The following is a 1079932-nucleotide window of genomic DNA, read 5'->3' on the forward strand; positions in this document are numbered from 1 at the left end:
GTCAAAGGTGCCAGACTTGAAAAATAATGCTGCACAACCTTACCTTCATTCCACTGCTATGCTTTCAGTTGCACTAGTTTAGGATGCAGCCTATTGCACACTGTTAGCAGACAGCTGTTGGAGGGCAAATGCACAGATGTAGGAGGGGAATTACAAAACTCACCTAATCATAGCCTTCTAGTTAGAGGACTCCAGAATATGGATGCTGTTTTAATCACAGACAAAGACATGCATTTGTCATCATCCTTCCAATTTCCCTGCCAGGTCCACTTTTTATGAATGACTGAAGTATAGAAATCAGCCAGAATCCTGCTTTCAAAAGGTCCAAAGCTGGAGGAATTCTTGTGAATCTCAAATCCTACCAGGTAAAATAATCCAAGGGACCACACAATGTGCACTGGATGGTGACTGAGGTTACTGTTAAATCAACAAGCTTCTGGGTAGGCAGAACTTTGTCAGTGACACAGTTCAGTGTTCATTTCTGGAAGCATTCTTTGAGTATTGAGCAGAAAGGACTATAATTTCTCTACAATGCAAAAGCAGCGCTTTCTTTGGGTACCAAAGTGCTAAATCACCTTGCAAATATCTGAAGCAGCATAGCACCTCCCAAGTGACTTACCATGACAGCAATGGTTTCTGTACAACTGCACAGCACGTGGGCAGGAACTAAAGATGCTTTAAGGTGGACCTCACTGTTCCAACCCTTTTTTCTAACACTAGAGCTCACAAGACACTACATACACCACTGTGCGAAACACATGGGTGTGGATTAGGGTGAACTAAAAGGGAATTGTTCTAAGGTGCTGAACAGTGAAATGGAGTGGCTGCGTTCTCCAACACCAATTCTGTTGCAGGAGGGCAACCTCTAGCAGAGGGATAAGAACAAATTACTGCAGGGCAGTGACATGGAAATTGCTGCAGCTGTTTGTTTGGGCACACAGAAGCCAAGGCAGTCAGCCTTGCTTCAGCAAACAGCAGCAGGTTTGATAAGACCTAGCAGTGGGCACTTCAGACCACAGAGAAGACTGAATCCAACCACTCCAAGAAAGAGAAGTATTAAACAAAATCAGAGAAGTTTAGGGTTTGAGAAGCAGCTTGGATGAGAAGAGGAGATTTACTTGAAGGCAGTAACCTGCAAGACTATCATTGGTAAAAGCACTAAACAGCTTCCAAGGTTGTGTTCCTAGAGATAGAATTGCTGCTGGAGACATACAGACCACTTCCCATGGTTATTTTCCACATCTTTTAGGAAAGTTTTCCTTCGTCTATCTGAATTCATTTTCACAAAGTACTTGACAGCTTGGCATAAGCTTGATATACTTAGTTTAGTCCCTACTAATTACATAGCACTTCAGCAAATGATAGTACACTAGCCAAATAAATTTAGAAAATAGTTATGTCAGTAAGACATTGTTTGCAGCAACCCAATGAATAAAACTTTAAATAGATGCTTTCAAATAATAAAATTATACTTTACTCAATGCTAGTGAAATTGCGGGCAACTTAATTAAGACTGTCTTGTTAAAGGTTGAGCAAAATTCTCTGCCAGAAAGGAATTCTCTGAAAAGATGGGTGGAAGAATGAACATGATATACAAGAAAGGCAGTACTCGTTTTTTGGCTATCTACAAAGAAATGTGGCTCTGTGGAGTAATACAAAATTCCTAGGAAAAAGAAATTGTCTTCTAAGGACAAAAATTTTCCCATGCCAGAAACATCCTCCCAGGAAGTCCCATTTAATAAAACTGAAAATGCAGTAAAATCCCCTACTGTCTTCCTGACAGGGCAGTGAAAGTCTCAAGTCTTGAGGACAGTCATCGAAAAACAGCCAGAGTGACTGTCAACTGTCAAGGCTTGAGTTAAAATAGCCCTCTATCTCAAAACTTGAGTCAATGTTGACAAAAGTTTAGCAAAAGACTCAAAAATACATATCCTCTCTGGAATAATGGGAATAAAACAAAACTAAACCAGCCAAAAGTCACCAGGCCAAGCCACAAGCCAATCACCACAAGAGAGGCCAAGCTAAGCATGATAAAGCCCAGCTTCAACCCTAACAATAGTCAGGCATGACCATTATCAATACTACACAGCTTCAACAATAACTGAAGCATTTGGCACCAACCCACCACACAAGGAGTCCACTGATCTTGTGTGAAAGATCCAGAAGCAGTGAAAATACAAGATGAAGAAACTCATTAAATGCTCAACTAAGTACAACAGTTTAAAATAAGCTAAAATTGTGGGATTACATGATTTGTTGTTTTTAAACACCCTTTTAAGAACATAGTAAATATTTATATTCACCAGTCACCATCAAATTTCTTTACAATTCTATATATTACACCTATATTTAGGCAAATCTCTCTCTTATATGTGGGATAATTTAGAAATAAGGTAGGCATATGCAATAAATTCTAATAGAAAATGCACCTTAACATGACTAAGAAATACACAAAATGTGGACCTGGCTGTACAACACACAGCTTCAGAATTCCTCACAAAGCCTGAATGAGCTCAATCACCAACCCTCCTGCACCATATTGCAGGATTGAGGCCCATTTAAAATTCTCTTAACAAAACAACCCGTAGCACAATCTTAACCAAAACCAAGATAAAAACCAAATTAATATTTGAAGAACACAAGTACTTTTTTAGGCAGAAAAAAGGCAAGGCTTAGTTACATATCACTACAAAATAATGGTGGAATGAAGTGAAATTATGATATCTATCACCCCTGAGCCATCCGAGCTGGTTTCAGAAATGGATACCAGCAGGAGAACAGCTAGTTCTCTGAACTGTTTAGCCACTGATAGCTAATCTCTTGTTTACTGTCCTTTCTCCCCCTCATTCACTTAAATCTGGACTTCAGAGAATGCACATTAAACAATTTAACAGACCTCAGTGCTGTTTTCTCCCACACCACTGTAAAATAGTAGCATATCAAGAACTTAAAAAGAAATGTTGTACAGTAAAAAAATTACATTTATTCTCTATTCTGAACTGGACAGAAACACTATTAATACAAGAGTTTCTGTCCAGTTCAGAATTACTTTTCAAATATTAAAATATTTGATACAGTATTAGAGATTATTTGAGAAAATAACATATGTTTATGAAGTGTTGCAGATTCAGCTGGTGTTTTGAAACAAAACCAGTAAGTGTTTTTAAGTAAAATATCATTTGTCTATAGTACTCAGTATGCAGAATTTCAGAGGGAATTTTTGAAACACCAAAGAGAAAACAGAGTGGCATTTACAGTTACTAAGCTCAATACCAAACAGCTTCCTTTTAAAGCAAACAAACCCCACCATATACAACACAAAAGCTTTAAGCTGTTTTCCCCTGCTTGGATATCCAAGTGTCTCTGACCACAGAGCAGTTCAAGGTTTTCAGGCTGAGGTGAAACCTTGTAACAGAGGCTGTTTCCTCAAACATCCACAACTACCGTGTAGGTAACCAAGTGCACTGGTACCAATTTGGCCTTTTGTTCAGCCTTACAAAAGAGGAAACTTATTCTTTATTCCTACGTCCTTATTCTGCTGTAAATGTTAATTCACATTCCACAGGCAACAGAAACCAAACAAGATAGTTCTGTAATATGCAACTCACCAAGGCTGCACATACTTTCAAAGCCACATTCTGAGAATATTATGGTTTTGATAGATTTAAAGATATCAACAGCCATTACACTTTTATTGCAAGAGAAGACAAATAAAGAAAAATAAAGCAAAACAGTTACTTACCAATACTAATGACTGCTTCAGCATTAACAAATTAATTACCTTTAGGACCAAGAAAGGGTATTAAGCAAGTTTGGGCATGTATCACCTGCATTGGTCAAATGGGAATTAGCAACACTTAGTCATCTACATCCAAAGTAGAATTCTTTTTTTTAAAAGGTAAAACCCACCACCTAAACAAACTATGGTCACATTTTAGGTAAGATTACTGCTGCTGCTATTTCTACTATGAGTTTTTAATCAGTTCTTAGCCCCTTTTAAATCACTGAGGAATCAATAAGATGATAGCAAGCAATGCTTTCCTAGACACGAAATTAACAAAGCCCTGGTCCATCTAAGTCACAAATACAGATTGTACAGAACATAATGTGTGTGAGAGAGAGGGAGAGAATTAATTATAAATGCATCTAATTTGGCTATAATACAAGCTGCACATGTGGACTGAGAAGAGTCCATGGCCCACAGTGTGTAAGCTGTCGCCAAATTGCATTTTGCTAATATTTCATATCTGTAGCCAGCAAATTAAGCCAGCCAAAGTGCTTCCTGCCCAGGTAGCTATGCTGACTGTGTTTAGATATCAGTTAGACAGCTACAGCTTGGTTTTGCTTAATCTGGTTTCTCTTAAAATTTCAACAGCTGGCTGAATGCTCTAGCAGCTTTTAGTCTAATTATACAAGGTTTCAATTTTCATCTTAAACCCTGCAGAAAGGAATGTAATCATATTATGCTAATAAATAACCAGAGCTTTCAAGGTCAACAGAGGAAAGAGGTCATAAAATTGTACAAATCAAAAATATAAAGAAAAGTCTTAAGCAGGCAAAAGTTCTAATTTATTTCACATTGATGCTTCACACTAGTGGTCAAATAAATGCTGTTTTGCTTTCATTTTTGCCATTCATTTTGATATCCTGAGGTATTGTAACCAGCAGGAGGAGAACATTAGCTGTGATGAAACATTTGCTTTCTGAGAGCTCTTAAATTCACCAAACATCCTCACTGCATATTTGGATTATATAATGGTAGAAATATACCTGAAACAGACAGAAATCTCAGAAAAATATCACAACCTTATAGTCTACTCAACCAAGCTAATTTCCTGAGAACAAAATATTTAAGAGTATCTAGCCATAACTGTTTTTATCTCAAACAAGGTATTATAGTAGTAAGTATCATTTACACACAGAGGTAAATTGCCAGATCCACAATGACCTAGCAACTTAAGTATTTTATTACTAAAGTAGATTATATTCCTTCAGAACTTAATACAAAATCAGCTGCAAACACACAGGACCTATCACTTCAGTTAGAGGCAGAATAATTACAAATGTTGATAAGCTCTGCTGCTGAATAATAGCCACTCCTCTTGCACCTGAGATTTGTCTGCATTTAGATATGACTCCAAAGCATCTTAATTTTTCTTGACAGTTCTTGAGATTAGGAGCCAGAAGGTCACCAGGATTTGGTTTGTAAAATTTTCTCTCATTCAATATTTTAATTATATTTCATTTTCAGTGCAACAAGAGAAAAATCAAGGTAAGGTACTCAAAAGTATGAATGATCTGATTATATTTTTTTTTTACCTGTACCTGTATGGATACAGTTATCATCAACGCTGGTATGGAACTAAGGACATACACTTATCCTTAAAAGTGTTAATGATAATTAAGTATCATTTGCACACCATATTTGCATGTACTCCAATAGGGAACACAGAATGAGGCAGCATGTGACAGAAGCAAGCTCTAGGGAGACAGGGTCACTCCATTAAATCCACATGGACTGCAACAGATGTCGTCTCCTGTCTCGGCCATTAGAAAACACTTGATCATTTGCTCCTGTTTTGTTTGCCATGTACAGCATAATCAAGGAAATGACTTCTCAAGTAACACTATTCTTTAGAACATTATGATTTTTTTACTCCTACACAGAACATTGACACTGTCCTTGTTTTAAAGGCTATAGATATGGGAGGAACTTGCTAAACTCATCCTGCCAGCACTAGCAGAGGCAGCAATGCGCATTTGTTTCTCACACTGCCCTCTTTGCTTTGCAGGGTCTCTGTTTCCAAACAGCTGTGAAGTATCCACCTGCAGACAGACAGACACACAGCATGGATCCATGCAGCACTTGTGGAATAAAACACACAAGGAAATGGTGATGAGCTACTGAAAGGCAAGGGAGAAACCAAACTGCTCAGGAGTAAACACAATAATACACATGTGCCTGGAGCAAACCCCAAGTGGCTGCCACACAGCACTGCTTCAGAGACTCACTTCCCACCATTCAACTGCCAAGTGAAGGCCACTAATAGCACAAACCCTAGAAATCACAGTGGACGTAGAACAGTCACAAAGAGCAGTAGGAATTAGTTTTCATCCCCCTCCAAGTTATCACAGATCTTCAATACAGAAAACTATTCCCATCTTATGAAAATCCAAGTACACTAATAACAGTTACAGAAAAAGTCACCATACACTGTTGCTTTAGCTGTTGGAAGTCTCTACTCCCACCCCTGGATTTTAAAGACATGCTTGGCATGACTGCTCAACCAGATCTGGCTGAAGATCTTAACAGGCTCATTCTGCGTGAGTACCAGCTGAACAGAAATTGCAGCCACAGCACTCAGCCAAGCATGTCGTGCCCATCACACAGAGCTTGCTACGTTAAACCAGACAAGATTGCAGTAACCTTGGGCTTTTAAGACAACAAATACTAATCACCAGCTGACACCAGCAAGTCCTGCTTTCTAGTGAAGAGTTTTCACTTTTGTACATGTCACCTCAAGAATCATAACATTTTTAATTGCTTCAAACACTGCAGTGATGGTGCCAAGGACTCTTATCTTGAACTTGTAAATCACTAGTCTTGCTATGAAATAGCATCACAAGGAAATATTGCTAACCATGGCTAAACACTACCCACAGTACACCTGTCAGACAGAAAAATAATTTCATTTTTTATATGAAGTAAGAACCAATTTATTGAGGGGAAAAAAGTAAACTGTAGAGCTTTATTGCTACCATAATCATTTTCTGTTATCTGATTCTTTCCTGACTGACTGCACACACAACTGCCTATAAACATCAGTGGAAGTACATAATGACAACTTGGGGAGGGGAGAAACAACCTTCACCAATCTTCCCAACAGCTTTTACAATTACCCTCTTCTCCCTCTGCTTTGGATAATACATGTGGACATAAGTTATCTGAAAAATAGCTGTAGCCTTTAAACTCTCAAGGTGTAAGCTGGTATATATTTCCTTATAGCAAATGATACTACCTCATTTATCTTGTTTTTAAACTAACACATATTGAAGCCAACAAATATTATGAAGAGGACAGGTGATGTAGCTGGTGACATTAATGGGCGTTAGGGAATTGCACAACAAATGCAAAATTGCTTTATTTTCAACAGTTTTTACCCAACCACAAACACCTGGATAAGAGAGTCTCTTAACTCTGGCAAAAAAAAAAAAAAAAAAAAAAAAAAAAAAAAAAAATCAACCAACCAAACACAAAAAAATCCCAGTATAAAAGAAATAAATAAGGCAACATCAAAAAAATGTGTAAAAACACAGAATTGAAAGAGAGTTTGGCCTCTGTTGCACAGATTCTCGGGGTGTTAGGCACTAGCTATGCAAGGTAAAAAACATGTATGGGACACTGATTCCAACAGCTCAGAGATAATACACAAGGGCAACCACATCACTCAAAAACTATTCCCCAGTAGATACCATTTCAGATTCATAACACAGCCACTACAAACCTCTTTCAGAATTAGATCTCTCTATTATTTCTCAATTCCAATACAAATAAAAATTACAGTTTTCTATCCCTATGGCTGATGCAGGTTTCACATGGGTCCAATGCTTCAAAGTGGGAAATGGCTGAAACACTTTATGAACATTTTGCATAGCTCAGCTTGACTGTTCGAGACAGATAGGTTTCTGTAGGCAAGGTCAAAGAGGGTTGTCGGAGGAATCTGACAGGAAAGAAAAACTATGAGCTAGAGAAGGAGCAACCCAACAAACATTCAAACCACGAGAGAGAAGCTATTAGCTGTGAAGAGACAATCTGCCTGCAGCCAGTAGTCACATGCTTTTCCCAGGGCTAAGGGAAGAGATACAAGATAAATAAGTAAACAAACACATTGTGTCCATTGAAGAAAGGGAGGAGCAGGGCTAATACACTGACACTTTCAGCTGTCAGCAACCAACCCAACCTGTCAGACCTGGAGTCAGCTGGCAAGAAACACCATAGAAAATGGTCAAAGCAGCAGTAAATGCAGAAAGGCCCTTCTTATTTACTATTGGGTGAAGAAATAAATTAACATTATAGGCTTTCCATAGAAAAATCCTACTGGGCAAAACTGCTCCTGCCACAAAAGGCAAAGCACCTAGGCAGATGAGAGAGACTGTTTGACACATGCAAGAGCATATCAGCACTACAGGCAGCATCATAACAGAACATCATCACCCAGGCCCGAGAGCCAGAGGCAGCCCAGCCATGCAGAGCAGAGCTCAGGTACAGCCCGCACATATGAAATATTGTCCTTATGCCAGCCCAAGCCATAGTACATCTCATGAGCTGGTCAGGAAACAAACCAGTGTCAGAGGCACACAGCTATGTAACTCTCTCCATTATGGCCCATCAGAAACATTAATCTCATTTCTCACTGATTTCCAAGGAGGTGAAAGAAGCATACAGGTGTAAACTACTCTCTTCCCTACCTGCTTGCCTTAAACAATGAAAATCACTTAATGTAATGACCACCGCATGCCTAACGTGGCACAGAAGCAACATGATGGCTTCTACCTTACCCACAGGATCAGCCAAACACATCCTAGAAACCCCTAGAGTTCTTCTCAGTGCAGTGCAGGTTGATGATGCTCAGGATGGACAAATATTTAGACAATTTTATTTGTATTCAAGCTTTCATAATACAAATTTTGTAAAATAAAGTGTTCTTTTTTCACTATATATATATAAAGTTCTATTGGAATTCACTTGCTTGCCATGTGCCTCACTTACCATGCTTTCTGCTGCTGGGCCAAATGCCAGAACAGTTCTGTTTTCCAGATTCCGATCTTGGTTTTTCCTGGATGAATACTGGAATGAGCAGACTAACAAGGGACAATGCAGTTAAACCTTCTTTAGGAGAAACAAAGGTCAAAACATGGCATGGCAGCAGGTTTCCTGCTCCACCAGCAGTAGTAGGAAGGCTATAGCATGTTTTGCATAGGTAACAGTTGCAGTTTACATTCACACACGTTTACAAGTGCTGTCCCAGTAATACGATGAACAGGACATGCAGTTCTTCTCAGAGAACCACGCTTTGAAAAGCTGTCTTCTCTGAACAGCTGGAGGAATGCTGCTCTCCCAGTCCTCAAACAGGCCATAAAACTAAAGACTTACTGACAGCCTGGAAGAAGCTCTGTTGCAGTACTTCACAACAGAGCCAGTTTCTTACAAGCCATTTCCAGTTCCATGTTGCAGGAGATTTTTATACTGTCAACTTAATAATGCAATAAAAGGCAGAGGAGAGCTTTAGTTATAAGTATCAAAATATAAAATTCTACCACAGAGAGTGCTGGGAAGATAAAGTCTCTTCTCACAGACTAGAAGTGACAGCTTTGCATTAGAAAGCAGCAGTGGATATTCAAAAGCTCCAGGAAAACCTGTAGTAAAGGCACCAAAAATCAAAGTGCAGCTGCTCTTTTTACAGTTTAAATCATTATATATTAGCAACAAATCTTGTTGTTGGCCAACACTCAGAAATGGCATATGGCCAATAAAAGGTTCAGTGGAGTTTTCCATCTGTCACTGGAATCAGCTATGGCTCCAGCTCATACATAGTAAGTTTAGTGTCATAATTATTTGTGTACTAGATGTCAACTACTCAGTCTAACATAATCATTTGACTACACAATTTGCTAAATATACTGCCCAAGCAAAACACGCCCTAACCATGGAACTGCAGCCCAAGAGAGGCATTTACAGGGTGTAAGATCAGCACTAACCAGAGATAAGCCTGCATGCAGAGGGGGCTGGCTTGCCACAATGGGCTATGCAAATCTAAACCAATGGATCCTCTTGCTGTGTATCAGAGACAGTAAGAGGCACCATTCTCTTACTAAAATCAAAAGTCAAACACCAGAAAGATACCAAGTCAGTGAGTGGATGAGTAAAAGTGGACACAACATGGTTTTTTTGTAGCTCTTCTTGCTCCTTACAGATTCTAAGCATATGGATTTACTTTGCTCTTTTCACAGTCCTGCCAGCACGAGAAGGCTGACAGACTAAGGTTTAAACTATTTTGTTTCAGTGTAGGTTCAGGAAATACCTTAGTAAGAGTATTGTCTGAGGTTTTTTGAATTCCTTCTACAGCATTTTCCATTCATTTTTAACAGCTATGGAATGACATTTTTTCTCCCTCCCCTCATAGCACTCCAATGCTATGGATCCTGCACTGATAGGTCTTTAGGGCTGTATTTAGATCTGGATTTTCCAGACACTGAGATTTGTATTTCCATCAGCCAAGAGTCACAGTCTGCTTGGTCCCAGATCTGAGTGCAGGCACCAGCAGATTTTTATTTTTTTAGTTCAGACAGAAAAATCTGTAGTACTCCCAAACGCAGACTTTAACAAAGTGGGGGACATGGGAGCAGGGAGAGAGGGGGAAGTGTTCTAAGTTGTGCTGGAAGACAAATGCAAGAACATTTTTGTTTGTGCAAGTTTGCAACTGTACTCTCTTCCCTAAGTTCTACATCTGCTGCAAGAGGACTGCCAAAGTACTTTAGAGCTACTGAATCTGACCTGTGGCTGGCTTTTAACATTTAGAACCTGGGAAGCAGGGAGCATGGTAAAGAGGGATGTAGGAATTCACTGAAACCTTTTAGAGTATTTAATAATCCCTTTGTGGTTTGGTCAGAATTGGCACAACTTCACAGCAGTAAGCTGATTTGCACAGAAATGGCCTCATGGCTCTAACAGATGCTCACAGCTCACAAAAACAATTTTCTGCTGCAAACAAGGTCTTATCCATAGTGTTGTTTTGCTTCGAACAGGGTTGAGAGTAGAAACAGATTATTTTTAAAAATATCAAAACACCTCAAATAATGAGAATAACTTAAGTGTTCAACTCAGTTGCTGAAACACTAGTTCTCTTCATGAGAATTGGAAACTTAGAGTAACCAAGACACTGTGAGGCTAGCAGCCATAGCAGGACCTATTTCAGAGCAGCAGGGGGAAATCTGAGGATACTCTTGAGCATCCAAAGGTCAAATACTCACAATTATGGAACCAGACTGGCGTTTAAAACATTTTTAAATTCTTGGACAGCAGAAAATCCCATTAAGCAGATTCAGTATTCAATATCTCAGGGATGGATAAATTGAATATTTTTAAAGTCTGTTTATGTTTGCATCATTTTCTTTATTGCTTCAACATTGAAAGAATATTTAAATTAGAAAGTGCTTGGAAAAAACTGTTTTCAGTAAGAGATTTTAAAAGCCTTAAATCCTCTATTGCCAATTGCTTGTCCCGTCTTAAAGTTTACAGATTGTGCTAGGTATCTTACCAAGAGCATCAACTCAATAGACAGGACATAAATACACCCCCCTGCCAGAGAATCAAAATAAGCATCATACAGAATTTGAAGAAAAAAAAAAAAATCTGTTTCCTCTAACTAGAAAATGACCAGTTCCAGTTCCAAGACAAGTTCACAGGAAAATCCAAGAACCCATCTAAAGCCATTCCTTGTCCCAAGTGATTTTGACTTGGCTTTAGCAGGTCTAAACACCAGAAAAGTACAATGAGAGGGTTCATACAGTCTTAACCCAGCCCAAGTTCATCAAACACTAAAATAATCAAGATGTATTTCCAGCTGAAAGTGTGGAGGCAGCTCACAAAGCTGAAGCTCTCATCACTGCTCCTCTTCAAAGAAGTGGAAAAAAATGGGGGAAAATGTTGGAGAAAAAACAGTCCATTTAACTACATATTTCTCAGAGTGGCAGGTGAAATCCAGCAGCAACAGACTTAAGAAAGTAAAATATTAGCTCAACACTCACAAAAACCTCTGAGCCAGCTGTTCTCATTAAAATTGAGAGTGAAGAGGGTCAAAGGTGGGCATAATGGACAAGAGCCAAAGCATCTGAAAGTAGGTCCACTGGATTCACCATTCTGCAGTTGTTACTAACAGAGTAACAACAGAGTATTCAATTTCCAGCTGATTTGCTTATATCCCCACTATTTTTTAATCCCAGCTGATGGCTTTCAGCCTGTTATGCTGAATCAGCTACCTATTCAGTCTAACTCTAGCTGAGAAATCTTTGGCAATGGATGGGAACATCCAAAAATCATCCAGGAAAAGGTAAGTCATAGATGTTTATAAAAATTTACTATGAGTAAACTAGTCAGTACTGAAACAGTTTTCTTGGACAGCAGAAAGAGAACACCAGCAGGAGACCTGGCTGCCATTTCCATCCCCTGCTTACAAGAAAAATGGTCCATGGAAGAAGTTATATAAACTTGCATATACTGCGCACATTGTTTCCATGGTCATTGATAATGCTTATCAGTGACAAATTACTACAATGAAATGATGTTTCTAGTGGCCAGGGAACAGATGCATAAGCTAGAAGCTTTTCGATTTCATGATATGTGAGAATATGAGATTTCCGCTTTAGCAACAGAAGGATATAATAATTGTTGTATCCTGAGGGAAAAAGTTTCAGCTCTATCACATCAGTTCTTCTGTCAGCAGAACATGATTCTTGTGAAAGATACAATATTATCTATATGTTCTGTGCTAGCAATTAAGGCATCAATATGTTCATTTTTTAAGGTCTGATAGAAACTTAAAAGTTGCCTTACAATATTGAAAACATTATGTTACAGCATATACAGCAATGACAGAATTACTGTTAAAGGCATGAGGTTTTAAATATTCTCCATTTCACAGTGGAGCTTTTTAAAGCTAGCATTGTAAAGGAATCAGTAGTAACTCCGCAGAAGTTTATGTCAGCTTTGGAGACGCTCAATCCTCTGACAAAACACAAACTGTATTTCTGGTGATATCTCATGAGGAAGCAGAGGGGGGCTGCACCAAAGCTCTCTAAAGAGACACACTCTCAAAGACTGCAATAATTCCATCTTTTAGTTGTCTGCACTGCTCAGTTTGAGCAGTAATAGCTCTGTCATCTCCTCTGCAGAAGCACAGAATTGATTTTGTTCCTTTGTCCTCATGTAAAGATTACAGTATTTCCAGAGGAAACACAGGCATCTGCACATATGCAGAACTTGTATATTAGTCGGGATATAGTTTGCATGAACTCTACACAAAATATAAACTGGGAGAACTGATTTACCAAGAAGTTCCAGCTGAATTTCAGCCAGTTTTCATAAACTCCAGGTTCACAGAGCTATCTATCAAGCTATCTATCTAGACCACCTTTTTGGCATACAGCTGTTCATTTATGTTTTACCAGAAGGTTGTTCTCTTTAGTTTGATGCCCCAAACACCCCCCCTTCACTGCAGAACAGGTTCATGCTCCACTGTCCAGCCAGGTTACAGCAAAGGCCTCTGCCCTGAGAAAATTCTGCACCCTTATTTTCTCCTCCTTAGCAAAAGCACATCCAAAAAGCAACCAAGCTGATTTTTTCCCTGTCAGCCTCACCCCTAAGGCTACATGGGAGTGAAGGGAGAAGGAAAGAATTTGCATGAATGTCTCACAACACGCACAAAGTAACAAAGGTTTAGCACCACAGATACTGCACCAAAAACTGAAGCTGCTTCAAAGTCAAAGAAGTGTCCTCTAGACTGATGCACAGTAACATAACCCAACACACGCAAGTAGAATTTTGCAACACACTGCCTTGTAGCAATACATTTCTGAAACAGAGAAACATCCTCAAATCAACAACATCTATTACATTGTAAATAATGTTAGTACATGTTGATGTTACCTGGTGAAACAACTTGGTAGCCTATACGATAGAATTGAATGTATCTATTTCCTAGTATGTCAATAATTATTATTTTTCTAAAGCTTGTTCAGTTATAGGAATACATGAAAAGAAGCAACTGCATTGCAGAAAACATGATTTGATGTTGTTTATACAGACACTTACATACTGAGAGTTTATTTTATCTCCTGAGATATCACTGAGACTACAGAACTTGCAGGCAATAACCATAAGAATAATATCTTTAATCATAAGAATCATAATTTCCATTTTATATACATAGAATGTAAATTCTCAAGTACTTGCAAATTCAAGGTCGGCTGAAAGTTGCCAGAGCTGCTGGATGCAATGAAAACCAGCAAAACTTCAACAAACCCAGTAGATGCATTGAGATCACAGAGGCTGTGAGACACAGCCATCAACACACATCTTGCTCTCCAAAATGCTTCAAGAGATTTACACTGAAAGGACAGCAGGTAGCAGATGAAGCCAAGCCAGAGCAAGAACTGAAATTAAAAAATTTCAGAGCAAACATAGGCTTCAAAGAGGAAAAAACAAACTTATACTCCAGTGTATCTACAAGCACAGCAATTGAAGGGTTTGTGTCAACAGGAAGAGGAAAGCAAGTAGAAGCAAAAGTCACTGAGAAACCTGAACTCCTTGTGCACAAAACTGGCAGAAAACAAAGCTTAGAAATTGCAGGCAAGGAAGAAGTTTTTTGCTCTGTTTTTCTTTAGTCCACAGAAACAAGACTTTGAATAGCTGAGGGAGAGCAGGAAAACAAAACACCAATCAAGAAAATGCCCACCCAAGGTGTTAGCCAAGTCCATGACTCACTCATTGTCAGTATCTACTCCCAATTATGTGTTGTGGTGTATTTACCTTACCCCACTGGCATAACAGTGTAGAAATAGAAGTGAATGTGTATTTAGGCTATTCATAAACCCCTGGAGGGATGAAACAGAGCAACCTGAAGTGATCATAGTACAATATTACTATTATCCATAGGATGCCCCTCACAAGCCTCATCATTTTTCTCCGTTCTTTGGCCATCCTGCATTCAAACACCTGACTTAGGTGCTTGAAGCAGGCTGGCTCTATTTGAAATCTTTTTACACTGTGTGCAATCTTTTGAGCTTCACAGCCTTAAGATGTTCTAAAGGCACTACCGAGACACAAAACAAGAGCTATATAAAGAAGCTTCTCTACAGCATTATTACTGGCTAGCAATAGCCCTACTCTCTTGGTATATGTAGGTATTTATATATAAGTGTAGCAAGTTTTTGTGGCAAGATTTTCTGTTGTGATCAAGCTAGTTAACCATCATCAGTTTCATGTTGAAACCATTTAGTTTCATGATAACACAAACACTGACATTCACAATAGATTTCAATTGTCTTAATGAGAAATTGTAACCAAAGGAAAGCAATTAATATGGAGGAGCACTCAAATAATACTGGAGAAGTTCTAACTTAAATCTCAAAAACATTGAAACATGTTTCACTTTCAGTTTGAGAGATTCCTTCTGTGTCCTAAATAGATGAACAAACCACCTGGTGGGCAAGCTAAGATCATGAGAACTGCTGTAGAAGTTTACCACATAGGCAGCAGATGAAGTGATGGAGATATTTGGGCCTCAAGATGGAAGGTGCAATTTTGTACACTTGAATTGCTGGGAAAATAGAAATCCCCAGGCGCCAAAATAAACAGATTCAGTTTTCTTCAACTAAAAATAGTACACCCTCCTTTAAGCAGGCATTCCCTTGAACTTGAATTCACTTGAGAACCACCAAGAAAAACCATTCTGCTAAGAAGTTTTTAGCTTTTTTGACATTGTGGGTACCGATAAGATACACCTTTATCTGACTATGAGCCAGACTGTCACAGGTGATGCCTGTACTCCACAGCATACACAAAAAATATTCCATAACTGCAATCCCCACAGAAGAGCAGTCTCAACAGCTCCCCACCCTCACCTACCTCCCCTTGATTATGTCATCTGAATGCTTCAATGGGCCATGTGCCAAAAATATCCATGTTGCTCAAATTCTTCTGAAAGTAGGCAGACAGCATTACTGAAAAGCTGGAAGATCCCTGCATTTAGCCCACATATAATTAACACAGTAGTCCGATTATGGACCACCTAAAAACATACCGTGTTCACAACTTCACAGCTTAGAATCAATAAAAACTATCTGTCACATGTGTAAGGTCAGAACACAAAGGCAAGGAGACCTAGAATAATTTTGACTCCCATCAGCCTGCACCAGCTACTACAAAACATTCCTTAGCTCGGCAGCTTCCCTGGCTATCACCAGGGGTTGCAGCTCAGCTGTATCTTCCAGTGGTCTTCAGAGATATTCCCAGCAAGAGCATTTGGATCTTGGAGCTAAGGGTCGGAAATCAAATCCTTCCCTTTGACATTGTGCTAAAACCATGAATGAACCTATCACCCATTTCTTAAGTCATGAGATTAGCTTGAAAATATTATTGTCATGTGCTTATTTGCCTCCAGCATTAGATGCTCAGATTCCCCTTTTCAAGCTTTCTTTACAATTATTTATTTAAAAAAAAGAGAAAGCAAGCTCTGATTCTTTTGTGGCTAATGTATATCAAGCTGATGCTTTAAGAAAAACAGCAGCCATCATGAGAGTTGGCAACTCTCAAATTGGTGGTTATGAAGGAAAGAATATTAAACAGCTATCATCAATCTATCTAGACTCAGGAAGTGAGCCATGAAATGCTGACAAAGGGGAATATCTGATCTGACAATGACGGTATATTTATCTTTTAAATGAAGAATAATGGAGTTACACTGGAGAGACTCATTTTAACTTTGCAACAGTATTTATCTCATCACCTCAGGGTGGTATCTGAGCACCTCGGGGTAAGAGAATTTATTCTATCAGCACTTTTAAAGGCTACTATTTTGCACTCCAGAGATGGCACAGGAGCTACACAAACAGAAGAAAGGAGTGTGGAAACTGACCTTCTGAACAGCCCTAGTGCAGCCTCCCATCACAGCAGTAGGCCAGGTAGTCAGTGCCCTGCTCATCCACAACTTCTTTTCTGCCAAACAGGGATACCATCAGATTCTCACAACAACATTGAGGTTTGGGGTATGTTTTGAGGATGAAAACATCTTCACTTATTTTGTTTCCCAGCACATTAGGCCTTGTGACTGAGAGCATAGGTGGTGTGTATATGCACAGGCTGTCACACAGAAAAGCACAGCTGTGCACAGGCTCTACATCCAGAAAATGGAGGGACAGCTAACACCAAGCTGCCTTGATATCAGCCCTGGGGCTGTCTGAGCAGCCTCATCCAAACTCAGACCAGAATATTTTTTATAGAGACCTCTACCACAAACAAATCCCCAAACAAATCCCCAAAACCAAAATCACAAGGCAAGAATGATGCAGACACTGATCTGTATAATCACTGTGATTAAAACAGTAGGTTGCAGCTTGAGTTATAAGATTGGAAGTGTGTTTATAATTAAGGAAGCCAGAGAAGCTCAGGATTCCTACACAAGTGTGATCACCTATATCAAAGTTAACCACAGATTCCTTACAGGGATCTATATCCCCTTTCCTTCTCCCAAAAAGACTGGACCCCCCACCACACAAGAATACTTTTTTGTTGTTATTTTAAGCTAGTCATGAATTCATCGTGCTATTCCCCATATCTCTTTTATCTAAGGACTGATCCTACCAACAAGGACTAATGCTTCCCTTAAATTCTGATAAACTCACTTACTTTTTTCCCCTCACTATCCATGGTCTGTCTGCTCAAATTGTGAAAAAAGCAGAGGAAAAAAAACTTTCAAATGATCCTGAGCAAACTCCGCGCTTATAGAAAAACTCCTTGGTCTTGTACTGAAGTGCCACTCTCCTCACAAGAAAATGAGTACCTGCTCTGTGGAGATACAACAGCTGATCCCAATTAACGTTTTCTCTCCCACCTGTGCCCTAAATTGCACCATAAGAATAACATTTGTGACTCAGCTGGAGTCACACCTCTAGACAGCCCAACCTCCTTGTGCTTTGTTGGGCAGCAAACCAACTCCCTGTCCTGAGCTGTGTGGGACATTCAGATGCATTGTAGCCAGTTCACACCAGATTATGATCACTGGGAAAGGAACTGCAGCTGCTGTAGTTTGATCCCTTACCCTTTCCGAGGACTGTGCTCAGGCAACCATAGCAGCCTTTTAGCACATCCCTGGTGGAGCATTAGTGTTAGCAATCTATCAAACAGTCATCCATCTTTCTCATTCAGAAGCTCTGAAAAATTTATTTATTCATTATTTTACTGCCAGAGAGTAGAAATTTACCTTAACATAGCCAAAAAATGCAAAAGCATGCATCAAATGTGCACTGATGTTTGACTGTCCTCAGCTTCACAGAATGCTCTCCCACACTGCAATAGCCCAGACCTGGCAGCCAGCAATGCTGAGGCCAAAGCCTGCTCTGGCTGCCCGTGTTTCCGTGCTAGGTTAAGCATGCAGACAGGCAGCACGTGGTTCCTCATGCTGGAACACTGGGGGTGTTCTGTTTCTTGCTCTCTCCAGGGGTGTTCTTGGCAAGGAGGGTTGCAAGTGCAGCATCCTCACTCAATAACTTCTCAGCAAACTAAGTGGACTTAAGCCTTCAGTAAAATCAAAGCTCTGGCTTTGCTTCAGCTATGCATGGAGAGGGGGTGCCTATAGAAAGGAATTAGAGCTTGAACGCAGAGTAAAAGCAAAGCAAAACCTCCAAATCCTGAAATCACATGACTGGGCTTTCCTAACCATGCAGCAAACACGTTACTGTACCAGAGAGCTTGTTCCCATCAGAAAGGCAGGCTTGTGAGTACTTTAAAGCAATTAAAAAAAAAAAAAAAAAGCACACCAGCAAAAAACAACTACTTTGAAATGAAGCATCTGATATTAAAAAAACTGTGCTGGAGTTTTAAGAGTAAGCCAATGGTATGTTTCAAGGAAGAGAAGCAGTGGCAAGGAAGCCACTTACCTTGATAGCAAAACCCTTTCTATTGGCTTGTGTAAGGAAAGAGCCACCGGTAATTTAGACAGGGAATTTTGCAGTGTTTTCTCTGGTTGGAAGTGGGATTCAGAAGAAAATCCTTAAATCTTCCCAGACCAAAATGATCTATTTTTTTCTGTAAAGCAGGAGAAGCAGCATCTTCTCTGCAGCAGTCTGGTTTTCAGAGAGCACACAGAATCATTTGTGAACATCCCTAAAAATCTTGACTATTAAAATCATTCTTGCTCTAGTAATAGGCATTCTGGACCACACAGGGATCAGATATGGGCAACAGCAATTGCTGCAGAGTTTGTTGTTCCAGGCAATTTTTTTCATTGTTCATGCTATAATGGTGGCTGTATGTATGTTTGATTCAGTATAAAAGGAAAATACCCAATTTGTCACTTTATTTCCTATATTGTAGAGTGGGGTTGATCACATATTAGCCAAACACCATGGATGCAAGGAACCTGAGGAGTTTAGAGGGATTAGATGCAATGAAGCAAAACAATCTGTTCCTGTTTGCACTTCTTGCTCACAAATGTGAGTATCAGCCCTGCACCTCACAAACAAGTAATAAAACAGACACCCCAAAACTCCATTTGGTATCACGGGGCTGCAAATATTTCTGGAGGCATGTCTGCATGTGATACAAGGGAAACTCCCTTCCTGAGAAACCAGTGACTGCAGAAGGGGCAGGGGTGATGACTTTACAAAGCTTAAAGACTGCATTTTACTCTTTAATCTTCGGTTATACACATGACTGCATTGTGGGAAGGTCACCAGACAAAGGAGTTCAGCGAACTGGGTCTGAAGGGAGGAACTCTGAGTGGGTCTCAGCTTTGCTCCTGCAAACCATTCACATAACTGGCATGGCCATCTGCCCCGCTGAAGGGTGAGCCTGGTGCTCCCACTGCCCAGCACAGAAATAATGGGAATAGGTGGGAATAAGCAGAAATTGTCACAGCAGAAAAAAGGTATTGAGGAGTAAGTTTAAATTCACCTTCTGCGTCCCGAGACATCACACAGCACCTGGGTATCGCGGTCAGCACCTCGCACCAAGGCCGAACACGCCATGGTCAAAACCTTCGCTCTCCCGCAAACACAGGGCAGGACGGGGCGAGGGCCGGAGTGCGGCTCCGTGTGGGACGCGGCTCGGGCTCGGAGACGCTGCCCGCGGACCCACGGGCCCCTCGCTGCCGGCGGCGAGCGGCGGAGCGCTGAGAGGGGCGGTGGGACCCCTGCGGGATGGGGCGAGCCCCTGAGGGGCGGTGGAATATGGGGGGCAGTGGGACCCCTGCGGGATGGGGCGAGCCCCTGAGGAGCGGTGGAATTTGGGGGGCAGTGGGACCCCTGCGGGATGGGGCGAGCCCCTGAGGAGCGGTGGAATTTGGGAGGGCGGTGGGACCCCTGCGGGATGGAGCGAGCCGCTGAGGGGCGGTGGAATCTGGAGGGGCGGTGGAATTTGGGAGGGCGGTGGGACCCCTGAGGGATGGGGCGAGCCGCTGAGGGGCGGGGGGGGGACGCGGCCCCACGTGACTCTCGCGCCCGGGCCGCAGCTCGCGCAGTTGCCGCTCGCGCCGTTGCCGCCCGCGCAGTCCGGGCGATGCGGGCGGGCGCGCGGCGGCGCGCGGCGCTGGTGCTGCTGGCGGCGCTGGCGGCCTGGGGAGCGCGGGCCCAGCGCCCCGGGGACCCCGCGGGTACGGGGGGACCGTGAGGGGACCGGGAACACCGGGAGGGCACCGGGGTCCGCTCGAGCGCTGCACAGCCCGTCCCGCGGTCCCGCGGGCGGCTCTGTCCCCCCCGCAGTTGTGCGGCGCTCTGGTGGCATCGCTGCAGCGGTCCTTGCTGTGCTCCACCGGAGCTCGAATCCGCAGACGTCCCGGGGCCTGAGGTGTCAGGATGTGTAACACTTTTGCGCTCAATTTTCAGGAAACGGGACGCGTTGCATCCTCTCGTCTTCATCGGAGTTTCCTGAAGGATTTTTCACACCACAGGAGAGGAAGGATGGAGGAATCGTTATCTACTTCATAATTATACTGTACATGTTTTTGGCCGTGTCCATTGTGTGTGATGATTACTTCCTACCTTCCCTAGAGATCATCAGTGAATGTAAGTGACATCCTGACTGTTTACCTGTAAAACTGAGAAGCTTGGCATAAAACTTTCTCTTTTAAAAAGCTTCAAAGTTAGAGTGCTCTGAAAGAAAACTGAACAAGTTTCACTTACCATGCACAGATGTGTCCATTCAACACTTAATTTGATACACAGGATCAATATTTTATTGAAAAAACCTAGTGATTACACTGCACATGTATTTATTTAATATTTGCTTTCTTTCTGCTTGGAGGAAAATCTTAAGATTCCTCAGTATTAACTAAACTGACAATTTAACTTTGAGTTGCACAGTACAATGTCCAGGTAACTGCTAGTAAAACAAAAAAAAAACAAAAAAAAAAAAAATAGGAGGGATGGTGATCTGTGAAACCAAAATTCTTTCTAGGGTTTGTTTTTCTTTAAAAGTAGTGATGAGCAACTGCTAACATATTAAAGGTATGACACAGGAGGGACAGGAATTCTATGGTTACCACGGTTCTAAGAAATCTAATCAACCTGCAACAATTCCCCTGGCTTCAGAAGTAAAGAGATGGTCTTGGCAGGGAGCTCAGATTTTCACTGCCAAGAACTAACAAAATTCCCTAGGGAAACTCATCCCTGAACTGGAAAACCCCCTCCAAATCAGAACACTTACAGCAAGTGTAAGCCTATACACTGCCATAAGAGCTACTGTTTTGTTCATTGATGATAAATAAGCATGTGTCAGACTTGTGCCATGGTCAGCTATGCGTCCCTGTTTTGTGTGCAGGATTTGATCCACTGAGTTACATCCCAGAAAGTCAATTTGCCAGAACAAAAATATCATTTCTCTGAAGCAACACACAGGCTCTTATACTGTCTATACAAAATGAAATTTTGATTTTAAGATCACAGCAGTGGCTTGAATTTAACTAATGTTTCTGGTATATGAAGATACAGAAGTACAAATTTCCCTGGAAGATAGATAGAATTGATATGGATCATGCAGCAATATCACACTACAGTCCATAGATTTTCCCCACAATTATTACCAATAGGAAACACAGTTAAATCCTGCATACAAATGCTGATTTTACAAGAGATTTAAACCTTACAAGAGAAATAAACTAGCCCAATGCATCAGGCTAATTTTCAACATTTTAATGAATCTCATATAAATGCATTGACTGTATGAAAATAAACTTTAATCTACTAAACTGTAGTTGTAACTATTATGTACTAGTGAACGTAAAGGGTACAGGCTACTGCAGTATCAGGTTTTTTTAAGCAACTCTTTTTGTTCTGTCCTCAGGCCTTGGCCTCTCACAAGATGTAGCTGGAGCAACTTTTATGGCTGCTGGAAGCTCTGCTCCAGAGCTTGTCACTGCTTTTCTAGGTAAGAGATGTGTTTTGACTCTTTATAACTGAGAATTCTTTTCCTTGCATGCCAAACTGAAACATACCAGAGAGTCAATTTCCTTACAGGAGCTTTTGTGACAAAGGGAGATATCGGCGTCAGCACCATCCTTGGATCAGCAATATATAATCTTCTCGGTATTTCTGCAGCTTGTGGGCTGTTTTCCAGTGTGGTACGTATCAACTTTGATAGTTCTGCTCCTAAGAGCCAAACAGTTATCCTTTCTCATTTGCCAACAAAAGCCAAGAGAGACTTACTATGACAACTGCCAAGTTTATTATTTAGTAGCAAAACCAGCATGTAATCAGTTTTAAGATAACTTGCTATGAAAGTTTTTAAAAACACTAACTTGTTAAATATCATACTTAAGTCATTCCTAAGAATCTTTAATTTTTACATAATATAGAAACAACATATTGATGCAGCATTTACAGCACTTAGTGAAAGTATTACAGAGAGTTTTAAGAAAAGTACATGACTGATCTGCAGGTTTCGAGGCTATCCTGTTGGCCGCTGTTCAGAGACTGTCTGGCATATACCATCAGTGCAGCAGCGGTCCTTGCGATGATATCTGACAGCAGAATTTACTGGTAAGAGCACAAGTAGTGTTGAATTCCTGTTGACTGGAGATTTGTGAGACAGTGTTTTGAAAAACAAATGAAAATCCCCAAGCCCCAAACTTCAAGTAGCCTGAACTGCCATTCACTAACAGAAATAAACATCCTGTTGGCTTTAAAAAACTTAAAAAGTCACAATGCTTGTAAAGATTATTACCTAAACATTCAAACTCTGCCTATTTATGAAGTTTGACCTGCACAGGTTTGTCTGTACAGATTTCACAATTTCTATCACAATTGTTCTGACATGGCAATTAGTGTTCAGCATTTACTCCTTTTAAGCCTTTCCTTTCATAGCAGCATTGTTCTGGAAAACTTTTGTCTGCCAGAAGGAGATAATGAGTTTCTGATGTTTTAACTCCTCCATCAACACTGAAACTCCTGTTACCTCAACAAGACAGTCAGGTCCAGCATTAAGTCTCTTGAAGTTTATAATTTAAGCATCACATGAAGACTCAATTTTGCAAACATCAGGAAAATGTTCAATCAGTAAGATCCCCTGAAAAAACATGCAGCTATACAATACACAAACAAGATTCTGCAGAGGGGAGTTAATCAAACTACTGAAAGACATGGGGACACTCACAAACTTCCATGACATTAGCCATACAATTGCAAATAGATGCTTTTGTGTGTTCTCCTTTTGCTATTCATGCAAATTTTCTCTCTTTCTTCTTATCCAACAATTGGGTTCTTTTATACTACACATTATATAAAACTTGATTTTCATTCTAGGTATGAAAGTGCATCCCTATTATTGATATATGGGTGTTATATTCTGGTACTATGTTTTGACATTAAAATCAACCAATACCTCATGAAAAAGTTCAGTCCCTGCTGCGCATGTTTTACAAAAGCCATGGAAGAGAGTGCAGAGCAGCAGCCACTGGTTGGATGGAGGGACGAGAGTGGACCTCTAATTCGTCAACAGTCAAGAACAGACAGTGGAATTTTTCAAGATGAGCTGGACTACTCTCAACTTTCAACAAGCTTACATGGGCTCGATGAAATCTCTGAAGGTACAGGTATTGTTACAGCTGTCTCTAGCACTCCGCAAGACTGTCTGCATCAATTCTGATCAAGAGCAGATTCTCACATAGTATTAACATTTTGCTCACAAAAGAACTCCAGCCTAGTATTTAAGTACATCGTTATTTTAACTTGGAATATAACATTGAGCAAAGTCAGAGTGATGGTTTTCATATAAAGCTAGTTGCTAGAGGAATGCAAGGATAGTTGCTCATTTGTGTTGTAGTAGAACTTCTGTCTTTGTTGTGTGTATTTGAAACTTCTCAGCAACACTGCTTGTAAAATGCACAATCAGCTGAAAGCCACATAAGTACTGTAGTAATATGCAGTGTTTCCTTATGACAGTGGCAGGTTCACAGCCCAAAATATGCATAATATCAAAAGTAAAGGGACAGCTGTGATGTGGCCACAGGTCACGTTTCCTCTTAGGCAAAAAAGAGCAGCTGGTGCTTACTCTTGGTAAATGCTATGGGCAAACCCTTACAAAGAAATTCATTTTTCATCCACCTTAGTTCTCTCCTGGTGATGTAATAAAAAACATTTTAATCATAGAATATTAGGTTGGAAAGAGATCTCAAGGATCATCTGGTCCAACCCTTCCTGGCAAAAACATGGTCCCAGATGGACCAGCACCTGTTCATCTGAATCTTAGAATTGTCCAACCACTTCCTGGGGAGATTATTTTACTGGTGATTATTCTCATTGTGAAAATATATATACAAGCAGAATCTCCCCAGAAGTAACTTGATTTCAGAATTTTGTCCAGACAGATGTAGGTACTGGGTAACACTACAGCTGAAACTTGAGAAAGAAGTATTTTTCACCTTTTTTCAGTATTCTCAAAAGTCGAGGACAGTAACATACTGTATGCTATGGGTTCAAGCTCAATGCTACAATTTAAAAGTTACTTTTTCCTCAACAGATCATCCAAATGTCTTTACCATGCCTGAAGCAGATATGAAGAGAATTTTGTGGGTGTTATCCCTTCCTATTATCACACTACTGTATTTAACTATACCAGATTGCAGAAGACAGTTTTGGAGGAACTGGTTCATGGTGACATTTTTAATTTCAGCAGCATGGATTTCTGCAATAACTTATGTTCTTGTATGGATGGTAACAATAGCAGGTGGGTACCTAAAGTGGTAGTCAGGAATCACTGAAAAAGTTGTGTGGTTTCCCTGTGAGGTTTCCCTTTAAAAGTCAGTTTAGCAACTCAGATTGTGCTGTAAAAAACACAACAAAGAAAAACAACAAACTTATGTTTGACTGCTTAGTTTGCCACCCTCTTCTATCCAATGATGGAACACTTTATAGAGTTTAGCTGCTTCACACTGCTTACCATCACATGAATGAGAACTTGATGTAGCTACAAAAAACCCGATCTATTTTTAAAAACAGAGTTTCACTAAACTGCTTCATTAAGCAAAGCAATTAGACACACAGCAATAAACTTGTCATGCTGAAGGCTGGCAAACATGAAATCCCCTAAGACTGGAATTAGAGGTCAAAGTTTTTGAAAAAATCCATAATTTCTATACCTGTGTTTTTCACAAACATTGCAGTAAGAGATTTGGCATTAAATTCACTGCCAAAAAACTTCTCAAATGTGTTTATTAAACATTCTCGGAGTGTGTATATGTGGACTTCTTACAGATCTGCATCATAAAGTGGGGCAGTAAAAGGATTGCATTAAAGTGAGAGAAGGAGTATGGACTTGTATGTAAAAACCATCTCCTGAAAGTACTTTGAGGTATTAAAGGTCTCCTCAATTCATTGTTTCTCCAGTCAGCTTGAAAGACATCCAGTTTTTATATTTCAGAACAAGCAGAAAATGAAACTGAAACTCTACAGAAATTTTTCAAAGCTTGCCATTTTCACATTATAGCTCACTAATCCTACTCAAGCATTCTGCTAGTTCAGATATGAATAACTCCTTGTTCAGTGCAGAAGCAGACCTACACATTCAGTAAACCTTGGAGAAATTACTAGCAGATCACTGAATGTTATACCCACCATGTTAACCCCTTGGTTAAATAATTTTCTACTTGTACCCAAAGAGCAAGGGTTCACTGTCTGGATGCTAGAAGCCTTTGAAACAGGATCCAAGTCAACATTATTGCTGTTCTACAAGACAAATCATTCATTCAAATGAAAGCAGGTACGCTGGAGATCCAGAGTGTATTAGTTCACTTTCCAGAGTCATCACAGGTAGTACTGGGGTCTTTGGCCCACTACTTCTAGGTAAATTGTATTCTATTTACATGTTAAAACACTACAAGTTAAACACACAATATATTCAAGTCCAGGCTCTCATGAAGGTTGAGAACTCAAAAGGTTCTATCATTGCATAATCAGTCTATCAGAATGTCACAAAAGTATAGCTGGGCACTAAACTGGGACGGTCAAGAACAAACCTAATTTAGTACATCTTTCTGTTGCTGGCAAAGAAAATTCGACTACTTATAGCAACACATTGCAACTGATACACGAAATTAACAAAAGCCTAGAAAAATAACACTTTTCTGTCTTAATGGTCAGTTGCTAGAAAATAAACCACTACACATTAAATAGAAGATAAATCTATCTAATAAAATGAAAAATTAGCTTCTCCTGAGTTTATATTCTGTCTTATAACCTTCAGAGGGCTAGAAACTAATGTTGGGTACATAAGGCTGGTTCATTCATATTTCACCTTGGTTTGGACCATGATTTTCCAGCCTGGATGATTTATATAAGCTGATTTGTTGGTCCCTCATCCTACAAATCTATCAGAAGTGATGGAAGGATAAAGAGAGTACAAATTCTGCAACAGGATCATGTTAGTACCTCTGAAATCAACAAACAGTTTCAAATATAAATTTACTGGGCTGCTCTAGACTAAGCTGGTGAGCAATAGACAAGCATTGCTGACCTAGCTTAGTGTACTGCCTCTTATTTAAATAAAATTGCTCTTATTAAATATGTCAAAATATTTCACGTAAGGACTCAGATTTCAACAATAAAAAATATTAAGATACTTCTTAGTGAACAAAAACGTTCAAGAAATATTAATTGCTTTGTTGCTTAACTAGAGGTATCAAATACTTCAGCATATTGATGCATCTGAATGGTACAACTGCTAAAACAGTTTTGAAGAATCCCTGTATTTAAGTTAGAAATTAATATGGTTACAGGACATTTGGGGGCTAAGAAAAATAGAGACTAGGGAAAAATAAGCTGCCCTCCTAATAACAGTTTAAAACTTTTCTTCAAATTTAAACGAGTATTTCCCTAAAGGAACTCACACTTCTAAGGGGTTACTTGTACTTACAAGTAATACAAAAATTCTGCACTTTGATTCTTTCAAATCACTTTCTAATTGGAATGAAATGGTAAAGGCATGTAGTTGAGACAGTATTCTCATAATATCTTAATGACTGTCCTCCCCAAGAAAATTCATGTGCTTTTTTCCCCTCCCCTGAGGGGATTAAAAAGAATGATAATAAGAGTTATTGCTTCATGAGACTTTTGAACACTAACAAGGAGATGCCGAAAACTGTAAGAGATTACAGTATTTTCTGGAAGTTGAAAAAAAAATAAAGGAGTAGTAATTTGTTAGATATTTAAACTTCTGCTTTATCTGCAAGAAAAAAATCATAAAAAAATCATACTGTCTTGACCACTGCAGACTTGAAGAACAAGGAAGGGATATTTGTTGTTACTCTTAGTTTTAACTGCTTTGTGGTTTCTGTCACCTCACATGTAGTTAAGTTAGCTGATACATTACATATGAAATTCCTGTATGATTATTGATTCTTTCTCCAGCAAATAAAGTCCAAAGCACTTTCTGTGAATGAGTCCTAACTAAAACCACACTTGCATTTTCTACCTTTATTTCTCAACTGCAGGTGAAACTCTGGGAATCCCAGAGTCAGTCATGGGTCTCACACTACTCGCAGCAGGAACAAGTGTACCAGATACAGTTGCAAGTGTGCTGGTGGCTCGAAAAGGTAAAAGATTTTAGTATTTAGGCTCATGCCAATGGATGTGTTTAAAAGATACTACAAAAAGAAAGAATGGTCAACATTTTGATAAATTCAAGGAGTAACCTCAAAATCCGTGTTCCAGATTCTAGAGCTTAAGTTTACTAAAAATAAATAAATAGCTTACCTGAAAAAGCTGTGGCTCAGACATTTAAAAACTTCTCAGAGTATCTCAGAGAAGTATTCTGGATTGGTTTATTTGTTGTTTAAGTATTACAGTTTTACTGCAGAACACAACTGTAGGTCTCAGTATTTTAAACATAACTGGACTTTTTAATAGCCTATCTTAATTATAAGTGCAACTGTGCAGATGCTGGTGATTTAGGGAGACTTTTAATGGTTGTGGTACCCATGTTCTGTAGAATCGTGACTACAGTTCTTCCAATGCAAAATCTGAAAAGGGTGCTCTGTGAGAAACTGAGGGCTGGCAGTCTGTTCCTCCAAAACAGTTTGGCAATTTCATGCAATACAATTAAGCCAACTTATTTGTATTTCTTCTCTTACAGGAAATGGAGATATGGCTATGTCTAACATTGTAGGATCCAATGTATTTGATATGCTGTGTTTGGGAATACCCTGGTTTATAAAAACTGCCTTCATAAATACATCAGGACCCATAGAAGTGAACAGCAGTGGTCTGACATACACAGCCATTTCTCTTATCTGTTCTGTTGGTTTTATTTTTCTGGCAGTTCACCTGAATGGCTGGAAAATAGATAAAAAATTGGGAACAATTTGTCTTGTCCTGTACTTAGTATTTACTGTATTATCAATTTTATATGAACTTGGCATCATAGGAAACAATCCTACAAGGGTCTGTGGTAACTAGTTATAATCAGTGATTATGCTGATGAAAAAAATAAAAGCAGGAGAAAAAGATCAGTTTCTTCATTTAGTCAAAATAAAATTTAAAAAAACAACTCCAAACTCCCATTGGGCTCTAAATCTTATATACAGAACTAAGTCATGTCAATAAAGTAATATTAAGTAGAACAAAAACATCACAGCCTAATTGGAGCCCTTTCTTTTAGAATCAAGAATTACAGTATGACTACAATGCACATATAAAACCAAAATTCTGAAAAAGACATCTACTTCTTACATTACCATGTCAATACACACATTTGGCGGGGAAAAAAAAGATCAGAAAACACTAAATAAATCCCACTATGCAATCTGGAGATTAACAGAGAAAATGGCTTATTTTATTAAAAACAGTATAACCATTCATTTAAACTGAATGACTAGAGACACTTGGCCTAATTTTCCAAAGGCACTGAGCATCCAAAGCATCCCCAGTCTATAGGGACCTGCAGGTGCTCAGTGCCTCTAAAAAAACAACAAAAATCAGGCGAATTGTCTTTAAAAACCAAACATAGTAAGATTCAGTTAACAAGTATCACAGTATATTAAACACTATACTGTTAAAGGCTGGTGGGATTTAAAAGTTCCTTTTTACAGCTTTTATAAGCATACAATGTTACTAAAAATGACTTACTAAGACAGAGAAGCTAAACAGACATAGGAATGTTCCTGAACACACAGTTTTAAATTATGCATTGCGATCCAAGCGGACATCAATTTCTCTGCCACTGATTTTTATGCCGTTCATTATCCTACAGGCCTTTTCAGCAGATTCTGGTGAGTCAAATCTGACTGTTCCACAGCCCTTTGATTTTCCATTCTCCATTTTTATTTCTGCAAACATTACATGACCTGAATAAATAAGTTAAACAGCAGTTATTTCAAGTCCTCAGTGTACTAACAACTTAAAGAACTCAGAAGCAATAAAAAAACATTTTAAAGTATAATCCAGGGGAACATATGAAATTGGCACTTTCAGACTGATGGTACATTCACTCATCAGGCAAGGTGACACGGGACAAAACAGCAGGAAGGAATCCAAATCCAGATCTGCTATCTCAAATCTTTCCCGAAGCATGTTTGTATTTGACCTCAAGTTTGAAACAAAGTGCCCTTTAAGACTCAGGCAAAGGTTTGTGTTGATAGAAGTGTGAGTATTGATAGGCATTAACTAAACTGTAGCTTAATCCGGTCCACCCTGCTCATCACAAAAACATACCAAGCAATTTTGGTAAGAAGCTGCAGAGCAAAATTAAAGCCTTTAAAACAATAAAGTTACCAGGCTGGGAGGGGTGGAAAAGTAGCATGCACTATCCAATTCCTGCTGAGCTTCCTTGAGGTCGGACACGCAACTCAAAAGGAAGTATTTTTATAAAGATGTACCTCTGAGAATGTTCAGTTCCCTGGAGCTAATGAGTTTTTGGTTATGGTATGTTGTAGCACACCCCTCCTGCACCCTTGAATCTCACTAGGATGAAAAATCTTTTCCCTGGAATACAAAGCCTTTTATTTTTAAATATCATGTAAGACTGTCCTTTCACTGAAAGAAATGGTACACTGGGAAACAGTCTTTGTATTTTTTATGATACTGACATGAACACAATCTGTTGCTTATAATTCTTAAAAGCAACTGAACATAATTACTACATCTATTAGGTGACAGAGATAATGAAAAAAAAAAATCTGAACTATCTGAAAGTTGCCCAGGAGGTTGTATGATTACTGTCTTAGGCATCAGTAGAATGTATTAGATTATTTATCTTTTCTGTCTATCCAAAAAAAGAAGTCATCCTGTAATTCAGTTAAAGTTCTCCATTCTGAAAATGTGTTTTCAAAACATGTCATGTATTTTGACAGTCAAGCTTTATTTTTCACTTATTTCTGTGAAAAGACCAACTTTTCTGAATTAGATAAAACCAATTATTGAGTATTTGTAGCAAACATTTATACCTTAAGATAAAGAGGAACATTATAGCCTGCAAATATGCTAATCAGGATCCTCTATATGGATAAAACCTGTTAACGATACACTGGCAAAATTACTAACTCTGATTTGATGCAGCACCATTTCTTAAGTAATGCATGACCTGGACAGATCCAGGCTCCTGCACACATTTAACTCATAGGAAACACTACATTATATACTTTTACTGGCCAGAGAATATGTCAAAAAAAAGAAAAAAATCAAGGACTAATTTTATTAAATGAATAGGTTAAAGCTTATAGCATATGAGCGCTCAGAGCCAACACAGCCCACGCTGTACCTCGGTCTTGTGTTCTGGCATGCCTAAAGATTATTTATATAACTCAAGAAAGCTGGGTAAAACAAGAAAAATTAAGCTAGCCAGACTCTTTTTCAGAGTCAAACAACAGTCTTCCTGTTGTTACCTAATAAACACCACGTAACACATGAAGTCCATGGAGATGAACAGGGGTAAGGTTCATATACATACCACATTGACTGAATTTCTCCTTTAGCTTCTGCCAGGTCAAGTCAAAAGGAAGCTAAAATAAGAAAGTATTATTGGTAACAAAATATTACAATGAGAATAAGAGCATGTAATCCAACATACACACAAAATAAACTTGTGGTTCCTATCTATTTCTTTGCTTACATTTCTCACAAATATCTGGTTGCCTTTAGAGCCTAATCTCTCTCTCATGCCACCTCCCATCGGGCCAGGCACAAATCCTCGATCGATGTCCATGTTCCTGTCCAGGCCTCCACCCATGGCAGGTCCCATTCGATCAAAACCGGAGCCCATCCGATCCATTCCCATTCCTCCAGCCATATTGTTCATACCACCCATTCCACCACCTACACAGAGAGAGAAATGGAGGATAAAATAAAATCTCCTTTTAGTAATAAACACACAAGTATTTGGTATAAAATAAAGTTCTTGTGTCTGAAGAAGAATAACTTTATTAAAAGTGCTGTAATATAAACCATAACTTTTATACATGCACAGTGATTTATTGAGGAGCATGGCTAGTATTTTAAGACAAAGTATTATACAAGATATAGAGTGTCAGTTCTAAAACAGTAAAACCAAACTGCATCAAGCTATTAGTCATACCATCTAATGTAGCAAAATGTTGAACGTAAGAATTCAAAGTCTGTCTTGTTTAAGTAAAAAAAATATGATACCCTTTACCAAAAAGATCAAATAAATAACTGCAGCAATACTTAGATACAGATAATTGGAGCAGATACACTATTGTTTATTTGGCTTCCATCATTTATATTCAGCTTAATTTAATGCACCTACACCTAATTACAAAATCTTCTAGAGAAGGCTTTTATTTGCCAAGGACAGAAGTTACTGCAAGTACTGTAAAGAGAATGAACTTTCCTATGTGTCACAGTTTAAACCCCAATAAAAAGTACATACATGGAATAAAATGTATTAATTAATTTATATAAGTAACTAAGAGCAATAGCATTCAAATACTATAATATTTCTGGATTCATAAGTAAAAATTAATGTACAGTAAAACGACCAAGATACCATTCATGAGGGACCCTCTCTTTAAGCCTTATGCCTTCTAAGATTGACACTAGCAAGATTTTAGCTTCTCATCTGCTCTAGCCTGAGGAACTCAGAGAGTTGCTGTAATACAAACTCAGTATTGGAACTTTGCACAAAATTAAACTGGGGGATAATCTGAAATTCAAGGCTGATTTTTTATTTCAATGATGACAGATTACTGAGGTTCGGCTTCATGAAGTTTACTCAAACAACTCTGCCTGTCTTTTTTTCTGAAACACAAGTTTACTTTAATCACTTCTCCCTCCAAACTAGAAGCTGAAAACATTCCAAATCTAAGATCTAGGGAAAGACTGTATTAGCTAGTTTTCCTCTGAACTTTTACCTCTACAGCTTTGAAAACTGTTAGACTTGTCACATGCAACCAAGCTCTACTTCCCTCAACAGCAAGACACTACACTACACTAAGTTCCTCTGATACAAGTAGGTGTACACGGTATTGTTACATTGCCTATGCATTTATGTTCTATTGAAACAAGTTAACCTACTCATTCCAGATCTTACTGGGCCCATGCTAGGTGCTCCCATTCCTCCTGCAAAAACACCAATCATTGCACCACCTAAACAGAGAAAAATAATGAAGTGACATACACTGAAACCACCAGTTAGTGAAAAAAACAAAGTACACGCTAACAAAGTGCACTGTTCTCAATGTTTCCTGGCAATATTTTTCTATAAGGGCACTTGAGCATGTGCCTGTACTATACAAACTAAATAGGAACACCTTGTTAGTATAGTTTCTTCTTTTCTACTACAGGATTTAAACTAGTCTAATTTCTCTCTAGCTTTTCTCCCCTCTGACAGCCTGCCAGCAGCACAAACATGGTAAAACTAAATGGGCCATTTCCCACATTGGGAAAAACAACCTCAAAATTCAAGGTTTCATCTTATATGATATTGATAGTATAAAAAGTCAACAATTCTGTTGCAAATCAAACATCCTCAATTCCACTCTGATACTACAGCCCAATAAAAGACACCTTCCTTGATTTCAAGTTTACTAAAACCAAATGCCTTGACAGTATTTCTTTTTAAGATACCATTAACCTAAATACTGTAACAGGAATACATCAGGGCCTTCCCTGATCAAACATAGTATCTATTAAAAGTCCCTACCATGGAATTTCCTTCCATTATTTAAGGTGAAGCTGGGAATCTCTAATCTTGGTTCTCAGGACACTATTCAAATGGGCAGATCACTGATAGTTTGTAAATTGAAGCTTGTTGGATGTACTAAATGAAAAACACCCCCATCAGTTTCTCACAGTGGCCATGTTCATGAATTTTTAAACCAACATGTTACCAGAAGACTCAGAAGCCTACTGCTTGCAGAAACATAAACTTAAGTGGCCTTGCATTTTCACTCAGGAAATAGATGCATATGCAGGTAGCCAGAGTGAAAGCATACACTTGATTTCTAGGACATTCATTCCGAGGCATTAGGACTAGCTCACAGGACAAGCTTATTATGTTCTTACCACTTCTAGACGATTATCAGTATTGAAGATAAGCACACAACAGTTACCCTTTACTATCACTTGCCATGACTAATAAAAGTAAAAAAAAAAAAAAAAATCAACTTTTAGACCAGATGAACGTTATGCTCTTAGCAGTTCTTCTCTTTCAAGGTGGTGAATTAAGGGAATGGAAAAGTACAAGAAACAGGGAAGAGAAAGAACAGCTGTCTCCTATAATGCATTTTGTGATCAGTTTTGGGCCCCTTACAACAAGAAAGACATAGAGGTGCTGGAGTGTGTCCAGAAAAGGGCAACACAACTGATCAAGGCTCTGGAGCACAAGCCTTGTGAAGAACGGCTGAGGGAGCTGGGGTGCTCAGCCTGGAGAGGAAGAGACTCAGGGAGGACCTTTCTGCTCTCTGTAACTATCTGAAAAGAGGTTGCAGAGACATGGTGTCGGTCTCTTCTACCAAGTACCAAGCAACAGAACAAAAGGAAACGGCCTCAAGTTAAACCAGGGAGATTCCGATTGGATATTGAAGAAATGCTTCACAGGAAGAGTTGTCAATCATAGGAACAGGCTGACCAATAAAGTGGTGGCGTCACCATCCCTGAAGGGATTTAAAAGACATGTACACGTGGCTCTTGGTAACCTGGTTTAGTGGTGGACTTGTCAGTGTTGGGTTAAATGCTGGACTCGGTGATCTTTTCCAACCTAAAAGATTCTGTGATTCATCCAGGTAACAGCATAGTAATAATGGGCAAGAAGGCTCTACTGTTGAGCTCTTCCACGCCTCTGAAGACACAGGAGTAACTCATTCGAGGGAACTCCACTGCCAACAAGACATCATCTATAAACAAAATAATCCTGGCTCAGTTACAGAAGAGGCCAATAAATACCATTCTGAGCTACAGGAGCTCAGAAGGCAGGACAAAAATTGAGGGCACCAAAATTCAATACTCCTGTCCAATGCTACCTGATCTGCAGTAGAAACAGTGTTACACAATGCATTTGCAAAACAGGCTCGTGGAAGTTACAAAGGCTGTACATGGACACCATGTTCAGGATTATCAGAAGTATATACTTCAACACCCCAACGATATAATACCTCACAAAATATACAGTATGAAGGTAAATGCTTTCCCCAAACAGCTATTCCATTTATATTTTAAAGAGGGGAAAAAAACCCCTCCACACCTGAACCCATGTCTTACGTGGTGTGAACATTCAGATTACATCCTTACAGTAAGACTGGGGGAGAAGAGACAGAAGATGACCAAATGAAACTAGGTCTCCTTCTAGCAAAATTCTTCCAATACTACGTCACAGAAAATTTAACAGTTACCATACCCATCCTTCCAAAAGACTCTCCAAAACCACGGTTCAATGCCATGTCACCACGACCAAATTCTCTTTCCATGTTTGCTCCCATTCCACCACGGAACATTTCTGTAAAGAACAATGTAAAATAAACAGGAATATTCTGTTATTTACATCTAAGTTGATGCTCCTACTACACTTGTTTCACAGCCGCTTGTTTAAACAGAAGCGAGTCTAATGCACAAGTCAGAGGCACCTATTACACACTCAACTCTCCTGCCAGTTCCTAGGCCTTCACTCATGCAACGACTTCCTTTGAACTCATCTATATTACCCACCCCCAAATGGAGAGCTTTTAATAAATAAATATTAGCAAACTAGTAAGTGTACAGGAACGGTGTTCAACTACCTCCCATTCGGTTGACTCCAAATCCTCCCATGTTGGGCATTCCTTCCATTCCACGAAATCCAGGAAGTCCTGCAAAATAAGGAAGAGTGTTTTCTATACAGTATTAAAGAAATATTTAATGCAAAAATCTTAATTGCACGTACCGCCTCCCATTCTACTCATTCCACCAAATCCTGGGCCGTCTATTCCCATACCTTTAAACCAAAAAGATAAACAACACTTAGTACACCCTAATGGATTTTAAAAAAGTCAGAGTTAAAATCTCAAAAGCACACTAGACAAGGCTTGCTTTGTCAAAAGTCCATCATTTTTGCAACACAGAAATGACAATTTTAAACTTTAAAATTTTTAAACTAGCTCTGTATAACTTAAAAATGAAGAATATGGAATTACCTCCTGGACCCATGCTCCCCATTCCACCACCCATGCTCAGCTGTGTTGCACTGATGGGCTGTCCACCTGGTCCAAGTCCCATACCAATGCCACCAAGACCACCTCAAAAACAAACAAAAATGTAAGTATGATCAGAAGAGAGACTTTCCTCTGTATCACAGAGACCAGTAAGCAAAAGTGTTACTAAACAACTGTGTGAAAACATGGATCACCATTTACTAAGTGCAAGGGGTAGAAAACAGAGCAGGCACTCACGAGGTAATTGTGAGCTTTTGCTGTCCACAACACGGAAGTCTTCATGAGGAACTGATTTGTCATCCTGACAAAAAACAAGGATGTTATGCTATGATCCTTTCAATGTTTTGGCAGAGACATATAAAGTAGAAAGAAATGAAAGCAACTTACCATTTTTACATGCATAGGTCTATCAAACAGGAATTGTCCATTGAACATAGCTGAAGAAATTCAAGTCAAGGAGTCTTAAGAAGGCAACTTAACTGTTTCTGAAGAATCAATGTCATAACTTATTATATATTTGTACAATTACTATGAGTCTTATCTTTCCCTACCTTATCTTTAGAAACCCAATTCAAGGGCCAGAAGCTGCAGTACAAGCTGTTAGGTACACTGAAGTTAGTTTCACAATTGTCCCACTGCCAGGTATTTTAATTTTGTTAAACATCATGAGGAACTTTCAGAATTTAGTAGTAAATTCAGGCATTACAAATGTAATCTGCACAGTATTGCACTCTAGTTCCTGTATCGTAGCCACAAGGCAAATAAGCACCATTTGCAAAACTACACTGCCAGAACCATTAAAGACTAATCAATACATGATCAATTATTTTTCAAAACCAAGGATACATATCGCTTGAACAGCTTCAATTGCTTGTTCAAAGGTAACTGTCCCCATTCCTCGACTCTTGCCATCTTTATCTTCTTTGATGTCTGCACGCTTCACAGTTCCAGCAATGCTGAATACCTCCTTCAGTTTCTTCCAGCCAACTTTGAAGTCAAGCTGAAACACAGAAATACATTAGTGATTTCAGTGCACATCTCTGTTCTGCTATTACATTTGGAAGAGATTTTCTGCATTGCTGTTAACTCTTCATTGACAAAATGGTTGAAAATTGTAAATAGGTGAGATTTTGTAATATACACACTCTGTGTCAAAGTCCAAAAAATCACCAATTGCACATGTATGTACAATATGTACATGTATTTTACTTTAATTAACATACTATCATTGGGTTGGTTCTTGAGAAGAGCAGCTGTAATTCTACAAGACCTCATATAAATACAGAAGTCTTTTGTGCTAATAAAGAACTTGAACCATTGTATTTGTTGGAACTTTGCTGTGTTAGTCTAAAGTAACTAGCAAGATAAACTTAAGTAAACTTACGTATATATTTAATAAAAAAGAAATGCAATTGTAAATAGTGAAAAGATGTATAAAATATTTTTCAATGAACAGATGACTGCAATAATAAGAAATGAATGTCAGTCTCAAGAGTTTAATGCATCTTTCCATGTCCAAAATGCGAATACATACCCAACATTTTCAATTCAATATACTAACTGTGAACTATTTCCAACCTCCTCTTTATATTAAATCTGAACTACACAGGTATAAGATGTCTTACAAAGATCAAACAATTAAGTTATAAAACACAGTTTTAAGCTTACATTGGCAACAAAAATCGTGGATCCAAGCCTGCCTGCTTGCAAATTACTGATAACCTCAGGAGGAATGTTTGGATTATTGAGAATAGAAGGTGGTAAATTCATCATTCCAGGTGCTGCATCAGGTCCATGTCCTCCTGGAAACTGCCCTCCTCCCCGCTGCAGTGCCCTACGAGCATGTTCCCCCTCAGGATCCTGAAATGTGGGCACAAACAAAGCCACTTAACCATCAACTGGACTGGCAACAAACAAAATGGTACCATTTGAAACTCTGCATAAACCCATCAAAATTATCAACTAATAAATACACTTGTCCATGTCAGAGGGTGAATTAGCATGGAGCCCTAATTCCCTCACCTCTAGAGGTGGGTCCTTTCAGCTGAGGGTTGAGGCATATTGGCAAAGCACTTGTTGAGGAAGCGTGCACTGCCACTTCACATGCTGTACCTAGCCTATGGACAAGTAGAAAAGATTTCAAGCTAAAGGACTGTCAGGCTAGCACTTTCTTCCAAGAATTGTATTAATTTAATTACGTGGTGGTTTTGTATTATTTATTAATACCATTATTCAAATTGTAACAGGACAGGAAGAACTGCATCAGATACCATCATACTACAGCACTACAATGGAAATGTTGACATTATTTCACTTTCCAGACAGTACAACTTCTCTATTTCCAGCCCCATTTTTGCACATATGTAGTGGTCTAATAATTAGCTATTCTGTGTCATATTTTGAAGCAGGTAAGCAATGTAAAAATAGATTACCTAGGTTGGAAAAACCCTAAGGTAAAATATGAAGTGAAGTTGTTTTAAGAAAAAACAGCATTAGATTATTTTGACTTTAGGACATGCTTTTTGTCAGTTTACTCGGCATAGTATCCAACCTTCTGCAAGCCAACAGGCAGTTCAGCCCATTAAGAAAACTTCACAAAAAATGAAACTGGAAATTGCACATCTAAGACTCTCAAAACCCTGTATGGTCATCTCAGTAGCATTAGTATCTTCACTATTTCAAATTCAAAACAGCAGCAATAAACATACCTCTTTAATATTCAGGGGTCTTCCACTAAGATCATATTTGTTCATAGTGTCTAATGCCTTCTTAACAAATTCTTCATCTTTGAATTCAACCACACTTAGAAAGAGATCAAAACATTTAGAGTATTAAAAATAAAGTTTCATGCCAAATCTAATAGAATGTTTGGATAGCAGTGTGTTTCTACACACATAAAAAAAGAAACTTACCCACAGCCCTATATCCATGAGATTTGTCATCATATGTAAAGAGAAAACAAGCAAGAAAAAAAAGAAGTCAGTCAGCACATATGACAGAGCAATGAAGATTCCAGTCAAAGATCCCAGCTCACTGTTAAGTAACTATACATGTTATTTTCAGCTTCAAAATCCATAATATATGCTCTTTAGTGGTAGCCAATCTGAATTTCTCCTACTTTCTCAGCATACATACCATTCAAAAGCAAGAGAATACACTGTCTCTTATGCTCTTTGAGTCAAACCAGAATTGGAAAAATGCCACACAGATCCATGTAAGGACAACTGGGAAGAGGAGGTGGGAGGGAAAGGGTAGAAAGAAAATAACCCCAAAACATAACCAAAAACCAATCAAGACACTCATCACGTCATTCAAGTTGTCCACTAACTACAAAATTAAAATCTACCTACATCAAGTACACCACTACAATGAAAAAGCAGTCTGCATACCTCTTCAGTACTACAACATAACTGAGAAACTACCTTATAAGAAAATAACCTTATTGACTGCACCAGCATCCTTCTAATCAAGCAAAGAGTTGAGGATTTCTTAAAGCATAGCAAAGCTGACAGCATGTTTTAGTTTTAACAAGTATTAAAGAAAGTAATTTACAACAATTGATACAACCACAGTTAAGACTCAAACCTGCATTTCTGACGTTCTTCACTGCAGGTTTGGAGCTGCTATTGGCCAAACTTTTGACTATTATTAAGAAGACAGAGGAGCTTTAACAATCTTCACTATTAGTGCTTCATTGCAGGCACTCTGTTGGCTACCAACCGTCTCTAACCATTTAGTTTTAAGAAAGTAAATACATTAAGCCAGTGTTTAAAAGTACCAATCCTGCAAAGCTGTGAAATCAGGCACTTCACCCAGTATATTCTTAGCTAACATTTTATACTTATTGGCCCCAAGAAGAGCATACTACACTATCAAAATTTAAATAAATGATTGGTTTATTGAACATCCTTTATATGAAACAGATTTGTACCAAAACAAAGGTGTTGGCTAAAAAGAAGAATTAAGTAAAAGCCATTTGTTAACATTTACAGAAGTACTTCGTCCCTTACAACCAACTAGTGTGAGTTGCATGAAGGTGTCAGACTACTTCTAATACAGAATCCTCAGAGCTACCTTAATGAAAATCAGTGTGAAAATGAAACTTACTTTCCAATAACTGGTACAGGTATTATACAAAAATAAAACTGCTGAGGAACTTTTAAACCTCTAGCAGATTGTTGCCCACGGCACTTACCCTTGATTTTCCTTCAGCATCCTTAAACAGCTCCACGTATGTAACCTCACCAACTACATAAGACATACAAAGGGAAAATACCAAGAGACAATGCATTTAAACACCAGTATCTTTCTTTACTGTGCCCCTGTGCACAAGTCTACAGAGAATCACCTATTATTCACCAACAATCAAAACCAGACCAACCATACCTCCTGTCAATGGCTATATAATTTAGCTAATTTTCAGAAATATGCAGCAGCCACATTCTCAAAAGCTAAAAACAAACAACTATATTTAACCTAATTCATACTACATATCATATTTTGGCCAGTATGATATAGTTGGTGAACAAATTCAGATATACACAGTCCCTTAACCTAACAAATGAAACGTCAACTTTCACTGAAAAGTGTTACATTTATTATCCTACTCACAACACCTGTTTTAAGGTGACTTTCTACCTGAATATCTCCAATCAAAAGTTTGCCTTCAATAATAACCAAATTTACACATCAAATATTTCACAGCAAGCGACTCACTTTCTAAAGTAGGAAGTTTAAGTAAATAAACCAATCAAATAGTCACGTCACCTTACAACAGATAAGCCAGCAGTTACAGAAGGGGGGTCTGGCATTTTTCACAGCCTAAAAGCCAAGTATGCTTTGCATTACTTTTGAAGAATCAATTTTTCAAGGAAAACACAGAACTAACTTTTTACAAAATCCATATATTATCATTATTTTACCCCAAATTTAAAATACAATTTTTGGGGTATTCAAGTTTCTCTATCAGAACTGCAACAATAGGAACAAGCTTTTAATACAAAGCTCCAGACAAACAGTCATGGCAGTAGTGACAATGCAGACAAAGTTAATGCCACAGCCAGATTCCACCAAAGAAATACAAAACAACTTTTGAAAGACATCCCTTATAATTCAGGTTAACACACTTCATGTGTTGCTTAAATACAAAAGCCCTTAGAGAAAAAAAAAAATCTACAAGAACTACAACTAGACAAAACACAATCTCTTTAAGAACTCATGAGGTCATGCATATACTCTCTACTATCACACCAGAATGGCAGAAGATTGTGAGCACTTCATTTACCCAGCCTACGCTGCAATGCAATTGTCTCGGATGAAAGAGGGGGAAGGGAGATAGATGTACCAAGTACTGCCCAAAACAAAAAATCAAATCAAATCTGTGTGGCTCAAAGGACACATGGTTGCATTTAAGCCCCACTGGTTTCTGTGTGAAGTGTATTACAAGGAGTAAGTTACCTTTCTCTCTCATCAGGTCTTTAATAGCTTGCCATTTCATGTCATACGGGATGTTGCTAATAAAAACTCTATTGCGATTAACAGCCTTCTTGTCTCCAGAGCCTGCATTCTTCTCCTTTGCATAGGGGTGGAATTTATTCTTGTTTCCAAGAGAAGGGATTGCCTTTGCTTTTGCAACGAACTTTTCTTTCACAGGTGCTTTCCCTTCTTTTGTTGTCTCATCATTATCCCTACATTAACAAACAAAAATCCAAACAAAAACACTGTTAGTCTTGAGTCAGATCATTGGACTATCTCACTTCCTACCTATATAACTGAGGATTTCCTACGCTATTGGAATTCCCAGGATGTCAAATGCTGCTTTTCAAATTAGGAAAAATAAATTCATGCTATCAGAGTAATTCCAAAATACACTGCTTTATCAAGAACAAAAAAATATTCCAATACTAAGTAAAGAAAGTACATCTTACTAATTCACTTACATTCCATTTCACAGAATGACAGAATCCTAGAATGGTTTGAGTTGGAAGGGACCTTAAAGATGATTTAATTCCAAGGCCCCTGCCATTGGCAGGGACACCTTTCACTACATCACCTTACTCAGCAGTCCATCCAACTTTTTACACTTCCAGGGCTGGGGCATCCACAACTCTGGGCAACCTGTGCACACATCCTGTCAGTCAAGACTCAGGAAGATGGAACTATGAAACTACTACAAAGACCAAAACAGAAAGAGTAAAAATGACCTATAGTACCCATGCCTTGGTGCTTTGGTAATTTTCACACCTCACTTGGACAAGTTACAGGATATTCACCACAGAAGTGGGAGTAGGAATGGAAAAATAATATATCAAAATCAACTCCAATAGGTTTTATATCAAATTATGTTTTATCTACCCCATAAATTATTTTTATTCACAGTTTGTGCCAGACTACTGTTAGACAGAAATTAAAATTTAACTAAGAACAACAAATATTTTTTCAGTTATACTGATATCACTACTAGATTTTCAAAACTTGTTAAATGCATAGAAAACAGCTGTATTAAGCCATGCTATGAATCTAAGACTAATTAAGTAACTAGGTATTGTCCACTAAAAACAACAAAGTAGACACCTGGCCCTCAGTCTTTCAAAACTTCACCAATAGCACCAAAATACTCCTTTTAAAATATTTTTATTTTTTAGATGAAAATACAAGAAAATTGGCTGCTTTTCTTTTACCACAGTCCAAATCTCAACTTCAGTAAGACCATACACTTTCAACAGAATTAGAAGAAGTATCTGTAACTCTTCAGCACTCCTGATATTGTTATTATCACAAGGTCATTTAGCATGCCAACAGAAGCTCAAGGAGCCTGAATTGTTACTTTTAAAATGCAGAACTGCGGGACTGAAAGAATCACTGAATAAAGCCACACAAATGTGATCCACTAAACAGATGCTACTTAGCATCTTTAACTATACACCACTGTCTACTTAAAGAGAAACTTTAAAAGTACTTTTACAGAAACATGTATTTTAAAAAGCCAGAATTAGCATCTTGATTTAGAACAATTAGAAGGTGATGTCCTACAGGACTGACAGAAGTGAATGATTGTGAACCCTCCTTCTTAAATTACATCACTATCTTTACTATATTTCCCACATTTCAGAAGGCTTAGTTTTTATCTCATTGAGACAGTTTGGAAGGTCTCAGGCATTTCAGTTTTACAACCAAAACATATGACAAAACCAGTGATTTTGATTAACTGACAAGTTTTCAGCTCTCTGCACAGTTAACAAAGCAGTGAGTAAGTGGCAGTCCTGCACTCAAAAGCACGTGCAAGGAGCTTTCCATGAAGCTAAATGTATTATCTACTCAAGCCTGGGCATTTTTCAGGGAGGAGTACAATCAAATACATCCATATTTCTCCCCTGACTTTTTCCCCAGTTTTGAAATACTCACATGGTATTAACTTCACAGTCCTTGTGTTTATATGTGGATTAAGAGTGGATTAGCAACTGGGAAATGCATGGATACTCCCCTGGGGCAAGTATTCGTAAAATTTAAAATATCTCAAGTCAACAACATGTTATCTGGTTCCAGGTTTCTCCAAGTCCCTCTGCATCATCCCTCCTCCACACCATCCTGTCTGTGTGACAACACAATTCTTGTGTGGCTGTGTAGTGAAGTGAAATGAAGGGAACAACTCAGGAACTGGAGGGATTCAAGGAGGAGGCAAAAAGTAGAGTATCAGAGCTTCAGTCAGATCAGTTCCTTCCAATCCAACCCTATTTGCAAATGCAAAATTCCTGCCCAATGAGACTCCTAGTAAAAATCTGAGTTCTTCCTTAAGTTTTAGGATTAGAGCATTGGATTCTCTTCAGCCTTTTAAGCTCTTTCTTGCTTAAGGGATTATGAAACAGCCCCTCGGTGCTCAGTGTAGTGCACAGGATAAGACAGGTCTCCAAATATGGAATCCAGAGGCTCTGCAAGACCTGGCTTTACAAATCAGTAGAGAGCACAGAAGATACAAGCCTGGCATAAACTCCTAAATCTGGGAAACAAAACCACACTGCACTTGGTCTGGGAATCACAGCCAGGCTGCTGAAAATAGAGGATTAATTAAAGAAACAATCCTTCTTGCAAAACTCATCTGCCAAAACCAACACAGGCCAGTGACCAGGCTGGAGGCAGAAATCCTTTTACAACTCCTATCCTCCTCCTTGAATATTAACAATAACTTCAATCATAAATACATTCAAAGCAATGTCACATTACTCACCTACAGACCACAGAAAAGACAGACTCAGAAATTCTAACTGACATTTTCATGGGGGAAAACAATAATACTTTCTAATCTTTACTTTCTGTATGAGCTACACATTTCATACATTAAATTAATATTTGCCTGTGAAATCACAGACCACCACTGCTCTTAGGATTGGAAAAAAGATGTCTACAATTAGTTCTCAAAAAAAAGTGCATATGCTCATTGATTTGAAAGACCAATTATAGATTTTGGGAAAAAAAAAGCTTTTGAACTTTCCATAAAGTTTTGAAGACAAAAGACAAGGTTTCCACATGCAAAACTAGAAGCCTATAAATAATAAGCACAAGATACATCAACATGAAAGCCTTAAAACTTGAATTTTTAAAAGAAACTTCTACTCCTCCTCACAAGCGTCCATAATAAGATAAGCAGACACAAATGGAAGAAGTTCACAACATGTGATTTCAAAGCACATGGATCACTTTAGCTTTGTTGTGCTGAACTGTTCCACTGCCTACTACAAAAAACTTAGGGAAGTGTGCAAACTGAGTCAGGATTTCTCTCCAATTTATTGAATGCTAAGCAAACCAGGTTAATAAAATCATTTTTCTTTTAAGTAATAAATTTCACCCACAGACTGACAGCTTAATCCTTTGTACACCCATTTGGGGGAAGATTAGAAACTGTATGTGAAAGAATAAGATTTGAATCTCTGTTACCAAGAACCCCCCATTACTTTCTAACTTCAAGTTGTGACTTCTACCAGGCAGAACGACTGGGATTTTTCATTTGTTTGTGAGGTTTTGGAGGGAAAAGAAGATACTGTTGACAGGAGGGATACATAGAAAATACCTCATTTCAAGGAGCAATCTCAAAATGCAATAAAATTTATACGCCTAAAAAGGTCAAAAAGGGTGACAATCATCCTGTGAAATTCAGTCCTAATACGTGCAGTTCGGAAGCTGAGGGCCAGACTAGGGAAAACGAAAACAAATCCACAAATTCCATTTTACAGTAAAGAGGAATTTATAGCTTGTAAAGCAAACTAAATTTTGCAGGGAGTCAAGTAAAGGCTTGAAGTACATATTTATTCCTCCAGCTTTATAATGAAGATGATCCCATATGCATTTTTTAAAACACAACAGTATCAGAGCAGGGCTGCTTAGAACATGTCAAAACTTCACAGACGCCAGCAGCTTTGATGTACTGTAACAGTAAGTCTACTGTAAATGTATTTTCCCTCCAAGATCTGAATGAGATTGCAAGAGAGATTGAAATTCTAATGATCTGAGGCCAAAATCTAGCTCATGTAAAGAGTGACAACCCTCCAAGCCTGACATCAAGAACAACCAAGCACAAAGTTACTCATGGTATTGTTCCAGAGAGCTGGTATTTCCAGCTCCCTTATTCTAAGTTCCTTTTAGACCTACTATACGAGGCACAATTTTACATACTCCGTGTATGAAAATGTTACAGTTTCCAAGAAAACTTCATGTATGCATGTCAGGGGTTTGTTTTCAGAAAGTAAATTACTATAGGGCTGTCTTACCATTCTCACGTAAACAAAGACTAGTTCAACGGCTTTACAAATAACACCGTTTCGGCAAGAAGTGGAAACGTAAACGGCACCAGAAGCGATGCCGAACACTCCTGGAAGGGTATCCCGTGGGAACCGGCGCGCCAGGTCCCAGAGCTCGGGGCTCGGAGCCCAGCCCTGCCCCGCGGGGCGGCCTCGCACGCCCAGCCCTCAGCGGCCGCTGCCCAAGAACCGCCACCTGCCCCGTGCCCAGGCCGCGGCCTCCCCGAGCTCCGGGAGCGGGAGGGCCCCCCCAGGCCCCAGCCCCGGCCCCGGCCTCGCGGAGGAGGAGCCATGGGGGCGGGGGGGGTCCGGCCACCGCCTCCCGCCGCCCCCCTGGCCGCGCTGCCCCCGCCGCCCTCCTGCCCCTGCTCTCACACACATTTTGACGCCATTTGCGCTGCCCGCGCCGCTACCGGGTGCCGCGGCCGCCGCCGCCTCCTCATCCTGCGGCGGCTGTTGCGGCGTCTGTTGTTGCGGTGCCGGCTGCTGCTGCTGCTGCTGCGGCGGCGGCTGTGGCGCCTGGCCGGCCGCCTCCTCGGCTCGGCGCGGCGGGGTCGCCTCCGCCCTGTCGCTCTCCGCCATCTCGTGCCGGGCCGCGGCCCAGCGACCGCCGGTTTGAAACGGGCCCCGACCGCCTCGGCCTCGCCGCGCCGCGCCGCGCCAAGTCTCGCGAGAGCGCCGCTCGCGGCCGGGGGAGGGCACGCGCGCCGAGGCTTTGTGCGTTGCCATGGCGACGCGGGGCCGGGCGTGGGCGGCACTGAGCCTCACAACAGCAGTCCTCACCGAGGCACTGAATCACTCAATCACAGAAACAACTCGATTGGGAAAGACCTTGAGATCTTCAAGTCCACCCTTTAATATAGCACTGCTAAGTACACCGCTAAGCCAAGTCCCCAAGTGCCACATCTTAACGTCTTTAAAATCCCTCCTGCAATGGTGACTTCGCTACTTCCCCGTGCAGCCTGTGCCAGTGATGGTCAACGCGTTCTGTGACGAATTTTTTCCTAATATCCAACCTAAACCTCCTCTGGTGCAAGTTCAGGCCATTTCCTATCACCCTATCACTTGGTTCATGGAAGAAGAGACCAACTCCCACCGGGCTACATCCTCCTTTCAGACAGTCAGAAGCGATAATGTCCCTCCTGAGCCTCCTTTTCTCCAGGCTGAACACTCCCTCAGATGCTCCTCACAAGACTTCTGATCCAGATGTGGCTGCAGCTCTCTCCACAGAGAGCAGCAGGCACAACTTTCCCAGGCATTGTCCTGGGGAAGGCTGTGAGATCAGAGAAAAAAGAATGATAAACAATTCTTATCTTCACTTCCTGCACCTGTTGTGATGAACATGTGGAAAGTTTTATGGAAATTTGTTTACCAAAGGGTGATTTCTTAATTGGCCAGTGGTGACGGTGTTTGGATTCGACTGACCAGTCTGGTCTGTCTGTATCAGACTATCTGTAAGGGGATGAGTTTCTTAATAAGTATAGTATAGTATAATAAAGCAATTGATCAGCCTTCTGGAATCATGAAATCAGTGCTAATTATTACCTGGCGGGGACCCATGCTATGATACCTCAGGCCCTTGATCAGCTGCCCTTCTCTGGACACACTTCTGTGCCTCAATGTCCTTCTTGCTGTGAAGGGCCCAAAACTGAACACAGGATTCATTGTGCAACCTCACCAGTGTGAGTAGAGGGGGATGATCACTGCTCTAGTCCTGCTGGCCATACCATTTCTGATTAAAAATATCTTGTATGGTCTTTTTCCAAACATTTCAGTACCCTTCTACATTAGTAAGATCCCCACATTCATAGTGAACTGAAGGCTCCTGAATTCTGAAGGATTTGGACACAAAATCAACCCTTAACTTGTGTTGAGACAGCTCAGGCCAAACATAGAATGACAGAATATGCTGAGTGGGAAGGGACTCATCAGGATCATCCAGCCCATCTCCTGGCCCTGTACAAAACACCCCAAGAGTCACACCATGTGCCCAAGAGCATTGTCCAAACACTTCTGGAACTCTCTCAGGCTTGGTGCTGTGACCACTTCCCCGGGGAGGCTGTTCCAGTGCCCAGCCACCCTCGGGATGAAAAACCTTCTCCTGCTTTAACCTAAACCTTTCCTGACTCAGCTTCATGTTGTTTCCTCAGGTCCTGTCACTGCTCACCAGAGAGAAGAGATTGGTACCTGCCCTTCCACTTCCCCTTGTGACAGTGTCGAAGATCCCAGTGAGGTCTCCCCTGTGTCTCCTCCAGGCTGACCAAGTGACCTCAGTTGCTTCTCATAAGGCCTCCAGACACTCCACCATCTTTGCTGCCTGCTTTGGACACTCTCTAATAAGTAATATTTTTAAAAGAAGAAATAAAGCATTTATCATTTGGACAAAGTTTAATCATTTTACTAACCACAAGTACAAAAGCATTTCTAAAGGGGTAACCAAATATTATATAAATATCTATGATATAAGGAAAGCCATTCACTTCTCTGCAATGAATTTAGATTGGTGGCTTTTGGAAGTAAGCTCATTATGAGCTGCTGGGACTATCTTTTGTCTGTCCTCATGACTGTCATAGCAGGTATTGGTAATGTGAGATTTTGGAGAAAGCACTCAAAGCTACTGCAAAACACCCCAGTAACCTCCATTCCAGATGAAGGTAGAAAGGCATGTCCAGAGGTCTGATAAGAGATGTAATTCTGTTCACATATTAACCATAATTAGATAAATATCTTAGTATTTGTGATAATAATCACTGCTGGAATAGTTAATGTTTACTTGATATTGCTGTCATTACATTTTACAGCTCTCACTTCTTTGGGATGAAGGGGAGAAATTCCCATGTTCAGGTTACCAGACCCTCCATTTGATTGTGCTTTGCACAGAGCATCTCAAGCATTGGAATCCTCCACTCCCTAAAGCAGTATTATGGCACCAAGCAGCTGACACTGAATTCCTGTGCTGATGAGCCTGTGGATAGAACAGGAGTTGCTGACTTTCTTACACACAGTTTGCCCACTTGTTCTGAATTATCTACTGGCTGTTTCAATTGCTGCCTCCCCACATTTGTATGCCTTTTGGGCCCGTGGGTCTGGCTGAGCTGAAGTCAATTTCCCCCACAGCAGCCCTGAGTGCTGCGCTCTGCACTGGTAGCTGGAAAGGAGTTGGTAACACGTTGGTGTTTGCTGGGACAGCATCACAGCTGTGTCTCCAATATTCCCCTCTCACCAGTGGGCTCAGGGTGGGTAAGATCTTGGGACAGGACATAGCCAGGACAGCTGACTCAAACTATCCAAAGGGATATTCCATACCGTATGACATCTGCACAGCAATAAAAGCCAAGAAAAAGGAGATGAAATGTTGGGGAGATAGGGCATTTTTAATGACATTTGTCTTGCAGAGCAACTGCTATGTGTACTGCTTCCCAGAAAGTGGCTGGACATTGTCTGCTGATGGGAAACAGAGAGTAAATCTGTTTTCCTTGGCTTCCATACACAGTTTTGCTTTATTCAACTGCCTTTCTGTTGATTCATGAGTTTTTTCCATCTTGTTTTTTCCCATCCCATTCTGCTGAAGAGTGCTAGACCAATTTGGCGGGCACCTGTTGGCCAGCCAAGATCGTCCCACCACAGCCCAGTGTGCATGGTTTTGTACCAGTAAATTGCTGTCACACATGGGTTTTGCAGTAAATACTCAGAACTGCACAATCCATACACATCCAAAGATGAGGAGGTGTTCTGTATTAAGGCTGCACTGGGCCATAGTCTGGCTAAAAGCCTGGAGGAGTTGTAGTGGCTTTGCTCTGTCTCCCTCACACCACAACTCCAATTTAGAGCATTCTGTTCAGCTCAGTTGCCTGTGTCAGGATTTTTATGGGAGTCTTGCCTCCTATTCTACAAGTCTCACACCTAACACTCAGTATTTCTGTCTTCAAAGAACAATAATAAAAATGGGAGAGTAATGCCACAAAGAGCTGTTAGGGACCTGACAGGGGTGAACTGGAATTAAAAAGTAGAATTTCTTTGGTCTACAAAACTGTGTTGAAAAATGTTTAAGGTTTTCCCTCGGAAGACTCTTGGGTATAAAATGATTGAATTTTTTTTTTTTTTTAATCTACTTACCATAAGTGAAAAAAAGGGAAACCATTTTCTTTCCATGCCATTTCCTGTGATGAGAAAGTCTCCTTTGTTACACACAACTGGTCCCTCCTGAGAATATTGTTAAATTATGTTTTGATTACTGGCTTCCAACATCTTTTCCGCCTCTGTTCATATTCTTACAGGAGAGAGACAAGATTTCTGAGGAATGTTCCTATTAAAAGGTGATCCTTCATTTAGTACAACACTGTTACAAGTGTTCTTGATCTGGTGTCCTAACAAATTCCTCTTGTCATTCTCTAATGAAAATAATGTTTCACAGTTAAAGGTAGGGTGTATGGCATAATGGCTGTACAGTCTTGGCAAGCACAGAGTTGAGGATAATGGAATATTATTAATGTTCTTGCATATATATGGAAATATAAGCAACTGTAAAGGAACTACTATCGAAAGTGTCTTGTACAAATAGTTACTGAGGTAAAATAATTATGTGTATTTTCAGTATCAGCATTCTTTTCAAAACAGTAACTCTCCAGTAAATTCAAGTCTCAAGTCCTCAGTGACAAACAAGGCATAGTTCCCAATATGCTAATGAACAAATATGTATCACCATCCTTTTAGAAAGGACCACTTTAATTCATCTTTTGCTTATCTGAATTTTTTAAAAAATTTTGTTTCTGGTTAAGTCATGATCAAAAGCAGTTCATCAATACTTTTATCAGGTGTAACTTGTGAAAAACGCTATGTTCCTAAAAGTCAGTTTGTACAGAAATTCATAAAATGGGAACTTTGAGTCTCCTAGCTTTTAAATCCATTTGACTTCTTTTTTGTAAATTACTATTTTCGTTCTCACCTATATGAGAGAGAGCAGAGCAACCTGCATGGCAAATATGTCACATATAATTTTTCTTCTTTTGTTTGCCATGATACCTAAATGTGCTTAGCATTTTATTAGAGCCTGTCCCTTCTCCAGGAAGCCCCAAGTACAGCTGGAGAAGGGTTCCTTTAGCAATATATTTGCTTTGTAAATATTTTTTACTTTCATGCCTTATTTAAAGACTCCTTTTTGCACAGACACAAGTATTTCCAGACCAGTCTGCACTGCCTAAGGCTGCACTCAACCTACAATGCTTTAGTTTGTGCTAAAAAAATAAAATTAAACCTACTCTGCAACTGACACCCTCTTTTGCATACTTATAGTGGACCTATAGTAAGCAAATACTATTTTCTCCAAAGGCTCTCTTTGCATTTAAGCATTATCTTTCTGGGCTGAGAAACAGCATGGTATCAGTCACACAGGAGACCTGCTCTACTAGATCTTCAGGGACCTAACTTCTTTGTCTTTGTCCCCCATGGCAGGCTTACATCTCCCTAAGTCTCATGAAATTTTTTCAGTGTTGTGCAACCCTTGACCACAGCTTGAGTCTCAATCTTAATCACCTATTTTTTACCCCTAAAAGGCTGTATAAGAGCAGATTTCGGTAGCACTTTTACTGTTCCTACATGGAAACAATTCACATTACCCCTCTTCCCCCAGACATTACTCTAGCTGCTGAATTACAAAAGCAAAATCTGAGCAACCTGCTTTTTTGTTGATCCTTCTTCCACTGTCACGCTGAGTGCCCCTAACATACCCACCACCTCTGCCTTCCAAGTGAGGCAGCAAACACCTCCCTCCTGCAGGTCTAAAGGGAACTCATCCTTCCCTTTGCCCTGTCCCTAGCTGGCCGGGGGCTCGCCCCATTGCCAGGGTGGAAGAGCTGGAGATGCACCGGGGGCCATTCCCCTCCTCATGGACGAACTCTCCCGTCCCACCCACACAAGGTGGCACTGTTGGTTTTCAGTGTATTCATGCAATCTTCCACTGTCCCCAACACTAGCACTAACTGCACTTAAAGGGGGTGATTTTCAACCTTCTTCTGAAACCCTACACTTTTCCTAATTGAAGAGTGGACCTAGTGAGACTTTTAATTTTGGGAGGCTGCTTTGTAGGACTTGTTTTTCAGCCCCATTCCCAGCAGTCACCAAAACAGTGCCCCACAGACCCACAGGGCTGTAGACTCTATGCTGCTGGTAAAGTCAGAGTCTAGTAAAGCATAGCCTTTGAACATGCACAAATAGAAATTCAGATCTTTTAAGACTATGTGAAAAAAACATGGTAGAATAGATATTTATTATTTTAAAACTGCGAAATACCTTGAATTAAATTACATTAAATAATTCCAAGTTGCAGCTGTGATCAATACATGAATTATTATATAATCCACCTGCTTTTGCTCTGCATCTCTATTACTGCTTTTATCTCCCCTATATACTATTGCTTTCTGATTATGCATACTCTCAAAAAACTTTCTTAAATTTGCTTGGGAGGGGAGTTTCAAATTGATCTGTTTCTTCTGTGCACAATATTCTTCACCGAATCTACCCACTTCAGCCCATTTAAAATTTCTAGCAATTGAAGGGAGAGTTTGCTTGCAAAAGAACATGCAAAGAGCTGTTTAAAGCTAAGCTGGAAAGCAAGATACAAGGGAGTTTGTTATCCCTCAAAACAGTTACATTTTCTTGACACCTACACCACTCAAGTGATCCTTAAACTTAAAAAGTATTGACCAGCTGATAGCTCAAAGACTTCCATGTTGCCTTTCCCTGACTGGCACCCACTTGGCTTGAAATGTCTTGCCCAACCTTAAATTAGGCCAACTGAATTCGCCAACTCAACATAACAAATTACTAGATCATTATAAAATCTCTATTTGTGATCAAGGGCTCTCCTTTGAGGAAACACAGCACTCCCTAAATAAGGATCAAATCAACAGCAAATATGATTGAAGTCAGATGAAAGTGATAATAACTGTCAGTTAAACACAAAAGATGGATCCTGATAAAGAAATTGAAAACAAAGAGTGAACACTCCCTTTGTCCATATATCCAGAATGATTCACCTACACTGCTACCATTTGCCTTACCAAAAAATCACTTCTCCCATGCAAAAGAAAAACTTGTGAATTTCAAGTGAAAAAGAAATGAAATGTAGAAAAAGATTGTTATTCCATCACTTTTCCATTTTAAAATATACCATCTTGAACATAAAAACAGTGCTACTTGTCTGCTGACAACTGGTAGATGAAGAGGGAGACTCATTCCCTATTGCTGGCTGCCAGTTTCTTTTCCGGTTTCAATTCCAGAAAAGTGGATCTTCAATATATAAAGTCAGAAGTCTTCAGAATAGAACATGAATGTCAGATTCCTAGAAATAAACACATGATTTCAGCAACTTCTGCCAAGACAGAGTACAAGAGGGACAACTATTTCAGTGTTAAAAAAAATTCTTTAAGTTCAACCCTCTTAAAAATAACAAGACAAAAGGATAATGTATCTCTAAGGAGTAATATCCCACAAGTAAACCTTTTCCAGGAAAATGATAGTGAAAGGCCCAGCATCCATGCCTAAATTCTGGCAGAAGAGGCAAGAAGCACCCCCTCAGAATGTGTTTCTATTATCAATGCTGTCCCTCATTCCCAGCCATAGCAGTCAGAGTGGTCCTGGCTACTCACCAAGTCATATCTCCAGTAAGGTTCTCCAAGTGTAGCAAAGCTCATCAATTACTAGGAATCCCTGGATTTCTGTCACTCTCCCTGAATTGAGGAAGCACTCTGAAATTCTCAGATCTTCTATATGCTCCTCCCAAATTTCAAACTACAGCTTTCAGTCTAGTGAGAGACCTTCATGAGGCCCCCAAGCAAATCAAGGACAGGGCTGAAAAAGAAAACTAGAGCTCCTTAGGAACAGTAGGGGCTCTATATACATACTCTGAAAGCACAATCTTATACTATTTAAAACTATCTATTTATAAAGTCTTTCATGGATCTTTAAATATGAAAGGCACTTCAAAAATTAGCTTGATTTACAGACATTGTTTATCACATGACTAATCATGCAGCATTAGAAAATCAAACCAATAACCATTAGCAAGTACATAGTTAACCATCAGTTTAACCATTAGTTTTAACAGCAGGAGAAAGCTGTATTTTGACTCAGTGCTTGGAAGTTCACTGCAGTCACAGCAGAGGAACCAGGCATTAAAACGGCAGGCAAGGCAAAACCCTTTTGTTCCCCAGATCATTTCAAGAAGAAGGTTTAACTTATCGTAGTGTTATTGCATGTAGAAGAAACACGAGGAGTTTTAAAATTATTTTCCATAGAACAAAATCTGTTAGCAGGTCTACAGCAATCCCATAAGTCTCATGATGCATGACAGTGTGATGCAGTCCTGTTCCACTGACCCACGTGCATCCCTGCAGGGGTGTATTCACCCTGATGATTTACAAATATGGAATCACCATCATTTGAAACAGATTTGTGATTTATTAATGCAATATATACAGATCCAGCTTTGGGAAAATGAATCTTCTTTCCTAATCCAACTTTAACACCTGCTGTTGTGGTAAATAGAAACCTCTCTAATATGCAACCAGCATCAGCTAAACGCGGCTAATGAAAGGATATAATGCGAGGTCTATGCTTTAATCGTTATTACTATTAGAGCTGCTGGGAGGACCGGAGGCCACACTGCGGGCACAGCCTAAGAGGCTTTCGGCTCAGCACGCTCCACTCAGACGAGCGAGTGAAACCCTGCCCGCTGTTTCACGGCGAGCAGCGGCCCCGCCGCACCCAGCGCGGCTCCACAGGTCCTGCTCGGCGCCGGCAGCGGGGCTGCGCCCCTCGGCGGTACCGGGCCCGGGAGGGTGCAGCCCCTCCTGCGGGTACCGCAGCCCCGTTCTCCATCACTGCAGAGACCACCCGGCCTTCGAGGCCCCGGTACCCGGCCTGGGCGGCGGTAGCTGAGCGGAGGAGGGAGGGCTGCTCCCGCCCCGCTCCGCAGCGGCCCCGGCCCGGCCCTTACCGATGCACCGCACGTAGTGTTTTGCAGGAAGTTTCCACGCTCCTGGGTTTAATCCGTGAAAAGCGGGGCTGGAGAGGAGCGCGGCAGAATAGCGATGGAAAGGGGCGGGCGAAGAGGTGGAGGAGGAGGCGGTAGCAGCAGCGGCCGTGTTTAATTTTTTAATTAGGGCGGTTTGAGCATCTCCCGGCGGGGTCGCATCGCCGGGCGGCGAGGGGAGCCCGGGCGAGCTGCCCCCGCCGCCCGGGACCACCCCGTGCCCCGAACCGTCGGGACTCCAGCCTGGACTTCGGCCAGCCGGCGCGGCGGCCGGAGGCGCGGAGAGCTCCGCGCTCCGCCACCATGGGCAGCGCGGGCGCGGAGGACACGGGTTCGTAGCGGGCGGCGCGGCGGGCGGGGCGCGGGGCTGACCTTGCGGCCCGGCTGCTCTCCGGCGGGGGCACGGAGGGACAGAGGGAGGCAGCCGGGGCGGCGGGGGGAGCAGGGCAGGGTAAGCGCCTAAATCTGCCGTCCCCGGGGTAGCGGGGCCGGTGAATGCGAAGGCTGGGCGCGCCATCCACCCTACAGCAACAATTGCTTTGCAGGTGCTCGGTCTCTCTCAGCCTCCATCCCCCAGGGCAGCAGGCAACACTTTTCCACATTCCCAAGTTAAGGATGATGCTAGTAAACGTTTTATTTTCCTACATGTCTATATTACTCAAATCTAGACCACGTATGTGAATTCACAGCACAGAAGCTCTCATCCAATGAAGACTCCAGGCTCATATATTTGCTACAGATAAAATCTTATTTTTGCAATTCATTCCCTGTTGGAAGGCTGGAAGTGTCACAGCTCAGCTGCTGCTTCTTTGCAGGGGAATGCTATTTATGTTGAAAAGTGTTGCTTGCACCCCGAGTTACCATGCTGCAAAAACAGTGTGGGGCTCTCTTTGCAGAGCTGTAAGCCATACCTTCATTTGCTGAGCATCCATGTCCTGGCCTTCCTACCTTCACCTCCCTGAATGTCTTAGAACCCATACCCTGAAGACACAGTGCTCTCCTCAGCAATTTAGAGAATGCAGGCATGCAGTGAGCACACGAGTATGACAAGTTGGCTCTGTGGTCACAGTGCTCCTTTTGCAGCATTTCTGGACGTGTGTTATTAACTCAGGTAGCTCAGACTCCTCAGAGAATTCCATATTCATGCTGATTTCTATTTCTAGTCTATTTTATAGGACTTCTCCATTGTTAATCTTTTTTTCTTACCACCTTCTATGACCAATTTCTGGAATACAGTTTTCTGGAATACAGTTTTGTTTCCCTGAACAGATAGTTGAGGGCAAACAAGGTGCTTCCAAAGCTCCCAGAGAATGCTTGTTTATATGTCCCTTTCCAAGTTAGGTTTGCTGTTACCCAAGCACAAGCTCAGGACTGAAGCTATTCAAAGTACTTTCAGAATAACCACATCCATGAACCAGCAGTTGGGCTGTAGACATCCAAGAAGAGAACAGATGGCCACTAATGTGGTCAATTTTGTTACAAACTGTCATTTAGGAAGTGAGTTTTTAGGCACCTGAGGCTTAGTCATGCCAAGAGGATGAATGCTCCCAGCTTGAGATCGTGTAAAGATACTAGTTTCCTGAGTACTGAGCCACTAGGAAAAAATCCTGTAGGGGGTTCTGTGAGAGAAGGACTGAAAGCCAGAACCCCAGGAAGATTATCCTGGTTATTTTCTTGATCTTCTTAAGTCTCTCTGTAAACCTGAGAGTAAAGGCTAGGTCCGAAAAAAATTACACCCTGTCACCCCAAACCACCAAATAGCTGAGGCTGGGATCTTCACACCAAACACAGGCAGAGTTGGGCTGGTGATTCTGCTAGAGAATAAGAATTTCAACATCTTCCTTCCAGTTGCCTCACAATACCTAGTGCCCATGGTGCTCCCCTTCATCCCCCCAGGTGCAGCCAGCACCCCCAGCTCATACCTCCATTTTTCTTAGCTTAGTATTAAGCTGTTTTCCTCACTGCTATTTTCTTGAGCACTCTGATTGTTTCTTCTGGCCTCAGAAGGACTTCCAGCAGCCTTTTATTTCACTGCAGGATGTTAAGGAGCCTTTCTTTTTGCCAGTGTTTATATGGGTAATGAATCAAAGGAGGAGAAGAATCCTGACCTGTAAAAAAAAAGATTGAGCTCTGTCTAGGGCTAGCCCCCACAGAATGGCTCTGCAGATTATAAATGATACAATGCCTGTCCCCATGATGCTGTCCTAAAGGCTATCTTTGAGGATTTTGGGATCCAGGCCAGGTTACTTAGCATTCAGAGTCTTCTGACTCAGGACTTTGACAGATACACTGCAGCAAATGAAAAGATATCTAACTGGAAGAGGGCATCTAACCTGTGTGCAGCACTAAAATGTGAAAGCAATAAAAGGTACTCAAGGTACCACGGGTTTGGGGATACATAATTTGAACAAAATTTCCTGTGAACTTTAGGTCTTCAATTACAGTTTTTGAAATTCAGGACAAGGAACAGAAGAATACAAAACTGCACATTAGTTTCCCAGAACCAATCCCCCCCAGGCAAAATATAGTTTTCTCATGCAGCTTTTTCAGGCAAACTTTGGTTAAATAAGACTAAGATATCAATTTCTCCACATTTCAGCATCAATCAAGCTTTGCACAGAGATTTGTCCTGTAATGTCTCCTGACAAGCACATAATGTACAAACAAATCTCATCTAATTCCAGTGTGTAAGCTGCAAAATTACTAAGACTGGAAGTCATATTCTTGGAAAATTACACTGTGGTGAAGAAATGTTATGTCAAACACAAACCTATTTGTCTGGACTCAGCTCAAATTCAGGGTTCTCCATGGCCAGCCTACCCCTGATGTTCTTCTCAACATCTTTCAAGAGAGCAACTGGGATTTTTGGGTCTGGCTTTTCCAGCTAGTGACTAGGTATAATTTTCCTGTATAAGCCTTGTTTTTAATTTTTATAACTCATTACCCTAGGACTTTTGGAAAGTATTTTTTTTCCTTGACTGGCTTTTGCTCAAATCAACTGACTTCTAACATAAATTTGTGATATTGAACTTTCTGTAATTTTTTTTCCCTGCAAAAGATCAAACTTAATAGAAAAATTGGAAGTATGCCCAATGAAAATCCATATAGCAAGTGGACTTTACCTATGATGTATTTTCAGAAAATAAATATTGGTTGTTGACATTATTTCTAAATCCTATAGGCTGTATCTGGATCTTTCTTCCAGCTTAACAGGAATTAAAACAAGACCCAAAGAGCAGGATATAATTCAAAATCAAGGAAAGATCTCCTATACAGGTCTATAGCTTATACAGAACATTGGTTGTTATGCTCTGGTAAATGTGTAAAGACTAACAGAAAACATTTAATATCTACTATATTGAGCTTATTTGGAAAAAAAAGACATACTTGTGTTTTGCCCTTTTGTACTTTGTTCTGAAATTTTTGTTCTTTAGGATAACAGTCAAAAAACCCACAAATTTTGAAGTGAAAAAGGAGACACCAAACAAGATAAAAGTTCTGTCCATTTCTGTCTGCTTGGGAATACCAAAAGTTATTTTTACTTTTTCTGTTGTTTTTACTTGTAGGCTGACTCAGAGTATGGCTCCTCTCAGCCATGGCTGCAGTACAGAGCACAGATACTGGAACTCCCTTTTACCTGGCTGAGCAGTGCAGGTACCTGAAGCAGTGTAGCCATGGCAGCACAGAGCCCTGAGTGGCCTAATTACTCTGCCAAGAAATAAATGGATACTGGCAATTCCCCGGGGAAAAAGAGGTGGAATTGTTAATAAAAAGAGTTTCCCCTGAGGCACATTCGTTAAATAGGTGTTAGCAAGAGCCAGAAAACCTCAAGTTCCAACCTTAGAATAAAAATGTCTTTGTCCTTTGGCACTTTTGATGTCCCAGCCTTCCAATTCTCCCACTGTCTATAGATACAAAAGAAAGATGTGATTGCAATATCTAATGGAAAACCTAAAATAAAGCAAATGATCCCCACCCCCAACTAAAATCTATAGGTAGGATCACTTTAAAAAGGCAAATACAAGAAGTTTCTCCTTTCTGGAAACATGCAGAGCTCTCCTGGTGGCAGCAGTGGGGTGGAGTTGCTTGAGCATCCTGCTTCCCTAAGACACGTGTCAGGGTCAGCCCCCGAGGAGCACGGGCACATCTCCTGTTTACTGTGCCTGTGAAAATGGCAGGGTATGTATGGGGAAGTCCAAGGAGAAGAAACAAATGAGAGCAAGATTTAGGGGAAGGGAATTTAATTCTTTTATCTCTTCTTCCACCAGTCTTTGCTCATACACAAGAGTGGACGTGTATAGAGAAAGGTGAAGGGATTTTAGCAATCTGCTCACTTTCTTACAAGCTCAAAATACACCCAGCATTTTTTTTTTCTGAAACTGGAGCCCAAGACTTCAGTAAAATTGCACACAGTCTTTTATTTTACAAGTTGGACTCTGAGCTAAATCAAATTAGTAAAATCCACAGTATTTAGCTGAAATTGCCTTTGAGGTCAATGCAAGTTTAACTAGTTTAAGCACAGAGATGCAAATCCATTTCAGGAAACATACTGGCTTTCTGCATGTGGAGACCTTAGAGAGTACTGCCAAATCACAATCTGTAGACTTGTGCCCAGTCTGATAAAATGCTGTTTGCAGCAACTGAAATTTCTGTTTTGAGGAGAGAGAAAGCAGGAAAATTGTGAGTCTGCTGTCTCAAAACAGAGGCCAGTAAGTGAATGGTGTGTTGGGCTAATAGTTGCAATTTTATCACATTAATTTGAACGTGAAAAAACAACAGGCCACTTCTAAAATCCAAGCTGGTTTTCATTTTCAAATGTTCATATGGTACAGCTCAGATACATGCACCCCATTTAGAGCTAACCACACTGATTTGACGTTTCTATGCAGGCAAAGAAGCAATAGAGGTGAAAATCCCACAGAGCCACCAGGATGTGATGCCCAATGATGAACAGTAATTACTGCAGCAACACTTCAGCCAGTATGAGTGTCAACGAAATGTCTGCCTTCCCTCTGACTTTAGAACAAAAAACTGGCTTTGCCTTTGTGGGGATTTTGTGTGTTTTCTTGGGACTTCTAATTATCAGATGCTTCAAAATCTTGCTAGACCCCTACAGCAGTATGCCTTCTTCCACATGGGAAGATGAAGTAGAGGGGTTGGATAAAGGAACATTTGAATATGCTCTTGCATGAAAACTCACAGAATATCCTGCCTTAAAGTTGATGTTGATTTCATTTTGGAAACCAACTGTTGTTACATTTGTTATACATACCTGCACTTTGGAGATATGTTGGTGGCATTCATTTTGTTAAATAAATATTTGTTGCAAACTCAAAAGGTACTTCATGTTGCTTTTATTTCATGAACAGTGGAATGGTAGATTAAAAAATGGCTAACAGCAAAAAAATACCAAAAAAAAAATCACTAGAAAGTTACCATGGCCAGTATTTTAAGGATCAGATGATATCTGGCTCTTCAGAGCAGGATCTCATGTCTACTGTGTCTCATGACAGGCTGAAGAAAAAGACAGGCTCATGAATGGTGCATGTTTAAGTGGTAGCCCCCTGCCTTCCTCATCCAACACAATTTTCTGAAACTCAGTGTCTGCACTTGTAAACACTGAGGATACAAAAGTGGAGGACAACAAATGGTTGTGGCTTAGAGGATGTGTCTGCAGGAGGTGTGTGTCTATATTTGTATTCCACTTGGTAACAGAAGATGATTCACTTTAAAGTGGAACTTAAACTGTCCGGTTAACAGCCCCCAGCAGTAATTACACCATCCTGGCAAGGCCAAAGCAGACACAATCATGCTGCTTACCCATTTTTACCCAGCCTCAAGGAGGGATGGGGTCCAGAGCTCTGTACATTCCAGCACTCTCCACTGGTTCTTCTGCTGGTTCTTCTGCTTGTGCTCCAGCAGTTGTACACAGTGTATGATCTGGATTATCAGTGATGAACCGGTCATGGGAGATCCTATCAAAGCAGAAGAGCAAAAGCAGAGATTCAAATCTGGATATTCAAGGTCACCCTCATACACACAGCTGTGTAGCAAGTGTGACAGTACTTGACAGAAATTCAATTCCGTTTTTAAGAAGGCTGGCATTAGAATTTTAGGCACTGTCACTTCTGCTAAACAGATCTGTTTGCAATGAGGAGCTAAGACAAGGAGATCAGTTACAGCAGTTGTTTTCTTTTTCCTGTATTCTGAAAAATACATGTTATTCCTTTTGCCCTATATACAAGGCAGAGGCAGACAGTGGAACAGCAGACCTCAAGTGCCATTTGGAACATAAAATACTCGATTGTACAGAGAAAGACATTAATCTCCTGTCTGAAAAACACAAGAGATGAACAGCCAATATTAATCTACACTGGTCCATTTAAATTATAAAACATAAACAATTTTTGAATGTAAGGGCTTTCAATTGCTTCAGATTATACACAAGAAAAAATTCCAGACCCTCAGAAATTCAGTATATTGCATTTATCCTAGTTAATTTAGCCATAAAATCCAAGGTAGATATCAGTACAATGATTCATGTGATCTGTTATTGCTGGATAGGATCATCCACTGCAGAGACCTGACACTGCCATTCTTTTTATGTACATCTAATCAGCACAGCTGAGCTCTTGGCTGTCAGGTTAGAGTACTGAAGGTACTTAAGTTATCTGGGTTAAATATAGTTATCTCTCAACTACACAGCAAACACTGCAAACATATTCGAAGAACCCCAATATTGTCTTATTATTTTTGTTCTTAACCCAATCTATTGTTGGAAGCAAATTATCTAATTCCCTTCTAATCGCAAAGTTTCATAATTTCCTGCTTGCTCTTTTCTTCATTCCAAAAAGACTAGGAAGTCAGCCTTCTCAGAAACAATACAGAGAACATAATTTTTCAAAGGCTTCTTAAACATACAGAGTAAAACTTTAAACAGGGTCAGGATTAAATGGTTTAAAACCACATGTAGGACAAGAGGACCCCCCAAAGAATTATCCCACTGACTTCACTGAATCTTCTGCATAAAATGAACTGAGCAGATCCTTTCCTGAACTCTTGTTATCTGCATGACTATATATGCAGAACTGAAAGATAGAGAGAGTATGATCTGTGCAGAATCAGGCATAGCAAGGAGGGAAATTGAGATAACAAAAGTATTTTCAGGCCCCCTTAGAAATTTCGCAATGCCATAAACCCAGTAATTGTAATGGATAGGTACATTTGCTGGTTAAAAGTTAACAAGGTAGAATGCCTTTCTAAATCACCATCTAGAAATGTTTTGAAAGAGAGGGATTGGATGGTCTACTCAGTATATTAAACAGGAGAAAAATCTGGCCAATAAGGCAGAGTCTGTAACACCTCAAAGAGAGAGTCACACTATATGCATGAATAAAAGAGGCAGATTGTCCTTCCCTAAAAGCACAGGATTGAATGGTAAGTTCAATTACCCTGAATAAGGTAGACTTGATTATATATGCATAATGCTGGAAAACTAAACACAAAGTTAATGGCAAATTACAGTTCAGAGATCTCTGGAAATACATTGTGAAAACCTAAGTATTATTTTCAAGAACAGCAGAAAGGTAAGAGATTTTACTTTTCCTAGCAAAACACTAATATGGAAATAAGACAGTGAAATGACAGAATCATTTTACTTGGTAGCAAACGTTTCATTGTCATCAAAGAATCAGGATTTCATTCAGTCATGGAGATAGAAACACAGTTTCACTGACCTCAATGATAGAAGATTTGTCTTTGCTCCTTCATGCCTGAAGATGAAACACTTCCTTGCAACTTTAAAAGGCTGAAGGAAGCAGAATACAATGATCATAAATGTGTAATAATAATAATAATAATAAAATAATAATAAAACAAAGCCAGTAGAAGTAAAATAAACTAAATAAATGTAATATGTTGCTGTGAGGCTTATACAACATTAAGCAGGAAAACTAACATAAATATGAGGAGTGACAAAGTGGTGTCTTAGCAGAGAGGTGACAGCAGATTACCTATAGCTGATGGAAGAAGTAAGAAAATATGCTTTAGCTTTCCATACTGAAGATGGAAGATATCTGATTATCAGCTCTTCAAATTCTAATTTGGATACGTGATTTTAGAGAAAATTTAGAGTGCTAAGCTATAAATATTGATGTTGTATTTTACCTTTCCGTGCCAAAGGGCCAGATCATTGAGAAATGTATATTGAAAAATTCTTAGGGGATCATGTAGTCCAACCTCTCGCAAAATTATGGAACTTTAAAAAAATGTCTATAATGGGCTTATTTTTCCAGATTTTCAGGTCATATAGTTGTTTATAAGACATATTTTGTTTCTAAAACTTTCTGCTTTTACAAATGCTTTCAAAGTTTCAATGTCTAAGCATGCTCTCGTTTTGAACAAAGTGGGCTCCTCCTGAATTATACAGGTCTATACAACTACACTCCCTAATCTTCTTAGAAATATGTTTCAAGACAAATGATTGCCATCATTCCAATAGCTCATTTCAGGGCTTTCTAAGCCATACTTTAAATTGCTGCAAAGGTACTTAACCCTCTAAAGGCCTTAAATATACATACCCCTTCTTCTCTTGGAGTTTTTGTTTGGTTCTGTGTTTTCTTTGAGGAGAACTGTGTGGGAAAAGAGGAGGTGAGAAGCAGATTATACAGCTGTGTGTTCACCTCCCCATGGGCTGCCACTCAGGGGGACCTAGACAGGCCAGAGGAATGGACCAGCAGGAATCTCATGACATTCAACAAGGACAAATGCAAATCCTGTACCTCAAAGAGATTTAACATCTGCACCATACAGGGAGCAACTCTCCTGGAAGGGATTGGGGGAGCAGACCACAGAGGAGTGAGCCCCATGCTATCCTGTGTTAATTGCAGGATCATGTTCCAAGCTTGTGTGCATGGATGCTCACCATGTCACCCTGCTCTTTTGTGGGTTTTCATAAAACAGATTGAAACTAGAGGAGTTCTTGGCTCATTTACAGCTCAGGCCTTTACCTCCTCTGGAGCTTGTACCAAAATACTGCTGGTTTGGTTAGAGGGTCAACTTCACCCATCACAGATGGAACATCTCCATAAGCTCTGTCTTGGCTTCAGCTATGTTTTCACTCAACAAGTCAGAGGATGGCAGTCTCATGGATACATGGTGAGGCAGGGGAGAGGGGAGAGCTTGTGGTGGAAAACTTATCTAACCACGCAAGATAATAGAAATAGCTTATTTGTATCTTTTATAGCAGTAAACCTGCAGCCAACATCAGGAAGACTGTTTGGAGATTCAAGAGAAAATTCTCAGCCCTTCATTATTTGAGAAGCAAAGGTCTGATATGCAACAGCACTAAACCCTTGGCTGTATCTGCAACTGTGTGGCTGCAGCCACAGAAGAGTGCACGGATCAGTGACCATCCCTGAAGATGTCGATGAACAATGCACCAAACGTATTCTTGGATCCAAACGCAAATCGGTTTCAAGTTAACATAATTAATGAAGACCATGACAACAATGAAATAACCCAAGAGGATGTGGGCTCTGACCCACCACATTATGAAGAAACATCTTTTACTGATGAAACACATAACAGACTAAGAATCAGTTACAGACCAGGAAAAAGAGAATTATATGACAATTTCCGTCAAAATGGGGAGAAAACAGAAGCTAGCTTACATCCCTCTGATACTCACAGCAAAATGTATTATCTACAAACTTTTGGCCATAACACAATGGACCCAGTTCCCAAAATTGATTATTATAGAAACACTGGCAGCGTCAGTGGGAATAAGCTCAACAGACCAAGCTTATTAGAAATTCATGAACAACTGGCAAAGGTAAGTGAAAAGGAAAGATATAATTTTTCTTTATTCCATTTCCAGACTGTTAATTCTGTTTATTAATAAGAGAAAGTCCTTAAATTCATGGACCTTGCCCAAGAGAAGAAGTACAAGTAACTAACCATATTTCCTTTGGTAGTTGCAGTTTGTTCTCTGCTCTGTACCCTGCTGAAAGAAAAGATTTTTATTAAAAGGTACTTGATAAGCAGAAAACCATACCTTAATCTTGTCTAAAAGTATGGATCTACCAAATCTCTTCTGTTTCACATAAGAGTTAGGATGGCAGACAGTGAATGTAAATTCATACTTTAACCAAGCTACACAATTCACACTTATTCTAAACTTGAATTTTACATCAATGCATACTAATTTTGACAGATTCCTCCATTTTACTAATTAACCAATATAAGCATTATTTTAAAAAATTATGTGAAACAAATGCAATTTCAGTTAATCTGCTATCCAGAGCATTACCTGCTCCTGTGACAAACCCAAACAGCAAGAAGGAATCAAGAACAAGGAATAGCAGACAACACTTCTCAGGTGCTGATTCAGTGAAAAAATTTGAGGTTTATGTGCACTTATCAGGGCAGGGCTGGAAAGAGAAACATCACTGCTATAGTTAAACTGAGACTAAAAGTGTCAATATGCAGCAAAACCTCCTGTTCTTTTTTTGAGTTAGACCATTGTGAAATGAGAGAACTTGAGAGAAAACAAGCTCTCATCCCCATTCTGCTCAGTTCTTCACACTTCTGAGGTCTGAATAATTTGGACAAGCTTCTGGTTTTTGAATGCTTGTCCAGATCTTGTTCAGACTTCTGTTCTCTGGCAATTCCTCTTTCCTATGGAAGGTTAATACAAAGTAATGAAATCAAGAAAAAATATAGCCATTAGTAAATTAGGACCTGATCTTTAGGATCCTATTAGGGGAGCTTCCTAGTTTTGGCCTGACTTACTCAAATTAAGTTGTCCATAGACCTGTGTAAAATGGCTTAAAAGGACAAAAATTTCCAAAGATGAAAACAAAGCAGATACAAAAAGAGAAACACAGTAATTTAGTATCCCTACTCATTTGCAGATGTACAAACTGCTACTGAAAGGACTTAACACATTTCCACGCTCAGAAGAAATATCCTCTTATAGAAATAATTTACTTCAATAGTGGCCAGATAGGAGTAAAACTTTATATTGGCTTTGAACATAATACTGAATGAACATGTCCTGAAAATCAGCACATTAAAGGATTTTCAGTTTTTATGGTAACCAAAAAATTTCTACTGTTGTATCTCTTAGTGGCTTATATATTTTAAACAAAAGATAAATTTTTGGGTTTTTTTTTTTAAGACTTTCACTTAAAGATGATTAAAAAGAAGGCAGATTACATCACAGAATAAAATGAAGAGAAAATTGTTTCACATCTTGGGACTGTTAAAAAAAAAGAGAAAGAAGAATAATCCAACTTAGAGATTTTCAGACTTTTTCCAGTATCCAGCATCCATCATACAGAAAGGTAATCTTATGCCTTTCAAAATAGGAAGGTGAATTTCATAGGTAATGGGATTTTTCTTACACTGGCAACCTGCTGTGCCCTTTTGTGGGTTGTGGCCCTGGTCTGGGAGCACAACCACAGCTCTGGAACAAACGATGCCCCATTAGCATGGCTGGAGCCCATTCCTGCCTGTCCCATGATCTCACTTGGTGACCTTGGACAAATCATTTCTGTCTGCAGAGCTTTTGCTGCAGAATAAACAAGCACGAGGTCACCAAAGAGGAGCTTAGTAGGAAAGGGAACTGAGATGTCTGAGAAGGCAGAGCTCCTCTCAGGAGGCACAGGCTGTGTGTACACTGGATGGGGCTCCAGTCCCCAGCAAGGAGGGAGGAGGTGCCACACTGAGCATGGACAGGAGTTACAGTAATAGCCCAAGGTGCACTTCTGAAGCAGATGCTTTATTCCTTTTTTATTCAACCACTAAAATCTGGGTTTACCACACCATACCCCAAGGCAATCCCACCCCCCTTGCCCTTGATTTGAAACTCAAGTTTTTGAAGACAACTGTTCTGTCAGAGCCCATTGCAAGATTCTGATAAGAAGTGGCATATGTTTGACTTCAGATTGCTAAACATCACATAAGCATTCCCATTGTGCTTTGATGATGGGCTTAACATCAGAAGATAAATATTAATATTTAATACATTTTTAATATGTAATTTTTCAAATGTCAGAATGTAAAACAGGCTGAAAGGAACTTCAAATATCTACTTTCCACACTGCTGGAGTCAAATGTGTGTCATTTTTGCAAGATGTGTCAGTTTTTGCACACATTAAACCAATTAAATCCCTAAAAAATAGTCTGAGTGCTATTTCACAGCTGATGGCTGGTGATAATTACTTGGGCTTAATATTTACCCTACATAAAAAATAATCTAACCTTTCTTCCTCTTGGCTATTCTCCACACTTGTTATGGAGATTTGATGAGCTCATCATCTTTAGCCCCAGGAGAGATGAAGACTAAGCCATTCTGAAACAAGGAAAGGAAAATGTTTGGGTTAGTTTTTTGGGGGTTTTTTAAGGCAGTAAACTTTTTATTTTAGTAGCTTTTCAAAATGTTCTGTCACTTTTATTCCACATCCTTAATGCATGAGTAGCACAGGTACAGCTGCTTGGTAAATAACCAATCATTCACTAAAGCACACCAATTTAAAATGCATTTATGGAAGGTTTAAGGCCATAATTTATGATAATGGCATAGAGAGCACAAATTAATTCAAACTACAGAGGAAACAACTTGTTTCAAGTACAAAGACCAAGTCCTTTTAATTTTTTTGTCTTTGAAATTCTAACCGCTGTAGCAAAAGCCTGTCCTATTATTCTGCTAATCTTCCTTCACTGATTTCAATCATTTACTGTATTTTGAGCAAACACAGACATTATTATTTCAGGGTAAGAATTGTCAAAATTATCTAAGTATCTCAAAGGAGCTCAAAGTCACAGGCTTTCAACAGATCTTGTATTCCCACTTTTCTTTGGGCCAGCAGGGCAATAGGCACCAAGCTTAGCCCTCATCAAAACATATTATCCAGTCACTTATTTTTCATTTGTGAGCACAGTCTGGGATTTACTATGTCAAAGGCATTCTAAAACCTTACATAATTTTGGCTGAAGCCCCCCTCCTTGAGGGGCAACTCCAAACATTAGTATAATAGGCATATACAGCTGGTCTTTATGTCTGTTTTGGGTTTGTGTATTTGGCTATTTTTAAATTTATGGACAAAATATAGAAACAACCTTAAAGTTAAACAAGATTTAAAATCTCATGTTTTACAGAATCACAAATGTCTTTTCTCCCTGACCTCCTAAGTTAATCTGGAAATATCTTCATCACCCTCCAAAGCCTAAAAGCATCTTGATTCCTCTCCAGGAGTGGTACCCACTCCTTATTCTCTGCCAGACTATGGCAACGTGCAGGGTCCTTCCTGAAGGCCTTTGAGGAGGACCCAGAAAAATCAGGCAATTGCTAACCTAATGCCAATTCCTCGCAGAAACGGTGGAAGCTTGGAATAAAAAAAAATCAAATTAAATTAAAAGACAATTACAATGAGTACAAATCTCAGCACCATGACTAACTCCTGTTCAAGCCACAAGAAACATATCATATAACATATCAAAGATTCTGGGGCAAGAGAGCTGAAGAGATAAAATACACATTTATGTCTGTAACTGATGTGAACAATGCTACTCACTCTGGCTGCACCATAAATATGGCAATTCCTAATCCTATTACTATGGTAGCACCAGTTGTGGCCAAGCCACAGAAAAGATCATTCAATTTCTACATTTCACTGGCATTTCTAATTGTTTTCAGGAATATGTTACCCACGTGCTGCTGCAGTTATGTTTGTAGTTCATTCACTAGGAAACACTAGACTTCATCACAGAACTTAACCAAGCTGCACTCAGTTAGGTCTCTTTTCACTTGCAATTATCCCCATTTCTACACATAGCATTATTCATCAATTGGTGCAAGAGCATGCAGAGGCCAACCACAAGACCCTCATTATGTAAGACACTCTACTAACATGTCAACACAACATAGATGTGGAATAGCTTGCAATAAAAACAGGTTAGTATCAGCTTATGCAGTAATGTATTTAGTATGCTTAAGTGATTCTTTCATCTCCTCCCCTCGTTAGCAAGCCCACCTGCTGATACCTGGTGTGAGCAGAACATTGCTCTCTACTCCAGTGACTGTAAAACACAATCTTTGGAATTCTTTTCTATTATGTCTCCCTCATGCAGCCAGGTGTCCTCTGCCTGGCCCAAAAAATGTATTTGTCTTCTGTGTGATCCTCCAGAACATTGCTGTGAGCACTGGCTCCGTCGAGAGAGTGGCGAATGGAGAAAGCAGCGCTGGAGATGAGACAGCAGACAGCAAGGAAGAAGAAAACAAAACAGGATTTGTCAAGTTCGGATGGGTGAAGGGTGTGCTGGTGAGAAATGTACCTGCATTTCTAAAAAAACAATTAAAAGAAAATATAATCAGTTCCGGTACACTTAAGTCTTTGAAGTATTAAGAGAGGGAGACAGAGTTCAGGGATGTTTGGGGTAAAATGCACTTTATCACCCTTCTGTTTAAACATTACTTTCAACCTTGAACTAATGCAGTAATTTTTCTTTAAAACCTAGGTAAGATGCATGCTTAATATTTGGGGTGTGATGCTCTTTATTCGACTTTCCTGGATTGTAGGTCAAGCAGGAATTGGTATGTATCTTATTTAATATCATTTTCAACAGTGAAAGGGATAAAGAGGATAAACTATACATGATCATGATTAATATATAATCTGAGATGTGCATTTGCATGTTGAACTAAATAATGTTTTCAAATGCTTGCCAGGGTAAAAGACATTAATCCTCCAAACTATTGGAATTTTCCAGACTCACAGCCAAATTACTGCTTAGAGGCATAGATCTGTTAACTATGCATATGATCATCACATTTGAATATTTCTGAGCTTTAGTGAAATTTGTATTTAGATCCTGTAACAGATGTAAACTTTATGACTCGGGCCAATTTCTAATATGTGCGTACAGAGTTAACCTTTAAGAGTTCACACTTTGCTTATCTGTGAAACCCAAACCTTGTCATCTACATATTATAAACAACACTTCTTCACATTTCTCTGCCAAGATGAAAACAGAACTAGAAGGAGGTCTCATCTCATCAGGATTTTGTTATTTTTAACTACAGAACAGCACTTGATACTAGTGTACTAGGAAAGACTGAATTTTAAAAACACTGCTACAGCTTTCATATAAATGCAATAAGTACATTTCATTGTGTGCTGTATCTTTGCTTCTTCATTGTGCAATTTAATTAATCCAAATTCCAGATCCCTGGGACACTGTGCCCCAAGGCCTCCATCCAGCATATTGCAGTGTCCAGCAAGAGAGGGAAGAGCTCCCAGCACTGCAAGAGCAGCTCAGCAAGGTGCAATGTCCCACAGCTGGGTACTACAGCCCCCTTTTCAGAGCTACTGCTCTGGGGAAGCACAGAAACCTGAGCTGCCATGGCCCTCTGTGATCCTGATCATAGAATTAGAGCAATGGGACCCTGATCTTTGACTGGCACCCAGGTGTTATAAAAAACAGCAAAGGCAGAATGTCAAGTAGTCCAGTTTGAAGGATCACAGAATGGAAATATTCAGTTATATTAAGGGGTGTCAGTTCTGCTGGACTTGGATAAAAGTCAGTGCTCAAAATCGGACTGACTATAACTATCATTTATGTCCTTGTCAATGGAAGTGAAATGAAACATCTCCAAAATTTTGCATGGTTCAAGTCTCATTTCCAATAAAAAGCAGTAACTTCATAGAAGTTTCACATGAGCAAGAGTGAGCTTTTAATAAAAAAATAACAATGAAATACCTATTAAGAAAAAAATCACGAACATACAGAGACACAAATAGGAAAAGAAAAAACAACCCAGCAATAAAAGATCCAGAAGTAAGCGGAAGAACTTTACTACTTCAGCCGTGCTCCATGCATGGCTCCAGCACTGTGCCTGACAAAAGGGTGCTTTCTGATTTTATGATGCATACCAAATGAGCACATACAGCCCAGGGCACTCATAACTATATGCCTTGCCATGAAAATTCTGCATCTTGATATTGCCAAGACTTTGCTCTAGGGTTTCATGCAAAATTAGTTTTTAAGGGCAGTTTAGTAACTTATTGAGATCATCAAGAAGTATTACTTTGTTTTGAGGTGTGAGAATAGCCATGGGCAAGAGTAATTCATTTTGGAACAACTTACTTAGGAGCCATATGCCTGATTTTCAATCTAAACTTTAATCAGATTTTAACATTAATTTGCACCAACATCAGTTACAACTTTCCTGCTTTCATTTTTAATTTTACCATTTTAACTCATTGATAAACAGGCTCTTCTTTCTTACGGTTTATTGCTCTGCTGTTGCTTTTTTAAATTGCATGTGTTATGCAAGGGGGTTACTTTTACTTTTGAAAATGAGATGTCAAATTCCATTTGAATAATTTCTCAATGCATTTTTGGAATGCCTTATAAGCAATAAGCTTTAAGTCCCCAGCCAAGCTGCTTAAGGAGAACAGTGATGGAAGCTCATCATCACCAAGGCTCAGGGATTTCACCGGGTACTGCTACTAACATGGAAATTAAATGAGACAGTTAAACCACCATCTGGGCACCATTTACATCCCCATCATTAGAGGGCCAAAGAGAGACAACCCAATTATTTCCATACCCTCATAGGCTGTCTTGGGTAAAAGCTCTTACAGGGGGAAAAAATGGGATGCTGCAAGGTTCTCTGGCTATCATCGCTAGGAGAAAAACAGGAAAGAATAGTTCTGACAAGATTCCAGGTCCAAAACTAGTCTGCTATTTCCACCTAATATCTGGGGATGCTCTGAAATCTGTATTTGTACCTGTACATCGAATGGTTAGACAAAGGCAGGGAAATGCCTTTAGGCTACCTGGAAATCTGGCTCCAAATACTAAAATTATGTTAGATTACATTATATTACAATGATGTTTTGGTTGAGTCACTTCATTTTATGCACTGTTCTTCTTAATGCTAAAATATTTTTTAAAGAATTATCATTAAAGCCTTCCCATGAAGATGTTACTATCAGATTAGCAAAATAGCTGACCCTATATATCACATACATGTTAACAACATGAATTGTGAAATGCAATAGAACATCCTTGAAAAGTATTCTTAGGATGCACATACATTTAGCAAATAATTTTAAAACTGCTTTGAGAATTATGTGTCTAACTTACTCAATTTAAGAGTTAGCAGCTCTTAAATTCAGTCCACTTCTCAGACACACAATTTGCACGGTTGAACAATATCCTTCAAAGCACATCCTGCTCAATGGTAGCTGACCAAAAGGAATGACCATTTGGAATTTTTTTATACAGACCTGCACATAAAACACTTGCATGACTAGTTATAGTAAGAGTTCAGAAATCAGTAAGATAAACATGATTTATTAGAGGCTCAAGTCACTTTAAATATCCTACACTATGTTATATATCATTTATGGCTCAGACATTACATTGCTTTATCCTAAAAGATTGTGATAACATGGCTGTAATTTAAGCAGCAAAGAACATTAATTCAGAGACTGGATATCTATAACCATCCAGTATGAACTGAACTCAGGAATCCGATCTGTAAGTCAGATGGTAGAAATACAGCAGATAAATCAATAAGTTTGTAGCACTTCTAACTCAATGTCAATTGCAGGATCTAAGTTTCAATTTGGATGAGCCCTGGCCAATAAATACAGGTACAAGCAATGTATATTCTCCAGTTCCACACTGAATGCCTATGTACCCTATGGAAACAAGACAGTTATTGCATAAGCCTTAGCAAGTTCAGATAAAACTAAGAACTGCTTCCATCCTTGGCACCAAACTCTAATTCTTTACTTTTTTCTCCTGGTTTTCTCCCTGCCTTCTCATAGACAGAAACAAGAATAAAAGCAATAAAGTTGAGAGAACAATATTGTATTATTTCTTCCCCTGTCTTGAAACAAAAAGGAGATCTGGAACTACAGAGACCAACTCCTCTAGGTAGTGCCAGAAATGTGACAGCAATGGCTGCAATTGTACCTTGGGAGGTGCAGTTTGTACAGGTTTTATTGGGCAGGTAGTCTAGCCCCAGAACACGTAATCCATAGAGGATCTTTTGTGGGATCTTTATCCATGGAGGTTTACAAGAGCCAGCTAGCCAAGGTCATCACTGATTTCATCCTGTGTTGGCAGTAGTTCTGCTGTAACTGGGAGGTTGAGCTACAGGCCTTCTGAAATCACTTCAAACCAAGGTTTCTATGTTTCTAAATTACACAAAGCACATCCTGCTCATAGTTTCTAGCAGTTTCACAAAGTTAGCAGAAACCTAGCCATATAGCCAAAGACTGGAAACATTATCAGATTTCAGTCTTACACTGAAACCCAGTTACCTATAACTAATCACCTATCACTGATATTTTGATATTTGATTATCATCATGCTATCAGCTAAAAAAAAGGATATTCTAAGTTCTTTATATGATTATACATTACAGGTCACCTATTAAAGTAAATGGCATCTAAAAAGCAGTATTTTCATTTTCAAGTGTTTGTTTTGTGTTAGAGTAAAACTACTTTTTGCAGGGAAAGAGGCAGAGAGCAGAGAGTGGAAAAGCCCAGCATTTGATAGCTTAGCAAGTGAGGATGTAGAAGGCTCCCACTCAGGTCTTGTCCCCTCTGCCTGACAGACTCCTTGTCCCCATGCACTGTGAATCTACACAGTCTTCCTCCGATTGATTCAACATTTCATTAACTGTTGAAAGACAACAGCATTGTCACAAGAGCTCTTGTTCATGTGCCTCTCTCTTAATTTAAACAGCCAGGATATGTGTTAAAGGTAGATATAAGCACCAATGTCAAGGGATGCCTGTTTGTTTCCTCCATCCTTTGGAAATCATAAGAATTCCTGGACAGGGTACTCCTATCAGAAAGAATCACTGCTGGAAGATGGATGGGAATAATTTACTATGGTGACACAGACTTCATGAAAATGTTCTGCAAGCTGCAAGTGGTCCACAAACCATCTTTTCAGTTTACTGCTCTGATTCTGGCCTGAAAATTCAATTTAAAGAAAGAATGATTTGTAGGAAACATGGAACATGAGTAAAATATTTTATCTTCTTATTACTGACAGGTCTTGGAGTAATCATAATTCTTCTCGCCACGATGGTAACCTCAATTACTGGGTTGTCAACTTCTGCAATAGCAACTAATGGGTTTGTCCGTGGAGGTAAAAATCTTAGGGTTACTGATGCTTTCAAGCCCCAGAAGGTATTTATGTATTATTTTTGTATGAGACAAACCAGAGGGACCATAAACCAAAGGGCACAGCTAGTGGAACTGGAAGGTAACCATTCTTGCCACCTCTTATCACAATTTCAGACGTGTTTGAGCTGTCACTTCTAATAAAGCACGGCTTTCAGTTCAGTCTGAGAAGTACATTTCAGATGTTCCTGCCAACTGCTGAGCAAGGGATGGTTCTGGCTTTTCATGGAATTCTTTCACCTTTCAGCCGGTCTTTCCTATTTAGAGCATTCCAGGTTGGACATTCTTCAACAAACTGAGCATGAGACATCTCTTCCTGTCATTTTGAAGACTGATGCAGATCAGTGGATATCTTCAGTTTAATGCCTTCTTTATAACACTCCTTAAATTTCAGCCCCTCCTTGGAAGATGGGTAAATAATTCGGCCATAAAAGTCCATGTCAGGTATTTTGTGAAACAAAGTTTTGGTGCATTTCAGAGCCTTTAAGTTTTAACTGGTCTGGTCTAAGCCTTGTGGAAAATGGAAAGTTCTTACTACGTCCCTAAAGCAGAACAGGTACTGGAATACATTTGCATATACTTTCTTTTTCGGATCTTTCAGGTCTTGGAATCATAGTTATTGCTCTGAGTGTAGTAGTAACAACATTGACAGGTATCTCCATGTCTGCCATTTGCACTAATGGAGTAGTAAGAGGAGGTAAGTGAATATGATCTCATGAATATGATCTTCTCTGCAGATTTGAATTAGAAGAATAAATGGAATTGAGATAACTGTGTTATAAGCAAAGAAAATATGTATATTTGCAGTGATTTCTCCCAGTGGATCAACAGCAAATGGAAATGTGCATAGACTTAATGCAAAAAACATTAAAGATTCACTGTATCACTATGATGCAAGAACTTAAACAATGTACCACAGAATGTCACCTCCCATGTTAACATTGGGATAGACCCGTGTAAGTTAGAACTTACTTAGTGAAGTTAGTTACCTTCACTTTTTGGAAGTGAAGTTCTCTCTCCTTTATGTTACTGTATCATGCATCATGAAAAATTATAACAAGGTCCAGTTTTGCATGCTAATATGCACTGAAAAGATTTCTGGAATAGAAAGGCATACTGAAAAGTCTGAAGGCAGAACCAGTAGAAGCACATTGCTTTTCTGCAGAGTCCCCTATTTACATAGGGCAAAGATTGATTATATTTGTGAGATAAAAAGCACAGATTTCTCCAGTAACAGTTATGTTAGGGGAGGAAAAAAGTGCAAAAGCTGAGTGTTCAGTTGTGCTGAAATAACAATCATTTCTGTCTGCAGGTGGAGCATACTATCTTATCTCAAGAAGTCTGGGCCCAGAGTTTGGTGGATCTATCGGCCTTATCTTTGCGTTTGCGAATGCAGTGGCAGTTGCCATGTATGTAGTTGGATTTGCTGAAACTGTTGTAGAACTTCTTAAGGTAAATATAGATGTTTCATGTACAAAACTGGCTCAGTTTTGTTTTCTGTGGCTTTTCTTTTTTTCCAGGTGGGTGGTGAGGGTGGTGTTTGTTTTACATAATGTATTTGCATAAGTAGTGATATGTTTTAGTTAAGGCTTGAGGGGCATCTTTAGCAGGGAAGAAGCTGGTCTGTCCAAATATGCCACAGAATGCTTCTTCACTAATTTCTACCTTTTGAATATATTTCATACATTTCTTGACAAGACTCTCAAAATCAGAATAGGAACAGACATCCCATTATCCAGAAAACCCCAACTGCAAAAAGCCAGCGGGAACATGACATACCAACACTCGGTCTCACAAAGCTCTGAAACTTCTGACAGCTCACTGCTTTCTATTTCACCTTGTTACTTGATCCCACCAGCTGGTTCTCATAACATTTCTAACCACTTTCAGGAGAGTGATACACTGATGGTAGATGAGTCCAACGACATCAGAATCATAGGGACCATCACTGTGGTGTGTCTTCTCGGCATCTCTGTTGCTGGAATGGAATGGGAAGCAAAGGTAAACTTTTAAAATAATATAAAAGCAAGTAGTATATTAACCTGCTGTACAGCATTAGTGTGTGAGGAATGCTATTCAACAGATGTAATTTTCAAAAGCACTCAGTTTCAGTTTATGCTTAATCTTTCTAAAAGCAATAGCAGTTTAATCATTACATTCAATGAAAGCACAATTACTCTAAACTCTTCCTTGAACATACATTTAAAAGCAAAGAGGAAGTTTGCATTTTGCAGACAACTTATTATATTCATTTTTATAATTCATGGCATCACTTAGAGCCTTGGCTATGTGCCCCTTTTGTCCGTATTTTTGATGCAGCTTGATAGAATAAACAGTAGCAAAAACAATATATGGTTTTATCACTGTACTCTCTCAAGCCCTGCTCAGCAGAAGAGCTCTATTTGTTACCCATTCTTTAATCTCTAATGATTTCTGCTATTCCTTCACCTGTGAAAAAGGTCAGAATGCAAATTCAAATGGAAATACTTGAGAGTGGAATACAGCTATTGAAATCAGGTTCAACAGTACCCTTGTTTTTGTTGTGATGGAGACTATAACAACTTGCAAAAGAGATAAGAAAACAATTTGATATTATAAGCTTTGAAGTGACAACCCCCTGCAACTATAAAAAATTATAACAATATAGAAATGCTTTATACTTGATAACTAATGCATTTGCTGTTCCATTTTGCCTTTTCTTGTAAGGAAGCTAACCTAAAATTAAATTATAACTCTATAATTCATTACCCCCTTAGTAAAAAGCATCTGCTGTTGTCATTAGCTGATTCAGCTATCTTGAGTCCTGGTATTTTCAAAAACTATAGAAATTAATAACCTGTATAGGAAACAGATACAGATAACTTACTATATAGCCATCTCCACAGCAACAAAGTTTAAACTACAGGAGAATCTCTTTGTTTCTATTAATAGGCTCAAGTTATTCTTCTAATTGTTCTCCTTGTTGCCATTGTAAATTTCTTTATTGGCACAGTCATTCCTACCAGCACTGAAAAGAAGGCAAGAGGCTTTTTTAATTACCAAGGTAAGCGACCTTGCTATCTGTCATAAAATTATGTTTGTATTCTTTTGACTTAATAGTAAGCTAAGGATTCCACTGAAAAATGTCACAAGATCAGAATCTTCTGCCCAGCTTTAAGTGAGCTTGCAAACAAAGAGAATGGATTTCATCTCTGATTTTGAGTCTGTCTCTGCTGCTGCAGCTGACAGCACAGTAAGATGCAGCTTGAGTCATTTATACAGCAGTAGAGCACAGACAAACTTTAACACAGAGCTAAGAGCAAGTGCTGCAGTGACACTTGTGTCACTTCAGCAAGGATCTGTAGCTCTGAGATGCAGACAAGCACATCCTTCTGGGGAGCAGACTAAGGAAATCAAATTCACTTTGCTTGTGATGTGAGACAGATTCAAACTGAGTTGAGCAGATGTGAAAGACTGGCTAACTTACCTCCTTCATTAAGTAACTTTGGAATCAAATCCTGTTGTTATATTTCATTTTCACTATATTTGCAGCATCAATATTTGCAGAAAACTTTGGACCAGATTTCAGAAGTGGAGAAGGATTTTTTTCGGTGTTTGCCATATTTTTCCCAGCTGCCACCGGCATTCTTGCAGGAGCCAATATCTCAGGAGATCTGAAAGTATGTATTTCATGAACTTCATAATACTACCCATAGGTTGAAAAAAATAACAAGAAAACCAATCATGAATCAACACTCTATTCAGTTTTAAATCATGCCTTAATCTGGAAAGCAAAGCTCTCTCTTTTAAGTACCTGCTTTATTATTTAAAAACATCAATTCACAAATTCTCTCATAATGCATTATGGGTATTTAGAGAAATTACTGTAGCTAGATTTGGGTTGCTATATAATTTAAAAACATATTTCAATAATCTGTAATAATATATCATTACTGGTCCATTAGCAGCACATGCTTTAAGAGAAATTACATGTGTATCTCCTTGAGCTCATCATTTGTAAAGATCAGTCCAAACATCATCCCGAAAAGCACACCTGGAAAGCTCATGTTTGTACTCACAAGACTCAGTGGAGACCAGCTTTTTGTATTCAGGGTCATAGCAAGGGCAGAGCAAACAGAGCAATTAAAGAAAGCAAGAATGTCCCAGTCCCAAGTCAGTATTGCTGCTCAAAGGAAAAGCTGCAAGCTTGCAGCTGTGACCAAAAACAGAGTCTGAAGAGAAAGGTAAAGGAGGTCCAAGGATGCCCAGTTGTCTTGCTGTGGCCATTCTCTTCTTTCAGTTTACCAGTTTTAGGAGATGGAATTTCTAGTATCTAAACATAAAGATAAATTAGAGACAGGAATTTAGTTTTGAGTGCTCTTCAGTTTTCCTGACAAAAACACTCAAAAAAACAACCAAAATAAATAAAGAAAAAAAGTCACCAACAAGATATGACTCACAGCTTGATAACCCCAGCATGTCAAATGAAGTTATTTGGCCTTATCCTATAAATCCATTGCCTGGCAGACCTTAAAGAATTCAACCAAAGGTCTTCTATTTCTGTACTGGTACAGCAGTCACAAGTGCACCAGATCCTACTACCCCTGAGAGCCAATTCTCTTTCCCTTCCCCATCCTGAGCTGCATGCCTCAGCTCCTTTGTTTTCAGAGGACTGCTTTTCAAGCCAAGCACAGAGAAAATACGTAGAACCTGAGCCACTGATAGCGTCAATGAGTTTCCATTTTTAATTAAAAAGCCAAAAATCATTGTACTTCAGCCCAGTGAGACTGCACCAGCCTCACACAATCTCCATCCTTTTATCAAACAAAAATAATGCTTTTGCCATATATGGTGTTCTGTCTGCATGGCAGACTCCCAAAGCAGCAGCACTTCTTTCATCAGCTGTTTGAAACAGTCTGAGCAGACCTAGGGAAGCAGTTCTCCCATTGGATCTCTGCAGTTGTTTCAGTCTCACAATAAGTGGACTTCTGTAACCAAGTCCTCCAGGCAGCAGATTCCCCACTGAGCATGTTTAGATGCATTAGACAAGTCTAATTAAATTAACCAGCCTCTCCAGAATCTAAAACACAAGTTAAGGGGTGTTTAAAAAGTGTAAAATTTACCAATCAAACTTTCTTTAGAATTTGCTGCAGCCACTACACACTCAAGTTGTGTCCTACTCCAGATCCTGCTTATAGGGACAGCTTCCTATTGACTTCATAAGATGTAATGTTAGAGTTTAGGACACCCACAAGATTCCACAAAAACTTACCTAAAAATTCCACAAAAAATTACCTAAAACATGCACAGCAGAACTGCATAAGGTCACCGTGCTCTGAGTGCAAAGGTTCTTATGCAGCAGAAGTGACTCCACAATTATTTTCCAGCTCAATAAATCCTTACCTCATTTAAAAATTATATTAAATACTAATCCAGTTAGACAATTCATGTATGCCTCCCAATAAACTCCAAATTTGTGTTTTGGTTTTTTACCCTGCAACAAGAATAGTTAAAGAGAGTCTGTGACTTCAAATGCATTCAACAAAGCTTTGATTTGAAAACACCATGCTAAACCAACTTAAGGAGAAAATTCATAAAAAATTCTTCCTACCATAAACAAACACCCTAAATTGTAAGGTTATCTAGCATTAAAAATCCCTTTAAAATGTACAGTGCAGATCTTTGGACTCTTACTTATGGTTGCATTATCAAAGCTGATGCTGTTGTGAGCCAGTCTGTAAGCATTATAACCCAGCCTCATTAAATTATCTAAATTAAGTCAATACAGTGAAAGAAAGTAGCTGTTTTGAAGACCCAACTAACAATTACTGGTTACAAAGCACAGAAGTACTGTATTCTGTACAGGGTGACTACATCTATCTTACCAATTAACCAAAAATGGTCCCATCTTGTCATCCACAAGGGTCTGATGGTTCAGTAACTATTTACCCACTACATCATTAAACATTAAGATAAAGCCAATTGCAATGTAAAGAGTTTGGAGCTCAAGAAATGCAGACCTCAGGACACTTCTGTTGCTATAAATGTGACCTCTGCTCCTGCAGAATGTCCTTCCTGTGTGCAGGGTAGGAGTGCTGCACCACAGGAGCACTGCTGTGTCCGCATGATGGGACCAGAAATGTTGGCTCAGGTCAGCGTGATAAAAATCTGCTCTCTGGGGTATCTTCACACCACAGTGTGGCAGAACTCCCAGCATGCAAATGCAATCAGGCTGCAGCACACAACTCACAGTGTTTCCTGTGTCACTGCTTTGTTTAAGGACCCACAAAGTGCCATACCCCAGGGAACAATGCTGGCCATTCTGATCACCACAATTGCTTACATTGCTGTTGCAATATGTGCAGGTAAGTACAGAAGCTCTGCTTCACTTGTTTAGTTAAGTTTGAAAGCTTGGCATGCAAATGAATGATTAGCCTCACTGCTTTTTCATGCCATGGATTTATTATTTAGAGAGACAGTAGTTTTGATTTTACCCTATGTCAAAACAATGGTTTAAAAAAAGCAGCAATCAGTGGAAACACAAGTCCCCATTCAGCAGCTGGACCTTCAGGTAGCTTGTATGGTTATTTTTGCATAAGTGACAAAGACCACCAGCATATAGTATCCATGAGCATAATAAAGATCAAAGGAACCTCTGATCAATCTGCTGATCTTTTGTTCCTGGTTGACATTGAAATTTCACATGGCTTCTGCTTGTCTTCTTACTGAACACTCATGATAATCACAGGAATGGGGTAACACACACATTTTGTACATTATATGTCAAAGACAGAAATCAGTTGCCAGTCTCAAAGGAACTACACAACTACATGTTCTACAGTAGTGAGGTAACAAAATGGGCAAGAGTGAAAAGGAGGCCTGTACTCAAAGCCATGACCTGTGTTGGAGGACTATGCAGTTAAATTCTCATTACAAGCATACAATAAATCTCTGACCAAGAAAAATAATTTTCCGTTTGTATTTAATACTATTTTAAGAAAGAGAGTTGTAAGCAACACTCTTTCTTATGAACAAATCCCTTAACATAACAAGAAAGCCATGCAGAGAACTCCCTTTTCTGGGAGATGACTCTCAAGTCTTCTAAACTTCTATGGTTCCTGGACTTCATGCATAAGGCAGAATACTTGACTCAAGCCTCAGCTCAGGTCTTTGCATTATTTGGATCAAATTTCCCCCTGTAATTAAAATTGAAGCTGTCGTTCTTCACTTCCTTTTATAAATTCACTTTATATTATAAATTGTTGTTGTTTATTTGAGAACATTGCTCTGCTCTCACAAGCAGTAGCTGTATTTCAGCTTCAGAGCTGTGCATATTTTTGTGTAATACTTCCTTTTTTATTTCTTTTTTCCATGTTTGCATGTTAGTTTCCTAAATAGCCAATGGGCATTTTGGGACTCTTTACGTTTTGGACAAATTTGAAGATATCATATGAACTTACATTTTGGACACTAAAGATATTGAGATGCACACTCCAACTTCACATGTTTCTTCTCATTTCTGGTGGTGTCCTGGTCTAGAGCAAATTTGGGAGGAAGCTTCCAAAGGAGTCCCTCCAGAAAGCTGATTTAAGCAGCCCCTCTTCCAACTGGTTCAGGAAAGGATTTCTCTGGAGAAAAGTGAAAAAAACCCTGCTTATTTAACAAGCAAAGTATTCACAAGCATAAAAACATGAATAATACATGGAGTGTATCTCAGCTCACTCAGTCTGCTATCAGTCCCTCCTGCACTGGAAATGCCATGCCCCAGGGCCTGGTGGGCCACAGGTGCAAGCTCCCGGTGTTTTTCTGGATTTTCAGTCCAGAGCAGGTTTGAACAGTTCCAAGAAAAAGAAAAGCCACAGTCTGGGGAACTTCTCTTCCTCAGCTAGCTAAGAGCTAACTAAAAGCAAAGGAGAGCTCTGTCCTGCTGTCCATGCTGCAGACAACACAAGTCTGTGAGAAGGAATGCAGTGAAGCAGATGCAGCTTCTGGAAACAAACTCTGCACTTCTCTCCCCCTTCACTCTCAGAGCCAGTCTTGAAGGTGCAGAACTTAATATCCAGCATAAACAGAACAGATGATTGGGGGTACAAGCATCATAAAGTCATCCTCGGACATAAGCAAAAAAACCCATAAATATCAAGAGACACAAAAAGAACATAGGTAATTCCTCCTCTTCGAAGTTTTTCTCATCATATTGGTATCAGTAGGGCTATGACAATCTAAACAGCTAAGGATCTGGATCTCTAAAGTAATTTGGTGCCCTTTTTACAGAGAAAAAAGGGTATGCCTAGACATAAAAGCCTCACTGATCTGTTTTCTCTGAATACTGGCACTTTTAAAAGTGGTAACAGGAAGACAAAAGACTTCTGAGTTAGTCAATTTATTGGTGACCACTGTCTGGGTCTCTAATCTTAGAAATAATTCTTATTAGTTAAGTGGCTGATTATTTTAAAGTAACAGAAGCAAATATTTGCTTACAGACACCATGAGAAACTCAGTCATAGTACATGAAAGTAAATCCCTGCCCAACAGAAAATGTTGCTCTTTGGGATGAATCTAAGGCTGTACAAAAAGCTTGCAGTTTAGGAGTCAAAGTGTGGCAAGAACATTCTTTCAACGTCACAAGGAAGCAAAATAACAATATATCATTTTTTCCACAGCCTCCTGTGTTGTAAGAGATGCTACTGGGAACGTCAATGATACAATTGTACCTGGAATGAGCTGCAATGGATCATCTGCCTGTGGCCTAGGCTATGATTTTTCCAGATGTGCAAGTCAGCCATGTGATTACGGGCTGATGAATAATTTTCAGGTTTTAGTGAGATAATATGTATTAGCATATAAGCATATATTAGCATCATAAGCAATACATGAATACATAAGTACAAACATGCAAAACTTATTTGCAGACAACTACAACAGGACAACCACTTTTATCTAAAAAAGTAAACTAGAGGAATGATGAAAGACAAAAATCCCCTGCATTGCATGTTTACCTTCACACTGCCCATCACTAGCCTTCCTAACACTCTGGTAAGGCCTTTATCTCCTCTTTTAACAAGTACCATGCAGCAGCATATGCTGTAACATCTTCAAACTGAAAGCCCAGACTTAACAGAGACCTCTGGAACTCCTGTTAGATGAGGAATTCACCTCACTGCTCTTGACACATGGATGTGATTTTACCTCAGGGGTGCTGTGGTCACAGTTAAAGGGTTGTGTCACAGTTCTGACAAAAACCAGAGTTCTGACTTCTTTTAAAAATGTATCCAAAAATAGAGCAAAAAATCAAGTGAGAAGTAATGGAGTCTTTCTCCTAGGCCAGAGACTGTCTGCCATTTTTATTCTTCAAAATAAAGCTTAGGCTAAGCATCAAAGTAAAGCAGTTCTGCAGCCTGACAACCACAGGTCCCAGATCTCTGTTCAGCCCCTGTGCTCCATGGCCAGTGAGAGGAATTCACCACCCACCTGCACATGCCTTTCAACAAGTCATTTGTAGCTTTTAAAGTCACTTGCTTTTTTCCCAGCTGGCTCTGCTAAATGACAGGGCTGGGTAACCACCTTGAAAGGGCTATGCTGTCTCTTTCATAGACTGCTTTCCCTTCCTTCCTTGATCATTTACCATCCTCACTCCCACCTCAGTTCAGCTGTCCACACTCAGGGCACCCCTTTAAAATCAGTAACCTCCCTACAGCCAGACAAATTTTCACTTCTTGCATTTATCCCTGCCAGACTAGAGCCATAAAATGGCTCTATGACTGCATCTGACAAGTCTTCAGTATGCACTGGTTTCTTCCCTGAAGTACTGCCCACACACCACCAATCACATCCATCCATCTTTTAGTTTCCTTGCCTGGTGCCTCTCAACAACCCTTTCACTGCAGTAGTCACCAAGGCCAGCCTAGCTCTCCTGGGAGGTCTGAGGGAGGCCTGACAGTGACCATCATTACTGTTTGCAGCACTGCAGCTCCATCAGGCATTTTCTCTCATTTTTAGCCATATTAAATAATCAAGGGAAAAAAAAAAACAAACAAAATAAAATAAAGTACCTCCAACCACATTTCATACACTGGGGCTTTTTCCTGCCATTTCCATTTTCTTGTCTGCTACAAGCTGACTATTTACTCATCAAGTAGAGGCTGTTACTTACAGCAATCAGTTAGTAAAGGCAGTGAGGAAATCTCAGAGTACTCATCTGCCCCAGCAGACAGCTGCATATTTGAATAAGAATTTGGCTTTGCCTCCATTGCTTTTAACTAAACCCAAAATAATAGTACAGTTTTTAGCAGATTAAATTTAGAACCATGAAAAGCAGAGACACATAGTGCAATTGAATGGGTTTTGTCATTAAAAAGTGCATCCAAATGTAAGCCTATTCTTTTTACCTTCATTTTTTTCCTAAAGGTGATGAGCATGGTGTCTGGCTTTGGTCCTCTCATCACAGCTGGCATCTTCTCAGCTACTCTGTCATCAGCTCTAGCATCTCTCGTCAGCGCACCCAAAGTTTTCCAGGTAAAATTAAACAATCCATTTCCTTATATCTGGTTTTACCTCAGAGACAAAGTTGAACTGTGTGCCAAATGTAATGTGTATTTAAGCAACATTGACACATGTGGCAGGAAGAGGCAGGGGAAACAATATGTAGAATGGTTTTCAGCAGAAAAAGACAAGTCTTATCATCATACAAGGGAGATAATGTTCCTTTGGTCAGAGCTCAGCTTTGCTGCAAGAGCACAGGATACTCATGTGCCTGTCATAAATAGCTTCAAGGGTACTTCCAGGACCACTTCTGTCTTCTTACAAAAAGCTACCCTGTAAGCTCAGGAGCCCTCAGATCCGTAAGATTCAGGTGCTGTCAGGTGTGCTCTTAACAGGCTGTCCAGAAGCTGTCTGGGCAGCAGCAACATGGACAGACAGAGCAGAGGGCATGTGAGAGATAAGCTGTACAAATCACATCAAGCCACTGATTTATGCTTCAACTTCTCCCAATTTAGACTCTATTTACTATTTAATTACCTTTTCATTTGAAGCACTGAATAAGCATTAAATGCCTGTGATTCTATTTCCCATGATATAATAACATAGTAGCACATTGTCTTATCACCTTATTTTAATGTTCACATGCCTCAGCAGTTGATGCACTTGAAGCATTGAAATTTAACTTCTGTTTAGCAAAAGCCTAGCAAGCTGCCACTCACAGACAGTGACTTCTGGTGCAAGAAAGTGCTGCTTAACAGAGTTATGTGCTGATTTTCTTACCAGGCTCTTTGCAAGGACAACGTCTACAAAGGGCTAGAATTCTTTGCCAAAGGATACGGAAAAAACAATGAGCCTATCAGGGGATATGTCCTCACTTTTGCAATCGCCATGGCCTTCATTTTGATTGGTTTGTATAATGTGACACAGCTGCTGTAGTGTCATGTTCTGAAACTACTCATACTATAATACAATCAGTGGCTGCCGTTTGGAAAATTTCCAGTGGGGTAAGCTCTGACATAAGCATACTCCACATCCTGGTGGCAGTTCCACTATTCCCAATGAAGGCAAAAAGAAAGCAGTAGGGATTCCAGTGACTTACCATCACCACCACAGCCTCATTCTCCTAGTGCAGAGTAGCTGCAACTCCTGTTCACTCTGCTGGAAGAGGGCAGTGCTCAGAACTGTATCACAAATAGCAAAGTCACAATCTTGAAAATGGTTTTCCAGTTTATATTGCACATGGCTCTGAGGTAATACTTGGGAAGCCTATTCTGCCTAAGTCTTTCCCACAGTCAGCTCCAAAGCAAATCCCAGTTTACCAGGACTGGTGAAAGAAAATCCCAGCTACTACACTTAGGGGTGCAGGGATTGTTATCAGTTTTTCTAAGATTTGAAATTCAAACTGTCTTATGCTAAGTAAATAGGATGGGTAGTAGAGAATTCAGATTCCCAATAAAACTGTAACTAAAAGTGTTTTTTTAAATGCAATTATGTATTTAAAATTCTGAACTTTACATCAGATCTACATCATTAAGAGACAGTATGCTGAATCCCAGTATCAAGTATAACACTGCATAGCACATAATGTTATTAAAATCAGGATTAGCAGACATAATTCATATGAATGAAGGTAGATCAAGGTGGCCTTAAATTTTTGCTACACAAAAATACCCAAGCTCTCCCTGGATGATAAAGGCAGACAATGTTCAGATTTAATGCATCATTAGGAAACAGCTAGCCAACAGTCCAGGAAACTGGTGCCTCTGTCTGACTTGTGTATGTGTCTTGCAGCTGAACTGAATACCATTGCTCCCATCATCTCCAATTTCTTCCTGGCTTCATATGCTTTGATTAATTTCTCCTGCTTTCATGCCTCATATGCAAAATCGCCAGGTGAGTCTGCATTCAGCAGTGATTTAAATATGGGCTTTATAGTCTGATCTCTGGAAGGTTTAGACTGTATGTCAGAGAAAATTGCAGTATGTGTGAAGTATCTAAGTTACTTGATCTGATGTCTTATTGAATATAATATTTTATTTATCTCCAAAATATAAAAATAATGGCCCTAAGTCTTTATAACATCCACAGTCGTACAGGATGAGAAAGGTGCACCTCACTGGAGGAAAAAAAATCTCCTCAGAGTGCTATTATTTTTCCCCTCACTATTAAAAAATGTGTGGGTAAAAGCTTATGCCAACTCTGGCCAATAAACCAAGCAAGGTACAGTGGGGAGTCATCACTCCCTTCTCCAAACCTACAGTGAAATGTACAGGGAGATTCCTAAGCACAGTAACAGTGCTACAAGTGATGCTGCCTGGAGGGGAACATGCAGAGCAAGAGCAGGTCCATCAAACAGCACCAACACAGCTCTGCAGTGCCTAGAAGCAGAATTGTAAAGCACAATTGTGAGGCACAATGAAGTCCTGTTCAGGGGTAACTTGAGATCCTCCCTCTACATTTGCAGCAAAGGAACATTCTGGCTGTCAGACTCATGCATTGCCACAGCAGAATGATTCTCACCATCTCATGAAGGAAGGGGTGACACCTTCAGGAATAAAGTCAATCAGCTGAGAAACACTGGTTTAGCACACAGGAAAGACAATTTCCTGTTTTATGAATTAGTTATTCAACTCAAGGAGTGAGGAATACATTTTTGATTTCCAGTGTGAAGAAACTGCAGTAGCGACATAAATGCCTGCATCAACTTCCTTCCTATAGATCTGCACAGTGCCATTTGTTTAGAGGGCAGAAAAGATGAGCACTTCTGCTAATTACCTGCACAGCTGAACAAATGCAGATCTGCTCCATGTGGCCTTGGCGCTGAGTGACAATTACCTCTACAGATTTCATCTGTGTACATCTGATTCTGCTCTGCCACTACTTAACATTTCAGACAGAACCGCAGCCATTTTTCTTTTCTCATTTCCTCCAGTTAATTTCTGCCAATTCACAATGACAGATTATAATAATTGCAAGGCTACAGGACAGAAAATTTCTTCCCAGCAGGTCCTTCCCTCATTATAAAGATGATCCAAGACAGGGTTGCTAAGCCTCTTGTATCTTCTGTGTTTTTCCTCTCCAAAGTCTGCTCTGTGGAACACCTGGCAGAGACCTGCAAACCATGAAGGCTCAGTGTTTGCCTCATCATTTTAATTGGTAGCAGGGGATGGAATCAGTACTGCAGCTGAAAAGCAGCAGGAATAATATCTTTTTAAAGTCAATTGCAGATGATTTTATTTTTCTGCCACAAGGCCAGGCAATTTCCAAGTTTAAGACAGTTGCACTTCCAGTATTGGGATAAACACTCCTCTCAGCAAGTGTTTAGCTACCAATAATAAGTTCTGTGTATATGCATCAAAAGTATACAATCATCAATTTCCTGGAGTTACAGGTAATCTCCTTCTGATGTTCTGAAATATTCTGAACCAATAAACTTTAATTTTGTGAAAATGCGTATAAACAGAATAGCTACTTCTGACAGAGCCTGAAACACACTGTACAGGGGATTTTATCCACAAAAATCATGGATCACCATTTTATCAATATATTTTATGCTCTTCCAATTTCCTCAATTCTCTTTAAACAGGTTGGAGACCTGCATTCAGATATTATAACATGTGGGTGTCACTTTTTGGAGCCCTGCTGTGCTGCGGGGTGATGTTTGTCATCAACTGGTGGGCAGCTCTCATCACTTATGCCATTGAGCTCTTCTTATATATTTATGTAACATACAAGAAGCCAGGTAAGGCCAAATCCCACTATTATGACATGTACATGTTGTGCTGCTAGACTGGCTTTTAAAGGAATTAATTCTGCTAAGAGAACTAGAAATTATTTTTCTGTGCTATCTTTATTTAGAGGGAAGTCTGAAGCATCCTGTTAAACTCCATATAATACAGATTAAGTTGATAGTCTGGTGACTGCCTGTTGAACAAGCAGCCTGAGTGTGGTTCAGGGTTTTCTGTAAACATTCCAGCAGACTGGTTTATTCCCACCACATCTTTATGACATTTGAGCTTTTACTTGAGTAGCACTCATAATTTTTTTCCACCCACGCACAAAACCTTACCTGAATTTTGCAGTGCTCTTAAGCTGACTCATGCAGGGTCCTCACTCAAAATGTAAACCTGCTGCCCATTATACAACAAAAATGCAAGCTGAATTACTTATGAACTGATCATCCTCCAGCACCTCCCTACAATTCCCCCATAAATCAAGACAGATGGGCCCACTTTACTGCTGGAAAATAACACTTAGCAGCTCAGCAAATCACAGAAGCTGTCCTCAAAAACCTGTGTGCTTTGCAAGCCAGACAGTCTGGCTATCCATATCCAGGACAAAACTAACACAGGTACAGATTTAGGTGCTAACCACCTGAATTACTTCTGCAACAGAAAACATAAAACAAAACCAACAAATAAAAGAGCCACGGTTCTCAGCAACAGATGTACTTTTATTGGACTTATCTTGGGACAGAAACACCTGGTCTGAGACTGTGTTATTGTTTTTCTTGCTGTTGCCTGTCCTCCCTATCTGTGCTCTCTCACATTCACTGGGATGGCCCGTGCTTCTCTCCCTGTAAATCTATCATCAGCTACAGGAAAGCACACCCATCTCCAGTCAAAAGCATTTCAGGATTCCTACCCTTTTCTTGGATATTGCCAGGGTGCCTAATGCAAATTAGCACCTTAAAGCTTGGTTAAATTAGCTGAAGCTGCTGTACAAAAGCCCTCTGTCTCCTGCTAAAAGAGTGACTTTTGTTCAGCAGTAATTTACCAGCAACTGGAGGGCTCAGAAAAAACTAATATTCCTGAGAAAAGGTGACTTTACACCAAACCTCCACTTAGTTGCACTTAATATTGCTTTGTATCTTGGCATACTAGGACTTGATCTGCATTCATGTAGCTCTTAAAGCATAGAAAGACATTTCTTGTAAGTCTGCACTGACCAAACAGCTGCACAATAATGAGAAAAGATGTATATGCCAAAATGGGCTTTGGAGACCAATTTTTGGCCTATACAGTAGAACAGAGCAAACTGCCACGAGCAATTTTCCTTCCTACTTTCATTTGCACCTCCTGAAATTTCACACCACATACATGACTCAGGGCTGTCCATTTTCTAAGGGGAGAAGGACACAAAGTTAACAAATAAGTAAACAGTTTTTAAGTAGGGGAAGAACATTCCCTACAACATTTAAATAAAGAATGAAACTATGTACTTGCATGGGGTTTTCTGCATCACACAAGCAAAACCAATTCCTTCTATTATGAAGCACAAAGAACAGATCTGTATCTATGAAGTACAAGAGAATATACTCTGCTTTCATAGAGAACACCATTGCTCATTTTTGCAACAGAATATAAGGAGAAGCTTGTGGTTTAATGTGCATTATTTATCTTTATCATATGCAGAAGTAAACTGGGGCTCCTCTACCCAGGCTCTGTACTTTGTTAATGCCTTAGACAGCGCTCTGGCTTTAACAACAGTGGAAGACCACGTTAAAAACTTCAGGTAAGATTTCTAGTGAACAGCATAATGGCTTGTCCTGAATCTATACATCAGCCAATTATACACCACCACTTTTTTCCCCCACCAGACCCCAGTGCCTAGCATTAACAGGAGCTCCTATGGTCAGGCCTGCTCTGCTGGACATCACCCACGCCTTCACGAAGAACAACGGGTTGTGTATCTGCTGTGAAGTGTACACGGTAAGGGAACTCCCCCCACCTGCACACCCAGCACCAGTGGGGGCTGCAGGTCTCTGTTACACATCCCACTCTCACCCAGCACACTGTGCTCCCACTGGGGCTGACTGGAAGCTGTGCACACCCCCAAAGATTTGCACTGAGAATGAATTTCGTCATAATTCTTGACATGAAAGCTATCAGCTGATACAAAGCCTGCTGGTAAATGCCTGAGACGTGTTTCAAAGTTCACAGTAGGTGAACCCAAAAATGGTTTGAAGGAAAAAAAAAAACAAACAAAAACATTACAAGGAAAGATTTTAGGCTTAGAAAACAGAAAACCCCCAAACCACACAAAACAGAAAATTTGAAAATTTGAAGGGTTATTGTGTAAGAGTCAAATTACCCAGGTTCTATTTTCAGCTTTGTCACGGATTTGCAGAGTTGGGGTTTTGGCAAGTAATTCAGCTCTCTTTGCAGAGGTTCCTCCAAAACTGTTACAATGCTAATTTTGAGGATAAACATGCTCTTCTGAGATCTAAAGAGAGGAGCAAAGTGTATTTCTAGATATAAATACACAGCAAATGATCTATCTTAGATGAAGATCTCTCTCTCTCATTAGGACAGAACAAAAATAGATAGGTTTGTAGTGAAGGGAGAAAATGCATTTTAAATATTACAGTGAGAGAGAGAGGAAAAGAAAAAACAGAACAGCTCATGGCACTAAATGGGGCTGCAGAATTTAGATAATAGAATCAGTCCAGCCAAGATAATGTATTCCTCTATAGCAGTAAAAGAATAATTCATTTGATGCTGCCACACTGCAGAAACAGAGTAAGGAAGATCCACATGTGATTCTTCCCAAATCAAATGAATCTATAAAGAATAAATGGTCCTAATTCTTCCCTACTATAATTATTGTTCGATTTCCCACTGAATTCACTAAGCATAGAACCAATCCTAACAAGATCCTGGACTATGCAGCTTCCTAAAGTTAAGTTTCAGCAAGTTTTCTGAATTCTTAGGCATGTTTCTCTAATATTAGTACTTTCTATGGAGAACTGAGATTTCATTCCTGTCGATACAAAAAACCCCAAAGACCATTTCATTAGTATAAGCTTTGTAATTGTTTAGGGGGGCTTTCTAATTATTTCTTCAGCAACTTAAGTGAAATTTAATTTCCTTGGTAATAGAAGTGTGACAAAATGAACCTTTATGAATTGCAAAACTGTGGTAAAACCAGATGATAAAATTCACAATCACATTGAAGAGCAGTCTGCAATAAATATCACAACAAATGCAGCAAGACTATTCAGCCATAAATGTAACACCCAGCACATTCTGCCTCAAAAGCTGACACGCTGTTAGCAATGCATAAAGTTTTGAAACACCATGCGAGAGAGAACATCTTCCATTCTTTCCTTCCAAAAGGCAGCAAGAAACTTTCCAGGAACATGGTGATACATAGCTCAGAAATGGACAAAATAAAGATCACAACAGAACAAAAAGATGATTTCAAGATTACTTGTCTCTGAGGTTATGGCTGCATGTTGGCTTGAACAGTCCAAGCTTCTAGTAAAAGGGACTCTTTCTGCTTTTACTCCCTGCCTTCATGTAAAATACTTTTTCAGAGTTAGTCCCCAGTCTGCAAATTCACTGGACTCCTTGTACAATTGCACAAACATTCCACAGGTGCAAAGGAGGAGCAGGGGAGGACACACACAGGCACCTGGGAGAGGGGTGGGTCTGGCCCCTTGGCCAGCAGAAACCTATTGTGCAAGCCAGTTACAAAACCACCTTCAGGTGCTTTCCTTTGAGAGACAGGGAAGAAGGGCAAAACTTGTTTGTTTCCCCTCCTTACTCACAATGAAACTTCAAGCTTATTGTTCAAGTTATTATTCCCAGCTCTTCATACATCCAGCATCAAATCCTTTTTAAGTTATATCGATGTTTTGTGACTTGGATATGCACATGGATTTTTTCCCATTAAACTACCAGATGATTACTGCAAGAAAACTGGCAACAAAGGCATTTGTATCTTTAATTGCATTGCATCAATTCTTTTCTCTTATGTCAGTAGACAGAAACTTCACCATGTATATTAGATCTGCTGAGACATTTTTACATAGTCAAGCCAGGGAGGGACTTTATTCACTCTGAGATGCTTTATCGTATCTTTGATGTTTTTTTAAGATGTTACAATCCATAGTACTCCTTCCTTCTGTCAGAATCACTGCATTTAAGTAGCTTTAACAGCCTCAGCCCTCTCAAACAGAATGTGAATAATGTTTGCAGCACAGATATTTTCAAAGGCCTGAATCTCTGTGGACCCTTTTTGGAAAGGTATTTTTCTGACTCTCTCCATTTGCTCCCACAGCAGACTAGGTAACTCCTTCAAAATCACTGTGTGATGTACAATACAAAGCCTTCATAATAATATTTTACTGTCTCACGCAGGGACCACGCAAGCTGTGTGTTAAGGAGATGAACAGTGGCATGGAAAAAAAGCAGGCCTGGCTCACAAAGAACAAAAGAAAAGCCTTTTATGCAGCAGTGGCAGCTGACAGCTTCAGAGATGGAGTCAAAAGTCTACTTCAAGTAAGCTTTTTGTTTACAGAACACACAGGAGAGTGTACATCAAAGCATCCCTTTATGTGAGACATTACTATTTGCTTGTGAAGAAGCTCTACATATATATGGGAAATGTTACAGACAGAAAGGGGGTACATGTATATTACATTACAGATTATTTCATAAAGATCTAGTTCTGGGCTATGGAGTTATGAGACAAGGCAGACTGATTCTCTCCTAAATGAACGAGACACTATTATGAAAAAAGAGAAGCTTCTACAGAGCAACATATCAATGTCTATGCAGCTGACACTTGATACACTTCAAAGCAATTCTATTGTTTGGTATTACACAGCATATTAAATATCTGAGAATGCTTTGGCAATAACTGAAAATTGAAAGTGTGTAATATACATTTTCTGCAAATAGCAAGAAGGTCATTTAAATAAAAGTCTGCAATATTTTTCTATTACTCTAAGAATGCAGGAGATAATTCCAACAGTCCATTTAAAATGGCCATAATGAAGGCACAGAGACACTGTCCTCATTTTCCCATCTCCTTCTCCCCTCTCACATATATGAATATTTTAACATATAGGTACTGAGGCAAAATATAGAGAAAATTCACATGATTTTCACAAAATACACTGCTGAAAAAACAACTGTGCCAAGTGAGACAGTGGGGAGCCAACTAAAATATTCTGGGTAAGTCACCCACTGGTGTCCTACCAGGGCTCTTTGTACACTTGCTGAATGGACAGTACAATTGAGATGAAATGCTATTAATAAAGATCCCTTTGTTCTGTAAAAGCCTCACAAAGACACTTCATCTTGTGCTTATACATTGTCTCAGTAGGAGATCTTTCTTATGGTTTTGAGAACTGCTGCAGTCTGATGATCTCTTCCTTTTCATTACTACATAAGCACTATTGACAAAGTCAACTGCTGGACCCCAAATAATTCCCTACCAGCAAACAGAATGATAACCATATCATCATTACTGCATCAGCAACAATTGCTGATTTCAACATAAACACCACTACTCAAAAAACCCACCAAGGTTCCAAGAGTTTTTACCTATTTTCTGTTTGCTAGTAGCAAAATGTTGGCAAGTGTAACAACTTTACAAGCTGGTGTTTTGTGTATCTCCACCTAAAGGTTCCCAATACACTGAATACTTAGATTTCTATAAACACTAGGCTAGCTGAATCTAGATCTGACTTCCCTTACTTGTCTAGGTTTTAGCACCCAGGACCACTTTTTCCTGTTTATAAACCATAATTTTATCTACAAAGCATGCTCAGCTGATTTTGGATCATCTTTTGAAAAGAACACATCAAATGAAACAACAAGAGTTTCCAAATTCAAGGCATAAAAATATTCTTAGGAGCCTATGTCTTCTCTGTGTATCTGAGATGTTTTAAGAGACTGCAGACCCACTTCATCTACTGAGTATTCCAAAGCTGATAAAAGCTTTATGACATTATATCAGAATGAACATACAAACAGTTCTTGAACTCCCTCTTGATTCCAAGTTATTGAACCATTTTAATGAGAGCATGTCAGAAGAAATGCAAATGAATGCTAATTTAGCAAAACTACACTTCTGTCATCTAAAATAATTTATAGCTGGAATGATTTAAAGCTAATCTTTCTGCTTTCTGCATGGGTATGAGCATGAAGGGCATTTACGAAATGTAATCTAGTTGTGTCTCCAGAACATTACTTCAGTTATCTTTTGCCATTACTTTTCATTTACAGTAAAAGCATGTATGTGTACCTCTCTCAAGCAGTGTTTTAATATTGGCAGGCTTCAGGCTTGGGTAGAATGAAACCAAACACCCTGGTGATTGGATTTAAGAAGGACTGGAGAAGTGCACCTGCCACTCAAGTTGAGAATTATGTGGGCATTATACAGTAAGTCATCTCAGTACCTCCTTTTTCACTCCTCTTAGAGTAGATTAATGTAGCCTTTCCATAGATAATTTCATGTGTAGAAACAATGCAAATAGGTACAAACCTGGGCTCACACATCCTAGCTCTGTGGCTGAAGTTACTGCCCACCAAAAAAGGCTCACTGGCTCCCACACCTCATAGGATCAGCTTAGCAAACACCTGGCACCATCAGAGCTGATGTGGCCTGGCAATGCTAAAGAAGCTGCACTGCTCTCAGCAGAACTTTTGCAGAACTGTATTTTTCCATTTTTAGTGGCCAGGAGCTCAGAGAAAAACAATGCTAATGTACATACTAAGGGAATAAGAGAACATCATGGAATTCCTCTTTTAAGCCTAAGAGACAGAGGAAGAGCTTTGCTTCAAATCTCATGTGTGCCCAAGGCTCAGTAGCTCTGTGGGTTGGGATTTAGCTAGGAAATAGTCATAATAGTCATTTTACAACAGGCTTTTCATAGATGCTTGCTCAAAATTCACTTGTAAAGCTGAAGAAAGTTACAGAGCAACAAAACCCACCTCAGCTTTGTTATTTCCTCAGAGAAGGGGAAAAAATTACCCTATAGCAACCTAGCTCCTAAAAAAGTGCAGTCTGAAAGACCCATTTCAGGAATAGCTGATCTGTCCCCATGCCCCATCAAACCTTTTTTTAAATGAGTGAAGAGGAGTACTACAAATTTATCTGGGACAATTCCTTCTGCAATTTTACCTAGTCTGTCCTCTCTGTGAACACTTTCACTGATCTTTTCAAAATAGCTTTCCTCATCAACATGCACAATGTAAAACCATGTTTATTCTTCCTTTTCTTTTTTTCCAGTGATGCCTTCGATTTTGAGCTCGGTGTAATTATCATCAGAATTAGCCAAGGATTTGATATATCGCAGGTCCTTCAGGTTCAAGGTATGCAGTGACTTGACAGCTGAATAGCTCTGCTGGTTAGATGCACAGCATAAGGAGGACTCTGACACTCAGAAGAGTCACCATCTGCTTTCTAGAATAGTTCCTGCATCACAACTTCCACAGTTTGTCCTTGCTTGTGCAGTTTAAACCCTACCTGAAATCCTTGTTGATCACTGGCAGTGATGGAGTCGAGGCCTCACACATTAAGGGGCTCTGCACACCAGAGAACTCAACTCCCAAAGCAGTTCCAGCACAGGCACAGACTAAAGCAAGAAAATCATATTGTGCCACAGCAGTTACCCTGCTGCATCTTTCCTTCCTGCTCGTGGTGTATCTTCCCCTATCTGCCTACCTGATACCTCTGGGACAGACAGGAAATGGGAAGCTGCACTTTTGGTATCCTTTCTGTGCAACTGAGTCCCACAGAGTTCCCACCCTTACAAAAATCTGAAATCCGCAGGAAAAATCAGTTCTCTCTCCCCCCTTTCTGTTCATTCTTCCCTATGTTAGCGGTGCACATCAGAGGGGGAAAGGGCCACCCTTCCGCCATGCCACCCCCATTTCGGGAGACATGCCTTTGGGAGGCAAGGGCGGAACGGTTCCCTAGGTTTCCGGCAGGGCAGCTCTCCCCCGGCCCAGTTTGGCCCAGAACTGCCGGGCCGAGCCAGGCCGGGCCCGGCGCTCCCGCTGCGGCCGAGCCGGGCCCGCGGCTCTCTGCTGCCGCCTGCTGCCCGCCCGCCGCCATCGCGGGATCGGGTGAAGGAGCGAACCCCCGAAGGGAATCAGCCCGCAGAGTGAAAAGGCACCAGAGACTCCTTTAAGGAACAAGGGTAGATGAGCACTCCCTCACGCCGGCAGCTTGATGTGCTTGGAGACCCACGGGGAAAAACTACAGGGACTCGGAAAAGATTCCAAAATAATCAACCGTGTCTTCAGCCCCGGTGATTTCTGAGCGGTATCTGCCTATCTCTGCCTGATGCGAGGCAGAAACTGAGTGCTCAAAATACAGTTATTGGAACACCTGTAAAAATACAGTGAAAACAACTCTGCAATTTTACAATGAGCAAATATTCTCCAAGTGGTGTGACACAAGGAGTAAGAAAGAATTAAGGGGAGGAACTCAAATACAAAGAAATATTTTCAAGCAGATACAGAGTCATTGTAGCGGAAAAGAATGATCATTTCCTCTTATACTTGGTACAGCATTCTGTTCAATAGAAAAACTGACATTTTAGTTTTGAGCAACCATTTAGTTTGTAGCTATCACCATGTTTAATAATCAGAAGTATGAGACTGTCATTGATTAAAAACTAAAAGAAAGTATAATCTTTCTGTTGGCAACTGAGTGTTAACAGAGTTAATAATGTCTAGCTAGCGAGGGTTTATTCTACTTTTTAATGCAATGTCTTAAATGAACTTACCTCATATTTAGTTAATTTATTACTCAAATAGAAGATCTCCTTATGAAATAAGTTTTCTGCAGGCAAATGCCTGAATCATATTAATTAGTGCCTCACCATAATATATTCCACAATAACACATGGTACCTTTTTCTCAGCAAAAGCATAATAATGCTAAGATTAAATTGTTCTTTTATATTACTAAGTTTACAGAATTGATTGGCTAAATCTTACATCTTTGCAACTAGTGCTTAAAAAAACCCCATGAAAAATATTTCTGCATGGAGAGTGATTGCATATTCAGGACCCTTATGTATTTCTGAGAATCTCAAAGTACAAACCAAGAGACTTTGTCTAAGAAAAGAGACCCACAGGCTAGAACTAAATACCTCAGCTTCCTCAGTGTAGGAAAACAGCTTTGCAATTTTTTTTTTTATCTTTGCAAATTCTTGGCTAAAGAAACCAACTAAACATCCACAAACATAACTCAATAAATAATATCTCATGTAAGTATAAAATGTCATAATACTGAATTGAATTTGGAAGAGACAACCTGAGAGCACCTGGCACACCACAGTGCTGTAGGCACAGGCATCCCAAGCTAGGGCTTCCAGAGGTGAATTTGGCTTACTCCTCCCTCCCTGGTTTGCAAAGAAAAAGCATTTTAAGAGAAATTTTCATACCAGGAGCTTTAGATTGGTGTGGTGGTACTTTGCAGACAATTACATCATCACCATGAGCTCAGTAAGGGATTTAATTTAAAAGACAGCAATGTCTTACCAGTTCTCCTACTTTTTCTAATATACAGAGGAATTAGAGAAGCTGGAGCAAGAGAGATTGGCACTCGAAGCCACCATTAAAGAAAATGATTTTGAAGAAGGAAAAAGGGGCATCTGTGGATTCTTCAAAAAAGCCAGCACACTGAATATCTCAAAACACGAAACAAAGAAGGGTGAGTTCCAAAATGACAACTTATCTCCAACCCTTCAATGCAACTTATCTCCACCCTTCAATGCACGCTTTTACCAAAATGCAAACTGGAATTTACCCCAAGCCAAAAACTCCTGAGCCACACAGAAGCCCCTGGAACAGAACCTCCCTTGTGCAAACTGTGGTGGCCAAACCCTGTAAAGCAGCACAGTGACACGCTCTGCTCACAGGACATGCTGTCTGCAGCACAACCATTTCCCCTCATTTGCTAGATAAACCTTTCAACTCAGCTTATCTTCACTGCTACTTGACAAAAACAGAACAGGGTTATTAAAGTTTGAGGAATTCAGAAGAAGTTGGTTGAGGGGGTTTTGGGGTAGTTTTTGTCTTTTTAATAGGGTGTTTTAAGCTTTTAAACAGAAAAAAAGCTTTTAAGCTTTTTTTCCCCTCCTCTAAAGAAAATAAGAACATATGCACAATATGCAGGGAACAAGCATTCTTACTTTACTTAATATACACACACACAAATTCAGTACACAGCTGAAAAACAGGTAAAAATAGCACAACTGCTCCATAGTCTAAGCACAATTTCATAAGAGTGCACAAGTGAAGGTGGTGAAAAGTACTGAAAGTACATACACAGCACACTGTCAAATAACTAACGCATTGATGTGCAGGTGATGAAGTCAATATTACATTTCAGATATAGTGAAATGATACAGACCCAATTTAAGGTCTCATTTCACAACTGCTAGTCTGTAATGATAATGACCCACCTGAAGCCATGCTTGTACACAGACATGTATTTTGAGAGTTTGCACCTGCAGAGACAATTACATCTGGCTGTGCATGCAACTCCCGCAGGTGCCAGGAGATCTACAGACTGGGAACATAAAATGCCATTTTTCTTCAGCTGGCAGGCTTCAGTTGATTTTGTTTCAGTAGAACATATTTTTATGACAATTCCCTGTTTCAACTTCCCTTTTTGATTTAGTTGAGAAATGCATAAAGTAAATACATATTACACATTTTGGCTCTCTGTATTAGATAGATTTTGTTAATAAATAGCCCCACCTCGCTGTTTTGTTTTTATGTTCATACTCCCCAGAGTTGTTCCATCTCCCAGCAGAGATGCTAGAAGTGTAGAGGAAAGCCAGTAACTTCTTTGGAACTATCCTGTACACACTCCAGAAACACAGGAAAACCAAAGTATTTTCAGAACCCAGCAGATCAGAGTAAAACCTCTAAAGAAGCCTGTTTGCTCGACTTAGAATACTGCTCTGACACCATCTCTTTCAAATCATTGAAAGAGAAGCAGTAATAAAGCCAGAGGCCTCAAAGGTGGAATGAGAGAAGGCACTGTTAGTACAGAGTCAGGACCGTATCTTTTCAAGCCAGCCAAGCAAACAGCAAGAACCAAAATTTGTTTCCAATTATCAGTGACCATGTCAGCATAGGGAAACATCCATATGTGCTTGTGTTTCCTAGCTTCCAGCTTCACCTATGCTGCCCCTGCACCCCATCAGCTCATTGCATCCACTCTGACTGTACCTTTCAGGGAGCTCTGTATTTTACAACACAGCTGAGCTTGTAAATGATGCAAAATGACACATTTACTTCTAAAATCTATCAGATATTTCCCAGTTGCTTTTTAAGGCCCCAGTGAATTTTACATTAACTAAAAAGAGAGAGAGAACAAATAATCAGGTAACCTTTTTCAAAATGTTATAGTCTAGCGACAAAGTGTTACACAAGCTTTGGTTTCTGTGTGTGTGAGAAAATTAAAAGTCCAAAGCATCTACTCTGTACCTTTTTTTCAGATTTAAAGGCTAGAAATTATGTCAGAAACAGTTCATTTTCCTGAAGCTTTCCCTCCATTTGGCTCCCTAAAGCTACTTATTGCCTCACTTATCAGATATCCTTCCACATTTTTTTCTTTCTCATTACAGAGAGCACCATTAACACCATACAGTCAATGCACGTGGGTGAATTCAATCAGAGGCTGCTAGAAGCCAGCACTCAATTTAAAAAGAAGCAAGGAAAAGGTACAATTGACATTTGGTGGCTGTTCGATGATGGAGGTAAGGAATTTGAGTAAGAATCACAGGGAGAGAGATTCCTCTGTTACCAAATATAAAAACAGACTTGGGAAGTTGCATAAAACTGGTTTTTATTAAGTTTACATAATCAATTTTCTGTCAGGCTTTAATGTTTTAAAATCAACTTACATCCAACACTGCTTAAGTGAAAGATGGAATTTCTACATACAATGCACTAATTTTACATTCCTCCAATTTTCTATGTTCTTCCAGGTCTAACAATCCTAATTCCTTACATTCTAACTATCAGGAAGAAGTGGAAGAATTGTAAATTAAGGATCTTCACTGGAGGAAAAGTCAATAGGATTGAAGAAGAAAAACTAGTGTAAATATAACTTTATTTGTTTCATTTGTTTAAAGAATTAGAATTGATGCTGAATATAATGCATATACAGCAGGAAGGCGGGAAATTTTCAGCACAACTGGTTTGTTGTACTGTGGGCAGCATGGAAAAAATAAAATGTACTTGATTGAAAGATGTTAAGCTTATGGCATAGCCCTTAAGGCTCAGCAAATGGTGATTACCAAAGGAAACTCACATTCAGCACTTCTTCCCATTAATAGTTCATATTCCCTTCTCTGAAAGAGCAGTCTGCACTCTGTAATGAGAATATAATTACTTTTATGGGATTTACATGAGATTGTCCAGGTAACAGGAAGTGAAATTGCAGATAAAGCTCTCACATGCAAATAGCATAGACAGATAACTCACATAAATGTGATTAACTGTGGTAAAATATAAAGAAGTTAAAGAGCAAGTTAATCAACTTTAAGGCCAAGTTGATTTTACTCAGTGTTTTAAAGAAAGTCTAGATTTCATAATCATCATTTCATAATCATTTGCCTTTGAGCAAATGAAAGGTACTAATACAAATTTATTTTTATCACCACTGCATGTAGGACCTTTCCTTCTTAAGCACTTCACACATTACAAGCACAGCCATTTCATCACCAGTGGAAGCAGCTCAGTTTGGTATGAAAGTCAGTGGCTGCTTAACAAAGAGCAGAAGCACCATGTAGAGACTTAAAAACATGTCCAGCCAAAACTCCAGTGGCAAACAAGTGAGAGGGATGCAAGGACAGGAGTTAGAATCACCAGCTTCACTAGCATTGCAACACAGTGCCTGGGAAAGGCAGCTGCCACAGGATGTTCCCTTAAAGGAAAAGGGAATACGTAGAGCAAACTTTATTCCACTGTGGTTCCATCAGTTTTAAACAGTACCCTAAAGTAAATGTACCTCTGCAGAAGAGATTCACAAGTTTGTACAAACTATCCTTATAATTGGGTTAAAATAGCCCTAGAGCTGTTCAAGGATCTGCTGGGAAGTGTTCTCTGCCCCCTGTCCAGAGTCTGCCCAGTCTTGGCTGCTCAAGCAAACAGGCTCCTGAACCGGAACCCTCTACTCACCTGATTTTGCTGGAAGTAGGAAGTTTTGACAGCAAATGGGATTTGTCAAAACATGACAGTTTCCACAGAGGCAGTTCTGACACCTGCATACACCACTTGTCCTACAAAGGCCAGAGTAAACAGCACCATCAGGACAACTGAAAAAGACCCAGCTTGTCCCCAAAAAAATATTATGTGTCTGTATTGCTACCTAAACATCAGCATTTCTCAAAACATAGCCTACCTGCTACATGCAAAAGCCTTCAAAGAGACTGGGTGATTCCTCCTAGGTAGATCTAATACTAAATCATCCAAGTACAATTTCAGCCACATATTTTGAATTCAGAAGTCAAATTTAACTGGACTTTTACTAGCATGTAATTCCCCAAATATTAAAACCTTTTCACAGAAGTCGAGATTTTGCTCTTTATCGTGTTCAAAACAGGGATTGCCACCAGGGACATCAAGATTTATACAAGTTGTATGTTCTTTTTATAAAAATACATGAAAAGAAAGAGTAAACTCTCAGGTCATAAACAAATATGTATTTCTACCACGGTTTGCTCCTGGGAGCTCTCCGACCTTTTCAAAATCCAAACCTTACATACCAAAAATAGAAACAAAAAAAAGGAGGTGGGAGAAGGAGGTGTGGGGAAGAACCACAAGATCCCAACCATGGTTCAAACAAGGGCAAAACTAACCTAATTAAACCTCTCCATCCTCAACACAAACACACAAAAAACTCTAAACTATTCCTTCTGCCAAGGAAGGGCAGAAAAACAAATTATTTTTTTATGAACGTGTAAAGACAACATGCAAGTAGATCAATATAAATTCATAAATTAAAAAAGATGAAGATTCTTTAAGTATTGGACCTTCTGGACCAAATTTTGACCAACACATGCACTACCAGTATTGTAAGAAAATCCACAGCATTCTGACAGTAACAGAGTAACAGAAGCCTTCTGTAAGTATTGGAGAATTCTGACCTACTGTATATTGAATATTCTTCCTTTATAACTCAAGCCCTTGGAAATACTTAGAGTACCATTGTTTTCCCAAAAATGTAAACACCCTGCCCTCTGTCTGCTACTAATTTCTTTTTATTTTGTGATTTTCACCAATCATCAGTTAAATGAATTATGGTACAGCAATCACACTAATCCAGTTCTGCAATTAGAAATTGAAACACTAAAGCATTTAAAGTAATTTGTCATATAGTTAAAGATAAGATATAAAATGCAGTTGTCTAACTCATTTACAAGTGTTCTTTGATATAAGGCACTCCAAAGTACAGTGATAAAACACTCTCTCATTTCTTTTCAGGATGGCTTCACTCCTAAGCAAATTCAGAATAAAATTTGCTGATATTAATATCATTTGTGATATCAATATAAAGCCCAACAAAGAGAGGTAAGAAGCATTACCAAATCCACTATTTAGCAGCCAGCCTTTATCTAGAGCTTATTACTTTTATGTTGAAAATTAAAAGGGAAAAAAAAAAAACAACAAAGCACAACACAAAATAACACTGTCACTTCATTGTAATAATTTTGTGATCAGACCAAGAGCAGGAAATAGAAAAGAACCTTTAAACAATCACAGCTTAAAGAATCAAAATCATGTGTAGTCTTTTTCTTTATGTTGTAAAGACTAATTAGACACCATACTTATGAGCCACTAAATTTGACATTTTATTATGACTTCTCATATTTATTTAGGTTGCAATAGACTCCAGTCAGTTACAACTCCCCTGTAAATTTTCCATCTTTGTCAACTCAGCCTTCTGGGTTTTACAATAAATTCATAACATTTTCCTGATCAAACACAAGTATACTTCCTCTTTCCCATGAGGTCAACATTACAATGTTCCCCTATCACTCAGATATAATGAAGGCTTAATAGTTTTAAAAATTAACTTATCTACAGAATTAATGCTCTTAAGCAGAGGTTAGGAAGTTGGGAAAACAATGCTCAAAAAGCTCCACCTCCAACTGTGTTAACTAAATTAAAAAAACAACCCAAAACTTTAAGTCCTTGCTTTCTCAAGCATATCTCCATAGAAATCATCTATTTGTTCTGCTGATGTAGAAAAAAGTACATAGGAGGCTGTTCATGGGATAACTGAATCCGAAATTCAATTCACAGCATTGCTCTTAGTCTTAAAACACCTCTGAAAATGTGCCCCCTTGCTATACTCTCTTCCATCCCATTCCTTACTCCAACCAAAGCCTTTCCTCTGGGTTCAAGTGCAATCCCAGGTTAGGCTCTTCATCATTCTGTGTCCCATTTCTACATACACACAAAACTTTGCAAAAACAACATAGGACTCACCAGAGTTTCTATGGACCATTGGAGATTTTGACTGAAGAAATGCAACTAAAGAATATAAAGGTTTTATAACTAGATACCTAAAGTCCCCTTTTAGTGCCCTCTTGATCTCTCAAGTAAAATCTTTTAATCACATAAAAAACTGTGCAATACATATCTTGTTTTTCCTCCAGTACAATGCAATGATTTTATATAAATAAAAGCTATCAAAAAGAATTAATATCTGGCATTAACATAAAAAGCCACATACATTTGCTGCATCAGCACTATCTGAACTGAAAAAAGTGAGTTATATGCCAGACACTTGCTAGACAGACCACTGTATCTCTCTTCCAGCTGGCACTCCATCTATTTAATGAATAATTAGAGGATTAGCACTATTTTACATAGTGAAACAGACAGTGAGGATGTTGACAAACACTGACAACTTAGCAACAGCAACACTAAATGCTGCATACCACAGCCTTTAACCCATCTCTTGGCTTCCTGGCCATACAGCCAAAGCCAGCCTGTGCCCAGTCTGCTTCACTTCACACAAGGCCTGTCAGCACCAAGTGCTCAGAGAAATACACTCACATCCATACAAAAGAAACTCCCTGAGGTCTCTGTGAATTTTCAAGAACGGACAAGCAAGGAAGTACTGAAGGACAATAAGTTCCTTCAGATGAAAACATTCAAAAGTTCAAGAAACAACTTGAAATTTAGAGAAAATCTGAACACAATTCTGAGTCCACATATAGCAAAAAAAACCCTACAGTGTTTCCTTCAGCCTCTTGTAACAGGCAATTTGTATCACCTGTTTATCCATTGCATTAAAACCATATCAGTGAGGTGATTGGTCCAGCCAGTGCTGAAACAATAATAAAATGTTCAGTATTCATGAGACCCATATTCATTGTTAATATTAGCAACCAACATACTGCAGTTTGCACTTACTGTAAAACTCATTTCAGCATTTTTGCTAGAACCAGGACAACACAGAAAATTCTCTGCTAAATGCAGTGTTTATTTATCCTCAAATAACCTTTTAATAATTCTCACATAACCCAAACATACAGAAGTGGCACAGATATAACTTGGGGCACAATGTAGCAAAGAATAGTTAAAGATTTTGCATGTTTTTCAGCTATAATTATTATCAGTGAGGCCCGTCATACACAGTGACTGTGAAATAAGTTAGTGAGTTCATACCCTGCAGCAAGGCCTCCTTTGTAATTCCCATTTCAGCTGGAAATTCTTTGAAGAGATGATTGAACCATATCGCCTCCATGAAAGCTGCAAAGATATGACAACTGCTGAGAAATTAAAGCGAGAGACTCCATGGAAAATTACAGATGCAGAGCTGGAAGCATTCAAGGAGAAGGTAAAGCCTCACCTACTTTTTAACATATGTACCTTTTCTTACCTTACAGATGTTTGAAGCGATTAGTAAGAAAAAGTGAAATAGCAGATAAGGCATTAAAAACACGACATGTACAAACCTGTATTTGATATTTACAGATTGGATTTATATTGTAAACATGCAGAGGTGTGTTATAATTGCATTATTGAGCTCTCTCAGACATTGGCATGTTTACACAGTATTTTCCAGGCTGATGAGAAGCTCTGCCCACATCAAAGCCAGCCAGATGAAAACCACCTCTGAACCAGAAGCCACACAGTTACTGCACCGAGCCTGAGCTAATTGGGTCTGCTGAGGTTTATTAAATGGCTCCACTGTTTTGGAGCTTGAATCTCTTACAGGGTGCAGTTCCAAACATTCACCACTTTGGGCAATTTAGAACTGAATCCAGACACTTCAACTAAGCTAGGAATTTCTCCAAAGGCTGGGCTGAGCATGAATTCTTACCTCAATGGCAGAGTGAAGACTAAACTAGTCTACCATGCAGAAGCTCTCCTGCAGTTCAGAGGAGCTTCAAGGCTAATGCTGGCTGATCCTCTGGGTTAATTACACCCAGTCTGTTCTTTACATTTGTTGGGAAAATATCTTTTTACCAATGAACCACCAGGATTCATCAGGCCAGTGACAGAGAGATGCAAACTCCTTCACCCTTAAGAGACAAGTTCTCCTGTAACTCACAGAGAATTAATCTAGCAATTTTAGTTATGGTTCTTGTGGAATTAACCTGAGTATGTTGGGAGTTTAGTTATCTCCACTTTATGGTGCTGGTAACTTCCTCAACAGAGCAAGGATTGCAACTCTGAGCTCAGAGCTGCCAGAAGTCACAGCCTGACATATTAACATAAGCAGAAATCAATGGTGATTTAAGATAACACACTACACTACTGACTGCTCACTGTGCTACCCTCGTCATGGAGCTGATAACCAGCATAAGGTTATATAGTCAGCTATGGGCAGACAACCTTAGAACTATTCTCACCTTAAATTATCAAAAAGTGAGAGTCAGTGCCCTTAAAACACCTCAGTATAAAAGATAACAGGAATATAATCACAGACACTTGTGTGCAGAACTACTGAGGATACAATAGAAAAAAAAATACATTATTAAGCTTGGTCTTGTCTAGGTCACTAATTAAGGAACCAGAAAAATTCCTCAAAAGTTGAAGAGAGTCAGCAATATGAAAATGCCAAATTACTCTGTAAAACAAGAACAGCAACAAAAAGTTTAGCTTACACATCTAGAAAGAAATGTCCCTTATCTGCAGAAGTAGGGCAGTTCTGGGAATTTTACAGAGGACATTAGAACATTTACAATTCAACAGATAAAAACCTGGCAGCACAGATAAGGGTGATGTTATAGGATGATTCTCATGAGGTAACAGCTGGCTACATTATGAGTGTTCTTACCTATATAGTATGTACAAGAACAGTGACATTTCTGTAAAGAAGGAAAATTTAGGAACTGAATGGAGAAAAATCTGCTTTTTACTTTCTCTAGGGAAAGAGAAAATTTACAAAATCAGTTAAGATACATCTATCTTACATAAACCTGCCCTGGTCTCTTGTTCACTGTGACTTGTGGTTAAGCCATAAAAATATTGAGGGCTTGAGCTTGATCATAAAGTAAGTTCAGTACAAAAGTAATCCCTATCCCCAGGAAACCTTACACAGGGGTGAACCATTAAAGTGGCCCCAATATAACTACACCAATCAAAAAGTGTGGCTTAGCCTCATATTTTGCCATGGCTGAGACTCTGGACCTCAGAGCAGACCTGGCTTCCAGTGCTGCCAAAGCAGCAGCAGAAAATCTTGCAGGCAAGGGGGAGTGTAGAAGTCCCTAAGACACCAGAGCTGAGGGTCACTGACCTAAGTGATATTTTTCTTTTCCTGTTGTGTTTGATCAGAGTTACCGCCAAGTCCGTCTGAATGAACTCTTACAGGAGCACTCGAGAGCAGCCAACCTCATTGTTCTGTGAGTTGCAACATTTTTGATTCTAAGAATAATGTGTAATGGGATTCTGGACTGGAGCTACAGAAACCCTTGTGTGAATTCACTGAGCACAAAAGTAATCTTTTAAGTACCTTCTGGAGGACTTGCATCTGGACTGATGCTTCTCTGGGACTGCACAGAGTATGAATCTTTCCTGGTGATGAAGCAATTGTATAAAGGAAAGGAGGCCACCAATAAAATTACCCAAAAAGGCCCTTTCCAGAATTGATTTTTATTTACAGACACTTTTTTTTTTTGTACACAGCTTCAATAAATAAGCTTGCACTTGTGATGCACAGATAAACCTCTAGAGTTCTATGAATTCAGTCTCAAAAATGGGGTGGTCATATAGCGCTTACCACAAATTGACCCATATTTTAAAACTCCCATCTCACAGTAACTGCAAATGAGCAAATAGACTGATGGAATGCAAAACTGAGCATATGTTGCCTTTTTAAAAAAAACATACTATGTGTGAGTTTTATAACTCCAAAAATAGTCTTTACCAGCTTAAGGCTACAATCAAAAGCAGCTAATAGCCAGTACAATCAGGTGAGCAGGGGTTTGAAAATTGAGGCCATATGATATGAAAATCTTTAAGAGTAATTATATCAGAGTTGTATATGAACAGTGATGTTTTCTGCTTAGTATTTAATGAGAAGCCTGGGCTACCCCTACCTTCATAATGATAATTTTATTTTTCCCTTTGCCCAAACAGGAGCCTGCCTGTGGCAAGAAAGGGAGCAGTGTCTGATTACCTGTACATGGCTTGGCTAGAAATTCTCTCCAAGAACCTTCCTCCAATCTTAATGGTCAGAGGCAACCACAAAAATGTACTGACTTTCTATTCTTAGAAAAACATTAGTGCCTGGAATATGCCTTGCTTGATTCCAACAGCTTCATTTTTAATGGCAATGGTTCATCAAAGACACACTCATTTAATAGAAATCTAAAATTTTCGTAATTGACAGGGGGTTTTTTTCATAAATCCAAAGCAAAGAATTAGGGGGAAAAAAAAAAAAAAGTAAATGGTCCCTGCTGGTGTTACACTCCAGTACAGGCAAAAGAATGAAAATCTACCTATATGTCATAGGAGACAGCAAATATTTTGAGCACACAAAGAAGAAATTCTTCTGATTTTATAAAGTATTGAAAAAGTTTTTGCTATTTTTCCTAGAAAGCAAAAATTAACAGTGATAAAACAGAAAGGATTAAATCTCTAACTTTTTTCAAACTGCACTATCATAGTTGCTAATGGACACACAGCAGGATTCAAATGAAATGCACCAACCTGTGATACAAAAACCTGTATGGCATCCATCAGGTGTAAGTCATGAACTGATATAATGCAAGTAGAATACATGCAATGATTTTTGATTGTAATATTGCCAAATTAGGACCTATGCCTACAGCAGATGCTTTTACTAAAATGTTGTGCTAATTTTAAAGAATTCAAACACTTCTAATTTAGTCACAAAAAAATTAGATGTATAAAAATATGGACTTTATTACAAGACTTGATAATGCATTTTCAAGCTCTGACATGCAATGGAATGTGTGATTGAAATAATTAAATATTGTAAGTAAATTTCACAAAAAAATTAGTAAAACATTAAATATTCTGACAATTTTGCTATGAATCTTAGGGTTAATACAATCTGACATTATACATTGGGATACTATGTACAGTGATTTATGTGATTAGAAAACAAAAACTCATTAGCTGAGTTTAATGCCTTACTTTTGATTTATATAAAAGATTTCTCTTTTTTGACTTTCTAAATAATATTAATTATGCACTAACTTCAAATAAAGGCAATTCATTAAGTTGTGTAATTTTTCTATTTTCTACTCTGCAATGTTATGGGTACTTTATAATTTCAGCTGTCAAGAAAAGCAGCTTCTCTTTTTAATGAGTAAAGCTATATCCTATGTGTAAGCACTATTTAAATTAAAGACCATCAAGGAACATTTATTTATTTTCTGTAGTCCTGCAACTCCTTTGCAGAGATCAACCAACATGAAAGCCTCATGAAAGCCAGGAAACCCTGAATTTCACTAATTGTATATTTTAAACCAGGCCTCAGCTTCCATCTTGCTTGAATTATTAGAATTTAACTTGTAGTAGATTTAGCACTCCATCTCCAAAACTGACAAATATTTAATATTTATATATTTTCTGAGTTCAAGAGCAGCAATTCAGCAGAACATGGTAATGTAGCCCAGTAATCCATGCTTTATTTTCTCTAGCTAGTAAAGGCAGGATATTAAATATTGATATTTTCTCATAATGTTCTTCCTTTGCTTCTCACACATTTACAATCAGGCTGAAGCATCATTTTACAATCTAACTGCATTACACAGAAGTTTCCTCCATATACCAGACTTTTGCACAACTCTGATCAAACCAAAGCTCACATTCTGCACCTGCAAAACAAGGAGATGATTCTCATCCTTCACAGTGATGTCAGCAGTGATACTGGAGCTTGTTACATGCTGCCTCGGTCCTTGCAGCTCCTTGTGGAATTGTAATGGTCACCATCCTCTCCACCTCATACAGACACAATCTGAATGGCACCCAGCCAAAGCCAAGCTTTTAGGGAGGCTTCACTTACGCTTTCTCCACCCTAAGAAATTTTAGGGTTTCTTATCACAACCTACACAAGGACCTGGAGGAATTCTACAACTCTGTTAAGCTCTTTAGTGATGCACATGACTGGGGATTGTTTCTTAAATATTCCCAAGTACTGTAATTCTCAACCTGTAGAGAACATTGACCCAAACTGTTCTGGGGGACCCTAAGCAGGTCCAAAGAGAGAACGAGCACAAAATGAACCAGGAATGGCACTTTCAATCCTACTCATGCTTCTCTCTCGCAAATGCACTGCTGTGGGCATTGCAAAACTAAATCTCAAGAGATACCTTTCTAAATAAATAGCCACCAAAAACTAAGTACTGGCATACACACTTCTATAAAATTTCTTGCTTGCACTACAGTGACTAATTAGAAGAGGTACCCACACAACAGCGCAATGGGATAAACTCAGGATGCAACAGCACTTAACTGCCTAAAGATGTTATTTCCACAAATTCACAAGTAATTTAAACAAAGTATTTTCCTAGCAGCTTCTACTGTCTGTTCCTCACCATGATTTCAGAATGTTTGTGGACCAATTTGGAGAGTGTATTAATCATGAACTATCTTAAATTGCAACTTAGATAGTAAAATTTTGTTAGTCTACCCATCTCATTTCCAAGTTTGTAAGAGACAGCTCTGTTACAGTTGACAGCCACAACACACATAGTAACACCAGACCACTTCAGAAAGCTTCAAGCCTCAGCCCTCCTTGTTCTTTAGCCACACCTTCCATCCCCCTCATGTTGCTGCACTGCCCCTGTGTGCCCTCTGTTCCCTTTGGTGGTTGGTCAGTGCCCCTGGGCACTCCATGGCTCATTGCTGTCAGTGCTGCTCACAGCTGTACCCACTGGGGATGAGGCTCAGCCCAGCCCCACTCCCAATCACCACAAACTCTGTGTCTACACAGTTCTTAATGGAAGTTATGCATAAAACTGCTGAATTTTAATCATTAAGTTAGTAACTAAACTAATTACATGTTTGACATCTCTAGGAAAAAATACAGCTCTAATGCTGTCTAGCACATTTTTAGCTTATATCACACTACCAATTCCACATGTTTATATAATTTAGGCTGGATTTGGTCACTCACAACAAAAGCAAGCATGGGTAAAGTGACCAGGGACATTTAAGTCTAAAAATACCATTGCTATGAAGCAAGGACAAAGAATATTTTGAATTTGGTTCAAAAGCCTAGGCATCCTGCACAGCTCAGCTTGTGCCTAAGGGCCTGTTAAAATGATCCGCTATTGTTCCTCTCATCAGTGAATCTTACCTTTCTCTCTTAATGTTAGTGGAGCTCCAACAGGTATCACAGAAGGCATTTCATCATAGTTCAGAGACTGCACTTTCCTTAAATCTTTTTACAACCACTGGCAAGCTGCCCATCTTGATCACACACCCCTAAAGCACAGTCCAGATTATGCTGTCAAGAACCATATTCTTCCAATGTGCTTCTCACTAGATCCCAACAGAGATTCTTTTTGAGGGGATTGTTTCTTTATTTTTAAATCAGCTACCCAACAGTACAAGTAGAAAAGCTACCTAACCAAAAAGGCAACGAATTGTGAGGATTAACAACTGTAACTACACTGCAAAAAGCATGTTGTTATCCTGCTTCACACTCGAAGGAGTTTCCACTCAATCTTCATCATCACAAAGTACAAAGCTCCAGCCGCCAGCATAGGAAATTTTACCAGTCTTAAACCTCAGCAATTTTCATTACATCTTTGAAAAGTCCTACCAAAAGCTTTCCTGACTGAGCAATACTAATCCTCAGAAAACCTAGACATTTCTCATTTCTCTAATTCCATGTGGGATTTCAAGATCTTTTTGGCAAAAGCAGTTTCAGCGCCTGATCAGTAGTTTACAAGCCAGAGACATCAACAGGTAACAGGAATCTGCACTACAGTTGAACATATGGGCCAAACAGCTACAAGCAGTCTTAGCTACTACTGACTCATTTAACTCCCCTTAGCTGTTTGGCACCTCCCCTCAGGCAGAGGTCAGCAAAGCTGTGGGGACAGAGTGTGAGTAACCCTCAGTATTGTCAGCTTGAATTTCATGGGTCTCCCTCAAACTTCTTGCTCTGGTGGTTTGGTGTCATTGGACTTCAAGGAAGTGAGTGTGGATCAATCTAAGATCCTGCTCTGTCTCCCTTGTAACCTCTCCAACTCTTGGCAGCAGAACAAAAACCTCCAGTGCTGCAGCTCTTTGCTAAATGAGTGACTCATCACTCAAGTTACAGATGAGGAAAGTCAAGGTTTTGCAAATGTTGTGCTTCATCAGAGGTCAGGCCACTGTTCAAACATCTCTTCCTGCTGGTACCTAGGGCACAGCCCCCTGGCAGCTGTGTAGGCCAGCGCTGCTGAGGGAACACCTCACACTGGCCTTGACTCTGCAAGGAAAAATGGCAACAAACAAATACAGCGACTTGCAGCTCACATTCTCCACAAACAAGTGCAATAAGCCACAATCATGCCATGGGCTGGAATTTCATCAGAGGAAATTAAGCTTCAAACAAAATCAAACACACTAAGGTTGTCTGGAACAGAGTAAAAAGCAACGGCAAAATTCCACAGCCCCCATGCTGCTGCAAACATGCAATCAAAAATAGTTTCATTATAAACAGACAGCATCCTAACAGCCTTTTTAAATTACAAACCTTCATCACTGGGAAAGAGACAGCTGTGCTAAGTAAGAATGGGGTGAGAAGTCGTTTTTTTTAAAGCCAGGGTTTTCTTCTAATAAAAATCCTCATTTTAACACCAAAACTTCAATGGGGAGAATTCTGTGGCTACTACCCCCAAAAGAAGCTCTGTTTCTTTCTGTGTACAACAAAGCAGCCTCCGCTCCTGCTCACAGTCCAGGAAAAAGGCAGATGATTTCAGTTTATCTCAGTATTGTTTTTCAAAGTCAGGAGGAAATGCCTGATGGAGAGCAGCACTAATCAGCCATCAGGAATGCAGGAAGGTTTACTGACTCTACAGAGCAAGCAACACATTCCCAGAACCAAGGTAAACTTGGTTTTAGACCTCCAGCATAAGGCTTGGGGGGGTGTTCCCCTTGTAAAGATCTGGGAAAAAAACAAGTGTCACTCAGCTGAGTCCTTTCTCCGTAATATTTTTGGATGAGTCCTCCTCTCTGTTAATCATGGGCTTCCAAGCTACCTCAAGCAGAGTTTAGAACCCAGCCTGCTTCCCCAAGTCTGGCCACTCATAAAATTGGTCCTTTTCTACAGTATAATGCAGGATGCAGTCATAAACTCCATAGAATCCTGCTTGTATAAATATTTACAATTAGATACTAGTCTGATACAACTTTAATTCCTATAAACTTCAAATTTTTGATAACTTACATCAGAAGCCATAAAATATTTTAAGTAGTTTTTTCACACAGGTATGTGTTACATATATATTCTCCTCCAAACAGTGAGGAGTTTCCTCTTTAGACTGAAAATACTGAACAGGAATAAAAGAAAGCCAAATTGGGGCATTCTTTTAAATACCTTTCCCAACTGAACTGCATGCAATGTGTAGTAAAGGTTTCACTGCCATCTGGCTGCATTTAGAAAACATAACATAGCAAGGAGACCATCACTTAAAGAGTTTAAAACAAAAATCACAGGGACTAGTTGTTTGATAAAATCTGGACCAGCAAAAAGAATCCTAAAGTCTGTAGGTATTACGCAGAGCCAGATACCTCCATTAGCCTCACCAGGGACAATTTTGAAACTATGAATCCAATGGATAGTCTTTTCAGCCCATAGCAGAGAGCCACGGGGGAATTCAGGAAATTCCCTATTCCTAGGGATATACACATGTCCTGTAGAATATATCTATATGTAGATAGAAACACATAAATATAGGAAAACCAGGAGAGAAATTACATCATAAATCGAATGGCAAGATGGCAGAGTGCCTTAAAGACAATGAAATAAGTCTTCTGCTCCAAGACAGAAGAACAGGGCAGGCCTAGCATTGACAGGTTTTCCCAACATCGTCAAGAACTGTTCTCTCGTCAGGCAAACGCTTCTGTCGTGGCCTGACCATTTCTGAAGGAGTCTCTTTCTGCCTCTACTCTGTGCAACGTGCTCTAAGAAGTTCTGCTTTAACAGGAGGATTACACTGGATGCTCTCCAGAGGTCCCTCTCAGCCTCAAGCACCCCTGACTGTGAAGAACAGCGGCTGTTTGCCGGCCACAGAGCAGCCCGTCTTGCTCAGCCACTCCGGCTGCGCGGTGCGAGGAGAGGGACAGCCCGGGGGCTCCTCTGAGCCTGTCCCGGCCCCGGCGCCGGCCCCGCCCGCCCGTGCAGCCGCAATCGCGTCCCCCGGCAACGCCGCGCGGCCCGCGGGGTCCGCCCGCCAGCCTTCGGCAGAGCCGCCGCCGCATCCCGAGGGGCGCCGCGGGCCGGGCTGCTACCCGAGGGGCTGCGCCGGCAGGTAGAGCCCGGACAGGGGGAGAAAGGGGCGCCGGCACCTCCACCCCCGCCCCATGAGCCGTGCGGACCGCGGCGGGGAGCGCCTGGCGAGCGGTCCATGGCGCGCTTCCCACACGGCGGCAGCGGCGCTATGTTGGCCCGATGCCTCCGGTGGCTCCGGCACCCCTGCGGGCGCTGTAAGGAGGGGAGGGGGAGTTGCGGAGCAGCATATACTGCCCAGCCCGCAGCCCTCGGGGGCTTTGGGGGATACACCCTCCCTAGCCGCACAGGGGGCCGGCCGCGGCTCCTCGGGGGCCGCCCTGCTGTGAGGCGGTGGCCGCGGTTTGGGGCTTTGGGGCCGAACCCCGCCTGACGCACGGGGCGGTATCCTCAGTGCGGGCGCGGGGTGCCCGGGAGGAGCTGGGCGAGGCCATTCTCACCGAGGGGGGAATAGGGTTGCGCCGCGCGCGGAGAGGCCGCAGACGGGCCGGTTTTCCCCCCCTGCCCCCTCCCCCATGGGCCGCGCCGGGTTTTGGCGGGCTTTTGGCCGGCGGATGGCCGTCCCTCATAGCGTCTGTCTCGATCCCTCAGCTATGCCCGCCTCCGAAGCCGTGCCACAGGCGTCCCCCAGCAAGAGGCAGAAGGGCTCGGGGCCTGGAGAAGCCTCCGCACGGCTGCGCTTCACCAAGCTGTCCGAGAATGCCTTCGCCCCATCCAGGGGCTCCGCGCGGGCTGCGGGTTACGATCTGTACAGGTGAGGGAGAGTGCGGCGGAAGCCCGCCCTCGATGCCGCCCTGCTCAGAGGGCCCTCGTGGCCTCTTGCCGAGCTGAGTCCCCGGACTGTCTCGCTGGCCATGCAGGAGAGGAGGCCAGAGCTGATCTAGTCGTAGCTCCTTTGCTCCTCCATCCTTCACCATGTTCGGATATCTGTGGTCCATCCCTGTTACAGCGTAGATTTCATCAGGCACAGATGTAGTAGTTGGCTAAAAGTCAGGCTTGACAGAGCATCCAGAATTGCTGTTGGTGGTCACATTGCGTTCCTCTTGATAGAAAAATATGGTCGTGCACGTGGGCCCTCTTTGCCAGCACTTGTGCTTTTCTGCTTTCCTCTTGGCTCCGGGGTTGCCGCCTGCCAAAGGGCCTTGTAGCAGTTTGATAGTGCTCCTAGCTGGAAACCACGTGGGTTCATGTACAGACTTAGGTTTTGGTTTGTTTGAATTAATTGTGGCCCTTATTCAATGGCTTTCACTGTGTTCAGGAATACTTGTAGCTAGACTTGTGGTTGTTAGCGTAGTGCTTCTGTGATCAAGTCACTAGTTTTGAACGAGTGAACTTTGCTGCTGCCACTTCTAACTTACCTTTTTTAGTATTACGTAGAATAACCAGCCTTTTTCTTCCTTCACCTCTCTGACTTCTTTCCTGAAGATTTACTGCACTACACCTTACCCTTTTTTCTTTTTATCCCTTTCATCCTACCAGGTTTGTTTTTGTTCTTGTTCCAGTGTTGCACTGTAGACCTGGAAAAAGTCTGTTTTATAGAAAACCTTTCAGTGCTTCCCATCATTTGAAAAACAGTTCTTCATCAAGGTCAAGACATGACAACTATTGTCACCACTGCTTTTCTTTAGGCCTCTAGTTGGGTAGCTTCAGCCAGTTCTTAAAATCTCTGTAGTTCAGAGTTTCCAGGAGAATCATGTGAATAATGAACTGTCAGACTGCTCAGAACAAAAACATTGTTGCCTAAAAGTTAACTTAATAGATTATTAATTTTGATTACAACTAGTTCATCTGCTGTAGAAAGCTTAATCAGACTGTATTAAAGTAAAGAAACTTGAAAACATATTCTGCATAAACTAGTGTTTCTTTCTTTAATGTAGTGCCTATGACTGTGTGATACCACCCATGGAAAAGGCTGTGGTGAAAACAGACATTCAAATAGCACTTCCTTCTGGGTGCTATGGCCGAGTAGGTGAGTACACAGCTGTCAGAAGGCTGCAGTGTCACTCTAGAACAGGTTTGACAGCATCTTCACATCTCTGCCTAAAGCTTTCAGAATTAGTCAGCACAAAAAAGGGATGCCACGTGGCTGTGTGCTTTACTTAATCTTGTAGTATTTTCCTGTTACCTGTTGTCAGACACATTTGAGGTTTGGTGTATGTCAGGTGGCCAAAAGATGATCAGCAAAAATGCCTGTGCTCTACATACAACTTTAACTTTATAGGCCCCACAGTAGTTCATTATTTGTATGCAGTTTCAGAATTCAAATCACAAAGACTAATAGGTAATAGACATACAGAAAATGCATCCCTGGTTGTTTAAAAATTAACCCCACAGCACCAGTGTAGTAGAATTTGATGACATACTGTGATTGAATAGTTGAGAGGACCTGTACAAAATATTCTGTTTATTTTGTGCATTCTTTGTCTGAATTATGTATGAATTCTTAATGTAAAAAAGCAATAGCAACTCCAGTGGAAGAACATGATCAGAGTTTGCCATGTCCTTTTATGTAAAAGAACACATGCGTTTCTCTTCTCCCAAAGAAAATTTTAAAGATCATATAATTTTTAGTTCCACATCCCAGTAGGCTAAGGTAAGTAAAAACCCTCACACATAATTTATCTGTGTATAACACTGCTTAGGAAATTCCTTGACAGGTATTGTTTTCCTTCATAACTTAAATGGATTGACCTAATATTCTTCTGAGATGATGCTGAACCAGTGGTAGTCACCAAAAATAAACCAAGGTTAGACAGTCTGTCTGCTCCAGTTGCTTTCCTTGGAAGAACCTACTCTGCAATTGCAGATCAAATAAAGATATGTTTCCATTACTTTAAGATTGCAGTTTTATTGTTGCCTGTTGCAGCTGTTATTCTGTTTGACATATATGTAAACTCTTAACATAATTCCTGTAATATATTTTAAAAAGACTGAAAACAATTGTCATTCCCAAGACTGTGCAAACACACTATATAACCTATAAATACTGTCTTTTTAAAGAAATAAATTGTAGTACTTAAAAAAAATTCTTTTCTAGCACCACGTTCTGGTTTAGCTGCAAAGCACTTCATAGATGTTGGAGGTAAGCTTTTTGTTCTTTTTATTAAGACTTGATAAGGACCGATCACAGAAGTGCCTTAATTTCACACTGTAATGTGCAAATAAATGATGGCTTCTTGGGGAGTCTGGCAAAAGGAGATACTTGGGTAACACCTGAGAGAGACAGGTCCTCATAATTATATTAAAACTTTCTTAATTATAAGAAGGATTACTGATTTTTTTTTTAATAATAACTGTATCATACTTCTGTAAACAGTGCCTGCCATAGAAGCTACTTTTTTGGCTTAGGCATTAAAGATGACTTCTTACATGCTGGTTTCTCCATTTTTTTAACCAGCAAATTAACTTGAGAATTGCATGTTTTTCTAAATTTTCAAAACTCAGGGGATACTCCCAGTGTTACTGGCACCTTAATTAGGAAGCTGTTCAAAAATGCCATTGGATTAACCCAAAACATTACATAAGAGAGCTGTGTAAATACCTTTTCTGCACTGCAACTAGAGATTGCATGGTAACTATGGATCATATGCACTACAATTTTTTCAAAAGCTGAAGGAACTACTTTAAAAAGTAGGTTTTTCTTCTTAAATGTGCATTTGGTGGTTGAACATTAAAACGTCAAGGTTCACTCATACTACAGTTTCCTCTGCTGTTAGTAATCTCTAGTGGTAGTACTTTGTATAAGCTGGGGAATGTCTTGGACTGGCATTTAATTTTAGTATTTAAATTATTTCTGCAAGCAGACTTCAAAATACATACTTAGGACCACAGGGAGGCCCAAACTCATATTTTCTACTGGAAATGCATTTCCTCTATCTGAGAGAAAAACTAAAGAAGCAGAATATAATTGTTTGATGGGCACTGGTAGCTAGTCTTCTGAACTATGTAGTTAATAGAGTCATACAAAATACAAGAGTAAGCTAGTTTTATAGTCCTGGTACTAGAATATAGCTGTATGACAGTCATTTCCTTACAGCTCTGATTCTGTTACCTTGCCAGAGGTACAGGATTTGGATCTGTGCAAATCCATAGCTCTCTAAAGTTAGAGTTAGTAACAGATTTTTGCTTGACACTGAACAAGCTGAAGCTAGCAGAACAAATGGGGCCTGAATTTAGTCCGGCTGTCTTGATTTCTGATAGGGTATTACTACTAAAATTAATAGTACAGTGGTAAATCACTTCTTGACATGTGATGGTGTTTTTCAGTTCCTTTTGCAAGAGTGATTAGCATTTTTAGATCTCATTATTTGCATATATATTGTTGTTAATTGTGCATCATAAATATAAAGGATGTCATTGTGAGATACTGTAATCATTTATTAATCTCAACCTTAATCTAATCTAGTTATCTCATACACTGACATTTACTAACTGGGTACCTCTCAAAATTTCTCCTGACAGCTGGTGTTATTGATGAGGATTACAGGGGAAATGTTGGTGTGGTACTGTTCAACTTTGGCAAGGAGACGTTTGAAGGTAAGTGTTAAGCCTGCCAGAGCCTATTTTCAGCCACCTGACTGGGAACAAGAAACTAATTTTTTCTTTAAAAGTTTATGCAGAGGTAGAACTAGCTGGGAAGATTTTTCTTCTCTCAGTTAACTTAATAATGTCCTGTGAAGGGAACATGTAAAGATTCTACTCATAGCAAATTAAGCAGCATGCAAAAAAACCTGACTCTAAAACATCCATACCACCACAAAAGCAAACCAAAACATCCCTACTTAGCTAAGCTTTAGATTCACAAACTGTACGGAAATGCAACTTTTATGAAGTTACTACCTTTCTCTGAAAAACAAAATTAGTTAAGTAGTATTTGAGAAAAACCTTCTCCAAAATCCTGGGAAACATAAGTAACAAAGACAGGAATTTCCCTTTATTACAGTCTTTCTGCAAAAAGTCAGTTTTAAGTTTCAGTGCCCAGATGCAAGATATGCTTTTGTGGCCTCTCCTGCATCTCCACATCACAAGCTGCTTAGGTAAGTTCTGTGAGCCAGATTGGTTATTAGTGAGAAACTCAGTTTTCCTTTTTAGTTCATAAAAAGAGCTACATTATCCACAGAGCTGTCTCTCCATCTCTGCAGTACTTGTACATAGTGAACTTAAGATGCCAGAGGATGGCATCAAGGATGAGTGGAAAGGCCTTGAGCTGGTACAGCTGCTGACATTGCCCATAGAAGGACCAAACAAAAGTTTATCTTAACCTGTATTTTTCTGGGTCTGTTAACATCTGTTTAGATAAGTTTCAAACAAGTGTTTTCACTTTTAGGATATTCTGATATTCTTGAAAGGAGATTGTCTGAAGTCTATATTCATTATTCACTTATTTGAAGGAACTAATAATATTTTAACTTCTCTGCAGTTAAAAAAGGGGATAGAATTGCCCAGCTCATCTGTGAACGCATTTATTATCCCGAGCTAGAAGAAGTTGAAGTAAGTTGGCAAAAGAAAATATTCCTGCTTTTTCAATAATTACTAGTTATATATATAAGAGGAAATTTATTATATAGATAAATACTTGACTAAAATTACTTTCAGTGGTAAAACTGCATAGCAGCAGTACTACCTGAATGAAAGTCTTGATTGTTTGTACATACTTGCATTGCTATTTTTTTCCTTTCTTTTTTGGTAAGTTTTCAGGGTTTTTGAGGAACAGCTCAGTATATACTAGAAATTGTTGTCTCACAAGCATTTGGTTAAGCTTGTGCAAAAGATATTGTAAAGTGTCTTGCATACGTTTTTTGTTTCTTAATTATAGCCCTTGTTACAAGTAAATGATAGACAATATCTTTTGTATAGAAACAAAAAAAAGGCACTAAACCAACTTATCGTAATTGATGTCTTTCAGGCTCTGGATGATACAGAACGTGGCGAAGGTGGCTTTGGCTCTACTGGAAAGAACTGAAAATTACTTGAATATACTTTCTATTTTTGTTTTTTGTTATACTATTCCTGAATTTTCATCTAAATTAGAAGTAGGATTTTTGGAGTGCATAAGAATATTTCAAGTTTTATTGAGACTTCTCCGTATCTATCCTCCATTGAATTTGTCTGCATAATGAGGAAGTATGCATGACTGGCTTGACTTACTAGTTAATGTATTATTTTCTCTTTCAAGAAGTTTGGTCTTCAGCACTAAGAACACATTGTTTATGTGGCAATTACACTGTAATAAATTAAAAAATATCTTAATGATATGTTTTATTTTACTCACCTAAACTACAACAGCCAATTGTTCCCTTGCCAGTTTTTGTTAGACTTCTGAACGCTATCTTCCACATGGGTCAGGATTTCATATGGAGAACCTATTTCATATAGCATCACTGACAGTATCAACAGGACTTCCCACTCTGACACCAAAATCAGAATAAGACAAAGATACTTAATATTGCATCCTCTACAACCTTTCCAAATACTTTTGTTTCTTTTCAAAGCCAAAGTTGTGACTTTGATACTTAGCTGATCTTCAAGTGGCCAATTTTTCAGCTCTCTTATATTAAAAGAAAAAGCAATACAGTTTGAGTTAAGTAACACAACTCACCTGGAAATAACTTCTATGTAGTAAATAAGAGCTATGAATTACACTTCTGGAATATTTGTTACAAATTTATCTATATGTTACTGTATGGAAGAAAAATTATGAATTATTGAAGCAGTGCACAGTTTGGGTTTTTAAATTCACTTTTGTCCAGTTAACAGAATGTCTTTTGAATCTGTCCTAAACCTGATCCAATAAGTGTGTGGAATTTCTTAAATGACTCTCTGACTTTCAGGTGAAAGAACATGCAGAGAAGAGAAGAAACAAAAAAGGAAAGGAAAGGAAAGAAAAGTGACTATTTTCCCACTTTACATGAAAGAATTAGAAAAGGCTCTGAAGCTCTCAAACACTTTTTTCCTGCAGCTGTCAGTACTTTAAGATTTTCTTATCTGGAAAATCACAGGTAGGAAATACTGTGCTTTAAGTTTTAGCAGTGGAAAGGACATCTTTGTAGGCTGATGTTCATACTGCTCTTCTGCTGGGTAGTTTCAGCTCAGGATAATCATGTTGGTATTAATTTCATGTTCTTGTCTAGGACTATTTTTAGTGAAGTAGGCCCAAAATACATTTTATCCGCCTGCCCTGCAAAGAGCTGGAAAATAAAAGCAGTGTGACAGCATTCAGATCCCTTCAGCCATGAGATAGGCATTACACTAGCTTGGCAGTGCTGAAATGTCGTTTTGCTCTTGGTCCTTACCCCTGTGCTTGGATCTGTACATCCAGCCAGGCCATCAGGAGCAGGCACACCCTGCAAAAGGCCACTGTAAGCAGGAGCACATCATACCAATGCAGTCTAAATGAACTGGGAAAGCTGAGCTTGACACTATTTTATTCAGTTCTATACCCTGCCAAAAAGGAACTTAAAAGGCTATTTAAAGGTCTGAAAATCTATAATCCTTTTGTGAAAAGCTGTTTCCTCCTCTGGACTGTAAGTCAAGAGAAAGTTTTGCTGTAATTTTCAGTTTCCACCTCCCAAAGCAAACTACCCAGTAGGGGTTCCACTGATGCAAGTCCTTTTTAAAAAAAGGTGCTACAAGAGGCCTCACTTGGAACAGCAACCTGCAAGGAAGAAGCTGGAGTTCAGGTGATACTCATTACTTGTTGTACCTGATGGAAACTGATCTGATTTCCATTTTTGAAAATAATGCTAATACTACAGATTCTGAGGTAAGTTTTTGCTTAAAAAAGCACAATCTCAGGAGCTATCTCAGACATGAGGAAAAAACGAATTTACATATGCATGCCTGCAGTAACTTGTCAACATTAGAACCATTATCTGTCATTACCAGGAAAGGTTCACTTGTTTTGAAAATCTGTATGATGGAGTTCCTTTCCATTGTTTCTCAGTACTTCTCTAGAGAAGTATGTCATTAGTTTTAGATTGCTGCAAGGTCCTTTCCAGTAAGGACTTTAGGAATGTTAATCTGAAATGAGAAATGCTTTCAAGCTTACCTCTGCACTGAGCTCCTCCATGAGCACCAAGCCATTGCACGTGGGTAAGGAATTCTGGTAATTCCTGTTAGTCTTGGGGTTTGCTTTTCTTCAATAGAAGTAGCAAATCTAAGAAAGACGAATACTTCTACCCCGGCAACGAGAGTTACTAATGTGCTGGAAGTTCTAAAGTTGAAACTGCTACTGCAGATCAAGGCCTGCATTTGAAACTTGTAGAAACTTTGTACTGGGACTGAACAGAGGCTTAAAACAGCATTTGCTACTCTATGGTTCAAACCAAGCTATCTACATCTCTTTTATTTATATTCCCACAATTTCTTTAATATGAAAAACAATACCCTCCCAATTATGTCATGTTCCTTTTTTCCTATAATATCTACATTAAAAAAGTATATTATCTTGGTATTTTGCAAGAGAGAGGGGACTGGGAAACAATCTCTTTCTTTACTTTATCTGAGACCTACCTCCATTACCTAGTTGTAAATTAGTTTTGTAATTCAGTGACAAACTGCCTAAGTGTTTGAGTCATTGAGTCCACATGCTTCAGCTGGGGCAAGTAACTTCAGGAGTTATCCAACAGTGTGCACAGGGCTCACTTCTGTGTACATAGATTCATGTCTCCAGAGCCTGCCACTGGGGTGTGATCCCCAGGGCTCACTGCAGGTACGAAACTGAAGAGATGCAAAGATATTTCCAAAGTAACAAAATGAAAATCACTTTGAGTAAAAATTACATTGGGCTGTTCTCCACTATCACTGACCAGATCCAGGCAAAGTTACTCTAATTCAACTACTCACATCTGCAAGAGGAGTTACCTAAAGCTTGAAGAACAATCTTGTGGAACATCCTCTGTGTAAATGAAACATAAAGCCTTTATAAATTAAAAGTAATTTGTTGGGAATTCTTACCCACAGCAGAAAAGAACATTTTCCTGCAAGGAAAGGAGAAGGACATTACTGACTAACAATCTACTTCAGGTTTTTTTATAAATGGATTTGACTTGTTACAAGGATAGAGAAAATCTGGCCTTTCACCCCAAGTGAATTTGGAAGAAAGTTGAGATGATTAACCCCACATTCACCTCCATGGTTTGAGTTGTATTATGAGATCTGAGAGGGTTCTGGTTTTTTATTTCAGCTGCAATATTTACAATAACCCCTATGTCCTTAGAAAGGCAGAGGATCATAAGCTGATAAGGGTTTTGAAGGAACATGGGATTCCTATACAATTCCTACCACTTGAACTCTCCACTTTTGGACAAAAACCTGAAAACAAAAATTATGGCAGTAATACCACTGCTACCATTGATCTTTAGTTCTTTCTTTCTCCCAGAGCGTTAACCTGGTGTTTAGTAGTTCAGAATTTAGGCACAGTTTCCTCAGCTCAGCTGTTAGATTACTCTGTGGCATGGTAGGAATTTTATCTATTGAATGTTTTCTAGATCAGCCACTAGATGGCACTTTAAGTTTGCTTTCTTTTCCACTTCTTTTTCAGAGGTATTTTTCAAAGATCTGTTCATCTATAATTAAGAGTTGATGACTCCCACTGGGACTATGTTGGTGGAAAGAAAGATGCAGCAATATTTGAGTGAAAGCAGGCAAAAGTATGACCATTAAAGGGGGAACAATGACAATAATTTAAATAAGATTTGGGTGGTTGCAGTGTTTGCATAATCCCTCCTGGCACGCAAGAGCAGTAGAGAAGCCTGTGGCTTTTCTCTCCTGCTGTGTTTCAACAAAAATGGAAAATTGTAATGAACAGCAACATTTTTCCTATCTTTCGTATTCACTGTGCTCTTACTCTCTCTTCCTCCATTCCTTTAAGTGGAATGCAGGCTACTTAAGGATTGCATTGTAATGAAAGTAATGTGTATCCTGGTAAACTCTGCATTGGATTTTCCAAATCAGATGCCTCTGGCTGCAAGTTCAGGGTATAAATTAAAACTTACTTAATACATGTTAACTCACTAAGGGTGAGTGATATATAGTAACCTAAATTATGTGAATTAAGGTTCTCTAGTTTCTGTATGGCTTGCTGCTCCTGTAATAACACAGTTTGGAGTGCTTGTATTTGTCTTCCTCCTAACCTTCTAATTTTTTTTTTTTTTTTTTTTTTTTTTTTTTTTTTTTTTTGTGTTAAATAACTGTCATTGTATTTTGGCTTAAAGATGGTTAAGTAAGTTTTGGTAAGTAAACTTCTATGACCCTGCCTATTTCCTGTCCTGTCAAACCTTTCCTTGTAAGAATAACAGTGTCCTTTTATTTGGTGGAGTGTAGCATGATGTTTTTGGCAGGCACGACATTTTTGACTTGCATAAATTTGTGACCTCAAGTGCAAGAAAAGTGAATGCTTGCTTCAGTACCTCATGGTTTTTGTCTAAAAAGAAAAGTGTTCACATGGCTAACCATTACAAATTCTGAAGGAAAATTATCAGCACACTTATTCCACCTGATTGCACATGACTGCACTTCCAAAGAAAAGAACCAGAAATAAAAATAAGTATTTTGCACCTAGTTATGTAAGTTACTGAAAGCCTGAAAATATAGGGCAGACTGTACTGCCTTACTGGTTTCTGGAATTGGCACACATGGCACTTCCCTCACTAACAGCTATTTGGCAGTCTCTACCTCAGTAAGGATGTGATTCTGCAAAGTGTTAATTCGGGTCTGCTGCTGGGCAAAGAATGTCATTGCATGGTTAAAGCTTGCAGGATCAGGTCTGAAGTGAATTTACGTAATTCTTTTCCTAAACCTTCCCTCCATTAACTGTGTGGTTATTTAGCTCTTTACCACTGAACTGATGCTTTACCCCTACTCAGAACACAGCAAGAAAGCCTTTTACCTTGCCAAGTCTGAAAGCCTGACAGATTAATTTTATAATTGGAGAGCTCTCATCCAGAAAGTAACTACCGTATTTTAACATGTAAAGTATGTTTAAACAAACACATGTGAGCTGTGTATGCCTACTTGTTTTCCCTTAGAATTTGATGGGGTTTTTTTCATTGTCACAAAAATATTATATTAACATTCTGCATATTAGAGAAAATTTGTATAGTATAATTCATAACAAGAGTTTTGTATCAATCAATACTGCTTTTAGCCTTGAACTGAAGAAAGTTATCTTTTGTCTACTATTGATTGTAGCAAAAGAATTAATTTGCTTTTGTTTTGTAAAAGGAAGAAGGAAAAACAGACATGAATGTAGAATCCTTGGCCAGATTCTTTTAACATGAGTATTTTTGTTTATGGATTCCTACTGTGAAAGGTTGTCTCCATGTGTCCAAGACAAAATAACTATGTGTCCTCATTGGGAGGAAACATCTTTTCTTTGCGGCTAAACTGATTGTGCCATGTCTGGCAAGCAGGGCAGTTATCCAGTGATGTTTTGCTAATACACCTCAATCCTGGTGACAGCCTTCCCACCTGCTTAGCTTACACTCTGTTAACTCCAAATTCCAGGGTCCCTTCCTTAGGGTGCAGGAGAGCATCAAGGAATCCCACTTGTCAAGTTTTCACAGCAGCAAACACAAAGACACCAGTGTCACTATTCCACATAGGAGTTACTGCAGACAGCAAGCCAAGCTGATCAGCATTACAGGTAATTCAGGCCATTTAAATTCTGCAAGAGTATTTTTCTTCATCCTATATATGATGCTGTATCTTAGCAACATGTATAGGCTAGAGCAGTCAAAGAAAAGGTGGTGTTTTGTTAGGGGAGAAAGTAAATTTCAGTCCTGTTCTTACCTTTCTTCTCAACTTGCATTTAAGTCATTAGTAACATGAGAAAACTGAAAAAGGAGCTGTGACAACAACAGGAAATCATGGATTCAGCAACACAGAACTCATTGCTCTCCCAGGACATGAAGAGGAGGTGACTGAGAGCTCCACTCATCTTGGTGAGGGTTATTTTGTTTGGGATGGGATTTTTTTGTCTGGTTAATTGGATTTTAGTACTAATCAAATCAATTAAGCTACTAAAAGTTCTCCAGGAAAAACTGGATAGAACTCACTGCCTGGAAGACTGCCACCAGCTGTATAGCCAAACTGCTGCACCAGGGAGGCAGCAAGGTACTGGGTTTTCTGTCAAAAATAATTTCTTATTGCACACTTTGTTATCAGTTTCTAGCCAAGAAAGGCTTTAAGAGTGGCTTTAAAGAGAGCCTCATATTTCTGGAAGCCTGACAGATGTTGTGTTCCACCCTAGGTCACCTGCAAAGAGCCCCCAGACTGCTGTTCATAACTTTCCCAAATGGCAGTTGAGTAAGACTGACTAATAGTCAAAACAGGCAAGCTTTCACTGTTGTATCTTGAGCAGGCTGGAGGTCTGCTGTGTGGGAGAAAGAAGCCTCTGTTTGCATTTACTTTTTATTTGGATGACCTTTGAGATGCTTAGCATTTATGGGACAGCCTGGACTGAGCAGAAAAACACTCAGGCACTTCCAGGTAGCTTGGATCCTACAACAGGATTTTTAATTTTTCAGTTCTGTCTGCTCCTGGCCACCTGCTTGCCAACAGAACCTGCCTATTTATGTTTGCATCATTATTTTCTGCTAATAAAGTTGATTTTAAAACTATAAGAACCTAAACTAATAACAATAACAACAAATGGGACTCTACCTCTGTCCCTCTCCTCCTGAAGTTTACTATTCAAATATACAAAACTAATGTCCAAAGCATGGCTGGATATTTATTACAGCATGCAAATGATCACTGATTCCAGAGCTGCATACATGCTAAATGAGAAATTATTACTCATTTGCAATTATTCCAGGAAATCTTGAGTAGCTGCCAAAATAATAAAACAGCTGGATGAGAAGAGGGATAGGATCAGTTTAAGCTGGCACTCAGGCTAAAGAAACTCCTTCAAAGTCACAGCCATGGGTGCCTGGAAGACTCAGATTTATCCCACTGTGGAGCTGGTGCACAACATTGTGCATTGTTACATGCTAACAGCATCTGCCCAGAAAATTAGTTACTTCTCCACTGGAGAACACCAAGTGCCTCTAGAGCCACAGATCAGCAAAAACAACACTGCATCAAAATCAGAACCATGATAGGTTTGTTAATCAAGACAGTGTTGTTGATACTAACCCAGGTTAGAAATTATATAAGTGGAGTTTATTACAAATACTGTGACTGCACAAAAAGAATAGATGTGGAGAAAGCTAAGGCTAGTCATATTTCATGATTCCTTAGGATCTCCCTGGATAAATCCTTTTTTCTTCATGCCACTGCTCATTGATCTCTACTGTCTGGACCACCAAACTTTCATCTCCAGGTGTGCTATCAGCTAGCAGGCAATGGTAGGAGTGATTAAATAGGAGGTTGGAAAACTCATGTGAAACTTGCTCTCTTCTAATGAACAATAGAGAAATAATTTGAACTGTATTTAACTGGTACAAAAGAAAAGTGCTTATAAGGTAGGCATTATAATAAAAAATTACACCTAAGAGCAAAGCTCCTGGCTTAGCACTATAAAGTACATGCCAATAATCCAGGGAAACTCTTTTCCTAAACTCCATCATAGGTCCATTAAAAGTTGCCTCTTCTGCTGGTAAAAGTGCATTCCATGGTCTCACTGGTCTGTGCATATTCCCAAAGTCTGATGCTGTTGCTGGCAAAGCTTTATTATATTCCTACATTACATAGAGCACTGTGCAAACTCTAAACAAAAGAAAACGACATCCAACTGCTAACAACAGTTACAAAGACTTGCCCTTTCCCACAGCCAAAGTAGGAGTCAGACAAAGGCTTCCTCTGAATCCTTGCTCATTGTGTGAAGCACAATTCAAGCAATCATCAAATGGTATTAATCATGGCCTTCCACAGCTCTATAACTAATATCCTTAAAGTTATACTGCATGGTAAATATAATTTTCAGCAGCTGAGAACTGTGAAACTGATACAGCCCTCATCGGAACGCTAAGGGTATTGGCATTGCTTTAAAACTATCTCCGTACTCAAACAGTTTCTATGCACAGATGTCTTCAAGAAAAGTCAGAGGATTGCATGTTTTAATAGCTATGGAAGCATTTTATTCCCTTTGAAAAAAATATTTGGGTTCATGTTTATTAATGCCCAATGCTCAAGGTCAAAAAGAACATTCATATATTTGGCCAGAAGTGTTGCTTTGCATGAGATCAAGATGCCAGAAGGTTATACTTGATCAACAGTAGGTGCCCAAGGGATTTGATTGAAAACATTTGGAAGTATTAAATCAATAGCTGTTAAGATTCCTCTATCTATAAATGCAGTAGGTTTTAGTAAACATGTGTTGAGTGGTTTTATTTTACCTAAGGAAAATGTGTTGGAATTATGGGGTTTTATGCGTTTCTGGGACATGAGCTCACAAATTGCCAAAGAACTTTGGCACAACTAAAGGGAGTGAGAGTCAGACAGACACTTCAAACACTAGTAAGGGCAAATTTTGAATGTTTGCCAAGTGAAATGCAATTAATCAGGATCTCTGCACTATTTACTACTGAGAGATGACAAAAATCTGTCTAAGGAATAATTATCAAAAGAGACAACTGTGGGGTGGGACACAGCACTGGCCTCATATGATCTGCATACGAGAAGTCATTAATATAGAATTACATCTGATATACAGTATAGTCACAAGACTGAGGGACCTTCTCTCAAAGTTCCTTTTCTCCATCAAAATGAAACATAGAATGCTTCTATTATTCCAGAGGCTCAAAGTTATTCCTAAGGGCAATAACTAGTCAGCTATGTCATACTGTCCCTAGGGATGCTGTGGAAACCCCTCTGGCTTGATGCAGACAGAGAAAGGAAAAAGCATAGCACCAAGAACAGCCCAGCATTGGCTGGTAAGTTGAGTAGATGACCTGACAGGTCTTTTCCATCTATAATTTTATTCTGTGTCTTCAGTACTGAAGGCCCTGTGGACATCCACAGTGTTCTTGCTTTCCTGGAAGCCTTAATAAAGATCTGGTTTGGAACTCTGAAATACAACTAATACCACTGAGCATATTATTCTAGTGTGGTGTGAGAGACAAAAAAAAATGCCAGTGAGAACATACCCCATCATGCTAGTTGGGTTTATTCTGGCTTTTAACAACAGGATCCCTGAAACACTTGTATCAATGAATTCTAGTTGCAATTGTTGTCGGCATGCTGCTTACTTCAGTGCAGAAAAACCCTGGTGCATACCCAGTTATTGTACTGTTTACCCAAGATAGTGTTTGGATTTACAAGCTCACATGTTTGACCTGGTCCTGAGACTTTGGTTCGTTAGGAGATGCAGAAACTAATCTAGATATCCTCACTCAGCAACAAGTATGTCAGTATTTCTTCTCTACTCTTCACCTAGTCTGTGCCTACCAGAAGCCTCTTCTCTGTAGCACATCCACTTGTAAAGTTGGTACAAGCTCACAAAAGCCTCTTTATCAGATTTATCCATCAGTCTGAAGACCAGATTTTCTACTGTACCCTGTTGCCACTGGGATTACTTAAGGGGAAAGACAATTCCAGTTCTACCTCAGAGTACAGCAGGAAGATTAACAATCTCTCTTGTCACCCAAAACTTGGTCACTTACTTCTCCACAGCAGATACACCAGAAGCCCCTAAGGCAGAACCAGTTTGTGAGCAGTTTCTGTTGGTCCCTGGAGCCAAGTTCCTCAGCCAGCAGTCAGATTTCCAATGGTTTGCAAAGCCAAAAGATATTTTGCCAATACCTTAACTAGATGAAATATGGTAGCATGTAGCCTACAGCAACCCAGATCTGAATCTAGAAATCTGGCCTTTGGAGGACTGGTGGAACCAAAGGAATATTCTGACTCAGCTGGAGCAACTTCTCAGATCTGAAGGAAACTTTGCCCAGTGGGAACTCACAGCAGGTCACAGCTCAGTTTCTCATGAGATTGGCCACATCTGTTCTCTTTTATGCAAGAGAAACACTTCATTAGAGCCCTATGTAACCTTCTGTTGGGCAATACTGGGCACTCCTGGTTTCATCAAAAGATGATTCAGTGGGTTCCATTATTGCTTCATACCTCAACAGTAAAGTTTTGGGTGGGTTCTTGGACAAGAATCTTGGCTCTGAGAGACATGTTTGATATGGTAGCCTTGGACACAACTATACAATAATTCAAGAACTTCTTACAAAACACATGTGTTTACTTACATCAATAAGCATAAAATGAAAGCCAACATTTTTGCTATTGTATAAAATAGAACACCTCAACGCTATTATATCTCTTGGAGTTCAGGGGGACCTACAGAGACAAATGTACCCCTGCTATGTGACTTAGGAAAATATCTTAAAATCCAAACCTTTCCACGTGCTGCAGAATGGCCCTGTGGCAAAACCTCTTCCAGAGTCGGAAGCTGCCTGTAAGGTCCACCACAGGCCAGTATCTCTGATATTCAGTGAATCATGCTGCACACATATGGAAGGCAGAAGAGAATCTGGCACTTAGTAACATTTAAGTTGCTCTTTTTAAAGGCCATGTTGGTATCTTTTTAAATGTTTCTTAAGAATTTAGCAGTTTCTTTCTTGACTCTATCACAATCCAGTTTACTCTCCAGAGTAAATTTGAAGTCTGAATGCAGCAGCATTCTATTACCAATCAGTTACCCTCTACAGAGAAAAGTTCTTGGTGCTGTAATAGTTTTGTTTTCCCATTCTTACCCTAATGTAATATTGCTGCTATATGTTGTGCTCCAGAAAGCACCAGAGACTGTGGCTTCGCAGCTCTCCCTTTCCGCTAAATGTCTCACACAGATGACACACCCTAGCAGGGCCTGAGCTTGGGAACATCTGCCTGTTCCAAAACCCAGAGTTCCCACATAATTTGCTGCTATCGAGTTACTGGGCTAGCCACAAATTGACTAATGCAATAGTCATCAAGGATCAGGAGGTTGGAGCATGAGTGCTTAAATTTCAGGGCAGGGTGATTTGTCCTTTAGCATCACAAACACTTTATCAACACACAAATGAGGAAAATTCTCCATCTGCCCACCATGAACAGTACAAAAAGAAAAGGGAATCTACGTATAGCCTTTAATTTCAAGTGATGTACCCTAGACAGGGCCTTTCAAAATCTCCACCTGTGGGGAGAGCGCCTGGGCCTTGGCACTGGAGAGCTTTGCTTGCCTTACTGTGACTGAGGAATATCATTCTCACAATGGATATCACTCCCTCTCCCTTAGTGTTTTCAGCATACAAACTAAACAGCAACAGCAGTCAAGAACAATTCCTTTTCCCCCACATACCTTACTGATAAAATAAAACTTTCCTGAAAAATCCTTTCAATCTTATCAAACCAAATTAGTCTTTTCTAAGCTAGAAGAATCTTCTGAGTTGCTCCTTAAACTTAAGCTTCACATGACTCTTTGATTATTTCTCATAGTCTTTTAGCAACCAAACCAGCCCATAACCCACAAAGAGAGACTGTGCTCCATCTATAACAACAGGTGAGATTAGGGGAAAACAACATACTGCTTCAGTAGTTTAAAATCCTGAACACACTGATCATGTTCTCTTCACCAAGCCAGCAATGCTACAAACACTAAGGAAGCAGGGCAGTGAGAAGGGCCTGTAATTATTGGCTGCAGCTGTTTGCACCAGCCAGTCTCCTGTCTTTAATTGCCAGTGTCACAGAATCATAGAATGCTTTGGGTTAGAAAAAACCTAATTACCTAGTTCAAACCCCCTACCATGGGCAAAGACACCTTCCACTAGACCAGGCTGTTCAGTGCCCCATCCAAAACTCCTCTGGGCAGTGGTATATACACCAGTATGAGTATCGGGTGATGATCCGCAAATGACTGCAGAATAAAAGACAGTCTGAATTCGTTGACAAGGAACTAGTAGGGAGAGTTCATTTCAAACTCTGCCTGTGCTCTACTAGAGCTGCTAATCTACTCTGTAGTATTCCGTTTTCTGAAAAGAGTTTTCTAAATGTTAAACCACAATATCTAAGCTAGCAAATTATTTTACAATATATCACCCTTCTCTGGATATCCCAATACCAGCAATCATTCATATTATATGATTTGCATAGTAATCAGTGAGGAATGTAGTCCTAGAACTTTTTTTCTCTGGCTAGCTGTTGCATTCACTACATAATTTTATCTTTTTCATATGAAAATGCTTATGATTTCATCTAGAATGAATTTATTGAGTCTGCAACCAAAACTCATCTTAGTGTCATACATAAAAAAAATTAATTTTGGAAGAGGCAATTATTTAACACCATTGAACTGCCACTCTCTGGGACAGAGAGGTTTTTATTGCTTGAGGTGAGCAAATAAACACATTAAGCTTCCCAAATCAGGCAACAGGACTACAAAGGTTTCATGTACTTCCTCTGGACTTCATCAAATATGTTTCTTTCTTTTTAATCCTTCACTGGGTTATAGTTTGCCATTACCTCTTCTGAGCTACTACCAAGACACATTTCATATGCATGTTTATAAACCATTTAGTTATTTGAGCTTCTCAAGCTCCCAGTGCCACAAGCACAGCTCACCTTTTCCCACCCACGTTAACTGGGTTAACCATGTTATTCACCGATGTTAACTGTTCTGTCTTAATGTCTTGAAGATAAGTTGAGACAAAAAAGTGAAACCAAGTCCAAGAACAGATAGTAGACACACAGTCTCCTGCCAGCTCTGCAAAAGAGAATAAGCAAGTGCTGCTTGTTTTTTGCTTATATCTGAACATGCAGTACAGAATTAATAGATCATTTTACATTCTTATAATTCCTGAAAAGAAATTTGTCTTCATGCCACCTGCTTCTTCTGACCTGAAGGGACCAGGTCCTGGAGAAAAGTGTGAAGGATTTCAGATGATAAGCTGATGGGCATAGTTTTGGGCGCTGTTTCATTCTTTAGAGCAGTGATTCTTATGCCATGTACTGTCAGCAATCACTGAAATGACTGTGAAAATCAGAAGGAAACTCTGTACAGTCAAAGGAGCAAAAGAGGAAATAAAAATAATGGACTGATTTTCAGAACCCAACTTGACATGTATTTGGCTCTAAGTAAAAACCTCTATGGTATCACACCAGGTTGAAGGATTTTTTAAAAAGAGACATTTACAGCACTTTAGAGGGGGAAAAAAGTAAGAAATAATTTTTCTAATTAGCTTCTATAATGAAAAAGAGGAATGGAAAGGAACCTCTTGTATAGTATTAAGATTGAAATTATGTCAAGTCGTCTTCTGTGGAACTTTTTCCACAGTGACTATAAGCCATGAGCTAACTTTAATACTGCTGCTTTCTCTGTATATGTACTTAACTGACTTCTAGTAAAAGTGCAAAGCCCAAAGCCACTGGTCATCCCCAGCCAGACTAAAGCAAGAGCTAAATGTCAACCAGCTGCTGAGCTCATAAATGCCTTTCAGGAAGGAAGGCAGACAAGGAGAGGCTGGATTTGTTGCCACCCAAATGAAAACAAGCAGGATGAGCTTCACCTGTATTAGACTGCAGCAAATAGGAAGGGGCTGCTACTGAATGTCCTTGTGGGGACTAGACCTGACAGAATCTTGACTCTTCCTAGACATAGAAGTCTTGCCTTTAGGGTACCAGACTGCTCTTATTTCAGATTTGAACTGCCACCCCAATATTAGTTTTGAAAGAGCTCCATATATCAGAAATTGCACAGCACAGTAGTTTAGAGATGGGCTCACCTGTGATCAGTGGGATGGTAACTCTAAAGTAGCTGTCAAAAAAAAGAATATTGTTTAAATAAAAAAAATGGGGAAACCTTTCAGTCAGCTTAGCAAAAAATAAGGTATGGAAGAGTTGGCAAAACCAGAAACCAGTGGAATAGTTCTTACATAACAGCAATTAACTTCTTTAGTTGATCTTGTTAATTTACTCAGATGGTAAAATGTTGTCACTAGAGGTTGTGTGCAGGGGTGATAGGAAAGTGTAAGAGGAGGAGGCAGTTAAATGGCTGTAAAAGGGGTGGGCAAAATATGACACAGTGCCAAGTAGTTATGGGTCATTTGAGTTCTCAAGTGACAGGTCAGATCTGTGGACTAGCAAGCACAGCATAATTATTGAAATAGGCATCAGCAAACTTGTCTGCCCTTAGGTTTAGTAACGTTCAATTTTATAAGCAGTTCTGGATCATAGCAAGCAGCTGTTCAATTGAATGCACACAAAGAAGTGACTGGAGGCTAGATTACTGGCACCAGGTCGAGGCATTATTGGGTGGGTGGGACATCTCTCCATCTCCATACATAAAAGTTTTTATTTGTGTGTTACTTATGCTCTGACCTCTGGGAGCTCAGAGCAAAATTCCAGTGACCTATAAAATTCTGCTTCTGAGCCAAAGTATCTGCACAGCACCTATCTCACACCCAGGCCTGTCAGTACTGCCAAAGTGATATTCTCGTATCTATCAGAGCACATCCATCTGAGCAGGACAGAGACTCAGCTAAGGAAGCACCAGGGCTCTTCTCTGCTCTTTGTTTTCCTTTCCTCTGCTGGAGCTGAGGATGGCTGTGTTGAACATGGGTGAGATCCCAGGGGCACTTTGAGGATTCAGGGTAAAATCTTGTTCCAGAGAAATCAATGTGAGTTTTGCCATTGACTTTGGTGGGGCTGGACTTCATTCATAAAGCGTTGACTGTTTTAATAGATTTACCAGCCCTGCAGGCAGCCCATGCAGAAGCGTAATAGATCTTGCACTCTTGCTTCTAGAAATGAATCCCCTGGCTCAGCCAAGGTCTGCAGAGAGCAGCTTCCCCATGCCAAGCCCTTCATCTGGGAAACCTACCAAGCCAGTATTGCACTGTAAGTTTGCAGCTTAGTGGGACTGACTTGTGCCTCTGCACAGGAATATAACTATACGTGCTGGAGGTGTAGCCCAGGTGGTTCTGCCTCACAGTGGGCTGGGCCCTCAAGCAATAGCAGCAAGGGTGGCTTTGCCAGTTTGCACCATGGCCAAGCTGGCCTCAGCAGCCGCAGCACAAAGCTGGCTGAAGCCACCATCCAAGCCAGCAGCTGCACAAGCAAAGGGATGGAGCCTGGCTTTTTATAGGGCCAGGCCCCTGCTGCAGTAGCCAGCAGTGACCCTGTGCTAAAGCTGCAGAGAGGACTGTGGTCTGAGTGTTGCCTGCCATTTGTACTGCCTTGGCACTATGGTACCTTTTTTAAAAAAGGAAAAAAGGAGAGAGGGAATCCTGCTCCATTGTCCTACTGCAAGTGGAAAAGGGCTGAACTAATTCAAACCAAACTCCGAACAGAAACTCCTCGCAGGCAGAGATATTTTTCTGTCAAATTTCAGCCCTGGGAGAATTTTTACAGCTGAGCAATAAACTCTTGAAACAGAGGTTAAGGCCCTCACTAGCTCCAGGCTTTTAATACAAGAAGCAGCACAGAGCAATGGGTACTCAGTGTAGGAATGTGTCAGACTGAAGGGAGGCTGGATGTACTGGGGAAAGGAGGGGGTTAATTACCATAATTGCCCAACAAACATTTCCTAATATTGTCACTTTTTTACCCAGAAGTTACAATTTCTGTTGCTATAGAAGCAAGATGTTGATACTGGATTCATTTTCTGGGTTTTATTCCTTTTTGTCATTTTTCCCATGAACTAATAAGCCACAGTGGATTTGAAAGTATGAGCAAATGTGAACACTATACAAAGCACTTTTATGTTCTATTGACATTTTCTTCCCACCCTAATAATTTAGAGCTGTTAACATAAAAAAAATTAAGATGATCATACTTCCCATCACTTTCATTTCCCATGTTTATGAAGGAAGAATTGTGAGTAATTTCCCATAGTTATTGTTTGCAGCACAACACATGGTCTCAATTACTGGGATAAGAAACATAGAGTATTGGTGAGGATAAATGATTTATCTGTGCATTTCATTCAAAATTCATTTTCCATGCCATAGTTTATATTACTTTGATCAACATCATCTTTCTTGTTTGAATCTACAAACATAATTCAACTGTTCTGAGCAGGACCCTGGGTCACAAGAGATCAGTTTGCTGACATATTTCTGGAGCAGTGAAGCATAAGCAGAGTGATCCTGCACCAAACCTACTTTCTGAAAAGGTATCTACCCAAGAAGGGCAGATCTGGACAAATCTAGAGTAATGGAACACAAAATAACCCCTGGATTTGACTTTTGTTCCCATTTCTAAGTAAATAAAAAGGGACAACAGCTACTGTCAGGATCCATCCCCACATAGAACATAATTCCATGCATTAATTTGTATTTTCTTTCTGGCACTTGGAGGTCCTTCACTCCTTGAAAATGCCTTTTCTGCATTAATGACCTGAGTGGTTGCAGGCCCATGGCTGATGTCTCTGCATGGGAGCTGTCTCCAGGCAGCTCTGACAGCCTTGGGGCACTTGGCTCCTGCTGCTCATGGAGAGACAGGTACCATTGGCATGTGACTGTGCTGAACCAGCACATGCTATAAAAAGGCAGCTTTAGCACAGATCACAGCAGCTCAGATGTGGCAGAATAAGTGGATTTATCATTCAGGGCCGGATTATTGCTGTAGATTTGAAGAGTGTGTCTGGTGGGGACAGGCTGGTGGCACTGCTGAGACTGGCAGCAAATGATGTTTGGTTAATTGCAGATTTTGCAGGGTGGGGGTTCAGCTGACACCAAAGACAGCATTACTTTCTTTTTTTTTTTACCCCGCCTTCCCAGCTGGTGCTCAAAGACAATGTTCAGCTGCTTCTCTTGTAGGACTGCTCTTTGTTAGACATCGTGCAGGACATGAGATATTTAATGCTTAGAGGGTGGATGGGGAGGTGCCCCTGCATAAATCCTTCATCAATTCTCTATTTTTTAAATAAATCCCAGGCTGGTCTGTGGGGAACTCGAGATTGTGCTGTTTGTTAGCACAAATGAGCCCAACACAAATAGTTGGTCTTTTTGACCAGAGAGTTGTGCAACTCCGGTGGACTTGGCCTTCAACCCAGGCCTGGCAGCCACATTGGGACCCACAATTTCCTCCCATGGTTTTATCTGTGCTGCAGAAAACACTTTTGTTCCCAGGATATTTTGGAATATAGGAGTGTGGAGTTTGCCTGTGTATGGGTCACAACATGATCTGTAGTAAATTCAGTCTCCTAAATGACATAATCATATTACAGGGCAAATGTATAACAGACAAATTCACACAGAATTTGTTGAAGAGTGAACTTTATGGCTTTGCTGAAGAGTGAACTTTCAAATTACAGTTCTGCTTCCTGGTTCCTTACCCTTGCTCTCAGCACATGTGTAGTGGATTTTCTCAGCCTTTTTTTTCTCTCTTCCATTTTTGGGTGCTGCTTTCAGTCTTAAACCATGAAACACACGTGGTTTAAAGATAAAGACCAGATCTCTTCAGGACCTCCAGCCATCCTGGGGAAGGCTTTGCATCAAGGCTGGCAGCCCTGTGCAGCTGAATAGCACAAAGGCAGAAGGCTGGTGATGCATGTCAGAAAGCCTTCTGAGCAGCTGCCCTGCAGAGCCAGTGCTACTGCACTGTTCATTCCCCTCCTCCTCTCTTCCAGTTCCCTGTTGTTTCAGCTTTGCACTGATGTGAACACAAACCGGTCCCTTCCTTGTCTGCTCTGCACTGCCACCTTCCTCCTCTCTTCCTGCCCATCCCTTCTATCACAGGTTTCTCAAAGCAGCAGCAACTTGTGCTATCACCTTCTTCTCTGGACCCACCACTTACATTCCCAGTTCATATTCTGCCTGATTTTTGACTCCAGATCCTCCTCAAATGTTTTCCATCTACAGTTTATATTTGATGCAAAATGAATCTTGTGATAAAGGGGTTTAATGATGATAATTTTTTTTAAATTTAAAAAGGCAACTTTGTATCAGAAGATTCCTTTAAAATAACAGAATAAATCTAAAGAAATCTGCATTGAAAAGTGTTTTTATCTCTTTTCCATCTTTAAGGTATCTGTGCTATGGCAGAACTGGCAGCACTGAGAAGCTGGGACCCACAATCATGTTGGGCACCTCTTGACCAAGAGAACTGGCACCACATCACTGTGAATCTCAGCATTTCAGGTAGGAAGTCCATTTTCCCACTATATGCCTGGATGTGAGCCATGTTTAAATGCAGTATCAGGATAAGGACCACTGGTCTCATCCCCTGAACTTACTTGTTAATTCCTTTGTTAGCTGGATTTATTCCTCAAAAGGCAAACATACATTATGGACTGGATCTTTTGTTGCATAAGCCAAACTCAAAGTCAGTGCACTCCAGGCTTGGAAACTGTACATACAGCTTAAAATTAAGAATCTGGGGAAGGCTTCATTATTTGGATGGTTTAGTGGAGCAGCACAATCCAAACCAGACCATGCACAGCATCACCTGCAATGGAGGAACAGGTCTCACTGCTGGCGCTCAGTGCAGTGCAGGGCTTTGGGCTGCCATACTGTAAACCAGTTTCTGCATGATTTGTCTTGAGACTCACCTCTTTGCTCTGGTTGTTTTGTTTTTCTGGTCTAAACTCAAAACCAAAGTGAAATTCAGCCAAAGTGCCCAAATTTCCTGGTTACAGGTTGAAACCAAGCAAAAAGTCCATCGTTGATATGGTTTCAACCTAAAACCATAAATCATTTTTTATTCACCTAAAGTTCATTCCAAATTTACTCAAAACTTGGCCTAGATTTGCCTGAAACTTGGCCTATAATGGCTTGAAACTGAGCCCAGCTTCAGAGAGGTTCATGAACCTCCACAAACCTGGCCCAAGTCTTGAGTTTGTAATGAAACCCAAAACCAGGGGAGTTTCACCTGATTTGGGTTGGGTTATAAACATTTCTCACGGCTCTAGTATTTATTATGATTATAATAACAACACATTTATACAGAGCTGCAAGCACACACAGAGAAGTCGAGACAGCTTTCCTACCTGTCCAAGCTCACCAGCTCAATCATGTGCTGGACTGGAGCTACAGTCAAACTCAGCCCCAGATGAGCAGATTAAAAAAAATAATTTCTCCTGGGTTGACAAAGACAAAAAAAAAAAAAAAAAATTACCCAGAAGAACTTCAGACAGAAATTATAGGGATAAAGAATCAATCTCCAAAGAAAACTAAGCAGTAACCCTGTTTTATGGCTGGTTCATCCAGCAGCCTGAGAGATAAGCCAGGCAGGCTGGCAGAGCCCAGGTCCTGCTCACCAGCAGTGTCAATTTTGATTATCTCCATGCAGCCTGCTGGCCCTACCAAAAATCTTTTTTTGCAGTAAATTATCAAGAACTGACACTGGTTTTGCTTAGGTTTTTTTTTAAACTAAGTGGCAGCATCCCGGGTGGGGTATCTATGGGAAGAGACTCTCCAGGGGCTCTGTGCTAGGGCATGGGGTCATGCTCCTGGCTTTCTGAAGAGTGTTGGGAATGGCCAGGGCTCCAGCAGGCTCCATGTGAGATGCATTTTAGTGAAGAGGGGCAGTTCCCATGGCTTTATGCCAGCTGGGGCTGTCATGGCTGAAGAGCCCCTGTGGCTTCTTGTCCTCCTCTCCAGGGACACCTCAGTATTTTGGAGTTACTCCTGGCAGAATGGCCATTGCTGTGAGCTCTCCCAGACCAAAACATCTGGTTCTCAGTTCTTGTCCTGTAAAACAAGGATGACAAACACATCCCAACCTCACAAGGGTGTAGCAAGGAACATCCTACAGCCCTGGGAGCCATAGAGAAGCTCATAAACAAACAAACCTGCAGATGTGAGAGCCAAGCCAGGGAGAGGCTGGGCCAAAACTGCTGCCAAGTGCATGGGAAAGGTCCAGCCCAAGAAAGGGGAAAAGCCCTTCCTTGTATTAACAAAGACTTACCACAGCATCACTTTGGCCTGGGAGCACCAAGGCACAGTATCTGACTAGACTCTTCAGACAAAACCACCTACGTTTCTATGTGCACATATGGGCACGTGTCTAAGCAGGCTGAGGACTCGGCTGCACACCAACAAGCAGCCATGGCACACGCTGAACTGGCTGGCACCAGCACAGGGCTGCAGCCCAGCTTTGCCAGCACACTCCCACTAGTCAGGCAGCCTGGGCCTCCACAGACACTTCCTGTCACATGGCACAGTAGAAATAGAAAGGAGAGCCCAAAATACAAAAAATAAACACTTTGATGACCTCTCTTCCCCCAAGGTTCCTCTCCTGAACTCAATGGGAAGCTCATAACTGAGAAGTTGGCTTGGGCGTGATATTCCTCAAAAGCATTTGTTATGAGGGTGTGAAATATTTGGCAAGTTTTAAGGACAACAGACGCAGATTGTTGGAATTTGTCAGAGCTGAAGTCATCAACGTCTTCAACATTTTTGCTGCACAGAAAGAGGGTCTCATCTTCAGGCAAACCAGAGCACACAGCCTGCTCCAGAGGGATCGGATTCCAAAGCCTCCAAGAGCAACATCAGCCTTCGTGAATAGGGACCACCTGCACCGGCCTGGCACCAGCAGTGCCTCTGCCTGCTCTGAGAGCAGCCTGGGCATGTCCTGCTCTGTGGGGACAGTGTCTGGTCCCTGCAGCACCTGCCTGGGGACCTGCAAGGGACAACTCAGAAGCACAACGCACCAGGGCTTGTGCAGGACCAGCACATGTGAGTGAAACAGAAGATGCATTGGAGCGCTTTGGGCCACTGAATTACTGCAACATTCCACCCTCTCCCTGTTTTTCCCCCTCTTGTTCCTACTGCAACCTCTACAATCATTAACATTTTCATTAGTGTAAATGATGGCATATTATGCCCCAAATCACACCTGTCTGCTTGCCCTGTCTTAAGTTTTCACAGCATCCCAAACCAGCATGATTCCGTTGGTTAATGTGACATCCCAGACCTGAGGTGCCGATGGGGTTTGCAAACAGAGCCCTCCAGGCAGCTCTGTGTAACCACAGGAGCTCACACAGGGGCTGCATAGGTCCCTGCAGGCATCCAACATGCTCAGGCCACAGGCAACAACTAGAAGCTCTGGGATTTTCTGAACACAAGGGTTTTAGCCAAGTGCTAGTCTGCCAAGATTGTGATAACATGAGGGCTTACTCTAGGCAACTACTCTGCTAGGACACTGCCAACCCAGATTTACTGGATTAATCTGGTGTACATCATATCTTGGCCTAAGCTCCCAGCCACTCCTGCAAGCAGAAAAGCTGCAAGATTTGCTCTGGGGAGAGACTGAAGTAGACAAGATCCTGGGTTCAGATATCCCAGTTTTTTGAAGCTGGTGTGTCCCATTAGTTCCTGTCCTACCTGGCACAGTGCAGCTGGGTGGCACTGAGAGGGGTGCCCAGCTCCTGCAGCTCCAGCCTCATCCAATGCTGAACTCTGGCTTCCCTTCTGTAACTGAAAAGACAAGATTTTCTCATCACAGTGAAGTGAGAAGCTCTTTCCTCTTCATCTGGTGCCTAGTCAGAAAGCAGCAGCACAATGTAGGCTGTTAACCTCGCCAATTTGGGCAGAGCCCATCAGGTCCACAAGAGTACTGTGAGGCTTTAATGGCTGAAGTGGTCATTCCTTCACAGCCAACATCAATTTTTAAAAGTGGTGAGAAAGCTTTTGCAATGCCAGCACCACACCTCCTCCTTGGCCTAGAGCAGCAGGTTTGGTGCCTTGTGATGCACTTACCTGTTATGGTGCTGCTGGCAGGGACTGGCAGTGCCCAGCTTGGGCCCAGGAAGGTACAGGCAGCTGCTGGACATGAACTGTAGCATCTTGCTCTCCAAACAGCTCAACAGCTCAGGCCCGTGTGTGCTGAGGAGTCTTGACCTGATTAGCTCTTCCAAAGCACAAAGCTGAACTTGAATCACAGCATAGAATATTTATCTTAGAGAAACCCTGAGTATGATCCTTCAAGACCTGCCCTAAGAAAGCAAATATTGGGGTTCTTTGAAAGTCAGCTTAAAAGAGAGACTGTGGAAACAGCAGTGTTCTGCCAAAATACACGTGGGCTGTCAAGTTTACAAGATACTGTTACAACACACAATAAAAGAATGATTTGCTGTGTACAGTAACAAGCCATCTTTGTTAAAATCCGTTAACCAAAAATTAGATTTATTATTCATGCAATCATCTATGCAGAGTCAAATGTACAATCACAGTGGAGGGCAGCCACTCTTATTTCAAACAATTAAGCATTTTGTGATTTCCTTGAATTTGAAAAGTATCCTTTAATTGCAAAAGGATATACATTTAGAAAGAGCTCTACTTCAGTCTGTCTAGTGCTTAGAGTCATTCTGGGATCCCACTGTCAAATGAAATACAGCAGATCATTTCAAAATCACACTGCAAGTTACAAACCACTTTTTAATTGCAAGTTGCATGCAATGTTATTGTGCAACCTTTGTGCTTCACTGAGATGCCAAGGAAGCTGCAAATATCCAAACTAATGGAAATGATCATACACATACAGCAACTAAAACCAAGAAACAAAAATTATATATCAGTTAAAGGACATTGCTGCAAAGAGACAGATGAATACTGTACAAAAAAAGTGGATTTTTTTATGTGCAGATTAGTACAGCACGTCTGGGTTTTCCATTTTAAAATGACTAAAAGAGCTACTGTCAAGATTTCTAGTTTCTGAAGCATAGCAAAGGCAATTTGCAGAACAGTGTGGGCAACACTGGGGCTGCTGGAACACAGTCAAAAAACCTTTGGCATCATAAGGTGTTACATGGAGCTTAAATGTAAACCAACTCTATGAGATAGACTCCTGACAGGTCTTTCTGAAATCGTCCTTCTCAGTTCCTCTCAGTGTTTAGGGGCTGAGAAAAAAAACTTAAATGGTAAACTTACCTATAAATGACACAATCATGCACACTGGCACTAAAAATCATTCCCAACCTGCTGATATAGGAGTGCCATTTACAACTGTAAAGTTCTGATTATATCTCACCACAGTTATGCAACATATGGAAAAAATACACTGTTCAACATTTTGGCACACTAATAAATAAAATCCAGACACGGTCTATTAAAAATATCAATGTAATCCTGTGCACAAGCTTACTTTTTATATAGTTATATTTGTTATGCAAAAGAAATCACAGAGAGCAATAATACAATTTGGGGTGAATTATAGGAGTACATTTCCCTTCCAAAGCTATTATAGCTCAATATATGTTCCCTCTATCAACTACAGTGCTGTCCCAGCAGCAGTTTCAGTGCTTCTTTCTTCCAGATTTTATAGCATCACACCTCAGTACAACGTTCTGGCACTGCTGCTAAAAGATACACCATGGCATTTGCATATACAAGTACACCCACATCACTGAATAATTCACTTGATATTAAAACCCATCTAAAGCTTGTGGTGGTTTCTGGTATTGGATCATTCCTCTGTTATCAGTCTTGGGTTATATGACAGTAACTGTTGAAGTGGGGGTAAAAGAAAGGAGTATCTTAAGGCAGTTTTAGCAAACAATAGTGGTTTTTTCACACCTGTGTTTTCTGTATAATGATTTAACATCCACTTCTGCATGTTCTGGCTATCAGATTACTTTTTGACCAGACTACTCAGGTCAAGTCATTGGAAATGGTCTCGCTTCCTTTCTGGAACCACACAGTAACTTGAGAGAGGTCCGCTGCTGTTTATATTTGTGAAGGGTTCTGTACTTCTTTCTTTGCATGAAGAATGAACAGCAGTAGCTCCCTCAAGGAGGAATCACCTGCACACACAGACAGATACAAAGACAACCCTACTGACAACGCCTGAAGTATAAGAATGCAGCTTCATCACAGTTTTAGCAAAAACACAAGGCCACAGAATAAACTAAAAAAAAAAACTGTTTTATTGTGACATTTATGACATTGAACCCTTGTTGATATGAATGGCTATGGGTACTCTTGACATGTTACAATATGTCATGGTGTAGGATGGCACTGATTGTCATCTGACTTTTGAGAATGTTTAATGGTCCCTACTGACCTCAGTGCATTTTGGCAAGTCACAGAAACTTTATCATCAGGTTTGTGTATACAGTTAACAAGTAGTTGGTCTTATAAGCACCATTACAAACCCTCACATTAAGGGTATTATTAATCTAGTTTACAAATGCTTCATTGATAAAAATAGCATGATTACAGTATACACACACTTAATTTACATGTAATGTATTATAGGCATAACTGAGATAAACTACTGAGCTAACTTTGGTTGATTGAAGTATTTAGACTGAATAATGGCAATTTTGGCTTCTAAGTTGTGTAAATATTACAGTGCATTTATAAATCTAGGTTGAAAATTTACTAGCACCAAATGGATATCATAAATGGCTGACCTAGTAAGTTGTAGTTGGAGAAGCGAAGTTTAAGAATTACAAAAATAGAGCTGTCCATCAGTTGAAAGCACATTCTTGTACCTCTGCTGAAATGATGATGTGTCTCAGCATCAGTGGCCAACTTCCAATGATAAAAGTCCCAGTTTTCAAGATTCAACATATCAAGGTAGCTCAGCTACACGTAAAAGCCTGAGAAAGTGGTAGTTTGGAGCTCATGTATTCATCCTGTACCTTGATTATGTAATATTATGATAGTGCTTGTTCATAAAAATGTACTCATGTAAGATTGTACCTATGATATGGAGAATCTGATTGGGAGGAATATTCAGTCCTACCTATCTATCTTTGGTTTAATTATTTGGTCTTTGGTTGATGAATTAATGAAGCAATATCTGAATTTTCATTTTCAGGTTATCTCCCAGCTCACCACTGAGGTAGTCTTTGTCATGTTTCGCTTCAAGCTGGTTAAGTTCCTTCTTTTTATAGAGTGGAATACTACTGATTTGTAATGAATAATTTCCAGGCACTGGCTTCTTCTTTGTGAAATGAAGGTAACTGATCCCGTCCTTCTTATTGATTCTAAAGAAACCATCTTCATTTCCGGAGTCAATTAAGTATCGGTTATGGTTTGTCAGTGTTGTGAGGGCAGGGAGCAGCTCCAGGATGCGATCTTTGTTACTGAGATCCGAGATGTTGATGGAGAAGACCGCTGCTTTCTCAATATCCCAGCTGGCGAGACTGATCGGCGGCTCCAGCTCTTGCTGATCCTGCACAAGAACAAAGGATGTCAGTTGGCTTTGTCAGAGAGCACTTCACACCTGCCTGTGTGTATTTCTTGCCCAGGTCATTCATTACTAATTAGACAATTTTTAAAAGGAGGTTCTGCAACATCCTCTGTCAAATCCACTCTTATGGGCCTAGGACTCCTCAGGATGAAGTACAGAGCTTGTCACCAGCTTGCTGTGTAGGTTAGAGGAGCCTGAGACACACAATGGAAGTTTCTGCGCACTTGCCTTGTTGCCTGACAGGTGAAGCCCCTGCATGCTGGGAGCCTGTGACCAGACTCCTGCAAAGAGACCAAACAAGGCACTCTCCTCCTCTCTGCCAGGGGAGCCACAGGCTGAGAGAACAACTGTGAAGGAGAGCAGGGTCTGTGAGGGAGGCACAGCACTTCAATGGGGATTTTCTGCTTTGCAAGAATCATTTGGGTTAAGTGTGGAGCCAGGGCAGGTGCACTAGAGTGCTGGAAAACCAGCCTCACCCTTCATCTCTGACTTGGTGGTTACATTTCAGACAGCAGCACAAGCTGTAACATTTTCATTTGGAAAGCAAGGCAAGCTCTGTATCACTTCTGAGACAAAAACACTACCTGACATCCAAAACCAACTTCGATCTACTTTAGGGTGTAGATTTTTTCCCGAGGGATTCTTTCTTGGCACACATCCTTCTGAGTCCAGCTTTCACAAGACAGCCACAAACTCTTTCCCCCCAGAAAGGGTCAATTACCTCTGCTTCACTTGCAGTTTCATTAGTGCTCCTGCGCTTCCTTCCTCTCTTGGGATAGCCATTGATTTTACATTCATAACAAGCTTCTGGAGAGAGGGAGTTGTCATCTACTTCTCCACTGAGTGAAAGCTCTTGTCCTTGACCTCTGCCTAGCCCCACTCCAGAAACACAGTGTCTGAGGAAGGAAGAAATTAAAAATTAACTCAAGTGAGACATAGATCTTATCAAAAGCTGCATTTGGGGGACTGTAAGTACAAATAATTAAGCAATCATGTTGCATTCATTTCCTAGGAAAAATTTCTGCTAAAGTCAACAGACAAAATTCTCACTGAATCACAATGGGGCCACTCTTTATTTCAAGAATCTGCCTTCATGGGTTTTCGCCCAAGAGGGACCTGCCAATATTTAACAGTCTTAAAAACACAGGCTTAAGCTCTGAGTTGTTGTTAGCAATTTCTGTTATCCAGCCTGGAACACATTTAAGGAGACCAATTTTCAACAACTGCTCAGAAGTCTGGAGAGTGAAGTCTTTCATAATGCATCCCAAAGCTTTTAGTCACTTACAAACTTTAAACCACAATCTTTCTGCTTTCCATTTGGGTTGCTTGGTCCTATTCAACGTACAGCCCTAACGCGCCCATTGGGGCAAGGGAAAATTTGTTTTATTGATAAAGCAGACATTTATTAAAAAAAAACTAATTTGAAACACAGAAGAATATGGACCATACAAGAACCTAAGAGCATGCAGAGCTATTATTCCAACCAGCAGGTGAAGCCTCATGTATAATGTAATTCCTTTTTGCAGCTGGTAGGGGGTGTTACTATTAATGTTTGTTTTGTTCTTCTTTAAGGAGACAAGTGAATCACAACAAGGAGTACAAGCTCCCAAGTGCCAAGCTCAGAGGACTTGGCAGACTGCTGGGGTGCGCAGGAGAGGTGAAAGCAGTAGTTTAAAATAGAGGATTGAACCTGACAGCCCTGACCGAATTTCAGTTTCAAGCATTAAACCCCTCCCTTTCCATGTTTACCTTTCCCCACCCTCCCCTCCCCCCTCAAATCTCCAAAATCAGTAGGTGCATCCAATTCTTGAGCACCTTCCCAATCCTATCCCTTGTTAATTGCTGACAATCCCCCTGGTTCTGCTGCTCCACACTGCTAAGAAAGGAGTGCACCATGTTCCCTTGATATCTGTTAGTTTAAAATCAGAATCCCTTACCCTTGTCCTATTCTGAAGTAACCAGGTGGACACCCACAGACGTAGCCACCTTCAGTGTTTGAACAACCATAACTGCATGGGGCTTGTGCAGAACCGCATTCATTGATATCTTGGCAACCTCCACTAAACTGCTCATACTGAAATCCAGTAGGGCACATACATTTATAGCTTCCCAAAGTATTGTGGCAGGATGCTCCTCCACAAATGTGTGCACTGAGACATTCGTTTTCATCTGGAAAAGAAGCAGATTATACCATGTTAACTTTTACCCAGGTACAGTCCAGCCTACCCCTTGTACAGGTCGTGCTTGGCTGAATGTGCTGCCACCTCAGATGGACACAGACAACTGGGCTTGTCCTTCCTCTTGGCTGGGGCAGTGGTCCCTGGGAGATGACTACAAGCACACAACAGCAGCACTGGGGCTGCTCTACAGAAGATATTTCATGCCATGTCAGGTCATGCTCTGGAGAGCAGCAGAACAGAGAAGATAGCTTTTTTTTCCCAGAAATAACTGAGAAGGATAAAACTTTGTACAGCCAACAATCTGGTCAAGTAACCCCTTGCTGATAGTGCTATTCGACATTAAAGGAAAAAGAGTAGGGAATCAAGCTCTGACACTTTTTCCAGGGATTGAAAATACCTCCCTACACACTTACATTTAAACATTAGACATAAGTAAGATGCGGGAAGTAGTAAAGTAAAAATAAAAGCAGCTATAGATACAAAAGACTGCTGTATTCTGAACCAGTCCTTTTCCAAACTTCCTAAGGGTGGCACTGTAGGAGTTTCAGGTCACTTAAGGCTTATTTACTGAAAATGGCTACTTTTTGAAATGAAGCTGGTCTGATTTTTGATGTCTGATGTGGCAAATTGCTTCAAAAAGTTCTGAATATTATTGTTCTCCATTTTCTGTGATAAATGTATAGGTACATTGTGGGGGTGTGCACACATAAGAAACTCCATTTGGGAAGTACAGAGCAGCATCTCTCTGACCTCAACATCCAGGTAATAAGTAATAAGTCAGAGCACAGCTGTCTTTTTCCAAATAATGTGGCTCTTTGCTCTTTGTTTAAAAGCAATGTCTTTGCTCCTTACAGCCTGATTCACAATGTGGTGTACTGTGGAAGTGCCTGGGAAGGGGATGCAGTCACAGACAGCACAAGACAGGGGAGGAACCAAAGCATTCTTCAGTGATTATCTAAATATGTTGCAGCAACATAAAAAATCCCTGAACGATTCATTAAATAGGCTAAAAAAGACACAAACTGTTTGCAGAGTTGGGATTGCCAAGGAATATGAAGGAATTGTCACGGAAAAACCTAGCACATGGATTCTTCCCCTGTGGTACACCCAAGAGACCCAGATAAGTATCTTAAGAATATACAGTTACAGACAGTACAACGTGAACATGTGGAGACCACAAGGTATTAAAACCTGGGGCTGAATCCTGTGTTCCCAAAGCTGGTAAGGGTTTGCCATTAACTCAAAGAGATGTTTCAGTGTTTCTCAAACCTCAGAGCAACTATACCAACATCATAAATGCTTGTTTGGGCCACAGGAAGTTACTGCACCAAGAGCAGATATGCTCACCTCACCACGCTCCACAGTGGCAAGAAAGGGGACACTAGTGAGATTAACTCCCACATTTTGGGTGAGTGTCGGAAGAAAAAAATATGAAGAAAAAGAAAAAATATTTGGGACCCTCAGACTGCACAAGCTGTGCTGTCAGGCACCAGCCTTGCTCTACTGTGCTCTGTAAGATGCATTTTAATGTAAGAATTTGCAAAAGTGACTTGCCAACACATTGGTTCCACTGGTAATGCTGGAGATATCCTTGTGGGCAGCTGCACCTGTATCCTCCAATTATATTTTGGCAGCCATGCTGACACCGGTGGTTACCATCACATTCATCAACATCTAAAAGGGTGAAACACACTCTGAGTTTTGGGAGAGAAGGTCAAATTATGCTGTATTTGGACAATATGTTACAAATAATCATATATATTCATTTTTCATGTATAAATATAATATATTTCATAATTTTCCAAAAAACCTTACCACTATGGGCCTTTTGGGTTTGGATTTGTGGCTCCACAGCAAGTAATATAGGGCTGAAAACCATAGAAACCATAGAAAGCTCTCACATTCAGCAAAAATTTTCAGTTTTTGCATTCTGCTGTGGAGCAGACAGGAGAAAGCCATTCGTATATGGGATCCCTAATGCCTTCCTTAAGGGTCCAACCTCCACAGCAGACAGACCCTTGCTTTTACCCAGACATCCAACCCAAAAATTTCAGGACACCTCTTTTCAAAACAACCCAAACTCTGTCCTAAGAGAAGGCTCTAAGGACCCAGAGGAATAAGTCTACAGCCCTTGAACTCTCTCTTTAGCAGGTCACCTTGGAGATGCAAGACTTCCTGTCCTTGAATCCCTCAGAAACCCAATGCAGGATTCAAGAGGTTCACTGAACTTATGACACTTAAACTAAAACATTCAAGGCTACATATCCTGAGAAAATATCTGTCCAGCTCTTTAGAATCCCACAATATATCAATTTTTTTCTGGCCCATGGAGAGAAATACTGCCTTGTTGCTAAATTTCTGTATTTCCCCCCTTGCTTCAACTCACACATGCTTGGCTTCTGCAGATTTTGGTGCTTACTCCTTGGGTGACAGTATGGGTGAAAGAAGATTAAGGAAGCAAGAGAAGGCCAAGTTAAATGCACTGTGTTGTACCCACCTTCACAGCTCTGCCCAGTTTGATCAAGTGAGAAGCCCCGTTGGCACTCACAAACAAAACTTCCTGGTGTATTCTGGCAAATGCCCTTTGCCCCACAAAGATTGATCTCAGTAGCACACTCGTTGTTGTCTGCGGGAAAGCAAAGCTCAGTGTTAGTTTGTAGTTGTCATTTCAAAGCTGATGTTTTGGCCACGCTATTGATGGGTTTGTGGCAGGAGGTAAAGGCACATTGGTAACACAAGTGTCCCACTGCCCTCCCAGGTTCCCTCTTCGCATTACAGGAAAGTTTACACTGCCTTCTTTTGAATTTGGAAATACAAAAGTAATTGGAAGGGAAGCTTTCTTTTCTTCACCAAAATATGAAGCGTGATGGTTTGGTCTTCAAACACCTGCAAATTCACACCAATACCATGGGATCATCAAACTGGCACAGAAACAGCATCCAGCTTGCAGAGCAGAAAGTGTGTTTTGCAGGAGGAAGCAGTTTAACATTTAGTTTAACATTTCCATGTACCCAATGGGTATGTGATCAGGGGACAACTCCAGAAATGTATATTTCATAGCTGCTTCAATGATCCCAATGCACTACAAAAAGAAAAATAGAACCAATTTTGCTCAATGCCTAAGAAAGGGTAAGGCAAGAATTGAAAAGTGATGCTTGTACTGGCTGGTTCTTGCAAGTGCAAAATTCAAAAACAGATTATGAAAGCAAGGGAAGGTAGGAGGAAGGTGCCTCTTTGCATCTCTGGTGGGATTAGAATCAGAATCTGGCTTATGTTTCCATTTGATTCCTCAGGAAGATGATTTTACCTCCTTGCTATTTTGCTTATGGAGTAAGGGTCAATAACAAATCCCAAATCTATGTCTACCTTCCCATGCCACCTACCAATGCAGGCTGTGTGGTGCTGGGTGAATCCAGGAGGACATTTGCAAGTGAATCCCCCAATAGTGTTGACACAAAGGAACTGGCAGTTGTGCTGCTTTGTTGCACATTCATCAAGATCTAAAAAAACCAAGAAAACATCTTTCAATTATATTCCCTGGACTCAGAAATAAGTGATTATAAATAAAAAACAGCAAATAAAGTCTTTTGAATCTACATCTCACTTTACACACTGGTTCCCAGTTCCTCTTACATGAAGCCCCACATTTAATGAATGGGACTTTGGAGCTACACAGTGTCCATGCTAACACTGAACTGCAGACACCACTCCCATTTGTCTGAAAGTTTCTGTGATGTAATAAATGTCTGCTCAGCCAATAAATGGGAAGTCACCATCTTCACGAGATCTGGCAGACTGGATAATGGCCTTGCACTGAAGCACACTATTACTCCAAAAGAAATATTGAAATGCTAACAACAAAGCACACTGTCATTCTGCATGCCAAATTTGGAATTGCTGCTCTAATTTGTGTGGTTTTAATCAAATCTTAGTTACCAAGACACATAAATGTATGGAATTCTAAACAATATTCCAAAATCTCTCCTGCACTTATCCAGAATGCTGCAAAAGCAGTAGGTAAAAATTCTGTTGATGCTGGGCAACGTACTGCAAACCACCTTTGCATCCAGTAAGATTCATTTATCATTGAATGATATGGCTTAAACCAACAAGCTTACCAAAATGAGAACAATCCTATATAATATTAATTACAAAATCTTTTGAAGATCAGCTGCCATCAACCTGCAAAAATTCCTGTCCATCTGTTGATCATCCAGATTAACAAGGAGTTAATTGAAATACCAGCTCCATCCTGTGCAGGCCATTTCCACTGTCTTTAATGGAAATACTCACATGAATCAAGGAGACAGATTTGCCTCATTTAAATGTCCTTGCAATTATTTTTGCCTGAGAAACACAGTTTCTGCAGTAAATTATTTTCTTGATTTTTACCTTTGCAGCTCCTCCCATCTTCTTGCAGGATGTATCCTTTTGGACATGAACACTGGTAGCTCCCCTCTGTGTTTTTGCAGATGAAATTGCAAGGTTTTGGAGACTCATTGCATTCATTCAGATCTACAAGAAGCAAAATCAGATACCTCAGCACTGGTAATCAAGATTTGTAATAATGTTTTACAAAATGTTCAGGATAGATCAGAAGGAAATCCAAATCCCTAAAGCATTAACAAGTAACATTTTATTTTTTCATTTTCCAAAATCTTTCAATTTCTCTCTTCAAGACCCCTCTTAGTAATAAACTTTATATACAAACACCACAATGTAAAACCTACCAATGCAAAGAGTGCCGGTGACATCTGTAGTATAGCCCAGATTGCAAAGACAATGGTAAGTTCCCCTCTCATTGATGCACTCCCCATTGCGGCAGACGTCGTGAATAACCTTGCACTCATCAATATCTGCAATTAAACGAGATTTAGTTCTCAATGGAACAGAACTGATTTTGTGCAGCTTCAATAGGTTCTTGTGACCTGACACTGAGAAACCCACACCATACATAGAATAACTACATAAAATAGTGAAATATTGCACAGATTTAAGGAGAAATAGTAAGTGGAAAAACATGGAATGGAGCATTACTCTAACTTTCTTATACAGTAAACAAACTGTAAATGGAAGGGAACAACTGAAGCTGATCATGTATCAGCCTTCACAAATCAAACAACCCTTTGCCTTCATGTACACAAATAGCTCTCAACATGTGCCTGCAACACACTCAAATGTGAGATGCAGATTCCCATCTGAGTGCATGTCAGTCAACCAGGACATAAAGCAAGTAACTGCCAAGATGGGATGGATGCCTCACCAACCAGGGCCTTTGGCTGTGCACCATCCTCCTAAAGGACTATACTCAGTCAACATGAAAAATCTCAGTATATTTCAGCTGATATCCAAAATATTTAGGACATTACAGTGTTCAAATATGCAAAAAGAGAGTTTATAATTTATCACCTAATTTGGCGTTGTCTAAGAGATCATTTAATGAAAAGTACCTGCTCCACTGGATGTGTATCCCCGGCCATGAGGGCAAAGCTTTTTGAAGGCCACGGTGCCTGGGAAGGGACAGACCTCACAGTTCTGTCCCCAGCCTCGGCCGCCGTCACAGCAGCATTCCGACTTGGTGACAGCGTTCCTGTTGCTCGATCCGATCTGGCACATACTTTGTAAGACTTCAGTGAAGCAGTAGCCCTCCCTGTTGTCTGGAAAACAAATTGTGCATCACAGAGAATTCTAATGGTGAATTCCAGAGGGTCAAGAGATGTTGGGAATTTAGTCAGAAGTGTAAGAGAAAGGGCATACTTCACCCTGAGATTGTGGAACTGAGAGTGAAAGACAACCAGCAGTAAGAACGAGAGAATGACATCTAAGGGAAACAAAGACAAGAATTTTAGCAAAAGGCGGAAGACAAGAAGTTACAATATGCTTAATAAAATGTATGTTTCTGTTTGAACCTAGAGAAAAAGGGACTGGCTGAAAATCAGGACCAAAGAAATGTCAGAGCAGCTCCTGGCTGACTGAAACCATGGAACAGTCAGCTTTCATAGCAAGTCACCCCAGCTGGACTGACTGAGGCAGGGATATGGTGAGCATGCCAAGAAGGAACTTGCAGGAGGACACCTACATAGAAGGGCCCCTTCCCAAAGGCATGTAAATTCAAGAGTGTGTTTTCTCACCATACATTTGTAAGTTTAATTTCAGCCCTCACTGCAGCTATTCAAGTGACAGCTCATCCAGGTGGAAACTGGCACTTACCAAGGCACTCGTCCTGGCTGTCGCTGACCGTGAATCCCTCGTTGCACTCACACCTGTAACTCCCCACTGTGTTCACACAACGGCCGTTCTCGCAGAGCCCAGGTTTGGTCTGACATTCATTCTCATCTGCATTTTTGAAATTTTATAACAAAAATCAAGTTCAGTCTTAGATTAATGTAGGTAAGAGATTGGTATGGAATTTTTATGCTGTGCATTCTGCCTGGTTCAACTTCAATTTTTTTCTTTTTCTTATATTTTAAAGTTTCTTTTATTCAATTTTCAGAGGAAAGATGGCCACCTAGCTCACAATTATTATATACCTGCAGTATAATATATATATTATATCTGCATTCCTCACTGGTTTTCAAAATTTTTCATAGCTACAGCTGCAGTTCTGAATGCCTTCCAAGGTTTAAAAGAAATTCAGATCTACTCTCATTCCTGCTAGCAGATAAACAAGCCTACAGCAACCAACCCAAATCCTCACCTTCTTCCCTCAGAGCATTCAGCAGCAGTAGTACAAACTGATTGACACTCACACCCAGTCTTTCTATTTACTGCTTGGTTTTGCTGGTCAGATGTGTACACCTGAACAGCAAAACCAAGTGTGTACAGCACCAATAGATCCATTACAGAAGTAGCTGTGCAATTCTGCCCCTGAGTTTAACACTTTGTTAAATCAAAAATTTTTAGTGCTGCTGAGGAACTGTGTATTTCAAGAGCTTCAACACTTCAGTGGCACTTACCTATACAGCCTTCCCCGTCCGGTCTGCGCTGATAACCAGGCCCACAGATACACATATAGGTGCCAATTAGGTTTTTGCATTCCATCTGTTTTGAGTCACAGTCATGGATTCCTTCTTCACACTCATTCTGATCTAAAACACAAGGTTTAGACTTTATTATATAGATACATGATCCTGAAAATTCACAATAGTAAATTTTGACTTTAGAATCTCTATTATAATCAAACCCTACACATCCATTTATTGTTCTAAACCAACCATAAAATATACTAGCCTTGAGCAAATTGATTTCTCCCAAACGCCCATTTTTAGGGCAAGACAAAACTGAATCATCTGATATGACCTCACTTTAGGCAGATGTATAAATTTACTGGCAGGACAGGCCTAGTACAATCAAGTGCATAATGCAAACCATAGAATTTCATCCCGAATTCTCTCTGACTCGGTTACTTCCTGGGATTAAAACTCTGGCCCAATAGTGCAGTGAGTCAGAGCCCTGCCCCTGCAGGAACTGAAATCATTATCTCACAACTGTGAGAGTCTGGTAGGAGCTTTACCTCTGCACATTCTCCGGTCCTCCCGCAGAACGTACCCCCCGGGGCACTTGCACTCGTAGGATCCAAAAGTGTTCACGCAGCGGAAAGCGCAGAGCAGGGGGTTCTGGATGCACTCATTCACATCTGGGTTTGGGGGGACAAAGACCACGGGGGGAGGGAAACACTTGTGTAAAACTCAGCAGTCTTGAGTGCACAGGCTTTAGGTACAGGCAATACCACAGATCCCAGTTTACTGATTTTAATAGCTGAGGACCCTTGGTTCTACTCCTCGAGGATTTCTGCAGAGAAGCAGGCACCAGACACACCAGGATGTTTGCACAGCTACCTGAAGTTTCAGTAAGTTCAACAGCAGGCAGCCAATGGAAACAATTTCCAAATCCGTGCTGCCAAAATACTTGCTCAGTTAAAACTATATCTTTTCCACACCTAGGTTCATTTTCTTTTTTGATTGGTTATTTAAATTCTACATGCAGTAATTCTGATTCTTCATAAACTGAATTCCATAAAACAATACCCTTACTTGAAACATTATTGTGAAGTGCATTTACATACAAAATGCCTGGACTACTTGAGTAATTACTGCTATATAGTGACGTTTATGGACTCAGCTAGCTCCTCCTCTGCAATTTGAGCTTTTACCCAAATTGCACAGAGAAGCGAATGAAGCTCTAACTGTACGTAAAAATACAGTTTGCATTTGCAATCTGATGCAAAAATAGATGCATTCTTTTGCATGGGCTTGCAAAGAAATAGATTGTGGCAGATAACTTAGGAACAGCTGTGTCAAGTCAGAGGACAGTGTCACAGCGTCCTAGGACATTCTCTATCCCTGGTGGTAACAGAAGGAGATGAATATTAAAAACCTCATACCATGTATGCAGAGATCTTTCCCCTGATACAGCCTCTCAGTTTAAGGACTTCCACAGCCAAAAGCCACAACCAAACTATCAAGCTTAATTTCTACTAATGGATTCCCCCACAAATTTGTAAAATCTCTTTCTGAGTGAATTTATACTTGTGGCCTTACTAATATTCTGCAGGAAAGGGTTCCACAACTTAAGTAAGTACCATGCATATAAAAATATTTGCTTTGGTTTGTCTAACACGGTCCCTCTATTTTTGGTACCTTTACCACTTGTGGCTTTATGAAATCATGTATCTCTTCAACCACATTTTCCACACTGAAAAATTCTAATTTATTTTTCTTCTATACCTCCGATCTTCCTTACTTCTCTTCATGCATTTTCAGATTTTCATTTTCGAAATGAGACACCAAAGCAGGAAAAATATTCAGCCTAGGGGCACCATGGTAATTGTTGAGTACTGTATTTGTATTTTCCTGTTTGTTCCCTGTTTCTTCCCTAACTCACTCAAGCAGCCCATTTCCTGTCCTCATCATGCACAGTGAGTCTCTTCACCCAAGGAGGTAGGCAAAAACCATACACGAGTAAGCAGCACTTCTGGGAACTGTTCAGAAGAGACTGCACCCCAACATGCTCCTCTCTGGGCAGTCCCTTAGCAGATACCACCTGAAAATCTGTCCATTCCAGCTCCCAGGTCCAGTCAGAAAAACATACTACAGTTCAAAGTGGATACAGGAAGGAGGAGCCCATTTTCCCATTTCAGATAAAGAGGTATTGTTCCAAGTGTCCATATTTTATTTTTAAAGCTGCTTCACTCCCCTCAGCTGTTTTCAAAATCAGGGAACACAATTACTACAACAGTCCTTAGCACACAGGAGTCTCACCTTCACAGGTCATCATTGGGCCAGGCTCAAATCCTTCTACACAGGTGCATTCAAAGCCTCCTATCACATTCCTGCAAGTTCCATTGCCACATGGGTTTCCAACAGCACATTCATCAGTATCTGCAAGTAGTTAGACCAAGGCAAGAATACATGATTATACACAACCAAAATGATAAAAAATCCATGTTGTTGATGTACAACCAGAAAAATAGAAAATCTCAAGAACTCACTTAAAGTACTGAATTAGAACCACAGACTCCTAAAATAATTTGGGATTGCTAGAGGCTACCTGGGTTACCAGAGCAGGGCCAACTTGGAGCAGATTGCTCAGGCCCTGCCCTGGCATGTTTTAAGCACTAGCAGGTATGAAGACTCCAAAATGTTAGAATAAAACAACCCCACTGCTCCTTAATATCATGCTTAGCAACTCAGGAGAATCTATAAAATGGAAGCTGGAACAGCTGTACTTACCCACACATTCTGCTCCTTGTAGGATGTAACCATAGGGACATTCACAGCGGAAAGACCCATCTGTGTTGATACACTGCCCAAATTTACAGTTATCAGGATCAAGGCACTCATCCACATCTTAACCAGAAATACAAACAACACAGTAAGTGCAACTGGCTTCATGTGCTTTTAGACTTCTCTCAAAGAAAAAGTGTTCTGGCAAAAAATATTTCTGAGATCACAAAAAATACTCGTGTAAATTCTGACATATTAGGATTAGGGCACGGAATTTGTTTTGCAGGCCAGCTTTCAGAATGCAGAAAAGAAACTGATTCTAAATGTCAGATATAAACCTCTCTGACTGGGGCTACAGGGAAAGCAGCAGATATGAAAAGCAGTAGTCATCCAGTGCTCCTTAAATGCAAACTTTTGCCAATAAGGCTGAAGTGCTGTTTGTCTTGGGAGAGAACAGAATGTACTGAAGGGATCTGGGAAACCGTGGTTTGCACTTCTGGAGGATTAAAACCATTTACTGTAAACAGGCTACACATATTGTATAAGAAAAGACAAATATGCTACGTGACATTAGATCCATTCTCTAGATCCTACCTAAGTTTCCAGCTCTATAACAAGTTTAATTTCTGATATTTGAGATATTCAAGCTGGAATTTGAAATCAGTATGAAAAATTGGGGAAGATAAAAGGTATAGAAGTTTCCAGAATTCATGGCTTTGGGAAATAGCTGCAGAGGTGTTATTCTCAATTGAAATGGAGAATGGCTTATGGATGGAAAAGGGACACTGATGTAAAAGTAGCACCGTGCAGTTCAGGCACTTACCCAGCCTTGCATCACCAGGTCCAACAAGGATGCCAATTCCAAATGGACAAATTTGTCTGAATGCCTCTGAAAAAAAATTCATAAAAATCAATCCATATGTTAAATTCTATCTTGGCAATCAGCATTCTGCACAAAACTACCTGGAACCACTGCTACCAGTTCATCCTCCTCATGTTCAGGTCCAGAAAAAAAGTATGTTAATACATAATCTTATCATCTTATATTCATGCAAAAACTGTATGTTTGCTTTACATTTCATCTATCTCCTGTATGCATAAGTACAAAATCCCATGAATAATTAGCAGTATTTAACTTCCTTAAGAAACAAACTAATGCAGCATTTATATTTTAGAAGTATCAGTAGTAGTGACTGCATTTTTTCTGTTGTAAAAGTAACATTTCTTATATTTTCTGAAGAAGGCATAATTTAATCCAGACTTGGCTATCCTAAAGCTATTTCTTTTTTAGAAGATGAGAAAAGGGGCTTTGATATCCTTTGGGAGAGTTTGGACTATGAAAAATACATATGCTGACACTTCAAGGAAATGCTGCAACATAAGCTGTGCCTTTCAATGGACTTTGGTTCACATGGTCCGTGTCAATGGAATGAAACATGCACAGGCAATAGGCCTAGGAGGAATATTGCAACTGGCACTTCTAATTCTCTTTTCTAACCTCAGCTTTTGTGAGGATTTTCTGCAAAAAATCTACATGACTAATGAATGAAATGAACTGCAATCGGGTATTGCTGAAACCAGTGACGCTGTTAACCTCATTTGTCAGCACGAATTACAGTCCATTCAGCAAACTGCACCACCATGCTACAGAGGCCTCTTGAGTTGCTTGATGTCGAGTTACTCAGTCTTAAAAAGGATCCTAACAAAGGAAAGTGTTTCTTTAGCAATGGTCCAGGCAGGCTTTCCTTCCTCAAGGCCTGTATTTTGTTATGCCTTGCTATTTTTGCAAGCCATTCACATTGATAAGATTGCAAATTTACATTTTCTTAATAACAAAATTCAGATGCAGATCCAGTTAAACTGTTTGGGTTTTTTTTTAAATTAGATTTCATGTTTATGACACCTCTTCCTATACCTATTTGCAATTAGAAGTATTCAATTTTTGTCTTGCAGGAATTGCTACTCAGAGCCTATCAAGGACCTACTTGCTGCTTTCCACTTCCTGTATGTGATATCTCCATAGCAAAACACCCAGCACCTCAACACTGCAACAAGTCTGTAAGCAAAGAAGGAATATGTTTGATATCTGACCTTCCAAGGGACATGGTTTTTTAGACTGCAATGGCATCTACTTTACAGAGACCTATGACAATTACAGGGGTTAAACACTTTTAGAAAACTAGTTTACAAAATTCCTTCTAATAAGAATCCCAATTTCCTTTCTGCTCAGAGAGGCCACATGGTAAGCTAGTCAATAACCCACCATCTGCTTCCTCTGGGCAGAGCTCACAGGGATCTCCCCATCCCTGCCCCTTTAGGGCACAGCAACACTCTTGTTTGGAGTGGTTTCGGGACTTCGGCACAGAACACTTCCCATCTTCAAACTTGGTAAAGCAGTAGCTCACTCTCAGATCTGCATAGAGAAAAAAATTTGTTATGAGCAGTTAGAGTAACCTTGGCACAATTTTCACTTGGAGGTGTTAACTGCAAAATTACAGGATACACACCACCAAAACACCCAACTTCCATCTAGCTCTGTTTATAGGGACCATCATTGTTTCTGACTGTGGAAGATCTGAATAAGGAGGGAAGGTCCCTACCTCAGTAAAGAAAAGCTATGGAACAGTTTCCTACTTCAGTATGTAAAAGCAAGGGGTTTTCTCTTTGGTCCAGCAGAAATGGAAAGGCTGTACTGTCCTCTTATCCTCACTCCTCTTTGAAAAAACAGAATATCGCCTCATGAATCTATATTCTATTACTAGTAAGAATCACTCAAGTCAAGAGATTTTAATCAACTTGCAATGACAATATTGTGTAGTGCTGAAATGAGAGGCAATTTTCAACAGCCCTTTCCTTCCTCATTCTTCCAGAAGTACACACAAACAAAGCAAACTCTTCCTGTGGCACCACATTTTATTCCCTGAAGCTGGGTTACCAGGACGCTGGACAGAACTGAGATCACAGACCACAAGAATCCAGCAGGAAGGGAGCTGGCAGCTCTCTGTGCTGGCAGGGGGACAGCAGCAGGGCAGTTCTGGAAGCAGCTGCTCATCCAGTTTTCCGGCTGCAGCATCAATGCTGGGCAATGTCCAGGTTTTAACAAAGTCCTAGGTAATGGGAAGTTTTAAACAAAACTTTGCTTGGCCTGAGATATTTGAAAAAAAGAACAGTCCTCTTTAGGGCATAGAAAGAAGCCCTTTTGAAATTCATACACAAGTGTGCACTTTCCTCTGACTTTGTGTAGAACAGTGGCCCATGTTAAAAAAGTAGAAGACTGGGGTGCATTCTTTTTTAGGATTTTGTTTCTCGGTGGGTTTTTGGGATATTTTTCTTCTTACCTGAAGAAAAGAAAACCCTCAGACTGAAGAAACTTCATTTATACAAGCTACATAAACACAGCTAAAACATGCTTTCTTGATGTTGAGTGAAGTAACTGTGCCAAACTGCATGGTGGTTTGAAGACTTGGATGAATGTTTACTGCAGGTTGGATTCATTTTTACCAAAACCACAATTTCATTTAGCCCACTGTGAAGGGAAGAACTCGCTATGGTGTCAACAAGCATCACTGCCCTGTGCCAAGCAAAACTACCGAGGTCCTCATAAAGGTCTTACTCATCAGTGGTTCCCACTGTGCCTAGTGTATAAGACATTTAATGCTGTATCTATTTAATCATTTCCAAAGCCTTTAAAGTAACTTACTCCCTAATTTGTTGTGCTTTTTGTTTATATAAAAAATAAACTAACCTGTGGCTTTAAATTACTGGATATTCAGCTTTTAGCATCTCATCTGTTAGTGCCCATATTTAGACTCTGAACTGTGTATGCAGTAATCTGGAAGCCAAATGACACTTCAGATTTCCCTAAGCAGATGGATACTTATTGTCCACACAACATTGTTTGCAAATTTTTTCCAATAATCTTTTTTTCCACCCACGTTTGCAGAGAGGATCAGCATATAATAGGTGTTATGGTGAATATGCTAAGTGCCAAGGAGAGTTTTAAAACTGGAAATGCCGTCCTGAGTCTCCTGCCTGTATTCATGCTCCATCTCTGTGTCTTGCTGCTGTCTACCAAGAGTCCACGCAGCCCCAACATTTTTCCCAGGGGTGCAAGAAAGGATTTCAGGACAACATAATTTCTTTGCTTAACCTGGTGCATTTAACATTAATTTCACCCCTTTTATTGCAGTGTTCTGTTTAATGAAAAGCAGATGTTAGGGCAAGAGAGAACCTGGCCCCAGCTACAGAATTATCATGTTTTCCCTATGAAAAACACTGTTTGAGTCCAGAGCTTTCTTGCTGTATTAGAAACAGCTCGCTAAACAGGCTTTTATGAAACAGCAAACAAATTCTGAAATGCCAGAAAACAGGAATGAACTTACCTTGGCATCGCCTTCCTGTGGAAGACAATACAAAGCCTTCTGGACACAGACATTTGAAACTGCCTGGAGTGTTGCTGCATGTGCCCAGGGCACAAATTTCTGGCTGTTCCACGCACTCATCAATGTCTGTAAGAAAAGTAATTAAAGAGATGAGAAACAATAATATTTCTACTGGCAGCTGTACTACATAAAGGGCAATCTTACATCATCACTGATATCTATCATATTTGACAAACAAAAAAGCCCAAAAAAAGAAAGAAAGAGGAAGTAGTAACCCAAGTGCAAAATCCACAGCTAGTTTTCAAATCCTCAGGCACGTACCACCAAGGAAATAGCCTGGGATTATATTTTTCTAGGGTTCAGAGCAAGTAGTTCTGGTTCAAACAAATGTTGGAGAGACCTTTTCTAGGAAGTGAGAGACTTACTAGTGGCTACAGTTCAGAACTGTACACTGCCAGAAAAGACTGAACATTACTCACATTTAAATGCAAAGGGAATAGGTAACAACTGTGAGCAGCTAAGAAATAGACAGAAGAAGGATTGCTCTGTACACACCTTCACATTTGTCATTCTGCAGGATGTAACCAGGAGGACAGATACATCTGAATGAGCCATCCAAGTTCTGGCATGTGCCTGGTGAGCATTTTCCAGGCTCCAGTGCACACTCATTGATATCTAGAAGAAAAGAAAGACAATTTATTTGAGGCAATTGCTGTTATCTCAATGAATCTCTGACTGAGGCCACTTTAATTTTGATTCCATGAAACTGAAGGTGGAACTTTTCAGGAATGGGAGGAGTCATCTTCTTGTCCTCTTGTCATTCTTTCCTTCTGCTAGGTACAATGACGGCAGTGTGACAGTTCTCTCTGTCCCTACTGTTTCACTAAGCATATCTGCTCAAGGTTTGCCACACTTCTTTTCAACCCTAAAAGAAAACACTCACCAACACAAGTCCTTCCATCCAGAGCCACCTCATAGCCATCATTGCAGAGACACTGGAAGGACCCAATGGTGTTCACACACTGACCATTTCTGCAGAGCATTCCATTTCCACTTGCACACTCATCCACGTCTAGGACAAATAACATTGAAAGATGTCAGAAACATCAGCAACAATGGAAATTGGGTAAGTGAGATTTCTGTTTCCACCATATCAACCAAGTAACTGATAACACAATCTCGTTTCAAAAGCAAGTGAGAAGAAATTACTGTATCATAAAATTGTCAGAGCAGGAGTGGAACCCAAATGTTCCTGTTCCTTGGGCCAACATTCTAGTGGCTCTAGAAAAGTGAGCAGTGCAAAATCAAAGAGGCCTTTTGAGACTGACACAATAGGGTTACTTATTGGTAGTTATGGCACTTTTATTAGAAGTAGAAAGCCTCAGGAGCACGTGCCTGTGCCCAGCACTCCTCACCTATGCAGTCATTGTTGTGGGAGAGGATGAAGCCCAGGTTGCAGCGGCAGTTGAAGGAGCCAATGGTGTTTCTGCAGGTTCCGTTGCCGCAGGCATCTCTCTCGCACTCGTTAATATCTGTGAAGGAAGAGGAGAGGAATAACCCACTGCCACCACACTGAACAGAAGGGAAAAGGATTGTCACAGCTCTCAAAAAGATTTTACATACATTTACACACTTGGTATTAACATATACAAAAATAATGAAGGGTCCAACAATCATTTACTTTACTTTGGCTCCTTTATCACCCTTCCCAAAGTAGTGTAAGCTATCTTTATTTGTAAGCATTCTGAAACTTCAATTTGTTCATACAACACACTACTGACAGCTGTGAATGGGTTTAATACAAAATCTCCTTGTTAATTAAGATGACTGTTCCTGAAAATGGTTTTTTTTCTGGCAAGAAATCTACCCTTCTTTCACTCTATTAACAAGTAGGCTGTATATAACTGCTGCATTGCAATATTATTCTATTAAATTTCTTGCCTAAAGGAATAAATGAGACAAGATGCTGCAGAAAATTCTAAAATGAATGAAATATTTTCTTCAAAAGTGAAAGCATTAGCAGTTCATTAGACAGGATATGTAATTTTAAAGGTTCACTCTACTTTAATGAGATGGTTTTCATTCAGTATCAGCTTTTTATCATCTCTAATGGCCAGTTTTGCACCTTTGTCTGGTGGTAAATGGCTCACAACCTCAGATATTGTAATGCAACTCCTTATTACAGAGAGGACAGGCTTAGTAACTATTTTAATGGGAGCGTAAGCTCAGTTTAATTTGATATACTTGCCTATACACATTGTCCTGTCATCATTGGTTTTGAATCCATTGTGACAAATACAGTAGAAACTTCCAACAGTGTCAATACACTGCCCATGGCTGCAGATATTGGGAATTTCTTGACATTCATTCCGATCTGAAAACAAAGAGGAGCAGTGAAAGTTAAGGCTTCTAAACTACAAGGCTGGAAAGATGCATTAGCAGCAGCCAAGACGGTATCCAGTGCATGGCCTAACTTAAAATAGTATTTTTAATTTATTAAGGACAAAAAGATTACCAAGTAAATCTCAGAAAAGGGGCTTATTTGCATGCAAATTACCTCTTCCAGTATTTGTGGACCTGAAAAAAATTGAGCATAAAAATCATATTTAGCAACCTCAAATTATTTCTGGAGGTAAAGCACATCATCATGGCTTTGAAAAGCAGAATTAATGACACAAGATTGGAAAGGGCCTGAGACTGAGGGCTCTAAATTGACTGCAGGAGATATGAAAGAGGCATATGAAATACAGCTTGCATTCTTCTCATGAAAGCAGCTACTTGCATTTAGCCACATTTGACTGCAGCACAAGCTGCCTGATCAACTCATGGAAATCAGCAGAACAGAAAGGGGAACGAAGACCACACTTTTCTCACTAGTCTTAGAGAGAGATAAAAGGCACTGGATTTATCAACTCATCATGCAGAGAGAAAACAGGCACACATTCATGTGTTGCAGCATCCATGAAACATGGTGAGCCTATAAACTGGACAGAGCTCAAAGAGCAAGAAGAGCTACTGCACTATGGATTCAGGGGATATTTTGTATAATTTTGCAGAGAAGGAGGAGAGCTCTCCTGCCAGCATGTGATTGCTGCCTTACAAAAGCAGGGCATCTCTTATACTTGCTCAATTGCCAACTGCTTCCTGCTACTCTTGTTAGAAATGCTTTCAGGCAGATCCCAGGATTTCATCCATAGTAAATGAAATGTTAACAAACAAAATGTTTGCTCTCTGGCATAGTTTTTTCCATGACAAATCAGAAACATCAAATGAGGTGTTTCTATTGACCTCATCACCACCAAGAGCTGTTTTGATTCAATATACTTCCTTCCTTCCTATGCTGCAGCTCCAAAATATGAGAACTGAGGTGCTGCCATGAGCTTGTACTAAAATTGATTAGACTCCAGTGCTCAGTAATTTTCCTTCCCATGCAATCTAAGCCAAGCAGATGCAGTTTCTCAGCAAACCATCCCCAGGTCGTTGCAAAAGTAAGAGTCAAGTTGTTCCTAATTGCAAAGAACTTAATGTATTAAAATTCATTTTCCTGCCTCTTGCTGCACTGTACTTGGCACAGGGACGATCATGGATGATCCTGACAGCCCCATCCCCAGGAGCTCTGTACATCCCACGGGGCTGTGAGTAACTGGATGGGTGTGCACTGAGGACCAAGCTCCCCCACTGCTATTGATGAGAGCACTGCTAATTACAGTTTAAAGAAGGCAGAAGGAAAGCCGATCTGTCTTAAGAACTCCTAATCTTCAGCTCAGGAGAGCAGAGACAAAGGAAAATCTATGACTCTCTGGTGCTTTGTGGGCAAATGAATAGTCATGTGAAAAACTAATTTATAAAAAAACTATTTAGTTTACCACAATAGAGAGCACCAGAGGAATGCTATCTTGAAGGTAAGATAAATGCAGGACTCCTAGTGCTAGTGGCTGTGATATATTGGGTTTGACACAATAGCACATAAACTACAGGGGTGTATGCAGTAGCATGGCTGATCCAATACTGCAAGGTGCTCACCCCACTCTGCTCCCAGCAGAGTGGCTGGGAATTTCCTTCCTCTGCTGGATCACATACTTTATCAACCACTTTTATTTTTACTCTAATTGTGTAACTTTATTTTCACCACATATAAAACAAGAGCTAAATACAGGGAAGTATTACTATTTGTGCCAATTCATCTTTGGAATTGTAACCCATATCAGAACCTCCCCTTGCTCTTCCTGTACTCTTGTAATGAACCCTTAACAACAACAATTACATTAGGAACATATTGAATATTTACATGTGCCACTGCATAGCTTAACAAAGCGAAGTTTTAGTTCTCATAGTAGTGTTCTGATTTCTACTACACCCTTTTCCCACAAGGGTCACATGAAACAATGAAAAACTGCACTGTAGGGAAAAGTGCACTTCCTAAAACTCAAGTACTGAGAAGCAAAAACCCAAGGATAATGTTACTAGCTTCCGTTTAATTCTTATTTTGTTCAGAAATCTATATAGTATATAATATTTACAGCAGCTTGTCCTGCTGCAGTCTTTAAAATCTCAGCAATTCTTCAAGTAAGATAACTTGAATGCCTCTCTGGACTAAGATATTGTAAGAAAAAGCAAATAGATTAGAAAAGTTCAGTCCCACTCAGTGAGTATTTAAAAATAATGTTATGGGCCCTGTTTAAATCTGTATCAAAGTTAGGAAATTCAACAATAAGCTTTTCAAGTTAGTTATTGCATACAGGCAAGCAGATAAGTCTACCTTACCAACAGAGGCTCCAGCAGCAAGCAGGGAATTGTTTGTAAAAATACAAGTGGAAAATAAATTGCTAAAACATATACAGAAAATCAGAATGAAAATCAGAAAATACAGAAAGGTAGTGCAACAAATGATCTTCCCTTCCTAGACGTGACAAGGGCTAAAGAAAAATGCTTGCATTTGGTGGGATAAAATGAAAGACAAAACTTAGTTAGGTTCTTAACTCTGACTTACACATTCATGGATGGGCCTGGAATTACCTCAGTGTTTATGGGATGCCCTAAAAGACTTTAAGAGAAGAGCTCTGGAAGCTCAGCTAATCTCCTGAAATACCAACTTTCTGGAGAGAAGTTTTCCCAAGCCCTTGAGAAGGCCCTCGTGCCTGCAGCCCTGCCAGCACTCACCAGTGCAGCGCCCCGTGGATGTGAACCTGTAGCCCGGCTTGCAGTCGCAGCGGTAGCTCCCAGCTGTGTTCACACACTCTGCGTTCTGCTGGCAAACTGGCCCATTCTGGCACTCATCAATATCTGTCCAGACAAAAGAGGAAGTTGAGTTTTATAGTAAGCTGGCAGCAGAAAGATGTCAAAAGCATATTTTTTTAGCATGCAGGTATTAATTAGTAGCTTTCAATGTAAACACCATCACAAAGCTTTAGGCAAAAATATTTTGATCAATTTTTTTTATGTCAGGTGCTGCAAAAGGAGAACTTTATCTTCCCAGAAACTTAATTGTTTTTCACTTAAAAGCAGCACACTTCTGTGTGAAGCTTTTAGTCAAAGCTCTCAATGCCTTGCCTGCAGCACCCATTGTTGTCAGCAGTCATAACACACAGCAGAGAATGACAGCAACTCATATGCTACCTTCAGTTTCTTCATTAAACTGACTAATACAATATTAGGAAATGTTTAAACTAGAAATAAACAACCATCTGTTTCTATTTTTTACAAAAATATTTGTTCCATTAGAAAAAAAACATTTTGGAATTAAAAAAAAATTGTGCTCATGATTGACTCAATACTACTATTTTCTTCTTGGCTTTACTGTCAAATGTGAAAAAAAAACCCATTACTTCCAATGACTGCTGACTCATGTGCCTTCAAGGCCTTAGATGTCTGACAGAAAATGTGGTATTTTCTATGCAAAAGAATTCAAAATGTCTGAATTAATACAGACTTATTACACTGATAGCAGTATTTTCCCCTCATTAAGGATGCCTTCAAGGCTCTGATTTGGCAGTGTCTGAGCTGCCACTGGTGAACCACCATTCCTCAGAATGAGAGGAGCACTCTACCTTCACAGATCAGGAGCTTGTCATTGTAGAAGAAGCCCACAGGACACTCGCACCGGAAGCTGCCAACCATGTTTATACAGATCCCATTTTCACACACTCCAGGAATCTCTCTGCATTCATCAATATCTGCAAGAATATTTTTTTTAATACTTGTACTGAGAACTTCATGGAATCATCTGTTAGAGAGTATGTCCTCATGCATTTACCTTTAAGATAATTATCAAACATAATGCAAGCATCAGAATGTTCCCAACTGAACAGTGAGTGAGTCACTCCAAACTGTGGAAATTTAGCTATTTTCTGTTTTCTCAGGTTCTGCCTCTTCTCTGTACTGAAGGTATATTCTGCTACAGAGGAATACAGAGGAAGACATGTCCTTCCTCACGTCTCCCACCCACAGCCCTGATGAACCTCATCACCTTCCCAAGTGCCACAGAGGAGTCGTTGGGAAGAGCCAAACAGAGAGACAATGGAACTGGTTTTGGTTTAACACAGGAGAGCATGACTGAATGCAAACTCTCATCAGAATTAGTTTTGCACTGTTTTACCCTAGTTAATCTGAAAAGACTTTCAGGGTCTTATGTAACAGTTTCAAAGTGCCAGTGACAGGTAACATCTGAAGTGCTGCCAACATGCTATTAATTAGATTGATTAAGCCAGGCAGCCAGGGTTTGCCAATGCCTTATATACACCCCAGTTAAGTAACTGATTCTGGCAGGGAAAAACCCAGCTGCTATTATAATTATATGTCTTGCCTATTGGGTCCTTACACATCTTAATATTCTGACATGAGAGAGTTTAGAGACTCCTCCAAAGCCTCTGCCTTCAGTAAATGTTGACATATGCACTGAGGTACACAGTCATAGAATATGGTGGGAAATTGTCAGCTGACAGCAGTTTCCATCAGATAATGTGGTTTTGGTTGTTTTGCTTTTTGGTGGGTTTTTTTGTTTGCTTTGTTTTTCTGCTGGATCCAACCCCTAATTTTCTACAGTAGATTCTGTAATTTTGAGTCCTCTCATATACAGGATGAATAAAAACAGAACTGTTTCTGTTTCTGAAACAAACACCTGGAGTAACTATATAGAACTTTAATCCAAACAGAGAGTAACATCATTGGACTGTAAGCAAATATTCGAGGGTACACAGAGCACTGCCCCTGCAGAGGGGGCTCTCTTGATGCTTGATCCTGCGCCTGCAGGTGTACAGGACACAAGTAAGCCCTGTGCAAAGCAGCAGGCTGAGTGCTTCAGCCTGGAGCCCAAAGCAGCAGGGAGAGCTGTGATTTGCACAGCTGTGAGAAGCTGTGTGTGCATCAGTCTCAGCACAGGCCTGCAGGCCCAGGCTGTGCTGGTGGGCTCTGTGGGACAGCCCTTGTGTTTCCATTGGCCCCTGCACAGCACAGCTTTGTGCTGCGGCAGTGCAGAGCAGCCTGCAACACCCCTGCACACATGTCAAACACTGCAGCTGCAGCTTCTACCTGTGCATGTCAGCAACATCCAAGGGCTCCCTGCTGACGCTGATGAAGGGCCCAATTAGCTGAGCAGACTCTGCAACAATCTGGACTAATGCTAATAGCTAGAAGGGGAAACTTTGCTTCCAAGCAGTGACCTCGTAAAATAATAAATATTGTGCATTTCTGTAACCTCTTCAAAAATTACATTCCCCACTTGACTAGAAATATTTTCATGGAACTAGCTAAACACTGCACCACAGCAACAGCTTCGTGCTAAAGCATCTGATTACTGCCTATATGCCATCTCTGTTTGTTACAGGGTACATTATCTGCTTTTCATTTGCATTTTAGTGTAAATGAAAACAAAAGGGAGTCCCATTAGGGATTTACTCAATTCCTTGTCCTAAAATTCCTCCTCTTTCTCTCTCTTTTTGTTTTGCAATTTGTTACTCACGATTCAAATGTAACACACAATAACATATGTGAGAAATATTCCAGCTGAGCAGAAAAAAGGATTTTTGTGTCAAACCAATACCCCGGGGGACTGATGTGAAATGTCAGACTAAATCTTGCTTTAGTTTGAAGGAAAGACTCCCAGTTCCTCTCAGACCAAATGCTGGTTGGCCTTACTCCCAGACCTCTCATTCCCAGTATCTGTGCCCTGCTCATGTAGCCCTGATTACAGCTGCTTTGGAGCTCTGTGTTGCCTTGATTACAAGCAGCAACTGTCACTGCTGCCAGCAAGGAATAGCCAGTTTGCACTTCAGTTTGACTTAAACAGAGGGTTGAACTCCACTACACTGTTTAATTGTTATTCCTCACACGAAAAAAAAGAAACAAAACTGGGAAAACAAACCTCCCCTCTTCCCTGGGCAGAGGTTGCATGGAATTTAGTTCAAAACATAAAATTACAGCTCACCAACTGGTAATCCTGTATAAATGTCAATGAAGAAGCCAGGCCTTTGACTTCCACAGAGTGTGGAGAATTCATCTGCAACAGGAAAGCAAAGCAGCAATTAAAGCATTTGGAATTAATCAACAGTCAAAAAGTCATCATATGCTCTGGCCAAGAAAGTTCTTCTACTCTTTCAGAACCTGCAGAGCATGCAGAGGTAGGCAGCCCCTTTTCCAAACTCACCATGTCAGCTCCCTTGGGTTCTCATTCAGTTGGGATCACGTGCTGATTTTGCTCTGCTTATGTCTATCTCTGTGCATTACAGTGTTTGCACACAATTTCAGACTCGTAAACACCTGAACTACAAGTTAGAAGTATCAAGTGTCTAGGAAGTTGCTCTTGAAGCAAAGCACCTCAAACCAGAGTGGGATGTCCTGCAGCCTCACCCAGTGTGGAAGAGTCCTGTGTGCCCATGCAGTTAGCAGAGACACTCCTACATCTTACATCTGCTCAACACAGATCACTCTCAGAGCACACCAAGGTATCTCTGCCAGCCCCTGGCCTGCACAAAGCCCTCATGGCAAACAGCAATCGAGGCAGAGCAGACCAGACCCTGTATTTGTTGGAGCAATACCAATAAAGTCTTGGTCAGTTCCTCAACAGTGAATCAACAAGCACTTGCAAAGAAATGGATTAACTGATATAAAGCATGAAGTCTCTGAGACAGTGAAACTGGCACAAGGTAGGCACGACCCAGCAGCACGGACACAAACCATTCCACATATGCCTTCATCATGACTAGGGCTGGTGATCTCCAGGACTAAGAGGTAAATAATCCCTTCATTTTAGACACAAAAGAGCAAAAAAAGACATAGCATCTCTAATGTTGTTACACTCACTAAGAGTAATTATGATATTCCAAGGCCTTCAGATAGCTTTGCAATGCAAAAATGTACCTGTGCTCGGGATAGGACACTGTTCACAAGGCTTATTCCAGGCACGTCCAATATTGTAGGAACAGCAGCACATTTTCTTGGTCATATTGAAGAGCAGCTCACCATCACAGGTTTGATTGTCAGCATAGTAATTTCTGTAACACAGACTTCTTCTCATATCTGTGAAATTAAGAAAACCTCAGGCCAATGTAGTAGGCAACTCTTAGGGGAGATGATCTCCCTGGCCCAATGCACTAAGATAAAGCTTTAGAGAAACCCCAGCACACACCCATGCAGTTGTTTCCTCCATTGACTTGCATGTAATCAGGAGGGCAGATGCAGGTGTAGTTCCCAACAGTATTGTAACATGTGCCAGGCCCACAGATGCCAGGTGTCTCACACTCATTCACATCTAGAAGAGAACAAACAGGCAGTGAGTGAGTGGCCACAGAAGCTTTCTTGTTGTGCTTTTGAGAACAAAAATGTCTCAATAATGCCTGAGGTAGGAAGGCACTGGTGGAAAAGAGCTGAAGGGGCTCTGAGGAAGGTCATGGTGGAGTGAAGCCACACAGAAAAGGAAGTGGCAGCACAGGTGGCCAAGGAAAGCCCAGCTGTGATGCAAAGATGGGAACTCTGATATGTGTGGAAAGCTCAGAAACAGTAATTTGACTTTTACATCTATTGCACAAAAATAGTATTTGAGAATCTCCTCCATTCTGGACTCTAAGATCTAGAAAAGAACCAAAGTGGCTCCCTTTGGAGTTCCTACTGAGCATTGCCTGAGTGGGGAAAGTGAGCCATGTTCTTAACACGAGATGTCATATTTACTTCATCAAAAGACTAAGTTTTGTTTAAAAAAATCTAACCAAAACCAAACACAACACCATCTCCGAAACACCTCAGTTCCCCAAAGTTCAAAAATATTTCCCCAGCCTTAAAATTTTAGAGTATCTTTGACACACCACTCAGCATCTGTCAGGCTACGTAAGCATAATGTGGATGAAGCACTTTAGTTCAGCCTTAATTTAGGGCCCAAATGTTTTGTACTTCTGCAGTGGTTTGCACCTCATAGGCACTACATTAACATTATTAACAATCTGGAAGAAAAAAACCAGCGTGGACAACAGGAAATTTTAGAACTTGATGGGTCACTTAAGATTTTATATCCAGTACACCTTGAGAGTGGCACATAATGTGGCACGTACTTCTGACTGTGCTGTGGAAAGGAACATGTTTTGCAGTACAACCAATATTTTCACTTGATGACTGGATCAGCAGGAGTGAAAAAAGCAGTGGAAAAATACATGGACACACCAGTCCAGCAGATTCATGGGGAAAGTTTGTTCTTTTATCTGACTGCCTATTTATTGTCCATTCCAAACAGCTATTTTTTATAGCCAGTTACCAAATTATGTCTTACTTATAGAAAACATTGTTGGGTTTTCAGGTTTTGATCAAAATATGATAATCAAAAAAAACCTTGCATCTATTTCAACATGGTCAAGAAGGAATTTTCACATCTTAATGCAATATTTCAATGTGTTCAATTTTCCCACCCTGTAGTTTTACACTGCTAAGTCTGGTTGTGCTCCTTTTCAAGGAAAGATTCATTCTCTCCATATTGATCTGTCCTTATTTTCAAAGAATAAAGCAGAAGACTAGTTAAGTGAAAGCTCCATACCATCACACACTCGAGTCTCTTCATTCAAGTAGTACCCTGATGGACACTGACACTGGAAGCTCCCAAATGTATTAATACATTTTCCTCCTTGGCAAAGTCCAGGCAGTTCTTGACATTCATCAATATCTGTCCAAACAAACACAAAAACATTTTATTAATGTATGCAATGGGAAAAAAAAAGACCCTCACTACAGAGTTTTACAATTTCAGACATGTAAATATAGGAAATTGCAAACATTACCTTCTAATATAACTGTAATAGGGTTTGGTCTGAATCCTTCCCCTCCAGGACAAAGAACCTTATATTCAGCTGAAAACAAAACAGATTTATGAGCATATGATAGTAGAAAGATTTTCAGCACAATTGTTTTTGAAAATGAATCAGATTATTACAGATAATTCAAACGTAAATTTACAAACTAACCAGCTAGAGACACTAGATTTTACTCTGTAACATTACCTGTTATTCCATTTCATAAGTAGTTAAGTAATTTTCAGTGTAATAGCAAACTTTCTCAAAAGAGATAATAATATTCTGACTAAATAATCTTTTTGAAAGACTAGTAAAATTTTTGGTGAAGACCAGTGGAAGCCAGTCCACAATCAATGCACACCAGTATTTGAGCTATCTGGCTAAATTAGGAAAAAACCCACCAAACACATTGCTGTGCTCAAGCCAGGAAATGCAGACTTACTTGTGTTCACCAGTGGGCAGTGCTCACAGGGAACTCCCCAGGCTTTGCCCAGGGAGCAGCAGCAGGAGGCTTTGGATACACCCACTCCAATCTCATTGCTGCAGAAGGTGCCACCGTTATCTCCCCGAGTTTTGATGTCCAGGTAACAGTTGCCAGATCGTGTATCTATTCACATTGCACATAATGACAAACACATCTTAGGAGAGAGCAAAACTCAGCACCTCCCAGGGTGAGGGACACCTACAGATGGTGGCTCCCATTTCTTGCAGAAACAAAAGCAATTAAGTTGTGTTGCCCAAGAGGCCCCAGAATTTCCTCTTAGGTAAGCTGCTGGTGTGCCATTTCTTGGCTTTATTGGACTTTTCAAAAAGTAGGAAATTTACTTATTGAGTCCAAGGGCACGTCAGCCAGGCTTTTTCTCATTTTCACTCACATTTTCCCTCACATTTGTACATCTTTCCAGTTCCAGATATCCACTGCTTTCTCCTCTACTCAAGGTTTACAAGCAGGAAAGCATCTACTAAATGTTAGGAATTTCAAACACATTAAAATTTGAGAAGCATCCCTACACCCTCTTAAACAAACAAAACCAAGGAAATATTAGGATTACTAAGCAGTTGGAGCCTAATACAAGAGCATTTCCATTGGTCATGAAGCTGCACCTAGCCAAGTGCACTCAGTGCTCCAAGAGCATGGGTGGCTTCATGCCACAGCTTCATTTGCCTGCCATCTTGGGGCCAGCTGGATGTAGACTTAAGTTTGTTGAATTTTAAAATTGTCTCCTGCTTGCTGTAAATTGTGGACAGCTCTAACAAGCCCCAAGGGGCTGCTTCTGGCAGCAGGGCACTGCTGGCATGCTGCATCAACTCTGGACAGGCTCCTGCTGCCCTATTACAGCTTCTAAGCCAAGGGCAGTGAGATGGGAATTGAAGAGCCTGATCAAGCCCTTTTCCATGACCCAGGACTTTATTCCTAAGCAGTCAGCTTGGAGCCCCTCAGTGGAACTTCCCTTGTAAACAGCACAGGGAGTGGTCCCTTACCAACACATCCAACGCGGGTGGGATTCAGCTCGAAATCAGGAGGGCACTCACAGGTGTAGCTGCCAGCAGTGTTGATACACGTGCCACTAATGCAGGTTGTGGGGTCTGCACATTCATTAACATCTGCAAGAAAAACACAGCATGTGCTAAGCAAATACTCAAGGACACTAAAAACTGTTGATACATCAGGTACCATATGCTGACCATCACAAATCCATTAGTTAGGAGATAACTGGTCTCCAGAAAGCTCTAAAAAATAAACAGGCATTTTAGAAGAAGAGAAGTCTGAGATGAACTCATCATTTCATAGGAAAAAGAAAAAAAGCATTTTTCCTTAGCATCAATCCATAGACTGATTTCAAAAATCAATCTATGAATAAGATTCACGTGAAGTACTAAAAAAGAACTTAAGGGAAAAATACAAGACAAGGCCCCAGCTTACCATCCAGTACTGTACAAGGCACAATACATCTCTGCCAGAGGGATTCTCTGATCTGTTTTTCCCCTTCTTAAGGGGACATCAGAGATGGACAACGAACAGTTAAGAGAAGCATAAAAAAGATATGGTGAATCCTGTGTTATATAGTAGGGAAGTCTGTATTTTCTATATCCAGTTTGATTTGTACAGCTTCTTAAAAGAATTTCCTGAGGAGCTGACTATGGCACTGACAGCAGATTAAAAGGTGTGCTGTTCAAAATTTTACCTGTGCAGTTACCACCACTTCTGTCCAACTCGTAGCCCACTTCACACTCGCATCGGAAGAGTCCAGGGAGGTTATGGCAAGTACCGTAGACACAGATGTTAGGAAGTGAGCACTCATCAATATCTGATTAAGGAACAGGAGGAGAAAAATATGAGGTTTCACGATCTTTTTGAGACATAAGGAACTGCAAACATTTTCAGCAGCATGGATCTGGAAGACAACAGGTTCTGCACATCGTGTAAGACAAGAAAATGCAACATGGAAGACTTATGTTGGAGCCTAAGGAATCTAATTCGTAATGATTTTTTGAGAAAAAGGCTCCTTCCAACATCTCTGGAAGCTATGCCAGAAACTATCTAGCTTATTAGTGGACTAATCTGACAAGTAGCAATATTAAACATAGCAGAAGATATGCCTTAATAAAATGAAGTTTATTATAAATCAGCAGTCATCTGCAGAAAGCTGGACACCAGCGAGAAAAAGCCTGTGCCTAAAGGTGAACCTCAAAGTTTGGCAAGCAGACACTTTAGTGTCTTTTCTTCAAATCACTGAGTCTGAACCAGCATTTACTGAATGCCATGTGCACTGTACAAAGAACAACTACTTTCATACAATAAAAAAGTATGTGTTTACAAAGGACCTTAAAATACTGCACTTAGTGTACACATCTGAGACATGAAGGCAAGTCTGTTTTAGCAACAGGAGCGAGCCTCTAAAACAGCTATTTAAACTTAGCTAAAAGGCTTGAAAGTAAATTGTTTCATGAAACATTATGAAACCTAAGAGTGGTTTCGTTTAAAGAAAAACTCACTCTCAAATTATTTGACTCAGTAGATTTCTAAAAAATATACAGAACACTTTTCAAGGGGAAAAATCCTATTTAAAGTGATGTACTTATGAACTCCATTAAATACCAGTGGTCACGGGTTATTACTATGCCAGATGATAGGGCTGCGTCTTCTAGACTGACTTAACTCACTTGTGTTATAACAAATGAGGATTTCAAATGTTCAAAACAAATATATGACCTTTTGATTATTTTGAATCTTTGCATATGCAAGGCTCTTATTAATGAGCTGTAAACTGTTAACTAACAGCTCACTTTTGAAATTGAACAAATAGTCATAAAGGATTTGTTTTTGGTGTAGTCATATAGACTTTCTGCAAGGCTTCAAACTCTAATTCTGCACCTCCCAGAAGCCCTCAAAGCATATGCATTGCACTGGTTACCAAATCACTGCTTTTCAGCTTCAGACACACCAATGCAAACTAACAACTTTTTCTGTTTAATTGTTTTGAATAAAATGAAGAACTGGACATCAACGATCAAGAAGAAATGGCAGCTATCAGTGCCATTTGGATCACCAATTGGACCCCAAAATAATATATCATAAGATAGGCTTTGAAAAGCTGTTCTCTTTACCTCAGCAGGTAGATGAACATCTAGAGGTCCATAATAAATGTAAGAAGTGCAAAAAAGCAAATACTATTAAAAAAATTCATGCAGTTCTCAATACAACCACAACAGCAAACAATTGTAAAAAATTGGAACATCAAATAGTATTAAGGCAGAATCTATTGAGTGTTGTTTAAAGCTTACAAAGAATTACCTTCACATGCTTTCCCATCTACACTTGGCAAAAATCCCATATCACATTCACAGCGATACCCTCCAGGGGCATTGAGGCACTGCCCATTTTCACAGAGATTCAAGTTTTCTGAGCATTCATCAAGGTCTGTAAAAGAAAGGGATATTGCAAGTTAGCAGTAAAGATGGTTTTCTCACCAACGTTTGAGCTGAAGCATTCAGTGTTCCAAGCATTTTAATTATTCTATCTGAACACATGTTGAAGAAACTGCAATCTAGTTATGTGTACGTGTAACAGCTCTGTATGTTCCTGACATGTTGCAAATACAGCTTCTAATCAAAAGGAAAATCTTTAGGAGACTCTTACAGTAGCTCCAGTTAATAAAAGTTGGAGGTAGTCACAGGGTCAAATTTAGACTCAAGAATATTATAGTTATTGTTTCTATTACAGCAAAGCCTAGAAGCAGTAATTGGAAAAAAAAAAGAGGTTTACTATGCAGTGAGCAAACATATGGTAATAGGCAGTTCTCCATGCCACATCAAAAAGTGGCATGAAAAGAACTTCGTCAAAACTAAACTGCAGGTTAACAGCTGACTAGAGAAACAGCCTTCCTACTGGACTCCACTCACCTTTGGATAGATCATGGCCCTTACTCTCGAGCTGAAATGTTACACATCACCAAAACACCTCCTTATTGCAACAGAGTTTGGCTGGCAGCATGAGTTTTGAAAAGTCCATGGCTGGTAAATCAAAAACCACCTACCAGGGAGAATGCTGCACACTTTGGCAGAGGGCTTACAGAGCATTTGAGTGCTCTAGTTTGAGTCCCAGACACCTCTTGAATTCACAAGCAATAAAGTATCCAAATGGAAAAAAGGTTCTACTGCATGCAGAAATTCTGTAAGCACTCCATCTGAAGGGGGTAGCTTACAGACTCCTGGAAATCATCATACAGGAAATTAACAAAGAGCACTGGTTAGGAAGGCCACTGAGGAAGCTGAATCAGATTCAAGATGAAATTATACTGAGAGAATTAAACTGAATTCCAAGGCCTCCTTAGAATTTAGAATTATTCAAATCCAGCCTTAAACCTGATAATCCAGATTCTCAGATGCTCTAAAAACCTTCTGCAGCTGATAGAGTGCAGCTGATTTGCACCAGCTGAAAAGCTGGCCCACCAGCTCTGTCACATGGCTCTGCTCCAAACAGCGAGCATCCCCAGCCACACTGCAATCCTCAGTGCAAGAGCAGGGCTCCTCTTGACTAAGCACACATGAGCTAATCTGCTCTTCAAAGCAGAAGACTGAAGTGTGGGTGGGAAACATCTCTCTAGCAAAGTTTTATAATCTCATTTACAGTTTATAAAATAAGGTTTCAGAAGCAGCTACTTCCTTCATTCTACATGCCAGCACTGCATCCTGACAGCAGCTCTCAGGATGATGGAGTAAAGCAGACAGACAACACACACTCACTTGTGGAAAGGACAAACATTTTTAGGCAATTTTGTGAAGTAATTTTGATGCATATGCCCTATTATTTAAGTATTAAGGAGAGTAGCCAATGGACTAGTTTACAAACTAGCCAAATTACATAATCAAGCATTGCTTTAATGATTTTGCCACTCATTTAAACTAACAAGAAAACCAGAATGAACAATTGCATTTTATCAAGGGACAAAAAGTGATTGAGTTAGACTATGTATAATGTGTATTTCTTTTAAGCTATGGCTACCTAGGTGAAGGAGAAGACAATTAATGATGACATATTAATGAAAATTTCAAATGTTTAAAGCTGGTTTTGTGTATTGGATCACAAACTAAGGTTGCACGGAGCTCATCCTTTGCTCTCCTCAGCCAGCTCACCTGTACAAGTGAAACCATCCCCAGTGTAACCCTCTTTGCACAGGCAGCGGTAAGAGCCCATCGTGTTCTTGCAGTCAGCATGTGGGCTGCACATGTGGGTTCCATTGGAGCACTCATCCAGATCTTTGAAACAATAAAAAAGGGAAAAAAATTAAGTTAAAAACCCATACATGAATACAAAGTTTAAATAGAGAATGGCACACAGAAGCTCTACTTTAAATAATCTTCCATAATAAAACCCATACAACGTGTGCCCATCTGACTGAAAAAGTGGGAACAGTTTATTTGCAGCCCATCAAAGAAGTTTGACGAGGTAACTGTGACTGAGGAAGCTCCAGGGCACTCAGTACTAAGGCCTGTACCTTGTTTTCAAGGAAAGCACCAGGTGGCCCCTCACTGCCTCCCATCAGCTGCCCACAAGCACAAAGCATCTCTCTCCATGGTTCAGTCTGTTCTCATCATTTCACAAGCCAAACATGAGATAATGCTGATTTCACAGATACCATGGTGAAGAATTAGTCCTCCAACAGATCATGTCAAAGCAACCTAACTAGTTCAATAACGATTTGCCTTCTCATTTTCTGGGTGTAGTATTACTTTTTTTCAGAATTGCTACAACTTCATTGTGGTCTGGCCTTACAAATGAATACAAATGCATAAGATTCTCACCTGTGCACTTGATACCATCTCCAATCCAGCCAGGGCTGCAGCTACATTTGAAGCTTCCTGCTGTGTTTGTACATATGGCGTGTCTGTCGCAGTTATGGGCTCCAATTTCACACTCATTGATATCTGTAAACAGAGATGTTTGAGGAGCTCATGGAACACACTTTCTCATATCCAGATAACTGACACTAGAATTTCTCAAGAAAGCAATGTGAATGAGAAAGCAAGTCTGCATTTTTTACAACATGACATCTAAAAAGGAAGCTGAAGACAAAATCACAAGAAAGGAAAGGAAAGCAAAGGAGCACACAGCACATTAGCACATTTCAAACATGCTGCCCCCATGACCTGTTCTTCTGATAGGCACATAAAGCAGTGCTGCAGCTCACTCCAAAGTATATTTGAGAAGGAAGTCAGTACCTCAGAAGACAGCCTTCCCAGAGTGCCTATCCTGCAGAGATGGGCAGAGTCTACAGAGAGGAACTACACTGGTGGCTCCACATTGCAAAGTTTGCTAAAAAGTGTCAAAGGAAACTCTCCTGCCCAGGGACTCCTGGAATGTAGCACTCCCACAGCCCCCCACATCTGCACAGATGCTGATGAACTCCAGCCAGGCACCACCAGCTAGCTGTCCCTAGGATTGTCCCCAGACAGGGAATGAAGCAGGTTCTGCTTGGCCTGAGGCTGTGTGCAAGGTTGGGGACAGGCTGTACCACTGTATTTACCAAGACAGCTGAGGAGCTGATCAGGCAGGCAGTTTATTAGGAAGTCAGAAAACCTAACACAGTGGGAGGAAGTCAGCATCCTTGGAGACACCAGGCAGCAAGTCATCTAACCTTCAACATACATGGTCATGCCAGCACATTCTATTTCAGTACTTGCTATTTCCACCTTATTTTCATTTTTGGGCATTCTCTGGCAATGTCAAAATGTATGGACTGCAAAATCCAAACTGAACTCCATTCTTCCTTCTCTTCTCACAAAATATTATTAATGCTCCATATAAGTAGTTGGAGAATGTATAAACTAAAAGGCGAAATTTCCAGAAATTACTACTGGTAACTGAAACAAAACTGGCAGAAATCCTCTTGCCTATCTGAGCTTTGGATTTTACAGTATTTTCTGTAACTGAGCTATTGAACTGCACTTTACCTCCATGCAGGATGTAACCTACCTAGAATCCACATCAAACCACTTAAAACTGATACCATTTTTTATTCCTCCCAGGTGTCCTTGATGTTGCTGTAAGCCAAATCATCTCCCTCTGTAAAACAGCTGATGGAAAGAGAAAACAAGCTCACAACTCTGTATGATTCCACAGACAAAAACCCAGCTCAGACCCTTCTCAAGAAAGGCATCAGCCATCTAATATGTAACAACCTTTGGGATTTCCAGCCCCAAAATCACAGACTTGAATTTTCCTATGATTTTACCTGCAAATAATTAGCTCTTTAAAGAAGGTGAGGTTGTGGAGTTAATGCAGAAAGTGTCCAGGTATCACCTAAACTATTTCCTTAACAACACTTTCTTTGGTTTTTCTGTCCACACTTCTCTAGACAAAAGGCTGTGTCCTTTCACTATACCTTGTACACATATTTTGCCTTTTCACAAAGGCAACACATGACTTCAAAAAGCAGACAACATCTGTCTATTATCCTAAAATTAAATACTCAAGGCCAGAAAACACCCAAAATGACTGCTGGTTGGGAGGGACAGGGTGTTTGTTTGGTGAGCTTTGTGCTTGATGGGGTTTTTTGTTGTTGAGATTTTGGGGCTTTTTTTCTGATAGGTTTTTGGGTTTTTTGTTTTGTTCTGTTTGTTTGGAGTTGGTTTTGTTTTGTTTTGTTTGATGGGCTGGCTTTTAATGTTTTGGAGTTTTTTTAGTCTGTTGAAGTGGAATTTAATCCAATCTTGCTTTTCTGAATCTCTTTCTAAGCGAGGCATTGCTTTGACTCAAAACCCCAGACATGAGCATTCCCATAATCTGAATGCTGACATCTAGATATGAATCTAAATCTGGCAGCTGGAATCTACCATTAATGAATGTTAACTCCAGGCCTGAAAACATGCAAATGGACACTTACTTCTTAAAACGTAAAAAAAGAGTCAGGAGCAAATAATCTCAGAGTAGTTTTGCCTTTAGCATGTGCAGAAACTCATGAAGATAACATCACACTAAACAGGAAACTCGTGTCTGTCAAAAAATCTTAAGGGTGGCCTGAAAAAAATGCAACTCTTTGGCTTGGGGAAAGACTGGAAGGAATTTAAAGAGGTCAGCTACAGTATACACTGACATAAAAAAGCTGAGGCAAACACACTATATTTAACCTTTACATGATTTTAAACCCCAAACTGTTAAACCACTGCTCACATTAAGACGACGCTGTATTTGATTATTTGGTGCTTTGAAACATACAATCACAAGCTTCCCTATACCCTGCAGAGCACAACAAAACACAAAAAAACCCCATCACCAGTAGAGAGGTTTCTGCCAAGAATTTTTTTAAACCACCAGCAAACACAAACAGAAACTTGCATGCAACAGCTACACCACAATGAAGTCATGCTCAGGCTCAGATTTAAGAAAAGTCAAGCCAAATTTTCCACTCTCCATAAAGTGACTGTGGGCTCCTTCCCACCACGCAGTGACCCACTGACACATTGTACCTGAGAACCCCCACTAACACCTCCCAGCAGAACAGCAGCACCGCAACACTGGGGCCCTTGCAGTGGACACTTGTTCCTCATCAGCTGTTTGACACACACTCCAAAAAAGCTTAGAATCTTCCTTGGAATGAAAGCTGCAAGTATAAATCTATACCCAAATACGGGTATTTAAAATGGGATCAACTTTCTCAGGCATCAGCCACTGAAATGTCATTCCACCTGCTTTGAATAAAAAAAAGCTTTTCTCCAGTAAAAATTTTCAACAGATTTCCATACTTTTTTGCCTGGGTAAAGATCAAATAGGGAAGGCAAACTGTATTCTCTAATAAGCATCTACCTTTAAAGGCACATTGCAGGGCTTATTTCCATGATGTATGGAAAGTTTTTTCAGATACTTAAATGAAAGCTGATTGAGGCATATAAAATACCATCACCGGCTTTATTTCTTTTCCCCCGTGCTTAACTCTGATGTTGTTTTGCTATAATCCCAATTCTTTCCTTTCATTGCACAGCTGAGTTGTAAGTCTACATTTATTACACTGCCATTATTTCCAAGGCAAAAGCGAACTCAGACCAAACATGGCTCTGTGTAAACAGTGCACTGAAATCACTGGAATTTATGTCTTCTTATACTGGAGCTTAATATGGATTTATGCTGCCATAAGTATTGAATTATGGCTTCACAGAATGAAACAGAAAGGAGAAGTTGAGCTCTGTAAGGGAAAAATTAACTCAATATCTTTAATAAAAGCATGAGTCCAGCCTGTTCTGTCTGCATGGCAGTACAAACAGTACTATACTCTTCAAATACTCCAGCTAGTTTCATTTAATTGTCTGAAGACAAAGGCATTACTCGGTCTGAGTAAAGGTATCATGACCCAAAGAGCACCCACGAGGACACTACTGAAGTCAGGGCTTCACACAATGATGGCCTATTCCCACTGACTTCATGGGGATTTTCACTAAAGAGTGAGTCACTGATTTATATCAACCTTCTCCTTCTGCCTCCAGCATGAGTCCATGACAAGCCAAGGAAAATAAAGACATTCCAGTCCGAGACTGACACTGCATCCTCAGCCGGTCCCACTGTGCCCCAGTGCTGCTGCACACATGTTCTCAGCTTTGCAATTGCACAACTCCCATTTATACTAAGAGAGTTGTCTGCCTACAACAGATGAGAATATGCACAATAAATAATATGCAGGTCTGACATCATAACAATCCTAAGCACTCTGGGGAAAAAAACCTGTCAGTCACCCTGTTTTGTTGGCTCCTTCAGTTCTCTTCTTTGGACAAATATTTTTTCTCTCGAGCCTTTGGCAATTAATATAGTGTCTTTCCCATTAATCACAGTGGCACACATTTTTAGGGCTCTCAATGTGTGTGCAGCAAAAATACACATCATACATACCTGTCACCCTTTGCACTATGCTTGCAAAATGAGGCAACCAAAGGAAAGAAACTGCTAGCCAATATCTGCACAACACACCCTTACCCACTCTGGAAGTGGATCACTGAAGCTGGCCAGAGAGGAGCATGGGAATAAGTCACTGTTTCCTCACCTATACTCTAGAAACATTCCTTTGCATTCAAACAGAATGAGGGAGTATGTTAACTGAAGAAAATTCACATGTTCATCACTGGGCATGAAATCCTCTAGGTACTCTGAGTACTGTTTTCTATTAGGTTTCATTGGGCTTCAAGGGTCTATAAGGATCCTTAGCAAACTGTAAATTTAATTCAGACTCCACCTATAAATCAGTACTGTTTGTCAGGAATTATGTAAATCCCTTAAGCATTTTCTGACTTTTACATTTTTTTGGCAGTCTCTGCATATCTGTGCATTTTATCGCACTGACATTTCACTGGCATTTCGAGCCGGGGTCCGGTTCCCCCAGGGCCAGTCGTCTGGTGGAAGTCACAAGGCATTTCCTCCTCCTGGGCTGCTGCCCATGTAATCACGTAGGAAAAACGAAGGCTTTTTAGAGGGAAAAGACTGTGAATTTCAATTTGGCGCTCATACCAGTAGAAAAATAAATGGAAAAAATTCCCCTATTCTGATCTTCCTGTATGTAAAATTGTTTTCTCTTTTGGAATCACTCTCAGATTTTATTCAACATACCGTATGCTTGGAGTTTCACATGGAACAGTTCAGCTCTTTCCTGCTATCCATCCTTACATCATCAACACACTGAGGCACAGCATGTTATTGCTGGACAGATGCCTACTGCCAGTACACTCCTCCTGTAATACCCCCCTTTGGTGGGCAGGATTTCATTATCATCTTTTGGTATTTGGCCTGACACAGCCAGCTCCCAGATTCATGATGGCAAACATATGCTTCACTGGTACCAGAACTCTCTTGTGCCATCAAGCCTGAAACACAATGTATTATTAATGGCCAAAAGCCACTAATAATGGAGAGGAGAGTACATTATACAAGTCACAAAATATTATGACTCTATTTCTGAGGGCAAATGACAGGCCCACCTCTTCCTTTCCCTGTCTCAGATGTCTGACCTCTCTAGACCCAAGTTCCTGTCAGCCATGCAGGTATGCAGCGTGCCCTCACTCTTCCCGTATCCACTACCACCGTCATCACTGAAGATGTTCCACACCAAACTCTCCAAGCTCACAGCCCACACCAAGGCTGCAGCTGAGTAACTTCCACTAGCCTTCCTCCATATGGCAACAGCATGGCCCTTGCAGAATCAGAGCCTGGTATCAGCCTTCAAACTCCCTGAGCCTGCTGTGGAGAAATCCAGCTGACTTGTAACATATTTATTTTTAATCTGTTGGCTATGTTGGGAAATTACTGCCCAAGTTCACCTCTTTCAGTTGGACTCTGAAGAGAACCCCAAGCATGTACAAGCCCCCCTCCACCAGGAACGACCAGTGGGGCTGCACACGCAGCCAAAACTGCAAGGATGGATGGGAGAGAGTCAGAGAGGAATTTGTTTCTCTACTTGAAAATATCAGAACAAGTTCAAGTCTCTACATCAGCAGTGAAATACTGCAGATTTACAGGCAGTAATTCAGAGTGGTGATGAATCACAAAATACAAACTCAAGTTCCAAAGCAGGACTTCATTTCTGCATAAGTACACGTACACTTTATTGACAGAAAAAGTGGAGACAAGATATTTGTCATAAAGCTGGGTGATCTAGAACTGGGATAGGGGAAAACACAGCAATCTTCTCTCTCGTGGCTGCATACCATTGCCTGCCTAGGAAAATCAAAAATGAACTGTTCTAAGCCTGTATTCTGACAGTTTGCCTTGTGAATGGAAATGAAACCATTCACAGCATTTGATGTTGGAAAGCTGCATCTACAACCTGTATTTTTGCATAGCATTTTAAAAATCATATTTTTGTTACTAAACTCTGTCTACATTCTTACTGAGAAACCAAGGAGAGGGGAGAACTAGGGCAACTAACATCTGTGTGGGATGGGAATGTAAGTCAGTGGGTGGATTCTGAATACTGCTAAATGATTGGGGGGGAAAAACAAGTTTATTTGTTAAAATGAAATCACTCAGTAATGACAAGGGAGCTGAAATATTTAGACAAAACTGGAATGGAACCCAAAGGACATGATTTAGTTGTTCTCAGAAACAGAGGATCTCCCATTCAAAGTGCTGGACATGTTTTTGTAACTTTTTTTTCCATGGGAATTCCTAAAAACTGTGGAAGCTTTTGATCTGTCTGTAAGACAAGAACTGAATTCTGGAGTCAAGATGCTGTTGGCAAGGTCCTTCCCAGGGAAATACTGAAGGAGGCTCTCATGGTCTGCAGTACCTGAGCCTGGGAACTTCAACTCTGCTCTAATACTGTGCAAACAAGAAATAGGGAATTCAAAGTTCTCCAGCAGCAAATCAGACATTTTAAAAAACAGAATGTGAGAACCTGCACAATGTAATCACTATGAGATCTGTATCCACAGTTTTTTCACTATGAAACCAATCTAGAAATTTTCTGCTCTGCTTCCTGCTTTCTTATTTAAATTTTAAAAAAAAAAATCATTATTTGAGTATGATTCCATCTCAGCTGTATCAGCATAACTGATACTTCACCTTTTAATCTTAAACCACGGGGCTGTTTCAAATTCCTGAGCTCCTCTATAATATCCGTTGGAATTAAGGTGTTCTGCTGTTTTTTTTTCATGAGTGACAGCCTCTCTGAAATACTGGCATGCAGACAAAAGCAGCAGGAAAGGTTAAAAATGTGGAAGGAGGTGGCAAGAACCCTCATGACAGCGTCCATCCACAGGTCAGGGCTTGGCTGGGGCCAGGACAGAGGGATTCCCTGGCGTCTCCTTTAACAAAAAAATATTGCTTGGGACATTTGCCACTACCTTGAATCACATGATGCCAAAATGGTGGCTACTTCCAGGCACTTCTCCAGAAACCATACCTCAGACTCCTCCCCTGCCTCCACGACCTTTCTCTGTCTTTTGCCTTCAACTCACTGCTTCATCTTCCCAGCCTGCTCCTTAGGCTGGGACTGATAGCTGCACCATGTGTAACTGATCAGCGTGAGGGTGTTCAGGTCCAGAGTTCTGAAAATCTTCATATAATTTAGCACAGAAACAAAGAACACTGAAATGTTGGTCTAAAGAGTACAATTAGGGATTTCTTGGATTTAGATCAGTTCATATGTAAGTCAAAGGCAGCTGTTACTAATGCACAATTATTCATCCATAGCCCAATATGCAAAATACAACTCCAGCTCTCAGACTTTTCGTTTTCTTCATATATTTGGGGCACTTAAAAATATATATTATTAAATCTGTACAATAAGGGCAGACTAAGAATAAAAGTGTGTCTCAAAGACATTGCCAGAAATGTGTTTACCCTAAGTCTACATTAAAAATTATATTAAACATATGTTTGCATTCATATTTGGGCGAAGTCTAAGACTCTCAACACCCTGGCTTGAGACACCAGCACTTGGATTATTAATATCATGCCCTCAGAGCCTGTATATTTGAATCTTATTTCTGTTTGCTGGCAATACATGAAATAAAGCAAATTCTGATTCAGCTGATAGAATGTAGTTGTGTAACTGTATTGTCGACACTTTGCAAAAACTGAAAATATATTTTAGCACATATTTGGAGCCAGCTGTGTTTGCCAAATAATACTTTGAACAGATACATGTTATTTGCTTGCATAGTATACAATTAACTAATCCAAATGCACTGAGGTCCTCAGGAGTTTGTCAAGTTACAGAGAATGGCATTTGCTGTTCTCTTAGATGAAGAACTGTGCAGTAACATGCCCAGTTTTGATCCCAATCCCTGCTCCACTCATTTTGGCAGAAGCAGCATCAGGCTGAATGCTGTACCACTGAAGTTTAGCAGAACACAAGCTCAGCAAATTTGGATGAGAGGTAAAGTAAGAACACAAGTAAGTGAAAAGAAGCACAGTGAGAGGAGGTTCTAAACACCAGAAAAGCAGATTCATGAGTTTAAGTAAAATTAATAATCAAGCTTTAAAACTTACCTGTGCAACCAGTTGTGCCTTTCTTGCCTGAATATCCCATATCACAGTGACAGATAAATGAGCCTTTTGTATTCTCACAGGTTCCACTCAGACAGATGTTTGGATGTAGATCACACTCATTAACATCTAAAACACCCCATGAATTTAAATTTATTAAATACAAATCTTAGATAGCAACTGGAAAAATCTCTTTAGATATTAATTCTGATACAAACACGGGTCTAGATATGCAAATCAAAAGCTGCTTATAGTAGTTATTCCTTACCTAGCATACAAGCATACATTTTGAGATCTGGGGTAACTTAATTACCATATCTGCATTAACATACCTTTAATGCCAGCTTTTTCTAAAAAAAGACAATAAGGTGCAGCATATTATCCAAAGAATGACTATGATTATTGATAATTCCTACATATATGCGTCAGTATACATTTATATATACATGCATGCATTGTCTAGTTTTGTCAGACATTTCTCTCAAAAGACACTCAAGGTTTTAAATTAAAATGTGAAAATGTGATTTTGCATATATGCTGTTTCACAACTCTGTTCTACCAAGGTACAGCACTTCCACAAAATTTTGTCTCAGAGACAAGTTTAAATCAGCACTCATGGTTTATCTTGCTAGAAATTTTCCACAGCATCATCTACTGCCTTTCTGCAGGCACTCTTTTATCTAAGTTGCATAAAAACTTCCCTGGAAGAGGACCCAAAGATGCAATGCTACAGATCATGTTTGCACCCCAATCTACAGGGATATACAGAAGATTACATTTGCACTTGTGCAATAGGGCCGGTTCTGTGGTCAGGTGACCAAAACTAGGAAACAAGAGCAATGCTCTTCACATATCATTGTCTGTCTACTTGGAAAGGGTGCTTTAATAAATATTTTTTTCAATGTTTAATCCAGATTGGAATATATGTACTTTCACTTACCTATGCAAGTCTTCATGTCTTCAGATGCCATGAATCCATCATAGCAAAGACACCTGTATTCTCCTGGGATGTTAGTACACTGGCCTCCATCACAGATGTTAGGATTGTCTTCACACTCATCAATATCTACAGGGGAAAATCAGATTAAAATATGTTACCTTTATCCAGTGCAATGAACCATCATCATGGCAAATAAGCACTTTAATGCTCTGATAAACACGGTGAAGATTGAATCCTCGTAAATAACTGAGCGGTACATTGCAAAATTGTCCTGATGAGTAAGCTCCTTGTCTCCAGCTAAAGTCAGTGGCAAAACATTCCCTTCTGACTCAAGTGGGAGGAACAGGAACCAATTTTTACTTCAGAGAAAAGAGCTCCAACAGAACCTTTGTCACACCACAAGGCCACATATAATTGGGCATTCTTGGATACAAGCCATCATTGTTGAAATCAATGGAAGCTCTGAAGTCAAATTCAGTGACAAAAATATCCAACTTTACAGATCTTAAAAAAGCCATCATACATGCAAAGTACCTCTACAGATCTCAAGGGTGGTGACAAACTGGAAACAGTTCAACTCATGATGAGAATAATTACAGTACATAAATTTATTTTACTAGAAGATTTTTATGGTCTTATTTAGTATTTCAGGTGACTGGCCAGGCCAGCCATATAGTTACATCCTCTAGGATGGAAAGTTGTTTTCTCAACTGATAACTGATAAAATTGTCATCACTGATTGGAGCCAAGCTGCAGAAGCAGATCCTTTATTATATTAAGGCAATCATGCTAAGTTCTGGAACCTTTCAGAGCTCCTGGGGTTATGCTAGTGTCCCTTGTAAAAATCCCTAGAATCTTCCTGTGTCAGCACCAACACAGACCAGCAAGAGCAAAAATCAGAATCTCTGCCTAGTGATACCATGGGAAAAAAATCAGCACAAAAAGGACAAGATTCAGGAATCTTCTCCAAGAGAAAGGGTGTAACTCATTATCAGAGCAGTCTTTTGTGGATTGCAGTAATTATGCAGCTGCAGAAAATGAACTCACATTAATTTAAAATATTATGTTCATTATTCTGCTGTATTTCTAGCAGCTAGTGCTTGTGTGGATATACAGCTTCTGCAAGGAGGGAGGCTGACCAGTCCCTGTTTATCTTAACAAGCAAATAATGTTGACATGGACATTAGCCTGAAAATGTTAATTTGGAAAGGAATTTGAATTAACATGCAAATTTAAGCTCTGGAAATGGGAATGATAATGACAGAAATAAAGAACTTTATTTACCAACCTGCCACTGTACCGATTTCACAGTTGGGGGAAAATCAGCTGACAAAGAACCTGTTGTTTCTCCTAATTGAGCTGATTATTTATGCATAACCTCACCAATTCAAACATGACCTACTACTGAACTGCAGAGCATTCTTACCAGGTCAATTATCAGCAAATAAATTCTGTGATGGCTTCCAGCTTTGTGTGATGTTAAAGATAAAAGACATGTTCACACACAGAGAAAACTGAAAATGTAAAATAGGTGTTTCACAATTGAAGGTCACAGTCCTATTTTATCTTGAAATCTAACAGTGTAAACCCAGACATTTAGTGCCATGAAAGCAAAGTCACAAATTATTTTTCTTCTTAGTTTGGGCAGAGGCAAAACTTTAGTATGTGGATTTTGAATACTCACCAAATGTTTACATATGTAAATAACATCTTTTCACAAGAAGGAAGCAGTGTTTTCAATACTAATAGAGTAGTGAAGGAGACCCCTCACATCTCTGGATATTTTCTTAGATTTGACTTGACATCCATAGTTGTCTGGTGTTTCTGCTATTTAAACCTTTTTATATGTGGCTATTGCACTCAAGTCCTTATTAGAAGAGAGTATGAAAATGAATAGCTAATAGTTATTACAGCTGGTCTGTGAAGGAAATGCTATTTTTCAGAGTCAAGGTAGGATATGTAGAAATAGATATGTAGAAATTCACAACTGAAGTAAGATCTGACTACAAACTTCAATAGATGTGTTCAGGGTCAGGTTAATGTGTGGACAAACCACAGAGAATCCATCCCCTCCCCACAGCAAAGGCAGATGCTTGCACTTTGGCTTTGAGAACAGAAAGATGATAGTTTCCTATTCCAAGGTTTTTAGTGTAATATGCAGGAAGGTGCTGTAAATGATCTGCTCTGGTTTTGGGTTTAGAGATGTGTTTGGGTGGCAAGGGATAAGGGGGAGTAAAGACAGAACTGTTTCTGGTCAGCAGACTTGAGATCCCAAAGACTGTGCAAGTGCACATTTGGGTCATTTGGTCCAAGTCAAATAAAGAAGATGAAAAAAGTAAAGTGGCTCAGAGACTCTGCTCCCCTCCCTCCTCCCTTCCCTCTCCTGTCACTCTAATCCTCTCACGGGGTTTAGATTCTGGCTGAGGCACAATTTTGATCAACTAGTTTTATTTTTGCATTTAAAAAGTGCCCCAAACACCAATGTTTGGGCAAGTTTTTGTAAAAGCTTGCCTTTTCTAGAAACTTGAGCTAAAGCAAACTACTTCTAATCTAAATATTTTAGGTTTTCAGGGTCAATCAAATCTGCACTTTTTCTAGTTGAATTCTTTCTTTGAATGAGGGTCTGATATTTGCTGAAGGCTGGCTACTTTACATCTTTCTGACAGAGCAAGCCACAATGTGGGGGAAAACTACATTTTGCTGGGCTTTAGGGCTCTTTTATCTTCTGGAATGGTAGTGAGTGGCCTCAGGGTAATTGAGACCCTGATTCAAGATCCATAAATATTTACAAATTCTAAATGTGAGTGCTCTAATAATCCAGTATAGAAAACTCTCCATTTGTTCAACTATAAAGGCAATTCTATTCCAAGGGATTAACCCTGTTGTAATTCTCATGCTCTTCAAGGAGCTCTTGGGTGGAATTGGCAAACAGCTGGCAAATATTCACATGCCTCATCAGGCCAGTGGCTGTGAGGCAAGAAGTAAGAGAAAATTATCTTTCCAGTAACCTATGTGGAAATCACCAAGTACAATTCACTTCCTGGGATTATGACTTCCAGACTCCCAAAGGAGAACAGCCGGCCATAAGAGAGCTCTGGACATTTTCTCACAAACTCTTCTAAGAGTGCAAAAGACCTGTTTCCTAAGAAAGATTATTCAGACTTCAATTTCTCTGCAAATCATTTAGCTCTGAATTAATGCAGCATACTTGCACTTGACTAAACAAAGAATTAAAAATAGGAATTTTCTTGCTTGTTTAACAGCAGATACCACAAAACAACAGAACAGAGCAATCAGCTTATTTTCTAGCATCTCTGTCTATACTCTCTCCAACATAACCATACAATAGACATGCACTGCATCTTGGCTTCTGTTCATGGTAATTTTTTTAATGGTCTTCATCCTGTTTTAGATTTGGATCTACTACCTTAAGGGGGAAAATTTATCTCCTACTGAAAAAATTAGAGATTTTTGTTATTAAAATCAGAATCAACTTGCACACTTTCTGAAATTATCAGCAATTAATTCTCTTCAAAGCACTTCTTTCTGCAGTTGCCAATTCTGATACTTTGGAGATATTTACTTCAGAAAAAGAACTTCACTTTCCATTTATTTTATTTTTTTAATAGTGCATTTGTTACAATGGGTTTAACCCTAAAAAGAAGGCTCATTTTTAAGCTATTGAAATAAGCCCTTTAAGCAGAAAAGTTCCCAAAATCTCCCTTACCAGTGCATGTCCTGTGGTCTGGCATGAGTGCAAAGCCTTGTTTACAGCTACATTCATAGCTGCCCTCTGAGTTTGTACAGAAGTCCTCACAGCCACCATTCATTATTTGGCACTCATCAATATCTAAAAAGGAGAAAATAACAGTCAAAACAGATTTTACTTTAAAGCACATTTCAAGGACACACTTAGAGTCAGCTTTCCAGTACATCATCAATCCAGAATCTACACTTGGTGTTTGCACATTGACATTCAAGTGTTTGCAAAGGTAGGTACTGGGAAGGATTCAGGCAAACCAGAGATGGAAAGACTGCATATACAAACACTTCTGTGCTTCTCCTCCGACATACAGAAATAGCACTGAGTTACCACAGAATCATGAGGGCAACAAAGTTTTTGTAAGATTCAAGGTAAAAAATTACTTGGCAGAATTAAAGCCAGTGGATTTTTCCATGGCACAGTAGAAGGAATGTATGCAACTGAACCTCATGATTTTATTTCATGGTCCAGCAGGAATGATGATTTTTAATTAAATATATAATTAATCTAACAAGTTACTCCCTCTTAATCATCAAAGTCTGAAGTCTTGGGGCACTAAAAATAGTATGTGATTTTATGCATCGTGATTGATTTACTTAAGAAAATAATCTGTTACTCAGCTGAGTGTAGCACTGCCATAATTTCATTCAATTTTCTCAAAACCAGATGTGCATGTTTTGGAGATTATGCATACTATTTTGACAAACTGTAATAGGTTTTTTTCATTCATAGTTAAAAATTACTTAATATATCTACTAAACTGAAACAACTCTGAGTGTTTTATCTTCCCTGTTTGCTGGAGCTCCCGTGCAGATTTTGTCCTTACCAATGCAATATAGCTTGTCTTGCGTGGACTGATACCCAGGGTTGCAAGCACACTGATACTTTCCAATCAAGTTGACACAACGGCCATTGCGGCACAGGTTGGTGCTCAGCTCACATTCATTGATGTCTGTTGCAAAAGAAAAAGAGGAACACATTTTCATCCTGAAAATGGTACTAGAGCAAACGCTGCAAATGCACAGCACAAGAGAGGTACAAAATGCCGTGCACAATCTTGATTTTGCTTGCATGTCTCACCTACACATGCAGAGATATTTGGTGATATCTGATGGCCTGGAGGGCAATCACACCGAAAACTTCCCTCTGTGTTGATGCAGGTGCCACCTCGGCAGAGAAGGGGATTGCGCTGACACTCGTCGATGTCTGTGGGGAGAAAGGAGGCACATCAGTGCAGGGCCAGCACATCCCTCACCACAGCCCCTCACCCATCACAGCCCTATCAGCCCTGCAGCCTGTCCTAGAGCCAGTCATCCCTTGCACCATAATGCAGTTAGAAAAAGAAAACAAATTCAAAAGACTTCTTCTAAATTTTAACGGCCTAAAATCCTGTCCCTTGCTCATAGGCTTTGGCAACTTGCAGAAGTAGCAAATTCACATTTAAAGTTAGCTTTAATAAGGCTCACTAAATGAGAGAGACCTAAACCCGAGCACAATCAAACCTTAAAAACAAAACCTCAAAGAAAGCATGCATAGCATACTAGCATACTATTGTACATCTAAAGTCTGTAAAAACATACCCATGCAGTTTTTCATCATCATAAATCCACTTTCATAGCCTTCAAAACATTCACACTCGAAGTCTCCAGGAGTATTGACACAGATGCCTTGGCCACAAAGATCAGGAGAGATGCGACATTCATCGATATCTGTAAGACAAAACACACTCACAGGGTTTTCAAAGGAGTTCAGTTTTCCCTTTTCAATTCACAGCTATGAGAGAGACATCCATGCAGTTTACCTGTGCAGTTCCTCTCTTCAGAATCAAGGGCAAATCCACTATCACATCTACACTTAAAACTGCCAATGGTATTTCTGCATTTTCCATGGGTACAAAGGCTGGGAAACATTTTGCATTCATTGATGTCTGAAAATGAGATAGTGTGGACATATATTACCATTGCATACAAAAACAGTGCACACAAGAGCAATGCTGACATCAGAGCTCACCATTTTTCATGGCAGTGACCCCTCCTTGTGGGAAACTTAGACCACAGTACATAAACTGATACTGACTTCCCCTTAACCAACAGTGTAGACAGATACTCTGTGCTGAAATTTCCAAGAACACTTTCTGCTACATAATAGTATTAGTCTCCCCTTTGTCCTGCAGCATCTGATCTGCAGCTCAGGAAGATTTCAGCAGACAGAGGATGAAGGCAAAGACAGCTTTCAAATGAAGCACTCTGTCTTCTAATTTCTGAGAAAAAAATGTGACTTCCATGAGTCACAGAAAACATAATGAGCATAAGTAAAAGCACATGTCACTTTCTTTATGGATAATTAATGGCTTAGTAACTGTTTATAAAACAAGGCTGAAACTAACAACAGCAATTGTCATTCATATATATCTATATTTCCCTCATGTCAGACTTCATAATGTTTAGTTGTTGGCTAACTTCTGACATTGTCCAGCTTAATCTCAGTGGTAATCCTGGAAAGACAGCTTTCAGCACATGATGCTGGGGTGTCACTGTGTGATTCCCATTTAATGTTGGAAGTTTACCAACAAGAGTCATAACACAACTAGGTTTACTGTAAATAAAATTTTCTGATTTGAGCCATCATCCTGGAAGCTATTTCCTCTACTTCTCCAAGTAGTTTCTCAAGAAATTCCTAAAATTATTCACCATTTCTTCATTGTTTCACATTAGAATTAAATTTATTGCACCCTTCACAAGTAAGGATTGTTCCTTTAATACATCCAAAGCTGACTGCCCAGTTTGTTCCAGTTCTTGTACTATGAGATGCCAGGAGGCAAAGTCAGGCATATTTTAACCTCTCTAGTGACACAAATTCTGTGTTTTGAGCCTGCAGTATTATATGGTATTTAATGGTCTCTAACACAAACTAAATTCTCTTGTATTTTATTTGGGCTTCAGCTGCCATGAAATCTAACTGGATTTTCAAACGTGCCTTAGGGTGAGTGAAGTGCCTATCACCAGAGTTTTCAAACCCAGAGGAGGTGTCTGAGAGAAGAGTAAAAGCAGAAGCCATCGGGATTTGCCAGCATTAAACACAAATGCACCACATACCTTTAGAGAAAGGCTTCCCACTTATTTCTATCTTTGTAGAGAAGCCAGGGCCCCTTGGGCAAAGAGCTTCAAACTCAGGAGTTCCCCTGAGAGGACACTCCTCGCACTCGTAGCCCCAGGCCGCCCCCACGGAGCAGCAGCAGGCGTCCATGCGGTGCCGGCCGGGGATCTGCGACGTGCACTGCTCGTCCTCGTGCTGCAGGTAGCAGCTCTCCAAGCGAATGTCTGTTGGGCAATTTAACAACATGTTGAGAAAGAAAGAGAAAATTTACTTCACTGCAGAGGAATTTTTTTTCAAAATCCCTTCACAGGACAGCTCGCTCCATGTTTTTGTGCACTCGGAGGAGCATACCAAGCTCTCATACACTGCATAATTCCTAACAGCAAAATATTAACACTAAACTCAGAAATTAACAGTTTAATTAAGTAAGTTTAAAGAATCACTCTGAAAAATGGTGTTCAACACTTGAAGATAATTTTGGATCAGAAAAGGATTTTGAACATTGCAGCTTGCCATACTTATATAAGGCCTTTAAATTATTACAAGCTATGCTTTGTTCAGAGGCAAATCTTTGGCATTATTGTCATAAATAGACAAAGGTGCTTTGGGTGGACAGCATACAAAACTTGGATATTCTGTTGCACACTGCATCAAGGTGCATGGTGTGGCCAAGTCCCAGTCCACAATGGTGTGATCTCCACTGTTCCAGCCTTTGTGGAAAGTGGTTTCAGTAGGGCTGCAGATGAAGAATGCTAAGAGCATGGATGATCTGTAGGGATTTGTCAGATGAGCAATCTGGAACTAATTCACCAGCCAGCAGATGGTGATAGGCTTTAGCTGCTACCATTGGAACCTGTTCCTATTCCAGGTGAACTAAGTTAAGGTCCCTGACTAATTCAATTTGAAAAATGGGCAAAAATAATTTTTCTTTCTTGTTAGAAAATAGGCAGTGCAACCACTGGTCACTGCAAAGATCTGCTCTTCACTAGTAGACCTGTACATGGAATTAACACCTACCAAGACAAGTCCGCCCAGAAGCATCTAAAGTCATTCCACTGGGGCATTGGCAAACAAATGATCCCAAGGTATTGACACACTGCCCATTTGTACAGACTCCAGGAAACACCTCACATTCATTAACATCTATTAAAGAAAAAAAGAAAGTGAGTAAGAGTAATCACTAGCATGCTAAACATGAACAAATTAGCAAAAATATTAAAAATAATACCATTGTAATGTTTTTAGGATAAAATAAAAAATGACGGCAGTCTACATGGCCTGAAAAAATGAAAAACATTTACAACTCCCAAAGTAAGTCAGTCAGATCCAATCAATTACAGAAAACGGCTGATGATCAGAAATAATACATGTTGCTATTAGCTATTCCTACATATACTGAAATTAAATTCAAAAGTAACAGAAAAGGGAGAGATGTTTAAAAACTATATCCATTTTCATACTCACTGTGGGCCAGATATTTGAAGCAAATGGACAAAAAAAGATCAAAATAAGTGCAAAATGACATTATGTATTATTCCAGCTAGATTCAGTATTTTTTAAAGATTTTTGAATATTTTCTCTAGCTGCATGTCTGGAAACTACAACACCATTTGAAATCTAGGTCTATGGCCTTGTCAGCAATTAGCAACTTTATATATATTAAAATATAGCCTCCTTACAACTACACATAGAGTTTAACTTTGTTAAGTAAAAACTGTATTTCTATATTTAAAAGGCAAATTTAGCACTTTTTGGTAAGGAAAAATTGATTATATGCATTAGCTTGGCTTGAGCTTAAATAAATGTTTAGTAATCTAAGTGTGAGGTCCTCCCACCCATGTCCTTTGTGGAAAGCATATGCTTCACAACTGCCTTTGGGAAAAAGCTTCCAGCATTAAACATGCTCCAAGATGAAGCGTGACAATTTTTAGGACAGGAGAGGATAAGAAAAAGAAATGGAAAAAGAATGACTAGCAATCTGTAGATGAATACTCATGTATAGAGTAACCAAAAAGCGGGAAGGTTGTGCTGGTTAGGCCTCCAGACCAAACTCCTGGTGCAGAGACTGCACCTCTCAAACCTCATGGAGCACGATGGAGGATAAACGCCAGGGGGGATATCAGTGGCCTCTGCCCTTGAACAGCTATTGTAAATTGACTGGAAGGTATGAAGTAAAGCCAGTGGATTATTAGAAACCACTGAAATACTGTTCACAGCCTGTGAGCAATAGTGCAGCTGACAACTCCAGGGCTCACCCGTAAACGAGAGGAATGCTGCCAATTTAGTTTGCTTATTTCCCTGCACAAGATCTATTACTTATTTTACATAGGCTGTGTATGGGAGAACTGACTATCACCTTTTGGGAACTAAACCTACTCCTGTCTCTAACTTGCCAGTAAATTTCCTAGAAACCTTTGCCTGTCTTAAAAAATGCTTACATTGGTTGAAAACCAAGTAAGGCTTCAGTAAGGTTACAAGGAAGGAAAACTACTCTGAAAAACCTGGGGCAATCCAGGTCCCATAGAAACGAGGAAGATTAAAGCATGCAATAGATGTAATCCGATGTTCTGGTAAAGGAAATGCTGAAAACAGTTCTGTTTGTATCTTGGAAGGATAAACTTTCCATCCCAGCAGTGTTGAAAATGTTCTAAGATTTTCCTTGTGAAGAGAGATAGGTGGGTCCACCTTTTTTTTTCTTTTCTTTCACTTACACACTCCACAAAGTGTTGCTGAGGTCAGATAAGTTATGTACAGTGGGTCTCCAGCACAGACGTGCCAAGGTATTCAGTCATCATTTGGAAAGCAAAGAGTATGTGTGAGGGTGTTCCTCTCTTGCCTTTTTTTTTTTTCAGGAGAAAAAACAATGTTTCTTTATGGAAGCTACATATGGGAGTAATTTTTAAAAAATATTTTAACTGCAGTGTCATGTCAGATGTTGTCAGTCAGGATGACCCACAGCAGTTTGAGACTCTCTGAGCTTCTGCATATTATGTAAATAGGCAGTACTTTTCCAGGGGTTCAAATCAATTCAGATAGAGATGAAATAGGGTGGGACCTTCAATTCTCACAGAATAGTATAGAGTCATCTCATACCAAGCAAAAAACTACACATTTAAAATATTAACCTTTTCTTTAACCAAAGTATAACTGTGTCCTGATGTTTTTTGTTCATTTGCTTGCTTTTACAGGACAGTGAAAAATATGTTTTGGAATGTGTAAGATTTCATATAATATCATATGGGAGAAAGCCAAGATTAGGGAAAAAAGAAAAAGAAAACTAAAGTGAACTACAGTCCTTGAACGTTCTTTTTCTAAAGCATAGTAATGGCTTATCATACCACTGTATTACTTATGCCATGTTTTGTAGTATATTTAAAACACATAGTTTATAAAAACAGGTTACTCAGTTAACAGTGTTTGAAGAGAGAGAGCCACCTCCTTATACTGGTTGACATGGTATTTGCAAGCGTGTACTTTGAGATAAAGTGTGAGTATGCAGGAATGTTAAACAAACTGAAACCAAATTCATCCCTGACATAACTCTAATGAAGTCAATGGAACAACACAAGGTAAGAACTTGGCATAGTGTTCCTCTATGATAAATTAACCATTTAAATCAAAACACTGGCAATTTTTATTCAAGCTCTGATTTATGTTAAGGCAACAATAAATACCTTCACACAATGTTCCTCTTATTCTTGAATATCCCTTTTGACATATTGGGTCTGTAAAACAAACAGAAGTGAAGTTTCAGAATACTACAGTCCAAAACTCACCATTAATTTATTGTGCAAAACTGATCATGTGAAACAGTATCTAGTTTATTGCTATGAGAAGTCTGAGCGCTTAGACAGTATCCCAGTATTTTCTGAAATAATAAAGAGATAAGATGGGGCAACTACATAAACTGTATAGAGTATCAGCCTTTATCCTCTTTTGCTTCCCATGTGTCTCAGCTAGCTAGCCTAAAAGTGGTTATGATTTCTGTTTCATTTGAACCAATTAATTCATTTCACTTGATCACAGCACATTACAACCCTATTTACCATGGATGAATGAGGATGAATTCTGTTAAGATACACAGAATGAAATTAACCAAAGATTTGAGCAAACTAGCAGCTTTCAGGATATAGAAATAACAACCCACACACATTTCTGCATTCATCAGCTCATCCCTGGGTTCCCAGCTCATCCCACAGTTCAGTAAAGTTATCAAATGAATATGCAGCGACCTCAACCCATTTTTTCACCAACTGTCTGATTCTCCAGGTCATCAGTTAATCTACAGAGTATAATAACAAGGGCTACTCCCTCTCCTCCCTTCATTACCACACCAAATATCCATTTGTTGCAAACATTTCCTTGGGATCTCTGGGGAACGTGCATTTATTGCTACATCATTAGGAACTCCAGATCACTAATTATGACCAACCATGCTAAAGTAAGGCTGCCAGTTACAGACTGTAGGTGTGGTCCCTTCCCTTCAGCACTTAAATCTGTAAAATATGTACTGTAAAATCCAGTTAGAACCTTCCATAGATACATGCTACCTCTCAAATATTAAGACTTCTCTTTTTTGGGACTGAATAAGGAATGACTGCTTGAAAACAGAACAAGTAAAGTTATTTGTCTAGCCTGTGCCCAGCTTCTACAATAATAATCTCGACCAACCTCAGAGGAGGAAAAGTCCTAGGTTCCTGAGGAAAATTAATGGCATTACCTCGTTCACATGGTGTACACGGGCTTCCCCAAGCAGCACCTAGTGAGGAACAGCACTGGGACTTGAGTGTTGCTCCATTGATATTTATTTCACACCTTCCATTGACTATGTTCTGCCAACAGGTACCCTTGACAGTTTCTGTTTGGAAAAAAACAATATATTTTCATGCAGATTCTCTAGCATTATGCATTACTGTATTCACAAACACATGTGCATTTAACCATGAAAAAGAATCATCCTTTCATTAAAATTTATCACATCAGAGCTAAATTTATTTAAAATCTCCTAATTTCACATTTTCTATGCTGGACTACAGCCTGAAATCATCCCATCACAAAGCTCTTGCAAACATCCTTGTTCATGCTTACTGTGCTTAACAGGGAGTATGTCAATACCATTCAAGATCTGAGCCCCTGTATTGATTATGACTCAGATTAGGAGCACATGCAGAAGAACCCTTGCTACATCTTTCATCATTTTACTAGATCCCCCAATCTGGATATCTTCCCATATAGGAGAGTGGCAGGAGTTAGTTAAGGATCAGACAGCTGTAGTCCTACGGTTTTCCTCACTGATTAGAAAAGAGATATAAATTACTGTCCCAACAAAACAGGCAAGAAAGGAAATTATGAGTCCACAGAGTATCTGAGTCACAGTATTGTCCATGGATGCTCTTGACATCTGGTTTGGACTGTGCATAACTGGTTCATGCTCCATCTCAAATACAAAATTTTTTCCAGAGAGCAGATCCTAATTAGAACATATTCACCTTATTAGAGAAGAAATTAAGGAGGTGATCACAGACCTGAAGTACTGGTCATAGGATTTCTCTGCTGGTTAAAAAAAAACTTCACCTCTCTTTCAAATTTGATATGGAAGCATACCGAGCTCTGAAGCGCACTTTATGTCCCCATAGTAATGGTGAAAAAAAGCACTTTCTAACATTGTTTTTGTTATGTTTCCCACTAAATTGATCAACACAAGTTTTATTTTAAAGTATTTTCTTAACCTGGTGTACAATGTTAGCATGTCACCAGATATTTTTAACCAGCAAACATAAAATCTTCAGAGGAATAAATACCTATGCAGATGGTTCTGGTTGGATCCAAAGTACTTTCAGGAGAACATTCACAAACAAATGAACCTGGTGTATTTTTGCACACTCCATTAACACAGGGGTTAGATTCACATTCATCAATATCTAGGAAAGAAACACACTGCTATTAGTGCCAGAAAACATTAACAAAAATACATATGGCTCTTTTCAGTTTAGGAAAAAGGGGACAAAGCTTTCCTCATAACCAATCTTGTTGATATTCCCCTTTTCTGTTATGAACCCCTCACAACAGACTAGTAATGCATGTGTCCCAAAGACACCCTAATGCATTAGAACTATCTGTGGCTCCAAAAGGGTTCAAACTAGGAGTCCTTTGGCTCTGTTCCTCACACAAGAGATTTGTAACGCTTGGTTCTTCTCACCCTTGGCACAGTGTGTGCCCACTGGTAGTAGTAAATAGGGAAAGTAAACACAGGCTATTCCATGACGTTATCTAATAATTTCATGTTGGCCTTGTTCTTCCCTCCTCATTCTCCTACCTTCCCACTGAATTTATTTATTGTGATTTCTTTTTTTTTAGCTTTACACATTATACCTTCATGAAAGTTCAGAGTATTTCTGGCAAAATCTGAGAACAATCCATATGAATAAAACTAGGATGAAATGCTGCATTACCACTTACCTTCACATGTTTTTAGATCAGGAGTGTATACAAATCCTTTTGGACAGGTGCAGGTGAAACTTCCAGGGGTATTTCTGCATTGCCCATTGTCACAAAGCAGCATGTTCAGTGCACATTCATCGATATCTACAATGAAAAAAAAGAATTTTTAAAAAAATAAAACATTTCTGGAATAGAAGTCAGGAAAGAATTTCGCTCCCAACTGCCACTTTTCAGAGAAGACAAATAGGGCAGGGGGATGTGGAATATGAACACTGGATTCTTTTTGTAGACAACAGGTTTGCACAAGAGCTTGTACTTTCTTTCCTCACATATTCATAGTATGTGACAGCAACATCACAGTTCAAAGTAAAGCTGGGATTCACACTTTCATCCTGCCTTTATTATGGATTAGGTCTATGCAGTCTCTGAGTCACTGCACAGCAGCACCCACAGTCGTGACAGAAACAAGGAGAGGATTGGTTTGAAAAGGTTTGCTGATCATCTTGGTCTTTAAATCACCATTTTTTCCAAGCTGGCTCTGAACTCAGATGTTATAGTTAACAAGGCTAATGTAAGTCTACACTTGCTTCAGAGATGAAAAATTTAAATAGAATTGCTAATGCTAAATTTAAGAACCCTGAGGAAATCTTTGGAAGAACTGTGGTCATTAGGGAGAAGTTGCAAGAAGGTGGCAATGGGCCATGAATAGCAGGTGAAGACCAGGAGAGACCCAGAGAGCAGACAGGAAGAATTGGCTAAGTCAGAGAGGCCTAGAAAGTGTTGAGAGAAGTTGGGAAGACTCAGAGGGTCAGTGCAGCAGCTGGGAACAGCAAAAGTGCTAGGAAAAGAAGGGAGACTAAAACCCACCATGTGGGAAGCTTCACAGGAGTTCAGAAAAATTGAGAGAGGGCCAGGTGGAACATTATGGGAGAATGGGAAACAGCTGTGATGGAGCATGGATGTGGGCTACAACAGGGTGGGCTGGGGAGCATCTGGAAAACTCACAGATGGATTGGGAGAAGAGAAGAGATGCCATCAGCTACAAGCAAACACTGGAATAGGACATGGATAATTAAAGCCAAAGAAGCAAAAGGGAAAATGGGATGAATTACAGTGTGATTTTTATCTAAGAAAGATTTTTTTTTTTTTTTTTTTTTTTTTTTTTTTTTTTTTAAGATAATGGATAGTTTAGACTGGGAAAACACCCATGACTTAAGCTATTTAGGTTTAAGTAGAGAATACAGAACCCAAATAAAATTATTATGTAAGCTGGAGATAATAGAAAGGAATTTAAGAATTTTAAGGTGGTTCCAGAGCTGGACGAAGGAGAGATTACAGTAGGATATATTAAAAAGGAGAATAATCATGATGAAGCGAGGATATCAGAAATGCTTTCAGGGATCAGACTTGGGACTGATCCTATAAAATATTCATTTTAATGCATAAGTAAAAAATTAATTGAACCAAAAATTGTGACAACTCTAAGCTGGAAGTTATTGCCAATACAGAGAATCAGGCAAGGCTAAATTAATCTTGACAACATGAACAAGAAAAATAAGATGAAATATAATCACCAACATTCAAAACTTTGCAATTAGGGACCAGCAACAATAACATGCTAGAAACCAGAACTCATCAGCTGAAGGCTAGTGAGCAAACTCTGGATGTAAGTCTCAATTAGAGGTTGACTTTGATCCCACAGTATAACATGTATTTGAGAAAAGACTAATGCACATTAGAATCAGTTTAGGCAGGATATTCCATGGGGAAATGGAGAATTTCTGGCACTACTATACAGGGCACCAGTCAGCCTTCATCAGAACACTGTACACTGATGAGATCAGTCACGTTCAAGAGAGGGCTGAAGCCTCCATTTGTATGAAAAGAATGGAAGTATAGATTTGGATAGTTTAGCCAACAGAGTTTGAGAAAGGATATGATGATTCTTTATAAATACTTTGAGGATAAGATATTTCATACCAATGCAGTTTTTCCCAGTTGAGTCTACTTCATATCCAGGATCACAATAACATTTGTATGTTCCATGCAGGTTCTCACACCTTCCATTTGGACAGAGATCAGGATCCAATAAGCACTCATTAATATCTACATAAAGGTAAAAAAACCCAAACATCAGAGCAGCAGTTGTTGAGGGCTTGTAGGGGTTAATTCTCCAAATTTGAAAAAGACATTTTCAATACCATTTAATGTTGGCAACTCCATATTTATAATTATGTAGTTCTGATTGCGAAATTCACACCTAAATAGTCACACTCAACAGAAAAAAGCTTCTCTTTATCACTGATTTATCTCTAGCCCATGGTCATTTAGGAAACTTTCAACTGTAGGGAAGAACTTGTATATTAAACTGGGGATCAGAGATTAGATTTAGAGAGGCCCATGTACTAATACTCCCCATATCTCCTGATTCATAGCATGTCCAGATGGCATCACTTGCCGAAGCATTAATATCCCTCCTTTCTGAGTGCTTTTCCCTATCTACTGCCAGCAAATCTACTAGTAAGCACTGGCTGATTTAAGAGTTTGCAGTTTCACAATTCTATGACTACAAAGCTTTCATTGTAATAATTTCCTTCTTCTCTACAGTTAAACAAATCCTGGCCTATTTTGACAGATGAAAACACAAGTAAGCCCAATGTTCAATATGGCTTTATTCTTCAGGATGATTTCACCTGAAATATGCAAATATGACTTGCATATAAAGTCATGTAGATAATGCCACTTCTCATAAATTTGTCATTATTTTATAATGACAGTTACATAGACTCCATGATGTAAACCAGAGAGGCCCCACTGGTGAAATGGCATGATCCTGAAACTCCATGCTCCATTCATTTCACCCTAAGCCTGTCTCCCATTCTCTTCTGTCACCATCCCCACCAGCACGGCTAACAAATTAAGGATATCAAGGTAACATTTTCAGACAAAAGTGCTATAAATTTGAATTACATTAGGTGATCTTACCATTTCCTCCTGCAGTCATGCCAGTTCCACTGCTACACAGAGCCTGATATTCAGCTGAAATAAATTATTAAAAAACTTATTGGAATATTCTTTCTTAGCTCATTGCTTTCAGCATCACCATTTACAGTGTGACAATTAATTATTTGAAAGAAGTAACATTCCTTCCAATTCTTCTGAAAACATTAATAGCCTCACAGTATTCTGAACCTGTGAAGCATTTTAGCAGATTCAGGATCTGAATCTGCTTATGAAGATGGATGAGTAAAAACTGCACATGATGAACTGTGGCATTTAAGAACAGACATAAACTTCATGCTGGTCCTCCTACACAAACGAACCATAACATATTCACAGCAAGATTCTCCAGAACTTTATGCCCAAGTCCTTGCCCAAGGTGCATGTTCAAAGAGACCAGGAAACAGAACATTTTTTCCTATAAATCTGCCCCATATTTAACTCCATTTAGCAGGAATGTCTCCATGAGTTCACAGTACATCAAGGATATCTTATCAAATGGTACACTTTGTTTACATGCAACAACTAATTTGCTGAGTAACAAGAAACACATAATAAATTGAGGTTTCAAACCAGCTCCCTACAGTCAGTCACCTCCATGAAACCAAGATCTCTTTAGTTTACTGGCTTCACAGCAAGGACTGCGTCAGCAGAGTCTTGTTGGAAGAATTTTCCTAAAACACTTCTGCCCATTGAAATGGTTAGGATTGCTTTCTTGCCAGAGAGAAGTTACGTCCCAGACAACTTCACTTGGTGAGGATTTCAGTGACAGACTCAAGTATTTGCAAGAAACTGAACTGGACATTTGTCTGCGCACTGACTACCTAAAGGCAAGGTACTGAATAGCTACTTCAGATAACTTGAAGGATATTGCAGTCATGCAGAAAACATGTGACTGGCAGGTGTACCTTATGGATTTGAACTTATGAATTAACCAAATTTTTTCCATTAATAACTTGGGTTAATATTTCTATTTTTTGTTATCTACATCTACCAAAACACAGTTTGTTGTCTGAAAATGTCCTGTTTGTTTTTAATGTGCATATCATATCTGGAGCCAGATATTGTAATTTACTGTTGCTTTAAAAAATTATCTCCTGTAGTCTTAAAACATATAAAAATAAAAGATTGCTCAAAACATGTAACATATTATACAACAATGTAATCTCTTGATTTAAGTTGCAATGTTAATATAAAACTTTCTTCTACCTTTCTAAAAATAGTGTATCAACAGAATTTGTAAATGAGAAGATTTACCCGTGAACATGCCGTACCTGAGTTTTGTGCTGGGCAGGGCTGGCAAGGCTCTCCAAAGGCATAGTCAGTGCTGGCACAGCAGCATTCTGACTTTGTAACTGCACCCGTTAATGGTCTCACACATTGTCCTCTCTTGTAGCCACCATAGCATGTGCTTCGCATATGTGTATCTGGGGGAAGAAATCTCTCTTAATCCTGCCATAGCCAACTATCCTGCCATAAATTATAGCAAGCATTAAATGTAGCTCGGGTGTCATAAACACCATAAAATAGCTGTCAAAACAAAGTCTCTTTCACTATTTCCCTCTGCTTTCCAGCCACCTGTAAGCACCCCTCTACTAAGGACAAGAAATTTTTCTTCCTCACGCTCCCAAGAATTAAGGCATACAAATAGTCACTGTATTTAATGACTTAACATGCATTGGTCAACGACTAGGCAAACAATCAGTTCTTAACCTTGAACTAGTGAGAAGCTGTGGGGAAAATGGACAAAGTCTTTACTCTTTCTTTGCTTGTAAAAAACCTAAGGAAAAGTCATTAATGCCATTCCAGTACGTAAGACTTGATATGTTTATGTTTTCAGGTCCAGGGGTGATTTTTCTCTTTCTTTAAGAACTGGCCCATAAATAGCTTTCATGCATATTAGTATTTTATAATCAACACTGAGCTTGTACAGAAATGGGCAGAAAACCATGTTAAAAAGACGTGACAGCGTAATTACATCTTTAAGCTTAGTGACAAATGAAGAATTTTACATAGACAGAAACAGGGCAAATTGTCACCTACTCGGAACTGATGCAGCAATAGTCACCTTGACTCTGTATAGTCTACCTGACCTTGTGATTTGACCCACACTTTTTTCCTCTTTAAATAAAAAGGAAATTAAAACAGAGCAAAATGGGCTATTACAGTAAACATTACAGAGCTATTATTATCCATTATAACTACTACTCACCATATTCCATGAAAAAATGGTAAATTCTACATTCAAACTTGATCTGTTCATCAGACTAGCACTAATATCTTCACTTTGGTTAACTGTGACTCCATTAAGTTTGTCTTACCAACACAGACACGTCCATCCAGTCCTACTGCAAGGCCAGGGAAGCATTCACATCTGAAAGAGCCATCAGTGTTCACACAGCGCCCGTTCATGCATATTCCATCTGTCTCACACTCATTGATGTCTGTTGGAGAACAGAATGAGCTTTATTAGAAGTTAAACTACACAGTGTTCGATGCCTGGCTGAAACTTGCATTTGTGCAGCTTATTTTCAATATATCCTATAGAAAAATATCAAGGGTAAATGGAAAGTAGTTCAAGTAAAGATTTTGTTAGGAATAATGATGAATTCGTTCTTTGAAATAGAATAGGAAAATGCCAAATTCAGGAGAAATAAGCAGAACAAAATTATTTTGCTCTCCTTGGAGAATAAAAGGGACTACATTTTCCTGACTTGTTCCCAAGAGGTACATGTTCCGATTTAAGGGTCATTCAGGCAAAATCATAATTGGAGGAAAGAGGAAACTGTGGCTTCTAAGACAAAGGACTTGTGCAGCATGTAACAGGACATTGCCTTCCCATATTAACAGCTCATGCTGTAAGAAATCAGTCCAAATAATAAATTGAATCTTTCACCCCCTGAAAAGGTGTCTTCACAGGGCCACCAAAGAATTTCCTTTCCTCCTGCAGCACATCTGAATCTCCCCAATCAGCCCCTGCCTGCAGTCCTTGTCTCTCTGGTGATCTGCATGACAACTGGGTTTTCCTATCAGATGCTCATTACAGCCCATTTTGAAAACTTTCAATGAACAGAGTGCACTCCAGCCTTGAAAGGAATTCATTAATGATTTGAGCCCTGCACAAGGCACCATGCTTGACCAAAAATGGCACAATGGACAATAAGGCCCATAGCAATGAAATACAGGAATTAAAATTTATAATATTAAACTATCACATAGAGATGGTAAATTATATATAGGCTGTGTATCCTGATAATAATAAGATCATTCTCTAGATACAGAGAGAATACTATCATTTTAGAAATTCTAAAGGAGTGTTATAAATATTGTTTGGAAGTATGTATAACCTTTATAAAATAATCACTTCATAAGAATTCTCCATACTATATACAAGAGACAGTGTGTGTGACAATTTCCTTTTTTCTGACCTTAAAAGGGCAAATTGAGAGTGAAACACCTCTGTGTTTTACTTAGTTTGTGTTGTTTGGCATAAAAAACGGCTTGTATGATCCAAGATTCCTTCTTCAAACTGCATTTTAAAATAAAAGCTATATTTAAGTACATGGGCTCAAATAATTTTTACTTCATCCTACAATCTTTTGTTCTGTTAAGACAAACCTTGGATGCTTTTCCCACTTGAAATTTAGTCCCTACTCAGTGCAGGTAAAAACGGTGTTGGGATTCAAAATGAGCCCATGCTATTTAATGGTGTAGACAGCTTTTGGTGAACAACACTGAACTCCTATAACAGATTCTCTGACACACAAAAAAAAAAAAAGCTTTCCTTTCTAAAGGTTATTTCTAGAAACAGAAAAGCAAAATTACTTCTTTCCCATTTCCTGTAGTTCATATTTTAAAAAAAGATTTTGTAACCTAGTAAAGGGAGAAATGTGTCATCTATTTTCTTTTGTACTGATTTACGAATGTGTCGGAAATACCACTATAGAATTTTTTAAAGGTAAAGTGGGTCACTTAAAATGGTGCAAGTCAGCTTAAAACCTGGTTCTTGTAAGATGGGTAAAAAGCCTCTGCTTTTACCAGGCCTGAGATTCCACAGAGTAAATCAACATCACCCACAGGAATAAAGTCCATCCAAATTTCTAACCTTGAGAATGCTCCACTGTCTTCTGTGGTAAAAGTCACCATTCGGATGACTTAAAATATATTCAACCTGGTTCTGGAAACCCAACTAATGGATTAATTCTCCATGTTCAGTAAGTTTTGCCTTTTCTGCTTAGCTTGCTTAGTAGTCCTAGCCGGGTACACAATGTCCTCTAATTTTAAGCAGGAAAAATTTATTCAGATGACTAAACTATCCTTTTCAATTGTCTTTCAACTACTTCTAATGTGAGGAATTCCTGCTGATCTATAGATTAAACAATGTATGGAAGAGAAATAATGCTTCAAACTTCTGTATGCCTGATATGTGTTTCTGAAAAATCAAGAAAATCATAATTTAAAGAAGCTAATGGTGAAAAAATTTAGCATGTCTTGTATTTCAGGGAATATAAAAGACTATGGTGTAACATTATTTTTTGGCATGTTATTTCAGAAAGTCTAAGTGGAATTTTTTACCAGACAGCCAAGCATATGCCCTGTACTTATACTTAAATTCCAGTGTTATGGAACTAAGTGTTAATTACATTATCCCCATCTTTGGGTTAGAAGACCTTCCTAACAGCTGAAAACTCAGCTTGGAGGACATCAAACCAGACAGTTATGGAAGCAATGTGTTGCACTCTTCCATTCCTTTGTCGATCCCTAGTTCTGCAAAAACACACATGCAATTCCCTATCAAAACTGCTCAGGCAGGAAATTAATTTGCTGCAGAAAGCTCCATTTGTACTTTACCATCACCCAGGGTCTACAATCACTGGAGAGCCCCATTTCACAGTGAGAACCTGAAGGACCTTTCCCAGGAAAGGTTTCCACGTTTACCTTGAAAAGGGGGTCCAGCTTTTATAAGGCCATATCAGCAAGTCAAAGTGACTTGATAACATTTTTAGTGCAGAAACACCTGGGTCTGTTGGCATACTTCCCGACCAGCCAGGACCAGGGCTTGGCCAGAGCCTAGGCCTTGACAGGAAGGGTTTGCCTAAAATATCTTTCAAGCAAACCTCTATCTATATCAGTTGGGAAAGTTTCTTAAAATTAGACATTTCTTGCAGACAAGTAGCTAAATAATCAATGGTAACATTAACAACCTACAAACAACCAAAGGAATGCATATACAAAATATCTAATAATTATCTTACAGCAAAATACCTTCACAAAACTCTATGTATTAACATTATGATATAAACAACACATTCAGAATCACTAATCATATTAACTGCTGAAGACCTGGGAATTGTTTCATGATACTTTGGGCAAGTGGAAGAAAGGAGACAAATATGATGAAGGTAAAAAGTGTAATTTGGGTGTCCAGGTTTCAAAATCGGGTTTGATTTTGACCAATAACAACTTTAATATGTAATAAATGTTTGCATGCTCATTCATAAAGAACAAGGCTTAGCTTAAGTGCAAAACGCAGTGGGAGAAATCCTTCTTTTTACTATAGGATTTGTTCCAACTTTCAGTAGGAATCAGTTGAGTTCTCTGCAATTTTGGATAATTGTCAAATATTCCTCCTTTGATGCAGAGAAGTAACATTTCTCTAGGTCCAGAAGCCCCTTTTTGACTGTATCCATACTCCTAAGTCAGGAGGCACATAACAGAGGCTGAAGATCATTGTGTTTTAAGTAGTCAGGTAGAGTTACCATCTTCTTGGGTGGCATTTCAGGGCACAGACTGATGTAATTTAAAAAAAAATTTAAAAAAAATACCAAAAGATACTCAAGGCAAAAATCAAGAGAAACATTTGGGCTTGGCTGAGCTTCCATCCATTAATTAAATCCCTGTTAATGACACAGATTAATGACAGAGAGCAGCCAGTGATCTCTGGGAACAAAACTAGCTGATGTGCCATGGCCTGATGGACACTAAGTCTCACTGACATCCCACACATAGACCAACTGGAAAACAAGTTTTGGCAAAGCACACACATTCCACATGGAAATCAGGTAAGAATTGAAATAAATGTCATTGCTCTAAGTCTGTGAAGGCTGCAGCCAACACAGCCAGCAGCTGTTAAGCTAAGGAGATACTTGTGTGATAATGCACAATAGTTCATTTGCACCCATGCAGCAAATGGAAAAGACAATCTTGCTGTGGTGCTCATGTCTGCATCTTGGTCACACCAAGTGCTGGGCACTCCTCAGAGATGCTCTACTGTCTAGGAGCACCCAGACAGGAACCAGAGAAAAGCCCAAAAAACACAACAAGCCAGGATGTTGGAGTAGTCAAAGGCAGAATACTCCCAAAGGCCAAACAAAAAATGTAAGATACACTGGAACCAATCTGCAGAAGACACCATAGGCAAAAAAACCCCCGAGTTTAACTAGGTCAGATCATGCAGCCCTTGTTCAAAGAATATTTCCCGCTGGCTGACTGGGGCAGTTGCTCAACAATGTGGAGAAGACTGAGTACTGTCTTGCACAATGACAAATAATTCCAGCTGATCAAAAAAGCATACCTGCTGAGAACTCTGCCCCATTCCTCTTGTTCCCAAGAATCACAAAAAAGGCTATTCTTGAAGCTACCCAGAGAGACAAGACTCACAAGTTTTGGGAACCCATAATTTATTGTGCTTACCTGTGCAATAGCGTCCGTCAGATGCTAACTGGAACCCTGGTTTACAAATGCATTTAAAACTACCATCTTCATTGATGCACATCCCATTGAGGCAAATGTTTCTGATGCTGCATTCATCCATATCTGAAAATGTAGACAAGAGACATAATGCTCATAATGTTTAAGCATAAGAACTGTTACTGGTTATATCCAAAAGATACACCTTAATTTTTTTCTTAGTTGTCAGAGCTATAATGATAATCAGAAACATAAGATGGGACATACTGCACTCTCCTAGAGGATGTGTCAAAACAATGACTCCATTTTTCATAACGAATCATTAACATAAAAAGGAATGAATCAAAAAAAAGCAAAGAGAACAAAAAACAGATGAAAAACTGGACAGCTTAAGAACTTCCAGTTGCTAAAAGTCATCAAAAAGTGAGAAGGGATGTAATTAAAGAGGGCTTGACATCTTAATCTAAATAGAAGCTAGGTTAGAAGCAGCCTCCTGTTTGGAATGTAAATAAAATTTTATGTTACTAAGAAGATCTGAAGGGAGAGGAACGAACATTTGGGTTTGGACTGAAAACTTTTATAACCTCCACCAGACAAATCTAAGATTTATGGTATAGGAGAATTCCCAGCACTGTGCCCAAGCATGAATTCTATGGGCACTGGTGTCCTCAACTTCCATTTAAAATAAAACTTGCCCCCTTCCTGCATTCAGCATGTCAGGCCACACAGAAGGGTACTTACTAATTACAGCTTCATGAAAGCATTATTCATCATCTGATCTAATAGGATATCATGGAGGACTCAAATAGGAAAAGGTGGAGGTCTCAGACACTTATTCCGAACCTTGCACAGTTACTCACAAAACGAGAAAGGGAAAAAAAAAAAGGCAAGTACAGAGAATTCTGTTCTTGATTTGAGTAAGCTTTTATATCCTCTCAGTCTTTACTTTGTCCTGGCGCAGATGAAATCAGTTTCGGATGTTACATCCAAAAAAAATCCGTAGTATTTACCAGTTTCATCTAAAGAACTACACACAGTTACATTAAAGTATGGCACAATGCCATGGTCTTTACTGATTAGTGTGTGTGCATACAACTCAATGCATTACAATGCCAGAGATGAAACTGTTTCATAAGTGGATGCAACAGACATTCTGGCAGCACATGCAATGGAATTAAAAATGTTTTACCAGACTGCCGATGTCCTGGTTTTTATTACTATTAGCACATGGTATTTGGTGGGAAAGGAAGAAATCAGAATAGAGAGTTTTTTCCTGAATAGTCTAATTTCCAAATATATTTAGTCAATTTACTTCCATAATAAGATATTTTAAAAGCAGCTTATGGTGCTAAACTGTATCTAAAAAAGAGACAGGAAAAATAGAGTCTTAAAATGTCTGTCTCTACCAAGGATTAACAGAATCACTACTAGCACATAAAATCACTGGATCATAATGACATTACAATATATTCAGAATCATGCTATTTTCCTTAATATTGCAGCTGTCTTGGACAGAAATTACACTTCTAGACATAGTGTGTTTTCTTTTTACTTACAGGCTAAGTCAGACAAAAATAATTTATGATTTAAAAAAAAAATCGTGTATCTATCCCAACCAGGAATTTTGGCATTAAGTCTTTGAGCTGAATCACTGAGATAATATTCTGCCAAAAATGTTTCTAAGAACAGTGCTTGAAATTCTTTTAACGTATGAATAGATCATTGGGAACCCTCCCAAAGACCTTGGGAAGCATGATAAAGAACATTCTTCTTTTCTTCCCCTTTACTAAAGGTCTGGGAGGTAGGAACACATCAATTATGTTTACAAATTTTTGTTAAAACAATTTTTATAGGTCAGACCAGCCTGCATCTACATAAACCACATTGCTAGTCACCCAGTAAGATCCCATAAAGCATGCTGTTAAGCACACAGTAAAATCAGGCAGCATGTGACTTGTGCTGTGTTTTAAAATGTACCACTCCCATCAAAGAAACTGCATTTTGTGATAGTGGTATGTGCTATTTCTCCTGCTGGACAGACATCCCGTTGAGGATTGCCAAGCCAAGGCTCCAGAACTGGCTGCAAAAGACATTCTACTTGCCCTCCCAGATACAGCAAAAGGGATTTGGATATATCCTTGTTCCTTCCCTTCCCCCCACCAGGGGTCCTTTTCTTTTTCATTGATGTGAATAACCTCTTGCAACTGTAATTACTGATATGGAATAACTTTAGAAAAGTCTTACCTTCACAGTTTTTCCCATCAACTGCCACTTGAAAGCCAGCATTACACACACAGTGAAAACTGCCCTCTGTGTTTATGCATCGTCCATTGTTACAGATACGACCATTCTGTAAGCATTCATCGATGTCTGAAAGTCAACCAGAAAGAAAAATAACATTTTGGGAGATTCTTTTTTATACTCAAGAGGAATTTTTCCCTTTTGCCCTTCCCCCAGGTTTTTAAACCTCCATGGAAATTGTATTACCTGAAAAATGATTTATTTTGATTTCCATCACTGAACATTATGGGAGTGGAAAATGTTTGTCAGCTTGAAATTTCAAGTTGCTGTGAAAGAATTTCAGTGAACACTACCCTGCAGCTTTCTCATACAAGAATCACAATTTTTGAAGTTTTTTTTTAATTTCTGCTCGTCATTAAAATATTTTTACTGAACTTTAATTTAATTTAACAGTACCTAACTACTTAAGGAAATAAGTGGGAAAGCTTGTCTTTTGCCGCTGCTTTGTAAGATAACAGGAAAGTTCAAGACTTTCCCACCTCAGAAGAATTTCTCCTGCTTACTTTGTATTTGAAACATCAGATTCTCTTTCCCCTCTCTCTGCAGGAGGTGCTTGGCAAGTGCTTTGGAGGACCTGAAGAGTGATATCACACGAGGCTGGCAGCTTTCCCTCTCCTCCAAAGGAGGGGAGAGGAGATGCTGAGACAGACTGTCTAGACATTTTTCAGATTGCTCAGTATTCTCCATCAAGGCCTGGACCATCTCCCAGAGATTCCTGCACACAGGGGACTCTACTCACAGAGCTCACAACCAGCCCATGCAGACCTGTCTATTATGCACCCACGCTTCCCGAATACCCTGGGGGTGCCCTTCCCAAGCCCTTTCTGTGGAAATGCATTGCTGCACTTCAGGAAAAAGTGGAGCACAGGGTGTCCTCCCAAATGCCCCTGCTCTCTGGACACTAAGGCCAGGGGAGCTGATGCCTCTTGAAATTGTGAATCTGTACTTGCTTTCTTGGCAGCAAGGCAGTTCTGTGAAGAGTCTAAGAAATCCCTGAAATTCACTGTTTTGCAAGCAAGCAACCATGCCAGCAGAGTCATGAGCTGCTCAGTGACCATTCACTGCAGCAGCAGCTTGCAGCCCTCCATCAAAAGTGTACAGGCTTGATAAACCTCATTTGATAAACAAGCATCATCAAGCCGCAAAGCATAAATGTGAGTTTCCTCTCTGCTCAGTCCCTTTTCACCCCACTTTTCCAGCCCTTGACTGAACCTGTCTCTGGCTTCAGCTACTCCACCAGCTGTCTTCCTTAGGACAGGCAGAAATGCTACAGCATCTCAAGGCCTTTTAATTTTTAGAGCTCTTTTAGTTTTGTATTTTTATGCACCTCATGCCATTTAAATGTGTTGAAAATTAATACTGAGCCTCATTGTTCTTTACTTACACACAGCTGAGCCCCACCACTAGTCCAACACAACATCACCATTTTTTTCTCCTCAGAGAAACTTGCAAAACATCAAAGTACCCTCTCTCAGTGAAATATCCAAATTTGCTGTCATCTCCCTGTAAAACCTGACCTCTACTCGTCAGAAATGTTGAGCAGATTATAGTAAGCACTTAGCTGTCAAAGCACACAATGATAGCTAATCATAATAAAATTTCACCTTTTATTGAGGTCCATTTCATATTGTCTCTTCTGCAACTGAGAAGCACTTTTTGTTCAGATCACTAATCACAATGTGACTTTATTCACCTATGTCTCCAATTAAGATATTAATCCAGCCAAGCTCATATTAGAATTATAAGGGATCCTAAGAAGGGATGAATCAGTAGCTTGCAATAAAGACTGCAATGTTTAGTCACAAATCAGTCATCATGCAGAAAAAATCCTGCCCTGGAAGCTCAGAGCAAGGAACAGATAAACATCTGGTCATTATGGAGACTTCGTTTTTCAAGAGCTTGAGAGACTTCATAAGGAACCCATTTCCAAAAGCACATCAGCACAGACACATTTGTGCATGCAAAAAAATAATATCTCTACAGCCAAAGTAGTCATGCAAAGTAATTCTACAGCAAATGCTGATTTGGCAGGCACCAGTGCTACATGTACACTTTGCCAAATGCACCCCACTAGCCTTTTTCTTTTCCCTACACTGGTCCTAAAAATTCCTTTAGAAAAACAAGATTCTGCACATCGCAGCATTTTCTGCTCTGGCTGTTAAGCAGGCACAGCTCCCATAGACTGCAAAGGAACTGCTAAGTGACCACACTTAAATGCCATTAAGCTACTGGGCTTCTGACAACCATGTGTTTGTGTAATGAATCAGTCAAATTAAAAGTGTGTGACAAAAATGACTCATGAGTAAATTCATCACAGCTGAGACTCCCCTTCAGCACTCCTTCACCACCAGTCAGCTGAACTATGAAGATGCTTCCGCAACACGGCTGCTTGGCAGCAATTAGGTCAAATACTCCCCAGCAACAGGCAGCAGTGGGGCTGGCTCTGCATGTCTTCCTGGACCAGAGAGCAAGCTTCTGTACCACAAACACCTTTCTGATTCACAAAAGGAAATAAATGCACACTTATACAGGTAACTTTCTTCTGGCTTTTTCAAACTTTCTGCTCCCGACCGAGTGCATGCTCTGCACCCTGCACCCAGTACAGGAAGCAAAATATGAAGACAAGCTGTGACTCTGAGCATTCAAACATCCTGTTTCATTTAGATGCTTCATTTCTGATGGAATACCAAAGCAGTCATTTATTCTTCTGCCAGAAATCTATCATCATGCCTTAATTATAAAGGACTGCATCCATCTACCTTTACAGCTGAATCCCTACCCCAATTTGGGAGTCACAAAACCCTGACAGAGGGTTGGTTGGCTGCTGCAGAGTTATGTAGTACCACTCCTATAGGAAGACAGGATGAAGAGCATCAGGACTACAGTAGAGTCAGATCTTCAGAATAACTACTATGAGGATTCTGAAGCTTCACCATCTAGACTTTCCCTACTTTTCTTTTTTTTTCCCCCACTACTTTTCCATATCTAAGTTTTCATTGCTGGAATTTATGTTTAGTTGTTTCTCTGGCAGTAAGCAGAGACAACACATGGGCAGTGTAACCTTATATTTACTCACTGGAAGTTTTATCTTTCTCCCCAACTTCCTTAGTCTTTTATACATAAAGTGTTTCTCCAGTGAAGGGATGCTTCATTGTCCTTGAGATCTTCAATGAGCAAAAGAAAATAAAGTCTCAATATTAAAAAAAAAAAAAAAAAAGCCCAAAAAACCAAGAAAATATGTCTCTTCTATTTCAAAGCCATAAATAGTGCCAAGATCCCTTTAGCACAAGACAAAATGCCTTTTCTCATAATCCAGTCAGTGAACAGCCAGCTCCAGCAGGTCAGTCATTTTTAGTGCCATACCTGAATTCTTTTTTTTTTCTTTTTAAACTCCCATATATGACCCATCTGGTAAATTTTGCTTGCAAACTATTTAGCCTCCTGCTAAGTAGACAATAGTAGATGTGGCTGTATGCCCATTACCTCGGCACTCCGTTCTGGTGGCCGTGCTCTGATACCCAACACGACACTGGCAGATGTAGGATCCTTGTGTGTTCACACAGTCTCCACCAACACATGGATTCCTTTCACATTCATCAATATCTATGGAACACAGACAATACAATTTTATTAGCGCACTGGTTGACAGTTATTTTTGCCTGCAGGGGTATTTTATCATTTTGTACTTGGAGAAATAGCACCCTTCAGTCCTAAGAAAAGGAACATCACTGAGATCCCAGAAAAAGATCCCATGTTTTAAGATAAACACGAACCAGGAAAAATGAATTTTCAGTAAAATATTGCACATGTAAGAGACTGAGGCCTTAATCCCACATCTCCACATTCCCGACTCCACTGAAGATTTGGACAGAACCAAAATCTTGCCTATAAAAGACAGCTAATCCTTGTTTCTGTTGTTGAGCTCTTGCTGAGTTCCAAGTCTAAAGGTCTCAAGAGCCCAACAAGATACTACTCATGAACATAAAAAGGACTTGTAAATCCTACTAAGCCTAAATTTATGAATTTTTTTTAACAATAGGTCATTGCATACTCAAAAAGCTGGTAGCATTTTAAAGAGACCATTTTCAATAACCAATAAACACATTATAGTAATGGGTTAGTAAAATAAGAAATCCTTGCTTCTGTGTAATTTTGTTACAAGATTTGTTAAATACTGTTTTAAAGGCAAAATATTTGTAAAAATAAGTTTACCACTGAAATCAATCAGTTTGTCAAAGTCTCTTTACTGGGGTTTTTTTTTGGAGGCGGGGCTCTTCTATTTAAGAACTCAGTTATTGCATTGTGTGGAAAAGAATGTTTTTTTCTCTAAAATGAAATTACCCTCTGTGTTTTACAGCAGAAAACCACATACCAAGGCATTCCTCTCTACCATGCAGTTGGAATCCTTTGTTGCACTCGCAGCGGTAGCTCCCAGGAGTGGGAATACAACGCCCATTTCGGCAGAGATGTCGGAATGTTTGGCAATAGTCAGTTAAGTTCACCGGCAAGATCGCTGAAATAACAACAGTTGGAAAAATATTTTAATAGTTCATCATAATAGCTTCTGATAATCTACAACTTGTGCAGGATTTTGCATTAAAAATTAACATTTACCTTCCATCGTAATGTAAATTACATAGTGAAACGGGAGAGAGAAAATGGCACTTTGACTCTTGGAGATTTCTTTGAAAACAGCTAACAACCACAGAAATTTTCATTGAGGCAAGTCTGGTTGTGTTTTCATCTTCTGTCCTGTCAAAGAGGACTCTATCTGCTCATACCTAGAGGTAAAGTGGATGTGTGGCACTGCAGGGACTCTACTAAAAGCCTGGAATAGCAAAGAGCAGGCAGACTGGTTCATTATTTTCATTTTCCCAGATAGCAGTGAGGAGGGCAGGGATAACCCTGGGAATATGCCTATACTGTCTTTGGCAGGCAAGCATGAGCTGGCTCTGTCCCTGCTACCAGCTGACCAGAAGCTGTGCAACTACGTCAGTGCAGTGTCAGCCTAAGCTCAAATACTTTGCCTCTTAGGCTTATTAGCTCAGCTTGGTGCTGAACCAAGACTAAATAGTTTCAGCTGATGCCAGTGCAAGCAGAGACTGCTTGCATCTGCACAGAGTATGGACAAAATCAGCTTATGTTTACTTGCAAAAGAGTATGTGGTTATGCCAAATGATTTCAGGCGGCACATGCTACTCCAGACTACATGGACATGTATTAAATTCTCTGAGCAAAGACAAAAAAAGGAGTATATTATATTGGTATGTTGCTCTATATTGGTAATCTGCTCTGCTTCCTTCTTACTTTAGGGAAAACTAACCCATCCCTGTGTATCACTAAAATAGTTCTTTCTCTGCACTGGGTCAGTCTCAGTGTCCAGCAGAGTACAGCAGAGTTTTGATCGGTACATTTCCTACCTAGCCAAGTGCAAGTGAGGAAAACAACCTGAAAGAAGTCGCTTTCTCTCAGACAAGCTCTTTAATGTAAATATCTTTCAGAACCTAGTCAAAGCGCTATTCATATTCTGCAGTGCTGACATGCAGCAAAGCTCACAAAAGCCTTAAAATAAGAGTAATGTAACTACTACAATACATGAGAAACAGTACAGACAATGAGAATGTAATTTTTGAAACCTATCTTTCAGGGAAAACACTACTAATGAGACAGGCATCTTGACAGAAGGTACATGGTAGGCAGGCTCTGATTAAAAGGACATCCAGAGCCTCCTTGTCCACATAAAGTAAGTAAAAGACACCAACAGCTAAAGGGTGCACACTGCTCCTGAGAAATGCATGTTTTGAAAGAAGCTAAATGCACATGGTGCAAGGAGAAGTTATTTCTGTCTCTCTTACGATGCACTGGTGAAGCCCGAGATGGATAGATGATCTCTGGATGTGGAGGAGGGTGAACACCAGGAAAGAGTGGCGGGGGGATGACGTCAGGACGGCCTGGAGGAAGGTCAGGTCTTGCTGGCAGCATAGCAGCTACTGTGCACAATTTACGATACTCGTCTGAAACATGAAAACATGAATGCTGTTTTAGACTCTTGCAGCCTGTTCCATTTAATCCAACACCCCCCCTTTTTGCAGTGTTTCAGATTAGCAATAACAAACCTTAAATAATCTGGAAAATGTGAGCCTGTATGTTTTTTTCACAGCAACAAGCTTTGCTCTCTGAATTGAGTCATTACTCCACAGAATCTCAACACTACTTGTCAGAAGACTGACAGTAAAAAGGTAACAGAACTGATATTCTGGACATGAAATTGAAGAGTGAGGCAGGGATCTGATCCTAATCTGCTTAGTCTTCTTTCAAGCAAAAATTTTTGGTGAACTCAGTGTGAAGTTTACCTAGAGAAGGACTTCTGGATTTGATCCCAAGTTAATTTACCAGAAAGCTTGCCACAGACTTAGAAAAATACTGAACAGGGAAAAAAGCCCAGTTTCAACTGGGTTTCTTAAAAGTTAACCTCCTAAAACAAAGAAATGCAAATATAAGCAATGAGGCAAAACCAATTAAGAGAATGAATACACTAACACTATTTCCCTGGGAAAATTAAGTTTGCCAATAAAAGCAGAAACCAAATAAGGTGCAGTCTAAGCAGTGTAGCTAAGGAGAAATGAAGTGAGATCCACATAAATTCATCCTTTTCCAGGTGATGGGAATGATCTATGACAAATGATCTATTTTGCTGTAAGAGCAGTCTATGGTGAGTGTGTTGCATTCTCCTATTCTTTATCTCTATTGGTGGCATCTGCCCTACTGCCCCACTTTTCCTCTTGCCCATGACTCTTTTGTCTTCAGGAAGTGTGGGTTTTGAACTTGCAATCCAAAAAATGCACACAAAGTATCACAATTAAAGACCACATTCCAGCTGACCTAATTCACGTTAACAATTTGTGTGCACACAAGTAATTATTTGTGCAGCCAACATCTTTGAACTTCAAAATTTAAAGTCTGTGGAACAACAGGGAAGAGGAATTATATAATGTGGAAAAAATCTAGAGATTAATGAATTCAATACTGAAACAATATGAAAAACAAGAACAGAAAAATAAAGTAAATGTTGGGAGAAGTAAGCTGGATATTTTAGCCTTCAAGACTTTCATCGTATCTGCTTCCACCTGTAAAACACATTAGAAGTTCTTCCTGAATCACAGGGACTTTGTTAAACAAACATCATTGCCTAAAGTTCTGCTTTTCCTGATTATGATGTTTGCATTTATTTAAAGCTGTTGGGTGATCAGTTTGTTTCATGTGTCACTGCATTTCACTCTATTGCTCCTTTTAGTCTTTAAATACTGTCAATGGTAAACCCTGTTATTCCACATAAACAATTACTGCCATATTATAAAAAATTACAGTGCAAGCCTTTTTTATTGCAACTTCAATTTCCATGTGTAATTCCTAGCAATTTTGTAGTTATCATTTTGTAGTAGCAACTGGGTCTGATGCCCACATTTAAAATGCAACTACTCGGTTACATTATGCAGCTAGTGCTCCCCTTTATATTGCAGTAAACTTCCATTTCAGAGTTAAAGATGCTTTGGGCCACTGACAACTCTAAATTCCTTGTCTTGCTTTCTCAGGATATACTATGTAAGGAATATCTGAACTTGATTACATAATGACAGCAATACCTTAAATGCATGTAAAGCTTTTCAAAGAGTTTCAAAGGACTTTTTAAAAGAGTAATTTATAGCCTCAATTTATGGCTCAGGTCAGAAGCAAAACCAAAAAAGAAGTGGCATGTAACCATGATCTGGAAGACCTTGCATGGATTTATGAGTCAGGAAGTCCTGGGTTCTAGCTCCTTCTCCATGACGTCTCAGTTGGCAGCTTTGGCCAAATTACTTTACTTTTCCACCCAGTTTACTCACCAGTTAGATATGAACAATTAGAAAGTATTTGAAGAAAGCAAGAACTGTGTTAAGACTGAAAAATTTCTCCTTGTCTTCCTATTTCAGAGGGTTATCAATAGAGTGCACAATGGTATGTTTTACCATTGTTCTAGCCAGTTTTGAACTTTTAACATGTTTAAATATTATTAATAAGACAGTGACAGAGAGTCTTCCAACCGTTCTAATTGCAAATTTCCGCTCCAGTATTATGCAGCTTCACTCAAAGGATTAAAACCAAGAATAATAAAAACTCCCATATATGAACTCTGACAATTTCTTCAGTTACACTGCTATAGTGTTACAATCCCATTCCTCCATAAACTCTGCACCTCCCTTAACCTCCCCTCCTATAAATTCCTAAATTTCTTGTATTCTCCTCTTCTAAAGGATTTTATTAGGTCTCCAGTCCTAAACAATCTCAAAATCAGTTTCCCTCCAGTCCCTCATACTTAGTTTAACAATCTTCACCATCACCATCTTCTCTCAATTCAAGTGATACATTATCTGAGGATCTCAATACACAAGGAGGCAATAAGGAATTTTGGTAGCAGAGAGAAATCATCTTCTGTGTCAAATTTCAGGAAATATATGGCACCTCAGAAAGCTTGTCATGAGGAAGGAAATCCCTGTTTCCCAATCAGAATGGAAATGCAGAGGGATTAGGGATATATTAAAAGGGTCTAGAGGAAGTAGCTTCAAGAGGATTTTGAAAACAAATTTGAAGCAGGTAAGGTCAGAATAACTTGACGACAAAACACTAATGAGCAACAAATAATTCTTTCTGTCTGCTTGCCCTCCTGGGGGTCCTGAGCACTCTTCCATGTAGGAGGCTTTGCTTGAGCAGGGCAGTTGGACTAAACAATCAGCCAAGGTGCCCTTCAGCCCCAACCATTCTGTGTAGCTCTTTAATGAAAACGTTACCGCTAAAAAGCCAACCAAAACGAAATCACTGCTAATTCAGTGTTGAGCCATGCTGACTGGAGCTCAAGGAGTGTTCATACCAGTGGATCTGATGGGGCACATCTCCGGAGCGGCAGCGGGGGCAGATGACCAGCAGCGGCCGCTGTCACAGCAGCACTGCATCTTGGACAGGGGCTGCGGCAGCTGGCTGCCACAGCGCCCGTTGCTCAGCGTGGAGTAGCAGAACCCAGGGCGCACGTCTGCCGAGAGAAGGAAATGGATGGGTGACCATCAGTTCAGCGAGAAACATGGCTTCCACAAAAGGGAAAGGTCCCACTTTTCTGGAGTGATTTGCATTGTCAGTGGCATAGCCCTTGCAACATTACAAGAATCAGAAAACCAAATAATCTAGAGAATATTTGGGATGCTTTGGACTCAAGAGTAACCTGTGAGAAAGCAGCAGTGAAATATGGAGCTGCAATGCATTAAAGGATGCAAAAAAGCAGTAAAAATATATATTCAGTATGTAACAACATATGCTTCCATGGCCCTAAAGAAAAATTGCAGTGTCATCTTTATTAAGGATAGTACCAGATCAATTAAGTCAACAAAGCATTAGTTCATTTCTCATTAGTCATGGCTTCCCCAGCTGAAGTATGTAGTGATTTGACAAGATATAGGCTTGCAGGCAAGAAAGAGCAACAGTTTTAACTGGTGCAATCACACTGTTTATGGAGATCTGTTGGCTTCCTGTCTGAAAGGGTAAGCATGTGCTGTACAAAGAATGTCCTGTACCCAGATTTTATATACTCAGCTCTGTGCAATGTTGTTAGAGATAGCTCGGCTTAGAGAAGGACAAGAAAATGTGGATGGGATTAAAAAAATCATAAAAAATAATCTTGTGATACCATCTGAAGCTTTGAGGAATTGTTTCACAATATGTCACATCATGTCAAACTCAATACAAGCTGTAATGTGATTTAACACTGCATGATAAACCAGACCAAGTTTGTTTCTAAAATATACAAATAGATGCTGTCAAAATGTAGTGGAAAAAGTTGCAGATCTAGTCTTACAACAGCAGACATCATTCCCTAAAGAAACAGTACCTCAATTAGCCAGAGTATTGTGGATTCATCTGTCTAGTACCAGTGCTTTCCAGAATTCACTAGCTACACAAGCAGATCTAAAAAAAGCAGGGATGTTTCTTACTATTTTGAGGAAATTGACATGTAGTGATATGTGTTGAGAATCTGTGATAGTTCTGTCTTTTATTAGTTGGAACCCTAAACATGGATATTACTGACAATACAGCTAAAAGAGTCAGTTGGCCTTTATTTCCCAACTTTATATGATGGAAACCTGAAACAGAGAACAAAAAATCAGGTTTCAGTTCTACTACTGATTCTCTATTTTCTCCTGGTGCCCAGATAAACTACCACACATATTTACTCCTTCATCTACCCTTTTAAAAATCAAATAGAACTCCTTGGAGTTGAAACTGTTCTCCACTACCCCTGGAGAGATATTCAGTGGTTTGGTGTGATGGTGGGGTGGATGGGAAGAAGGAAATAATCTAATAGACGTGATCATAATCTTGTAATTCATCCTTCTCCCTTTTGGTCAGTACCAAGTTTTGAAACATTTAAGAGCAGTAATGGAAAGTGAAAAAGGAATCTATATGGGATCTGTGCAAGTACACAATGTGCCATGGAGAGATAACCACACATCAAACACCTACCTCCAATTATAAAAGTGTGTCCAAAAGCTACATCATTTTCAGAAAAAAACTCAGCAAGTTTATGAGAAAAATACCAAATCTTTCCATATTCCTAATCAAAAGGCATTATTCTTACTTTTTCCCCTCCCCTTCCTTTTCTGTTCCATGATAAAACACACAAAGCAGGACAAGAACAGCAGGAAATTACCTTTATCTGTTTCAGTTGTCAGTATTTATTGTTTTTACTAAAAATTATAGTCTTCTGAAAAGGCAAAAAATCACCACGAGAATAAGTTTCAATAAAAACATGTCTCTCAAAAAGAAAAAATGTAAAAAGAGGCCATCAAAAAGTAACACAGAGCAAACAAATTTATGCTAGTTGGAAATATGGGCTAGCAACTTTTTTCACTGCACTCTTCATGCACTTGGAATGAGATGCCCTGCTCTTGTTTCTGCTCTGCAGCTCTAGGAGATAATACCTTTGCTTTAACTATTCTTATTTTTAAGATTCGTAATAATGGGGCTCCTGGTTCATCCTTTGGATATCTGGCTCCAGTGCTGCTGAGCTGGAGTCCCCTAAGGGATACATTTCTCAGAAGCATTTCCTCCTCTCTAACAGAACAGACACGTCCAGCTAACACTTTTCACTTAAGACAGGCATGTTGTAATTAAATCAAGATTACATGTTTTGCCCAGCACTAACACAGATCTGGGCTCTCTCCCTGTGAATATGGCAAGAATGTGTCTGCAAATTAGACAAGAATCCAAAATATCTGCAGGCAATTGATAGTGCTTCCCATTTAGCATATTTTGCCTTGAACACAAAGCCAAAATTTCAATGATGGCTCATGGTCTGACATATTATTTATCATACCTTGCCACCATTTAAAACTGCAATTCTTTAGCTGAAATACTTCACCCTACAAATACAGGGAGTAAAAATACTGAGAAACTGCAAGAATATGACACATGACTGAATGCTGGGCTTCCCTGACAGATTGGTGACAAAAAGTAAAAAGCAAATTCAAGTTGTTCATCTCTAGAAAATTTTTCTTATGGAAAGGTAAATCTTGCTCACAAATATTAAGTACAGGCAGCAACCAATGATTTAATGATTCATAGCAATTTAGAAGCTATTAATCTGAAGCAATAAAAGCAACTCCCATTGGCATTTAATTGTACAGTATGGATCAAATCTACAGGAAAGCTATTCTTGATGATGGAAGAAAAGCAGTTTATTTCTTACAGCCTGCAGAAATCAAATGGCACCATTCAAAATTAATCATAACCCAAACTACTTGCAGATCTCTTGGGAAAGTTAGTATTATTTGGTACTGATCTCTGAACTTTGGGATTCTTCCCAAAATTATTACCTACCAAAGGTACTAAACAGGATGTTGTATTGGTTCCTAGTGCTGGCACTGCGTAAGAACCATTAAATAAATATGCTAAAACTGAGGAAATAAACATTTCATTTGATTTTTGCTCAAAATTCAACACTGGCACTGAAAAAATAAATTACTGCACAAAATTTAGGAAAAAAACAATTAATTAACTCCTCGACCTGCCTCAGAGCAGGCTGTTAATGCTCCCCAGAAGCATTGACTGCTAACATTGTTCTTTCAGGGCTTTGGCACTGCAGTGGCACTCATTTCATTCACAAATCTCTGGTTTCCAGTCCAGCCTTTGGAAGATGGGTTCTGCTCTACCACAGTGGAAGCCAGAAAGAACAGCTCTGCCAAATCATCAACGTCATAAAAGCACATAAAAATATCCCATACTCAGTTTATCACATTACTTCCTTTAATGACAAAGGCCTGCATTAGGGTTATAACAGTTGGAATGCAAATTTGCTTTTCTAAATTAGTGCTGAATATAAAACAGACTAAATTAAAGACAAGCATGAGAGCAACAATACTAAGGAGACCTTTAAACAAGTTCTAAGGCAACACATATGACAGAAAAGCTGCAATAGAAAAATAAAAGAGGTCTCAAAGAAGATCAAAAAAAGAACTATTCTGCAAATGGAAAACTCATTTCAGAATAGATATACAGGCATGTGATGTACTTTTACATAAAAGAAGGATTTCAAGTTCATATGAAATCTGTTTCTGACACATTGTTACCCATTCTTGATATTAATGAATTGTTATAACACCTACTGTCCTGTTGTTCACAGGATTCTACTCACCTATGCATTTTAAGCCATCAGGAGCTGTATAAAACCCTGGAGGACACTTGCAGAAGTAACTGCTAACTGTGTTTGAACACTCTCCTCCATCACAAATTCCAGGAATGGTGCTGCATTCATCAATATCTTTAAGACAAAAAGAGATGCAGAGGCAGGTTAGCTAAATTAGTTTTGGCACAAGAAAAGGTTTTATAATTTTATAATTAGTAGTAATAATCTAATTCAGGGCATAATCAGTAGTTTTGAATTAGCATCTTTCATTAGGCATCTTATAAACAGAAATGAAACAGAATCTAAAAAAATATTGCATCTGCAAATTTAAAATACAGTACCTGTAAACTGCAAAAGTTTAACTGCCTAATATGGATGGATGAACATCTTAAAACTGCAGAAATTTACTAATTCTAACAAAACTGTAACTCATCCAGTCTGAATTCTGCATACCAGAATTAAGAAAACTGCATTGGGACCAGAGTGCGAGCTGCGTAATGACCACAGCGATGAGGAGCTTAACCGTTATCTCCAGCAGCACAGCTCTCCTGGTACCCCATTGAGGCACTGCTCCAGTACAGACTCACAGGGACATGTACCACCTACTGAACTACCCATCCCTCTTACTGCACTCGGGTTTGTCTTGGAAATACACCACACAAAAGCACTGACCAGCTAGGTATTGTTCAGCTAATGCAATCTGACAGGATTACAGCTCAGACCAAGATGACTGCAGGCAACAAAAATTATTTTCTCTGACTTTCTCCACTAAATCAATGTTCAGAAGTTTCAACAGGTTTCTAGAGTGTAACCAAAATATCTCCTGCAGAAGCCAGGCAGTGTCCATAATTCTCCCTACATTTTGTCAGTGATTTTATCATCATCAATCATGATTTTATATCATGATTGTCGCCACTAACAAATCTCAATCCATATACTAAATCATCATCATAGATACAATGTAGAAAAAATTTCAAATCTGCAGGGAAAAAACCTAACAAATTCTTACAACTCATCATAGCTGCACAGAAGGAACTTGAAGGGTTTCTTCCACAGCTAGTTTATATAAGCTACAGCTATGTGAATAATGACCTATGTCAGCCCCAAGTGTTCCTTAATTACCACAAGTAGCCTGCCTGGGATGTGTAGTTACATTCCCCTTGATTTCCAGTGACTGTCTTAACAATGCAGCTGTATCTAATTAGCACTGCCCTCATCTCCTAGGAACCTGGAGTTCTGCTCAGCTTAAAAACAGCTCACTCTTTCCCATGGTACCTACAAGAGGAATCAGCCAAACAGAGCAGAAAAGGAGGTACTGATCAATGACATCTGCTTGTCATGGCCATCTACAATCACCCAGTTGCTCTCCTGACAGGGAGCATCCAGCTAGAAATAATGGCATCAAGGACTCTACCCAACCTCTCCTCCAGAGATCTACGAAAATACAGACACATGACTGTAATAATGATTTCACCAACCACAAAAATTTCTGAGATGAAATACTTCAACACCACCCAACACACCAAGGCAAGGAGTGAATAATACTGTAGTCATTAAAAAGGACTGGAAGAGTTTAATGTAACGCATAAATTGGAACTTGGCCCCAACAGATGGGGGAACACCCAAAGTCTCACAGGACCATTAATGAGCATTTTAGCAAGTAGAAAGGATCTCAGCTCTACTTCTTCTGTGAAGACAGTAATATAAAAACTAACAACTCCTGGTCTCCTAGGTAAAGCATGGGATGCCGTAATATTTTTGTGGCCCCTTGCCTTTGCAGGAAAGTAGTGGAGGGACTGGGATGGCACACAGATAACTCAAGTTTGCAGACTCAGCCATCTTAAGTGGAGCAAGGCCCTGGGTCCCCTGTGCACACATTCTTCCCCAGCATCTTGCTAGTTGTCCTGATGTGGGTCACATTCCTCACTTGGGTGTGTGAGAGGGGTGTGACCTTTTTTTCACTGCTACTTCGAGGATGTTGCCAAAGACTCAAGTCCGAGTGCCCTGGGAGCACTGCTAAGAGACTTCTGGCTTCTGCTCCAAGATTATACACCACAGGAGTCCCACAAGTCTCAGTGACAAAAAATGTGGAAATTGAATTTTGGTCTGAATAAAGCCCTTAATTAACAGAGAAAAATGCAATCGTAAATGGATCAGATTCAAGCATTTTCTGACTCAAATTCACCAATGTTTATCTTAAAGTCAGTGTTGCCACAGTTTATATAGAGTCCGACCTTTTTAAAAGCAAAATCATCACTCTTTATTTTAGGATTGAGCCTAACCCAAACAGTATTTCACTATTTATATTAGTGTTGACGTCCATATAAGCAACATTGTCGTTGTTAAGTATGTGAGTTTTACCAAGGTAAGTATATCTGATTTACTTGCAGACTTAAATGTCACTCCAGGAAAAATTACTCCCCCGGTCACCACAAAAAATAGAATTTACCTCAGCAGTAGTGCAAATTTAAAAGAAATGGTTATATCAAACAGTGAAATAATGTAGCAGTTAAAATACAGATTTCCACCAGCTATGCTAACAAAGAGAACCTTGGCCAACCCCCCTCCTTTTCCATCTTGTTGATTCTCTACCTGTCCTTGACAATTGCTATTATGATCTTACTTTAGCGGAGACCCCCTAAAAAACCAGTAATGTAATTCAGCAGGTAGCTCCCAGTTGAACTAAATCAGTGACCAAGGGCATATTACAGCTGCTAGAAGTCCTACTTGCTAAATATGAAGCTAAACCAAGCAAACAATCAGGTGTTATTCATTATGTATCAGAATTAAATACAGCTAATTACTGTGAACCAAAAAACTTTCTTATATTGACCTACACAATTCAAAACATAATTTAGAAAGAACAGGATGAATGCATGATCATGCTTTTAAATGTTGTGTTCCTATCTTATTTCATGCCACTAGTATAAAGGTGGTGCTTCTAATTCTTTGAATTCTATTAATACCTACACAGCTTTAACTAAAATTGCTTGGTACATACAATATGCAGATGTACTGAAAGTAACTCTCTGTCTGCAGAGATTCAAAAATCAGTAGGTATGAATTTGAAGAAGGAAAAATTCATCTGATCTTTGCAGCCAGGTGATCACTGCAAAGGGACTTCACAAAACGGGGAGGAAATTTGTAGCAGGATTTGGGAACACAGCAACCTACACCTACAGGTTGCTGAGTCAGCTTCCTTAACTGTTAGCAACTGCAGGTTCTTAAGGTGGTCACTGTTTGGGGGTTTTTGTTATTTGGTTGTTGGTTGAGGTTTGTTTTTAAAATGATTCAGCAATTGAAAAACACCATCAAAATGTTTATGAGATGCAGCCTACAGCTCTCAGCTTTTCATATACTAATACTTAACAAGGCACATGCTCAGTCTCTCCTATTCACCACATTCTTGGTACTTCATCCACAGAAGGAAGCATTTGCAATGTTGCTCTATTCTAAATGTAGGTGACATTCTGCCAAAATCATTGGCAGGCAATATGTAAACCATGCTGTGTACAAGCTCTTCTGAAATTGTTCTCCCTAACCTGCAAATAAATTATAAAGTTTTGCCTAAAATAGCTGTTTTTCTTTTGAAAGAGTAATTCATAATTCTTCTAAAATAACTAAAAAGTTTTGAGTGCTTCTTAAAGGGAACTTGATGCAACAAATACTTTTATTATACTGAAAGTTGGCATTCCAAAATCACTATCCACTTATGAAGCTTGTCTACTCAAGTTAATTTTAGTCTAATGACTGAAAGTAGAATCAATTGCAAGAGTTTAAACATTATCTGGACTTCACTGTAAATACAAATCCATAATGTGCAACTAACACATTTTAGTACTATGTTCCTTATCTACTCAAAATTCTCTTAAAGCAAAGGTGACATCTATGCTTGATTATTATATTAGAAAGAAAAAAAATCCTATCAAATCACAGTAAAAAACCAGCACGATTCCATAATCACACACTGCAAATTTCCACACTAATATCTAGCACCTGCTGTACGCCCAAGTTAGGATGACTAGTAAGTGAAGATAAAATGTTTGTCCTTCTGTAACATATGCAACTGCAAGGCTGAGTTTAGAGCTCAATCCAGCAGTCTTCACACAGCAATGTCAAACTCTCAGTTATGTTAAACAGAGTTCATCTGAGTGGGTAGGAATGTGTTGAATCTTCCAGTCAAATACAGTTTTTGGTCAAGATCCACAAAGAAACATGTGCCTCAAGCATTTCTAAAGCAACATATCAGTTAGAAAGTATTTTAATGTTTTAATGTTTAATGGTAGATGTACCTTCAAGTCGGAAATGTTACGTGAATAAAAAGGCTTTACAAGTTGTAGGGCCAATATTTAACATTCTCTGGTTTGGGAGAGAGTACCCCTATTTGTATTTGTTGTAAATAATACCTGCATGCTCACAGCAGAAGAGACATTAAGTTTGTCACAAACTGTTACAAACCCCAAAAGAAGACACTCACCCTTCTACTTTCAGAATAAAGTTCTAGAAGTTCTTACCGTCACATTTTTGTGTTACTTCATTAAACTTGTGTCCAGCTGGGCATTTGCACTCAAAAGATCCAACAGTATTAATGCAATTTCCCCCTTGACAGATCCCAGGGATGGCTTGGCATTCATCCACATCTGTGATATAAAAAAGGAAAAAACACCCACTTTTATTTCATTTCTCAAGAACAGCCATAATAATTTGTCTACACAGAAATGAAATATGCCTAAATCCGTTCTTCACCCATCATAATATTATGATACTTGCTTGGGAAGACAGACACTAATTTTGTAATTACTCTATGCAAAGTATGATTAAGTACAGTACTCTAAATATTTTCTGCAAGAAATCACATGGTTATTATTGTTACAGACATTAAATATCTAACTGCTATTGCTTTGTTTTTCCAAAACATCTGGGGAATGGTGTGCAGAAAACACCGCCTGCCAGAACTCAAGTTTCTTTGAAGTGTCTAAAGCTGGTCACCCAAAATCACTTGCCCCCTTAGAAATCTTGGCAACTCCATACAGTGCTTAGGCCACCAGCATAGAGGAGCAGTTGCAGTGTGCATGGAGGGGGTCTCATGGAGAGAGGTACAGCAACTGCAGAGTCATTTCTGTTGGAAACTATTAACTTGACACTCCAGCGAGATCAGCACCAAAGACATTAGACTGTGGTTAGGATTTGACTCAAAAAGTTTCATAGGCATAATTAATGTTTCAGAAGGAATTATTAATGACCTGCTTAATGACCTCAAATTTATAAATTTGAGGGGTTTTTCCCTATTATTTTTTCTTTCTTTGCTTTTCATTTTTTCACCAAGGAAAATGAAACAACAAAGCTGATATCACAGGCTAGGTAGTAAGCTGAAGACAAACATTTTCAAGAGGCCCCAGTCTGTGGCCTCACAATTATTTTAGCACAACAACATGTGTGTCGTCACTTAGCTGCAGAAGTGTTGCTATGGCTTAATAACAGCCACAGAAACGAGGCTAAAGGAGGCGGAGAAGTGGCATTGCAATAGGACACTGAGGAAGTCTGGCTCGCAGTCCCCAGGGGCTGCCCTGTCTCTGCTGCTCATGAATTCCTTCAGAAGCACAGAGCACTCCACTCCCAGATTCCCCCATCTCCTCAGGAGAACTAGCTGCTGCTGCTAAAAGCTGATTGCTTGAGCTCTTGGGCTTCACACTGACATAGGTTTCAGTGTAGGGACACAAGCTGAAGGAGATGATGCCTTCAAATCTCTCTTTATAAATCCCAGAGACACTGCTATAATGTGTCTTGAAGTCTGAAAAGCGAAGTATTATGTCTGTACCAAAGGCTGAGGCAGTTTTCCTGGGAGCCACAAGTAGGAAGTCTCAGGAACACCAAGGAGCATATCTGCACCACATGGCAGAGTGTTCTGTAAAGGTCCCTGGGTGAAGGGATCCAGGGCAGGGGGCAGCAGCAGCAGCAAGAGCTGTCCCTGGGGGAACCGCTGTGCTGGGAGGTCACAGAATGAGCACAGCCTCAGCAGCCTCGACCCAGCCACAGAGCTGCTGTGACCTGAGCTACAGCAATGGGCTGTGCTTTAGCAACAGCAATCAGCCAGACTTCATGGCACTGTACTGAATTAAAAAACCTCAAAAACTAAAGAAACAGAAGTCATGCCTCTGAGTCATGATGTCTGTTTCAAAATCCCACCTTTTGGTTTTATTTTTCTTCTTTGCATCTTTAACAATCTCAGCTGTGATATTAATTTAACTTTCAGCCAAAGTCAAAATTTGGGCAGTGATATTCTATTTACTTTTGAAAATAACCTTGCCTGCCCTCACTATTTCTTTATTTTTTTTTACTTCCTCACACAATAATAACGATTTCTTTTTCTCTTCAGAGAACCTGGATTTTATTTAACCTGTTTTCCTTTATTTACATTGAAAATGGATGTGAAATCCCTGAAATGTCTTCAGTCTGAATGGATGTTATCTGATTTCAAAAGGACTTAATACAATTGCATGAAAAATAAAGCTAATACATGATTCCATAAAAGATCTGTTGAAATTACAAATGCAATACTTAAGAAGGGAAAACTGGAAAATACAAGTCAAACATATTGGGCCAAAACTGTGTTGGCACCACATACTGATCAGCATCAATGTAGCTGCTTGCTAAGAAATTTGCAGTAAGCAGAAGTATCCTTATTCCAAACTGCACAAAACCACTGGAGAGTTCACTGCAGCTTTCCCATGACACAAACAAAAGGGATATAACTAGGTGTGGCATAACTTCAGGGGTGTGGGCCACATATTTATGTACATAAGCTTTCAAAAGTGTCCAGAACCTCAGTTCACAGATTCCTGCACAATTTAGTCCTGACCTTTACAGTGAGAGGGGGAACAGAATCACTGAGGTCAAAATATGAGTACTTCATGCAGTGCACACGACCATATTGTCTATCTCGAAGTTCATCACGTCTGTCTGCAGGCACCAGCCATGACTTGGCCTGTGACAGAGGGTATCTACATCTTTAATGCAATGGAATGCCTTGAAGTCCCTTCATAGGAAATTCATGATTATATAAAATTACTCATAGATTTATAATCTTTATCTTCCCTATTTTCAAAAATATTGTAGCTTATTAGAAAATGTTAGACAGATTGAAATAAACTGGCCCCAAAGATATGGTGCTGGGAATGTATAATCCACATCAGTTTAATACATAGTTGCCCCTGTTAACTTTCTCCTGTTTCCTGTCAGACATCCAGACAATAAAAGAATTTATACAGCTGGAAGTATTAGAATAAAAGCCAAAAGCAGTGTAAGGACTTTCTACAGTAAGGCATGCTCTGAAAGAAGTAAGCAACATCTGGGTGGATTTTATGATTTGAAACAAATGCAAAGGCATTTCCAAAATTGTATAAAATATATAATAAGGCATTACAAATGGCACGAGAGGCACTTTTTTCCAGGTCAAAGCAATGGAGCTTGAGAGATAAGAAATCCAAGATGAATCCAAGTTACACAACTTTTAGCTAAAAAATCTCACACCAGGTAATTGGGGCATTATTGCCACAGATTGATGCTTGCATGTTCTGAGTGCTCTCTGAAAGAACAAATTCCTCCACAGAATGATCGAGTGGTACACTCAGAAAAACACCATTACAGAACCAAGGGAAAGCACTGCTGGCAGTAAGAAATTCATTAAGATGCTGGCTGCTCTCACATGACCTGAGTTACTAATGTACTCACTTGAACATCAGGCACTCACTGAATCATGAAGTAATGCATCTGACAGTGTTTTTCCATTCTTCACACATATAGCTGAGAATGGCTTAGGACAGGTTATTCACAGCAGTGTAACTCAATTAAGATTAATCCAGTAACAATTTCAGCAGCTTTTGGGGAAGCTTTGCTGGTAACTTACCTTGACAGGCCCCCGTTCGAATGTTTGGAATGAAGCCTCGGCGGCAGGGATGCGGCTGGGCAGGACACATTTCACAGGGGTGGCCCCACGCTCTCCCAACAGTTGCACAGCACAGGGTTTTTGTGCAGACAATTCCACTGAGCTGGCCCTGGCACATCTGGTTGGTTACCAAAGTGAAGCAAGGGCCGGTCCTGTAATCTGTGCCAAAAACAGGAAACCTGATCAGCTTCTCAACAGAAATACAGAGAACACTGCTAATAAAGCAAAACAACACATTTCGGCAGTTCATTTTCACACAAATTGCCCACCAACCCAACAATTTATGTTTGAAGTGTTCCACAGAGGATTTTTTTCTCTCTCTTTAATTCAAGTCCACTGAAAACAAACTGTGACTATTTTACCAGGAATGTTATATCTGTCGGTCCTCTTTGCTGCTTCCTTTAATCACTCATAATATTCTTCCAAGGATCTTTTCATCAGTTTCTTTTAGAAATATTATATTCAGTGCATTATTTAAAAGAATACTGATAAAAGAGTTAGGGTATGTTTATTTCCACAAGTTGGATGGCTGTTCTCAAATGAGGCTCATAGGAAGCAAATACAGACTACAGAAAGTTTTCTGAGGACAGTTTTCACTGCTATTCAGGCATATGCTGTACCAGATATGTGGGCAAGCTTTGCCTACAGCTGAATGGAGGGCATGTGGAACACATCTGCTTTGATTTGTTTATGGTAGGACAGGCCCCAGCCAACAGACAGAAACGAACTAAGACATTAACAAAGAACCAGTAAGCTTCATTTTGTTCCATCCTCCAAGGGCAAAAACCAAGCAGGGGTAGTGCCAGCTCCTGCTGTCTCCTGGACATCCAGGGCGAACACTCCAGTTAATTCTTTACAAACAACTAAAATGCTTTTATTGTTATGGTGCACCAGGACAGAGTCCAGCATACTGTAAGCACAGCCACCAAATTATGAACCTGTTGTTTCTTTGTACTGAAGTAGTTACCAGATCCCTCAGCCAAGGTCACTAAGCAATCCACACTGCCTTGGAGTCATGTCATTATAAATTCCTCCAATTTTCATCCACATCCAAACTTTGCTAACAGTAATAAGCTTTCACTAAACCATTGCTGAAAAGTGTTAAATAGGGATGAACTGAGAATGGATGTCTTTCCCATCTGCTCCATCTCCCCACACGAGATGCACCCTGAAGCCTATCATCTAATAAATCTTCATGCCAACCAGAGATGGTGTGTCCATATGCTGTAATTCTGATAATTCATCAAGCCATTCTGATACAATTAATAAAATGGCTTACAGAAATCCTGTAAGGCAAGCAATAATGCTATATTGCTACTGTTCTCTTCATCAATTAACATGATGGTATCAGAAAGGATATTGAGTTAGATTGAAGGACCTTTCTCTGATGAACTCATACTAAGTGACACTAAATACCATTTGTTCTTCATTAACTATGTATCACTCCAATAAGTGCCATTCTATCTTTTATCTGTTTAACACACCTATAATCACTCAGACAACCTCTCTTCCTTTTAAAATACTGGATCAACAAAAATTTTCTTTCAGCATCTGGAAATTTGTCTTGTGTTTCCAGTTCTATGGTAAATTAGCCTGTGAGAACCCACTAGCTATTTTCAGGCTCCCCGGTTAGCTGGACTAGCTGTATAAAAATATCTAAATCCAATTCCTGCTATTTAATTTCAGCCTTAAAGGCTATCAGATTTCAAGTACAAAATTCCTGTCCTATCCCCTCCAAACAGTACAGGTACATTTACCAAACACTTTTCCCACCCTTCTCTAGCAATTCCATCAGTCTCATAATGAAACGAGTCAGAATCTCAAATATCTCTCTTGCCCTTGATTAATTAATTCCTTATCATCATCTTAACTTTCTTTGGCTTGGTATTTCTTATTGTATCCCTTCAATTCCCATATCAATTTCCCACACTACAGCTTCTATTAAGTTTTTCCCTAAATTAATACAAATAAATAATGATCAATTATACTTATCAAATAAAAAAAACTATTTCCTAGATTGATTTTTCATCCTTGATCAAAATAAGAATATGTGCTTTACTCTATGCAAAACTCCCAATGTTGTAACTCCAAATATTAAAACAAGAGACAACAATTTCTTTAGAAATGCCAAAGTTTTGTGTTGGCAGCAGGAAATCTTCCGGGTGCCTCCCCAGAATGAAATCCCCCATTGTAGATTGTCCCTCTGCCGTTTATATATAGATGGGTTAGAAAGGAGTCATTTTGTTCTCTGTCGCAGTGGGAGCAGGCGTCAGACAGTAGTGAATAACTCATCTTGTGTTTTATGGTAGGATATGAATGGATCAGCATTTACAATTGTTTGCTTTCAAGCTATAAATGACTTAGCAGTGGCTAATATGGCTTAGAAACATGGTGAACCCAATGAAGTTAACTTCATAATCATGCAAATCTTTCCACCAGGTCTCAGTAACAAGATGTGGGTCGAATGTGCACTCAAAACCAAGCAAGTCCAGCTCCTATTTGTTATTAATCAAGTTCATAACACTTCAGTATGGAGAATTACAGACTTAATTTTCACCAAATAGTTTGCCTGGATAAATTTTACTCCTAATACTCAGTTTTCCTCTAAATACTGCTTTCCTTCTATTTTCTCAAATACAGTGTTCCACATTTTCACAACTAAGATTTTTTTCTTCTCTACTCTTAATGAAGAATTCTAAAGGTCAGAAAATCCATATGAAAAAGATCATTTGAATGTACATGCCAGCCTAAGGCCACAAAGAAATCCACACATCAATTCATTTTTCATACAGAGGCCAAATAATAAAAAAACTTTAAAATGGAAGTGTTTTAAATAGCGAGTTTTAGATTTTTTACTTATTGCAAGATGAAGGCCTACGAGAAGAAAATGAGATTCTACTAACACAGTAGCAAAATGAAAAGAGGATATGAGCTTAAAATACCAATCCTTATTTTGTAGCATCAAAGTTTCCTTATACATTCATGTAATTTGCAATTATTCAAACTACTTCAATAAGTAAAGCTCAAACACAAGGTACCAGTGACCAGTCAGGAGCTGGAAAGAGAGAAAGAAGGAAAATATATCCAGAAAAGCTATTACACAATTTGTATGGGTTGCCTTTTTTTTTTTTTCCTCAAGGATAACTTTAACTTAACTGAAGAATGTTGAGGCTTGAAATTATTTTAGTAAAATGATTTAATATGTGTGAATGGTAATTCAAATCTTTTGAGTCACTTCTAATGCAAATTTCAGCACGTGCAAGCAGCCCTCAGTAAGGCAGTAGCCATTATCTAACAATTTTATCTGCTTCTTTAAATACTTCTTAGCTATTTTGATAAGGAATAATTCCACAGGGAGCTTCAGACAACTCAGAAGATGGTAGACACAGTAGAACCACATTAAGTTAATATACTGTCAAGAAGAGCAAGAGGACAATGAAATGACACTGGTTTATACCACACAACAATTCAGCTTATTAATTCCACAGGAAAGAATCAAGTTGCATTTTGTTCTAGAGCTCATTCCTGTTTCAGTCAGAACCATCAAATATTTTTAGTGAACTTCTCAAAAGATCCTTCATATTCTTAAAAGCAGCAGAGAGGCTGCTGAAATATGTAGTCCTGGCAGGTTTTGATCAAAACCAAGCACAGCAATAAGTAATGATAATTGTTCCACGTAATTCTGGACAGCACCAAAGAGACTACAAGCACCAGGACAGTGCAAGACTTCTGGCACCAGGCACACATCTTAAGCTCCTAGTTCACAGTAACTTCTGCTTTGTTTCAAGCACAATATAGTTTTTAATGTAAAAATAAAGTTCAAAAATTTTGCCAACTAATGGAACCTGGATTAAGCAATTATGCTAGTGCAAGGAGGTTGGATAAAATTTGGTCCCTCTATCCTCTAGGATTCACTAAAAATATCCTAATAGAGTTCTTGATGTTTCAAGTTAACAGCCTGATTTTGCAAACTGATAACCATCTGTTAAGGGAAGTTGACAGACTCCTTCATCTCTCTTAAAAATAAATGAAAATTGAATGAGTGCAAAGGTCAAAGGATGAGACTGCAGCAAGCCAGCATTTATCTGATCAAGATCAAGACCTCATTACAGAAAACAGGAAAATGCCACCTCTTGCCATCACAGAAAAATGGCCAATGATAAACTAGTGGTGTTTTTCCAGCTCTCCACAGGTAGCATGCACAGTTCCCACAGTACCTCAGGCTGCAGCACTGCCTAAGTAGCAAACCCAGCTACTCCCAGCTGTTAGCACCTCACAGGGGAGAATTCAGCATGAACCCCCAAACACAGCCAAGACTGCTGTGCAACTGAAACTCCCCTTGGCAACACAAAGCAGCAATTTCCCTTTCTTGAGTACAGGGAGAAAGGGAAAGAAAGGAATATTCCATTATCATACAAATAATGAAAGAAAGGTCAGAAAGGGCTCTAAGGCAAGTGAAATACCTTAAAGCTGATCATTAGTACAACTTATTTTCCTGCCTGGCAGCAGTTTTGTTTCTGCTGTTTCAAGGCTTGTTTGGGTTTTTTTTACCAGCTGGGGATAAAAGAGGGACATTGGAAGAGAGACTGCACAGGGCAGAAACACCATCTCATCTCTGCACAGCGGCTCAGCGCTGCCCAGGTGCAACCCACTGCACCTGGCAGCCAGTTCCACTGCTCAGTCACATGTTAGAAAAGGGAGTCACAGTCCCTTGAACCTGAGAATGCTCCTTTGGAACCTGATCCCACACAGCCAAAGAATACAGAAACATGGAAAAACACAGTATCCATTACTGTACGTTTCACTGTATTTAAGTCATTTCACTCTCTTCAGAGAAGGTAGTAGAACACTTGAAGATGATGGGGAAAACTATAATGTGCCTCATTTCTGAAGGCAGGATGTGCTGTGTCTGAAATGAGAACTTTTGCAGTAAAATTCAAAGAATTGCATAGAGTCTTGGCACTGACAGAAAACAGCATGACCAAGCTGACTGTAGCAGTGAGCATCACCATAGCAGAGTTACAGAACACAAAGGTTTAGCACTTTAGGCTTAATTCCAAAACCAAAGTGATTCTAGGTATTTTCAGACATACTAAAATCTCCCGATTTTAGAGGACAGAGAGAACAAACAAAAGGCTCTACATACATGAACCTCATCAAAAGTTAATGCAAACCTCTGTGTGTCACCATACAAAGAAAACAGGGAAGAGCAACAAGCTTGTAACTCCATCTTCACTTGCAAAATTTTCCTGTCAGTTGCTTGTAGACTTGAAATTATACTGATCATGAAATAATATTTTGCATACAAAAGCTTACAACTTTTAACTTCTGATCAGAAAAGTGAATGACTATGCTCAGGGATGACCACGGGATAACTATCATTTACTTCCATCTTTTCTAATAGGGGACAGCCTCACATCTCAATTTACAGACCAAATCAAGACCAGACCCTGACACATTCCCAAGTTAGTTCAATAAACTGACTTCCAACTATTTAAAAACTCAGACACAATAATGCTCTGTCCACAGGTGACACTGAAAGGCCAGTTGATAAATGCATCCAATCACAACACACTTTTCTTTCCACACAGACCATTTCCTTAAATAATTACTCACTGTTAAGCACTCCCTGTCCTCTCCTCCCCCCAGCCAGACACCATTACTCACCCCAGTCAGATCCCAATGTGTCATCATTGGAAAGTACATGGCAAAGATATCAGAGGGTGTTCAGAAGGAAAGAAAACAAAACTCTGTAAATATTTAAAAACTTATTTCCTATGATGTCTGACACTTCTTACCAATGAGGTTTGGTAGGTTTGGATGTGGATGTGGTATGTGAAGAAATTATCACCATGCCACTTCTGTCTGCTCCCTTCCAGTGCCAGAGATGGTTTCACATATAAGCAAGACCATTTCGCAGCTGCTTCAGTGCACAGCACAGCACTGAGCTCAAATAGCTGAGATTTAACACTGGCTAGTGCTAAGATGTCACTGGAACTAGGGACTCAGAGAGCAACCATTCAGGCACTGTTTCTGGCAGGGATATAAACCTGGCAGAAGAAATGTCTCAAACTACTACAGCTGTGCTGCGGACAGATCACAGCTCCAAGTTGCTTCTCATTATTTTCACAAGAGGAAAAAAATATCCAAGGAAGCATATCTAACACTGGTACCATAACTCTTTATTCTGTATTAGGCAGCCAAAAAGTTAGTTACTGCCTCATATAACCCAACCCCAGGAATATTACCCTTTAATTCATGAATCTGATGACCCCATTTCTTCATGTCTTCCTCACCTTTGCTTGCAGCAAATTGTTCTCATATATTGACTTGCTGGCACACTTCAGCTTAAATTTATTTTCCATTCCGTAAGCTGCTTCACAAATACATTTCTGCACAGATGATCTGTTTAACATGTCTATCTAGCAAATATTATCTAGTCTTCCTAGGATACTGGCTAAAGAATAGGACTTTGAAATAATAGCTTACTAATAATATGAGACTAACATTATCACTTACATTTGATGCACAGAAAAATTCAGGCTGACTATTTTATGAAGTATGCTGGCAATCTATTTTCCAGAACAAATATACAACTATTTTTATGCCAATTTTGTTCTTGCAACTGACCCAGTTCTCAAAGTCTGTAGCTGAAAAGTAATAACATTACAGTAATAAAATAAAAAAATAGTGTTCAAAAATTATTATTACAGAATTGGAGTGATTTGTTGCACACATTTTAATCCAACATGCAGACTAAGCATTTCACCAAAATCAAAGCCTTAGTTCTGTTGTTCCCAATTATGTGCAGCAGCAATCCAAATACAGAAAATTGTTACCACATTTTATTCTTTTCCATGATGAAGAAAACAGTAAGCAATGCAGCTAAATGTAGAATAACTTCTCATTTCTGAAGTCAGTTACCTGACAAACCCTAGCCAACCCTACTTTGCTGTATAAGGACTGTGTCCTTGCAGATTTTAATTTTTCCAATATCTTTCACAGGCTAGCAACAATTAAATAAAATTCTGACTTTATTTTCATCTCCCTTTCTGCTAAAAAGTAACTAGCTTTGGTGACATATTTATTGTCAAGACCAGATGATTATTAAGGAGAATGGATTCCACTACAGAACTTTGCACGTTCCATTTAAAAAGAGTTGACTGAAGTTTATCACTATTTTTTCAAAAGCGTTCTTAGGAGTGCCACGTTATAGAAACTCTCTTACATACCACTAAGTATTAACCACTAACTAGCATGGTGAAGACAAACTAGTAGACAAGCTCTGGGTTGTTTGTGTTTTTTTCTCTTTGGCTTCAAAAGACACTGACTAAAGTAACTAAGACTATCCAAACGCAGTGCAAACTGTTTAAGAAAAATAGAACCTCATGACTTACAGAATATTACATAGAGAGGCATCCAAAGAGAGGGAAAATGCTTTCAGACAATGCAATGTACAATTTAAAGAGATACTGCTCACATTTACAAAGGAGATCGAGCGGTACAATACACTAGAACTAACCTTTTCTTTTCTAAAATCTAAATAGTCCTCTGCAGTGCCATGAAACAAAATGCAATTACAGAGCACTGGAATGGAACTCAATCCAGAACTGAAAACCAGTTATAAACAAAAAGGGGAGATGGGAGGGAGAGAGGGAACTGATTTTCAGTGCTGAAGCTCAGTGAAACACAGCAGGAGGAAACATACAGCAGGAATGGAGAGAAGTCAACTTGCTTTCAATGTAGGAAGGCATGAAGTGTAATAATGATGGTTTGAGTGCTGCAATGAAATGTTAACTTAATGATACATACACAAATAGCTTTTTTTGGTCCTAACAGAACGCTGAACTTCTGGCAGCTCTTTAACATGGTGATTAGAACAATCAATACCTTTTACTCCTTTATAACAGGAATCATCAAACTTGTCTGAAGCAAGCTCCCTCTTTCCCATAATCCAAAAAGACCAGCACTCCTGAGAAATTATAAAGGTGGAAACCTTCCACTGAGTGAAAGGAAGGGGCAAACAGATTGTATCCCTGTAAAGACTCTTCTCCACATGGCAGACAGCTCCCTGGCCAAATTTCTTCAACCAGATACTCACTCAGGTTTTTGTATTCTCATATCTATGTATTTCTGTGATATGATCTTAGTGATGACAGACTTGATATGATGTAAATATTTTTTTTTTTCCTAGCTGAAAGACTTTGGAAAAACTAATACTATTCTTCTTGTGTAAGGCTGTAACACAGAGTTTTATATTTTATACAGCCAGCTAAAAAGACATGAAAAATATTTGGAAAACAGTGACAACACAGAGTATTTGATTTTTACAGAAATATTTTAACAATTATTTCACCTCATGGTTGCACAATAACCCACCAAAAATCTCAGGAAGCATTAAAAATGTAAGTCAATGACATACGAGAATTGCTTCAGACACTAATACCTCACCTCTAACTCTATGGTGAAACACATCAACTACCTAATTGAAATACCATGCAAGCCCTCTGTGTTACAGGATCAGATTTCTTCCTCAATGAAACTGTGGCATCACTCTGTGTGTACACCAGGGTAATCATGACCAGAATCTGGATCATTTTGCATAACCACATATATGGGATTTGCATTAAGACTGTGGTCCAAAAATAAACACAGCAATAATGTGCACTGTTTCACTCTGAATAAGCCTGAGGTGTCTCTGTTGAAATGTTACAGAATATATACCAAAACTCTAGAATTATCACATGTATTCAATTTCTATTACTAGAAGTAAAAAACCAAGGAGGAAAATGATCCTATCTTGATTCACGAGTTTTCAACTAAGCAAGTGTAATTTTATTAAATATATATTATACCCACCAATATGAAGTACATGAGATGCGAATACATGTGCTTCATTACTGATATTATTGTTTAAGGCCTTCTGTCATTCCTGCCTTCACTGACCACTTGGTTGAAAGAGCCTTCTCTTTGCTTAGCACTAATGGGTGGATGTCCCCCAGCGTCAGTAAAGGACTGGCCTCAAGTGACTGATGACCCTCACATCTTTAATCTAAGATTATAGAAAATATTTATGACAATTGTCAATTAAACTCTTTGTAAAACCACATCAAAAGTCTGATGTTCCCAAGCAGTGAGAGAATACAGAATAATAATATCTTAAAATGGGAAGGATGGTGATAAGGAGGGATATTAATCCACAGACAATTCTCAAACTGAGGGTCCAGCTCTCTTCTTACTTGCATGCAGCAGGAGAGAAGAGCAAAAGGTCTTTACTGACTCCCATTAGTGATGTAATGAAGAGCACTTTTTGGTTCTTTAATTTAAGTTATTAAAGAACCAAAAAGTTCTAATTAGGTAATTAGTCGAGAAGAACCGCAAGTTTTTCTAAGAGACTTTGAATTACCATGAATACTCCAGAAAAATATTGGAAAGTTTTCATACATTTACTGAAAGTGTAAGCAACTCCACCTTCTTAGCATATTGTTTAACACTTTTTAAGTTTTTAATAGCAGCTGTGCTGATGCCTTTGGCCTTTTCTCACTCATCACACTTGCTCTGTATACACTATTTTAGTCTAACAGATATTGCAAATCTATTTTTACCTCAGCACTGGAAACTGGCATCTCTTCTATTTCTGAAGGGAATGTCAGGTCCTAAGTTTTCATTTGCCTCCACATGTAGGACAAATCATCAAAACCTGGAAACAGTCACCGGCTTGAATGCCTTCAACAGGAACATTCAAAAACTACGACTACAATCCTACAGTTTTTTCTTTCCTTTCTGTTAGATAGAACTGCTTGGTTTTGTGAGTGTCCAGCCATGACATGCAGCATGAAGCCCAGCTGCAGTTACAAGGGAAAGGTTAGACTCACTGACTTTGATGAGAGAACAATCCTTCAGTGGGGGAATCCCATTGTCTGTGACTGCATGGACACCCCCTAACACAGAAAACAGCCAGTGTTTGGGAGGGTGTTGGGGAAGAGAGACCCAGCCAGCTACAGAGGCCTCTTGGCAATAGCTGGGCCACAATGGTTCAGCCGAAAGTGACACACTCCAGTTGTAATTTACTAATTATGTGCTTACAAGGAATAGCATCAGAATCCTGGAAACTGCCATGTGTACTGAATGGTCCATTACACTGATCATCATTTTGAATAATTTCTCATTTATTTTAGAAAACAAGGCTTCTCTCACCTTCATGCTGCACACATCCCATCAAAGCTGATGGGTTTTTTTCCATGACAATCACTGAAATTTATCTGTGTAAATGCACACAACGTCTGGGATTAATGGTTTCAAATCATGGAGGTCGTGAAGTGGCCCAAAACATACATGAGAGCCAGTGAGAGCTAGATAAGTAATTTTTTTTGGGGGGGGTATATGGGAGAAAGGAATCAGGGGTTCAGCAAACAAGCCAGGTGTCTGTGAATAACTAACTAGTGTACTGAGGGGAACAAACAAGCCTGGCCTGTTCTTTGTAGACTATCACACACTAATGCTGATTTCAGGCCCAAAACGGGAGATCCCAGCTCAAGAAGGGGGATGGTTACATATGTACACATATTCACTCAAACTTGCACTTTTTTATCCTCCTCCATTCAGGGTACAGATTCAAGATGAAGTTTTGTTACACTCTGGCTACACAGAGATGCTCCAAAAGATAAGCAAATACTCAACACAATGGGAATCACTCAGATTTAGGTCAGCAAACTGCAAGCCTCACTAACTCTCAACACAGGAATACTTAACCTTTGCATAACACTGGAGCGTTAGCCTGTCATGCAACCCCAGCCTCCCTCTCTGAGCTTACAGCGCGTGGTGCAGCGCCCTGCACAGCCTGGCGGAGCCACGCATCACTGCTAATGAATCCTGATGGATGAGTAACATCAGAATCTAAAACATAAGAAAATCAGAGAGCCACAGACAACAGGAGTCCTCTAAACATATTTTCCATTCTTAAAAAATCATTAAAATGTGTTGAACTTAAGTACAGTCTTTATAAATTTAACTATGGTATTTATTGATAAAATAATAATTTATGTAAATTTTACAAAGCCCTTACAGGCTTTGCTTCTGTTTACAGATAAAAGTATCTGCAGAAACTGCTGCTGATCCAGATGCCTGTCTAATACATAATTCTTCACAGCCTTGCAAAATGCTGTATTAGAGGTTGGAAACTGCTTTTTGGCCTACTTTCTACACTGACATACTGAAAAGGAGGGAGAGTCTTGTGGTTGAGACATTTGGCTGGGACTGGGATGACCTGGGTTCAGTTTCAGACTCTGCTGCAGACTCCCAGTACATCCTTACACAAGTGACTTAATCTCCCTGTATATTAGCTCCCCACATGGAACGTGGGACTGCCAATATTTCTGGATGCTGGTGGGGCTTTTTCCTATTTAGACTACACAGGCTTTGGGATGCAGACTTGTGTGTTTTCTGAATGATAAAGGGAGTCTCAAGCTGAGTTAAGGCCTCTTGGCACTACTCTAATAAAATGAGAAAAGATCTTTAATGTAATATTTTTTGTGTTTTGATTCTTCGAGGTTTTATGGTTGGTAGGGTTTGGGTTTTTTTATTTTTTGGAGGAGGAATGGTTGTGGTGTTTTATGGGGGTTTTTAATGTTCAATTAATTGTCAGTTTCTAGTAAAAGACAAGAGGAATTTGCTCCTGAGATTTTCTGTACTGGGTGAATGCAACAGCAGCAGAATACATTCCACAGAGGAACTCATGCACAATCAATTAGGTCGTCTAATTAATTTTCCAACTCAATAGATGCTATGAGCTTTTTTTCTTCAGAAATGTATCTATACATATGTGTAAAAGCAACCCAAAAACTTTTAAAAGGAGAGAAGGACTGATCATATTCACATGAAGGGAATAGGCTGCTACATGGGAGTAATGTCATCTCACATGGAATTAATATTTCTGTCATGAAGGGAGAAAACACATATGGGGGGCATAAGACTATTTTCCCATTGACAAGGTTGTTTAGTTACCATTAGGGACTGACTTGTTAATCAGTATTTAGAGTAATTTATTATACTATTTTAAAAATAGGTTTGAATTAAATAGGGACAAAAAATGTAGATATTTATAGGGGGTTTAACCACATATTGCATCAGATGTGCTACAGCATCTAACAGGTATCTGTTTCTCTAGTCCTACCTCAGCTAAAACTTCAGTCAGCATCACTGTGTCTGAATAAGCACTCTGGATCAAAGACTGAAAGAACCAGGAGAAGAACGGCCAGGCCAATTTTTTGCCTTCTCTCACAGGGTTTTACAGCGGCAAATTTTCAACTGCCATGAATCTCCTCTGCACTTCCTTTCCCATCATTGTGATCACTCTAATTCCACACTAATATAATGAAGTGTTTGTGGGACCAGAGTTATAATTGTGATGTCTGGATTGAAACAGTGAGTTGTGACATTTCTAAGAGTCCTAAGGGAGATGACAGTGAATTATAGAGAATACACAGATACTTGATAGCCCACAATTATGGGGAAAAAAGGCACAGAAGCACAATAAAGTGCTTCAGTTGGGGTTTTACTATGGTTGTTTCTATGGAAGCATAGACTAGATTTATAAAGAACTTATAAAAATATCCAAAGCAAATAAAAAGTGATAAACATTACAGTTTCTCCAACCTGTAACCCAAATCAGTGTTGTGTTAGTAACTGTTTCAAACAATGTGGCTGCTAGATCAGATGAACAGACGGGGGGGGGGGGGGGGGGGGTTGGAACAGCAAGCTCTGGAAAAGATACATACTGCTTGTAGGTAAGGGAAAGCCAGAGCAAAAAGTCTTCAGGGAACAAGTGTGAAGAAAACAAGGATACAAAGAAGCAAATCAGCAAAAGAGCAGAGGGACGAAAAACAGGAAGGCAGCAAAGACGGGATGGATCAAAGCAAATCTAAGAAATGAGTGGGAGGCACAGAGACAAGGAGAGATAAACAGTGGGAGCCAGCAGACACCATGTGTGAGAAGAGGAGAAAAGGGAAGGGGAGGGAAGGAAAAGGCTGGCCAGCCCAAGAGCTTCACCAGCCCACCAGGAGAGGGAAGTTTTCCAGGACAGGCCAGCCAACTAACTGGGTAAAAATGAGGGCCAGAGGGCCAACTAGTAGAGAGCAGCCAGGCAGCAAAAGCCATCCAGGAGAGGAATCCGTGTGTAGAGCAGGGTGGGCACAATCCCAGCTGCCCCCAGGAGCTGGGTAAGCCCAGCAAGCACCACAAGGGGAACAGGGAGGAGCAGCACCCAGCCCTGTGCTCCAAGAACAGCAATGAGCCAGAAGCAAAAAGATTCCTGAGAACATCCCAGCAATAGAGTGAACATCTCACTGACACATCTGGCTATGCACTCTGAAATACTATCCACTAGGATCATTGGGTGGCCAAGTATGAATAAACAATGACTACACAAATTGCAACTATTAACCATCCCTTTTCCCAAAAGGCATTTTCCTCCCATTTGTAGGGCTGATATCCATATTTGTTTTCTACTCTGATACTTTCAAGATGACAAAGTACAAATTATGTACCCCAATATTATTTATATAGTTAAATGCCATAATCCTAAATCAAGAAAAACAAACACCAGGCCAGTGATAAATAAGAATATGAAATAAAAAAGGCGTTACAAACCACATGACGAATGGCCTAATCTAGCAGTGACAACATACTGCTTATCCCTTCAACTGGGCAGCTCCTATCCATCCATCTCAAAGAAATAAAATTAACTATACTGAATAAGAAAAACACCGGAAGCTGCTACTAAAGGATTTCTACTAGATACTAAAAAGTTGTGCTATCTTCTGAAATATTTTTTACATTAAAAGAACAATAATTGAACAATTGAGTGGATTGAAATAAACCATGACAAGGTCTAACTGTGTTCCTATCTTCAGAGCTAAAACTTATTTTTTTAAAAAAAAAGCAGTAAGGTGTGTGTGTATGTGTGTATATGTGTATATATATATTTAAATTATTTCTCAGAAGAACAAGCTTCATTTCACAGTCAAAACAGACTGTTGAGTGCATCCTGTCCATTTTTTTCTCCCCAAGTTTTCCTGGTGTAAACCAGCATAATAAAAAGCAGGTACTTAAATTAATGGGTGATCCTGTCAAGGAATCAGGACTCAGAGAAAGAAAAGAACAGGTGGAGGCAGTGTCTCAATGTTTACCTTACCTTTCTGGATATAGAACCTGCTCCACACCACCAAAACTCCTGAGTATGTTTTTCCTTTTAATTTCATTGGGCTTTGAATGAAGTATCAAGTCATCAGGAAGCCAGTGACCCATTAAACTCCCTTACCCTCAAACCAAAAGAGATTCACAGCTGAGACAGATGATATTCTAGTAGTTAAAAGTCAAATTCTGCTTGGGACAAGGTGCAAGAGAGCAGCACATGCCAGGCAGCACACTGGGGTTCCCACAGCTGGTAAGAGGAGGGAGGGGTAGGGAAGCAGGAGGGAAGAGGGAGCACCCTTCTACTGCTGGGGAGCAGGGAGGAGTTATGAGGGGGAAGCATGCATGAGAGTGCAGCATAATGCAGTTTAAAGTTCCTTTGAGGGAGCTCTGGTATCTGCCTAAGCTGCAAGGTTTAGCAATTGCAGTGCCAATATAAATTTGTACCTAAAAATACAGGAAATATTTTCTTTCAATTTTTAGTAGAATGGGTACATTTAACAGTCCAGGTGGTCATCAATACATATATGATTCACTTCCAGCAACGTTAGTGGAACAACAGACTGTTCTGTGGGGTGTCCAAAGTTTCAGCTGCTTGTAAACCAGCACTGTGGGAAAACTTTAGGTGGCTTTAAAAAAATTCTTGTAAAACAGCAGAAAGTTCATAATTTAGGACAGTTCAGTGGAAGAGAAAACTTCCTCCTGATTATCAGAAATATTTTGCACTACATCCAAAAGGCAAGTAGGACTTCCTCCAGGAATAATGTCTTTTACCCACACCATTCTTGTCAGGAAAGTGTCTGAATACCTGTTTTAATAATTAAGTTTCAGGTTTCAACTACACTTGTGATAAATAACATTCACAGGAGAAAAATGTTTTTAGAGTATCAAATAGTTTAGTCTTATAAAATAAAATAAGCTTGTGGTGGTTAACCTCCCTCACATAAGAACATTTTATTATTGTGTGAATACACTAGAAGCTTAACTTATAAAGATATTTAGCCCACACGTTTGAAATGAGATAACCACTGGATTGGAACTCTTGCCTGGCAGCATGCTGATTTCTTTCTTCCTCCTATTTCATTTAATTAGCAACTTGAAATTGGATCAGCAACTTTTAAACAGCTGATTAAAAGCCCTGTTTGCAGAAGTGATCTTGGTTATTTTTCACATGAGCATCAGGCTGCCCCTCTGCAGGGCAGTAATTCTGCTGTGACCTCATTCCACTTTGGAAAAGGTGTGGAGAATCACCTTGGATACTGCATCTGCATCAACATGACCCACTGCAAACCACACACAATACTGACTACTTGAATAAAAACAACAAACATTAAAAACAAGACACAAAGACATCGCCTCAGCAAAAAAGGAAAAGTCCAAAACTCTTCTACATCTGCTCAAATTTGAGCATAATCTAAATCCTACTTTAGATTTAAAAGAGCTACTTATGCTTCAACAGAGGCTATTGGAAGACACGTATACAAACTCGTCAAGGTGTTAATCAATGTTCATTAACATACTTGCATTCTAAAAGTGCTTTAGAAATGAAAATATCATGTGAAAGACACTGTATATGGCACATAAGCCCAAAAGGAAAAGAACAGTATATTATAAAACTGAAAGAGGCTGTACTGATTTTCTATGCTATTTACTCTACTAGAGTATTTCTCACTCATCATCTTAAAATCCCCAGTTGCAGTTAAATAAATACCATTCCATATAACAGTATCCACTATAACCACAATCTTCACTAAAACATATTCATATTTGTAGCTTATCCATTTAATCATTTTAACTTTTATCCAAAAATTACTGATTGATATTATTGTGTGGTAGCACAGCACAGATCTAATTACTTTCTCAATAACCTTACTGAAATCTGACTGACAAGATTGGACCAGGTCTTCCTGATTCAAAGCCCACTTAGGTCTTTGGGCATCCTTTTATTTTATGTGAATAGGTTTTGGATCACTTCAGGAGTGACTGTGAAGTTTCATTCTAGGCTTCACCTCTCTGAAAAATATCCAGACTCCTACCTTTAGGTTTAAAGTACTACCCGAATGTCTGAATATAAAACTAATACACAGGCACAAGGGTGGTTGGGTGAGTGAGTGAGTGTGTGTGTGTGTGAAATGCAGGTATAATCTACCCTCTGGACATAGCAAAACAGGCTGCAGAATAAACACAAGCCATTCCCTGCAGGGTTCTGGCAATAGTTTACACTAAGTGGCAAATCATTACTGCTTTAGACATTTCTTGAAATGCCAGTCATCTTGAACTCTTCTGGTATTTCCTGGGGTGCAATGGGCAGCTGCCTAGAAATTTTGTATGGGATATTTGATGCCAAATCACTGTGTAACATCTTATAAGATTACCTAAATATTTCTGAACAAAGAATAAAAGTTATATATGCATATGCACAAACCCCATCTAATTTGTTTAAATAATTTCAGACACTAAAAAAACTCAATTCTCATATCAAGAATTCCTTCAGCACACAAACATAAAGCAGTCTCTCAGTAGTGGGAGATGTTAAAAGGAGCTCCTGTAAGCTGCACTCCAGACAACTTCCACTGAAGTGTCAAAACTACCTTAAATCTTCTCAGTAAGTCTCTCCTCCATGATGCAAAATTCAAAGGAAGTGTATTTATTCATTCATTTATTTCAAAGAGGACCAGGATACCAGTCCTAATATGCCTGGGGGATAGTCGAATCATGGATGCAAAGGCTTGCTGCTGCTGCAGAGTAACAAAGAGAAATTCCTCCCAGCTTGAACTGAAACGGACATCAACAAGGCAGGCTGCAGGAAGTTGTTATTTCTACTCAAAATTCTAAACAGCTGTTTTCAAGGCAGATTAAAAGATTTTTCAATGTTTGGATTCAACTCAAGAGCTTTATCTAATGCATACTTTGTATTTGAGTATTTGTTGAATTAGAAATTTAATAGAGCAGCTGAGTATTTTAAAATCTTTTGGAAGATGTGAAAAAGGGATGTGAACTCTAGCACACCCTGTAAAACATAAATTTCTTACCAAAAGAATATGTTATTCATGTGCTCTGTACATTAGGTCAATTATTACTCACTTTCTTTGGAGAACCACCAAGTGCCTCCACCCTTTATAACAGAGCACTGTAATCAACTGTAGTAAGAATAGCAGAATTATTCTAATACACACCGGTGGCTCAGGCCTGAGCTCAAGAAGGCTAGAACAGTAAGAGACTAAGAAGGATTTGCCATCATCTTTCCTTTTTAAGAGGGAAAGAAATTAATGTTTCGCAAATAATTTCAATTGCACATAAATAGGGAACAATTTATAAAAAGGAATGCTTTAAATTTGGCCTCCAATTTAAACACTTCTGTTATTTAATGACAAATTCCATAAACAATCTGATACCAAAACTTCTTCCACAGCACGTCTTTCATTTCCGCTAACCCAATTTAACCTCTCATCTTCCTTGCACTCAGCAGCTGTACAAAGCACTTTTTTTGTACTGACATCAGCAAATGACTGAAGTGTTAGTGCTAGATTTAAAATGCCTTCTAAAACCACGACATTTTGTATTGAATTTGGAACCACGTTTGATACAACTTGTACTGTTATTTTAATATAGTATCACCTTTCATTAAACCATATCTTGTTGGGTTCCTGCTGGGACCTGAGAACTGAAATAGCACAAGGTTTAATGCATGGCACTTCATTTTGTGCAGCCTGGCTCAGGCCAAGAGAAGCATTTCAAATTATTTAGATAACCACACAGATTAAATACCCAGCAAGATAGCTTGCAAAGTCATTCATCATTTGCCATTCCTGGCTTGTGCTTGTGTCTAGCAATGTTTTCACTAGAAGAGCCATTCAGATGAATGGAATGCACATCTCCACTGAGTCTCCCCTGCCCAAGCAGCAGTCTAAAAACGTCTCAACCGGCCTCCAATGCTCTTTTCCCCAGATTTATGAAAACTGGCTAGATCCTCTATCATCATCTTCTTGCCTGTCTTCCCTTCTCACCTGTATCTCTTGCTTTTGCTTTATGAGCCCTGTAATTTTACCAAGTTTTAGTGTATTAAAACATCATTGTCTCCTTACTTCAATCCCTCAAAAAGTTCACAAATCATCCTCTGACTACTCTTTAACCCCTCAACTCAAGAACCAAATAGCTGGAATTAGTTCGCACCATGGGGTGTGATTCAATTTCAGACATAGTATCTGCATTATTAAGCTATATCTTACTTTAAAGGTTATTGGAGCCTAAGTAACTTAACATCAACTCTCCTTTCACAGAATCCTTTCACAGAGGTGGATCACTCACCTCTTTTCTCACTGCAGATCTTTTGGCCCTTGAAGCCTGTGGCTTGGAAGTAATTTTCGACCCTGTGGCTTCTTCTGAAGTCTGTATTAATCCAACTGTAAAGCTGCCACACTTGCATTTTACAAACCTCTCCAAGTTACCACCCATACTGTCCCACCAGGACATGGAGATTCTCATAAAGGCTTTCATGATATCCCAGCAGGACAATTATAGTTCACTGTTTGCTGGTTTTACTATTACTGCTTTCAGACATTTCAAGTCCAAGTAGTGTTCTGTCACTATTACTGCTCAACTGAGCTAAGACATCTGGACAATCCAGACAAGAGACCAGTCCAATGGCTCTTGAAGAAACAGTTCAAGGTGTGTTCCACTTTAAGAGTCACCTTAATTGCACTTTAAAGAAAGTGCACAGCATGCTTTTTCCACTGTATGTTTATCACTTTCCTCTCGCTGTAGTTCTCAGAAACATAAGCAAACAGGAGCTGATGAGGTCCTAAAACTTCCCATTACTGAGGTACTCAACTGCTTCCTAAATCAGGTGAAATTAGCAAGTACCTAATAGGTCTCCCCATCTTTCTGCATTAAGTGACAAGCAAGTAACAACAATTAGATTCAAGTGCAAATAGGAAAACTCTCCTGAGAGTGTGTCCGTAGTTATTAGTACTGCTCGGATTTAAAACCATTCCCTATTCTACACCCCATGAACCACTGTAGTTTTGTCGGCTTATTCTTCATTTTTAAACTAACTGCTCCATTTTTAAAATTTTATTAGGCAAGTACATTAGATGTCATCAGCATAACATGTGCTTTCATTTCACAGCACTCAATCAATCACTGCCACAGGAAAAACACTCTCTGGATAACAGAACAAATAAGAAAAAAATGCAGAAGATCCAGAATTATGAGCACTTGGACAATGTTAGCACTGGACCTTCATTAAATAGCTAATAGGTCTGAATGATACAGCTGGAGGTGTTACAAATCACAGACTAACACATATTTTAGCACATTTTCCACAGTCCTGGACAATCTGCTCCAATTGATCCTGTTTGAGCAGGAGAGTTGGACTAGGTGATCTAAAGAGGTCCCTTCCACCCTAAGCAATTCTGTAAGCTGAAATACAGTTAAAAATTACCCTCTCTCCCTTTAAATCTTACAGTTCTATTTTTAAAAGAACGTAAATGCATTGTTTGATAGGCAGGAGTTACCCCACTAACCAGCAGATACGTGTTTTGTTGTGCTGCCTGTTTTTGCCAGAGATAAACTGATTTTCCAAACCTTGCTGATAATTCAGCTATCAATAGATTCAATGGAGCAATTGTAAGTAATGGGACTGAGATAAAACGACCTAGAGCAAAAGCTGAGGGCCTAATCTTGAGACCAAAGAGTACTATGAGGTCCCTGTGCATACAGAAATAAGGAAAATGTTGCGTCTTGTAAAATATCACTGAACTTATGAATACTGCTGCAATGTCAGCAAGGACACCTGTGGCTTTGTCCCATGCTGTGTGCAGTAGTGCAGGATGAAGGTATCAGCCACCACCTCCCCAAGGAGGCAACAAGTGTGAGCATACAGGTTTCTCCTCAGCTCCTGCTTCCCTATGACTGTCAGCACCTCTGTGTCAGAAGAAAAAGCCCTAGAGAGTCACAGAAGACCATTCATTCTGAGGAGTAAGGAGCAAATGGGGACAGCACTGCACACCTGGCAATCACTGGGTAAACTTTGCAAAAAACATAAACATTGAGGAGAGGATCATTATAAAACATGACTGAGCTCACTTGGTAAGCCAGGCTTACTCGAGTAAATGCTTTTTAATAATTGAGGCACACACTAAGTTAAACATTCAGGGACAAGTAAAACAGCACAGAGACCACTCTTTTAGAATGGGAGACCTGTAATCTGAATGACACCACCACGGAAAGAAATGAAGGCTATGGCACAGCAGACTGAGTTCCATTACCTGCGCTAGTTTAGCTTGGGTAACGCCTGCAACAGATACAAAGTAAATGTATAAGACCACAATCAAAACTCAGGTGCTTTAAAAGGGTCATATTTCCTAAAATATAAACCCACATGTATATATGTGTAAACACACATGCACTTTTAATAACTTTCAGGCTTTTTTAAAATGACATATCCATGGCCTCTGCGCGCTTAGCTACAGGGAAGGGAAATACTGAATCTTGGTTTCTTTACGTAGCAAAATTCCACCTTTTTTTCCAAAAGAAGTTTCTTCTGGACAAGGAGTGCAAAGCCAAGCACTGTTTTACAGCATAGCAGAATTTGGAGAGTGGTATTTCTCTCAGGGCTCCTTTCTCTTCAGACCTTATTTAGGCCTCTTTTCTTTTCCTACAGCATTTCTCTAAAGTGCCAAACTGTACAAGCTATCATTAAAAAAAAAATATATAAAACCTACTCAGTCATTATTCATGAACCTCTCAAGGGCAACTGGAAGTGAGAATGTGCCTATCCTTACAGCTGCTCTTAGGTAGTTGTTTCCCACAATTTTTTGCAGCTTTTATGCTGATACAGGGTAGATCTCTTTTTAAATCTAACAGTTTACTTTAGAAAAGCCTTGTTTTTACAGAGATTTCAACAGCTCTGTTACAAATACATAGCAAAAAAACTTACATGTGTCAAAACAGTTATACTGACCACTTTGAGCACCTCTGTTTAAGATGCCTTTTCATTAGCATTTTGCAGCTGACCTACATAAAAGAATTGTTTTACTTGGAAATGCCTTCATCAGTTTATCCTTTCATTAGGTTAGATCTATGTTCTAAAAGAGGTTTCTTTTCTTTGTTAGAACTGGCCATCTAAAAATTTTTAGATCACTTGTAAAAACAAAGAAAAAAAATGTAAGTCACAAACTCAACTGAGGCATCCTGCATACTGATACTTGCTTCTGTGGCAACTCTAACAAAAATTCTCAGCTTACCAGCCCAAGAAGAAAAAAAAGCTATGAATAGGTGATTCACAAGGAAAACATTTGTTTTCACTGTAACAAATGAGAGGATTTCAGGTAGCCATGCTTTCTTATATCAAAATATATTGCAGCCAAGAGAAGGAGTAATTTTCTCCATGAACAGCTAAATAGGCATTGTTAGGTAAGTTCTCAGCTGCATTTACTTATTCCCTATATTAAGTCAGACTCTGGGAGTCACCATTTCAAAGGCACCTTTTCTTTGGAAAGTTCCAAGAGAAATCAGTTGTGGCCAGCTATTTTATTCTTTACAAGATTTGGCCAAAATTAGAAAAATGGGTCTGGTAAAATGGTACTAAGAGGGGAACATGAGCCCTAAGATAGACATCCTGGAGGCCTCAAATGTAACACCATGCTGCAATGACAACCAATATCAATAAAAGCTGATTCAATCTTTCAGCACACATACACACACAAAAAAATTATTCTCATGATACAACACATGAGAGGGATTCTTTCCAATTTTCCCTGGAACACTGCAGAGCACAGATCTAGCAGTAAAGGCCAGTCAGAGAAGCTACAGCTTTCAACTGCCTGCAATGTGTATATAGAAGTTATAGCTGTATGATCTGCATGCAACACCCCAAAATCACTCCGTGTAGGTAACTTCTACAAAGCTTCTCCTCCACTGGCCTCCACTCTTCATTTCTCAAGACACTACAAGGCAGACAGCAAGAACCACATGCAGGCAAAGCCAGCACAGGGTCCAGCCTGGCTGCAGTGAGAGCTGAACTCAATTTTTTTGCACAGCAAACAGGAGCCAGAAGCTGCCAGCAAAGCTGGAGGCAGGAGTCAGGTTCAACAACAATGCTGTTTGCAGTACCAGAAGAATGATCTAGTGACTCTCCTGTGAGTCCTTTCAATGTCCTACATACAAGAACCAAATCTTACAGATTAGAACAATGCAGCTATTTCATTCAAATGTTTTGGTGATAATTTATACCAAATAAAGAGTCTACAATTTGTGATTAAATTTATATGCATCTCCACTGCTACAACTAAAATCAAAACAAAGCAAAGTCCAAACAATACTTTACTGCACATATAAAGGTCAGTGTCCTTAGCAGCCAATCAAGAAAGCATGGAAATACAAAAAGGTCTGCCAAATAGCTGGATGAAAACTTTAGATTTGTTTGACTGAAACCAAAACTCAATTTGGAACAAAATGTAAATGTTCAGCTTCATGTACAAAAGTTGGAGCCCTCACATCTCACAAGAGACCTAAGCCATATGTATTTAATCATTTATGGATCTTGATTAAGCTTATAAGCATATATCTGAAGAAACATTTTAAAACTGGCTATATGATATTTTAAGACACACAAGCATAGAGCAAGCAACACAGGACCAGTTATTGGGTGAACATGCAAGGACCAGAACAATGGATATAAGCCTTCCTATATGTAAGATCCCTAAAAATGCTTTTTTGGCATCAAATAACAGACTGAGCTGAGTCCTGAGTTCTGATCCAGAGATCTATTGATTATATTGCTAAGTATTACAAACCACCTAAATCACGCACAATCGTTCTGTAGAGGCTGACTTCTCAACCATAAAGCTGCAGCTTCAATTTTAAAAATTAAAAAAACTCATTCAGTTATCTCAACCTCTTTTTTAGAAAAGATAACCCAATGGAATTTTTATTCTAAAACTGAAAGACATCAAAGGTGACAACATATACTGAAATTATTTTAAAGTCAGTAAAACATCACTCTGTGACTAAATATACTGATCTTCAGTCTGAAACCATTTTTCATAACTTTTCAGAGGGGGGAAAAATGTGTGCAGGAGTCCTTATTGCAGGCCTTCAAGTTTAGCCATCCTTCAGTTTGCTGCCATAACACTGTACATGCATGCATTCATGTTACAGAGCTGCAGAAACTACATGTCTATGTCAACAGATGTGTTTCTTGGAAGAAAGCAACAAAAATCGAGTTATTCAAATGTTTGCCAGCTACCATATGCTGCAATACTACTTTAAATGCAACATAAGGCTTTGGGAACATACTTTTACTGCTATCTACACTTTGTTATTTACTTTCCATTTAGACTAAATACCAGAGACGGGGCACACTAAGGGGTGCAGTGTCCTCTTTGTAAAAACATTCTACCCGTTGTAGTATTTAGAAAGGAAAAAAAATATACAGAGCCCTACATTACTCTTGACCACTTTCAGCGGCTGCACATTCATAGGAAGGCTCTGGGAAAGATATTTTTACATATGGCATTAATTCTGGGAACTTTTAATAATGGCCAAATATAATTAAAAATTATGCAAAAATTCCTGCCATGAAGAGAGCAGTACAGAAACGACTCTGTTTGAAGAAAAAGCAATCATTTGCTCATACTCTGAGTCCATAAAAAAACAAAACACACGTGGTACATTTTTAATATTTGAACTACATCAGGCCCAATTCTGCTCCTGTGCGAAGCGAGTGGCAAAACTCCAGAATGCAGCAGGATTGAGCCCCTGATGTTGTCACAAGCATTCAAATAAACAAACAGGTCTGTAACACATTCTAAGCTTCCACTGTGTTCCTCTAAATGAATCCAGACAGAAAAAGAAAAGCACATTTCATTGCATTTCTGCAATACAAGGATAACAACAATGTACAACCTTCTATTATATAGAACTCACCCTCTTAAAGTACTATCACCCGAATGTCTAAAGAGAAATAGTTTCAAAGAGTCAAGAAAACCTTTGTGCACAAATCTGGAGACAGCTCTAACAAATCTGGTGTTTGATCTTCCTGAGCTCCTAACATCAATTTTTCTCTGGACTTTCTCTGGACTTTCATAAAGTGCAAGATACAGGGATGTTTTCACATGACCCAAACGTGGGCATCTCCCACAGCCAGCTAAATCCCCTAGGCTCTTTTACAGACAATAGAAAGAGCTGTCAATGTTCTGATCATCCTCAGGGGAACATAAGCTAAGTCTCTGCTCTCAGTCTCTTCAGCAACTCTAAAAGAAACTGCAGAATTTGTAACTCAAGTTATTCAGCATTAACAGTAAAATGGCATAAGGATGGCATCTGGTTTTTAACCAGTTGAAGAAATTTTGCTTTGTCCACATCTTCACTTTCTGCTATCTGTGATTGCATAAATAATATGATTACTGATAAACTAAAAGCTGAGTGCATCTCTCAGATCTTAACTAACTCTGAAAGCCTGGGTCAAAATCCAGCAAGGCCCTTATGCACTTGCATAATTGTAAGCATATTGACATCTTGGTTTGAACTTAAAGGCATGTCAAAGCTCATCACTGGACCACCGCCAGAGAACTCAGCACCTTCCTAAAAGAAGTCCCTGAAGTTCAGTTTTTCACTGAGGCAATATCTGTGAAATATTTTCCTTCTTGGGCTGTGTATTTTAAATGCGTCTTAAATGGCTGTAGGAAGCATTCCCAACTCCAATACACTTTTACTGCTGAGTTTATGGCAAGTCCACCTTTTTGAACACCATTCCACAGAAAAGCCAGGTCTGTTGTTTTATGACACAGCTGCATATGCTTGACAATATGTCCAGGCAGCTTCTCCTGCTCTGGAAAAGAGCCAAACACCACACACAACAGCTCAGGAGTTAATGATACATGTGCACCAAGATAAAGTTATTGATCCAGCTTTGGTGAAGCCTGTCTCACCAGTGACCTAGCATACACTCCCAGGACATGAAGAGGAACTCCACTGATAAAAGTCAATCTCAGAATTCCTAATGCTCATGTTTATAGAGTAAAACACTAAGATTAACACTTCTAAATCATACGAAAAAGCAATTTGTGTGCCAAAATGGTAAAAGGCCAGCTGCAACCCTGTCAAAGAATGACTGAATAAATACATAGAAATACTCATGCCACAAATTTGATGGTGTTTGTTACATTTTGAAAGCAGTGGGTCCTTCACCAGATAAAGCCCCTGACCTACACAGAAGTCTTGTCTTCATTAACAATCACATGGTCGACATTTACTGAGGTAATGTATGGAAAAACTACTTAAAACAGTAGACACTTTTAGAACAGAACTACACAACTTGTCTCTGTAGCTAAGAAACTGGATCTAATTTTGTTCCAACCACCTGCAACATTTTAAATGTTTTCCCTATCGGATTATTAGAATAACCCCACGTGTTTGGTTGCCTCTACATCGTTTTATTCAAGTCAGTTCTAAGTTATGACATATGCAGCAACGGCTGGAATATTCTTTGGTGTGTGACATATGTGCCACAAACACTCTTTGACTGTTACTGTTAGTTGAAGCTTGCAGAGAAAAGCACTGGGTGATACACAGCAGTAAATTACTTCCATAACTGTTAGTTTGTGGGATGGCATAACCTAGAAGTCAAATCACAGCCAAACAGATGGAGAATGTGTATGCCACAAAACTGTATCGCTTCACATTACGTTTATATCCAGAAATGGTGTTTTCAAAACAATCTGCTTCTCCTGCTTCTGCCAGAAATGGCATAGTTTAAGACACCATTTCTCTTGAGTATTTTCCATCCCCCTCCACCTCCATGCACAGAGATGCTTTGGTTTTGTTTTGTTTCCTCCCCTCTTTCTTTTCTTTCTAATAAACACACCGTTTTACTCTACAAGGCATGAATCTTGTCAATTTACTGGCTAACATCCATTCACATGTACATCAGAAGCCCACCAGGGAGTGTCAAATCCACAGAACTTTCCAAAGCTAAATTCAAAATATGGACCTCTTACTTAGCTGACAGCTGTATAAAATCATATGCAGCCAGACAACTCCCCAATGACCACACAGGTGCATGTGCTGAACAAGGCAAGTTATTCTAAGACCAAGATTAGTTTATACTTGAAAAGTTATCTTCAGAAAAAGTTTTTCTCATGGCATAATGTGATTCTGAGACCAAAAACCACCACACCCTTTTTAGAGGAGGGGAACATATTAGCTCAGTGTCATGGTTTGAGGCTAGGTAGAGAGGCTGCAGAAAATCTGTGAAAGCAGCCAAATTTCAGAGGTTTTCTGGGAAGATATGACAATCATTTGGCCTCAACACAGCAAGCAAGCATTAACCAGGAATACTACAGCTCATTAATGTCTATTTTCTCTTTTATTGATAACTATAAAATCAAACAGGTGTTTTAAATACAGAACTGCCTATGGACAAGGCATATAAGTTAACAGATTTCCACCTCAATTGTGCTCAATAGCATGCACGTAATTTCAGGACAGCTTGACTTGGCTCAAATAGCTCTGTGCCACCAGTTTCTCACTCCACCCACCACCAAGAAGGAGTCCTTAGGGACAGGACTGAAGCTGTTACCAGGATTCAGCCTAGAAACTTGCCCTAATGATGTGGAGTCAAACTGGTCTCAGATCAGGCAACACAGAAGTAGCACTGAATCTTCTTCTAAACTTACACTTTACATTCCTCACCAGACTGAAGGCTAAAAAACTTCACCCATGAAGAACAAGCAGTAATTGCTTGCAATTCCAAGTCTTTGCAGTAATGTTCCGTGCATTCTCATCTATAAGCATTTATTCTCTTCAAAATTAGGAACTTGAACCCAGTTGCCCATTCCTCTTACTCCTCTCCAGAAGTGAGATCCCTTGATTCAGAACTGAGCTACTTTTCAATCCTTGGAAAAATCTCCCCATTGGTTTGAACTATTTTTATAACATCTGAGTGGACAACTGGTACGACTTCACACAGTGCCAACACAGCAATTTTATCTGTTGCAGGGAGTGTTGGAAATAACATGATTCATCAGTTTAAGCACAGGAAAAAAAAAAACCTTTGGTCCCCTCAGAGTTGTTCTGTATCACCCACCTATGCTGCCACATAAAAATGCCAACTGTTACTCCTCCAGGTGCAGCACTGACAGCAGAGATCATGTGACACACTCATTGACAGAAATTTCATGTGCTAAGCACATCCTCTACATGGAAGCCCAAAATCAGATTATTAATGTCTATTCTGCCCCAGGTTCATAGAGATGTAACACAACCTATTCTATGAATAGAATGTATGAATTTCCAACTACATAGACCAATTGCTCTGACAAATGAAAATATTTTATTTGCATTTTTATAAAACTCAACAGGATTATACCTAAACATTGTCCACTGCTCACAAATAAAATATTAAATTGGTTTAATAACCCTGAAAAAAATCCACACACCATATAAGGTATTTGGTATCTTTGTGTTCTCATTTGAAGATTATCACTATGGATATGCAACTAAAAAGCCAAATTAAAAACAATAAATCTGTACAAAACGGAAAAGAGAATTGAATAAACTCTGCAAAAGCAAACATAACAAAGAAAGAGACAAGATGCTACTTATCAGGTATATCAAATTCCAAGACCTTTTCTGATGACTTAGAAACTAAAGTTTGAGCAAAAGCACACAAACACTTTAATTTGCCACCTCTTCCACTGGAGTGTTTTCATCACAAACAAAGTAAACAGCTATGTCTGTGTCTCATCCTGACCTCTATCCTTATGAAGTTCACATACTTCTAAAAATGCTGCTCACAATTTATTTTCTGTCTTGAGACCAACAAAAACAAACACAGCTAATTCAGCTATAGAATACAATAGGTAATGGCCCAACAGCCCTACTGCTGGAGGTGCTGGAACATAATTACTGCCACTGATTTAGGGCACGTACCTCTCTCACACTGGGGTCCAGTAAAGCCATAGGTGCAGGCACAGCGGTTCGGGGCTACGCATCTCCCTCCATTTAGACATCCATTTTCACAGACAGCTGGATCAAAGGGAATGCAAGAGTAATCTTTATTGAGCTGTTTTCAGAAAGACATGAAGGCCAACTTAGGTAAACTGGTAAAAATGGTAAACATACCAAACTCTTTTCCTAGAATCTAATTCATGACCTTTTACTACTTCCTGGCCTCATCAGTACCATGAGCTCATCTTTTCAGTGGAGCATAACACAAATACAGGAACAATCACAGCTCTTCTGACCTCTCAGAGCCTTTCTTTTGGGATAGCTGGACAATCCCATATCTTTCAAAATATCTTTCAAACTTGTAACAAACAAGCACTGATAGAGATTGCAGATAGAAGATGGAGAGGAATATTTCATCTCTAAATCCTCAAATGTGTTTGTTCCTTCTGTAATAATCCAGTATTAAAAGGCTGTTTGCTGGTGTTAAACAAATAAGGCTATTAACTAGGATAGCAAAATTTAATCAATATCTATTCCATGTTAATTCGATACTCTTCCTCTGTATCATGCTGTCACTAGCTTCAGAAGTCAATTTTTTAATAATAAATTCCAAAAGAAATTCTTCTCAGATATAATTAGAAAATACAACACGCACATGAAAAAGGAGATTTTAAATACAATTTCATGTTCACTGAGTAATGTTATTCTTTGTTCTGTTCCACATTCACTCCAGTAGAAAGATTTCCATTTATCCTCTTTTATCCACTTGATATTTCACAGTGAAGGCAGAAATACAATTCTTAATCCTTTCAAAATGTGATCCTCCTCCAGATTATTAGGGTAAATTCCTGATCCCACTGAAGTTCACGTAAAGTGTGCCATTGATTTTGACAGAGCACAAAAGGTTTTCATTAAACGAGCTAAACACATTTTCTGTGTCAGACCAATATTTCACTAGATAGCAACGTGACAGCCTTGGTTAAAAGCAGTGTCCACATCCTTATTTGAGTTACTTCACAGCATTCCAGCCAAGAACAAGAGAGCACCAGAGTCAGTTTGGGAGAGATTTCAAGCAGCACATAAAGGATTGCTTTTGACTAAGGACTGATTGAGGAAATAAAATCTGTCAATCATCTCTAATAAGACAACATCAAAATTTCTAAAGCATACTAGCTAAGTCTGATGCAAACACTGAAATGAAAACAAGACTCTTTATTAAAAATACGAATTTTATCTATAAAATGAAAACTGAATCCCATGTAAAATTTAGACGTATGACCAACTGCTCTAGTGGGTAAGAAATCCTGGAGGTCAATGGGAATTATGGCAGTGTGAGAACTATAGGATCAATTTATATCCAATTATCATGAAGTCACATAGTGTTTTTAATAGTCTTGATCAATAAGAAATCACTCAGCATTCATTACAAAGTCATGTATTTTTCTGTAAAATTTCACTATACCTGATCAGAAACTAGCTCAACAGCAGCTGAAGGTCAGTGCTAAAGAGTGTCCAGTCCACACATCACAGAATCACATAAGAGTATCTACATTCCTAGGAGTGTACTTACGCTGTCCACAGTGAGTTCCTGTGTATCCCTTCTGACAGAGGCAATGGTCATCACTGCAGCTACCTCCATTCATGCATCGGATGTTACAGTGTTGGACTTGAAGGGAAAAAAGATTTTCCTCAGTTAAATCAAACCAGTCAGAAACACTTTACTGCTTGCTAAAGGTAAACATTTACTTTTACCTTTTTTTTAGGGATTGATTCTGTAAACCAGAAAGTTTTAGAAGTCAAGAATGTACATTTTAGGACAGATAGAATTTGATGCACCCTCTCACTCAAATGAAGTCAAAGGAATTTCACATGAGCATAAGTCCTCAACATTTCTTTCCTAGTTTGTAATTATGAGAAAAAGCCTCCAATAAGGGAAAAGTATTAAACTTCTGGCAGACAGCATCATTAGAAAGGGAGCCTTATCATCGGGGAAGCGGGAAGTATTGAAGGGAAGCATGTAAGGAAGCTCCTGAAGACAGCCCTGTTCTGCTAACACATGCAACACCAGAAGCTGACCTGGCCAAGCAGGATTTCTTGCATAAAAAGGAGAAATAACAGAGTGATTTCTTTCTGTATGCCAACTGTGGGCTCACCCCACCAGTAGAGCTGCTGTGTTGGGAGCCGCAGCGCTCACAGACAGCCTTTCCCCAGAGACAACAACCTTCCCCTCCCAAGGGCAGAGGAAGGGGAGCAGCAGCACTCTCTCCTCAGCTGCAGCCCCACCACTTATAATGGTTAACAGGCAGCTTAAGCCCCATGCCAGTAAAACATAATGTGTCTGAGTAATTTTTCTAGTAATAAGGGCAAATATTGTTCTTAACTAGATGTTGGGAGCCACTAAAAGTATGTCAGGCTCTTCATAAGGCACAGAGAAGTGGGCAGGTCTCCCAACAAAGTGAAGTCCTTACAGGTCCTGCTGTCCAACACAGCTGGGAACTGGGGCCTACACTCCAGCAAGCAGCTGGGAAATGGTTTTCCTCTTAACAGGAACCACATGAAAGGCTCCTCCCCAGATAGGATTACAGTCTGATCAGCTTTTCAGTAGATTGTGATGGAGCACTGGATACCTACATCATGCTGTCTGAAATGCTCAGGACTGAAAAATGGAAATTGCATGTCCTGTCAGAGCCTGCAGATAACAGGTGCCATGCCAAACACCAAATTTTTCATCTCACACAAAACCCTTGAGCATCATTTGGATTTTAACAGCTCAGAAGCATGTGAACAGAATTTTTTTTATTTTCAAGGAGAAATAATAATTTTAACCGTACTGCCTTCTATAACAATATGATTCCACAAAACAGAAGTAAAACATAAAACTGGAGAAAGAATTGAAAGCAATCTAGCATTTAAAACACTAGTAACCTTAATTCTTCAATTATAGAAGCAAAAACTGTGTATTACATTTCTTATGTGTCTAAGAGTTATTATACATTGTTGTTCTGCTTTGGATGTACTTCAGGACTTCAAGCAACAAAAATGTAATAACATTCCTCAATAAAAAGTAAAATTGTCTGCAAATACAGAGTGAATATCTGGTGAAGATTTTTGGACAATGTCCAAAGTAGGTCAGAAAAAGGTGTACAGTTACTTTAAAATGTGTAGTTCAACTAGCTTGAAGACTGTATAATCTTAGAAAAACAGAGGGGATTACAAAAAGCATAGGAAATGATATCATCTGTCAAGCAGGGAAGGAACTTCAAAACCACAAACTGATTTCAATTAAAGCAAACTATGCCAAGAGCTAATTTCCATTCCCACATGAAGACCAAAGCCATTTAAGTAGTTTGAACTACATTTGAGATTAAAAGGTTAACAGTAGCTTAAATGATGATTTTCATATTATCTGTTAATGTATAAATAAAGTATATTTCCTCATTCTGGGATACAAACACAAAGTTTCCATCACTTGTCTTACTGCTTCTTAAAATAACTTTTTCAAGGTAAAATACTTTGTCCTCCTTTTAAAACTAAAATCCTTATGGAAGACGGCTGGGACATCCAGTCATCCTTACTAAAATGAGCCCTTTAAAGCAGTGAGCTTTCTTGCCTATTACCAGGCAAGAGGATCACTGACATAGCAAACTAATTACTTATTTTCTGCCCTCTTTTGTGGGAATGTTGGAAAGAGTACTTCCAAAATCATACAGACTATTCTGTAATACTATCCTTCCAAAAGTTTACAGAAACACATTCAAAGGCTGTCTGGAGCTCAGATTATGATTTTTAAAATGCATTTTTGAAAACTAGCACATTGATGCAGGTCCAGGTTCTCTTTTCTCAGCTATATCAACAATTCCATTAATGTCAGTGGAGATATTCTGGTAAATGAAACAACCTGTTCCAAGATACCACATTGACAGAGACTCAAAGAAAAAGTAGAGGAATTACCATAAGGCTGGTAAATCAGTGCATATAGCTTTGCCTTATCTTGGCGTGCACAGGAAATGTTAACATCAATAAATGTCTGCTTTCAATCAATTATTGTTCTTTTTCACATCCAATTTGTAAACAGTCTGCACTGGAAATATCTGAAGTCAAAACAGGAATAACTGCAGGAACACAACTTTATAAACCTGCAAAAGAGCCAGCAAGACCCTACATATCCACACAGGCTTTGCGTGTGGGCGAAAGTTGTGTTCTTTATCAAAGTGCTGCCCTCTTAAGCATAACAATTCCTGACTTTTTAAATAAATACCCAGCAAAACTGAGCAAAGACTTCATCACACCCAGAGCACTGCCACAAGCACAACCGCTCATGAAACGTGCAGGAGCTCACCAAGCAGACGAGAGGTAGCACGCGTGCTGTCTACTCTGCCATCCCAAGCTCAGAAACGTGAGGTGGGAGGCTCTGCAGTCCTCAGGTGGGAAACCGGCGGCGCCGCTGGCCCGGCGCCTCAGGCTGAGGGCGGCAGCGCGGCCAGCGGGCACCGCAGGAGAGGCCGGCTCTGCCTCTGTGCCACTGCCGAGGAAACGCTCCCAGCCCCGGCCGTGCATGACGCAGGGCTTTGCCTGCCAGGAGCTGTAAACAAGGAATGACGGCCGCATCGCATCCCAGATGCTCAGCGTGCTTCCTCTGTCAAGTGACTGACTCAGGAGAGAGATGGCAGCTAGCGCCAAGGCGGGACGCGAGCCTGCTGCCCCACAGCCCTGCACAAGGCATAGACAAAATCCGCAGTACCCTCAACAACTCTGGGAACATTCGAAATTCAAGACCTTACCCCACCTCTGACAGTAGCAGAATATAAGGCAAGGGGCTGAGGTTTTACTGCCATTGAGCAGACGCCTCGCATAGCACCCGAAGAGTGGGGTCCCAGGGCACGGAGCCAAGGCCCGGGCTCAGCCCCACGCCACGGGCGTTCTCTGAGGAAGACTCCGGGCAGGAAGTCTCTGAGGAGGAGCTCAGTGCTCGGCTGTGCCTCTGATGCTGCTGGCAGGGGAGCAGAGCAGGCCCCGCTCTGGACACAGACACTTGTGTCCACAGTCGTCACCCCTAGCACCCACCACTGCTGCCTCTGTCACAGCTCCCTTCCTTCAGGAACAGCCCCATCGGCAAATGCCTTCCCTGTTTCAGCCAGCCAAAACCATTCTGACTACAGGAGCAAAACCAGGGGCTCAGCTCAGACAGACCTGACCCATAACCCTGGGGGCAGCCTGACATCATCCTCCTCGTTTGCCCCGTGCTCGCACAGGGGCAGAGCAGCAGCTCTAACACGCGGCAGGATCACAGAGCACGAATGGAGCACAAAGAAGGGTCGGGCTGCAGCAGCGACAGACACGGACACAGCAGCCTCAGCCATGACAGCACCCTGCAGCAGTGACAGACACGGACACAGCAGCCTCAGCCGTGACAGCACCCTGCAGCAGCGACAGACACGGACACAGCAGCCTCAGCCGTGACAGCACCCTGCAGCAGCGACAGACACGGACACAGCAGCCTCAGCCGCGACAGCACCCTGCAGCAGCGACAGACACGGACACAGCAGCCTCAGCCCGGGAGCTCTGGGGGCGGCAGTGAAGCCGCTGCCACCGCAGAGCTGGCAGAGCACGGAGCGCAGGACACAGCCCACAGCACGGAGCGCTGCACATCCACACACAGCTGCACCTGCAGAGTCAGAGCACCCACACAACACAGCCAGTGGCAGGGAGGCCTCCACACTTGGCACTCTTATCTCCAAGCCTGCTGTAAGCACACCCAAAAATTCACTAATTACACAGAAATAACCACTACTCAGGCAGTAAGTTTACTGATGTCACTAAAATCCCTGCTGAGAAAACCACCAGTTGATCTTTTCAACCACAAATCAGATTCCTAAAGCTGACTCTTAACCAGAAAAGCACCAGAAACTGACCTGCATGAGAATCAAACTTGGAGGCTTTGTTTTGCTCTCAAATCCACATGCTTTCCAATCCACATTAAATATTTTATTTCAACAGACAACCAGAGTATAAGAGTCACTGCAAATTCAGTTTCTATCTATGGCTGTACCTGCTAGAAAATCCATGCCCACTACTGTTTGTTTAAGTACAAAAGACACATAGCTTAAAATATCCAAAGGACATCTCAGACACATCTCGTGTATCAGAAGCTATACACTTAATTCTGAGAAATCATGGCATTTTCACTCATATTTGCTCTTTTTATTTTGCATGTAACAAGCACGTATCATTTACATTCGATTTTTAATTATTTAATTAGATTTTTTCTTATTTTAAAAACATGTAAAAAAATAAGGTTTAATGAATGCATATTCTGACAAAATATTAACTGTTACCAAAGGTAGTTGACAGTAAGCATTTGACGTCAAACAGTACTTTTTATGTTTACTTTGTTTTCTAATTGCAGATCTAAGTCATTGTGTTCTGTTGTGTAAATATGTATTCATGGGTTTTGTCTACAGTGCTAACAGTACAAATGATTTACATAAAGTATATTCTGTAAGTCCTAATGATGTGCTAAATCATAAAAATATTTCATGTGAGTGCACAGAAGCAGTGGAGTCTCTTTTCACTACAACTTACCACTTTTGCTTTTAGAATTGGTATGTTTTAATAAATAAAGGGAATGTAACCACATAAACAAAATGTATCTTACATTACTTCAGAAATTTAAGAACACCAATGAAAGCTAAAACTGTGGAGAAGAATGGTAGAGTATTTCAGAAGAGCTACAAGAAGAACCAAAAGCTTCACCCAATTTTTCTTTTGAGTCTTGACTCATAAAAGACTTCAGTGGGGCCAAAGAAAAACATGAGGCAAGGCCCACATGTTCCTGCCAAAGGTGCCAAAACGTAACAGATACAGGGATGTATCTCTCCTTCTGTGGCCCAAAGGGTATGGGGAGAAGGTCATACCTTCCTTTACTGGCTTTACAGGACTAAAGCATAAGCACCTGGTAAAAACAGTAGCTGCACCCAGGCAGGAGCACACCACCACACATATTTGTGCAGCATTTTGCTCCCTTCCCTCCCTCCAGTACTCTCTGGGAACTCCATAGTTCCACATCTTCCTCATGCTGTCCTCTCCCTAACATACATCACAGGAGCATGAGATGGGTTGAACTACAAAAAACAATATTTACCATTTTAGTACATGCCATTCCATTCCATTCTGCAGTTGTTAATGTTTTTCCACTGTTATTGCATAAAAAGGATGCTAAAACCACAAACTGAAATGGTCAGTTATGTGGGAAAACTCTTATCAACCAGGAAAGCAAAAAAATGGCAAAGTAAAAAATACAGAAGCAAAGCAGACCACACACTGAGTCTCAAAAAATATTCAGAACTAAAAGGATAACCACTTTGCATAATATTAGAGACCTCAGCTGAGTGCATCCCCCACTGATTTCTGTTAATATGTTGTTCAGATAGTTACAGGCATTTGTGGGAACGAGTCTCCCCCAAAATTTTTTCCAGAAACTTCACGTCATTAAAAAAATCTAAATCTTCTACATTCTAAGAGACAAGAACCACGTTCAAACGAGAATACAGAGTACTTTACAGCTGGCATCTCAGATATGAATCCTACTCAATATCAAACACAACTCATGTTTAGCCATTAAGTTCTCTATTCATTGAATGAATTTAATTTTACTTATTTTTCCCTGGCTCTGGGGAACCTTCCTTGAAAACTTGAAATACAAACATTTCTAGGAAAAGTCATCTCCCTGAAAAGCTTCATTTTCAAAGAATCTTTGTTTTTCTGATGAAAAGCTGTTCCACTTAAAACCTTGAGCAACTCTGTACCTCTAGTACCTACAAAGTGCCACCTGAAGAAAGTCAGCAGTATTAGATTCAGAAGATATGTACTGAACCTGGCAAGGAAATGCTTTAAAGCTTGTAGGCCTAGGTATTAGCATACAGCATACATAGTGTCTGGTTTATAATCCTTGAAATCTGAAGGAAGTTCCAAAGCATGTCAAGATCAGCCAATTGTCAAGAGCTGTCTCTCTATCACTACAACTTTTGTGTGTACATGCTCATGTCTACCAGTGAACAGAAATAAGGTATCTTCCAGAAAACAAGGAGGACTGGAATTACTGTTACAAAGTGGCAAATGAAAATAGCTTCCAATAAGACTGATTTGGGTTTGATTTGGCAAAAAAAAGAAGTGTCTCCAAAAGCCCATCTCTGAGTCATTCTTCAGTTTCATCATAGAACGCTACACTTCCCTTCCTGTTGTAAAAGTATGTCTGGTGACTCAGAGGTTATTTGTCTTAAATACTGACCACTGAACTATTTTACATACCTTAGTAGCTTCACAGACTCAAAAGAGCAATATCAGAGACACAGAAGAAATACTTACTTGATTTTGAACCACAGGAGGGGGCTATCTGACCATTTGGGCATGTGCACATGTTTGGTCTAGAGCAAAATCCATCCCCACAGGAATGTCTGCAGATTGCTATTAAGAAAACATAAATGCCTTTAAAATATGTCTCAAAAACCTCAAACACATAAAAAAAAAACACCTGACAGAAAATTCAGTACCGTAACATAAATACCCACAAACTCATTAAACTGCATACAACAGATCCCAAAACAGTTCCTCCTATTCATTTGCATCTTTATAGGGGGCAGCTAAGACCTAGACCTTCACCATCTGCTATGAAAAGGTCTGGGAACATGCCACAGGCACACTAGATACGGGGAGATTTCCTTGGAAAAGTGAAACTGTTTTCCATTTTACCAGACCTTCTAGGAGGAAGGATGGCACTGAGGCAGCAACATAATGCTTCCTTTATTTCTGCACCACACACGGACAAGAGCAGTCATTCCCATCTGACAGCACGCTGCTGCAGGATCTCTGTAGAGAGTCTTATCAGCCGTGGGCAAAATGCCTTTAGGAATTATTTCTGGTACACTGTTCTACTACACATGAATATGCATATAGCACCATGATGTATGCATATATTTATATCCCTACATACATATTTCAGGGTTATGGTCCAAAGAAGTGAAGAAAATGCTGGCCTGATGCTGTTGCCTCCTTCCCATTAACCTAAATAGATTAACATGTTCCACTCATTCCCAAGAGTTCACACACCCCTTGGAACCCTTTACTAGAGACTTAAACAGAACATGTGGACAAGATTAATCTTTTGTTAAATATTGGTATCACATCACTGTGTTGTACCCCATGAAGCTTTGTATATTAGCTTAATATATTTTAAATGGTAAAGCAATCATGCATAGCTGCTATTGAAAACATACAGAAACACTTTCAGTGCTGGTATACAATTAAAACCACCCTGAGACATAAAAGGACAAAGATAAACATCAGTCATAGCACATAACTAGATTAACTTACGGACTATGCATTGGTTTCCACCAGGTAACGTTTTCCATCCAGGGCAGCAGTAGGCATTGTAACGTGATCCACACACATTTGGTCTGGAAAAAAATAAAAAGGATAAGGATGAATTCTTATTTTTACTCAGAAATATGTTTTAGAAGTAGAGACATAAAATGGAAATGGTAAATCACTGCAATATATATTTCAATAATTAAATTTAGAAGTGCTGTACGTTTTTGGCCTGTAGTTGTTGGGGTTTTTAGACAACATACACTTCTATAAATTAAAGATTACATTACAAGCATAAAACCTTGTCACAACACTCTATTTCTGAAGAAGTAACCATCCAGGTTTATTGAGCAAAACTCACACTTAAATAAAAAATGAGCACCCAGCATCATTAATAACCACAAATTAAGTCTAGTGCTCTTTGGGTAGGAATTTTTAACCTTTCTGTTGCTTTCTTTTCTTCACTCTAAAGCTGTACTTACTATTACTGTTCCCTGTTTTGTCCATGAACAAAACTATGTATGCGTGAGTGAAACATGCCAACAAGAACATTAGCCAAATAAATGAGTCAAAATATGTCAATTTTTCATTAGGAAAAATGACTTACTACCAAAAATAATCAAGGATGTGGGTGTATGTAGTGATAGGGTGCTATGAAATTAGTATGAGGGGCCTACTGCCCTCCTTAAATGATATATCTACAGGAATTTTTCTTTCCAACCCATTCTTCTCATCCACATTGACCCTGTCAAATAACTTTATTACTAGAGTTTATGACAGTTGAAAGCTGACAGGACATGACACTATTCCTATCATAATTTTATTGATAAAAATAGAAAAGTTGAAATTATTCTATGTCCCTCATACATAGAAGGACAATAGATTTTTTTTTTTAAATCTAACTTGTCCTATTTATTTGATGCATCTATCCATGCAAATAAAGCTAGTAAGAACACTTTAAAAAATGGGAACATGTGCCTTCTTTTGTTTTATGCTTAATAATCTTAGCAGAGGGAAATTTTACAAACTCTGCTAATACTGTGAGCAATTACTCAATAGATGAATGCAGCTAGAACCAACTAGAAACTTCCTAGGAACTGCTACATTAAAATATTGTATACAGATTAGAGACAGATTGAAATGTTTACTGTTTTAAGAAGGGTTCTCTATTATTATTTTGTCCTTGGTCTTTCAGAAAGTTCTTCATTGCTAGTATTGCAATGTCTAAGTAAACAATAGTTACTTCATATGGTGAGGCCATCTAAGACAAACAATCTCAATATATACAAACATTTCTTTATGCATGTTTTCCAACTAACAAAAGTTATATACTCTGTTTATTTAGGGATATGCAGTACTAATGCAATTTCAAGTATTCTGATTACACCAATTTCAGTGACACCTATTCTTTCCAACCATGGCCAGAAACTAAAGTTAAAGCAAGCACTACCGTTACCTTCCACTGATTCTGGACAATTACAAAGTAGTAACAGAGGTGAATGTGAGCAACACAATTGGACTTGTTGCAGGATCCTTTTCCCTTCCTGCAACTGGTGTTAAAGACTCTAAGTCTTACTCATTTAATTCCAATGTATTCAGTTTTAGTAATGTCAGCCACTTCCCTGCAGGGCTATAACCATGTAACTTTCCTAGAGTTCCCTGTTCATCAATGCCAAATGTTGCTCCACACTCATCTGCCAAGTAAGACTGGCAAGCAGACAAGTGAGATTGCTTTTCACCTTCTCCAGTCAGAAGAAATAATGGAACTTATTAAGACAGATAGAATTGGTTTGTTGCTACCTGTTACAACCTATGGGCATAAACCACCCATTTCTGTTTCCAGCTGGTGAGGATCTATAGAAGGCTGACCCTAAAGTGATGTTTATGTACTCTGCCAAATTTCAGTCTCAGCAAGTATGTAGCTTTGGGGACCATCTGGTCCACGTTAGGAGTCAAAAGCAGATTTCTGTGTCACAGAGAAACCTGGTTTTAAAAATCTTTTTTCCAAAATGGGACTCTGGAAAACCTAGATGTGCCAGCAACTATGAAGTCAGAGACCCTGAGAGCCTTGAAGCTGTCCACAGGGTAGGCTAAGCCATACAACCAGGAGCGTCCAAGTCCGGTGCGGTGTGCTTAGCTTTGAAAGAAAAAAAAGAAAAGTCATCAAACTGTACTTCCATGGAACAGTTTGAGCCTGACAAGTGCATTTTCCAGTGGAACACTTTCTCGTCAGAAAGCTGCTGTCTAGCTTATAAAAGAAACCTATATTAAAGTCTAAATGTTGCTTCTTTGAGACAGAGGGAGTTTTCTTAAATTGTGCATATTTGTAAAATGACTTTGAAAATAATTAATTTTGAAAGTTAAATTAATTGATATTTATGAGGTGATCAGACACTATAGCTATAAATCCCCATAAATAAAGTATTCAAGGCAATAATAAATAATTTACCTCCTGTAAAATCATGGGAACCATCAATCAAATTGTAAAGGCTCTATCATGGCAGTTACTTTGAACAGTTACCCACTGTGTGTTGAATAGAGAGTATTTTCCTGCTGATATTATAACCTATGAATACTAAAGAAGTGTTTTATATTCTTATTAAACTGTTTTCCTGAACAGCACTAGAAACAGAATTGTTATAAAATCTGATTTGTAATGATAAAATAAGCAAAAACATTTCTATATACCCTGAAACTACCTACAGCACCTTCCTTTCACTCCAAAGCTCAGAGAAGGAACAGAGAATCTCAGAACAAAGCTGTTACCATTGAAATAAAAAAGTCTTATGTTTTATTTTAGAGACATTTAATGAACTTGAAAAGTATGAAAGGATTTCTGTAATGGTATGGTGCTGAGAGACAGGATGGCTGATGCCCAAATTTTCATCAAAGATGTCCAAATTAAACAAGATATTATGTCTTTGATTAATGATACGCAAGTAGAAATTCAGTAGCAAAGTGAGTTGAATTATCAAAAGACATTAGACATGAGTCATCAACTAGAAAATCTTGGAACAGCAGACAGAAAAAAGTTCATCTGGAAATTCTCATAACTAACACCTGAGAGTGATAGGTTTGCATAGATATTGACAGCACCTGCATGGACCAAACTAGAAGATATTCTTTGCAGAAACAGCCACTGGGGCCCTACACCCATTACCAAGTAAAGCCGTGTGGGTTCCTTCCCAGCGTGTGCAGAATGAGCCGGGCAGAGCTGCAGCATCGGCTCCTGGAGACGCATCACCACCTCCAGCTGGCACAGCCTCTCAAATAAAAGCTCTCCTTTCTCCACAGGGCAATACTGATGTCACCCACGGAAAGGACGGACTGGGGCTGTCCCTCCCATGCTTCCAGAGCCCTGACTCAGCAGGATGTGAGGCTGCCTGGCTCCCCCGACCTGCAAGCCAGTACCGAGGCACTGCAGCTGGATTGGCAGAGTGGGCACACAGAGGTGAAATAATGAGAAGCAAACCATGCTAAATTTGGCAGAGTCTTCTTATCAGCTACAAACAGGCAGTGAGAGTACATGACAGCCAGAGAAGTGAAGGAGACTTTCAAAAGCCCTGTGTGAAGCCGGCAGCAGTGAACACCCAGCCCAGGAATGGCAGGGACACCTCTGGCATTGGGACTGTCCTCTCCCGGGTCCCAGTAGAGGCACCGTCAGAGCCCTGTGCTGCAGCCTGCCAGGGGGAGGGCTAATTCTCTACATCCCCACTCTGCCCTGCCTGTGACCCTTCGAGGAAATTGCAGCCCTCTCCGGAAGAAAGCATTGCCCATCTGCAACTCCCATGGGAGGAAGAGTTTCTGGCACTGCTGTGAGCAAAGCTTCAGGCAGAAATTTTGTCAGCAGCACTGCCATGCACCGGCCAATGCTGGCGTAATCCGCGCTGAATCAAACCCAAAGCATGGGTCTCAAATAAATTACACAGAGACCAGACAGAGTGGGCAGAGAGCAGCTGAGAGAGCAAGAGAAACAGCTGACCACCAGTTAGAGAGCTGGGATGCAGGGATACTGAGAAGGGTTTCCCATCGCTCCCTCAACCCATTTTTCCTCTCCCTAGGAAAACACAGAGGGATTCTTCCTTGCAAGAGAATGTTTCATTAACAACTTCTATTAACTATTTGGCTGCAGTGGTTAGCATATGACCCAGTTTTCTGGCAGAAAAATACAATTTAAAGCAATATCATCAGCCAGCGGTTGTTTTTAGAGAAAGCTTTGCCTATTTTCCTTCTTATATGTGTAACTCTGGTAGCTGCTAAAACTGTACCCAGAACTATTTGCTGATCATGTCCACATAAAATTGGAGTGATGTTTCCATGCTTGCACTGGGCAGTTAAAAAGAATGACAAACTGCACCTGAAAAAATGGGAGGCTGGTCTTAAAAACATGCTTGTTAAGGCTCCAGAATGTGATGATGAATAGCTTTTACTAGTAGGTTTCAAGAGACGCAAAATCAGATGTATACTTTTTGCTGTAAACCAGCTTTATGTACCAACCTAAACTTCTCAGTGTCTCAGAATAAATACTAAATGCACAGACTGGAGCAGCTCTGCTGACTCCACTGGAGTTTTACTCAGCTTTCCTACAGAATCAAGAACTTCCATCGCCAGATATAGTCCAAACTTTAGTGGACACAGCAATGAGCAACCTGATTTAAGTTCACCCTGTGCTGAGTGGGGGTTGGATCACATGGCCTTACAAGATCCCTCCTCACTTAAGTGACACAAGCCAAGTATGCATAAATTAGAGGTCCGTATCTAAAGCACCTCCTTTAGCTGTGCTGGCACCTACCCCCTCCTCCAAGGAGCAGCAAGCAAAGCAGAACTGGGAAGGGAAGATCTGGTTCTTGAAGCTATTTATTTCAATCATATAAAAGGAAACCCTACAAAACTATGCTATACTCTGGAACAAACACAAAATTTAGCTTCTATAATACTATAAAGAATAAGCATGCACTTTTAAGCAAAATATGCATTTTTACATTTTTACATTGAAAATATTTCATCTTATGTACTCATTTTTACACTGCAATAAGCAAGCCTGTGCCATGCAGAGAGCCTAATATGATAACTATTTCTCACTCTGACAGTAAGGATACCGCTGTCCCAGAATCCTGGCTCAGTTCAACTAAAAAAATAACATGCTGAGCAGCTCTACGGGTATCTTCGGCTCTGGCCAAAAGTTCAAAATGACATGCAAGTTTCCTGCAGCAATACTGAACACTTTTCTAACCCTAACCTCCATCACACTGTGACAGCTAAATGCAGCAATCCAACAACAGCATTGACATTAAGAGAATTCTTCCGCAATTGCTCTGAAAATCCAACCCTGTCTCTTGCAGGGACACGCTCATCTAACCTGACAGCCAGGCATTGTTCTCATTCATAGCCAGGGACAGACGCGTTTCTGGCATGGATTCCTTCATTGTTCCACTTGAGAATGTCAACGGGTCCAGTTCAAAACCCATCTACATGGCTGTGTAAGACACATAAAGTACAAGTACATCACCACAAGAAACTATCTGCCAGGTGGAGAAGTAAGGGGATAAACAGGAAGGATCCTTCAGGTACTTTCTTAAACACACACCAAAAAAAACCCAAACTAAAAAGACATACTCAAAGGACAAGAAGTCTTTTCTATCTGGTAGCACTAAAAGCATCCCATGGAAAATGGACATAACTGTGGGCTAAGGCAATGCTTAGCAGTCCAGATGTCACTTCTGAGAGGAGAACAGGGAGAGATCATTTCACACCTCCAGGTCTACTTCCCACACTCACCATGTACCCACGAATGGTTCCTGAGGAGGCAAACCTCTAACAGTCTCCCAAGGGAAAGGACCCAGGGAGCTCAGGATTTCCACCAGCCCATGCCCAAACTGAGCAGCAGCACAAGGGCTGGTGTGGGGCACACTGGCCAGACAAACCCAAGGCCAGCCAGCCCCTTGTTGAGGCTTCCCTGGAAGCTGAAGGTTGTGCTGGTACCATCCACCATCCCAATGGAGGACACCCAATCCTTTAGGGAGTCTCCTATACCTGACACTTGCATCAGTACTGGCAGAGAATGCCCTTAGGTTTAAGCAATGCTATTAATTTGTGTAGTAAGTGCTCTCCCTTAGGCTACTAGGTTATCAGTATTTCTCCTCCCTTCACTACACAGTACTCTACCCTTTGTCTCTCTCCTTGCTGGGACAGTGACCTCACATTTTCAAAAGGTTAATTACCTGCACATCTGCCATAAGGAAACAGGAAAACCCTGTTTTAGTTCAGCTTGTCCCTAGGAGACACTGGTAATTTACTCTGTACACAGGGAAGAGAAAAAGATGGAATATTAAAGGGAAAAAGAAAGAAGAAAAGAAACAGGAAAATAATATTCCTGAAAGGAAACAAATTTTAGTTTGAAACCTCAGCTGAACATCACTGGATATTCTGATGTCCTCCAGCAAAATATGAGAGAGAGGAAAGCTTGAAAAAGAGGATGAAAATGATTAAGACTGTAGACAAAAGAACTGTGGCTTTCATTTGGTATTTCTGAGGCTATAATGGTCATGAATCATTTCATAAAATGAGAAGTAGAAAGGAAAACAACAGATTCTCCAGCAAGTCAACATTGAAAATATTTTTCCAGATAAAAGCTAGACCTCCTTCATACTTCAGTGAAGATCTATAAGCAAAACCAGAAGGCAGAGGTTTTAATTTAACAAGCTATATTTTACATCCCAATGTACCTTCCAAAGAAGAGCCCAACTTTACTGAACTGTCACAAAAAACCAAAATTATTGTCCTCATGCCTCTATCTGCACACCAGCCTTAGCATGAATGAGGCTGTTCAGTACGTCTGAAATCCTTTAAAAAAGATTAAACAAACAAAACTAGGAGGGAAGGTCAGAATGGATGAGAAAACAACCTAAGGAAAAATGTAATATTGAAAAGCTACAAATATATTTCCCAACACAATGCAATGGTTAATCAGAAACACTCCAGGCCACAATTGCTCCATTCTACAAAAATATTTACTGAGTCTGGGGAGCAAGACCAAAGTGACAGACATGCCTCAATATCCACTTCATCTTTAGGGTTCAGCAGGGAGATGAAGAAGAAGAATGAGATGGGAGTCATTCATTGCAAAACAAAAAAGTTAATGACTAATTTCTTACTATTTTCATATGTGCACATTCAAGGTCCTAAAATCTTATTTAAGTAGAGATGGCCTCCAATTACCCCGTGTTTACCACATTTCTACCAAGAGGAAATTTTCCTGGTGATCCATACAGCGAAACATTTGGGGTCTTTCATCTTGGGTAATACTATTCTAACAATCACAGGTTGCTCAGTCCATGAACATATTTAAAGTGACCCTTGTCAAAAACTGTATTGAAGTTCACACATTAAACATTCAAGTTTGCAGGATGGAAGAGGAATGACAAAGACTGTCCTAAGTGAGCAGCAATGCTGAGCAACACACCACAGGAAAGGAAAATAAACATAGAGGGAAACAGAAGCTGTAATCTTATTTGATAAGGACAACTGTAGTGAAGCTGACAGATGGACTGTTCCTGCCAAGCTCTGATCCAGAGATCCTCCCTTTGCTCCCATATCAACCGAGAGCAGCCCTATGCTTACTTCAAGTCTGCATCCTCAAGCCCATCACAGCCCCAAAGGTTCTGACACCGGTGTGAAGCTGCACATAGAGCAGAACTTATGCAGTGACCAAGGGAAACTGACCCAGGTGATACAGAATCTAATTAACAACTTATGGAACCACCACTGAACACAAAATGTATCCTGTGCTGGCTCACAACAGGGGAGAAGTCTACCTTCATAATACTCAAGTAGGCTCTTGACTGAACAAAGTGCAGCTATGCCAAGCCAGAGTTTCTTCTGTCTCCTCGAAGCAATTCTCTCAGGAAACCTGCAATGCAAACTGCAAATTACTGCACCCTGCTCCTACAAGACACACTCTCTGCCGGTGCTGTTCTTCCCCCAACTCTTTATGCCTCCAGTTTCTAAACACAGTACACCCCTGTCAATAAAAGTTCAATTAAACACTAACAAACTGAGATGAGAAAGTCTCCAGAAAGTCATCACCACAAATAAGATGAGATAACTGCACACCAAATCCACAGAAGAAAATTATTATCTGGAGCACAAAGAAAGAAAGTACTATCCATGACATCTCTTTTGTCTGAGTAAGGGCTATGGGATTAATCTGTTTCTAACCTGCCAAGCAATTATGTCATAGCAACAATCAGCCTTAAAGGACCCCTCAGGATGTACCTTCCTGCAATGGGACACAAAGTGACAACCCTGATGTGAAATACACAAATCCCACCGCAGGCCAGCTGTGACTGGTCCTGCAGCATCTGGGGCAGTGTATCAGACCAGCCTTGATACAGCCAAGAGCTAAGCAGACAAAAATGCATAAATAGATAAAGGAGGGAAAGAAAGGAAAAGAATTACATCCAGTCTTGCCTTCCTGCTGTTCAACATGTCAACTAGGCACAGTGGTGCTGGGTCATAGGAAACCTGCTTCATCTTAGTCTCCCAGGCTGATTTTCCAACATTTCCAAAACAACCTTGTTTCATAGTACAGTATCAAGAATGCTGCTACACTGTTGTTTGTAGCCTTTTTCCTCTGCTTCTCTATTTATGACCTACTACCATCATATGGCAAGAAAGTAATTATCTAATGTATTTTAGGAGAGGCACGTGGCTCTTCAAAACCATTTGTGTCCTGTTAGAATATAATATGAGAAAGATCACAAAGAGGAAGACTGGCTAAGCTGTCAGAAACAGAATCATGTGCCTCAGAGCCTCCCACTCAAAAGGAGAATACAATAGTATTCACCAAGAGTTTTAACCACAGGTTGCACTGGCATGCCCAAAATGAATAAAGTCCTAATTCTGCCCTACAAGTGTCCAAATAACAGAATTCAGACTACAAGGACCGCAAAGCCCTGAAGATGATTTACTTTTTACTGGTTTTCTCCTGCTCCACAAAGTCACACCTACACCAAATCACATCATACCAAAAGAGAGGAAACACATATATGAGGCACAGTGCCAATATCTATGAACTCATTTCACTCCAGAACTAGATTTCCAAGGATCTTGTAATAACAAAAGAACAGTACCATAACCATTGGCAAATATATTCAGAGAGGTGCAGAATATTAACACTATGTGTAATTGCCAAAGACTTCTGTTTCCACACTAGGATATGCTGGAATAAAAATTCTTCATCTTCCATGGAAGCTTCACCCCACAGGTGCAGGGGACTGGAAGGAGGCCAGCCATGCCACCTGGAAGCCAGGTGAGTGCTCCAGCACATGGGATATTACAGCAACCTGCATGTATTTTTAATTAAGTTTTTTATTTCCAAGTATTCAGGCTGCCTCCCGCTTGCAGAGTGGCATTGACAAGGTGTGGCACCAGCAGCTGTCCAGAGGTGTGCAGGCCACAAGTGGCAAGAAAAATCTTTGAGGTTTTTCAGTATAAACAAATATTTACCAGTACAGAAAGTCTGCTTTTCTTCAGCAGGCTTTTAGTGGTAAAGACTGGTTTAAAACGAAAACCAGAAGGCCTAATTATATAGCTGAACACTAGAATTAAGGTTTAGATTAATAAGATTATTCTATTTCAGGGAGCACTGATGCATAAAAAGGGTCAAATCCAACCAAGTTTACTCAGGGATGTGTATCAGTAAACCTGTGGTCTTCATTTCAGATATCCAAAAGAAATTGGCTCAAAAAGCTCAATCCCCTGTTGAATACCTTTAATCCAAGACTTTTATGAATCCTTTTGGAGCCAACTACTCTGTTCTCCAATATTCACTATCATTTCGACTTAATAAAAATAAAGAAATTAAATAACTCTTGCACAAGTACATTTAATTAGTCTCCTAATTAGAAACATGTCAGAATTCAGCTATCTTGAAGAAATTTCAGTTCTTTCAAAATTTCTGCTATTTGTTAAGCAAATCATTTCTTTTTTTGGTCATTGTACTGAGAAGAGACTGATAAACAAGGCAAACATTGCTTAAAATGTTATTAAGAACTGCCTGACACTCCTTAGTGTTTGAAGTCTTCTAGCATCATCAGAAAATGAGAAATCCTAATTAATTCTAAGACTTTGGGTACAATACTTCTTGTATTGAGACAAATACTAATCAAATCACCAGTAAATTATTTTTTGCTTTATATTCAAATGATTGAAACACATAGGAATGGTTGTCTTTAAGTATATATTGTTTAGAAAGAACTTCCTGTTCATGGCCACTTTTGCAGGGTTTATTTCTTACAGAAGCTGACACTGCACTCTTGGGTGCTCAGGGGTAGCAGGATAATGGATTGATGCCTTATAGCTCAATACAATAACAACTGTGATAATGTTCTGGGGATCTGGAGGAGAAGTGTCTCACCTAGCAACTTATTACTTTAACCTGCTGAATCACAATGGATTCCAGCAACATTTCCATGACCAGAGAGTTTAGTTATATTTTTTAGTAATTACTGCCTTTATTCTGATTGCTTTCTGATCACTTAGAGGCATCAGGCACCAGCACATAAATATACATTTATATTTGGAGTTGGGCCAAACACAGATGGCATTAAAAGGACTTCACCTTTAATGCCTCCAAAGCAGGATTGATTCAAACTATATGGGCGGCAAGTGTAACATCTTAACATGAGAACCTAAGAGGCACTTCCAAGTAACTTATAATTATTAAAATTAAAATATGCTTCTAGAATCACATTATACATTTGGACAGCTCATTGCCATAAACAATGAGGCAAAGGTCACACAGATGAAAGCACACATCTCCTGCAGTCAAGAGCTTGCAGTAAAAAATGTCTAGTAGGAAAAATCATGAGAACTGAAACAGATCTTAAGCTTCTTCATTTTAACATACAAGACCAGTATTCACACACAGAATAACCTCAATATTTTCAAATGCTGTAAGACTTCCAATAGTCATTATAATCAAACACACAAAATGACTGAAGTGTAAAAGAGTTTTCTTTAAAAATGTATCCCCATATGCCTTACCATCAGAACAAGAGTTCATTTCAAAATGAAAAGGAAGTCTTAGTCAACTGCAATAACATGGAAATAAAGTTTCCCAGCATCTGTTATGACTTGTATTACAATTAACAGATTCCCAAATGTATTTGTATTGATGAACAAGTTAAAAAAATACTATGTCTTCTTGTAAAATCATATTTTTAGTGCTTTAGTCCTCCAATTACAATGAATAATATATATACAGTTCCTATACATTCAAAATATGTTTTCCATCTGTCCTTCCAATTTGTTCCAACCTTGTCTGTTAGAATGACAATTCTTTTCATTCACATTGTACAGAACAATACCACACCTAAGAAAGTGCTCACAACTTCTAAACTGGAAATATCCAGCAGCATTCACCCAACAATGATCAAAATTACTGTCCTCCAAGCAATTAGAGAACTCTATATTCAGCTTCAAGTCAGGGTTACAAAAGAAGGTCAAACAAGAAACCAAGCTAATAATTTGTTTTGTCTTTTTCTCAGTTCATCTGGCAAATTATTACATCCTTGTTAAAAATCTGCTTCCCAGGGGCACTCATTCAGGTTGGTAATATTCCAAAAAACTGACCAAGATACAGAATAACTAAAATTTATGTTGACACTATCTCTAGATTTGCAGATTACTAAGCAGATATATAACTCATAGATAACATATAAAAGAAAGAATTATTGCAAAGGACATAAAAGATGGCAGGCTTCTGTTAAGTATAAGAATCAACTCATAAAATTAAATACTTACCCTAACCCATTTTAGATTCCAAAAATAATTAACACATGAAATATCATCCCTGGATGCACTATGTCCAAACAGCACAGTTTAGACTGACAGTTACACACACCAAAGAAATTTTATCCTCAGTTAACATACCTCTGACTTCCACCAAGTCAGCACAGTGTGCTAGATGGCATATTCTGTGCCACTGAGCAAAACATTGTATTTATCAGTTTGATATTATCTCAGAATCCTATAACAACAAAGGTTATTAAAACACCCTAAAGAATACAAGCACTTTCTAACAAATGTTTTTTATTATCATCTTTTATTGCTTGCAATTAGTCTTTCATCCTCCACACCTCCTAGATTTTGTCACATCTACTTTGGATCTGCTTTGACCAACTATTTCTTTTGTGACAAGCTATAAGAAAATGAAATAAGAGAGTCTGATCCTACAAAATCAGATCCATGAAAAATAATGCTGACAGCTTGCATCCGTTTTTGCAGCATGCACATTTAAAAACATAAACCCTTTTCAATCAGGCAAGCATTAAAAAAGTCAAGATTGTAAATCCAAATATAGGTAAAAAGTACTATAAAACTACGAGGAAGTTAGTAAGAAACTAAAGCACATTCATCAAGGCCTCCAACAATAAAGTTGTAATAGCTCCTTTTTGAGAAAATGAGGGCAAAAAAAGCAATAGCTTGCATCCCTTATAAAAGCCTAACTATTTTAATACAATTGTTTGTTACATTTCTCCTCTGTCTGACAATAGAAAAAAAATGGCTATGTGCTGAAAAGGCACATTGGATCACCTGAGAAAGGAAACTTCTTTTTTATTACTTTGTTACAAACTTTTCACCTTCAGTGAACTAGATTTTCAACTGCACATGCACGCAATGCCTTTCAGCTGACTTCACAACTATTTTTGCATTGGAAAGGTGTTCCATTAGAATGGGGAAAAGTTTGCTTGACGGAGATTTAGCCTTTAAAAAAAACCTCTCTGGTAGGCATGTACCACAATGTTTCCTAAGAAATGAAATTAAATAGAACTCTTGCATGCTTGGGCTCACTCCTACTAGTTAGACAGTCCATAAGAGAGCAAGATGGATATCACAAAAGGCTCAAGGTGGAGATGAGAGAGCATAGCTGATGGAAAGGGCATGCTGTGGGCTCCAGGCATCACCGTTATTCTGCTTTTATGCAAAGCAGAAGCGCGGGATGCGGGAGGAATGCACAAGCCCGCAGTGTGCCTTTATCTAAGGCCTTCCTAGAAGATAAATTAGCAACCTCTGCGCTTCATCCCCACGAAGCATCGCCCACCTAGAAGTGAAGTACGGCTGCAGGTCGCAGAGGACCCAGCACCCTGTCCGGCGGGGGGGCTGGGAGGGTGGCGGGGCTCCGCGCCCCGAGCCCTGGCGCTGCCCTGCCGGGCTGCAGGCGGCGTCCGGCGCCCCCCAGCTCAAACCGCTCCTCCGTATGGGCAGCCCCAAGGGGGCTCGGGGAGCTCTCGCACCCCCAGAGCACCGTCAAGGGGTTCTGGCTATGGACACACACACCCACACACACACAGAGGCAGATGTGCGCCGGCTGCCCGGCCCGCGCCGCGGCGCCCCGGGAGGGGCCGGGGCCGGCCCCGCACCTACCCTTTGAGCGCGTCGTGCCCGCCGCCGTGCCCTCGCCTCTTGGCCCGGCTGGACCGGCTCTCCTTGGCGCTCACCCCCTCCGTGTGCCCGGCGGCGGCGGCACCAGCCTGGGACGCCCACAGCACGGCAACTCCCAGGGCGATCCCCAGCAGCCGCCCCCGCCACATCGCGTCCCCTGAGCCCCCGGGCTGCGAGCGGCCGCTGCCTCCTCTCCGCCGCCGAAGACTGCCGGCTCCCGCCGCCCTGTCTCCGACCAGCCTCTCCAATGCGAGCTGCAAAGGGAGAAATGAGGAGGAAGGAGAGTTAGAGACCGAGGAAAAGCGGCCGCGGCCACCCCGCGCCCCCCGCCGCCTGCCCCCGCGCCCCGGCGCCGTCGGCCCCCGGCCAGCCCGGCGCTATCGCGCCCGCGAGAGGCGGCGGCCGCGGGGGACGGCGAGGGGCTGCCCGGGGCCGCGCGGGCTCTGCCTCCCCTTCAGCAGCATCCGCGGGGGCTCCCGCACCCGCCGCGGACGGACCGCGGCCGCCGCCACCGCTCCCGAAGCCGCTCCGGCGCTGGAAGCGTCCCCTTGGCACGAACCCTCCCGACTCCCGAGCCGGGCACCGCTGGAGCCGCAGCGGCCGGAGCGCCGCGGGCAGGAGCCCCGCGCCCAGCCCGCCCGCCCCGGGAGAAGCCGCTGCGAGGGGCGCGCACCCGCTGGAGCCGCCGCCGCCGGCTGCCGTTCCCGCTGCTGTTCCAGCTGCGGCCGCTGCACCCGCCGCTAATCCAGCTGCGGTTCCAGCTGCCCCCTCCCTCCTCCTCCTCCTTTTTCCCCTCCTCTCCCCCCCTCCCTCCTCTTCAAGTATCGCCCGCCCAACCCTTTCTCGCGAGAGGGAGGGGAATAAAAATGTTCCCCCCACCCCCGAACCGCAAAGCCGGGGGCTCCCGGCGGTGCCCGGCCGGCTCCGGGCCAGCCCCTGGCCAGCCCCACCGTGGGTCACCTGCGGCCAGCCCGGGGCTGGCGGGATGCTCGGCCCCGAAAATCTCCCCGGGAGCCGCGGGAAGCGTGCGGGGCTGCCCGGGAGGACGCTGCGCTGCCGCTCCCTGCGCTCCGGAGGCAGCTGCGGCCAGGCAGCGCTGCCAACTCGGGTTACCCCGCGGGTCCCCCGCTCACACGGCGGCAGAGGCATCAGCGCCTGGGGTAGCCTTAATGCTGAGCCAAGTGTGTCAGACGGGAGTGGGGAGAACCGAAGGTAGTGCACGCCTCTACCTCCATCTAAATGCCTATAGATACGTAAATGTAGAGGTATCTACTTCCTAGAGGTGCAGCATTTTGCATCTATAGCTTATGAAAAATAACATAAAGGTATCTGTTTCCCTTATAAGGAAAAACAGCATCGATGGTGGCTTTACCGGAGAGGCTGCTGCAGAATGAATAATGTGCTTTCTAGCAACTAACATGGCACAGACAGCAAGGCACCAAACTCTTCTGTACCTACTCCTAAATCTCCAGAGCCAGATCCAGAACAAATGCCTGCCTCATCCTTCTCAAGGCAAGAAAGCGCTGCAGTTTTTATTTATGGTTTAAATCAAAAAGAGCAAACCACTACCAACACCTGAAAGGTATTAAGGCTTTATACTGAAATAATTGAGCAGGGGACAACACAACACAGTTAACAGGGTTCAAGCCCAGATTCTATATGCTCCTATCAAGTAACTCTCTGTACTAGGATTATCCCATTTCAACATAGACAGGAAATACAAAAAACAAAACAAACAAACAAAAAAATTAAACTGAAAGTAAATTATGCAGTCTGCTGCTGCTCACATATAAATACTTTGGCAGAAACGTTGGATTTCCTAATTTTCAGGTATTTTCCCTTTTTGTTAGTTTCAGGTAGGTACTGATGGTTAGTGGTTCTGTATTATCACATTGATGTTGCAAATGCTCCGCTGCACAATTTCATAAGCAAGCAGCTGACCAGGCACAGCAGCTGCCAAACCACTCTGCCCAAAGATAAATGCATGGTGTATTCTGTCACTAAAACAGTATCAGAAAAAAAAGAAAGTAGTGTGTGAGATTTCCTACTACCAATCTGTTTACAGCTGAATTGTAATGGTGACACAAGATACGACAGATGCTAGTTGAAATATACAGTTTGAACCAGTTTCCAGTAGTTTTTATATGACATCTATAAATATGCATTTTGCTTCTAAACATACATAGAACTATTTATACTATGTACTAGCCACAGTAGCAGCTTTCTAGTCATCAAGTGATGATAAAAATCAGCAAATTACAAAACAGTCGTTTGATATTGACCATTTCAATGTCACTGTTTAACAGTGTAGTGTTAAAACATTCAGATAGAGTATAACATAAAATGTAGATGTGAAATACTATGAGATATGGGGTACAGAGTATGCCATCTCAGTGTGTCTGAACAAGGCTCAAGACATTAGCAGCCCACACTTTATATCAGTATTTTGTAACTTGTACAAAATGAACTAATTAATTTCAAATCTGCAAACAAAAGTATTACTGATTTGCAGTTTGCACCACAGAAGTAGAAGTTAGGGGTTGTGATTAATGAGAAACATTGATTTTTCTGTAACAATCTAGTTGGACAAATAGGAATCTGATTTTTCAAAGTTTTTGTTTATCTGACACATAAGCATACAAAGATTAAGATTTTTTTTTTAATGGCTATGCTTGTTGAAGAGACAATATAGCACTGCCTAAAGTATTTTGTATTTCTTTTGCAGTGTCAAATTAAATTTTGCTCAAAACCAAAAAGAGATGAGGATAAAGGTGGTAGTAATTATCCCTTGTATTAGGAAATTCAGGACAAGCATTACATTGATATACAGTTCTCTTCCTTCACTATCATCTATGCATACAGCAAAATCTAAGCATTTACTTAGTTAATATAGACGTTAAACTGAACCTGAAAAAATGCCACTAGATATTTACTAATTATGTTCACAATGTGAAGATAGAATTTACCAGTAAACAAAAGTGAGTTATGAAAGGAATTCTTGGTTGCTATTTACTCCAACATTCTTTTGGTTTCAACATTTTCTGTTTCAACCACTTTAATTTTGTGGATGAGCTACTAGAAAAATATCTAGTCTGTGTCACAGGCTCTCATATCTTCTAGCACATTTTATGATGTATTTTTTGGTATCTTGCATGATTGCAGAAATGTGGATTACACTATATGAAGTAATGCTACATGATATGTGTGCTGGAAGTTCATTAATCTAGTGAAACATGCAGCACATCATCAACTTTCTGGTGTGTCATTTTAAAAAATATGCTTATACATTAGAAGTATTTACATTGTTGACAACTTTAAAATGGTGCCCACCTGGGTTCTCAAACCACTAGAAAAATATACTGTCACAAGCCAAAGACTTAAAACAGCTTCAGCTCTCAGCTGCTGAACAGAGCAGACCCTACTAATAAGGGTCATCCACACACTTTCCCACAGCCACTTGAGTTTCTGCAAACATTTGGACTCTGAAGAACATCTAGACAAACAGATTTCTATATGGCCTCCAAAACACTTGTCAGCCACTTGAAGTTTCACTTAAAGGGAAAAAAAAACCAAGGCAACAAAGAAGCAATTCTGATGATCCAGTTGATCACCATTTCCTGTGACAAACAGAAAGATGAACTCTCTGATTAATCAAGATCCAGAACTCTGAGTGATATTTGAGTTCCTTGACCAAACCAGGGAATCAAATCCAAAAATAAAAGACATGAAGAACAAGACATATAACATCAGTGCAACATGAACAGCAGAATTTTCCGTAACATTCAAGCAACTCTTTTTTCACAATGCTCATACTTCCAGGTGATTTTGAGGATCTTATAGGTGTATTTTGAGGGATGTAGATGGCATGGATTGTGGAGGCAGGGCCAAAATTGGGGCAGGATAATTACAGGTAGATTGATTATAAGCAGGAATGATAGAAAAGACAAAAACCATGCTTTACAGTTGGCTATCACCTGGGAAACAGTGACCCTAAATATTTACATAACTTTATACACACTTTAAATCAAGTCCAGTATATTCCTCTAGTAAGACATCCTACTTGCTAACCATGCCTTAGTGTACCTCCCTGTGCTTATCACCATCATGTACATGAATCATTTTACACAGAGCCCAAATTATTAACATGGAACTGATCCTCAGAGACTTACTCGTCCTGCTGTTTGGTTTACATAAGAAACACTGAACTGAAATTTTCAGTGCTGGTGATCTTCATGCTCAGCAGCAGAGATGCAACGTACTGGTCTCCCTCCTTGCTGGCCTTTGGCTGGCCAGTCCTCTTCATCTTGCTCATACACTCCTTCCTCTCCTCCTGAAGGATGGTTAGCAGAATAGTCATATTTCAGGCAAACTGTTTTGAACTGTTGCAAATAAAAAAATCTTATCACTAGAAATACTATGATAAGTTGGGAGCTCATTTCAAAAAGTTTTTCTTTATTTCAATTTTTATGAACTTTTGAAATAATTGCATGGTTTTCATCTGTGAATTTAGTCTAACCCAAGTGAGCAAAAATAAGTATGTCCATCTTACATATTTCTTTATTAAGAGGGCCTTCATTATGCCAATGAAAACAAATAGTGTGGGAAAGTTTTAGTGTGTGTATTTTTTTTAAGTACATTAGAAGCACAAACAGTAATTACATCCAGACAACCAATTAACTGATTAAATCTAAAAAAATAAAATTAAAAATAATAGGTAGCTCAGAATAAAACACATTGACTTTCCTTAACGCTGTTTGATCAGACAAGCTGTGAGAAGTAGCTGTGGAATCCATTATTAATAGATATGGGGACATATTTCACTCCAGACTTTTACTTCATTTTTACAAATGGCTTAATTGAAGTTTTCATCTATCAGAAGAGTTTACAGTGATGTAGAAGGAAATCCAACCTACATTAAGAAATAATTCCATAATTTCTTCAAAGTGTTGTTGTAATATTTCTGTAATATAAGAAATATCCTGCAGAAATCACCATGTTTTATCTCAGTTGTATCCTAAGTGAGCATAAATCTATAACAACTTTTTACATTCAGAACACATCTATTTATGCCTCTATGGAACAGTTTAACACAGATCTTATGTGGTCCTAAACAAAATAACATCTTTAATTTACAAGAAGAAGGCAAATTTTTATATCATCCAAATTTTTATATCATCCCACCAAAACCCATACATTTCTCTTTACTAAGATCTGAATGAAACAGATGCTCTTTCTCCTCCAAAGCACCTGGATTCCTCAGTATCAGTGACAAAGTACAAGGAAACTCAATAGAGACCCTAATTCAGACATTCCCTTCTCAGTATTTTATTTTAGGAATGTTCTCTACCCCATTCATAGTTGGTTTTGTTTCTAAAGCTAGATCTCATCTTAAATCAACGCTTACCCAGAAAGGGTGAAACTTATCCCATGTCTCCATTTGCTGAAGGCAGATCCATTATCAGTTCTTCTTTAGGGGGTCCTAAGGAAAATAATTAAACCAGAAGAAATCCAGACTTTCATTCTATCTTCCAGGCAGGGGAAGCACAACCTATTTTTGTAATACTAGTGTTGAATAAAAATATAACTAAAATACAGAGGAATTTTATTTTTAATCCCAATCTAATATACATACAGTGATGTATTTAATTATATGTGTACTGCTAGAAAACTTATCTTAACAATAGCAATTGCTTCTTTGATTTAAAAATAAGAATTTTAATCCACCCTTAGTGCAAGAAAAGGAAATATATACTACTACTTTCTGTCTGCTAATAACCCTGTCAAATTTAATGGGAATTTTGCCACAGTAACAGTTGCAAGCCAAGCTTCCTCAGTCTTACATTTGTCCCCAATGACCTCTTAAATCCCACCTGTAAACTCAGAAGCAAAGTGAAACAGCTTTCATGGCTTAGCAAAAAATGCCAACTGTTGGGTGAATTTTCAGGCTAAAACACTGAGCAAAATGGATATAGCTTTTTATCCAAATTAATACATTCCAAGTGGGTGGAAATCAGCAACCAAGAGCCTCTTCTTTAAACTCTGATTTATGCAGAACTCCCTACTGACTCCAACAAAGACAGCTGAATCAGGCCCTACATTCCTTCAAACACTGTCAGCAAGGGATTGGGTGTCTCTGCCTCTGTTTTCCATCCTAGTGTTCCTCTGGCTATGTGATGTCTCGGTTGATAGGGAGTTGCCCCATGATGCAGTTAAAATAATAAAATAGGTAATAGGAGACCAGGGATTAGACACTGAACCCACCACATTCCATTTGCAAGGCCCTTCCTTTGAGAAATAGCACTATGAGAGCATTGCATACAGCTCTGATAGAATCAATGATGAGGTTAAATAGGAAGGGACTTGTGAAAGTCCTTCAGTCCAGTTCCCTGTTCAGAGCAGGACCACCTTGAGAATGGGCTCAGGCTCTGTCCACATGAGTTCTGAATATCTCCAAGGATGGACACCCCACTTTTCTGGAGTAACCTACTCCATTGTTTCACAACCCTTGCTGTGACAATTTTTTCTTAACACTTAGTAGGAATTTCCTTTCCCTAGAATGTGTGCCTGCTCTTCATCCTACCACCCTCCAGAGTCAGACTATCTCCTCTATACCCTGAAGACAGCAGGAAGATCCTCTCTAACCTGTGCTTCTTACGTTTGGATGAACCCTCAGCTCAGAGAGCATTGCTCTAGCCCCTCACCACTTTGTGTTTCCTGCCAGGCTTGCTCCAGGTGTCAGTGGCTTTTGGGTTTATGGTTTTGGGTCTGGTTTTTCTGTGCCAGGGTGCCCAGAGTTGGATACAGCACTGCAGATGCAGTTTGTAAAGCACCAAAAGGTAAAGAATCCCTTCCCTGCAGTCCCATAGCACAGCCCATGTGCAGTTGGCCACCTCCACTGCAAGAGCGCCGCTGACTCACGGAGCACAGGGATGAGTCTCTGGCCAGTAAAGAGTTCAGAACAGCTCTGATCTGCACTTTCCTTTATTCAGTAACTTTCAAAAGGCTGACTTCATTTCCTCAGGTTTTCTAGATACCAGTAAACTGAGACAACCTCATCTAGAGTCTGAGATTTCTTACTGGGTATAAAATCATTTGGGGATTTCCCTCCCACTTTGTCTGTTCAAAGTATTAAAATTTACTTACTGAGGATCACTGGGTGGGTTTTTATCAGGTTCACAAGTTTCAGCAGCCAGCATAATTGCCTCCCAATGTCTATCAGATGCAAGGTCTTTATACACCACACTGGATGGAACATGATCCACTTATTAATACATACATCTTTCATGTATTGCATTGCACACTTCAGTACAGTTACTTGGAGAAATTCAGCCCACAGACATCAATAGGAAACTTTCTATTAACTCACAGAGTATTCTGCTTCATTTTTAGCCCCTTCTCATTTATGCATTGGCTCAACTCCTGGCAAACTGACTGATTTGCTGTATATAGATGCTTGATGGCTATTTTTTCAGGATAAAATCAGGTTGCCTTTACTCATAAGGAAACAGAAAAAAAAAATTGCAGTTAATTAAAAAATATATTCATTTTACCAGTAGCCAAATTAAGTAAAAGAAGCTATTTGAAGATTAGATTCCACATACTGTTGCTTAAAGTGGGAATGAGAAGGGACAGGAAGAAAGCTCTGTATGCTTCTTGGAGGCTGAAAATCGTTTTTACTCTCCTACAGAAAATTAAGATATAGGGATAGAGTTAAAATCTATTCAAGAACACTTGAAATGAGAGTAATTTTTACTAGTTTCTAGTACAAATTATTCAGATTATGTTTAAATGAGGGAAGAAATTCCAACAATAAAAAAATCTTTTCAGCTTTTTTTAAAACACAGAATTACTGCCTCTAGAAGTCCCTAATGGTTTACAAATTACCAACACCGAGTCCACCCAAAATTGCTTTTACTGTGATGAATGGGGTGGAGTTCAGAAGAGATTGAGCTGCTACATTTCTTTTTTAAATAGTCAGGTTTTGACACTTGACAAATTTGAAATCAAGATGTAGAACACTTTTTCTAGCCTCATGAACTACTTTCAATACCAAGAAAAATACCACAGAACTTCGGACAAATAAGAATGAAGGTCAAACAGGCAGAGTCAGCAGAGGAAATGTCACTTGAAACACATGAGGGACAGCCAAGGAAAAATACTTGACAGGAGATGCTTGGGAAAAAGGACATCTATATCTATCTATCTATGGATATATATTAAGGCTGACTTTTCCAACTCCTGTTCATCAGTAAAAGGCAGGAAGTGTGATTTTATGGCTGAAAAGTGGATGATGTCAATAAGGAGATTCATGGTGCCTTTTTAAGATAAGGAAATCTTTCAGAGGCTCCAGTCTGGACACATTTTATGATAAACTATTGGGAAAACAGTTTCCCTACAATGACCTGGAGAAGCTTCCCTTGGCACTACAAGCCTAGTCCAAGCCCAAGATATTTTTTTTCCTCCACTTATTTCAGTGGAGTTCAGACCATGCCCTGACTTCAGTGTGGTGAATGCTATTCCATCAGTTAAGCTAAGCTAGAACAGTGACATTTCTAAAAAAAAGCCTATTACATAGATTTGAAAGCTTTATGGAGAGCTGGAAACAATTCCTTCCATACAGTTGGCTACAAAGTCTTTGCTCCTGTTCAAAGTATGCAATCCTCTGCATTCATTGGTATATGAGGCTCTTTACCTACTTGGGGTTTTGTCACAAACAGTGACCTAACAACAAAAAGCCTGTGCAGTCTTTCTGACTAAATATTCAGAGTCCTGCACAGTGAAAACACAAAGCAAAATTCCAAAGGTGTTCTCTAAACCAAGAAATAACTGCTTTTTGAATTTACTCAAACTTGTAAAAAAGAAGTCTTCAGAATTCACATATGTATCATGCTCTAATACACATGTTCAAGAGTGTCAAATTCAGAGCTAAATGTCTTATAAAAACAACTGTACCATTGTATCAGTGTTGCAGATCACTGATGTGTATGTGCCAACAACAGTCATTCCCCATGGAATTCTGAAGAAGTTGTTTCTTCTCAGGCAGCTCAGCATTTGAAATCTAACTACTATTTTTTGTGTTATTTATTTTTGTTTGGTTTCCACCTTTCCCCCTATCACAAGCTCCATTTTAAGAGCAGTTGACTTAGGCAACCCTGGTAGCTACTTACCCTGCTTGGACAGGTTTGTTTCACAAGCTGTCCTTCCCCTTCCTGCAGTCAAAAACTATATAATACCATTTGCAAGTAAAAAATAAAGTTTAAACATTTTAATTTCAGTATTACCAATTATGCAATTGGCTACAACCATAATATGGGAAATGTTAGTTCTGTGCTTATCCGAATCCCACGCTGGATAAGACAGCTCTTCTAAAACATTTGGAACTAAATTCTGTTTACTGTGATTGAAGGACCAGAGCAGAAGGAAAACGTGAGGAATTTCTTCCATTCATGCAGGTGGGACGCAGCCCAGGAAGATGCTGCAGAATACAACAGAGCGTTAATCTGCAAATCCCAGCTATAAACCCATTGGAATCTGCACTGTTCAGCCCTGCTCCTGAGCTACCAGCAGCCAGCTGTGTGTCAAGAACATCTGGCAGCTGCCAGGTGTAGAAGCTGCCGTTCTTCAGATGATCAACAAAATATGTTCCACAGTTACCAGCACTTCTGCAAGAAAGCATCCAGCAGACAGTGTGGTGATTTAATTTATAAGGTTGTTCATACTCCAGGAGCTCTCAGAAAGCCCGAGAAAGACTGGCCTTTTACAGTGGATGAACAGGACAGAAAGCAAGCTCCAGACAACTGGCCACTGCCTTTGACACCAGGTCTAGGCAAGGTGCAGCATTGGAAAGACATTTGAACAGCAAGGCAGAAACACATGCAGCAAGTAGCTCATCTCTTGGGTTACTCCAGAACTTCATTTGCCATAACAGGATCTCACAGCTTTTGGATAGGGCCTCTTACACAGTCATTTTAAAACCTGTTTTCCTTGTCAACAGCCTCATTCTTCTCAAACTACAAAAAGGGAAGAGAATAATTATAAGGGTGGCAGAATGCATCTCATTATTAGGGATTTTAGCAAGTATTTATCAGTTAGACTCAGATTTATGGAGGTGACTGAGCACTGGAACAGGTTGTGCCATAGGGGCTGTGGAGTCTCCATCACTGGAGATATTCCAAATCCTGGGCACCTGGCTCTAGGTGATTCAAAGGAATCTATTCAATCACTCCTCTCTGATACTTCTATGGGACACAGTGTTTCAACAGATATTCTGTTTCAGAAACCCACAATCGCTGAGTTTGAATCCATACTGGCCAATTTCCCTGTTCTCCTAAGCACAAGAACCCTGCAGTCCTATTTTGACTCACATGTTAAGCTGTGTTAAGCTCTTAAATAACTACATCTGCTCCTTGAGGAAGGTGCTGGAGCATATGCCTGGAATTGCAAGGTTATGGGACTACTACACAGACTGGATGCAGAGAGCTAACAAATGGAACCCACAAAGAATAACAGCAATACCACAAAGGAGGCCAGGAAACGTGTGTCAGCTCAGCCCCAGTGCCTGCACTGCAGTGCTGGAGCAGCAGTGCTGGGTTGGGCCCACCTGCAGAACTGCCAGGGGTCACACAGGGTGCCCAAGCAGCAGCAGACCCTGCTCTGCTCAGGCTCACACACCCCCAAGGCAGGGCCTGCCAGCTCATTGAGTAAAGCAACTTCTGTACCAGCTGCCTGCCTGTGTGCTTTTTACAGGTATACAGATAATTTTGTTTCAACATTGCATGTCTTACCTACATGTGTACACAGGGATGATTTTGATTTAGTTTGACTGTTGACACTGCTGTTCAAGAGAAGAGTTAAGAACAAGTTAAACTCCCTGGCTGATGAATTGGTCACAGCTTCCCACAGGGACTGCTCAGACATCCGCAGTGATAAATAGTCAAAGCCTCTGCTGGCTCAGCTCATGTTTATTAGAACTATCTGCTAATGACCTAAAGGGAACAATCTTGAGAAGTGTAGGAAGTAGTTTCCCCAGCTATTGGTTATTGTAGCATGCATCGCTGAGACAGGCAAATAATCTCTAGCAAGAGCACTGCAGGAAGACGGAGTTACATTTTATGAAGGATTTTACTTTTCACATTTGGTTTCCTTCCAGTTTGGAAGGAAACTGAGATACTTAAGTTTTCCACAAAAGAAAAATCACGTGGGGAAAAAAGGCCAGATTTGGATCTTCTAAACTGTTTTGTTTCAATTTTGACTTTTTAGAGCTGCAAAAGTTTACAAACCAAGGCTCATTTTAAAACAAAAGGTTCCAGTCAAAGAGTGTTAAAATGTTTTCATTCTTGGAATGTTTCCATTTTTCTCCAATAACTAAATATGAAGACAAACACAATTCTGTGAAGGATTTTAGAAGAACTGTATTTTTTCAAATGGAAAACTGTCAACATTTTCTTTATTGACCCTATACTCTCTTTATTCCCATTCATTTTCTTCTAAATATTAGTCCAAAGTATTCTAGAAGAAAATGAAAATGTTTCTAGTGGGAAGTTTGAAAAGAGCAACTAACTTCTGAAAAGTGAATCCTCTATCTACATTTTTTTTATATCCTCTGCCTAAGCAGAAACAGATGATGTCTCTTACTAGTCACCCTATCTTCTCCAAGGACATGACCAAGTCATTTATGTTTAAAATACAGATTCCAGGAAGCAAAGAAAAAGACGAGAACTTACCCATTAACTATTGCTAAATGTAGCTTGTGCTGCACACCTGGATTACAACCTCAGTAACTTGAGCAACGAACCAGGGAAATACAGGAAAAGAAAAAGTTTCCATTCTGATCCTGTAGGTTCTTGCCTGTTTTCCACCTCATGAAAGCTGCACAGCACACAAAATGGCCAACTGGCAAGTTTAAAGGAGGAACCCAGTCATCTGACAGGCTCCTTATGTCCCACAGCTTCCACAGGCCCAAACACTGTTAGACACGCTCCACAACATGGCACGTGCCACAGAACACACACAGAGCAGCACTGCAGTTAGGACTGGCTTCTGCTGGTGTTTCTACAGCCCTGGCTGCAGTTTAAGTCACTATGACATTGACACCAACACCCTGGTGAAGACCTTTGAGGGCACAGCAAATAAATGTTTGCTACACAGATTTGAGATTTTTCTTCATGTACAGATTTTAAAGCTGGGGGTACCATTTGGCCTTCAATTAAAGTCAACATATAAAGGAAATTTCACTTAGAGACCTTCATTGGCAAGAACCCCAATCCCTGAAAAGGTTTCTCTATAGAAAGAGAAGAGGAGCAGAAGGAAGGAGAAGTTACCAGAAGACTTTTGGTTTTTACAGAATACTAACACTGTCCTTAAACGTATGGTGATGAAGTGTTACATAAACGTACGTGTGGTGTAAGACCACTAGAGGGGAGTAAAGTAACTTACAAGTGAATGTTTCCTCTACTCGGTTTTGCTGTACAAATTTCATTTGCACATGGTAATTAACAGCTATAGTAAAGCCAGAGTATTAAAGAATTGCATTTGCTTAACATTCTAAGCAAAGTTGATTAGATAATTACAGTATTTCTGTACCATTGTCCTCTCTCACTAGGCTGCAGGCTGACAGGGAACATTCGTCATCTGGATGAAGCCAGAACACCAGGGAGGGCATTCAGCCAGAACATTTGGCAAAAGACATGTATTTCTTTACTTGTATTCAGATTTACAAAGAAGCAATGCTGCATGATGGAAACAGACTCATTTTACCAAGTGTGAAAAAGGCACTGGGCTCAAAAGCTTGCTTGGTAGGTAAGCATGTACAAGAAGGAAATGAAGAACCTTGGTTCTCACACGGGTCACCATCAAAGTCTACACAAGAGTAAAATATTTACCCAAGCAACGAGAACAGAGAGGCCCATGATTAATTTGCAAGTGCAAATTAAGTTCTGCATCAGAATGCTGGGTGAAATCTCACTACAGCTGCAAGTAATGTGCTCCTGTATCACTGCCAGGTTGCCATCGCCTCCATTGTAAGCCATCCACACTGTGGGAGACAGGACTGCACAGTGAATCTGCACAAAAGAGAAAAATAAATTTCAATGGGAAATCTTAGCAACTCCCACAGAACAAAGGGAAACATGAGAACAGAGTTCCAACAGAAGAAGAATAGCTTTGACAGCAAATTTTAAGGATGAATGACTGAAAAATATATATATATGTGACTGTGTATCTCAATACTTCTGAGAAGGGTACCCAGCTTGAGATTTTATGGGAAAGGGGACATGATACAGCAGTAAATAGATCTTCAAACCTCAGAGGAAAATTCCACCTATAAAGTAAAGTAAGAGATACAGGACAAACGCGATATGAAATTGCAAAGGTGGTAAGTAAAGCCTGGGAATGCAAGCAAGCCAGAGATCTCCTTAGTTGCATATCCACAGGTGATATGTAGGGAACTTGAATTTAATCATAGCAGTCTTGAAAGGCTTTCACAATCTGACAGAGCATTTTGCAAAGATTGCAGTAATTCTGCAGAATGGACAACTGGCTGAACCAGACTGAAAACTATCAAGAATGGTAGGACCAAGACTGTTGGGTCTAATTTTTTTTCTATTTATCATTTGCAAGATAAATCAGCCAAAGAAAAACTAGGGAGCACAAATACAGCACACAGAAGAATACCACTGCATTCTGCTATTTTGGGGATGTTGTTAAAAAAAGTTTAAGTTAAATAGTGCCAAACTGCAACACTACTAGAATAAAACTTGATCTGGCTCCTACAGCATAAACACAGTGCTGAAAAAGGAATCATCTGAATCAAAACCACGTAGCATCAGGTAATCAGTTGTTAAATAAAGCAGGTAAATTCTTTCAGCCATATAACCTAGTGGGTAAGAATACATGACAGGCTTATTTTAAGAGATTCATTTAGTGACTCCACTACAATCTTGGCTCAACTATCCAAATCCAAGCACACATATTGCAACATTACATCCCCCTTGCTGACTGGTGTCAGCTGTCCAATTTCAGGAGTTGCCACCCCCTATGCTACTCTTAATTGCTTCATTCTTTCCTACTGACATTGGAAGGAGGAGGGCTGAGGAACACTTTTGACTAGGAGCTGTTGATTCTTGGGCTAAGGATCATCTTACACCTTCAACTTTACTCACCAGGGAATGATTGCTGCTATTTCAAGGTAGATCTCCCCTCTTGGCCTCTACTACTGATTTTCATTAAGCAGAACATAAAATCTCCTTGGCAGCTCTGGGGCTCTCTGGAGTTATCACTGCAACAAGACACACAGTAAACATTAGGTGAGCAAGGATTTAACTGAATCATTACCTACCTTCACATTCTCCCACATATTTCAGTTTTGGTCTCTGAGGTTGCCCAATATGACACAACTGAAAGAGCAAGACAAGAGTAGTCAGTCAAGTGGAAGGTCCCTCCTCATGAGTGTGGCTCCAGCTTCAAAATTAATATGTAGGATCAGTAAATACCTCACTCTGCATTGAAACCACTGAGCTTTCAAACACAGGGAATTTGTTAAAAGCTGTGGAAATTCAAGTTAGAGTTACGTACACAACACTGAACAAAGCAACAGAAATGTGTTACAAAAAGTTACATTTTAGAATTTTAAAAGCAGTTTGCACATTGTCACTAACTGTGCCATTTAGGGGAGCAACTACAGAGAATCTTTTGAACCCACCTCAGATGGAGTATTTGGAAAAGTTCCATTTGGTCCACAGCAATGAGATGATGGGCCCTTAGCTGCTGTCTGAATGGCCAGGGATGTCCTGGATAGCTGGATGTTTACTTGTACAGATGAAATCTGTAAGCTGGGTCAGAGTCTCAACTTGCCCAATGATTGAATCAGTCTGATGTATTGGCTTAAACACTTAAACATCTTACATAGAACTAAATATGCTTCTTTTTTACCTTGTGGAATTTGGGAAAATGTTGAAGCTAACCAGAAACAGCCACTCATTGGAAAAAAAAAAAAGGAAAAAAGCCTCCACATGGAGTTTAGAGGACAACTAGTAAAAACTTTCCTTTGCAGACAAGGCCACAGCTATTTCCTCAGCTAAGAGCTCGGAATTTGGCCCTTGAACTTAACCACGGCCCGTGTTTGTTTAGGCACCAGCGGTCTCTCATGGCCTCAGTTTGCTCCCACTGATGATGACAAACCCCACCTCAACTCAAGAGGAAGTGGGGTTGGATTTATGGGCAACATGAAAGCCACCAAGAAATTCAGAAGTCTCTTGTTAGAGTGCCTGTGAGAGTCTCAAGTCACAACCCAGGCCTGCATACCAAGGGCCAAAATGCATTCTGCCTGGCCAGTTGTCCTGGAATATGAACATGCAGGACATATTTGTAAAGGAAGTTAAGCACATTTGTCTTCAGAGTCTGTACTATTTCCCCTTAAAACTCAAAAGATTCTCAGACTGAACTGTGATGTTCAACTCTAAAAGACCAAATAAGAAACCTTCACAAATAAGCAGTTAAATGTTACTTATGAAAGGCATACAGAAAGTCCTTGAGAGAACAGTCAGACTTTTTTCTTCAAATGTCACAGAACAATAGCAAGCAAAATCTTTTTGCTTAGAACTCCCATATTACTGTGGCTGTCAATTGCTGGCCTGTAATTATTAATTGCAACAAGTGTGATTTAATTACCCCCTGCATAACCAGCAGCAAAATCCTCTGCTCGTCACAGGATCACTGGAAATGAAATGCCATCCCAAGGAAAGGAAAAAAAGATACATTTTGCAATTCGCAATTCTCTTTAAAATGTGGGCAGGCCTTTAAAATAGGAGATTTCTAAGCATCAGGAGGGCAAAGTACCACATCTTCAGTTTACACTGATAACACAGTAATTAAGAAAGACCTACAGAAATATGGTCATTCTAACTTAAGATACCTTTCTTACGCCCAGTATCAGCTATTTTTTGCTGTATCAAAGGGAAGAATAATTGAAACGTGATTTGTTATGATAATTTAATGAAAAAATGCAAGCATATTTGCTTTTGTTGTGGGAACACAAACAGAGGGTTACAGGAGGTCCTTCAAAATGGAAAAGTCAATTAAAATACTAACTTCAAACATCTCTCACTACGCTCTGAAGGAATTTTGATAACCATTTGAAAAATGACCACAAGTTACAGTAGTTTGGTTTTAGACAAACACTGCACGCTAAATTCAATATAAAAATAGATTCTATTTCATAAATTTGTATCTCGTGCACTATAAACATTTATGAAAGTGTTATTACAAGGGTAAAGAAAAGTCTGCAGTAATATTTCAAGTAACTTGATAAAATATGTTTGTGCAACATTGATCACGAAATGGACACAGTAGGAAAGATTTTCCTCAATCATCATACTTTATTTAAACATCAAGGTAATTTTTTCCTTCAAACGAGGACTGCTGGTATTGGTTCAAGTTAGAGAGAGAGTGGGCTAATTAAAAAACACTATCTTGCTGAGACTGGGGATCCCACACCATTTTTCTCAAAGCACTTGTTGTAGCATTTTCCTACATTTGAATCTGATGTTGCATTGAGATGTGGGTCAGCTGAATTCGATTTGTCAAGAGTTGAAGAATGAAGTGTGCTCTGGGTTTGTTATCTGCTGGCCTCTACTGTAAACTTTTGTGCTCCTTTTTGTACTGAGAGTCTTGCCACTGCCACTACAAATGTCTCTCTGAGAAGTAACATTTTCATCTGCAGAAGAAAATGACCTGAGGTGAGGAAACTCTTCACAGTACACAGTCTGTGCTTGAACATTACTATTGGCTTTTTGTTGAGGATACAAGAGAGGCATTTCACCACAATCCAGATACATGCTTCCATTCCCAGAACTCCATTCACTACTGCTTCCTTCATCTCTTTCTGGAGGGTCTTTAAAATCAAATTCCTGACTTCTCTTAGACTTAGTTTTCCGTTTTCCACATGATTGGATATATTTATCCTCTTTCATGCCTGTTCTTCCATTCTTGCTCTTAAGCACATGATAAGTTGGCCCAGAGCTGCTGTGCCCATTTGTAGCCCTACATACTTGCATATTCTGTAGTGCCCCCTGACCAGCAAAGGGAAGAGCATCACCATTACTCACAGCACATGATGTTCCTTTGTCTATATTTGCAATGGGGTCATGTTTTTCTCTTCTTCCATCTTCATTTGGGTAACATTGTGGAAGAACACCTCTAGATGCACCATCCAGATTTTGAGAATTATTCCTGTTCTGAATATCTGAAGTCCCTGTTTCACAAAGCACATGTTGAGTTTTGGTCTGTGTTGCATCAAACTGCTGTCTCAAGTCACGTGGAACACACTTTTGGACAACTTTATCAGTGCCTTTGTCAGTACTGCTTTCACTACATGATTTGCTTTCCACACGGTGTGACCTGGTCCGAAGCACACAATCTCTTTTGGAGCACTCACCTCCAGGATCAGAATTTAAACGCAGAGCTAGGAGAGGAGGGAAAGAGATAGGTGATATTAAAGATGATGTTAATACTGGAAGAAAAGCATTTTCACTACCACATGCATTAAAATCAGTATGCTTAAGAAGAGCAGGACCACCAGAGAGAACCCAGCTCACCTGGGCAGGCAGATTTGCGCTGGGGAATGTGCCGAAGAGGGGTTTCCAGTCCTTTAGCCATCGTAGCAAGTTTACTGGCAGCATCCATTATTTTCTTCTCAGCTCTGTCAATAATTGCAGAACATGGGGGAAAAAAACAAAACCAAAACCAAGTTTAAGGGCAATTCAACTCTACATTTTACTTCAAGGCAATGCTATTGAGAGTCAGAGAATACTGACAGGACAGTGTGCCAGGCAGCTCAGCAGTGACCCAAAACCCACACGCACACCCTGGCAAGACTTCAGGACAGGCACTGTTTGCTCCGAGGTGGACAAACACCAAACTGAGATCTACACACCTCTTGCATAGCTAATAGTCATTTCAAAACATCCTCGAACTCACCCTTCATGCTTGCCATTATCAGTGAGCAGCTGTTGAAGGCACGTCAAGTAGTATTTGCGCATTTTCCGTGCTGTCTCTTGGCGCTCTCTTAAAACCTCCACTTTAATCATTTCAGCAGCTCGTTCCTTACTTTCACGGATATAACAAAGCATATCACCTACAAACACACTTCATTAGTACCAGTTTTCCCCCAGAGTGGGGAAGAAGCCAACACCACAAACTGGGATTGTCTAGCAGACCTGGAACAAATCAGCAAAGACATGGATTTACCTGCCAACATTGCACCAAGTCCTCGTGCCAGTTGTTGCCTACTGGATGAATGCCAGGACAAACCACAGCAGGTCAATATGAAGCATCAGAAAGGAATTCAGTTGTCTGATTCTGCATCTTAAGCAGGCACAGGGATTTGGGAGAAATGTTGGCTGGTAAAAATATGGGTCTAGAAACTTTTCAATGGCCATGCAGAAATTCAGGGACATGATGCTCTCAGGTAAGGATTAAGTGTAACACCAGGTCCTTCTCGTCAGAGAGAAGGTTGCTGACTAGGCCAGAAGACAGGCTACAGCACAAGAGAAAAGCAGATTCTCTCAGGAGAAGCTGCAATCTAGGTAGATTTTTGTTCTGGAGAAACAAGATCAGTACTCAAAAGACACTTTACCACTTTAAAAGACATATGACAGTACAACAAAGCAAGGATGGTAAAACAAGGCTTTGCCTGTCACAATTATATTTTGAATTTAGGGTGACAATTCCTTTTCTCACAGTCACTCTAGTAAGATGGAAAAATTTAGTTCTCATGTGATTTGGTTGTCAGATTCCTCTCCAAGCCAGCTGAAGGAAGAAGCAACAAAGAAATTTATTTTCCTCCACTAAATCTTTAACTAAAACTTTAGTACTTACTCTTAATCTTGCTCAAAGCTTTGATGTAGTGAGCACGCATTTCCTCCAGACCTTTCACAGAATCAGAGGATGCACAAGGTTTTGAGATGCCTTCACTTGACAGTGACCTGAAATGTATACATATCATACTGCACAAAAAAAGCAACTTGTATCTTCCCAAAATAAGATATCATCTTGTTTAATTTTTTAAATACCTTGGTGATGATCCCTGGTCTTTCAGTTTAGTCTTCATCTCAGAGTTTTGTGCAATTAGAGCTCCTGGAACCATTTCATTTTCTATTAAAATAAAGAGATGAACCATAAATCACTGCATTTCTCTAAATTCAAGTTCAAGAGATGCTTTTGTAATAACTGCTGCCTCTGGTACAAGACCTCAATGTCACAAAGCATCAATAGTTGCAGTACAGCTGTTGCAGTAACAAGCAGACACACTTCAATGAAGTCTGAATATAAAAATCATCTCAGAGTAATTAAATAAACTTAAAGCCTTCATATGCCATTACTAACACTAAACTGAGATATCAAGTATACTTGGAGAGGAAGGACAGGATAAAAAAAAAATAACAAGGGTGGTTTTGACAAACATTGAAAAAGAATTATTAATTTGTGCGCTAGCAACTGTGCATTTGAGATATAAAGATACAAGATAAAACTTAGTAGGTTTTGTCAGTTTATTGTGGTGAGGGGTTTTTTGTTTGCTTTCAGGTCAATAACCAAAACCCCAGTATCCACTGAAAATTAAAAGATCCTACAGATGCGAGAATCAAAGCTGTCTTTAGGAGACTATCAATCCTAACCTTGGATTTGCTCTGACTTAGCTTCATATTCTTTCACAGCAAGCTGAAGATGTTTGGGGGCCATCTCCAGCTCTTTTTTCAAGCTCCTGGCAGCAGTGTTTGCAGCACAAATCTTCCTGAGACCCAAGGTTCCTTTTTGTACATTTCTGACTTGCAACAGTAATTGCTAAAAGTTATACATCAACATGGGACCAAAAAAAAGAATCAAGCCCAACCTATTTTCAGTGTTCTACTTAGTCCTCTTCTCACAGGAAAGTGTGTAACATTTCAGCTCAATTAAACTAATCACAAGAAGCTGGTACCTTGTTGCAGAAGGTGCAGCAGCATCTAAACTCATACAACCCTCACAGCCTCAATGCACTTCCATCAGTGATGATCTGAGTTCTTCAGTCAGCAAAAAAACTTGCAGGTTAAATGCTTTTAAAATTTTTTTAGTTTTGTTGTTTTTTTTTTTTTTAAGAACAACAGCCAAGCAGAGTCTTTTGAAGTCAGCTGAAGGAAACTGTCCCAGCTGGAAAGCCTCACACACGTCTGAGCCTGGTTAAGGGATACACAAAGACTGGGCTCCTTCCAGGCCAGTGCTGGCTGCTCCCCACAGCCAGGCCAGGGCGCTCTAGAGACAGGAGCACCGCAGTGCTGGTATTGTTCTGTGTTAATAGACCACTCGTTATGTTGGTGCTGAAGGAATTCCAGCCACACTACAGGCACAGAGCCAAAAACTCTCTTGGGTTTTGTTGCTTTATGTTTCTCAGTTGTGCAAGATCTCAAACTAAACAGAAAGCCCCAGGGACATCTGTCCCTCCCATGAAGTTTTTCCCATTTACGCTGTCTCCAGTTTTGCCATAGTACACGTGACAGCCTTGGGAAGAGCTACAATGCCAAACTACATACTAGGCTCAGGGAGTGGGGGAAAAGGGAAGAAGGGGAAAAACAAAAAAAGGAGAGAAACACCACCCAGGGGTTCTCACTTTTTTCAACTACATTCTTGACCAAAAGAACCAGAGAAGACTACCATGCCAGGTCAAGCAAGTTCTTGACACAATAGTATCTTTTACATGAATGCAGAATTCCTTCTCATGTGTAATGCCAAGAGCAAGCAGTATAATTCAATCTTTGAAGCTCCAATCTAGTACTACCTATTTATAAAACATAGTTTAGACCATACCCTGCATATCATGGCTAACACTGCCTTGCAGTGTTATATACTCCAAAGGTTTTGCTGCTAACAACCCCCAAAGAATACACACACCTCTAGCAGATGAGACAGCTATTTCTTTCCTCCTGAAGAAAGGCTTTAAAAAGCAGAAAGCTACTAGCACTTGATAAAATGAAACCTCAAAGCCTAGCATTAAATCAGTAAACTGGAGACCAGTACCATTTGTTTCAGTTTGTGACTTTAACTCAGCTTATGCAGTATTAAACAACCTCACAGTCTGAAGAACTGTATCTTCCTCTATCACCCAAATATTTACTAATTAGCTAACTTTGCACTGCGGTCATCAATAGGACACTGAATATTAAAGACTGCTACTAACAAGCTCAATTTGATGATTTGCAATCTGCCAGATTAAAATCAAACCCCATACCTTTGTCTGTTCCAGCTTCCTGCAAGGGTGTCTGTCTTCTCAGTCTCCTTTGTGCTTCTGCTTGGTGTCCAACATTGCACACAGGGGGTCTTGCCACATCCACAGTGTTTCCTGCACCACCTTGTGGGTAAGATTCTTTATTTGCATTACTCACTAGCTCTTCATATTTCTGCAATTGAAAAACACTTCCTGAAAACACAACACAGCAAAAAAAAGTGCTCTGCACCACAACCAACCCTGGTCACCAAGTAGCTTCAGTAATTTTAACACAGGTACTTTAAACCTGCAGTAAAACCACAGATGACGAGTCAAATCATGAAGAAAACATCTATTTTATGATATAAAAGTTCTATTTAGCATAAATAATTGCAACAGCAGTGCCTGAATATCTTGAGTATTATTTGGAAATGTCAGTAGCCCTTAACATTGCAGAAGTATACTCCGTCTTTGAACAGCTGAAGGTAACTTGCTTTTTAAAGAGAAAAGACATTACTAGGAAATTAAAAAGGCTTCACTAGATAAGGTGGTTCAAGCCAACCAATATTTTGAGATTCAAAGGCATATTAAACAGTTTACCAAGAGACATTTCACTTCCACTGCAGAAGGTGCATAAGGCACAGGAAAAAATTATTCTTTATCATTGTGGATATGACTGGTGACATTAAAACCTTTCAGGCCCACTTGCTGAACAAAAATATATTAACATTAAAGAAATGGTAACATCCCATCTTCTCTTGAAAAACAAGATACTTTCTCTGTCTTATTCCCAGATAATTCTCCAGCAACTAACTGCTGGGTAGCAATGGCATTTCCGGTGGGATGCTCCCCACAACAAAAAATTTATTACAAGCATAAGCACTGCAAGAAAAGGAATCTGCTAAAACAACAGAAACAAGGGCTTTGGGACACAATTTGACTTAGCCCCTAACTCCTCCAGAAGAGGGTAAGACATCTTTTCTCATTTGGGCAGGCACACTGAAAAAGATTTCCTAGAGGCACAATAAAAGAGGCAAGACTCTTATTCCCAAAACAGAACTGACTGACAAACTGACCTACTGCAGGCAACTTGCAAAAAGGATTTTTAGTTCTGCAAGGTTTTCATCTTTATTTGTATAAAGAGAGGAAAAAAAAGCATAACATGATCCATAATCACTGTCCAATCACCACTGCAAACTGGATTTTGCAGCTATGCAAAAATCTGAGGTGGGTTCTGTCATTACAGCCCCCCAAAGAGATTACAAGGAGCCTTTAACAGGCTACCAACCTCAAGCAGGTGGATTAATCTCCCTAATTTACAAGTCTTTGCATAAATGACATTCCTAACCTGACCTTATCTTCTTTAAAGACTGAAGATGTCAAAGCTACATCCTTTTCCTTTTCACTTGTTAATGGTAAATTTAGTCTCCTTTTAGTTTTTGAGTATGCTCTTAAAATGAACGCAAATGTTGACTTTTCTATTTCTCACAACTACATGGATATTTCATGAGAGAAAAGAGGCCTGAGTGACTTCTCAAATCCATTTTCTGATTGGCAGTTATAACTTAGAGAAATATTACCTCTTTCCAATCTCGCTCTCTCTTTTCCAGAATTGTGCACACCGTGGTTCTATAAGCCTTTTGTAAACAAGTCTTCAGTTTGTCTTTGCCTTGACTGGTTAATTGAACATGAGAATCAAACCCCTTGTCCTTCCAAGAATGTTTACTCTGTGTGCACTTGACCAGTTCTTCATGAATTTCACTCAACAAATACTCCAGCTCAACCAGAGTCTTCTCCTCATACTGATTCATTTCATCCTGCAGTCTCTTGGCTTCCTGAGCCTCCCATTCTCGCTGCTTTTGCTCTAGTAACATCCTGATTTCTGCTTCTTTCTGAATGGAGAGATCATTCTTCTGCTTTGCGAGGTCCTCCTTTGCTGTTGCAAGGACCTCTTTAATTCTGTTTCTGTGATCATCTAAGAATGATTGGTAGTCTCTCTCATTTTGCTCTTGTATCTGCAGAATTTCTTCTTGCTTTTCTTTGTTCCACTGCACACGGGCTTTTGCTAGTTCTGCTTTGACAGCTGCAGGGATTTCCTCTTTCTTTAGCTCCAATTCCCTCCTCAAAGAAATTATCTTTTCTTCAAGTTCTTTAACTCTTAGTCCAGATGTCTCTGTACTTTCATATTCTTTCTTCCATTTCTCCTCAGCAGCTGAGAGAACCAGGGCTAACTGACAAATAAACAACACAGTCATTAGAAATATATACTCACATTCATAGAGACACAAAATGTAACTCTGAGTCATGAAAAATCTGTTGGAGATCTTTTGAATTTATTTAATAAAAACTAAACCTATATAGGCAAAAAAAAAAAGGGTGTGGAGCAGAGTACACAAGAAACATCTTTCCTTAGTGACGCCCTGTGCCTATGTCTACATTCACTCAGTAATATATGGGATTTGGAAGACTCAACTCTTTATCAGCACACATATAGCAGTATTTTGGGCTACCTGCTCTGCTGTAGTCTTTTGGTGCTCCTTTTCCCATTTTTCTTGTTCTGTCTTTAGATTTAGTTTGTACTCTTGCAGCCACTTGGCATGAGCTTGGGCTAAAGCTGCATCTACCTTTAAACAGATAAAAAACCTGCTTCAGTAGGTAGGTAGGTAGACTGAATACATTTTTATTATTACTTTCATGTAACAGGGCAAGAACAGACTTCAGTTTGGATTACCTATGTTTATAGAAATTAAAAGAATCAGACCAGCAGCACTTCATACATTTCTTGGTGCAAAAATTATGCCAAAATTAAAAATACTAAATTTATTTTAATCAAAATGGTATAAAATCTAAGTCAGTGTTGCTCAGTTCTGTTCAAAACTCCTGCAAAACTTGTTTAATGGTGTGAAAAATAAAACACATGCTACAGTTTTTGCAGAACTTTTTTAAGAACTCTATTTCTAATACAGCAAATATCAATACTAAACTTAAGAGGAAGTTAGTGGAGGAGTCCACTTTTTCTTTTTTTTAGGTGACTTAAGTGGACACAGCAGTTTCACAGATTCCAGGCAGCGAGAACAATTATTTGTTACCTGGCTGGCAAGATTTTTACAGTATTTATTTTCCAGTTCTAATTCAAATTCTTTTAAGGCCTCTTCAGAGGCTGTATTTTCTTTCAGAGCCTTCTGGATCTGCAGCCTCTGGTCTTCAACAGTCCCTTCTAACTCTTTAGTTGAAGCTTCATCCACAACTTGATCAGTTTGGCAGCAGCAGTCATTACATTCAACTACAGTTCTTCTCACTTCTTCCAACCTACTTTGCCATTCTCTTTCTAATTTGGCAAAGACTTGCTCCTTATTCTAAGGAAAAAAATATTTTTTAAGAAAATATCCCCAGTGTCTAAATAAACAGATTTCACTGGTGTTTAGCAAATGAAACACTGTTCACATCAATGATCCTCCTTAACAGGAGAACAACAAAACCATGCACAGAGAGAGCTTGGTGACTCATCAGAGCTTTCTTCTATGGGATAGGATACCCAGAGGATTTCTACATGACACCTGAGTGACACAACAGAAAGCATAACCTTCACTCAAGCACCAGGGTGGAAAACTCCAGCATATTACCAGCTGTGACATCCAGGATATTCTGTTTCTTACTTTGCAAGATCTAAGGTTTGGGTTTCTTTAAAAATATGAAACATGTATAATACCTAATGACTAGTTCAGAGGCTTTTAAAATGACAAATCCTTAACACCCACTTCCAATGGCAGAATAGCAGCACATAAATCTAAAGTTCTGTTTCTGAAAATAAACAGCAAAACAACAAGAACAAAAATTGAAATTCCCTGATCTAAGTTTCACACCTCCTTTTCTTCCTTTTCCCAGTGAACTTTTGCTAATGCAACTTCCTCTTGAACTTGCTGATTTTTCTCTTCCAGCCACTGCTTCTTTGCTGCTATCATGGACCTGATGTGCTCCTCTTCAAGCTCAGTCCTCAGAAGTTTAAGGGAGAGTTCTTTTTCTTCTAGTAGCTGTTTCTTGAGCTAGACCAAAAATAAATAAATTAAGTATTCTCCAAGGCACAACTGCTCTGGTACAAAACTATGAGAATGCATGAGACATGTGATTAACTCTCTAGAGGCTGTGCATGATCTCACAGATGACACCTAGACAAGAGATTTAACTCTCAAAAAAGGTGTTTTAAGATATTCTATCAGAGGTTACTATAGGCTATTGCTGTAAAGTAAGTTTTCACATCAAGCATCTTTACTCCCCTCATACTTTCAGCTGCACCTCTTTGCTGTACTTGCTTACCCAGACAGTTGATCTACTTCAGTCATTGCACACTGATATCTTCAGACAAGCAAAGTTTTTTAATCCGATCAGTCTAAATTCATTACTACTTAAAAAAACCACAGTATTTTCTAGATCAGTTTTTACAGGGAGAACTAAACTTGTATCATCATTTCGGGTTTTTTGAAAATTATTTATGAATGTAAAAGCTCATACTGCTGACTAAGCATCCTCAGAAGTCAGAATTATGGAAGTTCACTACATGAAAACAAACAGCTATTGGAAAGAGTTATCTGTACAGTATTTCAAAGCCCAGACCACAACACCAGCTTTGTTTAAAAACCACTAAACCATGTGTATGAGCTTTCTGATTCAGCTGCATCTCTTCCAAACAGGCTCTGCAAACATTTACAAAATTAAATACACTTACTAATATTGCATCTTGAAAACAATGTGAAATTATATGGTTTATAGGCATTTCCATTTGTACCTTCTCTTCCTTCAGCTGCTGCTCTTGTTGAAATTTCTGTCTTAAGGTAGTTTCCAAGGTGTCCTTCTCCCGACAAACTCCGATGTAACATTCCTTCACTGCAGTAATCTCTTTGTTCAGCTCCTCTATGTTATCCCTTCAAAGGGCAGATAACTTATTATCAATTGGCCTCAGAGGACAGCAAGCCAGCTTTAAAGTAAGTGTAACTAACAGTGAAGGTCAGACAGGAAACATCAAAGTTTCAGTAAAAATGGAAATAATGCTAAGTCTTACTTTAACTGTGAGATTGTCTCTTCAGAAGTCTGAAGAAGCAGCTGCTTTTCCACAGCAAACCTCTCCATCAGTTCCTTCTCAAAATGTGCTTTGGTGTCTTCATGATGTTGCTGATAAGTTCTTTCACACCTACAATTCCAAGAAAGGAAAAATAACTACCTGATTTCAACTACCTAGGTTCAAGTTTTCTGTAAGAAAATACCTTTCTAACATTGACCTCCTCTTGGACCTGATAGCTGGAACAAGATTGTGTGCAGGATGAAAATCCACAAATTAAACTAAACTAAGTTAACAGACTTACCTGTCAATGGCCTCTTGCTTATCATGATCAAACTCCTGAACCATCTTTCTCATCTGACAACAGAGGTCTTGATTTAAGCTTTTCAGTTTTTCCTCATTTTCCTTCAGTTCTTCAATAGTTGAAGTATGGGCCTAGACAAACAAGGGTCAAGCAATATGAGGTTGTAAGAATGTTTTCTAATCACAGATTTTTAGCACAGAGTGGGGTTTTTTTGTGATTTGTTTTTTTTTCTGCAGTGGTAAACAGCATCTCTTACCTCAATTTCCTGTAGCAAAGCCTCATTAGCCTTTCTGAGTCTCAGAACTTCTTCCTTTAGATTATCAGAAGCATCCTTCAAATTTGTAACAGGCTAAAATAAAATAAAATTAAGATTATATCTTTCAAGATATAAATGATTTAGCAGTTAATGCTTAAAAAGTTCAGAGCTGTAGAATAAAAATTGTACTTAAAAATAAAAAACACACTAAATTATTGCACTGCAAGATCACAAAACACTGCTATTCTAGATGAATTCTTAAAACTCAGTATGATGAAGCTTTGCAGAAGCACACACTCAGTATAGTGTTTGCAAGCTAAATGACAACAGTATTCCAACAGAGAGCACACTTCCCACATACACTGGATTCCTATCCTACATCCAGGTCTCCATGTACAGATACTGCAACTTTGATCCATCTATAGAGGGAAGGCAATAATGGGGTGAAGAGAGATGCAATATCAAGGAGATTCCTTATTGGTCAAACTACCTGTGAAGGCAATCTGTTAAATGTTCTGATTGTATAATCTAATGGTACTGTCAGCCCTCTTGCAGAAATTACAAGGTCCTTTTGGCTAAAGAAAACCATCTTTTTCCAATGAAATTTACTTCTAACATAAGTAGGGCAGACACCAGACACTCTCAAGCATATAAGGCATCGTTTTAGGACTCAATAATGCATAGGCTGCCCAGGCTCTGCTTCAGTTGTTTTCTTTTCAAACAAAGATACAAAACCAGAGTTGCTATGAATACTCAGCTATGCATAAATTTTTGATCTCATAAGAAGCTTTGGTTTTGTTCACCAAAAAGCAGGAATACTTGACTTTTAAAGAAGTGTAAAAGAACAAACCTCTGAATCTCTTGATGCTTTTTCTGCTTTCAACTGCTTGTATTCCTCTAGTGTCTTCTGGCAATCCTTAAGACTATTTTGTAGTTGAGTAATCTGGTTTCTCTTCATTTTATTACTGCTCAATAAACGTTCCAGCTCAGCTTTTAATTCCACAATAATTTCATCTTTAGAGAGTTCTTTATCCATGTCTCTCTTCTGTATTTCACTATCAGGAAAGACATAACCAGTTCAGTATTTAAAAGACAAAACACATTTAGCTGAAAGCAGTGGTAGCACAGAGAGGAGTAACTAATGCTACCAAAAATACCAGGATGTAGAAGATGTAATAGTAAAAAGCATAAGAGGACATGTATATCAAAGCTTTTCCCTCAAGTTGAAATTAATTTACAGAGAACTTGTTAATTCAGCTGTTTCCTCAAAAGATTCATTCTCACACCATGTGAAGAGTTTTGAAGCAGCTCCACTGGTTGATGTAAGACAGCTTTAGCTTTAAGCAACTATGTGGAGTCTTTGAGCAAGAAAAGTATCCATCAATATAATTCAAGAATTAAAGGAACAGCAATATAGTCCCTTTAAATCTGAAGACTTATTAAATAGCAACCAAGACTTATTAATTGGGCAACCAATTTATGGTATTAGTACAGTTTGTCTTTCTCAGATTACCTGGCAATACAAGCAGTATTTCAAATATCTATCAAAAACCTATGTGTTGATCCAGTAGAATCCTCTTTTTACAAATAACTTGCATGATTTCTAGAGGATTTAAAATTTTTCTTTCAACAAGAATTAGTCAATACCTGCAGAATTTTGGCTTCTTCCCTGTGATTTTTTTAATTCCCAGTTCTACATAGGAATCACCCAGGCTCACAGGTCGCTCTCCACCTGCATCATTCAAAAATACTCCAAGCTTGGCAGCAGATTCATACAAAGCTATTTCTTCTTTCAGTTCCATTAATTCTTCCTGAAAGGAAGAGAGAAAAAAAATTACACTGGCCAGAAAGACTCCAAGCCAACATATCAGGCCCATGATAACTCTACCAAAGAAAATACACACATGGAGCTCTTCCTTCTAAATATAGTTATATTGAGCTGCATTTAGTTGAATTGTCTAGCATTAACTTACTTCTACTTTCATTTTTCATTTCTGATACCTCTAGCAAAGCATATGTTAAACTAAAAATTTGTTACAATATACAAGAAATACTCCCTATTGTTTTTGTTACAGTCCATCTATGAAGTATTATTTCTTTTGCTCTTCTGCATTCCTACTGTCCTTGCACAGCAAAATGGATGACAACAGAAAAGTACATACCTGAAGAAACAGCTATTACTCTAGTACTTAGTAGGATTCACAGTTTCCAAGACAACAGATTTAAATCAAATATATGAATTGGAAACACAGACTTCCACTGCTGCTTTACAGAGGACTTTGTAGCATTCCCTTTTGCTGACAAAAGATAAATTTCAGAACATGGTATCTCCTCATTAAATTACAAGACTTCAAGCACACGGAATTTACATTGAATTTTTTTTCCAAAAGCAGGCTGGACAGAAGTATGAGATCAGATTTGTGCCAATACAATTGCCCAACTCTGTTTTAATTGGTGGGGAGGGAGAAAATCCAACATGCAACACTGGGAGAGGAAGTAGTCAAAGATGATGTACTTGTTTCCTCCAAAAATTCAAAGTGTTTCAACCACCAAGCTCTTAGTTATAATGCCTCTCCCCCCTCCAGCAAATGAAAATATTTTATTCTAACATAAAATATTCAATAAAATTAACCTGCAAAGCCTTGTTCATGTTGTTGCTGATAATCTGTGCAGACTGAGCTTGTTGCAATTGAAACCGCAACTGATTTGTCTCCTGCATTGAGCCTATTGTAGGAAAGAAAAGGGAGAAAAAGAGCAAGTCATAAATATGTAAGAAAGTCTGTGCAATCTGAAGAAAGATCTCTGTTAAAAATAGCAATGTTGATTCTGGCAATAGACATTACTGTTTCTATTTCCTTGGGCTCGCTAACAGCTACTAAATACATTACTATGAAAAGACTTCAATGTGTGAAGGTAGGCAAAAGTCAAACACAAAAACTGCAAAACATTTCACAATCTATTTCTATGACACAAGTTTCCAAGAATCAGCCTCCAGCTCCCAAAACAATTCTTCTCACTAGGACCTGAATTTAGAATGGCAATTCAAGTCAAGCACCTTAATACAAAATTAAGTAACTTGCATCCAAACCCAGTTGTTTAGTATGGAACAAGGTTTACAAAATACATATGAAAACACTTTAATCACTGTTGTTTGGGGTTTGGAGATGATGTTTACTTTTATTTCTATTTGGTTTTTACATCTTAGTCTAGAATGAACTTTAAATCTGACTAATCCAGTCTAGAACACAATTAGCTTGATTCCACTTACATAGAAACATCAATATGCAATTTCATATTCAGAAAAAATGAAGATATTTCTCCAAGGAAAGGTATGAGTAGAAGTATGAGTAAAAGGCTGACCTGTTTGCAGTAAATTTGCACATTGCTTTTGGCTTTCTTCTAGGCTTCTTGTCAGTCGATTTATTATTTCTGTTTTTTCGCATTTGGTTTCTTCTAACAATTTTTCAAGTTGCTTAACATGTTCTCCTAGATTTTTGCAAAGCTCTTTCTAGGAAGAGAGTATTTTTACTCATTTTATGAACACTTAACCATCTAGAACTGTTTCAGATACAGAAAAATTCAATATATACAGGATAAAGAAGAATAATCAATCTGATACCTAAAGGGGTAGAAAACAGTTAAATCAACCACAGATCAAAAACTGTCCTTGGCTGACAAGTGACCTCCTACAGCATCAAAGTTCAGTTTTCACTGGGAGGCAGTAATTATACTCCTATATAAACATACACAGATGAGAATCATTTAATATTTCCTAGAGCAGTTACTTTTCAGCACATCAGATTATCTCCTGTAATTAATCACATACACTTAGTCTATTGCAAGAAAAAAAAAAAAAAAAAAAAAAAATCAAGCCTCCACATGATATCAAGCCAGTCAGTTTATTTTAACTGAGCTTAAGCCAAGCTAGCAAGTGCCAATACTCTGTAAAAGAGGTACTGTAGTTTCTTTTTCACAGGATATATAAAATAGACACTTATATGGCATTACTTAGTTACCTACACAGACCTGGGAGGCACAGCGCTTTGTATCTACACCTTTTATCTTTTCTATCTTCTCTCAAAAAACAGATCTCCCTCTTTGAATACCCCAAAAATGCTACCATATATTTTACAGCAGAGACAAAGTTGTATAAGCTTTGTTGTGGTACTAACAGATAAAAATTTAGCAGTGCATTTTGTTTAGAAGCAAGTACCTTTGCAAGTATACAACCCATCTGTTTCTATATGTTGAGACAAGAATTAGAGAAATTTAATTTTATTTCCTTTATATGAAATAAGAGGAAAATTTATTAAGACCTGCTTGGAATACATGGCTTGAATATTTCTAATAGTGGAATGGATTCTTATGAAATATCAAGTGGAATAATTTCAATAAGCTCTACAACCATGTAACACAATCTATATCAAACTCCATCTTAAACACAGCCTTTTACCCCTCCTCTACTTTTAAATCCTTACTACTAAAATAAAGTCACTATTGAATAGTTAGTCTTCCTTCATGTCTTCAGTACAGTACTCAGCATCCTAAAATAATTTCTCACCTGCTCTCTGAGTGCAGATTGTGTAGTATCAAGTTTCTGCTCTAATGACAATACTTGCTGTTCATACTTCTGCTTGAGTGCAGAAATAATGGCCTCATGCTGCTCTCTGGCTCGCTGGAGGGCATCTGATCTCTGAAGTTCTAACAGCTGCTTTTGCATGCTTTCCATGGCCACCTCTGCCACTTTGGATTGCTTCAGTATCTGTGGGAACAGTATGACAGCAGTTCCTAGTTACATACATTTCACTGTTGCTCCAATGTTCTGTACATCAGTTCATTTTTGTTTTGTGCAAAAGTTGCCTCAAGTCCTCGGATGATGCCTGTATTTTCATTCACAGTATTTTCAACCAATAAATCCTATACATCCATCATGCATTTAGCTTTTGCAATGATCATGACCAGCATTTCAAGAGACTAGCACTTCTGTTTAACGAAAATGTACCACACATTGAACTGTAGAGGTCTTCCACAGTAAACAGACTAAAAATATTTACAGTACCTGCTCCTCATTGGTAGTAAGAGTCTGAATTTGAGTTTCAAGGGCCTTGATTTGGCCTTCAAGATGCATTTCCCGTTCCTTTCCATTCTGATAGAGTTTCTGAGACTCATGAAGACTAAGAGCCAAACCATCCTTTTCATCTGAAGGAAGAGACATAACTGTGTAAGAACCATGGCCAGCCACCCAAGAGCTTCATGCAACACAGCTGTTCAGTACCTCCTCTACCAAACCATTCACTCCGCCTCGTACTGTGGACAACAACAGAAGACTGAACAAAAACATTCAGTCTCCATCCAGCACCCACTGTGTCCTCCTGGCAGGAGGGAGCACTACAATACACTGTTTCTAGTAGGGTCCTGAAGGTACAAGCCCCATCCTGGCAGCAGGAAGACCTCACATTGTGGCATTCACCTTCTCTGAAAAATCCCTTTGCCCAGGACTTTTCTCCTGGGAAGCTGAGAAGCTTAAGAAAAAAGGGAAACAATTATCATCTCATTTGATACTCCTGTGTTTTGCTTGTCTGGAATGTGTTTGGAGATTGTTTACCACAGGTGATTGCTTCACTGGATTCCAGTGTGAGTTGTTTTCACTCATTGGCCAATCAGGGTCAAGCTGTGTTGGTCATGAGTTTTCATTATTATCTTTTTAGCCTTCTGTAAGTATCCTTTCTGTATTCTTTAGTACAGTTTAGTATAGTATCCTTTAATATAATATAGTATCTTAAGATAATAAATTAGCCTTTTGAGAACATGGAGTCAGATTCATCATTCCTTCCTGCCACGAGGGTCCCCAAATAAAATATCACATCCTCCCTTACACCAGTTAAAGGGAGACTCCTCTGGAGGAACAGCCAAGACACAGCCAAATGGTTGACAGTTGAACTTTTTTCTCTCCTTTGCTTCTTCTGCTTTCCAAAAACTATATTCTTAATTCTCTACGTTTAGTATTTTTTTGTGTGTATGTTCGTATAAAAAATGGGAAACTAAGACAACGAGACTTGGTAATTTTTGAAAGAGATTTTTCTCTACATACAGTCTATGAAATGTCCTGTTAAACCAGACACCACCAAAAAAAATCTTTTTTTCATGATGTCCATTTCTCCTATTGGGGTTTGGGTGTTTTGGTGTCAACTTTTTTTTCCCCCCTCCCCCCAGCTTTGAAAAGACTACTTTGGCAGACTTCTCACTTTTCTGTACATTTGTGATACCTGACAATGGGGACTCCGGAAAACAACAGCGGTCTTGAAAATACAGTAAAAGTTAAGACAGTTATGCAGTCTGGCACCAATCCAGAGATTTTTACTTAGAACAATGTTTGGGAGAAGAGGTTTAGTCACATATAGTCCCAAATTAATAAATACTTTCAAAGAGACTTTCTAAATCAATCAATCAATCTCACAATTTAAAAGTTGCTGGATGTTAATAAAATCTAAGAATTAGCACAAAACATTTTACCTTTGACCATTGAAAGCTGATGATTCAAATACCTAATCTGCTGTGCACTCTTTTCTAGCTTTTCATTAAGTTCTTCCAGTTGTCTTTCCCTTGCTTTATTCAGAACTTGAAGTTGAAGAATCTGCATGTTTTCTGAAGAATCTGCCAAATTTCAAACAGAATGCAGACAAGTCAGCACAGATACCAAGAAAGTCATCGCTGTAATTCCTGCTCTAAAATTATTTTTTTATAGTGCTAAGTTCATTGCTGGTGCACAAAATCTTTTTTTAATCCACATTTGATTTGCATCACACAAATTGCTCTGGCAGCAATGGCTGAAGGATTGTGCAAACTACAATTCCAACCTTACAGCAGGCCCAGATAAAAGTTTACATGCTATGAACTCACAGACTTGAGGCCACTACCAGTTTACAACACGTCTGACAAAGCAGTTCAGTCATTTGAAGTGCACCTAACAGAAAAGCCCAATGTGGCATCACTCAGAGTGCACTTCCTAAGGTACAGTGAGTCGTATTATTATTCCAATACTTTGGAAGAAGGTGAAGTGTCAACAAGGTTTGACATCAAGCCACCAAAAATAATTTTTCAGTTTCATCAATCAAAACTAAATTTTCAATGCCCAAAACTCATATACTCTGAGCAAAAAAAGATTATTTCTAGATATAAAAGATGCTATACTTCAACACACTTTTAGATGTCCTCTTACTGAAAAACTACTAAAATCAACATGTTCACTGATTTCCAGTGAACTTTTTACACAAGTTTATTTAAATTCTAATCACCTAACACTTACTTTCATCATTACCCAAGAATTCATGTTGCAAACCTTCAAACACTTCATTTCTTCTGTTTCCTTCTTGGATTCCTGGAATATTTTGATGAATGCCATTTTGGTATGGTTTATAAGTCACTTTGTAAGAGTCTGGTGACTGGCCATTGACAACATCAGAAGCAACAAATTGCTGTTGTGACAATACATACATAAGAGAAAACACATTAAAACTACAACTGTAGTCTTGCACAGTAAAAATACTTTTCATTTTACAGGTTGACATTGGGAAGAGTTCTAGTAGCCTTTCATTTTCAGGCTCCAATCAGCACACAATTCTTCATGGAAGCTTCCAGCTTAGAAAAGCAGTGAAGTGTTAATTTAAACAGAATAAGCACACACTTAAGTGAACCACATTCATTCTACCTCATGGAATTCTACCAAGGCAACAGGAGAAAGAACAAAAATCATAACATGAACATACGAAAATTTAGTTACTAATGTCTCATTTTCTAAAATAGGCTACAGAAGCCTCTCATCACTGTTTGAACTGATTGTAAGAGACTGAAGGCATGTAGAAATATTACTACCAATAGCTAAAGTCCTGTTAAAATATTCCAAGAGATAGAAAAATGTGTCAGCTTCTAAAATACCTTAAGATGTTCCTTTGGATCATCTGAAAAATTTAATACTTTATTTTGCTGATTGTCAAATTCTGGTTTATGGCCATTCGTATAAGGCCTGAAGTTTTCAGGAAGATGATACACATTGTTCTCTTGGTAGCAACTTGGAGAGTTAAACCCATCTCTACCAAGATACACATGATCTGGATCATCTTGGCCATCCTGGCCACAGTAATCTTCTTTAACATCATATAAATGTTTCTTCTCTTCATCATTATGTAGGCCATTCCAATTCTTCCCACGTTTTTCAACATGAACAGTTTGCTGGTCACACAAGAATTGTTCAGGGTACAGATTTTGTCCTTGTTCATAGCCCTATGAATGGATATGAGGTTTAGAATTGCTCTCTCAAAATTCTGATCTCACCCCACCCTCTTTTTCCCGAGGTTACCAGCCCTCAAGTCAGAAATACTTCAAATGAACACCAAAACACATCACCTACATGTATTTCTCTAATTAATTTAAACAATATTTAGCATCTTATTATGAGCAAGCAGTAATTACACCCCTGCTCATACAAACTTACATTTGGAGGATCACTGATCAATGGATGATCCTTCCACCTTCCATCAAGTTTCCCAGGCTCATGTGACCTAGAAAGACACAAGCAGCTTAACTATGTACTAATAACTTCAGGGAAAAAACACACCTTCTTGTCTTAAATTAAATCAAGGCACATCTAATTTACTGCAAATTGCACTACAACTCCCCTCTTACTTGGATTACTTTTACACACCTCATCATCTCAAACTTTGCTCTACTCTTAAAAGCACAACATAAATAACAAAAAGATGGTGCCAAATGCCTTACTGCTCCTCAATCTCCTGAATGCTACAGTCTGAGTAACTGGAGAGTTGGTCTCCACTGTCCTCCAGCATATCATGGGGAAGGTCTGTCAACAATTGTTGCAACTGAAATAGAACAAACAACATTCATTATATGCTGTTCAGGATAATTGATACAAGTTCAGCCCAAAAATATTGGCAAAGTAGATCACTTTACACAAAATCCTGGTTTTCTTCCTCCGAGGAGGAATTCACAACCCTGGAATTCACAAAGAGACTTTTACCACAGAATGCTTACTAGACTAGAGTACCAACCAAAGCATTTTTCTGCCAAACTCTTGTTAAGAAAAGAGCAGCACCAGAAAGAGGTAAGGAAAATCTAGTAGACATGTCCCAGGACAGAATAATTTCAAAGAATCATCTCCAAACTGATGATGCCAGGATTTCTTCTCTCTAATCTCCAGGCTAGAGAGGTAGTGGACATTCAAAATATGCTCTGAGAAGTCTGGATGGAAATCCAGATAAGAACTTGCCAGTTAGTATCACTACATTCAACAAGTCATCAACTGCAATGATTAGTGCTCTGCTCTGGACCAAGCAACTGGACTCAAACAGAGAAAAACACCACAACTAAAACACACCCAAACTTCACTTGTTATGCTTTTCAAGAGTGGCACAGTCTGCACCCTCTTTTGCTCTTACCACACTCCAAAAACCTTTTTCTTTCTTTTTATGCACTTAAAAGATAGGAAGAAGCTAAATTCACAAGCCTTCAGATTAAGTTACTTAATTATTTTTCACCTCTTGTTCTCTTGCATAATCTTCTTGGTCATAGTCTTCATCTTCATGTTGAGTTTGTAGAGCTCCACTATCAAAGTCAAGGGACATTGTTTTCTAATATTGATTTTGTGTATCCAGCAAAATCTAACACAGGACAAGAAAACATCAAACAGAAGTAAAATACATGAGGAATCAAAAAGCACCACCCTCATCACCTAAATTACTCAGCATGGAAACTGTAATTCTTGAAACACTCATTGCACATTATTTGTTTCTCATATATCCAAGCCTACTCACTTCCAAGAATTTAGCATTTAAAACAAGGCTGACATAATATAATTTCTTAAGTTCACTTACAACCAGACATTATTTTCTGCAAGTTCTAGTACTGTACAGTATACATATGATGTGATACATGATGACAGTAATGTCCACTCTTGAATTTTGCTTCATAGTCTTCTACAGAATAACTACATTTTGTATTAAAAACTGAAAGTATGCTGTTCCTTGTTCATCTGGATAACAGCTCCAAAAGGAAAAATAGGAAAAGTATCACAGAAATCTGAAAAGCACCACGTGAGTTGCAGATTTCACCGCTTAAGAACAGTCTTGACTCCCCAGGGCCTGTGTACACTGAGCAGTGTGCTCCCAGAAAGCTACTGTGTACAAGTGCTGATCCAGGTTTGGTTACAAGATAAGTTACTTCCCGTTCAAGGGACACTTGTTTGGGCACACAGGTGTAGCACATACTGAAGTCTTCACTTGGCATAATGTAACATTACAGAAGCATTATTTCCAAGTTAAAAATCACTTCATCACGTTTAAAGGACCTTCTTGCCCACTGCTGTTCAAGGAAACTCTCCAAAAGACCTGGCAGGAGGCCTCACAGCGCAGCCCCTGTTTCTGTGCGCCCCCCGTGACCCCTCTCACAGGAGGCTCTGAGGCTCACGCTGCCCCTACACCGCACCAGCTGAACCACCGGCCCTGTCCCCATTCCTTAGGGCCCTCCTCAGTCCCGGGAGCGAAGTCAGCCGGTCGAGAGTGCACAGCCGCCAGAGCCGCGACCAGCCCCGGACAGCCGCACCTGGACGGGCCGGGGGCACCTCCAGGGGCGCGGGGCGAGCTCCGCCGCCGCCACCTCAGTCCGCTCAGACGGCGGCGCGGAGCGATGCTGCCGTTTTATTCAGCGCACCTCCCGCGGGGCCCCCAGGGCCGCAGACGGCGGCAAAGCAAGGCCCGAGCAGCGGAACCCACCTGATCCGCCGTGGCCACCCGCCCTCCACAGCCACCGGCGGAGTGGGCCCGCCGCGCTTCCTCATCAAACCCGGCCCGCGCCCGCCGCGCTGATTGACAGCCCCATGCACCAACCCGTGGCCAGAACCGCCCCGAGCCGCGCTGATTGACAGACTCGGGCACCAACCCGCAGCCAGAGCCCTCCCGGCCGCGCAGGAGGGCGGGCCCACCCCCGCTGATTGTTTGAAAGCAGGCGCGGATGGTCGCGGGAACGCGCCTGGCTAGCTGATTGGCTGAGCAGGCAACCAATGGCAGTGTGATTTTTGTGGAAGGGCGGGGTCTCCGCGGGCGGGCAGCGGCGCCATCTCGCAGCGGGACGTGGCGGTCGCCTGGCAACGCGCGGCCGCGGGGTGACGTCACGTACCTGCGAGCCGCGCCTCACGACCGTGTCGCGATAGCATTGAGGGGACGCGGGGTCCCCGCTCCTGTCCGAGCCCCTTCCCCAGGCAGCCTTCGCTTGCCTGCTCGGGAACCCGCTCTGCTTCCAGAGCTCATTCTGTTTAAAAAAATTAAAACCTCCTCAGAAGGAGCAGATTTATTGCGCAGAGTCGCAGGAAGCAATTCTGCCGGGGGGTTGGTTCCGTTTGTAAGAGCCCCACCTGGTGCCTCGCCCTCAGCCCGGACAGCGGGAAAGGACCCCGGGGCAGAGAGCTTTGTGTCATTTGTTAGAGGATTTTTATTGATGGGAGCAAACAGTTCATGTGTTTCAGTGAAATTTATAGAATCATGAAGAGGAACGAACAGGCTGTGTCTAGTAAACGTGTGACATTACAGGCGAAATCAGCCATTTTCCCCAGAGGATTCTAGTGACCATTCGAACAGAGATTAACCAATTCTCATAATTTTTACAGGCATTAAATAACTCAAACAAGAACAAAAAGGGCTTAAATGTGTCTGACAATTCATATTGAGTTTCTCAAGAACAATATTTTGGAAACTTTCCAAAATTCAGACAACTATTTTTCTTCTTAGCATGATTATTTCTAAGACTTCCACAGAGGAGCTGACAGTGTATTTTACATGAGACAGCTGGGCCACAGAGCAGCATTAATAGCTTAAATGAAGGCATGGAAATGCTGGAAACCAAAAACTGAGAATGAATGTAGCTTGTTCGAGGAAAATGCATGGATGCATTGTGTTTGATTTTTATCTGTAATTAGTTGGATTATCTGCTTTCTCCCGCATCAAAAGATTTTTATATACTTCTATATTGCTCTAGCACCCAATTATCTCCCTTTCCTTCCTTTTTACTTCACAGTTCTGCTTCAGACATCTAAAAATATGCAGGAGCATTCAGAACGAAGATCCAGGTCTTTTAAACGTTTTACATTGGTGATATTCAAAGAGAGAGACACACTGCATTGTCCTGTGACATACATCACACACTGGCTCTGGCTGTCCTTATTCACTGGTTAAATGAAAACTGTTGAAGTGAAAAAAGTCCCTGAGTCAGCATCTTGACTGGCAAAGTCAAGAAACTTTGCTCTCGTACTGTCACAGCTCCAAATGCTCTTAAGTCCTGAGTAACTCTGATTTGTACTAAAAATAGAGGTGGAGTTCTGCACATTTTCACTCTATGACCTGTCATAAAACTCAGCTTTGATGCAAAAATCAAAACAGATCTTTCTCTCCACTTGACATGCCACAGAAGTACCTGGGTTTGCTTCATTGCTTGCTCCATAGTCATATCAAGCACATTCTGAAGTTTGACACGATGTGAGATTAGAAAGGACATTATGCAGGGGGTTAATATCCCAGTTACAGTTACTTGATATGGTACAAAGCTCCAGCATGAACTCTTGCTGGAGGCCTTCACAGGTAAGCACCTTGCATAGGATAGAAAGGGCAGAATAGGCTGCTAGCCCTGAAGGCTCAGGGTATCAAAAATGCCAAACTATTAGCAAGGAAATCAACTACTAATGTTTCAAACCTTCTTACTGCTTCAGTATATGTAATTGAGTAGTTTAATTGTATTATTATCAAAGAATGAAATGTATCTTTATGGCTATTAGCTGAGATAAAAAACAAAACATGTTTTCTATGATGTTTTCTAATAGGCTCTAAGTGTGGCTCTTTACATTATATTTTCCCCTCCAAGGAAGCTTGTCTTCCATAATTTTATAAGACCTCTCCTCTTGTTTTCTGGAGGAAAGAGCTCATATTACAGTGTTCCATTTACCACAAACACTGGCAAACAAACAATGTATTTTTTATGGTCAAGATTTCCAGCAACTGCTGGACTCCACAATTGTCTGCCTTAGGAACTGAGCTGGTGGGCTGGGAGACAGAGAGAATTGTATCTGTTCATGCCAGAGGATATTGCTTGTCTTAAATGCACCATTTCCCTCAGGCCATCACCTGGACTACCAGTTCATTCCCCAAATCTCCCCTGCCTTTCTTCAGTCACTTATTAAATCACTGTTTCTTCAACAAGAAGCCAAATAAATCACTGTTCACTCTGAATATAGGATTGTTCATGTTTAGAGTATTTATTGTGGCAAAACAATTAATAGATTTCTTTTAAAAGATTTTTTCCATGTTTAGGAACAAACGGACTCTATGTGAAGAGGGGAAAACTATCTTGTTTTGGAAAGAACACTGACTAAGGACACATGCAAAGTTCAAACATCCTTTAAATAGTATTCTCCCAAAATGTATCATTAGTTTTGTTCAGCTTTTCTAGTTTGTAAACAACTATGTAGTCAGTGAAAATATATTTAGCCTACCTTTAAAAAGATGCTTCCAGTATTAAGTGATAATAATAGTAAAATCATATGCAAGACAAAAATATGAAGATCTAGCATGCTTGTCCCTTAACAAGTTCTATTCCAAAATTATATTACATATATTAATTTCAACTTTGTAAATGTTTGTAATCTCAAATCTTTGAGTAGTCAGACAGTGACAAAAAATTATTAAGAAACTGGACAACTTTTCTGTATTGTGAATGCCATTCATTTCAAATGCTACTTGCTAGTAAAGTGCTGTTACAAGCAAAATGAAATTGTTAGTGTCTATCGAAAGAAGATGACATTTTAGTAATATTCAAATCATACTTGTTTTTGGCAAATAGTTAAAAGCATAGACATGTTTGTTTAACCACCCAAAATTAATTCAGTATAAATAATATTGGTTTCAATAATTCTATTCTAAAAGGCACATACTAATGTTCCAGCAGTTCTTTCAAGTGAGCTTTTGTATGTAGAGTTTTAATTGTGCTTTTAAATAGTTACTGATTCAGTATGATCTTGAAAGTGACATTTGTGCATGTCTAAAATACCTTCTCACAAATGAATCTCACACTCTGAAGGTGTACTTTTGTTAAGATTAAGATTATATGTATCTATATAACTATGCTTGTTGATCTCTATAGATCTACATAGATATACATATATTCATACATACACACACAAAAGGGCTTCTTCTGGAACAGCAGCAGAAAGTGCAGTCTATACTTTTTTGACTTGTCTTCATAATAGAAAGTTCAGGTATGAATTGTCTTGGGATTTGTGAGATCCAAGGGGTTATTTGTGGTACTGTGTATGTCCCATATTACTCTCTTTCCTTACAGGCTGTTTCAAGCTCACTTCACTTCCAGAAGAGATGATTGGCAAATTATTTTCCATGTGGTACTGAATAAGATGACCCACACTATCAAATATATGATCTTTGGTTCTCACCTAGAGGAAGAAGCAAAAGAATATATTTAAGGTTAGACTGTGCTTATAACCGGTTGGACATAAGGCTAACACATTAAAATCAAAAGGCACTTAAGCCACTGAACTCACTTGAGCAGGATCATTAGGCTGTAGACAGCAATTCAGATCTATCCTTTGGCCCACCATTAGCTCACAAGAAAAGTAGTGGTAAAGTAAAAAGATTGTATGTCAGACTGGGCTGATTATGCACAGGGGAATGAAATAACCTTTTTTTTCCTCCACAGAAGAGAGATATTTTCCCCTAAATCCCATTGAGGATTACTTTCTTGATTTACTGTCTCCTCAGAAATGTCACTCAAGACTGCTCTTCTGAGCAGAAGAAAGTAGAATTGAAGTGACAGAAAACATTTTTTGTATCCAGAAATTCATAATTAAGGATAGGATTTTTTTTTTTTAGCAGTAATGGTTTGCAGGATGTGTTAAGTATATACACTAATTATCAGCACCTGGACTAACAATATTTAAATTCCTCACTGCTACTTCCATGGTACTTCAGTGCTTTTAAGTTTTTGAACTTTCAAACCTACTGCAGCCACTGGCTATGTTTGAATTAACCTGGATGGAATCAAATTACTTCCACTTCATGGAATGCACCCATGCATTTTGATTGAAATATCTAAGCAGCACTGAAATTTCATTATATGAAATATTCATACCTTGCCCTCAGGATCCACCAAGAGTAGATGCTTTGCCTGCCCTCCCTGAAGTCCACTGAGGACATATTGACCAGGTGACGTTGTGCTTTCTCGTACCAGAAAATCCCCGTCGTTGACTAAGAGGCTCTCTGCTGCTTTCCTGTTCAATTTGCCATGGTAACAATCTTCATTCTTTAGCTGTTGCTTTATTTGTGGCAGAGCACAGAGACCAGCTGTGTTGCTTGTGGCACTCTGCTGAACAGGTTCCGGTAACTCTAAAATTAAATGAAAGGGAATGTATTGGACACTTCACCTAAAACTTCATCCTAAAAGGATGCAAGCCAATATCTTTAATAGCCTTTAAAAAATTCACACAATTCAGTCTTGAAGCAAACCAACCTTACAGACTGTAAGAATATGCACACATGAATGCTCATGACCCTCCAGTGCATTAGGCAAAATTATCACACCACCTCTTCCCCTACCTTAGATGGGAAAGCCTTTGGTCGCTAGGCAACAGGGATTAGAAAGAGGAATTTTTCTGATGCTGGACTGGTTTGGGGTTATATTTCTTTGTATGAAAAAGTCAAATTTTCCCTGTAAAAACAAGATTTTTGTTGGCTTTTTAGCTTTATTTTTTTCCCCTTAAGATCTTGTTTTTCCTTCTTCCTTAACAAGCTCTGAAGTGATTGTTACAGATCATTGGGAGAGTCATGTTGAATGGTTCCAGCTATGTGCAGGAATGTAAGACAACACAGCCAATGTAGCCAGAAGGGAAGGATTACAGCATGATGCATTTGCTGTTAAAAAACGAACAATTACCAAATGTACTAGAAAAACTGGGTGGTTTGGGATATAGCCAGTCAGACTGCAAATGATTCACAGGCAGGATTCTTCTAAGGAAAATATGAGGATACAACTTCTTCAATGGAATTGTGCAACCTACGGCTCCTCAGGATATAGGCAGTTCCTTTTAGAGCATGATGCAGTCCCAAGCTGGAAATGTCTCAATGGTCACAGATTTTTTTATGGGGTTTCCTTTATTGTCCAGTCCTTTTTCCACTTTCTTGTGTGGAGCCAACTCTGACAGAGAAAACACTCAGTGGGAAACCATAAAAGGCAAAGCTAATAAAGTATATTCAATAATGAGGACAATCAGTAGCAACTATATAATCATTTAATGGATATCCACCACTTTGAGTCCATAAATCAAGTTTGGAGATATATTTAGTTGATACCACAGATCAAACAGTTTGATTTAGAAATTATTGGATGAGATTGAATGGTCACTTATGGAAGAACTGTTATGAAAGAAAAGACAGTCACAATAATCCCACTTTAACCTTGCATGCTACTGCCTGTGAAGCAAAGGCATCTGAGGTCATTTCCACCTTAGAGTGGTTCAGACTTTGAACATACAGGAGAAGCCTTTTCCTTGAGGCAATGTGCATTCCCAAGCTCCTATCATCCTAAAGCCTTGCTTTTTAATACCTATGGCACTCCATTCATTGTCATCAATAAACTACAGAAGATTAAAGGTTATGCTGCTTTTTTACCATCACTATTTCTGCTCTTTAATCCCTTTTCTCTTGACTCTAACAAGGAAAAAGAACAACCAGGATAAATTTCTTCCCCCCATCTTTTCTATATTTCTTATGGGAAAGCCAAATCTTTCTGCATGCAGAGAAATGAGAAGCCCCCCTCCTTCCAGCGCTTAGACAGGTATGGCATCACAATGGGAACCTACTGGCCTGGCGCAGAGGGCTCCCAGGGATCTGTGCTGGTGCTGGATATCGGGCTGCACATGCTGAATGCAGGGACTGGGTGTTGATGTAACATGGATCATCAAAGAGATCTGCTTTGTAGGCAGGTTTCAATGAGGCTGTCTCTTTTATTGTCTTCTGTGACCTCTCATCGCAATTACCTGCAATTAGTATATAGTATGCACAGATTTCCTTCTTTTTCTTTTTTTTTTTACTCAGCTTTAAGTAACTGTAAAAGCTGAAATAGGAATGCTGTTCTTCTTTATAGCCCACTAAAGTAATTCAGAAGGAAAATAAAAATGCAAATGAACTTATTTTTCCTGATATCTAGAAGGCACCAGCTCCAAAAGTAATTAGAATGAAGTTTTCAGAAATGTTCTGCACTGGTCCAGTTCTGCTTCAATCCATGTCAGCAGTGAACCCCTCACAGACTGGAAAGGAATTAATATATATGCCTCTACAGAAACACAAACCATACACGTTATTTGTTGCAAAACCATTTCCTTCCCCTCTGCACCACAAAAAGAGCTTGTGGGAAGCTGAGCAATTCTCTCACTTGCTATTCTGGTGGAAAAGGGAGAGATGGAGGAGTTTGATGCTTTGAGGCTCTGCCTGGAGAGCCCAAACCACATCTGTCAGGTTAGGATCCAAGCCTAGTAACAGGCTAACAGAACATCCCCTGCAGAGTATGAAAATAATAGCACTTCAGCTAGCCAAATAGCAGGCATATTTTTGCTCTTCAACAAACGTTTTATTCATAGATCTATTCATTCATTCTTTTATTTGTTCTCCCTCTCTTTGTAGAAACCATTTGATTCTCCTTTCCTTGAATTGGAAATAACACAAGAAACTGAAGTATCCCCTACAGACAGTGTAATGGATCACTTCAGAGCCATGCAGGTGGGAATTCAGAAAGGACCTCATTGTGCAGTGAAAGAGAAGAGCTGAGGAAATGTGCTCAGGGCATAACTGTGGCAAAGGAAGCCCAGAAGGGGATGGAGGCTAGGGTCCCTGGGAGCAGATTTTGCTAAAGGCAAATTGATCTGGGGCACAAAGCTGCCTAAGGCAGGGGAAGGGCAGAGTCACACTGAGAAACCAGGGATGCTGGAACCAAGGGGCCAGGCTCTGTTGGAAAAAACCAGTGCTGATACTCTGGATCTCATTGAGCATTTGTAGGAGAAGGCAATATATTCAGAGACTGATAAGTAATGAAGTATCTTCCTTTTTCAAATGGTATGAACAAAGGGAACAACAAAGGAACAACAAAGAGTATGAAAGAGAATTAAAAAAAACAAAGAGCTACTGTACAGTATCATGAGAAGTAAAATGAGTAAGTCTGCCAGCAGACATGAAGATAGATTAGTGGCCTTTAGAAAAGCTGTAAGGCTTTTTTGTCTGCCCTCCATCTAGGGAACTAAAAATGACCCACTAAGTAGACACTTTTCACCATTGTATTGAAAGCCAAGGGACAGCTCTTCCAGGCAGCCTGCCCTGGTTAATTCTGCATATGCATGAGAAGGAAAAGAGAGTACATACCCACAGTTTTGTTTTCTTCTGGACAATTTTCATATATATTGATAAAGGTTGGGCTGACTGTCTGTAGAAAAATTTTAAAATCAGTCACATAAAGTAGTCCCCTAGAAAAACTCAGGTAACTTCAAAACATCCATGCATTAGTTAATAGATATACAGGTAATTAAACATGTTCTTCACCAAAAAATTCCCATCTCCTCAAATATTTCACACTGATACTCTTCTTTCTTTAGATGTCACATCTGGACTCCAATGTGAGTCTCATAACTGCCCAGTTATGTACCTAATGTTTAGTATATATATATATATAGTATAACTCCTAGGTAAGAAAGCTCAGATTTTCTATTAAGTGTCCCTCATCATAAAATCAACTACAGGTATCATGGTTTGAAAGTGAAATGGTGAAATGGTTACTAAATTGTCTGAGCAGCACTGAAAGAGAAAGGAAAACCAAAAAGTAACACCCCATGGGAAAAAGGCATTTGCATTTACATGCAGTGTAGCTCCTTTCAACAGTACTGGTAAGCATCAGGTGCAAACTCCAGGTATAGTGAAACATTTTTAGAATTAGAGAACTGTTGGGGAGGTGGGGTCCTGATATGCAGAGTATGGTTCATGTCAGCAAAAAATAGATGCTGAAGTAGCACTGGAACACACAGCAGCCTGGAAGCAGTTGCTACCAAACACAAATAACACCTGGGAGTAGCAAGCTTTTAGACAGAACCACCTGGATTCCAGCAAGCACATCTGAGTGTGCTCCCTCTGAGCAAAGTGGTGGTGCCTTCTTCCGTGCATGCCTTCCCAAGGCCCCACACAGCAGACTCTGAAATCTGTGCAGCCATCTGAACTTGGCTTGTTTTACTCCCTGATTAGTTTTTATTTCCCACTATGCCAGACAAGAGCCACAGATATCTTTTGCTGATTTAACAGAGCTTCTTGAAACAATCCAAGAGTAATGAATATTGTATATATATTGCAATCAGTCAATGTTGTATGTATAAGTTGTAGAGCATAATGGACAGGATGAAATATTTATTAGATCGCAGAATAGGGAGCCAGGAGGTCCCAGATTTTGCAGATGTTCTCTCCAACAAGCCATTTAAATTGGTATCTATTTTCTTCTCAGAGCTAATGAGTGAACAAGGGAATATTACTTGGTCTCCTGAAAGTACTCTAAGGACAAACCAGTTAATATTCAGAAAGTGCTTTGGGATTCAATTATGTACTAAGCATCATTAAATCTAGCCTAAAAAAAACTTTTCCCAGGATAATCAGGACCTGGTTCTGATGTTAATGCCATGCTTTAACACCACGGAAACATTTTATTATTCATTCCCATAATAGGCAGTGAGTATTTATCCCAGCAGATGCTGTACTTACTGAGCAATAGTGCTTTTTGCACTGGACAGGACACTTAGCCCTTGGGTCTGTCTGCACTTTCATTCGCATGTCTAACACTCCACCGGTGGGAGGCTCCTTCCCTGGAATTTCGTTGTAATATTCATGATGATCCTCCCTCTCCTGTGAATTCCCAGCTGATCCATTAGCATTTGCTGCCTCACTGAAAAAAATATAAAATATGGGGGGCGGGGGGGGGAATGAAGCTTCTGATGTAATCAATTGCTTTCTAGTGTAGGCAAACATCCCCAGTGTCTGCACAACACTCAATACACAGATCCGCCATATGGAGGCTGTAAAGGGCTTTGGGCCGGAACTTTCAGAGCTGTTTATTTTTCCAGTTACTTCTTCCTGAATTAAAAATAGTCATGACAGTTTGGGGTAAAGGGAGGTACAGTCATTTCATTAGCACCAGGCAGCCCAGGTATATTTTTAAGTCAAAAAAAAGGTAAGAGGAATCCACTGAAACTTTAAGAATTCCAATGCATTCTTCATTAGGGTATCCAAAATGCTGACCATAATACTAATTCTTACGGCTTCTTGACTGAACTCTGTAAATCTAGAGATTGCTGGGGGAAAGCCAGACTTCAAGAGAAAAATTAAAACCTCATGGCATTTACTCAGACAAGCCTGTAACTGTCTTAGAAAATCAAATATTACTACCAAAAAAAAAAAGAAAAAGTAGCTGTTCTTAGAGGCATTTACCCTGATTTTAATAAGCACAATCAAGCTGAGCCAGAATATTGAAGGGAACACTGAATGACATGAAGGAGAGCACACAAAGGTTTTTTTGAGCTAAACCAGAATGATGATAGTTTAAATGTACAGCTGATACACTGCAAAACGACTAGGTGCTTCCTGTACTGTCTCCGGTCCCAGAATAAAAAAAACTCATCTCAAATCTTACTTCTCTGATTAACAAGAGTATAATTGGATAAAAGGCCATGAGCAGGAAAGAGATAAAGTTCAAGTAGTTGATTATGTGATATGCAGTGCAAGTATTTGATTATGTGATTCATAGTAGTTTGGAAGGGAGTGACTCATTCACACAGCAATATCCGACTCCTCTGCCTGAGGACCATTCTTGGAGGCTGGCTGTGGGTTATGCTCAAGGAGGAAATCTAATTACCCTCTTCCATTTCTCCCTGCTCCTATGCTGCTTGTGACATAACCTAGCAGGATTTCTTAGGAATAAAAGGCTTTTCCTCTGGTTATTTTCCCCAGGAAAAACAGACCAGTTTTAGCAGTCTGGAATGGCAAGAACCACCATATACATTGAAATAAATATAAACTGGAGTTGCATATATGCAATAAAACCAGCTCTGCTGTGATGCATTAGGCCCTGTTCCACTGACACTGCCTGCTCAGGACTCCTGTGCTCAGGGTGCAGGTAAGCAGTGCCACAGCTTTACCTACTCATGGGAAGTAGCAGACAATCAAATTTGGTGTTACAGTAAAAAGAAGCCTGAGAAAAATAGGCATGGCTAATCTGTGAGGAGAGCCACAAATTAGAGCAAGAACTGTGTCCCCAGTGCAATGGAAGAAGGGTAATTGAAATGGGGAATTGTGGTCCAGAAACTAATCTAGGCCCTGTATTTCAGGCAATGTGCAGAGGACAGGGCTTCACACTTTAACATGCCAGGTGGTGGCTGTGTTTATTTCAGTTCATGAGGCTGATGTAAGTCATGCCAGGTGAAAACTGAGGCTGCTGCCAGGACGTGAGCAGAATAGCAGAAAGGTGAATTAAAATGGCTTTTTTCCCCACCACACACTTTCCACAGCTGCAGCAAGCTTAAACTTGGCACAGGTCAGGACTGAGCTCAGTCTGTGTGTGTGTGTATCTGCTATTTATAGAGCTGAACTTACTTGGGCAGAGTAATTTGAACATTTGTTCAACTTGCATGACTTAAAATAAAGCTGCTTTATCTAAGGAACAATACAGCTTAATTCTGTGTTCTGCACCTGTACAAATGTCACAAAAATCAATGGAGTTCACTGGAATAAGCTAATTTTGGTATCTTATATGCTGCACGTACAGGCATACCCTTGAATTATCCTATGTCCAGAAAGCATATTCAAAGCATCTTACTTATGGATCACTCTTTGTAGTGTATTGTTTTCCTGAAAAGTACTAAAGAGAAGGAAACTTCCAGTTAAGTGACTGAGAATGTGCTGACCTTTCATTAGATGTAACCAGGCTAGATGGGTTCTTCAGGTACTGTCTGAACCGGAGCTCAAAAGCCTGCCCTATGGTGTTGATCACTTCCTGTGCCATCCCATTGGGACATTCCAGGATGTGGCATGCTGAAAAGAGACACCTTACTTTAATTAAGTAAATGCAGTTTACACCAGAAAGTAAAGACTCAAGCTATATTGCTTATAGCAAGGCTCCTATCCCTTCGTGGAGCCAGCAGCTAGTACAGCTTTAGTCTGACCTGCAGATTCCCACTTCATTGCACAAAGAACATGACATTTAAAGCCATAGCCTGCATACTATTACCCCTATACATAGAGCAAAGCCAGAAATTGTACAGAGTATTGAGCTGAGTTCAGTAGCTTCCTTATTTTAAAACTCAAACAATTCCTTGTTATGTACAAATAAAGCAATCATATAAACACATATAACAATTGGAAACTTGTTTCAATACCTCTCTGATTAACAGGGTCTTTTGCTACATATGCCACGTAGTCTGTTGTATCCTACAGGAAAGAAGACAACAAATGTCTTGAACATTGTAATTATGAACAACCCTCCACCACAGCACAGCAATTGCATATAGACAGGTACATTTTTAGCTTTAAAATGCACACTTCTCTCAGGGAAAAACAACCAGAGGTACTAGCAAAGTGAGCCAAGGAAAATATCAATGACACACTGGTGGCTATCAGCACAGTAATTGTCCCATATTCTTTTTCTTCTAAAAAATGGACTAGACCATTTGTCATTCTTTGGATGCTAGGTATTCAGTTCCAGCTCTGCAATAGGAGTAGAAACACAACTGGTGCCTCATCAGCAGACAGTGCTGCTCCTTCCACTGCTCCCATGGAGCTCACAGCCTTTCCCATGTAACATATCAGGGCTGTGTGACTGCTGCTCACAGCTTTTGGCTGGGACAGTCCTTACCAGAATCACTGGAAGATAAAATAGTGCTAGCATACTGCAAAGGACAAGTTTGCAGTGTTCCCAATTTGGAGCAATAAGACTGAGTTTTGAAGTATCTTAGAGAAAAGATAAACTTTAAAATCATGCAGAATAAAATGGGTATCTGATCTTAATTACTCCTGCCCAATTTTAGTCTGGCTACAATCAGGTTAAATTACCCTGGATCTCAAAGCTGCTGCTGAGATCAGGCAACCTCAGTATAATCAGTTTTCTGTTTCTGATTCTCTTTCTAGCCAGCATGGAAATAATCCTCTTTTTCTAATCAAATTGAAAAGGGAACTGGAATAGAAAAATTAACATTTCTAATGATACCGCAAAAGCAGAGTGGCTTGATAATTCAGCGTTATAGTCAAATTGGTGAGGTAATGAATAACATTCTTTTAATTATTAAAGATGCATTTTGTTATTTTGGATCTTTAAGGTGGGACAGGGAAAATGTAATTCACAGCTTAAAGGCATGGTTCTCTTGAGGGAAGAGGCAATCAGCTGGCAGGAAACGAGGCCCCATTTGCAATATGCACAAGAACAATCATTTAATAATTCACAATGAATGACACAAGAGGCAAGTCTTAGGGCCAGCAGAACTTGTCCTAGATTTTTTTTTTAAATCTCTAAAGTTAATATCACTAAAGCAAAGCAAGCTAAATATTTCTTATGTGTCTAGTGAACTCAATTTCCTTCCTTTTCCTTTCAAGTTTTTCTTAAAAGTTCATAAATATTTCAGGATAGATATTTTAAAATAAATCAGATCTAGGGAGTGACTAGAAACTAAAGTAACTGGAGCAGCACCTGCTATTTTTTGTGTCTTTTTAATGTTTATGTAGATGCCTGGATGATTTTGCTTTAAAATAAAGCCAGAGTAGGCTTAATTATCAGGCAGAATGGTGCTACTCCTTCACAGCCCAGAACAACACTGAACTTCACTTAGACCTTGAATGTGGGGCAGGTGGAAGGACAGGTCCTGTGGAAGCTATCTTCTGTTTTAAATGTAAACAGAACTTTGAAAACATTACCTGAACAAGACAACAAAATTGCCCCTTATATGAAGGGCCACTAGATTTATAGTTACCACTGATGAGCAAGACCTCTATTTTACATTATCCTCCCAGTAAGAAGTGTCAGCAGCTGCTCCACCAAGCCCATTTCCTGCAGCACATCTGTGCACACACATCTCTTGCTGGCCCTGCCATTAAGCACTGACCAAACCCAGCCCTGTGTAGCCTCTGAAATCTGAAGTCACTGTGCAAGACCAGTGCAGGATAATAATATAAAAAACACTAAAAAAGGTAAACAAGTCCTAAGGAATTACTTATCCAACCCAGATAGATGCATTTCCTGCTTACAATCATTACAGTAAAGAGTCTGAAATAGAATAAAAACTTGAAAACATCCATGACCACATGGCAGTGACACTAGGAAGAACAGCCCTATCTGCAGGAAGAATGTGGTTATGCCACATCTGTCTCATAGGAGCTGTTGGCTTGAGTCAAAATTAATCTAAAAATTTAGAGGTGCCAGTGCTGACAGGTTTTATGACAGATATTGGATCACAGGGACCACTGAACTGATCAATTCCTATGTTCACATTCTTATTTTTAGATTGCCCTAGTCAAAGGGCTTTTGAATGGACTGACACTCACTGATGGGCAACAGGAAAGTTAACTATGTATCTATTAAATATACACTGAGACACTATTCCACCTTTCCTTTTCAATGTCAGTACCCCAGTTTTCTTGTATTACTGCTCATGATCCAGAAGTGCAGTGTACTCTGTTAGTGCTTGTGGAAGGAAAGGATGAAGCAAAGTATTTGCAGGTAACAATTATTACATGAGTTCATTATACCTGCAGAAGTATATTTTATAAATCAATACTTACTGGGTCACCTCCAGAAGCAAATGAGATAGACTGCATATGATGGTTGGCAATAATCTGAAAAGCATAACACACTAATTAAACATGCTCTTGGGCCACACAGTAGAAAACATCAGAACATATGTCTTTATAGAACAGGCAAGTAAATTCATAACAAACCCATTTATTAATTTATGCATGTATCATTTAGGAAGGAAAGAGATAAAAATAGGAATATTTTTGAGACTACCCATTCATGTTTACCAATGTCTAGATCCCTCAGTAATCTTCCTTCAAGGGTTTTCAGAATTAATTCAACCATCAACTTCTAACTGTACCCAAAAGGAAGGAAGAGAAACCTGGTGTCCTAATCCCCTCCCAGGATGTGCAATGGACAAGGGACCTCTGCACTACAGACAAACCCCTAAGTGCTCCTTGATGCTCAGCATGGCACCTGCTCAGTGCAGCATTCCTCAGAACCAGAGAGCCAAAATGACCTCCCTGATGTTTCCCTGCTCCAGCTTGGAGCAACACCTCCTGCTGGCCCAGGGTGAGATTACCCAGGGAGCAATATCAACAGCTGAGGGAGGAATTAGGTGGGCAGGACAAAGATCCTTGTCATATTTGCCAAGAAGGAAGGGAGCACAGCCCAGTTCCAGGCAAACTCAGGCCCTCAGGAACACACCTCAAAAGAGCCTAGAGACTTTACACAGTATAACTGATTGTACACACCTATTATCCAGCTGTAAAATAGCTTTGAATGATACCAAAGCCAAGCTCTGACTTAATACCTATATCAATTTTTTTCCCCTCCTATGACTTGTCAAAAACTACAGTCAGAACTAGTGCCTTGCTTATTGGCACTTTACTGGCAATCACATCCAGAGAAACAGTTTGCCAAGAGCTCAAGGGTCCCTCTCTGTGGAACACACCATCATGAACAAAAAGGACCTGTGCTGTATGTCAATTCCTCCAAAGCGCTTTCATTTTTAAATTCAGAGGCATCAGCTTCACCAGGCATGCACAGGTCTGCTAAAGGGTGCTGCATTCCCTTTGCAGGGCACAGCCTTCCCTCAGAAGCCACAAAAAAGGACAAAACTGTAGCATGGAGAAAAGGACACTGATTACACGTATCCTACCTGCTGCGTGTCAGCATTAATCAAAGTCAGGCTGCTCGTTGAAATGGTCAGCTTTATATTCATGCCAGAAAACTGAAGGTTACTTTTGCCAAGTACAGAAGACAGAAACTTCACTGGAGGCTTTGAACAAAGAAAGAAAAGAAAGAGGCTGTCAGCCCAGTCTGTGAGGGGCAGAAACATAAGAAAGTCAAGGAGGTTTTATGGTATCTTATTGAGACTTTCAATGGAGCAAGGATAATGGCTTGATCAAATGCAAATAGATCTTCTAACAAACATCAGCTCTGAATGGAATACTGGTAGGAATGGGTTTTATGTCAATAATGGGGAAAAAAATCCCAGTGAGCTAAATGTTATAGCTGGCTCGGTAATTCAGAATGTGCAGTTTTCTTTCTGAACTCTTCTTTGTTTCTGGAGGATGAAGTGTTTCTGGGTAAAGTAAGAAATTCTCTCATGTATTCCTCTTTCAGAAGCAAGTTCATTCCTCCTGAGCTCCACAGTTACAGAAGGAAATCTGTAAGTTCTGCTGGACACAACCCAACAGTAACCACTGACGTTGCCCCTTACAGCATCCCAGTTACTTAATAAAATCCATTAAACACTGCCATTTTAGTTTAATGTGTTTAATTTTTTTAATATATAAATAAGCAGCAGATAACATTCCAGTGAATTAGCTCCCTCTTGCAAACAAAAAAAAACCCTCCAATTCCAACATTTTAGCAGCCAAAGCCTAAAACTTGTAAAGCACCATACACTGCAAGGGCTGGTAGAAGCAGGAACTCTGGGCAAAGCATTAATCCTGAGAAAAATAAAGTAGGGCAGAGCCTCAGCCTCAAACCAAACTGGCTAAACACCCTGCTACCAGCACTTCCATGTTATCCAGGCTGAGTTCAGATGGATTAAAATGCACTAATTCCAGCATGGACTGAAGCCTGTTAGAGAACCATGTATCCAGCTTATCAAAGCAGGTATAGAAAAATAATTGCTGAGCTAAAACAGGATTTACCTTCCGCTTTTTTATAGCTCCATTTGTACCCGACACAGCTTCACACAGTCGGCTTATTGCTTCCCTGCAAATAAAAAAATACAGCACAAACCATTGGATCATTTCACATGCACCATCTGTAACAGAGCCAGCAACTCTGCAATTTATTGTTATCGGCCCACTTATAAACTCTTAAATCTTCTGGAAGGTCTTTCACAGTTGTTTTTCTTTCTTCTTTCCTCCCACTGTTAAAAAAAAAAACCCAGCCAGAAGAACTATTTAACAAAACACAGTGATTCAGCAGCCTGGTTTAGATTCTTTTTCTTCATCAAACCCATCCATTTCACCTTATGAAAATTTGTTTAATAAAAAAACCTCAAACATAATTAACCAGAAGACAAGCAACCTAATACCTTCAAAGCTTTTTTTTCAGAATGGTTGATAGGTCCCTTGCATGGCAGAAGGGGACCCTCCCCTTAATCCTTCCTATTTAGTACAGCAGGTGCATACTGAGTGAGCCCAGCTGGGTTCTCTGATTGACGTTCTGGGTTTTGGGATTTCTTTTAAAAAAAAAAAAAAAAAAAAAACCACAGGAAAAAAATCCCAAAACAACACTCCCCCTCAAAAAAAAACAAACAAACAAACAAAAAAAAAACCCCAAAAAAACCAGAATCAAACAAAAAATCACAATAACCTGAACAACAGTGGAGGGGTGGGGATGTATAATCAGCTTCTCCAGTTCCTTTTCAGAGCTATCAATCCATATCTTTCCATCTCTGGTAGGAATTTCCCAAACTAGACCTTCTCTCTAGCCACCCATTCTCCTCTGCAGGTTCCTCTCAGTTCAGGGAGCAGAAGGGTAAGGTATAAAGCACGCACAGAACTCATTTCTGGATGAAAGATAAATCACACACAGGATAACACAGTGCTGTGCTGTGCTTGTTTTCCAACTTGAGCAAGGAACATTCTGGCCTCTGCTCAGGCAAGTGACTGGTTTGAACATATACAGCACAGCACTGAGGGCCCTGGTCAAGGTTAGCACAGCAGCTGGGACAAAACCTTTCTGCTGGCAGTTACAGGCTTTTCCTCACTGATAGCTGCTGCTTTGAGCCAACAGGAGAACAGTGCCTTACTGGGCTGGGATGTGCTCAGCAAGTTTCCATAGCCTTGCCTGCACAACCCAGTTGGAGCTGCAGCCCCGGTGTCTCCAGCTGCCCTGGCCCTGTCCCACAGGGGCTGAGGTCTTCTCAGGCTTAAGCTCCCATGTTGGGCACTTGATGCCTCAGCCTTTCTCTTGGGGCTGAATTCAGATTTACCTTCCAAGGCTGGGGTTTTGTTTGGTTCTAAAGGGGAAGGGAGTTTGTTTAATTGTTTGTTTGTATTATTGAATTATTTTCCAAGTAGCTAATTAGGAAACGAGATTGTTGGGAAAGCTTGTCTGTTTCCAGATCCCGGCGTGTGTGTGGGAGGAAAACACCACTGGCCTTCACCTCCTGAGAAATATTTAGTCCAGAAGGGCTGAAAAGTAACAGGAGACCACACAATGACAAGAGGCTCCAGCCAGGTATGTCCCATGAAGCAGAGATGCCCAGTGAGGAGTGTGGCCCCCCCAGGACCCTGCAGATGAGAGAGAAAGTACAGCCAGGCCAGCATGGATGAACCCCAGTCACTGCTGTCCCTGCTCAGCGCCCCCAGGGCTGCCACACCAGCCGGCTGAGTGCTGGAAGCACTGAAGATCAGTGATATACACTGAGGGAACATCCTGAGAAATTCAACCTGGATGCTGTCAAATGAATGGAGACCTCACCCACAGCAATATATAATTAATATTTTCTGAGTGAAAACATCAGGGAAGGAAAGGGGCCTCACTGAGGGCTACACAAGATCAGAAAGCCAGCCTTTTAAACACTGACCCTTCCTAGCATTTAAAAGCAAAGTACTTCCCCCTACACAATTGAAAATATGTTTTTTAAGCAAATTCCTGATACTCTTCTTGGTTAGCTCCTGTTTTATTTAGCTGTTATCAGGAGGAAGGCCAAACATGACCAAAAAACAAAAAAAAAAAAAAAAAAACAAAAACACAAACAAACAAAAAAAAAACACAAAAAAAAAAAACAAAAAAAAAAAAAAAAAAGAAAAAAGAGGAAGGCATCCTGCAGGATGATCTTGCAGATTCCAATAATCTGCTTGGAAAATGAGAACTCATCTTCTCATTCAATATTAAAGGAAATTAAAATCAGAGCCAAGACATTAAGGCTACTTGGAGCCTTCAAGTCTAGCCTTACCTAGAAAGAAAACCAGATACAGAACAAATTGGAAAAACAGGGAAGTTGTCTCTTTTGGTGAAAAATGAGTTATTGAACATGTCAGGCAACCCATGTGAAATCAAGAGTTGCAGGCAGAGTTGCCAGGCACAGAGCCTGTTCTTGTACAAGCCACTGTGGTGGCTGCCCACTTCACCATGCTCTGAATCAACTGTCCAGTAAAAAGGAACCAAAAAGAAGCAAACCATTTCCACTTAATAGTTTCTATTACCTCTCTTTGGTAGAGGAAATGGTTGTACAGACATTTCTTGCTGCATACCTCTCTGGGTGATTTTCTAAGTGATCTAACAAAACTTTACAAATATTATTTGAAAGGTGTGAAAAGCAGGAGTTTGGTAACACCTGCTGCTACAACTGAACACTTCCTACATGAAGTCATTTCCACAAACTAGAAACTGCACCACACACTAGGAAGAAAAGAAACTCTGGATGCACCCAATGATAAACCGAAATGCATGACACATTTTTGGCATCCATAAGCCTTTAAACCAGATTTTTGGGGGTTTTTTCAGGTCCACTCAGAAGTACAGTCCACAGTTTTCCTTTGGGTCTGCAGCCCTGGAGTGAAACCTGGGGCAGACCCAGCTCCTGCAGCTCCCAGAGCGTGCCCGTGAGGGAGAGCGCCTGTGGGCAGTAACACTGAGCCACTTTGTTCATTGTTCCCCCAAAACGAGAATAAAAGACGAAAGATGGGCTGATGTAAGCAAGCAAGCATGCTGTTGAGGATTTGCTTTTAAGCATCTAGGGCCCTGCCTACACCATGTAACAGAAAGGGATTATGTGGCTCAACAAAGTTGAAATTAATCTTCCAAACAAAGTCAGCCTTCTTCCAGAAGCCCTCCCTGGCTGCACATTTCAGACACCCTTCACCCCTCACTGCCTGACCATTTTCGAGTTTATAAGTTAATGCCCCAATCCAAGATACAGAACCTCTTTTCCCAGAAATGCCCAAATTTGATGACTAATAACCAACTTGATTTAACAGAATTGGGAAATGTGTGAGAGGAAAAGAGCTGAATGGCTGGACAAGAGAAGCACACATTAGGGTCCAGCAAAGGCAGGACCTGCCACAGCACAAGGGTGACAACCCAAGCACATCTTGTATCCAGAGCAGCAAGCACAGGCTAACCATTAAAAAAAAAAAAATACAAAGACCCCCAAGCAGAAGAATCTGTTATGCTTACTGTTATTTTTTGGTATTACTTTTGTCATCTACATGGAGTTTGAGATCACAGATTTCTGCAAAATGGGAGGAATGTCCCTAAGAACAAGTGGGGTCATGGGCAGGCAACAGCAGAGAGCTGGAAAACTTGCAGTGGAATCTCCTGTGCCAACCTCCTCACCCCCCAGCCGCTGAGGGTAAAAGCACATCAGTGCCCAGCCCTTCTCCTGCTGTGCTCTGGTCATTTGGCCACACAGCACCTCTGCATCCCATGGTCATTCACAGCACCAGAGAAGCCACTTTCTGCCTTCCCTGACCATGAGCCTGCCAAGCAACTGAAAATGCAAGTCCAGCAAGAAAGCAGAAGGTAAATTCTCCATGTTCACTCCTTTGGACTCCTCACTGCACTTTGGCAAACATGAGTTTGTTGATCTTTTCAACATTCATGAGAAAGGTAACTAATATCTTCAGTTTTAGATACCATGAGGTAACTAAGCATTCACATACACATAAATCAAGGCAGGGTGAAGACAAAACCAGAGACTCTTTCCACATCACTTTAAAACAGAAGATGCCTCTTTGTTTAGTGAAATGCCATCAAAGTAAAAATATTTTTTACCCCAATTCAAATAACAGGCATGGTTAAAATGGGGTGATTTCCAGCAGCTCTTTGGTTGGTGCATTGTGCATGTGTCTATAAACTTACTCCCCCGACAGAACAATAGGGGAATAATCAATGTTATCTTTGCTCCAGTCAGCTTGTCATCGATCGAACTTTAAAGTCTGCATGTGTGAGCTCAGCACTTCAGCATTTGGTTTGCAAACAGTTTAAGTTTTGAATTTCTCATGCACAAAAGAGCCCGTTAAGGTCAGCAGTGGCATTTTTTTTAGGTGATGGAAATATTTCCATTGTTAAGTTTTGACTCAGTTCTGCTCAACAAAATCTTACTATCTAGCCCAAATTTAAGTTGGCAAGCTCTTGTCACGCAGTAATTCATATTCATTATTTTCCTGACAAACCAGCCAAAGCTCTGTTCTGTTACCACAGCACACACACACCTCTTGCAAACAGGAGATAACCTCGCCCTCTGGCTGAGCTGTGAAGAACACAGTGGCCTGGGCTGGGTGTATTACATGGCTCTTCTTGGCCTGTAAAGGACCTGCCTGAGGGAAGTATATTGGTATCTGAGGCACTTCTTCATACACACATGGAGGAACTGGGTGTGTACTTATACCAGTTGTACATGTCAAGAATTGCTGGTTTTGAATATAAAACAAATGGGACAGCTTTCAAGTGAAGTCTGTAGGCATTGAAGGACTCATGTTTTTCAGGTCCTTTCAGCTGCTAACTCTGGGAGCCAACAGGTATAAATGTAACACTAATCCCTTCACGTTGCTTTCCTTTCTCCATGAATTTTTGGATACAAACTTGAGGAAGGAAAACAGCATCTGAAAATCTCCCTCCAGCAGGAAGGAAGAGCTGGGCAGGTACAGGAAGCCTCAACCACACTCCTGGCATCCTCAGCACGAACTATGCCAGAAAAGCAGCTGAGAGGAAAAGGGAACATGTCTAAGGCCAGGTGAAGATAACCTGCAGCCGCCTATCTCCCCAAAAGGCTGGGTGGCTGCTGGGGCTGCCTGGCACTAGTCCTGACTGGTGGACCATGAGCATATCACAGAACCATGCAGCAAACTCAAACACTCCCGCACTGCCAGACTTATAAGAATAAATAGAAAAAAAAAATTGTGCTTTTCTATTTCTGACAGGAAATTTCAGCCACCCCACAGGTAGGGGTACTAACAATCTAGACCCAGAAACTGGCAGTAACCTGCAACAGAAGTTGCAAAGTTCAAAAAGGACAATAAAATATTTCACGTTTTAACCGCATCCCCAGTTGTATCTGAGAATGAAACATTAATCTTTTTCTGATTTGCAGCCTGAAAACTTAGGCTTACAGTACAGACGGAAACAGCTCTATTTCAACATGTTTTCCTTGTGACTCCACTTCCAGCTGAGGCTGGTCTTGGTGAAGATGGGGGTCAAGCAGTGTCATACATCTGATAAATATTCCTTAGATGACCTTGCTGGATTGAGGGACTGATGGCACTTTCTGCATCAGTTAGGAAGCAGTGTGACAGAGAGACCCATGAGGGTCCTGGCTCTCCACCCTGGCCATGGCACCCACAGGCACAGCAGCACCAGTGGATTTCCCCTGTGCCTTGGGAGCGCTGTGCAGGAAGCGCTGAGCCACGTGCACAGCCCAGCTGCTGCCGGTCCCCAGCTGGCTGGGGATGTCTGCTCTGTGCTGCCACTGCAGGGGGAGGCTCTCTGAGCAAGAACTGGGAGAGAAATTATGCCTGTGCCTGAAACAATTCATTTTCCAATGCAAATAGCCTATTGTAATGATGAAATAATTCAAATCATCACTTAGGAAAAGACAAAACAAAACATGCAAACTCCTGTTCAGAATTGTCTCAGAGGTTGGCACGCACCCTCGGTTTTATAAAAAAATTTGCACTCAGGCTTTTCATTCTTGGGCTGAATCTCAGTTTTACACCACCTACCTGGTGACTTGTGTTCGTGTGCCAAAGTCCAGGGATCTCATTGACTGCAGCACCTCAATACAGCCCATGTACTATGGAAAACAGACAGAGGAAAGGGAGAACTGTTAGTACACAAGGAAGAGGAGGATCACAGGAGGAAGCAAATCTGATTATTGTCCACTAAGTTTATGCAGAACAGCAGTCTAAATGGAAAATCAAATCAGCCATCCTAAAGCTGCTTCCTAAATAGATCTTGTTTTACTAAAAGTGTAGAGAAGAGCAATAAAGATACCAATGGCTTAAACACCATAGTACCAAAAAAAAGAAGGCAAAGCACTCTGGGGACACAAAATCCAATTATTCCTTTTTTTCCATTTCTGCTTATTCTCACTTATTAGCCTGTGACACTGAGCTGGGAGGAATACATGAGGAAATACTGGAAAGAACAGAGTCCTCAGAGCAGAGAGGCTCTGGAAGCCCCTTGAGACCAATGCACTCAGAGCCCCCATGCAGAAGAGCTGACTTTCCCTTCAGAGAGTAGGAGGCATTATAGGCCACAAGGAAAACCACTGGCTCCACACTGCTACGTGTCTGATGACAAATAACCTCTGCAGAAGATGAAGGATGTGAAGTTGCAATTCCAGCTCATAGCAACAGCTCTTAAGAGCCTACACTATAAACTGACCTGCTTTAAATTAAAGGCTGACTGCCACACTTCTGTTGTATGGGACAGAGCTGGGGCTCTTTCTATACTCATTTGGGATTTGTATAAGACTAATTCTTGGAAATATCAAGGATGTGTTGGTATATCCCTAACCATATCTTACTAATCTTTCAGCATTTCTATGGATGTCAATCTCTCTGTTGTTGAAGCAGTCTGACCTCTTCATTTCAACAGGCTGGCACAGGTCTGGGTCTCTCATTTTTCCTCTTGGGACCATCATGCAGTGCTCACACAGTGCCCAAGGGCTGCAGTCACAGCATGCCTGTGCAGACCTCTCCTGTAGGAAGTCAAAGCCTCTGGGACAGAGACAACTTGGAAAACCCAGGCAGGGTCATGCATACTCTGTCCCTTGTCTGAATGGATGGAGGAGGCATTCTGTGTCAGAGAAAGGTACCATATTTAGTTCCTCTGCCTCACTTTGCCTGTAAATCAATTTTTCTGCTGGGCCTTTCAGAGAGAGTTGGATTTAGGTGTCTGTTTCAGCTTTGGAGACTTTCAGAAATAAGCGTGTGAAAAAGAGAATGTTATATGTGCAGTCAGGGATTCCACAATTGTATTATCCCTATTTTGCTTTCTTTCCAGATAGCAATGTAACCCTTGGGAGAACTCCAGAATTAGGTCAGAGACCTGGAAGGACATCAATAAGAATCTGAAAGGTTGGCAGAACTGCTTCCCTAATGAACATTTAATGACTTTGAGAGCTATCTGCCTTGTTAAATATATTCCTGCTTAACAGGAACAAAGCAAATGTGGAAAATATGTCTAGAGCCTCAGCTTGTAGCACAGTAACGACCTCTGATCCTACAGTATAAGGTCAAGCATCCTGTAAGCTGGTTGGCTGCTCCTCTATCCTTGAAAAAAAAATAATTTAGAGAAGTAGGTGAGTCATATGCTGACAAGTGAGTCCCCATTGCATCCTGAACAGATGCGTGGGAAGCTACTCTAAGCAAAGATGAAAAATCAATATTAGGCTTTTGCATAAGTGACCCTGAGTGAAGCTGAACTTATCAATGATTCACAAAAGACCTTTTTTTTTTTCCTTTTAAAAGCTTGAGTAGGGAAGTGCATTAACATGGCACCTCACTGCATCTCTCATTTATTTTAGCTGTCGTTGGTTATCTGAACTGGCACAGTTAGAAATGGCTGAACCCTCACATTGCAGTATGAGGGTACAGAGAACCAGCAGAGCCTTGGGCAGGGGGACAATGTGAGGCTGGGGCAGAACAAGTCAGGGTCACAGAGCCTGGGAGAAGCGCATGGAGCACACAAAAGGACAATGAAATACCAGAAGCCTATTCAAGAGAACAAAAGATGCTCTCCGAGGAAGAAAAAAAATTAACAATAAACAAAAATATTAACCCCTCCATAGCAAAATATGAGAAGCAGCACAACCAATGCATGAGAAGAAAGGGGAAAGCAGTGGAGAAGGACAATGTTTGTCTCAGAGACTTATGAACCCAAACTCCAGTTCAGCTGGTGTTCCCACTTCCTGTCCTGTACACCCCAAACAGCACATCCCAGGAAAACAAAAATGGGCTTCTCTGGTGGTGCAGGGTCAAGGCCAGCTCCATCTTTCCTGCTGCCGGGAAGGTTAAACTAAAGCCTGAGCGGGGCAGAAACCACAGGTGCCTGCGAGAGGAAGCCACAGCAGCCCACAGCTCTTGCTCCAGTGCAAGCTGTTCACCTGGTGCTCTTGTGAAAACTGGGTCCAAAGGTGGTGTACAGGGAGGGGTGTTCATCTTCTGAAGCCCACAGAGGCAAGGCCCAGTTCACTGAGCTGCAAGGAAGCTGGGGGAAGCTGGACACAGGCCCAAGGGTGCACTAACCAGCCTGGGCAGCAAGCACATATGTAACTGCAGAATTCAGCCACCTACAGAAAAATAGAACAGCAACAGTGAAAGTGCTAAAGATCTGACATGGCCAATGAAAGAGGATGCTGAACCCACTGTTCTGTCCGCAGCAGAATGGAGAGCTCCTGCCAAGACAAGCAGGAGCTCTTAGGAAGGAAAGACTCACTGGCCCCTGCTGGAAAGGGAAAGGCTCCACTAATGGCAATGTGTGCAGAGATATCCTATCTCCTGCAAAGGGCTGTGAGAGCACTGGCACCAGGGACTGCTTTGTCCCTTGGTGTTTGAGTACAGAGGGTGATCTGGGGCTGGCTTGCGTTTTCCCACACCACCAGGAGAGAACAGCAGTTATTGAAGATGCACACATCTTTTCACATCTATTTACATGAGATGACAGAAAGTGGCTGCAAACAGGATGAGGAACTGCGTGGGAGGAGATGAGAAGGCACCAGGCAGGGCCCATGTGAATAAGCAGCACATGGCAGGACAATGCAGAGTGCCACGCTCAGGAACCTGTTGTGAGATTTCTCTGCTTTCACCCTAGCAGGAAGGTAAAGTGTTGTCTTCCTTCCATGGACAACAGAAGCCAGCCAGGGCTGTGGGGAAGGAGTGAAGCATGATTACTGTAGTTTTGGTAGGGAAGTTTTCTCAGCCCTTTCTTAGATGCTGCCTGTGGTAGCCTTGGGGTTAGAAAATCCCTGTGTCCACTGGAAAGCAGAGACCACCAGAGCTCCCCTGGCAGTGGCACTGCTCCTGCCAGCACACAGACTGCACTGTGCCAGTCAGCTCAGCTGCTCATCCTGCCTCACACTTCAGGGTTTACTGGGCTGGGGTAAGTGCTCCGTAACTCTGTAAGCAGCCACTAGTCAGGCAGCTAATGAAGAGCTCTGGCCCAGGTTTGCACCCTGCAGGACATTCAACTGGCTCATTCCTCAGCCTGAACCACACTGGTTTCCTCCAGCAAACGCCAGCCTCATCCAGATCCAAAAGCAAAGCCAGCAGAACCTCTGCCATCCCCACCACAGGAAGCAGAGAGGCCAAGGCAGCCCACGACAGCACTGCACACCACTGCAGACGTGGGTGGTACCCCCAGGGCACCTGTGAGACAGCACAAAATCCAGGCAGAACCAGCTGGAAAACAGACTAGATACCTTCAAGGATTAAAAGAGCCCATTAAAGATCATTAAGCACAAACCCACGCCCTCCGAGTAGTTTGTCAGTGCTAGCCTAACTCTCCTCATGTGCTTGTCCTGCTCTTGTCTTCCCCCCTGCAGCAGCAGCGGTGCAGACAGACAGACCCTTGGTCTGTCCCACTCCTCATGCCCACGCAGCACAGCCTCTTCCCTGAGGGCAGCAAGCCAGGGCTTTTTGTGAAGAAGAATAGCTTTTGATAAATGAATTTTTTTTTCTGGGAAAGTCTGAGCCTTTCATTCACAGATTTTCAATTTTTAAATATATCCCGAGGGAGGGAAAAAAAAACCAAACAGGGAAAAATGATAAATACAGACATATAGAAATATTTCAGTTCTGTTTTCTGAAAAACCACTTTCTGCAGCACTGCACTCGGGCCAGGTCTCCAACAGAATTGTTCCCAATCCACTCTGTCCCCGTTCTCCGGCTGTGATAAAGCAAATGGCCTGAAAACACGCCGGTTCCCGAGAGAATCGATTCCCCAGAGAGGCGCGAGTGCCCCGCAGGCGATGCCGGGTGCCGGGGCGCATTCCCTTGGGACGAGGCGCGCACGGACGGGCGCTGCAGGGCTGCCCAAACCCCAAACCCCGAGCCCAGCACAGCCACCGCCCCAGCACCCCCGGCTCATGATTCACAGCTGCGGCTCTGAAGCCATGAATCACCGGAGCCCATCTCCTTCCAGCGAGAGCCCCGGCTGTGCAGACGAGTGTAGTTATTCATTTATGACGGGCGATGCAGAGCAGCTCTCCGGGTGCAGTGTCAGGGTGCTGCGCGCCACGGAAGCACCTCAAATACCAGAGTATTTCCCTGCCCTGAAGATGGAAGAGGCACTGGTGGCAATCTAGGACCAGGAAAGGGCTGTGCTGGACCTCCTTCCCCACACAGAGGCAAGGAGCAACTGCTCCAGGCCGACCTGTCGCATCCTCCGTGGACAGCAGCGGGACTGTGCAGGGCACTGGTGCCCACGCGTGCTTTCAGGGTGCCGCTCATGTAATTCTGAACGACCATGCTAGAAATGGTCAGGCTCCTTTTAATCTAGAGACATGTGGCTGATTTTAGACATATATGATGGCGTATATCTGTATGCATTCACCATCAAACCACTAGCAGAGGATCAACCTGTACATTGCTAAAACCTCTTTGAGACAAAGGATGCTGCAAACAACCTTTACCATATTATTATAAATTATAATGGTATTGTAATGAAATACCTGGCAATAATACTTCCTTTTCATATTTTAGTTAAATAATTCTTAAAACCAATCATCTTTCAAAGACTCATGCTTTGATTTCAGCTCAGGTACAGAGCCTTACTCCATGTTAGGTCCAGTAAACACGATCCTTGCTATTCTCAGAGAAACCACTGATGCAGGACAGTGCTGAGAGACAGATCTTATCCTCCTTCTCAGCAGCAGCCACATCCCTGGCAGTCCCCAACGAGCAAGAGAAAGGATGGCAAGTGCCTCTTGGAATATCCCTCAGGTTCATCACAGCCATAACAAACACCAGCAGGAAAGACAAGTGCCATGGCCACTATGGGTACCATTCAGAGACAACCTCAGCTCCAGATGGGCAGCATTGTGGGAAGGTTTTTAAAGGTAGAACATGAACAAGGACATGGTAAATATCCCCCTTATAAAGCCTGCAGCTATCTGCCTACAAAGCATGTTTTGAAAGACAACAGTATGAGAATCAGAGTTGTCCAGATGGGATATTAGTATTTGGGCTCTTTGTTATTTGCACGAGCATTTGGGAGGACCAGGTGCTATTATGGGTCTCAGCTTCCTCACCAAGCCCGGGTGACATGCAGCTGTGACACAGGAGCCCTGTCACCACCAGTCACACCCGGCCACAGCTGCCTCCCCAGGGGATGCAATGAGCCCAGCATGGCCCCTCGTTAAAACAACACCAAGAAAATTTCTGCCTCACTCCAGTCTGCAGGGGACAGCTTCTGAATTAAAGAAATTAAACATTTCTTTAATTCACCACATTATTGCCTTTCTAAAATAACTGTAGATCCTCTCCATGTAATTGCTGAATCCTCCTCTCTGATTAAGCTGCTAAGGCCAAAGATCTCTGGCAGCAGCAGTCCCAATAACATAGACTTGACCTGCCTCCTAAAAGGGTCTCTGTGGAGATCCCAGCAATTCCATATCCCAACAGGGCACAAGAAGCTGCATGGGGAGAGTGAGTGCCTCCAAACACACAGGAGGGAGGGCAAGGGCCAGGAATAGAGGGTAAAGATTGGAAGCAGCTCCAAATGCCCAGCCCTTGGTCTCTTGGTCCCGCTTTGCCTTCAGGTGAGACCATCCCTCTGCACCAGAGTCCTGCCATGCTGCAGCCCTGGCCACTTCCCAGCCCATCTGAGGCTTCATCACCAGCTGCTGAATAAGTCTAGTGGTCTATGGGGAACTCATGCTCTCACCTTGCACATCCTCTGATGCTGAAATGCCCAAACCCCCATGTTACTTATTTACAGTCTGCTTGTTACTATTGAAAGGGCTAGTTGAAAAAACCACCAAGATTTTGGCCATGACATGTCATCGATGTCCCTGCAGCTCTCCTTGGCGGGTTCCTGCATGGCCCACAGCCATGGGAGCAACATAACCAGGAAGATGAAGGGAAAAAAATCTCCCTGTTGCATTGTAAGGCTGCTGCCAGTGATCCCCCTTCTGAGATATTGCCCACAAAAGGAAGACCAGCTGAAAACCATACTGGAAATATAACCTGGTCAGTGCCTGTCCCACAGCCTCTCTGACAAATGTCAGCAGCGTGGGCCAGAATGCACCTAATGCCTGGTGTTGCTTTCTGTGAGGGATGGAAAGGCCTCTCATGGGCCTCTTTTTCCCCTCCAACATGCAGAGTAACTCGTTTCAGTCACGGTTCAGCAGCACTCCTCAGAGAGTCTACAGATAGTCCTTTGGAAGTGGATGTTGGGTTACCTCTGGAAGCAGCTGGTGCTTTTAGCTCCCCCAGCTCAATGCCACAGCCCTATGTCCACCAGAAGACAGGAACTACATGGGAGAACACAGTGGTTGGGGCACGGACTCTAGAGGCAGGAAAATGGAGGTCACCCAGCAGCCAGCTGAGCTCTTTGCTTTGTCAGAGGATGGAAGCCCAGAGAGAAGTACTCACCCGCACACTGTAGGTGGTTCCTGGCTCCTGGCTGTACGTGCTGTCATTGCTCTGGGCCAGGCCCCTGTCCTGCCTGCCCACAGCAGCGACGTCCTCAGCACAGTCACCCGCTGCCTTTGGGGTCAGGACCAGCTTGTCCAGGTCGGGCTGGGGGTAGGAGGCTGACAGGCAGCTGATCTCAGGTGAGGTCGGGCTGCTCGGGATGGTAACGCACTCCGTGAGTTTGATTCGTGGCACCTCTTTGGTTCCCAGGCAGAAGCTTTTCAGGCCCGGCAGATTGGACGGGTTGGCAAGTTTAATGTTGGCCATCCGGGGGATCAGCGTGCACAGTGTGGTGCAGGTGTCCTGCGGCCCCAAGGAGACATCTTCTGTCAGTAAATTGGGTGTTGAAGAATGGGAAGAGGAGGAAGAACCTTTGATATTTAAAGACGTATTTTGTGTGCCTTCATCTAGGGAGGTTATGGAATCATTCCTGAATCGGCTGTACTTAGCCCTGTGCAGCATTCCTGGATGTCTGAATAACCCTACATACAGGACGTGTCCACCGAGGCTCTGCTGGCTGCGTTCTCTCATAGCCTTGGCAGGTCTGTAACTGGATATTCTTGCATAAATTAGCTCTTGTAGATAAATTATATGGAAATCAAGCAAGTCAAACAATTTTCAAAACAGAAAGCTATTGGATATTTTTGCTGACTCCCTCTTGAATGGTTTATTTTCCTCAAAGAACAAGGCTTAAAACTGCATGGACATCTGGTATTTGGTAAGCAGAAATAAAAGCAGCATACAGGAAAGCACATCGGTGGTAGAGCAGCTTAAGCTGAAGAGCCACTATCCAAACCTGCCTTCATTGGTACCTCAAACCAGGCACTAAATCCCACCTAGCTCTGAAGATTCACAGCTGTAGCATCAATAATTGCAGAGTCCTGGCTGCAGCGAAAGCTCAAGCATATTCCACACAAAGCAGATCAAGACAGCTACAAGCCCAAACGTATTTTCAGACCGGCATGAACCCCGTAAGGTGCCCGGCTCTCTGCACTTCCACCGCCGCTGCCCCAGAGGCGAAGAGCATCCCTGCGCTGCAGCTCCTGCCCCGCCGTCAGGCACAAACCCAGGATTCTTTCCAAAAACACTGAGTAACGTCGGTCTCGCTAATTCCTGCTGGAAAGTCCTTCAGCACCATAATAATCCCGAAACAACGAAATACTCCTGCGGCTCCGGGGCCGTTTCCCGCAGCGCCCCGGCCGCCCCCGCCGCAGCCCGGCCGCTGCTGCCGGTTTTTATGAATGAAGTTTTTTTGTGAATGGGCTCGGCGCGTGCGAGCGGGCAGCGCCGTGAATGGCGCTCGGCGCGCGGCCGCGGCCCGGCGGCCCCCGGGGGGCGCCTCGCAGCCAATCGCCGCCCGCCGCCGGCTCACGCGCCCTCAGCGCGCGGGGAGCGCGGGGGGGCGGGGGGAGAGGGGCGCGAGGGGCCCTCGGGGTGGTGCCAAAAATCCCCCAAAATCCCCCCAAATCCAAATCCCCGTTCTGCGGCCATTCCTCCTCCGCGGCTGCACGGGCAGAGCCAAGCGCCGGGGCCCAGCCGGGGCTGCGATGCCTCCCTGGCTGCCCGGCCGGCGCCAAGGAAAGGGCAGGCTTGTCCCAGCGCTCCCTGCCCGGCAGCTCGGCTCCAGCCGGGGGGATCCCCCTCAGGCATCGCGGGTACCTCCGGCAGCCAAGGAAGCGAGACAGGTTTGTTTTACTCTCTGAAAATATCAGGGCCCTCGGCACGAGTTAGCTCGGCTCCGTGTGGGCTTCGACACCCGGGGCAGAGAAATTCAGCACCACGGGGGTCGAGCCAGGAGAGGGAACCCGGCAGGAGAGCCTCGCTCCCTCCCTTAGCTGAGGCGTTTTCTCTCGCTAGATTTGCCATGTTGAGTTCATCTTCCTCATGCTCGCAGTGGTGCGGCCTCTTCCTCTGCTGGCGTTCAGGGCTGTGCATCAGCTGCTGGTGCCTGAGGAGAGGCCGTGCTGCCCATTGCCCTGTGACAGGCGGAGAAAATGACAGCTTCTCTCTGTCACAGTGAGAAAGCTCATCACAGCCATTCCAGGTTTTTACCTCGTGTATGAGAGCAGGTGTTAATCCTAAAGATGCAATAGTTGCCACAGTAAGGTAGCGGGAAAAAAAACCAGTCCAAACTCTTTTAGTGAAATGTGGCTCAAAGAGGAAGTGGCTGCTTTGAATCAACCCATTTTGGTGAGGATGGCTCAGACTGCTCACAAAATCAAAGGCAAAACCTGGACCAGCCACAAGTTACAAAGAATGACTAATTTCTCATGAAGCTTTAATGATGGCTTTGAGCACAAAGGAATAGAAAATTTCAGAAGTGATTAGCTGCACTACTGATTGTACATAAAGCACAGAAACTCTCCTAGCATGAGCATTTTTCTTTCATTTCAATGCCATGCTGAACATGACATCAACATGGCTGGAAGGAAAACTGGGATGGAGAGGCCATGGGGCCCACGCTGGTGATGAGGAGGGCCTGGAGGGGAGGGCAAACTGTGCTTCCCATGGAGGGAACAATGAGGACCAGCATTCAGGGAGATGCTGATGCCCCAAGCTTCCATACTGGGGAACCTCCCAGATTTGTCTTCTTTTTACTGCCATGAAGAACATGCAAAGAGACAAGCCAAATTTCCTCTTTGTGCAAGATCAGCCTTACCATCCTTCCTACCTTGTCTTTGCCTTACAGCAGCCCCTTGGCATAGATGACAGCACCAGGAAAGTATGACTTGGTGACCAGGACACTCCCCTATGCCATTGGTCCTCATCTCCTGAGCCTGCCTGCTGATTCTTCCTCAGGAGGCGATTTGAGCCTTCTTTACTTGTGTGAGCAAGAAAATGGGCAGGTGGGTCCCTGCTGGGCCTGCAGGAGATGCAATCCCTTCCCCGTCCCACTGCAGCTAACAGGAGCTGGCAGGTGAAACAGGTTAATGGGGCAGCCTTTAAACCTGTGAGGTGAAAGGGGATGTTTTCAAGAAAAAGAAACAGTAATGCAACAAGCTGTCCTTCACTAATCACCCATGAGTTGTGTCTCGAGCCCTGCATGGCACCAGCATCTGCTGCCCCACGGCCAAAGCCTTGCTGCCCTCTCAAGGTGCCATGGGGGGCTCAGGGTGGCTTCTCCAGAGACAAGGGAGGCTGGTACTTTAATCAGCATTTCTCTTCTCACAGGCACCACCAAGTGTGATCACAATGTGGGAGGTGAAGAATAGCTGGTGTTTTACTGCAGGTTCCAGAGAAAAATGCAATTGTGACAAGCTCTGTTTTCAGCAGTGATCAAGAAATAAAAGCTCAAGAGCAGAACCCCCTTGGACAATGCTGCTCTTTGCAGCATTGTCCAAGCAATACCAGCCATTGTGGGGAGGGAGAAGAGGGAAAAGAAAAATGCCATGCCTTTATAAATTAAAAAGCTTTTTTTCTCAAGGCTAAAACAAGATTTCTGTTTAAGATACTGGGAAATCAGCCTCTAACCAGCACAGAGAACAAAGCTTCTTTAAGCACTGGTGAAACTGAGCCTACAGCCTTGTCTAAAAGGAGCCTGTGTTTCTTGCTCACAGCTCGAGTTCCCTGTTGCTCACTGTGCTCAGGGCTCCTCACCCTCTCAGCTCCCTGCCCTACCCTGCTGCTGTGCCAGCAGGAGACAATGAAAAACGATTTTCCTCCCCACATGGCTGCTGACCAAGGGCTGTGCCACACATGGGAATGCCCTAACAGTGCACAGTCATGAGCTGAAACCTCTCCCTCAGTCTCTGTTACCCATCACACCCTGTTTACAGCCCTAAGCAGCCTCTCAGCCTCAAACATGCTGCAGGAGAAACTGCTGTGAGCAGCCCCCAGTCAGGTATTGTCAGAGGGGACAGGAGCTTCGGCAGGTATAACCTCACTGGTGGGGCAGCACCGTTACTTAGGAGCAGCTAACCAGCTACAGCCACTTCTAACACCCCTGTCAAAGAGCTGCAGGGAAGGAGGCGAGGCAGCAGCAGCCACATCTCCAGCATCACCACGGGCATCCACTCTGGCTGGAAGCAGCAGTGTCAATCTGGAGCCTCAGGCACCCCTGGCAGTGGCCCCGTTTCAGCTCTGGGGCTGTGGGATCACGGCTCATTTTAGTGCCACCACCCCACCTTCTCTTTCCGTGCAGGGGCCGGGACAGGGGCACGCAGCACTCGCTGGGGATGGGAGAGTTCACGGCGATCTGGGGGCCAGTGGAGAGGAGAGGAGGGCAGGCAGCCCAGCAGTCTCACGGCGGGAGTGTGGGGGCAGCACACACGGGAGAAACGCTGCCACGCACCTGCAGAGCACGCCCGACCAGCAGCTGCCTCTTGCAGGAGCCCAGAGGAAGCCGTAACCTGCTGCTTGCAACCCGAACATCAGAGCCTGGCCTTTCTGTTAGAATATGCACTAACCAAGGGACTTTTTTCCCTTTATAAATAGCAACAGCAGAGTTAACTCATGCTGAGGTGCACCAAGCTGATCTGCCTTACTTCCTCATTGACATGCCTGGCTGATCCTGGCAGAAATCAGCAAATTGATACAGAGTGGCAGGAAAATCCCATGGCAGGTAACAACATAGTGGCAGCTACCTCTGGGAAGCCTGAAGTAGTTTATTTCCACTAGAGAAAGTCACACACACAAACTGGGTTTTATTTTGGTTTTTTGGGTTTTTTGGCAAACATCCTCACCTCTCTGGTGCTTACCTATTCCTCAAGACAGTCAATGGGACTGTCCCCCCTAATGGGACACTTACCATCACACCTGCAGGCAGGAAGTCCCCAAGACCTTGAAACACTCTGGGGCAGAGGAAGACTTTTGCTAAAATGTTTTCAAAAACTGTACAGAGCCCCCCAAATGTTTTGAGTGACAACATTTATTATTGCTTTATAACTCTGCAAGAAATGAGTAACCTACTACAGCATTACAAAGCTTTGTAGAGGCACAAAGTTGTTTTAAATTTGATGTGGACACTCATTAACTTTCCCTGTAAACACAGACTGAATTGCTGCGTGTGTGAGCAGTGCTGCTGCAGCCTCCAGAGTCTCCAGAGGAAGCCAAAGACAAACACAGCTCCACACAGATAACTAGGACATGCAGTTCATCCCATGCTCCCTCTCCCATTTCCCCTTGCAGGGAAACAAGTCTGTTATCAGCCTTACATGATGATTAAATTCCTCATTACTCACTGAGGCTGTATCCCTGGAGAACAGCACAGGAGAGAGCTGGGTGTTCTCATGGTGCCCAGACAGAGCCCCACGCATTTGCTTCGTGTGGGAGCTCCCCAGGCTCCACGGAAAACTCCTTTACCAGCTTGGAGCACACTGGGGCTGCAGCTGGGCCCAGGAAGTGCATTCCAGCTGAGCTTCCCCTGCATCTGCTAACTCATAAAAGAACCCCTGAGGTAAAGAGCCTGCAGCTGGCAGCAGCTCCTGTGGGGTGGGTTGGTTTTGCCCAGTAGCACTTAAAAAAAAAAAAAACAACAAACCCAAAACAATAAGCAAAAAATTATTAAAGCCCTGTGTTTATTCACAATGATCCTAAAAATCTAAAAGCAAGTCCAAGGAGCTGTCCTTTTTGCTTAGTGCAGTTTGACTGACTAAGGTTTTTCCACACATTGTGGACACACAGGTTCAGAAAATTCCAGCCCCCATCCCTATAAACCTGGTAGTGGAGAGCCCATGCTGCTGTGGCAGCACAGGTTGCCTGAAGGAATTTAGCAGGAGCAATTATTTTCTTGTGGTGACTCTTTTGGTATGTGCAGGAGTGCAAAGCATTTAAAAATTCACTGGAGGCAAAGAAATTTGCTCAACATTAGTGTTTCTAAAATGGTGAAGAAACTAAGAGGGAGGAAAAAAGCTCAGTTTGTAAAGGCCTAAAGGTAACTAATTTTTTGTCATTTCCATAGCACAGGTCACACTCTGCCACCCACTTTTTCTTGTACTTTCCAAAACTTGTATCAGGTTGAGAAGACAGAGACTGAACCCAGACAAGAGGAGTAATTGGTGGAGTAATTCTGACTGCAAGTCATAGAACCTCCAAAGTGAGGTTTGTAACAGAAGCACTTCCACCAGAAGACAACTGCAATAGCAGAACTGAAACATGAAGCTGAAGTACAGAAACTGCAGAATTACAGGACAAAGCTTCAACCTCTTCATGTGGGAGCTGCAAAACAGTTGACCCGGTTACAGGTGAGCAGTTAAAGAGGGGGCAACATTCAGGGTGTCATTTTCCAAAGGTGACTTCATCCATCACTCCAACAATTAGGGCAGGTCAACTGAAGTTCTCATCCAGTAGAATATGAGAGAAATCCCAGCTTTTGGAAGTCCCTGTGCTTATCCTTGCTCATTTCCTCTTAAGTAAAACATTATTTCCAACTCAAAATTCTGGACCTGCTTCAGTCCCAGGGTCTGAAGAAGGGTGGGTTTTTCTATCTAATATTTTTCTGGCCAGTGACATGGTGGGTGACAACAGAGGGCTGGGATCCATGTGAAAAGCCCTCTGCTAATCCTGCCTTTTACCTCAGCCACTCCCCTGCTGCGGTGAGGGGCTCAGCTCCCTGCACGGGCTGTCACCCCGAGTGCCGCGGGTGCCACCGCACGGCTCCTCCCCCCTGTGGCCGCAGTGTGACACACACCTGTCCCAGCGCCTGCAGCGCCACGGCAGCCCCTGCCAATCAATTCAGCATCAAAGAGTCCTGAACAAACACAGCACTGTAATAAAGCCATAAATTTCTACAATCAATTTTATTAGTTATGGAAGAATTCCCACTAGTATTTACATAGTGCAAAAAAGCTGTTATTACTCCAAAAAGTACGGTAGACAGAACAGTTATCCTTCATACAGCAAAAAAGAAATGGAACAAACCCCTTCATACTGTATTTTATAATGGTTTTTCTACTACTTTAACCTAAATATTACTATAAATTTTAAGACATTAAAGATTAAACAGCTTTCCTTATTAGAATCTATTTAAAAAGTAAATTATATAAACTATTGATGAACATTTAGAATGTGGGCTGTGCCAACTGGGTTTCTACTTTCAGCATTACCATTCATTGGTGAGAAGTTTGGGTTAGACATTCTCAAGTTTCCTTGTGTGTGGCAGGGTGAACCCCCCATTCCTGGTTTCTATGGCTTGTTTCTGCTGGGTTTTGTTCTGTTAACAAATTGCCATGTCTAATTTTTAAATGGCTGACACTGAAATCAACTGAACAGTTTCATTAGTTGGCACAACTTCACAAGAAATACTAAGTGACAGATTCAGCAACAGCAGCTTTTCAAACAATAATACTTTTTTACATACATATTCAAAGTAACATTATTAAAATTTAAGCTTGTGTTAAAGAACCGGACAGAACCACATTGTGTAAGCTCCCACCCACCCATAAAGACACGTCTTAGCTTTACCAGAAGAACACCAACAAGTGCATTACTGAACATTTTCTATAATGAATTTTTAAAACACAGGTCAATACTCTCTGTCACTGTTTCCAATCCTACAACAGCCTGCACACAACTTAAGCAGATAAACAGGCCACCAATTTAAGCCAGTGGCACTAACACTCTAAAGTATGTGTGAGCAGGATCAGGGCCTTTGCCTTAATCAGACATTGCTACTTGGTCCAACTAAGGACTGAAGTTCTTCAGAATTTTTCCCTTTTACAGATTTGTAATCCATGTTTTATTATTGACAGAGATACTTAAGAGTATTTATATAAATAGGCTGTATACATAGCCACCTCTATCAAAGATCCCTACCCCTACCACAGATACATTATTTTCGATTTTACCAGATAAAGTAAGTGGTGAAATCATTTCTATAAACAATGCCTTAAGAAAAGTAGATTTGTTTCCCGAATAATTATTTTCACAACAAAAATATCTATACACCTATAACTACAGAAACATCTTTTCATGGGGACAGTAACAACCTGTATAAACTGCACACTTTTACACTGAAATAGAAATTCAACTACTTTTTTAAAAAATCATGGTATTGTAGAACATTTGTATGCTTTCTTCTTAAATTCTGCTGATAATAGAACCAAAATTACCACAGTGAGATACTCTCCTTAAGTGCTTCAAGTGGCAAGGAACTTCCCTAATTTCTGATGCAAATGGATCACTTCCAAAGCAATTGCAATTTCATTCTTACAGTTATTGCTTATTCCCAGCTTATCAAAAAGGAAGCACTAAACCCAGTTTTCTTTACTCAGTTTCAGTTTGCTCCCCTAAGGGTGATCTGCCACATTTTAAAAAGAAACTAGTTCCTTATTTGCTGGCAAATTGAGAGATAATTATAAGTGCTGTACCACTTTCAAGAACTCTATTAAACTTGTAGCAAAATTGCAGTTAAAGAGCGGGCTGAATATTACAAGACTTCTTTGATATAAATGTCAGAAAACTTTAAAATGACAGTCCAAGTTCAGAAAGACATATAAAAAGATGCGCCTCTGTTGTTAATACTTCAAGATCAAAAGTTATTTGAATCACTGGCACTGAAAAAGCTAAAGGAGAAACTACAAACACCTTTGTTTTTTGATGTTCTGGCGAAGTTTTGCCCTCAGTGTATGCACTGATCTCACCTGTGCCAAGATGTGCTTACACATCCAAGGGCAAGTTTTGCTTGCAGCAGTTCAAACACTTGTCATGTCCTAAAGCAAAAACTCTTAAAACATACAGACAGTAGAAATCTGCCATGGGGACAGTAAAAGGTTTAACACTCAGGAGGCATCATTCCTCAGTCCTTGTTTTCCTATGAAACGCCTGTTCTAACACCTAGGAGGATTACACTAAGGAGCTAAGAACGTGACACAACAGCCAGTTGTCACAGCAGCTCTCTACACTGCTTATCTACATAGCATTTGCTATGCCTACAGCTATCAAAGCATTATTTACATAATACACAGTTTCTATTATTCTCATTAGCATCCAAAAACCCAGGGCTAGATGACTTCTAAACCTGGAGTCTTATTTTCCCAGTGCAACTTAAAACACCAGCATCACTACTGCTATAAACATTGGTCCCATGTTCCTAAGTGTGGACTGAACACCCAACTCAGCTAATTTCAGTTTCCTGTGGTTTTCAGCCTACCTAGAGGCTTTTCATGCATTTTGATACAAGAAATCAAAAAACCTAAGTGAAATGAAAAGAAACATGTTTGCTACAAAAGTGTTATTCACATGAGTTACTCTTTGGCTACCCCTGTGGTGAAGCTCCTGCTGCTGGCAGTTTCAGGATACCCCTTGCCAATACCAAAGTAGAAAACAGACTCCTGATGTGCAAGGTTTAGACACACACTCCATCCTCAGTCTGAAACAAATTCATCACCAGTTAATGCATTTCACTTCAGTATTCAGAACAGAACATGGAACAATTCTCTAGCAACAGGTATGTTTCAGAGAGGGCATATTTTTGTTTCTTTTACCTCTGCACCACTGAAATACTTCCCCAAACTACAGGGCACTTCCTCATTTCCTGGAATAACTACTTTCTTCTCTATCTAGAGGTCAACTCCTAAAGCTGTTTCAACAGCAAGAAGAGACAAAGAGGTCACATTTTCAGCAGTAGTTCTTAGGATACATCCTGGCCAGGATCACAGCATGCAGGTGAATGCAGAGATAGCCACCACATCAGTCACACTTGCTGTTAAAGGATTATTCTTGCTTTTTGCAGTGTTATGCAGAATACAAAATGCAAAACAGCATTCCTGAGGTAAGTGACAGGAGAGAGAGGAAGTCATCAGTTTACTAAAAGCCCTGAATAGGGATTATGGTTAATGAGTCACTTAGTGTGGTTTGGCAGACAGCAACTGCAGAGAGAATGGGGAATTTTTGTTTTCTTTCCTGTTTTTTTTTTGTTTTTTTTTTTAAATGCAATATTTCTACCTTGTAAAGAAAACCTGCAAAACATTAATTACATTCCTCTGGTTTAAAGTTTTTCTGGAATCAAAATTATTATAGCTTATTGTAATCATTTCTGCTATCAGCAGCTTTTTAATGATGCATTCACCAAGATCAACTAAAAAGCTGCATCTATCTTAGCATAAGAATCACACACAATTTCTCTACTATTTAATTCTCATTAAGATTGCAAATGGCTTTTTCTAGCTTTTCATGAAAGAGAATCAAAATTTTCTTTTTATTTCTAGATAGAATTAGAAAGTCATGGCCAAATACACTGACAGGCCTAGTATAACACCATACCGCCAACATGAACCGTTGGCAATTTGTCAGTGTTAATGTAGGTTACCTGTTTGAAAATAAGCTTAAGAGTCACAACTTCAAAGAATTTTTCTTCAAACTGGTCAATTACAAGATGGTTCCTTTTACAAAACATCAAATGAATGCTTACTGACAACTCTTCCACACAGTTTCGAATCTGGGAAATCAATACTGATTAAGAGCTAAGATAGTTTTTAAATCAAAAAAGTAACAGACAGCTACAAAAATATTGTTGTGAATTAAATACAAGTATTAAATGTTTAACAGTGCAAAATGTTGAGATGAAGCATATGGAATAATGGCTGCAACCTTTACAACAGTTAGTTTTACTATAGTTTCTAAAAAGTTCCTGAGTTCCTGCTTATTTTTACGGCATATAGATGGAATCTGTATGTTCTTTGTTCAAAGAACTGCAGATGGTGGGTTTATGTTGAGTGTTACTTGCGTGCTTCTCATTTGTCCATTCCTCGCCATCAGTGACGGGATCAGCCTGCTCTGAGGTCTCCATTTCTTCCTCTTCACTTTGATCAGCATTGTCTTCTTCAGCACCACTAAGGGTCTTCCCGAGCTGCAGCGTCTCCATAGTTCTCTGGGTCTCTGAAACCCAAGATTCAATTCTGCTATTAAGCTGAACTTCTACAGAAATTGGTTCATGGGCATAATCCTCATCATCGTCATCTTCCTCTTCCTCCTCCTCTTCCAGCATTCCCGGCACAAGAGTACTGGTGGTACTGGTCATGGAGGAATTCAAAAGGTCTCGGCAGCTGCCATCCAGGGATCCTGTTTCTGTACTCTGCTGTGAGGCCCATTCCAGATTGTCATCTGGTTTCACCTCATCTTTGTCACCTGGCATGGATTTTCCATGATTTGTTGCTGAGGTAGTGCCAGTTGTAGCCAGAGGTGGTTGTTTATTAAGAGTGGTTTTTTCCATTTGGCCATTGCCAGCTTTTTCTGGTACTGCAGCCTTGCACACAGATTCTCTCTCATTTTCAGAGGTCTCTAACCCATCAGATGTTTCCACCATATTTCTCCAGTTTGTTTCTACAAGTTTTGAAAAAAGTTGAAGTAGGAACCATTAATTCCTTGTACATAAAAATATTTCTCCTGAGCATGCAACAACAGCCTAAATAGCAAAATGAACTAATATTAATGTTATTCTATGCTTTCTAGAAAAATTTCTACTAGAAAAAAGAGGAAGAAGGGAAAAGGAGAGACAACAAAGAGCTGTGAATAACTTTGGGCTTTTACAGTACCCTAAAGCAGACATTACAAAGTTGAAAGTTTGTAAACACCAAATGTCCAAATGTAGTACTAAGAGTAGTCAAAGGTTACTCTCAAGTATAAATTAAAAGAAGAGAATTGCCACCATCATAAGTTATTATTTAAGGATTACTTATAAAACATTTAACCCCTGAAATGAATTTAAGATACCACAAAAAAGAATTCACTAAAAAGACAGCAATCTCTTTAATTCACTCATCTTTTCCTACCCCTGGATATTGCAGAGTACTGTAAATTCAGAAGAAGGATTGCATCTTTAGCTACATTTCACAAAAAAACAGCAACTGGAAAACCCCAGCTTCTACTTGCAAAGGTAAGCTTTAAGCTACTTACCATATTCTTTCTCATTGACCTCAGATATGGGTTCAGAAATAACACTACAGAATGAGATGGCACTTGCTGCAGAAGGGTTCCGAGAATGGCCCATGTGATGTGGGGCCTTCTTGACATTCTTCAAGGCTTCTTCTGCTTGTTCCTGTTCCATGGCAGCCACCATGTCCCTGTAGGCTTTCCTGGCCTCTTCAGTTAGGGATACCAGCTTATTAAACAGATCCTAAGTACAAAGGCAGTTTTATCAGCAGTAATTCTTACTAATAGTTTTCACTTTACATTACTCCTTTCAGTCCAAGGTATACCACATATGAACCTCAAGATTAGCACCAAATACCTCAGCTTTAACTAGGAATTAGTTCTTCTCTGTATTAAATAATAAAAAACACACTCCAGGTTTATGCAGCTTTGAGAAGATGGACATAACTTTAGGATATTCTTTTTCTTACATTCTTAATCCTTCCACAGAATTTCAGATTACAGTTTAAGTCTGTTTAAAATCTACAATAAGATGTTGTGTCCAAAGTGTTTTAGCACAGTCTCTCAGTACCATAAAACCTGAATTTCAAAGAAAAGACACCATAATATAGATGAGATCAGGGCTACTATCAAAGGTGTATGAGATGTGCTCCAATGCCAAACCAATTCTTTACTACATAATTGTTTACCCCAGCCACTTATGTGATTGGAATGACTCACCTCAGCACCTGAGTAGTTGAAGATACCCACAACACTAACAGGAACCAGCTTGTTCACACAGCGGCCAAGAGCCTTGCGGCCCAGAGCAAACACAAATGGAATTTCTTGTTCCCGTGCCATGGCTATTACATTATACAGAGCCTCATCTAGTCCACCTTGAAGAAAGCAATTTTAAATAGATATCTAGTCACTTGAAGTCATCGTATGGCATAATACAATTCTCTAATCCACTTTAACTGCAATTAGCCAGTAAAACTTCAATACACACATCAGCAGCTCCTATGTCCCAGAGGATAACACGTAATAGATTTCAAGGGTAGTGAATGAGTACATATGAAGGTGATATTCTGTATTCTCCATTAGTCCTGCACACAAACCAGAGTTTCATAGGTCTTTTCTTAAGCAGAGCTTTGTTATTCTCCTATCTCAGGAAGCCTCTGTTTATACTTCTGGTTGTGGCAAAATGCTTTGGTTTGGCTAACTAACAATTCACATTCCTCTTAAGGAATCCTCCTAAAAAGCACCCAGAGCTTAGGACTCTCTGCAAGGTGTATTGAACATAGAACAAAGTAACACACAGAGTAAATTTCAATTCTACAATATTTATCTTTCTTTAAGCTTTTAACTCTCATAAATGAGTTTCTTCCAGAATGGAAGAGAAAGGAATAAATGTGGAATGGCAATTACCCAGTTAGAGTCTGGGATGTTGCATCATGCATAATAACAAATGTTTCTAACCTTGCTAATTAATACATTTAATCAGCACAAGAAAACTGAAAAGAGCCAAGTGCACCACTTGTTTTGATCATTTATACCTTTTGACTGAATTTTTTCACAGTTGGGGGATATGATTACACACTTGATCTTGTTTAGTTTCATGTGTTTTGTAACCTCACGTAACCCCATGACGAGTCTCCTCCTTGCTTTAGCTCTCGTGGGATCCTTTTGGTAAATCCGTTCCTGGAAGCTGACAAGCTCTTGCAATAGCAGAGTCACGCACTCATCTATTTCTTTACTTAGAACTTGGTTACAGTATCTGTCAATTCAAAACAACATTGACAAGTGTCAGCATTGCTACTTCACCAATGTTAGCATAACCAATGTTTCACCCAGCCTTTTTGCAAATCAAAATAATTTTACTTCCTCAGAAGGGCTACTTAGCTTTTACTAAAGTCAGTAAAGGATTTAGAAATCAGACTGCAAACTGTAAGTTAAAAACACATCCATAAAACCTTTGTATTTGTACTAATATCCCTTGCGTCAAGAAGCCAATCAAAAATAATATTAAAAATACAAACAAATACTGCAATAAGTGCCGCAAGCAATTTTCTTCTACTTAAGACATTACAAAGATACATTAATAAAAAAGCCCTAACACATTAAGAGGTACTATTACAGTATTTTAAGCATTCCTAAGTATTTCTTCCTTTCCCATTCAAAGCATACATAGCCTTCCTTTAAAAAATATTTTGCAGAGAAGACTCCCACCTTGCTTATTTGCTGTGGCAACGAAAGTCTCAAGTGAGTGTTTGTTCATGTACACACACATTTGTGTGCAAACACAAGCGATCCATTCAGGGAAAAAAAAAAGAAAATACCTTCTATTTCTGAAAGGGAAGCTTATGTTCATTAAGCTCTTAAGTCTACTAAATCTACCCACACTTGAAACACAAGGGTGACTGAGGTGCAAGCCTTGAATTTTTATTAATAAAGCAAAACTCTTACTCTCTGAATCTCTTGCTGTGAATTTTGGTTATTGCAGAAGATGCCATTGGACTGCCTATTCCAGAACTGGCAGGTGAACCCTGTGACACTGGGGTCATGCAGTACGGAGAATTCTGACTTGCTGGAGAAAGTGAAGTATCACTGGGCATACTCAGACCAGTTTCTGAAAGGCAATTTTTAAACATTACAAAATACAAGTACATTTTTAATGTGAAAGAAATAGAACCACACTTCTTGTGTTATCGCTCCCTTACTTTGTCCAAATTCCATTTTGAAAACACTAAGCATTATTCTTCCCTCTCCTTCTGGAGGGGTAGGGGGAAGGGAAGAAAAACTGAACACACATCCACCATTCAGCAAGGATTGGATAAATAAGCAATATTTGAATATTCATTGAAAAATATCTTGAGATTACTTTGGGAACTTGATAAAACAGAAGAGAAAACCTTTGTGAATGTTATTACTTCTTCCAATAATTCCTTACTATTTATATATATATAATATACTCAACTAACTTATTCCTAGAATGTCTAGGATTTTCCCACTCTAGAGAGACAGGTCATTCACAAGAAAAAGTTACAAAGCAGTACATGCAGAATCCTGACAGACACCTCCTTCCCCCACTCCCACTGCCCCAAACATGTTGAAGACATTGAACATTCTCTGCAGTTTCTCAGTTGCTCAGGGCTGCTGCTGCAAACTGCCAATTCAGAAATTGCAGCTGACTGACATGTTCAACCAACTGGAAAACCCTATTTACAGTTTGCAACTTCTATATCTGGAAAACTTTCAGTATGTTCATCGTTAAAAAGTACTGTGATCAACATAGCATGGTTGACAAGAGTCACATTTTGCTTGCTTATCAAAAATACAATCAACTCTGACATGTGGTGGGAACATGCACTTGAGATGATAATGAAAATGCTGTATGGAGATCATGTACTGAGAACCCACAGTGTATTGAGCCTTCCACAACTGAGGGACAGACAAAGCATTTTAGAAGAGGGTTTCAATTGCTAGTATTTCATAAAGTCAAAAAAAGCTAAAAGGTAACATCTATAAATTGTGTGGCATAAGAAGAGAAACATAAAATATGAAAATAAGCAGATTAGTATAGCTGAGGGGGAGTGATGGGCATCTAGAGACAGAGACCAACCTTCCTGAGAGGCCAGCTCCTGAGACTGGTCAGCAGTCAAGTTTAAATGAGTCTCTTTCTGTTCATCAGAACCCAGAAGGCTGTGGTCAGCTGATAAACGGCCTTTCTTCTCTTCTCTCTCTTTCAAAATAATCTAGAAACAAAACCAACAGCTGTCAGCATCTGAAAATTAGATATTCCTGTAAATAAAAACATCCCTTTCACCGAACATAACAATGTTAAATGAGTTGTTTTGAACCTTCTTAATCATGCCAGGTTAGAAACCTTGGAAATCATTTCAGTTTCCTCTTTGATCACAAAGACTATTTCACTGCAGCATTTTACAGATGGTATACTCAATACTGACACACTTCTACATAAATAGTGCTTTCAATAGTTTAAGTATTTTCACAGCTTCCTTTCTGATACATAACATTCACTCATTAACAATTCCTCATCCCCATGCCTGTAAAAGAATACCTTATGCAGGCATACCAACCATCTTTATGAAGCACCTCAATAAAGATAACCCTTTCTATAAAAGAAAGGAAAGTGCAAAGGTGAGTAGCCATGGATATACTGCTATTACTATCATTTTTAATAGCAAAACCATAAAATCCTTGACAAAGTTTAGAAAACTTTTCTGAGCAGATGAATTCCTCTAACTCAGATCACGGGCAGGTCAGAAGAAGGCCTGCATTTTTAGGGCTCACTTTTTATACTTTACCTTCTGATCTCCATATATATACTCTATTCCTTCTGCACATACCTAATTTATGACTGCATGAATATAGATACATACAAGCAATTAATTATTTCTAAGCTTACTTAAAAATTGTGGGTTTGCTGCAAGTTCTTTACCCATCTCTATAAAAAGGAGTAAGAAAAACTAAGGTTACCATACTAAATTGCACTACAGACTAGTAATCAGCCACAGGAAAAACCTATGGAAGCTTTTCCATGTGTTCTAGTGCCTGCAGTTCAAAAATGAAAACACCCTTGCAATCTGTATTGAGATACATTTTTATTAACTTCAACTGATTAGGTGGATATAAAAGTTATGTTAAATGTCTAGATCCAAAGGAGAGGGCATCAGTTCAGCAGAACTGGAGGCAGAAGCTCATAATTCCCTTGCCCTGCACTCATGGCAACTAGTCCTCAACTAAGAAAATAACAGGGTTTTTTAAATATTATTTTTGAAGTTTGAGTGTGGGTCAAAATACTCCAAGGCTGGCACATTTACCTTTTTAAGTGCTGTAGGGCGTTTCAGTTTTGCAATCTCTCTCTCTTTTCCTCTTTTCACTTTTGGGGCAGTTGAATCCAAAGGATTAAGGCAACCCATAGAGGGCTGTCCCTTTGTTAAGGACTTTCTGCTGGCAGATTCTTTGGTATGAAAGGGAGCAGCACTGCCAACTAAATACAAGATAGATATTAGTTTCACCAAAAGCCATGTCAGCTTTATTTCAACACTGTTTTCAGAATTTCCACTGATGAATTCTCTAAGTAGATTTTCCTTCCTTGGAGAAAAAGCAGCTCATAATGACAGGAAAATTACATCATCAGATATTGTTGCTTCCAGATGGTTTTAAGCTTTCTACAACTTAGCCTCATGTTTTAGGAAACTGTGGATTCCAGGGATTATTTTAATAAATGGGAAGGGGTCTCTCTCAAATGACTACATGTAGCTTTATTAGTTAGATGATTATGGTAAGATAAATTGCAAATATTTATCCAAACGTTGATTTTCAGTTGTTAAAGACTTGAATAGTTGACAGGACAAAACAGATGAGAGTGCAGCATGTAGTTAAGTGGATCTTTTGCCAGAAAGAATAAAACAAGTGCTGTCTCCAATAGAAATGCCAACAGTTCTTTGCTGAGCTTTGTTTGATATAACCTTGCCAACTTGAATCCATGTTTGAACACGGCTGAAAGTCAAAGCAGGTAAAGGAACCAACACACCAGAAAGAAAATGGTAACTATGTGCATAATGATGGACTCCAGGCTACATTCAAGAGCTTAGGAATCAGGCAGGGTTATAAAAAGTAATTACAAAAATGTCAATTCTGCATTTGGCAGCAGGTATTAAAAAAGTTAATTTAATGTTGTGTTGACACAGACATAGCAAAAAAAAAAAGCATTATCAAGCCATTGTATACATTCATGATGGAACTATAACTTAATCTGTGAATGTCTGATCTTATTTTTAGAAGGATACAGTAAAACTACACAAAGGTACAGAAAAAGAAATATGGATTGTCAGAAAAGGTACTTCCAGAATTAAATAACTAAATAGACTAGGACTCTTCGGAGACCTGACAGACATCTAAGAATCAGAAGAGGAAAGAAGGGAATGACTGCTCAGTCTGTGTAAAACTAAGGCTGTGAAAGCTAACAAAATTTTGACTTAGAGCACAAAAAAACCCAATACTGAACTCCATCCCAAAAAAACACAGCAGAAGGAAATGTTTCTCCACACAGGATGTAGTAAGGTTACAATTCATTGCTACTGGACATTATGGATGGTAAAAGCATAAGGTAAAAACAATGGACAGTTTAAGAAACAAATTTGATTTGAGTAAGCCTTGGGTCAGGAGACCTTGAATTATAAACAGCAGAAATGGGAAGAATATCCTAATGACATATCCCTCCCTATCACAGTCAAAGGTATCCCCTCTTTCAAAGAGGATTTTATAACATCTTTAGTAGAGATGTTCCTTTCACATATTCATTTCAGCACTGAATTACTCTCAGGACACAAATGAGTTTTGAACAGCAGATCTTAAAAGACATTTGGCCTCAGCTCTAGATGGATTTTCACTACTGCATACTGCAGCTCAGAGGATGATAGCACAGGTAATTTATTGAGAAATGCATTTAAAATAATCTTCCCAGGTTTTTATCATGCTTATATTCAACAGCTAAAACTTGACAGAAAGAAAAACATTCAAGATATTCAGATCAATCACATTCATGTTGGCACAAAGTGTATTTAGGCATTGTCAGGCACATTAGAAATACCTGTGTATGAGAGAGGCCTGGTGTTGGTGATCTGACGAGCTTTCATTGCTTGCTGCTGCTTTTCAAGAGCTGCTAGCATGTCACCCAAATCTAACTGAACAGGGGTCTTGCTCTTCTTTCCAGCTGCTTTTGATAAAGCCTCCTACAACAGGAACATCACATACAATAAATACAAAGGAATGGTGCCTGCAACATTCTTTACAAACGATTACTGCTATTAGAGATTAAGAGGAGCAACAGATAACTAATCCTCCTCTTGACCAAGTGCTGGGGGTGGGCAGGGTGCTACACACTTGAAGTTTTTTCTGTTCCATGCTTATCTCTGAATACTCTTGAGCTGTTGCAAGTGCTGCAGCCAAGGCCTTCTTCTTCTGGCTTTTTGCACGCTTTGGTACAGAGGTTGTAATGGGAATTGGAGTTTGGACTATATTGATTGGAGAATTCTCTGGTAAGTCATCCAACTAGAATTTTAAACAAAATCCAAAAAACCCACAGTTAAAAGACCTTTCTCTACAGACCCCCAAATTTGGGGCATTTCAGAAATCAAATCACCCAAGGTTTTGATTACCAGTATGACATCCTAATTAATTACAGCTAGATGACAAGTTAATAAAACTACTTTATATTTCATTTTTGTATGGGAAAGCTATTCTATTTAGCTCCAATGATGGCTTTAGAAGGTTTTTCCAATCTGATTACTAAAACAATTTCCCCCTCCCCAAGATTTCACATAGGACTTGACTTTCCTGGAAAGCAGCCAAATAGATTAAGCAGTCTATAGGCACAGTTCTGCAACAAAATATTTAAGTAGATCACATACTAAAAAAAGTACCTTTCCAACAACTGTTCCCACAGCCTTAAAGCAGATGCAGATTGAAATTAAAGAAACTACACGAATTGTAATTATTTTGAAAAACTGACACCATTACTACATACTTGCAGATTTAACAATTTTAAGAGATGTCTGCATGAAAGCATCATGATGCAGCCTGGGACAGTCTGTGACACTGAGTGTCTGCAACATGTATCTTACAATCTCATTTAAAAAGAAAAATCCTGGAGTTTTGGGTTTCTTTAATATGGGTTCCCTGCAGAACTTATTTTAATTGGCATTTCTTTAGCATCCAAGGCTGGTAACACAAACACCCCAAAATCAACATAATTACTGCAATGTAAGTCATGTAGCAGAGATTCCTAAAAAAATTACACAAACTGAATAGTCTCAAAAGACAATGCTTTGCAAAAGAAAATAACTGCTTACTACTTTGGGTGAAATCTTCTGCTGGATGCTACTACTTTTGCTGCTGCCATTGTCACTATTTAGCTCTGGAAATTCATCTTCATCCTAAATAATACAGAAGTTAAGAATAAAAAGGATGGAACCAAAGTCACCTGAGAAGCATCAACTGAAACTGCCTAAGTTAAAAACCAAACTGAATCCCTAAGTCCCACAAAAGCTAGAAGGGATTATGTGACATGAATAGAAAATAATGAAAAATTAAGAAAGTATTTCTGTATCCAAATAGTATTTTTTTTAAGAAAAATTTTCTTTTTTACACCCAAATAAAAAATCCTATTACAATTAGGATTGCCAGCAAACACATCAATTTCTACTCACAAGTGAACAAAAAAAGTTACTTGAAGGCTGCTTATTTAATTTGTCAACCAGAGTGTTCCAAATTACCGCACTTTCCACAACACCCAAATACAAGTCACTTTCAGTACACAATGCAAGGATCATCTAATAAATTAGTATCCTTGACTGTACACCTCCTGGAGCCAGATGTTTGGTAACTTGCCATTGAGAACATCACACACTCCACACACAACTGGCATTGCTACTATGTGGAAAGGGTTTTCATCCAACAGTACCTCAAAATACAGAGGTTCAGGACTCGGCTCTGCTCTGCTTGCCTGGCTCGTAGCTAAAGGTTTTTCCTGTCGTTTCTGCAAACTCTGCATTCTTTCTGAAGATGTGCTGTGGTCTCTGCATCTGAAACCAGACTGAAAAACACAAGTGTGACTGGCATTTTGTAATTTCAATATTTCAAGGTATGTATGTGCATGCACATAAAGCTGTCTCATCCCTGCTAATCAGAAACTAGGTAGAGTTTTTAGAGGATAAATTGTGCTTTGGTGTTGGGGATTTTTTTTTGGTGAGGCTTTCTGGTGTGTTTTTTTTGGTTGTCTTTTTCTTTAAAGCCTGCACAAAAATTCTATAGACAGTACCAGATTATTCCTCCCCCTCAAGACAGTTAATCTTTAAATTTGTAACTTAAATAAAAAGGTTTCTTTTGGCCAAATATGAACAAACTCAGGAGCTGCTGGTGACTAACAGCCATGAACCCTGAGGAACTGTCTGTAACCATGATCACTCCAAAGAACTTCCTCCCACTACATAATTATTCTGCATGCAGTTACTGCTTTTTCAACACATTTTTTATGACAATGCCCATGCACACAATTCTCTAAAGGCCAGAGACAGCAGCATAGTGGTATAGGAATTCTTCTGTTTATTATGTGACAGGTTGGTGGAAACCCATGTGCGAGTGGTTGGCAAAAACCAGTGGATGACTTGAATTTCACATTTATACTTACCTGCTTCTCAAGAAAATTTCCTAGAGACCCCCTACCAATTTAGTTTCAACAGAAAATCGTTTCTAGGACAATTCTGCCTTGAGGTACAGTGAATTTGGCTGAGGCAACCTCATTTAAAACTTTTTGTGCCAGCTTTGTTTTTAAATATCTTAAATAACTGCCAGATTTAGAGTCTAAACTGTGACTGGATGAAAGAAAGTCTGGTTCTTCCTGCTCTCCCAATGCCATAAACTAACAATAGTGGCTTCCAAAGCCTCTGATTTGACAGCAAGTTATAAAAAGATTCAGAACTGCTACATTGCCAGATAGAAGCTTGTGGATGCTTGTATCTATAATAAACCTACAGTTACCAAACAGGAAGATTCAAGACAATTTAAGAATTCCATCTAAAAACCTTAACAGGCCAAGCTGGCTCACATATGTTTGCACAAACAGGCACGTTTATACAAAGCTGCCACTTGGAGCTCAGATTTCTTGTCTGCAATAGCAGAGTTCAAGCAAAACCTACGTTTAAACACAGGCAAATGTTTCAGCTTTCTTTGTACCCCTCTGGATCACCTGCCCCAATAAAATATCTCAAAATTAGGAAGACCACCTTCTCCTTTCTCCTCACATACAAATAACAGGAATCCTGTCCCAATTGAAGGAAGTCTCACGGAAAGATATTCAAGCTTCAGCATAAAAGAATTTTAAGCCATTTAGAAATAATAAAAACTGTTTAAAAAATGGTATGCTAATGTAAATTTTAAAAAGTTTTGAAGACAACAGGAGTGAGAACACAGATTCTGATGTGTTGGTGAACTAGAATCCTTTCTTTAGAAAGTTTGAGAATTTTTTTTCTTCTGAAGTGTGAATGGGTCAAAAACTGAACTAACTTTTCTACATTCACACTATCGTCATTTCACAGGTTGCATTATATATGCACTGTTCTTCCTAGGCAGACACAGATAAAGCACAGGCTATAGGCAGAGAACTGTCAAGGACATTAAATTTTCTATATCTATATATATATGATATAGAGCTAACTTACAAAACATACCAGTTAGAAATGTGCAAATGAGCAAATGTGCAACTAGACTTTAAGGTCAGCTTTCTTTACTGTTTTCATTAAATAGTTTCTGAATGTTAATTTTGTAATTCCCCCCAAATTCCTTATTTCCCCATATTTTAAAAAGCCCCAAATACTTCAGTTGAGAACTACTGGCAGCATACCTGTGGATTATTTCTTTGCTCAGCTTGTCTTCCACCTCTAGAAAAGGTCGGAGTTTTTTCAATCCAAGGTTTTTTTTGAGTTGCTTGGGAATTTACATTAGTCCAACCTATCCCAGCTGAAAGAGAAGTGCCATCTATGAAAAACTGAATTAGTATCCAGAACACATCATAATGATTCATATACCACCAGAGCCAGGAACACAATCCTGATACAAATAAAGTTCTGGGAGAAAGTGCTGTCACAGGAGAATTAGACTGACTTCCGTAGCTATTCTCAGATGTTGGCAGTTACCTTTATAGAACATTCAAGCTGCCAAGAATTGATCACCACAAAGCAGTGAGAAAGGAAATCTCAGGTTCACATCCATGCCAATTCCCATTCAGTCATAAACAGCAGTCCCTGGTATCACCTACTACTACCAGACTAATCAAACTATTTGTTCATGGTATATGTAATGCTTCTCAAAAGTATCAGTGCTTCTGAAACAGAGATTAAGAACTCCCTGGCGCTGTTACTACCCAGGTATGAACTGCAGCCCAAAAGGGTAAGGAAGCCTGAGGAGCACAGCTTTGTCTGAATGCTTCCACTGGAGTCTCTAGCATTTTTTTTTTTAACTCATTAAAGAAAGGCAGCTGTTAATAAACTATTAGTGATAGCTATATACTTGTTCATTCAGCAAGTAACAGGTGTCTTAGTGGAGGTGGTTGGAAATCACAGTAAAGATGCATCCTCAGAAGTATCTGATCAGTTAGAGCTGCAGCTAAAGCAGATGAAGAGGTATGTAAAGCAAAAATATAAATGCAACCCAGCCAAATTTTAAACAGCTCACCAGTCAAAGCAATGCTTACTTGTATTTATCGATGGTTCTACAACCTGAAAAGGAAAAAAACCAATTATTTTAGTAATTTTCATTAGTCTGTAGGCCACAAATATAGTTAGGTTACTCAGTTATGTTTACATACATTCATTGCACATGAATCTGTATTTCTTGAAGCCATAGCTGCAGCCTGGTTATTGCCATGCTTAGGACTACAGTAGCCACTGTCACTGTCAATGTCTGCCTCACTTGCGCCCTGTTCACTGGAGGACTCTGCAGCAGGGTGAGAGGTTCTCCTGCGCCTGCCTTTTGACTTCCAAAGCATCGTGGAGGCGCTCTCAGAAAGTGACTTATTGGCTATATCTGAAGGAAAGTCTTCAAGAAACAATAAAAATAGAATTACTTGTGCAGGAATTGATAAGAGACATGAAAAAGCTACACATCATAAAAACAAACATAAAAAGACAGTCTTTGCCTTAAACCAGCATTGAATTTAAATTATGTCTAGGTCCAACTGTTACAACGAACTCCAAGAGTTGGCAAAGTCTCTGCAGGAGTACCATGTCACTGCAACATTCTAAGGTGACATACTGAGAAGGTATCTGCAACCATCAGCACCTTTTCTTCATTATCCTTTTGAGCTGCAAAGACTTCTCTTAAAAGCTGCATCTGAATCAGGTCCACCCCCTTTTAGAAAAGATGACAACTGACACGTAGTTCTAGCTATTTCATACACCCAGAACTTAAAAATAAAATTACCTGTTTGCTGTGATGCATCAACCAACAAAACAATCTTTGATCTGTTCTCAGGACCTGATGAACTGGTCTCCTTCTGAGTGGCAACATTTTTCACTGGAGGACGTTTACTTTTTATGTGCATCTGTAGCTGCTGTTGCTGCTTTCAAACATTGCCACAAACACAAAAAAAAGTTGATAAAAAATGAGATATGTGCTTCCTCTGCAAAGATATTTTCTTTATACACTTCTACTTATCCTATTCAAAAGCAGACTTACTTTTTGAATGACTGGTCCCCTGTTACTGCTTCTGCTCCGTTGAGTGGACAATGGAAAGACTTGGCCTGAGGGGCTGGGACGCTCAGTGCATTCTGTAGTAACTGTACTTACAGCATTTGGTGCTTGAAAAGGTGCAGGATAGGGCGTAGGGAAAGGATGATAGAAACCCATGACCTGAGCACATGGTGCTGGCATCAGCTGATAGTAAGTATATTCTGTAGAAACAGGTGGCTGTGCAGATATTATAGGATAAGCAAGGTATGGTCCTGCAGGATTTGGGCTCGGTTGTTGCCACCTGATGTCATTGTTATATAATGGAAACTGCCTATTAAGAAAAAAATCCAAAAAGAAAAAGAAAATTCAGGCCTTGATCACCCCTTCAAAAATAACAGTTCTATTATAATAAAGTTCCTAAACTGAACATATTCTTCACTAATTATGTGAAGAAAACTGGATGCAGTTACACATAATACTGGATCAGCGACATGGCACCATGCCATGTTTTACCATGGCAGGACCCAAGCTGGACACCCAAAGCCTTGCCTCATTCAGAGATTCAGACAAAAAACCTCCTGACTGCCCTAGACAATCCAAGAGCACAGCAGGTGACTTTGGGAGGGATTTGTACCAGACCTTTGCAGCCAGGAAAAAAAAAAGGCAACAAAGAATATGATAGGAGAAAAGCAAAGGGAAGAAAATAGGTGAAAGACAGAAGACAGAGAAACTTCCTCCTCATACATGAAAGGTTAAATATGGTGAACAAAAACCCTAATATACACCCACAATCACTGACTCTTCTCAAGCCTACAAGTTTAAACTCATTTAAAACCAGATCATCTTCCATGAAGATCACAACCACTTATTACCTGTTGGATTGATTTTCCTGTACAAATGGATAGCAAGTGATCAGGTAGCTAGGGATTGGAGTTGGTTCCATGCTATTAATTCCTCCACTGTCATTAGGAAGCGCCATTGGGATCATTAGTGTTTCTGGACCCTTCTTCTGAGGAATAAATGGTTCTACTTCAGCTGACAGCTTGACATTCTTAAGAGAAAAGAAAGAACGTCTTCATTAATTACAATCATATATTGCTTGGGAAAATCTAGATTCATGAAGTTGTACGCAAAGAACCATGAACAGCAGGCAAACGGATGACAAGGCTACAGGATTTCTGCAGTAAACCAAGAGGTGGAAAAACAGTTGGCAAGAGCTTATTGCATCCTTCCAATCAAAGCAGGGTGTAATACAGATCACTAACGTTTAGCATTTGTGTTAACCTTTACAACGGCAATGCAAACACTAATTAATTTAAAAGGGACTGAAGCCCAGATCTTGCAGAGGATATACGAGTCGGAGCACAGAACGAAACCAAATTAGCACTGTATGTGGAGCACAGTTGTGTAGGCTTTCAGAAGTGAAACCAACATATGGAAGATGTAGTAATGCCTGGCCTGCTCTACAAAACTGACCATGTTTCTAGGCAATTATAAAAAAGACTTTTCAGCACTAAGCCATAGTTTAACTGCTAAGAGATGATGCACCACAGAAGAACCCTCCCCACACACTCTATCTGCCCAACTTGGACGTATTTTTAAAAGTGTTAAGATTATGATTAAAGGTTGTCATAAAGAAGGCTTAGAAATACTTTTCTTCGAAAGCACAGTTTAAAACTTATCTCCCTCAATCCTGAAGGTATCATTAGTTTAAGATGGTTTTGCTGACATTTTTGGTCTTGTACAACATAGCTGCATCTTACACTCAAACAACGAAAAATGTTGTATTCAATAGGACAACTGCAGAACCAAAGAACCCTTAAATTCTATATTCCACTATAACTTACATTCAGATGAAAATAATCTCTTTTTTGTACAAATATTTCAGCCTAATTATATGTGTCTCAAATTAGTACCTCATGGAGTACCAGATACTAAGAAGATTTATTCTAAAGCAGACAAGAACTCCAGACATTTTTCCTTCCATATGCCTACAAAATAATCTCAAAGGTAACACATAACCTGCAGGAGTACATGCTCTTAGAGTAGAAAGATGCAATACTGAATGTTTGCTGAGGACAGTCTTCTACCCTTGCTACTACCTCCAGACCATCCACATGAGCTGAAACAGTTAAATGGGAGCTCTGGAAGTATCATAGCAAGTAGTCCCCACCTACCATACACTTCTTACTCCATGCCTTTGCTCTGTGTCACATCCACAATCCATCCTGAGACAGCCTTCCCAACAAATACCAGAATCTCCAAATCCCCAAACTTCTTCTACTTAAATAAGATCCCATATTGGTTTAGCAGCATGGGAGTGGAAGAGGTGGGAAGGGCAAGTTTAAAAGTTTTTTTGAAAATACAGTTGTCCTGATGAAAAATGTCTTTTAAACTGACAAGATACACTGTTCTTGGCAGGAAAGTATTTTTTACTGACTGTTCTGAAAATGCTTATGGCTATAGTATGGAGATATATATATATATATGGAATATAACATATGAAAGGATGTCCCATCCCAAGAAGTGTTAAGGCCAGCTTGGATGGGGCTTTGAGCAACCTGGTGTAGTGGAAGGTGTCCCTGCCCATGGCAGGGGTTTGGAACCAAACAATTTTTAAGGTCCGTTCCAATGCAGGGCAGTCTGATTCTATAAGCACAGATACAGAACTATCACTCCTGCTGTACCAAGACCTGCATTACAACAGAACAATTACCTTCATATCAATTAAATGCATTTCTTTATCATTAGTAGAGGGTGAACATTCCTTTCTTCTACAGTAGCTCTTCTATTTCCTGAAGTTCCATTCAGAGGAAAAGCTGTGGGGCAGCTGCAGCAGCACCGAACTTGTGCAACACAAATCAAACCCAGCTCTACCCAGAGCTTCCTCTCTGGCCTCAGGCACATCCCTCAGCTGCCTCGTGACTCGCCTACCCCTCTGCAAAGCTCCAAGGCATTCTCCTCAACACAAGAGAAAAACTTCTCATTATTTTGTTTTTAAAGTGTTTATGAACAGTGAACACATAAGTACCAGAAATACCAATGCTGAAATCCCTCCCTGAAAGCTAAGAGAGTTTCTTCTATGCTATTTCAAGACTGTGAGGCAAAACCACTTGCTTAAGAATAAATTCACTTATGGGCTGGCCTACAAAACTAGATCAGAGATTATTCTGAGTTGGAAGAGACCCACAAGGGTCATTGAGCCCAGCTCTTTAATGAATGGCCCATAATGATTCATTCATAATCCTTAATGATTGAACCCACAACCTCAGCATCATTAGCACCCAGCTCTAACCACCTGAGCAATCAAAAAGTTAAAGGAACACACCAAGGGTGCTTCATCCCAGAACACGCAGGAGTAAAACTAGGATGAGTGTTCTATAAATGTGGCATTCCTAAGGAAACACTGAAAACTGCCGAACAACTATTCCTAACCTGCTGGTCACTATCCTACCGCAACATGCCAAGCGAACTTTAGCCAAGATACTAAAAATAAACTAGTACTGGCTCAGAAAATAGTCAAAACATTCTATTTGTCATTCATATTGGGACCAGATTTCCTGTTTTAAGGATCTCTCTTATGTGGCTGTCTGCTCTTTCCCTTATTTGGGAGATTAACCTGAAAACACAAAAATCATTCTTTATTGACAAGTCTCTTGCAGAACGGTCTCATGACAGTGATTTAGGTGATATTGTCCTATATCATCACTCGTTACTAGGACTGTGAGAGAACAGTCTTTCACATCAGATACTAGAAACAGAGCTGTAACTGATCCAAGCAGGAACCTGCAGGGCTGCCATAGCAAAATATTTCTTGTCAATTCTCAAAGACAATCCCTACCTTACTTTTACATCCAAGGTGGACTGGATAAAATTTGACTCATTTAAATCTGTCCAGCAAAAAACGGGTATGCTGGGGTTTTTGTTTGTTTGTTTTAAATTTATTAAAAACCTCCACAAGACTCAACACTCTTACAATGTAATTTCATGGTTTTTGAAAAATAATTCACATTCTTCTGCTTGGTTTTATCAGGCTCAAACAATTCAGAGATGCCCAGACTAGAAAGACAACTTTAATTCTTCCTTTCCTGTTGTCAAGTCCCTTATACAGGTTATGATTACTATTGCTATGACAGAGCAATTACCTGATATATTTAATTATCATTTTCTGTACAGCTCAAAACAAGTTGAGCTTACCTGTAGTGGTAAAATGAAGATACAGCAGATCTTGTAATCATAAACACATAAGGGTGCATTTGAAAGTTAAATCCTTTTTTTGCTTACAGAACTTGGGGAGTGTCTGTTATTTAAAGGAATCAGAACTGTATTTCACATACCTCTTACATGCATTATACCTTAAAGACTTCTCTTGCGCAGTTTAGTCTGCACCTACAGGTTTGGTTGGTTTATGCCAGTTGGGTTTTTTCAATCCATTCAAGAAACTTGTTTTGGCAAAGGATTTAGGGCAAACTTCTGTTTTCAGATTTTGCATTTTGTTCTGCAATGTACGCACACAACTCATCAAAACAGCAACTGAAAACTTAGAAACCTCAGTACAGGTGTTTCAAAATCATTCTGCAAGCATAATACAGCCAACTCTCACATAATTTATACATTTCATTAGACAACAAGGCCCCATTTTCACTTTGGGGTAGAAACAGAAAGGCAGCCCAAGTGTATTACCAACTAAACTAAATTAACTTCAACATATTGCTTCCTTAGAGCATTTTACCAGTCTTTCAAAAATACAAGAGTTCTGTGTTACACAGGCTGTGTGTTCAGATGAGGGCAGTAAACTTACCGAACTTGAAGAAAAAAGGGGAAACAAATGCACTAAGTCAGACAGACTGCAAACCAAACCAAAACATCAACAGAATCAACTCTGCAGGGTGATTCTCCAGACATCTCAGCACATTTCCCAGATGGCCAGTGGTTTCACTGGACAAGGGAGGGAAACAAAAAAGCAACGCTAAGTAATTTGCCCAAAGCTATCTTAGCAGATCTTTTTAGGACCATAGATTTCTCAGCTAGGAGGAAGTGTTGGTGAAGACAGACAGCAAAGTACCTCCTCTTTTTGATAAACAGCCTTCTTCCATCATAGTCTAAGGAGCAAAATTGAAACAAAAAAAAAAAACTAAAAAAAAAAGAACCATTACTCAATTTAGTCTCAAGTAAAGGTGCTGCTAATTTCTCATTGCACTGGACAAACAGAAGGTATCTCCTACTGAAACTTGTAATTTCTTCTAACAGGAAAGGCTCCTTTGGTGAGCTACAGAAACAACACCACCAAAGAAGCAGTTTGGTGGTGTGTTTGGTTTTTTAAATACTGATATGCATAAGACTCAGGGGAAAATGCAACCAATAACAAATGAAGTAAACTCCAGAACACAAGACAAGCTCCTTTTTGTTTCAGAAGCAAACAAGAAAATGCATAAAACAAAGTGCATGCAAATATATGTGAACACAATTCCTCAGAGATTGCACCCACACAGTACAAATGGAGTGCCAAGTGCACATGAACAGCACAAACAGGACTGATCATGTCACTGGTTCGTAACCACAGACAAGAAAGATCTGTCAAACACGAAAAGATTTGGGAGAAAGCTGCTACACTTTCCCTAATCCTTACAACAGAGCACTTGTGATACAAGCTTATGCTTTAATTGCTCTCACAGTACTGAGACTTATTCTAGTCTACATCCTCTAAAACAAGTTAGTGCTTTGCCACTGCCATCAGTAAATGCAAGGTCAGACCTTAACAGAAAATACTATGTGGTTTGATCACGCCATCTAAAAGCAAACACTGAAAATACTGCAAGACCGAACTTCTTTCTGACTGCAACTTTTTCATGTTTGTTCAACCTTTCACATCACAAAACCAAACAAAGCTTTATTGAAATCAACCTTTGATAAATTTATATTTGGAACTGAGTTTGCTTAAGTCATGCTGAACCATCAGATTTTCAATCAGCTGCCTATTAATGGAAACACACCCCTTCAAAAGAAACCAAGATTTAGACAGAAGCCTCTTGTGTAGATACCCCTAGTTTCAATTTACAAAACGTTTTGCAGTAGCTCATTACATATTTCAGTCCAACAATTACAAGTCTTTCAAGACAGCACATATACTGAAGAGCTCCTTTGTTTCCTATATAAAAGCTACTGTAGTCATCAACAGCTGCAAAGACAGAAGATGACACAAGCAGGAACAGACTGGTAAACTTTGTCCTATAGTTATAGCACTGTACATTTAATCTTAGAAAAGTTTTTGTTCATTGTAGCCTAATATCATTCAGTATTTTCCATTAAATAGGATCTCTGTCATCCTGCTCTCAGAGGAGAGCACTTAGATATCAATCTCACCATTTGCAGGGTGAGAAAATAGACACAGATGCCACATCTCAGAGGGCTATAATAAAATCAGCTGGTTTACTGTCTCAAAGTCTGGAAACAAGAAGTCTCATCCCAAAGTAAAATAAAAACATAGCTCAAACTTTTGGTGTTTTTTTTAAGAAAAACAATCCTGCTTCTGAATTCTGGATTTCATCATTTAAACGCCGTGTTAGTAGTAAGGCAAGTCATAGTTCATCTATTTTAAGATAAACTTTACAAATATGGAAGTCATTGTTTCTATAATTAGTTGCTTCTAAGTGGCAGATACCTCGGGAATGGTAAATATGCAGTCCAACTGGAAACACCAGCAGCAGGCCATTTAACAAAGCACAAAATTTAATCTTCCCTATTTACATTTAACATAGTCATTCCAACACAGCACTTAAAGCAAATACACTATGAAGTGACTCTTTCCCTTTTCCCTCAGCTCATAAAAAGGGGATCATGCATAATTCTCTTCCCTTTCACAGGATTAAGTATCATGTTCAGAACATAACAAAGCTAAATATTTAACATTTTTACCTATATATAGAAAATAACAAGTGGCACAACATGACAAGCTGGCATGTTTAAACTCAAAGCCAGACTAAGAAAAAAGGGAGGAAACTAAAATTGAATACTCACATAAAGCTTGTCCAAAGACACAAAAAAGCTACCAAAAGGATCCTCGTCACTTACCTACTTTACAGCATTTAATAATACAAACTTCTAAACTCATACTATCCAAATGAAGTACTAATATTTGAGTGCTTTGTAGACAGTGTACTAAAAGGATTAATCCAACCCATTTATGCAAATCAGTCTCCTGATCTCCACAAACTAGTCAATGATAAATAATGCTGTGCTCAAACAGTTAAGATATTCATATCAATAACACTTAAATTCACCAAAAAAACATATTCTAAAGTAAGACAACACAAAACTCAAAATCCAAAACTGTTCTGCACTTTCAAGATTCAAAAGAAAGCAACGTACAGGAAATCAGATGTTTTCCAGTTTTCCTCAGTTGAAAAAATTGCCATGGGTAAGAAACACGGAAGGAAACTGGACAGGATAAAAGAGCACAAATCATGGATCTAGACCTACTTCTATGACAATCATATTATCAAGCCACCTGTTGAGTGGTCACAAATAGCAGAGGTAAGCAGAACAGGCTGTCTTTAAGCAATACTAAAACAAAACACAGGTCACTGATTTTGCAACTTCACCTGATTTCTCAACTCTGCTAAAGGAACCAACTGTCTTAATCAGAGAGCAAGACACAAGTATAAGACTGAGAAAAATCAAAGCACAGCAGTACTTTGGAAAGGGGAAGTTGTTTCTCTTTAGTTTTCTGTCATATGCCTAAACAGAAAGAGCATCATCTGCTGAGTTTTCTCTCGTATAGGAAAATAACCTACACTAAACTGCTGAAACCCATTGACTTCTTAACGGGAAAAATTTTGTTCTGGTAGACAGAAGTAAACTTACACTACAAAAATTACAACTACTCCTATCACAAAATAATTGTGTTTAAGCAGTTTACTCAATTTTTATATATGTCAGCTGCCACAATATCACTGAGCATATCATAACAAGTCCTATCAAAAATCAGGCAACAGAATGCTTAAAGACAATCCAAAAGCAACATTTTTTTTATCAATTAGGTGTCCAAACGATCCTGCAACCAGAAATCTCATACTGATTCACTAAGCCAACGCCACAAAACTCTGTTTACCCATCAAAGGCATTTATGATCTTCCTTTACTCTTGAAATACCACACTAACACAGCACAATAGCTGCTCATACTCCAATTCCACAGCAGTTACTCCTAAAAGCACATAGAGTTACTATACTGTGCCTGAGAGAGCATTCTGAGGGAAAGGAAGGAGAGAATGAATACTGCTAACACACATTTATAGGCTTTAATACTCATTTATCAGATGTCATGCAGTACAGGCACAGAAAGGAGCCCAAATAAAGAAAAAATTAAATGGCTCCGAAAACTGATGCAACCTTACCAAACACTTACACTGGTAACAAATGATTACACTCAATTCTTACAGCACAAAAGGGTCAAACCCAAAGCATCAAGGAGCCTCCTAATCAAGATGCTACTGTATAATGAACAGACAAAAGCAACAAGATTGTTGAATCATTTTAGAAACTCATCACATATTAACTATTTGTCTGCCTAGAAGCCTTACTAGGGGATAAGGAACCAATAGGACCAGATATGCTGCAAACATAATAAACAAGATGACTCCTGCTTTAGAGCTTAACTACACCTTCAAGTTGAAATACTGCACTTAGTTAAAACAATCATTCCAAGTCAACACTTTATACTGTAAATAACATAACTCTCTGTTTTCATGAACTATTTGACAGATGAAAAGAGAGTGGTTTGATAAGGACACGTGTGTGAACCTCCAGTAGTGAAGAGCTCAAGCAAGAAGGAATAAATATTTCACAAGTGTACTGCAGTACTAATTGCAGATGAAACAAAGGGAAAAAAAAAACAAAAACACACCAAAATCCAAGATTTTAAAGCAAAAAGTACTACAGATTGGACTAATGTAAATTTTACAGAATAAGATCAGGTTTTCTACATGAGAGCAAATAAAAAGCATTAAAAGAATTAAAATCATTAAAACACCAGAAAGCCCAGGAAGAAAGCCACAGTGGGAGCCATACTGTAATAACACACACTGTTCACAAACTTCCTTAGATATATGTACAGAATGAAAAGCAGTGTATCTTTACAGAGTACATTATTAGTCATTATCTACTTTGCTACAGGAACCTCTGTTATTTTATACCTTTATCCTACTATTAGAACCCCTGGAGACACCAAAGCTGAAAACTATGAAACAAAGAGCTGTAAATCACCAATTTTCAACACATTCTGCTGAAACAGAAGCTCAGAAGTAATATCAGGCTCTAACAGATGACATCATTCATTTCAGCTACATCTTTTAGAACTACCTCCTGATGATGAAATGTTTTATTGCACATATGTAACAAATCATACAAATTCTTAAGTCCCTGCTTCTGTTTCTTCATACCTACATTAATAAAAGCTCATAAAAATAATGCAAACTGATTACCTCACAAAGCCAAGCTTAATATGGAAGAAAAAAAATACAGCGACCTGTAGAATTAGTGAGCTACACCCACTCAGCTATGAGGAGACCATCAGCTGTGTCCTATCACTGAAAACTTCAACCCAACCGTGACATTTACAGGAATCAACAAGAGTGACACCTCGATTGTGTGGCTGAGTTCTCAAAGAAACCTGTTTCTTTCCCAAGAAACCAAGTCTCTGCTACCGACCAGCCAGGCTTAACCTAAATGTCACTAACTGCAATACTTCCCTAAGCTTGAAACAAAGCCTGAAGGAACAGGGGGGCGAAGAACAGACCCGAGTTGTGAATTCCCCTGGAATTCTCAGGGCAGCCGCTCCCGGGTTCCCGGCTCCCCCGGACAGCCGGGCCGGGCGCGGCCTGACGCCTCCCGCCCAGGGAGGGGACGGCGGCGGCGGGCACACACCGAGCTCCCGCTTCCAGCCCGGAGAACGCCTTTTCTGCTCCTCCCGAGGGCCGCTCTCCTCCGGGGCGGGGCGGCGGCTCCTCAGGGCCGGTCCCGGTGCCCCTCACGGGCGGTCCTGGCGCCCCCCGCCCCGCAGGCCGCGAGCCGCGCCCCGCCCTGCCGTGCGCTGCCCGCCGCTCGGCCGCTGCCGGCGGCCCTGCCGGGGCTGACACGGCCGGGCCCGCTCCGCTCCCCGCCCTCACCGCCGCCCCTCCCGCCGCGGCCGCTCGCGGTGCCTTCGTACCTTGTCCGCTTTGTCCATGGCTCCAGCTGCGCCGGGCGGCGACTCTAATGAGGGCGGCGGAGGGCCCGGGCCGCCTCCTCCATGGCGCTGCTTCCCCCGCCGTGCTCCGCACACGCCCGGAGCGGCGCCGGCCCCGCTCGCGGTTATCACGGGAACCGGGACCGGCTACGCCACGGCCGGGGCGGGACGGGCAGCGGGGAGGGACCAGCTGAGACGGAAGCCGGGCGGGCTCAGGCTGGGAACGCCTTCGCTCCCCGCCACGGCGGGCGTTCCCTTCCCGCGCTCCGGCCGCCCGAAAACAAGTGAGGCTGTGACAGCGGCGTTGTGGAAACCCGCGGGAATAAGCGCGGGGAGCGCTGTTCCCCCCGCCCGAGCCGGTTCGCCTGCGGCGAGCGAGGGCGGCAGGTGCGCGGCGGGCCCGACTGCTCGCGGGCGGCGCCGGGGGAGGCTCAGGCCGACGGTGTCCTTGAAATTATCTGGAACACCGAGGGGAAAAAAAAAGAACCAAAAACCCCGTGATTTATTTAGAGGCAGAAATCTATAAATGTCGCACCAGCGTCTGGAGTGCAGGGCTGGGCTGTGGAGCGGGTCCCGTGTGTGCAGGGACTGGGGCGGCAGCAGAGCGGGGAGATTCTGAGACGCGAGATTCGGCACAGCTTGTGTGACGTTCCTTTATTTTGCTGCCCTGCTTTAACGTGTGGTGAATTATGAGTAACGCCAGCGAAATCCGTGAGACCGTGTTCACCCGAGCCAGGAGAATGGGAAACGCATATAAGAGCCTGTGCTGCACGTTATCCCGTAACATCACACGATCCTGTACGTGTGTTCTGCAGGGGATGTTCCCGCATTTCATTACTCTAATAGGTCTGCTGCCTTGGGTTTAATGGAAATGAGGGATGATTTTATTTACAACTTGGTTGATTCATGGCAAGGGAAAAAAAAAAAAAAAACAACAAACCCAGAACTAGACTAAGTACCTTTGTGGAAGAAATATACAACAGATATCCCAGATCAGACTCTTGAGCACTTCCAGGTGAAATGCATTATAAAAGTATTACATATTAATACATGAGTCAGGCTCCTGCTTGATAGAGGTTCTTTTTAGGAATAAATGGCTTGCTTTTTAAAGAAACAAGTAAGAAAGCCTGTGTCTGAATTTGACAGCAGTAGAAGCTATCAAGAATGTCTTTACAGACCAATCTTGCTATAGCTTCCTAGATTAAACCTTTATTTTATAACTAATCTTTCCAGATTTATGATACCACATAACAACTTTTCCTATAATTTTTTTTTTATTGGATAAACCAACATAATCTCTTTGTACTTTTCTTTGGAGTTGCTCTTCACCATTAAAACTTCATATGCAACATATGGGATTATGAAGAGGGCTATTGCATGGCAGAGCAAGATCTCATCTTGTGAACTGATGAGATGAACAGAGAATTGTGCAGACTGTCACTGCCTTCTGTGCCATTCCATCCACATCAGCAGGATCACCATTTAAGTGTAACTTTTGCCTAGATGTCTGCAACATTACGTATGTTCTGTGATTTAAGTTTGCATGAGGTCACAGTACACAAATCCATGGGTCCCATTGAGCATATGGGAAAGGGAGTGGGCCAGGTTGTAATCCCAATTAAACTGAATTTACAGGTTTCTACTAACTGCAGTGAGGACAGTGTTTTACTACCAGTGGAGAGAACAGGAGAGCTGCTGCAGTGTCCTAACTGATACAGAAACCTCATCTGAACTGGAGAGGCTCTAGCAGTTGTATGCTTTATATGCACTTCTGTAACCCAGCACTTTTCTAGCAAGATTAAATGGTCAGCAGAACTCACATAAGTGTTTATAATGCTGGGGAGCCATTTCAAGGTGGTAAGACAGACTAATTTGAGGTTATGAGGTTGTGTTCCCAGGGGCTTTTACACAATGAGATTTGTTATTTCAACACAAGTCATGAAAGTAAAACTGGGTATTAAGCTGGCTGTACACAGAGCTTTCAGCTGATGCAATGGAACAGCATTTCATCAGTAATTGATGAACTTAAATATGAGCTGGAAGTCTACAGATAAATAATTATGAAACATAAGCTAGCTTAACTTCATTTCACTTAAACAACAAATCTCTACTGAGAAAAATGTAGTAGTTGAGAAAAATTCCTAGTAGTTGAATGTTTTGCTTATTTTTGTGAAATTAGGTAGATTTATTTCAAACTTAATCACTTTTCATTTTCAAGTAATGTGGGAGAACTTGCCTGACTGGACAGAAAACAGTGAAAAAAACCCACTGAAACAACTAGAACAATCGTCTTCTTGTATTATCACACCAGTGTTTCAGTGTGGAATGCAGCTTAATTTGTTCAAATTGATGCTGACCATGGAATATATATTATGACATTTGCTTAAGATAGTTGCTGTGTTTTTAAAAAATAGTGACTCATTATGGCAAGGCTGTCCGTTATGAAATTCTTCTTTTGTTCCTAAGATACATACCAACAGAAAGGTCACACTTGAAAGGGCTGGTATGCACGCTCAAATAACAGGAATGTCTAAGATCTAAATTGGGCAGTGATTAAATAGACATCAGATCTACATAAATCTGTACAATGTACAGAATACAGAAAGTCATGTTGGCTGACCTGAGTGGCCACTCAGGTGAAAAAAACTCAACTCTCCCATAAAATTTTGCTGTGCTATCACCAAAAAGAAAAACAAACCAAAGCACTCAGAACCAGTTATGTTAGATCCTCTATCCACAGCTATCACAAATATGCCAGGGTATCTGGTTACAACATCATCTTGATCGAGTGTTGTGTAAGAGAACTCAACAGTGTCAAAATTCTTAAGGAAGGCATAAAAAAATTCTACAAACCCTGTTGAATTTTAAAACACTTGGTAGCAGCACATGGTTGAATTTGAACATCCTTGTCAGCTGATTTTTCATGCTCAGTCATAAGGGTCCAGTTCTCAAATCTGGCAGTTTGTAAACAATTATTGCTACTTCTTTGCTGCAACATGGAGTAAGTGAATAGTTCATAAGCAAAAATGATGGTCGAACTCAGCAAATGCTGACTGCAATTTTGCTACTAAATTTTTGACTCTATCGCTGCATCTACTGGGTAATGGAGATATCCTTCCTGAACACGATGGAGGAAACAAATCAAATTAAGAAAATCTAGGTGGACACAAAAATAAAAAATGGGAGACTAAACCGAAATATCTCAGTAAAATGGAAAGGCACTCAGTAATGACTGTATTCAGAATTCAAATCATAGGATTACAAGCAAATCTAACAGCACATGTGTGGCTACTCACACCCTTACTTATATGGGCTCTGTTTTGATCTACCGGGTACAAAGTCCTGCAAACACAAAGATGTGACTACACACATCTCACTGAAGTCAAGGCAGCTTCTTATATGGAAAGCTTGAACATTTGTATGTAGGATTAGTGGCACTGGCATGGAAGCATGAAATAAGGCTTGCTCAGTAACACCCTCCCCCTGATGTCCAGGCAGGCTCAGACTGAGCTCCACGGCAGCAGCAGCACCTGAACAGGGACTGCAGCAGCACTAGTGGGGCTGGAGGCTGCCATGGTGAGCAAGTGGAAAAGGCAGAAGGAAAAAAGCAGACTCCAAAATGACAGTTTTACTGGCCTGGGACTAAAATCTTCAGCATAATTACTGAAAAAGACAAGTCCACAAAGTGTAGCTTGGCACACAAAACCGTATGTGGCGATGGGACATGTGGTGTCCTGCACAGGCAGCCACAGCAGGGAACAGAACTGGAACCAAAGTGGGAAGGTGAGCTGGGAGCTGCTCCAGGAAGCTGAGAATCACGATTCAACAGTGATTACTGCCTGGCAGCAGGCAGAGAGAGCCCAGCACTCCCACCGAGAGCAGCTGCAGGGAGAGGCAGCAGAGCCAGCCGGGACAGAGCTGCCATGCAACTCCTCCTAACACGGCCAGGAAAGGATTAGCCTTCACTCTTGCTGTAATGCTAACACTATTACATCTAAAATTTAGCACTACATATGCAATTATTCTATCACAGATAGTTTGCAATCTACCTTGCCACACAGTTAGAGGCATTTAAGATGGTGATAATCCTTTCTTAATATCTTAATTAACATTTAAATAGCTGACTAGCTTGTAATGTAGTTTACCTATTTCACTAACCTGGTTCTAAAATACATTTTTAGGACTTTGAAAATAATAAAGTAACAGCAACAGTTTTGTATTTAGATTCCATATTATCATCTATATAAAGAAATTTAGTTCTGTATTTAAGCTGTATTTTTGAGAAAGCAAGGGGTACTGTCCCAAGTGATGTCATTTTACTCTACTCCACACATACACAGTTCCTACTCAAATTAATTCACTACCGCTCAAAGAAAAAAATATGAAAATACAATCTTCAATTACAGACATAATGTTTTAATGCTGACAACTCCTGAGTAATTATGAAATAGGGGTTTATTTACAGACTAAAATTCAAATAATTTCATTATATTATTCTGCTGGGTGCATTTCAGCTGCCTTGCCATTTTTCTGGCATTTGTTGTTGTTCAATGTACTTTCAGGCCTATTTAAAAGGAAAATGAAAAAAAATTGGTTTCAGATCTAATCCATTAGAATAGGACTTTGAGATGCACAAAGAATACATTCCTTCAAAGCATGTTTGGCTAAAAATAATAGTAAAAATCTAAAATGCAGACATAGCACCCACATCCTCCCAGATATGCCTGTTGTTCAGTTTTAATGCATCGGCTGCCAGCGACTCTAAAGAAGGGTTTATATATACACAGCTTAATCACTGTTGTAATCTTACATAAGATTACAACAGCCATTAAAATGTCCTTTTGCAAACAGTGTTATGGTAACTAGCTAAAATGCCAGTTTGTCTTGTACCAGCAGGAACAAGTGTATAAAATCACCCAAGAAGCTGTGACAAGTGTGGGTCTGACAATTAACAATTGCAGGAATTTAATGACTGGACCCAAGACTGAGAATGCAGTGAGGCTGCTTACCCCATCTCAACTAACCTGCAGTGCAGTGGTGTTTCTTGGGAAAAAAAAATCATTCACCCTCTTCCTTCAAGTGCTTGTTCACTTTTCCTGAGGAGACAGAAATGACATCAGAACCAGATCTACCAGGGACTATAGGTGGGCTTAGCACCTGTCAGTGTTTCTGCTGCAGTTCTATGACAACAGAGCTCCTCAATATTTCCCAAGAGAAAATCTTCACCTTCCAGGTTAAGAATTGTGAGAACTCAGAAAAGGGGCAGAATCCCTTAGGGATTATATAAATCTTCCTTATGTGCCTAGAGCACAGATGCTAAGGCACTGTACACATCAGTAAAACCTGAAGTATGCCAAAACACACAACCATTTCTTAGAGCTAGACTGACCCTTTTTCTATCTAAAAACATTGCTAGCCCTCACTGTTCAGACTGACAGCCCTTTACTACTTGGATTAGTCCTACAACAATTAGTCCTTCAGAAGAAAAAGATAAAACAAGGGGACTAGATGGGACAAGATGTACTGTGGTATTCCCATCTCCTTCTTGAAAAAAATCCAAGAATGCCAAAATGCCTCCCCAGCAGACATGGCTGGGATAGAAAAGGTTACATCAGGTACAACAGACAAAGTCAAGAAGACTTTTATTTTCAGTGATTTTAAGTTTATGGACAGTTCTCTTTCCCCCCTCTCCTCTAGAAGAGAGGAGTTGTTCCTTCCCACAGCAAGGGTGGTGGGAAATGGCACAGAAAGGAAACCTACTCAAACAAATACTCAAACAGTCTCCCCTGTCCCCAGGGAAGGAAAACCTTGACAGAGCTGTGACAATCTCCTGTCCCCATGGGAGGAAGAACCCTGCAAGATTTGCTATCCTATATAAAGGCTCTGGATCTGTAGGATCAAGGACTGTGCACTGCTGTTAAGCTCAACTTCACATCACCAGGTATTACTGGAATTTTCAAAGTAAAAACTACATTACACATCACAGCATTATAAGGAAACAAAATACAAGGTGCTTTAGTCAAATGTTATATACAGACTTTACGAAAGAAAAAAAACTTTGCTTAAAAATTTAAATTTTACTATTAAGTAAGTGGATAAATTAAAAACACCTATTGGTAAAAAAATACATGAGTGAAGAAGAAATTCTCACCCAAGATTCAATATCATGCTACTCATGGTACACATTAAGTTTTATGGTGTAAACACTAGGGAAAAAAAAATCACTTGCTTTGACAACTGCAGAACAAAATAATCTTCTAAGGGACGTAACTATTCCTCAGATTGAAGTTAATTTTATCCTATTTAATTATACCCTGTTACCAATTTAAATCCTGCCCTAGAACATTGAGTTTACCATGCTGCCTTGCATGTATGTGATGAACATTTGTAATTTATTAAACTTTTTCATTACTTTTGAGGTGTTGTTAATTACTCCACATACACATTTTTCCTTCTACTGTTACAATGTCTGTGTGCACTGCTTGTGTACCATCACCCACTACCCTCTGCTTTAAACTGGAATACTTGCATTTAGGGAAAATTTGACTCTTTTTACTACATTTCTGAGACCCGCAAGAGAATTTTTCTGGCAGCTCCAATCTGTTACAGGAATAAAACTGACTGTGGTCAACACTATTTATTTTAAAATGATCTGATGATCCCAAAATCTTAGGCCACAAAAGGCAGGTGGCTAAACTGTGGTAGGGAACAGCAGCTCTGAAGGGATTGCAATACATTCAAACATTTGGGACAGAACAGATTCCATTACCAGCAAGGTCACTGCACTTGGTCCCCACTCCATACACACAGTGTCATTTTGTGTACACTGAATCTGCTCAAAAAGACCACAGATTAGGCAAAGAGAGAGAACAACCAGGGTTTGCATCTCTATTCCCACCGAGCTGAGTGGAAAATCTCTATTCTTGAAGTGGCAAAATAAAAACCAAGCATATCCCTGAGAAATGTCAAATACCCACCAATATAACTAGACAGGACTGATAATAGTTTGGCATCTTGAAGCTAAAAGTTAGTTAGCAGGACTGCTAAATGTCAGCTCTTTAGTATTTATATTTCACTATTTCAAGGGGGAAAAATAAGAAAAATCAACAGCACACATACCAAGGGAGTCAGACTTAAAATCTCCATATTGTCCTTCACAAATGTGATGAGATCAAGTAATACCTATTTTCTTTTAAAAATAACACAAGTAAAATTCAAGTATAATGAAAGCACATCAAGAAACAAACTGTACAATTTCTGAACTGCACTGTTTATTTTGCTGCTTGAAACCTAAGTGACAGTATGCCACTATAATTATGGGGTTTCTTCTAAACCTTTACTACACTGCAGGTACAGAAATATATGGACACATTTTTGGAGAATTGACATTTTGCAAAATGCAGCAAACATTTCAATTTATACATGAGAAAAGGAAGTGTTCAAAAGGGTATGCATTTCAAGTTATTGCAGGTTATTTCTGTGAGAGAATTTCTGCAGGTAAAACATATTTAAATTTAACCAACAGTAACGTGTCAGTGTACTTAAAATCATGACAAAAATCTTCTCTCTGGTCATTAATTGCCCCTTGACAAATTACTAGGATGTTGTATGTTTAGGGCAAGATGTCAATACAGCATAAATCCCGTGGCATTTTGGTTTTCTTCTGGAGATTAAAGCTGTTTTTTTCTTGGGATAAATGCAGCAGCAAAACACAAACCAGCTGATCAAAAAAGCACTTCTGCCATAACTCCAATAATTTCAGGGCACACCAACCGACAGTAGTTTTGCCATTCCCAGTTCTTTTAAGGTTTACATCACTGCACTGTTGCCTTAAGTACGTTTGTAGAAGCTTGGTTTCTGTTAGGCCAGCTTGCTGACTACAGCCTGGTTGAGAGAATTTAGTTGGTTGGTCCATTTATCTAACGCAGTATAACGTGCACCACCTCTCTTCTGATGGTCCAGTTCTAGGAGCTGGTTGACTTGATCAATTCGGCCATGTATAGTGCTAGGAGTAAATAAATAAAAACTTTAAATTGCTAATGGACAGGGAAATAGGAGCTATCAATGAATCAGAGGTAAAATAAGAGGTCTTATACAAGAGAGGCACAAAGTCCATTTCAGAATTCAGCACTTTTATAATTATTGTCCTGGGCAGTACTGCCTATTAAGCTGTCATCATGACTGGAAAGCAAATGAACTAATTCATTGGGCAATGCATGTTTTATCTGCTTGGCTATGACCCCACACAAGTCTGAAGCAATATGACATAAACAGTTCTTGAAAGTCAAAGAATCATGAAAAATTGAGATTTATGTGAAGAGAACTCAAACAACACAAACCCATGTATGGATTATATCTTTGTAGTAGTTATAACAAGTTACTCTCCAGAAAAATAGGTTTTACAAATTTTAGTTAAATTTTTCTAGTTAAGAGAGCAGACTACCAATCTGTCAACTTAAAAATGCACTCAAAAATATACATGGGTGTAAGCAGCAATTACTAAGAATAATAACTTTCATAATAATTCACAGAATTTATTATGTAATTAAGAACTAAAGAAAGAAGATGCTACTCAATCTCCCTGTATAATTTTCTTGGTTCCCATCCTTCCAACATACTTTACTGCTCAGAAACCAAGCAAATACAAAGTCATCACCATTGCCTTTCACTTCTAGAATCAACCAGTTTTATCACAATGCCCCAAAATACTGTTTTGTTGCCTCTTCTACAGTTTGATTATTTTAAAGTAATCAAAGATCATTAATCAAGAATCAGGTACATACTTATCCAATATGCACTGCACAAGCAAGCTTTCCACATCAGCTACATCTATGTTTAACTCCTGAAACAAAAAGAATACTCATTATGCTGCTACTATGTTCCGCAACATTAAAACCCCCCAATCTTTATTTTCATATACAGAATTTAGTTTAACCTGTTTCTTACTGTTCATAAGTATCAATTCAGTAATAATCAATTAAGCAAAAGACCTCCACCCAAAGGACACATGGCCAAGAATCAAGCAACCAGTAACCTCTCAGAAAAAGCTGAAGAGGCAAAAGCAAAATTTTAGAAGCTCCAGAAATGAGTTCCTTTACTGACTTACTGAAAAAACAAACAGATAAAAAATATCCCAAACCAAATAACAACAAAATAAACCACAACCACAAAAACCCAGGAAATAAAATAAGACAATAATTATCAGAAAAGAATGGATCTGCACTCAAAACCATTTAGAGACATAATTGCATCTTCTGGCTCAAGCAAGTTCTACAAGTGTTAAGTCTAGCTAAAAAAAAAAAGTATATATAGTTCTAAAAGAAATTTAAGCATAAAAAACATGCATCCCTAATATTTCATGATGTATTTTGTAATGTTGTGAGTTCATGCAGGCAAAATCACAGAGATGGAAATAGACATATATTACGAGTGGGGTTTTTTTTCATTCTTTGCAGATTAGGCAGTGAAAGCAGGGAATCTATGGTAAGACTTGGTTTGTTCTACTACCACAGTTCTGTAACTCGTACAACACTAACATGTGAAGATAGCTTATGAGCAAAAGGGGTTAAAATCTTAATTTTTATGTTCATAATTACATTTTTTATCATACAAATTTCACTTTTCATGCTTTTCCTAAGAAATGTGATTTTTCTACACCAAGTAGAATATGGTAGTTGAGTATTTTAGAAGTATATCATAGAACATATTATAATAAGCAGTTGGATGACAGTTGAAATTTACATTTTTGCACTGCAAAGCTGCCAGCAGTGCATCATTAGTACTTTATGGTTTAGAGTGTATTTTAGATGTTCTATTTCTGGAAGCACTGTATTTATTTAAAAGCTTTTATTCATAGTTAATCATTTACTTAAGCAAATGCAAGGCTACCGACACATACCTTAGAAATAAAAGGAATATGTATTCTTGTGTAAGGCTTAATTAATTTTATAAGCACTTGTGTTCTGATGTTTCGCAAAAGCTCTGTAAGAGACAAAAACATAAACAGTGTAAAAACAACAGTATTGAAATAAAGCTGCAATACCACTCCAAACAGAAAGATGCTACTTTCAAAGATCATGGTGTTTAGTGTAATTCAATGGGTGCGGAAGCCCAGCAAAATAACAAGGACCCTCCTTTTCCAGGGATCCAAGCAATATGTAACTCTGAAGGCAGACAGAGCTGAACACAGTTCAAACATGGAGCAACATGTTCTCTGGTAAAAATTTTATTTATTCAACTGGATAGATCCTAGGAATCATTGCCTGGTATGTCTGCCCCCCGAATTTATGGCCAGAATGCTTGCCGTGTACAAAAGTGAAAAGGGGTATTCTTAAAGCAATGCAATTTCAAATGTCTGTGCATTTAGCTCCATGGGGAATATTCACATTTAAAGTTAGAAGTCAGGGCCTAATGGTGTAATTACAATGAGGAACTGAAGTCGTATAAAATGGTCTGCATGAAGAGGCTCATTTTGCTTAGATAAAAATGCAGTCCTTGTTTTATATATTTTTACATTATTAAAGACAGTTGGGATAAAATGAAAGCATAAATTACAATTATAAATTAACAGAGAAAAAATCCTAGGCTCATTTTTACCTGTTTGAACAAGGACTGTTTATATAATAATATACCACTGAATACCAGATTATGTGTCTCAATAAACTCTGGAGATTAAAACACAAGGCAAGGTATGTAAACATAACCACAAAGGTGTTGTGTATCACTGCAGAGTGAACATGGTGAGACATCAGTAGCACATAAGGAGTGACACTCAATTCCCTTCAATGCCTTGATTCAGCTTCCTGCTCTTGCTCTCCAGTTCTGTCACACCTTCCTCCATGAGCATCCAGCTCTAATCTTACCAAGACTTTGCAGCTCACCAGCAGTCCACATGGAACAGCAGCAGTGGGTTATATTTAGTTTCCCCTGCTGTTTGCCCTGTTCTCTTTTACAAACAAGTAGAAGAAAACCAGGTCTCTGGATTTAACCCTTTTCTTTCAATAACTATCCAGCTAAATGATCTTGCACTGCCACAGTCAGACCCACTCTTGAAAACAATAGTTAGCTGAAGAACTGAGCACTGTATTCAAGTGAAGAGACTCTTCAATTCTCAGATACATAAAAAATGGATGAGGTAACTGTATTTTGTCACATTAATGGAGCAGAAAGGCATGTGTTAATGTGCTCCCATTCTATTAAGTAGAGGTACTATAACTCCAACTATTGTTTACAAGATATAAATGAAAAGTACGGACCTTTTCACATATTATATTACAACATATTTATTAGTGCAACCTTCATTACATTGTCTATGTATTTTGTATTTTTTGTAATCTGAAGCAGTAAATTAACTTTATAAACTAGCAAACATCAAACTGGATGAGACTCATACGAACCATCTTTACAGGTGAGGGTTGCTGTCATTTCACTATTCCAAAAACAATACTCAAAGTATTCAAGTGTCTTAACACCACCATAGATATCTTAACAATATCCACTCCTCTAGAACTTTCTCCATCAATTTTGCAATCTTTGCAGTCATGCCACATGCCTGGATGCAAGTTAGCCCTGACCAACTTCTAAATAACTTGTAAAGGAATAATCCACAATTACAAGGAACTCTTTGTGCCAAAAAGAAAAATAAACCAAGGTGGGGAAAGAAAAAAAAAAGGAGCTTACTAAGCAATGAAGACAAAAATGATTATAATAGCCTTCAAAATACCTTCAATGTGCTCCCTTATGAAGGGATCGTCCATGATGTTGCTGTGATTTGTTTTCAGAATCTTCTCAAATTCAGTGATGTCATTATTCTGATAGGCACTTCAGGAAAAAACCAAGGGACTGAATTATTAATTTTAAAAGTAAAACAAACTCAGAAGATTATGTTCCACAATTTGTAAAAAAAACATCTATTAAGCACAGGTAGAAAAATTTATATTCAGAGCCTTTATATGCAAAAACTCGATTTGAAGAAGAAATGCAGCAGAAATTACCTTTCTCCTGTTTCAATTTTAGCAACATTTACTGAAGTTTGGTACATTTAGTTGTTCCACAAGAGGACTCGAGTTTCAAAACTTTTGTACTTTAAGAAGCTATTCTTAAATACCCTGTTTTGAAAAGTATCATTACATGAATTTTGGCTTCATGAAGTCATACTTTATGGAACAAATAAGAGCTAAAAAGAGTCTACAAGACTGTTGCTGTCTCTACAATGTCCAGCTTAAGCTGAATGCTAAATACTGAAAGATGAAAGAAATATGGACTTCAAGGATTATTCATCAGTAATTTTGGCATAATATTACTTTTTAGATTTTTATTTATAGCTTATTTGTGTATATATCTTTTCACGAGTCAATCCTGTCATCTGAGAAAGCATTGCAAAAAGAAGGTGCCACCACAGCATCATTTAAAGGTCAAGAGCTGCAACCTCTGAAGAAAGGCATTTTTTTTGAAAAACATTCTTTCAAAACAAAACTTTCAACTTTTGTTTAATACTAATATCAAACATTTTAATTAACATCTATTTGTCCTTCATTTGTGTACCTTTTTAAAATTATTTTTAAAATGGTCATAAAAGATTCATTTGTTATTAAAATGGCCAAGAGAAAGACCTGTTAAGTTTAAGGCAGAACTTGAGCAGCTTATAAATAGCTGTGTGAGTGGCATGGACTGTATCACATGAAACCACTAAATTTTACTTCATAATAAAAGAAATTTCAGTTCAGTATATTTTATTGTTTATTTCACAAGTCTTTTTATCCTATGTAAAGCATGCAAGTTCCCACTGCAGAGTACAGGAAGGATTAAAAACATAATTTTAGTGTTTGAAATTAATTTTATCTTTGCATATTTCTTATCAATACTGCTTTAACTACACTATTAATTTTAAAGAAGGAGTTATACTCAAATGTCAAGATAAAAGATAAAAATGAGAAACATGAATAAAATCAGATTGGGTAAGGCCATCTGGAGTTCCTTCTGCCTCAAATTCACATGAAACTATGACAGTGAATTGGAAAAAAACACATCTGAAGTGGAAGGAGTTACTAGAAATAGTCCCTTACTAAACTGCCAAATAATTTATTCAATCAACATGTCAATAATGGATGAATATCCTCCCTTTCAGAAACAATTTGTCTGTATACAATGGTAAAGCACAACAGCAGTATCACAGCAGTTTGTTCCAACACAGGATCAACTGTTTCAAAATGTGAGCAGACATTAGTTCTTATGTAGGGAAAAGATGGGAAAATTAGCAGAGGCAGGCCAGAGAGGATACAATAGGTGAGCTTCAAATCCCAGCATACAAAACCTGCCTCAGTTCATTGACCTAATGATCTTCATACACTAGAAATTCTCACAGTTGCCTGTGAGGCAGAGGTAATGAGATGCCTAAGAGATATTGAGACTTCCTTTTGATTTTCACTTGTTTGAAGGATGCAGGAGATCATTGAGAGTTAAGTTTCATACTCCTAACGTAGGAACTCGTGATATATCCATGCAGCAAATTATTCTACTGGCTTTGGTATGAGATGTCACTCAGCTCAATTTCTCCTATGTAATCAGCCAGAGCCTAAAAAGACCAGTTGCAGTATAAGATGGGACAACTTTAAGGGTGAGAAAAGAGGGTTTTGTCACACCATAAAGTGACAAAAGTACACAGCTTTGATACCCCTACATAGTGTGGCATCTATACTATGGTCACTCATAGTAAGTTCCTAAAGAAAAACAATCCTTGAATATTTCTCCAATATTTATGAATAACTGCGTTAACTGTGCAGAGAAAAGCCATTTCTAAAAATGTTCCCTTTCAAGGTTGGACAACATATCTTTTTTCTTTTTATCATTTTGTTCCCTTCTCCAGAAAAATGAAAATCTTACCTTACTAAATTCGTCATTGCTAGAATCTCTGGATCATTTTTGTATGGTTTAGCCTACACAGAACAGAAAGCATAATATGCAAATTCAGATTATTTTTTTTTTTCCATTTCCATCCTTTGGGTAATTTCTCTATATATTCAGAAAAGGGTGAGGGGATACTGTGGTGGGTGTGTGTGAAGGAAAAAGAAAAAAATACCTCCTGAGAATCAAATGGATTTATTCCAGACTTCATGAGCATGTTTGCTAAGACCAAATATTTTAAGCAAGTGGTTCTTCTGGGGCTCCCTGATTCATCGTAATTCTTGAATGCTTCAAAAAAATCAGTATGTGCCTTTTCAAACTCTCCTTCTCTTAAGTGCATTTTGCCTCCACATTCTGAAAAGAAAACACAGATGAAAAAGAACACTGTGTGCTTGTTGCTGACTACAATAATTGTACTCAAGTTCCATGCTATTTCTAAATAGATTACTGAAACATTTTCAGAAGTGATTCGGTTCTCAGAAATCACTAGGAAAAAAAAGCATTAAGGCCTTAACATACAGCACTGCCATTTGAATAAACCCATTCCAAAGAGGAAAAAACAAAACCCAACCTACACCATAGAACTTAAAGAACACTAATCCTCATAGCCAATAATTACGTCACCATTATGTTAAAATACTGCAAAAACTGCGATAGAATTTATCTCCATTTCAGTGGCAACAGACTTCGTATATTTATGGAATTTTCCCTATCTGTTGAGCAAAACTGCACAGAAAAAATGAGAAATACTTTCTATATCCTTTTATTTCTGAAGTATCCACTGCTGCCTGATTGTCTGTGCAGTAGCTACACCACGAAAGGAGGAAGGCATAAGAATGTTCTGAAAAAAGCTGGGTTTTTTTCAAGACACACAGCTTGTTTCCACTACAATTCATTATTGCAGATAATAAATAATATTTTCAAACACATCTTAAAGCCCAGTGGTTCCTGCTGAGTTTTAGCGAGGAGAGACAGAAATTTATAAAAGGGGATTGCAGGAACAGCAGTCCCTTCTGCCAGCAGTCCCTTCTGCCAGCAGTCCTGTCAAGCCTTTGTTTTTATGCCCTGCAGATGCCTTTGCATTCCTCTTTTGCTGCCTGCCATGGTGTCAAACAGCAAGTCTTCCTCTTGTCTTTCTACTGCTTCTCTCCTAACAGTTATTTAGCCAACTGTCCTGCCCTTCTGACCAGTGCCTCTGGTACCTGGGCAACAAAACTGCAGAGCTGAAGTCCTGCAAGAAGAAAATGATGAGACTGAATCTACAAGAAGCCTCTGTCTTTATAGGTGGATCTGGAAAAAAACACTGGTTATCAGATTTTCATGGAACAAATCTCTGCAACAGAAGACAAATGAAAAATTCAAGATGAACTTGCCTCTGATAACTCCCATGATCAGTGGATGAGGAATGGCTGACTTGATGTGCAATGACTGTTCATATAGTGCTTTAAGTTTTTTGTTATTTTTCTGTGCTGTATACATTTGAATTTCCAAAGCATAGATTTCCAATAGTTGAGTACCTTTTTTTAGATCATCTTCCCCATCATCAGTCTAGGACAGATTAAGTAATAAATACTGTGAAATTTTAAGAGAACAGCAATTTCAGTTTTATACTAGTAAAACACTGATAACCAAATACTCTCAGTAATTTCCTGTCAAAAACAAGGATAATCCTAAAACTCTGAAATTCTGATGTAACTACTAACAGAAAACATAGTACTCAAAGAACTTACCACAGGCTACATTTTGAAGCCCTTTATTTAAAACGTCATTATTTTCTATTAAATGCTTTTCTCAAAACTTTAATTCTTTTTCACTCTCCTTAAGCCACACTCTTAGTATATAAATACAATGACTGACACAAATGCATATATATATAACACATATGACTCTTCTGCTAGTTCTAACAGAACCATCTCCCAGATATTTGTAACCTGTTTCCATACTGAAGGAGGAAAAGTGTCAGAAACAAGCACAGCAGACTGCATGGCTAATTTATTTTTTCCCCTTCCAGACGGGAAAGTAACAACTTCACTTTCAGTTTTGAATAAAGCTCACTTGGAATCTTTGCTACATTTTAAAATGAATGTCCATGCATTATAGATTATTGATATGTGCTTCTCATCCTTGCACCTGAAGAGAAACCCAATCAGGAATCATGAATATTTTTTTCAAAATCATCTTTAAGGAAGAAATAAAGCACTTAGCATTTTTTGTTCATGTTATCAAGCACATAACAAATAAAATCAGGCACAGCATTTCTTCCCTCTCTACTAAAGCTCAGCAAAATGCCTCAAAGGCCAACGACAGATATATTAAAAAAAAAAAAAAGCATCAATGTTGTTTACTAAGCCACAGTGATTTAGAATATAAAGGTACCTGGCATGACTGATGCAGCTGACGCAAAATCTTTTGTAACTTTCCATATTCTTCTCGTTCTAAATATAATTTGCCAAGCTGTAATGAAAAGAAAGTTGAAGTACTGAGGTCTATTAAAATTTTACAATAATAATTTATAAGAATTAGCTGAGGGTGTCAAAGAAAAGCAAAAAATAGGAAGTTATATATTTTACCTTTGTGTTTGTCTTAAACCACAATCTATCATTCTTAGCATCTTTCAGAGCTTCAAGTGTTGTTTCATAGAATTCCTGAAGCAAATCCATCTGACATAAAAAATCAGAATTCTATAATTGTAAACAGCAAATTTGTACCTGTTAATAAAGTCAATCTGAACAAACTAAAAGTGCATGCTTGAACTTCAAAATAAGAAAGGTATCTGCATCTTACTTAATGTTTGCATTTAAACTCCAACAGCTTCTAAAATAAGCAAACTAACTACATTACCTTTTCTTATAGGAAACAGATATAATTAAAAAGTATTCACATTTTGAGATTTGTACCCATCTATGAAAAATGAAAGCCACCTTATAAAACCCATCTTATATAACCAAAGAACAGAACTCTGATGTTTTGTTACAAACACAGGCAATATTGTTCGCACTTAAAATAATAAAAATAATTTACATATCAAAAAGAAAATATGCTTTTCAAAAAAGAGGAATATAGTCAAAGGAAAAGATGCCTTCTTCTCTCTGGAGTAGCAATGCTGAGTGGAGGAAAGCTCTTGAGTGCATCAAACTATTTCTTTGCATAAAACCAAAAAAACCCCATCTGAAATGGAGATTAAAGTGCCAAGTGCTACCGTTTACAAGGGTTCTACAAAGAACACATTAGTATTGTTCATGGCCACTGCTCCTTTGGCAGTAACAAATCTGTGACTATATATCAAGTTAAGATTTCCAGACTGTCCCTCCAGGTCTGGCTCAACTACAAACCAGAGACACTGACCTCTGCCAAGAAGGGACAGACTAAGACAATCCTTTAGACCTTAAGAGGAACCCAGCATTCAACTTCCACCTTTAACAGTGGCAGGATTGTGATAATGACCAAGGACTCAGCACTGAAGACCATGATCCTCCATATGAAGGTGCTACTTTAGGTAGTCAGCAAGGGGAGCTTCCTACTCTTTGTAAAGCTTCTACAACAATACAAAAGGAGCTGAGCTGTGTATCTATGGACATGTACCTCACTAGCACAGTGCACTGGACAGGCAGTATTTCACAGCAACACTTCACTGCAAAGATTACACTCTCCCCCCAAAATAAATTTTAAAAAACCCACATTATTTAATTAAAAATTATATTTGAGAGGGCATTTCTATTGTGTAGCTGTGCTAAAAAAAATTCTTATTTATTAACATAGAAATTCCAGGTAAATGTTGCCAAAAACTGACAAGTTAATGAAGATTTATCTGTGTTAATAGAATCCACTACATGTGGGAAATATATTTTTACATATGACAGCAAATGAATACTCTAAATTCCTCTATTAAGACCAAAAAAGCCCAAACCAAACATAAAAAATGTCCACAGTTAAAAATGCAAAACTGAAACCTATGAAGATGGAAGAATTGATGATCCAACCTGCTTGGAAGTAGAGATATAATCAAGAATAGAATTGATGGATTTTTCAGAGTAATTCCTTGTAACTGCACTCCGTATGTAGGTCAATAGCTGTTTATACCTATTCATCATTTCAGGAAAGTTAGTCTAAAAGAAAAACAAAATCACATTATAATTTTTCTTTTAATTGTTGAAACTGAGATATCTTGCAAGTTTACATACAGGAAAAAAAAAGCTTAAAGAAAGACAATGCAGTAGTGGTTGCTATTAAAACTTTCAAAACACCACTTTATTCATAACCTGTAGAATCAGAAATCTCAGGACTGCACAGAACACAGATTTAAAATATTCATCTCAATGAAGAAAACAGAGCTGCCCATACAACTCTTTGGAATAGCTGCATACACAGCATATAAATTTTTCACTGTTTTTTCCTGGTGCAGTACACACAGAGAAACATGACCACTTTCAGTGGTGTGACACCTCAGCACATCAAGGTCTGAGCCTCACACTTTGATGGAGTACCAGCTGACTACAGCAGTTACTTTGCATCCATTTTGCCTTTGACTTGCAAACACCACATCATTTCCCTGCCATATCTGTAGTAGCCATCAAAGGCTGCAAAAGGCAAGTTCTGGTAGATTTAGTTGTCATAGCCATAAATTAGAACACTAACTTAAGATCTCTGGATCAAATACATATTTATGCTATTTACTCCCAAGTGATAGCTGTAATTCCTACCAATTTAAAGTTTATTTTAATCATCTGTTTCAGAGCTTTGAATCCCCATTCTCCCTTTTCGCCTTCAAGCTCCAAAACCTGAAAAAGAAGAATTTTTAAAACAATATTTATAAAAGCTTTATTCAAACTTGAATTGTTTAAAATACACATATCCCATACATGCCCTCCCCCCTCACTTTGCTCCTTACAAAGTAATGTTTGATTCTGCCCTGTTCTTCAATTTTATTCTTTCCTGGTATTATTGAAAAAGTGAGAGTGTATCTCCTCAGTTTTCACAATTTAGCTGATGTAGAGAGGGTGAACATGATTGTTGTTGCTGTTGTTGCTATCATCTAACAGCAAACACTTTAATGCCAAACACTAAATTTTAACACCACTCCATAAACATGTAAGCAAAAATAGTTGTAACACCTCCTGCAAAATTGAGTCAACTAAATTTTGACCAAATTAAGTTAAAAAGCCCTTCTGAATTACTATGAAGAAGATTCCTTCACAAAAGAGAAACACTTCTAGGTTTTAATGCAACATAGTTAAGGTTTTGTAAGTAAAAACTTTAGAAAAGTTTTTTTTTAAGTCATGTACATATAAATGAGCAAAGAGATGCAAAAACAAATCTATTTTTTCTTTTAAAAGTTGCATCTAACATACTGCTTTCTCATAGCAGTGTGCAAACATTAAAAATTTAAAACAGATGAAGAAACTGTGTTAGTAAGTATTTATACATTTAAAGCTTTGGAATCAGGTGGCAAAGCAAATATAATGTTACATAAGACACTGGGGAAAATACCATTTCATTTAAAAAACCCAAATGGATCTGGTTTCTATTGTTAATGCATAAAAACACATTTAGAACTGTTTAATTAACTTAGTAAATCCCAAAGATTAAAAAGTCAGATCTGTGATAAGACTATACCGTGTCCTATTTATTCTCCTTAAGAATGATCCTGAAAGGCAGTCAGCCAGGAGTTTAAGATACTCAATAATAAACTTAGCACATTAGTAATTTAAAAGATAAATCCTACTTTAAAATTGCAGAAAATAACTCAAATGGTACCAAATATTTTAAAATGTGAATTAATATAAAAAGAAGAGAGAGAATATAGAGACAGACAACCTTCTGAAAACTGCTTAATGCTGCTTTGGGGTCATCTTCCTTCAAAGCTTTGGAATTGTAGTATTGATTTTCCAGATCCACATTTGGTTCAGAATTGCTGTCCTCAGAATATTCCTACATTTCAAGAAAAAAAATAATAATCAGAGGAAAAAAAAAAGTTCAGAACATCTAATAATCTGCTGAAAAATAGTAAGACATATTTCTCCAACTGGCATGGAATGCTTGTGTATTAACAGGCCGTGTTTGGTTTCAGAGCACAAAACAGGTATGGACCCATATAATGATTTTCCCTCTCTCCCATTCCTAGGCCAGACTCACCACCCACCAACACTTGCCTGTCAGCAGGTTTCTTTCTGGATTAATGAACTCATAGCTCCACCAACTTCACCTTTATGACAAGTACAGATTGTATTACTGAAATGCTGCCAACGCTGGAGTTTAAGCACAGAGGCCCAAGAGCACACGTCATTTCTGGGAGGGGAGAGAACAAGCTGCCCACTGGTCCTCCTGAAGGCACTCAATGATCCAGCCTTTGCTAGCCACAGAAAAGGCTCTGGTTGAGCTGCCACACAAGGAATGACTCAGCCATGGAGGGTATCAAATGCTTCCATGAATCCCCCTATAATCTGCCTTTCTATGCCATAACGATTCATCCTTGTCTAAGGAAATTTAAAAAAAGAATAATGACAATAACACCAGCTGCTTCTGCCCTGAGAAGCAGGAGATGATTATGAAAATGCTAAAAATACTGCCAAAGACGTTGGGGCACAATAATTTAATCAAATAATTATCCATCATGTACACTAGTGCCAAAGAAACTGAAGTATTTACTTCTAAGAACTGCTACTTAATTTTTTTAAGAAGTACTCTGAGACTACTTCTGATGAAAAATCCCTACATATTTTATCTTCTTTTGCTAAAGGACAGAGCTGTATGTCCAAATTACAAAACACTAATAAAGCTCAAATAATAATTTCATTTGATGTTTACATTATTCAAAACCACTTCATACCTTTGCATTTTCAAGTTAACTTCTCTGCACAGGATTTTGGCTATGAGGAGATGAACTGCTTTAACAGAATCCGCTTCAATCTCAAAGTTACTGCTGTCAGAGTAACTTTCTCTTGCACCAACATAAGCAATGAACAATCAGGTTCCCTCATTTAGGGTGGATTTTACTCTTGCTGTACTTTGTCAGGCACATTTATTCTTTTGTTCATTTGACTATTCCTACTATTAATGGACTCCTCCAAAACCATTGGAAGGAACAAAAAAAGATGAGACAAAAGAAAAGTTTTAATTTAGCTCTCTCCTCCCTGCACTGCAAACAATCTCTCAAAGTTTAAGTTTGCTGAAGTTCTAAAGCAAAAATTAATTATGAGAGCCCACAGTCAAACCAAGTTTTAATAAACATGGTACTTGAACATTTGTCCTTCTACCTTTTAATGTTTCTATTTGTAACATGTAGGCAAGTTGCCCAGGCATGTATTTATTTTCACCCAACAAAGTACTATCATTAGTGAGAATGGATGTACTAAAAAGTTTTGTGAATTCCACAAACCTATTTTCCGAATTCCCACAGAACTATAAAAATGTGATACTGAAAACAGCAAAGAAAACAGGAAGCAAGTGTCTTATTAAGTGGGCAGTCTCTCATTTTGGTTGGCTTGTTTTTGTAAACTCCTTCTATCGACCCAACTCCAATGGAACAGCTATGGGTACACACCTGATGTCAACAGCTGTAACAGGCACCTTAATACACAGGCTGCCAAAAAATAAACAACAAAGCATTTAAGATATGTGTAATCAGCTGATGTCTTGTTTATGCTTAACTTGGACAATGGGGAATATTTTTGGCAGTAGTGTCTATTTGCAAAGATAAAAGGAAAGCAAACTAAATTAATTCCTTTTAGGAGACAACGTGCTCCGTTAGCCTCAAGCCAGAAACATCTGAACTTTCATCTTAGCTCTGGCAATGATTCTGGATGTGGATTCATGCAGCTGGCCTTTTTTCAGATAATTTTTCTCAATGCTACTTAAATATCCCATAAAGATAATTTCATAACATTAATACATAATAAAGAAGCGTTAAGTCTATTGATATTTTTTTCCCAGTGGAAATGCATTGAAATTCATAAAAGGTACTGGTTTATGTTTTCAAAGCTATATTTCTTCTTCACTTGATGCCTATGTGTATCAGACTTAGGTTGATGATATGGACTCAAAGCTGTAATGGAGATAAGGCTTTCCTACTTCCAGAAAATGTAAGGTGGTTTATTTTAAAAAAGACACATTTAGACTTAATGGCTGTGAAAACTAAAAACTCAAACTAAGTATGAGCTGATGCCATTAATCTTTAGACAATGTTAAAAAACCCAAAAATCAGCCACGTAGATACTGAATCTTATTTCAAGCACCGATGCTAATTATGCCAGTGCTGATATTCAGAAGGACAAGCACTCTGTCTTCTTTTGATGCAGAGATGGCTTAGTGCAGTAGGATACAAATGCAAGAACATTAAGCTTCTGCCAAAAGCAAAAAAGGAAGAAAGTATAAAGCTGTGTCTTCAAAGTTCCAATTAAAAAAAAGACGAATTTCCTTCTCAGTTCTGAAACCAGAAAAGTTCATTTAACAATAAATTCAGATAGCAAGAGCCTAGTCTTTCCTCACCCTCACTTTCAACACTCCTGGTTCCTGCCTGAACAACTTCCCCAGCTCAAACCTTCTAGGTAGAAGTTTGCTGCAAATTAGGTAGAAGTATATGGTTTACAAATAGGATTTCTACATAAGTCTAAAAACTTCCACTACAGCATCCAGACCTAACAATTTGCATAGTGACGAACATCCTTAATTAGAACTTTGAGATATAAAAGCAGCTGGATGATATAATTTATCTCTAGCTGATGTAGAAAAAGAAAAAGGCCTAGGAATTTTTAAAACTAAGGTCCTGTTGATATTTTGCAAATGGACATCAACATTATAAGTACAAATGAAAAAAAGAGCAGTCTGAGTACACAGAACTGCTCTTTGAAACCCATTGAATTCCTCCTTCCTCTGAGGATCATCAAAACAAACAACTGGGGTTTTTATCATCAGTCAAGAAATCAGAAAGCCCTGGTAAGGGCTTGGAAAAATGCATATGTTATTTTTTAAGCATTGCGATGTTGAAAATCTAAATGTAATCTAAATGTAATCTAAATCAGTTATATTCAATCCTAAGCCATCCCATTGCTTTTTGGAGGAAGAAAAATTACAACACTAGCTCAATTGTAACAGAGATAAAACCACTGATGGAGCTTACTCTGTCTGGAACATCGTTCTTTCAAATAGTTTCAATAAAAGTTAAATTAGTATCAAGAAACCAATTTATTTAAGAAGCCTTTATTATGTTACATTTTACATTTTCATAGAATTTTATCTAGTAAACAGCCTCAAAACACTGAGCCTCAGCTTCTAAAACGAGCACACACAGAAGTCAATTCACACGAGTCAGCTTTAGTCATCCTTTTTAGTGCACGGATCCATTTGCAGTCTGTCCAGCAGCAAAGGCACGTTAACAGCATCCAGCACCCCCAGCTCCTCCCCATCCCTGGCTGCTCCTAGCCTGCCCTTTCCCAGCCCTGCAGCAGGCCAGTGGCATGGGCTGTTTGGCTCCTTGCTGGTTTCTGAGAACTGCGGCAGGAGCCTTGTCAGTGTGGCCTCCAGAGATTACAGGTCCTGAAGCACGGCCCCTGTGCTCAGGGCCAGAATAGGGACAGGGACATGGGGGACCGTAACAGTGTATCAGTGACATTTAAATGCAGATGTGGGGCATTCTATCTGTTAGAGTGGTACACTGACCTGGTAAAGGTCTACATGAACAAAAACAAAGATACAAGCATTTTGTGAAAACTACTGTTCTTACCAATTTTCTGGTCTCCTCTCTTGTCTGAAGCACTTCCCTAACTTCTACATCTACTTCTTACCTAAACTTGTGTTCCTCTGTTTATCATTCACCACCACTACAGGAACTGAATTCCTACCTTGCAAACCTTTTTTAATAAAAGGAGTAGGGGGAAAGCAGCTATATACAGGCAACTTTCCAGAAAAAGACAATACAAAGAGTTCTACTTCTGTAAAAAATTATCTTTCAAGGACATTGTTGAAACACTTATTACTGTTAATTGTCAGTTACTGGTGATTTTACCAAAATTCATCTATTTGGCTGACTCAAACAATTAATTTTTTTATGAAGTGCAATTGTTTCTGAGAACGAGTCTGGTACAAATTTGATTTTACTTCAGCTAACTTTGTTTCATAACTGTGGCATTAGGAGGTCTACTAAGTACAACTTTCTTTGCATTTGCTCTTCCTCACCTGCAGGCACCAGGACAAGCAGCAACTACCAGGTTCTACATGCATTTGCCAGCTGGTATCCAGGCACATGAATTTAAAGAAAGCAATCAGACTGGAATGCAAAAGAGCAAAGAAGAAAAAACCAGGGGCAAACCCTGAGAGTAAAAACCAGAGTGTGATTTGTGTAAGAAGCCTGGAGCCGCTCAGCCATGCACTGGGAGTCCTGGTTTCCTTTTCTTCACATTCCAGGTCTTTGTTCTGCTGCTACTCCCTAACTCTGAGAGTCATCCAGTGCCTGCTGGCTCACACCAGGGCTGACACCAGGAATAGAAAAGAATGCATAAAAAAATATCACAACACATGCTGAATCTATATAAAAAATGAAACAATAACTAATTTAGAGAACAGTACATCCTATGTCCTCTGTGAAGTACACTTTTTTTTACATCACATACTACTGTAATTAAACATCGCTGAGAAACAGAAGAGGGCCAAGAGGACATGTTTGATTTGGTACTTCCCTAGATCTGAATACTTGGTTTTGCAGCAATACCACGTTATTGTTTGCAACATATATATGTATTTCATAAAACGATGATAATATGAAATATGAGCAATTGGGAAGAGGAGACAACATCCACATGAAATTTCAACTGTATCTACAAAATCCAGCAATACAAGACAGAATAATGTCTCTGTCTACTGATGAGATTGCTTATCAAGCTTGGTAACAAACAGAAATTCCTTTTGCAATGGACTGTATTTCACTCGGTTGGAAAGAAAGAGACAGCCAACTCATGTAGTTTGAAATAAGTAGTAAGGCTGCCTATGTCCTGATATCATCACATCCTGAAACGGGAAATCCTCCGTGATCTGAAGGGATGCTGCCCGTATTTGAGTTGTGCCAATCCTCATGAACCTGCAGCCATCTCACCAGGCTGCAAACTGGTGGCTGTTCATTGGAATTGTTACAGGTCTTCCACAAGTCACTGCAACAATACAAGTTCGTAAGGTAAAAAGACCAGTTGCTTAGAAATATATTTGTCCAATCTTTCCTCAGATTCATTTTAAAGTTGAATTTCAGAACATAGTAAGATGAGTCATTAAGAACACCACAGATTCCTTATTTATTTAAAACAAAACAAGTAAACCAGTAGAGGTACTACAACAACTGTCAATGTGTTGTCATTGTGCCTGGAAGAATCAATTTCTGGAGGAAGACTGAGTTTAGCCTCTAAGTCAATTCTAAATATAGTCTTTTGTCCCAGACTGAAAACAAAAATGGAATTTACAATGGCCCTTCCTTCTTTGTACTTCTCCACCCTCAAGCTGGATCTAGTAAAAATAACTTGTACTGAAATCATGAAAGGCACCTAGCAGCACCAAACTTAAAACTGAAATTGAGTGGCTTTCATAATGACCAGTAAACATTATTCTGTTCATTGAAGCATGAAGTGGAATAATTCATGTTATAATCAAAGCTGTCACAGCACATTACTAGCAAATTGTGAATCTAGGTTCATCCACCCACAAATATAAATGAAATTTCTTCCTGATACCAAGACTCCAGTGAATAAACTCCATTTCTGTAGGAGTGGCTGAGGTCATTCACATGTAAAACTGACTTTTTACCTACTGAAAAACTAAACAGAAACAATTCAGTACAATCTGGATAGTCTTCAACTGTTTAACACTGTAGTAATTAATTATAAAAAATTCCATTATGAAGTTGGGAAAGATCTGGGACTTTGGAATATCTGTTCACATTTCAGTTCAAGTGTGAAACATTTGCATACTTAAGGAAATTTAACTGACTGGCTCTACATAATCAGCAGGTCGAGTGCACATTAAAGAGGAACAGCCATAATCACTTCTAATAAAAGCTGACAAAATTAATTTTTTGGGGAGTCTTCACTGCAATTGTTATGACAGCAGCTACCCTGGGAGACCTGAAGCTAGCTTCACCATATTTTGACAATGCTACTTCTTTCATTGACTGTTTCTGTAATCATTGCCTTTCCTCTGGTTCTTTAAAAAAGTATTCACAGCACTCACACGTGCTCTTTTACTTTCCATTCTGCACTGATATGAGTATTATGTCTTGTACTCATTCTTTTGTTGCAAAGGCTCTTGCAGCAGCCGTGACGCTCAACTCTAGAATCATGCATCCCCTCAGAGTCTTCTCTTAATTTAACCTGCTACCAACATGAAAGGAAGAAATCAGGCCCTATCTTCAGGGCCCTTAACTTTTTTTCTGAAACAATCCTGTGGAACACTAAATTACAGTCTCAAGCATTTTTGAAAACAACACTCAATCATGGTTTGTTAATCCCAGAATGCTGAAACTAATCTAGCTGGAATGTTTTCACTCTTCAATTCTTGGGTTTTTTTCCCCATCAATTATGAACTGAAATGAAATTTTTAAAATCTGAAGCTTAGGTACTAGTTGATGCCTTACATGGGTGCCACACACTGAAAAGAAAAAAACTAACGTGTTCCTAATTATTATAAGCGGTATTTTAAAATTTTTGAAAGGTCTGAGCTAAGGGTAATTAATGAGAATGAAAACATTCCAGTAAAAGTAACTCCAGTCAGAAGTGGAAACCTGCCACAAGCAAGGTGTTTTAGGAAGGTTTTTCCAATGAGGAACAAAGTACTTCAGAAGAAACAAACACATGAAAAAGCACTATTCTGGGAGAAAACTGACATACAGCAGTGTAAGTTGGAACTGCACTTTTATTCATATCTGTATAGACTGGAAAATGCAATTCCAATGGTTTCTCTACATGCCCAGTTCTCATGTTATGGAAGGATATGGAACATGAATTCTGCTGTTTTTAATATTCCTCTGATTGTATCAAATGGAAAAAAAACCACCACAGTATTTCACATCAGGACACAAATTTCAGTGTTAATAAAAATGATGGAAATTAATTTTGGAACAAAATGTTTTTAATGATCTCTGTGTATTTCCTTCAGTAACCCCGTCTCTACAGTACGTTAATTCATTCACAGACTGAAAGGGGAACACAAACAGTTTCTGGAATAGTGACACGAGCAGCCCATAGGGTTTTGATAACAGTGCCTGTCAAACAAGCACTCTTACATAGATGGAAAAAACCCTCAAAACCAAAAGCAGATTCTTTTATTCTATATCTAATGTCATCCAACCATTCTAAGCAGTTCCTAACAAAAACTGCCCAGAAACTATTCCAAATAAAATTAGGTAAACATTTTAAGTGAATTCCTAAGTGGCAATGACTACCAAATAACGTGTCAGAAAGCAAGTCTTCCAGAAGCAAGTGTCTGGAGTTTCTCAGTGAAACTGCAATACTGTTAACACAGGTTTAGCTGAAATGAATTAAACAAACTCTCTAGCTTCTACCATACACAGCTTTAAAAAAAAAAAAAAAAAGTCTCATTCTCATAGTTCTAAAAACCTAATCAAAGAGTTCAGAACAGAAAAAAACCCAAACAAGCAAACCCTAAGCTCCAATATAACGTAAGGGCAATATAGTTATAATTAATCAAACAAGTAGCAATTTTTTAACTTTAAAAGTCTAGGACAAAACTTGACGTTAACATTTAACTAAATGTAACACGAAACCCCCCAAACCTAACAATTAAAGCCCAAAAGGGAGTGGTAGAAAGGTTACAAAGACTATAAAGACAAAAAGTTGGAAATAAGTGCTCCCTTCGGAGCGCTGGATCAGAAACCAGCCGTGAAGCCATTTCTCCTCACTCCCCTTTCTCTTCCCCCTACTTTTTCCCCAGTTTGTTGCTCACACGAGCACACGACCGGTATCTGCCCCCGAGGGCCTCTCGCAGTCGCGGGTGGGGAGAAGGGCGGGCAACTTTATCACTTCACTTCGTGCCCGACACTTGGGCCGGGGCAGGAGGAGGGAGGGAAGGAGGGAGCGCGCCCGAGTCCTCCCCTCAGCCTGAGCCCTGCGGGGACACAGGGGCCAGCCCGGGGCCGGGGCACCAGCCCGGGCCTATCCACCTGCCCGCCCAGAGCTGGCCTGCTCCTCCGAGGAAAGGCGGCCGAGCGGCTGCTCCGACAGCAGCACCCAACCCTCGCAGCCCCTGCCCGCATCCTCCTCCCCGGGAGGGAAACTCATCCTGGATGTCCGTGCTCCCTGCCGGGGCAGCACACGGCGGGGCGGCCGCTGCGGCGGGTGCGCCGCACCAGCAGCGGCCCGCAGCGCCGCCGGCACCCCCGGCTGTACCGCTAAGCCCCCGCGCCACCCCGCGCCCTACCAGATCGTAGTCCTCCTCATCATCGCACATGAAATCATCCTCCATGTCAGACATCTTGGCCGGAGGACGGGCGGGGGGCGGCGGCGGGGACGGCCCCTTCTCCCAGAACCCCGCGCGGCGCTGCCCAATGTGGCTCCGCTCCGCCCGGAACCCGCTGCCGCCCGCGCCTCTCCCGCCCCCGGCCCGGGGCGCTCGGAGCCCAATCTGCTCCGCCCCGTCGCCGGCTCCCTCCCTCTGGTAGCGACCGGCCCTTGGCAACGGCGGCCGGGCGGGGCCTGGGCACTGCGCGCCGGAACCTCCGGGGCCGGCGCTGCCGCTGCCCGGAGTGCGCCGTGCTGGCGCCGGGGCCGCCTGCCGTGGGTCCGGCTGGGCGCTGCCAGCCCAGATCCCCCACGGAGGGTGCGGGTCTGGTGACTGGCGCGTCTCTGGAAAGGCCGAGGGAAGTGATCCTGCCCCTCTACTCAGCCCCGCTGAGGCCGCATTTGGAGTACTGTGTGCAGTTATGACTTTCACAGTAGGAAAGAGATATGGAACTCCTAGAGCAGCTAATAAGTTGGCCAAGAGTCTGGCGATACCTCTCATGAGGAAGGGCTAAGGGAGTCGGGCCTGTTCAGCCTCAAGAAGAGGCAATTGAGAGGGGCTCCTGTGTAAAACGTGGGTGTCAAGAGGATGGAATTGGCCTCTTCTTTGTGGTGCCTTCCAATAGAACAAGGAAGAATGGGTGGAAAATGATGCACAGAAAGGCCAACCAGAGCATGAGGAAGAACTTCACTATGCAAGTGACCATGTACTGGAACAGATTGCTCAGAGAGGTTGTGGAGGCTCCCTGACTGGAGATACTCCAGAACCGTCTGAACACAATCCTGGTCCATGTGCTCTGGGATGACCCTTCCTGAGCAGAGAGGTTGGACCAGATGAGCCACGGTGGTCCCTTCCACCCTGACCCATTCTGTGAAAGCTCAGCCTGTTGCTGTGATCAGCATCACTGCTCAGCTCCATTTTGCTTTGCTCACTATTGCTGAGTTTACCTGGGCTGCGTTCTCCATAAACAAGTAATACCAGAGCAGCAGATTTAAAGGCCTGAACTCTTTAAATCCACAAGCCTTGTAAAGCAATGGTTTTATAAAGATTTTTACATGGTAATTTCTGCTGCTGCCTTCAACTGAGTGAGGCAAAACCCCCAAGTCACAAGCTCTGCCTCCCCATCTCCACAAGGCCTGGGGTTCTCACAGACACCCAGATGCATCTGCAATATTTACTAGGTCTCCAGGTTTTCCTGTTATTGGTCATTTTATACTGTTATGGTTTCTGACACTGGGTTTTTGGCTTATTTTTCCCCCCCTACAGCTACTGACAAGTCTTTTAAAAGCTGTGTTTATATTCAACGACTATGCTAAGGGAGAAATAAATATTTTACCTCGGAAAACCCGCAATGAGATTTGTTACTTGGAGCTCCCTAAATGGGATGAGAAACAGTAAGATAGATACCAAAATGGACAAAGATATACACCAAAATACTCAGTGAGTGAGCCTGCGAACACTTTTAAAATGCTCAGTTTCTTGCAAGTATCTGTAGCCATTAACCCGAGGGTAACAGGAGCCATGAGGCCACCTGTTGGGAGGGGAGATGGAGGAACCACACACCACAAAAAACACGGGGACATAGACACCCACTCCTCCACACCATGAGGGATGCGACTGTCCATTATTTTCATTGCACGTGCATTTTGCAGGAGCACCGGCAGGAATACCGGAAAACCCCAAACATTTCTTTCGCACGTCGCAGCAGCTTCCCCGTCCCATGTGGGCTGTGGCGGGCGCGGGGCCGAGAGCGGAGCGGCTCCACGGCCCGAGGGATGCCCAGGGCCGAGCACGGCCGGCGGGGCGGGACGGGGCCGGGCCGCCGGCGCTGCCGCCCGGAAGGACGCGGCGTTCGCCTGCCCCGTGACCGCGGCCCCGCCGGAGCCGCCTCAGCCGGGCCCGCCGTGCAGCCGCCATGGCGGGGGACAGCCCCTGCGCCCTCCCGGTGCAGCTGGTGGAGCAGCCCAGGTGGGTGGGTCGCTCCCCGACCCCGTCGCCGTTCATCCCGGGGCGGGTGGGCGGTCTGCGGGCGGCCGCGGGAGGTGGGAGGATGGTTGGGAAGGCTCGTCCTCATGCTCCGGGCTGAGGTGCGAAGAGGTGTGGACTCGTAGCGTCCACACGCCGTAGGTTTTTTCCTGACACGACCAAAAACTGCTCGGGAAGCTCCCGCTGCCCGGGGCGCGCCGGGCTCCGGCCCCTTCTCCCGCCCACAGCAACCCGGCCCGCCCTGACGCCCCTCGCAGGGTGGCGCTGGGGCAGCAGGAGGAATCGTTCATTCATTCATTCATTTGTTCATTCATCATTTCGCCTACATCATTTTTTCCCCAGAGTTTTTGGGGAATGCTGATTATTCTCTCGTCCTTTTTGCTGGAAAAGGCCCTGGAGCAGCGCTAGCCGGGCTCATCCTGGGAGTGGCTGCGGCACGTGCCAGCTCCCGCTCCTTGCCCGTGGAGCTGCGCTCGGTGGGTGCACTTAACGCGCACACAGACGAACCTTTCTGCTGCCTTAGCGCTGCACAAGGGGCGCTTCTTAAAATGCCGCGTACGATTGCACCGTAAATCCCACGGAAACGACGAGTCCAGCATTTCCAGACTTGGAAGTGTGAAGTTGTGAGGAGTGCCTTTGCTTTAAGGCTTCTGACAATTTTCTTCTTGATGGAGGTGCTTGAAATGCAGTGCGTGTCTTGCAACATCAAGGCCAAAGCCTGTAAATAGCCTTTCATCACGCCTGCTTGTAAAACCCACATTAAAAAAAGAGATCAGTCAGCACTTAGATAAACATGCCCTCATGACTGCTTTGTTTGTTGTCTCTTGGTACCAACACTACTATAAAAATATCTGTGAAACAAAGCAACATTCTAAATACTGACACAAAAAGGAATAAAGTTAACACCTAGAATTCTGCCAACAGATTCCCCCGTGGACAATAATATTATTAATGTGATCTAGAGGAGGGATTGAACAATGAAATGGCAGAAATTGCTTTTGCTAATTGGATGAGCGATATACCAGTCAATACTAGGGGAGATTATAAGAAGGGGAAATCATAGACCTAATACAGCTTTGTAACTGGGCACAAAGATAGGAAGGTACCGAAAGATCTGTTAAAAAATATCACAAAAAATAATATATTGTAGCTTTCTATTTATAAAAACCTTATGAAACATTTGCATACAGGTAGCTGAACAGTAACACGGCCTTTACAAAGATGTAGAAACAAAGTAATTGTGGAATTTTCTAACATCTGTTTCTCATTGCAGTCTTCTTACTTCCACTTTGCATTAACTAGGCTTCCAGTTCTAGATTTAGATTAAATGTAGAAACCTTATCAAGGTTCCTGTTACTAGATTTTTGTCAGTAGACTAAAATTTTGCTTTAAGGTAGTTTCAAAATGAATTGCTGTCAAGTTTCCTATGCTTCACTAAAATAAATGGCTTCATCTGTTCTCAGCCCTCGTTTTCCTACTGTTCTGCATGACACACTAAAGTATCCCAACTTTGCAAGCATGAGGCAGAAGGTTGGTACCTTTACAGTTGCAGGAAGTAAAGCAATAAATAAATAAAAAAAAATATTTGCTTTGAAATTTCAGTAGCACATCAGGCACCTCTAAATGGAAAACCTGAAGTACTTTTGCTGGAATCCTGTGGAGTAAATACTGTCATAAGCCAATCTGACGTTTGGAATTTTAGTTCTCTGTGTATGTATTTATACAAAGATGGGGTAGTGCCAAATATGAAAATTGATAAAAATCAAAATCTAAGTAGAGGCTTCACTGTTATGTGAAGAACAGAAATAACCAGCTTAATGTCACTCCTGATGCAGCAGAGAAAACTCCACATACTTCAGGAAGCTAAACTGAATTTGCTTCAAGAAGCATTGAAGCTTCCTGTCTTTTATGCAAATATAGTCCTTCTAAATATTTCTAACCTGCCTTTCAGATTGCAGAAACTGAAGGAGATGTTTATATCAAAGTTTGGATCAGCTCCCAAGTTTTATGCTCGAGCACCAGGACGAGTCAATTTAATAGGTAAAAGAGAAAAATTAACCTTATGTTGTTTTACTTCATATGTCATCATGGAAATGTAGTAGTTTAAAACACAGAATGAAAATGATGGTCTTAATTTTATTTTTTCAGAGAAGTTTCTTGTGATAAATGGAAAATCATATATAATTTAGTAGATTTTACTGTATCTTATTATAAAAAACTCTACATAGATATCAGTTTTGGAGAAAAACATTTATAGACAGTAGTGATGGTTTTGAAAATTGCAGTAACTTGCCAGCTTATTTTTTTAATCAATTAAAGTTACCAAATATAACCAGCCCCACAGCAATATACATGATAAAGCATGAAATGATTCTACCATCATCTCTTGTTTACTCTTCCATAGAGATGTATCCACAGAACCTAAAATAGTGGATGTGATTCACTGGCAGACTGGAGAGACACAATTATTTTGAGTTTAGGACTTACCTTTATTTCTATAGCAGCCTTGTTTTTCAGATTCTCTGTCCGTGTTAGGATTGTGTTCTCGCTGCAGCTGAGTTTACTGCATATGTTCATAAAATAATCCTACACATTTGAAGATGTAGTAAAAGGATCCTGAGAAACAGAGCAGTAAATCAGTTTATTATGCAGTTAATGTTAATTTTTATCTCAGTGTTGTGTGAACATCTCATATAGACTAAATAGACAGCATATGGTAGCTGGGAATTATTCCCAAGGGAGAGGATGTTTACTACATACATTTTCTATTTGATTGTTACTTTATGTGTTGTATGCAACTGTATTAATGATTATTTATATATAGTAGTTATCTTCTTGGGAAAAGGTCCAGAAATTGTATGACAGTTCTGATTCTTGAACAGTAATCTACATGGTGGGGGATTTTTAAAATTTTTGTAAGCCAGTGGTAAAATACAAACATTTATAAACAGGTGCAAAAATCACTAAAGAAAGAAAAACTTTGTGGAGTAATAAGAAACGGAGGAAATGTACCCCAAACTTTAGGTAATAAGAGTTGAAACTAAGTAAGAAATTGTCTCATCCAGTAAACAACGGTGAAGACCCATAGAAATTGTGTTACTTCTATTCTAGAAAGAATTATTACAAAGTATTTTCTTTGTTTCTTTGCTAGGAGAACACATAGACTACTGTGGTTATGCTGTGCTCCCCATGGCTATAGAACAAGATATCCTGATTGCCGTAGAACCTGCACAAACTCAAGTTTTGCAACTGGCAAATACCAATTCTTCGTACTTGTATGTAATTACTTTGTTTATTCATTATTTTTGATGAACCTCTTCATGCATTGCAATACAGTTTACCTTTTCAGAGATCTGACAGACTTCCATTGCAATACAGAGTCTGATTGTGTAAACAATTTATATCAGCAGATGGAATCCCACAGACTGACTCCATGCCATGTCTATCAGTTTAGAGCAATAGCTTTGCAGCTGCTGTCCCCCACCTATTTGTTCATATTACTCTGTAAGGCCTCTAATTTTTCAATCCTTCTAAAATTCTGCAATTCTGTCCTCCCTTCTTTTATCTCATCTTTCTTGATATAATCCCCATAACTGGCAGCAGCTCCATATCCCCTAGAGAAGGGAGTGAAATGTTTTGTAATCAATTACTGCAAAAGTAAGGTAACACTCCCCTGCTCTGGAGAACCTGGGCCTGTGTTTTCACAGCACAACAGCTTTAGCAACAATCCTGGCTCAAAAAATCTGTATTCCCTCGCTTCCACTTCCTCCACAGCTGTTGTTCACAGAATTACAGGGCAATTTAGGTTGGAAAGGACCTTTGAAGAGCCCTTGTAAATAATCTTGTTGACCTTCTGCTGAACTGCCTGCCAATGTCTTTCATGTATTGGGAAACCCCAAAACTGGATGCAATATTCCAGCTATGGTCTCACAAGTGCTGAACATAGGGAAATAATCCTGCCACTCTTTTCAACTTCTGGCACGTTTTTCTGCCTCTTTGTACCAGACTGATATTTGTGCAGTTGCATGGCAGTTCAGATCAGGTCACTCACCCGCATGAGCTTTTGTGGACATTTTGCAAAAATGAGAATCAGCAAAAGCTTAGTTTAAGCCATTTTTATTGAGCCGTTGGTTTAATTGGTAAATTAGTTCCTGAAAGCACAGTGTGTGGCAGCACAGGGACAGGAACATACTGTCAAAAGTGGGAAACACTTGAGCACATATTCCTGCTTAAAGCTGTTTGTTATAAACACATTCTGAACTGCTGCCTGTGACTAAGACAGTTCAAAGGAATTTCTACTTCCATGCTAAGTATAAATACTCAGAGATTTTTCACTTTGTGGAGTATGTTTTCACATTATAGCTGGGCTGAATTAAGAGTCTGCCACTGCCACTTGGCTTCTTTTACCTCTAGTCTCCCTGTACCTGCTTCTAAGATCAACTCAGCCTTTTAGCAGGTGCAGAGTACTTGTTTGATCTTAAGGTAAAGTGCACTATTCCCCCATTTTTTGCTTGGATAATTTTCTGTCATTTTAGTGAATTGCCATGCACTCAGCACTAAAGCTGACTTGGGGTAAACAGTGGGAACAAGCAGTGGTGAACAGGGAAGGGAAATGGAAGGTGTGTATGGGACCTTTCCCTTTCTTCAATAGCAACCTCCCACCAGGGCTTAAGCTGTGTTGCAAAACCATTCTGCAAGAGACAATAGCTTCAGAATTACAATAGTTTTGATTAGGACAAGTTGTTATAGTGAACACAAAATAAAGCAGTAATAAAAAGGTAAACATTTTCACTTGGTCTTCAAGCTTTGCTGCATTAAATTGCAATTGAAATGGCCTTCTCAGGACAGTTCCACAAAATGTAGAATTACAGCCTTTGAATTTAAAACATAGTGCACACACTGTCACTATATTTTTACATCTGCCCTGGTTTCAGTTTAAAATCATATGCTTTAAACCATAAACCAAGAAAAGATCTCAGAACTCAGCATTAAGCATCTTGGTTTTGTTGAGACACTGTTGCTTAAAAACAAAGCTAAAACATGTCCATAATTTCATAACAAAGAAATATTTTTCAACACTTTGAATGTTACACCACATAACAAAACTGATGACAGTATGTCTTTTTTTCCCAGCCTGTTACACTGGTAGATTTATTCCTGTGGTGAATGTGTATCTATAGGCCTTTGGTGACCAAAGACTAACCAGAATCCTCTGTAGAAATACTATTTCCTATTTCATTCTTATTTTGTGAACTGGTAAACTGTGGAACAGTTCTGTAGCACTCTTCCACCCTGATATTCATGTTACCTTTCAGTAGAAATAGAACAGAGAACAGCAAAACCACCTGTTTGTTTTTTATCATATATTATCTCAACTGATCTGATGTCTTTTATGTTATTGGGACTAAAAAGGTATTCAAAACTTACATTCTTCTGAAGTTCCTGATACCTTCCCTTCACACAACAACTTTGTAATTGAGAAGTATGTGTAGAGAGAATATCTGACATTATACTTCTCAAAGTGCCTTCAGAAGTACCAGAGGATGGTAATTACCAGTTTCCATCTCACATCAAAACCTGAAAGTTTTGTTTGTTTTTAAATCAGAGTATTTATACAGAAGACTCAAACAGATAAACTAATATATTGACAGGACAATAAGGTTCTGTGAGAAAGAGCCAAATTGATCTCCCAAAAATAAAGATTGTTTACTTTTCAAGCAGTAAAAACCACCTCAAACTTAAAAATCCTATCTCTTCTAATTATACAGAAAAATTGAAGTTTTTATGTCTGGTTATGGAGAACTGACATTTTTCCTCTAGCATTCTTTAAAACGGAAAGGCTGGAACAGACAATATCAGAATATTTTTATTTCATGGGTATGTTTTTCCCAATATTTTATTTTAGTTTGCTATAAAGTTCTTATATTAAACTGCCTAATTTTCAGTAGGAGGTTCAAAGGCAAGCCTGAAAATTTACTGATTTAAGATAAAGCTTGGATATTTAGGAACTGTTTTTTATAAAAAACTGAATGTGATAAAAAATAGACAAGGATTCTGGGGATTTTGACAGTACCACATTCTGTGTTTGTGTGAATTATGTCCATATAAAACCTGCCAAAATCAAAGCAATATTTTTTCTTCAATTTTCTATGTGAGAAGATTGCAGAAAATAGCAAAATGCATTTTAAGAAGTCATTATTTTAATTTGAGAACCAGCAAATATATAATCATAATATGTGTCTTCTTGTTCATTGAAATTTTACTCTGAGAGGGTAAAATGAATTATGAAGAAAAAATATTTTAGAATTCTTTGAGGCAAAGAAGACTTAAGATTCCTTTTCTCTTAATCACTTTCACACATTGCTTTCTACCAGCCTTGTTTTTTTCAACAATAATTTAGGATTATTGTAGGAAGCAAGCATAACCACAGATTTTTATAATCTTCTTTACATATGACAAGTATTTTCTATTTTACAAATACCTCATGGGGGGTTTATTTTATTCAAAAACCATAAGCACGTTGATGTTTTATTTTCTTGGAGATCATTCTAAATACACATGAATCTCAAGCTGGGAGAATTTACAGCCATTCTCAAACTTTCCTAGTACTCTTCTCTCAGTACTCCCTTTCATATCTTTTGTGTTCCTCAGCAAAACCTAGTAATTTCTTACTCTAGCTTTGTGCAATTCTTTGCTGCTGCACTGCTGATAAAAATCCTGTTTGTGGCACTAAGATAGCAGCTTACACATTAAACTGTACACCAACCTGATGGGTTTGCACTGTAATTAAGGTTAAATTTGAATGTCTAACTGGCAAAATGGGAATTCTAAGTTGATAATCCAAGTGCCAGATATGTTGTGTGCCATGGAGCTGGGAATAGGCTGTAGGCTGGCAGCACAAGTGGAGTTCCTCACTACAGCAGGGCAAGCAATAGACCAGATGAATGGTGGTGCCACTGCAACACTGCTTGTTGCTTTGGGGGTTACATGACACAAAAAATGCAGCCTTTAAGTGCACCAGAATAAAGTGAGCTTTTCAGACATTGCTGGAATACAATTATATCATAGTAAAGATGCTTTAGATTTGTATGACTTTTTCTCCATAGGTAACAGAATAATTAACTGATAAAAACATCTTTTCACTGGTATCCATTCCAAGTATTAATTAGTGATGTCCTTTTGGACAAAAATAAGCCCAGGAAATCAATAATCTATGTAGTTTACTAAGACCAGTGTAAGAAGGAAAATTTCCATCTTTTTAGGAGTTGCAGACTTCCCCCTGAAGTATTATTTCTTGAAACTGGTTTTATTCCTGTTAAATATTTCCAGGAATTCAGCTGCCTCTGTTCATATTTTTTAGCAGAACTTGCCTTGTAGAGCACATGTTAGTCTGGAACTTTTGAATATTTTAAATTTGATTTCTTGCTGTTCTCAGTGCCTTTGCTGTTTCTGTGTTGGGCACCTGCTGTCATACCATCAAGCAGATGAAGTTCCTGGGTGTTCAAGGGTACAGACTGCCAAAAAACTTGCATCTCCCTGAGGCCTCTGTGTGTCATCCATGCCCATTTTGACAGCTCCTGACTGTTCTTTAGAAACATTCAAGCTCAATATTTTTATTACTTTGAAAGAAAGGTGGAGTAGGAATTATCTGGGAGGAAACAGATAAAAGATTTAAACTAAATATTTTTGTCTTGTAACATACATAATATAAATCTGGAGCATTAGGCTTGTTTTAGTGAAGTGCCATTCAGAGCAAAGGTAATGAAGATGAAATCCTGAGCAGGAATTACCAGAGAGCCTGAAGTTTATCTGTCTCTAGACATAGTTTGACAGATATGATTATTTGAATTCCCTTCTAAGAAATCATGAAAGCATACGCATACATGATAGAAGGCATCCTGCCTTAATTAAGGATGTCAAAGGCAGCTTAATTTCTGCATTTATTTAATATATTCTTTATACTTTCTCAAGAATTCTCATGCTTTAATCTAAAATAACCATATAGAAACGATTAATGAAGATAAAAGAAATGTAAAAAGACCAAACAAGAAACCAAGCCAGAAAACATTGCACTGAAAACCATCAAACCAGTTTTGTCCGTCAGCAGGTGGCAGTAACAAGCCATGTTTTTTCGAACTAAATTTAATACAAATTAAAGCCTTAAGATTTTTCTGTTTTTGCAGGGATTTCAGTACTAGTGTTAATAACATTCAGATTAACAAAACCAAACCTCAGTGGCATAACTACTTCCTGTGTGGACTGAAGGGTATTCAGGTAAGCCAAATCGATTTAATTTATGAAATTAATGTAGAAGTAAAATACAACAAGAATACCTATTTAATGAAATGTTTCCCTGCATTCTACAGCTTTTTTTTAACATAAAGATAAATATCTTTATGTTAGAACTTAAAGAGGAGATATGAGTGGGTTTGCTTTAAAATATTGGCAGAGCACTATTTTCATCTCTATAAACCAAATTACAATAGCAAATAATTGCTTCAGAATGTTGTGATCAAACATTATCAGGATGACATTTCTGTATTTTGAAGTCAAAAGGATTGCTTTCCAATGGAATTAATTTAATTAAAATCTGCTTTGAAAAAGGTTGGGAAGTTTGTTTTTCAGGACATGAAGATCATATCTTAACCCTTTTCTTTCTATGGAAGCATTTAAAAAACATGGACTTCCATTAAAGCTGAAAACCTGTAATTTGTGCACAACAGCTGAGTGAAGCTGACTCATGCAGTAAGTAAAAGAAAATGCAAAAGCCAAGTGAACAGCATACAGAAGAAATAATCCATTAAGAACAATTACTCATCCTGGTTTTCAGGGTTTGGAACTTGAATGGGATTTTCAGAATGCCCTGAGTTAAAAGTGCAGCTGTGCAGGAGGGGGCACACTTACGGAAAAGGCAGGAGCCCAGCCTCCCAGATGCTTTCCTGTCTGCCCACTCAAGATTTATCTCCCTGGCCCTGAAGACCCAGCTGTTATGAAAACAAGTGCTGCTCCTCAGTGCTGCCCTGGGAGGCAGCCTTAACTCACCATCGAGGCTCCTGCAAGTCTCACCTGCTCTTTGCAGGTGAGGCACAGAATTCACAGAATTCATGGCCCTTTGAGGGGAAAGAAAAAGGTGTATTCTCTTCTTGATGTCAGTCTAATGATATTTCTGGAAGGGCAGATGGGATAAACAGTGATGGCAGGTCAGGAACAAGTCGCCACAGCCAGCCCAAATTATGGGTAAATGTGCTTTTTAAAGCACATGAAGTTTGCCTCAGGATAGGCCATCTGGGTCACCCCACAGGATGATCCAATAGATAAGGACTGCAGACTGCTGAAAAGCCTACCTCAGACCTGCCCCTGGAGTCTTCAAAATACAATATTCGGAACAATCAGGGCCACAAATTACTTTATTACAATTCACAGGTCCTAAACCACTCCCTGCTCCTATGCCTAGACCCAAATAAATTACTTATGTGTGCAGTAACATGAGTATTTTCAATTGTGTATTACTCAGTAATACAGGCATTTAAATTGCACTGAATGTAGAGATATAGATTAGGTTTCTTTACAATATATCCTTTCTTATACTAAGGCTTGCATGACCAATTGACTTTATTTATTTTGCAGTCTGCTACTGAGATCTGTTTCCTAAGGACAAGCTTTCATACTTGAAGGTTAATTTGCAAAGCAGGTTTGCAGACTCTGGTACTGGCAGAAAATAAGCATAAATGTTACAGACTTAAGAAACTCTGAAATACAAGTACTCAGAGGGTCCAGCGGGATAATCTGTTTATATTAAGTTGAACATGCTATCCTTTTGGGACAGAACTGTTGCAGAACTTGGCAAAGTCCATTTTCATTTTTGAAACTGAAGTACATTTTCTATTTAAACATCGCGTGATAAGTCTGCAAGCCTGATTCACATTCAAGACAATCCAGAAACTGTGGATCAGTTTCTGGTTACTCAAGCATTTTCTGTTTATGAACAAACCTGTCTAGTGTTCTTCATGAAGGGGCATGGGCAGCAATAGTATTCTAGATATGAATTTCCTTTATTTGTAAAACAGGAAATTCAAAATATAATCTGAAGTGATGGTAGAAGACTTTAAAGGAGGCTCTTTGTGTTTGCTGATCTCTACCATTGGTATTTATGGTTGAAGTTGTTTCAGGAGAAGTAGTAGAAATCTTTTCAAGGTGGACATTTCTTCAAGTAAATACTATTATTTTTCCTGATTATTGGCACTGTAACAGTTTATTGACGTATAAATTGCATCAGAAGTTAGCTATTTATATGCCCCCCCATATACAGTCAATGATTTTTTAATAAGTACTGCATGTTTGTTTCAAATTAATAGCAGAGAGAAATTTATATAGAAGTGATTATAAATAAAAAGAAAAAGCAACTAAAGAATATTTAAAAGAGAATGTACATGAGGATTTATGACTTCTGGATTAAATGTATCATCTGTATTATCTGTCATGAATGTTAGAATATTTTAAACTTCATTCAAAAAATAGCATGCCAGAGACCATCCCCACTGGTAGGTGTGTCTTTGTGACCCTAAAGCAAAGAGCTCCTTAAGCAGCATTGTGGTTTTCCCAGTGTCAGTCCTGTGGATGCTTCAGGACACAAGTATCTGCTTTGAAAACACTGCATGGCTACTGGTTCCCCTCAGTGTCATGTGGCTCCCTAATACCACGTGCCAGCATTGGAAGTGAAGCATAAATTGGACCTTGAGCTCTTTGTGGTGCCTAAATGAAGAGCTGTTGAGAAAAGGACAAAAGTAGGATATAAAAGGAGTGGTAACTTCGCACTGTCACCACAGCAGCTCAAAGCAGAGCCAGTTGCTGCAAAACCCACCCACGAAGCTTGGTAAATTCTTGGGCGTGCAGCCCATCCTGAGTTCTGCTTGGGGTAGTTATATGTTTGTGTACAGCCATTGCAGACATACCTTTGGCTGAAACCCCACCATTGGCTTTGTTCTTAAGGAATAGAATAAAGATTTTGCTTTTGCTTTATTTTGGAGATAACAGAAGCAGGTTCTTGCTTCCAGCAACTCAGCAGAAAGATTCTCTTTCTAAGTATCAGATAATTGCAAGCCTGAGCCTGTCTGTACTTGAAACTGAGATTGTTTATTTTTTCATTGTTAGGAACATTTTGGTCTCAATAACCCAACTGGAATGAATTGTCTGCTAGATGGAACCATCCCTCCAAGTTCTGGTCTCTCTAGCTCCAGTGCTTTGGTGTGCTGTGCAGGACTCGTGACACTCAGAGCTAATGGAAAAACCCTCTCTAAGGTAATTTACTGTAAAACACGAGAGTGTCAGCAGTAAAATTCTACTTTAAATTAAATATTGTTAATGCCTGTAAACATTAAAAACACGATACAATTGTTTTTGCAGAGAGTTGTTGGATATAAACTTAAGATATTGCACAATCGAGCAAACATCTTTGGCCAAATTTTGGCAGGATTTGAATTTGGCAAGAAAACAGGCTTACATTAAAGCTGAAAAAAGGAGCATTATTGTAAGCCTGTATTTTGGCCAACCATCAGGTCCATGCCTGGACCAGATGTGCTATCTGCAGGCCAGGGCTGAGGGTATATGTGCTGAAGCATGAGGACCACACCCCCGAGGCCTTCACTCTCTCCCTGAATGACTTTTCATGGCTTTAACAACAGAGCATCTGTTGGAGGCCTGTGGAACAATTTCTTGATAAATTATGTAATCAGCACAAAGTAGAGGTAAAATTCTTCCATCTGACTCTCCTTATTCTCTTCACAGTTTTTTTGGAACACATATTTACAATCCAAAATGTATTCCTCACTTTTAAACAAACATTAGTCTAAAAACAAACCCCAAGTATGTGACCTGTTAGCAGTACAACTGTTAGCACTGTTTGGCTTGCGTAATACAGATTTCTGGAGGAGTCATGGTCCTTGAAGGTGCCATATGGGAATGAAGTTCTCTCCATTAAAAATGTCTGGTTAAGTGAAACTAGGATCTTAAATTAGAACATTGTCAGGAAGAGAAAAGAACAGATCTAAATGTGACTGTTACACATATTTGTGCCTATTGTCTAAGACAGACATTCCCAAATGTGGTACAAAGCCAACTGAAAGTGGCACATGATGATGGCAGCTGTTAACTCTGCTTGTAACAAGCATTTCTCTGAGCCATGAGGTGAACAGATCCACACAGAAGGTTTTTGCTGATCTGCTGAAATTTACTTCTCTATGAGGCTGCAGTTGCAGGAATGCTCTCAGCAGTGAGTGCACAATCCCACATTGCCCAGCTCCCAGGGCTGGCTTGAGGAGTGTCAGGCAGGGCTCAGGCAGAAGGGAGCAGGGTTGGAGAGGGAGGGAAGCTTTTTAGGTAGGAGGATGTGGCTACAGTTACTGTCACCCTGACTGGTGTTGGTGTCTGATCAAAGGCCACCTTGTAAGGGACTGGACACCGTAAGAGAGGCTCTGGTTTGGGAGGTGAGAGGAGTGGTAGGTGAAAACACAGAACTGGGGATCCTTCTTGGATGAGTGAGTCTGTAATTAAAGGGTTGGAGGTGACTGAATACATACCTGGCCTGACAAGAAGCTTCTAGTTTTGCATAGATGGTCCTACCACAGGTCAGCACTGTCTCTGATGGTGGTCCCCTCAAGAGTGAAGCTTGGGAACAGCTGATCAAAATCACTGGAGTGCACATGTTCAGAAATTGGGTATCTGCACGAGCATAAAATTGACAGAGGTCAGAAAGCCCACATTTTACTAGATGGTAAAAATATGTATCTGGAAAACCAGAAGCCAGGTTTTCATTATTCCAATTCTGCACAGTGTTCTTCAGAGAACAAATGACACAGTGTGTATCTTGAGCTGAACTTACACATGGCTTGGGAGTACCAGCCGGCATTATGCCAGACTTGTTGCAAAGAAAGGTGCAAAACTTCTGTCATTTTCATAGAAAATTATGGAAGAAGAGAAGGAAGACAGAGACTCCACTGAGTGTCTTTTCTTCTCCTCATATGTCCTGTTCAATCCTCTTCTTGCTAGTTGAAAAATGTGCTGAAAGGTAAGCTTGTGTCTAAAATACAGTTGGACAAACACAAGAGACACAATTGCACATTTTTGTCAGGAAACCCTGCTGTCTGCAGCCAGATATTTTGCACTTACAATGAAAAATGAGCAATTAATGTACAGATGAGACTTCTCAATAGCCACCATAGGAGCAGGTAAAAACATATCCAAGGTTTTGTATGCTTGCATAAACCAAGGCACCTGGTTGTCATGGTTAGGAGAGAGGGTGACAGCTCTGAAGACTGATTGCTTTTGTCCAGGCTTTAAGTTTCCTCAAATCTTACAGGACAGTAAAAACTCATTCAGTGTTTTTTACTAATTTATGATTTACCATGAGAGACTTCTTATATGTAGCTAAATCCAGAGTCTCTGTTGCACTGGATTTATGCTTAGCTTAGCAGAACTGCCTTGTAAAAGGCAAGGCCAGTCAGAGTATAAATTAGAGCAATTTAGGCATGTGAGTCCTCAGAAGAATAAAACGTGCTCTGGCCACTTCTTGCCAGCTCCTAATGCATCCTGTGCTGGTGTCAAATGGGATCTGTGCAGGATCCAGTCCTGCTGGCTCTGTGTCAGCAGGGAGCTCCCCCGTGGCAGGGAAATTCTTAGCTGAGCACAAGAAGGGGCTTTCCAGATCCTTTCTACTAGAAAGCTAAGCAGGACCGTACATTTTTAAGGCTCTGGATATTTATGTGTTTGTTTATTTTAAATTAGAAATATCACTTTACCCCCCCATCCATCTTTTTTTTTTTTTCCAAATGCTTTATAATTGTGAAACTTGTAAATTGTGGTATTTATATGCAACAATATTTGGTTATGATGGTAATTTTATGAGAAAAGGTTGACTTTTTGCCCCTCACTAGTCTGATGGACTTTGCAAAATCTTAATATGATGGTTTGTAGCAGGAAGACAAGAAACTTTTGGCTTTGGAATCAAATTTGGCTGAATTGTAGGGCTTCTGTAGCCAAAGTTATGAAAAAATGACCTTTTACTGAATGGAACATTTATCTGTTTTGTTTCTGTGAAACTATTTTTATGAGAATATTTTAGTTATATGTTCTTTTTCCTGATAAATGTAAGTTTAAAATAGTTGCTGTAGAGTAAAAGTCATTGAAATTTAGAGCTTTTATGAGATAACACTTCCAGTGTGAGGTTCAGGCCTATGAGATTAAGAGCCAAAACCCCACAAAATTAAAAAACATTGTAAAAGCATGGCTAGAATTTCATGGTGGCTAACTTTAAAAATAGCACTTTTTTGACATTGAAAACAAAATCAGAAAAAAACATGCTCTCACTAATTGTGTGTAGCAGGCTGAAACAAGGCATTGTTTCAGTGTGCATACAATATTTTTTTTTAAAAAAAACCATCATACACATACACAATAGTTAGGGAAAATACCAGTTCAAGACAATTCAGCCAGATGTGCAGTGCTAACCATTTGCAGCAGTGCAATAGCATTCAAATAACAAGATGGAAAATGTAGAATGCGATCTTTAAAAGGAATCCATTTTTCTCCTCCAAACAGGATACCAGTCTAAGGCTCTGTTGGCATCACTCAAACAGCAGCAGTGCTCAGAAGCAGTAGTTCTTGATTTTTAAGTGATTTTTATTTTACTGCTACAAAATCAATCTTTTGTATAACTTTTCATCAGGAGATGATACTTTTGGTAAAGAAAATGTAATAATGCTCTAAACTGTCCCAGCTTTGTGTTTTGTGGTAGGAATTAATGAGTACAGAAAATCACTTAGGACTGAGTAACTAGATTTACTTCAAAGATGTGATAATAATATTGTTGTCCAAATGTTAGATCTTGTGAAAGTAAGGTCTGTTCAGCCACATTAACATTTTTTCTGTTACATCAAGGCTGGGTATCTGTGCACATACTTATTGGGAAGAAGGGATCAAAACTGAATAGGGTTTATCTAATTTATTGTGAAATGTTGAGTATAGGAAGGGGAAACATATTTGGCTTTATCTAGACTGAGAAGAAGCTAAGTCAGACAGAGTAAATAAAGGACTTAAACCTAACCTGTAATGGCACAGTGTCCATTGGTTTCACTTTTCCCAAACTATAGCTCAGAAGAATTTGAGTGTGGGTTTCAAACATTTTTAAACAGTATTTCAACAGTTACTATACCTGCTACTGTCACTGGTTTCAGTGAGAGAATAGATAGGCCATCTGGAATCCTTTCTACTTGGTTTCTGAAGCCTCTGTATAATAATGAAAGTGCTTGAGTTGAGCCCTTTACCACTCCTAATCCATAGCTGTCTGGCAAGAAAACCTGTGAGTATCCACACTGGTAGTATGACTTTGAAATGAGTAACTTGTGCTGATAATACTCTTAGGATTTGATTATAATTTATTTTATTTAAAAAATATTTCTTTTATAATTTATTTTATTGATCTATCAAAAATCTTTGATAGATGCATGCTCGGGATAATTATGTGAGCAACCAAATTGTTTACACAAAAACTAGATACTGTATTTTAAAGTACTGTTAATACAGAGAAATGCTAAAGTTCCTTTCTCTCAGTGGAACTGAAAAACAGGGTCCTTGTTAAGCTTGACTGTATGTTTGTAATCAAGGGGAAACAGAGTACTTTAGAGCAGTGGTAATCAAAGGCCATAATCTCTCATCAACCTAATTGATAACCTTCTATTTGAGCATGTTAGGGGGCAGACAAAGTCAAGCTAAGATTGCTGTGCTTATGAGGACAACCAGATACTATCTGACAAATATATTCCCATTCTGGAAAAAAGTAAGCATAATTACCTTGCAAAACATATATGAAGTTCAGCTAATTGGAATTTTATGTGCAAACTGGAAGCAGATGGTAACTTTCAGCAACCTTTGCCTAGTCAATATGAGATATTAAAAATAAAGGCATTCCTGGTGGTAAAAATAACATTAAAAATTTGAGCATCATTTTATACCCTTCCAAATGAAACTTAGTACCTTATATTTCAGAAATTATTTTTATACCTATATACATATATATAAAATGTGCACAGATTGGAAAAAATTACAGTCTAACTAGACTTGAAATATGTTATATGATGGAGGATGTTTCCTTCTTACTGTAAAACACTCATCTTTATAAATGTTTTTTCTGCATTTTCAGTCTTGTGTATTGTGAACCAAAGTCTGTAGAATTTAACAGAAAATCTACACTACATTTGCCATTAAATTACCAACATTATTAGTTGTAAAGGAAAGCAGCAGACTGAGTCTGACTTTTCAGATTAACTTGCTGAAATGTTAAGGAATGTTCTTTGGGGGACCATTACTCTATATCCATAGAGGAAGGAAATATATGCACAGCACTTTCGACTGAATAGATATTTAAATACTCCAGTTACTTAAATATGCATGATGAAGAGAATTCTGGAGCACTGGAAATGACAGTGCTAAAAATAACTTAGATTAACAAATTCATTTTCTTCATGGAGCTTCCATTTGCAAACAATAAAATTTAAAACAAGAAGAAAACTGGATTTTTTTTTTATTTTAAAGATTATTTACCATTACTACTGCACTATAGTGCATAAAAAATCTACCACACTTAACTTGGGCCAAAATGAACTACATTAAACCACTGAGGCAGATGTAATTTAATACTATCATTTTATGGAGAAGATTGCTTTATTTTGGCTGCTGTCGTTCTGGATTTGTGTATATCAAGTTTCTGTGTAATGTAGGGTGAGCTGTTCCAAAAAAATACTAAGCAACACTAATTCTGTTTTACTAACAAATATTTGCCTGTCTCCTACTCACTAATTGTCTTACTCTTTTAAGGGGTTTACTCTTACACAAGTTTACTTCTATGAAGGGCTGTGGGAGATTGAAAGGGATTGATCACTGATTTGGAACATATTAACAGTGACAGTTATATGGGGACAAATTCTGTCACAGTTTACACACTGTCCAGACCCATTATTGCATCAGTCAAAATCAGAGCAGTTGGCCCTTGGCCTCTTTGTAAGCAAGAGGACTACTAAAGGTGAAACTCCCTTATCTGTCTTCATTCTGATAATTCTTCAGGTTTCTATTTTTAGGATTTTTTTTTAATATAAGTAAGTGATCACTTATTTCACCTTCATTATTCCTAGGATATCTAAATACCTTTCTACATTTAGGTCTTTGTGCTCATTATCACTAACATTAAACTGATAGAAAGTAAAATAAATGATGGGGCAACAGAGAATCAAGTGAGCTGTATGGGGTGGGTTATAATTTATCAGTTCTTTGACTTGAAAGAGCAAAAAGACTCAGCTGTAAATCTAAACCTGAATTTGAGGTGTTTCATATTGAAATATAAGTAGAGAAAAGCACATATTAGTGAAAAGTATCATTTTACTGAAAGCTCACTTTTCCCATTAAAAATCCAAAACAAGGTAACATGATGCAGAGCTACTGATGAGTTCTTACTAGAAGAAATCTCTCCATCTAGAGTAACTACACGTAAGGCAACTAATAATAAAAAATCACAACCTTTCTTTGTCAGACTAAATTATATCTCCACTGATATATTTCCCAGATTAGACTTTCTGCATGCTGGATAGGAAATCTTGTGACTCAAGATAAAATGGATTTAAGTGGTAGTAATTTCTTTCTTCGTAACCCAAGACTGACTTGCTCCTTATCAGGGAGAACCTTAAATTGTTCAAACAAAAAGCAGGGGTAGTAGGCAGAGTCTTAGATCAAAAGCTAGCCTAGGTCTGCAAAGGGAGCCTGTTGCCTGCTAGGGTGTTACCTTCTGCAGTAGGATACATTCTGGACAGACTTTAGAATTAAGCATCTCAAACAAACAGCCTAAAAAATACATTTTGAAAACTGTTAGTTTTAGATATTTCCTAGTGCTCCAACTAACATTAAAACATGAAAGCAGCTTCCTTAAGTAATTAATTTACATAAATTTCCTAATGCTTAATTGTTTGTTAGTGAATTGTATGTACTGAAATTCTTCTCCTAGTGATGTGGCTTTATATTGTTTTAATTATGGATATTCAAATTTATTGTGTAGTATCTTTTTTGTTGGATAAACAGCAGAAAACCTGATGTTACTATATCATGAAACTCATTGATTCTAAACATCTCCCATGGAAGCACAGCCAACCTGGCATGTGTACTTGCCAACAGCTATAAAAGTAGTGTTTGTGTGGATGATATTTGGTCTGGCATTCAAAAGCTGCAATATTTAGTATTTCTTGATAGATCACCAGGGAGACTTCAAGGTTTTACTCACCTGCCAGCCACTGCTGCTGCCACGTTACGCTCATCCCTCCCCCGTGTTCAGAGCCAATGTGGGAAGCAGCTCGGGGTACTGCTAGAATAACTGCAGGTATTTTCAGTCTCCATCCCAGCTACCCCACTCACCGACCTCCCTACAGTCAGCAGAAGGGAACAGTTTGCTTCAGCCATGTCACTGCCAGGTTTAAATAAAGGGACTTTGCACAGGAGGGGCAGATGTGGTCACATAATCCTCCTGATGACTTTGGTACTCCAACCTCATGGAAAGGGGTGAAATAGTAGTGCTGAAGTGCTTGAGGTTGCATTACAATGTGCTTATGTTAACACTAATTAACAAACATTTTATGTGGCTCATTTGTCACATTAAAATTGCAAATGATACAGTGACATTTTCCCTAAGGTGTCTAGGAAGAGCTGTAAGTCTGCCTTTCTCCTTTCTTACCAACCAAGACAGTTAAACTGAAAAAGATTTAGGAAAAAGCCACATGGAACAAATAAAGGTACAGAATGACCACCATAAATGCATGTTAGGACTCTGGAAAAAATCACTGCAGAAACTGCAGTGCATCTTCTCTGCAGAAAATGCAGAACATCCAAGGAAGTTCCGTGCCCAGGTATTTTTCAGACAGACATTTGAGATGTTGCCAAGTTATGCAGTGAAATCTGGGATCCAAGAAGCTCTGTATTTTTACAGGTCAGACATACACTGAAAAGATATAAATAGCAGGTGATCCAAACAGTCCCTGCCCTAAAGAGCTTATGGGTCTTGCAAGTTGAATGGAAACAAGGCATTGCTCTGAGATAGGCAAAAGCTATTTCCTTTTATTACATGGTTCTCACAGACTTTTTTCCTTAGAGATATTTTCCATGGAAGCCTAAACTCCAAGAGCTTGTGTAGTAAAATGGGGATTTTTTCACTTTCTAGTAATGAAGTCACACATATTTACAGCATTATCATGTAAGAATCCCAAGTAGCAATTACTCATTAGAAAGAGGGGGAAGATACTCCTCATTTTACTGAGGAAATGGAGCCTTGATGAATGAAAGAGACTTTCCCTGACTCACAAGAAACTTAATGTGGAGCTAGAAATTGAGCCTAGACCTCCTGAAATTCAGTTCACTGTTTCAGTCATATGACCATCCTTTTCCAAGTATCAAATATGTACACAAGGCTCTCCAGTTTAGTCTTCACATTAGTTTCCAATGAAACTTTGCCCTTTCACTCATTTTAGCGAAAAGGCAAACACTTGCCCATTTGTCTCAATAGTAAGTAGAAACTGCTCTCTATACAGATGACAATTTCCTCTCCATTCACATGCTTCTCATCCTGGTATTAAAGCCAGCTTGTGTCAGCAAGGACCCGTTTAAATTAGAAACCAAATAATATTCCAGGGATGCCTTGGGCTGTCTTGTGGAGAGGGTTCTTTGCAACCCTTGCCAGTTACTACTTGGTGGTCCTGCCAATCCTTGCTAAATTTCAAAACAGAAGTTGCTCAAGCTGGAGCAGCGCTGCTTGCCCGGCATACGCAGCTGGACAGCTGGAGAGCCAGGACCCAATGAGGCATGGTGCTCAACCAGGCACAGTTCACCAGACCTTGTAAAGGGACAGGGGAGTGGCACTGTCCTAATTGTTAACATTCCTCCTCTGCAAGACTTCTCCTGATACTCATTTAATAAGCCTAGGCTCATAAAGTCTAAACAATTTAGGCAATCAAGTGGTAGCTGATGCATATGTGGAGATAGAGATGCAGCCAGACTAAGTGAAGAGTGAAATGCCTAATTTCTGACTTTGCCAAGCTTTATCTGGCAGCTGCAGATGAAGTAATAGCTCAGGCAGCTGTGCCCAAGAAGAGGATTTATGTTGGAAGTACCTCAGGCCAGGTTTGCACAGCCACGGCTCCTACTTGAGTGCACATGGCCCATCAGCCAGCGTGGTTCTTCTCACACAGTGAGTAATACTCATAAGCTCCAGTCTGAAAGCTCCTGCCAGTGGCAACAAAAATTAGGGATGTGGTATTGCTGTGTTCTCAGAGAGACAAAAGGCAGGTTCAGCAGAACTGACTGAAACACACAGGTATTTCCACAACAGTAACAGTTGTAAATAGGCACACCTTCATTTGTAGAAAGGAGTGAGCATCTAGAGACTGCTGTGTGTGGAGGTTTGTTATTTTCTGTGGAGCTCTTGCTGAGTATTTTAGCATTAAATGGGAAAAAGCACCATTGCCTTCATTTGCATTTAATTCAGAATTACTTTCAGCTCATAGTGGAGCAGGGAGATGAGGTAACTAGATGCTAAACTTGCATCAATGGGATGAAGAGATCTGAGATTCAGACTGGAAATGGGACCTGAGTGAACATGGGACAGGGAAGAAAAATGAATTTTCATGAACCTGGGAAATGGTTTTTGTTAAAGAGTGCCACAATGTTTCCATAGTTTCTATAGTTTCAAAGTTTCTATAGTTTCCCAAGAAAAATAAAAGAAACATTGTTTCAGCTCATCTTTACACAAAGGAAAGGCAGTGCCAAAAAGGAGAGTATTTTTGCTGATTGTACTTTCAATGTTCTCTCCTTAATGGTCCTTTTCTTGTCGTTTACCATGTTTGAGTCGTAGAGATCCACTCTGCATAGTTTTAGAGTAACTTTGTTAATGTTTTTTTGATAACTTCTGCTTATCAGCCTAAGGCTTATTGGCCATAACTGTACTGTGAGCTGAGTAAATTGGTTGTTAGTGCATTTGCAAAGAGTTCAGCCTGATTACATTCATCTAAGCACCAATTTTACAGCTGTGTCAGTGGGGCCATTAGAGGACTTGAGCAAGCAAGCAGGCAGGCACCCTGCACATACCTCTCTCAGCATTGTGATTTACTGCCTCTATCTGCTGCCTTTTACAGCTGTGTGCTGGCTAGTGTCCCTGTCTTGCTGCTTAGCTTTTTTCAGTCCAGTAATGCTGCATCCTTACTGTGGAATCTGAATCTGTCCTGTGGCTTTTCTGAACTTCTTTTCCCATCTTCTTTGTGGTTACCTTGTGCTTAGAAAAACAAATTGGTAGGGGTCATAACAGGTGGACACAATTACTTTCCTCTTAATCCACTTCTTTTTGACTACTCAGTGTTCTTTGACCATTTTCCAAAGTTTCTCTTGTGTTTTGTTTTGACTTAGCCCAACAGCTGAAAACTTTACTGTTAATTATTATTTTTGACAGTTATGACATTGATATTCCACTCTCCCATAGTATCCTCTGACCTGCAGGTATTAGAATGCACAAAGATATGCCTAAAATGTCACAAAGGAATGCACATCACATATAGTTGCGAATTAGTTCAGATAAGCAGAATACAGTATCTCAAAGAGACACAACAAGCATCACTGACTTGAATATCTGCAGTGAGAAACAGTTTTGGAGTAATTTCTGATTATGGAATCAGTACATTAAAACAATATGGAATAATAACTTGCAATTTTTTGCTAAGCTGAGATTCACATGTAGATGGATTCATCTAATTAAATCAACAAATCATTGGCTATTGGGATGGAAAGATTTGAAGTGCACGAGGAAGGTGGGAGGAGGACAGCTATGAGAGTTAAGTGTCTAAACAAGCTGATACTATGAAAAGCATTTGGTTATGATGGGTCCTGTGGAGGCTGAGTCGTTGATTCTTTTTTGCTTCAGAACAAAAGGGAAAAGGGGCCATGTGGCATCCTGGTTGATAGCAGCTTATGTTATTTGACTTGTAAGAGATAATAGTTTTGGAACTCTGACATTGTTTCCTTTGTTTTCTCACTAATTAATATGTAAACAGAATAAAACTATCATCCTTAACTGTGGCTGAAGGTTCACATGTTAATATTTTCCAGGTGGAACTTGCAGAAATTTGCACAAAGAGCGAACGTTACATTGGCACAGAAGGTGGAGGCATGGACCAGTCAATCTCTTTTCTGGCAGAAGAAGGAACTGTATGTGTACCTTTGTAATCTAAACTAACAATGTAATATTAATTTATGTAAGCAAAAAAATACCTTCATTAGTATCTAGAAGAAAGACAAGACTAGAAACTGGAATACCCTCATAAGCAGTATAAACACCACTGGTATACAAATTAATCAGGAATTAAACTTACAAACTTGGGTACAATGGAGTATGACAAGTTTGAATGGATATGATGAGGAAAATCAGAAATGGCAAGGAGAAAGGAAAAGATGTGGGGGAAAGATGTACTCTAGAAGAGCACCAGGTTCCACTATTTGGCTAATTCATGCTGAACTTAGAATGTTTCCCATATAATGAAATCTGAATGGTCGGCATGCCTTGTATTCAGTGCAAATGGGATAATTATTACAAAAATGCTTTCTTGAAACTTCTTATAACCAAACAGTTCCAGGAAGTTTTGCCAGGTTCAGTTGCAAAGACAATGGAGACTTTTTTTTTCACCAGTTTTGCTAATTCCAGACAATTCTGTGGCTGGATTTTGATGCAGAAGGCATTTAGCAGTCTTAAACGTGGTGACAGAAGGTGAACTAGCTGTGATATACAGGACCTGCCAAGTTATGCATGAGTGCTTGCAGTGGAATTTACAGCGAGGTTCATCTGCTGTCCCAGAAGGTGCACAAGACTGCAACTGTTCAAACCTCAGACCTGTCAAAATACTTTTATTGGAACTAATGTAATGTTTCATAACAACCTTTACTTTCCTTATGATTGCAGCTTTATATCTCTACAGCTTTTGTTCCTAATGACACGTCTTGGATGGGCTTACACAGAAAAAAACCTATTTCCTAGAATTACACCAAACATTTAATGCCATCATGAGACACATGTATTTTCAATTTCACATCACCTGTACCTACTCTACACCTTTCCTTCATGTTTTTACTGTTAGTAGTAAAACCACAGTGACATGAATAATGAAAGAAGGAAGTAGCATATTTTCCTGCCATACACAGAGATGATTATGTAAGTGGAAGCTTTTCTGATATATAGCAGTGGTGACCAAAAAGACAAAGAAAATGTTAGAACAGATGAGAAAAGAATAGTGAACAAAGCAGAGGAATATCCTTGCTTCAGTGTACTTGCAGCTGAATGCAGCTTTAGCCTCCCATCTTAAAAATAAGTACAGTAAAGGACACTGAGGTTTATCAAAGCTATTATTTTAAATATGAGCATTGACTGAACAATTTAAAACTTTTCAGCTTGGAAAAGAAGAAGCTTTAAGGGTGATACTTTGAAGTTTGCAAATTCCCTAAACAAGTAAAGAGAAGGTAAATGGAGAATTCAATGTTTTTCATAACTGAAGAACTAATATAAACACAATGACATTAGCAAGCAGCTTGAAAAAAAAAAAAACAAACAAGGAAGTTTGGGGTTTTTTCCAAAACGTTCATTGTTAAATTGAGAAATACCATACATTGTGGAAGGCAGAAGTTTTAAAAGGATTCAAAAAAGACCTCTGTGGATACACTAAGAAAGTGTTAAACTATATGTAGCTATCTAATTTAATAGATGTTTCTTCCAGTGTAAGTATAACCATTGTAATCTTTGTTTATGGGAATTTGGAAAAACATACCCCTAGAAAAGATTGCTTTGTATATGTTCTGTCTTTATATTCCCCCTAAATAGCCATTTATGGCTACTGTCAGAATCAGGACACTAGACCAGCTTAGTGGTACATTCTGGTCTAATGCAGCAGATCTTAAAGGGTATATTTAAATGTAAGCAAGTCTTGATAGGAATTCTGTGATGGGGTCCAGAATCTCAATGGCAGGGAGTAACACATATGCTGTACATAATGTACAAGCAGATTTGTCATTGTTTATTTAGCACTCTAGCTGCTCAAGGGACTCTCTGGGGGTGAACAATGCCAAAACCAGTAAGATGTCCCTGCTTGCACAGTTACAGTCTATTCTAAGAAGCCAAAACAGGGCACATGATTTACAACTAAACCCAATGAAAAACCAGATGTGAATTTAATCTCTTGATTACATTACATCCTGAATTATTTAATTAATGGATGCCTAACTTATTCCATGAAAAGGTCACAAATGTTGGGAACATCTTACGCAGCTTGTGTAAGCATGTGTGAGGCAAGGCAGTCTCTTATGTCAGAAAGGAGGAAACAGTAACTACATTCTTACACATAGTTTTAGTTTCTTGGTTTCATTGTCTGTATGTACCATGATCACTGGTCAAATCAGCCTGAAAATGCTGGTCCCATACTGTACCTCAGTGTACTAATCTTGCTGTAGTGCAAAACGAGAAGACTGAGTAGGAGATGGACATTGATGAAGGGGCAGGGAATGCAAAGCTCCTTGTTTCTAGTGGCATGCACATTAGCTTCAGCCAGGCCTGGTACTTCTCTGCAGATCAAAGTGAAACTGTTGTCTTAAACAGGCAAGAAAAATAGGTTGGGTGGGGTTCTGTAAAATGCTGAAAAAACCCAAAGACTTAATGGAAACATCTTAAAATCCAGCTACAGGGAAGGGTTTGAAGTGTATGTGTAACTTGACCAATGAGGTTAAATCTCTTTTCTTGCTGTTTCATGTCAGTTTTCTTTCCTTAACTGTGCCTGGATTTTCAAGAGAAAAAACATGCAAATTTGCATTTGATTTATAGAACTAAGTGCACTGTTAGCTAGTGGTAAATTAAAACTAACCATTCATTTTTCTTTCAATAGGCCAAGCTGATAGAGTTCAGTCCACTGAGGGCAACTGATGTTAGACTTCCAAGTGGAGCAACGTTTGTTATTGCTAACAGTTGTGTTGAAATGAATAAAGCAGCAACTTCTCATTACAATATTAGGGTAATGGAGTGTCGGCTCGCTACAAAGGTAACGCATGGCTTATGTCAAACTCTAATGAAACCTTCATCTAAATATGTGCTTTTTTCCACTTCTGACCACTTGTGTCTTTAACACCTGGCTAGGTGCTACTCTTAGTTTAATTTTTCTTTCCAGAACCAGACACTTCCATATGCAGGAACAGAACTCCTGCTGAGCTTAATGGAAGTGCTCAGCAGTCCTTCCATATAAGGACTTATATAGAAGGTTATGTGATTTAGTTCTAATAAATTTATTTTTTATTATATTTCAGTGGAGGAAATAAGTCTATTTTTCAGAAAAAAATATTCCCAGTATTCCCAGTTAATAAGATAGACTGTTTCTAATTAAAGCTGAATAAGCTGAATAATGACAAATAATGGAAAGCAACCAGTATGGTCACATGTTTATATGTATATATGGCAATAAATGTGTATTTTCTAGGATTTAGAGAGCATCCAAGCTAGTAGTTGAAGCTAGTAGTGGAAGTAATATTAGAAATGCTGAATAGCAGCATGTATTTCAGCATAAAGTTTAAAAACAGGCTTGAATGAAACCCCAACATTTAGGGCGTACTGCCAGTTTACAGCTTGAAATTAGCTACACAATGTATGAAAATGGAACAGGGGAAATCTAAGTTCTGCTTTAATTCTGGATTTTGTATGTTTAGGAGTATGTAGATGTAGGATTTGATTTGAGTTCTTTATGGGAAGACAGGACATTTTTCTTTGGTAAGAGTAAATGAGGAGTAAGCATAAAGATTCACTGCAGTTGTACCCAACATAGGGTGCTCTGGGAAGAAGAGAATGTGGGTCACAAAGTCTAGAAGAAAGCTTTGAAAAACGCAGTGTGGAATTCCTTGTTACAGAACATTAGACTAACATCTGATCAATATTCAAACGTACTTTGAACATTTGTTGGCATCATTATTCCATTAAAAAATAATCTTTTACAAGTTTTAGTTAGTGCTAAAAAATAGTCGAAGATCTGATCAGACACAAAATATATTATAAAATAATGTGCTGAGATTTTTTTGAGGAGGGAAGCTAGACTTCATATGACTTTTTAAATGGGCTTTAAACTCAAGTATCAAAGGAATAGTTGCATTTCAGTTGTATCTAAGACATGGTAAAACAAATAGCACCAATGACCACAGTTAAAGCTGTTGTCACTGAAGTTAATAAGAAGATTTTTAAGCCATTAAGAAAATGAAGATAAGGACCTGTCTATTTGTTAGTTCTGTTATAACTGATAAATCTCTAATTTGGAATTTGTAATGGACAAAATATCTGTTTTTAAGAGGAGCTTCTTTTGTAAATTCATTTTTTTTTGCCTGAGGAATAGAGAGCCTTCACAGATAATCTATTCTAAAAGGCACTGTACAATGAGTGCATTAAGCTGTGAGAGCTTTTGAAGTTATTGTTCCATATACCAGACTTTGTGAATTGAATCACAGTTTTCTAAATTGCTTTAAATTATTAGTCCTGTAGAGTATACTGAAGAGGTACTAAGGAAACATCTTTTCTTTTACATTCCTGTTAGCTATGATGCAATCTCTAAAAATGTACTTTTAGCAGATGCTCGATTGTAAGGAGACTAACAACATACACCTGTCTGTTTTTAAACATATGCTACCCAGATGGAAAGCTGCACACACTATAAAAATACATTGAGCCAGGAAAAGACTGTCTTTAGGAAGAGGTCACAGTGAGGTGAAGGAGGGCAGGTATGTAAGTGGAAACAGGGAAGTCTTTTAAGCACCATTAAGTTAATGGAACTATGAACTAACATGCTGCGCCTTGCAATAATGCTTTAAAAGAAATTCTCATTCTAAGTGCCTTAGGATAGGCTTTTTCTCCCCTTTTCTGCTTTAGGTAATTCTAGAATTTCATACTGCTTTACTGCATAGGTAAAGATGCCAACACAACATATCCCTGCTAGCATTAGTGTAGAACATTTTGCTATCAGTCTGACCTACAGCAAGTGAGTTCTTGATCGTCATGGTAAATTATCTTTCTTAGATTGTTTCTTTCCCTTCCCTCTAGAGAATCATTCTTTTGCCTTTCTCTTTCCCTTTCTCTGTTCTTGTAGCAGCCTCTGAGTGCTCTCTTGCACTCTGTCACAGTGAGTTTCCAGTTTAAAGACATTTCCTGTCCCTCACTGCTCCGAGCTCCCCCCGGCTGGCGAGAGCGGGGCTGGGGACGCTGCTCTCCCTGCTTTGCCCTCAGCGTGGTGTGGGGCCAGCAGTGTCTGCAGCTGCAGAGCCACCATCAGCTCCTGGGCACACTGCTCAGATGGCATTATAGAAATGTTATGTGTAAGGAAGTGATGCTGCTATAAAAGTATTCCTGGACTTACTCTTAGTCAGACTTTCTTGTATTTATATTTGCCAAGTATGTTTTCCTCTCAGTTACTTACAGTTTTCCAGTGTGCCTGTGTTGAACAATAAAGGACAATAAAGCCCAAAGATTCTATATCCTGGCAGTTAAGAGCTGCTTGATGTCCATATCTTTAATCAATCTAGTCAGACACCATCAAGAAAATATCGAGCTGTGGGAGAAGCACTTGGATTAGTTTTTGTACATTAAAAAGATGGGATTTTTTTTTCCCATTTCTGTTCCATGTCCATTACAATTTGAGCTGCTGCAGCTAGACTATTTTCAAAAACCATTTCTGTTTGCCCATAATGTTTTTCCCAGTGCTGTTAGAATCAAAACTTTGCTATAAGCAGGACAGACCTTTCAGCAAAGCCGTGCCCGCTGGCCCAACAGGGTCAGTTTCCATTTGGAACATTTGACCTGTAAAACCTCAGTGTAGTTGGCTTGCCTGAAATACAGCATCTCCTTTGAAGAAATGGGAACAGATGTGACAATGCATGTGGCATATTTCTGCAGGGGATTACTTATTAAAAAAGAAAGCAGAAAAAATTTTGTTGCCTTATAGAATATTATTGTTTGTAAATTCTATTTAACTTCCAATAATAAAGTCCAGGGGATGCTGAATATTGGGATTAAAGCATGAGGAAAATAATTTCCATTCATTTAGCACCTTGAAGAAGATGTGTATGCACCAGCATACAACATATTTAACAAAATAGAAGGAGTAATTTTTATTCTAACTTATCAGTAAGTAAGCTAAAATACAAATTACATAAAGGCTGTAGAGTTCTAGGTATTCAGAACCTTTAAAAAGGAGGCCAGAAGTGACTTAACCAGTCTTTTACAGAAAAAATTGTCTCACACTGATTTCTGCATTAGGCACTAAACAGTTCTGCTTCTTTCTCTACCACTGAACATGTAAAATTGTGTTTTAAATGCCAGCAAAGTTATATGATTAGGATTTTGTTTCTTTTGCTCTGCTAAGCCTCACATAAATCTCAGCAAGTCACTAGATGGCACTAAAAGTAGTTAATTTTTAGATACTGCAATAAAGCAAAACTGGAAGAGCCCCTGCAAAAAAAGCACTGTTGGGGGAGAGCAAGAATCTACACCAGATAGCTGGGCAGCAGATCTGCTTAAATTTCATGCTGTAACTTTGCACAAAACAAAGCAAACACTTTTCAGATATGTATCAAGTTAAATTATTTCAAACCAATCTTATTCTGAACCGGTGCTTATTGAAGAGAATAAAACACACTGGGTGAAATCTTGGCCTTGTTCATAAAAGATTTGAATGCTGATTTTTATAGAAAAATTATTTAATTCCCTGGTCTTTCTGTACTGTTTTAAACTCTTTCCAGACATACAGCTTGATTTGGAAGTTTTAAACTCAATTTAAATGGTGCAGCACTGGACATACACTATGTGCCTGTGAACACAGTAAAATGACATTCCTGTGTACCTGCTAATCTTTGTTTTACTTTGTAATCTGTTGAAATTACAGGTGCTAGGTCAATGACCACTAACTATTCTATAATTCATAGCGTCAAAATATTTCACCTTATGAGGAATGCTGCTTTAACATTTTCATTGGACACATGGGAGCATCAACACATATTTCAGCCTTCCAGAGAAAAGCCTGTTGGACATTCTGTCTTTCAGGATTCTGGTGTGTTGTAGTAACGACTGTCAACTGCCAAAACATCACAAAGATACACAAAGCATTGTATCATTGTCAGGAGTGGGGAAAGCAGATCCATCTATAACTAATAAATATCACAGCAACCATGTAGGAATGGAACAGATTCAGACCAACATTGTACCATTCCTGGCTCAAAAGTTCCTTTAGATTGGATGTTAAAGAAAGTAGTTAAATTTTACTTGAAACTCCTGAGTTTGAGAAAGGTTATGGTTATTGTCCCCACACATCTTATGACCACTTTCATATTTTTAAGGCTATTATAAGAAAAGGTTGTAATGACTACCTCAAATGTTCATCAGAAAATTCCAGGAGTGTATTGGAAATGTCAAACTGAAATGTTAGAGCAAATACTAATAGTATGGAAATAAACCTTTTAAGGACTTCTAGTGTTACAACATCATAGCACTTATATAAACAGTTGTCCAGATGGGATTGTAAAAGGTTAGTAAGTGTTTGAAGTAACAAAGTCCATGGAAGAGGATAAATCACTGATCTGATTTCACACATGTAATGCCAATAGGGCTTTTACGGACAGTATCTGATTTGAGGGAAGAATACCTGTCATTCACAGACCTTTAATAATAAATATAAGTATTGACTGCTTTGTACTGATAGAAAGTAGGTTCTGATGGTTCTCAGTGAACCATCAAACCACAAAAACTGAAAAGAGAAAATGGGCCTTAAAGATACTTATGGACAACTGAAAGATTTAAACAAGAAAGCACTATATCTTCTGTTTTCTTTTTTTTTTTTTTTTAATTTTAGCTTCTCTCAAAGTCAAAAGGCTTGGAGTGGAGAAAAATGTTGAGACTCCATGATGTGCAAACCAAGCTAGGAGTTAGCCTAGAGGAAATGCTGACCATTGTCGAGGAGGTATTACATCCTGAGCCTTACAGCGCAGAGGAAATTTGTAAATGCCTGGGAATTAGCCTGGAGGAGCTCCACTCTCAGATCCTTAGTCAAAACATGCAAGATGGTGAGCATATATGAAATGGTGGGGTTTACTGTACAATGTTTGTATTATATAAATGTTTTATGCATTAATAAGTAGTTCAAGTGGAAGTCTTGCCAGAATACTTGGCTGGAATCTTGGTTAGGAAGTGAAAGAATTGATACCATCATAATTGATATTTTCATTCTAACTTTTAACTTAAAATAGAGCAAACTTTGATTTTGATTGAACTGTTTCTAAAATGATGAAAATAGCAGATCGCTCAACTGGTGCTCAAGACCAGCATAGATGGGCTTGTGCTTCTGTTCTTAACTGATAAATACATGATCACTTCCTAAAACAGTCACCGGGGAGCAAGTCTCAGTCTTTCCTGAGAAAGTTTCTGTCACTATTACTATTTCTTTTTCTTCTAGGAAGATGTTGGTGCAGATGAACAATTTACTATCTGAAGTGTTTCCCATGTATCATTGTTTAGGATTATACCACACTGACACACATGAAATGAATCCTGGATTCATATAGTAGAGTTGCTAATAATACCAAATAACAGAGAATTTATGAAATCATTTGTTCACTTTCATAACAGGTTTCCAATTGAGATCAGAATCTTCCTGTAAGAACTACACAGAATCCTTCTTCCTTGTTTCCATTCTGTAGCATTAATACCTGCATTCTCTTGGAGCCAAATTACATCCTTATCAGTCCTTCCCAAGACTGCATTCAGGAATGTGTAATTGGATGTATATAAATCTGTAACATACCTATCTATACTGACACTTAAATAATCTGTTCATCTGGAGTGATTGTAAATTTTATATATTAACCAAGGACCAGGTCCTGAATCTTTAACCTGTTTTGCACCCCAGTGGTATCAGACAGTATGAGACTATCTTACTATCTAATTACACTGCCAGAAGATACCAGGATGGAATAAGATATCTTAAGCCAGCTCTTTATCTCCATCGAAAGAGTTTTGATAACTTTGGACTGTCTGTACATGAGGAATATATGAACCATGTACCTGCACTCTGCAGCATTTTCCTGGGAAACTGCAAGGTTGTAAATCTTACACTGTCCCTGCACTCCCCCCTTCATGAAGCAATGCAAGACTGTTAACTTACAGATGTTTATACTCCTTATACCTGATTATAAAACAAAAGTCTACAGTTCTGAAAAATTGAGTTGCTTATACAGGTTATCTTGATTTTTTTTTTTCAAAAAACAAAGTCTAGGTGAAAAATTTAGACATAAAAGCCATAGAAGAAACTCAAAGGAAATTTTATACTGTAGCTCTGAATACCATTTGCAGATGTTTGCTGAACAGAATCTCTTAACCTTGCATGACCATGATTTCATTTGATAAGACCAATTAAAAAGGATTATGCTGAAAGCCTTTTTGCATGTACAATATAAAATTAAATAACAGATTTCTGTAAAACATGCAGAAGAAACAAGACAGACATAGAAAGAATCTAAATCTGCTGGGTTTGTTACACCCTATACAGATTACACATTATGTTGGCTTTGGAACACCAGAGGCTGTTTGAAGAAAACATGTTTCTTACTTCCCCTCTACTTTCCCACTCCATTTTAACAAAAATGCCTGGCTTCTTCATGTGAGAGAATACTCTCAAATACTACTGTCAAATAAGTAACCTCTTCAGAGGATTTCAGAGTGTCATTGAATTTCTTTGTTCACCTTGAAAAATAACATTTAGGGGATATTTTCATGCCCAGGGATCGTTACAAATACTGTTTTGTCTCATGTTTAAGGATCTAAAAGTGCTCTGTACATACTAAATTAGCCTTAAGTCCAGCTTCCCCTCCTCTACTCCTCCAGTGACAGTACTGTATACTTACATAAAGTTTTATCAGTATGGAAGGGTGACCAGATAAAATCTCCATGTTTCAAAATAACATTCTATGGACTGGCTTTGGTCAAGTCCCAGGCCAGGTCTGGAAGCCCACAACAACTGTGAATCTCTTTTACAGCAAGTATTCAAGGATTTCTGCAGTTTCCTACTGTACAGCCCATTTGTTCCCCATTTTTGGAGAAGTACAGATGGTGTATAAAGCCTCTCTAAACTTCCTGCAGTTGTTTCTTGGTCAACTCAGAATCCTCAGTTTAAAGCTCCCTTGCAAATGTTTACACATGGATTGCACTTGTGGCTTCTGAACATCTCTAGAAAAATAATATTTATTACTTTCTAAGGTGCACTGTGCCATGATTTTGGCTTGGACTCGACTGCTTCACAGAACACATACTGTGTGGTGATTGTGGGACATTAAGTATTTATAAGCTTTGCCACAAAAGGATATTCTCCTGTAAAACATTGTATTCCTTTGACCGTGAAATGTTTTTTCTTCTTAAATGAGGTATTTTTAAAACCCATTTTTCCTCTTCATATAAAAAAAAAATTAATCTAATTCTGACATTTAAACCAGAGAATGAAAACACCATGGGAGGAGTAGGCATCCATTTGCTGTGTGGATTTGACTTTTAACTCCTATTTGTCCCCTGGAAAGAGAATTCTAAATCTGTGCTGCAAATTCCACTGGTGCTTGAACAGCCGTTCATGGGCGTTCGTGGTGATCTGAGTGCAGGAACAGTTTCCATCCACACTCCCTGCACTGATGGGTGTAGGTGAGGGGGTCTTGAGTGTTCTGTCAGGCAGCTCTGGGGTACAAAAAGCTCTCTCTGTGCATCAGATGTCCTGCAAGATGAGAAGTTACACCTCCACACTGACAGGCTTCAGAGCACTTTCCAGTTTAAGGGTCCAGGTGCCTAGTTCAGCCTCGTCCTGATCCATGTCATGGAGAAATTTTGGGACATACCACAGAAACAAAGATATGGCTGCTTGAGGCAGATCCCATACCTGGAGGATGGGGGCTTTTGGGGTGTGTCACAGGTTAGGCACAGGCACTGAATAGTCCAGGTTAATGGCAAAAGCCTTGTAAAGCCATCATTCCTCTGGAGGAAAAATCACTTTAAACCAGTAGTTATCATAATCTCAAAACAGGTGTCTGCTAAATGTGTCACCGAATCCAGCGATGACTCGTCCCCTGGTTTATTTTCAGAAAGCTGGATTGCAAACAGTTACTTGAGCAGTCCCAGTAGAGTAACTGTTCCCCACTTCAAGTAGGGGGTTCACAATCTGGCTCAAATTAAAGCCATCTGGCAGCATTTTCTTATATACATTATGAGCCAGAAACCTTCACCCTCATCATGTTCAATCAGCAGGATGCCTAACAGAGAAGGGTACAATTCCACGTGAGTAATGGTGCTAGAAACTGTCCCCTACACAACTGCGTGTCCGTGAGTTTTTCCGGTTGTAAATTTCTGACAGTCCCATCAGCCATGTGTAGCTCATTAATCTCCAGTGAAATGTATCTTTAGAAGCTGCCAAAGCAACTAGAAAAAAAATATATAGCCTGGAGAGGTTGGTCTTTAGCTAAAGGTCAGATAGAATTGTACAGGAAGCCTCTAAAGAAAGGAATCTGCTGAAGTTGAAGTTGTAACAAATAACAGGAGTTGCTGAGAAGCCACAACATTTACTTAAACAGAAAAAAAATTCCTTTAAATGGACTGGACAGGTTTGCACAATTTTTGTAAAGCTAAAATTAAAAATATGATCATCCAGTTGAAAATCCACAGTAAACATTTCTGTTATATTTTGCTAACCCACAATTATTTGGGTCTAATAGCCCAGATTTTTGTCTGTTAAGGGATTCTATATGGATTTTGGACAAGCTTTCATTAACATTAGTCTGCTGGGTCACAGCAACTTGGAAGGTTCTTACTGCAGTACTATCTATTAGTGCCCTGGAAAATGGCATCATTCTTTCAAGGGCAATTGGTGGTTTATAAGTGAACTGAATTTACCTGTTCATGGGTGACCTGACAGAAATCCTCTGTAGGAGCAAAGCTCAGAGAACTCGGAAGTTGAAGTGGGAGAAACCAGGCCTTTATAGTTGAGTGGATTAGGAAAGCATATTTACATTTTTGGTCTAATTAATTACTTAATTCCACACATTATAGTAGCCCTAAGGATCCACATGCTTTTAAGGATCTGACATTTGTTCCCTAGCCCTGCTTTTTATGCTCTCCTTTGAGCACCACAGAAGGTGAGACCATATAACCTAGTTCTGTGCAATCCTGCAAGGGTTTCTTTGAGGGCTTCAGTTTTTCCTCTTTCAGAGAACTCCAGCCTTGGCTCAGATATAAACTAATCAGATGTGGGCCCTCTGGTTTTGTTTCTTTTAACTGTGACTGGCTTAGGAAATCAGTGAGTATGGCTTAGGAAATCAGTGGAGCCAATATAGAAGCTGTGATGCAGCAAACAGATTCCAATACAGATGTGACTTTTAGAAATATAATCTGTACTCTATCTTCACTTAGGTAGAGAGGGTTTGTTTGGACTACCCATCCAAACAGAAGAGATAGAAGAAGGTTTCTGTATTATCAGAGGTATTTGGTGTTGAAAGCTGAAAATGTGTGAATCATTTCATTATTTTAGAATAAGGCTTAGAGAGTACCGAGCTGTTTGCTATCCTGAAGATAATTTTGCCTGAAAAGAAAACTGCCTGAGAAGAAAAGCAAGCTATAACAAAAATTTTTAAACACAAACATAGTTTTTTGGAAATAAAATGCTGTCTATAACAGACCAATAGCTAATGCCAGGATCCCAGCCTTTAACCAGTACTCATTTGGTACACGTCTGCAAAGGAGTCTGCAAATAACACACAGCCACTCTCTGCTGCCTGGAAGCAGCGTGTTCCCAGCCAGAGGAAGCTGTGTCAAGGTAGCAAATTCCCCCCTCCACTGAGAGGCTCTCCCAGAGCCAGCACTGCCCAGGACACAGCTCAGGTCCCCTGGCTGGCAGCCAGAGCCAAGAGCCCATTGTGGTTGCCAATTCTTAACATGACGAGCACAACAGAACCCCAGAGACTTTAAGGTAATCTGGCCAGTAGAGCATTGCTCTACCAAAGGGTGGTCTCCGAATCAATCACAGCCTTTGGCAAGTCTGTGGCCTGACAATTGAAACCAGACATGTTTTCAGTTCATTCTTTGGGTTACTACTGTTCGATGGTGATTTACAAGAGAGTGTGAGCTATGGCAATCTCTCACGCAACTTTAGATATTCCCTAAACGAATGCACATTTAGAAATCTCCTTGCTCTAAAACAATGCCTCATAAGAAAAGAATATTTAAAGAGAAACCATCCTTAAAAATAGGCCAAGCTGCCTTTCTTCAGCATTCAAAAATAGAGGCACCACTTTGCAAAACACAGTGCAACTAACTCCAGTAGCAACAAAATCAGAAAGTAAAATATGCTCTTCCTGTGCGATACTCTCAAGTCCATGGTTCTGGGGGCACTCGATTTTCTCATTTCTGTCCTAGTTTGAAATGCTTTCAGAAGGCCTGTTCACAAGACAAACAGCACAGGGTTTCTCAGTAGCAGGCTGTATTGAATTACAAAATAAATAGAAGCAATATCAGCAGTAGCAGAACATTGCTATGTTAAATGTTTCTGTCTCATTTTAAACTAGTTGTGTCTCAGCACTATTTTCAGCATTTACAGTTGTGAAATACTCTGGAGAAAAAAAAAAGGCATTATAGAGGTGCTGATGAAGTTTTAGTCTGTAAGGAGTGCTGCCTGGAGTGTACAACACAAGAAACTTCATACTGGACCTAATTTTATTTCCAGTCTTTCAAGGAAGATTTCTACATGTATTTGCAAATCTAGATTACCGAAAGTGTCAGAAGTGGTTCCAGAACTTGGCAGTCTCCACAGAACAGCTAAGTAGGAACTCTGTGGGACTAGGTCAGACAGCAAGTTCTATTTTAAATACAGGGCTGGTCTTGCTTCTCCTTTTACCTCTATTTGAGTGTTTTATCAGCCATAAAGTAAGAGAGACCAGTAGTTGAACTGAGAGAGAAATTTCACTCTAACAGAGAATTTACGTGTAGAAAAAAAAGAAGGATGTTCTGAAGTGCTCTAGCAAGGCTTTGCTGTGCTAAAATAAGGAAACAGTGCAGTAGGTGCTCCATATAGAGGTTAAATTCCATTAATATTTACCACCCAAACAGCTCACACAAACTAATTTAGTCATAAATTAAATTATGTCATGCATGCTTCTGGTGAACAATACTTCCTAAATGGTAGCCATGGTATTAAAGCAAACAGAACTATATTGGGAGAGGAAAACAATGAACTACAGCACAAGCTTGGGAACAGCAGATCAATTCTCAGCTATTAGCTGCAAACCAAACCTTCCTGTAAATATGGGTGGCTTGTGGTGTCTTTAACCACAGCCATCTCCTTCCTTTAATACCCCATTATTCAGGCTTGGTGGAGGTCTCCTTCCTTTAATACCCCATTATTCAGGCTTGGTGGAGGTCTCTATGCTGATGGCCACACAGGTTTGGAAACCCCCTGACCCTTCCTAGCAGAACTGCTTTTTTATGGCACAATAGAAAAAAATTAGCCAAAATACTTGCACTAGTCTTTGACCTTAGTAGGTCAGTACTAACCTGTCTGGGCTTGGCATCTCTTCACATCCACAGAGGCAGCACTAACAGATGCGTAAGTAACCTGTACCAAAAATAAACCCTGAAAACCAAAGTAAAGGTACCTTTTCTCTTCACTCTAATTCAGTATTAACTACAGTCACAGTGAGCGTGCATTGTTGAGAAAAGAAAAAAAAAAAAAGAAAAAAAAAGGGTGGTGTTTTTTGTGGTTTGGTGGTTGTATTTTTCCAAGCAAAGGTCCATCTGCACAGTTCCATAATTGCTGCAGATTTGGCCTGGAGCAGCCACACACAAGGCCCTGGGCCAGCAGGTGCTGGCTGATAGCTGCCTGCAGGGCACTGGGGACCCTCCAGGTGTTCAGCTGCTATTTGAAAACCTGAAAGCTTTAGATTAATGCTCTAATGTTGTCACTGCCAACCCTTAAGCTTCTGCCTTGCCTCTGCAAAGTAAGAGGAGAGACTGAGCCTGTTCAGTGGCACAGGAAATAACCAGAGCATGTGCATGAAGATGTCAAAATGAAAAAAGATGTGTACATTGCATTTTGATAACCTCTAAACATTATGTTTTATTAGGGCTTTTAAAGAAGATGTAGGAGAAGTTTTGCAGAAGACTTTCAGCCTAGAGAGTTCTCATATAAAGGATAAATTGCTAAAAAAACCCAATTCTGTTATGTTTTTGTATGTTGCTTTTGTAGCAAACAATAATGCAGTTTTCTTTTTGTGTAGTTTCCACCTTTAAGTTATACCAGCGTGCAAAGCACGTGTACAGTGAGGCTGCCAGAGTGCTGGAATTCCAGAAGATTTGCAGCGAAGCACCTGCCAACGCACTCCAGCTGCTGGGAGAATTAATGAAGCAGAGCCATATCAGCTGCAGGGAGATGTATGAGTGCAGCTGTCCTGAACTGGACCGCCTGGTCAACATCTGCCTGTAAGTTCTGACCACAAGGAAGAGTAATCGCCTGTGGAGAATACGGTTCGAATTGAGGAGAAAACATCACATCCTTGGCTATTGCAATCTTAAAATGAAAGTATACTTGTCTCTTCTTACAAAATTAATCTCCTGCAGGGACATTACACGGTCAATTGTTTCCCTGCTGACATCTGTGTAATACTTTCAGATGAAAGCTACGGTTTATGGCTTTATTACAGATTTTGCTTTTGGACTGACTCATCGTCACAAGTGTTACGTTAGACTGTTGGCTACTCTTTTTTAAGTTGCAAAAGAAGTCATAAGTAGTTTTCTTAAAACATCATTTTAATTGTTGTATCTGAACTGCTACTTTTTCTCCGTTTCTCAGAATTATAGCACCATAGAATGATTTGGGTCTGAAGGGACCTTAAAGATCATCATGTTCCAGCTCCCCTGCCACAGGCAGGGACACCTTGCACCAGACCAGCCTGCTCAGAGCCCCATCCAAACTGGCCTTGAACACGTCCAGGGATGGGTCACCCATAGTTTCTCTGGGCAACCTATTCCAGTGCCTCACAACTCTCATATGAAAGAATTTCCTTCCAATAGCTAATCTAAATCTAGCTTTTTCACGTTTCTTAACCATTTCAGTACTGCTGCCACAGGAGTTCCAGGGCATAAATGAGCTGTTCTACAATCCTAGGTTGTCTTGGAATTATAATGAAATGTAGTGAAATGCCATTTGCATTTTTTCAATTAAAAAATAAGTTGTCCAGGGTACCAGATAGGTTGGACAGCATTTCACTGTTTAAGAAGTAAGTGTGCTGTTACAGGCATTGACACTGTTTCTCTCTGTGCTGTCTGAGCTTTCCACATATAATTAAGTCCCCATCTCTGCCTCAGCATTAATCTTTCAGCTATGATCCCTTCCTAACTCAGTTTGGTCGTGAGGAAACAATCTCAATTCCAAAACACATTCTCTGAGTGCCATTTTGTCCCTTCTCTTCTCCCACACTCAGGTTCCTGTGGTATCAGGCTGTTGTTTCCATGGCTCAGCTGCAGGGGATGATGAGATCTGGTACAATCGTGTGTTAATCCACAAAGTAAAAACAAGCACTTTGTACTCACATCCTACACAGCATTTCATCCCTCCCACAGGGTCAGCATCAAACAATGACACATTTCAGTCCTTCCTTATTTCTCTTTTTCTGGTATATTTAATCACAGGACAGACACCTGATGCTACCTTTCATCTAAATCCAGTGCCTACAGAAGGAATTTAGTGGTTGGTGATCATTTCAACAGTGGCTGGGGGAAATAAACAGTTGCCCAGCTGGGCTATCCTATGTCTACTCCATCCCTGCCTCTGCCCCAGCCACCTGTCCCACCTGCTCCCACAGTCCCATAATGGCTCTCTGGTGATGCCACCCTCCTAACTTGTGCCCCTAATTGTTCCTTCTTCTTCTCGGAGAAGGGTGTGCCTAGCTTAGGAAACTGCCCTAAGCCAGAGCATTACTGCCCTGCCAGAAGGGAAATGTGGGGTGACACAAGTGTTTGCAGGCCTGGGTCAAGAAATGTTGTTTCACTATCTTTCAGAAGCAGATATCCCATCCTCTCTCTACGTCTTTTCAGTCTTGAAGAAAATAAACTGTTTCAATTTGAAGTTAAAAAAATTAAGTAATTAATACCTTACCACCTCTACCAGCTTTTTTTTTTTTTAAATTAACTGAAAAACTAGTCTGGCTTAGAATGAAAAAATGAATTTTACAAGCATGCAATTTACCATATGCTTTTTTCTTCTGCACTCATGGATTTTTTAAGTTGCAGTACCCATTTATCAGGTTTGTAAATCAATAGAGTACAAAACATTACTATTTAGGTGGGTCTGATTTGTTTTGCAGACAAGATGGAATGTCTGCAAAAGTCAAAATGTCTTTCTGAGGCAGAAAGCTACAAACCTAAAAACTGAACAGAAGACTTCTGGACATTGACAGATTATTTTGCATGTGGGATACACGTGCTCTTTTGTGCTAAAACACAAAGCAGTGTGATAGCCACTGGACAGACTGATAGCAACTGAGCAGAACAAGTTTTGAGTCTTCTCTTGGGACCCAGTCCAGGGTGTAACTCCCAGGCTGTGTTCAGTTTATTGTATCACATAGTGACCACATCATACAACAAGCTGTGACAGCCACTCAGCAGGGCAGTTCCACTGGAGTTATCCCAGCTGCTCAAAGGGAACTGCTGATCTGAGTGTGAGAGGGGAGAACCATCTCCAGGGCCAGCTGAAGACAGACTGAGCTCTACTGAATTAACAAAGATCTTGGGCAACAAAGTCTTGATCCCATGTAAGGCATTGGCACTGCCTGTTCTGAGGCACCCCTGGCAGGGCAGGAGCCTTAAATTAGCATCTGCATTGCTTTAGGTGCAGTAAGTGCCCAGAGCTGTGCCTCTCAGTCAGTGCCATCCAATGAATGCACCTGGCAGACCTGAGGAACCCATTCTGACAGGGCCTGTTCTCAGAAAAGCTGGAAGGAAACTGTCCTGCCCTGGGCAGGGGACAACAAGCAGCCTGGCCAGATGTGCTCTGCAGTGTGGAGTTACCTGTGCCACGTTCCAGTAACCACAGAGTTACCTGTGCATCATTCCATTACACACAGAGTTACCTGTGCCATGTAACAGTAAAGCAGTGAGCATGGCAGTGACAGCCTCTGGCAGCAGGAAGCTCAGCACAGGAATGGAAATTGTGTTCCTCATTTGTGCTGAGCTCTGTGCTTCCATGGTGACACAGCTCCAGCCAGCTCAGGCAGGGAGACACTGGCTGGCAGGCAGGAGCACAGCCACAGCACCAAAAGGAAAGCAGCAGTTAGGATTTTTTCTAAATTAAATTAAAATTCATCGAAGCATTTCAGTTCCAGGGAGAAAAATATAAATAGTAAAGGAAAAAAGTTATGTGTGTGCCAATGTTACATCAGATTTCTGATTTACCAGCAGAAGAGCCCATGGTATATGATGGGCAGAGTTAGTATCACAGTGGAGTGTCATTCACATGGAATGATTTCAAATTTATATATTAAAATTATTTCATCTAGGTTTTTTTATTGTATTCTTTGCACAAAAAAAGGTAAATTGTTCATTATTCTTTGCATCAAGAGTATTTCCTAAGAAATGCATCTTTCTTCTCTAGAAGTTTAGTATTAAATCTTTTTCTGATTCAGTAATTAGATTTCTAAAAGTGTATAGCTCTTCTGGATGAATTCAGCTTAAGCCATCATCTAGTTTTTGGAAAAAAGTCTTAACTTTTCTTAAGTTGTGCATTAAAAAACCTAATGAACATAAAATCATTAGTGACTCCAGGAAGACTTGGCTGATGTGATTATAGAAATGGTTAGGAACTACATAAATTACATTCTTTACTCACGATGATATACAGCCGCCCTGTAACTTTCAAAAGTTTTTCCAAAAATACATTCCACAGAATTGCCTGCATCTACTGCTGCTCTCTCCTTACAAGGTTTAAGTTGTGAAGAATAATCTGCATATCCAGATGTTTTCTCTTTTGCCTAGATCTTTATGTTTTAGTGTATAACCTCTGCCAAGAAAGAAAGGGATCCATACTTGCTGTGGTTTGTAGTGCTGAAGACTGTAACCACGAGTTGGTCAGTGTTTTTTTTCATTTTGCAAAGATTGAAGACTTGTGCTTTCTCTAACCCTCCTCATGCTCTTAGTAGCTGGTTTACCTGTTAGTCTTCTAAAGCAGGTAACACAGCAGATTACTGAACAATTAAGGGACAAAAAATTTGATGTGAGCTCCTGAGTAAGTTAGGTACTCTTGAAAATCTCTCAGTCCTTAGTGTTGCACATAACTTAGTTTCATTTTCTTATTCTCCATCTTTTGGTGCTATAAATCCTGATAATTTTTGTGTTCCCAGCCATGCTTCTTACATGACAGACAGATGAATCCTCTCTGACCACTTTTAAAAGACACAGATTGTACATTTCATCCAGCTGCATTATGCTAGCCAGCACAATTCTGCATTTTATCAAGACTCTTACCATTTCCACTGATGATTTTCTTAAAGCAGCAGAGCCTGCCATCATGGCAAATTTGAAATTTCAACAAAGCCAGAAACAGTTAAAGATGCTATCCAAATGCAAACTAAATTACAAAGCAGAATAAACACAATCCTCCCCATTTATATATTTAAATCTTACCATGTTAACTCCATGCTTCCTGAAAAGCTACGTCATAATTTTAAGTATTTCAAATTAACAATACTACTCTGGGGTTTTATTACCTCTTAAAAGCACAGTTATTTTTAAAAAGGACTACTACCATATCTCGCCTACTGTTTCATTTTTACTCCCTCCTTTTATTCTTTTATTCTTCTTTCCTTTGCTGCACTACTCATATTTTTACTCATTTACACCCCCATAAGCTAATTCTCTTTGTGTCCAGTGATGACTGGAACACGATAGATAAACATTTCCAGAAGCAAAGGCCAAACCTGGGAGTGGGAGCTGAGTGGCCCAGCCTGGACTCCAGACCCACGATCCTCCTCCCTGCCTTCCCTGGCCCCATGCTGCAGCACAGCCCAGCTGCACACGGGGCCTTTCCCACACATGAAACCCACACCTCCCACTGCGTGGGGCAGCTCCCCATCCACAACACTGTCTGCTCAGACTCCTCTCCAAAAAGATCCCAGTGCACAAGAAGAGCATCTGGCCAGGAATTCCACTTTACCAGAGGGGTCCAGCTTAGTACTGAACTGATTAAAACTTTAATGAGGCAGTTCCAGACCTGTTCCAAAGAGAACTTCCTTGTGTTTGATCTAGAAACCCCCCAGGCATCACATCTCCTGCAGACATAGAATTAGGTGCTCCCTCCTGGATCCATGTAGTACCAGGTACCTGGTTTTCAGATGGTGCAGCACTGCCCATCAGGTTTCTCAGCAGCCCCAGGTGGCTGCTATCACCACATTTGACACTGTTAAGCCACAGTATTTTGAAACACAGTGACTTCAGCTCTGCAACATGCATATTTTCTGTCTACTTTATGCTTTATTTCAACTAAGTATTCTAAAATGACTCAGTAAAAATGAGGCATGAGCATGACCACAGAGAATTATGAAATCAATAAAAGGTTCAGAACAATTCTGAAGGGATTTCGGTTGCCTACCAAAATAAAAGCCAGACACCATCTGAAATACGAAGTTCTGTCTGAGGTAACAGACGAAGTAAGTACAGACAGTTGATTTAACAGACTCTGAAAAGTGGATTGGGCCTTATAAAGTCAATGGGAATATCCTTATTGATTGCAGCTGATACTGGATTGGATCCTGCTCATTTTAGGAGGTTGCTCCACGGACTAGAAACTACCAAAATTGCATCAGAGAATGAGTGGCTTACAGGAATAACAATAAGTAAAATAAAACACCAACAGGAAATGCAGAATGAACACAAAATCGAGTCAGTATGAAGGGTGGCACCACACAGACACACTGAAGAAAGTGTTTCTGTTCAAGAAGAGATGTGTGTTTAGAATCAAACACATATGCAAGTACTTGCTTGAAATATGACCTAAACCTCTACTAACCCAGCACTACACCAGATTCATTTAACATAAAATGCACACATGAAGAATTACAACAGCCCACTCCAAATGAGCCGTCATTTTCCAATGCTATTCACATGATATTGTCTCTCTCTCTAACATACTCTAGGGCTGGTGAATCTCCCTAAGCATGGCTACTGGAAACACATCAAAAGTATTTGTTTGTAAATCAGATTAGATCTCCCACAAGAGTAAGATTTCAGATGAGTTTTCTAAATATGACTGGTTCTGTTCTCACTAAGTTAGAAAAACCCCAAAGTAACTTATTACATGGTCTTTTCCTACTTTTTCCAAGTAAAGATCAGGACCACAGGTAAGCAAACTATTGAAAACAGTCCAAATTCTAATGAGATGGCATCTGAGTCTTGCAGTGCTACAGCATGGGATTTGCTCTAGGACATTTCTAGCAGGCCAGTATCTTGAGGCTGGGAATGGTTTATATTTTACATGTCATTTATTTGTCATTGTTCTTTCTGTTCACACTCCTCATTAAGAGCATTTTTTTATTTTGGGACTACATTCATACTTTACCTCCACTGCTGTCAGTCTTGATGTTCCTCTAAAGAGAGATACCCAACTATGTCCATTCAGCATAAACAGCAGTTTATGTGAGTTTATTTATACAGAGTGCAGTGACTCTATGACTTTTTGAGAGTCTCTAAACTCTCCTTTCCTTGACTGGCAGGCTCAGCAGTCCTGCAGAAGCCTGTGAATCTTCAGCATGGTTTAGATCTGTCCTGGAAGAATAGAGCTATTTGTCTTTGCCACATTAGAAAATGGCTTGCATGCCTACATCCTGTGCAATTAGTTTATGAACCCTCTTTTGTTATTTTTGTCATGTATTTCTGTTTTCACTTCTGATGTCTTATGAATGTTGCTAACACAATTCCTTTCTTTTCCTGCTTTCTTCATCTCAGCTGTGCTGTGATCCTAAAAACAGCTGATGCTGAAGTGTTAGAAAACAGGGGGACTTTTGGAACTGACAGAAGTTACTATATTGCAGTTTAAAGCATCAGCACTTTTCTTTGGTCCAAAAGGGTAACTGGAAATTGCTGTAGAGTTACATATAAGCAAGTGAACATCAGAAAAGTCTATGACGTGGGAATACTCAAAACACATCTGAGTTTTCTATAAAAATTTTATATATGACAAAGTACGTCTTTTTGGTTTATTTTACATTATTTTTTTCCCCTGTTATTTTCTTTTAGGCAATTTGGGGCCATTGGGTCACGTCTGACTGGAGCTGGATGGGGTGGCTGCACTGTGTCAATGGTGCCTACTGACAAGCTGAACACTTTCCTAAAAAATGTAAAAAAAGCTTATTACCAAACGGATGGCCAAAGGTTAGCAGTGGAGAATAGCAGTCTGTTTGCTACCAAACCTGGAAGAGGAGCTTTGGTTTTTGTTGAGGCCTAAAGAACGTAAAAATTTTAAAGAAACTATGTAGAGCATGTAGAACTGGCAGTACTTCCCATGCCACAGTACATGAATGCTTTTTCTGGTTTGTATTGTAATGAGCAGTTGCTATTATCAAAATGTATTTCTGAAGAAGCAATTAAAAGAAAACTCGTTGATTATAAAAGTCTTTTTTCCCCCCCATATTAAATATATCTTTCAGTATAAATATTGATTTACTAAAACCTATTGGCAGGGAAAACTGAAATTGAAATAAAGATGATGATTTGTTACAGTGTCTCTTCTTTTCCCTTTACTCTAGTAAAAGAGAGATGAGGTGGGCAATGAGCTGCCTCAGTGGAGGGAGGGTACCTTGCAGTGTTTGCAGGGCTGTTCAGTGCTTTTCCTCTTCAGGTCCTGGACATTGTTTTGTTCGGAGTGTTCTGTAAAAAGGAAGATTAAACTGAAGCATTCAAAAAATTGGAAGGACCTTGCTAAACATTTGAAGTTTTCTATTCTTCACAAGTAGAACAATTACTGTTGTAATTAATAATAATATTGGAGGAGCACCTGCAGGCCAAGTAAAGCATTAGGAATACATTATGTTGAGTAGGACAACTTTTCTCCTAGTCATACTTGTTAGTATCATACCTCCTTTGTGAAGGTATGAAAGTTTCAACAAAAACTGATGTGACAACTTAAGTGAATGAGCAAATAATGAAGGAAATGGATTTTGAGTTATCCAAACACCATACTCTCATGCTTGAGTCCCAGCTGTGCATCTACATCACAGGACATTTTCATTTTATGCAAAACTATTAATAAAGGACTAAATATGATCTGCTGACCTTGTAAAAGAACAAGTAAAATGTAGAAGGAATAATTAATGAGAGAATTTACTGAGTTGTACTAAGCAAAAGTAAGTTCTAGGTAGGACCAAGGGAAAATGTCATTGACATTACTGACAAATTCTGACCTTGCTATCACTGTCTGCTCCTGCCATCTCCTATAACTGCTCTGGCAGTACAGACCCACAGTTCATAACCTGCCTCCTCAGCAGAAATAGTTGTGATTGCAGAAAGGGGACTGTACATCAGGATCCCCCAAAGATGTCCTAACCCTGCTCCCAAGGGGAAAGTCAGGCTCCTGTGGCCTCTCTCTTGCACAAACTTCCACTTCTCTGCTCTCTCCAAAAAAAACCAAAGAGAAGATTTGGTTGTGTCACAGCCCTTGCAGCCATAAAAGACACAGCAAGAGCTGGCTCTGGGAAGGTTTTTGTGATGCTAAGCACAAGTTAATGTCCAGAAGTCTGCATCAAATTAAAGATCTCTCAGATTTTCTGTACATTACCCATGCAAATTCAGGCCAAACCCAAATTCTCAGAAACTCCTAATTCTGTGAGAAGACTCTGCCAAATCTGAGCACAGCAGATGAATGACAGCCAATGCAAACTACCAGATCTTTTCAGGAACCTCAGAGGGGAATGCCATAGCAATAGTATCAGTAGAGAAGATCTCTTACTTCTGAAAACCAGGAAAAGTAGAACAGAGTGCTTGGGTCAAATAAATCAAACACTCAAGAGGAAAAGAATGGGCTCTGGGCACAAGGTGAGGATTTGGAGGCAAGACAGTTACAAGGATGCATGTGAGAAGAGGAAAGCAAGGGAGAGAGGAAACAGTCCTGAACAATTGGCAGAATTATAGAATGGGCTGATCATTAACATTCCTTATTGCCATCTTGGAAACGTAGAATCTTGTAACCCATTTGTAATGTCGTAGATATACTGTGCATTCAAATAAATCTGTAGTTATAGAACCCCCCAAAAGTAAAAAAAAAAAAAAAAAAAAAAGAGGGATCTTCAACAATGTTTAAGATAACCACAGGTATTTTGAAGAAAATATTGCTATTGCTTTGTTACCAACTGCCTAACAAAATACAATCCTGAGATTACTCCAGTGAGTTCCTATTTATTATCCTGTCATAAAAATGGAGTAGAATACAGTAAATACCAGTCCTTTCATTAAGATATTTGCATAGAACTTTAGTTCAACTGGATTCATGGAAAGGGTAAGCAGCATATAAGCAGGCTAAAAATATATTATGGGTTTTTTTTCTTCTTCTTTTTTAAGTTGAGCATGACACACAAGGTCATAGAATCTTCCTCACAACACGCAGGCTGCAGTACATTTCAAAATTTTTCTGACAATGAATCTTATAAATTATATTCTCATAAGAAAAGAAAAGGAAACCAGTACAAAAGGATAAACCACAAGTTCTAAACTTCTGGTGAATCTCTTTCCCAGTAAAATTTAGACCTAACTTCCATGGAAAAACATACAGAATTCAAAATATTTACATAAAAAGGGCACTCAGGCATTTTTATTTAGTGACTATATATAGGAAGTAAATGTTTCTTTTAAAACAAACAAAAAATGTGTTGGGGTTTTTTTTGCTTGCTTTTTAAACCTTTAAAGATATGTTTGTACATCATGGTGAAACTCCCCAATGATCAAAGCATGAGAATGACAAGGGGCAAAGATATTAGAAGTATCTCTAAACATAAAGCAAGAAGATTTTGATGAAAATGTCTAAGTCTAGAGCAGAAGCTCATGAGTATATTGCCTAAGCAAGACTTTCCAGGTCTGTATTTTTAGTAGCTTTTCCTGACTACCTTTTAAAAATCTCTTCTACAGCTAGAGTAATGCTGATTGGTAAATCAGATCATCGAATTATTTAGGTTGGAGAAGACCTCTAGGACCATTAAGTCCAACCATTAAGCTAGCAGTGACAAGTGCACCACAAACTGTGTCCCCAAGTGCCACATTCGACACATCTTTGAAATCCATCCAGGGATCACCCTGGGGAGGCTGTTCCAGTGCTTGACAATCCTTGCCATGAAGAACTTTTTCCAAATATCCAATCTAAACCTCCTCTGGTGAAACTGCTGATCAATGATGGAATGGCTCAGTGAGCACTGGCTCAGTGAGCACTTCCACCAGGTCTCTTGGTTCCCTTGGGTGGATTCATCCAGCCCCAGACACTTGTGAGTGTTGAAGTCAAGTGGCAGTGAAGTCACTGACAATCTCCCCTTGGATTACAGGTGCTTCATTCTGATCCCTGTCCCTCTCCTCCAGCTCAGGGGGTTTGGTACCCAGAGAACAACTGCTCTTACTATTAATGCCTTCTCTGCCTCAGTCTTTAAGTGCCTCAGGCGTTTCCTCATCCTTTGTCACTATGTTATTACCCCCTGCACCCAATAAAGGTTAACACAAGCTATGATTATCCACGGAGTGTAATTTTATCTTAAGGCCTGACTGTAATTCATTCAATCAGGAGTTTAATCTTAGCGTGCAGTAAATGGGCTCTAAACATTTCCAAAATGGATCTGAAATGGAGACGCTGTTAGACATCGGGGTGCAGCATCATTGCCTGGTGCCATATTAATACCCTGTATTAGGGTAATCCCACTGACATGTATGTCTTCATCACTGCACTTGCTGACTGTGTCTCTTGCTCAGGAACACACTCATCCTCTGAAATAGCACGGAAGCAATTTTACCATTCACTCGACGGGAGGGGATCACGACCGCGCATTTGACGTTTGCTGTCTTGGACACAGCACACACACAGACATATGGCAACCTAATATATAATAATTACTTACATAACATTTTCGGGAATATTGGTTTCTAGTTAATATGATCTGAATGCCAACTTTTATTTTAGCAACTGCTGAGTACTTAGTATAATCCTTCTGAAATTCCTCTCCGAGTCCATGTGTCTCTTTAATAACATCTTGATATGTTGGAGCAACTGCTGCACTACAGTTTCAGTCAAGTGAAAGATTTGTATTTTCAGCTAACTATGAAGCTTATTTGTGTGCTAAATCCTAACTAGATCTAGTTAAAGATACACAACATTCACAAGAGTATCCTGTTCTAAAAAAGTTACCTTGCTAATTATAGCTGTTCTGGGCAGGGCTGAAGTAATGCCCCCTGATTCTTGTCATTATAAGGTTCATCAAAAAAACCCCCAACCTTTATAAAAGAACTTATACTAAAAAGTACCAGTAGCATGAAAACTGGACTGGTAAGACAATGTAATGAAACCTGTGCTATGAATCATGCACCACATTAAATTGAGATTGAAGGCTAGGAATTGATAAGAGAGACTAGTTCACAGTGCAGAAAGGACTACAGTGAGGAATATAAAACTAACTGCAAATTACTCGCTGTGATACAGCCCTGTTTGAAAGATTTTCCCAGTGCACTGAGAACTGGCAGAGGAAGCACTGCCAAGGAATGCTGCCAACACATCCATCCTCCCTCAGCTCTGCAGTTCAGCCAGTTCTTTCATCAAATGCTCTTCTGAGATTCAATATCTCATAAAATAGAGACAAGAGAATAATTCTGGTAGTGATCTTATCTCTTGTACTCTGCCCTGTGCTTTTGGACTTGTGTCACAAGTAATTGAGATTCTCTGAGACACGACAGACCACAGCCTCCCGTGACAGCCCCGGGTTCACAGACAGCTGTCACTGTGCCAAGGGTGGGCAGTGCCCAGCCAGCTCCTCTACAGCCTCCCTGTGCCCCAGACTGCAGTGCTGCTCTGCCTTGGACAGCAGGGCAGAGCTGGGGCTGCTACACTGGCAACCACTGCTTCTTGAGCACGTGTTTTTCCTCTGGTCACCTACGATTGTTTGACCAGTGAAACCTGTGGGTGAACATTTTCTGGAGCTCCTGAAGCCTCTGCAGGTTTGGTCACTGATTTCAGCACAATGTGGATTCACCCAGCCCATACTCCCTGCAAACAGTTTGAGCAATACAAGGACAAATAGTGAGAGTTTGCACATAGAGCTAACATGCCCAAATTTCACGAGTCATTTAAGGCATGCAGACCAAATTCATCATAGGTGTCAGACCTAGCAATGGAAAAACTGTAGACAAGGAAAAAATGTTTAAGCTTCAGATGAGAAGACATTAAGGAGGTTTCAGAATTAATTGATCATTAAAATGCTTGAGATTGATTTCTAATAGTAGTGCTTCCTGTAGGAGCAACAAACTGAGGAGGATTCATACAAAAGCACTGGGTATACTTATTGGATTTTAAGTCCAATGAATTTTGAGAACAGCTATCATCTTCTAAACCTTTTTTTTGTTGGCCAAAATTACACATTATTATTAAAAGGAAAAAAAATTATTTTCCCACTAAAGCACAACTTTCTGCACTTGGCACATGAGAATCAAATAAATCAATAAAGATTAGATGTACTTCAGACTGAAACACAACTAGTGCCCAAGCAGCTGTCTTCTTTCCAGCCAAGCTGTGTGTGATTTGGGGTGGGAATAAAAATATATTTTATCAGCCAATGATCAAGCCAGATGTGTGGGGTTCTTTTTTTAAAATAGAAATTAATTTTTCAAGGGATACTGAAGCAGGTTTGTATGAAGCTCTTACAGCAAGTCCTCAGGAATATTAAATACCTTATTTTTTGCCAAATTCCATATGGTGGAAGGTTTTATTCATGTGGTTCTACATTCTCTGATTTCTTATCTGTCCCTCGTGTGACAAATACATGTATTTATTTCTGTTGGCTGAGCTGTTTTGACATTGAGCAGGATTTTTTAATTGTGTTCTACTGATCAATTATCAACAGAATGAAATTGTTCTGATTAAATGCTGAAGCACTTTCTACTGACTTTCTCCCTGGGAACATTCTTTCCTGTCTCCTTCCTTTTCAGGCTTCGATCTAGAAGAGAATTCAGACAAGACCCTGTACTTGAGGGGAAAAAATTTAAAAATCAGAGCAACACTTTTAAACATCTATAGCAGCTCCAAGAATAAGAAGTTTTTTATGAAGGGCTGAACCTAATTTTATTTAGGAACATAAAGCTCTAACTTTCATAGCTGAATTAAAAAGTCTAATTGAAACCAGAGGCTAAAATCAGAACCAAAAACACCTAGCAAGGATTTACAGAACTTCTGTCAGATTAAGTTAAAGCTCCACAGCTGAATCATAAACTTAGAGCCAAATACTATCTATGAATGAAAAAACTTGGGGACAAAGGGTTAAAGGTCAGGGAAAAAATACCTATTGGGCTTTTTTTCAAGTTGGTTATGGTCAGGCCTTGGCCTTACAAATATATCCAGTCAAATTCCTCTGCAATCTTTCCACAGCCAATCTGACTATGTCAGCAGCAAAATAGATGAGGATCTTTGAATAGCCTTGATTAAAAAAATTATTTTGTTTTTTTCATTTATTTTCAGAAGACCATTTGAGAGAGTGAGTGAAGGCCTGGGCAGCTTTTGTTTCTGAAGATCTATAACCCGATGATGGCCAGCAGGGAGAAAGGGGTCACTGGCTGCAAATGATTTTCAATACTTCCTCTAGAGGGAATAGGATGGTTTCTGGGAGCTGCTTCAGGAGCTGGACCTACAGGCCTCTTGCTATTGTTACTGAAAACCTTCAAAATTTATTGTCCTGCCTAAAAGTCATAAAATCTTTAACTTTCTCGATTATAAGATTGCAGTGGTATGCCTTCCTAAAGCTGATTTTTCATAAAACAAATTAAATGCTTAAATAGATAAAATTTTTCGGACGGAACAACACTGTCAGGATTTGTGGGATTTCTTAGTACCACCCTCAGCTATCAGCCCTTTGCACATGACTGCTCTGGGTGCCCTTTCTCCCTGCCTGAGCTGTGCTCATCCAGCAAGAACAATCAGCTTGGCTGCTCTGGAAGCAAGGGCACAGCCATGACAGGAAATGCACACCAGCCTCTGGAGCTGAGACAGGGGCACAGAGGGGCTTGCAGGGCTCTCCCCATCCCAAGGAAAATGGCAGTGACTTCACAAGCTCCTTCTGGCAAGCCTAAAGGTTTTGGTTAGCAGAGTTTGAATCTCAACTATCTGCTTTAGCTGCACTAATGAGATTTATTTTATTTCTATGTAGGTGGTCTTTTATTTCTTAAATGCAATTAGCATACAGTTGTTGCCTGATGGTTTTATTTATTTTTGAAAGTGCCGACTACTGGACTTGCTTTCACAGTTCTCGCGTTTCCAGAATTGACTTTTGTGCTCCACAAGCCTATTTTCAGGAAATATTTTGTAAGAGGGATGATATTTTGAACTCTACTTTTAAGGCTGCAAAGTCTTCTGCTTTTTTCATTCCTTTGTCTGTTCATTAGGGGCCATCTTTAATTCCTAGATGTGTTTCTTGGAGTCAAGTTCATTTCCTTTGAAACATAAAACATTAAGAATACTTCCAGACTTTAGGCAAAGTTATATGTTTATTTTATGAGATTCTATGCTATATAAGATTTCAGGTGGGGCACTGAAATTCACATATTTGTCCCTTTCTAGGCTTTCTCGAAACATTTCCTGACGTGTTCATTAGCTGCCTTTTGCTCATTACATAAATGCATAAAAAACTATCTGACCTGCTCAGCTTCAGCTGTACGATGAATAAAAGGTTTTAGGCTTTTATTCAAACTATGAAAAATTTCAACATTCCCATTTTTTTGAGGATGACATCGATGAGTGCTATGTAGTGTTTCCAACTCCTGAGTTGTATTACAGTCTTGATTTTTGTGATTCATGAATTTATAATTAATACTCTCAAAAAAGAAAATGGAACATTTTTGAAAATCAACATCATGCATATTGCAAGCTACAATAAACATGTCAGCAAAAGTGGATATACTAACAGTTTATGGTGGCCAATTTGCTACTTTATTCTTTTTTATAAATGGACAAATTATGACTGCCCATTGTGGTCACATTAAAGGGAGAATGGTGTGGAAATTTCTGTTCTCAATAAACCCATAAAAAAGTGGACAGAACTTATTTTTAGACAGAATTGTGCTCATAATGTGAATAGTCACCTAAAATCTGCTGAGAAAAACATAATCAGTTTCACAAGAAGTCTAAAATTTTCTTTTTATCCCATTAGTCAGACTAATAACAAGTTTTACAATTTGTCCTTGTGAAGTTCATAAAAACAATGACAAATATAAAAATGCCACACTGAAAGTTGAGAAAAAAAAAGTTTTCCACTCTTCTATATGATGTTGCGAAATTTGTTGAAGTCAGTGCAGTTAAAGTACCATAACACAAGCTGACCTCTGAATTCACTGAATAAGGGCTGGCCTGTTGTAACAGAAGCTGCTGAGGTTTTACAAGCGAGCTGAGGCGTCCCTATGCTGAATATGCTGAAAAGCAGTGGCCAAACTGGTTTTCCTTTAATGTGTTGAGTGCAAATTCTTCAATATACAGAAAACTGAAATGCTAAGAATCCCTTGAGAAAAGGTTTCAGAGAAACTCAAGCAAATCTTCATTAAATCCTCCAAAAACATAGTAATTAAAGAAGTTCTATGTGTGTCAGGGAATGAATTTAATTAATTAGCAAATCTTTGCTTGTGAAACCTCTTTGTTTTAAGATAAAAAGAACAAAGGGCTCTGAATATCTGTACCACACAAGAGATATGTCCTTTCTACATTCAGAAGGACACATGCCAGATAGAAATATGTCCAAATTCAGAAAATACTCTAAGTTTCCTCAAGATTTATAGATGTTTGGATCCAAAGAGTATAATTCAGGGCCATAATAGAACCAAGTCCATATACAAAGCTAGAATCCAGATATGAGAAGAGTTTCATTACATTCTGGGACGTTTGATTTATGTTTCTCATTCAGCCTTATTCCCCAAAATCTAACAGAAATAAAGTAACCAAGCTGAAGTGCAGTCTCACTTCAGACATTTTAAATCATATGTTAGGTTAAAGGATAACAAGATGAGGAACCAATCAAACCTTTTTTCTGTATTTTTAAGTTTCTGTCTTTTAGGCAAACCACTTGCTGAGATTGTCTGCATTACTGTGGTCTGTCTCAGTCTAGAAAAGAGAAAACTGTCCCAGCTATTGTGGATCATAGCAGAAAAAGGAAACAAAATAAATGGGTGAGACTTGAGTAATGCATTCTTCTCCTCCCTGCCCCAGCTGGTTTAAACCACCTTGGCAAAAACTTCTGAAGAAAGGTTTTTAAATACAATACAGGTTGGTTGGGAAGTCCAAAAGGATATTGTTGTTTATAAACCAGAGGACAATGTCTCTTCAAGTGCAGGGGTATGAGACAGCATTATCAGTATTGTGGGCATGAAGTAAGTAGGAGATAAAGGACTTTGGCCACGGAATTCTGAGGAGCACAGAGGTGCATTCAACTATGAGCTGATACAAGAGGGCTGTAAAAATGGGAGAAATGTCAGTAAAGGATATTATCAAACTGAGAAGACTAGCAGAGGGACTAAGAAATTCTACATTCATATTACAAAATATTTATACTGAGAATTTTTTTAAAGTAAGATTTTTGGTTTTCACCAAAATGAAGTACTATACTACTTAATTTCTGGCAAAGATTGATGGCACTGATCTAATATGCTACAGGAGACCATTCTCCATTTCAAGCAGAAAAACTGCAGGTGACAATAGACATGGAACATAAACACCTGCAAGCCTGAGTTGTTTTAAAAATTAATGCTGACTTTTGTGTACAGCTATTTATGAAGAATCAAGGTGTGTGATAAAGTTTTATCAAGAATTAAACTAGTGTATCACATTTTAAACTGCAGTTTACTACAATCATTACCCTTACCTTAATCTAATTGATTCTTATCTCTGGCAAAAGCATTTTCCTTTTGTGAACATTGAAAGCATTAAAATATGTTAGAAAGGAGAACTGGGAAAAAAAACCCCAAACCTGTAAAACATATTAAAAAAAACAAACCAGCACAAATACTAGTTATAAAAGGAAAAGTCCAACATAGATGCAGCACTGTTCAAAGCCTCTGATGATTTAACCTACACAACAAACTTTAAGATGATATTCACCTCTGGCTTCTCTGCCTAAATTTTTAAAAATATATCACACCTAATATTACTGCAACTGCCAGATCAGTAGAGAAAAGAAACACTTTGTTGTTGAGTTTTTCTTCAGTTACATGCATTGTTGTTTTTCCCCCACAATCCTCTGCATTCTGTCAAGCATTTTATAACTTGACAGAATATAACTATATAATTTATAGTTTATAAATATTGACAGAATCATGGCTTTTGTTAGCACATTACCCATGGTATGATCCTTTTAATATCAGAAGTATGTAAGGCAAACCTCTGTTATGGCTTTGGATTCCTTTGACACAGTATTTATATGTTCACAACGTTTGCTTATTTCTTCATCTGCCACATATTTCCTATCTTTAGGTAGATTTTTGCAAATTGAATCCTCTTCTAACAAAAATATAAAAATCATACATAGCATTTTCTTGGTACTTCAGGATGCACATCAGCCTTCCAGTGAACTGTTAACAGACTAGATTTCTCCTTAGTACTTTTTCCACACTTTTTTTTCTTCCCAGACAAAAGGCTATGCAAAGAGATTTCTCCACAGATAATGAACTGGTTAATGAAAAATGGTGCTAAGGAGGTTATTTGATCTACTAAAACATGAGCAATAAAGTACAGATACTTAGATCTGTCTCAGATGTTTTTTTAAGACTGTGTCTGGACAGACTGGCATTAATAATCCTGAATTTCTGTGGTGGTAAAGAGGAGTATTTATCCAGTCTTACAAGGTGGATGTCTTTCTGTCTGTCTGTCCCCACCCCACCCGCCCATGAAGGGAAAAATAACTGTAAAGCAGAGGTGTGTGCAAAGCCTTTCAGTATCCAAAGGGGCTCCAGGAGAGCTTGAGATTAACCTTTTAGAAAGAAACAAAGTCACAGGACAAGGGCAATGGCTTAAAACTGAGAGAGGGCAGGTTTAGATTACATAACAGGAATAAATTCCGTCCTGTGAGGGTGGTGAGGCACTGGAACAGGCTGCCCAGAGGTTGTGGATGCCCCATCCCAGAAGTGTTCAAGGCCAGGCTGGATGGGGCTTTGAGCAGGTGGGAGGTGTCCCTGCCCATGGCAGGGGGCTGGAACTTGATGACCTTTCAGGTTGCTTCCAACCCAAACCATCCTGTGACTGTGATTTGTCCTGTGCTCCACAAACAAACGTGGCACTTAGTGCAGTGCAAGCCTTATGCTTTAAATCTTCCCCTGGGATTCTTTTTACAGTAACAAAGGAATAAAATTATTACTGGAACTATGGTATGCAAGCACAACATGCTGATAATTTTATGTAGATCTTCAGTACCCTCATGTCCATTCAGAAAAACTGTTAAAGAAAAGCAGAGTTGTTCACTTCTTGAAGGTCTTGAAACAAGCAAGCAGGAGCTCTAACTTGCAGTTTTACAGTAAGTTGTCAGACATCCACAAAGACAAAGCCAGATCTTAAATGGGCAAATACATCTTAGCCACAGGTTATAAAGCAGATACAGATGTACAAAACTATCAAGACAGGAAAACAAAAGTTTGGAAGAACAGTGAGAAAAGCTTTACATTTTTGCATAACAGGAAATCCACTGAACAAAAAAGAATTACAAATAACCACTAACATGTCTCATTTGCCTTAAAGAAATACAAAAGCTCCTAAAATGAGAAATAACATCATTGAAAAAGAACCACAAAATGAAGAATTTTATTTCAAAAAATGTCTTTGAACACAGCAGCTCAGTGCACAGAGAAGATGATGGAGTGGAAGACAAAGAACTGCTAAAATAGAACTGAAATGAAAGCCAAGATGAAATAACCTCCTCAAGTTCTGATGCTGGCAGACAAACACCATTCAATAAAAGTTTTCCAGCAATGACAATTATCCCATAGGGCTTCAAAACAATTTATATACTCACAAGAAGAATACGTGTGAGAACAATGTTCCAGATTGCTGAAAATTAGCAAGAGGGGGAAGGAGGTACCAAGCACTTCCAAATCAGTTAATTTGAATTAAAAAGATCTTAGAAAAGGCCTGAGTTTCCAGATCTAGCCCAGGACTTTTTGAAACCAATAAGCATAGAAACTCTTTAGCTCCAAAATGAGAGTTTAGGAAAGAAAAGGGATAAAATAATGTCCCTATTTAAACTGAATTATAATCTAACCTTGTAATTTGGGGTTTGGAGACACACTATCTGCAATCTGTGTGCTCCATGCGAATCTCCCACTGCGTACAGAAGTGACACGCACCAAACACACAATTCCATGGAAAGGTGCAGCAGCAAGCAGGCAGACAAGGGCCTGAAAGGCTGATCAACAGGAGGAACAAGTGGAGAAGCCACAGGTGCAGGGAGGCTCAGGAGGAAACACCCTTGTACCAGAAACAATGAGGAGCCCCTTTGACAGAATACTGAGGACAGAAGTTTTACTGCCTCTTAACACCAGGAGTGATCTCAAACCCTTGCAGTGCTCTCCTGCTGTGCAGCAGTGTTGTCCCTGGAAAGAAGAAAGTGGACAGAATGGAACAGGACCAGTAACCAACAACATGAGGCTAAAGAAAAGCTACTGACATCAAAGAGTGCCAGATGATCTGACAGGAACAAAATGAGAAAAGTATGACAAAGAAGATGAACAGTTTCTCATCCTCCCTTGATCCTGAAAGAATTCCAGGGTACCAGGCTAAGAGAGACAGACAGAGGCAGAATCCAGCCCAGTTTGCCACTCTAGTGAGCAGAGCAGTGGAAAAGTCACATCTCAGAGCATGGTTGAGCCCTGCAGCCTGATAAGTCAGCAACAAGGTCTTTGTTGACAAGATTTGGGTACAATTTGGATCCCTGAATATCTGTCAGAGAGAGGAAGGAGTGCAAGATCACCACTAGTATCCCTTTTTTCCTTTACTATAACCACCAAGCTCAGTGGTGCTGCCACCAAAGCACCCTCAGAGGCCACACTTAAATGCACCCCAACATTTTCCAGATTGCTGGTTCTTTACCTGATAACATGATTTGTTTCATTCCAATTATGATTACTATGATTCCAATTGGATTTAAAGAAGGACCTACATGTCTGAAAGCTGACATTTTTCAAATTACATCATTTGATTTAATTAAAATACTGACTCTTCCCAGGAATTTCTCAATTGTGTTATATATGAGCACTAGATTCTCAAATCCCTGAGAAATTTAAACTTATCAAGATGGCAATGGGACTTAGTTTATAACTGCTATGACTTCACCCAACAATCCTTATGTGCAATGCAAAAATAATAGCTCTGAGGTTTATTTCTCTTCTTTTTACATTCCTTCACAGTACACAAGTCCAGAAACCAATACAACAGACATGTCTTTAAAAGGGGTAATAAGACTTAATTAAGACTAATCAGTACAAGACAATCCTGATTTTGATAAGCTTCTCATCAACAGCATTAACATTCACTTCAAGTACGGTGATGGACAGTTTAACTAAAGGCACAATATACCCTGAAGAACCTTTTTTTACTGACAGCAATACTTGGATTAAAATTAGCACAGCATGATTTTTAAATCCCAAATTGAGTCTGCAGTGAAGGCAGTTAAAAAAGGGTGAGTTTTTTTTTTATACTCACAAACTGAGCAAACTTGATCTGGAAGTCATTAACAGATAATAAACATAACCTTCCCCCACTCACTCCCAAGATGCCATCTCTACAGTCACTTTTCAGCATACAGTTGTATTTTTACAACTTGTCATCCTACAGAGAAAAGCCTCACAGGCTTTCATTTTATCCGATTTCTCCCTTACTGGTAAGGAATTACTGCCTTCTTTTCAACAGGACTCAGTTCCTAACAAGGAAAAAGAAGTGGAATGAAAGGAGAATCAAAATTTGGTTTGCTTAGTGAAAAGGTTACAAAGTTCTCTTTAGGATGACAAAAGCCATTCTGAAAAGAAAGTAAAAAATTAAAGCAGGTCAGCTTTAAAGTGAGCTGCAACAACTGCCTCACACAGACACCTCATTCACACAGCCCAGTATGGAACAGACTCAAGAGAACCAAAGGCAGCCACAAGTTCTCACAAGATCTTCCCTTACAAAAAAAAAAAAAAAAAAAAAGTCTGTAAAAACAGCGTTAGAAATTTTAAACTACTCTTTCACAGGAACTATCTGCACCCTTTTGGCATCCCAAACCAAATGGCTTCTTTTGCATTACAGCCCTGTAAATGAAATTCTAATCTGGTTTTCTGCATCACAACTGGCCATAGTTTACTGTCAGACTAGACTTGGAGATGCACCTTTTTTAACTCCTTACTTTCCCAACAGAAGAAGAATTAATCTGAAAACAGTAGCATTGATGGGCTAATTAAATAACTTACATAAATAAAATTAAAGAAGTGTTAAAGGTTCTATAGGTGAGAGCCTGTTTTACTACTTTAAGATCCACAATTCTGTCATCAAAAAAAGCTGAAGAGCTTATTTTCACTATGTAACAGTAACATACCTTTTCTCCCTGTGTAAGGGACACAAAATTCAATGTGATGCAAACATTGCTGTAGGTGCCCAGTTTGTGGTGACTGGGAGTGGGGCTGGCCCAGCCTCATCCCCAGTGGGCACAGCTGTGAGCAGCACTGACAGCAATGAGCCATAGAGCCCAGGGGCACTGACCAACCACAAAGGGAACAGAGGGCACACAGGGGCAGTGCATCAACAGGAGGGGGATGGAAGGTGTGGCTAAAGAACATGAAGGGGAGACACCTGAAGCCTTCTGAAGTGGTAGGGTGTTACTCTGGATGGGCTGAAACCTTCTGAAATTGTATGGTGGTACTCTGTGTATCATGGCCATCTCAACTTCATCATATGCTGCAACACATCCTATCACCTGTTTCTCCTATTTGAAATTGTTTACATTGTAGCTCCTATGAGTCCTGGAGAAACACTGATTTCTTGAAAGAAGTAAGAACTAGTGACCCAAGGAATATTAAAGGGAAAGATGTTCAGTACTGAAGGGAATAAGTGCAAGATAAGTAAACCACAAAGCATCAAACAGGGGCTGGGCATTCAAAATTTGATGTTCAAGAAGAGATCAGTGATAGGAGGAGGATATTTTGCAACATAACCAACACATCATTCTAACACAGTTCTAATGCAAAAGAACAACTTGGTCAACCATCAGATACCACTCAGTTCCTCTGAATCTCCTCAAAAAAGAAAAAAAAGAAGAGAGAAAGATGGCTTTCAAAACAAGCCTACAGAGCCAAATCATGCAGGCTCTGAGTAAGAGTAGAACTAGATAATTTAAAAATCAATAAAATTTGCTATCAGTTCCTTACTATTAAAATGTAGAATCTACAGATTAGTAAGTCTGCTTATCAGCAGATGAGAAGACATTAAAAATCAAAATTAACAAATTAACAATATGACTAAGTGTCATCTGACATCTTAATGCTGCATCTGCTTTACTTAAAACCTGACTTCTCTCAGCAGAACAAAAAACAAAACATATCTGGATTGTTTCCTGTTACAACAGAAGAATACAAGAATAGCTGTACTCGGTCAAACCAAAGGTACACAGAGCACAAGATCCAATTTCCAGCTCTGACCAACATCGGATGCCTCAGGAAGACTGAGAACATGGCAAGCACACACTGATATTTCCACAGAAATCTCTCATGGCCACAAGCATTTTGTGGCTCAGGAACCAGAGATAGTGACTCTATTTGACAGCTCTGTACAAGTTTCTTCAAACTACTTCAGTAATCCTTGGAACTTTTTAAAATTTAACATCTACAGTGTCCTTTGGTGCCTAATAATATTGCATAAAGAGCCATTTTTCTTTTATTTTAGTTTAATCTGATATTTTGGTAGTCTTGCTTGTTTGAAAATTAGGGAATAATCAGAGGACTTCTTGTAAGATATAAGATCTTGCTAAAGACAGCTGAAGACTTTTGTATATTAAGATGTCTTGCAAACAAAAGCTTGCTGTTCTCTCCTTACACACTCCTTTTCCTGATTCTGCTCATTTACTACTCCCAAACTAATAGAGAATAATTTCCATTTTCTGGAGTCAGTATTTCTGAGTTCTTATACTATAAACAAAACTTTTAATAGCACTTTTATTAAATATTTTGATGTTAGATGATACTTTTCTGAGAGATGATTTTACATCTTTTAGCCAGACAAAAATCACCCATTCTAGACAGGTCAATGTGTTACCTGGCATTCAGGTACATTCAATCCACAATAATCCAATACCGTTAGAGTGTTTTGTGCAAGCCAGCTACTGCACTTTAATATCTTCCTGCTGCTACCACTGCTGCCCAGACTTCTGCCTCTACAGACCCAATATTGTTGCTATCCACAGAAGGATTTATTCTCCCCTCAATTACTTTGTTTCTTTGAAGCCAATTTTTACTGTACAACACATAATAAGTAAAAAAACCACCTGGAGTTCAGTGATCACCTTGATCCTTGGAAAAAGAAATTCTGCCTCCCAGCAAGTATGGGAAATCTTTCAGACCAGGCTGCTTTAGGTATGCTTCATCTCAGTGGCACAGTTTCTGCACTGCCCTCAATTCCAGGGTGGTTTCAGGAACAGCATTCTTTAAGTCTGAAGTCTTCAGAAAGCACAGCAAATTATCTACTGCATATGAGCAAAAAAACCTCTTTATTTCATGATCAAATGTCTAAGCAGACACATATTAGTGGCTGCTGGTATTTTCATCCCACCAGAAATATCAGCAGTAACTAGAGGCTATCATCAAAAACTTTGAATTGGCTGCTTTCTGTGAACAAGCAATTGGGAGTTCTTGTGCTTTCAACATTGTTACTTATATATCACCCTTAGGGTTATCTCCCACACACAACTGGGAAACAGCACGGTAACTTGACCTACAGCAATATGACCTAACAAAATATGGCAGTAAGTGTAAAAACTTGAAACAAATCTGATGTTATTAACTCAGACAGCGTCTTTGTTGACATCTTACCCACATCTTATCTCACCAATATCCTAATGTGTAGTGGGAAAGAATGAAATGTGCTCCTATCTGAATGACCTGAAAGTGTCTTGAGTGATGTTCAGTCTAGATCAGCTGCAGAGGAGACGTGCAGGCCACCCAGACAGACCAGACCTTGTGACTGCCCTCCAGAAGATTTTGCCTCCTTTGCAGTGCAGGGTAATAACTGGATCAGAGTGTGGCTTTAACATCTGCTGCTGGTTGTTACCTCTGACTGGCCTTTGCAGCTTCAATCTGAGATACATTTTGAACATTATTAATTTCCATGACCTAGTGTCAAAGTCTGATAGAGAAAGTGATCTGGTTGTGTTATCTTCCAGTATTTAATATCAGTTCTGGATAGAAACAGCTGGAAATAATATCACTTTTGCTATAATAAATTTTCAGAGGAATTTGTTGAAAATATCTCATATGTATAAAGAGCTGATTTCAAAAACAGACTTATAAACTGAAGGAGGAGAGGAAAAGCCCCATGAGCAAACTGCTAGAGATGAGTACCTGATCCTGTTGTACAGGACATATTCAGAAGTAAATTCATACCTCAGAAAGTCATATGGAAGTCTAGGTACAATTTCACCCTAAATTCTGAACCAAAATTCTCTAATTAAAACAAAGTTGAGTCAGATTATCTCATACTTACTATTTATTTATCATTAAGCTGTGGATGGGTTCTGCAATATCTCTTCATGTGCAGCTGTCATTGATTTCAGTAGATGCTTAGCATGCAGAAACTTAGAATGAACTCTGAGTCTGCTCTAGTATCATGCACAAATTGTACTATATAAGCTTTTACTCTGCTGGGATTTTTCCAACTTAAATGAAAACATTTAACTCTTAAAAATGTTTTTGATTTAAAAATCAGAGTACCTAAGCTGTCATTAGTTATTGCAGCATGCCATGAAATAACCACAAATGAAAGTAAGAAATGAGGAATTATTAGCAACTGAAAGTGAGGCTTTATTTATAATTACCTAGTCAAAAAAGTATGACAATTTTGATGGGTCAAGTTCCCCTGCTCCTTTGATGAGATGAGGCAAACGAGCATTGCATGCCTATCTAGGAAATTCCACCAGCACTGTGTGCACTTCAGAGATTACACGGTGGATGAATGCTTCCAGAACCTCTCCAAGCAGCACTTGCATGCTGGCAGGAAAAAAAAGTCTCTCTTTGTTTTCAGCTTGGGAGTTACTAACAAAATATTTCAACCATCTAGAGCAGCAATTTTAGGGTACAGAAATGGGCTAAGTCCAAATAAAAAATTTAGAAAAAAAATTTGCTCTCTTATTGGCCATGAAGTAATCCATATAAAGTGCTTTGCATATTTTTGCATGAAAGAAGAATAAAAGGAATTGAAGATATGTGCATTGTCTATCTCTTTTTGATTAAATATTGCATGTCACCCTCTGCCTAACAGCAGGAACAGCACTGGCAAGAGAAAGCTGATGAATTTTTAACATGGTGGCAAAAGTTTTTACATGGGAGTCTTGTAAAATGGGGAGTGATATCTTGGTCATTCAAATATGCATACATAAAAAAAAAACCATACCTCAAAAAACAGGTACAGAAATTCTGTTCCCCATTACTGCCACTCAGATTTCAAGAGACTTTTGAGTGAAAGAGCAACTTCCAAGAGGCTTTAGGAATTCAGCTTGCTTCCATTTTTTCATTAAATTATGAAACACTCCAAGGCTTTTCTATTCTCTGAGGCTATTTGAGGCTTAGAAAAAGGAAGGAGCTAAAATTCTGTTTCTAATTATTACAGTAATTTTGAATGAACAACTATCAGGTGATGAGAACCTGGTAACACTTTAATACATTCTCTGATTTTTGAAGATGGAAGCAGAAAAGAACTGGTGCAGTAGCTGGAACTCAAATCTTTCTGAGATCAACTTTTCTTAAATACCTCAAACTACTTAATGTTTCTTTCCTGAAAGTGCCAACGTATAACACCAGATTTTCCACATTTCTGTATTTCTTGCACAGTAATGGGAAGTCTGCTTTTTTTCTCCCTATCTGCTTGAATGCCAGAAGATAAGTTATAGTTATTAATCCTTCATTAATAATTTTTGCCACTAATACAGCAGTCTGAGTCCTTTTAGAAGATCACCACCAGAAGAAGAACTTACTACATATATGTTCTCTTAGGAAGCATCCAAGTTGAACACAAATTTAATCATACTTGACTACATTATTTTGAGGATCTGACACTTTAGCTCACACACAATTATTTTCTGGATAGACTCAACATCTGAGCAAAGAGAGCATGTACTTCTGTAGATATATTACTGGCTCCCATTCTTAAATCTAGTATGAGGTGTCAAATAAAATATGGATTGTACTTGTCTTCAGTGTCAAGGTAAAAGGAAAACATTGTAATAAAGTAAATCAGCAAAGATTAACTATCTTAAAGATACTATCTTAAATCTTACCTACTATTTGCAGGGATAGTATCTTAAAGATACTATCCCTGCAAATGATAGTATCTTTAGCAGTGACAATTAGCAACTTCATTAGTGCAGTCATGCAGCTATTGCTGCTTCTAAGTGGAGGGGAAAGTTAGAACTGCAGTACTCCCCAAGATAGATAATAAAGCACAGACCCTCCTCTTTTTTATGTAAATCTGTATCTTGCTTTTGATCACCTGAAATGCAGGAAGCAGATTTTGGTTAACAGAAATCACTGTCTTGCATGAGGGTTATGAATAGAATATCATTTCAGCTTTGCTCCTTATCTCTAGTACTGCTCACTAAACAGTACCATCAATTTATAGATTAGAACATCCAAATTCCCAAAACCTTTTAGTCTAAGATTGCAGTAACATCAGAGGAAGGAAGGAAGAAAGAATCATTAACTTTTTTCCTTTAAAATGAATCATGACTAGGAAAGCATGATGCTATTGCAGTCTCTGAATACACTGGTTGCTGTTGCCCAGAGGCACCAGAAATCCATCTCCATTTAAAAAGCAGCTTCCTCGCCACACACACAAATGTATTCTCAGAATAGCAGAAAGCTGGAACAGGTGCAGAGGGCAGGGAATTGCATGTGTACACTGGCATGTGGCAGAGGATTGGGCCAGAGTCCAGCTCTGGGACAACAGGCACTCTCCTACAACTTGAAACTTTATCTCCAAATGTTTCATTTAAACATTTATCTGTTTGCAATCAAAAATAATAATTAAAAAGAAAGTCCAAGTTAAACTCCTAAAAATGGATTATTTCTTCAAGAAGATGCCAGAAAAATTTATACTATCAAGGAATACAACTGACTGAATCCGTACCAGCCCTAATTCCCTTGTCACTCTTGTGAATAGAGTAAAACAGCCATAAAAAATTAAATAGGAAAGCTGCATTATACAGCCTTTAAATGGTGAGGAAATGCAAAAGTAACATTTTAATTTAGGTTACAAAATATTTCCCTTGTTATGAAATATGGACTAAATATACAATGAATTCTGAATTACCATGAATTTCCTCGGACTAAGTATGAAAACAACACAGTGATTTTAGAAAGTCATTCTGTGATAGTGTTTAATTTTAAAACAAATCTAGCGTATTCCAAGAGTAGTTAATCAAAAGGGATTGATTTCTAACAGCTGTTATTGTTTGAAAAGTTAATATCTAGGAATTTGGTATTGGTTTTAAAAGGCATCTGTTTCTAGAACGTGTAAAGCTTTGATAGAGCAGAGATAGTTTATCTGCTTTCATTTTGTACAATAAAGCTGCTCCTAATATTCTTATCTTATAATATTGGATGTTAAATAGAATGACTTTATCACATCATCAGTTCTTAAGGAAAATCATTGAAGTCAGGTGGATTTTCTGTTTCTGAATAGAAGAATCAGTATTATGCCATTGATTTATAAATAGATTGCACTTTAAAAAAATTAGAAATTTTGCTTTATAAACTATCCCTAAATTTATATTTCATGGTATCTACTTGGAGAAAGTGAGCACACACCAAATACTTATTTTATGTTTTCTACTTATCATACAACTTATTTACTCATTTTTTCAGCAAAACTCCAAATTGGCACCACGCACAGAGGAAAAATTTTAGGAAACCAAACACTTCTTGAGCCAAAGGAAAAATTGAACTGGCTTCTGTAAACAAGACAGTAGCATCTTTCAAAATAGGTGAAGCTAATTATTTTCATGGGGAGAAAAGGAGGGGAAGTATTCTGAAAAAAATTGGCAAAAAGAACAACTGCTATGACAATGAAGTCAAGAAGGGAATTGTGAAAAATTACATGCTTGAGCTGCAACCAGCTGACCAATATATTGGGGGTGAGGTGGGACATAAAAGTAGTTCTTAGAAGTTGCAGAAGTTCCATGACTTCAACTTTCTGAGCCTTTATCCCATTCTAGAAATGTGTTCTATTTAACAATTTATATGCTGTTCTTAAGTATGTGTACATATGAAATTGAATAGATATCTTCTTCTATAAATACTACCACAAGAAAAGGAAAAATATGATGACAAGAGGGGAAAACCAGAAAGCAAAATGCACACTCGAGATACAGCCCAAGCATTTGATCTCATTCTAAAACCTCCTGCAGTGAGGCACTTAACTCCAAGATCTATGGCTACATCACTTCATGCCATGGAAAATGTACATCTCCTCCCTGTACCTCACTTTCCCCAGTCTTGATATCAAGTTACAAGTACCTTCTCTGTAATTTTTTCAGAATGCCTACTGCTTGCATATGCCTCTTGGTATGCAGTCAGGAAACACTTTTTTTCTGAAGAAAACCACTAAATATCAGAAATCATATATCTACATATAGGAAGCTTTATTTCCCTTTCATTATTTACAGTTATTCCTCAAGAATCCTGAAAGCAACCTTCGTCATTGAGAAACTCTGCTGAAGAGCCAAGGCAGAAGCAGGTGTATATCAACAAGACAGTTTCAATAAATCTTTGGAAGGCTGAATGAAATTTTTAGATAGCTCTGATAACAGAGGTTTCTTTCCCAACAAATAGAAGTAAGTTCTCCCCACCTCTCAAAGCTATTTTTGAAGGACAGCCTCTTTAGTTTATTCTGCTATCTTGTGGAATTCTAGTCTGGAGATGGCATCAGAATGATACACTTGAAAGTGCCAATGCCATTATGAACGTGACTGAGATCCACACTTCAACAAACACCTTGTCAGCAAAAGTTTTGGGGGTAGCTGCTTTGCTGGAGCATTCCTGTGGAAATCGCAAAGACACTAATTTCACTTTCACATAATTGCTAAATATGCATTCGTTAGAGAAACAGTAGAAGTCTCTCCTCTTTGTTGCTGGCTTAAACCAAGACAGAAAATAAAGAAAACAAGTCCTACCACTTGAAGGCAGTCTGGCAACCCATCTCAGTTTATCTGCTAGCACTCAGCTTTGTTATAAAACAACCACTGTCGCTTTCAGGTGGTCTTACCATATATGCTGAGTATTGAATCAACTAACCAGTGAAGAACAACAAGAGCAAGACCTCCAACTCTGTCACCTCTAGAGGCAGAACTATGTCAAATAAAAGGCAAAAGTAAAGACATCTAAACCAGCATTGAGGCTGTTGTACCCAACCTCTTTGTCAAGAGATTGCTTCAGTTTGCACAACTGTCAGTTTTGCATCTTCTATAAGTACTGAAATGCTCAGACACTTCAGGAATTGCTGACAGTTCAAAGGGTTCACCTACGTGGATGTCAGATATTCTCTGTCATGAGGATCCAGGGTGAGTTTAATCTACTAAGAGATCAGTTGGCCAACATCATTAACACACTTCTACAAACAGTGGATAAAACAGTTTTAAATTACCAGAAGTTGCATCATTACGGATTATTATTTTAGCATTGTTAGCCTTCTATAATATGATGTTGCTCCCACTGGAATACTGATTAAAATAGGAACCAGATGTGCTTTTCATGACCAGACTGAAAAAGATAAACAACCAGAAAATCAATTCAAATAAAAAGGATGCCCTGGGGGTGTTTCTCGAAACTGAAGAGGGAGAGTGTAAGTATCTTTTAGAAGGGTGGGGTAGGAACTGAAAAACACTCAAACCCAGGAATCTCCTCTTTCACAAAAAAATATCCCTATGAAACATGAAGCAATCTAGTTCTTTAGACACCTATTTTGATTATACTCCAATGCACCATTATCTTAAAACTGGGTGTACTGGCCAACACTAAAACAAAGAAAAATCTCTATTTTCAGTTTTGCTCATAAATCCACAAGAAATAAAGCTCACAGGAAAAAGACTAATTTACATTTAGACCTCGGCATTTTACAGGAATACCACTTTGGTTTACTGGACTGTAAGTAAGATAAATTTTTTGGAACCTACATATCAATCTTCAACTCCAGAGAGGCATGGAAATCTTTGTGCCAATCCTGATGGGAGCTCTTTTTCTGCTAAATGCAGGCCAGTATCTGCAATCTTGAAGATTAAGTATGACTTAATGGCACTGTTTTGCAGAGTAGACCATCTGTTTCTTTACACGGAATAGAAAAGAACAAAATTTCAAGTCACAAAGGAACAGGGATCACAAACCACAAAGGAAAATAAAGGACCACTCCTCAACATCACAGATTCTACTGCAGATTATGTGGCCCTAATGAAGCCATATTTTTTCCCTTGAACCTTTACATCTAGGCCAGGAACCAGAGACCAGTGAAGAGGGTGGAAGTGTCATTTGGCAAGCATGGAGAAGAAGGGATTTCTTCATTGGGTAGATAAAATAATAATTTCAAAAATAGGTTTAAAAAAATTCTCTTTCACATGTCTATCCTATTTTCAAAAGAACTAGAAGAGAGACTGGGTTAGCCCAGGGTCAGCACCAACTCTAATGAGCACTGTCCCAGTAGTGCCATGTCATTTTGCTGCACCTGAGTGTCACAATGGGAAAAGCACAAGCCACATAATCAGGCCTGCAAAAATTGAAACAGCACACCATATAAAGGTAGAAGGGATAATTTAGAAACAACTTATCTATTTTAGCTATCAGCATCTTATATTTTGGGTGAACAAAGCATCATCACCATGCGGTACAGCAATCATTCCGTCCCTAGAAGTCCTTCACTGCAGGTTACCAAAGCCAAAAAACTTTGAAATGAAAGATTTCATGCACTGCAGCCTAATACATATTTGATTTGCCAAATTATGTTATTTCTCTTAGATATATTTTGAAAAAGCAACCGACAGAAGAGAGGATTTGTATGAGAAATTCCTTGATCTCTTTCTCTATCTTCTTCAAGTGATTTCCAAGGTTCCCCTATTTCCTAGCTTCCATTTCTTCTGACATACTGCATACATTAGGACCTCCTTACTGTCCTCTGTTCTGTCTTGTATCTCTCTCCCTCTTCCTGAGAGTTCACCAATTTTTGCCCATTATTTCTTTTCCACTTTAATTTTTAATGCTCCTAATTTTCCTCTTGCCATGGCTGGTTCTCCATTCTCTTCCATGTGCCAGCACCTGCTCGTACATTAACAGCCCCTTGGGATACTTCAGGAAACCCATCACTGCCTTCATGCAGAGGTTTACAGAGTTTATGTACTCACACAATAACCTTCCTGAGAAGCAGCACTAGTGAATGTTGAAAAACTGGTACCGGAACAAAGTTCCCTTTTCTGAGACATCCCCTGCTACATCTGAGATGCTGGTGCCAACTGTGCAAATCAGCAATTACAACTATCAATTACTCCAATATCAGAAGAAAATTAAGATCATGAAGTCAAACACAGAATTTTGGAAACACCAGAATTAACATTTTTCATGAACTCTTACATCAACTCATGTGTACACAGCTGATCCTTCTTTGCAATAGCACATTTTTTTACACATCTGTACAATGTGAGTCTCCTATACCTTTCTTTGCTTTTGAAGTAATGGCTATCAAAATCATGTTGGTATTGGGGATTATTGATAAAACCTCACAATCCTCACAGAAGAGTCAGAATTGTAACAAGCCCCTAAATTTCAGGACACTTTGAGAAAGCTGTCTTTTCCTCCACAGGTTTCTCATTGATAAAAGATATAAAAAGGGTCAGTCACCATTAGGAATAATGAGGAAGGGCACAGCATACTTACTTGAGGAAAAAAATTGAATCTGTAATTTAAGATTATAGAACACATGTTCAATTTGATAACCCATTCATCAGAGACTTTTTAGAGACCAAGAATTCATACTAGACACTGCCAACTTATTGTTCATGTCTAACAATGCTATGAAACAAACAAACAAACAATGGCATGCTCTTCAGAGAGGAATTTTATTGAAATGTGGTTGACTAGCAAAAAACTGCATGTCAAATTTTTTTTTAAATAGCTTTTCAGTAACTTCCCTTTAATATTTTCATCTTCTTATTCTGGGGCTTTCAGTCAACTGGATTAAAAAACCCACAAAAACTTGTTCAGTTGATTCCAGTGTCAAGGGACTACCACTTTGTACCTCAGCATGGTAGAGTTTAGCAGAGTAACTTCAGCACTGGAGCCAATACACATAGTTAGCGTGAGAAAAGCTTTCACAAAGCCATGTCAATACAAGTTTTCTACTCCAGAAAAGGCCTCTGTTCCAATAACCTGCTGTCAAGCACAAGAGAGATAACAGAGATGCAAGAGGTACACTAACTAGACAGATGCTGCACTCAACCCAATATCATAAAAGGCTGATGAAGGGAATTTACCACTACACTAGACAAACTCCTATCAAACAATCAAGTTTTCCCTCCTCTTTTATAGGTGAGGAAGAATACACAGATTCTTCAGTCATAGCTCTTTATCCCACTCTTCCTATCACCTCCCAAATGTTCTGCATTCCAGCTTCACAGAACAGTAATATTTAGGTTTGTGGAGAATACTTTAGTTGCAATGGACAGTCTTTGTCAATGGTATGAAAAACTAGCAATTGGCATTACTGTTAAAAGGGCAGAAATTATTTTAGTAATGTAATAGCTATGACAAGCAAAGTAAGGCAGGAGTTGGGAGGCAGATCAGAACAACATCAACTCTGATAACAATCTGTTTCAATGCCTGACCCTCATCAGTCGCTGACAAAATTCAATCCTTGCTGATGCCACAAGCCAGGTAAATAATCATCTAACAGAGCAACAGCTGCACTGGCAGGCATTTCAACTCTTGCAAGCACAACTATTCCCAGAAAGAAGGGATCTCTCGAGCAATCTACAGAACTATATGTACAGAGGAGCAGGATGGTTCATATTGCAAATAAATAAGCAGCACTATCTGGTAACCCTCAGTTCAGGCATCTTTAAATTGCAACCAGTTTGTAATCAATAGTGTCCCTTCTTGCCTAACTCTCTCGAGGGAGCTCTGAAAAAAAATGCAGTTTTGACATAGCCTCTATTTGCCTTTTGAATGCAAAGGTATTTTGACACTTTCTTTTCTTCCTTTTGTAACTAGAAAAACTGGCTCACCAGTCCATGCCCACACCAGATGCCTCAGGAATGACGCTGACATGCTCATTCTAACCCTGCACTTGATATGCTGAACTGCACTCAGATCCTGGCACTTCACATCCTTCTTTCACACCCTTACCAAATTATGAAATGACTATTCTGGCCTGAATTTACATAGGAATTAGTAGGATATCATGGACTTCATTATCAGTAAGTGAGGGAATGGAAAAAGTGAGGGAATGTGGTGGAGTTCACTCTGTAAGCCAATTCCTAACACAGATTCCCTAGGAACGACACCCTTTTATTAGATTCCCTCAGTTTAAGCAAATGCTTATCTACCACTCAAATGGCAAACAGCTGGAAAACCTTACATTTTTGGGACTACGTGGTGTCACTGTCCCTGACAGATGAGTAATAAATTAAGCAATCATTACAGAGAATTGCTCTTACTCTGAGTCAACTGATGAGTCTTGAACTTTACAAGGACCACAGCTTTACAGGGGAATAGAGCAGTTTCCCTGTAGGTTATTTTGCTTTTAGAACACAAGTAACTATAGCCCATATAATTAGCTGAAAGTTAGGAAAGGTCTTACTCCAGCTTTTTCCCAACATAAGATAATAAATACACAGTAGCAATCCAGTAGCACTTCTGCCATACACAGTCCCACCATTAGTTATTTTGTATTTGTTGCATTGATTGTACCAACCTACTTTATTGCCTTGTACAGAGAAAGCCACTGAAAAAATGTCAAGGTAAATCTCAAGACTTGTAAATAATAGAGAACCATAAAGAATGAATTTACATTAAACCTTGGGTGAAATCCTGGACTCACTGAATTATACAGAGATGCCAAGAGCTTATTTTGATAAACACTGGTTTGGTTGAGTGTGTGAGTATGTACCATGATACAGACTAAGTTTTATCATTATTGTTCTCTTTACGATTTTTCACCCTGACAAATGCATGAGATGGATAGCAAGAATTTGTGCCTTTTGAGTATTTTATTTTACAGCATTAGGAATGTTTCAGTGTATGGTGTGTATATATGTGAGCCCAGGTTTTTAGAAATGAATCACAGGAGCATTTTGACACCTACAGTATGCAACAGAGGCAGCAGATATTGGATGTGTCACACCTATTTAACTGGAGACAGCTGTAGGAGGTGACTAAGCACACAGATTCCACAAATCCAGGTCTTAAAGCTGGTTCTTATCCAACCATCTGTGTATATAAAAAGATACTACAAGTTATTTATTTTGCAAAAAGAATATACTTAAAGTCAGGCAGAAGAAATCACTGAATGGTTAAGTATTCTGGTAAAAAAAAAATTACTAAAAATGTATGGACCACTCAAGAAAGAGAAGAGAGACCTCTGAACAACATACCTGGTAATAAACAAGATGAACCATATGGGTCTCCTCAGTATTTTCTCATATCAGGTCTCTATTTTTTATATCTCCACCAAAAATGAACTGCTACAACTCTGTATCAAGATCTGAGGTTATGATAAATATAGCCTGAGTGTCCTGACGTCATCATAAGTAGAATCTCCTGAGGTGAGGGTTATTGAGCTATGAATAACAAGAAGATCTAACATAACCATTCCATTCAGAAAGGAAGGACTCATCTGGCTGCTGTTGCATTCTGGTTTTATTCTATTTCCTTCAAAAGCCAGCATCATGATACTCCATTGTCCAAGTGAAAAGAGTCTGGATGGATTTACCTTTAAGTTGACTATCGACTGAGCTAAGGTATTCCCAGCCTTTGTTTTCCCTAAAATAAGCTATATAAAACAAATTTGCTGTAACTAATTAAAAGAAAAGGAATTAGTTATGCAGTAGTCAAACTATTTGATAGTTTGAGCAGGGGTTTTTTTCCAAGTATCTGCCGCATCCCATTCAATTCTTCCTGTAAATTTAAATCAGCTCAATATGATCTGGATGAATAGGAGGAAACAAAAAAAGGAATGATGTTGAAGAGATCTGTTGTGAAAATTGCTAGGAAAAAATAGCTGTTGTGTTTTCAATATGATTTTAATAACCCATACCAGTTACCAAAACCAAAAAGACATTCCTATAGTCAGGGAGACAAAGGATTCATAGTTACAGTTTTTAATCTCAGCCTTACATCCTGAAAAGATAAATCCAAACTGAAGTGCAATATTCCCTGTCTCTCTTGTTTTTACTGCCTCGTTATATGAGTTTATTTTCCACACATGTTGCTGTGTTTCTCAGATACCACAATGCTGACCAAAGATTTGCTCCAACTGTAGCACTTTCCTTGTATCTTTTGCATGTAGTAACAGTCAGCCTTGATCTGATGCTAATTTCTGAGGTCTGGAAGCTGTGGATAAGGATTTAACCACAAGAATATTTAGCACCTTCACTTCTACGGCATTTTTTCCCTGGGACCTTCCAATCCCAGTTTAGCTATTGCTGCCGGGCATTAAAACCCAAGATCTTTGGTTTAAAGTTAGATAGAAAGATTTTTATCTTCCTACTGTCCTAAACTCTGGAAATTCTGGAAGATCTTCTAAAGCAAATTCGAAATGCATCAGGATACAAGGAGGAAGAGAATGATAAGTTTCTTAGCAGTGATGTGTTGCCCTAAGGGCAAACTGGACAAAAGGAGGTTTTTTTAGTCACATTCATGACCCAGTGCCACAGATGGGCAGTAAATTTACAGCAGGCCAGGCTGCAGATGAAGAAAGCATGGGTCCTTGTGGTCATGTTTTCATCTGAAAGAACAAAAAATAATTTCCTATGTAAGGGAAATAAAAAGGGAATAACCTTTATTGAGCTCTGTTTTAACTGGAGACCAATGCACAATCTTTACAATCCGAAAAAAACTGCTTGCAATTAATTTCAACTTTTTGTTTTCAGTATATGTACTGTAACAATGCTGTGGAAAACTCTTATCAACAGGAAGAAGGAAGCAGGAATGCATGCATTAAGTATTAAAGGATGGCTTACAGGATGTGCATATTGCACATTTCCATGTTTCTTGTGGTCCTGAAACCTGAACACATCACCAAAGAAACAGAAAATCACAAGCATTTTAGGTAGAAAATTTTTATAAATTATTAAAGATTTGCTTGGAATTGTAATGCAAAGACCTAGGCATGGACTTTGTTAAACAGATAAGAGAACCAAATGTCAATTAGGATAAATCTTCTCTAAACCTAAACCAATTCAACTTGAGAGATATATTAGTTATGCTTGATTTATCTGATGCATGTTGGGCCATTCAGAGGCTTGGCAACACATGCAGAGAAGCCTGATGTACACATGCACAGCAAGAAGGCATCCCGCCATTAAAAGATACAGAATTGGACCTGTTGTATAGCAAGACATAAAAATGTGTAATTAAGAAAACTGCAGCTAAAGCACAGTGGAAAGATGTTATTCTATAATTACAAACTACAAGGATATCCTTGTATTTTGAATGTTAGCAGCAATAATTAAAGAGTAACTGCATTGTTCACCAACTAAAATTAGAGCTAGTGCCTTATCTAAGCCACTTTTAATTTATTCTTAACTACCAAAGTTTCCAGAGATCTGAAGTGAGGTGCCACTTAAGAAAAGTCAACTTACAGCAAGTGATTTATTTTTTCAGAGCCAAGAGAAATACATGCCTCTGCCTGGACCACGAATAGCTCCAGCTTTCTGGAACAGAAACCTCAGGTATGTATTTTTTCTCCTGGTACTAACTGTCAGAAACAATAAGTTTGCAAGGAAAAAGAAAAATTAAAGCCAGTAAGGATCTGAAAGTACAGGTTGCTTTTGGACATAAAAGACCCAGAATATTTACAAAAACATTTCTACTTGCATCCTATTTTGCTGAGTAAAACACAGATTACCTTTTATCCTTGATTGCTTTCTTTATAATACACAAGAGATAAGCCTTTTGAATACCACAAATTTTTTTCATTGCTATCATTCTGAATTCAGACTGTGGAATGGGTCAGAGAACATGCTGATATAAATCCAGCAAATGTACTGCAAAAGTCACAACTGGGATAAGTCACTTCAGTCCCCGCTCCTTGTCAGAACGGTGGCATGGGTTGACAAGACAGAAGTCAAACTGGAGATAGCTGTGATCCCAGTTTACAAGAGTTAACTAGTGACAGCCACTTCTTTGTGTATCAGCTGTAGGTGTGCACCCTTTGAAAGCCCTCAGCAGCACATCTTTCATATCAAAAAGGTACATATACTGAGTGTTTTGCAAAAGTAGGAAAATGAGCTACAGAACACAGAAAACAGCCCAGTATGCTGAAATAGAGATAACAACAAGAAAAATCTTTCAACTTTGGACTACGTGTGGAAAGGGTTAAAAAAGAATACAAAGCAAGTGACAAATGGGACTCATCCATGTGAGTGCTGACAAGAAGGCTGTTGATGTTAAGGAAGGAAATTACTCATTCTCTCTGTGTATAGGAGAGGCTGAGTACTACAAGTTTGCCTGGTGCACCTTTTTGTTAATTTTGGACCAGTCCAGCGAAACACCCTGTTTATTTACGTCCCCCTCACCACAAGGTGGCACATATGTACTCCCTGGGATTTTTTAACTGCCTCTACGGTTCACTTGATTTTTAATTAAGAGGGAGGAAGGGAGTGGGGATGGGATAAGAGCATGGATTATATTATCAGGCAGAAGCTATTAAACATAAGTAAACTATTCTTAATAACTGGATTAATTCCAAACTTCCCTTGTTGATATTACTTACTAAAGGGACTGAGGTGTGCTCACATCAACAGTGGGGCAGTTAAAAAGAATAAAGAGCTACTGAAAACTTTGCTGCAGTGTGTTTTACAAATATACTCACCAGAAACTCAACAGGATTTAGGGATGAAATGGAACATGGGCAGGCTGGTGTCAGAGAGGGAAGCTGGTACACAAAAGCAGAAAACCAGGAGTATCCACTCATTATTTTCATTCTCTAGATTTTTGCTTGGTGTGCAGTATTAGGGGTTTTCTTACATTGCTGCCAGTTTTCATCCTCCCTTTGCAAGTTTCCAGAACTAACTACATATGCTAAAAAAGGCTGTTCCCTAGTAGCAATTTTTCCTTTAAGCTGATAAAGGTTGTGTTTGAATGTCAGACTTCGAAACATACAAATATACTTTCTCATTTTCACCTAGTGGCTGATGAAATAAAACCTCAATGCAGTGGTCCCTCTTTTCAAATCCATGGTATAAAAACATATCTCATGATCTCTAAGGGCTACAGCACACCCTTCTCCACGGCATGCAACAGACACACGTTTCATATACCCTTCAGAAAGGCACTAAGCAGACTATGAATCCAAACTGCAGAAGAGATTTGAAAGCACACTGAGATAAGCATGTGAGTAAAAAAGAGAGGAGGAGGAATCTTTTAAGGACAGAAGAACACTGACCTAAACCAGAGCACAGAAACACTAACTAGCATGTGAAGCGATTCTATCCACGCAGCACAAAATATACATTTTTAGAAAGAAGATTCTTGGAGATTTAAACCATAAACTATGTACATAGCTCCCTCTGATGACCATTGGACACGATACAATGCAAGTCTCCTTTTACTTTTGTTCGTGCATTCAACTGACAGCTGACTGGTTAAATTCTAATTGCTTCCAAGTGAGGTCAGCAAAGGTATTTATCGAAAAGGACTGAACAGGCTCAACACACACATGCACGCGCACGCATAAGCACATACACACCATCTCTCCAGCCTCTTGATTTATGGAAACAATTATAATTCTGGTGGAGTCTTTCTGAGCTGAGAAAGTTTGTAGCTACAGTAGAGTGTCTCATGTTGCAAAAAGGAGACAACAGAAATGGAGTACTTGGGTATCCAGCTCTTATCAACAGAAACAAGTAAGTTATCTGTCCTTTTCAAGATTATTACACAGCTTCTAACTTATTTTTATTTCTATATGCTAGATGCTAAGAAAGAATTAAGAAAACTATTTCTACTAATAATCTGAAAAGGGTAGGAATAAAAACACAGGGCTAAAGCCATGAGGTCTGTTTTGAAATGTGAACTAGAGAAAAGTTGTATGATAGGTTGTGCTAATAGTAAATATATAGGTATGAAGTAATCAGGAGAATTTTATCATACATGAAAGTTGAAATGAATCAAGAGGAGATTTTTGGAAGGACTGAAAACTGAAGAGACTACTGTGTTTACAATCAGTGTAAATGTCTGGTTATGTAAAAGGTTGTATGAGAGATATCTATCGTATATGCATTAGCATGTTTTTAAAAATGAGCTCAGCATGTCATGTATTTCTGTGTAGTACTTTTAATTAGTATAATGTATCCTTGCACGTTTGTAACAATTGAGCATAAAGACTTACACATGCACCTTTTCTCACAGATCTTTTACTTTCAGTGCAAGCAGCAAATTCAAGTAGTAAAGAAGGTCACAACAACAAAGGTTTTTATAACTTGTGTCTTTAAAGGATATTCTGACTGAAGAGATATTTAAGAAGCTCTTCTATTTCGCCATTAACTATTAAGGAATAACGATCAGAATTCTAGAAGAGGGAGCAATCTCACTTAAATGAATCTGTAACTCGTAAAGACAGAAGGCAGGTCGGTGACCTAAGAGCAACAGTCTACTTGAGATTTAATTTTCATTATGTTGTTCATGAACACCCAGAACACTGCACTATAATGCACAAATGGATACTGACATGGATCCTGCCAATTTTGCTCTACAGATCATACTTTTACATTATCTTTCTAATGGGCACTATATCTTTAGCTTGCAATGACATGACTCCAGAGCAAATGGCTACAAATGTGAACTGTTCCAGCCCTGAGCGACATACCAGAAGCTATGATTATATGGAAGGGGGGGATGTAAGAGTGAGAAGACTTTTCTGTCGAACTCAGTGGTATATGAGGATTGATAAACGAGGCAAAGTGAAAGGGACAAGAGAAGCTAACAACAACTACAGTAAGTACTATTTTTGCTTTTCCTAAGTTTTTAGAAATTTACACATCATTGTTTCCTATTCCTTGATTTACCATAATTCCTAAAGAGTTTTGTATCATGTACTGACCATTGTGTAAACCAAGTTTTCCTATTAATCGTACAGCAGGACATTTGCTATTGATTTTGAAATGCGTCATTTTAAATGCTGCATTGTAGATCTGTTAATGTATTAGTTACAGCTGGGAACTATTAGCAAACAGAGGGCCTATTTTAACAAGTGAGCTAAGGTTGTATCTACGAAAATGTATAGCCACCAACTCTCCTCATAAAATACTCCTGAAACATTAAACCACATTTATACAGAGCACAAACTACCTAAAAGTTTGGTATGTTTGAGTTAACAATTAAAACAGAAATACTAGAAAGTTCAATGGAAAGAATTATGTAAACTCTCTTGCAAAATCTTTTAGATAGTTTGCCAAGCCAGGAACAAAATCTATTATAGTTTCTGCAGTTCATTATTACAATGATCATAATGCTGAAAAAATATTCTCCCCCCTTTCTTCCAAAACCATGACTCATCTAGAGAGAAGGGACATACAATATTTTATGAAGCTCTACCAAGTACAAATTCTGATCTGGAAAATTAATTGTTGTACTAATATGTATTTTCCACACAAATACCTATATAATATTTGATTAATATTTCAAGACATCAATTTTTACAGTCACTATTTTTGCCACTTTGTCTTTTGTGTTGCTACAAATGTACTGTTTATTTAGAGAAACATGACATCTACTTGAAAAGGCATAATTTTATTAAGATGTAATGGGAAAATACATAGGATTATACTGCACATTTCAAAAGTAAATTATAACAAAAAGGGGCCAGGGACATGCTGGTCTAGTGTTTAGAGACACATAAAAGGACAAATATATTTCCAAGAATGCTGCTTAAAAATGATTTAATTTGTTGTATATAACAGTGTGCTTTTTATAATAGCAGCAGCAAAAGAAATCCATAAATCAACCTTCAAGAACTGTTAGTGTGTCTCAGCCTTCAGCTGAAGCTGGGGGCTTGTTTTCTACCAGAGCAGCACTTTCGCGTGCTACGCGCCTGGCTAGTGGGCTTCATAATTTATTCCTTTGCTTCATGACTACATTAAGTGCTTGGCAACTTGTGTGGCTAAAACTGCATTGACTAATGTTAGTGTTTCTTTTAAAATTTGTTTCCATATGTCTCCTTTCTTCCTACACTATTACATAGTGAATAACCATATTCCTCTGAAAGACAACACATGGCCAGCAGCCAACTAAATTATTTGGTCCATGTTCAAGAAGACTCCCTTGGAGTTTCAGGAGGGCACTGCTACAATAGAGATCCATAGGACTAGTTTTGAAGTGAAATGTTGTTCCCATTAAAAAAATCACTGGAAAAAATGTTACTGATTGTTGAAACTGATTCTTCTGAATTAATGAAGATAAACGAATATTCACAATACCCAATTTTTTTCTGTTATTATTTACAAACACATTATGACAGCATCTAGAGCTAAGTAATTTATTACACAGAGTTGCTTTTTTAGTTCCATGGTTCTTAAGTAAAATTTTGTTAGTAGCTTAGCATTATTTCAAATTCAAGCAGAGGTTCTCAGTTCTCTGAATTATTCCATTCTGCTTAAGCACATTAATGACACCTTTAAACAGTTCTGTAGTGAGCCCATTAGAGAACACCACATCCTCTTGTGCCAATGGTGTAGTCTCTTGCAGTTTCCTGAGCACCTCATGATAATTTAGTCATGGTAACTAACCATTACAAATTATAGAAAGGCAAACTTGAGTCACTAAACCCATACATTTACATTGTAGTGGAAAAAAAAAACCCAATTCTTTTTCTGGAAAATGCAATGAGTATGATGAGAAAAGCCACATGGAATTGTAATGGTTATCTGGTAACTGATGTGCACTGTGATGAACTGTCTTTAAACTGGCAGAAGCATGTAGGAAGTTCCCACCCTCTTAACTTTAATACTCTAATTTATCTATTGTATCTTAAAGAATAACACCCAAAAGCTTTTGTTGCACAAGTAGATAGGCAAATATAGACAAAGAGGACTAGAAAAATGTGAACACTGATAATCTGGATTTTGTGAGAAACTACAGAAATTAGTACTGAAGCAATATTACAGGAACACATTGTCATGCCCTTTGTTCAACAAAAGATGTTAACAGCCTTTCTGAAGATGTGCCTATGGCTCTCTACTAAAATCAATAACCATAAAGAAAATTACACTATATGAGGGGCAAAAAGCAAAACAAACAAACAAAAAGCCCAGAAAAAATAATGCCCACCTGGACTAGTACACCTTCCCTAAGGAAAAAAAATTAACATTAGAAGTTTGAACAGGCTATTTTTATCCAGGTTCTCTGAAAAGCATTATTTTAAAACCATACAGATGAAAAGGATGTATTTCTGTATGTTCAAACATTCTTGTTCCATGATTTCTGAAACTTAGTAAAAGGTAAATCAAACCTGTTTCTTAGGATGGAATGTCAGAACTGCTGCAGTCAAACTAATCAGTAGACATGAAAAGTGTTGCTCCAAGAGGTTCCTTCTCATTTTACCCCAATTTTCCACTTACATAATAAAGGAGTTATTTTTCCTTTTTAATTTGCTAATTTGGGCTACTAAAATAAAATGAGAACAAAAACGTATTTTTACGTACCATAACTTAGCTTCATGAAGGAAGTTGACCTGACAGTTTTGTAGAGCAAGTGAGCTACTTCTTTTCAGCCCATGAGGTGTGAAGCTTGAATATTGTAAAGAACAATTTTCACACTGAGAAATGTCTGCAGAAGGATAACCTCATCACAACTTTGGCAAGTGCCAAAATTCACAGAGGTTCGCCTACCAATTGGGACTATAGCTATAAGAACGCCAAGATGGTGAGGAATTAAGGTCTTTGTATTTCAAACTTCTTAATTACAGAATAAATATATGTACACATACTATGAAATTAACAGCATAAATAGTGAAAGTGTTAAAATTTCTAAGGTTTTCAGTTAACAGCCATTGTATTAAATGTGTGTGGATTCATATTTCACATCAGAACTAAATACTGAACCAAATCTTAACTCACCAATTGTAAATAATCTGTATTTATCAGATTTTTATTTCTTAAAAACATTAGAATTTAATTGCTGAGTTACAGAAATATATGTGTGCTGTCTCAGTGCAAGCAAATTGCCAAATCCTGTTTACAACAGTGCTGACCTTGCTAGGTATCCAAAGAATATGGTTCTGTGCACATTTCAGAAAGCAGTAGAGCCTTCTGGTGGACATAAAGGTGATAACTCAACAGTGAACTAATCAAATCAGAGGACAGTGATCTCCACTAAGTAGGGGAAATCAATTTTCACCTGACACTTTGCTTTCAATCTGAAAACTAAATGGTAGAGGGAGAACTGAGAGACACCTACTGAAAAACTAAAGAAAGAATTAGGTAGCAGCCAAGTGGTTAGGTCACCCAGAAAAATCTGTCATTATTCATAAAAAAAATTTCTCTTTTACAAAAACTTACTATAACTTGCCAAAGTCTGAACCTTTTTAACAAAAAATAAATTCTGCATCTTGTTCAAGAAAAACAATCTCAGTGTGCACACAAAATGCACTTTTTGAATTCATGATTGTAAGATGTGAGATTGACTGAACAAATCTTGGAGGCAACAAGGCAATTTGCTAACTCTTAATCTTTGATAGAAAAATTAATCACTCCTTATCACTGTTTACTCCTGCCTTCATTTCAGTTTGCGTTTCAGAATTTTGCCAGATTTAGTTAGTTTTGTTCAGAAAAAAAGGCAGCAAAAATCAGAGTTTGTTTTGACTCTATCCAAGGGGATTTTAAACTATGACTGGATGATGCTTTAGGACTTTCCATGCTCTGTTGCCTTTGGAATTTCATTTTAAAGACTTCAAAGAGTCTCTTAGTTACTAGGAAAGCCTTCCCGGAACCTGAATCCTAACATGTCTGATCCTATCATATTCCATGTGTGCTCGAAACCCAGAAAGTGCCTATTTCCTCTTTTTTTTCAGTGGCTAAAGCCAACCAAAGAAGAAGTAGAGAAAGTAGTCTAGTGAGATCTTGACATAAAATGGCTGAAATCTTGATTAGAATTTCATCTTGGAAAACTATTTCTATTTTGACCAAAATCCAACAAGTCAAAGTTTTCGGCAGTTTTAAATGAACTTCAAGTCAGTTTTGCTCAAATGTAAACCCTAACTGATGACAAAATACACTTTATACACATCTTAGTGGTTAAATATTCTAACTTGCTTAGAAATCAGAATTACTTCCACTAGCATTTTATATAAGCTTCTTAGCATAAAGCAAAGTGTTATACAGTGTTGCTGTATAAATTTTATTTTTGTTGCTTAAATACATATTACATAGATGAGCCAAGAAGATTCAGCTCCTGAAAATCAGGTATTTCAACACAGGTATTGATGGACAAGATGCAGTTAAGGGTTATGCATGTCCCAGCAAACAGAAAGTCTGTCTCTGCAACTGCATTCTTGGTTTTTCAAGAGGTTGTGGTTCAACCAACACTTTGGTGCCAGGAGAACACAAACCTTCACTAACATGGAAGTGGTTTTGCGTCACATTAGTACTCTGCTAATCTTTCCAATTATAACAGAAAGATTTAATTCAAGTGGAAATGTATACGCATCCTCTCAAAACCTAACCCACAGCACCAAGGATGACTTTCTCTCCCACAGTAACTATTCAAACCTAATACACCAGATTCCCCTGCTGCCTCTCCAGTTCTTTGTCTGGCACTGGGAGTACCCTCAAGTGTCAGCCAGCAGAGAGATCTATGTCTATCCCTCAGTCTATGCCTTACCACAAATCCCAGGTTTTCACCCTCAACTGCTGATGAAGATGGGTTTTAGCAAAGATGCAGATCACAGCAGCAGCTGAGTTATACTTACAGCTTCTGTTGAGTTTTTTGGCGAGCATAGCCTTTGGGGAGGTGAGAAGAAAGCAGGGTGTGAAGCCTTGAATGATTGCAGCAAGATTCTTCAGTCTTACCTATCAACATCCAGATCACTGCTCAACTGGCATAGTATAAGAGGGGTGCCACTGAACACAATTAAAACTGTTTACAACTTCTGAATTTACCCCTTGAATCTTTATCACCTTGTCTATTCTTAGGCATTTGCCAGCTGAAAAATATGTGTAAAGCCAGACGGTAGCAGTTTACACTCACTTTCTTCTCACTCTCATGAACTAAAATGATTGCATAAGCTCTGTGGGGGAAAACTCAAACCTCTGGCCTCAGGCCCAGGCAGCAGCTCCACAAGTTAACATACACCAACAGGGCTATGCCTGCCTGGGGGAGCTTCAAAACTGAGCTACCATAAGTCTGAGCAGTGAAAAAATCTGAGTCTGTACACACTGCCCTTGCTGATTCCTTCGACCTTGATATACCCTTGTAGTTCAGCTGTGACTTGGCAGTTTTTCTGTATCTCTCAATACTGAAATTTATTAGAAATGAGAAATAGTGCACTTTTATAGAACAATCCATCAAATTTAGCAGCCAACTGCAGAAGCAGTCACAGGATACATATAAAGATAAATTGCAGCTCCTTTTCCACCACAGTTTTTCCCCCCCACACTGTTTACAATTTCTGAATCTTCAAAAAATTCAGTGTTGTATCATTAAATATGTTATTGCTCCATCCTGAAGAAAATGTGCTGAAGTGGCCATGACCTGAGACTCAAGAGACTTGAGGCTAATCCAAGCTTCTAAGCAATTTGCTTACAGACTTTGGGAAAACTCTTCAAACTCTCTATGCCTCTGTGAAAAAGAATTATTCAAATCTTTGTGAAGAACACTAAAAAGTCTTAGCAAAAACTTTCAAACCACAAAATAATTGTGTGTTAATATTATAAACTTTAAATAACTTGATAATAGGATATTAATTGACTAATTGAAAATTAACTAAAAGTCCTGAAGTCAATAGCCAGACAGAAAAACACAGAGCTCAGATGAATCTTAAAGAAGCAATTTCCCTACAGGCAAATAGAATTTGGTATAAAATTTAATTCCTTATACAGTCAGTCTTGCAAAACAAAGCCCAAATCCAGATATTCCCTTTCACAGCTTCCCACTTTCTGTATTGTTTGAGTATCCAAAATTGATTGTTTCAGATTTCTAAGATCCTGGAATACACAACAGAGTTGGCTTTCCTCCCCATCTTCCTTAAAGCTTAGGAAGACCAAGACATCCTAAACCATGTAATTACACTGTTCCACACTACAAGATCTATCAACTAGCAGTATATTTTGGAACACATTTCTCATCAAAACAGAGTAAGTTTAGGCAAATGTAGGCTGTTACTCTTCATGGGTGGCATACTGCTTTTGTTGCAAAATTGACTGTCTATGACTATATTTGGCAACAGTATTTCAATTGTCTTGTTTAACCTTTGACATTTTTTAAATCTGGATATGAAAGAAAGATCAAGTTAGCCTTCTGGTGCATGCAATTTAGAAACATTATTAATAAAATGTTAATAATGAAAATTTTTATGGCAGTAACATAATAGAGGTTAACAATCATAGCACTGAATTGTCACACTTTAAAACTTTCATAACACATGACATCATTTATTCAAGTGGAAAAATTCTTTGTAACAATTGGCGTTGAAAAGTTAGAAGTAGATATTCAAGATGTGGCCCACAACTTCATGAAAAGACACCAAAGAAGCAATAAAAATACCAATGCAATCAATAGGCTCTTTTGACTATTATTTAGCTTTTAAAACAAAGAACAAAACCAGGATGAAGTTATTAAAGGGTCTAGATACTCTATTCAAAACACTGAAATCTTCATTCTGCATCCAGTTTTTCAAAATTAAGCCGAGGCAGAATATGGATAGATCAACTCAAAACTATAAATGAAAACAGCAAACACGACCATTCCATGGCATTGATAAACACAGCGACTTCAACAGGGATCAAGACACACCACTCATGTCCACCTCCTCAATAATGACACGTTTTGAACACCCCTATGACCTGTGTGATTTTTCTTTTTAAGGTGTTTCTTAGCATTAGTACTTCCATTTTTGGTAAGCTGGCTTTCTTCCTTTTAAATTGTCAGCAGACACTGGGAGGTGCTATAGACTATAAAAAGAAGGTGATCAGACTTGTCCTTGGCTATTTTGATACCTTGCGTTTTTAATATTTGTCTAACTAGAAAGTATTGTATTTCAAAGCAGAAAAAATAGCCCCCAAAAAGAAGCATATTTTCCTTAATAGCCTAGCTCATTTTATATGCTTTATTATGACCTTTAAATATCACATGGGGTTTGATATTTCAATCAAAAGTAAATGTTTACCCAAAAAAAAAAAAAGAAAAAAGAGAGAACTTTATGACTGTTAAAACACAGAAATTCTTTTAGATTAACTTTCTTCATATTATCTTGAGCTGAAAAAATATTAGAGGGAAAAAATAACCACAATCAACATCAAATTTGGAAAAGGTTGTTTGAGAATCTGTGCTGCAGTCCCTGAGCTGCTCAGGTGAACTGGTGCCATTGTTCAGTGGCTGTGTGCACAGCTGGAATGCAGTGGCAAATGTGGAGTTTTACACGCCAGGTGTGTGAAAATGCTCATTGCAAGAGCTTGCTGGCTTCTTGTATAACACATTCACAACATTATATGGTGATGATAGACTTGCCCTTTGAGTGGAACTCTTAAGGGTGGCAATGTTCAGGCTCTCTAGCTAGTCACTAAGCAGATGGATTTGGGAGAGAATGCTGATCTAGTCAAGGGAAGAAGGCAACAAACAGTGGAGTGATTCCATCCAGTGTTTGTGTAGGTCCTTATGAAAAAAAGAGCTGTACTCCCTGAGAGAAACTCTGAAGTAAAGCAGAAAGGATAACTGAATCCTGGAGAGTGCAGTCAGTACTAACACAATAGGAAACTGCAACTTTCACCAGCTTTCAAAAGCAACTTTAACCCCACCAAGCTAATTTATTTCCTTTGGAATAGCCCAGGCAGCTTGGGGACTGCACATAATGTGCAAGATGATACACAGAAATCCAAGCGGTTTTTGAGTGCTTATTGGTGACACTTTACAAGGATTTAGGGAGCTAGCTATGTAAATCCAGCACAGAGTGATTCAAATAATGGAACTTGCTTGATAGAGCTGCCTTACAACAAGGGAGATTTATGCTGTGGGAAAGGCCAGCACAAGATCTCCCTCAGCAGCAGCCCTTTATGTTTGCTCACGGGAAAACTGCACCTGAGAAGTCCTGAAGTCATCACAGCCATGTTGCTTCCCGATGCCACAGCAAAAAACTGTAATAGTACCTTTACATAAGGACAGGGACAAATACCTGTGTTCAGTGACATTCATCCCTACTGAATTCCACACACAGCAGGAGCGCCTGCATTAGTTCAGCACCATCTTAGCAATACCATACTAGAATACTAAAAGAATTCTCTGCATTGTACATCTCTGACCACATCCGAACTGCGAATGTGACAGAACTCACACAGCACTCTGCCTACAAACATTGCAGATCAATGTATACAAGAACTTTCAAACTAACTGGTGACAAAAAGCCATTCTTCCCATTTAAGTAAGCTCCACTCTTCTAACCAAACTTCTTACGTCTTTTACTGAGCATGGAGATTCTACTTTATTTCCAACAAAGACTGAAAACAAAACCAAATAAAAAGGTAGATAATTCCCAGGGCAAGCAAGTTCATTAGAGCACTCTAAACGACTGCAAACCAGTCATAAAACAAAGAAAGAAATTAATTTATGCCCAAATGATGATTCTAAAAAGACAATTCATCCATTCAGGAAACAAAACACCACCTACCACACCAGGTAAGGGACAACACAAAAACTGTGGCAAAAACCCCAGCAGGAAATGGATGGAGAGCCTCTTCCCTGTAAGGAATCCTCTCCTAACTGCTGGCCAGCTACAAGGGCCTGGCTCTGCCCTCCTTCTTCTCATTAGTATGCAATCAGGTACACAGGTGCTTTGAGTCTCTTACTCTGTTTTGCATTCTGCCACCCCATCAGTTCTGGTACTGTTTCACAGAGCTGAGCATTTTCTCTGAGCATCTGCTTCAGCAACCAGAAAATCTTTCTTATTGAGGTTGCAAAAGACAGTGTGACATGTTCTTCTACCTTACTAACAGTGCCACAGACACATATTTGGGTGAATTTGTGTTGGACTTTGTAGTAGATATTTATTAGTTCAAAGGAAATCAAATGTTACATTGACTTTGAGAGTAGCCTTAGGAGTCTGCTCAAATTATAAAGTAAATGGCAAGAGTCCTAGGCCACTTAGACTCATCCCTTTAAATGCCTTTTAAATTGAGCAATGAAAATAGCACAGCTATTAATAAAACCAAGCTTTTAGATTATTATACACCAATTTCAATCAGAATGTTTATATTAGCAAACTGGCACTCAGCCTCCTTTACCAAATATCAAACTAAAATTACTTAGCATGCCTTCATTTCTGATTGCACCCTTATGTGACTTGGAAATTCAGTCTATATTACTGAAGAGAACTATCATGCAACAAAACTAAAGAAAAAAAAAGTTACCACATCTTTCTAGGAAACTATTACCACATATTTCACAGAAATCATGCTCTGTTGATTTTTTAGCTAAGTAATACAGTGTTTTGAATTTGAATTCCTCTAATTTAGTCATATTCTTCTAGGACACATTCTGGTGAAAACTTCTGAAATGGCACTTTCATCCAGAGGGAACACTGGAAGCAAAACCAATCTATACCAAAACTATAAAACTACCATTAGACCAAAAGGAGAATTTTCAAATTATTTATAACATGCAAGACAAACCCCGTTAATTTAGTTCAGTGATGAACAGCCTAACTCCGATCCAGGGAGATGATTTAAGAGAAACAAATGAGCAACAATGGCTATATCATTTAAGCAGATAATGATCTAGAGATAAAAGATATATTTATCATAATCATAGTGAGAAATTATTGGAGAATTATTCAGAACTGTTCAGCATTTGAAATGGAATACACTTCCATGTTTGTCAAAACAAGACTTTTTCTTCTTAGATAACAAAATATTCCTTTAACACAAGTAGATATTTGTACACTGCCCTTTTCACATAGGATCTGTAGACAACTCAGAGACAGTTCTCTAAACGGGCTGACAACTACTCAAGGGACACTTCAAACTACCTTAAAAAGGGGCAATAGTTAAGCCTAAACTCCACAGCATATATAGGCGCTTACATTTCTACATCACTTTAGGTGGTATCTACAAAAATGTGCAAGTTGCCACTGTTACACAACTGTGTGAGATAAAAAAACCAGAACCCATGTTTTCTGACTTTGTCCTAATCACTTGAAAGTGATAATCTTGTATATGTAAGATAAAGACATTTTTCTCCTGCTAGGGCTCAATTAAAATCATCACTGCCATTACGAGAATCTGTTTTCCCTTTCTTCCTCTTCACACTGTGGTTCACTGTTTTCTGTCCATGACATAATTTTGTTTAGGGCATCCTTATTCATGTATGAGAAAACAGAATAAATATTAGTTTTGTACAAACTATTTCCCCAGTAGACTACCCAGATTCCAAAAGTGGTCACCTCTTTTAAGGTGATTTAGGAAAATGAAGCATATTTCTGTCTGCATACAGCAGTGTAAATATTGAGGATTTTGGATCACAATTTATTATATTGTCTTGTTCATACTTCAACAATGCAGTTCTGGGTGTTTTCAGCTGAACTGAGCATAGCAAGGAGAATTGTTTGTTACAGTGCTCATTTCCCAAGTTTACTCTCCAATGCCAGACCCGTCACAGCAGGATGGTTCCTTTCTTTGTTTTCCTCTTAAGAACTATCTGGCAGCTGCACCCCAAACTAGCCTCTGTCAGTGGATTCCTAAAGGATTCTGCATACAGCGCCTCTGGTAATCACATGTGCTGCAATCTACATCACAGGTGGTATTGTACAAAAAAGTCGGATTTGAGCCCTGTCAGACCGTGCCATATTTGTTTCATTAATTTCGATTTCTATGTGAAAAAAACAATTCCCTCTTTGTTTGCATGGCATTTGATTGAAATAAATTCTCAACAACACAGAGATGTAATCAACATGAGAAAGTAACTGCCAAGAAGTACAGCATTAGCTCTTTCAAAAAAAAAATCAAAGTATGGCTTTTCTATTCATACTGACTTAGGGATGAACTATGGAAAACTATCACTGATGGTCTAAATAGCTGCTGTTGAAAGTAAAGAATATTGCACAGCTGTGGATGAGTTAAGTTACTGACTAGTGGAAAAGCTATCTAACCCTGTGATTCATTAGGAAAAGTTTGCTCAAGAGTTGAAAGACCCATATTAGGAAAGAGACAAATACATGCCATTTGTAAAAGTCTGGCTCTACTGAAATCAGTAAAAGTTTTGTTACTGATGCCTATCCATGGCTGAGGAGTTTATTTTAAAATATGGCAAATAATAACTATTGCTTCTCCAAATCCATGTGCTTTTACTTTAAGATACTGTTTCATAACATTGGTAATAAATACTGGGCATAAAGGAAAATGAAATTCCTGTTCCACTATTAATCTCTTCCTGACTTTCACATCAGAATGACTTCTTTATCTCACCAATATCAATGTAGGAGTAACACTGCTATCACTATTCTACTTAAGATATAGTCTGAAAAGCACAGTACATCAGAATATACCAATTTAGGATACTCAAAAAATAATTAGCTGTCACTTTTCAAATATATGTGCAAATTTCTATTTACATATGAAAGATATAACTGGAAGTTTATTCTACATTTTTCTGACCTATATTAAAATCACAGATTCACATTTCTATACTGACTAAAAACTGACAGCATTATTTATAGTGAATATATATTCAATAACAGAAGTATAATCTCATTTTGTGAGATTTTTTTCCCACTATAGAACATTTGTATTTACATATGAATCAAGAATATATTAATACTCATGGGGGAATTAAGGTGGCAGAAAAAGACGATTAAAAACAGCAGAATTACTTAAGTTTCATTTTGTGTGGTAAAAAACAACCCTCATCTCAGTAAACCTGGGTAGTGTTTCCCCTGCTCTTTGTTGCAATACGGCTGAAGTCACAGATATTTTATGCAAAGAAAGAAAAGGTTTCTTCACCACTTTAAGTGCTTGGAATAGCCATAATTGTTTCAGTCAGAGCAAAAAGCCTAGCAAATCCTTTACTAAGAACAGGTTTTCTTTATATATTTTAGAACATACCACTACGGGCACAGCCAAGCCCTGTGCTCTTTTAACTGTATACACTTCAAGGCAGTTCAAAAACTTCCAGCTAAGTTCATTGTTATGGAGTCACTATTCTTTTATGTTGCAAACATTAGGAGAGAATAGTACCATAAGGAGTAGAAATGATCATAAATACAATGCAGACTCTAAAAAGGCTGTCAAACTGAGTCTGCCAATCACAGAATAATGCAAGCTTAATGCAAATCCACCACAAAATAAAAATGTAAGAGCTGCAAACCCTTTATTTGCATATGCAGCATCTGCTACCCAGTCCAGATTCTTATATTAAAACCCCATTAACAATTACCTGAGTCATCTAATTTTACAAACCTATGGAAGAAATCTCATTTTACTCTTCTTCCTTAAAATGAACATTTTATCTTCCCTTCTTGAACAAGGTCCTTGTTCAAGCCCATTACTGAAATGTACGTTTTCAAATATCTACAACTCACAGACCAGCTGTTTCCCAGATTTTAAACGGGTCCATATATTCTGCTACAGGTTGCTTATGTAGTACTTCTGTGGAGCTCATCAAACTTCCATGAGAACACTACACATAAGAACAAACTGTAGCAGAAAAAATTGAAAAGTGGAACATTCCCAAAGGCTTCTGACAGAAGCTGTTCTCTAATGCTTGGATACTATGAAATCTGCCATTTGCTTCAAGGTCAAGAGAAAAGTATGTCTTTACACTTATGCCAATGCACAGCACTGTTGTCTATCAAACAGGTTGGTTGATTATCATTAGAGATGGAAATTTGGAATTCTACCAATATAACAATATGGATGCCAGAATAGACCTGAATTTAAGTTATTAAATCCTTTAACAGACTGGTCACAGATATCTCTATTACAAACAGTCACTGTATAGTGATACAGCAATACCCGTGTGCTTTTGAGAGCCGAGAAAATGAAGTACTGCAGTTTGCAGACACAGGAGAGCTCACATTCCTCCTTAGGCTGCTCAAGGCCATAAGAAACTTTCCTTAGTTAAAAGGAAAGGTAAAGGTAAAGGTAAAGGTAAAGGTAAAGGTAAAGGTAAAGGAAGTGAAGTGGTTTCTACCATATTTTACATGCTCTGGTTAATTGAGAGAATACTTCATGTGGGGTTCTTAGTGATAATGCAAAGGAACTCTGGGTAAGGCAACAGGGCAGCTTTCTAACTTCATAGTTGCCATTTTTTATGTTCTCTCTATATATCTTTAGCTAATATAAACTGATAATTAAATGAAAATAAATATAATTGTGCTGATTCACACATGGGGATATAAAAATTAGAACAAAAGCAATAAGAAACTGGATTATGTACAACCAACAATATACTAAAATGTGTTAAAGTTAATTAAAACATTTAAAGAAATATCACATAATTTGGCTTATCCTCTAATGCTCTAATAATTGTTAGGTACTTATTACTTATTCCATTACTTTTTTACATTAGCTATGACTGATAACTTCTTGTCATAATATAACATCATAGTGTTCTGTCACAACACAACTGGAATGTGAGTACTAGAGCTCTGATTTCTACTTTCAGGGTACAATTAACTGTCACTGAAAAATCAGGCCACTACTCCTATTTAATGCAAATAAAGCAAAGCACAGAAAGGTTATGGACTCTAGAAAATAGAATATGTTTACATTATTCTAGTTGAAATAGTTTTCTCACTGACTCCAGATATTATGCACATGAACAAAAGTAAGAGTGTGCATGGATACTTTTATCACCAGATTCAAGATGGTTACTCTGCATCCTGGCATTTGCAGTCAAAACTGAAAAGAAGTCCAGATTTTCCAGCTGGTCAATTGAGCTGAATTCAAAAAAGGCAGATAAAAAAGTCACATAAATACAGAATAAAAGAGAAGCTTAGCTGCAGCTCCTACAGTCTATTTGCTCTGGTAATAGAAACTGGTCCTGTAGCAGAAGAACAATTTTCTCTGCTGGTGCTGGTGCTGCTGTTTTTCTCAGTTTTGGTATAAAATTGTAAAGCAAGATAAAAACTAAGGGTAACAAGTGGATACCAATTACACCTTTACAAATATCTGGTCATGTAAACAGAGAGGTTTCAAAGCGCTGCCTGTGTGTAATGGCAAATACTCTACTGATTTCCCTAAAGTCAGGCTTCCAGTCAGGTTTAAATTTTAGATTGGTAAAAACAGGGTGTTTACTTGAAGGAAGGAAATTAATTACTTTAGGCAAAATTAAGACAAGGAATGACCTAAGCTATTTGAAAAAACAATAATAGTAGGATAATTGACACAAGTTTTGATCCATATAATGCGCAAGACAGGAGAAACATCTGCTACAAAATCCCAATTTATTTATCAGAATTGAATTAGATTATTAGATTGGTTTTGATTTTAAGGGGGTTTTAATTTTCTCCTTCTATTAGTTTATAATTTAGTCTCTGGTCTTATACAGATTTTGAACATTCAACTAAATCTAAATTATTTGTCAGCAGCAAACCAGAACAACTTGAGCAGCCATACTTATAAATATATGTCCAGTAGTGTTTTGAAGGCAGGAGTGAGCCAGCTGGTTTCTATCAATTCCCACTCTGCGAGGCAGCAAGGGGTTAGTACAATTTTCTTAGCAGCTTCTTGCATTTTGTACCTTGGAAGGAATTACGTAGTGCCTGCCTGTGTTCTTCTAGACATTGTAATTGATATATTTAGATATCCAGCTGCAGCTGTTCCTGCACAAAATAGCAGCTCTGGTCTGGAAATGGAACTAAAATCTATGCAGTTGGGTAGTGCTTGCCCTACATTTTACATAACTACTGAAAGTGTCTCTCTTCAAGATGTCTCTCTTCAAGAGGGAGTGCAGGGTTTATGACTGAAATGAGCTCTTAACTACGTGAAACAACTGTCTAAAATTTCAAACCATTTAAAACTCTTTGCTTCTACTCCATAGGCCACTCAGAATATCTTCAAGCTCTAGAATACTGCAGCCACCTCCTTTATTCTGCAACCACTTTCTGAGTTTTACTTATTTCAAATAATTTTGGTTATTAGCTACTTCTGGGACCATTTTTCACTATTAAAAAGTGTTGTACTATATATTTTAACTGATAACACATTGCAGAATGTCATTATGATCAATCTCCAGGAATTAATATTTGCTTTTAGTGATTTATCTCAATGATGTAAAATTTTAAGTTCTCCTCAAAGAACACAGGAAGGCACTTCTTCATTCAGTTTGTCCCCAGAATATGGCTCTGTTCTTCCTCTTGTCAAGCCTGTTTCAGGAACCAGAAAAAATGCCACAGGAGCAGCTGGAGACAATACACAGAACAAAACAGCAAGGCCTTGAGCTCAGGGAAAATTTCATATAAAAAGAGCAGATTTCATGCTGGATTTATTTTTGTCCCGTTTAGCTGAATAAATCCAGCACCCCTTGCCACGTTATATTAAGACTGATTTTGCAACTGCCTGCAGCCAGTTCATACAGGTGATATACAGGAAACGCACCTGGATTTTATGTTCCTCAGAACGCAATTCAGAGAATGAAATCCTTGTACACGGAAAAGGCATGTTAACATGCACTCCTTTTTTCCTTAGAAAAACAGAAGAAAAAATCTTCTACAGAAATGACATGAATAATTTTATGTCAGCTGTGATCACTAACTCAGGAAAGGAACAAACACAGCTCATTACAAGATGAAAACACAAAACAGCGTAATAACGAATTTTTTTTTAAAGACAAAGTAATCTATTTAAAGACTTTTGCATTATGGAAGAATTTGAAAAACAGGAGGCTGTGGTCTCATTGGAATTTTCCAAGTTCAGATAATCAAAATAGCTGTAGACACTGAAACTGAGTCTGGGAAGTTTTCTGCCTTTAGTTGGATATATCTTATTTTGCTTTGAAAAGGTTAATAAGCAACATTTTACATTTACTTTTGGTATTTTGAGTCTACATTCTGAAAGCCTGCAGAGCTCGAAAACATCATTTATTCTAGTAAAATTGGCACAAAATACTTAAATACTAGAAATAGCCTTCATCTGAGCTGTAGGGAAAGCATTTGTTGTACAAGTTCAACTCTAAAGTATTAAATCATTAATTTTATTACTGCTTGGAAACAATTACATTTTGTAAACAGTCATTCCACTCTTTTTTTTCATTTTTTGTATCAGTAAATTATTAATGTTCTAATAAGAGATCACTTTTTCAGACTGAGGATTAAGACTTGAATTTTACATGACAGTATTAATTCTAAAAAATAATATTTTTCTTCATTATAACCATATGTTTAGCTTCAGGGCAATTTTTATTGGAGGGAAATGTAGTTTCCTGCAAAAATGAGAAATGACTACATGCTGTCTAAGAGGCTGATCAAGAAAATATTTATATAAAGCAGTGGAGATCAGTGAAGTAAAGTCTTCTAATAAGTTTAATGGGAAATTCCCAAGAGAAAGACTGCCTGGGGCAGCATGTTATTCACTTGTTACCATGTACTGCTATCCACAAGTCACACCTCCAAATTGAAAAACTCCAAAACTTTGCCATCTACTTCGGTGAAAAATGTCACAGCCTTTGGTTCTAAAGATCACATCAATAGAAATATTGGAATTAGAGTGGTCTGAATAGCTAATGGTCAACAGCTATTGAAGGCACAGAAGGCATCAATTCAGAGTCAGAACATTCTACACCAACTCTTACTATGCCACCATTTTCCATGAAGAATAAAGCATTTGATTTATAAAACTATCTCCTAACTCAGCAAAATTACCAGAGAGTTAACACAAAACTGAGGCAAAACAGGTTGTACAATAAGGAAAAATACTTGAAAATTTTAAGGTATTTCTCTTTAGCAATTATTAATTGCAATAGGGTCAATGAAATTCTCACTACAGTAATTAGGAGAGGTAGACTTTACAGAGTGCTGTAAACTGATGAGCACTGCATTGCATTTATTCATTACTATATTTATTATTCATTGTTATTTGAAAAATGACTAAAAATAGGCATTATGGCTTTTAATATTTCCCACTGGAGAACAAATGTGTTAAGTTTAAAGTAAAAAGGAATGTCTATTTCCAAGCATAGTTCAAACCACACTCTTCACTTTACACTATAGTATCAGTCATCCATGGTTGGAAGGGCAGATTATATATCCGATGATGCATAAGAAACTGTGTAAATACTTTCAACAATGCAGACTTAAGAGTGGAACTTGGCTTACCCCTTCCTTTTCTGCAATAAAGGTAAACACCCACAAGCCCAAGTACGCATGCAAAGAACAGATCTTGTAAGTAAAATAACAGCATTTCTAAACAATCATTTTAGTTCCCTGTTATTTAGTTCCCTGTTATTATTATTCCCTGTATCTTCCCTCTTATTTTTGGTTCTTATCTTGCCTTTTTTATACTGCTTTCACAGAGCTATCAAGTTAGCAGTTTCTTTCATAAACCTTGACATGACTCATATTCCATAACTAACCTGTCAGCTGTTGAGTATCACCAGGATAATGGCTTATCATAAAGTTGTTTCACCTAGCAATGCATGTATCAGTTACCTTATGCATAAATGGAAAACAGGAGAGACATTTATGGATAAGGTAATGTCAAATAAAGAAAATTTAAAATGATAATGTAATGGAGTGCAAAAAAATACTTTAATAGACTTCTGTTTAGCACTTAGCTGATTTTAATAGAGTCTGCCTCCTTTTTGGGCCCAGTGAAACGCAAAAGGATAATTAAACATCAGCTACTTATGCTTAATCAAACATTCTGTACAACTAAATCTTGTAAGCAAATCCTGCTGCTCGAGGATGCTGAACCCTGAGCTGCAGCAAGTCCCCAAGGAACACCTCAGTATCATTTATCATGTGTCCTCAGACAACTACAATTTTTCCTGCTTGGAAATTACACACAAGACAAACCCAGGAGTTTTGAGTATTTCTCCATGATATCCAGATGTCTGGCATCTCACTGAAGCAGTAGTTTCAACTGTTCTCCTGAAAATCCTTGACAGATCCATTATTTCTGTTCAGATCATTTTTACAGCCATATTCATATTTAAAGTGCATCAGAGACTCTACACATGCACAGCAAATGCACACATGGATACAGCAAAAAGGCCCTGGAGATCCTTTTTAGCCTTCTATGCTGTAAATAACAACATATATGTATTTATGATATAAATCAAAATTCCGAGTATCACAAGGAGAAGGCAGAAGAAAGGGATAGTGAATGTATGTACCAACTTGTTTTCTGTTAATTAGTTCTTCATTAAAATCACATCCACAGACAGAAAACTCCCAGTGTAGCAGAATCTCCGGCTTTGTAACATACTGTAACATATTTTAACATATACCTGTACATTTATTTCTACTTAAAAAGCTTATGAACAGGAGTTCTGTGAGGTACCATCTAGGAAACTCCTTCATTCTCATGCTAAGCAGGTACTCAATACAAACACAAATTCAACTTTCTATCAATTTTAATTTAATAATAGGGAAAGGTAAAAAATTAAATCATATTACAAAATATCTTAAATCAAGACCTTTATTTGCAGTAATTTTTTTTTCCCTGTTAGTTTTTATATTTGAGAGAGAAAGTGCACACAAATTGTTTTACCTAAAAATGAACTTCACAATGCATCCATTTAAAAATATTAAGACTCAAAATAACTTAAATTGCACAAATACTTTAGAATATAGGCACTATATTAAAAAAAAAGACAGAAAAATATTTCCTGAAACAAATTACTTTCAAAACTATCCAGTAAAAGTATTCATTTCACTGATAAGATTCTTCTGGAAAAACATTTAAGTGTAATACACCAGCTATTTACTGTGCTGGCTTACCAAATGCACTCATGTACCAATAACATCATGGAAGTCTTCCAAGACTGACCATCATGATCCACATTCTCTGGATTTAACAGGCACAAAACTTAACTCATTAAGTGCCAGAACGAAAGAACAAATTACATTACCTATCATTAAACAGTGTCTTCTAAGCAAAGATGAGATAATTTTCCTTGGCCTTGAATCATTTGCAAAGGTCATTTGAATTCATAAATACGTGCTCCAAATTCAATTAATGAGAAACACAAGTTAGTGAAATTTAGAAGTTACATTTTGTTTTGACTCATTTTCCATCCAAGTCTTTTCTGCCCCTCTGTCCCCATTTATGATTTCACATACTTTATTTTTAAAGACAATTCTGCTGAGGAAAGAGTGTTTCACAAACACATTCCTCACAAGTGCTGAACAGTCAGTGCCAGCCTTCCTACCCCTAAAAATCAGCAACAGACTGCTTTTTTTCAACTTCATTGCACAGAGATCCACAAGAAATAAAGTGCTGTATGTATCATATGTGCTCCCACAACACATGTACCTGGCAGAAAAGTACTGGCATGAAATTGCTGTCAGCTTTCTGAAAAATGTAATGGATTCCAAAATGTCTCTTTGAATAAATGTCAACAGACACTGTGACTCTGGCAAACTGAGGAGCACTGACCAGAAACCTCATGTGATAGACACTGAGGGGATACCTGCAACATATGAACTGTCTGGAAACAGAGCCAGCTGACAGGGGACTGAACTCAATGTGTACTTCCCAGAATCTTCCTGAACAATCCTGGCATACTGGGGCAGTTCCCTAGGACACGAAAAAGAGATGTCCCTCTGTGGTTCTGCTGCCCCTCCTCTTCCAAAAGCCCCCTGAGAGGTTATACCTGCCTGTGGGATCTCCAGGCATGAGCAGCACTTACTGGATTCCTTACAGTTCTCAGGAGCCAGAGCTGCAATTGCCCTTTCAGCCTCTTAGCAGACAAATGAGTAAAGAGAAATGCCCCGATTTTGCTAAATCACAAGGCTCTTGCTACTTTGTTATAGATAAGATACTTTTATCGAAGGGTATTACGGGCAAACACAAAGAAACTGCCTATTCAACTATGCCTCCATAGTGATGGAAATTACTTTAATATAGTTTGCAAACAGATTTTGTAGCAATAAAAGCAAAGATTTGTTTTAACAAATAAAACATTAGTGCATTGTAAAAGCAAAAAGGAGTCTAACAAATAAAAGGAAGATGAAAATGCTGATTTGAAAATATTATTTGAATCAGAAAACACACTTAGTATCAGGAGATAAAATTATCAAATATTACTTGCCAGGAAAGAATTATCTCATGTGACAGTGGTCAATTTTATAGCAACTAAATGCCATTTTTCTGCATAAATTTCCAGCCTGAGGTACTGTCCCACCATTCAGGCTACGGTTATGGAGTAAGTCTACACAAAAGTGTCAGCTTCTAAGCACTGACGAACTGTCATTCTAGACCAGAATGCCAGGAAACTCACCTCATAAATGACATAAATTTTCTCCAAAACCTGATACATATTTTACCCACTGAAACTGTTCTGTCAGCCTAAATGCTTGTTTTGTTTATTTTTCTTTCTTTTTTTTTTTTTTCTTCCTACTGGAAATCAACTGTGTGTTATTTAATTTGTACCAAGTGCTTCCCAAGGCTGCTGCCACCATCCACAGGCATCTTTTCTGAATACAAACTATAGCCCATCTCTGCTGAGTGTCTTTTACATACATCAGAGGAATTTCAGCTCTGTAGGAAACTTCATTCACTAAAGGAATTTTAAGCTACATTTGATACACTGACCATACAACCATATAAAATTGTTTGGAATTTCATGCTGATTTTATAGGAAGTACAGTTGTTTTCAATTTTGAATGCCCATCTCTAAGTTGTTTTTTTTTTTTTTTCTTTTCCTGGCTTTAATCTGATTTCTTTCCCAGTTACTTTGAGGTATATTAAGTCTTCTCTTAAACCTCTTCCAAACTTCTCTGGGGATGCTTTAGATAAAGCAACTGAAGAACATAGTTTACATTTTAATTTTGAAATCAGGGATATTTAAGACCTTGTTGAAGCTTGGCCTTCTGAATTTCCCCTCATCAACATCTTACTAATTTAAGCATGCCTTTAAAGTAATTTTGGTTACTAGAGTATGAAAAGAGTATCTCAATGAAACAATCTATGTATAAGAATTTTCTCTTACCCATCCCAGCTTGGTGATTTTTTTCTTTTCATGAATAGATATTGAAAGGATTAAACAACTTTACTTGAAAAGGAAGCATGTAAGAATAGACCCTCTCATTTAATACAAGGAAAGACATTGACATCTCAACTGTGAATAAAGTAGAAAAACAAGTACCTCAAACCAAAATAAAGTAACTCCAACAAGTTAGTCACAATCTACTTCAGGCAAAAAGAAAAAACTAAAAAAATAATGTAAAAATTGCAACAATAATAAAATTGCTTTGGACAAAACCTTTTGGCATTTCCTTTTTTAAAGTAGTAAGATTTCTTACTACTGTAACTTCAGCCAACGTCAGCTTACTCAAGGAAATCTCAATTCCTATTAGCATGATTTGTTTTAAAAAGTAATTTTAAATCTTTCATTTTTTAAAATTCTGTATAAACAGAAAACTCAAATATAGACTTTTTTTAAAAACTCCCCTTAAGTTAATGGCCAGCAGAGGCAAAAGAACAAATGGATATAAGCTGTCACTGAAGAAATGCAGATTGCAAATTACTACGAAGTCTCCAGCCATTAAAATAAATCAAAATCTGGAACAGCCTTCGGCAGAAACACTAGGGGCAAAGAAATAACAACTCCAATTTAGTATTGGCAAAGTTTATGAAAAGAGAATTATCTGATGCAATTCCCAGGCTAGCAGAGCACTGGACTTGATGACCCAGAGATCCCTTCCACTGTTGTGTTCTTTGTTAGGCTAAAAGCAGATGTTCCTCTGTTTTTTAGCCTCACTGTGGTTTTTCTAAAGTGAAATTTAAATGATAGTTAATATAATTTTTGTAAGTTTCGGTTACAAATTACCCTTTGTTAGAACTATTGCTAGGCCTGCAGAAGAGTGGAACTTGTCAAAGAATTCTAAAGGCTTTACTTAAAAAAAAAGCTGGCTTAGCATTATAGGGGAGTACAGAAGTATAAACACTCTGAGCTGAATGTCCAGCAGTGCACACACCATGAGTAGAGGGAACTGATCTGCTAAAGAAAAAAGGATGAAAAATATACCCATATATTCTATGACTGATACATCAGTAATATCAAGGAGAAAAGCAAAACAACATGAAGGAAAGCAAAGGACAAGAGGAGATAAAAATGTACAGGGAAGGAGAAATATCACAGATATTTAATGCCTTTCTTACAAACTTGACTAACGAAAAACTATTACCATGAGGCTGTGAAAAGTCAATGCCAACTTGAAAGGGGAAAGAAGGAAATGTTTTGTTAAAGAGGAAATTCAGGTGATAATCTAACACATGCCTCTCTTCCTCCTCCATCACTTGTCTCCCCCATGCTTAGCTCTTGCAATTTGCCTCAAGTTGGCTGCCTTTGAAAGACCCCATTTTAGAGAAGGAGTCACAGTGCAGTTGCTATGGCAGAGTGACTCAGTTACTCAGTATTGAAAGAAATAGCTCAAACTCAGATATATAACTCTAAACTACTGCTTAAGAAAACACTAAAAATGTTTAAGCTTGAAAAAACCCCGGTGTTCCTTAACAACTTGCATAATCCCCCTGCCTTCACTTTTTTTTAATATTAACAAAAGAATCTTTTTTATGTTGCAGGCAACTTAAATGTATTATAGTGACTACAGAAAAGCATTGCTGATACGTATCAATGAGATGAAAATAAATCAGGTTACAGAAAACAACACTAAATGCTTTCTGGTTTTGAATAAATAAGCTCTCAAGGCAGCCTTTAATGATTTTCAAATACACGTATCTTTACAGCTCCGATCAGTCATAAAAGCACACAAAGGTCAAGGAAATACTTTATCTTATTTCAGACACTGTGGTCTGTTTTCTATCACTCACAAGTTCTAAGGTTTACACTCTTTCAAGGGGATGATACTGCTACACAAGACTTCAAAATAAAGGCTTTACACAAATTCTGTTAACCTTGATGGCTAGTCACATATTCCAAATGAAACCCTGATCCTGATAAACTCTAAACTACACAAATTCTCTGAAAATAGAGGAATTACTTATACTGACAACACAACTTCAGTATATACTTAAAAATTACCACCATACAATTTTAAAGTGATTCTATGCAGACATGATCACAGAGGGAATTTTTAAAGTCTAGCCCTTTCTTTACATGAATACACTTAAGTTTTCTATTTTCCAAGAATAAATTCAATAAACATGGAAATACTACAGAATACTAGTTCAAGGAAACCTTCTGAGTTAACTGGAGAACAACCAACCATTTTACAGCCCTTGCTGTGTACCTTTGCAGGTATTCTAGAAATCCGAACGGTGGCAGTTGGAATAGTGGCAATCAAAGGAGTGGAAAGTGAATACTTTCTGGCAATGAACAAGTCAGGGCGACTCTATGGAAAGGTACGGATGCAAACTTCTCTTACATGTACATCCCTACAATCTTAGAGGTATTTTGAGATGCAGCATTTGAATAGTTTTGTATAAAACAAATTCCTAGCTAAGTAAAATGTATTCTGGACTTATCCCATATTAGATTTTTATGTCCATTTAATGAATTCAATGATTAGGTCTTATATACCTCTTTAAAATGTGGAATACTAAAGGGAATATACAATGCTAGAATATTCAATACTCAGATTTCAGAGGCCAAATTCATTTATTAAAATATTCCTAATATGCAGGGTCTATAATGCCTATTCTTCCCCCATCTTCCCTAATCTAAGTATTAAAAAAACCAGTCGTACTTGCCTCACCCTATTTTATTATTTACTCTCAACAGAAAGTCTGCAACGAGGACTGCAACTTCATTGAACTGATTGAAGAAAACCATTACAACACATATGCTTCTGCAAAATGGACACACAAAGGGAAAGAGATGTTTGTTACACTAAACCACAAAGGGGTTCCAATGAAAGGTAAAAAAACAAAGAAAGAACACAGAGCATCCCACTTTCTTCCTCTGGCAATATCCTAATCACAAATGATCTATAAAGAACTAGTTCCAGCAGGAAGATTAATTTTAAGAAGACTGTTTGACAAGATACCAAGAGAGGCTGGAATACTACTGAGAAACTGAACAAGCTGGACTTGCGCATTTATGTTTATTTTTAAGAGACTACATGAAAAAGATTTGAAAATATACACAAAACCAGATTTACTAACTAAAAGTTGTAAAAAATTCTAAAGAGTTGTACAATCATTATCTTAGTCATTGTAACTGGGTAGTTTCTTAAATTAATTTACCCTGAAGAATAAGTCATTACTTGATTATCTGATAATATTTTATTTAAAAAACTATCTGCTTCTTAAATATGGCTGCTATAATAATAATAAGCAGATGATAATGTTGTGTAAAATATGTCAGACTTTAAGGCTGCTGGAATGAGTTGTCAGATTATCAAGTCAATAGAAAATGTGGAGGCTGAGCAGTATTTTAAATACTTCCCCCAAGAAACTCATATCCTATACATAAACTATATGATCAAAAAAATATAATCTTGTAAATTTTTATTGTTGTATTCAGATAAGAGAGTTAGTTTGGACAAAATAAGTTTACTCTAACACAAAATGTTCCTATCTATTAATGAAACAAATACCTAATGCTGCTCTAAAAGATGTTTCAAATAGTGTATGTAAAATAAAAATAGGAATAAATAATGTACTTCATCTCACTTTTCACAAATTAACATTTTATATAACAATGAAGCAAAAATTCAGACATATTAAGGTTTTTTATGTAACATATCCTATCTTTTGTATAATTCCTGTTAGGGCATACAGCTTTCAATACTGTTTTTCCATTCTTATACATGCTTTTTCTGTTGTTACAGCATTAAACTTTATTTTAAGTTGTATTTGAACTTTATTGTTTTAAGTTATTTAAATGTTATTTATAAAAAAAGATACTTATTAAGCTGCATCTGTTTCATATGCCTTTAATTCTAAAGGAATAACAAAATGGTCTGGCTGAGATGCATGAATTTTTTTCTGTGACCAGACACAAAGCCTAGTACACAACCTTCCTGCCAACATACATTGGATGGCAGACAAAAATGACAGCCTGCAGCAAATCACACAATGGACATCTCAAAAGAAACAATGCAAAAATTTTAAATATCTATGCCACATACTCTTGATAATTGAATTACTCGCATGCTCAGAGTTATGCCAGGTAAAAGAAGGTTACAGTTCCAGCAGGCAGGGTAAATAATCCTAAAATGGTAGAACCTCCACTCACAGATACAGAAATATGGGCAACCCTGCCTGACTAGTTTGAAACTACAGCTAAAGTCACTGCGACCTGATGAAGAAAAGACATCCTAATTTTCCAGCTATGAAAGTACTCAACTAAGCCGTACCTGACTTATGCCTCACATCATTTAATTCAGTTTCCCTACAGTTTTTCTTGGGTTGTGATAATTGCACATAGATAAGGATCACCAAAAACTAGCTAAAGCAGTGACATGACTGGGATAGAGTCATGTTAATTAAAAATGGTCTTAAATGTTTCAATGTTATGCACTGATTAACAAGTTTATAGAGTCAACCATTTCTTCGTTGAAACATTTTCATTTTAAGAGCACTCACAAAAAATGGCAGCAATTTCCTTTGGCAAATATTTACTTTTTTTTTAAAAAAATCTTGTTTAACAAATAGTGCCATTTGAAAATCAATTATGATATTTGCAAGTCAAAAATCAAAGAAGATATAAACATGCAAAAAAGTGTGTCAGTAAAGCTCTATCAGTAAACCTTCACTGTGCTTTTGCTACTTTATTTATTACTTGTTCACTGAACACAACAGACTGTACTATAAAGGAAGCTTTTTTGCTGGTACCTCCCTGCACTACTTTCTGTGAATATATAAGAGTGAAAAAAAGCTCACACTTATGATCAACAATAACATACTAGCAGAAGTTTCTATATCTAAACTAGGTTAGTATGAGCTTTGAAATAAAAAAAAAAAAAAAACCAAAACCCCATTAGGATTGTCTGTGCTTAAAAGCTTTACTGAAGTTTTAATTAAAATGTATGTATGCACGTTAATATACAAATATATATGTAAAAAATCTTAAAACCAGATGCAGACAGGCTCTTTTAAACAATCATTTGATTATGTAATTCAAGAACACAGAAATGCAGTCGAACAAATCCTGAACCCAAATTGTAATTAGCCCTTACTGCTAAATGCTTTATATAATGAATCACAATGTTACCACCATTTTCAGGTAAGCCAAGGCTGCTTTATCTTTTACAGCTGCCACAACTGAAATGTGTTCTGAGAGGGAAGTGTTCCCAGAAAGACACCTGACTGCAAATGCTGCAATTCATCAGTACCACACTCATATGTCCTTACAACTGAGCAATTGTCAATGAGACTTTATCTTAGAAAATCTATTCTCAAATACTGACTCAAAAAAATCAGTTTAGTACAAAAACCAGAGAATAATAATCAGAACATTTACTGTGATGATCTCCAGTAGCAAACTATTACAAGACAAGTATAATAAGAATCTATTAGATTTAAAAAGCAATTCAGAAAGATGCAAGAAATCTTCACAAAAGCCTCTTAGATCAATTACATCACAATCCAAAGCAATCTTAGCACCAACATACAATATACCATGTCGGAGGGAAATATGTTTACACATAAAGAAACTGATGCACATGTGTGGAAATGGCACATTACTAACAGGTATAATACTAAAAGTTCAAGAAAACCCAAGCAACAAGGGTTCTAAAAGCCAACCTCAAGTGTAATTTCTTTGCCTTCCCTTCAGAGGCATTGGCTTTGTTGGAGCTTTTTTCTCTGTTTCCCACTGACACTACACAGCGTGTCCAGACTGGGGCTCAGAAGGGAAACACAATTCCTGTGGTCAAAGCAGCACCTACAGCAGCCACTCCCATCTCACAGAAACTGCTCCATTACACAGCAGCTGAAACTTATTTAGTTATGTATTACTGCTGATAAACACTCTGGGACACAAATGAGCTAATCTCATCTGAGGAATCTCAGAGAAGACTGCAGATCCATTCTTGGAGGGTTTTAAATACAAAGCCTAGTACAAGCAGTGTGGGCCCTAATTTGAGCAGGAGATTGGACAAGAGACCTGCAGTACTACTCTTCCTATTTTAATGAGTCTAGGATTCCATAAGAAAGTTATTTTTCTTGAAACAATCCCTTCAAACAACTAGACAAAACACATCTCCTTGTTAGGGAGATACTTACACTTTTGTCTCATAACTTGTGAGTCTTTAAAGGTATGCAAAATGGTGTAAATACATTTCATACACAATAAAAATGACAATTGGACAATATCCATGACCTTTAAAATATATTATATGGTACAATACAGTCTCACTTTTAGTTCTGTTGCAGGTACCTTAAAACATGGCTCTGCATAGCATCTGTAATAATCACATTACTAAATGGTTGATCAACTGACTATTAAAATACACTTGTCTGTGTTTTAAATGACTTTTTGAAGAAAATATGTATATTCTCTTTTAATAAGCTGAAGCAAGATGTAAGTTGATTTTAAATCAATAAAGGAATAAAAACATCACTATTTCATTGCACTCAGTGACCAGTACCTGAGCAGTCTAAATATTTCAGAAATCTATGAAATCTATCTTCTCACTACTAATTTTTCAAATACCATAATGATTTCATAACATTTAATATGTAGAAAAAGGAAGTGACAGGCTAGATGATTTTCCACAAATTAGGAAAAGTCATCATCAGAGGTGAGATCTACACTTAGAAATAATATTTTTTTTAACATTTAATAGCCAAAAAAAAGGGAAGTACAATTGTTTACATCACTGGATGAGTTTTAAATGGTTACAGTTATTTAAATCACACATCTACTTAATACAGCAGAGAAGGGGAATTTACTAGCAGAAGAGGATGCTAAATTCTCTACGCTGATAATTTCGAAGATTAGGACTGCACTCAAAGCAGAAACTAGATGGGAAAAATATTCAAAGAGTTGCCCAAGGTTTTCAACATGGCATTTATACTAACTTTATAAATATTGCCCCAGCAAAATTTCTAAAAAAGCTTTTTAACAATGAAATGCATAAAACAGCAAAAATTAATTTTAAATATCTGGGGGTTGGGGGCTAAAAATAGTATTAAACTACCATGTGTTAAGTCTTGAGCTCTGTAAATAACTTCGCAATACCTGTCCGAGGAAAGCTAGCTTGTAAATCTTAAGCATTCCAGACACTGAAATTCCATAACTACTTACATTCCAGGCCTAAAAAGGGAGATTTTTCTCCATTCTGCCTGGAAGGCCAATCCTAGCTTACCAAGATTGGTTGTTTCATTAGGGAAACACTTTTATTTAGAGGCCTGGCGCTTGAAAAGATTGACCCAGTACAGAAGGAAAAACAAAATTACTCACTTCAGATGAAATTACTTTCTCACGAAAATAATTATTTTACTTCAGTGCTAACCAGAAAAGCAGAGGAATTAGAAATGAAGATGCATAAATTTGTCCCATAAGGGTTAGTGTCACAGAAGTTAGCCTGGCTCAGGTCTCTTTGCACCCCTCCCTTCAGGAATTTATACACAATGCTAAGTTTGCCCCTAAGCCTTCCATCCCCAGACTAAACAGTCCCAGCTCCCCATCCCTCCTCACAGGAGAGATGCACCAGCCGCCAATCACCTTAGCGCCACTTCCCTGAGCTCTCTTCTGTCCACGTCTCTCCTGTACTGAGCCCAGAACTGAACACAGGACTCCAGGTGTGGTGTCACCAGCACTGAGTAGAACAGAAGATTCACCTCCCTTTGCTTACAGCTGATCTAGTAATATCTTTACTGCCCCTAGAAATGTTCTTTATAATGTTATATCATATAATTTCAATCAGAATTCAGGACCAATTCCCTTTACAATTACAACTGGCTGTCCAAACATAAACACAAATCACTATTACCTTGGACAGCACCAGTTTTGATGGATAATAATTCAGTCCTCAGTTAGTGACTGCTGAGTTTTCAGGGTTCATCTATTGGCCTTTGAAACCTTGCTCTGCTACAGATTTCTTATATAACTTTCAGCAAGCCATTTTCAATGTCTTATTTGATAAGAAAGACAAACAAGTTTGAGTCTGGTATGCACTGCTAAAACATCAAACGTATATAAATTATCTGACTTATGAAATTACCTGACTAATCACACCAGAGCAGCAGAGGAGCTGCAGCTGTCTGTACCCACATTCAAGTGATCTCTGCTGCTACCAGGATACCCCTGTGCCACAGGCAGATCAGTGTCTCTGCTCACCCCAGCAAACAGGGTGAGCTTGTTTATACCTTCTTGAGTTACTCTGACATTACTGCACAGTACAGAAAAATGGAATGAGACTGTTAGAGGAAAGGGAGCATCTGAAAGCCATGGACACTCAATTGTTATGTAAGATACACTAATAGTTCAGCTAACTTGCCTATGCACTTTATTCCTATTGATTTCACCAAAACTCAGGCATAAAAGTGGATCTGAACAAGTAACTAACTTCTCAGTGGCCATGAAAGAGAAGAAGTGATTATTAAACTAATCTGTGAGCACCCCCAAAGCCTAAGGTAGATCACTACTGGAAGGGCTAAAATAGTAAGGCTTCTCCCTTTTATTTTAGTGTCATAGGAAAAAAAAAAGTCATTGTATCTTGGCAAAAAACATCAAGGTAACAGCTGCGGTGACTTCAAAATTATTGTCATTAAAACAGGCTCCTTGAGGTCAGAAGTGTTAATCAACAGCTGAGGTGATTTATTGACCCTGCTTCACAAATAATCACTTTCTACTTGTTTTCATATTCTTGTTTCTATATAGTAGTAAAGTACCAAGCTCTAAAAGGAAATATGATTATACTGGAATGGAACCACTAGATTTTATAAAAATCAGGCAAAAGTTTCCACTGAGTTTAGATTTTTGGGTTTAAAAAAATACCCAAACGTTCCTGCGTTCAAAAACACAGATACATTTCTGTTTCTAAACACTGTACTGCAAACTGAGCAACACACAAAAAAATGATTCTGTAAACAAGAATTTCCTTTCAAGACTGTAACTTGATGAGAGTAACACAGACTTTCAATTTTAAAGAAACCACTCTAATTGTACTTAAAGAAACATTAAAATAAAAAGGAAAATTATTCAGGAAAGTTAACAGGCAATACACAATGACAGTAAAATAGTTCACTTTATTAAGTGAACTGTGCATAGGCAATCTATACAAAGATTCTATAAAGCCATATCCATTTGTAGACACTAAATGCCTCCGCTAGGTATCAAGAGGAACTCTCCACTTTGCTTATATAGCATCACACAGCTCTTTCACATCCACATTACAAGAGAAAACTTTGTGGAAATCATGGCACATGACAGGACTCCTCCCATCCTCTGATGTGTCTGTAGTACCTCATTAATTCAGGGTTTCTGAGTACAGCATGTTCCAGACCTCCCCTCCTTAATGTTAACAGACACAAGAGACAGCCCACCATCTTTTCCTAAGCACTTAACCTAATTGTAGAGAAAACATGTCAGAGTGGTGTCACTGAAAACCGGGAATGCAAACTTACAAGTTTTTGCTCAGTTATTTTCCTCTGAATTATTCGCAACAAAAATAAGGTTTTCCTACCTTGATGAATGGGGAATGATCTAAATTCACAAAAAGCACATGAGCCCATGAAAACAAAACAAACGGCGGGGGGAAGAGGCAAGGATAGGAAAAGTTATGGTTATGGTTGGTACAGACTGACAAAAGGGATTAAGAGAACATTGGTTGCATAAAATTGTGGCAGTAGATGCTTGAAGGAAAACAGTAATTTCAGGAAGGGGGAAAAGAGAAGAAAATGGCTACCCTGAAGGAAAAAAATGCTGGATAACATTCAGAAAGGGAGCAAGTTAGAAGCAACATCAACACAAGAAGGCTGAAAAAAAAATGTTAAAATAGTGGCCACGAGGAAGAAGAGAAGGCTAGACTGAAAGAATAAAATCAAGGTCTGATCCATGGGGACAGCGAAAACAAGAGGGTAAAAGAGGCTGCAATGCAAAACACACTGAAAATGGGATCCAGATACCGGAGAAAGGAGTGGAAAAAGAGTGGCTGCCATTAGTATAAGAAAACTGAGAAATCAAACAAAGATGGATTTTCAGCAGCTTCTTTAAGTGCTTTTTAATACTGTTCACAGCTTAATCAAATTGACTTATCAATATATTGGCAGGATATATGCTTAGAATTGATCAAAATTCACATTTAATTTTTAATTGTTTTAACATTTTGGATTTGTGCAAAATAAACTGAAAGTATTAGTAACAACTTATGCTGACAATTAAGATTGTGCAGTGTACCATAAGTTTCATTCCAAAGTCTATGGTCACAGGGTTTATGTGTTTAAAATATTTACAAGACTGACTGGCTGCAGCACAACTGGCAGATGCAACAGCTTGTATTTTAGCAGTAGCATCTTTGCTAGTATGAATTACTGTGGCAGCCTTAAGGCTTTTGAGATTCCATTTATTCCACACACATTTCCTTGGTTTTAGACCCAAATTTTTTTTAAAAAATTAATTTAGAAAAACGTTTATGTGAATTTTGAAAAACGCCCTATGAATATCCCCAAATGAAATTAAAATTGCTTTATTTTCTGTCTCAAATGTGCAAGTTTTTATGCCACTGTCAACTTTAGGCATGAGATCCAAACCTGTTAACTGAAATTATTACATTCATATACTTAAACAGTTTTTGCTATCTCCCTTCTGCTTCTGCTTGGGTTTGCACATGGATGAATATCCTTACTTTGTGGTTGTTCCAGTTCTGGTAATTTAATACATTTGCATATGTTTTGTTGAGGTTGTGAATTACTCTCGCAGCAATACTTAATTTACTTTATTCAGTGGTTTTCAGTCTTCATTCCACTCAAATTTTACACTGCTCCCACACCGTAAGTTTCATGCAGACACAGACTCTGTGCCATAGCAGTGGTCTCCTAGAGTTCTGGGACTTTTTCTGCTCTGACTAAATTTCACTTAAATCCATCCATTATCCATTCATAGTGGTTACACATTGCAGAGAACGCTGTGGGCTTATCCAGCTCTTCCAAGTTAAAGGCCCTTTAGGAGTTTGGAGCATGTATAACTTTGATGTATATAAACCTTCTCTAAATTAAATTTTTCAGGGTGATCTTTTTCTACATACAATTTTCTCAGTCTGTAACTAAAAAGAAAATTCTGCCCAATGCACAGTGACTGACACAGAGAAAGGTTTTGAGAAAATATTTCTGTATTTTACATTTACTTCAAAAACATATTTCTTTTGCATTTGTCAATCAGTTTCAACATGTAAGATAATGAAATCCACATTGTCATGAAATCTAAATAAATGAGCACTAAAGATAGAAATCTGCTCTAAATCTAAGTTTTGGAATGGATATCAAATGACATATGCAATCTAAAACTCATAAACTTTTACTGTCAAAACATGCAGGTATTTAATGGTAATATAATACTACTTCCTTTAAAGGCAATGCAATACTACTTCCAATAGAAATTTCTAGGACTAGAAAATTTCTAGAAATTCAGTATAGTCTGAATTCTGTAAGAATATCTGTAAAAACTGTATCTCTCTTTTTTATAGAGAGATACCTTCAAGACAACCTACAAACAGCTGCTTTTGCAAAAAACAATTTGAGATGTTTGATCCAGTTTTGTTTTTCTTAAGGAGAAATAATGCCATGGATAGTTAGTTCAGACTCCTTTTCAGGGTACTGTTTTAAAATATTTATCCATATTTATATAGCTACAATCACTATTAAGAAATCATCATAATTATTATTACTGAGCAGAAAAAGCCAGCTTTGACATCAGTATTTCTAGTACTGCATTTTCTATGGATGTATACATGTATGGCATGACACACATAAGGCAACAGATAATAAAGGCAATAGAGTCTCACTGAAATGCACAACTGGTACTCTGGACAAAATATGCCTCAGGGAAAGGAAAAAAACTACCAGTACCTGATACCCACTAAAAAAATAAGTCTTTCAAGCCTTCCTGAAAGTCATCATCAAAATATTTAATAGATTCAGGAAATACTGCCCAAAAAGCAACACAAAGACTTGTGACAACCAATCAGGATAAACCTGACAAAACAACCATATCCAAAAAGTCTACTAAAAGGATTTCATATTGTAATTTTTTAAATTAATGCAAAAATATTGAAGTGAACTGTCAGAATTGCAATGAACTTCTGTTAGAGGAAAAAAATGGTTTTGAAAATCACACCACTTAATAATTTCATTTTACTATTCACATATTATATAAGCCAAAAAAAATTCCCTTTAATGAGTACCCATGATAATTTCCAGCTTTTCCTCACCAGTTCTGGTTGTTCTCTCTCTCAGGTACTTACATGCAAGTGCTTCCAGCTGTCTCCTGGAGCCAAAAGCTGTCAATCTGGATGCAGGTACATTGGTTTTTGTGTCACATTAATACTTTCATGTGCCAAAGGGCAGCAGCTATCCATGTATCATTGAAAATGCTACTGGTACTCTTACCTGAGAAAAAGCATCTTTAGCATGCCTGGGAACAAGAAGAAAATAAGCCACGAAACCTGCCATTCTGCCAAACAAGTACTCTTGGTTAAGCTTCAAAGGGGAATAAATCAGGGCAAAGATACCTAGATAAATGCAGATATGGCTGTGTGCAAATTAGTGATGCACAACATTGTCAAACTCACAGTTATCTGAGGTGAGGCACTGCCAACACAAAGGAACAGCACCAAAACACATACCCCTAAATTACTGCCCTCTCTTACTCCAACACGTCGTTCTTCTAAACATTTTAACAACTTCTAAGTGTTTAATCGGTTCTGAGTATATTGAAGTAGTTCCTGATTCAGAACAGCACTGAAAAATATGAATTATCTGAAGCATATGTTAAGTTTATCAGCCAACAATTAAGACAGAATCTAAGTGATGTCCTGAACCAAAGCCAGTGCACATAATCACAGCCTCCTGCCACAGGAATATTTTCCTCCTCTTCTTAATAAAGAACATTGTGATCATCTGAGGTAACAGAACTCACACACTTTTGATTTATGCTCTTAACCTAAATATTCCAAACTCATACCTTTCATAAATTTTAGCACCATTACACAAAGTAAGCAAAGTAAAATAATCAGTCAATTTCATCTAAAAGTTTATTTTAAGCTTCATGATAAAAACTTGCTAACTGAACTAATTTTTCATACACTCAACTACAGCTCCTTAAAGTTACTACAGCTGATGCAGCTGAGCTGTATGAGTTAAACACTTACATTTTTGTACTTGTGGGATATGCAGATTTTTTGTTTGATAATAACAGCCATAACAACACTTAAAATTAATTTAAATGTTAAACTTCTGGAGAAACCATGACCACAAAGAATCCTGAAGCACTGCAATAGATCATTTTGAGAGAAACAGACTTCTCCAGACTTTGAGAACAATTTTCTATCAAAACAACAAAAAAATATTCAGTACAGTGAACGCAGGGATTTAAAACTCCTAAATCCACAAAGCAAATCATAACTAGACAAAGGTAAAAAGTACAAGGATTTTAATTTGAAACATGATCCACAAGCACATAGGAACTTCTTTCAGCTTGCAGCAGTACTGAAGGGAAAAACTTGCAGGGGGAATGTTTAGCTTTTACTGAGAGAAACAAAAACAGCTTCTTTGGGTATCTCAACATTAGGTTGTCAAAACACAGGGACTGATTTGCATTTGCCAGATACCTGCAAGTCTCTCAGCCTGTTACTGATTTTTCTTTTCAATTTTCAGTAAACCTAAGACTAAAAGTCTAAACATTTAAAATTTAAACCACAAAAATGTTGTTTGATACAAAATTAGTACGGCATCCAGTCACACCTGCTGTATTAAATCTATAACATAATTTAAAAATATGTAAGACCAGAAATATTATAAATAACTACCATTAAAAAGCAGATTTAGACACTGGACTAACATGTTCTAGGAAGCAAGCAGTGATCCTAAGCTGTGCCAAAACTGTGTGCAGAAGTGCTCAAAGGATTTCCGTATTCCTTGCATCTTGCTTTTCTGGGTACATTTGCACATTTTTAAGCACAAATAAACAAAAATGTTACCAGTCCACCAAAGGAGGCATTTCAGAAAACATCATCAGCTTTTGTCAGTGCATTACAAATGTCTCTAAGAGGAATAGCTGTAGATTATAAACTCATATAAGACTTTTACCCAGTGCAAGCAGTAAGCTCTACAGCCATTCTTTGAATGCTAAGACATGAAGTTTTATGGGAAAAAAAAAAAAGACATTTAATATTTAGTAGGGCTAGTGATTACTTCTGTACATTGTCAACTTCAACCAGCATGCTTCTGGGTGTGCTTTTAACACTCTTCCTCAAAAATGTAGCATTTATCCACACATGTTTTGTGGCAAGTGCTATCAACAGTTCAGTGTTCAGACACAGAGTTTATTAGGGCAGCTCAACCACCTGAATTTTATATCTCTCCTGCACAACTTGTTTTTATCAGCTTGACAGTATTTGGACTTGGACAATGACAGGAATTAGGTTTCTTTCATTTATAAATGTGAAGCAGTCAAAATTCACTCAGAATATTTACAATATTCTTACATCTTATGGGCTAGTACCTATTTCAACACAGATGGTGAAATTCAGTCAGTGTAATAGTATTTGATGATAGGTTAATTTGCAAAATATAATAAAATAATTTTTATAATAATAACCACTTAATATGCATAAAAGGTGAAAAGTCAAAATTTCAAAGAGATTGTTTTATGTTGGTGGTAACAATCCGGTGAATATTGGGAATCTGTTCCTCTTTATATATATTTCTGTACGAATATAACGCTACTGATCCTACAGCAGGAAGGAATTATTTTTTGATAGCTAATTATAAAATTTAAAAATATTTTTATAGTGAGAATTCAAATTTGTTTGTAAAATATGGTTTAATGGTTTTATGGTTTACTTATGGTTTAATTTATACTCTAAGGAGGTACACTTATCTAGTCTGTATTTTATTACATCATGCATTTACATGTTAAAGATAAATATTAATGAAAGCATTACACATTTCAATTCAAGTTGAAATTATAAAATAATGTAGAGCCTTGGCCCTTCACAGAGCCTTGAATTCTGACTCAACCCCACAATGACCTTCCCAAGGAGAAAGCTCCCCTGACCTAGCAGTCACCAACCTGCTCAGGAACAGGGATCACTGCCTAAATCAGATCACAAAGACAGAAGAGACATAGCTCAAAATCACCCCTGGTGTTTTCAACTGTTATTTAAAATCCTGAATTCAAAGGAAAAGACGGTGACTTCTCATTTGTCTTTCCTAAAGTATTTAAAGCCACAGCTAATTCCCATTGAAGTTGAGTAAAAAGAACCACAGAATTCACACTTTTTATGGTGAAGTCAGTCATCATATTTACACAGTATTTGAAATTTCCATTACCCAATATATCTGAATTCATGTAATCTTACAAAAATTGAATTACTTAGTTAGCTGTCAGAGGTATTTTTTTGACTTCCAAGTCAAACCATATGCCTAAGACAGAATGCTGTGTACTTTTTTACATGCAAGCTAAAGAAACTCACCTCTACATGTCTACCATTTGACTCTTCAGCAACATATCTGGGAACCTGAAAAATTTATAAATACTTATTTCATAATTAATTCTATTTCACACATGAAATAAACATTATTTCCAGCGAAGACAATCCACACTATGAACTGTGAATATATTTCAGATAAGGAACAAAGGTGTAAAACAAATACTTTAGGTGACTATAAGATACTCTTAGAAATACAAAGAATCCAAAGTAGTTTTGCAAAATGGGCTTTTTTTACTTCCTAAAACACATACAGAGATAGGTGTAATTCCATTTCTATGTATGCAATGAAAAAAAAAAGAAAATTTTATTTTTCTTGTCTTATCCATAAAAAGAATTAAAAATATTTTATACTCCTTTGCTTTCCACACCTCACGTGTCTCAATCAGAGCTCCCTCTGTAGTAATCTGCTCAGTAACAATGTCTTAAAAATTTAGCCAGGTTTAGCAAGAAGTAGGGGCTAGATTGATGATTTTATTGATTAAAAGCTCCAAGTAGGAAAAGCCCTTACATATATCTGGATCTACACCTAAATATGTCTACACACAAGACTTAACACACTGTACAGGCCCCCTGCATCACTGGAATGATTGGAAGTCTTAAAAGTTACCATTTTAGGCTCATCTTTCCGTTATTAGCAACGCGATCTTTGGAGAACAGGGTTGCTTAGACTTTTGCCTGCACTTTGTTTAGACCTAAACAAAATGTTCCTAAAACCCAGGCAGACCTTAGTTTATTGGGTTTTTTCAAATTATGAACTTGACACTTCACACTCACAGACAGAGGGAAAGCTGTAAACACTCATCTAAGCCAATGCCTGTCGAGTGCTCTGTTCAAGGGCAGTAAGATGTTCCCCTGGATACACTGGGACACACTGGCATGAGAAGACCTTTTGAGCACATTTCTGTGTTTCAGTGACATGTGTTTATTCTCTTCTCCAAGTCTGAGTGTGGTCTGATGTTCATACAGATATTTACATACAACACTAAAGGAATAATCCTTTGTAACTTACCCACCAAAAAGTAAAGCTCGTCAACAGACGCAACTCAGCCACTCCTTCTGCGACCACTAAAACCAGCTTCTTCTGAAAATTATAGAAATGTAAATATTAAATTAGGTAATCTGTGAACTTTATTTTGCATAAGGAATTGCAATACAAGTATAAATGCATTTTACATCTAAGAATCTCTAATTCTGGCAACATTGCACAGACTGTGCTCTCCTCCTCTCTCATGCACTGCATTCAGAGAGGATTACATCATCTCAAAGAGCTAGAAAAACAGAAATAGACCAGGGAGGCCCATTACAGCAGACACAGAGTAATTAAAAAGACTATAACTTTTTAGTTAGAGGAGGAGATAACTCAAGAAAAAAGGGTCATTATGTTTCTAAAGAGACAAATAAAATCATGTGCAATTTAAGTTCTCGGAAAGGCCAGTAATGCCTTCCATCTGTTGAGAACAGCCTTGGAGCACAGGAGGAAACTGATCCTTGATCTAGCAAAGAATTTAAATTAGCAGCTCAAATATTTGAGCAAATTGTTGGAACCAAAGGTAGTTGTTTAGCCTTGATCATCAAATTGATCACTTCACTGAAATAACTCAGTAAGCATTAAAACAGAGTAATCAGTGTGGTTTTAAGCACCCTGGTATTGCTGAAGGATATACATGCTCAATTTTAATAGCAAGGCAGCAAGACAAATTATGTCTTTAAAAAAGTAAATCAGTGAAATGTTATTGACTGCACTGAAACTATTAACACAGATGCTCATTCTGTGATGCTGTGATTTCTGGGTAAAATGGTTAAGTAACACCAACTTTAAAATGTAAAAAATTCAATACCTTGTTTTGATATTATCCTAAATTTAAGTGCTTCAATTTTTATGTCAGGTTTCTCCTCCTAGATATCTACTATTAAAAATTTAATTTATAATTAAATGCTCCACATCTTTTCAAGCATTTTTTGTTTCTTTGCTCCAGTGTGGGAAAAAGTTCTGGTTCAAAGCTCAAAAGAGCCGATTTTCTGGTTTAAAAGATTTAAGCAAATTAATACTTGCAAATAATGTAGGCAGGTCAAAAGGAATGTCCTACTTCTTCTAAAAAGAACGTCATTCTGACAAATCACTGGTAACCACATTATACTGAATTCTTCAGCAAACCAGAAAGGCATATGTAGTCAAAGATCTCCCTAGCAGTCCTACTAGTGTAAGAAAAGAGAGAAAGGTAAAATCAGAACCAACTATTCCCCCTTTCATCCTCACCAGAACCTCCTGCCTCGGGTTCAGGACTTTCTCTTATTTTAGTAATGGCATGGCCTGATCAAATCTCTTAAACAAAGCTTGATTCAGGATCATCACTCAAGCAAGGTTCCAACCAAAGAAAATTGCTCTACAGCACACAGGCATTTTCCTCCATGGTGTAAGAAAGTTAACAGCAGAGAGTCTGCTCTCTTAAAGGTGTGCCATTTCTACAACACTCTTTGGCAGTGCCCAAGAGTCTTGGAAATACAACCTACACAAACTCAGTTCTCAATATTTACATTCCTAATGCACAAAATACTACTTCATATCCTTAGATGTTAAGAAACATACTAAATACATGAAAGATTTGTAAGGGCACGGAATCACAAAGACAGAACTTCCATTTCCATCTCACTACCTCCACAATATTATACTATTACTATTCATGCACTTCTAAAATGCACACTGAAGAAAAAATTACAAATCTGCCACTATTCTCATGTATTCAGTATTTTGTTTACAAGCTGGAAGCTCTGTGAAGGTTGCAGATTAGCCGAAATTCACCCTAAAGGCTGAATATTGGGTAAATGCTACAATGGAGCAGCATCCTCAACCAGGCCAAGGAATCCCACAGAAGAGATCCCACATTCCCTTTAGAGAGAGATGCAAAACAAGCAGAGAGGAATGCGGCAGCATAATTCCTCCAGCCAATAAATATGCTCTAAGGATACTACTGAGTGCGGGGAAAAATACAGAGTTTAAAAAAAAAAAAAAATCGGATCTATCTTTCCTGGAGTTCGGATGGAACTCAAAGCCGCAGCCTGACACCTCAGAGGCTTTCATGAGGTGCCGCCTCACGAGAGGGCAGCGCTGGGCAGTGGACGCAGGGCAGGAAACACCTGGCGTGGGCCCAGCTGGGAACGCCGGGATTCTCCCCCCTGCCTAAGTAGCTGGAAGTGGTTTCTGGCCAGTTTTTTGTGACCCAAAGCTCGGAACAGCCCATGCGGGGCGTGAGGCGCCCAGAGCAACACAAACCCCTCAGGCAGAGGCGGCCCGCGGGAGCCGCGCTCAGCCCCGGGCTGTTTCCGTTCCCCGCCTCCCCGCGGCGGCCGAGCCCGGCACTTTCGTTCCGGGGCCTGCGAGGGCCGCACGGGAGCCGCGCCGGTCGGCGGGTGAGGAGCGGGCGGTGCGGGGGGGCCGGAGCCGGGCGAGGAGCGGCTGAGAAGCTCCCGCCCCAGCGCGGTGGTGGCGGCAGGAGAGAGGAGGCAGCGCGGCTCGGGAGCGCCGAGGGGCCGCGCTGTGCGCGGGGCGGGCTCGGGCGGCCCGCGGTCGGAAGTGGCTTTGCGCCCACGGGGGCCGCGGTGCGCTGCGGCGGCGGGACGGGGCCGTTCAGACCCGCCCGAGCGGCAGAACCGCGCTGTCGTTCGGGGACAGAGGCAGCGGCCCAGGGCTGTGCCCGCCGAGCGCCCTGCGCTGTCCGCCCGGAGAAGCGGCGAGCGCTGCTCTCTGAGCCGGCCCCGGTGGGCTGATAGCGGCGATCAGCGGCATGGAGGGGGGCTGTGGCGCCCCATGAGCTGTACGCAGCCCCCCGAGATGCACCGGCCGACGTGCTGAGTTGTCCTAGAATTGCGGCTGGAGTGTGGAGAGTACCCTCCGCCGGCAGCGATTTAGCAGGGGTTTGGAGATGAGGTGCAGATGGAGTTGTTGTTTAGTCTTAAAAATATCTGTCTGAAAGGAGATTTGGATCTTAAAATTCTAGTCTGTCATTTTCTGAATTGTGCTGTACTGTAGGTATAGTACTGCAGCGTGGGCACAGCTATTTATTTTGAGGCCACAGCGTATCCCTTGTCAGCGTGGATAACAAAAGTGCTTCAGGGTGTCACCGTTGAGCGCCACAGAGTGTAAGACATTACACTGAAAAGAATCAGTTTGCAGGCTGGGAATGCATGTCCAATTCCAGGGCCTCTCGCCCTCTGCTTCTTGAGGAAACTTGATAATAGCACAGGTTATTCTGAGATGTAAAGTATACTGGCTTTATCTCAGAGAAACTTGAAAGCAAATTGCACTAGAAAATTTGTATGCATATTAGATTTTGTGTTTATTTGAGTGGACTTCCCTGACCTTTCAAAAGTTAGATCTTGGCAGAGGGAGAGGGGAAGGTATCATAGCATGCATGAGTGTTTAATTTTACCAGAAAATAACAATTTTTTCTGGGATTGATTTTAATTTGGTGTTGGAAACTTAGCTTAGTTTTTTTGGTTTTGTTACTTTCCAATTACATTACACTTGATTTTATTTAAACGCTTCATTTTGGATTACATTTCAGGACTTACTGTTTGTTTGTTTTTGTTAAACATGACTTTGCTACATGATTTCATAAGTGTGATCCTTGACATGAAAAAGTAAGTCTAAATTAGCTGAAAGTAAATTCTGAGAATAACTTCTTTCATTGCATGTGATGCAGCACAAAGTGCCAAAGGCAGTTTTTAACTACTGCAGGCTGTGCAGGCTCCTGGCTGGGGGTTGGTTTGGGGATGAGAGAGCAGCCCGAGGGATCAGTGAGAGGGGGCTGTGACAGCACAGCAGCACTAATTCTGTCTGCCCCGGGGGGCACATGGTCATGTTTCTCATGCCTTGCTACATGGTGAGAATTCCGTGCCAGCTGCAGAGCGTGAGACAACAGCTCTCCAGAAGAAAGCCTGACAAAAATCCATCGATGGTACTAAATAAACACAAAGTTGTGGAAATCTAGACTGGGTCAGTGCTTAGTATATGAAACATGGGGCACCAAAGCCCTCTTCTAGCTGTTACTTTGCAGCCTCAAGCTCTTCTCCTGGAGAATTTCTTCTGTTTCACAAAGTTCTGTCCAAGAGGAATTTCATTCAGGTTATTTGGTTGGCCCACACGCAATAAATTTTAGGATAGAGATCTAAATTAGCACAACAAACTTTTGCCTTACAAATTTCTATCCTGTAGGCATATAATTCCTTGTCAGTAGTCATGTTGGAGACTAATGGGATTGCTCATCCAGGTAAACACTGCTTACCAGTGTTTTCGTAAACTTTTAGGCACAGATCTTAACAACAGAGAAATAATAGACTTCTGCAGGACTTAAATGAGTGGATAGTGAATCCACATGTGTGCATTAAGGATGCAGATCTCAAGTTCTTTCCAGCTGTTTATCCCATGCTCTCCCTGAAATCTCTTGAATCAGATGATTTTATTATTCTTTCTGTTGTGGGAAATACCTTCTTTAATGAGATGGTTTTGTTAAATGGGATAATACAGAATATTTTCCAGTAGATTAGTTCATAGTAATTGGATTTTTGTTTAACAATATTTTGTCTGTTTCAGCTAACCATGTATTTAAATTCATCTACACTTTTAAATGAAGAAAAGGCTCAAGGAGCACAAAGAACTACTGAGTGTTTGGAAAGCCTACTGCAGACTCCATCATCGATTCAAGATAATCCACTTCAACAATTACAGTTAGCATCCCAGGAAGTACTGGAAAAGGCAAAAAAGAGTGGGAGATCAAAATGCCCCCGATGCAATAGTTCAAGGATGTTTTATTGTTATATATGCTTTGTTCCTGTTGAAACTGTCCCTACCAAAGAAATTCCAACTGTGAAAGTTAGTATTGGTTAATGATTTTTTATAATATCTTTGGGGTTTTAGTTACTGTGGACAGAGAATAGTCTGTCTGCAGCCATTTCTTTTTCTGACTCATTCTTTTCAGACATTCCTTTTGAACACAGCTATAAGTATGAATAAACTACAGTTAGATAAAATTACTGTTCTTACTTGAGGAATTACATGTACAAACACTGAAAATGTTCCAATCCTCACATAAACATTTATTTATCTTCTAGATGGGAATATAGGCTGAAGTCACTCAGCTTCTCATGCAACAGTGTTTCCACTTAGTTGCTGAAAGTTTCTTTACAGTGCTCTTGCACATTCTTCAGTTTCTAATAACTCTGGCCAGAAAATGTTATATTGTGAGCAAAACATTTGTCCAAAACCAAAGATGAATTTTACATAAAATATGACCTAAAAGACATTCCTATATGTCATGGTTCTATAATTCAGATAACTGCTGTTAAATGTAAATAGTGTAATGTCTTTCAGCTGAGTTACCTGGGGAAACTATCAGAGAGGACTGAGACATTTTGCAAAATCAGTTAGGATCTAAGATGCATTTTGAAGACAGTAGAGTTTGGAAGCATCATAAAAATACTGTGGAAGTACTTTTGAAATTTGACCTAGTAAACTGAGGTATATTTTCATTGAAATAGTCATTTTCACAGTTGGGTGACTACCTAATAGAGATAAGTATTCATATTTAGAACCATTATATTGCTCAAATTAAGTGCACATCCAGCTTACCTTATTGATTCTATTTCTGGAGATTTTACCACACTACTGCTGGCAGCATTCCAAAGTGCATCACTGCTTACTTAGCTATTTGCATAAATTGAATGTTGTAGGTGCTTCTTCTAACTTGTCTCTAGTTTAGTTCTAAACCTATTAAAAAAAAATCATCACATACATTTTAATTACACACCCATAGGAATTTCTTCCAAATTTTGAATCAGTTCTTGTTTGTGTCTAATAGATAAGTTTCTAAGTAAGTTCTAATAAGTTCTTGTAAGGTTCTAATAGATGTTTGTAAATATGATGATAAATACTGCTTTTTTCTTCTTTTACTGTAGTTACCTTTGAAGATTGACATTATTAAACACCCAAACGAAACCGATGGCAAAAGCACTGCTGTGCATGCTAAGCTCCTGGCACCTGATGATGTTACAATTTATAAATACCCTTGCATTCCAGAGTATGAAGAGAAGAGACACGAAGTAAGAGATTCTCTAGAGATATCCAGGCTTTATGCTGGGGAGGTACAGCTTCCTGCTGCAGTGGTAGTGCCCTGCAGGGAGGAAACCACTGTTCCATTAGTGCAGTCCATCCTGTGCTCTCTCAGAGATTAGCTCTGGAAACACACAGTTCTGGACTGTAACCTTTTCTCCAAAGCTGAGAAAGACTGCAGCACTATTTAACCACCTTGCATTTTCTATGTTCGTCTCCTCACATAATGGAGAATTGGATTTACTGTGTATCTGAAGAAATATTTTGCCTATAAATGAAAGTATTCAACTTGGAGCAAGTTAAACAGCAGTTGAATTTTGTGCTCATAGTAGTAGCTGCAATATTTAAACCTCCTTAAAATTATTAACACTCGCTTTGACAGAGGAAAACAACTAAAATTCAAGTCTTGTTTGTCATAGCATAGAGCACAAAAAAAGTGAATTATGAACTTGGATGTATATGTTCATTTAAATGGTAAGCTATCCTTTTTGGCCCTCCTGCCCCATATACTGCAGTGACAAGTGACATTTGAACTTCCTCATGGCTGACACCAGTGTCTTGGCTGAAAAAACTTTTTATACAGAAGTGTTAGAGGTGGTAGTAGAAGCATGGAAGTAACATTAATTAAAAATCTCTGTTAAGGATCTCAGTTCATTAACATGTTTTTAGCACGGATTTAACACTGTGTTGGACAATGTAATATTTTTAAGAGTTACTATTTCATCTTGTCCTAATTTAAATATTTCTGGACAGGGTAGAAAATGTCTGTTTAATGGAACAATTCCTGTTGGTTTATTAGATTTTATTGACACTCAGATCTCTTTGTTTTCCTCATTCAGATAGCACTTATATTTCCTGGCCCCAATTCAGTTTCAGTAAAAGATATTGCTTTCCATCTCCAAAAGTACACCAAGAAAGGTGTCTGTTCTAGTGACGATGACTGTTCCAGAGAGCCAGTTCTTAAACAAGCAAAAATAGAAGCAGAAAAAAATCCAAATGAATGCATCTCAAGCAGCAGGAGTGAAGGCACCGGACTGAAGAAAATAATATTTATTGACAGTACCTGGAATCAGACTAACAAGATAATAACTGATGAACGACTTCAAGGTAAAAAAGTACAAGTTGATACTGAGACATTATTGCTGCAGAAATGATTAAGGGACATATGTCTATAACAGACCTGAGCACAATGTAAGCTTGTTTGTACCCCTATCTCTGGGTGTGTATATGAAGGATTCAGCAGCCTGTTCCAGGGCTGTAAAATACTTCCTGAGCCAGACTCCATTACTTTTCATGTCATATAATTTATTTTGCAAAAAGATAATACTAGTACTAAGAAAGCATTGACATTTATTTGTCTCACTTCTCTATTGGAGCAAATTTCCTCAGTCTCAGAGAATGGGAGCTATCATGTTAGACAGTAGAACAGTAGTTAGAATGGCCTCTGAAGGAAGCCAGGAAGATTTTTTTGCAGGTGGCTGCCTGCTTTCCAGAGACCCACAGGACCATTTGTGTACATGTTTGTGGCAAACAGGCCCCAAGAAGGTAAATAAGGGATTTAGGAGGTTCAGCACAGGTTTGTCATGACTCGGGTTCTCTTTCTCCTCGCGTTGTTAATGGACATTTCCATGATCTCACTACTCCAGACAAAAAAGGAATGGCTGCTTGCCCTCCACACCCTTCTAACTCTGAGAGCAGAAATTGGTAATTCTGCAAAAAGTTTTTGTCTTAGGTTCATTACAAGAAGTTTACATTTAAGCATTCTAATTAAAACCACAAAAGACAAAACAATTTAGCAATAGCATTCCATTTCCTTTGAGATGAATATAAGTTTGAAAATACTTTCATTAGTGCAAAAAGTGCACTTAGCTGGGAGGCAGGTTGTCAAGTTTATATGCAATATACATATAAATACATACACATATACACTACTACTGCTTCACACTGGATCCTACAAGGAATTTCACAGACTTTCTTGCATAGAAGATGGATGTTGCCTTGCTGTCTAGTCAGTTTATTAAAGAATCCCACATGTTATTATGATGTATTGGCTAATTAAAATCCTGTTATAAGTATTTAGTTTAACACAAAACATACTCTATCAGCTACATTGAAGTATTACTGTAAAGATTAGAGGAATTGCATGTTGCACGTTAATGTAAGGCATTTGAAACTTATTTTAAGAGGACAAATTCAAGGAAAATAACAGGCAGCCAGGGGAACTGAAAATTTCCATGGAAGCCTATGCATATATTAGTCAAAAAGTCTTAATTGGTGGTACTTTGGAGCTCTTGAATGGTTTCCAGTTTCCCCATGACAATGCTGATTTGGTGTATTACTCTCTGGTTTCTAGAACCAATCTCAGTTCCAGCTGTTTTCCAGCTGTTTTGCAGCTCCCTGGGTTCCTGAGTTTCAGGATTGCTGTGAGGTTTAATAGTGTCATGCAAGTCAGTTTCTAGTATGGGAGAATTTTACCCATCCTCACATTGGGTGTAACAGTGTGCACAGCCTGTGCACGTATTGCTTTCCTTAGTGCTTGTCATAAAGAACATAAATTGCATTAATACCCCTTTTAGAGATTGCAGTTTTCACTTCTAAGATGAATGGGGCAGAGTTTCCTTAGGCATAAACTGATGACATTTTTATGTTGTACATACATGAAAAATAGAGAACTGTTTTCATTTTTCAGTTCAATTGCAAATGAAGTCATCATCCTACAAAATATCCATCATATGTTAAAGTTCAAAAAGGAATGTTCATAATTCCAAATAAAAAGTAATTGCCATACTTATTAAGTTACAAGAAATATTGAATGAAAACATTAATGAAGCCAAGAAAATGTAAAGAAAAGCCTTGTATTTTGTAAGCTTATATTTATATAGACAGTAAATCTAGTAAATTGTGCTGCAAGAGAAAGCAAATGAGTACATCAGTCTTAAGCTGAGAGAACTTGGACAAAAAATAGTTCTATATTTTGGAAAAGTGTTAACATACCTTTAGAAAACAAAACTAAATCAGTTAAAGACAAGAAATACATGAGAGTTGGTACTGTCTAGGATTGACTACTTCATTAAAAGTGATCCCTAGATCAGAAAACAAACAGTTGAATCTAATGTTAATGATGACTTTCTCATGTCGGTGATGGAGCTTATTGGCAACATCACCAGGATTGTTAAAAAAACTGATTGGGTTTTTTTCTCTGTAAGTTTGAACTGCTTTGTATCAGCCAAATATTTTATTAGCTTATTCATTAGCAGTGTGGGGTTTCATATGAACGGTGAGTATTTGTGAGCAAACATTGCCTTTGGCTGTATACAGATCCAGTACAGATGAAACGTGCTCAGTAAACTTTTATCCTTAACCCCCTCCGGTTTTGGTTTTGGTTTTTTTTTTTTTATGAAGGGTCCTAAAGTCTTTTGTTTGAAAGTAACTGATACTGCAGTTGTGGTAAGCTCAGTAGTGTCCGTGGTCCTGCCTTCAGTGAACTTTTGTTTGTATTCAAACCACAGCTACGTAGGAGTTTAATGTTGGAGGAATCATCCCTGAGATTTACTTCACTGCTTTTAGGGTGAAACCACTGTGGATTTGATGGAAGTTTTCATTTTGGTTAGGCCTGAGAATTCAAGTGTTGAAAACCCTTGAGGGCAACAAGCTTAATGCAGTTTCCTACTGCTATTTTAAGTTTCACGTGTGTAGGATTATTAGAGGTAATAATTAGACTGTGTATGATATTTTGAGGTTTTGGTTCTGAAATCTCAATAATAACATTTAAATTCAAGGACAGACTCTCCTGTTCAGGTTTTTTTTTAAATGCTGTAATTGAGATTTCTTCTACAGTGCAGGATACCATACTTTACTAACTGCAAAGCAAACAACTAAATCCCTCTTGCAATTACACTGGAAAGAATTAAACACAGTTTGTATGCTAAAAGTGTACAATTACAAGTGCTGGCCTCTAGCCTGAATTTGGACCTTTCTGAAACTTCCCTGTCTATAACTTCCAAGCAATTCTTAGACTATACTGGTTTTTGTACTGTTACCTGTATTAAATTATCCCATGAGACAGAGTATCAGATTGTGATAGAAAAAGACAACTTTACAATCTGCTTCTGATATTGTTGACAGGTGTGTACCCTGTTCTTCATGATCCAAGTGCCCATCCTGTTTACAAAGTGATAACACATTGAGTTGGTTTCAGTTTTGAATAGTTTGTGCATCTTAGGAAATATAAAAACTAAGATACCTGTTTAAAATTCATCCGAATAATAGAATAGTTACAGAGACTACAAGTAGATTAAAGATTGTTTTTGTGCCATACAGACACCAAATTCCTTCTTTCATCTTAAGTGGGAATGCTTTTAGTATCTAGTAAAGTTAATTACAAGATGCTGTCATACTTACTCCTGAGTAATTTCAGTGACATTTTAGTTACTTAACAAGCATAAATTAAAAGTTCCTGGCTCTTGCAAATAGTCCTCACTTCAGCAACACTAACAGTCTAAGGGATTCTGTTTTACACTTGGAAAGTATTACCTTGGCAAAAGATGAAATAATTTTCTGAACATTGATGAGTCTTGGCAGGTGTGGGTTTCACTCTTGCTGTGTGAAGCGACTCTGCAGTTTACTGAGGGCTATGTGGCTGTTTGAGTGAAAGGATAACTTGTAATTAACTGCAGATTTGAAGACTGTAACCGAGGATTTACAGCACTTCATCAAATTCCAAAGTGGTCCAAAAAGGATGGTAAAATTATTGTTTCAGTTTTACAGATGAAAAGTGTAGGTACAGGAAGAAAAATTATTTTCCTGCAGGCATTGAGCAGGTTAGCAGCAAAGTCAGAAAACAAAACTAAAGTCTTGGGTGACATTCTGGCCACAATCCACATTGTCTAATCTAGGTCATGTTTTTTCCTTGACAGGGTTACTGCAAATTGAGTTGAAGACAAGGAAAACTTGCTTTTGGCGTCATCAGAAGGGAAAACCAGATACATACCTTTCCACAATAGAAGCAATTTATTATTTCCTTGTGGACTATCATCAGGAGATTTTGAAGGAGAGCTACAAAGGACAATATGATAATCTGCTTTTTTTCTTTTCATTTATGTATACATTGATTAAAGATGCCAAGTGTTGTGCAGGAAAAGAGTAAGGTGTCTGGTGGTGCATGACACTACTTTTTTTTCTAATAATAAACTACACAAACAGAACTAGGATTTTTTTTTTTTTTGGAAATAGACTGTACTCTAAATAATGTCCAGAAGTGAGCTGCAGACCTCCTCCTGCACACTTGAGGTTGTAGAACTGCTCACATGAGCACTCTTATTAGAGTTACTTATTTGAAAACAGTTACATTTTCCTAAATATTGCTGTACTTCAATCTACAGGCCTGATGTGCTCAGTGTGATGAGCACATTTCCTGAGATGGGAGTGGAGGACCTGACCCCTGTTCCCGTAAGGAGTGATCTCTTTTAACTGTAAGAAGGAATTAGCATGCTGGCTTTTCATTGTTACTAATACTTATGTCAGATGTTTTCTTTGTGATTTACACAGCAATACTGATTTTGCCTTCGTGGCATCAAAGGCTTACTGAATGAGCAGATGGGGTTTAGTTGCCAGGGAGAGTGGCAGCAATAGAGAATGAAGGAGCACATTAATTCAATATGAATTATATAATTTCAAGTTTAATTCTGGAAAACTCTTCTAGTATTAAAAAAAGTGGTCTCTTTAAACACTGTTATACAATGTATGATTTCTGTAGTACCATTCATGTACTCTTATATTAGGATTATTCTCAACTTCTTGGGTAATTTTAGACTTCTTCAAACAAATTTAGTTACATGTTTATTACTGTTACATATTATCATTATTTGGGGGAGCACTAACCTAACAAATGTCACTATGGCATATTGTAGGCACCACAAATGGTGGTTCTGACCACAATACTTGTGACAAGGCTTCCTTAAACTAGGCAGGCTGTGAATCTGCTTTGTTTTTCCTTTTGCAGTGATGGGGCAGATTAGAGACTTGGTGCTGATGGGAGCTTTGTCATAGCTGTAGTGCTGCTGTCAGACTCATCATGTGTGAATGTAGTTTTGCCAGGCTACACCAGCTCAGCCAGTGCTGGCAGAGGTAATAGGCCTGAGCTTTAGAGCAGAGGTACATGAATGTATTTTAGATTATACATTGATAAAAGTTATATTCCTAAGGTAGAAAAAATGTTTCATTAGAGGTATAATATAAGATTGATAAATATTTCTGAATATTCTTAGAAATGTGTTACTTAAGATAAAATATATCTTGTCAAAGTGACAGACTGAAAAATTACAATAGATTATTTTTTAAACAAAACATCCAAGCTTTTGTTCTCACTTGTAGCATACTCTCTAGGAGGGCACTCACACACCCTGGTGAACATAGAAATAATGTCTTGGAAAATACTTCAAGAAAATATTTTTATACTTACACAGCAGTCCATACAGGCTCAAATAGATGGTTTGTACTGCATTTTTAACAGTGAAAAAACCCCTGCATTTCAAGGTGAAATCTTAGTATTGCTTCAAACACAAGATACAAATACACTCTCTTACATCATACCTCATATTGGTGCACAAGCACATATAAAAATGCATTTCAGTGGACAACAAAAATATATCCCCATTTGCAGAACAAAATGCTGGTTATGTTATGAAATTATGAAATGTGCATGAACTATAACAGCACCACAGGAAACACAGGCTTGAAGTCAGAATGAGAAAGATAATTTTTATATCTACCTATATATTGAGTTCATATGCCAAGCAATGAGAAAAATCAGCAGTCATGTCTCAGTGCTATTGAAACAACACTGACTACTCATTTCGTTCTTATTGCTATTGAGAGGTTATTTTGGCTTTTTAACATGATTAATATTATTTCCTTCGGTATGAATTTTGATAGTCTTTTGACATTTCCATCTGTTCTTGTATTTCTTAAACAAAGATTGTTGTAATTTATTTTTTTTTAAATCACAGAAGTATAATAGCTCGAGCAGGAAACTTTCACCCACTTTAAACAAGCAAAAATAAAATTAACCCACTGACCTAATGTTTTACAAGAACCAGAGAGAAAAATCTGGGGGGAGATGGGGAGTTACTTCCAAGACACATTTCCCTGAAAACATGTTTTTTATTTAAGAAGCAGAGGTCAGATAAAAGCTTGTATAAGCTGTTCTTCGTTACTTTTGGAAAATAGTTTCATAAGGTGAAAAATTGTTTCCAAATTTAAGTTTTGTGTATCTCACTTTATTTGAACAATGGGAATTAAGAACCTTTTCCAAAAGAAAATTAGTTTTACTTCTCAGAAATTAATGTACAGAAAGGATTTTACTTCTGGCATACTGTATCCAGGAACTGGGTTCAGATTCTTTTTCTTCCAGTGCAACCTCAGTGTAATGCAAGAGTCATTTGTTACACCAAAGGACAGAGGCACACCTAATATCTGTAATTCTTTACCGTCTGTTGCTGTTCCTCTGATAACCTTTTATGGGGGCAGGAAGGAGGTTTTTGTCACTCCTGCTGCAAATCTGTCCTGTCTGAGCAGTAGATGTAGTTGCCTTTTCTCTTATATATATAAAAATATTTACATCCTCTATTTAATTTTGATGTTGTTATAAGAAGCCAAACCAAGTCATCCATCTCACACTGAAAGCATCTTAGTACAACTGATACATTTCCCCAGCTTTGAGACTAAAGAAAAATTTTGCTGCACTAAATGAAAGCAATCAAGTGGTTAATCCTTTCAAGTGCAATTAGCAGCACTGACCTCCCTGTTCTTTAAGTTGAGGGTCATGGGGAGGTAAAGGCCAGTTCTGGGCCTTTTCTTTCATATCAGAATACCCCTTCACTATCTCTTCTGTTTCCAAAAACATCAGAGACCAAGAGAGAAAAACAGGCTTCTGCTTCCATTAGCAGTAACTTAAACAGCCATAAGTTAAAGGGGGAGGAAAAGGAAGAGCAGCTCTATCTCCTCTCACAACAGGAGACATCTGGCCTCCTGTGGGGAGGCCCCAGATAACAAAGAACCTGTCAGTGCAAACCTCCACGATGTGTTCAGAGAACCATTTTACCTGCAGTCTGGCTCATTCATTTCCTGCCACTGAAGCCATCTGCTTTTGCTTATTGTGGGTATTTTTGTTCTTTGTTTGGCCAGGAGCATGAAGTGGCTGCACTTCAGCATGCCTGTAAGCTTGGTCAGAGGGAGTATTTAATCCTTTTCTCAAAATGAATAAGAGATGGAGCTGCTGCAAAAAACAATTCCTTTCCTGGAAGGTAGCAGAAATGTCATCCAAGCCGAGGTTGAATAAAGGGTCATGACAGAGCATGGGGTAAAGATACATTGAGATTGAAAAGAGATGCCAACTTGGAATCTACAGCATAACCTCCCAAAGCACTTGTAATCTTACCTGATTTAAATCCTTTGCTACTGCTTCTTGCAATTTTTGAGTCCATCTGGTTTTCCACATAGTGTTCTTCAGGCTTAACTGCAGCATGATACAAGGATCTGTTCTTACCTTGCCCTTGCAGTGTGTTTCAGTACTTTGCCTGAATGCTCTAAAACTCAGTCTACATAAATGATGGTGGTTATAGCATGCTTGTACAAAGTGTAATGTGATATGAAAATCCATCCTACCTACCTCTACCTTCAAAAGTGCCAAAAGAAGATAGGAGGGAGGGAAAGTTCCTATTAGTTTCCCATCATGTACTATAACACAGTTAATACACCCCCACATGCCATTAACTTGTGTCTCAGAATATTCTGCCTTTAACAAAAGTTAATGGCAGTTGCAGTACATTTCCAACAGGAAAGCTTTCTCACTAAGATCAAAATGTGTGGCAGTTAAACTCTTGATCTACTGATACCAGAATGTGAGGTCAGCTACTAAGGTACTGAAGGACTCATCGTAGCTCCTAAACTTATTCCTTGTCTTGAGGGACACCATCTTAGTAAAATTCTAATTCTTTAAGAATGTTAGTTGTGACTGATCAAACTTAGTAATACCAACATTAAAAGGAAGTGTTTATATGAAAACTCTACCAGATTCTTCCTGTTTGCTTGTTGGGAAAGACAACACGTAGCTGCCATTTAACGGATTCAGAAGAGAAATGAGATGCTGTCGAATTTAGAAAGTAGTCTATCACATAAAACTACTCATAGAGATGTGATTTCTTCACTCTAGCTGCCAGAAATAAAATAAAATAATTCTGAAGTTCCAGAGTAAGAGGTGGGAACTAGTTCTCTAATGCAAAACAGACAGCAGACTGTATTTTCACCTCATGGAAAGTGGAAATTTTTGTCTAGCTTTAGCAATACTGGTGCGGTTGCCACATGATTTTACTGCTGACTTCTCAGACCACTGGTGTTGCAATAGGATGTTTAGAAACATACCACAGAAGAGTGAACAGAAGAGAATGTGCTCCACCAACATACCCCAGACTGACTCCTGCTCCTTCTCTGATCCTGTGCACTGTGCTTCCCTTACTTGTAAAAGTAATTTCTGCCTCTGAATAAAGTGTCTATCCATGAAACTGGGCCCATAAGCCAGTTTAACTGGCATGAAATCTAAAAGCTTTAGTACAATTTCTGAAATTATTTGCTTTGGAGATGGATACCAATGAACTGAAGAGAATCAAACTCCTTTAGATTTAAAAAAGCATCCTTTTGTCTTTTCTACAGAAGAATAATACTTTGGATTCCTGCAAAAGAAGCTTGTTCAAGCTGAAACTCAGCCTTCATTTAATTTCCTAATGTTAAATAAAAATTCTATATTTCAAGAACATCATAATGTTTTATTCCTTTCAAAAATAAGTTTTGAGTTTTCAGTTTCATGACTAAATTGTTTGCCAAATGCAGCGTGAATTTCAGCTGACCTGAAACTGCATTTTCTAGTGATTAGTCGATGTGGCTGAAACATGCAGTATAGTTTTTCTGTTTGCAGGTTTCCTTGGGGCAGAATTAATGCTACAGTCTTTTTTTTTTTTCATGTTTACAGCAGACAAGGAAGGAACTTGATACAGCTTCCATTGTCAGAAGCATCACATAACACACTTCAGTCTACTTGAGGCAGTTGTATCACGTTCCTCTTTTAACCTCACACGTATCTGAGTGTGGTGACGGTATTGGCTTTGCTCTGCATACCTGAGTTGGTTAAGAATACAAAAGTGCTTGGATTCTATTCTCTTGTGACTTTGTTGGCAAAAAAATACAATGTAGAAAGCTTTACATCACCAAAAGCTTCCTCTTTTTTTTTGAATCTGACTTACTTTTTCCAGAAAACTGTTTTAAAACCAATGCCTGAAGCAGCTGCCAGGGAATTGGCCAAAAAAATTATAGTGTCAAACTCCTGAATGCAGAATGCTCTCTAAGGTAGGCATGGCTGAGCTGATTTTGCTCTTTTTAAAAGAATTCATTGAAAAAAAATGGAGTAAGAAACAAAAAAAAAAAAAAAAAAGCTTGTATTTTTTGAAGCCCATGAAAACTAACACAGTAGATTCAAACAATCAAGGTAACATGCAATATGGATGGTCTGATGGCAATGGCCAGGATTTGGTTTTCTAGGCCTCTGCAAAGTTCTGCTCTTTCTATATAGGCAGTGGTCATTTTCAGCTAAACATGTGCCTATGTATATTCATCTTTGAGGCATTGATTTAGAAAATACATTTCTAGTTTATATTTCTATATGTTGGCACTTTTCTTGTAAGAAATTAATATATCATAACTAACTCTGTACTAAACTCTGCCGTTGTCTTTCAGTACCTTGTTTTGGTTTCCAAAGTTCCAGTATTGGCATGCTACCGGTAACAGAATTGGGATCTTCCTGTGCTGCTGAGTTTACTGTGTCATTTGCACCAGTGACCAGAGCCAAGTCTGTATCTCAGACAAAAAGGAAATATATTACAAAATGTGTTATTATAAAAGGAAAAGCCACTGCTTCAAGTTATCAAGACAACACCAAAGCACATTAATCAAGCATACAATAAATGATGACAGTTTGTTGTTTCATCTGAATGAAAAAATTAAATCCATCTGTTGGTGTTCAAACCTAGAATCCAGTCTTGGCAGTTCCATGTGCTAATGAAAACTATTGAAAAAATTTCATGCATTCTCTATGCAAGATATCATAAAAATAAATACTCCTAAGACTGAAGAGGCAGTGTTACGCAAGGCCGTGGTGAGGTCACTAAACAGAGCCCATGTGTGGGATCTGAGGATGACGTGCATTATGTTATACCACAGAGTATTTCAACACTGCTCACTTACAGGCCAAACCTCCAGTATCTGTTCTGATCAGCTTCTCAGTTCCATGGCTCTGCATGCAAGAAGCACTCCATTTACACCCAATCCATTGTAGCACCAGGAATGAAGTTTTAAATTATTCAAGAGATTCCACCACTTAAGATAGAACACAACTCTAAAAATTGCTTGTAATTCCTAAAACCTCTAACTATGCTGGTCATGAAATGTATATTTCTAGAGTAACACTATTGATAAAAATACAAGGCTTAGTTTAGAGCTTTAGCACCAGCAGTATCAAATAGATTTCCCTTGTCCTCCTCATGCTCATTGACTCCTTCAAGGAACTCTTAATAGGCTTGTGAAATATCTACATAAGCAGTGCTATTCTCTCTGCCCATGTGCCTACCAATTTTTTTTTTCCTAAAGTTGTTCACAGTTTGCCCAGTAAAGTCAAGCTTAACTGCCTGTACATTTGTTCAGTCTCCTAGAGTCTGTATTAAAATCAGTACCATGTTAAAACTTCCATTTCTCTTGACCTTTCTAACTTACAGGGGTGGCTCTGCTTCCCAGGAGCGTGGCAACCTGAGAAGAATGGGGGAAGAACGTTTGGCTGTACCCATTTCTCTATCTTCTGCAAGAGTCCTCCAAGTGACTGAGCAGCATGAGCCAAAGGAATTTAGTGTACTGTTACATGGAGAGCAACATGGTCTAGGGCAACCATAGGTCTACTTTGAGCATAGAAGGGAATAAAAGCAGTCTTATACAAAAATGTCTGATTTCCCTGCTGTTTCAAGTTTTTAAGTCCATGGAAATGTAATGTTAACAAACTTACAGCATCGAATACATCAACACAAGCAGATTATCCTCATTGACAGCAATGAAAATACACCTAATTCAGATGTTCATGAAACAGATAGATAATCTTGTCTTTCCAATCTGAGTTTATAGGATAAACAGTGAGTCAAACATTTTAAGATTGTCAGTGAAAGCATTTGAATTGAGCCTTCTAGAAACAGTAAATTCAAGATCTCACGGTACTAAACTTAGCTTGTAAATCTTCCTTTATTATCTACCCCTGCATAGTTGCTTAGAATAAAGTCATCTAGATTGACTCCCATCCATTAAAGCTGGGTCCAGCAGTGCAAAGCAGCTCTAAACCAGATAAACCAGTGAAGAATTTTGTGAGGGAAATACAGTGTGTGCAAGGTGATACAAAGATCTGAAAAAGTGCTGTTTAAATGACCACATCCCCACCTGTCAATGGCCTACATAGTCTTTAATTTAATAGTTGACCGCGTCAGAAGGAAGTGAAAGGCAGAGGTACTATAGAGCCATCTTTGTCTTTCCTCCTAATGCTGCAGCTCATATGCATCTCCAGAGACATTATCACAGCTCTTACAGCCTTCTTTACTTATGAAGTGTTAAATATATTAGGAAATATTTGCCCTCCTTACAAACTCAGGATTATACAAAAAAAAAAAATATCCAAAAGAGACCATTAAGTGAGTGAAAATTAAAACCACAAATCATTAACACCCTAAACACTGAAAATTTTATGTGCATATTTTTAACAATGCAGCATTCTACTTGGAATTCACAATTTTATTACAAGTAAAGCCCCCGACCCTTTTAAAAATAATTTCTTTAATCTTCAGGGGAAGAGTATATCAACATTTCTAAACATTTCTATTTTTATCAAAATTTCTAAGACTTTGAGTGTTTTCTGCTGGATTTTTTTCATGTGACTATACCAAATGAACTGCACTTAACATTACTTTCTCCAGCAGCCTGCTTTGCTGGGGGAGGCACTTTGGCAATTCTCATCCTTTTTTTCCATATCCCTCTCCTCTCAGAGGCCCCTCATTGTGGTGACCCATTCATTTGGCTACGGGCTGCGTGCAGCTGCCTCTGAAAGAAGCCAACTGTATTCTTGGGTCAGCTGGAGAAGTCAGCTTCATTCCAGCTGTAGGGATGCACAGCACCTCCAACGCCTGTGACTTAGGGCACAGAAGACCCAGGCTTCCCCTCGGGCTTCAGCAGAGGTGCAGAACATTTCAGCTGGCTACATAGCAGCTGCTCAATTGCTTCAGGCAATTCAGTGTACAAAAACTATTATATTTGAGGATTGTCTGCTACATATTTGGAACCATTGTCTTTTGTTCACATGCCTTCATAGGCATTTGTAATTTTTTATAATGAAAGAGGAACGATTAGCTGGCATATTTCAACTTAGTGGCTTATACTGTGCTGTAGATGGGATGCATGAAAACAGAATGTTTCCTGATTTCCATTCATATTTTCCATGTATATTTATGCTACAGAATAACTGTCCTGAAACGCCATGACACGAGCTTTTCTGTTATTGTTGCAATTGAAAATGGATGTTAGCCAAAGTTTGCCATTCTTGGAGAAATCTCAGACTGAGTAGCTGATTACCCTGCCTAAATCTTGGCAGTACTGGGTTACCCATTTTTAGGAAAAGCACGTTTGGGAGGGTTTTTTTAATGAGAATTAACACAATGAGGGAGGCCCAGTAAAGTAACGTCAGTGACCTCATCTCACATTTCTTTGTTATAAACCACTACTATTCAAAGGGTAAAAAACCAAAACCATTTAGGTTTGTGTCCAGTTCTTGCTATTTCCACTGTTCCCAGTCCTGCACTGAAAGCCTTCATTACTTTTAAAGATGAGGAAAACTTCCAGAAGAGTTCACAGACATCAAGTGAGTCATTATTGATTAAAGTCTAATCACAAAGAACAAGACTGACTTACATGGGAGGTGGAATACACATCAACTGCAAAACCTCAAAATTTCACAGTATGACAAATTGTGTGAACTTGATGAAAGTCTTAGGGGCTTGAGGAACCCTTTTGCCTAATGCTGTATTACAGAAGAATGAGCACTGTAGTAACTATCAAGATGTAGGCTCTGAAGCTAATAGTTGTAAAGGTCTGTATCTATGGGCAAAACCAAAAAAGGAACGACTGCTAACATCAGATGAGATACAGATGACATATAAGGAAAGAAGAGGTATTTAACAATTTTAATATTTGGATTATAAGTGTGAATAGGATAAATGCAAAGGAAGCGGGAACAAGATTTTAACATGATTAATGTGAAGTGAATAGTGAAATATTCAATGTTACTCAGGATGTGAGGTAGCTTGGAAAGCCTGTTGTGGAGTAATTTGAACAGCAAATATCTGAACTCTCACCCAGGGTAACGATAGAATCAGACTCCTTTATCTCTTCAATAACTTGGTCTAAGCCAGCGTCAGTGCAAGTTCCAACAATTTTCATAGGTTTCCTTCATGCTGTAGATGCTGTGCCATATCCACCCAAAACTGACATTTGGCAAAGATCAAGCCCAAATGTGAATATACTAAATGACTATATTGGTCAAAACAACAGTTCCAAGTCCATTAAAAGAATCCCAAAATAAATAGTTCATTTGTTCGTTTGCTCTAAGTTCCCATGTAGTTTGTTTGGGAAGTCAGACTGCATTATTTTTCAGCTCATTAAAGTTTACTTTAACAAGCTGTGAAGCTGATACAGAAATAGTTCAACAGTTTAATATTACATTGCCTTTTTTTTTTTTAAAGCCTCAAGATCCCACTTGGCATAACAATTACATTTCAAACAGATTTTCAGATATGCTTTGGAGAAAATTTTGTTTTTCAGACATTTTTAAATTATTTCTCTTCTCCTCCTTAAACTACCTTAACATTTTTCCCTAGTGAAACAAAGATGTTCTTTGTTTAAATAACATTTCCCATCTTGCACGTTATGAAACAGCACATTTCGCACTTCCTCAAGGCCAGTTGCTGGGTGAGATCTTTCAGTGAAGGCCATTCAGTGTTTTATAAAATATTAACTTGCATGGCTGGTTTCACAAGTAAATCACATTGCTGTTATTTTTCTAGTTGTTGTTAAAATTCAGTTGCCAGATTTAGTGTACTAGGAACTGTTTACATACAGCAGGGCTAGAACTTGTGCAAAAATGTCCAAGTTCTCTTATGGCATAAGAACACCACTTCAGCCAGAAGGAATCTACTCTCTCAAGGCCAGTGGTTTGTAATCCATGCCAACATGTGAGTGCCAGTCATGACCCAGGGTGTGACCAGCCAGAACTGAAGTGATGGCACATTCACACTGTTCAGTGAAGTGACATGCAGAAGTGCTGGAGCTCTGGGTAAAGGAGCTACTAAAAAGCAGGGTAAAAATGAAGAAGAGCTCTCCTAGAACATATATACTGCTTGCAACCCTTTATTTGGCTGGCTATCTCTACAGTGTTATACATCATGCAACCCAGACATACTTTGATTTCTTTGCTATCATTGGCATTTTAGGAGTTTTTTTGCCAAATTTTAATTCTAGAAAACTCACCAGACATATATATCCAGTTGTCGTAAATTCATTAGTTATACTACCAATATGAGCAAAATTCTGTCACAGAGCCAGTCCAGTCATCCAATCTCCTGCAACATCTTATTTGTAAAAGTTTCCTAAGTAGATGCCTTTGTCTTTTTTCACACAGAAAAGAGGACAAGCTAGTGGAATTTCCTTACCACACACACAATGCAAGCTAGTGGAATTTCCTTACCACACACAAGATAGCTCCATCGAGAGGAGCCAATCAAGACATCCACAATTGTCAAGACTGGTGTCAAAAAACCTTCTGCACACAAGGTTCAGCCAGAGTGACTGTTTGATATTTGAGTAACAGGCATAGCTGCTCCACCTACAGCTGTCAGCCCCTACAATCTAGTATGCACCACATAAGGGAAATAAAAATTGAACTAATATTTCAAGAAATGATATAATTCCTAAAATATTTACTAAGTGAAATAAAAGCAAATAAAAGTTCATTTAATCACCCAGTTAGCAGCAGATTGTTACCTATGACCTCTATTGGGTTTGGTCATGTAAGCAAATATGCCTTTAGAATTTTTGCTCAAAGATTTTACAGGCATAATAGGAGCTGAAATAATTTGTTACTTTGCAGGACAAGACCCTTACTCACTTATTCTTTCCAAAACCAGTCCAGAGTTAAAGCAATGGCTAGGATTACAGATACATCTGACTAGATAAACATCCACAGCTTGTTTTACAGCATTGCTGCTGGCTAGAAAGTTTTGGATCTCTGCAGTGTGGTTAGTGGGATACTACAAGGTCTTGCAGACTTTTTAAGGAATTTCCATAGGGCTAGATAAACATTCTGCAGAGTGCTTCATTGATTCCTCATAGTTTATGCCAATTTTTTCCGTTGACATGCAAGACTCCCTTGTGGAGAGTACTCAGCAAGTGCTGGATGTGCATGCAAAAAACGTGCATTTGCAATGAAATGGTTCAAGTATTGCCCTCTGGGGACCAGAATTGAAAAGAATCCTGTAACACCAAGAGAGGGTACTAATCCAGGGGTGCAGCTTGGACCCAATGCAAAAACTGATGATACTAGCCATGAATGCTGCCAGCAAGGCAGCTAGTGGTGCCCAGGGAAGAAATGGTGCCGAGTTCAGCAGCCCTGGAAGGGAGCGTGGCTGCTCTAATGCTGTATTGCCTTTAGCACTAAAATATTTTTAATGCTAAAGCACTGGAAATTAAGACAAGGTACAGTACAGAATAAAAATACCAAAAATATTGGTCTTCTTGGTAATTAGTTAAGCTGAAGAAAAGATCCACCAATTTCAGATAGAAGACAAAAATTTAGGACTTTTTTTGAAGGAATTCTCAGAAATGGAAATACTCCAGCTCCTTTTCTTGTCTGTGACTCCTTCTATCAGCCTTGTTAATTATGAGAAAACAAAAGCAGTTTGATATGATTTCTTTGTAATATCAAATGAGACATCAGTTACACAAAACGTGAAGTTTGAATAGCTGTATAACTTCACAGTAGGAAATAATTGCTACTTAGGGACCTAAAAGATCTCTTTCTACAATTCCTCTAGCCAACAATTGCTCACATGAGTCTCTTAGGAATAAAGCTCTATGGAATCTAAGTCAGAGTCTCAGTTAAACAAACACTGTTCAGCAAATCAAGAAAAAAAAAAATCCTTGAGACCAACATCAGCATCTCTCCTAATCAACACAAATCTCTTGTATTCCAGTCCTACCAAATTTGTTAAGCTAAATTGTATAAGACTGCTTCCCTTGTAAAGGGCCTTAGATAATTATGCCCTGGCTCCTCCTAGGAGCCAGCTGAATTTTGGGGAAAAGAAAAAAGGGCCTCTAATGAACAGCATTCTAAATTTCATATGACAGACTACAGTATAGTACCCAGCAATTTTACAAGAGTCACTAAAGAAGCACAGAAACTACACCCCAATACAGTGCCCAGGTATGCCACAATCTTGAGAACACTGGCAGAAGGGTGAACGTTCAATTCCACACTTGTCGGTTCATGTAAGAGTTGCGGCTGCCAAACCAACCAGACTGTGAAATGCAGCTACAGGCTGAGGAAGGTCAGAGATTTCAATTCATTTTGCAATGGTAAGACCTGCAAAATTAAATTATTTAGATCCAAAATAAAATATTACATTGTGTTTCATACTCCAAACATAAACAGACCATTGAGCAAGAAAGGACTGTTTACTTATGTTGTTTTCCTCTTCATACAATGAATTAGAAATATAATAGTTATAGGAAATTTTAACCTAATTTAAGTCTTTTCCAAAAATACACTGCTAGAACATTTTGGGATGACAGCTTGTAAGAAACAGAGCCAGAACAGCTCCTTTGAAGCCACTGTTTCTCATGGATGGGAGAGAGTTGTGTGGATGCACTCGCCAGAGTTTCCAAACACATTTTGCCTACAGAGAATCAAGGCAGGCAAAACAGCTCTGGATGCTTTAGAAGACTGTCACAATCTAAGTGACAAACTGGTAGACTAGTGCCTTCCCCTCTTCTCTCTTACCAAGTTTCAGACTCAACTTTTGAGAATTTCTATTGGCCTCCATAGTATTGGATACAAAGTCCTCCTTAACAAATCAGCATTAAAACTAGCTTAAAATTTTCAAGTGTTGCTTTTCCCATAAATTTATTTTAATTTAGATCAACTGAGGCAGCTGGCAAATTCATAACAAGAAAATCGTTTCATGTAAGAAAACAAATGGGAAGTTCCAAAAACATCTAACTAGATTGTTGCTTTTTTAAACACCAATTTTTCATTGGTGAACAATTAACAATCTTTGATTTGAACAAAACAAACTTTTTACCAGCAATTAAGATCTTTTGCCCCTTAGATACAAGTGCCACCTTTAGGAATTCATGTCTTCATACTATATATTTTCCTATCCTCTCAAAGAACAGTAATTAATCAATAACAAGGATGCTGTGGATTGAGCATGTGTACCTTACAAGAAGTGCACATGCTCATTGTGCCACCCAGAGCCATGCCCAGAACTTCTGCTGAAGATTTCAGTGCTTCTGCTGCTGCTTGCTGCTGAAGTTTTGACACCTCAATGGTACCAGGGGTATTCCCAGATCCAGAAGTGTTCTGAGTGGACAGCCCTGCCATCCCTCCTGCACAGCACACAACTGAGCTCAAATACATTAAGTAAAAAAGTCAAAGGAAAAAAAAAATCAACTATGTAGAATTTATATACTTTAAACTATTTTATAATTGCCAGGAGGACTGAGAACAAATAGTTTGTCTTTCAAGATGAAAGATTTCTTCTTTGATATTGTGAGTGAATATCCGTTTTTGATTATTAGACTTCTGCACACTACTCTCAACATTTTCTGGTTTCTGTATTTTTTTATGACACTAATTCAGCGAGCAACTATGAAACTAATTAGCATCCCAGCAATTCAGCTCCAGGATCCATTGACATATATTTGAGTACATGTTTTCAATTATCATCAACACTGATGTATTGTTTTCTAATATTAGTTTAAAATGCCTCAATTACTGCCTTAGTCTTTATGGTTTTCAGGCTTATTTCTCAATACTCTGCCCTTATAGAAAAATCCTTAGCACATTAGTTCAAGTTGAAAGATGAAAAAAATACCTTTGCTAGATTAGCCCTGCCCTGCACTGCATGCATTTAAAAATGTTTTAGCCATTATATTCTTCATGGGTAGAATTTTTATATTTGATCAAAGTAAATATGAAGTTCTGATTCTCTCACATTTTGATTTTAGATATTTTGATATAAAAAATTCTCTAAAATTCCTACATGACCTCATTTAGTAAACATGCAGTTATCCTTTTGATGTTTGAAGAGCACATGGTGAAAATTTTAAATAATAAACTGTCTTTTAACCTACATCACTGAAGGATTTGAAAGTATGATCCAAAACAATATAGTCAGAAAAATCCATGATGCTCAAATCATAACCATTCAACAACATTCTTGGAACATTTGCAAAGGCCAAAGACCATGTGTTGGCTGGTACATGCAAGAAATATTTGGGCTTAGACTCCTTTTCAGGAGTCTAAGCCCAAAGGCTTCAAGCTGAGAGAAGGGAAACTGTCACATAAGGATAGGAACAATCCTGAGATGGAGCAGGTTTGTAGATATTGTGCCCTGAGGAAATCTGGGCTTAAACAGAGTAGCTGTATGATTGCATCGTTGTGGCTTTTACTATGGCCTGTGGAAAGGATGCAACACAAGAAGCAACACAAATTTCCCAGAACACCTCTCAAGTATCATTTGTAAGACAACTGAAAAAAGTTAGCTTCAGTGATTTTACTCCTTATGTAACCTTCTGACAAGTCCCAGGACATCCATCAGATTTTTTTCCAGTGATGGTACCATTTGAAAAACTTTAAAGAATTAATGAAATTCAACACCTCATTTCTTCCAGAGTAAGTGCTGAACAATTTTCTAGGATGTTGGAAGCCTTAAGGGCAGGTAAAAACCAGTTCAGCTCTGATTACTATCAGGTTGTCGTCTTCCCAAAATACTTCCTTTCTCTGTATTAGTAAAGATGAATGCCAGTTATGTTCTACCTCTAATAAGAAATATCTCAGTTTTAATAAGTTTTGAACAACACATGCATCTGGATATGGATTTAAAAATAGCAAATAAAGGTAAATATGGTGTCCTGATAAACTCTAAAGTAGCTAGAGATCAGTACCTGAGCAAATTAAGTTCTTTGATGAGTACAGCTGCTTTTGTAACTGACTGAACATTGTAGAATTGGAAATGCAAAGCTGTTTTCTCTTGAATGAAACAGCACAGTCAAAGGAATATGCTCAAATAAGGACAGTAGAAAACAAAAAGGCTATAAAATTGTTTCCCTGGCCCTAGGGATACCAGATTCCATGGTCTAATGAAGAAGGATGAGAAATATTTGCCCATATAAGTGAATGGCTTTCCTAGAGGGCTGTTTTTCAAGAAGGCCTGATTCTGCACAAATGCCTTGTTCCTCACTGCTTGTAGCACTAATATTTCACTCAGGATCCAGCTCTTTACTTGCTCATATTACTCATTTTACTAGCCAAGACCACCCTCGTAGCTTTGGGTTACTTAGCTATTGAACAAATTCTACCTTGGTTTTATTTTGAGAGCTACAGATCTTCATGCTCAATTATGTTGTCTAATTTACCTGCTTTTCCCAGTCTTGTGTTTTGAAAACTACCCCATAATCTCTTTAATGTGTCAATAGTCTTCCATATTCTAATAAACAGAACCCATACTGCTGCTGTAAGCTCTATCTATTCCATAGGTTTCCCAACTCTTTCTTTTCTGTGGCTGCAGACTTTCTCCCTACATGCAGTTTTGGGGAGTATTTTAGAGAAATGCTAAAATGAAATTTCTTAACTTTAATCACTGAACATATTAAATTGTGATTCAGGGTCTCTTTTTTCACCACAAATTATGACTCAGAAACCAGCTAGTTAGTTTATAAAAATCTGTTGCATCTGCTCAAATAACAGACAGGTAAGTGTGGAGTGCTAATCAGCATGACAAACCCATGCCCAGATGTAAGATTTAACCTAGTAGCTTCATCAACTGATGAAACACTCTCCCTTATTTGGGAGGTGTACGCTTTTTTGGACTAATCAGGCAGAAAGAAGCTCATCCTATGCAGAGGGAAAAGCAAAGGATACAGACAGACATACCTGAGGTTGCCCCAAAATTTATCATCAATCATCACTATTCCATTAATTCTATTAAACTTTTTCTTCTTTTGCCATCACTCACAAAATTATGTATATTTGCTGTAGAGACAATGGGTATAAACATGAAGTTGATGCTTATGTTGGCATTCCTATATGATTACTATACAATCCTTTGTGCATGAATATGCATCACAAATTTAAAGTAAATCTGAAAAAAAAAATCAGTTAGTGCCAGAAGTAAAAGTTTTGAGGCAGGACCTAAAATTGTAATCTCATTTGTAATTCATTTTGGGGAAGTTATTAACCTAGTTTTGATTTCCTGTAGGTCCCTTTTAATGAAATGGAACTCAAATCTGTCATAGTGAAGCATATGAGAGAAGAAGGCAGCAGACAATACACTTGGGAATAATAAATACAATTTCTGGTATTAGAGGCAAAGGAAGGCCAGGTGTGACTCCCTGGGTAGTGTGATAACAACTATTCCAAGCAAGAATAAATCTGCCAACTATTTGATTTTAAAAAGGATTGGGAGAAAGAAGCATCAGTCCTAAAATACCTGCCAAACCTATAAAGAAAAAAAACATGCACTTAGAGTAAAAAACCACTTTTCTTTATTAATCTTAAAATAAAAACAGACGTAGAACCCAAACCCTTCTTCCACAGAAGTTGTCACAGACACCCATGATAGCAGAAGGCATTTCCCGCTCATGCTTTTGCATGCATAACTTGTGTACATTGTTTTTGCCAGAAAACTAATTTTGGAATAAAAGACTCTTGGCCAATGTGACAAAAAACGTGTACCCCAGGATTCAGCAGATGCACATGGGACTGCCAAACTAAATTTATGAAATAAAAAATATTCCACTTGGGCAAATATGGAGAAATTGTCCACCAAAAAAAACTCCAAAATCAAATATGTCATAAATTCCCCAGTGGCTTTTCAAAACCTTTACTGCATTAGTAGAAATAAAGACCACAGTGTAGCATCTGAACGTTGTTAAAAGATGCAGACCACACAAACAGTTCAACAACACTTCGTTGGAAGAAAATATTATTGCTTCCAGTACTAGTCTCTTTGACCATATGTGTTAGTGGTTTAAGGAAATGTTTTTCCCTCTTTAGGAAAAGACCAGATCATTTCATTAATCCAAGATAATGTGATATTCTACTTGGAGCCATATTTTGTCATCACTCGCACAAGGTTTTGTTAAATATACCCAAGTAAGCTCTGAGCAAGTCATTGTACAGAATTAAATTCTCTGATCAAGACAAAGCCTAAAATAGCAAGATATTCCAATCTCACTCTTAGAAATGACAGTTTAATTTTCAGTTGTACTGTCATTTAAGTTTTTAACAAAAACTTTAAAACATATACACAAAATTGCCCATTGTTAATCTAAGAGAAAAGATCTTCAAACAAGGTTGATACTTTGGACAAAACATGGTAGGTCCATGACCCTTAGAGAAGACGGTAAGGGAGGACTTTCAGCTGCTGTACAAAGTTTGGTTAAGGACTGAGTGAAACAGACTTTCTTCTCTGCTTTCCTCCTTTAAAATCAACTTTTCACACTTCCAGAATTTGCCTTCCTTGAACTAATAGCTATTTCTACTGTTACTCATTCAACTTGAACAGGAGTCTTGAAGGTATTGAACCCTTGAAAGGCTGGGCTATACATATCCTTTTCTGTTATCATTTGCATTATTCTTTCATTCCATCATTATTTTTAATGTAAAGTGCATAACAATCTTGTTTACGAGAAGAATACTCTTGAACATAATCAAAACCTTGCTATATGATTCATTTATCCATTCCATACATATATTTCAGCACAGATAATGACATCTGGAGTTATGCAGTATCCACAGGCCCTGATCCAAAAGCTTTTGAGAACAGCCTATGTTCATTTCAATTGGCCCTGGGTTGGGTTCCTAACCTATACTATACTGGCTCTTTACTTCATACATAATTAATATCAGAGTAAATTTATTGGTAACACAAGGCATATGGTGATTCACCAAGGACCCTAAAAAGTGAATTTTTAGCCTTTAATTTAATTGGAAAGCAACAGGACACATTAGCAAACGTGACTTACCACTGTCTGTGGCTTTTCAAGGTTAGTCCACACTACCTTTCAGAAGCTCACTTGATTTTTACATAATTATTCCTAGCATGGCTCACCATCAAAATGCCAACTGATAACAAGAAATATAGATAAGTTCTTTTGTACCTCTTACATAAATTCCAATTGTGTTCATTATTTTCCTAGATTATAAGGATATGACTCTTCCTGATCTTGTGCTAATATATTTTTTTTTTTAATAGAAAAGAGTGCTGCCCCTGGCAAAGGTGATTGAAATAATGTTTTACACCTTCCTGTTGCAGAGAAATCATCATTATGAGGGATTCCTATTGTATCTTACCTTTCTTTATATGATGGGCTGGCTGTTTCAGCAAAGTTCTGTCATGATGACTTATTTGTCCTTCTGAAAACAGTGCATGAGTAAATAGAACGGGATTTGGCCTTTACCTTTTATTGATTACATAACCCTTGATCTGCAAAATACTACCAACCACTAAATGCAGACAGTTGTTAAAAACAATTTGGTGTTTCTACTGATCCAGTTTTGGCCTGATATATATTTCAGATGTAATACACTTACCACTGAAGGGGGAAGAACAAAAATCAAACAAAAAATTCAAGAAAAACTCAAAGCAAACACAAAAGAAAGCACAGAAAAACATTAAGAAAGACAACATACCTAAATCCTAGACTGTGTTCCTTAAAAACTTAACGTGAATATGCTTCTCTTTGCAAACACTTCCTTAGCTGAAAAGTACTTCCAGTCTGCCAATACCTAGATGTTTTGCATGTCTGTACTTTGGTTTAATGCTACCTGCAGGCAAATATGGATTTCTGTCAATCTTCAATTCACCACGACTACAGAAATTAACTTTTCTTCTTGACTACATCCAAAATAAACTCGACTGAAAAAGAATCAGTTTATCTCAAGAAACATCTTGCATACAAAAAAAGTGCAGTCAGCCCACAAGTAATATCAGTTTTTACAGCCCTTAAGGCTATCTCCTAATTTAACTGTATATGTAGTTCCTTTTCTCCTCCAAAAGAAGGGGCTGAAGGCTATAGGAAGGCATGAGGGCTGCTGTGACTATAATGCACAGGGTATAGCTTAATGATGTCATATTAGGGTCGAAACATGTTGGATATTCTCAGGCTAAACCCCTGGTTGTTTCAGCAGAAAACCACTGTGTCTTTAGCAATGCTCCACCTCTGCTGACCTTGGGGCAATGATGTAGTAAGTGTCACCAGACCATTTGGCCTTTGAAGTACTTGCACTACTTGAAGTCCTTTGTGCATCACACACAGCTCACCTATTGCTATTTATCAGCTCCTGTGTTCAAATATGTGCTCATTTGGGTCCATAAACTCTAGGAAGCACTTGAAGTTCAATTGCTAAGGCAGAGCTCAGTAGCCCAGGAGATGGGCTGATTCTCAAAACACATCCTTTTAAAACACAAGTTCAAAGGACAGAAGTAATTTTAGAGTATCGACATTTTTATAAGTATTTTGCCCCATATTTTATTGCTTGAAACCAGCAAGAAATTCCCTTCCCAACATTATCATGTAGACATTGAATGATAACATTTCCTCAGAATGACTAACTCCCTAACAAAATCACTGCTTTCAGACAACACATTTTATATGTTTTTTATCAAAAATGTTTTAGTGTTGAAACTTACCTTTATTACCCAAATTCCTCTAATGACATGATCAATAGCTTTATAATCTAAATCGTCCTTTTGTTCAAAGTAAAAATATTCTTTCTCAGGAGAAACAGCTTTAATAATTTCAAGATGTTGTTGGAAAAAAGGCTACTGGCTTGAGTAGCCATTCTACTTGGCAAGTCCTTGTAACCAGTGTTCACCACACCCTGATGAGAAAGCAAAATAAATAGTTGTCAAAGCTTTCATGTGTTGGAAACTTTTCACATGTTCTCCACAGATCTGATGCTTGCTTTATACATGCTAGTAAATCAAATTTGCATATTACTACAGACATGAGTTACTAAAGCTTTCTTTTACAAGTTAAGTTTTCTGTATAAAACTAATAGCTTACTCTGATGCATGACCAAAGAAATTCAGCAATTTTGTCAGGAAGCCAGAGATTAAATGAGCTGAGAGGCCAGTCAGGGAACTGGTTACAAAACCATATGGTGCTTATTTTTGAGAATAAGAAATCAAGTACTTCTTCAAATGAAAAAAACACCTCATGATTGTCTGATAAGAATCACATTGCACAATGTGTTTCACAGATTAACTGCACTCTAGACAATCCCAAGGAGGAAGATAGTGATACCTTCAAAACTTAAATTCCTTGCAAGTACGTCTCTAATATCCCTTAGTATTATTATGAAAGCAGAACATTAAAAAAAACCCAAACAAATCCTAATGCCATGCCCTGAAAACAATTTACATTGAATTCTGACCTTGGACACTGTACCCTGAGTTTTTGTTTCTTTCTTTCATTACACCATTCCAGGATAGCCATCTGGACACTAAACTCGCCGGTTTATCTCATATGAGGTCACACATGCTGGCTTCCATACACATCCTGGAGTAAATCAACATCATAATGAAGTATGGCAGCCCCAGAAGTCATCAATACAAGGCAGAATTGAAATACTGTAGCTGGCTCTCCAGAACAGGCCATTGCAGGGATCTCCTACCTGGGGGACAGTGGAAGCAAGAATTCTGCTTCACAGCTCACAGCCCAGGTTGGTTCCTGGTGACACTTATCCTTCTTGGGTGAATTCACAAATACTGAAATAACAACATTTTAAACTGCCTCAGCTAATGAGTCTTCACAAACATATAGTTGCACTTTTATATCATCATACCATTATACACTGCCCGACTTTGCTTTTCCATATCACACTGGAATTTAGTCCTCATCTGAAAATTATATTAATTTTAGTGGTAATCCCATTAAATCTACCATTAATATTAAAAACTGTTCTATACCCCTACTTTAAATTTGTGAAAATAGGCAAATCTCTGAATTGGTTTTTCTTTTCCTATATCTCAAATTGAACACTCAAAATTTTTGTTAATGAAGGAATTAGTTTAAAAGTATTTATGGATGTCATTGTTTAAAAGGATGTTCCCATGCTTATAAAAGTCACAGTGCATAAAACAGAATTATCTCTGACTAATATTCCAATTTGTGGTTTTATTGCTTATGAAAGACTTTGCTTTATTACCCCATAACACTTTTGTAAGGACTCCCTGACAGACTTGCAGTGACTTCAGGGAAAGAATCTTTCCTACTGCAATGTTGACTACTTTTTAATTTGTTAGAGCAAAATTGATGTTATTTGTATTTTCCCTGTACATCAGTTATTTCTAAATACTAGTGTGTAATCTACACCTGAAAAATGTCAAATTCTGCAGGATGAGTAATGTCTACCTTATTCCTAAACCTCAGCTCCATTTAATTACTGATCATTATTTCACTGACTCCATCATACTCCTACTGCTTAGAATTGAAGATTTCTTCTCCAATTTCACATTTAAGAAAGCAAACCAAACAAGTTTAATAACTCTTATTAGAAATGGTAACTCTTACTACTAGAGAGGGTAAATAGGGAGGTATGTCATATACATGGGTGCTTTCAGAAGTAAATATAACAAATTAATTACTTTGAGTCTGAATTGAAAATTACTATGAAATCATTAGCAAAGCAAATACTCTAAATCACTGATTAAAAAGAGGTAAAACAATCATGAAGCCATTACTTACTAATAGTGTTTAGTAAATACCTAGATACATGCATATTTCACTAAGCATTTTATGCTAATGGGGACATATGTTTGAGCTCTCCAATGCCATAAGCAGAATCTTACCTGGAATAAGACCTGAACTAATACAAGTACCACTTTAAAACACTGTACCAGGCAAATCATCCCCTGAGGATGATTTGCCTGGTACAGTGAGGCAAATCTGGTACGTGAGGGCTTAATCTGTTCATGTGTGAGCAGTGCCTGTGCCATCCAGCTGGCTCCAAAACCCACAGAAACAGCCTCTCACCCTCCAAAAGCTGCCAGCGCAGCACAGGGCACCCCTGCTCACACATGTCAGCTCCTGAGGCAGGAGATGGGAAGAGATACAGAGGGACATATGTGGAGTGCTGAGGAGACAGGCAGCTGGTGAGGCGCTCCTGGAAGCCTGCACTGCTACCCAAGGGAGTTCTCCAGGTGAGGAACAGGAGCCCAGGGGTGACCCCTGCTGGGGTAGGGACAGCCATGACGGGTGGGGTCAAACAGCTGCACACAACCCCATATTCAAAGGGACTGGGATGGACTGGGTCTAATATGCAGGGAAAACAGAGGAAAGTTGAGTCTAGGAAGGAAGGGGGAAGATAATGCTTTTCTTAAATTGGACCTGGGAGGCAGCATATTTTAAACTATGTTCTCTTTTTCTGAATATTTAAATCGATAATTTGAATTTTGTGTTATTTAGCAATTAATTAACTACAATTTCTGGTAACCTGAAGACAGAAAGAAATCTTCCAGATTGTTTTGAATGACAATGTTTTGCTTCAGTGCACAGCAAAGCAGAACTTTAACCAGAATGTTTTATAAAGTGTCAACAGTGGTCTAGATTCTAAGCCATATTTTCTTACTCCACCTGGTATCAAATCCCCTGACAGCAATTTCCATTGCTTTGGCAGCTACTGCTGCAGTCAGCCCCACAATGACACCACCAATTATCAGCATCTAGAGAGATCAAACAGAGACTAAAGTGCATTCTATGTTCACTTATTCCATCACATGCTGTGTCTGCAATATGCCTTATCTTCAAAAGCACTTGAACCTTAAAGAGCATCAGAGGCTAAAAATTGTTAAGTACTTCAGAGAAATAAAAAAGAAAAAATCTTATCCCAACAATACAACATTGTTAAACAGCTGGTTTGGTCTATAAGAGCAGGTGGTCAGCTGTACAAAAGGTACCAGATGTAGAAAATAAGAGAAAAAAATTAGAAAAAATAAGTTAAACAAGACATGAGTAAAAGCACTTTTTCTGTTCCACAGGACATAGACCTTAACTCAAACTTCAATAGCAAAGGATGCTGACATTATTTGTCCAGTTATGCAAGGGCTTTCCTTTACTCAGCTCTTCTCAGCTATGAATTCTGACAGGTGTGCTGCAACAGAAATCACAGGGCAGGGCTCAGTCTCAGAATGAAGAAATAGAGTGGTATAAGGTCCTTTAATAAACAGAACATCCTTCTGATGCAGGATGAGACAGTGCATTTTTTAAACTGAAAATAACTGATCAAGCATTTGCCAAAAATAAATAATGCAAGGCTGAACATAAATTTACACAATACATTCACTACAAATTTCAATTGCCCTTGGCTGCACTGTATTAAGGCAGGTGAGAGCAAACAGAAGTCCTTGATGTTGGTGTCCTGCCTAGGCAGAAGCAGGTCTTGAGACTGGAGTATTTGAATTATTTTTTACCTCTGTGGATCAGCTGTACTTCACTGCCAGCCCACTTGCACGTAACATGGACAGTGCAGAGGGCTGCTCATAGCTATTTCAGGAATTTACAGCACAGATCCCCTTGGTAAAGTACTGATGAGCATATACTTAACATGAACTGGAAAATAGGTCCAACATTTCTGCTCCCTTCAAAAGAAAATATGTTTGAAACAGAGACTCCCTGCATTGTTAAATTGTACAAGAATACTTAAGCAGCATGTATCTCTCCCACTAAGTTACTGCTCAAAAATATTTTCAATTTATTGCTCTTCATTCAAAGAAGTAGAGGTAGCCCCAAAAATATTCACTAAAAGGATGTTTGTGTGAGCTTTGTGTTCACCTGGACCCTACTAGAATATACCTTTATTACAGGCTTTTTTTGTTTCCAACATCTAATACTTGTAGGATGTTTCTTTGCAGTTTTTGTTGGGTTTTCTTACTCACTGGGGAATTAAGAAAATAAGTACTGATTTCTTCAAAAGAGTTATGTAGGTATGTAGTAATTTGAACAAGAGCTGCAGCTGTTTTGTGCTTGTTCTGTCAACAAAAGATTTTCAAACCAGATAACTATGGGTTTCTCAGTCCTTTATGGTATTTGGCCTAAAGGCCAAGCAACTGCAAGACTTCACTTAAGAAAATGGAACCATTTGGAAATCCAGTTTATACTTTGGAAATCCATCTTTATACTATTCTTTCTTTAAACCCTTTTCTCCTTTCAAAGCTTAAAAATCAAACTAAAGTGGGCAAGGGAATAAAATCTCTTTATCCCAAAGGAGTAACAGATACAAAACCAATTTAATATCAATGATCTAAATGCTGAAGCAAGGTGCATCCAGGGCAACTCTCCCGACTCCTTGGTTACAGACAGCAGAGAATTCAGTATTCTTCAGGAGAAGATAGGCAGTCATTCTGGGAATTCCTATACAACTCTAGAAAATTAGTATTTTGTAGCTAAAGGTATGTAGTAATTTTTTCCTTACTGAACTTAATAACAAAATTTTTACTAGCTTTCCTGAAGTGAAATTTCACGCAGTGGAAGTAAATGAAAGACTGGCAAAAACAAGAGTTGCTAATATCCAAGCTGAGCCAGAGCAAGACAGCCATTGTATACACATGCTTTCTGTACTAGAGAAAAAACTGTTTTTCTTCTGTGGGTACCATCTGATTCAGTGTCATAGCCATATAACTGAGATAATAGTTTATTTTGGTCGCAGGCAAATAAAAGGATAAATGTTAAAACCAAATATTTTAAGAGAAGTCGGTATTAAAAAAAAAAGTCAACATTGTTTAAGGCCTTGTGTTAGAACATTGGAGGGAAATCAGAGAGTTTGACACTAGGTTAATTAGATTTAAATAGTTTCAGGGAGAGAGAGAGAATGTGCAACAGGAAAATACTATTCATCTTTGTAGCCAGATTGCTTAAATTTACCAGAGCTGTCATCGAGACCTTTTAGAGACTAGTTGCATGATTTTGTTTATGATTCTGTAAAGAGAAACAATATTGACTGCTGACATTTATCATGGCTTGTAATTTTTCCTCCCCTTAACTTCACTGTGGTTTACTACATGGAAAGTGATTTGTTTTGCTTCATCTTCATCAAGAAAAAAGAAGGATGCCCCTTTTAATAAGATAAGATGCAACTGAAGACCCCAACTTAGATCATGAGGTCCTACAATTGCAAACACCCCACAATCTCCCTTCAAGATGGAAAAAATAATGGCAGATAGTTTCCTATGATTTACTGAAAGTGAGGAGGGCCAAACCAGGGAGGACACATAATAGACACCTCCTTCCATCCACCTGCAAGCAGACGGGTCACAGAAAACAGCTTTGCACCATTGTGCTGATCTGGCCAGGGTCAGAGTTGGTGCTTAGACAAAGGGGTCACTGCCACCATTTGCACAGAGCTGGCTCCATCTGAACCCAAGTGAAGTTTCTCTTTGGGATGATGTGAGGAAAACCAGAAAACCAAAACCAGACCAGGCATAACTTATTCTTAAAGGTCATCAAAATCTAAGGAAAGTTTTTCATAGAAGTATAGATGTTTAACAATTTAACACTAAAAGTTAAGCTCATTGTTTATGGATTCTCAAGCCACTCAGAGTATCCAAGTCCTGGACAGTTTTTTGTGTCAATAAAAACACTGGGAAACAGTTGGTTTTTTACATATACACACACAGTTAGCAGAGTGGCCCAGGGAAGAGCTCCAACATCCTCCTTGCTATGAAATAGCACTTAAAAATTTTTCCTTTATACAGAGAGCAGAAGAGAAATGCATAAAATTACTTTGCTACAGCCTGTTATGCATGATGTGGAACACAGAGGACTACATTCACTCTTACCTCCACAGTGGAATGCTGTATCATACACGGTGATATGAAAAAGTCTTTTCAGATGATTTATGGATACTACAGTGGCAAGGCAGCAAGTGGCAGGGAAAATGCCTTGTTTAATGAAGCAGTTATGTGCTGGATACCTTTACCAAATTGATTCTGCTTCAGATGAACTGGTTCAAATTTAAAACCATCTCAATATGCAGCCTATGTATACAAATAATTGGTTCAGCATTCAAACTAGTTGTTTGTGTCTGGCAGTTTTTTAAATGAATTCCTTATAGAAATCTAACTGCCTTTGAAATCAGTTCCAAATCTGAATTATTTCAAAATGTGTCTTATATTGAATGACAACTGCTCTTGACTATTGTTTGGCCATTAATGCAATGTGATACTACATGGGGAGCCAGAATTCAGAACCAGCAGGGAGAATTTTGCACCTTTAGTTGTCAGAAGCAGCCTTTTGGGAAGGTAACAAATTCTTTTACCAAATTCATACAGTCCCTGGGGCAAGGCCTCAAAGTAAACACAGTAGCTTCAAAGACAGTATTACTGTCAGCTCCAGGCTGCAGACAGTCCTGTTTGCATGTTGTGATCAATTCACACTTCCCATTGCAAACAATCTTAGATTACAGCCCTACTTATGCGAGAGATTATTTTGGAAAAATAATAAAAAGTGGTATGTTAAAGCTATGCCAAATATAAGACACATTCATCATGCTGTCAATGGAATTTTTTACCATATGTCTCAATGGATTTACTAAAATTAGTTTTGTTTTATACCTATAATAGCTATAGGTCTTAGGCCATATATAACATATTTCACAAAAAGAAAGACTGTTGTTCAAGCAGCAGGAAAAAACCCAAAACACATGACATATGTGCCCTAAAAAAAAGAAAGCTCAACTTTTTGGGAAAGGAGTCAAAACCACTTCTCTAGATCTGCTTGTGTAAAGGTGAAGCTAGAAAATGAGGGAGTATCCCTAAAGTTCAAATTGCTATAGATTCTAAACTGATGATCATATTTAGTTGACACAAATTAGTCTTCAGAATAAATATGGTTACATTACTCACAAATTACAAACTTATCTTGAATTATATATAATTTTCAAACATTAATTGTTACCTTGGCTTGTCTGCCTTGTTCAGCAAAGAGTTTTGCTTTTTGTCAACATATGTTCCACTTTCCATTTTAGTTGACATTTTACCAAGGACTAGACACCAGGAGGACAGTGCAACCCACTTCCTACAATGACATTTCTTTGGTAAATCCCACACTACAGGTGTTCAATATTAAGTTCTTCTAGTGAACACCTCTAAAACAGAATATATGACTAAATAGAAAGGCTTTTTTCCAGTCCAGATCATATAAATTTAGTTTTATTTACTTTCAAAGGCACAAATTTCAACATCCAAAGGATGTCTGCAGACTCAATTTCTCTGAAGTTTGAAAATTCCATCCATATATCCAATCCAGTAAAGTTTTATGCACTTAGATTATTCTTAAAGAGGTGTAATCACTGGTTGACCTCAGTGGGATGGTTAGCGTGAGAGAAGGTGGCAGGATTGGGCCCCAAGTTTTCATAAATAACACAGAACATCTCCAGATGAACATTCCACTGTTAGTTTTTATAGTGCCTTCCACAGCCAGCCCACATGGTCTCTCACACACATTCCTACATGCCAGAACAATAACAAATTAAAGTTTGGTTTATAAAAGGCCTTGGCTCAGATGCTGCTTATACAAGTTTGCATGCTGTTTACTCTGAAAAAGGTGTGGAACTGACCACAATGAGGTGACAACCTCAATTCCACTCACACATGAGGTGAGAAAACCAATAACAAAACTGCAGGATTAGGAAAGGACACTTTGTTTCTTCTGGCTTGCATGTGAATAAAGTGCATTTTACTAAGAAAGAAATGAAGCCTTTCTCTGAAGCAGACGAAGGAACATCTCTTCCTCCTTAGTACACAGATGCATACAAACTTTTATATTTGTATATATGTAAATATACGTGTCTGACTGTACACACATATCCCTACTACACATGATGATCCACAGAAGGAGAAGTCCTAGATTACCATTGGCCTACCTTGAAGTCAGTATGAATTTGGTAAAAGAATTTGTTACCTTCAGGGAAACTGGACTTCAAAGCATTACAGTCCCCCTCAGCTGAGCATTGGTTCAAGGACATTGTTACACCCAAAACCTGCCTGTGCTTTCAAAACTGTTAGAGTGATTGAAGGGTTACATTCTGCTTTCCTGAACTATTTCAATTTACCTGCATGCCTTGATACTCAAGAATACCCTTAAAATCCAATGTTGTCTGTTAAAATAGTAGGCACAGAGAATAAGGGAAATACCTTGGAAGCTGACTCTGTTTCATCTAAGTACTATTTCTGTCCAATTCAACATGAATGTTCTCATAAATATCAAGGGACCTGACATTTAGCCCCAATTAGAACAATTTTAAAAAGGGAAACAAATATTTCACCACACCCACATAACTTCAAAGGGTTTTCTTTTCAAAGGGTAATGCTTTTTTTAAATATTATATACAACCAAATGCATGATTGCAGACATCATAAAATTTGGTTGTCCCCATAATTAACTGGGGATACCCCAAGCTACATTAATTACTAGCAGAGATGCAAAAACTGAAGTATGTTTGCTTAAACATACAGTCAGTTCAATGCCAGAAAACATTCTACAAGAGATTACACAGACCAAGCAGATACATGTGGCAGGGACATTTCCATTAGAAACACTCTAAACAAAGCCATTTAGTACAGAGTACAATTTGCTTAAAAGATATACACATGGCATTAGAGCAAAGCTGGGAACAACTTTAAGAATTTTAATTGACTGAAAAAAATAACTGCCAGTATTTATAATTCTACAAAGAAAAGTGTCATAATGAGTTCACTGGAAAAAAAAAATCTCAGTTCTATCTTGCACGTGTGCACATGATATTTTCAGGCCATTAAGGCAGAAAAAATTAGAAGAAAATATTCTTTTTTTTACAGTACTTTTTTTGTGAAGTATTACAGAAAACCGGAAGGTTTTTTTTTTTTACAATTCTGAGAAGATACATAATCAACATAATAATTAAAGAAAGAAAAAGTGCTTCAGATACACAATTAATAACTGTCTCCTGTCTTTGGGGAGACAGGCAATAACTCCTCACTATCAGCAATTACAATGTACTTGCAGTATCTCAGCTGCTTGGTTAATGAGTAGCAGGTAAAGTAAAGCAAAATCTCCCTCTAATCCCTACCCATTTGCTGTGGGAAGGAAAGAAATAAACACAGAATACCTCTGATGTGAGTTCTAAGTAACCCAATGGAGAAGCAAAAAGATTCTGGAAGTGCTTAACCTATATCCTGTTCTACCCCTTAGGGTTAATGGAATTATACAAGTCTAAGAAACAAAAGATTTAACTCACAGTAATTTTTGTATTCTAGATTCTTCTAAGGTCAGACAGAAAGGCACTGTTCTCATTTTATTTATTAATCCCAAAGAACATTCTAATATTTTGCACACTGGTTGCACAATATAGGAAGAATTGGTTTTCAGCACTAGCCTTCAATCTGTAGTCACTTCTATACGTTATCTCTATCAGCTTCCATTCTTTGATGTTATGAGAGCATTACAGACCAGCATCTGGTCTTTGAATTTAGATTCCAGTTTTATATTGGAAATGGTATTTTCATTTATATACCAAATTTTAAAAGGCTTAATCCTCAGATCTCTTGTACAACCTATCACAGCTTCAATACCGTGAAAGTCACAAACACTATAGCCCAAAAGTGAAATGTTATTTTAAAAATTTGTGCAGAATAGACCACATTGATTAAAAAAAACACCTTAAACCTACTATTTCTGTTAATACAATCCTTTCCATAGCCATTTTGGGGGGAAAGAAAAGGTCATTTTTTTTATTATCTCTATATATGCAAAAGCAGTAAAAGTTCTGGCAGACCTAGAATCAGCAGGATCCAAATCTCCATAAGAATTTTTCGAAAATTGGCAGACTGTAGCTTGAGACCAAGCCTGTGAAACATATTTTCAGACTCATACTTCTCCCCTCAAGTAAACTTGTCATTGTAACACCTTTATTCAGAGCCTAAACCTGTGTACATTTCTAAGCTCATAATGTAGCTACTCGCAAAAGAAAAAAAAAAAAATTCTTAGATTCTTCAGAACCATGAATCAACAACCTAAAACCTAAACAACTCATTCTAAGCCTAAAGACAGGACGTAATCAAGCCAGAATGTTACTGCTCTCTCTTATATTCTCTTTGTTTCCATTACTAAGCTAGAGATCATTTCAAGTTTTTGCTAATGAATCACAGCATTGTCTAAATTTGGAGCTTCATAAGCTCCCATGAGAACCTTTCACTTGCAAACTTACCTATTTGAGGCCTGACCCTCCTTTGAGCACATTTACCAGATGGTCCAAGTTACATTGGGTATTCTTAGGTACAATACAATAGACTACAGTCACTACATCAAGTTAATGAGCTGATAAAAAATAACACTTAAATTTTGAATGCTTGCCCAAGATAATTAACATTAGCATAGGGTAAACTCAATTCCTCCATTTGTAGAGCAGAAAGAATAATTACAGGAAACTTTGCTACAGCATTTCTTCATTCTATGGTTTTAACTAGGATGTGAAATAGGTTAATTAATTACATTATTTTGGGTGCGATAAGCAAAACCACAGGAATACTTCTGAATTTTATGGTCTTGGAAAGTTCTAGTTATATAAATAATTTTGAATAATCATGCTTTTTGTCTTAAAACAAATTTAAAAGTCATTAAGAAGGTGAGTCAGTAAACACTTTAGTGTACATGGCTAAGGTTTGTTACAATCATGCTCCTTCCTGCAGGCCAGTAAACTCATTAGTTGCATGTATTTTCTGAATACAAGTGCTATGTCCATTAAGAAAGGACAGATAACTGTAAATTACTGAAAATCATTTGTACATTCTTTTGGTTTAAAAGCTTCTTTAGCTGCCTCCCATGCAGTATGCATCCCATATAATTCACCATATTGCTGAACTTGAACATTTGGTTTTAGGAGATTTTGCTTTCTGCATCTACATTCATTCTCCTAGTAATAACAGCACTAGTTTTATTGTTTCATTCCACACAGATCATGGACTGTGCATTCAACCTAACAATTTATAGTGCTTTCTTTCTGACACAGTATCTGTTGGACACTTAAACATTTAAAATCCCCTTGTAACTAGTATCTGGTGCATCCAAGTCTAACCATCTCCAGAAAATTAAGGTTTTTCCACAGCTCTTCTTAGACTCAGTATAGTTGGCACCAATTTAAACTACATCCTTATGTCTTCTTATATTCTCAAGGAACTCCAACAGCTTTGTTTGGGACAAAAAATATTTATAAAATACACACATAGACCACTCCAGGTCAAAGTTTCCAGGATAAAGCAATATATTTTGCAATAAGACATTAGACCTTTTTAAAAATAGCAGCTATTCAGTGTTAGCAGCAATTCAGTTAACACAACACTTGTGTTACTTGTCCATAGCTGTTCACAGAATATACCAACAGTTTTCCAGGAATGCAGGAAAAGATAGCCCTTCATTGAGAGTTAACAGCAAAAAACAGCAAAGCACAAAAAGACTTGTGAGGGAAGATGGGGGCAAGGCATTTTTAAAGAATTTCTAGTTGAACAGTGGCATTCAACAATTTACCAAGATAACCTTCAGGGGCTTGCCATTGCTCTCAGGGGAAAGGCAAACGTATTTGAGGAATATGATGAGGCACAGAACATTTTTAACTCATTTCCATACAGGTGGAGTATACAGCAAGAAAAGGCACCATCTTTTCAATCACAACAATCGATGAAGTCTACTCTAAACATGGAAGCATTACTAGAATGAAATGCTTTTGCAGTCTGCTCTAGAGAAGAGATAGCATCTCTTGCTGTTTGTTGGGTTTTGGGGGTTTTTTAATTTGTTTGCAGGGGTGTCACTATCTGTAAAGCAAGGTATATAAAAGCCTCATTTAAGAGCAGAAATTAATGTGATCGACTTATAAAAAGTGTTTAGAATTACAGGTACTCACACAATTAGCTTTCTAGTGACTACCTCAGAACCAGCTAGTAGTGGATATCTGTCTGTGGCAGCAAGCCTGGCTGCAGGCTCTTGTTAGTGTATTTACACTGCCTTTCACAAGTCTGCTATGGATAACAGTGCAGAACACTGCTAATCTAGTTTAACTATGCCTATAATAGTCTGAATAAAAAAAAGTGTCATACACACACGTATACAAAAGCACAAACACTTTACACCACAGTGTTGTAGAGGTCTAACTCATTCAGTTCTAAGAACAGGAATTGCCCTTGAATTATATTCCTCATGTGATTCATTACACTTTTGTCTCAAAGGCTTCCCCACCACAAGAAATCTTTTAGCTTTTTCATTTTATTTAATTCTTTAATATTCCCTAAGGACTTCAAATGAAAAGAAGTGATCAAATATGCCTTTATGGCAACACAATTCCCATATTCTATTGATTTTTCTTTGTTTTCTCTAATTTTTCATTGAACTCTTCAAAGAAAGTCCCTAAGGAAGCACTGGCTTATTAATTATTGTTTGGCTTATTCTTACAAGAACAGTAATTTAGATTATTTTATTATGTTCCAGACAATGATTGCCTAACCAGATAATGTAAGCAAAGTAAAGTAAACTGGAAACTGAGTTTAATTACAAAAACAATTGCTTGGATTGCATTTGTGGTTGAGAAATACCAATTAATTCAGTTCACAGTGCAGGGGTGATTATTGCAATATCACAGTGATAAACAAATAATGCAGAAAAAAGCTTTCACCAAGGAGTAAATTGTGCAATTGAAAAGAGTTTGTAAATAGGTGCTGTAGCATCTCTGCAGAGACTCCTAATCTTGGGTTTATTTGCCACAAGACTGTGGCAGATAAAAATATTACAGTGGCCAAATAAGTGTTTTAAGTTATAGCAGATACATTATTCACCAGGAAATAGTACAGCATTTGGAAAAGACAGACATACATACTCTTATCCTGCTCTTATTGGCATCACAGTGATAAAACTGTGACAGAGCCATTATTTCAGCCCAACATACCTGAAAGATGATCTTCTGGAACCACATAGACGAGTCCTAAGGCAGCATGAATCACACTTGGTATAGAAAGCAGGCACTTTAGAACTCATAGCCTGTGTTCATAGAAGTAGATGCAGATTAATCAGTTTCATATTATTTGGGAAAATGCATTCCAGGAGCTATAAACTGTTGAGCATCATGAAGTATATTTGGTAGATTGTAGGTAGATTTTAAGAGATTGTGTGGGGTTGTTTACTTTACAAATTTCCAGTACAGTACATTTATTGATGATCCTGAAAGACTCATCAATAACTCAATCATTCAACCTGAAACCAAGAGGAAGGCAAGATTGGGACAGACAGACAGTCTGAGAAGGAACATTCTCTAAAATGTTTGTTCTGTTTTCAACTCCATTAATGACCATACATTTCAATTAATTCCACTGACAGCTTAATTACATAAACAAGTCTACCGGACCTGATGAGATGCATCCCAAGGTCATGAAAGAATTGGCTGATGTAGTTGAGAAGAAATTCTCCATCATATTTGAAGTCAAGGCCATCAGGAAAAGTCCCTGTAAAAGTGGGACTATCTCACCCATTTTAAAAAAGGATAATAAGGATCACCATAGGAGCTACCAGCCAGTCAGCCTCATCTCAGTGCCCAGCCACAATTGTTGGTACTATTGGCTTTTAACATCAATGCTGTTCTTGCCCTTTTACACCTAACCCCAGGTATTCTACTGCTGGATTGGCATGTCCTGTCAAATTGTCTTACTGCCATGTTAGTACTGCTGCTGAAGTTCTTGGACCTATTTGTAAATCTGCATCATAAGTAAGGAGGCAAATTATCTCCAATATTGTTAATATGAAATAATTTACTTATATTAAGAGGGGAAAATAATTACTTGCCCACAATATTTATGTTTCTCATGTTCTAGGTGCCCAGCCTGAGCCACCAATTACTAGCATTCATTTTAACTAATTCTCATCATCTTTTAGATGCAGATTCTGAACTATGTTCAAGTACTTTCATCAGAAGGAAAAACATTTTCACAATGTGTTTCAGCTCTCACATGTCAGGCTTTCTTCAGGAGAAGAATTTTCTTCTAGGGAGACACAGTCATGGTCAACATTTTTCTGCAAAACAAAAAATCAAGTGCACTCTGAGCAATTATAGGAGAAAAAACAGTATTCAATGAGCATTGTTCATTGGAAAGAACAGCAATATGCAAATATGACTGTTACAACACAAACATCCTGACAGTAACTATGTCATACCAAACTTTTGGAAATATTAACATTTAATGCATCCCTTGTGTCTCCCCTCCAAAAAGGATGTCTAATATCCGAGTACACCAACAGTATTGTGAAAGCAACTTCTTCTGGGAATAATCTTTCCAGGAGGACTATCCCAAACACATGGATAGACTGATTCTGAGAGGAAATCCTTAAGCATTCACTTTTATAGAAGATTATTCAGCCACTTAAAAATGAAATCTACTGAAATCATTCTGCTTCACAGTAAAAAATGGAACTAATGAACAACGAAGGAAAGAGAAAGAGAGATGTTTTGGGCTTTGGGATTTTTGGTTGTTCAGTGTTTTTAAAAAATTATTCTTATATTGGGCAAGATTTGTTCTCAATTTCTCCCAAGACAAATGAATAAGACCTTCTTACAACATCACCACATCCTGTATATTATTGTAAAACCTAACTTCAGAGTTGCCATTGATGTATGTAATAAAATAGGTAGAGAAAGTAAAATTTTGTTTATTCCAAAAAAAATTTAGCCTTTTTAAATGGTCTAACTCTACAGATTCCATGTACAATGACTAGATTTCATAGGTAGTGATAAAGTTATTGTCATCTTTCAGTTGGTATTGGAATGAAATTATGCTAAAACAAAAAAAAAAACTTGCTATCTTTTTCATTACAAATTCAATGGAAGATAAGAGAAAGCAAAATAGGGAGTGGGATTAATTTTCTTCCAATGCATTATTTTATTCAAGGTGCAAAGGACACAGATTACATCGTTTTTAAAGTTACATGCCTTGCTGAAAACACCTTTTGGCTAAAGGAGCTGACACCCAGAAGCAGCTTGAGACATAGCAAGATTACAGGATTATGAACAATAAAACACCAAGAAGCTCTGCTTCCTCTCCGTGTTCCTACAAGTAACAATGTTTTTTCTCCATTCTCAATTTGCACTACTTCCATCTTTCAATGTAAATATTTTACTTTCTGGAAGTAGTGATCAACATGAGAGTTCATCTTTATTTCATGTTAGCAGGGACTCCAGATCTTATCCAGGGTTGCATCAATACGCGTGTGTACACCCCTCCAATTTAAATGTACTTTCACTGACCTGGTGAGCTAATTTGCCTATAAATCATCATTAGTAGAGGTGTTCCTTTCCCCAAGAATCAAACAACTCATATGAAACAGCTTTTCCAACAAAAATCATACAAGATTAAGACCAATAACATCAGTACATAAATAAAAATATTTTCATCAAGTCTTAGGACTTAAAAGCACTCAAGACAATCTAGACCATTTTCTGCCCCAAGATATTATCAAGTCTATGTATGAAATTGCTGGAAATGTCAAGAACTATGGACTTGAGGAAATATCTTAGGAAATGTATTCCATTTCCCTCTATCTTAATTTGCGAAGAATCTAGTTGAATTTATCTGCATTTATACATCTTCACAAGAGACATCCATCTATTTTTGGTTTGCAACAGCCTTTCACATGTCAAAGAACTGATAAAAAAGTTTCAGTGAAGAAAGCCCAGTTCCACTTGTCTTTCCTTGTAAGTCATATTTCCTAAGCACTTATTCTTCTCCTTCATCTTGGTGAATAATTCTCTTCATCTGGTCCACACCTTCCCTTAAATGTGACAACCAAGCCTGGTCATACTAGTGGTAGGACACCATAAGGTGGCTCCCTTCCCTGTAACTTCACAGCACTGTCAAGTGACATTGAATCTCAGTGTAACATCAAGATCTTTTTCTACAGAACTGTTACTTACTCAGTTGCTGCTATCATGGCGTTAAGGCAGCAGCTATCTCCTAAATTCTATGAGTGGGAGTTTGCCATCATGCCAGTTACTTGTATTCTTTTTCCCTTCTCAGAGCACCTCAAAACTTGCATAAGTAACTTTCAATTTAAATCTTATTCTAGAATAAAACTTCTGTGCTCTTCAACTTCATCTCAAATGCAAATTCAGTGATTGAGTCTTTATTTCATCATCCAGATCATTAATGAAAACATTAAGCAGCACCTAACCCAGGATTAACTCCTGCCAATCCTCTCTCAGTACTTAAGTTTCCAGTTAAAGACACCTACCTCCAAATACTCCTACAAAGCACACTAGTAACCACCTGACAGAAGATGCATCAAGACTAAGTTTTACCAGCCTGATTATAAGAACCTCAGAGTTGAGATGTATGTCCCACTGCTTCTCTTCTAGTCACAGAGGAGAAGGGCTAATGCCATAGCAGACAGAAATTAAACCAAATTAAACCAGGTTGGTATAATTTCCGCAAGAAAAAATTGCTCTGATTGCTAATCACCTTGGTTTGGGTTTTCGTTTTGGTTTTTTTACAAATATTCCTTTTTATAGGAACTAAATAAGTGAGCTCAAGTTCACTAATAGATAACGCTGTATCTGCTTTCTCTCCCCTCCCAAAGACAGAAGCTGACTTTTTACCCTTCCATTCTTCCACATCATGACTAGTCTTCAAAAGAAATTCCAATGGATAGTCCTGAATATTCCATTAACTGGCAGTAATAAAACCCCACCATAGCTACATTAGGCATATTACTTTACTATCAAATGGACTGCTTGCATGTCTCTTGTATATGGCAACACAGAGTAAGAAAACAGTGTCAATGAGCCAGATTAGATGTCAGAAAGTGCTCAGCATGTAAAGTAGATGATGATCAATCCTTGCTATTGCAATCAGTTCCTAGTCAGTTAATGTTAATGTGCCATTAAGAAAAGATATTCTTCTGTATATATAAAAAACTTTTTTAAAAAAAGAGAAGCCACTGGTAAAGCAATAGTGCTCAAGTCACTGGTTTTCTTCTTCACCTAACCTGACAGCTGTTTTGACCACTTGCAAAAGTCTTCTGTTGTAAAAATAAAGAGCTTACTGACATTTGAGGTTTTAGCTTTACTCATCCATCCTCTTCCTGCAGCCTGAGACGTTGACGTGACATTAATCCTGCGCAGCTGCTTCATACCACAAAAGGAATTTGTTATGGAATTATTTAAAAAGTGCAAGTAGCCAATTAATAACCAAATGTATAATTTCAGAAAAACTTTACCAAACAATTGAATTTTTTCCTTATATAGTCACATTAATTTTGATGAAAATTTTCATCTGCAGAAAGGGCCAAGTGATTTATCTGACTTTATTTCTTACATGTGAAGATACTTTAGAAAATAAACAGCTGAAAAAAATTGGGTTTTTTCCTGTCAAAGTCAATGTTTCAGATTTCTGTCACCACTAGAACAACTCAGTGTCTCTATTGTTCCCTTAAGTAAATTATCAATACACTAGTGGTGTTCTGCATGGTCCTCAATAACCCTGAGGATAAATGTGACTTACTGACATACATATTCTTTCCATATGTTGTTTCCCATAATACTCTTGATAAGAAAAAGCGTAAGAGATCTTACTCAGCTGGATTTTACCGATGTCTTTAAATATGAACAAAGAGGGGGAAAAAATCATTAACTATGTCTTCTTTACAGTAAATTGTGTTTAACACTAGCAGATAAGATGCTTTTCACCCCCTACATCTCATACAGGCCAAAAATGTCTCCAGTAATGTTTGTACTGCATCCATTTATCACAGAATGGGAGAAAACAGGGTAATAAAGTTATACTGTCATCAAAAAACTTTAAGAACAATTGTCCATAACTGAATTAAGTGTCGAAGCAAGGAGATCCGAACACGAGCAGCAGTTTCTTCTCTTGCACAGACCTTCAGAACAATGTGCAGCTACAATCATCAGCTAGCAGCAGAGCTTACAGAATGGTCAGTGTATTCAGTGACCCCATTTAAGCAGTTATGGGGGCTCTCTCTCACTCCAGTTGATATTGCAGAGTCTTGTCCACAGCAATTATCTCTAAGTCTCTGCAAAGAGCCCTAGCCCAAGCTAGCTGTGTGATGTGAAACAGACTGAACCAAAGACGTAAAACTAATCCCCCAAGTGCCCAAAGCTGATGTAACAACATATCTGCTGGCCTCAAATATTCACTCAAACAGAAGTTGCAGGTTTTCACAGATTCAAAGTCCTTAATGTTTCCTGAATAAAAATGCTTAAAGAGCAAGCATAAAAAAAAAGTAAGAAACCTAGGTAGTCTCTAAAAAAGCACGAGATATCAAGACAGCTCTTTAGTAGAATTACAGAATTACTTACTGGATATCTTCTGTGGTAGATGTAGTTTAGATAGGGGCAGTAATTTTATCATGGCTTATCTACACACCCCTAGCAACCACACAGACAATCCCTGGGATTTACCATTAAAGCACAACATATGGTTCTCTTTTCTTTCTAAGCATGAGGCAGAAGTGTATAACACATGAAAACAGTATGTCTCAACAAACTGGGAAAATGAAGGAGATCATTAAGTGTAGTAACTGCAGTCAGATACATTTACGTTTTCAAAACAGAAAAAGAAACAATAACTATTTTATTTAACTTCCAAAACACTTGTACTCAAATATTTAGATTGCCTAACTCATTCTTCAGACTTCAGTAACATCTAGGTATCTAAAGAGTACAAGTCACTGTTTTGCTCACTTATAGACTTAAAACCAGAAACAAACCTGAGTAGAGAAGTCGCAGATAACAGAGCAGGAACATAGCAGTATAAAAGCAAAAATTTTGTGGAAGAAAACATAAGAAGAACTTGCATATTTTCAAACAGGAATGCCTGCCAGGAATCTCCAAGAGCCTCTGGAGGTATTTGAACTGGGCTGTCAGTCACTGGCCAAGGCTGCTTCCATTCCTTCCTAGCCACTGATGCCAACTCCTATGTGTACACCTGCAAGCCAAGAGAGGAAACTTACTTCTGCTGAACAGCTGAAAACCAGATGTCAGGGTATTAAGCTACTGCATAGACAGTTTCAGACAATAGATATAATTACTGTCAATGGAAAGCATTATCTTAGATTTCAGGAAATTTGAAATAAGCACCAGAAATGTTCATCAAAGTTCACATTAACACTTGCCTTTGTGACTCAGTTCGTACAGTCCCTCTCATCCCCCAAAGGATGGTTAAGAAGCAACCTATGCAAAATAATTTATTGCTGTGATTACTTTTTATCTAAGCCAGTGTCTCTTCCTTTCCTTACACATCCTGTTTAAATCCCCTTTGCATTGTTTCTTCTTCCCTCCAAAACAGATAAGAAAATGCAACCTAACTTGATACTAATTATAACCCTTTCAAGACCTAGGTGGCCATAGCAAAACATAAAATACAACTGGTACAGAACAATCCATTCCTTGAATATTTTGTGGAGGCCTATTGTGCTATTTCTCTTGCTTTAACAATATGCTGCTGGAATTTAAGGTTCTGACAAGTTTATAGGGCAAAGCTAGTAGGAGCAAGATGAAATAATGTAAGCAAACAACTCAGGCCATTTTTCATCATGAAGTCATCTTATATCATTTTAAGAATGCCCATCAATTAATTAGACAGTTACACTTTACTGTATAGTTTTATGCAGCTATTGTTCTATAAAAAGGATCTGACAGTAAAATAACCAACAGTTACAAATATTAACTGAGTGTAAATCATTTCTATGCTTAATAGTGTCTGATATTCTAATCCCACCACACTGTGCTCTTAGTATGAACATCAGTCAGCTGGGAAATTTTACAGGCTATCAAAACATAATGACTAATACAATAGTCCCCTGCTTTCTTGAAGCATTAATTCTGAGCTGCTTGCATGCAATTGAGCCCTAATACAGATATCTTGTACTACATTCTGAGGGTCATGTTGCCCTGAACAGTAGAAGTTCCATCAGGTCCAGCATTGAGGTTCAACTCACAGTGGGTAAAATCCAAGCAACAAGCTTGGATTATTTTTTTATTCCTAAGACACAGGCATGAGTAAAATAAAGCCATGAAAGAAACTCCAGCTATTAGCAAAAGATGGACCATTTCTGACCCCAAAAAAAATCTCCCTAAAGAACAAGAAAAGCTAAGCTTTTAGGATGGCAGTTGGAAGGACTCAATGCAGTATTCAATCAATGAATTAAAAGGATATCCAGGATAGCAGGCAAGAACGCTGCTTATATTCTCTGTTGCTACACGGGCTGTATCCTACACTAAAACAATGGGTGGTAAATAAAATGGGCAACAGCAACAGTTGTCAGCCCCTCCATTCGAGAAACACAGCAACATGTTCAAGTCAGTCATAGTCCATTATTTATGTTTAATGCAAACATTTGTAACAGTAACCATACATTTTAGGAAAAAAAATAACCATTTCATAGATTTTGTGGGAGCTATAATTTACCTTGTTTTTAAAATGTGACCAAAATTAAAAGAAAAACAAAACAGCATCAAGAAAAAAAAAACACCCCATCAAGAGCTAGTAAACAAATAAACATATCTTTCTGAGACACAGAGACTGGAGGAAGTTGCACAAGGAATTTGGAATGATTGTCCTGTTCCTTTGCTCTTTCCTAAGCACCTGCTCTTGGTCACTGCCAAAGAGAGGACCTTGGGTTAGACATTGGTTTGACTCAGTTTAAGTTCACCCCACACAAACTAATTAATTTCTTTGTCAAAGCTCCTTTCAAGAGCCAAATATAAAGGTCAATCTGAGTAGTAGTACTCTTCCATAAAAGGAAGAATAATTCTTTAAATTAAGATGCAATAGGTCTGTTATAAATACAAATTCATTAATAAATCACAATTTGTATTGACAGTTTAAATCCTAAATTTGCCCTTACTTTTGATCATGCTGATGTCATTAGCTCTATCTCTTGTTGCCAAAGTAATTTCTTTCCTGTTTCCTAATCAGCTGTTTTTAAAGGATTGACTCAACAGCCAGGATCAGTTTTAGACAGACAGTCAAGTTCAAAGAATCAGCCTCGATAGCAAGAGCCTGAAAACTTTTGGTAAGTCAGTTGGTTTTGTAACTATTACAAAACAATACGATGTTGATCACTCCTGGAATTTAACACGTAGGGTGTCTTTTTTTTTTGTGAAAAAATCAAACTTAAAGCGACAGAATCCTATTTAACATTATAAATTGTCCTCTTGTGTGTACATCGACATATATAGCATATATTATCTCAACACAAGCAAGATTATAAAACACGTTTTCTTCAGTGGTAACTGATTTCACTTTTACCTACTAAATGCCAAAAAGAAAACAACTCCCTTAACTTGGCTACTAGAGAAAAACATTCTGTTTTCCAGCTGACACTGAGGATTAAAGAGTAAACAGAGACTTACTAAATTGAACTATCAACTCAATAGGCATTTAGTACAAGAATGTGTTTCTCTGACACAGTATTTGGAAGAATGTCCTGTTGTAACTTCTGAAGTTATCATTACATAACCTCCAGCAATCCTCTGCAGGATTTGTATCTAATGCTACAGCTAAACACAGAGAACGTGGCCAGGAACACAAGTTCTGTAGCCCTGCATATATATCACGTGACTTAATTTATCCTAAAAAGGATTACATCAAAATATCAAGAGCAAATTTTCTGAAAGGAAAAAATAGGAAGATCAGAAGTTCTGAAACACTGTAAATCACAGGATATGGCAGTGAAACATGAAGAAAAACACTCAGAAATGAGGAAAGCATGCGTTGCAGAGTCAAGAGTCAGAACAGGCCAGGAGCAAAACTCCTATCTGTATCTTCTAATGCAGCTACATCCTCATGAATGAAGCCCAGAGCCCTATCAAATTAAAAAAAAAAAAAAAAAAGATTTTTTGTTAGAGTTCAAACATAAAAGGAACAGAGACTTGTTCTTACAAGAGGAACCAAACTTTCCAATCAAATCAAATTGCTTTGGCACTCCCATAAAATGCTGGTGTTTAGAAAATCCACTAAGGAGGTACCAGTGACATTAATCTGACATAGTAATGATTTTAAGCACAAGATCTGTTCTTAAGAAAAATGAGGGGAAAAGTTGTACTACACGTGCTTACTTCAACTCCAGTTAATTGGCCTTGGTCCTGTGTGGCTACTCCCACACAAGCACTGAATAGCAGCAATGGCACATTTTAATAGGAATGGAAAGAATTGTGTGAAACATTTTTGATTACAAGACCCTCTGCAGTAAAATGCATTTTAAAAAGCTGTACAGAACACTATTTTGTTTCTTTTCATTAAAAATTTAAGATTAAAGCAGCTCTGAGGCAAAAAAAAAAAAAAACAAAAAAAAAAAAAAAAAAAAAACAAAAAAAAAAAAAACAAAAAATACAAACCCTGTCTTTCCAGAACCAGAACACACACAATGGCAGTGGGAATGGAAGTACAAGGCAGGACAAACCTACTCACCAGACCACAATCATTAACTGCTAAGGGATTTATTAAATACCAATGACAGACTTGTAACAAAATGAGTCCTGGTTTCACTTTTGCATTTTTAATTCTCAGTCACTTAGTGGAAAAGTTCTTAATTTTGTCAAAATGGATATTTATTTTTTTTTCTTGAAAGGAAGCAAAAGAAGAAGGCAAGGATGGAACATGGCCACTTGACAATAACTATTAGGTGCCATCACAAAGTCTGTAAGCAGATTCTTCTTGCTTTCAACTTTTTTCCTTTTTTAAATTTTAGTATTAGAAATTTTTTTTGGCCTGGAATGTCTCTGGTTTTGCTTTCTAAATGTTTTGTGCAAGTTTAAATTTATGTCTGAGATAAAGCTGTTCAGAAGAAATTTATTAAAACTAAAAGCTAATCTCATTGTTAGGGTGTTTGTTGTATGAATATCCTTTAATGCTCTCTAAGAAGAAAAGGAAAAAATTAGAAGTAGAAATAAGGACTGTAAAACAAGCACTGTGTAACATGAGCTTACTTGATAATCTTTTCAGCCTATTGCACTCATTTTTGCCCAGGAAGTTCTCTCTCAACACCAAGGAAACACTGCTAAGTTATTAAACCACCCACCAAAGCCATACTGGCACTACTCCAAATTAAAGTGTTACTTAGAAGCCCTTCTTGGATGGAACACTATTACAGACGGGACATGCATACAGAGGGATTTTAAATAAGTGCTTTCTAAATGTCATAATTCCTATGGCATGACAGTAGCTTACAAGTGTTTTGGCATGGCACCTTTGGCAAACTACTCTGTAGGCAATAAAGTAGATTACAGCTGTAGGGCACATCTGAGTGTGCTCATGTCTCCCGAGGGAGATCATCAAATTAAATCGGTATCTTTTTACCCTCCTTTGCACCTTTAGTAACTGTAATACTGAAATAATTAACCGGTGTTACCAGTACCCATTATTGGATTTTAGCTGGCTTTATTCTAGAAATTATTTCTGCTTACTTCCTTAAATCTTGATACAGATTAAAAGGAAACTACTGTCAGACTATCCAATTTATAAAATGGCCACAACACATGGCAGATGCTATCTCAATTGATGATTTCTTGATGCTTTGTTCCAAAAATTTATACATTTTTTCAGAAGGCTGTTCAGGCAACAATGAAAGAATAATCTTGCCCAAAAGCAGGCAGTAGCACCAAGGCTGAACGGAGGCAGCAGCAGTGGCCAGGATTCCAGAGGAGCAGGCTGCGCGCTCCCGCCCCGCGGGGCCGGCGCTCCGGGAGCCCCCAGAGGAGCAGGCTGCGCGCTCCCGCCCCGCGGGGCCGGGCCCTGCAGCGCTCCGGGAGCCCCCAGAGGAGCAGGCTGCGCGCTCCCGCCCCGCGGGGCCGGGCCCTGCAGCGCTCGGGGGCTCCGCAGCGCGGGCGCGCCCAAGGCCCGGCGCTGCCGCTCCCGCGCGCCCCCTGCGGGCCGAGCCGGGCACTGCAGAGCGCGGGGACCGGGCCACCCGTGCGTGCGAAGGACAAGTCGGACACGCCTCGAGCCACAACGGGCACCAAAGGAGGAAAACACATTAAAGAATGTTCACGTATTTCCAGTCCTGAATACGAGAGCTGATAAGATTGTAGTAATAGTTACTTCAGTAATCTCACAACCTAGGAAGATGCAATTTCACCAAGATGCAGCATTCACTAATAACAAGTTTGAGATGGATATTTCCACATGTAGAATCAATTTTTGTGGTAACTCTAACAGTGGAATATACTTTCAAGAGAAAAAGAATAATTTTATATTGTTCTTACCTAGTTCTGAACATCTTTTTCAAAAGTGTTAAAATAGTTCAAAAGCTCCTCACAGCCAAGAGCGAGTGCTTGACACTCAGAATCTACAGTAGATGCTGCAGCACCAGTCTGTACAAATCAGCCAAGACTGCCCTCCTGCACCCACAATCAGACTGGCTAGCACCAGGGCAGCAGGCAGGGCATGACGAGACAGCAGGCACAGCAACCACACAGGGTGAGTGCTCCTACCACTGATAAACACAGCACCTCAGCACCACTGCTGTTAGGGAAGCTGGATTCACACAAACCCCAAAATAAGGCTTCATCACCCCTCACATTTCAATTTTCTTTTGCAATAAGTGAGGTGGACTCCTAGAGATACAAGCTTATAAAAAAAAAAAAAAGCCACAATTCACTTCTGGAAAAAGCCACAGCCTTGTGGAATTGTCCTATCTTTCAAAATTCATACTTCAAGCATATTGCAAACAAAACTTGTATACAAGTAATTACATACTGTATTCAGAAAGAGGTAGAACACAAACTTATTTAAGCAATGACAAAGGCTTGCAGAATAATCTGCAATTACAACACTTCACATTGCTGTTTCATGGCCAAGTTCATTATGTTTTCCTTGCCATAAGCCCCCAAGATAATTTTGAGCTTTAGTTAACACCTAGAAAAATAAGGATATAATTAGATAAAAATTGGCCAGTACACATATACATATAATTTACTGCCAAATTACAAGACTTCCAAACATATTAATAAACAGATGTGACTGTGATTTTCATTTTTTGTGAAATCCTAAAAATCTATGCCCATTCAGCTGCACTGGGTAAAGTCCTAAGAAAGACTACTAGACTCAAAAACTTCAAGTAACTTATTTCTTGAGTATCAATCTTAGTATCCATGGTGGCATTCAAATTTTGTGCTTTCACTGTACTTCAGTACATGAGGCATTTTTATTAAGAAAAACATACTTCTGTACTTATAACTTGAAATTTACGTGAGTAAATGGCTTTGAAGTGCAAAGATCATGAGGAATTTCATTGCTAAAAGGGAAAAAATATTTTTGTAGAAATGATTTTCATCTTAAAGACACATCAATAGAACAGGCTCCTGTATGCTTTACCACTAACAAAGTATTTTGATTTTTCCATAAATTCTGGTATACGATATTACAATGAAAATAACATTAAAAATCAAAAATTAATGAACTACAAAAAGTTTTGTAACTGAATGAATTAAGCATTAAGGAAAAACTCTACTTGTTTGGGGAAAAGATGTGCAGAAGTGTGAGGGGGACAAGCAGAATGAAGGGAGAGGAGAAGAGAGAAAAAGGAGAGACACTGACTCTGAAGTCACAGGTGCAACCTGACAGAAAGAGGTTGAAGGAACACAACTTGCCAGCATCATCATCTAATTCAGTGCGTGAGTGCTGCACTGCACACTGGAGTTTCAGCCACACCAATGGCTTGTTCCCTTACCCAGACAACAGCTCTACCCTGGCCACACACAAAAACTTAACCTCGCAGAGGAAGAATGAAAAGTCAAGGTTTTATCATCTAAGGCAATGTTAAAAAAAAAAATCAGATGCTCATGATTCCAACTTTGTTTTCATATAAAACATGTTGGCCTTCTGGAAAAGATTAGAAGAAAGCCAAGAAAGCTCTATTACAGAGAGGAAAACAATAGTTATGTTCGTAACCCATATTGAATATATGTTATGATGGTTTTGTTATGTCAGACATATTTTAAAAATCGTGGAATGGTTTGTATTAGGCATGGACACTTACAGAGAACATGAATTCTTAAAGCAAGAAAGGAAAACTAGGTAAAATTCTTATTTAAGTTCACATTAGGGTAGACCCCTGAAAACAAGCAGAGAGCATACTTATTTTAAAATAACATGAAACTGTATTTGTATGCACATTCATAGACTTTCACAGATTTCAAGCTAGAAATTCTGAGCTATGGATTACTTGCACAATGTAGATATTTTAAGTGTTTTAAATATTAGCATAAAACCTCAGAACCCATATTATTTCAGTAGATTTAGCTCTAATCAGAATTTGGATTTGCCTACCTTCACAGCAAAACATTCTAGTTCTGATTCAACAAGTCCTCCTGCATTTATGCATATCTTGACATTAAGAAGAACATTCAAAACACATGATATTTTAAAGCTCTATTTCAAGTTGAATATGCTGACTGGTTAATGAGTTGTTGAATCAGTATCCCTAGGAGAAGCACTTACACCAAAGCAGTTGGATGCACCCCATTGCTGGATGAAGCTGTTCAAACACAGGGCTATCTGTCCCTTTACAACAAAACTTTATCTGATCATTGGGATTTCTAGACAAAAAAGATAAGAATTTTAAACAAAACCCCCTGTTAGCCATTGTTATTGGGTTTTTTAAAGGTTGTTTCATCTCCCAGGTCTAATTGCATTTTTATTGGACATACCAATTTTAAAAACAGCCATTACACAGAAATAGCCCAAGTGTATTTTTTAACTCCACTGACTTTGGGGCGTCCTAGCTCAGTTTTAAATTATTACATCAGGTGCCAAATTTGACTCCTGGGAGTACTTCCTAGACTCCTTGCATTGGTTGGCTCAGAGAAGATACCCCTGGCACCACAAAAACAACTCTAATTAAATGCACAGACAAATGCTAATAAACAAAAATTTAATAAAGATTACACATAGCAAAGAACAAATCTCATTTTTCAGAGTTCAGTTTCCAGATTCACCTGATGATGGTTTAATCCCTCGAGAAACATCACTGCTCATCTCTCACAATAACTAAACCTGCTGCTCTCAGAATAACGAAAACCTGCTGCTTAAGCTCCTCTTGGGATTAAATGGACAGCATTTAGACTGAAATTATACTACCAGTCCTTTGAGATATCTACTTATCAAGCATTTCTCTAAAACCTTTTCAGAGTGAAATATTCTTATTTTCAAGAAAAGAGAAGGAAAGAAATTTTTTAAAACTTCACATTTCTAGTATTCTCCCTCTGATCAAGCTCCAAATTGTGTGGTGTTAGGAAGTCATGCTGCATTTTCAGAGCCTAAATAGTAGAACAGTTCTTATTTCTCTAAGTGTTTTGGCAAAAATAGATATCATCCCCTAGATAAATGCTGTATACTGCAGACAAAACTAAGGCTCAAAATAAGTTCAGTGCATGAAACAGCTTGTGTTTATTTAAAGAATATTGGAATGCCAGTGATTCTTTTCAGCTGTCCCATTACATTTTCCCTCCTCAACTTTTAATTTTTTCCATGGTCCTAATTAGTTAACACTCAGATTTGGAAAAACTAGCAAACCTATAGTCCTGTGCAGCAGATAACAAGATATTCTAAAGACACACAACAAACAGTAACTTGGACATCCTTTGATGCAAGACAAAAGCAAACACTTGCAGCAGCCAACTGGAATCAATTCTTTACAGTGACAGAGATGGCTTCCTACAGCTTGTCGGAGGAACAGAGAACTGAGTGTGAAATCACTGGCCACCCACATATATAGAGGTGACATAAATTAAGTACCTCAAACTTGGTCACTGGTTCCAAATTAACAAAACCTTTGTCCTTAATTCACACAACCTAAATTTTGAGAGTGTAAGGCAATACAAAGTGTCAAAATTCAACTGCACTGGTTAACACCAGTTAACCAATTGCTAAAGTTCATAGCTCAATTCAATGTGCAATAATTTCCTGTTACACAATACCAAGCACATTTGGTTTCACACATCCCTCAAAGTATGTGTTTAACTTTGATAGATAGAAATAATTTTATATTAAAAATCACTGGCAGATTTTGTTTTCACTTTTTATGTTTTCTACAGTCAAAACTCCTCTATCATGAACTACACATTTTGTGTTATAGGTACATCACTGCTTACTTATTTTCCTTATTACTACTGTCCATGTTTTAAAGCTGATACTTCGATTAATAAATAGAAAATTCACATAACTGTTTATTAAATATGAGTGAAACTTAAAAGATCACATCATCTTGCTAAAAGTTCGAATTCTATGTATACCACACTTATCACACTCAAATCTGAATATAAAACACAAGCTTTAGAATTTTAGTTTCAGGCTTTATCCAACATAATTCAGTTTTAGACATCTGCATTGACTGGCTTAATCAGATTTTAAAGATAGAGGAGTTACAGGCTCTTTCTTCACAACCAATGTAATTCCTCTGGAGAAATACATTCAGAGATGGTGTTTAAGCTGTGTGCACTGAACAGCTTTTTGGAAGAGTCAATTTTTTTAACCAGAAGAACAATCTATGGAGACAAAGGGAAGTCTGAAAAACATGAACATGCTGCTCTGACTATCATTTCCCTATTTGCCTGTACTAAGTAAACCTGTTCATATATGACTATTTCTCTCATCTAATTAAATTTACACTGGCTAATTACCATAAAGATAAAGCCCAATGGTTATAAAAGTTTACTGAGCTACTGCTGGACAAGACTGAGCAGCTGACTCCTCAGCAAGGCTAATTTCAGTAGTCACACTAAAATTTCAGTTTTGTCCCACTAAAAAAAGAACCTTAAGTAAATGCTATTTAGTATACAAAAGTCTCAGCTATTCAGAGGTTCTTTTTACACCAGCATTAAGTCAAAACAAGTAATTTGAGGTCTCAACTCTAGAAGACTGTACAGTACAGCAGAATAAATGTAATGGAGTTGCTCACAGCTATGATGGGCTGACTGCAAGCTAGAATTCCTGGATTGCATCCTTGTTCCTTTGAAGTGTTACACAAATAACTTACCATACTTTTTTTCACTCTAAATTATTCACTTATAAAATTGGGGTTTTTAGCTATAGCCCAAAAGACATTGCTTATAAGCTAAATGCTTCCACCATGGGAAAGCAAAGAATTACCTATGAACTCTTGCAGGTTAGGGAACATGACAGTAACAAAGTGTAACTTATCCAATCTCATCCTTGTCGCTTAAAAGAGCACAAAACTCCCCAGTGACTGGTGATAATAGGCAGGGATGATGACACAATAGTGGGATTCACAAGTAATATCTTGCTGAAGTCCCACTTGAGTTTGCCTTCCCTATGGTTTCTTTTTTAAAAACAAGGATTTGAGTCTGAAGTTTATGTCAGTTCTTCATTTTGCAAACTTCTTTAAACGAAGAAAAACATAAATACACTTCCAGCCATGTATGGTATCAGGAGAATTAAGTACTAAACCATGGATATTTCACTAGGCAGATTACAGAATCACAAGGTGCTCAGTTGGAAGGGACCCACAAGGATCATCAAGTCCAACTCCTGGCCCTGCACAACACCATTCCCAAGCGTCACACCATGTGCCCAAGGGTATTGCTCAAACACTTCTTGAATTCTGTCAGGCTTGGTGCTGTTTATTTTTCTCCTTTTCCATTTCATAAATTGTCAAAATTACCACATGGTATTGGATGTTTCCTTGTAAAGGACTCCTAAACCTTTTGCTAGTATAGAATTTAGTATTAACAGTCATGAAAATATGTAAACTTGCCATAAGTTACATAAAACAGATCACAACAACAGTCAAAAATCAGACTGCTAGACAAGACTGTATTAAATGCACAATGGCATATACTGTACTTTCATACAGAAATAATACCCAAGTATGTGAAGCTTCTGATATTTTTAGATTTCCCTTACTTGGTAACTTGTAATGCCTATAAAATTCTAATAAGAGACTAAAGAAATTAACTCCAGTTCAGTATAAATATTTGTTCCAGTGTTAAAAGTATCTGCACAAGCTTAACAATTGTATGTTATTTCAGAAAAATTACACTTTTTCTAGATCAACAAGTGAGATTTATTCAATATAGCCATCTCATATTTTCATTATTATTAAAAGGTTGTAAATATGCCATTACAAAAACCCTTTGTACTGGCCTACATTGACTTAGATCAGTAAATTCTAAAAACAAACCTTAAAAGTTTGGGGACTAATAATTTAATATTCTTCCCACAAAATTTGTTTGTGAACTCATTCATGAGTTTATAAGTCAAGCACTTATTTCACTGGCATCCTTATCTACCTAGCCAAAAAATACACTTGCAACTTTCTGACCCCTTCCTTAGGAAATTCCAGGATAACTTTTCATTTGCCAGCAACTAATAAAAAACAGTATTTCAGAGGGTGACAGACAGAAAAATTACATTTCTGAGTGAATCTTATGATAATCTGTTGTACTGGGATCGCAGTCTTGGTCTCTTTAAAATGTATTTCACAAGTTAAAGAAACTTCAGTGCAGCCAAAGTGTAAAAAAACAGGAAAATTAACAGGAGTACTAGAAAGAGACTCATAGGAAATTACCAGCCAATAAAAACTATCACTAAAGTCTACCTTTTGCATTTCATAGTTACAAGCAAACATGTTCTTTAGAACGATTGCAGTAGGGCCTAGCAAATAATTGCCATGGTCAGAGTAGTGGTGCAAAGGCTGTAAACAGAACTAGGAACATATTACAGTTAAAACTGAACAGTTAGCTTCCTATTTCTTGTCAGAGCCAGAGAGCTAAAGCTCAAGATGGTTTTGAGTCAAGGAAAGGTTGCTTTAGATCATTAATGAAAAACAAATGGGGGGATTAAGGCAGAGGACATTAGAAAGGAATAAAATGTGTAAAAACTCCTCATTTTTATTATCCTCCAGTGTTAATGTTGAAAGCAATCCCTTCTTTGGGTGAACCTACTTGAGAATATTGCCCAAAAGCAAAAAAAAAAAAAAAAAAAAAGGCTTTTACTATCTCAAATCATTTATCCCTTCACTGAGACCAATAAAAAAACAACAAAGAAGGAAAACCAAAAGGAAAGCAAAGAAAAATAAGGTGAAAATGCTGTCAGTAAACGAATACTTGCCTAGAGTAAAGACGTGGCCAAAACGTCGCATCATTGATGCCAATTTATCAAGACACCCTGATTTTGTGACAAATATGACTGCTACATTTGTGAGCAGACCTGCAGTCTCTCTCACCTGCTTGTGGTAGATCAGCACAAAATAGCAAGTTCTCTACACATTTCTACACATCCATGTAACACTTTCAAGACTTGAAAATACCTACATCATACTGGTGTTTGTTTTTTTTTTTTGAAAAAGCACTACTTCATATACCGCTGTTTAAAGATGTCACCCTTACTTTCCTCCTTTTTCATTCTGTAATTATGTAAAAGAAAGCCCTTTCAATTACTGTGTTTGAAGTCACAGATAGTTATTTAAACTTACAGTAGTACAGAAATCTAGTGCTAAAGTACCAAATGGGTGCTTAAGATCCTCTACAGACATCAGCACTGTGCTCATTTATTAACAGCCTTCTTTAAAAAAAGTATGACATTTCATGTTATTTTATTGGTGGCATAAGTGTTTAACTTCTTCCACAAGATTATTCAGTGATTCAGACAGACTAAAACAGTCTTTGACAAACCACTGCATGCATGAGCACAGAGCAAAAATAGTGGTTGACAGAGAAAGGAAATTAAAACAAGCAAAGCAATGTGAAAGATGTAGATAAATGAAATGAAAGCAGAAATGAGACAACAGTCTTTTTCACTTCCTTGAAAAATATTTCCTGTTGCCAGTATTTGCAATGATCTTCTTATTGGTATTTGTTATAATGGAGGAAAGACCTGCTCATTGCTAAATATCACTTTAAGAACTGAAAAAAAGTGGAAGTCTATTGACATTTTTACCTAAAGGCACAATGAGTGTAACAATGCAGCTTTGAGGGGCTCTTTAATGTCAAATAGAGGAGCGTGTCACATACCTTGTTTCCTGGAATCATTCAGTTAGTAGCATGCTTCCCTCTAACAATAATATGGCAGCTACTGGAGTCAATTTCAGAACAAAAATACTTAAGGCAGACAGTTTTCTTTTACTTTTAGCCTAAATTCTAATTGACTTGTTTTATAGACTGAAAAAAAAAAACAGTTTAGGTATTTATAGAACTGTGAAATATGCTCTGCACTATCAATGCACTAGGTCATTTGGCTTAGACATACACAATACTTCCCTTTAATACTGATCCAAGTACATGTTGTTCTGGAAACAGTTCAACAGCAGCATTTTCATCGAGAGCCAGAATGCACTCATTTTCCATTTCTATTGTTTTCTGCACTTTATCTTAAGTGGGGAAATGTATATTAGTGGCAGCATATTTAACTTAATTTTATTTAGTTTTACAGGTGCTCTAATGCATTTGGATAATCTTTAAAGAAACAGCTGTAGGAAATGTAATTATCTTCAGTATTATTTCTTCAGATAATTTGTAGAACAAAGCTCAGTCAAGAGAAGTTTCAAGATGGAAGTTTTAATCTTTACTAGTGATCTAAATGGGATCTCAGATCCAGAGCCTTCAGTTTTATATCCCGAACAAATGCTATATATCTTAGCTCACTCAGATCTAGATGACACTGCCTTGACAATCTACTATTCATCTATTACGTATGAAATCAACAATTAAAACAAGTGTTTGGCTACCAAATTGTGCTCAATACAGAAATTAAGCACAAACCTATTGCAGTCCTGTAGGGAGACACTGAATTGTGGACTGCCTTCCTTCGAAGAAACAAGTCACCATGAAACCTGACAGACAACATTCAGAAAGAATCAATAAGCACAATAAAACCCCAGCTCTCCCCTAGCAACAGGTATCCATTAGACCTTGTAAAACAGAGCCAGAGAACTCAAAGTCACAGATGGTTAATTTGGTACTCAAATTATTTTCTTATTTTCCAGATGGAAAAGGAGAGACCTTTTAAGCAGTGAAACAGTGTCTGGCTTCACAAAAAATTACTTGTAAACAGTAACACGTCACAGTGGTTTACAAAGCCTTGCATTTAGTTTATAAAGACTCTAGCTTGAGGAAGACAAAAAAATTAATGTACTAGCAAGCCAGACTCTTCTGCAGATAAACACAATGCTAAAACTTCTTACTGTGACTTGCCACCTGTGAAAGAGCTTTTTCCTTCAAGGCCTTTTACACTAACAGTGGAAGAAGTCAAGACAAAGCCTTTACATGCACAGGTTCAGATTAACAACTGTAAGGGGCAAATGTTCATGCGCATTCAAAAAGAAGTCCAACTCTGAAATTTACTAAGAAAAACATTTCATAGTAAATTTGCCCTTTTTAACATAAAATTCCACAGGAGAGTCAGGCTAGACTGCGCTGCATCACTGAAACATCCACATTGACTGAGAAAAGTTAGACACAGCAGCTTAAGTAAGTAGAAAATCAGTATTCCTCCATGTGAAATACCAAATATTTTGAGTTTTTCCACATAGGAAATTATTAGGCTCCTGAATAAGACATTCATAGCTCAACACAAGCCATCCATTCCTTTTCGTGAGAGGCAGAACAAAACAGTGCTGAGCAGAGATATTCTAATGAACTGCTTCTGTACTGATCCATATTTAGAAGCAGTAAAGTTTAATTTCTGGAATGGCCTGCACAGGTTGCTTAGCCTATCCACAGTGCTGTATACAGGTACCCCTCATCACAGCATCTGAAGATTCATTTTCCTCATCTGGTATGATTTTCAAAGCTTCAAAAGATTCTTTACACCTCCCACCCCTGGAAACACTTTCTAAGCAGTTGTTTTTCAGTAAGCATTTTTTTAGACCATGTTCCTTTAAATCATTAAGAAATGTATTATATATGCTGGACATCTACAGATAACCTTTAGAAATTTACCTAAACAGTGAGACCTCTGACTATGAAAGCCTTTTATTCATAGTAAAACCACCAGTTTTCCCTTGGTTAGTTCTGCAAACTCATTGATAACCTTTTGCAACACAATATTTGGACTCCTTTGCACTCGTGATCCTGGGGCTCTAACTATATCCAAAAGACTTTTTTGTCATTCTGCTCCATTCCTAAATGGAATGGACCCAAAACTGACTAAAAGCACTTCCTCATCTACAGAACTTACAGTATATGCTCAAGTAAGTTCTATAAATCCTAATTCATTCCAATATTTTTATGGCTTTTAACTAGCTGTATACCTATTAAATATATGCAGCAGACCAGTTCTTAAATCTTTGATCTGTTTATAGCCCAAATGACACTCCTGTTTATTCCAGCCAAACTTCTACCAGAAAGTCACAATAAGCAAAATACAGTTTCATGAATGCTTATAAAATTATAATGTTCCAGCACGTAAAAGAAAATTAAAAGTATACAGAAACATCTTTCATTCCTTTTCTGGTAAAAATTATAAAAAGGCCACATGCACTTTAAATCAGTCTATTTTAATTTATGTTACAAATGCAATTCCTCCTATAGCTCTGAGCAAACCTACTTTAGTGCAGCAAGAGAGGATTCAAATTTACAAGAGAAGGCATCCCTTTCATATAATAAAACAGCTTTCTCCTAAGTTTCCAAGACAGGCTATATTTTCTGTGTTTTATTATTAATTCCCCAAAGATATCTGGGGCCCATCAACCTCCTACAAACCATTGAAATAGGTCCTCTATTCCAAAAGAAACAGGAAAAGCAGTAGGAGACAGTACCAGTGATATTCTGTCCATGATAAAGCTGTTATTTTCATTCCTCCTATAGCATAACCAGACAGTCTAAAGCTGTCAGGGAGTTGGAGTGAAAACATAACAGTTGATGTGAAAATGAAAAATAAGTGTTGATGTCTCATGAGCTAAGAATTTGGATCAAAGAAAACCCAAAAGTATCAGCAAAGCTGTCTGTATATCATCAAGATTCCAATGAGCAAATCCTCAGCTGGAGATCTGCCCCCTACACTTCATCCTGTGTACCAAGCACATTTGGACAAGGATTCTGTCTCTTTCCAAATCACAGTCTTCCATACAGCCACAGAGGAGAAAAAAGGCAACCCACTGACCTATGCAAACCCAAGCAAACTTTGGTCAAGTTAAATGCCTCACTATGTAAATGCCAGACAAAACAGCACTGGTGCTATCAGGCATCCCAGCCCTACTAACTCAAGAACGAGGAATTGAATGTTTCTGCAGAATGGGAATACTTAAGGGCAGCTGAACAACTTGGAGCTCTTAGCATGAAACAGGACAAGTGAGAAAGGTGTTGGCATCTGCTATTGGTATGAGAGAACCTATTCTGGGCACACTGAGTCCCAGAGTCCAGCACTCTGGAGATCTGGAACCAGTCATGTATGAGACATGAAAAAAATCTACAGTGATTACACAATAGAAGTGGAACAAAATACTTCAGTTTTAAACACAAAGTTTTACCAGTTCAGTATCCAATTACAGACTGAATCCTCTCACCTTTCCTCATTTCCTTTTGATGTCAGGTGCCTTTTCACAGGCATTGTACAAAGTTTCCAGCTTTGAGACATCAAGAGGACAGTACTTCAGCTTTCCATTTTTGACCATACTTTAGGAGTCAGAAGAGTGAGCCATAAGTTTTGAATATTTGCGGTTTAAGTCAAAATAAATTATGAATAGCCTATCAGAAGAGCAATGGGAGATGATTACAGGAATATACTCAAAACTGTCAATATTATTTGCCTTTTGGAGAAAAACTTTTAACCCATATACAAAGTAATCAAGGATGGCAACTTTCAGTTATGCTGTGTTTGTAAAAAAACCTCTCTTCAAGAACAAAAATTAAATTTAATGCTAGAAAAAGTATTCAAAAACTGCAACATAATCAAACCCTTTAATATTTTAGGGTTCTTAATTGAGAGAAAGCCATGACAAAAAAAAACAGTCTTCAAGGTATTTAAATTCTTTTTTGTGGTTTAATTCATTATTTAAAAAAAACCCACATTTTAAGAAATTAATATGAATAACACTTCATTCAACATATGCCCTCAGTATGAGGATTTTTAGGCAAGTCCAAAGGAGGCTTTGCCCAGTTACTTGAGTGAATTCTTTCCCCATGTTGAGCATATTAGGGTGAAGTGAACCAGGCACCACCTCAGGTCACTCTGCAAAGAAAATTTTGGAAACAAAAAGATCTGAGGAAGATTCTGAAAAGCTCTCAAGTGTAGCATATGTACATATGTACAAGATCTTGCAGTGAGACTAGTGAGTTTAAAACTAGTGATTTTAATTTTTATCTTTAAGTGGTTGTACACCACTACAGCCAAGAAATAAATCCCATGTAGTCAAAATTATTTTAGGTGGTATCGAGTCCTCCATGTGAACAGAAACTGCTGAACCACTCTTCCAAACACAAAGCTGTTTCTGTGCATCTCTTAAATTATGATGCCTTGTAAAAATGTGCATGACCTCCAGTAGACTCTTCTCCAATTGCAAAGTATGCATAATCTTTGGTATTGCCAGTGATGCAGTTTTATTTACTTAATTGCTTTCTGATTACAAAGGAGCTCAGTCTTACAACAGATATTGATGCAATCATTGAATGAGGCAGTATTGTACATAAAATACTGCAGCAGAAGAACAGTTTCATGTGAAATCTAATGTCCAAGTGAAGTGAAAGGATCTTGGTTCTCCAAAAAAGAGCATTTTTTTCTGGCACTGTTTCTAGGTCACTGTAAAATTAAAATTTCTTGGTTCTCCAAAAAAGAGCACTTTTTTCTGGCACTGTTTCTAGGTAACTGTAAAATTAAAATTTCTAAGACACTTAGATTAAAAACTAAAGATGATCTAAAACCAATAATACTGAACATCTGAAATCATAATCTTAAATCCATTCCCATTCTATAAAGAAAAAAATTGTATTTTGAACTTTAGTGTGCATATAAATTGAAGTACTATTTCTGAAAGTCCATGATCAGTCACCTTGTCGGCATGACACAAAACATTGGAAGACATCAGCAATTCTGCTTTGGTTCAACCTTTCTGAATCCCAGAGACTCCTTCACCAGTAAGGCACTAAAAACACATTGCCATGAATAAAGCTGCTCAAACCCCATGGAAGAACACAGACGGCCAGGACAACACAAAGAAATCTACTCATTGTAACAGCCAAGCATCAGTTCAGCTTTCACACAGATACATCTCCTCACTAGAGGAGAACCACTCACCAGAAAGGGAGCCAGTCTCAGGTAATCACACATCTGTCATAACTCTGAGATGGATACCAAAGTGATGAGAACAGTTAAAATTAATAAAATGAGAAACTATCATTATCTTAGTGCACTGAATAAGAGGAGAGTTAGATGGAAAAAATTCTGTCTTGACTGGGCAGATGCACTTACGCCACAAATGCATGTGGACAGATGTTCAAATACACTCACATACAAAGCTGCTTTTGAAGATTGAGAACTGCCCTCATCATTTGCTATATAAGGACAGTGGATCTAAGCTCTGTATTATTCAATTTTCGAACTATTTAATAAGAGAATCTGTTGCTAATGAAAAAGTGAGTATGTTGCTATTTCTGTCAAATCGGTTAGACAAGATGTTTGAGAAACACTCAAAAAGAAAGAAAAGCACAGGAATAGAAACTGCCCGTAATATTCATCCCAGTAAGGATCCTATTTATTCCAATTTCACTTGTATGATGCAAAGAATATAATTGCAATCATGACAGCATGCAAAATTCAAAATTGATTGGACTGCTTTTTATTACTGCTCAGTGTGTGACTTGCATGTGTCAATAATAACAGCAGCATGATTTTAATACAGTATGCTGGGCAAAATTTTTTAAGAGAAGATTTGAACAAGAACCACCAACATCTGTTTATAAGCAAAAGTTTTGCAAATAAAGCAGAGATGAAGTCAGGAATTTTGATCTCACTTATCTGGTTATGACTAACTGCATTGATGGATGCTTTGTCTGCTGCATGTGGTGCACAAGTGGTGAAAGATTAAGGGCAAGACATCAGAGAGACAAGAAAAATTGCTGCACATCAAGCAGTCCATCTGCTTTGGCCATACAACAGTTACTATCAAGTGACTAAGAGGCCAAATCTTAGTCTGCTTCTGAAACTGGGCCATCTCAAAACCAGCTTCAAATTCTACTCACTAATACACATTTAAGACTCCTGTGAATTCTCTGTGGATACATTGATTCACATAAATCACTGCCACACAAAAGCAGTAATTTTGGTTTATGTTTAAACTAAGGCTTCTTAAATATCATTTAAGATGGGGTATGTTGTTTTATTTTTATATCTGACTTAAGGAATAAAAATAAAGACTTCAATGACTACAAACTTAATACCATGGACTGTAATGCTGAGTGTTAACCTCCTCTATTTAAAAAAGTTTATATATAAAACCCACATAAATATGATTCACTATTACACATGTAAGGCACTAAAAATCAAGGACAGCCAAAAAAAGACTGGTCATACCTCTCTCACGAAGTTTGCTGCACAGCTTTTAGAAGTTCCCCCTATTCAAAGCACACTGAAATACCCAAGTTTCGTTAAACAAAAATTCCCAGATGTACATATAAAATGCCTGGTTAGATGAGGACTGTCACAAGAGCAGTAAGATGCAAATTAGCTGCCAAACTGCAATCCCATTTCTTTTTTACCATTGCACTGTACTTGCTAAGGTGGACATTGTACCACACACATCGTGTTTGTGACTCATTTTTGTAGGAATTGATTAACTGCCTTAAAAATTTATATAAAAGGAAAATTAAACATGGAAAGCCAAGTGCTACCAGCTACACTGCTGTATATATTGGAAAAAAAAATTTGGATGGTTTTATCTTTTGGAAGATAATACGGAATACGGCAGGGTTATACACAACACAGAAAAACACAGAAGCTCCACAGCACCACATAAATAATACACAATGATAATGAGAGGTGCCTTAAGCACTCTGCTCAAGAGTGGTAGCATCACAGAGACAACTGAAAAAAAATAAAATATCTTGTATTTTAATCACCTAAAGTTAGTTCTCAGCACAATTGTTTTCTAAACTTGTTCAAAATTCAAACTGAGAAAGTATCATTTGAAATTTCAAATGTATAAGTCAACAGTATAAAATGCAAATAAATAGTTATTAGACTTGTAAAATAAACTTACAGTTTAAAATTAAGTCATTAGCTGCAATATTGTCACCAATGAACACTTCAGATTTTTAGCTGTTCACTTGGTTATCAATTTATGGCAAAATTGCAACACTAATCATAAAGATAAGTGAGCACAAGCATAAGAAAAATATTTCACCAAGATGTAGCACTTCCATTAAAGACAAAATACCCCATCCTATGAGATGAAGAGCTCATTCTGAATGTAAACCTAAGGACATGAAGTATTCTACAAAATTACTTAGTATTTTTTAGATCATCAAAAGTACCTCTCATTTAATTAACCTACAACCAAGCGTTTGGAACACAACTTAGGTTTGATATGAAAAACACACCAAATACCACATTTGCCAAACTAGTTTACTACTATTATTTTAAAAAACCTTGACATTTCTCAGAAGCAGTTTTCCAATCATCATGCAGCCCAGTTACAGGTTAAAGGGCTACATTCTGTAATTACTCAGGCTATAAGCCCGTTTTTGAATAACTATACTGCTGCTTCTAAGTTTGAAGAAGCCTGTCCAGCATTCTTTGAACTTGGGCTACAGTAGGCTTTTTCCATTTTTAACATGCAGGTTGTCAATACTTTAATTTAAAAATAATAATTCTCAGCCCAACATCCAATAACCATTACATTTTTATTACTTTTATGAAGCTGGCACACACAACTTTTTTTTGAGAAACCATTTGCTAAAACAAGTTTTTCCTCCCAAAGTAATCTTCTGCTATCAGTCTCTCTACATTTCCATTACACATTAACAAAATGGAAAGCAACCCAGCTTTTCAAATCTGTTGTCTTCCTCTAAAAAAAAATACAAAGAAAATGGCTTTGTCTAATTTATTGAGTTTTTTCAATTAAATATCTCTATCAAAACCAATGGCTCAAATTCCCCTCAAATACTTTAAATGTGTTGTGTCAGAAAACTTGGTTTTGGCATGATTCTTACCAGAATGTTACTTTACAGTTCTCAGGTGAAACATTTTACTGTGATTTTAAACATAAGCCTTGACCTGGAAGTTCACCAGCTGCAGTATTTCTTTCAGGACACAGCATTCAGAAGGATGCTCTGTGGTAGGATTAGCATTTGTGGTGCTTTGCAGCACTAACACAGAATCTTCACAGATGGCAGAGACAGAGCCAGCTTCAGTATTTCCACGTGTGTATTTTTTCCTCCCTCCTGCACAAGAAACAATGCTGCTGTTTTCACCTATCCAGGGCATCCCAGCACGCACATTGAAAGGTCCTAAGGGAAGTTTACATTATAAATTCTATTCATTTTACATTATAAACCTATTCATATTTAGGTTTTGCACTGAAATAATCATGCTGGATTTATTAAACTCTATGATGGTGAGCTTCATAATGCAAGAGAAGTACACTAATAACTGATCCCACAGCAACTGCAGCTGTAACAAAGGGAGCTTGTTTGAGTTTCCTGTCAAATTAAATGTTCTAAGCCAACATAATTTTATTGAGTAGGCACTGTTAATGTAAAGCTCTGTTAATGTAGCTATGGGAGCCGAATTCCTAAAATGAACAATAAACTTTCTAAAAGAAGCTTGGCTGTGGAGACTAGGTGGCTTCTCATGAAATTCATGTGCACCTAAACTGCCTGTGTGTAGCAGCACAGAGAATTGTTTCCAGCTTTCATTTCATGCACAGGGCTCTATCCTGCCACAGCAAACCTGATATTTTTACATATTTTGTCTAAGATCAAAACTCATTTGTGCTGTTCACACTACACCTTTGAGACCCCAACTCCTAACTACCTGTCTTGCTGCCGAGAGCCATTACTTTGTCTCTCACCATGGGCACAACGGATTTTCCCACACTGAAGAGAAACAACAAATTCTCTATAACCAGGGAGGAATGGACAAAAGACTTTTTTCTTCCCCCTAATATCTTAAGTGTCTGATTTTTCTTACGTCTTGCTGGGTTTTGTTATGTATTTTATTGGTTTTCAGAGGCATTCACAAGAGAACATGGGGAAAATCAATCTCAGTTGTTAAAAATCTCAAGCACTTTTAAAAATTGGAGCAAGTTAGAGCTATCTGTTTATATAAAGTCCAGAAAGCTCCATTATGATCACATAATGTAGGCATGGCCAATTTGTGGTTCTTGAGCCACATGTAACCTTCAGGCAGTTCAAGTGAAGCTCTAATGGGGCTAAATCACGCAACAAACACATGTCTGCCCTGAGCTGCTGAACAATCCAGACCTGCAGTTCTGGGCTAGCATTCATGGTCATGCTCCTCATCTCTTTCATCACACAGAAATATCTGCAAAGCTCCAACAGCAGCAGATAAAAGCAGGCACATTCAAAGTATTTTCATAGTGTTACCTCATAGCATTCATAACTATTCTTCTGCAGCACTTCCCCCTTTAAAGTATCCATTTCCACTATTTAAAATACCACCATAATTGCATCAGGTTACTTGAAGACAGCACTCAAATTCTTGTCTCCATCTCAACACACTGCCTGCTTACCAAACATGGCATTTTTCACTTTTTCATTTCTGAAATTCTTCTTAAAAAAAAAAAAAAAAGAAAAGAAAAAGCAAAAATAAATTACTCAGATTTTTCCCTACTTGTCAAATAATTTGGGTGTTAATTTGGCACAGGTACCACCACATAACAGAAAGATTCAGAGTCTATTCAGTCATCTATAAACTACCTTTGAAAACCTACTTATACCTGAACACAAAAGATTTTTGTTTAAAGCACTGTGTTAAAGCTACAGATATAAAACAGTTCAAAAATTGATTAATTAAGAAATATCAAAACATTTTAGAAAAAAAAGGGGGTTATATCAACTGCAAATTTGAGGGGGGAAGCATTTCTTTGATACATACATGAGTATGGCAATTAAAATATTTTAAGTCGTAAGATTAGTTTTATGTGTATTTTATAATTATTCCTTAATATGTCAACTAATATATATGGCTGTATATAAGAAATCAAAAACTGCCACGAAAACTGATTTGAATTTCATTTAAAATTTAATATTGAAATTTTCCATATTACTTACATCTCTTCATGATACCAGATCCTTGCATAGGGAAATTGACACATGCTTGGAAAAAATATACTTACATTTTAATTCTGATTAACTCTCTTTCCAAACTGTTGTAATTACAATAATGGCTTCCTGCTTTTCCCAGCAGATGTCACTGCAAGGCAGGTGCAGAGAAGGCACACATGTAGAAAGAATTGCAAAGTGCAGCATAAACTGCACAGGTTCCCTTGCCCACACAAAAAGGCACTTTATGAATCATTTAAACTCATTCTAAATTTTTTGCAAGATAAATTTAGTTTAGCTGCTGCAACAGCTATAAATTCCAATTTTAAAGTTTTCTTTTCAGCTGTCTCATCCTTTCTATTCCTTTTTAGGACATTTAATTTATCTTACAATTCTACTATGCATTATCCTCTAATTTCAGACTACTGTAATTTCATTTTTTTCCAAGTGCCCTGTCAGGTGTCCAATGGGAATCTGAAGCTGAGAGGCTATTAATCCACTCACTTTATCAAACCTGGGTGTAAAAAAAAAATGAGCATATATCTGGGTAGGCAGTTCTGCAAAAGCTTTGTACCAACAATCTACTTACCCCCACTCCTACATTCAGTGTCATTCTAGAGAGAGATGTCAGATGACTGAGCAGGTCCTCAGATCCTCTTTAAAAACAAGTACATGAAAATACTTTAGTCACTTCAATTTCCCAGCTTGCACTTTTTTCGAGATTATTTTCTTTTGAAAAGACAAAGGCATTATTTCAGAAAAAAATAAACCAAAGCAAGAGAACACCTTTACAGAAATTTAAAAGGAAAATTGTGATTACTAGTGACTTCACAAGCTGGAAGCATTCTAGCTTTCAAATCTCAGACTAGAACAGAGCCTTCAGCAAGGCAAATAATTTAAAAAGCATTCTTAAAGTGAAAAAAAAATTCAGCAGAGGAGTAGATATTTGAGGAACAATTGCACACAGCCATTTTTACACAGATTCTCCCACAGAAGAACTCCACAAGCTTCACATGAATATACTTTGAACAGTTACATTCTGTTCTGTGCAAAGTACAGATTTTCTAAACTGGCTGTCAGGGCTCCATCCAACTCCCACAGTACCTAATGGGATTTTTCAAATGAACTCCCTAGGTGATAACTGATCCCCTATTGAGCTACTTCTAAGAAAAATGTTCTCTACACACAATGGAGAAACAGAATCCTACAAATTTGGACTTTGATTCCCGACCTCTTACCTCTGTAAAGGTAATACAGCCAATGCTTGGTTCCAATCTACAAGCAAGCTATTATTGAGCCTCTTATTTTCATTAAATTTGTAGGAAACAACTATGGCTTATGTAGCTTTGGGCTTCAACAAAGTGAATTTAGAGCTTTGACAAGATCCTGATCTCTAGCTTTCTTAAGTGAAAATGAAGATCATAAAAATGACACAATCTCTAACATCTCTGAAAAAAGGCTGACAAAATAAAAAAAGCTAAGAATCAAAGCACTGTGGGTAAAACAAACTGCAGGACTTGAGGAAAGGTGTTTCTACTGAGATGTTTCATTTCATAACAGATTGGAAAAACCAAAGTAGAATCTTCAGTTTTATGAAAGCATTTGTTCAAGAAGCAGATCTACACAAAACATTCAGAGTGAAAGAATTAATCTTAAATATCTTTCAGTCTTGTGGATCTACGGGAGAGAACTGTCACATGTGTCTCATGAGTTTAATTCCCTAGTCACAACACATGACTTAACATGCTCCAAGGATACTTCCTGGACATCTGCACTAGAAATTACTAAGTGTACTCAGCTATAAGTGATTACACCATCTTGCTTCATCAGATGATTCCTCTGGTCTCTAAAATGTGGTTCACATAAAAGCTAAGTTTAATTTCTAATTTATTTCGGAAGTATTGATTTCTTAGAATTCCCAAAATGAGAAAAATTTAAGTTTCCATAGAAACTATACAATACCTCAGTTATTATCTTTCTTCAAATTGTAGATCAACAAAAATTTCCTAACTAAAGAATCTAGCTTATTGAAGAAAGACAGCAAAGATGATTTAATTGATGCATTAGCAATTTCAGTAGTCCTGCTTTTCAGGCTGCACCATTATGAAAAATGAACTAAATTTTACCCAACTGCATTTTAGAAAGGAAAATATTCATATTCTGCTAATCATCAACTACAACAAGAGCATTTGAAGTCGTAATTCAATTTGCTGTGACTGGATGCAGCTCCACCAACCTCAACAGGTTAATTATTTCACTGATATTGCTTCACAGACCTACATTCACCACAATAACAAACAGCTGTTTACTATTAACAAGAGTCAATTTGACAAGTAGCTTTATTATTCTTTAATTATTCACTTTGATCTTTCACAAATTTTAATCATCATTTTCAATTACAATGAAGTTATACTTGACAAGAATCTCCTTTGGGAAAACATTCTGGAAAAACAACATTTCCTTCAGGCTACTGATTTTCATGGTGCTTTTCAAGCTACCCCATAATTTTGGGTGATGTAACAAACTATGCCTATGGTCACGTTGTTGGCTTGATAGATTGAAATACAAAAATCAGTCTCTATTTCTGTTTGCACAAGCAGTGCAGGTTTTCACTGTCAATGATCTACGTAACATGAATTTGGAAGAGCATTCTTAAGCTCTTTACCTGATATTTCAATGGGTCTACTCATTGCACAGTTTAAAAGGTTTAAACCTTTGCAGGATAAGGTATTTCTATTGCAAATACTTCCAGCCTTTCTCTTTTTCAGTTCTGCTAACTCCATGCCTACCTGAACACATAGGTTGAAATTTTAAAACAACATAAGTAATGGAATCAAATCATCCTTTGCACAGTTTTAGCCAGCCAGCTCCCTAAAGCACAAGGTCCCCAAACTGACGCCATCAGTAGAGCGTTGCTTAGTTACTTCAATGAAAAAAGCTACTTGAGTTGAGATCAAAGTCTAATTACAACATCTGCATCACAGCACAAAGTTGATCTCATTATAAACAGGACGAGCTTGTAATTCTTATAACAGGAAAAACTGAAGGAAAAGAATACTCCCTTATTAGGAAAAAGAAATCCTCATTGTAGTTTTTCAAAGTAATACATTGCTACAGTTCTTACAAAAGAACTGGGGTGGCCCTTGCTACCACCTGAACACTGATATAAATTCCAAGTAATTGCAAACTTCATGCCTTAAAATCATCAATGCCTTCAAGTTATTCATGTAGGCTATAGCTCATTTGTTCTTGAGAACATCCCTCTCCAGGGTCAGCTTCGCCCTCTTGAATGCCAGAAAAAACCTACACAGAATTCATGTTATTCCCAGTGCCTTAAATACATTTTCTGTATCCACTAACAATGTTGATTTACAAACCTAAACATTTGTTTCCATTTTTTTGGTAGCTAAGAAATTCAATTTCCACAACAATACCTAAGGTAAAAGGGAATTCATTTTAAGCAATATAACCAAAGTACTGAGGAACTTTGAAAGAGAAGAAATGGGAAAAAAGACCTTAAAGATGAAGCAGCATGAGCAATAATTGAACCCTTTTCCATTCAGGCCCACTCTAAGGAATTTTATATCACACCTAGGAATCTAGAAATATGACTTAGTCATTATTTCTGTGCGAATCTTCAATTTCTTCTTGTTAGAAGAAACATCTTCCAACTTCCAAAGTCAGAAGCTAAGGAAATCAGTCACTGAAAATTCTTGCTATGGTTTTCTTCCATTTTTGTTCATGACAGCATTTGGGTAACATTACTTAACCACCAGCCCCTGAAAGTCAGTATATTACAAGAGAAGATCTCATTCTCTGAAATATTTTGCATTGTAAAGTTTTCTGAGGTATGGAACTCCTCTAACAACATAAAAATCATTCCTATTCCCTTTGTCAAGTTGTAACAGTCTCACATCAGTGAGATTAGTCATAAAATATTGGAGTGTGAAGTACAAAGAGCAACTCATTCCAGTAGCCTTAAATATCTTAAAACCTTAATAGACAAGGCATCTTAAATATAGAAATGCAAAAATCCAGACAGTGAAGTGAAAATTCATACAAGTTTAGAATAAATATTCTAATTAAGGGATGATGACAAGGGAAGACATGTCACTATTTGGGCATGACTATGTTCCAAGATATTTGTTTTAGCAGAGAGGAATACTGAAGGCATAGGATGCCTCCCAAAGACAGAGACTAAAATTATTATACTCACAAACAAGTCCTCCTACCAACAATTGGACTGTCTCTCTAAAGTTTCAAAAATACCTCTCCAGCTAAAGTAGAAGAGATGTGCAGAAACATGGATAAACCACCCAGCTATTCCAATATATAACATCTCAAAAAATCTGTAGAATTATTTCACATTCCCAAAAGGAATACATGCATCCCTGTAAAGACAGAGAAATTGCAGGTTTCAGTTCTAAGAATGCCTGCTTTTCCCTTCATACTGTCTTTCCTACTTTTTTACTACCCTCATGGAGCCTATTCCAAGGTTCCCAAGTCACTGACCTTCTTTTTGCTGTCTTAGACCCTTTCTACTTTGTCATTTGCTCCTCTCAAAGAGCACAGATGACTTCTATAAATGCTGCAGCATATTTGATGCTTTAAAGACAATTTCTTTAGCAGAAAAAACAAATACGTTGCACTTAGTTGAGAACACAATGGTTTAACTAAAAGAATTCAAGACTTCCCACTGCATGGGCCACGACTGTATGAAATTACTGGTGCTAAGGTGAAGTCAGACTTTGCCAAATTCATCAGCATTTCTCAGATAATACCAAGACCTCAAATGTCTCAGAAAATTGAAGGTGCTCATATACCTTTCCACAGAAAGAGAACTGGCTAATAGGTAAAGAATAGTTCCATTCAGTTCAATCAAAGTTATAATCTAGATGCAACTGCTAATTATGACCCTTCCATAACAAAATTCCTTCCCACTAAAGAAATATCATACTAATCCTTTCTTGTACTCTCCTCACCCTTTGTATAAAAGCATAAATAAAAGACTAAAGAATTGCTATGACAAGTATTAACATGCTTCATAAGGACTCTACACTAGGGAAATGACACAAGCTTCAGGGTATCTCCAAAAATAGTAATAACATTTAATCACAAGTACTTCTTAGAATGTATTTGTTTCCTTATTTTTTAAATGGAATAAAATATTCAACATTCCACTAGATAATTAAACTGTGAATAAAAGTAGGCAAACAGGACTCCACAACAATAAGTTACAAGAGATGACAATATGAGGTAACTACTCAAATAGTTTCAGAAACCCACACCAACTGACAGTGGCTTATAGAGAACTTGGCCAGGATGCAAGTAAATCGTAAAACCTTACAAGGAAACAGTTCCCAAACAAGGAAGACCATCCGTGTAAAGAAAAGTTCTAATGTACACACTGCTACATACTATCAACATATCAGCAACGCTACAAAACAGATCTGAGAACAACAAGGAGCAGCAGCTCTGGAAGAGTTCAGAAACCAACAATCCAAATTGATAAGAAGGATAGGAAGGCACACCCAAAGAAGCCCAAGCCCAAACAATAGAGGCCTAGGAACAATGCCCAAAGCCCAGCCCACCAGACAAAACTGTACCAACAAGACCAGGTAAATGGGTCAGGGTAATTAAGGCCCATTGGACGCCTGAGAGGGCTTGGGAACAAAAACGGTGAAACAAAAGGAAGTGAAAACAAATGCATCAAATGCTTTCTAAAGTAATTAAGCACTGAGCTCCCCTCCTAAAAGCTGATTGTTTCCCATGATAACCCAGATGGATTAATTGCTAATGCATTTACCTAATTTTACAGTCTCCAAAGGGAAAGGATTTCAAATGTCACAAAAATACTTTAAATAAGGGCATTGAACCTAACCATAAAAAACAATTATTAGGAACCAAAGCCAAGTGGAGCAAGCAAAACAAGTACCTGAAAAAAATAATAACCTGAGTGCAGGTGATGCTGGCCAGGGTTATACAGATGTTTCACATACATGTTATTCCTAATTACTCTAATTAGCCACTGATTTAGTATTTAGTCTTTGTGTCACCTCTATATCAAAATATTTGTTCAGAGATCAATGCATTGAATTGACTCCTATCAATAGAAATTGTAAATTATCTGATCTTGCAGGAGTTTTTAAGTTAAGATTCAATGACATATACATTCCTACTCTAAAAATCAGTGTAAGCAATAGTCTAACATGAATACTCTGTGACTGTGCAAGGAAGTGATAACAGCTGTTCTGAAGAAAGTAACATGGCCTATGACAAATCCTGGAAAAGATATAAAAGAAAACCTACCTATCTGAATTGGAGGAAAGGAGAGAAAAAAGTACAACACATAGCTGTGGTGTGGAGGAAGGGAAGTGTAAAAAAAATGGTTAAACATTTTTCAAGCTAAGTTCTCGGTAGGAAAACAGATCTACTGAATAACCAGCTTCAGGCCTAAAGCCTTTAAGTTCTGCTCCTGCTCAAAAAGCTGGCACTGCAAGGATTCCTAGAGTGCCTGGGTAGAATCTTTAGACAGTTTTGGGTAGATTCTTGGAATGTAGGAATGTTCTGACAAAGTAGAGAGAATTCCTAGAAATTCATCTAGAAAGACTTCCTAGAAGGCACAGAGGGGATTCCTGGATGCACCTGGAAAATTCCTAGAAAACATGGGGCAAACACCAGACCAACTCCTAGGATACACTCAGAAAATACCTAGAGAGCAGAAGAGAAAAGAGAACATTTCTAGGAACCATTGGCAGAAACCTTCAGAAAGCACCATAAAAATTTCTATCAAGCCTAAGAACAAATTGTGAAAATTCTTCAATAGCACAAGGGAAATTCCTAGACACTACAGTGGGAATTCCTTGAAAGCTTTGGGAAAATACCTAAGAAGCACTGGGAAAAGTCCTAGAAAGCTGCAAATTTCTCAGGTTTTTATGGCCCTTCTCTAATTCTCAGCCAATCCACTCTCCTTCCCATACTGAACACTGCAGTGTACAGGGATCTCAATATTACATATCCAAAAGAAGATTTAGTGAACCCACTGGATTATTCATTTTGCTGAAACAGATAACCAAGCATCCCTAAGTAGTAATCAAAATGTGTTATAGACAAATACTGACAAATTGAAAAATGTATCCTGTTAAATTATCTGCAGCTGTCCTTCCTCCCTTCTTTGAAAAGCTTTCACCCCAAAGTTTCGAGAGAAGGCAATGTGCAGTTGGGACTCCAGTCACTCCCAAAGAAATGTAGAGCCTGAGCATAAAATCCTTTCCTTGGCAACTTAAGACAAGTGAGTTTCCACTGGCAGGCTCCAGGTGCAAGCACACGTTTTTCCTGATGCATCTGCCATGATGGCAATGGCTTCTGGTAGAGATGCAGCATCAATGGTACCCACCTAAGGTGCAGTGATTTCACCAAAACTTCTGCCAGCAGGCAGAGATTTTCCACACTGTAAGGCCTGGGCCTAACCCATCCCCTGGGCCTGACCCATCCAGAATTCCTAACTGCAATGGAACTTTTTCCATGTAAAGATACAAGACAGGATGCTCATTAGAAAATTAGGTAAACACGTTGAGGGGTGCCCTCCCAGAAAGACATGCAGACATACAAAAGGTCTTTCCATTCCATTGTTAAATATGTCTTTACTATTTATTTATGAACTTTTGTTAGAACAAAGCCTAGTGTTTGAAATGTGCAATATCTGGCCTAAGTGTAATAGAGCATTTATATTTAGTCAAAAAAACTCCACAAATACTAAAATCTTGCCCTAAAGCATATACATGCCAGCTACTCACTTTGGACTATCCTTATTTGCTTAATAAACAATCAGATCCCATCTTCAAATCCATCTCCACAAAAAAAGACTATGTTAAAAACATAGTTAATTTGTCAATTTAAAATGAAAATTTCCATTACAGTAATAGGGTAAACCCTACTAAAAAAAGAATCAGTTTAATATTTTATTAACTTTGTATGCAGGGAATTATTGTAATAAGATAAATATTTTATTTCTTGAGTTATAATTATTGGGAATTTTGAACATTAGCCCACCAAAACCCACTACATATATTAAGGGGGATAAATAGAACAATGAAATATTGTTCTTTCTTTTTAGAACCTTTAATAATTGTACTCCTTTAAAAGAAGTTAGTCTGGTGCAATAAATATGAAAAAAAAACCAAAAAAAGGAACATGATTCCCTAGAAATAGAGAGCAACAAGCCCAACAAGAAAAAGTAATGAAGCTGAAAAGTATCTGAACATTCACTGTGCCAGTTTTTCAGTTTCGTGTTAGAAATGAAGACAATGCTGGATAATATCTGATTTCTCCAAGAACTGATGACTACTCCCTCCAAATTACCAGATTTGAAAGGAGAAATACAGTCATTCTTGAAGATCAGCTGCCATCTAGTGAACAGTGAGAAAACTGTTTAAAGCATTACTCCCAGGTTTTTGTCAACTTAAACTAGATTCTTGGAGGAATATTGTTTGCCACTTTGTAAATTTTGGGGTCTGTAAATTATTCAGGAGCATAGCTACTAAAAGGTATGCATTTGACATGAGAGCAATGTCACTCAGCAAAGTTTTCTAAGAAAATATTTAAATAATATACATGTGATTCCACAATTTGTTCAAAATAAGCCAATCCTCTGCTCTTTCAACAGGACATATTAGTTTTTTGGGGGCTTCACTATACTAAAAAGAACTGAACTCTCATTGTCTTAAAGTAAAATGATCAGTATTACAGCAATAAAATACAGTAAAAACTTAAAGAATTTTAAGTAAAAACTTACTGAAGTGTGCTCATCAAACAACAATAGCAGAGTTTTTACATTGGACACTAATTTTTGTTTCTTTGGTATTTAAGATTAGATTTGCAGGTGTTTTCCTTCTCATAAGAAATCAGATTTTCCAGATGTTACAATAAATCCGTTAGAGGGAACCACTATATATGAATATAAACCACAGAGCTCATTGCAAATATTCAATTTTCCATACTTTCCTTTCCTAAACACAACTAAAACCAAGCCGAGGGTCTACCACTTACAGTTTGAAACTCTGAAACACAAATCTGCCATTTTAAACAGAGTGTGTTTTGTTTAATCGAGTACGTACTTGAGGGCACTCGTGTTTATGAGAACCTTTGATGGAAAGAAATAAAACAAGAGATTATAAAACATTGGCTTGAAAATACATTTGCCTTCTTGGAATGAAAGCTCCTTAGAATCTTTTGTCTGTACATTCTCTGGACAGACATTAGTATGTCCTTCACCAAATACCTGTTAAGTCTACATATTCCATATGAGCCTATTCTATATAAACATTTGCATATGTGTGCAGTACAGAACCGTGCCATGAAAAGAAAGATTAAGTAGATATCCAGGAGTAGAGGAATAGAAAATAAACACTGAAATGAGAAAATTTGGTCATGAATTGAAAGGAAATCTATTAAAGGTCCTTTTGCATATAATTAGGCTTAAAGAGAAGGCTTGCTGTTTTTCACACTATGCAGCCCTACAAAACTTTGTGAGTTCCTATTCAGCATTTAGAATTATTATGAACTGGTTCTTTTAACACCGCCTTTATTCATATGGCTTACTGAAATATTTTGTGTAGAGCCTTGGTTTAGTAAGGAATGTGATTAACCAGGACACCATCACAAAGGTTTTCTTACACTGCCCCTCCTGACACCTTCAGAATACAATGCAAGATATGTTGTAGTTGCGCTGTAAACCACCTTCTCTGGGTTTTCTGTGAATTTAACTGTGTCTGACTAGCATCAAGCATTTGAGATCCCTGTTCTTGTACGTCAAAGTGTGTGTGTATTCAGCACGTGTGACTTTATTTAAAACAAAGCTACTTTCAAGAATAAAAGTATGCACATACTAAATTTTATCTTGTAGCCCACAACACTGACAGACCTCCCGGAAAGCTTTTATAAAAGCACTGCACAATTCGTGGCACAATCTAGGAAAGTGGGGACCAAATCTTTTCTTAAATGCTGACTAAGCATTTGTCAGAGCATGTACTGCAACAGGTTTTCCAAATGTTGAATTAATATCTGTGTCTTCATTACTTGTATCAGGAGCTTCTCAAGCCAATTGTGTGGCCCCCCCACATTTTTTTAACCAGCGCCCACAGCTGAGTCAGTGGTGACCGCTGGTGACAAAGGAGCAGTGGGAAGCGCTGGCAGGGGCAGAGGAATGGGGACGCCCAACATTTGGGAACGTGTTTCAGAAGCACCGAACAAACGGGCAGTGCTGAGGAGACAAAAAGAGGGCAAAGAAATGAGGGTGGCAAACAAGCCCTGTTCTGACCAGCTCTGCGGAGAACAAGCCAGATGACAATTAGAAAAGGGGTCAGTGTATTTGTCTGTGGGATGAGAGTATAAGAAGTCTCCAGGGCACAGCACTCACCTCACAGGCATCTCTTTGACAGCCCTTCAAAAGGGAAGGCCCAGGGCAGCGGCTGAGGGAGGGCATGAGCGAGGTGGTGGACATCAAGTACTGTGGCCATTTCTGAGCCCCTCAGTTCAGGAAGGACATTGAGGGACCAGAGCAGGTCCAGAGAATGCCAAGGAAGATGGTGAAGGGCCTGGAGCACAAGTCGCGTGAGGAATGGCTGAGGGAGAACAGAGGGCTCAGCCTGGAGATCAAGAGGCTCAGGCAGGACCGTATTGGTCTCCACAACGTCCTGAAAGGAGGTTGTAGCCAGATGGGGCTTGGCCTCTTCTCCCAGACAGGACAAAAGGCCACAGTCTCAAGCTGCACCAGGAGAGGCTTAGGTTGAACATTAGGGAAAAATCCTTCGCAGGAAGGGCGACTAAATATGGAATGAACTGCCCAGGAATCACCGTCCCTGGCTATGTTTAAGGAGAGACTGGACATGGCACTGAGTGGCACGGTCAGCCTGACACGGTGGTGTTGTACACGGGCTGCATTCGACGACCTCCGAGCTCCATTCCCGCCGAATTCACGCCGTGTTTCTGAGGGGGCTGAGGCGGGGCGCAGTGCGCCTGCTCCACTGTGGCGCATGCGCGGGGCCGCCTGTCAGCGCGCGAGCGGCTCGGCTGCGCTCGGGCCCGCCCGCTCCCTGCCCGGCGGTCCCGTCCCGCCCGCCGCGGGTCGGCAGTGCCGGCGGCCGCGCTGCGCCGGGCGGCGGCGGAACGGGAGCCCCGCGGGAGGGCCAGACGCGGTGAGTAAGGAACCGACGGGCCCGCGCAGAGCAGGGGTGTTGCTGCTCTCCCTCTCGGAGGCAGCGATGGAGGCGGCAGTCTTAAAGCTGCTCCCGCTGGACCCGCGAGATGAGGGCACGCAGCGGTGCCGCTTGGGACCTGCCGCGCTCTCCTTCCTGGGAGCCAGGATCGGCGCCCCGCTGAGGATCTCCTTGCCCGGCGGCTGCTGTGTGTGCACGGCGTGGCCCCGGCACGACCTAGCGGACGGGTACCTGCAGGCCGACCTTTCGTGCAGCACGGCGGGGCTGCCGGCCCGGGACCTGCGGGGGCTCTCGCTGAGCGTGGGCCGGCTGCAGCTGCTGCCCTACGGACAGCTGCGAGCGGCGGCTGTCAGAGTGGTCCTCAAGAGCGCCGCGCTGAAAAAGTCGACTCCCCGAGCGGTGTTGCAGGAGACAATCCGAGAGCTGCTAAGAAATGTGTATGTTTCGCCTCGTTATGTTGTTACTGTTGCCCCAAGTCCCGAAAATCCCGTGGTGTATGTTGAAATACTGTCTGCGTCTCCTTTGGAGGAGGGAGCTGGATTGATAACTCCCCAAACAAGCATAAAAATTAAGGAGGTGGTCACTTTAGAATGGTACAGACATCTATCAGAAGACACTGCAAAAACTCCAATTGCAGGACTGGATGATGTGGGGAAGTCTTTGAAAGAAATGATTGATCTGCCTTTCCGCTTTCCAAAAACTTTCAAGAAGCTGAGTCTTTCTGTCCCGAATGGAGTGCTGTTAATTGGGCCCCCAGGTGTAGGGAAAACTCTAATGGTAAAGGCAGTAGCAAAAGAGCTGGGTGCGTATCTGTTTGGCATCAGTGGCCCAGCCCTCCATGGTTCAAGACCAGGAGAAGGTGAAGAGAATTTGCGAAGAGTCTTTGAAAAGGGCAGAGAGATGTCAAACGAGGGCCCAACCATTCTGTTTTTTGACGAGATTGATTCTCTATGCCCAAAGCGAGGCAGTTCAAACAATGCTCCTGAAGATCGTATTGTTGCTCAGTTGCTGACGCTGCTGGATGGTGTAGGGAGTGAGGGCAACATGGTCATTGTGGCAGCCACAAACAGGCCTGATGCCTTAGACCCTGCACTGAGGAGACCTGGCAGATTTGACAGAGAGGTAAATAAGCCCTGCTCATACTCTCGCATTTTTCTTTCCTTATTGAGGTGGAAGAGGGCTGATAATAGTTTTCTTTAATGTCTTTTAGTCATGTTTCATAGTGGGATTCTGCAGGTTGGGACAGATGTCTTGTTTCTGTGTGTAGTTTGCTGCAACTTGGGTATGGTTGTCTTGGGATTTTTTACTCAGAACACTGAGAGCTCCATATACTTGAAAATGGATGGGAGGAGTCTTTTTGTTTCTTTATCATAGAGACATTGACCTGATCGTCAGGTTTGTTTGCTTACAGATGCTTAGCTTTACAGGATTGGATTTTTTTGTATTTAAATTCTGGATTGAAGATTTGTGCATTTCTCCTTAAAAATTTATTGTGACAGAGAACTAGTAATCTATTGTGTCAAAACTTCTATTCAGGTTTCAGTAACAGAGGTTGGGTCCACTCTGGAAAACTTCCATTAGCCTAGTAGTCCAAAGAAGAAAAACACATGCAGTTATACAACACACAGTGCTTGTGCTTGTATTGTTTATTTTCCTGGCTAAACGCACTCCTAGGTCACCAGTTTAATCAAGTTCTTTAATTTTCTGGGATTTATAGATTGTTGAGATGTATTTTTATGATAATGTTTCCAATAATGTGTGAATGTTTATCTATTTTATTGTTTTCCTATCATATTAGTCTAATTTAGTGCTTGTGATGTAAGGAAATTATTATTTCAGTGTTACGGAACTTGATAAATGGTATCTGACAGTGTCTTGTCAAAAACTCTTTATGCAAACACTGTTCCCTTGGAGAGTAAATGGCATTTTAAATACTTGACATTTGTATAGTGCTGGCAATAGGTTTCCTGTAAAGCTCTTTAGTTGGGATATAAGTATATATAAATTTTATAAAGCGGAGACAAAATTGCTTGCTTAGGTCTGTGAAATAAATGAGTATGGCAAATTATCTACTTAAATTTTTTGTTAATTCCGTTTGGTTTAGGTTATTATTGGTACCCCAACAGTTACACAGAGAAGATCCATCCTGCAGTTGCTTACATCTGACATGCCCATTTCTGCAGAGGTTGATTTGGCTAAGCTGGCAGAAATGACGACTGGGTATGTTGGAGCAGACCTTACAGCACTCTGCAGAGAAGCTGCCATGCAGGCTGTGTCCCACAGCTCTTGGGTATGGTTGTAAATCAGTCAAGAACAATGTTAGTAATATTGGTACTACCCTTTCCTCATTAATACTTTACTTGAAAAAGCTCAAAAAGTTGAAGACTCACACCAAGCTAAATATAAATATAAATATAAATATAAATACGTTATTTTTGCTCATCCTTTCAGTTTTCACCTTAGTTCCGTTACTTCATCTGTGGTTTAATAGTGGCATTTTATAGCCTGTTTGAGATAAAATGTGTTACATTCTTCAGTGTGTGGTGAAAATGAATTTTGCAACTTTTCTATTTCTATTCATAAGATTGTAGGATATGATGTATGTTAACTCTGAAAGCAACTATTTGATTTAGCAGGTCACTGTCTAATGGAGCTATAATTTAGGGAATAGTAGTTTTCTCTGAAACATTAATTTCTGTTAAAATTGTTTTTTTCCTGTGTAAAAACTTGCTATTAAAAAGGTTATATTTTACTTTATGTTTCATTTGTGTTTCTGTAGTGTTTAGGCTCATTAGGTCAGGAATTTACTTCCTTATTAGTTGTATTTAGCCTTATGTGAAGCATTTTGCATATTAATGCAGCTTTTAAGTATTGCATTAAAATATTGTTAATATGCTCTATCTGGGCCTATTTTTCAGGATTCAGCTGAAAATGAAAACATGATCAACATGGGAGATTTCCAAGAAGCTTTTAAAACAATTCAGCCATCCTCTTTTCGAAGTGCAGTTGGACTAACAGAGTGTAAACCTGTGACTTGGGAGCAAATTGGTGGTCTTGAAGATGTGAAATTAAAGTTAAAACAGGTAATGCATTGAACTAATTTAGATAAACAGCTAATTTCTAATGGGTATTCAAAGGTATTCTGTACCCTGCATTATGAAAATTATTTCTTTTGCAAATTACCTGATTATAAATTGTATTTTAAACATTATTACAGTATTATCTTGTAATCTCAAGATACCTCCACCAAGCACAATAATATGGGAAAATAGGCATGTTTTTTGTAGCTGAAAAACTTGTAGCCAAATTATTTGTCCATTCCTGAATATTTATCCAGGGATGGCTCTTGGGTGTTATCTCTTCAGGTTTGCTTTTAGTTCTGTTTCAAAGAGAAAATTTAAGCAGGGGGCAATATATGAAGAAAGACTAAATCAGTATTCTCTGATTTCCAATTAAATTAATTAATTTCCTTGTACCAAGGAGAGGAAATTATGTACTTGGCAGTTTTATAGATTGCTTGTTACTAAGAATTTCATCTCTTTTTTATGTACTGGCAGAGTATTGAGTGGCCTATGAAATTTCCTGAGGCATTTGCCAGGATGGGCCTGTCTCATCCCAAGGGGATTCTTCTCTATGGGCCATCTGGGTGTGCCAAAACCACACTGGTGAAGGCTGTGGCCACGAGTTGTCACTGTTCCTTTCTCTCTGTAAGTGGTGCTGACCTGTTCTCACCTTACGTTGGAGATTCAGAGAAGATTTTGTCTCAGGTACGGTTTTTAATTTGTGTAAGGTTCTGTAGTCTATTTTTGCTTGATTTTTGTAAAGTATCATTTAGACCTAAATTTTGTTGTTGAGAAGATGATAGAGCTCTCATCTGATTATAAAATAGAAATGGCTTAGAGATTCATTCACATGTAGATAAAGTGAGAGTCTATCCCTAAAATTATACCAGTGTTAAACTTCAGATTTTTAGCCTTTTGTTTTCAGTTCATTTAGGAATATATAAAAAAGAAGCAGAATTTGCCAAAAGTAAATGTAAGCCAGAACAACTCTTAAGAATCATTACAAATGTACCTTTAAAGTTAAGTAAAAAACAAAGTATATGTAAATGGGATTCTTTTTTCAGGCATTAATGTTTTATTTTATTACCATTTGTTGAAAAGGTTTTCCGCCAAGCAAGAGCAAATACTCCAGCAATAATATTCCTAGATGAGATTGATTCTATCTTGGGATCTCGGGCACTCTGCAGAACTAGCCATGGTGTCTCAGAGCGGGTTCTCTCTGTTCTTCTCAATGAATTGGATGGGGTTGGGCTGAAAGTTACAGAAAGAAGAGGAGGCAAGCTACAGCTTGAGGCTCAGTGCCAAGAACAAAGTGATGAGGAAAGAAAGGTATTCATGCTCTCTTTTTTGTATAGAAAAATGAGAAGTGCTGTCCGGTTGTTTCAAAAATTTTAGTTGCTGGCATTTGCATTTTTATCTTCAAATCCTTGGACTTAAAAACATGCAAGAAGCTGTTTTACTCTGTCATAATTACTAGTTTTTAGAAGATACTGTGTATAGGCTCTTGATTGTTTTTACATACACTGTTCCTCAATGAGGCTTTGTTTGACCAAAATACCCACACAGGCTAATGAGCATTACTTGTTGAGTGTTCATATTCTGTCACAAAAATCCTTTTCTTGACACTAAAGTAAATTTTTAGATTGATTATGTGATTTCTACTCTTAAACAAGTTCCTCCCTGAGCTTACTTTTTCTAAGTACTTCCCCTACTTCATTTGAAGCTCTTTCTCACACATAATGCATACAAAAGCAGCACAGTTATGATCAGTTAGTTATTTAAACACAAACTTGTACTTTACTTGTCAGTGAATTGTTCACAACATTTAATATTTACCTTTATTGTATATAAATTTTTCTTATTATGATACTCGCTGGGGGAATAATAAAGAAAACAGTTCCAGAATTGTAGGATACTGGATTTTTTGCATATAAAAAGCTCTTCATTCCAATCTGGTCAAAGGAAAGTCTTTATTTGTTGCCAAGCAGATACGAACTATATTTCTTCTTTGTCATGTAATCTGCCCTGCACCAAGGCATTTTTTTACCTCAAGAAAAATAAAATACTAATATTGAAGGGAAAGTAACAACATGTAAAATTACGTTATCTTTTTGCCCTTCCCCTCTTCCCCTCTTCTCATTATATCTTTTGATAATATCTATCTCAACCATGTTGCACTAATTTGTTTACATGATCTCTTTCTCAGCTAGAGTTCCAGGAAACTTTGAACAAAGATTTCATGGTAGTTGCTGCAACAAATAGACCAGATATGTTGGATGATGCCTTGCTCCGTCCTGGGAGGCTGGACAAGATGATTTATATTCCACCTCCAGATCTGAAGGTATTACACATCCATACATGGCTTTAAAGGGAGAGATATTAATTGCCAGCATACTTTAAGAGCAAAGGGGGCATATTCCTGTAACATACTTAACAAGTGATGGGTATTTCACTGGCGATCACTCAACAAATTCAAGGTACAATGAAAAAATTTTTAAAGTAATAAAGATATTTATATTTTAAACACCAGTAACATTTTAACTGGTGTAGGTAGTTATCATATTGCATATGGAAAATAGAGAAAATGTGTATTTACAAAATCAATCTACAATTCAGGAAATATCAAAATAAGTTGTCTGTCCGTACTTCAAATAATTTTTGTGTACTGTTCCCAAGGCTAGTGTAGCTATTTGTCCTGAGCTTCACAAAAAAAAGTTGTCCCAAAGCATGCCAAATCAGGCCTGTTCAGCCTAAAATACTGTGTTTTCATGAAGCAAGCAGTGACTGTGAATAATAACCTTAAATACATGAGACAACCAGAAGTGCATTATCTCCATTAATAGCATTTTATTCTTCCACCAAAAGCAGGTAGTTTTGGTGTTTTTCTGGATTTTCCTTTGCTCTAATTTCAAGTTTGGTACTGCTTTGGAAAAAGATTAATTTTTGGTTTGTTTGGTTTTGTTTTCTTGCATAATATGCACCAATTTACAGGGAAGGCTTTCTATTTTGAAAATCTGCACCGAAAAAATTCCATTAGATACTCATGTGTCATTAGAAGATGTGGCAGTCCAAACAGACCTCTTTTCTGGAGCTGATATTGAAAACCTGTGCAAGGAGGTAAGAGATATTCCTGGCTCATCTGTGCAATTATCTCTAAATAACAACTTTGAATGAAAAAAAAGAGCTAACTCAAATAACTGTAAGTTATGCAATACTGTTTTCACATGCTTTAACTAATGCTTTTTTCCTTGTAAAATATTTTAGAATACTTACAGTATTCTTTACAATTTAAAATATGATAAGGACTAAGTTGTTGTTTTTTTTCTTTTAAAGGCTGCTTTGTTGGCATTGCAAGAGAATGGACTTGAAGCAACTGCTGTAAAACAGGAACATTTTGTGAAATCATTGCAGACTGTAAAACCGTCTTTAAACATAAAAGACTTGGAATTTTATGAAAAATTCTCTAATCAAGAATTAGCCTCTTGAATCTATAAAGGAGTGGCATAAGTATTTTTAAATATATTACCAAGATTTTGAAAAGGTTTGCATCTTTCCTGCTTTTTAAAGCTGTACTTACTGTAGTTTTCAGGGAGTGTGAAATACAGTAAAGTGTCACTTTTGAAAAGTTCTGTAATTTAAATAATGGATAATAAATTATAATCTTGTTTGCTTTGGGTAGGTTTACATCTGATGAAACTAATAATTGAAATACTTAGATGAAACACTATGGAACAGCTTAGTGTTACTGTAGATTTCCTACTTTTAAGTACAAAAATGACATAATAAGAAAATGTAAAATGTGTTGTGAAGTCTCCAAAAGACAGCAAATACATAAGAAATAGAAAAGCTTTCAGGAAATTATATAGGACGAAGTCCCACTCTGTATTTTATGTGTGCCTGTCTAGGCTTACACTCTTACAAGCAGATTCCAGAATAGAGTGGCAGTGAAAGGGTTGCCAGTGCTTAACTCCTTGGTGTGGGTTTGGAAGTCAGGGGTTTTGGGAGTAATTTTGGATTAGTTACTGCTTACTGTACAAACGTTCGGATTGAGTAAGCAGATACCAAGTATGTAATCAAGTCAAACTATAATTTCTTCTTTAGAAAAGGGAGTTTGCATAATGACAATTTCTGCAGAATTATTTTCCACACCCAGCCATTCCTTGTCAATGCATTTTTGTATGGTGCCTTCTAAAATACACAGACACTTCTAAGGAAATTGGTGTTACATGTATGTAAGTGTGTATTTTAACTTACTAGAGTAAGAAGGTTTTTATTCTTTTTTATTACCTTTTCTTTTTCCCAGTGAAAATGCCTGGGAACAAAATACACCACTCTCAAAGACAGTTCCTTATTTTAGCTGAAGTCTAGAAATTATAAGCCCATTAACAATTATTTCTCTCTCATAACAGGCACACTAGGGACTGCACTGAGTGTGGTTTATAGTGAGATGGATCACAAAAGGAAGTTCCAAGGCAGTTGGTGGCTGAGGAAGGCAAAAGGCAGTAGTAGAAGGTGTAACCTAGGAAAGGGCTCAGATACAAGCAACTGCCCTACAGCTTGGTGGCTTTCATCACCAATTTATGGAAAGAACCATCCTGTAGCTTTATTGGTAGCAACAAATGGACAGTGCTCATGACCTTCCCAAATACACAAAGGTTTCTCAGCATTAGTGCTGAGAAAAAGTATGAAAACTGTCTGTTTTGCTTTCCAGTGTTTGAGAGTTTCCATTGGAATTGTTGGATTTCAAAGTTGTTACAGTAAGATGCTGCCAGCTCCTCAAAGATGCTGCTGCTTCATTTCCACACTTGCTCCCTAGGAGGACCAGCTGAGCTGCTTGTGCCCTGTCATGTGTGTTCCTTGCTGCAGGGAGTAGCAGAACATGCAGTGCAGGCAGCCTCTCCTTCCTCTCACTGCTTTCCAGTGGGCAAGAGAGAAGGGGAGAAACCAATGGATGGGAGTCACCTGCTCTCACCTCCAGCCTGCTCCTGGTAGTTTTTCTCAGAGAAGGATAGTGGGAAGTGATAGGAGCTGTGGAACACAAGACAGTGATGAGAACCTGTGCCTGGACTGAGCTTTTGCTGCAGTGCAAGGGGACACGGTGACACCGGCTCCTTTTTTGGTCCCTAGAGGCACCTCTCTGAGCTCAGAAGAGGCAGGCCCTGTCATCACCGGGGCGTTTGCCTAGACACCCTGTTCTTTGGGCACTGCCTGGAGCAGGGGACAGACAGGAGGCCAAAGGAGAAGCGAAGAAGCGAGGCTGCAGTGCTGCAGTCACGGGGAGAGAAGGTTGGCGCAGGAAGGGCTCCGGCCGCATCCCGCTCTGTCCGGCCGCTCCCTCTGGCACCTGCAGGGGGCGCTGCCGGCCCGCTGGGGGGCGCGCTGTCCCCCTCCCTCAGGGCCCGCTCCTCGCTGGCCGCTGGGGGGTGCGCTGTCCCACTCCCTCAGGGCCCGCTCCTCGCCGGCCGCTGGGGGGCGCGCTGTCCCCCTCCCTCAGGGCCCGCTCCGCGCCGGCCGCTGGGGGGCGCGCTGTCCCGCCCCCTCAGGGCCTGCTCCGCGCCGGCCGCTGGGGGGCGCGCTGTCCCGCCCCCTCAGGGCGCGGGGCTCAAAAAGCGCGGGGCGGGTCCGGCCGGCGTCTCCTGCCGCAGCCGGGGAGCGCTGAGAGCCGCCGCCGGTGCCCTCCGCAGCCGCTGCCAGCATGAACAAGGGCATCTTGCACACACTTAGAACGAAGAGAGAAGTGAGTTTGCCTGAGGGGCCGGGGCTGTTACCCGCCCGCGGGGAGGGATGCGGGGGGCTCGGGCGGCTGCACCAGGATTGCCACTTGATGTCCCGAGGAAATGGGACCCGCGTAAAGTTCATGTGTTAAAAGTGAGCTGTGGAGAAGGGTAATGTAGAGGTAAAAGTGAAATTCACATATTAAAACTGAAGTGGTGTAAAGAGTAATGTAGAGGCAGTATACAGGAACAGGTAATCCCTGCCTAGTTCTGTGTATCCCTTGCTCCCCCTACTCGTGGGTCTGTAGCTGGGACTTCAGATCAGCTCTTTTCTCTATTTTATCTTTCAGCTCATTCCCCTGGCCGGAATATTGACCTTTGCAGCAGCTGGGGCGTTCTCTTTTTGTGTCTATTCCCTATTCCACAAATCTGATGTGATGTAAGCTAAAATTTTTTTCTTGGAGCTTCCCCTAACTTGTTTTATTCAACCAAATATTTGACCATCGTGTTTTACACACAGAAAAATTTTAAAAAATTGCGCCAGGCACATGTTCCAGAGTACTGGGAGGACTGATATTGACTAGAGTATCTGCAGTTTATAAATAGTGAGGAAATTTATTAATTTGGAGTGTAGTCCAAGTTATTTCCTAACTTTTGATTTAATAATTATGGGGGTTTTGCTTTAGGTAAAAGAAGTTTTAAATGTTATCATTAAGAATTTCATATAATCACACAGGTAGATGAGATGCACATATATTGCAACCAGGCCATCAACTTGTATATAAAGAACAGTGTTTGATAGTATTCCAATTGCTTGGCTGATAATTGGAAAGGTTTTGGGAATTTATTTATTTATTTTAAAGTTTTTAGAATAGGCATTTTAACTGTCAGGGTAAAAGTCCCCTTACTTAGTGTCTTTATTCAGTGTTGATTTTTCAGCTTGCTTCTCTCACAAAGATATGTGAACAATGCTGGCTTGCTTGGTGCTTTGGAAGCTGCAAATAAAGCAAGCTGTCATTGATTCCTGTCCAGATTTTAAAATACAGTGCCCAAACCTGTAAACTTGTGTTTTAGGGAACTCCTTACTAAAGTGATTAGCTCTACTGACAATAGGCTGCTCATATGAAAATGTGTTCAAGGACACACCTTAAAACATAATACCTGCTTTATCTTCTTTTAAAGCATTCACAAGATTGGCAGTTCAGAACCATGGGAAACTATTGATCCTGCCAAGCCTCAGAAGGTAATTTGTACATATAATATATGTATAAATAGCATAAATGTCCAACAAAGTGAATCACTTCTTTTAATGTGTAAGAACTAGCAAAATGTGAACAAGAGAAAAAGTGTGAAGTTGATGTGTATCTAGTTAAAAGTGGAAACAAATGCTTCTTTCATTACTTTATGTCTTCATCCTATTAGCTAATGATAGGGATTCAGCTCTTACACTGTAGGTCTGATCTTAAATTCATACTGTACTTCTGGTTGTTGTCCTATGTCTATTCCCGTCCCAAACATCCATTTACTCAATTGCATTGATAATAGTGGAAACTTGGAGTATAGAGGAAGTGCTGTTTACCCTCATCTTGTTCCTGAATTACAGAATTGAGTAAGAATGTTTGAGTACTGTAGCCTGAAGGAAAAATATCATAATTTATTAGAGCACTTAGGATAAGGAAAAATAAAATTATTTTGCATGATTAATTAATATCCAAGTGATTTTCTTCAACAAATTATTGTGTCATCCGTTCATATTTCTGAAAGGAAAATGTAAAGCCACTAGAACTTCTTCAGCAATAAGCTGATGTTTGATATGGGGAGGTGTGGGAGTGCAGTAAATGCTCACTGGGATTTTACTAACTTTCATATTTTCCATTTCTTCCAGCTGGTAACAATCAATCAGCAGTGGCAACCTATAAAAGAGCTGGAAGAGGTCAAAAAGCTGACGAAGTGAGAAGTTTCTGTTGCCTCAAAAAGGTACCCTATGAATCTAGTGGAATCACTTCTGCACAAACTTGACTACTGAAATCAGTGTGCGGAAATGCTTCTGCTACATTTTTAGGGTCTCCCTGCATTTTTTTTGGCCTCTGGATGAGGAGTTTCATGTTGCTTTAGAAGCTGGCATACAGCATCCACATAGTCCAAAAATCTGAATCAAAATACTCATTTTCAATAAGCTTTTGATGTAAATTTCTGAGTATTCAGATGGCAATTATGAACCAAAAAAGCCTTCATAGCTTTTGTAGAATTTCAGGATTTGTTTCAAAATACATTATTTTTGCCATTTTATTCATTTTAATAAAATAAATTCTAAATTTGTATATTTCATGTAAATTCAAAAGCCTCTCTAAATTGAAAATCCTGGTCTCCTTTCAGAGATACAGAACTTTCTGTTCTGTATTTCAATCTTGTTTAGAGACCAAAGTAATAGCCAAAGGATGTCTTTGTATGGCAGCATATGTGGTCATACAGTACACTTGCACTCCTTGTCTGTGTTAGATGTGGGGACAGATTAAGTCAAAACTAATGTTGTGCTGCAAATACTGAAACTTCCCCACTGAAGAGTCCAATAGGTTATTTAAGGGTGTATTTGAGACTCTAGATTTAGAACCTCAAAACCTAAGAGTTAAGCATGGCTAGAAGGGAAATGAAAATCAGATCATTTATTTTGTATTTAAATATGGTTCATGATTAATTTTTTTTAAGTTACTAGAACTACAAAATCTGCATCATCCAAGACTACAAAATGTTAATTCCTTCTTTTTGTGCAAGGTTGTTCAAGTGCAAGCTGCAATGTACTGCACAATTAAGAATATTTTTAAAGATTTCTACACACTACTAGGAGTATCTCTTTTATCAAATAGAAACTAGCTGATTAAAATTAGGATGAGTCTATGAAGAGACAGTTCCTCTTTAAGCTTCTGTGTGTTTAATTATGGGTTGGCCAGGGAAAGAATGTGATGGGCAGGGTCCCAGTAAAATCATGAGACAATAAGTGCATCCAATGGCAGAACAGTCTTTTTGTAGATATTTTCTGTATGTGCCCTCTTCCGAGCAGTTTCTCAATTTATTCCACAGTTTATTTTACAATGGATGGTCAGAATTCATAATCCTTTCTGTGATGAAGAAAGCAAAAGTAACACAGCTGCTAATTGGGAAAAGTCCCCTTAAATGAGTAATAGTCAAGTGCTTTAGGTTATTCAGCTGCAGCAAAGACAAACTTCATTTAGAAAAGCTGTCTCCTGAATTCCAAGGTAGCTTGGCTTCAGAAGCTGTTTTCTTCAGCTGAGAAAAAAAATAATCTAACTGTTGCATAAATATTTGTTTATCTAGTAAGGATGACTCAGCAGCATTTGTTTTAGAGTGAGAAGAACTACTACTCTTTAGAATAAGTCCTTAGCTTGCATTAAAGGAATGACATTACAAGAAGATTGACTATCATAGAACCACAAAAATACAGAGCTCTGAGGAATATAAGTTTTAAGTATTTTAAAGCAGAAAATATTTTAAAATCTTTCTCTGTATTTCCATATTTCTGCTGGACTGTAGCAAAAACAAAGTGCCATGCTCCAAGTTGGTGTATTAATTGTTCTTCAGTAAGTCACTTTTTTTGGCTGCAAATACTATAACCTAAGTATCTGTCAACATTGGGGAAAAAAGTGTAAGTAAATTTTAGTAATTTTTGTATTTAGCCACGTTTCAGTGATGTTTCTAGTGGCACATTAAGCAGTGTGACTGCTGTCACACTGTGTGACTGCTGTCAGTCATAGGTTATTGCTTATTTTATATGTCCTGAAGCATAACAGCTGTGGTAATAAATCTGTTTTCCTTTGTAAGCTGTTCTGTTTTTCTTTATTAATATGGATTTTTGGGGAGGGTTTTCACACAATATAAGAAATCTTTTTTTTTTTTTCACAGTTCAAAAAGATTATGAATATTGTTAAAGCTCTTAGGGTCTTGTTTTTTTTCTGACTGTCCCTGAAAATCTGTCTCCTGCATAGAAAATTTTTTTCTTATAAATAGCATACACCAAGAACAATTACTGTGTCTCCCCAATCAACTACTCAACATAAATCCATAAAGCAATGTACAAGTTATTTCCTTGTTCTACAAACAGTAAAGATTCAACTGGTTGAATTTTGTGAGCTGATGTTTAAGAGAACAGTAAAGCTTCCCTGATCTGTGTCATGCAAACCCATGAGTTTTAATTCCATAAACCATTTGAAGGCTATTGAAATAATTTAACAACTTTCTTATTTCTATTTCCTTTGCTGTCTTTAATCTCCTGCTCCATTCTGCTCTTGGTATTGGTTTGGTTGATGTTGGCTTTTTTTAACAATCACTATCTTTGCTCACCCTAGCTAGTACATTTACATGAAACTATATCACTTCCAAATTTCATATTAATTATGAAGTGCAATAAAAATGGTCACTAGTTTGTTAGAGTTTCCTGTATAAGTTGGAATCCATTAGAAATGTGTTTTAATAGTAATAATCACTATTAGAAATCCATCATTAGAATCTATGATCATGCTTCTCTAAATTTTTCTATGTAGTCTATATGTAAATAGCTTTCTGGAAGAACAGAAGAATAGAAGACTGCCTTTTGCAGTGTATATAAAATGAATTGATAATTTTTGTTATTACAGTAGTACTTCAAGGCCTTAAATCTGCAGATCTTGTGGCGGTGTGGCTATCAGAGAGCTGTGTTGGGGTTTTTTGTTTCTTTGCATGTGATAGCCCTAGTGTCAGCATTTCTCCTTCTGACCCCCTGCATTTCTGTGCCACAAGGTGCTATTAATGTAGTTCTGCACTGTCTGGTTACTTCAGTGGTGGCTTTCTGCAGAAAATAGTAACTTACAGAGGGGGCTGATGCAATTGTTGAAGGAAGTGGTTCATCCTGCAGTTGTTGTCTGCCTTAGTGCAAAGGGTGGCTGTCCCTAGGACTAGCTGTGGAAAACAAACAAGAATAATGGGAATGATTCACTGAATCCAGCCAATATTTGGTGTTGGACACTTCTGAAAAAGCTTTCAGGTTAAACAAACATGGCACAGTTTTCCTTTGCTGTCTGAAGCCGTTGCTGTCCGGCACATCCACATGCCAGATGGGAGCACACGGGCAATGAAAGCCCGTAAAAAGTGTAACTGCAATAGAAATAAAAGCTATACTGCTGGCTTGGCCTGGGACACTGGCGTTGGTGAGTGTTGCCCCTCAGGTGCTGATGTCAGGGAGCAGGCAGCTTGTCTGCCCAAAGCTCTCTCCATCAGGAAGCAGCCGTCGCTGTAATGGCCCCTGCGAAGCCGTGAGCTGACACCACATCCAAAGCACTTCTCCTGTGCGCCTTGCCCTGGCCAAAGATCACACACCCTCACCAAGGCTGTGCCAGCCCTATTTATGCTGGACCTTGTCCAGATGAACAAGGGGTTTTGTTTAATTAGTGTTTACTTTTAGATAATTTTGTTGTGCATACATTCTGGCCTGAGCCATTACTGGGGAGGTGTTGCCCTTCAGGGCTCACCCAGGAGGTGGGAGAGCCCCTCAGAGCGTGGGGACCCCGGGGCCTGGGGCAGATTTCACCCTCACAAGTGAGAGCTGTCCTGCAGCATCACCACAGTGCCTGTGTGGGGACTGAGGGCCATGTGAGCAAAGTGTAAGAGCGGGGGTGGCAGAGCACTGGTTGGGAGCCCTAGAGACAGTTTGTTTGGGTATCAGGATATAGACCAGTGCTGGCCTTCACTGCCAGGTTACCAAATTAGTTTAAATAAACCCTCATCTCTTAGCAACAGGGGCATGACAAAGGCTTTGGTTTGGTGTTGGTTTTCACATTTAAGACTTCCAAGGTTTGGCCTGGTGCGCCACACCGGCTCTGTGGCCTCTCTTCAGGGGTTGTGACACTGCATGGCTCTGTCCAGAGTCCCTGGGGGTGTCCGGGCTGGTGGCTCTGTGTGTGGAGCCCCATGAACAGGCTTGGATGTGCAGCAGCAGCAGTGGCAGCCAGGGCTGGGCTGGCAGATGTGCTCCTGTCCTGGCTGTCAATACCATTTCTGCTGTTCCTGGCCAAGATCTAAATGTGTGTAACATTCCCTAAAAGGTCTGTGTAAATAATTGACTTCATCATGCCACATTCTTAAGATAAAGCAAGTCACTTTTGTGACCATCTCTCTGTAAGGTTTAAAAAGTACTTGGGAACATCTGTTAAAATGCAGATAGATGTACTTCCAGTTTTACTGGCTGTCAAGCAGTAGAAAAATAACTCACTTCAACTTGAAATATTCGATATAGAGTATTTCTAGACTCTGGTATTACTTGCTTGCTGCCTTTCAGACCCTTCTCCCTATTGTCTGTTGAGACTTACTTCTTTTTTCACTTGTTGGCACATTTTCTTCTTGCCAGATCTCTGTCTCACCCATCAAAACAAACTCATCAGAAAAATTTTTCTTAGCCTAATTTATTTCTCTATTACTACTGTTTATTGGTAGTCCTGCACTGTGTTCTAGAGTAGATCAGAATATAGTTAGGCTGGTGGTTTAAACTAAGAAATTAAGCAGAAGAGGCCTTGTTTTTAAAGTTTGCCTTCCTTCTCCCTCTCTCCTCTTCTGCTTTGCTTTATTTATGCTGATGGATTGTAATAAATGCATCATGGGTGGAAAAAAGGCAAAGCCTTACTGATAACAGTAAGGACACATAGACTGTAAACATTTCATGAAGTCATTATATGCATAAATAACAAAAGTACTTAAAATTGTCTTCCCATTTTTAAAAAAAAGGAAACACAAATTTGAGCTGTAAACATAAGCATGCATTATCTTTCAACAGACTCACATAAAAACATTTGCAGTTTTTCTTTGAATTTATTAACAAATTAACATTATGTTGGTAGGTAGGGTTCATTCCACTGAAAGCTCTCTAAATTATGCTGCTGCATAAAAATAAGGGCCATATCTGCTAATAATATTATGGGAGGCTCTTACTCACCCACTTCTATCAGGATATCTTTTGTTTTGAGTGAGAGCTGTTCTGTTACTGAAATTCTGTTCATCTGGTTGTTTCTATGCAAGTAAATGGTAAAACAATTTGTTCATGCTCTGTGACTCCAAACTTGAAGTGGTCTGTCAGTTTTTAATCCTATGCACTATAAATCACAGTGATTCCTGTGGCCTGGCAGACTGTGATAATGCCAGTCCAGGAAGAAGCTGTGAAACAGCTTTTTTTCATTTGTGTATTTTTTTTAGTAATTAGAAGACATAATTTCTGTAAGTTCAAACTTCCTTAGCTCTCCCTCATCCAGATTTGCTGACTTCACTGATCCCAAGTGTTGCTGATGCAGGGGGAGGAGATGATAGCTCTTGAACTTGGGACTTCTATTAAAGACATTGATTTTATAATCAGATTTCCCTGCTGAAGCGCTTGGGAATTCTGCACAGACGTTGCTGTTACCAGATGATGGTAAACTGAGAATCTAGAGACTCTAGAGGATAAATCATTAGGATACAGCACCAAAAATAGACTCTGGGGACCAGAACTCTGTAGCAATCCTGTCAAAATCCTAAATCATTAAATCATGCAGTCCCAAGGCAGAGCCACCTGCATCCCACTTTGTGGTTCCGGTTCTGTAGAACTCTTTGGTTTTCTATCATTTTACTCATTTTTACAGACTTTGGCATGAGACCAGTCTGGTCTGGTACTCCAGAAGTAGACTCTGGGCTCAAGGACTGCATCAGCCTTCTGCACAGAACTATATTTTATCATCAGAAAGCACTGATGCTGTGTGAAGTGTAAATGAGGTACGCTCACCTCCCCACTAGATCATAACAGAGATTGTCAACAGCATAATGTTAGTGAAAAGCTGGAGTTCTTTCCCTTCCTGTTTCAGTATTGGACACTGTGAATTTTTCATTGCTAAGTTCTGTATTATCCAAGAGGTCAGAAAGCCACACAAGTCTGAAAAATTTCTTGCACATGAATAAATGTGTTTACGCTTTCAACTCAAGCAAAACTATCACGTTCTTCATCTCCTGTTGGTTATCACTTCTTTAATTGAATTAAATGTGTTTCCAATAGGCAGGTAACTAATAAACACCATCCTTTATATGATGCTGCTGCTGCACAAACAAGGAAGTAAATGCAGAAAGTCCTGATCCCTGGTAGTAACAGAAAAATCTTATCTGTTTGCCAAAGAAAAGCAGTCATCTACTGCTAATAAATCACCAACTCACTACATTAAAAGAAAGGGAAGCATGGCGTTTTTATTCAAGCTGTTAAAACTGTTTCGTTTAATGATGCATCTTTTCCTTCTGCAGTGACTTTTATAATTCAATAAAGCCTAAATGTTTTTGAAGACTGTTAGCACTATGCTGCCCATGCTTTTAGCATTATTAAATATGTTAGCATTATGCTGCCATTACTGCGTTTAGTTTTCCTCTTGGCAAATACTTTGAATGAAGCATGCTATGGTCAGAAAAAATTAATTCATCTTCAAGACTGGAGTATCCACCTTACTCCCTAAAGCAGAAATGCACAGCACAATCCCAGTCCCAATGACTTGCAGTTCTAGTCATTGCCTCATTGCCAAAACTCTTGCCCATATTTTCCATGTTACAATAGCATGTTTTACAAAGTAGATGAAAAAACATCAGTTTAAAGTTAGGTGAATGTTTTATACTCATTTCAGGGAGGCATGGAATTAATACAGTAAAGTTTGCAGTGGTTGTGTATTTGTACTAGTATGTGTTTTTTGAAAATTCTCTCTCAAGAAAAATTAAAGCATTTAAGAATTGGGCATGTCTGTGCTCAAGTTCCTGTATTTTTATTAGTTCACAGAGGAGGCGTTTCCACTACACAAAAGAGGGTGTTACAGGGAAGTTGGTGTTTGAGGATTTACTGTTGACAGTGTCACTTCTCAGTAAGTGTAAAGGGCACAGGTTTACACCCTCTGCAGTAAACAGAATCACCACCAAAGTCATAGATGGATTCCCTCAATAAAGAACCAAAGTGTTTGACCTTCCTATCTGCTTTTAGAAATCCCCACAGGTGTCTGGCTGGCAGTGCCACAGGTATAACCTGCATTCCTTAAGGAATAGTACAGCACAGGGTATTGCTGTAGCTACAGTACATTCATTGAAAGGAAGTGTAATCAGTTACAAAAAGCAAAAGCTAAGGGAAGTTCTTTATCTACTGGGCTTTCTTCTTCTTCACTAAACAGATAAAAGAAAGTATGGCAACCCAACAAAGAAGGGAGATGGGGGCAACACTCCAATATTCTTTTTTTCATACAGTAATGAAAGTTTTTGGTGTGGGCTAGGCAGGTAAAATGTACCTTGTTTAGGAGAAAAGTGACTATAAAACCATCAGATCAGTCTTAGTTGAACTGCACAACAGATCAATTTATGCTGCAGTCTGTAAAGGAAATTGGAATTGATTTAATTTCTGACCACCACAATTTGTTCCAGGTACAGTAGTATGTTCCATACTTGGTTGCATGGTAATGTTTCCCAGTTACTATCTGCACTATCCACATGACCTGGCTTTATATTTTCTTCCCTCCTTCCTTTTTTGTACACAAAAAAACCTTGTATCATAAACAAAATATGAACTCTTAAAAAATAAAAAGAAATTTTAAAAAGCCATGCAAACAACCCTGCAGTACTAATACCCCTACTTAGCTATAGCAGGGGGTGGGCTGATTAGTAGAGTTTAATTTTGTTATTACTCCAACTCCATGAGCAGCTTTCTTCTAGCTCTGACAGCTAAAATTATGAACTAGCTCTTCTCTTGGTCCTCCCCTTAGAGCAATCTCAGATGTAGTAAATCTGGGGAAGAAAAATATTCTGCTTTCATTGCTTCTTTACAAAGACAGTTAATAGAGTTAATGTAATGAGATATCCTGCATAGCTATTCACATCTAAAACATATCTTCATTTACAGCTAACTGCCCATGAACCTTTAACATTTGATAAGCAGGGAGTTGCTGTCCTTTGGTTTTTTCTATTGTATGACTTGAACTTTGCTCTGTTGCAAGTTGAGGAAGCTAAGTTGCTTGAAAACCATCCTCATTTATTCCATCTAGGTTCTGTTTCAAGCAAATAGAAAGAAACCAGTATGTAACTGATTGGGCAATTTCTGTTTCCAGTTTAAGGTGTGGCTCTTCTGCAGTAGCTTAGAAAATACAGAATTGCTTAATAGCTTCAAGAAATGAAAGAAGACTTTACTGGAAGGATGTTGTGGTCTGAGTTCATCAGCCTCCCTTATCTGTATTTTCTCTCTCTGAAGTCTGTTCCACTAAATCCAAAACCACCACTATACTAGCAATTTACTAGAATGTAAACACAACAATATTTGTAATTTATAATTGTACCTGCCTGGTTTGAAACAAAATTGTTTCCCTCAGTTTATGTTTTTGATTGAAAGTGTCCTCTGATTCTTCAGAAAAAAGCAGTCAGGAATGTTTCAGATAGAAGCATCTGTTGTCCTGGAAACATGAATTCAGCACCCCAAAGAAGGAATACTTATTTTCATAGAAACAAAGGGCTTGCATGATAAGTTACCTTGTTAAGTATTAATATTAATTAATATAATCTAATTACATTTCAGATATCTGTAGCCTCAACTAATTTCTACTCATATGATTTTTTTTTTTCTTAGATGTTTGTAACTGGAGGAAAGTACTGGAGCTTGCATTCCATGGTATTTACCTATATATCCCTGCAAGAAGTGTCTAAACTCCTTCCCAGTAATTGATTAGGCAGTCTGCCCTATGTTTCTGCTTTTCCTTATTGCATCCATTAAAAAGTTTAATCCCCTGTGGTTTTTAGGAAAAAATGAGAGTTTGGTGGGGTTTATTTTAGGGGGAGCGGGAGTGTTTTGGAGTTGTGTTGCTATTTCTTTACTAATATGACGTTTCTAGGACGTGTAATAGTATCTGTTCCCTTGGCAGCGGGAAGTGTCCGTGGCTCTCCGCAGCACGCAGCGCTTGGTGAGCGCTGGGAGCGCTGCGCCATCGTCTGGAAAAGCCGGGAGCGGCCTGCAAGGCTCCCGGTGAGGAGAACCTTGGTCCATACAATACAGGTGTGTCAGACTTGTTCTCACAGGGGAAACAGGAGCACGAGAAGTCTCTAAAAAAATTCAGAATACTTGTATGCTACTGAGCACCATCTTAACTATGAAAGTTTTTGTTTTTCTCAAAAATTCTGTTTTACAAAGGCCAGATACTAGACTTAGGTAACTGGTTTTCTAAGTTCATGTTTCATCAGTTCATTTAGGGATTTATTAAATAATTTCTTTGTGTGTGCTTTGGGAAAAGAAATAGAAAGATTACAGGGACTTGGGTGCTCTTAATGCACCTGGGATAAATGCAAGTTTTTAGTCTGCTTGCCATCTGGTTCTTTTGTTTATTCATCAGCTGAACTAAAAATCCCTGTGTGTCTCAGTACTTAGTTTACTATGTAAAACAATGCAGAACACACTCTATACAGACAACACTGACGATTTATGTGCCCTCATGTACTGGCTGATAATGGTCCTGGGGAAACAACTTATCTTTTTACCATGTATAATAATAAGGCAATCATGAAACAGTCATCTTAAGGATAAAATTGTACTTTTGCTTATGAAATGGCTTTTTTTTTCCCCTATATAAATTGATGCCATAAAAGGTGTAAATGCTTCATTGCTGTAATAAAAGCAGTTATTTTATCCTGCATATTTAGCACCAGTTGCTTTCAAACTGTGAAATACTGCAAGAAAACAGAGATAAAAGAGCAAAACTACTCAAAAGAGCAAATATAATGATAAGGATATCATCATGTTACAGCTTTACACACAGAAGGCAGCTACACGTGTGTTTTAAGAGCAGATTGCTGTGGTGGCTGCAAAACAGAAAATGGAAAGGATCCATATTTATTCTAGTAGCTTTCAAAGTTGTGTCAGGTATTTCAGAGAATGAAAGAGCATGTAGGGTCCTTCCTAAAGCATTCAGCTGTGGAAAATGGAATAAGAAGAGTAGACCAGTAGGTGATTTTCCAGCTCCAGAGCACAGACACTGTCAGTGCCCAGCATGCTTTGTTATAGAGGGGAGGAGAGGGTAAAACTGGAAAGGAAATTAGGGGGGGAATGTGGAGGACATTTATATTTTTTTTATGGTAGAAAGGAAATCTAGAGGCTTTCAGATTAAGTCTTTCCTGTGAATTAGCAACTTGGTTAGGAGGCTTTTTTTTTTTTTTTTTAATTGATGAAAGAAGAAATTATCTTTGGGCAAAGGCAGCCTGTATTTGAACAGCACAGTTCCTGGGGTGTGTTCCACCCCTGGTGAAGTGAGAGAAGCTCCTGGTGACCCTGTAAGCAGCAGGTGCCCAGAATGTGAGCTAGATATTATTAATGAAACTGTGGAGAGGACAGAATATGGCAAGAAAACAGAGAGGCTGAGAGCAGTGGCATAATGCAAAGAGCTGGTGAAACATGACATTTGAGATATGTGTGCTCATTCCTGGAAAAACTGAATGTGTTTGGAGCAGCCAGCAAGAAAAAAGACCTCGGCAGTGCCCTTTTGGATAGAGGGAAATGATCTGGATACTTCCAGGGGATTGTCCCCCTCTCTTGAGACCCCAAGGGAACTTCTTCTCTGGCAATGGATTAGTTTATTGGACTAGGAGGCTGCTGCAGAATGTATCATGTCTTTAACCCAACTACTCATCTTTGTTTGTTACACTTACAGTTATTTGTAGAGAGAAATAATGTTTAACAGCCCTGCCCTGTGCAGCGTCAGTGCAGTGTCCTCATGAGATCCACCAAAATACCTGAACAGAATCCTTGCCAGTCATGATTCGATGGGTTTCTTCTGGGGTTTTTGCTTCTATGTCAGAAAATTACTTTTAAATGCCAGCCTTCTGCTTTTCTGAGTCACTCTGCCACTTGGGAGTGATTCTGCAAGAAATAGATATGTACAGTAGTGAGATAATTGAAGACCAGATTCAAGTATGACATTTTAAATGGTAATTCTGCTGGTGAAGAAAGAAATGCTGCTGGTATTGAAAAGACAAAATGTCAACACAATTAAAAACAAAACCCAAACCACATAATTAAGCAAGGAAAACATTCAGAAACAAAATATGTTTCTGATAATTTTCTTCTTAGGATAAGAACACTTCAGAAGGGAAGAGTAGGATGTGAGGGTTTGCAGTCTACTCATATGGAAATGTTTTATTGACTCATATGAGTAGGTTGTCATCAAAACTGTATCTGTGCTTCAGAAAAGGATGTGTGACAATCACCAATTTAAAAAGGAAAAACCTTCTCCCAATGTGGACTTTCAGAAGTGGCAGAATTTTCTCAGGGTTTCATCTGTTCAGTCAGCAAGAGTATTCCAGCACAGCTCTGGAAACCAGGGACACTGGTTGTGGAAACCTGCTTGGATCTTGGAAGTTTTTTGTTTAGAAAGAAGTTCTGTCAAGTATATGCATTTTCATTTCAGGCAGATTTGTTAGAAGGAAAAGAATAGTGTAAGAGTGTGTAAACTATCTTAGCCACATTAAATAATCTGGCTTGGAAAAACATGAGACCTTATTTATATTAATGCCCCTTATTTATATTAATTTTCTCTGAGTTGATACTGAAAACAATCTTGAAGTATCTATAAAAACTTACTGATTCTTTTATTCTTTATTCTCATTCCATCTTCTGTTGCCTTTTCTCTGAATTTCTAGTCTACAGACCTTGGTAGCAAGGGCCCCTCAAGGGTGAATGTAGGGTTTCAGGAATATTGTGCCAGTTGCTTTATGATGATCCTTCACCATACTTTGTCAGCTTATACTTTCTGAAGTGCAATTATTGCATGTGAAATCACAAGTCTTAAATTGTTCTGAATAAGACAGACTTAATTAATTCTATGTAGAGCATCTGCAAACTGAGTTAAAGCTCAGAATGTTCAGACATTTCAAAACACAGCTGCCCTAAGAATCAGATTGCTGTAAGAATGCAAAGATTATGAGAGAGAGAAATACAAATTAATATTTTATAAGACAATGTGAAGTTTAATAATCGATTTAATAAAACCCACAATAAAACAACACACCTTTTTTCTTCAATTAAACAAATGTATAGTAAATTATTAAAAAACTGCAAATACAATACATGTCTACGGTACTTCAACATCTAATTACATCAACTGTAAACCCCAATTTAATTAAAACCCATTTGAGCATTAGTATGTGCAAAATACCTGTTGTTTGTGGGTTTTGCCAGTAAATTTGAAAGGATGGGATGCACATTTTTCATGAACTGTGATATGCCTTAATTAATGATAGTGTTTGTATTGCAGCATTACCTTCCCAAGCACAGTGCTGCTTTTCAGCTGCACACGCTCCCATGCTGTACATCAGTGTTCCTGTTTCTTGCCCAGATACAAACACAATCCGCTGTTATGTGCATTCTGTCCAGATTCCTAATGTGCTGTCAGCTTTCATCAATAAAAATTCATCATGTGATCCCTACCTCCAAAAAGGGAAGAAAAGAAGGCAAAATTGTTACCACCAAATCAGCCTTATGAAAATGTGAAACCCTAGCGAGTTTCAAAACAGAAAATAGATGAAGTATTCACAGCTGAATATCACAATAACCATAACTGGGCAAAAGCTTTCCTTTCTGATCCACACAGAGAACAACTTTTCATGTCAGTGGAAGTTCTGCATAAAGTGAAAGTACAGAATAAACAAAAATATTTGAAGCCAAGTTCTTGCCATCGTCTGAACTTTGTAGATCATGTTCTTGCTGCCCTTAGCTTCTTGAATGCCACTGACGTCAGAAGCAGGTTAAATCTGGGCTTGTAGGTGTATGGTAGCTTAGTGTAAAGATTTCTTATCCTGGGTACATTCAGAATACAGGGGTTCCACCATGAGGCCAAACAGTTCCACTTTGTGGACTCTGAGCTGTCCAGATGAATACAGTCTTTCCAGGTTGCCTCCTCTCTATAAATACAAAAGGGCCTTTCTGCCACTGTAGGTTGTTACGATATTGTAGTCCAACACCTTTAGGTTACAGAGCTTGCTTGGATTTTGCTTTATCCATAAGCTAAGTAGTGGGAACTGCTATCACACTGGCATTCCTGTCAGGATGCTGCCACGCTGTGCTTAAAGCAAAGATGAAAGGTCAGAGATTGTGATGGATGGAATTGTGCATGTCTAAAACTTCTGCTCCCCACTGTCCTGTTAGATGCACATATCTGTAGATTGCATTTGAGAGTATTTCCAAGTCAAATAGCACTTCTATCATTTGACTTTTCTTATAAAACAAAACAATCATGGAAAAAATTATCAATTACAGGACACTTATTAATTACAATTAGAATGCATGCTAATCAACTGGCCTTTTAATGTGAATCAAATGATAGTTTAGACATTCAAGATCATTAATAATAAATTCCTCTTACAAGTCAAAACTTTATAAAATAAATAACCTGTTTCTAATGTATAAATCCTATTCTAAAACACATTAAAGATAACTGATCACTTAAAACACTTTGGGTCCAGTGTTGGGTCTCTAGATAAATACCAGAAGTCTGGGCATGGATCTTCCTGCCTGGATCTCTGAATGCCCAGATTAAAGCTAACTTTCTGGTCTGGGTACAGGAAATTCTGTATTTTGCAATGTGTCTCCAAAGAGACAGTTTCCATGAGAATTCAACTTAATGAATGTGTTAATAGTTTGCGATACTGTCTGAAAATTACTATTGCTAAAATACTGAATAATGAATTTGGGGATCATGATACATTGTGCAACCCTGGTATGATCAGCTTTAGAGACTTTTGACTGAAATACTGAATACCTGATGCTCCTTTTGGAGTGCAGGTACTTTGTGGTACGTAATGTTTAAAGGACAATATTGGACTGTAATTCGTGAGGTATCTGCAGAGCCACGTTCCAGTTTGTAAACAATAATCCAAAACCAGCTTTGTCTAAAAACCATAATAAACTGAATGAACCAGTACAACAGAGAGAGTGAAATACATGTTCTGTAGGGCAACCACTGCACTTTTTGCAGCACCAGTTCTCCCTGCTGCATGTCCCATGGTACAAATCCACATATTAATGGTTACTATTGGATAATTTTCATTTTGCATTTATTGCTCTCAGTCTTTGACTACACAAGGTAAAGAATAAGGCAGCAGTTCCCAAAAGATATGAAATTAGGCACTGGAACTCTGACAATTCGCGCAGGTTTTGCTCATCTCCTGTTTGTAACTCTGAAGCTGGATAGAGCACTTGTACATTCCAAACGTGTTCAGCAGCAGCTGCCGGGCCTTGGACTGAACATCCTCCCATTTAGATGAACTACCAGGAACTGCAAAATTAAGAAAATTATTAATAAATTCACTCCTTAAGAAACCTGAGCAATGCATATGTTCTCAAACTTATCACCTTATCACCAATGAGAAGAATTTTTGCTCACACTTTATTAATTTAATATTGTTCTTGTGGTCACTGTGTACTCTTTTGTCATCATTTTATACCTCTCTTGACAGAACTCTGTGTGTGTCTGATACCTTCCCCCCAAAAACCTGAGCTTTCTTACTAAGAACTGATATTCATAGTATAGTTAGATGTCTGAATCAGCACATGTTTTGGCAAAACATTTATTTTTCATATGTTAGACTGTTCCACATTAGAACTTCGCCCTTTCTTTCCCTAAACATGTAAGAAAATTTCTGAGGAGAAATTCTGTGGTGTTTTTTTTTTCCCCTACCCAAAGAATCCGTATTGGACATTTTGGTATGAACATATTTTATTTGCACAGTTTTCATTTACACTATGAATTTCTTGGCCAAGGTGTTCTATTCCTTGCTGTACAAAACCAGAGTTAGTAGATTTTCCTTCCCCAGAATGATATTTCTTGGTTCAATTTAAATAACAATATGAAGAGGAAGTGGTGAGGTCTTTCCTAAACTTGGATTTAATTTAGAATTATGCTATCCAGGAGCTTACCTAGTTGCAAGTGGACTATGGCAGTTGTTTTTCCTGCAGTGAGAGACCAAACATTTAAATCTTCTATAGAATAAACATCCTCAATTTTCATCAAGTCTTCCTTGATGCGATCCACATTTAAGTGCCTTGGAACTCCTGTGATACCAAACATGAAATAAAATTAATTCTGTCTGCTGTAAAGTCTCAGTAGCCTTTAAAATGTCACAACAGATCTCAAGGTCAAAGAAATTAGAATTTGTGTTGTTGGAGGTGATTAGTAACTTCCATGTTATCAACAGAAAATAACGTGGAAATGGGCCTGTTAAGTCCAGTATGCATACAGAAGTTGTACAGGAATTGCAGAGCTGTCTCAATGGAATCTGTCCTGTCCAGAATCCACACTCTGGCAACAGCCAACATTTGATCCTTTGCAATTATGTACTTTTGTTGACAACTTCACTGTGGCTTCTAACCCTTAGTAACTGCTTAGGCTGGACTCTAGGGTCAAAATCTGTTTTTTTTTTTAAAAAAAAAAAAAAAAAAAGCAAGGGCTTGTCTCCTGAAACTGCTTTTCAGGTACCTGGAATCATGTCCACAGGCTACAGTAGTCCATGTGCAGTGGTCAACACAGAGGACTGTGTTTTACAGAGTGTCCTCTCTGCAAATCAGAGATCAAGTCCTTTGGGTATTTTCAGCAGCATATCTCTATCTTACCACCACATCCTTTTTCTGTACAAAGGGCAAAATCAAAATTTTAGATTATCAACTTGGGTCAAAAACTAATGCAAGCACTGAATAAAGTCTTTCTGAGTACTTTTGATGCTTCAGTAGCTTTTATTGCTTATCTGCTAGTTTTATGGAATTTCTTTCTGTATACTATGAGGAGTTCAGCCACTCACTTCTCAAATGTCTTCAGACTTTTTACATGACTTCTTTGAACCTGGTGTCTTACTGTCTCTTAAATTACATTATTTCCAGTATTATTTTGAAAGCTCAGTTTCTAGGACTGTCTCATATGAAACAAAATTTTCCTTCTAGTGGAGACCATCAAAAATTATTTAGCTGATAAATAACTAGCTAACTGTCTGGTATTTGTACAGCTTTCTTTTTCCCAGGAAAAATGGACTCAGATTCCCATATCTACATCATACTTGTGATGGGTTTCCATTCTGCCTTATACATCTATATATTAAAAGCTAGAATCTCATTGCTTGTTTTGGATAACTATTTAATTTTTTAATTTAGCATTCTTAGTATAATGAGGAAACTGAAGTTAATAGCCAAAGTTGATACAACTTCAAGGGTCTTGATGTTGCAGCAGCAGTTTCCACTATAAACACAAGTCCGTTCTCTGGAAATTCTGAATTTGAGTTGGAAAAGTACCCTAGTATGCATAAAGCCAACATACCATCACTTTTAATGACATCATTATTATGGAGATTTTTATGGCAACGGGGATACCTATGCAAAGAGCTACAACACAAAATATCTGGAATCTGATACTTCATTAGTTTGTCTTATCTGTTTTCTTCAGCATTAGTTTGTCTTATCTGTTTTCTTCAGCTAAATCTGTTGCCTTGGAGCTAATTGAGGATTCTGTAAATTTCATCATTTTTGCCTTTTCACTGAACTTCTACTTTGTTGGATTTTTTTTAATCTTATGCGACAGCAAAAGCACTTGACTGAAGATTCTGAGGTTTCTGATTTAACCTTGTAACATAATAAAAGTGAAGTTCATGGTAATTCACATGAGCTAGGAATGTGCAGCTAAAACCTAGGATTTTTCTCCCAGCACTAACATCTCCACTTTATAAAGTAATAGTACTAGATCAAGCAGTAATAGTTGCCATGTAAGCTGTGATAAAGCAAAGGATGTTGCTGGTATGCTTCCCTTTATGTCACATAAGATCCTTCAGCCCATGTTCAGATTTTTCTTCCCTTTTTTTTCCTGCATTTTACACCACTCTTGATTTGCAGCTTCCCCTATGGGAACAGTAGATACACACAAGTAATACAAAGGCACTTGTGGGAAAGGGGAAGACAGGACTGGCATGAACCACGTGTCCAGCCATTTGCCTATGCTTGGTACCTCCTTTTACCTGCATTCACACTCACTTTAACTGTACAAGTAATAAAAGTGAGAGTGTAGAACTGAGTCTGGGCAAATGTTCACTTGACTCAGCTGAGAGTCACTGCAGACACAAAAGAAAGTTCTGTACATTTCACATCTACATCTCCTGATGGTAAAGAGTGTGCAGATATAGGACTTGTGTTGTTCTGGCCACAGTCAAAGACACCTAAAAACTGCTGCAATTTAGAGGAGCCATAAAGAACCACCAAACTAGCAAGACAGACAGGTCTCCAGGTACAATCCACATGGAGATGAGGATCATAATGTCAAGAAAACTGGTATTTTCCATGTAAAGTACTGTAGATTTGGCACAGATCTTACCTTCCAGAATAATAACTCCCGTGTCACACAGAATTCGAATTGTTGTAAAAACCACCAGTATGGAAAATACGTATGTACATATAGGATCAGCAATCTTGTATTCTGGCTGCAAAGGGAAATTTCACAATGTCAAAGGATATATGAAAACAAGATCACTTACTATGAAAACAAGATCACTTACAGAAATGTGACTCAGAAGACATGCTTACTTCTAGTTCCAAGTTTCCATGTTTGAATAGTTACAATATATAGAGACAGTTTTGCTTATTTTGCATGATGTATGAAGCTTATCATAAAATATCATTAAAAAGCTATTTTCAATAACTTATAAAAACAGGCTTCTTTTGACTTTAATCACCAGAGCTGAACTGCCAAGATGCTCCATGCCTCCAGGAGAGGCCCTTCCTTACCTTAAATCGGATGATGTAGGCAGCTACGAGCACCCCGATGCTCTGTACCAGGTCGCCCAGGGCGTGCACAAACGCTGCTCTCACGGCCAGGCTGCTGTGCCCGTGGCTGCTGTGCCCGTGGCTGCTGTGCCCGTGGCTGCTGTGCCCGTGGCTGCTGTGCCCGTGGCTGCAGTGCCCGTGGCTGCTGCCCTGCGCTGCGCTCGGAGAGCTCGGCTGAGGTACGTGAGAGTGAGGGTGGGAATGGGAGTGGGAGTGAAGGTGGCCAGATTGATTCAGCAAAAACCCCATTCTGAAAGTGAAAGAAGAGAAATGCTTCAAGAAACGGGCTTTAGGGTTTGTTGGGTGGGGAGGATTTGTTAGGGTTTTTTCATTTTAAACCAAATAATTGAAAAATAATACTCGGTGTAATGTCTCGTCTTATTTGGGAAAATTAAGATGTCCAGCAAAAATACATCCCATGACAAAGTTAGAGGCCATGAATGAATTAGCAGCTTATTGAGCAATACATTGATGAGTGTTAATGGAGAGAAAGATCTTACATTAAGTTAACAGCAACACCGACGGCTGCTGTGATGAGCATGATATCACCATTTATTTCATAGTCCATATGGATAGTTCTCTGAACAGCCTCATACAACAGGAATGCCATAAGGATATAGACCAGCAGTACACTAATGATGGCTGACAGTACTTCTGCAAACAGAAAGGAAAAAACATTATAAAAATGTGTATCAGATCCATTTCTGTTTCCAAATTAGAATGTGGACAGGGCCTTGTTTTAACTACTTTATTCATATCATAGCTAATATAAACAAGTTGAGTGATAAATAAAACTTGTAAAATAGAATTAACCAACTGAGTTTGTTCTAATAAACTCCTTCACATGTCCCTGTCATCAGTATATACCTCAAATTATGTTTTCTCTGAAAACTTCTGCCCAAGTGATGATCCTGACTTCTTCAGATAACCAGAATATCTGACTGAGAATTCACAGGCAAAGGCCTTGTCCAGGGATGAGGAGCAGAGGTGATCTCAAACGTTACCAGCCTACCCACAAATAAGGGAAACCTTGATTTTAATTGTCCAGAGTTTTAAGTTGAGTTTAGAAATTATTGTTATATATCCTTTTTTATTTAGTAAGGAGAAGAAATTACAAAAAATTAAAGAAATCAAACAGCACAAACTTGTCACACATTATACTCTTAAGCTCCTTGACATATGTGTTCATAAATGTTATCTGAGGCAGATTTGAGCTACAAAGGCTTGCTTAATGTAAGTTTCTGTATTGCTGTGATATGCTGTTCTAACATTATCTAATATTTACCAAATATTATTATTTCACAAAAAGCAAAAGCATTATGACTATTATTTTGGCATAGGAATTTCATCTGATCAGCAGGGACTTTCAAAAGGAAACATATATCTAAATAAAGATAAAAATTAGAAAACTAATAAAAACTAGTATTGCATTGTCCTATGCTTTCTGCTGCCATTTACATCTGTGGAAAGTGGTTCCAGTTCTCTACAACGTTCCTGCTGTTCAGATGGGAGGTAAGCAGGGCTAAATATTTTATAGGTCGGGACTTTTGTGCTGCCCAAGTAGTCAAGTCATGAAATTGTGCTGGTACTAGCACACCAACCTGAGAGGGATGAGTCCACACTACAGTTTTAAGGTCCTACTATAAAGAAAAAAGGTATTTCCAAATGGGCCACTAGATTGCTTTTATCATAAATGTACTTTTACCCTCTAACTTCATATTCTGAAAACTATCGCCTGCAGCAGCTAAAACTTAAAAAAAAAGGCAACACAGCTGGCAGAGAAAACATTAGCCCAGTTAAAGACTGTCTCAGTTATAATCAAGTTAATACAGGGCTTTACAAAAAGCCCTGGGAAAACCTTAATGCTTGCTCCATTGTATTGCATATAAATCTGCAGCCATGCCTGAGTAATCTGTAATCATTATGCATAATGCTCATTACTGTCACTTGCCAGATGGATCACTGGGATCTCAGCCTTCCTCTGTGAACTCAAAGATCAGAGGTGGAATTAATTTACTTGGAATTGCAATGGTTGTTCTTCCCCCTAGTTCCACACACGTTGCCCTGATTTATTCCCCAGTAAGGGCAAAATTCTGCCCTTGGCTGTACCATAGCTCTAAGAATACTCATCTGAGAATTGCCTCTCTTCTTCCTCTGCTTTCCATCTGTCAGCCTGAAGTACAACTTGGGTTACTGCAGATGTCTTCTCTAACACAGAAGTGGTTTAATTTTATTTATTGAGTATTACAGCTATATCAGCATTTTAATGTCACCAAAATCAGTTGATCCATGCACTGAATTACTAACATCATTATGGGAGAAGAAACTCACACCAACACATTCAGCTGCTGGGTAGTGTGTCAATGCCTGGATGAGGAACAGCATTACCAGGCAATAACAAGGCTCTGAAAGTCAACTGCCATAATCTGAGATGATTTTAGAGCAACTTGAAAATCCTGGAAATATCCACAGAAATGGAAATTATCTTTACAAAGCTGGCAGATTATTCAGGGCAACAGTCCTAAAAATACACAATACATTGCTTAGAAGGTTTTCCAGAATGCTTTTTTAAAAACTTGTGAAGCCATAGCACATTAGCATTTACCAGAGAAATAATATAGTGTGCTTTTACAATCTAAACCCACGTTTTCTGCAATGGAAACCAGTGTTTTCCTTGCAGTTTCTTCCAGAGTCACTGTCATGTCAGCATTGGAGATCTGTGCTGAGATCTTTCCCTTCTTGTGAACTGTGCACGGTCTCAGTGGACTGGCTGATTCTGTCATTACTAACATTGTCTCTGCAGCAATGGATGAGTGCCAGGTTTCATATCTATGCTTAAATCTGCTCAGTGGTTTTGCTGAAAAGGAGGTATCTGCACTTGGTGGGGAAACTGAACTATTCTTGGCTTCAGGAATTTAATTCTTCTTTAACATTACTGCAGTTTGCATTATTTTGTCTTCACTTTTCTAACTTATTCCTGAATCTGTCAGCTTCCTTTTCACTACTGAAAAGGGAATAAAACTGAAGATGGAACTTATATATTATGTATTCAAAGAGAATTCAAAAAAATGAAAATTAGTGCTAAGTTCCTTCTGGAATTTGACTAGACAACTAACAGGTCTGTTGCTTTTACAAAGTGATATTTATGGGAATGATTGGAAATTCATCATTCTGCAAACAAAAATGGTAACAAGTACCAGAAACATTGTTCATTAGAATGTTTTCATGCCTACCGAATGTATGGATTATCTTAAAACTTAATGCAGAGCAGGTCAGTCATGAGACAGTTCTTGCACATATTCCCAGCTTTAAACAAATAATCCACATATTCTTCTGTGACAGATGTCCAATCTGTACCCTACTTTTAACATCCTGGCATGTTTTAACATCTCTCTTGTGAAGTTTAAACTACTGTTGAACTGATATTATTTGCTGACAAGCTTCTTACATATAGGTTACTTGAAAAAATGTGTTACAACAAGGATATACCCTAGAAACTGCTTTGTTCTATTGCCAGCACTCACTGATGTGTGAAACTGGGCCCTCAGGCCACAGCATTCAGACTGGGTGCCTAAAATCAGGCAAATAAATTTCACAAATGTGATTTTTAAAAATACTGTCTATAGTAATTTTGAACCATCCCATCTTCTGTACTTTGGGGGTCCCTGGCAAAGCTTTGACTCACTTCTTCTTCCTTCCTGCAGCACAGAAACTTCTCCCCAGCCCCAGACTCTCCTCCTGCTCATCCAGAGAGCTGCACTGCTGCTACTCATGCAGGATGGCTGAAGTAAAAAGGAACCCCTGGAAACTGTAGTCCTGCTCAAAGGACGGTCAGCCACAGTGGGTTGGTTGCTCAGGGCTGCTTCCAGGTGGGTTTCATATATTTCCACTCCACAACCTGCTGGCACTGGGAGCAGAAAAGGAGGAGCAATTGTTGCAGAAGTGAGAGGCTGCTCCCTGTAGCTGCTCCTAGAGAGAAGGGCAGTATAGATTAATTTTATGGGCCACATCTGGCCCATGGACCACCACTGGATCAGTCAGGCTAGTATATGACTAGTATTTTTCCTGACAGTAAACTGGAAAGAAAAAAATATACAGAAAATGAGGCGGCAGGAATCCTCAGGGATTTCTTCTTTCACATTAATTGAAAAGTCAATGAAAATTTACAGAACTTAATAATATTTTAATGATTAAGTAAGGTCCTTTAACTTTTTTTAAGATAAACCCCTGTTTTAAGCTAGGCACGTTCAAGGTATGTGCTATTTGATTTTAGAAAAGTTACAAAGACATGTAAACTACCCAAATTATTTTGAAATAGGGTTAAAGTATGTATAAATGCTAACATCCTTCTGGAGAGTATGAGCAAATGCCAGGGGCATACCTGCAAGGTCAGGTTTCAGTATGAGAGGAGCTCCTATCACAAAATTAAAACTTCATGAAAGAAAAGTTTGTAATGGGAAATGCTGGCATTGCTAATGCTTTCTTGCTAGAGCCCCAAAGAGCTTAGCTAGTGTACAGAGTTATGCATTCATGCACTAGTGACTAACTGATGACAAATGACAAGGAGTGATGGAGTTGTTGAATTCTACTGCTGTTCTAGCAGCCAAAATAAGAATTGCAAATAGTGACTACACAAGAATGAAATTCCTTGAAAAATGTATGCTGTAGAGTGTTATAGAAAACAGGTAGAAAACTGGGACACTAGAAATTATCTATTTCATGAAAAAGAAACTTTGAAGCTTTTGCTAAAATGTCTACAGACCTGCAGCTGTATATTATATCCAGTTAGCGACCACATGAAAACACTCTTTATCATCATTACATTTCCAAACATAAAGTAATAAATCCTGAAAATATTCTTCCAAGGGTTAGTCCATAATTCTGTTTATACTTCTTTTTAGAGACACCTAAACTGGACAGAGGTTAAGTAACTTGCTGTATTTTGCAAACCATGGGGCATTTTGACCTCGGCTTTCTGCGGTTTGGGGAATGCAAGAGGAATACTGATTTATACAAGTTCTGGCAGGGCAGAGCTCTCTAATAATATGTTCTACATAACTTCTTAGTTGTGGATTAAAATGTAATTTTTCACATTGAATAGGACCTTTTTCCAGTATCACAATTCTGCTGAAGTCAACAAGATTTTTTAACTCCAGGGCACTGGCAATAATCTGTTGTGAACAACCACGGGCTGACATGCACAGCTCCTGCACCAACAATGTCATCATGAATTCAATTCCCCAGTCTTCCTCTTCAAGAAGGAAGATGAATCAAGCATTCAGAATTTAACTCTGAATCTGCTAAGTGGCAGTTCCACAGAAATGGAGGGACTTGCCTTGCTCCCAGTGAATGAAATTCTGCTGTCAAACTTATGGTTGTTTGGTTTTTTTAATCTATTCACTTGTGGCAATACAACTAAACAGTGTATCCCCAATGGCCAGTGAAAGGACATTGAGAGTCAGTTAAAGCAACTCTTAGGTTTGTGCTACTTTCTTTCTAGCTACCTGTTCTTCTAGAATTAGGTGCTCTTTACAGTTTTTGCTTAAAATACTCTTTAATAGCAAAATCTGATAGCTACATACCTAAGCGATGAAATCCAAAAGTGAACCTCTTTGTTGGAGATTTTGCAGACAGCCAGAGAGCAAGGAGGGTCAAAATAATACCACTAAGGTCAGTTAGCATGTGAAGTGCATCTGTCATAATTGCTAGACTGTTAGCAACATAGCCACCTGAAAACATAATAGGAAAAGTCAGGACACATGAAATTTTTCATTATTTTACATAATAGCCTCTTGCACAGCTTACAGTTATTTCTTTTCAGAATAGTATATGAGAGCCCTTCTTATACCCACTAAACATCGATGGCTGTTTGCCTTTACAAGCAAAATGCCATGCTATAATTTAAAGCTATCGTTGTTAAAAGTGCAGTCAAGTGTGCTTTCTATTAAGAGTAACATAGAAAGGATTCACTCCTGTTATTCTAACAGAGACTACTTGCATCATAATGTTTGCAAGATCAGGTCCAAAACAGTTTTGTATCTTTTCTCTACACATTACTGCACATGTATTTAATCAACTGATTCTTTTGTTAAACTACATCTGTTAAACACTCTGACATAACAGAACAGGAACAGAACTCCACAGATTCAATGACCATGAAATTTACCCTGTCCTCTTTTTATTTTTATTACTTTATCACTTAACGTTAATTATTCCCCATCCTGGCAGAACTGTGTAAGTTCTTGCAATAACTATTGCAAACAATGACTTTCACTTGTACAGCATTTTTCTTTGTTATTGATTACCATAATTTTTTCTTGTAATATTGAGCTGCATTGAGACAACCTGAGATCAAAGGTTAATATCTTTGTTCCAATTCAATTGCTAGTGCTGCTACTGGATGAGTGAGAGATTTAAACAATGCACCTCTTGCTTAAGTATCGCTTATAGAGACGGGAATCAAGGACAGGCTGTGTTGTCTCCCATATGCTTGAAGGTAAGCCCATTATCTCAGAAAAGATCAAATCTTCAGTGTCAGCTCAGCTAGTATTTGGTTTCTCTTTTTACCTTGAGATTGTCATGCAGCCTGTAAATTGTTCTGAGCAAAGTGTGCAGCTGGTGTGCCATTTGGCAGGCTTCAGGCTCCAACTAACATTTCAAATAAAGAAATCTTCATATACAATTAAAATTGTCTTAGTGAAGAGGCTGACCAGAGGAAATAGCAAAGGGGAATTCACAACTGGCTGATAGCTTTTAAGACTGGTCATAAAACCTTTGTGTGTGTGTGGCTGTGAGTGCTCTTATGTACACACCTGCAGACAGAGCTACCCTCTCCTCGCCAGCCAAACACGGAGCACAGCTGTACTGCAGTACTCTTTGTGCTGTGGCCACCTACCAAATGCACTACATTTCAAACAGCTCCTTTCCTCCAGCCCCTTTCTTCAATTGTTCAGAACTTTCTATGTCAAATTCTTCTGAGGCTGAAATTCTCCAGAAGGCCATCGCAGCTCAAAAACAATGGCTTTTTAAGATTTAGCAATTCAGCAGCTTTTTGATTAAAATGAGTTATGCCTTTCCTTTCTGAATTAATTTATGTTTTCCCATAATTTAAAAAAAATATTTAGAAAGTGCAACTCAACCTCATTTATAGTCAACAGAAAAGAAACAATAATTTGTATGTAAGGACATTTAGTTCAGCACTTTACATATATCATTATTTACAGTATATATGTTGATTCATATGTATTATTTTGAGAATCACTTCATCCAAGAAGAGTCAATTCCACTTCAGCTAGCCTCTCACTTCTAAAGATTTTCAAAATAAAAGTATAAGGAAGGAATTCAGATACTGAAGCTAAACATAATGCAGCATGTGGATTAAGCAAACATAATTGCCATTTACGAAATCTGAAATCAAAGGTTCTCTGTTTCTAAAGTTATTGGTTCATCACGTGGTTAAAGGTACTGCCTAGGGGCTGTTTAGATACAATTGGCAACTTGGAAAAAAAGACACCTATAACCTTTAGAAATAGCTTGATGGCTCACCACTGTTTTCAGTGACCCATGAAAGATAGCAGTTCTCCTCATGGATGATCAATTAGAAATCTCTAAACATAGATGAAAACATCAAAACACTGTGAGAAAAGCTAATTAGGACTTGCAATATGTTTTTCATTTCTTGATGCACAATGGTTTCCCCAAAGTGTAAATTGTTATATAACTGGTCATCAAATGAAGCAACAAACACTGAGATAGGCTGAAGTAATGAGTTTGGAAAAAATATGCCAATCAAGATCTTACAAAAAAAGCTGCTGAAACAAGATTTGCTTCATCTTGACACTGGTAACAGACACCAGAAAGATTTTACTGAAAAAATTAGTTGTCTGATAGAATCTTCTGCCTCTCTTTTAGAAACTCAAATCTGTCAAAGATCACAGAAGGAAGTCAGTTAAAATATCCTACACAATCAGATCTTCCCAAATACCTGAGCTTCAGATCAATTCATAAAGTTTGGAAATTTGAAACCAGCCAAAGACAACACAGTACAGGGCTGTAGTGAAATAAATTAAACAGGTGGGACACTGACCCAGGACTTGGGGGCTGTATCTCTAATTACTCTTCTGCTGATTATTACTTGCCCTGTGACAAGTCATTCAGGTCAAGATCCACAGAATTACAGAGATATCCAAAGCCTCTATGCTCTGTGGAAGATGGATGCCTGAATATTTCATGGGTCTGATTCTGTGTCCAAAGAACGAAATATGGCTGGAAACAGCACACCCAGAGCTGAGGAGGATGAGTCCATAGTACAGCACTGACACTCTGTACGGACAAATCCAGCCTGCTCAAGCCCTGACTGTGCGGGAAGAACAAAGATGATGTGACAGTGATCAGAGTATTTTTACTCTCAACATCTATTATTTCTAGAGCTCTCCCTGCACTAGCTATGGACAGGTCTCCAACAGCATGAATTGGATCCACAGCCCCAAACAAAAATGCTCCCAGTGACTTGAGCATCAACCTGCCAGCAGCTCAGACATTATTCAGTAAGAGGCCCTTCAGATGAACTAAATTCAGTGTACATCAGAGCTCTGATACAATCAACTAACATCACTCTCCTGTTAAAGGATGTCTAAGCCTAAAATACAAGACTATTGCTTATCAAATTTACCTGAGTTCATGCTGAACCAAAATCTCAGCCAGAGAAAAAACATTGGAGCCAGGGGGCATATGGAGGCATTCAGCCAAATCCCCAGAGGTTTGACACATAGTGCCTTAGCCATAATCTGATGTATTGTGGCCTGTTATTAATGACCAGCCACACACTGAGACATGCTGAAAGGCAAAACCACTTTTTTCCATTAACCCACATTCCTGAAATAAGGCCCCAAATAAAAATGGTGCAGACACAGTCAATATTCTGGTCTCTCTCTGAAAAAATGGAACATTTCTTTTAGGGGTTTCCCCCCCCCCACATCTGTGGGACAAACTGCAATAGTTATCCTCTAGCAATTATTTTGTTCCCTATCCATCTTGCACAAGTTTGTCTTAAGAACACAGTTCACAGTAGTCCTAGCAAAAGCATCCAAGAGCATGAGCTCACTTCACACAAGTATTCAATTGACTCAATTTGCAGAAGTCAGGAGGAGGATGTAGATCCCATGCTGCTGATCTTCACTTCCAGAAAGTTATTATGATTTGATTTTTTGTGTGTGTTTGAATTATGGCAAGTAATTAATCTGATTAGCTCTGATTCAGACTTGAATGTTGAAATTTAAGAAATTTAAAAGCAATTAATTGCTATGGAGAGACCTGGCTCAACATACATATCAAGGTACTGGCACTGTGCAGTGCTCCCCACAACTCACAATCGGGACAGTGGGTGAGAACATTAAAGCATTTTTCAGGAGGCTGAGTCACACCCAAGAGACACTTGCACTGCATGGCATGGCTGTATCCAAAATACAGATAGCAACAGGACACAGTAAGTGAACAGAGATTAACAGATAAATACTGAACTTTGTAAAAATGATAAGACAATGGCAAAGGCATAACATTTAACAGCTAATCTATGCCTCTCAAGGACACTCACATTTTATTTCAAGTCTATGCTGCTAAAGCCTATTTGATAAAGCACAGTTGTATAATGTCAGTGTGTCATGCACAGGTTCTCCTCATCCTGCACAGCACAGCTGTTGGGAGGGAGCAATAAAAGCTGAACTTGAGCTATAGGGTCACTCTTCTGAACAACAATCAGGTGCTTATATGGGAACTCATTTTCAGGTAAAACCCAACTATACTTCTACAAGCACTAACAAAAACCACAAATAATTTAATGGAACTACTTGGTATTCTTATATGTTGTAGCAGGAAGTATTAAAATAACTGTCACTTTAAATGACTGTGCTCATATGATTTATGTCTGGATGGAGCACATGCTAGTCCAGAGCACAGTAGGACATGAAGAATCTCAAGGGAGTGATGTCTCCATTGAAATGCCGTTGATAGCTCAGGACTTGTCTCTTTAGTTCTAAGTAGCAGTGTGTATTGCTGTATCTGGTGAATAAAGACAAATACCCCGAGTATTAATTTCATTATTATGGTAAATGTCACATTTAAAACTATATTTTCCTCTTCTTCTCTTGCTGCATGCACAGCAAGATTTTATGGCCGTTGATTAAAAAATATTGCGATTGAAATTGCTCATGCCACTTCTCCTTTGTTAAAAACAACTTAAAAACTTGCAAGAAGAAATAAAAATCCATTAGACAAGGAAAAGTTAGTATATTTTATGCCATTTCTGGGAATTTATGAGAGATTCAGGTAGGGAAAGTTGCAAATTCTTTCAAGGAAAATACAGGTGGACTTTATTCCCTCTCACTCTCTTCAAGTGCAGCTCATCTCTCTGGTCTCTCTAAAGGACTGATGGTTCAAAGCCAAGGCCACAGCAGCCTAACAAGCAGGGAGGCACCGTGCCGGAGGGACGGCACAGAAGGCCCCCGACTCACCTATGAGCTCCCCCGTCATGAAGAGGAGGTAGAGGAGGGCAGCGAGCGTCAGCCGCTTCTTCACCTTCCTCTGCTTGGAGCGCTCCCGCCGGCTGCTGCAGCCGCTGCAGGGGTCCGGCCGGCCGGCCCGGGCGCTGCGCAGGGCGATGTCCCGGTCCAGCAGGGACTCATCGTCGGACGGTAGCCCCGGGGACGCCCCGTTCACCGGCGTCTCCGGGGCCGCCTCCGAGCCGTCGTCCGCCACCACCACGCGCAGCTTGTTAAACCTGGGGAAGTCCTCATCCCCCACCTCGTCCGAGAAGTCAAAGGCACTGGAGTCGTTCAGGAACAGAGGGTCCTCGCTCTTCCCTAGCAGGGACTTGATGCTCGCCCAGAGCCCGGCCCCAGCCATAGCGGCGGCGCTCGGGGGCCTCGCCGGGCGCGGCCGACCCGCCGCGGGCGGCTCCGCTGGCGCAGCTGTGCCCTCGCAGGCGGCGCCCCGATCGCTCGTCGTCCCGTCAGGGCATGTCCCCTACATCGCCCCGCCGGGGCCCGCGCAGGTTGGACGGAAAGAGGCGCGGGGCTCCGCCGCGGAGCGCTCCGGCACCGCCGGCCCACAGCGCCGCCTCCGCGCCGGGCACCGCACCGCGAGGCGCTGTCACCGCCCGCGCCCCGGTCACCCCGCGCAGCGCTCAGCCGGCGCAGCCCCGGTCACGCCGCGGCCGGGCAGGCGGCGCCCGGCGCGGGGCCGCCTCCCTGCCGGCGCAGGGGGAGCGCCGCCGCCGCCGCCATGCGCGTCACATCCCTCCGCTCCGCGCACCGCCGCGGGCGGCCAGCGCGCCGCCCTCGCAATCCCTGCGCGCTCCCGGGGCCGCCCCGCGTGCGGCGGCGGCAGCAGTTGGTGGGAGTCGCGTCCCCTGCGCGCCCGCGGACCCCGCCGGCACCGCGGCCTGCGCCGCCTGCGTGGGACGGCCGCGGTTCGAGTCCCGCTCTCGCCGGCTCGCCGCGCCCGCGCTGCCCGCGGAGCGGGGGAACCGCGCTGCGGGGTCGGGGGGCGCAGGGGCGGCATCCGCGTGTCCCTCGGGGTGGCCTGAGGGGCTGTTCCCTTCCCTCCGTACCTTTGTGTTCAGTGGGTAAATGCTATGCGAGGTAGAGGCTAAGAATTGCCCAAGCCATGCAGTGAAGGTATGGAGGTCTGTGATAGGCAGGAAGCTGTGTTCAGTACGCTGGAAGCCTGAACTGCATAGTTCCGTGCTCTGGCTTCAGATTTTGAACGGCAGAAGTTTGCATTGTATTGCTTTTCTCTTTCTCTTCTGTCACGGCACAGCTCTTTACATTGTTTCAGTAACTCTGTTAAAGTAGAGTTGTAGGAAGTTTCATACGGCTTTCTGAACATTCCTTAAAGGATGTAACGAGAAACAAACCTCAAGGACCCTGCTGTTGTATAATTCCTTTCATAGCTGTGCTCTAACACAAGACTAATTAGATTCTTGCCTTTATTAATTTTTCTGAGAGGCTATTTCTGCTCCTCATGGTCTGAGTACTTGAAATTTTCTTCTGAGTTCAGCCTGCACGTGTTCTGCATCAGTTTGTACCTATGGCCAAATTCTGTTACTGTTTTCAGTCAGTTTGCTAAGCCATAAACATTTCTGGGAAATCATGCCTGTCACAGAGAAGGTTCATATCTTGCTTTGTTACTGGGTTGAAGAAAGTTACCAAGGGAAGACTATAGAGTTGTATGGAAGTGCAGGATTTTGGAGAAGAGCACTCCTTTTCTGGTCAAAGGCTGATAGCAGATTTTGGTAGGCATCAGGGCAGTGCTGCAGGACAGGGAGTGAGCCCCCTCTTGGAACTGGTCCTGAGTGTAAATCTCAGGTTATTTTTCTTCAAGTGGCTAAGGTGGTGCCATCTCCTGCCCTTTTACCCACCTCATGGTTCCCCCAGCATTGTTACCAGCACAATTGTTCAGGGGCCAGACATGAACTGAGTCCCTGAAATGGGTCAGAATTAAACAATGCATATAGGGAGGGTTTTGGATATATTTGTATGTGTAACTGAGACTGCTTGCATGATCTCAACTAGCACAGACATCCATATGACAACGAGGGGGCAGTGAACAGTGTGGGAGTCAGAATGAGCAGCCAAGGACGGGAACCAGTTAAGCCAGCCTTGCTGTCCACAAAGTGCTCCCAGCTATGTTCCAGTTCACCCATTTTTGATGTTTTTGTTCTCTCTGCGTGATTTAACTCACTCTGTGTTTCAAGAGTTTCACCACTTGTACCAGCACAGAGTGAAGGACACACAGGCATGAGCAGCCAGAGGCACCAAAAGAACTGCATTTAAAACTGTCTTAAAATGTTGGGTTTTATGCTGGAGCCACTCCTACAGGAACAGAAACTTCCAGCACTGAGGAAGGGTATTTAGCCGGAGGGACTAACACACTAAACCAGGGCACCAAGGTTTGCCAGCTCACCTTTTACTGAATAACTGAGACCAGATGTGTTATCAAGTCAAGAACCAGCTCATGCATTGGAAAGATGAGCCTCTGTTCTCTGCTCAGATCTGTTTGTACCAGCTACACTCAATTTCTTCATTGTAACAGCCAAGGCTCTGCTCTTTCTATAGTCCCATTTACTTAATGAGGACAGAGAGTCTCTAAGAGGTTCCTATTAATGTGAAGTATTTCCTTTTCATGTTGTCATCCCTGAAGTCACGTGGCACTCCAACGCTGATGGTTTAAAACATCCTATTTTTTATACAATTCAAGCTAACTTAACTCCATTTTCACTCACATTTCTAGGGTGGGGCATGGTTACAATAGATGTAACTGCTTAAATCAGTAGCAAATAAAATCCAAAATGCCAGTGTGACAGTGTCCATTAAAGGTTTCTGAACACAGTTGCTACAACATAAAATGAAACACAATTATGTGGTGTTAACAGTATTACAAACATAGGCACTTGGGAAATAGTTCCTGTGAAACAGAGGACATTTTGCAGAAGAAAAGGAACAAGAAAAGTTTTCTGCCATTCTCTTTTTTGGAACATTTGGGTTAACAAAGAGTTAAATTTTAATTTGTCTAGAAAACCAGATCGCAGTTTTCTATTCCAATCCTTAGTCTATTTCTGCAAGACGTGGGAAGGCCTGGAACAGGCAAAGCAGGAGCACAAATCTGAAACTCCCACATCTCAAGTGAGACTATTTCAGAGTCATTATCTCACTTGTTCTTACTAGAAATTCCATCTGGAAACTGCAAAGTCTTTCCCAGTGAAACTTTCAACAAAAGTTGTGGGTTTTCCCCCCTACCAAAAGAAACTTTTAAGTAAAATTGCTAACTAGTCGGAATTAGGAATTTGAGTCTGTTTGAGATAACTAACAACTTCCTCTTGTTGCTCCTTTAAAAAAGCAGAAAAATGGGTCTTTAATCTGATGATGGAATAGTGACATAATTGTGAGCAAAAGTTAATTAGAATATGCGTAAGAAGAGAAATGCAAAAGGATTTGCAACAATCTTGCTGTTAGAAATGTTAGTTTTAAGGCTGACAGATCACGTCAAAAGCCCCTTTTTTTGCCTCAATCTATTTCTGAAAAGCATTAGGGGGACTGCCTGAATTGAATTTAATCTTTAAGGTGTGGAGATACATTAAAATACTGCATTAAAATAAACTTTCTGAGTGGTCCTTCATTAGTTTTTCTGTAGTTGCACCTGCATTTCCTGAAAAGACCTTTATAGGTAAAAGAGGGAAAAAACCCATAAGTCCTACCATACAAAACTGATTTTCATTAAAGAATATATCTACTTGCAAGTTGGTTAGGGCAGGGTGCTGATAACACCAGGGTGGCAGTTTGATCCCCATATGGGCCACTCACTAAAGAGCTGAACTTAATGATCCCTCTGGGCCCCTTCAAACTCAGAATATTCTAAGATTCTGGGTGAAGTTATTACTGCTCTTGCACACTGTTAGGGGAGACGGAGAGACAGACACATACACAAAAGCTACAAGTAAAGTCTGCACGGTTTCTGGAGAATCCAAAGCTATAAAATACAACAGCAAGGATGTCCCTAAGAAAGGGCACCTGCGGTGACTTTAGTTGTTTTCTGCGCGGCAGCAGAGCTCCCTGGGCTGCGCTGTGCTGCTCCCGCCCGGCGGCAGCTGTCCCCGGGCAGGCTGGGCCGGTGCCATCGCACCCCGCTTGCTCAGGGCCCTGCACCACGGCGGGGTCTCCGCGGGGCTGGAGCCCGCGCACGTCGAGGCCCCGGCCCCAGCGGCTGCTCCCGGGTCCAGGCGGCTCCCGACCGCTCCGGGCGAGTCAGGCACGCTCGGGGAGCGGGGGGGGAGCGGCGGCAAGGAGCGCCCGGCACCGCCACTGGCACCGCCCCAGCGGCCAGGCGCGGCCCCGCTGCCAGGCGCGGCCCCGCTGCCAGGCGCGGCCCCGCAGCCAGGCGCGGCCCCGCTGCCAGGCGCGGCCCCGCTGCCAGGCGCGGCCCTCAACGTCACCATCGTCCCTCGCGCGTCACTTCCGTGCCCGGCGCGCGGCCCAGGCCCGGAGCGCGGCGGCGGCGGCTCTATGGTGCGGCGGCGGCGGGGCGCGGGCCGGGGGGCGCCGGGCCGGCCCGCTCGGTGAGGGCAGCCGGACCCGCCTGCCGCGGGCTCGGGCGGCCCTGCCCTGCTCTGCCCTGCCGGAGGGCGCCGGGAGCGGCAGCGATGAGCGGCGCGGAGCGGCCGGAGGGGAGGGAGGCGGCAGCCGCGGGCGACCCCGGGCACTCGCTGGGTACGTGAGGGGAGCCCGGGCCGGGCGGGATGCGGGTGCGGGGAGAGCTGAGGAGAGGCTGGAGCCGCCGCCGGGCCCGATCAGAGCGGGGCGCCCGCCGGGATGCTCCGCCACAGCCGGTGTTACGGGCGGGCTCCCTCGGAGGCCAGGGGCTGCCTCCCGCATCGTTCTCCCCCGTGCGTGGGCCTGTGAAGGGTTTTATCTTCCAAGAGCAGACATAAAAATAATCCTAGCGTGCCCGTACGAAACTTAAAGGCTGTGAAGTTCAGTTCTTGGAGTTCAGCATGGACTCTTGGTGTTTTGAGTGACAGGCTTTCATAGCCTGGCTTGTTCTCAGACTTTGGAAGCAAAAGTTGGGGGCTGTTAATGTTTAGATACTCTTGATACATAGTCAGAAGACTGATGTCCATTTTTTTCTTTAGTAGACTGGAATACTTTTGTTTTTTTTTTTTAAGATAAATATGGAACAGTTATATTTCCCTCTTTCTATTCTGCTGCTGTTCACATAAAAAGGTTTACCAGGAAGCTTGTGATACAGGACTGAGAATAAGGGAGGAATAAAGAAGAGGAAGATGAAAGTCCAGTTTAGTTGAAAAAGTGCAGAGAATTTTAATGTGTTTTAATGCATTTAATTTTTTGAAAAGGAAAATATAGTTCCTCTAGGTGAAGCTTGAAGTGTGTACTGATCTGAACAGCCTTGCTGTTCTTTGGTGTAGGTCCCAGTGATGCATCTCCAGATGAAGGAGTTGTAGAAGATCTGCCTTTAATAGATGAGAAAGCTGTGGAGCAGCTGACTGAAGGATTGATTTCCCACTATCTGCCTGATCTTCAGCGATCCAAATCAGCACTGCAGGAACTTACGTAAGCAGATTTTTGGAACCAACTTCATACACGTGCATACTTGGTTTGCTGCTCTTTTCTGTATAATTTGCTGGCTCCCTTTAACTGGAATATGGTTTATCAGCATTTCTGTATCCTGACTCGAGCAGCCTGAATAATTTGGTGATCTGTGGGAGTACCATGGGGTGGATAAGCTGCAGTGCAGCCTGCGAGCACTATGGCTGAAGAATGTGTAACACTAGAAGAGTAAAATCCTCTAAGCCAGGCAGAACAGAAGACCTAGATTTCTTAAATGCTTACTCACTTCTGCAGTGGAAAAGTTGGATTTATTTTGCTTGGAAACGTGCAGTTTGTATTCAGGGCAGCTTGTACTGAGATATATTATTTATTGTTCAGTCTCTAAACCAAACACTTGAAAAACACAAGGAGCTAAACAGATAAGAGTTCTTTGTACACTTATACCTCACTAATAACCAAGAGTAGTTGATTTCAAGTGCAGATCAGATCTGCCATGGATACAGAGATACTGGAAAGAGCTTTACACAGATCCATCTCAGATTTTGCAGGGTACCTTAGTTTGGGTTTCACTATGCATGATGTGGTTATGCTCCTGCCAAGGACAGCCTTTGTGTGGAACGACTTGAGCTGATTTGTGTGGGATGGAGATCCTTAATAATCACCAGGAATCCACACGAGTTCCGTGCAGAAATAACTTAGTCCTGCATCATGATGCAGAGGCACCCAAGTGGAAAGTCAAGAGCTAATTGTTCTTCCTTTCAGTCAACTACTGCAACCTGGAGAGTGCCTCTTTAGGGGTTTTGGAATATTTATCCTGGATATCCATGTGCTTTATGATACCAGCTGAATTTGTGCAACAAATAGCAGCTTGGATTTTTCTAAAGTAATTTACTCACGTTTTTATTGAAATCATCTAGCAATGCATAAGAGGAGTCTGGTATTGAGAAGTGTGTATTGTTACTGTTTTGATTAAAAGTCTGTTTAAAGGGCTGGTTGAAAAGCATATGTGGTGCTTTACTTTGGGTTTATGCATCTTTTTTTGTTTTAGACAGAACCAAGTGGTACTGCTAGAAACATTAGAACAAGAAATTTCAAAATTCAAAGAGTGTAACTCCATTGTTGATATCAATGCTTTGGTAAGTATCAGTAATGCCTTTTAAATTCTAGATTTCTTAATGATGTACAGAAATAAAACCAGTTCAGATATTAGGGACAAACTGCTGGAGAGGGTGGGAACCAGCATGTTTCTGTTAAATAGGAAAGGCAGTGGGAAGAGAGTGCAGGCTCAGGCAGGCAGCATTGGTGGGACTGGCTGTTCAAAGCCAGCAGCCAAAGCAAGTGTACACGTTTTTTCAGTAGGATTGAGACTCCAGCATGGGCTCTGTGCACCTCCCCACACTAGCAGGAATGGTGCATTAAACACTCCTCTGTGGTGCATAAAGTTGGAATATTTTTGTTCTGTTTCATGAATCTTAACTCAGTAGATTACTGTGTGTAACTGTTGAGATGTAGTAGTTTTCTATATTGATATATGTGATATGTAAATTTTATACATAAACTTGAACATGTTTGTTCCATTATCAAACTGTTCTGGTAATCACTGTTTTTGATTGCTATTTTATTTGTACTTATGTGCAGCTTTATAAAACAGCTGTTCTAATTTGACAGGCGATGCTTTAACAGTTATGGTTTTTAAGTTTTCAGAAGCCAAACACTATCACAACAAGTTAGTGAATATTAGAAATGAAATGATGATGCTGCATGAAAAGACATCAAAGTTAAAAGTAAGTGGGATAAATATTTTTACTTTCCAATACAGATATTTACTTATGTATTATTGACTTCCAACTTTTATTTTGGATGCATGCTGAAAATTCTGACTAAAATAGAATTTTATCTTAAAATCATATTTTCAGTAGCTCCAAGCCATGTATGTTTTTAACCTTTCACGTGCTCCTAATGGTGCTCAAGCATCTGACACATCTAAATGACTCTTTCAGTGTAATCTTCATGTTTAGGTGGTGTAAGGATCATGCCTTATTCTGTTGCTTAGCCCACTCCATTCCAAGCAGTTCTCTTTGTTGTTTCAGTTTCATTTCAATGGAAACTAGATTGTCACAAATGTAAGAATTTCTCCTTCTGTTTAATGTACCATGAACAGTGGCATGAGTTTCACGGGTTTCATGCTATGTAGACAGCCTGGTTACATTCTGGCAAGATTAGTCAGTGTGTTCAACAAGAGAATTTTTTCTTGGAGGCAGTAAATTGCATGGTAAGAGCCTTGTCAGGTGTACCCAAAGGATGACTTTTAGTGAGACTGAAGAGGGTCCAGTTTGTGTTTTCCCAGTGTAGATCACAAACTTCCCATTTCTGAACAGTAAGCTGAAAGTGGGAGGGATGAAGCAAAAAGGAACAGTTTATGTTACATTCAGTCATAAGGAGGGTGTGTTAGAGGCAGAATGGGGGGGATTTTGTTGCTTAAATATATCTATTAAACTTAGACTTATTTTCTTGTCTTTTCTGTTTAGAAAAGAGCACTTAAGCTACAACAAAAGAGGCAGAAGGAAGAATTGGAACGAGAGCAGCAACGTGAGAAGGAACTTGAAAGAGAGAAACAGTTAACAGCAAAACCTGCAAAGAGGACCTGAAAACAGAGCATGCAACAACTTGTCTGAATTAATGATTTCTACATTCACTGGAATTAAGGCAGACTTTGCTGAAATTGGGCTATAGCTGTTGCTAGCAACAGTCTACTGTATGGTATTATAAATTCCAGAATGGTAATAATAGAGTTGGTAACATTCACATTTTTTAATTTCAGCCATTCAAGTTGCCTTCCTTTGTAATGCTATGCAGTTTGATATTATAATGTGAGTTAATTTTTATATATATGTATATAGGAGAACTAGGCATCGTAGTTTTATGTACCTATCCATTTTTGCTGTCTTCTGTTCTTTTGGTGTTTAGAATTCTGAGAGATGTGATGACTGACACAAGTTTTTTAGACAAAATGCAGAGAACTTTAAGCTTAAAGTTCAGTTTTCATCACCAGACCTCAGTGGCTGCATTTTCACTGAAACTGCTTTGTTTCTTGCAGTTGGGATCTGCCTTTGATCGGCAATACTGATTTCTTGTGCAGCCTTAGTTTGATCCATCTCTAAAGAACTGAAGAAAATAGCAGTGTATTTCTTAAAAGTTCATTGCAGCAATCTTTTTTTTTTTTTTTGTCATCAAGTAACTTAAGAACAGCTTTAAAGTAACTTCTGAATAAGTTTCCCAGCTGAAATGATTGGCAGGGGGAAAGCAGAACACTAAAGATTGTCAAAATTTATGTGTGCACAATGCAAAGATTAATGACTTTGTGTTTCCACAAACATTTAAGTCAAACCAGGAAACTGTTGCTTCTGTAATGGTTTATTAGGAAGACTTGTATGGTCTAAGCATATTTTTGTGGGATTAGAAGTTGTAATTTCTTTGTCTTATGTGACAAAATAAAACATAACCAAACTAAAATTTTCCACTTCATGTGAAATTCAGCCACTTGTGGGAAGACTACTGCATTTAGTGTTTTTTCCTTAACAAATGAATCATTTGCACTTCAGGGCTATCTAAGAGATTTTTTTTATAATGGAGTCCTCGCCCAGATTGATGATTATTAGTATGTATTGATGAAAAATTTGGAATGGAGGTTGATATCCATTTCTCTGAATGTAATTCCTATCTTGTAGCACTTGGTGTGAGCTCCCATTCAAATTAATGTACAAATTGTCTAGGCTAGTGAAAGAGCTTTAAATTATTTGTTCCTACAGTTAACAAACTTGTTATTTTATAACTGTGTTTCTTTTCAAGTATATCTGTGTTTCTTTTTAAGTAATAATGTAAATTATGTGTTTTGAAGTAAGATAAAGGGTAAGCTATATAAAGTTTTCTATAAAATATGTATAGGAATGTATCACAGGGGCACAGTCAATTTTACTTTTCCTTCTGTTTTAGATGACTCACACAGCGTGCACCCCCCTGGACTTTCTGTATTGTCATTTTCTAAACTCCTAATTTCCTCTTCTTAATATTTGTTATCTTCTTCTGTGAAAGACTTACTCTAACAAGTACCCAGGCATCATGCAAGGTAAACTGGGATAATGTTTTGGGACAAGGAGAACAAACTACTTAAAGCAGTCTGAAGGGACACTGAAATACTTTTAGTGAAGCAATATTAGATTAAAACTTTCCCCAGGTATTTTTCCCTGAAGTTGACTCATGGCTGTTAATTGCCAGTGGATTGTTGGCCTCTGCTGTGGTTTGTATGTATTTCTAAGAGAAATGTAAAGAATTTCCACAGTCCATTTTTTGGAGCAGAATGTACATAACTAAATGTTGTCTAAGTATTTTATTTTGTAATGTAATTTCACAATCAGATTCTGGGAATTAAAATCGTTCTCATTAAACTATAACATGAAACTGGATGCCTCACTATCCAAATCAGGATTGAATTCCTTTGATATTTCTTGATTTGTATGCCCTCATAGAATCCAGTTTACTGTATCAAGTCATATTCTCTCCCTGTGTCAAGAACTGTATGTTTTTTTCCAAAGAACTGTGGTTTTGTGGGATTTTGTTTTGTTTTGTTTAAAAAAAAATCATGGTTACTTTAATTAAAACTAGAGAATTCTAAGAAATTAATAGAAATAGATACTTTTGAAATTTGATACATTTCAGCATTTGGGATAATTTCCAGTCAAAGGAGCAAAAGCAGACAGTGCTTACTTGAGGAATCACATGCATGTACATAAAAATAAGATTGATTAACTTTTCCCATAAAAGCATGATCTGGGTTTTCTATGAATAAGGACCTAATTTTGTTAAATGACCTTTCTGTAATAAAGGGGGAAAATAAATAAAAATATATAGGATGAAGTTTGTTCCATTTACATAGATTCTATTAATGTGTTCTTAAATTACTTCAGTGAAAACTAAAATTCATTATCTCCATAGGGTGTTCTACCAAATACTCTTGTAAGTCTTAATGTATAAAAAGTAAATGCTGCATTGGATGAAATTAACAATACTGACATCTAAAAATATGTGCTTGCATCATCAAGCAGAGCTTGAGTGAGCAGTTCTGTTGCTGTGTACACTTAGTTGTGCTTGATTTTATAAAAAGTTATAATTTATGGAGTAGATAAATGTGGTAGTACAGGGTTAGGGTTAGGCAGTGTGTGCCAGCCCTCACACAGCAGCTCCCACCCTCTCACCCTGCCTGGACTTTGGAAAAGTTAAGGCAGTGCTCCCTTTGGCTTCTGTAGGCCTCTGTGCTGCAGGTGAGGAGTTTCTTCATGTTTGGTTTGTGAGTTTCTGAATTACGGAATACATGAGTAATTTTTTAAATTAAAACTGCAGGCTATCACTGTAACCAGTCTGTGGGGAAATATGCATGGGAGCTTAAAGAAAATACTTCAATGCTTAAAGGCAGTCCTAAAAATACATGTTTAAAAAAACAGCCCAACACTTTTTCATGAACAGAGATGAGGATCAACCTCTTAGAACAAAAAATGTGGAAAAAAGGCTGCACTCTGATTATACAACGGCAGCTGGAAACAGGAAGTTGAAAAACTCATAAAAATTATAAAAATGGGCAGTTTGGGTGTTTTAAAGAATATAACTATAAACCCTGGGGCTTTTTTCTCTTTAGAGAAGTCTCTGTATTAACAAAAAAGTCTGATCTCCATGACACACTTTAAAAAATACAGATTTGTGTCTTCTTTCAGTACATTTTCTGTCCAGTAAAACCCAGGAACTGTGGGTGTTCAGCAGCTTTGAAAAGAGAGCCTTTGCCTATTACTGGGGAATGCACTCCATCAGAGCTCATTTATTATTATTGATCTAGTAAGTGTTTTGGTAAAGTTATTAAGCTTACTTTATTAAGCTTAATAATTTTGCTGTTTTTCTGTCAATGGAAAAGGGCTCCTAGATTATAGTTTAGGGCTGGTGCTCACAGGTAACCGGAGAAAGTTCAAATATTGAGGTATCAGTGCTCCCTCCATGGCAGGTACTGCAGTGGTTGTGATTTCTGCTGTCGGTAACGGCGATGTGAGTGACACGTGCCGTGTGTGTCCAGGTGGGACTGGGCTGCTGCCTGGGTTGGAGGCCAATGCCGAATGCACGGCTGGCTTTCGACCAGGGATTGGCAGGGGGCCAGGTTTAGGACTGGAGTTTCAAAACTTTGGGAAGCACGGGACTGGGGCTGTGAGTGCCATCGGTACCTGCCCGGACGGACCATTCGGCTCAGCCCCTCGCGGGGGCTCCGCGACCACCGCCAGCTGCGCCACCCGGCCCGGCCCGGCCCGTCCCTTCCCGGCCGGACCGCGGCCTTTGCCCGCGGTCGGGCAGCACCCGGAACCCCGAGCTCCGCCCCGCCGCTCCCGGCACCGGCGCCGATCGCACACGGGCCAGCGGCACGGTCCTTGCCCGCCCTGCTCGACGCAAGGAGCGGTGAGTGCGGAGCGGGGAGGGGGCCCGGGGGCTCCGGGCTGCCGTGAGGGAGCGCGGGTGTCGGCTCGGGCCAAGCAGGGGGGCGGCGGGGGCCGTGCCGGCGGGGCAGCCTGCGGAGAGCCTGCGGGGAGCCTGCGGGCCGCAGCGGCCTCGCCGAGCGCGGACCGGGTCGTGCCCCGGCCCGGGGTCCGGGCCCTGCTCCCCCCGCCGGGCCGGGTGCCTCGGACTCGGGGGCGCGGAGCGGCGGTGCAGCGGCGGCCGCTGTGACGGCAGCTGAGGGGCTCGCAGGCTCTGGAGCCGTCCGGGGAGCTGGCCGCATGAGCACACGTGCATGGGTGGAGTGCTTCAACTGCTCATCTGAGATAGCTGTTACGGGAACAGTTGCAATGATCTGTACTTTTGCCAGTAGGACTTGTCTAAGTTTTATTTGTTCCAACTTCCTTCAATAAACTCTTCCGATAAAGTAGGCTGTCTGAGGAGCTTAGCATACGGTAGGTGTCCTGGAGAGGAAGAAACTGCAGTTGTCCTGCGCAAGAGCTCTGCAAGAACTGCCCTGCTTCACTTACGTGTTTGTTCTAGGCTCTAGTCGAGATACTGAGGTACTGAGCTCTCCTGCTCAGTCTTAACTATGATTTCTCTAAAGTGCATTTTCTTCAGTATTAAACAGACTTATTCTAAAAACATGCAAACAAATAGCCTTAGAGTGAAAGGGAAAAGAGATCTGTAAATGGAAGTGCACATTTTTAAATAGCTGCCTGCACAGATGATAAATGTTTGCATCATGTTTTGCATCTGCAAAACAGAATTATTAACATTTGTTTTACAGTGGATGCTTCTGAGATTTTTACCTCCCTGTCCTACATTTTAACTGTAAGGGTTAATAATGGGCCATATATTATAAAGAATTCATGGTACACAGACATGAGGGATGTCAAGATAGCACATAAAGGTGCAGAATGAGTTGCTTAACTACATCTAGTGTAGTGGAGCATTTTTGAAGCTGACAGTGGGAGATTTTCTTGAAAATATTTCAGGTTTCCGGTGTAATTTTGAAATTCTGTTCTGTCAGTAACATAAATGAGTAAGTAAATGAAAAGTGTAATTCTTGCCTGATGACTCAAGGAATTTAATATTATAATTTTTGCCTTGAAAACTAACCCAGGCATTTAAATAAATATAAATTCTGCCTTCTGTAATTGTTACTGGTGCCTTTCTTATCTCCTAGCTTCCCACTTAATGAAAGATGTCAGCAGTTGGAGCAGTGTTTTCCTGCTTCTGTCTCCGTTCTGGTGTGTGGTTGCTGAAACCAGGAATGCAGAAGATGAGCTCCTTCAGCTTACACACAGCAGCCAGGTGTGCTGCCAGGGATTATTATGAAGTACTTGTGTTGGGTGGAGGCGCTGGTGGAATCGCCATGAGTGCTCGGATGAAGAGGAGAGTGGGGGCAGAAAATGTGGCTGTTGTTGAGCCAAGTAAGGTGAGTGTCCCTCTGCTGTAAAGCACTGTAAAGGATAAGCATTTTACATGTGACCAGATGGGTCTGATTCTCATCCCTCTCCAGCCCCACACATTTTTAACTGTGGAAAGTAAGCCAACTAACCATCTTTCAAAAGGTTTTGTATGACACTTTTGTCTGTGAGATTTGTGCATTCCTGCAGCTTTGTCATGGAAAAATCTTGGTTGTTTATACAGCTTTTTTTGTTAAGAATAATACAATGTTTAGAGTACATTGCTCCTATTTGGAGTGATGTGCCTTTAAGTGCCTTTAAACAGTTTTGAAATGTCCACTTGAACTTTTATTTCAGACTCATTACTATCAGCCCCTGTGGACCCTGGTTGGTGCTGGTGCAAAGCATCTGGCAGCTTCTGCACGTCCAATGGGAAGTGTAATACCTTCAGGTGTTGCGTGGATCAAATCTCAAGTCGTAGCATTGGATCCAGACAACAACTCTGTCTGGCTGGAGAATGATACCAGGGTAATAATGTAAAAAAAAAAAAAAAAAAAAAAATTATTTTAAGTCATGAGTTCTGTCCTCTTCCTGCAGATTCCCTTAGAACTGCCTATTGAGCAAGGCCTCCAGCATCTAGGAGGCTGGGAAATTCCAAGTAGTCTTATGTAGTTGATCTTAAAATCTTTTTGTAATAAAAATTGTGGTAGATAACTAGGTTAGAATAACATCAACTTTAAATACTGTTATCTTAAGCCTTTGCCCTGTTTATAGTAAACTGAACAGAAAAGAGAATATTTTGCTCCAGTTCTCTGGGTCTGTGTATAACAGAGGCTGTGTGTGTAACTCATAATGCAGTTAGCATTTCAACTAGAATTCCTATAGCTGAATTTATGCTCTGATGCTCCCTGTATCTCCTTCCTTGCGACTGTTGCTGGCAGGTAACTGAAATTTACTTTGAGGTAATGCTTTGGTTTCTTTGTCTAAAATACTTTTTGTTCCTTACACAACAGGTATTTTACAAGTATCTGATAATTGCTCTTGGAATTAGTCTGCATTATGAAAAGGTATTTGTTTTACATTAATAATATATTTACTAATTTTAATAGCATCACGTACATTCATAAAAGTAAATGGCTAAGAGCTAGAAAACAGACTAATGACTTTACTTCTTCCACAGATCTCTGTGTAATAACCCAAATTAGCCTTGGGAAAGCCTTTTGTCACAACTTTGTTGCATGTCTGTGGCAGTATCAGTAGATGGGGCAGCAAGTTAAATCCAGAACTTTAAGGCAGCTGTAGTAATGAGATAGTAAGGTGTGCTGACTGGAGTCTGAGGCATCTCTAATGTTAGTAAATGGAACGAGGAACACAGAGCAGTCAGTAAAATCTGACCTGCAGAATTAATTTGAGTTATCCTCACCTTTCTTAAAAGATGCACTTCAGAAGGAGCCAGCTGAGTTATCATGCTTGTGTTTAAACAGGCCCTGGGGCCCTTCCCCTGTGAAACGTTTCCTGTACACTTCACACAACAGCACTCTGAGGAAAATGTTGGTGCAAGAATGACCACAGTGATATGTAGGAGGAGGAAAACACAAAAGCAAGATGTCTGAACAATTTGACTCTTGTGGTTTTACCCTGACCTGAATATGATGTAGTACCTGACAATATATTTAAGTATCTGTTTGAAAAGCTTTCAAGATATATGTCAAGCAAGAGCTGGTCTCAGTTAGCTACAATCACAAATAAGCCATGGTGATTAGGTCAGTGGAATGAGGAGTTGCAGCATGTTTAGTGACCCTCCTCTCAGTCTTCATATCTATTGCTTCAGAACAAGCTGATAAAAGTAAATTCAGTGTTCACTAGTAGAAGCCATGTAACTCAGTTAATCACACTCTGTAATGAAAACTCATAGTAACTTTGAAACAAAAGTGGACACTTGAAAAAAGGGGATGGTTTCTCTTTACCAGCAGTGTATTCTGGTGCAGACTGGAACATCCCAAACACATGGCAGTGCATGTAACATGACTCCATATTCTCACAGAATTTCTGCAATCCATTATTTTGAAATCGGTACCACTTCCTTTCTCACAAGCAGATGCTCAGGACATAGTAGGAGTAATAGGGAAATAATTACTGGATGCAGATTAGTTAAAACAGAATGATCCTAGGCAAATACAGGTATCCGCAACTGACTACAGAAAGGTTTCATCCACCTTATAAATATTCATAATTCTTTTTTTTTATATGATTTTTACTTGTGATCATGTTTATATATTCTTACTCTGCAGTGAAGACTTATGCTCAGATGTTGCACACCTAAGTAATTTCACTAAATGTACATCTACAAAATCACATACTAAATTCTAAAGGAAATACCTGTTTTATTGTTAGGACTATTTTTAAAAATACCAAGTAGCAAGTAAGTATGGACTGTCTTATTGATAGAAACTTCTTATGTAGTTATTTCTCAGTCTATATTTAATACTTGTTAATGATGACAAAACTTTTGCCATCTGTACTTGAAACATTAATTTCTCTTTTCCTAGATCAAAGGCTTGCCTGAAGGTTTTAATCACCCTAAAATAGGTTCCAATTATTCAGCCCAGACAGTAGAGAAAACATGGAGAGCTTTACAAGATTTTAAGGAAGGAAATGCTATCTTCACTTTTCCAAATACTCCAGTGAAGTGTGCAGGGGCTCCTCAGAAGATTATGTATTTATCAGATGCATACTTGAGAAAAGTAAGTCTTTTTTACCCTCTCTGACAGTGCTTTTTCTCACAGCTGGAAGAAAGACTTGTTATCAGGGTTTCATATTATCTTTAAAACAAATATGAAATACAGAAGAGTGCTGTGACTCAGGATTATTAAAGTGACTGAGTTGCTTTTTCATTTTTAATGTACAAGGAATGCAGGTAAGTGGATTGTATGTAAATATTTAGCATATATTGTACAATTCAGAAATTCAGTTCAGAATTTCATACTGAAATAATGGCTTGCCCTGCTTCTGGTGAGCTGTAGATACAACTGTTCTCAGCCTAATTTATTACTATACATGGTGCACCAAAATCATGCTGGCTGGAACTACATAATTCTTGTTATTTTAAGTACTTAATACCTGTTGCCATTTGTCTACTAGTCTGAAAAGTGGCTATGCTTGTTCCTTGGGGTGCATTGTCTCAGCATCAGGAGGAGCCTTAGCTAGGCTGTTAAAGCAAGCTTAGTGGAAGCAAAAGACAACTACAGGTGGAAGCATCAGGCTTCATATGTGTTTTAAGTTTCATGAGCTACCTGCTGGGTGAGTACCTGAATTATGCACAGAAGTGAAGATTTCCAAAAGCTTTTTAACACTAAACTGCTTCAAGAATTAACCTGCATACAGCAGCTCCTCAGTGCTTTGCAGCCACCTCTTCTCACGAGTTGTGTAAGGTGTCTTCAGTACCTCATGCTGAAAGGGTCTACCTTCTAACATGCTGTGAAATATTAATTAAACATTCATTAATAATTGAACTGCATGAATAGTTCTATTAGCTCCTTAGTAGTGCAGCACAGTTCTTTTGTCTCTTCTTGTCACAGTTTCTTAATAGAAAAGGCTAATTGGATCTCCTCCTGCAGACAGGAAAACGTTCCAAAGCAAACATCATGTTCAACACCTCACTTGGTGCGATTTTTGCTGTTAAGAAATATGCTGATGCATTGCTTGAAATAATAAAGGACAGGAACCTTGCTGTTAACTACAAGTGCAACCTCATAGAAGTTCGAGCAGACAAGCAAGAAGCTGTGTTTGAAAACTTGGACAAACCTGGAGTGACTGAAGTTTACCAGGTCAGGAGCTTTCAGACCCCTCATTTGGTTCTATTTATTTTCCTTGTGTACTGCAGAGTAACTTTTACATTGTTATAACACAGTCTGCTTCGTTGTGCATTGCTGTTCCCCTGAGAGTACTATCTCTAATTTTAGCAGAAAAAATGTCTCATAAATAATGCCTGGAGTCCTGTATGGCATGGGAATGTCTTAGGTGTGTATAGAGGAAGACAAATTGCTTCCAAATGGAATTGTTTGATAAGGTTCATGTTAATTAAAGGATGCACTTTAAATGTGAGAGCAGATTTTCATTCTATATACTTTTGTTTAAAAAACCAAAACAGACTCAAACCCAAGAAATCCTCTCTCCACACTGTGCTTATTGCCTTATACCAACAGATAGTTTGTTCTGATGAACTAACCATTGAGTGCTTTTTCTTTCTGTTCAGTATGAAATGCTTCATGTCACACCCCCAATGGGGCCACCTGCTGTACTCATTAACAGTCCTGTCTCAGATGCAAATGGCTGGGTGGATGTAGATAAGGAGACTCTGCAACATAAAACATATCCTAATGTCTTTGGTATTGGAGACTGCACCAACCTTCCAACATCTAAAACTGCTGCAGCTGTAGGTAAAGTTGCATATCTGTGTTTGTGTGTGTAAATGACAAAAGTGGAGTCACAGTAAGCTTTCTGTTTAGTTTGCTACTCCTGAGGTCATGACTTCAATTTTGAGCTTTCCAAAAGACCAGTCTCCTGGGCCAACTAGCTAGCTACAGACCATGTTGATGCCACTAACCCAAAAATTCTGTTGTTCCAGATGCCTCACAGATTAACTAATTCTCTTTTTTGTGTTCATAGAATGTCATATAATGAATGAAGTGTTCTTGTATTATATCATCCTTCAGTAATGAACCTTTCTGCTTTATAAGTCACTATCAAAAAATCATATGTTCTGGCCTTGTAGCCACAGCTTCCACAATTAAAACACTTTTAAGTGTATGGTCTCACATCTGATAAAAGGCAAATAAGAGTAGAAAAAAACCCAGGCTATACAGTATGTTATTGATGTAATGAAAGGGTGGGGTACTTAACTTCAGTAAATGGGTCTACAGTTACAGCACTCAAAACGAAACACAGCTTCAGTGTGCCAGAATGTCAGTGTTTGATAAGACTGAGCAAGTATAATTTATCATAGGAGAATTGGCATAGGCTAAAAATATCAGCTCAAGCTTCATTAAGCTTTAGCATGTTCGAAACAGCGAGGCCAAAGCATTAGTCCTTTTTCTTTTAATCTGGGTCAGTAAACTTACATGTAAGTTCAATTGCAGCTGCATTGACCAACAAAATGCCTGGCTACTACTGTTTGCTTGAGTAATGACAATAATTGTTGGCTGACACAGTCTTAGTACATTTCTATTTCTTTCTTATTTAGCTGCACAGTCTGGAGTCCTTGATAAAACCGTTTCTCTGATAATGAACAAGAAGTTTCCAGTTACAAAGGTACTTAGTTCTTAGAGAGAAATTTTCTTGAATGTTTTCTCTGTTCTTATGCAGTAAGTCTTGCAAGCAGCTGAGTGTGCAAACCAGAAGCCAGGAAAGGCTTTGCCTCTGCAGTTGTGGTGCTAATGGTTACTTGTTCCATGTCAGAGTACCTTGATGCCCTGACTTCTGAGTTGAGAGAATGTTAGAGGCTGATTAGTCAGGGTTTTTATCAGTGCTAATGATTTACTTACACTGTTAAGGTAATACCTCCTCCAGAAAAACTCTTGCAAACTTGCTTCTCCTGTTTAGGACATTATCTTTTAAGGAGTTAAACTGAAGCTTTTGTACTACAGCTGTTAAGCCTAAATTATGTTCAAATTTGTCCTTGAGCCTTTAATTTTACACATGGCTTCCTTGGGGGCACTAACCTGAATATCCTGCAATTCTCTGGAAATTCTCACTAAAGTTCCTGTTGGCTTGTTGAAACACAACACCAGCTTTCATCCAGGTCTGTTGGTCACCAGTTTCACTGGTTACAATGACCAGCCATTAATGACATTATGCCCTATTGTTCTAGGTTAGGTCTAATTTAAACAATGTTAAGCAGGTCTACATTTTAAAGAGTGGCTGAGTATTATGGTTAATAAACCAGAACTAGCTTAGCAGCCTTCCAGTTTCACTGATGTTTACACTGGAAATGCAGAAACCTCCTAGAAAGTTATTTTGAAATGTGCATGTTAAGCATGGCTTGTAAAACCTCAGCCTTTAGGCTTTGGTCAGAATAATGAGAACTGGGTATATTTCATTGCAGTATGATGGATACACATCCTGCCCACTAGTGACAGGCTATAACAAGGTGATTCTGGCAGAGTTTGACTACAATGCTCAGCCTTTGGAGACCTTTCCCATTGACCAGAGTAAGGAGAGAAGAACCATGTACCACATGAAAGCTGATATGATGCCTCTGCTCTATTGGAATGCACTACTTAAGTAAGTATTGAAGAAAAACAGTCAGGTGTAGACACCTGTTCTGGTTTAGTTCCTTGCTATAATAGAAGCAAAGTACATCCTCAGTAGTGATCAGAGTAACACTAATGCTCATCTCTTCACAGTACAGTATCTTATAAGAAAAAAAAACTTTTCCCCAAGCCCTACTTTGAACTTTCTGTGTTTCCAGGGGATACTGGGGAGGACCAGCTCCTGTCAGGAAGCTAATGCATCTGAGCTTGAAGTAAATGCTGGTTCTCAGCATTGGTTAAAACCTACCAAAGAAGTGGACTGGTTTCACTGGATCAGTACATATCTTCCCTCTTGGAATACCTGGCAAACATTTAAATTTTTTTTTAAATCAAGTTTTTGTCATTAATTCACTTTTCCTCCTACTATGGATTAAAGCCTTTTTAGTGCTCTTTCTGTGCTCTTTTATGTAAACTGAGGCCTTAAACTACTTCTGTATTTGCAAAGGAATCTGACCTTGCCTTACCATACAGATTACTACAGGAATTGCTAGAACAATAAATACTTTCAAAGCTATTGTGTATGTAAAATTTTCTTCCTGAACCCAAACTGATTTGTCTGCATCCAAAAATCAATGCATGCGCTGGATTTAAGTTATTCAATGCTAGTAAAATGGCCTGAAAGTCTCCAGGTCTCTCATTTTTGAAGAACATCTAATCTCTAAGCATACCTGCTGCCCAATTCTTAGAGGAATACATGCAGAGTTTTGATAGCAAAGTCAAAGCAGTGTGTGTATATAGATACACACTCTCCTAGGATAGTTGAGCCACTTCGCATCAGTTCCACTGTAATGGTTGAACCTATGACATTAAGGACATCATGAAAAGAGTCACCTGAGAATGCATACTAGACTGAAGCACAATTTAGGATCACAGACAAGGGGGAAGTGCTTTAATTATGCCCATATAGAACTCGGTTTTCAAGGGAAAGGTTGAACAAAGTTGAATTTGGGAGTTGAGTCTTCACAGAAGCTGGAACTTTAGAGGCAGTCAGGTAGACAGCATGGAGCAAACAGGAATTATCTTCACTCACAAGAATCAGCAGCAGCTTATTTCTAAACAGAAAAATAGATGTGAACATATTTTGAGTTACAGCTTCATACTTTGCCAACACAGGTTTTAAAAGGTTTGCCTTTGAATTGCAACATAACCTGGACATATACCTGGGTGTTAAGCAGTTCTTCAATCTTGTTCTGGATCTGTCCATACACATCATTAAACAGCTCCTCCTTTGATTTTGTCCCATTCAAATGCACTTTAAAAAAGTAAAATAAGAGAACTATAACAATGTCTCTGTAAGATTGCCAGCTCCTCATTTGAAAAGCATGCACCTTGCTGGTATCAGAGAAATATACTCCCTCCACCTGCTTCACCTCTCATGCATCTAACCAGTATGTATTGCACAGGTTTGAAAAGCAATCTAAAGACTTACCCACATCAACTCCAAGTTCTTCCATTATCTTCCTGTGCTTTATGTACATAGGCCAAACGTGGCCATCAAACAATCCAGGTGGATCCGGTACAGTGTAATTCCTTGAACTGGAAATGAAAGCATTGTTACTCACAAGTACTCTAATTAACAATTCAGGGAAATGACAGATCCTTCACTGGGCTTCTCTACACATTAGCCTAAGCCCGTTGACTCCAGTTTGGTTTCTGAGTTGATCAGAAGTTAGTAGTTAGCAAGAGCTGCAAGCATCAACTTATGCACATAAACTGAAATTTGATGTGCAGGTCGAAAATGATCAAAATGCAAAAAGAGTTCCCAAGATAGACTGATCTAAATATTGGTGAATAAACTCTTAAAAGCTTTAGCAGAACTTTGGGTAAATTAGCTGTCTGCTTATTCCTCTTGAAACGTAATCCAAGTTTTTATTTGCAGTAAGAGCAGTGTATGTGTGCAACAACACAGCCAAATGTAAAACCTCGGATAGTTTGAGACCTGGGAACTGTGTAACTGGAAAACCAGCACGGGAGAAAGCCTAGTGAAAAGTGTGTGCAGAAACTGAGCGTTACATACACAACGGTGTGGTGAAGGAAGCTACAGTATTCTAACTCAGCAGCTACATTTGCCTTTATACCTTTTCATCTAAAAGCTTCAGAGAAACAAAGTCTTGAATGGCTAATGCTAAAGTCTTTTAAAGTCTTTGAAAAAACTACTTGAATGAGTTAGGTGCTATTGGTCTAGCAAAGAACTCAGGCAAACTTACCTTCTTCTCCTTTTACACTCTTCATATGGAATGGAAAGAAAGTACCGATGGTGGAACACATCAATCAGTGGCCTGAAAAAGACACCTCCTTGGTTACACCTCGACTAATTAGTAGCAAAACCCAGAAAAGTAAAACTATATCCATTTCCTGTACTTAGAGCCACCTTTAGACTTGTGACACCAAAACTTGGCAGTAGTCAATGCCAGCTACTAACTCTTGGTTTAGAACAAGTCTTTTTATTCCCTTGGAGGTTTACCCATTACATATAATAATGTAAAAATCCCAATGTATGAAGGCACAATTGATTACCTGTAGGTGTAAAGTAAGAAGCCTTCGACAATAAGAATGTGGATTGTTTCATCTCCTCCTTCCTTATCTTCCAAGATCTGGGCATCCAGTGTGTTGTTGATCCCATGAGAACGTTCAAACTTGACTGGGTTTTTTATCCAAGCATTTATGGTACTCATCATAGCTTCCATATCTAATGCACTAATCACTAAGACAAAACAGACAACTATTATTAAGCAGTAATTAAATATAATCTATTGATACAGTCAGTACAAAACAGTGCGCATAAAGAATCAATATTCTCTAAGATGTTGAGTTATGCTTTGAAAACACTAACAAAGGCTTACCATCGTACTGTTTAAACCCATCTTCAACTTCTATTTCATCTTGGGGCTGAAACAGTAACAAGAAAAAAAAAAAAAACCTGCTTGGTCAGGACAACTACTGAGAAGTTCAATACCCGTTTCAAAGCAAGATTCAAGATCCAAACCCTGAAGCTACAAAGGGGAATCTTAACCCTCCACCAGGTCCCTTTGCATGCAGATAAAACGAGCAGTACGATAAAGCCGCCCGCTCCTCTATCTTCCCACGGACACGGGCACGGCGCTCCAGGGAAGTCGTGGGGACCCGCTATAGCGCAGCCTTATCCGGCCGCCGCACGGCCCCGCCAGGCAGCGCAGCAGCCGCGGGCAGGGCGGCGCAGGGCGGGCAGCGCGCCAGCAGCGCGGGCGGAAGCCCGCGGGGGTCACCCCGCGCCCTCCCGCGGCCTGCAGGGGCCGGCGGGCCCGCTCACCTTGAAGAAGTCATCCTGGTGCACCACGCTGCAGTTGGGCAGGGCTCGCATCAGCCGGCGGGTCAGCGTGGTCTTGCCGCCGTTGGTGACCCTGCGGCGAGAGCGCGGCCGTCGGGAAGCGCCACGTGGGGCCGCGTCCACTCCCCCCACCCCCACTGCGGCACCGGGAGGGGCCGGGACGAGAGAGCCGTGCCCGTCCCGCAGCCCGAGCCGCTGTCCCCGCCCGGTCCCGGCTCTCACCCGCCGATGCCGATGATGATGTTCATGGTGCGTCCGGCGGCCGCCCGGCCCGACTCCTACTGCCTGTTTCTGAGGGGCGGGGGGGACCCGGTGTCTCCGGTACCGGCCGTCTAGGTGCCTGAGCCGGGACCCGGGCAGAGGGAAGGAAGGGGCCGGAGAAAGAGGAGAAGGTGGAGAGGGGAGAAGCCAAACGTCAACTGCCGGGCAGCGCCATGGTCGCTCAGAGCAGCAGCAGGGCCGGTCCGCGCCGCGCCGCGCGCTCCGCAAAGGGGGGTGGTGCCCGCGCGCGAGCGCCTTCCCCTCGCGCTCCGTCGCGCCCATTGGGCGGCCGCCTCCGCCGTACAGCCAATAGAAAGCGGCCTGACGCGAACGGCTCGCGGCGATTGGCTGGGGCGCGCTCACTCACGTCCGGCCGTGTTACAGTGCGACCGTTAGGGGGCGCTCGACGGCCTCCGCGCCGGGGAAGGGCGGAGGCGGGAACGGTGGGTGCATGGCGCCCCCTGCTGGCTCCCGCGCAGGGCCGCGCACTCCCCTCCCGCGAGGGCGGAGTTGCGGCAGTACCGGCGCTCGGGCCTGCCGGCGACTCGGCTGAGCCCCGCTCCGGACACCGGCCCGGTTCTGCAGTGAGGAGCTGCGCTGGGGCCGAGACCGGCCGTGGCTCCCCGTGACGGCACGCGAGGCTCCTGAGGGAGCGGCGGGGCGGGAAGGCCGCGAGCGTGGGAGGCGAGCGAGGCGCCCCCTGGCGGTGTCCCGGGCGCGGCGCCGCAGCCCCGCGAGCATCGCTGCGGTCAAGGTCACGGCGTGTCGCCGGGCCGGGCCGGGCCGGAGCCTCGGGAGGCCCGGGGAACACCGACCCCGAAATCGACCGAGGGATTCTCTTCTGTAGCCCTCTCTAAATGAGCGCAATTCCTGCTTTTCCTGCTTCCCTCATATGCTTTTCTTGGGCCGTCTTTTTTGCTCCTCTGCTGTGCCTGAGGAACTCTACCTTTTCTCCTTAAGCCTTCTTTTCCCTTCTGTAAAGAAGGGAAATTTATGATCATAGCTTTTTTTTAGTAACAGTAAATTTCATAATTTACAAGGCACTTGATCCGTTCAACATGTTTACATTATTGGCAGTGGGTGTGTTGCCAACCATTTCCTTGTTTTTTATTATTTTTACTGTTTTTTTCTGGTAAGACTGCAAGCAAACCTTAGTTGATTTCTCTTGCAGTTGTTTCAACTTCCAAACAGAACATATACTTATTCTCAGCTTTCTGCAAAGCTCCAGGATGGTAGACCAATATATACATTTATGATCCATAGTAGCATTATTATTATATAGTTTGAGGAATGCATCCCTGTAATCTGTACATACACTGGTAAAATCAGGATGCTGCTTGCAAGCCCCTCAACTCACTCTACAGCAGATTTTAGCTATTTTAGCTCCAAGGTTCTTCTGAAGTCTTAATAACTGTTTTGTACTCTTCACCTTTTTACCAAGTGAGATGCACTCTCCAAGTTTCATGCTCAAAACTAATACAAGTTTTACTGTCTTTTGCCACACTTTGTCATTCAAATATGTAAACATACAAATGTTCGAGGATTTTAACACGATGCTGATGTCAAGTGAGCAAAGGAGGGATAATGTGCAAACTAGAAGCATGGTGGTTTTTAGAAAGGCACTTAGGCTGAAATACACTGCTCCTTACATGAACTCCGTACTGACAGAGCTGGAATGAAAATCACAGCAAGTGGGCCCAGCAGTAATCCCAGTTTAACACTGGATTGGGGCAGGGTGTGGCAGACTGTGACAATATTCACTTACTGTGCCCTCACTGTCCTGCACTAACAGCTCGAGGCAAGGATTTTGCATGATCTGACCTTGAATCTACAGGCCAGTTGGAAAGAATAAATATGTTTAGTGATGTTATTTATCAACATTGCCATGTGTCTCCCTTGTCTATGCAAAGATTCAGGTTTTTGGTTCTCTTGGGTTGATTCAATATTTTCCGTGGATATTTTACAAGTAAAATACAAGCAGACTTTGAACACTTCTTAATGCACAGCAGTGGTAGGAGAAATTGATTGTTACACTCGGGGAAGTTTATCTCAGCATTCCCAAAGCTCTGGGGCACTTTAAGGCCCCGGGCTCCAGCAGGGCTGTGTATCCTGCCAGCACATCCAGGGCCGTGTCTGCGCGTGCTAGCCATTCCCAGGCCCTTTGTCTCCTCGCCTGGATGATACTGCTGCCATGGTGAAAAACAGAGGGAAAGAACAACAGGATATTGTCCCGTTCTGGTCTGTGTGCCAACTGTGACAAAATGTTGTTTTCTCCTTGCTTCAGGGATTCTTGTTGGCTTTTACTTGTCTTGGAGGAACCTGAAAACATTAAGATGTTTTTAAAATTCTTCTAGTTAGTGTGGAAACCTTGAGTCTCTGGGAGCAAGGTGTCCCATGCCCTGGCACCAACGTTCCTGTCCTGGGGGGATGATTCTCTGAGTCATGCAGAGGAAAAGAAGCGTTCTGATGTAAAAGACAACAGGAAGGCGTTCAGCACGCCGTGTGCCAGCAGGACACCTGCAGAGCTGCCGCAGGGTGGAAGGGAGCCACAGGCTGCATGGGGAGTGCTGAGAAAACTGCACGGCTGCACAAATCTGACGCCAAAGCAGGGCTCTATTTTTGGTCTCCGCTCTGCGTTTCTGACACCTGTAGGGACGCGTGAAGTGCACAAGAGACTTGTGCAGCACCTCCCGGAGCGGAGGAGCCGCCGCAGGGCATGGGAGCGCAGCGGAGCGTTCTTGCTTAGCCAACAGGACTAATTATAACCCAGGAATATGAACTGTAAATGTGCTGAAGCTGCCAAGACGGGAGCTGGGTGTGTGCCAGCGCTTGAATGAGGACACACCATCCTGTCAGGACTCTCCGGGAGCAGCAGGCAGCACCGAGGTACGCGCGGAGCCACACGGAGGGAGATGGACACACCGGGGTACGGCAGGAGGACGGTAGGCGTTCCGCTGCTGCTTTGGGCTGGCCATGGGGTCCTGTCAGTCAGTCTGCTTTCCCCAGAGGTGATCTCTGTGCGGTGACACACTTCAGAAAACCTTAGCTTTGATGTGGTCTCATTAACATGCAACAAACCCCAAAAATCCACAATTAATGTGAAGCAATGGCAAAAGCTTTGACTTCTGCTTGTCTTTACGGTTGTGCGGACCACTGTCCCTCCCGGTGGTAATAAAGACCATTGTGAGGGCATGAGGTGAAAAATGATAATTGAGGCCGATAACGAATTGTATTAAAACCACCTAGGACAAACTGGAATAATATAAGACATTCTGCAGAAATGTATCATATAGAATACTAAAAGGGGCACACTTAGCATGCTTAGAAAGATAAATCACAGAAATTTTAAAAATCTGCTTGAAGTGAGACGTGATGAAATGTTAGAAAACCACAAAAGTGAAAGAAATAGATGTGGTAATTACATAATTGTGGGACTACATAAGAAATGCCTAAGAAGGAGGAAATGCCTATGAAGCTTATGCTGGTTTGCTGTGAAAGCTTTAGTGGGGGTTCAGAAAGACTGAATTGATGAAACTATACTGTTTAACTTCTGTTAAGCTGTAAGCTTCAAAAAATAACAAAACTTTCTTTAAATGAACATGTTGTGATACTGTTTTAATGATCTGGGGTATAAAAAATTTGACAGTGAAGGCTAGCCTGTAACCCAAGGCTTGCTTTGAACAAAGATACATTAAAAAAAAAAAAATCAGTAACTACTAAAAGTTGGGCTGTCTCCTGGCCTCACGGTACTTAGAGTCAGTGAGTTTCCTGGTTGTGTCTCCAGTTCAGGATTGCTGTGTTAATATTTTTATACATTCTGAGAAGCTCTAGGCTCTGATGCATGGTTTTCTTGCTGTATGCAAGGCTCTTCTTTTCTCTTTTAAGGGTTATTTGAATTGTAGAAGGCTCTTTGCTTTGAGCTTTTCCCTAAGTAGAGTAACCATATCATATGTAAGGCCTCAGTTTGTAAATGTTAGCAGGTCAATCTGTTCAAGGCTAGTTTCTTACAGAACAGTAAAGTTTCATAACTTAAATTACTTATAAAAATAGTTCATAAGTAATGGTTAGCTTTGTTTACAACCAGATCACAGACTGTTAAACAAGACTTGACTTAATTCTAGCACTGATTTAATCACATTTCTGTAAAGAACTTCCAATACTCTCTGTAAGTAAATATGCAGAATTCTTAACCCTAATTTCTGACATGAACATAGTAATTTTAAATTGATGCTCCTCTCCTCTACAAGAATGTTTAAGAATGCAACAGTCTTGGTTTAGTCTTATAAACTGCCTGTTGCTCAATAACTGTTACAAAACTTTGATATATTTTAATATAAATTTAAATATTAATCTCTTTGCAGGTATACTTATCAGATGCATTCTGTGATCTCTACAACTGAACCTGCACAAGCATTTCCTTTCTAAGTTCACTCTAGGAACTGCACTTGTCCTTTAACTGCTCGAACTCCCAGAGAATTACACCTAACAAGACCTTTTTACCTACTGAGAAATATAATGACTGAGTTCCTGGTTTGTTTTAATTGGTGCAATGGTGATCAGCCCCCACCGGTAGGTAGATGCACAACTGCCACCCTTTACTGAATTTGAAATTTTGTCTTCCAATTACATGGGAAACACTTTCCTTACTGTTGTTTTGATTCATTTGGTCAAAGTACTGCAAAAGCTAAAACCAGTCCTGTTGAGCTATGTTTGAACTGTGTGTTCTCTGCCAGTAACTTAGTGTGACTGTTTGCAGTTCTCAGGCCCTGACTTTCCAGCAGTAAAGAAAGCTTTTGCTAGAATTCAATTAGCAGGAATAAGAGTGACTTTCATAGTGTCCTACTGTGAACAGTCTGAAACTTCAGCCCCCTTGCCATGAGGTGTCATTTGGGGTCAGACCTGGCTATCTATTTTTATCTTGGCTACTTGTTTCTGGCTGAAAGCTGCTGATGTTTTCTGAATAGAGACCTAAGATATCTTATTTTCTCATAGAAGAGGCGCCGGAGACTGGACCGGAATATGATAGGAGAGCCCATGAACTTTGTGCACACCGCGCACGTCGGGGCCAGAGAGATGAGTAGTGACTATTCCTCTGTAAGTGTGCACCTCTGGGAGGGGAGAGACACACATCTCCCCTCAGTAACCTGTAGAGCAGGTAGCCAATAAAATACTAGGTAACTATAAAAGACAGAAAAATCTTGAGGGTTTTTTTTATCAATAGAGTAGCATCAGAACAGAACTGTCTTTTGGTTTGTAAACATGAGATACTGTGGGAGATACACTGAGAAGGAAATGCTCATTTCCTCAGTATCTTTACACGCTATAAGAACCTTTTGGATGCAGATTCTATGGATGCACTTGATTCTAGAACCAAATCACCTTGAAGTCAAAGCTGTGGAGGGTGAGGGATGTAAGAATAAGTGGATTTTGTATAGCAAAATGCATCTCAAACACTGACTTAAAATAGTATTTAACAGCTATTAAATAATGGCTTTAGTTATTATTTCTCCCTACTGTTGGGATTCAGCACTGCAAACATATGGCTCACCTGCCCTTTCAAATTGATGCCTTTAATAATTGCTCTGGCAACCAGAATTTATAAGATGTCTTCTAATAAGCTTTTTTTTTTCCCCTAGGCTATGTCAATTCAGGACCACATGAAGTCTAAAGGCGGCTACACGAATGGCACTTCTGCAACTGTTGAAATATAGGAAACTGAGAGAAGGCTGAAATCTGCTCTGTCTTATGAGAACCCCCTGGACTGTGCTTTCATATTCTCTAAAACCTTGTTATCATGGAGTAGGGAGAGTACCTGAATTAAAAATAGGTCAGTACAAGCTTTGGTGTTCTTTGCACAATATCATCTGAAGGAGTTATTGTAAGTTATCCTTAAAATGGTCTGTAATGGTAGTGTTGTAGTAACAACTGTAATTTGTGGATGACTTCCTAGCTTTGTCCCAAAAGCTTCTCAAAGCTGTCATATAAGGTGGGATTGGAAGTCAGTATGAACTCTCTGGGATTTTGGCATCTTTTTGTCCTCTCAGGAAATGCAGAGGATATTTTAATTGGAAGGTATTGCATGATTTCACTTCTTACATGGGCTAAACTGAGTTGCTAAGTATGACCTTGTAGCTGTCAGATAACTTTGGGCCTGTTTTTTAGATGCTTTACAACCTAATGCATAAATCTTTGGTATTTTTTAATGCCTTTTGATAGTGAATGAACTCTACTAATGTAGGATAGCTAGCTGAGTCTGCAAAACACAGTGAAACTACTGCCTCGCCGAGATAACACTTTTGTATCTAAAAATGGAGCTTTTGCAAACATTCTGACTCTCAAATGAGACTTAGAGCAAGAGATGTGTCCCTCAGTGACTGGGCTGCCTCCCATCCATGCACACACCCTGCTGTGACTGGCAGCTATTACTGCAACACAGCTAATTGTACCTCCCACTTAACTTCCAGTGGTGCTACAATATGCTCACAACTGTGTGTTAGTTGTGCTTGACTGCCACTGAATTTTAAACTAAAGATGTTTAAGATCCCTCTCTTTGTTACCTCTCTGTTACAGTAACCACACAGGACTTCAAGGGATATCTTGCTTGTCTTTCTGGCTCCTTAATTTCAAGACTGTCTGTTTTATATGAAATTAATCTTTTCTTGCATGTGATGTGATACGGCCATGTGAAGGAAACACATTTAAAGAAAATTGTGAAAAGTTGCAGGGGAGTATTAAATGGAAACAGCATTTTACAGAGTTCCAGCACTTCATAAATATTTAAATAAATATCCATAAATATTTAGACATACTCAAACTACAGTTTATTACTTAGTTCTTATTCATCTTTCTATTAAGTGACATGACAAAACTGCTGAAGCAGAACTGGGTTTTTCTCTTACCCAATCACTGACAATTGTTCCCCAGCTCAAAATTCTGTATGACTACCATTGTAGAAACAGGAAATCTGCTTGCTCTCATGGGATTAACTAATTATAAGTGTTTAAATTGCTGCCATATCAGCACAAGTTATGCTGGAAGTCAGCAAACTCTGCCCTTGCTCTCGGCAGAAGCTCAGTTACGAACTTTTTTCCATTTAAAAAAATTTATAGCTGGCAAATCTTTGAACTTGTATGATTCTGTTTGTAGTTGTGATATTTCTTAAATCTAGGCTACTGGCTTTGCTGAATTGTTAGGCTGCCTTTTCTGAGTATACTAGGGAACTTAAAACATGAATGGTAGCTCTGTGTTTCTGTATATATTCAAAGAAACAGCTTTTCCCCTCCCCCCTATTTTATCTTTTAGGTCCAAAAAGGAAGAGGGAGTATTGCTTTCTGTAACAGTCAACAGCTGAGCATGACATTCAGTAACCACATAAGAGAAATCTAATATCCATGTCTTGCTAGATCCTTATTCATGAATTAGAAGGCACACCAAATTTTAATATATTTTAAAATTAGCATAGTTAACTGTACATTTAGCTTTTCCAGGTCTTTTACATTTCTGTCTTTTAACTTGAGATATATTCTAACAGCCTAGTTAAGATACAGAGTTTAAGGAATCTAATTCCTGTGTAGTGTTGAGGAAGCAGAAAGCAGCCAACTTGTTTGAAAGATTAGATTCTAATTCATCTGCTATTATACAGAGTTAATGCATTCAGTCATCTATACCTGCCCAGAAAAAGTGGTGATAGGGCACTTGTCATGAAGAAAATGGGCTGTGTTTTGTTAACACTGTAAGAAAACATATTGAACAGGAGTTAGGGTTTCTTGAAGACCCATTCAGTAGATTTAAAATTAGTGGTATAACTAGAAATAAAGTTGGTGAATATTTAAGTTTTTCTCTCTAAAAATAAATCAATAGAAAATTTGTTATTAAACACTTATTGAGAGAAAAATCCTAGTTTTGATCATGTAAACCAAGCACTATCTGGTGTGAAAGTAACCTATTTTCATCAGACTACATAGTATTATATAGGACCATAATATAGTGCAACATCATTAAAAATAAATGTTTTGCTATTACATGAAAAGTGTCATTACTTTTAAAAATCTAACAAACATAACACATGTATTAGGCCTTAGGTATTTTTTGTTCTATATTTAGAAACATTATGTATCTGTAATCTCATGTAACTCAGTATGAACCTATCTTATGAGTTATAATAAATATGTTGATCTTGGCACTTGCACTCTTTTCATATTGTGGAAAATCTTTATACTTTCTCTGCACTGAAAACCTCTTGGTTAAGTGGATGGATCAGCATGGCTTGAATTTTTATTGCACAGAATGAAATTTCTCCACTAGAGAGCACAATTTTATATCAAGTCTTCCCTGTTCTATGCAAGCTCTTACTTCATTGTGGGGTTTGGTGGATTTTTGAGCTTGACTGAAATAAAATACAGAAATAATACCAATTGATCAAACTTTTTAATCTGCATTGTAGGCTGTGAAGACCTTACATCAAGACAATCAAGAAACACTGCAGCTCTGACATGATGCCATTTTATGGTTTCTTTTTTTAGTCAGAAGTAAAATAACTTGCAAGCAGAGCAGGATCAACTGGTTTTTATGTAGTCTAGCAGAGTCTTAGCACTGTTTGCTTCCTTGGGAAAAAGAATTTGGGGGAGGTATTTTCAATTCTTGCTGTCTTATCCCTTGATGTTCCTGCTAGGCTTTACTGACTGTTCCATAATATTGCATACACCTCTGGTCAGTATATAGAAAAGGTATTTGTCTTTTTTACAGCCTAGTATGTCTTTTTTATCTCCTGCAGAGCAGCTTTATACCATTACAGGGTGTCAGTGCTATGCTCCAAGTTGCCTGTGATATGATAACTTGCAACCCACACACGTGGCACTATTCCTTTGTATGCTCTTGCCATATTGGACTACCAGGTGCTGTTATAGCTTCCACTCTGTAGAGACAAAAAATGTTGAGAGATTAATAAATATCCTTAATCTAACTATGCCAGTAAGAATAAGCACAATTCAACAATGTTAAAATCCATGTTCATGAAATTCATTATATGTTACTAAATATAGTATCACTCGAAAAAGAAACTCCAATCTGTCAGTGAAAGATGATTAAATGGCTGCTCCTGACCATGTATGGATTTCCTTTGCTGCCAGTACTGTGACACTGCCTTGAAAAGCCAACAGTTGAAGATAAGAACAGTCTTGTCTGCCTTTCATAATTGCTGTGGAACTATAGGAAGAAAACAGTGCTGTTTTACAGTGGTGCTAAGATATTCCCTGGTGAGTGGGTTTCTGTAAGGCTTCCAGATACTTTGTGGTTAATGCTTGAAATTCAAAATTTTAGCTGCTTACCTATAAATGTGGAGTCCTGAATGCCTAAAGAGATGCTGGAAGTGCTTGGTGCCTGGATTTCTACAGATAAACTGTCCTTCTTTCCTACACAGAGATTTGTCTGACACAGAAGGCCCAAGGTACTTAGACCAGTAATTTTCCTGTTAATATTTATGTGGTTACACTGTACATGTAAAAGGTTTCTCATCCTGTACAGAATAGGTCCTCTCTAACAACTGGTCTGTTTGACAGTTGTTTCCTCAACAGAGCATTAAGCTGTGGAATTAAACCTTTCTTCACACACAGATCTAAGCCAGTTTTTCTTTGCTATGTGAAAGCATAAAATCCCCTTGTTACTGCTAAACTCTTCCTACTGCAGGGAAGGTGTTGAAGAGCTAACAGGCTGGTCAGGAGCTACAGAAAAAATGAGGTATGGAAGTGAGAGAGATTCAGCCACAGGGAGGCAATGTGGTGCACATTAATGAGGAAGGAGCAGAACATGCTCATGTTGACGTTTCTTATCTGCAATGCACAAGACAGCTTTGATATCAGTTGGAAAATACCCATAATATGTGCATAATTAGTATATGGAGGAAATTAGGCACTTAAATGCATGACTAAGCTGGGACTTTGAGACACAGATTGCCAATATAACTTTAATGAATGGTAGTATCCTCTTCCCGCAGTGGCTTACAATGATTTTTTCAGAAAGTACAGAGCCACTCACAAAGGTAGCTCTGGTTTCAGCAGTTGCAGACTGATGTCACATTTATGTTTGAAAGACGAGAGGGATTTTTCTCTTTTTTTTTTTGCTGTTTGTGAGGTTACAGATACTGTAAATGCCAAGGCTTGCTGCATCCACTGGAACACTAGCCAAATAAAAACTAACATTAATACAAAATAGCAGTCGTAAAAGAGTATCTGCCTTTGGTCCACTGCAGTGCCAAAACTTCAGGGAAATTAACGAGTTCTAGCTGATATTCAGATTCCAGGTATTGGGAAGATATGATCACGTTAGAGTGAAAGGTCATGAAGAATTCCTTGTGCCTGAGGAAGTTTGGGTGACAGTTTGGTGGATTGCAGACTGAGATGCCAGGTCACCATGGCTATACCAGATTTCCATTAATACTTTTTCTCCTGCTGTTGTGTAGAGAATGGAAAGATGAAACAAAATAGTGAAAGCGCTTTGAGTAGACAGGGATGTTACTGGTATGTGTTCTTGTGCCGAAAAAGCTCCCAGCTTGAGGTGCTTGATACTGAACCACAGCTTCACCTGGGAGCTCAGAGATGGACAAGCTCATAACTAAAAGCTGTGCCCTTTCAGGGAGGATGAGGTACAGAGCACCCATGGCATGCTCTGCTTTGGCCTCTGCACTGCCTAACCCAGCTTATCAAGCCCTGCACTATGGATACTGAACACCTTGTGGCTGTCACTTGTTCCATACATCCTGTTTATGTGCATCCCATTAGCATGACCAATATCCTAAAGTGATACCCAAAACCTTCGTTTCAATGGAAGTTCTCTTAACTTAATGTAAGAGAGTAGTAATGGCTGGACAAGAACCACAGATTTGAGGTGTCTGTTGAGACCTCAATGAATTACTCATGAAATTAAGGCTACAAAACTGTGTTGAAACTATTTTATTCAGTGAATATTTAAAATTTTTTTGCTGCTATTAAAACAATGTAAATGGGAAGAATATTCTAACAAATGTTAAGTTTCCTCTAATATTTGCATATAAATCCAAACTGAACAAAACCAAGGCTATTATTACTAAGGGCCCATCCTAATTCAGAGGCAAAAAAAAAGTTGAGTCATGTATTTTGGTGTTTTAATATATATGTATATATTTAGACCATCTTAAGTAATGTGTAAGGAAATAAGACATTCTTTTAAACTGAAATTAGTATGATTGCTCTGGCTTACTGAAAATTTAAAAAATGGACTTAAAATCTACATTTAAATCACTGGAAGAGAATTGAATGTGCTTTTAAAGCTGACATTGGCCTGTACAAGTGGATGACTAATTAATTTCGTATTTCTTCATCAAAGAGCTAGAAAAAGTGGTTACAGGATTCTTTTTATTTCATATATAATAGTGTATTTACATGCATCTGATCTTGCTGGTGCTTAAGAAATAGGTGTACATTTTACATAACTTACATGAGTCTAAAGGTGAATGAAGACTGCCCTACTAACCAGTAATTAGTGAGCTGTGTGTTATTAAGATTTCATGGATCTGACAAAACAATGGTATTTTTTCTAGTCAGAAATCTATTTTTAAAAAATTGATCCAATATATGCAAGTTTGAAAATCTGGACTCAACATGAGCTGAATCTGCAGATTAATGGTGAAAGAAATACCCTTTTAAATGCAGTTACCCACATTTACCCTTGCAGTTTCTGCCACCAGGGAATATTAAAACCTGACTCAATGCCTTTGAGGGTTTGACACAAGCTTAACAATGTAATTCAAAAGTAAGGTTTACAGTACTTCATTAATGCATGCTAATGGAGCCTTGCTGCATCATGGTGTATGAGTAAGGCTATCACTCATTTCTTTCATCTAGTTGAAACATTACCTTGAAAATACATTTCAATTGGTTATTCTCCCTGCTGCATAATATTCAGTGAACTAGGGTATCTCTTCCTTGCAGAAATTAATATTTACTGGTGTTCAGATAAAGTACATGGGGAAAAGTTGCTAAACATGTGTTTGTATTAATAAATAATTCTTAAATGCTGTCCTTTGTACATTTTGGATCAGTCTCTTGCCAGGAGACACAGGTCCCACGGGGCTGTTGCACATGTCCCTATCGCTGCCGTGTGTGCCTGTCTCACAGAGACAGCAGGCTACAGCAACAATGTTTCCTGTACCCATTTAATCAGGAGGTTTCACTGTGTTATTTTGCTGTTTTGTTCCAGACTCCAGCCAAAAAGCTGTGAAAATATGAGGCACTGAAAGAATTTATAGGATGGAGTAAAATGTTTTTTGGTTAAGCTATTTCCTTTTCCTCATCACATGCTTTATTCTGTCCTACTATTCTACTGCCTACTAAATTTCTTAGAAATATGTGTAGCATTTGGGTCAGTGTTGTTTCTCAGTTCTTAGAAATTAATACATGTTAAAAATTCCTTCATCCCTTTGAAGCTTGTGTATTGATCAATGAACCCCAAATCGCCTCTGACCTAATTCTTGAGTGACATAACTGTTTGATAAGCAGAGTCCAGTTGCTTTTGCAATCTTAATCCTCTAAAATTTATGCAATGTTTCTCTAAAACACCTAATGCTGATAGCCACACTTCCACATCTGCCTACCTAGCAAGGAACTATCTTATGTTTATGGCATTTTATGCAAAATTAACAGAATTAGACAATAATTCAAAGTTAAGCTATTGAAAGAGTGAATTTAATTGCAGAAGGAAATACAGGGAAAGGAACAGAAAAAAAGCAGATTGGTTGGGATAAGTTTACTGAAAAGCTAAGAGGCTGATCATTATGAAAAAACATAAATTAGCACTTAATGCAATGTTAGAATTAGGAGAACAGCCCTGGGAATGATAGTATTTTGGATTTCTTTCCTTGTGAATGAAATTACTAGTGTTTAGAAGTGTGTGTAGGTGGTGGAAAACTGCAGAGGGAAGGAAAGGATAATTTAATTATTCCCATGAAGAAGATTTCAATATATGCATAGTATTGTTCAAGCAGTTTATTTTCTGTATTAATTGTTATTTAGATTCAGTTTCTACTTTCTAACTAATATCCTCAATGCCTACATTAAGCATCTCCTTTCCTTAACACTTTCAGGAATGCCTTAATTGAGTAACAGATTTTATTCTGTGCTGATGCTTTGGTTGGGAAAGGGATTTTTCTGAGAGTGGTGCTGCTCTTCTCTCTGATGGGAAGAATTAGGGTAGTACAGAAAGGATATAATTCTTGGTACAGATCTTTAGTACCTTACACTGTTTATGCATAGGGTTATATTGTTCATTGCAAATAAGGGTCTTGAGGTTTAAAACTGGAGAAAAAGAGAGAAGGATCCTTTAGGCTTTGAAGTCATTCCTCAAGCTCTGAATGTTTTTACAGCCTAGATTTCTTCTGCCTGGCATTGGAAATCACATATATAAACAAAATCTAGTTTTCTCAGTGTTGAAATTTGAAAATAGATCATGTTTTTAGTTTTGGTTACATATTACAGCTAATGGTAAAGCCTGGGGACTACTGAAGTTGCCAGTAAAGATTACCTAAGAAGTACTCACTGATATCCTAAACCCTTCTGAAATATCTTAAGCTGATATTCTAACCCCCTGCCCCCCTCTACAGCTTTTCAATGCAGGTATTTCTAACCCACATAGTCCCACTGGACTGCAGAATACATGTTTAGGGTAAAAAATGTTTTCACAGTGTCTTTAAACAACCATCAAGGCAGGGGACATCAAATCAAGCATACACTTTTGAGAGAGCATTTCCTTTTATTCAGAGGAAATTGTATTCCTTTCTCCTTGGCCCATTTTTATTTCCATCTGCAGACAGAATAAAAACTGCTGTGTTTTCCTGGGGAACACAAGGGGAAGGATTAGTATGTGGCAGGACAGGACATGCTGCCATGGAATCTGATCCTGGGAGCAGCTACACACTTGCAATTCAAATTAAACACTTCTTCCATGCCCAAAATACAGTGTAATGTACATACCCAGAGCTCATTACAGATCACAGAATTGGCAGATTTACTGAAGTAAATCAGTATTCATTTGTCATCCAGATCTTGTTAGACTCAGAAGAAGAGATAGTAGTTGGCGTAAAGTGTCACGGTTACTCTGACAACAGCACCAGAATAGAAGCACACAGATGGACAACGTACTAGCCTGTTTTTTTAAACACCAGTTCTGCACAGAATATTAATTATTAGCTGTGTCCTAGTGTGCCATTATCTGTTTAACTGTTTAAGCACATAAAATTGTTAGATACACTTTTGCAAGTCAGCAATTCTACGAGATGCACAAGCCTGTTCTGTTGCTGATATAATGAAGAATTGCAGATTGTCACTAAGTGAAATAAAAAGCCTGTCTGTTACCATCAAAATATCAGTACTGATTATAACACTACTTATGTACAGGTATGTACATAATGTAAACATTACTCAGTTTTTACAGCAACAGAACAGCTTCTTGACAATTTGCCATAATGTAGTGGAGAATGTTCTCAGGAGATGTTCTATATGCTTTTGTTCTTAAATGCACAGAGAGGGAAAAACCATGCGTGCAGGAATCTCCTTCCTCAGTAGTAATAACTAATAAACACTTAGTTTGTGAGGAACTCAAACTAAGCGAGTTATCCACTTAAGGTTTTGATTTACTGATGCTGAGTTGGAGCTCAACTCTCACACTCTTGAGTCTCCCTTTCCCCCACACCTCCGCCGTTTCAGTCACAGCCACATTCCCTTCTTCCTACAACAATCTTTCTTATCTTCACCCCTTCCTCTTCCCTGTGCGGGCTCTTCGGCAGGCCCCGGGAAGGGGCAGGGGGCGGACGGCGGAACCAGTGCTGGAAAACCTCCAGTAAAAAAAGGGATGTTGAACAACTTCCTTTGCTGGTAAATCACGGAGCTCTTTCAGCCCATCCCCTTCCTGGAAATCCTTGCCGGTTCTTACATGTGATGCATCACAGCCCTTTGAATACTTTCGAAACCTGGAAGAAATCTCTGAAATGTGCTTGTTGGGTTGTTGGTTTTTTGTGTGTGTGTGTTTTTTTTTTTTTTTGTTTTTTTGTTTTTTGTTTTGTTTTGTTTTGTTTTAAAGCAAACCACGCAACTTCCTCAATCTTGTGCTACAGTTCACACTATTCTGTTTCTCGTACTTGTTGCTCTCACGTACGAGACCTTGCTATCCTCACCACACCTCTCCCCACGGCTCTGCGAGGGCTGGACCGAGACGAAAAACTCTGCTTGCTTTGCGTCGGGAGACATGAGGCAAACGCAGCCGTTTCCTCCTACTTGTAGGGGCTCTGAGGAGTTTTAGTGAGCCCCTCAGTGCCTACAACACTGGCACTGGTTGCTGGGTGGATACCGCGACCTCTGACAGCCGCGGATCCCCTGCGGATGGCAGCGAAAGAGCGCACTGTGGGTGCAGCGGCACACAGAGGGCCGGGGGCGGGGACGCGCAGCCCGTGCCCGCCCGGCTCCCCCAGCGCCGCCCCGCCGGCAGCGCCGCCCCCGCCCGCCATGCCCGCGGCGTCCCGGGACCGGCCGACAGCGGCGGCCAAGGACGGAAGAGGAAGTGGCGCCGCGCCGGGAGCCGGTGAAAGGCTCCGCGGGGGCGTGCGGAGCCCGAGCCCAGGGAGGCCCCTCCCCGAGCAGCCGGCGGAGGACGATGGGGGCGGCCGGGCTGCTGTGGGCCGCGCTGTGGGCCCTGCTGCTCCCGCTGGTAAGGACGCGGGGCCGCGCTGCCGCGCCGGCCGGGCCCGAGCGGCGCCGCTCGGGCCGGCGCTGGCGGATGGCGCTGCCTGTCGCTTCTGTTCGCTGCCGGCCCAGGGGCTCCCTCTGCCCGCCTTCTCCCCCGGGCCCGTTCCCGGGAGCTCGCCGGCCGCGGTGCGCAGGGCCCGCGCAGCTCCCATCTCCCGCGGCTCGGCTGGGCTGGGCTGGGCTCGGCTCCCCCTGCCGCCGAGCGCCTCGGGGTTGGGCTGGAGTGTGGGCCCGGGGCTTTGGGCCTCCTGTGCCCGCCTCGGGCGGGGCCTCTCGGTTCCCCCCACGGGCCCGGGGAGCTCAGCCCGGGCCAGCTCCGGTCACGCCTTGGGAGTTGAGATAAGAAGTCTTACGTGTGCCTTCGTGGATAAACATGGTGTTTAAATTTGGATGCGGGGAAGGGGGAAACTCCTAGTGTGTGTGTGTATCCTGACTTTTGTCTCCTCCATTTTCAGTTTTGGTTTCGGTGTGGCACACATTCTCAGCTTCTCCCTCTCCACAGGTGTACATTGCCGTGGAAATCTGGCTGACCACCTTCTGCCAAATGGGGTAGTGAAATGGGGAAGCCAGAAACATCCATAATCTTTTTAGGCAGTATAAAGGACATGTATGCATTAAATGCTGTTCCATAAAATTGTTTTGTTGTTTGTTTTTGGATTTTTTTTTTTTTTTACTTAATTTTAACAGAATTTATCTTGTTTTAGTAAGACAGGATGCAGAATACTTCTTTCCTGTGTAGGAAGTCACCATTGGATATGTTCAGCAACAGGTGCACAACACAGTCTCTTAGTACCTCGAGAATGCCTGTGGGGGTAGTAACTTGTCTCCCTGGCTTTTCCTGAGTCCCAGGTAGCTGTCACTGGCATGTTGGGGTTTTCTGAAGAGTGGCTTTGCCCTTTACCTCAGTGGTTTGCTGCTGCTGACAAGGGAAAGGGCTTCTGCCCTCTTATAAGACTTCAGGCCCTGTGTCCTGCCTCCTTCTTTGCTCTACAGATGCAGTTGTAGCAGTGGTGAGCATTAGACCAGGTCATTCTGCCTCAGGAGCAGTGCCTTGACATTAACAGTGTGGGGAGTTGGCTTTGGGGAAGGATCACTGCTGCTCTCTGGGCATGGGCTCCTGTCCTCCTGGGTCACAGTGCCTGGAGGGAGGGAGAAGGGCTGGTTTGTGTGTGTCACACGACCACTGGCAGAACAACAAAATGATGGTTGTTCTGTTCATGGCTATTTTTTTCCCCCTGCCTTTTTATGTTTCTGTGGGTTTTATGTTGTCACTTGCTACATACAGACTACCTTCTCCCTAGTCTGTACCTTTGAGATTCTCTATGTCTTATCTAGGTACTAATTGTGATGGATGTTGTAAACATGGGCTTGGTTTTGTCTCTGTGTCTCCTGGTTCATCTGATTTCCTGTATTCTGTGTGGTAGAGTTACTGGGATACTCCAAAGCTCAGCAGTCAGCCCAAGCTTACATCCCTGCAGTGACAGGAACACCTTTGGAAAATTAGGCATTAAGAGACAGAATGAGAGTTCTTCTCTATCAAAGATAAAGAATTATACAACAAAAATTTAAAGTGATAAGGGAAGGAAATATGATGAGAGAACTACCTGTTAGAAATAGAAAGGAATTTGTTTGGAGGTGAGGGGATATTGGGAATTGTCTGAACCTGAAGGGAAAGGAGATGGTGATGCCCCTTTAAAGTAAGGACAGCTGTCATGCCTCTTCTCCATGGGAATGCTTTTATGCCAGAACAAATCAGTCTAGGGAAGCAGGTTAATCTTTTCAAGAGATGTTACTGTGATCACACATTTAGTCTTGTTCTTAAGTAATAAAATTGAAAATGGGCTTGGTGAGAAATGTATGTGTACTGAGAGTAGGATTTGTTCGGTGGCACAGCTGACTGCAAGGCCACCTACCCAAACCTAGCCCTTGTCAGTTGTGAAAGGATACTGAAGCCATTAGAAAGTAACAGGACTTTAGCTGGTTGCAAGAGGATTTCCCTGGAGATGTTCCAAGTGAGGTGTATCATGTAGCGTTTCTTTTAATTTTTAACTTCTAAATGCAGTCTCTGGAGCTCAGCAGTGAATAGGTGTGGCTGCACGTCATGCTCAGGTCCTGCTTCCCTCCACCTGATGAGGATGAATTGTGTGCCCTGATTAATCCCCAGAGGAGGGAAGCTTGCCAAACAAAACATGCATATCATGTAAGCAAGTAATCACTCCTTCTAGGTAGATTTATCTTGTGTAGCGTTAACACTTGATTTCCTGGAACCCAGAAAACACTTCTTTCTCTGTTTGGTGAAGCAGAAGAAGCTTTTAATGGATGTAAACCTCTGGGGCTTGCACCTTTTAGAAGTCTTTACTGCTTTTAATTCACCATTAGCACGTACTTCTAGGTGAAAGCATTTGAGAGGGCAGCTTGATCATTTTTGTGCTGATCATAAATCATGGACCAATTTATTTCAGCTGACAGCTGAAGAACTGGTCTGTATTAAACAGTTAATGTGCTCAGGCCCTTTGACACAGTTCTCCCAGCAGATGTTCGTGCGCTGGGGCCAATATAATGGATTCCTCTGAAGAAGGTTTTTTGCTATTCAAACCAGGCAGACATAAACCTCTGAAACAATATCGTCACATGCTTTTATTTTCTCTCCAGTTCTCCCTTGCTGCAGAGTACAGATCTTCTAGCTTGAGGAGAAATGCCTCTCTAGCACTGTTAATGCTTAGCATTGTTTATCTGTTTGGGCTTCTCCCCCATACCCCTGCCTACTTCTAGCTTAATATGTTAGTGGTTTTTTTATACAAATCTGAATTTTACAGCAGGATTTTTTTTAAAAAAATTTTTTTACTTTGATGATGCTTCTTGCTATAAAGGTCAGTTTCAAGGCCAACAGTTGAAATAAGAACATCTTCCAGTTTTTTTGTGGGTATACTTCTTTGAGGTGCAAATAATGTTTATTTCTTTTCACTGCTTTACAGCTGTAGTTGCATCTAATCTTTAGTCTGTTCATTTATCCACTTAGATACCTGAGCTTTATTTACACTTGGGGAGAAGTATACATTCCTAACATTGTCACAAGTTTTACAATTCAGCTGTATTTGTAAATAAAAGGAATCATATTACTTGAGGGGCTCTAATCTTAAGAAACACCAGTATCTCCTTGATTACACAAATTCTTCTTAAGGTACTCTATGGTCTCTTTGTGTTTACAGATACTTGACAAAAAATATTTGGGGAATTGTCATATCATACATACATACATACGTGTGTGTATATATGTATATATATTTGTACGTGTATATATGTATATATATACATAATACATATACATATATATATATATGTAATACATATAACCCCCTACCTTTATTAGTAGGGAAAATTCTAGAGTCTGTGAGGAAGGAAGACTCTAGAACTTCACCTCTTTTCCATGTACTCTTCTAATTGCTTTCCATGTAAAATTTTACACTTTTTGGAAGGCACAAGATAGAGAATCTGAAGTCCTTTGCTTTGGTTTCTTGCTTTTGTTCTGCTTGGTGACATGAACTGTACATGTCATAAACACACTGTATTTGCAATGAGGATAAGCAGCGTTATACAGTTACTAGGTTCTCACTAGATTTTCAACCTGCTCTCAAGCTCTCCATCTCTCAGGGAATCAGTTATTTTGTAAAATAATGAGTTTAGTAAATCCCTTTTCTCCTAATAGATCTTTGTCATGCTAAGCTTTTCAGAAGAAAGTTTGCATAACTGATATTCTGAACCTGCTGTAACTCAGCACACTGTGATCTGTTGCAGGTTGCTGCTGATGAGGGGATCCTGCATGCCTCTGGAAGTGGGGTGCCTCCAGTAACTAAGGATTACTGCATCATTTACAACTCCAATTGGGTATCTCTTCCAAAAACCTTGGACAATGCTGTAAGTAGCTTGTAGTCATACTCACTAAGAAAACTAGAATGCAGTATGAATTTGAGTCAACTATAAATGGTCTTCAAAATTTTAAGTTAAATATGTGCTACACTGAATATTTGCTGTTTTGGTTCATGTTGTCCCCTTCACCCCAATCACCCAGAAAAAAAATCTGTAGTGAACATTTCTATCCTTGAAAGAGTTTACTTCTAGAGTTTACAAAGGGAATACTCTGTGCTTAGAACCAGTTTTTTTTATGTATTCATTTTATCCTGTTAATTTTTTTCCCTTTGGATGTTATCCTTCTGTCTGAGTTCTATATTTGGGAGTTAAATTTGTTTATTTCTTTACAAAAATTGGTAAACTTCTGAAGCTTTTTTCTATTGGCTCATCAGTTTGATGTACTGTTTAATTGTCTTGAAATAGGTGATTTTTCTGTGTAATCAGTTTCTTATATTTAAATTACCAACTACTGTGAAATTGCCCTTAGAAATAGCCAGATTATTTCAGCTCTGTGCTGCTCTAAATGTTCCTCACTATTGCAGGCTGCAGAAACTGCTGCTGTGATTTTATATTCCTGAATTATTCTTTTCTGTTACACCTCTTCCTGGCAAATTTCCAGTTAAAGAGCATAGTAATGTAGTCATCTGGATGAATTTGTTTGTAATATCAAATTTCCTACTTTAATCACATTCCTTTTCTCCTTCTTTCTCTGCAGACTTTCAGGGCTCTGGAAAACCTGACTTCTACAGTCCTCTGCAGTTCAGCTGAAGTTCCTCCTGGCTTAATGAAAGACAAAGCAGTTGTAGTGATGAGAGGAAACTGCACTTTCTTGGAGAAAGCAAGAATTGCACAAAGTTTGGGTGCTAAAATGCTTTTGATTGCCAGTAAATCTAGGCTGGTAAGTTACAACAAACAGTTTTCTTCTGTACTGAAATAGTGTCTTGTCTGTTTGGTCCCATGCAGTGTTGAGCAGGGTAAGCTGAGAGAAGCCCCAAATGCAGAGGACCCTGACCACAGGTGGAATTCCAGCATGAGTCATTTACCCTCCTCACAGAGCTGTGTGGGCTGTGCAATGCTGGCTTAAATCAGCTCAGAGGAGCTACAGAGCTGGATTTTTAAATGTTCCTTATATCTTCCAACATGTTTCTGAATGCAAATACTTGTCTTTATCAGTCCCTAATTTTAGTGCATTCTGAACTCCATGTAAACTTGGGTGATATTGTTTTATAGACATGTGTGATGAAAATAAGCTAGGGAAATGTAATCCAAAACTAGAAATCAAAAAAGGTCTTGTGAGATCTCGTTGCTTTTTTGTTCTCCATTGCAGCTGCAAAGTGTATGTACAAATATGTACAGTTCATTAATTTGTGTGTTTATCACCAAAAGTTCATCTTGTTTTAGAGGTGTAGAAATTAAAACCAGTTTTGATTATCCCTTGTAATACTATAAAAACACAACAGCAGTATGAATCCAGATGTGTTGGTATTATCACCTGGTTTGATTTAAGTACATCTGTCTTTTTTAATCTTTTGGAAAGGGTGATGAATGAGCTTTTTGGTTTTTGCCTTCCTACAAATACACTGAAATTGAAAGGATAATCTGCTTTTAGTGATCTAACCTACTTTGTAAATAGGCTCAACATACTTACCACTTAAAATTTCTCTTTTAGTCTGCTATTTCAGATAACAAGACTGATTTTGAAGATGTGACTCTTCCAATTGCTCTTATAAGATATAGTGACATAGTAGATATGCAGCTGGTAAGTAACAGAACTTCAGCACATTATGGTTGTAGAAACTTAGGTATTTGAACAAATATTTTAATTTCAGGTCAGGTCTGGATGTCTGTGTGATTTGAATGTGCTTATATACTGCTTTCATTCCTAGAGAGGATGGACATTTAGCTGTGAAAGTACTGGTCTTCCTAAGCAGGTGAACAAGAAAGAATAGTTGGTTGGTTGATTGATTAGAACACTGAGAATGGGAAACAGAATACCTGACTGGGGATGGGGAACCTTAAAAGTTTCCTGTTGAACAAGACAAGCTGTCTTGCAGTAGACTTGGATACAGCTGCAGGTGCCTGACACACATGAAGAGCTGTAGCCTGAGAGGGCTGTTCTTTAGTGCAGAAGCTACAACAGCTGAGCCTGTAGTTGCTGGCACCAGAGCTTTCAGGCAAGCAGCACCTGGGCAGGTTGGATCCTGAGGAAAGACTGAGAATTTTTTGCCTTTGCCAGATGCTGAGCTCCCTCTGTATAATGTGGCAGCATTAGCTGAGGAGTGGTTAGGCAGTGGAGTTTTTCTGCTGGTGAGTTGATGTGAGATGCCAAATGCATGTTATTAAAATACAGCAGTTGTACAGTTGTCCTACACTTTAGAGGCAGGGGAGTTTGTTTTGGGAGTATTTGTAGTTTCTTTTCCTTGGCCTGTAACATTAGGATAACAAAACATTGTACAGGGTTTTAAGGAAAACAGTTTATTTTCATCAGTGTGGCTTTTTCTGTTATTATGTTGTTGTTTCTGGTTTTTTATTTAGTGCTGCATAGTTTTGCTAAGCAGGAGTTGTGTTGCACATGTTTTTCTGGGGATAGCAGAGGCTAGCACTGTGTGGTCTTAGCTTCTTGAGTTGAATTTGCAAGCTCACTTCACCATTTCTGCTCTTAATCTTCAGAGCTGCCATGGGAGGTTGTCTTAGGTAAGTATGCAAGCTGAAACTGCCTGATTGGTAGGACTTTGGTTGTTTACTGTCCTCATTACAGATAGGCACTGGCATGACTGAAGGTTTGTGCTGTCTTCAGTCTGCCACAGCCTTGATAAGTACTCTAGTTGGGTTCTGCTTGTCCTCTTGTCTTCAGATTTGTTTCTTCAGTCAGATAAGTGTTGTTTGCTTGCTTGAGTGATTTTAGGATGCCCTACTAACATGAAAGGGAACTGGGGCAAGTTAGGTCTGGATCTTCTCTGCACTTCTTTATTGTCCAGTTATGCTTGGAGTGGTGTGATGTGGAATCACTTCTGTGCAGCTGGAGTAACTCATCAAAGCACCTCTCCTGTAGATGGTGTGCCAGGTGATGTCTCATACTGCTGCTGAATCAAATAATAAATTTTTGTCTTAGAATGAGACTACCTTCATAAAAGTAGTGAGGAACACAGCCTAGTCTACAAGTGATCTTTCCTGGTTCTGCTCTAGTTTTTTGCCAAAGCCTTCTGTCCTGTCACTGGCAGCTGTTATTTTGAATTATATGCACTGTTTGGAATCCAGCAGCCATTGTACACTTCCAACTACAGTTGCATTTCATGTTTAACTCTCTTTAAAGCTTCCAGCTTCCTCCTTTATTTAGAAAGAGAGAGACAGCACCAGTCTGAGGGAAGTAGTTTATATAAGCATTCTTTTTACTTGACAAGTAAATCAACTCTGTTAGCCTTCACCATTACAGCCAAGTCTGTTAAGAGTTTTGATAGCAATAGCAGAGTGTTACAAACCTTTTAGTCAGTGGATAGCTCTCTTGCAGATTTGTTACCTGATGCAGTCTGTTTCATTCTAGTGCTCCCTGTGGTGGGAGTTGAGACTTAGGAAGTTTTTAGTGAAGAGAGGAACAATAGGAACAAAAGGAAACAATTGCTCTGGATTTTAATGTGAATTATACTTTGTAAGATTTATGAAACGTCAAGGAAAAACTGGATTAAGATATGTTGGAACTGAATACTATAAATGTATAAGCCTCTTAGGATTTTTGGCTGTTTTTTGGTTCTTGGTAGTGTGTGTTTGGGTTTCTGTGCGTATGTGGTTTGGTTTTTTGTTTGGTTTTTTTTACATAAAGGATGCTGTAATTTGAGTAGGGTTTTTTTTCCCCTTTAATGTTATGTTCCACTTCATACAACTACAGTGTTTCACTAGAATTTAATTTTATTCCTTGTTTTCTGAACTTCCATAACTTCAGGCAAAAGGAATGATTCTGACTTTTTTAGCCTGCAGAAAGGTTATTATCTGTAATTTAGATGTTGAGATGATTCAGCTTTCTTCATCTGTGGCCACTGTATTCCATTCTACCACTGGTCTTCCCATTCAGTCTTTCTAGTGCCAGTTTGATCTTTCTGTAGCCAAACTTGTCTGGCATGTTCTTCTGTCTCTTGCTTTTATCTCACATGCAGACTGTAAACAAATCTGGGTTTTTTTCTGCGTCTCTGAAGTCTGTTCTCACTGCACAATTATTTTAGATGTCTGGACTTACTTTGATTGCAACAGCAAACTTGTCTTCCCTACTGCTTTCCATTTCCTGTCAAATTATCATCCTTTCTTTGTTTTTTAAATCTCACCTTTCAGTCAAATGGAAGCACCCTGGTTTTGCTTTCAAGATTTTTGTACAATACAGTACCAGTTACATCTCAGTGTTCTCTCCCGTTTCCTTCTGTGTACTTCAGCTGATTGTTTTTTTTCCTTAGGTCTTAAATTTTTAAAATAGTGTAAAATTGCTTTCATTTGAATCCATCTCAACACATGTTTGTCTTAAGCTGTTGGTAAATAACTTCCTGCCACCTTGAGCTGTCTGTGTGAAGCCTCGTGTCAGTCTCTGAACTGAGTTCTGTGGGTTTGAGAGCTAGGGGAAGATCTGCTGGTACCTCAGTGGAACTGTGAGTTGTATTTCAAGGTGATTGAGTTAGGTGTGCTTTCCTGCAGAGCAGATGTCTTTGATAGCACTTGGTGTATTTTGGGGAGGCATTTGGGCTAGAGGTACAACTTCTGAGAAGTGTGGAAAGAATGCAAAGAGGTACCATTTTCTCTTGTGGTATCTCTGTATTTGCACAGGAGTAGTAACAGATTTGTTTCCAAACCTGACCATCCTGAAAGGTAGCATGGGAAGCATTGCTTCTTGGCAAACATACGACATGTCTTGTGCAGTGAGTTGAAAGCTTCCTCTTAGCATTGTGTAGAGTAAGAGGAGGAAATCATGATGTACATCTTGTTGGAAAATAAGCAATATAATTTCTTTGTTTCCCTTATGAACCAACATGTATGTTATATTTCAGGTGCTTGGAAATGAAGTTAATGTGACTCTGTATTCACCACCTTTGCCAGAGTTTGACTACAGTATGGTTGTCATCTTCCTAATTGCTGTGTTTACAGTGGCACTGGGAGGCTACTGGAGCGGAGTAGCAGAACTGTAAGTTGGTTAAATGGAACTGCTTAAATTACATGGACTGCAAAGGCTGTGAAAACTCACTCTGATCAGTGAGAAATTGTTTTCTTTTAGGCTGGTAGTTAAATAATTAGAAGACCTAAGTGCAATTAGCTGCTTTGTCATTAAATTTTTGAGCACTGTAACCTCTGAAAAATCACCAGAGGTCTTTGAGGAACCTCAAGCATAGATTGTAAAAGTTCCTGAGGGATAATGGAGCTCTCAGGAGGAGGCATGAGTTAACATTTGGACAAATTACCAAACAGTCTGTAACTTGCATTATAATTCTCCAATATCCACAATAGAAATTAGGTATTTTAGTTGCACTTTAAAGTGCAGTGATTCAGGAGGTAAATACATATTGTATGTAGAGTCTGCATTGGTAGGGATCTGTAGAGCTGCTCCATCCCAGTTGGCTGTGCAGCACTCCTGTCACTAGGAGCAATGGGAAGCACAGTTTGGTTGTCTGGCTGGCTCTAGATAAAGTCCAGCCTGGCTTATCTGCTTCAGCTTTTTGTTTTATCTGCTGGAGCAGCAGAGCTGGGATGGCAGCAGCTGCTCTAGGACTGGACAAGGACAAGGAAGCAGCAGCAGTCCCTGTGCAGGGAAGAGGGAGTGGCAGTGCAGAATGTGGCAAAGACAGAAGAAACGGGGTACTGGGGGTTTCTGCTCTGTCCTTGTGGGGTGTGCAGCTCTAAGTGATGCACAGAATTGTTATTAGTCTGGGCTTAAACTGGCTGTAGCTGGCCTTTGAGAGCATGGTGTTATTCTGCAGTATTTCTTGGGTGGCTGTGTATGCTAAATGGGCCAGTGTGTGTTGCTACCTTCAGGGTCTCAGTGGTGTTCTGGTGCTTTGCTCCCCAGCACAACAAGGAGAGGATTGTATGTGATAACAACAGCTTCCTTTTTCCCACAGTTATGCAAATTAGCTATTTTAAAGAGATTAAAGAAGTAGAAGGAGGGGAGATGTGTATGTTTCTTTTTTTAAAGGTTGGATCTGATTATGCTGCTTTTTCACCTGCAGTGCTGCAGGGTGTGGCTGTACTGAATGCTAAAATAACAAAATGTGGTGCTGTCTCCCATATTAAAAATACCTAGATGTAATTTATTAAACTAGTTAAGGTGCTCTTTCATAAATCTAGGGCGAGCTTATTTCTTAAAAAAAGCTGCTTATTCAAAGCATGTCTTCTGAGAAGGTGATTCATCTAACAAGGTGCCTTGCTCCTGTGGGTTACTCTCTTTTGAATTCAGTGCTGAATTCAGCGTTTGGGAGGTAGGTGCTGGGATTCCTCAGGAACACACTATCTGATGGGCAATTTGCACCAGCTCTGTACTAAAGAGTAGAAGGGCTCTCTGTTCAAAGAACAAACACAGCAATTTAGGTCTCCTTATTTTGCATGGTGAGGTATAAATATGGAGTATGTATGCACAGGAATCTTACTCCCAGTGAAAAATCCCCAATTATACCACCTCTCTTTCACTTACTCTGTAATTATGAGGTGTAAGAGTAAAAGAACTAGTACTTAGCTAGTTTCATTCTCTAACATGAATGAAGATGAGAGACTCTTAATGTCTAGATGAAGTTTTAAGAGTGTGCAATACCTATGGTTTTGATTTATTGTAGACATATTTATCAGATTTTCTGCATTTAACCCAATAAATTTTCTAATCAGAGGTGATGCACTAATAGAGCTCAGTGATCCTGAAAAGCAGTTTAAGAGTGCTGTACTACTTTTCTTCACATGGATCAGGGTTTTGGTTGGGGATACTCCCCTCAAGTTGGCAATTATCACACCATAGAAAAGGAGCTCAGTTAAGAATCTTTTCCTTGTGATCTATGCTAGGTTGGAAGTGCTTATCTTCATTAAAAAAAGGAGGGAAATTCAAACAATAACTATACAGTTTTCTCTGGGTTTAAGTCTAATGATAGTATGAAGGACTAAACTGAAACCTTGTCAGGCTAAATGTTCTATAACCATCAATTCTGGTCATAGCAAAACATTTTCGTAATCTGTCATCGGAGGTAAATGTGTTGGTTGTTTTCTTAAAACAGTGAGAATCTGAAAGCAGTGGCAAGTCCTGGGGAGAGAGAAACCCGATGGAAAAAGGAAGAAAATGTTACTTTCACCCCTGTAACAGTTATCTTGTTTGTTGTCATCTGTTGTGTCATGCTGGTCTTACTTTATTTCTTCTACAAATGGTTAGGTAAGAAACAATGAATAATCTCATTTGACTTATTTTTCTACATGATATTATGAAGTGTTTAAGTCTAAAAAGCTAGATTTCTAAACCAAAATGAATATGACTTCTTAAATTATTCTCTCCATGCATGAGTTGAGGGTTGAAAGGATGCTACTTAAAGGAAAGGTTCTTTCAGCTGTCTTCCTAAGACTGCCTTGACAGTGCTTGTTCTAAATGAAGTTATGTGCAAGAGAGGTGACTAGTGGTGAGCGAAAAAAAAAAAAATTATGCCAACATTCTTGGGAGGATGGCAGTGACAACCTAGCAGTGTTTAGAGTTTGCTTGATGGGAGCATTTTTTTGATAGTTGGGGTTTGGTGTTTGGTTTTAGCTTTTTGGTGAGGATCTTGCTAGAAAGCAATTCTGACACCTCTGAGTCAAGTTTTTGCTAGATGAGAACTTTGTCATGGCAGAGACACTCAGAATTCAGCATTTTCTATACTATGGTCTCCAGTGACTATTGAGCACTGTTATAACTGTTAACAGTTTATATCATGGAATTATAGAATCCTCAAGCTTGAGGGAGACATTCAAGATCATCCAGTCCAATTGTCTACTCAGTACTGTTACTGTAACCCTTAGGCCACATCACCCAGTGCCAGTCAGACACCTCCTGAACACAAAATATCAAATGTATGTTATTGTGTTTATTTGCTGTTTTCTGGGTTTTTTTGGCACTGATTCCTGTCTTCATTGTTTTGATTTAGTTTATGTTATAATATCTGTCTTCTGCCTGGCATCTGCAATGAGCCTGTACAACTGTCTTGCAGCATTAATAGGAGAGATCCCATTTGGGCAGTGCAGGTATTGTGCACCTTTCACTTATTAAAAATGACTGGCTTCCTCTGGGTATTTTCTGGTTACTACTCAAGGCAGAAAGTACAAGAACAGTTTGACAAATTGTTTCCTGTATGGTTTTAGTGTGTGGGATAGTTACGAAAGAAAATTACAAGCTGCTTTAATAAATATTAAAGGTATCTGTAGCATAATCAGCAGTTAAAATAGTTGTAGATTTGCTGCATTACCTTTATTTGAAAGCATTCTGTAATAAAATTTGAAAGGCTCTGGTTGGCTGTTTGAACTTGGTTTTACGAAATTCTGGCTCTTCTGTCATGTGTGCTTATTTTGTTCATCAAGGAATTCTGTAAGGGGAGGATCCTCCACATTTGATCCTGTTTGGAGCAAGTACTGTGCTACAGGCAGCAGAGGTTGTTGGGTTGAGAACTCCTTGTCAGCTTAAGGATGTGTGATAGCACAGGCATGTGTCTTGGCTGCTGCAGGCCTTCTCTTTTAATTTAATTATTTTCTTTTAGGGTTACATGTTCCAACAAAACCATTGAAGTGAGGCTTATTTTTCTTGCTATATTCTGCATAGCAGCAGCTGTTGTCTGGGCAGTATTTCGAAATGAAGATAGGTAAGTGGTGCATTCTGGCTTAAGAGTAAGGTGAATAATTGGTGTTAATGAACTTCCCAGCATACAAAACTAATCCTGGAGTGCAGCATCCTTCTACACTCCAGTGCCAATTTCAAAAAAAGTCATGAAAGTATTTTGAAGCTTAACAAGTATGGGAGTAATAGAGAACAAAGCAATGCAAATGAGCTGTGTGGTAATTTGAAGTTATAAAAAACTATGAAGATGGGGAAGAACTAGCTTGATTGCTAATGATTGCCACAGAAGAAAAGAGGTGCAGAATAGCACAGGGAGTAGCTCTGCTCAGCAGTAGCTACAACATCCCTGTGTTATCAACACTGTTTCCAGCACAAATCCAAAACATAGCCCTTAGCAGCTATTGTGAAGGAAATGAACTCTATCCCAGCCATTACCAGCACAAACAGTTACCTATTTATGATCAGAGGCTGGTATAACCTGACCATCTTGAAACTAGGACTTTTGTGGGTTTGGTAGCAGTAATTCTGAAAAACTAATTTCTTGCTTTCTGAGAAATTTTCCTTGGTATTTCCAGAAAAATCTAGATTCCAGCAGCAGTTTGAACAACCTGTAAAAATGTTTTGGGGTTTTTTTCAGGTGGGCTTGGATTTTGCAAGATATTTTGGGAGTTGCTTTCTGCCTAAACTTCATTAAAACACTGAAAATGCCCAACTTTAAGGTACTGTAAGTTGCTTACCTTAAGATAATATTTTACTGCCATCAATCTGCACGTTTACTGTCAGGAAGTAGGTTTTCAATATGCAAGAAATATATATTAAAAAACATAATCCTTACAATTTTTAATAATTAATAAAAGAAACTAATCCTGTTCTAAATGTTATGCCAGATTAAAACACATCCGTGTGATACTTCAAAACCCACAGTAATATTTTCTTCTCTTTTTTTTTTTTTTTTTTTTTTTTGCCAGTCCTGTGTAATACTTCTAGGCCTCCTCCTTCTATATGATGTGTTTTTTGTCTTCATAACACCATTTATCACAAAGGTATGTCTGTGAATTTACTGTTAGAACAAAAATATCTGGTCCTTGGGAGAATATTTTTTGTTTAACAGGTCAGGTTTGCAGTGTTCTCAAGGTGGAAAAGCTGATTTCCATTTTTTTCCCTTGTAAGACAACAGTGGCCTCAATTTTTATGGCAATCACATGGTCAAAAGTAAACCATCCCCACTTAGTGTGATCATGAGAAATTACTGCCTTCCAATTTTTGTCCTTCTTTTGCTTTATACACCCATTTATTGGAATATGCTCTAGTACTTTTTGCAGTGTGGTATGAGCTGCGTGCAAGTGTTAAACTGCTTTTCTTTTGAAGCAGAAAGCTCATGGAAGAAAAAGCTGACATGCTTTTATCTAAAATTCCAGCTACATCTAGTGGACTTGTTGTTTGGGGTTTTTTTAACATTATTTTAGGCTGGACTAGATGTTTTTATTGTCAAACAATGCAGTATAATACTGTGCAATACCAGAGCATTCCCTTTGATATTCAGGATTTTTCCAAACCTGAATCGTAAGTGGAGGGACAAGCAGTTTTTGTAAATGTGGTATGAAAGTTTTGGTTCATCAAACCACTGACTTTTGAAAAATAACTTTAATTTCAGAATGGGGCAAGTATAATGGTTGAAGTTGCAGCTGGTCCCTTTGGAAACAGTGAAAAGGTATGAACAGTCATAGTAATATGTGCAGCATTAAAGTACTGACTCTGTGTAGCTAATTCATAGTGTGCTTTTCAGCATAACTTTCTCACAAAATATAGCCAGCTTCTGCTATTTTCTTATAAGTATTAAATGCCTGTTGACTTGGGTTTGATCCTAGAGTGATGGAAACTTGGTGGAAGTCCCTACTGAACGCTCAGCTCCCCATGAGAAAGTAAGGATTGTATTTCAGATACTGGATTTTTAAATTATTTCCTCTGAAAAGACTGTTCTTTTGGGGAAAACCTTACTGTCCAAATTTCTCTTTAGGGCCTGGATATCATTGATCAGTATTCTATAGTTAGGTTAATAATCAAGATTTGTTACTCCTGTTACATGGTTAAATACTGTTTTAACTTTTTTTTTGGTGTGTGCATATTATTTGTAAATCTGAAATTCCAGCTTACCAGTTGCCTTAAGCTTTATCTACTTTCTATGTTGGTTTCTGGTTTTTACTTCAGGTCCTACCTATTTTGAAGTCTGCATTAATGATAAATTAATTATATTTAAACTGTTTATTAATTCAAGCAACCAAAAATATCCAGAACACCAGAATGCTTTAGATGAGATTTATGTGGCTTCCGAAATAATGTTTTCCAGTTACCCGTGGTTATTAGAGTGCCTAGACTTGAACACTCTGCATCAACACTCTGTGACTTGCCCTTTTCATTGTTGGGTTTTGGAGACATCATTGTCCCAGGTGAGTAATTTTTTTTGGTAACTAACTTATGAATAAATATTTTGGGTTTTATTCTTAGCTGACTTGCAGTGTTTATTCACAGGGTAATTACTAAATCAAGTGCAGCAGTTTGCCTTGATCAGTCAGTGCAGAATACAACAAAAGCCATAGTAGAAGAAAGCTCACTGTGTTATAGAATAATTCAATAGTGAAAGGGTTTTTTTATTTTCTGTTGTACTGGATTGAGTAAATGCAAGTCCCATAGGTAAATCCAGTTGTCAGTATTAACTAAATATCATTAAAATCTCACAGAAAGCAAATATTCTGTGACTTTGTAGGATTTTCATATCCTAGACTATGTAATTAGAGATGGGGTAATGTAAAATGTTTTGCCAAGTTTTTCCATCTTTCTCAGAAGAACTGAGTTTGGCCATAATTGGAGTCTTGAGCAAATTACTTTAATCAAGAATGTGCAGGAAAAATTGCTGAATGTTAAGAGTGAGCATTAGAATCCTATTGAAGAAATTAAAAATAGGTTGTTACACTTCTGTATTAGAAAGCTGAAAATAGCACAATGTAATTAGAGGTTTGGGGTTTTCAAGAAACCTAATTCCAAGCTTGCTTGGCTCATATTTCCAGTATGGTTTTTTCTCCATTTACTGTAGGATTTCTTAGACTGGCTCTTGCCTTTACAGAAAAAAATATTGGAAGAAGATAAAATACCATAATGGGAAGACTTACTATAAATTCTTTTATGCTGCTTTCATTTGGAAAATTGGGGAGAAAAAAAGTCATGACTAAACATTTCATTATTCCTTTTCCTTTTTAATTTTTTTTTCCCTTCAAGGGCTTCTGGTTGCCTATTGTCGAAGATTTGATGTTCAAACAAGATCATCTTCTATATACTACATTTCCTGCACAATAGGTAAATTGTGATATTTCAGCATGGTTGATCTTCATGGTAGCTTTTTTTAAATGGCAGATCTAGATAGTTTTCTTCAGGTAAGATTCAATGTTGTCAAGAATCTCTGTAGAAACTGTTTTTAAAAGTGTGCCTGCTTCTACTGAAGGTGGCTATTCTTTATGGCAGTGAGTTGCTTTGAGAAATCTTGCAAATATAGAGCAGCCTATTGTGTCTCTTCTTCGGTTATATTAAGAAGGAAAATATTGCTAAAAAATAAATGGTCTTACTGAATGATTGACCTAATCTGAAAATTCTCCTGTTCTTGATTGTGTATGTATGAATGTCTTTTTATAGCTTATGCTGTTGGCATGGTGCTGACTTTCATTGTTCTGGCACTGATGAAGATGGGGCAGCCTGCCCTTCTCTATCTTGTACCGTGTACACTCATCACGAGCTCCCTTGTTGCCTGGAGGCGCAAAGAGATGAAGAAGTTTTGGAAAGGAAGCAGTTACCAGGTAGGCTGGAGGCCTGGAGTATTCTGTTGTTGATTCCTTTGAGTATGCTTCTCTGAGAACTTGGTGACATTACCTGCAACCCAGTTTTTGCAAGTTTTCCTGTGATCTTCTGGAACTAATAAGGAAAAGTAGTCTTTACTCTTAGAAAATCTTAGTCTAGTGGTTGACATGGCAGGACAAAGCTCAAGGGAGATGAAATAGCTGCTTCAGTACTCAGGGAGGAAACGTAATTTGTTCTATTTACTTTGAAATGTTTTCTTGTATTTTAACATTCCCCATCTATCTTCTTGATGTGGTATAACATGAGTCACTGAACTAAGCATGCAGACTCCAAACTGCACTAGTTCTGTATTAGAGACAGTTCCAAAAAATTGGTGATCAACTAGAACTTGAGAAACTTTCCATCCATCACTGGTGGCCTATGTTATCAGGATTGTATGGAGCATTCAGGAACAAAGTAGCTGGGCTGGGTAACTGTTTGCTATCACAGCACACACTGTGGGCACACTGCCTTGGTATTCTGTATTACCCCCTTGGCTATGTGTAACACAACCCAGGAATTGCAGTTCTTAAAATCTCACCTGTTGACATGTACACATTTTCCCTGATGTGACTTGCTGTAGTACCTGGGTGTGCCAGTAACCCTTGTGAGCTGGCATTTATCATCAGACAGGCAGTCTCAAGATTACTCTGTGTTTTACTTGAGACCTAAGTTCAGTATTGCTTGAATTTACCATCACCTCTATCTAGGTACAGTGAATAGAAAGGTTCCTCTGTAGGTCAGAATTAATTTGGTTTACTGTGTATTTATATATAAATTGGTGACTGTTTGCTCTTCTAAAATCAAGTCACATTTATGAAGCCCAGTGACTCTGGGTTTGTTGTGGGGGAAACACTTTGCAATTTGTTTTCCTCATTTGAGTTCTGAGTAAGATTGGCCTAAGTACATTTGGCAGGTCTCCGTAGCAACAAAAATTTCTTGCACTTCTTGTAGCAAAACTCATACTTGAAAGAATTATGTTGCCATAGTAGTTATTTCATGTCCTTTCAACTGGTTTCTTGAAGGATTAAAACTACTCTGAACTTCAGCTTGTTTTGAGTTAGATGACTTCATTTCTAGCACAACTTAAAATGTTGATTTCAACCCCCCACTCCACCGTGTCTGAGTTAGACTTGTCTGTAACTGAGCCTGCAGTTGAGCTCTGTGTAACTTTACGAAGTAACTTGTATTTTTCTATAACTTTCTGAAGAATATTTTTATGTTAATTTTTTTGTTCCCAGAGAGTGTTACTCAAGTGTCACTCTTGAAAAGCTGCAGGGTTGATCTTTCTCATATGTTGTCTTTCTTATCTAAAACTGTATTTTGAACTGTCCTTACTGAACTTACAAACATGCAAAAAAATCCAAGCAAACAAACAAAACCCCAGACAGCCCCAACCCACACAGCTCCAGGGTTGAAATCTCCAGCTTTCAGTGCTCAGTTTGAGGAGGAAAGATATGGAAGGGTGTCAGAAGACAATTTTTTTGCTACAGCAGTGATTGAGGCTTGGGCAGAGCTGTTCTGTTGACAAGAGTGGCCCGACTTGTGTAGAGGTTTGCTTTGCCCTCGTGGGAACAGAAAAACCTTGTGGAGTTGTTAGGGAAAAGTGTCCTAAAATAGGGGTAGAAGAGCATGTAGAGTGACTGAACTTCATAGTAATAGTCCATTAGTTACCTTTTTGGATTTTGGGGTTTTTCTGATTTTTTTTTTTTTGTTGGTTTTGTTATGTATGATTTTAATAATGGAATGAATTTTATTTAGGTATCGGACTCCTCCAGGACGCCTTTGCTACAAGGTGTGATTATGGCCTTCTTTTAATGCAACTTTATTAATTGTCTTACAGTTTCTTTTTTCTCCTTTTTCCCCTTCTGCTTCCTCTTTTCAGTCTTTTTTGCATCTATCTCTTAATTTTATATAAATTACTCAGTAGAAGAGGGTAGAACTGAAGACAAGATACAAATCTGTATTCAAACTTAGTTCTTCTGGGGTTTTTATTTTTTAAAGGAGTGCAGGAAAACATAATATTAAGTAGCAATGAAGCTGTGATTCCTAAGCCTGAAGGCAGGCTTTGTTTGCTTCTCTACTCTCCAGCTTCCCAAACCCTAGGACTGTCTTGAAATATTTGCAGTTGGTGTTAGTTCCTCTTCTGTTACCTGTATTGCAGTCCTTCACCTGATTTTTCTGTGTTACTTCATAGATGTGAAAACCTGCTTAGTGCTAAACAACAATTTTGTTGTCTTGTGTTACAACGCTGAGCATTATAAATTTGCCTTTAGTAATCATGTCTGCAGCCCTTGTGTCACCTTCCTGCTCCACAGTGTCCTTCTTGCTGTCCTGTCTGCCCTGCTTGCCCTGGGCTGGGGAGCAGGGGCTGGGGCTGGCTCTCAGGGCCTCCCTGCCGCAGCACTTCTGGGCTGCAGCGAGCTTTGACCTTTCTTGGCAGCAGCTCCTGACTGCTAACACTGATGGCATTTATTTTTGCTGTCCACACAGCTTGCAGAGAGCAGTGCAAGCTTTCAAATTTCAGCTTCTCGTGGAATTTAAGCATTTAAATATAATCTTGAATTATAGTTGCTGGAGTTATACATCTATTTATAAAGCGAAGGGTGTCTGCTCTGGAGACAGTTTGAGCTGGTGAATTCTGCCTGACTGTGTCTTAAATTCTCAAATAAAAAGTACTTTTCTCGTTAGCTCCTTTCTTCTAAGAAAGAGTACTTTAAGTCTCATTAAAAAGCTTTAATAATAAAGAAATTAGATATAAACCAAAGATGATATTAGGAAGTGGGAGGGGTTGAGTGCAAATTAAAAGCAGATGGCCAGACTATTTTTATAACTTAGAATTCTTCTGTCCTGCTGTGCACACTCGAGTTCTTGGATAGGTTTGTTAAAATCACTTTTTTAGTTTCTACTTTATACGTATGACAAATACTTGACTCCCCAAGATAGCTCTGAGGTCCCATAATTCATAGCTGAGGTAATTTCTGTTTCTGCATAATGATGCAGTCTTAAATTCTAGTTATGCTCAGTGTGGCTCTTTTATGGTGTAGTCCTGAGCTGTAAAGAGTTGCTGCACAGAAGACATTTTAACTATTCATTGAAGTGCAGAGATTTCTTGGAAGAGTAAGGTACTTACTTTCCTGCCATCTAACTGGCAGTATTGCTGCTGTGAAGTGTAAAATAAAGGTTTACCTAGGTTTCTGGATTGCTTATACTCCTCATGGATGCCTTCATGATAAATTAATTTCATACTTATTTTCCAGTTATTGATTTAATTTTAGAATACTGGTTTTTATATCAGTGCAATCGATGAAATAATTTTAGCAAAATCATGGAAAATCTAGTGGCCTAATGCAACTTTGAAGTCTTCTACATGGAGTAGTCTTGAAACTTGTTGGAGTTTGTAATTTTGAAGTGTTTAGCACTTCTTATCTCTCTTTGAAGTAATAAATCAACAGATTTGTCACTGGCATGTTATACAGCATGCACCTGCCATTCAGTAAGTTATATAATCACATTTTTAGGTACTTGCAAATTCATCTGTACTGGGAGTTGTTAAGAATTCCACGAATGCAGCATTATTGCCATGAATCTTGCAAGCAACTGTGTGCATAGGTACTGTATGCTGTTACAGGGAGAGATTTGTACTGTCATTTCTAGTTTGGCTCTGTGGAAGTGGTTTTTTTTTTGGGGGGGGGTGAGTTTGCTGGTTTTAGTTTTTAATGATTCACCATGTTAGTAGATAGGTTAAACAAAAATGGTTTTGTTACAAAGCTGTCTTAACACCTCCCCCTTGAAAACTGTCAGAAATTCAGATGTGAGAGTCTCTTCCACTTCAGAGGTGTTCATGAGCTCTCCACAACATAAAGTCAGATTGCTTTGCCTCATTCTTAGGTTAAAACAGCAGCTTTGCCCAGGATTGTAGCAAGGTGCCTTCATCTTGCAGCTGGTTATTGGAAAGAATCCTGCAGCTTCTGCTGAGGCTTTGAGGAAGAGGCTGTCCTGAGAGAATCCACAGTGGAGATAGCTGTGTGGACAAAGCTGCTTAAATGCCAGCTTGTACTTTCAGAGAGGCACCTGTTGTCCCCAGCTTGAAGTTGTGGGCTGTCCTTCTGTGTGGAGGAAAGATTAAAAGTGGGGTGGCTTTTTTAGCCTTAAAACATTTATATAAAATTCTGTTTCCCCCCCCCCCAACACCCTTAGACTTTTACAAGGCATTTGGTTGTAAGGTTAACTTCAGAATTTGATTACTAAGTGGAGACTTAAAAATTTACATACAGGTGCTATCGCCAGCATTTGTTAAAAAAAAAAAACAAAAACCAAAAGAACATCTTTACTGCTTATTGTTGTAGAATTACAAGAAGAATCTTTGACTTTGGAATATACTGAATTATTGCAAGTACTTTTAACTCTTATTTCTAGGAACATCTTGTCAATTGCATAGGAAAAGACTGTACAAAAATGGTTAGGAAAATCACTTTCTCTATGTCAGCCATTAGTTGATCCTCCCTAGGCTGAAGGAAGATGTATGGCACGACTTCATGTAATATGGTATGGTACTTTGGGGAGAGGTTGTTCTTGTTTTATCCTGGAAATGAATACTTTAATCCTTATTCAAAGGGATGGTTTGAGTTCTGTAATTGTAGGGAGTGTTTTGATTTTGGTGACTTTTGATGTGGGTTTTTGGTCAGTGTAGAGGAAAATTCTGGATATACTGAAATAAATGCAAGATTGTCATTAGCACAAGAGCTGGGCATTCACTGCTGGACTGAGTGCTGCTGCTCTAACCCAGTCCTTAAGTCTATTGGCAAGACTGGTGCCTGCCTTAGTTCTTACTGTCATGGTTGTGAAAGGCCTTTTCAGGTCTTAGATGGATATTGTGTCCACTGGGCTCTCCTAAACCTTACCCAAACCCCACTGGCTTGTTTTTTGGAACTGTCATCTTGGTTTACTGCACAGCATGCTGGTGTGGCTGGACTGTGAAACAGCTTGTTTAAGCAAAAGTGCTTTTGATAAGGTATGTTGGTGTACTTTCAATGAAACAATTCTGGTGGCATAAAAGAAGGAAGGGCACTGGGTCATAACTAGAGGAGAAAAGTTAATGGAACAAGTCTTTTTACCCTGTGCACAGAATTACACCACGCTAAAGTGTGTACAACACAGCAGTTTCAGAGCTGGCTTTGTCCTGGCAAGGATTCTGAGCAGGTGCTAGTAAGGCAGGAAAATAATTGTGTGGAAATCTGCCCACCTTAGATCAGAACCCACACAGTGAGCAGCTGTTGCACAGAAAGACAGAATATGCCGCTTTGGAAGACCATAAGTAGGGTTTTCTACCTTTTGATGCTTGAAACATTATCTCATCCTAATAATCCTGCCACTTCGGGCATATGAGCTCCTTGGCACATTTTGTATTTTCAGCCTTAGGGTACTACTTCTGTGTCTTCTGTCTCTGGCTGTCAGCTACCCAAACTACCCAGTTTTTGGCCCCTTGTTAATTATGCTCAATTCTGAAGCCCTCAAACCAATGCTCTCAGTTTGTCACACTAACAAAAGTGTGTATTACCTCTGTAATTCATTAAATGCCTTCTTCCAGGAGGAAAACCAGAACTTTTGTTGCCTCCAGCAATACAACAGTGGATAGGGAAACAGGCTGCTTTTTAGTCAGGGCAACTACAAATTTGTTTTGAATTATTCAGGCAATCCAATCAGTTACATCAATATAATAATCTAGTTTGGATTCTCTCCTGATGCAGGACTTTAGTTCCATTTCCTTTATCCTTTCTGAAATAAAAGGAAAATTTGCGAAGAGATGTGACCACTACAGTTAGTTTTGAGTAAGTGTAATATAGGTAGCCTTTACAGCCATGAAAAGAGAGACTTTGTATTTAATAACTGAGATACTTCTGACTCACAAGTTCATTTTCTTGTAGAGGACTTGGGTCCTTGGTTGGAGACTCGTTTTGTAGTAGAAAGCATTAGCTAATACAGCTTTGATTATTTGGCTTAAATACTTTTCTGATCTATAGAGGACCTCCTAAATGTATGCTGCTAAAATGCACTCTAACACATGTTTAATTATATTTCTCTTAGCTAACAAATACTTTAGATCAATGGGGTAAAGCAATATTTCTTTATAAAGAGCCATCTCTTTCCCTTTTTTTTTCTTTTTTAGATGATGGAACACCTGGATTACACAGGAAATGAAGAAAGCACAGCATCAGCCACTGAACAGCCTGGAGGACAATAATATGTGGGATATCCTGATTTAAAATAGCTTTTGAATTTTTGACAGCTGAATTACAGTAAATTTGGTGAAATTTCACAATAGAGTGTTTCCCACTCTGTATAAAAAGGTTTTTTATTCCTGCACCTATATTTTTATGGAAAATACTGTTAATAACATAAAAGTAATCAAAATAGAGTTGCATTTTTACAGCCAAACCATAGCTAGTAACACTGTGCCTTATTTCAATTTAAATAAAAGGATATTTTCTATGCAATTTTCCAACTGTGTTTCTATACACTATATTTTTATAAAAGTTGCTTGCCCATATTATCCTAAGTGAAATGTTCTGTTAAAGTTAAGACTAGTTAGGTTTTTTGAAAAAAAATAAAGTACCCTTCATATGTTTTCTTTCCAGATTTTGAATGCAAAGTTGGATAGTAATGTAACTATAGCAACTGAAGAATGAAACTATAGTTCCATTACTACAAGTAATTCAGTAAACAGTGTGTATGTTGATGTACATTGTGAGCCATAAAATAAATAACAGGGCAAATTGAGTGTGGGCTTGTGAACTTTCCTCCCCACTCCCCTCATTGTATCACTGGCTTATGCCTTAATTGTGAAAATTGTTGAGCTTTGATGCAAGTCTTTGGATTATATACATGTCCTAGCATTTAAAAATAATAAAGAGGGAAAGTACTTACACATAATCTTGAATACTTCTGTGCAGCTCCTGGAATAGTTGACAGACAAGATGGTGTGGAAGGCAAGAGGTTTTTTGGTCAGAAAGTGCTACTTTAAGGGATGGGATAAAATGTTAACACTGGCCTGGTTCTCTCACCTGTTGAGAGTAGGTGTGTATTCGTGGTCTTCATTTGGCTGTGCATCAGTTCAGAGGGATAGGGGAAGACAGGACAGGGGTTTTTTTGTTACCTTTTGCATCTGCACCATATTTTTTTTTAAGTATTTTTGAAAATTCTTTGCAATTGATAGACAAAACAGGTTTGAATAGTGCTAGTAGTACTTGTGTTAGCTAAGGCAAATGCATGTGTTTAACTTGTTTAATCTTAATTTGTTTTTGCTTTTGAAGACTTGGAAAAAGGATAAGTAGTTTAAATCATTAATTTGCATTTAGAAGAGTTTGAGTTTGTTTGACATCTGGTCTTTTTTCAGGAAACTGCAAATTGAGGGGATTAGGCATAGAAAATTTGTATAGCTGTAATGCTAACACTTGACACCAAAGAAGACTGGAGAAGGCAACAAGGGGAGACCACTGAGTTCACTTAGTGCTAATGTCAGGTAGTTGTTAAAACATTTTTCCTATTCTTTAAATGAATGTCATTCCTATAGCAAGTACAAGTTCAAAAACCCTGGAGAAAACAACTGAGTAAGCACATGCTGGGCAGTGGCAATGGAGGCTTTCCTGCAGTGCCTCGTGCAAGTGCCTCCTTTGAAGGTCACCTCTAGACATTTCTAGTCAGTTTGGGGCATGTCAGCTCTGGAAAATTGACCCTGATTAAATCTAGTTTACCCAGATTTACTTTGGAAGTGTGCTAATTAAGACAATTGAAAATCTGTATTGGCAGTTAACAAAGGCTAATTGCAAATTTACCTAATTTATATCAAGTTTAAACTTTTGTTTGCAAGAGTCAGAAGCAGACAAAGGACAGCCTGGATATCAGTTGTTGCCATTCACAGAGATTGAGCCAGTTGATACGGGTGAGATAACTCACCTTGTTTGCAGCTTCCCTAAGAAAATAGAAATTACAAGCAGTTTTTGCATGTCAGTAGTTCCCCCCCTTGACTCAAGCTTGAACTGACAGCCTCAGAATACAGTGGTCATCTGTTTTATTTAACTGGCATTTCATAATAAATTAAAGCATACCTCAGCGTTTTAATAGCAGACTGAAAATGTGTCTTCTGCTGTGCTATGCTCTTTGACAAGCCCAGTATCTGCCAAAGTTCCGTGGTTTTGAAGAAGTTTCTGGAAATTCCTGAAGGAGATAAAGAAGTCATAACTCATTCAAAATCATGTACAATTGAAAGTCCTCAGAAGCTTCACAAACCTATGTAAGATGACTTTTGTCTCTTGGAAATCTTCCACATGGAGGATTTATTAAATTTTCAGCTATAAGTGATAATGGAATTAGTATAAATAAAAAAGACCTTTGGCAACAAAAGGTCATTCAGCAGCTGGCTGTGGAAGTTCTGTCTTGTTCTGTGCCTAATAATACTCCATGCCTGATCATGCCTGAGGTTTCACACACGTGTTGCCATTTAGTGGGATGTAAACTAACTTTTTTTTCTTTCAAATGCTTAGGTGCTTTGTTTACAAAAATTGTGAATGGAGTTTAAAATTTTATATAAATAGTAGGTTAGTATTGACTACTGAAATGAGGTTTTTATAAGTTCAATAGAACTGATTGCAACACTTCTAGCAATTTTGAATGTTTTTAATATTAAATTTGGTTGAGCTAAACACTGTTAAAAGCCTTGTTAGTCGTAGTTTAATAGAAAAACTTACTACCTTTTCATTGTATGTTTACTGACAACTGCCCCCTTCCTTATGACTCTTAAGTTATCACCTTAAAAATGTTATTAATAAATGTTACTTGGAAAAAGAATAGTTGAGTAATTGCTTTGTTCTAACTCATCCTTTTCCTACTATGAATGTTCGTGGCAAAACAATTAACACTTCATAATACCAAGTTAAAGATCCATAATGCACCCCCATGGATATGTAGTTGCAGTTTTTCTTGATGTATCAAAGTTATGATTCCACTTGTAAGTACTTGTGTGATGGGTTTGGTACATTGCTTTTCTCTATTTTTTCCCCTTGGGTGAAGAGGGAGGAACTGAAGTGAATTGAGCTACATCAGTTTTCCTGGTGTGTCTCAGGAAATGTTTGTTGTGCAGCTCCCTGAGGCTCCCTGAAAGTGCACCTGAGAAACAGTGAGTTGGAAACTTCACAGCTGCAAAGTTCTTGATGGAAACAAGCTCCCTGCAGTCATCCAGGAAATGGTGCTGCAGAAGCATGGTTCAGCTGAAGGTGCTTAACCATGAGGCCAGGAAACAGCCAAGCCTCAAACTTTGAAACCCAGGCTGGGTTGGAAGAGTTAGCAAGGAAAAAATAAAAATCACTGAACCTGAGTGCACTTGGTATGTGATCCTGGAGCCATCCCTACAGCCCTGGGATACAGTGCTGTGGATGTAACATGTTCTTAGGTATTTTAAGTCTCTTTTGCTTGTACACTGGAGGTTCCAGTAGCTTTGAGTCAAAGTAATGGAGTGCTTAATGGAGAGAGAACCCTCCAAAATGCTCTTTGAATTTACTTATTTTAAAAAGTAGAAGTTAAGAAGAACAGACATAGCTGCAATCAGCAAACTTGTTTTTCACTGTCTGTTCCCCATGCAGTCCATTATTAAAGCTGCTCCATTTGACACACTGGCTAAACTGTAAATCTCAAAATTGCAAGTAGAAGAGGCAGTTTCTTCTGAACTTGACAGTTTAGATCAGTCCAATCTTTACAATACAATTCCATTTAGACACAAAAATAAACTTTCCCCTGTGAGTTTGGTCAAGCACTGGCACAGGATGCACACAGAGGTGGTAGAGTCTCCATCCTTGGAGACAGACAAAATAGTGCTCAAGGCAGACTGCCACAGGCCTGGCAGTCTGCCTTGAGCAGGAGGGCTGGAACTAGGCAACCTGCAGAGGAGCATTCCACCTCTACTGGTCTGGTTGTGAAAGTGGGGTTTTTTTGCTTGTTTTCCAGCTCCAATCATCTGCAATTTTTTTTTAATTTGCAGAAAAACTCAAATTTTATCACCCCAACATGAGTTTGAGGTTGGTTTTTTTTTTTTTTTTTTTCATTTGGAATAATTTATACTTAACTGTCAGATTGAAATATATTTAAAACTTTTCTTTGGATTTCTAATGCTTTCAGAAGCTAAAGCACTGTTTTGTTTTCAAGAAGCCCATACAGCACATTTTCTGGGTGAATGCTTTATCTCTACAGTTTTTGAGGAAAGAAGAAGGGCAACTCAGACTTATCCTTTTTGTCACTGGTGAGCAATCAAAGTTCAAGGTTTTGTGTTCTTGAGAGAGGTTGATGGTGGAAGCTCAGGTATCTCTGGAATTCCTCTTACTGATAAAGAATGTGCAAGATCCTGTTTCTCTGAATACTGAGGACATCAAATAGCTGAGGTTTTTGCTTGCAGCTCAAAGACCTTTTAACCAAGAAGGTGCTTAGATCAAAGGGCTTTCAGCTTTTTTTAGGGGTGTGCTCATGGGTATTCTGCTGTCTGGCTTCTGTTCTCTCTCCTTGCCCAGTAACATAGGACCTCCTTTCTTTCCTCTTTTCAATTTGGAGCAGTACCAGCATGATTTGAAGTGACTTTGCACACTATCATGGACCAATAATATGTTCCTCTGTTCCAGTATGGAGACCTTTAATGAGGAGGTTTAATCTTTTGGACGCTGTGAAAACAAACATGGCATCATGCCCACCAGTCAAGCCACCAATTACAGTAACTTAAAACAAGATGATCTTTTGCATGTCCTTGTCTGTGTGATAGTCCCACTGACTTTCTGGGGTTCCATTAATGGTGGTGTAACTGCCAGGCTTAGATTTGGAAACAAAAGAAAGGGGTTTTGCAGTTTCTTCAGAGGCTGAAATATGCTCATGCTGGTTCTCCCCATATTTTGTGAAAAGGCTGTCAGAATTTGTGAACTTGGGTATTGTACACACTTTGGAATACAAGGAAATTGAACAGGATTGGTACATTTAAAAGTTCAACAGTAGTTCTGTTAATTTCATTTCCACCTTTGTTGTTATCTGTCCCTGTCAAAGCTACAAGAAAAGTGGTCTCCTTTTAATTAAATATTTCTTTCAAAAGGTAGTGGAAACTAGTGGAAACTTATGCTGGAGAATTGATCCATCCTCATGGATTTAAAGCAACTGACTACAGAAAATTAGCAAACAGATATTTATCTAGTAGACAAGTATTTCTGTGGTAGCTGATTTAAAAACTGAATTTAAGTTTACATTATAGTAACAATGGAACCAAGAGCAAATGCGTGCCCACTGGTACCTCCTTCTCTAAGAAATGGAGGAGCAAGCTTCTGCAGGACAAAGTGACATTTTTGTCATGGTCACTTTCACATAAGAATTTCAAATTGTACAAGTAAGACCTGTCCCATATAAAGTCACCTAAAATTCTACATTGTGTATTATGAGTTACCTATCCCTGGATTTAAAAAAAAAAACCCAAAACATCAAGAAGCAAAGCTCTGAGAGCTTTCTCTTTTTGTTTTGGTAAAATTCAGGTACCTTCAGCTGCTGTTGCTTTCCCTGCTGGTTCAAGCAGCACAGTCCTGGAAGGAGATGCTGCACCTCTGTCTTGCACCTGGATCATCTCTGTGCAAAGGCCACCTCATTGCCTGACCATCTGCTCAGCTGCCAACAAATGATTGCAGCAGAAACAATTTTCACAGGGAAGCTTTTCTAAAAAGCTAAAGGGGGGAGAAGGTTCAGAGGGAACGAAACTGAGATAAAGTCATTTTAGTTATATTTTTAAAGGCAGACACTGATAAAATCTTGCAAAGGGTCACCATTATGTTGTAAATGCACCCATACAGTTCCTGGCAGCTACTGATTTTACACATCTAAATAGAGATGTGTGGAGGCACACCCTTGGCAGTTTAGTGCAAGGCTGTGGCCTGTGTTGGTTAAGCTCTCACTGTTTTCTGAGCAGGAAGTAACATATCATATTCCCAAATACAGGATATGCTTACATTCTACTTTAGATGATGGGTTGGGTAATGCATCTCTTTTTGTGCACTCATGGAGCATGTAAAAGAACATTCTGAATTGCCTGTGCTCAATAACCTCATTAATTTGATATCCCTTGCTATTACTATGGTATGTCTTTAGTGCAGATTTTTAAACTGAAAACCCACACTCTCTGTTGCCTTATTTGGATGTGAGGAGTCCTAGCGCAAAGTCGAACTGGAGTTACTGGTTTTGCACTCTGAGCTTGGTGTGTTTGGTCATCGAGCCCTTTGTGCTGCCATCAGAAAGCCACCCTGCAGTCCTTCCCTAGGTTAGTGGGGATTTGCCATTCCCAGCAAAGCGCTGAACAACTGAGAGGCCTCACATGCCATTCCCTGCATCGGTGTTCCCAAGTCAGTGGCTGACTTTGCCTTATGCTCTGGCCCTTAACAACTTCAATGCAGTTGTCAGAGAGGTGCTGAGCTGTACTGGTGGCCTCCAGGTGATAGCAGATCAGCTCTCTTATCTCCAAATCCAGGTCCCCCTCTCTGGGGCTGTGTGGTACAGAGGTGCCAGTGCTATTTCATCGATTTCAACACCTGAGCAGTTTTGTTACTTGAATGTAAAGACATCCATTGTCTGTGAGATTGGAGTCTAAATCAGGCACAGGGGGTAATTTTTTAAATGACTGTTAAATACACAAAATTAACTTTTTGGACATTATTCTCCTGGTGTATCTTGAATTTACCTCGGATTCTATGACCTATTTCTGTATGCTTGTTTCTTTTGAGGGAATACATCTCAGCTGTAATACATTGCTTAACCTAACTACTTTTTGCCTTTAAGGAACCTTAATATAATGCAAAAGATTATTAAAACTTTGGGACCTCTTCAGAAGATGTGTGACACTGAGGTGTACCACAAACCAACAAAGTAACCAAAATTCCTAAACCATTTAAAAGCTGTGAAGTTACAAATTTTCTAAGTTTTATTTTCCCTAGTTTCAATGGCAAGAAGCCTCCTCCTTGCTGTTTTTACTTCATCCCATTCTGAAACATTATATTTTGAATTGTTGCCAAGTTATGTGTTTGTAATGTTATTTGGTATGTTATATGAAAGGTACTGGACAAATGTTATCACAAAAAATCAGCAACATCAGCACTGAAAAATCTTCCACAAATAATGGAGGGGACTTACAGATCCCATTAATCTGAATCATTGTATGTTTTTTGCCTTACCTGAAAAATTTTCAACTTCCATGTGGGAAAAAAAAAAGCTATCTTCAGTTTTAGGAGTAGCACTCTGAATGTAAACTGTTGAGTTACCACTACAGCTATAGCTGGAGAAATAATTTACCTGGGTAAATCAGAAAAGGACAAACCTGTGGCCAAAGAAAAAATAAGGCATTTGGGAGACTTCACCCTTCTTTCAAAAATATGAAAAGTGAATAAATAATAACTCTTTTCTGCCACAGATTACTTCACTGTGGGACAAAAAAATGTTTTCTACAAAGAATCTGTTTGGCTTTGAGTGGGACATTAACTAGATCTCCTTATCAGTTAGCATTTGCAACTTATTTAACTGCTTGAACTCTAGCACTTATTTGAACCACTGCAGAATAACAGCACACATGTGGTATAACTTTTTATAGTGTCAAACAAACAAAACCAAAACCAGGTCACTTTCATTTAACGGTAACTCATTTAATTTCTCATCAATTGGAATGCTGTGGTTTTTTTTTTTTCCTAAGCATGAGTCAGTGTTTCACCCATGTGAGGGTGAGCAATTGAAGAACAGCATCCTGCCTACTGGGCATTGCAATATTGAGATAAGAGCTTCCTAAGAAAGGTTTCTTATCCTTTAGCTCTTACATTGAAATCGAGTTACAGTTGGTTTAATGGGATGTAAAACCTATTGGGGTTGACATCACAAACTTTACTAGGTCTAGTGATGATTACATAATAAATGTGCCAAGGACAGACTGATAGCTTGATTTGAGATGTAAAAATGAGATATGGGAACCACATAACAAAAGGAGTTTTTTTAAAAACCAGTTATATTCAATCTGAGATAGCAGAAACTTGCTTCAGGTTAATGGTCCTTAAGTGCCATAAGGTATAGAATAATGCTTCATTATTTCCTTGTCATTCACAGCTGACAGGTGTTGATTTGGAAGGAGATGGAAGAATTTTGAGTTGACTTTTGGTGTGAATGAAAGGTAACACTTAGCATGACAAGTCACAAATATTTATCCTACCTGCAGTAATTTACAAGATTTAACATCTGAACGTACAAGAATTCACTTTTTGGATGACTAACTGCTAGTTTAGGGTCAAGTCATGCCATGTTCTGCACGGGCTGATCTAGGTAGTAAGAGGATATAAGGTGACTTCCTTAGGCCGTGTGTCTCACTGCCAGGTCACAGGGATGTGTGTCACTCTGGTGCCATGTCCTTGCCTCCACAGCACTGAAGGCTCATGCTCCCCCAGACAGCACGAGGCAGAGAGGATGTAGGATGTTGATGACTCATTTTCCTTTCATTTTCATCCCAAGCTGTTCTTGAAACAATGTGCTCTTTCCAACTAAGCTTAGGACAGCTGAACTCTGAAACAGTTTGATGTTGAGCTCTACAGTTTTGCAGGATCAACAGGAAAACAAGGCATGGAAATTCCACACTTTACACACATTGTCCTAATCTAATAGCTTGTACCAGACTCATGCCTAGGTTGGCCTTCAGCTACTTTTTCCTAATTTCCTTGCTTCTTCTAGCTCTTGCATTTACATATATGAAACTTAGAGCCCAACATGATAATAATGGGAATCAAGTCAGTACAGCTCAAGTATTGCTGTGAGATGAGGTGAATTTAGTAATAGAAGAGCTGACTCATTAATCTAATGTGGGATGTGAGCTTTAGATCAATTAATTAGAAAGGGAAGAAGAGGGAGAGAGAAAGAAGGAATGAGGTTATTTCTCAGAAATGCTTTATGGTGTCAACAGAAAAATTCAAAAAATCCCCCATTTTCTCTACTTTGGAAGATTCTTGAACCATTAAAAAAAAAAATCTACTGGGCTTCCACTGCTCCTTCTGTTCCTGCTCCCTAAGCCAAGAACCAGCACATGGGAATCTGGGCAGGAACAAGTAGTGGCAGATCAGCAGGCTTGGGACTTCTACACAGTAAGAGAGTGAATGGAGCCTCTTTGTTGTGTGATCTTGTACGCAGAACTCGTTCAAATTTTTCCTGGAAAAGCCTAATTTTCCATTTCTATGGAAATTGAGAGTCCTAAGAGCCTAATTTTCATATCTATGTAAGATAGCAGGAATTCTTCTGAAGTTAACTTAAAACAAGCATTAGGTGCTCCCCTGCAGCTGAGGAACTCCCCGCAACACCCTAATTAGAGCTGGATGCCTCAGTTGCTGGGTCTTCCCAAATTTGCACCTATTGTCCACAGCAAAGATGTTCTGACACCAGAATTTACAACTGGACTTGCCCTGCTAAACAGCTGTTAATGCAAGAACGTTTTGTTTCTTGTTAGCTACAGTTCTGTTAGGGAAAAAAAAAGGCAAAAGTGGCTGCTGCAAGTTAATGCTTGGTTTGATTTCTGATTGTGCTCGTCTGGTCATCGGAGTGGACTCTGTTACCCTGTGATGCACAAGCCCGGGGTTCAGGTGCGAGCGCACAGTCAGCTCAGCCCCACACTGATGCTGGCATTTTGCAGCAAGGGGAGAGAGATAACTCACAACAGCTGACAAACGATCAAACCTGACTATGAAAAACCAAAGGTTTTAAATTACTTTGAATGTTTGAATTGAGTTTATAGATAATTACTCCTCTTGTATGGTCATGGTATTTCAAAAAGAGATGAGAGATTTTTCTAGGATCTCTTTAATTTTTTTAATTTAAGGAGCACAAATAATTTAAGCCAAATCCAATCTCTCATTCTTCCCTTACAAATGCTGTTTACTCTAGCACAGAGGTTGTTGCAAAAGATGTATGATGACATATAGAGTAAAAAATTCTTGTATGAGGCTTTTCATTTGTGGTACTGACTCTCCAAGTTTGCAGATTGCATACAGGGAAAAAGAAGACAAGGTTCCTCCCCTGGGCACTTCCTAATCTAAACTGGAAACTGAGTTGACTTAAGTGGAAGAAATGCATCCTCCTTTTTCCCTCCAAAACGGAATTTTCTCCAGCTTGACTCAGGCCTGTCAGAAGATGCCTCTGACGCGCTGCTAATGGCGGCACTACCATGTGCGAGCAGGGCTGGCAAGAAAAGCGTGAACTGCTCTGAGCAAAGGCTGCTCGCTGCCCTGGGGCTCTGACAGGGAGCAGGGCCGGGTCCCCCTCAGGGGGCAGCGCCGGCCGGGATGGAGCCGGGCCGAGGTGCCCCGTCCTGCCGGCTCCGTGCCCCCGGGGACGCCGCGCAGCCCCAGAGCGGAGCCGCTGCCTTGGCGGAGGTGCGGGGCCCCAGCCATGCAGGTTTCTCTCTCGGAAGCTCCAATTTTAACATCTCCGCCTTCACCTCACCGGCAGCACAGGGCAGCACGACCACCTGCCCGCCCGCAGCCGCTGACGCTTTCTCCGGGTATCTCGGGACCCCGCTGGGGGCTCACGGGTGCAGTGGAGGAGCCGAGAGAACCCCTCACAGCCCCGGCCGGCCCGCCCTGAGGGGACGCGGTCGGGCAGCACCGCCCCGCCAGCCCCCTCCTCCTGCCGGGGGCGGTGCGCGCTGACGCGGCAGCGCCGCGGCTCCTCCGCCAGCCGAGTCGCACAATTATGAGAAAGAGGCGCCGGGCCGAGACCGCCGCCAGCCCTGAGTCCCCGTGCGGAGCCGAACCAGCGCCGTCCTCCGCGTCCCGCGCCTCCCTTCGTCCCCGGAGCGTCGTCCTTGCCCGGCCGCTCCCCACCCAGCCCTCCGCTGCCGCCGAGCCCAGCCCCGATAGATGGAGACAGGCCCCGCCACCGCCGACGCCGAACCACGAGCAGGAGCTGCCCGGCGGGAGGAGAACCAGAGTCGGCGCCGAGACCCAGCCCGGCCCTGAGGAGAATGGTGAGAGCCGCGGGGGTGCCGGGGCCGGGCGCGCCCGGCGGGGAGGGGGCAGGGACGGGGCCGCCGGATCAGACCTGTCCCAGCCGGCTGCTGCGGGTCTCGGCCGCGCCGAGCCGCCGGGGCCGCCTCCCGCCGCCGCTGCCCGCCGCCGCTGCCCGCCGCCCGGGCCGGAGGGGACGTTCGGGCTCCGCGCTGCCGGCCCCCGCTCATCTCCCGCCTGCGGGCCCTGCCCTCCCGGAGCTGCCGGCCGGGAATGCCCCGCGCCGCCGGGCGAGGCTCCCGTCGCCGCCGCCGCCCTCCTCGCGAGGTGCCCGGGGCAGCCGCCGGTCCCGCCGCCGCTCCCGCGCACCCTCCGCGCCCCGAGCGGTGCCGGGATCGCGGCCGAGGCACCGCACCGCTTAGAAACGAGAGCTCCCCGTAATTGCTGCCTCCGTTCGTCGTGGTGGTTTGGTCTGAAACCGGAATTCACACGGTGTAGTTCTCTGGGCTGCAGCAGTCCTTCCCTTCTGATCTTTACACCTATTTGATTTTTGCAGTTTCAACATGCTGTGCATAAGGGAGCATTTATATACTTAGGGATGTATGAGTGTCTGCAAAGAAAGCAATTTCAAATCCAGCTCTATATTCTTTCTGTTAAACAGTTCTTCATCCCAATAAGTTTATTCCTGAATATTTAAAGAATATAGGGTGGCTTATCGCATCAAGTGCTTTCAAGTAATTTTGAAAATATAAGCGAAAAGTCTAATTATATGGATTTCTAGAGTCTGCTTGAAATTCTAGTAAGATGCTTTGTTTCATTTTAAATAAAGGTGTTTTATTTCATGGTGTTTTCTTAAAAACCACGGGGATTGGTGCCCATGAATCTTCTATTTCTGAGTATATCTGTGAACTGTGTGGAAATGTGGGCTGTGTTCTAGAAACTGCAAATCCAGCACTCCTCTAGGAAGAAGCTGAAAATGCAACCTTCCATTCTGACTTAAAAGAGTGCTTGGCATCTGCCACTTGCGTGGTACTTGCTCTTCTCACCTGAAGTGGTTTGGTGTTGGGTTTAGTTTTGAGGAGTGGAGGATTTGGGTTCTTTTATTTAATTTTTTAAATTTAGCTCTGGTGGGTGTTTGTTTTTAGGTGCTAACATAGCCTAGAAATGTACAGATTGGTTTTACCCATCATAATTCTGTAAATTTGAGACTCAGCAGCCTTTCTGGCACTGTAGTGTGTTTGCAGGGTTTAATATTTGCTGCGTGCTTACCAAATGTTTTGAAACCTATGTTAAACAGGTGTTTTGGTTGAGATGAATATAGGACATTTTATGCAAGCTCATTTTGCTAAAAATTTCCCTGCTGCTTCAGGACTATTTAGCAACTTTGAATAATTGCTGGACGGTGTCCAACATTAAATCAGGAATTATTCTAAGGAGTGAGTTGTTCAATGTGGCAATTCCGGCTGTTCAGTCTTTTTTTTAAATGTGTCTGTGTGGGTGAGATAAATGTCTGCTAGATCATCCTTCATACCTTCTGGTAGGAGGCCATTCTTGACTTTGCTATTTCAAGGCAGGAGGGGGGGGAACCTTTGTGCATGTGGAGCTATTTAGGCTGAGTTTGGACTGTTTGTACCTTAGTTTCCTGATGTTGTACTTTGATACTTTTTTGCTTGCTTGAGCTCAGCAGTGGAAGGGTAATGTTCACTTGTCATACAAAGGCACCTTGAAACATCACCTTGCATTTGACAGTTATCTCACACTATCTGTATCAGATCATCTATCTCCCCACGTGGATTATCTTGGAGAGAGTTACTCCATTGTGTTTTAAACTTTCATTTATTTTCTTGTCCCTTGAGGCTCTGCCTAACTAGTCTTGCTGCATTAACCATTTTGTCTTACCACATCAGCCCAGCTTTCTCTGCTCTGCTGGTGATAGACTGCAGCATTTGAAGTCCTCTCTTTTTCTCATCGTTATCTTTGCCGCTTGCTGTGCTTCCCTTTCCTGGAAACTTTGGACCAACACCCACATTTTTCATGCTTCTCTTTCATGGCCCATTCAGGAGGTGCATTTCTGTTAACTATTCAATCCTCGTGGACAGTCATGGCAGATGAACTTTTTCTAAACACAACAATATTGTTTTGAACTTCAATAACTGGCTCTGGCACAATAGAGTTTGGCTATACTGGTTTGCTCTTTGGCATCAGAAATGTTGGAAATAAATCTCTAAGAGGACTTGTCAAAAATTGTGTGTGAAGAGAGATGCTTGATAGAATTTTGCAGTCTTGAAAGGCATGAGAGTGGATTTCTTTATTGTAAGGCTTTGAGATACCAAGGCAATATGAAAGGATACTTCTCATGCCGTAATATTTACCCTGAAGAACATGTCTTTGTCTTTTTGTTTTTTTTAAGCTGATATTTATTTCTTTTGGAATTCCAAGTTTCTTTCAGCAGTATCTACATTGGCTGTGATATTTACATGCCCTGTTTATTTCGTGAAACAAGCGATATTAATTCTGTTTCTTTTCCTCACTTTTTTAAGGGCAGACTGATAGTAAAATCAGTGTGTGTGTGTGTTTTTCAAAACTGAAGTTTTGGTTTTGGGGTGATGTTTCTTGTGTCTGTGAGTAATTCTGTCTTGGTGCATTTTACCTTCAGTGGTGGAAATTTCAGCAGCTGACTTTTCATTAGATAAATTACTGATTAATCTCATCCTCTGTATTTGGATAAGATACTTACATAATTATTAAAGCTATGTCACTTTTTACCTCTGATACTGACAAATATCTGTGGTCCCTGACAAGTGAGTCTGTGCTTCATTGGTTCTACAAAAAATAGTCCACTTGACCTGTGGTAAACTTGAACTTTTGTTGCACACTGTCTTTGTATTCTCTGGCCTGAAGCCCTCTTTCCTCTATTGTAGTCTCTGCAGTCTTGTTATTGTCTTTTTTTTTAATTTAATCCCTTTGCTTTCCTCACATAATGAGAACATAAAGGTGATGGTGTCATATATCGGGATACAGCCAGTGCTGAAAGTGGTCTATCTAATCTTTGGTTTCTGTTATTTTTATTATGAGAAGCTTGGCTTTTCTTATGCTTAAATTGTAGGTGTTTTTGTGTTTTAAGTAATAGAAAACTAATCTAACAAAAGAACAGGAAAAGTAAACTCCCAGACCCTTAGTGTTGGCCAGCTTTGCTGCCTGTCCTGGCTCAGCACAGGATTAGCTGGGCATCCCTGCTGCTGTGCAGGAGGGCAGGGAGGATGTTCAGGAGGTGATTTGTCTTGGTAGCAGCCAGTCATTAAGCAGCTGAACAGCTGCACCCTAACTGGGTGGGACCACAGCCCTGAGCAGCAGTGGGGCTTCCAAGAGCAGCCTCCATCACAGCTGTTCCCCTGCTGGAAGGAGCACTAGCTTTCTCGAGGAGTGGTGAGTTTTTTCAGCCTTTACACCTATATTTTGCTTAACATGTAGAATGTGAGCCACTTTCTTTAACTGCCAGGTGTGCTGGACCCACAGAACAACCTGAGTTTGTTTCTTTCCCCAGCTATTATAATTTTTGCACAGAAGAAGGGGCCACGCAGGTTGTCTAATTGCTGCTAGGTGACCAGAGGACAATTCTTACTCCTGTGTTCTTTCCAAGAAGGAAAGGCCAGTGAACTTCTGATGGGATAATGAAATGTAAAAAAACAAGAGATAAACTGTATACATCTTCTTTTTCCTTCCTAAAAATTGGGTGAAAAGTGTCCTGAACATGTGGGGAATACAGGGAGTAAAATAACTGTATTGCTAATAGTGGTGCTGGTAGTTCTGAAAACTGCTTTATGAAAGGGCAGAATATTTAACTGTGGCAGGTGGTTTGACAGCATATGGTAGAAGGATGTTGCAGGATTAGTCTGTAAGGTAGGAGTGGTTAATTACCAAGGAGAACTTAAAGTATGGTACCAAACCAACAGCACATTAAAGCTTGGTTTATAAGCTGTGCAGTTTTTTCCCCTTAACTAAACCCAAGTTCAAATGCTACTGAAATTGTAGGCTTGGATTGAATCTTAATTATGGGGATTTCTGTGTTTCTTTAAAAAAGATTTGTACAAACTCATTCTAGCTTAAGCATTTTGTTGTCACATTTTCTGAAATGTTTGAACACTGTGTATTGCAAATGTGCAGTTGCTGAGATAATGTATGTCAGCCCATCTTTGTTTCATTTGCTCTCAGCTCAAAGAGGATGGAGTAAGATTTGTGTGATGGCATATCTGTTGATTTTTCTACAGCTGCAAAATCAGAGTTGTAGAGGCTGTTTAAGTAATCAGGTTAGTACTTTGCTGCATGTGGTTGGACAACTGATGTTTTTAGGTCATCTAACTTCAGAAACAGCTATGGTAAACCCTCTGTGAAGCTTTAATGGGACTTCATCTTCAGCCTGTCTGTGGAGAGCCCTAATTTACATCATATATAGTCCAACACCAAGTGCTCATTTTGTTTAAATGCAAATCATATGTTTTGCAAAGAGCATGCACCAGGCCAATACACAGTTTCAATGAGTGTAGTTGTGTGCTTATAGTTTTTGAAAATTATGCACATGTGAATCTTACCAGTCTACACTTACTGATAGTAATATAATGGCAAGAGTTTGAGGCCTCTTTGATTTGGAGAGCATTGGACCTCTTTTTCAAGATCTGTAACAGCCTGGTCAAGCTTTTTGTTTCTTTGTCATGACTCCCAGTGCTATTGGATTCTGCCTTTAATTGTTTACGGCTAAACTGAGCAGACATAAAAAAAAAAAGGAAAGAATTTGTAGTTTTGAGAATTGGCATATTGCAATTAAGTTCTGGTTTGCTGATTTTAATTTTTTGGTTTGAGTTTTTACTGGCAACATTTGGGTGATTAATGAAGTATCTTTTTGCTGTGTTACACTAAATCATTCTTTCTTGAGAATACTTTCTCAGTTACAACTCTAAATGAGTTTAATCTAGGTGTTCAGCCTTTCACCATAACTCTGTAATTCTCAAAGCCTGGGAAAGTGTCTGTTACAGCTCAGTCAGTGGTAGCACAATGGTTTTTGTAATTGAATACCAGCTTTTGTTCCCTGCTTTGTTCCCACTTACCTCTACTCATTTTCTTTACCTTATCTACTTGATTCTTGTCACCTCTGCTCAGAATTTTCACTTTGTAGTCCTAGGCCCCTGACTTATGCAGGGTTGAATTTTGCAAGGTATCCCTGGCTGATGGTTCTTACCCAAATGTCTGCTAATTTTTTCTCTAATGCTGCAGTTTTTGTGAGATGTGGACTTGAAAAACTTGGCTCTAAAAGTTTAAGTTTAATAAACAAATCTACATTTATGCCTTCTGCAAATGAATTTCCGGATGCTTTGTTAGGAAAACTTAATTTCACAAGCACTTATTGCTTAAAAATTTCTAGAGTTGTGCTCTCCTAGAGCTAGTGTTATTTAGCAGCCCAGTCCTTCCCACTCTTACTCATTTTATTGACAGTATATTTTCTGACTGACCTGGAGTGCTCGAGATGTGTTGTGGGGTAATTACCTCAGGTTAAGGGTTGCTGTTCAAGCCCTTTGCTAGCTGTTGCCATATGTGCCAAAGCTCTTCTTAAAGGTGTGTTGTAATCCAGTCAAAACTCCTATAAAACCTGGCTGTGTCCTTTTCACCTGTCCCTTTGTGCTTCCTTGTGCTCAGTCACTGGGGCTCTGAATCGAATAAACTTCCCGTCACCTCCTTTCCTTTTTTTTTTTGTGTGGATTATTTTGTTGGTCATTTCCCTGAATCAGCTTCCATGTGACTGCATAAATGCTGGTGCTGGTATGAGATAGGTTGGGATCATGTGCAGAGGCTTAGGCAAATGGGATTGTGGCACCCCAGGCTTGAGAGGAGCTGTGAAGCTGGATTGGAAGCTTGCTCCATGGTGCCTGGGATTTGGTTTGTGCTATTGCATTAGGCAGTGTTCAGTTACTCTGTGCATCACCCATGGCACATGGATGTTTTCTGGGTCTCACAGCCTTGTGCATATGCATGGATGGAGCTGTACCAACACAAGTCAGGTTCCATGGCCTCTTCAAAGTATAAACCAGATTGCTTTGTAGCCTTAATTGTCCTGCAAGCACTTGGTGCCTATTCTTGAGTACTCCTGTATCTAAATTCTTATTCACAGAGGACGTTTTTCTTGACCTGCTTTTCTGAATGTGTGCTAACAGATTCAAGATCACTTTTCTTTTACTAGATGTGCTGTGCTCCAGTCTGTCTCTGAACTGAGCTGCACCAGGATGAGTTTGATCCCTCCCATCAGGTTTTTTCTGTTGGCAAATGATTTACTGCTGGTAACTTGTCTTATGTAACAAAATATTCCTGGATTTTTTTCGGTGTTCTTAGCATGCAGCATATTTGCTTTTTAGTGCTGTTCCCATTCTTGTTTGACTTTCTCAGGAAGCTGAACCTGTTTCTTTGGGTTAGGAGAAACCAAAGCTGCATTCTGCTAATGGATGTGCCAGAGCTCAGCACAGCAGCCATGTGGACCAGTTCAAAGACAGTCATGCTGCTGTACAACATTGTTAAAATTGCATGTAGATTGGCTTTGTGTTGTGAGTGTAATGCAGTATTCTAGTTTGTGGCTAGAGCCACTCTGAAAAAACTGTTTCCTTTCAAAGCCTGTCCCTGGTGCTGCTGCAGGTCATGCAAGTCTTTAGGCATAACTTCAGTCACCTGGATAGGTTAAATTATGCATGTGCTTAAGTGACACATGATTAGAGCCTAAAAATACCAGTTGTGTAATTACAGAACTGTTAATCAACTTTCTCTTCAATTATAAAAATCAGTTAATCTACACGAGTAGGTGCAGTTAATGATGTTTTAAATGTCAAACTCTTACCAGTTTCTCCTGTGTTCCCTGGCTGCATTATTTTCTGTAGTTTGCAGAATCCTATTAAACAGAAAGTTTAATAAAACTTCAGCTGTAGTATATGAAGAAGATTAGAAGAGTATATGGCTGAAGGTGATCTTCTGGATGAAGAGTTTGAGAGATTAATCCTGAAGGAACTCCTGCTTGTGGTAGTAACCTTGCACTAGGGAAAGAACAATAAATGACACCTTAGCTGACAAATACCCAGAGGGCTGTCTAGGAACGTGGCAGTGGCTGGTGTGGCAGTGGCTCTGGCTGCAGAGCTGGGTGGAAGAGGCTCGGTCCCCTTGATTTCACAGGCTCCTCTTTGCTGACCCCAGTACTGCTGAAGGTGTTCCTGGCTTTGCTGCCCTGGGGACAGCCCTGTGAGCCCTCACCTGGCCTCAGCCAGGGCCACTAAGCACAGATGTGGAGGTGGGGATGGACTTTTACCTCTTAAACTGGCATCAACTGGCTTTGCAGCCAGAGGCACTGAAAAACAGAAATAGCCACTTAAATAACCTTCGCCCTTCTAATTTGTGCAACTTCAGAAATGCTCTTGATGAGGATTTATGCCCATGCCTCATTAAGCAATTGGTCTGTCTTAGTCTTGGTTTCTTTTATAAAAGTCTTATGCAGAAAAATGATTGTTTAATTTTCAGCTGTAGAAAACCCACGGTCTGGTCTGTGTGCATGCAGTTCTCTGTATACGTTTTACTGCTCCGTGTGCAACTCCGTGACTGTTCACCATTAAATTCTCTGTAATTGTTTCAAATGCTTTAGTGAAACAAAGTGGCCTTTTATGTTGCTTATGTAGGGAAAGAGGGCAGAAACCTCTCATCACCCTTGTCCTGGTTTGGGCTGCCAGCTTGGGTTACAGGTGAACGTTCTGTGGTGCTGAGGGCTGCTAACAAACGGGTCATTGTGTGGATGCATCCTCTGGTTTGCCCGGTGTTTCCTGGCCCTCCAGAGAAATATTTGGTACTGGTAAAATCACAGCACTCTGCTGGACAGCACAGTGCACTCAACTTCAGGCTGTGTTTTCTTCCTGGTGGAGAAAATGTACAAGATCAAAGCTTTTCTGCCTTCAGAGAAATCCTGTTCTCAGGTTATAGGAGGAGGTTTTCTGGTCATGGGCAATCTGCAGAATCCAGGTAGATTTTGCAGAGAGGGGGAGGATTATTCACAAGAGCTAATTAGGCAGTGTGTCCCCAGGCTTGCTCAGTGGAGACCAAGGGGGTTTCAGAGCAGCTCTTTTCTCTCTGCAAAGAGGATGTAGAAAAATTAGCACAACTTGAGATAAGGTTAGTTATTTTGACTATCCTCTTGGGCGTCATTACTGGGTTTTGGGGGGTTTTCTGACAAATAGAAAGATCTTGCATGTAGGACAAGAAAAATCTTTAGTAATTAATGTATTAGGAGTTGAATGTTAATTATACCATGAATTAGAACAAATCTTCAGTGCCAGATGAGAATGGTGTTCTTAAACACAGGGTATCTACCACTCCAAAATGTGACCTTAGGCAATATGTTCTTGCTTCATTGGCACCTCTCTGAGAAATAAAGAAATACAGTCCTAACTTCCTTTCCTTCCTGAATATCAGCATGTGTGTGCATCAAAAAAATAAATCTTTTTGTGTGATAGATCTGTAGTCTTTCCCTGTGTGCCTAGAGCCTGTGTGCTTTTGGGGATTATTTTGATGTACTTTGGCAATATGCTTAGATCAGCTCAGCTCCTCTGCCAACCCAGTACCTTTCTGCTACCAAAAGGGATGTCCTACTTCCCTTCTTCCCACCCTGATCATGGCTATGTGATTCTTCCTCGTGCTTTAGTTTTCTGACCAGTTTACATTTGAATCTTGTTAATTATGACATTAAAGCTACCTACTTTTTTTTTTTTTTTCCCCCCTGAGTGTAATTTGCTGGTTTAGGGAGCTCAATCAGTTTCCCAGAGGGCGAGTGCACAACTGCAGGTGGGGGAGAAGTAGCAGGAGAATGGGTGGGAGGCCAGAGTAGGAACTTCCTCAGCTTGTCTTCTCTGACTGCACCCTCACTTTATAATTTGAAGAATTGCATCTGTGAAAGCCAATCTTTCTTCTGTGTTTCTTGGCTTTGCCAGGACCTCCACCTCCCTGCTGGTGTCTTTTGTTTCTCTAGGATGATTGTCTTCACTCTTCTCCCAGCAGGCCAGGGAGGAGCCTGTCCCAGGTATTAGTCCAGTACAGCTTAGACTGGCCTTTGTGCCACATACCACACAGCATTGGTGAGTTTTACTGGCATTTAGTATGCTGGAAGAAATTGCTATAAATAGAAAACATTTTCCATGTGAAGTCGTGTTGTGGTCCGTCAATATTATTTAATTAGTTGTTTCCACTACCCTGGGAAAAAAAAAACCCAACACAAAATCAAAAAAATCCAACAAACCAAGCAAAAAAAAAAGGAGGGGACTTTATTTCTAAAAATAATATATTTAGTTTCTGAGTAATTATTTAGACTTGTGGTATTTAACATAGAAGAGCCTCTGAAATCATCAAAAGCCCAAACAACCCTCTCAAAACAGGGTGGAAATTTTTAGAAGTGCCTAAATACACATTGTATATTATTTCAAACAGTAATTAGCTGCTTTCTCATTTCTTTAACAAACCCAGTTAAGTTTCTTCTTTGCACTTTTCTAGCGTGGAAAACAGAAACTACTTGAATAGTTTCAGTGGGGAACTTTATCTTCTGATAAGTGTTTAGGTACGTGGTTGTCTCTTGAATGCTGTCAGGGTTCCTGTGCCCCGAGGTGGGGCTGCAGTCAGCACTGAGCAGCTGCAGGCTGAGCTGGCTGTGAGAGGAGAGCTGCTGCTTTGTCTTGACAGGCAGTGGAAGTGTAACTGAATCCAGTAGCTCTTTGTTATGAGCTGCGTCTAAAAATGCTGAAGTCTTTGTAATTCGGCAGTAGGTGAACTATAGCAAATTCTTGTTTTGGCTTGCTTTGATGCCAGCTCATCCTACTTTCTCCAGTCTGTTCTAGTCAGGAAGTCTGATCACTCTAGAGCTGACCAAAATGTTTGCTGCCCCTACTGTGCCTAACAAATACTGGCACACTGGTGTGTACAGGCAGGGAGAATCCAAACTTCCAGGTCTGTTTCAGCTGGGTCTTTGGTTATGTGTTTGCAAATGGGGCTCTTTCCTTGTTTCAGTAGTTTTGATTATAACAATAAAGTTGTTTTCCCAGATTCTGTGTCTAAACATAGGTTCTGTGAAATTTCATCATCCTTAGCAGTGGTCTGGTTCTGTCTCCTATGTCATGTGCCCACTAGAATGTTCTGTTGCTCTTCCTTCTCACTCATGCTATTCAAAGAAGTATTATTGATCTGCCATAATTAGTGTGGGCATAGGCTTCCTTTTTTTTTTTTTTTAATAGATGTTCAAAGAGTTGTCTGAGGCCAGCTATGTCAAAAATTCCTTAGTGATAACAAGTTTCCATGTCTCTAGTGAGTTAATAATAGCCTACTTAAGTCAGGAGGCACCAGAATCTTTGCTGTGAAGATAGAGAAGTGTCTTTCTTTGTACGACATGAAAAATAAGTCAGATCTGTAAATTGAACAGCTAAGAAAGTGGTAGAGCAGGACAAACAGCATCCACCCTTCCAGTGTGCTTTTGTAGTTGTAATGTGCTTCAGCACATACTGAATTAATCAGATGTTCATGCACTTCATGAACTAGAAAGGGAGGACTTTCCTTAAATCTGTAGCTCAAATATGGCTGGAGTACATCCTTAGCACGAGGTGAGGGGTTTGCAGCCTCTAAAGCTGTCGAGGAACAGCGGCTGCCAGAGCTGAGGTTTCTAATTGGGAACAAAGCAGAAGCAAATTGAGGGCAGGATGAATTATTTGGCTGGTCACAGGAGCCCTTTCCCACTGCTTTATTTCCAGAAGTGGCCACCACTACCTCCTTTCTTGTCTATTCCCTGTGTGAATGGAGAAGGCACTGGAGGTTGCTTGAGGAGGAGAGCAACTGCATCCAGACTGTGTGAGTTGCTTTACTGCTGAAACCATGCCTCAAGCCTCATTTTTTCCAAAAATTAATCCAGAGTTTATAGGATTGTCTGTTCCTACACCCTCTGTGGCACGTGCAAGGTAAGCCCAGCACTGGCCAGAAATGTGAGCTATGAGCCAAACGAGTGCTTTCATGTAGGTCTGGCGAGCCAGGACACGCAGGGTTTCAGCAGCCTGCACAGTGTGTCCCATCTGTCCCTGCAGAAAGGACCAGGGACAGGCACCAGCCCTCATACCCACAGAGATGTTTTGAGCGACTTAAAAAGACTTGGCATCGTTCTGTGTGTGTGGTGAGTAGGAATGCTGACTCTGCCTTCCTGCTGGTCCTATTTAAGAGAGTGTGTAGGCTTGCAATCTGCATCTGGTAGGGTCAGAATGATCACAGACTGCAGCAAAATCTCTGGTGCTGCGAGAGGTGAGGAGCATGCAGACTGTAAATTGTATCACTGGATAAGGAAGGGAAAGGAGGTTGGATGTTTGAAAATGCAAGAGATTTGAGGTTGGTTTATATGGGTCATTCAACGTAATTAAAAGTGGATTTTAAGCAAGGAACCCTATCAATGAAGCAGGGACTGGATGACAGGCTTGCAGACATTCCTATGTACTTTGCCATGATTTTTTTGTTTGGCTTATATTTTGTTTTAATCTCGTTTGAAGAAAGTGAATATTAAGAGTGAAAATGTTGGCTGAAAAGCTGTAGCTATATTTCTTGTAGTTACAACCACACACTCTTTCTCTCATTTTCTTTCATCATGGAGTTAAGTTTTAGGGAGTAAAGAATTATTTTCATCTCCTTTGAAAACTCACTGGTTTGTAGCTTCTAGGTCATAACTTCAGTATATGCTTAGAAATATTTTATGGAATGCATCAAAATGCGATTGGTCTGTGAACTTGGAGGAAGTAATTTATAGATTCTGTAGTAGGAGTAAAATTTTTTAGCTTGGTATTTCATGAGCTGGGAAGTCTGCTAATGTAAACTATTTAGAAATCAATTTACTTCAGCTCACAGCAATGAAACTGGTTTACCTTCTGCTGTATTTTCTTTTTCCTACCAAAATTCCAAATTCCATCAATGAAAGTTGTTGGAAAATGAAAATTAAAATGCATTTCTCTCCTTGCTTCCCCTCAGCTTTTCTGAAGGCATGTTCAGGAACAGTTTGCCATCTGCTGTGCTGACACAGTCTCGGGGAGTCTCTGGTTTTGGCAAGTTTAATTACTGTATCTGGTATAGTTGGGCACTTAACCCTGAAGGTGTTTATTGTTACATCAGCTGAGAAAACCCAATTTGAAATTACACCAGTGGGTGATTGTCTTCTGAAATCAACTGATGGTTCATTCCATAGTGACCTGAGCTATCTCATACTGTAGAGTCAGTTGTGAAATATTTCTAGGTGCATATTCATGTTTATTTTATGCCTTGTGTGGATGGTGTAGGTATTTTCAAATTTAATACTTTAAATTTAATACTTAAAAGAGGAGTAATTTTATGGCTGGTCTAACAGAACAGACATTAAGCTGTTAAGTAAATAAATTTACTTATTTTAAAATATGCTTAATTTACTCTGAGTTTTCCACTGAAAGACCTTTATTGCAGTTAGAGGATAACTTTCCCAACAATATGGGTAAAGTTGGTTGAGTTTGAATGTAATAAAAATATACTAAAATTATTAGGTCTGTGGATTCTATTCTGTTGCATCAGGGTTAAAAGGCACCACTTCGAAATGCTAAATTCTGTTCATGAATTTAGGGTATTCTTAATTAAATGAATCTGCAGGAAAAAAGATATCCCTAAACAACTGAATTATGTGCTTGGTAATTATACAGTGAAATAATTCTCTCAAAAACAGCCTGTTCTCCAAATAGCAGATTGGAATAATTTTCATCAAGTTTGAGAGAGCTGTAAAAATCCCTTTTGACAAATCCTGATTACCCTTTGCATCCAAAACTGCACGTGGATTCAGGGAGTTCTGTGGTGGCTTCATTACATCAGAGAAGAACTTGATAAAACAATAGCTGCTCTGTTACAGACCTGGATTGCTGTGAAATCTGTTGAGAGCAAATCTCCTGAACTGTTTAATAAAAAATAGGATTGTTGGAGGTTTGTTCTCAACACTAAGGGAGCCATTGAGAGGAAGATTCTTATCTTTGCTCTCTGGCTCACTTGAGATCTGCTTCCCATGTGCAGGGTTGACAGAGGGCTTTCTCTGACTGCCCTATTTCTTTGCTTGCTTCAGCAGTTTTTAGTTAATGTAATTTTTTTTTTTTTTTTTTTTTTGCTGTCAAACAATCTATTTTCAGGACTGTAGCAGTATTTTCACTAGAAAGTTTTTCAATCCAGAAACGGGAGCTGTTTGCTTTCTTAGGAGTCCAGTGAAGCCTGGTGAGCTGTTCTGTTCAGAACAGGACCTTCAGCATAGCTGAGAACCCTTTTTGTGCATGATGGGTCTGTCTGTCTGTCTGAGCTGGGCACATTCTGGGACAAGAGATGCCCCAATGCATTTGGGGGAAAAAAAGAAAAGAACCAACTTCTTGTAAATGAAGCTGATTTTTAGACTAATAAGTAATCCTGATGCAGCAGGTAAAACATCCTTGCAAAAATTCTCATTTGTGGTGAGTTAAACAACAGTTAAGATTGCAGCACAGTCCTTGTCATTTAGAGTGGCATACTTGACAGGGATACATTAAAGCACTGCAGAAATATCTTCTGGCATTGAGATAACGTCTGAGCCTCTGTCTTTTGAGTATTGCACATATCCATACTTTCTATGGAAGATAGTACAAAAAATTGAGGTTGACTGATACTGTAGGTACTGACTCAGGAACAAGTTCTGTAGGTGCTTTGTGTGTGTTGTGCCTTGTCTGGACAGACAGCACTGTTATTCTGTGTCAAAGAGTCTTTTAAATATAGTTCATAATACTAGCTGCCTAAATGCTTTGTTTTCTTCCCCCTCTTTTAAAATAGAAAAAAACCCCCAAACTAAAATTATAGAAATATGTAACTTTAAATTGAAGGGAGGGCCAGTAAATTAAATGCCTGGGGTTTGACAGAGCCAAGAGTTTAAAACAAGTGGTAGCAAATATATGGCATTAAAGTACCTAACTTTTTTTTCCTTCCATCTGTTTGTTTGCTTAGTTAGCTGAAGTTTTGAAGAATTTCCTCAAGTGATAAATAGTTCCTTGAGGAACTGAGATGTGCTCTGCTGGTATTTTTAATATAAAATTTACAGTATTTTCTTTGGTAGATAGATGTAACTGTCTTTCAGCTAGCTCTGCACCCCATACACAATGGCTTAGTTACTCAGCTCATCCTGGGGTGCACACTTTCAGTGTAATTCAGTTAATTTGTCCTAAAACCAAGTCCAGGTGCTTTACGTGGAGTGTGGTTCTTACTGCCTTAAGGATTTGAAGCACTTCTTAGAAATCTTTTCAGAGCTATTGATGTAGAGGAGGCTCTGTAACAGTATTAAAACATACTTGAAACTTTTCATTTGGTGCATTTTATTTATGGCTCCTCTTCCCACAAGAAACTTTCTTAATTATAAATTACTTGATATGCATTAACCTAATTGAATATTGTATTTATCAGGACTGTTTGGCTTTATTCAATGTATCTAGCATAAAAGCAATAAGATAGAGGTTTGTCTGGAATTTCTGCCTTTCAGCTATAGCTGCAGGAGCCCAGTGCCTGGCTAGGGCTGGTTGTCTGGGCAGGGATCACAGGTCAGTCCCATGGTGTAGCACGTGTTTGGATAATGGAGTGGGTTTCTCAGATAAGAGATCCTCTGGTAAGTCACGAAGAGTGGTGTGGTATGTATAGTTACATAAGAAGCAGTAACTTCAAGCTGGAACAATGTCAGTGGACAATTCCTTGAATAGACAAGATAAAGGACATTGTTAGTACAGTATGTCTCTTAGAAATGTTTTGAAATTTTTCTGGTTGGCTATAAGTGACCTAGACAGATAGGACTGCTCTGCGGCAGTGCTAGCACGACTGTTCCTGCTGCACATAGTTTCCACTGTGCCTTCTTGTTTGCAGGCTTGAAACTGAAAACTTTCCTGTATTTCTTCTGTCCAGATGGAAAATAAACGTTTTGGAAAATTTGAGGCAGTGGAGAAAGAATATAGAGTCTATATTAGTTTTTAAATAAAGGATAAATAAAATTGGCATATCTTTTCCTTGAGAAAGTATTGCAGGTATTGAACTGCCATATGGTATAAACAGATTTGAAAGATGAAATATGAGACTGTGTAGAAAGTGATATGATTTCTAAATTTGAAGCTCAATCTATGCTATCAGTAACTGAAATCCCCATTACCAGCCCTCCAAAAAGGTCACAGTTTAGCAAAATATTTATTAATTTAGGTCTTTGCTGTTTTAGTGGGGAGCTTTATTGAAAAACTGTCAGGAGAACTGCTGGGTTGCTATGCACTGTTGCAGGCTCCTGGGCAATATAGTTGGGAAAAGTTAAATTTTAGTTTTGTGACAAATATTGTTACAATATTGTAACTTATTATCTTACAACAGTGTACAGTATCACAAAAGAGTAGGAAAAAATAAGCTGGGATCCCTTTGTGCATGAAGAAGTTCAGGATTGCCAGCTACAAATATTATTTATACCTGCCATATTTGTTATTTGAAAATCATGAAAGTCATTTTGAGATCTTGCCAGGAAGGCAGGCTTACTTTCTATAGAGAAAATAATGCAGACCAAACCTGTTGAATAAACTTTGAGAATTTCACAATAGCTTGATAAGGCTTTGCCATATTGCCGTGCATCAATTGCTAGAACTTAATTGTCTTCATTTTTTTAATATGTTGAATGAGAAGCTCTTAAAAACACATGAGCTGAAGGGAGGAGAGGGGTAGAGGGTTGTTTTTTATTTCTGAGACCTGATCTCATACTGTACTTCAGGGATATTTTCTCCTTTTTTAAAATTTTCTTTATATACAAAACCTGAATTCATAATTTGTGGTAAAAATTTCGTTCTATAAAGAGACTTGCTAAAGTTATCCAGTGTGAATTTCAGTAAAGATAACATATAAATCTTGAGCAGGTACTCATAAATAATCTGTTATTGGAGCTTTGGAGTGCTAATGCTATTGCTGTGTCAAATATAGTTAAAAATAAAATGACTGTGGTAAAACTTCCACCTGTTACAAAAGGCCATGGGATTATCTTGGCATTTAGATACTTCCAGAAGTTGGAAATAACTGGCCATGTTCTCTTGAGTTTGTAGTTCAGCAAGTACCTGTGTAAGTTTTGTCTCAAATAGCAATTAGAATTCTTTCAGCATTGGTGAAACTGTTGGGAGAGGACGTATTTATTTTAAATAGTGTGACATATTTATTTTATTCATGATCACAGAGTGAATATAACTCTTCTAGGTGATTGAATCACATCTATGTGATTTCTGCTTGATGTTCTTTCAGAACTACTGAAAGACACAGTGAACTGTGCTCAGAAATCAGTACAAGCAGAATGAGGTATCTTGTGAAACCTACAGCTTAAAATCTGTGCAAAAGCCTTCCTGGCCTCTTTGGGATGAGGAGTTAGTAGTAGTTACTGTAGTACCTCTTCCAAAAAGGTAAAAGTTAAGAATTTTTATGTGTATAGACAAGATCCTGCCAGCTGTGAGGTCTTAATGTGGTGAAATTTTCAGATTCACCTGAAAAGTGAAGGTAGTTCTGGAATAATATAAATTGTATTACAATTTTTCTTGTAACTCCTAAATTTCTTTAGCTTGAGAGGCTGAGAATGCACAGGAAAGAATATGGGAAGCTAGGTTGGTTTTTTCCCCACAAGATGCAATTTTGAAAAGAAAGTAAGTAAATAGTTGAAAAGTAGATCTCTCATGTTGGTGCTGCTTGTGCCTTTTGCTAAAAGGCTCCTGACCCATGTTACCCATAACCATGGTGTAAAGTGCATCTTCTAAAAATACACTGGGAAAACAGAGCACTTGGAGCAGCAGGAGCTGCCTCTTACTGGAAACAGTTTGGGGGTGGAGTTGTGTATCCTGTTCAGATAATGAAAAAGCTTTAAGAAGAGTAGGCAATTTTTCTTAAACAGTCTGTAACTTGCATATTGATTTTTGACTTCAGACTGCATCTCCTGTTTTAACTTAATCTTTAGCTGATGAGGAGCATTTCTTAGAGGTAACTGCTACAACTAATTTATACTTAACTATGTCCTCATAGCATCTTCCTTTTTCTGGTCATCATAGGAAGATTATGTAATAGTTGTTCTTATTTACATGGAAGGCAATACTTCCTGCATTTTTAATGTGGTTTTTACCCATTTATGGGAATTGTCTTTCACTCAGTTCTCTTCTCTTCTCTTCTTGGTTTGAATTTTCTTTTTTTTTTTTTTTCTTTTTTCTTTTCCTCTCTCAAAAGAAAACAAGATTGTGGAATTAGCAAATTCTGTATAAAATCTTCTGCAATAAAGATTAATTAACATACAGGCATGCTTCTAGAGGGAGTCAAATTTTACCAAGACGTTTCAAGTACATTTTAATAACATTACAGAGCTTCTTCTACATAAATAACTGACTTGGGGTGACTGATAAAATAGTAGTGATGTGACAATAGTTGCACTGTTGAAAAATTGAGATAAATCCTTGATAAGGGGTTAAAACTATGTTATTTAAGAGAAAAATTGATAAATGGTTAGTTGTTTTGTTTTGGGGGCTTTGTGGGGTCTTTTTTTTCTGTTTTTGGGAAGTGTTTATTATGTTTATTATTATTATTATTATGAAAAGTGTTGTTGCACATTGTGAGCCAGTGTTCCTTGTCCCCAGCTTTGATCACCGCTCGATAATAAAACAATATTGCGTGGAGCAATTGACGCAATTGCTTGTGGTTTATATTCTTTGGATTTTAACATCTAGCATGTTCTGCCTCTGATCTCTTGCTTCAAGGTGTGGTTTTAGCCAGCTGGCTGAAACATCTAAGTATTAAATTACTCTTCTGTGTCTTTTTATATTCTGCAGGATCTGCAGAGTTAAGCTTAAACTGCTGCAGTGTTAAAGTAGTGCTCAGTTTTAAGAAATTAAATACAAAGATTCCCACGTAAACAGTGGGGACTCAGGCAAGAGAAAGTAGCTTCCAGAACTGGGATCTGTCTCACAAAGGCTGAAGCTTAATAGTGCTTAAAAAACCCCTTAACAATGAGGTAAAAATTTGGGCTACTTAACTATATATTAAAATACACATTTAGTATGATATATGTATAAATGTACATATACACATATATCAAGTTTATTTTTGTAGCAGTGCTAATCATCTGATAAAGGTAGAGAAGAGAGAGAGCTGTTTTATGCCCCGCTCTTGTAAGGCAAAGGTGTCCTAGGAAATACTCAGCTCCTCTGTGGTGGATGGTACACTTTCCTTGTTAAAAAACTGAGGAGATGCTGCTAAAGATTAGAGATTGATTCTGAGGGCAGCAGAGGAAGAGATCTCTTTGTTTCACAAGCCTCTTAGGGGTCAGTCACTTGGTTCTGCTTCAGAGGAGAGTGAAAAGAAAACACACCCAAAAATCCCCAACAAACAAAAAAGAGGGAAAAGGGCCATAAATGGAATGGTGATATGGAACCCTCCCTAACACTGTGCTTGCATGTAATGTTTAATATCTTGCTTTTCCCTTGCTAGGCCTGCCTTCTTTGCTACAGCATTCATTCCTGGCTGTAGGGAAAGGAGCTAGGACAGTAGCCAGTGATGACCTTGGCTATTTAATTTATTCCAGGTGTGTAGAGGATTAGTTTAAATGTGAAATGCACTGTGTGAGTGCTCATTCTGTTGTCCTGCTTTTCCTTCCATGATTCTTTGCTGTGGATTGTGCATCTTTTCTCCTTTCTTTCTGCCTTTACTCTGCCACTTTCCCTCCTCATTGGAAGAGTAAAAACCTTCTTAATGTGAAGACAGAATCTGGAGCAGCAGTTTGTTGCTGTCTTGATAAATTCATCATCAGAGCAAAATATTGGGAGGTGATCGTGATGAATAATCCAGAAAAGATTGCTGAGTCTGGGAAATGTTTTGAAAGAGGGTGAGCAGTTCAGGAGGAGTTTTCTGGGGGTCTTTATTAAAACTAGCTGGTACATTCTTACTTGTAATAATGTCTCTGTATTATCTTAAACTGATGTTGAAGTTGCAGTTAGTGAAAAATGCATCCATCTTTGCTTAAACTTCTTTTATAATCTAAAAAAAAATCTTAATTTCTTCATCACTTCTGCAGACCTCTGACTAGATACCTGTGAATAATATCCATCAGTCTTTTCCTTCTTCTTGTAAAATAAAACAGTGTGAAATTTATCAAATTTTTCTAAAGGTAAAATGTAAATGTAGCTGTTAGCAATGAAGTAATGTCATCTCAGTAAGGATTTAAAGTGTTGTTGCATAGGATGCAAATTAGCATTCCAAGATTTTTTCATGTTTTTAATTTCTAAAAGTCCTGTCAGAATGTCTTTGCCAACGTGTTGCTGGAAAGTGACATAGACATTACACATTATGATGTTGTTTAGCAGCTAACTTAAGATTATTATGTGAGATAATGTTCATGTGGTTGTTTAAAGCAACTGGAAGAAATTATGTCCAGTGATTAGAATAGTAAACATTTGAAGTAGTGAACATCCTTAATTTCATGTTTCAGAACATGTTTCAAGTTTAACCTTAGAACACAGTTCAGAGATCCCAATTCATTTTATTTACTGGAATGAAAAGTGTCTTGATGAAGAAAAAAGGTTATGACCTATTTATTGCTAGTTGAAAAGATTGCCAGTATTGTTAGAAAGCTTCCTTACCCACAATTTCAAGATTAAAATTTTACTTCATTAAAAAGAGAAATAGAAAAAATAATATTATCTCAGTTTGGTGCAGGTAATTTTTTACTATTTGACCTGATTTTTTTTTCTTAGCAAGATAGGGTAACAGTGTATGTTAAAATTGTTTATGGGGTGTTTTTTGGGGTACATATTTATTTATGTATTAAAAGTTTTGCTATTTGAATGTTAGCTTTGAAAAATATTACTTCTAATTTTAAATGATTTGTGTATAAATTACATAATGATTCTGGTTGTCTCAACTTTTGGAGAGATGTATGAGGTGCTTTGGTAAGGTCATACATGGCTTTGTTAGTTTTTGAGAGAGCAAACCCCTCATATTCTAGCTCATTACCTTAAAAAGCTTTTTTCATTGCAAAGGTATGTGATTTTTATTTTATAATACTGTTAAATTCTTTGTTTTTCAGTCCCAGAAATCCTGGATAGAAAATACTTTCACGAAGAGGGAGTGTGTGTATATTATACCGAGTTCAAAAGACCCCCACAGGTAAATGAGAAATTATGCAAGAACTCATTGCTGCTCTTTAATATTAAAAAAGTCAGTATTTTCTTGAGTGTTGGACTGGTTTTTTTGTATGAAATACTGTCTTGGGTTTGTGCTTTTTCTGACTGGACATTGTTGCTCTGTGAATTGGATTTTCTTTTTCTGAAAGGACTTTGGTATTGCAGAAATCTCCAAAAAACTCCTGTTCCCTTTGCTCCTTCTTACCACTCCTCCTACTAAAGTCTATGATCTATTTATAGTGAGGGGGGTGTGAGAAAGAAATTTCTGAAGTCAGAGAGTCTCATAGAGATGTCCTCTACTGGAATTTAAAAAACATCATTGTAAGTGTAGGGTGAAGTGTGAAAATCAAGCTGACAGTGTAGAAAAAAAGGGTTAAAAATTCATAGAAGAATAAAGAAAACCAAGAATTGGGGTGGGAAAAAAAATTATCCAGAAAAAAAAAAAGGCTGAAGAAATACTTGCCTCTAGGGAAAACAGATAAATGCGAACTGTTCAGATTTCATGTGATGTGGAATAATATTTCATACTTAAGTTCTTAAAGGAAAAAACTAGGCTGAAAAATTGGGAAATATATTTCTAGAGGGGAGGCTAAGAATATTTAGCATTTCTCATATCCTGTTTTTACCTTATCTTAAATTAGAGGTGTGAAATCGAGCAAGTTGGTGATGACTCTAGTGTATATCTAGCTGACTTTCACCAGGTGTTACAGGTATAATTTAAGAGTTCCTACAATGATTGAGTTTGACTTGCATAGTCATGACACTTGTGTCACAGACAAAATAAAGGCAAATGGCAAATAGATTTTACACTGGTGTTTTTAAGGCAGTTTTATCCCCCTGTAATATTAATATTGTAATTATGGATTTCAGATCACCATTTTTTTCTTAAGCTTCATATATGTGAAAGCAGCTGAGAACCCTTTTCTTCTGAGGTTGAGAGAACTTCTGTTTCATTCTTTTCCTTAAAAAACACTAATAAATCTCTTTTGTTATACTGGGGCAGGTTACTGTTGTTCATTTAAGTACTTTATTTATAAACAGAAAAGGAACTAAATGCTGTAGAATTTTCAAATTATTGTAAATAATTCACCACATTCCTTGAAATCATGTGACATGGGAAGCTTTAAGAATTTATGGCCACAATTGCTGCACATGGAAAATTTGCAAATGCAAACAAAGTCATTAGGAAGCTGTTAAAATTTCCAGAGCATTTAACAAGGAACAGAATGGTCTTCAACACTTGCCCTTTCAGTTTAAGCTATTTGTAACTTACAATGGACTTTACAACTTTCCCACCACAGTTTGTCCTTCAGTTTCTAAGGATGGCCTATGGTTGTTGGTGAATTGCTCACTGTGTGAATTATGTGAGAAGTTTAGTCATATCTTTAAATATTTCTTACAGATGCCTTCCAGGATGTCAGATTTGTCAGCAACTTGTCAGGTAAAAAGGTCTTTGTAATTACAATATTTATGAATATTTTCTCATTAAGTGCTTTCATAAGAGGGTTTTCAAAAGTTTTGATCAATATTATGAGTGACAAGTAGATGAAAGGTAGATATAAAATAAATACAACTAATGTTTAAAGAACTGTCTGCAATAAGTAGGTCACAGATTTATAAATGTTATATAAATTACTTGGGTTCAAAAAAGTAATTTCTCCTGGCCTCCAGCTTGCTGCCTTAGTGAGCTTCAGTATTTTGCATAATAATATATATTGTAATTGACTATTGCTGTAAATATTTATGACAACAAGGCTCACTCTGAAAAAGAGGTTTATGTAATGACTAGAATCTTTGCTTTCTAAATCTCTTCTGTTGCTGTTATTGATAGAGGGAATTCTTGTCTCCTGCAATGGCAGTATTTACCAAAGCCTTCTCCCTGGTGTGGGTGCAGGTGCTGCTGTGGCCGCTTGGTCAGACAACATGCTTGTTTCACTGCCAGTCTGGCTATGAAGTACTCCGATGTGAAGCTGGGTGAAAACTACAATCAGGAAATAGAAGAATGGTCCGTGGAAAAACACACAGAACAGACCTCTACTGATGCTTATGGTGTCATCAACTTTCAAGGTGGCTCTCATTCTTACAGGGCTAAGGCACGTATGATATTTTGTTGTTTCTTTTTTTCTTCCTCTCACCATGTTGCTGCTGAATGCTTAATTCAACTTCTGAAATTGAAGGCTGAAAATATTGATACTTCTATTGTGACAAACCAGTGCCCTCTTCTATTCTGGCATTTTTGTTGTGATTTGAATTCTTTCTAATTTCTCTTTGTAAAAGATTTTTAGTAGAAGTTATTTAAAGCTTATGCAGTTACAGGCTACAGGGAGTGCTTGTACAGTGTGACTTGTGTGGTCAAACCAAAGTGCTTGAGTGAGGGAGCTGTGTTCTTTCTGCAGCTGGCAGAAGCCCCAAGGACAGTCCAGTGCTCCAGGTCAGGTCATCTCTGTGTGAGAAGGGCCCTTGGCACAGTTCTTTCATGTTCTTAATAGCAGTGTATGGGTTCCTTTGTACTTAGTGTAGCTTAAAATTGCTGTGAACCCTTTTCAGGAGCACAGAAATGCCAGGCTGCCCACTCTTGTTTCTGCTTCCTTCTGCAGAGTGCAAGTGGGGTTACTCAAACCAGTTTAAAGGAGTAGTGTTGTTTTGTTATTTAGAACTTTATTCAGAAAGGGTTCAATTTCTGCCTGCTGTCCCCATCTATTCAGTAGCTCCTACTGAAGATGTGTCAGCATTGTAGCTGATCAGCCATCTACTTAATCTTATGCTGTTAAACATAGAGTGTTAAAAAGTTGCCAGTTTTGAAGTTTTCTGTTGAAAAATGTAGATTTCCTTCCCACCAGGAACAGGGAAGGAAAACCAAGCAATTGTAAAACTCTTTGCAGGGGACACAAAAGCCTCTCCCAGCAGATGGCAGAGCTTTTGTAGATACTTCTGAATTTCATCTAATTTAGAGATCATCCAGTGCTTTCATAGAGTCATTTCCTAGGTCACTTTGCCAGTAGGATGGAATACCATGATCCTTCTGTAGTTGTTTCCTTTCCAAAACTTGCTTTCAAAACTGTCACATCTGGACTGCAGAGGATATAAAGGAAGCTTGTTCGTTTATTGTATCTCCTGTGGTTTGAGAAAGTGAATTACAGTTTCCATAGCCAGGAGTAGGATAATATATCCTGAAATACATCCTGGTTCCTCTTTATACACACTTGAACCTTTTAACTCTGTTCTTGTGCCTGCAGTATGTGCGATTGTCGTATGACACTAAGCCTGAAGCTATTCTGCAACTTATGCTCAAAGAATGGCAGATGGAGTTGCCAAAACTTGTAATATCTGTCCATGGGGGCATGCAGAAATTTGAACTTCACCCACGCATCAAACAGTTGCTTGGCAAAGGTCTTATCAAAGCCGCAGTGACCACAGGGGCCTGGATTATAACTGGAGGAGTGAACACAGGTAAGGAACTAGCAAAGATGGTGCACAATTAGCTGGATAGCAGTTTTATAAGAGCCAAAAGATTTAATGGATGGATGCATTGCTACATCCTAAACCAAAGAAATTTGAATGAGTTTGGTCAAATGAAATTAAAATAATACATTTTGAACATATGTATTTGAAAGTGGGCTACTGTTTTGTATTGAAAAGAGAAATAAGATATAGAGGGGCTGGGTTTTGGGCTTTGTGGGGTTTTTTTGGGGTTTTTTTTTGGTGTGGTGTTTTTTTGGTTTTTTTTTTTTTTTGGTTGGTTGTTTTCTGGGTTTTGCTTTTGAAACAAGGAAGAGTGTAATGTGATTAAAAAGACATGTACTGGAAACTCTTTATTTCTTGCTGGGCTAATATTTGTTTTGTTGAATGACTTTGTTTCCTCCTAGTAGATGTAGCATGGTGCCTTTTCTTTGGTAGTGTGTCCAGTAAGTTTCCAGGTCCTTAAAGGCCTGATTATCTAAATAAAACGGCTAAACACCTAAATAAATATTTGTATTCTTAGTAAGACGTGCCATTCAATGCACTGGAATCTTTTTTATGCACGAACAGGTGTTGCAAAACATGTTGGTGATGCTCTAAGAGAACACGCTTCCAGATCATCTCGAAAGATTTGCACTATTGGGATTGCTCCGTGGGGAGTGATTGAAAACAGAAACGACCTTGTTGGAAGAGATGTAAGGAGGAATTACCTAACTGAAATAATGATTTACCTCATTTACTTCGACACATCTGCTCAAGCATGTTTTTCCCTTGCTTTGCATCATTGGAATACTTGCTTTACTATGAAGATACACTGACATCTGTGCCTTATGCAAGATCGTTACTGTAAACAAGTTGCAAAATGCAAATGTGCTACAGGAGGAGCTTGTTCTTAAGTACAATCCTTTTTCCTCCCCCACTGATACTATTGAATCAAATAACAAATATGCTAAAGTATTACAGAGAATTCACATTTAGAGAGGATAATAAGTTGAAAAATTTTGATGTGGAGTCTTCAGTGCTGCTGTTTGCTGGAGAAGTCACGAATTTTCCCCAAAGATACGTTTTCAAAGGATCTTTGTTACCCTTCAGAACGGCATCCTTTAGTGATAAAATTATCTGCTTCCCTGCACCAAGTTCAGAGCTGCAGCTGTTGGTGTGTCCTGATCCAAGGCATGCTTATATGTATCAGTGCTTCCTTTTATGTGCCAGTGCTTCTTGTTGAGCCACCAGTTCTTGTGTCTAGTTAAATTTCACAGAAACAAGTGTGAATCTTTGCAAGTAAAAGACATTGTTGTGTGCTTGCACTTAGGTGGTTGCTCCATATCAGACCTTGTTAAATCCATTAAGTAAACTAAACGTCCTAAATAACCTCCATTCCCATTTCATTCTGGTGGATGATGGAACAGTTGGAAAGTATGGAGCAGAAGTTAAACTGCGAAGAGAACTGGAAAAAACTATTAATTTGCAACGGATTCATGCAAGTAAGTAATTCTGATGCCTGAGGGCTGTTACTATGGCTTAATGAAAAAGCTGTTTGCACCAAACGTCTGAATGACAAAATAAAATAAATTAAAACTTTTGTTTATGCTTGAAGTCTAAAATTGCGAATTTCAGCAGCTGCTCTGGACCCTGGTTGTTGCTGGTAGATTTACGATTTCTCTGGGACCACAGAGGAATCCTTTATGAATGAAGTTGTCTATTTACTTTGTAAAAACAAATGTGAGTCACCTCAGGTCTTGTCACCAAATGCTGATTGGTCTGATTAATTAATGGTGTTGTCACCAAGTCCTGATTGGCCTGATTAATTAATGGTTTTGACACTGGCAGTTTCAGAGTTTGCAGTATGGTGTTTTCCCAGTTGTGGAGCAACACATGTACTTTGACCCTTACAGGAATGCTCTTGCAATATTTCCCATCAGTAGAGGGTTCCCATGTACCTGTGTTCAAACTGTGTATGTGTTGTCACCTTTGGAAATTATTGGGGGAAGTTGGAAGAGGAGATTCAAAAAGAAAAATTCTTCAGTTTTCTGCAGTAGTTCATGAATGTTTCTGTGAGGAATCTCTTCTGTTTTGTAGATTGTATCCTGCTGTATTGGCCAGCTTGGCAGTGCTTGTGTCCCAGCCCAGGACATAAAGTGCTTGAAACTGTGTGTTACCACCAGTTTTTGTCTGTCAGACAGTATTTTAATGTTGATTCAACAGAAAGGACAAACCTGATTTATTAAATATGTAAAACTGGCCTTAGCGTTCACTGTACGCTTACAGCATTGTCTGGATTTTATCTTTGCCATTTTCCAGGAATTGGCCAAGGTGTGCCTGTGGTGGCCCTTGTGTTTGAAGGTGGCCCCAACGTCATCCTCACAGTTCTAGACTTCCTTCAGGAGAGCCCTCCGGTGCCCGTGGTGGTGTGTGAAGGAACTGGCAGAGCTGCAGACATCCTGGCCTATGTTCACAAGCAAACAGAGGAGGGGGGGTAAGTGCCAGCTGTGCCAGACTGGACAGAACCACTGAACGGGTCAGGTTGGAAGGGACCACAGTGGGTCATCCCAGAGCGCATGGCGCAGGATTGTGTCCAGACAGTTCTTGTCATACACAGATAAATGACAAGATGTACAGATCCATGGCATCTGTGTGTGTCTGTCATCCACAGATGAGTTTTGAGACCATTTCTTCCTGAATCTGTACAAATGCTTTTTCTGTTTTTTGCAGAAAACACTTGCCTGTTTTTGAGTGTAGATTTGAATAATAAAAGGGATGTGCTTGGGCTCCACAGTACTTGGTGATTTCTAGTTAGCTGTCAGGCTTTTATAAATCCTTAAACACACTTGGTCCTAGTTGTAGGGGCTGCCTCTGAACCTTGGGAGGCAGGGATCTAATGTAGCTGCAAACCAAACAGCTTTTTTCAGGCTAAGATCACAAATGCGTCTGACTCAGATGAGTGACTGCTTATTATTTTGTGCCAAAATCTTCTGGTTGAGAATATCTCAGGACTGACTATGGGAAGAAAAGGGAGAGAGAGTTGAGTTACTTTCAGGAGGCAGTAGTATAGAATTGTAGGTTAAGTAACTTGTAGTTCTTTCTAAAGGTTACCCAAGGTTTTGCCACAGCAACAGTAATAAGCTTATAGATAGCAGGACTTTGAATGGACATGTTGAAACTAATTAAATGCATTGTTGTTATTACTGTTCATCTAAAACAATTGTTTTCTGTTTGTTTGTTTCAATCTCAGGAATGTTCCTGAGGGTGCTGAGCCTGAAATCATTTCAACCATCAAAAAGACATTTAACTTTGGTCAAAGTGAAGCAGTTCATTTGTTTCAGACACTGTTGGAATGCATGAAAAAAAAAGAACTTGTAAGTAGATCTTGCCATTAACTTTTCTATGCAATGTGCCTGCATTTGTGGATATGTGATATGATTTTTTTCTTTTATTGGATCTTTCAGTTATCACTGCTAATAAAGGTGTAGTATCACTGCACGCTTAAAGCAAAACCACTTTATAGAGGTAATGTGTAGCCTGAGTTCAGGGACTGGTGTCTCATTTGAACATCACATTGTGCTGTTCTGAGATAAAAAAAATGCCTTATTCAGCAAACTGTGTCTGCTGGCAGGTTAATCTCATGATCTGTAATGGACTGGAGAGGTAAACAGGATACCGTGTTACAGAGAGCAGGGAATTGTAATCATAGGAGAAAATGAAGATCAAATTAATTGAATATTGCCACCTAGGAAAACAAAACAGAATGCTAAACTAAAAGTTTGAATTGAACATAGATAGGCTTCAAGTTGCATTGAAGATGAGGTGTCTTTTATGTCAGGAATTGAAAAAGATTTAAGACTGAAGCCTTTGCCTGAAAATAACTTTTAAATATTTTTTTTTCCCATTTTGCCATTTTGGACAGATTACAGTATTTCATATTGGGTCAGATGAGCATCAGGACATTGATGTTGCAATACTTACAGCATTGTTGAAAGGTGAGACTTAATTTTTTTAAGATCATTTGGAACATCCAGCTCTTATTGATTAGTGTTTATGTGATGGATTATTTATAAAATACCAATAGGAATCGTAAGTTTTTAAACAAATATCTGTGTTCTCATTGTATAATGCTATAACATGGCATAAATGATGACATATACAGCAGAATTTTGTGGTGGATTGCTTGATTTAGCCTTTTTAGGAAGCAAGAATGTTTATTATCTTGTATTATAATTAATTTTAAATTTTCTTCATTGTGTTTGCTTCTTAAGGCACGAATGCATCTGCATTTGACCAGCTTGTTCTTACACTTGCATGGGACAGAGTGGACATAGCCAAAAATCACGTTTTTGTTTATGGGCAACAATGGCTGGTATGTAGTGGTCTGGATTAAACAGAATGATAATTCCTAATAGAGAGAAACACAATTTACTGTAGAGGAAGAATCTTCACTTTTGTAGACAGAGACTTTGGAATATTGACACGTTTATTTTGAGACAGTAATTTGGGTGTACTGCACAGCCTTAAAGCTGTTTTGCTGTATTTGAAAATGGTGCAAAAATTATAGAAATATGCTAATTGTTCAGAATAACTTGCAGAGAAAACACATTCTGAAAGGTGGAAGCTGAATTCATGTTAGTCAGATGCTCTTTCTTCATTACAGCTGCATGGCCCTAGAAAGTTCTAAAGAAGCATCTAGTAAAATGCACTATTGGCAGCACTGCAGTGTCTTTGGAGGGAGGGTCAAAATGTCTGGTTTTTGTAGTTTGAAAATAAGTTTAAGAACTACCTGTTGGCTCTTGCCTTTTCTCCCTAGTAGTGTAGAAATAAAACATGAGCCTACTGAGTGTGCATTCAGAAGTACATACTGTGTAAGGCTTGTCCATTGCCATGATGGTTCTGACATCTTTGAAGCAAATGTGCTTTAGAAATGTTATGTCTTTTTTTGTTTTATCCAACATCAGCCTATGAGAACACCTCAGTTATGTTAAACCAAATGTCTCCTTAGTCCCACTGTCTCAGTAGGCAGTACCTACAGAACAGTTCAAATCTTCAGGGCATTCTCCCATCTGTAGTTGTGTGATGTTTAGGGGATATTCTGAACAGAGGATGACATCTGTATAGACCTGTAAGGTTTTTACAGCCCTCTAAATGAAGGAGGTTGATACTGGATCTAAGTTCACTTTTTTGCTGGCTCTCTCTAGGCTTCATCTTTTTGCTTATTTGTTGTAGGTTGGTTCCCTTGAACAGGCTATGCTGGATGCCCTTGTGATGGACAGAGTTGCATTTGTGAAACTTCTGATTGAAAATGGAGTAAGCATGCACAAATTTCTTACAATTCCCAGGCTGGAAGAACTTTATAACACAGTAAGTAAATGATTGCTTTTTAAGCTGTATTTAGAGCAGTCTTTTAGTTGCTCAGCCAGTTGTGTCCTGGCTCATGTGCAGCAGTCTGGAGGTTGTGGGCTGTTGGTAGGGAAGGCTCCTGGGCACGAGGTTGGAGTTGGGAAGTGGATGCTGTTGGCGGCTGTGTACAGCCCCAGCAGCACCAGAATTGCCTGTCAGCAGGGTGTTCATCTGTGTGTGATGGTAGGGATAGACACTAAAGGGAAAATTGCAGCTCTGTTGTGGACACACAAAGTGTGCAAAACACAGTGGGGAAGAAAACAAGAGAAAGTCATGTGGGTGAAACTTGTGCCCAGAATCTGAGATCTATAGGGCTTCATTGGATGGATTCTGTCTGTAGCAGTTAACATCATAATAATTCTAGGAAGAGTTCAGTTTGTCAACCTGCATAGTTATAATTATTACTTAGAAAAATGTTGTTGATGTTGATCTAAGAATTCCGAGGTAATTTTGATACCAGTATCCAAAGACAGAACAAAGAGCCTTCCACCAAAAATTGGCTGATGTGATTAGTACACAAATATGGCTAAGGTTGGTGTTAACAGTCTCAGTATCTGCTTTGACAAAAAAAGAAAAAATAATTAATTCTTTAGCTAATAAAGCTCTTTAGAGAAGCCTCCTTTAGAAGTTTATTTATTACATTTATTTATATTTTATTATATTTTAATATTCTAAATTAGTTTTTAAAATTAACCTCTTATGGTGCTGCTGTTGCATGCTAATTTGTAATTCCAAATTTTCCCTTTCTTTTGTTGTAAAGAAGCAAGGCCCAACCAACCCAACACTCTTTCATCTTGTTCGGGATGTCAAACAGGTATGCTCTCCATGTCAAAATCTGTCAAACTACCAGTTATTTTTGGTTAATTTCTTGTGTTTAACTATCAGTATGATCTGCAGTTTATTAATTGAATTTTAAGTATTAAGCTACCTCTGCAGACATTTCGGTAGTTTTCAGTATTTCTGTTCTATGCTTGGTGCCCTGTTGCCTAAAAGATGTTAAACCCAAAGAGTGTTGTCTTTCATCTTTCTTTTGATTGTTTTCCTCCTTGGGGGGATTGAAAGCTGATCCTTCCAGCATGGAGAAATTTTGGCTGTTAAAAAAATAGACAAAAAACCCCCAGTGCCTCCCCCACCAATGGAATGAGTATCTGTTCTGTTAGGGGAGTTAATGTAGAAAAGGTATAACCTTGTGTTTCTTTAAAAATAATAACTGCTGAGTGATGTAGATGCTTTTTTGGGTTTTATGTTGGAGGGTTTTTTTATCATGAAAGGCCTCATTTTTAAAAAATTATTATTTAGAGTTGTGATAAAACATGTAGAAACGCTCTAAGCAAGTTTAATATTATACATGGAAAAAGTAAAAATACCTTTTGTATTCCTAGGGAAATCTTCCTCCAGGATATAAAATCAACCTGATTGACGTGGGGCTGGTTATTGAATATCTGATGGGAGGAACCTACAGATGCACCTACACAAGGAAACGCTTTAGAGCGATATACAACAGTCTCAGCGGGAACAATCGGGTACGTGCCCTTGGGTAACAGCAGCCCATCTGTTCCCAACTGAAAAACCCCAAACCTTTGTGTTTTGTGCAGTGATTGAATCCATGTTGGTTTGTCCTTCTTGTCAATGGACTGGTTCTTTTGAATGCAGTAGTAAGGACTGTGAGGGCAGCTGAGATCTGTCCTGGGATTGAGGGCAAACTACAGGTTTTGTTCTCCTCAGCCTTATTCTAGCATATCCTAATTCCTTCTCTGTGATTTCCTCTTTTCCTGCTCGTAGGGGAAGAAAGGACACTACACATGCAGATTCACCAGGGTTTGGGATGCAGATGTTTTAGCTTCTTGTGCAAGCTACACTAACCAACAAGTGTAACTGCCAATTTAGTGACTTCATAAAAGCAATGAAAACAACCAACAAACCATGTTTAAATATCCAGTGAGAATTCTGGTTTTTCTATTTAAGTTCATCCATGTTTCAGTAACCAAGCCCCTTCTCCCTGTTGCAGAGATCTGGGCGAAATCCTTCAAGTACCACTCCTCAGATGTGTAAAAGCCATGAGTCTTTTGGTAACAGGGCAGACAAGAAAGAAAAAATGCGCCACAATCATTTCATCAAAACAGCGCAGCCGTACAAACCAAAGGTAAGGCCTGTGAGGGGAGCCCAGTGGGGTTTATTGCTAGGAGCTGAGAGAGGGGAGCCTGCTGAAGACCCAAGTGCTGCTGGAGTGTGAGTAGCAGCAATTGCATTGATTAGGTAAAGCTGGAATTTCCTCCTTGCTTTTGTACTTGTTTCTAAACTGCAGCTTTTTTACAGGATTCTGTAAAGGGTGTCTTGTGGATAATCCTTGATATCTTAGGGACCAAAAAGTTTCTCTTTGACAGAGTTCTAGTAATGAAGATGGGACTCTGCTTGGTAGATAGGGAAAGATTTGGCCATGTGTTACTACTACAAGCAGTTTCCATTAATTTTTTTATTTGTATGTAGGTATATTAGTTGCAGCTTTTCTTTGATCTATAATTAAAATTAATTCTGTCTCACAGTTATTAAAATGAATTGTACTCAACTGAAGTTTTCGAACAAAAGTTCCTGCTGCTTTTCAAGTCCTCAAAAAGTTTCTTTTTTCTTTTTATAATCATTTATAATCTGGTATTTGATCACTCAGCATTTTATTTCAATTTACATAATGACCAAGTATAGCGACTTAAAATGTGACTTTGTGATTTTATTTTAAAGATTGACACTGGTGCAGAAGAGGGAAAAAAGAAAAGAACCAAAGATGAAATAGTTGACATAGATGATCCTGAAACGAGGCGTTTTGCTTATCCTCTGAACGAGCTGTTGCTGTGGGCAGTGCTGATGAAGAGGCAGAAGATGGCTCTTTTCTTCTGGCAGCACGGCGAGGAGTCCATGGCCAAAGCTTTGGTGGCCTGCAAAGTCTATCGGTCCATGGCATACGAGGCCAAACAAAGTGACCTTGTGGATGATACTTCAGAAGAACTGAAACAGTATTCCAAGTAAATTACATTCCCATTGTTCAAAATATTTTCTTGACATCTGCAATAAAAGTAGTGGGCTATTATGAACAAAACACAAATTATTCTGTTAGCACAACTTGACATGTTTTGCAAAAAGGTTTGAGTGGAACTCTAGTAGAAGCTTTATATTAGATATTGCTCTTTCTTGAGGGCTGCTAAAAGTCTTGATTTTTAGTCAAATTAAAAGGAAACTCAGTGTGCCATTTTCTTCTGTGTAGTTTCTGTGCATGTTTTAATAGCTGTTTTAACATGCATATGTTTTTAACAGAAGTCACAGATTGATGCATTGTGCTTACAAATTATAGTGTATCTGTACAGAAGGGGCAAATAATAGTCCCTTCAAGTTATGCAAGTTGGGAATTCGTGCAAGAAAATTCACTCATGGTAATTTCTATAGATACTATCTTTTGTTTTGTTGGTTTTTTCTTCATTTTAGCGAGTTTGGTCAGCTGGCAGTTGAGCTGTTAGAGCAGTCCTTCCGACAAGATGAAACTATGGCCATGAAATTACTGACTTATGAACTTAAAAACTGGAGCAACTCCACTTGTCTGAAGCTGGCAGTGTCCTCGAGGCTCCGTCCCTTTGTGGCACACACTTGCACACAGATGTTGTTATCGGATATGTGGATGGGAAGGCTGAACATGAGGAAGAATTCATGGTACAAAGTAAGCACTATTGCAGTTTATTCATGTAGAAAGGATCAATGGAGTTCATGTTTACAGGGGAAAAAAGTGTGTGTTTAAATGCTGTTAGTGTAAAGCTTTCACAACTATTGCTTTTATTAATAAATCCTGTAAACCAGTCTCCTGTAACATAATCAAAACTGGAATATTTGTTGTAAACGCTTCTTTTGACACTCTATTATCTTTTCAAATAAGGTACAGAAATATAGAAGGCAAAAACCAGGCAAGTAGCCTTTAATCAGAGGCTTAAAGAGATCATGTGAATACTAATCCACTACTAAAAACATAGTAGTAACAATCCTTAACAGATGGAAAACCTGTTGTACGACTGTAGTTTCATGCATTTTGGCTTTTTACAGGGAGCACATAAGACTTGATGTAAAAAAGCTTTATGAATATCCTATTTTGGAGGAACTGAGCAAAAACAGGGCAAAGAATGAAACAAGGGTAGGCAAATTGGGGACAGGTTTTCCAGTGGTGCCCTTTGTGTGATATAGATGAATTTTGATGTGGACAGAGATAATTGATATAGATCAGTTGAACCAATATGGGAGTTGCATATTTCTTTGAGAAATTAGGTACCAAAACCTAATTGTTGCTAGAAATAAGATGAAATATAACTTTCCTACAAAATACCTACAAGCATAATTTAACTTGTGACCTACTAAAATCCTCTTTGATAACTGATTAACTGTTTTCTTGCTTGCTTTGTAACAGGCTAATGACAGTAAATAGCTTTCTCTTACTCTCTTCATCTATACCTTAGCTCAATTTTATCATAAATTGAAAAAAAAAAAGAAAAGCCCAAACAAAACACACACCACTCCCCTCTCCCCCCACAAACCACAACCTGGTACAGGCTTGTAAAATACACTTTAACAATACACTGTTCCAAAGCTCCTGGGAGTGGATTAAATAACAGAATGTGAACAGAACGTCTCCATCTTTAGGCTTGGAGCACATTCTTTCTAATAGCTTTAAATTTTGGAATTTGTTGTTTTTTCCCATTTCCTATGTCTTCAAGTCAAGAAACACTCTGTATATGTGATCCTAAGCTCTTACGTAGATATACAAGTAATACAACCTAATTATTTTCTACATTTTTCCCCTCAATAGCAAGCAAGTGAAATTTAGATAATACATTTTCAAAGGCTATTCTGTGTGTTGGTATATTCTGATGCTTTAATGTATTTGTGAACTGTTTACACTTAGTCTTCATCTTTTCCAGGTGATACTGAGTATTCTACTCCCTCCTGCTATACTGCTGTTGGAATATAAGACTAAGGCTGAAATGTCACATATTCCTCAGTCTCAAGATGCACATCAAATGGCAATGGATGACAGTGAGAACAACTTTCAGACTGCAGCAGATGAAATACCTATGGTAATGTGGAGCAGAGGGAGATATTAAAAACAGTATTCCTCACTTAATTTCACTTCTTTGACTTAAAAATGTAATTATTTTAGTGCCAGAAAGCATGTATTTCTGTGTGGGAAGTTAACAGTTTTGTTTTTTTTTTTTTAGGAGGTTTTTAAAGAAGTGAGGATCTTGGACAGTGCTTTCGAAAAGCATGACATGGAGACTCCAGCAAAGCCTAAAAGACTCCCAATTACACAGAAGTTTTATGCATTTTATCATGCTCCAATTGTGAAGTTTTGGTTTAATACAGTGAGTTTTTTTCTGTATAGTGTATATTTTATTTGGAAATGTAGCACAGATTTTTGCTTTATTTTCCCAACATGTAGCTCTGATAGAGTTAATGTTAAGCACTATCAAAAAAGCAGACAGAAAACCCCTTACCTTGCTGAGCTGGAAATGAGAAATACTTCATTTTATGAAACTGCATAAGCACATGCTGTGCCCTGTGGTTTGGGGTTTTTAAATTCTGTTCTGAGTAATTCTTTTCATCAGCTGCTAGCAGGAGTTCTATAACCATGTATTAGGCTCAAGTGTATGCACAGCTTCGTTTCAATCACTGTAATAGAAATGCTGGAATTTGTTCTAAGGGAAAATAGCTGTAATAAGAGCAAAGCTTTGCTAACAATAAATAGCTTATTGCAGCTATTTTTCCTTTTCTAGGATGAAAATGTTTGTATCCCCTTATAAATAATAACTTGTCTGCTAAAGAGGGTAAATATAGTCTTGTAATTCAACTTAAAGCTTTTATTGTATACCACATCAAAAGATTCCATGTACATCTTTAAAGGATCCTTCAGTAATTATATGTATATGTTTTATTTCATTTTTTAGTTGGCATACTTAGGATTCCTCATGCTCTACACATTTGTGGTTCTTGTAAAAATGGAAGAATTACCATCTGTCCAGGAGTGGATTGTTATTGCTTACATTTTCACATCGGCAATTGAGAAAATTCGTGAGGTATGCCTGTAACAATCTGGGATTTTAGCCTTTTTTGTCAGTTAAAACAGTATGCTTTAAACTATTATTCTGTAAACAGGAAAACTGAAGAAGCTTCAAGCATCAGAGTACCAGAGTACAGCTTTATCTTAAAGCTTGGTATAAGTTGCTAGATGGAGGCTTTGTAAAATGTGTATTTATTTGTCAGGCAGGCTCTAGCACTGTGCTATGACCGAGATAACAAAACAAAACAAAACAAAAGCTTTAGTGAAACTGGTGAGCCATCATAGCTACAATGTTCCTGGTCAGCAAGAGGCTTTATGGAAGTTCTGTAATAATTTTTAAATGGGAGAGATGAAGTTAGTCCCTTAACCTGGTACCTCAGGCTCAACTGAAGGCAGATAGGTTCATTTTCGTCACAGTAACTGCCTCAAAAGAAATAAAACCCCAGCTAAATCCAAAATTCCTTAATAAACTGTTTAGACAGAGCAAAACCCTCCTTTCCTTGTGGTGAAGCTGACACAGTTAAACACTGGTTTTGATTCCTCAGCATTTAAGAGTTCTCCATTTAAATAGCTATTATATTTTTGTGAGTCTAAAAATGCTAGTAATTCACATATTTTACTGTTGGTCCCTGTGCAATAAATAGGAGCTGTCCTGACCTTCATTTCTTATACAGATTTTTATGTCAGAAGCTGGGAAGATTAATCAGAAGATCAAAGTGTGGTTCAGTGATTACTTCAATATCAGTGACACAGTTGCCATTGTCACTTTCTTCATCGGGTTTGCGCTAAGATTTGGAGCCAAGGGGAATTTTGGAGAAAACACTTACAGAGAAAATTACATCTTTGTTGCTGGAAGAATAACATACTGTCTCAATATCATTTTTTGGTATGTGCGATTACTGGATTTTCTAGCTGTAAATCAACAGGCTGGCCCTTATGTTATGATGATTGGGAAAATGGTAAGTACTATGTTTGTTTCTGATTTTTTTTTCCCATCTGCATCCATTTACAACTTCTCTCAATAGTTTTATTTAGTTAGAAATTTCTTTACCTGCTGTAATAGGATAACAATTTGGTGTGCAGAATTAGCCAGCTGGAATATAACTTAAAGGGTTTCAAAAGAGGCACTGATGAGAAGGCTTCCTTTATGGAGCTATCCCTGTTACATAAATGTAAAAAAAGGCAAATCTTCCTTCCCTGGCCTGTTTTGTTCTCAGATGTCAGAGACTTAAATAAATATGATGAAGCCTATGTCTTGATTCAGCTTCCCATCTAGGTGTGAAATTTATAGCCTTTGTGTTCTTCAGGTCAAAGCTTTTAACTTGTTTAGTGTCCTGAAGCACCTTCATGGTTTTTGTGCTATGGAAAACTGGGAATAGATTGTGCTTCTTGTCATCTCACACAAAAAATACTAAACTTGTTTAAACTTAAAATTAAATAACCTATCTCTTCTGTCAGTAGCTATTCTCTATGTTTAAAACCATTATAAGGCTTGTGAGCTGTCTGTATGAATGTGGAAGGGGCTTTTGTGTGTCTTCCCTCTATAAAATGGTTCTTGCAAAACTGAACCCTCTCATTCCTTAAAAACAAGGGCAATCAAGTTGCTTATTTTTTGATTAGATTTCTTACAAGAGGCACAGGTTCTCTGTTCCTGCCCTTGGAAAACTACCTCTGGTTTTTGTGCAGCTATTGAGTACCTTTATGAAGGAATATTTCTTTGTGTACCTAATAGTATTCAAGTTGAAAGGGAAATATGCTCAGTTGCCTTTGGCCAAGGGTACTAAATACATTATAAAAAAGGACAGGAAAAATTTGGGTTTTTTAAATTATATAAGAAAATTTTCTGAGGGAAATATTTGTGTCCTGGACTCTTTTCCTTATATAATACATAGAATTTCCCAAGTGTGTCCTGTCACTGTAAAAGTTTTTAGAGTTGTGAGATCATATTTATGACCTTGTGGATTAACTGACTTTTTTTGTGTTAACAGGTGGCCAACATGTTTTACATTGTGGTGATTATGGCACTTGTGCTACTTAGTTTTGGTGTTCCCAGGAAGGCAATACTGTATCCTGATGAGGCACCCTCTTGGACTCTTGCTAGAGATATTGTGTTTCATCCATACTGGATGATTTTTGGTGAAGTCTATGCCTATGAAATTGATGGTAAGATTCTGCAATTATGAAGCAAGTAAAGAGAGAATTTACTTTGATAAGGTCTAATCAAAATCTTATGAAATTCCAATTTTATGAAAGCCCCAGTACTGTTGGCATTGATTCCATTCAATGGAATACCTCCCTTTTGTGGGTTGCAGCTGTATAACTGTGACCTGATTCTTAATTTTCTTTTCTAAAACTTGTTTGGCTTAGAATAAAAACTACATAATTACAAATTCTCTCAAGGCTATTTCTAGCAAGATTTTGGAATTCTGCCCCACAGCTATCATGACAAAATTTTGGCTGTGGTGATGTACTATGCTTTTTTAAGAAAGCCAATAATACAATTACAGCATAGTATCAGAAACAGTTGTCTCTGGTATTTTTCTACCATGTTCTAAATGCCTGGAGACATTTCAAACTGCAGAACCAGTGCATCATAGCTGGTTGATGCAAAATGTAAGTGACCTTTGTGGGGTTTTTTTTTTTGTGCCTGTACCTGCTGGGAGTTCTAAAAGATGTACATGTCTTCTCTGTGTCTTTTTTTTCCAACACAGTGTGTGCAAATAATTCTGATGAAAAAGTTGCTCATCTCTGTGGCCCAGGAACATGGTTGACCCCGTTTCTTCAAGCTGTCTACCTCTTTGTACAGTACATAATCATGGTTAATCTCCTGATTGCATTTTTCAAGTAAGTATGTAGATAGTAGTTAATTTTTGCTAATAATTGGACAAGTGTCTATCTCACTGCAATAAGATGACAAGATAAGAACTGATGCCAGATCAAAGCAATCCCATTTCCTGGAAGTTTTTTCAGGTTCTAAGGCTGGCCTTTGTCTCTTCCTCACTGCAAGCTCATGACTAAGTTAGGGAAGTGTGTGATGTGACTGGTTCATGTCACATCTCTGAGGTCAGGGGAATCAGTAGTTCAAGGAAATTTGAAGGTATTTTGAAACTTCTTTTTGTCAAAAAACAAACAAAATTGTTTCCTTTTCTTAATTGACTGTTGTTCCTAAATTAATTTAATGTTCTCCAGTTGGTTGGGTTCAACTGTAGCAAGTTGTCTTTTATAGTTCTCTGCAAGTGTTTGATTTATGGACATAGGCAGCTCACGAACACTGAAGAAGGCAGACTGCAGAATTAACATGGTGTGATATAAAATTCTGAGTTTAGTTAGAAATAATACATTTTTTTGTTCAGCAAACTTGAAATTTGATCTCAGTGTAATTTATTTCTGAGTAAAGATACTGGGATGTTACATGATGGAAAAATATCTTTAGCCCTCTCCTTCCTCTGAATCAGGGTGTTCTCTTGAAGGTGTTTCCACTTCCACAAAAATAATTTTGCAGCAAAAAACAAGTTTATGCTTTTGTCTCTTACTTAACTGGCATTAGAATTCAAGATTGTTATCACGGTGTTAAAAAACAAACAATCCAACAACCACTAAACAAATACCAGGGACTCCCCACCACCCCAAAACACACCTTGGTGTATTAATATTGTTCTGTTCCCTTTCAGCAACGTGTATTTACAAGTCAAGGCAATTTCAAACATCGTGTGGAAGTATCAGCGCTATCATTTCATTATGGCCTACCATGAAAAACCCGTTCTGCCTCCACCACTGATCATTCTCAGCCACATGGCTTCCCTCTTCTGCTGTATATGTAAAAGAAGAAAGACGGACAAGGCTTCAGATGGGCCAAGTATGAACAGTTATCCAAAAAAATTGCAGTAATGTTTTCGACATGGTTAAAGCAAACTGTCAGAAAAGCACCATGTTCTTGGTTATGATGTGTGTTCTGAAGAAAGTCAAAGTGGGTCTTAATTTTATGTGTTTTCAATATTGATAATTCTTTGAAAATCACCATGCTTTTCTCAAGAGTTTAATGCCAACCCCTAGAAACCTCCAGTAAAACTAACCTATCACACAAACAAATAGATTAGATTTCTTGTTATTGCTAATGGAGAAAATTTTTTTCTTTCTGTAAAACCTCTTTGAAACTTGAAAAAAAAATTAAATCCAGCTAAGCAATCTAGCTTCTGTCTCAAAGAGATTAAAGGGAAGGTGTGTAAGGAACGATCATATTGTGCACAGATTCTCTCAGAATTACTATTTTAATTTTATTTTATTGTCAATCTTTGACCTTGAACTTATTTTTGCAATGAGAGAGGAAGGGTCTTAAGTGGCCCTCTGGTAGGGTTTTTTTGTTTTTTGGGTTTTCTTTTGTTTTTATTGTAGTGTTTTATTGTTAACATCCTTTGTAGAGTTATGACTATTAGTTTTCAGCACCTGTACAACTTTACTACAAATGTCATCTTAAATGTTGGTCTCTCTTTAGAACTCTTCCTGACAGAAGAAGATCAGAAGAAACTTCATGATTTTGAAGAGCTGTGTGTTGAGATGTATTTCAATGAAAAGGATGATAAATTTCATTCTGGAAGTGAGGAGAGAATTCGAGTCACATTCGAACGGTAGCATATTTACAATTAAAATTTCTGAATAGAGAATTAGAACTTTTACAGGTTTTTTTAAATGTGCTTTAAAGGGGGAGAAATGCAGCTCAAGAACATAAAATGTTTTTGCAAATTTTACATGGTATCTTTCCATTGCTAGGCAGAAACTGATAATGTGATTGATTCTTCTTGACCTATAGAAGCACTCAGTAAACTGAGGCAATCATATTATTTCATTTCCCATGATGCTTTAAGAAACTGATAGATTTCAGAAAGTGCTGTAGACCCTCAGTTGATAGCTGTTTTAATTATGTGATTCAGAAGTATGTACAAATGTATTGCAAAACAGTCCAATGCTGTTGTTTTATTGTGATATTTCAAAGTTGGTATTCCCCTGATTAAATGGACAGAAAGGGTTATAATCATGGGGATTTTTGCATATTGAGAAAAATACCTTTCATATCTACTTCATAATTTGATTTTTCTTAGGGTGGAACAAATGTGCATTCAGATAAAGGAAGTTGGTGATCGTGTCAACTACATTAAAAGGTCATTACAGTCTTTAGATTCACAGATTGGCCACCTCCAGGATCTGTCTGCTCTAACTGTGGATACTCTGAAAACACTGACTGCCCAGAAAGCTTCAGAAGCCAGCAAGGTTCATAATGAAATCACCCGGGAATTGAGCATTTCAAAACATTTGGCACAAAATCTCATTGAGGATGGCTCTCTCAGATCATCTGTGTGGAAAAAGCACAGCATTGGAAATGTCTTTGGTTCTTTTCCACAAGGAGGCCTTGAGGGTAACAATGCTTTACTCTGTAACATTTCCATCCGTGATGACAAAGAAGCCCAGCATAAGACAATTGGTCAGGAATTGGCTCTGGCTCCCCGAAGAGAAGAAAAAAACTTCCAAGAGGCAGGTTCCTCAGGCAGTGCCTTATTTTCAAATGCTGTTTCCCCTCCAGAACTTCGCCAACGAATACAGGCTGCAGAGATCTCAAAATCCACTAGTAAAAGTAAAAAATTAGGCAACTCATCCAACAGCATGCCACATGTAACATCCCCAACAACAAAGTTTTTTGTTAGCACTCCATCTCGACCCAGTTGCAAAAGCCAGCTGGATTCTTCAGCAAACCATGAAGAGACTGTTTTCTCTAAGGCTACAGAAGGAGATAATAATGTAGAATTTGGTGCATTTGTGGGTAAGTATAACAAAGTAGATTCTGAATGTCCTGAAGTCATTATTAGCTGCTCTTATCCTCTTGCTTCTGGCTCTGCTTGCCTTGCTTTCACCCAACCTTGTGTTGACAATGGAGGATACGTTAATTGTGGTTTTATTCATGATGAGAGTGACACTAATGATAACTACAGCTGCAGAGTTGACAAATGTGCTCACCAGTCCCCTGCCAAGTTAGCGAAGAACAAGCCCCAAACGAAGTTCTCTTTGTCAACGGGCGACTTGATGGCAACAGTCAACTGTGGCGGCTCGCATGGAAAATTGAATATTAAAGATGAACTGTCCAAAAGTCAGCATGTCCATGCAATGGAACTGCAAACCCGAGATTTATGTTCTAACATCCTTATGGGACTACTTCATAAACTGTGGACCAAATCTAAGCCACAAGGTTTGACTTATCAAGAATTGTATGGTATTTTGGGTGTATTCCGGTTGCAGGTGACTTTATTCTACCATTTTGCTCTGCTTTTTTTGCATTTAACATCTCTAATTTCCCTATGTTGCTTGAATGTTTTTTTTAACTGAAATTATAATTTCTCCATAATTCTGTCACATAGACAATATTTTTCTGACAAACATTATCCAGTTGTGGGGTATAGCAGTTTTGGGCAATTAGCAGCTGTACAACTTGGTACGGGCACTGTAGACAAACCTTTTGTGGCTCATTATAAAGCTCCTACCTTCTGATTGCATAAATCAAAAATATTGTCTATTTCTTGACGTAATTACAGAACACTACTCAGGCTGATGGAGTCCTGGACAAATATCTTTGTGGTATCTGTGTCAAGCTGAGGGTTCCTCCTATACTATATTTCTAAACGCTGTTACAGCTGGGATCTTCCACTGTTGCCTAGGCTAACCTGGGTTGGGGCTGTCGTTTTGGAAGCTTCCAAAGTCCTTTAATTCAATACAACATTTTGCCTCCCCTCAAGTTCTGCTTAACAGTAAAAAGGTGGATGATTTTGGTTAGTTACCTACATATTTGAATGGTAAAAACAGTGGCAGATTCATTGCAAAACACAGGTGTGGGTTTACTAACTGATCCCTGTAAAATAGATAATGCTTTAAGTATGCTTAGTGTTTAGTAGAAGATTGTAATCTGGAATTGTCAGGTTGTCTGCAGAGGTGTTGTCTTGCTAAAGTTGTTTAGGGATGTCTTAGTGCTTTCCAGAGATTTGCTGAGGTTGTATAAATTTACATCTCTAGACAAGAGTTTATTCTACTGCTGTGAAACTTGGATTAGATATTTATGTATAAGTGCCTCATGGTTGAAAAAAGAAAGCAAGGCTAAACAGAAATTATGGTCAGTGACTGTACAACTCTTATCTAATCTTTAAATGTACTTCACCACTAATAACTTTGAATACTAACTATACTTATTTACTGGAGCCAGATTTTTTTTGTATATGGTCCTCTGACATCTCTAGCATTTAGAACATATCCTTCATTCTTACTGTCCACAATTTGCACCACTTATGATACCATGCGGGTTTCAATTGTGAAGCCAAGTAGATTTTTCATTCATTATAGAGCCACATGATTAGGAAAATTCTGAAAAATATTTCTTGCAACTGGGAGGATGAAGGGTATATTGTAAAAGCTACTCCAGGAAACTGTCTACTTTCCCTTCATTTGTCAAGCATACATAAAAGTACTGTAATCCAGGCCTTGTTCCTTTCCTGTGAGGAGCACATGCTTGAGTAAAAATTTAAACTATTAGCTTTACTTTCTGAATGGTGGTGCTCCACACCTCAGTGCAGGAAAGGCAACAGTTTGATATTGTCACACTGGTCTTCACTTGAGTGTGTTTGTAATGTCTTTCCTAGTGCAAACAGGCACACAGACCTTAGGTGGTTTGTAACCCTTTGCTATGGTGATGCAGACTATTGGCATGGTCAGAACATTGGAGGTTGCCTTTGATTTTGAATACTCTTTTTGAATTCACTGTGTCAAAGGTCACAGAGACAGCATGGACCTACAGCGGTTCAAAGAGGCAGCCAGCAAAATGAGAGAAAGAAGTGCTGACATTGAGGTGAGCATGCAAGGCTTTGTCAGATCTGTTCATGGGGATCATTTTCTTTTCAACTCTAATGTCACAGTATGTTTGGAAAAAGTCTAAAACCAAATATAATCAAAAAACTTTCCCATTCCTTGCAGACTGCACTTTGCATCTGTTTCATGATTAAAAAAAAAAAAAATCCAGTGAAAACTCATGTAACCTTAACTGCCATCAAATACTGTTGCTTCATAATAGGATACTAGTGAAATAAACAAGCTCTGAGGTTATGAAAGCTAAGATGACTACAACTGTGAACTGAGATAAAATTAAGTATCCCATAATTAGTGTTCAACTAAATATTTTACACTCATAAATTTCAAGATCAGCCTTAAGACTAGAGTGATTTTTAATTTATAGAGCAAGGTGACTGTATATAATTTTCAAAAGTGACAAAAATTGTTCATTATGCTCCCAAGAAGAAAAAGCTTTTTAATAAACTCATCATAAACTTAAATGAGTAATTTCCATCTCCTTAAAGAAATCTCCTTAAAGAATAATAAAAATTACTAAAACAGAAAAGTGATTATTTATAAACCTGCTTTCCAAGTACTGTAGTGTATGTGTGTGTATATATGTATATGAATGCTCGTTTTTGCCATGTAGCTGTTGAATTAGTACATACAAATTACTATTTGCAGTTATCATGCATTCAGGGGAGAATACACCTGAGGATTGCATTATGACCATTTGAAATGCTTCTGTTCTGCTGAGTTGCTGCTTCTGAACCATTTGATGAGTATAATGTGTGACCAAAAAGCTTTTTGTATGTATTTTTGGCACAGTTTTTTTGTTGTTATTGTTAACAATTTGCTTTGTTTCCTTGATAGGAGCAACAGGAAGATTTCAAAAAAGCTATATTGGAGGGTATAGAGACAACCAGACTTCAAGTAAGTAAAGAAAGTTCCCATTTATTAGGAATGCTATTTTCAACAGTTACTAAAATATTCTTTGCAGTAAAGACATGGCTCTCTGTTCTTATCTCATTATCTGTAAACTGGATGTCTCCTTGACAGAGATCTAAAACGTTCTGGTGTTTAGGGATGTGAAGAAATAGTTTTTATGCACACAACCACACATCAGAAAGACATTTTGGGCACACACTCACACACAAGAAGCCTGTGTATGTTTGTGTGTGGGGTGTATTCTGTAAGAGGGAAGGGTGAGAAAGGGTGGCACCAACTTCCTAACTGTTATGATTTCAGGAATCAAAAGCAGGGCACAATGAATTTTTACATTTTATTCAGGTAACCACTGGAGTTAATAGATGACTAAGCCCTATGCAGCTCTACACACAGTCCTAGTTTGTGATGAAACCACCTTTCTGCTTTTTTTGCAAAAGAAATATTTTGTTGTCAAAAGTCGACCACCTCAGTACATATTCCAACAAAGTGTAATTGCTATGAAGGAGTAGGTCCATAAGGAAGTTGCATTCATAACCCACATGTTTTTACATGACAGGAATTTTCTAGATTTTGTTGCTCTTTTAAGTGGGTGCAAATTGAAATTTAGTTTCTGCCAGAGCCATATTCTTGTATAAGAATTGATAGCAAACAAAGGCTCAAAACAGATAAGCTGAACATGGTGCTTGTAGGAATCCAGTGTAATTGACATTTCTGTAGTTCTATGCTATTGTAACATTCCTTGGCAAAGAACTCTTTTGGTGTAGGTCAGGAGTCTTAATGTGGGCCTGAAAATGTTACAGCTGGTGGCTACTGTGAGAAGGGCATTTTAACTGAATTAATGCACTCAACTTGTGCATTTCTGTGCAGTGAGGTATTTGAAGTACATCCAGAAATTTTGAAGAATCCTGGCCAGTCCTAAAAAGAAAAACTGGGCAGATTGTGTTCCAAGAGTAGTAGTTGAAAGCAGTAATGGTAATGATGACTGATGGTCAATGTAATTGTTTTTTTTGTAGGCTCTTCAGACTGACAGTGATCTACAACAATCTGGTTCTTGTGGTGGGTTCACTGACCCTCTGACAGGCCACTCAGAGCAGTGTAAGTCTGGGCTCTGCTCAGGTCCCCTAATGTTGTCTCTAACTTGCCTTGCTAAGTGGTGTCCTGAGAAGGTGCAAAGGAAACACAAATGGTTAAATAACCTTGAAATATTTTCATGTTTGGTAGTACTTGAATCTTCTGCTTCTTGTGGTTCTTCTAGCTGTGCCAGATCAGATCTGTTACCTTGGATTTGCCATGGACAGCCAGAGCTGTAAAATCTGAAGTGATCTAGTTAGGACTGCAAACTTCTTCTAAAGCTGTGGGTCAGGCTTGTTTCGTGAGAGCTTTGTTAAGCTGTCTGTTTGTTCACTCTTAGGAAGCAGGTGACAGTGACAGCTGCCATTCTTTGTCCAGTTACAAATCTCCTTCATTTGCAGTGTGCAGCAAGAGCAGGAGAGCATCGAGTGAAGACACGCAGCAGGTTGACTCTAAAGCAGCCTTACTGACGGTTTGTATCAGCCTTTTGTGCCATTCTTGAGCAGAACTAGAAGCTGAACAAATAAAGGAGAAGAAGCAGATAGAGTAATACAGATTTGTGGACTTGTGTATTCTAGGAGGCAGCAGGAGGCCTGTTTTCACTAAGGGAAGAAGTTGTGTATGTTCTCACTATGAAAATCTGTGCTGTTATCTGTTTGTAGAAATAAAATCAAAATTCTTTTCTTTTAAGGAAAAGAATGACTTATCCATAAACAGTAGTGAATATAGAGCCTTATTTATGCTTTTAACTGTAGTTACCATTTCTTGGTTGTACTCGGGTCTCTCCATTCGACTGCAGTTCAGTACAGCCTGGTTTATTTCCAATAAACAAGCTGTACTCCAAGAGCTTAAAACACATTACCACCCCACCTCCAACTGAATAAACTGTGCTTTCCTTACAAAACTGAAGCTCTCTTTGTTTTTCCTCTCCTTTGTTTAAAGGATTGGCTACAAGGCAGACCTTCAAATAGCAGTCAAATGTAAGTAAGCTTTCTACTAATGGGGCAATTTTATCACTTTGTATGTTGATTTATTTTTCTTTTTGGTTGTCTTTGGCTGTAGTGGGATTTAGATGCATTTAATGGGAAAAAACCCTACAAAGTTTGGGGTTTTTTTTCCCCTTCTAATAAATAACCAAATATATTCACTGGAATCATAGGAGCATCATAGAATGGTTTGGGTTGGAAGGCTCTCCCAGTCTGTCTCTGGAGCAGAGGGGCTCCAGCCCTCCAAGTATCTTTGTGGCCTCCTCTGAGGTCTCTCCAACAGGCCCTTCTTACCTTGGGGGCCCCAGGGATGGCCCCAGCTCCAGCTGGGGTCTCCTGCAGAATCACCCCCTCAGCCTGCTGGCCACTCTTCTTGGGATGCAGCCCAGGGCTGGGTTGGCTCCCTGGGCTGCAGGTGCTCGTGGGTGGGTCAGGTTGAGCTCTCACCATGCTTTAACAGGTTCTGTTTAGATTAATGGTGTCACATGTTGGAGGGCAAAACACGAAAATGTGTTGACACGTAGTGAGCAGCTTGCTTCCTGCTAAAGGTCTTTACCCAGCCTTTCAAACTGTAACCACCTCTGAAATTATGCAGACATCGCTCTTGTTAACAATTACCCCCTGAGTTAACTGTTGAAGCCATTACCTTATTTATCTGATAACAGAAGGGTAACTGTTGTGAACAAGTTTTAATTAAAGCACCTCTGTGGGAACGAGCTCTGTGATGCAAACTTAGCATAATGTTCTGCATGACTTGGAGGTATTTAAAGTGTAGCTGTAAAAACATGAGATTACTTAACAGCTTTCCATTACTATTTTGTAATTAAGAAACCTGTACAGCCCTTGAAAAATAGGCTAACAGGATAAAAGTGGTACTGTGAGGTGAACAAGGTGACCTAGTATGATGTGTCAAAATCAGGGAATCCAGAGTAAGTTTGAAGGTGACTGTTGTTTTTGTGGTGTTTGACAGGCCATCGGAAGAAGATGCATTGAATGGTAAGTTTTCTTTCTGCTCTAAAAATGAGAGATTTTATGTATAACCAACTGCTTGGGTCTTATATGGGAATGCATTTAATTGATGGTAATTTGGAATTTATTGGACACACAATACTGTGATTTAAAAAAAAATTTAAAAAAAAATTTCAATAAACAGCCGAGCATTAAGCACTACAATTTTTTCCCCCCTGAGGTACTAAAGACCTAAGTGCAATATTTAATTATCTTCACAGCACATCCTTTTCCAACTGTAGTGTGGTATTTGAGTACGTAAATGAGTAAATGAGTAGCTAGAGTATATCTTTTTTTTTCTTCTTTTTTCTCCTTAATCTTTTTTCAGGCATTGCTTCTCCTTTCAAGCCTATCATGGATATCAATTACTATTACTCAGGTCAGTCCCTCTTACAAACTAATGCTTGTATTTCTATTGACATTATAAGATCCTTAAACTTCAACAAATGCTGTAATTTTCCTCTAGCTGTAGAAAGAAATAACCTGATGAGATTATCACAGAGCATTCCATTCACTCCTGTGCCTCCAAGAGGTAAGAACTGCATTTCTTGTTGCTGGTTCACTGTGGTCTTTGGGGAAGAAAAGCAAACCTTATATGGATTCTAATTTGGTTTGATCCTTCCAATATAGAAGGATCAAGGCAAAGTTCACAGTTTCTCACAGCAAGTGTGAAACTGAAGTCTTAATGAACTAAAAGAAGTCTGTCTTAGAACGCTCAGAAATATAAGTGAGTATGACACCTTTTCTAGGGCAACTCACTTGATTATGAAATGGAGATTTAATTATAGTTGTCCTCAGAAACGGTGTTACAGTGATGGTAGTATTGTACTAACAGTTTTGTAACAAACTCTTCTGGAAGGATTCCTCTAAGTTTTCTTCACTTGTTTGAACATTAAACATTTATTCAGTGTTCTTAGTGCTGTTTGAACAGTGTCATTAATAGGTCTAAATAGGAGGACAAATTTTGCAGCTCTCTGAAAAAAGCTGCAGAGGGGTCATCCCACTGGGCAGTTTAAATTTTTTGTTAATTCAAGATGTTTGTACTGACTCAACACTGCAGCTTGTAAGAAATGGTGTGTTTTCAGTGCTTTTAATTTCAAACTCAGAAAATTCAGCTCAATGATGGCTTTTGTGCTGTTCTGCAGGTGAGCCAGTCACTGTGTATCGCCTTGAAGAGAGTTCTCCCAGCATCCTGAACAACAGCATGTCCTCCTGGTCACAGCTGGGGCTCTGTGCTAAAATTGAATTTTTAAGCAAAGAGGAGATGGGAGGAGGTTTACGTCGAGCTCTCAAAGTTGTATGCACGTGGTCAGAATATGATATCCTGAAGTCAGGACATCTTTATATCATCAAGTCTTTTCTTCCTGAAGTTGTGAATACTTGGTCAAGCATTTATAAGGAGGACACTGTGTTGCACTTGTGCTTGAGAGTAAGTTCTGTCTTTGTCAATTATTAAACATGGACAGGCATTATATGTTAAACAGGAACTATTTTCCCACCTGTAAACTAGTATATACTTACTAGAATAAGAAGAAAAGTTAGTCTGGGGTTCTGTATGAGCAAAAGGGTTAAAAACTCTGCTCTGGGATGGCTTATTTAATCAAGGCACTCCAATTCTTAAAATACAGATATAATTTAAAAAGCAAGTAATCTGTTATGCTGCCTTGGGGGAATAGACACTGTTCCCACTGCCTGCTTGGCTCTGCTGTTCCCTGTTCTGTTAAGCAGCTAATGAGGTGTGGATTTGACTCACAGGAAATTCAGCAGCAGAGAGCAGCACAGAAGCTCACCTTTGCATTCAACCAGATGAAGCCCAAATCCATCCCATACTCTCCAAGGTGAGTGTATTTAAATTGCCATTATGTTGCATGCTTTTAGCTCAAGGCAATGCCTACAGGTTGTTAACAGATGCATCAAGTATATTAAGATACTGATATGTAGATGTGTCTTGGAATATTGCTGTGAAAGTGGCAAGCAGAACTGTCCTTGGCAGTATTTTCCACTGATATTTTCTGCACTGATTCTAATCTAGTGGGATAATCTAAATGGCTTTGTGTAATAGTTTGAAAGTATTTCAATTGTTAGTAAATTAAATAAAAATCTAACAGTAATGATAGATCCCTATTTTGGAACTGTATTAATTAAGTGTACTTTTTACTAGGTTCTTGGAAGTTTTCCTGTTATATTGCCACTCTGCTGGCCAGTGGTTTGCAGTTGAAGAATGCATGACTGGAGAGTTTAGAAAATACAATAACAATAATGGGGATGAAATAATCCCAACTAACATGCTGGAGGAGGTTATGCTGGCTTTCAGCCACTGGACATATGAGTACACAAGAGGAGAACTGTTGGTATTAGATCTGCAAGGTAATGCCCTGACTTTGAAACTTGGATTGGGGCCAAGGTCTATGTGGGTTTTTTATTTAATAGCATTTTGTAAAGAATTTGTATGTTTGTAATAAACAACAAGCATTATTTAGTGCTGCTTTTTCTAGTTAGTTAGGATCTCTGATTTTCTTATTTAATCATGTTATGATAAAGATTGGAAAGTACCTCTAAGATCATTGAGTCCAATTTTTACCCAGCACTACCAAATCCAGCACACTTCATGTGCCCAGGGGCCACCCCAAACAGCTTTGAAATCCCTGCAGGGATGGTGACTGCACCACTTCCCTGCGCAGCTGTTCCAGTGCTTGGCAACCTTTTCAGTGAATATATTTTACCTCATACCATCCTAAACCTCTCCTAGTGCAACTTCAGGTCATTCTCTTGTCCTGCTGCTGGGGACTGACCCCCACCTGGCTAGAGTGTCCTTTCAGGTAGTTCTAGAGAGTGATGAGGTCTCCCCTCAGCCTCCTCTTCCCCAGGATAAACACCCCCAGCCCCCCCAGCTGCTCCTCGCAGGACCTGTGCTCCAGACCCTTCACCAGCTTTTTAGTTCTAAAATAGTATTAAATCCTGCAGCAACACAGAAACTATAAATATATACATTTTTCCTAATGAAATGTGCCATAAAAAAATGCTATTTTTTGGCACATTTGTGTAGTGCCAATGTGGTAAGCTGATTTTATCCTGAACTCTGTGCCAGATATTCTGGCAGTGAGAACTGTATAGGAGATTTTTCTCATGGGTGAAAACTCAAGCTAGGAAATGCAAAAAATAGATGGAAGAAATCTGAGAAGTACAAAGTGCTTGCTTAGGAGCACCTTTCTAAGGGTAGAGAATCATGTATAGTTTGGGTTGTGTTTGTTGTGGGGTTTTTTCTGTTTTCATTCTTGGAAAAGCTGAGAAGTCATAGCTAAGGATTCCAAGGCTTTTAAATATTGATGTATTTATATAATGAGAAGTGTATCAGATTTAACTTTTCATTCATGTGCTGTCTGAAGGTGTTGGTGAAAATTTGACAGATCCCTCTGTGATAAAAGCTGGGGAAAAAAGGTAAGGGTTAAGAAAGACTTCAAGTATTACATAAAATTTTCCCTGGAAGAGAACGCGTGCAAGAGATGTTTATGTGCGCCTTGTCTCCAAGGTCATACGATATGGTGTTCGGGCCGGCCAATCTGGGAGAGGATGCAATCAAAAACTTCAGAGCAAAGCACCACTGTAATTCCTGCTGCAGGAAACTGAAACTTCCTGGTAAGAGCTGCAGGACTCTCCTTCTGAGACGCTGATGTCGTGAGATGTTGTATGATCCATAATGAAATAGTCGAGGCATGCTGTCAAAGTGGAACAAGTAATAAACAGCAATTTTGTAATTTGAATTTAGGCTTCTGATTGCAACTATGATAAAAACATCCCTTTTTTGATAGTGCTTGTCCTGGAATTCCTCTTCATAAGTGCATTTGCATATCCAATTCTTTACTAGACGTTTATGCCTTATTGATTCTACTAGCTCAAGAAATAGTAATCGTTACGACTTTGTTCTGTTTGTACAGATCTGAAGAGGAATGACTACACACCTGACAAGATCATATTTCCTCAGGATGATGCCCCTGAATTGACAATTCAGCCTGGAAGCTGCACCAAAGATTCTGATCCGGCCAATTCCATTCGTCTGATGCTCTGATGATGTGACCAACTCAGTGGCTTCGTTCAAACTTTGTGGAACCTCACCAAGTTGTCACTTACCTTTCCCTCGCTACAATGAAAAGAAAGACTTGTCAATACAAGGATTACTGTCTTATAAGTGGAATTTTGGCTGGTCCATAATCTAAGGATTTTACGACTTGTGATAACCATCTACAGAGCAGCGTGGCAGCTGATCCTTCTAAAGGTGGAATAATGACAAGTATTTAAGATGTGTTTTTAAAGGGGCTTTTTAAGCAGAAAGTTTTATTTTTTATTTTATTTTGGTTTTGTGGAGGATTTTCTTTCTGTAGTCCTGTGGTGGGAAATATGCCTTCCACCAAAAGGATTTTGGTAGTTGATGTTTTAAGGTAAAGCATTTGTCTTTTTGGCATTTGTCTTACTGTCAATGAGCAAAACCAGGAGAAAGCACCTACCTCTGTAATGCCAGAGTATTCTTAGAGTGTTTTCGGGAGTGTTCCACTAATATTTTCTCACCAGGTGTCTTTTAATCTGGCCTTTTGAAGAGGACAGAGCCAAATGAGGTGTACATAGGATGCCAATAGACTGAAGTTGAAGGTAGGAACTTGATCTGTTCCAAAAGAGAGAGAGAGTCTCCTGAATCAGGATTCTTTCAGCTTCATGACTGTAAAACTGGGCTTGGTTGCTTTTGTTTTGTGAAATAGAGCCTGAATTGTGCATAATGAAATTTCTTGTTTTACACATTTCAATTTTATCAAGTCACTGTCAAATAGTAACAAAGCCATGATAGACTGGTATAATCATATTTAATAGAAGAATTAGTTTGTGCTGGTCCAAATAAGTTGCCTTGTAAGAACACAAGTTGGAAGTGCTTTCCCTTGTACGTACGTAGTGACTGCTTCAGAAGTTCTGCCTTCCAAAGATCTCCTAAAACCAGTGTATCGATACCGAATGTACACATAACTTGTAAATGTATTTAAAATTGTGTAGAGAACATCTTTAATGTTATGTTATTTGTGGTACTTACTTAAGAGAGGCTAGGGTTGGATTAACATTGTGTAAAGTACGGGAGATTGCAATGCACCTTCATGCCAATAAAATGTAATTTAACTGTCCCAAATATTGTTGAGCATTCAGCAAGAAAAGAACCTGTTGTCCAACTGAAGTTTCATGCTGCGATTTTTTTTGTTTTGTTACATAGGTACTAATTTGTAATTTTTAATTAAAAGGGCAGTATATAGCTCTATAAATTTTTTATTCAGTAGTGTATCTTATAGATACAGACCTAAGGCACGAACACAATAGTTGTTTAAATGGTGTTTTATGTTTGATGGGGAAAGGTAAAATGTTATAAGGATATAATACTGTATACATTTTGTATATCATTAAATCTTTAAAGAATCTAAAATAAATTTATTCTTGTTTACAGACTTCTGCTCTCCGTCTCAGTCTGAAGGGTTATTTTGGTGAATTTAAGTAACTCTTTATGCAGAAAAGTAGAATTTGCCACGCTGGATCAAAGTAGCTGTTAGCCTTTGAGGTATCACAACTTTGGCCAACACCAGAAACTAGGGAGGTAAAAAAGTGAAAACTGTCATAGCTGCCAAACACATGTGAGGGGATTAATGAGTAAATGAGTCAAAAATAGCTCTTCACAATGTTTAATTAGGAGCTGCTTCTTCTGACTGCATCACCTCCTGTTGCTGGGAGGGAATGGGCAGATAATCCAAATGTATTGGCACCTTTCTAAAGTAACAGTAGCTCTGAGTCTATAAGCGTGACTGGCTCTGCAAATTGAGAGGGATTTCTAGAGGAGTCTCTGGTGTTTTGAAAATGTGACCAAATTTCAGTGTATGAAAGAAGAAAAACACTTTGAGAAAATTATTATTTTTTAGCTGTGTTACTGCTCTTCAGTAGTTCTGCTTGTGACTCATTTCTTAGCAAAATAAACAGATGTGACCACCTTGTGATGGGTGTGAGAGATCAAGGGGAGTGCTCCTTCTGCTCAGTCTTGCAGTGACTCAGGCCTGAAGCTTTTTCAAGACCAAAAGGGACAAATGTGGTTGGGAAATGCCTGTAAGATTTGGAGGGGTTACCACTGTTCATATTTCTGTACATCTGCCTGGCATGAGCAGTAGCTTACTCTGTGTGACTTACAGCTTGAATTACATGAGAAGTGTATGTCTAAACTGAGGGGGGAGAAATGTGTAACTTTGAGAAGTGATCTGCCTCATACTTGCAGGGAAAAAACCATAAATGCCAAGTGCCCTTTAGGGAAGGAATTGGAAAAGTGTGGTGGCAAAGGACAAAAACAAGTTGGTTTGAAAAAGAAGCCTGACTCTGTTTGGACAGCACCACATCCTGCTGATATTGGGCAGTAGGAACAGGAAAACTATTCCATGGAATTCAATTTGTTTGAGAACATCAAATATCACTCCTCTGCTGAAACCTCATCAGTCTTGAAATGCTCTATAAATAGGAGTTGTGATCCTTTAGTTTTTAAATTTCCTTTGCATTACCAAAAAGGAGGAAAGTGATGGAACTGGAACTACTGATAACTATTTAAGAGCTACAGTATTGGCATATCTTCTTAGAACCTAGCTTTTAAATAGAGGGATATAATTCAACTCTCTCTAATTATTTTTTAGTCAAAATCTGAAATGCTTTAGTGAATTTCCAACTAGGAGGGTATTTAAAAGGGTATTTATCATATAGGGAAATTAATAAGCTATGTAATTTAGACTTTGGTGGATTAATTAAAAGTTGTTGTTGACTGCTTTCTTGCAGTATTTAGGTGGTGAAACATTTCAGAGAAAACCAATCCTAAATGCACTGTGGCAAAATATATACACCCAGCTCTGGGGGAACTGTTTTTTTAGCTGCTTCTCAGCAGCCTTGTGATTTTGAAAAGGAGGGGTTTGGTTTTTAAGCCTGACAGTGATTTCCTACACATTAAATGTTTGTGGTTGCATCTCACTTAATGCCATAACTCTTAACACTGCAGGAATTTGGAGAAGGAAAAAGAGTACAGCTGGAGACTTAGTAATAACAATTCATATTAAGTGTTCCTAAAAGACCAGTTGGGAAAAAATAGGACTTTTTCATATGTAACAAGGCCTCTGAAAAAAGTTCTGATGGTTTAATATTTCTTTTCTTCATTAACACTTTTCCTTGCAAGAATCCACTTTGTGGTGAGAGGAACGGGATGTTAATTCTCAGCCCCAAAGCTTGCAGTTGGTAGCACCAGTGTGGATTTGTGTATCATGCTACATTAAAATAGTAAGTCAAAGTCTTGATTCGGATTCCACAAAAAATGGGAATAAACATATCCAGTTCCATTTACAAAACTAAACCAGATTTTGAGGGGTCAATAGCAGTGACAGCTGTCCCAAGAGAGCTGGAGACATCCTTTCCTTGAAGTTTAACAAGATGATTAGGAGGTTTTTTTACATCAATTTCTGGGCCTCTTCTGTGAGTACTTGTTACTTCCCAAGTTCCCTGTTAAATAGGGAAAAACTGCTCTTCAGTGGCATATGGAATTTAGAGATGAACTGCATTAACATAGCTAATTAAAAGCCATCTGCCATACCTTTTTTTGCTTCCCTCGGGAAAATCTTCAGAACACCAAGAAACTAATTCAGTATGATGTTTTGAGGTAGCTCCATCCCTTTATGGTCAACACCCTTGGTCATCACTGCCCTTCCAGCAGAGCATGGCAATAATAAATCCTAATCCAAGTGAGCAAACATGGATCAAGGTGTGCCGGCCAAAGCTCCCTGCTCAGTGGAATGGGTGGGTGCCCCTCTCTTTCCAAAGTTTTCTGTTCTGGCTGGCACATGGAAGGAGATGGAGGCAGGCCTGGCCAGGTGTGTTCCCTGGCCAGTGTTACCAGGTGACATCACAAGGGGCTGGGGCAGGAGAAGCTGGGGTGACAGCATGGAACACAGGACTGAACACACGGGGCACTGCTCGTCTTTGCTCTACGGAAATTGCTGCGGTTTTAGAGTTCTCTGCCCTGCCTCAGAATAGAACATCAGCCTCTAAAAAAGAACAGCAACATTGGTGAGCAGATGTGGGTGGTCTAGAGTCTGTGTTCAGCATCTCGACTGATTGGGGATGGGGACACTCTGGTCCAGGACAGACTTATGCAGCCAGAAAACAAACATACTAAAATTCTCCTAACATGAATTAAGTAACATTTTATAGCAAAAATCTGAAGAACCACTTGCTTCTAGTAGCATCTGGACTGCAAGCTATGGTTTTAGAAAATAGGTGAGTACTGTATCCAAGGAAGTGATATATAATGTAATATGCACTCTTAAGCATTTTGCCCTAAAGATGGCTATTCACAAGTGGTGGTAGTTTTTGAGTAATTGTGTATGGAGTAAAAGACTGAATGGAATTTTAGGAATAACTCTTAAAACCTCAGATGTTTAAATAACACCTCATACTGATGTATCTTACCATATTAGAAAGAGTGGGTAAGATGAAGAGTCTTCACCACTATAAACCTGGTGAAAATAAATGTGAATGTAACTTTTAAAGAAGAAACGGTAGATTTTAGATTTCCACTGTTGTGGATTTTTCTCACAGTAGGTGGAAGGATGGCATGGAAATGGAAGTATTCCCCCAAGGAACAGCTGGAGGATATGAGCAGCCTGCACGCAGGGCTCACAGGGCTGCAGAACCTGGAGAACACGTGCTACATGAATGCAGTGCTGCAGTGCCTCTGCAGCCTGACCCCGTTCGTGCAGTATTTCCTCTCGGGGAAGTGGAACACAGCCCTGCACGAGTGAGTTGGTTTGTTCTCAGTACTGAGAGCTTTCTGCTTGGCACTATTTTCCTGCCAAAGGATATGTGTTGTCATGAGAACGTCCAAAGCACCTGCCAGCTTCCCCCAGGCAGTTCCAGTCAGATTGGCCACCAGCTGGTTTCTTTCTCCTTTGAGAGCCCAGCTTGTTTCCTTGCTGGTCCTTCAGCATGATACTTTTCTTCCCATATTGATGGTAATACCTGTTACTGTTGTCTTGATGATGATTCCTACCACTTTCTGGGATCTGCAGAGTCCCTCAAGCCAACTGAGAGCTGCCAAAGCTGTACTGTACCAGCATCTGTTTTCTGAGTTTCTGTATTGTGCTCCCATTTGAAGGCACTCTTTTTTTTCATACATCACCTGAAACTCTCCCCTTTTTTCCAAGGGAGATTGGAGAGTCTGCGATTGCCTTTGGCTGTTTGGTGTCTGACATGTGGCTTGGAGAGTTTGACTTTGTTTCCCCTGAGGCTTTTCATTCTGTCTTTGGGAAGCGGTACCCAGCTTTTAGCAGGAGGACTCAGCATGATGCACAGGAGTTCCTCATCTGTGTGCTGGATGACCTCCACGAGGCTTTCAAGCAGGTGAGAGCCCAGCTGTGGTGTTTTGGGAACACTGAGCTGTTTCCTCTGCATTTCATGACTTAGGCAATTACTACAAGAAATGCTATCATCCTCTTCTGAACTCGATGATGGGGCCACTAATAACTTTCCTTTCTTACCTTTATTTCAGACCCATGTACACACAATTATTAATTTGCTTCGTGTCTAATGGTCCATCAAATTGCAGCTCCATCTAAATGACAATGCTGGTGTAGCTTCACTGTCCTAACCTCTCCCTCTCCTTTCTCCTTCCACAGTTAATGTTCTTCCACTTTCTCATCCATCTGAAACTTCAGGTCTGCCATGCCCCCATGTCTTTCTCCCCTCCAGAGCCACTGATAAAGAGCTTTTCAAGCAATTAACGTTATCAAATGTCTGAATTGTTGTATTTCTGTTACTTTTCTCTCAGAAAATGAATCAATCTCACTGTACATGTATGAACCATCAAGTAAAGTAAGAGCATTTTAGAGCCATGTTCTGTGGCAAGACTAACAACTGATCAGCCCAGGGAGTGGGCAGCACCTATTAAAACCCAGTGAAGGCACTTCTCAAAACAACTGCTTATCTACATTTTTTCAATTTTTTTCCTTCTGTATAGCCAAGCCAAGAAAGACAGAGCTCTGCTGCAGGAGCAAGCACAAGGAGTAGCAGTGGCACATCTATTATAACACACTTATTTGAGGGACAACTCAGTTATGCCATCAGGTGTCTGACATGCAGAGCCCTCAGTGACAGACCCGAGAGCTTCACCATCCTCTCCCTGCCCATCCCTTCCACCAGAGTTTGCTCTCTGCAGGTACAACAGCCAGCACCTTCCTGCTGGTTTCTGCTTCATGTGGGAGTAGAGGCTTAGACTAATAGGTTTTATTGGAAAAATGCAGGGGTTTAGTTACTTTGGTCTCCTGGGCACTAATGGATAGTCTTGGATCTGGTCCCTAGAGAAGTGGGGTGTCTTTACTGGTCTCAGAACCATGGAGGCCGGTAAGGTTACAGGAGCAATGCCCAGAAGTTGCTAGGAGATGAAACATTAAGATCATTCAATAGCAGCTGTGAAGGTTTCTTCCAGTCATCCAAGTATTTCCCACCTTGGTGGGGAGAATGGAAGCCAATGTTGGCTGCTTTGTCTTGTGTATTTGTAAGGTCAGCCTTGCTGCATCACACTTCAGTTAAGAGGAGCAAATTCATCTCTTATGTTGCTTAGCACCTTCGTGGGTGGAGGGAGATCTGTTCAATCAAGTGATTTTTTTTTTTTTTTTTTCTTTGACAGGACTGCCTGGAATGCTTTTTTCAGCCAGACACACTGACTCGGAACAACCAAATCCACTGTTACTGGTGTGGAAGCAACCAAGATGCCACAGTAAAGGCCTCCATAACCAAGGCACCACAGATCATCATCTTTCATCTAAAGAGGTATAGTCTAAGTGGGGTAGGGCACAGCCAGCTCCTGGATAATATGAGTCATGAAGGACAGTCACTTGTGTTTGCCTGAAAGGAAACAAATCTCAGCAAATAAGTGGGTTTAGCACTTTAGATACCTGAACCCTAAAAGGGCATTTACAGAAATACAGCTGTCAAACATGCAAGCTGCATTCCTGAATTTCACGTACGGTGCTCTGTAGGCCACCAAATTTCTCTCTGTACTTTGGATCTGCTCTCCAGAGGGAAGAAAACTCCACCAAGCAGTGACTGACTACAGCCCAGTGCAGTGGCTCATCCAGTCCCTGTATGATCCCTGTGAATCAGTTCCTGTGGCAACTCAGAAAGCCTGAGGCTTGGGTTCCAAAAGCAGGGCTGACACAGTGTTTTGCTTGCTGCTGCTGCAGTTGAGACACTCTGGTTTTGTTTATCCCTTTACTAAATCAGGCTTAAACAGAGTGGTGCATCAGCAAGGGAGCACCTGGGTTAACAGATTTCACTAGCCACACATAACCAGATGCTGAATTTATTCTAAAGATTTTTTTTTCTTAACAGCTTTCCATCTGGGATCATTTGACTTCCTGGAACTATGTTATTTGAAGTTCTTATTGAATTTTCCATTCAGCATCTGCTTTTCTCAACATTCTCAAAGGACATGTGGTCCCCAGCTGCAGCTCTGGCCACACTGTAAATGTTTAAAAGTGCAGTGATATACTCAAAGTTACAGAGGGAAGAGGGGTGAAGTCTGGCATGAGAGAAGAGTTGACGCTGGCACTGCAGTCCAGTCCAAAATGTTCATGACACAGAGTGAGTGATGGAAAGATATGACTTCAGGCTTTGGCTGAAGGATCAGCAAGCAAGAGCTTTGCTTTTCTTGCTGGATATGTCAAGTGGGTTTAGTGCATTTTCTGTCAGTTTACTGCAATACACAACATTACCAGACATCTTTCAAATGCTGGGTTGTCAGTTGTTGGTTTTCCCTCCTCCTAGGAGAGTCAGTTAAGCAATGACCACAACACAAACAGAAGCTGAGGGTCATTTAAAATAATTCAAAAATTCATTTCAGGTTTGCCTGGCAGGACAAGCACAGAAGGAAACTCTCAACCACTGTCTGCTACCCGTTCAGCGATCTGGATCTCTCTCCCTACATCTCCACATCATGTCACAACAATACAGAGTACAGCTTGTGTGCTGTAGTGGTAAGCTTTGCCCTTCCTGCTTTTATTGGGAATGCCCTGGCTCATGGAGCAGATGAAGCCTGTGTTGGTTTGGACTTCCTGTATAATGATTTCTAATTTAATGTATGTTTTGTTGTACGCTTTTTTCTACCAGCCATGGACATAATCCAGTAACAGAACGTAACTGAAGGACAGAGACATTATTTCTCCTTCTTCCCCAACATTCCAATTTTAAAAGAATGCACTCCTAGCACGTAATGCCTCTTCAGAGTAAACTTGCAAGCTGATCCAGCATGAATCCTGTTTTGAAATAAGGACATGGCTCACAACAATGGGGTCCTCTTATAGTGACCTGTATCAGGGCTAATAGTTGGGTTGCAAATGTAATTGCAAAATAAATAAGCATGATCATCATCCATTTACTCTGTTTGAAAGAATTTATTTGAATTAACATTCCCTGCCCTAGGCCAAATGGGGCTAGAACCCTCTGTGCGATCTTTTCCAAGTGCATACGTAAAACAATTGCCAGTTCCTAGCTTTGCCTGTCAGGAGACATAACAGGAGTCTGGTTTTAACAGACTGTGTTGTTTGTTACAGAACCATGCTGGAGATCTGGATTATGGCCACTACACGGCCTTCTGCAAGCACTCAATCACCAAACACTGGTACAGCTTTGATGATGCCCAGGTCACCAAGATCCCAGACTCTGCAGTGCAGGCTGACACAGCTTACATCCTCTTCTACATCTCCCAAGGCTTCTGACACCCTGTTAGTCTTGAAAAGGAACACTGGGTAGGGCAGCACCTAGAATTCACCAGCAGCATTAGCCAACTCCTATTTCATCAATAAACTAGAGCATGTGCACCAGTGATCAGCTGTTGTGGTCTTTCAGGAAGTGATTCCTAGAAAGGACAATTGCAGCCCTAAGCCATGAAGGAATGTGCATCTGCTCCATGTGCACAAGGGCCAGGGTTGTTTTCCATGACAACCTTCTTGCACCCTTCAAAACAACACAGATGTTGGGCACGCAGATGCACTTACCTGGAAATTCTTGTTTTTCTGCTGGTTAAGTATAGTAGGTTGTTCTAAGCTGCCTTTCAGGAACTAACAGAAGGATACCAACTTGAAAGCACACAACCAGACCAGAGTGTGCTACAGAAGAGAGGATGGAGTGACCATTAATATAGAAGAAAGAAAAAGGCATTGCTCGACTGATGTAATTTTTGTTTCTCCAGCACTTGAAATTTGTTTGCAGCTTGCAAGCTTCTGGAAAACAATCAATATTGGTCTTAATTCCATCAGCAAGACAGACACAGACAGGTAAAAGCTTAGAATGTAAGACTTTTGAATGCCAACCTTATCAGAAAAGGAAAACTAACCCTAATCCAGAGCAGAGAAATACGTAAGATGCAACTAAAAGAAGCCTTTAAACTAATCAGCTCTATGCAAAACAGTATTTTTATCTGGAAAACCCTTAAACTGTGTGAGTATGAGTCAGACCGTTATTATGTACAATCTTGATCATTACATAACAGCTGAGAAGGAAAAACCAAACCCAAACATACATTTAACAGGATATATTTTTAAATAATTTCTTAATTAAGGTTTTTAATGCATGTGTACATGAAAATTTATATTAAAAAATTAAAAAGGAAAATCTTGTTTGTTTAGAATAACTCTGAAGTGCACAAATATTGACAAAAGCTAACAGAAAAAAATAATACAGCTCTGCTTTTTTATTAAGTAGTGTTGCAATTACTTAGAGCTGGCAAATAAATGCAATCTTCTGAGTTTTAGAGATTCTCACAAAAAGGACAACATTTGATTATATACATAGTTCTGATGTGCAAGTATGCAATCAATATGTACACTTACATTCCTAACTGTTTACATCGTTCTAGAGTATTCACAGTAGAGTCAAGCTTAAGGTTAGAAATGTGAAAAGGCCATTAATAGTGAAAGAAAAAAATAAACCAAGATATGCCTTGGGATTTTAAGACATTTTAAACTACTTGTTAATAGATTTTAGATGTCTAAGCTAGAATTTAATTTTGGAGCAGACTAAAAATATAGTTCTTTTTAAAATAAACAGTAATGCAAGTATGCTTGTAAATGGTTTCACAGATGGCAGTATGACCACGAGCGTTACCCATCGGTCTCTGATTGTGAAGCACTGCTACGGCCCAGTGAGCCCAGCTGGCAGACACCCTGCTCCTCCCACTCCAGTGACTATGTCTGCTGCACTTCTGCATATTTATTCATATGCATTCCCAGGCCTACTTTGCTCTTGAAGAAAGAAAACCAGTTTCCTTGAGCCACGTTCCTTTACGTGGCCATGTCTACTGCTCGCTGTTCATAGGAAGTATAAAAGAGAATGTAAGCAGCTGAGGACTTCACCGAGGACGCCGAGATCTCAGATACTTCGTGGTCATCAAACTTGAACCAGCGCTGTTTTGAAGCATTTTTGCAGTAGGCTGTGTAGTGCCCCCCGTCCAGCCCACCGTAATGATTCTGTGAATGTAAGGCAAGGATTAGTGGCCTTCAAAGCTGCCATTTCTCCCCTGGTTAGGGAAATAATCTAGAACATGAAATTTTTACTAAATCTCAATTGTTCTTTTTAGAATGCAACTTAGTCTGTAACTACAATGCAGCCTGGCTGAATCACACAGGCCACCCTGAGTCCTGGCATAAACTGCAGCTGGATTTTGAAATGTGACTGGTTACTCACCGATACTGAGAACAGATTGTATCTCTTCAAGGAAGTCTTTGGACCAATAACATACTGAGAGAGGTCAAGAGTTTCCAGTGGAAAATCTACTGAAGTTTGAAGCTTTTGTTTCCATCTTCCATCATAGGAAAATCTAGAGAATTAAAAAGCATCATGAAAAGTTACAGGCTGTTCACAAGCTATTCCATTGTACTAAGCATGTTCATTTTCCCTGTTTTTAACCAGGATGTGATCTCAACTAAAGCTTTCAGTTCTGTTAACATTTGCTCATGTGTTTCTTAGCAAAAATAACAAGAGATCACTTGTGAAAGTGCCTTGGGAATTACAACCTTATGAAAGAAGCCTCAGATAAAAATCAAATTCTTGCAACATTACAATTGGTCATGTATCTGTGACCTTCTCTAATTAAAAATGCTCAGCTACTGCCATGGAACAATCCAGTTCCATCAAAGCCTGGTCATTTCATCCTAATTAATATCCACCAATCACCATTTCCTTACCGTTTCAAGTGCACAAGAAGAACAGGTGGTAATTTCCAAATTTCTATTTTTTTCAAAGAATCCCTTCGAGTTTTGCAATGGCTACAGTAAAATCTATTGTTATCAGTGAGCTTTTCTTCTTTGGAGAACAATCTAAGGCATTCCTGAAACAAAATTCAGAGATTGTGAATGGTAGGCATTTACAGAAGTATAAGAAAAAATGTTTGTTTCCCATTTGGTTGTTAACCTGCACTGGTTGTCTGCATCCTACATTTCACTGAGGAAAAGTGACTTAAATCTATGTGTAGAAATAAATTTTACTGCAGATATTAATTAGCATTCTATAAAATATAAAGACAATATTTTGTTTAAAAACACAGAATATTTACATTGTGACCTATCAAAGCAAGTAATATACATGCTGCTATTGCAGCTTCAGTATTTCCATTCTGCTTATAACTTAAAACTTTTAAGGGATGACCTATTTCTTTAAACTTTAGAAGAAGTGAAAAAAACCCAGCAGATTTAGATCTGTTCATGTTTCAGGTGAAAATTAAGCAGAATGCTGACCAACCCCTTCAAGCAGAGGGTGAGCAGAAGCAGCATCATAATGAAGTGCCAGTTTGCACTCCAGGAGCAGTTTCTCTCCAGTTCCCCATACCTGCAGAGTGCATTTGCTGGAGGATGCAAGTGGTAATGACAGATACATGAAAGCCTCGAAGGTTCGGGACCTCTTGTGACACGTCAGACACTGCACGGTGGATTTGAACTGCCCCTGGAAGAGTGCCACAATGATGGACTCGTTGAGCTGTTTGTGTTTGTGCCAGGCTATTTCTGCTGCACTTGAGTCATCCAGGTGATCATTATTTTCTTCCTTGTATCTCTTCCTGTTGTCAGCCTGGATAGCAGAAGTTTAAATACCACAGCAATATATTAACATATATGTAAGTAAGAAGTGTCATCTATAGGCAAGCATATGATTGATTATTCACAAGAATATTTAAACATATCAGTGTAGCCACCCAGTTCTTGTCTAGTGAGGCTTCTTCTGTGACTCCCTCCACTACCTTATACCGTTTCATACTGACTTCCTACTTTAATTCTGAACAAGCATATTTCTATACAAGGTTGCAGTAACATACCCTTATGAAGTAAGAAAGTATTTTAAAAATTTCTCTGGATCTTCTGAGAAATATATAATTTAAGTGTATTGCTTACTTTATTTAGGTCCTCATGCAAGCCATCCATTAGAAAGAGAAGCAATTCTTGGGAGTCCTGTTGGCTATATCCTGCAAATTGGTCATTAATCTTCCCAATTGTAATTTTGAAGTCTTTTGGACTGATATATTTATACTGTCCTGCCCATAAGGCTTTCATTATTACGCCAAACTCTTCAGCCACTTCACCCTTATGCCCCAGGAAATTTGACCTATAAAATAAGAAACAAAAAAATCTGAGCCATTCAAATAACTGGGTTTTAATAGTAATGTTTTTAACTCAAAACATGATCCCAATTTTAAAATAATTTCTTTAGACCAAGGAAAACTAGCTGTTAGAGTTAAATTTTCATCTATGTCATCCCTGTAATTTGGTACCATATTCCAGATGGAAGGTACAGCTGTTTTCAGCATGTTTTGTGAACTATTTAAATACTCAATTTGGTTTTAAGAGACTCTAGTACACATGTATTTTTTTAACATGGTGACCATAATTTAATTATCACAATCCAGTAAAACCTATTTAGTGACAAACATGAATTTTGAAAATGTCAAGGTGCCCAAAAGTTACCATTTGCCTCCTACTTAAAAAAACCAAACAGGCCCACTAAGTGATCTTCTTGAATGGGCAAGTATAAAGGCAGATGAGAGATTGTTACCTGTTAATATCAGCTTGATACAGGTTTCTGTTGAAATACTCAGCCAGGTGAGGTGCATTGCACAGACACTGTAATATGGAATTCATGTAGCAAGTGTTCCCTAGATTACGAAGTCCTGTCAGAGCTGGTCCCGATCCCCCAAACACAGGATTAAGATTGCGAATCTGCGACGCAGAGAGCCTGGAAATTTCTGCTTTAGTGTAACAGGCAGGTCTATAAGCAAGAAATTATGTTTTAGGAGTCTCACACTTGACAATGTTGTTCACATAAACCAACAGACACCACACCTCACCCCACCACCCATAGGGATTGGACCATCCTGGCACCAAATACCATCATTTAAGGTATTCAAAACCAGCCAATGCAACAGTGAGAAATCCATATACACTGGCCATTAATGAGGCTGAGTTTAGGCACCATCACCTGTGAGATTTAAATATATTTTTTCCTTTATTTCTTTAATTCACAGATGAAGAATTAGCCTTTATTACAGTTTAAAATCTGAAAACTTGCATTTCACAAACTGTCAGAAGATAGACTTTTAGTATGTAAACACAAATAATGGAACTTAAAAAGCAACTGTCATCCAATTAATAGACTGTGACCTCTGAAATTCCTGCTAATACATAACTATTATATAGATTTCTCAAAGAGAACTGCTCTATACATTGAACTTCTAGCAATGAAATTTCAGTCTATTACTCTTGCATCCTTTCAAACCCACTTAGAAAACAGTCATGAATTTCAGTTGGTTAAACACAAAGAAAGTCCTTTGTGCTGTCATACTGCCTGAGTTGTGATCTAACTTATCAAACAAACGTACTTATTGTCACGATTGACTGCAGGAGTTACAGGAATTCTTTTCTTGTCTTCCTCCTGAATGGCTTGGGTGATATCTGGGGATGAGTAGGAGCGCTTGAGCTTGGAGTGTTCCCTCTCCCGCTCAGCTGTCACCTTTGGCTTGGCTTTCCGAGTGGGAGGGGTTGATGGAGGAGTGGCTGCAGGAGCCATTTCTGGGGGGTACATCTGAACGGTATTTGTGGGTGAGTGATAGTAACGATAGGTTCCAGTGATGTCATCCAGGAACTTGGGGGAAAAAAAACAAATAGCTTCAAACCCAAGTGAAAATCCATCATTAACTAACCTATTAATAAATTACTGTAAGAACAGCACGAGTTTTTCAGACATTGGGATATTAAGTTGGGACTGTCCTCAACGTTCAATGGATTAAATTTAGTAGAAGGGGAACTTTCACCAAAATGCCTATTAAACAGCAAAAACCAGGAACAGCAGATGAACTGTTCTAGTTTCATGACAAATAATATTAAAATTCAGAAAAGTAACTGTGTGGAAGTTAAAGGGGAGTAAAAAAAAAAAAAAAATTAAACAAGATCTAACTTAGAAGAAAGACACAACATAAATACAGGACAAAACTACACAAAACAGTTTGATTTTCATTTCAGGAGAGGAGTTACCTTTACCCAACCTGCAGGCAGCCCTGGGACTATCCTTCCCATTTCCTCACTTCGTGCTCTCATTAATGGCTCCCGCTGGGACTAATAAACAAAGAGAAAAGTAAGGTATATACAGTTCCCTATGCAGAGCAACAAGCTGCCTGTGACTTCTCTATGGAGTTACATGATTCAGTGCAAACAGTACAATAAATCCTTGATTATAGATAGAAATAAAATGTATTGTAATGGTAATTTAGTATTTTCTATTGCTCAATCTAAACAAAAAACATTGGAATCTAAACAAAATGTTTGCTGACACATTCCAAAGAAACAAAAAACAAACCAACCATTTAGTCTCATGAAAGTCACAAAACTCAATTTTTTCCCTGAAGAATCAGGAGATAGTAGGAGTATGTGCTTCTGTTAAACACATAAGGCTGAGATTTTTTCCCTCTTAAAGTAGCACTTGAAGGTGTATGCATGAGATGACAAATGCATGGAGAATGCTAGTGCCACCAGAAATGCATCAAGACTTCTAATGGAAGTTTCAAGTATTTTTCATATGAATATGACAAATGAAAAAAGCAAACTAACATTGTGAACATGGCATTGTGTTAAGATGATGACTGCAAAAATTGAAATGAAATGGAGTTTAACATAATAAAATAATCATAAAGCATCTGTGCTTGATTATTCTGGCTACATACAATACATTTGTATTTACTTTAAGTCTTTCAGTATCTTGTTCAGAATCCTCGCTAAGGGGTCCTGGCTTTTGAGCTTCACTGTCTGGTTGTCCTTTAACCCCCATTTGCTGCAAGAGAGTTTGAAAGAAGGCTTCAATTTTCATCTGGCATGTCAGTAAAAAGTTCTGATAAAGCAGAGTTATACTTTTTTGGTTGTTAAATCATGTACCATAAAAAAGTGGTTAAAGCAGGTAATTTTTATTCCTTCTACATACTCTAGGCAATTCCCTGGAATAGTTTTTGAAACTGAATGTTGTATTACAGTTTGTTCTGTAGTTTCAACACCTCAGAAATAAAGTGCAGAAGTTCCACCTATGCTACTTTCCTCCCTAAAAGTTGTGGGGTTTATAATTGGTTGTTAAATTTCAGGCTTTTATTCCAATTTCACTCCTCACTTATCAAACCTCTCCATGGAAAAGGCAAACTGTGAAGCCAACATGAATTTGGTTGATCATAAGCCATCATTTTGGGATTATGTGAAGTTTCTCTATCAGTTAAAAGCTCATGAATGACTATGCTAAATTTGCACAGGAAGATTTATTTTTGCTTTCTTGTGCATTTGGATTAAACAAACATCAGAATATGATCAAATCACAACTGCAATTACAAAAGCAGAGAAAAATATCCTAATGCAAGTTCTTGAGAAGTGGTTTTAAAGACATCTGTTCCATTGTTAGCTTTGCAGGTGGCTCCTGTTTTATGATCAAATGATTTGTACATTGAGAAATTTTGCAATGTTTTTCAAGAATGAGGAAAGAAAGAACTGTGACACTCCCCGCTTCCCTCCAAGGTTTGGAACTGGACTGTTTTCAGCAAAAATCCTAGATGAGGATGTTGCTTTGCTTCCTGTGCCAGGTAACAAAATCCTGTCCTGTCAGTGTTTCTACAGCTGGGGGCACTAAAGGAATCCTTATGACACCATTGTGTCCTTAACACCACATACAGTACCAAGCTGGGCACAAGAGATTAAATACCACCGGGCTTCTATTTTTGAAACAGAGGGTTGCAGTCTATGAACCATCATCCCTTCTAGCTCCATGTGAGTGGGAAGTTCTGTTATCCCATGGGGATTACATGCTGCCCACCTACAAGAAAGAAACAAGCTTGTCTTGGGAAAAAAAAAAATCTCTTTGTGTCTTGGTTTTAACTCTCTCCTCTACTTTTATCTAAAATGTGGTCTAAATACACATCCAATTATGTATTTCAAACTGCTAGATTAAAACTAGACTATTCAGAATTATTTAAGTGCATAACTACTTCACATTTGATGATGATTTTCTTTTTCACTAACCTTGCCTGGAACAAAGGTCTGAGATGCATCACCCAGTGCCCGTTTCTGTGTTTCTGGTGTTCGAGTTCCCTTTTCTCTTTCTTCCTTGGATATTTTGTCAATCTCAATCCTTTTTGCACCAATGTTTTCTGGTTCATTTTTATTTTGCTTTTTTGCTTCTACTGCTTCTCTGTGTGCTCTTTCTTGTTCCTTTTCCTCCTGTTCTCTTTTTATTTGTTCATCCCTCTCCTTCTGCTCTCTGTCCTCTTTTGATTGCTGTAGCTTTTCTTTCTGTTCCTTTTCCTTCTGTTCTTCTTTTGCCTTTTGTTCTTGTTCTTTTTCTTTTCGTTCTTGTTCTTCTTTTTCTCTCTTGAGCCTCTCTCTCTGTTCCTGCTGTTGCCTCTCCCGCAGTTCCTTTTCCCGTCTGTTTTTCTCTAACAAAGCAGCAGTTTCTGCATGGACCTGACTTTTTTCTTCTTCTGTCAGAGTGCTCCTTCCATCATGCACAGGCTTTGTGGAGCGGTCTGGAACTATTCTTCCACTCTCACCAGTCTGGCTGTCACTGATTGTATTTGGAGGTTTTGCTCTGTTATCACCAAGGATTTTTAGTGAAGGCTTTTTAGAACGATCCACCTGTAACACAGGTGCAGAACAGAGTGTAGAACAACTCACTGTAGCTACCACTACTCTCTCTGCTAAGCTCTTCCTAAGTGAGATTTGTAAGAGAATAAAGATTATATCAAGTTGACTTCTGCCAGAGAGAGAGATATCTTTCAATTTCATTAAATCTTCTCATTCAAACTGCTTGTTAGTAAAATTAGTATTCATTGCAGGTGTGTACCAATAAACAAGCCCTAAAGAATCCTAAGGACAGCATTATGCACTGATTACCATAACCCTTTTATTTTTGAGCTTTCAAAGGTGAACATTTTAGGGCACTCAGGCAGCCTAATTTGGGCTTGGCTCTCTCAATCCTGTGACAAAGGACATGTTTAAGGTAGATCTGCTTGATGGAAAGGGGTATTTAGGAATGGCTTATGCTCAGCTGTTGCCAGTAGGTAGCTTTGGATGCCGGAGTGAGTATTCTGAAGAAATAAAAGCTCATCTGGTTCAGGGACAAATAGAAATAAGGTCTCTAAATTTTACAGTATAGGGTCTCTTGAACGAGATCTATATTAAAGGCTGCATCTAGAAAGTGAAAAGCTTTTAGCCTTGTCTACTAAAGAAAGTAATATTTTAGTGTAAAAACTCTACAACTGTGTTTTTATAAAGTCTTATTCACATGAAAGGAAGAAACAAATTCCTATACTTTCACTACTGTGCCCAGAGTGACAACACACCTAAATGTTTTATTATTTGAATGAAGATACAGTGGCTGAAAATCAGACCTGTGGAACAGCCAAGGTAAACCATGGCTTAACTGTCCTCTCTGTATTTCATCCTACGTTGCTTTAAGTAGAAAGGTTACTTGTAAACTTTCTGAATTAGTGATCAATTGCTGACCTTGAATTTCTCACATGCTCGTGTAAAAACATTTACGAAAAGTTCCGCTATTCTGTTGAGTGTATTTAGTTTCATATAATTCTGTAGATCAGTTACCACAGGTTCACAGACCACCAAGAGTCTCTGTACCAATATACTCATGTACAAGGCTTAAACAAATGTATTGAGTATGTTTACTTGTGGATTTAGAGTTCTAGGTGTGGTAGGTCTCTAACACATTAAACATACACTAACTGAAAAAAAGGAACAGGTCAAAAAGCGTACCTCAGGGATACTTCTTGTAACTGACATGGGATTAACTGCAAAGGAACTGTCAGATTTTGGAACAGCAGCATCCTGTATGTTTGGTCTGTTAAGTGATTTTAGTCTCTCTTCCAAATTATCTCCCATTTCTTCATTTTCAGCAACAACAGGTAGCACAGGAGCTGGCTCTTCCAGAGATGGATATGTAAAATCCACTGCAGGAGGGGGGACAGGAGGGAACCATAACAGAATTCTCAAAACAAAACCACAAAAGCAAAATAACCCCCCATCCCAACCCAAAATCCAGCTTTTAGCTATAACAATACTTTCCTTAAAACACCAGAATGAATGACAGACTCAGGCAGTAAGTACAAATGCTTGGTGGGGTGTTATCCTTTATACTTACAAGAAACAGTCACTGCTTCAGTCCTGCCATGCTGGGGTGGAGTTACTCTGGCATTTGTTGTATACTGGGGAAAACAAAGGAGCCAGTTTTCATAACCTCCCTCTAGAATTAAAGGTTCATTCTGCAGGATGGTTTTGCTTTCCCACTGCATGGAAAAAAAGTTTAAAGTTAATTGATTTAAAATAGAAAGTAAACTTTTACAGCTTAATAGTGTTGTTTAAATTCCTGTGCCTAGTCCTTACATTGAGAGATTGTTTTTTGAGATATTTAAACAAGAATTAGTGGTTGCAAAAATAGGGATGCTCTCTGTGGTTGGAGAATGCCCAGCACAGCTGGGTTCCTGGCTCTGCCTACAATAGGGTGTGAATATTTCCAGTAGAGAAAGAACCACTTATTGCTACTTCACATAACAATCCTCCACACAGAAAAGTATTTTCATTACTGTATTTGCTTCAGTTTCTTATCTGGTATGTTTGCTGAGGGATTAGTGATTTAGAAAGCATAACACTGACTTTCTGGAACCCCTTGAGAGTTCAGGGTTCAGACTGCCCTCCTCCTGCTGTCCTTAGTACTAGTACATGAACAAGACAGACAGTCTAGAGAACAGTGTCTAAAGCAATTAAGAAGGAGAACTGCTGAACTATCTCTGAACCCCAGTCCTGAATGTCAAGGTAACAGAAAGATTTCCAGTCTTTCACCAAAAGCCACCACTGTACAGAAGAGGGACAACACAGCCACAGAGAATCTGACTCGAAAATGTTGGGCATCTGCTCACTGTGGAGTCCATAAGCTTCCTGCACTGATGAAACTCAAATTTAAATAATGTTTACATAAAAGTTATATTCAAAAGTGCAGAAATGTTAACTGTGCTGAAAATATTTCTGGAGCCTCCTTCATTGCAGCCCCTCCACTATAGGAAGTACCTGGCTGATAGGACTCCAAAGTAGGTGGCCAAGCAGTTTCCAGGGATAAGGAATTACTGTTGCTAATATAGCAGAAAAGGTGACTGTTCCTGGGAAACAGGACTGAAAGTACTTTCCCAAATAACTCTGTCAGCAAAGAACTCTAAGTTGATGAGCTGCTTGTGGAGGAAGTGAGTTGAATCATTCTGCTGTTTACCTGTTTAATAAATTATCCTGTCATCTACCAGAGTACAGTATGAAACTTCAAACTACACTTCTGCTATCAAAACAAGCTGGCTTTGAAAACTCAACCAAGTGTCATTAAGGCCTCCATATACACACAAATATAAGTGCTTCAAGGCCTTATTTACTAAGATGAATTAATTAACAAATTAAAAGATTAAATTTGCCAACCTTAAAAAGTGCATCTTTCAGGCTCTGTAGAGTTGTTCCCAGCTTTAAGTCTTCAGCAGAACTAAACCAGTCTAGCAGTATAACATAATGGAACTGTCCCCTCCTCTTCCATGAATCCCTAGACTCCTCTGGGAGTCTAGCTTCAATCAGGTAGGCAGTATCTCTGAAATATATTAACATGCATTTAAAGATTCATGTTCAAGTAGCATTCTATCCAACAATATATAATCTATAGATGTTTATGTGCTTGGATAAAATAAATATGCATTGTGTTGAAGTCAGTACATGCAAGAACAGAGCTGTGTAGATGCATCTCACCTACTGGTACACAGCAAGGATTCTGACACTAGGTGTACAAGCTTTAAAAGCATGTACTTTTTTAGAAAATTAAATATTTCACTCTCATTTAATATCATGTCTTACCCAGGATGGATAGCTTCTTCTGGAACACTGATGGATTTTGGAATACAGGATTCCTGATAATCCTTTGCTTTTCGAGCATCCATTATAAGCAATTCAATATTTTTGTCTGACATCATTGCAAACAGTCTCTCAGGTGTGACTGCTCCTTGAAACAGAGAAGCAATTACATGTAAGAAGCCACATTATAAATGAAGATAGCTGTGAATGGCTATGGTATCTGACTGGTGCAATCAAGACTGCAAACAGATGAAACAGAACTAAGAAGTCCCACAAAGTCACGGAGGTGAGACATTACAGCGTGGGCCTTTTGCTCCCACTGCTGTGGTGATCAGCACCTGATCTGTTAGATGAGACAATACTGAATATTTCAGTGATAAACAAGTTTAATGTATTGTGGTCTCACTTAAATCAAGCTACATAGGCAAGCATTTGTGAACTACATGCTGCAGATATTCCTCTTAAGAACTCTAGAGAACATTTTCACATACTCATTACAAGAACAAAAAGCAGAAGGTTGTAAGGAGAATGGAAAAATTTTGTATTTAATTAAGTTGTCATATTTCATCCTTGATATCAGCAGTAGAGCTGTTTTTCTTTCTAACCTGATCACTTCAGGACTAGTTCATCTCCCATTACTGAACAGTTGAAAAACTAACTACAGATCTCTAAGTTTACGAGAAGTAACGAAGGCTTTAAATACAGAGTTTAATGAATTAAACTGAATTGTTTAATGAATTAAACTGTTGTTGTAACTGAAATGCAGGATACTAGAATTTCATCAAAGTATTTTAACTGTGAAGTAACTCCTGAGAAGGACTGCAGCTGTGAGGTGATTACTGCACAGTCATACAGAAAAACCTTTTTCACATTTGTGCGAGCACTGCATCTCTTACCACTCAGGCTATCAGACTGATCTTTTCTTTCCAGTGAATGCTTTGTCTCACCATTAATCTGTATAAGGGGAAAAAAAAAAAAGTTTAGCATGTAATACTGAGAACTAAGGTGGCCAACAGACAATGACTCTCACAGAGCCTGAAGGAAACTTGTCAGACAGTTAAGCCACAGGAACAAACACACCACAAGGGAGCTGCTTCTGCCGATGTGCTGACAAATGTACTCAAAAGATACTGAGGTTGCTGCCCTGCCTAGACAGAAAACAGTTATAAAGGTAATACAACCTAGGACACCATCATCTACTAGATCTACTAGAAGAAATTCTTTAAGTATTGTTGAGAATTAAGTGTTAATTCAGTGTTTCCACACTACTGCTAAAAAGGTGAACCTTCCCCTAAAATGGAGACCTGTTATCCTTAATATCAGTTTGTCGCCATGACCTTGGGTTTCTTGCACTAATTCTAGCATAAAACAGAATTTGACTTAATCATAAAGCTCAGTCTACCTTATACAAGACTTGGAGGCTACTAGGACTTCACATATTCCAAAGGAATGTCAAAGAAGGGTTACGGAGAGTATACATTAATTGAAAAAAACCCCACCTTGATTCTGAACTGGAAATAGCTACTAGTAGAGACCAAATTCTACATTGAAATATACATTCTGATCGAATTAGAGTTTGTAAACAGCTTCACTTACCCTTTGGCTTTTTCCTTTGGAATCCACAGCACTTTCTGAGGAGTTTTTGGCTGAGCTCTTTCCATCATCTTTTGGTTCTTGCTTTTTCTGTAGCTCTTGTCTGTCCCTCTCTTCAAGTTTTTTCCGAACTTCAGCTTCCTCGTATCTATTGGGGGAAAAAAAGTGCCTTTTTTTCAATATTGTGGTTTTGGCTAACCTTGGATTATTAATATCAAAATCACTAAGTCTTCAGTCAAAAACTTTAAAAGTTAGGATTTTAACAAGTTAAAGTACTGACAGTTTTTTGTATTCCAACAAACTTCATTTTGCTTCCTAACCATGTGGTCTTATTTCTCCCACTTTTGGGTTGGTTTTCTTATTGTTAAATCTTGGTTTGAGTCCTATTACATAGGACTGATTGTAAAGCTATTTTTCTTCTTCAGACCTGGGGTCATGCTTAGCTATGGTATCTCTGAATGTTTTTCACCTTCCACAGAAAAAGGCAGGTACTAGTGACTTACAAGTAAACTCCAATATATTACAACAGTCATCCCAGGTATTTTGCTTCAATTTGCAATGGAGCCAGTGAAGAGTAAGTTAGCTCAGATATCTAAATTTGCTTTTTCTGGGAAGTTGGATCAGTACTACTTATACAGTAATCACCTTCAGAATGTAAGTTGACTCCATGATGTGTTCATCTGTGTGCCTGGTGCTTGTTTCAAACACTGGGCCTACAGGAAAGCCAATGCAAGAACTGTGTTCACTCAGGAGTTTTGGGGGATGAGTTCTTGCATACAACTGTCCTTTTCAAAAAGCCTCAGATTTGAAAATTACTGTCCCAGCCTTTCACCACTGGAAGGACAATCATGCTATTGAAAGCCAGTGATCTCCAAACTACAGTTTTCAGATCACCCTCTGGAGGTTTGTTACAGTCACATCATTGTTCAAAAGCATTCACTTACTCTTCCTACAACTGAGAAGTTTAAGGGTTACTAGTATCATAAAACAAAAATAGAATGTTTGACCTAACTATTTGCATGACTGAAGCAAGAAGTAAAACATGAACTCAGAACTGTGTTAGTAAGTGCTCATTTTAACCAGATGCTGTATAATGAGGGTTAAAATAACAAGGACAATACAGCTGTATGTTAATAACCTAGATCATTCAAATTCCACCTCCAAGTCTACTGCACTAATTGCCCACTAAGAGGAAGGAGGCAGCAAGTCTGTAATTTTATTTTTAAACAGGCTTCTTGATTTGGCACAGGCATTGTAAGTTAGGACTGAGCATTTTGTTCCCAATTGGAGTTAATGACAATAAAACATATTTCAGATTTTAGTTTAATTTGGTCAGCATGAAATATTTACCCATCAATTTCCTATTCATACTTCTGAAGCATGTAGTAGGTCATACATGCAAGCATTCCTGCCCCTATACAAGTTTCATCAGCTCTACTTTTAGTTAACAATTAACATTCAAACTATTTGCTGGCCTACTGCCTGGGGAAGAAATTATACAAATAATTTCCTTGAAACTACTTCTGTAGTTACACAGGAGTCATGTTTCATTTCTGTTACCTTTAAATATTTACACATTTTGCCAGAGTAGTTAAAAGTTACTACATCAACTCCAAAACTCTGTTCCTTTCATAAAAAGACTTAAGTTACTTAAACAACATATCTCTACATTTTGGGTTTCTCTGATTCCATCAATGTTTACTCTTAGAGTGAATTTGTAGCTGTGTTTAATTGTAAGACTCACCTAAACAAAGAAAATCTAAAGATTGTTTCATACACAGTGTCATGAGATCTTTATGAAGTCACTCTCCACATATATGTAACTACACTCACAGTTCACCTAAACTAACTTATAGATTTAGCACTTTGGAGGGCATAAAATACACTTTCACAAGAATACTTGGGAGGAGGGGGTGGGACATGACACTTGTGAAGGGAAATGTGCCCAGCTGCAGAGAGAGAGAGAGAGAGAGAGTTAAGAGTGAGGAAGTTGCTAAGGATGCAAGAAGCAGAAAAGCCTGGAAGTAAGAACTACTGTGCTAAATATCACCTAAAGATAGACCCTACCTTACAACTTCTTACTAACACAATTTCATGGCTTATGGCACAAAGATATAACTTGACAGCTCATAATCAGGTATCCAAAAGCCCATTAGCACCTGCTCATTTACATACTGGCAGAACTGTGCATTCCATACACATATCTGCAAGTGGCAGAGGAAAGGTGTGGCTAAAGAATCAAAACCTGGCATTTCTTAGTGTAAACTACATCCAGACTAGGAGAACTTTTTAGCATATCTGATTATTAGGAGCATTCATTAATATATTTGGGCTCAGATGATCTTATGATTAAAAGGTTGAGGAGGAAATGACTCTTGATCATCTCCACTTCAGACCTTGTGGTTTCTTTTTATTAGTCAATTAACAAAACTAGGAGATTGTCAAGAGACCAAAGTTACTAGGAATTAGCAGACAGTGTGCAAAATGACAAGTTATTGGAGTGTGTGGCAGTGAAAATTATCTCTAGAAAAAGACTTCAGGGAATAAATTTAAGCTCTCAAGAGTTTCAGATACCTATGGTTTACTCAAGTGCAATTGCTTACTTCTAAATAGCACGAAAATCTGCACTTGGCACAGATACAGGCTTGAGGTACAAAAGACAATGTCTTAGCCATCAACTATATTACATACCTGAGTTTAAGGCTGTCTGACAGTATTTCAGCTTCATCAAGAGCTTTTTTTAAATTTGTAGGTCCCAGAATTGAATGAAAATAATCCTAAAATGACAAGCATCACATAATATAAATATACAGTTTAATAATGCCTACTTCTATGCATGTCGAGTCACTAATGTATGAGGAGTTGATATTATAATGATATTAATGCTAAAAAAAAGAATTGGTTTGAATTGAAATATTTTCCATTCAAATATGAGTTTTGCTTTATAGCTCTAATAAATAAAGGCTAAACAAGGCAACTTCAAAAAAAGTCTGACTGGTAAAAGTCACCAAAAAAGTCTGACTGGTAACTTTCCATGAAAAAATATTCACAGATATGAAAATTTGTATAGTTCATATGTAATGTAAAAAATATTAACACCAGACTTGTCAGAAAACAAGAAAGAAAAAATAGCACCATAAGTGAGACAGTTTGCTTAATATCAGTGAGATCCTTTGAATGTGTATTAGCGTAATTCTCTGTACTTCTCATACTTTGACCAATGCAGAAGAGATCAGCCAGAAAGCTTTTATACCTGCTGCTGCTTAAAATCAGGTCTCTTTCTAATAAGGTTATAAACAGCCACATATTTCATGTATAGGATGTATGCTTTTTCTTCATCTCCGTCCAGTCTGCTCTCCTCTGCTGCCTTGAAAATCTTAAGGGCACTCTGCACATAACTGAAACCAAAGAAGAGGAGTAAAGCACGTAATTGTTGACTTGTCCTCAAACACCTGTTCATTACAGGATGCCATCTTAAGTGCTTACAGATTTCACCCACATATTAAGCATTTGCTTTTACCACCTTAATATAAAGCTTTCATTTAATATTAAATGCAATCATGTTCCTCCAAATAATGTTTATCTTTGCTAGTTTGTTTACCAGCCTTATTTAAAGTCTTCCATAATTAAATACCATAGTGAGATATGGAAAAAGGTACTCTTCCCTTCTAAGAAAAACTTTTTTTCTAGGAAGAACTAAGTCATAGTAAGACAAAATTAAATCATTGATTGTCTAAAAATGCTAGAGGCAAGGCATTCAGACACTTGCTAAAGGTTTTGTCATTTTTACAGATTTGCATTTATGTAGCCTTTCCTCTAAGTATGTGGATTTTCACGGGCATTGTGCTCTGTCCAAATCATGCTCTGGCAGTATGCCAAGTGACTTCTGAAGGCAGTAAGCATACCCAATGTGACAGTTAAGAGCCATATATAAGACTATTGAAGATCCTGTATCTAGAGAAACAATGAAGGAAATTTAGATCCGCAACAAATTTCTTCTGGAACCACTAATATTTTAAGTATTAATTTTAAATCAATTATAACATATATACCTTTTTGTACTGGTCTTTTCAGGTTTTACTTCTGTCTTCTTGTTGAGATCTTTCAATGAAGTAGAGAGGTAGAGCTCCTTAGGTACAGATGCCACAGCAGGCATGTTAATATTGTTACTTATGTCCTTTCTAGGATGTTACAGCTTCTTAGAAGTCTCTACTAATATTTTTCTGGGGGAGGAGAAAAGGGTAGGAAGAGCCAAATTATATTCCAATTACTTTTAGTACAGTAGTTATAGTTACCTGTGTAGGTTTATTACCTAATTTATCTCACCTTATGTGAGCTAGCAAACAGAGTGTCTGAACAATTCATAGTATAAATTCATCTTTCAAAGTGGCAGAATTATTTGAAATCACCTCATGTAATTGATCAAGAATGTCCAGCAATATTGTGCTAACAGGAAGGAAAAAAAAAAAAAAAAAAAAAGAAAAGAAAAGAAAAATGCTGACTCATGAATGTTCAAAATCATCCAGCAAATTTATTCTACTGAAATGCCAGCAAATATACTATCAAAAAATAGCTGACTCCTCTGTACTCTGCAAATACACGTTACTCCCTCTGAAAAAATGACTTCTAATGCTAAGACATAACCTGAGAATAGGAAGGCTACTAACATTAAAGTATACTGAAACATCTTGGACATTCTGTAGGTCTCCAGCTCCTTGGTGCCATTGACTTTGTGCTTTCATTTGCAAGTGCTCTCCAGGCAGCCATGAAATAGTTAAGCAGAATTTGGTCAGAAGGGACTGTAACATCACTGTTATCTGAGACAGGGAAGTCCATGAAATCTCCTGCAGACAGTCTAACTAAAACTCTTTGCATTAGTACACAGGGAGCTATTTTAGCCTTGGGGGTGGCAGGGGAGGAACTGAGCTCCCTCACAAGCAAGAGGGGAGACATTAAGATGTGAGCAATACTGAAGGAATGAAGGGGGGACTCATTAGAAGACAGAGACTCAAATGATATCAGCAAGTAAGTAATTTCTTAGTAGAGGAATCCACATGGCTTCTGGCAAGATTAAAGTAGAGCATTTCTCTTTCAATGTGATCAGCATCAAGTGTGATCAAAAAAAACCAGACAGCGACCTCAGAGGGAAGTTTCCCCTGACCAAATTGATCAGTAGCCACTCAATGAGGTAGTCCCAATTTCCCTCCCTCTTTCTCATGCTGGTCTGGTACTTCTCCAACCTCTTATTGAGCCAATTCAGCCTGCTGAAGTAGCAGAAAGGCTACACAGCTTGTGCAAGGGCAGCAGTTGGCATGTGGCAGTCAAGAATGAGAGGCTAAGGTGGGAATGGGATCCCTTCCCAAGGCTCAGAGCTGTTGTACTCCCTGAAGTATTACTGCACAGAGTATTATTGCCAGGCTGACTCTTGTTGGTCTAGGAACTGGTTATCAAACAAAGACACTAAGTTAACACAAACCTTCGGTCTAAGGTCTGGTATGCCAAGTTTAGACTAAACAATATCTAGCAAAATAGCTTACTGCTTGTACACAGATGCTGTACTTGCTAGTTTCCTTGATAACTAGGTATCAGCTTTTTAAAACTGAAAAATCTGTTAAAAATCCTCTCTTAGTGGACTAATTTCCAGGTAATTCTATAAAATAAGTACTGAAGTCCTCAAATACTATATTTAATACATAGAATTAAAAACATATCCCATATCTCACTCATCTTACAACACTGTCTTTTCTATATGTGTCATTCATTCAATTGTAACTTTCAGGGAGATACTTAGGAGCTGAAAACAAGGCAGATAATTCATTAGAACTGCATGCAGTAGAAACAAAACATAGACATTCCCAGCCCCAAAGAAGACCTTTCCAGTACAAAAGCTTTTTAGCCTAAAACAAAGACATACTTTTTGCAACCTCATAAAGAGAGGCTTCACTCTTATTAAGATTTTAGTATTGCTTGTCTCATTCTACCTTCAGAGCATGTCTTTACCTGGCATTTTTTTCTTCACCATGGAACTGTAAATAGACTTTTCCTTTGAAGCTTTTAAGTCCTTTCCAAATATATCTTCAATGTTTGCTCTGTTATGTAACTAGTATTTTCTTAATCTTAAGTGGCAGCATTTGGTTGTGTTCTGACAGAATATTGTAACTAAATACGCAGTCTGAATAAGATATGCACATAGCATTGGAGTGCTGTGCGCATATGAGCAAAAAAAGCTCAAGATTATGTGGAAGATGAACCATTTAATGATGTCAGTAAATTCTCAAGTGTTGCTGACACACCTTGAAAAGGGCAGATCTTCTGGAACATCATCTATTAAAATGCAGAACTAGTAAATAAAAGCCACCTCTGAGCTCTGGCCTGAAACAAAAATTGTCTTTCCACATTTTCCTATGGTCACTAAGTTATAACTGCAGGTCTTTAAATCGCCATGCAAGTTCACTGCTGAACTTTTATTTTCTGATTAAAAGAAATTCTATGCCTTTTTTAAAACATGAGCTTCTAACCACAGTAGCTGATGAATGAGATATTACCCTTTGACCTCCCACAGCATCACAATTCATACAATATGCTGCAGTGAAATGAGAAAGAATGGATAAGGAATAACATTTTCTAAACTTTTAAAAAAATCAAATTCTCAACCACATACTTAATTGAAATACAGCATATGTAATAAGCTGATACGAGATTTCAGTTGCAGTTTCTAAGACATTTTTCTATACAGAATCTTAATTTTGGATCTGTAACTAACATTTTCAGGTTTATGCATCACAAATGCCCCAACTGGATTTTAGTTACTACAGACTGACCATTGACTGCTCAGTCTTAGCTCATAAGGACCCTCAAAATTTTTTAAGCTTCTACTAAACTTAAGGATGTGCATTACCTTAATTTTTCCTCATACTCAAATGAACATAGTTTATGTCCTTTGCTTTTGAGCAAGCTTTGGGAAGACTATAATTTCAGAGTCCAAATCAGCTCCTTCACTGATAAATTTTGCCATCTGATTTTGAACACAACTTTTTTGCAGATATCCGATTCCTAACTGGCCTAGTCTCAGTGGAGGAATCCAGCAAAATCCAGTTGCACAAATACAGTTTGGAACTAGTCAGCATCAGAGAAAACTGGATCATAAAACCATGAATATAAGGGACTGAAGAAGTTGTAATAGCTAAATCTACTATGAGCCGACCCCATGAGGAAGAAGAAACAACTTATTTCAGGTTTGTCACCTTTTATCTTAAAAATTAAGAACAAACTCAAAACCTGAGACCTTTTCTACCCCAGCTGAAGTACTACCTCTGGCTCCTTTTTCATACCTGTGAGTGCTAAAAACAAGGCCAGTATCCCAAAATAGAAGTGAAGCATTGCTTGTATGGCTATAGGCATTTGACATACTTAGAATGGATAGTTTTACCCTGACAGAGAAACATACCTGTTGGTAACAGGTTTTTCAACATCTAATTATCATGCCAGTTTTACTAAGCATATGAGTAAGCTTTAAGTGGAATGACTACAGAAAGAACAATGCACTGAAGCAGTTACACTGCAAGCAGTGCACACACTAACACGTTGTGAAATACAAGTAATGCGCATCACCAATTCAAGTATGTAATAAAGTATTATTCACTTATTTTTCTCTCTAGCATTTGAGCAAATGAGAAATGGATTTCTCATGAGCATTAAATTACTCAGTTTTCTCAGAATTAAGTTTTGCTGTCTGCACTTAGTACTCAAGAGCTGGTCTCCTTCAAGATTATCAGTTTGAGTGTAGAGACTGAGAATTTTTCAATGACTGAACTACACAATCAGCACAATCAGCATATTTAGTTCTGTTAGTCCTCTAGCTCTCTTCCAGGCTCTGGTATTAATACTACAGGCCTTGGTCCTGTACCTAATGTGCATAGGATGATTATAACTATTGGGGCTTCTTATGGCAAGCTCATTATGCTCACTGAGAGTACTCAAACTTTCACTATTCTTCTGGTTACAGGGCAGTAACACATCACGGGTCCCTCTCCGGCCACGTACCCTGCTGAAACCTGAACCAACCTGCACTGCCAAGCCTCGCAAGGACTCTCTCCACGCAGTGAGAAACGATTTGACAGACAAACATCCCACAGTTTCACTGATACCCAAGTGAAAGGATACTGCAGGAAGTTTGAAAGTTATTCTAAGTAAGACCAAAAAGAGTTCCACTTGTTATTTAGATAAATGGACATTTGCAAGGCGTAGGCAAACACCAGAGGTGATAAGAAGCCGGGGAGGTGACAGGGAGGCAGAAAACTCCTTCAAGTTTCTAACCGGGCGGTCAATAGCGCTGCGGCGGCCCGGCCGGGCTGTGGCAATCTCCATGACACCGCAGCTCGCCGGCCGCCGGAGTGCGGCACTCTGGGAAGCGCCGCTTCCCTGCCATCTTCCTCCGGACGCTCTCGGGCTCGGCGGCGGCTCCGCCGGCCCCGCTCGCTCCTCACTCGGCCGGGCTAAGGCTGGGACTGCGGGCTGCCCAAGGTCACACGGCCGGCTCCCCGCCGGGCCAGGCCCGATTCTCCCCGCGCGGCCCGGACCGGCTCCCTGTTCTCCGCAGCCCCTCGAGGGCCGCTCCCCCCGCAAGGCGGGGCTGGGCCCGGGGATCCCTCCAAGGGCGCCCGCCCCTCCCATCACTGCCGGAGTCCCCCCTACCCCGCAGGCCTCGCTCCCCGCCGGCCCAGAGCCGCCCCGGCCGCGTACTCACCGCCGCGGGGACTCGCTGCCTCCGCCCGCCGGCCCGGGGCAGGCCCATGTCCGAGCGCGGCTGCCGAGAAGACGCTACGCGGCCATGGCTGCTAGGGCGGAACTCGGCGGCGTCCCTCCCTCTCCGCTTCCCTCCCTCCTGCCGGGCCTCCGCTCCCCGCGGGGGCGGGGACTGTCACGGCCCTATCCGTGCCGCGGGGCCGGCTCGGGCCGCGAGGGTGCGGGCAGGCCCCGCTGCTGTCCTGCAGGCCCTGCGGGGCGCGGCAGCGCTGGGGCGGGGAGACGCAGACCCACACGCCGTGGAGCTGCCTCGGAGCCGAGGTGGCTCCGGGGGCGGTGAGAGACGAGGGAGGCACAGGGACCTCGCCCAACAGCACGCGCCGGCCCTGGAGAGCGCTCCGAGGGGGCGCGAGGTTACCTGCCGTGCCCTGCCGGCCTCCACGGGCTGCTGCCCCGCCGGAGCTGGCTTCTCGTCTCCGGAGCGGGAGACTTGTTACTGTGGCCAAGACACTAAGAGCGGGCTCTGGGGTCTGTCTTAGTCTGTAGGACATCTCAGCGTTTGTATGGGGTGTTAAACTGGCTCACTGCACTGTGCAACCTGGTGTGGGAACGCGAGACACATCTCTTTATAAAAATATCCTATTTTTAGTTTAGAGAAAACTGGATTGATAGGGGACACTCCAAGTTTTCTGTCGATGGCAGTGTTTTCTGTGCACCTTGTGTTACTACAAGCTTTGTATCTCAGGGATGGCAGGTATATGTGGACGTGCTGGTACAGTTGTGCTGGGAAGAGGGGAGAGGCTGGTCCTGCCGTGGAGATCTTACACAAATGGAGGAGATGCTCTGTGCTGCCACAATCCTGGCGTGTCCCCCAACTGTGTTGGAGGGTGAGGGGATTCAACAACTACATTTCAACCTGGTACTCAGTTTTGCCAATGGAAATGTCTTGTGAGCTGGAGCAGTTTCCATTTGGGACTTTAGAAAACAGGGAGGTCTTGGAGCCTCAACAGGGAAGTTCAGAAAACATGGAGATGCCTGTCTCCATGCAGCCTTCCAAAATACGTCTGATTCCTTGCCCAGGAAGCTGAACTATATCACAGCACCTAGCACAGTAACGTTGGTTGGTACTGGGCCCATGAAAGGCTCAGACAATTTCTCCATCTGTAGTTTGCAGTGTGTGTGAGTGATCAGGCATGTGGAAGGTTCTGGGAGAAATAAGAACAATTATATGTCTCCTTTATTGTGCAGAAAGGTGAATAGTAAGTCAATAGATTCCAACAACTCTAAGCTGAATTGAATATTAATAACACCACACTCTTGTAAGTGCCTTTTTCAGACCTGCTCTATGTGTTTTAGCCAGGGTGGGTGATGCCAAAAAGTTATGACAAGATGGAAGGGTAAGTCCACTGATGTCAGAGCTTGGGATGTGTACAAATTAATGTTGACTCTCATACTCACTGCTGTCCAAACTGGACTCAGAGAACCCTTTTATTGTTTCTCATATATGAAAACATTGTGTGATACAAACTTTGGTTTTACTTGTATGGGCAAACCCCAGCCATACATAGAAAAGTGTTTGGGGAGGAGCTGCCTATGCAATTAGCTTTACCCCACTCCAGAGCTTGTTAAAACATGCTAATAATGTTGATTAAGTTAAAACATGCTGTGGTTGCCTCAGGTTAGAACACATTTTCCTATCAGCACGTGTGTTCTTGTGTAGCAGTATTAAATAAAGAAAATAATTTCAGTAGAAATTGGTGTGCTTTTTAGTATAATGTATTAGATTATTTAGCTAAAAAAATTTACATCTTCTAAAGCAGGGTAAAATAGAAACATACTTTGCAGATGTGAAAGGTGTTCTGACTTGGCTACACCAGACATGCATGTCTCTCTCTTACATGCATTCTCTCTCTTAGTTTTGGTGAAAAAACTAGACATGATTATTTTGTGATCATAATAATGAACTGATATACAGTGCTAATGGATTAAATGCAGACTGCATTCTTCACCTCTATGAAAGATTGTCATTAATATGGAAAGCTTGGCTTTTCTGTAGCACTGCTGCTAACACCACAGTCTTCCTGTTCTATTGGCACATGCCTGTGAGGACACTGTAACATTTTCTGTGTCTACAGCTACTGCATAAATGAAAAGCCATAACATGACATCCTAAATCCTTGTTGAGAGACACAGGCACTTGTCAACAATGAATGAGAAGTGTGCTGAAGGTTGGATTTAAGGTTTCCATGCCCTGGGTGACCAGTGGCAGCCCCGAGGTGTTTGGATTTGTTCTCTAGTGCCGCCCTCTGGCTGAGCACGCCCAGAAAAACCAGTCCACAGGTGACAGGAAGTTACTCCTTGGAATATTGTTATTTGTATTTTGTAAAAAGATGCATTAGGTAGGTCAAAAGCAAATAATAATGGCTCTGTAAAGTGTTACAACAGGTATTCCTCTAATTATCTAGTGGGTACTATAATCTCCAAAATAACAGACTTGAATTTTGTCATTGGTATGTTTTCCTGAAGGATGACGATTATGAGATCCATGCTTCACGGTTGCAGATGTGTGACTTGGAACAGCTTTGGGAAGAATGTGAGCACAACCATTTTAAATTGTTGAAGCAAAATTGGGAGAGAAATGTTTCAGGGCCTGGGCTGAGAGGTTCAGTACCAGCCTGGGACTGAAGAGCAGAACCCTCTGACAGAGCAGCAACAACCGAAGGCTATTTTGGGGCTGTCATCCTATCAAGTCGTATTTCTATGATCCCAAAGTGGAGCTTCCTCTGTATTTGCAACTGGTGAGGCCATTTCTTGGATACTGAATCCAGTTCTTGGACCCTTAATTTAAGGACATTTTGGGGCTGGAGCAGGTCCAGAGAAAGGCAATGAAGCTGGTAATGGACCTGGAACACAAGTCCTGTGAGAAGCAGCTGAGGGAGCTGGGGGGTTCAGCCTGAAGGAGGCTCATGGTGACTTTATCGTGCTCTACAAGTCCCAGATCCCAGCTTGTGGCCATGTGGGAGGGAGTTGGTCTCTCCCTGGTAACCTCCAAGAACAGGACATAGTTTTGAGTTCCACCAGGGAAGATTTAGGCTGGACATTAAGAATTTCTCCACAGACAGGGTGATTAGACCTTGGAACGGGCTGCCCAGGGATGTGGTGGAGTCACCGTCCCTGAGGATATTGAAGGAAAGACTGGACGTGGCACTCAGTGCCGTTGCTCTAAGCTGACGTGGTGGTGTTGGGTCACACGTTGGACTTAGGATCTCTGAGGCCTTCTCCAACCGATTTAATTCCGTGATTATCTCCAAAGCTCTGCCTCAGACAGACAAGGCAGCGAAGTCCATGCTCAGAGAGCGTACCCTCGCCTGGGAGCACAAGCAGAGCTCCAAGAATCAAGAGGCGGGAAACGCAAGCTCCACCATCCTGTGCCACAGAGTAACCCGAGATAGCGACCCCTATCCTTATTCCATAAACTGCCTCTAGGGAGGCCACCCGGGCCCGCCGAGAGCGCGGGGCCGACCCTGCCCCCGCCGGGCGGGCAGCGGAACGGAACATGGCGGGGCCCCTCCAGCCCGCGCTTCCCCGCCTTTCCCCGCGGCGGCGCGCATGCGCGCTGTGCGGCGGTGAGGCCGTATCCCTCCGCGCGCCCCTTTTCCCTCGATGTCTGTGTTAATAAGGTAATTCCCGCGCCCATGGTAAGTGCCGGGCGCCCCTCCGGGCCCGCCCGGGGCGCCCCGCGCCGCCTCGCGCCCGCCCGCGCGCCCGCGGCGGGGCAGAGCCGCGCGGAGCCGCGCCACTCCCCTCCGCCCGCCGTGTCCCTCCGCCGGGCGCGGCGCGGACTCTCGTGTGGGGCTCTCGGCCTGCGGAGCCCCGGGTCGGTGCGGCGGCGGCGGCGGCGGCCGGGCCGGCAGCACGGTAAGGGCCCGTCCCCGCGCCCTGTCTCTCCCTCACCCCCCCGGGCCGGCCAAGCTTTTCCAGGTCAGTCTGCGCCTTTGTATAGGGCCCTGTTACCGGATGTGGAAGTTGATCTCTTCGCTGGTAAAAAATAATTCCACTTCCCCCGGAACCCGGCGCCGCGGCTCCCTCCGCAGCGCCCAGCCCAGCCAGGATTTCCTGTCGGGGAGAGCGGGCGGCCGGCCGGCCTTCCGGGGACCCCGCCGCGCGGGGGGCGCGGGCGGCGCGCTGGGCCCCAGCGGCGGCCTGGGCGGCCCGCGGGGCGCGGGCGAGCGCGACGCGCCCGGCGAGGGACCCGGGAGCTGAGGGGCAGAGCGGGGCTCGGCTCGTCCCGCGGGTTTCTCCGCCGGGCAGCGTGGTGTGGGCCGTGTGGGCACGGTCCCGAGCCCCGGGGGGGGCGGCGGGGCCGCGGCCCGGGCTCCTGAGGCGGCGGGGCTGCGTGCGCGAGCTTGGCGCCAAAGGTGCCCTGGGGAGAGGCGGCTCGGGCGGGAAGGGAGCGGTTTCCCCTCCGCAGTGCCCCTCGCCCGGAGTCTGTAACTCTTGCTTTGGACTCTTAATAAAGCGTATGATGGGAGCATAAAAGTGGGATACGATATGTTAGTGCGGATTGTCGTTTTTTTGTTCTGATTTCCCCAAATACTCAAAGTAGTTTCCGTTGGTGGGACGCTGGTGGCACGTCGGTGAAATCTCCTGTAGGAAGTCGTCCGTGGTCGTTCTTAAGGCATTTGTGTATTTTCTCTTAACCTGCGCTAAGGTGGCTTTGATTTAACGGCGAATGCTTAATAGTAGAATTAAATGTGCTCAGAGTTGTGAATGCATACCCTGTAGTTCTTTGGCCTATTTTAAGTTACTCGTTACTTCTGAATTATTAGTAAGACTGCAGTTAGCTGAGTTTTGTATGCATACAAGTATTGGTAAGGGAACATAACTATGCCATGTAAGTAAGGTTAAGAGTATATGTGGCAGATCAGCATACTCTGGAGACTCTTGTTCATGACCTATTTTCTTTGCTGAAAACACTTTGTTTTCTTGTTGGATTTTTTTTTTTTAGGCCTGTGTGTCAGACAGAAACTGTCGAGGAAGATTCCTCATGATAAAATGGATGTTGTTGGTAGGAGGTGGATGATTTTTCTTTGATGGTATTTTCAAGCTTAATCAGCCTGAGACAGTCTCCTAAGGCTGTGGTACAGTTCAAAGGCTACATCACCAGCCCTTGGATTCTTCATGTCAATCACAGCTGCTGCAAATGAACCTTTTTGGTATCTAGTGCCAAATTTATTTGTGAAAACTGTGTAGCTTGTTGGCAGTACCAGTCCAAATCTTGGTGCCAATGGTTCACCCTTGTTGCATAACACTTTAGATGTTACAGATCATGGCCACATCTGTGCTCTCCTTTGTAAAAAAAAAAAATGTAGAAAAGTCTTTTTATATTTGAGTTCAGTGTTGATTGGTGCTTATTTAAGTTAATGTGTGAGCCTAATAGGAGGACAGACCTGCGTTAATAACAGGCCTGGCTGTCTTTGCCACTAAGCTATTCAACAATGTTTGCTTTTCTCAGATCAGGTATTTTTCATCTGATGCACATCTGACATGAAGGTCATCTTGCTGTTCAAGCAAACTAGAGAGAATTTAATTACAAATGCAACAGTCAGAGGAAAGCGGAAAGCACTGGAGTTGCAGCTGACTGCAATTAAAATATTAGTGTAATTCTCACTATCATGATAGAAATGTGGACAGTCTAAGCCTATGATATTTGTATTAAAATTTGAAGTATTGCTTGTGAAATCATTGTCAAAAGATGTGTAATTCATGTAGGAAACAGACAGGAATTATTTGAGTTTATCCATGTAAGTTGCTATAATCACTGGTAATTGATATGTACATTAAAATTATTCCAAAGTGTTCTTGAGATGCTAACTACGCTATGCTGAACTTCAAAATGTTATTGACCTTGGTATGGACAGGCACACAAAGTTAGCTGGAAATGGCTATTCTGAATTTCTAGCAATACTGTGAGATGTTGAAATAAGTAGGGTGGTAGCATTTTTGAAGGTCGGGTCTGGAGAAGCAGGTTAAATTGGTTTTTTCTTAAGTAGTGGAAAGAAAAAGACATTCTCAAAGGGCGTTATTTTTCCAGATGTAATGGATGTGAGAGATGATGGGTCTCCAGCCATCTTCTAAGTGCAATTCTGCCATCTGTCACTTGAGCAGGGAAAAGTGTTTAATGAGCCTTTAATGGAACTTTGTAATTTCAAATCCTTATCAGAGATACAGCGTGTATTGATTCAGGTACCTTTGATTAGTTGCACTGCTGCAGTCTGTGCTCCTCCAGAGTAAGGATGTCCCTTTCAGGAGTGCACCTGGGGACAAACACTGGGCTGGGAGATCTCCATGCTGCCAGATGTTCTGCAACAGCTGTTTTGGGCCTGTTGATCTTGACCAGCTGATACTCAACACTGCAGTGGTAGAAGAGGAGCAGTTCAGGGCTCTTGGGGGCAGGACACCACTCTGAGAGACACTGCAACATTTTAAGCCAAACTTGATTTTCATTTGGACTGCAGTCTCTGCTGCTCTGTTGTCTGTAGACTGGTGTGGTAGCCAGGCATCCCAATTTGCCAGGCTTTTAGCTCCACTTGCTTCCCACAGAGCCTATTTTACACATAGTTCCACCTAAACTCCTGTTGAGTGCTATTCTACACTTCTGGTAACAGTGTGATCTTCAGAGTTTTATAGCGTGTATAAAAACCTACATCTAAGATGGATGTGAAAAAGTAGTATAATTTTCCTTTGAACATAAGTAAAATAGCAATAATAATTTAATGCTATTTTTAATTACCAGCTAATTGTGGCATCTGGATAACGATACTGTGCAGAATACATTGCAGTAATGTGGAAATTCAGGAGTTGATTAAATCAGAGAAGTCTAAACCCAGCAGAAGCTCTTCCCTATTTACTCAGTTGTAGACAAAACCTTCTCTTCACACGTTTGTGTGGGAGCTCTTAGAAGTCTGAAAACATTATCACATTGCCATAAGAGTTACTCCAACAGTCTCAAGTCTTTATTTCAGAGCCAGTGATGTTTTTATTCTCTGAAAAAGTCCTCATGCAAAGTGTTACACAGCTGTCATGCTAGCAGAGCTTGATGGAAATGACACAGTGAAGAGAACCCTCAAACACTTTTCTGCAGAGTTGATTTTAGCACTGTGGAGTAGCAGCAGACTGCTCTTTGAAATAGCAATCTCATTTCAATTTTAAATGTATTATTGTATCTTGCTTGTGATAGTATCTCTGCGCTATTGTGGTGTTGCTGAGCAATCTTGAGAGAGCAGCTGCAAAGGTTTTCTGGGATGGGAGGATGGGACTGGGACTCTGCAGAGCCTTCTCGCTCTGTCCCAGGACTGTGGATGAGTATAGGGGAGGTTGGGTGGGTTGTCGCTGGGGGGTTTCTTACAGTACCAGTCCTTGGAATGGGCTGCCAAGTGGATATCTGCTTTGGTTGACTACTCTTCAGAAATTTTGTGAGTGCTAGTATTCATTGGTTAAAAGTGACTAAATATGCATGAGTTTTGTTGGAAATGCCTCTTTGTTTGCTGCTATTAGTGCATTAGTGACGTGTGATGGGATTTTTATTATTTTAGTTGAACAGTTGGATTGTGAATTTTTTTTCTTTTTTCCACTAGATGGCCCAAGCATGCTTCCAAGTCCCCCATGAGAACTGAAACTTAATTCATTTCTCTTGTAACTGAAGCAAAAACTTGACATTGTGAGGCATATACCAACCTGTGTGATGCTTTGTGTTTGTTTAAAATACAAACACCTTATATCAACTAAGAGAGTGTTGGTTAATGTAAGGAATATGCAGTAATGAAAGGTTATTTTCCTTGATTAGAACATTTTTTATTAAGTGTAGTATAAAGCTATTTAGTTTTGCATTGAGAAGAGAACTGGTGTGCTTTCATTGACTGTGCTCCACAGTAATTCAGGGAGGCTCTGAAAAGGTGTTGATCTGAAGTTTGTCCCTAACATCTCCTGGGAGTGAGACTGGTATTTTGTAGGCCACCATAATTGATTTTTTTTTTGGGAGGTGGCTTGATTTTTGCGGCATAGGGTTTTCATAACAGCCTTGCAGTTCATTTCAGTAGTGTATAGATGTGGGCAGTGGGTTCTGAATAGGCTAATTTAATTCAGTTTAACAGACATTAAGTGTAACTTTTTATCACGAGTGTCTTTTTGGTTAGTGGAGGAAGATGGATATGTACTGAAGGCAGCTCCTGCATGGGGGTGGTTGGACACTGGAATGAGGCTGAAGAAGTGGTATTATGTTCATAAGAGAGACGTTTAAAAAACCAACAGGACTGAGCCCTTGGCCAGCTCTGACTGGGGTATTGAACTATGTGATCTTGACAGGTCTCCTTCAGCCTCAATTATTCAGCAATTCCAGAATGAGGTTTTACTAGTTCCTTTGCTCTACTGCTGTTTAAACCAAAAACAGAAAATGGATAGTTGTCTTTCTGAGCTAGTTGTAACCTCAGTATTTTGAATTAACTTCCAGCTTCCCTTTGCTTCTGAGGGCCTTGATGTGGTGGTATTAGACCACCAGAAAAAGGATGTCTGTCTGTGAGTGTACTTTTCCTCCTTGACTTGCAGTTCCCACTGGGGAAAAAGAAAAAAGGCATTTAAATATTCCTTCATTTCACTGCTGCACTTGCCAAGTGCCATCTCTTGCCTTATGTTTAGTATTATTACTTCTAGTGTCTCTTTTTAACAGGTATTTGACATATTTTTTCTTTTTCCATTTCTTAGGATATTTCCTAGATTTTCTCTTGTGCTCTTTTTCTTTATGGAAAAGAGACAGCTGTTGTCCCTTCCTCTGCATCTGACTGTATTCCTTTTTTCCTTCCTTTTCCCATTGTTAGTATTTGTCCTGTCCTGCCACCTTCCTGCTTCTCTTCCCTTTTCTGGCTGGAGACAAATCAGTGTGTTCACATGTACCAGAAGGATGGACATAAATGGAGTATTTTGGTGACAGGAATATTGCTGCCTGCAGTCAGTTCTGCAGACAGAGGTAATCTGCCCTAGTTCACAGCCCTACCGATCTGTGTTCAGGACTGCTTTTGCAGTATTTTGGTCTCCTTTCTAGTTTCTTCCAAAGTCAACAGCTTTCAGTTGATTGAGCAATGTGCCAGTTGAGCCAGGTACAGAGGAATTTCTAAAGATACTCTTTTTGTGATAGATTTGTATGTTTAATGGGATTTCTTTCCTGGACTGATATACTCTTTGCTTTGTGTGGGACATTGTCTGCATGGCCTCACAACTGCTGTTATTAGTAATAGAGGCTTAACTTTGTGTGTGACTGGAAACTAAACTGATGAAAGCAATTCCATTTTTAACATCCTGGTAGTGGAAAACATAGCTATGGGTATACTAAAATGTTAGTAGTATTATTTTCTGCTTAGTAGCATAAGTTATGGTTTAATTCTAATTTTTTTACCAAACAAATTTAATAGCAAGTATGAAATGGGGCAAGTTTAAGAAGTTGTGTTTCCAGCAAATCTTTGATGCAACAGAAGCAGGTGTAATTTGTCTACATGTATTATATGGAGCCTTGGTCTAAAAGGGACGTTACCCAATCATCATGTGAAGATTTTTCAGCTAGTATCTCAGTCAGGTCTCAAGACTTTGCATTCACATGTTTTTAGTAACTGTAGACAGTTAGAGCAGGCAGTAATACTTGTTTTCAGGCAAAGGTTTTATTTCATGTATCTGTTGTATGTAGGATAATAATATGCTTATTGTGTCGTTTTGCATCTTGGGGTACAGAAATTATATTTTAGGGTGAACAAAAGTAGTGGTGGACAAGATATCGAAAAGGTGTTGTGTTTCATACCTATCTCAGTGCATTTACATAGTGGTGCCCCCGAAATACATTTAGGCATTTTGGATAAGTGGATATAGTGCCTTTGGGTGCATGACACAGCAGCCATGATATAGAACTTGAGAACTGGACCAAGCTGCAGAAGCTTGCAGTATCAGGTGAGAGCTTTGATACCACCTTCTGCTATAAGAAATGTTCATCCAGTTCAGTTTAAATTTTGTTTAACTTTACGGCTACAGTGGTTACAGCATTGTCATACTGAAATCTTCAGACTAATATCAGTTCTGTTTGGCTGGCAAAAGTAATTCTAAAATCAAACTGCTCATTGCAATCAATAAAGCCTGTTCTTATGACTAAAATATCAACTTCAAATTTCTGAACTTTTCAGGGTAGTTCAGAAATACTAATTTAAAAAAAAGAGGCAGCGTGTGTATTTAAAATAGTGTTAATGTTATTATTTTGTCTTTATATTCCTTTATGTTCTTCACTAGATGTCACTAGTAGATTTGGGAAAGAAACTTTTAGAAGCTGCACGAGCAGGTCAAGATGATGAAGTTCGCATTTTGATGGCAAATGGAGCACCTTTTACCACAGACTGGGTAATGACAACTTTTACAGTGGAGAAAGTAAATCTTACTTTTCTCACCTGAAGAAAGAAATACTATTCTTACAATTCAGCATTTATATTACAGTTCTTTTTGGAATTCTGCATTCACATCATCTAATGCCTAATTCAAAATTAAACATGTCTGTTTCTTCATATGACTTCCTACTGATTTTAGTAACAGACTGTGAATGATCTCATTCTGGTGACTTTTGGAATGGTTAATGGGAAAAAGCAGCAATCATCCTCCTAGTTACTGTGTTTATGCACTTATATAGTAAGAGGCCTGAATTATGAAAACAGTCCTAGCTGCCTAATATGTGCAGCTGAGAGTTCCCTGATATAGGGGTACTGAGTTGTCTTTTGGACATGCTGATTTTTGAATAGGTTGTAGAGAGAGGTCAGGTGCCCAAAACTCCTAGGGCGTTTACAAGCTCTTAAGAGCCTTAATCTGCTTAGTGACCTAACTTCCAAATTAACTCTGTTTTCAGCGGGAGATTGGACTTAATTGACTTCCAAAGGTCCCTGTTGACCAGCACTAGAAATAGGGTTAGACCCCTTGAAATGTTCATGTCAAAAAGACAAAAAAAAACAGAGTAAAAAGAAAGCAACAACAAACTTCCCTCCTCCATTCATATTCTGTAAAAGCCTCAACATCTTCACTTCTTGAGACTACAAGGGAAAATGGTTTTGAAGTGGTGGCTTGACACCTGAGTTTGGTATCTTCAGAGTAAGAAGAAATGCTTTGTACTGTCATCTGTTAGATCGGCATGGTTTGTGTTCCATTACAGCTGGGAACATCTCCGCTTCATCTAGCAGCACAGTACGGCCATTACTCCACCACAGAAGTGTTGCTGCGGGCAGGTGTGAGTCGGGATGCCAGAACCAAAGTGGACAGGACTCCATTACATATGGCAGCATCAGAAGGCCATGCCAGCATAGTAGAAGTCTTACTTAAGGTACAAACTGCTGAAACAAGTCTGAACTGGGGTTATTGCAATGATTTATGATCAGGTACTTGCAATTTGCTTTTAGTCATGAAACCAGCATTGAAATTACATTAATAGTTAAACTGTGTGCATTGGGAGCTTTGTTTTCCAATTGAACTATAATTTATTTTGGATTAAAATCGTCATGATTTCAGGTGAATTATTTACTGCTGTTTCAAAATAAGAATACTTCCTAATTTGATATTCTGTTTAGTAACAGATTTTAGAAGTAAGATGTACTTAGGGAATCTGTGATCCTTTTGAAGTAAATAATATATTTGGTAGATAGATTGGATTACTTTTAATAAATATGTAAATGTAAGATAACAGGGCATTCCTCATGAAGAAAAACAATTTAGGGCTTCATTCTGTGACCAGCATTATTTAATTCAGATATTTCTAATGACATAATTTATGCAATGATCTTGTTTGTAGCATGGTGCTGATGTCAATGCAAAGGACATGCTCAAAATGACTGCACTTCACTGGGCTACTGAGCATCACCACCAAGAAGTTGTAGAACTCTTGATAAAGTACGGAGCAGATGTTCATGCTCAGAGTAAATTTTGCAAAACAGCATTAGATATTGCAGTAGACAATGGAAATGAAGACATTGCAGAAATATTACAGGTAACTTTTAATTCCTCATGTTAAGGGAACTTGCAGCAAAGTACTTGATTACACATGTCATAAACTAAGCTTTTGCTCTAGCAGCTGTGACTGATAATGCCACACTCCAGTCTAGTTCATTACATGAAATGAGATTTATGTTAGTAAACATTATTTGGTCAAAGAACATTTTCACCGCCTATAAAGTCAAGGATAAGTATGCTTCATTTTCTTAAATATGAGTGATGTAATACACTGAGGTAAGTGGACTCCTTAAAATTGAGACGTGAAAAAAATAACTCCCTTCTCTGACAGTATATTCTGACTAGCCCTTAGTATTTAGTTAACTTCATATATGGATATTAATTTCCTAGCTGAAGTTCAGACAGGACAGAAGAGATGCCAATTTTCCCAGAATTAGAAAAGCTAAGATTGATTGTTGGAGAATTAATTTTAATAGATAATTCCATGGAAATATGTACTCCCTGTTCAAGAGTGTTGTTAAAGGCAAATTAAGTGATAAATCTTACTGAGAAAAGCATGCAAAGCAAATGAAAAATATCCACTGTATAAATTAGGCCACTGTATAGATCTGTAGCCTCCCTATGTCTTTAAATGTCTGAACTTCTGGGGTGTTCCTTTAGCCTCCTCCTGACTGCAGAAAGGGTGGAGTAAACAGAAGTTAGTAATAATTCATAGAAAGACAAAAAGACTTCCATGTCCATTTTGGGGCAATTGCAGAGCTGTCAGAGTAGCTTTTCATGACATGTATCTGCCCCAGCAGTCTTGGTTCTTCAGACTTCTCTTTTAGATAAGGGAGCTTGCATATCTGCAGAAGAGTCTTGTCCTCATTGTTTGTATAACTGGTAGGGAGAAGTAGTGGTGTATTGTTAAACTCTTGCACTCCAATAGATTTTCTGTCTTTAGATTTCAACCAGAAAAAAAAGTTTCTTATGTACTTGGAGAATTGGACACGATGTATGTGTATTGCATGAGTATAATGAGGGAGCTCCTCCTTGTTTGTGTGAAGCATGCAAAAATGCTAGCTCTTACACAAGGTCAGCAACTCCTTTATACCTGCAGTGGGAATGATGTTGTTACCTTTGTGTCCCAGATTGCAATGCAGAACCAAATCAATACAAATCCCGAGAGTCCGGACACTGTGACGATACACGCAGCCACACCGCAGTTCATCATCGGGCCTGGAGGGGTGGTGAACCTAACAGGTCTGGTATCTTCTGCAAATGCATTCAATAGAACAGGTATTTAGATGCCTAAAGGATAGCTACTGGGATTTTATACTTTCACTGATTTTCACCATTTAGTGAAAAGCTGTGAGGAAAAACAGTGGTAAGAATAGTTACCGTATTCCTTGTCAGTGTTTTTTGTGTGTTGTAAATATGTACATACCTAAAACAACAATCTTCACAGACATAAATTATCAGAAATTCTATTTGCTTAACAAACCTCACTTCAGAATAGCACTTTGGTTCAGCAGAATGCTGCTGAAAATGGACTGTGTGCTAGAAGTTTCAGTGCAATAAAAATAGAAGAAGTGACTTTGCTGGTTTTAAATTTATCAGCTAATTTTTTTTTTTTTCATCCTTCTAGATGAAACAGGAGTGTCTGCTGTACAGTTTGGAAATTCATCAACATCAGTATTAGCTACGTTGGCAGCTTTGGCAGAAGCATCAGCTCCACTGTCTAATTCTTCAGAAACACCAGGTTAGAAAGCTAAGTAATTTAAACTAATTTAATAAATTTAAAGTACATAACTTCAAGTTTCTGTCAGCTCATGAAGTAGTGCGGTAAATATTGATTCTATGGGTATAGATGAGGAAGGAGAGCGAGGAAGGAATAATGACCATATTTTTGGGGCTATTTTTTCTTTTTATATAGAATAGCTTCTTTTTAGACAAAATCCTCCCTTTTTTTTCAAGATTTGAAGAAGTTCTAGCCGCGTTTCCTTCCAGAACGAAAACCCAGCACTGAGTTTGACACTGAAAGATCAGAGCTGTTTGCCACAGCACTTAGTATTGCCACTTCCAATTTAGACGTTTTTTGTGACAGTGGTCTGTCTTACTGCTGAGCCTGTACTTGGAAGCAAAATCAAGTTCAATACAACACCACTTACTCATGTGGGAGTTCCTGTTTTGGCTTCCTGAATAAACACTCTGTGAATATTTAAGCAGTGTTATAGGACAGTAATCTCTAAACATAAAGATCTTCAGAAGACAATGTCTGCAATCATTATTTCAACTACAGAGTGATTTTTCTGTGTATGTTACATTGTAATTAACTTAAAAGATGAAAGCTTCAGAGTTTTATCTACCTTCTGTCATCTTGAACATCACAACACAGTCTATAGGGTTTTAATTTCATCTCTGTAGATAGAGAACATTCTAATGTCTGTTATTTAAATCAAAGGCTTTGCTTTTACCCTGACAAATTGAAAATAAAATACAGAGCTAGTGTTCTTGAGTTTCATTGATTGTGTTACCAGTGGTCTTACTCTTTGTCTCAGCATCTTATTGGATGGTAGCACAGCACCCCATTTGCAGCATACAGTGCAAGCTGGGCTATGTGCTGTAGCTCTGAATGTAGGCTTTCCTTGCCCTACCTTGATTTGTAGAAGTGATACAGAACTGTGAGAGTTCACTGCTTTATACTCATTATTGAATCATGAATTTGAAATAGTTGAACTGGAATTTTTCTCTTTTACCTATAAAATTATATACATACAAGGTTTGTTTTACTTCTTAAGCTTTATCTTTCTTCTTTGAAGGTGTAAAAATGTCAGCTCGGCAGAACTTTTCCTTTAGTCTTGTTTCATACTTTGTATAAGAAATAAAGTTGTTTGAAGTACTCATGGGGTACAGACAAAACTTAAGATTCTCTAGGGGTCCTTTAGTCTATTACCATCTTGAAGACCATTATATTAAGTAGAGAAATCTAAGCTGGGTCCTGACATACAGTGGCAAGGCATTGGTTCAAGGTAGTATTACAAGTTTGTTTTTTTTTAAATTCTGCTATTAGTGTAACTTAGTCCAGCTTGTGTACAATGCAGAAGTTCATTGTGTTCTTAAAAGCAGCTGCTGTTCTTGCTGACCTGTTAACACTGACCCCAAAGCATCAATTTTGTGTGGGGTATATCAGTATTATTGTATTGAGCACAGATGGTGTTGCATGTAAATGTCCAAATGTGAGTGCTTTATGTTGGCCTGATAAAAGACTCTATTTAAATATAATACATAGTAAAGTATTCATCAGGGGGTCAAGTTATGAAAGCCATGGAATAAATGTTTCTTCAGCTGTACCAAAATGCATTTGAAGTCATAAAAGTTTCATTTATAAATTGACTTAATTCCTTTACTAATCTGTTGCTAGTTGTGGCCACAGAAGAAGTTGTGACTGCAGAATCTGTGGATGGGGCCATTCAGCAAGTGGTCAGTTCTGGAGGTCAGCAGGTTATTACCATCGTTACGGATGGCATTCAGCTGGGTAACCTGCATTCCATTCCAACCAGTGGCATAGGGCAGCCCATCATTGTGACCATGCCAGATGGGCAGCAAGGTGGGTGCACACTTGTATGATTCCAGCTTGAGGAACTATTTTAGCTATAGTAATAATAATGACTTTATAGGTGCAAACAGCTTGGACCGTTTTGTGTACATCTATGAATTCTTAAATGAGAGAAGGCTCAGACACAAGCCTCTGCAGTTCAGTGGGTTAACATGTCAGCTGAGCCTCTGCTTTAGGAGAGAGAATAGAAGAGTTACTAAACTATGGAGGAGACATGGGACATTTAAGAATGCTTTGCCTTCAGTAAGTTTGAGTTTTGCAAACTTGTTACAGAAACTAGATGATGGACTAAGACAAAAACCTTCTAATTCTTACACTGTTGCATTGCTGGAAGTACTGTGGGGAGGTGAGGTTTGGATTTAGAAGTCTGATGCATGAAGCAATCTCTGCAAGTTTCATGGAGTGTCAGTACACTGACACACTGACCTGACAAATGTCAGGTCTTAAATGCCTGAAGTTTAGAGCAGCACTGACAGAACCAGAGAAGCCAGAGTGACACAATTGTTTTTTTTGGGCTGTATGTACTTTGTAGAAGCTGTTAGGGTGATAAGTCCTTTTTTGTGATGTGTATGCTTTGGGTGGTTTCTTTTAAAGATCCCCTGGCACTATTTAGATAAAAATGATCCCTTCTCTGGTTTCTTCATGAGGACTCCCAGTGTGAAGCTTGAAGAGTTGTACACAGGAGTCAAATTATTTGGTTTACAGGCTACCTGAGCTAATACACCTTGTTATCATTATGAGTGAGTGGCTGTAGATAGCAACTGAGGTGACAGTTGCATTTATTTGTCAGATGGCTGTGTGAGGAATTAGACTATGACTTTACTGAGAACTCTGATTTTCATATTCATGCCTAATAACTACTGGAATTTTTAGATTACGTAATATGTATTAAAACAAAAGCAAGATTTGTATTTAGTATTTATTCAAAAAATATTATATAAATGGTCTGCCACAGAAGTTAGAGTTGACAGGCTGGTGACTCTGCTGCAGTTCTCTGCCATGTCTGTTTACTCTGTGAAAAATGGTAGAGCTAATTACTGTAGGCTTCAGTAATGAGGAATTTTAAAGTTTTTAAGTAGCATACAAGCAACTAAAGTTTTTAGTAGATTTTCACTGAGCTTGTTGTGCACTTGATTATATAGATGTGTTTTCACAAGCAAAAGTATCTGCATTTTTTGCTGTTAATAAAGTTAATTAAATAATACAAGTTTTATGTAGTGCAAATATTGTTGGAAGTAAATGTATTTACATGTACAAATACATTTTCAGTGTTAACAGTTCCAGCAACAGACATTGCTGAAGAAACTGTAATAAGTGAAGAACCGCCAGTGAAGAGACAGTGCATTGAGATTGTTGAAAATCGTGTGGAGTCTGCAGAAATAGAAGTAAGGAGTATATTACGTGATCTGTGTTGAACAGTGTTCAGGACTGAGATCTGGTTATGGCTTTTGGATTGTTCAGGAGGTTAATTTCTGTGTTACCCCAGATGAACTGTGTGAAACATTCAACTTGTTCAGTCTCTCCTGTAACTGAAATTCATCTTTTGCAAAGTTGTTGTAAAAAGAAAATAGGAGGGCTGTTTGCTTGATCCTGTGGTCATGCATGTAAAAGTGACGATTGTTTAGGTATATGAGAACATTTTTTTGTTTTTCTTGAAGATCGCTAGCTGGTCTTTCAAACTGGGTGCTGATACATTATCGAGTGACTTGACTCTTTCCGCTAGGAGTGAATGAGAGCGCTGTACCCTCATCTTTCTGTTACAGCCACATGCTTCTGATTGTGAGATCATTTTTAGCAATGTTTCCTTTCCATTCATGGTATCTAGATAACTGTTGATGGAAGTGTGAAACAGTAAGATTCTGTGTTTGTTAATTTTTATCTGTGTGGTGTCCCCTGCCTTTTTTTTTAAGTTCTGAAGCAGTTTATTACTACACAACTTTGCACCATCTGTTTTTTTAAAAAACTATACTGCAAAAGACCTAAGAATGTTGAGATCTCTTTACTTTTTATATGACAAATGGATGTAGCTGTTCAGTTTAAGATTGTAGCTTTTTTATACTAGCCACAAAAGGTCAACCATCTCATTCCTTTTCCTTTTACTTCTAACTGTGCTGACCAGTTTTGGTCAAAAGTTTATGAAAATTGCTGTCTGCTTTGACTAGACTGTAAGTTCTCATTTTGTCAACTCCATGATATTTCATTTTTCAAAGGTTGTAATCTCCAACTTCTGTTCATATTTCAAATTGTGCCTAATTGAATACTTTTTGTTGTACAGTATGTGCTATATGTTATCCATGTCTAATAGCAGTAATTACCATCTCTCATCATTTACTTTCCATGTCCCTAAGTTGTTGCATCAAATACTTTTGGCCTTTGCAGCTTTGTGGTCATTACAGATTATCCTGACAGTTGAAATTTTCTTGCTGCATTTTTTAAGATGTATGACTGTTACAATAAAAACATTTCTTTTGTTCACACTTTAAAAAATCTGCCTGAATTATTCATAAAGGAAATTATATTTCCTTAAGTATTTTAGTAATTCTGTTAAATGAGTTTTTAAAAAATTTAGATTGGTTAAGGGATAAATTAAGGTGTTCTTAATTACAGATAATTGGTATAAATATACCAGTAATTCTTGAAGGGGATTACCAGTTTTATTTTTATATGTTAAACATATTTCTCAAATATTGAACGAAGTTGATTTAGATGCGTTACTTGGTCTTTTACTTTGAAGTGGAAGTTTTGATGATTTTCTTGTCCCTGCCTGTACAACTGGAAATGCTCATGCAGACCTCTGCCTCTGTGTGAAGGTCTTGTGGTGGTTCACAGGGGTATGGTGCTACCTTTAGTAGCAGTGAATACTGCTACTAAAGAAGTGCACACAAAGTCGGTTCACTTCAAATTTCTTCATCACAGACAGGGGTAGATATTTAAATTTGGAGTGGGACCCTTCCCCTCATTAAAGTATTTAAAAAAATATTTTAGAATGCGGAAATACAATAATCATTTGTTTTCTTTGCCTCGCTCTAATTCATTCCTTTATTTTATTATAAATGTTGATTCAAGGCTGAATGCTTTTTTTCAGCTGTTTTAAGTTCATAGTGTGTGAACAGTTTACTGTAGTTGTAAAGTTTTTGTAGTTGAAAATCCTCTTATCCATGTGAGGTGACAAACTTTCCTGTGAAAGTATTGTGGATCAACTAAATCTGAAGTGGTATTTTTAAATTTGCTATTCTTGGTCTGTTAAGTTAAAACATTTCAGCTCATTTTGTAGATTGACGGCAGTTTTCCTAAGCAGTTTGATATTTTAAGCATGGGATGGCAGCGAAAAAACCCCTGTCACATAGATACTCTGTTTTTCATTTTCATGCATAATTCATTAACACATAGTGATCTTTGTTTTCATTCTTTAATTTGACTGTTTCTCCCATGTTCCATGTTTGAAAGGTGACGTGCATTAGATCCAGGACAATCATTTGATTAGACTAAAATATAATCATAATTGTAAACTAATTATATTCATGGATTCATATCCTGTGTCTTTGTGTTGTTTAAAATAGTGGTTGGTTATTTTAGTTTTAGGTATTCCTATTGTCAATGAAAAGTTACATGTATGAAGAAAATTCCCTGGTAAAATGGAAGATTTCTTTAGAGCACTGAGAATCCTCTAATTTGATTTTTATCTGGGTAGGTGACATAAAAGGGCTCCAGATCTCTAGAACACTTCTGGTTGTGTTCTGAAGAATGTCCCAAGAACACTTTCTGGGTTTGATTAAATTGGTAGATGGGATACAGTCCTCCCTGCTCTAGATGTCAAAGTTAGAGAGCCAGTTTTGACCATTGAGTCCACAGTAGATACGTGTTGCTCCTCAGAAGCACTGGGCTCTTTCCACTGCCTAGTCACACAGAATAGTTGGCTTCATCTCCTTAACTCATTGTTTGTTGGGACTGCGACATTCTGAAAACTACACCTGTTAGCTGCTGGACTAATCCATGTGCTTTCAATTGCTAGTCTGTCTGGTAGATACTGATTTTATCTTCTGGCCATGCCTTGGAGGCTTGGGTTTTTTCTTTCAATTTTTCCTTACCCTTTTCTTAACATGCTGTACTACTTTTGGGTATGCAGCTCTAGTTCTCTCTTCTGTGGGAAATACTCTTAAATTGTTGTTCAAGAACTTCCCTACCCCTAAATGTTTGCAGTGTGCCCCCACTCCACAGCACTGATTCCATCCCCACATGTTTGCAGTGTGCACACTCCACAGCACTGATCCCATCCCCAAATGTTTGCACACATTCCATAGCAGGGATAGCCCCTTGCTGTTTGTAATGCACCACAGGACTTCTTGCCAGTGAACTACCACTGGTTCCTATTTCTGTGCAGGCCAGCAGATAGAGCTTTGCTTCTTGACAGTATTAGGTTTTTGATGGTTTTTATGAGACCAATTCATGGGATAGGTAATGCCCAGCTCAGTACATCCCAGCCTTCAAAAGGGAAAGGCTGCTTTCCACACATGGAAGGATCAACTCTTTTGACTAATTCCCTGGGAATTGTCTTGTAGCTCTGCTCACCAAGGCTCTAATTCCTGAGGCTGTTTGGTCCCCTCATACTACAGACAGAACTTTTGGCTGGGCTGTTGCTGTAGGATCATTGGTGTGTTTCAGATCCTCTAAGGTGTAGGCTCTGCTGTTCCTTTGGCATATGACAGGCTAGTTGCTGCATGGGCTGACTATCCTTAAAGTTGCATTAAATGCAGAATCCAAATTTTCAGAGGTGGAAGCTGAACTGCCTTTTCAAATAAGTAGGCAAAATCATATGAGCTCTCATTTTATTAGCATATGCTCCAAATGAAGCAAACCCGAGACTGCTGCCTTCAGCTCTTAAAAGCCCTTGGAAAATCAAGTTGCACTTACTGGAGTTTGTTCTGTGTTCTAGCTGGCCTCTTTATAACCTGTTAATATCGTCTCTTTCACCTTTTGATTTTGCTGTTAGCAGTGATCTGACCACCTTCTGTCATTGTATTTAAGCACATTCAGCTGACATGTGACTGTTTAATGTGACTGTGACAAGTACTGAGAACAGTAGCAAGTAGAAGGGAGGCAGAGTATTTTTGTATTTTTCTGACCATGAAAATATGTGAGTGCATCAGAGAAGAAGAATAGGGATGCTCTTAGGGCAGTTGGGGGGCTGAAACTTCTAACAGCCGTTAGAGGTATTAAATGGGAATGTGATATTGAACTGCTGGGATGGGAATATGGTGAACAGAGGACTTGCTTTCACTGGACCTCAGTTTTTTTATAAGTTGTTTCTCTGGGAGATGTCTTGTTTCTCTGGCAACGTTCCTTACTGTTCCTACTTAACAACTACAGTGGAAAGAATGACTTTTAAATCCAGTACTACCTTACTCATAAAAGTATGATGCACTTCAATGAAATGGTATTTGATTGAATATTTGATCAAAACAAAACTATTTACCAAGCAAATAGCTTTTTCAATTGGGCTCAGAGCAACATCAGACAAAATGACAGTACCTACATCACTGGAGATGGAAGTGCATTCTCCTCAGTTCCTAAGGCAGCTTCAGAGTATGTGGCATTTCCCCTATTATTTTGCTTGGAAACCATTTTATATCCACCCCCAGCAAACTTGTATGCAGGATTTCTGCAGCTACTTAAGGATTTCTTTACTAGCTGCTTTTAAAAGGAAAAAAGCTTATCTGACTATATATAGCCAGATATATACATATGTGTGCGTGTATATATATATATATATATATATATATATACCAGGCAATTATGCCTGTTAATTCATAAAGATATGGTGTCCTCGGGGATGTGATTAGACCTCTGGATTGCAGAGTATCAATCCCTGTTTGGAAATAGTTAGGTTTATGCTTTGGTCAGTGGGCAGCTGACACTCTCCAGTGCAGATGGTTGATAGGTAACAGCTTGTCATTTTTACTGTCTGATTAGATATACAACAGCAAGGGACAGGCCTGTTAGATTGAATGATTGGAGAAATGTTCATATATTCTGTTAGAATTTGATCACCATGCTTCCGCTTTTTTTCATTTAGCTCTTTTTTGGTGAAGATTTGCATGGTACCTTTGCAGCTCAGTAGACTGGGGTTTAGTGTCTCCACACTTGCAGCCCTGTGTGAGGAGTTGGCTGCTTAATAATTGGGGTGTAATTTGCACAGCAGCATTCATACAGGTTTGTCCGAGTAAGAGCTGAACAGCTTCTCCATGATACCCTAACACTTGAACTGCATGTAAAGGAAAAGTATTTGCCATTTTAGCTTGTATTTGATACTTATTTGACAAAGTATTGCTGGTTCTGTTTCTAATAGGAAAGAGAAACTCTTCAGAAACAGCTGGATGAGGCAAACAGAGAAGCACAAAAATACCGTCAGCAGCTTCTAAAGAAGGAACAAGAAGCAGAGGCCTATCGGCAGAAGTTAGAGGCAATGAACCGCCTCCAGACTAATAAAGAAGCTGTTTAATAAAAAATGAACACACTGCAAAGCCTGTTACTTTCAAAAACCTGCAGTACAATCTTGAACTGTACACTATATAGGTGCAGCCATGGGATTTCATGATAGAGAAGATGCTACAAGTTGATAACTGGACTTAAGCCGTGAGCTCTGATTGATTTCTTGTAACATAAAAACTCTGAATTTAGAAATTGTGAAAAGTATTTAAAATTAAATACTGTAAATAGTTGGTTTTTTTACAGTTTCAAAATGAGTTGATAAATCTTTTTGAAGGGATCCAGAAACATGAAAAGCCAATGTTTTTGTGAAATTTTTGATTTTAGTATGAATCTAACTTCTGAAAAACAGAACAGTTTTAAGGGTGATGTTGATTTAAGCTGACAATTTGAAATTTGATTATGTGACAAAATTAATTAACAGTTATTTCTACATGATAACAGCTCAACTTCCCTGAATAAGACATTTCCAGGTGGAAATCTTTGTACAGCTTTAAGTAGTTGTCTCAGATTCTCTGAAAACCATTTTTGGGTTTTTTTTTTTATTTTAGGTGGTGAAATTTTTATATTTAATTTCAGATATATCCAAGTAGATTTACATGTATATGAAGCTAATATTTTTTAAACTTTTCAGTTTGTACATATGCTGCATGTTTTTATAATTTCTACACATACATCTTGCATAGGTATTTTTCAGCAAAGATGAGAAAAATTATGAGAAAAATGTTTAGCCTATAGGTCATTTGAAGTAAGCTAGCAGCCAGTTTTATTGTGGATGGTATATTTCTTGGAAGAATGTAATTTGTAATTAAGAAGAACAAAAAAGTATCTTAATTTACATATTAAGAGGCAAAATTTGGTAGTGGAGGCGTTGAAACCTCACTTTGTGTGTCTAATGATTTTCCTGTACAAACATTTTAAAGTTCAGTAATGAATAGAAAGGAATGTCTTCACTGGAACACAAATACTAGCTATTTTAGAATATCCCTATTGGTCTCTCTTCCCCAATAGTCTTGAAATTACTTCAGTGATACATTTTTTTTTTTAACGGACTTTTGCATTTTAATTACGCAATTGGACAAGTAATTTTTTTATGTTGTAGTGATGCTCTTCCTAGCCAGCATCATTATTCCTCACTGTGATACTGTGTTTGTGTATGTCTGTGCAGTGATCTATTATGCTTAAAATTTATATGGCATGTTACATCTTCAGAGCATTGTAAAATCTTTTAAAGAACCCTTACTGCTCTGCCTGAGGCAGGTAAGTGAGTGTTATTGTCTCAATTTTATAACTGGTTTAAGTGCAACACGAGGGAGTGTTAGATGACTGGCTTACCACCATGTGAACCTGTGGTCACCTGGGAATGGATCTCAGGAGTTCCTGGCTTCTAGTCCTGTGCTTAGACTGAGCTGCCTTAAGATTGTTCAGTGCTGTGTTACATTAAATTTTGAACTACTGTGCAGATCCGTTTTTTGTAAGATAAAACTCTTTGTGCTTTGCTTTGTTGTTCCATGTTCACTGCTTTTATGGAATTGTTTATATAAACTTAAGCAAAAAGTCTGGTTTATCTATACTGTACACGGAAGAATTACCCTTAAAACTGTACTCTGGCCTACTTTTTCTATTTTACAATTAAATATCTTTTCCACATATATAAAGTGTAGAATCAGTTCAATTGGTTTGTGTGTGAATGAGAAGGTCAAAGCTGTTCTGTGTTAGACATCTGGAAAAACATGAAAAAACAGTTTTGGGTATAAAATGGCCTTAAATGGATGGAGGGAGGAATGGGGATAGAATTGCATTGTACTGTACAAAACTTTGTCACACTGGTCAGAATTTGATTCGGGTTTATAGATTTGACAGTTAGGAAAAATTCTAAATATATTTGTATTGTTATATGTTTGGTAAATTTGATTTTGATTGGCAAATTCAAACTAAAAATAATAGAAAAAATAGAAGTGGGAAATCTATGGTGGTGAGTTTTAGAAGAATTATTTTCAAGGACATCATCATGTTAGTACTGGGATTTGAAGCAAACCTTGTGCAATGGTTAACTGGAAATTGCTCTGTTTTAGGGATTATTTCGGGAACTATCCATTATGTCATTAGCAGATTGAGGAACCAGTTAGCCAAGGGAAATGTGCTGCTTAGGCATTGCTGCAGTGGATTATTTTGTGATTAAAATAATGTTTGTGTCCTCACATCCCACAAATTGAACAACAGTGTAATCTCTGTGATTTCTTAATAATGATAAGAGTGGCACTGTTTGAGTGGTGATAGTGGCAACATCCAAGTGTAGAGTTTCCCACGGCTGTGACAGCAGATGTTGGCAGCAAACAATGAAATGAACCTTTTCTATTCATTCTGTTTCCTGTGAGCAAATATTCTATTCCTCATTGTCGATAATGAAACCCTTCTGAGTGCAGCGTAGCTATAACAAAACCTTATTTATCAGCAGCAATATTTACCCTGCCTGTAATCCCTTATCAGCTATTTTATTTTAGTTCCAAACAGGACCTGCTGTTTGTTCTCTTCTGCACAGAACAAGAGATCAACCCAATGAGGCCATCACCTGTAAGCTAAACTGTAGGGTATATGTTATATGAAATATTTATTATATAGTTTAGCTCTGAAAACATTGTTAAAAATATTGTTCCTTATTTGCTGTTCCACATTAAAAATATAAACGTAATTAGCTACCATCTGTTTCTTTGGAACATATTTCAAAGAAATTAATCACTTATAATGAGCTAAAATCAGGGGTTTTGAGAACTTGGGGCTCATTTTGACTTGGTCCTGTGCTTGATGCCTGTCCCTCCTTAGCTTGTTCCCCTTTATGGGCTCATTTACAGTACAGCCAAGAGATGTTCATAAATTCCTATAAAGCACATGAGTAGCTTGTTGCTTTTTTCCTAATGTTTCCAGAGCAATATGAGATAAAACAAATGAATATGCATATAGTAGTTTTTTGCACTTCTCTCAATGCCTTTTTATCAATTTGGGGTTTTTTATTTCAGTGCATTAATCTGATGTGTGTGTGTCAGAGATCTTTCTCATATCTATAAAACAGTTCCTTCTCAAGTATCTATTTGTAGCAGAAACTAGAAAAGGTTTCACACTGTTTTGTAGGCAGTGTGTGTGAGAACAATGTAAAAACTTTCTATAACTATGTAAGTGGTTGTGCTGCATTAGAATACCTGGGGCAGAAAATCAAAGCTGCTCTGGCAGCCAGTTCTCTCCTGTGAGAGAACAGCAAAACTGCTGGAAGGTATCAGACACAGGGTCTGCCTAGCCTGGCATCCTGTCTCCAGCAGGGCCAGCCCCAAGCAGGAGCCTAGGGTATGGCAAAAATAGGCAAGAATGTATTGTATGGGAAATAATTTCCCTTTCTGGTGCTTAATCCACAAGTCCTACCTCTTGTCTTTTCCCAGGGCTGCCTGGTGCAGTGTAGAGCACGTGAAGATGGATAAGGACTCAACATTGAGTATTGTCAAAGACTGTGCTGCCAGAGAGAGGTCAGGGTGTGTTTTCAGGTCCTAAAACTGGAACAAGAGGCAATCTATAAGGCTGTTCTTTCAAACTGAAAACGATCCAGGTGGAGGACTTGGAGGAATTCTGGAGAGACAAGACTAAATCCCAGTGTTTATGCATGTCGTACAGGAGAAAAAAAAGTACAGTGAGGGAAGAGGTGCCTTTTCCCAGCTCATTGGTCTAAGGTATTATCCATGGAGGAACATTACCCTGCTTAGTGGAACCTGCTCTGCTCTGATCTAAGGGGGAGGAAATCCAAAGAGGATCATTGCTGCTTCATATTGTAGTTCTGGAACTGGCAATAGCTGTGAAGCCTTTGCTTTTAGCAGCATGGACTGACAGCATAAGGACTGAACACTTGTGGGGATGTAGGTATACTCTTTTTTTGGAGAAAAAAAGAGTTCTCAAAAAAATTCTTAGGAAAAGTCCCTGTCTCCCTGTCAAATTTGTTCTGTGCTGGTACCTTTGTTTCATGGCTACTGCTAGCACAGTAGCCGGGTGTGCTGCCGTAACATCTGCTAGCTTTTATTTGGTTTTGAAAGCTCTTGAGCTTTTTCTCTCCCACAAGTCTCATGTTAATATGCCTTATATTCATGGCACGGATTACTGTGAGACTTCTGAAAAATTGATTGAAAATGGGAATGTGCAGAGGCAGCTCCTCTTAGTGATACAGTATCTTACACATCAAAAGAGCACAGATGAGAACATGAGAGATTGTAAAAACCCTCAGCTGGGAGGAGTTAGATAAACACTCACCAATGACCTGCCTGTTAAACCTTTTTCAGAATGTGTGAGTCTGAGAGATAAAGGGAGCTATAAAGGGGGAAGCAGCTGGCAGGGCACCAGACCAAACTGACCACAGCTCCCAAAGGGTTGTGGCCCTGGTTTGAAGAGGTGCATTCCTAAGGAATCAGTATGGAGCCTGAGGAGTACAGACAGAGAGGTGAGTGATCCGTGGCTCTTGCAAATAGGTAGCATCTACTCATGGAGATCAACTGTTGTAGGGCTGGAAGTGATACCCAAAATTAGGATGGGCTATATATTCTTTAAATGTGCACTTGGCCTTGAGACTTGGATCTGCTGAGGCAAAAATGTGTCCCAGGACTGAGTTTAAATTAATGGATTTAGTGTCTGTGGGTAACTTACCCTTTTTGGTCTTACATCTAAGATGCTGTGGGAAAGCTGCAATACTGTAATTCTGAATAAACATGTGCTAAGGGGTTATGCACAATAGCTTTTCACTGGCTTCACACCCTGAGACTGCAGTAGTACTCGGACAGTTCTGGAGATGGAGAGCCAACTTTGGTTCCAGGGCTGCAGGAGATTGTCTTAAAAAGTGGAGAAAGGGTGTGGAGCAATGCAGCTGGTTTCAGAGGATGCAAAAGCAGGTTTGCTATAATGACAAGGAAGTGTAGGACGTTATGAAAATTTAATTCCTGTGAAATGAAGTTTCAGTTAATTTGTTGGCAAGAAAATCTAACCTTTCAGTAACTAAACAAACTGTACTTGTACCATGATTGTGTTTTAAAGGTACATTTGAACTATTCAGTGATGGCACTGAAAAAACCCTGTGAGCCTGTTTTAGAACATTATTAGATGGGACAAGTAGGCTGTAGGAGGGAGCAGTATTCCAATGCTATTAGAATCTCTGTCCAATGCTAAGGACAGATTGTGTGGAATGCCTGTACTGCTAGTTAGTGTTTCCATAATTGAAACCAAAACCACTGGTTTATCTCTTCCAGGGAAAGAGATGGTGGATTACATTTACCAGTACCTGAGCAATGTGAGAGAGAGACGGGTGACTCCTGATGTACAGCCAGGTTACATGAGAGCCCAGCTGCCAGACTCTGCCCCAATGGACCCAGACAGCTGGGACAACATCTTTGGAGATATAGAGAAGATTATTATGCCAGGGGTAAGACACAGAGTATAATCATGGCAGGAAAAAGTCATTACTACCTGGGGTGAACACCAAATCCTGGGAATGCACACATTCTGCAGAACATTGTTCTAAATAAGTAAAGTACCCAAAAATGTAGCATGAATCTTGTAGATGTTCTGTCCACAGTTGTGTTCCTAACTATAATTTTAGGGATTAGATTGTGAGCGTATTTTTAACTGCTTTGTATATAACTCATATTTACTTATAGGGAAACAAATTCCACAGTATGAGAAAATGATTAGCTTCACGATGTCTCTACCTGCTGAACCATATAATCTTAATTTCAGAGATGTGGAAACTGGGCAGAGTGAGGTGAAACAACTCTAGCCCAACTTCATGGATATACAAGGCTTGTTTCCTGTGCTTTGAATGTAAAAGTCTACTTCCTCTTGTACATAAATACTGCAGATTGTGCTAAGAGAATTCACATTACCAAATTGCATGTTTTATGTAAGAAGCTTTTTCAAAGCCTGTTCTCAATTTTTTTGTAGATGTTTGCAGAAACTTGCTCTGATGTAGGAGAGGCAATCAGATTACATGTACTTATGCTGGTGTCCCTCACACCAGCTCATTCAGGTGTTTAGAAGGGTTTATATAGTTGTAAGTTGCTGTTTGTAGCTAAAGGCAACTTGTTGTTTGACAACAAGAGCAACTTTGTTGCAAGGATTCCCTTTATAAAGATAAATATTTTGATAAATCTTTCTGACTCTGGTCTTTCAAACACGGCACAACATTCTTTCCTGTTCAGAATTTTTGTCTGCCTGTTTAATTCAGATAAATGCTTTTGCTGTTATTTGCAATTTATCTGCTAATAATGCAGTGTTATCATCTGCTAGTTCTGCTCCCCTGTTGATATTATCTCTGCAGCTCTCTGCTGCAGATATATAGTTGCATGTATTATGTTGCTGTAATCCTTTTCTCTCACTTTAAACAGCTAGGAACCACTATATCTCATGCAAAGTTTTGTGACATTTTCAGACTGAACTTCTACATAATTCTATTCTAGGTAGTCCATTGGCAAAGTCCACACATGCATGCCTACTTTCCAGCTCTAACTTCCTGGCCTTCACTCCTTGGAGATATGTTGGCTGACGCAATTAACTGCTTGGGATTCACATGGGTAAATTTTTTGGGGCTGTTTTAGACATTCCTCTCCTGTGTGTAATATGCAAGAGCAGGTCTTAGTCATTCTTTCTTGTTCTCTGAGTCAGTACAATTTGTTTTAACCAACTGTATGTTGTTGCATAAATGAAAATTGTCAGTTAAAAAAACAACCCAAAAGAACATGTAAGAACAAGCATTACCTAGTAGTAAGAGGTGAATGAAGAAAATATACTAGAAATGTCTGTTTTCGAGTTCTTTGCATATCCCACTGAGCATTGTTCCTTGTCATCTAGTCTGTCTCAGTGCCAAGACTCTTACACAAGCAGTGTAAGCAATAGAGCAGTCACCATCCATGGCTGCAGGCTAGATTGGGCTCCATTCCAGTTCTCCTGCTCCTTTGAGAGAACACACTTCCTATTTTTCCTCTTCTGAAAATAATTGTTTGGTATCCTGGGCCAGATTATGTGCGCATTTTGTATCCTCCTGCAGCAGCTACAGAGCACTACTTGCCTATGACTCTGCACACCGCAGAAGTTTCTGAAGCCAGTGTTTTCCATGGTGCCAAAGTTGCCCAGATTTTTAGATGTGTGTCTCTGTGTAAGAAAGTAGAGCTCATAAACCTGTAAGAAATTGGTTGGGGTGGTCTCCATGTAGCTGTATCAGATTAGCTTGTTGCCTCTCTTAGCTCTCAGTTGGACGAGGGATCGGTGCCCAGGGTGAATCACAGCCTGATTCTCCTTTTTCAATTTTTTCTAGGCCTCCAGCCCAGCCTGTACAGAACTGGAAATGAATGTGATGGATTGGTTGGCTAAAATGCTGGGCCTTCCAGATAAATTCCTGCACCACCATCCCGACAGTGTGGGTGGAGGAGTATTACAGGTGGGGGAGATTAGACATGGCCTTATCAACGTTTGTTTTCAAGTGAATTTCTCTCTGGGTGATAGTTTTTCTAGAGGCAAAACCAACAAATTTTTCTACATGGCTCTGATTCCAAATTTGGCATTATTTTCCCAAATTTTACTATTAAATGTGGTAGATTATAGTATAGAAACTGCTGTTGCTTTTAGTGCTGTGTTATGGACAAACAGCAGGTATTCTTGTGGTCTTTTTAAGGGTAAATGAATCAGATTTCATTTTTTTAATCTGTTTCACACCACCAAATGTTGCACTAAGCAAGAGCTCCCTGGAATCAGTGCTGCGTCTGTTATTATAAGGGACTTTGATAGTGTTTGTAATTTTATGGGAAATACCATGTTTTATTTGTAGAACAAAAGGAAAATGTGGTTTATTTATTCCCCAGAACTCAGGGCTGCATGTTAATACATACAGCAGTTTTAAAAGGCTTTGTTTTGTGTTGCTGGCCCAGAGAGCTGCTCATCAGCTAATGACTCTCCACTGCGTTAGAGAAAAGCAGGAGTAGGAATAAAAGAGGGGGTGGGCACTGGGCACTTCACTGATTTCAGCAGATCCCTGGCAAAATAGCAATGAAGTGGCAGTTGCAGTAAATGAGCAATGTCTTTGCAGAGCACTGTGAGTGAATCAACCTTGGTTGCACTGCTGGCAGCAAGGAAGAACAAAATTCTGGAGATGAAGGTTTCTGAGCCAGACGCTGATGAGTCCTCGCTCAATTCTCGCCTCGTCGCTTACGCATCTGATCAAGTAGGTTCTTGTTGTTCCAAGGAAGACAAATTGCTTCTGTTGTCTCCCTCAGCCTTTGCCATGTGAAGTCACATTTCTGTACAACAACACAGGAATGCCTCACAAGCGTGGACCAGTTCCCCTGCTGCTGCTTTCTGCAGATGGGGAAACTGAATCAGTGTGAGGCGAGGTTTTTAGGGCCTTGGCAGTCCTCAAGAGATTGTTTCACATGACTGAGTTCTGCATTTCCTTCCTGTTTCTCACAAAGCCTTGATCCAGGAACTATGTGCTGAGCTCATGCTGCTTCATCTCGTGTTTCTTCCCAGCCTCCTTCCCCTCAGAGACAGGCATCCTCAAGGCACTGTTACCTAAATGCTGCTCCTGGCTGTGGGCTCCACTGTTGGCTTTTGCCAGCAAACTTATTCTGTCCTTGGCCTCCTGAACTGAGCAGTTACATTCTCGTGGAAAAACTACCACAGGAGAGACACTCATGCTCACTCTCTCTTAGTCTAATTAAAAGGACTGTATCTTGTAAGGTGTTTTGCTCTATCCAGAAGTAAACACGCTTTAGGGGATTTATCTTCTTATGGCAGGGAGGAGGGAATAGACTGAGGTTGATTAATTTCTAGAGGCTCCTTTAAGAGCTGAGTTTTGATAAATGTCCCTCCAAACACAAGATGAGGATGCCTATCATTATATTTTAGACACTAGTACCCAAGTAAGTGAAGCATTCTTTGGAATTACAGGGTACAGTTTCTTACAGCTGCTCACAAAGAAGATGCTTTCAGACTTGTACTAATAGGGATTACAATAAGGACGTTATCTCTGTATTTCTTGCCACCACTGTCTTTCATAAAGCCATAACTTATGACAGCTGTTCAGCCTCAGAGCTTGAGTTCTTACTGTTTTTCTTATTTTAAAGGCACATTCCTCTGTAGAAAAGGCTGGCTTGATTTCTCTTGTGAAGATAAAATTTCTGCCTGTGGATGAGAACTTTTCCCTCAGAGGTGAAACTTTGAAGAAAGCCATTGCAGAAGACAGAAAGAAAGGCCTAGTGCCAGTCTTTGTATGTTCGACTTTCTGGTTGGGGGTATTGACATAGTGTTATATTCTTAATGTCAACATGAAATTACATATAAAAATTTCTTGTTGTGTTAAAATACATGAAGATTCAAATGTATACAAGAATTTCTATTTTATTAAATAAAAAGTTTTAATGTTTTGACTGCCTGCAATAAACTGCCCACTTTTAAAGTGCTGCATCCATGTATTAAAAGAAACCAAATCCATTATAACAGATTTTTTTTCTAGGTTTGTGCAACTTTGGGTACAACTGGTGTCTGTGCTTTTGACAATCTCTCAGAACTGGGTCCAGTTTGTAAGTGTCTTTTTTTTTTTTCCCCTGGTTTTGATCTATGAAAGTATCTAGAGGATACTCTAGTATCTAGAAGATACTCTCAGATTTTTTGTGCCAAAATGAAGGAGAGCTGAGTGTTTCAGACATGTCTTAGGGATGGCTGAAGTCAGTACAAGACTGCAGTGATTTCTGTAAGATTTAGATTAGGATGCTAAAATACATTCTGTTTGAGATGGAGGAAATTTGCCAACTGATAAATCTTTAATGTGGTTATTCAGGAAATACAGATTATGTGGTACTGTTGTAGGATGGATGCATTAATATTTAATCTAGCAAAGGAGTTTTGAAGGTAGATTCTGGTAGGACATCCTCTGGATCAATCAGTATCATAGGTAAATTTCACATGGTTGCAAAGTCTATTCCAGCATAAATTCTGACCAGTAGCTGCTGAAGACCAGAGGAGCTTTCTCTTATGGGTCAGAATGTGGCTTCTATTTGTGGGTCCTTTTTTGCTTGCCACTATATCTTTATTTTGGCTTTGTACAGCTGAGGGGTACTGGGGAATTTCACTTAGTGAAAGGGCAGGTGAGAGAAATCAAATGTTAAAAAGACCCAGTCACATGAAATATAGAATAGTGAATTTTGTTACAGGGTCCATGTGGTTGCAGCATTATCCTGTATTTTAGTATTATGGATCCACACCTTTAGAATAAAACTGGTTGTCAATTGCTTGTCAGCCTCCTCCAAAACACTGCACCTGGTTTGCAGAGAGGAGAGATTAGCATGCACTTTGAGTCCCTATACCCCTCACATAACAACAATCTCAATTCCAACAGGTGATGCTGAGGGCCTCTGGCTTCATATTGATGCTGCATATGCAGGAACAGCATTTGTATGTCCTGAATTTCGATTGTTTTTGGACGGAATTGAATATGCAGATTCCTTTACTTTTAATCCTTCTAAGTGGATGATGGTCCATTTTGACTGCACTGGATTTTGGTGAGTACAGTCAAAACACAAACAACACCAAAAGGATAACATTCAAATTGCAAAGTTTTTCTCTGCACTTACTTTGCTAAATCTGGTTCCTTCTACAATCATAGGGTTAAAGATAAATACAAGTTGCATCAAACCTTCAGTGTTAACCCTGTCTACCTCAGACATGCCAATTCAGGAGCTGCAATTGATTTCATGGTAAGTTATTATTTAAGCTGATATTTTATATTGCCTATAAAATTTTCAATCAGACTGTGAAATGCCTCTCATGTTCTGGAGTATGCTTATCTTATAGCTGGTCTTACTGTGTAAACCAAATTATACTGAGATCCTAATGCAGAGAAAATAGCAAAACTTTGCAGTAAGCCCTGGTTATGAGGATTAATTATAAAATTGCTTTCAGATTGAAGTACTTAAGATTTTTATACAGGTGCAGATCCAGCCTTGTCTTTCTAATGCAAAGGGTCATTTCTGTTTATTGTGTTGCTGAAGTAATTCCTATAGATGCCATTTTGGCTGGATTTCTTGTATCTCTGATATGTAATAAAAGAGAGAAAGGAGTAAGCAATGAAAAAGCCATGCTCTGAAACAGCAGGAGAATTAATTACATTTTTTCTTCAGAGTAAGGTATTCATAGGAGAGCTAAGAGACATTTCACTGCAGATACATCTTACAGCAGATTTCAGTACAGTAATACAAAGGAATATTCACTGCCAATTATTTCTGCTATGATCTCACCCTAGTCCTGAAAAGATAATTGTTTTCTTGAAATCAATAGTGCTTTTCACTAGGCTGGAGAGAGGGAGGGATGGAAAAAAGGATATTGAGTCCCTCTTGTGGTTAAATTGAATCCTGCACGTGATTGTGCAGCTTCCCTGAAATATTCCTTTACATGTTTTCTCACTCTTTTCCTTGGAGTAGGTGTTACTTTGTCTAGAAGTGACTACCCCAGTATCAAATCTTGCTGTATATAATTGATCTGGAAAAATGTTCAGGAAATTACAGGAGTTGAAGTGAGCACTAGTCAGTCCTAGAGTGTAAATGGCCACATCTTAAATTGATTATGCTCTTAAAGGGGAATAGCCAAAATCTCATTTTTTGGAAATAACTGAAAAATATGGGAACACAGTGTTTCTTTGATGGCTGTTTCCTAGGCTTAGCAGAATTTCAGTAATATGGCACTGTTTATCTCAAGAGGGGTTTCTGACCTGAGTCTGGAGCAGGAGATGTAGCAGTGGAAGGGGAACTCTCCTTTCTGTTGTTTCTGCACTCAGTGATGCACTGCTCTGTTTTCACAGCACTGGCAAATTCCACTGAGCCGTCGATTTCGTTCTTTGAAACTGTGGTTTGTGCTTCGTTCCTTTGGGGTGAAAATGCTTCAAGCTCACGTCAGACAGGTGTGTGAGTTACCAGTGTGTTATGTTCAGTTCTTGGTGGGTGAGATTAGTACACTCAGAGATGCAGAGATGAGTAACAGGACTCCTCTCACACACAAAGCTTGCATTTGAATTCTAAATGCGTGCTGGTTTTACTCTAAAATAATCTGTAAAGATTGTGTAGACAAAACATTTCCTCCTGTCCCCTTCTTGACAGCACTGGACAGTGGAAAGGGACTTGATCACTGCCTTCTACTGAGCCATAATCTGGAGAAGCTTTCTTTGAGGTCAAGTGGCAGCTGTTTGGGGCAGGCTGTGATGAATAACTGAACCCACCACTATGAAAATGTACAGGCTTAAGTCTCTGTGGGAGTGTGAATACGAGGGGTCACATTGTGGATCAATGGTTGCTGCAAAAGGACTCTAATATGAGAAGCACATTCTCTTTTCAAACCTCCTATAGAAAATCCCTATGCATAGGCTAGTTACTCATGTTCATTGTCAAGGGTTTGGGCAAATAGAGACAGACTTTAAAATTCTTAGCTTTGATGTCATTTTTCTGTTTGCTCTTATTCATGCATTGGAGTGATGTGTTTTAGTAAGAAAAGGAATTCCTTTTAACTACCCAGTTCAGCATCTTACAAGTGGGTTTGTGAAAAACAGATAACTTTTTTTCCTCCCTTAATTGTAGGGTACTGAAACAGCCAAATTCTTTGAATCCTTGGTTAAAAGTGACCCACTCTTTGAAATTCCTGCCAAGAGACACCTTGGGCTGGTTGTATTTCGCCTAAAGGTAAAGATTGGCCCTTTTTGCATGTCCCTTTGAAATGAACTGACCACAGCTGACCTCTCCCCAGACATTAATAACTGTGAATGTACTTCCAAGTAAGAATTTGTGATTGCGATTCTTAGATGTTTGGATGTCACTGGAAATTCTAACTATAGTAATTTTTTATTATTCATATTTAAAACAGGGTCCCAATTGGCTGACAGAAAAACTCCTGAAAGAACTAAGCAGTTCTGGCAGGCTCTTCCTCATTCCAGCAACCATCCAGGACAAGTTCATCATTCGCTTTACTGTGACATCTCAGTTCACAACCAGGGAAGATATTCTGCAGGACTGGAGCATCATTCAACACACTGCAGCCCAAATCATTAGCCAGAATTATGGGTTGCACTGCATCAATTCTGGTGATGGGGCAGGAATCCCCACTACAATAGTTCAGCCTGCTTCTGATGCCATTAGCAATGTTCCTCAGCTGTACTTAGATGGAGGGAAATATAAAACACCTTCCAGAAAAACAGTAGTACAGCCTAAGAAATTATCAGTAAGTCCCAGTAAGTGTGTGATTAGTCAGCAAGTGAAAGGTCAAGAGGATCCTCTGGATGACTGTTTTCCAGAAGATGTCCAAAATGTTACCAAACATAAGTTAACCTCTTTTTTATTCAGTTATTTATCTGTTCAAGGCAAGAAAAAGACAGCACGTTCCCTTAGCTGCACCAGTGTGCCAGTGACTGGTAATCTGGAGCAATGTAACCCCAAAGCAGCAGCCACTGACAAGAAGGAGTCTCGTGCAAATGCCAGAGTTCTTTCCAGGCTGCCTGAAGACATGATGATGTTCAGAAAAGGTGCCTTCAAAAAACTAATTAAATTCTACAGTGTCCCAAGTTTTCCAGAATGTAGCATTCAGTGTGGCCTTCAGCTGCCTTGTTGTCCTCTGCAGGCCATTGTTTAACAAGTAAGAGAGCTTGGTCCTTAGAAAGAGAATCAAAGTTTGCTTATTCACATGCAATACTACATGTTCTTTTGCTCAAAATGTAAGCTGTGGCAATGACCACTGAGAAAATGCCTGTGCTTTTACTGGTGAAAACCTCATGTATTTATAGATTAAAATGTCAAATAAATCTTATAGGCCTATAACAGGAAACCTTCTGTTTTGTAGACTATGGTAAAGAAAATGCCAATTTCTACCTTACCAGTCCTGGTAATGGGCAGTTTCCAGCTGGTAGGCTGGAACCACTGAACCACTTTGACAAAGTATGCTGGCCCCAGGAGGTGATAAACAATCCAGGTCTCTATTTGCACCACTGGTTTTTGGTTTTGTTGTGTTTTTTTTCCTTTTTTCCTTTTTTTTTCTTTTTTTTTTCTTTTTTTTTTTTTGAGGAGGGTGGGTTGATACCTTGACTTTAACTCTCTAGACTGATGTGAGAAACTGTGTGCAGACAATGCCAACATCAGTTTTGAACTGTGCAAAAAGAAGGATGTAACCTCCAAGAGATTTTGCTGCAGCAGGGCAATTTTCCCAGAGTTAAACACAACAGCCCTTCCAGTCCACCTGTTCTAATCAGCTAAGGGAGGCTTTGTGCAACCACGTTGCAAAACAGTTGCCCTTGCAAACCACCTGTGGCCTTTCTCAGCATTACCTAAGGTCTGTAAATCACAAATGCATGAGGAAAGAGAGGAGGAATGATATTTCCTTCTCTCTCATAACAAAGAACTAAAGGGACATTATAGACTAAAGGGTCTCTATACAGCAAACAAATGTTTTGCTGCAAGAGACCAGTGATTTATGTATATAAAAAATGGGGGGGGGTGGAGGGGTGGGAGAATAATCTATTAAGGACAAATTTAAATTTAGGAATAGTAGAGCTGAGTAAGGAAACGTGGTGATTGATGGACTTTATTCTGGAAAAGCACTGCTAGATGCTTGCTGCTTTCCTTGTAGATGTTTCCAGACACCTACAGTCAGCCTGTCTTGAAGATAGTGCACTCAGACAGATGGATCTTCCCTCTGATCCAGAGCAACCATTCCTAGGTTATATAAAAAAAATTAGCCTGGTTAATGTCTAGGTCCTTATACAAAATCAGCTAAGATGCAGGTGGAGTTGGAGTAGTTCTGCTTCATTAAGACAATCTCCTATTCACACTTTATTTCTGCTAAAAAATCAATCACCCTGTTTCATATCACTTTAAATAGTGCTATTAAATCTTTCTGTGTACACAATAAAGCAATAAACACACAGTGAGGATGGCAGTCCCTTTGTGCCTAGTCTTAGATGTTTGAATTTATATTCAGCAATAAGAAGTACTGCCCTGAGTCAGACACTTGGAATTTAAAAACATATCTAATGTGCTCGTGAGTAACAAAAGTGTGATAGAATTTTAGAAAATTATGGAAAGGCTTTTTCCCCACTTCCTGTCCTTTCCTCCATCTGTTTCTTTTATCATGTAATTTAATAGTATTTTATTAGACACTAAGAATCTTTAAAAATATATACTGGCTTTTTAACTTGGAATACTTCCTTGAAAGGATAAGACTTTTCTGTCAGCAACAGACTAGAATGTGTATTTATGCAGAATAAGTATGTTGGCTCTATGTCTTTCAGGAAATACAGGGCAGAGGGCAATGCAGTAGATGGTAGAAGTCAAAGATGAACATGGATTGCTGGAATTGCAAAACACTGTTTCAAGGAGTGATTCAAGAAAGAAATTTGAAGCATTAAACAAAGATAAATAATTGCAAGGGGTCGGTGGACCTGATTCTCTGTCCTGGCTTAGGTTATCATAAGGTGCTACAAAGACTGATTGATCCCTCTTTCCTTACTAAATTCTAACTGCAGTTCTACTACTGTGACATTCATTTTATGCAAAAATATTTTTGGAATGAAGGAGGAACTGACATAATTGCAGTGATCCAAACCATCTATGAAGCACTTATGAGTAGTTACCCCATACACACAATAGCTTAAGTGCATCACTCTTTTAACACCCACATTAACACTTTTACCTGGGGATCACCTGGCTTGGGTTAGGATATTTTGGCTAAAAAACCCCCAAAACTCACACTACTCAAACCACAGGTCCATAGGTTTCTGGAGAACTCCTCCTTTTTGGTGTACAGCTGAAGTGCTCACATAAGGTAAGTGTTTTCTCTATCCATTTTAACAGAATGTCAGTTAATGGATTGCCATTGCTCCCCTATGCAAAAGAATGATTAATTCAAGCCAAAAGCTCCTTTGTTTTCCTTGAAAAAAGTTAATGTTAGTATGCAGTGAGAGATTACAGACCTCAGTAGGAAAGGTTTTTGTTGGGCTTTCCCTTTATGGTTAGATTTTCAGCAAAATGTAACAAATGTTCCCTGTTATTTAGTTAGCAAACAACAGAAAAGTTTTTTAATGGTGCCTGTGGCACACTGTGTAGCTTATGCAAATATCTAGTGACCTGGCACCCTAGAGGTAAATAACCCCCAATAAACTTTCCCAGAGATAAATAACCCTTCAATAAACTTTGAAATCCATATTTTATCGTAGAGATAAGTTACTTTAATGACATAAAAGCTGTATTATTGAATTCAGCATAGTTATTTCCTTAGTTACTCAGACAATCTTGAAGCAAACTCCAGGAATTTCACCCTTCTGACTGGACCTAGGGTCAAGGCTCAGTACTTCTTGGTTCTAAACAGCCATTACTGTGAATAAGGATGGCTTTTCCTTTCTTACTTTTAAAAAAACAATTATTTTTCCTTTTATATTTTGCTATGTGCCACTAAGGGGACAAATTCCTTCTCTCTTGTTCAGCCTTCTACTACCTTTTTATGTCAAATCTGATACTTTCCAGCACAAGGTGAGCAGATTCAGGTCATTGATCTGCCAGGAAAGTTTTTCACTGCAGCCTCTCTTTCCCCTGCAGGATAAATTCCCTTTGCTGTTGGTGAGCTGTGGCCAGCTCTGGTGCAGCTCCAGTCCTGGATGTGGGAGCAGGGGGGCAGGAGCAGATCCCTGCACTTGAGCGCTGCTCAGAGCTCCCTGCAGCTGGAACCTGAGCCCGGGGATTCGGGTGGCCCCAGCCAGGGCTGCCTCCCCTGCTCCCACACTGCTCCCAGGAGCCAGCCTTAGAAAATCAACTGGTGTATGTCTAGGATAAACTTGGACTGTCACTAGATGTTGGCATTTGGATAAATTGGAGGGGTTTTACACTTCTCCTGTAACAGAGCTACTGTTTCAAACTGATGCCGCAGGAATTTTTTAGAAGTTGCTGCACACAACACTGCAGAACATTTTTGGAAGATTAGTGTGTGATGGCAACTGCCTGGGAAAAGTAGGAGAAATTAGTAGACCTTGTTAGCTAGGGTCACAGACAGTATTTCCAAAGTATTGCTGAACTTCCAGAACTAATTCCAGCTTCCTGCTCTGAGTGTGTAGCAGTTTTGTGCTACGGTGCTTCAATGGGCTTTCTGAAGAAGTTGTTCTGTGTAACCTTTTCTTCTTCAGTTACATCTCTGACTTTCTAACATGGGATGTGGCATTAGTCCTGTAACTTCAGTGGGGAGTTGTAATCAGCAGCCTGGAGAGCTGAAACCCTCAGGTTTATTGATTGTGAATGTAACGTTTTGAAGGACCATTATTATTCAGGGCTAATTTGTTTTAAAACTTGTAAATCTTCACAAGTAAATGCTTGGTTTGCTCACCAGCTTTTGCACAATATGTGCAATGTTTTTCTAAGCTATCCCTTGACATAAACATTTTCCACTGCTCTCCAGCTACATATATCTCACAAAGGTTTTCAGCTGAAGGCTTTGCAGGTTTTGCCAAAAGGCAAAGACATCTTGCTGTGATCCACGAGATGCCACCAGAGGGCAATAAGTAACTGGAAGTTTGTGTTAAATTTGGATTCAGGCTCAATGTACAGTTAGTTAAGAGAAAGGTACTTCGAAACAGAGCACGGGAAAGCCCAGCACTCCTCATGCTGGCTGACATAGGATGCTCCAGGCTGCAGCATTTTCTGTGCAGACAGCCTCTTCTTTCTGTTTTGTTATGGTGTAACAGGAGCCTTCCCTGTTCCAATCAGAATGCACCATTCCAGCCAGCTCAAGGGACAATAATCACAGCACAAAGCAACACTTCCCTAATTACTGAGGAATGGCAGAGAGTTGGGACTCAGACTGGTGGCTTCAGTGAACCTGTGTAACAGGTCAGCTGGGTTTGTTCTTTGTTTGTTTCACCTGACCATTCCCATGGAAAATCCCAGCTGGGTATTTTTCAGGATTGCTTCAAGCTTCATTTTTCAGTTTCAAATGTCCTTCTGTCACCTTTTAATTAGTAGCTACTACAGTTTCTACTAAAGGTTTATTTACAGATTTACCACAGTTTTTCTCTAAGGTTTCAATCAGTTGAGACAGGCTGATGTGATCTAATTAATTAGTGCTGCCAAAAGGAGTCATTCTGTTTCCCTGTCCTCCTTATGTGACCTTCTAGTTCCACTGCCTCCCTTGCTTCAGCTCTGATGCTCTTCTGACAGTTTAGTGATGGATTCAGCTCACTAAGCCAGCAAAAAAATGTATTTTTGGGGTGAGTTCTCTGTTGAATTACTGAGTAGAACTGGCTTATTGAGGAGTCATAGTAGTTAGTACCAATACTAGGATTCATACAAAGGAAGAAATTAGGAAACAATAAGCTTAATCTCCCTTCCCTACATGCCTACATCTCAAATTCTTCTGTTCCCTTTCCACTTGGGAAGGAGTGTAAAGTATCTATTAACCAAAATAATTTTTGTAAATGTCAGAACCAGGTTCACAGTCTGTGCAGAGATAAATCACTTAATCTACTCACAGCAGAGTTCAAGCCATTCCATTTTCCCCCTTGGTGCCTGGCAGAGGTTCAGGAGATGAAGGTCAGTACATACATGCTCTGGCACTACTGAAACTGTGCTTACATCAGCAGTTTATTGGTATTTTTCCATATCTTTCCCCACTTCTGAGAATGATGCTCACAAATCTGTAATGTATCAGGATTTTTAGTAGGTCAGCCAGGGGAGTTGACTTGCTGGTCCAGTTGCAGCTGGTTTGACCTCACTGGAATACTTTGCAATCACTAACCTCAAAAAAGTCCCCTTCAAAAGGAGTGAGCTACTTCTGTGACTAGAATTTCCAAGGAAGTCTTGTCTAGTGGATGACTCAGATCCCTCCTAAAATCTAGAAATTTAGATGGTACAGGGTGCCTTTACTTTGCTGCACTCTGTTACAGGCTCTTTTATGTTCCTTTATGTTGATGACATTGCTTTTGAAAGATAAAATGGTGTAACATGGCTGGGAATAAACATTCATGACTCTTTAGACAAAGTCATATTAAACAGTCCAGGTTTGTGTGTTAAAAGTGGAGACATACAGGCAATCTGCTACACTCCACAAAAAATGAGAAGTGTGTGACTAGGGCAGCACAAAATGGCAATACTGTTGCTGTGTATGCATTCACTAACTATGGATCTCAGCTACTTCATATCATGACCTGTCATTTAGCCCACTGGTCAGAGGATGGAATCTGTCATACTGTGGTGGTTTCTAGGCTATTGAAGCTAAAATTCTTCAACTATTTTAGACTGAGTGGAGAGCTTAGATTTAGCTCTCTGCTCTTTTATGACTGGCTAAAGAAATTCTAGGTGAAGCTGTCTGAGTCACAGTGAGACTCATCTTTCTGTTGCAGAGGTGTTAGAAGCAACTGCTATGAAGTTCTAGGAACAAAATTTTCATATTCTGCAGTGACATGTGAGAGATTCCTGGTGCTGGATGGTAACTAAATTCTTGGCACTGAGCCCATCCTCATCTTTCTTGGATAGACATGGTTGGGATTCATCAGAACAGATGTGCTCTCCAGGATCAGAGGAGGGAGCTGTCAAAGATCAGGAATTATCTCCTCTCCTTGTAGAGAACCTCCTAAAGGAGCCTTTCTCAATTCTCTTTCATGAAGTTCAGAAAATGCTTCCATCCCATTAACAGATTTTGAATTTTGTTGGTTTATCCCAGACACCCAGTGAAGCTTATTCCAGAGCTACACCAATAGAGTTAGCTCAGATTTCAGTCAGCTGGGTTAGTACAGGCACCCCAGTCACAACAAGCTCTTTGCTCTCTTGGCTGCTGAGAAATTACCTGTCAAGAACTGGAGTGACCATGGGGAGACATGAAAGGGTAAGGATTAAGCAGAAAGCTTGGCTGAGAATTTTAAAGTATTCATTTCCACCAAATTTTGACTTTGCCATTTTTTCTTCATTTGTGATGGAAGAGTAATTGACATCCATATGTCCAAATCCAGTGTTGTTTTTTTTTAACCACTCACTTAAGCTTGACTCAGATTCAGCATAAAACTCTCCATGAATTTATTAAATCCTCTGAAGGAGACACTCAAATCAAATTCTCCTTGTATAATTGGTTGCTATCCTACCATCAAGGCAAGATTATACTCAGCAAACTTTTCAAAGGCAGTGCAGTATGAGCAATGTTCACAGCTGCTGCCAACAGCAGCATCAAATGACAGGGTGTGCTTCTCAAAGAAAGGAACAGTGATTTCTTAGAAAGAGGGGTGGAGGAAGAGGCTTTGCTTTCACAGCCTTATTGCCTGGGCAGCAGCAAAGTGAATGGACAAGCTCTGCCATCAGGTTTAGTGCAAGGGTACTTCAGCCTCTTTCACATGAACAAACCCCTTCAAATTACAAGAGCAGTAGCTTGCTTACAGTTGCCACTCACACTCTGGCTAAGGAGCCAGAATTTGTATAATGTGATATGGCTGCAATTCTAACTAGTGTGAGTGAGCAGAAAACTGAATGCAGTTGTTATTTCAGGGGCACAGCAAAGCTTTATTAAGAATTTCTATAAATATTCTTCAAGAAAGATGTGAAGCAATTTTCAAATTTTAAATGCTTATGTACAACAGGCTGCATTGCACTACCACAAATTTGAGATTAAAGAAATTTCAAATGTCCTGGAGCCATGAAGTTCACTTGGCAGCCCTGAGAGAAAGTATTGTCACAGTACTGACCCTAGAAAATGCTGGCAGATCGTGTTACTGTATGCATGGAAATACTGGGCTGAACGAAATCTATCCCAAGTGATGTGCCTCTTGCTGCATGAACTTCCAGCATTTTTCAGTAGTCAGCACTGCACTGCCTCTGGAAATGACAGAGTGTAAAATGTCAGGAATTATGGCCACCAAATCCTTTGCCTTCATAGAACTTCATTCAGCTCTGTCACCTTTCTATAATAGAAATGTGACATCTAAAATTAAACCAGGTATTTATATGTATGCTAAATTCATCATTATATGCATATACAGTGCAGCTAACCAGAATGTAGATTTCTGCAAACTCAGGGAGGTAAAGAAATTAATTATTAAGTCAGTCATTTCTTTGATGTAACATAGTTTATGATTGGCCAGAAGGACAGTGGAAACTCTTATCTTCCTGAAATCAGGTGGATTCAGTCAACAAGGACTATTTTATTTGCTCAAAGTCCCAACTGTTTTTTTACTACTTTTAAGCAAAAAATTCAGTCTAACAGTTATCTCACCATGGCTCTGTCATTGTGTTTTCTATTTCATTGCAACTTCTATCTCCTCACTGGCTGATGTCCTGGCCCTCATGTTTATGCACCTCTCCTACTGTACTGTCTCCTTGGCTCAGTTACTGAGCCTTACTTTGAGTGGGGCTACGTAACTGCATGTCCCTATATCCCTTCAGTATTCCAGGTACTTGGTTCCCAGAAAAGAAGTTAAATTATTTCCTAAGTTATCAGACATGATTGAAATTCAGTGCAATGCATATTAACATTGATATATTATTTTGAATTAGATATGTTGAAAGGAGTTTTTTGATTGGATTTTGCAGTTAATTTTAAAAGAAATTTTAACAAATTGATATGAAGAGCAATGTTTGCTAAAATAAAATAAAATAATGCACTAAGAATTGCCTCATACCAACAGACTTACAAAAATTTGATCTATTGCTACCTAAGTTTTCTGTAGAAAACATCTACAGAAGTCATCTACTTTCACCAAAGGAGGTTTGATTTCTCAAAGACAAGGATGGCTTTGGCCTTGCTTCCATGAAGAGGAGGTGACAGGGCCATGGGTTCTGTATGTGCATCTGTATGTGTCTGTTCTCTCCTTCCCTCCCTGCAACTTGAACCTGCTAGCTCCTTTCAGACACATTTGGGTCACAGGTCTCAATGGTATTAGGTTTCTATGAATTTCCTGATAATAGCTAGCTGGAAATGAATAAAGAGACCCCTTAAATCCCCTAGCAAAAAGGGGCAGAGCTATGAGATACCAGTGGATACATAATGGAGATTCCTTATGAATTCTCATCTGTGATTGTAGTAAATAAAAGTTTATGTTTCTGATTTAGCATTTACCATATGAGTTGTATGAAAATACAGGAGCTCAGTTTCATCTTAGTTCTTGTGCTCACAGGGGTGTTTCATTCTGGAGTCAAAACTGCATTGTAGCAGGTTGTGTCCAGTCTGATGGACAATTTGGCATTAGCATGTCACACAGGAAGGATGTCCCGACAAGGAGGAACAGAAATCTTCCAGGAAGTATCCAGAACTAGCATTTGGGGAAAACTACAGGACCCTTCAATAACTATAAAAGATAAATAGGCAGAAGCTATGTAGGGTTTATTATGAAGTTTAAACATTAAATGAGGTTTGGTGAAGCTGGGATTAGGGAGAAAGAATTTCCTCCTATTTTATATATGTAGCTTGTTTGCTTGGATACATTTATTTTTTATCTTTCGAGTGTGATGAATGATAAAGCAATTTTGAATTATTAAATTAGAATATAAATATCTTCCAAAGTACTTTGATAATAGTACACTGCTTTGGCTCTATAACAAGTCACGAGTTAAAGTAAGGTATTTTAAATTAGAGAAATTGTTTAAATTGTGTGTAACTAAATTTTGACAGTTTCTAGAGTTCAGAGTTAACTACAAAATTTTAAGCTTAAAGGAAGGGGGGAAAGTAATTTTAATGTTTTGAGGTACATTTATTCTTTCCATTTGGAACAGTTCAGACTTTTGAACTTCAGGAAGTTTGTAACTTGCTTTCTAAGAAGTATACTGGATTCTTCTGTGTTGTTTCTGATAGCTAACAGATAAGATTTGCTGGGCCAAATTCTCTTCCTGGGGGTGATAGTCTGTTGGAATTTAGCAAGCAGTATCCTTGACAAGGCAGTAGAAGGAAGGAACTGAAGTCTCTTATGTTTGTATTTTTGAGCAGATTAAGTTTCTGTAAGTAACATAAAAACTGTTGAGCAGATGTAAATGTTAAGACCAGCTAACACTAGATTTACCAATATTTTTAAAGTCAGTAATATAGCAGAAATTAATCTTTCCTGGTAAGAAAGGGTAAGGTGTTCCTTAGCCTTTAATATCATATCTCTGAAGTCACACATGTTGCTGTACCACACTACAAACTGAAGCAATTGAGGACCTCAGTTACTGGGCAGATGGAAATTCATATCTAAGCAGTAATAAAATCCATTGAGACTTTTGTTTCTCTAATGGATATGTGTTAGAGATAAGATGGGTGAAGCTAAGACAGGACACTGTCCTAAAACATCGATGAGTTTATACTTTGAACTTCTAGTTTTGTTGCCAAGGACAACTTCTCTCTGCTATGTCTCCTGTTGCTTTTTCTAGTTCTAAACTCGATTTTTACTACTTTGTATCTTATTCTCTCTTGCTGCTGGGCTAGAATGTTGCTCTTCAGTAGCTGGACCTGCTCTGTTTTAAACGCATTACATAGTTGTCAGAATGAGGTGTATTTACATAACCCATTCGAGGCACCTTGTGTCATTTAAAAATGATGGATAGAGTATTAAAAAACGTGCATAGAGCCCCTTTAAAAAACCCCACAGCTTGCTAATTAATATTCATAGGCCAAATCTCAGCAATAGAAATGTGAAGCTCTTTCTTCTGTTACAAGTTAAAATTCCATACTAAGGTGAGGTTTGCAGAGGAAGGAAGTATCTTGACTAGATCAGCATAAAATTTAAAAATATTTGGCAAGCTTTTGGTTAGTGAGGTAAGCTTTCAAGGTGTTACAACAATTCTAGCAATTTTGTGTAATAAAACTAACCCTGTGAGCTTTATAAAAAGATATTTGATCTGAAAAGCTCCCTGTCTGCTTAGACAACTACATGTTCACATAAACATCTTGTATTTGAGTGAATGAACTTGGCTTTCTCTAAATTTGAATAATCATTACTAGTGTTGTATTCCTTGATTTTTGTCTCTATTTAAATATACACTGCTAGATCAAGTCCTTCTGGTAGAAGTAGAGGAATAAAGAGCTGCCTACCATACAAAAAGCAAGAGGACTCTGGTTTTGATGCCAGAGGGAACTGTAAGGAATGACACTTTCACACACCACTAATGCAAATTAATGATGCCTGTATTTGACGTTAAGGAATAAAAAGATGTAAGCAAAGAAACAATAACTGCTTAAGGAGACAAATTAGGTTTTTTTCCCAGCGATCCAGAAGATGGTCAAGTCAGGACAGAAGTGTAGTGACACCTGTAGAGTGCACTGTGGGTGGTTAGGGCAGTCTGGGGGCAGAAAGGCTGGGAGGGAAATGCTATTTACCACGAGTCAAGGCTTCAAAGTCAGACTGCAAATGCGCCAGTTAGGAAAAGGAAAAAAAAATCTGCTTTGACCGTACTTAGGTGAAGATTGGCTTGTATCCATGACGAGCTACCCCTAAAAAGGGAAGAGAGACCCATGAGATAGGGGAAACAATGTTTCCACTAAAAATAATTCTGAGCAGAACAAATGCAACCCAGAAAAAAAATTTAAAAAATGTTAGAGCATTCAGCAGAAAGTTGTTGCAGTGATGGTGAGGAAGCATCAGACCTATGTAGTAAGTGGGGAAAGAAGTGTTGAGCAGCATCAGAAAAACTATGTAAACTGAGTTGATAAAGAATGATTCAAAGGTCCAAAACTAGCTGATAAGTTGAAAAGGACAGAAAAGGAAGCAAGACCTTTGGATTTAGCCACAAGCCAATCATTAATTTTTTTAGGTCAATGTGAGTAGAGTGACCTTAGCAAAATCAACTGAATCAAAAAGCAAGAATTTGAGCAGAATTAGCATAAACTTCATAGTTTTAAAAATTTTATTTTATTTTTTAATTAGATGACAAAAAATGGTAACTAGGAACTAAAAAACATCAATAAAATTTCTTTTTGAAATTTGAAAAAACAATCCTGGTGTACTTTTTGTACAAGAATAGTGTTTGATGCAATTATGTTACAAATGAGTCCTAACAAGCCGAGTGAGTTATGAGAAAATTCTGCAGCTGTATGAAACAGGATAATGCATACTTGGTATTATGCCAATTAAAATAATTAACTTTTCTCTGAGAACTGTGTAAGTTCATGGAGAACTCGTACTGTGTTATTAGTCCTGGGAAGGTGTAGTGTTTACCTGTGCCAAAAAGACAAACTGCTGAATGAATAATTACCCAGTAAAATAAAACCCAGTTACTTGTGTATCTACGGCATGTTAGAATACAGCAAATCAGCCACAGTTTTAAGACCATAGCTTATGTCTTAATGTATGTAACCACTGGTGATGTTTACCTTTTCCTGCTATAGATACGTGTGCTGAGTTCACCAGCACTACCTGCAATCGTGCATGCAGAAATAATGTTAAATACTGTGTTCAAACCCCAGTGTAGGAGCCCTGGAGAGCAGAGCATAGGCTGGAGGAGTATTGAGCAAGGCAATGCATGGATGAAAAAGGCAGAACCAAAAATCATGTTGGAAGAAAGATATAGATTTTTTACAACTTTAAACAGAATAATTTGGATAAGATTGATTTTTGGTATGTCTGCTTTTTACATGGTAAAGCAAAATTATTTGAAAGTGAACTTGTGTGCAAAGTAGAGCAAATGCAGAATAGGCTAAGTGGGATATGCTGAATATGAGCAGAGCTGGTTGTAAACACATTTCTTGTTGTAGACTGTTTCTGTTGAGACAGAGGTATTTTTGAAGATAAGTCTGTTGATTTTATCTTGGAGAGGTTTTGCAGGGAAACCTATGTACAAATCTACCAGGAGCCAACCAGTTTAGGTTTTAATTTTAGGACAGCTTTTCATCATATCACAATATGGATTTTGAGAAGCCAGAATTTGAAATTGTTTGGGATGTTCTTGAAACACCCCTTCAGTAATTAAATAATTAAAATATTTTCTAGGTGAATCACAAACTCTTTAGTTCGTAGTCTAAAGATCTGAATTATTAATGTATGAAATACTGGAATTTTTGGTAAAATTGAATTTGTCCCCTACAGGCTTAATGAAGAATATGCTTACTTGATGACTGAAAAGAACCGTACGATGCACTTCGGTACACATTTTAGAGAAACATTTTAAAACGTGATTTTCTGCAAGCCAGGTTGCTGCTGAAGAGCCCTGCGTGGAAAAGAAATCCAGGTTGTTGGAAGAAGCCGTCGGTCAGCTCTGCGGCTGTGTCTCCTGGGGCTGCCTCCGAGCCCGGCCGCTCCGGCTCGGGAGCGGGGGAGCCGAGCCGGGGAAGCCGTGCCGGGAGCGGGGCAGCCGAGCCAGGCCGGGGGGAGCCGGGGGGAGCCGTGCCGGGAGCGGGGCAGCCGAGCCAGGCCGGGGGGAGCCGTGCCGGGAGCGGGGCAGCCGAGCCAGGCCGGGGGGAGCCGTTCCGGTAGCGGGGCAGCCGAGCCGGCCCCGCCCGGCCCCGCGGGCGCTGCCCCCGGGCGGGGCGGGCCGGGCCGGGCCGGGCGCACATAAAGCGGGGCCGGCTCGTCCCGTCCCGTGGTGTCGGGCCGGCGGCGATGCTGCGAGTGCGGTGCCTGCGCGGGGGCAGCCGGGGGGCCGAGGCAGCGCATTACATCGGCTCCAGGGTTGGTGCCGCGCGGATCCGGGGCTGGGGATGCCCCCGGGGCGGCTCCCGTGCGGTCCCTTCGCCGGGCGCTCCGAGCCGTGACCGGAGGGTGCGGGAGGCTGAGGTTCACCCAGCATCCTCCCGCCCCAGTCAGCCAGTGCCGAGTTCCGATCTCCTTACCCTTCTCAACTGAGTGTATCTTAAAAGGCAGAATTTCCTTTAAGCATCTGCTAGGCTGTGAATAAATCAGAATGGCTGTAACAAGCCGTGTTTCTGTTAATACTCCAAATAGCATACATTGCTTTGGGATTAGAGTGTTAAGGCATTTGTGGGCTGGGCCATAACTTTTTTTCTTTTGTAAGGGAAGTATAATTCTTATTATTTTTATTTTAAGCTTCGAGGAGCCTTTACAGGATGGGTGCAGCGAACTTTCCAGAGCACCCAGGCAGCTGCAGCCTCGCAGAACACCTGTGCTGCCGATGACAAGGCTGCAAGCCCTGTGCCCAAGGACTGTCTTGTTTGCTCATACAATGAATGGGACCCACTGGAAGAGGTCATCGTGGGAAGAGCTGAAAATGCTTGTGTCCCACCTTTTTCTGTGGAGGTTAAGGTAAACAATAAAAACTAACCTTAAAAAGAAAATGTAGAATTTATATCTAAATTTTACTTAAGCTTTACAATGCATAAGGTGCAGTAGTGCTTACTCTTGGGAATTCTTCTTTCAAGGTAGTTATTTACATCTGTGAAACTTTACAGCATAGCCACGTTGATGAGGGATGTGCTTTTTTTCTTTGGACTTTCAACTGAATTAGCTGTTTTAACAGAAGTCACTAGCAGAGACAACCTCTAATATATGTAATATAGCTCTGATGTTATCAAAGTACACATCCAAACTTTTGAGATGGTTGGACTGATGAAACTTTAATTTGGCTTGAAGCTAAGTAGGGTTACAACTTGAAAAAAAAGCATTGTTTTCTACTTAATATTCTGAGTAAGATTGAGTTCTGTAGCCATAGACCAACAGGACTCTTGTGTCTGACAGCTCTGAAGCAATTTACTGAAACTCCTGCATGCTACAGTAAATAATTTGTGGAAATACATAGTCCACTGTTCTTTCAGGGTTTTTCTGTGTCTAAAACTGCATCAGCAACCGAAATAAGTCCATGATTCTTTGTTCTCTGGAATCTTGCATTTAAAACAGTAATACTCAAATAATGGGCTTGCTCCAGATTTTTCTGCTCTTCACCTGGACTTTAAAGCTGCTGAGTGTGTGTGTTACCTGCATTTGTGGGCATGCTCTTGAATCTTTCACTGTTACAGTACAGCACTACCTGCAGGGCAGCGTGTAATCCATGGCTATCAGAGCAAAATGAGCTGGCCCATGGCTTCCACCCAAGAGACCTTAGTAAAAATTTAAAGGATAGCCTGACAAAGTTGACTCAGTTAAAAAAAAAAAAAGAAAAAAAGAATTTTTATCTGACATTGAAAGAATGGCAAACAAAGATACTGAAAATAAGTTTCAAGTGCTGGAAATGGTTATTTAGGGAAAGTTTGAGATGTACTTGTATAGAAGACTTCTCTTCCCTTAGCCATATATATATATATCTCAATATCAGAATCTGTGTTATGTTTTACAGAGACTCCAAAAATATCCTAGCAGCTTCAGAGAAGGAGGTGAATGAGAGTTAGCATTTCTAATATACAAGTGTATGTATGTGCATTTATGCAGGACTGACATAATGAATGTACAGAAAGAGTAAGGAAAAAAAAATCTAACATTTTACGTTGTGATATTAAATGAGGCAAAATTCAGTTTCTAAGCAGTGGTCAGGGGCTTGCTTTAGCACCAAAAAAATATTTCAAGTGTCTAACTTGCTGAAGTGCCACATGCTATACAGGTTTTACTGCCTATTAAGCCATAACTACTCACAATAGGTCAGAACTTCACTTTCTTTAACAAGTGATATCAACAGCTCAGTGAGGAATGTCAAAGTATAGGATTACCTCTGCAATTCAAATACCCATGACTTAGAGTTAAAGCAAGATTTAAATTTGCTTTATGTCAATTGCCAAATCCACAACATGTAATGGGAACAGAGCCAATTTGAGATGTGGTTCACTCTAATTTTCTCTGCTTTTGTCTTAAATATTGCTGTAGAAACTTCAAGAGTAACACCTGGAGGGTGTTGCTGAATAATCCAAGCAGTAGTCCAGACCTACCTTGACATTATTATTATTATTAATTAATAGATTCATGATTGTTTAGATCTCCATGTGGCCAAGAGGTAAGGTGTCCTGTTCCCTGTGAGCAGCAAAATTGGAGCTGATGGGTATCATGTCCTGTCTGCCCAGTGCATGAAGGGCACTGCTTATAAAACCTGCACTTTAAAACTGATGAATTCTACACTTATAAGGAAAATTCGAAGCTTTGGACCTGAGACACTCCAAAAATGTGTCTCAAATTATAGCAGTTTGGTAAATACTTGTGTTGAGATCGTGTTTTAAGACTGAATGTGTGTTTATTTGCTAAATGGTTAAATGCAGGAAGTATGGCTGCATTCAGCACTCTTTTCTGCTTTGAGACAAGGGTTTGGTATACTCAAGTGTTTTTGCTGAGATGTGGGAATGATGTGCTTGGCATAAGAAGGAGGAAGGAAGGAATTGAATAAGGAGCCCTGCATCTCTGTTGAATATTAATGAGCTGACACTTTATTGCATATCCTTTTCAGAGCTTGAAACAGGCTATGTAGAGGTAAATATGATATTTGAGAACTTGAAAAATCTTAACATGAATTAGGAAGATGTCCTGTTTGAATCAGCACTGCAATGAAAAACCCCACAACTGAGATGTATCCTGAAGCAGTTGAGTTAAGCAGCTGAAGTTTATAGCTTTGTATTCTGCAATGATTTTCAGTACATTTTGTGAATAATAATGCATTTTGGATGAGGAGTATTATTAACACAGATCCTTATATCTTGAGTAAAAAGATGAGAGTGTGCATGTGTTTACTACTAAATAAGGCAATAAGAATTTTGATCTGAATTTAAGTTTTAATATCCTAAATTTATTAACTGTCTTTACTAGGTTAACGGTATATCTTAATAATGTTAATTATTTTCCATGACTAATGTTTAAAGTAAATAGCAACGATAGGAACAATAATGCTGTTTCTTAAGGACAATCTTTCCTAAAACACTATTTCTGAAAAGAAATAGTTTGTTTTAAATGTTGTGTTTTCCTATCTACGGTCCTTTTTGAACATTCTGAACTGACTTGTATGTCTATGACCAAAGGGGCCTGAAATGTCAACCCTGATTTGCTATGAAATACGTGTCCCAGCCATTTACCCTTTTCCCAGTTACTTGGAAGGCAGGGAATACGAGTAGTGTTACAGTGCTTTATTCTGCTGTAACTTTAAGATGACCCCATCCCATTAGTGCAACACAAGTGTGGTTCCTCAGGTTTGAAAAAAAGCAGAGAGAGCTGCACCTCTTAGGGATTGATGATATTCACATACACCATGGCTGGCTCTGAAAATAACCAGCTTCAATCCACAGGAAGAATTTATCCCATTAGCAGAGCTTGTCTCCATAGGAATGCTGAGCACTTCATGTGATCTGCATGTGACTTCTGACCAGCTGGCAAGTTTGAGGTGCTCAAATTACCCAAGACCTCACTTACAGAAAAAGAACAAATTCCCTCAGGAAGGATGGGAAGAAGCTTCAGTACTGGAGGAGCAGGATGGCCATACTGAGGCTCTCTGTGTAATTGTTAAGGCTGAATTTTCTTTCTTCTCTCTTACTTGTATAGCATGAGGCAAATCTCCAGAAACAGCAGAGGAAATAGCCTGGATTGTTAAAGGGGGTCAGGGATGCCTTCAGATGGAGGGCCTTGCCTGCTCAGTGCTCAGGGGCAGTGCTAGCACAGAGGAACATCATCACTGATTGTGGGGGAACACTGTGTTCTGGGAGGTGGTCAGGACTGCAGTGTCAGGAGACAGCCTCATGTTTGGAAGGGCAGGTTCTTCTGCATCCTCTTGCTGTCCCTCCAGCTTGCTGTCATTCCAGAAGGGCTCCATATGCACTTGCATCTCAGCTAACTCTGACATGACAGAGGAACATCAGAGACATCAAACTGAAGCAGCATCATTGGTTTTGATTATATATCTGGTTTTACTTACCCATGAGAACTGGGAATTGAATTTTGAATTTTGAATTTGTTTTTAATTTAAGAAGGCTATCAGAGTATTTCAGCAGAGGATTTAGGTCTGTAAATGTTGAACATGTAATCCAACCCCAGCAGGTGAGGATCTTTTGCCTCTTCTAGACTGCTGCTGCACCTGAGGCATGGCCCCTTCTGGCAAACAAAGCATGTTACCTGTACTTGGGATGGCTTTAGAATTTCCCATGTCAACACTGTCACATTACTGAAGTGAGGTTATAAGAAGATGACTACAGTTGTGTGCATTTTGCAATTGAGCTCAAAGTTGTTTTAATTTAAAAACATGTCTGATAGCCTTATTAAATAGAGATTCTACAGTGTTTGCCAGATTTGGTGTGTTTGCAAAAGTGTTCTGTAATAGGGACCAAATGGCCACTTGGCAACACTAGCCACTCAATACTTACTGAAGTGTAATGTAGTCAAAAAATTGCAGGAACAGATAAAATGCAGGATCAAGAACAAGAAACTTTAAGATCTGCATCTTATGTGTCTATTTCACTCCAAAATAACTGGTACTTATTCTTTGTCACCTAATGTCCTTTTGTTCTAGGCAAACACATATGAAAAATATTGGGGATTTTACCAGAAATTTGGAGGCCAGGGTTTCCCCAAAGACCATTTAAAAAAAGCTATTGCTGAAATTGAAGAGATGTGCAATATTTTGAAGGGAGAAGGTGTTATTGTCAAGAGGCCTGATCCAATTGACTGGTCTGTGAAGTATAAAACACCTGATTTTGAGTCTACAGGTAAATGTTTTTCCATTATTGATGGTCTTGTCTGTTTAGCTCCTGTCTGAAATATTTTGGATGTCATCTAGTCTACCTTCCAGCTAGGAGTAGGATTATCACCAGCACTAAGTGAGGTCAGTGACTGTTTTCTGTAGCTAAGGCTTGGAAGATCTCCAGGGATGGAGATTCTGCCACCTGATTTGGTGACTGGTTTCAGTGCTGGGTGAATTTCCTGACAGAAGAACTTTGCCTGACACCCATCCTGAACTTCCCACACCAGCACCTCTTGCCAGGTTCCCTCTCTGTGCTGTCACTGCCACTGCCAAGAAGAGCTAATCTGTCATGGCCCTCAAAGTGGCTGTAGAATGTTTCTACTCTGTCCCCTACAAGCAAGTCAAGTGCTCAAAGCCCCTGTGACCCTCTTAGTAGCTCTTTGTTGGATCCTGGAGTTGAATCCATCTTAAACTATGGAAGACAAAACAGTTGGAGGCAACACTTTACCAGGAAGATCCTCACTAGTGTCAAGGAAAATGGAATGTCCCTTTGCCTACACACATTCCTCCATGTGTGGTTATCTGCAGTGAGAGAACACTGGCTCACCAAGCTTTGCATCAAGTGTAGTCCACAGGCTTCTTTCATGTAAAATATATTTTTAATTTTTTCTAGTGGAATTCAAATTCCTTGAGGAACAGATAATGTTGAGGAAAAGTGTCATGGGACTGCTTTCTGCACTAGTTCTGTGTTCCATCAAATTCCTCCTCTGAGCTATTACTTTTTAAAGGGATGTTATACAAAGAAATGCTGTTCACTTGGAAAATTTGCTGCCCATAATGACTTTTTAAAGTCATCTGTGCAATGCATAAGCCTTGGTCTAGTTAATTTTCATTAGCCAAATGAAGTGTAGGCTTGATGGTGGATGGCTTTCATCTAGCTGTGAATCTGTTATCAGTGGGGCTTTGTAGCAAAAGTTCTGCATATTTTGAATGAAAAATATGACTTTGAAAAATTACTGAAGAATGTAAGGACCTGATATTATGTGCTGGCTTCCTCATATTGCTAAGAATTATTTTTGCCATTATTTCGGACAGACATAATGGTGAAAAGAAAGGGACAAGTGCCTGAGCAGAAAGAGCTGAGAAAGGTATACTTTCCTCATTAATGGCCCCTTTCCTTTCAGGTATGTATGGTGCCATGCCAAGAGACATCCTGTTAGTGGTGGGAAATGAAATTATTGAAGCACCTATGGCTTGGCGTGCTCGGTTCTTTGAGTACAGGGCCTACAGACGACTAATCAAAGATTATTTCAACAGTGGTGCTAAGTGGACAACTGCCCCCAAACCCACCATGGCAGATGAACTCTATGATCAGGTACTGCTCTAAATTTCCTTCAGAACTTCAGTTCTCATTATACAGAATTTTGTTGATAGTTTCAATCTGATATTTAGGATTCACAAAGCTGTGAGGGAGAATGGCACAAAACAACTCTGGAGATATTTTTTCCTAGAGTATGCAAACATGCTGCAGCCTTTCCAGCTGAAACTCAGCATGTGCAGCTAGAGAACAAGGAACAGGAAGTTGTGCCTATTAAATTCCTCTGCTTTGAATTGTTTTGGTTACTGGCTGTAACTGAGCATTACTAAAGAGGAAGGAATGCTAGAAAAACATCACAGAGATTACTTTCAAGAATAAAGAGAATTCCCTGAGAATGTCCATATGTCCTGGGTGCATTGGGAAAGTGGAAAATAATATATATTTTGTCACAGTAAAAAGCCCAACTCATAATCCTCATTTTGCATGATGACTGGCATTTTGAAAGTTACATAAAATAAATAGTGAAGGATCTAAACTGTATTTACCTTCCAATTATTTTAGTGAATAGTTTTAAAATTTTTTTCCTAATAATTTTGATTTGGACAATTTTGGTAGTTTCCTGTAAGCCCCCAAATGCATCAGAACCTTGGTGGCAGCATTTACAATAAATGCAGTGAACTAGTTGTGAAATGATTGCAACTTTCTGGGAACAGTGTCATCAATGATACAAAGGAGACTTTGTTAAACAAAATTACCTTAGAGTCACCTTCAGTATTAGAAAACTTCTAGAGTCTGTAATTATATATGTGGTATTTTTCATTTGTGCTGGATTTTTAGATCTCACTTGTTCTGAATTGCCTTGTTTAATTTTAAAATTATTTGTAATAATAAAGATCCATCTTCTAGCTTGAAGTTCTTCTCCATTCCAAAATGTGGAAAAGTAAGGAGTCCATATCTGTTATGAAATAGCTTCCAGTCCAGTATTTCTGTCAGTGAGCAGTGATTTGTTGGACTGGTATTAAACTCCACTGCTAATGAGTACTTCTGATCTGGTTCTGAAGAGCAATTAATTTCTTGATATAACTCTTGTCTCTTATCTCATGACTTGTTCTTGAAGGTGCTTAAATCCTTTCACTTTAATTTCCACATTTAGATTTTCTTTCCTATTCTAATACGAAGTAACCAAACCACCTCCAAGGAACAAACTAGCTCTCAATTTTCCTAATTTCAAATTATTCCCTACTAACAAATTATTTGAGAACTTTCTTGTCACATCTCCAACCTAAAGTTGTTGTTCTCTTCTCTGCAACTAGAATTATCCAATCCACTCTGTTGAAGACAGGCATAAACTGGCTGCTCAGGGAAAATTTGTAACTACTGAATTTGAGCCATGCTTTGATGCTGCTGACTTCATTAGAGCTGGAAGAGATATCTTTGTACAAAGGAGCCAGGTAAACAAAGCTTTCTTTCAACAGTTTTGGTATCTCTCTCAGTGACTGGTATTTTGTCTTTTAAAATTCCTGAGCTGTGTTAAAGTAAGAGAGTTGGCAAAAGAAATTGCTTTTCATAGAATGTTTGATCTACAGGATAAGACTGCCTTCCAGGTAAGGGGTTAGCTGAAGGCACACAATTCTCTATTAAATTGGCTTTAACTATTTAAAGAAATAAAACCTTGGACAAAGTAAACTTGATGCAGTTTATATTCTAGCCTAGTAAAGCTTACTTTGTCCTGATTTTCAGGTTACAAACTACATGGGTATTGAATGGATGAGGAGACACCTTGCACCAGACTACAGAGTGCATATAATATCCTTTAAGGATCCCAACCCTATGCACATTGATGCCACTTTTAATATCATTGGGCCTGGTCTTGTGCTCTCTAACCCAGACCGTCCCTGCCATCAGGTGAGTGTCCAAGGGGGAAAGTGTTTTGTGTTTAAAAACCACTCAGCTGGGTTAGCTCCCTGCTGGCTAATTACTGTTCCACGTGTTCTACTGTGTGCTGCTTCCTAGGCCCATGGTTAAAAATGATGGAAGTAATCTAATTTTGAATGATGCATCAAAGCAAGCACCTGGGATATACTACTTCTCTGAACACTTCTGCTGCTTAGATACTTCAGTTGCATCCTAAGAGAAATTGAAGGGCTTCTGTTGCTCAGATGAGAAATCTCCCTTTTAATTCCTATTTTGGAAGCATCTCCTTTGGTGTTAATTGAACTAATGGCAGGAAGCTGGTAGTTGCTCAGGCTTTCAGCTTTGAATACCTTCTGAAGGGTAGGGAAGAGGAGAGATGTATAAAACCTGCTCCTACCCTGAGAAAAAGCTAATATTGCTGAGCAGCACAATGAGAGCAGAAAGCCCTCCAGAGAGCGAGAGCTCGTTTGTTACAGTCGTGTCAGTGCCCTGCAGTGCTTGAGGACTTTGGTGAGGATCTCTGTGGCTTCAGAAGCTGTACAAGCACAGGGGAATGGCTGAACTGACCCTGAGTCAGAGGGACAGAGCTGGGTGCTGCCCACTCTGGAGCCATGTGCAGAGCTCCTGAGAGCAGAGTTGGCCTCAGCAAGTGCTTTCAATGCAAACGGTCTGACTGAATTGCTGCCTCCTTCAGCATCCATTCTGACAATATGATTTTAAAACCAATCTTATTTTCCCCTCCCCTTTTCCCTTCCACAGTTTTTCATAGTGTTACTTGGAGGAGGATGTTCTTCTTGGTCTCCTTGTATTAAACCCATGCTCTGGGACTTTTTTCAGGGAAAACTGCTGTCTGTGTCCATAGAAAAGATAAATGCAGCTTGCTTTCACAATAACTGGTTTGGCCGGGGAGTGGTGGGGGCGTGTGTGAATGGTGTGGATGAAAGAGGGCTTTTCTTCAATGGTGCCGATGAAAGGGGGCTTTTCTTTAAACTCCTGGCAGGCCGGGCTGGTTATTAGGGGCTCAGGATTGGGGCTCCACCTCGTGGTAACGCTGGAGCACTCGCCAGTACTCTTCCAACTATTCTGGCAATGAAGATGAAAAGTCAATACTCCTTTGTCAAATTATCCTCCTCTTAATTTTAACTTAATTGTGTAAATCTTAGAGACATAAATTATTCCTTGGGATGCCTTTACGTTGTTTTCTTTGTTAAATGAACTGCATAATTATTTTCTTATAAAGTGTGAAGGAAAGGTAATTTTGTGTTATTTCTGATGGGTTTGTTTTTAGAAACATCAGTGTAACTCATATCAATGGCTTTTATAATAATTTATAATCATTTTGATTTTATAATCAAAAACAAGATAGTTGAATATGTTTTGGTTGTTACCAATACTTTCAGTTTACAATCTCCAAACTGCAAATGCTACCTTTTGCCTTTAACATACCTAGCATATATAAAACCAATACAAATAAATGCTGTTGGTATGAAAAATCTAAAATGACTTTTAACAAGTGCTTGTAGGAAATCTGGGTTTGTAGATGAAGCCTGAATGAGGGCCAGCATAGTGAACTGAGGGCAGGGGATGTCATGCATATTGGAATATTCTAGGAAAATCTGGCATGGGTTGGAGAACATAATGTGATACTCTAAGAACCCTCTTGAGAATATATTTAAATTGCTCTTCCAGATTGAGCTCTTCAAGAAAGCTGGCTGGACTGTGATTCAACCCCCAGTGCCACTCATCCCAGATGGTATAGTCACCCTTCCTTTCCCAAGGATTCCAAGAGTACTCTTAAGGGTATTAATAAGGAGTAACACTGGTACAGCACAAAGTTTATTCTCCTGTTTTAGATCACCCTCTGTGGATGTCTTCTAAGTGGCTCTCCATGAATGTCCTAATGCTGGATGAGAAACGTGTGATGGTGGATGCCAATGAGACATCGATTCAGAAGATGTTTGAAAAGCTGGGTATGTCCTAACACACTTCTACATACACTTACAAGAAAATTACTGTGCTACCAGCCAGGGCAAATGGAGGTTTCACTCAAAGAGCAGACAACACTGGAAAATGTACTCACACAGCTGGATTAGCAAGTAAGAATAATTCAGTGATTTTTCTCCTGAATACTTCAGTCGTAGAAATATGTTCTTCTATTGCCGCTTGCAGCACATAAAGGTATGAGTAGCAACTAAAGTCATGGCTAGGATGCCCTTGAATGAGCTTTTTAAATGTAAACTGTCCAGTTTGAGGTCAACATCTGTCTTGCAGAGGTTGAGTGCACCTATTGCTGAACGATGTAGAGTTGGGAATCCAGCACTGTCAAAATTCTTTCAGATTTTTCAAAGTTGCAAACTCATTGTACTTTAAATGTCAAATTAAGATTGCTTAACCCAGGTATTTCTGCTCATTTATGGAGAATCTGAGTCCTGTGAGATGTAACTTCATGATACCATGGAATTCCTTCCGATATGCAGTGACAGGAGTACTGTATTTGAATCTAAAATATGGAAGTCTTAATATGCACAGCTGCTCAGTCTTAGGCTGTTTTATTGCATGAGCAAAGAGTTGAGGATCTAAAAATACTTGAAAGTACTTAAAGAATGAGGCTATTAAAGCTAATCATGACTTATCTTTCACCTTTGAACTTCACAGTCTATGGAAGTTCTAAATAAACTCTGAAAGTTTGTAGGCCTGAGATAGGTCTACTGGGAACAAAAGTATTGATGACCTAGGAGGTAGATTCTACAGAGCTGCTCCTGAGCTCCTGAAAGTGCTGAGAAGCAAAAAAGGCAAACTCTGTAGCAGAGAAGTTGTCTGATCCTTCTGTTGGGACTTTGTATTAGCTGAGCCACAGCTGAAACACCCATCAGAGCAGAAAAGAACAGGTAGGAAGCTTATCCTAGGTAGTAAGAGCCTCTTTTCCCTTTCAGAGAAAAAGGGAGTCAGAGCTATGTACCTTGAATACTTCTTTTCTTGAGAGGCACTTAAAAGAGCACATTCAGTGTCTGAATCACAAATGCTTACACATATTTATGAAGATGTCTCCTGAACATATATTGTAGCAGAATTTCAGCTAATTCTTCACATACTGCAAAACCTAAATTTATCTTTTTAGTACTGGCACACGATAACACATCAGACACTGGCTGTGCTCCAGGCCCTGTGTAATCCTGAGGGTATCACCAGAATAGACAAGGCAGCTGTGTTCCTAGTTTGTTCTCTGCCTAGAACTTGGGAAAACAAATTCTTAACAAACTAGTAGCAAATACCTTCCACATTTACATCTAGCCATGTGATCTGATAAAGTATCATCTAATGTCCTGACCAGACCTTGCCACGTGAAGTTGAGAATCCCATTTTAAAGTGTGCCTTGTATGTTTCTTCCAGGCATTGCTACCATTAAAGTGAACATTCGCCACGCCAATTCTCTGGGAGGCGGCTTCCACTGCTGGACGTGCGACATCCGCCGCCGCGGCACCCTGCAGTCCTACCTGGGCTAGGAAAGAGCCCGCAGCCAGCAATGGTTCAGCTTCCAAAGTAGGCATAGGAAATGAGCAAATCACTGTCACTCTTGTTAAAATGACTGCATGAGCTCTAGTGCTTGGTAAGTGGTGTCCTCATCATGGTCTGGGTAATGTTTTATTCTTAAATACCTTTCACTTTCAGTAGGATAATTGAAACTACTTCCATCAGCAATACAGGTTTTCTGGCTGCCTTTTTGAAAGACATCCTTCATCTATGAAGTCTTTTCACATTGGCTTTGAATGTAAAAGCTTGACAGGATAGCTAAAAGGTCTTGTTAGAATAGCTTGGCCACTAATACTGGATATCTACCTCTGTCTAGTTACCTTATCAAATAGGCAGCTTGAAATGTGAAACTTGAGTAAACTTTTCTTATTCCTTTTAACCACTTCAACTTTCTAATATATTCATGTCTAATGAAGTTGAAATAGATGAAACTGTATAGATCTCTTAGGGAACCAAGTAATTTTATCATGTTTTTCATGTCTAGCCATACAGATATTTACTGAGAATTTTTCAGTATTACCTAACTTTTAAGACATGTTCACTTACTTGCCATGTTCTTCTACATTTTCTTCTGTTGCACCTGAGTACTTTTTTATATTGCTTTTTGTATTGCTGAAATTGGGTTTTATTTAACTTTTAAGTGTTCAAATGATAGCTAGTAGTCTGCTTGTACAGGTTTCACTCTGAGTTGTTTACATAACTTAAAAAGAGGCACAAAAGAAAAACCCAACAATAACTCCCCCCCAAACCTTAAGCTTCTGACATCTTACAACCCGGATTTCCTTCAGCTGTAGCAGATACAGAAATATGTATCAAACATGCCTGATGCTGTGGAGGAATTTGAGTTTTGATTCCTGAATATGTACTTTTTATGCTAATAAAGTTTTTTGCATTCTCAATTTATTGCCCTTCTGTTCATGTGTAAGTATGAAATGTCTGAATTGATACAAAATACACATGGAATTTTTTTCCCCTTTAAAACTGGTAACATCTTAAACTCTTGTATAATGAAGAAAACCTTTGTAGTGTATTATTCATATACTGTGTTTCTACTTCTGTTTTGCACAGAGGTGTGACTGGTGGAGGAAAGCACCACTGATATTTCTTGCTACACTGTGGAGGACTTTGCTCTTACAATGCAGGGTACCCTGACAGAAAAGATGTCAGGCAGAATGTGCTCACATACAAGCTGCATGGCCATATCTTGGGTAGGGCTAAACAGGTCAAATATCAACAATCTAGAATGCTTTGACATATGGAAAGAGGTAATTAGGCAGCTGCCAGCACTTAACCAGGTAGAGATGGTGTCTATTTCTCTCTAAAATCAAGGCTTTATAGACAATGGAAATTTGTCTGAGTCTTCCTCTAACCAAGCTTTGTTTTCCACTACTGGCACTGGAGCTGGGCAGCTGCATTGGAGCAGCATACACAGCAGGTCATCTCTCCCACTGCTCTGCATCTGCAGGGCCAAAATGTCTGTGTGTCTGTGCTTGGCATAAGAGACCACCAGCTATGGCTGAAACCACTAGAAACTGCCTAAAAGTGGATTAATAAGACATGTGCACCCTGGGTGCCCCCACAATTTAGGAGACTATATTTTTGCATCATGTGATATGTGACACTCTGGCTTTATAAACATTTCAGCCTTTTTACAGTTGTTTTTTTTTTTGTTGTTGTTGTTTATCCCTTATTAATTAAAAAAAAAATTCTGCACACAGTAGCAAGTCTTTCTGCTTGAACACCACCATTATGTTTCTGAAGTTGTTTGGGTTTTTTTCTGCTAGTAATACAAGTTCTTTTACCTTATCCATGGATCTCTTGACTGGTTTGGGAACAGACTTGTCTCTCTTAACATTCCAGTGCTTACCTTTAGGGAGTTTTGGATGTTCACCTCATCTTTTTGGGGCATTGGATGCTGCAGTGACAAACCCAGTGTGGTTAAAATTGCGGCCTTGTCCCATGTGAGGCACTTGGAGAAGAGCATGTTCTGGAAACTGCCTGTAATGGGATGAGGGCTGGGTTGTTACCAGGTTTGGGTGGGTGTCTCTGTGCAGCACTTAAGGCAACCCAGTTCCTCCTGGGCTTTCCCTACGGCTGCAGGGAGTGAGCTGGAGAAAGAGTGGTGCTGACTGTGCCTTGGTTGCCTTGCAGCTGCTCCATGATTTTAGGAGAGCATTAACTGTTTAACTGTTTTTGTAAAGTCATGCTTAACCTTCTTCTCCTCAAGTTTGGTGTCTCACTCACCCTGTTCCACATGCTCAATCTTGCCTTCATCTTTTTATGTTCACCACTGTGGCAGGTGAGTACCTAGCTCATTTAACACCTGTTTTGAGGTGACTGTGTGCTGGTTTTGGCTGGGACAGAGCTAATTTCTTCACAGCAGCTGGCCTTGGGATTTGTTTTGGATTTGTGCTGGAAACAGTGTTGATAACACAGGGATGTTGTAGTTATTCCTGAGCAGAATTTTCCCAGGGCCAAGGCCTTTTTCTCACAAGGAGTTGGGAGGGGACAGAGCTGTGACAGCTGATCCCAACTGGCCTCAGGAATATCCCAGACTATCTGGGTGTCTGTCTCAGCATAGAAGGCATGGGGGCAGAAGGAGGAAGAGGATGATGTTCGGAGTGATGGTGTTTGTCTTCTCAAGTCACTGCTAGGCGTGATGGAGCCTTGCTCTCCTGAACAGCCTGCTCATGGAAAGTGCTGAATAAATCCCTTGGTTTGCCTTCCTTGTGTGCACAGCTTTTGCTTTACCATTGAACTGTTTATTTCGACCCACAAGCTTTGTCACTTTTACCTTTCCAGTTCCCATCCCACCAGGGAAAGTGAGTGAGAGGCTCTGTGGGGCTTTGCTACTGCCTGGGGGTTAAACACAGAAGTCTGACTGTGTTAATTTTGGGCTGTCTCTACATCACTTGGAGTCTGTGGGAGCAGGCTCTTTTCTTTTTCCACTGAACAACCAAAAAATAACCTCTGCCTTTGCACTTCCATAATTTGGGAGTTCCTGGGCTGTAGGTGCTGTTAACACAGCTAATTGCAAGCCCTCTCTTAAAATATTTGTTAGTAATGGTGGATTTTAATGCACAGCCATCCATGTCTCATTTTGTCCATAAGATGATGTTGGTATTCTGACCTTATTGCGAGCTGTGTCTCGGACAAGAGAAGTTTAATCCTGATCCCAAATGACAAATTGTATCCGGGAAGTGCTGGCAAAGCTCAGTGACAGCAGCACTAGAGGGTGCTGCTGTGACGCCAGGAGCTTTCCTCCAGCCTCTCCTAAGGGATGTTTTAGAACCATTCTTTGTTTACTCGTCTTGTTTCTGATGATGTTTTGATCAAAGTCCTTGAAAACACCTCAAGATTTTTCCCAGCTGTAGATATAATTTGTGTGATGATACATAAAGTATTATTCCTCAGCATCAAAAAAGTACATATCTATACACATGAAAACAATGGCTCTGAGTGTAAGGACTCAGAGTGTAAGGAAACTCAGATGTTTCCTTAAGGGCTGCCTAGATTGTTCAGGCGTACATAGCATGTCAGAAATCAAATCAGGGCCAAATGAGGATAATTGTTGCCTTCTTAAACCTCTCTCACATGGGCTGAGCATCACATGTTTTGACATAGCCACTAACATTATGGCCCAAAAGCCACATATATAGAGTCATTCTCTGTTCTTTTAGATACCTTCTTGGGGTTCAGTTCTGCCTCCTTCTTTATTGGAAATTAAGACCAAATACTGGTATTTTATTGAGACCCAATACAGGTGAGATTTCTGTGGATGATGCGGTCTGTCTTGGCAGTTCATGTTCTGTCAGATTAATTCTAGAGTATTTCCTTTAGTTACTGAAAAAATACCACTTGCTCTTAAAATATAAAATATATTTGGAAGAACTAGAATTTAAGATGAACTAGAATGTATTCCCATTACCCTTAAGAAATTCCAACTCGTTAGGACAAAATGCAATTTAAGTTTCTACAGAAGCAGGAATTGCTTGCAAATTGCCCATTATTTCTTTTGCGAGTTGAAATATCTTCTTGGTAGAACCTAATTTATGCTGCAACTTTGAGCAGCAAATTTGAATCCAAACACAACCTCTCCTGTTTCCTCTTTTGTTTACATTACTTCTGAGTCAGCAAGGCACTGAAATAATTGCTGGGTTTATAGGGGTGATGTTTATAGGGCTGTTGGGTAGAGTTTGGCCCTGTCTGGTTGTAATACTGAACTGTGTTCAGGGGAGCTACAGTTCAGTGACCCAGGTTTTGTTGCTCAGCTCCTGCAGAACTGGTGAGGCTTTGCCCTGCAGCTGTCTAGTGAGCAATACAGCTGCATGGGGCATCTGTGTGGAATAGGAAGTGATAACACACTTGGGGTTTGAAAAATATCATTGAAAATACCATTACTTAACACACCATCAGTATTTATCTAATACTTAATACATAAAAGTATTTGGTTTACCACAGGCTTTTCTCTCATGGGAGAAAATAGTCATTGCATCCTTCAGTGTGGTAGTGGCAATAGAGGCTGTGGGCTTGCTGTTCTCAAGAGTCAGAAATTTTGGAAACTGAGAAATTGCACACATCCCTCTTCATTTCAGGGTGAGCATGTGTGAAACCAAATCTCTTTGGTCTTGTGGTGGAATGGAGTTTTCTTGGGATTGCTGACATCAAGAGCTGGCAACTCATGCTGCAAGGTGTTATGGTGCCCTGGGGAGTCCTTGAAAAGAAGGGTGAAATGGGAATGATGGTCTTGGTTTGAAACAAGGCTTGAAGAAACCTCATTCCTCTGCAAATCAAAGGTCTCCTAAAGGAGTCTCCTGCAGCACCTTGTACAAGGTACCTGACATGGCTTTCTTTGAAGGGGCAGGTTTCTCCCCCTATTTACAAAGCCCCATTTCTTGGGAGAACTCAAGGGCTGTCAGAAAGATGGTAAATATTGTCATGAAAGGAGGAAAAAGAATTATGGCAAAGACTGAATTACTTGGCCAAAGGTGAAAGAGGAAACCAGACTAGACATGGAGATAAATTATCTGTCTTTTATGTGTGTGGCTTGTACTTTAACCACACAGCCATTCTCTTTTCTATATATCCAGTAATGTGGTAATTGGGATGCTGGCCAAGGGGAGGCAGGGAGAGGATTGCAGCAGTTGTCCTTATCAATTGTTAGGCAATGATTTCACAACTGTAGCTCATTTTCTTCACTGAGAAGCTGAGAGATGGGCTGTAGTGCACCACTGCTGTCTGCAAACACCAGCATAATCATATCCTGCTCCTGCTTCTGCTGAAAGATAAGCACAATATCATGAAAAATGAGATTTCTTTCCTAAACAAGAAAAGATTTATAATGGTTAAGCACTCAAGGTATGCCTAGGAAATACCAAAACCTAAATCCTTTGCAATGGTCTTCAAGCTGCTGTCATTTCCCTGATAACTTGGGCCCCAGAGTTCAGCTCACAGCCTTTTGTAACTGGAACAAACAGGTTTATTCCACTATTCCAAGAGTCCGTGTTTTCTCACAGCAGCCCTGATCCCTGCCTTGCAGCTTACCTTGGGAAGGAAAAAAAATTAAACCTTTGTTTAACGTTGGCTAATAGCATTAAAGTTACAGCAGGATGTCTATTAACCTGTTCTGACACATCTGCTTGAGGCAGCAGCCAGGCCAGAGCAGCTTCCATGAAGGGGAGCCTTACCAGGGCTTGGGTCAAGGGCCTGCCAGGTCTGAGGCTCCAGATTTCTGTTTGCACCCACCACGTGAGCAGCTGAAATGCAGTTTGGTGAGGTCTGAACAGTGCTGGGTGTCACTAATGGCCAGCACGGCCAGGCTCAAGGCAGCTTTGAATAAACCAGCCCCAGATTGGTGTCAAATGCCCCCTGTGTGTGACACTGGTGCCTTCCCTCTGGTCTGCCTTCCCTTGATGGCCTGAGCTCAGCTGGGAACCTTCCACTCTGGGGATATTTGCAGGACCTCTCTGGTCTGCTGGACCACCTACTTTTGTGAGCGTGATGTTTCCTCTCTATGGAGTTTACTTGAATCTGGCCCCATTTCAAGGAACTCAGGCAGAGCCCACAAGCAATACAGTGCAACTTCCTTAGGAAGCAAAATAAGAAACAGTTTTTAGCTTTCCTGGCTGGTCTAGAAGTAGTAAAAGTAATTTCGGACATGTTCAAGGTACTTTCTGTTTGCCTCTGCATTAGAAATGCAAAGAGCTGTTTTGTTTCTGTTGCTCTTCATTTTCCAGCAGCTCCTGCTCTCCTGCAGAGGTGAGTGTTGCTCCTGCCTGCTTTCTGAGGGACAAACTCCAGCAGGCTGTGGGCGATCCCAAAATAAAAAAGGAAACTGATACCCAGCTGCAATTACAGCTCTCACTTCCTGATCTCCGCTCCTGGGCTGTACTTCAAAGCCATCTTTAGACCCATTCTGCACTTTCCCTTTTCTTTTTCATCCTTTATTTCCTTTCCTGGTGGACTTTGACATCAGGACTGCAGATGCACAAACGGGCTTGGTATTGGGGCTGCATCCTCCAGCTGCAAGTCACCTCCAGATGGGGCAAAGAGCCCTCACCCCTGCTACAGGGAAAAGCAGCGAGCTGCAGAGACAAATGTGTCTGGCCTGTCATTGCCCAAGAAGCTCGTGACTCATCCATGGGGAGAGTTCTGATTTCCTAAATTAGTTTGGAGTAAACCAAGCTGTGGGCTATCCTTCCTGTGATCTGACACAACTCGAAACAGATGTCTGGTTTACACTAAAGGTTGAAGCTGAAAACCTTGGGAGTTTGCTTCTCTACAGCAACCATAGGAAAGTTTATCTTATGTTATGCTGCGTATGTGGAAAGTGTTTCCTTTGATTGCTGATTTAAATTAGGAATTGGCCAATTCAAAACCAAAAAAACCTGTGAAAATTACTGCCACAGAATGTCATCAAAGCAGAAGACATCACATGGACACCTACGTGGATAATGAGTTACAGCACTTTTGCCTGGTATTTAATGCAAGCAAACTTCAGAAGGCTGGGTTTGCCTACTCTGGAACATGGCTAATGTGTCACTAAATGGGTCACCTGTAAAGAGAAACCAGAGAAAAAACAAAATGCAAAGCAATTTGATATTTTGGGCAGGCCCCTTGCCCGCTCTTTTAAAATTCAAATGGCAATTAGTGATCAGAGATATTTTTATCCAAGAGAATTGAAGGAATGGGGGAAAAAAGGTGTCCCTGAAGCTGCTGTAATAAACAGCCCTTGTGAACAACTGGGGCAAGGAGTGCTACAGTCTGTTCCTGTCCCCCAGCCTGCCTGAGGCTGAGATGACTCCCAGCTGGGCAGGAAGGGCTGGCCAGAGGTGCCCTGGGAGCCAGGACTGAGAACCCTGGGCTTCTGGGCTGGGGAAGCTCTTTGGCTCTCAGAAAATGATCTGGACATACGATATCACAGAAAGGGACATTTAAACTTGGTGCATATTTGTAGCAGAATCTTCTGGCTGGGAAGGGAGTGCCTCACCTGGTTGTCTCTGGTTTGGATAGTGAGTTTGTGGGAATGATTTCAAAAGAGACAAAACTTGCTCAGCTGTGCTGCTGCAGTGTGCTGAAGTGTGTTGCTGCACTTGTGGGGCTGAGCCAGCTTTGCTTTCCCTGAGTTCCTGTGGGCAAATCATAAAGCAGCCTGCCTGTCAGTAGAGAGAAGTGCAAGTTTGTGAAGCTATTGAACATCTCCAGTGCACTGTTTGCTGGTTTGCTTAACCACCTGTGGTTAAGATATTAATGCTGAATATTGCTGGTCTCACAGCTTAGGAGGGGAAACTGAGGCACAGGGCTTTTCATTTACCCCTTGAAATCACAAAATCAGTGGTAGAGACAAGCTAAGTTGCTGGTTTCCCAATCTGCACTCATCTTTTGCCTTGCTCTCTCCCTAAAGACACACCTATGATTCTTGCCTTTTTTGTCACATTTGTCTTCATTTCTTTGACACAAATACACAATCAAGCAGTGTGCACCCTGGGCTCAGGGGGACGTACCCTGCTGTTTGAGGGCCTGTAGCTATTATGTCCCAACATGACAGATACTTCCAGTTACTGACAGGTTTGATAAAATGTAATCTCAAACTACTTAAAAACTGTTGAGAAATATCTCATGAAATCCTATATGACTAATAATGAGGATAACTGAGCATGTGATCTCAACCAAACCCCTTATGCACTTTGTGTGCCAGTGGCAGAAAGAGGTCCAAAAATTAGATTCCTGTATGGCTAACTTTTAATGATGCTGCCAATATGAGCATTGGATTAGAGTATTTTATATTTGAGCAGAATTAACTTTAATCTTCTCGCACAGTTGACACTCTCCTTCTCAAAAAAAAAAAGAAAAAAAAGAAAAAAAAAGTTGTTTCTCGTCATATAGAAAGAAAAGTTGCATATCAGAATATCAGAGAGGGGGGAAAGTGGCCTTAATTTCCCAGAGTAGCCAGTGACCCTGGATTCCTGTCTTTGTCTTTAAAGAGAGGCCTTGCCTGAGACAGACCAAGCGGCTGCCCTGAAAACGACGCCATGTTTGTCTTTGAATAGATGTCAGAGATCACAGTTGGTTTCGAAATTTTAGGGCACCAGCTATCTGCAGTGGCAGTGCCTGATACACAGTGCAAACAGAACACAGAGGGTCGATCATCTGTTATCTGCTTTTATTTGTGTTTATTGTAGCCCTTCTCTCTAACGTGTGCGTCTGTTTGGAGAGAAACGTCACTTCCCAAACTGAGTGCTCTCCTTTAGGCACGTGGCTGCTCCTGAGGAAAAGACTCCATTTGCTTAGGAAAGCTCCTGCATGCAGTCTTATGACCAGATTTTTACTGACTCTGGCAGGGAATGGAGGCTGTTTTGTAAATTCATCCCTGTTTTATGTAGACTTTTGAGTGTGAGTGGAACTTTTTAAAGCTGAGCATGTGGCAGATGAAAGTCTTGTGGGCATCTGGATGGGAACTTGTGAGCTCTGCTGAAAAATATCCTGTGGACATTACCCACCCAGCCCGCTGGGGTACAGGGTCTGTGCATCCTTAGGGAAAAGTGCTGAGGGGTTTGACCCCACTGGCACTACAAACAGAGCCTTGTGGGGTTGTATGTGGCCCACGAATGTCTGCTGGAAGCTTTGCATCGATCAGAATTTATCCACCTCAGCTCAGAACAGCCAGCCCCCTGCCATCTTCTCTGGGCTTTCTTCTAATAAAAATATTTGTCTACCCAAGCAAGAAGGTGAATGTAAGTTGGCTTTATTACTGTAGTGACGTTGAATGGTCGGTTGCTGGGTGACCTTGCTTCTGATTTTATGGTCTAGGCCAGCTCTGGCAGCAGAGAGGTGTGGCCACGTACTTCACTCTGCTGTCAGCTTCTCCTGAGGTGGCCAGAGCTTCAGTGTCAGCTCTCCTGGGAAGCTGTTTGCCATTTGCTATGTGAAAACCTGAATCCACCAGGAAGGGCTGAAGGAGATAAATGGCTGACAAGAGGAACTATTAAGGCTTAAAAGAAAGGCCAAGCTCTGTGAAATCCAGCACGGAACCAGGATCTGCAACCTTGGATTAGACCAGTGACCATAAAACCGACATGTGACTTATTGCAGGGCTTTCACAAACTGGGATACTGGAGCCTGCATGGTTTGCTTTGCCTTTGCTTGGAAGATGATTTAATGTTTTTCATTGGAGAACAAAGTTTTGCAACTATTCAGACATGGAAGAATATGAAGGAGCAGATATTTTGGAAACCAGCTCTGTCTCTAATGGTCCTTGGTGCAAGGTGAGAACTTTTATTCCCCCTCCTCCCGCAGTCACAGAAAATATTATCTTTCTGCTGTTTACAAGTGACTTCAGTAAATCATTGCCCTTGGACCAGACTGAATGCAACCTCTGCATCAGCTTTGTAAACAACTTCACAAATTCCTTAGAGCAAGGCTGTGCTAAACATTAGGCACAGAAATGAAATGGTGATGTGTGTGGTTAAGCGTCTGTCATCCACCTCCCTGGAAGTTTCAAATATCTGAGTAACTGTAGGTTTCTGTGCTGTGGAAACGACCAAAATAGTTTCTTTCGGTGCTTGGAGAATCCAGAAACTCCATATAATTTTAGCAAAGCCACTGCTTTAAGATTTGCAGGTCAAATACATTGAGTGAAACCATGGCAAGCACAGGGTAGGATAAGCATTAACTTGGGCAAACAAATTGACAATTTAACTGCGTGGAACTCTGTGTCCAGCAGCAATTCCTCCTACTTCCCCAGAGCTCACTGGAGAGCAGTCAGCCCCGGGAATGGGTCAGCTGTGCTTCTTGTCAAATCCCAGCAGTGACGTTCAGAGATTGTTTTCTGTTTGCTTGTGTTTGTAATCTGATCTCATGTAATAACATTGTCCTCGGCTCACATATAACCACGGGGGTAGCTCTGACATCCTGCCTGAAAAAAACCACCTTGTTGATTCCTGTGCTTGACGTTTGAAAGATTTCCAGTTTGGACAGGTTAGCGTGTTTATATTAATCTCATCCTGTCGCTTGAAATTAAACCATTAGCCTTTTGGGAGTTGGACCTTCCACTTCCATTTTGGTTCCCCCCAAAACACTGGGGTTTGTTTTCTTTACAAGCTTTGGAGGGGACTGGTGGAAGATTTTCTGTTGCCTGTGCTGAGGCCAGGATTTCAGTCCAGCCATTTGTGCTGTGGAGAAGGAGCCTCTGGGAGGTCATGTCAGAAATGTGCCAGTTTAGATTCGAGCTCAGTATTGCCTCTTCTTCATAGGAGGGACTGGAAACTGAGGGAACTAAGGAAACTGGAAAGCTGAAACTATCTGAGGGCTTGCTACTTATTGAAAACTATTCTTAGTGAATACAGACGTGTGCATCTAATGGAAATTAGTTTGAAGAGCTGGTCAAGCAGAAGAAACACAAACACCTGGTCCTGTTGGAACATCTCTGCCTTGACTGCTTGGTGCATCTCCCATGGCACTGCCCAGACAGTCATTCTCATCAGTGCTGAGGGCCCTTCACTTCAGCCTGTCTAACAAAAACTAAAATAACTGCTGCTGCATTTGCTGGTTGTCATGCCTTTTTTTTTTTTTTTCAAAGTTGGATATCCAGTAAAAGGCAGAAGCAGCATTCAAAAAAAAAAAGGAAGAAAAAAGGGACAAAACAATGAGAGCAGTTTGTAAGCATGAAGGCTGAAAGTTATTCACCTCAAATATTTGGCAACAATAACAAAATATGTTCACAAAACTTTAGAGCAGTTTGCAATCAAAAAGTCTGTGTTTTTGTAGTATATATTATTCATCTCAGATCCTGATTTCTGTGAGGTGGAGGGCTAGAAACTGATTTCTGGGAGTAGTGTGCTCAGTCAGTTTTTGCTACATCTGCAAGTATGCCTATTGGTGCTTTTTTAGATCCAGATTGTAATTCATGGGAGCCTGGGCACGATGCATGGTTGTGGCAGGAGAGAATATTTTGAATAACAATATGCACTCTGTCATGGCCTAAAAGTTCACAGAGTAGGTGGAGGTTTCCATACTATTGTTTTTTGGCTCATAGAATATGATTTTCTTTCTGTGACACTGATATTTTCTAGTTTTTCCTTTAAAAAATGAGAAAAAACTCCCCCCTGCCCTGGGAAAAATCTACAGGATTTTTCCAACCACATTTTAGTTATATTGGTTGCAGTCTTAAAATTTTTACTTCACTGTAATAGCACATTTATTTCTCAATAAATATTGAGAAATAATATTGAGAATAGCTCCTAATTCAGCTGTTCAGCAACTGCCTTTGGATCTTTCAAGTGCAAATTTGTGTTTGCAAATAACTTTGTCTGCCTCTCATTGTGGGTACAAGTGTTACTCATTAGAGCTTTTTGTCAGCATCCCAAAATGTGGTAATTGAAGATCCAGCTACAAATATTTCTGTTTGTGTTTCCTATCTTGGTGTTTAGTTTAAGAGGGTTGAATTTTAAGCAAAAGTGTGTTGATGTCCTTTTGTTTATGTTTATTATAAAAATCATAAAATCCTGTCATTTTCTGTGGTTAGCCTGGGCTGTGCCTGTGCTGTGGCTGAGCACAGAGACCTGCATGTGGGCTGGCTTGCACCAGGGCCAGCAGGGCCTTGCTGTCTTACAATTCTAAATGCACTCAGAGGTTTTTAAATGAAAAAGAACGGGTTAGTTATTAACTTGAAGAAATATCTGATTTTAGAGAACAGAAGATTACAAAACAAAGTGGATTTTCACCAGCTCCTGAAGGGCAAACAGTGCACCACTCTCCACATTTCCCTGCAGTTTGTGTTTGTGTTGAAGCTTTTTCACTCATAGTACTGGATGTAAATGTTAATTAGCACTCCAGGGGAAATGTGTTAACAAATGTACCTTTGACACAGGTCCACAGCAATGCTTTGCTCTGTAGCTGCAGGCTGGAAAGATTAGCTGGCAAAGCAGCTGGTGCAGCTTTTGAGGAAACTTTGCAAAGAGGAGTTCAGGGGAGCTTGCTGAGCTCTTGGACTTTGCTGCTCTGCTGCAGCTCAGGCTGCTCTTGCTGCTCTGCAGAAGAGGTGCTGGCTAAAATATGAGCACTTGTAAGAAAGAAGAGCAAACTCCTAGAAAAGGGATATTTCTAACCATTAAAGGGCTTCAAATGAGGCTGCCTGGGTCTGGCTTTCATGTGATGAAGAAAAAATGACTTAGCACAAACTTGGTGGCAGAATTTATTCCTTCTCCTCCCCCAGTGCTGAGCTTGATTAGCAATAAATAAGGGTGGTAAAGTAATTCCTGCAAGTTGTTAGAAAGGTAACAGTAGTGCATTCATAAACACATTTACCTCATCACTGGACTTCTTTGCCTTTCCATAAACAGCAGGGCAAAGATTCAGAAATGGAAATCATTCACAGGCTGGGATTTTTCAGCAGCATTCAAACCTGCCTCAGCTCAGGTTAGCATGCAGATATATTGGTGGTTTCTGGCCTGATTAATTCCAGAGCCTGCCATGACTTCTGTGAAAACATATGCAGAGCCACTTCTCAGACTTGGGTAGTTCAGCTATTCATTTCTGTGCAGCATCAAGTCCTGATTTCTCCCTGCTGAGGAACAGCTCATATTTAGGACACACCGAGAAGAGCCCAAGGTTATTAACCACTCTCTGGAAATGAGGTTGGTGATTTCAGCCCAGCCCTCCTGAAACTGGTCTGGGGTTTGCAATAGTGATGGAAACCCTGCTGCAGGAGCATGCCTGTGCCTCCAAGAGCAAAGGGAAAAACTGCTGTCCCCTCCTTCCCTGGAGCAGGATGTTGCATGAAGGATGCTGGTGTTATCACATGGCTCTTGATCAGCTGGGCTAACCCTGGCACCCTTCTGGCTCTGCCCTCCGTGGGGATTTACAAGAAGGGTGCCTCATGCTTTTTTCCTTCCTGTAAAATGGTTTCTTTCTGGCTTTTATGTCCCTATGGGGAGTTTCAAACCAGTGAGCTGTTGCTGCTGAGGGGCCATCAGCCTTTGTTTCAGAGCTGACTCTGAGGTTTTCAGGGACTTCAGCAAGAAGCAGGAGGGTGAGCAGAATGTGAACTAGTGCATATCTGAGTGGTGAGCAGCCCACAGGACACGGTTCAGAGCCCCTGGGCAAGCCTGACCTTTAAGTAGGTCAGCCATGGAGAGGCACTGCTGCTTTCTGCTCAGCACCTGTGCAGGCTACAAGTGTGAACCAGGCTGTGCAGATGTACTTGGGCTCTTTGTCCCAGCCATGCCTTCAGCTTGGCCTGGCCTGTGGGCTGGGACAGCCCTGAGGTGGTTTCCTGGCAGAGGGAGTTCATGGGAGCACTCTTATTTTGAAGTGCATGTGAAAGAAACACCAACCTTTTTCACAGAGGGAGATCTCCTCAGTTTGAATTGCTGCTGAATAAATGTGGCCTTGACTCGGTTAAATATGTCCAAAACTGGATGGAAGCCCTCTGGCAGGGTGCTGCCTGAAGATGCTGCTGCCTGGGAAGAGTTTCAGTGTGTGAAAGTGCTCCCTCCTTGCCCCTGCAGGGAGCCCCCAGCCCCACCGAGCAGGGATGGGGAGCCTGGCAAGGCACCCACCACCCCACAGCTCCTGAGCCTGCCCTGGACACTGACCCCAGCAGCCCCTCTGTGAGTGTGGCTGGATTTTGGCATCATCCAGCTGCCCATGAAGTGGTGACAGAGGTCAGACCTGAGCTATGCTGGTTGGTGCTGTGGATGTATTAAATCACTTCATTAAGAGTGATGGGCTGGATTAGCATCTCACCCTGGTTCTGCTGCAAAATTCCATGTGGGAGATGCTGGGCCTTGGGTTTAGCTGCCCAAAGAGGAAACAGCACATTGGAACCTCCAGAGTCAGCTAGTGATAGGTCATAACCAAGCAGACTGTCTGCTTCTGTGTCCTCTGGCAGTGACAGAAGGTAGAATTAACTTTTATTGTTAAAAACCTCTCGTTTCAATAGCCCCCCTTCCCAACTGATTGCAATTAGTTTTCTCAGCTGCTATACTTTTGCTGTTTGTTTCTATATTCATAAATCTTGTCTTCCAGATTTTAGCAACAGTAGATATACCAGCCAGCAATTGTCTATGATCATGTAAAAATGGAGACTTTAGGGACAGCAGTTCCACCCAGAGAGTTGCTGTCTATCTGGCTGCTTTGGTTCTGGCTCTTGCTGTAAGTAATCTGACTCCACAGTATCCAGCCAGGGGTTAAAATTCAGTTCAAGACAAGTGCAAAACTCTCTCAGGTTTTGATAACTTGTTTGCTGTCTAACTCAGCAATAATCTGCTTCTCACATTCGAGTAAACTGATCACCCAGCAGGACCTGGACTTCTGCCTTGCTGAAGGATGAACGTTGCTTTAGATACTCAAAAGGAAAACATACAAGAAATGCAGAATCCTTGTTGACCCAACGACTGAAAGAAACATCACAACGTTTCCTAAATCAACACGTGGCAATTCTCAAAACAAAGTCTGAACAGCAGCCAGAAGCTTTCAAGGCAGGGGATGATGCTGTGACCAAACTGAGACCTGGAATCTTCCCCGCCTAAGCCATGGGGGTGAGCTGGGAGCTGTGTCTGGTGATGTTCACCCATGTCTCAGAAGAGCTGCTTGTGCATGAACCTACTTGCTTTGCAGTCAGGAAATTTAATCATTGCTTCCACAGTAGCCCTCAAAGAGTACCCTGTGCATGAAATATGCATTCATACCTGATATGTCCCATAATTTCTTCTGTTTCCTCATATGGAGGTAAGGTTAATGTTCCATACACTGTGGACAAATAGGAGTTGTCATGGGCACCATAGCCTTGAATTGCCTGTCTCCTGGGTGATTAAATTCCCCACAGTAATTTTACTTTATCGGTTTGTTTCTGTAACTCCTTATTTCTTTGGTTTGCTCTCCTTGAGGACATTTCTCAGGCTGCTTGGATCTCCTCAGGCTTTTGCATTTTGTACACCAGTTTCTGGAAGAATGAAGTGTTTTTCACAAGGTGTGTGAAGCAGCAGGAGCAGTACAGAGTGAAGCCCCCCCAGGGGCTCTGCAGTGCATACCCAGCTTGTTGAAGTCTGTGTTGCTGGAAATCCCAGCCTCAGTGAGCAGCCCTCTCCAACAGCTCTACAGCTCCAGCACTGCATTCCTGCTGTCTGTGCTGTGCAGTGCACCTCCTCATGTCCTGTCTGCAGGAGATGTGGAGAACAACTTCATCTGTTCTCCCCAGGAGCCTGCTGCTGGCAGCAGCCAGAGTGAGCGGTCAGCCTGCTTGCTGGAATTCACCCAGAGAGTGCCAGCAGGAATCTGATGGGCTTTGAGAGTTTCTGTCTCTGGTCCTACAATAACAAAAGGGCTACATTTGGCTGATGGGATTTGGGGGTCTTTGCAACACTGCTAGCTGCTCCGCCAGTGCTTTGCAAACTGTTCAGATGTTTAGGTTTATTCCATAATCCTAGCTCTCCAGAAAATGGCATAAAATAATATTGACATGGAAACAACAACCTATGAAAATGTAGCCTTAGCTGGTAAGTAAAATGAGTAAGTAGCTGTTAAATGCTAAATTTTATGCAACAGGCATAAAAAGACAGCGGGAGCTTTTGCTGTTTAATATGAAATGTTCTATAAATAAAGCTAGGTGGCTACATATTGGCAAAACTGGTCACCCCTAATTTAAGGCATGTCACAGGCAGTGGAAAAAGTGTTCCCATAGACCTGACTAATGTGGATAGAAATAGAGAGCAATTTGGAAAACTGAAGCTAGAATGGCATCACTGTGAGTGCAGACCCTGCAGGCTGGATGTCAGTGCTGCCAGCTGAGCAGGGCTTTCCTTCCACAGCCTCCGTGGTACTGACTGATTAACTGGCACTGCTTACTCTGAAGTCCTGATAATTAAAGCTGGAGTGTCATCTGCATTGTAATTAATATGCTCCTCTGCACCTAATTCATTCTGACAGTATAGATTAATGATGGTAAATGACCAACAAGGATTTATCATGAGATGATTCTTAGTTCTACAGGCTGCCTCAGACAATTGCAGGAAGCGATTGTTAACTTCAGGCTATTGTCCTGGTGTAATCGTGCATGTGCACTCTCAGCCTTGTTTTGCAGTAAAACCCATCCAAGGGCTTCATAAAGATTCAGTTATGGCCCCTCAGAGGCTGAGCCACCCTTGTAGAAGTGGGAGAGGGGAAGCACAGGCTGGTGATACCGTGCTGATTTTCCAGTCTCCCAGCGTGCGTAGTCTCTGCCGATACGGGCAGGAGCTGAGACTGAGCACTTTTTCTGCACATCAGATGCTTTTGTAAATATAATTGTGTCGGGAGGTTGGGCAACAGGGTCAGCTGAGCAGTGGGGTGCACAGCTGGGGGCTGGGCAGCCTTGTTTGTTACCAGTGCTCTTCTTCTGTGGCAGAGCTGGTGTCTCCTCCCTTGGTGCCATGGGGAGGAGGGACCTTTCTCTACAGGACCACAGCAACTCAGCAGTCCTGTCTGCCAAGAACTGCTGTGCATCTGAGCCACAGCCTCTAGAGCGGTCATTATTCTGAGCTACCAAAACACACTATATAGAAGAGATGCCCCCTCAAAAGGAAGGTACTGAGTTCCCTGGAAGCTTAGAGCCTCAGGAGATTTCACCAGTCAGGCTTGCAAAATCTTGACTTTCAAGCCAAACTGGGCACAGCTGGGGGACAATACCATGTCATGCTAAGCAAAAGGTCATGAAAAATGATGTAAATGAAGTGAAATTTTCCAAAGCTTATAAGGTGCTCAAGCTCTGCTTGCTTCTTGCAAAAAGTGGTTTCATCATTACATTTTCTTATAATAGCTTCCTTGTGTACACAAGGAACTTAACCTGGCTTATTTAAACTGCATCACGCTTTGCTGCAAGAATACCTGATTAACAAGATGATCGATGTGTGCTGTTCCACTTGTCAGTCAATAGGAATTAATATGCAGGAGAGTAGTTTAGAAAAGAGAGATTATAATGGACGTTTGCTTTTCTTTGTGCTGAAGTGTTGCTGCGTGAGCCAATAAGTGCTGATAGGACGAGCTGAGCTCCCCTGCCTCCCCTCCCTAAGGCTGGCATTTTCCTACTCCTTGACTGTTCCCCCATTTGTACCAATCCCAAACTCCCTCCTAGGAGTGGTGAAGCTCCTTTGTGCTCGTAGCAGAGGCCTGGGATTTTTTTTTCCTCTGCCCTTGGGATGTTCTTGGGATGCCCCTCCTGTCAGTCCCATCCAGCCTCTGCAGTGCTGGCCACGAGCTTGTGGTTGGCTGAAGCTGTCATTGACCCCAGATGGACCCGAGTCAGTCTCTGGTGTGGTTGATCTGCCAGTGTCATGTACTGCCATGCCAGCCTAAGCACAATTTAACTGCAAGTGGTTTCAGTGTTTATCGGAAAATGTTGCTCCGTTTTGCCCGTGCTGCCCCGGGGACAGCAGCGTGATCCTGGTGGCTGCTGGTTGTGCAACAGTGCTCCCTGTGCTGCTGCCCTGCACTTGAATGACATCGTGTCTTCCACCAGTGACCACGTGGGGCAGGTAACAAGAGCCGAGCAAATAAGAAAGGAGGGAAAAGAATGAAAAAACAGAAACACCTTTTTTTTTTCTTCTCGTCTTCTTCTTCCCCCTAGCAACAAAATCCATTGGTAGGTGGGTGTAGCTGAGCTGTCCCTCCTTCCCCAACCTCAGAGACATGGTGGGGAGGAGTGTGTGGAGGAAAGAGGAGGTCTCTGGGGCACCACGGCCATGGAAACATGCAAAGTTGGTGTTAGTGTTTGTTACTGTTGGCTGCAGAGATGCCTGCTCTGCACCTCCAGCCCTGAAGGAAGTGGGGTACATCTGAAAGGGTTTATCTGTGAATAAGAAAATAGGGGTTTGAGAGCAGAGCTGGATCAATGGTGAGTTTCTTTTGTTTGCCCTCTGACCCTTCCCCCTCAGCTATGAAATACAAATATAGGTCTAATGAAACTAAAAGCAGAGGTTGCTTTGGAGAAAATAAAAAACATTTTGCAAAATTCTTAAATTTTGCAAAATGTTTTTATTCAGTCCCAAACAAAATGCCTGCAGTTGCTTTATAAGTGGTTTCTGTTTGTCCCCTTTCATTTTGGAAAAGAAAAATCAAACCCACCCCATTTCATTTAGAAAATACCAAAGAAAAACATTTCACAGAACCATAGAATAGTTGAGGTTGGAAGGGAACACTGGAGATCATCTAGTTCAACCCCTCTGCTCTAAGCATATTTGAATATGCTTTACATTTCTGGTTTGAATTTTTATCTGTGTCCATAGTAATTTCCCAAATTTGGCTTGAATTTCTAAACTGATCTGTATTCCCTCCCCAACTATTTTGGGATCAACTTTGTATTTACTGATTTTTATTTTCTTTGGCTTCTCTTTGTGAAATCTATGTCCTTTGTGCTGGCAATGTATGTTGTCTTCAGAGTCCCTGTAGAAATCCAGGTGTCATGGATTCCACATCGCTTCTCTTTTCTTCTTCCACACAGCTTTATATAACCACAAGTGTTTGACTTTATGTTTGCTTATTACAGCACACTTGTGACTTAAAAAGATGTGGACATTCATGGGAGCAAAACATTAGCATTAATTATAAAGGGTAGTAATAGACTGTCTGGTTGGCTTCCTACCTGTGTCCATACATAGAATCAGGGAGGCATTTAGGTTGGAAAAGACCTTTCAGATCATCAGGTCTAGCCATAAAACCAACAAGTCCACCACTGAACTGTGTTCTCTCATCTCAAAATGCTGACCCGTGTCTGCCAATGATTTACTAAAGGGACAAGGTAGTGTCTGTCATTTATCCAGTAACTTTTTTTGCCATGTTAAAATTAAAAGCAGCCCAAAACTGAAAGAAATGCAAAATGTTCATAGCACATAAAGAACAGCTGAGGATGCAGAAACATGAATGACTAGGATGCCTCAGACTTGGATGTTCCCAAAAGCTTACACAAAGCCTTAGAAAAAGGTTGCTTTGTGAAATCCATTTGTTGGTGACAGTGTCCCCCATGGTGCCCTGTGGGGTTTGACACCTGAATTCCTGCTGGCTGGGGGTGAGTCCAGAGATGTTCAATGGTAATTTTGGCAGAGATGTTCAATGGTTATTGGTGTGATTTGGACACTGGCTGGAACAACACAATTGGATTTGTCCCATTTGTAGTCACCAAGTGCTGTGGGTCAGGACTGTGGAGCTGTCACCTCTGTATGAGAACTGCCCTAATGTCAGCCTTGTGGAAAGGAAACCCCTCACTTCCAGTACAGCATGAAACTTGTCCAATCTTTGTGAAATGGAAACACAGTAATAAATATAAGAAAATGAAACTCAGCCCTTCTATAATTTTATTTATTTTATCAAGGATTTTAATTTCCTTTCCTGCCTTTTCTTATTGCAAATGATAAAAAAAAAAAGGCCTAAATGTCAGGGTTCCTTAGGAAAACTATTCCCTCATGCTTTCAGCTGGAGCAGTTTTCCAACAGTGACATGTTAGTCTGACTCTAAACAAGATTTTCCAGAGTTGGCTGAAGGTTTTGGCTTAGTTCTAGAATAAACTGCTTCAGAAACCTTTCTGGAGTGGATTCTGGATAACCTGGCACCATTGAAAGGATTAAAAACTCATGCATAATTTGCCCTTTCAAAATCCTCAAGGCTTCTAAATTTCTCACCCTAGAAAATATCTTTCTTTTCATCAAACATCAGCTGTTTCCAATTGCTTCGTTCTATTTTGGTCACTTAGTCTCTCTTTTCCTTCCCATGCATGACTAAATATCTCCTTTAAATCAACTGGAAGCCATTTGTTTTTCCAGCCATCCATTTGGTCGTGCTGGTTTCTTTCACCCTAGGAATGCCCTACAATGTCATACACTGAAGGAGCAATATCATCTGTGCAGTCCTGGGTGCAGAGTGCTTGGCTCCAGTTCTGCAGCTCAGTGCATGAACACCAGGGCAGCTGCTGGTTTCTGCATGCTTCAACTGGTTCATTCTCTGCAGCCCCGAGCAGAAGTGGCCAGGGCAGCCCCGCACAAGGCTGCCATGCTTGTGGTCTCATGGTGAGTATGGTGAGCATGCCAGCTCAGGAGCAGTGGCACTCATTCTGCCTCAGCTCAGCCCTAAGCTCAAGCAGAGTGGTGCTCCTGAGGGTCAGCAGGCTGAGCCTGAGCCAGGACAGGCTGCTCTGGCCGTGCTCCTTGGGAGGGCTCCTGAGCCATGGCTGCAGCTCCCGGCTCCTGGTGCGGCTGTGCCGGCCGGTCAGAGGCACAGGCTCTGTGCTGGGCACAATTCCTGCCTGGACGTGGCCTGGGAACAGCTTACCCAACACACAGGGGGCTGGATCCCTTGTTAAAAGTGCAGTGAGGTGCAGGTGTCAGCCCCCCTGACAAGAAGGTCCATGCAAGACCTGCACCAAATTCCAGTGACCAAAAAAGCATCTGCAGCTCAGTCCTGCCAGCACTGAGGCACCCAAATGCAATCTTCATTTGCCTGGATGTGAACAGCTGATGAGCAGGCACACTGCTCTTCAGTAACCTTGTTTTGCTGTCCTCAGGTTAGAATGAAACTTTTCCAATCTTTGAGCTCCTGTGCAATGTACAAACACCCACCAGATTTCTGACCCGTGTGTGTGTGACACGTGCGTTTTCCTTTCAGTTGACAAACACAGAAGCTGAAATTATCCAGAAAAAATAAATACCAAGGCCAAGCATAGGGATAGGGTTTGTTTTGGTTTGGGTTTCTTTCTTTTGGTGAAGTAAAGAATAGAGACAGATTTGACAAAGTGAGTGATCCAGATTTTTGTGGCAATTGCATCCCAGCTCTAGCTGTCATAGCCACAGCTGATCCAAGCTCTGCTGTGCTCTGCAGGGGAAGGAGTCAGGTTCAGACCTGCCAGAAGGGCCTGAGCACTAAACCCTTCTGTCCAGAGTGGGATATGTAAAGCTGCATTTCCTCAAGACTGCTGCCAAATGACTAATCTTGGACACTTCCAGGCATTCCAGCATGTCTGGTTAGTGGTTACTCCAGCCATCCTATGTGTTTTTGGGAACCAAACGTCTTGCAGGCTGAAGCAAGGTGCATATTATACAAAGGCTTCCTATAGTGGATGTAAGGAGAGTTAGTGGCCAGTGCACAGTGGCTTTACATCAAAGATAACCTTGGGAACAGGGGGCATTGTGTGTATGCTCAAAGTCAGACATGCAGGGGAATCAGATCCCTTTCTTTATGGCTTACTTAGGAGCCATGGGCAGTGAGGGATTTTTAAACACAGGTGGAATGAATTAGTCCATTAACTTCTGTTTTCCTTTCCATGCAAGTGACTACTACCTGTCATGGCCAGAGGTGAGCTAACAAGACACAGTGCTCTGCGATCAGCCACTGGTCAGACCAGATCACACTATTTACACTAAATGAGAGCTCATGCTTTCTGCAAAGAGAAAAGAGATCCCAAGCTCAGACACAATTCTGCTACCTAACCTTGCTTGTTTGCATTTACTGAGGGACTCCTTAAAACTGGACTGTGGTGACTCTTTCATTGAGTGTTGAGAGCTGTCTCAGGGTGTACTCCAGGGAGTATTTAAGCTTCATCTTATGGAAATTTTCTTTTTGTTTAGGGTGCAACATTATTTGTTTTCAAAACATAATTATATGTCAGACCCTGACTACGTCCTGTATGTATTTGAATTCTTTCCTGCAGGCAGGACATCTCCCAGAGGCTACTTCTGGTTCATGTCCATGATCTTTGGGGCTTCACTGTACTTTTTACTTCAATGATAAATTATTGTGGTTTCCAAAGGTTAATAATTAGTGCTCTGCAGAAGAGATGTCCTGTCTAGATAGTGTGGTTTCCTTTTAATTGTCTTTTTGGATCTAGCTTTGTTCTTATACTGTGGGATAATGAGCCAAAGATGGCACTGTGCAGACTGTGTTGAGTTCAACTGTGCTACAAAATACTCCTTTTGATCCTGCTTCTTTTTTTTTTTTTTCAGAACTCCACCAGCTCCTTTTTTTTCCTTATATAGAAGCCCTTTGCCTTGTATCTCCTGTTTGGATCAGGGCTTGGTGGGTTGGATCAGGTCACAGTACTTTCTTGTCTGACTGAGACAGGATGGAAATCCAAGAGGATGAGCTGACCTCCATCACAGCCAGTTATGTGAGGAGGGAGCCATGCACCAGTGAAATTGGCTTCCCAGCCCCAGCTAACACATTGCATTGTCTTGTCTTCATGGCTAGCACTGAATTTTCTTATAAACCTCTTCAATTTTATGGCTGCATGAATCTCTTGTATGAATCTTTGCTGAGACTTAAGGTCAGTAACCAGTTGTACCAGTGCAAGGAGCTATTGTCATGTCCTAACCTGTCCCTTAAAATACCAGCTGTCTTCACTGAGGAGGCTTAAAAGCTCTTACTCAGGGTCCATGCACCCTGGGCTAGCTAAGCCCAGCTTTAAACTCCTACAACTCTACACTGTGAAGCACCCTTCAGAAGAGGAGCAAAGAGCTGCTTTAGGGTCTGTGGGTGCCACCCAGCAGTTTCCTGCCTGGCTGGCTGGGCTGTGGAAGGGTTGGGGATTTTCCCCTCGAAGGCCATGTCCCAGGCAGTGCGGGGACCCATCCCAGGGCTCTGGAGAGCCGTGCTTGGCCTGCCTGACTCCCACCAGGAAAGGGAGGGAGTGCTCCAGCTGCATCCGGCCCGCCCGCCTGCCCACGGGAGGCCCTTGAAGTACAGAACAAAATAAATTCCTTCAATCCTAGCAATTTTCCCCAAAGTGGATCAGCAGGCAGCAGGCCTGTGTTCTGTGGCTTGCAGTGGGCATCTGTGAGTGTCCCAGGATGCCTGTGTTTGATGACTGTATCCCAAAGCCATGTCTCTGGTGTTTTTCTGTGCCCACAAACAGCATCTGAAAGACATCACAGGGAGAACCAAAATCACCTCCAGTGGCTTCAGTGGAGTTGCTCCTGATCCAAGAGCTCCTTGCCTGGGTACCAGCACTCAGGCACCCCAGGTGGTTTGGCTGCAGGAGCACACCTCTGGGGCTGCTCTCCATCCCACCAGGAATGCTGCTCTCCAGGGCCCCCTTGAACAGGAACTGAACTGATACACAGAAAATGCCAACAGTTCCATACTCAAACAAGAATTAGGAAGTCTTTTAAACAAGCAGAGTTAAGAAAACAGATGGAGATGAGAATTGTTTCCTTGTACAGCTGTGTAAAGGTTCTTTCCGGGTTTCTGAGCTTCCTCAAAAGTGTCAGGTTATTCCCCAAATACAAGTCACATATGAATAAACTCACTGCATGTGACTCCACAGCCACCAACTCCTTTTTCTGCAGTGGTTCCTCATTAGTAAAAAAAGCTGGGAGACTTTCTTTTCTAGGAGCAAACCTGCTACACTTAATGTCATCTCACTTGACAGTTACTAGCATTTTCCTGATAAACTGACCTTCAGAGAAATGCACTCTTATCAGAAAGCTGTTTTGTTTAAAACCTTTTAGATGATCATTAGTCAGCTCAAGCTTTTTCACTGGTGCAGAGCAAGATGTGCTAACTCTAGGAGAAGCAAAGTGTTGCTGCAGAATCATATGTTATGTTATATGCAGTTGAAAAATACAGAATTTTACTTGGCTATACTGTCTTAAATATACGATTTCCCAGAAACCACTGAAGCTTCAAAAGGTGGAGACTTTGATGAAAGAGGTCAGATTACAGCCTTGCTTCTCGGCAATGACAAATATTTTCCAGGTCATTAAGAGCAAATCACTCAATATTTTCCCATCTCTCAGGAATTAGGATCATAAATCAACTAGTATTTATGATGTGCTCCAGTATGTCTGTGATAGGGCCATGTAACTTCAGATAAAAGAAAGTTTACTTTTATTTGTTATTAAGAGATAAAAGGAAGCAGTACATCATCTGTTCTAGAAGAAACCCATGGTTTCTATAATCTTTTCTGAAGTTTTTTTTCATGGAAGTGGTTAACAAAGCTTGGATGTAATGTATTCTAACCTAATGTGCCTAATTTAGCTGAACACTTTAAATTCTTTCAGTTATATGGCTCCGGTCTGTCTGTTTTTGTTTTACCTTTTTTTCCACTGCTGAGCTCCATAATTGTTCCTTTTAGGCACAGTCACCTCAGGTCAGGCTGTACCTTGCTAAGGAGCCCAGCTGCAAACAAGGCTCATTCCATCACGTGTCCCCAGCCCATTCCTGTTGTTAATCCTCCCAAGTTCTGGACCTAGCACTTGGCAGAGCAACTAAAGTAAACCTTTTATCACAAGTTCACATTCTCCTCAAGTGGAGGAAGAGCTGGGTAATTCCTGCCTTTATTATTATTTTTTTTTTAAGAATACTGTGATGTGGGAGCTGCCTCAGGATTATTTCAATAATGCAGGGGGTACAAATGTATTGAAAAAACCATTGTTTGTGCAATGTGAATTTAGTCTGGTAAAATTCTGTTTCTCTTCCCAAAATGTCTTTCAGAGGGCTTTCATCAGTAAATATGCTGTCATTGTAACAAATATGATGCTGGCTTTAAACTGATGAGAAAATGGCCAAACTACATGCAGTTTATACTCTGACAGGAAGCTGCTCTGGGAATTTAGGTTTTGTCTGAAATCTACAGCACTGCAAAGAATTTTTATTTTTGTTTCAGTCTCTGTGTAGAAAAGTCCTGCTTAATTTACTTTCTCTTATTCATATAATTTTTGCAGTCCTCATTTCTGCATCAGATAAATGCCTCAGATGGGAAAATATAACTCTAATTATTAGTGTGTTGATATTATCAAAAGGGTCTTTTATTAAAATAATAAAAATGTGTCATGTGAGAAAATTGAAAAAAAGGAAGAAAAAGATAGAAGTAGAAATGAGGGCTGCCAGGAGAAGACACTGAGTATTTATATATTCCATTATGCTGCTGTCAGGATGAGCTCCTCACACTGCAGCTGCCCACCCTGCCCAGGGTGCTGTGACAGCCCAGGCTCTTTCACAGGGTCCTTTGTATCCCAGAGCCATCTTTGGGTGATCATTTCATTTCTCTTTTCCACCTGTTAAGAAGCAGCCAACACAGCCAGCAAACAAATAAGTAAGTATGTAAAATGAATGTGTTTTACAAAGCCCTTACAGTCTTATTTAAACCTGTGTGTCAGTGATTTCCCTGTGTGTGCAATTTTGCAGGTAATTCATACAGTGATGAAAATCCCTTAACTGTCATTGTAGGCTAATGCCCTTTTCCATTCTCAAATGTTCAACAACCTGAGCTGACAGTCAGGAGAGTTTGCATTTTTCTGGTTTGTTTTCTAAAACAGCATCTATGTGAAAGAAGTTGAAGTATGTACACCTACAGTTTGTCTCTGAGCAGAGTGCTTCCAAAACAACCCTTGTATATAAACTGTTTTCTGTTATTCCGCTTATAATATTAATAAAAACTTGAATGGAAATGCTGTGAGGGATGGAATTTGCTATATTGCTATTTACTTCTTTAATTTTTTTTTTGATCATCATTACACAATCAGTGAAATACCTCACAGCCAGACCCAGAGTTTTAGCTGTGAGACTGGGCTTCTGCCTAGACACTGAATTAATTGCAGGTGTACAGGGCCTGTTGTATCTCTCCTCTTTCAATTTTTGGGGGGGTTTGGTAGGGATCTGAAGGGTGTCTTCTTTAGTCAGGGGCAGGTGTAAGTCCAGGATAACTGTTGCTGTTTTGGGGGGAAACCTGCAAGAGTAGGCAAGAGTCTCCTGATGTCCCTCTCCCAGAACTTCCTAAAGATTCCCCCTGGGTGGCAGTGAGCAGCAAGGTTTGCTCACCTGTGTGTGATGTATGGGTGAGTCAGGGCACTCAGTGAAAACTGACCAAGTAAGATGGCAACTCTGGGTGCAGGATGTGGGGAATAACTCTGCTGCTCCCAGAAGTGATCCTCTGGAGAGCCAGGCACAGCTGAGTCACAGTGTTCCACCCAGCTGCCATCACTGCCTGCCCCTGTGCAGCACCAGTCTGTGCAGTCTGCACTAGGTAAGCTGAATTTAAACTGCTCTCTCTTGTAATATTTTTCTTGAATTTCTCCCCAGAGAAGGACTGATTTTTCTGAGATTTGCTGTTCCTCCTGAAAAAGAAATGTGGCTGTGTTTGGAAAAACTTTTATAGTGAGATTATCTTACAATAGACATTTTATGTACATACTTTTTTCTTCTTTTTCTTCTCAATTTACCTCCCCTCCTAAAAGGCCACATAACTTTCCCCCTGTGAATCTGTGAAATGCAGAGTTACTTTAGTTCTTAGTATCTAAAAGGATAATCAATTTAGATCAGATTTTTGAAGTCCTAAAGACTCAGCTTTATCTTAAAAAGTGGTTAGTTTTTTGGTGCCCAAGACTGTCTGAAGGAAAATGTGACTTTTAGGTGTTTATACCAGCTGAGCAAGAGGGAAGCAGTCTGCTTGGGGTCTGAAGAAATGTTATGTGCATGGTATGAGCCTGACCTTCTCAAAGGACTCTGACACTTGTCCAGTGAACTTCCAAGAGTGCAAGGAGATTGATGTATCTTCAATTGCTGTGTCCAAATTGGTATGCTTGTTGTGGTAGTGAATTTAAGAGTGATTGTTTTGACTTGCTTACATTAATTCATTGTAAAGGTAATGTGTGGAATGGTTTGCTCTGAAACTCCCCAAAAGCAGAAGTGTAAACCAGATCTGGGTTGTGGGGGAAGGTGTGTTTGGCACTTGGGCCATGTGAGAGAGGAGGGTTGCTCCTGGTTACCTGCAGCCAGCAGAGTGAGAGGCCTTTGTGTGCAGGGATAGGAAGTGGGGAGCTGTGCCTGGAGCTAGATCAGGGAGACAGAGGTGGCACTGCAGCTTCTTTCAAGTGAGCACAGATTAAAAAGCCTCTTGATGGAGCACTAGGCACCCACCCACTTGGGCACAGTAAGTGCAGACCCAGGAGATCTTGCCAAGGCAGATCTAAACCATGAGATCAGCCCCCTCAATTCATCACATCATTCCCCACCCCATCTGTTTGGAAGTCTCTCACGAATTTTAAAGGACGTGTTTTAAAAGTATTTTTCAACTCTGTTCCCAAACCGTTTTGGAGATTTTTAAAAAAAAAATTTTTATTTTTTTAATGCTTGCTATTGTGCTTGTGTTACAGAGCCTGTCAACCCCTGCAGCACCCAGCTGTGCTGGCCCTAACCATAATTCACACAAACTGCCAAGTGCTGTTCTGCTTAATATGACAGATCCTTCCGTGATAGCTGTGCTACAGCCAGCCCTGGTGAATGTGCTGGGAAGGATGGTGCCCATGTGAGAATGATTTATGTTTGTTAGGGCTGTGGTGAGTGAGCCTGCAAGCACTGCCTTCCCCTTTCTAAAAACCCAGAAGATTTATCTCCCCGACGCATCCTGAGTCCGTTTCTCTCTTTTTTGACATAGCTATCCCCAGAAAACTTCCATGGCTTGGTTTTTTCCACCTGCCCTCTCCCTTGAGTGTGGTTTCTCCTTATCTCTCCCCTGAGCTGTCATCTCCTCATGCAATTCTTGTGGTTTTGCTCTTCCTGCTGCCCAGCTGGAAGTGCAGACAGCTCTAAAATGGAGTTTACAAGAACCATGATCTGTGGGTGCTGTGCCGTGGCACCACAGAGATTCTTGTACATTCCTCCTGACAACTGTCTGCATGCAGAACTGCATGTTGGCAAGAGACAAGGACTGCAACTTCCCTGGTGGGAGCTTCCAGAAATGAGAATACAGTTGGAAAGAATAGTATTGGATAAATGCTCTGCCATTGCTGCAAAATCAGAGCCTGATTGCAATGAAAGAATGGATGTGGAACATTCCTGGGAAAAGGGATAGAGTCAATTGCACAATCATCTTTGGGTTACCTGTTGGTATGATCCTCTTTGTTAATTAAGGGTTCAGCTTCTTGCATAGATGCTCCACAGAAAGACTTAACACTGGGGAAGGACTGCACACAGCCAGGAATGACTGAGTGTATTTAAAGGAATTGTTTTGACCCAAAGAAAGGAAATGTACTTGAGAACACAGCTAGGAGTTGTTAAGTACTCAAATGAGGTCCAGTTCCCTGTGTTATATTCAGACAACTTTGTAGGATAAATTCTTCAGTTGTTTCAGTGATCTAAGAACATAAATCTCACAGCCAGGACATGGGATTTTTTGCTATTGTGAATATATAATAAATCACTGCTCAGTATGACCGTGGATGATGTATCTGTTCCTTAAATAATAAATTCAGCAACCATGAAAGCCATCTGTTTTGCAGGTGTACAGTCTAGTCTTAGAGATTAATTGTGAGAGTTTTTCAGCTTCTGCTGCTGCCATACAGCAGAGATGAGTTTCTAGCTCCATATTTTGTTGTTCTCTTTGCCATTCTTACTCTGCCTGCCTTTGGGAAGGGTTAAGGATGCCGGCATGGGGAGGCAGGCAGGCTGCTGGCCACTAGCACTGCTGGTTCACCAGGAGCAAGCAAGAAAGGGGCTGCTGGGCAGGAGACAGGGGGATCCTGGGGGAGACTCAGGGGCAAGGAGTCTGTGGATTTGAGAGCCTGTCTTGAGTGAGTTCATTAGCTTGAACTGATCTTTTAGCTGCTGGGGTAAACAAAGACAATAAAGACTAAGAACTTGTCCTTCTAGCTATGATGGCCAAAGAAAACTGACATACTGATGGAGGACACAAATTGCTTGGGTTTTTTACTGATTTTTTTCCCCCTCTTGTTGGATCCAGGCAGGCCACGATGTAATATAGGGGATTGTGGCACTGGGAACCAATTCAGGAGTCTGAAGGGTCCTGAGGCTGTGGTCACTTTTGGGCTGAGCCTGGCTGACGCTGACTAGCTAAGGAAAGGATCTAATACTCCTAGGAAGCAGAGGGACAACAGGCACTTGTAGGGTGTAAGAATTGGGTATACCACTCCACCTAAAGGGACCAATTGTCATCCTTGGTTTAGTAGATCAAAAGGTTGCATGCTAAATAAATGTAAGTTGGCTTAAAAATACTTAGGAAGAGAGAAGGGAAAATTCTCCAAGAAGGAAACAGCTAATTCTCTATGGTCACAGCTGGCTGCATGGCCCTGTGTATCCAGACAGATAATACTGCTTGTGAAGCCCTGGGTAATTATAGGGGAGTGGGTGGGGACCACAGTGCTTTGTTCCTCCCTTCCCCACAAATTTTTGGTCAACTGAAGGCGAGGCCAGGCAGTAGGAGCTGTTGGAGGCTGCTTTGGCAGCAGCCCAGGAGCAGCTGGGTGATCCAGTGCAGCCTCTTGCATCCCAGAGCTGCTGCACTCCCCGGGCTGTGGGGGGCTCCAGGCTCAAGCACTGGGAAGACGTGGATTAGGGGGGAACATTGGACACTGGGGAAAAGAGGACTGGGAGGGAGAGAAGCAGCATCTGGAGGTTTGTGCCCAGCCATTAAGGTTGAGGAGCAGAGATCTGCTCACCTTCACTCTGCACCTGCTGTGGAAGCAGGTGCTGCTCCTGGGCAGTCTGGGGAGAGCCCACCAAAACAAAGCAGAGAAAGTAAAATGCTGAGGGAAACTTGAGAAGCATTGGACAGATGGACAGCAAAGAAGGTAGTCAAAGTGGAAAGAAGGTACAGTGGAGAAGAGGGTACATTTTTCTCATAGAAATAGTGTGTCAATCCTGCTGCTCACTGAGCAGTGCAGAGTGTGATGTGTAAACTACAGCTGCAAAAGCTGTTCTGACACCAGCTATGATGATGAAGTTTGTACATAACATGAAGGATCTGAGCTTTGGACTTGAATGTCTTTAGTGCTAGAGTTGAAAAAGTTGCTGACTTAGGCTGCCTTGAAGGCTCTGATTTCCAAGTGGTACAGACAGCTGTCTGTGTTCTGCAATTGCAATTACACAACAGCAGCAGCTGGACAGACTGCCAGGACATCAGGACAGCCTGCTCTCAGCTGCTTTGGGGCTTCTCAGGACATCAGGAAAGTGGTGCAGAAAACAAACTCACTGTACTTCTGTACATTCCAGGAGCTGGAGATGAGCTGTCTCAGGACAGATTTTACTCTTGTGCCACCTGAAAATACCCTGTTCCAGGATAACCTGATGCTCATACACAAACAAGCAGATGTACCCTGGTGGGGTGCAATGCTGATACTCACTTGGGGCTAAGGCAGCATATGGTCCTTGTTTCCTCTTCTAGAATATCTTGGGATGAGGAGAAAAACTCTGTCACAGCTTGCACGTGTCTGTAGTTGGTGTTGCAGAGTCCATTCAGCTGTTTGCATGCTGGCACATTTTCCACAGTTCTCCTCCTCCTTCTCCCCACTGCCTCCTTCACTGGCCTAAGGACCAACAGGATTGCCTAACTTTTCAGAAAGGCAAAAGACACAGTTGGAACATACAGCTGGTTTGGGGGGAGAAGCAATGAAAACCACAGAGAGTAATCTCCTACCAAGATTGCTGCCTGTGCTCACAGGACTGCAGTCATGCTCGCTCTGCCTTTGCTGGACAGACACTTTTCCCTAAGTGCCCACTGGTATTTGTTGCTCATGCAGATGTTAGCCCATCATTCCTTCTGTATAATTCTGCCTGCCCATGTCTCAGGTACTGAAGTATTATCAGAATTGGGATTTTGGCAACAAGGTTTTGCTCTGGGCCTTGGCATGCATTTTTGTGTGACTGGACAGGAGTGAACTGTCCCAGTGCTCGTGCATGGACTCCTACAACGTGAAATGGGAACTGGTCAAGGTCTGTGTGAAATGGATGGACACTGCTGACACAGCAAGGGTTTTGCTTATGGAAATGTGGGGGGAGATAGCAGACATGGGGAATAGTGGGGGATATCTGGGATGAAGTATGTTCAGTCTTTGGTCAAGAACATGCAGGATCCAATGTAATTTCTCTGTGAGAAGGATGAGGATGTGGCCGAATAGTGCCTTTTCAATCCTTTTAATTTTGACATGTTTTGTTCTCTAAATACTTTGATCTTCCCCAGAACCCACTTGTCTGCAGATGAAGCTGATAACAATCATTCCAGGCTCTTTCCTAGCATTCTTTCTTATTCTGCAGTCCTGAATGAAATTCAACCTTATTATCCATAAATAACCTTTCTCATTCCTCCAGCTGTCTCCTAGAGCTAGTTCACTTCTGACCTCTCCCTTACTGACTCTGTACTGACCTTGCACTTCCCCCACAGCCCTAATCTGCCAGTGTCTACACTCCTAGGCTTCCTCTGCTATTTTGCATGATTTTCTGTTTTTTTCTATCAGGGCCCACCATTTCCTGAGCTGCACTTCAGCAGTAAGTGTGAACAAGGCCCTTTATCCACACACTTCATTGAGTGCAGTGACAGATTACAACCATTGCCAACAATTTTGATGCTTTCACTCCGTCTCTCTGATTCTAGGCTCTGGGTAAATCTATACTTTCAACTGTATTTATCTATTGGCAATAAAACCCAGCATCAGTGTTTCCAAACTGTAGAGAAGCAGGACAATTCCAGTGCCAGTGTCTTGTTCAAAGAGCAGTGTTTTGTCTTTAGTTGAATTTTTATCAGTGGGACAACAACCCCAGTGGTTTTTCAATGGCTTTTATTAAACTACTAAGGGATCATTCAGTCTCATCTCAACCTCCCATTCAATGCAGTGTGAGTTCTCAACTGAAAATCTTACAAATGGATTTGTTTTGGTTTGTTTTTTTTAATGAAGTTAGGCTGTAAAAATAATCAGGAATAACCTGCCAATGGGCAGTTGTGGAAAAACTTTTTAAAAGAGCAACGTGGTCATGCACATCATATCTGCATGTACATTTTCTTGTTTTGTCATGCTGTGATCAAACAAAACATTTTCCTTCCCCCCAGTAATTGCCTGTCATTTACACAAATTTTTGTATTAGTTGAGTGGGAATTTGTTTGCATTCAAAGTGGAAAGCAGAGGTTTTTCCAATATTGATTTTTTTAAAATGACACCATGAATTGTACATTTTATCTCTATGTACCTGCAAACCAGACCCATTTATTTTACAAAGCAGAAAGCTTAACTCTAGGTGTCAGCACTGCAAACTGAATGTGCAGCTCTGAAAATGAAGTTTTGCTGTCTCTGACTCCTCCAGTGCCACCAGAAATAAAGTGCAATAGCAGTTTTGCTAACAGATCCATCAGGGCTGAGGAAGGGAGCCCACAATTATGCTTAACAGCACAAGTAGGAAATGTAGCATTCTTTTCTTCCACAGTCTTTTTCTAGCTGCACATAAGTGTGTTCTTATTAATGGCATCTAGTAAATAATGTTTAATGTAAAGGAAAGAATGAGGATGAGATCCATCTCCAAACAGTGCCCACTGTTTCAAATGGGTATGGTAAGCCTTTCCCTTCATTTGTTGTTAAATGCTTATATTGAGTGGGTCTCCAAAGTGATGAGAGGGCACAGGAAGCTGACTTCTTTTTCTGGTTCTAACAGGCTTGATAGATCAGCTGAATTAATGGGGTGGATGAAGTTTATGTGACTATTGCTTATACTTGAAACTGCACAGTAGCAGAAACATCGGGGAAGGAAAGACTTGATTTTCCAGCCTTTAATGCTAGCAATTATGAGAAGTAAATAAAAGCATTTCTGCATTGCAAGTACTGTGGTTATCCTGAAAAACCACATTTCTCAAAAGCACTGACTTTTGGCTTTGCATCTCTCAACTTTACAAGGTGCTCTCATTTGGGTCAAGTGATGCTGTTATGTATATGAGTGAAAAGCTGCTTCTTGCCATTCTTGTTGTCCATAGTCATCACTTATCTGCATGTTTTGCTTTTAATTATGACCTGATTGCATTTGTCGTGCAGTTAAGGCACTGTTAAAAGTGTGGCTGTCCTGAATGCACACAAGTGTGCTCCTGCTGAATTGGATTCTTCTGAAACACAATGATTCTGCCAGGGGACCACAGAAGTGTTCATGGCAAAAAGCAGGAGTAGTTCAAACAGTTTCCTCGTGTAACACATCATTTTCCCCTCTTGAGGTGCTGGAGATTATTGATAAAAGTCATGTCTCTGATATTTGGTTTTCACCATGTTCCAAAATCAAAAATTTGGTTGGGCCTTCTCTAAATTGCTGTTGTCTCTGATCTAGTGAAAACAGGCAGGACCTTGGAGAAGCACCTATGTGAATCATTGAGAATAAAGGTAGCAGAAGCTATGAATGACAGTGAAAAAAGCGAAAGGCACGTGAAGATGCCATGGGTTGTGTGTGGTCTCTGGTAGAGTACACTGTTGTATGTCTGTCGTTGAACCCGGGCTGCGCTTGAGCTGGTACTTCTGGAACACAAATTGTCTATGGCAGTAACTTGTTTTGCTCTGGGCATGGTGTCTAAGGGGCTTTAAATACAGCATGTTCTCTCTTAAAGTACATCCAGACATCTAGTCTCCCAGCACATCTATAGGATAAGGAAGCATACTTTCATATGATATAGAAACAGAAAAGGTTTATTTTACATACATATTCCAGGAAAAGTCTGCCTGCAGTTGATTTCCCAAGCCCCGGGGCCTGGCTCCACCCATAGCACCATCTTCCCTTTTCACAGGCTTTGCTTTCAAAAATATTTTCAAAGAAATTGGCATGGGCAGAGTCGAAAAGGAAAACGATGGGAAGCAACAACCGAGCCCGTTGTCCGGTTTCTGAAGCAGGGCGCCAGGTGTCTCACGGGGCAGCCGCTCGCTGCCTCCCCGAGGCGGCGTCCCGGGGCTCCCCCGAGCGCTGAGCGGTGCGGGCCGCGCTGCGGTGCGGTGCGAGCGGCGGTGCGGGGCCGCGGGCTCGGGCGGGGCCGGCGCGGCATTGGCCGCGGCCGCTGATCTGCATTGACGCCAGCGCGGGCCGGAGGTCAGCGCCGCCGGGCGCTGCATTGGCTCGGCCGGGAGCCGGGGCCGGGAGCCGGGGCGGCGCGGGGGGAGCCGCGGGCGGGGCGGGGCGGCGCGGGGCGGGCGGGGCGGCGGAGGGGCCGCGGCCGCGGCCGCCGCTGAGGAGCATCAATAATAACAAGGTGAGCGCGGCTCGAGGGACGGCGGCTGCGGGGAGCCAGGCATTTCCCTGCTGAGGGATGCAGACACCACGGCCCCGGGAACCAGAGCTCTCGCCGCTGCAGCCTTTGCCGCCGGGATGGGACGCTAGGATCGTTCTCCTTCTACTTCTCGCTCTTTTTAATTTTTCTCGCCCTTTTATTTTTTTATTTTTTAATTTTTCCCCTCTCGCCGTTTCGCATCACTTCTCTGCCCAAAAAATCAACCGCATCATGGAGGCCCTTTGATGCGTCCGCCCGCCGCGCCGGCTGCCCCCGCGGCTGAGGGAAGCCCTCCGGGCCGTGCCCGATCCCTCGAGGGGGCTCCCCGCGGCCCGGCCCGCCCCTGCCCCGCGGCGCTGAGCCGAGATGCCGCTGCGGCGGCCGGAGAGCCCCGCTGCCGCCTGACGGGGGGCTCTTCCTTCCTTCCGACGACGGGAACCTGAATGTCACCCCCGCGGCGGCCGCCCGCCCGCCCGCGACCGAGGCGGCGCGGGACGTGCCCAGCGCGGCGTGAGGAGCGCAGCCGGCTCCCCGGGGCGGCCGGGCGGCTTTCGCTCTTCGCTGGTATTTTTTAATAAATCTTTGACTTTTTAAATTTTTTTTTTTTTTTTTTTTTTTTGCCCCAAAGCACACCCCAAAGCGCACCCCCGGCACAGCGCAGCGCCGAGCGGGACCGCGAGGGGTGAGCGCGGCTCGGCGGGAGCGCGGACGCGGCGGTGGGGAGCGGCCCCCGGCCCGGTCCCGGGTTAATCGGTAACGCGGAGCAAGCCCGGGTGGAAAATGCGCCGTGCTCCGGGCTCAGGGGAGGAGATGGTGCCGTGCCCCCGGCCGCTCTGAGCGCCGAGCCGACGCCGAGGTGTGTGTGGTTTGGGGCTTGGGGTTTTTTTAGTTATTTTTGCCTTTTTTTGGTTGTTTTTGCCTTTTTTCTCCTATTTTTTTCCTGCTTTTACAAGAAGGAAAGAAAACGTTACCAAGATTCTCAGATGGCTTAGACAAATTAATAATAATCTGTGAAAATACGGAGTCGACCGGTTCTTGATTTCCCCCTTCCCTCCCCTCCAGCTCCCCAGCCCACTGCTGAGATTGAGCTTAAAGGACCCGTTTCCTGGAGGACGAGGAGAACAGACACGTTTCTGGTGGTGTAGAAGGGACCGATGGCAATGCTTCAGAGTGTAGCGGAGACGCAGGAGAGAGATTCAACCTGTTAACAAAAAAAAAAATTAAGCAGGGGAAAATATCAACGGGAAGGAAAGATATATATACATATATATATACACGTATATATATATACGATTTAGAAGTATTCCCCAGGTGGCCACAAAGCATGGGCTGTGTTCCAAGCACCAACCTCTCTGACAGCAGAGTGATCTGTCACAGTAGCAATGAGTCTGAGGAGTACAATTTCCCTCACCAGACCAACACAACCATGTCTCAACAGCAGCAAGGCAACCCCGTCCCAGGATTATTCATTAAATGCTACAACACATCCACTTATGAGGCGAGGACTAATTCCTCTAAGAAAGACAAGAGGGAGAACAGCCAGAGCATGGAGGCAGAGGCCCAGACCGGCAGATCCAATGTCAAGGTAAAAAGGGTGCTGAACACGAGCGCTGTTTCTCTCAGAACAGGAGCTGGCTGTAGCGGTTCAGCCCAAGCACTCTCCCGGCCGTTTTGCGGGAGCTTTTCCTGGCTTGGGCTTTACTTTCGTTTATAAACTAATCAGTGTCTTGGCGACTTTGTAGAGGTACCCGAGCCTCTTTCTTCACTCCACAAAATGAGTTTTCCTAATTCTGGGAAGGAGAGCGGTGTTAATTGTCCTCATGGACGGCTGGAGCCGGGTCCGCTGGGGCGCGGTGGGGCCGCGCCGTGCGGGGGATGCGCGCAGGGAGCCCCGCGGCGGTACCGGCCCGTCCCGCGTGGCTCTCCGTGCTTGTCCCCTTTGGAAACAGGGGCAGATCGCGGTCTGGAGCGGTCTGCGAGCTGGGCTGATCGCTTTACATACCTCTTCCACTGGGAAAGTTGAAGGGAGAGCGGCGGCGTGTTTTGCTTTAGGTACTGATTTACATTAGCAACTTGTTGACCTTGTCTGTTGCTGCAAATAGGGATTCTTTTTGCGAGTTTTTTTTTTCTGTGTGTTTGTGCCCATACTTTTGAGTAGAGGTACGACACAAGTGTGTTTGGAGTTGACAGGCACATACTGAAAAAAATTGTTATTCGTGATTATTTTCTTGGAAGTCTGACAGTGGTTTGGAGTGCTTGTTTGTCTGTCTGCTTTTTATCTGTTTGTTTATGAGTTGTACTTCAGCTCCTAATGTTATAGGTTTGGATTATATCTTTGCTGTTTTTTTTTTAAACTGCTTTTTATTTTGTTAAAATGAGTAGTTGCAAATGCAAGAAAAATCACTTTGTAGCAGCCCTGAGGATATTATATAACATGGCTGATCTGTTCTGGTTGCTGTGATGAGAGCTGAGATACACATGCTGTAAATATAAGATACAGGCTTGAGATGCAAGTGAGATCTAGCCGAATGTCAAGTGTTTTGCAGACTAACAGAAAATCTAATGATTTGTTGTTTACTTAGGTTTTTTACTTGCTTTCCAAGACAACTTCTAGAGTATTGACCTGGAATAATTTACTTCAGTTATGTGGGTGATTTTCTTTGATGGTTTTCCTTCAGATTTGGTAACCTTTGGTTATAGTTTAATAAGTTTCATAGTTTAAAAAAGTCTTGAAAATTAGCAGACACATTGAGAGTAGTGAGCTGGTGAGGAATTAACAATACTTAACTGAGAACACGAAGCTGAATGGTGGTGTACTAAAGTAAATTTCTGTGTTAACAGCACTGCACAGGAAATGAACTTCACGGCCCTGTTCACACGCGATAGATGAGCTCACGGCTAAAGCTGTGTTTAACGCAGCCGCCACACTCAGCAAGCTTAAGCTGTCATCTGAGTCCTGACAATTGTTTTGCCAGCTGAATTTGTAATAGTGATTATAATTGAATGTTACAAAACCTGAATCAAAAGTAGTCTTTTAAAACTTTTGTTCTGTGAATTTGTCTTTTGTGATTGTTTAAGGGGAAAAATCCCTCAAACCTGTTTCCAGAAGCATGTGTGGGAAGCAGTCTTAATTTAGTTAAATTTTGTTGCTCACCTTCAAGAACTTTGTACAAATTCTTGTTACTAGGTTTGGATAATTCAGCCAGACACTGTAGGTTGCTGTTGGTTTGTATGCATGCTGTGATGTCATTGACAGTAACTCCGATTTTTATCACTGTCACCTTTTCTGCCCCTGTCATCACTTAGCACAGTTCTGTTAAAGATGGGTTCTGAGAAATGAAAATGGAGCTCTATTTGTGATCAGTTGAATACAAAATCTGTTGGACACATCACATCTACATTATTTTCATGGGCAAAATCCTGTTTTTATCTTCAGAGCTGTCAGGCAGCATGGTATTTCTTTCTCTGCATTTATCATTAGCGTGTAGTACGACCAGATTTGCAATGCTAGATAACTGTGCTGTCTCAGAGATTGTGCTGGAGTGAGGGATCACTCCAGTGAAGTTTGGAAAGAAAGAAAAAGTGAGAAAATTGAAAACAATGTGCAGGAGCTTGAAATTCCTGAAGGCAAAAGGAGCATTGGGCAGGATGTTGTGCTGTTTTGTAATTAAAAGGATTTTTGGCTGTAGGAAGATCTGTAAGAGTTAGGGTGCTACTAAGAGCCATTGCTATTTCTTGGAGTGTGTAGTACACTCTTTATGGCCCTGGGGATTCCTTCACACGAACACAAAATGCTACAAACCTGGTGTGCTTTGTGCACTGGTGATGTCAGCCAGAATTTGTGTGAATCACCAGTAATCTGCCTGAATGACTTTTTCACTGGTGTTTCAGGGTGCTTTAAGCTGTTGCATATTCTCAAATTAAAGCCAACAGAATGCTGTGTTAGAGCTATCAACAAAACTTGGCCTGTGGGCCTGTGTGTAAATTTCATGTTTTCACTTTGGCTGGCATTAGTGTTAAGTTCATTAAAACATGTATAGTTTTAATAGTGCAATAATATTTACTATTAATATTACTATTACTGACTCAGTTTGCTAGCTATAGTGCACATTTTTCAAGTCAGAAAATGTAACAAAAAGAAAAAAAGTCCCATGTTAGTTGTAAAATGGTATCTCCCTCCTTAATTAGTATTTTCATATGTGGCTTTTATTTGACAATTACGAGCATCTTGGACTAAGTGCCATATTTAAACAGTGAACCAGCCATGGAAACTCTTCCCTAAATTTTCAATGTATTGCCTCTCCAGATTAAACCCTGTACTAGTGAAAGATGAGCAGGACTTGGATGCAAGGACTGGGGTTTGATTATCCAGTGCTACATAAAGAATGTCAAATTACACTTTACCCAGTACTGTTACAAAGAGGAGTTTCCCTGATTTTTGTTTTAACTCTGAAAATCTCAAGGAAGGACGCTCAAAATTGTGACAGTCTGTCCTTTTCATATATATTGGTTATGATTTTCAGATATTTTTGTAGTTGAATTTGTGGTAAAGGTACTTGGATTTATAGAAACCTGCTTAAACACTGTTAGAATAATAACTGTTTAATCCATAACGTAAGGGGAGTAAATGCTGAAAGGCATAAGGACTTCTTGGGTGTTTATTTAGAATTGGCTTGGATATTCATAATCATATGCTATCCCAACATCCTGTGTGTGTGGCTCTTCTCCAGCACATTAATATACACTGTAGCACCTTGATTTTGCTCTGTCATTCTTTTACGTAAGATTTCCTTCCTCTTTCCTTGAGGAACTCTCCCTCCTGGTACATTTAATACAGAATTATGTGCATTTGGGTGCAAGGGGATCAGAGAGTAAATCCACACTTCATTTGTTTGAAATTAAAATTACTCCCAAGTCAGAAGGACCGAATGTGAAATAGTCTTTTGATTTATCAGCTGATGAGGGGCAGCCAGTTTAAATCCATGCCCCTACAGCCAGTAAGTTTTCTGCATTCAAACCCTGAAAGTGCCTGTGAATTTTGCAGTCACTGCAAACCCACGTTGCATAATTCTGCATAGGCTGTATGCTGTGTGGCACCTGCAGTGCTGAAGTGGATCTCATTTCAGCAGTTAGCAGCACATTATTTAGTCCATTAAGCTGTCTGCTCTTTTCCTCCCTGTCTGGTAATTCCTTTCCCTCAGAACACGTGAGCACTCCCTCCCTTTGATACTCCCACACTTTCTGTCCATGCTTCCACTGAGGCCATCCACCCTCTCCTGAATCCTCCCTGTTCCCACTGAAGCTGTCCTCAATCATTTCCCCGACAAACTTCCCATCCCCATTTCCCTCCCACTTCCACTGACGTCAGCTCTCCTGTACAGAGATCCTTGCTTGCCCTGAGAGGATCCTTCCCACGCTGACATCCGTGAACTTTTCTCAGTCTCCAGACTTTCACACTGATACTTTTAATGCTGTTGTTGTCAGGCATGAGCCCTTTCTCCAGGGGATGGGAGTCGAATTTTTAAATTGTATGAAGTGCTGTAGTAACACGTGAACTGGGCTCATATTTAGGTCCAATTTTTATCTTTTTAAGTTTCCTGTTGTTTGTTATGTAAATTGGAAAAAACCCAAACTGTAAATCACTCACAGTATATACATGGCTACACTACAAAGACAGCATAAGCTGTGGTTTTAATTTTCAAAGCATTATTATTGGTACCTCTTCTTGTCATGCAAACCAACTCATAGAAAATGTGTCACTGCATCTGAGGGCAATTCTTTGTGTGCCTGAGATGAGCAAGGTTAGACCCTGAATTTTTGGAGTATTTTCTGTTGGTAAAAACTTCACTGAAACTCAGCTGAAAATTCCTGAGCCTTTTCTGTTGTTCTTCAGTGCTGCTGTCTGGGCTTGCTCTGTGTCTTTTCCCTGGCCATTTTATGTAGTTAAGTACTAAGCTCTTCCTTTTCTGCCTCCTGAATCTGTCCATAGGGGATGTATTAATCCAAGCCTTTATTTCTGCAGTTCTAGATATTTTTCTTACTGTGTTGTACCTTTTGTATTCTTAATTGTATGGCTCAGATTGAAGTGTAAGTACATTTACAGTGAGAAATTTCCTACTTGTAGAGTGTACTTATAAGCCTGGCAGAATAACAGGAGGTGATCTATAAATGAGTTTTTACCATTCCCAGTATTACACGTGGTGTGAAATTCCAATGCAAGTTAACAGCTTTGCCTTGCTATTTAAGTTACCAGCAATTCAGATTTTACATCCCAAATGCTAAGTTTAAGTTAAAGGTACAAAATGGTTACACCCACTTGCAAATACTTTTCATTCAATGAATTGTAGATTAGAGAATGCTTACAATCTGTGTGACAATGAAGAATGTCTTATTAAGAAAGTTGTTCATGGTTCATTTGAATCTAAGAAAAAATACTGTTTGGAAACTGTTTTGCTTTCCATTTTGCATGCTTTAATATTTGTTCCTCATGTTCAAGTAAGGGTCCATGTCAAGAAAGGGAGAGGTATTTGAGTGAGAATTATTTTTAACATCCATTGAAATTGTTATATCCAGCAGTCGCCACTACCAACAGTGATAAATAGCTGTTTTGTTTTAGTATTATTTGAACATTTGTTCACCTCTCTTGGCTGTCACATTGAAAAAGGACTCCAGAATTGGCTTACTTAAGCAATAGTAACAACACACTGAAAATATTCCACTTTTTGAGCAGTTGGAATCTCAACTGACTTTCAAATGAGTCCTCAAAAAGAAATTAGTATTTTGAGATAGGGACAGCAAAAGCTTTATAGCTCAGCAAAAAGTGAAAGAAGCTTAAAGCAAATGTGATAATGAGCAGAGTGGCCTCAAGGTGAAATAGTTCCAATACAAGATTTACATTGTCATTTTATAAGGGGGCCACAGAAGCACCTGCACATGTAGGAGAACAATTTAGCATTGTGTTCTGTTTTAGTGATGTATAAGGATATAATATGCCCGCACTGTAAGGTGTTTTACCAGGCATGGATGGAATTAAAACATTGTTTGCAATGTCCCAAGCTCAGTTTTCCATGTGAATTTCAGTGTTTTTATATGTATAAGATCCATTCATCCAGTGGAGGTTCAGTAGGAATTGGCTTGGTCCTGTGGCATTCTACACATTGCTATCTGCTCTTTGGGTAAAATAATTAGGTATCATCATTTAACTGTAATTTAAATTGGCACAGGATGACAAGATACAAATTGACTAGCTTTAATGTGCGTGACAGACTAAATAGTTTTATTGCCCAGAGTCAGATTTTTAAGTTTCAAAGGCATTGAGGAAGTGATGTTTAAGTCCTCTGCAAAAAGATTTTGGCATTCAGCCCCTTTCAGGTTCTTTCTTGATACCCCCTTTAGGGCCAAAATGTAATAAATGATGGTGTTACCCTTGCTGGGAAGTTAACTAGCAGAGTCTCTAATTTGTGCATTCTTCCAGACCGTTCTCTTTTGCCATGGGTTGTTCTGTTGGCCTCACATCAAACTCCCAGGCCCTTTTCTTCTGTTTCTTGTAAAATCTGTAACTCTGTCACTCTACATAAAGTAAAAGGCTTAGCATTGTGAGCCAGCTCCCACATGTATGGCTGTGCTCCAGGAGAAAGGAAGAGAGCTGGAACCTGCTTTTTGACATGGAAACGTGTTGACATAAATTAGGTTATATCTGTTTTGAATGTGGTAGACAAGATAATTTGAGGTGGGTTTTGATGGTGTTCTCAATGTTCAAAGGTAGTCTGCAGATATATGTAGAGAGTTAAAGTCCTTGCACAGCAGAAGGGCTTGGAATGAAAAAGGAGTATTCAAGATTTAAAAGCAGTTTTGGAAATAAAATGTTGCTCATGAAAAAGACTGATTCCAGCATGAGGGACTCAAATAAGGATTCCCACCCTTGCTTGGAGTGGCAGGAAATGTGGCTTTTGGTTCTGCCACTCTATTACCTGATAGACAGCTTTTGAGCATTAGATCCTGAGAAACTGGGATAACATATTTTTGTTGGTATAAAGAAAATCTCTTTGTTGGCCAGATGGATCTTTCATTTCTAGTGAACTAAACTGATACTATTTCAAGGATTTTAAAAAATCAGGATATATATTAGTCTGTTTGTTAAATAATATTTTAACATATTTAAGACCTGTCTGTTTCTTTGTTGGAAATGAGAACTCACTTTTTTCTTTTTTTTTTTGGCAAAAGTAGAATTATTTTGCTTGTTAATTTGAAAGTTGCATAGGAAACCAAACATTTTATATGCCTTTTTTCAAGGAACATGTATTTTGCTTTGTATATCAAACATTTTCTAAAGTGACATGAATAGATTATTGGTCTTGTTACAGGGAAAATGGTGACATTGAAATCTTTTCATTGTGTTTTAGACTTCCCAGTTTCCTAAGTAAATCCATGCAAAGAAAACACAGAATCACTGGACAAATATGAAAGAATGGCATCCCCTGCTTCCCATTGTTTTCATTTAGAGTTAGCAGTGACCTTTAGCTCCCTGCTGGGATGTGGTGGAAACTTGACGAGGCCCCATCTTATTTGTCACTAAAAGACAACTTATATTTAAAGTTACACATTTACTGTCCTCTTCTGCCTTTGAGTCTAAAGTTATGTTATCTATAAGAAAATTTGAGCAGAAAAACAACCTCAGTAAGTGATTGGCAAAGTAAACCTTCTTTATAAGGATTTTGTTTGAATAAAACCTGAGCTAATTTGTTAATTAAAGCACAACGAAATGATCTGCATTGAAAGCAATCTTCCTGTATTTAGGAGTAGCTACACTTTTGCATCATCAGAAAGATGTTCCTCATTCCCACTGAGTTATCAGGGCTGTGGCTCTTCTGACACTGAGGTGTAGAGCTCTGCTTTACAGCAGTGGTTTTAATTCCAGGTTTAAATACACAAATGGATCTGTGGGATATGCAGGTAGGTCAAAATCAATGTTGAGCTGAGATGATTAATTTGCAGATGTGTGTTCTTTTTGGAATACTGTCTGCTTTTCCTTCCAGTTTTTAAGGTGGTGGGTTTTTTGGCTTTTTTTTTTTTTTAATTTTATTTTTTTTTCCCTTCCTTCATAACTTTTCATAAGTTTGGTGAGAAATTCCACAAATGGTTGAGGACAGCCACACCTATTACTCTGGTAACTTGAAGCAGAAGTGATGTGTCCTGCACACAGTTTAACTGCCTGGTAAAAACTGCACTTTTCCATGAGCTTTAACTCAAAGGTAAATATTTCAGCACAGGATGAGTATCAGAGTGTAGCTCCATAAATACTGGAATTCAGAGCTTTTACTGAAGTGTGGATGGCACTGGGATTGCTTGCAATATATCTGCTTTTTATTTTTCAAACCAAAGCAAAGTATTATTTTCAAATCCTGAAGAGATTTATTAGTGGGCCAGATTGTTACTAAAATGGCCCTCTTTCAACCCTGTTAAGATCTTTGAGAGTGATGGCTCATGAAGTTAAAACCTTAAATTTCTAAGCGTTCAGAAGGATTTTTTCCCTGCATATTGGCACCTGTGTTGTTCTCCCCTCACACCCAAGGATCATTCTGCAAGCAGAGATGCAGCAGGACCCAGCCTTGCCCTGTGAGCATGTCCTGCCTGGCCAGCTTGCTGTCTCTTTCCACTTGGATGCCTGATGGGAATTCTGTGTCCTGCAGGATCAGGGCCACCATGTACCCAGAGCACAAGGGCTGCACTCAGACCAAGCTGTGTCCACGTGTGCAGAGCTTTGTCTCCAGCCCTCAGCAGAGTGTGCTTTGCAGAGAGATGCAAGGGATCTATTTAAAGGTACAAAACTGAGAAGAGTTCTTCACGTTCCTCTTCTGGTTTTAATCTGAACATACTGACTTACTTTTCTTTTTTTTTTTTTTTTTTTTTTTTTTTTTGCCATTTTAGCGTGTAATACGATACCAATATTTTAGTTTTATGTCCTTAAAACTTGGTTGATGAGTGCAATGAAGAATTATACTCTCGAGTGGAAGTTGTGAATGGAGAATGAATTTCCAAGCCCGTGTTAGCACATAGTTATCACTGCAGCACCACCGGGGTGAATGGTTGATGTATTTGTTTCTGCAGATACTGTTACAGGGACCACAAACAAACAATGAAAGAGTTCAGAAGAAAGCAGGGGACATGAATTGAAACTAAATATGGGTTTGCATTCTGAAGAGGACTTCACCACCAGGGTAGCTAGTTATTTTTCCATGCATGGGTCGGTGTGTCCTCCAGATAAAAATCCTAAGGGTAAAACTGATATTTTAGAGGAATTAAACATTTCAAAGGCAGGCAGAGGGGGTTTTGCAAACCCAAACAGGGTTTGTTTTGTTAACAAAAGGAAGAATAAGTCCTGTGAACTCAGACACTGCTTCATGCTTCCATTGATGCTGCTGGAACTTTTCCTTTACTTAATACTTGGGGTTTTCTTTTTTGTCTTTGGCAGGAATGGATCTGCTTTCTGCAGCATTTCAGATGAAAGGGCTGTTCTGCTCCTACTGTCAATTAGTGATGGTGTTGCATTCCTCACTTCTGGAGGTGGTGGTGTTGCTCCCTGCAGTGCAGTGCTGTGGAGCTGAGATCTGTCAGGGGAGCAGTCAGCTCAAATTCTGTGGCACTGCTGTCACTCACAGCCCCTAAGCCTCCCGGTGACACTTCTTCCCTCAGCAGATAATGTCACATTGTGCCTCTTCCAAAGTAGGGAATATTTTACTATGGGGCAGCTGCTTACTTTTTAGGAGTTTTCTGAAAATTTATTGCATGTTACAGCTCTTTAAAATGAATGTATTCATTTTAGCTTGTTGGGAACCAAGTTTTATCCAAAAAGCAGTTGCCTTTGACAGTGGTACCCAGTAGGAAAAAACAGATTCTTGGAAATAAGAGAGATTTAGCTTTTATGATCCTTATTCATCCTACCTAAAACTCACTGAAGTAATGAAGTTGCCCAGTGAGGAAGCTGACCCATCCCTCTCCCCCTTGGCTTTGGTGGGAAGGGCAGAGGTAGTGTCTGTCTGTCCCTGAAGGACAGGCAGTAGTGGCAGCCTGCTGGTTTGGTAGCAAATAATAAAAAAAGAAATTTTGTTGGGCATTCTGTGCTTTTGGTTCTGAGAGCTAAATATTGATAGATCAGCTTATGATAGTTTTCTGAGAAACATAATTCTGCTGTCATTGTAAGTTGGATTGTTTTTTTTTTTTTTCCCAACACAGTTGGAAGGGTTTTATTCCTTGTTTGTTTGTATCAGTGCAGAGCCTCAGAGTTTGAGTGGGAGTGGGGCAGAGGGAGCAAGCCCTGCCAGTGGTTGGTGGGAGGTGTGGGAAGTCCAGAGGCTTGTCACATCCTCAGACTTAGCCTCTGCTCACAGTGTGACCATGGGAACATTGCCAAGCACCAAATTTTCAGAGAAGCATGGCTGAAGTTCACATTTTCTGAAAAGCTAAGCTCTCTTTTGAATTACTTACAGAGATTGTAGCTGGACTGTCAAAAAAAGCAAGCTGAAATTGCAATCTCTTATTTTGCCAATTAAACTAAAAGCAGCTTCTTTTTAGAGGTTACATAGCTCTGAAGTTTTCTGCTAACTTTATCTTGGCTGTTGTGATTGCTGAGAGCTCTTACAAGGCTCTCTTGTGCTCTTTGGGCAATGCAAACTCTCTCCTGCTGTGCCCTGCTGAGTTTGAGGGACACTCTTCTTGGGGCAGTTTTTGCTTTGGGGGTAACCTTGTTTGGTTGCTTTACAAAGTCTAAGACTGTGGAAATGAAGCAGACCTGGTGCAGGGTCAGGGAATGGCAATCTTCCTCCATGTCCTCTGAGAGCCTTTGAGCAGTGCTAGGAAGTGCAGGCTGTGGGTGTTAAGAGGTAGCTGTGATGTTCACCCTTTTGCTGGGTGCACAGGATTTGTTGTGGGTTGGGATGCACTGGTATGATGCACTGCTCTGTCAGTCCCTCTGAAATTGAACCAAGACCAGAGGCCAGTGGAGAGTGTAAGTGGTGGGGTCCAGCACTTGCAAGGCTCAGAGGTCTCTCTGAGGTATGGTTTACTTGCAGAAGTCACAGTTGTCTCCACAGGGATATTTCCTTAGTTATGGAAAAGTGATTTGTCCTAAAAAGTTGAGAAACCTCATAAATTCCTCCACCATCAGTTTGAAAAGGACACAGTCTTCCCCAGTCTGTTGTTCTCTCAGTGTGTGCTCAGCAGTGAGGCTGTGTAGTCTCTTGCCCTTTCTCCACGGATGACCTGCACAGAAGAACTCTCAACCCCCCTCAGGAAACCTGATGTTTCTGGTCAATGGTCCCTTACATTTTTTCCCCAGCTGACTGATATTCCAGCTGACTGATCAGAGAAGTACCCAGCTGCATCCACTTGTTAGGATTTGCTGTGCCAGGGCTGCTCCATTCCAGGACAAAGGTACCAAGGAAATGGGCTGGGCTCCCCTGAGAGCTGAGGGGTTCTTCCCTGGCTGTGGCCAATCACTTTGACTGCTTTGGCATCTGGGTTCCACTTAGCCCTGTAACAGTACACTCAGTAAATACTCATGTGAAATACTACCTGGGAATCTTTAAATGCTTGATTACTATTGCTTCCTGCCACTTTGTCAGAGGTGCAAAGATTTGTGTAGTCCCTAATTTTTTCTCTTCTCTTTTTTCCCCTCCATTTTGCAGAGAGGGATGTGGGTGAAGGGCTTGGCATTTTTTTCATCATCTTTCCCAACATCAGGGTGTCCCAAGACAGCAGGTAGAATTTCTAAGAGGTTCTTCTAAAGGAGGGTCCTTTAGCCCATCCTAAAATAGTTTAATGATTTTTAAGGAAAACTAAAAACAATCGTGTAGAGAAAAAAGCATGACAGAGGATTTCCAGGGTAAAGGGATTATGGCTTACACCATAATTATGCTTTTGCTGAGTGTTGTAAGAGGTCTTCAGATCCTCAAGAGTCTGAGGTAGGTTTGGGAAACTTTGACCTCTGTGCTGAGGAATGATCTGAGGCCAGCAGTAGTAATTTGTTTAAACACAAGTTCTTTAACAAATTCTTTAACAGAGTAATTGATTGCTATAACTACAGATCTTTTTGTCCTAAAACAGGCATGAGCAGAGTGACCAAGGGCTATACACATATGTACAGGATGTTTGCCAATTAGCTTGTGGTTAATTTAAGTAGACTACAACCCTCTGACTTAGTAAACCCTCAACTGTGGCAGGTCAGCCACAGCCACTTGTCCTCGCCCCAGCACCACTCTCAGCCTGGCAGCCCGTGTGAAACAGCATTGCCTTTAACATGCAGGCTTTCTCTGCAGTGATGTGTAGCACTGTGCTGCAGAGAAAAGTATTTTCAGTCATTAGTATAGGAGGCCTGAACTGGTTTTAGAAGAAGCAGGACTTCAGTAATAAATCTGATCTCTTGAAACAAGAGTTGGAAGTTGTAACTCCTGTCAGCAGGTTCACTGTATGATGTATTGTGGAGCCTTGGCTGCAGAGAAGCTGTAGCCTGCAGTTAATGAGCTGTTCAAAGTAGCTGTGAAATTGTCAGCTTCATTAAGCCAAGTTTAGTTACCAGTCTTCTTTCAAAGATTTTGTGTGAAGAAGCAGGCTCTGGAACTGCCCAGCTATGCACTGTAGGAAAGTGCTGTGTGCTTTTCTGAACTGAGAAATTAAGAGCTCTTGTGGTATGAGAGAGTGTTATTTTGCAAAGTGTTCAAAGAAAGCCCCCGGCTGTCCCAGCATGTTGGGGAGCTTTGTAATTATTTCCATTTTTAGACAGTTAAAAAGCATAAGCACTCTAAAACAGTCAGTGGATTGCAGCTCCTGTGTGATTCTGATTGATGATCTACTGTACTTTTTTTTTTAATGATCATACATGTGCAATTCTTTTAATTCTTATCTGTTTCTTTATAAAATAATGGATATTTATTTTTGTGCTTTGTCTTGAGTACTTTTCTCTCCTGACAGTATAGAAAATTTAGTCTGAGCACTACTGAAATACTGCTGAAGTCAGTGGAGACTGCAGTTCAGTTAGCTAGGTTTCTTCAGTTTGTCCTTGGAGGAAGAGTAAATACTCTTGCAGACATTTGCAGACTTCTTCTGCCCGTGACCTTGAGAGGACCCACCAGATGTTACAGACACAGGTGTTCAGGGTCTTAACAGCTGAGGCATCTCCTCTCACCTCAAGGGTCAGTTATTGCAATGGTCTGTTCTTCAGGAGATTTCTTACTGACAAAAGAAAGGTAAAGTCCTCTTCTAATTACACCAGTACTGATATTACTGTGCTTGTTGCAGCATTGTTTATGCCATTTGAGAGTAAAAATCCAATGGTACAGCTTTTTCCACAACAGAAAGCTTTTCTGTATTTGACATGTGTAACAATACTTAGGACACGTTTAGGTGAAGTCTTAATACAGTCAAGGACAGGAGTGTATGAGGAATGCTACCTAGATGAGAAATATCAGTGAGGGATTTGGGTTTTAATTCTATTTTATTTTGGAAAAGATCTCTGTTATGCATACAATGATAGTGGATAGAGGGAAGCTTGCTTTTGTTAGAGTAGCTTGTTTCAGCTGAGGAGCTGGGTTAAGAATACCAGCAAAACCAGTTCTGCTGATGTTAGCTCCATTTGTAATAAGAAGGTTTCCCAGGACATTTGTGTTATTCCTGTGCCAGGAATTTAGGACTGAGCAAGTGAAATGGAAGTGAAGTGAGCACATGGAGCCTTTTGCTCCTTGCTGAGCCTTTGGACTGTAATAGTTCCTGGCAGCTGATGCCTTTGGGCCACTTGCCTGCTTTTCTGAGGCCTTTAGAGGCAGCACTACTAGCAGTGAGAGCTCCAAGGAACTCTGCAAGACTCTGAATGCTGCCACCACCACACTGATGCTTGTTTGGAATTTTGCCTCTTTTGGACAGACAGCTTTAACAGGAAATAGTTTGGCTGAGGTGTGAAATCATGATGTGAATATTTGCAAACCTTTGGGAAGTAAAGGTAATTTTTGTCAGCAAGGCTTTGAAGGCTTGACTAGGCAGTAGAACAAACAGATGAGAGAACAGTCCTTGAATTAGGACAAATAAATGATTGTTAATGGCCTTTGTCCTCTGTTGCTGTTTGTTTGCCTTTTGCTGTCGGACACTGGTCTTCAGAGCAGGCTGGAAGTGGCTCTGCATTCTGTGACTTCAGGCTATTAGGGAAAAGCTGAAGTATCAGTTAATTAATTGCATTGCTTAGAACCAACTTAATGTCAATAATTATCTCATTAAACTATTCCAGATTTATGTTTGAGTATGGGGCAAGTACATGTAATAATACATACAGTAGGTGTGGAAGAGACTGAATTATCAGGTGTGATTTGGTGACAATTTGATTGTAATGCCAAATGGTGGCAATTTGGGACAGAAATGTTGTCACCCCACAGCTGCTTCTGTGCCAACCCCCCCATTTTACTGCCTGTTTCTGCTTAACCTTCTGGCATTGTCAGCCATAGTGGTTGGTAGTTTTTCTTTAACTTGCTCAGTCACACATAGCAGAAGTTTTTTCCCCAGCCCCTTTTCTTCTTTTTGCCACTCTGTTCTACCTTCAGTTGCCATTTTCATGTTTCCAATACTCATAAATGCATCTATTTATAATTTTAGGGGTTACAAACAGACAAAACACTGACAAAACTGATACCAACTCCTCTGAAGCCTTTTTTTTCATGAAGTACTTTTGTGGGTGAAGGTCTTTGAGGAAGGTCCAGCTTCTTCCCACCCTCTGGCATAGGACACTATCCTGGAAATGGCAGAATCCTGCTTACAAGGAGGCATAGCTAGTAAACAGATGTCTCCCTGAAAATCTTTATTTAGGACACATAGTGTACTCTTAATCATTTGCAGCAAGGTCAATAGTCCTTAAAGGGCCATTATTATAAATCAATCTGATACTGGAGGAGTATTTTCATAGATGTGTACACAAACACAAATAAACAAACCAGTAATTTTTTTTCCTCTAACTTCAGCTAAAATGCAGTAAACTTCTAATCTGCTGTACTAGAAAAATGATTTATTTCATCTTTCATAAAGCTTTCAAAACTGCAGTGCTGTTCAATGCTTAAAATGCTTTCTGTACTGACATTTTGAATTGTAGGTGTGTTCTTGTGTTGCTTAACAGAAAGAAGTAATATTGTGGGGAAATATAATTTTGTTTTTCATAGTGCAAAACATAAATAATCAGTTGATGGGTAAATTGCTTGATTGTAGATTATAGACATGAATTTTAGTTGTTCAACTATGAACAGAAACTGTCATAAATGACACTAATGGTGGACTCCTAGTCTTATATGATTCATCTGGTGCTGACACAATTTAATAATAAAAATTAGACATTTTTCATCTATTTTTGTAACCAAGTCAGGTCAGATACTTGCTGTGTAAAGGGAACATCTACACAAATACTTGTGATCAAACTGAACTTTGAAATGGAAATTGATTTTTCTCCTTACAATTTTACAATGTCTTCCCAAAGTATTGAAGCTCAAGCTGGTTTTGTGACAGCTTTTTTTTTTCTGACAAGGACTGAGTGAAAGAAATTGTTACTTTTCCTCCAGATACTCTCCCAGTAACTGCCATAATTCCCATTTTCTTCATGGAGTCATGTTCACTGTGTCTCTAATGTAAATAACTTTTCTTTTATATGTTTAATATCTGTTCTTTCTTGCACTTGCAGAGTTGGTGACCATTACTGAAAGGTGGCCCACAAGTGCTATTTTGCTTATGGAGCTTCACCCAGGAGCTCCCCACTCTGATCTGGGGCTCCAGAGTGGTCCTCTGTGTTTGCTTTTGAGTAGTGTGAATGGACTGGGAGACCTGACTCTCATCTAGTTTGCACAGAAGGTGGGATGATATTTCACTGAAGTGATGCTCTGCAAGTAGACCAGAGCCATGTGCAGGACTTGGTGCTGAAGCTCTTGCCCCTGTCTCTGTACCCACATTCTGGAGCCCAGGTTTCTGTGCTGTGGGGAAGCTCAGCAGTTGTTCCTTTTACACTTCATCATCTTCTAGTTCAGTCCATGGAAAACAAACCTAAACTCTAATTACTGTCTCTGTTTTATTTTTTGCTCTTTAAATTTTCTTTGCCTTTTTTTATAGCATCCTTCCAAAACGTGTCGCCCTCTATAAATGTTAGGCTGTTAAATTTTTCAGGCTCATGACAATGTTGTTCCACAGATCATACATTTGCATTTTCAGGGTAAACACCCTCCAACCAGAAACTAAGCAAGCTCAGTCTTTTGTGGTCCACTGTCCTCACATGCCCTGGGATCAGGAGTCCCTTTCCTGTTTTCATGTCACTCCCTTGATGCTGTTTCACACTTGGGAGTTACCTCTTTGGGTCAGCCCTTCCTTGCTGGTTGGAAATATCTCTCTCTTTAGAGACAGCAGTTGCTTGATTCTAACTGCTCTTACTCAGTAGTCCTAAAAATCTGCTGTTTGACTAGGTTCTTTCTAAATTTTACAATCCTTCCCCAGAGGAGGTTAGCATGATAGAATTAGGAATTACCCCAAAGAAACTTAGCAGCAGCAAATGTAGCACAGAAAAAGAGAGCTGGTGGGGAAAGGCCTTCAGTATTTCCAGCCATTGCTTTAAACCCACCAGATTCCTCCTTGAAAAATCCCTGAGGCTGACCAGACTGTGCTTGGCAAAGACTTTTGGGATCTAGAATGATATTTTACATAATGGCTCGTGGGTCTCCTCACTCAGGCAAGGAGATAAAGGAAGATAAGATGGTCAAATAGAGAAATGTTAACTTGGAATGATGTATAATGGTCAGTCAAGGCTGTAGTGTGGCTTGTCTGCTTTGTGACAGATAAGCAACTGTGGTGCAAGGACTGCACATGGTTTTTAGATTAAAAATTCTTATTTAGCTATTTAGCTTTGTCTAAATTGTAGGAACTTTTTTTTTTGACTTGAGTTGTGGCTATTTATTTTTCTGTGTTTTTTTTTTTTCTGGATACAAATAATACCAAATCTTGCTGAAGCAACATGCTGTTCAAAAGCTTAATCAATGTGATATTTGGGAAAAAATATGGAAATATATACAAAATATCTAAAAACTGTTTCTCAGTCCAACAGTTTGAGCATTTCAGATGCCATTGCTGGTGTTCAGGAATGACTGGCAGTGAATTAAGCTCAGTTGGGAAACTTCTGTTCCAAGGGTGCTGCTGGGGAGGGCAGAGAGGAGAGGTTCATACTGCACTGTGGAAAATGGATTTAGGAAAAGCCCCAGTAATGATACATCTTATTTGTGTTAGCAGGTGAGAGCACACATAGTTTGCACAGCTCTTTGTAATTGTTTTTGATGATTAGTTTAGGAAAGTGGAAAGAATTAGTGCTAACAAGAAATCCCATCTTGGAATGCAAACTCAAGGGGACGGGGCTGGTATTTTCCTGTCTGCTTGTAGGGCTGTTGTACACTTCAGTGCTTACTCAGTACAAATGGAAAAATAAAATAAAAGCAGTGGTGATGTCAGGAAGTGAACTCTCTGTCAATTCACTCCCTGCAATGACATGCACATTTTAAAAAGAGACATAAACTTCTTTATGCATAAGGAGAGCACAAGAGTTGAATGTGCAATTAGAAGTAATTTAGTTCAGAAATAGATGACTTGTCTGCTGGCATAACTGATGAAAGCACTGGTATCCACTAGCCCAGATATTTACAGTAAAAAAAAGGAAATTAACAATAAAGGCATCAAACTGAAGGTATCAACTGATGAGAAAAAAAATCTAGGCAAAAAAATCACTGGCTACTATTCCTTCAGAAACAAAACCAGGTGAGCAGTTACCCACAGCATTCCCAGTGCTCCTGTCTGGGGCTGGCTGGAGCAATCCTCTGTGCTTCCTCCCTGCCTCTGCCCTCCTCCCTGGGGCTCTGCTGGCCCCTGGATGTGGGCTGGGAGCCTGGCACAGCTGAAGCCCAGGGTAGCCTCAGTACTTGATATGCTAGGTCTGCTAGTTAGAAAAGAAACAATAGTTAAAAATTAAAAAACTTAGGTTTCTTTGATAAGATCTTGGATCCTAAGGCAAGTGCTGGAATAACCTGAAGTACATCTTGATAGGAAGACATCCAAAAGCATGGTCTCAAGCACTATGGTCTAAACTGGGACTTCATCTTCTCATAACATTTTTTTCTTCCATGCTGGAAAGGGCAATGTCCACATGTAATCTGAGGAAGGAGTCCCTAAAGGATGGATCAAGGGGCTGGCAGCTCCTCTTGAAACAGAATGCTGACCTTAGAGTGGCTCAATGCCCTGGGAAAAAAGGTTATTTCTTTAGGGTTTAAGTTATTAAATTGGGATTAAGTCAGATACATAAAAGATTGTTGCTGAACTCACGTTCTTGGCTCAATCTGAGGCTGTGCAGAGATTAAAACTCTGTTTCCTGGATATAGAAGGAGGTTTTAGTATGGGCCAAGTGGCAACATTCTTGTTTTCAGAGAGGCAGGAGAGAGGCTCACCTCACATCCAGGTGTAGAGGATTGTATTCATGGGATTTGCTTTTTCCAATTTGAGTCTTCCTCATCTGAACCAGTAAAGAAATCTCTTGCTGTATCAGAGGTGGGGCAATAATACCCAGAAAAACATGAATTACTTTGACTGAGCCGGCAGCAGCAGTAGGAGAGCTGTGTGAGCACCAGCACTGATGTGTGCAGGGTGCTGTGGGGATGCAGCTCCAGTGCTTCCAGTCCTCAGGCAAACTCAGAGCTGCCTTTGACACCACCTGCATCCTGCTGGGTAGGTGCCCTCACAGAAAGCTGAGGAGATCCAGATGAGACAGGAGCACAGAGCTGCTGCCCTTTTTGTTCAGCTCAGCCTGACTGAGGGCTGCCTTTGGCAGAGGGTGGGACAGCAGCTCCCCAGCCCTGCAGTAAGGGCTCCAGCTGCTGTCAGGAGCAGCCTAAATCCCAAAGGTTGGTGGGTTCAGAGTGCAGGAGTCCTACAGGGGGTCAGCAAGTCTTTGAGGGGTTTTTCTAGGCTTGCCCTTTTTGGTCTTGTGAAGATGGGAAAATCTTTCTCTCGGGGGCAGTGCCCAGAGCGTAGCAGGGCAGAGCCCTGGCTGCCCAGGCTGCTGCAGCTTTCCTTCTCCATCTCTCACCTCTGTGAGTAATCCAGCATGGTCTTGGCACACCTCAGGGATACTCTGCCCCTTGCTCCTGCAGGTGTGGGTGGTGGGTGAGGGCTGGCAGAAAGGGCAGAGGGTTGTAACCCTGCAGCAGAAATGTTTCCAGAAGTAACTGTGAAAATCACTGCACTCTGTCCGTCTCTTTCTGATAAAACTTTGCTAAGTTTACAAGTCAAAAGGTGATTTTTCTAACTCACACGTTTGGGTTTGACAATCAAGCTGTTTTCTGTCTGAATTTTACTTCACTGCCAGTAATAAAAATTCCAGCTTGTTCAGCCATGGTTATATTGGTTTTGCAGAGCTAACAGTAGTAAAAGCTTGTTTTTGTCCACAAAGTTAGTAGATTAGATCTCAGAGAAACATCACTCAGACAGCAGATGTATAGAAAAATCTGTTTCTTTCTTTATATTGGTGACTTAGCTTGAACCAAACACTGCTGAAACAGCTGAGTGTTTCTTTTACCACCCTCAGCCCCTGTGCATTGCCTTGCATAGGTAAAGAAGAGATTCTGGCTGTGGAAGTACTAATGAAGCTTATTATGCCACTTGCCATGTATTACTGACTATTCCAACAAAAATACTCATGTTATAGGACACACTTCCTCTCCTTTCTTGTTTTCAATGCCAATATTTGAATCTCTGAAGTGAAACCATATGTTATCAACCAGTACTTTTTTCCTGACAGAATTTTCAAAGCTCTGTTAAAATGCTGATGGCCTCTGTTCCTCCTGTATGTCCTCTCACTTCTAGTGTTTCCTTACTTCAGTGACAGCAGACAATTTCTGTTATGATTAATCCTTTGTAGAGGCAACAAGTAAAGATGAAACTTTGGTTTAAAGAAACATGAAAAACATATCTGCTTAACTTTTATTTGTTTACTCTGCAGTCTGTCCCCAGAATGATCTGTCTCCCCAGCCTCCTGCTGTTTGTAGTTTTCTTGCTGTTTCCGAAGCTGCCAACATACAAATGCCCTTCTGAAGTCAGAATGTATCTCCAAAGTCATTGGTCTGGTTTATTCTTTCCTTTCACTTCCAACTTCTAGGAATGAACATGGCAAGTATTTTGTAGTGCAATAAAATTGATGATTTGAGAGTGTCCTTTGAAGGTAAGGGTGAAACATCAGTTATGGAGGGGGCTGTTGCTGCAATTCAGTGATGCAGTCCTTCTTTGATTGCTACATTGATCTTTTATTGGAGAGTAGCAGTGTGTGGTAGGTTTTTCCAGCTGCTGACAGAGATCTCTTCTGGCTCTTTAGCCATGGCACTTGTTCCTGGCAGTGCTGAAAGCATGGGAATTGGTCGTGCCAACCCATGCACTGTGCAAGCTACCCTACATTGCCACTGTCTTAAAAATAAATTCCTGTTAGCACTGAGAAAAAGCTTTATTGGAAAAAGAACAAATAGAAAAGATTACAATACTATAAATCAGTGCCTCTGAATCTTGAATATACCACGTGGAGCTGGGGGAGGAGAATTACTTTCAGAGGCTCTGTGTAAAGCTCAGGAACAGGGCTGCAGCATGATGTGTCCATGCTTTCATGGATCTTGGATACCCACAGGCAGCAAACCATGGACTTGTTAAATTGTTCTAGTATTTCACTGCTCTCTTTTCTGAAGGGGCTAAAGTCCATTTGTTATTCCATACTGTGAAGAACCCTGGTTCCTGTGCAAATACTGGGCATTCATCTGTTGAATGGTGGTCACACCTTGGGGCATAGGCACCTGCTGGCTGGAGATGCACATACCATGGCCTTGAAAAGCACCTTATCTGGAGCTTGGGTTTTGCTCAGTGATGGATGAATTTCTTCCTAAGTGACAAGAGAAGGAATATGGCCTTCCAGGGGCTCCATACAGGCAGTGTGATCTGTTCCACCAGAAAGATTCCTTAGTCTGATTTCTCTGCAAGATGAAGCAGGGCAGGGTACCCTGTGTATGAGGGGCTCCTGTTTCAAAGAATAACTAATACCTGTATCCTGTAAATTAGGCGGACAGCATTGAAATCTGCAGTATCCTTATTTAGGAAGGAAAGATCTTCCAAAATATAATGTGTTTTTTGGTGGACACACTGCCTGGTCACAGACCTGGGATAGTCCCACAAGTATCTAATGGAAAATCAGCAAGCAGGGTATTTTGGTTTGCCTTTCTTAACTGACTTGTTTTCCTTTTAAGCAAATACAAAGGGGCTTTTCTAACCACTGGATGTGCTGTGCCTTCTGTATTGGAATTTATAGAAAGCTGTAAAGAGTCTAAGATGTGTGGAAAAAATGAGATGATGTGGTGAGAGCAGGATTATGTCTTACTGTGCAGATATTGTGCTTGCTGTGCTTTGGTCTCCTGAGGAGCTTGTGAATGCTTCTCTAGTGGAGCATGTCTCAGTGACTGTCAGATATTTCTCATGTGGCAGGTCCAGGCTATTCAGTCCCTGTCCTTGTTAAAGGATAGACACCCGTGTCTTGTTTTGAAGTCAGTGTGTAACTGGTAATTAGAGATCCTGGCAGCAGTCACTTGGGGGTTTAAAGTGTTCCCAAAGGGTTGTTTTCAACATTGTTGTTCTTCTGCTCCCTCTCCTCCCCCTGACATTTGTTCTACTGAGAACCTGTTTCACCTGGTTGTGGGGTGATGCACTGCCTTCACGGGTGCTGCCTGTTCTGCTTTATTCAAAATTCTGGGAGAGCCTCTGCTGTGATCGACAGAGATCCCAGCCTGCAGCACCAGACTGAAACACACACTGATCTCTGTGCAGAGCCTTGTGACAAGTGGACTTTGGGGCCACTTCCAGCAGTGCCAGCTGCTGGATCTGATTGTCTCTTCTGATTTGGAGCGGGAAGAATTATTCAGAGATTATTTTGCCTCTGCAGTTTGTACTGGGGAGGTTGCTGGTCTTAGCTGTTGATTCTAAGCCCTGTGCAGATCAATGGGGAACATAGGAACATAAACAAAACCAAATTAGACACTGCCAGTTTGAGGTTTCCCCCTCTGCAGGGCCCTTGTGGTTCCTGGGCTCAAGCTGTGAAAGGAGGCGACTGTGCTGCCACAGCAATCTCCTATCCCATGGCAAAGGCTGGGTTCCTGGGGCCGTGGCTGGGAGTCTGGCAGGGAAAATGGTGTTTGCTCTGATCTTTCTACCATTGTTCAGTTTTCCAGCAAAGCCTGAAGGCCCCAGTTTCCAAGCTCTAGGAGAGGTTTAGAGGTTTCTTTACTCCTCTTCATGGGACCAAACCTGTTCACAGGCCAGGTGTAAAGTTTTTGGATGGCTAATTGGATATTTTTTTTCTTCAAAAACCTGCACAAAACAGTTTTAACACCAAACAGTCTTCCTTTTATAGTCTCTGTTGCAGACAGAGACCCTTTCAGTTTACATTTGTCCCATTCCTCAAGTGAAGATTACGTTAAGGACTCTTATTACTTTCTTCTGCCTTCTTTGCCTAATCTGTTTGTTTATTCCCATTTATTTCTGGCATAGTTTAACTGAAGCTGAGAGTTCAGTCAAACTCTCTGGCTCAGACTGCTTCAGTGCTTCTGTGCAAACTATTCCTTCATGACACTCAATTTACTGATACCCTTCCTTTGGAAAATGAACACTATTTGAAAAATTTCTGGTAGCTGCAAGAGTGGATGCCTCTTAACCATGTCCTATATCATTATAAAATACTGGAGAAGCTCTGCAAACTCCCACAACTTCCTGTATTGAAAAAATCTCAAACTTTTTAATGTGCATGGTGATACATATCTCCTCTTCCTATTCAAGATTAGCTAATTTTTTTCACTTACTGAATTAAAACATGTACACAGTCCTGATTTAGGAGATAACATTTTCTGGATAAAACAGCAGCAAAGTGCTGCTTTTGATGATCCACCTCAGTGTGACAAGTGCTCTTCCTTTTGATGAGGCATTAACCTTTCAGCTGACACACTGATGCTTTCACTGCTATTCAAATAGAGAGAAGTTCAGGAAATGAACAACATCTAGATTTTTAAAAAATTTGCTGTACAGTCTCAGCTGACTTCAGGCATCTCCACATTGCTCATGAGATGCCACAGACCTGCTTTGTCAGAATTAGGGTCATCTGCAGCTGGGTGGAAGAAGGCTGCTGGTGCCTTAGCTGCTTTGGAGAACAAACTCTCCTTGATCAAATGGTGCTACTGTCCAGTATTAAAAGAAGATGGGTTTGTTAAATGCAAGCTTCCTTGATGTTTCATGGCAGGGAAATAAACGTGGCTTTTGAGCCACTGTGGAAAAAAAAAAGTAGAGAAGAAACAGTTAATAGTTCTAAAAATCAACATTCTGGATATGAACAGCTATTTTCTGGGCCATGCAGATTGGATAAACTTGTGTGGGTTGAGCACTCTTGTTTGTGTATGTGGCTGATTAGCATGAGCCCTGTACCCAAGATTGTTGGTCTGTGTCAATCACATGTGGCTCTAACAAAAAATGGCATTCTGCAGCCAAGTCCAGTTCTGATGAGTCAGCGGGCTGGGTGTACAGCCAAGCTCTGTGCCCCTCAGTGACATGGAAACCACAGCTGCTGGTGGAAAACAGGGCTCTCTTCCTTTCCATGAAGCAAGTGGAGCACAAGAGTTTGCAAATAGGGCATATTTTCTAGATTATATGATTGCTCTTCAAGAGCACGCCATGAAAAATTATCACTTTAGGGAAATGTCGCTAAGAAAAGGCAGCATTTTGTAACTGTATCCAGTTTGGTGGAGTTCTCGTGCACACAAAGAAGTGATGCAAAATGTCAGCGTCTTGTTTAGTGAGAAACTGATTAAGGAGAAAGTTAACTTGTAGGAAAAACGATTACATAAGGCTGTGAAATACATCCCTTTTATTGTCTTTTAAAGTAATTTGAGCCTTTACATTAAATAAACCTAATTTTGTCTTGAAATTATTGTACCCAGAAGAAGAATTGGTAAGCTGATCCTTTTTTTAACCAAGCATAGTAGAAATTTACTCTATGCCAGGCCCGAGATTTAAAGCAAAATAGTTTTATAAGCATTTAAATCTCTAAGACTTAAACCCCATTTATTTCCACAATCATTCAGAATTAGTAAGATTTAATTGAAACTCTTTTTGATAAAATACTAGGTTTATGTCCAAAATAAGAATGATCATCATTTCCTTACATGAATAGACATTCGTTTGCTAATGCATTTTATTGAAAAGGGGATCTTAAACAGCAGCATGTCAGTTTTCATGCACATAAACACATGCAGTACAGATAATCTGCAGTTTAAAAACACTGATTGTTTGGGGGAAAAAAGAAAGTCTCTAGATGATGATCCCTGTGTTCAGATAACCTTCAGAAAGCAGAGAGGAGGAAGGAAAGGGGCTGTGGGGTGAGGCAGAACCTGGGGAGTGGAGCTGGGTGTGAGATCCCCTGTGTCACCCACCGACAGAGTGTGGGCACAGAGTGTGTGGAGATTGGGAGTGGGGCTGGCCCAGCCTCATCCCCAGTGGGCACAGCTGTGAGCAGCACTGACAGCAATGAGCCATGGAGTGCCCAGGGGCACTGACCAACCACAAAGGGAGCAGAGGGCACACAGGGGCAGTGCAGCAACATGAGGGGGATGGAAGGTTGGGCTGAAGAACAAGAGCAGACACTTGAAGCCTTCTGAAGTGGAATGATGTTACTCTGCATGGCAGGTGCGTGAAGCCTTCTGAAGTGGTAAGGTGTTACTCTGCATGGGTTGAAGCCTTCTGAAATTGTGTGGTGATGCTCTGTGTATCGCGGCTGTCTCCACTGCGATATAGCTGCGACAACAGTGCCCCGGTGCTGTGGCTGCCACGGGTGACCCTGAGTGCGGGGGTCACACCCCGCAGGTCCTTCCCCCTCCCTCCGTCTGTCCCGGAGCATCCCCACCCCGCAGGTACCTCTCTCCCTCCCTCCGTCCCTCGCTCCCGGAGCATCCCCACCCCGCAGGTACCGCCCTCCCTCGCTCGCTTCCTCCTTCGCTCCCTCCTTCCTTCCCTCACTCCCTCCTTCCCTCGCTCGCTCCCTCCTTCGCTCGCTCCCTCCTTCGCTCGCTCCCTCCTTCGCTCGCTTCCTCCTTCGCTCCCTCCTTCCTTCCCTCACTCCCTCCTTCTGTCCCTCGCTCTCGCTCCCGGAGCATCCCCACCCCGCAGGTACCGCCCTCCTTCCCTCGCTCCCTCCTTCCCTCGCTCCCTCCTTCCCTCGCTCGCTCCTTCCCTCGCTCGCTTCCTCCTTCCCTCGCTCCTTCCTTCCCTCGCTCCCTCCTTCCCTCGCTCCCTCCTTCCCTCCCTCGCTCCCTCCTTCCCTCGCTCGCTCCCTCCTTCGCTCTGTCGCTCCCTCCGTCCCGGAGCACAGAGCACGCACCTGCCCAGGTGTGGGACAGTGTCTGCCGCGGGTGGAAGTGCTCTGGGGCACACAGGAGCCGGTGGGCACTGGGCAGTGCCAGGCTGGAGTTAGAACAAGGCTGCTCCTTACGTGTTTGAGTAAAACATGAGCTACACCTGGGAAAGAGGAGCTGTCTGTGCAGCTAAGCATGAGGAGCTGGTAGGTGATGGTACTCTCTGCTGAAAAACGTACAGTTAAACATAAAAAGAGGTGAAATCATCAGGACATTACAAATTCCTGTTGTTCTTGCAGTTTAGTGAAATCCTGGGCAGCTAATTTTTTCATTTTTCAGTGTTAGTGGTATATCCTCAAGCCCAGTGTTGTTTTCTCTTTAGGAGATGGAATGTTTCTTTAGGGAGTAGGAAATCAGAAACAGAAGCTAATGCTACCTGGCTGAGAAGACCATTTCTGAATTAATTTTCTGTTTCTATAATCACCCACACCTTTTGTTGCATACTTTCTGTTGATAATCATAAATATTTCTACACAAACTTAGGCAGTGTTTTAGCAAAACCAGAATGTCTTGCTTTCTTAAAACAGCAGATTCTGGCAAAAGCCTTTTCCTCCCTGTCTTCTGAACTGTCAGCAACAAAGATTTGAGTACTTTCAGTGGAGGTTTAAATGACTGTCTTTCTATAAACATTGCAGCTCCCCAGTTGTGTGTGTAAGACTTGCTGGTTCTTTGTAACAAAATCACAGACTACTTATTTTCCTCTTTTAAACAGAGTGTTTTTGAGACTGGCAATATAATTTCTTAATATACAAAACTCTGAGATTTATAGCAGTTTGGGATGTTCTTTTAGAAATCTTGTATAGACAACTGAGCTGTAATTTTTAATGGAAGTGCTACTTACAGCATCTATTTTTAAATTATTAAATTTTTCCTTCTGATATTTTGAACTATTCTGTTTATTGTAGGGACCTCAGAGCTATTTCGCAATTCAACATTAAAAGAAAATGGTTTGGATATCTGGATGAGTTTTCTGAGTTAAAAAATAAAATTTAAAAATCCGTAGTTTAAAATTAAGGGATATTGCATAGTCATTCATATGAATATTTAAAAAAAATTTATAAAATTTTAATTCTTCAGATAGAGACAATAACAAAGCAAATTTGGAAAGTGGCTTATATTCAATTACAATTCTTGGAAGAGTTTGCCATTAAATTAGCTAATGGTGACTGCATTGCCATCCGGAGCTTCACTTTCTGAGTCTTAAATAAGACCAGTAATAAAGTAGTTATATAATGTCATGTTAGTAAAAGGGGAGAAAGGGGGATACTCAGAAAATACTGCCTTGAGGAAATGAATTAATGAATGAGCTTTATTTCTTAAACTATAATTTCTGAGATATTTTTGCAGCACCAGAAGTTTCTGCTTCATTAGAGAACGCTGATGTAGATAATGATTTTTGCCCTTTTATGTTTCTTTATTCCTTTTCTTTAACTTTTTTTAATTAAAACAATGGAAGGGTAAAATCCTTGCTTTTCTCCCTGCAGTCTCTCTGCATCACACCTACCTGTGTGTGCTTGGCTGAGGGTTTTCTCTGGACTCAGGGAGTTTTGCTCCTGCAGTGTGGGAAGCACACTGGGACAGCGGCAGTGCCCATGGGTGAGCAGCCAGGGTTTGCCCTGTGCTGCTCCTGTGCAGCTCATCCAAATCAACCTGGTTTCCTGCCCTGCTGTGGAAGCCTGATAGAGCTGACAAAGCTGAAACCACCAAGATCCAACTGAAATTGCATTAAATTAGCAGAGGCCAAAGCAAACGTCATAGGGTAGGAATTTATTTTGTGGTGGGGTGTGTAGAGTCACTGCTGTAAATGTTTCCTGACACAGTACACTAGTAAGCTCTGGGGTTTTTTATTTTGTTTTATTGTTATTTCATCAGATTTCAAGCACTGACTTTAATTTGTCTGGGGTCTGCCTCAGGGGTAGTTTGTGTTTCTTTTTGGTTGTGTGCAAAATCTTCAGCCAAAATAGTGCCGTTGTTTCTAAGAGGGGTGTCATAAAAATATGAATATGGGCCGTGCAAAACTCCTGTAAATGTTAAAACCTGTGATAGCTTGGGACCAGAAACTTGATAATCATCTGAAGCTTGCTGGATCTATCCTGTCCTTAAGGAGTCCAACTCATTTGAGGTTTTATCGGAAAAAAACACTTTAAGGAGGAACAACATGATGGGTAGCTCTCTATGTTAATTTTAGGGTTTTGTTTGAATGATCTGACTGTAAATATTTTTCTGTCATATAAATGATGTTACTGTTCTGTGGGAACAGCAGTATTTATAATAGGAGGGAAAAATTAAAATCAGATTATTTAATCAAAGCAGAAATCGCTACATATCGTACATTTTAGGAAATAAGAAACTGTTGACAGAGAAAGGAGAAAATGCATGAGAGTTGGAAAAAATCACATTTGTGTCAAGTTCCACTAATGCTTGAAATGGCATGCACAGTATAAATATAAAACTGCGATGTTAATAGGAACCACAACACTTCATCTTTATGACTTTTTATGATAGTAAGTAAACAAAACACCACCACATACATAGTGATTTTACGGCTGCAAGAAGCATATTTTTAAAGTAAACTGAAATGTTGGTATACAAAAAGTTATTTTTAAATTTCAGTAAGTTCTGTTTTCCCATTGTTTAGAAATACCCAAGGGGAAAGGCTGTATATAATGGATTAACAGTTTATATATTTTCCTGTCCACAGCTGAAAAATGAGATTAATAATGTTTTAGCGTGCAGAGTCTGAGTACATGGTGTAAAGTTATACACTTCACAGGCTTTCTTTCATAGGGATTGTCAGAATTTTCCAAGTATTTCTAACCTCTCTCACTTGTAGTTCTTTATGGAATTGTGGCAGCTTTTAGCCAAAATGTATTGCTTACTGGTATAATTGGTGACTGGACTTAATAAGCTGACAATTTATTAAAACAAATCATGAAAATATTATAGCCAGATAGCCAGATGTCAAACAATTAAAATTGTCATGGTACCTTTGTTAAAGCTGTGGGTCATTCTTCAGCCTGGTAACTATAACTTTTATAGTTGTCACTGTTTTGACAACTTTCTGCCTTTCAGCCTCACTTGCTTTTATTCCCTCCCTTTCCTCCAGCCCAGAGTCTCACCAACCAGAAAACCCCAAAAGAGAGCCTATGCTTGGGCTGTCCTGCTCTTTGTCAGGAACACAGGCAATTAGAATTCTCTTCAGTTCTTTAGACAAATCTGGTAGTTTTTCCAAGGTTAAGCTCAGAGAGAGGAGCTTTAATAACCCTATTGGACTTCATTTGGCTCAAACAAGTTGTGCCTGTTCCCACTGACCTCCTTAGGAGCTGCCCTGGGCTCTGGGTGTGAAGGGGCTGCTCTCACCTCTCTCCTAGCCCACATTTTGCTTTCTTTTCCCTTGGGTGCTGCAGTGCTGTCCACAGGCACCATGTGGGAGCCAGTGCTGAGCTGCAGAGAAATCCCAGCTCACCCTGACATGGTGAACCTGGAGTTGGTGGGACTGGGTAATGCTCTAGGGCTGAGGCCATATTAACTTCTTATAATGCAATAATTGTGGAGCAAATATGATTAGCTCTCTCTTCATTCCTTGTTTTGAATGCCTCTCTGCAGAGTATTTGAGCATTTTGTGGAAGACCTTTTGGTTGGCTGGAAAAGGCAGGACAACATCTCTTTCTATAAATGGAATAATAATTGCACTGTGTGCTGGCCAGCAGAGACCAACATCTGGACCCTGGTTATCAGTTATCTTTTAATCATGAATATGTAAAATGTCTTTCTTCTCAGCTGCTCTTCGCCAGAGCCCAAGGCAGTCAGGAGAACAGAGTGACTGGCCTTGTATTCCTTGCCTGGAAAGTCAGGAGATAGCCAGTGGAACAAGGAGAGATAGCAGATTAGGATGGCATTTTAACCAGGCAAACATTCCCTTAAGAAACTAAAAATTCACCTCTCGCCTAATGGTGTCAGTTTTGCTCTTTGAGATTTTGGAATAAGTAAAGAATGAGGAAATCTTTGAGCATATTTCACACGTTGAGAAGAAACACACCTTGTGTTAGTGAAAGGGGCAGCAGAGATGGTGAAAGCAAGCCAGATCGTCCTGCTGGGTACAGAGTGGGGAAGATACAAGTTCTGCTCCATCCCCAAGGGTGAGGGTGGGTTTGCCTCTGCTCTGTGACACTCCAAAGTGCTGCCTTTGCTGAAATGAACAAGGTGCTGGGGAGGACTTTTGGGTATCTTTAACATGGAGAATGAGTGTGTATTTGAAAGGTGTAGAGTTGGCTGGAGCACAGCAGATTGTTTGTATTGATTTGAGCAGAAAATAAATCTTTGTCTAAAGAGTAAGAGAGAGAAAACTGGTAGTTCTGTAACCTAGCTAGCCCTGAGGCACAGAGGATTTGAGGCCTCGTAAAAATCAATCTCTAATTAGTACAGGAATTTTGGTTAGAATATGATCTGAATGCATACCCATATTGGAATTTCTTGTTCAGTATTTTGGGGCTTCCTTTTTCAGTAGCAGAAGTTTTCTTTTACCCTCTGTGTATCACTGTAACTAAACAGTTCTTAAGCTCCTGTCAGTAATGTACCAGTTCTTTAAAAATATGTTGATTTATTGCAGCCTAATTTAATAGAAAAGGATGGGATATTTTCACACAGAGTTTAGCTGCTAGCACTTAAAAATAGCTTTAAAGGCCTGTCTTTTTAAAATGTAACCTTTATCTTCCTAATCTTAAGGGAAATGGAGGTTGGAAAAGCAGAGCTGAGTTGTGCAGCTATGATAAACACACATTTATCAAGTGCAGTCTGCCTACATGCTGGGTTGTGGAAGTCCATGGCATCATATTTCTGGTGAATAGAGCCCTTAGTTAGGGCTCTAACCCACAGAAAATATTTGAGGTTTTTCAGTCTATACAACCCTAAAAGATGCAGTTTTCAGCTTTGCAGGAGGCCTGCCAGGGCAAAGGGAAAGTGGCCTGCTGTGAAAATGGGAAGCCAGTTTAAGCACTGTCACACTCAAGCACTGTCACCTCTTCCCCTTGGAAGATGCTTGGCTCTCCCAGGGTCCTGTAAAGTTCCCAGGGCTGACCAGGTAAAGTTCCCAGTGTGGGCAGGGACAGTGAAGGAAGGACTCTGTGGTTATACAAAAGAAAGGAAACCCAAATAGATGGGAGTATTCTGAAAAATGAGAAGGAATCTGTGGGAAAGGAAAATGAAAACTGGAAAGTGAGGCTGGAGAAAATGAACAGAAATGCTACAGAAAGTAGATGGAGAGGAGGGAGGAGCCCGGAGTGTATGGAATGAGCAGTGCACTCCACATGAGAAATAACAAACCAAGGATTTGGAAGATGCTGAAGGAAAAAAAATTCAAAATTTCTGTTTCAGCTTTGACTGGGGGGAAACCTCAAGGTCTTTCTCCTTTGAATACTGCAGAGTGCACACACTTTTTCTGAATTGTGCCATGGGGAACCTTTTTCCTCTTTGTGGACTGGCAGCTATGGAGATACATTTAAAACCAGATCAAAACTTTAGGAAATGTGGCTGCTTTCTAATTTCTTTTTAGTTCTAAATCTGCTTGCATAGCAAACTGGTAGAATGAACTCTTCAATGTAGAGATAAAAATGTCACTGAGGGATGAAAACAATTTTCCAAGCTGAAGAGACAAGTTATCTGGTAAGAAAAGTATTTTCAAAAAAGTTCAAATAAATGTAATTAGTACTGTGCTGTGGTCTGATGGGGGGAGGATTGAAGTGCATTTAGTGTGCTCACAAGTGTGTTACCAGAAATGCAGCAGCACTGCAAAAATGATTTAATGTGAACAGAGCCTTAAAAAGAACTATAACCATCTGATGTATTATTATGAGTGTCACCAAGTAGAGGCCTGAGTAATGCCTACTGTCTCCTGGCCTTTATCATGTTGCTTGCTGCTAATTTAGCTGTGTTTCAAAAAAGGCAGCAGCCCAGGGACAGACAGAGAATAAGATTTTGGAGTAGCTGGTCTATGGAAGTGCTTTTTGAGGTGGTACCTCTTTAGTGCTTACAAGTACTCAGACATTTGGGTTTGGGTGACTTGGCAAGGCTTTAATTTTCTCTTTCCCCTCACTGCAATCCAGAAGTCACTTATTTTATGGGCAGCGCTGTCAGAGTGAGTTAAAAGGTGAGTTTATGGTAGAGGAGGATTACACAGCAGTGCCTATGGCTGAGGGACTTCACTGACTGAGCTGCCCAGGCTGAAGACTTTTGTCTGTGTGTCTGCCCAGCCCTGAGCAGGGGGAGCTCTGCACAGGGCTGGGTCCTTGGGCTCTATCACAGAATGAATAATGCAGCAGTAATGAATGCAGCAGTAAGTAAGGCAATAGTATTGCTTGGCTTCCCTGGGAGATCCTGACTCCTCTTCTGTGGACATATATTCTGGAATTTCTGTGGCATCAGCCTGGAAATGAAGTACTTCTGTTTGCCCAAAGGAGGTTTTTCAGTTCTTTACAACACATAAGGCTTAGATCCTCCTGAGGCTACACACACACAAGTGTTTCTAAGAGCTGGCTTTGGAAGTTAACAATGCTGCCTAAATTACCACTAAACAGGTTAGAAATCTGAGCCTACCTTTTTTAATCAGTGCGAAACATTTTCTGTACTTTTTGTGTTTGCATTCTCTAAGACCTTAGGGGTTGTCAGCTGTCCCAGATGGAGTGAGGCGCTTCACTTGCAAGAGGAGCAGCATCTTCTATTGGCACAGGCAGTCAACAAAGTCCAGTGGTAAATGTGACAGTGGTTTAACAAGATTTGGTGGCAAGGTACACTTGATTATTTAGTGCATAGAGAGCAGCATAAACCAGACATGTCAGGGAGACCCTCCCGTTGAGTGCTGAGGTGCAGACTGCTCCTATGCAGAGGAGTCCAGGTCAGCTGGGTCCAGTCCTAGGCCCAGACGGGGTCCATGGTTTGTCTCAAGGATCAGGTGTGCACAGCCCATCTGAGATGCAATGTTAGTGAAGCTCAGCAGGCTCTTAGCCACGCACTGAGATCTGTTGCAGGCAGGAATCTCAGCCTGGAGGAGTAACCTTGGGTGAGTCCCTGCTCAGGGGGAGAGCCTGGCATGCAGGAGAGCCCCGTGGGCCCTGGGCTGGCCCCTATAGAGTGAGATAACTGACTTACAGACATATTTACATACTAGCAAAACGTCTGGGGTGCTGCTCCAGCCAGCCTGTTGCTACTGAGTTGCCATTCACTTCCCAAAAGTGCAAGCTAGGGTGGATGCAGCCATCAGGACACTCTCTGGTGGCTGTTGTGAAGTGGGGGACAGAGGGGAACACACTGCCACATCTGCTAGGTGTTATTGCTTTTAGCTTCATCAGTTACAAAAGGACATGTTAAAGTAAGCCCCAAAGCTATTTACCTTTGCATTTCAGCATGAGACTTTATTCAGTTCAGCCTTGAAAAATCAATTAGAAAAGGCAGCACAACAGGCAGGAGTTAGAAATCCAATCTCTGCTGATTAAGACACAGCCACATGGCTGAGCCCATCCCACCTGCAGGCCAAGTTGTGTCTTATTTAATGTGACTCTCTCTGACTGCTGCTTTCCTAAGCTTCTCTGTCAGGCACCATTAAACAAACTGAAGGAGCTTTAGGAGCTAATGGCTAATGCATTTGTGAGAGGCTACTGAAAGTGCCTTGGCCTGCATGGGAATGGCCGTGTGTGCCATACCTGCAGGCCACTGCACTCAGCTCCCCAGAGCCTGGCTGGTGTGGGCAGAGGGAGGAGAGGAACTGCTCTGTGGGCTGCTGTAGGCAAAGTGCACCTCCCCTAGAGCCAGGCTGGTGTTGATGGGGCCACTGGTAAATGAAGTGTTGAAATCAAATACTGGTGCAAAATTATATGCAACACATTCTTGTTTACATGGTGAGAATTGTGCATTTAATCCTCTGGTTTTGCTTCCTCCCTTTTCATCTGTGGTGGTATCTTCAGTTAGCCCATGGTTTCTTTCTAGTGCATCTCCTTTGTGTTCTTGTTGTTTCAAAGTCACAACTACAGTATCCAGAATTTGTTGGGTTTTTTGTACATTAATACACTCCTCAAAGAACTTAAGTGGGAACATGAGTGCTTTGCAGAACATTTCCTTGGTCCTTATATAATCTTTTTCCAGGCCTGATGCTATTTTGGTTCTATCATTTTGGCCTCTGAGCTGGGCATAACTGGAGGAGCTCATTGGTCTAAATTTCCAAGATTGCCTATAGATCAAAAAAAACCAAAGCTGTTTGCTATAAGTAATATACTCTAGTACCCTGAAACTAGTGGGTTTTTATTGAGAAACCTCTTTTGTTAGCAGTTCTGACATCCTTTAGCACTTTGTTTGCTACATAGGCTATTGAGACATTACTGTTCTTTTAGGCACTTGTGTATTCGTGTGCCAATAGTTTATTTATTTTCTATTCATTCTCCCTTTCTGACACATCAGTTGCTGAGTGTATTGCCTTCCCTCTGGGGAAGGAGGATGTCAGGATACATTTCTTCCCAGCACTTGTGGCAGGAACAAAATGAAGCTTCTCAGAAACAGCCCAGGTTTGCAGTGGCCGCAGTGTCTAAGGGAGTCCTGTTTGCTTTTCTACCTGTGCATTCATTTTGTCTTTGAAAGCTCCTTTAGCATTTCCCTCCTAAATAGTGCTTGTTCCTCACCTCATTCAATCAGTGGAGGATGAACATTGCTAAGTATTGCTCCAGAGGAAATGAGACAGGGGTGGCCCTTGGGCATGTGTGTGTTTGCCACAGAAACTATATGCAAAAGTCAGGTAAAAAACTGAATGTGTTTCTTCCTAGGGAGGGTGCTCTCTTCAGCTGCTGCTGTAGCTTTTGTTCTTTGAATGGCAAGGTGTAAAGACAGGGAGGTGCTTTTGTCGTTCTGTAAAGCTTCCAGTACTTTTTATAATTTGCCTTATAAAACCATTCTGGTGTTTACTGAAGGGGCAAAACTTAGAAGAAAAGTGTTTTGAACATGAGTATTTATGTAAAATAATAATGAGTGGGATTAAAAAAAAAAAGTTTTGCATGCAAGACTTCATGTTCCAGCTGCAGGTCACCTGCTTACATGTGCACTGTGAGAGGGTTTGAGATGGTGGTTGGAGCTGAAATTTTGGTTTAAGTCAGTAAATATTCTCAGGACTTCTGTCTTTGTGTACAGAAGATGCCCTGCTTGTCAAAGATGCCTGTACTGTGTGCTGAGTCAGAGCCAAACAGAGTAAAATGTTTACTTGGGGCCTATAAGGAAACAAAGAGCAAATAAAGATACAGTGCCTTTTATGGTGCCCTTTAACAAGAGAGGCCACCTAGGGTTACATTATTATTACATTTTCACGAGTGTGAAAATAGTAAATGAAGGCTCCTTGGTGTGCTGAGGCCACTTCAGCAGCTCCTGCCCTCGTCCCAAACCTGAGCAAACTGCAGTTGGTTGGGTGATTCCTCAGCTGAATCTGAGCTGCAGAGAATTTTCTGTAAACAGGCCCCAGAAAATGGCACAGAGACTGCTATTAAAGGAATAACTTTCTCCTGTTAATTCTGTCTCTGCAGTGACCAGGGATGGGAGTTAAACATCTCCATGATTTTATGCCAACCAGGAAGAATTTCACTTTTGCTGGCTCAAACTACTTGATATGTTTTTGTGCTTTGAAAACCTGAGAGCTTTGATATGGTGCATACTATGAACTGATGCCAAGCTGTGACTAAACAATCTCATTAAAAATGCAAGGTAACTGAAGCAAATATTTCCTTTGAAAAGACAGTATCAGTTAAGTACTCATTTCCTCTTTAAAGCCTGACATTAAAGGGGAAGAGACAGGTGGGCTAATAAGAACAAGATAAAGCTTGTTGTGTTAGTTTACCAGCTAATTTGACAAAAAACCAGAGTCTTGTTTCGTGTAGTTTTAAGAGCTTGTATCACTTGCATTTGTTGTCTGAGGGATCAACTGTCTAAATATCTGGTATCATGTGAAATGCTTTGTGTGCACTGTAACTTGATATATTTACATATTTTCCACAAGCTGTTGTATCACTAAGATAAGATCTCACCTACATAGCACCCATAATCTCTGATGCTAATTCGGAGCCTCTGCATAGGCTTCTTTAACCACAGCAAACCCAAACCAAATGCAGGAATGCTTGCCATGGCACTTCTGGAACTCACTGTAACCTGGTCAGTGGTAGCTCCATCCTGAGCTCCTCCACAGGCTGCACCAGCTGAGATCCAAAACACCCATCTTACATGAGTCTGCCATGCATTTCCAAAATAATTAAAGAATGCATTTTTTGTTAAATCAGTGTACAGGGTGAGGTAATCTTTCTCAGCATTCCGTTCTGGTTGGTGGATTGCCCCAAGAGGAGGGTGTTCCTTGAACTCTGAACTAGAGCAGCCTGTGTTCTTGGGTGGTTTTATCTGTTTTCTGTAAGGGTCTGGGCTAGTGATACCTGCTGCCAGCCACCCCACACACATCTGGGCAGGGGGCACCTCCTCTGCAGGGCAAAGTGTGTCCAGCCCTGACACTGCACAGCAATGCAGTAGGGGCAGGATACCCGTGCTGCTGATGGGATTGTATTTTTGTGGTAAAGTGAGCAAAATTATTTGCCATCCAGGCACAGAGTATCATTGGCATGAGCATGTTTGGTGATCAGCTGTAGTCCTGTTACTCACTGTCTTGGAGTGTCTCCCTCAAGTCTTTTTAAGAGACAGAAGGCAAGAATCTTCTTTGCTTGCCTAACCAAGGCACTGAACACCACCATGCAGAAGCCAGGAAAGCAAACTCCTCTGGCAGAACTCTCATAGATGTATTTTATGTATCAGAGCATCTCAGAGCCGTTTTGCCCACAGATGTGACAAGAATGTAATTGCAGGAGTGATAAAGATGTGTACATGAGTGTAAAAGCTAAAACCCTGGAGGGATTCCCATTAGTTTCAACAGGCATTGGATAAGGCCCTAAGAAAACTCATAAGACATTTTACACAAGAGACTTGAGCTTTTTGGCACACTGCTTGCCTCCCAGCCTCTACCATTTCTCTTTCCATCCCCTAAAAACATATAGACATTGTGGTTCTGAAATACAAATGTGTGCTGTCAGAGTCTGTACCCCAGACTGAGCAGTGCTTACCAAGATATGGGGCAGATCAGCTCTGTTGACACAAACTATTTTGCATCACTTTGTAAAACACAGGAAAACCCATTGCTGCTCTGGAAACTTCATAAACTGCATGTATAGATTCCTGGCTGCTCTTGTGGGGCTTCCAGCACCCAGTTGTGAGTCATAACATTGAAGTCTGGAAGGAAAGAACATCTTGTAAATTGTTTCAGAATTGTCTTTCACCTCCTATTCTAATGGGCTCCCAAGCTTTCCTCTGGGTCAAGATGCATTTAATTATAAAAGATGGGAACATGAGGGATTACAAGACATCCGTGACTTTTTCCATGAGAAAATAATAATAATAAACTTTCAGTAATTTAAGGATAAGTTCAAACTTCCCTCTGGAGACTTGTACATGCATTTGCAAATGAGATAGTTCTGATGTCTGCTAAGAAAAAAAATAAATATCTCACAACAGGAAAGGATTTGTTTGGAAGAATCTCTCCTCCACAGCTGAGACTTTTAATCACTGTCTGCACTAGAGGAGCTTTGTGCTGTGTTCCCAGCCTTGCAAACCCCCTCTCGTGCCCACAGCCAGTGGGGAGGGAGCAGAGAGGTGCCCACATTGCCTCTGGCCACTCTCGTGCCAGGCTGGAAGAGTCTGGGAGCTCTCCATTTTCTTCATGGAGCTCTGGATTCCTGGTAAAGCAGTGGAGAAGAAACATCAGGGCTGTAAAGGCACATGCCAGATCTCCTGGCTTTTAATCATAAGAGATGCATGAGTGCCTCCCAGGGTGAGTGCAAAGGGAGCCTGGTGAAGTGCAAGAGGAACCTTCAGTGCCTTTGGTAGTTCTGTCATGTCAGAAGATTCTACAGGTAACTGCTCAGCTGGTGACTGCGCTCTTCTAGCAGCACCTTTTAAGTAAAACGTTTTAAGGTCTCCTCCCTCCCCACCCTCATTTTCTTCCATTTTCCTGGGCTGCACTGGGGCAGAAAGCAGCACTGTTTGGCTCCTGCACCCTGCCTTGCTGACAACTGACAGCTCCTGCCCCTCGCCCTCCTCTGCACCCTTCACTCCAGGCAGGAGCTTGTCCTGCTGCAGGAACTCTCCAGGGAGCAGCAGGGCCATGGCGAGGATGACTGGTGCCTGTCCTGCTCCAGGGACTCTCTCCAGGGAGCAGCAGGACCGTGGTGAGGATGACTGGTGCCTGTCCTGCTGCAGGGACTCTCCAGGGAGCAGCAGGACCATGGTGAGGATGACTGGGGCACCCTGCCCGAGTGCCCACTGAGCTCTGACCCCACAGAGCCCTCCCCAGGCCTGGGCAGCAGGGTGAGGAGCCAGGACTGCATCTGGCTGCCACTTGTGCCCAGGGGCTGTGCCAGCTGTAAACACAGAAGGACACCCAGAAGGAACAGAGAGAGACAGAAATATTTCAATTTGTGCAAGAGGTGTGAGCACTTCCACGAAAGCTCTGTCCTGGTGGACCTGACATTGTCATCTGCTTTATTTTTTTCCCCCATCAACTTTCTGAATGTTCTCTCTGGGCATAAGTGGCCCTTTAATGGAATTGTTTTTTCCTGTATCTCATCACAAGTCCTGCACATTTATCCTCGTGTTTGGAAAAAATTCTAAATATTCACATGAGCTTAAGCATAATTTATTTTCTTTTGTAGCTTAATAAAACCTTGGGTTTCATTCCATCTAGCTATCTTCAGGGATTTACAAAAAGCCAGTGGGGCTGAAACTCAGGACTGAACTAAGAGATAAAGGAAAACAAACAACTGTACCAATACCTAGAACTTGCTCAGAATGCAGTGATGCAGGTCCAGTGCTGCTTTTTTTAAAAAGATGGTAAATTATTAATGATTCTAGGAGGAAACAAATACAGTGGTGGTTCTGCAATGTCTGGCTTGCTCTAAAATGTGATGTATTTCTGCAGCCTTCTTCCCTGCTCCTGTTGAGCCCGAGTTGTTCACCAGAGCTGTGCAGAGGCACGTGTGTGCCCCCAGCTCTGCCACACGGGCTGGCAGCTTCCTTGCTTTGCTGGAATGTCACTGGCTGGGGCACTGGTTGTTTCAGGAGAAACAATTCTGTAGGTAGCCATCCTTCTGTGGCAGTGGAGGCTCTGTGTTTCGGGCAGGGGAATCTCTTCCCTGGTGAAGGTTCACAGCAAAACAAAGGCATTTGCTCCTGTCCTGGGCTGGACGTGGGTGAGTGTGGATGGAGTGTGTGCTCTGTGCACTGGGGCCTCAAAAGACACTGGTTTTACTCTGGCAGTGACAGACTTCAGACTCAGAGAAGCCTTTTTTTTTTCTTTGGGACCACCAGCTTCTCTTCATGTGGATCGCAGATGTTTATTTGGCATAGTGAAAAAATTATGCAGAAGGAAGAGTTTGTTAAAAGTTATTGTCATGCTGCAATATCTTGGTTCCCAGATCTCATGCCAAAAGAAGAAAAAAATGCCTAAAACTTTAGGTTGATTTTCAACATTTACATAACTGACATCTAAAAATACTTTACAAAGGGTTGTATGTCAGTAACCCAATAGAATTCAGTTCTGCAGAAATACCATGGCAGTGATTACTTCACACTGCTACTGGTTTCTTTTTTGTTTTTTCAAATGTGTGAGGGTTGTGACTTTACCATAACTTCTGCATTTCTTTGGAAGGTAATTTGCAGAATAAAGCAGAAAAAGGGAATTTGTTACTTTGCCATTTCTGGGCTGAGTGAATGATGATGAAATGAAAATTAATGTATTTAAGTTCCTGAAGAATCAGACAGATTTCCTAAGCAACAGAAGTGAATTTAAAAGCAGTATAATATTAGGGGAACTTTTTCAATTTTTAAGACTCACATTTACAAGGAATTGAGGCACCATGACCAGAAATATTTTAATAGTCTACTTGCAGCTTTTTCAGTATAATGTTACCCTAAAAACTTTGTTGCTATATCAGGTATTTTGCTAAATACAAACAAACATTAGGAAGTGGTTGTGAGTTATGGAAGGTTTGCTACTAATTTAAATCCATACCATGCAGTTCAAGCTGCATGAGCCCAGAGGGGGTGCATTTGTGTGCCCCCCTTCATGCTGTAGGAGATTTTCCCCTCTATCAGCCCTTAGAATCGTTTTAGGTACTTGGGACAACTGTATTTTATTTAAAATCTTCCTTCTATCAGGTGAAGATGATTAAACCCAAGTTTATTTAGCTTTAAAAGTTATCAATCACCTTTTATTAAACAAGTGATACTGCATTCCTCAAACTGGGCACGTGCTTGGATTTCTCTCAAAGCAGATAAATCAGTACAGTAAAAATATTGGAGTAGTTAATTATGTTTTGCATTTTAAAATAGTTTTTACTGAGACATTTACTATAAACATGGCAAATGAGATGTATTCACTTAAAAGTCCTTCCATTGTGTTTATCAAATAGCTGTTACAGTACTTTCAATGCTGTATTGAGTTGGAAAAAATCTGAAGCTGCTTTGTGTATTTTCCCTCAAGGTTAAAGGTTTGAATCATGGGATGATGTGTGATATCTCTAGGGCTCCTTGAAACAGTTCAAGAACATGCACAAAGGACTGTGGTTTGTGCTATATTTGCACAGAATTTAACATCATGTTCCTTTGGCTTAAAAACAAAGATGAAGATACTGGGAAAATATCCCCTCCTTTAACACCATTATATACATTTTCACAGAAAAACCTACAACTGTTTTGTGAGGTGCAAAAAAGTAATCGTGCACTATTTTTCTCTGTTGTGATTTTTATTTTAAAACCACCCTATCAACGTGAAAAGAAGTGCACTTTGAAAAGCAAATGTTCCCCTTTTGAATTAGAATTTAATTTTTAAGCAAGTTTATGGTTTGCTTTGGTATGGGAAATTACAATATTTGAACTCAAAATATCTCTCACATTTAAAAAGTGAATGAAATATTTTTTTCACTTAAGAGAAAAGCTGTAAAAATTAAAACCCTTGGTGTGTATTTGTAAAATATCTTCATCTTGCTTTTTCAGCTGACATGTCCCAAGGAATGTTAGTGAGCTCTTGGGTGAGAGCTGTAGTCTCTCTGATTAATGAGGATTTCTTGCCAGCTGCTGGGCAGAGGCTATAGGAGCCAGCCCATGTTTCCCCTAGGAGGAGAGTTAAACTCCTGCTCTCTGCTTTACAGAGTCTGCACAAAGCTGGCTGCAGCTGCAGGGTGACCACGATTTACTCTGCAGCCTCTTCCAGTCATCCCAGGTCAGACAGGACACAGCACTCAGGTGTGTTTCTGCTCATCCTTTTTATGGGCAGCTGTAATCCCTCACAAAAAAACCCAAAGCTAGATTTGTAAGAAAAGACCTTGAGCTGTAGGACCATGAGGGAAATCATCACGGTTCTTGTGTCCCCTCCTCATTTCCTCTGTTTATTCTTACTTCAACATTTGCTGTCAGTGCATTTATGCTTTCTGAGTTATTGTCTCTGAATGTTCTCTGTATGTATAAATATGCCAGTCCTAGAGCTCTTGGGTACTCCTGTGTCCAGACACCTCCTGGTTTTTGATGTTTATCTCCTCTGCACCACCCACAGAGCCATTGCTCAGGTGTGCAGGGAATAAACAACTCCACTGGGGTCACACAGAATCTCTGGGGTAGACCAGGAACTTGAGCCCTGCCTGCCTCAGCTGCCTGTCAACTCTTTTGTGCTCACTTTTCTTACCAGGAAAATCAAACGTGCTCCACTTGATGCTTGCTCAGCCATTGCCATGGGCTGTGTGTCACATACAGACCTGAGGTCTGTGCTGTACCCTGGTGTCTCTGGGACACCTTTTTATGACAGTCAGCACTTTGGAAGGGGCAGCAGGGCCAGGACAGGCTGTGCCCAGGGCCTGGCTGCCCTCTCCTCCTGCTGGTGCTTTGAGCAGCAGTGATGCAGCAGTGGCAGGGTGTGTTTCAGCTCGGGTGGCAGGCTGTCTCTGGGTTTGCTGTCTCTGTGAAGTTTGTCCAGAAGCCAGGGGCTGACAGTCTGTCGAGTGAGCAGTGGAGGGGTGGAGGTTCCTCTTTCATTTTTCAGCATTTGACCTCTGGATATGTGTGAGGCTCTTTCTATCTATTCTCTCCTGTGCACAAACAGCATGGTGTTTTATGACTAGAAAAAAGGCAAGTATGGACATCTGTGTTCCCAATGTATACAATTTGAAATCTCTTCATCTTTTACTTGAGTAAAGGGTGAAGGGCTGATTTGGATCACTGTTGTCTATTTAGAAAGTTGTCTCTGAGTGTATTCCCAGAGTGACACCCTGGGAGTCCTTACTGATCCCATATTTCACAGCCTTACCCAAACACTGCCTGAGTTGCTTTCAAAGGGTTTGTAAAAGATTAATACTGCTGCAGTCTAGACATGAACAATTGCCTGGAACCAATTATGATTAATTCTTTTAGAGGTGTGTTTGAAGATGTTACATTGCATCCTATTCATGGATTGCAGCAAGCTCTTCAGACAGCTGTGTCATGCTTATTACCTCGCACATTTTAGGTTGCTGTGCATCATCTTTGTTGGTTCTGTTTATCAGGAAGTTGGTCCTACGGTTTTAGTCTCAGCTTTGACTGTTTTTCTGTTGGACCCGTCTTTTCAGCAGTTTGTGTGAGTTTTAAAAGGGGACAACAATATTTTAGATGCTTTGCCAAAATCAGTGCTACTTCTGGAATGAAATAAAATGCAAACCAAAAAGGACATATACATCTTTGAAGGCAAAAAAAAGAGTTCACCTTCCTTGGTGACCTGTCATCACTGCATTGACTGCACTAGAACAAGGGCAGATTTAGACCAGCTGGAAGTGCCCTCAGTGAAGCACAGAGCTTGCCTTTTATTAACTTCTTCAGCTTCAGTTTTCAACTGTGCCTTCAGAAAAAAGGAAGGCTTACAAATGAAATCATAGTCATAGGTTGCTGAAGAAAGACAATAGAGTGAGCTTCCAGAATAAGTATCATTCTTTCTGACTGATTAATCTTGCTCAAGTAATTTTCCATTGTTTTGGCTTTCTGTGGTCACTGCATAAAAAAGAGCATAAAATTAGTTACCAAAGCCAAGTGAAAAATATACTTTGGTGTTAGAAATCAAAAATAAGGGACTACTTTTACACTGAAGCTATTAAAATATTCCTTCTTTCCTCTGTGATGTGATCACCTTTTCAAGGATGGCAACACTTTAGGAAGGGGAGCTGTCTTGTAAGTCCATCTAGAGCTGTGCCATTTCCACCTGAGCAAAAATAAAATAAAGTGCTGGTGACTAATATATAGATGTGCATCTCTGATTTGCTTACAGTGAAGTAAAATCTCCCATACATACAATTTCTTCCTGTAACTGTGACTACATTAATGATTGCCTTTATGGAGTAGCTTCTGTTTTTAATCTTGAGCTGCTTTTGTGTTCTAATGTAAAACTTGAACTCCTGGTTGGATTCAATACATTTATTTTCAAGAAACTCCTACAGCATTGTAGTTATTTGTTCCAACCTTTTCTTCCCCATGAAGAAATGCTGAAATTATGCTCAGAATGGGATTCTTGTGTTGAAGAGGTTAGAAATTAATGTAGGGAGAGACAAAAGCCATGAGAAGTACTTTAGGGGACAATCTGAGCATTGGTGGTTAATGAGTAAGGAGAAAAAAAGGTCTTACATAAACTGGCTAAAGAGAAGTGAAAAGCTGCTCTGGAGGGAAAGGTAGAAAGCTGAGAAGATAATAGTGGGGACACTGGTATGGGAGGAGCTGGAGGGGAGCAGAGATGTAGACGGTGTGGGAAACATGTACTGACAGTACTGTGAGGAAGAGGCTTCTTTGGTTTGTAGCAGTAAGAGGAAACTACTGGAGAAATTCAGAGATTTTAGCTGCTCAGTTTAGGGTGGAGTGAAAAGTCTGGAGGTTGGGGAGCTGGACAAATAAAAGCTGAACAGTCAAGATGGTGAACCAGTAACAAAGAGTTTTAGCAGTGAGGAAAGTGCACAGCTTGGAGCTGCTGGAGAGGAGAAACACAGGACATACCTAAAGAGTGAATTTATTGTCTAGTTTTGAAAATTGTTTGCAAAACTGATATGGTAAACAACTGTAAATTTTGCTTTTACCTTCAAGGCAAGAATTTTAATCAGAGTCCTCCAGCCTTAAATAGTCAAAACAAGTTTTTCTATATTTTAATCCACACTGCCATTTTTAGATGACATCCAGCAAAGGTTCAGAAAGTAGAGTAATAGATGCATCAAAGGAGAATTGTCTCTATTGTTTGCTCCATGCTACGGGTTGTTGCACAGGTCAGAAGTACATGGCATGTATAGAACTAGATTGATTTGCAAATGGTCAGCCTGGAAACTTGGCAGTCTTGTCAATTGTTTCACTAAATCCAAGTGCAGGAACCAGCCCGTGTTCCTTCTCCTGTTGGCCAGGGGAGCTGGGGGGTTTCCTGAAGGTGAAACTCTTGAGCTTGGAGGGAGGAAAGAGGCAAACTGCTGGTGAATGTCACAACCTGGAAGCAATAGAGAATACTGGGAGGGGGGGAAGTGCATGTTGCAATAACAGCCAGTTGCAACATCTCAGAAAATGCTTACACAGATGACTTTAGAAAGGAGGGAGATGTCATGGTTCAAATGGCAGTACATGCACTACTATTCCCAGAAAAGGCAGAGGGAGCTATATGAGGGGAAAAAAACAAAAAACAAAAAACAAAAATCAGATAAATATATTTTGAAAGGTGTCTTGAGTTCAGTAACCTTACATAGCCCAGACAAAGAGAGAAGGAGAAGGACAGGCTCCCTGGGGTCCATAGGAAGGCACTGTCCCAACAGGGCCTACTGCAACTTTTCCATGGTTGGCTGAGATGCAAAGACACCACTTCCCAAGGTTATTTTTGGGAGCCCAGAACACTCTGGGGGTGTGACATGCTCTCCTGAAGCACTGAGCACCTCAGAGCCCTCACTGGCTTCAGTTGCTTAAACAGCAGCTATGAAGCACAAAGAGGATCCAAACGTTTAAAGTACAATAAACAGGGAAAATGTTTGACTTGTGTTTTTTCCTCCAACTATGAGACTGTTTCCCAGAACTCAGGAATATTTTTAGTTAAGCTAGTTAAACACAGTTTAAGAAAACCTATTACTTCTCATCCTAACACTGGTTTTTGGCCTATGATTGAGTGTAATGTAGTATAGGTAAGGAAAACAAATACATATATGTATATATATATTTTTTTTTAGTTTATGCCTCCATTGTATTTCTATACGTATTTTCTGTAAACTGAGTTTTTCCCTGTTATTATTGTTGTTCCTTTGGTGGAAAGTTAGTGAGAATCCAAAGCTTTTTGAGAGAGTGGATGGATAAATTAGGGTGCTATCTAAATTCGTAGATATTGAGATTTAGGCATGGTGCTTAAACCCAAAGGTCTCTGTCTCCATCTGTTGGAATGAGAAGGGCATAGCCCCAATGGCTTCTTTGGGCCCATCACACTGAAATGGTAATTTTATTTTATTGTCTTGCACTCTGTTCAGTTTAACCAACATTAGCAACACCAGTGGCTTGTTGGTGTGCTTTGCCATGGAGGCAGAAGTTTGTCTTCACTGGAAAATAACAATTGTGGCAAGACCTCCTAAGGCGCTCAAACATAGACTCTGCCTCCTTAAAGACAGGCTGAATTACTTAGAAATACTTGGGATATGAATTGCTCAGGATCCAGTGCCAATCAGAGTGATCACTGACTTCAGTGAGGAACAGACCTGGGCCTTGGAGGTAGGAGGAGTTTCCATCCCACTTGGCCCAAACCACACACTGCACATTGCTGCCAGGGGCTGGAGTGTGGAGAGGGCTGTGCAGCCTCCCCAGGAGCTCTCCTCAGAGGCTGATTGTCCAGAATCTTCCTCCTCAGAGAGGTTTCCCTCCTGACCCTACAGCACATTCTCTGCAGAATTCTCTGGTTCTGCCTGTCCTGGTGTGTCAAGAAGTGTGCCATGGACACCACAGGACTTAGCAGGGATTGGGCAACTCTGCCATTTGGACAAAATGTGTTTCTCAACGTTAAAATAATATGTGATAGTATTTTTCTGCTCCTATGACCAAGGGAGAATACTGCCTCTAAGTGTTGGGCTGAGTTCTTTTCTTCCATTAGAACTGGTACAGTTACACCCATGGGAAAGGTAGAATAAGAGAAGCTCATTCAGTTTTCAGATATTCTTATATCCATTGCAATATTCAAAATATTGTCCAGTGGTAAAAAAGATTTTAGTAAATGCCTGAAAGCAAACATTGGAACTACATGGCCTTTAAGGTCCCTTCAAACCCAAACCATTCTCTGATTATTTGTTGAGGGATTAATGAACAAGCTTTGACAGGTTCCTGAAATGCACGTGAGCACCAGCTAGGATTTTCAGCAATACTCATCTTATGAATTCTCCTGGATGCTTTAAGAAGTTATGAGTCACCTCTCTGTGTGCTCAAACACCCATAAAGATTATCCCTGTCTTTATTCACTAAGAAAATCCCAGCCTTGTAAAGATTTAATTGGGAAGCTACCTTGATATCAACAGTGTAATTCACCTCAGATCTAGGAATTTCAGTTTAGGAGGCTGAGCACATCTTTTGTTACCTTTTTCTCAGTGTTTTTCTGCTCTGTAAGAGAACTTCTGCTGCATGGCAGCAGATGTGCTGTGGCTCCCAGCTGGTCCAGTGGCCATGCCTGAGGCTTAAGGAGCCAGGAGTGTTGCTCTGATGCTTGTGCCTTATCTTGGCCTTGCTAACTGGTGGGGAAGAGTTTCTCCTTTGAAATGGTAGAAGTTTTCATGACTGTCTGAAACAATTACACAGCACTTTCCATTTCTTTGTTGTATAATGTCTCACTCTATCTTGGCCGGAGTTTCAGAGATCATCCAGCAGAATTTAGCTGGAAACTCACTTATTTAGGCTTTCAATGAACTTAAGAGTACATTTGACTTTGGAAAGGGTAGTGTGTGATGGATGTTTGGAACATCCTGGTTTAACAGGGTTTTAATGTATGCTCATTAGGTTAATTAACCCCCCCAAAGCATGTCCCTTCTAAGGGAGGCTTTTTTTCTGTTGGTAAATGCAGTCTAAGCTATCAGACTTACTGTCAGGTTTTTCAAGAATAGCACACCTAACTTAAATACAATGTTTTAAAAAAATTCATCACACAACCCTCAATAAAGCCATCCCATCATTATCTGACACTCTGAAGAGTCAGATGCAAGGTTGCCAATAGCAGCTCTGGGATGGCAGGTTTAAAACAGATGACACTTTTTCATGCACTGCAGGCACCTGGACTGGTTGACATTGCCCCAGCTCTTCTTCAGAACAGAGAATATTTTTTCTGGGCTGGTGATATTTTTATTTCTCATATAGATTACAAAACAAAGCAATTGTTGCTTAGCTACCCCTCTGGAGTGATGGTCTCTCTCACCATTTTGCAACTCTCTAATCTCAATGTTGCATTTTCTGCTTGTTTCTATTTTTACTGGCTGGTGTTTTATACAGACACTTCTAGAACTTTTTCATCACCAGAGTGGGATGGCTGGGTACTGCTGTCCTAAAACTAGAGAAAGGAGCCTAGCTGGGGAGTCTGGGAAAGGTCCCACAACCAGGATTCCCACAGCAGCACAAAAATGAGTTTGCTGTAGGTTCAGAGATACTAATTCTGATGAAATCACCCCCTTGGGGTGAAAGGGCCTGTATTTCTTTGCCATTGCCACATGGCTCTGTGTTAAGAATAGATTCATTTTGGATGAGGATAAATGCCAGAAAGCAAAATATCTGACTCCCATCTTCTTCAAGACTTCCTGAGTGAGAATCTGTAAATTGGCATTTTGGAGTCATGATACTAATTACTGCAGAGTACAGCAAAATGTAGCAAACTCAACTGTTTATGCAGTCAAACAAATCTGAAAAAAAATCTCAAAATTATTTCTTTTGAAGGAAGCACAACATGCCTAAGGCTCACAGCTATACCTTTATCCTCTTGATGCAGCACTGGGGAATAAGGGAAGTCAAGAGTTTTGCTTAATGAAGGGAAAAATGTGGGTAAATACTGTGGATTTTGTTTTCACCAAAAGAAGGGAAGTATTTGGTGAAGCAGCTTTAGATTTTGGTTACTTTTCTTGGAGAAAGAGTTCTCCAGGGCTCCTGCATGCAGAATCAGTCTGAGACTATGTGTGTGCTTTGGTCACTGAGCTCTCTCTCTTTGCCTTCTGCCTCTTCCCCTCCATGGCATCCCAAGCAGCACTCAGCCATGCTTGTAGAAAGAGCCTGCTCTTAAATACAGCCCATTTCCCCTGCTAGTCAACAGATCTTGGCAAACTGCTGCCAACCCTGACAATGCTTAATTTACAGCCTTCAGCCACAATGCCACTTTCTGGCATTGTTAGAGAAATCAGAGTCTGTTCCCATAAAGCTTGTTACTTGACAGCATTTATGTTGCATGACTAATATGGCAATGGCAGCAATTTGCAATTAGCTGTGTCTCTCCTTGCCTCCCTGCCACGTGCCCCGGAGTGTAGGTGTCTGTCTAAGCCTGACCTGCTTCCCTTTACAGTTTTCTTCCTCTGGAATGTATTTTTTTGAGCTCACGGAGGGAGATGTGTGACTTGGGTAACTAAAGAGCTGAAGGAAAGCTGTAGACCATATTGTCAGTTGAAATCTGGCTGTGCTGCACAGCCACTGTCCTCTCCAGGCTTGTTGGTGTGTGACAGGCAGTGCTCGGAGCAGCTCTCAGGTTAGCTCTGCTGCTTACCCACCCCACCCTGCTGGGAGCCTTGGTGCAGAGGGCCACAGCCACATCCCTGAACCCACGAGGTGAAGAAACAACACTTTCACCATGGAGCTGGTCCCTCCTGGGGAGGGCTGTGCTGGGGGCCTGGTGTGGCCAAACGCTGTTTTGCACTTGACAGAAAAAGCCAAGCTCTACTCTGGACACCTGTGTGAGTGCCCTGCTCCCTGCCAGGCTGTGGAAGGTCCCTTCTGGTGGCTGCAGGGCGTCCTCACCAGCTCCCAGGGGGTGTGACATTACTGGAACCTCTCTGAACCCGATGTAATCTGTACATAGTTGGGCTGATTCCCTTTGTCTCCACTTTCTCACATCCAGAAAGACCTGGTGAGGCTGGATGATCCAGCAGCTCTGTCTGAGCAGCTCTGTCTGTCACTCATCACTCAGCTGAGTGAGTTCCAGGAGCAGGGGACCCCATGCCAGGCTGGAGGGAGAGGGACAGTGGTGGGTGGGTTGCTGTCCCCAGTTCCTGCTTGCCCCTGGCAGGAGCAGCACCAACTTGTCTCCCTTCCCCCAGCTGCAGCCGAGATTTCAGTGAATCAAAGCTATAGAGTGGAGTTGAGTCAGAGCCAAGGAAAGGCTCTGGCTCAAATCCACCAGCTAAAAATGAGCAAAGCTTTTGAGCCTGACTGGAATCTCTCAAAAACAAACAAACAAACAAAAATCCTTCCCCAGATCCTCGTTGTCTTTTTATTTGATTTTAGTAAAATCGCTCATTGTATTTTCATCCATTTCCCAGATTTTTCTCTTCTTTTTCTTCATGCCTGATTATATAAATGTATCCCTGTACAGATGTATATTTAAGATTTTTCAGTCAGTGGTGGAAAGTGTTCCTTTTTGTGCTGTTTTCATTGAGACAATCAGGGGCAAAGTTCTTGTGGCAGTGCCAGGTCTAATACCACAGGAAGAGCTGTGTCCGCTGGAAACACCACAGAGCACAGAATCCACAGCATTTTCTAAAAACACAAAATGGTTTTGAAAGCATGTCAAATACTGCAAAGTCAGCTCAGATTATTATTTTGTCTCAAATTGTTTATTTGTCTTTGTTTTGTTTTTTAAAGGAGTGCTGGGGACCGTGACTTACCTTAAATCTAGTTTTGCCAGTGCCATTCCAGTTATAAGTGCTGCTGTACAGTAATGGAAATGCCATGATTGCATCATTTGCAGTCCTTCAGAGATACACAGTTCAGTCAACAGCCAAGGAGCTGCTCTGCCTGGAGGTTTTATTGACACTGTGTCTGGTTTTGCAGTCTTTATTCAGCAGCAGCATTCAGAAATGCAGCTGTAGTCCTGATTTCTGCAGACTTATCTCTCTGGATGAATCCCACTGAGATAAAGTGTGCTACTTGTGCACGAGGGTTCACATGAGCAAGGGTCCCAGTCTGTAAAAGAACATACCATGAGTAAATAATGTTATGGAGAGGAAGGTGAGGAGTAAATCTCTGCCACTGAAGGCAGTTCTATCCAGTCATTGTCATAGAAGGGCTATGTTTTTAATTTTCTGCCTCCACTTCCCTGACAAGTAGCTCAGGGAACACTAATTTGATTTTTTTATTCATCGGGGCTGTTCAAGACCAGAAGCCAACTATTGAATAAATTATTTCTTCCTGAAAGTCTGTATCACAAGAGGAGATTTTAAAAATGAAGACCCTGGAATAGGCAAGCAAGCAAGTGTTGAATGCTGAGGGCTGGAAATAAGTCCTTATGTTTATGGAACAGCTTTCTCTTGCAGGAAGAACAGCCAACTCCATGCGTTAGTAAGAAAGACAGTGACAGTGAGTTAATAGTGGTTGTTGAGCAGAGGATAACAGATGGCCCCTGGGGTGAGTGTGCTCCCAGCTGATGCTGTGAGCAGCACAGCCCTGCACAAGTGGGTTGTGAATGGTGCAAAGCCAGGGCTCTGCATCTTCTCTTGGGACAATTCTTGTTATTGCTGTACGAGCCCTGCACGCTTCGACACTCAGCTCAGGGAGGAGAGCTTCAGCTACTTAGTCTTAGATGTCAACTTAAAAGCTTCTACTGCTTTCACCCGTGCTACATTTTACTGTTGCTTAATTATTTTGCATGTTAGCTTTGTCTTTTTTTCCTGTGCTTCAGGTTTTGTGTGCAGGAACAGATTATTGGAGCTGGTCTGTGTGCTAAAAAGTCTCTTTTTGTAGCATGGAACAGTTGTTTTTTCAAGGTCTAATACTGTGTTTTAAGGATCTGTTGTTCTCATTGATTAAAAAATGAAAAAGGAGGACAATTTTACACAGTTTATTGTACCCCACTTCAAAGACATTATCTGCCTGAGAGAGAGAGAACTTGGTAAGCATTGTGGAAAGAGCCACAGTCAGTGTGTAAACACCATGGAAGTCAGAAGACTCAGAGAAATTGGAGTGAAGCTCCCTGGCTGGGGTATTTGTGCAGAGATGTAATCCATTTTCTCTTTGTCTTTACTGTGTCAGCATGGTCCACTCAGGAATTCACAGTGCCAGTGGCTCTCTGGAGCTTTTGATGGGTCCCTGACTCTCCCCAAGAATTATCCCACGTGAATGTGAAGTCACATCTGTGCAGTGGGGCACTGTGCTTTGGTGGGCATTGAAACAGAAATCAGCATATTTTTGAGAGCTGTTGCCGTGATGTTGGCTGTGCTGGGGCCTGAGGTGAGGTCCATCCTCTGCCCTGAGCTTCAGATGAGCTCAAGCATGCTGTTGATGGAAGGGCAGCTGCAGCAGGGGCAGGGCTGCTCTTATCAGCCATATCTGCCACTCTTATGCTTATTGGGCCTTGAGGGAAGAGTCTTTCTGTCTCTCTAGTATCCTGTTAAAATCCTGTTTAGGTGCCATGTACTTCCCTGATCCTTTCTTTCCCATAATCACCAATTAGCAAGATGTGTGTGTGCACGCAGAATCTTCCTTTCTAATGAGCTGATTCCTAATGCCCCATGGATTCAGTGCCATAAACGAGTTTTATCTAACCTCTCACTCCTCATGTGCCTCCTCTGTGCACGTGACACAGCTCCAGACAAAAGCACCCAGACCCAGTCGTGCTTCTAAAAATGCCTTTATTACAGGTTTAAAGCTGACACACGTCAGCCATGAGCAAAGGCCTCATCTTTGCCCAGCCTGCAGTAAATGGGACACTCAGCTGTGTCCACCCCTCTGGGAGTCTGGGAAAACAGGCCTTGCAGGGAGCCCCAGAGGTCAGCAAAACAGGCACTGTCAGACAGATTAAATACGATCAGAAGTTGCTGAATCTCTATGGTTTAGCAACAAATCATACATAGTAGCCAGCAGGAATACAAATATGTGCTATAATGAGGCATTCTGTGTCCAATTATCCTCAGGTCCTCAGCTATTAGTTATTTATTGCTTCATAGAATTTTCTAAGTGAATCCACACAAATGAGGCAGAGGTACTAAATCAAAATTAAGCCAGCACACAGGCATGTACAGGAGTCACAGACAGCACACACAACCCCAGCAGGCCAGCTCTCCTCTTAGTCTGCATGTTGTTTATATGCTACATGCCATTTTCTGCCAAAGTAAAGATTCCTCTCATCGTGGTGGCTTTCTTTGATGTCCAGCAGGGCAGATGCCTTGTGCACATGGAGGAAACTGAAAAAGTCTTTGTTCTGCCCTATCCAAAGGTCATGTTTCCAAGAGGGAGACTCTTCAGAGCTAAATATTTCAGGGGTTTAATGCTGTCTGGGAATAAGTGAAAAATAGTTTTCCACAAATCAAACCTGCATCTTGATAATGAGTTGTGGAATATTCATGAAGGGAGGTTTCAGTTTTGATCTTCAAGAGGGCCCAAGTATGGTAGTCTTCTATAGATAATAGAATCCCACTCCACTGCAGCTACTGACAGAGACTGTAAGTGTTGAATGGTCTGTGCATCAACTAACCCAGCCCTGGGGCTGCTGCCAGAGATGGAGCTTTGTGTGCTCTCAGGGACAGGGATTAGGGCAGCCCTGCTGGAGGGGTGGCAGTCTCTGACACTTCTGCCAGCATCACCAGCCACGGGTCAGGGAGAGCAAGCTCTGCTGAAAAGGGAGGGAAATCCCAACCTAATCTGCTTGTGGTAGATCCTCTTTCCTGGGCTCTGCCCAGAGTAGCAAAAATTCCCTGCGAAGGAAAACGGGTGACTGAGGATGATCCCTGGCTGTAGTGACGGAGCTGGGAAGCAGAGGCACTCAGAATGTTAAAATAGTGAAATGTAACAGATTTATGTGAGAGCAGCTGCTGCCCTGCTGTGCTGCTGGGGGCACTGCCTGCTGGGACCTGGGTGGCACAGGCTGTGCTGGCCGAGGACAGGCTTGCAGCTCTCTGCCCCTGACTGCTGGGGCTGCTGCTGGCCTGGCTGGGACCTCCATCCATCTCTGGTTAATGGAAACAAGGAGCACAAGGGGGTGCTTGAAAAGGGCAGCAAATAAATAGGACTGAAAGGGGGAAATAAGGTACGGTAAATAGGGTTTGCAGCACTGAAGGATTTTGCAAGTCATTCCAAGGTCCATGGATGGTTGAGCTGATGCCTCAAAGTAGTGTCAGACTCCTCCTGTAGCTCCCCTGGCCTGGCAGCATGGACTTTGCTTTGGTTGGGACTGGGTTAGAGAGGAACCAGTCCAAAACTCCCCCTACCCCCAGCTGTTTGTGATTCATTACTTAGTGCTTCCTGTTCTTGGCAGACCTAGGCTATGGGTCTAACTGCCTAGTCTCAGTGCTGGGTCCTGTGTCTTGTGACTGTCTCCTTCCTGTTCTGCTTCTCTCTTTTCTTTTTTTTTTTTTTCTGGAAATTTACAGCCATGTGCACCAGCATAACTGCAGTTGCTGGTGGGAAAGGTGTGGTGTGCATGCATTCACACGGACTGCTGTGTGCCAATTAAATATACCAATGTGTTAAGAAAAATGTCTTTCAAATTAAAATTCAGTAGCCAACTCCCCCTTAATTACTACTCATTAAAAATAATGTAACAGTCAGTTAAAAGCTTTGCCAAACAGTAACAATAATCTTGTAAAACCCCATCATGGTGTGCAAGCAATACTTTGCCAAAGATCATTAATTGGGAATGTGTGAATTTTTATGTTCTTCTGTAATTTAGTTTCCAGTCTTTAACTGGAAAACCTGTTTTATCTGCTGAAGGGACGTGCCATGTGGATGACATGCTGCTTGAGGCTGGGCTGGGAAGAAATAGGAAGAAATATTTCTCTGTTGCAGTAGGACAGGAGAGACAGAGGCTAACCAGGCAGACTGATTTTCAGGGAAGTCACTCAACTGCAGCACTAGCTGTGCTCGTGCCAGAAGCAGCTTTGCTTCTCTGCCAGATGGGAAGTGATGACCCGGTGACAGGAGCTGGTAGGCAATCATTTTTCAAAGAACAAAAGAGTGAGTAACCAGGAAATGTTGAGGTGGATTGAAGAGCTAAGGGAAGGAGTTCCCATCTGTGCAGCTGGAGACACCTCTCTGTCCAGAAGAAGGGTGCAAAGAAGTTGCTGAGGTTCTGGTGGAGTGGGTGCTCAGCTGTGGGTCTGAACGGGGCCCCAGAGATGCTGTGGCAGATGAGATGTCCCATGGTGATGAATGCTGCTTCAGTCTTGAAGCACCTGCAGCCAGAAAATGAGGGTGAGGAACAGAAAGTCTCCTCTCTTGATTGGCCATGGCCTAAGTGATGCAAATGTCACGGGGATCCCTCTTTCACCCTGACTGACAAGTGAAGGAGAATGTTTCTGCTGCTTATAGTACTGGCATCTTTGTTCTTTGTCAGTAAAATGAGACATGGGTAGTTTGGTGCCATGAGCAAATGTAAGCCTTTGATGTGGTTGGGTATGATACAGTTAATATGATTAATATCAGTGTACTTACAAAAAAGGCTTAGTATTGATGAATGTTTTTGCCAAATAGTCTTAACTGCTTTGTGATCCAGATACTGAACCACATGGAAAAAAACCCCACAAGAACCTAAAAGTGAGAGAGGTTTTGTAACTGCATCTTTTGAACACCTTAAACATCCACATCCTTGAATAGACTTTTATGAACAAAAAGCTGCTGAGGTTTTCACTCTAGAAGTCCTTGAAAGTCAGTTTCTTTCCTGCTTCACTGCCAAGGCCCAGCCCAAGTTCTCCAAAAGCTGATAAAATTGCAAATGCCTGGAATGGGATGGAGAGCAGCAATACCTCTTGCAGCTGATGCATTCACAGTGGGGCACTCTAACAAAGAGATAACAAGAAGATTACTGTACATGATCTCAGGTGAGAGTAAATGACTGCAATTTTCAAAACTAAGTGTTGATGGAGGAGCTTGTAAACCTGCAGTTAGTCAGTTTGAATGAAATGTTTAGAGGAGATAAGAGAAGACTTTCATGTGGCATTAACTCCAAGGGTGGATGATGTGATTTTAAAGAGGGACTTAATGGATTTTGGGTTTTTTTAACCTAGAAATTCTCTATATAGATGCTGAGTTATGCCATTCTTGCTGAGCATGCTGACTGCACCAAGGGCTGTCTGTTCTTTAGTTTTGAAATGTCATTTGGGTGCCTTTTAATGAATTTGGAGCTGACTTTGAACTTGTAAACAGAAACAAATAAAGCTTGTCATTCTGAGGATTGATGCTAAATTATTTGCTTTTTAAAAGAGAATTAAGAAAAATTTTGTCTGTGGTCATTGTAGTTTAAGGAGAATTAGCTGAGTTGAACAGATGTAAAGATGTAACAGATGTAAAATAAGGCAGCCCCTGCTGTGGAAAGGGAACTTGAGGTCTCTGAAATTTGCTCTGCCTGAGCAGATCTAACAAACTCACTGTGTGTGGAGCTGCCAAATTGAGAGTCACACTGCCTGGCCAGGTAAGAAAATAAACAGTGAATTTGTAGCCCTTTTAAGTGTCAGCTGTAGGAGTGTCACCTGAGGTTCTCAAAATGGAAGGCACCCGGAACTGGAAGTAATTTCTCAAGTTTTGTCTGAATATTTGTCTCAGTCCCATTCCCCCTTCAGTACCTGTGGGAATTCTGTATGGAACAGGAATGAATAGAACACTTACAGCATGCTGTGAATGTACTTCTTGAAGGGAGTTCAGCTGTCTTTATACTGTGAGTGCTGTCTCTGGACCACTTTTCCTCCCAACTGTCTGAAAAGCCTTCTTTCTTCCCTTTTTCTTTAAAATTCAAGCAACTCAGTTTAAGAATTCAAGCAACTCTCTTGTAGTTTCCAGGAGTAGGTACCTGTTGAGATGATGATGGCAAAGAAGGATTTTAGCCCAGGCCAGAGGACTGCACAAACTGTGCTGTAAGATGCACTCAGTCACGTGGCTGTGCAGCTCCTCTTCTCTGGGATGAGTGAGCTCTGTGTGCTGCTGAGCAGTTGATTTTCTTCAAAACCCTAAAATCACATGCTGACTAGTGAGATTACTGTTCAGTCAGGGCATGGTTGTAATTATGTTTAATGCATTAAAGGCGTAAAGAGCCAGAGTCAGTAATTTTTATGACCTGTGTAATGACAACCATAAAACCAGGAGATTTGGTTCCCCAGTCACTTTTGTGCTCCTGTGCTTTGGAGTTTGGGATGGAAGATTTTAAAGTTAAATTTCAAATAGAACTCATTTTGGGTATTGGTGTAGTGACTTACTCTGTTTCTGCTTAATGCATTTTCTTGGGTTTAAAACCTTTTTTCATGCTGCCTGTTCACTATTTCACTGGCCACTGGAGAAGTGGATTAAGCACACAACGAGCACAGAGAGGCAAAAGGGCTTTGAACAAAGGCTTTTGGCCTTTTTTTGTGTTCTGGGGACACAGACAGTTGTTGGAGTAGGAGGATGACCTGGGTCATGAGGGTCAGTCCTCTGCTATTATGGGTAGCCACAGCATTAAATGTCTTTGATAGATGCATCCTGTACTGTCTCAAAGCGAATTCCTTTTCAGTCTTTCCCTGTTTCTATTAGAAGGTTGTTCTTTCTGAGGGTTTCTAATCCTTCTTATTTCAAGCCTAAACTTATTTACAGTGAGTTGATACCTGCTTGGGTTTATTTGCTGCCCTGAAGGCTTGCCAGTATTGCTGGCAGCAGCAGCCCTGCCAGACCCAATGAACCGTGCTTGTCTCCAGTCTGTGTTACAGTCTGTTTTTTCCCTGTGTTACACCCAATTGCTCCCTCTGTACTGATCTGGAAGGTGTTGCCCATCATGGTGTTTTGGTGATCCCAGGGCTGCTGGATATACTGGTGATAGAAATGAACATAAACAGAGGAGCTGGTGGGACCTCAGAGCTGAAAAGGCACTTGAGGCTTTCCTGTCGCAACAGCAGTGGTAAAGATTGTTACAAGGAGCAAATCCAGCAAAGGGAGACTTGATTTAGATCTCCTCACTTGATTTAGATCTCTCTCACATCTAAGACTGTGATCCTTAGGCCACTTGGTCCTGCTGTACCTCAGTTGCTCCTCCTGGGCTGCCGCATGGTGCACATAGCACACAACTGGACCAGTTGGGAAAATCATGTGGGAGACAGCAGGACATCTCAAATGGGGCAAAATGCCTGTGTTCAGATGAAAATGTCTGTGGATCTTAAAAGTTCTATTTCTGGGCATTTTTGTTAGTGTATCAGCATTGTGATATGCTTAATTAGAAGTACAAAGACTGACAGTAAATATATTTTGAGACTTGTAGTAAAGGGAAAACCAGGGAGAGCAGGTTAAAAACTAACACAAACTGAACAGAACTTGCCTACACGCCCTTTATACAGAAGCCTCTCTCCATGCTTTCCCCAAAGTATTTAGCAGATCACCATTCATAGATTATTTTCTCTGTATATGTTGTCTGTTGTGAAGTTTTGATTGTGGAAGTTTTGCATCTCATGTGGTGAGGCTGTTCATATGAACAAAGGACACAAGTATAAGCAAAGAATGAGGGCTGGGTCTCAGACTGCAGGGTCTTTAGGCTAGAGGCCAAATTTCTGGTGTTTGCATGTAATATCAATGCTTAATTATTGTGTTACAACAATGATGAATACTCCTAACCATCTCATTAAAGTCTTTCTCCTTGCATTGCATTCCCTATTAGATTTTAACAAAAAAAAATTTCTTTAGACTCTGCTTTCTTTAGACAGAGTTTGTCAGTTACCAGTGCGTGATAAGAAACTGTCAGAGCATGAATGTGTTGCAGGTTTTGTGCCTCACCTTCTCCCCTCGAGGTGAAGCACTGTTTAACTGAGCAGCTTTCACGCCTGCAGACTCCCCTGATTTATTTCATGCAAGCCCTTTGTAGCTGTGTTGTTACTATGGCAATGAGAAAACATAAACAGAATAAATGAGTAATGGTGATAAGGAATTGTTAGCTGGCAACAGAGATGATACATTTTGACCCTTTGTGAGATTTCTTTGTTGTCTGAGGACAAACAACAAAGGAAAGGGATGGATTTCATCTGTCACAGGGACAGTATCCAGGTGGAGAATTTGAGTTGAGAAGGGGTGCATTAACTCCAGGACAGCCTTAGGCCTTTGGTACCTGTGACAGAGCTCTGGGGCCCAAAAAGATGTTCAGAAATGTTGGAATGAAGACACAGAAATAGTTGCTCCTATTCTGTCCTGGAATGTGAGCTAATCTGGCTTTTGGGGATGAATAGCATGCACCTCATTCAAAAGACAGAAGCAGCAGTCTGTTTTATTAAGGTGAAATAATAATTTGACAGCATTCAATAAATTTGATGGTATTTAATAAAATTTAACAGGGGGTTGCAACAGGTCAGTAAGTTTGATGGCAAGGTTCACATTATTAATTACTACGTGGAAGAAACATCAGAAGGAAAATTGGATTAGAATCTGGTTAGAATGATTCACACAGAGACCACAGACCTTCCTGCTGAGTGACGAGGTTCAGAGTGGACCCCCTTGCTTTCTAAGCTCCTTATGGACTCTAGGTGCAACTGGGACAATCTTAGTCTCAGAATTGGACAAAGGTATAATGTAGTCAAATGAAATTATATCTATTAAGTTTATGCTAATGAATATTGAGTGGCTACATAGATTAATAATGTTTCATTAGAATTAATTCGGTGTGCTGCCAGTCACTCACTGAGGGGATCCCTCTGCCTTGGGCAGGGAAGGCTCTCTTGGCTAAGGAATCACACCTGGAGAGGCATCCCTGCTCAGGGGGAGACTCCTGGGTGCTGCAGTTCTGCAGCTGAGGGAGAGCTCAAATCTGGCTGAGCTGAGGGTAATATTATACAGTGAAGTAGTTGGCTGTTAGTCAATAGTATAGAAAAAAGACATGATTTGGGTTTAGCTCTGTTATCTTGCTCTGTACTTGGGTTATCTGGCATTTTGGGGCTTTGAGACAGCCTTTCAAAATATGTTTCTGAGGCATCTTCAGTCCCCTGTGTGTGAGCCAGGATTGCCAGCCCCCAGGCTCACACAGGCACTGGGGCTTGCTGTGCCTTCACCAGCACGAGCCAAAGCACAGCCTGTGGTCAGGGGAGCCTGCCCCACAACTCTGCTTCTGCAGGAATTTATTGTCACCTGTGAAGTGTTGGTTGGATGGAACTCCTCACATTTTTTCCACCTCCTGGAACATGGCAGCTCTCAGCAGCTCCTCCCCACTGAGCAGGAGCACGGGCAGTGCCGCTGAACCTGCTGGAGGAGGACTGGATGTGCCCAGGGGCCTCTCTGGTCTCACCCATCCCCAGGGTCCCTGCTGAGCCAGGGCTTGGCAGCACAGGCTTTGCCACAGGTTTGCACAGTCCTGACCCCAGGAACTGCAACCTGTTGCTCTGGGGGCACTCCAGAAAATGTAATTGCTAAGTCATGTGTGGAGTTAGGGAGGACAAAACAAGAGCTCACTCACACAAGCACTGCAAGTTGTGTTCAAAGCAGAGCCCCTGCAAGGCTCTCTGGGGGCTCTGCAGTGACAGCTGCTGATGCTTTCCTGCATCCCTCAAGCAGGCTCTGTGCTGACTGCTCCTTCCTATCTGTTAGAAATGCTGCAGGGCATGTAGAGCTGTGCCTTAAGGATTTCTGCTACTGTTGCACTCAGAATGAATATTCCAAGGTAGTTTCCAGTTTGGATCAGGTTTGCCAATTTTGTTATTTTGCCCTGACTTTCAAGGAATAAGGTGTTGCACAGCAGAAGCTAAAGGACTAAAACCTCACCATCCATGTTAAATTGATTTGAAATCTAGGGATTAATCATTGCAAAAGCAGTGAAATAATGAATAGTGACTTTATAGCTCTCCAGTGTAAACGGATGACGAGATGGATGCTGAGCCTGTGTTGCCATTGTTGCCTTGCTTATTTTTAAGGACTGTTTGTTTTAATATCATCAGTTAGGGAATCTTGAGCTTTATAGCACACATATAGCTGTTGGCCATGAAACATAGTTGCAGCTGTGAAAAGTGCAGCTTCCAAAATAATAATCAAAAGGGTCAGGTCCTCACCTGGGAGTGTCTTTGCTACTACCACTACTCATATTCATTAATGTAATATTCTGATGCCCCTTAATTAGGCCTCTTTGAGTGATGGTAGCAGCAATAAACTGTTGGTGCACTAAAAGCTCTTTTGCCTCAGAAGACATGGAGTGAAGTTAACAAGAAATGGAAGGTTCAAGACCAGAAGTACTGGAGGTGTTTTCCTTAGCATGAAATTTAAAAACCCAGGTCTATGTTAGCCTGAATTTCATGGTTGACATATGCAATATAAAGCATAATATTGCAATGCAAAAAATGAATATATTGTTTGTAGACACTCAAAACTTATTTATATGGTATAAAACAGTTTTATGCCTGGACAGCTCAGACAGAGGACTGTGAGAGCTGTGGCTGTGTAGGCCAGGACTACATTTACCTTTTTGTTTCTGATGTATCTGTTGAAACAGGTGCACTGTAACTCTCAGGGAAGCTGTGCTGAGGAGCAGCACATGCCTCACATCTCCTGAGCAGGGCCAATAGCAAGGAGTGCTCTCCATAAAGATTCCCCTTGGAGAAACCAAGACCTTGTTCATTGCCTTCTTGGTGCTCCAATGACAGCACCTTCCAGAAGCTGGGGTATATGAAACTGGGAAGATTTGGAAGTATACAATAATGACAGTTTCTTGGTAGTGTTCAATAGCTGTTTAATGTATAGAAAGTCAGAGAACAAAGAAATGGAATATAAATTTATCAGTATTAAATAGATTTAGAGATATAAATGTATGTATAGATTTATTTCCTATTCTCCTGAGAATAACTTACTTCATCCTCCTTGGCTTAGTTGCAGGAAAGTCAATGCATTGCTTTTGAGCTATTAAGTTAAAACCACAGCTTCCCAGCAAATAGAAATTGCTCTCTTTTCAACATGGTTCAAAGCTAACCTGGTCCTGTACAGTTCATGCACACAGCTTTTAAAAGCTGCAGCTGATCATAGGCATGATTTCATATTGAAGCAGTGTTGTACTCTCTGGCCATCCCCTTAGAACAAGCCAAGATAAAAGGAGCATTTTTTCCATTTTAAGCTGTTATTAGGCATTATGCAACTATTTCCTTTATATTTTCTAGTTTGCCAGAACCTCATTGAGCTTAAGTGTGGTAAGTGTGGCTAGTTTGTTGTTTTCCAATAAACTTTCCTCTATCTGTTTATAAATCTACAAAGACTTCATTTATGAGTTTGAATGCTCTGGAGGGTGTCAGAAAGCACTAACTGAGATTTGTGTGTTGTTCTGAGATATCTGTGAGAAGTGTAATTATGCAGTTACATCCTGCTAGGATTTCTAGTGTGTTTACTAGAGTGCACAGTTAATCCCAGCTCTTGTAATAAACAGTGGAATTCTCTCTTTGGGGACTGACAAAATCAGTCCAAGTGCAATCCTGAGAGTAAGATGTAATTCCTACAATGTCTGGGTTGTCTGATTGAAAATGAATGTCTGTTGTAAACTTGTTGTGTGCAACACCAAGCTGTGTTTCAGCAAGAACTTAAGCACAAGCTTAACTTAAAATTCTCTTGATTGCAATAAGATACATTTGTGTGCTGGACATGCAGAGCCTGCTTTTCAATGAAATAAATTCCATGGAAGTCAGTGCCTGTGCTTTCCCTAGGCATTTCCTATAAACTGGGATTCAGCTGGTTAGGACTGTCAGATACACCCTCTGTGTCCAGCTGTGTGTGCCTGCAGCCCTCTGCAATCCCTCCCACAAGTTCTGCTCAAACTACTTTGGACAATTGCTCAGCAGCTGTAGCTTGTGCAGCTACCATAACAGGGTTTACAACCTTTATTTGTGGCTTTTAAAATGTTTTTAAATGCTTTCACTTAAAGGAAAATAACAAGTCCTTTACCTCTATGAACTAACCAACCTTCAAATCTGAGGAGGGAATAATGAGTTTAAAAACATCAATTTTTCTGCACCTGCATGTTTTCCTTTTTCTTCTCTTTGCGTAGGTAAGTGGGGATCCTTGGAGTGTCTGTGCATCAAGGAATTGGGTCCTCAAATAACTGTGTGCAGGACACTGCTTCTGTTGTGTTCAGTCAAAGAGAAGTCACTGCTGGAAATCAGTTTTAGAACAAGAATTACCTTATCAAGGATGAAATAAGAAATTTCCTGAATCCATAAATGAAACAATGATGGTTGTGTGTGTGATCTGTTACCTATATTAGCATGATTACTTTATCTGTGCCCCTTTTTTAGGATGCTTAGGTTCACTGTTCATTCATGATTTTCCTTCCTAATTTGAGTTTTTGTGTTTCTCTTGCAGTCTGGAGTCTTTTTTCCCTGAGCAGACAGGTTTCTTCATCCTCACCTTTAAATGGCATAACATCATGTTCTTGCAAGTCATTCAGTGCGTTCATGTAGCCAGAAACATAGATTTTTTTGTACCAACTCTTCTGTGATGTTGAAGAATTTTTAAGTATACATTCCTAGTGTATGACCTCTTTGGCTGTATGGTGATTATTAATATTACAGAAGCAGCTAAGAGGAAATTACATCAGTAGATAAGATGAACTGTGCAATAGCAGAAGCTTTATTCACACTGAATACACTATTCATTTGCACAGAAAGATCATTTCTCAATTCAAAGAGGAATATTCTAATTTAAGTCTAGCTTCAGCCATATGTCAAAATCTCTACAGAAACAAAGCTTACCACTGTGCAGTGATCCTGTAAGAAACACATTCCCCTTTGTGGATGGGCACATGGTAGGTGCATCAAACTCTTGGAGCTCTTGTTTTTCCTGACAAGAACTCTTTTTATATCAGAACATATTTCAGTTTAGTCAATTTGCTAATTTAATGTAAAGTGACCTGAAATAGGGGAAATTGGGGAAATACCATAGTTAGTCATCTTCAGGTTCACTCCCCTCTAAACCCAGGCTGGGTTTTTATTACTAATTTAATCTTGTTAAAAAGTGCTTTTACATTACACTGAGGAAGTAAAATTCCAAAATACGCCTCCATGAAATAAAATCATACCTAGAAATTTAATTGAACATGGGGGATAATGACAGATCCCAGGCACAGAAAGTTAAAAGGAGTTCTCTGCTTAGGAGCACAGGAAAAAGCAGGAAACAGTGGCTGCTGAATCAATCTTAGCAGTATGGCATTGTGGAGATAAGTGGAAAATATTTTGTGTTTTGTGGCATACCTGGTAGTCAGGGGCCTCCAACCATTGAAGGGGAGAGGGAATTCCTGTAGAAATTGCTGTCCTTTATGCCAGGTCCTATAGAGAAGAGTTCATAACTAACCCCATCCACAGAATGCTCAGCACAGCCACCCACCCTTCCCATGCTGTGCTTGCACACAATGGGATTCCATGGTTTCATTTTATTTAAAATCACATGCTGCCTGCCTTTGGTCACCTCCCTGGTACAAATCAGAACCTAACAATGGAAGGCCCTAAATAAGTGGGCTGTGTGGTTGACAGGCTTGGCCATGTATCTCCACTCAGGTCGTGTCACAGCACCACCATCACTGCTCCTGCAGGTCACAGCAAGGTCTTTTCCCCTAGCCACAAGCCTTGGGGCAATGAAACGTTGGAAGGGGAGTTATAGCAAAACAATGATTTCATCCTGAAGCCATCTGGGGTTTGCAGAAAACCTGTCTCCTGACAGGACTGACTTCTTCACATTGCTGGCACACCCAGGTGAATATCATTCTCTGATAAACACTTTGGAGTTCCTCCAGGTTGATTTGCTTATTCTTGGAAGTTTTTGCTAGTGATGTATGTACTTCTAATTTCACCCTGTAAGCAAAGATAGAAGAGGATTGGGAATGATTAGCTTCAAAGGGGAGTTTGTTCCCTAAGCTCTGAATTCTTACATTCAATCTGAGGAGTCAGGGAAGAATGACAGAACTGGTGCAAACTCATACTCTGCTGAAAGAACAAATTAATTGAAGCCAGGAAGATTCTGATGTAGGTAGAGTGATGAGTGAAAAACAGTTTTGTTTTGTTTATAGACCTGCTGGGTTTTATTGGCATTTGTTGCTCTTTTAGTGCATGTATTTATTTATTTTTGCCTAGCTGTTTGCTAGCCTGTAGCTACTTGCCAGGATTTAGGAAGAACAAAGTTTGCTCAAATCACTGGTTATATTGCAGATAGACTTGGCCCAGTGTGTCTGCCTTGTCATTTGACTGCATTGTTGACATGGTTATTGGTGTGTCTTCCTCCCCACGATTATGTAGGACATTTTCTGTCTCCAAAGAGAGGAGAATTTGGCAAGGAGAGCTGAGAAGCATCTGGCTCTTTCCTGTTGTTCTCTCTCTCTGTTACTGGGATTAGGGCAGTCTCATGGACAGCTCTAAATTTAGCTGCTAATTTTTGTCTTAGGAGTCAGTTCTGGTTAGATTTTTGCTGGAGGGATACCTGGATGAGATGAGGCCCTGGGTTTGGTGCCTACAGAATGGCATCCCCCTGGGAATATCCCTGTGTATTTTCTGTAAGATCCCCAGATGTTTCCAGGCTATAAAGCCCCAGCTAAGTCCTGGTCTGACTTGTTTGTCAACAGTTTAGGAAATAGCTCAGAATTGGACTTAATTTCTCTATATTCCTTTGAAAGGGATAGCACAAATGGCAAAATTACATGTCTTGGTGGTCTCTCTACATGTAGATGTGCAGGCAGGAGAGTTTTTCCAGGATTTTCTTTCTCGACACAGCTGATTGGAATTCCTTGGTGAAGCTCCATGTTTGTGGTCACTGGTCAGATATTACTTCTTGCAGTTAAGAGACTGGACAGAGATGGGCATAATGGCAATCTGTTGGAGCAAAAATATCTTTCCTTACATTTCCTTCCTGCCTGATATAACCTGGCTTTGAACAATCTTCATTGTATGCCTACTGGAGAGGGTAAATTTTCAGATCACATTTGACATTTGCCCATAGCTGCAAAATATGAGAGCAGATTCCACAAAGCAAACACTGAAATCCAAAAGGGAGATGTCATACCTACTGTGTGGTTCCACCAACAAAGTGCTTCCATCATATCAAAGTATTTGCACAAGTTTACAGGTTATATGTCTATGTATCCATTGTGTATTCAAGACTGATGGTAGCATGATCATAATGAAGTGGCACCTGCATTGCTGGTACTGCCTTCCATACTTTCACTGAAATTTACCCTTTCTACTCAAATCAACTTTTTGTGTGCTCTAAAATAATGAGAATGTTTGCAAAATATGTAGGATATCAACGATAGGAATTCTCAAAAACTACATTTTCAGGATCAGAAAGGTAAGGACTTGGAGTTAGATATTGAGCAGACAAAATTGGTGTGGCTCCTAGGTTTCTAAGGAGCAGCTCCAACTTGCATCAGCCAAAGATCTCTCCCTATTTCATTGAAACAGTAATTTTCATGCAAAACACACCAGACATCACAGGATTCCAGTAGTTCCGGCCCATTTGTCTGCTGCTGCTAGGAAGTTGTTTACTCTTTTGTATCACTCTCTGCTGACGTCTGCTCACTGAACAATGTCATCAAATTTCCTGTTTTTTGGCTTGTGGAAAGCAGCTCCCCCACCTTATGCTCAGGCTTTGCTGCGTGGAGCTCCGTGGAGCCGGATGCACCCAGCAGACAGGATGCAGGGTTAAATGCAGCAGAGCTAAGTAAATAAAGTAGGTGTTCACTTGTGAACTAGAGCTGCCTGCTTGCCAGGGGATGAAGCTGACAGTTCAAACATGGAGCGGTGATAAAGTACTTGTTTCAGGCTGTGGGGGTTTTTAATGGCTTTTGGATCTTTTTCCAAGAGTTTATGTGAGCAGCTTCCTGAAGCAGCCTGAAATAGCTTATGATGTGGTGCTGTGTGATGTATGTGTGAAAACACCTCTGTCAGGTACTCACAGCATGCTGCTGCTGTAGTTCTGCAGGCAGAGGGGCTGCCAGCAAGGTGTTCATCAGTAACTCTGCCAGACTCCAGAGCAGCAGCCTGGTGCTGGGCCCAGGGTGCTGACACTGCCAGGGGCTGAGCCCCTTCCCTGTTTGGCTTGCTTCTGGCAGTGCCACAGGGTCATTAACTTCCACTTGGGCAAGCACCAGCCATGAGCAGAGCAGACCTTTGTTCAACAGGTCTTCCAGACAAAGTTTGGGGTGCCTTCATTGATAACACCAACATTGTCATTTTGGCCTCCTGTCATCCATAGCAGGAGGGAGCTGTTGTTAGAAAGCCCACCCAACCCTGGAGAAATAGGGTATGCTGTGTCCTTTAGCTGAGTCTTGTGCTCCCCTCTTTTCTGTAGGTCTGTCATGCTCCAAGGGGTTCCCCCCAATTTAGTGTTGCTCCGTCTTGAAATTCAATTTTTCCTTTCTCCAAAGAGCATTTGATCACTTCATGAAACCAGTTTTTGTAAGGATTCTCCTAAGATCCTTTATTAAAACAGAACAACACCCCTCCAAAGAAACAAAACAAACCTAAAACACTTCCCCCCCGCCCCTCCCTTCCCTCACCCACCCAAATACCAGAAAAATAAAAATCCCACCACACAGAACATTTGGAGTCAACTTGCAGAGCACTGAAAAAATGCAGGAGTATCTGATGACAGAACTACAGGGTATGCTGGAGTGATTTATAGGAACTGTCCCACCACTGGGGGCATTGAGTTTGTCTTTATTTTTTAAAGGTTTTTATTAAGGTTGGGCCAGAACATTTTGCTTGCTGCCTTTCTTAAATTCAGTTTTGTTGCAGTGTCTCACTGATGCTTGCAGTAGCTGGAAATAGTCTGAATGTGTGAAGTACTGAGTGTGGAGCATGTGGGCTGGCACCTCATTGAAATGCTGAGTTCTTGTCATCATTTCTGACATCTTGGTGCTTGGGTCTCTGCAGAGACAAAAATGCTGTTTGCCTCTGAGTATCTTCCAATATAATGAGAAAGGAATATGAGAGGGTTCCCTGGCAACACCAAGTTCCTTTTCTTGCAGCATCCTGCATCCAGAATGGGGCCCACAGTCAGCAACTAGAGAAATGGACTGGATGCAGTACCCAGCCTTGGGTACTTGTGAGAATCTGCCTTACATCTCCAGGTGTGGGCTTGCATTTGGAGTGGGCTTGTCTCAATAAAATCATACCAATGCCTAAACACGAACATTTTCCAAGACAGACTGCCAGGTTGGATAAGATGTGGTTGACTTGCACTTCAGTCAGTCAAACCCTTGTGGTGCAAGCCTTGCACTGTGCACAAATGGAAATAAAGAAGTTGATCTAGTGCCTGGTACAGACCTGCCCATAGTGCAGGACCCACATCAGTCACCTTCCAGTTTGGAGCAAGCCCTGTGTGCTGAGGGGGACTCAGGGAAGAAGCAGGTGAGGAGACAGCTGCAGACAATGAGTTCAATGCCTAGGCAAAGGAGGCACTTCATCCAAACAATGGCAGGGGTTTCTCTCTCTGTTTCTCTTCTGCCCTTCTTCCTCTCTATGTATTCCCTGCTCCCTTCTCTCCAAGTTTTCGGAGGTTCATGCTGTGTCTTTGTGCCTTCCCATCAGATAACACTGCTGCTGTTTGATTCTTTTGACCTCTGCCCCCCTCCCCCATTACTATTCTGTTGGCAGAACTGTCCCCTTAAATTTCTCCTGTGCTCTCTTCCATTGCCCATCAGAGATGCTGCCAGGTTTGAACCTCTCATGGTGCTACAGCCAACAGAAATAACCTTCAGGGTGATGCTTCCTCCATGGCAAAGATGGACAAAGCTCCCCATTGCCTGCATGGACTGTAGGGCTGGGTGGACCCTGGCGTTACTGGGGAGAGGGCACCAGGGGGGCTGTGCCCCCCACGCCCCTGCAGAGCTGTCTGCACATGGGCTCTGCCAGCCTGGGGGGCCCAGCAAGCCTAAGACAGTCTGTTCCTTACCCTGCAGTGCAAATTGTGCCACCAGGGCATCCGAGTACCAAGCTTCTTCCTGGGGCCCTTGGCTCAAACTCTGAGCCTCTGCCTGCTGCTCCTGGTTAAATGCATTCATAACTTGCCCTCATGGAGATTTAATAAGTACAGGTGCAAGCTAAAACTCCTGAGAAGATGTCATTCATTTTATTTCTAACAAATCAATTCCAGATGTTTGCCTCTAACTCCCTGAGTGCTGATATGATCAGTTTGGGGCTCCAGCTGTTCAGCCTTGTGTTAGATGACAGTGAAATGAATGCTCACCTTTGCCAGTGGTTTGCAGTCAAAGGGACACAAGTTTTTCTAACGAGATGAAGCTGAGAGAGTTCCAGATGAGACTGGGAGGGTTGAGTTGAGAAAACAACTGGCTGGCACTGCAATGACAGAATTGTAGTAACTAGATTTAAAACAAAATGAAAATAATCTTATATGACAGAAAAAGTGGAAATAATGGAACATTTCAGAAAGTATGCTATCATGTACTGCAAAAAATAAGTCTATACTTATCAGAAGGTGTTTCTTGCTGCAGACTCTTAAAAGCTTCTTATGTGGGAAGCATTGATTTGCACAGTGCTGCTTGCAAAGGCTCTAGCTTAATTCTCAAAGTCAGACTTGGGGGAAGATGTGTTTTTCTTTGACTAGCAGAGCCAAGAGATTATTCTTACTCTAGAAGAAAATGGCAAGGCAGTCCAATGGCAGACCTGGTAATTCCATATGCCCTATGTGCCATGCAGATTAGAAAAAAATAGAATGGGCTAAAAATACAGAGCAGCGTAATGGCAAAGCAAAATCAGTTCAGCTATTAAGTTGTCATAAACACTGTAAAAGTCTGTCTTGAAACTTGGTCTGAAGTAGAAATGTAATATGTGCAGTGTGAGTTGTGGCATCCATGGCTTCATATTTACAGTATCAGAAAAATATTTTACCTAACATGGGCATGTTTATCTTGTAAAAAATTTTGAATTAGTTTTAAATGTTGTAAGCAGTATTCATTTATGGTACAAGCAAGCCATGCTTCACTTCCTTCCTGAGGAGCACGTGGGTAGCAATGGCAGGGCTGTGTTATTTAAGAATACATAAGGGCATGAGGCTGGAATGCCACACACAGTTGGTTGGCAGTGGATTTGTTGGATTTGTCTGACAAAGGAACTCCCAGGTGATCAATTACTCAGCATTCAGGGCCAGCTGGGCAGAGAGGGAAGGACACAGAGTCACGATGGACCTTGGTTTGTACACGTGCCCACTTTGGCTTTCTGTGGAGCTCAGAGAAGGAGATGTGCAAGGACACAGAATCCCAGCAGCAAATGCCCCAGATAACCTCTTCCACTCACAAAACCACTGCAAATCTTGCTTGCTTCATCTGGAAAGTATTTCTGGGTACAGCCTCATACTGTGGCCTACAAATTTTGTTACTCTGTTTTGGTGGGGAACATACTGTGAGTAATTTATGTCTAATGGAGTAGTGGTTTGATGCCACCTCTAATGTGTTCCTGCTGTTTCACATAAGGGGTGTTTTTTTTTTTTTTTTTTTTTGTTGGAATATATTTGAAAGTTCTTAGCAAAATTAGATTACAGAATATAACTGGATTAAATTATGTGTCTCACAGTATATGCTGAAGTCATCCAGAGTATGACATGTTGGTTCAAATTAAGCAGTGAAGGAAATAATTAGAACTGTGCTGTTCCATGGTAGGTGCTCAGGCCTTATGTGGTAGTGGCTCATAGAGTTAGTCAAAATATATTCCTGCTGCAAGCTATTACTATAATTAAAAAAGTTCAACACTGAGCAGCACACCATTTGTTTTGTCTTCAGAGGATGAGGACAAAAGAGATGCAGAAAAAGCTGCTAACCACACAAATATGAATGTGGTAAGAACATTTGTCCTGGCTTAAAGGAACATGCAAACACATAAAACAAGTCAAAGGAAATTTCCCAGGATTGAGAAAAGCTTCCATAATCAAGGACACTGTTCTCTCCTGCATCTATAGTAAGTAATTACAGACTTATGCTCAAAGTTCATAGAGGAAGAAAAAGTAATCAGGTGAAATATCCGAGTAATAAACTTTTTAAGAGTCAGATCTATGTCATTCTTCAGTGAGTTTATATGTTTACTTTTATTTTTTAATTCTCAAAGCAACCTATAGTTTTACCATAGTTTTATTGGAACTGTTAATAAAGTGAGTCTGGTTTTTCATTTCTGTTGCTTACGTATGAGACATTACACTTCATACTAAAAAACTATTTATCTTTGATATTTAATTTGTTTGTAATGGGTTATGTTTACTGATTTACACAGGCTATCTTTCCCATTAAACTCGTTTATAGAAATGCAATATAATTTTTATGCAAAGCAATACTTTTGTTTTATTCTAGTTCTGTGAATTTCCAGCTATGTTTTGTGTCCTAGAAGTCTGGCTGAGCTCAGAGTCAGCCCATGAAACTGCACTAAATTGCATTTTTCATTAACAGAATTTTTCTGTTTGCTTTGGACGTTCTTCCTAGTATTTCGTAGCTTGGGGGAAAAGGCAAAAGAAAAATAAGTGAGTACAGTTGGTTTTTTACTCAGCTCTGCTGGAGATACAGAGGACTTTCTCTTCTGCCTGGTGCAGGCAGGTCTGAGGAAGTCTAAGTCCCCACAGTTTGGTCATGGGGATCCAGTGTCCATCCTCCCCAAGGGAGGACACCGAGGCTTGCAAATTAACATTTCCTGCTAAAATTTCTGGTAAAAGCTCCCAGCCAGAGCTATCAGCAGTCTGGATCACTGTCTGGGAAGAAGCACTTGGTGCAGGGGAGGAAGAAGGAAATGGTGACTGTGAACTTGCTAATGGTGTTGGCAGACAGGACTTTAATGTCTATTTTCTCTTGTTCTCTTTCACGCTCCCAATAGAAGGCCCAGGGCTACTGCATCCTCTCCTTAGAAAAACCAGCAGAGGGAGGAACATATTCTGGGTAGTTGCAAAACAGATTAGACAGGCTTGGTTAATGCCAGAATTCAGATCTCGAGGGAGATTGATTTTTGGATAGAGGCCAGCTTTCCTTGCAACTAATTATGGGGGTTGTGCATCGGTGGACACTATTTAGTTATTTAATGAGTAAGTGCAGCCTCTCTCTTTCCTAGTGCTCCTTCTTTTAGTTCATCACTGTTATCCAGGTGGAATGAGGATGTTGCTGCCTGGCTGAAAGTGCCGTATGGAGCTCTGTTCCCTGTGACACGAGAGCCACCTCTGCACAGCTCCAACACTGATTCCTGTTATAAAACATTTGTGCCACTCTCAGTTGAAACATCAGACCTTTTTAGATGAGACAGATAAATTTAGGTGTCAATAAAATTGTGCAGAAGGTGATAGGCACCTGCTGATCCTAATATTGGAGAAGTTGTTTTTGCTCCTCTAGTCTCGGTTCGGCTTGGCTCAAATTTTGCAGTCTGTGCAGGAAGGAGCAGAGGATCTGCTTGTTTCAGAGGCAGCACATGGTGCTGCTGTTCAGACAGGACCTGTGGAAGGGCCCACCCAAGGGTCTGAGGACTGGGAACCTGAGGAGTCTGATAAAGCTTCTGAGAAAAACAATTCTGACACCCACTCTCATAACAGGCAAGGCAAGCACTGTTCTGTAATGTCTCTTCAAATGACACATGAAAAGTCCACCTCTGCTCGACCAAATGCACATTTCAGCCACTGCTTATAAGCCTTCATGGTTTATAAAGCACTTATGCTAGGCAGTTTGCAGGTGAGCACATGTTTACATTAAAGATTTACTCAGTGTTTTTGCATCTTCTCTTCTTACCCCCAGCCCCCACGTTGCAGATCTTTGCAAATCTTTCAAACTTTGTACTGCAGCAGCTCTCTGTGACAAAGCTTCAGTGATGCCATGCAACTTGTAAAAGTATTTGATGCAAATATCTCCAGATGTTATCTCTCTTTCCTGGAAATCTCAAGGTTAAATAATTTCTATGAGGCAATTCGACATGGATAGATTATTATCTGGATAATTATGGCCTGTGTACTCAATTTGAGAAATGCTAACATGGTACCTGGAGAGAGTATATTTGGACAGCAGGGCAGGATTTCATCTTAAGTTGATATTTGATCCCCAGCTGGATTTGTTTCCCAGTTAAGGACTGCAATGTCAGAGTGCTTTATGGGCTTCCTTGATGATGGGTTGTTTGTTAAAGAGCTGCCTTGTGGGAGACTCCTGTGCTGGGGCCTTGCCTGCCCCAGCTTTAACACTGAGAAACTTTACTAGGAGTTGGTAATGTATTGATTGCCTCTCTGTTTCTATGGAGAAAATCATATTAATAATTTATTTTGTACCAGCAGCATCTCCTTTGGCATATCCAGCAGTTCTTTTGTAAATGAAATGATACTCGTAGGCAGAAGATGCAGAGGTTGCTTTGTATCAAAGATAATAGTATAATTACACATTCTTTCATTTAAATGAAATAAAATGGAGGGTGCCTACCACAAATCTAGATAGAGTGAAATTATATTTACAAGAAAACTAGAATGAAAACCTGCTTTGTTCCAATAAATTCTACTTAATTGCAGTTCTGATCATAATGAAAATCCCACTTTATTAAAGACATGCAGAGTTATGGGGATTGGCATAACTGCAAAATGGTTCTATACTTAAGGAAAAAAAAAAACAAAACCGTGATCCCATCCCAGGCGTGTGATGTTCAGCGAGCCCTGTGGGCTGGCAGAGGCGCTGTGTGTTACTGAACCGGAGTCAGGCAGAAAACCGGTGTCACGTTTCAAACTACCCTGTAGGTCCTCAGGAATGAAGAGGGATCTGTGTTAGGGGAAGCCAGTCCCTCATCCCCTCTGCCTGTGGAGTTCCTAGTGGTCAAAAGAAAGGGATGCCCAGGACTCTTAAATATTTTTGTGTGTTTTCCTCCTTATCATAAAACTTGAAGTTAGTCTGTTGCATTGGTTATAGCTGTGAACCAGCAAAATTAATGCTAAACCTTAGAGTGAAAAAAAGGAATGTTCTACTGTGAATTTCCTCAGGTTTTTTTTTAAGACATCTTGAATATGCCTGCAGTCTCAAGTCTTCATTTGTTGCAGACAAAGTTCCCTATTTAGAAAAGGTTTGACTGCCAAGAACTCCTCTTGCTTTTCTCAAGTGTCAATTGACAGTTCCACTCAGTCTGAGAAACATGTACTCAACAAGCAAAAATACAGTTATGTTTATTATCAGTAATGAACATTTCTCCTTTGTTCTACTGGCTTCTGTCCCACTGACTTTGCATTTATTCTACCTGCAAAATCCCATCTGAGAGAAAGCACCTTTGTTGCTGCTCAGAGCAGTTCCCAGGCAGGGAACTGGACAGAGCACAGGTGAGTTTGTGCACCCTGAAGGTGGGCAGAGCACACCCCTTGAATCCTAAAGAACACCTAAAGAATTCTGGTGGTGTCCAGCAGGTTCCCAGACACCTGAGTGAGCTGTGGGAAGATGCTGTGTGTGGCAAATGGCTGGGAGAATAGGGAAGGAGGAGGAGAAGGAGGCAGCTTCGTGCTGTCACCATCCAGTCTTGGAGGACTAAACTGGCATATCCAGGATGCCCACTTGTGCAGAGGCTGGAGATATGTGAGATGAAGATGACAGATGGCAGCAGGCAGGAAGGATTACTGTGGTCAGTAAAGGCTGAACTGTGTCAGCACACAGAATGTGACACTAGTGACAATAGAAAAGCAAGTTTATTCCTTAACAAATGGAGGTTTAGGACAAAATGGAGATATTCTAGGCAGCCTAACAGATCTACTGACTGAATTATGCTATTTTTGGGCTGTACTCTCTTGCTTTGCTTGGTCTGTTTGTGACAATTGCAGTGTTGGTAGATCAAGCGATGAAAAGTTTGTCTGGCATAAAGTAGCTAGAAAACTTCCTGGTAGACTGGAACTTCCTTTTAGTCAGATGAGTCTGTTCAAATCCAGATGGTTCAAAGAAAACTGTCACTGAAATTCATCTTCATAAGGAAAAAATGAAAACTGATAATGGAGTTCTGTTGTATTCTGCTGCATCTTTAATCCTCTCTAAAATAAAATTAGTAAGTGGCGTCCACCAGAAAAAAAGAGAACTAGCTGATAGATAGGAAACAGATTAGCACTTACTGCTATACTTCAGGAACTTGCAGAATCACAAGAGAGCAAGCAGTTTTAATAATATTAAACAATAGACCTACTGTGCCATATTTAAGTCTCCCAGAGTACTGTGCAGTTCAACTGTTAAAATGCAGGCAGGAAGAATTTCCCTCGGGGCCAGAAGAATGTTGTATTTGTACTGAAGTGTCTGCTCAAGCTGGGGGATGGAAAGTCAGCCACAGCCTGCCTGTAAAATTAATACACCTGAGGCAACAGCAGAGGAGTGAGAAGTTCCTTTCCCGTTTGACAAAGGTGCTGGCAAAGCCAAAGGCTGCATTTGTTTGTTTGGAGTTATGTGAACCCCGATACATTTAATGCTCTGATTTTGAACACATCTTGGCTGATGACCTGCAAGACTTACAGACCAATTTCTTCTCTGTTGACTTGGCCAGCCTTTGCATCTGGGTAAAAGTTACTGCTGCCAGCAGATGAGAGAGGATAGCAGAGTGAAACTTTTCTAGCAGTGCTGGTGCACGAGGCGTGAGCTGCTCCCCAGAGCTCAGTTACAGCTCTCCCAGCCAGTGGAATAACCAGACTTGTGTCAGCTGAGGGGAAGAGGGGACAGGAAAGAAGACTCTCAGCCTTCTGGGAGTTGCTAGGCACATAGTTTTTATGTGGCTGCCATTAAAGCATTTTGTGAGACACAGCGTGGTCCTGGTTGCAGGGGGGAAAACAGAGGAGTCTCAGGGTTGCTGGAGTACAAGGGAAGAGCTGCTGAAACTCAGCAAGTTGCAATATCCACCCAGATGTGCTGTTCAGCTGCCCATAAGGTACCATCTCACAGAGGCAATCACAACCCTCCCCTCCTGTAAGCCCAGAGTACCAGGGGTGCCTGACTTTGCAGCACATTTGCTCTGAAGTGCAGGGTATTGTATCTGCCCCTTGAATTTTGTCAGAAACCAATAAAACATGGAATTAGGTGCTAGTGCCTTAAAGATGACCTCTTTCTTTTTTCTTCATCTGAAGCAATTCAGTTTCTGCATGTTGCACATTCTGTTCCTGTCTGAAGAGCTGAAAATGTTCATACTACTGTTTTTTTTTTTTTTTTTTATTTTTTGCATTGATAAAGGCGTCAATTTCTGCAACCTATGTATAGAAAACCATTATTATAGGGTTTAAAAAATTCTTCAAAGTACAGGCCAGATCATTTAAGCTGCTGGTTTTCTCTTAGTGCAGGATATAACTACAGATGCTCCACAGCATGCCCTCACCACAGAGAAATACTTGACTATAGTTCAGTGAGCAGCCCAGGGATTCAATATGGGGAGACCTCACAGCCTCCAGACAAAGCTCTGTGCATATTTGGCCTGAATGGAGAAGTTCTTGCCAGCACTTTCAGTCAGAAAGTGGGACCTTAATGAAGACCCCAGTGAGCCATCTCAAATCTCAAGCTTATGGAGACTTAGGGAACTTTAAATTCTGGGCTGGTTGGTCAGAATAGGGTTTGGCAAAATGACAGCCATGAAGCACAGACTGATGTTAAGGTTATTCACACTTGTTGTTGGGGAGTGTATGATTCACTTTTTTTCTCTTCTAAAGAGACAATTAGATTAACAAGCCCAGAATAATTGTGCATAAAATGCAGGTCTAAAAGGGGTCTTTGAATCAGGTGGATGCTGCAGCAAATATAACTTGCTGGATTTGATATGAGAACTGGTTTCCATTCAACTTTGTTCTCACTGGATAGAAAAGTCAGTGTGGATTAATGAGTAAATGGTTCTCTTTTTCTGACTTGGCTGATGTATTCCATCCCTTTTTGCTGTCTGATTCATTGGCAGTGAGGACTCTTGTGTAAGTATGTAGTGTGAGATTTGCAGAGTTGCTTTGCAGGAATTGTATCTGCTTAGCTTAGAAACCTACAGTACTGCTGTGATTACCAAGATGTGATAGAACTTGTTTGAATTATCACCAACACAATTTTGAATTTCAGAAATAAGTGGGTGTTTCCCAGGTATCAGCCTCGTGGTGCCAGTGTGACCAGTGCCTGCTGCTGTGAGTTGGCCAGCAAGCAGGGGCACTGGACACCCTGCCCAGGGGTGCCAGGCTCAGGACAAGGGGGGCTGGAGCCATCTCTCTCCCTCAGCGCCTCAGTTCCTTTAAATGTCAAAATGAAACCAGCAACCTCCCTTTTCAAGGCTGGAGATCTGTTCCATAGGCATGAGTGATAATGACATTTATTTTATCACTTCAATACCCTATCAGGACCTAAAAACGTCCCCCAGTTTGTCAGGCTGTTCTGTGTAAAAGTTCAGACCTTTACCAGGGACTGCTGGCTGGCTTTTTCTGCTGTCACTGTACAACGTGACCACAGTGGGCCACTCATCTGGGCCAGAGGCCCTGCAGACCTCACCACAGTGCAGATGATGATCCAAGTCACTTGGGGACAGCATTGTTAATTATTCCCAGCCAAACAGAATGATTCACTTTTGCATGTGCTACGCTTGCAGTTTGACATCCAAAGTGTCCTGTAAAGCATAAGGGGAGAACTTATAAACAGTAGAAAGTGGGAGTTCTTGATTGTGTCTGAAGTGTGTAAGAAGGCAGCAAGTGTGATTTCACAACAGCATTGCTGCAGTCCTGTTCTAACTTGGCTTCACTCATGGCACTGAGGAAATGCAGTGGGCAAACACAAACAAACAAACATATAAAATAGTGGTTGGCATGTGAGGCAGGCTGAACACAAGCCAAAAATCAGCTGTGCCAGGGAGAACCCTGGTGGAGCTTGGATAGTCCTTGTGTTCAACGCTGTGTGCTGGCAGCCCCATAAAGCAGTCCCAGTCCCACCAGGGTGGAAATGTCCTGGGAGACTTCCTCAGGAACACAAAAATTGCCCCCAGGATGAGTAATGGAAGAGTTGCTGGATTTTGGGAGGAGGAAAGCTGTTGCCAGTTCACTGGGAATAAGAAAGTGGGTCCTGTGGCTGGTTACATGCCCAGAGAGAAGGACCAGCATCCTGATGTGAGAGCTCTGGCAACTCATGACACTCAGTAGAGCTTCTCTTCTCACAGAAACTGCAAGCTGTCAAAATTGTGTGTTGCTAATGATGTGAATTGGAGGCCAGAGTTGGGCTCTCAAGAGCTGATTTATGTAAAACAGGTTCAAAAGCAGCTTCTAAAACTTAAGATTAAGAAAACAGAGGGTGTGTTACCCATCACTTACTGTCTGCTGTATTGTTACGTGGCAGCATTGTAAGTAATTTTTCTAGGAACCAATTTAAACCAGGAAATAGATAAAAGAAAAATTATACCAGAACAAAACATTGAGTGATCTGCTGGCCTTGTGATACAGATATAAATCTGTATTTGTTTGTTGAGAGAGATGAATCAGTGAGAGCACGATTTAGATGAATCTAAATGCTAGATTTTATCAAAGCACTGAGTCAGGATGCTACATTATGAATTCAGAGTCTGTGACATTTGTCTACATCTTTTATGAAGCAGAAATAGGGAAATAATATCAAGGGCTGGAATAACTGGTTTCATCCAGGTTGAAGAGCAGTTTTGGTAAATTTTAATCACCTTTCAGAACTCAGTCTTTGTATTTCAGCAAAGAATAAACTGACTCTGTACAGTACAGGGTCTTTGAAGGCCGGGTTTACCTTTGTCCTTGAGTCTGTTGAGCAAAGGCAGAAACCTTGGACACTTTGTTCTCTCTTATTCTTTATTCAAACTGTTGTGGCCTCCAAACAACAAAAGAAAGAGCTGCACAGGGCCAGACTCCCACTCCATTTACACTGAAGTAAATCCAGGATATTTTCATTGGATTTCACTGATTTGCTAACCAGGTCAGAATTCAGTCTGTGGACTGTAAAATTCATTTTATGCTCCGAACAGCTGTGTCTGTTAGGGAGATCTGCTTGGACAGCATTTTATGTGACTTGCACTGAGGTTGAGTTGGTAACAAAAGAGTGCTGCCAAAGTGTGCAAGGAAGACATGAACAGTGATGTTCAGTGTCCAGCAGAAAGCACATGGAAAATAGGAAGCTGAGTCTTAAGTCATCTCCACACAAATGTTCATTTTCTTGGAGAAAGAAGTAGGTAAACAAACATGGATTGGATTAGTGTTCATATACTTCAAAAAGATATGAGTGTTATGATAAGCAAAGAAAAATGTGAATTGTGAAAACTTGATCCTGAACATGGAGACTTTCTTGCCCAGAAGTATGAGCTGCAACAAGTCACAACGCCTCTCTCTGTTGAGAAAGAGGAACCATGCTGGTATGACCTGGCAGGACAAGATCCTGTACCTTGTCATGCCAGTTTGGAGGAAACTGTTTATTTCCCAGCTTTCAGCATCCAGGAAGTTTTGGCTAAGGTTTCTGAGAAAGTATATTATCATGCAGATTTCAACTCTCTGCAGCAAATAGAACCTGAATCAGTAAAAGTTTAGGGGATGGTATAAATCTATCAGTTCATTTGAGCCTATGTTTTCTGGGGTGATAAATCTATGCCTAATATGGTAGATTAAGAGAAAGGAGTTTTTTCCTTTGTAAAATGGGTCTCTCTTTTTCTTAGAATTACAAAAATTAAGTTTATGTTAACAGTCCTGTGGCTTCCAGCAGATCTTGATAATGAAGACTGTTAATTCTTACTGCAATGAGTCAACTCATGCAGATTCATATCATGTACCTAGTATATGTAGAAAATATGAGTATGTATTTTAAAATCAGATAAAAAATTTTGATGATATCTTAAAACATTGATCTGAGGAAAATGATGAATTTTGCTGGCCATATTCCATTAGGACTAGCAGTGAAGTCATGTGTCTAATCACTGTAGTTATTTGTCATATATTACAGTGAGTCAGAGATTCTGACTGTCTGCCCACTGAATGCAGATGTTGCCCTCCAGCAGCAGCTTCCATCTGCAATCCATTCAGCAAAAGTTCATGGCACCTCTTTGTTCCAGTGAGCTGCAGGAAAAAGCAGCTGTGCTCACCTGGCAGAGGCAAGAAGAGCAGCAGGAGCAGGAGTGCTGCCAGCTGCCCCTTGGGCAGAGGCACTGTCAGGAGGCCAGGGCTGTACATGGAATGGGCAGGGCAGGAGCCACTCCTGTCACCAACACAGCTCCTGCTGTGGCAGAAAGGAAGGGATGGAGCACTGTGGATGTCAGGGGAGCATTCCTGCTCCTCCAGACACCAGCAGCTCCCCAGCAGCCCCTCCCATGGGTGGGCAGTGCTGAGTGCTGCCTTGGGCTGCACTGGGCTCTGCTTTAAAACATCCCACAAAAGCTTCAGCAAAGAGGTCTCCTAAGAAAATCAGCCTCCAGAAGGAATGTGTTTGCACCTCTATAGCAGGAGTATTGCATGAAGGTTCTGCCCAAAACTTTAGGCGTGCTCCCCTCTTTAATGGGTAATGGTAAGAGATATTTTGGAGAATGCCAGGATACACCACTTCTAGCAAACAGGAGACCTTACAGGCTGCATAGATCTGTCCCTGTCACCAGCCAGGAAATTTATCACCAAAGGGAGCATGTGAATCAAGCTGGCTTTATGTCCACCCTTTATTCCTTTCTGCATTTATTCACTGAGCATCTGAAGTTTCTCTAGCAGTAGGAAGAAAGAAAAAACAATCCAGCAGTGATGAACAGACTATTCCTGTAGGTTCTGTTCTGGTAAAATATGAAGAATGACTCATAGAAAGAAGTACTTTACCAGGTTACATCGGGTCAAGGCTGACTTTGTTGTACTTTAATCAGATCAGTCACAGTTGTGTAGGTCTGTGTTTTTAAAGCTTATTTCACTTGTTTTTATTTACCCAATGTCCACTTTTCTCAGGGCATTAGAAACATGGACTATTTCTATCAGCAATTTCAGTGTTTGCAATGCAGCTGCTACAACACAGAGATCATTTCTGGCCAGTGCTGAGCTGCTCACAGCACTCAGTGCATGACCTTCCCTGTTGACAGCTGTCAATCACTTACAGCTTATGCCATTGCCTTGGGGTGAATCCCACCTTGTGCCAGAGGCAGGGCTGGTTCCACAGGACAAAAAAATACAGTGTTCAAATAAGAAGGGCAAATCTGAGGGGCAGTAAGTGCTACCAGCAGTAGCTGAGGGGTTGGAGGGTGTGAAATGGCTGCAGGTGCTGTGTGTGTGTTTGAGGGGCCGCAGTCACACACGCTGCGCTTACGGACTCTGCGTCAGCAGCTCTTTGGCAACAGACCCAGCTCTATCACAGTCAGTTCCAGGAACCCACAACCAGCTCTACCTCTGTCTTCTCAGACTCTCTTCCCAATCTGTGCCTGCCTGGAAGGCTGTCACATGTCTAAGTCGTGTCTGCCAATGTGAAAATGTACTTGAGCTTTTCGACTAGGAAAGAAATTCCAAGGAAGAAGTAGAAGAAGGTGTGAGTGAATAAAGATGTGCTTGTGCAGCTACTATACGTGTGAGCTTTGGCTGTGTTTGGTTTTGTTATAAGTTTGCAGCATTAGAGGTATTTTTAAAGCTCATTTAGTTCAGCAATAGTTGAGAGTTTCTGCTAATCCTTTCTGAAGCCTTGATTTTTGACACAATACTTAATTGGCATGTTACTTCTCAGTGCTACCTGCAGCACACAAAAAGTTTAAATGATTAATCAAGTTGTTTGAGCAGATTTCAACAGGATTAAGAATTAACTGGAGTTCACCAAAATTTTCCAGCTGAGATGCAGACCAAGGCTTTGATTCTACTCAGGACAGCAAGTTAATGTGTAACAAGACAGGTTATCTCATCTGGTCACTTCTTGTGACTTAGGCGTAAATGGTGCATGGACAGGTATTTTCATTGCAGCAACAGCCACAGATTTCTGGCAGAAAAGTGTTTTTCAGGCTCAGTCCTTTAAATGCTTCAATTACTCTTCGTTCACAAACTCCTTAAAAGAAAGGAGCATCTGAAAAGCAGTAACTGGCAATACTGTGTTTATCTCATTTGTTGAAATTCCCTTTGGGCTGGGGCTGATAGTCCAAGGGTACACTGGAGTGGAAGGTGGGGTTCTTCATCCCCCCAGCTGCCAGTGAGGTTCAGCTCTGGATCTGAACCTTCCAGCTCAGGCCATTGCCTGGTGACACGGAGCACTCACTGTTTTATGCTGCCAGGCAGAGTGTACAAAATGTCCAAGGTTTGATTTGCAGTACAGTTCTGGACAGAGAAGTAACTGCAAAAAGGCATCTTTTAGGGATCTTTTACTCAGGTGACAGGTTCTCTCCATGTCCTTCAGGCACTTCTGCTGATCTTACTAATTCAGGACTGTTAGTGCTGCAAAACCAGTTACACTGGTGCAAAGAGCTGGATTCTCCCCTGCCATGTGTGCTATCAGCAAAAGTCTTTGCTGTTTTGTAGTGCAGATTTTGAATAATTGGATGATGTACCACAGGGGGAGAGTAAAGCAGCTTGAGTTTTCCAACTGAAGAGAGATTTTTGGTCTCAAGATCAGAAAAAAAGAAATGACTGGAGTGTATTTAAACTAAGCTCATCTGACCACAATAACTGAATAATTCTGAAACCCCTCCATGTCACTTTAAGGCCTACTTAAGCAAGACAGGCAGACACTGATTCCTGGCATACTTTTGTAGGCACTGTGTTGCCATTTTATCTTGAGTCATGTTTGTTGTTTATTTAATGCTACAGTGATTACTTCCAAGTTGATAAATAAATGAAATCACAAATGACATACTCTTAGGGCTGAGCAATGGAGCATTAAGGTCATGGAAAGAGTGGAGTGTGCAGTTCTAAAAGATTTTTCTGTGGGATGTGCTGATGATTCTTTGAAACTACTTACTGGAAAAATTATAGGTTGCAAAGCAATAAATCTGATCTTCGAGTGGGTTTTAATTTTGAAAAAGAACAATGTAAAAATGCCACCTTTGTGCTCAACAGCCCTTTTCTTTTAATGTTTCAGTTCAGAGATGTCTTACATTTACTGCATTGCCAAAGATTGTTTTCTTCTGATTTCTTAACTCCAGTTACTTTTGAAGAGTCCATGTGACTCCAAAGACCAATGGTTGGACTTTGTTTCCTGTCTTGAATGGGGAACACTGTTATTCCTGCTTTTTAGCTTTTATTTCTGGGACAAGAGGTAAAAAATATTTAAGTACATTGAAAGTTCCAATGCTTGTTTGGTGGGAATTTTCAAAGAACCAAATCTGTGTAATCTCATTAGTGTCCCTCTGTATTTATGTGTCTGTGTATTGATGTGTTTAACTCCTTTAGAAGTAGTCTGGTACCAGTTGAAGAGTCATCCATGTTGAAGTTTGATTAATAATGTAGAAGAGAAGCAGTTGTGAAAAACAGCACTTGTGGTCATTGCCCTCCTTCTCACGGAGGAGAGAGATTACAGAGATAATTTTTCTTCTTCCTTAAGTATTATTCATTAATAAGTTCCCTTCTTCTTTCTTCTAGGCACCAGTAACAGATGTGCAGTTTGGCCCTATGAGACTTCATCAAGATCAACTTCAGGTAACACAGCAGTTCAAACTGAAGTCTTGATTTCTAAAATATCATAGATGTTAAAATTTATGACTGGAATTTTTTGGATTATAGAGATCTTCAAAGAGAATTTTGCTCAAGAGATAATGTGCACATAACAGATTTTTATAATGGCATTCTGTCTATGTGGTATCCTAAAACCTCTGCCTGTTTTCTCCAGCCATCTCTCAGCTCATAAAAACAGAGCTACCTATTTTTTCTGCTATCAGTTACCTTGTAATCAATTTAGTTTGTGCCTCATTTTGTATTTTACTGGTAGTAGAATTCTTAATCACAATCTCATCAAACTGATACCAAGCCAACCAAACTTGCAATATCATTACAAAAGATATGAAGTGAGCTTGGCAAAATATATTTTTAAATTGTTCGTTACTGACTGACAATAATTAATCTTCTTTTATGCCTTTGTTAATAAATGGTTTATGTCATTTGTCCCCTTATTTTGCCTGGGTTGGACATGAGTTTTAGAGATATATGGCTCCTTTGGACTTCCTCTGGAAATGCTCCCATAACTCAAGGCATACTGAACCATTAATCATCCAGGATGTTCCTCTGTCAGGAACTGCAAAACTCCTCAGTAGAGGCAATGTGGACCTAATAATTGGAAAATGTCTGTCTTAAGAACTGCAGTTTAACATCTTCTTCTTGAGCCATTGTCAGAACAGTAATATCATCAAAAATCAGATCTTAGGACATCCTCATCCAGCTGTTCCCCAAAATCAGAATAGTCCTTGAGTATTTCCGCCACCTGTATTATTTTAGTGATTGTATCACTTTTTTCCAGTCATAGACCACTCTGAAATGCTGCTGATTTATCCTGGTAATATAGCTGACAGATGTGAGGGAAGGAGAAGGTAGGCAACATCACATTCTTGCCAGAGTCAGTCGTGCAACTCAGATCTCCTGACTTTCTGTGCTGTTCTTGAAACCCATTCTTCCCCTCTTAAGGAGTGTTATAGATTAACTTCACTAAACACAGCCCAAACTATGACATGTTTTTTGCAAACAGTTTTGCAGGTTGCTATAAAAGGGACCTGAACTGAATGTGTGCAAAATCCTTCATTCTTACAAAAATATGAGTGCACGGAAATGTTAAGATTTCTTGATAGACAGTTCACCAGCCTGGTCCAAAGTGTAACAGCACTGGGGTTCCTAAAATCACACAGAAGATAAACAGCAGTGGGATGTGATGTGAGTTACACGTGCTTCACTTTGCCTGACCAAAACATATCTGAGTGTGGTTTGATTCAGCTTCTGAGAGATTGGTGTCTTGGGACAATAGACCAAATGCTGGCTTAGTTACCCATCTCTCCCAAAAGGCTGCATGTGCTGAGCCATCCCCAAAACCAGCACAGGTCTGTAATCTGCCATGCTGTATTCTTCAGGCAAGAGAAGTTTTCTTCTGAAAACATTATCCTGACACAAAGCACAATTAGATCAGTGAGTCTTCCTTGGCAGACTTTGTTCATCTTCTTTGCTGTATTAAATCCTAGAACTGGAAATACATTTTAAAGGAATTGGGCCTTATCATACTTTTAGTCTATAGGAATTGTGTTGATTTTAAAAAGGCTTAGAGAGATTAGTTACTGGCAAGTACAAGGCAAGTTAGGGCAGAGCCAGTAGTGGCTCACAGGTCTGACCTCCAGTTCTGGATTTCAGCTCTGATAATCTCCTTCTGTCATATAAATCCCATGTAGGCTTTGTGTAGGAGTCACACAGGGACACACGCCATGTACAGTGGTACTGCTTCTGAGTTCAGTCTGGCATGAGTTCCATTCGACCAGCCTGTCCAGAATTTCCAGACACCCCACAGAGTGGGCAGCATCCAGTACTTTGGGGCATTAGGATGAGGTGGGAAGGGAAGCAGACTTTTTGTCATGCCATTGAAGCAGCATTAAATACTGATTCACACGAGATAAACTGAGGGGTTTGTTGTTGTTGTTGTTGGGATTTTATTTTTTTTCCCCTCTTCTGGAATATGACCCTGGCAAGAAAAATAAACCCCAAGAAAAAGGCTGCATGTGAGACAGTTTCAGAGAAGTGGATTCACTGTTGGTTCATGTACACTCTCTGAAACTCAGGCATCTTGTCTCAGCTGATTGCCCAAGCTCTGTCTGTCCATGATTATTGATTGCACTGTGCTAGAGATGACTGCTGGGGATACTTCTCCTCAGAGACACCTTTAGCTCGCAGGCAGTTGCAGGCAGGCACTCGGAATGGACCCATACGAAGTAGGAACTCAGTTCACCTCTAGTGGAAAAAGTTCAGGCGATGGTGAAGAGAAAAAGAGCAGGTTCTGCTAGAGAGTTAAATCCAGAGTTTATTCCAAGGTGACACAGTTCTGAATCTCAGTACACCCAACAGACCCCGACCACATCGTTCCAGCACCTTTTAAACTCACAGGGAGGTGGGAGGGAGAGGATAGGTGAGCCACCAACCAGGTGGGAGGGGGAGGGTTTCAGGGGACAATGACACTTGGACAGGCCAATGACTCCAGGTCTGAAAAGCATCTTTTGAACTTCTGCCAATCACACGATGCTCTAGCTGGAATGTGGAACTGGACAGACAGCCATTAGGAAGAGGGCAGGGGGTGGGCAAGGAGGAAGCAGAGCTTCACACCACAACACATGATGACAAGAGAGACAGTTCCAAAACTTGTTCTTCCCATGTGGATATGCCATGGCTCGGGCAGACTGCTGCCCCCACTTGAAACACCTCTGTATACAGATAACTATAAAAAATCAGTGCTCTGTAGAAAGCAATTCTCTTAAAAGCAACAGATTAAGCCTCAAAAGTGGCTTTAAAAACCATATTAAGAACAGGGCAAAGTCACAGAATCTCCTGTAAGGGTAGGACTGGTTTGTGATGCCCCACTGCCTGTCTCCACCTCAGGTACTTTTGGTGTTTGCTGAGGAGGACGAGCAGAGTAGCGGGTTCCGCTGGGCGTGTGACAAGGCTGGGTTCCGCTGCAATCTCGCCAGGACACCCCAGGCTGCACTAGAGTGTTTCCTAGAGAAGCACCATGACATTATCATCATTGACCATAGACATTCCAGATACTTTGATGCAGAAGCATTATGCAGGTAAGCACCGTCTCAGTGTAATTAATGCTTAACAATACAGTTAACACAGCATCAAAGGTTTTTTGCTTTTATATGACGTTTTTATAAACTCTCTAGAGCAGTGATTTGTTTGGTTTTAGACAGGTGTGCACTAGCAGCATCAAATACTGTTGCTTCAGTGCTTTACATCTGATAGCAGCAGCATTTTTGATTGTGTCCTAGGGTCTCTGAAGCTCCATCTGGCTTGGAGCCACAGTGTACAATTTTGTTGCCATGGTGAACTGTTTGCTATTTTTTTGGTTTTCTTTTGTTATTTGGGTTTTTTTTCAAATACCTGGTTCCTTGTTTTCACACTAAATAAACTGCAAAGATAGCATGTGCCACCAAGCACCTTTATTAATTAATTCACTTCATTAATGTTCTAATTTTTTTGGAATATCTCTTCCTGTTGAATAACTCCCAGTGCTAACAGGCAATGTTTGGCGTGCACGTTTCCATATCTACAACATTTGAAAACGTGTTATGAAGAGCAAAATTGCAAACAGAGTCCAAAAATAATTTTAGAAACTGCTGTGAAGTGTGAAAAAAGGAGGAAAGGACTTGCCTTTGTGAGTCCCTCCACAGAGCCTGGACGTGCAGCAGTGAAATCACCTTGGGAACATGTCCAGACTGAACAAGGCTGTGGGTTGGGGTGCCAGGGTCAGGCTGTGTGCCCTGGGGGACTGTGCTGGGGCAAAGGCTCTTGCTGGACTGAGGCAAGTAGAGAAGATCTTTGTCAGGCCAAGGCTAGGTAGCAGTGCTGCTCCCCATGTTCCATTTTTACCAGTCTGTCCCAGAATTAAGTAAAATGCCCCTTAAGTGAGTGAGGCCAAGCCCTTCAAACAAGTCCATTAAATGCTGTTTCAGAGAGGATATTTTTTGCTATTCCCCCACTGAGAGTACTTGAGTTGTACATTAATCTATGTTCATGGAGTCTCAGATATCATTTATTCTCCTTTCTTAGCAGCAGGCTCCGGATTTGACTTTTGTTTTGTTGTTAAATGATTTAAAAGAGATATTTTAAGAAATGTGCTGTCTGAAGGTTCTATAAAGTCATGTTTTCTGAAATGTGAGCTTAAAAATAATTTAAATGGTTTACTTTTTATTTAAAGGTCTATCAGAACAACGAAAGCCTCAGAAAACACAGTCATTATTTGTGTAGTACAAAGGTAAATACTCATACCTTTCCTTTCCCTTGTGATCAAAACTGTGAATCTTACCATTGTAAAAGTTAACCTGAAAAACCATTAGCATTAAAAACCAGAATTAGAACTTCCTACTGTGCTAATAATAATGTGCTGTACCAGAGTTTTTACTGTACTTGACCATAGGATTGGGACAGAAATTGGTTTTTTAATTTCTGTGTTTTTTACTCAAGAATCTCAATTTGAGTTTTGTTTTGGGTTCCTCCTTGCACTCCCTCCCCATCACTGCAGGCTTTCAGAGCATGTTTCAAACAACTTCTGCAACACCCTGTACAAAACTGTCTTGCAGATCTGTGTTTTGAACCTTTCTTAATCTGCCTTTCAATATGAATAATCTCAGTGAAAACCAGAGATCTGCTGAGTATGGAAAGTGATATAGAACAATTTGATCAGTACAAAATATCATCTGACCAGAGTTTTAAAAGCAAAAGAGATTATGACATCTCAGTAAAGTACTGCATATGCTATTTCCCTCCCCCTCCTTTGAAAACATTGCCTATAAAATAATGTAAAAGTAAAAAATAAAGAAATTCTGTGTATTTAATGAAACTAAATAACTGGAAAATAATTTCCTCCAAGTATAATTTGGGAATGGCCATTTCTCAGAACACATTAATTCTGACAAGCAATTCTGAGGAGTTGAAATTTACCATTAAAAATACACTACCATCTCTACCAAAAAAAAAAAAGACCCTAATTAAACATTTCAAGATCCAAAACTCCCTGAATAAATCAAAGCTATTGTGCCCTCTGCTGAACATGACCAGCTTCAAAATGCTTATTGACAGACACTTCCCATAATGGCCTTTCTTCCTGATTCCAGCCATCCATTCATGTATGTTGAAGGGTCTTTCAGCAGTTAGTATAGCCAGCTTATTCAGATACTTCATTTGGAAATGTGTCCCAAGTGTGAATTACTAGAAGGCACTGGGTGGGCAACACTAGAAAATCCATCTTCATTCAGGCACCTTGAGTTGCCCATCTAAGATTTGGTACATTCAGATAACAAGTAGTTTCTTAAATCTTTGGCTGTGCAGACTTTCAGGTGCATTTCTGACTAATGCCTGCAACAACAAGGATCCAGTACAGAAAAGGTCCAATTATCTAGCTCAATAATTGGTTTCCTTGAAGCATTAGTGGTTTTTTGGTGTAAGCAGCTCATTACATGCATGAAGGAAAATAACATTTTGGCTTATCCATGCCAAAGATGAAAGCTTAGAAAAAATACAAAAAAAATGTTTTATTCCTATATCCTGTAAGGATCTAGCAGTATTAGCCTCAGTGTGACATCTGGGGTACAAGCAGATGAATGGATTGTGAGATTTAGTTTGAGTTCATGACAAGATCTCTGACTTCTCCTCCTTGTTCAAAGGCACACTGATCGTGAGGAGTCATCCATACTGCCCCTGATCTCTGCTGGCTTCACAAGGGTATGTGCTCTACTCGCCTGCCTTGCTCTGACATTTCAGAATTGTCCTGCAAGAAGCTCTCCAGAAGTTTGGCTGTCAGTCACCATTTGTGTCAGTGATCCAACCTGTAGATTTTTTTTTGTGCTGCTCACTCTTCTGTGTCCCAATTCTGAACGTTGACATGACACTCCTGGGGATGTAAGAAGTGGGACTGAGACTTCTCTACTTCAAACATTTATTTCAGGTTAAATACACGATCCTTTCCTTGAGAAGTTGACATTGACAAATTGATTAGTGGCAGAGTCAGAGAGCAGCTTGCAGTGAACAGCAGAATGTGCTGTGGGAACTTTGTTCTGTCAAATGCCAATTCCCATTGTAAACAGGCTTCACACACTGTCAAGTGCTATTAGCTGTTGTTTGGAGGCACCTGAGAAGTATTGCATTGAATCTGTTCCTTGGCAACTGTTCCAGCTGAGCAGAAAAGCTGCTAATTAGTGCATCAGTTAAGTGGGCACCTTATTGCCTTCAGCTGACACTAGAACAAGGTTGGGCCTGATTTACAGCATAATTCCAAATTTTGGTTGCGTGCTCACCAGGCTTTTGCTGTTCCATCGCATTCCATTTGCAGCCATCTGCTTATTCCTAGTATGGTCCTGATCCAGGAAAGCTACAGCCTGAAGATAATGGCATTTATATGAACAGAGTCATTCCAGAGGGCACATAAGTAATTCAACACAGGTTCTGAATTATTTATGGATCAGAGCCTTGGAAATGGGGCTAATGGCAAAGCACAGAAAATTTTGTTTTGCAGCTTAGATTGTGGTGGCTTACCTGTGACAATCAGTTGTCCTGCCCAAAATATCCATGCCTATGGGAGTTTAGTGTGAACAAAGATTTAACATTCAGGCTCATACCTGGTAAATAGGAAATGGTTTTTAAGAAGTGAAAGATACTGAGATCATTGCTATAAAAACCCCAAGGTCAATAAAGATATATTTCACAGGAAATTTTAGTTTCATCTATATAGACAATTTGGGATATTAGCAATTGGAAACTCATAATAATTTCAAGTTTTGACTACTTGCTACTTGAGACATAACAGTTTTTTCACTGTTATTTTAAGAAAGCTGAAAGTAGATTTATTTAAAAATACATTGATCCTGCTGACAATCACAGAGAATAAACAGGTTGGTTAAACCTCATTGCCATGAGGATTTCACCTTTTCAAAATGCAGTAACTTGAAAAGTTTTGCTAGTACCAAAAAATAATCTTCTCTCATTGCTCGTGTCCCAGCATGTTCATTTTTGGCAAATCTACTCCTTTTCTGGTTCTTTGGCAAGCCAAAGAAATCTGAGCTTCAAATCCTTGCAGACAGGAATGTGTATTAATGAAATATTTCTAACCTTTTATTTGCAGAGATATGTAGAAAATTCTAGTAGAATGGCCTGTTACAATGAGTTGATTCAGCTGGAATTTGGACAGGTGCAGGCACAATTCAAGCTAAGGTAATTTTACCAAACACATTATCAACACAGAATTTTCAATTTTGCTAGGTCTTTAATAGAGTATTTATTTTAATCTGCAGTAGTTAATTATAGAATGTCAGTTACTTGAAGAAAATACATTAATTGTTAGACTACAATGTTATTCAGTATGGAGTTGTAATACTTTATTATCACATATAAGAATAAAGTGGATAAAATTTTTTGGATGCCTTTTTCTTTTTTCTCCAGGGCATGTAATTCATTATTTACAGCATTAGAGAAAAGTCAAGAAGCCATTGAGATCACAAGTGAAGACCATGTAATACAGGTTTGTTCCAGTCATAACTACAGAAAATTCCTCTGTGTTTTATTTTGTCTATGATTACACTTACTCTTTCTTACAGCACAAGAATCTAATCTAACTTAATGGCTCTAAAAGATTGAAGTGAGTTTAGCTGTAGAGTAGAATTTTCTCCATTTAAAGTGTCTGGCATAAATCAAATAAATTCTAATGGAGATTGTTGTTTCTGAATGAACAAGAATTTACTCTCTTGTTTTTATTTTTTGTATTGATTCCTTATCTCTATTATTCATTCCTTCTCAGATCAAGAATGAATGCAGCCACTGGCTTATGTGCATTCTTTTCCAGAAATATTTTATGTTAATTTGATGCTCTTTAAAATCTAATGGATGTTCTATTCAAATAATTGTACTTTTTTAAAAAATCTGATACTGTTTGATGGATCAGAATTTTTGGACCAACTGATTTTGAATGTAATCCTCTCTTAGGGATTTCTTTAAAACAGGGAAAAGAAATTGTGCTTAGTTTTGTGGTTCTGAAAACCATCATCTCTTTAAAGGAGTTTGTTCCATCCCTAGCCATGAAGCAGTGACAAGTGATTTTATTATCAGTAAAGAGCTTGAGTCTAAGCCTCTGGGAATTCTAACATGCATACAAATTGTACCTTCTTGAGCCAAATCTGGACAATGGCAACTTCATTGAAGGATGTGCCTTCTTCATCCCTTTTACAGAAATAACAGAACACATCCTCAAGGCTTTCAGATGCTGCTTTGCCAGGACTGTGCTTGTAACTCAGCAGTGAGAGGCCAGGAAGGGGTGGGCTCTTGGTACCAGTCTTCAGCTTTGTTGGGCAAGGGCCAAAACCTGCAGTGCAATGCAGCATTCACTTCAGGGAGAAGCCTGCTTTATTAAATCCCACTGCTTCCACTCTGCTTGGCTGGGCTGGGCCTGGACAGGGGGATAGGGATGGTTGGCCCTTACACAGAATAAGATGATGAATTTGCCAATAGATATGGATAATGTTCCTATGGTATTCCAACATCCAGTTGGTGATTTTTAGGAACACTGAGGAAAGTTTGAGGTTTATTGGTTTGGGAACTGACAGAGCCAGTTTTTCAGGAATTTATGTTGTCTGTCTAAACTCTGTGGATATGTGATACTCAGCTGTTTGTACAATTTCCCTCTCTTTGCTGATGTGCACACACTCTGCACAGCAATTCTAGCATGGAAATTCCTGGTTTGCTTCACAAAGAAAAAATGTGAGCATCTCTCTCAGGAATAGTACATGCAGATATTTATTTCAGGCTGGGAAAGAGATCTCCTAGTTAAGCAAGCAAAGCAAGGGATTCTCTTGTGTTTTAAGTATACTGTTGAATGGGTATTTGTTTGTTTGTGTTTTTTTATCTCACAGTACGTCAATCCTGCTTTTGAAACAATGATGGGCTATCAAATAGGTGAACTAATAGAAAAGGAATTAACAGAAGTGCCTATAAATGAAAAAAAAGCTGATTTCCTAGATACTATTAATTCCTGCATAAAGATAGGAAAGGTGAGTAATGGCATTGTATCACTTTTATTTGCTACCTGTAAAAGTTATTGTAGTCCAGCAGTGAAACACATTGCCACTTGCAGCTTCACAGACACGTAGCATTTGCAACTTAAAACTAGAACAGGAAGTAAGCAATTTTTCATTTTTAAGGGCTTCTTTCTCTTTTCTTGCTTGGTAGAGATACTTGTTTTAAATAAGTGACTTGCTGTGTTTCTTTATAATTTATGCTGTTCATAGCAAATGGTGTGGGAGTACCGAAGAAAAATGAGATGGATGCACATGTTATCTGGTGCTATGTAAATGAGAAAAGTACCATATTGAAGAATTTCACCATGAAATGTGGAAGCTGATTTGCAAGTTCAGAATGTAAAAATATCAAGGAGACATTTGCAATATCACTTGAAAGTGATAGGCAGTGTCAGCTGCCAGCTGCCAGTCTGTTTAATTCCCTAATGGCATGGGAGCTGTCTGATGGATTTCCATTAGAAAGGTTCATTGCTCTGAGGTGAGCTGGTTTCTGATGTCATTGAACATGACATGGTGCCTTGTAGGGAGAGGATCATGGAGGCTGCACAGAGGGATTTGGGAAGGGCTGTGTTGGATGATGCTCCATGGCCCAGAGTCATGGGCACTGTCCATGGGAAGCAGCACAGCATTGGCACAGGGCAGGGAGATGCCAAAGGGAACCAGGATCTAAAAGCACAAATGTAAAGTTGTGGTGAGTCATGCTCTGGGGGCCAGGGTGCTGCCACAGCACTCAGTGGCAAAAGCTGGGTGCAGGTTCCAGGTGCATTTCAAGGAGATTGTGTCGCTCATTTCCAGGAGCATTGGCCTGTTGGAAGAGGTCCCAGCAGCAGACAGTAGTTTGGATTAGGGTGCTGCACACTTCTGTTGCCTGACTGAAGTTATTCCAGTAAATGTGTGCAGTACAAAACTGATACTAGGAGGGAGTACTTATGAAGTTATAAGTCAAATATATTAGATGTGTCGGCTCTAAATCCACATCATCAATTCTCAAGATATAAAGTGATAAATTTTTTTAATATTTTAGTGAGCTGATAAAAAATTCATTAATAGTGGAAATATATTTTACTCTATGAATGATAGAAATCTAAACCTATTTCATCTCCTTCCTTGTACTAATTTTACTCCTGACTGTGTGGCTTTAACAGTGAGTTCTGATGAAATACTGCCTACTTAGACCTGTCTGTCTGGAACAGCTTAAGCTGTTTTAGGTGGATATTTTCTGTTTGCAGGTGTTCTGTGTTTCCCTCTGGAAGATTTTATAATATGTAATCTATGCAACCTTACATTTATATATTAATATAAAAATGAATTGCCAATTAAATTATTACAGGAATCATTTGCAAGTAGAGATTAACTGTGAGGAACAACCTTTGAAATACTTGAAGTTTTGAAATCATTTGTGTCAAGATATTACAGCATTTTCAGAGGTGCCTGAGTTACTTGGATCATTCTGACACGGTCTGTGTGTAGTTTTCAGACTTGTGATTTCTTTATATCCTAAATTTAGAAGGCTGGTTCTCACTACAATAGGCCATATTTTGGCCACAACAAAGTAGGTTAGTGTAGGTTACAGCATATCAAAAAAAGGAAACTCTCTGCTGCTGTGATAATCTCCTGTCAACAGGTTTGACTTTTGAGCAAATATAGTACTATACTAACAGAGTAATAGAAATAATAAGAAAGCAAGTTTTCCTGATCTTTGGAAAAAATCTAAGCTGCGTGAAATTTTTCTTGTCTTTAAATGGAATTTAGGAAGATGGACTCTTGCAGCATTTCACCTCTTGTGCTGAAGGCATAGTACTGTGAGCAAATTCAGTGTAATAAAACAGAAATTCATAGGTGTTGCACTCAGAGATTGGAAATTGCAAGGTACATAGGGATTCTTGGGTCAGGATGTTGTTCCTCTTAGCAAAAAACATATCTCTGGAAGTTAATTTTTTGTTACTACAGCTGTCTGTAATTTGCCAGACACCAGTGTTATTGAAATGTTCATCCATCCATACTTGAGGAGTTAAAAAAGAGTTTGCTTTTCTTCATTCTTCTGTTTCAAGATTCAAATTGCATCCATTAAGATGAAATGTGCAGTTCTGACTAGAATTCTTGGTGCCTCTGATCTCTGCAGTCTGCTTTAGTTTTGCTTTCTCTGCAGAGAGATGAACACCTACTGATGAAGCAGACAAGCCATGCAATTCCTCTCCCCTTTGGAAATGTTTGCAAGGTCTTTCCAGAGGGGGTGGGAGAGCAATCCCACTCTGTGATAAAGGTCTGCAGCAGCACCTTCCTAGCTCAGCCTGCTGTTCTGTGAGATGGTGTTCGTGGTGTTTATTTTGGTCTGCTCTGTTTTCTGCCAGCAGTTTGCTGAGCTTTGCTGTCTGGTGCAGGAAGCCCCAGTCTAAAAGGAAGGCTGAGCTGGGGGTTCCTTACTGTGGATGGATGTGTGCCTTGGCCTTCCTCATGGAGTGTGGAAGCTCAGCACAGATGCACTCTGTAAGGAGTGGCACTGTGGGCTTTGCTGGGTGTGCTCTTTGCTCCGGTTTGCTCCCAGCACCCCCACAGCAGGAGCTGGCCCTGGAGCTTGTGTGGCTCCAGTGCAGACACAACCATGGGCTTGAGTGACAGCACGTCTTGGGAATAGCTCTTCTCTGCTGGATTGCTGGCAGAGGCTCTGGGAGAGAGCATATGCTGTTCTTAAAATATGTTTAAGTGACATCCCTGGGAGAACTTCACCTACCAGCAGGAGTTTGGCTTGGACCTCCTGCTTCTCAGAATTGCACTGACCTTTTCCCTCACACATTTCCTGCCACAGTTTCACAGGTTTTAGAAATTCACAAGTTAAAAAATCAATCTGTTGACTAAGAAGAACACATTAGTGAATAACCTGCCTTAAAAGGATACACTTTCAATGAGGGAATTATCCAATCTGTAGTTTATGACTTCACCCCTTTGTGCACATCCTGGGTTTATTACCTGGGTTAGAGATTAATTACTCATCTCTACCTCATCCTGGTTGTCAGGAAACTATTGATGTGCATACTTTTAATTATGAGAGCATTGAATTTTGTGGGGCTTGCTTTATCTTCATTTGTATTCCTCAAGCAGCTCACAGAAGACATTATGCTCACTACACAGTTTGTTATTCACAGTTCTCTTCTCTGACAGATCCTCAGAAAAGCCTTTCATTTTTTTTTTTCTGTACAGCCTGTCACCATGCAGTTCTCTGTGGGCTGGAATCTTTATTTGCTGTCTCCATCCACATAAATGTAAAACTATTCTCTCTGTACCTGTGTGCTGGCCAGCTTGACTGTGAAATCTGTCAGTCTCACATAAATAAATACATATTGTGAGGCTCATGAGGGTGTTTTCACATACATAAGATCTGATCTACAGTTTGTTGAGCTCAACTGAAATGCAGCAATTGGCCTGAGCAATTTGTGTTAATTGAACAAGGAAGATGGATTTAATTATTAATTAATCACTTGGAATTTAGTAAATGCCCAGCTCAAAATGTGCATCGGTTAAAAAAGACCCCCAACAGCTGTTGTAGAGATGGGAACACATGGGCAATCCTAAAACCAGAGTGCTTTTAGAGGGGAGGCAGAATGCAGGAACTATTCTACTGGGCTCTCTTTTTCTTTAAAAGAAACAGAATAAATCTCTGCTGCATTTGATAGTAAACTGTCAGTATGGAAAGTAAATGTGCAGGGGTACCAAAGCACTTTTAGTCACAGATACATTCAATGTTACCCAGTGATGAGACATCCCAGCCGTGCAGGAGAGGTGCTGTATCCAGCAGGGAAGGTGATGAGGGTGGTGGGACAGCTTTGCAGTGACCTTCCTGTCCCTGGGGAACCCACACATTCCACAGCCCCAGGGGATTCTGCTCCAGGCAGAGGCTGGTCTGAGCTCCTCCTCTCACAGGCTCTTGGCCAGCTCTCCCCAAAATGACCTGCAACACCACTGAGGTAGGAGGGGGAAGAGAATGCAGCTAATTCCCACAGCTCCTGAGTTCCAGCTGTTGCCATCAGAGTGTTCCCAGGCTGCTCCTCTGGAAGTTGTCCTGCATTGGCAGCAGCACAGTGACTACAGGTTACTTGCAGGGGAGAAATTTGAGGGTTTGAGCACAGTTTAACCAGTCCTGCCTGGTTTTGTGTTGTGAGACAGCTTTCAGTGAAAGAAGGTAGGGAGCTACAGCTTCTCTTCATGTTTTATCTGAACTTCCTTCCCCTTGGATGATTTTTTCAGGAATGGCAAGGAATGTACTATGCGAAAAAGAAAAATGGAGATAGCATACAACAAAATGTGAAGATACTACCTGTCGTTGGACAGGGAGGGTAAGTGTGAAAGCTGAAGTCATGATTTGTGTCTGAATGAAGGCTCAGGTTAGAGTTCAGTTGCCTCCAGCAGATATTATCATCCTGCTGCTGAGTATAATGGAAGCTTATGCAAGGAAGGGAGCCTCAGACCTCTGCACTTAATTCCTTGGGGCAAAATCAACTTTTTATGTTGTGTGCAGGGAAAGTGAAATTCTAATTCTCCCCCAAAAGGAGCCAAAGATGCAGATGTGCTCAGTTGTGACTCTGACTCTTCTAATTCTCCCTGAAGTGCAAGTGCACCCTCTGGTCCTTCTGTGCCTCGTGTTGGTGTCACCAGGACCTACATCCTGTTTCACTGAGCACCTGTACTGCGTCCTTCCATGCTCACTCTGCTGTGCTCCTCCCATGGCTCTTGCCAAGGGTTGTTATGGGATGAGGTCACTGTGTGCTCTGATCATGGGCAAGATTCAAGCATGTCTAGATTTTTATGCACCTTCCACTTGGTCCCCAAATCGAACCTTTGGAGCACCCAAGTGTCAGCACTGAATTAGAGCTGAGGTTTGGATGGGAATTAACACGCTGTTTTTTGCCTGCAGAAAGATTAGACACTATGTGTCAATTAGTAGACTGTGCAATGACAACAATAAGGTAAGTGAAAATAGTGCTATGCTCACTTTAGTTTGAGCCCTAAGTATAACAAAATAATGGCAGAGTTCTGACTAACTGGATTTCTCATGCTGAATTGTAGGTGGAGAAGACATGTGAATGTATTCAGGCTGAATCTCAGACAGGTATGACAGGTCTCTTCTGTCCCAAGAACTGGAGAACATACCTGGGGGGAGAATAAAGGCCACTGTTAGTGATTTGACTGAAACACAGATTCACAGAACAGTCCTATTTACCTAGTGATAAGCTGGGAATCCAACTCAAAAAGCAGGAAAGTAAATACAAGCCCCCTCTCTACCTACCTCACTTACTTAGAGGTGACATAAAGAGCCCACCTTGGAAAACTCTGTCACGGGGGGCCCCAAGTTGGTGTCATGGTATTGCTGGATTCAGTGCCTCAATTCAGCTGTGGGTGGTGATCCCTGTGACAGAATTGGAAATGAGAAGGGTGCTGTCATGTCATTGTGTTGCTGTGGATGCTCTGTAGCACATGGTACCTGTGTCTGCATTGCTTTGAGCTGCATTGTGGGGAATTTGCATGTGGGTGGAAATGAGGATGACCAACACTATAATTCACCCTCATACCACATTTCAGCACTTCAGTTAGGACATCCTTGGTATCCATGCTGTTGTTAACTGCAGTTTTAGCATAGGCTGAATCTTTTTTCAGTCCCTAAGGAACCTGGGATTCACTGACCCCCTTGCTGGCATGTGCTCTGCTGTGGCCCACCAGTGCCTGGAGGCAGGGGTTACTTGTGTGAGCTCAGGTGTGCTGCACAAGTTGTGTTCACAGTTGCAGTTGTGTCACAGTGACAAGAGAGGAGCTTTTCTCTCCGTGGTTTCCTTCTGCACAGACACTTGGGCATGTTCTGCCTGAGAGCTTGACTGGGCTCAGGACAGTGTAATAGGGCAAGAGCTTTAAAAGGCCCTTTGATCAGCTCTCATCTGCTGAAGTGTTGAGGTCAATGTCACTCAGCTGCTGCCAGGCTTTTCTGAGCTTCAGTTCCTTTTATATACATCTTGGGCAAAGCTTTGTGTCATTATGCAATATCATTTTCTTCACAGATACTCAGACTTGCAGACACAAAGACATGAGGAAAGGATCCCTGGATGTCAGATCCACAACATCCCGTGGGAGTGATGGTATGTGAAACAACTCATCCTGTTGGGTCTGGCTGAGTTGGAGTTGTCATGCAAAGCCAATGCACAAATCATTACATTTCTTACCTCTTCCCTTGATAGAGATATGAAGATATTTTTTTCTTAATTTTGTTTTCTTTCACTGTGTTGTATTTTGCTCTGTTAGATCACCCCAAACTTGATAGATGAGTCACATACTCAAAACTGTTGCTGACACTTACATGCTTTTGTTAAATCCTCCCTCCTCACAGTCTAGGCAGCATACACGAGTGAAGCATGTCTGTGGCAGTGAGAAAACAGTCATGTTCCAGTATAGCAAAAATAGCATTGACTCTTCTTCTTAAGAACTGCTCAGCACAATAAGTAACAGAGATGTCTGCATTTTATAGGTAGCACAATATCCAAAAAATATCATCTTGACCCTTTATTTGCAGAACCAAAATTGCTAACCAATATAAATTATTTGTTTTTAAATTTCCAATGCAATAGGCCAAAACCTCTACTGTTTTTATTTGGCATAAGTACCCACTTCAAAAGAGCTTCAGTGATTTACCTCAGCTTGGAAGCTGACTCATTGTGACTTGTCATATTGCATCAGGCAGCAAGAGTAGATACATCCTGTAATACTCTAAATTCAGTGGTTACCTACCTGTGCCTGCCAGTTCATACACACATAACTGTCTAGTCTTTTAACTGAGTTTGTAACTGAATATTTAAAATAACAAAGCAAAGCCATGATTTTGCCAGGCTGTTACAGCCACTTCTCTCTAATCAGGGACATCAGTGGTTCAGCCAGCATCTCTTTGCAGTTGTGCATTCTGCAGTAGGTTGCCTCTGAAAGGCACAGCAGGGTGAGCAGTGCAGAAGGGGCTCAGGAGTTCCTCTGATCCTCCAGTCCAGCCTTGTCTCTGCAATCAGGGTACAAATTCTGCTCTCTTTTGCACACAGGCAGCTCCCAGCGGCGCCGCTCCTCCATGGCCAGGGTCCATTCCATGACTATCGAGGCTCCCATCACCAAGGTAATGTCACAGCTCTGCTCCTCCCACTGCTGTAGCTTCTAAAAAGCAGATACTTTGAACCAAGATCTCCCAAACCTGCTTGGTAGAGTGTCATCCATGGAGTCAGCCACCACATGATTAAGAATGAGGGACTGGAGTTCCTCCTTCGTACTTCTGGTCAACTGCTTTCTGAAACCATTCAAAGATCTGTCAGAAAGCAGCTCTTTAACAAATTGTGAGAGGCAAGTGGGAGAAAGTTACATTAAAGCCATTCAGAGACATTTTGAGGCTGTGCCTTGGAGGGGAAAGTCATTAATAAGATTGCTGTCCTTTAGGCAAATAACTTATTCCCAGAGTCAGTCGCAAATGTCAGGGTTTCAGTAACATCCCTTTCATTCCCATTTTCCCCCATGCAGATTAAAGTTTTATGTCTTGTTATTTTCCTGAGTTTTTCATAGTAATTAATGAGTGTTTCTGGTTTTTAAAAATCTCTTCTAAGTTCACAATATGTCTGATGCTACATTAGGTAATAAACATCATCAATGCTGCACAAGAGAGCAGTCCCATGCCAGTTGCAGAAGCTTTAGACCGGGCTTTGGAGATTTTAAGAACCACTGAATTGTACTCTCCACAACTGGGGACGAAAGATGAGGATCCTCATACAAGTGACCTTGTTGGAGGGTTAATGACAGTAAGTACTTACTGCCACAACAGCTCTTGATTAATGTTCCCAGTTACTTGATCTTTATCATCTGCCATGTGCTCTGTCTCTACAATGCCAAATTTCCAGGAAAAACTGCACACATCTTTTTGTGGACTTTGTCCCCCTACTTGAATAATGTAGCTCTGAAAATGGGAAGAAAATTGACCAGCCCCTTTTAAACGTTAGTTTAGCTAAAAATAGAAAGTAAACCCAATTTTTTTTTCAATATGATTCATTTGAGTAAGGTATAGATGGGAGAGGAAGAAAGAAAGAGAATCAGATTTTTTAAAATTTATTAATGAGGATTAGAATGGTGTGGTTTTGGGGGGCTTTTAAGTCTAATAAAAGAATGTTTTCAAAAGAATGCAAAATACATTCTTGCTGTTTCTTGGATTATATTTGTACCTGTAGCATAGCACACAAAGTTGAACCAAGGGCACATAATGAAGCAAGAACTGAACCCAAACCTTGAGAGCCTGGAGTCTGACCCTCCTGATGGTAACGAGATGAGTTTAGATGAATGTTACCTGTGCCCTAAGGATATGTGCTCTCATCAGTCTGTAGGTTGCATATGAAAGGCTACATCAGGACAAAAATTTACAGTGTGTTGGATGAAAAAAGGCTCACAAAATGTGAGCTTTTCAGAGATGTCTCTGGGCTATTATAATTTCATGGAGGAACTATCTGGACATCTTTGCAGTATCTGTCAGACTCTTCAAATAGTTTGTGTATTTTTACCTTTAAAAATACCACAGCAAATACCTAATCAGGAGAAACATGTGGGAGACTCCAAGAATTCCAGGAGAACACCTGAATGGTTCATATTGGGTTGTATTTACTAACTGAGTAGACAAAATTTATTGTTACCTTAACTACAAAAATACAGGAAGAATATTGCTACATATAATCATTATTCTTGAAGGGAGTATTTTCTCCTGCTGAATACATAAAAGTCCATAAACTCAACTGTTTTCTCCTTTTTGTGGATTGATGTATTTGGTTCATGAACATGAAGATAACAATGTTGCAAAATATAAAATCTTTACTAAAAATAAATCCAAGGCTTTTTTATGGAGCAATAAGAAAAGCTGAGAAAATTAATTTCAGAGCATATGGCATGGTATGAGTTTTAAAGTTATTGGAGAGAAACATTTTTCCATCAAAGGGTCTGCTGAAAACTGAATTATGTTGTTCCATTTGCATTCAAAAGTTACATCTGAGAAGGAAACAAGTAATATGTTATTGGATTTGAACTCTCAAGCAGGAAGGGCATTTGGAGTTCAAAGATAGATTTACCAGATACAATTATACCTGCTATTTCAACTCTTAAAAACTAATCTTTGATTCTAAGTGATAGGCAGCATCTGGTGACCTAAATATTTGTGTCATAGCAGTTCTATTGAACGGCCACTGTTGTACTCCCTTTCCTTTTAAATCACAAAACTCCAGACTCACTCACTTGCAAATGTGAAAATAAGAATTAGATATAACAGCCTTTTTAAGAGTGGATATTCCATGTCAGATACAGGATCCACATTCACTTCAGCTATAATTGGTGTGAATAACATTTTTAATAAGGTGCGTTCAGAAGTATTTTTTTAACACTGTTTTTTTATATCATGGGCTAAACAAAGGCTAACAGCTGTAACCTCAAAAGAGCAAGCAGGATTTGGGTCACAGCATTTAGAATTATAAAACAAAAAGTAAATATTAAATACATAATTCTGTTAGTTTTAATCCATCATCTCAGTGTTCACATCTAGGCACCACGCCAGAATTAAGCCTAGGAGTCACTGAACTGAAGAATAAACAAGTTCACATTCTGTGTGAAAGGAAGCCTCAGAGTAATTTGTTCCTGAGATTCTCATGAGATTCTTATGCTGCTGAGGTGACTGGATCTGCCAATTCCAGGTCAGGGGAGCAGGGGAATGCCTCCATCCACTCCCTCCCACCGCTCACCTTTGCTCCTTGCTGCAAGTGTGTGGACACGCCGTGTCTGCTTTGAGGCACAGACCCACAGCTGGGGTGCACAGGCAAAGACAGATGTGAGGCTGCAATTCTAGACCTCCATCTGCATCTGAGAAACCTGAGTTTTTACCTACCTGAGTCCATATTGTATCCCCTAGCCTGCATCTGCTATGAGCTCTGTGTAAACCAGGTGAATCTGAACATACAAGCAAATAAGGGAGAGGCAGCTCTGCTGACTGTGACAGGCTGCACTCAGGCTTCTCTGAAGTTGTTGTGATACTGCTTGGTGTCATCTCCTCCTAGACCTGTTGTGCAATACCCTCCACTTAACTTGCAACTTTCATTTAACAGGATGGTTTACGAAGATTATCAGGGAATGAATACATATTGTCAGCAAAACGTAAGTTTTAATTTGGCAGCTAATTTAATTTGAGATACTAAAACATGTTCAGGAATTTAAGAAGCAGGGGAAATGTGATTAGATGTCCTTTTCAATTAGCTTTTTTTTTTTTGGGGGGGGGGTTTATCTGTAAACATTTTTTTATGGCATTACTGAGCTGGGTTTTACTACAGAAGAGAAAGCAGGGTCATTCAGTAAAATAGTATCTCAGTATTAAATATAAATGCATATAGTAATAACTGTATTCCTCAAAAGAAACTCATCAGGTTGCTGGCAGTCTGAGCTCTCCAATCTCCCTCAATGACATACCCCCACGGATAACACAGGCAATGGAAAATGAGGAACAGTGGGATTTTGATATCTTTGAACTTGAGGCTGCCACCCATAAAAGGTCAGTAAATGCAAGAGCTTATAAACTGCCGTTGCTGAAAATTGACTTAAATGTCATCCTCTAATCAGATCTTTAAGTTCTCTACCTGTGCTTTTACAACTGAATTAATTTTATTTCAATGTCAGATGTTTTAAATTTTCTCATTGTCATTTCTAGTTGTGTATGCATCTTAAATAGCTTCTGTTTCATCCTGCACTATTTCTTGCAAATTCCCAGTGGATATTAGTGAAGATTCTAGATCTTTGGTGCGGTATAATGATAATACAGCATAATTTTAAAGCCTTCCTTTATTCAGTAATAGAAAAGTTATACAAATCAAATTATTTTCTTGTGGGGATTCAAATTCCTATTATGGCAAACTACACACAGGGTCAGCATGCTGGTCTTGATTTGATCAGTTAATACAGATCAGGTTTTCTTTTCTTTCCGTTTGATTGGGAAGGTTTTATTCCTGAACAGTTCCAATACAGCTTTTCAGTAGAATTCCCATTACCTTTCTCTGAGATTAGAGGAAGGTCTTTATTCTAAAATCTTGGCAGGTTACATTTTATGTATAAGCTTAACTGAAGAACATTTACTGATAAAAAGCAGGGCGTACCAATTTCCATCACAGAAGATCTTTAAAGCAGATCAGCAGCTTTGGTAGACTGTACTTCATTAGTAGCAAAGGCTCCCCCTAAGACTGTAAATTGTTCTTTCTGTCTAAATCCTTGGTTTTATTTTCTGATGCTTATCAAAAGCTTCCCTTTTGGGTCTAGTTTCATGTATCATGCTTTGTCTTAGGTAAAAGCTTTTGTGAGACCCTAATTTGGAGGCCAGATCCTGCAATGAATTGACTATCTTAAACCCTTTGTCAAAATCCCAGATCTGTAGGAGCTTTGAAAGTTACTCAAAACCAAAGTCTAAGAAAGATATCAGACACTTAGTTAAAAAATATGCACTTCATTATTAGACTGTGGTTCTTTGAGCCAAAAAGGTGCAAAACCCCCAAGGGGCTTATTCTTCTTTAAAATGATTTTATTTTAAATGAAGGTATTTACATCCACTTGCTTTAGGTTTTCTTTCTCTGCTGCATTTTGATTTCTAATGAAGTAATAGATATAAGTAATTAAAAAGAAAAATGTAAAAATACAGCCAGTCTGTGTGATTTACAACATTTAATGGGTACATTGCAGTAACTAAATTAATTATCCCAGCCAGCATGCATGAGATCACCAGGTAGGTTTCTCTGTTCTTACTGATCTGGAGAGACCACAGAGGGACAAAGGAGGTACTTTGTTGCCTGTACTCTTATTAAAGGTAGTATAATTTAAAGGTAGTAGAATTATGATTGCTTCCTACTGTGTTTAAATAATAGCAGTTCATTTGTTAAGATAAATAAAGTGATTTTCAATGACTCACAAGTATGAATATATTACTAGTATTGCCTTAAGTCCAAGCAGACATATGGTAATAAAGCCAGGATAATTAATTGAATTTTAGTGCATTACAGTTCCCTGACAGAGAAACCTGGAGACACCTTTGTCTGACACTGGGGGGGATTAAGGGGGATTTGATTTATGTATGTTACAATTCCAGTAAATGACACAGTAATTCTGTAACAGGTCCTTACACATCATTACATATGTCATTAGCTAAAAGTTCTGTGTGCATTCATTCACACTGTCTATGCTATATAGTATTCTTTCAGCTGCATTCATTTTAAAACTTTCTGTTTATTTTTCTCCACAGGCCTTTGGTTTATCTGGGTCTCAAAATATTTGCTCGCTTTGGAATCTGTGAATTCCTAAACTGTTCAGAATCCACTCTGAGGTCATGGTTACAAGTTATTGAGGCCAACTACCATTCCTCCAACTCCTACCATAATTCTACTCATTCAGCAGATGTACTACATGCTACTGCTTACTTCTTGTCTAAAGAGAGAGTAAAGGTGAGTCCACACCTATGTGAAACAATGTAGGTGGGAAATACAGATGCAATCAAAGAAGGCTCTCTCAGAAACAGATTCAAAAGCCAAATATCTGTCTAGTGCCAACCAGTTTGGTAACTCTGAGGGCTGCTTTGCATGAATTCTAGGATGTCTCTTACAGTATATGTAGAAGGATGGATACTAATATTACAGAATAGAACAATTCTTGATGGGAGAATAAGAAAACCTTATTTTCAAGTAAAACTTCTTCATATAGTTAAACCTTCTCAGATAGGTGAGCTAATAACATAATTATTTTTGTGATGGTATGTGCCAAATACAGATTTAATGTGGTAAATTACCATCTCTTATGTCTTGTGATGGTCATTTTGCAAAAGATTCCCAAGACAATATAGGCCATAAAGTAGGCTGTATCACCCACTGGAGAAGATGCCCTGAGGCTTATAGAGACTGCATTGGAGAAGAGTATTGAAAAAAATTACTTGTCACTACCATAACATCCACTGGGCTATTAGAACCGTGAAAACAAGATTAAGTCAGTGTGAATTTTGCTCTCACATGCCCACTGTAGAAGGGGAATAAAGCAGTGCTTGGTGTGTGTGTTAGGAGAGTGGTGGGACATGTTTCTTAGTCACAGTCCTGGGTAGAAGTTCTGAACTGGCCTGCCTAAGGATAGCACCAGTGATGGGCACCTGGCTGAGAAATTTGTGACTGTAAACAAGCTTCTGACAGCTCATTAAACTGTAGTAATTCCGTTAACTTGGAGCTGCAGCTCATTAGTGTGCTCTCCAGAGGCTGATTTACAAATACTATATGCCAAGTGGGGATAGAATGTCACTGGATTTTTTCAGCCCCTGATTTGACAGAGGTTTATCTGGTCTTCCCAAGAATATCTATGAAAAACAGACAAGATCTGGATCCATTTCAATGCCACAGAAGCATGACTGCCTCCTCTTTTTCCAGAATGCTATTTCCATTCCTCTGTAGGCATAGGAAGAGAAAAAATGTTGCAGCAACAGAAGGAGCAGAATCAAAGTTCAGAATTCTCTCTTCATCTTTTCAAAGTTATAGCCCAGCTGCTTTTGTGTTGCACAGAGTTCAACTTAATCTAAACACAGAAAGCCCAATTCTGCCACTGAAATTCATGCTGAGAATATTTTTTTTGGTAACTTGAACTCAGTTCAACTTGCCTAGGAAGATTTTCTGGCTCCAAAATTGAAGCCATGTTCTCAGAACTGTTTTCACTTCTATGCCATGGGAGTTAAGATAACAAAGTTAGAATCCTTTGCTTTATGTTGGGTGTAAAAGGGCTGTAAATCCCTGAAATACGTCAGGTAGACTGCTGTGGTCCTCCAGGTCAGGTATTCTCATGTTTCTGGCCATTTCCCATCTGCACAGGTCTTTCTCAGCCAGACTGAATGCTGCTCTGTGTATCCCTCCAAGGAAATGCCTCTCTCAAATCCCTCTCTCTGAAATTTATACCACAAGAATAGAATCCCATGAGCAGCAGCTGAGAGAAAGAAAGAAAAAGTTAACACATAGCAGAGAGTATTTCAGACAATGCTAACTATGAACTAGAGCAGAAAGAATTATTTGCCTTATCTTGCTCTCCATGAGACTCTTTTGACAGTCCTCAATGAATAATATCCCTGCTCCTGCAAAGTCAAGTCATTGCATAATTTCAGGAGGTATGAAGAAGGGTAGGGTTTGTCTTTTCACCTACCAAATGTAACTATTCTGAATGGCAGTAAAGAGAATTTGGACCCCAAATTAAAGCAAATTGGAATGAAAATTATCTGCCCTGCTCCCAGATTAAAATGGGAATATTTCTGCTCTTGTGTCTCTTTCATTTTATTAAAAAAATTAATATAATTGTTGTGTATCTGTGATCCTTCACAAATGCCAATATAAACACAGCACAAAGGCTGGTTTCCAAATGTATATGAAATATTTCTGAGATGCTTAGTTATTTTTCTCCTTTATGCTATTAATGAAGTATTAACACTTAAATGTAAAATCTTAAGAGTCAAGTAGGTTTGTATTTCGTGACAGGGTAGATAAAAATAGGCATAAAGCAATGCCCATTGCAAGTAGACATAAAGCATGCAGTGCAGCATTCTACCAGAATCAGAATGTGACACAGAAAGTACAGAACATGTGTCATGCAATTTATCCATGGATACAAAACATCAAGTATTCTCCATAGAATATGCATTAGCTGTAACCCAGGACAGTGTTATTAAAGAACTGGAAGTATGGATAACATTCCTTTCAAATTGCAAACCTAGCCAGCACGTAAGTGGAACATGATTAGGGCACATTAAATTGCCAAAGGAAATCAAGGGGTGCTAAAAGAATAATTTTTAGCAGTATTGGTCTTTTTTCCAAGCCAAATACCTTAACTCCAAGTGAAGGTGGTTTCAGTGTTGCTAGAAAACACAAACTAATTTATTACTTTACATTTGTTTCATTTGATGTGCTGTGACAAAGGTGTGGTTAAGGCAAAATTTAAGAGGTACAAAATGGCCAAAAAAGTCACGCGATGTTCAGTGAAGCTTGTAATGAATTTTCCATTGCTCTGTGTAGAACATCTGACCCTTGCTGATCTCCAGAGTTTTGGCTTTTATCCCTCAGCGACTTGGCTTAATCTTATGGACAGAATAGGGTTTCTAATGAGTCTGCCAGGAAAACCAAGCACCCTTCTATTTTCAGCAAACTCTGGATCCAATTGATGAGGTTGCCGCGCTCATTGCTGCCACAGTGCACGATGTGGATCACCCAGGAAGAACAAATTCTTTCCTGTGCAATGCTGGCAGCGAGCTCGCAATTCTCTACAACGACACGGCCGTGCTGGAGAGCCACCATGCTGCCCTGGCTTTCCAGCTCACCACCCGGGATGGCAAATGCAATATCTTTAAAAACATGGAGAGGTAAGCTTAACCCCCAGGGTCCTTGTCTGCTCACCCACATCTCTCACTTCCTTCTGTGTACCATAAGGCAAACAAGCATCCTAGAGGAGGGCAGTGCCTGGTGCATAACTGTCCGTGGCCCTTGTGAAATTTGCTTCTAAAAGAGTAGAATGCTTCTGTCTCTCCTGCAGAGACTTCTGAGTAATTCCCCACTGTCAGTTTCTCCTGTCCCTGAAAAGGCAGACCCTATCTAAAGAACTTAGTGTAAATCTTAATGTGAGCAAGTCTAGAAGAGTTGTTTTCTGTCACTGAATATAGAGAACAAGCTGTGGCTTGGTGGGTAGAGAACAAGGAGAGAAAGAGCCACAGAGCAGTGTGAAGGATAATGAAGGACCTGTTGCTCTTGCAGCCTCAGAGAAGCATTTAGGGCAAGGATGTGACCATTGCCTTGGTTCTCTCAGGATACAACGGAAAAATATTGCTGAAAACATGCCTGGAGAGTGAGCCACAGCTGGGTGTCTGTGCTAAAAGCCTTGGGAACATGCAGGTGTGGCATGTCCTAGCAGCTTCCTAAGCAGCTGGTGCCTCTGCTTCTGCCCAGCTCTGGTACTGTTTCTCCTAGAGATCCCGTCATGCCTAGAGCACATGTGTCTGTCTGTACACACCAGAGGTACTCCTACATCTAACAGAGACACAGCTGCCCAAGCCTTTATTGCTGTTCTTTGTTCCCCTAGCAGCTCTCTCAAACAGGAATGGTCTGTTGCAATTTTGTTAGACTTGTTTTAGCAACCAGCCCTTTGTGACCCAGCCAGCATTCTTAATTGTTTCCTTCTTTAAACAGGAATGAGTATCGAACCCTTCGCCAAGTCATTATTGACATGGTCTTAGCAACAGAAATGACAAAGCACTTTGAGCATGTCAACAAGTTTGTCAACAGCATTAATAAACCCTTGGCAGCACTAGAAGAAAATGGGGTAAGCAACACTGCAAGTCCTTCTTAAAATGCCTAGGCAGGGACTGGGAACCCTTGGCAGTAGGAAATTTCCCACCTGGTGTTCTGAGAAAGTTTATCAGAAATGTGGAGAAAGAGAAGCTGAGATTAATCTTTCACCTCTGGGTTTGAATCCCCTTCTGCTTAACGTGGTTGTCACTCACTTTGAGGGTGAGTGGGACTCACTTGGATCCTGTTAATATCACAGTGCTGTGATGTCTTACTTGGAACCAGGACCCTGGGCTGTATGTTTTCATAGAAAAATGCCATTTTGATTAACCCAGTCACTCCCATGGAAGAAGTGGCAAGAACTGGGCATTATTGTTGGCTGTTTCTGCAGAGGAGGCAAGGTTTGCTTCAAAGCAGAGGCTGAATTACATCCCTCCCAAGGGGACATGCTGGGAGTGCAGCATAAGGGCAGGTCTGTGGGCTGGCATGTTTGGGATTCTCTGGGAATAAGGGCCCTCAGCCTGCAGTGCTGCCTGGCAGCATTCATGGGGTTTCTGTCTGCTTTCTTTTTTAATCTTTAAAATAGATGATGGTGACATTACGTATCATATAATCAATAGCCATTTGGAACCCCATGGACACAAAGAAATTGCCTGTTAAGAACTCTTTCTGAAAAACCACACCAGTTTCAATAACAGCTTCAACCAGCAGTTTTGTTGCCAGTAAGGGCAGTGTATAATTTTGTTGGAATGATTTTTGCAAAGAGAAGACTTGCTGTGATAGTTATGATAAAGCTTGCATCGGTGGCAACGTCATGTAGGAGCCGTGATGGTCTTCTGTATTTTCTTACCATGTTTTTTAGAAAGCCACATTTAGGACTCTTGTGTGTAATGGGGAAGGCAGTCTTTTTATTATCTGAGAGTGGGAGAGAAACAGGTCTTGTTCCTTCACCCATGAGAAGCAGACTGCAGCTTAATTGTACCTTTGTCCACAGGAGTATAGGCCAGAATTAGCTTTGTTGGCACCTGGTGATGCTAATGGGAACTCTGTGAATGTGAAGCCAAAGTTCCAGTAGGACACTGGGTGTACTGAATACATTTGAAGAAAGAATACCAAGTTCCCAGCTGGACAGCCTCTCTGGATGAGCATAGCAGCATCAGTGCAGGAGGAGAACAAGGGAGCTGCTGCTGATGCTCTGCTGGGTGCAGTGCACTGCACTGGCCCTGTGGAGTGTGTAACTCTGTAGGGCTCCTGGTCTTGCTGAAGAGCCCTGCATGGCCTGGCTTGGTGTGCAGACCCCCTCCTCCCAGCCCCGAGGGTTGGGATGCAGAAGTTATTTGAGCAGAAGCATCCATCCAAAGAGCCAAACTCCTCTTCTTGCCTCCTACAGGGAGCTGAACAGGTGGTGCTGCTGAAGAACAGGGCTTGGACCTGTACAGTCAGAGAGTGAAAACACAAACAGGGACATAGAAAAATGAAACAAAAGTTTAGTTCTACCCTTAACTCCCAGAGACTACAGGGAAATTATCTGCCCCACAAGGCATTTGTGATTCACAGCAAATTGTACCCAAGGAGAGGAAAAAAGACAAAGAATATATAATTTCTATTGAAAACAAGAAGCAAACTGTTTCCCTTCTTTCAGCTGGGAGTTTCAGTTTGGCAAGTTCCTATTAAAAGGCCTATAATGTGTGAGTGGGTAAAGCAAATTATTTATTGTGCTGAGCAGAACAACACTGTCAGCCCCTCTTTCAACTCTGCTGTCCCTCTGGCTGCAGCAGCAGTGTGTGTTTTCTGGCCTGCTTTCCAGTCATGGTGGTGACTCAGTGGAGTGTTTGCAGGCTGAGCTGCCAACTGCCTGTTCCAAATGGGACAGTTCCACTTCTTTTTTTTATTTATTTATTATTTTTATACAAATTTGTTCAAAGAGCCGTGCTGAGAAGCTGCTCTGTTTGTTTCCTTTCTGCTTTTGTTTCATAAACTGAAAAAAATCCTTTCCAGCTTCAGCATCCTCTATCCTCCCATTTCCCCTCATGATGTCACCTAAGCTATGACAGGAAGCCAACATCTGACATGCAGAGACACCTCTGCACTCAGAGCAGGATGCTGGGACTAAGCACAGTTAACACTTTTTATTCCCAAGACATCTGCATCCAGCAAGTAGACCTGTGCCTTTGGTTTGAACAGATCTCAGAGGTGAACATCCTTTCTTGCTCCCTGGTGGTTTACCTACTAGGATATTCTCTACTATCTGTAACTGAACAATCTCTGATTTTCCATACCTAATTTCCATATTTGTGTTTCTGAAGTTTCCATCACTTTATGTTGGCTTTCTCATATATAATTTTTTCCATGCATTTGGAGGTGTATAGATCTCACCTTATTTCTTCTGTTTTCCCTTCCTCATACCTAGAAATGAGAGAAAAGAATTGGTTTAGGCATCTCATTTTGGTGAGACCTGTGGAGCTGGTATTTCTGAGCCATTTCTGTACTATCAATTTTTTTTTATTACTGTTAGTGTCTTCCTTTAGGAAGAACTTTCTTCCCCACAAGAATTTTCTTCTGAAAAATGTCATGGTTATTCTGACCTAATAAAAGGTCAGAATGTCTCTGCTGTTTTGTATCTCCCTCTTTGTACAAAACACTGCAGGAACTGGTAGCACATTATTATTATCATTACTGTTCTTTATTTCTTCCCTGCTCTGACTGTGGAGCAAGACCTTGTTCTATGCCAAAAAAGTCTTGTATGTTCCTTGCTTCAAAGAGTTCCCATTCTGAGTAGACAGCAGTGTAAACTCCTGTACCTATCCATCCTTAAAGAGTCCAGCAACAAGGGAAGGGAATGAGGAACATGCCTGGGAGGTCATGTGGGATCTGACTCTCTGAATAGTAGCAGTGCTGTCAGAATGATTGATACACTGCTGGGGTTTGTGTGCCAGGGGTGGCTCTGCATCTCGGGTCAGTCTCTCTTTTCAAACCAACTATTCCATTCTTAATGTGCAAGTCCATTAATCCTTGGGTTTCAGCAGAGAGTTACATTTTTCTGCCTACACAGTCCTCATCACTATGTGTGTAGTGATGAATTGATCCTCTCCACACTTTTGAGAAGGCAGATAAGGAACAGAGGGATTAGATAACTTGCCCAAAGATGCCAGAGAGATCTGTCACGAAGCCAGTGACTGAATCCAGAAACTGGAGTTCAGTGCTAGCTCAGAGCTGTGGCTAACTTTAATAATCCACCTATAAATTCAAATCTGGTAGCCAGTAGCAGGACTGATCCCTGTAGGATGTGCTGAAAGCATTCCCAAAGCACAAAAGCTTTTGAGTTAGTGCATTGGAGACATTGCTAATGCATTGTTTTTTATTCTTAAATGTTACAGAATAATGGTGATGGAGAGTCAATCAAAACTGTTCTCAGGTCTCCTGAAAACCGTATCCTTATCAAACGCATGTTGATAAAGTGTGCTGACATTTCCAACCCATGCAGACCCAGAGAACAGTGCATAGAATGGGCTGGACGCATCTCTGAGGAGTACTTTGCACAGGTAAGGCAGCTAAACCAGCCTGCTGGAGCTGCAGGTGAGCATCTCTTTAAAAGGGAGGGTGTCACAGAATATCTCAGGCTGCATTATGTAATGTGAGAAATAATAACTTTTTTTTTTATTTAAATGATGGGTATTACTCATGCTGGTACACAACTAAATGCCTTCAGGGAGATGAAAGCTGACAACTTCTGTTGTACAATTTCTGAAAAATCTAAGCTTTGTTCAATTTGGAACTGGGCTTTTTGAGCCTTGTCTGCAAATGCACTCCCATAAGACAGAGCAAGGATGTCTTCTGTACCCACATGTTGGCTTTACCTCGGGAATCATCAGGTTCATCAGGAATCATTGCCTAGGATCATCAGGTTCTAGTGTTTGGATGGGAGCAGCACTCACTCCAAGAAATGCTGTAACCCTTAGCACACTGTGCTGAGGAAAGGTTTTGGGAAGATGTGGAAAAGGAGAGGGCAGTCATCATTACAGATTATATACCAAACACTGCAGTTGGAACTTGGCACCCCAAGCAAGGGGCAAGGGAGTACAAAAGGTACTTTGCCATGTCTGAGGGGGACAGATCACTGCTTCCATCAGAGACTGAAAATGGTTGAGCAGCTCTTAGGTCCAAAGCAGTCATAACTTGGTAAAGTGCCAAGTTACTTTGGGTCAGCTTGTGTGCAGATACAGAAGGTAAATATACCCCTCTGTGGGAAACACTGGAAGGCACTATTTGCTGTTTTGCTGAAACTGAAACAACCAGTTGCTTGAGATTAAGTTGCTGCTGCTTCAGATTTATCCAGGTTCCTCCTCTGATTTAGCAGATGCATGCTCTAGTCAGTGCCAAACAATCTGCTGCTAAAAGAAGCCCAATAACAGAATGTGTCTTAGATGAATAATCACTAATGTTTTTTTGCAGACTGATGAAGAAAGGAGGCAAGGTTTACCTGTTGTGATGCCAGTTTTTGACAGAAATACTTGCAGCATCCCCAAATCCCAATTATCATTCATTGATTACTTCATTATTGATATGTTTGATGCCTGGGATGGTAAGCAAAACTCTGCTGTTTCCTGATGTGAGCGATTTGTGAACATTTGAATCTGCTGTGATACAAAATTTCTTTTTTATGACTCCTAAATAAAGGAAGGGAAAAGGGAAGATTCCTGCAGTTCAAGTAAGATTAATAACTTCATTATTGCTGATAAGTATGGCCACAAGCAATTCTCATGGCTTGCCTATAAAATAATACATTCAGGCAATCTTTAACTTCTTAAACTTGCTTCTCTGTAAACAGAGAACAGAACACATTCTCTTTGATAGCTCTTTGAGCACAGTCATTTTGACCATGTTAATATTGGTTATTCTTCAAGGCAAATTTCTGCTGTCTGGAAACTGCTTGGGGGAGCAGCTGTTTCCTTCCAAGTGCTGCCTCCATGGTAAAAGTGGTCAGAAATGTGACTCCCCTGAATGCCAGATCATGACATGTGACTGAGGTTTGATGAGGCAGGATAATTACAACCATAATTAGCTATGCCCCTCCTGGAAAACTGTGTTCCTTTGCTGGGACTCACAATACCAGTATTAAGTAGATTTACAGAACAGTTCTCAGTGGCCCGAGCACTACATGAGTGCTGAGAACTTTACTGCCAAAACTATTTCAAGCCTCAGTCGGACAGATTTAAGCTTTTCTACTTAACACAGTTGCCCAGACATTTCAAGTGATACTTTAAGCAGACAGAATCTGTGACTGTTTCAGTTCTGCAACCTCAATACTTTCTGCCCTTCCTTCCCTAGCATTTGCCGACCTGCCAAATCTGATGGAGCATCTGAATAGTAACATTAAATACTGGAAAGGACTGGATGGGAGGAACCTGCGAGTCCTTCGACCACCACCAGAATAGCAGCTAGACCATGGTGTGTCATTCACTAGCCAGATGCATATTTATTCAAGCTCACTTTTATCAGTGTGAATTCAGATTTGTTTTGGTCTCTTCAGTATTACAGTAAAGCTAGCCCATGCACTTGGGGAACTTTCACATTCAAGAGAACACGAGGTCAGCAGTTGACTCCCACAAAGTCCCATGTGTGGACCCGGATGGAATAAGCCCACCAAGTGGAATTACACTGGATTGCTGCAGTACTTGTACTGAAGAGGGTTTATTACGAACATACTTCTGTGATATCTTCATACCAGCACGTGAAGCTGGAAGACCTTGAAGAGAATCCTCATAAAAAGGACATTCACTAGAAGTTTATCTATTAACAGAGACTCACAGCTTTTATGAGAAAGCTACATGCTTTTTATAAGCACTTCAGACAGTTATGTAGAACAATCAGACATTTAAAATGCAACTGTCCATGAAAGAATTTTTTGATCTATGAAAAATAGATGTACTGTATTTTTTCACATCACAGAAGGTGCAATCATTCACTTCTGAGCACTACTGAAAGTGAGTTCTCCTTAAGAAATTTAGTAGCAAATGTAAAAAATAACACAAGAATTTTTGAGGTTGATCGTTAGCATCTATGATTAAAATGTTATGTTTTATTTATTTTGTTAGATGTTCAATATTTTCTATGAATTTATAAATACTTAAAAGCCAAAGCCAACTTTAGATGCATTATAAATTTACATGATTCATACTCATTAATATACATTTAATTGATGTACAGACCTTTTATTTTCATAATGCAAATACAAAATACTATACAATGATACATTTTTATTGCACTGTAAGGATAGATGTGTATGTTTAAATATTGTCTGATTTATGTTAATTAAAATAAGTTTTATTAAAAAGGTCTCACTTGAGAATAGTAGAATAAACAGGAACTGTATACTGTCTGAGCACCAGAACTGCAGTAGTTCTCCCACAAACCAGTGAGGACCACCTGATCTTCTCTTGCCTACAAAAATAATAATGTGTTGGAACTCTTTGTTTTCTCCCATGACATTTTATGACTGAACTCCCTGTTAAAGTCTGCCTTATTTTATATAGTATTTCTACAAAGCATTCCACAGCGTATATGAAGAGGTGATACTAAGCATCTAATGAATTTCAACATTTTATAGCCAATGTATTTCCTCTGCCATAAAAGAAAAAGAACATAAAACCACCAACACAAACCTTCAACTCAAGAAGTTTGTAAAGGCTGTGTACCTTCACAATTTGAATGAAACCTTCATAGCAACTACCAGAAAATAATAAAATGTATATTTTAAGAAGTGTCAAGTCCTACCCATTTCATTTGAAATGTGTATGCACTTTGTAGTTTGCAGACTAACAAACACATGAAATTCTTTTAAAAATAACTAAGATACATTTTGTCTGGGGAAGGGAGAAGTTGAGGGAGTTGAATGGCATAAGGGTGATGAAAGGTGTAGCTGGCAAGCCCCTGTGTTTGTGGCTTGCCCTTGGCAAGCCCATCAGAGCCTTGTGTACCCTTGGACAAGTCTTTTTGCAGCTCCATGCAGTGTCAGGCTGTGTTCCACTGGAGGACTCAAGGAGTACCCTGTCAGCCTTCCCAGCCAACAGGAAGGCATCCAGAGGCACTGAAAGGGCCGCTGACTGTCGTTCCTGCAGAGGCAATTGAGATCAGAGACATCTTGAACCATTCCTGAAGAAGCAGAAGCTGGGGAGAGGTGGATGATGGAGCAGTTCAGGGACTGCAGTAGCAGCCTTAAGGTAAGAAAGGAAGAGGTGATCTCTCCAGGTGTTACCTGCTTCTGTGTTTCTCCTTCCTCTCCAAGCCAGTGAGACTGATGGGCTATCACCATTTGTTCTTGTTAGTGTCGTGCCTTTCTGCCCTTGTGTGGTCTTTTTACCTACTCAGAATTCAGTTATATGCTGTTGGGGCAGGGAATTCCCTTTTTGTAATTCCATGTAGTTCATTGTTGTGTGCATGTTGCCTAAGCTCAGATCCTGTGAAGGGTGCCCAGACTTGCCACTGTCTCACTGACAGTAGTAGGACAGAAGCTTCTCCGGTCAGTCTTCCAGAAGTTCTACAATCAAAGCTGAAGGAGCAAATATATTTTCATTGAAGGCTCAATAAAACAAGTATCCTGTTTTCACAGGGAACTTGCAAGGAGAGGGAGAGTTGGCTGACAGTTTTCCTGGCAATGTCACATTGTATTTCCCTATGTTGCATCTATTGTAACCAGCTGTAGTTTGCTACCTGGTATTAATCTCTTCTGTTCCTTGCAGGCTCCTGTGTCTCCATTAGGGGAAAACTGCATCACACCATCAGTGTCTCCTCTGCTTATCTGTTGCAATGAGGATAGGAGAGGAAGTTTGGGCATGAGCATGTGGGCCCAGAGACCTACATACAGGTAAGAATCATGGAATCATTTAGACTAGAAAAGACCTTTAAGATTATGGAGTCTAACCATTCCTCCAGCACTGCCATATCCACCACTAAACCATGTCCCCAAGTGCCACATCTACACATTGTTTTAAATCCCTTCAGGGATGGTGACTCCACCACTGCCCTGGGCAGCCTGTTCCAGTGCTTGACAACCCTTGAAATAAAAATATTTTCCTAATATCCAATCTGAACTTCCCCTGGTGCAACTTGAGGCCGTTTCCTCTTGTCCTATCACTTGTTTCTTGGGAGGAGAGACTGACTCCCACCTGGCTGCAGTGTCCTTTCAGGTAGTGTCCTAGGCAGTGATAAGGTCTCCCCGAGCTTCCTTTTCTTCAGCCTAAACACCCCTGGCCCCCTCAGCTGCTTTTCACAACACTTGTGCTCCAGACCCTTCCCCAGCTCTGACTGACCTTTTTCCCTTCTCTGGACACATTCCAGCCCCTCAGTGACCACCCTGAGCTGAGGAGCCCAGAGCTGGACCCAGCACTGGAGCTGTGGCCTCACCAGTGCTGAGTGCAGGGGATGCCCACGGCCCCGGCCCTGCTGGGCACCCTGCTCCTGCCATGGCCCGGTGCCCTCGGCTCTGCTGGCACACGCTGCCTCCCGTCCAGCTGCTGCTCCAGCGCCCGGCTCCTTTTCTGCTGGCCCTGCCCAGCCCCTGTGCCCCGGCCTGTAGAGCTGTGTGGGGTTGTTGTGACCCAAGGGCAGCCCTTGGCCTTGTTGAACCTTTTACCACCGGCATCATATCCATGGGTCCAGCCTGTCCAGGTCCCTCTGCAGAACCTTCCTACCCTGCCGCAGAGCAGCACTCCCAACCAACTTGGTGTCATTTGCAAACTGACTGAGGGTGCACTTGATCCCCTCATCCAGATCCTCAATAAAGATATTAAACTGCCCAGAAGAAATACTTCTTCATAAGCATAGTTAATATTCTGGGTTATATTAATATATGGTAAAAAGCAGTTAATTTCATCTGCTATAAAAATGCCAGATGCATCATCACTGAAAAGATGTGATCAATATGATTAATTCCCTGAAATTCACACTGCATCTTTATTTCCATTACTTGGACTGTAGAGCTGTGCTAATTAGCCCTCTCTGTAAGCCAGATTTATGTCCATATTGGTGTACAATAATTTCACTTAACATAAAACACTGATTTTCAGCCACTGCAGCTTTGTTCACTCTCCTATCCATCTAAATTTGCCAAGGACAGATTATAATTAAAATCTGGAACCATGATGCCTGATCTTTACTTTTTTTCCCACTGAGCTTGTCTCTTAAAACCACACCTCTGAAGCCTGCTGTGCCTGTTCTATGGGGATGATTCCAGGCTGCTGCCCGTGCAGCATGAAGGGCCTTGCTGTGGAGCAGTAATAGTTCTGACTTGATATTCACTGCTCCAGGATGGAGATGTCTTTGGCTCCCATTGCAAATGCTTCAGCCATTCCAGATCCCCTTCCTTTATTCTCCAGGATTACACAGCAACATCACATGCCCTGTGCTCTGAACCCTTTCCAGCTTTTTGAACTGTTATTCAGTGATGGAACTTCTTGGGGACACAAATGGCTTTACTGATGGCCCTTCACTGTGGAAGGGAGAACACTGGAATAAACTGAGTGTGATTGAAGTGTTCCCAATTTCAGTTAGGCTGGCAGTCTTACGCAGTGTCTGCACTTTTCATTTGTTCTTGCTTCAGTGCTAATACAAGAGTAAATTCCAATGTAGACATGATGAAGGAGAGGTCGTTTATGCACCTCCAGGGCTTTAGTAAAAAGCTTTGTGTTTTAAAACTTAATAAGGTTCAACAATTCAGCATTAAATGACAGAATGAATGGCTCTATTTTCCATACTGCATATTTTCTATCAGGTTATCCTGCTTTTAAACCTGGGTATCACTATAGATGCTTCCAAGTGAATCTGAATTATTATGATCTGGTATAAACAATGTTTGCTTCCCAGCAAATTGTTCTAGATGAGTATCTTTTCCTCTTGTACAAAATATGGAGTAATAATTGCTTATTCTGACAAAAAGAGAAACCAGACAGGTGGTATGCACAGCTACCTTATCACAAGTCTGAAGATGGTTTTCATACTGCAGTTTACCCAATGGCTATATAAATAATTTAATATATAAATTTCAAATCTCCTGAAATTGAATGAATGCCTTTTTTTTTTTTGTTGCAGTACCTTTTCATCTGGGTGTTTCTGCTTGTCTCAGTAGAGGAATCATTGATAAAACATTTAAGAAAATGTTTCTTGAACATGAAGGAATTGTGCAATGGCAAAGGCATTCCTGCATAAAAGAGAAGAAAGGATAATAGATATCTAATAATCACTTGCTGGGTGCTGAGGAACAGCACAGGCAAACAGTAGTCAGTTGTGCCCTTCAGTGAGACCAGAAGGGTTTGAGTCATGACTCTGCAAGGAGTGCTTTGAAATGAAGTCTCAGAGCTATTCACAAGCTTCAAAACAAATAATCTCGTGTGTGACATCATGCCTCCAAGGTACAGGGGTCCCAGGGGTGCTGTTAAATGATAGCAGGATGGAGTGCAGCTTGTCCTGACATGATGTTTAGATGCTGAAAACAAGCTTTCAAATTTTGCTGCCATGTCCCTGTGCAGCCCTGTGCTGCTGGTTCAGAACAAAGGCCAGGGAACCCAGAGCCACTAAGCAAAGTAGCTTTGAGGCTTCTAAATATATGAAGATCTATGAATACCTATGAAGTCTTGGATCTTCAAGCTCTGCCTCTGGTTTTACAGTAAGTGTTAGGCCAGGAAACAGTCTTTTGGTCTTCTCATGTTCCACTTTTCCCCCTCTTCTTCCAGCTTCTTTGCTTCCATTTTTCTTTCATTTGCTAGGAGTCTTTGATTTAACTTCCACTGGCTGAATATCTCCCTCAAACACACAGCCATAGTGCTGGGACTAAACCCTGCCTTTCAAACTGATTCTTGCTGCTTACTACAGCTTTTACCACAAGAAAATATTTTTCTTTCTGACTCAAAGTGAGCCTGGAGAAATATCCTATAATGGCCGAAAGCCTTACATTGGTATCCACAGGCAGAAGAAGAATACAAACAGTTAACTGAAAAAGCTTGTGAGCACTGCAGTGCTGCTGGGGCAGTGGGAATATGTGTGCAAGGTCTTTGGTACTGTACTCCCACATGCAAAATGAAGTCAGGAGTGTTCCCAGACACCTCTGCCTTTGAGGTTATGTTAGCAAGCAAAAGCAGCTGGGGACACTTGTTGAAATTTGAATCTGCCTTTTCTTGGTTTGCTTGCTCCCCCCGTCGAGTGGCAAGAGTCATTGCTAGAGCTGAAACTCATCTTAGTTCAGCCCATGGTACTTAACAGGAATCACTTCATCCTTTTATCAACCTTTCATCCTTAGAGGTAGTGAAACAGTGCACTTATGCATACAATTTTCAAAAGGAAGCAAGAAAGGTGATTCCTCTTTGAAATAAAAGGAGGAATTCAGCCAGTGTGTAATTATTCAAGTGAGAAGTTGGTCTTGTCTGTATTTAATATTCCAGAGTGGTATTTGATGTAAATCCTTCCCCAGAGTTCATTACATTAGCTCTTAGCTCAACCTGAGCATGCTGAGTGCCAAGTTCAGCATGCAGCATGTTTTATCACCAAGGAGAATGACGTCAACCTGGTGATCCTGCAGCTCCCCAGCTCGGGGGAGGAGGTATGGCTTTGTCTTCAGCCTAAAGATAAAATGGAATATGTTTGATGAGATTTTTGTGGTATTTGCAGTGTAAAATGTGTGAGGAATATTGCTTTTTACCTCCAGAAAGAACTGTCCCTTCTTGCCTTAAAAAAAAAAACAAACCAAAAAAACCCTCAAAAGTTGATTTGCTTGTAATATTATTCTACACAGAAAATTAATTTCTCCTTTACAGACCCCTAAGCTTTACAAGCAGACCCATAGAGCCCTTTCACAGGTGGGTGAAATGAGCTGCAGGGAAGCACAGGGGCTTGTGGGCATCCACACCAGGGCAATCCCTGGCCTAGTCCCAGGACTGCCTGCCTGCTGCGGAGGGCTCTGCTGAGAATCCTGCCCAAAAATGGGAAGAGAAATGTAGAAAGCAGGTGCTTTCATAAAGGTTTGTCTCTGGTGTTTTTCACAGATACTGGTCAGAGCTCCTGACATGCCAGAGCTTTGTCCTTCCGCTGCACTGTGTGCCAGGCTCGGAGAGACTCGCGGCAGAGCCGAACGCCATCGGCGGGCACGGAGTCACAGCGCTGTCCCTACGCCGGGCAGTGCGGCTGTTTGACACTCGGTTACCGGGCAGTGCCGGCTGTTTCACACTCAGTTACCGGGCAGTGCGGCTGTTTCACACTCGGTTACCGGGCAGTGCCGGCTGTTTCACACTCGGTTACCGGGCGGTGCAGCTGTTTGACACTCGGTTACCGGGCGGTGCGGCTGTTTGACACTCGGTTACCGGGCGGTGCGGCTGTTTGACACTCGGTTACCGGGCAGTGCCGGTTGTTTGACACTCGGTTACCGGGCAGTGTGGCTGTTTGACACTCGGTTACCGGGCGGTGCGGCTGTTTCACACTCGGTTACCGGGCAGTGCCGGCTGTTTCACACTCGGTTACCGGGCAGTGCCGGTTGTTTGACACTCGGTTACCGGGCGGTGAGGCTGTTTGACACTCGGTTACCGGGCGGTGCGGCTGTTTCACACTCGGTTACCGGGCAGTGTGGCTGTTTGACACTCGGTTACCGGGCGGTGCGGCTGTTTCACACTCGGTTACCGGGCAGTGCCGGCTGTTTCACACTCGGTTACCGGGCAGTGCCGGTTGTTTGACACTCGGTTACCGGGCGGTGAGGCTGTTTGACACTCGGTTACCGGGCGGTGCGGCTGTTTCACACTCGGTTACCGGGCGGTGTGGCTGTTTGACACTCGGTTACCGGGCGGTGCGGCTGTTTCACACTCGGTTACCGGGCAGTGCCGGCTGTTTCACACTCGGTTACCGGGCAGTGCCGGTTGTTTGACACTCGGTTACCGGGCGGTGAGGCTGTTTGACACTCGGTTACCGGGCGGTGCGGCTGTTTCACACTCGGTTACCGGGCAGTGTGGCTGTTTGACACTCGGTTACCGGGCGGTGCGGCTGTTTCACACTCGGTTACCGGGCAGTGCCGGCTGTTTCACGCTCTGTTACTGTAAGTAAGGCAGACTGCAAGGACACAGCGCGAACGGGAGCGCTCAGGAGCAGGCGAGTCGCCCAGCCACCCCTCTGGGACTGGGCTGGGAACGGCAGGTAACATCAGACACAGCTCTTGGGGTTAATGAGGGAGAGAGACTGCAATTGCTTGTGTACAGACAGTTGTCAGGACAGTGTGAGAGCCAAGTGAAGTACTGTGAAGCACTCCTCTCCTGACAACCAAGCCTAAAAGTGAGCGGCCTCTCCCAGCCCCTCAAAATCCACACTGGCAGACTCAGTGCCAATGTGCTGTCCCCTGTTATGACAGATCTCGGAGGAGGCAAGGTCAGAAAGCACAAAGTTTTAGCTGCTCTATCATGCCAGGAACAAAAAAAAAGCCAAAACACCAACCCACCGTCCAACCAAAAACCACACAGAAACCCCAACAACAATAACAACAAAACAAACAACCCAAAGTCTTGCTTTAAAATAAGCTGTTCTAAATAAACAAGTGTTCTTTGAACCACAGCAGAGTACATAGGTAACAATGTTTGTTAAGTAAATATCAGTGACATGTTTAAGTCTGGCTCAGTAGGTATTGGCAAAGTGATATTTGTGTTGTTTTGTTGTAACAAGCGTCAATCGTGTTTGTAGAAGGTGGTCTGAAAAAAGGGACTTTGGATTTGGGGTTTTATTTCTTCCATCTGCCTACCAGAAGCCCCACTTTGGGACTTAAAGTCCTTCCCAATGCATTGAATGTGGTGAAGTTATATTTACTTCAGTGGCTTAGCTCTGTCCATAATCTGCCTTATGAGTGTTACTTCTTACCCCTGGATCCACTTCCTAGATTATTTTGACTTTCTGAAGAAAATCTGTCCTAAGCCTGGCTGCAAATATATGGTCACATTATTATAGTGTGTACCTGAAATGCCACCTGAAGGCCCCAATCCTGCTGGTGGAGGGAGACCCAGGAGCTGCTGAGAGGAGGGGGCTCTCCCTCAGCCTTGCCAGGGCTGTGCTAGCAGTGGGTGTTATTCTGGTGCTTCACTCTGCAGGATCAAGCACACACAGATGCTGCACGGGATGGTGGCTGCTGGAGGCAACAATTCAGCTGTGAGTGGATGGAGCCATCACTGGGGAAGCCGCTCCATGGCCCAGCCCAGGCAGGTAGGGCTCCAGTGGGTGCCGAGCGTGGTGAGCTCGGCTTGGTCCGTAATGTCTCGGGAAAAGGCAGCGTTAGTGAGGCCAGGGCTGCGGGAACACAGCGCCCACTCCAGGGGGGAACTTCGAGTGGTGTCTCCCCGTCCGAGGCGCTATCCCGGCACAGGCAGGGAAAGGAAAAAGGAGAGGAAGGAAGGAAGTAAGGAAGGCAGGCAGCGCCCGCCCTCTCCCCGCCCTCTGTCAGGGCGCTCCGACTGAGCCGCGCCCGCCCCGGGAAATGGCGGCGCCACGAGGGGAGGCGGGGGGAAGCTCATGGCGGCGGGGCAGCGGTCCCGCTCCGCCCGCGGCGGGCTGAGGTGCCCGGGGGCGGCCGGCCGGCAGCGGGAGAGCGGGGAGCTCGGGCACGGCCTCCCGCGCTCGCTCGCACACGGAAAGGCCCCGTGGCCGTGCGGCCAGAGCGGGTCCCGTGCCGTGGCGCCCAGGCCCGGGCTGCCCGCGGCTCTGCCCGTGAGCGCCGTGTCCCTCGCGGGAGCTGCCGCCGAGATGCGCGTCCCGCGGGGAGCCCCGGCCCTGCCCGGTGCGGGGCCCGTGAAGAGGCGCTCCTGCCCGGGGCCCAGGTAAGCGCTGCCCGCCGGGCCCGCTCCGCCCGCGAGGGGCTGCTCGTGGTGGTGGTGGTGGTTTTGTGAGGTAGCCCGGGACCCACTAGCGCAGCCGTTCTGGGGCTGTTTAAGCCATAGCTTTGTGTGTGGATTTTATTTAGCTTTTATTTAGCTCCAGCTGTGGGATGAGCACCCTTTTGGCAGAGGGCACAGTCCCGTACAGCCGTTTTATGAAGCAGTTTATGTCTCAGCATCGCTTCCATCAGAGCAAGTAAAGCTTGAAAAGTAAGCCTGTTTGGAAAAGGTTTAAGTAAGGTGGTCTAGGACAGCTGAGTCCCAGTATATATTGGCAACTGAGCACACCGCCATAAACGCGATGGAGAGAAAGTTCAATAAAAAGGCAATGATGTGTTTTGGACTGGCCCAGGACTACGGTAGAGTGTGAACAGGAAGCAAAGCCTCACCTTTGAGGTCCCCGGTTGCTTTGCTGTGTGCTGCTCATGAGTGATATTGGTTACTGCTGGGAAACAGAGGTGGGCAGTAAAAAGATTCAACTGAGTTTGAAGATAGGAATAGGGAATTGCCTGCCTGGCTGAGTGGTTAGGCTCTGCTGTCTACTTTAGGAGGGTTCAGTCTGTTCTGAAACTTTTCAGGAGTTTTGTGGAGATTCATCTGGAGGACTAAGAAAGTGGAGCCAGTGGCACTATATTGACTCCACTGATACTATCCTCCTAAATTAAATGGTGGGAGAACAAGGCCTGTCTGTGAGATAAAAGTCAGGACCTACTTGATCTACCTACAGTATTTTAATGGCAGTGAGAGAGAGCAGGTTAAAAGTCACGTGTTTTTGTAGTGAAAGGTTAGATGTGTTTGTTTTAAATCTACATTAAATGTATTCCAGTTATTGCATTGTCTTTTGTACTTGTGCTTTTGACATGTGTCACCTGTTTAATTGCTCACAGGCCCTTTGTTCCCGGCTCCAGCACTAGGTGAGGAGGGACACTGGACATGCCTTGGATTACGGTAAAAAAAACCTGTTTTCAGCCTCAGAAACGTGTGTGAGACCAGGTTCTGAAAGGGCTTCACGTGATGCCCTCCAGTGGCAATAATGTGAATTTGAAATCACGGGAATTGGGCAAAGGGATCCTTCTGGCCTGAAGGGGTTTGGGCAGCCTTGGCTAAATCCCCACTTAGCTGTTGGGGGTGTCCTGTGCTTTGGCTGTTCTGGTGCTGCAAGTCCTGCAGGGATGCATGGATCACTGTTGCACATGAGGACTGCCTGTGGGCTTCAGCTGCCCAAAACCAGAGCTTTCGGCATGAGCTTCTGTCCTTTGCAGAGGATGGATTTTACTGTGTGTCTGTAAATGCTCATAAGGAAAAGGAACAAGGAGGAAATAGACCCAACAGATCCCAGGAAAAATGCAGAACATAATGTTAGAGACAAGGACAACTCATTTTTAAACTGACTGTTGCCCTACCACATGATGTAGTTCAGCCAGAGTTCCTGTATACAGGCCAGAGGTAAGAACTGGTTTTGCCTTATCTGAGATACCTTTCAATACAGAGTAATAGATCTCAGATCAGCACAGCTGTCCAAGGTGAGTGCTATACTCAGAGTTCCAATAAACTGAATATATCTGGTGAATAAACTGAATACAGAGACATGCAAGTGTAAACTTACAGCTTAGTAGACCTCTGCAGTGGAAGTGGTGGCCTCCCTGTAAAGGATTTATATAGAGATTGTTCAGAGCAACAGCTGGTTCTAAGAAACACACATTGTCAAGTTTCCTTTGCTGTATAAATATTTAAGTGATGGGGTTTGGATTCTTAAGGGAGGAAAAGCTTGGGCTAGTGCCAACAGGTGAAACTTTTATTAAAGTTTCAAACAAACTCATTTCCCTTACTGTTTTTAACCTAGAAGCCAATTATTGCATACTTTTTTCTTTCTTTCAGATAGTTCTGTCACTGCCTTAGCAGTCCTGTGCCATGCCTGGTGATGACCATGGGGCCATTCTCCTGAGCAGCCTGCTCTGTACTCAGCCACTGGCAGCACAGCAATGGAGCTGTTTGGTACCTGTGTGTGGAGTCCCACTGCAAGGGTATCTGAGCACCTCAGACACCCTTGTCTGGCTCAGAAAATCTGCACAGTCCAGCGAGAGGGTTGTGAAGTCCTGGGGACTGCCAGTTCAGTTCACCAGCTGGAAAGTATTTTGCCAGGTTACAGCTATGGTTTAAACACTTGAGGTGAAAGCTGGTGGTGGGTAGTGGAATGATGGGTTCACCAGCAGCCTTGGTGCATTAGAGGCTCTCTTTCGAGGTTCAAATGTCCTCATACCTCTGCTCTGATACCTGTGTGTTAGCTCTTTCAGGTATCTACTTGAAAGTGAGAGTGGGGCTCTCAGTTTTTGGCTGATAGGGGTAAAACATGTTCCAGTGGGTAGAACTTGGACCTAGAGTCAGGGAGTACATTTTGAAGCAAAGAATGGTGCTGTCTCAGCACTTCCATCCCCTGCACAGGAGCTGTACCCTAGAGCTGCTGTTCCCTGGATGTCCTGTCAGCACGAGCAGGGCACACATGGCCACAAGCTGCTCTGCTCACTGGCAGATCAAGCAACTGAAAGTCTCTGGCCTGCTTACAGCAGGTCTGACAAAGTGACCATAACAACCTTTTCTGCCCTGAAAATACTTTCAATCCTGGTAGGTTAACAAATGATGCTGTGCTGGTATAGCTCAGTGTTGCTAAACCCATCTTCTGAGGCTTTTGAAACAGATATCCAAGAGCAGCTGGTACTAATCACTGCTGTAGCGGCACACTCAGCTCCTGTTTTTGTGGTTTCTAAAGGTCTGTTTTGGCAAGACTTTTTAAAAGTTATTTGAGAAAGAACAGACAAGCTTTTGATACACAGTTCTATGTAAAATCTCTTTAGTTTAGCCAACAGCATTTATTTGTAGAGACCCTGCATATTGTAGAGGGCACTGCTTGTTCCTGGTGATTCCCTAGAATGGAAACTTGAACCAATGATTTTTGTAATGAATGTGCAATAAATCTGTGGAAAAGCTTCTCTGTTAATGACTCTTGATTGAGTTCAGGCAGTTTTGACATACAGAGTCCTTCCAGCCTCACTGGACACCCACAGCTTCTAGGGTACAGCATGGAGTGGAATTCTTCCATGCTGAGGGGGAGAACAGATCTGTGAGTGTGGAGGGAGGGTATACCCAAGTGGAGATGAACTAAAAAGAAGCAGCTAAAAATGTTGCTTTAGATTTTCTGTAAGGACAACCAAGCACTGCAAAAAGCCTGTCTATCTTTTTTTCGCTGGGTGAATGAATGAGAAGCATTCTGTAAAAATTTGGCCTAAATTTGAGACTGGAGTACAGGCTTGGGTATTCCAGAAAGCCCCACTGGGTATGTAGGCACAAACATTTCACACACAGGGGAGGCGTATTTGATTATCTTGTGTCACAACAAGAACACTTGATTGGGAGATCAGCTTCATGGCTGGAGTGTTTTCAGCTCCAGCAGCTGTACAGTGATTATGCCTTTTGCTATTTTTGTTTGAGTTTTTAGCTCTTGAGTAGACTCAGGAGTAGAATTAACGATTGCTTTGGAGCTGGGGAGTTCCCTAGGCTTCAGGTGGTGTTGGGGGAAGCTGTGATCTAGCTGCCACTGCTGTGTGGTGACAGCATCACCTCTAAGTAGGAAGGTGTCCACGTCTACTGGGAATTCTGGGATGCTGGTGGCTCTTGGTTGATCACAGTGGCTTTTTGCTAAGATCCTTCCCAAGAGGATGTAAACTGAGGGCTCAGGCTTGGCAGCTGGTTTGGGTCAGGGTCACTTTGCTCTTACTAGGGGGAAACAGCTGGTTCATAGGGAGTATGATGGTGCAGTTAATGCTGAAAGAGGGCATTGCTCAGGGCAGGTTAGCAGCTGCAGAACACAAGTTATGGCAGGGCAGTCCATGGGGGTGTTGTAATTCCAGTATGTATCCTTAAGATACCAGGTGTTTCCAGTGCAAAGCAGGGGTGGACATAATGCTGGAAGTGTGAGTTGAATGTGTGAAGGTGCTGGGCAATATCTGCATTGAAAAATGACAGTCTGCAGTTCTCATAGTCCAGCAGGATGCCAATCCTTCTGGGAGGAACAGTAATTCTGATGTCAGGTGTCATCCCACTGTGCAGGAATTCATACTTGTGCCTGCAGGCAAGAAAAACAAAAGAGCTGAAGGCACCCTGGCTCTCAAAGGGAAGCACTTTGTGCACACAGGTGCCCAGGTTGCTCATGAGAATCAAAGGCAGTGGTGTTAATGTGCCAGTGTCCAGGGGAGAGCCAGCAGTGCAGCTGAGGCAAGAGGGGAGCTGGCAGTTCTGCAGGCAGGTGTGACACACTGCCATAGGTGGGACAGAGATCAAAACCAGTTGGGTATAGCTGGGTTTAGCCAGATACGTAATTCTGGATGACATAGATCTATTACTCTCTGTCTTCTCACTGAGGTTTTGGTAATGTTTACACCTAAATTCTGCAACTCAGATTTTATTCAGATTTGTTCCTGCAATTTCTTGTTTCAAGTGACAGTGTCTCATTTCAATGAGACAATGTACCACAGAGATACCCTTCAGCTTGATTCACTAGCACCCTCTCAGAGTCAACAGAAATGGGTGCTTTGAAGATGCAAATCTGCCAGAACACAAGTTCTGAAGCAAGGAAGTTGGGCAAAATAACCCATATTAAATGCTTCTGAAACACCCTAAAAAAGCAGGAGGATTTGCTTAAGCAGTATCCTTCCAACACCAGTTTACAGGGACAGCGGTGGAATGTCAGAGGCCCCAGTGCCTGGTCTGAGCTGATATTGCTGGCTTCTCTGCTGCCCTGCCTGCAGGTGTGAGAATTGTTCTGTCAGAGACCTGCAGCCTCCACAGCCCTTACCTTGAGGGTGTGATGATGTGCCTCATGCACCAGGATGAGTTGTTTGCCCCCAAGTGACCATGTCTCGGAGTGTTCTCAAAAGCCACACCAATTCTGTACTCTGTATCTTCCTCAACTTCCACCTCCCAGTAATGCTTTCCTGGAAATGGGATCAGACTGCCCAGGATTGCAATACATCTGTGGGAGACAGACAGGAATATGTGTTTTGGCAGGGCCTCTCCATAATGCTCTTTACAGTGTTTAGATATGTTCAGGTATGTATATGCCTGGACTTTACATAGCAATGAACAAAAGTCACTTCTGCGGTCACCTTAGCAGTGCAGTGTGGATTTTTGACTCCAGTGAAATCCCCACACTGAGGAGCTGACACCCAGCCTGCAGGTTTCTTTGTGACACCTGCCCTGTTTTTACTTGTGGGTAGCTTTGTATAAACGAGTGCCCTAGGCACTTCCAGGAAGAGGAAGAACAGCATCCCACGGTGCCTGGGTTTTTCTGGGAAAGTTAATGCTTGTTAGCAAAGAGAGTGCTCTAATGAACTCCAGCATAGCAGAGGAAAAAAGTACAGATTTTGCATTTTCTTCCCCAACAGCCCAGGGTTTTGAACGTCGCTCACCATTGGAACTGAGCACTGTAACAGCATGAAGTTCCTGGGGCAGCTGGGGAGGAGGGAACCTGGCTACACTGGTTCCCTCTGTGTTTGGAGAGATTAGGAAGAATTGAACACAGTAGGAGAACTTGTAATATGCTTGGTACCTGAGCCATGAAATGTATGATAGGAACCATGCAGAAAATAACTCTTTTGAAAGTTGTGTAGTAGAGACAAAGATAATGTACTACAGAGAGACCCTTCAGCTTGATTTACTGGCACAGTCTTGAAATCAAAGGAACTGGGTGCCTTGAAGATGGAAGTCTGCAAAAACACAGGTTCTAAAGCAAGAAAATTGGGCAAAATAACCCATTTCAAATGCTTCTGAAACATTCCTAGGAGAGCAACCTGAGTCCTGTAAGCTTACACCTCAGCTTTTTCTTAGGAAAAGTACATGGTGTATTAGCTGACATTGTCAAGGGGGACAGCAGGTTTTAAATACACACAACTTTTATGTTTCTATGGTAGTATGTAAAGTAAGTTACAAAGGAAAAGGATGTTGCTGGCAGACACTGAGGTCTCCTAGGCAATGCTGAGGAGCTGCACTCATCATTTGGAGGGGCTGTTGTGTGAGGATGGGCATGCACAGCACAATAGCTGTACTCTGCTTCTGCAGCTGCACTTGCTTAGAGCAAGTGAACAGTTCATTTCAAGTGCATTTAAATGTCTTGGGAGCAACTTAAAGGCTGCTGAAATCAGAACTCAGAGGGGCTGTGTTGCTACAGCTCGAGAAGGAAAAGGAACAATGCAAAATGGATGGGTAAACACCTGTGAACAAAACATGACCATAGTAATGAGAGCTGCAAAGCCACTAAGGCAAGATTGAGCTGCACTGAAGAAGCAGTTAGGAAATACATCAAATACATCAGCCACCCAAACTTAGAACTTCAGAAAGAAGAGTTTGCCATGTAATTTCCTTGGGAGCTTTTTTATTTTTGCTTTTTTCAGTATCTTGGTTTGAAGGAGATTTGTGAAAGTTCATAGTGGTTCCAAAACCTCAGCCTTTGAACGAGATGAGTGCCAGCTCTGGCTGTTTATGTGAAACATCAAAGCATCCCACAGAAGTGGGATGAAATCGCATTTAAGATTACCATGTTGGCTTTAATGAAAAGGATCACCAGTCTCCCATCTCTTTTCTACCAAGCCCTCTAGTAGCACTACATTTCCATGGAGGGAATAAATTGTAGACTTGTATTATCCTGCAATGCCTGTCCTAGTTATGTGGTGTTTCTGTGGTTTTGACTGGAAATATGCATTTTGGCAAGCTTAGTCTCTCACTTCAATGGCAAAGGGCCTAATTCTTTTTGAAAGTAATACCTGTTGGTCCAAATAGTATCAGCTATATCTTTGAGCAAGAGGTAAGTTTTCAGATCCCTCTCCTTTCCTTAGCATTTTTTTATGGCACCTAAATACCTGTTCAAATTTAGCTCAGTGTGCCAGACATGTAAGTAGGCTTGTACATAATTGTGGCTGCTGTGTCTGTAATCCTGTTTAAGAACTTGCATTAATTTCCAAGTTCCAAAGAGCAGCTGGAGAGAGAGATTTCAACTCAAAAAATTAATCAGAGCTGCTGAAAGCCCCATTAGACATTTCCTGGCATCTGTTAAAAGAACTAAAGAAATTGAAATGCCCCTGTATACCTTGTAAAGCTGTTATCATAGACAGGCAGATCACACTCTGGGTTTTCCAGTTCATCACATGAAATGGTAAATCCATCATCTAGAATTGCCAGTAAAGGATGGGCTGTGTCCTCATTAAGGTAGAAGCAGGTGCCTGCAAGAGAAAATGCCTAAGGATAACTCCAGTATCTCCTTATGACATTAGAATTGCAGCAAGGGTGTGATGAAATGTTATTTGGATCCACAAAAAGATTCACCGATGCTCTAGAAAGAATTTGTGGCTGGCATTGAGAAGACAAAATCATATTTTTTAAATTTTTCTAATAAATGTCTGTTTTACAGCTTAACACTGTTTAGTTTCAGCCTTGTGAAAAGCAGGGGATTTAGCCTGGTTTTGAACCTACCAGAGCTCAAAGCTGCAGGCATTGTGCAGGAAGTAGCTATTCAGAGTTGAGGAGTTCTCCCTGCAATGTACTGTCTGGTTTCAAGTAATCTATTTTTAATCACTGAAATGAGAAGGGGGCTTAAAGGACTCTCCGTGGCCTCACTCATCCCCATAAATGCTGGGCAGTTTGAAGAGAAAGGTTCCCTCATGCTTCAGCACCTCCCTTGGCAGACCAGCCCTCAGAGAGGTAAGTCCAGCCCAGGATAAAAGTGCTTCTGCCTTTCTTCCTGCAGAGACTTCACAGAGCAGGTCTGACACACTGGGGCCTGAGGAGCAGCCACTATTGGCACAGCTGCTGTTTGTAGTTGCTGCTTGTTTACCCACCCCAGAAAGGATCAAAGGCCATTCACAGTGTTTGAGGTGGGTTCTTGCAGCCAACAGATCAATTTGCATCAGCTGTTTGCATAATGTAGACTCCGAGAAGATTAATCTCCCCATGGTAATCCCAAATGAAATCATTATAATCAAACTGCAAGTTACTTCATTGCCAATACAATACAAACAATGACAGGGCAATTACAGGCATGTGCTGCTGAAAACAAACACATGCTGTGCAAACAGAATGGGCAATTTCAAATATTGAGTTTGATTTAAGCAGTTGGAATACACACAAACGATGGTAACACAATGACAGTTTTCCTGTCCAGGGATTTAAGGATGAGCATTTCTTTTCTGTAGTGTCACTGCTGTGTGGCAGACAGGTTTTTTACTAAAAGATAACTTTGTGTGGTCATCTTGCTGAATAAGTACAATTTTCAAATGTCTCACAGAAGGTGAGGGCAGAAGAGACACAGGTAAGGTGTGAGTGGCATGGGAGATTTGAGATGAGCAGTGAAGTTGCAGCAGTGATGAAGGTGAGCACTGATGTCTGCTAAATGACTCTAGAAAGTGCTCTCTCAGCTATAATTTCCAGCAGCAGCTTCATTACATGGTAATCTCTGAAGTAAAATCACACCACAGCTTTCCTCATTGGTGTGTCAGTACTTTGCAGGCTGGCAATACGTGAGTGTTGAGTTGACACTGTCTTTTAAAATGTTTAGAAATTAGTAACTTTCAAGTACCAAATGCACCAGACAGCAATACTATAAATTACAGAGCTAAAGCAATGCACTTATTGTTACAAGGAGTTGCTTTTTTCATTCCTAAAAGGTTACCAGGTGTGTAATTAGATGTGAGAGATTAGGACCTGGTCCAGAGGCCATTGAAACCAGCAGGAATCGTTCTGTTAAGACAATAGATGCTACAATAAGCTGCTGGAGTTGTTCCAAGCTGTACAGTACCTGTGGTTTGGATCAGGACAGGTTCACTTCTTTCACTGGAGCCACCCAGGTTTTGGGCTCTGACACGGATGTGATACTTTTGTGTTGGCTGGAGGTGAATTAGGACTTCACAGTTAGGGATCCCAACAATAGATCTACAGAAAACAAATCCATGGAAAATGACAGGGTAGAAAACAAAGCTTTGAAATTATTTTTCTGAGCAACAAGGAAGACATTATACTTCAACGTGTCTTGTAACCAGTCAACAATATTTTACCTTGTACAGTTGTCAGTAGCAGGGCAAGAGAGAGTCTGTCACAGACTGCAAATTTTTACATCTGGTTCTGCCCTTTTCCCATACCCATAATTCTCATATAGTAATTTTTGATTAACACTTTACAACTAGTTTTACCAAGAGAATTATTTGTAAATGTAAATTCACCAGAAGGTCATCGGTCCTTTCTTAATCCTGTCTGATGCCACACAATTGAAATGGTTTCATCTCTACAGGCCATGGGCTCAATAGAAGAGTAACTCACTCAGTAATAATATCATCATTTTCTTCATCTGTCAGCTTGGACAATTCAACTGTGTAGGAATCAACAGGGTTAATGTCTCTGGATTCCCAGCACACCAGTGCTGCATTTTCACAGCTTCGGATCTTTTTATTCTTTATGGTTGGTGGTGAAGGAGCTAAAAAGTAGGGAAAAGAACAATTCTAAGCTGTTGCTTGAAGATGTTTGCAAACAACATGCTTTGAAGACAAACAAATAGAAAAATGTTGTTTACTAATTCTGGGTAAAGAGACCTGCTTCCCCAATGGACAATAAACAGCAGGTAGAGTGATTAACAGTACTATTTAAAGACTTCATTTAGACTATAAAGGTCCCAGGAGAATTAAACAGAGAAGTAACATAAAGACTGATTACACAACTGTTTTCTATCATTAGTTTTATCTTTGTCATAAAGGTGCATCTCTTCTCTGCTCTGAGATGTCAAAGACATCTGGAACAAATGCTTGAAGGTCTCACACTGACTTGCTCAATCTGATGTCAGGATTTCACACAATGTCCTAGACTGAACTGCAGTTAAAAAGAACAGCATAACAGGTGAATCCACAAACTGCCTATAGGCCAATAAAAGCAGAGCTGGGATTCATCTGGCAGAACCAGGAAACTTGAACCTTATTCACAGCTGGTCTACATGCTTGCATTTAAAGAAGTTATTTTGTCTCTCTGCTTCTGTTTCTGCCACTCTAAAACAGGGATAGTTGGCATGACAGGCTCTCCAAATAAAAGTAGGGACTTCCCATGAAGTCAAGTAGGCTTACATCAGAAGAAAGTGCCCAGAAAGCATTACTTGCAAAAAATTCAGAGATGATTTTGATTTTCACTATGAAGGTTACAAAGTTGTATGAACAAAATATTTTTACCTGTTACATAAACTGCTCTTTCACTTGGTGGACTGATCCCGGAGGCATTTAAAGCACTGACCCAAAATTCATACTGTGTATTTGGCAACAGATCAGTAATGGTGCAGTATGTTTCTTTGACTTTTAGTGTATGCTCTGAAATGACAACAACAAAGCATTTACAGTGCCTTTACACACTTGCCCACTCCTCCCCAGAGCTGCATCACACAGTGGAGGTGAGGCGCATTGTTTAGGGTGCTGAGTTCAGGAGAGCTCCTTGTGCTCCACACCCTTTGATAAGCTGTCAGGCAGTTTCACAATGCCTTCCTCTAAAGCTGCAAAATCAGATGGGACAAGAGCTGAAGCTATTTTACTGCTCATTTCTCATTCATCATCTTATAAAATTCAGATAGTTTCTGATTTTCTTTCTCAACTGGCCACTGGCACTCTACTGGCTTCCACTTTTGAAGGTTCTGCAAGAACAGTATTAGCAAGGCAATTTTGTCACAAGGCTGAGACATTTTGGTTCTGTGTTTTTTTGTGTGCCTGTGCATCTTAGGGAGTTACAGACTATTATTAGCACTAAGATAAGCTGTAAAATCATCTGGGGGTTTCAGTTGGAGTGCTGATGATGTGATGGTTTGCCCTTTAAAAATACTGTGCTTTGCATGGATGCAGCACATATTCTAACACAGTGCCCACCCTCCAGAAATCCTTGTGACTCCATCCACTGTCCCCTTCTCATTCCTGCTATCCCTGCTGCTGTCTTTGCCCCTGTGATGGGTCCTGCTGCAGCTGGCAGCATGGCAGACCTGGCAGGGGAAGAGGGACAAAGCAGATGGTGGTGGCAGATAGGACAGTTTTGGTGGCAGACAGAGTACACGAGGCATGCAGAGGCACTTTGGCATCAGCTGGTTTTGCCAGTGGAGGGCTGAGGTGTCCCTGAGGTGTCCAAGCCTCCTTACCTGCTTGCCCATCACTGTGCCTCTCATTGCTCACTGGTTGGTAGCACAGCTGGTAGCACTCCACAGTGTCATCCGAGAAGAGGCCCCAGCAAACTCTCAGTGAAGTGCCAGTTGCTGCATTGGGAGCCTGAGGATTGATCACAGGGGCACAAGGAGCTGCAGAGGAAAAAACAGGTCAGTTTTTGAATGTATAATCATGGTTTGTTGTACCTCTCCTCTCACAAAGGTGTTTGCACAAAGCCTTGGCACTGAATAGGGTCATGTTCCTCCATTCCTCCCACATGGAGAAAAGTCAGGAGCTGACTCTGCAATTGCAGATAGTAATCAGGTCACTGGTGTGTGAGAACTAGTCTTGCTTCAAAACAAAATCAAACCAATGAAATAAATAAACCTCAGCCCACCCCTCCTCCCTAAACTCAGCCTCCCCTGCTCTGAGGGCTGCTCCAGTGAGCCCAACATCTGCCATGCCAGCACTGCTGCCAGCCACCCAGGGATCAGGGAAAATTTGTACAACAGGAGGGCATCAGCACAACCAAACAAGTACAAGTACTGTGTTAAGAAAACACAGTATTGGGTGTAAAAAAAGAATAATGTTCTTTCTGCCCATTTGTGATGCACCAGAAAATATTTAAAATTTTAGGTGTTTTTTTAGTTATTCAAAGTTTGTTTATGTTGTGCTGTTTCCTGTGGAAAAATGCTTGCTAAATAGCAGAAGCATAAGTCACTGAAATCTGTTTATCAAGAGAAGCTGTGTAAGTTATTTAAAGCAGTCTGGTGTTCCTCTCTATTTTGTTCAAGCAACTACAAGGTAAGAGAAGTTATCACTAAGTGTGACCCCTCAACAGAAGGGGGTAATCTTCATGAGTCTTCTAGGAAGTCATCCAGCAAAAGCAAGGAAGTCCCAATTTAGCAGTAATTCTGGTAATTTTATATTGAAAACAAATGGAAAAAAATTCCAAAAATATCTTCCACTGTCCCTGTATATATAGGCAAATTAAAAAAAACCCCAAACTAGAAAGAAAACTAGGGAAAAGGTAATTCTGCCTTTTCAGATCTCCTTTAAAAGAAGTAATGTTTAATACATATCTTTACTTAAATGTAAATAGGTGTGAAATAATGATCAGTTAGGAAGAGCACCTGGAATAGCATTAATGGAGTTCATTAGTTGCTCAACTTCAGAGACATCTATGACCCGCTCTTCAAAGTCTGGCAGTGTTGAAAGCTCTAAATCCACTTCTTGCTTTAAGAATTCTTCCAGCCTGTAATTGTAGGGGGAAAAAAATAATGCCTAATTGGAATTACCATAGTGTTGGAGGTATCTGTCTATGATGCCTATTTTTAAGAGAATAGCAGACTCCAAATTAACATCTATTTCCTTAAAACACCATTTTCATAGCTGTACAAGCTCAGCCTCCTCTGCCTTATAGCTTGGAGATTTGTGGCCACCAGTGCCCCAAGATGCAAAAGAGAGCTGGCTGCTGCTGCTGGGGCTGAGGGCCACCCTGGTGTGCCCTGCTCCTGCAGAGAGCAGGGGAGTGGGGTGTGCCCAGCACCTCCCTGTGGGAAGCACCCCATTAGCTCCATAACTTCCATTATTTTGAATTTACACCATTACTAATTCATGACCTCGTGGCTCTAGGTGTTATACAGTTGAAAGAAAGGAGTATCTTTTCTTTGTGTTTTCATGAACAGTAACAGTCAATTGAGAGGGTGGGTTTTGCCTATGATTTAGTGTGCCCTAAGACTTCTTCCAATTGCTTCAAGATTTTTCAGTATCTGTTCTGAGCTCCCACAGCTTGACTTTCTACCCCACTATATTAATGCATAAATAAGCCCGTTACAGTATATTTAGGGAGCTCAATTTTAGTCTCATTTGGATCCAGAGTGGTTATTTCAAGAGCTTTAACAATCCTGTTTCTCAGTGAAATTACTTCCTTATGACTAAGCTGAAAACACTGATTTATTCAGCTCTAACTCTCCTTTCAGATTTCTTGAAATTGGATCCAAACAAGTGTTGAGGGTTAAGTTTCTTAGAGCAACTTTTTCTGACACACTTTAAAAAAAACCACTAAATATTTCAATAGCTCTAGTGGCTTAGACAACATTTGTGTGCCTGAACAAAGTCCAGAACATGCAAGCATCTCCAATAACCCGTCCAATTAGCAGGAAGAAATGTGACACAAAATCCCAGACTGTGATACTACCTGTCAACCATGGTTACTGCTGCCTGTTGGAAAAAAAGGACAGAGTATTAGAGGTAGAAAAGTCCAGAGTCAGACTACATCATGCTGTTAACTTGTCTTACACAAATTGCCCCAGATGCAATACTTGGAGTGAAGTAATTGGCTCTCACCCAACTCTGAGAACAAAGCCAGCCCCTTCTATTGAAATGGACAGATCTTGGCTGAATTTACAGAAAGATAATGAGCAATATCAGGTAGGCATCTGCCCATTGAGACTTTGGTCCGGCATCAGTGTCTGCCCATTCCTCCCTTGGTTGTCCAAAGTGCCAACAGATCCCTCACAAACAAAAACCAAAATCAGCTGGGCAAAAGAACTCATGAAATGATCTGTGCTGGAGGGAGTCTGAGTAGTGCATGTAAGAGGAAGACAGATGTACAGTCCCATGAGAAACCTAAACCCCTGAGAGCTCAAGACCAACATTCATTTCTTGATGAATAATGGTTCTTAGGGGTGATATAAAACTGCTTACAAGCTAAGGAGAAAATAAGTTTATTCCAGAGATGCAGAGGAATGGGAAAAGCCAGCTCATGAAGAGCTGCTGGTGAAGAACTCAGCAGGCTGGAGTCATAGCAAACTGACCCACAGAAGTACACTGGTGTTATGAGATTTGTTTGTTGTCCAGTTCAGAAGTTACTGTCACTGTGCTACAGAAATGCTCCCACCCACCTTAGTCACAGGACAGCTCAGGTGAGAGCAATCACTTATCATCAGTGAAAATTCTGATTTTTTCTCCAATTATTTTTCTACCTGCCAAAGAAAAATATCTTCTTGACACCACCTCAAGAGTGGGATTTCATTCATCACTTTGCAGGAACTTTTGACATATTTCAGCTGAACTTTCCTCCAAAATGAGCAAGAAAAGGAAACATCTTCCCAAGTGATTACATCAGTCTGCCTGCTGTGAGCCCAGAATAGAGCAAGAGAGCTGAGCCTGCACAAGGCAAGGAACACTAAGTGCTTCCAGAGTTTCCCCAGATAAGCATTTCAGTAAGATATCTTCTCTCTGAACCCCAGTGTGACTCACAAATGAATGAGCATCCAAATTACAAACTTCTGCTTCTGCATTTTGCCCCCATCGTGTTGCCCTACTAAGTCAATGCCACCATGCCAAGCACCAGGAGCAGTGACAGCACCATGGACTGAGCATCCCAAATTCTCCTTAGCAATAAGGCTGCTTAGGACTTCTCAGACAGGGACTACTTGCAAGCAGCAAAAAGCACTTTGACAGTTAAAGCTCTTTACCTTCATAAATTCAGCTTTGTCATTTTCCAGGAAAAGCTCCTGTGTTTCATCTGTCAGCTCCTTGCAGGTGTCAAGATGTTTCCCACAACTGACCAGCTGCTCATACAGAGCTTCCAGCTTCTGCCTCTTCTCTTCTCCCAGTGCTTCCAACTGCTCTTCATACTTCTGAGCAAGCACTTGCACTGCATCGTTGTAATGCACCTCAAAGTTCTGCTCCTGCCTCCCAAAATTTTCCTGCAAGATATTTGAGGGTTTGTACCTTGGCATCAAGCCTGATCCACAGAGGAAAATCTTACTCTGGTCTGCCTAAACTTCTCCTTACCATAGAGGTAATACGTCATGATTTAATTCACAAAACTAGGACATGGTAACAGTACACAGAAGCTGTAATTTGATTTATGTGAATTTTTAGGGGTTTACTCTGATCATTCACCCCCATTGAGGCACAAAATGTTGGATTTTGTTCCAGACATAAGAGTAACAGAAATTACAGCAGGAACAATGACGTAAAGCAACCTAAACCCAGAGAGCACAACTAGGATATATCCTAGCCATAATCTCAGAAGCATTTCCACCAAGACAGTGAAGCACATCCTTCCACGAGAGAAACCATGGCAACTCAGTGGGATCCATGGATTTGTGCTGAGGCAGCTGGGTTGCTAATGCTGGTATCCTCACTCACAGCTGGAGAAAGCATTAGGAAGGAAAATGTAAGGAGCAGGCAAGTCAAGAAGCAGTCCCAGCAGCTGCTCACTGTTCAGGCATTGATGTCCTCCTGTGCCACATGCAGCAGAGAAAAGACTGCAGTGCCTTGAGTTATTGCTTCAGTTTGAACTTGCTGCCAGCTGACCTCCTTCCCCTGGGGCCAAGTTGACAGCAGCCGATGGGAGCACAACTCTTGAAGTCATCAGCTTGAAGCAGCTGGTCCAAGGATTTGCCTGGATCTGACACTTCTGTGAATGAAGCTGAGGGAACACAAGGGCTACACTCTGGATGGACTATTTAGATCATAGCTCTTTGGCCATTTAAAGCTAAGATGACCCGAGTGGGGGTCACTTTATTTCTGGATGCAAACTTCTGTGCAAATTATAAATGTTCTTTTACTAGCCCACTTAAAAAAATCTTTAGAATGAGTTTTCCTGAGTACTTCAGCCTAGACAAACCCCAAGATAACTGTGTTCTCTTACTGTAAGTACTCACCTCATTAACAACTGAAGACTATGAATGCCAGTATGACTGTAAAAACTGTTTAACCCCACTAGCAGAAAGTTAGCCCAAGAGAAAATGCCTTACCTCTACAGTGATGAAGATTTCCTCCAAATGGCTGGCAACATTTTCCATCTGAGCAATCTGTTCTTCCAACTTGCACATGTTTTTATGGATCTCCTCCTACAAAACACCCAGTGTGATTCTTACTCTGTCTGAAGTCTGTTCTAGAGGTGCCACAGTATACCTGTGTTACTCTCACCTTTTCACTTTCCACAGCGCTGGGGAGCTGAGCAACCTCGTGATCCTTGTGGTCACCAAATAGTTTGTCAAAAGCTCGGATTGGTATCTTGCAGGTGGAACAAAAAACATCTGCTGCTTCTGCCTCTTCCTCCTCCTCCTCCTCCTCCTCACTGACAGCCTGACTGTTCCACTCATCTGATACGCCTCCACTGCTTAGCCCCCCTCTGGACCATATGCTGCTCTCAGCCTCATCATCTGCTCTGGCTTTGCTCTGATTTTCACCTTGAGAAGCCTCATCAGGAAGTCCTTGTTGCTTTGTGCTTTGACTTGAATCTTTCACTGAAGAGCTGCTTTTTGATATGTTATATATGGAGTCTTGTGATCCTGCTTTTTCTGTGTGAGCTGGTGGCCATCTGCTCTCCACCTTCTCTAGATGTCCTCCAAGAAGCTCAAGCTCTTTTTCTCTATCCTCATCAAGTCCATACATCTTAGCCAACTCTGCAACCTCCTTTTCCAAGTCATAGCCAGCTTCCTGTGGGCACTGAACTTTTTCACTACTCAGTGCAGATTCCCTTCTCATATCCCCCAGAGATCTGTCTCCTCGACCAGAGGGCTCTTCAGGAAAGATATCAAACCTCTCCTTTGACCCATAAAGATCCATGTGATAAAAGATCAGCCCTTCAGTCTCAGTGTCACTCGGCTCTGGGACTGGTGGGGAAGCTGAATGATGTCGTGACTGGCCGCTAGTCTCATAGTCTCTCGTGCTGCCAGATCTGGATGACATTGGTATCCTCAGGGAGGCTTTTGAGATGATGAGACTCAAGCTTGTAAAAGACAAGAAAGATCTTTAGCTACATACTTAGATATCAGGATTGAGTTTTTCTTGCTTAAAAGTATATGAATAGAATAGATTTGGCTGAGGACTGCTCAGGTCCTGGAGGTAGGCACAGGAAACACCAAAGTCAGTAGCTTCATTCCCTAAGTAAAGGCTTCTGAAGGGAAGCCACAGGAAGCTTGTTTCTTCTCACCTCAGTGAAAAGCACAGCAGAGAGCTGTCTCTGGTGTGCATCCTCTTTTCTGAGTACCTCATCTGTGACCCTGATGCCTGATTTCCAAACTGTAGAGCAGTCCTGTCCTCAAATAAACACTGTGACTGTGCTTCAGGCACAGTTAGTGCTGTTCTGTGCAATTGGAAATGACCTGGTTTGAAGCCTGCTCACTCTTCAGCTGCTGTCAAGCATGTTTTCTGAACTGTCAGTCAGGCATAATGTAGAATGTCCTCTGTTGTGACCACTGATGCCACAGAACACACGAGCAAATGCCCTGGAAAGTCCTGTTCTGTATTTTTCAAGTTGCCATTCTTAATAATGAAACTTGAGGTCTTGGGTCCTCTCTAAAAAATATCACAGAGAAAACATACTGCCCTTTGGGGCTTCTCATGTGCTGTGGAAAACACACATTTTAACATATAAAGCATCCAGTAACTAGGGAGCAAGGCAAGCCATCGACCTCTGGACTGAGAGATGCCTGCTCTGACCCAAACCTTGCACATTTTCTCTGTTCTGTGCAAGGAGGGAGGTGTGAAAAGAGCATGTGCAGTTGACATGCAAAGCTGTATGATAAAGCAGATGCATGTGGGATAACATTAAAAGTGCAAAGGCAAATTTAATGTTGATTCCCAAGCCCACTCTTTCCAATCAGCGTGTATTAACAGCAGTGAGATAATGCCAGTACAGAGTCAGAGCTCTTTCTGAGCTGAAACGTCCCCACAGCCCTTCCCTGCTCACCAGCATGAATGGAATCATAGCTACAAAACTCCTCAGATCAATTTTATCAGCAGTTTAGTACCACAAGCCAAAGACTTCATGGAAAGAGTTCAGCTGAATATCAATTAATCTGTAGTTACATCTAGTTCTAGGTAAGTGAAACATATGAAAGCTTTAAAATCACTTTCTTACAGAAGAAAAAAAGCCAAAAGATCTGTCAGACATCAGAGTTACCAGGCCTCCTGGATAAGCTTTCATATAACTTTGCTTTCAAACTACTATGTATGGTCTTTTTAGTTTTGAGTAGTTGCTATTACCTCAAATTTATTTCATCAATATTTTAATAATTTTCCTAAGAAATGCTTAGCTAACAGAATCAACACAATCAGTGACTTTGTAGAAAGCAGCTTCCCAAACCAGTGAAAAACACTGAGATATTTTGCACTCTCTGGTTTTATATCCCTGACTGAGTCCAGCCCTACAGATCTGTAAGAAAACCCACACAGAAGTTCATAGTTTGTCTTCTGGCACTGCAGACATGGGTGTGGATTCTACAGTTAGCAACATCCTACTATGGACAAAAAGTTAGGCAGAAATACTATTTACACTGAAGGCAATAAAATAAATCATGCAAATTCTAACATTTTAAACAGAGAAAAGGTCTTAACACATACCAGAAAATGTTGTCTGGCTCCCGCAAAGACTTTTTTCCCCATAATTAAAACAATAAGCCTTGCTTTAGAAGCTACTACTAATTAGAAAAGTGAATTAACATTTATTTTTCCTACCAAAATGAAATGAAATAAATTAAATTTAGCATAATTAAGCTTGTCTGCAATCCTGCTGCCTAAATAAGATTTTCAGATGATTGCTCAGTGTTTGCTTGCTTTGCAGGCACAGATAAAATTACATGAAGCACGTTTAGATCCGTGACCATCAGATATCACACATACATAACAAAGAATGTTACTACCTAAAAACTTGCCTTCTATCTTAAGACGTCATAAATTCTTCTGATAGCTCAGATGGCATCAAAGTTAACTTCTATTCCCCCTAGTAAAAATTAATTCACACGAAAGCAATTCCTTGCCACTTTCCTATAACTGCAGCTGGGAGACTTATTGCAGTAACCTTACCCTGCCTCTCTGCTCAGATAGGGGCATGCCAGCAATGAGCAATGGCACAAATATAGATGTGCCCTGGCTGTCCTTCAGCAGTGTGCTGCTTGAGTGTCACCGGGATGAATGTCACACACTGAGAACAGGCTCCGAAGTACTTTGAACGGCTACAGAGAGCCCTCAGGAAAGCCAGAGTACCCTCTCACTTTTGGAGGTAGTATTAATAAGCAGTGCAGAGTGCATTCACTGCCTCTGGGTGTGATTTCCAAGGCTGGGGTGTTAGGCAGAGTGTCCTGTGTGGAATACACAAAACGTGCAAACAACTCACATGGCTGGACATGTGTTTACAGAGTTGCACAACTTAATGGAAGTACCTGTTCTGTTCTTTGCAAACACTTACTGGTTGAGTCCTCCCTCTCAAATTAGCAGGAGCTTTTCTATGGGGCTGAGTTGGAATCATGATCACAAATTAGAAAAAAAAAGAAGAAAATTTAGAGTTTAGAAAAAAACCCCATACCATTAGTTATGCTTATTATACATATCCATACACCCTGTGTGTGTATGCCAGACCTCTGGAAAGCGAATTATGGTGAAGAAAGTGAACAAGGGCCCCACTAGGGAGGTTTTCACAGGAACATATCCCTGCAGTCTGTGCTCAGTAGGGGTCCACCTGATAAAAACCACGGTGTGTATTACCACTGATTATTGTGATTGCTGTAGCACTGGAGCTTCGTGAATCTGCTCAAACCCAGAGCTGCCCAGCACGCTCAGGCTGCTGCTTGTGAATGTGCTACCAAGCCAGCCCTGATGGCAGTAGATTTTTAAGCACGTTTGAGAATGTTGAATTATATATGGCTTGAGTTTGGGGGACGCCACAAGGGACAATGTCTATTAGATCTTGACACAGCTCTGCTTTTTCCTCCTTTTCCAATTATCTTGCTGTAATTTCCTCACTTTTCTAGCAGTGCAATTGTTTGCTGTTTGGTGAGGAATCACAAGTTAATTGCCCATGTAGGCACGATCTCATTACTGCTAACAGTGCTTCTATCATCTGTGAGATTAGAGCAGAAGTGTTTTCACAAAAGTGACGCAGCCCTTGCTGAAATGTTAACATTTATGCTGTCTGACAGATTTGATTAAATTTTCAACTGAGAGCTTATTTTTGCTTTTTGTTAAGCTACGCTACCTCATAGGCCTTAATTTCTCAAAAAAGACTGGAACATAACATTTGGTGGATAGTGAATTACATTCTGCCTCGGACACAGGGCCTGAATAAGAGAGCAGTGACACTGCTCTTGTTCCATCACCCCACTGCTCTTGCTCCCCTCGGTGCCCGTGAGGCAGCGCTTGGGTGGCATTTATAAAAAGCACGGTGACCTCGGGCTGAGCTGGGTGTCAGGACAAGCACCCTGGGCTGTTTGTGGGCAGAGGGCCCCAGGGCTCAGGCTCAAGGCAGTGTGGGGTTTGCCTGGTGTTGTAGAATGCAACAACTTGTGGACTTTTGCAAGGAACGATGGCTGGGAGGAAAGCTGCCCCTCATGCAGCGGCTCAAACGCGGCGCTGTGTGTGCCCTGCTCCCTGCCCGCCAGTCCTCACAGGAACAGCGGCTTATTTCACAAAGCTTTCTCCTGCCAGCTCCTGAAGGAAACACACAGGGAAAATGCAGCAAGATTATTTGCAAGAGCATGTACTGACAGAACAAGGGGAATGGGTTCAAATTGAAAGTAGTTTTAGATTACATATTGGGAAGAAATTCTTTACTGTGAGGGTGGTGAGGCCCTGGCCTAGTTGCCCAGGGACGGAGTGGAGGCCCATTCCCTGCAGGTGCTCAAGGACAGGCTGGATGAAGCTGTGAGCAACCTGGCCTGCTGGAAGGAGTCCGTGCCCATGGCAGAGGGGTGGGAACGTGATCTTCGGGGTCACCTCCCAACACCACCGATGCCATGCCATGCCATGCCATGCCATGCCATGCCATGCCATGCCATGCCATGCCATGCCATGCCATGCCATGCCATGCCAAACGGCCTTTCCGGGGGTCGCCCGTCTCCCTCTTTTACTACGGCACTGTTTCTTTCCCACTCCCGCTGTGAGGGCCGCCCTAGCTCCGCCTCTGTAGCGGCCCCGCCCCCTCTGACCCCGCCCCCGACGCAATGGTCCCGCCCCCTGCCGCTCCCGCCAATGGGCGCGGGCGCTGCCGGTGACGCGCGCCGGCCCCGCCCCTCCCGGCGCTCGGTTTCTGTTTCGCTCCGGGGCCCGCGGGGCCGCCGTCGTCGCTGTCGCGATGGAGCCACAGCCCGACAGCTTAGAGGGGTGGGTGGCCGTGCGCGACACCGCCTTCGCTGAGCCTCAGCCGCCGCCGCGGCTCCGTTTCCTCGTGGGTTGGAACGGCGCGGAGGGCGCGTTCGCGGTGACCTGCCACGGGCGGGCGGAGGCGGCGGAGCAGGCCCCGCAGAGCTGGGCCGGGCTTTTCTCGGCGCCGGCTCTGCGCGGCGTCCACCGGCAGCTGTCGGCCGTGTGCCCGCGCCTGGAGCCCGCCTTCCCCGAGCTGCCGCCCGCGCTGCCCGGCGCGGCCTCCGGCGGGCTCTGGGCCGTGCTGTTCCCCGGCGGCGCCGCGCCGGACGAGGCCGAGCTGCAGGAGCTGTGCCGGGCGCTGGAGCTGTACCTGGGCTGGGCCCTGGAGCTCTGCGGCGCCCGCGTGGTGCTGGACGCGCTCTTCGCCGCCGACCGCTGCTGCGACGACGAGTACTTCGAGAGCCTCCACGAGCTCCGCGGGAAGGCCCTGCGCGGCCACCTGGCCCGGGCCAAGGAGGCCCTGCGGCGGGTACGGGCCCCGGGGCCGGGCGCGGGGCAGAGGAAGCCGGGGCGCGGGGCTGGCCCCGAGGGGTGCGGGGCCGGGGGACTGCCGGGCCAGCCCTGCGGGCAGGGAAGGGCCCCTCGGTGTAGGACTGTCTTCAGTCAGTTCAGTGTTCTGTCTTCACTGTTCGGTGCTGCAGCTCAGCCCATGGGTGCACCTGTCTGAGCTCCGGATTGGCGTCCCGTGCTCGCCTGGGAGCTGCATGATAAGCCTGGCAGTTCCTGCTGCTGCGGGACTCCATCCATCAGGGCAGACTCGCCAGACTCACGTGAGCAAGGGTGACCAAGTCACTGATACCAACTTGCTCCTGCTGTTGTCCAGTGTCCAGATTTGTGATTACACAAACGCTTTTTATTTTCTGAAAGTCACAAAGTCACTTTCCGAAGTACTAAGTGTCATCGGTGCACCTTTATTAAGTGGGGAATAAGCCACGTCCACGTGTGCAGTCGCTGTAAGACATTGGGGCTCTTACTTAAGCTGCAGGCACTTCTTCCAAAAACACATTGCTAAAAGCATCCAGCAGTGTTGGGCAATGGGTGGAACAGTAACCGAAGAGGAGAATACAATCATGTGCTAATTTTCTAACCTCCCTGAGAAGGTCTCAGACTACATGTTCTCAGTAATGCTTGTAACTGGGGTTAAGACCAAACTTAGTCCCGGACCTATACAAGTAAGTGGTTTGTAATCAAAGAAATTGTGTCTGGGTTTTTGTTGTTTTTTTAAGTGTCAAATTCTGCCCTACTGATTGAAGTAATGATGATGTTAGTACTTTCTTCCTTTGGTGCCTTAGCTTTCTTTTTGCTATAGATGTGTTCCTGGGTCTTTTCCCCTTGTAAACAAGAATTCAAAGGGTGGTGTGTAGTAACAGAGTTGCAGTTAGGACATCGGAATGTTGACGAGTTACAGATACTTCAGGCTCAGCAGTGTGGTGCTGCTGTTTCTTGCAGTGCCTGTTTACAGTCTTATTTTCTGGCCAAGTAACCTGAAAGGTATTTTATGAAAGTGATCATGCTTTGGAGGAAAGTTATGACAGTTGACTTCAGCCTTCTCTTTCCTATTGCAGTATTTAACAGAGGAAACAACACTACTTTTTCAGAAAGACACTGTTTTTAAAAACACAGCTTTAGTTTACATGAACGTGTACCTTGTTGTACACAAAAGTCAGTGTCTGTCACTAACAGTTCACAGCCCAGTTAAAAATACATTCCAGCCACCACGTTCTTTTGGAAGCAGCAGGAGCCTGGTCAGCTCTGTGGCAGTTTGGGGCTTGGTGGTGAGGTACAGCTTGCTGCCTCTGATAGTTACTCTGTGATTTCCAGCAATATTTTAGACATGGCTAAGCATGCTGTAGAATGTTATTGTACTTGCAGGCCTAACAGGGACATACATTCCTTATGCTGTAGGCTAGATCAAGTTATGGGAAATTCAAGAAATAGACATTGAACCAACCTGAAGTACCAGAGCATCCTTTTTTGCTTCTGACATTAATGTCCTTCACTAATACTTCTCCTCTACTCATCTAAGCATCCTCCAGGAGCAGCATGATCCTCACTTGTTGCTTTTAGAGTAGGAATGAAAATGCCAGCTGTTGCATTTGTATTTGGCTTCCACAGTGGTGCAAAAGCAGACTGAAATTGCTGCAGGTATTCAGGGCCCTAGGACTGTGTCAGAGCTGCCACAAGCTCCTGGGGAGGCCCAAGAGGCTGTCACACTTACGGGATTATCAGAAATCTTGCAGTTCAGATTCTCTTGTTCCCCTGTCTTGCCTGTGCCAGGCCTCCAGACAGGGTGGGTGGGAAATGCCCTTGAGCTGACTTCCATGGATTTTTCTCTGGGGAAGTTCCTCCATACATGGGAACTCTGCTGTTTTACCCAGACTCAGCTGGCAAGAATAAACGTGATGGTTTAATTTCAGTGCTTTTCAGTTGCAACACAACCCAAGCTTATTTTTTTTTTAATGCTTTTTCTCATTACTGGTGGCCCACACACCCCTCCCATCCCCTTCCCTCTTTATGGAGCTGCAGAGCACACACTGTCCTTCCAGGAAGGTCTGTTTCTCAGTGGAACTTAGCTGTGTTCTCTCAGCCAGCTCACTCTATCCTGGCATGTAGAGCATGCCATGGTCTCTGCCAGCTGGTGTCAAAGAAAAACCATTGAAGCTGTGATTGGTACCAGTAAACAAATGCAATTGAGGGGAAATCCCCAACTTTTTATTTTGTCATAGAAGGAAATAAATAGGGCCTACTGTATCGAAAGGCAGTAATTCCATGGAAGAATTGTGACTTACAAAGTGTAATACCACTAGAACTGAGAATTAGAATTAGCTATTATAAATTATACAAATGTTAAAGGAATTTAACTGCAGGGTGTATCAGAAGTAAATGCCAATCTGTTTTTTTCTGTGCCTGAAGTCATAAATTCTGGATCCAGAAACTCATTAGCAGGCATTTAGTAATTGTGGAAGCAATGCAGCAGCCAGTTTAAGAATACCTTGCTTTTCCTTCCAGGACAGGATTCCCATTTGTGTTTATAAAAAGCAGCAACCAAGTCATCTGCTCGCAGTTATTAGAATGTTTCTGGTAGATGCCCTAGGCAGGATGCTCCTTGCCAGCTCCTGGTGGAATGTGCAGCAATTAGTGCCTTTAACAGTGTGGAGTTGGAGGTATTTTCACCTGGGGTGGCTGCAGAATGCCTGGCACAGGCCTCTTGGGCAGTGGGAAGTCTTGGCTGTGGAAGGACAGGTCCTTCCCACCGGAGCCTGGCAGCATCCAGCACACACGAATGCAAAGCAGCCCTGTCTGATTTACCTTTTATCCCTCTAGGTTCTGCAGCAGCATAAAAGTGCTGACACAATGGTGGCTTTGATGAAGGTTTATGAAGAAGAAGATGAAGCTTATCAGGATTTGGTCACCATGGCAACACAATTCTACCAGTATTTGCTGCAGCCCTTCAGAGATATGCGAGAGCTGGCGACACTGTACAAACTGGAAATCCTGGTAAGTCTGCTTTTACAAAGTGAAAGGCCAAGCTACACAGTGGGGCATCAGCTGCTCTTGGGGCAGTTCAGGCTCAAATCATGTAACATTCCCTACTTCTGGCTGTACCTGCTTTTTTTCCCCTCTGCCAAACCACCAAACATGACTGACAAATTCAGAGTTAGGGCAGAGCCACTCTCAGAGGATAAGTCCATGATAATGGCTTGACTAGAACTGCAGCTGACTTCCCACTTAAAAGGAGACTATCCCCAGGCTCCACCTCCCTGGGGTTTACACTCTGGGAGGCTGAATTTGCTGCAATGTAAGTAACCTTTGTTGTGCCACCTTCCCATGGGATTAGATTTTACATTCAGAGTGTCATCCCCAGGAATGCTGATGCACCAGATTAACTCACTTGTGGAGGAGACCTTCCCACTCAAAGGAGTTTTCTGTTACTGCTACAACCTGCTAGAACTTCAGATGAAAACATATCAGTTGTCACTGTGTTCACTTTGTTTTATGTGCATCTTAAACTAGAAGCACATTCTGAAAGTTACGATGCCCCTGGAAACAACAGCCATTTACTATGCTGATTTTCCCTAAATAATGTGTTAAAATTAAAGTGAGCTATTAATTTTCTCAAAAAGAGCAGAACAGTTTTAAGTTTAGATTAAGGTGCTTGTATACTGAAGGTCTAAACCTGTGACAATAAAATGTTCAATGTTCTGTTCTGTAATTTAAAGTGGAAATTGGTAAGATTGAAATAAAGATTGTATTAAAAAAAAAAACCCTGTAAAGGATATTTAGGCTCATTTGAAATATAATTTTTCTAAAAATATATTTGAATACTAGGCTTGTTCCCGTGTCTCCTTTGTGGACTTGAAAACATTCTCTTCTGTTTCTTTTCTGTATCCCTGTTCCTGTTGAAAGAGCTGCCAAACTGGAGAACCTGCTGGTGCAATGTGCTGTCAACACGTGGGGAAAAATAGAAGAGAACATTGCACATAGAAGAGTTACTTTTAGTAACAATAAAAAGCACTTGTGTTGGATGTAATTTTAAAGATGATAGTTTAAAAAATGTTTTAAGAGGTAAATTAATTCAAATGTGATTGGGGAACAAAGGTTCTGTATTAGCCTAGAGAATGAGAAATAGGAATGAGCAGTGATTCACTTTATGACAGGTGAGGGGAAGGTCATGTTTGCCCCCATTCTTGAAATGTCTCCAAGTGTAGCATAGTGTGGCTGCACCTCTGTAGAAACCAGGTGGTAACTGAGAATTTTGTGTCCTTGTAGAAATCTTTGCAGTATGATAATTTGGGGCCTAGAAGAGTAGCAGCTTTGCAGAAGGATGCTGATGAATGGACTAAGCGAGCTGAGAGTGCTGTGTGCTCCATTCAGGATATCACAGTGAACTACTTCAAGGAAACTGTAAAGGCTCTGGCAGGTAATCAGAATGACTTACACAAAAGGTTGTGTAAATACCTGACTTCAGTGACTGAGAGCTCTTCTTGTCTCTGTGCAGAACCTGAGGTTTGGGTGAGTGTCCAGCTTGAGAAAGAAATACTTTATTCACTTAAGATTTATATCTTTTAACCAGTTTGGTTTACAGCTTGGATTTGACTTGCCTGAGACTTACAGCTGCAAACCTCTGCACAAAAAGCATGGGTGCTTTTAATGCTTGATGTGCAAGCCTCAAGGATTTCAGCATGTGAACAGAATATGTTGCTGTGCAACTGTTAGGGTGTATTTCCATGGTGCAATGAGGTATTTTACTTACATCTATAAGGTCACAAATTCAACCTTGTAATCTTGTAATTTCTAAAGCTTCAGAAATAGTTTAATAAGATTAGCATTTTTAATGCTTCAGAAACACACAAGGGCTGTTAGTACACTGTATTTCTCATGCTTTACTGCCCTGTTTTCATCTACAGCAATGCACAAACAGATGGAGCAAGATGAGGAGAGATTTGGTAAAACCACCTGGGCATCAGCTTTGCCACGACTAGAAAACCTGAAATATATGTTAGCAAAAGAAACCCTTCAGCATCTGAGGGCGAGAGAGTTGTGCCTGAAACAGAAGAGAACTGGCATTCAGAAACTTGTAAGACCTTACAAAGCCTCCTTTTCTGTCACTGTTCTTTGAAGGGCTGATCAAAACCTACCAAAATGGTCATGAGAGTAGGCTTTTCAAGTCTTTGTCTATGCAACCATTTAGGTTTTCAACACAGTTTTACGTTGTGGAAAATGCATGTCTGCAGTTTTTTAATTGCTCCTGCATGTTTGAGGACACTCAGCAAAGCTTAACATACATGCTTTTAGAGTTCAAGTATCATTTGAGCATTTGTGATAATAATCTTTGAAATTGTTTCCTTTTATGGCGATAAAAACCAGATATTATTTTCAGAGGACACTGAAAAATTAAGATACTTATTTAATACATCTAACTGCTGCTAGGAGTACCTGATATTTGTTTTCCAAGAGTAGTGTACTGTACCATGGATAGTTGTTTTCAGGAGCACTATCATTTGTACAGATTATGACCAAGTCTTTCCTGGTAAACTTAAGGTAAATTTATACTTTAGGCTAATAGGGCTCTCTGGTCCTCTGAGTTTCTGCTCCTAGCCATTTCTGATGCTCTTGTTTTCCATACCAAAGCAGCTGCCAGTTAGACCAGGCTCCTTACAGGCATTTGTGCATCCAGACATGTTTCATGTGTGCATTTTGTTACTAATGCTTTTTATTTTCTGTTACAGATGGAGAATCTTGGTGAACAAGAAGAGAATTTAAATATAGTGGAGGAGCTGGAAATACAGTATTATGAAACACAGCTGGAATTATATAATGTACAGCTTGAAGTATTGAAGCATGAAGAGATGCTGCTTATTGTACAGCTGGACACTATAAAGAGACAGATTAAAGGTGAGAATAAAATATTATTTAAGCCCATATTCAGAACACAGAAGTGACATAGCCTGCTCTGTTTTCAATTAAAAAAAAGGATATCGTTGCTTGGGTCTTGCTAGTAGAAGGCATTGCTGGAAAACATTAATGCTGTAGTACCATCTGATATTTTGTCTTTAATTAGACACTTTAATTAATTAGACACTAATTTGATAACACAAGTGTAAAAAAAAAAAACACAGCAGTTGCTCATCTTGCTAACAGCTGTGATATGTGCATGCCCTGGTTTAACATGGAGTAATTTATATTGACAGTGCTTAACTGCTCTAATAGCTGCAAGATCTATGCACAGAAACTGGGTATCACCTGCTGAAATAGGTCCTGTAATTCATCATCATCTATTCTAATCTAGGATGTAGAAATTACAAAATGCATCCTATAGTGACAAAAAGAGGTGGTTGTAGTTAGAATGGTATCTGAATACTACTGTCTTCCAGGCTAAGTGTCTCTTTGTGACACAGTTATACCAAGTGAGGCACCAGTTGTGTTCTTATTTGTGCTTATGAATTTTCTGTTACCACATACACTGTGAGGTAAACATTGCTGCCACTTGTTCCATAACTGAAGGGTGGTAAATAGTAAAATAAGACACCCAGTGTTGATCAGAAGAGTCTTCCATTTTCCAGGAAAACCCCAGTTGCTGAAGGTAGGAGTTGAAACACAGGGAGACATTTGAAAGAAGAAGCTAAATAACAAATGCTAACAGCATAAATTTGATCCTGCAAAGCAGCCCTGTGAGTAACGTGACATGTTTGCATATGACTGTGAAGGACCCAGCTCGGCTCTACAGCTTTACACTTACTCATAACTAACTCACTGCCTTCAATGGCTTTTCAAATGTCATTAGCTCTTTAAATGTTTAAATAACTGTGGCAATTTTTGGTTTCTTAAAAAATGCCAAATGCCTTTTTAGAGAAACAGGATGAAGTTGTTTACTATGATACATGTGAAAATCCTGAGGAGCTCAAGGTCATTGAACAGAGCATGGGACAACATTACGCTAACTTGTCAGCAATGACGGTGCTGAGGCAGAAGACTAAGCAGTTGGAGACAAAGCGTGGGACTGTCTGTGCGAGGAGAGCCTACCTCAGGAACAAAAAAGTAAATGCAGTCCTGGAGATGTGCATTCTCTTCAGCTGATGTCTTGACTCACGAGGGATGGACAGGAAACAATTAGGGAAGTTTGGGTGGAGCGTGCAAGATGATTCATGACTCAGTGCCAAGGCCTGCAAGCAGAAAGAGGGGCAATGTGATTTTAACAGCTTTACACTCCGTGGTGTGGTGAAAGTGTGTCTGGCTTGGAAAGAGAGCACAACCTTACCTGGGTGACCCAGGTGTTCTCCCATCAGCTAGACTTTACCAGAGCCCTGTGGGGCCAGTGGAGCTTTGCCCTAGCAGCCTTTTCCAAAGCAGCTGCAGTAGAGGAGGACACTGACCTTCTGTGGAGGAAGCTGCAGTGATAGGACAACCTGCACACTGATATTTTACCTTTGAACAGGAGGAAGGGGAAACTTTATCAGCTGCAGTTTTCTCTCCAGCTCTCAGTTCTGTGCAAAGGGCAGTTTTTCCTTTGTTTCCCAATCAGAGCAGAACACTAGGAAGACAAAAGTCGACTCTCATGAACCTTCTCAGTAAGAGGAGTTTACCTTACACCTGCAGTTCTGCTGGGGCAGAGAGCAGAGTTTAGCTTCAAGTCTGTCTGACCTTTTATCTCTCAGTAGCCTGGGCAAACTGGGAATTACATTGGAAATGTTTTGTGAGCCATCATTGTCTCTTGCTTTCAAGTGCTTCCTTGGCAGACACTTCTTTTGCTTCTGTTTTCATTTACTTAATTACTGTCTATTGGTTGTATAACGCTGAAGCCAAATGCCACATGGTTTGCAAATGCTTGTCCAGCCATGTGCATAATCCCCCTCTGTACAGAGACAAAAAGCAACTCCCAGAGAAAATACTGAACCTGCAGCTTCTCTGTGGCACTGTTACTAACAGAAAGTATCCTTGCTAGGCATTAGTTGTGCTTCCCATACCTTTGCTTCCCTGCCTTTTGTACTTGGGAGCTATGGCAAATGAGGGAGAGGGGGAAAAGTAGCTTTGTATTTTTGTAGTGCTTTGCTAGCTTCCTTCTTGCCTTCTTCCTCATGTCTTTGCATGAGCTTGTTTCTTCTTTTCTTTTCGTTCCCTTCTCTCTTTTTTTTCTTTCTTTTTTTTCTTTAACTAAACTGTAAGACAGAGGGGTTGGGTCACATCTGGATACATTTTTGCTGCAGCATGAATAAAAATATGGCTGATTAGGAGAACATGTGCTTTAGCCATGAAGGAGTCCCACAGACTTCACCATCAGGGTCTCACATCTGATGCTAGTTGAGCTTAGCCATCTTTCTTGGCACTGCCAAGTACCCAACCATGGTTGCTCTTTAGTGGCTGGTGCACAGGAGTTACTGGCAGAGCTGGTGCAGAGGAAGTGTGAACTGACTGAGAGGTGCATGAATTCCACTCTTCCCCCAGGATCAGTGTGAGGCGAGCCACCGGCAGAGACTGCAGCAGGCAGAGGAGAGCAGAAAGCGCTTCCAGCAGCATCACAGCATTCAGATCGTGAGTACCAAACAGCAGCCCTGGGGAGGCTGGCAGCTGCTGGTTTGCACACACTAAGGCTCGCTTACTTGTGTTTTAATGCAGAAGAGAGACAAACAAAAAGAAGAGGAGAAAAAGAAAAAAGCTTGGATAAGCCAGGAACGTCAGAAAACGCTGGAGAGGCTGAAAGTATTCAGGGAGGCAAGTACTGTGAACTGCACTAGTCCTAAGTGGTGTCAGAACATGTCAGAAAGCAGCCATAGCTCACATGTGAGTGTGGTTCCAATCAGAGACAACTGTTGGGATAGCCTAAAATAGGATTATATATAATGAGTACAGGGGATTAAATCTCCTAAAGATACAGTTTCCAGATGTGGACTCTGTTGCAAAGAATACAGGTGAGGAGATGGCTTTGAAACAAATGCTTTATTATTAATTTAAATTTATTCAGGGTTGAGTTTTCTGCTTGAATGGGTGAGTGGGACAGTTCTGTGCTCTGTGGCTTTTTAGCTCATTGGGGTTGATGTTTTGATGAGTCCGGTGGAGACCAGTCCAGTGACCTCCTGCCTTATGATTTCTTTTTCAGAAGTGTCCAGCTCATGTTGTTCTGAAGACATCTCGTCCCCAGCCTCGCAGTCCCAAGTTGCCACGAGGCATCCCTCAGCAGGCTGTGGTGCTGTCCCCTCCACCTGCATCGAGCACAGGGGCAGCCCCAGCAATTCTGTCCCCTGCACCCTCATCAAGAGTAAGGGCAGCTCTCGAGCAGCCACAGAGCATTCTGCTGGTAGAAGACAAGGAACCAGAAGCTTCATGTCAGAATACCCCAGCCGACATCCCTGTCCAGATTTTCGTTACTGATGGTGACACAGAGGAACAAAAGCACAGCGGGGAATTGATGGTCTCTCCATGCTCACCACCCCCTCCTCCACCTCCTCCTCCACCACCTCCTCCCTTGCCCCCTCCACCCCCACCTCCCCCCCTACCTCTCCAGTTAAAAACACCATCAGCAACAGAGGATCAACCACTTCCCCTCAGCCCTGATAGCCCCTCAGAAAGCCCTGCACTGCACAATCAGGATGACTCATCCAGGAGGTCTATAAATAATTGCATAGGTAAGTAGGCTCACATCAACTGGTGCTTTTTAATGCATTTCCTGTATCTTTGTGGTCTCCCTCCCTCCTCTGTTTCTGGACAGGAATAGTGTGTAGTTTGATCAGGAGAATGAGGCTCCTGGAAAGCTTAGTCTAAGAAACTACATAAAATAACACTGACCATAGCTCAGGATGTTAAATGAGTAACAATGATTTCTGTGTCCTGTTTGAGATACTTCACAGAGTCCTGATGGTCCAGTCAGAAGACCAGTCTGGGTAAACTTGTAGCTGTACTAAGGCTACATTTTAGTGTTTATGATGCATGTACTACAGAGCTGGTAATTGGGCTGCTTGTGTTTCTAAGGTGTGCACAGCTTTTGTCCACTTATAATTTGCTTGGTTTTTAAATAAAGGTTTCCTAAGGGAGGGAATTCATGCAGAATTCAACCAGGATTTGAAAGGCAGGTGAATAGCTTTGGCATACATTCCTAGGGAAGAAATTCTGCTCTGTTACATCTTTGCTTTGTTAGCAAGATCATGCAGGTGTAATTGAAGGCTGAACTTGGCAATTGAAGGAGTAGTTTGAATGAGAATAGAGCTCAGCAGCCTCCCAGGGTTGCACTGGTTGCATCCTGCTAACAGGTTTATTTTTGTCTCTGAGGCAAGTGGATATTTTGACTATGTCAGAGAGATTGATCTAAGCTGGAAGGCAACAATTTTTCTGTTGTTTTTCACAGTGGAGCTTATGCTAGAATGAAGAATGTCTTTAAAAGTGGTACATTCCTTTTCCTTTTCAACTCTTCACAATACATCCAAGCAGCCTTTGTATCCTATCAGTTCAGAGGCAAACCACAGGCAGAAATACCAGGGGAAGTTCAGCGTTTTCAGTTCTTCCAAGCTGTGGGGAAGTACAAGCAGCTGAAGGGCTGAGACACAGTTGAGTTACCATGGCAAACTACTGTGCATCCAATGCAGACCTCAGTATGGGATATCATGGGATAACTCCATCACAGATACTCTTAAGAAGCCTTGATTAGCAACAGGAGTTGTCCACCAGAGTAGTCTGATTACTATTGGAACAGCCTTTCTGGTTGCTAGTATTTACTGCCATTCACAGCCTAACATTGATGTCTTTTCATTATTTTTGGATAAGAAAAGGTATTTTTTTGTTTATTGAAGAGATCTGATTAGGGTTTACACCTATTTCTTGAAGAAAGCCATCATGGCAGTAGCTGTAACAGTAATTGCTAAATTACCACAGGAACTTACTGAAATAGCTTCATAAACATGGTGTAGTTATGGGTTACTCATGTCTTTGTGTGTTAAAAGCCAGAAGAGGCTTCTTTTATAATTTGGTTGTCTGACTAATCTTTTACCAGGCAGCCCATTTACGTAGCAGACTTAAGACTCTCTTACTTGTAGGCTTTGTAAGGCAATCTGGTGGATCTTTGTTTGATCCTTTTCAGTCTGTGAAGATACCAGAGGATTTAGCAGACTGTTGCATTTCAAGTGGTTGATGTTAATCACATAACCTTGTGTGCACTGCGCATGGCAAAAATATTTCTAGCTGTGAGGCACAGATGGTCTGGACCTATTGCTGTCCAGGGAAACAGCCTCCCTGTCTGACAGTCTGGAGCAAGCAGCAGAGAGTCCAGCAGGAGTAAAACACAAATTAGTGTGTATCAGGAGGTCTAGTGGAAACTCTCAGTATGGTTTCCTTCATGGTCTGCAGTTCAGAAACTTACACCTGAGATCTAAATCATGTTGTAAAATAGGAATTGTGTTCTAAGTCCATGCAGAAAAGAGCTGCCTGCATAGGGCCTGATCTGGCTTCCAGTGACTTCAGTGGTGCACTTTATAGCCCTTCTACTCAAATCCTTTCATTTTTCTCTTGGCTGAGCAAAAATGCAATTGGCGGTCTCAGCAGGCTTCTGGGCAAGCTAGGAGGGATGGTGGATTGTTTATAACACAGAATGCAAGAGATTTTTTTGGTTCACTGAAATTTTTTTGAAAGCCCATAAAGTTGTAATGAAAAAGAGCATTGTCCTTTGTGTATAATTTCTTCCTTAGAGCACAGCCTTATATAATGATGAAGAGACTTTGGATTCTCAGTTCAAGATATAAAAGCTGTAACTGCTTTATAAAAGCAGTTCCAGAGCCTGCTGTTGCAGAGTTTGAAAGAGTCTGTGCCAGAACAGACCACTCTTGTGCCAGCCCAGATCATCCTAGCACTAGCACAGATTAAAGGAAGAGCCCTGAGCACTTGGGTGGGGCTTCATACCTCTTAAGTGTGGTTGTCTCATTTTTCTTGTAACAGTAGCTGGATGTGTTGCAGGTTCCATGGATGAAGTTTTGGCTTCCCTGAAGCGCAGTGAAGTTCACCTTCGCAGAGTGGAGCAGCCCAACCCGTACGCCTCCGTGAAGGACAGCATCCTCTCTGCCATCAGGCAAGGGGTTAAACTGAGGAAAGTGAATCGAGATTCTGACAGAGATGGCAGCAGAGGATCCCCTAATGAGCTGGAGAGAAGCATTAAGGCAGCCATGCAGAGAATTAAGAAAGTGTCTGCTGATTCTGAAGAAGAGGAGGACAACGATCAGAATAATGGAGAATGGGACAGCTAACCAGCCCAACAGACCTACTGACTGCAACAGAGTGTGGGCCTCATTTTGCACATTGTAGAGGACTGTCCCTCTCAAAATGAAGGAACTGTGTGATTGTGTGTGGTGTTCTCATAGTCCAAAATGTCTTGTAAAGTAAAAGAATCCTGCTGATATTCTGTAGGAGCTACAGATTCATATTTTTGCATGATAAATCATACTCCGAATTATGCTTGCACTAATAGGTGTTCCTGGCTCAACCATGTAGTGTTTTCACCACATCTGAAGACTGCTAAAATGCTGGATTTAAACATATATAATATAGATTGTTACTACACAGTGGGTAATGCTATCACAACAAAGTTTAAGGAGTGGAAATATAACTGAAAATGTCTTTTTTCAGATAAAAGTAGAAGCAAATCTGTGGTGACAAAGGCATAATCTGGAATCTTTCACTCCTACCTCCATTGTCCAGAAAATTCATAAGCATTTTACTTGTCTAATACAGCTCACTCTTAAATAACTGTGTGGGTTCTCCATTTATCATCATGTTAGAAAGTGTGCACTTATGGGTGGCTTGATAATGCTGATTGGGAAAATCAGTTTCAAGTTTGAAATAAACACTACTGCAGTAATTACTGAAAAGTTTACTTTTTTAGCTGAAAGAATAAGTATAGAGAACTTTTAGATGTTAAATGTTTTTCATACATCTGCAGTTACAACGACCTGTTAACATGAAAGAAAAAGCCAAAATATTGTATACAATATTTTTCAGGATTTAGTCCTGCATGGGCTGCATTTCTCCACTGAGAACTTCAATACATGTTTATAGTTACTCTCATGAATTTAAATTACCTGATGGCCTTACAAATGGCAGGTATTTACATTGTGTCTGGAAGCTGACTATTTCAAAATTCAGCTGCATTCAGAGACTCTTGCTATTTTCGGTAGATAGTGGCAAAATGATTGAAGTTTATTTTTTTTGAAGTTTATACTGACCCTTAATAAAAATATATCTTCACAGAAGAAGTAGATTCAGCGTGCTGTCATTTTAGGATACTGCTGTGAACTGAGGATTATTTATACCATGGTACCCTGGGTTTTGACAGCGAGTGGCAGCCATACAGCAACTGCACTCTCACTAATGGTATATGTAAATGCCCTTATTTTCCCAAATATTTATGAATTGTAATTTGGTAACAAAATTAAAAATACAGTGCTTTAATTCCCTGTTCCACTGTAGAGCAGCAGCTCTGTTTAATCAGCACAGTAAATATGTATGCAGCAGTTTTCGTGCAAGAAGCAGAAGCAGCAGCTGGGGGTTCATTTTTTACTGTTTAAGCACCTACTGCTGTTTGGATTTGAGGAAAAAACACTGGTTTTGGTCCACTGCTGTGAAACCAGAGACAAAAGGAACATGAGCACAGGTCAGGTGTTACTCAGCTGTCCCAAGGAGATACCCTGGAGGGGAGCTGGGCACGATGGCAGAGTGCCCACAGCACCCTGCTGCCCCCTGGGCTGGGCTGGGCTGGGCTGGGGGCAGCAGGGCAGAATCCACCCCAATACTGAGCACTTCCCATGGACAAAATCATCCTGTGAAAGCAAAGAGTTCTTCCCCAAGGGTACCCTGGGCAGAAGGGGTGCTCAGCCCAAGGGGTGGTGCTGGGGCTGAGAGCTGAGAGCTCTCCCAGCCATGCCCTTTAGTGGTGCAGTTATTTAAAGCTGCACGAAGGGTGCAGAGGCTCGGCTGCCTCCCCTGGCTGGTACCTCCTGCCAAATGGCAGCACAGAGCCCTTCACTGACTCACTGCTGTTGCATTCCTGGGAAGCTGCACACAGCATAACGTTAAGAATTAAGTGAGTTGCAATTTCTCCAGCAAATCTTACAGCTTTTGTGTGTTTAACAGCAGCACTTTGACTCAGGAGAGGCCGTCTGGGGATCAGCACCAGTGGACAGTGATTTCTCCTGCTTAAGAGTTTCTTTTGTAACCACGTCTGAAGCTCATCTGGGTCTGATGTCTTGTGTCCAACACAGCTCTACGTCCCAGGCTGAAAAATATCCTTGAAAATCCACTCAGAAACTGCTGTACCCACATGCTTTCTGAAGCCTCTTTTATTTGCTGGACAGCCAGCAGGACTGCTCTAGAAAATGGGCTGCTGCAATTTTCTGGTCGGTGTAGAAGATTTCACCTCTATCAAGTAATCCTCACTGCCTGGTTCTCTACCAAGATTTAATGGATCCTACTCAGCAGAGTAGCTGCTGCATCAACAATTCTCCTGGATGTCAGAAGCATGGCCAAGGTAAACACCAGAAGCACTGCCATTAGCCTAAAGAGAAGAAGGTGAGAGAGCAGTTTTCAAATTCAGAAGAAGCAGCGGCAAAGAGGAGGGAAGTAATTTGTTCTTCGTGTTCACAGGGAGATAAGGGGCTTAAATTACAGCTGAAATGATTCAGGGTAATGGTAGGAAAACCTTTCTAACAAACAATGAGAGCAGAGAGGTGCAGGGACAGGTTGCCTGGAAAGGTGGTTTCTCTTGCTGGAAGTCTTTCTGAGCAGGTCAGATAAACACTCCAGGGTGCTGCTGGTGTTGCTGACTGCTGTGGCAGGGAGAGGTTTGCAGCCCATGCCCAGGTGAGCCTGGTGAGCTCAGTGTCCTGCTGCCTTGAGGCTCAGTTTGCTCTGCAGGGGAAGCCACAGCCTGTTTTCTGAGGAATGCCCAAATGTAAGGACACTCAAAAAAACCTTTCTGACCTGCCCTCAGATTTCTCCTCTGTCTCTCTGTGACCATGACCACAGTGGGCTGTGGAGGGGAGGGTGGGTATGAAATAGCCCCAGTGCCATGGGTTGGTGGGCACTCAAGAAAACCACCTGGAAGTGCCAAAAGGAGAGAGTATAAATTAATTAATCTGGATTTGAACTCAGGCTTCAGGAGATGCCTACTCACCTCTATGACTGGTGCAGCTACTGGTGCCATGGACTGTCAGCAAAGTGCAAGGGCTGATGGACAGAAGAGGAGAAACTGACTGATGGGTTGGATCTGTGATAACCAGCTCTACCAGACCAGTTCAATATTAACCTGGAAAAATGCTGGGACATCTTTTTGACATTAAATATCTTTCTCAAACTACCTCACTCTGGGCTAGTAAATTAATCCCTTGGGGGGAACAGTCTGCCCTAATTGTCTATCTGCAGTTATTGATTTTTTTAAACGGAAAAATGCAGTTGTCTGGCTTTAAAGAGTTAATGATGCACAAATTTGCTGGAAATCCCAGTCAGGAGGTAAAGAGATCAGTTTCTATAAATCAGTATCACTGTGGCTTGTGATCTTTCTCACTATGATGAGGGCAGTCCAGACAGCAGCTGCCAGTATTTTTACAGAGGTTTAAAGTTAATGTATTCAAAAAAGCTATTTAGTCTGACTAAAAGAACTTCTCTTTGATCACAGCAAGAGAAGTGTCGTGGCAGCAGTGCTGGGCACCGTGGCCATAGCAGGTGATGTCAGTGCAGCCTTGGGTTTGTCACCATTTCTGTCCACATGCTGCTTTTTGGGCTTGGTGAAGCTTCTCCAAAACAAAACCTCCAGCTCAGTGCACGGGGCTGGCCCATAAGCTGAATACTGAGCTTTTTTTTTCCTTCAAAGTGGTACTGAATCAAGCAAATAAAATCTGAGTGTGAACACTTTGAAGTGACCCAGACTTATAGGGTTGAGCAAGTGTGTCACATCATGGACCTGTGAGACTGAGGGGACTGTGGAAAAGCTCTGAATAGAAGGGCTTGAAGTGGTGAAGGTTTTCAGGGCAGCACCCATGATCCATCCTTCAATCACTTCCTTCTTTTATCCCTTAAAATAAAAAGATGCACATGTACACCAGGAGAAAGAAGGACAAAGAGGATGAGTAGGAGGACATTGATTAGAACTAACAAAAAGCTGGGAAATGCTTCTCTTTTCAGTCTTCCTCAGCAAAGTGGTTGGAAGGTAAGTGTGTGTACCCTTTGGAGAAAATGGGGTTTAAGGCTATGCATGCCCTCACTCGAAAAGCATGGATTGAATTCCAAAAGTTGTATTTGCATCCAAGAGCACATCTGTGCACTACACACAATAATAACGTGATATTGGAGAGAGGGACACATCATTTCAGCTAAACCCATGGTGGTGATAAAAGGTGAATGCTATTGAAAGCATTTTTTAATAAATGCCACAGCAAACCTTGGCAGCAGAAACTGCTCAGAACAATATGTGGATGTATCCCTGGAGGAAACACTCAAAAGCTGCTCCAGAACACGGCATTTTTTTCCTGGCAAAAAGGTATGTGATTTTCATTCGCAGCATGTCGCACTAAGCTGAGAGCAAGAAGCAACACAATTAAATCTGCTCAGGTAACAGTGACATTAACAGCTCAGCTACTTGTGAAAATGCTTTGTAAAACAAGCCCTCTTTAGCAAGCCTTTGCTCTTGCAGTAAGAGCGAGCCACAAACTGCTCAATGTGTCTGGGTGTGCGCGAGTGTGCAAGAGTGTGCATGAGTGTGAGTAGCACTGTAGTCTGCATTTATCAGATGGGGAGATATATTCCAAATATTACATGGTGGCACTATAGTGCACTTATTACATGGGGCAATATATCGCAATCATTATATGGCGTGATATATTGCATTTATCGCATGGGGTGCTATATACTGCATTTATCACATGGGGGGCTATGTACTGCATATATCATATGGGGGCGCTATAGTTACTGCATTTATCACATAGGGCGCTATAGACACTGCACTTATTACATGGGGCGCTATGGATACTGCATTTATCACATGGGGCGCTATGTACTGCATATATCACATGGGGGCGCTATAGTTACTGCATTTATCACATGGGGCACTATACTCGGAAATTATCACATGGGGGCGCTATAGATACTGCATTTATCACATGCAAGAGTGTGCGAGATTGTGTGAGAGTGTGCGTGAGTGTAAGTAGTGTGCAAGAGTGTGCGCGAGTGTGCGAGTGTGCAAGAGTGTGTGCAAGTGTGTGCGAGTGTGCATGAGCTTGCATTAAAGTTCCAAGATTGGGGGAACAGCATCCTCCCAGGGCAGCTGCCTGCAGGAGATCACGTGCAGTGGCTCAGAGCCAGCCCTGAGCAAGGACCTTCTGACAAAAAGGACCCACAGCAGCACCCAGTGCTGCCCTGCCAGCACCCAAAGGGTGAGCACTCTGGGGAAAGGCTGGCCAGGCTGAGAGAGAACCTCCGTGTCCTCCTGGAGACTGGGGTTCCCCTCACTTGAGCATTGTGACGGTGATCACAAGGGTCTCAGGATGAGGGAAGAGACAAGAATCTTGATTCCAGGTTTCAGAAGGCTTGATTTATTATTTTATGATATATATTATATTAAAACTATACTAAAAGAATAGAAGAAAGGATTTCATCAGGAGGCTGGCTAAGAGTAGAAAAGGAATTAATAACAAAGGCTCAGACTGACTGACACAGTCCGAGACAGGTGGACTGTGACTGGCCATTAATTAGAAACAACCACATGAGACCAATATAAGATCCACCTGTTGCATTCTACAGCAGCAGATAATCATTGTTTACATTTTCTTCCTGAGGCCTCAGCTTTTAGGCGGAAAAATCCTAGGGAAAGGATTTTTCATAAAACATGTCGGTTACATAGCATCAGTTAATCACTCTCAGTGTCACAAAGATATTTGCAGCTCCCTTCTATCCCAAGGCAATAGTCTAAACATCATCCTACGAGTGTCTTTGCAGAGCCTTGCAAAGGAGTTTCTCTGAGCCTCTGCTCCACCCCTGGTTCCCATCCTCTTCTCACCCAGAAGGAGTGGAAAGGCTGCCAGCTCCAGCTCCAGCTCCAGCAGCGTGGTTTCCGTGTGTCTGGGCTCCGTGGCAGTGGGCACGGCAGACACCGGGGGTGAGGAAATGAGTCTGTCCCACTCCTGGAGACATGCTAGAATCACTTATTCATCAGCAAGTGAGTCACTGCCCTTCCCACAGCCTCTTCCTGCAAGCAGAGGTGACAGCGAAATAGGATCCAGTGCCTACGCTTCCCGGCCTACGGGGAGAGCTCTGTGCCATCCCCCATTCCTGTGCCATCCCCCATTCCTGTGCCATCCCCCCATTCCTGTGCCATCCCCCCGTTCCTGTGCCATCCCCCCATTCTTGTGCCATCCCCTTCTCCAGAGCACGCTCAGCTGGAATGGAAGTCCTGGGAACTGTGCAGGTGTCTGCAGGAGTGTGCAGGGATGTGCAGGGGTGTGCCCGGGTGTGCCCAGGTGTGCAGGGGGGTGCAGGCACACGGGGAGAGGAGCCAGCAGTGCATCCTGTCTGCTCTGCCAAAAGGAGCTCTTTGCCTGTGTGAGCAGGTATCTGCTGCAGAGAAAAGGGCTGCTCTTTCCCTTCTGGCTTTGAAACATCATTCCTCTGTGTCTCAGCCCTGTGCTAAAGCCATTCCCCACCCACTGAAATGACTGTGCTAGTGACCATGGGGCCTCCACAGCATTAGGGAGTGATTAGTGAATCACTGCAATTTCTCAGGTTTCAGGGCCAGGGATTATCTTTATAAATGCACCCAACACTGCTATAGATGAGCGGGATTGGAAAGGTCTCTGTTCTTCAGGGAACTCCAGCATCCTGTTTTGCAGCATTCATCATCAGGCTAATGAACAGTACAAACCTGCATCCAGAGAAAAATTAAAGCCACAGCTAATGGTAGCAACGAAATAAGTGGCAAAAGACAAAATGTAAAGAGCTTTGAATGCTGATACATTTCAGTGTGACATGATAATGCAAAGAGGTTGCCAGTGCTGCTATTATTTATAATTCCCCAAATGTCTGAATTCCCTCCAGCCAGCATACATTAAGCACAATCCAGGGCATATGCCACAAATCATATTCAATGATGAAAAGTCAGGGGAAAAGCAAGACCTCAATCTCTCTTGATTACAGCAGCCAAAGATTTCTTTTTCATAGACTGCCAGTACTAATGAATGGAGAGGACACAAAAGGAAAACAAAAATACTCAATTCAACATACTTCATGTGCCAACAGATGTATCTGCTCATAAACTTGATTAATTAAATGCAAACCGTTGTCAAGAAATGCTGTTCAGGGGTTTTAAGCCCTCACTCTGACTGGCATCCAGCCATGGACATGGAAGTGTGGTCCTAGAAAGCTGCATGGGATTTATCTCTGGGATCCTGGCTACAACCACTGCTACACAGGAGGGCTGGTATTTTTGAAGAGATCCATTTTGTGGTGGAGAATAGTAGGTCTCCAAAGCTCTGCTAGAGCATGATTGATTCAGTAAGATGTGTCTTGCTGCTGTGCCAGTACAACTGGAAGACAGCCTCAAAAGCAGAAGCTGGGCCTCATGTTGACTCACAAAAATCTCTGCTTTTCAACATGCAGCTTTCCATCCAGAGATCATTTCATTGCAGACAGTGCTTCTGAGAAGATCTAACATTTCTGAAGCTACTGAAATATGTTCAATGTTCAGGATAAGTTTTGAGACCCGAAGGGAATTCCATAGCACGAAGATCTGTCTTTGAAAAATTCAGAGGCAGAGGTCAGAGTTGAGCACCCCTCAGCTGCAGCAATCTGTTACATGTTCCTAGCAATGCATTCTTGCAAGAGGATGGCAATGTTTGCCTTGCAAAGGTTGGCTATGCTTTTAAAATCCACCAGCTCTCAGATCTCCCCAGCCTGAGCAGCTCCATGGCAGTGCTGCCCTGTCATTGTTAATGACAAAGTGGAAAACTGTGTGGCAGGGTCTGGCACAGCCCTCTCAGAGCTGCCTCACCAGCCTTGCATGGCCATTTTTAGCCTTGCTCACTGAAATCAAACCTGGCAGTGCACCTGGCAGGGCATTTTTTTTCTGTTTTTGAAGGATGGTTGGACTTAGCTCCAGCGGGTTGGGTGGCTGAAGCAGGGCTGCACCACCACTGCAGGTCAGGCTGGGCTCCTGTCATCACCTGTCTTTGCTTTTTCAGCTGCTACTGACACATTTTTGTATCTAACATTAACATTTCAGTTGTTCTCAGGAGAGCAGCCCATTATGTATTAGTCTCACTGATGCTGCTCTTCTGCTCTGGTTGGCAATGCTGATTATGTAAAGGAAATTTAATGTTGTAAATAATTAAAATTTTATACAAGATTTTGGCTACTTTTCAGGAGTAAAAAGAAATAAAAGAAAATGTATGCAGTGAATTTGAAAAAATGTTCAAGTCTTCTAGGAAGTGGGGAGACAGCTAATAATATATAATTAACATATCTTCCTTTCTTCCCTTGTTGGTGCAGACATGCCTTTAGATGAAAAGCACGGGAAATTAAAAGTGTGTGGGACTGAATAATGTTGAATTTTATGTAAGTTCAACCTAGTCACCATCTGCATGTGTTATGGAGAGGGCAAGCCTGCTCCTGCCCAGGGATCTCATCCTGTACTACCTTTATACAGGCCTCCCCCACGGTGCCAAGCCTGGGGTTTTCCTCCAAAAGGAAGGAAATTATGGCCTATCTTTTTCAATGCTGTCATGGAATTCAAAGTGTCCAAAAGGAGTACATATTAAAGGGTAGTTCATTCATTTAGAGTCGAACATTTGATTTAAAGTTCACCTCATGTTTCCATCAGACCTCCTGAGGTGGCACATCACAGTTCAGCAGCCCACAGTCAGGCAAAACTTTTTAATGTCTGACTCTGGAAGGACACAGTCCATTGAGGAGGCTCCTGAGCTTTCTGACAGGAATCCAGGCAAATATGAAAATTAAAGGTTCAGAGACAGCAGCAGCAGATATTGCTGCTGGCAGCATCACTCACCACAGAGCCCAGGGCAGGCTGTTTCTTTTGGAACCCCAGGTCACTTGCACTATGAACAGCTGGCAAGGAGCAGCCCTTCACACAAACCAGAGCCTTTCTGATGCTAAAAATGTACCCTGGGCCTAATGAGGCAGATAGGATACAGAAGTGCCAGGTGTGGCTGTACCAAAGAGGTGCCTCTGTGCCCAGCAGAGGCACTGCCTGTGCACAGCCCAGTGCCCAGGTGGATGAGTGGGAATGTCCACCGTGGCACCACCAGCTTGCTAGGAACAGAATGGGGCTGGCTTCTGATAATTGTAGGTGATGGGAGGTACTCACAGAGACCTCTGTTGTACTAACACTCATAATTATGCAAATCCAAAAAGATAAATGGAGGTGGGTTTTGCTAAGAATTAGAGACTGTTCCTTGCATTTTACTGTGATGCACATAAGCTGGTTTTGTAGCTACTGGTTTGTAGTCCCTGGTTATTCAGAGACTGCAAGAATTTGCTGTACTGCTTGTCAGAACTATTGATGGCTCCTGGTAGAAAAGCTCTGACTAAAGGTCAGGGGCAGATGAGTTTCTCGCTCACCCCAAAGCTGACATTTGCAGCCTTGTAACCCAGGGTAACAAAGGCACAACGAGCCACAGCCACTTTGCAGCCCTCAAACCCTCTTATTTCCTTCGGGGAAGCCTGGCCTGGTGCAGAGACAGAAAGCCTGTGCTGTGGGATGGGTACAGCAGTGCTCAGCAGCAGGGTGTCTCTACTGCCTGTGCTGAGCCCAGAGCTGCTGTGTGCCCGGTGCCCCTGGGCTGCAGCCTTGGGGAGCAGCCTCACCCAGGGCTCCATACCTGCCCTGTGCTGATGAGCTGCCAGAACATCCCTCCTTCCATCACACAGAGCTCATCCTGAGTCCCAGGCGCTTCCTCCAGGGACAACACAGCTTCAGCTGCCACCGGGGGCAGATGCATCACATAGAGCAATCACAGGAGGGTTTTCAGTACCCCAAACAGGGCAACAAAAAGCCTCTTCCTGACAAAGGGCCAATCTCAGCACTCAATAAATCCATAATTTCATCTCTGAATATTTATACATTCTACTTTTCCAGTCATGTAAGTACCACTGATCCTGCATCCCCTCTGGCTGGGCTAATGGAACAAAGTGAAGCAAGACAAACATTTTACAGCTCCACCACTTGAAAAAGAGATTTGGAAATTTCCAAGTCTTGATACCACACGTATACCACACCAAAATCACATTCTTCTGATCAAAGGACAGCATTCCATTGCGTTCAGACTCACAGCCTCAAAGATATTCATTTCCTGAACTCAATGAAGACAGTGAGACAAGAGATTTTACTTAAACTATATATTTTTACATAAAACAACTTTATGTTACAATAAAATCAGATAAAAATCACAAAGTTATATAATAAGTTCATAAAGAAAAAAATCAAGTTTTCATTTTATAGATATAAAACCCAGCATTTACTGCTACTAGGAGTCTAAATATTAACATTGACTGTCTATGGTCAATTTGAAAAAAGAAAAAAAAGAGGATAGTACTTTTTTACAGCAGACAAAATGAGGTAAGAGATGTTTTTACAATGATCCAACTGTAGTAAACACTTCAGTTTTCATTGAAACATATACTAAATATAATAAACCCAAATAAAAATATACATTTAGAGCACTGCAGTGTTTCCCCACAGTTGTATATCAACAAATTGTCATTCACTAAACTTTACTTGAAACAGTAAAAACAGGGTGTATGTTTATCTTTAGTACTAAAACCTCATAATAATCTAAATATTTTGGTATAGTAGACCACACTAGTACACTCTCAGAACTTTCAACTACAAGGGATATATTCATGTTAAAAACGATGTGCTTTGTTTGTCATTCATGATGAGACTTATAGAATATTATGTTCATGATCACTATTAGGCAATTAAATGAAAACATCTAAATGCTGCAAAATACTCTTTTACTGAGCATAGCTTCCTCATCACATTCCCAGGTTAATCAAAATCCTGCAAACTTAGAAGCTTAGTTCACAAATCTTACTTATCAGTCCTTTTAGCTAGTATATGGCTAAAATAATTATTGCTGACCAGTGTTAAAAAAACAAACAAACCCAACCCAAACAAAAATACAATAGCAGACAGATTTTTCTCAAGTGCCTTTCTTGTATGTACCATTATTATTAGGTAACTAAATTAACTAACTTTCAAAATGTGCATATAAAATTTTTGGAAGTATAGGCACCTTCATCTGAAGATTGTATGTTCAGGCTACTTGCTAAAAAAAAAAAAAAAAAAAAAAAAAGAAAAAAAAAAGTAGAAGAGCTAACATAAAACACAGTAGAAAATCAAAGGCTGGACATCCAACATCCCCCAGGGATGCAGGCAAAGCCCTCCTGGCCAGGACCAGCTCTGCCCACAGCCTGCAGGAGAGTCCTCCTCTGGGAAGCACCTTCATCACATTTATCATTCACCTCCTGACTCTATTTTAGTCATCATTTGCTGCAGAGAATGGCATTTGAGATGTGCAAACTTCCTGTCAGGTTTACATTCCGACAGTGAGCTTCCAGCCCTGCCCAGCTCCTGGGGCAGGGCACAGCATCCCTGGCCAGGCTGGCTGGGCCAGCTGGGGCTCTCTGCCTGCAGGGCTGTCTGGATTCACCCTGTGCCTCTGGATTGCTTTGCCTGACACACAGGTGCTTGTTGAGCACGAGCCATGGAAAGAAAAATGACCTGAGGGCAGCTTTCTGTCTTACCACTGCTAAATCGTGCCCACAACCAGACCCTGCAGGCCCAGCCTGGGACTCCTTGCTGCCCCTCAGCTCCCAAAAGCTGGACCTGCCCTTCTGCAAGGTCCCTGCTGCTGCTGAGGCCCTGTGGGACAGGAACAGCTTTTCCTATTTCTGGCTGGAAGTGCCTGGCCATACCCAGAGCCGGGGCTGCACAGCTCTCCAGCTCTGTGCTGCCCTTGCACCCTGACACCCCCTGTGATATGCTGAGGAATTCTGATATTTACAGGCCTGGCAAGCCTGGAACTGCCTGGACAAAGGCAGGGGGGGTGGTGGATCAGTGTGGCCATCCAGAGCTCGTGGGCAGAGCACATCTGTCACTGAAATCTCTGCTGAAACAATAGCCAAAAAACTGGCTGCTGCTGCTGCCTCCCCTTACACTGCTTCCCTTCAGATTTAGCACTGAGCACACACTGAGCTGAGCGACCCCTGAGAGGGGTTTTATCTTTGTTCCTCCAGAGGCTCAGGAAGACAGCACTACATTCCTTACAAACCACTGATGCTTTGAAGAGTTTTGCCAAGATAATTTTTTGGAAGAGCCTAAGGAAGAGTTGAGTAACTCCCACCACTACAAGGTGGTGACAGTAACAGGGAATTTTCCTTCTGTCACTTATGATGCAGCCAAAGGTGGCAAAAAATTAAGAAGGAAAAGAAACGAACACTTGGGGAAAAAATAAACAGCACAGAGAAGAGAGCAGAAGTCTCTGGACAATTTGTGCCCTGCTGCCAGTGTTCCCTGAGCCCAACATGCCACGGAGCAGTCACTGGCCAGGGCAGGAGAGCCCCTGCCTGAGCACCACAAGTGCTTTGGCTGGTGCCCTTAAGACACTGGCAGTGGCAGGGACAGCAGGCAGGCCAGCAGAAACCCTTCCTGCTCACCTTAATTCAACGAGCAGCTTGAAAAAATTGTTCTCCCTAAATCACTCACATAAAAGCCAAATCAGGTGTTTGTCCAGAAAAAAAGATATTGTCTAAATAACATTGGTTTTCTGGCCACAGATGAACCCAGTGTAAAGCTGTTTTTAGAAAGTACATCTTTTGAATGCTCGGATACAGAAAAGTACAGGTGGTGTTGAATTTCTTGAAGAAAAGACAGTTTTCTTCCAGTGAGCTCACTTAGTGAAGGAGACACCAATTAGGTGTAGACAGAACACTGCAAAGTACTGCATTTGCTGAAAATGCACTTCTAGGCCAAACAGAACTACTTGTGAAGTTGAGTCAGAATTGGCAAAGAAAGACTCAGCCAAGTAATAAAAACCCAAAAAGGTTAACCTTCTTTATTCTGAGCTGTGCAACAAATTTCCATCTTTTCATTTTGAAATAATTTATTCCTAATATGAGACTAAGGTATTTTTCCAAAAAGTGACATAATATATCTAATGGAATATTCTTTCCCCTTGAAAATAACTCTATCCATTTTTTATGTCACTTTTGCTTTTATGTAATACAAGGTACACCTGTTTCTCCTTTTGTCAAAACCCCTCAAAGCCTAGCATTATTCAGCAGCTCTAACACCACCTCAAAGAAGCATCTGACCCAGAGGTCAGCAAGTCACACTCTGTCCTGGTGTCACAGGAGGCCAGCCCAGATTTTTCTTGCTGAAGCTCCCAGGTTGAGATGCCAGGCAGGCAGGATGGGAGCGTGGCAGCACCCGTGGGGGTGCAGCTGACAGAAACCCACTGGGCAGTGCCAAGCACATCTCCTTGGTTAAGGAAAGACCATGGAAGTGAGGTAGGAGAGATCCTGCCATAGAAACCACTCAGAAGGAGAAACCTGTGTCCAGAAAGGGAACTCGTGGTCACCCAAGGTGAGGTACAGCCCCTGTAAATTGTAAATGTGCTCAGGCTGTGAGGGAGTGGAGCGCTGACCAAGGCATTGCTGACAGGCACAGGGAGACCAGGATTGGCCCAGCACTGTGTAACAAGTAAAACCAAGCTCTGCAAATCCTCTCTTAGACAGGGATGAGTATTTCTTGGCCCTGGCAGTGTTTGGGGCCATCCCTAAGCAGGTGTCTGCCAGCTGAACTCAGGGTGCCCACAGGGACAGGCGAAATTCCAGCTGTGCACAACAGGAGGGTCAGTGCACGCACAGGATGGTGTGTGCAGTCTGGTGGGGGAAGGCTGGCTGCCCTGCTGCTCCCATCAGGACAGGAGGCATTTCAGTGCTGGGATGAGTCTCAGAGGAGCAGTGTGAGGCTCTCAGTTTGGCACAGGGGTTCGAGCTGGGCCACCAGACAGCACCAAGGAATGCGCAGTGCGTGACACCATCGGTCCCCTGGGTGGGCACAGGGACAGCGACAGGGACAGGCCAGAGAGGGCTGCTGCAGCTAGTGGCCAAACACTCCTGGGAGCATGCACTGCCATTCTTTTGTTTCTCTTGAAGAGCAAAACTCCATGGAAAGAGATGGAAAGCTTATAAGAGATGGAGTTTGGGGGAGTTTAGGTGATGATACACAGAAGTTCTCAACTTACTGCTGTTGGGAATGAAAAAGAAAAAGGCAATTATAACAAGCCCTTGGAGGCTTGAAGGACAGAATCTCCCACAGCATAAAGCTGTGCACAGGCATCCCGAAGGACTCAACATCAGAGCAATAGCAGATATGTGATACAAACATCTGGGGCAAGACAGAAGAGACAGGGCAGGGATTTCTTTAAGGACACTCCATTGCTCCTCTGGTGGGCACAAAGCACCCAGAAATAACTGCCTGTGACACAGCTATGCACTGGCTTAATGTGCCACCATCAAGCTCCATCTGTTTAATCAATGCAATCCCATGGAAACAGTTCTCTTGCCATTTAAGAGTGGCTTAATACATTCCTAATGAACTGAATCTGAGCTAGACCTGACTAAAGTGAAAAACAAAGATCTGGATTAAACCAAATAATGTAATTTTTTAACAGAGTCTTTTGCATCCATTTGCCCAGCATCATGCTAAAAACAATTTATGTTACAACAAACAGAGAAGCCCTAAGATCACTCAGCAGTAAAAGGAAGATAGGGCTGGGTCCTTGGTGCAAAAGCAATGAACCACAGGGAGGAGCAGGGCCCTGACTGCCAGTATTGCTTGCAGCTCTTAATTGTGTTATCCCGTGGCTCCCAGCTGATGCAGGGACCAAAAAGCAGCATAGGAGGAGAGGAGAAGCAGGATGAGCTGCCTGCTAAATTATGGTGTATATCCGACTTTCTATCAAATAAAAAGACTAAAAATGGAGACTACTTGTGCACAACCACACACTTGCTGACGTCATTTTCAATTTTGAGAAGTCTGATCTAACCCCACATTATGCAACTGTTGAATCTTCCATGCTGGCAAAGTCTAATTTTCACACGCCTACATGCTATGTACCTGATTTTTATTTTTATTTTTAAATATCAACAGCCTAAATCAATTTTTTAAAAAGGAGATGTAAATGGTCATAATGGTTATGAAAGGTCCTAGCTTTACATCCATTGTTTCAAAGGAGTAAAAGCAAAAACACTCAAAGTCCATTCTAAAAAACAGGCAATGAAGATAATGTAACAGTAAGAGATGAAATGAAAATTCAAGGGACAACTGCAGATCCTATCTCCACCTTGGGGATTATACATTCATCTGCAAAAAAGTATTCCATGCATGTTTCATCTACAACCCACCTTTCTTTTAAAGGTCACTTTAATACTCAAGATGTGCCAAAAAAAGGAAAAAGCCCTGAAATTCCAAGGAAAGCATGGCCATTTTGTACCAGTCCCTGCACTAAAACAGTGCTTAGCCAAACTGTCTTCTGAATCAAGCAAATTACAATGTCATGTACACAGAAGTACTTTCCTGAATGAATGAATGAATGAATTAATTAAACACTCTCAAAACAGGTTATGGAGAAGGAAGAGAAAGAAGCTGAAGGAAGCCCTTGGGGAAAGAGCAAGGCTTGGGCTGGATTCTCCTCTCTCACCCTTTTTACACCCCTGTCTGTGATGAACTGAACTTCCTTCTCACTGAAGGCCAGGGTATGAGCTTGCATTTCTCAACACACTCTCAGAGCTGCTGAATAATCAGTTCAAGAATAAAAGAGCATTTCTGCCTCTGGGGTTGAGAGGATTTTTTTGGTACAACCTAACTTGGTGACTAATTCCTACCCTACTGCCAGGGAACGCAGAAATCCTAGGAAAGAACTTTGATTTCCTGTGGCCAGTGCCCTGGCAGTCTCTTGGGCAGAAATTTGCTTCTGAGCAATGCCTTCCAGTAACCTGATGATGCTTTTCAGAGCCATGTCTCCTTCCTCACTGCTGCAGATCAACAGCAATCAAGTTGCACGCAGAGGGGCACGAGTCCTGTGCAAACCAGCAACGTAACACTTTTAAAAATAAATTTCTGGTCCCCTGACTCAGGTGGGCATTTTTCAGAGATGGAGCTACATGGGTTCAAAGCTGAAGGCCAGAGAGAGGTGATGCTGCTAAGCAAGAGAAGCTGCTCTCACTGACTGGTGAGACACATGACTTCAAGAGCTGAAACTCATTTCTGCCTTGTTGACTTTGTGCTGTATGGGTTCAGGCAGGCACACGAAACCTCCATCAGAGGTTATCTGAAATCCACTGCATTTTGTTGGCTGAATTGGGCCTGATTGACATGGTCCCTAAAGATCCTGGT

At 40.1% G+C, this 1079932-nt stretch overlaps 30 protein-coding genes, 7 long non-coding RNA genes and 1 other non-coding gene across 75 annotated transcripts; 25 read left to right on the forward strand and 13 right to left on the reverse strand.

Annotated features, from left to right (window-relative positions):
* The first annotated feature begins 19567 nt into the window (after nt 1–19567).
* On the forward strand, nt 19568–28889 carry SLC24A5 (solute carrier family 24 member 5). Of its 2 annotated transcripts, none has more exons than XM_059858371.1 (9): nt 19568–19703; nt 20659–20838; nt 22115–22198; nt 22288–22391; nt 22709–22809; nt 23572–23855; nt 24788–24994; nt 27756–27857; nt 28397–28889. In XM_059858371.1, the coding sequence occupies exons 1-9, from the start codon at nt 19658–19660 to the stop codon at nt 28717–28719; spliced, it is 1431 nt and encodes a 476-aa protein (XP_059714354.1). In that variant the 5' UTR covers nt 19568–19657; the 3' UTR covers nt 28720–28889. The 2 variants fall into 2 exon arrangements, with proteins under 2 accessions (XP_059714354.1, XP_059714353.1); XM_059858370.1 differs by lacking the exon at nt 19568–19703 and adding an exon at nt 20333–20426.
* Nucleotides 28890–29073: 184 nt separating this feature from the next.
* Nucleotides 29074–46344, reverse strand: MYEF2 (myelin expression factor 2). Of its 2 annotated transcripts, XM_059858372.1 has the most exons (17): nt 46071–46344; nt 41358–41587; nt 40096–40148; nt 38813–38820; nt 38609–38702; nt 37569–37760; nt 36747–36900; nt 36288–36337; nt 36138–36201; nt 35883–35984; nt 35633–35683; nt 35490–35558; nt 35111–35209; nt 32791–32862; nt 31370–31572; nt 31208–31259; nt 29074–29606 (listed from the first exon to the last, which is right to left on the reverse strand). In XM_059858372.1, the coding sequence occupies exons 1-17, from the start codon at nt 46271–46273 to the stop codon at nt 29443–29445; spliced, it is 1860 nt and encodes a 619-aa protein (XP_059714355.1). In that variant the 5' UTR covers nt 46274–46344; the 3' UTR covers nt 29074–29442. The 2 variants fall into 2 exon arrangements, with proteins under 2 accessions (XP_059714355.1, XP_059714356.1); XM_059858373.1 differs by lacking the exon at nt 32791–32862 and having other exon boundaries at nt 46071–46343.
* Nucleotides 46345–54421: 8077 nt separating this feature from the next.
* Nucleotides 54422–60053, forward strand: CTXN2 (cortexin 2). Of its 2 annotated transcripts, none has more exons than XM_059857970.1 (2): nt 54422–55053; nt 59612–60053. In XM_059857970.1, the coding sequence occupies exon 2, from the start codon at nt 59666–59668 to the stop codon at nt 59912–59914; it is 249 nt and encodes an 82-aa protein (XP_059713953.1). In that variant the 5' UTR covers nt 54422–55053; nt 59612–59665; the 3' UTR covers nt 59915–60053. The 2 variants fall into 2 exon arrangements, with proteins under 2 accessions (XP_059713953.1, XP_059713954.1); XM_059857971.1 differs by lacking the exon at nt 54422–55053 and adding an exon at nt 58296–58376.
* Nucleotides 60054–64143: 4090 nt separating this feature from the next.
* SLC12A1 (solute carrier family 12 member 1) lies at nt 64144–108853 on the forward strand. The gene is made up of 27 exons (XM_059858375.1): nt 64144–64554; nt 68912–69046; nt 69243–69318; nt 73806–73901; nt 74538–74633; nt 75249–75388; nt 75827–75937; nt 76868–76979; nt 77468–77595; nt 80196–80280; nt 82579–82730; nt 84323–84430; nt 85181–85304; nt 86189–86290; nt 87984–88139; nt 89812–89911; nt 89997–90108; nt 92542–92682; nt 94466–94572; nt 95423–95505; nt 97714–97857; nt 99785–99916; nt 100148–100259; nt 102648–102734; nt 104880–105015; nt 106959–107026; nt 107763–108853. Exons 1-27 carry the CDS (start codon nt 64144–64146, stop codon nt 107896–107898), a joined length of 3390 nt encoding a protein of 1129 aa, XP_059714358.1. The 3' UTR covers nt 107899–108853.
* A 5113-nt stretch (nt 108854–113966) lies between these two features.
* Nucleotides 113967–120348, forward strand: DUT (deoxyuridine triphosphatase). Of its 2 annotated transcripts, none has more exons than XM_059858377.1 (7): nt 113967–114121; nt 114691–114853; nt 115977–116068; nt 117137–117181; nt 118561–118635; nt 119519–119589; nt 120005–120348. In XM_059858377.1, exons 2-7 carry the CDS (start codon nt 114693–114695, stop codon nt 120059–120061), a joined length of 501 nt encoding a protein of 166 aa, XP_059714360.1. In that variant the 5' UTR covers nt 113967–114121; nt 114691–114692; the 3' UTR covers nt 120062–120348. The 2 variants fall into 2 exon arrangements, with proteins under 2 accessions (XP_059714360.1, XP_059714359.1); XM_059858376.1 differs by lacking the exon at nt 113967–114121 and adding an exon at nt 114141–114296.
* Nucleotides 120349–138046: 17698 nt separating this feature from the next.
* LOC132333357 (uncharacterized) lies at nt 138047–142111 on the forward strand. Its single transcript, XR_009488146.1, has 2 exons — nt 138047–138161; nt 140251–142111. It is a non-coding gene; the product is annotated as an uncharacterized LOC132333357 (long non-coding RNA).
* Nucleotides 142112–143864: 1753 nt separating this feature from the next.
* Nucleotides 143865–285783, reverse strand: FBN1 (fibrillin 1). The gene is made up of 66 exons (XM_059858378.1): nt 285693–285783; nt 285002–285273; nt 271580–271662; nt 270575–270673; nt 263781–263876; nt 262193–262288; nt 234029–234226; nt 230637–230762; nt 226132–226257; nt 222322–222480; nt 219272–219430; nt 217789–217929; nt 216900–217019; nt 213360–213485; nt 211119–211241; nt 206747–206869; nt 205700–205852; nt 204411–204464; nt 203406–203531; nt 201444–201569; nt 200786–200905; nt 199705–199842; nt 198659–198709; nt 196002–196127; nt 194984–195208; nt 193690–193815; nt 193469–193597; nt 192969–193094; nt 192715–192840; nt 191853–191975; nt 188126–188251; nt 187189–187314; nt 179022–179144; nt 178353–178475; nt 176512–176637; nt 174902–175024; nt 174198–174320; nt 173158–173322; nt 172704–172772; nt 172463–172588; nt 171071–171193; nt 170803–170961; nt 169871–169942; nt 167496–167621; nt 166609–166731; nt 163697–163822; nt 162864–162980; nt 162392–162520; nt 162004–162123; nt 161449–161574; nt 159330–159479; nt 157890–157955; nt 157073–157189; nt 156602–156721; nt 154855–154977; nt 154298–154429; nt 153552–153677; nt 152792–152998; nt 152072–152197; nt 151734–151856; nt 150725–150841; nt 149839–149967; nt 148896–149015; nt 147099–147330; nt 145883–146057; nt 143865–145143 (listed from the first exon to the last, which is right to left on the reverse strand). Exons 2-66 carry the CDS (start codon nt 285166–285168, stop codon nt 144754–144756), a joined length of 8595 nt encoding a protein of 2864 aa, XP_059714361.1. The 5' UTR covers nt 285169–285273; nt 285693–285783; the 3' UTR covers nt 143865–144753.
* A 1547-nt stretch (nt 285784–287330) lies between these two features.
* Nucleotides 287331–295548, reverse strand: LOC132333396 (uncharacterized). The gene is made up of 3 exons (XR_009488152.1): nt 292163–295548; nt 290424–290498; nt 287331–289349 (listed from the first exon to the last, which is right to left on the reverse strand). It is a non-coding gene; the product is annotated as an uncharacterized LOC132333396 (long non-coding RNA).
* A 2144-nt stretch (nt 295549–297692) lies between these two features.
* LOC132333236 (uncharacterized) lies at nt 297693–300060 on the reverse strand. The gene is made up of 2 exons (XR_009488099.1): nt 299179–300060; nt 297693–298080 (listed from the first exon to the last, which is right to left on the reverse strand). It is a non-coding gene; the product is annotated as an uncharacterized LOC132333236 (long non-coding RNA).
* Nucleotides 300061–301372: 1312 nt separating this feature from the next.
* On the reverse strand, nt 301373–322782 carry CEP152 (centrosomal protein 152). Of its 4 annotated transcripts, XM_059858379.1 has the most exons (27): nt 322649–322782; nt 321416–321538; nt 320640–320740; nt 320356–320422; nt 319800–320144; nt 319171–319339; nt 318378–318518; nt 316924–317063; nt 316426–316626; nt 315225–315372; nt 314497–314588; nt 313512–313675; nt 312715–312919; nt 311865–311957; nt 311609–311739; nt 311308–311436; nt 311035–311170; nt 310115–310294; nt 309341–309607; nt 308762–308875; nt 307832–308482; nt 306276–306444; nt 304087–304168; nt 303893–303999; nt 302993–303149; nt 302611–302714; nt 301373–302477 (listed from the first exon to the last, which is right to left on the reverse strand). In XM_059858379.1, exons 2-27 carry the CDS (start codon nt 321500–321502, stop codon nt 301597–301599), a joined length of 5061 nt encoding a protein of 1686 aa, XP_059714362.1. In that variant the 5' UTR covers nt 321503–321538; nt 322649–322782; the 3' UTR covers nt 301373–301596. The 4 variants fall into 4 exon arrangements, with proteins under 4 accessions (XP_059714362.1, XP_059714364.1, XP_059714363.1 ...); XM_059858381.1 differs by lacking the exon at nt 319800–320144; XM_059858380.1 differs by lacking the exon at nt 309341–309607.
* A 623-nt stretch (nt 322783–323405) lies between these two features.
* SHC4 (SHC adaptor protein 4) lies at nt 323406–353115 on the reverse strand. Of its 2 annotated transcripts, XM_059858384.1 has the most exons (12): nt 351800–353113; nt 344924–344994; nt 338894–338957; nt 337891–338010; nt 336776–336829; nt 334384–334435; nt 333913–334039; nt 331718–331898; nt 330341–330401; nt 328789–328965; nt 327063–327316; nt 323408–326367 (listed from the first exon to the last, which is right to left on the reverse strand). In XM_059858384.1, exons 1-12 carry the CDS (start codon nt 352370–352372, stop codon nt 326212–326214), a joined length of 1890 nt encoding a protein of 629 aa, XP_059714367.1. In that variant the 5' UTR covers nt 352373–353113; the 3' UTR covers nt 323408–326211. The 2 variants fall into 2 exon arrangements, with proteins under 2 accessions (XP_059714368.1, XP_059714367.1); XM_059858385.1 differs by lacking the exon at nt 328789–328965 and having other exon boundaries at nt 323406–326367; nt 351800–353115.
* Nucleotides 353116–353268: 153 nt separating this feature from the next.
* Nucleotides 353269–355269, forward strand: LOC132333245 (uncharacterized). The gene is made up of 3 exons (XR_009488103.1): nt 353269–353526; nt 354531–354687; nt 355013–355269. It is a non-coding gene; the product is annotated as an uncharacterized LOC132333245 (long non-coding RNA).
* A 3290-nt stretch (nt 355270–358559) lies between these two features.
* SECISBP2L (SECIS binding protein 2 like) lies at nt 358560–386280 on the reverse strand. Of its 2 annotated transcripts, none has more exons than XM_059858386.1 (18): nt 386089–386280; nt 376756–376934; nt 375890–376214; nt 375635–375773; nt 375021–375250; nt 374907–374931; nt 374058–374173; nt 372120–372251; nt 371509–371592; nt 370541–370708; nt 370248–370389; nt 368473–368642; nt 367251–367383; nt 366095–366257; nt 365185–365405; nt 364370–364524; nt 363674–363893; nt 358560–363100 (listed from the first exon to the last, which is right to left on the reverse strand). In XM_059858386.1, the coding sequence occupies exons 1-18, from the start codon at nt 386104–386106 to the stop codon at nt 362427–362429; spliced, it is 3294 nt and encodes a 1097-aa protein (XP_059714369.1). In that variant the 5' UTR covers nt 386107–386280; the 3' UTR covers nt 358560–362426. The 2 variants fall into 2 exon arrangements, with proteins under 2 accessions (XP_059714369.1, XP_059714370.1); XM_059858387.1 differs by having other exon boundaries at nt 375635–375770; nt 386089–386279.
* Nucleotides 386281–393355: 7075 nt separating this feature from the next.
* On the reverse strand, nt 393356–414576 carry COPS2 (COP9 signalosome subunit 2). 2 transcript variants are annotated; one of them, XM_059858390.1, is made up of 13 exons: nt 414418–414576; nt 405823–405936; nt 404709–404786; nt 403989–404114; nt 402579–402668; nt 402385–402462; nt 401382–401556; nt 400184–400362; nt 399988–400040; nt 397829–397926; nt 396005–396087; nt 394890–394948; nt 393356–394111 (listed from the first exon to the last, which is right to left on the reverse strand). In XM_059858390.1, the coding sequence occupies exons 1-13, from the start codon at nt 414469–414471 to the stop codon at nt 393967–393969; spliced, it is 1332 nt and encodes a 443-aa protein (XP_059714373.1). In that variant the 5' UTR covers nt 414472–414576; the 3' UTR covers nt 393356–393966. The 2 variants fall into 2 exon arrangements, with proteins under 2 accessions (XP_059714373.1, XP_059714372.1); XM_059858389.1 differs by having other exon boundaries at nt 402579–402689.
* Nucleotides 414577–416329: 1753 nt separating this feature from the next.
* GALK2 (galactokinase 2) lies at nt 416330–461389 on the forward strand. The gene is made up of 10 exons (XM_059858388.1): nt 416330–416466; nt 418436–418524; nt 419636–419759; nt 424668–424758; nt 427636–427782; nt 438661–438759; nt 441474–441626; nt 446460–446670; nt 453904–454105; nt 460910–461389. The coding sequence occupies exons 1-10, from the start codon at nt 416414–416416 to the stop codon at nt 461115–461117; spliced, it is 1377 nt and encodes a 458-aa protein (XP_059714371.1). The 5' UTR covers nt 416330–416413; the 3' UTR covers nt 461118–461389.
* LOC132333364 (uncharacterized) lies at nt 418939–499542 on the reverse strand. Its single transcript, XR_009488147.1, has 4 exons — nt 499260–499542; nt 461469–461539; nt 429060–429201; nt 418939–419100 (listed from the first exon to the last, which is right to left on the reverse strand). It is a non-coding gene; the product is annotated as an uncharacterized LOC132333364 (long non-coding RNA).
* LOC132333365 (uncharacterized) lies at nt 454112–460857 on the forward strand. The gene is made up of 2 exons (XR_009488148.1): nt 454112–455628; nt 456389–460857. It is a non-coding gene; the product is annotated as an uncharacterized LOC132333365 (long non-coding RNA).
* Nucleotides 492982–519473, forward strand: FGF7 (fibroblast growth factor 7). 4 transcript variants are annotated; one of them, XM_059858392.1, is made up of 4 exons: nt 492982–493203; nt 493706–494290; nt 517916–518019; nt 518399–519473. In XM_059858392.1, exons 2-4 carry the CDS (start codon nt 494005–494007, stop codon nt 518591–518593), a joined length of 585 nt encoding a protein of 194 aa, XP_059714375.1. In that variant the 5' UTR covers nt 492982–493203; nt 493706–494004; the 3' UTR covers nt 518594–519473. The 4 variants fall into 4 exon arrangements, with proteins under 4 accessions (XP_059714375.1, XP_059714376.1, XP_059714377.1 ...); XM_059858393.1 differs by having other exon boundaries at nt 493721–494290; XM_059858394.1 differs by having other exon boundaries at nt 493791–494290.
* A 15027-nt stretch (nt 519474–534500) lies between these two features.
* DTWD1 (DTW domain containing 1) lies at nt 534501–547943 on the forward strand. Of its 2 annotated transcripts, none has more exons than XM_059858396.1 (5): nt 534501–534686; nt 536869–537147; nt 538230–538373; nt 539223–539490; nt 543300–547943. In XM_059858396.1, the coding sequence occupies exons 1-5, from the start codon at nt 534516–534518 to the stop codon at nt 543527–543529; spliced, it is 1092 nt and encodes a 363-aa protein (XP_059714379.1). In that variant the 5' UTR covers nt 534501–534515; the 3' UTR covers nt 543530–547943. The 2 variants fall into 2 exon arrangements, with proteins under 2 accessions (XP_059714379.1, XP_059714381.1); XM_059858398.1 differs by lacking the exon at nt 534501–534686 and adding an exon at nt 534942–535203.
* Nucleotides 547944–617082: 69139 nt separating this feature from the next.
* Nucleotides 617083–624547, forward strand: AFG2B (AFG2 AAA ATPase homolog B). Its single transcript, XM_059858456.1, has 8 exons — nt 617083–618387; nt 619370–619555; nt 620184–620348; nt 620823–621032; nt 621429–621656; nt 622534–622668; nt 623319–623444; nt 623661–624547. The coding sequence occupies exons 1-8, from the start codon at nt 617083–617085 to the stop codon at nt 623811–623813; spliced, it is 2508 nt and encodes an 835-aa protein (XP_059714439.1). The 3' UTR covers nt 623814–624547.
* Nucleotides 624548–625928: 1381 nt separating this feature from the next.
* On the forward strand, nt 625929–640535 carry C13H15orf48 (chromosome 13 C15orf48 homolog). 2 transcript variants are annotated; one of them, XM_059858405.1, is made up of 5 exons: nt 625929–626064; nt 626392–626480; nt 627224–627284; nt 627927–628018; nt 636684–640535. In XM_059858405.1, exons 1-4 carry the CDS (start codon nt 626023–626025, stop codon nt 627993–627995), a joined length of 261 nt encoding a protein of 86 aa, XP_059714388.1. In that variant the 5' UTR covers nt 625929–626022; the 3' UTR covers nt 627996–628018; nt 636684–640535. The 2 variants fall into 2 exon arrangements, with proteins under 2 accessions (XP_059714388.1, XP_059714387.1); XM_059858404.1 differs by lacking the exon at nt 636684–640535 and having other exon boundaries at nt 627927–629877.
* Nucleotides 640536–642134: 1599 nt separating this feature from the next.
* SLC30A4 (solute carrier family 30 member 4) lies at nt 642135–657050 on the reverse strand. Of its 2 annotated transcripts, XM_059858403.1 has the most exons (8): nt 656402–657050; nt 651476–651622; nt 646394–646547; nt 646026–646143; nt 645855–645995; nt 645445–645550; nt 643014–643148; nt 642135–642372 (listed from the first exon to the last, which is right to left on the reverse strand). In XM_059858403.1, the coding sequence occupies exons 1-8, from the start codon at nt 656790–656792 to the stop codon at nt 642218–642220; spliced, it is 1347 nt and encodes a 448-aa protein (XP_059714386.1). In that variant the 5' UTR covers nt 656793–657050; the 3' UTR covers nt 642135–642217. The 2 variants fall into 2 exon arrangements, with proteins under 2 accessions (XP_059714386.1, XP_059714385.1); XM_059858402.1 differs by having other exon boundaries at nt 645855–646143; nt 656402–657049.
* On the forward strand, nt 647888–656171 carry LOC132333373 (uncharacterized). The gene is made up of 2 exons (XR_009488149.1): nt 647888–649762; nt 650995–656171. It is a non-coding gene; the product is annotated as an uncharacterized LOC132333373 (long non-coding RNA).
* Nucleotides 657051–660995: 3945 nt separating the features above from the next.
* On the forward strand, nt 660996–666925 carry BLOC1S6 (biogenesis of lysosomal organelles complex 1 subunit 6). Its single transcript, XM_059858409.1, has 5 exons — nt 660996–661153; nt 661870–662014; nt 663060–663147; nt 663709–663795; nt 664540–666925. The coding sequence occupies exons 1-5, from the start codon at nt 661087–661089 to the stop codon at nt 664657–664659; spliced, it is 507 nt and encodes a 168-aa protein (XP_059714392.1). The 5' UTR covers nt 660996–661086; the 3' UTR covers nt 664660–666925.
* Nucleotides 666926–668343: 1418 nt separating this feature from the next.
* Nucleotides 668344–676773, forward strand: SQOR (sulfide quinone oxidoreductase). The gene is made up of 10 exons (XM_059858407.1): nt 668344–668500; nt 669726–669977; nt 670306–670476; nt 670962–671015; nt 672498–672692; nt 673566–673775; nt 674204–674387; nt 675191–675258; nt 676052–676230; nt 676418–676773. The coding sequence occupies exons 2-10, from the start codon at nt 669744–669746 to the stop codon at nt 676473–676475; spliced, it is 1353 nt and encodes a 450-aa protein (XP_059714390.1). The 5' UTR covers nt 668344–668500; nt 669726–669743; the 3' UTR covers nt 676476–676773.
* A 346-nt stretch (nt 676774–677119) lies between these two features.
* LOC132333375 (nicotinamide riboside kinase 2-like) lies at nt 677120–680070 on the reverse strand. Its single transcript, XM_059858408.1, has 8 exons — nt 679789–680070; nt 679549–679639; nt 679103–679148; nt 678777–678963; nt 678467–678538; nt 677689–677795; nt 677420–677511; nt 677120–677311 (listed from the first exon to the last, which is right to left on the reverse strand). The coding sequence occupies exons 1-8, from the start codon at nt 679812–679814 to the stop codon at nt 677306–677308; spliced, it is 627 nt and encodes a 208-aa protein (XP_059714391.1). The 5' UTR covers nt 679815–680070; the 3' UTR covers nt 677120–677305.
* Nucleotides 680071–682195: 2125 nt separating this feature from the next.
* Nucleotides 682196–691876, forward strand: LOC132333377 (CDC42 small effector protein 2-B-like). Of its 3 annotated transcripts, XR_009488150.1 has the most exons (5): nt 682196–682769; nt 684189–684396; nt 684820–684921; nt 685464–685654; nt 688271–691876. XR_009488150.1 is itself a non-coding variant. In XM_059858410.1 (4 exons), the coding sequence occupies exons 2-4, from the start codon at nt 684343–684345 to the stop codon at nt 685536–685538; spliced, it is 231 nt and encodes a 76-aa protein (XP_059714393.1). In that variant the 5' UTR covers nt 682198–682769; nt 684189–684342; the 3' UTR covers nt 685539–688015. The 3 variants fall into 3 exon arrangements, 2 of the variants coding, with proteins under 2 accessions (XP_059714393.1, XP_059714394.1); XM_059858410.1 differs by lacking the exon at nt 688271–691876 and having other exon boundaries at nt 682198–682769; nt 685464–688015; XM_059858411.1 differs by lacking the exon at nt 688271–691876 and having other exon boundaries at nt 682198–682753; nt 685464–688015.
* A 3487-nt stretch (nt 691877–695363) lies between these two features.
* On the forward strand, nt 695364–721038 carry SPPL2A (signal peptide peptidase like 2A). 5 transcript variants are annotated; one of them, XM_059858415.1, is made up of 17 exons: nt 695364–695556; nt 699390–699509; nt 700219–700401; nt 701173–701262; nt 704528–704661; nt 706730–706881; nt 707624–707720; nt 708230–708331; nt 708944–709025; nt 709275–709349; nt 709961–710017; nt 710175–710228; nt 710654–710753; nt 711580–711657; nt 711991–712151; nt 713953–713986; nt 718361–721038. In XM_059858415.1, the coding sequence occupies exons 1-17, from the start codon at nt 695503–695505 to the stop codon at nt 718390–718392; spliced, it is 1605 nt and encodes a 534-aa protein (XP_059714398.1). In that variant the 5' UTR covers nt 695364–695502; the 3' UTR covers nt 718393–721038. The 5 variants fall into 5 exon arrangements, with proteins under 5 accessions (XP_059714398.1, XP_059714395.1, XP_059714397.1 ...); XM_059858412.1 differs by lacking the exon at nt 718361–721038 and adding an exon at nt 715713–717285 and having other exon boundaries at nt 713953–713988; XM_059858414.1 differs by lacking the exon at nt 713953–713986.
* Nucleotides 721039–729103: 8065 nt separating this feature from the next.
* TRPM7 (transient receptor potential cation channel subfamily M member 7) lies at nt 729104–781764 on the forward strand. Its single transcript, XM_059858419.1, has 40 exons — nt 729104–729238; nt 749386–749465; nt 750885–750923; nt 751377–751575; nt 752719–752932; nt 753512–753636; nt 754254–754425; nt 755243–755417; nt 756174–756297; nt 756846–756918; nt 757195–757295; nt 758156–758290; nt 759090–759143; nt 759712–759852; nt 760338–760472; nt 761066–761346; nt 761804–762032; nt 763279–763434; nt 763576–763719; nt 764302–764430; nt 765089–765373; nt 766403–766577; nt 767126–767258; nt 768086–768270; nt 768907–769039; nt 769511–770226; nt 772217–772293; nt 773148–773207; nt 774236–774317; nt 774695–774765; nt 775236–775273; nt 776250–776275; nt 776616–776666; nt 776754–776819; nt 777433–777716; nt 778043–778125; nt 778449–778654; nt 779674–779725; nt 779817–779923; nt 780223–781764. Exons 1-40 carry the CDS (start codon nt 729236–729238, stop codon nt 780351–780353), a joined length of 5670 nt encoding a protein of 1889 aa, XP_059714402.1. The 5' UTR covers nt 729104–729235; the 3' UTR covers nt 780354–781764.
* Nucleotides 781765–784645: 2881 nt separating this feature from the next.
* Nucleotides 784646–788631, forward strand: USP50 (ubiquitin specific peptidase 50). Its single transcript, XM_059858424.1, is given in 5 exon segments — nt 784646–785126; nt 785533–785728; nt 786345–786542; nt 787014–787156; nt 788229–788631. Coding segments are annotated over 5 exon segments (1095 nt in total). The 5' UTR covers nt 784646–784938; the 3' UTR covers nt 788599–788631.
* A 1500-nt stretch (nt 788632–790131) lies between these two features.
* Nucleotides 790132–811276, reverse strand: USP8 (ubiquitin specific peptidase 8). 4 transcript variants are annotated; one of them, XM_059858420.1, is made up of 20 exons: nt 811121–811276; nt 806427–806597; nt 805628–805772; nt 805066–805151; nt 802378–802522; nt 801678–801735; nt 800785–800929; nt 800362–800524; nt 799046–799190; nt 798661–798854; nt 796915–797526; nt 795602–795691; nt 794899–794979; nt 794247–794509; nt 793424–793636; nt 792766–792976; nt 792209–792445; nt 791569–791711; nt 791069–791201; nt 790132–790851 (listed from the first exon to the last, which is right to left on the reverse strand). In XM_059858420.1, the coding sequence occupies exons 2-20, from the start codon at nt 806528–806530 to the stop codon at nt 790666–790668; spliced, it is 3354 nt and encodes a 1117-aa protein (XP_059714403.1). In that variant the 5' UTR covers nt 806531–806597; nt 811121–811276; the 3' UTR covers nt 790132–790665. The 4 variants fall into 4 exon arrangements, with proteins under 4 accessions (XP_059714403.1, XP_059714404.1, XP_059714405.1 ...); XM_059858421.1 differs by lacking the exon at nt 811121–811276 and adding an exon at nt 806701–806719; XM_059858422.1 differs by lacking the exon at nt 795602–795691.
* Nucleotides 811277–814748: 3472 nt separating this feature from the next.
* Nucleotides 814749–834879, forward strand: GABPB1 (GA binding protein transcription factor subunit beta 1). Of its 4 annotated transcripts, none has more exons than XM_059858430.1 (9): nt 814749–814799; nt 821443–821550; nt 822347–822514; nt 822980–823174; nt 824268–824379; nt 824765–824878; nt 826541–826726; nt 828005–828120; nt 833082–834879. In XM_059858430.1, the coding sequence occupies exons 2-9, from the start codon at nt 821443–821445 to the stop codon at nt 833232–833234; spliced, it is 1152 nt and encodes a 383-aa protein (XP_059714413.1). In that variant the 5' UTR covers nt 814749–814799; the 3' UTR covers nt 833235–834879. The 4 variants fall into 4 exon arrangements, with proteins under 4 accessions (XP_059714413.1, XP_059714410.1, XP_059714412.1 ...); XM_059858427.1 differs by lacking the exon at nt 814749–814799 and adding an exon at nt 814934–815037; XM_059858429.1 differs by lacking the exon at nt 814749–814799 and adding an exon at nt 814973–815100.
* Nucleotides 834880–836233: 1354 nt separating this feature from the next.
* HDC (histidine decarboxylase) lies at nt 836234–847093 on the forward strand. The gene is made up of 13 exons (XM_059858425.1): nt 836234–836937; nt 837538–837695; nt 838495–838667; nt 839701–839814; nt 840555–840677; nt 841323–841457; nt 842359–842502; nt 842748–842814; nt 843630–843792; nt 843897–843987; nt 845088–845186; nt 845857–845958; nt 846140–847093. The coding sequence occupies exons 2-13, from the start codon at nt 837668–837670 to the stop codon at nt 846899–846901; spliced, it is 2001 nt and encodes a 666-aa protein (XP_059714408.1). The 5' UTR covers nt 836234–836937; nt 837538–837667; the 3' UTR covers nt 846902–847093.
* A 12672-nt stretch (nt 847094–859765) lies between these two features.
* On the forward strand, nt 859766–872448 carry GATM (glycine amidinotransferase). Its single transcript, XM_059858433.1, has 9 exons — nt 859766–859862; nt 860238–860453; nt 864616–864811; nt 865971–866161; nt 867418–867555; nt 867845–868009; nt 869708–869771; nt 869872–869988; nt 871409–872448. The coding sequence occupies exons 1-9, from the start codon at nt 859794–859796 to the stop codon at nt 871519–871521; spliced, it is 1269 nt and encodes a 422-aa protein (XP_059714416.1). The 5' UTR covers nt 859766–859793; the 3' UTR covers nt 871522–872448.
* Nucleotides 872449–880888: 8440 nt separating this feature from the next.
* Nucleotides 880889–1032615, forward strand: LOC132333393 (high affinity cAMP-specific and IBMX-insensitive 3',5'-cyclic phosphodiesterase 8A-like). 8 transcript variants are annotated; one of them, XM_059858441.1, is made up of 27 exons: nt 906602–907605; nt 989225–989281; nt 992204–992394; nt 993525–993581; nt 994990–995047; nt 996444–996532; nt 996761–996839; nt 998224–998361; nt 1002631–1002719; nt 1003298–1003349; nt 1003450–1003492; nt 1004433–1004510; nt 1005456–1005526; nt 1006032–1006196; nt 1008528–1008576; nt 1008832–1008967; nt 1010699–1010897; nt 1013610–1013827; nt 1014648–1014780; nt 1018124–1018288; nt 1019199–1019328; nt 1020075–1021966; nt 1022486–1022610; nt 1028852–1028963; nt 1030519–1030579; nt 1030894–1031077; nt 1031510–1032615. In XM_059858441.1, exons 1-22 carry the CDS (start codon nt 907345–907347, stop codon nt 1020179–1020181), a joined length of 2565 nt encoding a protein of 854 aa, XP_059714424.1. In that variant the 5' UTR covers nt 906602–907344; the 3' UTR covers nt 1020182–1021966; nt 1022486–1022610; nt 1028852–1028963; nt 1030519–1030579; nt 1030894–1031077; nt 1031510–1032615. The 8 variants fall into 8 exon arrangements, with proteins under 8 accessions (XP_059714427.1, XP_059714428.1, XP_059714426.1 ...); XM_059858444.1 differs by lacking the exons at nt 906602–907605; nt 1030894–1031077 and adding an exon at nt 880889–881313; XM_059858445.1 differs by lacking the exons at nt 906602–907605; nt 1030894–1031077 and adding an exon at nt 889822–889916.
* LOC132333601 (small Cajal body-specific RNA 15) lies at nt 1030229–1030360 on the forward strand. The gene has a single exon (XR_009488207.1). It is a non-coding gene; the product is annotated as a small Cajal body-specific RNA 15 (non-coding RNA).
* FSD2 (fibronectin type III and SPRY domain containing 2) lies at nt 1032463–1051422 on the reverse strand. Of its 3 annotated transcripts, none has more exons than XM_059858450.1 (13): nt 1051307–1051422; nt 1045780–1046584; nt 1045605–1045700; nt 1044312–1044545; nt 1043030–1043052; nt 1041963–1042084; nt 1040826–1040981; nt 1039882–1040016; nt 1038989–1039142; nt 1038471–1038604; nt 1036767–1036899; nt 1034481–1034657; nt 1032463–1033751 (listed from the first exon to the last, which is right to left on the reverse strand). In XM_059858450.1, exons 2-13 carry the CDS (start codon nt 1046542–1046544, stop codon nt 1033499–1033501), a joined length of 2382 nt encoding a protein of 793 aa, XP_059714433.1. In that variant the 5' UTR covers nt 1046545–1046584; nt 1051307–1051422; the 3' UTR covers nt 1032463–1033498. The 3 variants fall into 3 exon arrangements, with proteins under 3 accessions (XP_059714433.1, XP_059714432.1, XP_059714430.1); XM_059858449.1 differs by lacking the exon at nt 1051307–1051422 and adding an exon at nt 1048500–1049103; XM_059858447.1 differs by lacking the exon at nt 1051307–1051422 and adding an exon at nt 1048201–1049103.
* Nucleotides 1050861–1064723, forward strand: WHAMM (WASP homolog associated with actin, golgi membranes and microtubules). Its single transcript, XM_059858446.1, has 10 exons — nt 1050861–1051465; nt 1054321–1054494; nt 1055767–1055917; nt 1056405–1056574; nt 1057227–1057392; nt 1058348–1058535; nt 1059940–1060026; nt 1060111–1060206; nt 1060592–1061117; nt 1063432–1064723. Exons 1-10 carry the CDS (start codon nt 1050926–1050928, stop codon nt 1063716–1063718), a joined length of 2385 nt encoding a protein of 794 aa, XP_059714429.1. The 5' UTR covers nt 1050861–1050925; the 3' UTR covers nt 1063719–1064723.
* Nucleotides 1064724–1079932: the final 15209 nt, after the last annotated feature.

The sequence above is a fragment of the Haemorhous mexicanus genome, chromosome 13, assembly GCF_027477595.1.
Source record: "Haemorhous mexicanus isolate bHaeMex1 chromosome 13, bHaeMex1.pri, whole genome shotgun sequence".
In the NCBI taxonomy this organism is placed as follows: domain Eukaryota; kingdom Metazoa; phylum Chordata; class Aves; order Passeriformes; family Fringillidae; genus Haemorhous; species Haemorhous mexicanus.

What these genes read in the sequence shown, in the direction of transcription:
- SLC24A5 (XM_059858370.1), top strand. Translation starts at nt 20,333, where the DNA reads ATGCGGGCGGGCGCGCGGCGGCGCGCGGCGCTGGTGCTGCTGGCGGCG. An exon ending in TCTGACAGCAGAATTTACTG is followed by an intron (nt 22,810 to 23,571) that starts GTAAGAGCACAA and finishes TTTTCATTCTAG; the next exon opens with GTATGAAAGTGCATCCCTAT. An exon ending in TGTGCTGGTGGCTCGAAAAG is followed by an intron (nt 27,858 to 28,396) that starts GTAAAAGATTTT and finishes CTTCTCTTACAG; the next exon opens with GAAATGGAGATATGGCTATG.
- MYEF2 (XM_059858372.1), bottom strand. Translation starts at nt 46,273, where the DNA reads ATGGCGGAGAGCGACAGGGCGGAGGCGACCCCGCCGCGCCGAGCCGAG. An exon ending in GGGGAGCATGGGTCCAGGAG is followed by an intron (nt 35,684 to 35,882) that starts GTAATTCCATAT and finishes TTTGGTTTAAAG; the next exon opens with GTATGGGAATAGACGGCCCA. An exon ending in CCCAGTAAGATCTGGAATGA is followed by an intron (nt 31,573 to 32,790) that starts GTAGGTTAACTT and finishes CTCTCTGTGTAG; the next exon opens with GTGGTGGAATGGGTGGTATG.
- CTXN2 (XM_059857970.1), top strand. Translation starts at nt 59,666, where the DNA reads ATGATGAACAGTAATTACTGCAGCAACACTTCAGCCAGTATGAGTGTC.
- SLC12A1 (XM_059858375.1), top strand. Translation starts at nt 64,144, where the DNA reads ATGTCGATGAACAATGCACCAAACGTATTCTTGGATCCAAACGCAAAT. An exon ending in TGTAGGTCAAGCAGGAATTG is followed by an intron (nt 69,319 to 73,805) that starts GTATGTATCTTA and finishes TATTACTGACAG; the next exon opens with GTCTTGGAGTAATCATAATT. An exon ending in GCAGGTCCTTCAGGTTCAAG is followed by an intron (nt 95,506 to 97,713) that starts GTATGCAGTGAC and finishes TCTAATATACAG; the next exon opens with AGGAATTAGAGAAGCTGGAG.
- DUT (XM_059858376.1), top strand. Translation starts at nt 114,218, where the DNA reads ATGGCGCGCTTCCCACACGGCGGCAGCGGCGCTATGTTGGCCCGATGC. An exon ending in GCGGGTTACGATCTGTACAG is followed by an intron (nt 114,854 to 115,976) that starts GTGAGGGAGAGT and finishes TCTTTAATGTAG; the next exon opens with TGCCTATGACTGTGTGATAC. An exon ending in TGGCAAGGAGACGTTTGAAG is followed by an intron (nt 118,636 to 119,518) that starts GTAAGTGTTAAG and finishes ACTTCTCTGCAG; the next exon opens with TTAAAAAAGGGGATAGAATT.
- FBN1 (XM_059858378.1), bottom strand. Translation starts at nt 285,168, where the DNA reads ATGTGGCGGGGGCGGCTGCTGGGGATCGCCCTGGGAGTTGCCGTGCTG. An exon ending in AGGAACTCACTGTGGACAGC is followed by an intron (nt 262,289 to 263,780) that starts GTAAGTACACTC and finishes CCTTTGATCCAG; the next exon opens with CTGTCTGTGAAAATGGATGT. An exon ending in ATACACATCCAGTGGAGCAG is followed by an intron (nt 152,198 to 152,791) that starts GTACTTTTCATT and finishes GTTTAATTGCAG; the next exon opens with ATATTGATGAGTGCAAGGTT.
- CEP152 (XM_059858379.1), bottom strand. Translation starts at nt 321,502, where the DNA reads ATGTCCCTTGACTTTGATAGTGGAGCTCTACAAACTCAACATGAAGAT. An exon ending in TTACTACCAATGAGGAGCAG is followed by an intron (nt 316,627 to 316,923) that starts GTACTGTAAATA and finishes CTGTTCCCACAG; the next exon opens with ATACTGAAGCAATCCAAAGT. An exon ending in GAGACAATCTCACAGTTAAA is followed by an intron (nt 311,171 to 311,307) that starts GTAAGACTTAGC and finishes TGCCCTTTGAAG; the next exon opens with GGATAACATAGAGGAGCTGA.
- SHC4 (XM_059858384.1), bottom strand. Translation starts at nt 352,372, where the DNA reads ATGAGAGAACGCAGCCAGCAGAGCCTCGGTGGACACGTCCTGTATGTA. An exon ending in ACACGAACACAAGTCACCAG is followed by an intron (nt 338,958 to 344,923) that starts GTAGGTGGTGTA and finishes TTTTATTTGCAG; the next exon opens with GGAAGCAATAAGCCGACTGT. An exon ending in TGGTGGATCCTGAGGGCAAG is followed by an intron (nt 326,368 to 327,062) that starts GTATGAATATTT and finishes TTCTTCCTCTAG; the next exon opens with GTGAGAACCAAAGATCATAT.
- SECISBP2L (XM_059858386.1), bottom strand. An exon ending in AGCAAAGAAATAATCCACAG is followed by an intron (nt 372,252 to 374,057) that starts GTATGCTGCCAG and finishes TGTGTTTTTCAG; the next exon opens with TCTGGTTTCAGATGCAGAGA. An exon ending in CACAGCAAGAGATTCAGAGA is followed by an intron (nt 365,406 to 366,094) that starts GTAAGAGTTTTG and finishes TTGAATTGACAG; the next exon opens with ATACTGTAACCAAGTTCTAA.
- COPS2 (XM_059858389.1), bottom strand. Translation starts at nt 414,471, where the DNA reads ATGTCTGACATGGAGGATGATTTCATGTGCGATGATGAGGAGGACTAC. An exon ending in ATGAGGAGGACTACGATCTG is followed by an intron (nt 405,937 to 414,417) that starts GTAGGGCGCGGG and finishes CTTGAAATGTAG; the next exon opens with GAATATTCTGAGGACAGCAA. An exon ending in AGCTGCATCAGTCATGCCAG is followed by an intron (nt 401,557 to 402,384) that starts GTACCTTTATAT and finishes AATCTGTCCTAG; the next exon opens with ACTGATGATGGGGAAGATGA.
- GALK2 (XM_059858388.1), top strand. Translation starts at nt 416,414, where the DNA reads ATGGCGGGGGACAGCCCCTGCGCCCTCCCGGTGCAGCTGGTGGAGCAG. An exon ending in AGGACGAGTCAATTTAATAG is followed by an intron (nt 418,525 to 419,635) that starts GTAAAAGAGAAA and finishes TTTCTTTGCTAG; the next exon opens with GAGAACACATAGACTACTGT. An exon ending in GTGGACTGAAGGGTATTCAG is followed by an intron (nt 424,759 to 427,635) that starts GTAAGCCAAATC and finishes TTTCATTGTTAG; the next exon opens with GAACATTTTGGTCTCAATAA.
- FGF7 (XM_059858392.1), top strand. Translation starts at nt 494,005, where the DNA reads ATGCACAAATGGATACTGACATGGATCCTGCCAATTTTGCTCTACAGA. An exon ending in AGAAGCTAACAACAACTACA is followed by an intron (nt 494,291 to 517,915) that starts GTAAGTACTATT and finishes GTACCTTTGCAG; the next exon opens with GTATTCTAGAAATCCGAACG. An exon ending in CAGGGCGACTCTATGGAAAG is followed by an intron (nt 518,020 to 518,398) that starts GTACGGATGCAA and finishes TACTCTCAACAG; the next exon opens with AAAGTCTGCAACGAGGACTG.
- DTWD1 (XM_059858396.1), top strand. Translation starts at nt 534,516, where the DNA reads ATGCGGGGCGTGAGGCGCCCAGAGCAACACAAACCCCTCAGGCAGAGG. An exon ending in AAGAAATTCCAACTGTGAAA is followed by an intron (nt 537,148 to 538,229) that starts GTTAGTATTGGT and finishes CTTTTACTGTAG; the next exon opens with TTACCTTTGAAGATTGACAT. An exon ending in AACTGATGAACGACTTCAAG is followed by an intron (nt 539,491 to 543,299) that starts GTAAAAAAGTAC and finishes TTTCCTTGACAG; the next exon opens with GGTTACTGCAAATTGAGTTG.
- AFG2B (XM_059858456.1), top strand. Translation starts at nt 617,083, where the DNA reads ATGCGCGGGGCCGCCTGTCAGCGCGCGAGCGGCTCGGCTGCGCTCGGG. An exon ending in CTGTGTCCCACAGCTCTTGG is followed by an intron (nt 619,556 to 620,183) that starts GTATGGTTGTAA and finishes CCTATTTTTCAG; the next exon opens with GATTCAGCTGAAAATGAAAA. An exon ending in TTCCACCTCCAGATCTGAAG is followed by an intron (nt 622,669 to 623,318) that starts GTATTACACATC and finishes ACCAATTTACAG; the next exon opens with GGAAGGCTTTCTATTTTGAA.
- C13H15orf48 (XM_059858405.1), top strand. Translation starts at nt 626,023, where the DNA reads ATGAACAAGGGCATCTTGCACACACTTAGAACGAAGAGAGAA. An exon ending in CACTTAGAACGAAGAGAGAA is followed by an intron (nt 626,065 to 626,391) that starts GTGAGTTTGCCT and finishes TTTATCTTTCAG; the next exon opens with CTCATTCCCCTGGCCGGAAT. An exon ending in ATCCTGCCAAGCCTCAGAAG is followed by an intron (nt 627,285 to 627,926) that starts GTAATTTGTACA and finishes CATTTCTTCCAG; the next exon opens with CTGGTAACAATCAATCAGCA.
- SLC30A4 (XM_059858402.1), bottom strand. Translation starts at nt 656,792, where the DNA reads ATGGCTGGGGCCGGGCTCTGGGCGAGCATCAAGTCCCTGCTAGGGAAG. An exon ending in CATGACGGGGGAGCTCATAG is followed by an intron (nt 651,623 to 656,401) that starts GTGAGTCGGGGG and finishes TTATGTTTTCAG; the next exon opens with GTGGCTATGTTGCTAACAGT. An exon ending in TTTTGGATTTCATCGCTTAG is followed by an intron (nt 646,548 to 651,475) that starts GTATGTAGCTAT and finishes TTCTGTTTGCAG; the next exon opens with AAGTACTGTCAGCCATCATT.
- BLOC1S6 (XM_059858409.1), top strand. Translation starts at nt 661,087, where the DNA reads ATGAGCGGCGCGGAGCGGCCGGAGGGGAGGGAGGCGGCAGCCGCGGGC. An exon ending in TCAGCACTGCAGGAACTTAC is followed by an intron (nt 662,015 to 663,059) that starts GTAAGCAGATTT and finishes TTTTTGTTTTAG; the next exon opens with ACAGAACCAAGTGGTACTGC. An exon ending in TTGTTGATATCAATGCTTTG is followed by an intron (nt 663,148 to 663,708) that starts GTAAGTATCAGT and finishes ATGGTTTTTAAG; the next exon opens with TTTTCAGAAGCCAAACACTA.
- SQOR (XM_059858407.1), top strand. Translation starts at nt 669,744, where the DNA reads ATGTCAGCAGTTGGAGCAGTGTTTTCCTGCTTCTGTCTCCGTTCTGGT. An exon ending in CTGTTGTTGAGCCAAGTAAG is followed by an intron (nt 669,978 to 670,305) that starts GTGAGTGTCCCT and finishes CTTTTATTTCAG; the next exon opens with ACTCATTACTATCAGCCCCT. An exon ending in GAGTGACTGAAGTTTACCAG is followed by an intron (nt 673,776 to 674,203) that starts GTCAGGAGCTTT and finishes CTTTCTGTTCAG; the next exon opens with TATGAAATGCTTCATGTCAC.
- LOC132333375 (XM_059858408.1), bottom strand. Translation starts at nt 679,814, where the DNA reads ATGAACATCATCATCGGCATCGGCGG. An exon ending in TTCTTACTTTACACCTACAG is followed by an intron (nt 678,539 to 678,776) that starts GTAATCAATTGT and finishes TGTCTTTTTCAG; the next exon opens with GCCACTGATTGATGTGTTCC. An exon ending in AGAACTTGGAGTTGATGTGG is followed by an intron (nt 677,512 to 677,688) that starts GTAAGTCTTTAG and finishes ACTTTTTTAAAG; the next exon opens with TGCATTTGAATGGGACAAAA.
- LOC132333377 (XM_059858410.1), top strand. Translation starts at nt 684,343, where the DNA reads ATGACTGAGTTCCTGGTTTGTTTTAATTGGTGCAATGGTGATCAGCCC. An exon ending in ATGGTGATCAGCCCCCACCG is followed by an intron (nt 684,397 to 684,819) that starts GTAGGTAGATGC and finishes ATTTTCTCATAG; the next exon opens with AAGAGGCGCCGGAGACTGGA. An exon ending in TGAGTAGTGACTATTCCTCT is followed by an intron (nt 684,922 to 685,463) that starts GTAAGTGTGCAC and finishes TTTTTCCCCTAG; the next exon opens with GCTATGTCAATTCAGGACCA.
- SPPL2A (XM_059858412.1), top strand. Translation starts at nt 695,503, where the DNA reads ATGGGGGCGGCCGGGCTGCTGTGGGCCGCGCTGTGGGCCCTGCTGCTC. An exon ending in TGAAAATGCCCAACTTTAAG is followed by an intron (nt 709,026 to 709,274) that starts GTACTGTAAGTT and finishes TTTTTTTGCCAG; the next exon opens with TCCTGTGTAATACTTCTAGG. An exon ending in TAACACCATTTATCACAAAG is followed by an intron (nt 709,350 to 709,960) that starts GTATGTCTGTGA and finishes CTTTAATTTCAG; the next exon opens with AATGGGGCAAGTATAATGGT.
- TRPM7 (XM_059858419.1), top strand. An exon ending in AAGCAAACAGAGGAGGGGGG is followed by an intron (nt 755,418 to 756,173) that starts GTAAGTGCCAGC and finishes TTTCAATCTCAG; the next exon opens with GAATGTTCCTGAGGGTGCTG. An exon ending in ACTTACAGCATTGTTGAAAG is followed by an intron (nt 756,919 to 757,194) that starts GTGAGACTTAAT and finishes TTGCTTCTTAAG; the next exon opens with GCACGAATGCATCTGCATTT.
- USP8 (XM_059858420.1), bottom strand. Translation starts at nt 806,530, where the DNA reads ATGCCTGCTGTGGCATCTGTACCTAAGGAGCTCTACCTCTCTACTTCA. An exon ending in TCAGACAGCCTTAAACTCAG is followed by an intron (nt 802,523 to 805,065) that starts GTATGTAATATA and finishes TTCCCCCAATAG; the next exon opens with ATACGAGGAAGCTGAAGTTC. An exon ending in GCAGTCAATCGTGACAATAA is followed by an intron (nt 793,637 to 794,246) that starts GTACGTTTGTTT and finishes TCTTGCTTATAG; the next exon opens with ACCTGCCTGTTACACTAAAG.
- GABPB1 (XM_059858430.1), top strand. Translation starts at nt 821,443, where the DNA reads ATGTCACTAGTAGATTTGGGAAAGAAACTTTTAGAAGCTGCACGAGCA. An exon ending in CACCTTTTACCACAGACTGG is followed by an intron (nt 821,551 to 822,346) that starts GTAATGACAACT and finishes GTTCCATTACAG; the next exon opens with CTGGGAACATCTCCGCTTCA. An exon ending in TGGAGTCTGCAGAAATAGAA is followed by an intron (nt 828,121 to 833,081) that starts GTAAGGAGTATA and finishes TGTTTCTAATAG; the next exon opens with GAAAGAGAAACTCTTCAGAA.
- HDC (XM_059858425.1), top strand. Translation starts at nt 837,668, where the DNA reads ATGGAGCCTGAGGAGTACAGACAGAGAG. An exon ending in TGAGGAGTACAGACAGAGAG is followed by an intron (nt 837,696 to 838,494) that starts GTGAGTGATCCG and finishes TATCTCTTCCAG; the next exon opens with GGAAAGAGATGGTGGATTAC. An exon ending in AGAAGATTATTATGCCAGGG is followed by an intron (nt 838,668 to 839,700) that starts GTAAGACACAGA and finishes ATTCTATTCTAG; the next exon opens with GTAGTCCATTGGCAAAGTCC.
- GATM (XM_059858433.1), top strand. Translation starts at nt 859,794, where the DNA reads ATGCTGCGAGTGCGGTGCCTGCGCGGGGGCAGCCGGGGGGCCGAGGCA. An exon ending in CAGATGAACTCTATGATCAG is followed by an intron (nt 866,162 to 867,417) that starts GTACTGCTCTAA and finishes CTCTGCAACTAG; the next exon opens with AATTATCCAATCCACTCTGT. An exon ending in AGTGCCACTCATCCCAGATG is followed by an intron (nt 869,772 to 869,871) that starts GTATAGTCACCC and finishes CTCCTGTTTTAG; the next exon opens with ATCACCCTCTGTGGATGTCT.
- LOC132333393 (XM_059858439.1), top strand. Translation starts at nt 907,345, where the DNA reads ATGGGCTGTGTTCCAAGCACCAACCTCTCTGACAGCAGAGTGATCTGT. An exon ending in GTGAAGACCATGTAATACAG is followed by an intron (nt 996,840 to 998,223) that starts GTTTGTTCCAGT and finishes TTTATCTCACAG; the next exon opens with TACGTCAATCCTGCTTTTGA. An exon ending in ATCTTTAAAAACATGGAGAG is followed by an intron (nt 1,013,828 to 1,014,647) that starts GTAAGCTTAACC and finishes TTCTTTAAACAG; the next exon opens with GAATGAGTATCGAACCCTTC.
- FSD2 (XM_059858450.1), bottom strand. Translation starts at nt 1,046,544, where the DNA reads ATGTCATCCAGATCTGGCAGCACGAGAGACTATGAGACTAGCGGCCAG. An exon ending in AAATCTTCATCACTGTAGAG is followed by an intron (nt 1,044,546 to 1,045,604) that starts GTAAGGCATTTT and finishes AATATCTTGCAG; the next exon opens with GAAAATTTTGGGAGGCAGGA. An exon ending in CTCCATTAATGCTATTCCAG is followed by an intron (nt 1,040,982 to 1,041,962) that starts GTGCTCTTCCTA and finishes TTTCCTCTGCAG; the next exon opens with CTCCTTGTGCCCCTGTGATC.
- WHAMM (XM_059858446.1), top strand. Translation starts at nt 1,050,926, where the DNA reads ATGGAGCCACAGCCCGACAGCTTAGAGGGGTGGGTGGCCGTGCGCGAC. An exon ending in TATAAAGAGACAGATTAAAG is followed by an intron (nt 1,057,393 to 1,058,347) that starts GTGAGAATAAAA and finishes ATGCCTTTTTAG; the next exon opens with AGAAACAGGATGAAGTTGTT. An exon ending in AGCATCACAGCATTCAGATC is followed by an intron (nt 1,060,027 to 1,060,110) that starts GTGAGTACCAAA and finishes GTTTTAATGCAG; the next exon opens with AAGAGAGACAAACAAAAAGA.